General features: G+C 50.0%; 3 protein-coding genes and 1 long non-coding RNA gene across 9 annotated transcripts; 2 read left to right on the top strand and 2 right to left on the bottom strand.

The window, feature by feature from the left end:
• Nucleotides 1-42,059: 42,059 nt before the first annotated feature.
• On the bottom strand, nucleotides 42,060-59,202 carry LOC140391994 (uncharacterized). Its single transcript, XR_011935225.1, has 3 exons — nucleotides 53,547-59,202; nucleotides 51,978-52,112; nucleotides 42,060-42,996 (listed from the first exon to the last, which is right to left on the bottom strand). It is a non-coding gene; the product is annotated as an uncharacterized lncRNA (long non-coding RNA).
• A 42,586-nt stretch (nucleotides 59,203-101,788) lies between these two features.
• On the bottom strand, nucleotides 101,789-160,795 carry rbm45 (RNA binding motif protein 45). Of its 2 annotated transcripts, none has more exons than XM_072477108.1 (10): nucleotides 160,488-160,795; nucleotides 131,809-131,931; nucleotides 124,503-124,629; nucleotides 122,087-122,224; nucleotides 120,690-120,911; nucleotides 119,163-119,298; nucleotides 118,973-119,069; nucleotides 106,731-106,897; nucleotides 104,750-104,968; nucleotides 101,789-102,095 (listed from the first exon to the last, which is right to left on the bottom strand). In XM_072477108.1, the coding sequence occupies exons 1-9, from the start codon at nucleotides 160,761-160,763 to the stop codon at nucleotides 104,776-104,778; spliced, it is 1,479 nt and encodes a 492-aa protein (XP_072333209.1). In that variant the 5' UTR covers nucleotides 160,764-160,795; the 3' UTR covers nucleotides 101,789-102,095; nucleotides 104,750-104,775. The 2 variants fall into 2 exon arrangements, with proteins under 2 accessions (XP_072333209.1, XP_072333200.1); XM_072477099.1 differs by lacking the exon at nucleotides 160,488-160,795 and adding an exon at nucleotides 154,270-154,592.
• Nucleotides 160,796-208,471: 47,676 nt separating this feature from the next.
• LOC140407796 (cytochrome c-like) lies at nucleotides 208,472-265,986 on the top strand. 4 transcript variants are annotated; one of them, XM_072495052.1, is made up of 4 exons: nucleotides 208,524-208,568; nucleotides 263,426-263,496; nucleotides 265,374-265,549; nucleotides 265,628-265,986. In XM_072495052.1, the coding sequence occupies exons 3-4, from the start codon at nucleotides 265,381-265,383 to the stop codon at nucleotides 265,771-265,773; spliced, it is 315 nt and encodes a 104-aa protein (XP_072351153.1). In that variant the 5' UTR covers nucleotides 208,524-208,568; nucleotides 263,426-263,496; nucleotides 265,374-265,380; the 3' UTR covers nucleotides 265,774-265,986. The 4 variants fall into 4 exon arrangements, with proteins under 4 accessions (XP_072351152.1, XP_072351153.1, XP_072351154.1 ...); XM_072495051.1 differs by lacking the exon at nucleotides 263,426-263,496 and having other exon boundaries at nucleotides 208,472-208,568; XM_072495053.1 differs by lacking the exons at nucleotides 208,524-208,568; nucleotides 263,426-263,496 and adding an exon at nucleotides 208,610-208,807.
• A 129,333-nt stretch (nucleotides 265,987-395,319) lies between these two features.
• pde11a (phosphodiesterase 11a) lies at nucleotides 395,320-1,101,908 on the top strand. Of its 2 annotated transcripts, XM_072477077.1 has the most exons (21): nucleotides 395,320-396,817; nucleotides 504,173-504,220; nucleotides 541,081-541,239; nucleotides 718,229-718,318; nucleotides 749,119-749,259; nucleotides 749,691-749,755; nucleotides 783,525-783,657; nucleotides 788,447-788,522; nucleotides 797,097-797,164; nucleotides 802,132-802,224; nucleotides 812,778-812,828; nucleotides 865,133-865,279; nucleotides 866,080-866,187; nucleotides 897,922-898,031; nucleotides 912,875-912,965; nucleotides 945,368-945,468; nucleotides 964,921-964,998; nucleotides 973,880-973,943; nucleotides 986,899-986,973; nucleotides 1,016,915-1,016,998; nucleotides 1,099,708-1,101,908. In XM_072477077.1, the coding sequence occupies exons 1-21, from the start codon at nucleotides 396,029-396,031 to the stop codon at nucleotides 1,099,849-1,099,851; spliced, it is 2,715 nt and encodes a 904-aa protein (XP_072333178.1). In that variant the 5' UTR covers nucleotides 395,320-396,028; the 3' UTR covers nucleotides 1,099,852-1,101,908. The 2 variants fall into 2 exon arrangements, with proteins under 2 accessions (XP_072333178.1, XP_072333187.1); XM_072477086.1 differs by lacking the exon at nucleotides 504,173-504,220.
• The last annotated feature ends 51,525 nt before the right edge of the window (nucleotides 1,101,909-1,153,433 follow it).

The following is a 1,153,433-nucleotide window of genomic DNA, read 5'->3' as shown; positions in this document are numbered from 1 at the left end:
CCTTAATGTCATCTGCAAACTTACTAATCAAACCAGCTACATTTTCCTCCAAATCGTTTATGTATACTCCAAACAACAGAGGCCCCTGTGGATCCCTGTGGAACACCACTAGTCACAACTTTCCATTCAGAAAACCACCCTTCTACTGCTACCCTTTGCCTTCTGTGACCGAGCCAGTTCTGTATCCACGTTACCACCTCACCTCTGATCCAGTGTGACTTCATCTTTTGCACCAGTCTGCCACGAGGCACCTTGTCAAAGGCTTTACTGAAATCCATGTAAACAACATCCACCGCCCTGCCCTCATCAATCATCTTTGTCACCTCCTCAAAAAATTTGATCAAGTTAGTGAGGCACGACCTGCCCTTCACAAAACCATGCTGTCTATCGCTAATGAGTTCATTTGTTTCCAAATGGGTATAAATCCTGTCCCTGAGAATTCTCTCCAATAATTTACCTACCGTTGTGAGGCTCACCGGCCTATAGTTTCCATGATTATCCCTACTACGTTTCTTAAACAGCGGTACCATATTAGCTATTCTTCAGTCCTCTGGGATCTCACCTGTAGCCAATGAGGGTACAAAGATGTCAGTTAAGGCACCAGCAATTTCCTCCCTGCTTTTCTCAGTATTCTGGGGTAAATCCCATCCAGCCCAGGAGACTTATCCAGCTTAATATATTTTAAAAGACCCAATACCTCCTCCTTTTCGATGTTAACATGATCCAGACTGTCCACACACCCTACCCAAGAGTCATCTTCCACAAAGTCCCTTTCTTTCGTGAACACTGATGCAAAGTATTCATTTAGTACCTTGCCCATTTACATAGAATTTTACATAGAATTTTACAGTGCAGAAGGAGGCCATTCGGCCCATCGAGACTGCACCGGCTCTTGGAAAGAGCACCCTACCCAAGGTCAACACCTCCACCCGATCCCCATAGCCCAGTAATCCCACCCAACACTAAGGGCAATTTTGGACACTAAGGGCAATTTATCATGGCCAATCCACCTAACCTGCACATATTTGGACTGTGGGAGGAAACCGGAGCACCCGAAGGAAACCCACGCACACACGGGGAGGATGTGCAGACTCCGCACAGACAGTGACCAAAGCCGGAATCGAACCTGGGACCCTGGAGCTGTGAAGCAATTGTGCTATCCACAATGCTACCATGCTGCCCCAACTGGCTCAACACATAGATTCCTCTGGTTCAACACATAGATTCCCCCCACTGTCCTTAAGTGGTCCAATACTTTCCCTGGTCACCCTCTTGCTTTTTATATATAAATAAAAAGCTTTGGGATTCACCTTCCTCCTACTTGCCAAGGACTTTTCATGACCCCTCCTACCCTTCCTAATTTCCCTCTTCAATACCTTCCTACTTTCTTTATACTCCTCAAGGGTTTTGACTGTACCCACCCTTCTCAACCGTACAAAAGCATCTTTTTTCTTTTTGACAAGGTTCACAATATCCCTCGTCATCCAACGCTCCCTAAACTTCCCATACTTATCCTTCGTTCTCTCAGGAATGTGAATTTCCTGAATCCTAATCAGCCCACATGTCCGATGTTGATTTACCCTCCAACAGCCGCACCCACTCCAAATTCTTCAATTCCTGTCTAATGTTATTGTAATTTGCCTTTCCCCAGTTTAGCACCTTAACGCGAGGGGAACCCTATCCAAAAGTACCTTAAAACTTACGGATTTGTGGTCACTACTCCCAAAATGTTCCCTGACTGAAACCTCACCCCCAGTCCAGGCCTCTTCCCTAGTTGGACTCTCTACATATTTCATCAAGAAGCCCTCCTGGATACACCTTACAAACTTTGCCCTATCCAGGCCCCTAGCACTAAGTGAGCCCCAGTCAATATGCAGTTAAGGCAGTGGATGTTGTCTATATGGACTTCAGTAAGGCCTTTGACAAGGTCCCTCATGGCAGATTGGTACAAAAGGTGAAGTCACACGGGATCGGGGTGAGCTGACAAGATGGACACAGAACTGGCTAGGTCATAGAATGCAGAGAGTAGCAATGGAAGGGTGCTTTTCTGATTGAAGGGTTGTGACTAGTGGTGTTCCGCAGGGATCAGTGCTGGGACCTTTGATGTTCGTAGTATATATAAATGATTTGGAGGAAAATGTAACTATAGTCTGATTAGTAAGTTTGCGGACGACACAAAGGTTGGTGGAATTGCGGATAGTGATGAGGACTGTCAGAGGATACAGCAGGATTTAGATTGTCTGGAGACTTGGGCGGAGAGATGGCAGATGGAGTTTAATCCGGACAAATGTGAGGTAATGCATTTTGGAAGGTCTAATACAGGTAGGGAATATACAGTGAATGGTAGAACCCTCAAGAGTATTGAAAGTCAAAGAGATCTAGGAGTACAGGTCCACAGGTCACTGAAAGGGGCGACACAGGCGGAGAAGGTAGTCAAGAAGGCATACGGCATGCTTGCCTTCATTGGCCGGGGCATTGAGTATAAAAATTGGCAAGTCATGTTGCAGCTGTATAGAACCTTAGTTAGGCCACACTTGGAGTATAGTGTTCAATTCTGGTCACCACACTACCAGAAGGATGTGGAGGCTTTAGAGAGGGTGCAGAAGAGATTTACCAGGATGGTGCCTGGTCTGGAGGGCATTAGCTATGAGGAGAGGTTGAATAAACTTGGTTTGTTCTGACTGGAACGAAGGAGGTTGAGGGATGACCTGATAGAGGTCTACAAAGTTATGAGGGGCATGGACAGAGTGGCTAGTCAGAGACTTTTTCCCAGGGTAGAGGGGTCAATTACTAGGGGGCATAGGTTTAATGTGCGAGGGGCAAGGTTTAGAGGAGATCTACGAGGTAAGTTTTTTACACAGAGGGTAGTGGGTGCCTGGAACACACTGCCGGAGGAGGTGGTGGAAGCAGGGCCGATAGTGACGTTTAAGGGGCATCTTGACAAATATATGAATAGGATGGGAATAGAGGGATACGGATCCTGGAAGTGTAGAAGCGTTTAGTTTAGACGGGTAGCATGGTCGGCACGGGCTTGGAGGGCCAAAGGGCCTGTTCCTGTGCTGTACTTATTCTTTGTTCTTTGTTCTAATATAGAGGAAATTAAAATCCCCTACCACAACAACACTGTTACTTTAGCACCTAGCTACTTTCCCACCCAGACAAATAAAAAATCAGCCTATCCACCCCGTGTAAAAATGCTTTAGGCAAAAAGACTGGCCGGCACTGAAGTAAAAACAAAAAACGCAGTAAAATGTTCACCTTCACTGCCTGTATCCGGCCTGTCAACAACGGAGGAAGATTATCCCACCTCAACAAATCTGCCTTCACCCTCCCCACCAACTTGAAAAATTCAACTTCCAAAGACCTGCCCAGTCCCTAACCACCTGCACCCCCAAATCATAAAACGAGACGCTGTCACACGGAATGGCAATTGCCCTGCCCTGACCCTGGAGTGGAAACCACAAAATACTCACTTATCCCCAAGTTCAGCTTATACCCCGAAAATGCCCCAAATCTTTGAAGGAAACTCATTATGACGCCCACCGAGGAGCCCGGCTCCAAAATGTATCGCAACAAATCGTCCGCATACAAGAACACCCGAGGCTCCACACCCATCCCACCCCTCACTATCCCCTTCCACAACTCCGAGCTCCTCAGCACAATGGCCAAGGGCTCTATCCCTAACGCAAACAGAAGGGGGAAATGGGGCATCCCTACCTCGTTCCTCGGTGCAACATAAAATACTCTGAATTCATATCGTTTGTGCGCACTCTCGCCATCGGGTCCTTATACAGCAACTTCACCCATGCCACAAACTTCGGCCCAATCCCAAACTTCTCCAACACTGCAATCAGATAACTCCACTCCACCCGATTAAACGTCTTCTCCGCATCAAAAGCGCCACCACCTCCAACTCCCTTCCCTTTGCTGGAGAAAGCAGCAGTCAGTAACCACTGCACATTTGACGACAGCTGTCTGCCCTTAACGAACCCTGCCAGATCCTCCTCTCATCCTTGGTCACCCTGGAGCCAGGTCTCCATGATTCCAATTACATCATATCCATTAATGATTGTCAGTGCAGTTAATTAATCAACCTTATTACAAATGGCCCTCGCATTGAGACACAGAATCTTCAGGCTTGTTTTTGGACATTTATTGCCCTTTTAGAATTATGATGTAATGTGGCCCTCTTTGATTTTTGTCTGTGGTTTCTCTGCCTTCCACTTTTCATAAGAACATAAGAACTAGGAGAAGGAGTAGGCCATCTGGCCCCTCGAGCCTGCTCTGCCATTCAAGGAGATCATGGCTGATCTTTTTTTAAAATAAATTTAGAGTACCCAATTCTTTTTTCCAATTTAGCGTGGCCAATCCACCTAGCCTGCACATCTTTTGGGTTGAGGGGGCGAAACCCATGCAAACACAGGGAGTATGTACAAACTCCACATGGACAGTGACCCAGAGCCGGGATCGAACCTGGAACCTTGGTGCCGTGAGGCAGCAGGGCTAACCCACTACGCCACTGTGCTGCCCTTTGGCTGGTCTTTTTGTGGTCTCAGCTCCACTTACCCACCCGTTCACCGTAACCTTTTATTCCTTTACTGTTCAAAAATCTATCTACCTTTGCCTTAAAAACATTTAACGAGGAGCATCAACTGCTTCATTGGACAGGGAATTCCACAGATTCACAACCCTTTGGGTGAAGAAGTTCCTCCTCAACTCAGTCCTAAATCTGCTACCCCTTATTTTGAGGCTATGCCCCCTAGTTCTAGTTTCAGCCGCCAGTGGAAACAACCTCCTTGCTTCTACCTTATCTATTCCCTTCTTAATTTTATGTGTTTCTATAAGATCCCTACAGCCCATTTCCTCACCCACACAGGGAAAAAAGTACCCTAATACCTGTTGGACAAGGTCAAGAGCGGAGGCTCCTCCTTTTCTGAATTCAGGATCCCTTTGCTGCCTTTTTGTTTCTGCCCCACCTTACTTCCCTCTGACTTCATACATACATTGGTTCCCATCCCCCTGTCATTTTAGTTGGGATAAATCAAATATCTCCTTAAACAACTACCACTGCTCATCAACTGTCTTGCCTTTTAGTCTTCCTGCCCAGTCCACTAGGGTTAAACTTTACCTTTGTTTAACTCCAGAATGAGAGTGTCAAACCCCAGTTTCTTGCCCTCAAACTGAAATTCCATCATGCTATGTTTACTCTTCCCCGACCTGGTTTCCTTAGGGTGGCATGGTGGCACAGTGGTTAGCGCTGCTGCCTCACAGCTCGGGTGACTGTGTGGAGTTTGCACTTTCTCCCCGTGTCTGCATCGGTATCTTCCGGGTGCTCCAGTTTCCTCCCACAGTCCAAAGATGTGCAAGTTAAATGGATTGGCCATGCCAAATTGCTCCTTAGTGTCCAAAAGGTTGGGTGCTGTTACTGGGTTATGGGGATAGGGTGGCGGCGTGGGCTTGGGTAGGGTGCTCTTTCCAAGAGCCGGTGCAGACTCAATGGACCGAATGGCCTCTCTTTGCATTGAAAATTCTATGATTCTATGTAACCATGTCTCAGTACTCACCACCAAATCATACCCGCTTGTTTGTTCGCACTGTTAACTCATTAATTTTGATCCGAATGCTTTGTGCATTCAGACACAAAGCCTTCATGTTTCTCCATTATCAATTTTCCCTACTCTTGTCTGTGATTCCTTGGTGCAATATTACTTTTACAATTTTGTTGGGGACTGATATGGGACACGACAGAGATTCTGCCAGCGCATTACAAATGTCGAAGTCCTGGGGCGTCATTCTCCGACCCCCCAGCGGGTCGGAGAATGGCCGTTGGCCGCCGTGAATCCCGCCCCCGCCGGTTGCCGAAGTCTCCGAAGGGAGAAAAGTCGGCGGGGCGTTAATGGCGCCGCTGCCGCGGAGAATGTCACGGGTCTGCGCAAGGCAGCCGATTTTCTGCCTGCCGATATTCTCCCTTCTGGATGGGCCGAAGTCCCGTCGACGTGAACGGTCATCAACCCTCCTTTTCATCGGCGTGAACCTGTGCTCCAGGTTCACGCCGACCAGCGTGGAGGTGGGTGACGGCCTGGGGGGTTGGCTCTGGGCAGGCAATGGCGTGGCCGCAGTCTGAATGTGTGGGGAGAGGTGTGTCTCGGGTTGTGTGTGTGTGTGAGCGGCGGGAGGGGTGGTTAGAGTGGGCTGGGCTCCGGGGGAGTGCCGGGAGGGGGGTCCGTGCCGGGGAGGGGGTTGGGGGATGTCCGTGCCGGGGAGGAGGATGGGGGGTCCGTGCCGGGGAGGAGGTTGGGGTCCGTGCCGGGGAGGGGGATGGGGGGGGGGGTCCGTGCCGGGGAGGAGGATGGGGGGTCCGTGCCGGGGAGGAGGATGGGGTGGGAGGTCCGTGCCGGGGAGGGGGATGGGGGGGGTCCGTGCCGGGGAGGGGGTTGGGGTCCGTGCCGGGGAGGGGGATTGGGGGGGGATCCGTGCAGGGGAGGGGGATGGGGGGGGGTCCGTGCCGGGGAGGAGGATGGGGGGTCCGTGCCGGGGAGGAGGATGGGGGGGGGTCCGTGCCGGGGAGGGGGAGGGGATGGGGGGTCCGTGCCGGGGAGGGGGATGGGGGGGGTCCGTGCCGGGGAGGGGGATGGGGGATGTCCGTGCCGGGGAGGAGGATGGGGGGTCCGTGCCGGGGAGGAGGTTGGGGTCCGTGCCGGGGAGGGGGATGGGGGGGGTCCGTGCCGGGGAGGAGGATGGTGGGGGGGTCCGTGCCGGGGAGGGGGATGGGGGGTCCGTGCCGGGGAGGAGGATGGGGGAGGGGATCCGTGCCGGGGAGGGGGATGGGGGGTCCGTGCCGGGGAGGGGGATGGGGGGGGGTCCATGCCGGGGAGGGGGATGGGGGGGGGTCCGTGCCGGGGAGGAGGATGGGGGGATGGGGGGTCCGTGCCGGGGAGGAGGTTGGGGTCCGTGCCGGGGAGGGGGATGGGTGGGGGTCCGTGCCGGGGAGGGGGGGTGCGAGGGCAAGTGAGTTGGTCCACCTGGCCAGGTGCCAGCCTCCAAAAGTTGGACCCATGTGGTCCATGCCACCTGGCTGGGGGTAAGGAGGGGATATGGGCAATGATGACATGTCGCCCCCCCCCAACCAGGCCGTCATGTTTTCCGATCATCCAGCGATGTTGGCCGCCGTGGCGGCAGCCGCTAATGTCCATGTTGCCCTGGATGAGGAGGAGGAGGAGGAGCGTGCCAGAGAGGGTGTCGCAGAGGGGCAGGCGGCAGCCGCCCAGGCTGGAGGGACACCTGACCGACAGGACGAGGAGGGGGTGGAGGACGTTGCGGCCCCACGGCAACGGAGGCACAAGAGGTCGCCCCGTGTGTACCGGCCCCGGCAGCCATACCAGGACCTCACGGACCGGGAATGCAGGAGGAGACTCCGGATGAGGAGGGAAACCGTGGCACACATCTGCCACCTGCTGGCACACCTGTCACCGCGTGGCACTGGCGGGGGACACCCTCTCCCCGTGTCCGTCAAGGTTACGGTGGCCCTGAACTTTTATGTAAACGGGGTCATTCCAGGCACCGAGTGGGGACCTGTCCGGCATATCGCAGACATCGGTGCATCGGTGCATCCGGGCAGTGACAGATGCCCTATATGCCATGGCGCACCGCTACATCCACTTCCCTGTGGACCGGGCCAGCCAAGATGCCCGGGCCGTGGGCTTCTCTGCCGTGGCCGGGTTCCCCATGGTCCAGGACGCGATCGATGGGATGCACGTCGCCGTGCGGCCACCTGCAGATAACAGGGCCGTGTTCAACAATAGGAAGGGGACCTATTCGATGAAATTACAGGTGGTCTGCGACCACCGCATGATGATCCTGCAAGTCTGCGCCCGTTACCCAGGCAGTGTACACGACTCATACGTGTTGTCGCGGTCATCCATCCCCAGCATGTACGAGGGACGCCATCCCCGGCTGAGGGGCTGGTTGCTGGGCGACAGGGGCTACCCATTGCGATCGTGGCTGATGACGCCTATACGGAGGCCACGCAATGAGGCGGAGAACCGCTACAATGATGCCCATGTAGCGACAAGGGGAGTGATAGAGAGGTGCTTTGGCGTGCTGAAGATGCGTTTCAGGTGCCTGGACCTCTCTGGGGGCGCCCTCCAGTATCGGTCAGATAGGGTCGGCCGCATCATTGTCGTGTGCTGCGTCCTGCACAATATAGCCCAGCAGAGGGGCGATGTACCGCAGGCAGAGGAGGGCGGAGTGGAGGAGCAGCAGGAAGAGGCGCAGTCCTCCCCAGATGAGGGGGATGGGGGCAATGGTCAGGGCAGACGGGGTAGACACAGGCGGGTGGCTATCCACCGTTACCGGCTGGCCCAGCGGGCACGGGACAGACTGCTAGCCGCCCGCTTCACTGACTAGATGGGCGTGGGAATCGGGTAGTATGGCCACAGACCGCACACCATGGCAACAGCCGACCACCCACACCCCCCACCCATCCACCCACCCAGCACCCTCACCCCCCTCCCCAACCCCACCCACCCCACCCGCATGCACACCACCCCCCCCCCACTGCCGATCCAACTGCGGCACAACGGGCCGGGCTCACACAGTTGCGGGTGGACGCGTGTCTATTGCAGGCCATGGAGGATGATGACAACCCGCCCTGCGGTGAGCTCCAGGCTCCACATCGTTGGACTATGTCTGACCCATGGCCACAGTACCACCATCCACCCGGACCATCCCTGCATGCGGCTGGGACACTGCAGCGCACGGTCCCGTCCTCTGCCCGGGGGGATGTTGATGGCGGCCCAGGGGGAAGGGGGCAGACTCACCTGGGGCTGAGGTAAGACCACCCCTCACACACACACTTGCGCTCAACGTACATGACACCCCCGCACGCTTTGGACAGAGCACAAAGGCAGCTTCGGTAGGTGTAACATTGACTTTAATAACCAAACGAGTTCATGCACATGCTCTAGCCCCTAAAACTCATCTGTACCCTGCACCCGTGCCAACTTACTCAGTGTCTAATTGTTTGGCCTTACGGGCCCTTTGACTACGTCTACGTGGTTCCCCAGACGGTACAGCAGAACTGGAGGTGGACTCCTGTGATTCCTGCCTTCTGACACGGGATCCCTTTGGCGGCCGTTTCCTGGGGCGTCCTGGCCTAGATGGGCCAGGCTGCGGCCCGGGCGACTGGGATGGCGAGCTGCCAGCCTGTCCTGCCCGTTGCCCACCCGATGCACCTGGGACGGTAGGGGGGGAGTCCGAGGTGTCGCGGTGTTCCGGGACCTCCCCTACCGGGGGAGCCGGGACGGACCACACCACCTCCTCCTCCCTCGGGGTGCCCGATGGCCCCCAGGCCTCTACATGGGTGGGGGATGCGAACGGACTGGCCATCCGACGCCCCCCCGACATCTGGCGCTGCCAGTCCTGGAGGCCCGTGCTGGTATCGACAGGGGTCTGCAGGTTTGCAGCCATGGAGCCCAGGGGGTTGGAAAACCCTGTCTGTGACAGTGCGACGCCGGCTCGCACATGGCCACTGGCGCCGATGCCCTCAGCGATGGCCTGCTGAGACTGGGCCATGGCCTGCAGAGACTGGGCCATGGCCTGCAGAGACTGGGCTATGGCCTGCTGAGACCGGACTATGGTGTTGAGCGCCTCTGCCATCTGGCGCTGGCACTGGCTCATGGCCTCCTGTGAGAGGGCAGCCGTGTCCTGGGCCACAGACGCCGCCTGCACGGAAAGCTCCAGGCCTCGCAAACCGTTCCCCATGTCTGACACCGTTGCACCCATTGCCTCCACCGTGGACGCCACCCGTGCGGTGTCAGCCTGGGTGGCACGCATGACCGGCACCACTCCCAGCCCCTGGACGCGGGTGGACTCCTCCACCTGCGACTGCAGCCGCCGCAAGCCGGCCGTCACCCTCTTCGCTCGTCTCCGGGTCGGTGGTTGCATCGGATCTATGTGTGGGTGTGGTAACTCCAGGAACCCGGGATCCATCTGGGCGGCAGATGTTCGCTTGGGCTGGGCTGCCCTCCGACCGCCCGGCCCCTCTGCTGCTCCTACCTCCACCTGCTGTACCGGGACGGCTGTGTTGTGCGCACCAGTGAGTGTACCAGACGCCTCATCACTAAAGTGCCCAACCAAGGTGAGCGTTTCTGCGATGGTGGAGGGTGTTGGTGACAGCAGTGGCGTTGTGTCGTGCTCTTCGTCCCACTCTGACTCCATGGCACTTTGGGGTGGGGGTTCGTCTCCACCCATCCACTCTGAGTCACTGTCCGGTATTTCGTCTTCCTGGGTAGTGCTGTCCCGGGTAGTGGTGTCCTGGGTAGTGGTGTCCTGGGTAGTGGTGTCCTGGGTAGTGGTGTCCTGGCTCGGATATGACGGGGGCCTGTGGCTGCCCCCCTCGTCGCTGGATGGTCGCTCCCGCACGTGACGGGGGTGTCGTCTCCCTGTTGCTCCAGGTCTCTCCGTCTCCCGTGGTGTGCGAGGGGCATCCTGCGGGCGTCGCATGCTGGAGGGTCCGGGTCTCTCCGTCTCCCGTGGTCTCCGAGGGGCATCCTGCGGGCGTAGCATGCTGGAGGGTCCGGGTCTCTCTGTCTCCCGTGGTGTGCGAGGGGCATCCTGCGGGCGTCGCATGCTGGAGGGTCCGGGTCTCTCTGTCTCCCGTGGCCTCCGAGGGGCATCCTGCGGGCGTCGCATGCTGGAGAGTCCGGGTCTCTCTGTCTCCCGTGGCCTCCGAGGGGCATCCTGCGGGCGTCGCATGCTGGAGGGTCCGGGTCTCTCTATCTCCCGTGGCCTCCGAGGGGCATCCTGCAGGCGGTCTGCATCTGGAGGATGGGTGCCTGGACGTTTGGTCCTGCGATACACAATGAAGCATGCATGGTTAGACACGCAGGCAGTGATCAGGTGATATGGGGGAGGGGGGATATGGGGACGGGCTGTCGGTGGCTCACTTGCTAGTACGCCCCCGACCTCTGCATCAGCAACCTCCCGGTCGTCAGGTCCGCCAGCCAGTTCCAGGGTTCTTTCCTCGTGTTCGGTCAGTGGCCTCTCATCAGCGGGGCCTCCTCCAGTCCTCACGTGCTCCCTATTGTTGTGTGCACGCTTCTCCTGTTGGGGGAGGGGGGGGCGGTGGGGGTGGTGGCAGGGGTAAAAGGCAACACTGTTAGGCAGGTATATAAATGCACGCCATCGGTTGTGCGTGCATTGCAGAGGTTAAGGTAAGGGCTGGATTCACTTGGGGATATGGGGGAGGGGGGGATATGAGGGATATGGGGGAGGGGGGATATGGGGGAGGAGGCTATGGGGGAGGGGGTATATGGGGAGGGGGGATATGGGGGAGGGGGGATATGGGGGAGGGGGATATGGGGGAGGGGGGGATATGGGGGATATGGGGGAGGGGGTATATGGGGGATATGGGGGAGGGGGGATATGGGGGAGGGGGGATATGGGGGATATGGGGAGGGGGGATATGGGGAGGGGGATATGGGGGAGGGGGGATATGGGGGATATGGGGAGGAGGGTTATGGGGATATGGGGGAGGGGGTATATGGGGGATATGGGGAGGGGGGATATGGGGGAGGGGGGATATGGGGGAGGGGGGATATGGGGGAGGGGGGATATGGGGAGGGGGATATGGGGGAGGGGGGATATGGGGGAGGGGGGATATGGGGGAGGGGGCTATGGGGGAGGGGGGATATGGGGGAGGGGGGATATGGGGAGGGGGATATGGGGAGGGGGATATGGGGGAGGGGGGATTATGAGGGATATGGGGATATGGGGAGGGGGATATGGGGAGGGGGGATATGGGGGGGGATATGGGGGAGGGGGTATATGGGGGAGGGGGGATATGGGGAGGGGGATATGGGGAGGGGGGATATGGGGGAGGGTGGGATATGGGGGAGGAGGGATATGGGGGAGGGGGGATATGGGGAGGGGGGATATGGGGAGGGGGATATGGGGGAGGGGGGATATGGGGGAGGGGGGATATGGGGGAGGGGGATGTGGGGAGGGGGATATGGGGGAGGGGGGATATGGGGAGGGGGGATATGGGGGAGGGTGGGATATGGGGGAGGGGGGATATGGGGAGGGGGGATATGGGGAGGGGTGATATGGGTAGGGGGGATATGGAGGATGGGGGAATATGGGGGAGGGGATATGGGGGAGATATGGGGAGGGGGTTATGGGTGGGGGGGGATATGGGGGAGGGGGGATATGGGGGATGGGGGTGGGGGGATATGGGGGAGGGGGGATATGGGGAGGGGGGAGGGGGATATGGGGAGGGGGGAGGGGGATATGGGGGTGGGGGGATATGGGGAGGCTCACCCTGGCTGCTCTGACGAGGTTGTTCACCTTCTTGTGGCACTGGGTGCCTGTCCGTGGTGTCAGGGCCACAGCGGTGATGGCCTCTGCCACCTCCCTCCACAGACGCCGGCTATGGCGTGGGGCAACTCTGTGGCCGTGCCCGGGATACAGGGCGTCCCTCCTCTGCTCCACAGCATCCAGGAGCGCCTCCACATCCCGTGACTGGAACCTCGGGGCTGAGCGGCGGCCAGCCATCCAGTCGGGTGTTCCGGTCGGGTGGGGGGGAGCAGCGCGGCCTTATGAGCCGTCACGCCGTGCGGCGCGTATGACGCTGCACGGCGTGAACCACGTGCGCAAGCGCAGATCCCGTTACGTCGCTGCTAGCCCATTTCGGGCCGGAGACTTTTGACCCATTTTTCCGGCGTGACGCAAGTCGGATTTGCGCCGTTTTTTGCGCCGATCGGCGGACTTTGCGCCGATAACGGAGAATTTCGCCCCTGGAGTCAGAGTCATTTAAATGTTGGATGTATGCCAACTCTATTGCTAGTGAAACAAAGGTGTTTTTTTGAGGAAATCGAGGTAATGGAATGTTGCTGTGGCACCTTGCCATAGAATTGAAGAGCCCATCAGACTCTGAGAAGGAAAGCCTAAATTTGGTTAAACTTTGTATTACACGTCATGTAAAATCTGGGGCGTCATTCTCCGCCGGCGGGAGTCTCCGTTTTGCCGGCGCCCGGGGGTTTCCCGACGGCGTGGGGCTGCCCCACAATGGGAAACCCCATTGACCGGCCGGTGTTACGGAGACTCCCGCCGGCCGGTCGGCGCAGAAATGTGGCGGGACGGCTAGGAGAATTTCGCCCCTGCTTCCTCACAGTTGTGGAATTTTAATTAATTTTCTTCCTTTTCACTTCTATATATGATGAAATACCCATTTCCTAGGGTGAGGCAGGGATGAGAGTAGGTCAAGACAAAAAGATCTGAAATTTTTTTATGACGAGGAATCACGTACAAATGGCCCAATGAATCTTCTGGCGTATGGAGAGCGCAAGCCGTACATGCTGATTGAGACTATGCGGGACTATGCACAACAGGCACACTGAAAGGTGTCAAGTTCAAACTTCCGACCTGGTTCTTTGAGAGGCTTTTGCAGCAAGTGCTGCGCTGAAGCAGTTGAATGCTAAACCATGGGACGCTAACTTGGCCTGCTTGCCCCGATGTTAGATAAGTATTTATGCTTGTTTATTTGCATTTTGTTTCTTGGAGAGGAATTTTTATGTGGGTTAATCTTTTATAATAGTATTTATAATTTAGGGGGATAGGCAATAGACTAAAGATCACGTTCTCAAAAGTTGTAATCTCTGACTTTCTCCTGGTGCTACTAGGCGGCACGGTAGCAGTGGTTAGCACGGTTGCTTCACAGCGCCAGGGTCCCAGGATTGATTCCGGCTTAGGTCACTGTCTGTGCGGAGTCTGCACGTTCTCCCTGTGTCTGTGTGGGTTTCCTCCGAGTGCTCCGGTTTCCTCCCACAAGTCCTGCAAGACGTGCCGTTCGGTGAATTGGACATTCTGAATTCTCCCTCTGTGTACCCGAACAGGCGCCAGAGTGTGGCGACTAGGGGCTTTTCACAGTAACTTTATTGCAGTGTTAATGTAAGCCTACTTGTGACAATAATAAAGATTATTTATTTACAAGATAGCGATCACAGAAATAGGAGAATAGGACAGATGAATGCACGGCTGAAGAGTTGGTGCAGGAGGGAGGGATTTAAAAATCTAGAATTGTTTCTGAGGAAGTCTGCATCTGAACCAGTATGGGACCAACAAACTAATTCAGCAGGGGGGAGGGGACACAGAGTGTTAATGCCCAATAGGGACACAGCATGTTACGTTTCAAGGGAGTAAGGCGGGGACGGATAACCTCTACTTCAATGCTCGGTGTATCATAGGTAAGACAGACAAATTAAGGGCGTGTATTTACACGTGGAGTTGTGATTTTGCTGCTATCACAGAGACATGGTTAAGGAAGGGCAGGACTGGCAGTTCAACATTCCTGGGTACAGGACTTTTGGTGGCGGCCATGGAGTGAGTGGTTGCACATTTGGTGGCCCCTGCTCGTGGCGGTTTTTTCAGAACTTTTACCCCGGTTACAGGTGGATGTGAGGCGGAAAAAAGGTGCAGGAGAGTGAGTGGAAGAGATTGACCCTCTGGTGTATGGAGCTGAGGACCAGAACCGGTCGAAAAAGAGGGAATCAGTCGGTTGGAGCTGGTGTTGCGCCTGTGGCGTACGTGGAGATGGTGGAGGGGCAGCGAACGGCCCTGCTGGCTCAGTGGTCAACAGACCAGCTGATGAGCTTCTTGAATGAGAAGTTCACCCAGCAACGTAAGGAGAGTCTGGAGGACCTGGCCCGGGTGGTGGATTCGATCAAGGTGGTGGTCGACCGCCTGGAAACAAAGCTGGCCGCCCAAGGTCAGGCAATCCAGGAGATGGAGGAGGTGCTAGGGGAACACAAGGAGCAGTTTGCCGAAATGGCAGCAGAGATGGGGCTGATGCAGGATCAGCATAGGCGGTTCCAGGAGAAGGTTGAAGACCTGGAGAACCGGTCACGCAGGCAGAATATAAGGATGCTGGAGGGGAGTGAAGGAGCCGATGCTGGCACGTATGTGGGAAGGATGCTGGAGAAGCTGCTCGGAGAAGGTTCAGTTGCACGGCTTTTAGAGGAGGATCGAGTACACAGTGCGCTAATGAGGAACCCCCAGGGGAACAAGGTGCCGAGGGCGATGGTGGTGTGGATGCACCAGTTCCTGGACAAGGAACAAATAATGAGGTGGGCCAGGCAGATGAATCACTGCACCTGGGAGGGCAGTGAAATCCGAGTGTACCAGGACCTGGGTGCAGAGCTGGCCAGAGGGGAATGATTTTTAACAAGGTCAAGGCAGCCTTCTACAAGAAGGAGGTGAAGTTTGGGCTACTGTACCCGGCACGTATGTGGGTGACCTATGACAGCCGGGAATTGTACTTTGTTCGGCAGAGGGGGTGGTAGAATTTGTCAAAGACAACGGACTGGCAGGAGAAGGTGGACTTTGAACTTTGGTGAAGATGCAGTGATGCTGCTGTTAATTTATGATTGAGGCAATTATGTTTCTTTTTCAGCTTCAGGTTTGCTCTTTGTTCTTTGTTAGGGGATGGTGGGCTGAAGGAGGGTTGTTTTTGCTTGTTTGCACTAATGTTCGAGCGAGGGGGAAGGGAATCATGATGCTAGGCGCCTTGGTTGGGAGCTGCCAGGCTAGCTGGGTGGGCTAGTTCACTGAGCGCAATGGGGGGGGGGGGGGGGGGGGGGGGTAGAGTGGAAGGTCAGTGGAGGGATTGGGCAGGGGTTGTTGCTGGGGGATTTGGGGTGGGGGGGGGGTGGAAGTACTGCTGACTCCCACAAAGTGGGTGGCAATTTTGGTCAATAAGTGGGTGGCGTTCGAGGTGGGAAATATAGCAGCTGACTCTGAGGGAAGGTATGTTATGGTAAGAGGGAAACTGGAGGGGATGCCACCTGTGGTATTGGTAAATATCTATGCCCCAAACCGGGACGATGCTGAATTTATGAGGCGGGTACTGGGGAGGATTCCTGACCTGGACTCCCATTGGCTGATTAATACGGTCCTGGATCCGAGACTAGACCGGTCGAGCTCGAGGTCGGGGAGGATGTCGGCTACAGCTACGGAGCTTCGGGAGTTCATGGAGCACATGGGGGGGGGGGGATCCGTGGAGATTTGGGAGGCTGAGGGAAGAAGAATTTTTGTTTTATTCCCATGTGCACAAGGTGTACTCCCGAATAGATTTATTCACGTTGGATAAGATGTTGTTGGTAAGTGTGGTAGATATCGAGTGTTCGGCAATAGTGGTGTTGGACCATGCCCCGCACTGGGGGGATTTACAAGTGAGAAAATGGGGGGGGGGGGGCAGTGCCCGCAGTGGGGGCTGGATGTGTGACTGTTAAGAGGAGGAAGAGGTGTGTGAGTGGGTGAGGAAGGCCATCCGGGGTTATGTAGAGATTGATGATACGGGGGAGGTACAGTTTGGGAGACACTGAAGGCAGTGGTCAGGGAGGAGTTTATTTCGATTCGGGCACACAGGGAGAAGGCGGAGCGGGTAGAGATAGAAAGGCTAGTGGAAGAAATCCTGCAGTTGGACAGGAGATATGCAGAGGCCCTGGAGAAAGGGCTGCTAAAGGGACACCAGAGGTTGCAAATGGAATTGGGCTGTTATCCATGGGTAAGGCGGTAGGGCAGCCGAGAAGGGTGAGAGAGACGGTATATGAGTATGGGGAGAAAGCGGGCAGGATGTTAGCGCACCAGTTGAGGAAGCAGGAGGCAGCGAGAGAAATTGGGAAAGTGAAGGATACAGGTGGGAATACGGTCTTGGACCCGATGGGGTGAATGGGGTATTTAGGGAGGTTTATAGCAGATTGTATGAGTTGGAAACGCCAGCCGGGGAAGAGGGGATGGGGCGGTTACTGGGCGGGTTGGAGTTTCCGAAGGTTGATGAGGAGCTGGTGGATGGCCTGGGCTTGTAGAAGTAGAAGAGGGGTTGGAGGCGATGCAATCGGGCAAGGCCCCGGGACTGGACGGGTACCCAGTGGAATTTTATAAGAAATTCTCAGGGGTGTTGGGACCACTGTTAGTAAGGGCCTTCAATGCCGCAAAGGAGTTGGGAGTGCTCCCCTGGCGTTGTCGCAGGTGTTGATCTCCCTCATTTTAAAGCGGGATAAGGGCCCGGACAACTGTGGGTCACACAGACCGATCTCCCTGTTAAATGTCGATGCTAAACTATTGGCAAAGATCTTCGGCACAAGAATCGAAGACTGCATCCCAGGGGTAATAGCGGAGGACCAGACGGGGTTCGTTAAGGGGTGGCATTTGGTGACCAACATTAGGAGGTTGCTTAATGTAAGCACGTTTAGTGAGTTAGTCACACCGCAGGTGAACATTACTGAGGGAGATAGAAAATGGGCGACCAAAAGACAGAGCAAGAGTAGGAAGGCAGTGCAGGCGTCCCCTGCGGTCATCTCCCTGAAAAACAGGTATACCGTTTTGGATACTGTTGAGGGAGTTGGCTCACCAGGGGAAGGCAGCTGCAGCCAGATTCATGGCACCGTGGCTGGCTCTGCTGCGCAGGAGGGCAGGAAGAAGAATGGCAGGGCTATTGTGATAAGGGACTCAATCGTAAGGGGAATAGACAGGTGGTTCTGCGGACGCAATCAAGACTCCAGGATGATATGTTGTCTCCCTGGTGCAAGGGTCAAGGATGTCTTGGAGTGGCTGCAGGACATTCTGGGGGGGGGGGGGGGGGTGAACAGCCAGCTGTCGTGGTGTGCATCCGCACCAACGGATCTAGGTAAAAAACGAGATGAGGTCCTACAAGCTGAATTCAGGGAGTTAGGAGTTAAACTAAAAAGTAGGACCTCAAAAGGTAGCAATCTCAGGATTGCTACCAGTGCCACGAGCTAGTCAGAGTAGGAATGTCAGGATAGATAGGATGAATGCGTGGCTTGAGAGATGGTGCAAGAGGGAGAGATTCAAATTCCTGGCGCATTGGAACCGATGTCCTGGGGGGGTGTATGATAGTGCTGTTGGGGACGGTTAAAATAATATGGCAGAGGAATGGGAACCGATGCAGGAAGTCGGAGGGAAGTAAAACGGGGCCAGAAATAAAAAGCAGTAAGAGGGAAAGTGTAAGGCAGAGAAGCCATAGTCAAAAATCAAAAAGGGCCACAGTACAGGTGTAGCCATCTGGGATGGCCACGTCCCGGTTACAAAATGGACACTCGCAAAGAATGCAGGGAAAATTGGACAATACTAAGAAACAAGCAGGTGCAAGGTCTGTCTGTTGATTAGAACCTTAAGCTCTCAGACAGGACAAAAACTGCTAAGCAATTTACATACTAATGAGCCATCTCCGGGGACAAAAAGGAAACATTTAGATACACAATGTTAAGGCAGACACCCCGGAGACTAAAACAAAGCAGACCAACGGTCACCGAGGACACACCCAGCAATCAGGGAACCACCCCTCTATTGGAGGAAGATCGATAGGAATGATTGGGAAAGGCCAAATTAATTGAGGCCAAGTTCAAGGCACGCCCAAAAGCACTCAAAGCCCTTTTTAGTATAAAAGGTATTCCCCAAGGGAGAATCTTCCTTCTTTTGCCTTAGCTCTCAGCGAAGAGAAACCTGCCGAGTTGCTGCATTAGACCAAGCAAGTCCCAAGTCAACGCACGCTATAAGATAGACGCTCCTAATTGCTATCCTCTAAACAGTTCAACCCAGCAGCCTCAGAACCGAGCAATAGCCATTGTTCCTCTGACTGAGTGGGCACCTGAAGCTAAGTATAGGCTTGAGTAATAGTGATAGTTTAGTTTGTAGAGTTTATGCATGAGTAGATTTGACTCTGTGCAAGTAAATGAGCACTGCTTTTGAACTTACTAACTGGTGTATCGAGTCTTTGATCAGTATTCGGTTCTGAACCAGTGGCGGTGTCGAAAGATACCTGGCAACTCTTGAGCATACGTAATTAAACAGAGCCAAATTAAAAGTCAAACAGCCAAAGTTAGCAACATTTATTGGCGACTCTGGTGGGACTCAATTTAGAAGTGGCCTAACCACTCCGAGAGAACCCAAATTTGAATTGAGAATCCAATTGGAAACAGAAAAACCACAAGCGTAAGAACAGTACTGATCAAGCCTCTGAGATTCGGAAGTGTGTTAATGCATGCGTACTAACAGGGATATAAGGTAAACCGGAGAGATTTTGTTGCGTAAAACTGTTCGGGGTTTTGTAGGCCGGAAATTAGCGTAAGCCATACCTGTGTTTACATCACCACTTTATCACCCCCTGTTCCAAATTCAGTAGAGAACCTATATAGAGAAAATGGCAATGAAGGCAATGGAACGCCTTATGAACCCCCAGGAATTTGAGGTCGCAGCGACCAGTAGAGTAGGGCAGTGTCCCGTTTGGGAAGATGAGATCAGGAAATATCTCAAAAGGAAAGGATGGCCCCTTTCGAGTGAATTCTGCGCTAATGAGGAAACAGGTCCCGGGAGTATAGGACATACTTGGTGGGAGAACCGGTCAGAGATACACAAGAAGAGCTTAGGGAAAGCTCGCAAGCCGATGGCAATCGTGTCCTGTTTGGCACAATTGTGAGGCACAGAGCAGATCATTCGGACGCTCCGTAGAGAGATAGAGGAGAGAGACAGAAGTAGTGAGGTAGACGTGAGCGAGGTGGAGAAGGAGAATAGAGATTTAAAAGAGCAGTTAGCAGCAAGGTACAGGGAGGTGAATGATGCCAAGAGGGCACATCGGTCTTGTCTCGCGCATTTGAACAGTTTTCAGACGCAATACGATAAGGCCTACCAGGACACGCAATGTGTGGTCTTGGTAAGACAAGAGGCAGAACAGCAAGTGGAGAAATTGCAGAAACAATGCAATAATTTAAAAGCAGCCCTACGAGCCCTCCATACTTCCACAACGGAACAAAGGCAGAGCTCCGTAGACCACGCAAAGTGCCGGAAGCAAATTGCAGAATTGCAATCTCTGCTTTCCGTTCAAAATGGATTTCAAAGTACATTTGGACTCCAATTAGATCAGGAAAACGGCCCTGACTGGCAGGCATTGAACGAGACTGCCCACAGATATGTACATGGAACATGTACGCAGGAAAAACCCTAGAAAAGGAGAGCGCCCCAACCCCCAACCGAACAGGCAGAGCACACCCCAATGAACCCTGTAACCACACACCGCAGGGCCGCAGGAGAAGGAGAAGCAGATTTCCTTTACACAACCCCGTTAACCATGGGATGCGTGTGGAAAAATTACACCATTCCTTCCCACATCAGACCCTCACCAATTTTTCGCGAAAGTCAAACAGCAGGCTCCCATGTACAGCCTGGACGAAAAGGAGCAAGTGAAGCTCACAGTTTTAAGCCTCGATCCTTCAGTCGTGGCGGCCCTTCCCGACCCACAGAATGTAGGAGGAGGCACACTCCAAGAGATGCACACAGCGATCCTTGATGGGATCGGCTTTAACGGGCAGCACGGAAGCATAGTGGTTAGCACAATTGCTTCACAGCTCCAGGGTCCCAGGTTCGATTCCCGGCTTGGGTCGCTGTCTGTGTGGAGTCTGCACGTTCTCCCCGTGTGTGCGTGGGTTTCCTCCGGGTGCTCCGGTTTCCTCCCACAGTCCAAAGATGTGCAGGTTAGGTGGATTGGCCATGATAAATTGCCCTTAGTGTCCAAAATTGTCCTTAGTGTTGGGTGGGGTTACTGGGTTATGGGGATAGGGTTATGGGGTAAGGTTGGGGTGTGGGTGCTCTTTCCAAGAGCCGGTGCAGACTTTATGGGCCGAATGGCCTTCTTCTGCACTGTAAATTCTATGATTAACAGAGGAGACCCCGTAGAAGGCCTAAATAAGTGTAGGCAAAAGAAGACAGAGCACCCCACAGCGTTTTCTGGATGCTTGTGGATTCACTTCACCACAGTTTTTGGAGAGTTAGCCCGCGCCCATTTGTCCCCAGATTATATGGCCAAATGGACCCGAATTCTAGTCACCCACGCCACAGACGCAGGACGTAAAGCTTGCGCAAATTATGTCCCCTCAGATGAGGCCCACAATGAACAATGGGTTTTGAAGAGATTGTCCCGCGCTTGGGAGCAATCAATTGCAGGCAAAACCGCATTTATAACACCCGATGAAGAGCAGGCAGAGATGAACCCAGTTAAAGCACACCAGAACCCCGCATGGGTAAATGAGGGCAGGAACAGCCCACCCCAGCCCAAAGCTCAGGAATGTTACAACTGTGGACAGTTAGGACACTTTGCACGAGAGTGTCAAGCGCCCCAGAAGCAGCAGAGAAGCCAACAGACAGGCACCCTAAACAGGAATAGGGCAAAGCCGCTCCATAGCGTTAGCACCCATTCAGAGAATGCAGACATGAACGACACCGACTGACGGTGTTCGGGCTCCCCAACTTGGGTCTGCGACACCCTTTGGGACAAGTTCAGTAGACCGGTAGTGGCAGGCAAAGTCCGGGGACAACCCGTAGAATTTCTTTGGGACACAGGAGGGACCTGCACCACACGCAATTCCTCCACGATGTTCCAGCGAGACATGTGGCCCATCAGAGACCATCACACTCAGCGGTTTTACAGGCCATTTACAACAGGAACACATCACAGCCCCTATCGCAATACAAATAGGGGACATCACAATTAAGCACCCCGTAGTTTTGGTTGATCTGCCCCAGACAGCAGAACATATCCTTGGGATCGATTTCATGAGCTCCCATAACCTTTCTTTTGACCCAGTTAACAAGTGTGTTTGGAAAATGGCAAAGGCAGCACGAGCCCCCGCCACGCTCATAGTAGGAGTGTACGTAAACAGGATAAGCTCAGTAGACTTCTGGTTCGACCCTCGAACCATTAGTGCAGACAAACAGGTTAGGGCAGTCCTGCAGGAACATAAAGCAGCATTTGCGCAGCATCAGCACGACTGTGGAAATTCGGCTGGCTTTGTGAACATTACAGGTCTCGACCCTAAACCCCAGAAGCAGTACGGTTTTCCCCAGGAAGCAGAGGGAGAAATCTCCAAAGTAATAAGGAGTTTGTTGGATCAAGTCGTACTCAGATCAGTAGCCTCCACAAATAATGCACCAATTTGGCCCGTCAGGAAACCGGATGGATCATGGCGACTGACCATTGATTACCGGGAACTGAACAAAGTAACCCCAGCAGCAGCCCCCACCGTAGCCACGAGTCCCGAGACCATGCTCAAACAGGGACTCCAGTCAAAAAAAAATTCGGTTTTGGACATTAGTTATGGCTTTTGGTCGATTCCATTGGCTAAAGCGTGCCAGTACAAATTCGCCTTTACAGTCCACGGGCAACAATACACGTGGACGTGCCTTCCACAAGGCTTCCACAACTCCCCCCCCATTTTCCACCGACAGCTGGCAGATGGATTAGCAAAATTTTCCCGCCCCAATTGTCTGGTCCAGTACGTAGACGACTTGTTACTACAGACAGACACAAAGGGAGAGCACATTTCGCTTCTCGCTGAACTCCTAGCACTCCTAAAAGAAATTGGTTGTAAAGTCAACCCCAAGAAGGCCTAGATTCTGAAAGAAAAAGTGATTTACTTGGGAACAGTGATCACTCATGGTAAACGCGAGATCGAGCAAAAGAGAATTGACTCGATCGTCAAATTGCCCCTTCCCCACAATGTCTCAGCCCTCCGGTCATTTTTAGGACTGGTTGGCTACTGCCGAAAAACCATATTGACGATTTTGCCACTAAAGCAGCGCCCCTATCCGACCTTCTCAAGAAGCAGGCACCTTGGGAATGGCTTCCACATCATACAGATGCCGTGGACGCTTTAAAAAGAGCACTCAGCACAGCCCCCGCACTACAGGTCCCAGATCCACATTCCCCGTACGCTATCGAAGTAGCAAGCACCGACTGAACACTTTCGGCCGTGCTCCTCCAGGAACGCCATGACCAATTACGCCCCATAGCATACGCCTCACGCAAATTAGACCCCGTAGAGCAAGGATTTTCTGCCTGTGAAAGGCACCTGCTCGCAGTTTTTTGGACAGAACAATACTTCACCTACATTACAGGACTCAACCCCATCACCATCCTCACAGAACACACCCCGACACAGCTATTGTTAAACGGCCGACTTAAAGATGGCACAGTCAGCCAAATCCGCGCAGCCCGTTGGACCCTTCTTTTACAGGGACGGGACATCACAGTAAAACGAACCACGACCCACACCTTCCTTGCCGATAATTTGCAATATGCAGGCACCCCTCATGAATGTGAGATCATCACCACGAAACAGAACACCCCCCAGGAAAACAGGTAGTACACCCCAGAGACCCCAGCCCACAGACACGTGTGCGCCCCTGAAGATTTATGTGGATGGCTCCTCCACAGTGTTAAATGGAAAGAGAATTACCGGTTGCGGTATATACGTAGAGGACGCGCAGGGTCGCGCCCTAGATGAAATTTCATTAAAGTTGCCAGGACACTTAGGCTCGCAGGCAGCAGAACTGGCAGTGATTGCATACATTGTAGACCACCCAGACTCGTTCCCGACCCCAGCAGACATCTATTCGGCAGCTTGTATGTCTGTAACAGTTTGACAGAGTTCCTACCACTCTGGGAAACAAGAGGATTTGTTTCCGCAGACGGTAAACCCCTATCCTTTGCCCCATTACTCCACCATATCTTAGAGACAGCGAAGGATAGGAAATAATTAAGGTTCGCAGTAATCACCGTTCTTCCCCCCCTGGTAACGTTAAAGCAGACGCCCTAGCGAAGGCAGGCTCCAGGCATGGTTATTTTTGGAACCCCCCCGAAAGCACCCCAGTACACGCAGTTCAGGCCTCACAGACCAATATTCAGGATCTAGCGAAGGCACAGAAAGAGGACGAGAAACTAAGGGAAGTTTTAAAGGAACCTTCCCAGCCCTGTATGATAAATACAAAAACGCAATCACCACACACAATGGTGTGATTTTAAAGGATTGCATTTATATAGTTCCCAGTCAGGACAGGAACCAGATCATTTGTCATTTCCATGACAATCATGGACACCAAGGAATTGAACCCACCCTAGCCCACTTCAGACCGCTTTGTTGGTGGCCTGATTTAAAAACCGATGTAACGCACTACATTGAGAATTGCTTAATCTGTGCCCAGAACAATCCAGACAGATATGCTAAAAAAGTCATACCCGCCCAGTTAATGGACCCTGGACAAATCTCCAGATATATTATATAGGACCCCTACCCCCCTGCAGAAATGGTTACACGTATGTGTTGGTAGTCATAGACATCTTCACAAAATGGGTGGAAGCATTTCCATCACAAACTAATACGGCCAAGACAACAGCTAAAATATTAACACACCACATCTTTACAAGATGGGGCCTCCCACGCAGTATAGAGTCCAATCAAGGCTCCCATTTCACCGGACGTGTAATGAAAAACGTCCTCACGATTTTCGGCATTAGACAAAAGTTCCATATCGCATACCACCCCCAGTCAAGTAGTATTGTAGAACAAATGAATAGGACATTGAAAGCCACCCTCAGGAAAATGGTACAGCAGAATAACAGCACCTGGGATTCAGTTCTCCCATTTGCTTTAATGTTTTTAAGAAACACGGCATCCACGTCCACAGGATACACCCCCCACACCCTCATGACCAGACGCTCCATGAAAGGCATTGAGTATTTATTAGGACTGGATTTGGCCAGCCCCGCAATTACAGCCTCACGCATGAAAATGCGGTTCAACAATTGTTAGAGAACATAAAGGCAGCTCAACTCGCAGCAGCAGTGAGACTTGGAACCAGGAAGAAACAGAGCAAGACTTGTTTCGACAAAACAGTACACGCCACTGAGTTTATAGTAGGGCAACAAGTTATGCTTTCCCTTTACAACCCCAGTTCATTCCTTTCCCCAAAATCTTCCGGACCGTACTCCATTTCGGACAAAGTCAGTATACAAAATAACCTATCCCAATGGTAAGTCTGCGTGGTTTCATATAAACCAGCTCAAGGATTACGGCTTGCAGAATAACCACGCACCACACCCTGCTCGCAGCAGCGGACGAACACGCCCCGCCCACAGATGACGTATTCCTACCCAACCCCAACCACTCCAGCCCGCCCTCAGACACGGCTCCAACTACGTCCCCAGAGGCACGACTCCGCCTCTCCCTTCAACCAGCAGCGACAGCAACAGTGATAGCGATCACGATGACGATAGCCACAGCACACCACATTACGACTATACCCCTGCACGAGACCCACTCCCAGCGAATCTGAGCATGATTCTACTGACCCATTTAAGATTACTTATATCAAAGCCCCTGACCCAGACCCACTGCCCGACGATTACGGATTGAAGCATAGTAGCTCCAACCTCGACACACGATTCTGGCACCTATACAATTCGTTCAGGCTCATCCGGAATGATGAGATGGACCCCAATTCGCCCCAAGCAGCTTTAGCACGGTTACTACAGTCAAGAGTTTGGCAGCCGGGAGAAGATGATGACATGGAGACTGACTCCCACCAAACAAATCCCTTTGCGACCCTGTTCGCTACTGAGCAGTGAGGTGTCCAGATGATGGAAGAGAAAAGGAACCGATGGAGAGATACGGTGTCCTTTCTGATGGAACCTGCACCATTTGTTTGTATGTTTGTTCGTTATTGTTATCGTTAAGTGTTGTTCGTAAACTCAAAAGTTTTCACGGCCCCACGTCACCACTCCTTTGACGCCCAATGCCTGTTAATGGAACAAGTTTGTCACCAGACAATAGTTCAGAGGAACTAGTTTGTCGACAGACATGACTCATAGTTACTCTCCTAATTTGAGAGGCATCCCCCACGACAACCACATTCTTACCCGTTCTTGCCGGTTGCTCAAGCAGTGGAGAAACGACATTGGTCCCCGCCCTGCCTGAGGACCACCTCTCTGGTCAGGTAAGCACGGGTAGAGCACATATGGCATTGATCACCGTCCTACCCGGGGATTCCACCCATTTCTTACCTGCTGCGGCCCATACACACCCCATTTTGGCTCGTTACGTTCAAAATTCTTTTGTTTGGTTTTGGCAACCCTCTACTAGAGGATTGCGTCCCTCTGCTATTTACATCCTCAAACACTGGGATGGCTTGCAGTACGGCAGTATTTTTCTTAGACGTCTAGTCCAAATATTCGGTTTAAAAAAAAATGAGGGAGTCACAGGTGGTGACCAATAATAAAGGGAAATTGGCAATAAAGGACAGACAGACATACGAGATCTTAAGCAAGATAATAACAGAAATTATGCTTGTGTTCACAGAACTCCGGAACCTCAGGAACCCCAGAGGAAGACAAAGAAGAAGAGCGACAAAGATGAAGACAGCCTTCGTGTTCACATGGATCTTAGCGGGATCCCTTCAGTTGCGCGCGGACGCTACCCCCCTGACCCCTACCACACAAACCGTAAATGATTCCCACCCCTGCAATACACGGAACTCTGAGATAACTAGCCCCACGACAGCTAGCACTACCGCGACCTGGTGTGATAGGTTTATGTTCTGGTACTCACTCTCATATGTAGATGAAGCACTCTTAGTACTGGCGATACTTTGCAGTGTCATGCAAACATTTAGAGTTAGGAAATGGCGGAAGAGAGCATATCGCTCTCGCACCCCGGTATACAGGTTTAGGTCCCCCATTTTCGGATTTCACCAAACCGCCGAACCCATTGGGATGGATTAAAGTGCATCCATTTTTCTTTATGTATTCTGTGGAATAAAGAGATGTAAACCTCTGTGGCTGACTGCCAGGCCAGAGAAATTTGTGTGCTGCTATTTTGTACAGGTTAAGATGTATAGATTTTTTGGATTGTTTGAATGAGGATAGTTTATTGAGAATAGTTAGAGGTTCCAGTTTTTTTTATTTTTCTGTAATGCATGTATTAAGGTCATAGCGTCCCGTAGAGTTTGATGATAATGAATGTATTTAAAATGGTTTAGGTAAAATTGTGTTGCATAGGATAGGATAGTGTAGAGCCTAAGTATGGGTGCCCCATTTGGTCCGAGGATGAAGACGACGTAGTTGTGTGATCCTTCACGCTTCGCATTGAGGATCACAAGGAGGGCGTGTAGCCATCTGGGATGGCCACGTCCCGGCTACAAAATGGACACTCGCAAAGAATGCAGGGACAATTGGACAATACTAAGAAACAAGCAGGTGCAAGGTCTGTCTGTTGATTAGAACCTTAAGCTCTCAGACAGGACAGAAACTGCCAAGCAATCTACATAATAATGAGCCATCTCCGGGCACAAAAGGGAAACATTTAGATACACAATGTTAAGTCAGACACCCCGGCGCCAGAAGAGACTAAAACAAAGCAGACCAACAGTCACCTAGGACACGCCCAGCAACCAGGGAACCACCCCTCTATTGGAGGAAGATTGATACGAATGATTGGGAAAGGCCCAATTAATTAAGGCCAAGTTCAAGGTCCGCCCAAAAGCGCGCGAAGCCCTTTTTAGTATAAAAGGTATTCCCTAAGGGAGAATCTTCCTTCTTTGGCATTAGCTCTCAGCGACGAGAGACCTGCTGAGTTGCTGCATCAGACCAAGTAAGTTCCAAGTCAACGCACGCTACGAGATAGACGCTCCTAGTTGCTATCCTCTAAACAGTTCAACCCAGCAGCCTCAGAACCGAGCAACGGCCATTGTTCCTCTGACTGAGTGGGCACCTGAAGCTAAGTATAGGCTTGAGTAATAGTGACAGTTTAGTTTGTAGAGTTTATGCACGAGTAGATTTGATTGTGTGTAAATAAATGAGCATTGCTTTTGAACTTACTAACTGGTGTATCGAGTTTTTGATCAGTATTTGGCTCTGAACCTTGTGGCGGTGTCGAAAGATACCTGGCGACTCTTGAGCAAACGTAATTAAACAGAGCCAAATTAAAAGTCAAATAGCCAAAGTTAGCAACACAGGGTACAGTGACTGAGGAGAGTGTGAAATGGGTGGTGGTCAATGCAGGATTGAGGGTGTTGTATCTAAATGCGCGCTGTATACGGAACAAGGTAAATGAGCTCCTTGCGCACATTGAAATTGGCTGGTACGATGGTGTGGGCATCACAGAGACGTGGCTGCAAGGGGATCCGGGCTGGGAGCGAAATATCCAAGGATATATGTCCTCTCGAAAGGACAGGCAGATGGGACGGAATGAAGTTAAATCGATAGCAAGGAACGATATAGGATCAGAAGGCATAGACTCTCTGTGGGTAGAGTTGAGGAATCGCAAAGGTAAAAAGACCCTGATGGGAGTTATGTACAGGCCCCCCAGCAGTAGTCAGGATGTGGGGCAGAAAATAAATCATGAGATAGAAAAGGCATGTAAAAAAGGCAATATTACAATAATCATGGGGGACTTCAATATGCAGGGGGACTGGGCAAATCAGGTTGGTAGTGGATCCCAAGAAAAGGAATTTGTGGAATGTCTAAGAGATGTTTTTTTGGAGCAGCTTGTGACAGAGCCTCCTAGGGAACAAGCAATTCTGGATTTGGTGATGTGTAATGAGGCAGACTTGATTAGGGAACTTAAGGTGAATGAACCCTTAGGGAGCAGTGACCACAATATGATCGAATTTACCCTGCAGTTTGAGGGAAAGAAGCTGCAATCAGATGTAACGGTATTATAATTAAATAAGGGTAACTACAAAGACATGAGGGAGGAGCTGGCCAGAGTTGATTGGAAAAGGAGCCTACCAGGGAAGACAGTGGAACAGCAATGGCAGGTGTTTTTGGGGTTATTAGAGAGGCACAACAGAAGTTCATCCCAAGGAGGAGCTAAGGGGAGGACAAGACATCCATGGCTGATGAGGGATGTCAAGGACAGCATAAAAGCTAAAGAAAAAGCATACAAAGTGGCAAGAATTAGTGGGAAACCAGAGGAATGGGAAGCCTTTAAAAGCGAGCAGAGGACAACTAAAAAAGCAATAAGGGGGGAGAAGATGAAGTATGTGTGCAAGCTAGCTAGTAATATAAAGGAAGATAGGAAGAGTTTTTTCAATATATAAAAGGTAAGAGAGAGGCAAAAATAGACATTGGAGCACTGGAAAATGTGGCTGGAGAAGTAATAATAGGAAACAAAGAAATGTCAGATGAACTGAATAGTTACTTTGCATCAGTCTTCACGGTGGAAGACACCAGTGGGATGCCAGAGCTCCAAGAGAACCAGGGGGCAAAGGTGAGTGCAGTGACCATTACTAAGGAGAAGGTTCTGGGGAAACTGAAAGGTCTAAAGGTGGATAAGTCACCTGGACCGGATAGACTACACCCCAGGGTCCTAAAAGACATAGCTGAGTGATGATCTTTCAGGAATTACTGGAGGCAGGAATGGTCCCAGAGGACTGGAAAGTGGCTAATGTAACACCATTGTTTAAGAAGGGAGGGAGGCAGAAGATGGGAAATTATAGGCCGGTTAGCCTGACTTTGGTCATTGGTAAGATTTTAGAGTCTGTTATTAAAGATGACACTGCAAAGTACTTGGAAGTGCATGGTAAAATAGGACTGAGTCAGCACGGCTTTGTCAAAGGGAGGTGGTGTCTGACAAATCTGGTAAGAGTTCTTTGAGGAGGTAACAAGGAAGTTAGACAAAGGAGAACCAGTGGACATGATTTATTTAGATTTCCAGAAGGCCTTTGACAAGGTGCCGCATAGGAGACTGTAAAATAAGTTAAGAGCCCATGGTGTTGAGCGTAAGATCCTGGCATGGATAGAGGATTGGTTGACTGGCAGAAGGCAGAGAGTGGGGATAAAGGGGTCTTTTTAAGGATGGCCGCCGGTGACTAGTGGTGTGCCTCAGGGAACTGTCCTGGGACCACAACTTTTCACAATATACATTAATGATCTGGAAGAAGGTACTGAAGGCACTGTTGCTAAGTTTGCAAATGATACAAAGATCTGTACAGGCACAGGTAGTATTGAGGAAGCAAGGGGGCTGCAGAAGGACTTTGACAAGCTAGGAGAGTGGGCAATGTAGTGGCAAATGAAATACAATGTGGAAAAGTGTGAGGTTATGCACTTTGGAAGGAGGAATTTAGACTATTTTCTAAATGGGGAAACGCTTAGGAAATCAGAAGCACAAAGGGACTTGGGAAACCTTGTGCACGATTCTCTTAAGGTTAATGTGCAGGTTCAGTCGGCAGTAAGAAGGCAAATGCAATGTTAGCATTCATGTCATGAGGGCTAGAATATAAGACCAGCGATGTATTTCTGAGGCTGTATAAGGCTCTGGTCAGACCCCATTTGGAGTGTATGAGCGGTTTTGAGCCCTGTATCTAAGGAAGGATATACTGGCCTTGGAAAGGGTCCAGAGGATGTTCACAAGAATGATCCCTGGAATAAAGAACTTGTCGTATGAGGAACATTTGAGGGCTCTGGGTCTGTACTCGTTGGAGTTGAGAAGGATGAGAGGGGATCTTATTGAAACTTACAAGATACTGCGAGGCCTGGATAGAGTGGACATGGAGAGGATCTTTCCGCTCGTAGGAAAAACTAAAACCAGAGGACACCATCTCAGACTGAAGGGACGATCCTTTAAAACATAGAGATGAGGAGGAATTTCTTCAGCCAGAGGGTGGTGAATCTGTGGAACTTTTTGCCGCAGAAAGCTGTAGAGGCCAAATCACTGAGTGTCTTAAAGACAGAGATAGATAGGTTCTTGATTAATAAGGGATCAGGGGTTATGGGGGGGGGGGGGGGATGGAATGACGGAGTAGGCTCGATGGGACGAGTGGCCTAATTCTGTTCCTATGTCTTATGGTCTTATTATGATGCCTCCAGAGGGGCGTGAGGTTGAGGTGGAGACAGCTATGGACGCAAAGGTGGCCTTTGAGCGGGCGGGTGGGGTGGGAATACTTATGGTAGGTCCTGGGGCGGATTGAGTTTGGGCAGGGATTTGTGGACTGGGTCCGGTTGCTATACCAGGCACCGGTGGCGAGTGTGCAGACGAATTGTGTGATATCACATTACTTCAGGTTACACCGGGGAATGAGGCAGGGATGTCCACTTTCCCCACTGTTGTTTGTCTTGGCTATAGAACCATTGACATTGAGAACGTTGATGGTCTGGCAGGGGATAGTATCGGGGGGGGGGGTGCTGGCACTTCTGCCGTTCTCGCTGGCTCGGTACTCCACAAGCCCGGTAGTAGTGGCAGCCCTGAGGGTGTAGGGACAGAGGAGGCAGCACATGGGGTTAGAGGGGGCTTTGGTGTGGGCACCGATATATGATAACCACCGGTTTGCTCCGGTAGGACTCTACGGGGGCTTTCGAAGATGGCAGCGGGCAGGGATCGAGCGGTTTGGGGATCTCTTTATTGATGAGGGTTTCCCGAGCTTGGAGGAGTTGGAGGAGGAGTTTGAGTTGCCAGGTGGGAAAGGGTTCCGGAATCTGCAGGTGAGGGATTTTGTGCGGAGGTAGGTCTTGAGCTTCCCGCACCTGCCTCACCGGGGACTGCAGGATCAGTGTCGAGAACAGGAGTAGGAGAGGGGAAGGTCTCAGAGATCTATTAGGAGCTGATGGAATGGGCGAGAGTCCCAATAGGGGAAGTGAAGAGAAAGTGGGAAGAAGAGCTGGGTGGGGAGTTGGAGGCCGGGTTATGGGAGGAAGCCCTAAGGAGAGTTAATGCATCCTCGTCGTGTGCCAGGCTCAGCCTGATACAGTTTAAGGTGGTCCACAGGGCACACATGACTGTGGCCCAGATGAGCAGGTCTTTTGAGGAGGTGGAGGATGGGTGTGAACCATATGCATATGTTTTGGGCGTGTCCGAGACTGAGGGGTTTCTGGCACGGATTTGCTGAGGCCATGTCAGAGGTCTTGCAAGTGAGGGTGGTGCCATCCAGAGGTGGAGATCTTTGGTGTGTCGCAGGACCCGGGAGTCCAGGGGTTGAGAGAGGACAACGTCCTGCTCTTTGCTTCCCTGTTGGCCGAGAGATGGATCTTACTAGGATGGAGGGACTCGGAGCCCCCAAAGTCAGGGGTGTGGGTTAGCAACATGGCGGAGTTTCTCAGACTCGAGAAAATTAAATTTGCCTTGAGGGTTTTGCTGCAGTGGTTTGCTCAGAGGTGGCAGCCGTTCATCAACTTCTTCGAGAAAAATGAAGCTGTCAGCAGTGGGGAGGGGGGGTGGGAGGGGAGATAAGGGAGAGGCGAGTAAGGGCAGGAGAACCGACGGAGGGGTGGTTGGGGAAGGTGGCACTATTTGTGTAAGCCATGTTGGATAGGGGTTTTGCTCGGGGGGAATTTGTTGGTTATATTGTTGTGTTTTTGTTTTTGTTGAAATTTGATGCTCAAAATTGTTAAAAATAGAAATGCCTCAATAAAATATTTTCTGGAAAAAAAACATTCCTGGGTACAGGATCGTCAGGCAGGACAGGGGAAAATGTTAAAGAGGTGGTGTTGCATTATTACGGAGTCTGTTACTGCAGTCAGGAGGGATGATATCTTGGAAGGGTTGTCTAATGAGGCTTTGTGGGGAGAGTTTAAGGGGGCGGTTACATTGCTGGGAGTGTATTATAGACCACCAAATAATCAGGATGCAATAGAGAAGCAGATATGTAGACAATTCACCGAGGTGTGTACAAACAATAATAAAGCAATCATATTAGGGATTTCAACTTCCCGAACATTAATTGGGACAGTCACATTGTAGAGGGTTTAGAGGGAGCAGATTTCTTGAAATGTGTTCAAGAGAGCATTTTATATCCAAGTGTTTAAGGTCCAACAAGGGATGGTGCAGTGCTAGACTTAGTTCTGGGGCACAAAGCTGGACAGGTGTTCACGGTAACAGTGGGGGAGCATTTTTGTGATCACAACCACACACCATAAGTTTTAAATCTGCCATGGAAAAGGAAAAAGATGGTCTGCTAAGAGGGGGTTGGATTGGGAGCTGATTTTATTAAAATAAGGCAGGATCTGGCCAAAGTATACTGTGAACAGCTACTTCTGGGTAAATCTACAGCACAACGGTGGGGGCGGGGTGTTCAAAATGGAGGGTGTTACAAGAGTAAAGATCCAAATGTTCCCCTCCAGGGTGAAATGTTGGAGCGACAAGTCCTGGATGTCTCAGAATATTCAGGACAGGAGGGAAAAAGAGAGGCTTTTATCAGGTACAAAGAAGGCACATCTACAGAGGCCCTCGTGGAGTATAGAAAGTGCAGGGGAGGGAAACTCATATTAGGAGGGCAAAGAGGAGGCATGAAAAAGAACTGGTGGGTAAGATTAGGGAAAATTCCAAGTATATCAAGGGGAAGAAGATAACCAGGGAAAGAGTAGGAACCATTAGGGACCAAGGGAGTAATCTGGGCATTAAGCCGGATGACACTGTGTTGTGGAAATTTCACACCTATTTCGACTAGAGTGTCCCTCAGTCCCCAACTGAACAGATGACGCTTAAGAGTTTCAGTTCAAGATCTTAATGCCAGCTATAACAGAGGAGGCGAAGCATCCACGGGGTGGATTACCAGCTCCCTGATCATAGAAAATATTGAGCAATTATACTTTTTGTTTATCTCCCAATTAACATACAACAATCAAAAGAATACATTTTTCAAGCTTGAGAAACCCAGCCATGTCACTAACCCATAACCCTGCTTTCAGGGGCTTCGAGTCCCTCCATGCTAGTAAGATCCATCTCCGGGCTACCAAGGAGGCAAAGGCCAAAATATCAGCCTCTCTCGCCCCCTGGACTCCCGGGTCTTCCGACACTCCAAAAATCACCACCTCTGGACTTGGTACCACCCTCACCTTTAACACCCTGGACATGACATCTGCAAATCCATGCCAGAATCCCCTGAGCTTCGGGCATGCCAAAAACATGTGGACATGATTTGCGCGCCTTCCTGCACATCGCCCACACCTGTTCTCTACGCAAAGAAACCTGCTCATCCGGGCAACCTGGGTCCCTAGCGCTGAGACAGCAGTGCTAACCACTGCCACCACGCCACCCACCTTGGCCGCCTGAATTGGGGCCAAAGCCTCCTCAATTCCAGATCCTCAGCGACCGGCTGCCTCTGCTTCTTAAATTCGTCGGTCAAGAAGCTAACCAACGTCTCAGTCGGCCACTGAGGGGCCAATGATACAGTTACCCCCTGCTGAGGCTTGGGGAACCCGACATCTGCTTTGTGCCATAATTATCAGACATTACTCATATGAGATCTTATTCCATCAAACACCAATTTCCTCCAAAGACTCGTCCATAAACTGGGCAGAAAAGGTCTAAGACAAAGTACCCTGGCGGGAGCCACTGCCAGTGCAACTGCTCACCCCATAGACTGCACTGGAAGTCACCTAACAAATTTGAATGAAGTTTTTGTGGAGGTGCCCAGGTGTACAGATGAGGGTGGGTAGAGTAGTTGATCTAGTTTATATGGACTTCAGAAAAGCCTTTGACAAGGTCCCACATGGGAAATGACAACGGTAAATGCACATGGGTAATGTGGCAAGTTGGATGCAAAAGGCTGTTTGTGTGACTGGAGGCCAGTTTCATAGAATTTACAGTGCAGAAGGAGGTCATTCAGCCCATCGATTCTGCACTGGCCCTCGGAAAGAGCACCACCCAAGTCCACCCCCCCACCCCATCCTCGTAACCCAGCATCCCCACCCAACCTTGTTTTTTGGACACTAAGGGCAATTTAGCATGGCCAATCCACCTAACCTGCACATCTTTGGACTGCGGGAGGAACCGAAGCACCCGGAGGAAACTCACTCAGACACGGGGAGAACGTGCAGACTCTGCACAGTGACCCAAGCCGGGAATCGAACCTGGGACCCTGGACCTGTGAAACAACTGTGCTAACCACTGTGCATACCGTGCGGCCAGCTGTATACTATAGGGATCATAAGTAAGTTTGCAGATGACAAGAAGATTGGCAGAGTGGTTGACAGTGAAGGTGGGCTTGGGTTGCAGGAGGGTATATGCAGATTGGTCAGATAGCCAGATCAGCGCCAGATGGAATTTAACCCTGAAAAGTGAGGAGTGATGCACTTTGGATGGAGTAACATGACAAGAGAATATTCAATGAATGGCAAGATGCTAGGAAGCTCAGAGGAACAGACGGATCTTGGAGTGCTTGTGCACCGATCCCTGAAGGCGGCAGGACAAGTAAATAGGGCAGTTAAGGAGGGATACCTTCAGCCTTCATCAGTTGTGGCATGAATTATAAGAGCAGAGAGGTTATGTTGGAGCTGTACAGGACTTTGGTTAGGCCACAAGGTAAAATATTGTGTTCAGTGTTGAACCCACACTATAGGAATCATAGAATCCCCACAGTGTAGAAGGTCTGCACCGGCCCCACTTAAGCCCACCCCTCCTCCTTATCCTCATAACCCAACCTAACCTTTTGGACACTAAGGGCGATTTAGCATAGCCAATCCACCTAACCTGCATATCTTTGCACTGTGGGAGGAAACTGGAGCACCCGGAGAAAACCCACGCAGACACAAAGAGAAAGTGCAAACTCCACACAGAGTCACCCGAGACCGGCATTGAACCCGGATCCCTGCAGCAATGAGGCAGCAATGTTAACCACTTTGCCACCGTGCAGCCCAAAGGATGTGATTGCACCAGGGAGGGTGCAGAGCAGATTCATCAGAATGCTGCCTGGGATGCAGCATTTTAGTTATGAAGAGAGGCTGGATAAGCTTGGGTTGTTTCTTTTGAGCAGGCTGAGAGGAGACCTGATTGAGGTGCATAAGATTATGAGGTGCATGGACAGGGTGGATAGGGAGCAGCTGTTCTCCAGCAGAGGGCAGTAGAGCAGAGCTGCTGATTGGCTGTTGCGGGGGAAATTTGCATACGTGCATTGCGGTCACCGTAACTTGAAGGTGGTTTGTGGAGGAGCTGTTGTCAAGTGACACTTAAACCCGAAACACTTGTTCCGTGTTTCTCTCCCTGCTCCCTCCTCTAACCAAAAAAACCACAACCGCTGCAAGGACCCCAGCCGAGAGGAAGGCTCGAGGGCAGGTAGAAGTTGAACCGTAACGTCACAGCCTGCAGGTAAGTGATTGACTGATGACTGGTAAGTGTTTTTTCTTTTCCCTGAGGGGTTATCGTGCGGGGCGCAGTGGTTGCTGAGTGAGTGCTTGCTGAGAAGGGGAGTAAATTTAAAAAAAACTTACCGTTGGGAGTTTCCAGCTGAATCCAGTCGGACTGAGGACAGAGTGACTGCTGGGTAAGTAGTAAAGATTTAAATTGTTTGCGCAGGCGCATAACAGCCGATTGCTGTTTTCGTGTGGGGCGCAGTGGTTGCTGGTTAAGTGTTTTATTTTTACCTGTATTTAAGTTGGGCAGTTTCTAAACCCTAGACACTACACTTGTAGTGTCCCCCACCCTTCCACCTCCTTTAACCTAAGGGGTAGAGTGAATAACAGTAAGCTATTTATTTTTCTTTTTTATCTAGAGGGGATGGCAGGGAAGGCAGTGCAATGTGCCTCCTGCAGAATGTTTGAGGTGAGGGACGCCGTCAGTGTCCCTGCTGATTTCATCTGTGGGAAGTGCACCCATCTCCAGCTCCTCAGAAACCGCATCAGGGAACTGGAGCTGGAGCTGGATGAACTTCGGATCATTCGGGAGGCAGAGGTGGTTATAGATAGAAGCTTCAGGGATGTAGTTACGCCAAAGAATAAAGATAGATGGGTGACGGTGAGAGGGGCTGGGAGGAAGCAGTCAGTACAGGGATTCCCTGTGGTCGTTCCCCTTAGTAACAAGTATACCGCTTTGGATACTGTTGGGGGGAGGGGGACTTACCAGGGGTAAGCCATTGGGTACAGGTCTCTGGCACAGAATCTGTCCCTGGTGCTCAGAAGGGAAGGGGGGCGAGGAGTAGAGCATTAGTCATTGGAGACTCCATAGTTAGGGGGATAGATAGGACATTCTGTGTGAACGAGAGAGAAGCGTCGTTGGTGTGTTGCCTCCCAGGTGCCAGGGTCCGTGATGTCTCGGATCGTGTTTTCGGGATCCTTCAGGGGAGGGGGTGCAGCCCCAAGTCGCAGTCCACATAGGTACCAACGACATAGGTAGGAAAAAGGATAGAGATGGAAGGCAGGAATTCAGGGAGCTAGGGTGGAAACTTAGATCTAGGACAAACAATTAGCTCTGGGTTGTTACCCGTGCCACGTGCTAGCGAGATGAGCAATAGGGAGAGAGAGGAGTTGAACACGTGGCTACAGGGATGGTGCAGGAGGGAGGGTTTCAGATTTTTGGATAATTGGGGCTCATTCTGGGGTCGGTGGGACCTCTACAAACGGGATGGTCTACACCTGGACCAGAGGGGTACCAATATCCTGGGGGGGAAATTTGCAAATGCTCTTTGGGAGGGTTTAAACTAGTTCAACAGGGGATTGGGAACCTGCATTGTAGCTCCAGTATACAGGAGTTTGAGAGTAGTGAGGTCATGAGTAAGGTTTCAAAGTTGCAGGAGTGTCGACCGGCAGGCAGGAAGGTGGTTTAAAGTGTGCCTTCTTCAATGCCAGGAGCATCCGGAATAAGGTGGGTGAACTTGCGGCATGGGTTGGTACCTGGGACTTCGATGTTGTGGCCATTTCGGAGACATGGATAGAGCAGGGACAGGAATGGTTGTTGCAGGTGCCAGGGTTTAGATATTTCAGTAAACTCAGGGAAGGTGGTAAAAGAGGGGGAGGGGTGGCATTGTTAGTCAAGGACAGTATTACGGTGGCAGAAAGGACGTTTGATGAGGACTCGTCTACTGAGGTAGTATGGGCTGAGGTTAGAAACAGGAAAGGGGAGGTCACCCTGTTAGGGGTTTTCTATAGGCCTCCAAAAAGTTCCAGAGATGTAGAGGAAAGGATTGCAAAGATGATTCTGGATAGGAGCGAAAGCAACAGGGTAGTTGTTATGGGGACTTTAACTTTCCAAATATTGACTGGAAACGCTATAGTTCGAGTACTTTAGATGGGTCCGTTTTTGTCCAATGTGTGCAGGAGGGATTCCTGACAATATGTAGATAGGCCAACGAGAGGCGAGGCCATATTGGATTTGGTACGGGGTAAGGAACCAGGACAGGTGTTAGATTTGGAGGTAGGTGAACACTTTGGTGATAGTGACCACAATTCGATTACGTTTACTTTAGTGATGGAAAGGGATAGGTATATACCGCAGGGCAAGAGTTATATCTGGGGGAAAGGCAATTATGATGCGATGAGGCAAGACTTAGGATGCATCGGATGGAGAGGAAAACTGCAGGGGATGGGCACAATGGAAATGTGGAGCTTGTTCAAGGAACAGCTACTGCATGTCCTTGATAAGTATGTACTTGTCAGGCAGGGAGGAAGTGGTCGAGCGAGGGAACCGTGGTTTACTAAAGCAGTCGAAACACTTGTCAAGAGGAAGAAGGAGGCTTATGTAAAGATGAGACATGAATGTTCAGTTAGGGCGCTCGAGAGTTACAAGTTAGCTAGGAAGGACCTAAAGAGAGAGCCAAGAAGAGCCAGGAGGGAACATGAGAAGTCTTTGGCAGGTAGGATCAAGGATATGTCAGGAATAAAAGAATGACGAGGGTAAGAGTAGGGCCAGTCAAGGACAGTAGTGGAAAGTTGTGCGTGGAGTCCGAGGAGATAGGAGAGATCCCAAATTAATATTTTTTGTCAGTATTCACACAGGAAAAAGACAATGTTGTCGAGGAGAATACTGAGATTCAGGCTACTAGATTAGGAGGGCTTGAGGTTCATAAGGAGGAGGTGTTAGCAATTCTGGAAAGTGTGAAAATAGGTAAGTCCTCTGGGCCGGATGGGATTTATCCAAGGATTCTCTGGGAAGCTAGGGAGGAGATTGCTGAGCCTTTGGCTTTGATCTTTAAGTCATCTTTGTCTACAGGAATAGTGCCAGAAGACTGGAGGATAGCAAATGTTGTCCCCTTGTTCAAGAAGGGGAGTAGAGAACACCCCGGATCTATAGACCAGTGAGCCTTACTTCTGTTGTGGGCAAAGTCTTGGAAAGGTTTATAAGAGGTAGGATGTATAATCATTTGGAAAGGAATAATTTGATTAGAGATAGTCAACAAGGTTTTGTGAAGGGTAGGTCGTGCCTCACAAACCTTATTGAGTTCTTTGAGAAGGTGACCAAACAGGTGGATGAGGGTAAAGCAGTTGATATGGTGTATATGGATTTCAGTAAAGCGTTTGATAAGGTTCCCCATGGTAGGCTACTGCAGAAAATATGGAGGCATGGGATTCAGGGTGATTTAGCAGTTTGGATCAGAAATTGGCTAGCTGAAAGAAGACAAAGGGCGGTGGTTGATGGGAAATGTTCAGAATGGCGTCCAGTTACTAGTGGTGTACCACAAGGATCTGTTTTGGGGCCACTGCTGTTTGTCATTTTTATAAATGACCTGGAGGAGGGCGTAGAAGGATGGATGCGTAAATTTGCGGATGACACTACAGTCGGTGGAATTGTGGACAGTGCGGAAGGATATTAGAGGTTACAGCGGGACATAGATAGGGTGCAGCGCTGGGCTGAGAGGTGGAAAATGGAGTTTAATGCAGAAAAGTGAGAGGTGATTCATTTTGGAAGGAATAACAGGAAGACTGTTATTACTGGGCTAATGGTAAGATTCTTGGCAGCATGGATGAGCAGAGAGATCTCGGTGTCCATGTACATCGATCCCTGAAAGCTGCCACCCAGGTTGAGAGGGTTGTTAAGAAGGTGTATGGTGTGTGAGCTTTTATTGGTAGAGGGATTGAGTTTCGGAGCCATGAGGTCATGTTGCAGCTGTACAAAACTCTGGTGCGGCCGCATTTGGAGTATTGCGTGCAATTCTTGTCGCCGCATTATAGGAAGGATGTGGAAGCATTGGAAAGGGTGCAGAGGAGATTTACCAGAATGTTGCCTGGTATGGAGGGAAGATCTTATGAGGGAAGGCCGAGGGACTTGAGGCTGTTTTCGTTAGAGCGAAGAAGGTTAAGAGGTGATTTAATTGAGGCATACAAGATGATCAGAGGATTAGATAGGGTGGACAGTGAGAGCCTTTTTCCTCGAATGGTGATGTCTAGCACGAGGGGACATAGCTTTAAATTGAGGGGAGAAAGATATAGGACAGATGTCAGAGGTAGGTTCTTTACTCAGAGTAGTAAGGGCGTGGAATGCCCTGCCTGCAACAGTAGTGGACTCGCCAACACTAAGGGCATTCAAATGGTCATTGGATAGACATATGGACGATAAGGGAATAGTGTAGATGGGCTTTAGAGTGGTTTCACAGGTTGGCGGAACATCGAGGGCCGAAGGGCCTGTACTGCACTGTAATGTTCTATGTTCTTACTTGAAGGGTCAACAAGGGGGTATAATTTCAAGATGAAAGACAAGAGGTTTAGAAGGGATTTGAGGAAAAAATTTGTCACCTACAGGGTCATACAGCAAAGAAAGGGCCATTTGGCCCATCAAGCCTATACCAGTCAGAAAACACCACCTATTCTAATCCCATGTCCCAGCACGTGGCCTTATATGCCTTGGGATTGCAAGTGCACATCTAAATACTTTTTAAATGTTAGGAGGGTCTCTGTCTCCACCACCCTTTCAGACACCGAGTTCCAAACTCCCACCACCCTCTGGGTAAAAAGTATTTTCCTCATATCCCCTTTAACCCCCCTGCCCCATACCTTAAATCTATGCCTCCAGGTCATTGATCCCTCCACTAAGAGGAAAAGTTTTTTTCTGTCTACTCTATCTATGCCCCTCATAATTTTATACATCTCAATCATGTTGCCCCCTCAGTCTCCGCTGCTCCAACGAAAACAATCCAAGTCCATCCAATCTCTCTTCCTAAATAAAACTCACCAGCCCAGGCGACATTCTGGTAAATGTCCTCTGCACCCTTTCAAGTGCTATCACATCACTCCTATAATGTGTGTTCCAGAATAGCAGAGAATACTCTAGCTGTGGCCTAACCAATGTTTTATACAGTTCCTGCAGGTGGTGGGAATATGGAATGCACTGTCTGGGAGGATAGTTTAGGCAGGAAACGTCACAACTTAAAAGTACTTAGATGAGTACTTGAAAAAGCATAACATTCAAGGCTATGGCTAAGTGCTGGGATGTGGGATTAGTGTAGATTTAGAATAGTTTTTTTTGAGGCTTAATGGACCCAAGGGCCTCTGGGCTGAGGTCACCGTACTTCAACTTTCACTTATATACTAATGAGACTCCTAGTGGTCAGTCAGTGAATTACAACACAATCTTGATATCACTACAACCAAAGTGGGGACTTCTTTGTGAATATCAATCGTCCAGTCCCATTAGTGTCCCATGACCTGCTTAACCCCAGGTTAAGACACAAAGACACAGAAATAGAGAGACAGAGACAGAGATAGGTTGGTGGGAGCTTGCAACTCGCTGCCGGGGGAGGTAGTGGAAGCAGATACGATAGTGACTTTTAAGGGGAGTTGTGACAAATACATGAATATGATGGGAATAGAGGGCTATGGTCCCTGGAAGGGTAGGAAATTTTAGTTCAGACAGGCAGCATGGTCGGTGCAGGCTTAGAGGGCCAAAGGGCCTGTTCCTGTGCTGTAATTTTCTTTGTTTCAAAGATGCTTAAAATGCACAGAAAGTGAAAGATATATATTTTTTTAAACTTTGGTTTGTCATGAGTGTTAATTCCATTAAAAGAACTATCATGGATAGAATGGATTTAGGGTGTGCGTGATAATACATTTTGCTATGTATTTTAAGCTGTGCTGTTTAAGTGTCTCTCTGATGTAATGTTCATCCTTTTAAGCCTCAGTGATCACTTAAAATGCTTTAGGAAAATGTAATGCCTTAGTTGACATATACAAGCTTTGTGCAAACTAATATGTTAGTTGACGTATGCAAGCCTCCTGTAAGCTAACGTGAACCATCTCTCTGACAGGTATTGTAGAATGCAGTGTCGATTCAAAATCTGAAATCATGCTCCACACCACCGCTGGTGCATCACACGTTTAGTTTGGCTTCTTAAAATTACTGAAGTTCTTTTGATGCTGCTGGTGCAGGTGTGCAATCCCAGGCCCCAGATGATGCAAGGGCAATTCGACTTCACCTGACAGCTCCTGCGTTTGGGCACTGAACCCACCCTCCTACCACCAACCCCTTTCTCTCCTCTCCCTCCCCCCGCCCTCCACCATTTATAAAATGACAACAAAACCATTGTGTTCAAGTAAAAAATATATTTTATTGATAATTGCGTTAAAATGAAAAAATATATTTTATTGATCATTGTGTTAGTGAAAAAATATATTTTATTGCAAGAAATTTGGAAAAGTTGAGGTAGTTATTAAATGGAATGCAATTCAGCAGCTGCTCATGTTAAACATTAAATGTTAGCATGGTATCAAAGTTTTGCATTTATAACATTATTTTTGTTAATAATGTTTTCCACTAAACTTTACAAGCTTCTACATATGTCTTACTGAAACTGCAAAACACTACTGAGTTATGAGATAATTGTAAATAAATAACATAATTGAAGGAAACAAGGCAAAAATATAATAATGATAAACACAAATCAAATCAAAAATCCGATGTTACAAGAACAGTGACACCATTTTATGATTCCTTCTGCAGGTCTAAGGAAACATTTTTATTTACATTTTGTCCTGCTTCAAGAACTTCCATTGTTAGTGATCCAAGAAGTTCTGACTTTTCTTCCCAACCAAACTTTCAGTTGCCACATTCTTAATTAAAACATACAAACACTTTTAAGCATGCCACATGTAAAAGCTATATAATATAGTGCAAATTTAAATAGTAATTTCACAGATTTGAAACAAACAAAACTTATGTTCACTTATAAATATTAAATAATCATCTTCAATCACAAAAAAACTTAAAAATTAATTCAAAAGAACCAATAACCAGGCATTGCCTGTTTAAAAGAACAAAAAAAAGTTTTTAAAAACCCACTTCAACATACCTTTAAAACCATTGTGAAACCTGTTGCTTGTTGGCTTCAATACAAACCTGCAGTTTAAATCCAACCTCCAGAGGGGACCAGGAGCGATTGTACTCTGGCGGGACAACTTGTCTCCTGAATGGAGAACCTTGCCCAACATTTCCCTTTGTTTCCTTTTGATTTCTGTCAAGACTGGGGACCAATGAATTTGTATAAAATTACCAAAAAGCCCTCAGCATTTCAACATCTCAGCATTTAATACAGTTAGTACATGTAATACAGGATGAAGCCCATTCTCACAACAGAACATGATCTTTCTGGATTATGTACGTGCAAAGTGAAACAAAAGATTACAGAGGTGCTCAGAAAAACAGTTCAAAGGACGGAATTCGACAAATCGAAAAGTTGGAATTCTGCCAAAAGGTAGAAACAGGGACCCAGAAGATCAGGATACTAACAAGAGTACGACTATTTACAGATTGTAGTTTTAAAACCCCCTGATCATTTGGTTGATCTTTATAACTGCATGCCAGTAGATGACAATTGAACTAGAACTTTATTGCTTCAATATTTCAGATGAGTGAAGGGTTGTCAGGTAAAGCATTCAATAATGAGAGGTCATCAATTTAGAATGTAATTTAAGAATGAGGTGTCAATTAGGATTATTTGCACAGGCCTCTGAAAGTATATACTGTTTTTCCAAAGTGAGTGACTGAGGCAGAGGTCATGGCACCTTTCAAGATAAATGTTTGAAACTGGGAACAATACAGGACGAAGGGCGCAAGTAACATGATGGGATTAATGTTAGATTATTCAAGGAAAGAACAGAAACAGACATGATGGGAAGAATAAGATCATATTATATAGATCATACAATTATATAGTAAATGAGGTGGAAATGCTGACAGCTTACAAAACAAATTCAACAACTACTAAGATTTTTGGCATCCAACAAAATCACCATGTAATAGGATAAAGAATGGAAGATTTTAAACATTCCAAATCTTATCTTTAAAGTGAAGCTTTCGATGCCTTGTATTTCTTTTTCAAAATTCAAACTTATTCTTAGATTAGATGATTTAACAGTACTTTTACTGCACGTGCAATCTCTTTGAATCTTAGTACAAAAGCATTAAATTGCAACTTTTGAATCCTGGCTTTGGCGAACACTACCTATGGTAATGTGATTTAACAGAAGAAAATTAAAAATCCAGCCATTTTTAAGCATTCCTATTGATACTAGTATTACATTTTAAAAGTAGTCAAAAGGTACAAATAAGTACAAGTAGAATTTTACAGTTAATTTATTATAGCTGGTGTTCAGAAGCAACATACATTGGATTTCTCTGAAAGCCACATCGCAGCACTAATTACTGAAGCTGCTAAAAGTGTTAGGTATTAAATTTAACTATTTAAAAAAAAAGCATAGATTCTTTAAAGCAACAGAGAAAAGGGGATATTTAAAATAAAAAATCCAGGTAAGGAGGTTTGAGTGATCAGCAAGGCGGGGAGGGGGGGGCGTTATTTATTGAATAGTTTGTTGTTCTTCTGATTCTTTTTGTATCTGTGAACATTTCTTGAATAAAAATATATATTTTTTTAAATTAAAAATCCAGCCGATCTTCAAATTACATTTAAAGACCATTCAACTTTCAATGTTAAAATATAATAACCTTTATTAGTGTCACAAGTAGGCTTACATTAACACTGCAATGAAGTTACTGTGAAAATCCCCTAGTCGCCACACTCCGGCACCTGTTCGGGTACACGGAGGGAGAATTCAGAACGGCCAATTCACCTAACAAAGCACGTCTTTCGGGACTTGTGGGAGGAAACCGGAGCATCCGGAGGAAACCCACGCAGACACAAGGAGAACGTGCAGACTCCGCACAGACTGACCCAAGCCAGGAATCGAACCTGGGACCCTGGAGCTGTGAAGCAACAGTGCACTAACCACTGTGCTAGTGCCGCCATTGTAGAATTGAATTGGTTTTTAAAATTACTGTTAGCTGTGAAGAGGAGGATTGTAGTTTGTTTTTGCTATTATTTCTTCAGTGCGTCCTTAGCTACATACAGGATTTAGGGAACACATATCCACAGCTTCTTTCAGCTCATGGATGTGGGTGAAGGTCAACAGCATTACTCAAGAGTTCTTGATAGTCTTGTGTTAAGAAGTTCTGACAGTACATATTTTCCAATGTGAAAATGATTCCTGTCTGAAGGAACAACTAACACATTTAAGGCTCTCTCCGCACATCCCAGTTCTTGTATATTTTCAACATAAAAATAATCACATCTGGAGGAGAAGGATCAATAAATTACATTTCTTTAGAAATATATTGTGTTATAGTTCATTTCCACCCTATTTAAGTCAATAGGTTTCAAGATACTTGATCGACTGAATTTTAAAAATAAGTTCCATGATGGCACGACTAAGCTTCACAAACAGTACATAAAGCCAACCAGTTGGCTGAAATCAGTATTAATCCCTACTAAATGTCATGAGTAAAAAATTATGCTTGATTCACCAATAATGAACATAAGTGATAATTCTGTCACCAGAATAAATTGGAAAATGACAGATGCAGGAATTGGTTAGGGTAGTAGAGGAATCAAGGAATGAAGTGTTGCCATTGCTGCCAAACAGGTGAATTCATGCACCAGGAAGGAATACCCGAGAGGAGAGATGACACCATGGCTCTGAAATATTCCATATCACAACTACAGCAGAACCACAAAGCAATATTTTCAGTCATTTATATGGTTCCCTTCGTGGTTCTGCTGATCCCCAACCAGTGTTACAGCAGGAGACTGGTATCATCTTGTAGCATGTCTGTGATTGCCCCAGATTAAATTGAGCCTTCCGCACCCCGAGGAAACCCACACAGACACGGGAGAACGTGCAGTCTCCACACAGACAGTGATCCAAGCAGGGAATCGAACCTGGGACCCTGGAGCTGTGAAGCAACAGTGCTAACCACTGTGCTACCGTGCCGCCCATTAAGATCACCACAAGCTGCTCTGTAGATGACTGTGTGGCAGCAGCGCCACAGAACACCCCATCATCTTTTCCTCTGTCACACCTCGAAAAGTCTTCCAGGTCTGACTGTTGCCCTTTATTAGTTACATTCCTCGTTTGTAAGGGTTACCTTCATGGGCAAAAAGAACGACCTCAGGCAGGAACTACCTAATGTGTGACTACTCATTCCATGGTCTCCACAGGAAGTCAATCATGGCTGATATGCTTCTCATCCCCATTCTCCTGTCTTCTCCCCATAACCCTGGATCCCCATATTAATCAAGAATCTATTGATCTCTGTCTTACACACAGTGATTTGGCCTCCACAGCCTTCTGCGGCAAACAGTTCCACAGATTCGCCCCGCTGAAAAAATTCCTCCTCATCGCAGTTTTAAAGGAACGTCCCTTCAGTCGGAGGCTGTGGCCTTGGATTTTAGTTTTCCCTACTAGTGGAAACATCCTCTCCACATCCACTCTATCCAGACCTCTCACTATCCTGTACTTCAATAAGATCCCTCCATATCCTTCTAAACTCCAACGAGAACATAGAACATACAGTGCAGAAGGAGGCCATTTGGCCCATCGAGTCTGCACCGACCCACTTAAGCCCTCACATCTACCCTATCCCCCTAACCCAATAATCCCTCCTAACCTTTTTTTGGACACTAAGGGCAATTTAGCATACCCAATCCACCTAACCTGCACGTCTTTGGACCGTGGGTGGAAACCGGAGCACCCGGAGGAAACCCACGCAGACACGGAGAGAACGTGCAGACTCTGCACAGACAGTGACCCAGTAGGGAATCGAACTTGGGACCCTGGCGATGTGAAGCCACAGTGCTGACCACTATGCTACTGTGCTGCCCAATTCTGACCCAGAATCCTCAACCGTTCCTCATATAACAAGCTCTTCATTCCAGGGATCATTCTTGTGAACCTCCTCTGGACCCTTTCCAAGGCCAGCACATTCTTCCTTAGATAAGGGCCCAAATCTGCTCACAATATTCCAAATGAGGTCTGACCAGAGCCTTGTACAGCCTCAGAAGTACATCCCTTGTCTTGTATTCTAGCCCTCTTGACATGAATTCTATCATTGAATTTGCCTTCCTCATTGCCAACTGAACTTGCATGTTAACCTTAAGAGAATCTTGAACTAGGACTCCAAAGTCCCTTTGTGCTTCTGATTTCCAGTCTTTCCCATTTAGAAAATAGTCTATGCCTCTATTCTTCCTACCAAATTGCATAACCTCACAGTTTTCTACATTGTATTCCATCTGCCACTTCTTTGTCCATTCTCCTAGCCTGTCCAAGTCCTTCTGTAGCCTCCTGCTTCAATACTACCTGTCCCTCTGCATATCTTTGTATCATCTGCAGACTTAGCTATCATCTAGACGGACTCAGGGCAGCAGCTGCATGGAAACATCAATATGTGTAAGTTCCCCTCCCAGCCACTCACCATCCTGACTTCGAAATATATTGTCATTCCTTCACTGTCGCTGGGTCACAATTCTGGAACTCTCTCCCTAACAGCACTGTGGGTGTACCTACACCACAGGGATTGTAGGGTTCAAGGCGGCACCTCAACAACATCTTTTCAAGGGCAATTAGGAATGGGCAATAAATGTTCACCTAGCCAGCGACGCCCATATCCAATGAATAATTCTTTTTAAACTGAGGAGGAAAGCGCAAGCGCATATGCTGTGGAGAAATGAACAGAGGATCTGCCCTTAGCATCAGTATTTAGCCTCCGGAGGAGAAAGTTTAAAAGACTAAATGTAAATAGTGTTGACAATGCAGAAAATAGGACAACCTTTAAAAGGCACTTTGTATTTAAATTGCTTTAAGCAAAGGTACAAGCTAGGTATAGAGACATAGTGAAAACAAGAATTTCACAATGCTTTGAAGCTGGGCAAATTTGCCTGAAACACCATTTTACTTTAGCTACCTTTGCCTGAACCAACAACTTACATTCTAGAACGGAGTACATTGCAAAAAATAAAAGTTTCATGATGTCTCAAATACATCAAATTGCTCTTATTAGTTCAGGCTGGGTTTTGGGATAAATGTTGCAGTTTAAACATAAAAACAGTGAGTGGGAAATTAGTCATTGAGGTGGGGAAGCTCGAATTAGGAAATTCCCCACTCAGTAGACACGTCTCCATATAAATGGCACCCACATGTACTATTTTCACTCCAAAGCAGGGGCTGGATTGAGTCAGGCCTATTGACCCCAGAAGCAGTTTGAATGCAGACATGGAGGTGGGCACGTACCAAGATGGGCTGTTGAAGGCCCACCTCTGTTTTCTGGGGCTTCATGCCAATTGTATTAAAGGCTTGAAAGCCCTCTACACCTCACCCCTCTTCACCCATTCCCATGCTACCTCCATGCCCTACATACCCCCATGGCACCTTCATGGCAACACATCCAGCATGCACAGTAGAACCAATTTAATAACAATACTAAGTCTTTAAATGCACTTAAAAAATACCCATTCAAAAATCTCCTTTGAAAAAAGTAACTTTTATAGGGTTATAAAAGCAATCAGACAAATATGGTACCACCATGGTACCAATAACAGAAGCTTCACCTCAAAGAAACACTTCAGAAAAAAAATTATAACCTCAAAAGATGTTAATCAATTAACGCAAACATTCCACTTTAGTGTATTTAAACAGCCCCTTTGCTGACCTAACTCATGGGTGATTCTTGGAGCTCAGCCAAGAATTCATGAGGCCATCTGGAGAAACAATCGCCAGATCATGTTTCTGTTGAAACATTTTACAGCCGTATTTCACACTATTCTGCCCAATTTTACTTTGTGTATACCAATTTTCATTATTTGCCACTGCTCCCATTTGCTACCATCTGTAAATTTAGAACATTTCTGAAGTGTGTGTGTGTGACAGAGAGCGAGAGAATTTAACTTTTATTCATCTAGCATCCTTCATGCTCCCAGAATATCTCAAAGTGCTATACAGTCGAGTAATGCTAACCTGCATGTGCAAAATATAAACATTTAACAAATTATGTTTCTTCCGAACATTAAAATAACATACCCTATTACCCCCCCCGCCCAATCTCCTGATTACCGGTAAATTAAGTTCCCTGTCCTTGTCTTACACTACCATGCCTCCCATTTTCCTCCCCCACTTACTGCTGACGTTCAATCTTCCTTAAAGAAGTCGATGAACGGCTGCCGCCTCCGGGCGAACCCCTGGGTTGAACTTCTTAAGGCGAACTTAATTTTTCCCAGACTGAGAAACCCTGCCATGTTGGTAACCCATACTCCTGACTTTGGAGGCTCCGAGTCCCTCCATCCTGGGAAAATTTGTGTCCGGGCCACCAGGGAGGCAAAGGCCAGGACATCGGCCTCCCTCCCAACCTGGGCCCCCGGATCTTCCGATACCCCAAATATTGCCATTTCCAGACTCGGAGTCACCCTCCCTTCCAGGACCTCTGACATGACGTCCGCAAATCCCTGCAAGATCATTTTCACCGTCTGCACCCTCCCCGCCAGTGTCAGCGGGAGCATGTCCCACCTGCGGAGATCCATTTTCATCTGATCAACTGCTCTACCCAAACCTAACTTGTGAAGCTGCCCCCAATCCTTAGCCACCTGAATCCCCAGATACCTGAAACTCCTCTCTACCACTTTATAATGAATGAAATGAAAATGAAATGAAAATCGCTTATTGTCACAAGTAGGCTTCAAATGAAGTTACTGTGAAAAGCCCCTAGTCGCCACATTCCGGCGCCTGTTTGGGGAGGCTGGTACGGGAATTGAACTGTGCTGCTGGCCTGCCTTGGTGTGCTTTCAAAGCCAGCAATTTTCCTGCCCCTGTGCCTGGATTACAATCACCTCGCTCTTTCCCATTTTAGCTTGTAGCCTGAAAACCGCCCAAATTCTTCCAGTGCCTCCATAATTCCAGCCAACCCCCCGCCCCCCCCCCCCACCAGGTCTGTGATGTAAAGGAGTAAATTGTCTGCGTAGAGGGGGACCCTATGCTCCACCACCCCTCTCACTATCCCCAGACATTCGATGACATAAGGGCCATTACCAAGGGCTCTATGGCCAGGGCAAACAGCAGAGGGGAGAGCAGACATCCCTGTCTTGTCCCCCTACAAAGACTAAAATATTCTAACCGGACCCGGTTGGTTTTTACATTCGCCACCGGAGCCTGGTATAGCAACGGGACCCAATCCACAAATCCCTGCCGAACCCAAACCTGCCTAGAATATCCCATAGGTACTTCCACTCTACCCGGTCAAAGGCCTTTTCTGCATCCATAGCTACTACCACCTCAACCTCGCGCCCCTCCGCTGGCATCATTATGACATTTAAGAGCCGTCTAATGTTGGACTTCATGTGCCTACCCTTCACAAATCCCGTCTGATCCTCCCCGATTATCTCCGCGACACAGTTCTCTACACGTGTGGCCAAGATCTTCGCCAGCAACTTAGCGTCTACGTTCAAAAGAGATCGGCCTGTATGCTCCACAGCTCTCTGGGCCCTTATCCCGCTTCAAAATGAGAGAGATCGATGCTTGTGATAATGTTGGGGGGAGCACTCCCAACTCCTTAGACTCATTAAAAGCCTTAACCAGGAGCGGCCCCAGTAACCCAGAAAGCTGTTTGTAGAACTCCACCGGGTATCCGTCAGGTCCCGGGGCCTTACCCGATTGCATCGCCTCCCCAAACCCAATTGGGCCCCCCAGGTCTTCAACCAGCTCCTTATCTATCTTCGGGAACTTTAGCCTCCCCAGAAATTGCTTCATTCCCTCCTCCCCGGCTGGGGGTTCCGATTTGTAGAGTAGACTATAGAATTCACGGAATATATAATTTACTGCCCCGGGTCCACCACCACCTTCCCCCTCATGTCCTTTATCTTCCCAATTTCCCTCGCTGCCTCCTCAGCTGATGTGCTAACATCCTACTAGCTTTCTCCCCATATTCATACACCGCCCCTTTTACCCTCCTCAGCTGCCCCTCTGCCTTACCTGTGGACAGGAGCCCAAATTCCATTTGAAGTCCCTGACGCTCATTCAGGAGCTCCTCATCCGGAGACTCCGCATATCTCCTGTCCACCTGTAAAATTTCCCCTACCAGCCTGTCCAACTCCACCCATTCCGTCTTCTCCCTGTGGGCCCGAATCACGATAAATTCCCCTCTGATAACCGCCTTCAGTGCTTCCCAAACCACCCCTGCCACGGTCTCACCCATGTCGTTGCTCTTATGTACCCTCGGATGGCCTTCCTCACCCGCTCACAGATCTCATCCTCCACTAGCAGCCCTACATCTTACCTCCATTGCGGACTCTGGGCCTTTCCTGTGCTCACTCGTAGGTCTATCCAGTGTGGGGCATGATCCAACACCATGATTGCTGAATATTCAGCACCCGCCACCCCAGCTAACAGCGTTTTGTCCAGTACAAAAAAGTCTATCTTGGAATACACCTTGTGCACATGGGAATAAAATGAGTACTCCTTGCTCCTTGGCCTCCCAAGTCTCCACGGATCTACCCCTCCCATGCGCTCCATGAACCCCTGGAGCTCTTTCGCCATTGCTGACACCTTTCCCGACCTGGAACTCGACCGGTCTAGTCTCGGATCTAGAACTGTGTGAAAACCTCCACCCATAATCAGCCGGCGTGAGTCCAGATTCAGAATCTTCCCCAGCACTCACCTGACATATGCGACATCATCCCAGTTTGGGGCATATATATTCACCACCACAGCCATTCCCTTCAGCTTCTCACTAACCATAATAAATCTACCCCCCCGGGTCCGCCTCTATCTTTCCCACCTCGAATGCCACCTTTTTGTTAACCAGAACTGCCACCCTCCTTGTTTTAAAGTCCAGTCCCGAATGAAACACCTGCCCGGCCCATCCCTTCTTAAATCTAACTTGGTCTCCTAGCTTTAAGCATGTCTCCTGCAGCATGGCCACGTCCGCTTTCAGCTGCCTCAAGTGTGCGAACACACGGGCACCTTTAACCAGCCCACGTACGTACCACCCCAGGTTAAAGAGGTGGGGTTACCCCTATCTCTGGATCTGTGAAGACTTAATTACCTGCAAATGCTTGCATTCAAAGTATCGTCTTGCATCTTTGACTTTGTGTATATATAAATATATATATATGTTTCTGGAACATACCTCTTCATTCACCCGAGGAAGGAGCAGTGCTCTGAAAGCTAGTGATTTGAAACAAATCTGTTGGATTTTAACCTGGTGTTGTAAGACTTCTTACTGTGCTCACCCCAGTCCAACACCGGCACCTCCACATCATAACTAAAAAGAATAAGGAAAATTCTAGTATCACTGAATAAATGCTAATAGGTCAGAGAAATCTATTAATGGTTCAAATTTAATCCAGGAGGAATCACTTATCCTTAAATATGCACAGGTGAAATTTAAGTTTCCACCTTAAAACTGAAAACAAAGCAGTTACAAAATGAAACAGCAGGTCAAACTTCGGAACAGGATTACTGATTCCAATGGTCAAGGCACCAATTGTACATCACTTCTGTCAACAGCGAGCAAAACAGTAACAATGTACTTAACTACTTACAAACAACAATGAACACTTTCAAGAGGGGGGCTAAATGTAACTGACTGAGGTTGGGGGGGGGGGGGGGCGAAATATGGTGGGGTGGAGGAACTTCTAGTCACTACTTGTATTTTGTGTGGAGATAAAATTATATTCCAATTGCCCATGTAGCAATAATCTGAAGCAAATGCCGTGGATGCACTTCATGCCCTGTGTGCTAATCCTTCCTAGTACGGCTGTCTTCTGTAGTCTTCAAGAGGAATATTCCTCGCTTGACAATCTATCCACATAACTGAAGTCTCTATCTTTGGAACCATTCATGTAAATCTTTTCTGCATCCTTTCGAAACCTTCACTTCCTTCCCGTTCAGTGAAATGAAATGAAAATCGCTTATTGTCAAAAGTAGGCATCAAATGAAGTTACTGTGAAAAGCCCCTAGCCACATTCCGTCCGGCACCTGGTTTGGGCAGGCTGGCACGGGAACGAACCCACGCTGCTGGCCTTGTTCCGATTTACAAGCCAGCTGTTTAACCCACTGTGCTAAACCAGCCCCCAAGTGTTTCATGAGGGTTAGTTAACTTACTTGCTTTTGTACTCTGTGCCCCTTTTATAATTTATTAACTGCTTTAGCAACCTGCACTGCTACCTTCAGTGATTAATGCACATATACACCCTCTGCTCCAGCATTCCCGTCAGAACTGTCTCCTTTATTTTAGGTCACCGCCTTGTTCTTCTGACTGAAAAGTATCACATTACACTGCACTACATTAAATTTTATCTGCCACTTGTCTGCCCATTCTACCAGCCTGTCTATATCCTCTTGACGTCTACCAATATTCTCCTCATAGTTCGCCATTCTTCCAAGTCATTTTCAAATTTTGACATTGTGCCCTGTGCACCAGTGTTTAGGATATCAATATAAATTAATCATTCTACCCTCTACGTACCATCCCCTAGTCACAAGACAGTAAAGTTCTCTATAATTCATGTTTTTAATAGGACTGCATTAAATAATTAACCTATTGCATAATAAATTCTAGTTATGCTAAAGACTAATGGTTCAAAATACCACATGGTTCAAAGTAAAATGCCTCCCGGTCACTTAGAAAGCATTATTTTACTTACACAAAAACAGAAAATGCTGGAAAATTTGCTTTTATCATAGTTTTACTTACGTTTGGGGACTCACTGGAAAACAACAATGGTAGACTTGGAAATGATATGGCCAACACATTTTCTTGGAGCTCCTGCACCTCATATTTCTCACTACACCACTGCATCGATCTCTCAGACAAGTAATCTGGTAACATGGAAAAACTATTAAAATGGAAGAAAATAAGCTACAAAACTAGGGGGAAGAACGTGCAAGAATTGTGAAAAGAATGCAGCCCAATCCAATCCACCTCTCCAATATCCCTTAGTTGCTTAGTTTACATTTTCAGCATGGTAATTTTCTTTGAAAACATAGAAAGCTCTACATTTTGGAGAATGCTACTTTACCTCATTGCACCTTTGCTGGCTCATTTGAATGATCTAATCAGTCCATTTTTACTGTTTCCATTTTTCCACTATTTACTTCATGATAAAAATCTACAATTGTTAATAGTTGCGCAACAGTTTATAGTCGGGTTTGCAAGTACTGTCCACCAATTTCTTGCTTGAAAATGGACTATCACCATTTGGAAATTGGGTGAAAGGGGTCATCCCACCTCTGTCCCATTATCACTTCAAAGCACATCTGTTAGAGGTGAAAATATTCACACGAAGGCCTGAATATAAGTAAAAAAGCAGTTTATTATATCAGAATTCTGGGAGGAAAGGCCTGAGACTCCGCAGCCTTTGACAGCACCTTTTCTCACTTGAGCTAAGGATCACAAGGGTTAATATACAGATTCAAGGGGCGGAATTAATTGTATTCTCATTTACTTACAATCAATCAACTATATTCACGTCACACTTCATTACATGCAGTCAATCAATTTTCCTAGCATCCCAGTTATCACATATATGGTTAAAGTGGGTGTTGTCTTACCCGCCCCTAACTTCATACAGAAGTCATTCATAATGATGTCCTGTCTGCAACTGGGGTCCTTGATTTTATCAAGGACACGTAGCATTTCTTGTTCTGGGAAGCTGTTATCAGCGGCTGTTGAAATACTCCCTAGGTTCTCATGAGGTAGTTTACACAATTTGTAACTTAACATTAAAGGAAAGTGGCTAGTTCAGCCATTTTGTGTCTTTAGTATTGCTAAATTAGTTAACAGCCATTTTGTGTCCTTTCTGATATTAACAAGCATTGTGTATACACTATTACTACAAATTGCCTCTTCTAAACAGGCATCTAAGCCAATGAGCACCTTTTGTCTCATCAGAACTATTCAAAAGTAATAAAGGAGCACAAATGTAGTTACAGGGCCACCTATAATTTATATCATAGTCCAGTATCACAAATTGCCCTCCAGCAACATCTGATGAAATGCCGAGGCAGGTTTGTAAATGGAGAAGCAGCACAGCTGCCTGATTCGTTTGGAAGGCTTTTTACATATTTGAACTAAATATTCTAGCTATAGGATCACATTGCAATTTTCCAGGGCAAGGCAGATTTATACCAAGTGGTGATTATTGATAGCTAATTGCAGAAGGCATTGTAGCCACCTGGGTTGGCCAACTCCTGACGTAAAAGGGAGAACAGCAAAGGCTGAAGGGAAATTCAGCCAACACAAGCAGAAACTAGTAGGTGCAAGTTTACTGTGTATTAAACTCTGCAAAAGCCCAGACAGCATCGATACAAGCAGCCATCTGCATAATAATGTAGCAGCCATCTACATACTAATGAGCGATCCCTGGGAACAATCAAAACATTTGAGATAAACAAGGCCAAGCCAGACTCCTCGGTGCCAGCAGGAGCCAACACAAAAGAGGTTAACGGACACCTCAAGACCGCCCATCTATCAGGGAACCACTCCAGTATTGGAGAAATCGAACCAAGCGATTGGAACGAAGTCCAATCACTTGGAACCAGGTACAGGGTCCACCCCGAAGGGCGGGAAGCCCCTGGGGACTATAAAGGAAAGACCCCAAGTTCAAATCGTCCTTCTTGACAGGGTCACTCAGCAACGCGAACCAACCCGACAGTGACCTGTTCAGCTGCCGCCAAAAGACCGTAAGTCTCAAATTAACGCGCGCTACGAGATAGGCGCTCCTAGCTACCAGTCCATACCAGCTTTTGAATCCCGCAGACTCAGAACCCGAACGAAAGTCCATTTGTTCCCCTGACCTGGTGGGCCAGTCCGAAGCTAAGTATAGGCCTGTTAGTTGTAGAAGTATCTTAGAAAGTAGCGTTTATGCATGAGTAGATTTGACTGTGTGTAAATAAATGTGCTTTGATTTGAATCTTACTAATTGGTGTATTGAGTTATTGATCATTAGTTGAACGTGAACCTCGTGGCGGTATCATAAAGATACCTGGCGACTCGAGAGCAAAGGTTATAAAACACAGCCAATTGAACCAACCAAAAGTTAGCAACATATTAATGGCGACATCTGACGGGACCCGATCTAGAAGTGGCTTAACCACTCCGGGAGAACCCAAAAATTTGAATTAGAGATCAAATTGGGAACAGAAAACCACAAGTGTTCAAGCAGTTCTGATCAATCCTCATAATTCGGAAATGTGTTAAATGCATGCGTAACTAACAGGGCGATAAGGTAATACTGATAGATTTTTTGTTGCGACAAAACTGTCGGGAGTTTGTATTCCGGAAAATAGCAAAAGCCGTACCCGTAATTACAGCACCACCTTAATACCCCTTGTTCCAAATTTTAAGAAAGTATTCAGAGAGGAAAGATGGCAATGCAACGCCTCATGAACCCCGAAAAATTTGTGGTCGCAGCGACCAGCAGCAGCAGAGTAGAACAGTGTCCCCTTTGGGAAGAAGAAATCAGGAAGTACCTCAAAGGGAAAGGATGGCCCCTTTGGAACGAATTCTGTAACAATGAGGAAACAGGTCCCGGGAGTATAGGACACACTTGGTAGGAGAACCTGAGCGAGATTCACAAGAAGAGCTTAGGAAAAGCTTGCTAACCGATGGTAATCGTGTCCCGTTTGGCACAATTGCGAGGCACAGAGGAGGTCGTTAGGACGCTCCGGAAAGAGATAGAAGGCATACATCGAATGAGCAAGGTCGATGTCAGTGAGGTAGAAAGAGAGAACGTAGAGTTAAGGAGGAAGTTAGCAGCAAAAGACGGGGAGGTGGATGATGCCAAGTCTTGTCTGGCGCACCTAAGCAGCTTCCAGTCCCAGTACGAAAAGGCCTATCAGAACACGCAACGTGCAGTCCTGGTCCGAGAGGAAACCGAGAAGCAGGTAGAGGCATTGCAGAGGCAGTGTAGTGACCTGAAGGCAGCGTTAAGAGCACTCCATGCTGCCACCACGGAGCAAAGACAAAGCTCATCAGACCACGCAAAGTGCCGGAAGCAGATTGCAGAACTGCAATCTTTGCTTTCAGTTCAAAAAGGATTCCAGGAAACCTTTGGATCACAGTTAGACGAGGAAGACGGCCCTGATTGGGAAGAGTTAAATGAGACAGCGCAGAGATATGTTCAGGGAACATGTGCGCAGGGAAAGCCCCAGAAGAGAAAAGCGCCCCAACCCCCCACAGAGCAGATAGTTCAGGCTCCAATGAACCCAGTAACCACACACCGCACAGCCACATCGGACGACATGGAATTTCTGTACACCACCCCCTTAACAGTGACCCAATTACGGGATGCGTGCGAGAAAATCACACCGTTCCTCCCCACCTCAGACCCCCACCACTTCTTTGCCAGAGTAAAGCAGCAGGCGACCATGTACGGCCTGGATGAGCGAGAGCAAGTGAAGCTCACAGTTTTGAGTTTAGACCCTTCGGTCATAGCAGCCCATCCCGACCCACAGAATGTAGGAGGAGGCACCCTTGCAGAAACGCATCCCGCGATCCGAGACGCGATCGGGTATAACCGGGGTGACCCCGTAGATGGCCTCAATAAGTGCAGGCAAAAGAAAACCGAGCACCTCACAGCGTTTGCTGGACGCCTGTGGGTCCATTTCGTAGCAGTTTTCCGAGACTTAGACCGCGCTCATTTGTCCCCAGACAACATGGCCAAATGGACCCGCACCCTTATCTCCCATGCCCCAGAAACAGGACAAAAAGCTTGCGCCAATTATGATCCCTTAGAGGAGGCTCATAATGAGAAATAGGTCGTAAAACGATTGTCCCGCGCCTGGGAGCAATCTGTTCAAAACAAACCCGCAGTTAAAAATCCCGACGAACAGCAGGCAGAAGTAGACATACATGCAGTTAAGGCACACCAGAACCCCGCATGGGTAAATGAAGGCAAGAACAGCCCCTCACAAAAACCACAAGAGTGTTACAACTGTGGCCATTTGGGACACTTTGCAAGAGAATGCAATGCCCCACAAAAGCAACAGAGAGCCCAGCAGACAGGCACTCTAACTAAGAACAGGACAAAGCCAACACATAGCGTTAGCACCCGTTCAGATTAGACAGACCTGACCGGAACGGACTGACGGTGTTCGGGCTCCCCCAGTTGGGTCTACGACACCCTTTGGGATAGGTCCGGCCGACCAGTAGTTGCATCAAAAATACGGGGACAGCCCATCGAGTTTCTCTGGGACACAGGAGGGTCCCGCGCCACAATAAATTCCTCCACCATGTTTCAAAAGGACATGTAGCCCACTACATCCACCATCATCCTCAGCGGCTTTACAGGGCACTCACAGCAGGGACACATCACAGCCCCTGTACCCATTCAAAATCGGCAACATCACCACCAAGCACCCCATAGTTTTAGTCGACCTGCCCCACACAGCAGAACACATTTTGGGCATAGACTTTATGAACTCTCACCACCTTTCATTTGATCCGGTAAACCAATGTGTCTGGAGAATGGCAAAATCTGCAAGAGCCCCCGCAACGCTCACCATAGGAGACTATGCAAACAAGATTAGCGCAGTAGGCGAATTTTGGTTTAACCCGACAACGATTAGCACGGACAAGCAGGTTAGGGCAGTTTTACAAAAGAACAAGACAGCGTTCACGACCCACAGACACGACTGTAGCCGGATGACTGGTTGAGTACAAATCACAGGACCTGACCCTAGACCCCAAAAGCAATATGGATTTCCCCAAGAAGCAGAGGGAGAAATCGCAAAAGTTGTTGACAGCTTATTAGAGCAGGGCGTACTTAGATCAGTAGCCTCCACTAATAATGCCCCGATTTGGCCAGTGAGAAAGCCCGATGGATCATGGCGACTGACCATCGATTACCGGGAACTCAACAAAATCACCCCCGCAGCAGCCCCCACAGAAGCCACAAGTCCCGAGATCATGCTCAAGCAGGGACTCAATTCCCGATACTTACGGTTTCGGATATCAGTAATGGATTCTGGTCCATTCCATTGGCAAAGGGGGGCCAGTACAAATTTGCCATCACCTTTAAAAACCAACAGTACACATGGACAAGCCTTCCACAAGGATTCCACAACTCCCCCTCCATTTTCCACTGACAGCTGGCAAATGGTTTAGCCAAATTTTCTCGTGCCGAATGTCTGGTCCAGTACGTAGACGACCTACCACTGCAGACAGACACCAAGGAAGAGCACATCGAGCTTCTGTCCGAACTCCTGGAACTCCTACAGAAAATTGGATGTAAAGTAAACCACAAAAAGGCTCAGATTTTGGAAAACAGGGTGATATGTTTGGGTACAATTATCACACATGATAAACGCGAGATCGAGCATAAAAGGATTGACTCGATTGCTAAATTGCCCCTTCCCCAGAACGTTTCAGCCCTCCGGTCGTTTTTAGGACTGGTTGGCTACTGCCGAAACCACATTGACGGTTTTGCCAGCAAGGCAGCACCCCTCTCAGACCTCCTAAAGAAAGGAGCCCCCTGGGAATGGCTTCCGCAGCATACGGATGCTGTGGACTCGTTGAAAAGAGCACTATGGCAGCCCCCGCACTACAAGTTCCAGACCCGCTTTCCCCTTACGCTATAGAAGTAGCAAGCACAGACTGCACCCTTTCGGCCGTGCTCCTCCAGATACGGACGAACAGTTAAGGCCCGTGGCTTACGCCTTCAAATGTTTAGATGCTGTGGAGCAGGGATTTTCAGCCTGTGAAAGGCACCTGCTCGCAGTTTTTTAGGCAGTACAGTATTTTTCTTACATTACCGGACTAAACCCCATCACAATCCTGACGGAACACACCCCCACCCAACTTTTACTGGACGGGCGACTCAAGGACGGTACAGTTAGTCAGATTAGAGCAGCCAGATGGACCCTTCTTTTGCAGGGACGGGACATCACTGTTAAAAGGACAAAGACCCACACTTTTTTAGCCGATAACCTATAGTACCCCGGAACCCCCCATGAATGTGAAATTATCTCTCCACACCACAACACAGGCCGCTTTATTGCAAAAACACCCCCCAGAAAGATAGGTAGTTCAACCCAGAGCCCCAAGCACACAGACACGTGCGAACCCATTAGAATATATGTGGATGGATCTTCCACAATATTAGAAGGGAAGCGCATAACAGGATGCGGCATTTACGTCGAGGACGCGCAGGGACGCGCCCTAGAAGAAATAGCAATAAAACTTCCAGGACACTTAGGCACACAGGCGGCAGAACTTGCAGCCATCGCATACATAATGGAACACCCAGATTCCTTCCCCAGCCCAGCGGACATATATTCGGACAGCCTCTATGTCTGCAACAGTCTTACGGAATTCCTACCCCTGTGGAAAGCAAGAGGATTTGTTCCCTTCAGCCCTATTGCTCCGTCACATTTTAGAGGGAGTACAGAACAGGACTTTTGGAATAGTTAAAGTTCGTAGTCACCATCGTTCCTCCCCCCCCTGGAAATGTAAAAGCCGACGCACTGGCAAAAGCAGGTTCCAGGCACGGATATTTTTGGACACCCCCCGAGAGTGCACCAGTGAATGCAATTCAGGTCTCGCAGACTAATGTCGAGGATTTAGTGCAGGCCCAGAAGCAGCATAGCAATCTCAAGGAGATTTTAAAAGGAAAATTTACGGCACCTTAGGATAGGTTTAAGAATACACTGACCAGACATGACGGTGTGGTGTTAAAAGACACCCTTTATGTGGTTCCTGAACAGGACAGGAATCAGCTCATTTGTTTGTTCCATGACAGTCATGGACATCAGGGAATTGATCCCACTACAGCCCACCTCAGGCAGCTCTGTTGGTGGCCGAGTTTAAAAGACGATGTAACTCACTACGTTGAGAACTGCCTTATCTGTGCCCAGAACAATCCTGACAGATATGCCAAAAAGGCTCAGCTTAGTCACACCCGACCCGTTAATGGCCCCTGGACTAACCTCCAGATTGATTATATTGGACCATTGCCCCCTTGCAGGAACGGTTATAAATATGTACTCGTGGTGATAAGACACGTTTACAAAATGGGTGGAAGCATTCCCATCCAGAACGAACACGGCAAAGACCACAGCAAAGATTTTAACCCACCACATCTTTACGAGATGGGGAGTCCCCCGCAGCACTGAATCCGACCAAGGTTCCCATTTTACGGGACGTGTCATGAAGAACGTCCTCACGATATTTGGCATTACCCAAAAGTTCCACATCGCATACCACCCCCAGTCAAGTGCTATCGTGGAGTGCATGAATCGGACCCTAAAATCCACCCTCAGAAAAATGGTCCAGCAAAACAACACCACTTGGGATTCAGTCCTCCCATTTGCGCTGATGTTTTTGCAAAATACAGTTTCAACATCCACAGGTTACACCCCACACACTCTCATGACCAGACGCCCCATGAAAGGCACAGAATTTTTATTAGGATTAGATTTGACCAGCCCCGAAGTGACGGCCCTCATACACGAGAAAGCAGTAGAACAATTAGTGGCGAATGTTAAAACGGCTCAGCTAGCAGCCGCAGTGAAATTGGGCACAAGAAAGAAACAGAGCAAGGCCTGTTTCGATAAGACAGTGCATGCGACTGAGTTCAGTGTAGGACAGCAAGCCATGCTCTCCGTATACAACCCCAGCACATTCCTGTCACCCAAGTATTCGGGTCCGTACTCCATTGCGGACAAAGTAAGCCCTTCCGTCTACAAAATAAAGTACCGCAATGGAAAGACTGCGTGGTTCCATATCAACCAGCTGGAGGCATATGGAACACAGTCTAACCACGCACATCACGTCATGCTCGACGCAGCAGACCATGCCCCGCCCACAGCCAACGTAACCCTACCCTCCCCCAACATGTCCAGCCCAGCCATGGACACAACCTTGACTCCACCCCCGAAATATACACTCCGCCCCGGAACGCCCACAGACAGCAGCAGCAGCGACAGCGACTGTGACTCGGACAATAGCCACAGCACGCCTCCCTGCTATCCCCATGCAACAGGATCCACACCCAACTAACCGGACCGCGATTCGAGTGATCCCTTCACGATCACTTTCCTAAACAAACCCCACCACCGACCTACAATGACAACCCCGATTCCGTCCCCACAGAACTAGACACCACCTTTTGGCACCGAGATAATTCATACAGACTTGTCCGGAATGACGAGAGCGATCCCAAATCACACCATGCAGCCCTCAGTCTTGATACACTCGAGAGTTTGGCATCCAGGAGATAATGACGACTTTGAGTCTGACTCCCAAAACGAGAACCCCTTTGCGACCCTGTTCGCAATCGACAACTGAGGTGTCCAGATGATGTTTTAAAATGGAACCGCTTGGGAGAAAACGGTGTCCTTTCTGATGGAACCTGCAGCATGTTTAATGTTGTTTGTACTAGTATTGTTAAATGTTGTATGTTAGACCGGAACATTTTTTCCACGGCCCCACACCACCACCCTTCCGACGCCCACTGGCAGTCACAGAAACTAGTTTGTCCGGACGCTAGTTCAGAGGAACTAGATTGGCCGCAGAGACTTGTTAATGTCCCAGACGCCAGTTCAGAGGAACTCGTCTGTCGACAGAAACACAGACCCCCGTTCGTAACTCCCCTTCTGGTTCGAAGGAAGAACCAATACAGCAACCCCCCACGATGACTACATTTCTTCCCCGTTCTTGTCAGTTGCTCAGGCAGTGGAGAAATGGTATTGGGACACGCCCTGCCTGGGAACCCCCCTCTGGTCAGCTACGCTCGGGTTGAGCACACACTGCATTGGTCGCCGTCCTACCCGGGGATTCCATCCAAATCTTACCCGTCGCGGCCCATACGCACCTCATTTCGGCAATTTTCGTTCAAAAAGTTTTGTTTTTGTTTTCAGGTAACCCTTAGGTTGCCAGCCCTCTGCTACTTACATCATCAAACATTTGAATGGTAACTTGCACAGTCGGCGAGACTGCTCGCACTGTTTCAGTATTTGTAATTGTGTCTTGTCCTGAAATTCGGTTTTTGGAAAAAAAAAAGAGGGAGTCACACATAGTGACCAATTATAAAGGGAGTAATTGGCACTAAAGGACAGACAGGCTATCACACGAGATATTAAACCAAGATAGTAACAGACACTATGCTTGATCCCACAGAACTCCAGAAGCTCCAGGACCAGAGAAGAGAAAAGAGAGAAGAACCATGAGGACATCCTCCGTTTTGCTCATCACCATAATGGACATTTGGTTGCGCGCAAACGCGAACCCCCTGACCTCAAACCCCCCCAGCCATTAATGATTCACATCCTCATAGCACCCAGAGCCCAGTCACAAGCGACACCACATCATCTTGGTGTGACAGGTTTATAACCTGGTACTCCCTGTCCTACTTGATAGAATTCCTACTAGTTTTGGCGATACTCTGCTGCATTGTGCAGACTATTCGTCTGAGGAAATGGAGAAGGAGAGCCTACCCTATTTTCGGTTATGACCACACCCCCGCGATCTATAATAAACAACATTCGTTTGCGTTTTTTTGTGAATAAAGAAATGTTTCATGAGCGATTGTACAATCCTGAACTTGACTGCCGAGCCAGGAAAATGTGTATAATGCTGCTTTGATTTTATTTAAAAAATATATATATTTATTAAAGTTTTTTACACAATTTTTCTCCCTTACAAACAATAACCCCGCCCCCCCAGTAACAAAAAAAACGAGAAATTGCGCAGAGCAAGATATATACACTGGCCCTCTCACGTACGTGCCAGTTTCCCCAACCCTTCATGTTATTTCTTGCTCATCCACCCTCCCAGGCAGTCCCCCCTTCTCCCCCCCACCCCCCGCCCCAAGGTTGCTGCTGCTTCTGTCCGACCTTCCTCTAACGTTCCGCGAGATAGTCGAGGAACGGTTGCCACCGCCTGTAAAACCCCTGCGCAGACCGTCTCCAGGCGAAGTTAATCCTCTCCAACTTTATGAACCCAGCCATATCATTTATCCAGGCCTCCAGGCTGAGGGGCTTCGCCTCCTTCCACCTTAGCAAGATCCTTCGCCGGGCTACTAGGGACGCAAAGGCCAGAATGCCGGCCTCTTTCGCCTCCTGCACTCCCGGTTCGTCCACTACTCCAAATATTGCTAGCCCCCAGCTTGGCATGACCCGGACTTTCACCACCTGAGATATTGTTCCCGCCATTCCTCTCCAGAACCCCTCCAGTGCCGGGCATAACCAAAACATATGGACATGGTTCGCCGGGCTCCCTGAGCACCTTCCACATCTGTCCTCTACCCCAAAGAACCTACTCAACCTCGCCCCCGTCAAGTGCGCTCTGTGGACCACCTTAAATTGTATCAGGCTGAGCCTGGCACACGAGGAGGAGGAATTAACCCTACCCAGGGCATCAGCCCACAGCCCTTCCTCGATCTCCTCCCCCAGCTCGTCCTCCCATTTACCCATCAACTCTTCTACTAGCACTTCCCCCTCTTCTTTCATCTCTTGGTGTATTTCCGACACCTTGCCCTCCCCGACCCATATCCCCGAGATCACCCTATCTTGAACTTCTTGCGCTGGGAGCAACGGGAATTCCCTCACCTGTCGCCTCACAAAAGCCCTCACCTGTATATATCTAAAGGCATTTCCCGGGGGTAACTCAAACTTCTCCTCCAGTGCCCCTAGGCTCGCAAACGTTCCGTCGATGAACAGGTCCCCCATTCTTCCAATCCCCGCCCGATGCCAGCTCTGGAACCCCCCGTCCATCTTCCCCGGGACAAACCGGTGGTTACCCCTGATCGGGGACCACACCGATGCTCCCATTGCACCCCGGTGCCGTCTCCACTGGCCCCAGGTCTTTAGAGTTGCCGCCACCACCGGGCTCGTGGTATACTTTGTCAGCGAGAGAGGCAGCGGTGCCGTCACCAACGCCCCCAGGCTCGTTCCTTTACAGGACGCCATCTCCATCCTCTTCCATGCCGCCCCCTCTCCCTCCATAACCCACTTGCGGATCATCGCCACATTTGCTGCCTAGTAGTAGCTCCCCAGGTTTGGCAGCGCCAACCCTCCTCGGTCCCTACTGCGTTCCAGGAACCCTCTCCTTACTCTCTGGGTCTTATTCGCCCACGCAAACCCCATAATACTCCTACCTACTCTCTTAAAAAAGGCCTTAGTGATCACGATGGGAAGGCACTGAAACACAAACAGAAACCTCAGAAGGACCACCATTTTGACCGACTGCACTCTACCCGCCAGCGAGAGCGGTAACATGTCCCATCTTTTGAAATCCTCCTCCATTTGCTCCACCAACCTCGTCAGATTCAGTTTATGTAGGGTGCCCCAACTCCTGGCTATCTGGATCCCCAGATACCGAAAGCTCCCCTCCGCCCTCCTCAGCAGTAGGTCCCCTATCCCTTTTTCTTGGTCCCCCGCCTGTAATACAAAGAGCTCACTCTTCTCTACATTGAGCTTATAGCCCGAAAACTCCCCAAACTCCCTTAGAGTCTGCATGACCTCCACCATCCCCTCCATTGGATCCGCCACGTACAGCAACAGGTCATCCGCATATAGCGACACCCGATGCTCTTCTCCCCCTCGGACCACCCTCCTCCATTTATTAGACTCCCTCAATGACATGGCCAATGGTTCGATCACCAATGCGAACAACAGGGGGGACAGGGGGCACCCCTGCCTCGTCCCTCGGTACAGTCGAAAGTACTCCGACCTCCGCCGGTTCGTCACTACACTCGCCATCGGGGCTCTGTAAAGGAGCTTGACCCAACTGATAAACCCTCCCCCGAACCCAAACCTACGCAGCACCTCCCAGAGGTACTCCCACTCTACTTGGTCAAAGGCCTTCTCCGCGTCCATAGCTGCCACTATCTCCGCCTCTCCCTCCTCCGATGGCATCAACATCACGTTTAAGAGCCGCCGCACATTAGTGTTTAATTGCCAGCCCTTTACGAATCCTGTCTGGTCTTCATGGATCACCCCCGGGACACAGTCCTCGATCCTCGTGGCCAGCACTTTTGCATCCACATTGAGGAGCGAGATCGGCCTGTACGATCCACATTGCAGTGGGTCCTTGTCCCGCTTTCGGATCAAAGAAATTGTCGCTTCCGACATTGTCGGGGGCAGGGTCCCCTCCTCTCTTGCCTCATTAAAGGTCCTCACCAGTAGCGGGGCCAACAGGTCTACGTACTTCCTGTAGAACTCCACCGAGAATCCGTCCGGGCGTGGGGCATTCCCCACATGCATACTCCCCAAACCCTTGCTCAGCTCCTCCAACCCAATTGGTGCCCCCAAACCAGCCACCTCCTGCTCCTCCACCCTCGGGAATCTCAGTTGATCTAGGAATCGTCTCATCCCCTCTTCCCCCGCTGGGGGCTGGGATCTGTACAGCTCTTCATAAAAGGCCTCGTTTATTTTCGTCGCACTCCGAACCGTGGCTCCCCTTCCATCTTTGACTCCCCCTATTTCCCTCGCTGCCATCCTCTTATGGAGCTGGTGTGCCAGCATCCGACTAGCCTTTCCCCCATACTTGTAGGTCGCCCCCTGCGCTTTCCTCCACTGTGCCTCCGCCTTCCCTGTGGTCAACAGGTCAAACTCCGTCTGGAGCCGTCGTCTTTCCCCAAGTAATCTTTCCTCCGGGGCCTCTGCGTATCACCTGTCCACTCTCAAAATCTCCCCCACTAACCTCTCCCTTTCCATACCCTCTGACTTCTCCCCATGAGCCCTAATGGAGATTAGCTCTCCCCTGATCACCGCCTCCCATACCACCCCCACCCGCACCTCCCCGTTGTCGTTGGCCTCCAAGTACCTTTCGATACACCCCCTCGCCTTCCCACACACCACCTCGTCCGCCAGCAGTCCCACATCCAGCCGCCACAACGGGCGTTGGTCCCTCTCCTCTCCCAGCTCCAGTTCCACCCAGTGCGGGGCATGGTCCGAAACGGCTATGGCCGAATACTCCATCCCCTCCACCCTCGGGATGAGTGCCCTACCCAAAACAAAGAAATCTATCCGGGAGTAGGCTTTGTGTACATGGGAGAAGAAAGAAAATTCCCTGGCCTGCGGCCTTGCAAACCGCCATGGGTCCACTCCCCCCATCTGATCCATAAACCCCCTAAGTACCTTGGCCGCCGCCGGCCTCTTTCCAGTCCTTGATTTGGAGCGGTCCAGTGCTGGATCCAACACTATTGAAGTCCCCTCCCATTATCAGGCCTCCTATCTCCAGCTCCGGAATGCGCCCCAACATGCGCTTCATGAATCCTGCATCATCCCAGTTCGGGGCGTATACGTTAACCAACACCACCCACGTCCCTTGCAGCCTACCGCTCACCATTACATATCACCCTCCATTGTCCACTACAATAGTCTTGGCCTCAAGTGATACCTGCTTTCCCACCAATATTGCCACCCCTCTATTCTTCGCGTCCAGTCCCGAGTGGAATACCTGTCCTACCCATCCCTTTCTTAACCTGACCTGGTCCGCCACCTTCAGGTGTGTCTCTTGGAGCATGACCACATCCGCCTTCAGTCCCTTTAAGTGCGCGAACACTCAAGCCCTCTTCACCGGCCCATTCAGGCCCCTCACATTCCACGTTATCAGCCGGATTGGAGGGGCTCTCACCCCCCCACTCCCTGCCGACTAGCCATCTCCTTTTCTGGACCAGTCCCGTGTCCACACCTCCCTCACCCTCCAGTTGCCCAAACGGGGACTCCCGTCCCGACCACCTCTTGTGTGTCCCATTCCCTTTCGGCCAGTGCAGCAGCAACCCTTCCCCCCCCCACCCCCCCAGACCTCTGTCTAGCTTTTTTGCTCCCGCCATGTCACTCCCGTAAGTCAGCTGACGCCTGCTGACCCCGGCTTCCCCCGCCGTCCCATTGACCTCCCCGTGTGGGAGTCTCCCAATCAATATGCAATCCTTCGTTCCCCTTCCCGCGCGCGGGAAACCCCCCCCGCGCTTTCCAAAGCCCGCTCCGCCCCCTCTGGCGCAGCTCCTGTCGCGGCCTTGTCTCTCTCCCCCAGCCCATGTAACATTTCCTGTGTGTGATTGACCCCCTATATACAACACGCATCAAACTTCAAACATCCCCCCCACCCTCACAAACTCTCAGTTAGAGTCCAATTTTTCGGCCTGTACAAAGGTCCACGCCTCTTCAGGCGTTTCGGAGTAATAGTGTTGGCCCTTGTATGTGACCCACAGTCGCGCTGGCTGCAGCATTCCGAGTTTCACTTCTTTCTGGTACAACGCCGCTTTGGCCCGGTTGAAACCCGCTCTCTGCTTTGCAACCTCCGTGCTGCAGTCCGGGTATATTCGGATCTCTGCATTGTCCCACTTGCTGCTCCGCTCCTTCTTGGCCCATCTCAGGACCCACTCTCTGTCCGTGAACCGGTGAAACCTCACCACCATCGCCCTTCGCGACTCATTTGCCTGGGGCTTCCTTGCCAGCACCCGATGTGCCCCGTCCAACTCCAGCGGCCTCGAAGGGGCCTTCGTGCCCATCATCGCCTCGAGCATCGTGCTCGTGTATGCCCCGGCATTGGCCCCCTCCACTCCCTCAGGGAGACCCAGGATCCGCAGATTCTTTCTCCTCGACCTGTTCTCCAGGTCTTCGAGTCTTCCCGCCCACCTCTTGTGTAGCGCCTCGTTCTGCTCCACTCTCACCGCCAGGCCCACGAGCTCGTCCTCGTTCTGACTCTTTTCTGTTGCCGAAAGCATAGGCGCCAACATCTCCTTGCGCATCTCCTCGCGCTGCTCCTCGAAGCAGCGCTTGATGAACTCCTGCAGCTCCCCTTTGTCCCTGGCCGCCGCCATTTTGTTTTCTTTCCCTCGCTTCTCCCATTGCTCCAGTGCCGCTCCTTTGGCCGTTGCACTTCTGGTCCGTTTCATAGAAGTTGGAGGGGGACCTCTCTCTTCCCTTCCCCACGGGTTGCGTCAAAAAAAAAAAAAGTTCAGTTGGGGCTCCTCTAGCGAGCCCGAAAGTCCGTGGTAGAGGGGGCTACCGAATCGTGCTGCTTAGCTCCGCATAGCCGTAACCGGCGCTTTGATTTTATGTGTATTGTTTAGGAAGTTAGTATGATTGAATGTTTGAGTGAGTGTAGTTTATTGAGGACAGTTAGAGATACCGTTTTTCATATTTTGTAATGCATATCCCTGTTTGACATAGCGCTCCTCAGAATTGTCAGTTAAAAATGTCTTGAATCACTTCCGGTTGCGGCGATGCAGAGCTAAGCTGCACGTTTCAGCAGCTCCCGCGATAACGGACTTTTGGGCTCTTTAGAGGAGCCCCAACGGAACTTTTTTGATTTAATCCCGTGTGGGAAGGTGAAGTAAGGTTCCTCCTTACGTTTTATGGCCGAGATTAAATGTGATAATGATGCCATCGGTGGAGGGAGAAGCGGAGATAGTGGCAGCCATGGACGCGGAGAAGGCCTTTGACCGAGTAGAGTGGGAGTATCTCTGGGAAGTGTTGAGGAGGTTTGGGTTCGGGGAAGGGTTTATTAGTTGGGTTAAGCTCCTGTATAGAGCCCCGGTGGCGAGTGTGGTCACGAACCGGCGGAGGTCGGAGTATTTCCAGCTGTATCGAGGGACGAGGCAGGGGTGCCCCCTGTCCCCTCTGCTGTTTGCATTAGCAATTGAACCTTTGGCCATGGTGTTAAGGGAGTCGGGGAAATGGAAGAGGGTGGTTTGAGGGGGAGAGGAACATCGAGTGTCGCTGTACGCAGACGACCTGTTGCTGTATGTGGCAGATCCAGTGGAGGGGATGGTTGAGGTCATGCAGATCCTAAGGGAGTTTGGAGACTTTTCGGGCTATAAGCTCAACGTGGGAAAGAGTGAGCTCTTTGTGGTACATCCAGGGGATCAGGGACGAGGGATAGACGACCTACCGTTGAGGAGGGCGGAAAGGAGTTTTCGATACTTGGGGATTCAGGTAGCTAGGAGCTGGGGGGCACTGCACAAACTTAATTTGACGCGGCTGGTGGAACAGATGGAGAGGGATTTTAAAAGGTGGGACATGTTGCCACTCTCGCTGGCGGGCAGGGTACAGTCGATTAAAATGGTGGTCCTCCCGACATTTCTTTTTGTATTCCAATGCCTCCCAATTGTGATTACTGAGGCCTTCTTTAAGAGGGTAAGCAGGAGCATTATGGGATTTGTGTGGGCAAGCAAGACCCCGAGAGTAAGGAGGGGGTTCCTGGAGCGTAGCAGAGATAGAGGAGGGTTGGCGTTGCCGAATTTGGGTGGTTACTACTGGGCAGCCAACGTGGCGATGATCCGTAAGTGGGTGATGGAGGGAGAGGGGGCGGCGTGGAAGAGGTTGGAGATGGCGTCCTGCAAAGGAACGAGCCTGGGGGCGCTGGTGACATCACCGCTGCCGCTCTCGCCGACAAGGTACACCCCGAGCCCGGTGGTGGCGGCAACGCTAAAGATCTGGGGGCAGTGGAGATGGCACAGGGGTGCGACGGGAGCTTCGGTGTGGTCCCCGGTCAGAGACAACCATCAGTTTGTCCCAGGAAGGATGGACGGGGGGGGGGGGGTTTCAGAGCTGGCATCGGGCAGGGATTAGAAGAATGGGGGACCTGTTCATTGATGGGACGTTTGCGAGCTTAGGGGTGCTGGAGGAGAAGTTTGGGCTACCCCCGGGTAACGCTTTCAGGTACATGCAAGTGAGGGCGTTTGTGAGGGGATTCAAGACAGGGTGATTTCGGGTGTATGGGTCGGGGAGGGCAAGGTGTCGGCGATATACCAGGAGATGAAAGAAGAGGGGGAGGCTTTGGTAGAGGAGCTGAACGGTAAATGGGAAGAGGAGTTGGGGGAGGGGCTATGGGCTGATGCCCTAAGTAGGGTTAATTCCTCTTCCTTGTGTGCCAGGCTTAGCCTGATACAATTTAAGGTGGTCCATAGAGCGCATATGACGGGGCCAAGGCTGAGTAGGTTCTGTGAGGTGGAGGACAGATGTGGGAGGTGCTCAGGAGGTCCGGCGAACCATGTCCATATGTTTTGGTCATGCCCGGCACTGGAGGGCTTCTGGAGGGGAGTTGCGGGGACAGTATCTAAGGTGGTGAAAGTCCGGGTCAAGTCCGGCACTATTTGGAGTAGTGGACGAGCCGGGCGTGCAGGAGGCGAAAGAGGCCGGTATTCTGGCCTTTGCGTCCCTAGTAGCCCGGCGAAGGATGTTGTTAATGTGGAAAGAGGCGAAGCCCCCCAGCGTGGAAGCCTGGATAAATGATATGGCAGGGTTTATCAAGTTAGAGAGGATGAAGTTTGCCTTGAGAGGGTCTGTGCAGGGGTTCTACAGGCGGTGGCAACCGTTCCTAGACCATCTCGCGGAGCGTTAGAGGAAGGTCGGACAGCAGCAACAGCAACCCGGGGGGGGGGGGGGGGGGACATCGTTTGTGGGGGAGGGGGGGGGGTGAGGAGGGTGGGAGGGGGAAGGGGGGTTTCTTTGGGGGGCATTTGAGCAAGAAAATACATGAATGATCCGGAAAACTGACATGTACGGGAAGAATCCAATGTACAAAGTTCTGTATCTTATTAACTTGCCATGTTCATGTCTTGCTACACGAGCTTTCTTTCTTTTTTCTTCTTCTTTGTAACGGGGGGTTGTTTGTATGGTGGAAAATTTTTATGAAAAATTCTTAATAAAAACATATTAAAAAAAAAAAAATTCTTGACTAGTTATGGTCAGTGTAGAGGCCATAGAAGAGTGCTCGCCGGGTCAGGGAATGAAGAACAACGCAGTTATGTGATCCTTCACGCTTCGCGTTAGGATCACAAGGAGGGATTGCAGCCACCTGGGTTGGCCAACTCCCGACGTAAAAGGGAGAACAGCAAAGGCTGAAGGGAAATTCAGCCAACACAGGCAGAAACTAGCAGGTGCAGGTTTACTGTGTATTAAACTCTGCAAAAGCCCAGACAGCATCGATACAAGTAGCCATCTGCATAATAATGCAGCAGCCATTGACATACTAATAAGCGATCCCCGGGAACAATCAAAACACTTGAGATACAAGGCCAAGCCAGACTCCTCGGCGCCAGCAGGAGCCAACACAAAAGAGGTTAACGGACACCTCAAGACCGCCCATCGATCAGGGAACTGCTCCAGTATTGGTGAAATCGAACCAAGCGATTGGAACAAAGTCCAATCACTTGAAACCAGGTACGGGGTCCGCCCCGAAAGGCGGGACGCCCCTGGGGACTATAAAGTAAAGCCAAGTTCAAATTGTCCTTCTTGACAGGGTCACTCAGCAATGCGAACCAACCCGACAGTGACCTGTTCAGCTGCCGCCAAAAGACCGTAAGTCTCAAGTCAACGCTCGCTACGAGATAGGCGCTCTTAGCTACCAGTCCATACCAGCTTTTGAATCCCGCAGACTCAGAACCCGAACGAAAGGCCATTTGTTCCCCTGACCTGGTGGGCTAGTCCGAAGCTAAGTATAGGCCTGTTAGTTGTAGAAGTATCTCAGAAAGTAGCGTTTATGCATGAGTAGATTTGACTGTGTGTAAATAAATATGCTTTGATTTGAATCTTACTAATTGGTGTATTGAGTTATTGATCATTACTTGAACCTCCTGGCGGTATCATAAAGATACCTGCGACTTGAGAGCAAAGGTTATAAAACAGAGCCAATTGAACCAACCAAAAGTTAGCAACAGCATGGGAGCCCTATCCTGGTTCAATGGTAAAGAATAACGTTTCCTTGCTGTTACATCATGTTCAATTACTTGCAGCAAAAATCTTTCTCCCAAACCTCAGCTCCAACTTATTATTCGACCAAAATGTGGGAGCCAGCCAATTTTTCACTCTCTATAACTACCAGTCTGCAGCTCATCGGATTCTAGTAACTGGGTAGCTACATTCAAACTAGATCAGGAGTATTTTCAGGCCTAGGGATGCCAGCTCCAGTTGGACAATGGCTGCTCGTCAGTGAAATATATTTTGCCTGAACTCCCTTAAATAATGTCCACTGGTGTTCTGCTTCTTTTTCTGTCATGTGTGCATGATCATTATTTTTTCACGCAGGACAATCACCGATTGCAATTGCCGTCTCTGAACTCAAGCCTGCATCAATCACAACCGTGGTGCAGTGATATGTGGCTGATTGAGAGATGCTGCACATATTTCCAGAGGGTCTCTAAAGGTGCCCAAGTGTATGAAATTAGAGCCACTGGCATTGGATGTCCACCAATCCAAACCGAGCTTGCATCCTGTTATAATGGCACATAGATCGGTCATGGCCTTTCGGGAAAGATGCTTCGGTAAAAAATGTCAGATCCATTATCTGTAAACCATGTCCACTGGGTACCTTCAACACCACCAGTCCCCTCTGTGGCCTTCTGTCACATCCTCATCATGAGGTTGGCCCTGAAGGTGATCCGTAGGTTACTCAAGTCTGTTTCCATTTGCCCTCTCAGCCCTACAGAATGCATGACACCATGTCACCTGAACAATGCTCCTTGAAATTATGCTGGTGAAGGGAACGGTGTCACCCTTCCCCTTGTTGCAGAAACGCCAGTCTCACTCACCTTAGGCCCCTCTTCAGTTAGCTCCCTGCCAGGCTGATTTACGGCAACTGGGCCTCAAGCCAAGACAAATGATTCCACTTTCATGCCAATAAATCAAAAGGCCCCAATAAATGTTTGCCAAGTGCAACCGAACCCGTTGCCTCCTTTAAATGCTGCCAAAGCACCAAACCACCAGACTCACTCCCCCCACCCCTCGTCACCCATGCAAGTACAATTCTGAGGTAAAAATTGCTACATTGATAAAAATTGGCCTTCAGTTCCAGGTGAAGTTTCCACTCAACTCACCATCCACCCCTGGTGAAATTGTATTCTGGCCCGCTAGGGCCAAAGGCCCGCATCACCAGCCCCCATTTTGAAGAGGTAATCCTAGCCAATAAATGAAAGCTGAGATTGATAGCTTGCAGAATAGTACAGATAAATCAATATCAAATTTGTTCCATTCTTCTTTGTTTTTTGTGGTCATTGACAAATTTGATACAAAATCATTTTGTGTTTTAAGACAAACTATTCTGGTAAACCAAATGAACTGTACAGCTACATTGCTGACATGGCTGCTAGCCCATGAAAAAAGGTACTTGGGTATTGTGGTAGTATGCATTAGGGGTCATGTGGGACTGTGAAGCCATGATGTCATTGGCTGACAGATTCCGGGTCCTGGTTGGACGTTGACCTCTAGCTCCGCCCCGAAGGTGGAGTATAAGTACCTGGAGCCCTCCCCCCCAGGTAGTCTACTACTGAACTGCGGGGGAAACAGTCACGCTTCATAAAGCCTCATCGACTTCACTCTATTCGTCTCTCGGAGTCTTTGTGCGCTACAATTTATTAAGCGTGCCTAAAAAGGACGATGGAGCTCAGGATCATCCCGGAATGCCTGAGGATCAGCCCCCACGCAGTGAACGCGGCAGCAGCTTTCAAGCATTGGCAGACTTGTTTCGAGGCCTACCTCAGAACGGCCACCGGCCGGGTCACAGAAGACCAAAAACTACAGGTCCTGCACTCGAGGTTAAGCACGGAGATTTTCTCTTTCATCGAAGACGCAGAGGATTTCCAGACGGCGTTCGCAGCACTGAAAAGTCTCTATGTCCGCCCAGTAAACCAGATCTACGCTCGCTATCAACTCGCAACGAGACGGCAAAGTCCCGGAGAATCGATAGATGAATTCTACGCCGCGCTACTAATTTTGGGACGAGCCTGCAGCTGCCCGTCGGTGAACGCAAATGAACACACGGACATGTTAATGCGCGATGCTTTTGTGGCAGGTATGAACTCCTCCCAAATCCGCCAAAGACTTCTAGAAAAAGAGTTGCTAGGACTCTCAGAGGCACGGGCCCTAGCAGCCTCCCTAGACGTGGCCGCGCGTAATACCCGCGCCTACGGCCCCGACCGCGCGGCAGCCCATTGGGCTCCATCACGTACCCGTCGCGACAAACCCACCCGCCCCCCGGACACCCCACAGGCTTGCGCGGTCCAAACACCAAGTCGCACCGGGGGCGCCCGCTGCTATTTCTGCGGCCAGGCGAAACACCCCCGGCAGCGCTGCCCGGCCCGCGCAGCAATCTGCAAGAGCTGCGGGAAAAAGGGCCATTTCGCGGTTGTGTGCCGGTCCCGCGAGGTCGCCGCTGTCCCGGGAGAACAGGGAGCCCTGCACGCCGCTTACGCTCCCCAACCCCCCCAGCGCCCCATGTACGACCCGCAGGCGCAGCCACTCTGGGTCCCGACCACCGCTCTCCCCGGAGAAGAGGGAGTTCTGCGCGGCTCTAACGCCCCCCAAACCCCCCCCCGCGCCCCACGTATGACCCGCCGGCGCTACCAATTTAGGTCCCGACCACCGCTGTCCCCAGAGATGAGGGAGCCCCGCACGTTCCTAACGCTCCCCAACCCCCCCAGCGCCCCATGTGCGACTCGCAGACGCCGCCATTTTGGGTCCTGGCCACCACGAGGGGAGGAAGGGCGCCGCCATCTTGGACCACCCCAGACCTGTACGACGCATGGGGGTGGCCATTTTGTCCACCCCGCCGCCATCTTGTGACCCCCCAGCCATGTGCGATGCATGGGGGCAGCCATTTTGTTCATCCCCGATGCCATCTTGGACGGCAACAACGGACCCCAGTGTCGACGGCTCCACGGGGTTCGAAGATGCTCCACTACTACAACCACGTCTCGCTTCAATAACGCTGGACCAAGCTCGGCCCCGGACACTCCAGACGACGACGACAACGATGCTGATAAACGGGCACGAGACACCATGCCTAGTCGACTCCGGGAGCACGGAGAGCTTTATCCACCCCGACACGGTAAGACGCTGTTCCTTGACCACCTATCCCAGCGCATAAAAGATTTCCCTAGCTGCAGGATCCCACTCCGTACAGATCAAAGGTTTCTGCATAGTTACCCTAACGGTGCAGGGGAGAGAGTTCAAAAACTACAGGCTCCACGTCCTTCCCCAACTCTGCGCCCCCACATTACTGGGATTAGACTTCCAGGGCAATCTACAGAGCCTTACCTTCAAATTCGGCGGCCCAATACCCCCACTCACTATCTGCGGCCTCGCAACCCTCAAGGTGCAACCCCCGTCCTTGTTTGCGAACCTCACCCCGGATTGCAAACCCGTCGCCACTAGGAGCAGACGGTACAGCGCCCAGGACCGGACCTTCATTCGGTCCGAAGTCCAGCGGCTACTAAAGGAAGGCATAATCCAGGCCAGCAATAGTCCCTGGAGAGCACAGGTGGTAGTAGTGAAGACAGGGGAGAAGCAAAGGATGGTCATAGACTATAGCCAGACCATCAACAGGTACACACAACTAGACGCGTACCCTCTCCCCCGCATATCCGACATGGTCAATCGGATTGCCCAATATAAAGTCTTCTCCACCGTGGACCTCAAGTCCGCCTACCATCAGCTCCCCATCCGCCCAAGTGACCGCAAGTACACAGCCTTCGAGGCAGACGGGCGATTATACCATTTCCTAAGGGTCCCATTTGGCGTCACAAACGGGGCCTCGGTCTTCCAACGAGAGATGGACCGAATGGTTGATCAACACGGGTTGCGGGCCACGTTCCCGTATCTCGACAATGTAACCATCTGCGGCCACGACCAGCAGGACCACGACGCCAACCTCCAAAAATTCCTCCAGACCGCTGAAGCCTTGAACCTCACGTACAACGAGGACAAGTGCGTTTTTAGCACCAACCAGCTAGCCATCCTGGGCTACGTAGTGCGCAATGGGATAATAGGCCCCGATCCCGAACGTATGCGCGCCCTCATGGAATTTCCCCTCCCGGACTGCTCAAAAGCCCTGCCTGGGGTTCTTTTCATACTACGCCCAGTGGGTCCCCCAGTACGCAGACAAGGCCCGCCCTCTAATACAGACCACGACCTTCCCTCTGTCGACAGAGGCTTACCAGGCCTTCAGCCGCATCAAAGCGGATATCGCAAAGGCCACGATGCGCGCCATCGACGAGTCCCTCCCCTTCCAGGTCGAGAGCGACGCCTCCGACGTAGCTCTGGCGGCCACCCTTAACCAAGCGGGCAGACCCGTGGCCTTTTTCTCCCGAACCCTCCACGCTTCAGAAATCCGCCACTCCTCAGTGGAAAAGGAAGCCCAAGCCTTGTGGAAGCTGTGCGACATTGGAGGCATTACCTGGCCGGCAGGAGATTCACTCTCCTCACCGACCAACGGTCGGTAGCCTTCATGTTCGATAATGCACAGCGGGGCAAAATCAAATACGGCAAGATCTTAAGGTGGAGGATCGAGCTCTCCACCTTCAACTACGAGATCTTGTATCGTCCCGGAAAGCTGAACGAGCCGTCCGATGCCCTATCCCGCGGCACATGTGCCAACGCACAAATTAACCGCCTCCAAACCCTCCACGAGGACCTCTGCCACCCGGGGGTCACTCGGTTTTTCCACTTTATCAAGTCCCGCAACCTCCCATACTCCTTAGAGGAGGTCCGTACAGTCACAAGGAACTGCCACATCTGCGCAGAGTGCAAACCGCATTTTTTCAGGCCGGATGGTGCGCACCTGATTAAGGCTTCCCGCCCCTTTGAACGCCTTAGTCTGGACTTCAAAGGACCCCTCCCCTCCACCGACCGCAACATATACTTCTTTAATGTGGTGGACGAGTACTCCCGCTTCCCATTCGCCATCCCCTGTTCTGACATGACCGCAGCCAGTCATTAAAGCCCTGAACACCATATTCACACTGTTCGGTTGCCCCGCATACGTCCACAGCGACAGGGGGTCCTCTTTCATGAGTGACGAGCTGCGCCAGTTCCTGCTCAGCAACGGGATAGCCTCGAGCAGGACGACCAGCTACAACCCCCGGGGGAACGGGCAAGTAGAGAGGGAGAACGGCACGGTCTGGAAGACCGTCCTACTGGCCCTACGGTCCAGGGACCTCCCAGTTACCCGGTGGCAGGGGGTCCTTCCGGACGCCCTCCACTCCATCCGGTCACTACTGTGTACTAGCACTAATCAAACGCCTCATGAGCGCCTCCTTGTCTTCCCCAGGAAGTCCTCCTCTGGAACGTCGCTGCCGACCTGGCTGGCGGCCCCAGGACCCATCTTGCTCCGAAAGCACGTGCGGGCGTACAAGTCGGACCCGTTGGTCGAAAGGGCTCACCTCCTTCACGCGAACCCGCAGTACGCCTACGTGGAGTACCCCGACGGCCGACAGGACACGGTCTCTCTGCGAGATCTGGCGCCCGCCGGCAACACACACACCACCCCGACACCAATCACCCAGCCCCCCCCCCCTTCCTGCCACCGCCGCACCCCGCGACCGCCCTCTTCCCAGGAGGATCAGTCCTCCTCCTAGGCCCGACCAGGAATAAAGCCCAAGCTGAAACCGTAAGGCTCCCGGAGAAGACAACACCAGAACAAGCACCACCACCACCGGGGCCGAGGCGATCGACACGGACGACCAGACCGCCCGACCGACTCGTGGCGTCGATCTAACAGTACAATGTGGACTTTTAATGAGAACATTTTGTCTTTTTCCTGACGATTGCTGTAAATAGTTGAAACAAAAACAACAACAAAAAAAAAAAAAAAACCTTGTACATACTGTTATATTGAAAGTTTTCCTCCCAGGACCAGCCTTGTAAACCCTTACCACCATGCGAAGCATCACCCCGCCGGGTTCATTTTTAACAAGGGGTGAATGTGGTAGTATGCATTAGGGGTCATGTGGGACTGTGAAGCCATGATGTCATTGGCTGACAGATCCCGGGTCCTGGTTGGACGTTGACCTTTAGCTCCACCCTGAAGGCGGAGTATAAGTACCTGGAGCCCTCCCCCGCAGGTAGTCTACTACTGAACTGCGGGGGAAACAGTCACGCTTAATAAAGCCTCATCGACTTCACTCTATTCGTCTCTCGGAGTCTTTGTGCGCTACAGGTATTTCCCAACCCTGATTGTTAACATGGTGTAGAGGCACCCCGAGTAGAAGCCCACCCAACATCAGTAACTAGTACAAGAGAACATAGAAGTAAAGTTGGTGGCTGGGGGATGGCACCTCTCTTCTTGCAATCCCATTCTTGAAAGACTCCTGAATGACCGTCTTATGGACTGATTCCCTCACATCTTCTCTAATGAGTAGTACTACATTCCTTATGCTCATCCGATGCCTGTACCTATGTATTTACATTGTGTATTTATGCATGTTCTATGCTTTTTCATGTATGGAACGATCTGTCTGGACTGTACGCAGAACAATACTTTTCACTGTACCTTGGTACATGTGATAATAAATCAAATTAATTCAATTGAAAGGTCTATGTTGCACCGAAAAGCAGTCGCTGAGGCAGTGTTTAATCACAATAGTGATTTATTTAACTAAGAACTACTATATATATATATATATATATATGAGAGAGAGAGAGAGATTACAGTACAACTATTACACAGGTCTTGTTCCCACAACTCCCAGGCTAACTGAGACCAAGCTTCAACAGCCAGATCCACATCTATACACCTATACTACAGTCTATGAATCCTAGGGTAATATAAAGCACCCTGAAAGCATGCAAAATAGGCCCCTTCATGCCTGTTGAAATCAGGAGACTGACACCCCCGAAAGGTTAGAACGAACTAGGAAATGAAAATTTACCACATCCAAGCTTGGAAAATGAGCTTGAGATTGGAAACATTCTTTGCTGAGTTACAGACTGGGAATAAGAAACACATGAGTTATGATAATGCTTTAATGTAAAAATTCTGCTAGTCTTATTGCATAATGGGTTTTGGTTTTACTTTAGAATTATGCCTGCATATCTGTGGGATTGTTTGTGTACCTGCATTTTACTGAGGTTTAATGACCCTTTGATAACACAGCTCTCCACTTCAAGAGTCATGAAACCTGGTCAATGGATTCGGGGAGTTAGAAAAACACAAAGGTCAAAGAAAACTGTGCTGTTACTTAGCAACAGAGAGGGTACAGGGAAGCACAGGAGTTCAGTCGCTATTCTCCAAGGTGAAAGGAGCAGTTTACATTTCTCTAGCTGGATAGACCGGAAGGTTGCGGAGGAAAATAACTCTAAGAATTTTAAATTTGTTAAAAGTAAGTCTGAATAGAGTGAGTTCTGGATCTGAAGAGCATTACCAAGTTGTCAGCAGTCCACTGGGAGAGGAAATTGCTGGGAGCAGGTCCTAAAGGAAAAGGAGAAAGGTCTCAGGAAGACTTTTAATTTAAGTTTTTTAAAAAACCCAGTAAATCTGAAACATCAAGTTCAGTGAGGTTAAAGGAACATAAGAAAAGGCTCTGAATTAGAGAAAGTGAAAGGGAGCAGAATCAAGGCAAAGTGGGCTTGGAAGTAGCCAGATTTGAGAGTCAAAGGTTGGTGACTTCTTGATACAGGCATGTGAAGCAGTGTTCTGTTGACACAGCTGAGTATCTGAGAGTGTGCGGAAGGTGAAGCTTGAATGCACATGGCAATTCAAGGGAAAGGCACATCAGGAGAGGTTGAAACCCTGGAGGTGGATCCTTGTTCAAGGCGTCCAAGTGAAATCATAGTTCAGGAGGTACTTCCAAGGAGAGTTCTTCGAGAGTGGAGATTAGAAGCCCAAGTTAAAAGTGGAAGAGTACTGTAAAGTAGTTCATCTCGTCTCGTTTAATAAATGTTTTATTCTTTTATTAAATGTTCATCAGCAGACCTCCACGTTTCTAAACAAAAAATAAAAGTTAGAATCCATCAAGATTCCATCCTGGAATTTGACATATTCAGCAGTATTAGTTGAGATAACAGTGAATCGTCTCTGTATGCCTCAAATCTCTGATATTCTTATACTTGCATGGGCTATTTTCTTTAGAATTTCATGGTATGTGGGCATCGCTAGCAAGGCCAGCATTTCTTGCCCATCCCTAAATTGCCTGGAACTGAGTGGCTAGCTAGGCCATTTAAGAGTCAACCACATTGCTATGGGTCTGGAGTCACATGAAGGCCAGACCATTAAGGATGGCAGATTTCTTCCCGAAAGGGAAGATGGGTTTCTAAAACAATTGACAATGGTTTCATGGTTGTCATTACAAAAAAATCCAAATTTCACCATCTGTAATGGTGGGATTCAAACCCAGGTTCCCAGAGCATTACCCTGTGTCTCTGGATTAAGGGCCCAGTAACAATACTGCAATGCCAATGCCTCCCCCCAAGGCAGGACAAAAGCAAAATCTTATACTGATATTAGTTACAGGAACAAACTGAATTGGGAAGTAGGAAAATGATTTGGAGACATGGTATACCTGACTGCATATTTAAAATGCATAACATTTAATGGATAATTCCATTATTTATACGTAAACCACCTAACAATGGTTATGCTTACACTTCCTGAAACATTTCTTAGAAAAGTATAATTTGAGGTAAATATCTAAAAGGGGAATCAGCTTCCATTTGGGAGTGTTAAGTGCTCAGATCACTTAATCTACCTAATACCTCATTGGTACTTTGCAAGTGCAACTTTTGGGACTTCATTTGGGACAACCGCGAATAGTGTATTTCTTCAATTGAATTACCTGTACACCAAATAGTACAAGTCAATATCTGCAATTACATTTTCTCCCCAATTTACACCCAATACAATAATCAATAACAAATTCATTGTCAATCCCCATATCAATAACAATAATAACAATCAATATCAATCCCATTCTCCCCCCAAACATTAGCCCGCATGTTAACAGAAGCAAATGACAAGGAATCAGGAATCACCCATAGTCACCATTAACACATACAGTCCACCCCCCCCCCCCCCCAACCCTCCCAGTCCACCCCCCCCGTTCGGTTCGATGCAATCCAATTCTCGAAAATGCATAATGAATAACACCCATGAATTGTAGAACCCCTCAGTTCAAATTTAACCTTCTCAAGAGTCAAGAATTCCAGCAGGTCCCCCCGCCACGCCAGGGCACAGAGTGGAGAGGTTGATCTCCACCCGAACAGGATCCAGCTTCGGGAGATCAACGAGGCGAAGGCTACAACCTCTGCCTCCGCATCCGTTTCCAACCCCGGCTGGTGCGACACACTGAATATGGCCTCCCGAGGTCCCGGGTCCAGTTTCACATGCACCACTTTAGAGGTTACCTTAAAAACCTCCTTCCAGTAATCCTCCAGCTTTGGACAGGACCAAAACATATGAATGTGGTTTGCGGGGCCTCCCCTCAACATTCTACCCCCTCAAAGAGCAGACTCATCCTCGCCCTTGTGGTGTGCTCTATACACCCCCTTCAGCTGCATCAGCCCCAATCTCGCACACGAGATTCACCCTCCGGAGCACCTCACACCAGAGCCCTTCCTCCATACCCTCTCCCAACTCTTCCTCCCACTTTGCTTTGATCCGTCCCAGCAGCGCCTTCTCCTCTTCCAAAATAGCCCCGTAAACGCCGATACGACCCCCTTCTCCAGTCTCCCTGTGGTCAGCACCTCCTCCAGCAATGTGGAAGCCAACTCTACTGGGAAGCTCCGTATCGCCTTTCAGGCAAAGTCTAGAACCTGTATCTAAATAGTACTTCTTAGTGACCAGAGATCAAGCATTTGTTGGTGTCATCTTGTCTGGACAAATTTTCACTCACCTCGAGCCACTTTCTCAGTGCAATTGCTGAGATACACACAAACTGCTGATTGTGATTAAAAATTGCAAGCTTGTTTAGAGCAGGAAGGGACTAGAGTTATAACAGGCATCCGAGAACCCAGAATAAAAGCATCAAAACATATCAGGTGGTATCAGGGATGTTAACTAGGAAATATGGTGAACGATCATAGGATCAATTTTTTTGCCTAAAATTTGGATTAAAATGTTTTGATGGCCAAATGCTGCCAAACAGTTTCAGAATTTATCTGACACCCAAAAGAAGAGCCAGGACCTTTGTTCCACATCACAAAAACAGATTACCTGGTGATTGCCGAAATTGCTATTTGTGGTAGCTTGCTGCTCCACAATTTGCTGCCTTGTTTCCTACATTTGACAGAAACATTCAAAATGAGGAGTCTGGACAGAGTAGATAGGTATAAATTGTTCCCATTGGTGGAAGGATCGAGAACCAGGGGACACAAATTTATGACTGGCAAAAGCAGCAAACTGGCGACAAGAGGAAACACTTCCTGAAAGGTGATGTGGTGCTGTTACAGGAAACCCACCTGAGGGTGAAGGACCAGGTGAGGCTGAGGATGGGCTGGATGAGCCAGGTGTTTCATTTGGGCTTTGACAGCAAGGCCCGGGGGTGTGAGGGGGGGGGGGGGGATACAGGTGGGCACACGAGTGAGGTTCCAGATGGAGATGGTGGACCAGACGTGTAAGTACGTGATAGTAACGGGTGCATTAGAAGGGAGGCTGGTAGTGCTGGCTAGCGTTTATGCCTCTAACTGGAATAATGCTGTGTTTGTGAAGAAAATGTTGGCTGCTGTGCTATTCTGGACTTCGTTACTCACCGGTTGATATTGGAGGGGGGAATGCAATAGTGTTGGACCCGAAGGTGGATAGGTCCTGGCCATGCTCGCTGGCCCCTTGGCCGGGTTTGGGGGGGGGGGGGGGGGGGGTGTATACAAGGACTACTCATTTTTTTTCGCTGGTGCATAAAGTGAACTCGGGGATCAACTTGTATGTGTTGGGGAAGGTGTTTCTATCTGGGGTGAGGAAATCAGAGTATTCTGCGATCATGATATGGCACCATGCTCCACACTGGGTGGATGTGGTTTTGGAGAAGGGGCCAGAGGCTGGCGTGGCGGCCAGATGTGGGTTTGATGGCAGACCAAAATTTTTGTACTAAACTGGGGAAGGTGGTTGAGGCGTGTGTGGGATTTAACCGGAATGGGAAGGTTTTGCCATCGGTGGTCTGAGAAGCGTTGAAGGTGGTAGTGAGGAAAGGTCATTTCATTCAAGGCGAAGGTGGATAGGGAAGCACGGGCGGAGTGGCGACGATTGATAGATATTTTGTAGGTAGATGGGAGATATGCGGAGGAACCGGGACTTTTGGTGAGGAGGGAGTTGTGCAGGCAGTGCTAGGGGAGATGAAGTCTGGTAAGGTGCCGTGACCAGATGGGTTCCTGGTGGAATTTTATAAAGAATTTAAGGATAAGTTGGCCTTGCTGGTGGTAGAAATGTTTGAGTATGCAATGGTTAGGGGTGTATTGCCGGAGATGATGGGGCAGACATCCATCTATTACTTAACAAGGATAAGGATCCGGTAGAGTGTGGGTCGTACAACCCATTTCTGTTTGGAACATGGATGCTAAGATATTGGCGAAGTTGTTAGCGTTGAGTTTGGAGGAGTGCCTCCCCAAGGTGGTTGGGGAGGACCAGACAGGGTTCATTATGGGCAGGCAGCTGTTGCCGAATGTGCAGTGCCTGCTGAATGTGGTGCTTTCCCAGCAGAAGGAAGGGAGTTGGAGGTAGAGTTCGGGGGGTTGCCATTCCGGGTGGCAACAACCCATTTTAGGTTTCTGGGGGTGCAGGTGGCGTGGGATTGGGCACAGTTTCATAACCTCAATTTTACGAGATTGGTTGGGAGGGTAAAGGAGGACTTGTTACAGTGGGATAGTCTCCCCTCGTCATTAGCAGGCCCGGTGCAGGCAGTAAAGATGAACATTGTGCCGCGTTTTTTGTTTCTGGTTTAGTGTTTGCCGGTCTTTTTACCAGTCATTTTTAAGGGATGAATAGGCTGGCCTCGTCGTTTGTGTGGACAGGCTAGGTGGCTAGGATAAGGAAAGTGGTGCACCAAAGGGGTGCCCTTCCGAATTTGGCATACTAGTACTGGGTGGCGAATGCCGAGAAGGTGAAAGGCTGGAGTAGGGAGATGGCCTTATGGGTGCAGATAGAGGTGGGTTCCTGCAAGAGGCTGGGGGTGCTGGCAACGGCGCCTCTACCGTTTGCCCCAGGGAAGTATTCAGAGAATGCTGTGGTGGTAGCCACGCTGAAGATTTGGAGGCAATTCCGACAGCATTTTAAGTTGAAGGCTAGCTTGAGGGTGCTGCCGCTAAGAGGGAACCATGGGTTTGAGCCATCAAGGATGGATGAGAGGTTCCAGGGATGGGAGGGGAGAGGGGTGAAGGAGATGAAGCATTTGTTTTTGGAAGAGCGGTTTGCAAGCTTGGAGGAGATGGAGGTGAAATTTGGGCTCCAGCATGAGGGCTTCAGATACATGCAGGTGCAGAATTTCATGATAATGATCTTCCCAAACTTTCTGGTGGCACCATCCTCTTCGTTGCTGGAAGAGGTGCTGTCAGTGATGGGGCTAGAGGGTGGGTCATTTTGGTGATTTATTGTAGGATTGTGGAGGAGTATAAGGTGGCCATGGAAGGGATTAAGGCCAAGTGGGAGGAGGAGTTGAGGATGGCATTGGGGGAGGGATTATGGTGAGATGCTGCGGAGGGCTAACGCCTCAACCTCATGCGCGAGGCTGGGATTCATTAAATTAAAAGTGATATACAGGCTGCACTTAACGAAGGCGAGGATGAGTCGGATGTTGGGGGGGTGGGGAGCTAGTCATGTTCATATGTTCTGGTCCTGCCCAAAGTTGTAGGAATCTTGGAGGTCGCTGTTTTGCACAATGTCAGAGGTCTTACATGTAGATTTGGAGCCTGGCCCCTGTAGACCATATTTCGGGTGTCAGACCTGCCAGAGTTGGAGACGGGTGCGGGGCAGATGTTTTAGTCTTTGTCTCGTTGATCGCTCGCAGGCAGGTCTAGTTGGAGTGGAGTTCAGACTCTACCCCATGTCGCGGGGTGCCTGGGGTTCTAATGGAATTCCTATACTTGGGAGAAATTGAAATTTGCTCCAAAAAGTTTAGAGGAGTGCCTCCACAAGAAATGGGGTTTGTTTATCTTACACTTTGGGGACCTGGTTGCCATCAAGAACCTGGTTGCTATCAAGGATCTGGACTGTATGGCCTGAGAGTGCAGTGGAAGCAAGTTCAATTGTGGCTTTCATAAGAAAATAGATCTGAAAATTAAAAGTTTGCAGGGCAACAGGGAAAAAGACGGGGGCGGGGGGGATGAATTGTTCTCGCAAAGAGCAAACGTAGACATAACAGACCAAATGACCACCTCCAAATGATGGCTACTTCAATTGGTCGAAAAACGCTTTGGGACGGCATGAGATCATGAAAGGCATCACAGATTTGCAACTTCTTTCTTTTGTTAGCTGACAGGAAATGGAACACAGAAAAATGCTTATAGAATGGGCACCACACAAACAAAACACAAAAAAAGAAGAGTAAGAGATAAAGAAAGAGCAAAAAAAAGGAAGATGATGAGTGAATAAGTCTAAAGGGACAGGGGGGTGTAAAAATAGTTACTAAGTAAAGCGGGAGATAACCTGTACCCACAGGAAGTGATATTCCATTTACTTTCAGAAGCCACCTTATAAGAGATCAGCCAAAGAAAAATGGAAGGTGGCAGGTGGTAACACACAGGACAGATCAATTGTTGTGCTCATTATCATGGTGTCTTTAAACAAGCCAAAGTAAGAACCAGTTAATTTAACAAATGTTAAAATAAAATCTATTTCTGTAATTACATCAGAGTACCAAGGCTGGCTCTTTAATGATAAACAAATATACATGTCAATGGTACTGCACAACATAGGAACCCGAGTAGGACATTCAAACCATTGAGCCTGTCCCACCACTGAATGAGATCATGGTTGATCTGTGATCTAACTCCATATACCTGCCTTTGGCCCATATCCCTTAACCATCTTTGCTTAATGAAAATCTACCCATCTCAGATTTAAAATCAATTGTTCTAGCTTCAACTGTTGTCAGTGGGAGAGAGTTCCAAACTCCAACAACCCTTTGCGTGAAGAGGTGCTTCCCAACATCTCTCCTGAACGGTCTGGTCCTAATTTTTAGAATCTCCGACCAGTGAAAATAGTTCATCTTTATCTACTCTGTCTTTTCCTGTTAATATCTTGGAAGACTTCAATCAGATCACCCCTTAACCTTCTGAATTATAGCCAAAACAGGCTTAATTGGTATAATCTTTCCTCGGTACTTCACCTCTGTAGTCCAGATATCATTTGTGTAAATCTATGTTGCACTCTTTACCAAGGTGTGGTGCCCAGAATTGCTCACAGTACTCCAAATGGGGTCTTAACCAGGGTTTTGTAAAGCTGCAGCATAACCTGTGTCTTTATAATCCAATCCTCTAGATATAAAAGATAGCATTCCATTAGCCTTATTATTTTCTGTACTTGTTCAGTGGAAGTTTAAAGAACTATGCTCCTGAACCCCCAAGTCTCTTTGGACATCCTCTGTACTTTCCCATTTAGAAAATATGGTAGATATGGTAACCTCACACTTGCTTACATGAATTTCATTTGCTACAATTTTGAACAGATTCAAATGCTGCCAATTAAGAGTACTTACCCATTATCTCCACTCTGTTGTCTGCCACTCAATTTCCTAACAGGGTCAATAATTTGCCCTCAACCCCATGGGCTTCCACCTTAGTTAACAAGCTCTTATGTGGGACTTTTTCAAATGCCTTTTGAAAGTTAATATAAATAACATCCATAGACATTCCCCTATCTACTACCTTAAGACACCTCTTCAAAAAATTAAATGAGGTCTGTCAGGCATGACCTTCCCTCCACGCATCCATGCTGGTTCTCCATGATTGACCAAAATTTTGAGGTGTCCAGTGACTCTGTCCCTGATTATAGACTCCAGCAATTTCCCCACCACATGTTAGGCTAACTGGTTAATTCCCTGATCTTCCCCTTCTTAAAAAGTGAAGTGACATGTGCAATTTTCCAATCCAGGACTACTCTTGAATCTGGGAAACTCTGAAAGATTATAATGAGTGGATCTACAAAATGTTCCCCTACTTCTTTTAACACCCTCAGATGGAAACCATCAGGTCCTGGAGATTGATCACTCTTTAGTTCCATTAATTTCCAGTTACTGATGTTGTATGGCAGTAATTGTATTAAATCCCTGTCCTCTATCGACTATTCATTTTTTCAGGACTCCCAGCAAGTTATCCTCCTTTTCAACTGTAAATACTGAGGCAAAGTAATTCAACACGCCTGCCATTTCCTCATTTTCAGCTTTTAGTGGGCCTGCATTGCTCTTAACCACTCACTTTCTCTTGATATAACTATCAAATTTATTTTTGATTTCCCTTGCAAGTTTCCTTTCATTATTCCTTTTAATAGCTCTTCTTTGTGACCCTTTGCTGGTCTTTGTATCGATTCCACTTGTCCGGATCTGTGCTGTGTTTTGCATTTTGGATGTTTTCTTTTAGTTTTATGCTGTCCCTAACCTTTTTAGTTGTCCATGGCCGTTTCTATTTTGTGAAGTGGAGCTTTTTCCTCAGGGGTATATACTCGCTCTCTACTTCGTTAGATGTTTATTTAAATATTCTTCACTGTTCTTCAGTCATTTGACCCATTAACACATCTTCCCAGTTTACTGTGGGCAGTCTGTCTCATTCCATTGAAGTCAGCCTTACAAAAGTCAAAAGTTCTCGTAGCTGTGTATAATTGGGCACATTGTTCAAATGTGTAATGTACTACGTTGCCTAATGTTATGTGAGTACCTTTAAGAAATGGGAGTTTACTACTGCAGTGATGTCAGAGAGTGGGTGGAGCTGGGCTGTCTGTTAGCTTTTTACTTTTGTTTTTGACCAGGCTGCAGGGTGTGTTTTAGTTTCTTTTTCAGATCTGGATAGCTGCAGTCAAAGCCAGAAGGTGTATGAATCTCCCTCTGTAATCTAAAGACTGTGAATCGATCCTGGTGATTGAAAACTAAGAACAGTAGTGACTTTAACCTAATGTGCTTCTGTTGAAAGGTGTTTCTTCTGTCTTCTGTTTGGGAAATTATTAAGCATTACTTCGTGTTGTATTCTTTGGAGGTTGTATTTGAATTAATGGTTGCTAAGATGTTCACTGTATGTTTTAAAAAGGCTAACTTGAGTTCATAGAATAAACATTGTATTGCTTTAAAAATACGTTTCCATTTCTGCTGTACCACACCTGTAGAGTGGGCCGTGTGCTCCCCATACCACAATCTATTAAAAGTTGTGGGTCAGGTGAACTCCATGATACACTTTGGGGTTCTCGAAACCCTGGCCCATAACAATTTGGGGGCTCGTCCAGGATAAAAGTCTATCTATTGGATTGGCTTAGTGAACTTAAAGACAGTGAGGGGTGAGCATATTGTGGTTGCTTTTCAGGTGTGGTATTCTAGTTTAAGTAGGGAGTGTGTTGTGGACAATGGCCCTTTCAGAGGCTCAGAAGATTTTGGGGTGGAGACGGTCACACGCAGTACCTTACGAACAGAGACTAAAAGCAGACCGTTAGATTTGGCAAAAACATTGCAGTTAACATTACCTGACAAACTGTGAAAAGATGAGGTAATTATGGCGGTAGCTAAGCATTAAAAGTTGCCTGAGATACAGCTTGACTCATTGGAAATAGCAAAAATTCAGTTGCAAATTAAACAAATGGAACATGAGAAAGAATTAAAGCAGCTTGAATACGAAAGAGAAAGAGGGAGGAAAGAGAGAAGGAAAAAAGAATAGCCCAAGAACAAAAAGAAAGAGAAAGGGTGATACAGATCAGGGAAAAAGATAAAGAGAGCGAGATTGAAGTTCAGAAAATGGCCATGAAACATGACAGACAGTTAAAATTGGCAGACGTAAAGGGAAACGTACAGTTGGATGATAGTGATGGGAATAGTGAGAAAGAGCGTCATAGTTGAAGGCTTGTTGGGGATCTATTTAAATATGTCCAAGCATTTCCAAGGTTTGATGAGAAGGAGGTGGAAGCCTTTTTCATTTCATTTGAGAAGGTAGCTAAACAAATGAAATGGCCACAGGACATGTTGGTATTACTGATTCAAACAAAGTTGGTAGGTAGGACTGGTGAAATGTTTGCATCACTACCGGAGGAGGTACCTGGGACGTATGAGGTGGTGAAAAAATCCATCTTAGGTGCATATGAACTAGTGCCTGAAGCCGACAGACAAAGGTTTAGAAATTTAAGGAAAGAATTTGGTCAAACATACATGGAGTTTGAAAGGCTCAGAGTAATTTTGATAGGTGGATGAGGGCTTTGAAAATAAACCAAACGTATGAAGCTCTCAGAGAAATTATACTTTTGGAGCAGTTTAAAAATTCAATTCCTGACGTAGTGAGAACTCATGTGGAAGAGCAGAGGGTTAAAACTGTGAGGTTAGCAGCCGAAATGGCAGATGATTATGAATTAGTTCATAAATCAAAGCTTAGTTTCCGACATCAGTTTCAGCCTGTGAGGGATAGAAACTGGGAACATGAGAAATACTCAAGTGGTAAAGATAAAGGTGATCTGATGGCAGATAAGAAGGAGTGTCCCTGAGATTAAAAAAAGAAATCCAGGAGGGTGGAAAAGAAATAAAACGTTTCAAATGGTTTCACTGTAATAAAGTAGGCCATGTGAAGTCAGTGTTGGTGGTTGAAGAAAAGCACTGGGAAGGCTGATGTGGTAAAAAAGGATAAGACAGCGGGGTTTGTTAGAGTGGTAAAGAAAAGCCCAAGTGAAGCGAAGGAGGTGCAAAAGATTGTACAGCCTGATCAAGACGTGATTAACAAAGAACAAAGAAATGTACAGCACAGGAACAGGCCCTTCGGCCCTCCAAGCCCGTGCCGACCATACTGCCCGACTAAACTACAATCTTCTACACTTCCTGGGTCCGTATCCTTCTATTCCCATCCTATTCATATATTTGTCAAGATGCCCCTTAAATGTCCCTATTGTCCCTGCTTCCACTACCTCCTCCGGTAGCGAGTTCCAGGCACCCACTACCCTCTGCGTAAAAAACTTGCCTCGTACATCTACTCTAAACCTTGCCCCTCTCACCTTAAACCTATGCCCCCTAGTAATTGACCCCTCTACCCTGGGGAAAAGATTAATAAGAAGGTGCCAGATCATTTTAAAGAATTTACTTGTGTGGGTAAAGTTTACTCATGTGTATCAGGAGCAGGTAAAGAAGTCACAATTTTAAGAGATACGGGAGCTAGTCAATCTTTAATGGGAAGAGATAAGGAGTTATGGAGTTTGGGAAGAATGTTGCCAGAAAAGGTGGTAATATGTGGAATTCAGGGTGAGAGTAGCGTTCCATTATAGAAGGTAAGGTTGGAAAGTCCAGTGAAGAGTGGTGAAGTGGTCGTAGGAGTAATAGGGAAACTATCTTGTCCAGGAATACAGTTTATCTTGGGTAATGATATAGCTGGATCGCAGGTGGGAGTGATGCCTACTGTGGTTGATAAGCCAGTGGAAAATCAGACAACTGAAGTGTTGAAGGACGAAGATCCTGGGATTTTTCCGGATTGTGTAGTAACAAGGTTGCAAAGTCACAGGTTAAGACAAGAGGAGAAATCAACGAGTGAAGACGAAGTTGGAGTGCAATTATCAGAAACGATTTTTGATCAGATGGTTGAAAAAGAACAAGAACAGGTGGAGGATGAGATGGATATTTTTAGTTCAGGAAAATTGGCGGAGTTACAACAAAAAGATATAGAAATAAAACGGATGTATCAAAAAGCATACACAGAAGAGGAATCTGAGTGTATACCAGAGTGTTATTACCGTAAAAGTGATGTCTTGATGAGAAAATGGAGACCTCTACAGATGCAGGCGGATGAAAAGTGGGCAGAAGTTCATCAAGTAGTATTACCGGTAGGGTTTAGAAAGGAGGTGTTGCGAGTTGCACATGAGGTACTAGTGGGAGGTCATTTGGGAATAAGGAAAACTCAAGCTAAAATACAAAAACATTTTTATGGGCCTGGACGACATAAAGATGTAGTTAAATTTTGTCAATCATGTCACACAAGTCAAGTGATAGGGAAACCTCAAACAGTGATAAAACCAGTGCCCTTAATACCCATTCCAGCATTTGAGGAACCTTTTACAAGGGTCCTAATTGATTGCGTAGGACCGCTTCCTAAAATGAAAAGTGTGAATCAATATATTTTGACTACAATGGATGTGTCTACTAGGTTTCCAGAGGCCATTCCAGTACGTAATATTACAGTTAAAAAGATTGTGGAGGAATTACTTAAATTCTTTACTAGATATGGACTACCACAGAAATACAATAGGATCAAGGATCAAATTTTAACCTCCAGGTTATTCAAGGAAGTTATGGATAGCTTAGGAATAAAACAATTTAAATCAATTGCGTACCATCCAGAATCGCAGGGAGCGTTAGAAAGGTGGCATCAGACATTAAAGACAATGTTGAGGGCTTATTGTCAAGATTATCCAGAGGATTGGGATAAAGGAATTCCATTCGTACTGTTGCAATTAGGGATGCACCTAATGAGTCAACCAAATTTAGTCCTTTTGAACTAATTTTTGGTCATGAGGTAAGAGGACCACTTAAATTGATTAAGGAAAAATTGGTGAGTGAGAAATCAGAAATTACATTATTGGATTACGTGTCAAATTTTAGGGAACGATTAAGTAGAGGTGAATTGACTAGACAACATTTGAAAGTTGCATAAAATGTGATGAAACGGGTAGCGGATAATAAATCCAAAGTTCGTAGTTTTGCCAGTGGAGATAAAGTTTTAGTATTATTACAAGTGGTCGGTGAACCTTTAAAAGCTAGGATTTGTTGACCTTATCAGGTTGAAAGGAAATTGAGTGAGGTGAATTATGTGGTAAAAACACCAGATAGAAGGAAGACTCACCGAGTGTGTCATGTGAATATGCTTAAAAGGTACTTTGAAAGGGAAGGAGAGAAAAAGGAGGTTTTAATGATTCTAATTCAAAGTGACAAACAAAATCCAGATGACTGTGGATTTGACATACCTCAAATTAAATTGGAAAACGAGGATGTTCTTAAAAATTGGGATAAATTGCTGAGTTACCTTCCAGAGGAAAAACAAACTGACCTGAAAGTTATTGATATCACGTGGGCAGGTTTGTAGAGATAAATTGGGAAGTACTAAAATGGCTATACATGATGTAGATGTGGGAAAGGCTGTTCCAATCAAACAGCATCCATACAGACTTAACCCTTTAGAATTGGCACAGGTTAACAAAAGAGATTGAGAGTATGCTTAAAAATGGCATAATTGAAGTGGGTTGCGGCCAATGGAGCTCACCCATAGTGATGGTACCTAAACCAGACAGTACCCAACGTTTGTGTGTGGACTATAGAAAGGTTAATGCAGTTACAAGAACGGACTCTTATCCTATCCCACGTTTGGAGGATTGCATTGAGAAAGTGGGACAATCAGCTTTTATTTCTAAATTGGATTTACTTAAAGGTTACTAGCAGGTACCTTTATCCGAAAGGGCGAAGGAGATTTCAGCTTTTGTGACTCCAGATGGTATATACCAATTCAAAGTTATGCCATTTGACATGAAAAACGCTCCAGCCACATTTCAACGGTTAACTCACAAAGTTGTTTCAGGATTACCCAATTGTGCGGTATACATCGACGATCTGGTAATTTTCAGCCAGACATGGAAAGAACATTTAAAACATCTGATGGAGTTATTCGATCGACGTCAGGAAGTGGTTTGGTGATAAACCTAGCCAAAAGTGAATTTGGAAAAGCCTAAGTCACTTTCCTTGGCCATACAATTGGACAGTGTCGAATTGTCACACGGGATGTGAAGACAACAGCTATTGAGGAGTTTCCGATAGCCTCAAGACGAAGGGAAATAATGCGATTTCTTGGCATGAGTGGATTTGATCGAACATTTGTGCAAAGGTTTTGTAGTGTGATTGCTCCACTGATGGCCTTGCTGAAGAAACGTCAAAGTTTCAGTGGACAGCAGAGTTTCAACAGGCATTCGACTGCCTGAAAGCTGTGATAACCAATACTCCCATGTTGGAGAATTACAAGGGACTCTGTGATCAGATTGAACTAAAGTATCTGAATTTAAAAAGAAATGCAGAGGCGTAGAGAAATGGACGGATCGTGCAGAGACCTTCTTGTTCAGAGAGACTGTCAATCGAGAAGGATTTCAGTTGGAGGAAGGAAAACGGGAAAAAAAATGGACTATATTATTATACCTGTTTGCGTGTGTTGTTTTTTGAAACAAGAAAGTATATTTCCTGTGTGCATTTCTTAAAGAATGGTGAAAAGGTGAAAAATGAAACCATCTTGAAGTTGATGGTTTATTTTTTTTTCTTGAGGGGAGGTGACATGTGAGAGTACCTTTAAGAAATGGGTGTTTACTACTGCAGTGATGTCAGAGAGTGGGTGGAGCTGGGCTGTCGGTCAACTTTTTACTTTCGTTTTTGAGCAGGCTGCAGGGTGTGTTTTAGTTTTGTTTTCAGATCTGGATAGCTACAGTCACAGCCAGGTGTATGAATCTCTCTCTGTAATCTAAAGACTGTAAATCGATCCTGGTGATTGAAAACGAAGAACAGTAGTGACTTTAACCTAATGTGCTTCTGTTGAAAGGTGTTACTTCTGTCTTCTGGATGTTGTTTGGGAAGTTAAGCATTACTTAGTGTTGTATTCTTTGAAGGTTGTATTTGAATTAATGGTTGCTAAGATGTTCACTGTATGTTTTAAAAAGGTTAACTTGAGTTCATAGAATAAACATTGTTTTGCTTTAAAAATACTTTTCCATTTCTGCTGTACCACACCTGGAGAGTGGGCCATGTGCTCCCCATACCACAATCTATTAAAAGTTGTGGGTCAGGTGAACTCCATGATACACTTTGGGGTTCTCTAAACCCTGGCCCATTACACTAATGTACTTGCAGCTTGGAACCAGACATTTTATTTGTAAGATATTTAAAAGACTTAATTTTACTTCATACATCTTTCTTGGCATGACAACTAGTGCACCCAAGTTGCGTTGAGAACTATTTCACAATTTAGAAAAGGTTAATCAAATGCTGCAGCAACACTGTTACATTCATTCAAAATAATTTATTTTCCAAGTAAAGCCATTTAGAATAACTTGGGCCCAATAAGGGTTCCAACTTAAAATAATTTTTTTTTGTGCAAAACTTAATATACTATTATAATAGTCTTGAAATTCTGGCATTCTATCCATCAATGACTAAACTTTGGGGCAGAAATTGGCCTTAATTTTTTTCTACTTTACAGGCACAAAATGGCGCAATAATGGTCAATTCCAGGGACCACTACCCTGCCTTTTAAGGACACCTGAAAAACGTCTGACTCCATATTGGATCATGTATGCTTTTTAGGTTTAAAAATATAATTAAGTCCGTATTCTGTTTTATATCACCTTACAGAAATTGGATTGCAATTGAGTTGAGCAGCACCGGATCTGCTCGGTCAGGATTGTTATCCAGACAGCAGAAGCACTCCCTTGACTGCACAGTATTTATGATCTGTTCCTTCCTTATTAATGCCAGGCCAAATAATGTCAGTGAGATCAAAGCCCAATTCTAAACCAACCTCAATCCTCCTGGCTTAGGTGTATGCTAATTGCACACCACTGGTTATGTCTGAAAATGGGCCATTAACAACTTTGCTCTGTTTAAATAGAAAATAACTACATTTAAGTATTAGCCAAGTATTAGCTACGAATCTCAGTAGCTTAAAAAATAATGCAACAATTCATAATTAACCACATGGAACTTTGTAAGCACTGAGACAGCTATCAATAACACCAGGTAATGGGAGCTTTAATTTTGATTTAAATTTAAGACTGAATGACAGTGCTGCAAACTTAATTTGTACTGCGTCTATATTACACTCCAATTTAATTTTTTTTAAAAATGCCATTAATTTAGCTTCTTGACCTAATTGTATTAAATCTGTGCGTGCACTAAATTTTAAATCAAGATTTTATTGGCATCATATACATATGAAATATATATGTATGAGCACATCCAAGGTAGCTTTACCAACATACAGCAATTTGGCAAAATACTTTAAAGTATTTTCATAACGCCACATTTTTCTTACGAACCAGAGATGTTTTTTATTGCTGAATCCAGTACAAAGTGGTGAATTTGTAATACATCAATCCAGCTCATTCTTCACCGATGGGTTGTACTTGAGCAAAATCAAAGACGTGTATGCAATCGCCGAAGGTGCAACACTGGCCCCTTTACGTCCTCCCTGTCCAAGGCTCCAAAAATTCTTTTCAGGTCAAGCAGCATTTTACTTTCACCTCCTTTATACTGTATTGGATGCTCCCAATGGGGTCTCACAGAACATACAGTGCAGGAGGCCATTCGGCCCATCGAGTCTGCACCAACCCATTTAAGCCCTCACTTCCACCTTATCCCCGTAACCCAATAACCCCTCCTACCCTTTTTGGTCACTAAGGGGAATTTATCATGGCCAATCTTTGGACTGTGGGAGGAAACCGGAGCACCCGAAGGAAACAGACGCAGGCACGGGGAGAACGTGCAGACTCCGCGCAGTGACCCAGCAGGGAATCGAACCTGGGACCCTGGCGCTGTGAAGCCACAGTGTTAGCCACTTGTGCTACCGTGCTCTCTCCTCTACACTGGGGAGACTAAATGCAGGAATTGGTGGATGTTGAGTCTGGAGAAGGGTGTGTAGATAGCCTGGGTCACATTGAGAACCAAAAAAGGCAAGGTGTTGGGCGTCTTGAAAAAATATTACGGCGGATAAGTCCCCAGGGCCTGATGGGATCTACCCCAGAATACTGAAGGAGGCAAGTGAGGAAATTGCTGAGGCCTTGATAGAAATCTTTGGATCCTCACTGTCTTCAGGTGATGTCCCAGAGGACTGGAGAATAGCCAATATTATTCCTTTGTTTGTTTAAGAAGGATAGCAAGGATAATCCAGGGAACTACAGGCCGGAGAGCCTTACGTCAGTGGTAGGGAAATTACTGGAGAGAATTCTTCGAGACAGGATCAACTCTCATTTGGAAGCAAGTGGACGTATTAGCAAGAGGCAGCACGGTTTTGTGAAGGGGTGTTTGTGTCTCACTAACTTGATAAGAGTTTTTCGAGGAGGTCACAAAGATGATTGATGCAGGTAAAGCAGTGGATATTGTCTATATGGACTTCAGTAAGGCCTTTGACAAGGTCCCTCATGGCAGACTGGTACAAAAGGTGAAGTCGCACGGGATCAGAGGTAAGCTGGCAAGATGGATACAGAACTGGCTAGGTCATAGAAGGCAGAGAGTAGCAATGGAAGGATGCTTTTCTGATTGGAGGGCTGTGACTAGTGGTGTTCCGCAGAATTCAGTGCTGGGACCTTTGCTGTTCATAGTATATATAAATGATTTGGAGATGTAACTGGTCTGATTAGGAAGTTTGCAGACGACACAAAGGTTGATGGAATTGCGGATAGCGATGAGGACTGTCAGAGGATACAGCAGGATTTAGATCATTTGGAGACTTGGGCGGAGAGGTGGCAGATGGAGTTTAATCCGGTCAAATGTGAGGTAATACATTTTGGAAGGTCTAATACAGGTAGGGAATATACAGTGAATGGTAGAACCCTCAATAGTATTGACAGTCAGAGATCTAGGTGTACATGTCCTCAGGTCACTGAAAAGGGCAACACAGTTGGAGAAGGTAGTCAAGAAGGCATACGGCATGCTTGCCTTCATTGGCCAGGGCATTGAGTATGAAAATTGGCAAGTCATATTGCAGCTGTATGGAACCTTAGTTAGTCCATACTTGCAGAAGTATAGTGTTCAATTCTGGTCACCACACTACCAGAAGGATGTGGAGGCTTTAGAGAGGGTGCAGAAGAGATTTATCAGGATGTTGCCTGGTATGGAGGGCATTAGCTATGAGGAGAAGTTGAATAAACCTGGTTAGTTCTCACTGGAATTATGGAGGTTGAGGGGCGACTTGATAGAGGTCTACAAAATTATGAGGGGCATAGGCAGAGTGGATAGTCAGAGACCTTTTTCCCAGGCTAGAGGGGTCAATTATTAGGGGGCATAGGTTTAAGGTGCGAGGGGCAAGGTTTAGAGGAGACGTACGAGGCAAGTTTTTTTTACACAGAGGGTAGTGGGTGCCTGGAACCCGCTGCCAAGAGGAGGTGGTGAAAGCAGGGACGATAGTGACATTTAAGGGGCATCTTGACAAATGCATGAATAGGATGGGAATAGAGGGATACGGACCCTGGAAGTGTAGAAGATTTTAGTTTAGACGGGCAGCATGGTCGGCGCTGGCTTGGAGCGCCGACGGGCATGTTCTTGTGCTGTACTTGGGTGACTGACCGCAGTGCAGCACACCTTCACTCAGTCTGCACGCATGACCCCAACCTTTCGCTTACCATTTCAACTCGCCATCTTTCTCTCATGCCCACATGTCCATCCTTGGCCTGCTGCAATGCTCCAGTGAAGCCCAACGCAAACTGGACTTAACATGGAATTCAACAACTTTAGACTGTGAACTTTCTCCTCCATCTTGACTTTTTTTTTTCTTTCTTTGCCCCAAAGCAAATGCCTACCTGCCCCATAGGGCCATCTGTCACTTGTTCTTTAGTTTTGCGTTCACTGAGCACTCTTATCTTTGAGCCACAATCAGAACCTTCTTCAGTCCTTAATGCTACCATTAACAGTCCCTTTGTCTTCTATCCATGACATCTTTGGCAATGCCTCCTTCGATCCGACCTATTCTGCTCCCCCTTCAACGATATAATCCATCACATTTCGACCCTTCTTCAGCTCTAAAATCTTATAGACTTGAAAAGATAACCGTTTCTCTTTCCACAGATGCTGACAGGCCTGTTGAGTTTATCCAGCATTTTCGGTTTTGATTTCAGATTGCCAGCATCTTCAATATTTTTGCTTTTATGATGTGACACTGTAAGAACCAACATCTAATTCATTTTTCATGTGAACTTTGCATTGGAAAAACTTTAGAATTCACCTGATTACTACAGAGTAGAAAATCTACTCTACATCTGAACTACATGACTAAATTTCTCTTTCCAATTTTATTTCATATAATTTAGTGCAGAAGGATGCTATTCGGCCCATCGAGTCTGCACCGGCTCTTGGAAAGAGCACCCTACCAAAGCCCACACCTCCACCCTATCCCCATAACCCAGTAACCCCACCCGACACTAAGGGCAATTCTGGACACTAAGGGCAATTTAGCATGCCCAGTCCACCTAACCTGCACATCTTTGGACTGTGGGAGGAAACCGGAGCACCCGGAGGAAACCCACGCACACCTGGGGAGAACGTGCAGACTGTGACCCAAGCCAGGATTCGAACCTGGGACCCTGGAGCTGTGAAGCAACTGTGCTAACCACTATGCTACCGTGCTGCCCATTTGAATGCTTGAAAGTTCTTGAAACAAATTTTTTTAAATGTAGTGCTTCTCAATCTAAAAATTCAGTCCACTGTTGATTGCTGTCTTTTTCAGAATGTACTAACTGAAGGGGAACTAGAGAGTAGGGCCAGTAAGACTCAGAGGAAGAGCAGGCAGGGTGTGGTTGCTGATCAAAGAGGGTCTGGTGGACTGAAGTGCATTTGTTTCAATGCGAGAAGCGTAACAGGTAAGGCAGGTGAACTTAAGAGCTTGGATTAGTACCTGGAACTATGTTGTTGCCATTAGAGAGACTTGGGTAAGTGAAGGACAGGATTGGCAGCTTAACGTTCCAGGATATGGGTGTTTCAGGCAGAATAGATAGGGATGTAAAAGGGGTGGGGGATTTGCACTACTGGTTAAGGAGAATATCACAGTTATGCTGCAGGGGTACACCTCGGAGGGCTCATACAGCGAGGCAATATGGGTGAAGCTCAGGAATAGGAAGGGTGTAGTCACAATATTGGGGGTTTACTATAGGCCTCCCAACAACCATCAGGGAGATAGAGGATATGTAGGCAGATTTTGGCAAGGTGCAAGAGTAACAGGGTTGTTGTGGTGGGTGATTAACTTCCTCTCTTGACTGGGATTCGCTTAGCGCTAGGGGCGTGGATGGGGCAGAGTTTGTAAAGCGCATCCAAGAGGGCTTCTTGAAACAGATCGTCAACCAGGGAAGGGGCGGTACTGTTCCTGGTGTTGGGGAATGACCCCGGTCAGTGGTCGATGTTTCAGTCGGGGAGCAGTTTGGGAACAGGACCACAATTCAGTAAGCTTTAAGGTACTGATGGATAAAGATACGTGTTGTCCTCAGGTAAAGGTGCTAAATTGGTGGAAGGCTGATTTACAACAATATTAGGCAGGAACTGAAGAATGTAGATTGGGGGCAGATCAACATCTGCATGTGGGAGGCTTTCAAGGACTAGCAAATTCCTGTAATGATGAAGGATAAGTATGGCAAGTTTCAGGAACCCTGGATAATGAGAGATATTGTGAGCCTAGTCATAAAGAAAAAGGAAGCATTTTTCAAGGCTAACATGTTGGGAACACACAAAGCAAGTGTGGAATACAAGGAAGGTAGAAATAAACTTAAGCAAGGAGTCAGGAGGGCTTAAAGGGGTCACAAAAAGTCATTGGCAGGCAGGATTAAGGAAAATCTCAAGGCTTTTGTGTATAGATAAAGAGCAAGAGGGTAGCCAGGGAGAGCATCCAAGAGGGCTTCTTGAAACAGAAGATCGTCAACCAGGGAAGGGGCGGTACTGTTCCTGGTGTTGGGGAATGACCCCGGTCAGTGGTCGATGTTTCAGTCGGGGTGTCCGGAGTCGCTGGAGACCGCAGATGACACAATGGTTGGTGGAATTGCGGATAGCGATGTGGGCCATCAGAGAATACAGCAGGATATAGATCGGTTGGAGACTTGGGCAGAGAGATGGCAGATGGAATTTAATCTGGACAAATGGGAGGTAATGCATATGGAAAGTCTAATACAGATGGAAATATACAGTAAATGGCAGAACCCTTAAGAGTATTGATAGCCAGAGGGATCTGGGTGTACAGGTATACAGATCTCTGGAATTGTCAATGCAGATGGAGAAGGTAGACAAGGCGGCATACGGCATGCTTGCCTTCATCGGCCGGGGCATGGAGTTTAAAAATTGGAAGTCATGTTGCAGCTTTATACAACCTTAGACCGCACTTGGAATATAGTATTCAATTCTGGCCATCGCACTACCAGAAGGATGTGAAGGCTTTGGAGAGGGAACAGAAAAGACTTACCGGGATGTTGCCTGGTATGGAGGGCATTAGGTACAAGGGGAGGGTGGGGAAACTTGTTTTTTTTTCTCACTGGAATGACGGAGGCTGAGGGACAACCTGAAGTCTACAAGATTATGAGGTGCATGGTGGAAGAGTCAATAATTAGGAGGCATAGGTTTAATGTGCGTGGGGCAAGGTTTAAAGGAGATGTACGAGGCAAGTTGTTTTACACAGAGGGTGGAGGGAGCCTGGAGCTCGCTGCCAGGGGAGGTAGTGGAAGCAGTTACAAAAGTGACTTTTAAGCGGGGTCTTGACAAATACGTGAATAGAATGGGAATAGGGGGATATGGTCCCCGGAAGGGCAGGGGTTTTAGTTCAGACAGGCAGCATGGTTGGTGCAGGCTTGGAGGGCTGAAGGGTCTGTTCCTGTGCTGTAATTTCCTTTGTTCTTTGTAAGCAGTACTGGATCAGTGGAGTGGAAGTTTTTTAATATATAAATTACTAACATGGCAACAGCACCTCCTTTTCACCTATTATGGACTGCTTCCATTGGAAGTTTAATTCTCATTATATTACTTAAATTTACAAAATTTTCAATAAATTTAACTTAAAATATAACCACTAATCATTTTAATGTGCCCGTCCTTGTCAAAAATAAAAGTAAGATATTTAACATGAAATGCCTCAGAATAGAGTTAAGTACTCGGTGCTCTCGCCAAAGGACAGAAGCCATGTAAAGATGACATTTACTAAATGTAATTTTATTGATTCTCTACAAATGAATCGTGTTCCCAGAGCATAAGGTATATATGTTAATGTGGATACTGACGAACCATTTGTTTCATCTGGTGTTCTTTCAGGTACTACCCAAATCACAGTTTACATATTGATGCAATGGCTTTTACTTACTTAGTACTTCAGTTACAATATTCTGAAATAAAGCCATACAGAAAGTATACGAACCAGAATGTTTCACAAGTAAGTTTTATTATGTTTTGTACAGGTTATTTAAGACAACACAGCTAACAGGTACAATTCAAATTCTAATGGCTGGGAATGCAGAGGTTACATGGATTAGAGCAAGTTTCTTAAAGCTATTATTAAATTCCTATCTTATACACTGTAATCAATCTGTCAAAGTCTTCACCCGTTGCCCATTCCCAGAAAATAAAAAAAATAACTTCAGTTACTAGCAAAGGTCACGAGTGGAAGTCACTGTGTACTGTCAAGTAGCCAGTCAGTCAGCTGATGTGTCATGTCATTTGTCCCCACTCTGCAGAAACAAAAACATTTATAAAAGAGTGCTGTGAAAATGTAAAAATCATCTGTTAACAAGGAATAAAAGTCTACAGGTACAGTACAATGTTCCAGGAAATTCCCTGATGAAAATTAAGAGATTTAATTTTTTCCTTAAGCCATATATTCAAAGCATTTGAAATGTGCCTAGCATTAATATCAAGGGACCCTATAAGACTTCAACCTGTTTATTTAATCAGTCCTTTGCCCTGCAGAAAAAATGCTGAAAACAAACAAAATATTCCCCCCCCCCCCCCCGCCCAATTTAGTTCTGGGAATATGCATTACTACATAGGCAGTTGGATTGCCAGTTTTGTGCGTGTACACAAAGAAAATTAAATTACATTAAAGGAAAAGGACTGTGTTCTTAAAAGCATGATAAAACGTTATTGTACGTTCTTACATCATTAGGTGGTGGGGAAAGAAAAAAACCCACAAAAGAATTTGTAAAGCACTGCAAAATGTAAAAACAAGACCAATATGTGGAATTAATCCAACAAACCAGTGATATGTTTAGATGCAGAAAAAAAATAAGCATATTTTAAATAGAAAGTTGCAAAATAGTTCAGATTTCAAACTGAAGTATCAGGCAGCTAGGATGCTTATTGAGCTTATACAAATCTTATATGATTGTAGATAGAAATTATAGCACAACTCCCCATTACCTTAAAATAATTGATGAAATTAAAAATTGCATTTCGTAAAATCAGTTGTGGTTTTTGGAAGAACTAGCACAGAGAACGGTGGTCAATAAATTGTGCCAATTGAGTCATGCACATCCTTAAATTTTGGAGCATCTCATCGCCATTATAAATTTTGAATATAATAAATTCAGAATATTTATATTAAAGTTTACCATGTAGAAATAATGCTAAATTTTAGTTACAATGCTACCCAGAGACAAATAAATCTCAGTAAGTTGTCAAAGATACAAAAGAAACCCTAGAGTGCAGTGAACGCATACCAAAAATTGTTATTCAGTATAATATTATATAAGCTAAGCATTAATGTTTCAATTTGACAAACAATAATGTGAATATAATGTGTATTTGTATCCTTAACCGCAAGTGAAGAATTTTGCTGACTGGGCATTCATTTTGCCAGAGTTAAGAGAAACACTCTTAAATCGTTAAACATAATAAATCAAATGAATTGGCAAGGTATATATTAAGAAATTTATTTAAATAGAGCTCTGTGGCATAAGAGCAGATATTGGCAAAATAAACTGTTTGTTTTTGCATGCAATTACAGCAATGAGAACTCCAAGATCAGATATGTGTAAAGCAGAAAACTTGGCAAAATTTTGGGATGATGCAACAAGACCAATTCCAAAGGAATATCCCTACCATATACCAGCTGTTGGCCTATACTCAAACGTAGTTAAAAAAACAAACCTGGTGTGTTTTAGCATCACTGGAAGGTTGCTTTATGCTGTCCAGATATAAAATAACAGTCCAAAGACGTGAAGGTTAGGTGGATTGGCCATGATAAATTGCCCTTAGTGACCAAAAAGGTTGGGAGGGGTTATTGGGTTACGGGGATAGGGGGGGGGGGGAGTGAGGGCTTAAGTGTGTCGGTGCAGACTCAATGGGCCGAATGGCCTCCTTCTGCACTGTATGTTCCATGTTCAACATATCACTGAAGACAATAACTTTAATGTTATTTTCTTGGATTTCATTTGTCTGGGCTGAATGTTAACCCTGGATACAACAGTTACTCACAAAATAATTGCTCATGATTTGTTTAAATATTGGAGAGCTAATAGCATCCACCATTATTTATGCACAAATACGACTGCAACTTGCAACTAAGGCAGATGCATGTTTTAAACAGAATTCCAAAAGCTGCTTTTCAAGGTACAACTCTGCCGTTAAGCTTTATGGAAACAGCATTGGGTCAGCAGGCTAACCATTATGCGGTATGAAGTTGTGATACTTGATTGTAAGATTAAAATTAAACTCACCACAAAAAGTTAATTGTCCATTTCAGTACAAGTACCTTTTCTAAATCTCAAATGATTGTTAATTATTACCAGTCACCCGATTTAGCACTAAAAATGAATCACAAATGTGCAGTCTGTGTCCTTCAGGTGCTGTTGAAGTTTTTAAACTGTAAACACTCAAATTTTACTTTCCTTTTCTCGTTCTCTCTCAATCAGGCTTTCTTTCTCTCGCTTCTTTGTTTGACAATAAAACCACCCATTCTTGCAATCCCTTCTCAGTTCCTGTACTGTTAGAGATACAGTTTTTAATCCTATCTATATAGGCGATGAATGGCTTTGTTCGCTGTCCGTTAATAATAACAACTTATTGTCACAAGTAGGCTTCAATGAAGTTACTGTGAAAAGCCCCTAGTCGCCACATTCCGGCGCCTGTTCGGGGAGGCCGGTACGGAAATTGAACCCACGCTGCTGGCATTGTTCTGCATTACAAGCCAGCTGTTTAGCCCACTGTGCTAAACCAGCCCCATGTTATCAACTTGTGCATTCAGCAACTAGCACTACAAAAATTGCAACGCTCAACATGCATGGGCAAATTTAATTAACGGCAAATGTTGTTAAATGACCTACAGCAAATTATGGCCCATTGCGTCATTCAGTTGTATAAATCAAATTTTTTTTAAAAAGCTTACCGTTGCACAATCTTTTCTGGAACATCTTAGTGTGTACGCTGTCGTTTGTGCGACTCTTCTCTTGGAGGATCAGCCAACATTACTTTGAGCTTGATACCATTAACAACCTTTCCATGCAAGGTTTCCATGGCATTAGAAGCACTGTGCCTTTCAGCAAATTTAACATAGCCAATGTTACGTCCTGGCACCAAATATGCTTCAATCAGGTTCCCAAAACGACTAGGAAAAACACATTAGCATATGAAAGAAAGTAAACTTAAATTTAAGAAAAATAAATCATGTGCAAGTATAGCATTCAAAATCAGTTCATTGTCAGACTATTTCATATATTTATTACTTATTGAATGTTTAGAGCACCACAAGTGAGAATGAGAAAATCACAAAATTAAAAACAGAGTGGAGCTTCTTACTGATTCATTTAGGGATTTAGGCATCAGCAACGGTTTGGTGACAAAAAAAAAAAATAGAAAATACACATATCATTGATTTGGTTAAACAGTTAATGGAAAGGTTTAAAAACAGTAGAGGGAAACAGGTGGTGATTATTTGGCTCATTAAGCCTCTCCACAAATTACTCCTGTGGCAGTGGCTCATCATCAATTCCAATTCTTCCTCCTCTTAACCTCGCTATTCTTTCTAACTCAGTCTTTGGCCTTCTGGAGCAGTATTCCAACAATCCAACTTTTTGGGGAACAATTGTTTTCTTGGATTCATTTTTAAACTGATATGTCCTTGTGCTATCGCTTACTCCAGTGGGAGAACCATGCCTATTAGGCCTTTCGCCGTGGCTAATTCATATTCCATTCAAAGGCTAGAATTGACTTTGATGCAATATTCGGAATCATGTTTTACCAGTACTCAAATTGTGAGCCAGCTTTTAAATGGTATATGTAGCCTAAAGTCCCAACCCATTTTGTTAATCATTCCACAGCATTTCCCATTTCGGTCACATTTGATACTTTTGCCCTCTCACACTTGTGTTGAACTGCATCTACCTTCATTCTACCCATTCATTTAATATACTCTTCTTCAATTTTCTGCTCTCCTTCACAATTCATTACTTTCCGAACGTAGTACCATTTTCAAAGAGAAAAGGGATAATATGCCTGAACATTGATTCTTTCAAACAGCAAACTGAATAGCAAACAAAAGAAAATACTGTGGTAACTTGATTAAAGATCTTAAAATAAGTTGAACAATTCCAGCAACTCAGCAGAACTGTCGTAACAGTAATAACTAAGAAAATAGGAGATCTAGCAAAACAGGTCTTGCTTACAGGTCAGTGTAAAAGCCCACCCAAAGCTCACACTTGTTTGGAACCCTCAACAGACACCAGTACAACAATTACGGAGGAGAAAGGCGTATAAGAACACTCTGCACTCAAAATGACACACTGTAAATAATAATAACAATCTTTACTGTCACAAGTACGCTTACATTAATACTGCAATGAAGTTACTGTGAAAACCCCTAGTCGCCACATCCGCCTGTTCGGATACACTGAGGGAGAATTCAGAATGTCCAATTCACCTAACAAGCACATCGTTCGGTACTTGTGGGAGGAAAACGGAGCACCTCCGCGGAGGAAACCCACACAGGTACAGGGAGAATGTGCAGACTCCGCACAGACAGTGACACAAGCCGGGAATCAAACCTGGGACCCTGGAGCTGTGAAGCAAAAGTGCTACCCACTGTGCTACTATGCCACCCTATTTAGGTAAAGGTAAAGTCGCCATAATCTTAGATGACCATAGGCTGACTGGTGGGGATTTAATCTGAGGATCACCACACCTCAGGCAAGGGGCAAGGTGTTTCATGAATAACCTCAGCCGGTAAGGGAATTGAACCTGTACTGTTGGCCTCGCTCTGCATCACAAGCCATCTGTCCAAACCGGCCTTCAAAACAATGTCAAATACAAAAAATTTAAATTCAAATACAAAAAATATTTAGGGACTTCAAAAGTCTAAAACAGTTCCTTACCAAAACAGGTCCTCCAATACATCAAGGGGCAGAACAGTTGGATTGAAGACCACAAAGAGTCTCTCTCTGACAGCACTATCAGAAACAGCAAAGTTTTGAGGTGCAGGTATTGAAAAGTCAACTTGCAACCTAGATACCGGCGGTGGATTGCTGCTTCCTCCAAATCCCTGCAACACATTTTAGTCATGTTATACATTTGTTTTTTAAAAAAAAACTTTTTCCTGCATAAGAACCATGCAACGAAGTGAATCTATACCTGATCCTCAGTACATACTGTACCTGCAACATCTAAACGTTTGTGTTCAGGAATTTCTACATATCAAAAATGTCACAAAGTAAAAAAAAGTTTACGCAAAGTACAAACAGGTGTTCAGTCTCTGTTAAGCCACATTTGCATAATTAGCACAATGTTAAAATCAGCCAAGCAGGTGCTGTCTAATTAATTACATTGGTTACTACAAGCACTTACCAGTAACTAAAGCCAAAATGTTATGTTTGTATTTTATCTAATACAAGTCAGAAGTAGTGCATACTTTTAAATAATGTTAATTTACCATTTTTCCTAATAATTATCCAAAGATCGACATAAATCTGCATTAAAAAGTGCACTTTGTACATCCCTATTGGAATGGCAAATTGCGTATGACCAGCTTTACCAATTGATTGAGTTTGTGGGTAGAAGAGGTAGGACAGATTACAGTGGTGCATGTGATTGAAAAGTGTTTGAAGTATCACCACATAATAGACGTGTTGACAAAACCGAAGCACATGGAATTAAATGGTCTAAACGACATAGGGTCAGATGATGTGGAGTCTGTGTGGGTAGAGTTGAGGAACCACAAAGGCAAAAAAACCATAATGGGAGTTATGTACAGGCTTCCTAACAGTGGTCAGGACCGGGGGCACAAAATGCACCATGAAATAGAAAGTGCATATCAGAAAGGCAAGGTCACAGTGATCATGGGGGACTTCAATATGCAGGTGGACTGGGTAAATAATGCTGCCAGTGGACCCAAGGAAAGGGAATTCATTGAATGTTTACAGGAGGGCTTTTTGGAACAGCTTGTGATGGAGCCCACAAGGGAACAGGCCATTCTGGACTTAGTGTTATGTAATGAGCCAGACTTGATTAAAGATCTTAAAGTAAGGGAGCACTTAGGAGGCAGTGATCATAATATGGTAGAATTCAATCTCCAATTTGAAAGAAAGAAGGTAGAATCAGATGTAAAGGTGTTACAGTTAAATAAAGTTAACTACAGGGGCATGAGGGAGGAACTGACGAAAATCAACTGGGAGCAGAGCCTAGTGGGAAAGACAGTAGAACAGCAATGGCAGGAGTTTCTGTGAGTAATTGAGGACACAGTACAGAGGTTCATCCCAAAGAAAAGAAAGGTTATCAGAGGGGGGATTAGGCAGCCATGGCTGACAAAGGAAGTTAGGGCATGCATCAAAGCAAAAGAGAAAGTCTATAATATGGCAAATAGTGGGAAGTCAGAAGATTGGGAAGGCTACAAAAACAAACAGAGGATAACAAAGAGAGAAATAAGGAAAGAGAGAATCAAATATGAAGGTAGGCTAGCCAGTAACATTAGGAATGATAGTAAAAATTTATTTAAATACATTAAAAACAAACGGGAGGCAAAAGTTGACATTAGGCCGCTCCAAAATGACGCTGGCAATCTAGTGATGGGAGACAAGGAAATAGCTGAGGAACTAAATAAGTACTTTGCGTCAGTCTTCACAGTCGAAGACATGAGTAATATCCCAACAATTCCAGAGAGTCAGGGGGCAGAGTTGAATATGGTAGCCATCACAAAGGAGAAAGTGCTAGAGAAACTAAGAGGTCTAAAAATTGATAAATCTCCGGGCCCAGATGGGCTACATCCTAGAGTTCTAAAGGAGATAGCTGAAGAAATAGTGGAGGCGTTAGTTATGATCTTTCAAAAGTCACTGGAGTCAGGGAAAGTCCCAGAGGATTGGAAAATCGCTGTTGTAACCCCCCTGTTCAAGAAGGGAACAAGGAAAAAGATGGAAAATTATAGGCCAATTAGCCTAACCTCGGTTGTTGGCAAGATTCTAGAATCCATTGTTAAGGATGAGATTTCTAAATTCTTGGAAGTGCAGGGTCGGATTAGGACAAGTCAGCATGGATTTAGTAAGGAGAGGTCGTGCCTGACAAACCTGTTAGAGGTCTTTGAAGAGATAACAAATAGGTTAGACCAAGGAGAGCCAATGGATGTTATCTATCTTGACTTCCAAAAGGCCTTTGATAAGGTGCCTCACGGGAGACTGCTGAGTAAAATAAGGGCCCATGGTATTCGAGGCAAGGTACTAACATGGATTGACGATTGGTTGTCAGGCAGAAGGCAGAGAGTTGGGATAAAAGGTTCTTTTTCGGAATGGCAACCAGTGATGAGTGGTGTCTCGCAGGGTTCAGTGTTGGGGCCACAGCTGTTCTCTTTATATATTAACGATCTAGATGACGGGACTGAGGGCATTCTGACTAAGTTTGCCGATGATACAAAGATAGGTGGAGGGGCAGGTAGTATGGAGGAGGTGGGGAGGCTGCAGAAAGATTTAGACAGTTTAGGAGAGTGGTCCAAGAAATGGCTGATGAAATTCAACGTGGGCAAGTGCGAGGTCTTGCACTTTGGAAAAAAGAATAGAGGCATGGACTATTTTCTAAACGGTGACAAAATTCATAATACTGAAGTGCAAAGGGACTTGGGAGTCCTAGTCCAGGATTCTCTAAAGGTAAACTTGCAGGTTGAGTCCGTAATTAAGAAAGCAAATGCAATGTTGTCATTCATCTCAAGAGGCTTGGAATATAAAAGCAGGGATGTACTTCTGAAGCTTTATAAAGCATTAGTTAGGCCCCATTTAGAATACTGTGAGCAATTTTGGGCCCCACACCTCAGGAAGGACATACTGGCACTGGAGCAGGTCCAGCGGAGATTCACACGGATGATCCCAGGAATGGTAGGCCTAACATACGATGAACGTCTGAGGATCCTGGGATTATATTCATTGGAGTTTAGGAGGTTGAGGGGAGATCTAATAGAAACTTACAAGATAATGAATGGCTTAGATAGGGTGGATGTAGGGAAATTGTTTCCATTAGCAGGGGAGACTAGGACCCGGGGGCACAGCCTTAGAATAAAAGGGGGTCACTTTAGAACAGAGATGAGGAGAAATTTCTTCAGCCAGAGAGTGGTGGGTCTGTGGAATTCATTGCCACAGAGGGCGGTGGAGGCCGGGACGTTGAGTGTCTTTAAGACAGAAGTTGATAAATTCTTGATTTCTCAAGGAATTAAGGGCTATGGAGAGAGAGCGGGTAAATGGAGTTGAAATCAGCCATGATTGAATGGTGGAGTGGACTCGATGGGCCGAATGGCCTTACTTCCGCTCCTATGTCTTATGGTCTTATGGACCACACTGAGCGGATACAAAACTGGCTAAGAATCAGGGAATAGTGGTGAATTTTTCTGCCTTTCAGACTGGAGGAAAGTGTAAGCGGTGGCCCACAAGGGGTAGTACTGGATTGCTCTTCCTTTCCATGCATATTCACCGGATTTGTAGGCCCAGGGCATAATTTCAGAGCTGCGGTGATATCAAACTCAGAAAGGTAGTGAAAAGGAAAGAACAGACTTCAGAAGGTTGAAGACAGAAAGGGGAAGTGGGTAGGCATAGGGGGTGGGGGTGTTTCGATGTGGTTGGTTTGGGAAGTTTGTTTGTAATTCCTTTGTTATGGCGCTGGGGGCCACCCACGGTCAAACTGGAGTTGGCTGGTGAACAGAGGCGAGTTGAGGGGGGGTGGCTGTGGACAGCTGAACCTGGATCGGCAGGTTTTGGCTTACCCAGAAGGTGTGAATTGGGAGGGGAAGATTGGAGAGAGGAACTGTTTTAAGGGGAAATTATTTCTTAGAGGAAGTAACTGGCTGACAGTGACTGGCAATAGTTCTTGGTCCCATTCGTGGGGCAGGGCTGGGGGCCAGTCTTGGGTGGGCTCTAGTTTTAGGAATCTGGTAGGGGAGGGGAAAATGAATTGTATAATACCTCACAGTGGACATGGTTGATATGCAGGGCCAGGGCTGAGGGCCCCCCAGTTTGGTTGGAAACGCGGAATATGCGAGAATTGGGAGGGCCGGTAAAGCAGGTGAGAATTTTCACTCACTTGAAGGGCTGATGAGGTGCTGCTGCAGGAGACCCATTTGCGGGTGAAAGACCTGGGAAGGCTTTGTAAGAATGGGTTAGTCAGGTGTTTCACTTGGGGTTTGGTAGTAAGGCCGAGGGCTCCAGTAGCAATACTGATTAACAAGAGAGCGCGGTTTCAGGTGGAGAAGGTGGTGACCGTTCGTGGGGGCAGATACGTGATAGTTCCAGATACTTCAGAGAAAAGGTCGGTGGTATTGGTTAGCGTGTATGCCCCCAATTGGGATGATGTAGGCTTCACGAAGATGTTAGGTCTATCCCGACTATATACACACATCAGTTGATTCTTTTGGGGGGGTCGCTTGAATATGGTCCTGAACCCAAGAGTGGATCAGTGGTCTTTGGCCCCGTCAGCGGTGTGTAACAGTATTGGCGACGTTTGTGAAGGAGATGGGGGAAGAGTGGAGCCATGGGGGCATTTTAAATCGTGGGGGAAGGGGGGGGGGGGGGGGGGGGGGAGAAAGAGAGAAGGCGACACGCACATGCTGAGAGTGCACTTTCTTTTCTCCGGTACACTCGGATCCACTTTTTCAACATAGGGAGGTCCTTGTTGGTAGGGGTAAGGAGGCCGTAGTATTCAGCGATTGTAATTGCCGATCGTGCCCCACAACTGGTGGATGTAGTATTGGAGAAGGGGCCGGCACGGCAACTGGCATGGAATTTTGATGTGGGGTTGCTAGCGGACATGGGGTTCTACGTGAAGATGCCGAGGGTGATAGATGAGTATGTGGAGTTAATAAAAATCAAGGAGGTCTCGCCAGTTCTGTGGGAGGCTTTGAAGGTTGTGGTGAGAGGTGAGACAATCTCACAGATGATGCAGGTTGAGGAGGCACCAAGGAGCTCCAGAGGCAGATAAATGAACTTTTAGAGGTTGATGGCAAGAATTCAGAAGATCCCACCCCAACTTTTGGTCAGCAGGAAGGTACTGCAGACGCAGTTGTCCACAGGCAAGGCCTGCGCCAGTGGAGGTGGTCAAGAGGAGCAATGTACGAATATGGGGAGAAGGCCAGCCATTTGTTGGCTAGCCAGCGTAGGCAGCCTCCCAGGAGATTGTTCAGATATGAGAGACGAGTGAAAGAGTTGGTATTGTCATGTGGGAGTATCTTTAAGAAATGGGTGTTTATCAGTGATGTCAGAGTGTGGGTGGAGCTGAGCTCTGGTTCTGCTTTTTAGTTTCACTTTGAGAAAAGATTGGGTGTGTCAATGTTTTTTTGGTTTCGTTTTCAGTGTCGGAGCTGAAGCCAAACAGAGGTGTACTGCTGTTCACTCTGCCATGAAAAGACTATCTCTCGATCATTTGGTGAATTCAGAATTATAAATGTTCTCAGTAGTGAATGCAAACCTGATGTGCTTCTGCTGAAAGGTGTTTCTTTTGTCTTCTGGATGTTATTTGGGAAGTTATTAAGGATTACTTAGTGTTGTATTCTTTGGGGGTTGTATTTGAATTGATGGTTGCTAAGATGTTCACTGTATGTTTTAAAAAGGTTAACTTGAGTTCATAGAATAAACATGGTTTTGCTTTAAAAAATACGTTTCCATTTCTGCTGTACCACACCTGTAGAGTGGGCCGTGTGCTCCCCATACCACAATCTATTAAAAGTTGTGGGTCAGGTCAACTCCATGATACACTTTGGGGTTCTCTAACCTCTGGCCCATAACAGTATCCACTCCACAGAAGATCAACAGAGTATTTGAAGAGCTTTATTAAAAGTTGTACATGTGGGAGCTGTCGGGGGATGAGTCTTTTTTGGAGGATTTTTTGAAGGGATTGGAGTGCCCTATGGTGAAGGAGAAGGATAGGGAGGGGTTCGGAGGAGCCAATAGGATTGAGGAGGTTCGGGTGGCCATAGGCAAATTGCAGATGGGCAAGGCACCAGAGCCAGATGGGTTCCTGGTTGAATTTTATAAGACGTTTGTGGACCGGCTGGTTCTGCTGTTGGTGGAGATGTTTGAGGATGCGGTGGCAAAGGGAGCACTCCAAGAGATGATGAGGCAGGCTTCAATTGAAGATAGATAAGGACCTGGTGGAGTGTGGGTCGTACCAGCCGATATATTTACTAAATCTGGATAGCAAGATTCTGGTTAAGGTTCTGGCACTCAGGTTGGAGGAGTGTCACCCATAGGTGGTTGGGGAGGACCAGACAGGGTTTGTAAGGGCAGGCGGTTGTCCTCAAATGTGCAGTGTTTGTTGAACGTGGTGCTCTCCCCATCAGGAGAAAGGGGGGGAGCAGCAGGTCATTGTGGCACTGGATGCGGAGATGGCCTTTGAAAGAATAGAGTTACCTGTTTGCGGTGTTTGGAATGGTTATGATAGGGCCCAAGTTTGTGTCGTGGGTTAAATTGCTTTACAGGAAGCCTGTGGTGTGTCCGTATGAACGATCGCAATTCAGGATACTTTCATTTGCATAGGGGAACGAGGCAGGGGTGCCTATGTCCCCTCTTCTATGTGTTGGTGATAGATCCTTTGGCCATCACATTGGGGCAGTCAGATAATTGGAGGGGCAGGTAGAACATGGGGTTTCACTATATGCCGATGACCTTCTTTTATACATCTTGGACCTGGTCCCCACGGTGGGAGAGAGGATCGGGCTGTTGACTTGATTTTAGGGCTCTCCCAGGATACAAACTGAACTTGGAGAAGAGTGAGTGCGTTTTGGTCTCTCTGCCGGGGGGGGTGGGGGGTGTTGTCGTTCCGTGTGGCGACCTTCCACTTTAGAGTGGAAGTGGCTCAAGATTGGGCCTGGCTCCGTACATTGAACTTTACAGGCCTGGTGGGTAGGGTCAAGGCGGATTTACAGAGGTGGGATAAACCTCCACTGTTGTTGGCCGGCCGAATTCAAACGATAAAAGTGAACATTTTACCACTGTTTCCATTTTTATTCCAATGCCTGTCAGTGTTTTTGTCAAAGGTATTTGTTCAGGAGAGGAGCGGTTGATTACATTGTTTATCTGGTCGGGCAAGGTAGCCAGAAATCGTAAACAGTGTTTTAGAGGGATTGGCAGTCCAGTGGTTTGGCTCTGACGAATTTGATTTATTGCTATTGGGTGGTGAACACCGAGAAGGTACTGGGCTGGTACAGACACCAAGAGGAAATTTAGATTAAGATAGAGACTGGTTCATGTAAGGGGTCAGAGTTGCGGACGCTGGTGACAGCACCATTCATTACCTCCAGGGAAATACTCAGACAATCCAGTCATGGTAGCGACTAAGAAGATCTGGAGGCAATTTCGGAAGCATTTTAAATTTGGAGTGTTATCGAAGACAGTGCAGTTCTGTGCAAATCACTTTTTTGAATCAGCTAGGTAAGTTGCAATGTTCCGGGGGTTGGAAGGACGGGGGCGGTGTGTGTGGGGGATCGGAATGAAGGATTTGTTTCTGATGGGGTGGCTCACAAGGTTGGAGGGGTTGACGGAGAAGTATGGAATTCCACAGATCTTTCCAGTATATGCAGGTGCGGGATTTTGTGAGGAACATCTTTCCAGTGATGCCGCCCTCTTCATTGTTAGTGCGGGCATGGAGGAGGGGGCTCCCTCAGGGATTTACAGGACAATTCTGGAGGAAGGTATGATACCGCTGGAGGAGGTTAAGGCTAAGTGGGAGGAGGAGCTGGGGATGGCTTGGAGGAGGTGTGATGTGAAGTGCTGCACTGGGTGTGGTTGTTTCCTTTTGTACTAGTTCTGATTGGGGTGGGGTGGTGTTATGTATAAAATGTTAAAAACTTAATTAAAATATTGCAAACAAAAAATAGGTAGGCATATGGCAGATGGAATTGGGAGAGAAGTGGGAAGCGATTTATTTTATTTCTCAATTTTCCTACCAATTTAAAGTAAGTGGCACTATTTTAAAAAGAGATACAAGATCAGCGAGACCTCGAGGTGTGCGTACATAAATCTTCCAGGGTGGCAGGACAAGTTGAGAAGCTGGTGAAAATGGCAAATGGAATTCTTAGTTTTAGAGGAGAGAGGCTGAGACATTTACAGAAAAAGTCCGAGAGCACAGAAGCAAGTCAGCTGAAAATATATGATGGAAAGATTAAAATCAAGGATGCATAGGCGACCAGAAAATGGAGATGAAGAGATCTCAAAGGCCTTTCTGGGCTGAAGGAAGCTACACAGAAGGGGAGAGAGGGGCAAGGCCACAGAGAAATTTGAAAGCAATTGGGCCGGAAATATTGGGAAGAATTTTCACAACATGTATGAGGCAGGACCACTGTGGGGCTGGGTGGGGTGGTAGTGGAGTTGTTAGGTTAAAATTGGGGTGAGTATCAATCAGGTTGGCTTCTTGACCATGTCCGACTGCCAGGGAATTTTACAGCTGCGGGACCAGCTTTGGACAGGCTTCCCAGCACAAAAAACGAGGCAGGAAGCAAATCTAAATATTCAAACACCTTGGGCACGATTCTCCGCTCCCGCGCCGGTTGGGAGAATCGCCTGGCGCGCCATTTTTCCCCGCGACGCCGGTCCGATGTCCTCCTGCAATTCACCCAAGCGGCAAGAACGGCCCCGTCGAGTTCTGCGCGGCGCAGGCCGGAGAATCGCCCGGGACACCCAAAATGGTGATTCTCCGCTATTCTCCGGCCCGGATGGGCCGAGCTGCCTGCCCAAAATGACGGCTTCTGGCCGGCGCCATCCACACCTGGTCGCTGCCGGCGGGAACAGCGCGGGAACGCTTGTGGGGGGGGGGGGTTCTTTCACTGGTGTAGGACTCAAAGGGGTCTGGCCCGCGATCGGTGCCCACCGATCGGCGGGCCGGCCTCTCCGAAGGAGGACCTCCTATCCTCCGCTGCCCCGCAAGATCCAGCCGACATCTTCTTGCGGGGCGGCCGGCAACCGCGCATGCGCAGATGACGTCATTTACGCGGCGCCAAGGCCTGGTGCGTGTAAATGACGCGTCGCCGCACCTAGCCCCCCGGGGGCGGGAGAATCGGGATCTGGGAAATGCCTCCGGCGCCGGAGTAAAACACTCCGGTTTTCACTCCAGCGTCGGCACTTAAGTCTCCAGATGGGAGAATTGCGCCCCTTCTGTCCAACCTGGCTCTACATGTATTATCAAACTAACATCTGTAGCATGCACCCTTTTTTTGTTTCATCTTCAGAGTCGGTCTCACTTATCAATCAGGGATTTGGGGCTCTGTTTGCCTTACCTTTTCTACTCATGGAATTGTACTTCCACTGTATCCAAAGCAACTCCTCTTTGAAGGCAGCCAATTGTTCCGCTACAATTTTGCTTGCCAATCTGAGAGAAATCTATTCTCAAATAGTGGCAGGATCAGTCAGAGTCAGCATGGATTTATGAAGGGAAAATCATGCTTGACAAACCTGTTGAAATTCTTTGAAGAGGTAACCAGTACATTCGACAAGGGGCAGCCAGTCGATGTGGTACATTTGGACTTTCAGAAGGCGTTTGACAAAGTCCCGCATAAGAGATTATTGTGCAAAATTAAAGCGCATGGGATTGGGGGAAATGTATTGAGGTGGATAGAAAACTGGTTGGCAGAGAGGAAACAAAGAGTAGGGATTAATAGGTAATTTTCAAATTGTCAGGCAGTAACCAGTGGGGCACCACAGGGATCAGTGCTGGGACCCCAGTTATTCACAATATATATTAATGATTTGGATGAGGGAACAAAATGTAACATCTCAAAGTTTGCAGATGATACCAAATTAGGTGGGAGGTTGAATTGTGACGAGAATGCAAGGATCCTACAGCAAGATCTGGACAGGTTGGGCGAGTGGGCAAACCAATGGCAGATGCAGTATAATTTGGATAAGTGTGAAGTTATTCATTTTGGAAGCAAAAACAGGAAGGCAGATTACTACCTGAATGGTTGTAAATTGGGAGAGGGGAGTGTGGAGCGGGACCTGGGTATCCTTGTGCACCATTCGCTGAAGGTAAGTATACAGGTGCAGCAGACGGTAAAGAAGGCTAATGGTGTGTTGGCCGTCATTGCAAGAGGTTTCGAGTATAGAAGCAGGGATGTGTTGCTGCAATTGTACAGGGCCTTGGTGAGGCCACACTTGGAGTATTCTGTGCAGTTTTGGTCTCCTTCTCTGAGGAAGGATGTTCTTGCTCTCGAGGGAGTGCAGCAAAGGTTTACCAGACTGATTCCAGGGATGGCGGGACTGTCATATGAGGAGAGATTGACTAGGTTGGGATTGTTCTCGCTGGAGTTCAGAAGAATGAGGGGGGAACTCATAGAGACTTATAAAATTCTAACAGGACTAGACAGGGCAGGGAAGATGTTACCAATGATGGGGTCACAGCCTGAGGATTCAGGGTCAACCATTTCGGACAGAGATAAGGAGACATTTCTTCACACAAAGAGTGGTGAGCCTGTGGAATTCATTACCACAGTTGATGCTAAATAGTTGATGCTAAAACTTTGAATATATTCAAGAGGCGGCTGGATATAGCACTCGGGGAGAATGGGATCAAAGGCTATGGGGAGAAAGCAGGATTAGGCTATTGAGTTGGAAGGTCAGCCATGATCGTGATGAATGGCGGAGCAGGCTCGAAGGGCCAAAAGGCCTCCTCCTGCTCCTATCTTCTATGTATCTATGTAAATCACTGGGAAGATGGTGACATAATGGTAGTCACTGGGCTAGTAATCCAGAGGCCCAGGCTAATGCTCGGGTTTGCAGCCCATCACAGCAGCTGGTGGCATTTAAATGCCATTAATTAGGAAGTCTGAAGTGTTATAAAACACACCTGGTTCACTACATAGAACATACAGCGCAGAAGGCCATTCAGCCCATCGAGTTTGCACCGACCCACTTAAGCCCTCACTTCCACCCTATCCCCGTAACCCAATAACCCCATCTAACCTTTTTGACCACTTTATCATGGTCAATCCACCTAACCTGCACGTCTTTGGACTGTGGGAGGAAGCCGGGGCACCTGGAGAAAACCCACGCAGACACGGGGCGAACGTGCAGATTCCGCACAGTCAGTGACCCAGCGGGGAATTGAATGGACTCTGGCGCTGAGAAGCCACAATGTTAGCCACTTGTGCTGCCGTGCTGTCTGGGAAGGAAATCTGACATCCTTACCTGGAGTAGTCTACATATAACTCCAGATCCACAGCGACGTGGTTGCCTCTTAAATTCCCTTTGAAAAGCCCTGATAAGCCACTCAGTTCAAGGGCAACAAATGCCGGTCCTGCCAGCAATGTCTATGTCCCATGAAAGAATAAACGACAAGAAATTGGCTCGCCTTGAAGAATTATTACTTTAGATTGCTTCTTCTTTACCATGGCTAACCAAAACCATCTGAAAATAATTTATTCCAATTTAACTAATGTGAGACACCAGTACAATCTGCTGCACCATGCATAAAATGTTTTTAGTTTTTCTAAAAAGAAGTACACATTAAAGCAATTATCTCCAACAGAAATGATTCATTATTCACCTGTAGGATCAGGAATATATTGTTTTAGCTCCATGCATTAAGGAAAAACATACATAAACTCTCACAATACAACAAATGTGCTTCACGGGTTTATGTACTTAACAGTCCCGCAGTCAAAGAAGTACTGAATTATCACTGTCTTACCCTTGTACCATCAAACATACAAGTACATCGATTATCTCCATAACTATAGGGTTTATTACTCATCTCCTCTTACCAATAAAATGTTATGGGAATTCAGATGTGACACAATCAGCCACATGCTGTTGGTGGCTAACATAAAGAAAATACAGAGTTACATCAAACATCATAGAGTGTTTACAAAATAAAACACAAAAGGCTTAAAAACAAAGTATAGAACAGTTTTATATAAGCAGATATCTTATGCCAAACCCTTCCCCCTCTTCAGTAAATTTTCTGTGACAGAAAAGAAATAAGGGTTATAATAGTGTTTAGTAAGTTACTTTTTCTTGCCAGTAAGCGCAGGTACGGTGGGAGTGTTACACAGAATACTTAAATATAGATTTACAGCTGAGCCAGTGAATTTTTAAAAATATTCTTAAAATCCAAAAAGAACTATCTTTGAAAACAGAAAGTAAAAGCTAACATTTATAGTACTCACAGGTGAAGCTGGAATCATCTGCTGGCCAACAGGGTTGTTACAGGCCAGTGACATCATCTGAGCCGCCACAAGTTGTAAGGCCATCATTCCAACTGGGCTAAAATAGAAAACAATTGAAATAATTTTGCATTGAGCACCATCATACAAAAGCGAAAAAAAAAGCACTCGTCAATTTCTGCAGTGGTCTTACTTTGATCGTCTGTCACTGGCATCATCTTCAATATAATTAACTCCAATTCGATTACCAGGTGGATACTCAAATCCATGCAGCTTTTCCTTGGCGTATACTGCTGATGCCACATTGTTGTATCGAACAAGAGCATATCCTAAAATAAATTTGCTTCCTTGTTAGAGGTTATCCCACCTTTAAGAGTATTTAAGAGCATTTCTTTCATACACACCGTGCAACTGATGTTAACATTACAGTGATGATCTGTTTTAAACTTGATTTGTTACTTTGTAAATCTCAAGCAACCCTCAAGCCATTAGAGCAACACTTCACAGATAAGATTTTAAATTTTACATGTGAAATACAGTTCAAGGAAATTCCTTTAGAATTACAGTTCCAATAGCACATTTTGAATATGAAATAGAAAATATTTGATATCACAAAATACATTGTTACACTAATATTTTTCCTATTTTGGTATTTACGGTCAAAACCTGTACAACTGTGCCATCTACAGGTAAACCAGGCTTTCAATTTTATGATCATGTGATGAAACAAGACACTTATTGTGTATCATGTTCCACCAATTGCAGACAGCAAATAATAAGAGAAAAGTTACATAATTGGTGCGCAATTTCTAACATGGAGCAATTACAATAACATAAATAAATCTTTTCAGTCATGCACTCTGAAAAGTCATCTGTTGGAATGGCGACAAACATGTCAGATTTGAAATGTTTTAATTGCATTCGTTTTTAATATTTTAAAAGGCTCAGTTAATTTAGGTCTGCTACAAATAACATTCTAATTGAAGTATCTTTAAAATTAGAGCATTAAAGAGAGATCTCCAAAATCCCAAAAGGAAATTATTCAATAATTCCAGTTCCTTCAAATATTTTGCATATAAAAACTATAGTTGGTGACAATTAAAAAAATTAGATCCAAACATTTTCCATAAACAACTTCTTGAATTCAAATGAGGAAAGGATAGATAACAGTCCCCACCTCTCTGGACCTCATGACCATATCCTGATCAGACATATTTTTTTTTCTGATTCGGAATCACAAGCTTTGCTTTCTCATGTCAAAACATTTTACCATGCAAATATCTTAAACAGACCCTCACCCATTAATATTTACACATGCCTATGACTTTTAAAGATTTACTCAATGGTCATGAAATTGTCTCATTTTTGTCCATATCAGCTTGTCAGAATAACATGCATCTTCTGTAGTATAAAAATATTTGGTTACAATTGATGAATTTGCAACAGTGCATGCAGATTTTACCACATGAATCATACATGTTCCTGATCTCAACCAAGGCACCAGAAAGGTATGTAATAAAGGCCAGCCTTTTCCCTACTGGATGAGAAATAGGAATGCAATACATATAGCACTCTGGGCAGCTCAAAATACCTGGGAATAATCTCCAGAATGTGTACATGTACTGGGGGATAAATGAAACGAGGAAAAATCTGTTCAAAAGGACAATAGTCAATTACCCATTTTATACAGCTTACGCTTTACACGTTTAATAGTACTTGCCTTTACCATAACCCAAATAGGGGTCTCTCTGAATTTCACAATATTCCAGTCCTGGGATGATATCGAAGAGACTATAAACTTGTTCATGTGTAAGTACACCTCTAGTAGACACTGAAAGACATGTGGATATATTTTCCCCACTTCTCATTTCATTTCTAACTTCAGCTCTCATTTCACCACCACTTCTCATTTCACTTGTTCCAAAGTTGGTAAATTCACCTGCTGCATTAGTAGATAATCAGAAAGAAAGACAAAACATTTGTGAATGAATCTAACCCCACTACTAACTAGGATAAAGCATAGTTAAGTACAAGTGTGGTGCTGCATTTTACAACTACTTAAAACTACAAAGATAGTGGGCTGGATTCTCTGCACCCCGGCGCCGGAATCACGGCCGGCGGCCGGGGGGGTCCATTTCCCCGCACGGAATCGGTTCCCCGATTCTGCGGGACCCGAAAAGCGGCGTACTCCCACTGCCTAGCACCTACCTGGGGCCATTCTCTGCCCCGGATTGGCCGAAGTCCCAACTGCATGGATCGAATATGGTCCAGCTGGTCGGGATACTCGTGTAGCGGCTGCGGATGGCTGCCATGGTCGAGGGTGGGCCGATTGGAGGGCGGGGGGGCCTTATACGTGGCCGGGAAATGTTTGTGCGGGCTGTCAGGGTCGGGCACGCAGCCGATCGGGGGGTTTATTTTCCGGCTCCAGCTCTGCAGTCAGAGTCTGCCATGGAGCATGGTGCAGCCGCTGGAGGCCGCCGACGTACGCATGCGCGGTCTCCGGCCCATATGTGCAGGGGACCGTAGCTGCAGCAAAAGCTGCTGGATCCACGCCGGGTCCCTGCTAGCCCCCTGCAGTGCTGGGAATATGTGGCACTTTCACGCCAGTTTCTCTGGCATGAAAGTCCACATTTCTGATGCCGGCGTGGGGACATAGCCCTAATAACGGAGAATCCAGCCCCAGTGAATATGAATTGCTGAAACACATTTTGAACATCGTTATCACAGAAGAGAATTAACATTTTAATTGGAGGGGGGGGCGAAATCAATTCAGAGAGTGATTACAAAAGTGAACAACAAATTACACAATTTTAAGCATATATGTTGTACTTTGTGGATTAATTATTTTCTATAAATCCAGAGCAGCACAATTGTGTGGATATCCGTTTAAAAAAAATAATTTATGGTTTATTTATAAGACAAAATACTCTCTGATGCAGTTTTCCAATGCTGAATCTCAGCCCTCCTTATAGTGAATGGCAGGTTTTATAGCCATCACATCAGCTTCAAAACAACTTCACTAATGTAATTTTATGCATCTACTATATTCACAAGAAATGCTTTGACCACTTTAAATTTATTACTCATCCAGTTTTAACCATAATTATGTAGACTTACCAAAAGGAAACATATTTTGACTTCTTGGAGCATCAAACCCTGACGCATAAGAAGGTTGTTCTTGTCTGGCCCCACCCATATAGTCATTCTCAGAGTATGTAGGCTTGTTTCTTGGCTCAGCAAGTATTGCCTTAAAAGCTGTGCAAAAATGGAGAAATGCATTATATTAAGCATGAAATAGGCATAAACTCAACTTGGTGGTGGAGTTTATTTTTTAATCTCGTGAATAAAGATGACTTTGTTTTTTCCCCTGAATCTAGCTTTCTTTAGTTACCTACAGTATTTTACAATCAATGCAAGGAACTCTTCAGCAACACAAAACAGATAGTAGTTTGCAATTACATAACTTAGACAATTGATCACCGATACCCATAGTGATAAAAAAAGTATTTTCTTGCAAATCTCAGTTTCAAAGCCCAACTACATTTTACTGTACAACTATTCTGTAATTTTTTATTAGGGTTCTAATAATTGTTGAGCTGAAATTCCCATTAAGTAATGAAATTCCCCTAACATCTTTGTATAATGGTTTTACATGAATGGAACACAAATGATTTGTAATTACTGTGCATATTTTGGAATACATTTGTGCAGCTAATCACCAATTAGACATCAAGAAACATTAAAGCTTGGTGCCAATTAGAATGTTAACATGTTTATAGTTGTGCAATTCATGCAGCTTCTTTTAAAAACAAATTTAGAGTACCCAATTATTTTTTTCCAATTAAGGGACAATTTAGTGTGGCCAATCCACCTAACCTGCACATCTTTGGGCTGTGGGGGTGAAACCCACGCAGACACGGGGATAACGTGCAAACTACACAGTGACCCTGGGCCATGATCGAACCAGAGTCCTCAACACCATAGGCAGCAGTGCTAACCACTACTCCACCGTGCCGCCATATTCAAGCAGCTTCTTCAGGGACGTTGTAACCACTCAAGTAAACGAGGTGGTCACCTAGAGATGCAGAAAACTGAATGAATTATTCATGACACCACACCGGCATCAGCAGTGGGAAGGATCCAGATCTATTGATTATACATCCAGATATATTAACATACAATTACATTTTCATATATTCACGTTGCAGTCTTTCACAAAATTTCCTATTATATTCCTCATTTGGTTTATATGAGTTTTACAAATTTATACATCTGCATGACTATTCCAAATTGGCAATAGGCTAGTATCAAAACATTTAATTTAATCTAGAAGACTCAGTCATAATGTCAATTAATTGTGTAAGTTCCGCATAATCTAGGAAAACGTTGCAGGAACACATAATATTACATCATGTGAACCATATTACACAATATGCATTTTTCGGTAACATTATTATGAAAAGCGTAGAATTAGAATGTACTAATAGTCTCCTTTGTCATATATAATAAATATTATAAATGTAGAATTTTAATTCACACGAATACACAATATTCATTTTCAAACTTAGTTGTGTGCGCGCGCGCATGCATGCACATAGTTGAAGATTCTCCGAGGGTGTCTCATAACTGCCTCGAGTTCTTACTGGACCACAAATTGCCAAGTGGTGTAATTCCCCATTAGTTTTTAAAAATTTTATACAATTTTCAAAAAGGCACCCTGGCCCCAAATACAGGCAGATACCTTCCCCAACATGTGATTTGCTTAGTTTATGAACATTATCGTGCAGAGTTCCTTCCCAAAACGTGAATTAGACATTTTCAAATTTAAAAAAGTTTTTTATCTAGGGATTTCATTTTATCTAGTGCATGCTTCCAGTCAGAAGCAAAGTAATGCAAAGTCAGGAAGACTACTGATCACAGTATAAATCTCCGTCTTCTGATCTTACAATTTTCTTCATCGCCAATTTTTACAAGTTCCTTTTTATATTGTGACCTCAGTACACGCTGAATTGGAACAAACTTTAACTGAGTAACTAAACAACATTCTTTGTTGTTTCCCCACCACCCCATTATATAAAAATATATATCTCAGTAGCTGAACTCCAGCGAGGCTTATATTTTGTGTTACCTGTGCAACCATCTTAAAAGCTGTACAATAATGGATCAAGATTAATAGATAGATTTTGTAATGTATTTTCATTAGAACATTGTGGTATGAGATCAAATGCCACACTAAAGGAATGCCACCAGACTACGATTGTAGTCAATGTCCACCCTTTCGAAATAGTGTGGGATCAGCTTTTAACTCAAGTTCATTTAAAATAGGAAATGACAAGATATTCAATACAAACATAGATAAATACACATACTTCAGTTTTACAGCTATTATATTGGAGGAATAATATTATTAGTTCCTATATAAACAATGAATTTTTTTTTAAATATATGAACTTTAAATGATTCCAGTCCACTTCACTTCTGGTACCGAGATCTAATTTCAAAAGTTTACTTCAGTTTTGGGAACAAGTCTTACATCGTTCGCAGTTTTCAATGGCTTGAGCAGCCTGAGATGGCTTCAGAAATCTCACATAGCCAAAGCCTTTGCTCTCCCCTGTACTCTTGTTCTTGATGACACTGCAGTATTCAATATCTCCAAATTCCTGGTAGAAATGCAAACTGAAGTTAGAGTTCAATCTGTGGCTATACGAATTAAGTCAGTCATAAACGGTCAATATATGTACAGTGGAGATCTTTGAGACAAAGTAAACAAGGTCAGAGGGTATTGATAACATCCTAAAAAGTTAAATATGACGGTGAAACAAGGTATTAAAAAACAAATTGTTTATATTCGAAGTTAATAATTGGAGACTTTTATCTATAATCTCTCCGTTATTTGTTTATAATGGCTGGGACGTTTTGGCACAGGACGAGTCCAACATTGGGACTGTTTGCAGGTCACAACTCATGGGGTGCAAAGTGGGATCGGCGTGGCAATCGTTCTGGCACCAGATAATTAAGTGGTCGCCGTTGCCAGTCCCACAATTCAAATAAGGAAGGTCAGTTGGCACACCACACTACGAGCTCAGAGGGCCAGCAGCACTGCGACATCAGCAGCACTACCAAGCAAAATTCCCCTTGCTGAGGCTTGAAGGATTAGGAAGGTCTTTTGAGACAAAGTGGAGGGGAAAAATTTGTCAGGGAAAGACAGGAAGGCCCCGCGATCAGAGGGGTCAGTGCAAGTGCTACTGCTTCTGGAAGGCCTTACTTGGACCAGGGACATTCCATGGAGTCACTGGAAACAAGGATCACCCCCTCCCCCCCACCCGTTTGGGTGCCGTCTCTATAGCTTGCAGTCTCTCGACCTCACCGTGGTCTGTTCTGTCACTAATAAATTGTTGGCGGCCTAGGAAAATGGGTGTCAATTGATCTTTTAATTCAGTCAGTGTATTTGCATCAACATTATGTATGTTACAATACAGTCAGCTGACCAAGACATTATGGAAGTAGGTTAGAACTACAAAAGGTGTACATAGGAACATAAAAAGACAAAGAACATTTGGCCCTGTGAGCCTCCTTTCCACTCAACAGGACCATGGATGATCTTCTACCTCACCTTCCTGCACTATCCCCATATCCAATAATCTATTGACCTCGGTCTTGATTATACTCAGCAATTATAAGACAATCCCTTTGTCTTAATGTTTACAATTTATTATTCTCTTTACACTCATTATTGGAATCAAGTATTCACAAGGCAGGCATTTGAGGCAAGATACAACCATGGGATCTGTGCAAAACGTCACAAGACCAATTATTACCACTGGCCCAAAAACAGGTCACAGTATTTACGAAAGAACCGTAATATGCCATCTTTCCCTCTCTAAAATTGAAATGTGCGTCCAAGGTAGTTAATAAACTCCATAGAAATCACATTACATACACATGATTATTACACACACATCAGTTTGTCTTTTAATATCTTCATCAACCTTTAACGTAACAAGTGAACATTTAAAAAAAAAAAAAAACATTTTTTACATTCTTTTTCACATTTTCTCCCAAAATTAAACCCAACAATAAACAATAATCAGTAACGAATGTAATGTCAATCCCCATATCAATAACAACGATCCCATCCTCCTACCAAACCCCAGACATTAGCCCGCATGTTAACATAAACAAATGACAAAAAGGAATCAGGAATCACCCACAGTCACCATGAACACATACAGTCCATCCCCTCCCCCAACCCTCCAAGCCCCCAACCCCCCTAATGTTCGATGTGATCCAATTCTCAAAAGTGCATAATGAATAATGCCCATGAATTGTAGAACCCCCCCCATCCTTCCCCTCAGTTCAAATTTGACCTTTTCACGCGCCAGGAATTCCAGCAGGTCCCCCTGCCACGCCAGGGCACAGGGTGGAGAGGTTGATCTCCACCGTAACAGGATGTGCCTATGGGCGGTCAACGAGGCGAAGGCAACAACATCTGCCTCCGCGCTCGTTTCCAACCCTGGCTGATCCGACACCCTGAATATGGCCCCCCCGAGGGCCCAGGTCCAGTTTCACGTGCACCACTTTAGAGATGACCCTAAACACCTCCTTCCAGTAATCCTCCAGCTTTGGACAGGACCAAAACATATGAACGTGGTTTGCAGACCCCCCCACCCCCCCCCCCCGACAATGTTCACACACATCTTCTACCCCCTCACAGAGCCGGCTCATCCTCGCCCTTGTGAGGTGCACTCTATACACAACCTTCAGCTGTATCACCCCCAACCTCGTACACGGGGTGGAGGCTTTCACCTTCCAGAGCACCTCACACCAGAACCCCTCCTCCACCTCTTCCTTCTACTTTGCTTTGATCCCTTCTAGCGGCACCTTCTCCTCCTCCAAAATAGCCCTGTAAACCGCCAATACTGCACCCTTCTCCAGTCCCCCCCCCCCGTGCTCAGCACCTCCTCCAGCAATGTGGAAGCCGGCTCTACTGGGAAGCTCTGTATCGCCTTTCTGGCAAAGTCTCGAACCTGCATGTATCTAAATTTTCCACCTGCTCCAGCCCATACTTCGCTCCCAGCACCTTCAATCCCGCAAAACGACCCCTAAGAAACAAATATTTTAGTGTCCTAATTCCTTTCTCCTCCCATCTCCGAAAATTTCCATCCCACTTCCCAGAGGTCACCCGACTTGACATTTCCCTTGACCCTGCCCACAAGCCGAAGTGCTGTCGAAACTGAGTCCAAATTCTCAATGAAGCTATTACAACCGATTCCCTGAGTATCTCCCCGGGGCTGTCGGGAGCGCCTTCAAAACCGACCACCTACCCAAACTCTCCTCCATTCTGACCCATTGGGAGTCAACCCCGCTAACTCAGCTCCGTATCTTCTCCACATTCGCCGCCCAGTAATAAATACATCAGGTTCGGAAGACCCAAACCCCTGTCTGCCTTCCTCTCTGTAGTAGCACCTTTTAAATTCTGGCCACCTTCCCTCCCCATATGAACGAGGTAATTATCCCTTCAATCTCTCTAAAAAATGTCTTTGGCAGGAAAATCGGCAGACATTGAAAAATAAACAGGAATCGGAGCAGCACATTCATTTTAACCGCCTGTACCCGACCCACCAGTGACAGACGGAGACCATCCCACCTTGCCAGATCAGCTTTCGCCCTCCCCACCAAACTAGAAATGTTGTACCTACGGAGCCCCCCCCCCAATCTCGAGCAACCTCTAAAGTGAGTTCCTGCCTTACGGAATGGCAGACCCCCACCCCTGGCCGAGACACCACAAAACATTCACTCGTCTAGATTTACTTTGGACTTGTAACAAGTGAACATGTAGGTGGTACCGAGGTAAATATGTTGCAAGCAGCCTATAGTGAGAGCTGACATAGGGACAATGTAATTCCTTCCATCCCTTCAAAGAATCCACTTCTCTGGTTTCTCCGAAGGTCTGATCCGTTTTGCCATCTCTTCACCACCCTTTTCGGAACGTCGAATCCAGGATTTTTCAAAGTGAGGGCCGCGGGCGGGTGTCATTAGGGTCGCGGAACGATCGCGCCGTTCCCAGTGGCCCCGATTGTGGGAGAAGCACCCAATGGCCACTACCAGCTTTTACATCGAGAATGGCAGCCGTTGCTGCCTTTTAAATGAAAATAAATGAGGCTATGTGCAGTCTTTCGGCTTTAAATGACAGCAGAGCGCAGGTCACGACCATGCACACTTGTATACCTTTTGATGTCAAATTACAGAGCACAGTTGCTTCCATTTTCCAGCTGCGGACAAGAGGACTATGAAGACACAGAGTTTTCTTAAAAATAAAAGACAGCCAGGGACTAAATAGGCAGTGTACCTACTGGACAGGATCTCAACAGAATCTGTTGCAGAGAGTTGCTGAAGAGTCCAAGGCAGGACAGAGCAGTGCTGGTGTTAGCTCTGTACAGAACTCCAGGGCCTTTGGTTAACAGCCTGCAAAGAAGAAACTTAACTCGGGAACAAAGCTGTATGAAGATAATTTCTTGAGGTATGGTTTTGCCAATTCTGCCAATGCAAAGAAGGATGCAAAGCCCATTTGTGTTATATGCAGGGACGTACTGGCAAATTGGAGGAGTAGTTTCAGGTTTTGAAAGAGAAGAGGTGGGTGAAAAATTCCTTTTGATGTTGAAACCCCAGAGTCAGTTGTTAACTTGGGGCTGACTCCAAATTCAAAGACTACACTACTGTAGCTACCAGAAGATAAACGGCGAGTAACCCTCCTCCCAGGACAAAGTAACCTGCTTGATTGGCACCCCTTCCACAAATATTTTTTTCTCCTTTTTATATATATTTAGAGTACCCAATTCATTTTTTCCAATTAAGGGGCAATTTAGCATGGCCAATCCACCTACCCTGCACATCTTTGGGTTGTGGAGGCAAAACCAACACAAACACAGGGAGAATGTGTAAACTCCACACAGGCAGTGACCCAGAGCTGGGATCGAACCTGGTACCTCGGCGCCGTGAGGCTGCAGGACAAACCCACTGCGCCACCGTGCTGCCTCTTCCACAAATATTTTACCCCATCACCACCGACATCAGTGGCAGCCGTGTGTACCATCTACGAGATGCACTGCAGTAACTCGCCAAGGTTCCTTAGACAGCACCTTCCAAACCTAAAACCTCTGCCAGCTAGAACAAGAGCAGCAGATACCTGGGAACCCCACCACTTGGGAGGTTCCCCTCCAAGTCATTCACCAACCTGCCTTGGAAATACATCGCTGTTCCTTCACTGTCGCTGGGTCAAAACACTGGAATTCCCTTCCAAAGAACACACTGTATGGACCTGCACCTCTGGGACTGCAGCGGTTCAAGAAGGCAGCTCACCTCCAGTTTCTGAAGGGCAACTAGGGATGGGCAATAAATGTTGGCATACTTGACCTCATCCTAACCAATCTGCCTGCTGCAGATGCATCAGTCCATGACAGTATCGGGAGAAGTGACCACCGCAGTCTTTGTGCAGACCAGCCTTCATTGAGGATATCCTTCATCGTGCTGTGTGGCACAACCACCGTGCTAAATGGTAGACTTTGAACAGATCTAGCAACTCAAAACTGGGCATCCATGAGGCGTTGTGGCCATCAGCAGCAGCGGAATTATATTCAATCACATCCTGCAACCTCATGGCCCGGCATATCCCCCACTCTACCATTACGACCAAGCCAGGGGGACCAACCCTGGTTCAATGAAGAGTGCAGGAGAGCATGCCAGATCAACATTAGGCACACTGAAAAATGAGGTGTCGACCTGGTGAAGCTACAACACAGGACTACATGTGTGCCAGACAGCATAAGCAGCAAGTAATAGACAAGAGCTAAGCGATTCCTCAACAAACAAATCAGATCTAAGCTCTGTAGTCCTGCCACATCCAGCCGTGAATAGTGGCGGACAATTAAACAACTCACTGGAGGAGGAGGCTCCACAATATCCCCATCCTCAATGATGGAGGAGCCCAGCACATATGGGCAAAAGACAAGACTGAGGCATTCGCAACAATCTTCGGCCAGAAGTGCCAAGTGGTTGATCCATCTTGGTCTCCTCCAGAGGTCCCCAGTATCACAGATGAAGGTCTTCAGCCAATACAATTCACTCCACATGATATTAAGAAATGGCTGAAGGCACTGAATACTGCAACGACTATGGGCCCCGTCAATATCCCAGCAATAGTACTGAAGACTTGTGCTCCAGAACTTGCAGCACCCCTAGCCGAGCTGTTCCAGTACAGCTACAACTGGCATCTACCAGCAATGTGGAAAGTTGCCCAGGTGTGTCCTGTACACAAGAAACAGGACAAATCCAACCCAGCCAATTACCGCCCGATCAGTCTAATCTCCACCATTAGCAACATGATGGAGGGAGTCGTCAACAGTGCTATCAAGCGGCACTTATTCAGCAAAAACCTACTCATGGACGCCGAGTTTGAGTTCCGCCAGGGTCACTCAGCTCTTGACCTCATTACAGCCTTGGTTCAAACATGGGACATAAGAGCTGAATGCCAGAGGTGAGGTGAGAATGACTGCCCTTGACATCAAGGCAGTATTTGACCGAGTATGGTATCAAGGAGCCCTAGCTAAACTGGAGTCAATGGGAATCAGGAGGAAAACTCTCCGCTGGTTGGAGTCATACTGGCACAAATGAAGATGTTGTGGCGGTTGGAGGTCAATCATCTCAACCCCAGGACATCACTGTAAGAGTTCCTGGGGGTAAGGTCCTTTGCCCAACCATCTTCAGCTGCTTCATCAATGACCTCCCTTCCATCATTAGGTCAGAAGTGGGGATGTTTGCTGATGACTGCACAATGTTCAGTACCATTCACAACTCTTCAGGTAATGAAACAGTCCATGTCCAAATGCAGCAAGACCGGGACAATATCCAGGTTTGGGCTGACGAGTGGCAAGTTACATTTACGCCTCACAAGTGGTGGGCAATGACCATCTCCCACAAGGATCTAACCACCACCCCATGACATTCAATGGCATTACCATCGTTGAATCCCCCACAAGCAACCTCCTGGGGGGGTTACCACTGATCAGAACTGAACTGGACTAGCCACATTAATATTGCGGCTACCAGGGCAGGTCAAAGGCTAGGAATCCAACAGCGAGTAACTCACCTCCTGACCATCCAAAGCCTGTCCACCATCTACAAGGCACAAGTCAGGAGTGTAATGGAATATTCTCCACTTGCCTGGATGAGTGCAGCTTCAACAACACTCAAGAAGTTCGACACCATCCAGGACAAAGGTAGACCACTTGATTGCTCCCCCTTCCACAAACATTCAAACCCTGCACCACCGATGAACAGTGGCAGCCAATGTGCCAGGTACAAGATGCACTGCAGTAACTCACCAAGATTCCTTAAACAACTTCCAAACCCACATCAACGACCATCTAGAAGGACAAGATACTGCAGATACCTGGGAACCCCACCACCTGGAGGTTTCCCCCCCCCCCCCCCCCAAGTCACTCACCACCCTGACTTAGAAATATATTGCCATTTCTTCACAGTAGCTGGGGCAACATCCTGGAACTCCCTCCCAATCAGCAGTGGGTGTACCTACACTTCAAGGATTGCGGCGGTTCAAGAAGGCAACTCACCACCACCTTCTGAAGGGTAACTAGGGATGGGCAATAAATGCTGGCCTAACCAGCGATGGCCACATCCCGTAAATGTAGTTTTAAAAAGCCAGCGATGCCAACATCCTGTAGTTAATAAAAATAATAGGCAAATAAGAATTATTTTGAACCTGAGGATTCAGGAGGAAATGTTAAGAGTCAAGAATGCAAAAAATGGATGTAAAGATGTACCTTAAAGTTTTCCCTCAGATCATCTTCTGCAAAGGATTTTGGAATCATGACAAAAATTCGAGTCAACTCTTCATCTTCAACATCACGGTGGCTGCCAGATCCTCTAGACTGTGCAATGAAGACCTGTTTTTTAAAAATTAAAATAAAATAAAATTTAGACAACTCAAAAAACAGCAACTCAAATTGCTGGAGCAGCAAACCTCACAGCAAACCCCATTTTACCTTGCACTAGAAATACAAATTGATAATGGCACAGCAGCAAAATTGGATCATCAGGGACCACAAACAATTGGTGCAGGGGTCTATCGCCTAAGCCAATGAAATTTAAGGGTACAGACTGATAAGCAAGTTGGGTCTTTCAGAGATAAATTACAAAAGAGAAAAACTGCAGCCGAGACAGGAAAAGAAAGAAAAACATATGAAATGTTTAAAAAAAACCTCCAGGAACAATTTAATAATAATAATTGCTTATTGTCACAAGTAGGTTTCAATGAAGTTACTGTGAAAAGCCCCTAGTCGCCACATTCCGGCGCCTGTTCAGGGAGGCCGGTACAGGAATTGAACCCGCACTGCTGGCATTCTTCTGCATTACAAGCCAGCTGTTTAGCCCAGTGCGCTAAACCAGCCCCATAATAGCTGGGGGAGTCAGATGCTACGAATCGTGATTCCCTTCTTGGTTTCTGCTGTATGGATTAGTATTCCAGGACCATAATCACAGGTTAACAGCAGATTGACATATGAATGAGCAATCCTAAATGGCCATGATGAGATTAATTCATACTAATTACATAAATGTAGCAAATTCAAGACATGCAATGGTGAGGTTAATGGCTAGAAGGGTAATCTTTTCAGTTGTGGCAAAGCAAATAGTATAAATGGTTCTGCAATTTGTGACAAATCTGAACTCATGGCATAATCATAAATTGCTTTTTGTTTTGAAAGCATTATTTCACTTGCCATTAGTTCAACAGAAATCTGTGTCTGTGTGAATTAAAAATAAGAAAATGTATTAGATGTAAACATTCTGCTTTTATCCTAAAGATTGAAACACACCTGCACTGCATATCATAAGCAACCAATCTAGATACACATATTGATTAGATTGAAAACTTAACATTGAAGGGTTTCCTTTATCTAAATCCAAGTGCATCTTGATTACTTTAGGATCAAGTACGTAAAAACATAATACGTCCAGGGCAGCCCCAAGTAAACCACTTAAAATGTTGACACCACAAAGCCTCTTGTATGGAGTAAACTTCTCAGCAAAGCTTCAAAGAGCCATTTGATATGCAACTCTGATTCGAAGTTAAGAAATTACATTTTGGGAATTCTCATTAGACCGGATCAAAAATTATTTTGATAAAATTGTTGGTATACAGATTCAGTAGGATTAGAAATCCAGCCTGGTTGGCTGTGGCTCCCCTCCGAAAATTACAATTTAATCAATATTCCCCCCCACACCCAAGAATACCTAATGCTGTTTTTAGTTCTAGCAGTGGCTGTGTGAAATTCTAATCAAACAATTAGATTGTTTAGAAATGCAAATCCAATCAAACCAAGCTAAAAGCCATGGACTCAAAATGTTAACTGTTTCTCTCTCCACAGATGCTGCTAGATCGGCCGAGTTCTTCCAGCAGTTTCTGTTTTTATGAATCACAATGATCTTCCTTTGTTCTAGGTTAACTTCAAACAAAGGAGTTTTCCATGATGAAATTAAATGAAAATCGCTTGTCAAAGTAGGCTTCAAATTAAGTTACTGTGAAAATGCACCAACTTCAATTTTACTAAGGCTCCTTGATGTCAAATGCTTCCCTGATGTCAAGGATTCTACCTCTTGAATTCAGCTCCTTTACTATGTGTGTACCAAGGCTGTCATAGGATCAGGAGCTGATTGCCCAAGGTAGAAACCAAACTAAGCAACGATGATCAGATTGTTGGGCAAGTACTGTCAACGATACCTAATAGTACTGTCAAGGACACCCACCATCACTTTGCTGATGATTGAGATTTGACCAATGGGTCGGAACTGGGCAGCACGGTAGCATAGTGGTTAGCACCGTGGCTTCAAATTGCCAGGGTCCCAGGTTCGATTCCCTGCTGGGTCACTGTCTGCGTGGAGTCTGCACGTTCTCCCCGTGGGTTTCCTCCAGGTGCTCCAGTTTCCTCCCACAGTCCAAAGACGTGCAGGTTAGGTGGATTGGCCATGCTAAATTGTCCTTAGTGTCCAAAAAGGTTAAGAGGGGTTATTGGGTTACGGGTCTAGGATGGAAGTGAGGGCTTAAGTGGGTCGGTGCAGACTCGATGGGCCAAATGGCCTCCTTCTGCACTGTATGTTCTAAAGGAAAGATTTGTCCTGCTTTATGTGGACTGGTAATGTTTGGGCAATTTTCCACATTTTTATGTAGATGGCTGTTTTGTAGCTGTACTGGAACAGCTTGGTTGAAGGTTTGGCTAGTTCTGGAGCACAAGTCTTCAGTACTACAATTGGGACATTGTCAGGGTCCATAGCTTTTGCTGTATCGTGTCTTCAGCTCTTTTTTAACATCACGTGGTGTGAATCAAATTGTCTTAAGACTGGAATCTGTGATGGAAACCTCAGGAGGTGGTGAGATAGGTCATCTACTGGACACTTTTGGCTGAAGGTGGTTGCAAAGGCTTCAACCCTGAATGTTGCACTCATCTGCAAAGATGGGGATATTAGTGGCGCCTCCACCTCTGGTTAGTTGTTTTATGTCCACCAGCACTCAACTGGAAAGAGGACTACAGGGATTTATCCATCGATTGTGGGTTCAATTTACCTCATGTGTAGAATTCTGCTTCTTAGTTTTATTTCCGCCTTAACTCCTGATCTCATGACAGCCTTGGTTCACCAGATTGACACCTCATTTTTAGGTATGCCTGCTGCTGCTCCTGGCATGCTCTCCTGCATTCCTCATTGAACCAAGGTTGATTTGCCCAGCTCAAATCTTAAGTGGTGCAAGAGATACGTAGGACCATTAGGTTACGAATTGTGGAATAGAATTCTGCTAATGACGATGGCACACAGTGCCTCATGAATGTCCAATTTTGAGCTGCTAGATCTGTTTACCCTATTTATCATGGTACCACACATCATGGACAGATGCATCTGCAACAGGTCGATTGGTGAGGATGAGGTCAAGTAGGTTTTTCCTCTCTTACTGGCTCTCTCACCACCTGCTGGAGACCCACTAAGGTAGAAGGGATCACAAGCTGAGGATAACTAAATAAGTAGCATTGAAAAAAAACACATTAAAAATGCAGAAATCATGAGACTTTAAAAAAGTGAAGGAGGAATGAGTCAGGTATCTATCAGGGTAAATGTGGTCATGGAGAAGTTTCCTGTGGCCATGATACAAGATAAAATGAATTTTGAATTTAAAGAGGAAAACCTCTGGTTGGGTAGTGTTACAGGGATGGGGGAAGTGGGCTTAGGTAGGGTGCTCTTTCAGAGTTGATAGGCTGAATGGCCTCCTGCATTGTAGGAATTTTAATTGGTAAAACAACAAATGGCACTTTAAAAAAATATATAAATTTTTCAACAGATTTTCAACAACCCCCCCCACACACACACAACAAAAAGAAACAAAAACACAGCAATCAAAAATTATACATTGGATTTCCTCCATATACTATAACCACCCATATGACATTTAAAAGCACCAATAGGGAAGCCCCCCCCCCCCCCCCCCCCGGCTGCTGCTGACCTCCTCCTAACGCTCCGCGAGATAGTCTAGGTACGGTTGCCACCGCCTGAGGAACCCCTGCACAGACCCTCGCAAGACAAACTTTATCCTCTCCAGCTTGATGAGCCCTGCCATGTCATTGATCCAAGCTTCCACACTAGGGGGCTTCACAACTTTCCATAATAGCAAAATCCTCCGCCGGGCTACCAGGGACGTAAAGGCCAGAATGCCGGCCTCTTTCACCTCCTGCACTCCCGGCTCATCTGTTACCCCAAATAATGCCAACCCCCAGATCGGCTTGACTCGGGCTTTCACCACCTTGGACATAGTCCTTGCAAAACCCCTCCAGTGCCGGGCACGACCAGAACATATGGACGTGATTTGCCGGGCTTCCCGAGCACCTCCCACTCCTGTCCTCCACCCCAAAGAACCTACTCAACCTCGCCCCTGTCATATGCGCTCTGTGAGTAACTTTGAACTGTATTAGGCTGTGCCTGGCGCAAGAGGAGGAAGAATTAACCCTACTCAGGGCATCAGCCCACAGGCCCTCATCTATCTCCTCCCCAAGCTCCTCCTCCCACTTGCCCTTTAACTCCTCCACCGAGGCCTCCTCCTCTTCCTTCAGCTCCTGGTAAATCACCAAAACTTTGTCTTCTCCAACCCATACACCTGAAATCACCCTGTCCTGAATCCCCTGTGCCGGGAGCAGCCGGAATTCCCTCACCTGCCACCTCACTTGCATGTACCTGAAAGCGTTTCCCGGGGGTAGCCCAAATCTCCTCCAGCGCCCCTAGGCTCGCAAACATCCCATCGATGAACAGGTCCCCCATTCCTCTAATCCCTGCCTGATGCCAGCTCCGAAACCCCCCATCCATCCTTCCCGGGACGAACCGATGATTCTCCCGAATCGGGGACCAAACCGAGGCTCCCACCTCGCCCCTGTGTCGCCTCCACTGCCCCCAGATCTTCAACGTCGCCGCCACCACCGGACTCGTGGTGTACCTTGTCGGCGGGAGCGGCAGCGGTGCCGTCGCCAGCGCCCTCAGGCTCGTGCCCACACAGGACGCCATCTCTAACCTCTTCCACGCCACCCCCTCTCCCTCCATTACCCACTTACGGATCATCGCCACATTGGCTGCCCAATAATAGCCGCACACATTCGGCAGCGCCAGCTCCCCCCCTGTCCCTGCTACGCTCCAGAAACACTCTCTTCACCCTTGGGGTCTTATTGGCCCATACAAAACCCATGATGCTCCTACTTACCCGTTTGAAAAAGGCCTTGGGGATCATAATGGGAAGGCACTGGAACACAAAGAGAAACCTCGGGAGGACCGTCATTTTGCCCGACTGCACCCTACCCGCTAGTGAGAGTGGCAGCATATCCCATCTTTTAAAATCCTCCTCCATCTGCTCCACCAACCACAAATTGAGCTTGTGCAGGGCCCCCCCCCAACTCCAAGCTCGTTGGATCCCTCGGTACCGAAAGCTCCTTTCCGCCCTCCTCAGCAGTAGCTCGTCTATCCCCCTTCCCTGGTCCCCTGAATGCACCACAAAGAGCTCGCTCTTCCCCACATTGAGTTTATACCCCGAAAGTCCCCAAACTCCCTTAGGATCCGCATGACCTCCGCCATCCCCTCCACTGGATCTGCCACATACATCAACAGGTCGACAGCATACAATGACACCCGGTGTTCCTCCCCCCACCCCGGACCAGTCCCCTCCATTTCCTGGACTCCCTTAGTGCCATGTCCAGAGGCTCAATTGCCAGTGCAAACAACAAGGGGGAACCCCTGCCTCGTCCCCCGGTACAGCCAAAAGTACTCCGACCTCCGCCGATTCGTAGCCACACTCACCACCAGGGCTCTATACAGCAGCCTGACCCAGCTGATGAACCCCCTCCCCGAACCCAAACCTCCACAACACTTCCCAAAGATAATCCCACTCCACCCGGTCAAAGGCCTTCTCCGCGTCCATCGCTTCCACTACCTCCGCTTCCCCCTCTACCGGGGGCATCATAATCACATTGAGGAGCCTCCGCACATTTGTATTTAATTGCCTACCCTTCACAAATCCCGTCTGGTCCTCATGGATCACCCCCGGGACACAGTCCTCAATTCTCGTAGCCAGCACCTTTGCCAGCAACTTAGCATCAACATTGAGGAGCGAGATCGGTCTATACGACCCACATTGCAGTGGATCTTTGTCCCGCTTCAGGATCAAAGAAATCAGCGCCCTGGACATTGTCGGGGGCAAGGTCCCCCCCTCCCTCACCTTATTGAAAGTCCTCACTAGCAACGGGCCCAGCAGATCCACGTATTTCCTGTAGATTTCAACCAGGAACCCATCCGGCCCCGGAGCCTTCCCCGCCTGCATGCTCCCCAATCCTTTAACCAGCTCCTCCAGCCCAATCGGCGCCCCCATACCAGCCACCTCCTCCTCCTCCACCCTCGGGAACCTCAGCCGATCTAAGAATCGTCGCATCCCCTCCTCCCCCGCTGGGGGCCCAGACCTGTACAGATCCCCATAGAAGTCCCTAATTACCTCGTTTATTCTCACCGCACTCCGCACCGTATTCCCCCCTCTATCCCTAACTCCACCAATCTCCCTCGCTGCCTCCCTCTTACGAAGCTGGCGTGCCAGCATCCGACTCGCCTTCTCCCCATACTCATACGTCGCCCCCTGCGCTTTCCTCCACTGTGCCTCTGCTTTCCATGTGGTCAACGGGTCGAACACCGCCTGGAGGTTCTGTCGCTCCCTGAATAGCCCCTCCTCGGGGGCCTCTGCATACCTCCTGTCCACCCTTAAAATCTCCCCCACCAACCTCTCCCTCTCTTCCCCGTGGGCCCTAATGGAGATTAGCTCTCCCCTGACCACCGCTTTCAGCGCCTCCCAGACTACCCCCACCTGCGTTGCCGTTGGCCTCCAAATATCTTTCAATGCACCCCCGCACACCTCCTCATCCCCCAACAGTCCCACATCAAGGCGCCACAGCGGGCGTTGGTCCCTCTCCTCCCCCAACTCCACCCAATGCGGGGCGTGGTCCGAGATGGCTATGGCCGAATATTCCGTTCCCTCCACTTTCGGGATTAGCACCCTACACAAAATGAAGTGGGCTCTATGGACGTGGGAAAAGGAGGAAAATTCCCTGGCCAGCGGCCTGACAAACCTCCATGGGTCCACTCCCCCCATCTGGTCCATAAACCCCCTGAGCACCTTGGCCGCAGCTGGCCTCTTACCCGTCCTGGACCTAGAGCGGTCCAGTGCTGGGTCCAGCACCGTGTTGAAGTCCTCCCCCATTATCAAGCTTCCTACCTCCAGATCCGGAATCCGACCCAGCATGCGTTTCATAAATCCAGCATCATCCCAATTCGGGGCATATACGTTCACCAGTACCACCCGCACCCCCTGCAACCTACCACTCACCATCACATATCGACCTCCATTATCCACTACAATATTCATTGCCTCAAACAACACCCGCTTCCCCACCAGTATTGCAACCCCTCTGTTCTTCGCATCCAGCCCTGAATGGAAGACCTGCCCTACCCATCCCTTTCTCAGCCGAACCTGATCTGCCACCTTCAAATGTGTCTCCTGGAGCATAACCACGTCTACCTTCAGTCCCTTTAAGTGCGCGAACACCCGGGCCCTCTTGACCGGCCCGTTCAGGCCCCTCACATTCCAAGTTATCAGCCGGATGGGGGGGCTACTCGCCCCTGCCCCTAGCCATCTCCTTTTCTAGGCCAGCCACGTGCCCGCGCCTTCCGCACCCTCCAGTCCCCCCAGGCGGCGGACTCCCGCCCCGACCACCTCTCCTACTTCCAGCTCCCCTTTGGCCAATGCAGCAGCAACCCTATTCCCCCCCTCCCCCCGCTAGATCCACATCTAGCCATTTTGCTCCCCCCATAACACTCCCGTTAAGTCAGCTGACCCCGGCCTCTCCCGCCATTCCATCGCCCCCCCCCCCCCAGTGAGAATCCCCCCTCCCCTTGGCAGTCAGTGTGCGCTCTTCTCCAACACCGCCCTCTTCCCCCCCCCCCCCTTCCCTAAGACGGGAAAAAGCCCGCGCTTTCCTGAGTCGGCCCCGCCCCTTCAGTCTATATAAAGTTCCATGCCTCATCGGACGTTTCAAAATAGTGGTGCCGATCTTGGAACGTGACCCACAATCGCGCTGTCTGCAGCATCCCGAACTTCACCCCCTTCCGATGGAGCACCGCCTTAGCCCGATTGAAACTAGCCCTCTTCTTAGCCACCTCTGCACTCCAGTCCTGGTAAATTTGGATCTCCGTGTTCTCCCACCTGCTGCTCCGCTCTTTATTGGCCCATCTCAGGACACACTCCCTGTCGATAAAGCGGTGGAACCGCACCAATACAGCCTGTTGGCTTTGGGTCTCCTAGCCAGGACCCGATGAGCCCCATCTAGCCCCAGGGGCCTCGGGAAAGCTCCCGTGCCCATCAGCAAATTGAGCATCGTGCTCATATATGCCCCGGCATCGGGCCCCTCCACTCCTTCAGGGAGACCCAGAATCCGAAGATTCTTCCTCCTCGACCTATTCTCCAGGTCCTCGAATTTTTCCGCCCACCTCTTGTGCAGCACCTCGTGCGCCTCCACCTTCACCGCCAGGCCCAAGATCTCATCCTCGTTCTCCGAGGCTTTTTGCCGCACCTCCTGGATCGCCGCCCCTTGGGCCTTCTGGGTCTCCACAGGCTTCTGAATCGCCGCCTTCATTGGCGCCAGCATTTCAGTCTTCAGCTCCTCAAAGCAGCGTTTAAGAAACTCCTGCTGCTCCTGCGACCACTGCGCCCATGCTGCTTGCTCTCCACCCGTCACCATCTTGCTTTTCCTCCCTTGCACTTTTCGCTGCCCCAAGATCACTTTTTTCACCGCTCCACTCCTGGTCCAATCCATATAATGTCAGGGGGACCTTGCTGTCACCTTCCCACACTGGAAGCCGTCGAACAATTGCCGTTGGGGCCCCTCTGGAGAGCCCAAAAGTCCGTTCCCGGTGGGAGCTGCCAAACGTGCGACCTACCTAGGCATAGCCGCAACTGGAAGTCCCCAACAAATGGCACTTAACGATGCATCGGTAAATCACAAAACAGTGTCACGACATAATAATCTTTATTGTCACAAGTATGCTTACATTAACACTGCAATGAAGTTACTGTGAAAAGCCCCTAGTCGCCACATTCTGGCACCTGTTCGGGTACACAGAGGTGATTTCAGAATGTCCAAATTACCTAACAGCACATCTTTCGGGACTTGTAGGAGGAAACTGGAGAACCCGGAGAAAACCCACGCAGACACGGGGAGAACGTGCAGACTCCGCAGAGAGTGACCCAAGCCGGGAATTGACCTGGGACCATGGCGCTGTGAAGCAACAGTGCTAACCACTATGCTACCATGCCTTATCCCAACAGTCCCATTAAAAATTAATGGGTGTGTGGATGCCTGCATCTTATAACGCAGTGTACAGACAATGCAAGTAAACGGGAGTAATTCAGCATTCTGCCTAGAATGTGTAATTGTATTCAATCTTCGGAGTCAGGCTGTGAGTGCTTGCAGAGGTAGTAGTAAAGTATAGTGCCAATGTCGGCATAACCCCGAGTTCAGACGGGCACAGTGCAAATATTGTAATGTGTGATGCTAATATTAGTCTTGTCTGCTGGGAAACAATGCTGTGATTTCTTATTTACCCTCTTTGAATAAGATCAATGCTCAATTTTGTCACTTTGCCCCATCTATCACTGGTCAGCATTCAGTCCAGCGCAGAGAATTTGCAAGAGGGACCTGAGATCAATGACAAACTAGACAAAACATTGGCCTGCCACCTTATACACTTGTAGGAGGAAACTGGAGAACCCGGAGGAAACCCACGCAGACACGGGGAGAACGTGCAGACTCCGCACAGACAGTGACCCAAGCCGGGAATTGACCTGGGACCATACACAACTGTACAGTAAGACTTCATATAGCAAAATTGCCATGGACAAACAGATGCCAACATTGCCCTTTAATCCACAGCTGCAGACAGCACAAATATATTTTTGCAACACTGGTAACATAGTATCTACCTGGCAAAGTGGAAAATTGCCCAGGTATGTCTTGTACACAAAAAGCAGGACAAATCCAACCCAGCCAATTACCGCCCTATCAATCTACTCTCAGTCATTGGTAAAGTGTTGGAAATGCTATCAAGTGGCACTTACTTAGCAATAACCTGCTCAGTGACGCTCAGTTTGGAATCTGCCAAGGTCACACGGCTCCTTACCTCATTACAGCCTTGGTTCAAATATGGACAAGAGAGCTGAATGCCAGAGGTAAGGTGAGAGCGACTGCCCTGGACATCAAGGCACAATAATAATAATCACTTATTGTCACAAGTAGGCTTCAATTAAGTTACTGTGAAGCCCCTACTTGCCACATTCCGGCGCCTGTTCGGGGAAGCCGGTACGGGGATTGAACCTGTGCTGCTGGCCTTGTTCTGCATTACAAGCCAGTTGTTTAGCCCACTGTGCTAAACCAACCCCAGAATTGACCACGTGTATGGCATCAAGGAGTCCAAGCTAAATTGGAGTCAATGGGAATCAGGATGAAAACTGTCCGCTGTTTGGAGTCATACCTAGCACAAAAGAAGAGGGTTGTGGTTGTAGGAGGTCAGTCATCTCAGTCCTGGGAGGTCCTCAGGGCAGTGTCCTAGCCTCAAACATCTTCAGCTGCTTCAATTACCTTCCTTCCAACACAAGGTCAGAAGTGGGGATGTTCGTTGATGATCGCAAAATACTCCGCACCATTCGCGACTCCTCAGGCACTGAAGCAGTCCACTTGCAAATGCAGCAAGACCTGGACAATATCCAGGCTTGGGCTGACAAGTGCCAGGCAGTGACCATCTTCAATTAGAGAGAATCAAACCATTGCCCCCTTGACATTCAACACCATCACCATCACGGCATTACCCCACTATCAACATCCTGCGAGTTACCATTGACCAGAAACTGAACTGGACTAGCCATAGAAATATTGTGGCAACATGAGCAGGTTAGAGGCTAGAAACCCTGTGGCGAGTAACTCACCTCCAAAGCCTGTCCACCATCTGCAAGGCACAAGTCAGTAGTGTGATGAAATACTCCCCATTTGCCTGGATGAGTGCAGCTCCAACACTCAAGAAGCTCGACACCATCCAGGACAAAGTAGCCCACTTGACTGGCACCCCTTCTACAAATATTCATCCCCTCCACCACCGACGCATAGTGGCAGCCATGTGTGCCAGGTACAAGATGCACTGCAGGAACTCACCAAGGCTCCTTAAGACAGCACTTTGCAAACCCACAATTGCTACCAGCTAGAAGGACAGGAGCAGCAGATACCTGGGGACTCGACCACCTGGAGGATCGTCTCTCAAGTCACTCACCATCCTGACTTGGAAATATATCGCCATTCCTTCACTGCCACTGGGTCAAAATTCTAGAACTCCCTCCCTAATAGCACAGTGGATGTACCTACACCACATGGACTTCAGCAGTTCAAGAAAGCAGCTCACCACCACCAACGTCTCAAGGGCAATTAGGGATGGCTGAGCCAGCAAAGCCCACACTTGTAAAAATGAATTTAAAAAATAACACTATATCACTTCATACCTAAAGTTGCTTTGCCACCTGTTATGTACGTCCAAAAATGATGTCTGCTATTTCGCAGTCAGAAATTTGGTCTTTGCTTGAGCATCATGCAGAGGCACAATATTCGATTCCCTGAGCATGTGGAAGAGCAGCTGCTTCCCCAGTTACTGACTTCCCAAATAGGCAAAAGTGGCAGAATGAGGTGGCCCCAAGCACTAATCAATCTCACACCAAAACTTACTCACTCAAAAGAGTACATGAGACCAATGTGTGAACCTGGAGTGATGCATGTCAGGCTAAGAACATGACACATTTAAAAATACCAATGAACTGGATACACTCCAGGATAAACCCTGGGCGAGCACAGGTGTGGCATTAAGTCTAATATCAGTGGTAGGAAAATTATTAGAAAAAGTTCTGAGGGACAGAATTAATCTCCACTTTGGAGATGCAAGGATTAATCAGGGATAGTCAGCATGACTTTGTCAGGGGGAGATGAGGTCTGACAAATTTGTGTATATGAGGGCAGTGCCACTGATGTAGTCTATATGGACTTCAGTAAGGCTTTTGACAAGGTCCTGCATGAAAGACTGGACAAGAGTCTATGGGATCCAGGGCAATTTGGTCAATTGGATTCAAAATTGGCTTTGTGGCAGGAAGCAGAGTGTGATAGTCAATGGTTGTTATTATGATTGTAAGCATTTGTCCAGTGATGTACCACAGGGATCGGTGCTGGGTCCCTCGCTGTTTGCATTGCACATCAATGATCTAGATGTGAAAATAGGAAGAATGATCAGTAAGTTTGCAGCTGACATGAAAATTGGTGGTGTGGTAAATAGTGAAATAGCGAGGAGGAAACCCTTGGCTAACAGGACGATATAGACGGGCTGGTCAGAACGACAGAACTGCAGCAAATGGCATTTAACCGAAAAGTGTGAGGTGATGTACTGGGGGGGGGGGGGGCGGAATTAATAAAAGCATGGGAATACACAACAAACGGTTGGTCATTAGGAAGTACAGAGGACCAGAGGTGCAGGTCCACAAATCCTGATGGTCAGCAGGCAGAAAAGGTGATTAAGTAGACACATGGGATCTTTGCCTTTGTTAGCTGAGCACAGATATACGAGCAGGGTGGTTATGATGGAGCTGTAGAAAACTCTTGTTAGGCCACAGCAAGCTAGATGTACAGTGTGCAGTTCTGGTTTCCACATTATAGAAAGGGTGTGATTGCATTGGAGAGGGTGCAGAAGAGATTCACCAGTATGTTGCCTGGGTTGGGGCATTTCAGCTTTGAAGAGAGGCTGGTTAGACTGGATTGTTTTCCTTAGAGCAGAGAAGGCTGCAGGGGGCACCTGTTCAAGGTGTACAAAATTATGAGGAACATAGATATGAAGGAACTTTTCCCTCAATAACCAGGGGTATAGATTTAAGGGAAGGGGCAGGATATTTAGTGGGGATTTGAGGAAAAGTTTTTTTTCTGGGCACCTGGAACTTGCTGCCTGAAAAAGAGTGGCAGAGACAGGAACTCTCAACATTTAAAGAGCAGTTAGACGAGCAATTGAAACATCATAGTATACAAGATTACTGATCAAGTGGTGGAAAACAGAACAAGATGGTGCTTGATGGCTGGCAGACACAATGGGCCAAAGGGCCTCTTTTTGTGCTGTAAACTCTTATGACTCTTAACTCAGTGAGACATGAGCAGATTTTTAAAAAAACAACAGTAGACCAAGCCTGAGAATAGGAGTGGGAACTGATCAAGACTCAGCGAATAAAGAGGAAATTTCCTGAATCAGAAGGTGGCCACTTTACAGGCAAAGAGTCACAATAGTCGACGGTTGGCCATCCTGAGGAATAGAAAGAGGCAGGAAGTGCAGGAATATTTAAGATGTGTGCAACTCTCAAACTGGTGCTCAGCACTGGAGTCTGTTGCAGCTATCAACACCAGTGCCGGGCATGACCAAAACATATGGATATGGTTCGCCGGGCTCCCTGAGCACCTTCCACATCTGTCCTCTACCCCAAAGAACCTACTCAACCTCGCCCCCATCAAGTGCGCTCTGTGGACCACCTTAAATTGCATCAGGCTGAGCCTGGCACACGAGGAGGAGGAATTAACCCTACCTAGGGCATCAGCGCTTCCCCCTCTTCTTTCAACTCCTGGTGTATTTCCGACACCTTGCCCTCCCCGACCCATACACCAGAGATCACCCTATCTTGAACTTCTTGTGCCGGGAGCAACGGGAATTCCCTCACCTGTCGCCTCACAAAAGCCCTCACCTGCATAGATCTAAAGGCATTTCCCAGGGGTAACTCAAACTTCTCCTCCAGTGCCCCTAGGCTCGCAAACGTCCAGTCGATGACCAGGTCCCCCATTCTTCCAATCCCTGCCCGATGCCAGCTCTGGAACCCCCCGTCCATCTTCCCCGGGACAAACCGGTGGTTACCCCTGATCGGGGACCACACCGATGCTCCCATTGCACCCCGGTGCCATCTCCACTGGCCCCAGATCCTTAGCGTTGCCGCCACCACCGGGCTCGTGGTATACTTTGTCGGCGAGAGCGGCAGCGGTGCCGTCACCAACGCCCCCAGGCTCGTTCCTTTACAGGACGCCATCTCCATCCTCTTCCATACCGCCCCCTCTCCCTCCATAACCCACTTGCGGATCATCGCCACATTTGCTGCCCAGTAGTAGCTCCCCAGGTTTGGCAGCGCCAACCCTCCTCGGTCCCTACTGCGTTCCAGGAACCCTCTCCTTACTCTCGGGGTCTTATTCGCCCACACAAACCCCATAATACTCCTGCCTACTCTCTTAAAAAAGGCCTTAGTGATCACGATGGGAAGGTATTGAAACACAAACAGAAACCTCGGAAGGGCCACCATTTTGACCGACTGTACTCTACCCGCCAGCGAGAGTGGTAACATGTCCCATCTTTTGAAATCCTCCTCCATTTGCTCCACCAACCTCGTCAGATTCAGTTTATGTAGGGTCCCCCAACTCCTGGCTATCTGGATCCCCAGATACCGAAAGCTCCCCTCCGCCCTCCTCACCTGTAGGTCCCCTATCCCTCTTTCTTGGTCCCCCGCCTGTAATACAAAGAGCTCACTCGTCCCTACATTGAGCTTATAGCCCGAAAACTCCCTTAGAGTCTGCATGACCTCCACCATCCCCTCCATTGGATCCGCCACGTACAGCAACAGGTCATCCGCATATAGCGACACCCGATGCTCTTCTCCCCCTCCAACCACCCTCTTCCATTTATTAGACTCCCTCAATGACATGGCCAATGGTTCGATCGCCAATGCGAACAGGGGGCACCCCTGCCTCGTCCCTCGGTACAGTCGAAAGTACTCAGACCTCCGCCGGTTCATCACTGCACTCGCCATCGGGGCTCTGTAAAGGAGCTTAACCCAATTGATAAACCCTACCCCGGACCCAAACCTGCGCAGCACCTCCCAGAGGTACTCCCACTCTACTCGGTCAAAGGCCTTCTCCGCGTCCACAGCTGCCACTATCTCCGCCTCTCCCTCCTCCGATGGCATCATTATCACGTTTAAGAGCTGCCGCACATTGGCATTTAGTTGCCTGCCCTTTACAAATCCCGTCTGGTCCTCGTGGATTACCCTCAGGTCACAGTCCTCGATCCTCGTGGCCAGTACTTTTGCCAGCAACTTTGCATCCACATTGAGGAGCGAGATCGGCCTATGCGATCCACATTGCAGTGGGTCCTTGTCCCGCTTTAGGATCAAAGAAATTGTCGCTTCCGACATTGTCGGGGGCAGGGTCCCCTCCTCTCTTGCCTCATTAAAGGTCCTCACCAGTAGCGGGGCCAACAGGTCTGCGTACTTCCTGTAGAACTCCACCGGGAATCCGTCCGGTCCCGGGGCCTACCCCACCTGCATGCTCCCCAAACCCTTGCTCAGCTCCTCCAACCCAATTGGTGCCCCCAAACCAGCCGCCTCTTGCTCCTCCACCCTCGGGAATCTCAGCTGATCTAGGAATCGTCTCATCCCCTCTTCCCCCGCTGGGGGCTGGGATCTGTACAGCTCCTCATAGAAGGCCTTGAATACCTTGTTTATTTTCGTCGCACTCCGAACCGTGGCTCCCCTTCCATCTTTGACTCCCCCTATTTCCCTCGCTGCCATCCTCTTATGGAGCTGGTGTGCCAGCATCCGACTAGCCTTTTCCCCATACTCGTAGGTCGCCCCCTGCGCTTTCCTCCACTGTGCCTCCGCCTCCCCTGTGGTCAACAGGTCAAACTCCGTCTGGAGCCGTCGTCTTTCCCCAAGTAGTCTTTCCTCCGGGGCCTCTGCGTATCTCCTGTCCACTCTCAAAATCTCCCCCACTAACCTCTTCCTTTCCATACCCTCTGTCTTCTCCCTATGAGCCCTAATGGAAATTAGCTCTCCCCTGATCACCGCCTCCCATACCACCCCCACCCGCACCTCCCCGTTGTCGTTGGCCTCCAAGTACCTTTCGATACACCCCCTCACCTTCCCACACACCACCTCGTCCGCCAGCAGTCCCACATCCAGCCGCCACAACGGGCGTTGGTCCCTCTCCTCTCCCAGCTCGTGGGGGGCATGGTCCGAAACGGCTATAGCCGAATACTCCGGCCCCTCCACCCTCGGGATGAGCGCCATACCCAGAACAAAGAAATCTATCCGGGAGTAGGCTTTGTGTACATGGGAGAAGAAAGAAAATTCCCTGGCCTGCGGCCTTGCAAACCGCCATGGGTCCACTCAGCGGTCTAGTGCTGGATCCAACACTGTATTGAAGTCCCCTCCCATTATCAGACCTCCTATCTCCAGGTCCAGAATGCCCCCCCCAACATGCGCTTCATGTGGGCAGCACGGTAGCACAAGTGATTAGCACTGTGGCTTCACAGCGCCAGGGTCCCAGGTTCGATTCCCCGCTGGGTCACTGTCTGTGCGGAGTTTGCACGTTCTCCCCGTGTCCGCGTGGGTTTCCTCCGGGTGCTCCGGTTTCCTCCCACAGTCCAAAGACGTGCAGGTTAAGTGGATTGGCCATGCTAAATAATTACCCGTAGTGTCCATAAGGGTTGGGAGGGGTTATTGGGTTGCGGGGATAAGGTGGAAGTGAGGGATTAATGTGGGTCGGTGCAGACTCGATGGGCCGAATGGCCTCCTTCTGCACTGTATGTATGTTCTATGTTCTATGAATCCTACATCATCCCAGTTCGGGGCGTATACGTTTACCAACACCACCCACATCCCTTGCAGCCTACCGCTCACCATTACATATCACCCTCCATTGTCCGCTACAATAGTCTTGGCCTCAAATGACACCCGCTTTCCCACCAATATTGCCACCCCTCTATTCTTCGCGTCCAGTCCCGAGTGGAATACCTGTCCTACCCATCCCTTTCTTAGCCTGACCTGGTCCGCCACCTTCAAGAGTGTCTCTTGGAGCATGGCCACGTCCGCCTTCAGTCCCTTTAAGTGCGCGAACACTCGAGCCCTCTTCACCGGCCCATTCAGGCCCCTCACATTCCATGTTATCAGCCGGATTGGAGGGGCTCTCACCCCCCCACGCCACGCCGACTAGCCATCGTACCCATCGCCTAACCTTTCTGGTTAGTCCCGTGTCCACGCCTCCCTCACCCTCCAGTCCCCCAGAGGGGGGATCCCCGTCCCGACCACCTCTTCTGTGTCCCATTCTCTTTCAGCCAGTGCAGCAGCAACCCTTTCCCCCCCCCGCCAGACCCATCGAGCTTTTTTGCTCCCCCCATGTCACTCCCCTAAGGCAGCTGACGCCTGCGGACCCCGGCTTCCCCCGCTGTCCCATTGACCTCCCCGCGTGGGAGTCTCCCAATCCATATGCATTCCTTCGTTCCCCTTCCCGCGCGCAGGAAAACACCCCGCGCTTTCCAAAGCCCGCTCCGCCCCCCTCTGGCGCAGCTCCTGTCGCAGCCTTGTCTCTCTCCCCCAGCCCATGTAACATTTCTTGCGCATGATTGACCCCCTATATACAACAACCATCATACATCAAACCTCAAAACATCCCCCCTACCCTCACAAACCCACAGTTAGAGTCCAACTTTTCGGCTTGTACAAAGGTCCACGCCTCTTCAGGCGTTTCAAAGTAATAGTGTTGGCCCTTGTATGTGACCGACAGTCGCACTGGCTGCAGCATTCCGAATTTCACTTCTTTCCGGTACAACGCTGCTTTGGCCCGGTTGAAACCCACTCTCCGCTTTGCAACCTCAGTGCTCCAGTCCGGGTATATTCGGATCTCTGCATTGTCCCACTTACTGCTCCGCTCCTTCTTGGCCCATCTCAGGACCCACTCTCTGTCCGTGAACCGGTGGAACCTCACCACCATCGCCTTTGGCGGCTCATTTGCCTGGGGCTTCTTCGCCAGCACCCGATGTGCCCCATCCAACGCCAGCGGCCTCGAAGGGGCCTTCGTGCCCATCTTCGCCTCGAGCATCGTGCTCGCATATGCCCCGGCATCAGCCCCCTCCACTCCCGCAGGGAGACCCAGGATTCGCAGATTCTTTCTCCTCGACCTGTTCTCCAGGTCTTCCGAGTCTTCCCGCCCACCTCTTGTGTAGCGCCTCGTTCTGCTCCACTCTCACCGTCAGGCCCACGAGCTCGTCCTCGTTCTGACTGACTCTTTTCTGTACCTCCTGGATCTTAGCTTCGTGGACCTTCTGGGTGATCCCGAGTCCTTCAATTACCGAAAGCATAGGCGCCAACATCTCCTTGCGCATCTCCTCACACTGCTCCTCGAAGCAGCGCTTGATGAACTCCTGCAGCTCCCCTTTGTCCCTGCCCGCCGCCATTTTGTTTGCTTTCCCTCGCTTCTCCCGTTGCTCCAGTGCCGTTCCTTTGGCCGTTACACTTCTGGTCCGTTTAAAAAGTCTATGGAAACTCCTGAAAAAGGTCTGAGAGTCAGTTCCAGACGGGAGCTGCCGAATGTGCGACCTACTCCTCCATGGCCGCCACCGGAAGCCTCGTCCCTGCTTCTTCAATGGCCTTGGTAGATCTTTTCACAGTTGTTCCCTCTGCTGCTAGAATTCACCTTTGATAGAGTCAAGTCAGATTTCAGCTTTAAGCTTGCCCTTCCCCCGCCTGCATGATGGAAGAGGCTTTCATCTAAACCTGCAGCCAAAGCCAAATATTTTACTGTTTCTGCCGGGTCTGGTAGCCAAAAGACATAACATTCCTGGGGGACACTGTCAGGGGAATGCTGCAGTCTTCTTGCCACACCGGGAAATGTCAAACAAATGACGTGGGGGCCCTGTAAAAGGGCTCAAAAGTCCGTTCCAAGCGGGAGCTACCGAATATCCGACCTAGCTCTGCATAGCCGCACCCTGAAGTCCCACTGTAGTGATTCTATGATTTTGGAGTAATATATTAGTTTGGATAGAAGACTATTTAATGGGCAGGCAGCAAGTAGTGAGATAATCGGGGAATTTTCTAGTTGGCAGATTGTGACAAGTGGAGTGCAATAAGGATCAATACTCAACAATTTACAATTGTGAGGATACAAAGAGGCTGCCAACAAGTTTAGACAGGTTAAATGAATGGACAACAAGGTGGTAGATGGACTATAATGTGGATAAGTGTGAGGTTATTCAATTTGATTGTAAGACTAGGAAAGCAGAATTTTTGTAAAGAGGTTTGAAACTTGTAAATGCTGACGTGAAGAGGGACTTGCATGTACAAGGAGCACAAAGCGAGGATGCAGGAACAGAAAACTACATTTTGGGATTTATTGCAAGGGGATTGGAGTACAAGAATAATTTTACAGGGTTATTGTGAGACAGTTCACAGTTTTAGTCTCACTAGATTGGTTCCTGGGATGACAAGGTTGTTTTGTGATGAGATGCTGAGTAAACTGGGCCCATACTCTTTGCAGTTAAGATGATTGAAAGGTGATAAATATCATTGATAAATACAGGATTCTGAAGGGACTTGTCAAGGTAGACACAGAGGTTGTTTCCTTTCGCTGAGGAATCCAAACACTGGGGCACAGAGTCAGGGTAAGGGGCTGATGATTTAAGTGTAAGAGGAGGAGAATTTTCTTCACTGAAGTTCTCTACTCCAGAAGGTTGGCAGTGCTCCATAGTTGAACATATTAAAGGCTCAGAGATATTTTTAACTTCAGCGAATCACGGGATACAAAGGGCAGGTAAAAAAGTGGGTTGAAGCTGAAGATCAGCTATGATCATACCGAGTGTCAGAGCATGCTCAATGGGCTGCTGCTCCTACTTCTTATGTTGTCGTGAGAAATTCACTATTGTTGTCAGGAGGGTTTAAATTAAATTGTAGAATCATAGAATTTACAGTGCAGAAGGAGGCCATTCGGCCCATCGAGTCTACACCAGCCCTTGAAAGAACACCCTACCTAAGCCCACACCTCCACCGGATACCCATAACCCAGTAACCGCACCTAAGGGGCAATTTAGCATGGCCAATCCTCCCAACAGGCACATCTTTGGACTGTGGGAGGAAACCGGAGCACCCGGAGGAAACCCACGCAGACAAGGGGAGAAAGTGCAAACTCCACACAGTCACCCGAGACTGGAATTGTACCTGGGTCCCTGGAGCTGTGAGTCAGCAGTGCTAACCACTGTGCCACCGAGGGGGTGGACACCAGCATATAGAAGTAGAAGTGGACTAAGGTGCATAAAGGAGAGAGTGCATTGGATAATACTAGGAGAAGGTAGTAGTATATCAGGTAGAAGCAGATTAAGAACTACAAGAGATACAAGATGGGTTTAGAACGGTTGCATGCAAACACAAGTGCCACAAACTGGCGAGGGAGAAATACAAATGTGGGAGTATGACATACTGGCAATAATGCAAATGGTGGGTGAAAAATGATGATGGCTAGGTGTTTTATTTTCATGGATACAAGCAAACTGCTTAGAAAAGATAGGGCTGGAAATGGGGAGGTGGAGTTCTCATTTCTAAGCAGCACTCTTACAGATGGAAACCTGAAATGAAAAATCAGATTTTCTATTTTTTTTACAAACCTGACTTAAATTGTATAATTCTGTGTGTAGGATCTTTGGTAGACAAAGGGAGCGGTAATGGTTGGAGCAAAGAGACAAAGCATTTGCCCAGAGAGAGTGTAAATACCAGTACAATGAAAACGAGATTCATGCTTTGCCTTCAATAGCATAAATCACATTTCTACACTCCTGCAGTTGAAACGCTAACTCATTTTTCTTCCCACATGTTGAGTATTTGCTACTTATTTATCTACCCTATATCTTAAATATTGGAGTGTCTGGATATTCTTCCTTGTTTATCCAGTCTTAATTCTCGTTCTCATTACAATTGGCGTCCATTCTCAGTCAAGTACCTTCGATTATTACAACCACCCATTTGGCCCGGGGAAGATGGACGGCGGGTTTCGGGCGTGGCAGAGGTGGGAAGGATGGGTGACTTGTTCCTGGAAGTTGGCTTCGCGAGCATGAGGGCGCTGGAGGAGAAGTTCGGGCTGGTAGGGGAAATGACTTTCGGTACTTGAAGGTGCAGGATTTTGTACGTAGACAGGTCCCGTCCTTTCCATGTCTACCACCAAGGGGGATCCAGGACAGAGTAGTTTCCAGGGGAGAGGTAGGAGAGGGGAGAGTCTCGGATATTTATAAGGAGCTTATGGGAGCAGAGGACACAGGGACCAAGAAACTGAAACTCAAGTGGGAGGAGGAGCTTGGTGGGGAGGCGTATGGGCAAGACGCTCTGAGGAGAGTAAATGCAACCGCAACATGTGCTAGGCTCGGCCTGATTCAGTTCAAGGTAGTTCACCGGGCCCACATGACAGTGGCCCGGATGAGTAAATTCTTTGGGCTGGAGGACAAGTGTGCTAGATGTGCGGGAGGACCAGCGAAACATGTCCACATGTTCTGGGCGGTGCCCAAAACTCAGGGGGTTCTGGCAGGGATTTGCAGACGTCATGTCCTGGGTACTGAAAACAAGGGGGGGGGCGATGAGTCCAGAGGTGGCGATTTTTGGGGTGTCGGAGGACCCGCGAGTCCAGGAGGGGATAGAGGGCGACATTGTGGCCTTTGCTTCCCTGGTAGCCCGGCGACGAATACTGTTGGCCTGGAGGGACTCAAAGCCCCCAAAAACCAAAGTATGGCTGTCGGACATGGCAAGTTTTCTCGGCTTGGAAAAAAAATCAAGTTCGCCTTACGAGGATCACTATCGGGGTTCGCCCGGGGGTGGCAACCATTCACTGACTTCTTCGTGGGGAACTAATCGTGGGGGGCGGGGTAGAATTAGGTGGGATGCCTCAATAAAATTGTTTTAAAAAATTACTTCGATTATTCCTTCTTTGCCAAACATCAGATCCAATACTGTTCTAACGGTTTCCTGACTCCACGTGTAAAGTAATAGTAATTTTAAACTATTACATAAAATAGTCAATTATTTTAAAGCTCCAACTAAGCCCCAAACACCCACAGCCAATTCTCTTCCGCGGCTTTGGCTGCAACGTAAAATATGGAGATCTTGCAAAGAAAGATCAGGAAGGTCGGTAATTGCAGCAAAATAATCTGCTCCAATCACAACCAGACTAACTAGGTAGATGTCCGCGCGAAGTGCGACTTCCCGCCCTGTTCATTGGGACACAAGGCCAAGCACCTTCACAGCGAAAAACTGAGCCTGCTAGTTTAGCTGGATGTCCGCGGGGAACAAGGCCAAGCACCTTCACAGCGAAAAACCGAGCCTGCTAACTAGCTGGATGTCCGCGCGGAACAAGGCCAAGCACCTTCACAGCGAAAAACCGAGCCTGCTAGTTTAGCTGGATGTCCGCGCGGAACAAGGCCAAGCACCTTCACAGCGAAAAACCGAGCCTGCTAGTTTAGCTGGATGTCCGCGCGGAACAAGGCCAAGCACCTTCACAGCGAAAAACCGAGCCTGCTAGTTTAGCTGGATGTCCGCGGGGAACAAGGCCAAGCACCTTCACAGCGAAAAACCGAGCCTGCTAGTTTAGCTGGATGTCCGCGCGGAACAAGGCCAAGCACCTTCACAGCGAAAAACCGAGCCTGCTAGTTTAGCTGGATGTCCGCGCGGAACAAGGCCAAGCACCTTCACAGCGAAAAACCGAGCCTGCCCGACTCCATTATGCACAGGAGTGCGAGTAGCGGCTTGGCCGTACCTTGATAGACTTGGTGTCCCCGGTCAAGGCCTTGCCATGCATGTCCTCCATCGCTCTACAGGCCTGCGACGATTTAGCGAACTTAACGTAGGCGATGCCCTTGTGGTCCTTGGACTGCTTGTCCCGGACGACCCAAATGTCCTGGATTTCCCCAAAGAAGGAAAACTTCTCCCGGATCACCTCCTCCGACGTCGATTTGCTGATGACCAAAAAGAGCCGGCTGTTGGGCGGATGATCGAGATTCGCCATAGGACGCGAGCTTCCACTATCCTCCATTGTTGCAAATCCGACGCAAACAAACTGCCAACTACCCACCTCACCGTGCGACTGCGCAGCGCTGGCCCCGTCCCGCGACTGCGCAGCGCTGGCCCCGTCCCGCGACTGCGCAGCGCTGGCCCCGTCCCGCGACTGCGCAGCGCTGGCCCCGTCCCGCGACTGCGCAGCGCTGGCCCCACTGAACGACTGCTGTGATTCCACAGCACTGCGCAGGCATGAGGAGATATTTGACCGTTATTTATGATTTAATAGGAAAATGAAACCGAATCCTTGCCAGTTTGTTTTAACCGGTTCTTCGCCTCTCTGTCACTGAGTGGATATATTTTACAAGTTTTTGTTTTTCCCTGAATATGTTGTTCGTTCTCATTCACATGTACATTTCTGACAGACACAAGAAGGGCACACACACAGTACCAGATGTCTGGACACATTTGCACACCCAAAATTATTTTTGAATGTATTTTCCTAATTTTTCAGGTGAAACTTTTCATTGTGGTAAAGCATTGTCTGTACATCTATATATTGTCCACATTCTTTATTCACACATGCATAATACTTCCCACACTCTTCACTTTTCCCAGCAGTTGGGGAGCAGTTTGGGGACAGTGACCACAATTCAGTAAGCTTTAAGGTACTGATGGATAAAGATAAGTGCAGTCCTCAGGTATCAATACCTATACAGGATACAAATATACAGTAAATTGCAGAACCCTTAAGAGTATTGATAGGCACTAAATTGGTGGCCTGAAGAATGTAGATTGGGAGCAGATGTTTGAGGGCAAATCAACATCTGGCATGTAGGAGGCTTTCAAGTGTAAGTTAGAATATAGAACATTACAGCACAGTACAGACCCTTCGGCCCTCGATGTTGCGTCGACCTGTTGATAGGAATTCAGGACTAGCACATTCCCGTAAGAATGAAGGCTGGAACCTTGGATAATGTGAGATATTGTGGGCCGAGTCAAAAAGAAAAAGGAAGGTTAGGAGGCTAGGAACACACAAAGGAAGTGTGGAACACAAGGGAAAGTAGAAAGAAACTTAAGCAAGGAGTCAGGAGGGCCAGCAGGATTAAAGAAAATCCCATGCTTTTTATACATATATAAAAAGCGCAAGAGGGTAGCCAGGGAGGGGGGGCAGGCCCACTCAAGGACAGGGGAGGGAATCTGTGTGTGGAGCCAGGAAATGGGTGAGGTATTAAATAAGTACTTTGCATCAGTATTCACCAAAGAGAAGGACTTTGTGGATGATGAGTCTGGGGAAGGGTGTGCAGATAGTTTGGGTCATGTAGAGATCAAAAAGGCGGAGGTATTGGGGGTCTTTAAAAACATTATGGTAGACAAGTCCCCAGGGCCTGATGGGATATACCAATCAACCAACTTGTGCTGAGAGGCACAAGAGAGGAAGTTGCTGGGGTCTTGAAAGAAATCTTTGTATCCTCACTGGCTACAGGAGAGGTCCCAGAGGATTGGAGAACAGCCAATTTTGTTCTTTGTTTAAGAAGGGTAGCACGGATAATCCAGGTAATTACAGGCCGGTGAGCCTTACGTCAGTGGTAGGGAAATTATTGGAGAGGATTCTTCGAGACAGGATTTCCTCCCACTTGGAAATAAGTTGACGTATTAGCGAAAGGCAACATGGTTTTCGAAGGAGAGGTCGTGTCACAGTAACTTGATCGAGTCTTTAAGAGGAAGTGACCAACATGAATGATGAGGGTAGGGCAGTGGATGTTGTCTATTTGGACTTCAGTAAGGCCTTTGACAAGGTCTCTCATGGCAGATTGGTACAGAAGGTGAAGTCGCACGGGATTAGAGGAGAGCTGACAAGATGGATACAGAACTATCTCGGTCATAGAAGACAGTGTAGCAGTGGAAGGGTGCGTTTCTGAAAGAAGGGCCGTGACTAATGGTGTTCCTCAGGGATCAGTGCTGGGACCCTTGCTGTATATATAAAAATGGGTCCGACTAGTAAGTTTGCAGACGACACAAAGGTTGGTGGAATTGCAGATGGTGATGAGGACTGTCAGAGGATACAGCAGGATATAGATCGGTTGGAGACTTGGGCAGAGAGATAGCAGATTCCAAACAAATGTGAGGTAATGCATTTGGGAAGGTCGGATACAGGTGAGAAATATACAGTAAATTGCAGGACCCTTAAGAGTATTGATAGGCAGAGGGATCTGGGTGTACAGGTACACAGATCATTGAAAGTGGCAGTGCATGTGGAGAAGATAGTCAGGAAGGCAAACGGCATGCTTGCCTTCATCGGCCAGGGCGTTCAGTTTAAAAATTGGCAAGTCATGTTGCAGCTTTAGAGAACCTTAGTTAGGCTGTACTTGGAATATAGTGTTCAATTCTGGTTGTCACACTACCAAAAGAATGTGGAGGCTTTGGAGAGGGTACAGAAAAGATTTACCAGGATATTGCCTGGTACGGAGGGCATTAGCTATGAGGAGAGGTTGGGGAAACTTGGTTTGTTCTCACTGGAATGACGGAGGTGGAGAGGCGACCTGACAGAAGTCTATAAGATTATGAGGGACATGGACAGAGTGGATAGTCAGAAGCTTTTTTCAGGGTGGAAGAGTCAATTACTAGGAGGCATAGGTTTATGGTGCGAGGGGCACGGTTTGAAGGAGATGTACGAGGGTTTTTAATTCAGACAGGCAGCATGGTCGGTGCTGGCTTGAAGGGCGAAGGGTCTGTTCCTGTGCTGTAATTTCTTTTGTTTTTTGATTCTGCACAATTTGACTTTTAGTTCATTTCAATTCTCTTGTTTTACGCCTGGTAAATTTGAGGTTATCCAATACTCTTGTTCACTATCTTAATTTGCACCAAATCTGGTTTCACGATCAGCTCTTTGATTGCTGACCTACACTGGCAGGAAGAGAGTTACACGAGTACAAAATATTGTTAAAAATGATAAAGACATTTTGGGTTACATATAGCATATGGGCAGCATTGTGGCAAAGTGGTTAGCGCTGCTGCCACACATCTCCAGGGACTCGGGTTCAATTCCAACCTTGAGTGACTGTGGAGCTTGTATGTTCTCCCCACGTCTGCGTAGGTTTCCTCTGGGTGCTTGTTTAACCCCACAGTCCAAAGATGTGCAGGTTAGGTGGTGTTACAGGGATAGAGTGGGGGATTGGGTAGTATAGGGTGCTCTTTCGATGGCCAGTGCAGACGCGATGGATCAAATGATTTCCCAAATGATCCCGGCAGAGTCAAAGTAAACAAACATTACTCCGCTACTCAAAAAACAAGGCAGAGAGAAAACAGGTCAATTAGCCTGAAATCAGTCTTTGGGGAAATGCAGGAATCTGCAGAGAGGTTTTAACAATGCACCAGAAAATCAAAGTATGATGAGACAAAGCCAACAAAAGGGAAATGAGAAATTTGAGTTTTCTGAGGATATCACTAGTGTAGTGAACAAAGGGAAAATCAGAAGATGTAGCACACCTGGGTTTCCAAGGTGTCACGAGGCCTATTGATTTTGGAGTAATGTATGCCTGGATAGATGATTACTTAATGGGCAGGCAGCAAATAGTAGAGAATTGGGGAATTTTCAAGTTGGCAGGTTGTGACGAGTGGAGTGCAGTGAGGATCAATACTCAAAAGCAATTTATAATTGCGTGGACGGCACAACGAGGCTGCCAACAGATATAGACAGGTTAAGTAAATGTACAACAAGGTGGTAGATGGAGTATAATGTGGAGAATGTGAGGTTGTTCAATTTGCTCCCAAGACAAGAAAAGCAGAATTTTCTTTTAAAGAGGCTTGAAACTTGTGAATGTTGGTGTGAAGAGGGACTTGCATGTACATAGAACACAAAGTTAGATGTAGGGACAGCAGACTACTTTTGGGAATTTTTGCAAGGGGATTGGAGTACAACAATAAGGAAGTCTTGCTTCGATTTTACAGGGCTATGGTGAGACAGTGCACAGTTAGTTTTAGTCTCCCTACTTAAGGAACAACCTACTTGCATTGGAGGTTGCTAAGACTCACTGGATTGGTTCTTGGGATGACAAGGTTGTCTTGTGTTGAGAGGCTGAGTAAATTGGGCCTATAATCTTTGCAGTTATGACTGAAAGATGATATCATGATAAATACAGGATTCTGAAGGGACTTGTCAAAGTAGACACAGAGGTTGTTTCCCTTTCCTGAGGAATCCACAACACAGGGCTATCATTTAAGGTGAGGAGAATTTTCTTCAGTGAAATTCTCTACCCCAGATGCTCCATTGTTTTCTCTGCCTTGTTTTTTTGAGTGGCTGAGTAATGTTTGTTTACTTTAAATCTGCCAGGACCATTCTGGAATCTTGGGAAATCAATTGACACATTGCGTCTGCACCAGCCATCCGCAAGAGTATACAAACTGCTGGCAATTATTAAGCAGGTCTGGTAGCATCTGCAGAGAGAGAAACGATCAACAATTCAAGTCAAATATGATTCTATTTAAGAACTGAAGTGTAGAAATAAAATGGGTCCCATGAGAACAAAAGGCAAAGGGAGTGGTAATGGTTGTAGCAAAGAGACAATGAATTTGCCCACCAGAATAATGAACAGCTGTGTGGAAGTGAAAACATGAAAACGAGATTCATGTTTTGCCTTCAATAATATAAAACCCATCACATTTCTACATGCCTACAGTTCTGAAGTCATATTCCAGTTGAAACGTTAACTCATTTTTCTTTCCAAATATGTTGAGTAATTGCTACTTATTTAATTACACCGTTACTTTTTATACATCTGCCCTATATCTTAAACATTGAGTGTCTGCATATTCTTCCTTGTTTATCCAGTCTTAATTCTCGTTTTCTCATTACAATTGGCGTCCATTCTCAGTCAAGTACCTTTGATTATTCCTTCTTTACCAAAACATCAGATCCAATACTGTTCTAACGGTTTCCTGATTCCACAAGGAAAATAACAGCAATTTTAAATTATTACATAAAATAGTCAACTATTTTAAAGCTCCAACTAAGCCCCAAACACCCACAGCCAATTCTCTTCCGCGGCTTTGGCTGCAACGTAAAATATGGAGATCTTGCAAAGAAAGACCAGTAATTGCAGCAGAATAATCTGCTCCAATAATAACCAGACAATAACAACTTGTTCCATCTGCAGGAGATACAGCAGTCTGAGAACACGCATGAACAGACTCACAAACAGCTTCTTCCCCACTATTACCAGACCCTAAACGGGCACACCTCTTTAACCTGGGGTTACCCCATCTCTGGATCTGTAAAGATTTAATCACCTGCTAATGCTCGCATTCCAAGTATTGTTTGGCATCTTTGAATTTGTCTATATATGTGTTTCTGGAACAGACCTCTTCATTCACCTGAGGAAGGATACCCCATCTCTGGATCTGTAAAGATTTAATCACCTGCTAATGCTCGCATTCCAAGCATTGTTTGGCATCTTTGAATTTGTCTATATATGTGTTTCTGGAACAGACCTCTTCATTCACCTGAGGAAGGAGCAGCGCTCCGAAATCTAGTGACATCGAAACAAACCTGTTGGACTTTAACCTGATGTTGTAAGACTTCGTACTGTGCTCACCCCAGTCCAACGCCGGCATCTCCACATCATGACCCTCTTATGGACTGACCTCATTAACACTACACCCTGCATGCTTCATCCGATGCCGGTGCTTATGTAGTTACATTGTATACCTTGTGTTGCCCTATTATGTATTTTCTTTTATTCCCTTTTTTCCCCCATGTACTTAATGATCTGTTGAGCTGCTCGCAGAAAAATACTTTGTACTGTACCTCGGTACACGTGACAATAAACAAATCCAATCAAGACTAACTAGCTGGATGTCTGCGCCGAGCGAGATGTGAAGAGCGACCTTCCCGCCCCGTTCATTGGGACCTTCACAACAGAAAACCGAGCCTGCCCGACTCCATTATGCACAGGAGTGGGAGTAGCGGCTTGGCCGTACCTTGATAGGCTTGGTGTCCCCGGTCAAGGCCTTGCCATGCATGTCCTCCATCGCTCTACAGGCCTGCGACGATTTAGCGAACTTAACGTAGGCGATGCCCTTGTGGTCCTTGGACTGCTTGTCCCGGACGACCCAAATGTCCTGGATTTCCCCAAAGAAGGAAAACTTCTCCCGGATCACCTCCTCCGACGTCGATTTGCTGATGACCAAAAAGAGCCGGCTGTTGGGCGGATGATCGAGGTTCGCCATAGGACGCGAGCTTCCACTATCCTCCATGGTTGCAAATTCGGCGCAAACAAACTGCCAACTACCCGCCCCGCGCCGCGATTGCGCAGTACTGGCCCCGCCCCGCGACTGCTCAGCGCAGGTCAGGCCCCGCCCCGCGACTGCTCAGCGCTAGCCCCGCCGTGTCACTGAACAGCGCTGGACCCGCTGTGCGACTGCGCAATGCTGGCTCCGCCGTGACTCCCGCACGGTGGTGTGACGCTCCGGCGTTGGCCACGCCCCAACTCTGTGACTCCCCAGCGCTAGCCACATCCAGCGGCTCGGAGAGCTGGCCCCGCCCCGTTCTCACCGGAGGAGCGGCCCTTCTCGTGCGGTGTACGAGTCCTCTCCGTGGGCATTAGGAGATATTTGGCCGTCATTTGTGATTTAATAGGAAACCGAATCGTTGCCGATTTGTTTTAACCAGATTCTTGCTTCTCTGCCACCAAGTGGACGGATGTTTTACAAGTTTTTTTTGTTTTCCTGAAGGTGTTGTTCGCTCTCATTCACATTTCCGACAGAGACGCAAGAACGACACAGTGCCAGAAGTCTGGACACATTTTGCACACCCAAAATTATTTTCGAAATGTATTTTTCAGGTGAAACTTTTCATTGTGGTAAAGCATTGTCTGTACATCGGACGGCACCGTGGTACAGTGGTTAGCACTGTTGCTTCACAGCTCCAGGGTCCCAGTTCGATTCTCGCCTTGGGTCACTGTGCAGAGTCTGTGGGTTTTCTCAGAGTGCTCCGGTTTCCTCCCACAAGACCTGAAAGACGCTGTTATGTGAATTCTCCCTCTGTGTACCTGAATATGTGGCGACTAGGGGCTTTTCACAGTAACTTCATTGCATTGTTAATGTAAGCCTACTTGTGGCAATAAATATTATTTTCAAAAATCTATATATTGTCGACATTCTGTATTCACGCCGACATAATACTTCTCGCACTTCACTTTTCTCATCTTTGATTTTACACATATTTTTACTTTTAGTTCCTTTCAATTCTCTTATTTTACCCCTGGTAAATTGCAGGTCATCCTTGTTGACTATCTTAATTTGCACCAAATCTGGTTCCTTTATCAGCTGATTGCTGAACTACACTGGTACCTGCTCAAACAATGTCTTGATTTTAAAGTTCTCAACCATGTTTTCAAAGACTTTTATGTCCTCCCCCTCCTCCGGTGTGAAAAATTGAGGGAGAACCCGGAAATAGGGCCAGATTGGCTCTGAGGAAGAGCAGACAGGGAGATGTTGCTGAAAAATTGAGGGAGAACTCGGGAATAGGGCCAGATTGGCTCTGAGGAAGAGCAGACAGGGAGATGTTGCTGAAAACAGCAGGACTGGTGGCCTGAAGTTCATATGTTTTAATGCAAAAATTTTAACAGGTAAGGCAGATGAACTTCGAGCTTCAATTAGTATTTGGAACTATGATGTTGTTGCCATTACAGACCTGGTTGAGGGAAGGACAGGATTGGCAGCTAAACATTCCAGGATTTAAATGATTCAGGTGGGATAGAGGGGGATGTAAAAGGGGTGGAGGAGTTGCGCTACTGGTTAGGCATCACAGCTGTACTGCGGGTGGACACCGCAGAGGGCAGCGAGGCTATATGGGTAGAGATCAGGAATAAGAAGGGTGCAGTCACAATGTTGGGGGTTTACTACAGGCCACCCAACAGGCAGCGGGAGATAGAGGAGCAGTTAGGTAGACAATTTTGGAAAGGAGTAAAATCAACAGGGTTGTTGTGATGGGGGCTTTAACTTCCCCAATATTGACTGGGACTCACTTGGTGCTAGGGGCTTGGATGGGGCAGAGTTTGTAAGGAGCATCCAGGAGGGCTTCTTAAAACAATATGTAGTTAGTCCAACTAGGGAAGGGGCTATACTGGACCTGGTATTAGGGAATGAGCCCGGCTAGGTGGTAGAAGTTTCAGGCGGGGAGCATTTCGGGAGCAGTGACCGCTATTCAATAAGTTTTAAAGTGCTGGTGGACAGGGATAAGAGTGGTCCTAGGGTGCATGTGCTAAATTGGGGGAAGGCTGATTATAACAATATTAGGCAGGAACTGAAGAACCTAGACTGGGGGCTGATGTTTGAGAGTAAATCAACATCTGACATGTGGAAGGCTTTCAAGTGTCAGTTGAAAGGAATTCAGGACCGGCATGTTCCTGTTCAGAAGAAAGTTAAATACGGCAAATTTCGGGAACCTTGGATAATGAGAGATATTGTAGGACTCGTCAAAAAAAAAAGGAGGCATTTGTCAGGGCTAGAAGGCTGGGAGCAGGCAGACGAAGCCTGTGTGGAATATCAGGAAAGTAGGAAGGAACTTAAGCAAGGAGTCAGAAGGGCTAAAAGGGGTCATGAAAAGCCATTGGCAAATAGGATTAAGGAAAATCCCAAGGCTTTTTACACAGACATAAAAAGCAAGAGGGTAACCAGGGAAAGGGTGGGATCACTGAAGGATAGGCAAAGGAATCTTTGTGTGGAGCCAGAGGAAATGGGAGAGCTACTAAATGAATACTTTGCATCAGTATTCACCAAAGAGAAGGAATTAGTGGATGTTGAGTCTGGAGAACGGTGTGTAGTTAGCCTGGGTCACATTGAGAGCCAAAAAGACGAGGTGTTGAGCGTCTTGAAAAATATTAAGGTAGATATGTCCCCAGGGCCTGATGGGATCTACCCCATAATACTGAAGGAGGATAGAGAAGAAATTGCTGAGGCCTTGACAGAAATCTTTGGATCCTCACTGTCTTTAGGTGATGTCCCGGAGGACTGGGGAACAGCCAATGTTGTTCCTTTGTTTAAGAAGGGTAGCAAGGATAATCCAGGGAACTACAGGCCGGTGAGCCTTACGTCAGTGGTAGCGAAATTACTGGAGAGAATTTTTCGAGACAGGATTTACTCCCATTTGGAAGCAAATGGACGTATTAGCGAGAGGCAGCATGGTTTTGTGAAGGGGAGGTCGTGTCTCACTAACTTGATAGAGTTTTTCGAGGAGGTCACAAAGATTGATGCAGGTAGGGCAGTGGATGTTGTCTATATGGACTTCAGTAAGGCCTTTGACAAGGTCCCTCATGGCAGACTGGTACAAAAAGTGAAGTCACACGGGATCAGGGGTGAGCTGGCAAGATGGATACAGAACTGGCTAGGTCATAGAAGGCAGAGAGTAACAATGGAAGGGTGCTTTTCTGATTGGAGGGCTGTGACTAGTGGTGTTCCGCAGGGATCAGTGCTGGGACCTTTGCTGTTAGAACAAAGAACAAAGAAATGTACAGCACAGGAACAGGCCCTTCGGCCCTCCAAGCCCGTGCCGACCATGCTGCCCGACTAAACTACAATCTTCTACACTTCCTGGGTCCGTATCCTTCTATTCCCATCCTATTCATATATTTGTCAAGATGCCCCTTAAATGTCCCTATCGTCCCTGCTTCCACTACCTCCTCCTGGTGGGAAGGATTAGGGAAAATCCCAAGGTATTCTACATTTATGTGAGAAATAAGAGGATAATCAGCGTGAGAGTAGGGCTGAGTAGGGATAGTGGAGGGAACTTGTGCCTAGAGTCTGAGGAGATGGGGGAGGCCCTAAATGAATATTTTGCTTCAGTATTTACTAGAGAGAGAGAGACCTTGTTGCTCATGGGAACAGTGTGAACCAGGTTAATAGACTCGAACAGGTTGATATTAAGAAGGAGGATGTGCTGGAAACAGATAAGTCCCCTGGGTCTGACGGGATATACCCAAGGTTAATACAGGAAGTGAGGGAGGAGATTGCTGCGCCATGATCTTTGCATCCTCACTCTCCACTGGAGTAGTACCGGATGATTGGAGGTAGGCAAATGTTGTTGCCCTGTTCAAGAAAGGGAATAGGGAAATCCCGGGGAATTACAGACCCATCAGTCTTACATCTGTGGTGAGCAAAATATTGGAAAGGATTCTGAGAGATAGGATTTATGATTATTTAGAAAAACATTGTTTGATTAAAGATAGTCAGCATGGCATTGTGAGGGGCAGGTCATGCCTCACAAGCCTCATTGAATTCTTTGAGGATGTGACGAGACACATTGATGAAGTTGGGGCAGTGGATGTGGTGTATATGGATTTCAGTAAGGCATTTGATAAGGTTCCCCATGGTAGGCTCATTCAGAAACTTAGGGGGCATGGGATACAGGGAATTCTGGCTGTCTGGATACAGAATTGGCTGGCCGAAAGAAGACAGCGAGTGGTAGTGGATGGAACGTATTCCGCCTGTAGGTCGGTGACAGTGGTGTCCCGCAAGGATCTTTTCTGGGACCTCGACTCTTTGTGGTATTTATAAATGACTTGGATGAGGAAGTGGAAGGGTGGGTTAGTAAGTTTGCCGATGACACAAAGGTTGGTGGAGTTGTAGATAGTGTTGAGGGCTGTTGCAAGTTACAACAGGACATTGACAGGATGCAGAGCTGGGCTGAGAAGTAGCAGATGGAGTTCAACCGAGATAAATGTGAAGTGATTCATTTTGGAATGTCGGATTTGGATGCTGAATACAGGGTTAAAGGCAGGATTCTTGGAAGTGTGGAGGAACAGAGGGATCTTGGGGTCCACGTATATAGATCCCTCAAAGTTGCCACCCTGGTTGATAGGGTTGTTAAGAAGGCGTATGGTGTGTTGGCTTTCATTACAGGGGGATTGAGTTTAAGAGCCGCGAGATTTTGCTGCAGCTTTATAAAACCCTAGTTAGACCACACTTGGATAATTGTGTCCAGTTCTGGTCGCCTCATTATAGGAAGGATGTGGATGCTTTGGAGAGGGTACAGAGGAGATTGACCAGGATGCTGCCTGGACTGAGGGCATGTCTATTGAAGAAAGATTGATGGAGCTAGAGCTTTTCTCACTGGAGCGAAGAAGGCAGAGAGGTGACTTGATAGAGGTGTACAAGGTGTTGGGAGGCATGGATAGAGTGGATAGCCAGAGACTTTTCCCCAGAGCGGAAATGGCTGTCACAAGGTGTCATGTGAGAGTACCTTTAAGAAATGGGTGTTTCAGAAATGTACCTTTAAGAAATGAAGCTGCTCATGTTACTGCAGTGATGTCAGAGTGTGAGTGGAGCTGAGCTCTGCTTCTGCTTTTTAGTTTCAGTTTCAGAAAAAGCTTAGGTGTGTCTGTGTTTTTCAGTGAGCTGCATCTGAAGTCTGCCATCCAAAGACTATCTTAATCATTTGGTGAATTCAGAATTATAATTGTTTTCAGTATTGAGTGTAAACCCTGATGTGCTTCTGTTTAGAGGTTTGTTCAGTCTTTTGGATGTTAAAAGAACAGCATACAGATTACTTAGTGTTGTATTCTTTGGGGGGTGTATTTGAATTAATGGTTGCTAAGATGTTCACTGCATGTTTTAAAAAGGTTAACTTGAGTTCATAGAATAAACATGGTTTTGCTTTAAAAAATACGTTTCCATTTCTGCTGTACCACACCTGTAGAGTGGGCCGTGTGCTCCCCATACCACAATCTATTAAAAGTTGTGGGTCAGGTGAACTCCATGATACACTTTGGGGTTCTCTAACCCCTGACCCATAACACAAGGGGACCTAATTTTAAGGTGATTGGAGGAAGGTGTAGGGGAGATGTCAGAGGTCGGTTCTTTACACCGAGAGTGGTGGGTGCATGGAATGCACTGCCAGCAGAGGTGATGGAGTCCGAGTCATTAGGGACATTTAAGCGACTCTTGGACAGGCACATGGACAGCAGTAAATTGAAGGAGGGTAGGTTAGGTTAATCTTAGATTAGGATCGTGGGCCGAAGGGCCTGTACTGTACTGTACTGTTCTATGTTCTATGAATTATTGCCTTTATCTCCACTTTTCTGCCTGCCCCCAGAACCTTCGGCACCCTTATCAATCAAAAAAGGTCTAATTCAGCCTTGAATATATTGAAAAATACGGCCTCCACTGATTTCTGTGGAAGAAAATTCCAAACACTAAAGGTCCTCTCAGAGCTACAACTTTGCTCACAAACCTGTTGTGTGGAACTGCACCAAAAGACTTTTGGAAATCCATGTACACTACATCAATAGCATTGCCCGCAAATCTCTCTGTTCCCTCTTCAAAACCTGCAGCAAATTAATTAAACACCATTTTCCCATGCTGACTTACCTTAATTATTCCACAATTATCGATGAAATGATTCATTTTGTCTTGAATTATTCCTTCTAAATGTTTCCCCACCTCTCTTGTATTGCCAGGCTTCTCTTTACACCCTGTTTTCAACAAGGATGCAATGTTTGCAATTCTCCAGTATGCTGACACCACCCTTGAGTCTAAGGAAGCCTGGAAAATATGGTCAGAATGCCTCCACAATTTCCACTCTCACTTCCCTCAGTATCCTTCGATGCTGATTAGTAATAATTTGTTGCAATATTTTGAAACGTGGAAAGCATATTCCTGGATGCTGAATAGCAAAACCTCTTCCAGGATTTGTTGTTAAATGGTGGGATCTGTGTATCCTTTTTGGAAGAATAAGTGGGGTACTGGACAAAAGAATTGGAGTTGCTGTGAGGCATATTGTATAGGTTAGAACCCAAAGTGGCATGGGAAGTTGCTAAGGCTCTCCTAATGATGGAGGGTGTAACTTTGGCTTATTTAGAGATGGTAACTAAATTGGCAAATAAATTGAGTTGGAATTATCTGCAGGGGTAAGGAAAGCTGACATTGAAAGCCTCGTGAAACATTTAAAATTGCAAGGGTTGTCAGAAGGATCAAGTATTTCCAAAAGGTGAGGAAATTGAATTAGCTAAAATTAATTTACAAATGAAACAATTTGAAATGAACATAACGAAAAAGAAAGAGCAATAGAAATGAAGAAATTTGAAATGCAGGAATAAGAGAGAGCATTTCAAAGCAAATTGGAAATGGAGAAGTTAGCAATGGCAGAATGGGAATATGAGAAAGAGAATGTCAGCTTAAATTGCTGGCAGTTAAAAAAGAGACACTAGAGCAGGTTGAGGAAGGAAGTATTTCTAGACATGAACCAAGTTGGAAAATATTTCAATTTATACAACCAGTTCCAAAATTTGAGGAAAAGGATGTGGAAGCATTCTTCATATCTTTTGAAAAAATAGCTAAAGAGATTAAATGGACAAAATAAATTTGGACATTCGTTTTACAAAGTAGATTGGTAGGTAGAGCTGGTGAGGTATATGCACCTTTGTTGGAAGAGCTATCTGTCGATTATGATGTAGTCAAGAATACTATCCTTGCTTGGTGAGTATGAGCCTGGACAAACTCATATTGAATTTAAGAGGATGAAATAAATTTTGATCATTGGAAATGGGTGTTAAAGATAGAGAGAACATGTGAAGCCCTTTGAGAAGCGATTATTTTATAAGAATTTAAAGATTGATTTCCTTTAGTTATTAGGATGCATGGTGAGGAACAAAAAGTTAAAACTGCTGGACAGGCAACACAGCTATTAGCACTGTTGCTTCACAGCAACAGGGTCCCAGGTTTGATTCCTGGCTTGGGTCACTGTCTTTGCGGACTCTGCATGTTCTCCCCGTGTCTGCGTGGGTTTCCTTCATGTGCTCCAGTTTCCTCCCAATAGTCTTGAAAGACGTGCTTTTAGCTAATTTGGACATTCTGAATTTTCCTCTGTGTATCCGAAAAGGTACCGCAATGTGGCGACTAGGAGCTTTTCACAGTAACTTCATTGCAGTGTTACTGTAAGCATACCTGTGACCATAAAGATTATTATTATGATGATGATGATTATGAACTGGTCCATGGAACCAAACCTTTTTTCCGTCATCCTTTTAAACATGAGAAGGATAGAAGGTGGAAATGAGAAATGAGAACAAATAATCAAGAAAGAGACGGAACAGTTGGGAAAGGTCAGGAAATTTCACCTCCGATTAAAAAGGAATGTGTTGAGGGTGGAAGTGACATTTGGAGGCCAAAGTGTTTCCTTTATAACAAAGTGGGACATATTAGGGCATATTGTTGGAAACTAAATGGAAGACCAGTTGCAGTGATAAGAAAGGAAGCATCTGAACAGGAAACAGCTGTTAAAACTGTGGCAGTGGTGCATGTGATACATGATCTTTCAGAATCAATGAGAAAGGGGGATAGGTCTCAAGATAGTTCAGCAAATTATTTGAGTATTGGTGAAGAAAGTCAGACTATTGGATGTTTTGTTTCAAAGGAAGAAGTTTTCCCTTGTCTAACAAAATAAATAAACAAATTAAATTTTAAGAGATACAGAAGCAGATTAATCATTGCGCAGGTCAAAGAGACACAGCCTGAGTGAGACAGACACATCCAGAGTGGGAATTTGAAACTTGGTAATTTGGTGCAGTGAGGTAACCAGGAAAGGTAAGTGGTAAATCTAATTCTGCTGTTTTTCAGTTAAAAGTGCAGCGTAGATTAGTGTCTGATTGGCTGAAGCTGTCCCCACCCTAATTGCTGAGAGGCAGTTATCTGGCAGTCACCCGAGGCCTGTTTAGGGGCACAAAGGTACACATTGTATTCTTCTCTTTGAAGTTTAAGTGTGAGTCATCCTGAAGTCGGTATAAAAGACAGACAGAAAACGCACTCAGTAAGCGTTGCGCAGGTCAAAAAGACACAGCCTGAGTGAGACAGACACATCCAGAGTGGGAATTTGAAACTTGGTAATTTGGTGCAGTGAGATAATTCGGTGCAGAGTGGGAGAAGGTGCTTTTTCCCTACTGTTTTGATCTCTCTCTTCCTTCTGGCCTGTAACTTTTAATCAGCAGGGAGAGAACCTGAGAGCATCTGAGACCCTCAGAAGGTAAGTAAGTGATTTTTACTCATTTGTACTTTTATTACCTTTTCAAATTGTGTATGTGGTGGTGGGGGTGGGGGGGGGGCTGAAGTGACATCACAGAAAAGCTGTGACCTGATTGGCTGGTTGGGAATCTACACTAAATTAAAAAAATTAAGCATTGGTAAACTAATTAAACATAATTACTTAATTATAATTTAGAGGGGTATCTAAGCCAGAGATCGGAGAGTACTGTATTTAGCTTTCACATTTTTAGTAGAAATCTAGTGCCAGGAAACATACAGTTAACAGTAACTTTAAAAAAAAACTTTTAACTTTAATTTACTGATTAATTGACGCAATGTCAGTTAGAGGGGTGCTGTGCTCTGACTGTGAGATGTGGCAGGTCCGGGAGGCTTCCAGCGTCCCGGATGGCTTCATCTGCAGAAAGTGCACCCAACTGGAGTTCCTCACAGACCGCATGGTTCGGTTGGAGTGGCAGTTGGATGCACGTAGGAGCATGCATGTGGTGGAAAGCATCATAGATAGCAGTTATATAAATGTGGTCACACCCAAGGTGCAGGCAGAGAAATGGGTGACCACCAGAAAGGGCAGGCAGTCAGTGCAGGAATCCCCTGTGATTGTCCCCCCTCTCAAACAGGTATACCCCTTTGGATACTGTCAGGGGGGATAGCCTACCAGGGGAAAACAGCAGCAGCCAGAGCAGTGGTACCACGGCTGGCTCTGATGTTCAGAAGGGAGGGTCAAAGCGCAGAAGAGCAATAGTCATAGGGGACTCTATAGTCAGGGGTACAGATAGGCGCTTCTGTGGATGTGAAAGAGACTCCAGGATGGTATGTTGTCTCCCTGGTGCCAGGGTCCAGGATATCTCAGAACGGTTAGCGGGCATCCTGAAGGGGGAGGGCAAACAGGCAGAGGTCGTTGTACATATTGGTACTAACGACATAGGCAGGAAGGGGCATGAGGTCTTGTAGCAGGAGTTCAGTGAGCTAGGCAGAAAGTTAAAAGACAGGACCTCTAGGGTTGTAATCTCGGGATTACTCCCTGTGCCACGTGCCAGTGAGGTTAGAAATAGGAAGATAAAGCAGCTAAACACGTGGCTAAACAGCTGGTGTAGGGGGGAGGGTTTCCATTATCTGGACCACTGGGAGCTCTTCCGGGGCAGGTGTGACCTATATAAGAAGGACGGGTTGCATCTAAACTGGAGAGGCATAAATATCCTGGCCGCGAGGTTTGCTAGTGTCACGCGGGAGGGTTTAAACTAGTATGGCAGGGGGGTGGGCACGGGAGCAATAGGTCAGAAGGTGAGAGTATTGAGGGAGAACCAGGGAATAGGGACAGTATGGCTTGAGGCAGAGCAGACAGGGAGAAGTTGTTGATCACAGCGGGTCTGGTGGCCTGAAGTGCATATGTTTTAATGCAAGAAGTATTACGGGTAAGGCAGATGAACTTCTGGCTTGGATTAGTACTTGGAACTATGATGTTGTTGCCATTACAGAGACCTAGTTGAGGGAAGGGCAGGATTGGCAGCTAAACGTTTCAGGATTTAGATGTTTCAGGCGGGATAGAGGGGGATGTAAAAGGGGTGGCGGAGTTGCGCTACTGGTTAGGGAGAATATCACAGCTGTACTACGGGAGGACACCTCAGAGGGCAGTGAGGCTATATGGGTAGAGATCAGGAATAAGAAGGGTGCAGTCACAATGTTGGGGGTATACTACAGGCCTCCCAGCAGCCAGCGGGAGATAGAGGAGCAGATTATGTAGACAGATTTTGGAAAAGAGTAAAAACTACAGGGTTGTGGTGATGGGAGACTTCAACTTCCCAAATATTGCCAGGGGCTTAGACGGGGCAGAGTTTGTAAGGAGCATCCAGGAGGGCTTCTTAAAACAATATGTAGACAGTCCAACTAGGGAAGGGGCTGTACTTGACCTGGTATTGGGGAATGAGCCCGGCCAGGTGGTAGAAGTTTCAGTAGGGGAGCAGTTCGGGAACAGTGACCACAATTCAGTAAGTTTTAAAGTGCTGGTGGACAAGGATAAGAGTGGTCCTAGGGTGAATATGCTAAATTGGGGGAAGGCTAATTATAACAATATTAGGCGGGAACTGAAGAACCTAGATTGGGAGCGGATGTTTGAGGGTAAATCAACATCTGACATGTGGGAGGCTTTCAAGTGCCAGTTGAAAGGAATTCAGCACCGGCATGTTCCTGTGAGGAAGAAGGATAAATATGGCAATTTTCGGGAACCTTGGATAACGAGAGATGTTGTAGGTCTCGTGAAAAAGAAAAAGGACGGGAGTGCAGGAGGCGAAAGAGGCCGACGTTGTGGCCTTTGCGTCCCTAGTAGCCCGGCGCAGGATCCTACTCATGTGGAAGGAGGCGAAACCCCCCGGACTGGAGGCCTGGGTAAATGATATGGCGGGGTTCATTAAACTGGAGCAGATAAAGTTTGCCCTGAGAGGATCGGCTCAAGGGTTCACCAGGCGGTGGCAGCCATTTCTCGACTACCTAGGGGAACGTTAGAGGGAAGACAGATGACCAGCAGCAGCAACCCAGGGGGAGGGGGGGGTGGGGGTTAGTTTAGGTCAAAGATAAAGGGGTTTTGTTACTTGTGTATTGTTTAAAATTTCTGTATTGTTATTGTTGCGTTTGCTTTGTAAGAGGGGAAAAATTGTTGTTTGGGAAAAAAATTTCAATAAAACATTTATAAAAAAAAAAAGAAAAAGAAAAAGGAGGCATTTGTCAGTGCTAAAAGGCTGGGAACAGACAAAGCCTGTGTGGAATATAAGGAAAGTAGGAAGGAACTTAAGCAAGGAGTCAGGAGGGCTAGAAGGGGTCACAAAAAGTCATTGGCAAATAGGGTTAAGGAAAATCCCAAGGCTTTTTACACGTACATAAAAATCAAGAGGGTAGCCAGGGAAAGGGTTGGTCCACTGAAGGATAGGCAAGGGAGTCTATGTGTGGAGCCAGAGGAAATGGGCGAGGTATTAAATTAATACTTTGCATCAGTATTCACCAAAGAGAAGGGATTAGCAGATGTTGAGTCTGGAGAAGGGTGTGTAGATAGCCTGGGTCACATTGAGATCCAAAAGACGAGGTGTTGGGCGTCTTGAAAAATATTAAGGTAGATAAGTCCCCAGGATCTGATGGGATCTACCCCAGAATACTGAAGGAGCCTAGAGAGGAAATTGCTGAGGCCTTGACAGAAATCTTTGGATCCTCACTGACTTCAGGTGATGTCCCGGAGGATTGGAGAATAGCCAATGTTGTTTCTCTGTTTAAGAAGGGTAGCAAGGATAATCCAGGGAACTAAAGGCCGGTGAGCCTTACGTCAGTGGTAGGGAAATTACTGGAGAGAATTCTTCGAGACAGGATCTACTCCCATTTGGAAGCAAATGGACGTATTAGTGAGAGGCAGCATGGTTTTGTGAAGGGGCGATCGTGTCTCACTAACTTGATAGAGTTTTTCGAGGAGGTCACAAAGATGATTGATGCAGGTAGGGCAGTGGATGTTGTCTATATGGACTTCAGTAAGGCCTTTGACAAGGTTTCTCATGGTAGGCTAGTACAAAAGATGAAGTCACACGGGATCAGGGGTGAGCTGGCAAGGTGGATACAGAACTGGCTAGGTCATAGAAGGCAGAGAGTAGCAATGGAAGGGTGCTTTTCTAATTGGAGGGCTGTGACTAGTGGTGTCCCGCAGGAATCAGTGCTGGGACCTTTGCTGTTTGTCGTATATTTAAATGATTTGGAGGAAAATGTAACTGGTCTGATTAGTAAGTTTGCAGACGACAGAAAGGTTGGTGGAATTGCGGATAGCGATGAGGACTGTCAGAGGATACAGCAGGATTTAGATTGTTTGGAGACTTGGGCGGAGAGATGGCAGATGGAGTTTAATCCGGACAAATGTGAGGTAATGCATTTTGGAAGGTCTAATGCAGGTAGGGAATATACAGTGAATGGTAGAACCCTCAAGAGTATTGAAAGTCAGAGAGATCTAGGTGTACAGGTCCACAGGTCACTGAAAGGGGCAACACAGGTGGAGAAGGTAGTCAAGAAGGCATACGGCATGCTTGCCTTCATTGGCCGGGGCATTGAGTATAAGAATTGGCAAGCCATGTTGCAGCTGTATAGATCCTTAGTTAGGCCACACTTGGAGTATAGTGTTCAATTCTGGTCGCCACACTACCAGAAGGATGTGGAGGCTTTAGAGAGGGTGCAGAAGAGATTTACCAGAATGTTGCCTGGTATGGAGGGCATTAGCTATGAGGAGCGGTTGAATAAACTTGGTTTGTTCTCACTGGAACGATGGAGGTTGAGGGGCAACCTGATAGAGGTCTCCAAAACTATGAGGGGCATAGACAGAGTGGATAGTCAGAGGCTTTTCCCCAGGGTAGAGGGGTCAATTACTAGGGGGCATAGGTTTAAAGTGCGTGAGGCAAGGTTTAGAGTAGATGTACGAGGCAAGTTTTTACACAGAGGGTAGTGGGTGCCTGGAACTCGCTACCGGAGGAGGTGGTGGAAGCAGGGACGATAGTGACATTTAAGGGGCATCTTGACAAATACATGAATAGGATGGGAATAGAGAGATACGGACCCAGGAAGTGTAGAAGATTGTAGTTTAGTCGGGCAGCATGGTTGGCACGGGCTTGGACGGCTGAAGGGCCTGTTCCTGTGCTGTACTTTTCTTTGTTCTTTGTTTGTTCTTTGTAGCCGATGATATAGGCAGTTTTATGGAGGTAAGAGGTACTAATGGAAGGGATGAACTTGTTTCTTTGTGTAACGTTAATTTAAGAAGTAACTTTGTAAATTGAACTGTTATCATGGGAATTATTATTAAATTACCTAATGGAGGAATATATTTCATCCGAGGTAATGATTTGGCTTGTGGAGACATAATGTGATGACAACTGTATTGCAATAGCCAGTTGATCATGGTGATCTTAATAAACTTTTGAAAACCACATGGAGAAAGATGAGACACTTATTACAGGTAACAGAAATTGAAAGAAAATCTGATTAACAGAGAAAATCACCTTTCACACATGAAAGAGGCATTTTTAAACTAAAAAGGAGAACTGATGAGAACAATTGAGAATCAGTCATGAAAAGTGAAACATTTGACTGAGAATTTGAACTGTCTTAAAGATAAACTTGAAAAAGCAAACCTAGCAAAGGTTTATCTTCTGTTAAAACTTGGTGAACTTCAACCATCAGTAGTATTTATGAAGTATTGTGAGAAATGCCTTGAACAAGAAAATGAGGTTCTGGTAAATTTGAATAATTGGTTGAATTCAGAATTAAAAAGCAAAATTAACAAACTGTTAGAACTTCGTCATGAGAAGAATATTGAGATTTGTGAACTTCAAAGGTATGGAGTGTCGCAATTTGAAAGTTGTTCTTATGAATACAAACTAATTGTTGAATACTGATACAGCTGAGCAAGGAACTGATCCAGGTAATATTACTGATGATAGCAAAGTCAGTAACGGACAATAAGAAAACAACTGAAGTACTTACAAAGTTGGAAAGTATGAATTGTGAACCAGAAGTGCTGACATTGGAAAGTGATCTTTCTGAGTCAATGACCAGAGACTCTGTTTTACAAATGCTTGTTGGTGATACTACACAAGATGTAGTAGTTGGAGGAAAGGCAAGTGAACAGTTTGCCAAAGACCATTCAAACTCAACTGAGAACTGGACTGAGGTAGTTCAGAAATTTTGCACAAAAGCTGAAGGGTTAGAACAAACTATGAAACTTCAGAGAGAGGAAGTAATTGTCATGGCTCAAACTGATTGAAAAGAACTTGTTTAAAATGGGACTGGGATGAACAAGATCTCAAGTTCAAATAATGTGACATGTAATTGTGAACGTAGAAAACTGTACTTGTATGATGTAATAAGTTGTGTGGTTAGAGATTTGTCATATTACGTTTTTGTAAAGTGGCTGTAACACCAGTGTAAAGAAATCTTCATAGAACCACAGAATTCTACAGTGTAGAAGGAGACCATTCAGCCCATCAAGTCTGCACTAACCCACTGAAAGAGCACCTCAACCAGGCCCAATCCTTGAAACCCACCTAAAGTTTGGCACAAAGGGGCAATTTAGCATGGCCAATCCACCTAACCTGCATATCTTTGGAATGTGGGAGGAAACCAGAGTACCTTGAGGAAACCCAGGCAGACCCAGGGAGAATGTGAAAACTCCACACAGTCACCCAAGTTTGGAATCAAACGCGGGTCCCTGGCACTGTGAGGCAGCAATGGTAACCACTGTGCCACCCTGATTATCATTATGATTACTAAGATTTCATTGTTTCAAAGGGGACAGTGTTAGAAAAAGAAAGGTTGTATTTGTATTGGTAAACATTAGAAATTAGAAATAGTTTTAGTGTGTTTAATGTAATGTTTCTGTGGCTGGAAGGTTTAAACCTACAGTCAGATTCATGCTGGACAACAATGTTTGTATGCGTGGGGGTTTGTTATATCAGTTTTTTGTTCATCTGTATCATTATTCAACAATGAGGTTTTATTCACAGGAACAACTTTGAATTGTGACACTCCATACATACCATCTATCTTCTTCAATTGTATTGTGCTTAGAGAGGGCTAAGACATGAAGAGTAAATAAATACAGAAGCGGTGTTGCTTATGTTTTAAACTTTTATGTTTTAGTTTCAGCAGAATTTGTGGGCAATTGGAGACAGGATCTTGTGGAGTGAACATCCCTCAACTTTGCCAGAAGAAAGACTGGACAGGAAGGGAGCTGCAAAGAGGCAGGCTTCCTGAAGTACAAGTTACAGTCTAGATAACAGGGGAATTGGACAGAAAGAGTGTTTAAGATGACTGGAGTTGACTTCCAGTGGCAGCTATGTGATGAGCAGTCACACGGTGGCTCCCACCAGGGTATCTTGTTTTTGGCATTTTTTGCCCTGTGTATGGGTGATGTTTTGGGGGGGAATTTGAGTAGTTTGATGCAATGAGGTCCCCACATAAAAGTAATGCTCAACAAGTATAATACAAGGGAGCAGATGGACAAAGAATCATTGTCGGACTCAGAAGCCCCTCGAGCCTTTTTGGTGGAGAAATGATGGAGGCTCCTGCTGCAACTCTGGCTTCTCCATGGACGCCGAGACGCTAGTAAACATCTTGGCAGATGAAACCAAGAAGCAGCGGCAGTTGGTCTCTGAGGACCTTGAGAAGGCAATCGAACAATCTCTACCCCCCATCTGTGCGGCCTTAGAGAAGACAGATCGGAAGGTAAAGGAGCAAGGCATGGTGATACAAGGTGGAGGTGACACTCTCAGCCAAGAGTGACTGAGTTGTTTTCACTGGAGGAGGAATTGGCGTAGCTGGCTAATGAGCATAAAACGTTGAAGGCCAAGGTGAACAATCTGGAAAACCGCACTAGATAGCAAAATTTAAGAATTGTTGCACTGCCAGGGGGTCTGAAGAGCCCAAACCCGAAGGACTATATGCCCAAGATGTTAGGGAATATGGTAGGGGAGGGGGGGATTGCCATCCCCACCCAAATTGGACCGGCCCCATTGGTCACTTAGGCAGAAACCCCAATCTGGGGAGCCGTCACGGTCAATCATCGTCAGGTTCCACAGGTACCAAGACAAGGAATGGATCCTGAGGTCAGCGAAGGTCCATCGTGTTATGGGCCAGGGTTTAGAGAACCCCAAAGTGTATCATGGAATTCACCTGACACAACTTTTAATAGATTGTGGTATGGGGAGCACATGGCCCACTCTACAGGTGTGGTACAGCAGAAATGGAAAAGTATTTTTTAAAGCAAAACAATGTTTATTCTATGAACTTAAGTTAACCTTTTAAAACATACAGTGAACATCTTAGCAACCATTAGCTCAAATACAACCCCCAAAGAATGCAACACTAAGTAATCCTTAATAACGTCCCAAATAACATCCAGAAGACAAAATAAACACCTTTTAACAGAAGCACATTAGGTTTACATTCACGACTGAGAACATTTATAATTCTGAATTCACCAAATGATCAAGAGATAGTCTTTTCATGGCCGAGAGATCAACATTACACCTGCTCTGTCTGGCTCCAGCTCCAACCCTGAAAATGAAACTAAAACACACCCTGCAGCCAACAGCCTAAAACAAAAGTAAAAAGCTGACAGACAGTCTGCCCAGCTCCACCCGCACTCTAACATCACTGATAAACACCCATTTCATAAAGATACATTTCTTAAACACCCATTTCTTAAACGTACTCTTACATGACACCTCCCCCCAAGAAAAAAAAATAAACCATCAACTTCAAGATGGTTTCATTTTTCACCTTTTCACTATCCTTTAAGAAATGCACACAGTAAATATACTTTTTTGTTTCAAAAAACAACACACGCAAACAGGTGTAATAATATAGTCCACTCTTTTTTTTGTTCTTCTTCCTTCAACTGAAATCCGTCTCAATTGACAGTCTCTTTGAACAAGAAGGTCTCTGCATGATCCATCCATTTCTCTACGCCTTGGCATGACTCTTTAAAGTCAGATACTTTAGTTCAATCTGATCACAGAGTCCCTTGTAATTCTCCGACACATGGTTATCGCAGCTTTCAGGCAGTCAAATGCTTGTTGAAACTCCGCTGTCCATTGAAATTTTCGACGCTTCTTCAGCAAGTCCATCAGTGGCGCAATCACGCTACAAAACTGTTGCACAAATGTTCGATCAAATTCACTCATGCCAAGAAATTGCATTATTTCCCTTCGTCTTGAGGGTATCGGAAACTCCTCAATAACTGTTGGTCTCACACCTCGTGTGACCATTCGACCCTGTCCGATTGTATGGCCAAGGAAAGTGATTTGGGCTTTTCCGAATTCACTTTTGGCGAGGTTTATCACCAAACCCGCCTCCTGAAGTCGATCGAATAACTCCATCAGATGTTTGAAATGTTCTGTCCATGTCTGGCTGAAAATTAACCAGATCGCCGATATATACCGCACATTTGGGTAATCCTGAAACAAATTTGTTAGTTAACCGTTGAAATGTGGCTGGGGCATTTTTCATGCCAAATGGCATAACTTTGAATTGGTATATACCATTTGGAGTCACGAAAGCTGAAATCTCCTTTGTTCTTTCGGATAAAGGTACCTGCCAGTAACCTTTAAGTAAATCCAATTTGGAAATAAAAGCTGATTGTCCCACTTTCTCAATGCAATCCTCCAAACGTGGGATAGGATAACTGCATTAACCTTTCTATAGTCCACACACAACCATTGGGTACCGTCTGGGTTTGGTACCATCACTATGGGTGAGCTCCATTGGCTGCAACCCACTTCAATTATGCCATTTTTAAGTATACTCTCAATATCTTTGTTAACCTGTGCCAATTTTAAAGGGTTAAGTCTATCTTGATGTTGTTTGATTGGAACAGCCTTTCCCACATCTACATCATGTATAGCCATTTTAGTACTTCCCAATTTATCAACACAAACTTGCCCATGTGATATCAATAACTCTTCCAGGTCAGTCCGTTTTTCTCTGGAAGGTAACTCAACAAATTATCCCAACTTTTAAGAACATCCTCATTTTCCAATTTAATTTGAGGTATGTCAAATCCACAGTCATCTGGATTTTGTTTGTCACTTTGAATTAGAATCATTAAAACCTCCTTTTTCTCTCCTTCCCTTTCAAAGTACCTTTTAAGCATATTCACATGGCACACTCGGTGATTCTTCCTTCTATCTGGTGTTTTTACCACATAATTCACCTCACTTAATTTCCTTTCAATCTCATAAGGTCCACAAAACCTAGCTTTTAAAAGCCTATCTACCATTGGTAACAGCACTAAAACTTTAACTCCACCGGCAAAACTACGAACTTTGGATTTCTTGTCCGCAACCCGTTTCATCACATTTTGTGCAACTTTCAAATGCTGTCAAGCCAATTCACCTGCTCTATTTAATCGTTCCCTAAAATTTGACATGTAATCCAATAATGTAAGTTCTGATTTCTCACTCACCAATTTTTCCTTAATCAATTTAAGTGGTCCTCTTACGTCATGACCAAAAATTAGTTCAAAAGGACTAAATTCGGTTGACTCGTTAGGTGCATCCCTAATTGCAAACAGTATGAATGGAATTCCTTTATCCCAGTCCTCTGGATAATTGTGACAATAAGCCCTCAACATTGTCTTTAATGTCTGATGCCACCTTTCTAACGCTCCCTGCAATTCTGGATGGTACTCAGTTGATTTAAATTGTTTTATTCCTAAGCTATCCATAACTTCTTTGAATAACCTTAAGGTAAAATTTGATCCTTGATCTGATTGTATTTCTGTGGGTAGTCCATATCTAGTAAAGAATTTAAGTAACTCCTCCACAATCTTTTCAGGTGTAATATTACGTACTGGAATGGCCTCTGGAAGGAAACCAAGTAGACACATCCATTATTGTCAAAAGATATTGATTCCCATTTTTTGTTTTAGGAAGCGGTCCTATGCAATCAATTAGGACCCTTGTAAAAGGTTCCTCAAATGCTGGAATGGGTATTAAGGGTGCTGGTTTTATCACTGCTTGAGGTTTCATTATCACTTGACATGTGTGACATGATTGGCAAAATTTAACTACATCTTTATGTAGTCCAGGCCAATAAAAATGTTTTTGGATATTAGCTTGAGTTTTCTTCATTCCCAAATAACCTCCCACTGGTACCTCATGTGCAACTCGCAACACCTCCTTTCTATACCCTACCGGCAATACTACTGGATGAACTTCTGCCCACTTTTCATCCGCCTGCATATGTACAGGTCTCCATTTTCTCATCAAAACATCACTTTTATGGTAATAACACTCTGGTATCCACTCAGATTCCTCTTCAGTATATGCTTTCTGATACATCCGTTTTATTTCTACATCTTTCTGTTGTAACTCCGCCAATTTTCCTGAACTAAAAATAACTGCCTCATCCTCCGCCTATTCTTGTTCTTTTTCAACCATCTGATCAAAAATCGTTTCTGATAATTGCACTTCAATCTCATCTTCACTCTTTGATTTCTCCTCGTCTTAACCTGTGACTTTGCGACCTTGTTACCACACAATCCAGAATAATCCCAGGATATTCATCGTTCAGCATTTCAATTGTCTTATTTTGCACTGGCTTATCAACCACAGTAGGCATCACTCCCACCTGCGATCCAGCTATATCATTACCCAAGATAAACTGCATTTCTGGACAAGATAGTTTCTCTATTACTCCTACTACCACTTCACCACTCTTCACTGGACTTTCCAACCTTACCTTATATAATGGAACACTACTCCTCTCACCCTGAATTCCACATATTACCTCCTTTTCTGGCAACATTCTTCCCAAACTACATAACTCCTCTCTCTTACCATTAAAGATTGACTAGTTCCTGTATCTCTTAAAATTGTGACTTCTTTACCTGCTCCTCCTGATACACATGAGTAAACTTTACCCACACAAGTAAATTCTTTAAAGAGATCTGGCACCTTCTTAGCAATCACCTCTTGATCAGGCTGTACAATCTTTTGCACCTCCTTCGCTTCACTTGGACTTTCCTTTACCACTTTAACAAACCCCACTGTCTTATCCTGTTTTACCACATCAGCCTTCCCAGTGACTTTCTTCAACCACCAACAGTGTGACTTTACATGGCCTAGTTTATTACAGTGAAAACATTTGAAAGTTTTCATGTCTCTTCCACCCTCCTGGATTTATTTTTTAATCTGAGGTACACTCTCCTTATTATCTCCCATCAGATCACCTTTACTTTTACCACTTGAGTATTTCTCATGTCCCCAGTTTCTACCCCTCACAGTCTGAAACTGATGTCAGAAACCAAGCTTTGATTTATGAACTAATTCATAATCATCTGCCATTTCTGCTGCTAATCTCGCAGTTTTAACTCTCTGCTCTTCCACATGAGTTCTCACTACATCAGGAATTGAATTTTTAAACTCCTCCAAAAGTATAATTTCTCTGAGAGCTTCATACGTTTGGTATATTTTCAAAGCCCTTATCCACCTATCAAAATTACTCTGTTTGATCCTTTCAAACTCCACGTATGTTTGAGCAAAAACTTTCCTTAAATTTCTAAACCTTTGTCTGTAAGCTTCAGGCACTAGTTCATATGCACCTAAGATGGATTTTTTCTCCTCCTCATACGTCCCAGGTACCTCCTCCGGTAGTGATGCAAGCACTTCACTAGCCCTACCTATCAGCTTTGTTTGAATCATAATACCCACATGGCCTGTGGCCATTTCATTTGTTTAGTTACCCTCTCAAATGAAATGAAAAAGGCTTCCACCTCCTTCTCCTCAAACTTTGGCAATGCTTGGACATATTTAAATAGATCCCCACCAAGCCTTCGACTATGACGCTCTTTTTCACTATCCTCATCACTATCATCCAACTGTACGTTTCCCTTTATGTCTACCAATTTTAACTGACTGTCATGTTTCATGGCCAATTTCTGAAGTTCAAACTCTCTCTCTTTATCTTTTTCCCTGATCTGTATCTCCGTTTCTCTTTCTTTTTGTTCTGCTAGGGCTATTCTTTCTTTTCTCCTTTCTTCTCTCTCCTTTTCTTTTTCCTCGCTATCTCTTTTCCTTTTTTGCTCTCTCTCTTTTTCCTCTCTTTCGTATTGAAGCTGCTTTAATTCTTTCTCATGTTCAAGTTGCTTAATCTGCAACTGTATCTTTGCCACTTCTAATGAGTCAGACTGTATCTCAAGAAACTTTAAATCCTTAGCTACCGCCATAATTACCTCACCTTTTCGGATTTTGTCAGGTAATGTTAACTGCAATGTCTTTGCCAAATCCGTAAGGTACTGCATGTGATCGTCTCCACCCCCAAAAACGTCAGAGCCTCTGAAAGAGCCATTGTCCACAACACACTCCCCACTTAAACTAGAATACCACACCTGATAAGCAACCACAATATGTTCATCCCTCACTGTCTTTAAGTTCACTAAGCCAATCCAATAGATAGACTTTTATCCCCCTCGAGCCCCCAATTTGTTATGGGCCAGGGTTTAGAGAACCCCAAAATGTATCATGGAATTCACCTGACCCACAACTTTAGTAGATTATGGTATGGGGAGCACACGGCCCACTCTACAGGTGTGGTACAGCAGAAATGGAAAAGTATCTTTTAAAGCAAAACAATGTTTATTCTATGAACTCAAGTTAACCTTTTAAAACATACAGTGAACATCTTAGCAACCATTAATTCAAATACAACCCCCAAATAATACAACACTAAGTAATCCTTAATAACTTCCCAAACAACATCAAGAAGACAAAAGAAACACATTTTAACAGAAGCACATTACGTTTACATTCACTACTGAGAACATTTATAATTCTGAATTCACTAAATGATCAAGAGATAGTCTTTTCATGGTAGAGAGATCAACATTACACCTGCTCTGTCTGGCTTCAGCTCCAACCCTGAAAATGAAACTAAAACACACCCTGCAGCAAACAGCCTAAAATGAAAGTAAAAAGCTGACAGACAGCCCAGCTCCACCCACTCTAACATCACTGATAAACACCCATTTCTTAAAGGTACATTTCTTTTTTTGTTTTAATAAACATTTTATTCAGGTATTTTTGGGATAGTAACAACAAAATAAACATGAAAGCATAAACATAGTGCAAAAGCCATTTACCTCTCGTACAGGTCCCACGCTTATTGACCCCCTACTCTAATCTAAACTACTCCCCCCCCCCCCCCCATCTGCTGACGATTAATTTCCCGTAAAGAAGTCGACGAACGGTTGCCACCTCCGGGTGAACCCTAACAGTGACCCTCTCGAAGCGAACTTGATTTTCCCCAAACAGAGAAAAATAGCCATGTCCGATAGCCAGGCAAAGGCCAGAACGTCTGCCTCTTTCTACTCCTGGATTCCCAGATCTTCCAACACACCGGAAATCGCCATCTCTGGACTCAGCGCCACCCTTGTTTTTAACACCGTGGATATGACGTTCGCAAACCCCTGCCAAAATCCCCTAAGCGTTCGACATGTCCAAAACATGTGGACATGGTTCGCCGGTCCTCCCGCACATTTTGCGCACCTGTCCTCCACCCCAAAGAATCTGCTCATCCGGGCGACTGTCATGTACCCCCAGAGAACAACCTTAAATTGTATCAGGCTGAGCCTGGCACATGTTCATAGAATCATAGAATTTACAGTGCAGAAGGAGGCCATTCAGCCCATCGAGTCTGCACCGGCTCTTTGAAAGAGCACCCTACCCAAGCCCACGTCTCCACCCTATCCCCATAACCCAGTAACCCCACCCAACACTAAGGGTAATTTTGAACACTAAGGGCAATTTTGAACACTAAGGGCAATTTAGCATGGCCAATCCACCTAACCTTGCACATCTTTGGACTGTGGGAGGAAACCGGAGCACCCAGAGGAAATCCACGCATACACGGGGAGAACGTGCAGACTCTGCACAGACAGTGAACCAAGCCGGGAATCTCTGGGACCCTGGAGCTGTGAAGCAATTGTGCTAACCACCATGCTACCGTGCTGCCCATGTTGCGGACGTGTTGACTCTACTCAACGCGTCTGCCCACAGACCATCCTCTATCTCACCTCTCAGCTCCTCCTCCCAGCTTCAGCTCCTCGGTCTGCATCTCCTCCGACCCCATAAGCTCTTTATAAATGTCCGAGAAGCTCCCTTCTCCTACCCACCCTCTGGAAACTACCCTGTCCTGAATCCCCCTTAGCGGTAGGAGCGGGAAGGTTGACACCTGTTTACGAAGGAAGTCCCGCACCTGCAGATACCTGAATTTGTTTCCCCTCGCCAACCCAAACTTTTCCTCCAACGCCTTCACACTCGGAAAGCTCCCCTCTATGAACATATCCCCCACCCACTCAATCCCCGCTCTCTGCCATGACCGGAACTCCCCGTCCATACACCCTGGGGCAAACCGGTGATTATCACAGATTGGGGCCCAGACCGATGCTCCCATTGCTCCCACATGCCGCCTCCTCTGGCCCCAAACTCTCAGGGCCACCACCACCACTGGAGTACCGTGCCGGCGGGAACGGCAGAGGCGCAGTTACCAACGCCCCCAAACCGGTGCCCTTACATAAAGCCGCCTCCATACACTCCCATGCTGACCCCTCCCCCCCCCCACCCACTTCCTGATCTTGGCTATATTAGCCGCCCAATAATACTTGCTAAAATTTGGCAGTGCCAGCCCGCCCTCTCCCCGACTCCGCGCAAGCATTACCTTCCTTCCTCGCGGGGTCCTGCCCGCCCAGACGAATCCCGTGATCACTGTGTTGACCCGCTTAAAAATGGACCGCGGAATAAAGATGGGGAGACACAGAAATATAAATAGGAATCTCGGGAGGACATTCAACCTCACCGTTTGCACCCTCCCAGCCAGAGACAACGGAAGCGTGTCCCATCTCCGAAAATCGTCTTTCATTTGGTCCATCAGCCGGGCTAGATTCAATTTCAGCAGCCGATCCCATTCCTGCGTCACTTGGATGCCTAGGTACCTAAAGCTTCCCTCTACTAACCTAATCTCCTGTCCCCTCGCCTGGACCACAAACATCTCACTCTTTCCCATATTAAGCTTATACCCCGAAAACCGGCCAAATTCCCCTAGAGTCCAAATTATTTCTTCCATCCCCTCTATTGGGTCCGAAACGTACAGAAGCAGGTCATCCGCATAGAGCGAAACCCTGTGCTCCACCCCCCCCCCCCCCCCCCGGACCAGTCTCTCGAGGCTCTCAGAGCAATTGCCAACGGCTCTATAGCCAGCACAAACAACAGTGGGGAGAGGGGGCATCCCTGTCTCGTTCCCCGGTGCAGTCTAAAATAGTCCGATGTTGTCCTATTTGTCCGTACACTTGCCACAGGAGCCTGATACAGCAACCTTACCCAGTCAATAAAGCCCCGCCCAAATCCGAAATGTCCCAGTATCTCCCACAGATAGTCCCATTCTACCCGATCAAAAGTCTTTTCTGCATCCATTGCGATCACTACCTCCACATCATGATCACATTTAACAGCCTTCTTACATTGGCCACCCAACCGCCTGCCCTTAACAAACCCCGTCTGGTCCTCCACAATAACGTCTGGAACACAATCCTCGATCCTGGATGACAAGATTTTGGCCAGCAACTTGGCATCTGTGGTGATGTGCATCACTAAATACATGTAAACTAGACAGACACTAGAGGGAGCACCAGAAACATCACACACACACACTCAACCAATAGATAAGCTACATGGGAGGCGACCAATGGACATTCACGATACACAAAGAGGTGACACGACCACAGGGGGACATTACACCAACCGATACATAAAGGACACGACACACATGATCAGCCCCTTCGGCCAGTGGAGACAGTCAGTGAGGAGAGGCACAGGGTTGATTCATTATTACACCCACCACGTGGAAGACAGCAGATGGTTAGCAAGTTAGGTAGCTACAATAGGATTAGCAGTAGTGTCGAACTCAAGTTATAAAAGTGTACATAGTGTAAATAAATGTGTTAAAGTTATTTACACGTCTCGACCTTCCTTGACAAATGCAATGCAAGGAAGCCGTTTATGTCACGAAGGAAACATAACAAAACATGGTACCAGTAGTGAACTGCTTAAATCCAGATAGCCATACCTCAGCGTACAGAGACAACCAGCAATACCCAGGCAAGATGTACAGGCTCCCGATTCCGCAGCCGCTCCAGTGCCACGGCGATCTCCGCGAAAACTGGCAGCGATTCCGGCAAACGTTAGAATTCTACCTGGTGGCAGCCGAACTTCAAGACCTGGCCGATGATGTAAAAATTGAGTTTCTCCTCACCCTCGCCAGTGCAAGAGCAGAAGAAATCTTTAACAAATTCAAGTTCTCCAAGGGGCAAAACAGGTACGACTTCCAGGAAGTCCTGGACAAATTCGGCAAATACTGTGAGGAAAACACACTCCAATCGGCAAGGAAAGGTAAGAGAAGCGCCAGTACTCACCTCGAGGCCGAAATCCTGGAGGCCGAAATCCCGGACCTGAGAGCGATTTGGGTCGAGGTCGGCGGCTATCTTGCTAAAGGGACTACACCAGCACAGTTGCGCGAGAAGTGCGCCGAACCGGAAGGTTCGTTTGCGCATGCGCAATCAAGAAAACGGCCATCGGTAAAGGAACAGCGATCTGCGCATGCGCAATTGCTTCCTACGTGCTACGTCACGCGCGTTATGACATCAGAGGCCCCAGACCGCACCAATTTAAAGGGGAAACATCCCAAATCCAATTTAAAGGGGAAACGTCCCAAATCAAAGAAAAAATCTTCAAAAGCTGTAAAACAACCTTCCTTCACCTGGAATGACAGCACAATGCCTCAAATTGAACCAGGAAATGAATTTAACCTCCGAAGAACCCTGCAACAAGCAGTTACCTACGCACAAACTGATGATTCCGACCTCGAATACTTCGATACTGATCTTTACATTTTTTCCGGACCTCGCGAGCCCAATGACAGCTCCATGGTCCTAGACGGCTACAACCCGGACGAACCTTTCGTGTTGCACATTGGCGACCCCCGCATTGAATCCGACGCAGATGCGGATTCACTTTTCGGATCTGAGGATCTTCAACCCAGCAGATACGACGTCCCAACTCATCAGTGCAGGATAATGATGCAGCCTGAAATTAAGAGACAGAAAGCGGTACAAGCCCACAGAGAGCGGCCTGCTGCCACACAGAGCGTGGTCCACGCCCCGCTCAGGGTTCCCGACCCTACGAGGGAAGCAACGCAAGACTCCAATGCGCAGTCCTTGCAGGAACAAGACCATGACGGTCTAGCAACCTCCTCTGACCAACTAGCGGCAGATGATGCAAGTCTGCCATGCTCACGTAAACAGCAAAAAGGCTATAACAGTCTACCACGCTCCACTGCACAGCAGGACGACCATGACGGTCTATCATGCTACAATGAAGGGCACAGCGCTGATGACTGTTCAAGCCCAAATGAAGACAAGCCAAAGGAATCGCCTCTTCCAAGCCCGAAGAAAAAAGGATTATGCGCTGACCTTCAGGATCATTATAGCCGAAGAGATATTAATAATGCTGTACAGTCACAGAAGGATGCTGAGGATTTGCTAAAGAAATTACTTGTATGTCTAACTTGCAAGGAGCAGACTGAAAATTGCCGTTGCTTTAGTACGGATCGAAAAAATGGACAAGACATTGATCCTCATTTAATGGAAATAACACAACCTGAATCATATCTACAGCAGGGACAACTGTCTCCCTTCAACACAAAACCGCAAAGTCCCAACTTCAGAGACCAGCAGTTAGTCAGTAATGACTCTTCAAACCCTGATGGGAATATTAATTGCATTGAACTTATGCACACTCCACTGATAAATGAGCAGAACATTGGAGCAAGAATCCTGAGGACACCGACATCGAGTAGCCAGATATAGCACTTAAAACCCGCAGCAGTTTCAAATGAACCAATTGTGCTTTCCAGTGATGGTGAAGATGCAGATAAGGTCGACCCGATTATCCATTGTACCACATTAACTCCAGAGATTAAGCATTTATGTCTGGGGAGTAGAATGTGGGCAATTGAGAACAGTAAAAGAGAGACTGTGACTATGCCAGTCCCAGCAAAATCAGACCCAGAGACTATGAAGGCATGTACATTAGAAAAGGATACATATGAAGTAACTGAGAAGAAAATTGAAACGGACTGTTCTTTGGAAACTAGTACAATGACGAAAGAAACATTGGATCCAACATTTGATGCCCTACATACGGGAGAAATTGAGGGAAATGAATAAGGTTCTGTAATGTCTGGGGGAAGATTTAAAATTCCAAAGAAGAAATGCCCAAATGAAGGACAACGGCAAGACAATGACAGTCCACCCACATGGTTTGCACCACCAGATGAAAACTCTGACAATTTACCCAACCCTAGTGAACAGCAAGCAGCTACTGAGGATCTACCCACGGTATGTGAAACGAGTGACGACAGCATCCCACTTCCCATGCAAAAGGTGCAAAGTGACAGACCTCAGCTAGTGCGTAAAGAGGCACTCGACGATCACGGTGGGACCACTGGTGACTACGGTGACACCACACTACTTCCACCCTCAATTGCTCGAACCTCTCCACTAGTCAATGCATTCCTGCATGTTCCGACTCCAGAAGTGCAGCTTCAAGAAATCTCAGCTGACTCCAGTGAACCTGCTAAGACTCCGGACGGGGAGCATCAACAAAAAACAGACCAGACTCCAGATGGGGAGCAACCAAACGCCGACTCTGATTCACGTAAGCCAGACTTTACTCCAGACAGGCAGTGTCGCAACCTCAGTGATGGCATGCTCAGGGTGACAGCAGATGCCACAACGACAGGAGATGGATCACGTGACAATCACACTGGGTCAGCAATAACAAGCAGCAGCTACAGTCCAAGAGGAATACACCAATTTTCACCACAGCTATGTCCACACATTTTTTCCACACCAGTAGTGCAGCCACTGACAGCTCATGCTGGACAAACCCAGTATTCAAGCCTGCAGCAGCCAGCAGTCTATGCAGCATATTCTCAAAGAGGCCAGCACTACGGAGTACCCACTAATGGAATCAAGACCGAAGGAGGTCTACCGCCAGCGCAATCTGCACTACAGACTGGATGCCTTAGTTACTGCCCAGGATTTGCTGCACCACAGCCTGGCCAGACAGCATATTCCTATCAGATGCAAGGTTCTAGTTTCACACCATCACCAGACATTGATGCGAGCAGCAATTCTGTCTCCAAATCGACATGCTTCAACACTTCTCAGCAGAATCACCCTTCCAGCACAGCATGTGGCCAGAACCAGTATGCACAGTCTCATCCGACTTCAACATCTGGCACATCCATGACCTTGAATGATACTGTTGATGGTACCTCTTCAATGTCAACGACCTATCAGCTACAAGATGCCATCCGACAGCACCACCACAAACATAAAAAAAAGAAAAAGACTCCAAAGCGGACAGCGCAGTGATTCGACCACTTCTTGGTTCCTGTTGATGGCGTTCATAACCAAGAGAGACATTTGACCATGATGATTGATGGTTTATGGACTCACATGAATGATTTGGATTTATTGTTTAATCACCGTTCCCATGACTTGTATATACCTTACCTTCTCGACCTGTTCTTTGTTCAGTTTTTCTTAAAGTGTACAGAAAATATGAACATATAAAAAGGGGAGGATGTGGTGATGTGCATCACTAAATACATGCAAGCTAGACAGACACTAGAGGGAGCACCAGAAACATCACACACACACACTCAACCAATAGATAAGCTACATGGGAGGCGACCACTGGACATTCACGATACACAAAGAGGTGACACGACCACAGGGGGGCATTACACCAACCGATACATAAAGGACACGACACACATGATCAGCCCCTTCGGCCAGTGGAGACAGTCAGTGAGGAGAGGCACAGGGTTGATTCATTATTACACCCACCATGTGGAAGACAGCAGATGGTTAGCAAGTTAGGTAGCTATAATAGGATTAGCAGTAGTGTCGAACTCAAGTTATAAAAGTGTACATAGTGTAAATAAATGTGTTAAAGTTATTTACACGTCTCGACCTTCCTTGACAAATGCAATGCAAGGAAGCCGCTTATGTCACAAAGGAAACGTAACAAAACAGCATCTACATTCAACAGGGAAGATCGGCCTGTAGGACCCACCCAGCTCCGATTCTTGTCCCGCTTAAGAACCAGCGAAATTGTTGCCTGTGACATCGTCGGGGGCAACACCCCTCTTTCCCTTGCCTCATTGAACATGCTCAATGACACCGGCCCCAATATCCCAGAGAACGTTTTATAAAACTTCACTGGGTACCCGTCTGGACCCGGGGCCTTACCCACCTGCATGGCCTTCAAGCCCTCCACTATCTCTTCCAGCCCGATTGTGGCCCTCAGCCCTTCTACCCGCTCCCTTCCACCTTTGGGAAATTCAACCCCTCCAAGAAGTGCCTCATCCTCTCCGGTCCCGTAGAGGGTTCCGACCTGTACAGCCTGCTGTAGAAAACGCTAAACGCCTTATTCACCCCTACTGAATCACCAACCAGGTTCCCATCTCCGTCCTTTACTTTCCCTATCTCCCTAACTGCCTCCCCCTTCCTAAGCTGCTGTGCAAGCATTCTGCGGGCCTTCTCTCCATGTTCATAGATCGCCCCCCTCGCCTTTCTCAGCTGCTCCACTGCCCTCCCTGTGGTCAGCAAGCTAAACTCCGCCTATAACCTACGCCGTTCCCTTAAAAGCCCTGCCTCTGGGTTCTCCGCATACCTCCTATCGATCTGTAATATTTCCTTTACCAGTCAGTGCGTCTTTGCTCTGTCCACCTTCTCCCTATGGGCCCGGAACGAGATCAGCTCCCCCCTGACCACCGCCATCAGTGCTTCCCACACCACAGCTGCTGAAATTTCCCCCCGTGTCATTGACCTGCAGGTAGCCCTGAATGCATTTCCTCAGCCGCTCGCACACCCCTTCATCCGCCAAAAGACCCACATCCAACTTCCAGTGCGGGCGCTGGTTACTGTCTTTACTAACCTGCAGGTCAACCCAGTGCGGAGCATGGTCTGAGATTGTGATCGTCGAGTACCCCGTGTTCACCACCCCAGCCAGCAAGGCCCGGCTCAAAATAAAGAAATCAATCCGGGAATACACTTTATGCACGTGTGAGTAGAAGGAGAACTCCTTCACCCTCGGCTGCCCAAATCTCCATGGATCCACCCACCCCATCAGCTCCTTAAAACCCTCTTAGTTCCTTTGCCATTGCTGGCACCCTGCCCGTTTTCAAGCTTGACCAGCCCAAGCCAGGGTCCATAAACTGTGTTGAAGTCCCCTCCCATGACCAACCTGTGCGAGTCCAGGTCCGGTATCTTCCCCAGCATCCTATTTATAAACTCCACATCATCCCAATTTAGCGCATACACATTTACTAATACCACCTGCACCCCCTCTAGCTTCCCACTGACCATAATGTACCGACCTCCCACGTCCGAGACTATTCTACCCACCTCAAACACCACCCGCTTATTGATCAGGATCGCGACCACTCTAGTCATTGAATCTAGTCCCGAGTGAAAGACCTGACTGACCAAGCCTTTCTTCAGTCTAACCTGGTCCGTTACTGTAAGGTGCGTTTCCTGCAACATTACCACGCCCGCCTTCAATCCCCTAAGATGCGCGAACACACGTGCCCTTTTGACCAGCCCATTTAACCCTCGAACATTCCAGGTGATCAGCCTAGTTGGGGGACTCATTGCCCACCCCCCCCCCCCCCCTCCGCCGATCAGCCATCCCCTTTTTTAGGCCAGCCTCCAGCCCGTGCTCCGTGCCTCCAGCGGTCCATCCCCAGGCAGCCCCCGCCCCCAAACTCCTCTCTGTCCCTCAGCCCTAGTCCCTCCCTTGTCAGCAGAACATTCACACCCCCTCTACCCCACTAGGTACAACACCCTGTAACCCAACCCCTTTACTAAACCAAACATATGCACTCCCCCCCCCCCCACCCCCCACTGCGCTTCCGAGAGCTAGCTCGCCCAGCTAGCTTGGTGGCCCCCATCCCCGGCACCAGATAGTCTCCCACCTATTGTCCCCTCCACCCCCCCCCTCCACCCCCCCCCCCCCCCCCCCCCCCCCGGCTCATACAAACAAACTCCAACATCAAACAATTGCCCAACAGAAAAACACCAAGATCAAAACAAGCGCACCTTCATCCCCCAACAGTGCAAATGAAAACCGTAACTCACTCAGCTCTACCACTGGTTCCAAATCAATGCAAACAGCATCAGAAACATCTTCCATGAAACACAAAACGAGAAACTTTTTACAAAAACAGAGAGACAAAAAGAAAAAACAAAAACATGAACGTTGCAGCCAAGTTCAAAAGTTCCCAATCCATCACCAGCCCTTTCTTTTTTGCGAAGTCCAACGCGTCCTTAGGCAACTTGAAGTAGAAGTGCTGATCCTCATGCGTGACCCAGAGACGGGCTGGGTATAACAGTCCCAACTTCACCTTTTTCTTAAAAAGGATCGACCTGATCTGGTTGAAGCCTGCTCTCCTCCTGGCTGTGGTGTTGGGCGTTCTGACACACAGATGAGCCAACACAGTTGTATTTGGTACAACGCTGTTTTATTCAAACTTACTATCTACAGTTTTGTCTTGATACTCTGCACGTGGGGACTCCCTGTCTGTGATGTTAAAACAGGTCTTGTCGTTGTCCTTGTCCCGAGATCTACTACCCACCAGGTGTCGTGTTTGTCCTTTTATACTGTCCCTGTCTTTGTCTGTGATTGGTTGTGATGTTGTGTGTTCTGATTTGTCTGTTGGTGTGTCTATCATGATGTGTGTGTTTGAATATCTTGACACTGGCCACCTCCACACTGTTCTGGTAAACCCGCAGGATGCTATTGTCCCATTTACAGCTCCGTGTCTGCTTGGCCCACTGTAGAATGCACACCTTATCCAAAAACCTGTGGAATCTCACCATCATTGCCCTCGGGGGGGGGGGGGGGGGGGGGGGTCTCCCATTCGCGGCTTTCTCATGAGTGCTCTGTGAGCCCTATCCACCTTCGGGAGAATGCCAAAGGTACATTTCTTAAACACCCATTTCTTAAAGGTACTCTCACATGACAATAGAGACTATAGATGGGAGGGCCACGGCATCAGGATATATCAAGGCGGAGCAGAACTGGCTAGGAGCATGCGGCGTTCAACAAGGCCAAGGCCACATCGTACAAAAGTAATATGTGATTCAGTGTGGTATACCTGGCTCGTCTTCGAGTGACTTTTGAAGAGAGAGATTATTACTTTGATGTGCCGAAGGATGTGGATGAGTTTGTAAAGAAGCACGGACTTGGGGCAAACTAATTGTTAATTGTTAGGTGCATTTGTATCTGCATTTATTGTGGGATTTTTGTATTGTGGGTGAGGGCATATGATTATGGGGATTTGCTGAGGAGGATTTCTGAGCAAGTTTGGAATTTGTATTTTGTATATTTAGGATTGTTTGTGGGATGTTGGTTTTCTTTTTCCCTCTATCCTTTTGCATTAAGGTTAGAGGTAGACGAGGGGGCTGGTTGTTGGTATGATTATTTTTCTGGTTTTACTCTGTGCGGGGGTTACCTTGCTAGCTGTAGAGTTAGTTAAAAAAAAATATATATTTTTATTCTCCTTTTTCACATTTTCTCCCGCAATTACACCCATCAACAATAAACAACAATAGATATGTCAATCCCCATAACAATAACAACGATCCCATCCTCCCACCAACCCCCAAACATCAGCCTGCATGTTTACATAAACAAATGACAAAAAGGAATCAGGGATTACCCGTAGTCACCCTTAACACACACAGCCCCCCTCCCCCCAACCCTCCCACCCATCCCCTCCCCCCCCCCAACTAATGTTCGATGTTATCCAGTTCTTGAAAGTGCATAATAAATAGTGCCCATGACTTGTAGAACCCCTCCGAGCTTCCCCACAGTTCGAACTTAACCTTCTCAAGGGTCAAGTATTCCAACAGGTCCCCCCGCCATGCCAGGGCACAGGGTGGAGAGGCTGCTCTCCACCTCAGCAGGATCCGCCTTCGGGCGATCAACGAGGCGAAGGCTATGATATCTGCCTCCGCACCCGTTTCCAACCCTGGCTGGTCCGACACCCCGAATATGGCCTCCCGGGAACCCGGGTCCAGTTTCACACGCACCACCTTGGAAACTACCCTAAACACCTCCTTCCAGTACTCCCCTAGCATTGGACAGGACCAAAACATATGAATGTGATTAGCAGGGCCCCCTCCCGCAACGCTCACACACATTCTCTACTCCTTCAAAAAATCGGCTCATCCTCGCCCTCGTGAGGTGCGCTCTATATACCACCTTCAGCTGTATCAGCCCCAACCTCGCACATGAGGTGGAGGCGTTCACCCTCCGGAGCACCTCACACCAGAACCCCTCCTCCATATCCTCTCCCAACTCTTCCTCCCACTTTGCTTTGATCCCTTCCAGTGGTGCCTTATCCTCTTCCAAAATAGCTCCGTAAACCGCTGACACTGCCCCCTTCTCCAGTCCCCTTGTCGTCAGCACCTCCTCCAGCAATGTGGAGGCCGGTTCCTCTGGGAGGCTCTGTATCTCCTTCCTGGCAAAATCCCAAACCTGCATGTACCTAAACACTTCTCCCTGCTCTAGCCCATACTTCGCTTCCAGCTCCCTCAATCCTGCAAACCGACCCCGAAGAAACAAATCTTTTAGCGTCTTAATCCCCCTCTCTTCCCATTTCCGAAAGCTTCCATCCAACCTCCCTGGCTCAAACCTGTGGTTCCCCCGAATCGGCATTTCCCTTGAACCTACCCCCAACCCGAAGTGTTGGCGAAACTGCCTCCAGATTTTCAATGAAGCTATTATTACCGGACTCCCTGAGTATTTCCCCGGAGCTATCGGGAGCGGCGCTGTTGCTAGTGCTTTCAGCCCCGACCCCCTGCACAACTCTCCTCCATTCTGACCCACTGGGAATCAACCCCTCTGACACAGCTCCGCACCTTCTCCACATTCACTGCCCAGTAGTAGTACAACAGGTTTGGGAGACCCAAACCCCCTGCCTGCCTTCCCCTCTGTAGCAGCACCTTTCTCACTCTGGCCACCTTCCCTCCCCATATGAACGAGGTAATCCTTCCCTCAATCTCCCTGAAAAAATCGGTAGGCATTGAAAAATAAACAGAAATGCGGCAACACATTCATTTTAACCGCCTGTACCCGACCAGCCAGTGACAGAGGAAGGCCATCCCACCTTGCCAGATCGGCTTTCACTCTCCCCACCAAACTAGTGATGTTGTACCTGCGAAGCCTCCCCCACTCCCGGGCAATCTGCACCCCCAGGTACCTAAAGTGAGTCCCTGCCCTTCGGAATGGCAGCCCCCTCACCTCTGCCCCCACCCCCGGCCGAGACACCGCAAAATACTTACTCTTGTCCAGGTTCAGCTTGTACCCCGAGAAAGACCCAAATACCCGCAGTAGCTCCAATATTCCTCCTATCGACACACTCGGTTCCGACACATACAGCAGCAAGGTGTCGGCATATAAGGATACCCTGTGCTCTATCCCCCCTCCCGCACTATTCCTTTCCATGCTCCCGAACTTCTCAATGCGATGGCCAATGGCTCAATCGCAAGTCCCAACAGCAGGGGGGACATCGGACATCCCTGTCTCGTCCCACAGTGGAGAGAAAAGTATCTCGAGCTGATGTTGTTTGTGCGGACACTCGCCTTCGGCTCCTTATATAATAGCTTTACCCAGTTCACAAATCTTGGTCCAATCCCAAACCGCTCCAGCACTGCCATCAGGTACCCCCATTCTACCCGATCAAACGCCTTCTCGGCATCCAGTGCCACAACCACCTCTGTTTCCTTCCCTTCCGCCGGTGTCAGAACGACGTTCAAAACCCTCCTAATGTTCGAAAACAGCTGCCTCCCTTTCACGAACCCCGTCTGATCTTCACCTATCACCTTCGGGAGGCACTCCTCCAGCCTACCCACCAGTACCTTCGCCAACACTTTTACGTCCACATTCAGAAGGGATATGGGCCGATACGACCCACACTCCGTCGGATCCTTATCTTTTTTAGCAACAGTGAAATCGATGCCTGCCCCAAGGTTTGCGGCAACACCCCCTTCCCTATCGCCTCCTCAAACATCCCCACCATCAGGGGTGCCAACCTATCCTTGAATTTTTAATAATATTCCACCGGAAACCCATCCGGCTCTGCCACCTTCCCCGACTGCATCCTCCCAATTGCATCCTTTATCTCCCTCTCCACTATTGCTCCTTCTAATGTCGCCCTGTCCCCCTCCCCTAGCCTCGGGTACTCCAACCCATCTAGAAATTCCTGCATCTCACAGTCTCCCCCGGGTGGCTCTGACTTGTACAACCCCTCATAAAACTCCTCAAAAACCTTGTTAATCAGCACTGGAGCCACCACCAACTTCCCTGCCCGATCCCTCACCTGGAGAATTTCCCTTGCCGCTGCCTCCCTCCGGAGCTGACCTGCTAACATACCTTATCTCCATATTCATAAACTGCACCCCTTGCTCTTCTCAGTTGGAGACCGTATCTTGTCGGCCGTCGGGGTACGCCACGTAGGCGTACTGAGGGTTAGCATGGAGCAGATGGACCCTCTCGACCAACGGGTCCGACTTGTTTTCGGAGCAGGATGGGTCTGGGAGCTGCAGCCAGGTCGGGAGCGAGGTCCCAGAGGAGGACTTCCTGGGGAAGACAAGGAGACGTTTGTGAGGTGTCTGATTGGTGGTCGTACAAAGCAGTGACCGGATGGAGTGGAGGGCGTCCGGGAGGACATCTTGCCAGCGGGAGACTGGGAGGTTCCTGAACCCCAGGGCCAGGAGGACGGTCTTCCAGACCGTTCTGTTCTCCCTCTCTACCTGTCCGTTACCCCGGGGGTTGTAATTGGTCGTCCTGCTCGAGGCGATGCCCTTGCTGAGCAGGAATTGACACAGTTTGTCGCTCATAAAGGAGGACCCCCTATCGCTGTGTATGTAAGCGGGGAACCCGAAAAGTGCAAAGATGCTATGGAAGGCCTTGATGACGGTAGTTGCGGTCATGTCGGGGCAGGGGATGGCGAATGGGAACCGGGAGTACTCGTCAATCACGTTCAGGAAGTACGTGTTGCGGTCGGTGGAGGGGAGGGGGCCTTTGAAGTCCATGCTGAGGCGTTCAAAGGGACGGGAAGCCTTTATCAGGTGCGCTTTCTCTGGCCGGTAGAAGTGGGGTTTGCACTTCGCGCAGATTTGGCAGTCCCTGGTGGCTGTCCTGACCTCCTCGATGGAGTAGGGCAGGTTGCGGGTCTTGACAAAATGGAAAAAGCGAGTGACCCCCGGGTGGCAGAGGTCCTCGTGGAGGGCTCGGAGGCGGTCCACTTGTGCGGTGGCACATGTGCCGCGGGACAGGACGTCAGGAGGCTCATTTAGCTTTGCGGGACGATACAAGATCTCGTAGTTGTAGGTGGAGAGTTCGATCCTCCACCGCAAGATCTTGTCGTTTTTTATCTTGCCCCGCTGTGCATTATCAAACATGAAAGCAACCGACCGTTGGTCAGTGGGGAGAGTGAATCTCCTGCCGGCCAGGTAATGCCTCCAATGTTGCACAGCTTCTACTATGGCCTGGGCCTCCTTTTCGACTGAGGAGTGGCGGATTTCGGAAGCATGGAGGATACGAGAGAAGAAGGCCACAGGTCTGCCCGCTTGGTTGAGAGTGGCCGCCAGAGCTGCGTTGGACGCATCGCTCTCGACTTGGAAGGGGAGGGACCCATTGATGGCGGTCATCATAGCCTTTGCAATGTCTGCTTTGATGCGGCTGAAGGCCTGGCGGGCCTCTATCGACAGGGGAAAAGCTGTGGATTGGATCAGGGGACGGCCCTTGTCCGTGTAGTTGGGGACCCACTGGGCGTAGTAGCTAAAAAAACCCTAGGCAACGTTTCAGGGCCTTGGGGCAGTGAGGGAGGGGGAACTCCATAAGGGGACGCAGCATGCATTCAGGGTCGGGGCCTATAACTCCATTTCGCACTACGTAGCCGAGGATGGCTAGACGGTCGGTGCTAAACATGCATTTATCCTTGGTGTATGTAAGGTTAAGGATTTTAGCGGTCTGGAGAAATTTTCGGAGGTGACGAATGTGATATAAAATAATTGTTTTAGAGATATTAGTTACTGTAATGTAGAGATAGGCCAGTCTCATTCTGGTGAGTTCACAGACAAAGGATTTCAGAACGCATGGCAAAGCAAGGAGGAGGTATGTCCAGATAAGGAGGAGAAAAGGATGCTGGGTAATAGGAGGCCAGAGGAAGGGATGATAAGTGAGCCAATCAGGATGTATGGCCAGGTCAGGAGGGGTATAGGGTGACCTATGGGAATCGTGTATGTGAAACTTGATGCCATTTGAATGTATTTGCAGAAATCCCTTTGTTTCCTTCTTCATTCGTTTCCCGGGGTCCAGGAGACTAGCTGTGTCCTGTGCCTGTGTGAAATGAATCAGACTTGCAAGTCAAATAAAATAACTAATGCTGTACCTGCAAATCCATCTCGACTTTTATTGAGGCCAGACTGACGGGTAAAGAAATTTTGATTTGTCAGAGGTTGGTGTCGTGGTCCTGCTGGTCATGGCCGCAGATGGTGACATTATCGAGATACGCGAATGTTGCCCGTAAACCGTACCGGTCAACCAATCAGTCCATCTCGCACTGGAAGACCGAGACCCCGTTAGTGACACCGAAGGGAACCCTTAAGAAGTGATAGAGTCGCCCATCTGCCTCGAAGGCAGTGTATTTGCGGTCATTAGTGCGGATGGGGAGCTGGTGGTAGGCGGACTTGAGATCCACTGTGGAGAAAACCTTATAATGCGCGATCCTGTTTACCAGGTCGGATATGCGGGGGAGAGGGTATGCGTCCAGCTGCGTAAACCTGTTGATGGTCTGACTGTAGTTGATGACCATCCTATGCTTCTCCCCCGTCTTTATCACCACTACTTGAGCTCTCCAGGGGCTGTTACTGGCTTCAATGACCCCTTCCCTCAGTAGCTTTTGGACCTCTGACCTAATAACGATCCGGTCCTGGGTACTGTACCGTCTGCTCCTGGTGGCAACGGGTTTGCAATCCAGGGTGAGATTCACAAACAGGGAAGCGGGTCGACCTTAAGGGTCGCGAGGCCGCAGACAGTAATGAGGGGTATAGGGCCGCCGAATTGGAAGGTCAGACTTTGAAGGTTACACTGGAAGTCTAAACCCAGGAGTGTAGCCGCGCAGAGGTGGAGAAGGAATTAGAGACGGAAATTTTTGAACTCCCTTCCCTGGACTGTGAGGTTTGCTACACAAAACCCCTTTATCTCCACTGAGTGCGAACCGGAAGCCAGGGAGATTTTTTGATTAATGGGGTGGATAAGGAGAGAACAGCGCCTTACCGAGTATGAAGCTCTCCATGCTCCCAGAGTCGATTAGGCAGGACGTCTCTGCCCGTTGATGAATACGGTCGTTGTAGCAGTTGAGAATGTTTAAGGCCATGACTGATCCAGAGTCACCGAGGCTAGTCGCAGCAGTTGAGAGTTCTCTTCGGGCAGTGCGTGGTCAGCTGAGCTGGGGTCCTTGGGGTTCATCCAAGATGGCGTCACCCATTGGTCGCACATGGCTGGGGGTGGACAAAATGCCTATCCCTCCAACGTGGCGTCCGCGGAACAAGATGGCGGCGCCCGGGGTCCTGGGATATGAAGATGGCGGCGACCGCTGGCCGCACGGGGCCCGTGGAGAAGTTAGTTGCGGTCCGCATTCGCCGCCGGAGACAGCGGCAACCGCCCGGGCCTGGCATACCCCCACGAAATGGCCCTTTTTGCCGCATCCCTTGCAGGTGGATGCGTGGGCCGGGCAGCGCTGGGGGCGGGGGGGGGGCTGCTTTGCCTGCCCGCAAAAGTAGCAGCAGAGCCCCTCGGGGTTGCCAGGCCGCCTTGCAGCGCAGGCCTGTGGGGGAATGGGGGAAGTCTCGGGGTTCGGGGTCGGCCGCGGAGGGGTTCCACGCTGCCCAGGGGGCTGCCACGCGGTCGGCAACGTAAGCGCGGGTGTTCCTGGAGGCCACGTCCAGGGAGTCTGCAAGGGCCCGTGCCTCCCTGAGACCCAGGATGTCCTTTTCTAACAGGCGCTGGCAGATTTGTGACGATAGCATACCTGCCACAAAAGCGTCCCGGACTAAGAGCTCCGTGTGTTCGCTTGCCGAAACTTGCGGGCAGCCGCAGTTTCTGCCCAACACCAGAAGTGCACGGTAGAATTCCTCCAGCGATTCCCCAGGGGTTTGTCGCCTTGTTGCAAGATGGTGCCGGGCGTAGACCTGGTTTACCAGGCGAATATAATGTCCTTTTAGCAGCTCTATTGCCGCATCGAAGTCTTCCGCTTCCTCGATAAGGGCGTAAATCTCCGGGCTCACCCTTGAATGCAGGACGTGCTGTTTCTGCTCTCCCGTGGGTGCGTTCTCGGCCGTCCCGAGATACTCTTTAAATCACGCCAGCCAGTGCTTCAAGATTGCCGCTGAGTTCGCCACGAGGGGGCTAAGTTGCAGACACTCGGGCTTGATTCGGAGCTCCATCCTTTCTTCTTAAAAGACTAGCTTATTAAATTGATGCACGATCAATGACCACTAAAGCGAGGTTATAGTCCAACTGAAGGCTTTAATAAGCTAAATGTTTCCCCCAGCAGCTCAGGTACAGAATGAAGGCCGCTGGGGCGGCACGGGTTCTTATACCCCGCCTATCAGGGCATAGCTATCATACATTCTACCAATAGAAAGCATACAGTTTCCACCAATGGTGCTTTAGCCTGTCAGGTACCCCCTTCGGGAACCTCAATTGGTCCAGGAACCGCCGTATCCCCTCTCCCCCCTCCGGAGATTCTGACTTGTATAGGTTCCCGTAGAAATCCCTAAAGACCTCATTTACTTTGGCTGAACTCCGCACCGTGTTTCCCCTTCTGTACCTGATTCCTCCAATTTCCCTCGCCGCCTCCTTACATAGCTGATGCGCCAACATCCGACTCGCCTTCTCCCCATACTCGTACGCTGCCCCTCGCACCTTCCTCCACTTGGCCTCAGCTTTCCCCGTAGTCAGCAAATCAAACTCCGTTTGGAGGCTCCGGCACTCCTTCAGCAGCCTCTGTTCAGGGGATTCCGCAGATCTCATATCCACCCTCAGTTTCTCCCCCACCAATCTCTCCCCCTCCATCCTCTCCCTCTTCTCCCTGTGAGCCCTGATTGAGATTAGCTCTCCCCTTACCACCGCCTTCAGCGCCTCCCAGACCACACTCACCGGTACCTCCCCATTATCATTGGCCTCTGTGTACCTTTGAATGCACCCCTGGACCCGCCCATAGACCTCCTCATACGCCACCAGTCCCACATCCATGCGCCACAGCGGGCGCTGGCCCCTCTCCTCCCCCAACTCCAGCTCCACCCAGTGCGGGACGTGGTCCGAAATCGCTATGGCCGAGTACTCCGTCCCCTCCACTCTTGGGATCAACGCCCTACTCACCACAAAGAAGTCTGTCCGTGAATAGGCCTCCTGCACTTGGGAAAAGGAGAACTCTCTTGCCGCTGGCCTGGCAAACCTCCACGGGTCCACTCCCCCATCTGATCCATAAACGCCCTCAGAATCTTGGCCGCAGCTGGCTTCCTGGCCGGCCTCAACCTAGATCGATCCAGTGCCGGGTCCAGTACCGTATTGAAGCCCCCCCCCCCATTATCAGGTTCCCTGCCTCCAGATCCGGGATCTGGCTCAGCATGCGCTTCATGAACCCTGCATCGTCCCAATTCGGGGCATATAAAATCACCAGCACCACCCGGGCCCCCTGCAGCCTCCCACTCACCATCACATAACAGCCCCCTTTATCCGCCACAATTCTCACCGCCTCGAAAGTCACCCGCTTGCTCACCAGGATTGCAACCCCCCTGTTCTTCGCATCCAGCCCAGAGTGAAATACCTGCCCCACCCATCCCTTCCTCAGCCTGATCTGATCCGCCACCTTCAGGTGCGTCTCCTGCAACATAGCGACGTCTGCCTTCAGTCCCTTTAAGTGCGCAAACACCCGGGTCCTCTTGAACGGCCCATTCAGGCCTCTCACGTTCCACGCGATCAGCCGGATCGGGGGACTACCTGCCCCTCCCCCCTGCCGACTAGCCATCACCTTTCTTAGGTCAGCCACGCACCCACACCTCCCGCACTCCCCAGCCTCCCAGACGGGGGCTCCCCGCCCCGACTCTCCCTCTTACCTCCAGCTCCCCCTCTTACCTCCAGCTCCCCCTCAGTCAGTACAGCAGCAACCCAGATCCCCCCCCCCCCCCCAACTCTCCCCTCCCCCGGCCAGGCAATTGCTTAGCCCATCTGCTCCCCCCATTGCACTCCCGTAAGTCAGCTGACTCCTGCTGACCCCGGCCACTCCCGCCTCTGCCGACGAACCCCCGATTGAATTCCCCCTCGAAGTCCGTCCCCCCTCCCCAACAAACCAGTGTGAGCTCCCGTCCGGCCCCCCCCCCTGTGTCGGGCCACGCCCCCCCCTTTTGCGTGGGAAAAAGCCCACGTTTGCTGCCTGGGCCGGCCCCGCCTCCTGTGGCGCAGCTCCATTCTCCTGCAGCCTCTCCCCGATTCCCAAAGGCCCAGGGCCTCCGGCCCCCACTGCCCCCTTCAGACGCGGGGAACAGCCCCTCCCAAATCAATACACATACCCAGAAAACACTCAAATCAAATCGCCCCTTCCCACTCCCCAGCATCCCCGTAACCTGCCACAAACCACTAATTTGAGTCCAGTTTTTCATTTTGGATGAAGGTCCACGCCTTGTCCGGCGTATAAAAATAGTGGGGTCCGTCCTGATGCATGACCCACAGCCGCGCTGGCTGCAACAGCCCAAACTTCACCCCCTTTCGATGGAGAACCGCCTTGGCCCGGTTGAATCCTGCCCTCTTCTTGGCCAGCTCTGCACTCCAGTCCTGGTAGATGCGGATTTCAACGTTCTCCCACCTGCTACTCCGCTCCTTCTTTGCCCACATCAGGACACACTCCCTGTCCGTGAAACGGTGAAACCTCACCACCACAGCCCTCGGCGGCTCATTTGTCCTCGGCCTCCTTGCCAGGACTCTGTGTGCCCCATCCAGCTCCCGGGGCCTCGGGAAGGCTCCCGTGCCCATCAGCGTGCCCAGCATCATAGCCACGTACGCCCCGACATCCGACCCCTCCACACCTTCAGGGAGACCCAGAATCTGCAGATTCTTCCTCCTCGACCTGCTTTCCAGGTCCTCAAACTTCTCCTACCATTTTTTGTGCAGCGCCTCGTGTGCCTCCACTTTTACCGCCAGGCCCAGGATCTCATCCTCGTTATCAGAGGCTTTCTGCTGCACCTCCTTAATCGCCGTTCCCTGCGCCCCCTGGGTCTCCACCAGCCTCTCGATCAACGCCTTCATAGGGGCCAGCATCTCCGCCTAGCAGCTTCTCAGAAACTCCTGCTGCTCCCAAGACCACTGATCCCACGCTGACTGGTCTCCACCCGCCGCCATCTTGCTTTTCCGCACCCGCTCTCCTCTCTTTTCCAGTGCCGCTTTTTTGACCGCTCCGCTCCTGGTCCACTCCATACAGTGCTGGGGGAACCTCACTGTTGCCTTCCCACACCAGGAATCGTCGTCCAAGTGCTGCTGGGGCTCCTTAAAAGGGCCCAAAAGTCCGTTCACGGCGGGAGCTGTCGAACGTGCGACCTACCCAGGCATAGCCGCAATCGGAACGTTTTTGGACCTTTTTAACCCGATGAACGAGCACCAAACTTGAAACATTCATACAAACCTGACCTCAGTCGATAGCTCGTCCAGTTTGGAATGTCGGTGGGCCACCTAACGAGATACAAAGGGAATGAAAATAAACTGAACAAACCCCCCACATCGGAGTTAATGGACCCACGTGGCAGTGTAAAGCCAAACATGGCGGACCTTGCAGTATCATCAACGATATCCCAGTCCTCGATGGAGAGGCTGATAGAGTTCATCGCAGTAGAACTCCAAAAACACAGAAAAGCAGTGAAGGAGGACTGGGTGTTGGCAATGGAGACGGCTATCAAAGCAGCGATGGCCCCCCTACATGGGTCAATGGACAGGGTGGAGCAGTGGCAAGAGTCCGGGAAGCGATGATCTGGGAAATGAAGAGGATGATCAAGGAGCAAGACGAACAAATTGCCTTAATTAATATTAACGACTTTTGCGATGACCCAAAATTTCCTGAAGTCCAGACTTGACGACCTGGAGAACCTCTCTCGACGCCAGGACATGCGGATCGTCGGGCTATCAGAAGGCACAGAAGGTAAGAGCCCAACCGAGTATATCTCGAAAATGCTTGGGAAGCTGGTGGGGGAGGGGGTCTTCACTAAACCTAGCCCCCCCCCCACCCCCTAGGTTTACCCAGCCCATAAGTCGCTTCACCAGAAGTCACGACATGGGGAAATCACTGCGGGCTGTAATCAGCAGACTCCACAAGTTCCAAGACAAGGAACATGTACTAAGATGGGCAAAGCCCACACTGACCTGCGATTGGAAGGGACACTTCATTTGTAAGTAGCCTGCACAGAATGCCCCAGGCCTTGGACACGCTGATCCAAAGCCGTAACCAACAACCCCAATGCCTCCACCGTAGATGCCACCCGTGTAGTGTCTGCCTGGGTGGCATGCATGACTGGCACCACCCCCTCCTTCTGCATGCAGATGGACTTCTCCATCTGCGCCTGCAGGTGCTGGATGCCCGCCGTCATCCCCTCTTGCAGTCCCTGGATCTCTGACTGCACCTGCACTGTGGCTGTGATTGGATGTTCCAGGAGCCTGGGACCCGTCTGGACGGCAGCTGGTTCCTGGGGCTGGCCAGCCTCCGACTGTCCGACCCCTTGGCTGTTCCTACCTCCACCTGCTGTACCGGATGCGATGTGTGGTGCGCACCAGCAGTGTCCCAGGATTTTGATTTGATTTGATTTATTGTCACATGTACTGAAGTACAGTGAAAAGTATTGAGCCTCTTCACTAATGTGCCCAGCCGAGGTGATAGTGGAGGGTGTAGGAGACAGCTGTGACGGAAAATTTGTGTTCTCCTCCGACCTGAGCTCCGGGGTATCCTGAGTCTCGGGCACAGGGCTGGTGTTCGGGCTGCTCCCCAATCAGTGCATAGATGTTTGGAGGGCACTGGCTCTGGCACTAGTTGGGGGGTGGGGGGGCTCTGGGTGGACCGGCCCCAACTCCGGCAGGTCTTGTAAGACACAAGACGACATGTATGATTAGACAGCGGACTGGAGGGGTGTGGGGGGGTGGTGAGGGGGGGGGGGGGGCACACATGTGTTATGGGGATCCGCAACTAAGCAGGGTCTCACTTGCTTGCCCGCCGAACTCTGCCTCGGCTATCTCCCTTTCCCGGATCCGGGCCGCTGATCACGTCCAGTATCCTCTGCTTGGGCATGGTGAATCGGTGCAGCTGTTGCGCCGTTTTGTCTGTCGTAAAACGCCACTGTTTCCACGCCTGCATAGGTACTTCGTTTCAAAATCGGAGAATCCAGCTCGTTGTCTTTTGGGATCCATCTAACTGTTTTTCAAAGGTGTTCTGAGCAATAACTACTGCTGAACAACAGATAAAAGATACATGTAACGTTATAATTGTCTCCGTTGTGATTAATTGCTAGATTTATTAAACTAGGTTTTAAAATAACTTGAAACATGTCATGTTATTTCGGCGTCTACCTTCACTCCATGGGCGCGATTCTCCACTCCCACGCCGGTTGGGAGAATCGCCTGGGCTGCAAAATTTCCGGGGGCACCGGTCCGACGCCCTCCCGCGATTCTCCCAAGCGGCGGGAACGGCCCGGTTGAGTTTCGCGGGCCGCAGGCCGGAGACACCCAAAATGGCGATTCTCCGGCACCCCCGCTATTTTGAGGCCCGGATGCGCCAAGCGGCCAGGCCAAAACGGCGGGTTCCCCCCCGGCGCCGTCCACACCTGGTCGCTGCAGTCGTAGGCGGTGCGTGAATGCTGGGAGGGCGGCCTGTGGGGGGGGCGAGGGGGGGTCCTGCACCGGGCTTCACCTGGAATGTGAATCGGTGCCCACCGATCGTCGGGCCGTCCTCTCTGAAGGAGGACCTCCTTCCTTCCGCGGCCCCGCAAGATCCGTCCGTCTTCTTGCGGGGCGGACGTAGAGGACGGCAACCGCGCATGCGCGGATGACGTCCGTTATGCGGCGCTGTCCGCGTCATCAATGCGGCGCCGCTTTTACGCGGGCGACAAGGCCTGCCGCGTGTAGATGACGTGGCTCCGATACTGGCCCATTGTCAGGGCCTGAATCGGTCGGGACCGGGGCCGTTCACGACGGCGTTTACGACGGCGCGGCACTTTGGCGTGGGAGTGAAGAATCCCGCCCCATGTATTTAAAGTTGCCACCCAGGTTGATAGGGTGGTGAAGAAGGCCTATGGAGTGTTGGCCTTTATTGGTAGAGGGATTGAGTTCCGGAGTCAGGAGGTCATGTTGCAGCTGTACAGAACTCTGGTACGGCCGCATTTGGAGTATTGCGTACAGTTCTGGTCACCGCATTATAGGAAGGACGTGGAGGCTTTGGAGCGGGTGCAGAGGAGATTTACCAGGATGTTGCCTGGTTATGGAGGGAAAATCTTATGAGGAAAGGCTGATGGACTTGAGGTTGTTTTCGTTGGAGAGAAGAAGGTTAAGAGGAGACTTAATAGAGGCATACAAAATGACCAGGGGGTTGGATAGGGTGGACAGTGAGAGCCTTCTCCCGCGGATGGAAATGGCTGGCACGAGGGGACATAACTTTAAACTGAGGGGTAATAGATATAGGACAGAGGTCAGAGGTAGGTTCTTTACGCAAAGAGTAGTGAGGCCGTGGAATGCCCTACCTGCTACAGTAGTGAACTCGCCAACATTGAGGGCATTTAAAAGTTTATTGGATAAACATATGGATGATAATGGTATAGTGTAGGTTAGATGGCTTTTGTTTCGGTGCAACATCGTGGGCCGAAGGGCCTGTACTGCGCTGTATTGTTCTATGTTCTATATGGTCCAATCCTTGGGCGTCATTCTCCGACCCCCCCGCCGGGTCGGAGAATGGCCATTGGCCGCCGTGAATCCCGCCCCCGCCCCCGCCGAAGTCTCTGGTACCGGAGATTGGGCAGGGGCGGGAATCGGGCCGCGCCGGTTGGCGGGACCCCCGCTGGATTCTCCGGCCCGGATGGGCCGAAGTCCCGCCCAGAAATTGCCTGTCCCACCGGCGTAAATCAAACCTGGTACTTACTGGCGGCATCAGGCGGCGTGGGCGGGCTCCGGGGTCCTGGGGGGGGGCGCGGGGCGATCTGACCCAGGGGGGTGCCCCCACGGTGGCCTGGCCCGCGATCGGGGCCCACCGATCCACGGGCGGGCCTGTGCCGTGGGGGCACTCTTTCCCTTCCGCCTCCACCACAGCCTCCACCATGGCGGAGGCGGAAGAGACTCTCCCCACTGCGCATGCGCGGGAAACTGACAGTGGCCGCTGACGCTCCCGCGCATGCGCTGGGAAACTGACAGCGCCCGCGCATGCGCCGCATTTCCGTGCCAGCTGGCGGGGCAACAAATGCCATTTCCGCCAGCTGGCGCGGCGGAAATCCCTCCGGCGTCTACCTAGCCCCTCAATGTCAGGGCTAGGCCGCCAAAGATGCGGAGCATTCCGCACCTTTGGGCCGGCGCGATGCCCGTCTGATTGGCGCCGTTTTTGGCGCCAATCGGCGGACATCGCGCCGTTGGGGGAGAATTTCGCCCCTTATTTTTGTCTGTGTAAAATCTCTAAAAGTGAATCGATTTTTGCTGTTTTCGTTTCCTGGTGGCTTTCTGACAATTGTTGCGATTCATTGCTGGTGTAGATTGATGACATCACAACAGCTTGATGCTGGGATTCCCCCATAAATAATTGTACAATCAAACGAAGGCTGAGTGAGGTAAAGTTCTCCCTACAGAAATCGCTAGATTGCCCTCCTTTGAGATCAGTGGCAAGCACCCTCGCTTCGCTGCTGACAGGAGAATTCGTGCCCATGTAAATACCAGGAAAAATTGCATTTTGCAAGTTTCTTTGTCCCGCTTTGGTGGCAGAGTCTTCAAGATTCCCTCGCTGTATCTAATTTCTGCCGATCTCTCCTTCTCCTCCATTCAGACACTCCCGAAAATGTACCTGTTTGACTCATGCTTTTGCTTTAAGGTCTCTGTGCAAGTTGTTTGTTCTTGGAACCTGACATTATAAATGAATGTGACATCAGGCCGCTGCCATTGTGCCGCTGATGCCCAGATTCTCCCGGGCGGGCGGGGCTGATTGGGGCGAGCATGCGCAGAACGTGATGGTTTTCGAGCGCGAGGGCGGCTAACGGTTGTTACCCGCCTGCAGCAGGTGGAGAGCCAGAGAGGGGCCAAGACATCCTAAAGGGTACGTAGCCCTCACATCCACCCGTTCCTCCCTTCCCCCGACTTCGATGGCTACTTTTCACATCTGGCCCACTGCGTACAGCTGACGGGAATGCGGTGGGGATCAGTCAACGGAGCTCTTTGAGATTTCAACCATCCAACGGATGACTCGGGGATGATCATCGGTGGGGTTGTGGAAAAGAGTTTCCGCGACAATGGGGATCAGTTGCGGGTCGAGTGAGCGATGTTTTAGAGATGGAGGTCAGTCGGCTTGGTGGGGAATTGGGTTTGAGATTTGAAACATGCCACCCTGTCAGAGACAACATCTTGGTCCAGCCTGGGCTACCCGTCAGGGTGTTTGACGTAAAGGGTGTTGGACGTGGGGCCAATATATCCATATTTAATTGTATATAATTTGCCAAAACACTGCAGTGTTTATCCTCCAGGAAGGATAATAGAATAATAGGATTTGACCAGGGTGAAGGAAGTGTGGTAATGGTCAATGTGGGTTATTTGACAGCTGTCGAAAAGAGTGGTTATGTGTGAATGCTTGTGAATCTCTGGTCCAAAGACATGAGTGTCCAAAGATGGAAGCTTGTACCTAAGAATGGTCTGGGTGGGAGCTGGTTGAATGACTTGATGTGGTGGATAATGGTGTCAGAAGCAGAGTGGTATAACAAGACAACAGCAGTGCCAATGTAATGATGACAGGAGAGCCAGAGGAAGAGAAGTTGAAATGGTACATTGAATTGAAGAGGAAGCTGTGAAGGGAAGTTTTCCACAGGGTGAACAGTAATGTAGGGAAGTTGATGATTAATGATTAGTTTTGGTTTAGTTTACACAAAATCAAACCAATATTAACCAATATGGTTAGGCACTGAATTCCTTTAAAATGTATTTTATTCCAAACTTATATAAACAATCCGGGAAGCAAACTCCTCAGCACCCAACTATACAGTTTGTAAGCTGGTTAGGGGCTGGTTTAGCACAGTGGGCTAAATTGCTGTCTTATATAACAGTGCCAGCAGTGTGGGTTCAATTCCCGTACCAGCCTTCCCGAACAGGCGCTGGAATGTGGTGACTAGGGGCTTTTCACAGTAACTTCATTGAAGCCTACTCGTGACAATAAGCAATTATTATTATTGTACAAGTTATTTTCCCTTTTTCAACCTCTCCTCCTCCCACCCCGGTCTGGCCAGTAGAAGTGCGGTTTACACTCCGCACAGACCTGGCAGTCTCTGGTGACAGCCCTGACTTCCTCGATGGAGTAGGGCAGATTGTGGGCCTTAATGAAGTGATAAAAGCGGGTGACCCCTGGGTGGCAGAGATCGTCGTGCAGGGTCCGGAGTCGGTCCACTTGTGCGCTGGCCCATGTACCTCGGGACAGGGCATCGGGGGGCTTGTTGAGCTTACCGGGGCGATACAAAATCTCGTAATTAAAGGTGGAGAGCTCGATCCTCCACCGCAAGATCTTATCATTTTTGATCTTACTTTGATCTGTGTATTGTTAAACATGAAGGCAGCCGACCGTTGGTCTGTGAGGAGAGTGAATCTCCTGCTGGCAAGGTAATGCCTCCAGTGCCGCACAGCTTCAATGATAGCTTGGGCCTCCTTTTCGACGGAGGAGTGCTGAATTTCGGAGGCATGGAGGGTGCGGGAAAAGTATGCCACGGGCCTGTCTACCTGGTTGAGGGCGGCGGCCAGAGTGATGTCTGATGCATCACTCTCGACCTGGAGGGGGAGCGTCTCGTCGACCGCCTGCATCGCGGCCTTGGCGATGTCGGCCATGATACGGTTGAAGGCATGGTGAGCCGCGGCCGTCAGTGGGAAACCGGTGGAGTGGATGAGTGGGCGGCCCTTGTCCGCATAGTTAGGGACCCACAGGGCGTAGTACGAAAAGAACCCCAGGCATCGTTTGAGGGACTTGGCGCAGTGGGGAAGAGGGAGATCCATGAGGGGGCGCATGCGATCGGAGTCGGGCCCTAGAACTCCGTTCTGAACCACATAGGCGAGGATGGCTAATCGGTTCGTGCTGAACACACACTTCTCCTTGTACATAGAACATAGCACATTAGGTTAGGTTGAGGAGTTTGGCGGTGTGGAGGAATTTGGAAAGGTAAGCGTCGTAGTCCTGCTCGTCGTGGCCGCAGATGGTGATGTTATCCAGGTACGGGAAAGTGGCCCGCAGTCCGTACCCATCAACCATTCGGTCCATCTCTCGTTGGAAGACGCTGAAGGGAACCCTAAGGAAATGGTAAAGGCGGCCGTCCGCTTCAAACGCGGTGCACGGGCGGTCCGCCTTGCGAATGAGGAGCTGGTGGTAGACAGATTTCAGGTCCACTGTCGAGAAGACCCGGTACTGTGCAATCTGATTGACCTTATCAGATATGCGTGGGAGGGGGTACGCGTTGAGCTGCGTGTACCGATTGATGGTCTGACTGTCGTCAACGTCAAAGAACAAAGAAAAGTCCATCCTGTTTTTCTCCCCCGTTTTCACCACTACCACTTGGGCTCTCCAGGGGCTGTTGCTGGCCTCGATGATACCTTCCCGCAGCAGCCGCTGGACCTCAGACCTGATGAAGGTCCTGTCTGGGCGCTGTACCGTCTGCTCCTGGTGGCGACGGGTTTGCAATCCGGGGTGAGGTTTGCAAACAGAGAAGGCGGGTCGACCTTGAGGGTCGTGAGGTCGCATACAGTAAGGGGTGGTAGGGGCCCGCCAGATTTAAGGGTTATGCTCTGGAGGTTGCACTGGAAGTCCAGGCCGAGTAGCAAGGCAGCGCAGAGGTTGGGGAGGACGTAGAGCCGGAAGCCGCTGAACTCTACGCCCTGAATGGTGAGAGTGACGATGCAGTACCCCCGGATAGCCACGGAGTGGGATCCAGAGGCCAGGAAGATTCTTTGGTTAATGGGGTGTACCGCGAGGGAGGAGCGCCTTACCGTATCGGGGTGAATGAAGCTCTCGGTGCTCCCGGAGTCCAGAAGGCAGGATATCTCATGCCCGTTGACCTTCACCTTGTCGACGCGGTCGCGAGGTTGTGCGGTTGGGACTGGTCGATCAAGGCTGGTCGTCGGCGGTTGCAGGCAATGAACGGCCCGATGAGGTGTCCGGTGGGCAGTGGTCCCGAGGCGGGGAAAATGGCGGCGCCCACGGGCCGCACGTGGTCTGAGGCAAGGAAGATGGCGGCACCCACTGGCCGCACGCGGGGGTTGCAGGGACAATAGCGGCGATTGAGCGGGCTTGGCACACTGCAGCGAAATGTCCTTTCTTGCCACAGGCCTTGCAGAGCGCACTCCGCGCCGGGCAGCGCTGGCGGGTGTGTTTTGTCTGTCCACAGAAGTAGCACTTGGGTCCCCCGGGGTTGGTTGGCTGCTGCGCGGTGCAGGCGTGGGGTTGGCTGGGGACGACGCTGATGGGGTCCACGATGGGGTGGCCGCTGGCGGGGTCCACGATGCCCAGGAGGGATGGGCTGTGCAGTCGGGGGCATATGCCTGTATGTTGTGTGAGGCGACTGTGAGTGAGAGCTTGGTCGCCGCGAGGTCAAACGTAGCCCCTTCTAAGAGGCGCTGGCGGATGTAGGCTGACCGTATGCTCATTATGAACGCGTCTCTCATTAGCAGGTTAGAATGTTCAGCAGCCGAAACGGCCTGGCAATCACAATCTCTCACCAGGGCAAGCAGGGCACGCCAGAAATCTTCCACAGTCTCACCGGGAAATTGGTGCCGCGTGGATAGGAGGTGCCTGGAGTAGATCTTGTTGGTATGCTGAGCATAGTTCTCCTTCAGTAGCGCCTTGGCCTCTGCGTAGGTAGGCGCGTCCTGGATGAGGGGAAAGACATCGGAGCTCAGCCCCGTGTACAGAATCTGGAGTTTCTGTGCTTCTGAGATTTGATCTGTCGCAGATCCGATGTGTACTTCAAAGCAAGCTAGCGAAGTCCTTTTTGGCATTGTCTGCTTGAGGATGCAGTTGCAGGCGATCCGGCTTGATGTGGAGATCCATCTTTGTAAAATCTCTGTGTAATAAATTGATGCACTATCAATTATGACGAGACGAGAGTAGAAAGTAATCGAGGCTTTATTACACAGAGATGTGTGGCCTTCTACAGCTGCTGCCGAAATGGCTGCAGTTCGGCGAGCACACACATTTATACTCTGCCTACTGGGCAGAGCCAGCAGGCAGGGATCTACCCCCGTATCTGTAGTACAGGGGCCTTACCGTAATACCCTCGTATGCAGTGCAGTATTTACAATATAATACAACAGTGGTGACTACCACAATGACTATGTCCTTATTTCTTTCCATAGGAAGTTTTTGAGCTGCAGGTACCTGAATTCGTTGCCCCCTGTTGAAATCTTTCCATCAGTTCATCCAGTGTTGTGACCCTACCGTCCGTGTACAGATCGCTCACTGTCAGTGTCCCCGGTCCTGCCTCCACCTATGAAAGGAGGCATCTGTGAGCACCGGCGCAAACCTGTGGTTGTTGCAGATGGGGGCCTTATCGGACATTTTGGTTAGGCCGAAGTGTTGTCGCAGCTGGTTCCACGCCTGGAGTGTTGCCACAAAACTGGGCTGTTTGAATACTTCTTGGGAGGGGGTGGGAGTGCCGCCGTGGCTAGAGCCCGGAGGGAAGTCCCCTTGCAGGAGTCCTCCTCCGCAAGCACCTACTCGGCTTCCGGCTCCTTTATCCACCCCATTATTCTTTGTGCTGTTGCTGCCCAGTGGTAGTACTGCAGGTTTGGGAGGGCTAGTCCCCCCATGGATTTTGTTTTCCGTAGGGCCGTCTCTGGGATCCTTGCATCCCCCCCCCCCCCCCCCCCAACTACACGAACACCATAATTAATTTGTCCAGTGAATTGAAAAAAGCCTTGGGGATATAGATCAGGATGGCTCTCAGTAGGAAGAGGTACCTGGGCAGCACGTTCATTTTGATCATCTGCATTCTCCCCGCCAGGGAGAGTGGGAGTGTGTTCATTCTCTGCATGTCCTTTTTAACTTCCTGTGTCAGACTTGTCCAATCATGGGCGATTTGGATCCCCAGGCAGCAGAATTTGTGCAAGGCCTGATTAAGCGGCAGTCCCATCAGCTCTGCCCCTCCACCTTGCGGGTTCACCGGGAAGATCACACTTTTGCTCATGTTAAAGTTTGTAGCCTGAGAAGGCTCCAAACTCTTTCAGGAGCGCGATGAATCCTTCCATGCTACTTTGTGGGTCCGAGATGTAGAGGAGCAGGTCATCCGCGAAGAACAAGAGTCTATGTTCTCTGCCTCTTCTTCGGATCCCCTTCCAGTTCTTTGTTGTTCTGAGCACAATCGCTAGTGGCTCGATCGCTAGGGCGAACAGCAGCGGGGATAATGGGCACCCCTGCCTCATGCCCCTCTGCAGCTGAAAGTAATTAGAGCTGCTGGTATTTGTCCGTACGCTCACCGAAGGAGCATTATACAGGAGTTTCACCCACGCGGCATATCCTGGTCTGAGCCAAACTGCTCCAGTACCTCTATAAGGTACTTCCATTCGACTCTGGTGACGGCAATTTCTGTGTCTAGGGAGATGATCACCTCAGGCATTCTATTGCCGAATGGGGTCATGATCACTTTCAGCAGGCGCCTGTGGTAGTCACCACTGTTGTATTACATTGTATATATGGGTATTATGGTAAGGCCCCTGTACTACAGGTACGAGGGTAGATCCCTGCCTACTGGTTCCGCCCAGTAGGCAGAGTATAAATGTGTGTGCTCTCCGAACAGCAGCCATTTCGTCAGCTGCTGTAGGAGGCCACATATCTCTGTTTAATAAAGCCTCCGTTACATTCTACTCTCATCTCGTCGTAATTGATAGTGCATCAATTTATTACACAGATTTTTCAGAGATGGACCTCCGCATCAAGCCAGATCGCCTGCAGCTGCATCCTCAAGCAGACAACACCAAAAAGGACTTTGAACATTGGCTAGCTTGCTTTGAAGCATACATCGAGTCTGCGCCAGACCCAATCTCAGAAGCTCCAGATTCTGTACACACAGCTGAGCTCCAACGTTTTTCCCCTCATCCAAGGCGCGCCTACCTACGCAGAGGCCATGGCGCTACTGAAGGAGAATTACGCTCAACAGGCCAACAAGATCTACGCCAGGCACCTCCTGTCCACGTGGCACCAACGTCCTGGTGAGTCTGTGCAAGATTTCTGGCGGGCCCTGCTCCCCCTGGTGAGAGACTGTGACTGCCAGGCCGTTTCGGCCACTGAACATTCTAACCTGCTAATGAGAGACACGCTCGTTACAGGCATAGTGTCTGACTACATCAGCCAGCGCCTCTTAGAAGGGGCCATGCTTGACCTCGCGGCAACCAAGAAACTAGCGCTCTCGCTCACGGTTGCCTCACGCAACGTACAGGCATATGCCCCCGACCGCACAGCCCACCCCCCTGTGCATCGTGGACCCCGCCAGCAGCCACCCCATCATGGACCCCATCAGCGACCGCCCTCACCCAACCCCACTCCTGCGCCGCGCGGCAGCCAACCAACCCCGGCGGACCCAAGTGCTATTTCTGCGACAGACAAAACTCCTCTGGCAGTGCTGCCCAGCGCGGAGCGCGCTCTGCAAGGCCTGTGGCAAGAAGGGACATTACGCTGCAGTGTGCCATGCCCGCTCAATCGCCGCTATTGTCCTGGCACCCCCCACGTGCGGCCAGTGGGCACCGCCATCTTCCTCTCCTCACAACACGTGCGGCCCGTGGACGCCGCCATCTTGCTTGCCTCAGAAACAATGGGCGCCGCCATCTTGCCTGTCCCAGGACACGTGCCACCCGTGGGCGCTGCCATCTTACCCGCCTCAGGACCCCTGCCCGTCGGGCACCTCATCGGGCCGCTCATCGCCTGTAACCGCCGCCGACCAGCCTCGCCTCGGTCACGATCGACCAGTCTCGACCGCACAACCTCGCGACCGCTTCAACAAAGGTGAAGGTCGATGGGCACAAGATATCCTGCATTCTGGACTCCGGGAGCACTGAGGGCTTCATCCACCCCGATAAGGTAAGGCCCTGCTCCCTCGCGGTACACCCCGCTAATCAAAGAATCTCCCTGGCCTCCGGATTCCACTCCGTGGCGATCCGGGGGTACTGCACCGCCACCCTCACCGTCCAGGGCGTAGAGTTCAGCGGCTTCCGGCTCTATGTCCTCCCCAGCCTCTGCGCTGCCTTGCTACTCAGCCTGGACTTCCAGTGCAACCTCCAGAGCCAAACCCTGAAATTTGGCGGGCCCCTACCACCCCTTACTGTTTGCGGCCTCGCGACCCTTAAGGTCGACCCGCCTTCCCTTTTTGCAAACCTCACCCCGGATTGCAAACCCGTCGCCACCAGGAGCAGACGGTACAGCGCCCAGGACAGGACCTTCATCAGGTCTGAGGTCCAGCGGCTGCTGCGGGAAGGTATCATCGAGGCCAACAACAGCCCCTGGAGAGCCCAAGTGGTAAGTGGTCAAAACCGGGGAGAAAAACAGGATGGTCGTTGACGACAGTCAGACCATCAATCGGTACATGCAGCTCAACGCGTACCCCCTCCCACGCATATCTGATATGGTCAATCAGATTGCACAGTGCCGGGTCTTCTCGACAGTGGACCTGAAATCTGCCTACCACCAGCTCCCCATCCGTAAGGCGGACCGCCCATACACTGCGTTTGAAGCAGACAGCCTTTACCATTTCCTTAGGGTTCCGTTTGGCGTCACCAACGGGCTCTCGGCCTTCCAACGGGAGATGGACCGAATGGTTGACCGGTACGGGCTGCGGGCCACTTTATACTGGAGATATGGGTATTCCGGTAAGGCAGGTACCACAGGTATGGGGGTAGATCCCTGCCTGCTGGTGCCGCCCAGTAGGTGGAGTATAAATGTGTGTGCTCTTCGAACAGCAGCCATTTCGTCAGCTGCTGTAGGAGGCCACACATCTCTGTGTAATAACGCCTCCATTACATTCTACTCTCGTCTCATCGTAATTGATAGTGCATCAGCGCCTGATGTTCGATGTTAGCTGTGTACCTTTGACAAAAGCCCGTTTGATCTTCTGCAACCACATCTGGTACGCAGTTCTCCAGCCTCTTGGCTAGGATCAATACTTTGGCATCTATGTTTAGTGACGAGATGGGTCTGAAGGAAACACACTCTGTTGGGTCTTTGTCCTTTTTAGGTATTAGCGAGATTGAGGCTTGTGCCAGTGTAGGGGGCAGCATGCCCCTTGTCAGCGAGTCTGTGAACATCTCCCGTAGGTGCACGGCCAGTGCTGTCGTGAATTGTTTGTAGAAGTCTGCCGGGAAGCCGTCCGGTCCCGGCGCCTTCCCGCCTGCACGGAGCCAATACTCTCCATGACCTCTCCCTGTTCTAACGGTGCTTCCAGGCCCTGTTTCCTGTCATCCCCCACAACTGGTATATCCAGTCCATCGAGGACCCACTTCATTCCCGAGTCCTCTGCTGGGGGCTCCGAGGTGCACAGCCCCTGGTAGAAGGCCTTGACCTTGTCTGGGTTTGTTTCTAGTGTACCACTGTTATCCCTAATTTGTGTGATTTCCCTTGTGGCTACCTGCTTTCTCAGCTGGTGCACCAGCAGGCGGCTGGCTTTGTCTCCATATTCATATAGGATCCACCGTGCCTGGCGGAGCTGGTGCACCGCGCTCCTCGTGGGGAGCAGGTAAAAGTCCATCTGTAGCTTTTTCCTCTCTGCCAGGAGGTCTACGGTTGTGGCCTCTGAGTATTGCTGGTCCTCCTCCAGTATGGAGTCAACTAGCTGTTGCCTAGCCGCCCTCTCTTCCCTGCCTATTCATGCTTTAAAAGCAATAATTTCTCCCCTGATCACAGCCTTTAGCGCCTCCCAGAGGGCGAGGCTTCCCCGTTCTGGTTGTTCTTTTTGTATTTGTCTATGGCCTGTGATATTTTCTCGCTGAAGGCCTTTTCCTTCCAACCTCCATGTTGGGCACTGCCTGTCTCCAACCTCACACCCATATAATGTGAAGCATGGTCGGAGATTACAATTGCAGAGTATTCTGCCCTGACTAGCCCCGAAAGCAGCGATTTCCCACTACAAAGAAGTTGATCCTTGAGTATACATTGTGCACTGGGGTGAAGAAGGAGAACTCCCTGTCCCCTGGGTGGGTGAATCGCCATGGGTGTACCACCCCCATCTGCTCCATAAAGAGACTGAGCTCCTTTGCATGCAGGAGTTCTTCCCGTTTTGGGGTTCCACCTGTCCACCTGTGCGTTCTGTGTGCAGTTAAAGCCCCCCCCCCCCCTCCCCTCCCCATGATCAGTCGGTGCGTGTCTATGTCGCGGATTTCCGCTATGGACTTTTTTAGAAATTCCGTGTCGTCCCAGTTGGGACCGTAAACGTTAACGAGGACTACCCTTGCCGCGTCTAGGACCCCGCTGATCATGACGTACCGTCCCCCTGGGTCCGTAATCATCCTTGTCGCCGTAAACATCATCCTCTTATTAATTAGTGTGGTTACCCCCCTGGCCCTCGTCACGTAGCAGGAATGGTAGGTCTATTCCACCCAGCCCTTCCTTACCGCAGTCGGTCCTTCTCCCTCAGGTGCTTCTCTTAGAGGAAGACTCAGGTTGGTGAAGACTCTGGATCTTTTCACTGGGCCGTTAAGCCCCCAGACATTCCAGGTGACTATCCTGGTGGGTTTCTTTTTGTCCCCCCCCATCTGTGGGATTAACCATGCTTATCTGTTGGACATGCCCCCAGCACTCCGGGATTTCCCTTCACCCAGGTACTGTACTAGGTGGTTGCTGTTGTTCCGGGCCCCGGTTGTGGCCTGTTGTAGCCTGTCTAACGTTATCAATCTGCCGGTATCTATGTCTTTTTTTTTAAATTTAAAGTACCCAATTCATTTTTCCAATTAAGGGGCAATTTAGTGTGGCCAATCCACCTAGCCTGCACATCTTTGGGTTGTGGGGGCGAAACTTACGCAAACACGGAGAATGTGCAAACTCCACACGGACAGTGACCCAGACCCACGATCGAACCTGCGACCTCGGCGCCGTGAGGCAGCAATGCTAATCACTGCGCCACCGTGCTGCCTACCCCCTCCCCCCCCCCTCCTCCCTTCCAGGCCATGTCCCCTTGTTGGGGCGCACTGCAGCCTCTGTCTTTTGCTATCCTGCTAGTGTGGTGACTCCCCACCCGGGGGTTACTGTCCTTTCCTCGCCTGCTCTTTGGAATTCGTACCCGTTCTATCCCCCATCTTAACCTGTACTTTTCTGGGCGCCATTCCGCATTCCCTCTGTCGATACTTTCATTGTCCAGAACAAAGCCATGTGGTCTCTTTGGTGGTGGCTTGCTGTTAGTCATACAAGTTATACAAGAGCCTGTTTAGCACAGGGCTAAATCGCTGGCTTTGAAAGTAGACCAAGGCAGGCCAGCAGCAGGGTTCAATTCCCGTAACAGCCTCCCCGAACAGGCGCCGGAATGTGGCGACTAGGGGCTTTTCACAGTAACTTCATTTGAAGCTTACTTGTGACAATAAGCGATTTTCATTTTTTTCATTTCAAGTTCTCTCCCCCTCCCCATATTAGCAAATTGCAGCGTTGCCGTTTCTTCCCGTGGGCTCCTCATCGCTTTCCCTGTTGCCGCTTCTCCAGCCTGCATTCAGCGACAAACCTATCCGCCTCCGCCGAGACCGTAAAGAAATATTCTTTGCCCTGGTATGTGACCCAGAGCTTGGCTGGCTATAGCATATCAAATCGTATGCCGCTCTTGTAGAGTGCAGTCTTTGCCTTGTTGAACTCGGCCCGGTGCTTGGCCAGGTCAGCCCCAAAGTCCTGATATATTCTTATCTTATGTCTTTCCCAGCTGCAGTTTTTGGACTGCCCCCAGCGCAGGATTCTCTCCCGGTCTTGGTACAGGTGGAATTCGCTATCATTGCCTTGGTTCGTCCCCGGCTTAGGGCTTTGGTCATAGCGGCCGATATGCTCTGTGTATTTCTGGTGGGTTGGGGAAGGTCTCCCTACCCACCAAGTTGCCCAGCATTTGGGACACATAGTTTGTAAGGTCCCTACCTTTGAATCTTATGAGGAAAGGCTGATGGACTTGAGGTTGTTTTTGTTAGAGAGAAGAAGGTTAAGAGGAGACTTAATAGAGGCATACAAAATGATCAGGGGGTTAGATAGGGTGGACAGTGAGAGCCTTCTCCCGCGGATGGAAATGGCTGGCATGAGGGGACATAGCTTTAAACTGAGGGGTAATAGATATAGGACAGAGGTCAGAGGTAGGTTCTTTACGCAAAGAGTAGTGAGGCCGTGGAATGACCTACCTGCTACAGTAGTGAACTCGCCAACATTGAGGGCATTTAAAAGTTTATTGGATAAACATATGGATGATAATGGCATAGTGTAGGTTAGATGGCTTTTGTTTTGGTGCAACATCGTGGGCCGAAGGGCCTGTACTGCGCTGTATCGTTCTATGTTCTATGTTCTATGAACCCCTCTGGCAGGCCCACGATCCTTAAATTTTGCCACCTCGAACAGTTCTCTTGGCCCTCGACCTTTCCTTTTAGGCTGCCCTGTGTTGCGACCAGCCTCGCCACCTCTTTTTCTAGTGCGACTCTTTCCAGGTCTGTGATCGTCGCTTCCTGGGCCTCCAATCTCTTTTTCGCTTTATCCAGTTCGAGCTGCATGTGTGCCACGGCTTCGGCTAACGCACCCTTCACCACTGTCTGGATGTTTTTTTGTTTCTTCCCTGTGTTCCTTAGCGCTTCGGAAAGGAACGGCATCCAGCCACCCACTTTGTGGGCGGCTGGTCGGCCCCTCTCGCTCCGGCAAAACTTGGGTTTCGCTGCTTTGTGCACCGATCGGCCGGTCCATTCGCTTTCATTCCAGGCTCTTTCCACTTCTGATCTCTGCTCGGCCCTGGAGTGACTTTTGCCAGGCATTTCTTTTCTCTTCTCTCCTTTTCCCATCGATTAAGATCGGGGAGATGAGTTAAGTTTTGAAGCAATTTTCCGGTGAAAGGTGGCAGGTCTGCGGGATGAGAGCCACCTGATGTGCGACTTCTCAGCACATCCTCGTCACTGGAAGTCCGAAGATCTTGTAGTCTGTACTGAGGAATAGACCGGTCGCCAGTTTTTAAGGCGGTAGAGATTCCCCCCCCCCCCCGCCCCCCCCCACCCCCACCTCTTTGGCAGTGTGGTAATAGTTGCCCTGTGCTACGAGAGGGGCATCTCCCCGTTCGCGATACTTTCCCCAGGACCCCAGCGTGGTGGCTCCCCAGGAAGTCTCAGAACGCCCTGAAGAACTCCACGGTCAGTTGGTCCAGCCCTGGGGTTATGCCCCTGGAAAGGCTATTGAGGGCCCTGGTCAGTTCTTCCAGGCTTAAAGGAGCATCAAGCCTCTGGGCGCCCTCCGGGCCGACCTGTGGTAGGTCCTCCCACAAAACCCTGCAAGCATCCTCACTGGACGGATCCGGGGAGAAGAAGGCCCTGTAGAAGCTTCGGATTTGGGCCCTGCCTTCCTCTGGATCCGAGATGAGGGGCCCATCGTCAGCCAACAGCGTAAGGAGCTGCTGATTGACCCAGCACCTTTTTTCCAGCGAATAGAAAAAGGGGGAGCCGCGGTCCATGTCAATGATGATATGGATCCACGACCTCACGTACGCACCACTGGAACAGACAGGTTGCAGGTCCCAAAGCGCGCCTTCTTCTCTCTGAACGCCAGTCCCAGGGCTGGGTTCTCATCGGTTGACTGAGACGTGACTCCAGGTTGAGCACCTCCTTCTCCAATTCTTCACCCTGGATTTCTGCCTCTTTGTCGACCCCCTCACATACCCCTGACAGAAGGTACACACATGAGTCTTGCCTACGTCCCACCATAGCTTCAAGAAGGGGGAAGCTTCACCACTTCCTTCTCCAGCCGACCCAGAAACGCCAAACCGAGCCCAGGAACCGCTCATCCTAGCAGCAGGTTGTTACAGTGCGTGGACTGCGACTGAGCACGAGACAGGGCGCGTCCCACCCACACGAGGCGGTGATTCTAGCAAAGGAGACGCGGAGCAGGTCCACCCTTGAAATGTAAAAGTGGTTGATTCTGGACATTCTAGAGAGGGGGGTTGGGGGGAGGGGGGGCGGTCCTTCACGCCACCACCGCCCAATGATCCTGAGGTCAGGGAGCCATCACAGCCCTCCGCCATTGTGAAAACGAAAAAATTGCACAGGGTAAATGAGCCCTCGGGGGTCCCACTCGCACTTGGCGCCAAGGCGTCCTGCTCAGGGGCCGTGACAGCTCAGGCTTCACTTTCTCCGTTTTCTCGCGGGGACAGGATGTGATGTCGAGAGGCAGGGGTTGAGGCGTCACCCTCTCTGCACTGTGGGGGAGTTCATGATGTTTTTCTACCCCCCCCCCTCCAAGGAGTGGCGCCCCTTACGCGGGTGGCCGGTACCGAGGAAACCTCCATCCTCTTCTCACTCACGGCCCTTGGCACTCTGCCCTCGGAGTCGGGACTTGGTGGCTTTAAGCATGGGCTCAGGGTCGCGCACATCACCGCCCTCCCCCCCCCCCCCACCTTGTTGACCCGTGCTGAAGTGATGGCGGGCCCAATATCCGATGCTGAGGCGTTAATGGGCACCGGATGAGGTGGAGCATCTATGGGGCAAGGTGTTTCAGTAGCCCCCGAAATGGTGTTCTGGGTCACGGAGTTCTGTAGGCAGACGGGGTCGGGGGTGTCTGGGGCCAATCCCCACCTCACCTTTTTACGAACCTTGCGGTATGGCGGATGCCTTCCCCCCTCCACGCCAGCAACCAATTTGTCAGTAGCCGCTGGTGTGGTGTCCCCTCCCATGGATCAGGTGGTAATGTCAGTGGAGGGAGAGAGGGTGGCGATCCCAGCCGTGGCCGCCTTGGTGTCCATTTGGCTTTGGAGGCAGGGTAATTCTTCTGCATATGCCCCACTTTCTTGCAAGCATGGCACCGCACAGCATCGGTAGACTAAACAATATGGTTCCCTTGATGGGAGACTTCGAATCTCCCCGTCTAATGCCTCCTCCCGGGCCAAGCGGACGAAAGCCTGGCACTGGAAGGAGTAGATATGGCTGAGGGGGGCATCCTTCAGGCCAAGAGGGAACAGCGCCACCTCGGAACTAACCTCCCTCAGTAATTGGAGTTGGGGGGAGGAGGAGCTCCATAGGGCGGAAGGCTAGGACATTTGAAAGTATGACCCTCAAGAGGGTCCACTGCCACATAGATCTCGCCCACAGTGAGCTCCTTTTCAGGGGCGAGGTGGACCACCCGCTCCGTCCTCAGGAAAAACACGACATCCCGTACATGCAAGAGGCGGCTACAATGGCCGAGTGGCCGACGACCACGGCCATTGTGTGAATGCATGCCTTTATGGTCATGGCGGACTGAGCATAGCGTTTGACCCCAGCTTCCTAACTGGAATGGTGGCAGTACTGCAAGAGTGGTAGAGGCCGAGGAGGTCACCACCCCTGCATAGGTGACTTTTGACGGCCCCAGCATAGGTGGAGTGGTCAATATGGCAAGTGCCATGCCCACTCCGATGTGGGCTTTGCCATGTCAGGAGACTTTAAAATAGATGAGGGGGGCGGGGTGGGGGAGGTAAGGGAGGGTTAGGGAAAGAGTGAGGTGGCAGAATACACCCTCCCCCTAGGAAGGTATGCGGAGGAACGAGGAAAGGAAGGGGGGAGAGAGGAAAGGACATAGCGGGAGAAGGAGGATGGCACCACAGGCGGGTGGGGCACCATGGGTGGGCTGGTGCCTGAGATGGGAGATTCCTGTGAAGCTGGTGGGTGGGAGGATGGGGGAGTGAAAGTAGATCTTCAGCCCAGGAGGGGCCCAGCAAATACACAGTCTGCACCCCCACCCTAGGACGACCACAGTGATGGAAAGTAGGTTCTGGTTTGCGAGGTCTTCAGCCCAGAAGGTGCCCAGCAAATACACAGTCCGTGCTCCCATCCTGGAACAATCACACCGATGAAATAGCAGAGATCCTCCCTGCCAAATGAAGCCACGGGCTCAGCAAACACACCCGTCTACTAGATCCCCCTGCCCTGGGACAAGCACAGCTGAAGGCAGTTGTTGATGGATGTGAGGACCAGGCTAGGCAAGGCCCTCAGCCTGGGAGGGGCCCAGCAAATAAGCAGTTCAGAGGGCTTCGCTCTCACCTTGGTCTTGAAGTTGCCTTCTTCTCCTTCTTTCCCTCCCTCCTCCCTTCTTTCTCCAGTCAGCTCAGCAGCTAACAGCACTGGGAACAGGCAACAAACTGATGAGCAGCAGCAACAGCCCTCCACGACAGCAAAAACGTCACAACTCCAAAATCTGCACCGGGAGTGCCTGCTTCGGATTGGCCGTGCAAAATTGCCCCTTAGTGTCCAAAAGATTAAGGTGGGGTTACTGGGCTACAGGAATAGGGTGGAGGCGTGGACTTAAGTAGGGTGCTCTTCACAAGGGCCAGTGCAGACTCAATGGGCCGAATGACCTTCTATGATCGCATTCAAAATTGACAAGGGTGAAAGAAAATATGGCCCTTGAAGCTACTGATGCAAGATGTCAAGGTTGAACAATCACTGATATGGGACCATCCATCCCCCTCGCAATTAAAATTATCAGCTCTGTTTTAAAAATTCAAAGTCCTATTGTGCAAAGAAATACAACTGTTAAAACATCCAGCTTGTGCATTAAATTAGTGCAGTTTAACTTGTGATTTTTTGAAAGAATTCACTTTATTTTACAGTATGTAACTTTAGAATCTGCACAGTGACCACAAGAAAACAATGGTAGGATGCAAAAACTGGGTTTATTAACATACGTAAATTAGACTATTCCACTCCGGGAAGGGTTTTCTCGTCCCGGCCTTCACTTAGGTGGGGGGGTTTTATACTACACAGACTTCCCTCTTTATTCAGCAGAGTCATGGGGAACCTGATAGTCCACACCCTGTGATCTCCAAGGGGGTTGTAACTATCTGATTTTGTAAGTTTAGAATTAAGTTCTGTAATTAACTTTTGTAACTCTAGTTCTTTTCAATTTTAATGTTAATTGAATGTACTATTATATTCAGCACACCAATCACTTTCAAGCATTGATATGTATTTTATATAGACTGTGCAATTACTGTAACTTGTAAGTTTTACAAAACTATTCTGTAAGTTTATACCAAGCACTGACCAATACAACAAAAACATAGTATAGCAAAGCAGTTGTCTCAGCAAAAACACATCAATAAATGTCTGTTCAATTAAGTCGATAAATCAATCAGACATCAAATGAATCCATGTTCCCAGACATCGCATGCTCTCTTATCTCCAGTAAAAGCAGACTTAAAAACTATTCTCACTTGTATTTTATACATATGATGTACCATCAATGACCATGAGACGAAATGGTGAAACTATTGAGGCTTTATTGTACTAGATGTTAAGCCTCCTTCAGCTGGAACCGGAATGGAAGCAGCGCAGGAGAGCATACACTTTTATACAGCACCTGCTGGGAGGAGCCAGCAGGCTGGGATTTACTGTATTAATTGTTACATACAGTGGCAGTACCATAATACACGTAGTGTGTGACCAGTGGTGTATACCACATTCACCCCCTGTTTAAAAAAAGTCCAGCGGGGGTGAAAACGTTACAGGTTGAGTCTGCCAGGGGCTTTGACCCTCCGCTGCGATCGCCTCAGTCCTGGTTGTGGTGTGGGCGCCGATGTGGGCACCTGCGACTCCGGGAGCGTGTTGTCCTCTCCTTCACCCAGTAGTGGATCTGGTGAGGGGACGGATGCTGCTGGGGTGGGGGCTGCGGTGAGGGTCGCTGGTGGGAGGGTGAATGGCGCAGGGGCTGGGGAGGCAACCGGAGGGGGAGGGGACGGCACCAGGTCGGGGGTGGTGGTGGTTGTGGATGGGAAACCAGCGGGTGCCAGGTCCCGGAGGGAGACTGTCCTGTCGCCCGTCATGATGTGCCACTTAGGCATATTGTGGATCCGCATGGAGGAGGAGGACTTTTTCGACAAGGGGATCCCATGTATGACTCCTCGCATGCTTCCAGAGGAGGACGGGCCCAGGAACTGTCAGCCAGGTTGGGAGCGAGACACCGGAGGTTGACATCCTAGGGAAGGATTTATCGACTTCGTGAGGGATCTCATTAGTAGCAGTGCACAGGAGCGACCGGATGGAGTGGAGCGCATCGTGGAGAACCTCCTGCCAGCGGGAGACCGGGAGATTCCTACACCGAAGGGCCAGTAGGACGGCCTTCCAGACGGTCGCGTTTTCCCTCTCCACCTGCCTGTTTTCCCGGGGGTTGTAGCTGATAGTCCTGCTCGAGGCGATGCCCTTGCTGAGAAGGTACTGACGCAGCTCATCGCTCATGAAGGAGGATCCCCGATCGCTATGGATGTAGGTGGGGAAACCGAACAAAGTGAAGATGCTGTGTAGGGCCTTGATGACCGTGGCAGACGTCATGACGGGACATGGGATGGCGAATGGGAAACAGGAGTACTCATCAATGATATTGAGAAAGTACATGTTGCGGTCAGTGGAGGGGAAGGGCCCTTTGAAGTCCATGCTGAGTCCTTCACCAGATGCTCTCTGTCTGGCCGGTAGAAGTGCGGCTTGCACTCCGCGCTGACTTGGCAGTCCCTGATCACGGTCCTGACCTCCTCAATGGAGTAGGGCAGGTTGCGGGCCTTGATAAAATGGAAGAACCGGGTGACCCCTGGATGGCAGAGGTCAATGTGGAGAGCCCGGAGTTGGTCCACTTGTGCGCTGGCACATGTACCGCGGGATAGGGCATCTGGGGTGTCTTGCGAGAGTGCCTTTAAGAACTGGATGTTTAAGCAATGTACCTTTAAGAAAACAGTGATGTCATAGAGTGGGTGGAGCTCAGCTCAGTTCGGCCATTTTGCAGTCTGTGGTTTGCAGGTCTTTGCGGATCTCCATTTTAAGTCGGGAAGTGGCCAACCCTAGCCACCTGAGTTGGCCACTTCCCGACTTACAATGGAGATCCGCAAAGAATGCAGGGAAATTCAGTCAAGCCAGGAAAAACTAGCAGGTGCAACGTTTCCTGTGTATTAGAACTTGCAGAAACCCAGACAGCACTGAAACCAACAGCTGTCTGCATATTAATGAGCGATCCCCGGGAACAATTGAAACATTTAAGGTGAATAAAGCCAAGCCAGACTCCTCGGCGCCAGCAGGAGCCAAGACAAAGGAAGGCCAACGGACACTTAGGGACCGCCCAGCGATCAGGGAACCGCTCCAGTATTGGAGAAATCGATCCAAGTGATCGGAACCTAGTCCAATCACTTGGAGCCAGAGACGGGATCCGCCCCGAATGGCGCGAAGCCCCTGGGGACTATAAAGTAGAGTCCCCAAGTTCAATTTGTCCTTCTTGGCAGGGTCACTCAGCAGCACGAAACAACCCTTGACAGTGACCTGCCTAGCTGCCGCATCAACCAAGTAAGTCTCCAGTCAACGCATGCTACGAGATAGGCGCTCTTAGCTACCAGTCTATACCAGCTTTGAATCCTGCAGATTCAGAATCGAATGAAAGGCCATTTGTTCCCCTGACCTGGCGGGCCAGTTCCGAAGCTAAGTATACGCCTTTTAGTGATAGAGATAGTCTAGTAAGTAGAGTTTTATGCATGAGTAGTGATTGACTGTGTATAATAAATGTGTTTTGATTTGAATCTTACTAATTGGTGTGTTGAGTTATTGATCAGTACTTGAACTTGAACCTCGTGGCGGTATCATAAAGATACCTGGCGACTCTAGAGCAAAGGTTATAGAAACAGAGCAAATTAAGTAAAGACACAACGGGCAACAAATTAAGAGCCAACCAAAGTTAGCAACATTTACTGGCGACATCCTGACGGGACCCGATTTAGAAGTTGCCTAACCACTCCGGGAGAACCCAAAATTTGAACTGAGAATCCAATTGGGAACAGAAAAACCACAAGTGTTCAAGCAGTTCTGATCAATCCTCATAATTCGGAAGCATGTTAATGCGCATAACTAACAGGGCTATAAGGTAAAACTGATAGATTTTTGTTGCGAAAAACTGTTGGAGTTTGTATTCCGGAAAATAGCGAACGCCATACCCGTGGTTACAGCACCGCCTTAGTACCCCTCATTCCAAATTTTAAAAGAGAATTCAGATAGAGAAAATGGCATTGAAGGCAATGGAACGCCTTATGAACCCCCAGGAATTTGAGGTCGCAGCGACCAGCAGTAGAGTAGGACAGTGTCCCGTTTGGGAAGAAGAGATCAGAAAATATCTCAAAGGGAAAGGATGGCCCCTTTGGAGTGAATTCTGTGATAATGAGGAAACAGGACCCGGGAGTATAGGACATACTTGGTGAGAGAACCTGTCAGAGATCCATAAGAAAAGCTTAGGAAAAGCTCGCAAGCCGATGGCAATCGTGTCCTGTCTGGCACAATTGCGAGGCACAGAGGAGGTCATTCGGACGCTCCGCAAAGAGATAGAAGAGAGACATCGAATGAGCAAGGTCGATGTTAGTGAGATTGAGAGAGAGAATATAGAATTAAGAAGGAAGTTGGCAGCAAAGGACGGAGAGGTGGATGATGCCAAGTAGGCTCACCAGTCTTGTCTAGCGCATCTGAGCAGCTTCCAAACCCAGTACGATAAGGCCCATCAGGACACGCAACGTGCAGTCCTGGTAAGAGAAGAGACAGCGAAACAGGTAGAGGCATTGCAAAGGCAGTGCAGTGATCTAAAAGCAGCGTTAAGAGCACTCCATACTGTCACCACAGAGCACAGACAAAGCTCATTAGATCACGCAAAGTGCCAGAAGCAGATTGCGGAACTGCAGTCTTTGCTTTCAGTGCAAAATGGGTTTCAGAGCACCTTTGGATCCCAATTAGATGAGGAAGATGGCCCTGATTGGCAAGAACTAAACAAAACCGCGCATAGATATGTACAGGGAACATGTGCGCAAGGAAAGCCCCAAAGGAGAAAAGCACCCCAACCCCCCACAGAGCAGATAGATCAGGCACCCATGAATCCAGTAACCACCCACCGCACAGTCACATCAGAAGGATACGCGGAATTCCTTTACACCACCCCCTTAACCGTGACCCAATTATGTGACGCGTGCGAAAAGATCACACCGTTCCTCCCTACTTCAGACACCCACCACTTCTTTGCTAGAGTGAAGCAGCAGGCGACCATGTACGGCCTGGATGAGCGTGAGCAAGTGAAGCTCACAGTTTTAAGCCTAGACCCTTCGGTTGTAGCAGCACTTCCCGATCCACAGAATGTAGGAGGAGGCACCCTTGCAGAGATGCACATGGCGATCCTAGACGCGATCGGTTATAACCAGTAGAAGTCCTGAATAAGTGCAGGCAGAAGAAAACAGAACACCCCACAGCGTTTGCTGGACGCCTGTAGATCCATTTTACAGCCGTTTTTGGAAACTTAGACCACACCCATTTGTCCCAAGACAACATGGACAAATGGACCCACACCCTTATCTCTCATGCCACAGAGGCAGGACAAAATGCCTGTACCAATTATGACCCCTCGGAAGAAGCGCACAACGTAAAATGGGTTTTAAAAAGGTTGTCCCGCACCTGGGAACAATCTGTCCAAAACAAACCCGCAATTAGGAAACCCGAAGAACAGCAGGCAGAGGCAGATATCCAAGCAGTTAAAACGCACCAGAACACCGCGTGGGTGAACGAAGGCAGGAACAGCCCCCCACAGAAACCACAGGAGTGTTACAACTGTGGACAATTAGGTCACTTTGCACGAGAATGCAATGCCCCATGAAAACCACAGAGAGCCCAGCAGGCAGGCACTCTGAATAGTAACAGGACAAAGCCCATACATAGTGTGAGCACCCGTTCAGACCAGACAGACCTGAACGGAACTGACTGACGGTGTTCGGGCTCCCCCAGTTGGGTCTGCGACACCCTTTGCGATAGGTCCGGCCGACCAGTCGTTGCAGCGAAAATATGGGGGCAGCCCATCGAATTTCTCTGGGACACAGGAGGGTCCCGCACCACAATTAATTCCTCCACCATGTTCCAAAAGACACGTGGCCCACTACAGCCACAATCACCCTCAGCAGCTTCACAGGCCACTCACAACAGGGACACATCACAGCCCCTGTACCCATTCAAATTGGCAACATTACGACAAAACACCCCATAGTTTTGGTCGATCTGGACTACACAGCAGAACACATTTTGGGCATTGATTTCATGAACTCCCACAACCTTTCATTTGACCCAGTAAATCAATGTGTCTGGAAAATGACAAAGTCAGCAAGAGCCCCCGCAACGCTCACAGTAGGTGAGTATGCTAATAAGATTAGCGCAGTCGGCGATTTTTGGTTTGACCCGACCACGATTAGCGCAGACAAACAGGTTAGGGCAGTTCTTCAGAAGAACAGGACCGCATTTGCAAGTCATAAACATGACTGCGGCAGGATGGCTGGTTCGGTTCAAATAATAGGACCTGACCCTAGACCCCAGAAGCAATATGGTTTTCCCCAAGAGGCAGAGGGAGAAATCTCAAAGGTTATTGATAGCTTATTAGAACAAGGCGTACTTAGATCAGTAGCCTCTCCTAATAATGCCCCGATTTGGCCAGTGAGAAAGCCCGATGGATCATGGCGACTGACCATCGATTACCGGGAACTCAACAAAGTCACCCCCGCAGCAGCCCCCACGGTAGCCACAAGTCCCGAAACCATGCTCAAAGAGGGACTCAACTCACGATATTTTACAGTTTTGGACATCAGTAACGGATTCTGGTCCATTCAATTGGCAAAAGCGTGCCAGTACAAATTTGCCTTCACTTTTAAAGGTCAGCAGTACATGCGGACATGCCTTCCACAAGGATTCCACAACTCCCCCTCCATTTTCCACCGACAGCTGGCTAATGGTTTATTAAAATTTTCTCTCCCCGAATGTCTGGTCCAGTATGTAGACGACCTATTATCATAGAATTTACAGTGCAGAAGGAGGCCATTCGGCCCATCGAGTCTATACCGGCTCTCGGAAAGAGCACCCTACCCAAGTCCACACCGCCACTCTATCCCCATAACCCAGTAACCCCACCTAACACTAAGGGCAATTTGGACACTAAGGGCAATTTAGCATGTCCAATCCACCTAACCTGCACATCTTTGGACTGTGGGAGGAAACCGGAGCATCCGGAGGAAACCCACGCACACACGGGGAGAACGTGCAGACTCCGCACAGACAGTGACCCAAGCCGGGAATCGAACCTGGGACCCTGGAGCTGTGAAGCATTTGTGCTAACCACTATGCTACCGTGCTGCCCAATAACTGCAGACAGACACCAAAGCAGAGCACATCGAGCTTCTGTCCGAACTCCTGGAACTCCTACAGCAAGTTGGATGCAAAGTTAACCCCAAGAAAGCCCAAATTTTGGAAAACAAAGTGGTATGTTTGGGAACGATTATTACGCATGGTAAACGTGAGATCGAGCATAAAAGAATTGACTTGATTGTCAAATTGCCCCTTCCTCAGAATGTTTCAGCCCTCCGGTCGTTTTTAGGGCCGGTTGGCTAGTGCCGAAACCATATTGATGGTTTCGCCATCAAGGCAGCACCCCTCTCGGAACTCCTAAAGAAAGGAGCCCCTTGGGAATGGATTCCGCAGCACACGGATGCTGTAGGTGTTTTAAAGCGCGTACTCATTGCAGCCCCCGCACTACAGGTTCCAGACCCGCTTTCATAGATTATCATGACTCCCAAAACGAGAACCCCTTTGCGGCCCTGTTCGCAACTGATAACTGAGGTGTCCAGATGATGTTTTAAAGGAACTGCTTGGGAGAAACGGTGTCTTTTCTGATGGAACCTGCACCATTTTTGTTTACTGTTTGTTCGTTAGTGTTAACGTTACGTGTTTCATAGATTATCATAGAATTATCATAGAATTTACAGTGCCGAAGGAGGCCATTCGGCCCGTTGAGTCTGCACCGGCTTTTGGAAAGAGCACCCTACCCAAGGTCCACACCTCCACCCTATCCCCATAACCCAGTAACCCCACCCAGCACTGAGGGCAATTTTGGACACTAAGGGAAATTTAGCATGGCCAATCCACCTAACCTGCACATCTTTGGACCGTGGGAGGAAACCGGAGCACCAGGAGGAAACCCACGCACACACGGGGAGGATGTGCAGACTCCGCACAGACAGTGACCCAAGCCAGAATCGAACCTGGAACCCTGGAGCTGTGAAGCAATTGTGCTATCCACAATGCTACCGTGCTGCCTGCTGCGTGTTGTTTGAATGGAACAAGTTTGTCCCAGACAATAGTTCAGAGCTACTAGTCTGTCGACAGAAAATGGTTAAAGGTACAAGTTTGTCCCAGACAATAGTTCAGAGGAACTAGTCTGTTGACAGAAACTTGTTAGAGGATCAAGCTTGTCCCAGACAATAGTTCAGAGGAACTAGTCAACTAGGCAGACAACAATCATAATACTCTCCTGATTCAAAGGTAATCACGAGAGGCAGCCCCGACGACGACCACATTCTTACCCGTTCTTGTCGGTTGCTCAGGCAGTGGAGAAACGGCATTGGTCTCCGCCCTGCCTGAGGACCCCCCTCTGGTCAACTACGCTCGGGTAGAGCACATACGGCATTGATCACCGTCCTACCCGGGGATTCCATCCAAATTTTACCCGCCGTGGCCCATACGCACCCCATATACGTTCAAAATTCTTTTGTTTGGTTTAGCAATCCTTAGGATTGCTTCCCTCGGCTATTTACATCCTCAAACACTAGGATGGTAAATCACACAGGCTGCGAGACGGCTCGCAGTACGGCAGTATTCTCTTCGATGTCTAGTCCAAATTTTCGGTTTCAAAATAAAATGAGGGAGTCACACATGGTGACCAATTATAAAGGGAAATTGGCACTAAAAGACAGACATGCTAACGTACAAATATATTAAACAAGCGGATGGTGCGGAAAACGCATTTCTCCTTATTGTCGGTGAGGTTAAGGAGTTTAGCGGTGTGGAGGAATTTCTGGAGATTCGCATTGTGGTCCTGCTGGTCGTGGCCGCAGATGGTGACGTTATCCAGATACGGGAACGTGGCCCACAATCCGTACTGGTCAACTATTCGGTCCATCTCTCACTGGAAGACCGAAACCCCATTGGTGACGCCGAAGGGAACTCTAAGGAAGTGATAGAGGCGGCCATCTGCTTCGGATGCAGTGTATTGGCGGTCCTCTGGGCAGATGGGGAGCTGGTGATAGGCGGACTTCAAGTCAACTGTGGAGAAGACTCGATATTGTGCAATCTGATGACCATGTCCGATATGCGTGGGAGGGGGTACGCATCGAGCTGCGTGTACCGGTCACTTTAGTCGATGATCATCCGGTGTTTCTCCCCAGTCTTAACTACCACCACTTGAGCTCTCCAGGGGCTGTTACTGGCCTCAATGACCCCCTCCCGCAGAAACCGTTGGACTTCCGACCTGATAAAGGTCCTGTCCTGTGCACTGTACCGTCTCCTCGTGGCGACAGGCTTACAGTCCGGGGTGAGATTTGCGAAAAGTGAGGGCAAGTCGACCTTAAGGGTCGTGAGGCCACAGACGGTGAGGGGCAGGGGTCCGCCGAAATTCAGAGTAAAGCTCTGGAGGTGGCACTGAAAATCGAGACCTAGTAACAGGGCAGCGCAGAGGTGGGGGAGGACATAGAGTCTGAAGTTGCTGTACTCTACGACCTGTATGGAGAGGGTCGCGATGCAGTACCCCCCGGTTTGTACGGAATGGGATCCAGAGGCCAGGGAGATTTCTGGATGACGGGGAGGAACGGGAGGGAGCAGCGCCTTACCGTAGCAGGGTGGATGAAACTCTCTGTGCTCCCGGTCGTCTCATGCTCGTTGATCCTTACAGTCGTCGTAGCGGTCGCGAGGTTGCGGGGCCGAGACTGATCGAGGGTGATGGTGGCGAGCTGCGGAAGATGTTGGGAGATGTTTTCATAGATTATCATAGAATTTACAGTGCAGAAGGAGGCCATCCGGCCCATCGAGTCTGCACCGGCTCTTGGAAAGAGCACCCTACCAACCCCATGTTGGACTGCTTTTGGTGGCAGAGGTATCGGCGGGCCACGAACGGCCAGGCGAGTAGGGGTCCTGAGGCCCGGTCCAAGATGGCGGCACCCACGGAGTGCTGGTGGCGACTCCGGCGGCAGCTTGGTTTTAGGTGACTCCGGGAGCATGTCGGAATCCTCTTCATCCCCGGGTGTGAGCAAGGGGAGGACGGATTGTCTCGGAGCGGGGGCTGCGATTGGGTGCACCGGTGGGAGTGAGGATGGCACCGGGTCGGAGGGGGGTGTGTGTGTGGAACCAGCTCTTGCCAGGTCCCTGAGGGAGACTGTGTCTTGGCGGCATTCGGGGTACGCTACGTAGGCGTACTGCGGGTTGGCGTGAAGTAGCTGTACCCTCTCAACCAACGGGTCCGTCTTGTGGAGCCGGACGCGTCTACGGAGGAGAACGGGTCCTGGAGCTGCCAACCATGTTGGGAGTGACACCCCAGAGGTGGCCTCCCACAGCAGCTGGCAAAATGGCAGCTGAATGGAGGACACGCATATTTATACTCTGCCTACTGGGCGGAGCCAGCAGGCAGGGACTACGGTGAACCTGTAGTGCAGGTCCTACCTTACATCAGCTAATATAGGTGCAACAGTGGTTTACCACATTCACCCCTGTTAAAATTGAGTCCGGCTAGGGTGGTGGAGAACAATATACAGCAATGAATTTATATTTACAGTATTTGATCAGAAAAAAAAATGTCTTTTGAAGGCCGGTGCCAGTTAGAGATTTAACCGGTCTGGTGCCTTGATGTTCCGCTGGGAGCGACGTAGCGGTGGCGGCGATATCGATGCTGGCCTGATGTTCGGTGACTCCGGGAGTGTGCCAAAATCCTCTTCATCCTCGGACGTGGGCAGGGGAAGGACAGATGGTCCTGGTGGGGTTAATGCTGGGAGCGCCGGGGGAGGAGAGGATGGCGCCGGGCCGGAGAGGTGTGTGTGTGTGGAACCTGCTGGTGCCAGTTCCCTGAGGGAGACAGTATCTTGGCGGCCGTCGGGGTACGCCACATAGGCAGACTGGGGGTTGGCATGGAGCAATTGCACCCTTTCCACCAACGGGTCCGCCTTGTGGAGGCAGACGTGCCTATGGAGCAGGACTGGTCCTGGAGCTGCGAGCCAAGTCAGGAGCAACACCCCGGATGTGGACTTCCTGGGGAAGGCAAAAAGACGTTCATGGGATGTGTTGTTAGTAGCGGTGCACAGCAGTGATCGAATGGAGTGGAGTGCATCAGGGAGGACCTCCTGCCAGCAAGAAGCTGGGAGGTTCCTGGACCGTAGGGCCAATTGGAAGGCCCTCCATACTGTCCCGTTCTCCCTCTCTACCTGCCCGTTTCCCCGGGGGTTCTAGCTGGTCATCCTGCTGGAGGCGATACACCTGCTGAGCAGGAACTGACGCTGCTCATCGGCCATGAATGAGGATCCCCTGTTACTGTGGATATAGGCGGGGAAACCGAACAGAGCGAAGATAGTGTTTAGGGCTTTGATGATGGTGGCAGACATCATGTCGGGGCATGGGATGGCGAAGGGGAACCTGGAGTACTCATCGACCACATGAGAATATACGTGTTTCGGTCGGTGGAGGGGAGGAGCCCTTTGAAATTCACGCTGAGGCGTTCAAAGGGGCAGGAGGCGTTCAGGCACGCACGGTCCGGCTGGCAGAAGTGCGGCTTGCACTCCGCATAGACCTGGCAGTCCCTGGTGATTGTCCATACTTCCTCGATGGAGTAGGGCAGGTTGCGGGCCTTTATGAAATGGTACAACCGTGTGACTCCCGGGTGACAAAGGCTGTCATGCAGGGTCCGGAGTCGGTCTACTTGTGTGCTGGCACATGTACCTCGGGATAGGGCGTCTGGGGGCTCATTGAGTTTGCTGGGGTGATACAAAACCTCGTAATTATAGGTGGAGAGCTCGATCCTCCACCGCAAGATTTTATCATTTTTGATCTTGCCCCGCTGTGTATTATTGAACATGAAGGCTACCGACCATTGGTCAGTGAGGAGAGTGAATCTCCTGCCGGCCAGGTAATGCCTCCCATGCCGCACAGCTTAAACGATAGCTTGGGCCCCTTTTTCGACGGATGAGGGACGAATTTCTGAGGCATGAAGGGTGCGGGAATAGAATGCCACGGGTCTGCCTGTCTGATTGAGGGTGGCGGCTAGGGCGACGTCCGATGCGTCGCTCTCTACTTGAAAGGGCAGTGTCTCGTCTACTGCATGCATCCTGGCCTTGGCAATATCGGCTCTGATACGGGCGAAGGCCTGCTGTGCTTTAGCCGTCAGGGGAAAATGGGCGGACTCTATGAGTGGGCGGGCCTTGTCCGCATAGTTTGGGACCCACTGAGCGTAGTACGAGAAGAACCCCAGGCAGCGTTTGAGGGCCTTGGGGCAGTGCGGGAGGGGAAGTTCCATGAGGGGGCGCATGCGGTCGGGATCGGGCCCCAGAACTCCGTTCTGGGCCATATAGCCGAGTATGGCTAAGTGGGTCGTGCTAGACACGCACTTCTTGTAGGTGAGGTTGAGGAGAGTGGCGGTGTGGAGAAATTTGGCAAGGTTCGCATCGTGGTCCTGCTGGTCATGGCCACAATTGGTGACGTTGTCTAGGTACGGGAAGATGGCCCGCAAACCGTACCGGTCGACCATTTGGTCCATCTCCCTCTGGAAGACCGAGACCCCGTTTGTGACGCCGAAGGGAACCCTGAGGAAGTGGTAGAGACGACCGTCCGCCTCGAAAGCGGTGTATGGACGGTCTGATTTACGAATGGGGAGCTGGTGGTAGGCGGATTTGAGGTCTACCGTTGAGAAGACCCGGTACTGTGCAATCTGATTGACCATATCAGATATGCGTGGGAGCTGCGTGTACCGATTGATGGTCTGGCTGTAGTCCACGACCATTCTGTGTTTCTCCCCAGTTTTAACGACTACCACTTGGGCTCTCCAGGGGCTGTTGCTGGCCTCGATAATGCCCTCACGAAGCAGCCGCTGGACGTCGGACCTGATGAAACTCCTGTCCTGGGCGCTGTACCGTCTGCTCCTGGTGGCGACGGGTTTGCAATCCGGGGTTAGATTGGCGAAGAGGGAAGACGGATTGACCTTTAGGGTCGCGAGGCCGCACACAGTGAGGGGTGGTAGGGGCCTGCCGAATTTGAGGGTTAGGCTCTGGAGATTACACTGGAAGGCCAGGCCGAGTAGTAGGGCAGCACAGAGGTTAGGGAGGACGTAGAGGCGGAAGCCACTGAATTCTACGCCCTGGACCGTGAGTGTGACCATACAGAACCCCTGGATCGTGACGGAATGGGATCCGGAGGCCAGGGAAATTCTTTGGTTGGAGGGGTGTACCGCGAGGGAGTAGCGCCTTACCGTATCTGGGTGTATGAAGCTTTCGGTGCTCCCGGAGTCCAGCAGGCAAGAGGACACGTGGCTGTTGATTTTCACACTGGTCGATGCGGTGACCAGGTTGTGCAGCCGAGTCTGGTCGATCGTCACTGAGGCGAGTCGTGATCGGTCGTCGCTGACGTCGGATGATGGGGAGCCTGGGGGGCCCAAGTCCTGGAATGCTGTCGGTGTCCATGTACCGTGGGGAAGACAAGATGGCGGAGCCTGAAGATCCTGCGGGGGACCAAATGGCAGCGCCCATGGGCCGCACGTTGCGGAGGTTGGACAAGATGGCGGCGCCCATGGGCTGCACGTGGACTGAGGGGGAGAAGATGGCGGCGCCCACTGGCCGCACGTTGCCTCGGGAGGTGAAGATGGCCGCGCCCACTGGCCGCGCGTGGTCCGGGGAGGTGAAGATGGCGGCGCCCACTGGCCGCACGTGGTCCGGGGAGATGAAGATGGCGTCTCCCATTGTGTGTAGGCTAGGGGGGTGTGGGCGATAGTGGCGACTGCACAGGCCTGGCACACCACGGCGAAGTGCCCCTTTTTGCTGCAAGCCTTGCAAAGGGCAGCGTGGGCCGGGCAGCGTATGCGGAGGTGATTCTGCTGGCCACAGAAGTAACATCGGGGACACCCGGGGTGCGCGGGCTGGCGTGTGGCGCAGGCGTACTGGCTGGGTAAGGCCCCCGCTGAGGCGGCCGTCTGTGGGGTCCACGAAGGGTACGAGGGGTGAGCCGCGCGGCTGGTGGGGTAGGCCTGAATGTTACGTGTGGCAACCGTCATGGGGAGCGCTAGCTTCTTTGTTTCAGCTAGGCCGAGCGCGGCCCCTTCTAACAGTCTTTGGCATTGAGGTCCGACCCAATCCCCGTTACGAACGCGTCCCGCATAAGAAGGTTGGAATATTTGGTGGCCATTACGGCCTGACAGTCACAGTCCTGGACGAGTGGGATTAGGGCCCGCCAGAAGTCTTCTATGGACTCACCAGGGAGTTGAGAGCGAGTGGCGAGTACGTGCCTGGCGAAGGTCATGTTCGTTTTCTTTGAGAAGCGCCATGGCATCGGCGTAGTTCGGGGCGTCCTGGATCAGCAGAAACACGTTGGAGCTCAACCTTGAGTACAGGATCTGTATCTTCTGAGCCTCCGGAACAGGAGTGGTTGCTGAGTTGATGTACGCCTTGAAGCAAGCTAGCCAGTGATTAAAGTCCTTTTTGGCATCGCTTGATTGCGGATCCAGCTGCAGGCGATCTGGTTTGATTCGGAGGTCCATCTTTTAGAAAATCTTAGAGCAATAAATTGAGGCACGATCAATTGAACAAAGACTGGAGTTGGATACAACTGAGGCTTTATTGCTCTAAGATGTGTGGCCTCCCACAGCAGCTGGCGAAATGGCAGCTGAATGGAGGACACGCATATTTATACTCCGCCTACTGGGCAAAGCCAGCAGGCAGGGACTACCGGCGAACCTGTAGTACAGGTCCTACCTTACATCACCTAATACAGGTGTAACAGTGGTGTACCACACACAGGAGCGACCGAATGGAGTGAAGTGCGTCGGGGAGGACCTCCTGCCAGCGGGAGGCCGGGAGATTATTGGGCCAGCTGGACGGCCCTCCAGACCGTCTCATTCTCCCTCTCCACCTGCCCGTTTCCCCTGGGGTTGTAGCTGGTCGTCCTGTTGAGCAGGTACTGGCGCAGCTCCTCACTCATGAATGAGGATCCCCGGTCGCTGTGGACGTAGGCGGGGAAGCCAAACAGAGCGAAGATGGTTTTATGGGTGAGGCGTTTTCAGAACCCCAAAATGTATCATGGAGTTCAACCAACCTCACCCTTTAATGTATTGTTGCTTTTCCGAGCACACAGCTTTTTCCCTAGGTGTGGGATTACAATTATGGACACGTGGGTTTTTAAACACAAAACACTGTTTATTCCATGAACTCAACTTAACATCTTAAATAAACATTGGATCTCTTAACACCCCTTACTTCAAAGATAACTCAGAAAATATTGCAACAGTAAATAATTCCTTAAAATGTTCCTTCAAACTTCCAAGAGACTTAACACCTTTAAACAAAATCACATCAGGTTAAAGGCTTTACAATTATGAGTTTAAATCACCCAAATGATCCAGAGATGGTCTTTTATGGCAGAAATCCAGCTCACTGCAAAACACAGACACACACCAGCTCTTTTCAAAACTGAAACTAAAAACCTGCAAAACTAAACTGCAAAATGGCAGAGCTGACCTCAGCCCCACCCACTCTCTGACATCACTGTTTTCTTAAAGGTACATTTCTTAAACACCCATGTCTTAAAGGTACTCTCACATGACAATGGTGTTGAGGGCTTTGATGACGGTGGCTGACGTCATGTCGGGGCATGGGACAACAAAGGGGAATCAGGAATATTCATCGACCACACTGAGAAAGTACGTGTTGCGGTCGGTGGAGGGGAGGTACCCTTTGAAATCCATGCTGAGGCGTTCAAAGGGGTGGGAGGCCTTCACCAGGCGCGCACGGTCTGGCCGGTAGAAGTGCGGTTTACACTCCACGCAGACCTGGCAGTCTCTGGTGATCGCCCTGACTTCCTCGATGGAGTAGGGCAGGTTGCGGGCCTTGATGAAATGGTAAAAACGTGTGACCCCTGGGTGACAGAGGTTGCCATGCAGGGTCCGGAGTCGGTCCACTTGTGTGCTGGCACATGTACCTCGGGATAGGGCATCAGGGGGCTCGTTGAGCTTACCCGGGCGATACAAAATCTCGTAATTGTAGGTGGAGAGCTCGATCCTCCACCTCAAGATCTTATCATTTTTGATCTTGTCCCGCTGTGTGTTTTTATAGGCAAGCGACCGTTGACCAGTGAGGAGAGTGAATCTCCTGCCAGCCAGGTAATATCTCCAATGCCGCACAGCTTCAACGATGGCTTGGGCCTCTTTTTCGACGGAGGAGTGCTGAATTTCGGAGGCATGGAGGGTGCGGGAAAAGAATGCCACGGGCCTGCCTGTCTGGTTGAGGGTGGCGGCCTCGTCGACCGCGTGCATCGTGGCCTTAGCGTTGTTGGCCTTGATCCGGTTCAAGGCCTGGTGAGCCTCGGCCATCAGAGGAAAAACAGTGGATTGAATGAGTGGGTGCTCCTTATCTGCATAGTTTGGGACCCACCTGGCGTAATACGAAAAGAACCCCAGGCAACGTTTGAGGGCCTTGGGGCAGTAGGGGAGGGGGAGTTCCGTGATGGCGCGCATGCGATCGGGGTCGGGCCCCAGAACTCCGTTCTGGACCACATAGCCGAGGATGGCTAAGCGGTTTGTGCTGAACACGCACTTCTCCTTGTTATATGTGAGGTTGAGGAGAGTGGCGGTGTGGAGAAATTTGGCAAGGTTGGCGTCATGGTCCTGCTGATCGTGGCCGCAGATGGTGACATTGTCCAGGTACGGGAAAGTGGCCCGCAGACCATACTGGTCAACCATTCGGTCCATCTCCCCTTGGAAGACCGAGACCCCCTTGGCGACGCCGAAGGGAACCCTCAGAAAGTGGTAAAGGCGGGCGTCTGCCTTGAACGCAGTGTATGGGCGGTCCGCCTTGCGGATGGGGAGCTGGTGGTAGGCAGATTTCAGGTCTACTGTCGAGAAGACCCGGTACTGTGCAATCTGATTGACCATATCAGATATGCGTGGGAGGGGGTATGCGTCGAGCTGCGTGTACCGATTGATGGTCTGACTGTAGTCAACGACCATCCTGTTTTTCTCCCCAGTTTTGACCACTACCACTTGTACTCTCCAGGGGCTGTTCCAGGCCTCAATGATGCCTTCCCGAAGCAGCCGCTGGACTTTAGACCTGATGAAAGTCCTGTCCTGGGCGCTGTACTTTCTGCTCCTGGTGGCGATGGGTTTGCAATCCGGGATTAGTTTTGCAAAAAGGGAAGGTTGTTCAACCTTAAGGGTCGCGTGGCCGCACACAGTAAGGGATGGTAGTGGCCCGCCGAATTTCAGGGTTAGGCTCTGGAGGTTGCACTGAAAGTCAAGGCCGAGTAGGAAAGCAGCGCAGAGGTTGGGGAGGATGGAGAGGCGGAAGCCGCTGAACTCCACGCCCTGGATAGTGAGTGTGGCGATGTAGAACCCCCGGATCGCCACGGAGCGGCCCCGGAGGCCAGGGAGATTCTCTGGTTCGCGGGGTGTACCGCAAGGGAACAGCGCCTTACCATATCGGGGTGAATGAAGCTCTCAGTGCTCCCGGAGTCCAGCAGGCAGGAGATCTCGTGCCCGTTGATCTTCACTTTAGTTGAAGCAGTTGCGAGCTTGTGTGGTCGAGACTGGTCAATCGTGACCGAGGCGAGATGCGGCTGTTCGTTGGCAGTTGCAGGCGATGAGCGGCCGGATGAGGTGCCCGACAGGCATGGGTCCTCAGTCGGGTAAGATGGCGGTGCCCACAAGCCGCACGTGTCGTGGGGAAAACAAGATGGCGGCACCCGTTGGTCCTAGGAGGAACAAGATGGCGGCACCCACGGGCCGCACGTGCTGCGAGTCGAGCAGGATGGCGGCGTCCATTGGCCGCACGTAGTCCTAGGAGGGGAAGATGGCGCCCACTGGCTGCACGTGGGGGGTGCCGGGCCAGTAGCGGCGATTGAATGAACCTGGCACACTGCAGAGAAATGTCCCTTCTTGCCACAGGCCTTGCAGAGGGCGCTCCACGCTGGGCAGCGCTGTCGGGGGTGTTTTAACTGCCCACAGAAGTAGCATTTGGGCCCCCCGGGGTTGGTTGGCTGCTGCGCGGCACCGGCGTGGGATTGGCTGAGGGCGGTCGCTGATGGGGTCCACGATGGGGCGGCCGTCTGCGGAGTCCATGATGCACAGGGGGTGGTGGGCCACGCGGTCGGGGGCATAGGCCTGAATGTTGCGTGCTGTGACCGTAAGTGAAAGCGCTAGTTTTTTGGTCGCTGCGAGGTCGAGCGTGTCCCCTTCTAAGAGGCGCTGGCGGATGTAGTCAGACCCTATGCCTGTAACAAATGCGCCTCTCATTAGCAAATTCGAGTGTTCCGTGGCCGAAACGGCCTGACAGTCACAGTCTCTAACTAGGGGGAGCAGGGCGTGCCAGAAATCTTCCACCGACTCACCGGGAAGTTGATGCCACATGGAGAGGAGGTGCCTGGCGTAGAGTGTGTTAGTCCGCTGAGCGTAGTTTTCCTTCAGTAGCGCCATGGCCTCTGTGGAGGTCGGTGCGTCCTGGACAAGTAGAAAGACGTTGGAGCTCAGCTGCGTGTAAAGGATCTGGAGCTTCTGTGCTTCTGGAAATTCATCTGGCCCGGACCCGCTGTACGCTTCGAAACAGGCTAGCCAATGTTCAAAGTCCTTTTTGGGTTGTCTGCTTGCGGATGCAGCTGCAGGCGATCCGGCTTGATGCGGAGGTCCATCTTCTGAAAAACTCAGTGTAATAAATTGATGCACGATCAATTACACAAAGACGAGAGTAAGATGTAATCGAGGCTTTATTACACTGAGATGTGTGGCCTCCTATAGCAGCTGACGAAATGGCTGCTGTACTGGGAGCACACATATTTATACTCCGCCTACTGAGCGGAGCCAGCAGGCAGGGATCTACCCCCGTACCTGTAGTACAGGGGCCTTACCGTAAAGCACCTATATCAACATCCTACATTTACAATATATACATCAGTGGTGACTACCACACGGAGTTAGCTGGCTGCCACGTGGCGCAGGCTTCTGGTGTACCCGGGGCGGAAGATGGAGGCGCTCAAGACGCCCACGAGGGTGCCGCGCGGTCGGAGGTGTTGGACTCTAGATTGCGGGAGGCCACTTCTAGGGAGTTAGTGAGCTGCACAGTCTCTGTAAGTTCAAGTGTACCCCCTTCCAATGACCGCTGGCGAACGTAATTGGACTTAATGCCCATGACATAAGCGTCTCTGATCAGCAGTTCTGTGTGTTGGACTGCCGACACCGCCTGGCAATTACAGTTCCTATCAAGTATCCGCAGAGCACGCATGAAATCGTCCTGAGACTCCCCTGGGAGTTGCTGTCTCGTGGCCAGGAGGTGCCTGGCGAACACCTGATTCACAGTCCTGATGTACTGTCCTTTTAGTAGCGCCATCGCTTCCGTGTAGGTGGGTGCGTCCCGAATGAGGGGGAAAACTTGTGGGCTCACCCGTGAGTAGAGGATCTGGAGCTTCTGCGGGTCTGAGAGGGCCTCTGTGGATGCTCCGAGATATCCTTCAAAGCAGGCTAGCCAGTGCTCGAAGGTGGCTGTGACGTTGGCTGTGTGAGGGTTCAGCTCCAGGTGATCAGGCTTGATTAAGACGTTCATCTCTAAAATTCTAGTGCAACAAATTGATGTACCACCAATGACCACGAGACGAAATGGTGAAACTATTGAGGCTTTATTGCACTAGATGTTAAGCCTCCTGCAGCTGGAACCAGAATGAAAGCAGCGTAGGAGAGCATACACTTTTATACAGCGCCTGCTGGGAGAAGCCAGCAGGTTGGAATTTATTGTATTAACTGTAGTACAGTGGTAGTACCGTAATACACGTAGTGTGTGACCAGTGGTGTTTACCACAACATAACACCATATTAGTACTTTGTAAACGTCTTTATTTGCTTTTAGGTTAAAAGCAACTTTACCACTCTATCCTTTGTTGTCAAAGAAAAGTAACTCATTCCAAGTAGCCAGAGAGAAATAACAGCAATCTTCAAATAACCTGTACAAAACAAGAGTAACAGATGAGGGTCTAATTTAATACCAATTAAATGAGATTTTGAGATATGAGCTCAAGATATCAATCATGAGGGTATGACAGTATATTTCCTCATCCTGCACAAATGCGCAAGGGAGATATAAAACATTTTTAAAAATCTTAACAAGAAGCAACAAACAAACTTTAATGTGAGGGATGATCCCACAAGTAATTGACACCTTAAGAGGACCACCTCAGAACTTCCAGTCAGGAAACTGGGGAAATTTCATCAATAGATGACCACCACCCTCGAGAAACCAACTATAAACTGATCATGTTCACATAGACCTCACACAAGATTGATCACACACCCAGTTAGCCAATTAAGAACTAGCCTTGCCTCATTGAGGCTAATTAGAATGCATTAACACGCTGTGGATTGTGCTTGGAATGAGTTAATGAGTAGCAACATTCACTGAGCAAGTTGAACAGCAAGTGACCGCTGTTTAGAGGGAAGCAGACGTTACAGAGAGAGAACAGAGACCGAGGGTGCATTTCTCCAGCCTCGTTGCACTCTCACTCGAGCAAAACAAATCTGGTGAATAGCAGGAGAGGCCGTAAATGAGAATTGTGGTAGGCGCCAAACAGTTTGCGATGCAATCGGCCAGCTCCCGTAGGCGAAATCGGGATCCATGGCGAGAAACCAATTATCACCACTTAAGCCCTATTTCTATACAATTAATGGGAGCCACCCCATATCCAACGGCCTCCCGTCATTCACGGCCTCCCCAGTACGTGGTCACGCTGGCACCAATTAGTATTCCTTTTTAAAAAATATATTTTTATTCAACAACTTTTCGCCATATTCACCGTACAAAAGAAAAAAAAGAACAACCCCAACAATACAAAAACAATCCCACCCAAACCCAGGAAACCCCGGCCCAACCCCCGCCCCAATCCAACTCCCTCAACAATCAATGGTAACTAACTCCTGAAGTGCATGATGAACAAACCCCAACAATTGTAGAACCCCTCCTTCACCCCCCCCCCCCCCCCCCCCCCCCCCCCCGCCAGCTCACACTTCACTTCTCCAGGCTCAAAAACTCCAGCAGGACCCCCTGCCATGCCAAGACACAGGAGAAGCCGACCTCGACCCCAACATGACCCACCTCCGAGCGATCAGCGAGGCGAAGGCTATGACATCTGCCCCCGCTCCCGCCTGCAACTCGGGCAGGTCTGACACCCCGAATATGGTTTCTAGGGGACCAGGCTCCATGTCCACATATAAGACCCCCGAGATTGTACTGAACACCGTCCTCCAAAACCTTTCCAGCTTCAGGCAGACCCCCACCCCCACCCTACTCTGGGCGGGGAGACCATAAAATACTTGCTCTTTCCTAAATTCAATTTATGTTACGAGAACGCCCCAAATCTCTGAACGCAGCTCCATTATACTCCCCACCAACGTGCTCGGTTCTGAGATATACAGCCACAGATCATTGGCGTATAGGGACACCCTGTGCTCCAACCCCCCCCTCACCTATCCCCTTCTACAGCCCCGAGATCCTTTGCGCAATGGTCAAGGGCTCCACAGCCAATGCAAACAAATGGGGGGCATAAGGCACCCCTGTCTCGTATCCCAGTGCAGTGAAAAATACCCCGAGTTCATGCTGTTAGTGCGAACACTCGCCATCGTTCCCTTATACAACAGCCTCACCCACGCCACAAACCTCGGCTCAATTCTAAATCTCTCCAATACCACCATCAAGTAACGCCACTCTCCCTGATCAAACACCTTCTCTGCGTCCAGTGCCGCCATCACCTCTGTCTCCTTTTCCTCCGCCAGTGACAGGACCACATTCAACAACCTCCTCACGTTCGAGAACAACTGCCTTCCTTCACGAACCCCATCTGTTTCTCCGCAATCACCTTCGGGAGACATCTTTCCAAACCTTGACGCCAACACCGTTGCCAATATCTTGACATCTATATTCAGAAGAGATATGGGCCTGTAAGACCCACACTCCACCGGATCCTTATCTTTCTTCAGCAGCAACAAAATAGAAGCTTGACCCATCGTTTGCGGCAAGACACGCCTACCTGTCGCATCCTCAAACATACCCACCATCAATGGCATCAACCTATTGATGTACCGTCAATTACCACGAGACGAGAATGGTGAAACAATCGAGGCTTTATTGCACAAGATGTTGTGCCTCCTGCAGCTGGAACCAGAATGGGAGCAGCGCTGGCGAGCATACACTTTTATACGCCGCCTGCTGGGAGGAGCCAGCAGGCTGGGATTTACCGTGGTACCTGTAATACATGGGAGGACCGTAATACATGTAATATGTTACTAGTGGTGTTTACCACATTCACCCCCTGTTTAAAAAAGTTTGGCAGGGGTGACAAAACATTACAAATTGAGCCTGTTGGGGGCTTTGACACTCCGCTGCAATTGCCTCAGTCCTGGTGGTGATGTAGGCGCCGACGTAGTCACCTGCGACTCTGGGAGCGTGATCTCTTCGTCTTCGTCACCCCTTAGTGGATCCCGTGAGGGGAAGGAACGGTGTCAGGTTGGGGGTTGTGGGTGGGGACCCAGCGGGTACCAGGTCCCGGAGGGAGACAGTGTCCTGTTGCCCGTCGGGGTGTGCCACGTAGGCGTACTGCGGGTTTGCATGGAGGAGGTGGACTTTCTCAACCAAGGGGACCGATTTATGGCTCCGCACATTCTTCTGGAGGAGGACGGGTCCAGGAACTGTCAGCCATGGTGGGAGCGAGACCCCGGAGGTGGACTTCCTAGAGAAGGCAAACACATGTTCGTGAGGGGTCTCATTAGTGGCGGTGCAGAGGAGCGACGGGATTGTGTGGAGCGCGTCGGGGAGGACCTCCTGCCAGCGGGAGACTGGGAGATTTTTTGACCGAAGGGCCAGCAGGGCGACCTTCCAGACCGTCATTTCCACGACATAGCCATGGATGGCTAAGCAGTTGGTGTGGAACACGCATTTCTCCTTATTGTAGGTGAGGTGAGTTTGGCTGTGTGGAGGAATTTTTGGAGGTTTGCGTCGTGGTCCTGCCGATCGTGGCCGCAGAGGAGCCAGCAGGCAGGGATTTACCGTGGTACCTGTAATACATGGGCAGAACCATAATACATGTAATATATTACTAGTGTGTTTACCACACCTATCCTTACATTTCTTCTAAAATTTAACTTGGAACACATCAGGCCCTGCCATCTTTCCTGCATGCATCGTCCGAATCGCCTCTTTCACTTCCTGCTCCCTCACCGACCCCTCCAACCGTGCTCCATCCTCCTCGCCCAGCCTCGGATACTGCAAACCAGCCAGGAATTCGCTCCGCCCCTGGTGTAGGCTATAGAACATTTTTTTCGGCTCTGGCGGCCAGTACCGGCGCTCACAGCCACTGCCACCTCATCCCAGGCAGCAGTGGCTGCCTTGTGACTGACCCTCGGGGGAACAAGACATCCCCAGGAGTCGAGGAGCCTCCCCAGATCTGCACCCCTGAATCTTGGGGCCGGTCTCCTGTGCACCATTGTTGTGAGCTGGCAGGTTGGCTGAGCAAGTGCTGCTTATGTGCTGCTCAATCTACTCCCTTTGCCCACGCCTCATGAAGGAATACATTTAAAAGTTACGTGCCAGTCTTTAATGTAAACACACTGCTACTGTAGCCTTGTAAATCTGGTTCTAATAGCAGTCATTAGACAGGTAGCCTTTTGCTCTAAAAATCACAGCTGCCTTTAACTTTTACACTGTAGTGTCATTTCAGGCTAAAATTGGGAGATGTACTAAATATGCTTTTAATGATTTTGATTTAGACCTGAAACAATGGTATCAACGTTTGTAAGTCATACCAAATGGAAGATATTCTTTATTCTATAAGAAAGCAGCAAAGGAATTTTAATAGGGTCAGGATAGGACCAGAAGTTGGGAGATACAAAGAACAAAGAACAAAGAAATGTGCAGCACAGGAACAGGCCCTTCGGCCCTCCAAGCCCGTGCCGACCATGCTGCTCGACTAAGATGGAGTTTCAATGTTCATAAAGTGATGTAATTCGTTGTGATTTAAAAAAAAAATCATTTACGGGATGTGGGTGTCGCTGGTTAGGCCCGCATTTATTGCCCATCCTTAGTTGCCCTTCAGAAGGTGGTGTTGAGCTGCCTTCTTGAACCGCTGCAGGCCATGTGGTGTAGGTACACCTACTGTACTATTCGGGAAGGAGCTCCAGGAAGTTGCCCCAGTGACAGTGAAGGAACGGTGATATATTTCCAAGTCAGGGTGGTGAGTGACTTGGAGGGGAACCTCCAGGTGCTGGAGTTCCGAGGTATTTGCTGCTTTTGTCCTTCTAGATGGTAGCGGTTGTGGGTTTGGACCTGTCTAAGGAACCTTGGCGAATTGCTGCAGTACATCTTGCAGATGGTATACATCGCTGCCATTGTTCGTCAGTGGTGGAGGGTTTGAATGTTTGTGGAAAGGGTAGCAATCATGCCGGCTGCTTTGTCCAGGATGGTGTTGAGGTTTTTTAAAAAATAAACATTTTATTGAGGTATTTTTTGGTATTATAACAACAACACAATAAACAATGTACATGAAATGATAAACATAGTGCAAACGCCATTTCCCTCCCACCTTTATTAACCTCCTACTCTAAGCTAAACTAACCCCCCCTCCCCCTTCTGCTGCCGATTAATTTTCCGCAAAGAAGTCGACAAACGGTTGCCACCTCCGGGCGAACCCTAACAGTGACCCTCTCAAGGCGAACTTGATTTTCTCCAAACAGAAAGCTAGCCTTGTCCGATAGCCAGGTCTCCGACTTCGAGGGCTTTGAGTCCCTCCAAGTTAATAGTGTCCGTCTCCGGGCTAACAGGGAAGCAAAGGCCAGAACGTCTGCCTCTTTCTTCTCCTGGATTCCCGGGCCTCCCGACACCCCGAATGTCATGATATTCAAACATACATCATAACACATACATAATGATAGACAGACCAACGGACCAACTAGCACACATATCACGACAGCCAATCACAGACAAGAGCAGACACAGTATAAGGCAAGAAACACGACACTTCCTGGGCAGTCCATCTGGAGACAGCACAGTGCCAGGACCTCATAGCAAGACACTCACACAGTCACAACGTGCTGAGTACCAAGTCTGATGTATAAATAGTTAAATGGAATAAAACCGAGTTGTACCAATCGCAACCGTGTTGGTTCGTCTGTACCTCAGCGCACCCAACACCTCATGGTACCAGGAGTGAATCGATACCTACCGGCAAATCTGCCATCCTGAGCGAAAATCGCCTCCTCTGGACTCAGCACCACCCTTGTTTTTAACACCGCGGACATGGCATCTGCAAACCCCTGCCAAAATCCCCTAAACTTCGGACATGACCAGAACATGTGGACATGGTTCGCTGGTCCGCCCGCACATTTTGCACACCTGTCTTCCACCCCAAAGAATCTGCTCATCCGGGCCACTGTCATGTGAGCCCGGTGAACGACCTTTAATTGTATCAGGCTGAGCCTGGCACATGTTGTGGACGTGTTGACTCTACTCAACGCGTCCGCCCATAGACCATCCTCTATCTCTCCTCCCAGCTCCTCCTCCCACTTGCGCTTCAGCTCCTCGGTCTGCGTCTCCTCTGACCCCATAAATTCCTTGTAAATGTCCGAGACACTCCCTTCTCCTACCCACCCTCTGGAAACTACCCTGTCCTGAATCCCCCTTAGCGGTAGGAGCGGGAAGGTTGACACCTGTGATGCATGATCAATTACACTCAAGACGAAGTGATTTCATAACTGAAGGCTTTAATCGACTAGAACTTGTTCCCCAGCAGCTTCGGTACAGAAAATGAAGGCTGCTGGGACAGCACCGGTTCTTATACTCCGCATGTCAGGGCGGAGCTACGTATCAACGGCCAATGTTAAACTCCTAGGTTTAACCAATGGTCATCAGCCTCTTAGGTACCGCAATACCTGATAATACCACATTCACCCCCTGTTAAAAAAAAGAGTCCGGCGGGGGTGGTGGCCAGTGGTGACAGTTGCCTTTAACATGGTATGATCGGATATGGAGGTACCGTGATACCTCCTTACAGGGCTATCGAGAATATTTACAGAGTGTTCGTTCACGGTTAAAGTCACAGCGAAGCAATCAGTCAATCGGGTGGCCTGGTCGTCCTTCTGAATCGTCTGGGCTTCTGGTGGGGGTCCAGGTGGTTGCGACTCCGGAAGCGTGGTTTCGGCCTCCCTGGCAGCTTCGTCAGCCCTAGGCGGCGCTGTTGGGGCAAACGGTTGACACGGGGGGGGGGCGCCTGTAGGGGGCGTCGGTGGGTGGGCAGGCCTCGGTAGGAGCGGCGGGAGTACTGACCCTCCAGTGAGATGCTGTGGGGGGTGGGGGGGGGGGAGGGGGGGGTGGGGGTGGAGGTAATGGTTCGGGTGCGCGTGGGGTTCCGGCGGGCGCCAGGTCCCGTAGGGAGACTGTATCTTGCCGGCCGTCAGGGAACGCCACATAGGCGTACTGGGGGTTAGCGTGCAGCAGGTGGAACCTCTCAACCAACGGGTCCGACTTGTGCGCCCGCACGTGCTTCCGAAGCAGGATGGGTCTGGATGTCGCTAGCCAGGTTGGGAGCGAGGTCGCAGAGGAGGACATCCAGGGGAAAACAAGGAGACGTTCATGAGGTGTCTGATTGGTAGTTGTACAGAGCAGCGACCGGATGGCATGTTGGGCCACCGGGAGGACTTCTTGCCAGCGGGAGACTGGGAGATTCCTGGACCGTAGGGCCAGTAGAACAGTCTTCCAGACCGTTCCATTCTCCCTCTCCACCTGTCCGTTTCCCCGGGGGTTGTAACTGGTCGTCCTGCTTGAGGCCACGCCCCTGCTGAACAGGAATTGATGCAGTTCGTCACTCATAAAGGAGGACACCCTATCACTGTGTATGTACGCGAGGAAACCGAACAGTGTAAAGATACCCTGGAGGGCCTTGATGACGGTGGTTGCGGTCATGTCTGGGCAGGGGATGGCGAATGGGAACCGGGAGTACTCGTCAATCACGTTCAGGAAATACGTGTTGTGGTCGCTGGAGGGGAGGGGGCCTTTGAAATCCATGCTGAGGCGTTCAAAGGGATGGGAAGCCTTTATCAGGTGCACCCTCTCTGGCCGGTAGAAGTGCGGTTTGCACTCCGCGCAGATTTGGCAGTCCCTGGTGACAGTCCTGACCTCGATGGAGTAGGGCAGGTTGCGGGTCTTGATGAAGTGGAATAAACGAGTGAACCCCGGGTGGCAGAGGTCGTGGAGGGCTCGGAGGCGGTCCACTTGTGCAGTGGCACAAGTACCGCGGGACAGGGCATCAGGAGGCTCGTTTAGCATCCCCGGACGGTACAAGATCTCGTAGTTGAAGGTGGAGAGTTCTATCGTCCACAGCAAGATCTTGTCGTTTTTAATCTTGCCCCGCTGTGCATTATGGAACATGAAAGCAACCGACCGTTGGTCCGTGAGGAGAGTGAATCTCCTGCCGGCCAGGTAATGCCTCCAATGTCTCACAGCTTCAACTATGGCTTGTGCCTTTTTTTTGACCGAGGAATGGCGAATTTCGGAAGCATGGAGGGTACGGGAGAAGAAGGCCACGGGCCTGCCTGCTTGGTTGAGGGTGGCAGCCAGAGCTACGTCGGACACATCGCTCTCGACCTGGAAGGAGAGGGACTCGTCGATGGCGTGCATCGTGGCCTTTGCAATGTCTGCTTTGATGCGGCTGAAGGCCTGGCGGGCCTCCGTCGACAGGGGGAAGGTTGTGGACTGGATTAGGGGTTGGGCTTTGTCTGCGTAGTTGGGGACCCACTGTGCGTAATAACTGAAAAAACCCGAGGCAGCGCTTCAGGGCCTTGGGACAGTGAGGGAGGAGGAACTCCATAAGGGGGTGCATGCGCTCAGGGTCGGGGCCTATAACTCCATTTCGCACTACGTAGCCTAGAATGGCGAGACGGTCGGTGCTAAACACGCATTTGTACGTTAAGTTAAGGATTTTCGCGGTCTGGAGAAATTTGCGGAGGTTGGTGTCGTGGTCCTGCTGGTCATGGCCTCAGATGGTGACGTTATCCAGATACGGGAATGTTGCGCGTAAGCCGTACCGGTCAACCATTCGGTCCATCTCTCGCTGGAAGACCGAGACCCCATTAGTGACACCAAAGGGAACTCTTAAAAATTGATAGAGCCGCCCATCTGCTTCGAAGGCAGTGTACTTGCGGTCATTATTACGGAGGGATAGCTGGTGGTAGGCGGACTTGAGATCCACCGTGGAGAAGACCTTGTATTGTGCGATCCTGTTTACCAGGTCGGCTATACGGGGGAGAGGGTACATGCGCTCTGGGTCGGGGCCTATAACTCCATTTCGCACTACGTAGCCTAGAATGGCTAGACGGTCGGTGCTAAACACGCATTTATCCTTATTGTACGTTAAGTTAAGGATTTTTGCGGTCTGGAGAAATTTGCAGAGGTTGGTGTCGTGGTCCAGCTGCGTAAACCTGTTGATAGTCTGGCTGTAGTCAATGACCATCCTATGTTTCTCCCCGGTCTTTACCACCACTACATGAGCTCTCCAGGGACTGTTGCTCGCTTCGATGACCCCTTCCCTCAGCAGCCTTTGGACCTCTGACCTGATGAAGGTCTGGTCCTGGGCACTGTACCGCCTGCTCCTGGTGGCGACGGGTTTGCAATCTGGGGTGAGGTTCGCAAACAGGGAAGGCGGGTCGACCTTAAGGGTCGTGAGGCCGCAGACAGTAAAGGGGGGTATAGGGCCATCGAATTTAAAGGTCAGGCTTTGCAAGTTACATTGGAAGTCCAACCCCAGGAGGGTAGCCTGAGGTGTTTACGTAGAAAGTCCCGCACCTGCAGATACCTGAATTTGTTTCCCCTCGCCAACCCAAACTTCTCCTCCAGCGCCCTCATACTCGGAAGGCGCCCCTCTATAAACAAATCCCCCATCCTCTCAATCCACCTTCAGTTCTTCACGCAGTCCTGTTGCTTGCTTGCTGGTAGCTACAAAATGGAGGAATCTTTCTTACATTACTTCCCGCCCAAAACACGCATGGCGCGTAGCATCAGTGTACAAGCTGGGCGCGTGAACTTCTCTCTGCCACTGCCTCTGGCGGAAAACTCCATCATTCATATTTAAAGGCCGGTCGCGACCAGCATTCTTTTTTTATTCGGAAACTTTCTTTCCAATACCTGAATTTTCCAAGTTTATGACTTTTTACGACTGAAAATTAAAACAATTTCAGTTGAACATGCTCATCCTTATGTTTACACACAAACTTTGTTTTAAGTATATTCCCATTTCTTTAGAAACAAACAAGTATAGAAAAAAGTCCAATCTTGTTTTCACTTTATGAACAAATAACAATACAGCACAGGAACAGGCCCTTAGGCCCTCCAATCCTGCGCCGATCACGAGTCCTATCTAGACCAACCACCTGTATCCTTCTACACCCCGTCTGTTCATGTGCCTATCCAAATAAGTCTTAACGGTCGCGAACGTATCTGCCTCAACCACCTCACTTGGCAGTGCATTACAGGCCACCACCACCCTCTGTGTAAAAAACTTCCTCCACACATTTCCACTGAACCTTTCCCCCCCTCACCTTGAACTTGTGCCCCCTTGTAATTGTCATTTCCGCCATGGGAAAAAGCCTCCAACTGTTCACCCTATCCATACCCCTAATAATTTTATAAACATCTATCAGGTCGCCTCTCAGCCTCCGTCTCTCTAGGGAGAACAATCCCTGTTTGTTCAAACTCTCCTCATAACTAATACCATCCATACCAGGCAACATCCTGGTAAACCTTTCCTGTACTCTCTCTAAAGCCTCCACATCCTTCTGGTAGTGCGGTGACCAGAATTGGTCACAGTATTCCAAATGTGGCCTAACCAAAGTTCTATATAATTGTAACATCATTTTTGAGCTTTTAAACTCGATACCCCGTCCTATACTTTTCAAACTATGACTTCAGATAGAATATAGAACATTACAGCGCAGTACAGGCCCTTCGGCCCTCGATGGTGCGCCGACCTGTGAAACCACTCTAAAGCCCATCTACACCATCTGCAAATTTACTTCTACGACCTCCTCCAGGTCATTTATAAAAATGACAAACAGCAGTGACCCCAAAACAGATCCTTGTGGTACACCACTAGTAACTGGACTCCAGTCTGAACATTTCCCATCAACCAGCACCCTTTGTCTTCTTCCAGCTAGCCAATTTCTGATCCAAACTGCTAAATCACCCTGAATCCCATGCCTCCGTATTTTCTGCAGTAGCCTACCATGGGAAACCTTATCAAATGCTTTACTGAAATCCATATACACCACATAAACTGCTTTACCCTCATCCACCTGTTTGGTCACCTTCTCAAATAACTCAATAAGGTTTGTGAGGCACGACCATGACCCTTCACAAAACCGTGTTGACTATCTCTAATCAAATTATTCCTTTCCAGATGATTATACATCCTCTCTCTTATAAACCTTTCCAAGATTTTGCCCACAACAGAAGTAAGGCTCACTGGTCTATAGTTACCGAGGTTGTCTCTACTCCCCTTCTTGAACAAGGGGACAACATTTGCTATCCTCCAGTCTTCTGGCACTATTCCTGTAGACAAAGATGACTTAAAGATCAAAGCCAAAGGCTCAGCAATCTCCTCCCTAGAATTGCTAACACCTCCTCCTTATGAATCTCAAGCCCTTCTAGTCTAGTAGCCTGAATCTCAGTATTCTCCTCGACAACATTGTCTTTTTCCTGTGCGAATACTGATGAAAAATATTCATTTAGCACCTCTCCTATCTCCTCGGACTCCAAGCACAATTTCCCACTACTGTCCTTGACTGGCCCTACTCTTACCCTAGTCATTCGTTTATTCCTGACATATCTATAGAAAGCTTTAGGGTTATCCTTGATCCTACCTGCCAAAGACTTCTCATGTCCCCTCCTGGCTCTTCGTAGCTCTCTCCTTAGGTCCTTCCTAGCTAACTTGTAACTCTCGAGCGCCCTAACTGAACCTTCATGTCTCATCTTTACATAAGCCTCCTTCTTCCTCTTGACAAGTGTTTCGACTGCTTTAGTAAACCATGGTTCCCTTGCTCGACCACTTCCTCCCTGCCTGACAGGTACATACTTATCAAGGACTTATCATACTTATCAAGTAGCTGTTCCTCGAACAAGCTCCACATTTCCATTGTGCCCGTCCCCTGCAGTTTTCCTCTCCATCCAATGCATCCTAAATCTTGCCTCATCGCATCATAATTGCCTTTCCCCCAGATATAACTCTTGCCCTGCGGTATATACCTATCCCTTTCCATCACTAAAGTAAACTTAATCGAATTGTGGTCACTATCACCAAAGTGCTCACCTACCTCCAAATCTAACACCTGTCCTGGTTCATTACCCAGTACCAAATCCAATATGGCCTTGCTTCTCGTTGGCCTATCTACATACTGTGTCAGGAAACCTTCCTGCACACATTGGACAAAAACAGGCCCAGCTAAAGTATTCGAATTGTAGCGTTTCCAGTCAATATTTGGAAAGTTAAAGTCCCCCATAACAACTACCCTGTTGCTTTCGCTCCTATCCAGAATCATCTTTTCAATCCTTTCCTCTACATCTCTGGAACTTTTCGGAGGCCTATAGAAAACCCCTAACAGGGTGACCTCTCCTTTCCTGTTTCTAACCTCAGCCCATACTACCTCAGTAGACGGGTCCTCATGAAACGTCCTTTCTGCCACCGTAATACTGTCCTTGACTAACAATGCCACCCCTCCTCCTCTTTTACCACCTTCCCTGAGCTTACTGAAATATCTAAACCCCGGCACCTGCAACAACCATTCCTGTCCCTGCTCTATCCATGTCTCCGAAATTGCCACAACATCGAAGTCCCAGGTACCAACCCATGCCGCAAGTTCACCCACCTTAGTCCGGATGCTCCTGGCATTGAAGAAGACACACTTTAAACCACCTTCCTGCCTGCCGGTACACTCCTGCAACTTTGAAACCTTACGCATGACCTCGCTACTCTCAACCTCCTGTATATTGGAGCTACAATTCAGGTTCCCAAGGCCCTGCTGAACTAGTTTAAACCCTCCCGAAGAGCATTAGCAAATTTCCCCCCCAGGAGATTGGTACCCCTCTGGTCCAGGTGTAGACCATCACCAGATGAGATGAAGTAACTTGTCAAACACAGACAATGTCACAATATTTCTTACTGGTTCCACTACATTGCACTATCCAAACATTCAAGTCATCTCCTTCTCCATTCTCTCCAAAAGCACTTACTTCCTGGTTTCCAGAGCGAGGCGACACAAAGTGATGAGTAGGTTTCTTCCAGTGTTGACATGTGTCAGCCCTATGGGCGGCATGATGGCACAGTGGTTAGCATTACTGCCTCACAGCACCAAGGACTCTGGTTCAATTCCGGCCTCACGTGATTGCCTGTGTGGAGTTCACACTATCTCCCTATGTGTGGGTTTCCTCTGGGTGCTCTAGTTTCCTCCCACAGTCCAAAAATGTGCAGGTTAGGTGGATTGGCCATGCTAAATTGCCCCATAGTGTCCAAAACATTAGACTGGGTTAGGGGATGGGGTGTGGGTGTAGGCCTAGGTAGGGTGCTCTTTCCAAGGGCTAGTGCAGACTCAATGGGCCGAATGGCCTCCTGCACAGTAGGGATTCTGTTGACTGGCTTCGTTTGTTCGGTGTTCCTCGCTGACAAATCTGGCCTGGCTTCCCTCTCACTGACCAACTCACAACCAGTACTTCACGTCATGGGAGTGCAAGCGGCCGTTGTGCCAGCTGTTGAACAGCTTGACCACGGAGCCGCAGATTACATACTGCCGATCGGTGGCAAGGGACGAGCCGAGCAGCACGCAAAGGGTGAGCACGAGAGCAGAACTCCAAGCTGGGGCCACTACTGTTAGCATTGTGTGCCCATGTGGATGCTCGTCAGCTGGCGTCCTCACCCCCCCCCCCCCCCCCCCCCCCCCCCCCCCCCCCCCCCCACTTGCGCAGTAACCAGCTCACAGCCCAGCCTTGCATCACTCCACGCCCTCAAATATCGCAACCAATCGGGGACTGCCCGTGGCCAGCATTCTTAAAAGCTGGCCATGGCAATTGGGATTTTCCTTCCGCAACCGGGAACGCCATAACTCCCCTGACACCTGCCCGTGACCCACCTGCGAGTCGCGACCCTGAGTTTGAAAAACCCTGCATTACACTCCTGACTTGTGCCTTGTAGATGATAGACAGGCTTTGGGGGGTCAGGAGGTGAGTTACTTACCGTAGGATCCCTAGCCTTTGACTTGCTCTGGTAGCCACAGTATTAATATGGCTAGTCCACTTCAGTGTTTGAACAATGGTAACCCACATGGCGGCCGGCGTTAAAGATGGCGGCACCCACGGGCTGCACATGGTCTGCTGGGTGGAAGATGGTGGCGCCTACGGGCTGCACGTAGTCTGCGGGGATGAAAATGGCGGGTTGCACATGGGGGTGTAGGAACGCTGGGGCTAGAAACTGCAGCGATTGATCGGGCCTGGCATACCGCAGCAAAATGTCCCTTCTTTCCGCAGGCCTTACAGGTTGCACTCCGCGTCGGGAAGCGCTGCCGGGGGTGGTTGGTCTGCCCGCAGAAGTAGCATTTGGGCCCCCCCGGGATTGGTTGGCTGCCGAGCAGTGCAGGCTTGGGGTGGGTTGGGGGCGGTAGCTGTAGCTGGTGGGGCTCACAATGTCCATGAGGGTGCCGTGCGGTCGGGGTGTAGAGAATAATCGAGGCTTTATTCAGCAGAGATGTGTGGCCTCCTGCAGCTGCTACCAGAATGGAAGCAGCTCGGGTGTGCACGCACATTTATACTCCGCCTACTGGGCGGAGCCAGCAGGCAGGGATTTACCCCCGTACCTATAGTACAGGAACCTTACTGTATTATCTCTAATAATCATCATTACAACTACTTACAATCAGTGGTGACTACCACATTCACCCCCTGTTAAAAAGGAGTCCAGCGAGGGTGGTGGGAAAATTTAAAGTTTGGTTGAAAAATTTACAGTTCAGGTGACATTTACAAGTTCAGCCGGTCGGGGCCTTGATCCTCCGCTGTGATCGCCTCGGTCCCAGTGGTGATGCGGGTGCCGACTTTGTCGCCTGTGACTCCGGAAGCGTGCCGTCCTCGTCTTCACCCCGGGTGGAACCAATGGGAGGATGGATCGTCCTGGGGCGGAGGCTGTGGTGAAGTGCGCTGGGGGGAGGGTGAGTGGCGTAGGGGCAATCGGAGGCAGGGGTGTCGGGTGGTGGGCCGTGGGTGGGGATCCAGCTGGTGCCAGATCCTGGAGGGACACTGTGTCGTGGCGCCCGTCGGGGTACGCCACTGCGGGTTTGCGTGCAGCAGTTGTACCCTTTCGACCAACGGGTCTGCCCTGTGGATCCGTACGTGTTTGCGGAGGAGGATGGGTCCAGGAGCTGCCAGCCACATTGGGAGCGAAACCCCTGTGGTGATACACCACTGTACTTCCCTACCATTGTACATAGTATATAATAGTTGTGTGTAACGTGGCCCTGTAATACTGTGTATTGTACTGTAGCTCTGCTGAGGTTCGGTCACTGGTAGGTAACCCGACCTGGCCACGGAGAGCTCCGCCTTAGCCACTCCCCCGGGAGTTACGTATAAGAACCCTCTTCTGGGACCGGCCCCATTCTGTCTGGGGTCGTCTGTGTCAGGTAAGCCTCCCATGTAGTATATTAAAGCCTTAGTTAAAGTCTCACATGTCTTTGTGGTTCTTGACGCTTAGTGCATCAACCCCGGAGGTAGACGTCCTGGGGAAGGCAAGGAGACGTTCATGGGGGGTTTCATTAGTTGCAGTGCAGAGTAATGACCGGATGGAGTGGAGCGCGTCGCTGTGGACGTAAGTGGGGAAACCGAACAGGGCGAAGATGCTGTTGAGTGCTTTAATGACCGTGGCAGACGTTATATCGGGGCATGGGATGGCGAAGGGGAAGCGGGAGTACTCATCGGCCACGTTCAGGAAGTACGTGTTTCGGTCGGTGGAGGGGAGGGGCCCTTTGAAGTCCATGCTGAGGCATTCAAAGGGGCGGGAGGCCTTCACCAGGTGTGCTCGGTCTGGCCGGTAGAAGTGCAGTTTGCACTCCGCGCAGAGCTGGCAGTCTTTGGTGACAGCCCTGACCTCCGCAATGGAGTAGGGCAGGTTGCGGGCCTTTATGAAGTGAAAGAACCGGGTGACCCCCGGGTGACAGAGACCACCGTGTAGGGCCCGGAGTCGGTCCACTTGTGCGCTGGCACATGTACCTCGGATAGGGCATCGAGGGGCTCGTTGAGCTTCCCGGAGCGATACAAAATCTTGTAATTGTAGGTGGAGAGCTCGATCCTCCACCTCCAGATTTTATCATTTTTGATCTTGCCCCGCTGTGTATTAGTGAACATGAAGGCAACCGATCGTTGGTCAGTGAGGAGAGTGAATCTCCTGCCGGCCAGGTAAGGCCTCCAATGCCGCACAGCTTCCACGATGGCTTGGGCTTCCTTTTCGACAGAGGAGTGCCGAATTTCGGAGGCATGGAGGGTGCGGGAAAAAATGCCACGGGTCTGCCTGCCTGGTTGAGGGTGTCGGCCAGAGCGACGTCCGATGCATCGTTCTCGACCTGAAAAGGGAGGGACTCGTCGACCGCGTGCATCGTGTCCTTGCCGGTGTCTGCCTTGATGCGGTTGAAGGCCTGGTGGGCCTCAGCCGTCGGGGGGAACGTCTGGCGGGTGATGTTAAAGATGGCAGCGCCCACGAGCCGCACGTGGTCTGCTGTGAGGAAGATGGCTGCGCCCATGAACCGCACGTGGTCTGCGGGGATGGAAATGGCGGCGCCCACGGGTTGCACATGGAGGGTGTAGGAACGCTGGGGCTAGAAACTGCAGCGATCGATTGGGCCTGGCATACCGCAGCAAAATATCCCTTCTTTCCGCAGGCCTTACAGGTTGCACTCCGCGCCGGGCAGCGCTGCCGGGGTGTTTGGTCTGTCTGCAGAAGTAGCATTTGGGCCCCCGGGGTTTTCTGGCTGCCACGCGGTGCAGGCTTGGGGTGGGTTGGGGGCAGTAGCTGTAGCTGGTGGGGCCCACGATGTCCATGAGGGTGCCGTGTGCCGGGGTCGTACGACTGTAAGTTACGGGAGGCTACTGTTAGTGAGTTTGCGAGTGTACCCCCTTCTAATAGACACTGGCGGATGTACGCCGACCCCATGCCCGTAACAAAAGCTTCCCTGATTAAAAGTTCCATATGTTCGACTGCCGAAACTGCCTGGCAATCACAGTTCCTCTGTGAGTACAGGACCTGGAGCTTCTGTGCGTCCGAGGGTTGTTCATTCGATGATCTGAGGTAGCTTTCGAAGCAAGCTAGCCAGTGGTCGAAGGCCGACATGGCGTTAGCTGCTTGAGGGTGCAACTGTAGGCGATCAGGCTTGATACGAAGTTCCATCGCTGTAATATCTCTGCTTAATAAATTGATGCACTATCAATTACTACGAGACGAGAGTAGAGAATAATCGAGGCTTTATTAAGCAGAGATGTGTGGCCTCCTGCAGCTGCTACCAGAATGGTAGCAGCTCGGGTGTGCACACACATTTATACTCCGCCTACTGGGCGGTGCCAGCAGGCAGGGATTTACCCCTGCACCTATAGTACAGGAGCCTTATCGTATTACCTCTAATAATCATCATTGCAACTACTATACAATTAGTGGTGACTACCACAGGGTGATTCAGCGATGATAATAGCATTGAATGTCAAGGGACGATAGTTAGATCCTGCATTAGATTAATGCAGTAATTAGGGAATAGGCTCATTGCTGAAGAAGATTTTATAAATAGTAGTTCACAGAACATAAAAAGCAGCACATGATGTGTCCACTGTGAGTTATTTGGTAATGCTCACACTCTGAATCAAAAGTTTGTGGATCAAGTCCTACTCCAGAGACTGGATCACCCTGCAAATATGTTGGGGCGAGGTGTTGAAATTCCCCTCACGCCTTTGACTGTGAAGCCATGGGCTGCTATGCTTTTCTAACAGCCATCTCAATGTGTCATGACCAGGTTTCTCTGTTCCTGCAGCCCCTTTAAAATTGTACCAAACAGCATATGTTGTTTCTTATTCATCCTTTTAAACTGCATTATTTTACACTTTGCTGCATTAAATTTTGTCTGCAATGTCTCTGCCCGTATTACCAATCTGTCTGTCATTCTGAAGTGTGTTACTATCCTATTTATTACACTTCTGAATTGTGTGTGATTTTGCAAACTTTGAAATATGGTCATAGATGTTTACAGCATGAAAACAGGCCCTTCGACCCAGCTTGTCCATGCTGCACAGTTTCTATCACAAATCTAGTCCCACTTGCCCGCATTTGGCCCATATCCCTCTCAACCCATCCTGCCCATGTAACTGTCTAGTTGTTTTTAAAGGAAAAAATTGTACCCACCTCTACCACTGCCTCTGGCAGCTCGTTCCAGATGCTCACAACCCTCTGTGTGAAAATAACTCCTCTCTGGTATCTTTTGTATCTCTCCCCTCTCACCTTAAACCTATGCCCTCTAGTTCTAGACTCCTCTACCTTTGGGAAAAGATGTTGACTATCTACCTTATCTGTGCTCCTCATTATTTTATAGACCTCTATAAGATCACCCCTAAGCCTCCTACTCTCCAGGGAAAATGTCCCAGCCTATCCAGCCTCTCCTTATAACTCAGACCATCAAGTCCTGGTAGCATCCTCGTAAATCTCTTCAGCAGTCTTTCTAGTTTAACAATATCCTTCCTATAACAAGGTGACCAGAACTGAACACAGTATTCCACATGTGATCTTATTGTAGCCACCTAAAATGGCTGATTCCCGATTAATTTGGCCAAAACCTGATGTAAATTGGCGAACCAAAAAGGCTGATGGGAAAAGCAGCCAACAGGGCACAAACGGACAGCTGCAGACAGAACAGCGTATTCGGCTCTGGGGAAGTCGGCCCAGATCGATACCTGCGACCATTAGCAGCACATCAACCCAGACACCTGCAGTTTAATCGGCTATCCACGGGAACAATTGCAACGTATTAGCAATTGAATGCCGATCCAGACCTCTCGGCACCAGCAGTGGCCGAGACAAAGAAAGGTGAGCGACCACCCCCCGATCAAGGAATCGCCCCATTATTGGAGCATATCGAACCCAGTGATTGGTAACAAGTCCAATCACTTGGGACCAGGGTCAAGGTCCGCCCCGAGAAGCGGGAAGCCCCCGCGACTATAAAAATAGGGGCCAAGTTCAGATTGACCCTTCTCTCCCTTCTTCTCCAGCTCGCAACCTTCGCAAGAACCATCGACCAGAAACCGTAAGTTTGACTCCAGCGATCGCTACCCGATAGAGACTCCTAGCCATCGACCTGTATCAGCCTTTGAATCCCGCGGGCCAGACCCAATTCGATAAGCCATTTGTTTCCCTGACCTGGTGGGTCATTCCCAAAAGTTAAGTATTGGCCAGTAGTGGTAGGTAGTAATCTACCCGGATGGGCCGAAGTCCCGCTGCTGGAATGCCTGTCCCGCCGGCATGGATTAAACCACCTCTCTTGCCGGCGGGACAAGGCGGCGCGGGCGGGCCTGTGCCGTGGGGGCACTCTTTTCCTTCCGCCTTCGCCACGGTCTCCACCATGGCGGAGGCAGAAGAGACCCCCTCCACTGCGCATGCGCGGGGATGCCGTGAGCGGCCGCTGACGCTCCCGTGCATGCGCCGCCCGGCAAAGTCATTTCCTCGCCAGCTGGCGGGGCACCAAAGGCCTTTCCCGCCAGCTGGCGGGGCGGAAAACAGTCCGGCGCGGGCCTAGCCCCTCAAGGTTAGGGCTCGGCTGCTCAAGGTGCGGAGGATTCCGCACCTTTGGGGCGGCGCGATGCCGGACTGATTTGCGCCGTATTTGGTGCCGGTCGGCGGACATGGCGCCGATTGCGGAGAATTCCGCCCCATGCCTCCGACATGCTCATCCAAATCATTAATATATATAACAAATCACAGTGGACCCAGCATCGCTGTGATTTCCTCTCCAGTAATGTGAAAGTTCTAAATTACAGCATTACCGTCTTATGGTTGTAGCTGAGAGCACCTGAAGACGGTACTAATGATGTGACTCTGGAAATATATGTGGGGCAAGGTCAGGAATGTGCTCTTCTTCCTGTGCCTCACTCCTGGTTGGGAATTAGACCTAATCAGGGAATCGAGGCCAATGAATTTGAATATTGTGTTTTCACATCTGAAAAATCAAGAATATTTGATGTCCCCAGACCTGTAAAGTGCGGCTTTACCATTCCTATCATGATGGATTTGGTGGAATTGTGCACTTCATTGTACCTTTGCTCTGCTGATGCATATGCATGCCACAGAAAGGTCAGAAACCAAGGCAGCAGAGTATATCTCTGGTCTTTTAGAATCTAATCCTTGACTTTCTAGATATCAGCAAATGCTGGTGGATGGCCATAAAATGAATGCACCAGAAATGAATGCTGTTGGGGAATCTGTAATTTACCTGAAGTATCCAGTGAAAATTGTTGCACACAAGTTGACCATTAATGCAATAACATTTCTTTCAATTTTCTTATAGTGCAGTTCTGCGACCTTAATTGCCATTTAAAGAGTTCTTTCCTTGCTCTGACAAAAAAATAAATCAAATATCTATCTGTATTACAGACTATGATGTTCACTTTGTGTCTATCAGGGTATCTTGAGAACGTAGTGTTGAAGAAAGAACATAAAGCTAAGTAAATGAACAAAGCTGATTTATTTAAACAACTTAAATAAGATTTGAAGAAGTCACAAGGTATAAGTTATTAAATTAAACTATACAATATCGCAAACTACAGAACTCTACATTATGCAACTAATCTATCTCACTCCTTGTAATAAGTCCACAGAATTCCTATTTATTTACAAACCCAGCAGCTGAATGACCATGACCATGACCATGACCATGACCATGACCATGACCATGACCATGACCATGACCATGACCATGACCATGACCATGACCATGACCATGACCATGACCATGACCATGACCATGACCATTCCGTCTGCTGTCTACATCAGGAGTGCAGAGGATCTGACACTCTCTGTTATATACACAGAAAGGGGTTCCCTGATTGGGTCACTAATCAGGGAACTCTTATTCTAATTGGCCCATCTCAAAGGCCTGGCCTAAGTCATTACACTCCTAAACACCATCTCCCAGAATCCCAGGAGTCACATGACATTTATATGACCACTCCTTATCTCCATCTGGTGGTGAGAAGTATTAACATCAAATTGTTCACCCTTTGTATTCCTTATAATATACATATTGTTACACGGACTGCATAGTAAAACTAAAAGTTCCATTGGTTCCCTGGAAAATGCCAGAGGCAAAATAATTGAAGGCAACTTTTACCTTCACTGTCACTTGCAGCACTATCTGGTGAGCTGCAGTTTGTCCTCCCTGGTGAACCAGAATCTCTGATGGTGTTGCTACTCTGGAAGATCCAGAAAATTCCTTTGGGGTTGATACAATTTTGTTCCTGTGCTGTACATTTCTTTGTTCTTTAAGATTGTAGTTTAGTCGGGCAGCATGGTCGGCACGGGCTTGGAGGGCCGAAGGGCCTGTTCCTGTGCTGTACATTTCTTTGTTCTTCTTAATTGGCACAACATTGATGTTTAGGAACCCTCTCCTTGAGAAGTGAGCCAATCAGAATGTATGACCAGGTCAGGAGGGGTATAGGATGACCTATGGGAATCGTGTATGTGAAACTTGATACCATTTGAATTTATTTGCAGAAATCCCTTTGTCTCTTTGTTCATTCACTTTTCCGGGGTGTAGGAGACTAGATGTGTCCTATGCCTCTGTGAAATGAATCAGGCTTGCAAGCCAAATAAAATAACTAATGCTGTACCTGCAAATCCATCTCGACTTTTATTGAGGCCAGACTGACGGGTAAAGAAATTTGTATTTTGTCATCCTCATAGTGAATCTTTGTCTCCCTGGTGTTTAAAAGTTTTCCTTGTCATTCTACTAACACATGTGGACTTCAAATGAAATATCCATTGTGCAAGAGGAGAATAATGGGATCCGAAATGTGCATCCAGCTCCCCTTAAAAGTTCCTGGTCAAGATACTGTCAAAATGCCAAAGTGATAATGATGTTTCCTCACTTCCCAGAAGTCAATTTTCCATTCCAAATGGAAGATGTTCTCTGCCCTTTTAAAGTTGATTTCAGCCACAGCCCAGCAACCTAGAATACAATTGTTATGTACCATATTATCACATTGGTTATAACCAGTGTTAGGGCATTGGTTTGTGTTTTGAATAAAAGTTATTGTTTCTTTCCTGAGCATTTTCCCTAACCTATTGGGAATGCTTGCCAAACATAAATGGGGTGGAGACTGGGTGGGATGGTCTTCACTCTCTTCTGTGAATTATGTATGCGTGGGTCATCCGGTAGGGAAAAATGAACCCCACCGAGCTAAATTAATATTGTAGAATCGATGCATAATAAAACTTCAGATTAATTTTTATGATTTCATTTTAGAGAAGTATATTTTGAATCAATTCATTTGAAATTTGACAGCATGTACAATCCCTAATGTTTTCCTTTTTGTCAAGTTAGAGTCTAAATGGGTGATCCAGAGAAAGGAAAGAAAATCTTTGTACAGAAGTGTGTTGTGTGCCACACAATTGAAAAAGGTGGAAAACATATGGTTGGCCCAAACCTCTGGGGTCTTTTTGGACGCAAGACCGGATCAGCTGCAGGATTTACCTACACTGATGCAAACAAGACTAAAGGTAGTGCAATTTAGACTGCAACTTTGTTTGCATTTCAGTATTATCTGTCCTTAAAGTAAAATTTGAATTTATATGCAGGCATCACATGGGGAGAAAACACTCTAATGGACTATTTGGAGAACCCCAAAAAATATATTCCTGGAACAAAAATGCTGTTTGCTGGCATCAAGAAGAAAAATGAACGTGCTGACCTCATTGCTTATTTAAAGCAAGCATCGTCGTAGTAAAAACTTTAATTATATGCTTAATTTAATTTTGAAATGTACTTTTTTGTTTGTCATTCAAAAATTTAGCCAGGAGTAAATCACTTATGTAGTTCATCTGCTTCTCTATGTTGAGTACTAATTTGTTAGTAGATTCTTCCTTTGGCAATGGAAATGATTTGAACGTGTAACAAACTTGCAACTTCTAAAATAAAGTTAGGTACCTTTTCAAAATGCCTTAGTAATATGAAAATAATTTGTTGCATTACCATAAGTAAATTTGGTTCCAAGCCATATATTCCTTTGTTTTAGCAATTTCTGACATTCTCCTTTGTGAAGCTTAAGCAACAGATATCTCCATGGACGTGCCCAAATGACTATCAACTGACATTGATTAGCAGGAGCAGATTGCATCTAACAAGATATACCTTAATTTTTGTGGAACTTGTCATCCTCTGAGGGCAGGAGGGGTTCCCAGAGGAATGCCCTTCTAAATGGCATTATTGCTTAAATTAAAAACAAAATTCCCTTGAATGATTGGTTAAAAAAGTAAAACATTGCAGTGCAAAAACAAAAATAATCCAATAAACAAAAATTAATAGTAATTCGTACTTGTGTTAACCCAGTAAACAAAAATTCAAGCAATTCCAGTTCAAATGACAGAAAATGGGTTTGAAAAAGTGTTATTGATCTTATATTTCTGAAGAAAACTGTGAAACTCAGCCTTACAGAACATCATTGATACCAAGTTGCTCTCCAGCAGAGTTGTAGGAGTGAAGTGTAGCAGAACCACAAGAGGTAACCTTCACCTACTCTTCTACATCATCCTCCCCCTCACCCATCCAGCCAGTACCCGACATGTCACCTCCTCTCCTGATGAATGAGGCTGCCCCTGCATAGATGCAAGTCGAATAGTCTTTGGCCGGGCCCCACGGGTTCCAACCCACCGAGGTCATCAGCCAAAAGCATTTCAGCAAGCAGTGACCTGAGCAGTCTGCTTTACTTCTGTTGAAATACCATAAAAGAGCAGTAATAAAAGGAATAGTAAAGCTTTATAGTTCACTAAAGATATACATATGTGTTTGAGAAACTATTATGTTAAGTTTCCATTGTTAATTTAATTAACTTGTACCATTTTTGCCATTCCTGGTTGCCATGTGGCAACTTATCTTTTCAGTTGCTTCTTGATGAATTGGAAAACATAAATTAATGGGGAGCAATGGGTGAATGATTCGTTACAGGATTGATTTTGTCGGTGGGAATGGGGTAGGGACGAGGCAGAAATGAGAGTAGCCATTAGATGTGATTGTTATATTCAGTGGCTGTGACTAACTGAACCGTGCAGCTATAATGAAATCTTGAGCAGCTGGTGTTACATTGGGTTTGCAATCCTCCTGTTTTTCATTGGATTCATCTGTAGATGATGTGTGCTCAGTGTCTTGTTCCTCACTGCTGTGCAATGTTGGGCTGAGCACAGTATACCACAATCATTCTGAATCACCCTCACTGGCAAAATACTGAAGAGTACTTCCTGATCTGGCAGGCACCTGATTTGCAACTTGAGTATGCTGATGGCTTTCTCATATTGTCATATGGCTTCTATGGTACCACTCTATGGCTCAGTTGGTTGAATGATGTTTTAAAGATTTGTTCAGTAGGTCTCACAAAGAGGTTCAGAGACTTGTAAGGTTGAATAGAGGGTGGCATGGTGGTGCAGTGGTTAGCACTGCTGCCTCACAGAGCCAAGGACCCAGGTTCGACTCCTGTCCCAGGTCACTGTCCGTGTGGAGTTTGCACATTCTCCCCGTGCCTGCGTGGGTCTCACCCCCACAACCCAAAGATGTGCAGGGTAGGTGGATTGGCCATGCTAAATTGCCCCTTAATTGGAAAAAAAAAGAATTGGGTACTTTAAATTTAAAAAAGAAAAAGTTTGAATAGTAACGCTTATTGGTAACACATAGATAATATACATATGTACAAAAGTATAGCCCTGAGAGGTGCTGACTTCTACTCTAGCCTCTCCATACATCTCTGTTTATGTCATGTGCCTCTTTACATCGGATGTGGGTGGTACAGTTTTTCAGTCCCGTATTAACCCTTGCTATGTCAAACACCATTATACTACAAATTTCTAATCAATGCCATCAACCAAATTTGAAGGGGGCATCCTTTGTCCCTTATGTCTATCTGCAAACCATAGAGGTTGGGAACCATGGACTGCCACAGGATGGAAATATCAAGGCAGCTTCCTGAGACGCTGGCACACACCTTCATAAACCTTTCCTTGAGATAAAATAAAACCCCTGCACTTTACAAAATCTCCTATTGGTCTGAGTGTGTGCAGTGCCATGTGTGTGCATTTAATGACACCCTGCACCTGTGGGAAGCCGGCCAGAGATGCAGACCTGCCTGCTCATTCTGACTAACATTACAGGCAGAATTCATTTCATTTTACAGGCAGAATTTTTATCTGTGATCTGCTTTATGCATTTGTGTGCAGCCAACTGGAATATCCTGGATAAGTCTCCAGCAGGTAATGTAGGCACCAGGTACAAGAGGGAGTATATGCCTTCCTGTAGGAGGCTGCAGAGGTCTGTCACCATCTGATGGAGGCTGCAGAGGTCTGTCACCATCTGATGGAGGCTGCAGAGGTCTGCCACCATCTGATGGAGGCTGCAGAGGTCTGCCACCATCTGATGGAGGCTGCAGAGGTCTGCCACCATCTGTTGGAGGCTGCAGAGGTCTGCCACCATCTGATGGAGGCTGCAGAGGTCTGCCACCATCTGATGGAGGCTGCAGAGGTCTGCCACCATCTGATGGAGGCTGCAGAGGTCTGTCACCATCTGATGGAGGCTGCAGAGGTCTGCCACCATCTGATGGAGGCTGCAGAGGTCTGCCACCATCTGATGGAGACTGCAGAGGTCTGTCACCATCTGATGGAGGCTGCAGAGGTCTGCCACCATCTGCTGGAGGCTGCAGAGGTCTGCCACCATCTGTTGGAGGCTGCAGAGGTCTGCCACCATCTGTTGGAGGCTGCAGAGGTCTGCCACCATCTGTTGGAGGCTGCAGAGGTCTGCCACCATCTGTTGGAGGCTGCAGAGGTCTACCACCATCTGATGAAACAGATTTAACCTCTGAAGCACAGCTCTTTTGATAAGTCATGGAAGCCTTTATTTACCAGTACACCCTGTTATGCAGTTAGTGCGTTTTGTGAGGTCATCCCTCTTCTATTCTTTTCTCTGTTGACCACAGCAAATTGTTGTTCCTTATCTGAGGTCCAATCCAAGCCAACATAATCTGAGGTCCAATCCAAGCCAACAATGGCACAGCCCATCCTCATCTTGAATCTCAATACTTCCAAGTTGCAAAAATTAGCCGCTCACCACAATCACTCTGTCCAAACCTCCCCCCCCCCCCCCCCCCCCCCCCCCCCAGTAGGATACAAAAAGAAGCTGTGAGCAGTGATTATTTGCTGTTGTTGTATGCCTGACTTCTAATGAACCCTATTGTTCTTTTCTCCCCTTGGGTGCAATGCCTAGTTTCAGGAAGCTCACATACAAGTGCCTTTGATGATTTTTCTTTTTCCAATTCTATGACCCAGTATTATTCTATGATCTAATACAATCGATTTTATGGCAGAAAATGACCTTTTGCTATCCGGGAAATTGAGTTGTTTCGATTTAACATTGGAGAACTGCTGAAACCAGGACACTAGCCTTTAGGCCACTTATTGAATATACCTACAAAATTGATTTTTAGAATCAGAATATATCATCTGAAAACCAATTAGTTATAAATAATTATTATGTAATTCTGCTGTTTTCCCTACAACTGCTCCACCACTTTTTCTTTCCTATTCTCACTCTTACAGTTATCTTTAGAAGTGCTTAGTTATTGTGCCTGACATTCTTTGCGGTGCTTATCTCTGGTGATATTTTTCTGTTCCTTGACTATTTTATAGCCCATTTTAACAGTTTCTGACAGTTTTCCCCTCCTTTGTTTGTATATTGTGTTTACTCAATTGAGCTGTTCACTTCACCTAGTTTTCATCTCATTCCATTCCGTTTGCCTTCCTGAAATGACCCATCCTTGCACTGGTTGCCAGATGATCTCATCTTTGGTCATTCTGTGGCAACTTGTGTTTCACTACTTTTATATTATTGATGCCGTATGTTGATTTACATGATTACAATTCAGATGCAAGTTCCTCCTAATGGGGAAATATGACACAATGTAATATGTAGTTTTGGAGGGCATTTACAAGTTTTCATTCTGCCACATTCTAGTGGAGCATGTCCCATGTATGTTGGTTCAGTTAAAACTACCTGTTATTTCATAGAGTTTACAGTGCAGAAGGAGGCCATTTGGCCCATTAAGTCTACATCGGCCCCTGATTACAGGTGAATGTGGAGCCTAGATATGTGAAGCCATCAACAACCTCCAGAATCACATTGTCAATGCTGTTTGATGCTGGTATGACAACATTCTGGACCATGACATTCATCTTCCTGATGTTGCTGGTCAAACTAAACTCTTTACAGGCATGAAAGAGTCTCTCCACTTGCCACTGAAGCTGATGTGCAGCATCATTGGTAAAGATCAATTCTGAGGATGACTTGGCCCAGTTTTGTCTTGGATTTCAGGTAGACAATGCTGTACAGCTTTCCATTGATTGTGGTATGCAAGTACACCCTCGATACATCAACTGAAGATAAATAACAGCGGCAAAGAGAAAAATCTGCCAGTGTCAGAACACTGTTTGACTCCACTACAGGGGCGAAATTCTCCATTATCGGCGGAAAGTCCGCCGATCGGCGCAAAAAACGGCGCAAATCCCACTTGCGTCACATCATAAAAATAGGCCGATAGTCTGCGGCCCGAAATGGGCTAGCAGCGACGTAACGGGATCCGCGCTTGCGCAGTGGTACACGCCGTGCAGCGTCATACGCGCTGCACGCCGTGACGGATCATAAGGCCGCGCAGCTCCCCCCCACCCGACCGGAACAGCCGACCGCAACACCCGACTTGATGGCTGGCCGTCGCTCAGCCCCGAGGTTCGAGTCACGCGATGTGGAGGCGCTCCTGGACGCGGTGGAGCAGAGGAGGGACGCCCTGTATCCCGGGCACGGCCGCAGAGTTGCCCCACGCCACAGCCGGCGTCTGTGGAGGGAGGTGGCAGAGGCCGTCACCGCTGTGGCCCTAACACCACGGACAGGCACCCAGTGCCACAAGAAGGTGAACGACCTCGTCAGAGCAGGCAGGGTGAGCCTCCCATATCCCCCATATCCCCCCTCCCCCATATCCCCCCTCCCCCATATCCCCCATATCCCCCCTCCCCATATCCCCATATCCCCCCTCCCCCATATCCCCCCCTCCACCATATCCCCCCTCCCCCATATCCCCATATCCCCCTCCCCCATATCCCCCCTCCCCATATCCCCCATATCCCCACTCCCCCATATCCCCCCCTCCCCCATATCCCCCATATCCCCCCTCCCCATATCCCCCCTCCCCCATATCCCCCCTCCCCCATATCCCCCCTCCCCCATATCCCCCCTCCCCCATATCCCCCCTCCCCATATCCCCCCTCCCCCATATCCCCCATATCCCCCCCTCCCCCATATCCCCCCCTCCCCCATATCCCCCCTCCCCCATATCCCCCATATCCCCCCTCCCCCATATCCCCCCTCCCCCATATCACCCCTCCCCCATATCCCCCATATCCCCCCTCCCCCATATCCCCCCCTCCCCATATCCCCCATATCCCCCCTCCCCCATATCCCCAAGTGAATCCAGCCCTAACCTTAACCTCTGCAATGCACGCGCAACCGATGGCGTGCATTCATATATCTGCCTAACACTGTTGCCTTTTACCCCTGCCACCCCCCCCCCCCACAGGAGAAGCGCGCACACAACAATAGGGAGCATGTGAGGACTGGAGGAGGGCCTGCTGATGAGACGCCACTGACCGTACACGAGGAAAGGGCCCTGGAACTGGCTGGCGGACCTGAGGACCGGGAGGTTGCTGATGCAGAGGTCGGGGCCCCACGAGCAAGTGAGCCACCAACAGCCCGTCCCCATATCCCCCCTCCCCTATATCCCCCTCCCCGTATCACCTGATCACTGCCTGATGTCTAACCATGCATGCTTCATTGTGTATCGCAGGACCAAATGTCCAGGCACCCATCCCCGCAGATGCACACCGCCCGCAGGATGCCCCTCGGAGACCACGGGAGACGGAGAGACCCGGACCCTCCAGCATGCGACGCCCGCAGGATGCCCCTCGGAGACCACGGGAGACGGAGAGACCCGGACCCTCCAGCATGCGACGCCCGCAGGATGCCCCTCGCACACCACGGGAGACGGAGAGACCCGCACCCTCCAGCATGCGACGCCCGCAGGATGCCCCTCGGAGACCACGGGAGACGGAGAGACCCGCACCCTCCAGCATGCGACGCCCGCAGGATGCCCCTCGCACACCACGGGAGACGGAGAGACCTGGAGCAACAGGGAGACGACACCCCCGTCACGTGCGGGAGCGACCACCCAGCGTTGAGGGGGGCAGCCACAGGCCCCCGTCACATCCGAGCCAGGACACCACTACCCAGGACACCACTATCCAGGACACCCCTACCCGGGACACCACTACCCAGGACACCCCTACCCGGGACAGCACTACCCAGGACACCCCTACCCGGGACACCACTACCCAGGACACCCCTACCCGGGACAGCACTACCCGGGACAGCACTACCCGGGACAGCACTACCCGGGACAGCACTACCCAGGACACCCCTACCCGGGAAGACGAAATACCGGACAGTGACTCAGAGTGGATGGGTGGAGACGAACCCCCACCCCAAAGTGCCATGGACTCAGAGTGGGACGAAGAGCACGACACAACGCCACTGCTGTCACCAACACCCTCCACCATCGCAGAAACACTCACCACGGTTGGGCACTTTAGTGATGAGGCGTCTGGTACACTCACTGGTGCGCACAACACAGCCGTCCCGGTACAGCAGGTGGAGGTAGGAGCAGCAGAGGGATCGGGCGGTCGGAGGGCAGCCCAGGCCAAGCGAACATCTGCCGCCCAGATGGATCCCGGGTTCCTGCAGTTACCACACCCACACATAGATCCGATGCAACCACCGACACGGAGACGAGCGAATAGGGTGACGGGTGGCTTGCGGCGGCTGCGGTCGCAGGTGGAGGAGTCCACCCGCGTCCAGGAGCTGGGAGTGGTCCCGGTCATGCGTGCCACCCAGGCTGACACCGCACGGGTGGCGTCCGCGGTGGAGGCAATGGGTGCGACGGTGTCAGACATGGGGAACGGTTTGCGAGGCCTGGGGCCTTCCGTGCAGGCGGCGTCTGTGGCCCAGGAAATGGCTGCCCTCTCACAGGAGGCCATGAGCCAGTGCCAGCGCCAGATGGCAGAGGCGCTCAACGCCATAGCCCAGTCTCAGCAGGCCATGGCCCAGTCTCAGCAGGCCATGGCCCAGTCTCAGCAGGCCATAGCCCAGTCTCTGCAGCCCATGGCCCAGTCTCTGCAGGCCATGGCCCAGTCTCAGCAGGCCATCGCTGAGGGCATCGGCGCCAGTGGCCATGTGCGAGCTGGCGTCGCACTGTCGCAGACAGGGTTCGACAACCCCCTGGGCTCCATGGCTGCAAACCTGCAGACCCCTGTCGATACCAGCACGGGCCTCCAGAACTGGCAGCGCCAGATGTCGGGGGCGCGTCGGATGGCCAGTCCGTTCGCATCCCCCACCCATGTAGAGGCCTGGGGGCCATCGGGCACCCCGAGGGAGGAGGAGGTGGTGTGGTCCGTCCCGGCTCCCTCTGTAGGGGAGGTCCCGGTACACCGCGACACCTCGGACTCCCCCCCTTCCGTCCCAGGTGCATCGGGTGGGCAACGGGCAGGACAGGCTGGCAGCTCGCCATCCCAGTCGCCCGGGCCGCAGCCTGGCCCATCTAGGTCAGGACGCCCCAGGAAACGGCCGCCAAAGGGATCCAGTGTCAGAGGGCAGGAATCACAGGAGTCCACCTCCAGTTCTGCTGTACCGTCTGGGGAACCACGTAGACGTAGTCAAAGGGCCCGTAAGGCCAAACAATTAGACACTGAGTAAGTTGGCACGGGTGCAGGGCACAGATGAGTTTTAGGGGCTAGGGCACGTGCATGAACTCCTTTGGTTATTAAAGTCAATGTTACACCTACCGAAGCTGCCTTTGTGCTCTGTCCAAAGTGTGCGGGCGTGTCATGTACGTTGAGCGCAAGTGTGTGTGTGACGGGTGGTCTTACCTCAGCCCCAGGTGAGTCTGCCCCCTTCCCCCTGGGCCGCCATCAACATCCCCCGGGCAGAGGACGGGACCGTGCGCTGCAGTGTCACAGCCGCATGCAGGGATGGTCCGGGTGGATGGTGGTACTGTGGCCATGGGTCAGACATAGTCCAATGATGTAGAGCCAGGAGCTCATCGGAGGCGGGTTGTCATCATCCTCCATGGCCTGCGATAGACACGCGTCCACCCGCAACTGGGTGAGCCCGGCCCGTTGTGCCGCCGGTGGATCGGCAATTGGGGGTGGGGGGGGTGGTGTGCATGCGGGTGGGGTGTGTGGGGTTGGGGAGGGGGGTGAGGGTGCTGGGTGGGTGGATGGGTGGGGGGATGGGTGGGGGGTGTGGGTGGTCGGCTGTTGTCATGGTGTGCGGTCTGTGGCCATACTACCCGATTCCCACGCCCATCTAGTCAGTGAAGCGGGCGTCTATCAGTCTGTCCCGTGCCCGCTGGGCCAGCCGGTAACGGTGGACAGCCACCCGCCTGTGTCTACCCCGTCTGCCCTGACCATTGCCCCCATCCCCCTCATCTGGGGAGGACTGGGCCTCTTCCTGCTGCTCCTCCACTCCGCCCTCCTCTGCCTGCGGCACATCGCCCCTCTGCTGGGCTATGTTGTGCAGGACGCAGCACACCACAATGATGCGGCTGACCCTATCTGACCGATACTGGAGGGCGCCCCCAGAGAGGTCCAGGCACCTGAAACGCATCTTCAGCATGCCAAAGCACCTCTCGATCACTCCCCTTGTCGCTACATGGGCATCATTGTAGCGGTTCTCCGCCTCATTGCATGGCCTCCGTATAGGCGTCATCAGCCACGATCGCAATGGGTAGCCCCTGTCGCCCAGCAACCAGCCCCTCAGCCGGGGATGGCGTCCCTCGTACATGCCGGGGATGGATGACCACGACAACACGAATGAGTCGTGTACACTGCCTGGGTGACGGGCGCAGACGTGCAGGATCATCATGCGGTGGTCGCAGACCACCTGTACGTTCATTGAATAGGTCCCCTTCCTATTAGTGAACATGGCCCTGTTCTCTGCAGGTGGCCGCACGGCGACGTGCATCCCATCGATCGTGCCCTGGACCATGGGGAACCCGGCAACGGCAGAGAAGCCCACGGCCCGGGCATCTTGGCTGGCCCGGTCCACGGGGAAGCGGATGTAGCGGTGCGCCATGGCATAAAGGGCATCTGTCACTGCCCGGATGCACCGATGCACCGATGTCTGCGATATGCCGGACAGGTCCCCACTCGGTGCCTGGAATGACCCCGTTGCATAAAAGTTCAGGGCCACCGTAACCTTGACGGACACGGGGAGAGGGTGTCCCCCGCCAGTGCCACGCGGTGACAGGTGTGCCAGCAGGTGGCAGATGTGTGCCACGGTTTCCCGGCTCATCCGGAGTCTCCTCCTGCATTCCGGTCCATGAGGTCCTGGTATGACTGCCGGGGCCGGTACACACGGGGCGCCCTCGGGTGCCTCCGTTGCCATGGGGCCGTGACGTCCTCCTCCCCCTCCTCGTCCTGTCGGTCAGGTGTCCCTCCAGCCTGGGCGGCTGCCGCCTGCCCCTCTGCGGCAGCCTGCGCCGCCTCTCTGGCACGCTCCTCCTCCTCCTCCTCCTCCTCCTCCTCATCCAGGGCAACATAGACATGAGCGGCTGCCACCACGGCGGCCAACATCGCTGGATGGTCTGAAAACATGACGGCCTGGTGGGGGGAGGGGAACGACGACATGTCATCATTGCCCATATCCCCTCCTCCCCCCAGCCAGGTGGCATGGACCGCATGGGTCCAACTGTTGGAGGCTGGCACCTGGCCAGGTGGACCAACTCATTTGCCCTCCCATCACCCACCCCGGCACGGACCCCCTCCCCAACCCCCAACGTCCACCCCAGCACGGACCCCCCCCCAACCCCCAACCTCCACCCCGGCACGGACCCCCTCCCCAACCTCCACCCCGGCACGGACCCCCCCTAACCCCCAACCTCCACCCCAGCACGGACCCCCCCTCCCAACCTCCACCCCGGCACGGACCCCCCCCCCAACCTCCACCCCAGCACGGACCCCCCCCCAACCTCCACCCCGGCACGGACCCCCTCCCCAACCCCCAACCTCCACCACAGCACGGACCCCCCCCAACCTCCAACCTCCACCCCGGCACGGACCCCCTCCCCAACCTCCACCCCAGCACGAACCCCCCCTAACCCCCAACCTCCACCCCAGCACGGACCCCCCTCCCAACCTCCACCCCGGCACGGACCCCCCCCCCCCAACATCCACCCCAGCACGGACCCCCCCCCAACCTCCACCCCGGCACGGACCCCCTCCCCAACCCCCAACCTCCACCCCGGCACAGACCCCCTCCCGGCACTCCCCCGGAGCCCAGCCTACTCTAACCACCCCCCCCCCCCCCGCCGCACACACACACAAGCCGAGACACACCTCTCCTCACGCAATCAGTCTGCGGCCACGCCATTTCCTGCCCAGAGCCAACCCCCCAGGCCGTCACTCAACTCCTCGCTGGTCGGCGTGAGCCTGGAGCACCGGGTCACGCCGATGAAAAGGAGGTTTGATTGACGTCGACGTGAACGGTCATCACGTCGACGGGACTTCGGCCCATCCGGAAGGGAGAATATCGGCAGGCCGAAAATCGGCTGCCTTGCGCAGACCCGTGACATTCTCCGCGGCAGCGGCACCATTAACGCCCCGCCGACTTTTTTCCCTTCGGAGACTTCGGCGGGGGCGGGGGCGGGATTCACGGCGGCCAACGGCCATTCTCCGACCCGGCGGGGGGTCGGAGAATGACGCCCCAGATCTCGAAGGGTTCCGATGTTCCCTCATCATGTTGACCTTACCAATTATGTTGTAATGGAAGGAGGAGATCACACTGAGCAGATTTGGTGGGCAGCTAGTTTTCTTCAGCTTAAGTAGACCATCTTTGCTCAGATAATCAAATACCTTGGTATGGCAGTATCCAGAGCTCTCCTTTATTTACTGCATTTCTCTTGCAGCTGCTGGACAGTGAAGATCATGTCAGTCTTCCAGTTCTGAAATCCAACTGATTTAGGATAGATACATTCGGTCAAGATCTGCAGACTGACAAGGACCACATGGACCAATACATTTTCCCATAATGTTTAGCAGGGAAATAGCTTGATAGTTGCTGTGGCGGCCCTTGTTCTTGTATGAAGTACCAACCTTTGGATCATACACATCTTGTGGCACTGCCCCTTCGGTCCAAAATGATTAGAGCGGTATGTGCAGATGCTGTAGGAGTGCTGGTCACCCATCTTTGAGTTGAGATGGTATAGAATCTTCACCTGGAGCTTTGTCAATGGTAAGAAAGTCAATAGCTTTGTTAGGCTTATTCACAGTGAGTTCAAGTTCTTCCCTGACACAGACTTTCTGTAATGTTTGAAACTTTTTCAATTACAGTGTTTTCTCCAGAGTACAGCTGAAAGTTGTGTTCCACTCATCTCTCCATCTGTTTATTGCAGTCAATGATGATCACCCTACCTTTGTTTTAAATGGGTCTATTTTCTTTTGCTGATGGACTCATTGCTTTTTTGATCTCTTTATATATGCTCCTATATCAGGATATCTGGATGTTCTGGTGAAGTTGTAACCAGTTATCAGTGGTACATCACCCAGCAATCTGTTGGGCTTTACTTTTACCAGCTGTAGTGTATTCAGAATTGACTACCTGGTCTCTCTTGTAATTGATGAGAGCTGATCACTTGACTTCGTTAGATTCAATTTTGTTCTTGTTTTATGTTGAGTACAGTATTGTAAATGTTGTCTCAAAGTATTTTTGTGGGATTGCCAGAAAGTGCCTGTTTGGTGGAGCCGAGGAACTGTTGGCTTTTATCTGTGTAGACAGTATGGCTGAAGTTCATATGAGGATGTCGTTTTTGCTTTGAATGAAAAAAGTTCAAGGGTTGCATCCTGATCTAGTACACCAGAGAGTGATCTGTGTTGCAGCCAGAATGTGGTACTTCATGTGTTGAGAGAGTCAAGTCTGGTGATGGCACCTTCTGGACCTGATCAGTGTCCTAACCTTGGGTGGCTCCAGGACATGTTGTGGCATGGTTGCTCTGGAAAAAAAGTGTTAGTTACACAAAGCTCATGGTAATAGCAAGGCTCAAGTAGTTGCTGTCTATTTCCGTTTATCTAACATCTTCCTTGATGTTTCAGACAAGTGGGCCCTGCCCATTCTTGTGTTAAAATCCCCCAATAGACAAAGCAGTCCCGTCTTCGGAATTTTGCCGATACTGGTGTCAAGCTCCTCATGGTACACCACTGAGTAGTGCAGTACAATATTGAGACATAGATACTGACCCTGTTTTGAGTAGATGTAGAGATCACACATGATGGAAGCAGAAAATTGGAAATAAGTGAAACATAGCTGTACTCATCTGAAGACAAGTAAATGAGCAATGGGATAAACTGAAGATTCAAACTGTTAGTAATATCTGTATTTGCTAGTTATATCCATTTATTAAATCAGTTATGATGCACAGGCTGCACCTCAAATAAAGAACATCCAAAATTCTTACATTGTGGTATGAATGTGTAGTCTTATTCTCTACTTTGTAAATAAAAATTGATGTCATCATAGAAATTAAAAAATTATCTGACATATTTGCCTTGAATACCTTAAAAATTTACACTAAATGTTCATGCTTGATGTACAAAATAACATAGCAGAAAAAATGTGTAAGTTATGTAAATCCACCCCTACTTTATAAGATCACATTACTGGGCAGTATATTTATCTACAATAGTTACTTACATTCTGTGAAAAACTTGTTTTGAAACTGATCAAAATAACCATTGATGGTTTAAAACGTTGGGTGTGTGGGGAGTGGGGAAATTCATTCGATGCAGGCAATGTCTGTGTGGGCCATTGCACTGCCTTCCCCTGGTGAACAGATGCCTAGTATAGTATGAAGCAAAGCTACGGAAACAAAGAGTAAGATTTTCCTGCAGAATTCTGATGTCAAGCGCAAATGGGGTCAGAAGTCCACACTGTGTAGGAAATGGTCATTGTCTGTGATTTTTCCCTGAATTGACCAGTTAATAAAAGGGTGGGCTCAGTGTCAAATTAAGAATGGAGGTTGGATTCTCAAAGCTGGAGGGGCAATAGGAGGCTCCCGAGCTCGAAAGCAGCCACAGGGTGCCATGGCAGGTAAGTATGAGAGAGGTTGCCCCAAAACAGGTATGTATCTCTCCCTCTTTTTCAAACTTAAAATCAAAAGGGCTTTGTAGCCACAATGAGAGTGTAGGAAACACCTCCAAAAGGGTGGCCTGTGATGGCTGTTGAATGCAGGCAGATATTTAGGGCCTTTAAGCTTGCCTGGAGTGCTGGTCCGCTGGTCTGCCTCCAGGAGGCTGTCTCCAGGCAGCTCTGCTACTTGCAGGGAGACCTGGAGGTCAGCCTCCGACAATAATAGGCCTTTAATAATTTCAATTCACTACCCACCACTTATGGGCACCGCCCCCACCTCTGGGGAAAATCGCCTATGGGCAGGATGGAGCTGGAGATACATGCTGGCCAGTGACGCAATTTTGAACAATCATCTGCCTCCATGCTGGTCCCTAGTGAAAACCTGCCCAATTTTCCCCCACGTTTCCTAAAATTGGGAACAAATGGTTATTGACGCACCTTGATTTGTATCAGCCCGTTGAAACATTCCTTTCATATCCATATCAGACACACAACCTAAGCAATTTGCATTGAATTTGCTTTGATAAAAAGATGTCAAACAATCATTACAATTGAAAGAAAATATTGATTTATATAGAAGCTAAGGAAATAGGTGACGAGGTTGTTATAAACCAGCACAATGTCTTGTGTGTTAGACAGAATCCAGAGTCCGTTATTTTTCAATACAAAGAAATATAGCAATGTCTTCCGTTTTTAAAATTTTTGTTTTTCTTGGAAAAGCTATCAAGGATTGTAGTGATGGATAAGGAACATCTACTTACGTACTACATACTTCGTAATTAGGCTATTATCCCATGTGATTAAGCTTGACAGTTTCTGGCTTGGTTGATACTGACAACACACTACTTCTTTAAATTGTTAACAATAATGGTTGTATCATTGGTGATTTTTAAAAATATATTTGCTGCCATCAGGCTCTTTTATTAGGGGTAGGGGTGAGACAAAAACATGCCTCCTGCTAGCAGCCAGTAGATCCATTGTTTTGTCAATTCTTTTTCCTTTCCTCAAAGCACTGACTGTCATTGATCTACAGTTCCATGGAGACTGTAAACGGTATTGTCATGGGAGTGTACCTTTAAGAAATGGGTGTTTATCAAATAGCTGTTGTGATGTCTTTGTGTGGGTGGAGCTGGGTTGTGTCTCTGGCTTTTACTTTAGTTTTGAGCTGGAAACTTTGTGGCTTTGTGTTTTACTTTCGTTTTAGGCAGTTGAAAGCTGAATTCAGACAAGGAAGGTTGGTTCATTTTGTCTTTCTCTCTATATGTTAAAAGGTGTCCAGATCTCTTGATAATTTAAAAGTGATAACTGTCTTGTGTAAAGAATTTATACCTACTGCTTTGTTCAATAGGGCGTTTGGCTTATGGATGTTATGAAAGTTATTAAGGGTTACATATAGAGTACTGTATCTGTGGGGGGTAGTTGTGTTGGTAGTTGATAAAATGTTAACTGAATTCATAGAATAAACATTATTTTGTTCAAAAAAACTTTCTTGGTCTCTGTTGCATAACACCTGGAAAGTAGGCCCTTGTGCTCCTCATTACCAAAATCTATTAAAAGTTATAGGTCAGGTAAACTCCATGATATACTTTGGAGTTTTCTAAACCCTGGCCCATAACAGAGTGATATCCTAACAAAATTGGTGATTCTTCAAACATGAGTGTATACAGTGAATGTCAGCAGTCAGGATAGGTGGACCAAATTGAATAGTAAAAGTAAGATTTTAAAACCTATTAATACTCATCTACAATGGCTATATGAGGATAAGTACTACACAGGATTAATGACTCATGGAATGTTTACGTGAAATAAACCTCCAAAGACATCAAAGTCATGCACAAACAAGCAGCTACCTTTACCACTAAACAAGCTTGCATGCCAACACATGCACACAAACCACGATGGGATGTGGTAGCCACATGCCACATTTGCCCTATGTAATTAAATCTATAAAAAATACACTGGAACTTTTGTGAAGGGGTGGAGATTTAAAGATACCTTTACAATCACCTGGTGCAAGAGTTCTAGTCGATACCAATCTCATACACTATGTAAGGGAAACTTTAAATAATAAAAAAAACACAGGTGTTTCAGTGTTTCCTAGTCCATGAGCCTGTGTTAGGATAAAGAATATGACAATAAAGTGCATTTTTATGGCACCTTCAATGTAACAATCACAGGACACCGCGCCAAACAAAATTTGACACTAAGCCATGTAAGCAGATATTAGGGCGAATAACCAAAACCTTGATCAAAGAGGTATGTTATAAGGGTTTTTTTAAGTAAAGAAAAGTTTAAGGATGGAACTCCAGCGTTTTAACGCTTCAGTAGCTGTGAGCATGACTTTTGAAGTTGGGCCGATTAAAATTGGGCATGTGCAAGAGTGCAGAATTGGAGGCATGCTGATGGCTCGGAGACCTGTAGAGCTGTAGGAGATTACAGAGATGGGGAAGAGCGAGATCCTGGAGTATTTTCTTTTGGGAAATAAGTTTTATTAAGTTTTTCATATTTCATACAAAAGAATATAAAATCCATGAACCATAACACTCTTTCAAATCATTCCATCAACAAACACTTTTTACAAAGACTCTCACCTCCATCCCCCACCCGAGCTACCCTCCTGTAAACAAGTAAACCCCCTCCCTTCCCTTAAACTCCAATAGTGACCAATTCTTTGAGATACACTGAATGGTCGCCATCTTTGGTAAAACCCCTCAATCGACCCTCTCAAGGTGTATTTGTCCTTCCTGAGACACCCAAACACCTCTTAAATCCACCTTTATTAGTCACTTCAACCTACATTCTCACCACTTTTAAGGGGCTGGTTTAGCACACTGGGCTAAATCGCTGGCTTTTAAAGCAGACCAAGCAGGCCAGCAGCACGGTTCAATTCCCGTACCAGCCTCCCCGAACAGGCGCCAGAATATGGCGACTAGGGGCTTTTCTCAGTAACTTCATTGAAGCCTACTTGTGACAATAAGCGATTTCCATTTTCATTTCATTTCAAATCATCTAGCCATGTCGAAGCCTTTGGCGGTGCCGCCATCCTCCAGCCCAATAAGATACGCCTCTGAGCCATCAACAATACAAAGGCCAGGATGTCAGCCCCTGCTCCTGCCCGCAGTTCCGGAACCTCGGAGACCTCAAAAATCGCCACCAGGGGGCAGGGTTTCACCGATCCTGTGCAGGATAAAATCCACTCCATCAAGGTGGACGTCTGAACCACCGGAAAGGCTGGAAAAAACTGCTAAACCCAGCTCCGCAGCTGAAGGTACCTAAATCCGCCCATGTCCGAAAGCCTATATTTCTCCTTTAACTCCTTCAAGCTAGTGAACTGCTCCTGAAAAAGTAGATCCCCACCTTCTCTCCTTCCAAGCACTAAATGTGGCATCCAACCTTGCGTGTTTGAACAAGTGATTGGCACAAATGGGAGCCAGTCGATGAAATATTCAACAAATTATGAGGCAGCTCCGCCAACATTTCTAATCAGCAAGACTGCCACCACAGGATTTGTTGAATATTTTGTCGCCGACACCTGGGAGTGGCGCCGTTATTAACACTCCAAAGCTGATCTCCCTAACTGAATTTGATTCCATCCTTACTCAGATGGCCCCTGGGTCCCCGCACCACCCCAACATCTCTGTGTTAGCCGCCCAATAGTAATAGAACAAATTTGGCAGTGTGAGGCCCCCTGCCTATCTTTCCCTCTGAAGACTCCCCCTCGAATCTTTGGGACCTTGCCTGCCCAGATTAATCCTGTAATAAGCCGATTTGGGCAGAAATACTGGGAGGGACTGGAACACGAATAGGATTCTAGGCAATATATTCATTCTAACCGACTGAACTCAACCTGCCAGCGATAGCGGGAGACTGTCCCACTTCTGCAGGTCTGCCTTGACCCTCCCCAACAAGCTCATATAATTCAGCTTCCGTAACTTTCTCCGATACTGTAAAGAGGTATCCCCACTCCACTCGGTTGAACGCCTTCTTTGCGTCCAGACATGCAATAATCTCCGGTGGACCAGTCACGTGGGAAAGCACCACATTAAGCAACCGCCGCACATTTGCCGACACCTCCGCCCTTTCACGGACCCCGCCTGATCGGCCTCTGTCAACTCCAGGAGGGCCGACTCCAGTTTTAAAGCCAACACCTTGGCCAGCATTTTGACACCTACATTCAACAGGGAGATCGGATAGGTGAAGATCAGACGAGGTTTGTGAGAGGGAGGCAGCTATTTTCGAACATTAGGAGGGTATTGAACATGGTTATGGTACCGGCGGAGGGGAAGGAAACAGGTGGTTGTGGCATTGGACGCCGAGAAAGCATTTGCCCGGGTAGAATGGGGGTGCTTGATGGCAGTTCTAGAGCGGTTTGGAATTGGACCCAGATTTGTGGACTGGGTAAAGCTATTATATCAGGAGCCGAGGGCCAGTGTCCGCTCAAATAACATCAGCTCCGAATTCTTTCCTCTCCACCGTGGGACTAGGCAGGGATGTCCTATGTCCCCCGTGCTGTTTGCACTCGCGATTGAGCCATTGGCCATCGCATCAAGAAGTTCGGGGGTATGGAAAGGGATAGTGTGGGGGGGATAGAGCATAGAGTGTCCTTATATGCCGATAACTTGTTATTATACGTGTTGGAACCAAGTGTCAATAGGGGAAATACTGGAGCAGCTTTGGGTGTTTGGGTCTGTCTCGGCCGGGGGGGGGGGGAGGGGGGGTGGGGCTGCCATTCCATAAGGCAGGGACTCACTTTAGATACATGGGGGTGCAGGTTGCCCGAGACTGGGGGTGGGGGGGCTCCGTATGTACAACATTTGTAGTTTGGTGGGGAGAGTTAAAGCTGATCTGGCAAGATGGGATGGTCTCCCTCTGTCATTGGCGGGTCGGGTACAGGCGGTTAAAATGAATGTGCTGCCGTGATTCCTGTTTATTTTCAATGCCTGCCGATTTTCCTGCCAATGGCATTTTTTAGAGAGATTGAAGGGATGATTACCTCTTTCATATGGGGAGGGAAGGTGGCCAGAATTAAAAAGGTGCTACGACAGAGAGGAAGGCAGGCAGGGGGTTTGGCTCTTTCGAACCTGATGTATTATTATTGGGTAGCGAATGTGGAGAAGGTACGGAGCTGGGTCAGAGAGGTTGACTCCCAATGGGTCAGAATGGAGGAGAGTTTGTGTAGGGGGTCAGGATTGAAGGCGTTAGCAACAGCGCCTCTCCCGACGACCCCGGGGAGATACTCAGGGAGTCTGGTAGTAATAGCTTCGTTCAGAATCTGGAGGCAGTTTCGACAGCACTTCGGGTTGAGGGCAGGGTCAAGGGAAATGCCGATTCGGGGGAACCATAGATTTGAGCTAGGGAAGTGGGATGGAAATTTTCGGAGATGGGAGGATATTGGAATTCGGACACTAAAAGATTTATTTGTTGGTGGTCGTTTTGCTGGATTGAAGGAGCTTGGAGCGAAGTATGGGCTGGAGTAGGGGGAAATATTTAGATACATGCAGGTTCGAGACTTTGCCAGAAAGGAGATACAGAGCTTCCCAGTAGAGCCGGCTTCCACATTGCTGGAGGAGGTGCTGACGAGAGGGGGACTGGAAAAGGGTGTTGTATCGGCGGTTTACGGGCTATTTTGGAGGAGGAGAAGGCCCACTAGAAGGGATCAAATCAAAGTGGGAGGAAGAGTTGGGAGAGGGTCTGGAGGAGGGGTTCTGGTGTGAGCTGCTTCGGAGGGTGAACGCCTCCACCTCGTGTGCGACGTTGGGGCTGATACAGCTGAAGGTGATGTATAGAGCGCACCTTACAGGGACGAGGATGAGCCGGCTCTTTGAGGGGGTAGAAGATGTGTGTGAACGTTGCGGGGGAGGCCCCGCAAAGCACGTTCATATGTTTTGGTCCTGTCCAAAGCTGGAGGATTACTGGAAGGAGGTGTTTAGGTTAATCTCTAAAGTGGTGCACGTGAAACTGGACCCGGCCCTCGGGAGGCCATATTCGGGGTGTCGGACCAGCCGGGGTTAGAAACGGGCGCGCTGGCAGATGTTGTAGCCTTCGCCTCGTTGATATCCCGAAGGTGGATCCTGTTAGGGTGGAGATCAACCTCTCCACCCTGTGCCCTGGCGTGGCAGGGGGACCTGCTTGAATAGGTTAAATTTGAACTGAGGGGAAGGGTGGAGGGGTTCTAAAATTCATGGGCATTATTCATTATGCATTTTCGAGAAGTGGATCACATCGAACATTAGGGGGGTTGGGGGCTGGGAGGGTTGGGCGGAGGGGGACTGTATGTGTTAATGGTGACTATGGGTGATTTCTGATTCCGTTTTGTCATTTGTTTTTGTTAAAATGCGGGCCAATGTCTGGGGTTTGATGGGAGGATGAGATTGTTGTTATTGATATGGGGATTCGTTATTGATTATTGTTTTTTTTTTAATAAACATTTTATTGAGGTATTTTTGGTCTTACAACAACAAAATAAACAATGTACATGAATCTATAAACAGCGTGCAAAGGCCGTCTTCCTCCCTTACAGGTCCCACCTTTATTAATCCCCCACTTCAGCTAAACTAACCCCCCCCCCTTTCTGCTGACGATTAATTTTCCGCAAGGAAGTTGACGAACGGTTGCCACCTCCAGGCGAACTCTAACATTGACCCTCTCAAGGCAAACTTGATTTTCTCCAAACAGAGAAAGCTAGCCATGTCAGATAGCCAGGTCACCGACTATGGGGGCTTAGTGTCCCTCCATGCTAATAATATCCGTCTCTGGACTACCAGGGAAGCAAAGGTCAAAACGTTTATCTTTGGACTCGGTGCCACCCTTGTTTTAACACCGTGGACATGAGATCTGCAAACCCCTGCCAAAATCCCCAAAGCTTCGGACATGCCCAGAACACATGGACATGGTTCGCTGGCCCTCCCACACACTTTGCACACCTGTCTTCCACCCCAAAGAATCTGCTCATCCGAGCCCAGTGAACGACTTTGAATTGTATCAGGCTGCGCCTGGCACATGTTGTGGACGCATTGACTCTACTCAACGCGTCTGCCCATAGACCATCCTCTGTCTTTCCTCCACTTGGGCTACAGCTCCTCAGTCTGTGTCTCTTCTGACTCCATGAGTTCCTTGTAAATGTCAGAGACGCTCCCTTCTCCCACCCACCCTCTGGAAACTACCCTGTCCTGTATCTCCCTTGGTGGTAGGAGCGGGAAGGTTGAAACCTGTCTATGTAGGAAGTCCCACACCTGCAGGTACCTGAATTTGTTTCCCCTCGCCAATCCAAATTTCTCCTCCAGTGCCCTCAAACTCAGAAAGCTCCCCTCTATAAACATATCCCCATCCTCTCAATCCCTGCTCTCTGCCATCTCCGAAACCCCCCATCCATACTTCCCGGGGCAAACCGGTGAGTATTACAGATTGGAGACCAAACCGATGCTCCCTCTGCTCCCACATGTCTCCTCCATTGCCCCCAGACCCTCAGGGCCACCACCACCACGGGGCTGGTGGAGGACTATGCCGGCGGGAACGGCAGAGGCACCGTTACCAACACCCCCAAACTAGTGCCCTTGCATGAAGCCGCCTCCATAGGCTCCCATGCCTACCCACCCCCACCACCCACTTCCTGATCATAGCTATATTTGTCGCCCAGTAGTAGTTACTAAAGTTTGGTAGTGCCAGCCCACCCTCTCTCCGGCTCCGCTCAAGCATCACCTTCCTTACTCACGGGGTCTTGCCCACCCAGGTAAAGCCAGTGATCACTTTGTTGACCCGTTTAAAAAAGGACCGAGGAATAAAGATGGGGAGACACTGAAATACAAACAGGAATCTCGGGAGGACCGTCACCTTCACCGTCTGCACTCTCCCAGCTAGTGACAACGTGAGCACGTCCCACCTCCGAAAATCGTCCTTCATTTGGTCCACTAGTCGGGCCAGATTTAGTTTGTGCAGCCGTTCCCATTCCCACGCCACGTGGATGCCTAGATACCTAAAGCTCCCCACTACTACTCTAAATGGCAGCTCCCCCAATCGCCTCTCCTGTCCCCTTGCCTGGACCGCAAACATCGTACTTTTCCCCATATTTAGTTTATACCCCGAAAACCGGCCAAATTCCCCCCAAATCCTCATGATTTCTTCCATCCCCTCTATTGGCTCCGGTACATACAGGAGCAGGTCATCTGCGTAAAGCAAGACTCTGTGCTCCACCCCCCCATCCCTGTCTCGTCCCCCGATGCAACCTAAAATAGTCCGATCTGATTATTGTTTATTTTTGGGTGTAAATTTGGGAGGAGAAAATGTGAAAAAGGAGGAGAATAAAAAAATATTTTTGTAAAACACAGGGAAATCAGAAGGGATGACCCACACTTTTTGGGATCTTTGTCCTTCTTCAAAAGCAGCAAAATGGAGACTTGTCCCATGTCCCCGGAGAGCACCCCGGACTTCCTAAACATGCCCAGCAACAATTGATCCAACTGATCAATGAACTTTTTATAGAACTCCACTGGGAACCAACCTGGCCCAGGCGCCTTCCTTGATTGCATCTGCTTCAATTCACCCTGGATCTCCTCCAAACAAAGCTGGACCTCCAGCTCCTCCTGCAGCTCCTCATCCATTCTGGGAAATTCCAGACTTCCCCAAATCTCCACTATCCACGTCCATCTTTAGGTGATTCCAACCGATATAACTTCTCATAAAAAACCTTGAACATCCCATTCACCTTCTCCGGATCAGAGACCAACTTGCCCCTTCAGTCCTCAACCTGAATGATCTCCCTGTCTGCCTCCCACTGCCTTAGTTGATAAGCCAAGAGAACCTAATGGAGTGGTGTAACAACATCAATCTATCTCTCACTGCCAGCAAAACTAAAGAGCTGGTCATTGACTTTAGGAAGCAAAGTATTGGACACACCCCTGTCAGCATCAACGGGGCTGAGGTGGAGATGGTTGACAGCTTCAAATTCCTCGGTGTGCACATCACCAAATATCTGTCCTGGTCCACCCACGTCGACGCTACCACCAAGAAAGCACAACAGCGCCAATACTTCCACTGGAAACTAAGTAAATTCGGCAAGTCCACACTGACTCTTACCAACTTTTACAGGTTCACCATAGAAAGCATCCTATCTGGCTGCATCACAGCCTGGTCTGGAAAATGCTCGGCCCAAGACCGCAAGAAACTTCAGAATCGTGAACAGCGCCCAGTCCATCACACGAACCTGCCTTCCATCCATTGACTATCTACAATTCCCGCTGCCTTGGGAAAGTGGGCAGCATAATCAAAGACCCTTCCCACCCGGCTTACTCACTCTTCCAACTTCTTCCATCGGGCAGGAGATCCAAAAGTCTGGAAACAAGCACAAACAGACTCAAAAACAGGTTGTTCCCCGCTGTTACCAGACTCCTAAACGACCCTCTTATGGACTGACCTGATTAATACTACACTCCTGTGTGCTTCACCCAATGCCGTTGTTATGTAGTTATATTGTGTACCTTGTGTTGCCCTATTATGTATTTTCTTTTCATTTACTAAATGATCTGTTTCAGCTGAACGCAGAAAAATACTTTTCACTGTACCTCAGTACACGTGACAATAGGCAAGTCCAATTCAATGTGCCATTTCCAGATGAACTCACTCACCTTGATTTTTTTAAATTTAGAGTGCCCAATTTGTTTTTCCAATTTAAGGGGCAATTTAGCATGGTCAATTCACCTACCCTACACATCTTTATGGGTTGTGGGGTTTGACCCATGCAGACACGGGGCGAGTGTGCAAACTGCACACGTACAGTGACCCGAGGCCGGGATCGAACCTGGGTCCTCAGCACCGTGAGCCAGCAGTGTTAACCACTGCGCCACATCACTCATCTTGATGACACTTTTTGGATTGTTAAACTTCTTTCAGTGCAGTATCCATGGATGTAATTTTCCCACCCCGTTGCACATGTCACTGATCCCATTGCGCTGAGTGAACGGCGGGAAAAGACAAAAACGTGATTTGTGCCGTGCGCAAACCATTTTTCCATTCATCCAACCTGCTCCCGATAGTGAGATCAGATGGGTCAGCCATGGTAAAGGTGGGGGAGACTTCGGGGGGGGGGGTTTGACGGTCCTGGGAAGACTTAACTGATTGTTGGCCTCTCTCTTTCTCCAAATCCTTCCATAGACAAAAATGAATGTTGGTGTCAACCCTGCGGAGGTTGCCCTTGTTCTGCTTGTCACAGCCGAAGAAGGCCGCAAGACTAATACAGTCTGGAAGCGACACCACATGTGCACGGGCCCGCCGCACACCCTCAAGACCAGGCCACCAGTCAAGCTGAGGAGGGGGACAGAAGGGGAGGCCAACGACGTGCCAGGGTGTACAGGAGTTGATGGTCATTCAATGAGCTGATGGACAGCAAAAGCCGCAGAAGACTGCTTCTCAACAGGGAGACAGTATGGCACCCTATGGAGGACACCCACTTGCGGTTGCCCTGAAGGTCACAGCAGCCCTCGATTTCTATGGCACCAGGTCATTTCAGGGTTCGAGCAGGGACTTGAGGCATTTCGCAATCATCAGCCCACAGGTGTATCCGGGAGGCGACGGATACAGAGTATGCCCAGGCATCCGACTACATTACCTTTGACCTGAACCAGGCCTCACGAGATGCCCAGGCTGCAGGATTCACCTCCATCCCCAGGATGCCCCATCGATGGCACGCATATCGCCCTGCGAGCACAGGGGTATCAGGGAGTGCCTAATATTAATAGGAAAGGGTTTCACGCCCTAAATATTCAAGTTGTGTGCGCCCACCGCCTCAGGATCATGCATGTGTGTGTACTCTAACCTGGGAGCATGCATGACGGCTACATCCTGGGGAATTTGGAGATCCCCGATGTCTTTGAGGACCACCCCAGGATGACGGGTTGGATCGTGGGGGGACAAGGGATACATGCTGAAGACATGGCTGATGATGCCAATGCAGAAGCCTGAGACCGAGGCGGAGACCTGTTACAATGCGGTTCACGCTGCCTGTGCTGTCGTTGAGCAGTGCATCGGGCTGCTCACAATGAGGTTCCGCTGTCTGGACTGATTTGGCGGGGCTCTCCAGTACGCCCGCCAGAGCCTCTCCTGCTTTGTGGTGGTCTGCTGTGCTATCCACAATTTGGCACAGCAGCGGGGCAACAAGCTGGACGAGGAGCAGGAAGAAAATGCAACCTTGTCTTTGGAGGAGGAGGAGCACCAGAGTGCTGTAGGATGAGCCCGAGGAGGCGCCGGAGGATGGAGAACAGGTGTTGGCAAGAGTCCGCCATGCCAGGAGAACAAGGGAGGCCCTCATAGGCTCTAGATTCATATGAGTCAATGCTGTGAGTCGGTCTGCTCTATCCCATGCCCTTCCCTGACCACCCTGTTCTCCCCTCTATGTAACATCATTACAGGGTGATGGGCCTGTGTTGGCCCTGTCAGCGAGTCACAACACAAGGCAGGAGAGTGATGACCGCTCGCTGTGAGGAAAGCTCTGTGCTTCTCAGGTTCTGATTAAGTCTGACTCTTGTCTTTCTGCTAACAGCGAGCTCACACCCATCCTCAAGATAGAGTCTGCATCGGGGGCTTTTGATCTTGGACGGTTGTAACTGGGGAAATCAGGAACTTGGGGAAACAGAGCGGTGTGTGCAGCAGGCCCGCTGGGAAGATCAAAATGACAGAGCCTTCACATGTTTCAGGTATGATATGTTTTACTGGTGAATATGTTAATGGGACAGGTTTCCATTTCCCCCTAGCTACAGACTACAGACAGTGACCTCATCAGTGCCCACTCAGTGCTCCTCACTCTTGTCTTTTGGCAGGGGAATGGGAACCGGATTTGTAGTCCAGCAACTAAGGTAGCCGATATGCAGGACGCCAAAGCGTGTAATGAGGCAGTGGGGAAGGGAACACTGACAAAGGAGAGTATTTGCAGGCACGGAGATGGGTTAAAGCGTGTATACTTCAACGCAAGAAGCATCAGGAATAAGGTGGGTGAACTTAAGGCATGGATCGGTACTTGGGACTACGATGTGGTGGCCATCACGGAAACTTGGATAGAAGAGGGGCAGAAATGGTTGTTGGAGGTCCCTGGTTATAGATGTTTCAATAAGATTAGGGAGGGTGGTAAAAGAGGTGGGGGGTGGCATTATTAATTAGAGATAGTATAACAGCTGCAGAAAGGCAGTTCGAGGAGTATCACCCTATTGAGGTAGTATGGGTTGAAGTCAGAAATAGGAAAGGCGCAGTCACCTTGTTAGGAGTTTTCTATAGGCCCCCCAATAGTAGCAGAGATGTGGAGGAACAGATTGGGAAACAGATTCTGGAAAGGTGCAGAAGTCACAGGGTAGTAGTCATGGGTGACTTTAACTTCCCAAATATTGAGTGGAAACTCTTTAGATCAAATAGTTTGGATGGGGTGGTGTTTGTGCAGTGTGTCCAGGAAGCTTTTCTAACACAGTATGTAGATTGTCCGACCAGAGGAGGGGCAATATTGGATTTAGTACTTGGTAATGAACCAGGGCAAGTGATAGATTTGTTAGTGGGGGAGCATTTTGGAGATAGTGACCACAATTCTGTGACTTTCACTTTAGTAATGGAGAGGGATAGGTACGTGCAACAGGGCAAGGTTTACAATTGGGGGAAGGGTAAATACGATGTTGTCAGACAAGAATTGAAGTGCATAAGTTGGGAACATAGGCTGGCAGGGAAGGACACAAGTGAAATGTGGAACTTGTTCAAGGAACAGGTGCTACGTGTCCTTGATATGTATGTCCCTGTCAGGCAGGGAAGAGATGGTCGAGTGAGGGAACCATGGTTGACAAGAGAGGTTGAATGTCTTGTTAAGAGGAAAAGGTGACTTATGTAAGGCTGAGGAAACAAGGTTCAGACAGGGCATTGGAGGGATACAAGATAGCCAGGAGGGAACTGAAGAAAGGGATTAGGAGAGCTAAGAGAGGGCATGAACAATCTTTGGCGGGTAGGATCAAGGAAAACCCCAAGGCCTTTTACACATATGTGAGAAATATGAGAATGACTAGAGCGAGGGTAGGTCCAATCAAGGACAGTAGCGGGAGATTGTGTATTGAGTCTGAACAGATAGGAGAGGTCTTGAATGAGTACTTTTCTTCTGTATTTACAAATGAGAGGGGCGATATTGTTGGAGAGGACAGTGTGAAACAGATTGGTAAGCTCGAGGAAATACTTGTTAGGAAGGAAGATGTGTTGGGCATTTTGAAAAACTTGAGGATAGACAAGTCCCCCGGGCCTGACGGGATATATCCAAGGATTCTATGGGAAGCAAGAGATGAAATTGCAGAGCCGTTGGCAATTATCTTTTCATCCTCACTGTCAACAGGGGTGGTACCAGGGGATTGGAGAGTGGCGAATGTCGTGCCCCTGTTCAAAAAAGGAACTAGGGATAACCCTGGGAATTACAGGCCAGTTAGTCTTACTTCGGTGGTAGGCAAAGTAATGGAAAGGGTACTGAAGGATAGGATTTCTGAGCATCTGGAAAGACACTGCTTGATTAGGGATAGTCAGCACGGATTTGTGAGGGGTAGGTCTTGCCTAACAAATCTTATTGAATTCTTTGAGGAGGTGACCAAGCATGTGGATGAAGGTAAAGCAGTGGATGTAGTGTACATGGATTTTAGTAAGGCATTTGATAAAGTTCCCCATGGTAGGCTTATGCAGAAAGTAAGGAGGCATGGGATAGTGGGAAATTTGGCCAGTTGGATAACAAACTGGCTAACCGATAGAAGTCAGAGAGTGGTGGTGGATGGCAAATATTCAGCCTGGATCCCAGTTACCAGTGGCGTACCGCAGGGATCAGTTCTGGGTCCTCTGCTGTTTGTGATTTTCATTAATGACTTGGATGAGGGAGTTGAAGGGTGGGTCAGTAAATTTGCAGACGATACAAAGATTGGTGGAGTTGTGGATAGTAAGGAGGGCTGTTGTCGGCTGCAAAGAGACATAGATAGGATGCAGAGCTGGGCTGAGAAGTGGCAGATGGAGTTTAACCCTGAAAAGTGTGAGGTTGTCCATTTTGGAAGGACAAATATGAATGCGGAATACAGGGTTAACGGTAGAGTTCTTGGCAATGTGGAGGAGCAGAGAGATCTTGGGGTCTATGTTCATACATCTTTGAAAGTTGCCACTCAAGTGGATAGAGCTGTGAAGAAGGCCTATGGTGTGCTCGCGTTCATTAACAGAGGGATTGAATTTAAGAGCCGTGAGGTGATGATGCAGCTGTACAAAACCTTGGTAAGGCCACATTTGGAGTATTGTGTACAGTTCTGGTCGCCTCATTTTAGGAAGGATGTGGAAGCTCTGGAAAAGGTGCAAAGAAGATTTACCAGGATGTTGCCTGGAATGGAGAGTAGGTCTTACGAGGAAAGGTTGAGGGTGCTAGGCCTTTTCTCATTAGAGCGGAGAAGGATGAGGGGCGACTTGATAGAGGTTTATAAGATGATCAGGGGAATAGATAGAGTAGACAGTCAGAGACTTTTTCCCCGGGTGGAACACACCATTACAAGGGGACATAAATTTAAGGTGAAAGGTGGAAGATACAGGAGGGATATCAGAGGTAGGTTCTTTACCCAGAGAGTAGTGGGGGCATGGAATGCACTGCCTGTGGAAGTAGTTGAGTCGGAAACATTAGGGACCTTCAAGCAGCTATTGGATAGGTACATGGATTACGGTAAAATGATATAGTGTAGATTTATTTGTTCTTAAGGGCAGCACGGTAGCATTGTGCATAGCACAATTGCTTCACAGCTCCATGGTCCCAGGTTCGATTCCGGATTGGGTCATTGTCTGTGCGGAGTCTGCACGTCCTCCCCGTGTCTGCGTGGGTTTCCTCCGGGTGCTCCGGTTTCCTCCCACAGTCCAAAGATGTGCGGGTTAGGTGAATTGGCCAATGATAAATTGCCCTTAATGTCCAAATTGCCCTTGGTGTTGGGTGGAGGTGTTGAGTTTGGGTAGGGTGCTCTTTCCAAGAGCCGGTGCAGACTCAAAGGGCCGAATGGCCTCCTTCTGCACTGTAAATTCAATGATAATCTATGATTAATCTAGGACAAAGGTTCGGCACAACATCGTGGGCCGAAGGGCCTGTTCTGTGCTGTATTTTCTATGTTCTATGTTTATGTTCTTCTTGATTCTCCGTGGTCTATTGCTACATCGAGGTGTGTCCCCAGGATGTACATCAGAGGTGGAGGCAACCTTCTATCTTCCGTGCCCTGTGGCCTTTGATGCCCTTGCCGTTCATCCTCTAGAGGGCCTGGATGTCACCATGCCACCCTGTTCTGCCCGCTGCTCTTGGGATGTGCCGGTGTCAGGGCGGGGGGGGGGGGGGGGGAATTCAGAAGGACAGGAGACTGCCTTAGTCTCCTTGGTAGAAGGCCCAGGATGGGCTCCAGCGCGTCCTCGTCCCTGAGGGTGCCCATGGGGCCCTGGTGACTCCATAAAATGGAGGGGCAGCTGGAGTGAGTTCCAGAAGCTTCTGAGTCATCTGGCACTGCCAGTCCTGGAGGCTCCACATTGTCCACACCATGGTGTTGACGCCCTCAGCGATGTTCCTCAGTGACTGGGCCACAGTCTGGAGTGCCGTGGCAATGTCCACCTGTGTCTGGGACATGTCGCTCAGCGACTAGAACATGATGTACCAGCCTCCCCGAACAGGTGCCGGAATGTGGCGACGAGGCGCTTTTCACAGTAACTTCATTTGAAGCCTACTTGTGACAATAAGCGATTTTCATTTCATGTCTAGGCCCTCAGCCATGGTTGTCACAGACTAAGCAATGCCTTGGACACTACTGCTCATGGCTCTGACATCATGCTCCAGGTTTTCCACGGAGGTTGCCACCTTAGCAGTGTTGGCCTGGGTGCCTGAAGGCTTTGGGACTCCTCCAAGCGGCCTTGCAGTTGCTGCAATGTTGCTGATTCCCCCTCCTGAACCTCACAGCTCTGGCCTATCATCTGCTTCAGCTTAGGAGGACTTTGTCCAGAGGCTCGGCATTTGACTGGGCCCCAGCTGAGTCCTGGGATCCAGCAGACCTCTGACTGCTTCTCCTTTGGATGTTCCTGCCTCCACCTGATGCGCTCAGCAGATGTGTGGTGCTTACCAGATAGTGACCCAGAAGCCCGTCTTCTAATCTCACCCACCGAAGTGTGTGTCTCTGCGCTGGTTGAAGGCGTGGAAAATAGCTGTGATGTATTGCTGATATTCTCCTTGGAGCTCTCCTCTGAGGTGTTCTCTTTGATTGGGTACAGGGGGCAGTGACTCCAGATGGCCTGGCCTCATCAGATCGTGATCCTACAAGACATAGAACATAGAAAATACAGCACAGAACAGGCCCTTCGGCCCACGATGTTGTGCCGAACTTTTGTCCTAGATTAAGAACAAATTAATCTACACCCCATCACGAACATGTGGTCAGTGAAAGGGAAGGCTAATTGTATTTGACATCAACAACTCATTTAAATCAGGTCATCTTGATGAAGGTGCAGTGGATCCTCACTTCACTGTGCAGGCCAACCTTGCTTTTCGTCTCTGCTCTATCCTCTGGCAGCAACTCCGTGATCTTCTCCTAGGCGGGGTGAGAAGTCAGATCTGTAGCATTCCATCCAGTCCTCCCCGTCTTCGCTCTTTCCCACCTACTATGGGCTATCTTCTCCTGTGGAGTCAAAGAGAGGACATGGTGAGCTGCATGCTTGATGGATCAGGGGGCCTATAGCAGGTGGCATGTGTGGGAACCACGCCTCGACATGAAGTGGTTGTGATGGTAGGTGCCAGGGAGTTCTGAGGAACAAGCTTTGAGGGCGGATGTTAGGCGGGTTCGACGTGTCAGTCAGTGAATTTTTAATTTTTAAAATAATCTTTTATTGTCACAAGTAGGCTTACATGCAATGAGGTTACTGTGAAAAGCCCCTAGTCGCCACATTCTGGCGCCTGTCCGGGTACACAGAGGGAGAATTCAGAATGTCCAAATTACCTAACAGCACAGCACGTCTTTCGGGACTAGTGGGAGGAAACCGGAGCACCCGGAGGAAACCCACGCAGACACAGAGAGACCATGCCGACTCCGCACAGACAGTGACCCAGCCAGGAATCGAACCTGGGACCTTGGCGCTGTGAAGCCACAGTGCTAACCATTGTGCTAACGTGCTGCCCTAATTGAATTGAATTGGCGGAGAGTTGGGAATTGAATGGTGGTAGATGGGACTGATGGCAGGAGAGAGGTGGTAACTTACCCTTGTAGCTCGTAGGAGGTCATTCATCTTCCTGCATTGGATGGTGGTCCTCCTGATCATGCTGCCTGTACTCACTGCAGTGCCACTACCTCGCAGTACTGCTGCTGATTCTCCTACCCACCTGGAGGTGCAAGGTGCCCCCGCCTCTCATCTACTGCATCGAGAAGCTTGGCCAGATTGGCATTCACAAAGCACGGAGCAGGTTTCCACGCTGCCATCCTCGTGTCTTGACTGGGACTGAGTGCTGAGGGAGCTTTTAAAAGCAGCTCCCCTTGTTAGTGGTGAGCAGCTGGGGCACAGTTGGGTGAATGAGATGGCGAGGGAGCCAGGCATGACAAGATTCACGTAGGGACTCATTTTTGCACAAATTGCGGGTGAATTTGGAACTTGGTGCCTGCTCTCGCATGGTCAGTCAGTCCACAAAGTATCATGGCACCTGTTCAATTTAAAACTTACAGCCACAATGCCCCTCCCCTTTAACAGTTGGAAGCTACCTTTAAGTAGTGCCAGCCACCCATGATAACAGGATTCCTGTTATTGTGTGCAGCCAACGAACAGAACCTATGCAAAGGAAACTAAAATGCTGTCTTCGAGCACAAGTGAAGTGATTTTAGTATGGGAGATTCACTCACATCAATGCCAGTGATTAATAATATTATAAAAATCTAGTAAAAGATTCCAGACTGAGCATTCACAGCATAATGGAGACATGAAGCAAAGCCCTTAAAAACATTACTGTTAACTAGTTGTGTGTGTAGAATGACACATTCTACATCAAATAATTCATCTGATGTTATTAACCATGAGAGAACTCATAAGTAGGTTATCAATATTTCCTAAGATTTGTTGGGGGAGAAATGTATTTGTAGAGCAGAGTTTTCTTCCGTTGAGTCCCTGGGGGCAGGCAGCACTTCAGGACAAGCTGCATGACCCCTGTGTTCCTCTATGATGTCAACAAGGAAAACTGCATTGTCTCTGCAGGTGGCAGTCTGCAGCAATGCCTGCATCCACAGAATCAGCATACGTCTGCATAGTGCTGTCATGATATGCAAACATGCAACCAATGAATACTCAGAATCGGAAACAACCAATGGGTAGTCAGGACACTTGGAGGTGGCATCACCACAAGGGGGCATGACATAAACACTATAAAAGGGATGGGGCACTCACACCCGGCCGTTCACATGTGGTCTTACCTGGCGGGACCTCGCCGACCATCCTGTGGGGGGCGGCCTGGTGGGGGGGCGGGGATTCAACACCGGGAGGGCCTCCACCGTGGCCTGGCCAGCGATCAGGGCCTACTGATCGGCGGGCCGGCCTCCTGTTGGGCGCCTCTTTTACTCCACGCTGGCCCCTATAACTCTCCGCCATGTTGCGTCGGGGCCGGCGTGGAGTAGGAAGCTAGTGTGCATGCGCGAATTTGTGCTGGTCGCAGCGCGCATGTGCAGACCCGCGGCGCCCATTTGATGCCGGTATCGGCAGCTGGAGCTGCGAGAGTCGCTCCAGTGCCGTGCTGGCCCCCTGTACGGCTCAGGATCACTGATCCTGGGGTCCTGTTAACGCTGTCGTAAAACGCGACAGCGTTTACGACGGTGTCGACACTTAGCCTCAGGATCAGAGAATCCCTCCCAGGATCTTCTGATTTGGTCAGTGACACCGTGGCACAGTGGTTAGTACTGCTGCCTCACAGCGGCCGGGACCCGGGTTCAATTCCGGCCTTGGGTGACTGTCTGTGTGGAGTTTGCACTTTCTCCCCGTGTCTGCGTGGGTTTCCTCCGGGTGCTCCGGTTTCCTCCCACAGTCCAAAGAGTGTAGGATATTGAAAAGGTGGATAGTGAAAGGCTGTTACCTCTTGTTGGTGAGTCCAGAACTAGGGGGCACTGTTTTAAAATTAGGCATCACCCCCCCTTTAGGACAGAGTTGAGGAGACTTATTTTTTCTGAGAGTTGTGTGACTTTGGAACTCTCTTCCTCAGAAGACAGTGGAAGCAGGGTCACTGAATATTTTTAAGGCAGAAATAGATTGATTCTTGTTAGGTAAGGGAATTAAAGTTTATGGGGGGGTAGATGGAAATGTGGAACTCAACACCAAAAGATCAGCCATAATCTTATTGAATGGGGCAGCAGACTCGAGGGGCTGAATGACCTACTTCTCCTATTTTGTATGTTTGCATGCTAAGAATATTAAATATATCAGCAGTGTATTGTTCAGGATAAGCATTTTGTAATATTGTCGTCAGTCACGTGAAATAATGAGCAAGAATTTTCAGCAAAGTATTGATAAGTTTAACATGGATGCCATTATTAATGTATAAACGACCAAGCAATTTTTGGCAAGGAAGAGATATACGTGAATTGTGAATCAAAATAAGTTGTATGACAATTTGTACCATCCTACCAATAGCTTCTTGAAATGGTAACTTGTCACTGATGTCTCTGAAAGTTGGTAGAACTTGCTGCATTTGCACATAAATGATCAATTATAGCCCTCACAGAAAGTTAAACCTATCACTTAACAAATTAAAGGGCCCGATTTAACCGGGAAAAATCTATGTCCGGTTTTAGGTGTGTTTAGCGGGGTGTTTCTCAACGGCTGCAGTGTTGAGAACACCCCACTATTCAACAGCACCTTTCCGTTTTTTGGCCTCAGGGTGTTTCTCTCTGCAGTGTTATTTCCTGCTGGCGAGCACCTCCCATAACCTAGGGGAGATCCCCGGGATCACCTCCACATCCCTTGCAACTGGTAAGGCCCCCCCACCCTGCCCCAGGACCGGGCCCTGGCAGTGCCAACCTGGCACGTGGACACTGCCATTCTGGCACCCTGGTAGTGCCCCTGTCAGCATAGCAATGCCACCCAGGCAGCCTGGAGGTGCCTAATGGCTCATTTAAATATGTTGATCTGGAACATCCCCAGTGAGGGCGCGACCCAGATCACGATGTCTCGCGATACGCCGTTAAATCTCGCGAGGCGTTTTGAGCATCGTAAATCTCATGATGGGCCTCTTGTGAGATTCAACAGCCTCGTCCTGACACCAAATCAGAAGCGATGATTCTATTAAATTGCACTCAAGGGTATTTTAAATACAAGATTCATGTTTCTGCAACATCACTTGCCCTCTGGTTCAGAAATGAAACTGTACAGTCGAATTCTTGCAACATTTTAGAATTTTTTTTCTTCCTTTTTGATTTCTCTCTCTAATCCAATCTTTCTTTCTTTGTTTCCTTCTGTCCCTAATTTAACTGTAATTGACCTGATTTCTTTCTCCATTGTTACTATGCTTCTTTCTCAATCATTAAAACTGATTGATTAAACTGATAGACTGTTGGTTCCATTGATGTTGCTTGGCATTACCAACTCAAACTTACAGCAATTTGCATCAGAAAACTTTTGAGCTGAAAGGTGAATCTGACAGTCTAAATAATGGGGCACATTGTAGGATGCCCTGCTCCAAATAATTCTGGGACATAGTTTCAGGACATTTGCTGCATTACTTTGGCTGATTGATGGCTTAGCTTTCAATGTGACCATACTATTAAAATAATGCACTCCCAGGTTCAAGATTACCTCTGCACACCAGGAGACATCTATTAATCGTTTTCAAATTTTCAGTTTTCTACTAATAATAGACCTATCTTACGTGAGAAAATCTGAATAGACATGACTTGCAGACAAAAAAATTATTTCACTCTCTTTCCTGTACAACACCCAGCCAGATTGAAAGGATGGGTGTCTGGCAGGGAAGAAGGCCTGTGATGCCAGGTTGCAATAAAGAAAGCAGAAATTAATCAGGAAAAGATGAAGAAAGGTTGGCTATGAGGGCAGGGACATTGTAGCGGGTCAGATTAGATATTGGGGGCTCTTGAGTAGAATTCGGGGCACAATCACATTGACCAAAGCAAGTAAGCTTGATGGACCATGGGAGCATTCATAATCTTCCTGGCCAACAAGCAATGCCGTAAAGGAATTTACGCGATGGATCAAGCTCTTCTGGGAGTCTTCACTGGCTGAGTTTTCTGAATCTTGGGAAACACAGCCGACATGAGTTAAAAGTAAAGCTCTGATTGCATTTTGAGAAAATGGCCTCACTAGAGTATTTCAATGATGGACTTCCCCCGGCCCCCACAAACCAGCCAAAGAACAAATTAGTCTAGGGCCGCACGGTGGCGCAGTGGTTAGCATTGCTGCCTCATGGCGCTGAGGTCCCAGGTTCGATCCCGGCTCTGGGTCACCGTCCATGTGGAGTGTGCACGTTCTCCCAGTGTTTACCTGGGTTTCACCCCCACAACCCAACGATGTGCACGGTAGGTGGATTGGCCACGCTTGCCCCTTAATTGGAAAAAATGAATTGGGTACTCTAAATTTATTTTAAAAAAGAACGAGTTAGTCACTCACTCTCAACCCAACTTCGCTAAAACAGGAAGCAGGCTCATTGGAAGTGTGTTCGGGCCAGGTTTCCAAATTTAGAATTTTAATTGGTTTTCTATCTATCCTGGCAGTGGTGGAGGAGGGCTACATTATCTTCCACGAATCATACAGTGCAAGGGGTGGCCATTGAACCCATCATGTCTGTGCTAGTTCCTTGAAAATAGTTTCCAACTAGTCTCATTCCCTTGCAATTGTTTAAAGTTTAATTCCATTTAAAAGCTTTTCTATTAATTGTATTTATTTTAGTTTTGTGTTGTATTCTGCAGTCGCTTTTCCCATATTTGCTATGAAAGAGAATGCTAAATTTTGATACTATATCCCTCCATTTAGAGTGAAATGTATCAGTGCCTACTAGTAACTACTGTCATTTTAAAGTTCTTAACAGAAAACGCACAACACACCTTAACATAGCAACTGACAACACACTACTTTGGGACGGATCTTTTTGAAAAAGGTAGAAATATAATGTTGGGGAGTTTCCCAACTCAGCAGGCCTGGCTCAAGGCCCCTGCCCACCCTATTTTCATTCAAATGAGACAGTGGCAGTATGGAGGTACTGGCAGGATAGTGTTGGGTACACTGCCTTCAGAGGCAATTTAGAGGCAGCCATGGAGCTGGCCAAGTGCCAAGGCAACCTAGTTAGATGGACATTCTCAGTTCTGAGACTTATGCCTAGCTTCACCAAACACTAATAGGCCCTCTTCTCCTAATCTTCACCCCCCCCCCCCTCAACCTTCCATTCCCCTCTATGTCCCCTCATATTCCTCATGCTACTTCCATGCTCCCGATGACCGCCCAACCCCTCATTCCAAATATCTCCTCATACCCGTATACCCCTTGCCCCCTCCATGCTTACCGTGCATTCTCCATAGCCATTCACTTTGGGAAGACCTCAGGAGCTTGTGGAGATGAAAATAAACTGCTAACAATTTGGCAGAGTGCACACTCAGACACACTTATAACTAGAAAAGCTAGAAACAAACTGTTGATCTGCTGTAAAAAGAAATATACATCTGTTTCACAAACCACTTAAAAGGCAGCTAATAATTTAATAACCTCTTAGAACTGTCAATCAAATTGGGTATAGCACCTTCTGCTGAGATAAGTAGTTCTTGACCTTTTGAAACTCAGCCAAGCATTCATGAGTTCATATATAACAATAAAGCTTGGAAAATCTAAACAATAGAATCTGTTGGAATTGCAAAAACTCAGTTTTTTCTAAGCTATACTAGATGTCGTATCAATTGCATTGCAGTTGCAGATGTCTGTTTTTTAAACGTCAAATTAAAGCTACAGACTTCTTTTTAATTTTAAGGACTGGGATTGAAATCGTTTCAGATCGTGGCACTTCAACAGATCTTTAATCTGCCCTTCACAAGTTTTAAAGCCTCCTCCATAACACCATGGTTCCAACACTGTGGTTTATGGCTGTTGGAACAATGAGCATTAAATGTACTTGTACCTGCCACTCAAATCAAATGGCCCTTCTGAGTTTGCGTTTCTTTTCTGTGTGATGTATCCCCTGCTGGCAATAATTGGAATGGCCACCACCATCCTCAATGCACCACATTGTGTTGCCATCTATTAAAGTATTGATGGACTTCTCGCATGTATTCCAGACCTGACAGCGCAGTAAACCTGTGACCCCTTTTCCCAAGCAGCCTTGGAAACTCCTCTACCATTACCAGATCCCAGAAAATGCTAAGGATTCCAAATGCCACATTTCATTCGGCAGCTCCCACTGTTACCAAATAAGAGATTCCCTTCCAAAATGCTGTGTACCCAAAACCTTTCCCCTATGGGACCAAAGCCCAAGACCTGCTCCTCAACTGCTGTTAAACTTCACAACCGCTTCCCATGACTACTAAATCACACAAATCTATGTCCAATCTTCTTCATTTTGCATACCATCTTCAGCTGCATTCTGTGCTAGATGAAATTAAGTGCATAAACATTAAATATCTAGGTCAAGAATGTTTGTGACTTCTGGTGACCTTACAAATCACTGCATAGGGGCTGGGTTAGCACTGTGGGCTAAACAGCTGGCTTGTAATGCAGAACAAGGCCAGCAGCGCGAGTTCAATTTCCCTACCGGCCTCCCCGAACAGGCGCCGGAATGTGGCGACTAGGGGCTTTTCACAGTAACTTCATTGAAGCCTACTTGTGACAATAAGCGATTATTATTATTATAACAAGGGAAACAAAGCTAGGATTCTAACCTGCAGAGGGATAAAATTCTGACTTCCCCAAATGTTTACTTCACAGCTATTGAAGTTTTTGCCATAAAAGAGACAAAACTTTACCTTTGCAGCAGACAATACATTGTACATTCGGGAGCATGCATGTCCCTATTCTTAGGAAACAACACATCATGCAAACTTGCTACAAGTATTGCTACCAAATATCCACTAGTAATAGTCGAGTTAAAGATGGTACATCATCATGCAGATATGTTCCACTGCTCCACATTGACTTCTTCACAGCAGGAAACATCTGTCCTTAGCTTTGCATTTTGCAGGCATTACACTTTAACTAATATTTGATACATATTTATGCACCTTGGGCATAATTGAAGGGAGGTTGTGAACAGCCAGATGCAGGACTAGAAGATGAGAAGACACCTTGGTTGTATGGGTGTACATAATGCTGGAAGAAAACTCATACCCATATAGCTATAGAAGTTGAACAAGGTGACGTAAATAATGCACAATACTCTGTCCCATTACCTAACAGATGATAACTAATCATTTTGAAATTGTAAATTACTGTCCAGATGCTGCAACATATTGGGATGTGCTGTTTCCCCATAAAAAGGTTGCTGTAACCAATTGATGTCAAGTTCAAATCCCTTGAATTCTGGCGTATACCATATGAGATTTCGTAATGAGCAAGGAGCCAGATTTATTTAACAGCCCAAGTGTGTTTAAACATTTATCAAATAGCGATAATATGAATGGGTTGAACTAACTGGGAAAGTCTGTTTATGGTCAGATCCATCAGAAGATCAGAGGGAGGTGTTCAAGAAAGAATTTAATGTAACACAGAACCAGTTTAGACCCCCAAGGGGCTAGGAAAAGTCTCGAATGGCTGAAGAGATAAAAGGCTACATAAAATCAAAAGAAAAAGCATGTGAAAATGCAAAAGTAGCACAAATCCCAGTGAATGGAAAAGATACTGTTGCTCGTTTTAGCCTTAGTTTACTTTATTCTTATTCTGTCACCTTTGCTCATGAGTCGCCAGGTATTTTTCTGATACCTCCACGTGGTTCAAGTCCAAGTAATGATTAATAATGCAACACACCGCTTAGTAAGAGTTAAATCAACCCTCATTTATTATATGCAGCAATTAACACTTATACAATAATCCTATTTCTAAACTACTACCTACCACTAAAGGCCAATACTTAACTTTTGGAAATGGCCCACCAGGTCAGGGAAACAAATGGTCTTTCGAATTGGTTCTGAGCCTGCGGGATTTAAAAGCTGGTACAAGTCGATAGTCAGGAGCGCCTATCTGGTAGCGATCGCTGGAGTAAGACTTACAGTTTTCTTGTAGAAGGGTCTCGAAGGTTGCGAGCAGGAAGAGAAGGGTCGAGTTGAACTTGGCCCCTATTCTTATAGTCCCCAGGGGCTTCCTGCCTCTCGGGGTGGACCTCGTACCTGGTTCCAAGTGATTGGACTTGGTCCCAATCACTTGGTTCGATATGCTCCAATAATGGGGCGATTCCTTGATCGGGGGGGTGGTCGTTTACCTTCCTTTGTGTCAGCCCCTGCTAGCGCCGAAAGGTCTGGGTCGGCTTTCAATTGCTAATTTGTAGCAATTGTTCCCGGGGATGGCTGATTAAAATGCAGATGGCTGGGTTGTTGTGATGTTGATGGCTGCAGGTATCGGTCTGGACTGACTTCCCCAGAGGTGAATACATTGTTTTACCTGCAGCTGTCCGTTTGAGTTCTGTTGGCTGATTTTCCCATCAGCCTCTTTCGTTCGCCATTTTAAATCGGGGTTTTGACCATTCTAATCAGGAAGCAGCCATTTTACGTGGCTACATTCCCTCCTTGTGATCCTAACGCGAAGCGTGAAGGATCACATCACTTTGTTCCTTTCCATTCCCTGACCGGGGGGGACACCTCCTACATGGCCTCTGCTCTGACCCTAGCTATGCACAAACATTTTTACCTAACAATTCTACGGGCGCTAGATGCAATAGATGCATTTTTACCTAACAATTCTACATGCAATACAAAATAACAAACTTGGAACCTCTAATTTATCCTTATTACACTATACTCGCTAACATTGCATTATCCTATCTTCCTAAAACATACAACAAACTCACATCATTCCATATAATCTTTCCTGGCTTGGCAGTCAAGCTCAGGATCATACAAGGTTTTTTTTTCATGAAAGGTTTTGTACATCTTTTTATTTACAGCAATAATGCATGTGAATGCACTTTATTGTTTTTATTATAGATCGCGGGGGTCAGGGGTCTAGTCTTAACCGAATATAGGGGATCTGATCCGATATACCGGGGTTCGAGCGCGGTACGCTCTCCTTCTCCATTTACGTAGGCGCATAGTCTGCACTACACAGCAGAGTATCGCCAACGCTAACAGTGCTTCGATCACGTAGGACAGGGAGTACCAGGTTATGAACCTGGCACACCAGGAAGATGCAGTGTCGCTGGTGACTTGGCTCTGGGTACTGCGGGGCAGTGAAACATTAACGGCTGGGAGGTTTGAAGTCATGGGGTTTGCGTTCCCGCGCAACCAAGTGTCCACAAAAATAATGTTGAGCACGATGAAGGAAGTCCTCATGACTGTCCTGGCTGTCCTCTTTCCTTTTCTTTCTGTGTGTTCTCTTGTATTTTCTCCGGTCCTGGAGCCTCTGGAGTTCTGTAAAACAAGCATAGTATCTGTAACTACCTTGGTTTAATATCCGGTATGCTAGTGTGTCTGTCCTTTGGGGCCAATTATACCCTTATAATTGGTCACTATGTGTGACGCCCTCATTTTTTTTTTTCCAAAACAAATGTTAGGACACGGCACACTTCCCAATGACGGACCAGTGCTTATTTACCATCCAAATGTTCCTGGATGTAAATAGCAGATGGCAGCAACCTAAAGGTCACCTAAACAAATAAAAACTTTTTGAAATGAAAACATGTCAAATGAGGTGCGTATGGGCCGCGACGGGTAAGATTTGGATGGAGTCCCCGGGTAGGACGGCTACCAATGCCGTATCTCCCCTACCCGAGCGTGATTGACCAGTGGGGGGGTCCCCAGGCAGGGCAGGTCTCACGCCGTTTCTCCACTGCCTGAGCAACCGACAAGAATGGGCAAAAATGTAGTCATCGTGGTGGGGTTGCCATAGTGATTCTATCCTTGAATCAGAAGAGCAGTTACGATCGGGCACCTGATACCCAAACAAGTATCAGCTGAAAAGCTAGTTCCACTGAACAAGCGTGTGGTCTCTTGACCAGGTATCTGTAGATAAGTTGGTACCGCTGAACAAGCGGCTGGAAAAAAATTCTCCTGTCGGACGAACAACACAAAACAAACGGATGAACAACATAAAACATCCTGCAGGTTCCATCAGGAAGGACAACATTTCTCCCAAGCCTTTCCTTTAAACATCATGTGGACACCTCAGTTATTGGTTGCGAACAGGGTCGCAAAGGGGTTGGCGGCTTGGGAGTCAGACTCGAGGCCGTCACCTTCTCCCGGGTGCCAAACTCTGGAGTGAATTAGGGCTGAAAGGGCTGCTTGGTGTGAGTTGGGGTTGCTCTCGTCGTTGCGGACGAGTCTGTAGGAATTGTCGCGGTGCCAATAAGTTGTGTCGAGTTGTGTGGGGACAAAGTTGGGGTCGTCCGTGTGGTTCGGTGGTCGGTGGTGGGATTTATTTAGAAAAGTGATCAGGAAGGGATCACTGGGATCGTAGTCGGAGTCGCTGGGTGTGGGTCTGGTTGCATGGGGATAGTAGGGAGGCGTGCGGTGGCTATCGTCCGAGTCACAGTCGCTGTCTCTGCTGCTGCAGTCTGTGGGCGTTCCGGGGCGGAGTGTATATTTCGGGGGTGGAGTCGAGGTCGAGTCCGTGGCTGGGCTGGACGTGGTGGGGGTTGGTCTGGTTACGTTGGCTGTGGGCGGGGTGTGGTCTGCTGCGTCAAGCATGATGTGGTGTGCGTGGTTCGACTGTGTTCCATAAGCCTTTAACTGTTTTATATGAAACCACGCAGTCTTACCATTTGGGTATTTTATTTTGTAAACTGATGGGCTTACTTTATCCGCAATGGAGTACGGACCCGAGTATTTTGGAGACAGGAATGTGCTGGGGTTATATACAGACAGCATCACTTGCTGTCCGATATCATACTCCGTTGCATGCACTGCCTTATCGAAACAAGCCTTGCTCTGTTTCTTTTTCGTGCCCAGTTTTACAGCGGCTGCTAACTGAGCCGTTTTTACATTTGCAACTAATTGCCACACGGCTTTCTCGTGCGTGAGGGCCGTTACTTCAGGGCTGGTCAGGTCTAAACCTAACAAGTATTCTGTCCCTTTCATGGGCCGTCCGGTCATGAGAGTATGTGGGGTGTAACCTGTGGAGGTGGAAACAGTGTTACGCAAAAACATCAGCGCAAAAGGGAGGACTGAGTCCCAAGTGGTGTTGTTCTGCTAGACCATTTTTCTGAGGGTGGCTTTTAGGGTCCGATTCATGCGCTCCACGATACCACTCGACTGTGGGGGGTACGCAATGTGGAATTTTTGGGTGATGCCAAATATCGTGAGGACGTTCTGCATGACACGTCCCGTAAAGTGAGAACCTTGGTCCGATTCAATTCTGCGGTGGAGTCCCCACCTTGTAAAGATGTGGTGGGTTAGGATCTTGGCTGTGGTTTTCGCGGTGTTGGTGCGGGCTGGAAATGCTTCCACCCAGTTTGTAAAGGTGTCTATGACCACCAGTACATATTTATAGCCATTCCTGCAAGGGGGCAATGGACCTATAAAATCGATCTGGAGGTTAGTCCAGGGGCCGTTAACGGGTCGGGTGTGGTCGGAAAGTGGAACCTGCCTTAGCCAGTGCGTCGGCTTTTACATTTCCAGGGGGGAGGAACGGTGGTGGCTGCGGACTTTTATTATCCCAAAAGTCCTGTTCTGGCCTTTCTCTAAAATATGGCGGAGTAATGGGGCTGAGGGGAGGGGTTTCCCATCTGCGGAAACAAATCCTCTTGCTTCCCACAGGTGCAGAAATTCTGTAAGGCTGTTACAGACATAGAGGCTGTCTGAGTATATGTCTGCTGGGCTGGGGAAGGAATCTGGGTGTTCCACTATATACGCGATGGCCGCAAGCTCTGCTGCCTGTGCGCCTAAGTATCCGGGTAGTTTCAATGCTATTTCCTCGAGGGCGCGTCGCGTCCTCGACATAAATCCCGCAACCTGTTATGCGCTGCCCATCTAAGACTGTGGAAGAGCCATCCACGTAAATCTTAATGGGTTCACACGTGTCCATGTGCGGGGGGCTCTGAGTAGAATCTCCTATCTTTCTGGGGGGTGTTTTTGCTATAAAGGGGCCTGTGTTATGGTGTGGAGAGATGATCTCACATTCATGGGGGGTTCCAGGGTACTGCAAATTGTCCGCTAAGTATGTGTGTGTCTTGGTCCGTTTTACTATGTTGTCCCGTCCCTGCAAGAGAAGGGTCCATCTAGCTGTGCGTATTTGGCTGATGGTACCGTCCTTGAGTCGTCCGTCCAGTAAAAGTTGGGTGGGGGGTGTGCTCGGTCAGAATGGTGATGGTGTTCAGTCCGGTAATGTATGAAAAGTACTGGACTGCCCAGAAAACTGCGAGCAGGTGCCTCTCACATGCTGAAAATCCCTGCTCCACAGCATCTAAAAGTCGGGAGGCGTAAGCTACGGGTCTTAACTGGTCGTGCCATTCCTGCAGGAGCACGGCTGAAAGGGTGCGGTCTGTGGTCGCTACCTCTATGGCGTAAGGGGAAAGCGGGTCTGGAACTTGTAGTGCGGGGGCGGCTATGAGTGCCTGTTTTAACGATTCCACAGCATCCGTATGCTGCGGAAGCCATTCCCAGGGGGCTCCTTTCTTTAGGAGGTCTGAGAGGGGTGCTGCCTTGCTGGCGAAACCGTCAATGTGGTTTCGGCAGTAGCCAACCAGTCCTAAAAACGACCGGAGGGCTGAAACGTTCTGGGGAAGGGGCAATTTAGCGATCGAGTCAATTCTTTTATGCTCTATCTCGCCTTTACCATGCATGATAATTGTTCCCAAATATACCACTTTTTCTTCCAAAATCTGGGCCTTTTTGGGGTTGACTTTACAATCAATGGAATGTAACAATTCCAGGAGTTCGGACAGAAGCTCAATGTGCTCTTCCTTAGTGTCTGTCTGCAGTAGTAGATCATCTACATACTGTACCAGACATTCGGGGTGAGAAAATTTCGCTAGTCCATTTGCCAGCTGTCGGTGGAAAATGGAGGTGGAGTTGTGGAATCCTTGTGGCAGGCATGTCCACGTGTACTGCTGCGCTTTAAAAGTGAAGGCAAATTTGTACTGGCACGCCTTTGCCAATGGAATGGACCAGAATCCATTACTGATGTCCAAAACCGTGAAGTCGCGGGAATTGAGTCTCTGCTTGAGCATGGTCTCGGGACTTGTTGCAACGGTGGGGGCTGCTGCGGGGTGACTTTATTGAGTTCCCAATAATCAATGGTCAGGCGCCATGATCCGTCGGGCTTTCTTACTGGCCAAATCGGGGCATTATTAGTGGAGGCTACTGATCTTAGTACGCCCTGCTCTAATAAGCCCTCTATAACTTTTAGGATTTCTCCCTCTGCTTCTAGGGGGAATCCGTACTGTTTTGGGGGTCTAGGGTCAGGTCCTGTTCCTTGTACGGAGCCAGTCATCCGTCCACAGTCGTGCTTGTGGGTTGCGAATGCTGCCCTGTTCTTTTGCAGGACTACCCTAACCTGCTTGTCCGTGCTAAGCGTGGTCGGGTTGAACCAAAATTTGCCTACGGCGCTAATTTTGTTAATGTATTCCCCTATGTTGAGCGTTGCGGGGGCTCTAGCGGATTTCGCCATCTTCCAGACACACTGGTTGACTGGATCGAAGGATAGGTGGTGGGAATTCATAAAGTCGATTTCCAGAATGTGTTCTGCTGTGTGGGGCAGGTCTACTAAAACTACGGGGCGTTTTGTGGTTATGTTACCGATTTGAATGGGTACAGGGGCTGTGATGTGTCCCTGCTGTGAGTGGTCTGTAAAGCCGCTGAGGGTGATAGTGGCTGTAGTGGGCCACGTGTCTTTTTGAAATAGGGTGGAGGAATTTATGGTGGTGCGGGACCCTCCTGTGTCCCAAAGAAATTCGATAGGCTGTCCCCGAATTTTCGCTGCGACTACGGGTCGTCCTGACCTATCCCAAAGGGTGTCGCAGACCCAACTGGGGGAGCCCGTACACCGTCAGTCCGTTCCGGTCAAGTCCGTCTGATCCGAACGGGCACTAACGCTATGGATGGGCTCTGTCTTTTTCTTACTCAGAGTGCCTGTGTGTTGGGCTCTCTGTGGCTTTTTAGGGGCATTGCATTCTTTTGCGAAATGTCCCAAATGTCCGCAGTTGTAACAATCTTGGGACTTGGGTGGGGGGCTGTTCTTTCCCTCATTTACCCAGGCGGGGTTGTGATGTGTTGCTTTTACTGCCTGCATGTCTGCGGCGGCTTGCTTTTCCTCGGTGGTTTTAGCTGTGGGTTTACTCTGGACAGATTGCTCCCAAACGCTGGACAATCTTTTAACTACCCACTTCTCGTTATCGGCCTCCTCTGAGGGATCATAACTATTACAGGCTTTTTGTCCTGCATCTGTGGCATGGGAGATAAGGGTGCGGGTCCATTTGGCCATATTATCTGGGGACAAATGGGCACGGTCTACATCTCCAAAAACGGCTGCTAAGTGAATCCACAGGTGTCCTGCGAACGCTGTGGGGTGCTCAGACTTCTTCTGCCTACACTTATTGAGGCCATCTACGGGGTCACCCCGGTTATACCCGATCGCATCCAGGATCGCGGTATGCATTTCCGCAAGGGTGCCTCCTCCTAACTACTTTCAATTCTAGTAACTATTTACAATTTCTGATTTAAATTTACAATTTAAAATGAAGCAATCAGTTGATCGGGGGCCCTAATCGTCCTCTGTGATTGTCGGAGCTTCGGTGGTGACTCCGGTGGAGGCTCAGGCGCCTGTGACTCCGGGAGCGTGGCCTCGATCTCTGTGGCAGCTTCGACACCCCTAGACGGCGCAGGTGGGGAAAACGGTTGACCTGGGAAGGGAGCGCCTGCGAGGTGCGTCGGTGGGTGGGTGGGGGGGCCCTAGACGGGCTGGCGGAAGGACCGATCCTCCTGTAAGGTTCCCTGGTGGAGGAGAGGGTGGGATTGGTGGCTGGGGTGTGCGTGGGCGGGCGCCAGGTCTCGTAGGGAGACCGTATCTTGTCGGCCGTCGGGGTACTCCACGTAGGCGTACTGGGGGTTAGCGTGGAGAAGATGGACCCTCTCGACCAATGGGTCCGACTTGTGCGCCCGCATATTTTTTCGGAGCAGGATGGGTCCGGGAGCTGCCAGCCAGGTCGGGAGCGAGGTCCCAGAGGAGGACTTCCTGGGGAAGACAAGGAGACGTTCGTGAGGTGTCTGGTTGGTTGTGGTACAAAGCACTGACCGGATGGAGTGAAGGGCATCCAGGAGGACTTCCTGCCAGCGGGAGAATGGGAGACTCCTGGACCGTAGGGCCAGTAGGACGGTCTTCCAGACCGTTCCGTTCTCCCTCTCTACCTGTCCGTTACCCCGGGGGTTGTAACTGGTCGTCCTACTCGAGGCGATGCCCTTGCTGAGCAGGAATTGACGCAGTTCGTCGCTCATAAAGGAAGACCCGTATCACTATGTATGGAGGCGGGGAACCCGAACAGTGCAAAGATGCTTTTTAGGGCCTTGATGATGGTGGTTGTGGTCATGTTGGGGCAGGGGATGGCGAATGGGAACCGGGAGTACTCGTCAATCACGTTCAGGAAGTACGTGTTGCGGTCGGTGGAGGGGAGGGGGCCTTTGAAGTCCATGCTGAGGCGTTCAAAGGGATGGGAAGCCTTTATCAGGTGCGCTTTCTCTGGCCGGTAGAAGTGCGGTTAGCACTCCGCGCAGATTTGGCAGTCCCTGGTGGCTGTCCTGACCTCCTCGATGGAGTGGGGCAGGTTGCGGGTCTTGATAAAGTGGGAAAAGCGAGTGACCCCCCCGGGTGGCAGAGGTTCTCGTGGTGGGCTCGGAGGTGGTGCACTTGTGCGGTGGCACATGTGCCGCGGGACAGGGCGTCAGGAGGCACGTTTAGCTTCCCGGGATGATGCAAGATCTCGTAGTTGTAGGTGGAGAGTTCGATCCTCCACCGCCAGATCTTATCGTTTTTTATCTTGCCCCGCTGTGCATTATCGAACATGAAAACAACCGACCGTTGGTCAGTGAGGAGAGTGAATCTCCTGCCGGCCAGGTAATGCCTCCAATGTCGCACAGCTTCTACTATGGCCTGGGCCTCCTTTTCGACTGAGGAGTGGCGGATTTCGGTACGTGAGAAGAAGGCCACGGGTCTGCCCGCTTGGTTGAGGGTGGCCGCCAGAGCTACGTCAGACGCGTCGCTCTCGACCTGGGAGGGGAGGGACTCGTCAATGGCATGCATCGTGGCCTTTGCAATGTCCGTTTTGATGTGGCTGAAGGCCTGGCGGGCCTCTATCGACAGGTGAAAAGCTGTGGGTTGGATTAGGGGACGGGCCTTGTCCGCATAGTTGGGGACCCACTGGGTAACTGAAAAACCCTAGGCAGCGCTTCAGGGCCTTGGAGCAGTGAGGGAGGGGGAACTCCATAAGGGGACGCATGCGTTCCGGGTCGGGGCCTATAATACCATTTTGCACTACGTAGCCGAGGATGGCTAGGCAGTCGGTGCTTAACACACATTTATCCTTGTTGTATGTAAGGTTAAGGATCTTTGCAGTCTGGAGGAATTTTCGGAGGTTGGTGTCGTGGTCCTGCAGATGGTGACATTATCGAGATACGGGAATGTTGCCCGTAAATCGTACCGGTCAACCATTCGGTACATCTCGCGCTGGAAGACCGAGACCCCGTTGGTGACACCGAAGGGAACCCTTAAGAAGTGATAGAGTCGCCCATCTGCCTCGAAGGCAGTGTATTTGCGGTCACTAGTGCGGATGGGGAGCTGGTTGTAGGCGGACTTGAGATCCAGCTTTGTGAAGACCTTGTAATGCGCGATCCTGTTTACCGGTCGGATATGCGGGGGAGAGGATACGCGTCCAGCTGCGTAAACCTGTTGATGGTCTGACTGTAGTCGATGACCATCCAATGCTTTTCCCCGGTCTTTACCACCACTACTTGAGCTCTCCAGGGACTGTTGCTAGCTTCAATGACTCCTTCCCTCAGTAGCCTTTGGACCTCTGACCTAATAAAGATCCGGTCCTGGGCACTGTACCGTCTGCTCCTGGTGGCGACGGGTTTGTAATCCGGGGTGAGGTTCGCAAACAGGGAAGGCGGGTCGACCTTAAGGGTCGCGATGCCGCAGACAGTGAGGGGGGATATAGGGCCACCGAATTTGAAAGTTAGACTTTGGAGATTACACTGGAAGTCTAAACCTAGGAGTGTGGCCGTGCATAGGTGGGGAAGGACGTAGAGCCGGTAATTTTTAAACTCCCTTCCCTGGACTGTGAGGTTTGCTACACAAAACCCTTTTATCTCTACTGAGTGGGAACCGGAGGCCAGGGAGATTTTTTGATTAACAGGGTGTACGAGGAGAGAACAGCGCCTTACCGTGTCGGGGTGTATAAAGCTCTCCGTGCTCCCAGAGTCGATTAGGCAGGACGTCTCGTGCCCGTTGATAAATCCAGTCGTTGTAGCAGATGAGAGTGTTCGAGGCTGGGACTGATCCAGAGTCACTGAGGCTAATCGCAGCAGCTGAGTGTTCTCTTCGGGCAGTGCGTGGTCAGCCGAGCTGGGGTCCTGGGGGTCCATCCAAGATGGCGGCTCCCAGTGGTCGCATATGGCTGGGGGTGCACAGAATGGCGGCGCCCATCCATCTAACGTGGCGTCCGCGGGACAAGATGGCGGCGCCCGGGGGCCGCACGTGGCCCTGGAGTAGGAAGATGGCGGTGCCCGCTGGTCGCACGGGGACCATGGAGAGGTTTGTGGTGGCGGTCCGCATTCGCCACCGGAGATCGCGGCAACCGCACGGGCTTGGCATACCACCATGAAATGGCCCTTTTTACCGCATCCCTTGCAGATGGATGCGCGGGCCGGGCAGCGCTAGCAGGGGTGCTTGGCCTGCCCACAAAGGTAATAGCGGGGCCCCGCGGGATTGCCAGGCTGCCTTGCAGCACAAGCTGGTGGTGGGATGGTGGATGTCTCGGGGTCGGCTGCGGAGGGGTTCCACGCTGCCCAGGGGGCTGCCGCGCGGTCGGGAACGTAAGCGTGGGCGTTTCTGGAGGCCACATCCAGGGAGCCTGCAAGGGCCCGTCCCTCCTTGAGACCTAGAGTGTCTTTTTCCAGCAATCACTGGCAGATTTGGGGGACAGCATACCTGCCACGAAAGCGTCCCGGACCAAGAGTTCAGTGTGTTTGCTCGCCGAAACTTGCGGGCAGCTGCAGTTTCTCCCCAATACCAGGAGTGCATGGTAGAATTCTTCCAGCGATTCCGCAGGGATTTGTTGCCTCGTCGCTAGCAGATATCGGGCGTAGACCTGGTTTACCGGGCGAATATAATGTCCTTTTAGCAGCTCTATTGCCGCATCGAAGTCTTCCGCTTCCTCGATGAGATTGTAAAGCTCCTGGCTCTCCCTCGAGTGCAGGACTTGCATTTTCTGTTCTCCCGTGGGTGTGTTTTCGGCAGTCCTGAGATAGCCTTTAGAACACGCCAGCCAGTGCTTGAAGATTGCCGCTGAGTTCGCCGCATGGGGGTTGAGTTGCAGACACTCTGGCTTGATTCGGAGCTCCATCCTTTTAAATCTAGCTTATTAAATTGATGCACGATCAATGACCACTAAAGCAAGGTTGTAGTCCAACTGAAGGCTTTAATAAGCTAGATGTTTCCCCCAGCAGCTAAGGTACAGAATGAAGGCTGCTGGGGCGGCACGGGCTCTTATACCCTGACTAGCAGGGTGGAGCTACCATACAGCTTGACCAATAGGAAGCATACAATTTCTACCAATGGTGTTCCAGCATTACCAGGTACCGTAATACCTCTACTCCCACAGTGACATCACTGGCAAGGACAGTATTTGTTGCCCTAATTGCCCTTGAACTGAGTGACTAGCTCAGCCATTTCAGAGGGCAGTTAAGAGTCAACCATATGGCTGTAGGTCTGGAGTCACATGTAGGCCAGACTAGGTAAGAGCGGCAGATTTCCTTCCCTGAAGGACATGTGCACCAGATGGCTTTTTACAAGGGCCAGTGCAGACTCGATGGGCTGAATGGCCCCCTTCTGCACTGTAAATTCTATGATTCTAAGCAACAATGCTGAGAAGGGGCAAGAGGCTCCAGGGTTCCATAGATTACAGCATGCATTGTGTTGAACCGGCCCCGTACTGATGTACGATGGCCTCTTAAGGACAGTGCTCACGTGACACCATCGCCACCAAGGCAATGACCAAGAGCGCAGCATCGTGTCTGGATTCAAGGGCCGCCACTGACCAATGAGACGACTCCCTGGAGGATGACATGCAGTACCCGCGGCGTTTCTGCACTTGCGGTCACAGAACACGCAGAAGCCAAGGTCACCAGAATTGACAGAGAACCCGCCACCCTGGCCAGATGACAAGGCCACCCCGAGCCAGCGCCTTGCACATTGTCCCACCAAAAGGGATGACCTAATGCAGCTGAATTGCATCACAGCCTGTAAAGTAACCCCAATTCGGGTTAGGCTCCAGTTAACGGTCACCCCCTGATAATGGAGATTGAGAGGTGGCTCGGTGGTGCAATGGTTAGCACTTCTGCTTCATGGTGCCGAGGATTCGGGTTCGACCCCAGCCCCGGGTCACTGTGCATGTGGAGTTTACATGTTCTCCCAGTGTCTGCATGGGTCTCACACCCACAACCAAAAGATGTGGAGGGCAGGTGGATTGGTCATGCTAAATTGCCCCTTAATTGGAAACTTTAAAAAAAAGCTAATACAACACGGAGCTGCTGTCCCCATCATCAATCCAACAAACTTTTCATCGGCTCCGATTGGGCTGACATCGTATTCCAGGCAGCTTTGACTATCATAGTTACCACTGTGACCCCAGTTGTCTATGGACAGACAGTCAGGCTTCCACTGATAGTGATTCAAGGGCTGGGAACCAACCTGTTGGTCCGCGATTGACTACAGGTTCTTCGCCCGGACTGGCAGCAAATTTCAGGATGGGCAACGGCAGTTTGTTCGAGGTCTTCAGGAAATATCCAGAGGTTTTCCAGGAGGGCCGAGGAGAAACAAAAGGGGCCATCTACTTCGACCCGGAGCCCAGCCGAAATACTTCAGGCACAATTGGTCCCCTACTCCCTACTTGCGGAAGTAGAAACCGAATTGTGCCATTTGGAAAGCTTGGGTATCATACATCCAGTCCGATTCGCGGAATGGACAGCACCAGTGGTCCCGGTGTTGAAGCTAAATAGTTTAGTCCACCTTTGTGGCAACTTTTGCAATGACAGGGCCTCGCATCTGGACCGGGATCCCATACTGCATGTGGAAGATCTGTAGGCAAAGTTAGTCAGGGGCAACCCGCTCACAAAGCTCGACATGAGCCACGTGTATCTCCAAATGGAGCTGGAACCGCATTGCGGAAGTATATTACCATCAATACCCACAGGGGTTTGTACGAATACACTCTGTTCCCCTTCGGGGTCTCATCTGCAAGTGCGATCTTTCTGAAGGCATCCTCCAGGGATTGTCCAGAGTAGCGGTATACTTGGACAATGTGGTCATTTCAGGAACCACTGAGAAGAAGCACCTGGTCAAGGTCCTCAGGTCATTCTCCAAAACAGATATCCGGATGAAGAGAGGCAAGTGTGTGTTCTGGGCGAAGGCTGTTACGTACCCGGGATACTTCCATGGAGAAGGATGGCTTGCACCCGATGTGACAAATGCAGGATCTTCGATATATTGGATTATAAACATTTTGCAATTTAAGAGTTAAAAGCCTGGGTTAGAGTATGTTTGACTGCAGTAGTCATGTTTTCAAAAAAATCTTGTTTGGCAAGACCAGAAAGCTCTTAAGAGTCAGAGTGAAATTGTCCATTGTAAAATCCTGGGCTAATGCATTGTTCTTCACTGGGGGATCGAGACCCTGGGGAATTAAGGTGTTTTCAGCCTGGGGAGTTAATTTGTTTTGGGCTTGGTGAGATGATGTCATTGCAGGGTGGAGCTTAGGTCTTCAGACATTTTGAGAAAGACTTTGAGTTGAGTTCTGATCTGACTAACACTGAATCCACAAGTAAGGTATTTTGCCCTCACAGTAGGATTGTTAAAAAAGACTACTGGTGCTTAAAGCAGTGTAGACTTGTCTGAGGACTTGTTCAGGAAGCTGAAACAAACCAGTTGAAACAGTTTTTTGAAGACATCCGGCCAGAGTCTGCAGGGGTTCTAACAGGAGCCAAATCTGTTCTGGAAAGCAAGTATAATCTTTGCCATTGGGATATCAGATGGTTTAAGAAATGTATGTTTTTCTTTTCTTTTTGTTTAATTGGGAATAGAAATAGTAATTAAGGGTATCCTATTAACTGAATTTGGTCTTGTTTAAGGGATAATCATGAGCTATTTTTGGGTGTCATATTAAAGAGTTTAATATTGTGATAATGGAGTTTTGTTTTAAAGTACCAAACCCCTATTTCTTTGTGCAATCACTCCTGGTGCGAAGTGTTCTTTCCACACAGTTTTACAAAATAAACAAAAATATTGGGGTTTCGGTCCAGTATTGAACTGGACATTGCTATTAGAGCAATTAGTCCCCTACAACCTACTTGCGGAGGTAGAAACCGTATTGTGCTATTTGGAAAGCTTGGGTATCATACATCCAGTCCGATTCGCGGAATGGGCAGCACCAGTGGTCCCGGTGTTGAAGCTAAATAGTTTAGTCCACCTTTGTGACAACTTTTGCAATGAACAGGGCATTGCAAACACTGGGCAAATACAAACTATTAGAGGCTTACAAATATACATTGGTGCATCGCCCACCAGTACAGATAGCAAACGCAGGCACCCTCTGTCGATTCCTACTGCCTGTGAGTCCTCCCTCTCCACCAGTAATGGGCAAAGTTGTGGTGACTCTGAACTTTATGGCGTCACAGTGGCACAGGTCCACACGTGGACTCAGAGACCCCATGTTGGTGAAGCTACACCACATTGTCCTGCATGGGGGTTGCAAGGAAGCCCCTGGATGAGCTGCAGCCCTATCTCATGAAGTAACAAGAGCTCGATGTGGAGGATGGTATCCTCCTGCGGTGATCCTGCGGTTGGGTTGATTCACGATCCTGCAGGATCTACAAAGTGGACACCCTGGTATCTCGAAGATGAAGATGCTTATGAGGAACTATGTGTGGTGGCCTGGAATTGACGGCGACAGCAAGAGAGTTCTAAAATGGTGCTCGACATGCCAGGAACGCCAAAAGCACCACCGTTTGGCTCGCTCCAGCCCAGTAATGGCCAGGGCGCCCCTGGGTGCGTTTGCACACCGACTTCGCTGGGCCATTTATAGGGTCGATGTTTCAGGTCCTCATGGATGCCCACTCTAAATGGCTGGATGTACACCGAATGCCCACTACTATCTCGGGGGCTACTGTGAGAAACTACCCCAATTAGGTTAAATTGTTAGGTGAATTGGACATTCTGAATTCTCCCTCTGTGTACCTGAACAGGCGCCAGAATGTGGCGACTAGGGGCTTTTCACTGTAACTTTATTGCAATGTTAATGTAAGCCTACTTGTGACATTAAAGATTATTATTAATTGTCTACCACCTACAAGACATCGGAGGTCCTTGGCACAGACAATGGGACCCCGTTCACCATTGCAGAGTTCCAAACATTCATGCACGCCAATGGGGTAAAGCACATCAGGACTGCTCTGTACCATCCGTCCTCGAATGGTTTGGTGGAGCGGGCAGCTAAAATGTTCACGCATAGCATGAGGAAACAGAATACCAGCTCCCTCAAAACAAAGCTGGCGTGGCTCTTGTTCCACTGCTGGACAATGCTGCATAGCACGACCGGAGTTGCGCCAGTGGAGCTACTGATGGGTTGACACCTCGGACCTGCCTGAGCTTATCCTTCTCACTTCGGGAGCTGTGAGCGAGAAAGACTCAATGCAGTGTGAGAAGGAAAGTGATATAAAAAACTCATCTCGGGAATTCTGAGGCTTCACTTTAGGAGCTGTGATCGGGAGAATTCAGAGAGCAGCCTGGGAAGATGTGTGATATAAAAAAACTCACCTCTGGGATTGTGAGGCCTTCACTTTGGGAGCTGTGAGCGGGAGAAAGAGAGTAGCCTGGAAAGGTAAGTGATATAAAAAACTCACCTCAGAGATTCGGAGGGGTTCACTTCGGGAGCTGTCATCGGGAGAAATTCACTTCGGGAGCTGTGATTGGGAGAAACTCACTTCGGGAGCTGTGAGCGGGAGAAACTCACTTCGGGAGCTGTGATCGGGAGAAACTCACTTCGGGAGCTGTGATTGGGAGAAACTCACTTCAGGAGCTGTGAGCGGGAGCAACTGACTTTGGGAGCTTGTGAGCGGCAGAAACTCACTTCGGGAGCTGTGAGCGGGAGAAACTCACTTCAGGAGCTGTGAGCGGGAGAAACTCACTTCAGGAGCTGTGAGCGGGAGGAACTCACTTCTGGAGCTTGTGAGCGTGAGGAACTCACTTCGGGAGCTATGAGCGGGATCTGGGGCTGGTTTAGCACACTGGGCTAAATCGTTGGCTTTTAAAGAAGACCAAGGCAGGCCAGCAACACGGTTCAATTCCCGTACCAGCCTTCCCGAACAGGCGCGGAATGTGGCGACTAGGGGCTTTTCACAGTAACTTCATTGAAGCCTACTTGTGACAATAAGCGATTTTCATTTCATTTCACTTCATTCATTTTTCATTCAACTCAGTTCGGGAGCTGTGAACGGGAGGAACTCACTTCGGGAGCTATGAGCGGGAGAAACTCAGTTCTGGAACGGTGAGCGGGAGAAACTCAGTTCGGGAGCTGTGAGCGGGAGAAACTCAGAGAGAATCCTGGGAAGGTAAGTGATATAAAAATCTCACTTTGGGGATTCGGAGGCCTTCACTTCGGGAGCTGAGTGGGAGAAACTCACTTCGGGAGCTGTGATCGGGAAAAACTCACTTCGGGAGCTGTGAGCGGGACAAACTCATGGGAGCTGTGATCGGGAGAAACTCACTTTGGGAGCTGAGCGGGAGAACCTCACTTTGGGAGCTGAGCGGGATAAACTCTCTTTTGGAGCTGTGAGCAGGAGAAACTCACTTCGGGAGCTGTGAGCAGGAGAAACTCAGAGAGAATCCTGGGAAGGTAAGTGATATAAAAATCTCACTTCTGGGATTCGGAGGCCTTCACTTCGGGAGCTGGGCGGGAGAAACTCACTTCGGGAGCTGTGAGCGGGACAAACTCACTTTGGGAGCTTTGATTGGGAGAAACTCACTTTGGGAGCTGAGCGGGAGAAACTCACTTTGGGAGCTGAGCGGGAGAAACTCACTTTGGGAGCTGAGTGGGAGAAACTCACTTTTGGAGCTGTGAGCAGGAGAAACTCACTTCAGGAGCTGTGAGCAGGAGAAACTCAGAGAGCATCCTGGGAAGGTGAGTGACAAAAAAACTCACCTCGGGGATTCAGAGGCCTTCAATTCGGGAGCTGAGGAAAGAGAATAGCCTGGGAAGGTAAGTGATATAAAAAACTCACCTTGGGGATTCAGAGGTGTAAGTGATTCTCTGAAACTGACAGAGTTCCAACTGAGGGAAAAAACTGAAATGGGACATGGCAGGAGGGCTTTGATTTGATTGGCTAATATGGAAGCTGTGCTAAATTTGAAAATCCATTTAAATTACTGTTTAAATTGCTTTCCTACTGAGGTAATAAGAGAAATATTTTTTAAAAGTTTAAATAAAAAAATGTACAAACCAAATTAGAAACTTATTAAATAAAATAGAGGTGGTGAGTCAGGTGATGTGTTGTTCCTGCATGATGTGGGAGCTGTTGGACCCATTGTGGTTCCCAATGACCATGTCTGTAGTAAGCGTTGGTTGCTTGAGGAACTCCGGCTCAGATTTGATGAGCTGGAGTCCGAGCTTCGGAAGCTGTGACACATCGCGGGAGGCAGTCATGCCCCTGATTAAATACCTTGAATTTGGCCAGTGGTCAGGGACAGGAGGGCGTGGCTGTGAGTGAGGCAGGTAGAGGGATCCAGGAGGTAGGATTACAGGACCCTCAGCCCTTGACTTTGTCCGAGTGGAGTCAGACACTTTAGGAACTTTCAAGCGGTTCTTGGATAGGCACATGGAGCACACCAGAATGACAGGGAGTGGGACACCTTGATCTTGGTTTTGGACAAAGCTCGGCACAACATCGAGGGCCGAAGGGCCTGTTGTGTGCTGTACTATTCTATGTTCTATGTCCTAACAGGTTTGAGATTCTTGATCCCTCCGTGGACAGGAATGGGGACTGCAGGGAGGATAGACAAACTGACCATACCACCATGACACAGGGAGCCGTTCAGTTTGGGGGGGGGGGGGGGGGGGGGAGGGGAGAGAAAAGAAATGTAGTCGTAATTGGGGATAGTATAGTTAGGGGCATAGACGCTGTTCTCTGTGACCAGGATCGAGAATCCCGAAGATTGTGTTACCTGCCTGGTGCTCAGTTCAGGTTATGTCATCTGGGCTGCAGAGGAACTCGGAGTGGGAGATTAGAGATTCAGTTGTTGTGGTCCACGTAGGTACCAACGACATAGGTTCAACAGGAACAGAGGTTCTGCTAAGGGAGTATGAACAGCCAGGAGCTAAATTAAAAAGCAGAACCAAAAAGGTAATAATCTCTGGATTACTACCTGAGCCACAAGCTAATTGGCACAGGGTCAATACGATTAAGGAGGTAAATGCATGGCTCAAAGATTGATGTGGGAGGAATGGGATATTGGCACCAATGCTGGGAAGAGGGGACCTGTTCCAATGCAACGGTCTTCATCTGAATCATGTTGGGACCAGAATCCTGACGAATCGCATAACTAGGGTTGTAGATAGGGCTTTAAACTAAATAGTTGGGGGGGGGGGGGGGGGGGGGGGAGGGCTCAGTTGTATGGATAATTAGAAAATCAAAGTCAAAGGAGAAGGTAGAAGTGCAGGTTAATGACGAGGACTTTAAACGAGTTAAAGTAGCCCAGGGCTCAGGTGAGGTTAGTAAAGTTTCCAGACCATGTAATAGAACAGAGAGTTAGAAAGTGGCAGGAATCCAACTTCAGGCAGAGCAGGCATAGAATCTCTGTGGGTAGAGTTGAGGAATCGTAAAGGTAAAATGTTATGTACAGGTCCCCTAGCAGTAGTCAGGATGTGGGGCAGAAAATATATCAGGAGTTAGAAAAGGCATATAAAAAAGGCAATATTACAGTAATCATGGGGGCCTGAAGGGGACTGGGAAAGTTGGTAGCGGATCCCAAGGAAAGGAATTTGTGGAACATCTAAGAGATGTTTTTTTTGAGCAGCTTGTCAAAGAGCCAACTAGGGAACAGGCAATTCTAGATTTGGTGATGTGTAATGAGGCACTTGATGAGGGAACTTAAGGCGAAGAACCCTTAGGGGGCAGTCACCACAATATGATACAATTTACCCTGCAGTTTGAGAGGAACAAGCTGGAATCAGATGTAACGGTATTTCAATTAAATAAAGGTAACTACAAAGACCTGAGGGAGGAGCTGGACAGAGTTGATTGAAAGGGGAGCCGAGCAGGGAAAACAGTGGAACAGCAATGGCAGGAGTTTTTTGGGGCTTTGCGGGAAGTCTAGAACAGCATAAAAGAAAATGAAAAAGCATACAATATGGTGAGGATTAGTGGGAAGCCAGAGGATTGGGAAGCCTTTAAAAACGAGCAGAGGACAACTAAAAAAGCAATAAGGGTGGAGAAGATGAAATATGAGTGCAAGCTATCTGGTAATATAAAAGAAGATAGCAAGAGTTTTTTTCAATATATAAAAGGTAAGAGAGAGGCAGGAACAGACGTTGGACTATTGGAAAATCAGGCTGGAGAAGTAGTAATAGGAAACAAAGAAATGGCAGAAGAACTGAATAGTTACTTTGCATCAGTCTTCACTGGTGGAAGACACCAGTGGGATACCAGGGCCGGGATTCTCAAAACCCCGGCCGCGTTGACGCCGGCGTAAACACCGGAGTGTTGCACGCTGCTCCGGAGCCGATATAAGAACATAAGAACTAGAAGCAGGAGTAGGCCATCTGGCCCCTCGAGCCTGCTCTGCCATTCAATGAGATCATGGCTGATCTTTTGTGGACTCAGCTTCACTTTCCGGCCCGAACACCATAACCCTTAATCCCTTTATTCTTCAAAAAACTATCTATCTTTATCTTAAAAACATTTAATGAAGGAGCCTCTACTGCTTCACTGGGCAAGGAATTCCATAGATTCACAACCCTTTGGGTGAAGAAGTTCCTCCTAAACTCAGTCCTAAATCTACTTCCCCTTATTTTGAGGCTATGCCTCCTAGTTCTGCTTTCACCCACCAGTGGAAACAACCTGCCCGCTTCTATCCTATCTATTCCCTTCATAATTTGATATGTTTCTATTACATCCCCCCTCATCCTTCTAAATTCCAACGAGTACAGTCCCAGTCTACTCAACCTCGCCTCGTAATCCAACCCCTTCAGCTCTGGGATTAACCTAGTGAATCTCCTCTGCACACCCTCCAGTGCCAGTACGTCCTTTCTCAAGTAAGGAGACCAAAACTGAACACAATACTCCAGGTGTGGCCTCACTAACACCTTATACAATTGCAGCATAACCTCCCTAGTCTTAAACTCCATCCCTCTAGCAATGAAGGACAAAATTCCATGCGCCTTCTTAATCACCTGTTGCACCTGTAAAACAACTTTTTGCGACTCATGCACTAGCACACCCAGGTCTCTCTGCACAGCAGTATGTTTTAATATTTTATCATTTAAATAATAATCCCTTTTGCTGTTATTCCTACCAAAATGGATAACCTCACATTTGTCAACATTGTATTCCATCTGCCAGACCCTAGCCCATTCACTTAGCCTATCCAAATCCCTCTGCAGACTTCCAGTGTCCTCTGCACTTTTTGCTTTACCACTTATCTTACTGTCGTCTGCAAACTTGGACACATTGCCCTTGGTCCCCAACTCCAAATCATCTATGTAAATTGTGAACAGTTGTGGGCCCAACACTGATCCCTGAGGGACACCACTAGCTACTGATTACCAACCAGAGAAACTCCCATTAATCCCCACTCTTTGCTTTCTATTAATTAACCAATCATCTATCCATGCTACTACTTTCCCCTTAATGCCATGCATCTTTATCTTATGCAGCAACCTTTTGTGTGGCACCTTGTCAAAGGCTTTCTGGAAATCCAGATATGCCACATCCATTGGCTCCCCGTTATCTACCGCACTGGTAATGTCCCCAAAAAATTCCACTAAATTAGTTAGGCACGACCTGCCCTTTATGAACCCATGTTGCGTCTGCCCAATGGGACAATTTCCATCCAGATGCCTCGCTATTTCTTCCTTGATGATAGATTCCAGCATCTTCCCTACTACCGAAGTTAAGCTCACTGGCCTATAATTACCCGCTTTCTGCCTACCTCCTTTTTTAAACAGTGGTGTCATGTTTGCTAATTTCCAATCCGCCGGGACCACCCCAAAGTCTAGTGAATTTTGGTAAATTATCACTAGTGCATTTGCAATTTCTCTAGCCATCTCTTTTAGCACTCTGGGATGCATTATATCAGGGCCAGCAGACTTGTCTACCTTTAGCCCCATTAGCTACCTCCTTGGTGATAACAATCCTCTCAAGGTCCTCACCTGTCATAGCCTCATTTCCATCAGTCACTGGCATGTTATTTGTGTCTTCCACTGTGAAGACCGACCCAAAAAACCTGTTCAGTTCCTCAGCCATTTCCTCATCTCCCATTATTAAATCTCCCTTCTCATCCTCTAAAGGACCAATATTTACCTTAGCCACCTTTTTTGTTTTATATATTTGTAGAAACTTTTACTATCTGTTTTTATATTCTGAGCAAGTTTACTCTCATAATCTATCTTACTCTTCTTTATAGCTTTTTTAGTAGCTTGCTGTTGCCCCCTAAAGATTTCCCAGTCCTCTAGTCTCCCACTAATCTTTGCTACTTTGTATGCTTTTTCCTTCAATTTGATACTCTCCCTTATTTCCTTAGATATCCACGGTCGATTTTCCCTCTTTTTACCGTCCTTCCTTTTTGTTGGCCCTGCGGCCCTGCACTGCTGGCACGGGTCAATGCATGCGCGTGGTGGCTGTTTCTGCGCCAGCACATGCGCGTGGTGGCCGTTTCCGCTCCAGCGCATGGTGGCCCTTTCCGCGGCGGCGCCATGCAACACGATGGAGCCACACAGTGGGCCCGTGCGGAAGGAGGTAGGCCCCCAATCACCTTAACATAAATGTAGGTGGTAGGCCGATCGGTAGCCCCCAATCGCGGGCCTGGCTGTCGTGCAGGCCCTCCCCCGGAGTCTGATCCCCCCTCCCCCACCAAAACGGCCAGCGCGACCGCGGGTCCGAGCTCCCTTCCGGGTGGTACCAGGTTGGAACCACAGTGGCGGAACTCGGCAGTAACTTGGCAGGTCGACTGCGTAGAATTGGGTCCTATTCAACGGCCCCTGACCGGTGCCACGTCGACTGTGCGTGTGCGACTGGCGCTGATTCTCCTGTCGTTGGAGAATCGCGTCCCGGCATCGGAGCGGCGTGGCGGGAATTTCCGGTGTGACCGGCGATTCTCCAACCCGGCGCGGGCTCGGAGAATCCCGTGCCCGAATTCCAGGAGAATCAGGGGACAGAGGTGAGTAGAGTGGCCATCACTAAGGAGAAGATTCTGGGGAAACTGAAAGGTCTGAAGGTGGATACATCACCTGGACCGGATGGACGACGCCCCAGGATTCTAAAAGAGATAGCTGAGAAGGTTGTGGAGGCATTGGTGGTGACCTTTCAGCAATCACTGGAGGCATGGAGGGTCCCAGAGCACCTGAAAATGACAAACGTAACAACCCTGTTTAAGAAGGTGGGGGGGAGGTAAAATACAGAAGATTATAGGTCGGTTAGCCTGACTTCGGTCATTGGCAAGATTTTATGTTAAGTAATGGGTTAAGAGACATTCCAATTAGTTGTCTCATTTATGTTAAGTATCCAATAATTGACACTGATATGTAAAGGAGCTTCAGGTGGCTTTGTGTCAGGTGATGTGATGTTAGAGGTTTGTGCAGAGGCTGTTAAAGTGAAATAAAGGTGTTGGTAAAAAGGAGCATAGCTTTTGACTCTTTATGGAACAGCAGCTAAACGTCTAACAAATGGTAGCAGAGGATGGTTGCTGTGCAAATGTGAAGGGTTGAAAGATACAACTTTTCCAGACCAAACCAAGGAGTGAGTGAGAAGAAAAAAAACCCAAAGTTATATGGCTGAACCTAGGATAAAGATGGCCGGATATGACTATCCCCCCTTATTTTCTGAAAGGGGATTGTACGACCAATGGAGAAATGCAGTAGTTATGTGGACGAAGGTATCTGCCTTGGGAAAGAGAAAACAAGGTATGTCATTGGTTCTTTCTCTACCTTATGACAGTAAAAGCCAGAGCAAAGTGTTTTCTGAGCTGGAATTGGAAGAGTTAGACTCAGAAGAAGGTCTGCAGACTCTATTACATTATATGGTTAAGATTTATAAGGACGATTTGTTAAGTGCTTATGAAGCATGGTCGGATTTTGATAGGTTCTGGAAAATAGAGGATTTCTCCATTGAAGACTATATAATGGAATTTGGCAGACTATATAAAAATCTGCAGAAACACCACCTGGAATTTCCACAGTCCGTGTTGGCCTTTAAATTACTTGACTGTGCTAGAGTGGGCAACATGTATAGGCTCCTGGTTTTGACAGGAGTTCAGTTTGCGGATGTGGCGCACAAAGACTCCGTGAGACAAACAGAGTGAAGTCGATGAGGCTTTATTAAGCGTGTCTGTTCCCCAGCAGCCCGATAGTAAACTGGCATGCGGGGGAAGGCACCGGCTTCTTATACTTCGCCTTCAGGGCGGAGTATGAGGTCAACGGCCAACCAGGACCCGGGATCTGTCAGCCAATGACATTAGGGCTTCCAGTCCCACATGACCCCCAATACATACTACCACATTCACCCCTTGTCAAAAATGAACCCGGCGGGGTGATGCTTTGTATGGTGGTAAGGGTTTACAGTACTGGTCCTGGGAGGAGAGAACAGTTACATGGTAGGACCGTATTGGACAGTATCGTCCTGTTACAACTATTTACAGAGGATATATGAAAACAAAATGTTCATTGGACAGTCCATCTTTGTTTTACATCGACGCCACGAGTCGGTCGGGCGGTCTGGTCGTCCGTGTCGATCGCCTCGGCCCCGGCGGTGGTGGTGGTGCTTGTACCAGCGTTGTCGCCTCCGGGAACCGCACGGTTTTAGCTGTCGGTGCAAAGGGGAGGGGGGCTGATCCTCCTGGGAAGGGGGCGGTCGCGGGGTGCGGCGGTGGCAGGAAGGGGGGCGGTTGGGTTGATGGTGCCGGGGGGGTGTGCGTGGTGCCGGCGGGCGCCAGATCCCGCAGGGAGACCGTGTCCTGTCGGCCGTCGGGGTACTCCACGTAGGCGTACTGGGGGTTTGCGTGGAGGAGGTGAACCCTTTCGACCAACGGGTCCGCCTTATGTGCCCGCACGTGCTTTCGGAGCAGGATGGGTCCTGGGGCCGCCAGCCAGGTCGGCAGCGACGTTCCAGAGGAGGACCTCCTAGGGAAGACAAGGAGACGCTCGTGAGGCGTTTGATTAGTGCTCGTACATAATAACGACCGGATGGAATGGAGAGCGTCCGGGAGGACCTCCTGCCACCGTGAAACTGGGAGATCCCTGGACCGTAGAGCCAGTAGGACGGCCTTCCAGACCGTGCCGTTCTCCCTTTCTACTTGCCCGTTCCCCCGGGGGTTGTAGCTGGTCGTCCTGCTTGAAGCTATACCCTTGCTGAGCAGGAACTGGCGCAGCTCGTCACTCATGAAAGAGGACCCCCTGTCGCTGTGGACGTATGCGGGGTAACCGAACAGTGTGAATATGCTGTTCAGGGCTTTAATGACTGTGGCCGCGGTCATGTCGGAGCAGGGAATGGCAAAAGGGAAGCGGGAGTATTCGTCCACTACATTAAGGAAATACGCGTTGCGGTCGGTGGAGGGGAGGGGCCCTTTGAAATCGAGACTGAGGCGTTCAAAGGGACGAGAAGCCTTAATCAGGTGCGCTCCATCTGGCCTGAAAAAATGCGGTTTGCATTCTGCGCAGATGTGGCAGTCTCTTGTGACTGTACGGACCTCCTCTAAGGAGTAGGGGAGATTGCGGGACTTGATGAAGTGGTAAAACCGAGTGACCCCCGGGTGGCAGAGGTCCTCGTGGAGGGCTTGGAGGCGGTCAATTTGTGCGTTGGCACATGTCCCGCGGGATAGGGCATCAGACGGCTCGTTCAGCTTTCCGGGCCGGTACAAGATCTCATAGTTGAAGGTGGAGAGTTCGATCCTCCACCGCAAGATCTTGTCGTTCTTGATCTTGCCCCGCTGTGCATTATCGAACATGAAGGCAACCGACCGTTGGTCAGTGAGGAGAGTGAATCTCCTGCCGGCCAGGTAATGCCTCCAATGTCGCACAGCCTCCACTATGGCTTGGGCTTCCTTTTCCACTGAGGAGTGGCGGATTTCTGAGGCGTGGAGGGTTCGGGAGGAAAAGGCCACGGGTCTGCCCGCTTGGTTAAGGGTAGCCGCGAGAGCTACGTCAGAGGCGTCGCTCTCGACCTGGAAGGGGAGGGACTCGTCGATGGCGCGCATCGTGGCCTTTGCGATGTCCGCTTTGATGCGGCTGAAAGCCTGGCAAGCCTCTGTCGACAGCGGGAAAGCCGTGGTCTGTATTAGGGGGCGGGCCTTGTCTGCGTACTGGGGGACCCACTGGGCGTAGTATGAAAAGAACCCCAAGCAGCGTTTCAGGGCTTTTGGGCAGTGCGGGAGGGGAAATTCCATGAGTGCGCGCATACGTTCGGGGTCGGGGCCTATTATCCCATTGCGCACTATGTAGCCCAGAATGGCTAGCCGATCGGTGCTAAAAACGCACTTGTCCTCATTGTACGTGAGGTTCAAGGCTTTGGCAGTCTGGAGGAATTTTTGGAGGTTGGCGTCGTGGTCCTGCTGATCGTGGCCGCAGATGGTTACATTGTCGAGGTACGGGAACGTGGCCCGCAACCCGTGTTGATCAACCATTCGGTCCATCTCTCGTTGGAAGACCGAGACGCCGTTTGTGACGCCAAAAGGGACCCTTAGGAAGTGGTATAATCGCCCGTCTGCCTCGAAGGCTGTGTACTTGCGGTCACTTGGGCGGATGGGGAGCTGATGGTAGGCGGACTTGAGGTCCACGGTGGAGAAGACTTTATACTGGGCAATCCGATTGACCATGTCGGATATGCGGGGGAGAGGGTACGCGTCTAGTTGTGTGTACCTGTTGATGGTCTGGCTATAGTCAATGACCATCCTTTGTTTCTCCCCTGTCTTCACTACTACCACCTGCGCTCTCCAGGGACTATTGCTGGCCTGGATTATGCCCTCCTTTAGTAGCCGCTGGACTTCGGAGCGAATGAAGGTCCGGTCCTGGGCGCTGTACCGTCTGCTCCTAGTGGCGACGGGTTTGCAATCCGGGGTGAGGTTCGCAAACAAGGACGGGGGTTGCACCTTGAGGGTGGCGAGGCCGCAGATAGTGAGTGGGGGTATGGGGCCGCCGAATTTAAACGTAAGGCTCTGTAGGTTACATTGAAAATCTAAGCCCAGCAAGGTGGGGGCACAGAGTTGGGGAAGGACGTTAAGTTTGTAGTTTTTGAATTCCCTCCCCTGTACCGTTAGGGTAACTATGCAGAATCCCTGGATCTGTACGGAGTGGGATCCTGCGGCTAGGCAAATCTTTTGTGCGCTGGGGTAGGTAGTTAAGGAACAGCGTCTTACCGTGTCGGGATGTATAAAACTTTCCGTGCTCCCGGAGTCGACTAGGCATGGCGTCTCGTGGCCGTTAATTAGGACCGTTGTCGTCGTCGTCTGGAGAGTCCGGGGCCGAGCCTGATCGAGCGTAACCGAAGCGAGCCGTGGTTGTAGTAGTGGGGTGGGGTCCGTTGTTGCCGTCCAAGAGGACGTCGGGGATGGATAAAATGGCCGCCCCCATACCTCGCCCGTAGATGAGGGGTCACAAGATGGCGTCGGGGGTGGACAAAATGGCCGCCCCCATGCGTCGTACAGGTCGGGGGCGGTCCAAGATGGCGGGGCCCCTCCTCCCCTGGTGGTGGTCGGGACCCAAAATGGCGGCGTCTGCGGGTCGCACATTGAGTGCTGGGGGGTCTGGGGGGCGCTAGGACCGCGCGGAGTTTCCGGGCCGCGGGCGCTAGGACCGCGTGGAGTTCCTTTGGTGCGAGCTCCAGGGCCGCGGGCGCTAGGACCGCGCGGAGCTCCCTCGCTGGGGACCGGCAGGTCAGTAGTGCGAGCGCTGGGACAGTGAGGAGGTCCCTCGCCGGGGACGGAGGTCGGGGTCCAGGTGAGTTGTATTGCCGGCGGGTCAGGCGTGGGGCGCGGGACGGGGGCGAGGGCCCAGGTCGGCGGCTCCGGCGGGGGGCGCGGGACGGGGGCGAGGGCCCAGGTCGGCGGCTCCGGCGGGTCAGGCGTGGGGCGCGGGACGGGGGCGAGGGCCCAGGTCGGCGGCTCCGGCGGGTCAGGCGTGGGGCGCGGGACGGGGGCGAGGGCCCAGGTCGGCGGCTCCGGCGGGTCAGGCGTGGGGCGCGGGACGGGGGCGAGGGCCCAGGTCGGCGGCTCCGGCGGGGGGGCGCGGGACGGGGGCGAGGGCCCAGGTCGGCGGCTCCGGCGGGGGGCGCGGGACGGGGGCGAGGGCCCAGGTCGGCGACTCCGGCGGGGGCGAGGGCCCAGGTCGGCGGCTCCGGCGGGTCAGGCGTGGGGCGCGGGACGGGGGCGAGGGCCCAGGTCGGCGGCTCCGGCGGGTCAGGCGTGGGGCGCGGGACGGGGGCGAGGGCCCAGGTCGGCGGCTCCGGCGGGTCAGGCGTGGGGCGCGGGACGGGGGCGAGGGCCCAGGTCGGCGGCTCCGGCGGGGGGCGCGGGACGGGGGCGAGGGCCCAGGTCGGCGGCTCCGGCGGGGGGCGCGGGACGGGGGCGAGGGCCCAGGTCGGCGGCTCCGGCGGGTCAGGCGTGGGGCGAGGGCCCAGGTCGGCGGGTCAGTCGTGGGGCCGCGAGCGCTGGCACCGCGCGGAGCTCCCTCACCGGGGACAGCGGTGGTCGGGGTCAAGGTAGGTGGCGCCGGCGGGTCAGGCGTGGGGCGCGGGACGGGGGTGAGGGTGGCGTTCGGGATACGGAAAACCCCTTCCTCTCCGTGGAGAGTGTTGGCTGGCACCCAAATCGGGAGCGCCGGCGGCGGGTCATACATGGGCTGCGGGGAGGGGGGTTGGGGAGCGTAGGCGGCGTGCAGGGCTCCCAGTTCTCCCGGGGCCGCGGTGGTCGGGACCCAAAATGGCGGCGCCTGGGGGTCGCACATGGCGTGCTGGGGGGGTTGGGAGGCATAGACTGCCTGTAGGGCTCCCTGTTCTCCCGGGACGGCGGCGACCACGCGGGACCGGCACACCACCGCATAGTGGCCCTTTTTCCCGCAGCTTTTGCAGATGGCTGCGCGGGCCGGACAGCGTTGTCGGGGGTGCTTCGCCTGGCCGCAGAAATAACAGCGGGCGCCCCCGGTGCGACTCGGCGTTTGGACTGCGCAAGCCTGTGGGGTGTCCGGGGGGGGGGGTAGGGGGTTTGCCGCGGCGGGTACGTACGGGGCCCAATGGCCTGCCGCGCGGTCGGGGCCGTAGGCGCGGGTATTACGCGCGGCTACGTCCAGCGAGGCTGCCAGGGCCCGTGCCTCTGAGAGTCCTAGTGACTCTTTTTCTAGAAGTCTTTGGCGGATTTGGGAGGATTGTATACCTGCAACAAAAGCATCGCGCATTAACATGTCCGTGTGTTCGTTTGCGTTCACAGACGGGCAGCTGCAGGCTCGTCCCAAAATCAGCAGCGCGGCGTAGAACTCGTCCATCGATTCTCCGGGAGCTTGCCGTCTCGTCGCGAGCTGGTAGCGAGCGTAGATTTGGTTAACTGGGCGAACGTAGAGACTTCTCAGTGCTGCGAACGCCGTCTGGAAATCGCGGGTGTCTTCAATGAGGGTGAAAATCTCCGTGCTCACCCTCGAGTGCAGGACCTGCAGTTTTTGTTCATCTGAGACTCGGCCTGTGGTCGATGTGATGTAGGCCTCAAAGCAAGTCTGCCAGTGTTTGAAGGCTGCTGCTGCATTCACTGCGTGGGGGCTGATCCTCAGGCATTCTGGAATGATCCTGAGCTCCATAGTCCTTTTTAGGCACGCTTAATAAATTGTGGCGCACAAAGACTCCGTGAGACAAACAGAGTGAAGTCGATGAGGCTTTATTAAGCGTGTCTGTTCCCCAGCAGCCCGATAGTAAACTGGCATGCGGGGGAAGGCACCGGCTTCTTATACTTCGCCTTCAGGGCGGAGTATGAGGTCAACGGCCAACCAGGACCCGGGATCTGTCAGCCAATGACATTAGGGCTTCCAGTCCCACATGACCCCCAATACATACTACCACAGCGGATAAGGATAACTTATTCGATCAGATGCAGAAGCTTCAAAAATGTTTCTGGGCAAACATTCGATTCCGATGGCTCTGATGACCCAAATAGGTCAGCCTGCAATAAAGCAGAACATGGAAGATGCACTACTAACAGGATGGCGAAATCTTACGGCTACGGACAGGTTCCAAGACGATAGAAGGAGATCGAGTCCCGGAAATTATGAAGCCAGAAACCCAGTTAGAACCTACAATAGGAAGATGAACCCCAGAAATGCACGGGGCATGATAAATCGATGTTTTCGATGTGACTCTCAATACCATTATACTTTCAACTGTCCAACACGTTATAATAGAGTGTTTGAAGCGACACATGACACGGAAGAGTCAGAAGAGGAAGAAGATAGTGACCAGAAAGAAGGCATTGTCCTATTAACAAGCAGTTTTATGCCGGTAATGAGGGTGTTGGTTGCAGAATCCTTCAATTGTGCTGTATTGGACAGTGGCTGCACATCTACTGTGTGTGGAATTGACTGGTTAAAATGTTACCTGGACTCCTTGAGTGCTGAAAATCGTAACAAGGTTAAGGAATTTGAAAGTTTCACAAGTTTCAGGTTTGGGGATGATAATACTCCGAAGTCGCTGAAAAGAGTGGTGATCCCAGGGTGATCCCTTGCAATATTGCCGGAGTGAATAATTTCATTAGCACGGATGTTGTATCAAGTGAGATACCTTTGCTTCTGAGCAGACCGTCGATGAAGAAAGCACACATGAAACTGGATATGGAACAGGATAAGGCAACAGCTTTTGGAAAGACGGTGGACTTACAATTTACACAGTCGCGACACTATTGTATTTCTTTACTGACAAATAATATTTCAAGTAGAGTTGTTAAGGATGTGTTAATGGCAGTTGAAAATGGGACTTTAGCTGATAGAAAGCTTGTTGTATTAAAACTGCATCGGTAATTTGCGCATCTGTCTCCTCGGAGGCTGAAAAATGTATTAAAGGAAGCAGGGGTAAGGGATGAAGACTATACTAAACTAGTGATCGCTGTGAAGTTTGTAGGAAGTACAGAAGGACACCAGCACGACCAATAGTGACCCTACCTTTGGCCAGGGATTTTAACGACATTGTGGCCATGGACCTTAAGATCTGGGATAAAGCCAATAATATATTTATTTTGCATTTTGTAGAGTTAGCAACCAGATTTAGTCGATCAACAATTGTACAAAGTAAAGAAAAGCGAGTAATTCTGGATCCAATCGTGGAAAAATGGATCGGGACAGCAATGGGGGAGAATTTTCTAATGATGAGTTTAGGGATATGTGTGAAAACGTGAATATCACAGTTATGAATAGGGCTGCGGAAAGCCCATTTAGTAATGGAGTCTGTGAAAGAAACCATGTTGTAATGGAAGACATGCTCCGGAACATTTTGGCAGATAGACTGAATTGGAGGCTAAATTCAGCTTTAGCATGGGTGGTACATGCAAAGAATTCATTGCAGATGGTCGGGGGCTATAGTCCCTATCAATTAGTGTTTGGTAGAAATCTTAAAGTTCCATCCATTTTGGATGACCAGCCTCCAGCTTGGGAAGGGACTACAATTAGCTCTGCCTTTGCTGAGCATTTAAATGCATTACATAGGAGTAGAAAAGCCTTTTTGGAAGCAGAAGTAGAGCTTTAAGGCATAATGTACGGCCACCGTTTTTCAGCAACGAGACATAGTATACTATAAGAGAGACAATTTTAATGAATGGCAAGGCCCAGGGAAGATCATAGACATAGATGGCAAAACAATTATTTTGCAACATGGCAATCAAACTGTCAGGGTACATTCATCAAGGATAATGGGTACAGACTACAAATTTTCAAATTTAGACAGAGCAGACAGACATGACGAGGAACCAGGGTTTTGATTTGATTTGATTTATTATTATCACATGTATTAGTATACAGTGAAAAGTATTGTTTCTTGCATGCTGTACAAACAATGCATACCGTACATAGGGAAGGAAGGAGAGACTACAGAATATAATGTTACAGTTATAGCAAGGTGTAGAGAAAAGATCAACTTAATACGAGGTAGGTCCATTCAAAAGTCTGATGGCAGTAGGGAAGAAGCTGTTCTTGAGTCGGTTGGTACGTGACCTCAAACTTTGGTATCTTTTTCCTGACGGAAGAAGGTGGAAGAGAGTATGTCCGGTGTGCGTGGGGTCCTTAATTATGCTGGCTGCCTTTCTGAGGCAACGGGGATTATAGATAGAGTCAATGGATGGGAGGCTGGTTTGTGTGTTGGACCGGGCTACATTCACGACCTTTTGTAGTTTCCTGCAGTCTTGGGCAGAGCAGGCTCCATACCAAACTGTGATACAGCCAGAAAGAATGCTTTCTATGGTGCATCTGTAGAAGTTAGTGAGGGTCGTAGCTGACGTGCCAAATTTCCTTAGTCTTCTGGGAAAGTAGAGTCGTTGGTAGGCTTTCTTAACTATAGTGTCGGCATGGGGGGGACCAGAGCAGGCTGTTGGTGATCTGTACACCTAACAAATTGAAGCTCCCGGCCCTTTCTACTTCGTTCCCATTGATTTAGACAGGGGCATGTTCTCCATTACGCTTTCTGAAGTCGATGACAATCTCCTTTGTTTTGTTGACATTGAGGGATAGATTATTGTCGTCGCACCAGTTCACCAGATTCTCTATCTCATTCCTGTACTCTGTCTCGTCATTGTTTGAAATCCGACCCACTACGGTGGTGTCATCAGCAAATTTGAAAATCAAGTTGGAAGGGAATTTGGAACAGTAGGGGGCTGAGGACACAGCCTTGTGGAGCACCAGTTTTGAGGATGATCGTGGAGGAGGTGTTGCCTTTCTTTACTGATTGTGGCCTGTGGGTTAGAAAGTTCAGGATCCAGTCGCAGAGGGAGGAGCCGAGGCCAAGGCCACGGAGTTTGGAGATGAGTTTCGTAGGAATGATGGTGTAGAAGGCTGAGCTGTAGTCGATAAATAGGAGTCTGACATAGGTGTCTTTGTTATCTAGGTGTTCCAGGATAGAGTGCAGGGCCATGGAGATGGCGTCTGCTGTGGACCTGTTGCAGCGGTAGGCAAACTGTAGTGGATCAAGGCAATCCGGGAGGCTGGAGTTGATTCGTGCCATGACTATCCTTTCGAAGCACTTCATGATGATGGACGTCAGAGCCACTGGACGATAGTCATTAGGGCACTCTGCTTGACATTTTTTTGGTACAGGGATGATGGTCGTCTTCTTGAAGCATATAGGGACCTCAGATTGTTGTAAACAAAGGTTGAAGATGTCTGCGAATACCCCCGCCAGCAGATCCGCGCAAGACCTGAGTGTTTGTCCAGGTACCCCATCCGGGCCTGTGACTTTCCGTGGGTTGACCTTCGAGAAGGCTGCTCTGACGTCTGCAGTGGTGATCTCAGATACAAGTTCATCTGCGGCTTCTGGGGTGGAGAGCTTGCTCTCGCTGACCTCTTGCTCAAAGCGGGCATAGAATGCATTGAGCTCATCAGGGAGGGGTGTGTTGGAGCCGACGATTTTACATGCCTTCATCTTGTAGCCCGTTATGAATTGCAGACCTTATCTGGTTATCTGGTACGCAAGTGTTACAGAACTATGAGGACCAATTAACTGACATAGACAGGGTTTCTGTAGAGGAACACAACACTTCTGATGAATTAGAACAGGCCATTTTTCCAAAAGGACAACTGCCAAAAGTTTGTACAAAAGTGACATACTTGCCTGAAGGGTCTAGTCAATGGAAGGATGCAACTGTATTAGTCGAGCAGGGAAGGCCACTGGAAAGTATAAACATTGGTTGAATGTACAGCATTCAAGGGAAGGAGTCAGGACAATGGATTGGGAACATGAAGTTCAAAAATGGAGGGCGCAGAAAAGCAGTGCCAGTTCAGATAGTACATCGGACAGTGAACAGGTCAGCAGGAAAAGGTTGAGAACTATTGAAAGGACATCCCACAGCAGACGGGAAAGATCAAGCAGTAGCAGTATAGAACGAGATACCAGGTGGGAGACGGGACGTAGTTTATCAAGGTCTCGGAACATGAGTAAGACTACAAATACTAATAGGAGTAGAAGCCCACATTCACGTGAGACTTTGGTGGTTTCCAATAAATTAGATGAAAAAGTTATCAAAGGTGCCAAACAGCAAGAACTGCATAGTTGGAGTGAATTTGGGGTATACACGGAAGTACCGGATAGGGGACAAAGAGCTCTATCCCACAGATGGATTTGCACGGAAAAGGTTCTTCCGGGTGGAACTTATAAGGCAAAGGCCAGGCTTGTGGCAAGGGGATTTGAAGAAAACTTAGAAGATCAGGATTTAAGGGTAGATTCACCTACGACAGGAAAGATTATTTTAAAGATCTTCTTGGCTCTATTAGCCACAGAGGCATGGGAATGCAAATCTATAGATACAATAGCTGCCTTTTTGCAGGGGCATCAGCTTCAGAGAGACGATTTTCTCCGTCCTCCTAAAGAGGCAGCTAACACAGAAGGGGTACTCTGGAAGTTGAACAAATGTGTATCTGGATTAATTGATGCGTCTAGAGTCTGGTATTTTTCGGTAAGGTCAGTTTTGTTAAAGTTAGGCTGTTGCCAGTTGAAAGTAGATCCGGCAATGTTTTACTGGCACTATAAGGGAAATCTTTCTGGCATCTTTATGGTGCATGCCGATGATTTTTTATGGGGTGGGACTAGTGATTTCGAAGCTATTGTAATCTCTGGTTTGAGGAAAGAATTTAGAGTTGGAAGTCAGGCTTCCGGTGCATTTAAATATATTGGACTGGAAATCGGACAGACTAAGTTAGGGGCAACTTTACGTCAGCAATCGTATTTGGAAAGCATCAGCCTAATAGCAATTAGCTGTGGCTGGGTTTCACAAAAAGATGCAATGGGTTCAAAGATGGAAAAAGAGCAACTGCAAAGGATAATTGGGCAACTGAATTGGTTAAGCAGACAGACTAGACCGGGTGTGAGTTTTGATGTCATAGAGTTGAGTACAAAAATGAATGATCCCAAAATGGAAGACATAATAAGAGCAAATAAAGCATTGGTCAAACTAAAAATGCAGGAGTGTGTTTTGAGGTTCCCAGTTTTAGGTGACCTTAGGCACTTGAAACTCATAGTTTATAGTGATGCGTCCTATGCAAATTTATGTGATGGGGTTTCAAGCACAGGAGGTTTTATAATTTTTCTTTTGGGGAACAATGGTAAATGTTGCCCTCTTGTGTGGGAAACAAAGAAAATAAGGAGAGTGGTGAAAAGCACTTTGGCAGCTGAGATGTTAAGCCTTGTAGAGGCGGTGGATATGGCCTTTTATATATCTCAGATATTGACAGAAATTTTGGGATTAGGGGATTTGGCTAATATACCTATTGAATGTCACATTGACAATAAATCCCTGTGGGAAAATATGCACTCGACAAAAAGTGTCAATGAAAAAAGGTTAAGGATAGACATCGCAGGTTTGAAGCAGATGTTGGACAGAGGGGAAATAACAAAAATTAAATGGGTCGATAGTAGCTATCAATTGTCAGACTGTTTTACAAAAAGAGGGGCTAGCTCACAGAAACTTTTGGATATTGTTAATGAAGGGTGCCTGTATCTGTGACTGTTTTTTTTTCTTCCAAAAATGAAAAAAAAGAAGGGGGGAAATTGTGTGTGTGTTTTTGAGTTTCTTGTAATTTTGTTTTCAACCTAATTTTTTTTTTTTCTCCAAGGAAGGGGAGACTGTTAAGTAATGGGTTAAGAGATATTCCAATTAGTTGTCTCATTTATGTTAAGTATCCAATAATTGACACAGATATGTAAAGGGGCTTCAGGTGGCCTTTGTGTCAGGTGATGTGATGTTAGAGGTTTGTGCAGAGGCTGTTAAAGTGAAATAAAGGTGTTGATGAAAAGGAGCAGAGCTTTTGACTCTTTATACAACAGCAGCTAAATGTCTAACACATTATTAAGGATGAAGGCAATGATAAAATAGGACTGAGTCAGCATGGCTTAATCAAGGGAACGTCATGTCTGACAAATCTGTTTGAGTTCTTTGAGGCGGTAAGAAGGACGTTAGACAAAGGAGAACCAGTGGACGTGATCTATTTAGATTTCCAGAAGGCCTTTGACAAGGTGCCTCATAGGAGGCTGTTCAATAAGTTAAGAGCCCATGGTGTTAAGGATAAGATACTGGCATGGATAGAGGATTGGCTGACTGGCAGAAGTCAGTGGGGCTAAAGACGTCTTTTTCAGAATGGCAGCCGGTGACTAGTGGTGTGCCTCAGGAGTCCACAACTTTTCACAATATACATTAACAATTTGGAAGAAGGAACTGAAGGTACTCTTGCTAAGTTTGCAGATGATACAATGATCTGTAGAGGGACAGATAGTATTGAGGAAGCAGGGGTGCTGCAGAAGGAATTGGATAGATTAGGAGAGTGGGAAAAGAAGTGGCAGATGGAATGAATACAATGCAGAAAAGTGTGAGGTTATGCACTTCGGAAGGAAGAATGGAGGCAGAGACTATTTTCTAAATGGGGAAATGCTTAGGAAATCAGAAGCACAAAGGGACTTGGAAGTCCTTGTTCAATATTCTCAAGGTTAACATGCAGATTCAGTCGAAAGTTAGGAAGGCAAATGAAATGTTAACATCCATGTCAAGTGGGCTAAAATACAAGAGCAGGGATGTACTTCTGAGGCTGTATAAGGTTCTGGTCAGGCCACATTTGAAGTATTGTGAGCATTTTTGGACCCCGTATCTAAGGAAGGATGTGCTGGCCTTGCAATGGGTCCAGAGGAGGTTCACAAGAATGATCCCTGGAATGAAGAGCCTGTCATATGAAGAGCGGTGAGGACTCTGGGTCTGTACTCATTGGAGTTTGTAAGGGTGAGAGGGGATCTCATTGTAACTTATACTGCGAGGCCTGGATAGAGTGGACGTGGAGAGGATGTTTCCACTTGTAGGAAAAACTAGAAGCAGAGGACACAATCTCAGACTAAAGGGACGATCCTTCAAAACAGATGAAGAGGAATTTCTTCAGCCAGAGGGTGGTGAATCTGTGGAACACTTTGATGCAGAAGGCTATGGAGGCCAAATCACTGAGTGTCTTTAAGACAGAGACAGATAGATTTTTAATTAATAAGGGGATCAGGGGTTATGGGGGAGGGGAGGGTGCCACGGGGGGGTTGGGGGGTGGGGGCGGAGGCAGGAGAATGGGAATGAGAAAAATATCAGCCATGATTGAATGGCGGAGCAAACTTGATGGGCCGAGTGGCCTAATTCTGGTCTTATGGTCGTGTCTTGACGAGAAAGTAGAAAAAAAGCAAGACCTCCAAGGAAAATACCATGACCACCAAACACCTGATAGAGGTTTCAAACCAGGAGACACCATACATGTCTGCAGTTTTGGGGATGGTGCCCAGTGAGTCCCAGGGGTGATGATGGAGAACATGAGTCTGGTTTCGTACCAAGTCAGAACCAGGAAGAAGACCATACGGAAGCAGGTGAACCACCTCAAGAGCAGGGAACCCGCCTTGGTGGAAATAATGCAGAACATATCGGTACCTTCACTGAACTTTAATAAAAATAATAATCATCTTTATTGTCACAAGTAGGCTTACATTAACCCTGCAATGAAGTAACTGTGAAAAGCCCCTTGTCGCCACATTCCGGCGCCTGTTCGGGTATACAGAGGGAGAATTCAGAATGTCCAAATTACCTAACAGCACATCTTTCGGGACTTGTGGGAGTAAACGTAGCACCCGGGGGAAACCCCGTAGACACGGGGAGAACGTGCAGACTCCACAGACAGTGACCGAGCCGGATATGGAACCTGGGATCCTGGAGCTGTGAAGCCACAGTGCTAACCATTGTGCTACCATGCTGTGCCTTTGTGCCATCCTACAATCAGGAGGAACAACCCACCACGAACCAGCGGCTGGGCCAGCAGCACGATGACGACCTGGTCTCGGATACAGACACGGATGCATCAGCACTTCCCGCCAATGTCGCTACCTGGCAGTGACTCTCCGTCATTCTACATTGAAGACGCGATCACTAACTTGGTATAAGCCCCCGTCCCAATCCTACTACTGGCAGAGGCACAACCACTTGTGAAAGGGCGAAGAAGGCCCCCTCAACTGGCCACTGGGGTGGGGAGGGGGATGGGAAATGTAATTGTCCTTATGAGACCCACAGAGATGTCCTGTGAGACTCGTAAAATGCGAACTTCCGCCCAGCTCCGGCTCGTTACCTTACTCTTTGTGGTGAATGTATTCACCTAAGTTTGAACTGTCTGTATAGTGCTGTGACCTATGACCTGGAAATGATAATACGGTCTACTTCCAGGTACTGTACATGAACCCCAGTGGGCTCCGCCTCTGGCTCCGCCCTCACCGGGGGATATATAGACCGGCCACCTATGGGTGGCACTCATTTGTATAACAGATACTGGCAGGCGAGTTCCTGGATAATCAAGCCTAGTATTCACTCGTTCTCACGGTCTCACAGTGAATTGATGGTATAACAATTCATTATCCAGCGACAGCACCATGGAAGTCGCTCTAAAGCCCAGATAAGCTCGAACTCGAGCGACAGAGTCCAAGGAGATCTTCGAACACTGGCTTCGCTGTTTCGAGGCCTACCTCGACTCCTCCACAATGCCTCCCTCTGAAACCCTCAAGCTGCGACTCCTTCACGCTCGGGTGAGCCACCGAATCTCCGCGATGATAGAGAAAGTTGCCACGTACAAGGCAGTGGTCGAAACCCTCAAGGCACATTTTGTGAAGCCATAAACAAGGTGTTCGCCCGACACCTCCTCACTACTCACCCTCAACGTGCCAGGATGTCGCTGGACGAGTACCTGGAAAACCTGACCCTACTCACAAGGAACTTCAGTTATCGGGATGTGATGGCGGAGGAGCACATGAACCTACAGATCCGGGACACCTACGTGGCTGGGGTCCGATCGAACTACATCAGGCAGCGCCTGCTGGAAAATGGGACCACTGACCTGCGGGACACGGTAAAACTAGCCACCTCGTTAGAGGTGGCCTACCAGAGCCTCAGTGCATTCCCCGCTGACCCGGCGAACCCCTCGTGGACACTATCGTCGCGGCCCCCATCGGACCCGACTATGTCACAGGCCTGTGCCGAGCGGCTGCCCGTCCAGACCGGGGAACCACAGTGCTACTTCTGCGGCCAGGGTCAACACCCCCGGCAGCGTTGCCCAGCCCGCACAGCGATGTGCGGCGACTGTGGCAGATAGGGACACTTCGCCAGAGTCTGGCTGGGCCGACCTAAAGCCCAGAAGTCGAAAACTCACCAGGCCCGACCCATGGACTCACAGGCCTGCAGACCCCGCAATGTGGCTGCTGCCAGCCGGGAACGCCCCCTTCAGACGCGCCATCAGCCTCTTGCGACTCGTGGGGGCCACCATCTTGGCCACCGGCTCCAACACCGGCCGACACGTGCGACTCATGGGGGCCGCCATCTTGGCCGCCGGCTCCGGCACCGGCCGACACGTGCGACTCATGGGGGCCTCCATTTTGTGATACCGCCAACCACACAGGCTACCCGCAGTCACCCTCGACCAATCGCAGCCAAAGCACCTGAAAAATTCCATGATGGTCGTCTGGGTCAACGGGCACGAGACCCCCTGTCTTTTCGACTCTGGGAGCACGGAGAGCTTTGTTCACCCTGACACGGTAAGGCGCTGCTCCCTTCACACCTATCCCGCATTGCAAACAATCTCCCTTACCTCCGGGTCCCATTCGGTTCAGATCCGGGGGTCTGTATTGCGAACCTCGCGATGCAGGGTGCCGAGTATGCTCGTTTTAAGCTGTACGTCCTCCTTCACCTCTGCGCCCCCCTACTGCTTGGATTAGACTTCCAATGCAGTCACCGAAGCCTGACCGTACAGTTTGGCGGACGCTTACCCCCCTCACGGTATGCAACCTCGCAACCCTCGAGGTCCCCCTCTCCCTTCCCTCTTTGCGAACCTCACTCCCGACTGTAAGCCCGTCGCCACCAGGAGCAGGCGGTACAGTTCCCAAGACATGATTTTTATCAAGTCGGAGGTCCAGCGACTGTTGAGGGAAGGGATCATCGAGGCCAGCAACAGCCCCTGGAAAGCACAAGTGGTGGTTGTCCAGACCGGGGAAAAGAATCGGATGGTTATGGATACAGCCAGACCATTAACCGGTTCACGCAACTGGATATGTACCCCCTACCCCGCATAGCGAAGATGGTCAACCAGATCGCACAGTACCGGGTGTTCTCAACGGTCGATCTGAAGTCGGCTTACCACCAGCTCCCGATCCGCCTGGGAGAGCGCCATTACACTGCCTTCGAAGTAGCCGGCTGACTCTTCCACTTCCTCAGGGTCCTTTTCGGTGTCACTAACGGGGTCTCGGTTTTTCAGAGAACGATGGACCGAATGGTGGACCAGTACAGTTTGCGGGCTACATACCCGTACTTGGACAATGTTACTATCTGCGGCCACGATCAGCAGGAGCATGACGCAAACCTTCAGAGGTTCCTCCAGGCCGCCCAATCCCTCAACCTCACATATAACAAAGAGAGGTGCGTTTTCCGCACTACCCGAATAGCCATCCTCGGTTACGTCGTGGAGAACGGAGTCCTAGGGCCCGACACCATGCGCCCTCTCACGGAACTTCCCCCTCCCCACAGCCTCAAGGCCCTCAAACGATGCCTGGGGCTGTTCTCCTGCTATGCCCAGTGGGTCCCCAACGATGCGGACAAAGCCCTCCCACTTATTAAAACCACCACATTTCCCCTGACGGCTGAAGGCCGAGCATCAAGGCCGACATCTCTAAGGCCGCAATGCACGCGTGGACGAGTCCGTCCCCTTCCAGGTAGAGAGCGATGCGTCAGATGTCGCCCTGGCTGCCACATTCAGCCATGCGGGCAGACCAGTAGCCTTCTTCTCTAGAATGCTCCACGCTGCCGGAATCCGACACTCCTAGGTCGAGAAGGAAGCACAAGCCATAGTGGAAGCCGTGCGGCACTGGAGGCATTACCTAGCCGGTAGGAGGTTCACCCTCGTCACCGAACAGCGGTCGGTCGCCTTCATGTTTGACAACGCACAATGGGGCAAGATTAAGAATGAAAAAATCTTGAGGTGGAGGATTGACCTCTCCACCTACAATTTCGATATCAGGTATTGTCCTGGGAAGCTCAATGAGCCCCCAGATGCCCTATCCCGCGGCACATGCGCCAGCACGCAAGATAGCCGACTTCGGGCTATCCAAGATGACCTCTGTCACCCGGGGGTCACCTGGCTTACCCACTTTATTAAGGCCCGCAACCTGCCCTACTCCACTAAGGTCAAAGCCATGACCAGGGACTGCCAAGTCTGCGCGGAGTGCAAACCGCACTTCTAGTAGCCAGACAAGGCCCACCTGGTAAAGGCCTGCCGATCCTTTGAGCGCCTCAGCATTGACTTCAAAGGGCCCCTCCCCTCCATCAACCGTAATGTATACTTCCCATCTATCGTTGATGAGTACTCCCACTTCCCCTTCGCTGTCCCCTGCCCCAACATGACCTCAGCCACGGTTATAAAGGCACTGCATAGCATCTTCACCCTGTTCGGTTTCCCCACTTACGTCCACAGTGACCGGGGCTCCTCGTTTATGAGCGGCGAACTGTGTCAGTACCTGCTCAGTAAGGGCATCGCCTCGAGCAGGACTACGAGCTATAACCCGCAGGGAAATGGGCAGATGGAGAGGGAGAACGCGACGGTATGGAAGGCCGTCCTTCTGGCCCTCCGGTCTAGAAGTCTCCCGATCTCCGGCTGGCAGGAGGTCCTCCCCGATGCTCTCCACTCCATTAGATCATTCCTCTGCACAGCCACGAATGAGACCCCTCACGACCGTTTGTTTGTCTTCCCTAGGAAGTCCATCTGCGGGGTCTCGCTTCCATCCTGGCTGACAACTCCGGGACCTGTCCTTCTCCGGAAGCATGCGAGGAGCCATAAGACCGGCCCCCTGGTCGAGAGGGTCCAGCTGCTGCATGCCAACCCCCAGTACGCCTACATCGCGCACCAGGACGGACGGCAAAATACGGTCTCCCTACGGGACGTGGCGCCAGTTGGTTCCCCTGCCAACGTGCCCCCCCGCTGCCTACCGCCTCTCCCAGCGCCCCTTACACCCCCCTGGGTCTCCTGTATTGCCCCGCGCCTGCACTGCCGCCACCCACCCCCCCCCCCCTGCCTGCCCCACCCCTCAATCGTCTCCGACATGCCAGACTGAAGCTCAAGCTCCAGACAACACGCCCCCGGAGTCACCACCTGCAACAACTCTGCCCGCACATCGCCAGAGCTGAGGAGGTCTAAAAGAACGATCCGGCCTCCAGACAGACTGAACATTTGATGACCCCACGTCACCCCGCTGGGCTTGATTTTTTAACAGGGGGTGAATGTGGTGAATGTATTCACCTAAGTATGAACTGTCTGTATGGTGCTGTGACCTATGACCTGGAAATGATAATACGGTCTACTTCCAGGTACTGTACTGGAACGCCGGTGGGCTCCACCTCTGGCTCCGCCCTCACCGGGGGATTTATAGACCGGCCACCTGTGGGTGGCACTCATTTGTACAACAGATACTCGCTGGCGAGTTCCTGGATAATAAAGCCAAGTATTCACTCATTCTCACTGTCTCACAGTGAATTGACGGTATAACACTCTTTAAAAGCTGGCCCGGATTGGAACCACACTTTTGTTAGTCCCAACAGGACATATTGTGTTGTATGCTGCCATAGTTGCCATTTCCTTAAACTTAAATAAAACTCCAGTTAACTCACCGTCTCGGGTCTCCTGGATCTTTATAGGTGTAAACGGTAATGTCCAAGGATGTTATTTATATGTGCCTCTGACAAATCCCAAATTTCTTTACCCGTCAGTCTGGCCTCAATAAAAGTCGAGATGGATTTGCAGGTACAGCATTAGTTATTTTATTTGACTTGCAAGCCTTTCTCAATTCACAGCAAGTACAAAGCACATCTTGCTTCGTACACCTCTGGAATCAAGTGAGTCTGTAGGACAAAGGGATCTCTACTACTCACACAACTGGCATCAAGCTCCACATACACGACTCCCACAGGTCATCCCATACCCCTCCCGACCTATCCACACACTCTAATTGGCTCACTTCCAATCCCTTCCTCTGGCCCCTATTACCCAGCATCCTTTTCTCCTCCTTTGGTGGACACACCTCCTCCTTGCTTTGCCATGCGGTCTGAAATCCTTTGTCTGTGAACTCACCAGAATGAGACTGGCCTATCTCTACATTACAGTAACTAATATCTCTAAAGTAATTATTTTATATCACATTCGTCACCTCCAGGAGATATTTGAGAAATAATAGTAATAATCTTTATTGCCACAAGTAGGCTTACATTAACACTGCAATGAACTTACTGTGAAAAGCCCCTAGTCGCCACATTCCGGCGCCTGTTCAGGTATACAGAGGGAGAATTCAGAATGTCCAATTCGCCTAACAACACATCTTTCGGGACTTGTGGGAGGAAACAGGAGCGCCCAGAGAAAACGCACCCAGACACAGGGAGAACGTGCAGACCCCACACAGACAGTGACCCAGCCGGCAATTGAACCTGGGACCCTGGCGCTGTGAAGCAACAGTGCTAACCACTGTGCTACCGTGCCTCTCTTCCTGCACTTTTGCACCATTTATAGAACTTTTATACACAGCCGCTCGCCCAGGAGGAGCAAGATGACAGAGTGGGGTGGCCATGAGGAAGCAGAGTTGCAGCAACAGGACCCACCCGCCCAGAGCAGCCGGAATCTCTGGCAGCGCAGAGTGAGGAAGTTTTCCTTTTCACAGTGACCCAAATTCCTCCTGGGCGGAAAGATGTCAACCTCCCGGGCCTGGGTGGGGAGTTTGAATCAGTCAGTGAGACTGAGAGTGAGCCTGACACACACACTGCCCTCCTCAAAAACCTAGGCGTTCTGGATCTGACATAAACTTCTCTTTTTGCCACATCTTAACCTGACATCCAAGTAGTTCTAGATTTGGAGTCCCATCCTATTTGTTTCCCTTCAGAACCTGGGAGTGAAGAAGCAGCTGTCCTGTCTCAGTATTTAAAGACTTTGAGAGCCGTCAATCGCTGCAGCCCTTTCATCTTTAATCTGATAATTTTTTTCAGGGATGCCACAAAATCTGCGCACTGATGAAGTGAAATGGTCACCTGATAAAGGAGCTGTGCTCCGAAAGCTTGTGATTTCAAACAAACCTGTTGGACTTTAACGCGTATGGTTAATGTATTACTGCTACCATTCACCATTGTATTGCATTACATTGTATTGTATTATGTTGATGCCCTTGTGGGCTCCGCCTATCGCTCCGCCCCCTTGGGGGAGGTATATAGATCTTCAGCCTGTAGGCGGCACTCAGTACAGTGCAGTCGCAGGTAGGCACAGATCTAGCTGATTAAAACCACTGTTCACTTCAACTCTTCGTTTCGTGTGAATTGATGGTCGCATCAATTTAATCAGCTAAGATATCGCTATTGAAGCCGCCCTCAAACCTGATCGACTGGAACTCGACCCACAGGCAGCTGAAGCCAAAGGAATCTTTTCGCACTGGCTCCGCTGCTTTGAGGCCTACCTCGCCGCCTCCTCCTCGCCCGCCGTCACCGAGGCACGGAAGCTGAGCCTCCTCCACGCCCGAGTGAGCCACCGAATCTCCATATCTATCGAGGAAGCGACCACGTGCGCAGACGCAATCCCGATCCTGAAAACACATTACTTGAAGCCGGTGAACGAAGTGTTCGCGCGGCATCTCCTCACCACTCGTCGTCAATGCCCCGGGGAATCGCTGGAGGAATACCTACGCGACCTGAGGGTACTCGCTCGAAACTGCAACTACAAGGACGTCACGGCCTCGCAGTACATGGGACTCGCCTTCCGGGACACCTATGTGGCTGGAGTCCGGTCCAACTATGTCAGACAGCGCCTGCTCGAAAAGGGCTCCCTCGACCTAGAAGAGACGGTAAAACTATCCACTTTGTTAGAAGTAGCTTTCCAGAGCCTAAATGCTTTCCTCTCCGACCACGCGATTCCCTCGTGGTCACCCGACCTGAATGTGCCCCAGGCCTGTGCTACGCGGCTGCCCGCCCAACCCGGGGCGCCGCTATTTCATCGGTCAGAACCTGCACCCCAGGCAGCTTTGCCCGGTTTGGACCGTGACCTGCAGCGACTGCGGCAAGAAAGGACACTTCATCAAAATCTGCTTGGCCCGACTCAAAGCTCCTAAATCGCAGGCCCAAATCACAGACTCACAGGCCCGCACACTCCGCAGCGTGGATGCGTGCCTGCCGGTACCGTCCCCTCCTGACGTGTCATCCGCCTCGTGCTATCTGTGGGGGCCGCCATCTTTAACCCTACCCGACACGTGCGACTCATGGGGGCCGCCATCTTGGCAGACATCTTCAACGCCGCCCAACACATGCGACCAACGGGGGCCACCATATTGGCCACAATCTTCAACGCCGCCCGACACATGCGACCGACGGGGGCCGCCATCTTGGGACCACCCCGCTACCTCCAACTGCGCCGGCTACCCGTAGCTCGGCGCTGTCACCCTCGACCAGTCACGGCCCAAGCACCTCAAGATCTTGATGGTGACCGTCCGGGTCAATGGGCACGAAACACCCTGTCTGTTTGACTCTGTGAGCACGGAGAGCTTCATTTATCCAGACATTGTAAGGCGCTATTCTCTCCAGATTTCCCCCGCATCCCAAACAATCTCCCTTGCTTCCGGATCACATTCAGTGCAGATCCGGGGGTACTGTGTCACGAACCTCGCGATACAGGGTGCCGAGTACGCCAATGTTAAACTCTTATGTCCTCCCCCACCTCTGCGCCCCTCTCCTGTTAGGACTGGACTTCCAGTGCAACCTCAGGAGCCTGACCCGGAGGTTTGGCGGGCCCCTACAACCTCACACTGTATGTAGCCTCGCGACCCTTAAGGTCACCCCCCCCTCGCTCTTCGCGAACCTCACTGCCAACTGTAAACCCGTCGCTACCAGGAGCAGGCGGTACAGTCTCCAGGACAGGACTTTTATCAAGCCAGAGGTCCAGCGGCTCTTGAGGGAGGGGATCATCAAAGCCAGTAATAGCCCCTGGAGAGCCCAAGTGGTGGTCGTCAGGACCGGGGAAAAGAACCAGATGGTTGTAGACTACAGCCAAACCGTAAATTGGTACACGCAACTTGATGCGTACCCCCTTCCCCGGATAGCGGACATGGTGAATCAGATTGCACACTACCGGGTTTTCTCCACGGTAGATCTGAAGTCGCATACCACCAGCTCCCAATCCGCCCGGAAGACCGCCAATACACTGCCTTTGAGGCAGACGGCCACCTCTTCCACTTCCTCAGGGTTCCTATCGGCATCACCAACGGGGTCTCGGTCTTCCAAAAAATGATGGACCGAATGGTGGACCAGTACGGGCTGCAGGACACGTTTCCGTACTTGGATAACGTCACCATCTGCGGCCATGATCAGCAGGACCATGACGCTAACGTTCAGAAGTTCCTCCAAACCGCCCATGCCCTCGATCTCACCTACAACGAGAAATGGGTTTTCCGCACAACCCGACTAGCCATTCTCGGCTATGTCGTGGAAAACGGAGTCCGAAGGCCCAACCCCGACCGCATGCACCCCCTCCTGCAACTCCCTCTTCCCCACTGCCCCAAGGCCCTGAAGAGATGCCTGGGATTCTTTTCATATTATGCCCAGTAGGTCCCCAACTATGCGGACAAAGCCCACCCACTTATCAAAGCCACCATCTTCCCATTACCAAGCCGCGATGCACGCGGTGGACAAATCCATCCCCTTCCAGCTGGAGAGCGACGCGTCAGATGCCGCCCTGGTCGCTACCCTTAACCAGGCAGGCAGTCCCGTGGCCTTTTTTTCCCGTACCCTCAACGCCTCCGAGATTTGACACTCCTTGGTTGAAAAAGAAGCTCAAGCCATTGTGGAAGCTGTACGGCACTGGAGGCACTACCTGGCTGGTAGGAGATTCACCCTCATCACCGACCAACGGTCGGTAGCCTTTATGTTCAACAACACACAGCGGGGCAAGATCAAGAATGATAAAATCTTGAGGTGGAGAATCGAACTCTCCACCTATAATTACGATATTGTGTATCGTCCGGGGAAGCTCAACGAGCCCCCAGATGCCCTGTCCCGCGGCTCTTGCGCCAGCGCGCAAGGTGACCGACTCCGGGCCATCCACAATGACCTCTGTCACCCGGGGGTCACCCGGCCTCTCCACTTCATCAAGGCCCGCAACCTTACCTACTCCACCGAGGAGGTCAGGGCCATGACCAGGGACTGCCAAGTCTGCGCGGAGTGCAAGCCGCACTTCTATCGGCCAGACAAGGCCCACCAGGTGAAGGCATCCCACCCCTTTGAATGCCTCAGCGTCGATTTCAAAGGGCCCCTCCCCTCCACTGACTGCAACGTGTATTTTCGTAAAGTCGTTGACGAGTATTCCCGTATACCCTTTGCCATACCATGCCCCGACATGACCGCGGCCACTGTCATTAAGGCCCTGCATAGCATCTTCACCCTGTTCGGTTTCCCCACTTATGTCCACAGTGACCGGGGCTCCTCGTTTATGAGCGGCGAACTGCGTCAGTACCTGCTCGGTAAGGGCATTGCCTCGAGCAGGACTGCCAGTTACAACCCCCGGGGAAACGGACAGGTGGAGAGGGAGAACGCGATGGTATTGAAGGCCGTCCTTCTGGCCCTACGGTCTAGGCGTCTCCCAGTTTCCCGCTGGCAGGAGGTCCTCCCCGACGCGCTCCACTCAATTAGGTCGCTCTTCTGCACAGCCACGAATGAGACCTCTCATGACCGCCTATTCGTCTTCCCCAGGAAATCCACCTCCAGGGTCTCGCTTCCGTCCTGGCTGACAACGCCGGGGCCTGTCCTCCTCCGAAAGCAGGTGAGGAGCCATAAGTCCGACCCCCTGGTCGAAAGGGTCCAGCTCCTTCACGCCAACCCTCAGTATGCCTACGTTGCGCACCACGATGGCCCACAAGATACAGTCTCCCTCCGGGATCTGGCACCAGCTGGTTCCCCAGCGACCATCACCTACCCCCCCCCCACCCTTCACCGAACACTGTCCCCGCCCCTACATGGCCTACACCCCCCTCCCCCCATCGCCGACCTACAGTGATGAAGCTCCTGACGACACGCTCCCGGAGTCAACGAGCCCAACACCCGTGCCCGCAGCGAAGCTAGAGCTCAGGCGATCGCAGCGAACGATCAAGGTGCCAGACAGACTCGATCTGTGAGCCCACTTCACCCCCGCTGGACTTCAATTTTTTAACAGGGGGTGAATGTATTACTGCTACCATTCACCATTGTATTGCATCAGTTTTGGTCTCCTTACCTGAGAAAGGACATATTGGCACTGGAGGGAGTGCAGAGGAGATTCACTAGGTTAATCCCAGAGTTAAGGGGATTAGATTATGACGAGAGGTTGAGTTGACTGGGACTGTACTCATTGGAGTTTAGAAGGATGCGGGGGGATCTTATTGAAACATATAAAATTATGAAGGGAATAGATAGGATAGATGCGGGCAGGTTGTTTCCACTGGTCGGGGAAAGCAGAACTAGGGGGCATAGCCTCAAAATAAGGGGAAGTAGATTTAGGACGGAGTGTAGGAGGAACTTCTTCACCCACAGGGTTGTGAATCTCTGGAATTCCTTGCCCAGTGAAGCAGTTGAGGCTCCTTCTTTAAACGTTTTTAAGAAAAAGATAGATACCTTTCTAAAGAATAAAGGGATTTGGGGATATGATGTACGGGCCGGAGACTGGAGCTGAGTCCACAAAGATCAGCCATGATCTCATTAAATGGCGGAGCAGGCTCGAGGGGCCAGATGGCCTACTCCTGTTCCTAGTTCTTATGTTCTTATTATGTTCTTATTACATTGTATTGTATGATGTTGATGCCCTTGTGGGCTCCGCCTATGGCTCCGCCCCCTCGGGGGAGGTATATAGATCTGCAGCCTGTATGCGGCACTCAGTATAGAGCAGTCGCAGGCAGGCACAGATCTAGCTGATTAAAACCACTGTTCACTTCAACTCTTCGTCTCGTATGAATTGATGGTCGCATCAACGTGGTGTTGTGAGATTTCTTTCAATGCCCACTCCAGTTCAACGTCGGCATCTCCATATCATGACTGCCAGTTAAAGACAGAATTCGGGGTTAGCGATGCATTCAATGACCTTTTAGCATGTCTTAATAACATAGCTTCCTCTCCCATGGAACTTTTCCTGATTACAAAATTCTCTCGACTTAATTGCAGAAGTTGGGCGTTGCTACCTGCTTCCTAACATATGCATGTTTGGCTTTTTTAACCTGGTATCCATAAAGACATCCCCGGATTTTGCAACCACCAAAGACCAATATGGATGAAAAAGGCCGCAGAAGCCATTTTAACTCTTAAAATAATCTCATGGCTGCAATTTATGTTTTTGTAGTTGCCGCGTTGCTTGTCTGCTTCTCTAACACAAGTACGTCCAAAACTGCTACTGATGGACCACACTCACTAATACCAGCCCTTAAAAGCCTAGGCCTTCTTATTGAACTCAAATTTAGCTGCATTGCCTCGGAAGCAGAAGGTCGTTAATTCAAGTGCCTCCTCAGGACATGAACGCATATCTAGCCTGATATTCAGTGCAATGCAGAGTTAATGATTCATTGTCACATGTCAAAGGTGCCATCTAAGTGAGCCACAAATCAGCCTGTTCTGTGCAAGTAAAAGATCCCAGAGCACTCACTGTTCGCAGTACACGCGAGTTCTCCTGGTGACACACACATTTGCTGCATATTTTATCCAACGCCATTGAAAACGGTTTGGCTGCCGATTTATCTTGCTGTTTGCACGACCTTGCAATACATTAATCGACTGCTGAGTCCATATCTCTAAAACTGTGAAAATATACTTAAAATTATTGGCTGTGAAGCGTTTTGTAGTGCCATGAGGATGTGAAAATACTTTATTAATGCAGAGTTTTATCAATTGATACGCCGTATATGAATTGTGTCTGCCTGCTATCTGGAGAAGATATTCAGTTTGAATATTTGCATATGTTGGTATCAGCAATTTGGAATATGTGCAAATTACTGGGATCACCAATTTAAATGCCCATTATTGCCCCTTCTCCTCGCCTCGCTCCGTCACCCTCACAATGAGACATAATGGCATAAATGTTTTTAAAAACCGTTCAGAGCGAAGGATTATACAAAGAAGATTAAACAGAAACCTGCATTTGTCAAACATTATCCGATTAATAGTTAAAATATATTGAACAGTATAAATAATCAACTGCAGCATTTCCCTTTAGAAGGAGCAAGTGAAGCAAACACAGTTGGGACAGCCGTCTCAAGCTCCGATTGCGGAGGCACAGTGGCACTAAACTCCACTGGCATGGTTTAATGCACAACCACCTTCACCTGACACATCTTCTACAACAGCTAAATAAATATTGGAAGGGGGGTGTATTTGTTTCCAGCGTGATTCAGCTTGCTGGAACTGAATATTAAATCCTAACAGTTGGCGACTGAGGCAGTCACTTGGATTTGCCGATGCTCTGGCCACACATTCTAACAGTGGCACTTGTGCTAGAACTGGATTGACAGAATAGAGAACAGTGACTGACAGCATGGAGAGCAGTGACTAACAGCTTTCCCTCCATATATTCTGAAATCAGAAACAACAATGTGTTTTTTTTGTAAAACTGACTCTTTGGGAGTTCACAACCTTATTCGTTGACTCATTATTTTCAAACTGTTACCATTAACGTCACATAATAATGGACACGACTCCCCCAACTGGGAGACTCAATGCCGAAGGAACAACACAGTCCAGATTAAATCATTTACTGTAGGATTGGTAATCAGGCAAATATTACACATGTACACATCGATATATGGAACTAATTATTGGAGACTATGAGGCCGCCACACCACCGAGCACCGCTTCCTGACAGAACAAAGCTTTTTTTTCCCACTTGCCATTCATAACAGCAGGCAGTGTTAACAGAACGAGGTGATTGGTTCCCACCAGGATAATATCAACATCAGGACTCCATAAACATCTCCAGTGTGCGGGATAAACACTGTGCGGGATATACACTGTCTGGGATATACACTTTGCGGGATAAACTGTGGGATAAACACTGTGGGATAAACACTGTGCGGGATATACACTGTGGGATAAAAACTGCGAGATATAAACACTGCAGGATAAACACTGCGGGATATACACTGTGCGAGATATAAACACTGCGGGATAAACACTGTGCGGGATATACACTGTGCAGTATAAACACTGGGATAAAAACTGCGAGATATAAACACTGCAGGATACACACTGCGGGATATACACTGCGAGATATAAACACTGCGGGATAAACACTGCGGGATATACACTGCAGGATAAACACTGCGGAATATACACTGCGGGATATAAACACTGTGCAGGATATACACTGCGGGATAAACACTGTGTGGGATAAACACTGCGGGATAAACACCGTGCGGGATATACTCTGCAGGATATACACTGCGGGATATAAACACTGTGGGATAAACACTGCGGGATATACACTGTGCGGGATAAACACTGCGGGATAAACACTGCGGGATATACACTGTGCGGGATAAACACTGTGTGGGATAAACACTGCGGGATAAACACTGTGCGGGATATACTCTGCAGGATATACACTGCGGGATATAAACACTGCAGCATATACACTGTGCGGGATATAAACACTGCGGAATATAAACACTGCGGGATGAACACTGGGATAAACACTGCGGGATGAACACTGGGATAAACACTGCGAGATAAACACTGCAAGATAAACACTGCGGGATACACACTGCGGGATAAACACGGTGCGGGATAACAATGTGCAAGATAAACACTGCGGGATAAACACTGCGAGATAAACCCTGCAGGATGCGGGATAAACACTGTGGGATACACGCTGTGCGGGATACGGGATACACACTATGCGGGATAAACACTGTGCGGGATGCGCGATTAACATTGTGCAGGATGAACACAGCGGAATGTGGAATAAACACTATGGGATATGGGTTACACACTGCGGGATGCGGGATAAACACTGCGGGACTGCGGGATACACATTGTGCGGTATGCGGGATAAACACTATGGGATACATATCATGCGGTAAGCAGGATAAACACTGTGCAGGATGCAGGATAAAGGCGGTATGCGGGGTACACATTGTGCGGGATGTGGGATGAACACTGCGGGAGGAACACTGTGCGGGATAAACACTGCGGGATAAATACTGCTAGATAAACACTGCGGTATGCGGGATACACACTGTGCGGGATACACACTGAGCAGAATCCGGGAAAAACACTGTACGGGATGCGGGATAAACACTGCGGGATACACACTGCATGCGACTGTGCGAGATAAACACTGCGGGACTGTGCGGGATACACACTGTGCGGGTCTGTGCGAGATAAACATTGTGCGGGATACACACTGCGGGATGTGGCATAAACACTGCGGGATGCGGGATAAACACTGTGCGGGATACCCAATTTGCGGGATGCCGGAAAAACATTGTGTGGGATGCGGGATACATACTGTGCTGGACTGTGCGGGATAAACAGTGCGGAATATACACTGTGCAGGATAAACACTGTGAGGGACTGTGCTGGATACACACTGTGCGGGCTACACACTGTGCGGGACTGTGCAGGATACACACTGTGTGGGACTGTGCGGGATAAGCACTGCAGGACTGTGCGGGGTACACACTGGGTTAACCACTGTGCGGGATACACAATGTGCGGGATGTGCGATAAACATTGTGTGGGATGAACACTGCGGGATGTAGCATTAACACTGCGGTATGCGGGGTACACATTGTGCGGGAAGTGGGATATACACTGTGCGGGCTGCGGGATAAACACTGCGGTGTGCAGGATACACACTGTGCGGGATGCGCGATAAACATTGTGTGGGATGAACACTGCGGGATGTAGCATTAACACTGCGGTATGTGGGGTACACATTGTGCGGGAAGTGGGATATACATTGTGCGGGATGCGGGATACACACTATGCGGGATAAACACTGCGGTGTGCAGGATACACACTGTGTGGGATGCGCGATAAACATTGTGTGGGATGAACACTGCGGGGTGTAGCATTAACACTGCGGTATGCGGAGTACACATTGTGCGGGAAGTGGGATATACACTGTGCGGGATGAACACTGCGGGATAAAAACTGCGGGATAAACACTGGGATGCAGGATAAGCACTGCGGGATAAACACTATGCGGGATATACATTGTGGGATAAACACTGCGGGATATAAACTGTGGGATTAACATTGTGCGGGATAAACACTGCAGGATAAACACTGTGTGGGATAAACACTGCAGGATATACACTGTGTGGGATACACACTATGTGGGATAAATACTGTGCGGTATAAACACTGTGTGGGATATAAACACTGCGGGATATACACTGCGGGATATAAACACTGTGGAATGCAGGATAAGCACTGTGCGGGATAAACACTATGCGGGATATACATTGCGGGATAAACACTGCGGGATATAAACTGTGTGGGATTAACATTGTGCGGGATAAACACTGCGGGATAAACACTGTGTGGGTTAAACACCGCAGGATATACACTATATGGGATATACACTATGTGGGATAAATACTGTGCGGTATAAACACTGTGTGGGATATAAACACTGCGGGATATACACTGCGGGATATAAACACTGTGCAGGATAAACTCTACGGGATAAACACTGTGCAGGATACACACTGCGGGGTGAACACTGCGGGATAAGTACTGTGTGGGATAAACACTGCGAGATAAACACTGCGAAATATACACTGCGAGATAAACACTGTGCGGATACACACTGTGCGGGATGAACACGGTGCGGGATAAACACTGCAGTATAAACACTGCGGGATAAACACTGTGCAGGATGCGAGATAAACACTGTGCAGGATGCGAGATAAACACTGTGCAGGATGCGGGATACACACTGCGGGATGAATAATATGCGGGATAAACACTGCGAGATAAACACTGTGCAGTATAAACACTGTGCGGGATAAGCACTGCAGAATGCGGAATACACACTGTGCAGGATGCGGGATACACACTATGCGGGATAAACACTGTGCGGTATGCGGGATACACACTGCAGGATGCGCGATAAACATTGTGCGGGATGAACACTGTGCGGGATAAACACTGCGGAATAAACACTGCGGAATGCGGGATAAACACTGCGGGAGGCGGGATACATACTGTGCAGGATGCGGGATACGCACTGTGCGGGGTACACTCTACGCGGGATAAACACTGTATGGGATGCGGGATAAACACTGTATGGGATGCGGGATAAACACTTTGCGGGACTGCGGCATTCACATTGTGCCGTATGCTTTATAAACACTGTTCGGGATGCACATTGTGCGGGATGGGATGAACACTGCGAGATACACACTGCGGGATGGGATGAACACTGTGCGGGATACACACTGTTCGGGATGGGCTGAACACTGTGCGGGATGAACGCTGTGCGGAACCGCAGGATACACACAGTGCAGGAAGGGATGAACACTGCGGGATACACACTGTGTGGGACAGTGCGGGATGGGATGAACACTGTGAGTTGTGCGGGATCGGATGAACACTTGGGCTAGTTTAGCACAGTGGGCTAAACAGCTGGCTTGTAATGCAGAACAAGGCAGCAGCAAGGGTTCAATTCCTGTACTAGCCTCTCCGAAGGTGCCGGAATGTGGCGACTAGGGGCTTTTCACAGTTACTTCATTGAAGCCTAGTTCCGACAATAAGCGATTATATTATTATTACTGTGCGGGATACACACTGTGCGGGATGGGATGAACACTGCGAGATTGGATGAACACTGTGCATGATCGGATGAACACTGTGCGGGACAGGATGAACACTGCGGAATACACACTGTGCGGGACAGTATGAACACTGTGTGGGACTGTGCGGGATGCACACTGTGCGGGATGGGATGAACACTGTGCAGGATGGCATGAACACTGTGCGGGACGGCATGAACACTGCGGGAGTGTGCAGGTTGTGATGAAGACTGAGGGACGGGATGAAGACTGCGGGATACACACTATGCGGGATGGAATGAACACTGTGCGGACTGTGCGGGACGGGATGAACTCTGTGCGGGATGAACACTGTGCGGACTGTGCGGGACGGGATGAACAGTGTGTGTGACTGAGGGACGGGATGAACACTGCGGGACTGTGCGGGATGGGATGAACACTGTGCGGGACTGTGTGGGACGGGATGAACACTGCGGGATGGGATGAACACTGCGGGACGGGATGAACACTGTGCTGGACTGTGCGGGATGGGATGAACACTGTGCGGGACTGTGCAGGATACACACTGTGTGGGATACACACTGATGCACGATCAATGACCACTAAAGCGAGGTTGTAGTCCAACTGAAGGCTTTAATAAGCTAGATGTTTCCCTCAGCAGCTCAGATACAGAAAGAAGGCTGCTGGGGCGGCACAAGCACTTATACCCCACCTTGCAGGGCGGAGCTACCATACAGCTTGACCAATAGGAAACATACAATATCTACCAATGGTGTTCCAGCATTACCAGGTATCGTAATACCTCTACACTCACTACCACATTCACCCCCTGTTAAAAAAAAGTGTCCGGCGGGGGTGGTGGCTTGATATTACAACATGGTAACGTGGTTGAAATTATAATTATGGAGATACCGTAATACCTCCGTACAGCATTTTGTAACTATTTACAGATTCACAATTAACTATATACACTTTAAAATGAAGCAATCAGTCGATCGGGGGCCCTGGTCGTCCTCTGTGATCGTCGAAGCTTTGGTGGAGGCTCGGGCGTCTGTGACTCCGGGAGCGTGGCCTCGATCTCTGTGGCAGCTTCAACGCCCCTAGACGGCGCTGGTGGGGAAAACGGTTGACCTGGGAAGGGAGCGTCTGTGGGGTGCGTCGGTGGGTGGGGGGGGCTTAGACGGGGCCGGCGGAAGGACTTAGATCATAGAATTTACAGTGCAGAAGGAGGCCATTCGGCCCATCGAGTCTGCACCGGCTCCTGGAAAGAGAACCCTACCCAAGGCCAACACTTCCACCCTATCCCCATAACCCAGTAACCCCACCCAACACTAAGGGCAATTTTGGACACTAAGGGCAATTTATCATGGCCAATCCACCTAACCTCTGATCCTCCTGTAAGGTGCACCGGTGGGAGGGTGGGTGGGACTGGTGGCTGGGGTGTGCGTGGGGATCCGGTGGGCTCCAGGTGTCGTAGGGAGACCGTATCTTGTCGGCTGTCGGGGTACGCCACGTAGGCGTACTGGTGGTTAGCATAGAGAAGATGGACCCTCTCGACCAACGAGTCCGACTTGTGCGCCCGGAGCAGGATGGGTCCGGGAGCTGCCAGCCAGGTCGGGAGCGAGATCCCAGAGGAGGACTTCCTGGGGAAGACAAGGAGACGTTCGTGAGGTGTTTGGTTGGTCATGGTACAAAGCAGTGACCGGATGGAGTGGAGGGCATCCAGGAGGACTTCTTGCCAGCGGGAGACTTGGCGATTCCTGGACCGTAGGGCCAGTAGGACGGTCTTCCAGACCGTTCCGTTCTCCCTCTCTACCTGTCCGTTACCCCGGGGGTTGTAAATTGTCGTCCTGCTCGAGGCGATACCCTTGCTGAGCAGGAATTGACGCAGTTTGTCGCTCATAAAGGAGGACCCCCTACCTCTATGTATGTAAGCGGGGAACCCGAACAGTATAAAGATGCTATGGAGGGCCTTGATGACGGTGGTTGCGGTTATGTCAGTGCAGGGGATGGCGAATGGGAACCGGGAGTACTCGTCAATCAAGTTCAGGAAGTACGTGTTGCGGTCGGTGGAGGGGAGGGGGCCTTTGAAGTCCATGCTGAGGCGTTCAAAGGGACGGGAAGCCTTTATCAGGTGCGCTTTCTCTGGTCGGTAGAAGTGCGGTTTACACTCCGCGCAGATTTGGCAGTTCCTGGTGGCTGTCCTGACCTCCTCGATGGAGTAGGGCAGGTTGCGGTCTTGATAAAGTGGAAGAAGCGAGTGACCCCCGGGTGACAGAGGTCCTCGTGGAGGGCTCGGTGGCGGTCCACTTGTGTGTTGGCGCATGTGCCGCGGGACTGGGCATCAGGAGGCTCGTTTAGCTTCCTGGGACGATAAAAGATCTCGTAGTTGTAGGTGAAGAGTTCGATCCTCCACCGCAAGATCTTATCGTTTTTTATCTTGCCCCGCTGTGAATTATCGAACATGAAAGCAACTGACCAGTGAGGAGAGTGAATCTCCTGCCGGCCAGGTAACGCCTCCAATGTCGCACAGCTTCTACTATGGCCTGGGCCTCCTTTTCGACTGAGGAGTGGCAAATTTCGGAATCATGGAGGGTACGTGAGAAGAACGCCACGGGTATGCTCACTTGGTTGAGGGTGGCCGCCAGAGCTACGTCAGGCGCGTCGCTCTCGACCTGGAAGGGGAGGGACTCGTCGATGGCGTGCATCGTGGCCTTTGCAATGTCTGCTTTGATGTGGCTGAAGGCTTGGTGGGCCTCAATCGACAGGGGAAAAACTGTGGATTGGATCAGGGGACAGGCCTTTTCCGCATAGTTGGGGACCCACTGGGCATAGTAACAGAAAAACCCCAGGCAGCGCTTCAGGGCCTTGGAGCAGTGAGGGAGGGGGAACTCCATAAGGGGGCGCATGAGTTCAGGGTCAGGGCCTATAACTCCATTTCGCACTACGTAGCCGAGGATGGCTAGACGGTCGGTGCAAAACACGTATTTATCCTTGTTATACGTAAGGTAAAAGATCTTTGCGGTCTGGAGGAATTTTCGGAGGTTGGTGTCGTGGTCCTGCTGGTCGTGGCCGCAGATGGTGACATTATCGAGATACGGGAATGTTGCCCGTGAACCGTACCGGTCAACCATTCAGTCCATCTCACGCTGGAAGACCGAGACCCCGTTGGTGACACCGAAGGGAAACTTTAAGAAGTGGTAGAGCCGCCCATCTGCCTCGAAGGCAGTGTATTTGCGGTCACTAGTGCAGATGGGGAGCTGGTGGTAGGCGGACTTAAGATCCACTGTGGAGAAGACCTTGTAATGCGCGATCCTGTTTACCAGGTCGGATATGCGGGGGAGAGGGTACGCGTCCAACTGCGTAAACCTGTTGATGGTCTGACTGTAGTCGATGACCATCCTATGCTTCTCCCCGGTCTTTACCACCACTACTTGAGCTCTCCAGGGACTGTTGCGAGCTTCAATGACTCCTTCCCTCAGTAGCCTTTGGACCTCTGACCTAATAAAGATCCGGTCCTGGGCACTGTACTGTCTGCTCCTGGTGGCGATGGGTTTTCAATCCGGGGTGAGGTTCGCAAACAGGGAAGGCGGATCGACCTTGAGGGTCGCGAGGCTGCAGACAATGAGGGGGGTATAGGGCCGCCTGTAGCGCACAAAGACTCCGAGAGACGAATAGAGTGAAGTCGATGAGGCTTTATTAAGCGTGACTCTTTCCCCCGCAGTTCGGTAGTAGACTGCCTGCGGGGGAGGACTCCAGGTACTTATACTCCGCCTTCAGGGTGGAGCTAGAGGTCAACGTCCAACCAGGACCCGGGATCTGTCAGCCAATGACATCATGGCTTCACAGTCCCACATGACCCCTAATGCATACTACCACATTCACCCCTTGTTAAAAATGAACACGGCGGGGTGATGCTTCGCATGGTGGTAAGGGTTTACAAGGCTGGTCCTGGGAGGAAAACTTTCACATGTTATAACAGTATGTACAAGGTTTTTTTTGTTTCAACTATTTACAGTAATCGTCAGGAAAAAACAAAATGTTCTCGTTAAAAGTCCACAAAGTCCACATTGTACTGTTAGATCGACGCCACGAGCCGGTCGGGCGGTCTGGTCGTCCGTGTCGATCGCCTCGGCCCCGGTGGTGGTGGTGGTGCTTGTTTCGGTGTTGTGTTCTGCGGGAGCCTTACGGTTTCAGCTTGGGCTTCATTCCTGGTCGGGCCTGGGTGGAGGACTGATCCTCCTGGGAAGGGGCGGTCACGGAGTGCGGCGGTGGCAGGAAGGGGGGGTTGGGTGATTGGTGTCGGGGGGGGGTGTGTTGCCGGCGGGCGCCAGATCTCGCAGAGAGACCGTGTCCTGTCGGCCGTCGGGGTACTCCACGTAAGCGTACTGCGGGTTCGCGTGAAGGAGGTGAACCCTTTCGACCAACGGGTCCGACTTGTGCGCCCGCACGTGCTTTCGGAGCAAGATGGGTCCTGGGGCCGCCAGCCAGGTCGGCAGCGACGTTCCAGAGGAGGACTTCCTGGGGAAGACAAGGAGGCGCTCATGAGGTGTTTGGTTAGTGCTAGTACACAGTAGTGACCAGATGGAGTGGAGGGCGTCCGGGAGGACCTCCTGCCACCGTGAAACTGGGAGATCCCTGGAACGTAGGGCCAGTAGGACGGTCTTCCAGACCGTGCCGTTCTCCCTCTCTACTTGCCCGTTCCCCCGGGGGTTGTAGCTGGTCGTCCTGCTCGAGGCTATCCCGTTGCTGAGCAGGAACTGGCGCAGCTCGTCACTCATGAAGGAGGACCCCCTGTCGCTGTGGACGTATGCGGGGCAACCGAACAGTGTGAATATGGTGTTCAGGGCTTTAATGACTGTGGCCGTGGTCATGTCAGAACAGGGGATGGCGAATGGGAAGCGGGAGTACTCGTCCACCACATTAAGGAAATATATGTTGCGGTCGGTGGAGGGGAGGGGTCCTTTGAAATCCAGACTAAGGCGTTCAAAGGGGCGAGAAGCCTTAATCAGGTGCGCACCATCCGGCCTGAAAAAATGCGGTTTGCACTCTGCGCAGATGTGGCAGTTCCTTGTGACTGTACGGACCTCCTCTCAGGAGTATGGGAGGTTGCGGGACTTGATAAAGTGGTAAAACCGAGTGACCCCCGGGTGGCAGAGGTCCTCGTGGAGGGTTTGGAGGCGGTTAATTTGTGCGTTGGCACATGTGCCGCGGGATAGGGCATCGGACGGCTCGTTCAGCTTTCCTGGACGATACAAGATCTTTTAGTTGAAGGTGTTGAGCTCGATCCTCCACCTTAAGATCTTGTCGTTTTTGATTTTGCCCCTCTGTGCATTATCGAACATGAAGGCTACCGACCGTTGGTCCGTGAGGAGAGTGAATCTCCTGCCAGCCAGGTAATGCCTCCAATGTCGCACAGCTTCCACTATGGCTTGGGCTTCCTTTTCCACTGAGGAGTGGCGGATTTCTGAAGCGTGGAGGGTTCGGGAGAAAAAGGCCATGGGTCTGCCCGCTTGGTTAAGGGTGGCCGCTAGAGCTACGTCGGAGGCGTCGCTCTCGACCTGGAAGGGGAGGGACTCGTCGATGGCGCGCATCGTGGCCTTTGCAATATCCGCTTTGATGCGGCTGAAGGCCTGGCAAGCCTCTGCCGACAGAGGGAAGGTCGTGGTCTGTATTAGGGGGCGGGCCTTGTCTGCGTACTGGGGGACCCACTGGGCGTAGTATGAAAAAAAACCCAGGCAGCGTTTCAGGGCTTTTGAGCAGTGCGGGAGGGGAAATTCCATGAGGGCGCGCATACGTTCGGGGTCGGGGCCTATTATCCCATTGCGCACTACGTAGCCCAGGATGGCTAGCTGGTTGGTGCTAAAAAAGCACTTGTCCTCGTTGTACGTGAGGTTCAAGGCTTTAGCGGTCTGGAGGAATTTTTGGAGGTTGGCGTCGTGGTCCTGCTGATCGTGGCCGCAGATGGTTACATTGTCGAGATACGGGAACGTGGCCCGCAACCCGTGTTGATCAACCATTCGGTCCATCTCTCGTTGGAAGACCGAGACCCCGTTTGTGACGCCAAATGGGACCCTTAGGAAATGGTATAATCGCCCGTCTGCCTCGAAGGCTGTGTACTTGCGGTCACTTGGGCGGATGGGGAGCTGATGGTAGTCGGACTTGAGGTCCACGGTGGAGAAGACTTTATATTGGGCAATCCGATTGACCATGTCGGATATGCGGGGGAGAGGGTACGCATCTAGTTGTGTGTACCTGTTGATGGTCTGGCTATAGTCTATGACCATTCTTTGCTTCTCCCCTGTCTTTACTACTACCACCTGTGCTCTCCAGGGACTATTGCTGGCCTGGATTATGCCTTCCTTCAGTAGCCGCTGGACTTCGGACCGAATGAAGGTCCGGTCCTGGGCGCTGTACCGTCTGCTCCTAGTGGCGACGGGTTTGCAATCCGGGGTGAGGTTTGCAAACAAGGACGGGGGTTGCACCTTGAGGGTTGCGAGGCCGCAGATAGTGAGTGGGGGTATTGGGCCGCCGAATTTGAAGGTAAGGCTCTGTAGATTGCACTGGAAGTCTAATCCCAGTAATGTGGGGGCGCAGAGTTGGGGAAGGACGTAGAGCCTGTAGTTTTTGAACTCCCTCCCCTGCACCGTTAGGGTAACTATGCAGAAGCCTTTGATCTGTACGGAGTGGGATCCTGCAGCTAGGGAAATCTTTAGTGCGCTGGGATGGGTGGTCAAAGAACAGCGTCTTACCGTGTCGGGGTGGATAAAGCTCTCCATGCTCCCGGAGTCGACCAGGCATGGTGTCTCGTGCCCGTTTATCAGCACCGTTGTCGTCGTCGTTTGGAGTGTCCGGGGCCGAGCTTGGTCCAGCGTTATTGAAGCGAGACGTGGTAGTTGAGCGTCTTCTTCGAACCCCGTGGAGCCGTCGACACTGGGGTCCGTTGTTGCCGTCCAAGATGGCGTCGGGGTTGAACAAAATGGCTGCCCCCATGCATCGCACATGGCTGGGGGTCACAAGATGGTGGCGGGGGTGGACAAAATGGCCGCCCCCATGCGTCGTACAGGTCTGGGGTGGTCCAAGATGGCGGCGCCCTTCCTCCCCTCGTGGTGGCCGGGACCCAAAATGGCTGCGCCTGTGGGTCGCACATGGGGCGCTGGGGGGGTTGGGGAGCGTTAGGAACGCACGGGGCTCCCTCATCTCTGGGGACAACGGTGGTCGGGACCCAAATTGGTAGCGCCGGCGGGTCATACGTGGGGCGCGGGGGGGCGTTTGGGGGGCGTTAGAGCCACGCAGAACTCCCTCTTCTCCGGGGAGAGCGGTGGTCGGGACCCAAAGTGGTAGCGCCGGCGGGTCATACATGGGGCGCGGGGGGGGGGGGTTGGGGAGCGTAAGCGGCGTGCAGGGCTCCCTGTTCTCCCGGGACCGTGGTGGTCGGGACCCAGAGTGGCTGCGCCTGCGGGTCGTACATGGGGCGCAGGGGGGGTTGGGGAGCGTAAGCGGCGTGCAGGGCTCCCTGTTCTCCCGGGACAGCGGCGACCTCGCGGGACCAGCACACAACCGCAAAATGGCCCTTTTTCCCGCAGCTCTTGCAGATCGCTACGCGGGCCGGGCAGCGCTGCCGGGGGTGTTTCGCCTGGCCGCAGAAATAGCAGCGGGCGCCCCCGGTGCGACTTGGTGTTTGGACCGCGCAAGCCTGTGGGGTGTCCGGGTGGGGGGTGGGTTTGTTGCGACGGGTGCGTACGGAGCCCAATGGGCTGCCGCGCGGTCAGGGCCGTAGGCGTGGGTATTTCGCGCGGCCACGTCTAGGGAGGCTGCTAGGGCCCGTGCCTCTGAGAGTCCTAGCGACTCTTTTTCTAGAAGTCTTTGGCGGATTTGGGAGGAGTTCATACCTGCCACAAAAGCATCGCGCATTAACATGTCCGTGTGTTCATTTGTGTTCACCGACGGGCAGCTGCAGGCACGTCCCAAAATTAGTAGCGCGGCGTAGAATTCATCTATCGATCCTCCGGGACTTTGCCGTCTCGTTGCGAGTTGATAGCGAGCGTAGATCTGGTTTACTGGGCGGACATAGAGACTTTTTAGTGCTGCGAACGCCGTCTGGAAATCCTCTGCTTCTTCGATGAGGGAGAAAATCTCCGTGCTTAACCTCGAGTGCAGGACCTGTAGTTTTTGGACTTCTGTGACCCGGCCGGTGGCCGTTCTGAGGTAGGCCTCAAAACAAGTCTGCCAGTGCTTGAAAGCTGCTGCCGCGTTCACTGCGTGGGGGCTGATCCTCAGGCATTCCGGGATGATCCTGAGCTCCATAGTCCTTTTTAGTCACGCTTAATAAATTGTAGCGCACAAAGACTCCGAGAGACGAATAGAGTGAAGTCGATGAGGCTTTATTAAGCGTGACCGTTTGCCCCGCAGTTCGGTAGTAGACTGCCTGCGGGGGAGGACTCCAGGTACTTATACTCCGCCTTCAGGGCGGAGCTAGAGGTCAACGTCCAACCAGGACCCGGGATCTGTCAGCCAATGACATCATGGCTTCACAGTCCCACATGATCCCTAATGCATACTACCACACCGCCGAATTTGAAAGTTAGGCTTTGGAGATTGCACTGGAAGTCTAACCCTAGGAGTGTGGCCGCGCAGAGGTGGGGAAGGACGTAGAGCCGGTAATTTTTAAACTCCCTTCCCTGGACCGTGAGGTTTGCCACACAAAACCCCTTTATCTCTACTGAGTGGGAACCGGAGGCCAGGGAGATTTTTGAACAATGGGGTGGATGAGGAGAGAACAGCGCCTTACTGTGTCGGGGTGTATGAAGCTCTCCGTGCTCCCAAAGTCAATTAAGCAGGACGTCTCGTGCCCGTTAATTAGTACCGTTGTTGTATCAGTTGAGCGTGTCCGAGGACAGGACTGGTCCAGGGTCACCGAGGCTAATCGCAGCAGTTGAGAGTTCTCTTCGGGCAGTGTGCGGTCAGCCGAGCTGGGGCCCTGGGAGTCCATCCAAGATGGCGGCTCCCATTGGTCGCACATGGCTGGGGGTGCACAAAATGGCGCCGCCCATCCATCGCAGGTGGCGTCCACGGGACAAGATGGCGGCGCCCGGGGGCCGCACGTAGCCCTGGAGGAGGAAGATGGCGGTGCCCGCTGGCCGCACGGGCACCGTGGAGAGGTTTATGGTGGCGGTTGGCATTCGCCACTGGAGACCGCGCCGACCACACGGACCTGGCATACCACCACGAAGTGGCCCTTTTTACCGCATCCCTTGCAGGTGGCTGTGCGGGCCGGGCAGCGCTGCCGGGGGTGCTTGGCCTGCCCGCAAAAGTAGCCGTGGGGTCCCGTGGGGTTGCCAGGCCACCTTGCAGCACAAGCTTGTGGGGGGATGGGAGATGTCTCGGGGTCGGCTGCGGAGGGGTTCCACGCTGGCCAGGGGGCTGCCACGCGGTCGGGAACGTAGGTGCGGGCGTTTCGGAAGGCCACATCCAGGGAGCCTGCAAAGGCCCGTGCCTCCTTGAGGTCTAGGGTGTCTTTTTCCAGCAATCGCTGGCGGATTTGGAAGGAGAGCATACCTGCCACGAAAGCGTCCCGGATCAAAAGTTCTGTGTGGTCGCCCGCTGAAACTTGAGGGCAGCTGCAGTTTCCCCCCAACACCAGGAGCGCACGGTAGAATTCTTCCAGCAATTCCCCAGGGATTTGTCGCCTCGTTGCTAGCAGGTTTCGGGCGTAGACCTGGTTTACCGGGCGAATATAATGTCCTTTTAGCAGCTCCATTGCTGCATCAAAGTCGTCTGCGTCCTCGATGAGGGTGTAAATTTCCGGGCTCACCCTCGAGTCCAGGACTTGCAATTTCTGCTCTCCCGTGGGTGTGTTTTCGGCCGTTCCGAGATATCCTTTAAAACACACCAGCCAGTGCTTGAAGGTTGCCTCTGAGTTCGCCGCGTGGGGGCTGAGTTGCAGACACTCCGGCTTGATTCGGAGCTCCATCCTTTTAAATCTAGCTTAGTAAATTGATGCACGATCAATGACCACTAAACCGAGGTTGTAATCCAACTGAAGGCTTTAATAAGCTAGATGTTTGCCCCAGCAGCTCAGGTACAGAAAGAAGGCTGCTGGTGCGGCACGGGCTCTTATACCCCGCCTTGCAGGGCGGAGCTACCATACTGCTTGACCAATAGGAAACATACAATACCTTACCAATGGTGTTCCAGCATTACCAGGTACCGTACTACCTCTAAACAGACTACCACACACACTGTGAGGGATAGGATGAACACTGTGCGGGACGGGATGAACACTGTGCGGGATTGTGCATGACAGGATGAACACTGTGCGGGATACACATTGTGTGGGACGGTATGAACACTGTGCGTGACTGTGCGGGTTTGGATGAACACTGCGGGACTGTGCGGGACAGGATGAACACTGTGCGGGATGGGATGAACTCTGTGCGGGACTGTGGGGGACAGGATAAATAATGTGCAGCACACACTGTGCGGGATACACACTGTACGGGATGGGATGAAAACTGCGGGACTGTGTGGGACGGGATGACCACTGTGCGGGACTGTGTGGGATGGGACAAACTCTGCGGGATGAACCCTGTGCGGGATGGGATGAACTCTGTGCGGGATGAACCCTGCGCGGGACTTTGCGGGACGGGATGAACTCTGTGTGGGACTGTGCGGGGTGAACCCTGTGCAGGACTGTGCAGGATGGGATGAACACTGTGCGGGATGAACATTGTGCGGAACTGTGCGGGACAGGATGAACTCTGTGCGGGGTACACACTGTGCAGGACTGCGCGGGGTACACACTGTGTGGGACTGCGGCACGGGGTGAACTCTGTGCGGGACTGTGCGGGGAACACACTGTGCAGGGTACACACTGTGAGGGACGGGATGAACAGTGCGTGGGACTGTGCGGGGTACAGACTGCGGAACTGTGCAGGACGGGATGAACACTGTGCGGGACTGTGCGGGACGGGATGAACTCTGTGCGGGACTGTGCGGGGTACACACTGTGCGGGACTGTGCGGGGTACACACTGTGCGGGACTGTGCGGGGTACACACTGTGCGGGAAGGGATGAATACTGTGCGGGACTGTGCGGGATGGGAGTAAGACTGTGTGGGGTACACACTGTGTGAGGTACACACTGCGCGGGACTGTGTGGGGTACGCACTGTGCGGGACTGTGCGGGTTACGCACTGTGCGGGACTGTGCGGAGTACACACTGTGCGGGACGGGATGAACACTGTGCGGGACTGTGTGTGACGGGATGAATATTGTGTGGGACTGTGTGGGGTACACACTGTGCGGGACTGTGCGGGGTACACACTGCGGGACTGTGCGGGGTACACACTGTGTGGGACGGGATGAACACTGTGCTGGACTGTGCGGGGTACACACTGTGTGGGGTACACACTGTGCGGGACTGTGCGGGGTACGCACTGTGCGGGACTGTGCGGGTTACGCACTGCGGGACTGTGCGGGGTACACACTGTGCGGGATGGGATGAACACTGTGTGTGACGGGATGAATATTGTGTGGGACTCGATACAAGATCTCGTAGTTGAAGGTGGAGAGCTCGATCCTCCACCTTAAGATCTTGTCGTTTTTGATTTTGCCCTGCTGTGCATTATCGAACATGAAGGCTACCGACCGTTGGTCCGTGAGGAGAGTGAATCTCCTGCCGGCCAGGTAATGCCTCCAATGTTGCACCGCTTCCACTATGGCTTGGGCTTCCTTTTCCACTGAGGAGTGGCGGATTTCTGAAGCATGGAGGGTTCGGGAGAAGAAGACCACGGGTCTGCCCGCTTGGTTAAGGGTGGCCGCTAGAGCTACGCCGGAGGCTCTCGACCTGGGAGGGGAGTGACTCGTCGATGGCGCGCATCGTGGCCTTTGCGATATCCGCTTTGATGCGGCTGAAGGCCTGGCAAGCCTCTGCCGACAGAGGGAAGGTCGTGGTCTGTATTAGGGGGCGGGCCTTGTCTGCATACTGGGGAACCCACTGGGCGTAGTATGAAAAGAAACCCAGGCAGCGTTTTAGGGCTTTTGAGCAGTGCGGGAGGGGAAATTCCATGAGGGGGCGCATACGTTTGGGGTCGGGGCCTATTATCCCATTGCGCACTACGTAGCCCAGGGTGGCTAGCCGGTTTGTGCTAAAAACGCACTTGTCCTCGTTGTACGTGAGGTTCAAGGCTTTAGCGGTCTGGAGGAATTTTTGGAGGTTGGCGTCGTGGTCCTGCTGATCGTGGCCGCAGATGGTTACATTGTCGAGATACGGGAACATGGCCCGCAACCCGTGTTGATCAACCATTCGGTCCATCTCTCGTTGGAAGACCGAGACCCCGTTTGTGACGCCAAATGGGACCCTTAGGAAATGGTATAATCGCCCGTCTGCCTCGAAGGCTGTGTACTTGCGGTCACTTGGGCGGATGGGGAGCTGATGGTAGGCGGACTTGAGGTCCACGGTGGAGAAGACCTTATATTGGGCAATCAGTTTGACCACGTCGGATATGCGGGGGAGAGGGTACGCGTCTAGTTGTGTGTACCTGTTGATGGTCTGGCTATAGTCTATGACCATCCTTTGCTTCTCCCCTGTCTTTACTACTACCACCTGTGCTCTCCAGGGACTATTGCTGGCCTGGATTATGCCTTCCTTCAGTAGCCGCTGTAGTTCGGACCGAATGAAGGTCCGGTCCTGGGCGCTGTACCGTCTGCTCCTAGTGGCGACGGGTTTGCAATCCGGGGTGAGGTTTGCAAACAAGGATGGGGGTTGAACCTTGAGGGTTGCGAGGCCGCAGATAGTGAGTGGGGGTATTGGGCCGCCGAATTTGAAGGTTAGGCTCTGTAGATTGCACTGGAAGTCTAATCCCAGTAATGTGGGGCGCAGAGTTGGGGAAGGACGTAGAGCCTGTAGTTTTTGAACTCCCTCCCTTGCACCGTTAGGGTAACTATGCAGAAGCCTTTGATCTGTACGGAGTGGGATCCTGCAGCTAGGGAAATCTTTTGTGCGCTGGGACGGATGGTCAAAGAACAGCGTCTTACTGTGTCGGGGTGGATAAAGCTCTCCGTGCTCCCGGAGTTGACCAGGCATGGTGTCTCGTGCCCGTTTATCAGCACCGTTGTCGTCGTCGTCTGGAGCGTCCGGGGCCGTGCTTGGTCCAGCGTCATTGAAGCCAGACGTGGTCGTAATGGTTGAGCGTCTTCTTCGAACCCCGTGGAGCCGTCGACACTGGGGTCCGTTGTTGCCGTCCAAGATGGCGTCGGGGGGTGAACAAGATGGCTGCCCCCATGCATCGCACATGGCTGGGGGGTCACAAGATGGCGGCGGGGGTGGACAAAATGGCCACCCCCATGCGCGCATAGGTCTGGGGTGGTCCAGGATGGCGGCGCCCCTCCTCCCCTCGTGGTGGCCGGGACCCAAAATGGCGGCACCTGCGGGTCGCACATGGGGCGCTGGGGGGGTTGGGGAGCGTTAGGAACACGCAGGACTCCCTCTTCTCTGGGGACAGCGGTGGCCGGGACCCAAAGTGGTAGCGCCGGCGGGTCATACATGGGGTGCGGGGGGGGGGGGGGGTTGGGGAGCGTTAGAGACGCGCAGAACTCCCTCTTCTCCGGGGAGAGAGCGGTGGTCGGGACCCAAAGTGGTTGCGCCTGCGGGTCGTACATGGGGCGCTGGGGGGGGTTGGGGAGCGTAAAAGGCGTGCAGGGCTCACTGTTCTCCTGGGACAGCGGCGACCTCCCGGGACCGGCACACAGCCGTGAAATGGCCCTTTTTCCCGCAGCTCTTACAGATCGCTGTGCGGGCCGGGCAGCGCTGCCGGGGGTGTTTCGCCTGGCCGCAGAAAGAGCAACGGGCTCCCCCGGTGCGACTTGGTGGTTGAACCGCGCAAGCCTGTGGGGTGTCCGGGGGGGGGGGGGTTTGTCGCGACGGGTGCGTACGGAGCCCAATGGGCTGCCGCGCGGTCGGGGCCGTAGGTGCGGGCGTTTCACGCGGCCACGTCCAGGGAGGCTGCTAGGGCCCGTGCCTCTGAGAGTCCGAGCGACTCTTTTTCTAAAAGTCTTTGGCGGATTTGGGAGGAGTTCATACCTGCCACAAAAGCATCGCACATTAACATGTCCGTGTGTTCATTTGCGTTCACCGGCGGGCAGCTGCAGGCTCGTCCCAAAATTAGTAGCGCGGCGTAGAATTCATCTATCGATTCTCCGGGACTTTGCCGTCTCGTTGCGAGTTGATAGCGAGCGTAGATCTGGTTTACTGGGCAAACATAGATACTTTTTAGTGCTGCGAACGCCGTCTGGAAATCCTCTGCGTCTTCGATGAGAGAGAAAATCTCCGTGCTTAACCTCGAGTGCAGGACCTGTAGTTTTTGGTCTTCTGTGACACGGCCGGGGGCCGTTCTGAGGTAGGCCTCGAAACAAGTTTGCCAGTGCTTGAAAGCTGCTTCTGCGTTCACTGCGTGGGTGCTGATCCTCAGGCAGTCCGGGATGATCCTGAGCTCCATAGTCCTTTAGTCACGCTTAATAAATTGTAGCGCACAAAGACTCCGAGAGACGAATAGAGTGAAGTCGATGAGGCTTTATTAAGCGTGACTGTTCCCCCGCAGTTCAGTAGTAGACTGGCCTGCGGGGGAGGACTCCTGGTTCTTATACTCCGCCTTCAGGGCGGAGCTAGAGGTCAACGGCCAACCAGGACCCGGGATCTGTCAGCCAATGACATCACGGCTTCACAGTCCCACATGACTACCACAGCGGGGTACACACTGTGCGGGACTGTGCGGGGTACGCACTATGCGGGACTGTGCGGGTTACGCACTGTGCGGGACTGTGCGGAGTACACACTGTGCGAGACGGGATGAACACTGTGCGGGACTGTGTGTGATAGGATGAATATTGTGTGGGACTGTGTGGGGTACACACTGTGCGGGACTGTGCGGGGTACACACTGCGGGACTGTGCGGGGTACACACTGTGTGGGACGGGATGAACACTGTGCGGGACTGTGCGGGGTACACACTGTGTGGGGTACACACTGTGCGGGACTGTGCGGGGTACGCACTGTGCGGGACTGTGCGGGTTACGCACTGCGGGACTGTGCGGGGTACGCACTGTGCGGGACTGTGCGGGTTACGCACTGCGGGACTGTGCGGGGTACACACTGTGCGGGATGGGATGAAAACTGTGTGTGACGGGATGAATATTGTGTGGGACTGTGCGGGGCCCTCACTGTGCGGGACGGGATGAACACTGTGCGGGACTGTGTGGGACGGGATGAACTCTGTGCGGGACTGTGTGGGGTACACACTGTGCGGTACTGTGCGGGGTACGCACTGTGCGGGACTGTGCGGGGTACACACTGCGGGACGGGATGAACTCAGTGCGGGACTGTGCGGGGTACACACTGTGTGGGGTACACACTGTGCGGGACTGTGCGGGGTACGCACTGTGCGGGACTGTGTGGCGTACACACTGCGGGACTGTGCGGTGTACACACTGCGGGACGGGATGAACACTGTGCGGGGTACACACTGTGCGGGATGAACACTGTGCGGGGTACACACTGTGTGGGACGGGATGAACACTGTGTGGGACTGTGCAGGACGGGATGAACATTGTACGGGACTGTGTGGGATGAACCCTGTGCGGGACTTTGCGGGACGGGATGAACTCAGTGCGGGACTGTGCGGGGTACACACTGTGTGGGGTACACACTGTGCGGGACTGTGCGGGGTACGCACTGTGCGGGACTGTGCGGAGTACACACTGCGGGACTGTGCGGGGTACACACTGCGGGACGGGATGAACTTAGTGTGGGACTGTGTGGGATGAACACTGTGCAGGGTACACACTGTGCGGGATGAACACTGTGCGGGACTGTGCGGGGTACACACTGTGAGGGACGGGATGAACACTGTGTGGGACTGTGCAGGACGGGATGAACCCTGTGCGGGACTTTGCGGGATGGGATGAACTCTGTGTGGGACTGTGCGGGGTGAAACCTGTGCAGGACTGTGCAGGACGGGATGAACACTGTGCGGGATGAACACTGTGCAGGACTGTGAGGGATGGGATGAACTCTGTGCGGGGGAACATTGTGCGGAACTGTGCGGGACAGGATGAACTCTGTGTGGGGTACACACTGTGCAGGACTGCGCGGGGTACACACTGTGTGGGACTGCGGCACGGGGTGAACTCTGTGCGGGGCTGTGCAGGGTACACACTGTGCGGAACGGGATGAACTCCGTGCGGGACTGTGCGGGGAACACACTGTGCAGGGTACACACTGTGCGGAACGGGATGAACTCCGTGCGGGACTGTGCGGGGAACACACTGTGCAGGGTACACACTTTGCGGGACGGGATGAACAGTGTGTGGGACTGTGCGGGGTACAGACTGCGGAACTGTGCAGGACGGGATGAACACTGTGCGGGACTTTGCGGGACGGGATGAACTCTGTGCGGGGTACACACTGTGCGGGGTACACACTGTGCGGGAAGGGATGAAAACTGTGCGGGTTACACACTGCAAGATGGGATGAACACTGCGGGACTGTGCGGGATGGGATTAAGACTGTGTGGGGCACACACTGAGCGGGATGGGTCGAACACTGTGCGGGACGGGATGAACCCTGTGTGGGACTGTGTGGGATGGGATAAACTCTGCGGGATGAACCCTGTGCGGGATGGGATGAACTCTGTGCGGGACTGTGCAGGATGAACCCTGTGCGGGACTTTGCGGGAGGGGACGAACTCTGTGTGGGACTGTGCGGGGTGAACCCTGTGCAGGACTGTGCAGGACGGGATGAACACTGTGTGGGATGAACACTGTGCAGGACTGTGCAGGACGGGATGAACACTGTGCGGGATGAACACTGTGCAGGACTGTGAGGGATGGGATGAACTCTGTGCGGGGTACACACTGTGTGGGACTGCGGAACGGGGTGAACTCTGTGCGGGGCTGTGCAGGGTACACACTGTGCGGAACGGGATGAACTCCGTGCGGGACTGTGCGGGGAACACACTGTGCAGGGTACACACTGTGAGGGACGGGATGAACAGTGTGTGGGACTGTGCGGGGTACAGACTGCGGAACTGTGCAGGACGGGATGAACACTGTGCGGGACTGTGCGGGACGGGATGAACTCTGTGCGGGACTGTGTGGGGTGCACACTGTGCGGGACTGTGCGGGGTACACACTGTGCGGGAAGGGATGAACTCTGTGCGGGGTACACACTGTGCGGGGTACACACTGTGCGGGAAGGGATGAAACCTGTGTGGGTTACACACTGCGAGTTGGGATGAACACTGCAGGACTGTGCGGGATGGGATTAAGACTGTGTGGGGCACACACTGAGCGGGACGGGATGAACACTGTGCGGGACGGGATGACCACTGTGTGGGACTGTGCGGGGTACACACTGTGCGGGAAGGGATGAAACCTGTGCGGGTTACACACTGCGAGTTGGGATGAACACTGCAGGACTGTGCGGGATGGGATTAAGACTGTGTGGGGCACACACTGAGCGGGACGGGATGAACACTGTGCGGGACGGGATGACCACTGTGTGGGACTGTGCGGGGTACACACTGTGGGACGGGATGAATTCTGTGCGGGGTACACACTGTGCGGGACTGTGCGGTGTACACACTGTGCGGGACTGTGCGGGGTACACACTGTGCGATACTGCAGGGTACACACTGTGGAGGACTGTGCGGGTTATGCACTGTGCGGGACTGTGCGGGGTACACACTGTACGGGACGGGATGAACACTGTGCGGGACTGTGTGTGACGGGATTAATATTGTGCGGGACTGTGCGAGGCACTCACTGTGCGGGACGGTGGGACGGGATGAACTCTGTGCAGGACTGTGCGGGGTACACACTGTGTGGGACGGGATGAACACTGTGCGGGGTACACACTGTGTGGGGTACACACCATGCGGGGTACGCACTGTGCGGGACTGTGCGGGTTACGCACTTTGCGGGACTGTGCGGAGTACACACTGTGCGGGACGGGATGAACACTGTGCGGGACGGGATGAACTTTGTGCGGGACTGTGCGGGGCACACACTGTGCGGGACTGTGCGGGGTACACACTGTGCGGGAAGGGATGAACTCTGTGCGGGGTACACACTGTGCGGGGTACACACTGTGCGGGAAGGGATGAAACCTGTGTGGGTTACACACTGCGAGATGGGATGAACACTGCGGGACTGTGCGGGATGGGATTAAGACTGTGTGGGGCACACACTGAGCGGGACGGGATGAACACTGTGCGGGACGGGATGACCACTGTGTGGGACTGTGCGGGGTACACACTGTGTGGGACGGGATGAATTCTGTGCGGGGTACACACTGTGCGGGACTGTGCGGTGTACACACTGTGCGGGACTGTGCGGGGTACACACTGTGCGATACTGCAGGGTACACACTGTGGAGGACTGTGCGGGTTATGCACTGTGCGGGACTGTGCGGGGTACACACTGTACGGGACGGGATGAACACTGTGCGGGACTGTGTGTGACGGGATTAATATTGTGCGGGACTGTGCGAGGCACTCACTGTGCGGGACGGTGGGACGGGATGAACTCTGTGCAGGACTGTGCGGGGTACACACTGTGTGGGACGGGATGAACACTGTGCGGGGTACACACTGTGTGGGGTACACACCATGCGGGGTACGCACTGTGCGGGACTGTGCGGGTTACGCACTTTGCGGGACTGTGCGGAGTACACACTGTGCGGGACGGGATGAACACTGTGCGGGACGGGATGAACTTTGTGCGGGACTGTGCGGGGCACACACTGTGCGGGACGGGATGAACACTGTGCGGAACTGTGGGACGGGATTAACTCTGTGCGGGACTGTGCGGGACGGGATGAACTGTGCGGGACTGTGCGGGATGAACACTGTGTGGGACTGTGCGGGGTACACACTGTGCGGGGTACGCACTGCGGAATGGGATGAACACTGTGCGGGACTGTGCAGGACGGGATGAACATTGTGCGGGACTGTGCGGGGTACACACTGTGCGGGACGGGATGAACACTGTGCGGAACTGTGGGACGGGATTAACTCTGTGCGGGACTGTGCGGGACGGGATGAACTGTGCGGGACTGTGCGGGATGAACACTGTGTGGGACTGTGCGGGGTACACACTGTGCGGGGTACGCACTGCGGAATGGGATGAACACTGTGCGGGACTGTGCAGGACGAGATGAACATTGTGCGGGACTGTGCGTGGCACTCACTGTGCGGGACGGGATGAACACTGTGCGGGACTGTGTGGGACGGGATGAACTCTGTGCGGGATGACCACTGTGTGGGACTGTGCGGGGTACACACTGTGTGGGACGGGATGAATTCTGTGCGGGGTACACACTGTGCGGGACTGTGCGGTGTACACACTGTGGAGGACTGTGCGGGTTATGCACTGTGCGGGGTACACACTGTACGGGACGGGATGAACTCTGTGCGGGACTGTGCGGGGTACACACTGTGTGGGACGGGATGAACACTGTGCGGGACTGTGCAGGGTACACACTGTGTGGGGTACACACCATGCGGGGTACGCACTGTACGGGACTGTGCGGGGTACACACTGTGCGGGACGGGATGAACACTGTGCCGGACTGTGTGTGACGGGATGAATATTGTGTGGGACTGTGTGGGGTACGCACTGTGTGGGACTGTGCGGGGTACAGACTGAGCGGGACTGTGCGGGGTACACACTGTGTGGGACGGGATGAACACTGTGCGGGACTGTGCGGGGTACACACTGTGTGGGGTACACACTGTGCGGGACTGTGCGGGGTACGCACTGTGCGGTACTGTGCAAGTTACGCACTGCGGGACTGTGCGGGGTACACACTGTGCGGGATGGGATGAACACTGTGTGTGACGGGATGAATATTGTGTGGGACTGTGCGGGGCCCTCACTGTGCGGGACGGGATGAACACTGTGCGGGACTGTGTGGGACGCGATGAACTCTGTGCGGGACTGTGCGGGGTACACACTGTGTGGGGTACACACTGTGCAGTACTGTGCGGGGTACGCACTGTGCGGGACTGTGCGGGGTACACACTGTGTGGGACGGGATGAACTCAGTGCGGGACTGTGCGGGGTACACACTGTGTGGGGTACACACTGTGCGGGACTGTGCGGGGTACGCACTGTGCGGGACTGTGCGGAGTACACACTGCGGGACTGAGCGGGGTACACACTGCGGGATGGGATGAACTCAGTGTGGGACTGTGCGGGATGAACACTGTGCGGGGTACACACTGTGCGGGATGGGATTAAGACTGTGTGGGGCACACACTGAGCGCGACGGGATGAACACTGTGCGGGACGGGATGAACTTTGTGCGGGACTGTGCGGGGCACACACTGTGCGGGACGGGATGAACACTGTGCGGAACTGTGGGACGGGATTAACTCTGTGCGGGACGGGATGAACTGTGCGGGACTGTGCGGGATGAACACTGTGTGAGACTGTGCGGGGTACACACTGTGCGGGGTACGCAATGCGGGATGGGATGAACACTGTGCGGGACTGTGCAGGACGGGATGAACATTGTGCGGGACTGTGCGGGGCACACACTGTGCGGCACGGGATGAACACTGTGCGGGACTGTGCAGGATGAGATGAACATTGTGCGGGACTGTGCGGGGCACTCACTGTGCGGGACGGGATGAACACTGTGCGGGACTGTGTGGGACGGGATGAACTCTGTGCGGGGTACACACTGTACGGGGTACACACTGTGTGGAACGGGATGAACTCTGCGTGGGGTACGGACTGTGCGGGGTGCACACTGGGTGGGACGGGATGAACTCTGCGCGGGGTACGGACTGTGCGGGGTACACACTGTGCGGGGTACACACTGTGTGGGACGGGATGAACTCTTTGCTGGACTGTGCGGGGTACACACTGCCCGGGACTGTGCGGGGTACACACTGCCCGGGACTGTGCGGGGTACACACTGTGTGGGACGACATGAGCTCTTTGTGGGACTGTGAGGGGTACACACTGTGCGGGACTGTGCGGGGTACACACTGTGTGGGACAAGATGAGCTCTTTGTGGGACTGTGCGGGATACACACTGTGCGGGGTACACACTGTGTGCGACGGGATGAACTCTGCGCAGGGTACGGTCTGTGCGGGGTGCACACTGGGTGGGACGGGATGAACTCTTTGCGGGACTCTGCGGGGTACACACTGTGCGGGGTGCACACTGTGTGGGACGGGATGAACTCTGCGCGAGGTACGGTCTGTGCGGGGTGCACACTGTGTGGGACGGGATGAACTCTGCGCGGGGTACGGACTGTGCGGGGTGCACACTGGGTGGGATGTGATGAACTCTGCGCGGGGTACGGACTGTGCGGGGTACACACTGTGCGGGGTACACGCTGTGTGGGACGGGATGAACACTGCGCAGGGTACGGACTGTGCGGGGTGCACACTGGGTGGGATGGGATGAACTCTTTGCGGGACTATGCGGGGTACACACTGTCCGGGACTGTGCGGGGTACACACTGTGTGGGACGGGATGAACTCTTTGCTGGACTGTGCGGGGTACACACTGCCCGGGACTGTGCGGGGTACACACTGCCCGGGACTGTGCGGGGTACACACTGTGTGGGACGACATGAGCTCTTTGTGGGACTGTGAGGGGTACACACTGTGCGGGACTGTGCGGGGTACACACTGTGTGGGACAAGATGAGCTCTTTGTGGGACTGTGCGGGATACACACTGTGCGGGGTACACACTGTGTGCGACGGGATGAACTCTGCGCAGGGTACGGTCTGTGCGGGGTGCACACTGGGTGGGACGGGATGAACTCTTTGCGGGACTCTGCGGGGTACACACTGTGCGGGGTGCACACTGTGTGGGACGGGATGAACTCTGCGCGAGGTACGGTCTGTGCGGGGTGCACACTGTGTGGGACGGGATGAACTCTGCGCGGGGTACGGACTGTGCGGGGTGCACACTGGGTGGGATGTGATGAACTCTGCGCGGGGTACGGACTGTGCGGGGTACACACTGTGCGGGGTACACGCTGTGTGGGACGGGATAAACACTGCGCAGGGTACGGACTGTGCGGGGTGCACACTGGGTGGGATGGGATGAACTCTTTGCGGGACTATGCGGGGTACATACTGTGCGGGACTGTGCGGGGTACTCACTGTGCGGGACTGTCCGGGGTACAGACTGTGTGGGACGGGATGAGCTCTTTGCCGGACTGTGCGGGGTACACACTGTGCGGGGTATACACTGTGTGGGACGGGATGAACTCTGCGCGGGGTACGGACTGTGCGGGGTACACACTGTGCGGGGTACACACTGTGTGGGACGGGATGAACTCTGCGCAGGGTACGGACTGTGCGGGGTGCACACTGGGTGGGACGGGATGAACTCTTTGCGGGACTATGCGGGGTACATACTGTGCGGGACTGTGCGGGGTACTCACTGTGTGGGACTGTGCGGGGTACGCACTGTGTGGGACGCGATGAGCTCTTTGCCGGACTGTGCGGGGTACACACTGCGGGACTGTGCGGGACGGGATGAAATCTGTTCGGGGCACACTCTGCGCGGGGTACACACTGTGCGGGGTACACACTGTGCGGGACTGTGCGGGGTACACACTGTGTGGGACTGTGCGGGGTACGCACTGTGCAGGACTGTGCGGGGTACACACTGTGTGGGACTGTGCGGGGTACACACTGTGCGGGACTGTGCGGGGTACACACTGTGCGGGACTGTGCGGGGTACACACTGTGCGGGACTGTGCGGGGTACGCACTGTGCAGGACTGTGCGGGGTACACACTGTGTGGGACTGTGCGGGGTACACACTGTGCGGGACTGTGCGGGGTACACACTGTGCGGGACTGTGCGGGGTACACACTGTGTGGGACGAGATGAACTCTGCGCGGGGTACACATTGTGCGGGACTGTGCGGGGTACACACTGTGCGGGGTGCACACTGTGTGGGACGGGATGAACTCTGCGCGGGGTACGGACTGCGGGGTGCACACTGGGTGGGACAGGATGAACTCTGCGCGGGGTACGGACTGTGCGGGGTACACACTGTGCGGGGTACACGCTGTGTGGGACGGATGAACTCTGCGCAGGGTACGGACTGTGCGGGGTGCACACTGGGTGGGACGGGATGAACTCTTTGCGGGACTATGCGGGGTACATACTGTGCGGGACTGTGCGGGGTACTCACTGTGCGGGACGAGATGAGCTCTTTGCCGGACTGTGCGGGGTACACACTGCGGGACTGTGCGGGTCGGGATGAACTCTGCACGGTGTGCACACTGTGCGGGGTACACACTGTGCTGGACGGGATGAACTCTGCGCGGGGTACACACTGTGCGGGACTGTGCTGGGTACACATTGTGTGGGACGGGATGAACTGTGCGCGGGGTACACACTGTGCGGGGTACACACTGTGCGGGACGGGATGACCTCTGCGCGGGGTACACACTGTGCGGGACTGTGCTGGGTACACACTGTGCGAGGTACTCACTGTGCGGGACGGGATGAACTCTGCGCGGGGTACACACTGTGCGGGACTGTGCGGGGTGCACACTGTGTGGGACGAGATGAACTCTTTGCGGGACTCTGCGGGGTACACACTGTGCGGGGTACACGCTGTGCGGGACGGGATGAACTCTGCGCGGGACTCTGCGGGGTACACACTGTGTGGGACGGGATGAACTCTTTGCGGGACGATGCGGGGTACATAATGTGCGGGGTACACACTGTGCAGGACTGTGCGGGGTGCACACTGTGTGGGACGAGATGAACACTGTGTGGGACTGTGCAGGACGGGATGAACACTGTGCGGGACTGTGCGGGGTACACACTGTGCGGGGTACTCACTGTGCAGGACGGTATGAACTCTGAGCGGCGTACACACTGGGCGGGACTGTGCGGGGTACACACTGTGTGGGACGAAATGAACTCTTTGCGGGACTCTGCGGGGTACACACTGTGCGGGGTACACGCTGTGCGGGACGGGATGAACTCTGCGCGGGACTCTGCGGGGTACACACTGTGCGGGGTACACACTGTGCGGGGTACACACTGTGTGGGACGAGATGAACTCTTTGCGGGACTCTGCGGGGTACACACTGTGCGGGATGCACACTGCGTGGGACGGGATGAACTCTGCGCGGGGTACGGACTGTGCGGGGTGCACACTGGGTGGGACGGGATGAACTCTGTGTGGGGTAGGGACTGTGCGGGGTGCACACTGGGTGGGACGCGATGAACTCTGCGCGGGGTACGGACTGTGCGGGGTGCACACTGGGTGGGACGGGATGAACTCTGCGCGGGGTACACACTGTGCGGGGTACACACTGTGCGGGGTACACACTCTGTGGGACGAGATGAACTCTGCGCGGGGTACGGACTGTGCGGGGTGCACACTGGGTGGGACGGGATGAACTCTTTGCGGGACTATGCGGGGTACACACTGTGCGGGGTACACACTGTGTGGGACGGGATGAACTCTGCGCGGGGTACGGACTGTGCGGGGTGCACACTGGGTGGGACGGGATGAACTCTTTGCGGGACTATGCAGGGTACATACTGTGCGGGACTGTGCGGGGTACTCACTGTGCGGGACTGTGCGGGGTACACACTGTGTGGGACGAGATGAGCTCTTTGCCGGACTGTGCGGGGTACACACTGCGGGACTGGGTGGGACGGGATGAACTCTTTGCGGGACTATGCGGGGTACACACTGTGCGGGGTACACACTGTGTGGGACGAGATGAACTCTTTGCGGGACTCGGCGGGGTACACACTGTGCGGGATGCACACTGCGTGGGACGGGATGAACTCTGCGCGGGGTACGGACTGTGCGGGGTGCACACTGGGTGGGACGGGATGAACTCTGTGTGGGGTACGGACTGTGCGGGGTGCACACTGGGTGGGACGCGATGAACTCTGCGCGGGGTACGTACTGTGCGGGGTGCACACTGGGTGGGACGGGATGAACTCTGCGCGGGGTACACACTGTGCGGGGTACACACTGTGCGGGGTACACACTGTGTGGGACGAGATGAACTCTTTGCGGGACTCTGCGGGGTACACACTGTGCGGGATGCACACTGCGTGGGACGGGATGAACTCTGCGCGGGGTACGGACTGTGCGTGGTGCACACTGGGTGGGACGGGATGAACTCTGTGTGGGGTACGGACTGTGCGGGGTGCACACTGGGTGGGACGGGATGAACTCTTTGCGGGACTATGCGGGGTACATACTGTGCGGGGTACACACTGTACGGGGTACACACTGTGTGGGACGGGATGAACTCTGCGCGGGGTACGGACTGTGCGTGGTGCACACTGGGTGGGACGGGATGAACTCTGTGTGGGGTACGGACTGTGCGGGGTGCACACTGGGTGGGACGCGATGAACTCTGCGCGGGGTACGGACTGTGCGACGTGCACACTGGGTGGGACGGGATGAACTCTTTGCGGGACTATGCGGGGTACATACTGTGCGGGGTACTCACTGTGCGGGACTGTGCGGGGTACACACTGTGTGGGACGAGATGAGCTCTTTGCCGGACTGTGCGGGGTACACACTGCGGGACTGTGCGGGACGGGATGAAATCTGTTCGGGGCACACTCTGCGCGGGTACACACTGTGCGGGACTGTGCGGGGTACACACTGTGTGGGACTGTGCGGGGTAAATACTGTGTGGGACGGGATGAACTCTGCGCGGGGTACACACTGTGCGGGGTACACACTGTGCGGGACGGGATGAACTCTGCGCGGGGTACACACTGTGCGGGACTGTGCTGGGTACACACTGTGCGGGGTACTCACTGTGCGGGACGGGATGAACTCTGCGCGGGGTACACACTGTGCGGGACTGTGCGGGGTACACACTGTGTGGGACGAGATGAACTCTTTGCGGGACTCTGCGGGGTACACACTGTGCGGTGTACACGCTGTGCGGGACGGGATGAACTCTGCGCGGGACTCTGCGGGGTACACACTGTGTGGGACGAGATGAACTCTTTGCGGGACTCTGCGGGGTACACACTGTGCGGGGTACACGCTGTACGGGGTACACACTGTGTGGGACGGGATGAATTCTGTGCAGGTTACGGACTGTGCGGGGTGCACACTGGGTGGGACGGGATGAACTCTGCGCGGGGTACGGACTGTGCGGGGTACACACTGTGCGGGACTGTGCGGGGTACACACTGTGCGGGGTACTCACTGTGCAGGACGGTATGAACTCTGAGCGGGGTACACACTGGGCGGGACTGTGCGGGGTACACACTGTGTGGGACGAAATGAACTCTTTGCGGGACTCTGCGGGGTACACACTGTGCGGGGTACACGCTGTGCGGGACGGGATGAACTCTGCGCGGGACTCTGCGGGGTACACACTGTGCGGGGTACACGCTGTGCCGGGTACTCACTGTGCGGGACTGTGCGGGGTACACACTGTGTGGGACGAGATGAACTCTTTGCGGGACTCTGCGGGGTACACACTGTGCGGGGTACACGCTGTGCAGGGTACTCACTGTGCGGGACGGGATGAACTCTTTGCGGGACTCTGCGGGGTACACACTGTGTGGGGTACACGCTGTGCAGGGTACTCACTGTGCGGGACGGGATGAACTCTTTGCGGGACTCTGCGAGGTACACACTGTGCGGGGTGCACACTGTGTGGGACGGGATGAACTCTGCGTGGGGTACGGACTGTGCGGGGTGCACACTGGGTGGAACGGGATGAACTCTGCGCGGGGTACGGACTGTGCGGGATGCACACTGTGCTGGGTACTCACTGTGCGGGACGGGATGAACTCTGTGTGGGGTACACACTGTGCGGGACTGTGCGGAGTACACATTGTGTGGGACTGTGCGGGGTACACACTGTACGGGGTACACACTGTGTGGGACGGGATGAACTCTGCGTGGGGTACGGACTGTGCGGGGTGCACACTGGGTGGGACGGGATGAACTCTGCGCGGGGTACGGACTGTGCGGGGTACACACTGTGCGGGGTACACACTGTGTGGGACGGGATGAACTCTGCGCGGGGTACGGACTGTGCGGGGTGCACACTGGGTGGGACGGGATGAACTCTGCACGGGGTACGGACTGTGCGGGATGCACACTGGGTGGGACGGGATGAACTCTTTGCGGGACTCTGCGGGGTACACACTGTGCGGGGTGCACACTGTGTGGGACGGGATGAACTCTGCGCGGGGTACGGACTGCGGGGTGCACACTGGGTGGGACAGGATGAACTCTGCGCGGGGTACGGACTGTGCGGGGTACACACTGTGCGGGGTACACGCTGTGTGGGACGGGATGAACTCTGCGCAGGGTACGGACTGTGCGGGGTGCACACTGGGTGGGACGGGATGAACTCTTTGCGGGACTATGCGGGGTACATACTGTGCGGGACTGTGCGGGGTACTCACTGTGCGGGACGAGATGAGCTCTTTGCCGGACTGTGCGGGGTATACACTGCGGGACTGTGCGGGTCGGGATGAACTCTGCGCGGTGTGCACACTGTGCGGGGTACACACTGTGCTGGACGGGATGAACTCTGCGCGGGGTACACACTGTGCGGGACTGTGCTGGGTACACATTGTGTGGGACGGGATGAACTGTGCGCGGGGTACACACTGTGCGGGGTACACACTGTGCGGGACGGGATGACCTCTGCGCGGGGTACACACTGTGCGGGACTGTGCTGGGTACACACTGTGCGAGGTACTCACTGTGCGGGACGGGATGAACTCTGCGCGGGGTACACACTGTGCGGGACTGTGCGGGGTGCACATTGTGTGGGACGAGATGAACTCTTTGCGGGACTCTGCGGGGTACACACTGTGCGGGGTACACGCTGTGCGGGACGGGATGAACTCTGCGCGGGACTCTGCGGGGTACACACTGTGTGGGACGGGATGAACTCTTTGCGGGACGATGCGGGGTACATAATGTGCGGGGTACACACTGTGCAGGACTGTGCGGGGTGCACACTGTGTGGGACGAGATGAACACTGTGTGGGACTGTGCAGGACGGGATGAACATTGTGCGGGTCTGTGTGGGACGGGATGAACTCTGTGCGGGATGAACACTGTGCGAGACTGTGCGGGGTACACACTTTGTGGGACGGGATGAACTCTGTGCGGGGTACACACTGTGCAGGACTGTGCGAGGTACACACTGCGGGACTGTGCGGGGTACACACTGTGCGGGACGGGATGAACTCTGCGCGGGGTACATGCTGCGCGGGCCTGTGCGGGATACACACTGTGTGGGATGAGATGAACTCTGCGCGGGGTGCACACTGTGTGGGACTGTGCGGGGTACACACTGTGCGGGACGGAATGATCTCTGCGCGGGGTACACACTGTGTGGGACGAGATGAACACTGCGTGGGGTACACACAGTGCGGGACTGTGCGGGGTACACACAGTGCGGGACGAGATGAACTCTGCGCGGGGTACCGACTGTGCGGGACTGTGCGGGGTACACACTGTGTGGGACTGTGTGGGGTACACACTGTGTGGGACTGCGGGGTACACACAGTGTGGGACGAGATGAACTCTGCGCGGGGTACACACTGTTCGGGCCTGTGCGGGGTACACACTGCGGGACTGTGCGGGGTACACACTGTGCAGGGTACACACTGTGCGGGACTGTGCGGGGTACACACTGTGCGGGACTGTGCGGGGTACACACTGTGTGGGACGAGATGAACTCTGCGCGGGGAACACACTGTGCGCGACTGTGCGGGGTACACACTGTGCGGGGTACACACTGTGTGGGACGAGATGAACTCTGCGCGGGGTACACACTGTGTGGGCCTGTGCGGGGTACACACTGTGCGGGACGGGATGATCTCTGCGCGGGGTACACACAGTGCGGGACTGTGCGGTGTACACACTGTGTGGGACGAGATTAACTCTTTGCGGGACTGTGCGTGGTACACACTGTGTGGGACGGGTTGAACTCTTTGCTGGACTGTGCGGGGTACACACTGTGTGGGACGAGATGAACTCTTTGCGGGACTGTGCGGCGTACACACTGTGCGAGACTCTGCGGGGTACACACTTTGCGGTACTGTGCGGGGTACGCACTGTGCGGGACGGGATGAAATGTTTGGGGGACAGTGCGGGGTACGCACTGTGCAGGACTGGCGGGGTACACACTGTGTGGGACTGTGCGGGGTACACACTGTGCGGGACTGTGCGGGGTACACACTGTGCGGGACTGTGCGGGGTACACACTGTGCGGGACTGTGCGGGGTACGCACTGTGCAGGACTGTGCGGGGTACACACTGTGTGGGACTGTGCGGGGTACACACTGTGCGGGACTGTGCGGGGTACACACTGTGCGGGACTGTGCGGGGTACACACTGTGTGGGACGAGATGAACTCTGCGCGGGGTACACATTGTGCGGGACTGTGCGGGGTACACACTGTGCGGGATGCACACTGTGTGGGACGGGATGAACTCTGCACGGGGTACGGACTGTGCGGGGTGCACACTGGGTGGGACGGGATGAACTCTTTGCGGGACTATGCGGGGTTCACACTGTGCGGGACTGTGCGGGGTACACACTGTGTGGGACGAGATGAACTCTTTGCGGGACTCTGCGGGGTACACACTGTGCGGGTGCACACTGTGTTGGACGGGATGAACTCTGCGCGGGGTACGGACTGTGCGGGGTGCACACTGGGTGGGACGGGATGAACTCTGTGTGGGGTACGGACTGTGCGGGGTGCACACTGGGTGGGACGGGATGAACTCTGCGCGGGGTACGGACGGTGCGGGGTGCACACTGGGTGGGACGGGATGAACTCTGCGCGGGGTACGGTCTGTGCGGGGTACACACTGTGCGGGGTACACACTGTGCGGGGTACTCACTGTGCGGGACGGGATGAACTCTGCGCGGGGTACGGACTGTGCGACGTGCACACTGGGTGGGACGGGATGAACTCTTTGCGGGACTATGCGGGGTACATACTGTGCGGGACTGTGCGGGGTACTCACTGTGCGGGACTGTGCGGGGTACACACTGTGTGGAACGAGATGAGCTCTTTGCCGGACTGTGCGGGGTACACACTGTGTGGGACTGTGCGGGGTACATACTGTGCGGGACGGGATGAACACTGCGCGGGGTACACACTGTGCGGGGTACACACTGTGCGGGACGGTATGAACTCTGCGCGGGGTCCACACTGTGCGGGACTGTGCGGGGTACACACTGTGTGGGACTGTGCGGGGTACATACTGTGCGGGACGGGATGAACTCTGCGCGGGGTACACACTGTGCGGGGTACACACTGTGCGGGACGGTATGAACTCTGCGCGGGGTACACACTGTGCGGGACTGTGCGGGGTACACACTGTGTGGGACGAGATGAACTCTTTGCGGGACTCTGCGGGGTACACACTGTGCGGGGTACACGCTGTGCGGGACGGGATGAACTCTGCGCGGGACTCTGCGGGGTACACACTGTGTGGGACGAGATGAACTCTTTGCGGGACTCTGCGGGGTACACACTGTGCGGGGTACACGCTGTGCAGGGTACTCACTGTGCGGGCGGGATGAACTCTTTGCGGGACTCTGCGGCGTACACACTGTGCGGGGTACACACTGTGTGGGACGGGATGAACTCTGCGCGGGGTACGGACTGTGCGGGGTGCACACTGGGTGGGACGGGATGAACTCTGCGCGGGGTACGGACTGTGCGGGGTGCACACTGTGTGGGACGGGATGAGCTCTGCGTGGGGTACACACTGTGCGGGACTGTGCGGAGTACACATTGTGTGGGACTGTGCGGGGTACACACTGTACGGGGTACACACTGTGTGGAACGGGATGAACTCTGCGTGGGGTACGGACTGTGCGTGGTGCACACTGGGTGGGACGGGATGAACTCTGCGCGGGGTACGGACTGTGCGGGGTACACACTGTGCTGGGTACTCACTGTGCGGGACGGGATGAACTCTGTGTGGGTACACACTGTGCGGGACTGTGCGGAGTACACATTGTGTGGGACTGTGCGGGGTACACACTGTACGGGGTACACACTGTGTGGAACGGGATGAACTCTGCGTGGGGTTCGGACTGTGCGGGGTGCACACTGGGTGGGACGGGATGAACTCTGCGCGGGGTACGGACTGTGCGGGGTACACACTGTGCGGGGTACACACTGTGTGGGACGGGATGAACTCTTTGCTGGACTGTGCGGGGTACACACTGCCCGGGACTGTGCGGGGTACACACTGCCCGGGACTGTGCGGGGTACACACTGTGTGGGACGACATGAGCTCTTTGTGGGACTGTGAGGGGTACACACTGTGCGGGGTACACACTGTGTGGGACAAGATGAGCTCTTTGTGGGACTGTGCGGGATACACACTGTGCGGGGTACACACTGTGTGCGACGGGATGAACTCTGCGCAGGGTACGGTCTGTGCGGGGTGCACACTGGGTGGGACGGGATGAACTCTTTGCGGGACTCTGCGGGGTACACACTGTGCGGGGTGCACACTGTGTGGGACGGGATGAACTCTGCGCGAGGTACGGTCTGTGCGGGGTGCACACTGTGTGGGACGGGATGAACTCTGCGCGGGGTACGGACTGTGCGGGGTGCACACTGGGTGGGACGGGATGAACTCTTTGCGGGACTATGCGGGGTACATACTGTGCGGGACTGTGCGGGGTACTCACTGTGTGGGACTGTGCGGGGTACGCACTGTGTGGGACGAGATGAGCTCTTTGCCGGACTGTGCGGGGTACACACTGCGGGACTGTGCGGGACGGGATGAAATCTGTTCGGGGCACACTCTGCGCGGGGTACACACTGTGCGGGGTACACACTGTGCGGGACTGTGCGGGGTACACACTGTGTGGGACTGTGCGGGGTACATACTGTGCGGGACGGGATGAACTCTGCGCGGGGTACACACTGTGCGGGATACACACTGTGCGGGATGGGATGAACTCTGCGCAGGGTACACACTGTGCGGGACTGTGCTGGGTACACACTGTGCAGGGTACTCACCGTGCGGAACGGGATGAACTATGCGCGGGGTACACACTGTGCGGGACTGTGCGGGGTACACACTGTGTGGAACGAGATGAACTTTTTGCGGGACTCTGCGGGGTACGCACTGTGCGGGGTACACGCTGTGCGGGACGGGATGAACTCTGCGCGGGACTCTGCGGGGTACACACTGTGTGGGACGAGATGAACTCTTTGCTGGACTCTGCGGGGTACACACTGTGCGGAGTACACGCTGTGCGGGGTACCACTGTGCGGGACGGGATGAACTCTTTGCGGGATTCTGCGGGGTACACACTGTGCGGGGTGCACACTGTGTGGGACGGGATGAACTCTGCACGGGGTACGGACTGTGCGGGGTACACACTGTGCGGGGTACACGCTGTGCGGGACGGGATGAACTCTGCGCGGGACTCTGCGGGGTACACACTGTGTGGGACGAGATGAACTCTTTGCGGGACTCTGCGGGGTACACACTGTGCGGGGTACACGCTGTGCGGGGTACTCACTGTGCGGGACGGGATGAACTCTGCACGGGGTACGGACTGTGCGGGGTACACACTGTGCGGGGTACACACTGTGTGGGACGAGATGAACTCTTTGCGGGACTCTGCGGGGTACACACTGTGCGGGGTACACGCTGTGCGGGGTACACACTGTGCGGGGTACACACTGTGTGGGACGGGATGAACTCTGCACGGGGTACGGACTGTGCGGGGTACACACTGTGCGGGGTACACACTGTGTGGGACGGGATGAACTCTGCGCGGGGTACGGACTGTGCGGGGTGCACACTGGGTGGGATGGGATGAACTCTTTGCGGGACTATGCGGGGTACATACTGCCCGGGACTGTGCGGGGTACACACTGTGTGGGACGACATGAGCATCTTTGTGGGACTGTGCGGGGTACACACTGTGCGGGACTGTGCGGGGTACACACTGTGTGGGACAAGATGAGCTCTTTGTGGGACTGTACGGGATACACACTGTGCGGGGTACACACTGTGCGGGGTACACACTGTGTGCGACGGGGTGAACTCTGCGCAGGGTACGGTCTGTGCGGGGTGCACACTGGGTGGGACGGGATGAACTCTTTGCGGGACTCTGCGGGGTACACACTGTGCGGGGTGCACACTGTGTGGGACGGGATGAACTCTGCGCGGGGTACGGACTGTGCGGGGTGCACACTGGGTGGGACGGGATGAACTCTGCGCGGGGTACACACTGTGCGGGGTACACACTGTGCGGGGTACTCACTGTGCGGGACGGGATGAACTCTGCGCAGGGTACGGACTGTGCGGGGTACGGACTGTGCGGGGTAGACACTGTGTGGGACGGGATGAACTCTGCGCGGGGTACGGACTGTGCGGGGTACACACTGTGCGGGGTACACACTGTGTGGGACGGGATGAACTCTGCGCAGGGTACGGACTGTGCGGGGTGCACACTGGGTGGGACGGGATGAACTCTTTGCGGGACTATGCGGGGTACATACTGTGCGGGACTGTGCGGGGTACTCACTGTGTGGGACTGTGCGGGGTACGCACTGTGTGGGACGAGATGAGCTCTTTGCCGGACTGTGCGGGGTACACACTGCGGGACTGTGCGGGACGGGATGAAATCTGTTCGGGGCACACTCTGCGCGGGGTACACACTGTGCGGGACTGTGCGGGGTACACACTGTGCGGGACTGTGCGGGGTACACACTGTGTGGGACTGTGCGGGGTACATACTGTGCGGGGTGCACACTGTGTGGGACCTGATGAACTCTTCGCGGGGTACGGACTGTGCGGGGTACACACTGTGCGGGGTACACGCTGTGTGGGACGGGATGAACTCTGCGCAGGGTACGGACTGTGCGGGGTGCACACTGGGTGGGACGGGATGAACTCTTTGCGGGACTATGCGGGGTACATTCTGTGCGGGACTGTGCGGGGTACTCACTGTGCGAGACTGTCCGGGGTACAGACTGTGTGGGACGAGATGAGCTCTTTGCCGGACTGTGCGGGGTACACACTGCGGGACTGTGCGGGACGGGATGAACTCTGCGCGGTGTACACACTGTGCGGGGTACACACTGTGCGGGACGGGATGAATTCTGCGCGGGGTACACACTGTGCGGGACTGTGCTGGGTACACACTGTGTGGGACGGGATGAACTGTGCGTGGGGATGAACTCTGTGCGGGGTACACACTGTTTGGGACGAGATGAGCTCTTTGCGGGACTGTGCGGTGTACACACTGTGCGGGACTGTGCGGGGTACACACTGTGCGGGACGGGATGAACTCTGCGCGGGGTACACACTGTGCGGGACTGTGCTGGGTACACACTGTGCGGGGTACTCACTGTGCGGAAATGGATGAACTCTGCGCGGGGTACACACTGTGCGGGACTGTGCGGGGTGCACACTGTGTGGGACGAGATGAACTCTTTGCGGGACTCTGCGGGGTACACACTGTGCGGGGTACACGCTGTGCGGGACGGGATGAACTCTGCGCGGGACTCTGCGGGGTACACACTGTGTGGGACGAGATGAACTCTTTGCGGGACTCTGCGGGGTACACACTGTGCGGGGTACACGCTGTGCGGGGTACTCACTGTGCGGGACGGGATGAACTCTTTGCGGGACTCTGCGGGGTACACACTGTACGGGGTACACACTGTGTGGGACGGGATGAACTCTGCGCGGAGTACGGACTGTGCGGCGTACACACTGTGCGGGGTACACACTGTGCGGGGTACTCACTGTGCGGGACGGGATGAACTCTGCGTGGGGTACACACTGTGCGGGGTACACACTGTTTGGGAAGAGATGAACTCTTTGCGGGACTCTGCGGGGTACACACTGTACGGGGTACACACTGTGTGGGACGGGATGAACTCTGCGCGGGGTACAGACTGTGCGGGGTGCACACTGGGTGGGACGGGATGAACTCTGCGCGGGGTACGGACTGTGCGGGATGCACACTGGGTGGGACGGGATGAACTCTTTGCGGGACTATGCGGGGAACATACTGTGCGGGGTACACACTGTGCAGGACTGTGCGGGGTACACACTGTGTGGGACGAGATGAGCTCTTTGCGGGACTGTGCGGTGTACACACTGTGCGGGACTGTGCGGGGTACACACTGTGTGGGACGAGATGAGCTCTTTGTGGGACTGTGCGGGATACACACTGTGCGGGGTACACACTGTGTGGGACGAGAGGAGCTCTTTGTGGGACTGTGCGGGATACACACTGTGCGGGGTACACACTGTGTGGGACGGGATGAACTCTGTGCGGGGTACACAATGTGCAGGGTACACACTGTGCGGGATGGGATGAGCTCTGTGTGGGGTACACACTGTGCGGGCCTGTGCGAGGTACACACTGTGCGGGTTGTGCGGGGTACACACTGTGTGGGACTGTGCGGGGTACATACTGTGCGGGACGGGATGAACTCTGCGCGGGGTACACACTGTGCGGGGTACACACTGTGCGGGATCGGATGAACTCTGCGCGGGACTGTGCGGGGTACACACTGTGCGGGACTGTGCGGGGTACACACTGCGGGACTGTGCGGGGTACACACTGTGCAGGACGGAATGAACTCTGTGCGGGGTGCACACTGTGCGGGAATGTGCGGGGTACACACTGGGTGGAACGGGATGAACTCTTTGCGGGACTGTGCGGGGTACATGCTGTGCGGGACGGAATGAACTCTGCGCGGGACTGTGCGGGGTACACACTGTGCGGGACTGTGCGGGGTACACACTGCGGGACTGTGCGGGGTACACGCTGTGCAGGACTGTGCGGGGTACACACTGTGCGGGACTGTGCGGGGTACACACTGTGCAGGACGGAATGAACTCTGTGCGGGGTCCACACTGTGCGGGAATGTGCGGGGTACACACTGGGTGGAACGGGATGAACTCTTTGCGGGACTGCGGGGTACACGCTGTGCGGGACGGAATGAACTCTACGCGGGACTGTGCGGGGTACACACTGTGCGGGACTGTGCGGGGTACACACTGCGGGACTGTGCGGGGTACACGCTGTGCGGGACTGTGCGGGGTACACACTGTGCGGGACTGTGCGGGGTACACACTGTGCGGGACGGAATGAACTCTGTGCGGGGTGCACACTGTGCGGGACTGTGCGGGGTACACACAGCGGGACTGTGCGGGGTACACGCTGTGCGGGACTGTGCGGGGTACACACTGTGCGGGACTGTGCGGGGTACTCACTGTGCGGGAATGTGCTGGGTACACACTGTGCAGGACTGTGCGGGGTACACACTGTGCGGGACGGAATGAACTCTGTGCGGGACGGAATGAACTCTGCGGGAATGTGCGGGGTACACACTGTGCGGGAATGTGCGGGGTACACACTGTGCGGGATTGTGGGGGGTACACACTGTGCGGGACTGTGCGGGGTACACACTGCGGGACTGTGCGGGGTACACACTGTGCGGGACGGGATGATTGTCCAATCCCGTACCTGGACCTCACGGATTGGTGTTTGTTTGAGTTGTGGCGGCGGTGGGGGGGGGGGGGCGGTGCCACCTAGCCAATGGGAAGGAAGTGTGCGCGCATGCGGTCTTGCTGAACAAGCCAACCGGCATTCATCATCAATGTGAAAGTCTGCCAGGAAAACTCAAGGCCATGAATTAAAGCGGAGCCTGCAGCCGGGGAGCTGGCAGGCGCTGCTTTTAAACTGGTTACAGCACAAGGGCGGCGCTCTCTGTCCTTCCAGACTATCAGACACTTGCCAACAAATAACACTTCCATCAACCCACATGAAAGAGCATCCAGACCACTCATTCCACCTTTGTGAGAATCAAATGTTTTTTAAAGCCTGCTCGTGTTGCTGCCGTGTGTGTTTTTCGTGTGATAATAATCATCCAGCCCAGCCCAGCCCAGTGGACGCATTGCCTGGAAATTAATTGTAGAAACAACCCTGGATCTGGTGCTGGATCTTTTCCTGACACTACGGGAGGGAGGGGCTTTCAGCGGGAGGCCTTTGCAAGAAAAGAGGTTCTACGACACAGGATCTGGATAAACCCTTTGGCTAGAGAGACATTCGGGGGCGGTGGCCAGAAATCCCAGGCGCTTTGTGTGAATTGCATTGAGCATTTCTCCTCACTGAAGTCGCTGCTTGTTAGAGCCAATTAGAATCCACTCATTTCAGGACGCGGGATGGGGCTGGGAATTGCGCCTCGCGTCCTCCATCTGCTTCACTCTCTAGCTATTCATTCAATAGTATATTGATTAGTTGGGCAGAACAATAAAATGAGCATTGTGCTAGATGCTGGAAACAATAAAAATCATTGTTTTAATCAGCAATATACGCTTCACATATTATGGTCCCAATATCAAAACGTTATTTTAAAAGATCGGAGGGTTGTTAATAATCTCTTATTCACAAGTCTCTGGTATTCTGACAATAGAAATATCATCATTCTTATACATCGGGGAACCTATGCAGAGTTTCTCAATGAGCTCCAGTTTGTTATAGAATATTCTGATTTCTCAAGAAGATTTAGCAGAAATTGTACAAATTCCTTCCCCTGGCAAGGACAGCAGATAATAACACCTCAATTTTACTGCACCAGTGAGGCGATTCTTTTTATTTGATCAGAGTAGACTTCGCCAGCAAACAGTAACCGCCTACGTCAGTGGATCAGGAGGATCCACGCTTTATCTGTCATTACTGGCCGTGCCTTCTTACGCAGATTCAGCACTCCCAACATGGGAAGATAACAGAGCGGAATGGGCTCTCATCTGTTTCACAAGAGGACACCAGTAGGCACCAAACAGCAGCCTGCTCCCATCAATCGCCAGTGAGAGATCATTTCACCCACACTTAGTGCGGTTGTATCCACCTTTCAAGCATGCAGCTTGGCACTCAAAGGGATTTTTCGCTTTAAACATGCATGGATTTTAACCTGTAGACTTACTACTGGACGCAAACAGGTTAAACACCGGGCCATGCTGCTGCGGGACATAATTCGTTACATTGGCTAACACTTCCCGAGTCGTAGCTATGTCGAGTTCAACAAAGCTAGACTTCTCCGAAGTGGAAACTTTTCTGGATGACCATCCGGATCTTTTCGAAGAATACCTGCTGAGGAAAGGCAAATCCAGCACAGTGGAGAAATGGCTCAAACAGCACCATCTCAGCAAAACCCCATCGACTGCCACCTCAGAAGAGAAGAGCCTTCCTGCCAAGGAGTGCTGGGCCACCAAGGGGGACGGGCTGCAGAGGAGACCCTCGCAGAGAGAGCTCAGGAAGCACTTCGCCAGATCCAAGGCGATGACAGTCAACAGGACTTATGACGAGCATGTCAACTCCAGGGACAAGGAGCCACTCTGCAGCATGAGGAGGCGAGCCCTCCTGCGGAAAGCCAGCTCGCTACCCCCCACCACAGCTCACATCTTGAGCGCCTTACTGGAATCTCGGGTCAACATCCCCCAATACGCGCCGACGGCGATCGACTATAAATACGAACTCAGGGACACAAATGAGAGAGAATTCTTCCTGGAACTCGTCAAAGACATTTCCAATGACTTGGACCTGACCAGTCTGAGCTACAAGATCCTCATTTTTGTCTGCATCCTAGTCGATGCTGACCGTTGCTCGCTGTTCCTGGTGGAGGGAACTTCCAACAAAAAGACTCTAGTATCCAAATTCTTTGATGTGCACGCAGGGACCACGGTGCTGCCTTCGAGCAGTACGGAAAACTCTAGCGAGGTGCAGGTGCCTTGGGGGAAAGGAATCATTGGTTATGTGGCTGAACACGGGCAGACGGTCAATATCCCTGACGCCTATCAGGTAAGATCACCTTGCACAAAATACCCCAGAAGGTTGCATTAGTTTCAGACAGTTTGTAATCCGAAGATAACTATCACGAAGAATGCACAGAATTATGCCATAAAATTACCAAAGAAAAATGAAAACTTTCTCCTACCCCTCGCCCCAGAGTAAATTAAGGACCTGCTTATAGCCAGTGTAAGAAAGCAACATTTAGTTAATTTAAACGCTGCAACTGAAATAAAGGTTGTTTTTGTCAGTTTGTATAAGGAAAATATTTTAATCGCGTACATCTTATTGCAGTATTTAATTTACCATTCATCAGTTAATTTGTGAATCAGTGAAACTACACTAGCGGAAACATCAATATTGGCACCACTTTCACCTTATTTGATTATCTGGGCAAACCCGATGTATTGACACACATGTCTGGACTTTAAAAAATCGATCTCTTTCTCACCAATATGCAATGCACATATGGAATTCTATCTTCTTTCAGTTGTGTCCGTGTTGAATGAGACACTATATCAAAACATTTCCTCGGTTATTTTAAATTAAGAAGTACAACGCAAGGTCTGATTGATAGAGTTCCTAGAAAGTGCTTATCAGAGGGGGACTAGGAATAGGTCCAACAATGATTCATTTAGACATGTGCCAGCTAGCCTGTGTACAGCAAAGCTAGCCGGAATAAATATAGCCGTTTAAAATAAAGGGAACAGTAGCCACTTAGAACAACAAAGAACAAAGAAATGTACAGCACAGGAACAGGCCCTTCGGCCCTCCAAGCCCGTGCCGACCATACTGCCCGACTAAACTACAATCTTCTACACTTCCTGGGTCCGTATCCCTCTATTCCCATCCTATTCATGTATTTGTCAAGATGCCCCTTAAATGTCACTATCGTCCCTGCTTCCACCACCTCCTCCGGTAGCGAGTTCCAGGCACCCACTACCCTCTGCGTAAAAAACTTGCCTCGTACATCTACTCTAAACCTTGCCCCTCTCACCTTAAACCTATGCCCCCTAGTAATTGACCCCTCTACCCTGGGGAAAAGCCTCTGACTATCCACTCTGTCTATGCCCCTCATAATTTTGGAGACCTCTATCAGGTTGCCCTTCAACCTCCATCGTTCCAGTGAGAACAAACCGAGTTTATTCAACCGCTCCTCATAGCTAATGCCCTCCATACCAGGCAACATTCTGGTAAATCTCTTCTGCACCCTCTCTAAAGCCTCCACATCCTTCTGGTAGTGTGGCGACCCGAATTGAACACTATACTCCAAGTGTGGCCTAACTAAGGTTCTATACAGCTGCAACATGACTTGCCAATTCTTATACTCAATGCCCCGGCCAATGAAGGCAAGCATGCCGTATGCCTTCTTGACTACCTTCTCCACCTGTGTTGCCCCTTTCAATGACCTGTGGACCTGTACTCCTAGATCTCTTTGACTTTCAATACTCTTGAGGGTTCTACCATTCACTGTATATTCCCTACCTGCATTAGACCTTCCAAAATGCATTACCTCACATTTGTCCGGATTAAACTCCATCTGCCATCTCTCTGCCCAAGTCTCCAGACAATCTAAATCCTGCTGTATCCTCTGACAGTCCTCATCGCTATCCGCAATTCCACCAACCTTTGTGGCGTCTGCAAACTAATTTGAGAATTATTAACAAAGGTTATTGTGAAGAAAGGAGAGGGGGGTTCTGTTGGAAATGTTATCAGCAGGTCCAACTGGAGAACAGAGGCAAAATCTTCCCTTGCTTCAAATATTTTGGAAGAAAAGTAAAAGAAAAACATAAATAGTTGGCATAACACACACCAACGCCGTGAACACGGTTTAAGCACGCTTTAGCGAAATAGTATGACATGTTTTGTTTGGCACAACAAATATTTGTTGTGATGTTGGACATGGTTTTCTATTCCTGACCAAGATTGCAATCCTGGAGCAGCAAAACAGTCAGAACCTTTCCACACACGGTGATCCAGAAAATCCGGCATGGCTGGCTGCTTCCCCGCTATTATGACTGGAGTCAAATCCCCACAACACCTTTGCTTGACCAGTGTCTGTAAATCGTAACATGCATCCCAGTCGTGCGGTTCAGTATGAAAAATACGATATAAGGCTAATGTAATGAGTTCCTTGTCTAGCTCTTAAAAACTAGAACATTACACAGAAATATAAAGTAAGCCAATCTTGGACAGTGTACAATCGTGCTAAACAATCCAGAACATTGCTGCCGCTTGCTCGGAATATTTCGACAACTCTTGTTGCGGGCTTTGGTTAGTTACTAAGGGATCGATTCCCATCACTATCGAGAAACGGAATGGAACGTGTAATCCAGTGTCCTAATTCTGATATAAAACAATGACGCGGGATGAAGCCAAAGAGCTCGTTTGGAGTTTGTATATTGGAGAAATTTGCAGAAGCCACTGACCCGGTGGCAACAGAGGACCCTAACAATGCCTTTCAAATGCGTCGTGTGGAAATAATTCCCTAGAACACAACACCGAGATTGTGATGGAGAAATTGTTTATTGCAAGTGAAGTGTATGGTGCCAAAGTGCTAAGACTGAACTCTGCCGTTCAGCTCGATGATACAAGGTCCGGGACAGTAGGCGGCGCTCCAAAGTTACGTCTTTCACGTTGCATCAGCATCAGTTTCACTGCAGAGAAAAGTAAATATTTTGAACAGAGCTTGTGTGAGTGATTTCTGTCAGTGCTGCACATGCTCGCGTTCCACTCATGCTGCCGTTGGGCAAAACGTGAGAAAATGCATTTCAACCATAATTTTCACCTCAACACGGGTAAAAATGTATTTCCATTCTGCTCATAAATTCGAGATTGGAACCGTCCCACAAATAGTTTCACGTTGTTTCTCTTTCAATTCGGCGTGGCGATTAACGCACAACTTCACACTCCAATTATGGAGCCCAACGAACCACTAAAATTGTTCTGACAATTTAAAATATTTTGGTAACGTTTTGTCTTCAAGGGATGAATGCGATCTTTAGATAAGCTGTCACTCACAGACCTGAAGTGAACGGCTAATGATTTTTTGAGGAATATTCTTATTCTATTTCTTCACTCTTCCCATGGCCCAGTTTCTTTTAGACTGCTGCGTCTCGCTATTCATTCATTCAACAGAAAATAGTATTGACCTTTCCAGAGCAAATGTAACAAATAGCTTCAAGAAACAATTTACTACATTTTTTACTCTGTTCATGAAATGCTGCATATTTCGGTTTATTGTCACGTGTACCGAGGTACAGTGAAAAATATTGGTCTGCGTACAATCCAGACAAATCGCTCCATACATGGAAACATAGAACATACGATAAATACACAATGTACATGATGTAAATGCATAAACAAAGACATCGGGTGCAGCATATGGAATATACTGGAGTATAGTGCTACAACTGGAGAGAAGGTGCGTAGAGAGATCAGGTCAGTCCATAACAGGGCCATTCAGGAATCTGGTAACAGCGGGGAAGAAGCTGTTTTTGAATCTATGGGTGCTTGTTCTCAAACTTTTCCCCCACAGTGCTGTTGGTGTGGTTCTTTTCTGGACAAATTTATTTCCTGCTCTCTCAACAATGCAGCTGAAAATAAGGGTCCAAAGGACTGAAATTTGAACTTGGTTCATTTACTCAAGTCTAAACTGCAGCTACTGGACTGCCAACATTCACAACTTTCCTTGCTGTCACATCTAACAAGGAACCTGCTGTCCACTGTGACTAATTTACTTGGTTTTGAGCCCAAGGTAAAATTTCCTCCATAAACAGTTCACCAGTGTACTCCAGAAGCTTGGTCACTTCATTCATTTCAGTAGGACCAGCATGGTTATTTCAATCAGTCCGAAAGGGCTGAATGGAACTCGAATAAACCGAGACCGGGGGTACTGAGAGAAAGAAATGACTCATCCTCTTGCGTCAGATCTGAGTTGATGTATATAGGCATTATCATGTGCACCAAATTAATTTAAGACAGTAATCCAACTTATCATGCTTTCCCAGCTGAAGGTATTAAAATGGCTGCTTGGTCCTGCATGCCCTCTGCCATATATACAATAATTTGAGAAGGATGGCCTATGGGTTTGTGCTATTGTAATCCTGGGATACAGCAGCTTCATCTATATTAACTCCAGCCGTACCACTATTACTGGAAATTGATTCACCTACTGATAAGTGTGAGTTCAATGAAGCTAGTGGTTATCACCGTTGCTTCACAACACCAGGGACCTGTGTCAATTCCCGGCTTGGGTCACTGTCTGTGTGGACTCTGCACATTCTCCCTGTGTCTGCGTGGGTTTCCTCCGGGTGCTCTGGTTTCCTCCCACAAGTCCCGAAAGACGTGCTTGTTCGGTGAATTGGACATCCTGAATTCTCCCTCAGTGTACCTGAACAGGCGCCGGAGTGTGGCGACTAGGGGACTTTCACAGTAACTTCATTGCAATGCTAATGTAAGCCTACTTGTGACAATAATAAAGATTATTATTATTCTCTTAATGTAATCAAGGATATGGAAACAGAAGCCAGAGTTTGGTCCAGGCTAAGAAATTGGCCTATAAAGCAGTTTATCAATAAGAGATTATAACTGACATTATGGCCCCTGCCCTTGCATCTCTGCTGTTTGTGTGCTATGGAATTGCCTCCTGGTAGCAGGCAGTTCTACAAATCCATTCATTCGCACTTTTCAGATGCAGATAGTGAATAAGACAATTGGCATTTGCAGCAAGTTGAGTAGTAATAGGTCCCTTGATTATAATTCAGTTTTTTTTTCTTTCCAAAGTCAGTCCATTCAGGCTGTACATTGTCTGGTCTTTTGGATAGGAGATTCTACTGTTTCACTGCTACTGCCATGTGCTCCTTGTTTCTGCTGAGTTGTGTCCTGTGCAGTTCATGATCTGAATCTGCTAGCATGGATATGTCTTTGCTGGTGTTTGTGATGATATGAGAGAGTGGTACTGGGTGCTTCGAGGTCCTGGACAGGTATGGATTACTGGTCACAGCTTCCTCGAGAACACCTTCAGAGGTAGAGAAATGGAAGATAGATTACAATGCTGCTTGAAATATATATATTCCTTGAAATATAATTGACTGTGCTTTGACGCCAGTTAAAGTAAATAGGATGAGAGGATTTATTGAATCATGGTGATCAGCCTGACCAGCAGGATGTTAAAATCTCATTGTGGTCCATTGCACATTGTAGGATCCAGTTTTACGTGAATTCCCAAGGCTCTCACCTGACTTAGCCAAGCACTGTTAATACCTATAGTAAGACATGGGATAAACAATGGCAGAGTAGCAATGGGTCATTAACAATTTGTTACTACTGAAAAAGATGAAACTACATTCCTGCTTGGAGAATCAACTGTGGCAAACCTCTCAGTATCACAAAACAACCTTCGAAAAACAAAGTGATAAAATGAGTGAACCTGAGAGACCCACAGTTAAAAGTAGCAGTGGAGTTATCAGAAGTCAGAGCAAACCGCAAAGACCATTGCTTCCAAGACAGTGTATCAACAATCTTTCTTCGCAAGGAAAATCCCACATTATAAAAAGCTGTCAAAGGAAATAATCACAGCCCCATCATTTGAAGTCGTCCAGACCTAACTTTAGATCATTTCCATTGATTTAAAGTTTTCATTATCAGGTCTACCATCTCAGCAGTCCATGCCTTGTTTAGCTAGTATTACCCATATGAATGTTGGCAGAATATAGATATTAGTCTCGAATTCTGACATAACTAAAGCAGAAGCAGCAGAAGAAGAAGAGCGAGCCTGAGAAAGAACACTGTTGGAGACCCACTAGGAAGGAGACATTACTGATGATGGATAAAGAGATGGGCCAAGTGGACCAAGTGGCTGTGGGGGAATACTTGGATACGAGTTATCGTCGCAACATAAGGTTTAGATTTGCAAGAAAAGCAAGGAAGAATCTACTAACTTCAATTGGAGAAGGGACCTTGCCAGGGTAAAATTTAACCAAATATAGGGCAGCACGGTGGTGCAGTGGTTAGTGCTGCTGCCTCACGGCACCAAAGTCCCAGGTTCGATCCCGGCTCTGGGTCACTGTCTGTGTGGAGTTTGCACATTCTTATTAAGAAGGTGATAAGTGCTTGGAGGTGCAGGGCATAGCTAGAATACCTAATAAGTACTTTGTATCTGAGTTCACTAAGGAAGAGGATGCTGACAAAATGTCAATAGAAGCAGAGATGGTTGAAGCAATGGATAGGGTGAAAGTCAATAGTAAGGTCGCACCTGAAAGGATTTCTGTGCTTAGAATGGATAGATCACCTGCATCCCAGGTTGCTAAAGGAACTGGGGGTGGAGCTGATGGAAGAGCTTGCCATAATCTTTCAATTTTCCCTAGATATGGGGAGGTGCCAGCGGAAAGGAGAGTGGCAGAAAGTGAAGTCCTTATTCAAGAATACTTGTGAGGGGATTCATAGTAACCATAGGCCAGTCAGTTTAACATCAGTGATGTGTAAGATTTTAGAAATAATAATCAGGGAAAAATCAACAGGTATTTGGAAAGGTTTAAGGCAGCACGGTGGCGCAGTGGGTTAGCCCTGTTGCCTCACGGTGCCGAGGTCCCAGGTTCGATCCCGGCTCTGGGTCACTGTCCGTGTGGAGTTTACACATTCTCCCCGTGTTTGCGTGGGTTTTGCCCCCACAACCCAAAGATGTGCTGGTTAGGTGGATTGGCCACGCTAAATTGCCCCTTAATTGGAAAAAATGAATTGGGTACTCTAAATTTTTTTAAAAAGGTATTTGGAAAGTTTTGAGTAAATTAAGGAGACCCAGCATGGATTTGTAAAAGACAGATCATGCTCGACTAGTCTAATTTAATTTTTTGATTTAATAGCAAGAAAGGTGATGAAGGAAAAGAATGAATGATGTGCATATGACTTTTGAGAAATCCTTTGACAAAGTACCACACTTAGATAGTTAACAAAATTGAAGGTCATGAAATAGGGAGGTCTGTGTGAGCTTGAATACAAAAATGATTTAAGGACTGAAAACAGTCATTATGAATGGTTGCTTTTCAGACTGGGGAATGGTTGACAGTGGTGTTCCCCAACGTTCAGTACTAAAGCAATACTATTGCTTTTGTGATGTATATTTAAATGGCTTGGAAATTAGAAAACAAAGTGTTATGGCCTGGCAAGTGGTAAGTACTGTGCAACCCAAACCCGAAAGGGAAACTTGGCAAGCTATCACAACCCTTTTATTTTTGTACTTTACCCTGAGAAAAATATGTGTATTGAAGTCAGGAGCCACAAATTCCAGTAGATTTGGAGATTTTAAATATTAATTTAAAATTTTTATTAACCAAATGAAAAGAAAACTTAAATGCACAAGATTACATTTACACTATTAAAATTAGTCTTCCCCAAAAGATCTGGAATAACAAACAAACATTGCTTTAGACAACAGTCCCTTACAGATATTTAATCTATAAAATCCGGGAACAATATCCCCAAGGCAAAACTATTATCAGTTTAACGAGGTATACTACACAATATCTCACGCTTCGCTTCTACCCTGCTGTGGAACTTTAAACTTCAGACAGGAGATTGCTGTTTGCAGTCCTAAGCACCTTCTGACCAAACAGCATAGCTGCTTTAAGACTGTTTTCTGGGAAACAGACACTTTCTTTTTAAAAAAAATATTTTTATTCAAGGCATTTAACAAATATACACAGAATATCAGAAGAACAACGCATCATCAACCCAACAAATAACCACACATTCCAACTCCCCTGACACCAACACCCCACCATGTCCCACCTTCCCCATTTTAATCCCGCCCCCGCCTTGCTGACCTATCAATTCTCTCTGAAGAAATCGATGAACGGTTTCCACCTCCGGGTGAATCCCTCTACCGACCCCCCCGCAGAGCGAACTTGATCTTTTCCAAACTCAGGAATTCTGCCAGGTTACTCATCTACACCCTTGCTTTCTGCGGCTCTAGGTCCTGCCAACACAACAAAATCTGTCTCCGGACTATCAGGGAGGCAAAGACCAATACATCGGCCTCTCTCCCCCTGGACTCCCGGGTCTTCCGACAAACCAAATATCACCTCTTCTCAAGTTTGAGAACCTCTTCAGCCTTTTAGATTCCCAGAACACGTGGGCATGAGTTGCGGGCCATGCCACATACCACCTACACCTATCTTCCACCCCCACAACGAGCCTGCTCATCCTTACCACCGTCATGTGGGCTCTATGCACCACTTTAAACTGGATGGGGCGTAAACTTGCACACAACGAGGACACATTCACAATCCGCAAGGCCTACGCCCATGACCAGATCGGCATCTCCCCTCCCGGGTCCTCCTCCCACTTGCGCTTAATATCCTCCAATTGAGCACCCTCCCTCTCCATCAATTCCTTATAAATATCCAACACCTTCCCCGCCCCTATTTTGTTCTCCGATAACAGCTTGTCTTGCAACACTGAAGGCTGCAGTCCTGCGAAGGACGGCACCTCTCTCCTCACGAAACCCCTCACCAGCAGGTACCAAAAATAATAATTTTTATTATTAAGTAGGCTTACATTAAATCATAGAATCATAGAATCATAGACATTTCAGTGCAGAAGGAGGCCATTCGGCCCATTGAGTCTGCACCGGCACTTGGAAAGAGCACCCCACCCGAGCCCTCGCCTCCACCCTATCCCTGTACCTCAGTAACCCAGTAACCCCACCCGACCTAGCACTGCAATGAAGTTACTGTGAAAATCCCCTAGTCGCCACACTCCGGCGCCTGTTTGGGTACATTGAGGGATAATTCAGAATGTCCAATTCATCTAACATGCATGTCTTTTGGGACTTGTGGGAGGAAACCGGAGCACCCGGAGGAAACCCACGCAGACATAGGGAGAACGTGCAGACTCTGCACAGACAGTGACCCAAACCGGGAATTGAACCCGTGTCCCTGGCACTGTGAAGCAACCGTGGTAACCACTGTGCTACCGTGCCACCCACAAAACCATTCCGCTTGGACAACTCATACAATTCCTCCAACTACTCCAGCCCCACAAATTTGCTCCCTGTATGTAAGTCTATGAAGTACTCAATCTCCACCTGCCGCCACCCCCGAAACCTCACTTCCAGCCCTGCTGGTACAAGCCTACGGTTGTCGCAGCTCGGCGCCCACAACCGCATACCCTCCAGCCCAAAATTATGCCTACAGTGCCCCCACACCTTTAAAGCCAACACCACCACTGGGCTCACTGAGTACCTCGCTGGCGAGAATCACAAAGGCGCCAACAACAAAGCCCTCAAACCTGTTCCCCTACATGATATCACTTCCACCTGCCCACAGACCGACCTCTCCGCCACAGCCCACTTTCTCACCATCGCAATATTTGCCACCTAATAATAATTTATCAAATTTGGCAATGCCAGCCCCTACCGACACTCCCATTCCAAAAAGGTCCACTGCATCCGCAGGGCATAGACATAGACATGGAATTTACAGTGTAGAAGGAGGCCATTTGGCCCATCGAGTCTGCACCAGCCCTTGGAAACAGCACACACCTCCACACTATCCCAGTAACCCCACCTAATCACTAAGGGCAATTTAGCATGCCCAGTCCACCTAACCTGCACATCTTTGGACTGTGGGGGGAAACTGGAGCACCTGAAGGAAACCCACGAGGACACAGGGAGAACATGCAGACTCCACACAGACAGTGATCCAAACCGGGAATCGAACCTGGGACTCTGGATTTGTGAAGCAAATGTGCTAACCGCTGTTCTACCTTTCCGACCCGCACAAACCCCGAGATCAGCCCATTGATTTTCCTAAGAAAAGACTTAGGGACAAAGTTAGGAAGGTTCTGAAACACAAACAGAAACCTAGGCAACACTGTCGTTTTCTGACTGCACTCGCCCAGCCAGTGACAGCAGCAATACATCCCACCTCTTAAAATCCACCTTCTTCCCCTCCACCAATCGGGCCCAGTTCAATTTGAGTAGTTGGGCCCAGCTCCGTGCCATTTGAATACCTTGGGTGAGATTCTCTGACCCCCCGCCGGGTCGGAGAATCGCCGGGGGCTGGCGTGAATCCCGCCCCCGCCGGTTGCTGAATTCTCCGGCACCGGATATTCAGTGGGGGCGGGAATCGGGCCGCGCCGATTGGCGGGCCCCCCCCGCGCGATTCTCCGGCCCGGATGGGCCGAAGTCCCGCCGCTAAAATGCCTGTCCCGCCGGCATAGATGAAACCACCTACATTACTGGCGGGACAAGGCGGCGCTGGCGGGCTCCGGGGTCCTGGGGGGGGGCCGCGGGGCGATCTGGCCCCGGGGGTGCCCCCATGGTGGCCTGGCCCGCGATCGGGGCCCACCGATCTGCAGGCGGGCCTGTGCCGTGGGGGCACTCTTTTCCTTCCGCCTTCGCCACGGTCTCCACCATGACGGAGGCGGAAGAGACTCCCTCCACTGCGCATGTGCGGGAATGCCGTGAGCGGCCGCTGACGCTCCCGCGCATGCGCTGCCCAGAGATGTCATTTCCGCGCCAGCTGGCGGGGCACCAAAGGCCTTTTCCGCCAGCTGGCGGGGCGGAAATTCGTCCGGCGCCGGCCTAGCCCCTTAAGGTTGGGGCTCGGCCCCCAAAGATGTGGAGCATTCCGCACCTTTGGGACGGCGCGATGCCCGACTGATTTGCGCCGTTTTGGGCACCAGTCGGCGGACATCGCGCCGTTTCTAGAGAATTTCGCCCCTTATCTCGGTTCCTGAAGTTCATCCCCACCACTCTAAACGGCAACCCTCCTAGTCTCCTTTCCTGCCTTCTGGCATTGATGGGGAACACCTCATTCTTTCCCATGTTCAATTTATATCTCGAAAACCGGACACATTCCCCCAAGATCTCCATAATCCCCCAATTCTGCCCATCGGATGCAAAAGATATAATAAGTTCTCCGCATATAGCGAAACCCTATGCTCGGCCCACTCCACCCGATCAAAAGCCATCTCCGCATCGATCGCCACCATTTTCTCTACCCTCTGCCCCTCCAAGGGAGATGGAAGCCTGCGAGAATGTGGTGGGAGTAGCCCCCTGTCCCTCACCAGCAGTGATCCCAGCTCAGCCCCAAACATTTTATAAAAATCAACTGGGAACCTGTCTGGCTCCAGGGCCTTCCCTGCCTGCATTGCACCCATGCCATCCAGCACCTCCCTCAACTCAATCTGGACCCCCAGATCCTGAACCTGCACCTCCTCCACCTTGGGAAAGTTCAACCACATCATCCCCTCACCCCCGATCAGGGGCTCTGACTCACACAGCCTCCTAGAAAAGGCCTCAAATGCCCCATTCACCCTTTCTGGGTCCATCAGCACCTTACCCCTCTTGTCCTTCACTCTACCAACCTCCCTTGTCGCTGCTTACTTCCTCAACTGATGGGTCAGCATCCTACTCGCCTTGTCCCCATACTCATACACTGCCCCACTGGCTCTCCAGAACTGCCCCACTGCCTCTCCCATAGACACTAACCCAAACTCCACCTGGAGCTTCTGCTTCTCCTTCAACAACCCCTCCTCCGGCCCCACGGAGTACCTCCTGTCCACCCTCAAATTTTCATCTACCAGCCTTGCCCTCTCATCCCTCTCCACCCTCTCCCTGTGCACCTGAATCTAACTACAGACTTGAGTGCCTCCCACAGCATGGCGGCTGTGACCTTCCCTGTGTTCTTCAACTCCACATAGCCTCAAATGGCAGCTTGCACCCGCTCGCACACCACCTCATCCGCCAATAGCCCCACAACTAAGCTCCACTGTGGTCATTGGGCCTCTCCCTGAACCACCTGCAAATCCACGCAATGAGGTGCGTGGTCAGAGACCACAATCGCCGAATACTCAGACCAACCCCGCCAGCAACGCCTTGCCCATCACGAAAAAATCAATCCGGCAATACACCAGATGAACATGGGAGAAATATGAAAACTCCTTCACTCTCTGCCTCTCAAACCTCCACCCCCATGTGCTCCATGAACCCCCACCCCCCACTGCCCATGCGCTCCATGAACCCCGCCCACTGCCGGCACCCTCGACGACTTAGGACTCGACTGGTCCAGGACCGTATTGTTCACCCCCCATAATCAACCGATGCGTGTCCAGGTCTGGAAACTTCCCCAACGCCCGTCTCATAAAGTCCACGTCGTCCCAATTTGGGGCATGAATTTTTTTTTTGTATAAATTTAGAGTACCCAATTCATTTTTTCCAATTAAGGGGCAATTTAGCGTGTTCAATCCACCTACCTTGCACATCTTTGGGTTGTGGGGGCGAAACCCACGCAAACACGGGGAAAATGTGCAAACTCCACACGGACAGTGACCTAGAGCCGGGATCGAACTTGGGACCTCGGCGCCGTGACGGAGCATAAATGTTTACCAGGACTACCGGCATCACTCCAGCTTCCCACTAACCATCACTTACTTACTCCCCCGGATCAGCCAAAATGCTCCTCATCTCAAACTCCACCCTCTTAGAAACCCCCCTCATCTTCATATCCATCCCCGATTGGAACACCTGCCCCACCTATTCCTTCCTCAGCCTCGTCTGATCCCCCAACTTCAGGTGTGTCTCCTGTAAAACCACCATGTCTGCCTTCAGATGCGTGTACACACACAACCGTTTAAAGGGCCCATTCAACCATAGATTATCATAGAATTTACAGTGCAGAAGGAGGCCATTCGGCCCATCGAGTCTGCATTGGCTCTTGGAAAGAGCACCCTACCCAAGGTCAACACCTCCACCCTATCTCCATAACCCAGTAACCCCACCCAACACTAAGGGCAATTTTGGACACTAGGGGCAATTTATCATGGCCAATCCACCTAACCTGCACATCTTTGGACTGTGGGACGAAACCGGAGCACCCGGAGGAAACCCACGCACACACGGGGAGGATGTGCAGACTCCGCACAGACAGTGACCCAAGCCGGAATCGAACCTGGGACCCTGGAGCTGTGAAGCAATTGTGCTATCCACAATGCTACCGTGCTGTCCTCTCACGTTCCAAGTGACCAGCCTCATCAGGGGGCTCCCCGCCTCCCTGCCCTGCCGATCATCCATTCCCCGACCTGTGTCACGCACCCCTCTAGGCCCGCCCTTGGATGTCTGCAGCCATCTCTCCCTCTCTCCCTTCTCAACCGTGCTACACCAATCACACCCATGTCAGCAACCCTTCCCCTCCCTGCCCCCACCCTCAAACAAAGAACCAACTCCACCCCCCCGCCCCCCCCCCACGCCTTCCTCCTGGCAACCATCTACTTCACACCTGTTAACTCGCCCGCCCACCTAGCATGGTGGCCCCCGCCCAATGCCTTTGACTTCTCCTCATCCCTCCAGTCCACCCCTCCCCCCAGAATTCTTCCAACCACCAACATACAAAGAGAACAAAAGGCATACTCACCCACAGTCTCTGGAATACTTGATCAGTGACATTACCACGAGACCATCGCCTCCCCATGTGAGGTGATGCAGTTTGGCACAAGGAATAGGGAGAGGCAATACAGACTAAATGGCACAGTTCTAAAGACTGTACAGGGTAAGAAATACTTTGGAGTCCATTTGCCCAGACATTTGAAGTTCTTAAGACATATTAAGAGAGCAGTTAGAAAAGCATCTAGGATGCTTCACAAATACAGGTCTTGAGTACAAGAGCAGGGAATTTACACTGAACCTTTATATAGCTCTGGTGAGACCACAAGTAAAGTGTTGTGTCCAATTCTGGTCAGCACTCTTTAAGAAGGTTGTTAGATTCTTTGAGATTTACGAGAATGGTTTCAGGCTTGAGGTACCCTCAATAATGACGCTTAGAGATTAAACTGTAAAGAAGGCTTTATTAGACTAATAACTATGCTAGAGCTAGAGACGAGAGCTGACTGTTACACAGACCATGAGGCAGCCCTTTATGTATGGCTCCCAGATGGGCAGAGCCAGAGGCGGAGTCCCCAGGGTTCCAAGCCCGGTCTTAAAGGGGACATCACCTTACATGATGACAAGGCAGTAACCGTTCATCACATTCACCCCCTGTTTAAAAAAGAGTCCGGCGGGGGTGAAGTGCCATCATAGGTCCATCCGTCTCGGTGGCCGGATCCTCCTCGACCTCCTCAATTCGGGCGGTGGTGCGGCGGGCACGGACGTCCCGGTTGAGGGCACATCCGGGAGCACAGCGGTTGGAGCTTCGGTCCGGGTCGGGGCAGGGGAAGTAGACAGGGCCGGGGGTAGTGGTGCCGGCGCCGGCGGGGTGTGTAAAGGGGGGTGCATGGTAGGGGCTCACCAACGGGTGGTAGGGCCGGAAGGGGGGGTGTTGTAGGGGGCGTCGGATCCTGCAGGGGAGCGGCGCGGGAAGGGGCGTCTGTGGTGGAGGATCCAGCGGGTGCCAGATCCCGGAGGGAAACCGTATCTTGCCTGCCGTTGGAGTACTCCACGTAGGCGTAACTGGGGTTGGCGTGGAGCAGTCGGACCTTTTCAACCTGGGGGCCCGTTTTATGGCTCCTCGCATGCCTCCGGAGAAGAACAGGTCCCGGAGCCATCAGCCAAGGTGGAAGCGAGACCCCGGAGGTAGACTTCCTGGGGAAGAGAAACAATCGGTTGTGAGGGGTCTCATTCATGGCCGTGCAGAGGAGTGACCTAATGGAGTGTAGGGCATCGGGTAGGACCTCCTGCCAGCGGGTGGTTGGGGGATTTCTCTACCGCAGGGCCAGAAGGACAGCCTTCCACACTGTCGCGTTCTCCCTCTCCACCTGCCCGTTTCCCCGCGGGTTATAACTGGTCGTTCTGCTCGAGGCGATGCCTTTGCTGAGCAGATACTGACGCAGTTCATCGCTCATGAACGATGTACCCTGGTCGCTGTGGATATAAGCGGGGAAACCGAACAGGATGAAGATGCTGTGCAGTGCCTTAATCACCGTGGCTGAGGTCATGTCGGGGCAGGGAATGGCGAATGGGAAACAGGAGAACTCATCGATCACGGTGAGGAAATAGGCAGAACGGTTGGTGGACGGGAGGGGCCCCTTGAAGTCCACGCTCAGTCGCTCAAAGGGGCCCGAGGCCTTCACAAGCCGAACCTTGTCTGGCCGATAGAAGTGCGGTTTGCACTCCGTACAGACTTGGCAGGCCCTGACCATGGCCTTGACCTCCTTGGTTGAGTTGCGGGACTTGATGAAATGGACGAGCCGGGTAACCCCCGGGTGGCAGAGGTCATTGTGGATGGCTTGCAGGCGGTCTTCCTGCGCGTTGGCGCATGTGCCGCAGGACAGGGCATCTGGGGGCTGGTTGAGCTCCCCTGGACGATACTTGATATCGTACGAGTAGGTGGAGAGTTCGATCCTCCACCTCAAAATTTTATCGTTTTTTATTTTGCCCTTTTGCGTGTTATCGAACATATAGGCGACCGACCGTTGGTTGGTGACGAGGGTAAACCTCCTACCGGCTAGGTAGTGTCTCCAGCGCCGTACAGCCTCCACAATGGCTTGTGCCTCCTTTTCGACTGCAGAGTGTCGAACCTCGGAGGCGGTGAGGGTTCGGGAGAAGAACGCTACTGGTCTGCCTCCTTGATTGAGGGTAGCAGCCAGGGCAATGTCTGATGCATCGCTCTCTACCTGGAAAGGGATGGTTTCGTCCACCGCGTGCATGGCGGCCTTGATGATGTCGGGCTTGATGCGGTTGAAGGCCAATTGAGCCTCAGCTGAGAGGGGAAAAGTGGTGGTCTTTAGGAGTGGGCGGGCTTTGTCCGCATACTTGGGGACCAACTGGGCGTAATAGGAAAAAAGCCCCAAGCACCGTTTGAGGGCCTTGAGGCTGCGGGGGAGAGGGAGTTCCTTAAGGCGGCGCATGCGGTCGGGGTCGTGACCTAGGACCCCGTCTTCCACGACATAGCCGAGGATGGCCAGCTGGGTGGTGTGGAAAATGCATTTGCCCTCGTTATAGGTCAGGTTAAGGGCTTGGGCAGTCTGGAGGAACTTTTTGAGGTTAGCGTCGTGGTCCTGCTGATCATGGCCGCAGATGGTGACATTGTCCAAGTACGGGTATGTAGCCCGCAAACCGTACTGGTCCACCATTTGATCCATCGCCATTTGAAAGGCGGAGACCCCATTTGTGACACCAAAGGGGACGCTGAGGAAGTGGAAGAGCCGGCCGGCTGCTTCGAAGGCAGTATAGGGGCGGTCTTTTGGTCGAATGGGGAGCTGGTGGTAGGCGGATTTGAGGTTGACCGTGGAAAAGACTCTATATTGGCTGATCCGATTTACCATTTCCGCGATGCGAGGAACGGGGTACGCATCAAGCTGCGTGAATCGGTTTATGGTCTGGCTATAATCCACGACCATCCGTTTCTTCTCCCCGGACCGGACTACCACCACTTGCGCTCTCCAAGGGCTGTTGCTAGCCTCGATGACCCCCTCTCCCAGTAAACGCGCGACCTCTGACTTGATAAAAGTATTATCTTGGGCACTGTAGCGCCGGCTCCTGGTGGCGACGGGCTTACAGTCAGGAGTGAGGTTCGCGAATAGCGAGGGGGGTGCGACTTTCAGTGTAGCAGGGCAGCATACCGTGAGGGGGGGGGGGGGCAAGGGTCCACCGAACTTCAGTGTCAGGCTTCGGTGGCTGCACTGGAAATCCAGTCCGAGCAGCAGGGGGGCACAGAGGTGAGGGAGGATATAAAATTTGAAACGGGTGTATTTGGCGCCCTGGATCGAGAGATCCACAATACAGTACCCCGTGATTTGTACCGAGTGGGACCCAAATGCGAGGGCTATGGTTTGGGATGCGGGATGGGTGCGTAGGGAGCAGCGCTTTACCGTTTCAGGGTGGATAAAGCGCTCCGTGCTCCCGGAGTCGAAGAGGCATGCAGTGTCGTGCCCGTTGACCTGGACCTGCATCATGGAGTTCTGCAGGTGTTTTGGCCGAGTTTGATCGAGGGTGATCGCACCCAGTCGCGGGTAGTCGGAGTCCTCAACCGAGTCGGACTCGTAAAATGGCCTCCGCCGCCGCCTGCGCGTGTCGGGTCGAGAAGATGGCCGCCGACAAGATGGCCGCTCCCATGATTCGCACGAGGCTGATGACGCGTCAGAAGAGGGCGTGTCGGGTCAGTGCGCAGCAGCATTGCGAGGCCTGCGGGCCCGATATCCTGATTTACGGGCCGGCTGTTCTTTGTTTTTCTGGCCCCTGGGTCTGGCCAGGCAGACCCTCGCAAAGTGCCCTTTCTTCCCGCAGTCGCTGCAGATTGCGGAGCGGGCTGCGCAGCGTGGGCGTGGGTGCTGGCCCTGCCCCCAGAAGTAGCATGGTTTGTCCCCATGGTGAGCGGGTCGCCGCGTGGCGCAGGCCAGGTAATACGGTTGAGTCTGAGGAAGTCCGGGGGGGGGCTGGCAGAGTCCGCGGGGTACGTACCCAAGTTATGTCGGGCCACCGTCAGCGAGGAGGCGAGCATTAGCGTCTCCTGGAGGTCGTTTGCCCCGTTTTCGAGCAGCCGCTGCCGGATGTAGGTCGAGCGGATCCCGGACACGAAAGTGTCCCTGATGTGCAGGTTCATATGGACTTCCCCTGTCACATCCTGAAGATCACAGTCCCTGGCAAGCGCGGTGAGTTTTTCAACAAACTCATCGAGCGATTCCCCCGAGCGCTGCCGGCAGGTAGAGAGCAGATGCCGGGCGTGCATCTCATTGATGGGTTTGACAAACCGCTTGCGGAGCAACTCGATCGCCTCATCATAAGTCGTTGCCTTTTCGAGCGTGGCGGAGATTCTGTGACTCACCCGGGCATGGAGTAGACGCAGCTTGCGTGGCCCCAGGATGGGAGTCTCTGCGGAGTCCAGGTAGGCCTCGAAGCACCGCAGCCAGTATTTAAAAATTTATTTCGCCTCCGGCGTTCGTGCTTTCAGATTGAGCTTCTCTGGTTTTAGGCCTGCGTCCATCCTGAATCTGGTTTAGTCCAATAAATTGAGGTACCCTCAATAATGACGCTTAGAGATTAAACTGTAAAGAAGGCTTTATTAGACTAATAACTATGCTAGAGCTAGAGACGAGAGCTGACTGTTACACAGACCATGAGACAGCCCTTTATGTATGGCTCCCAGATGGGCGGAGCCAGAGGCGGAGTCCCCAGGGTTCCAAGCCCGGTCTTAAAGGGGACATCACCTTACATGATGATAAGGCAGTAACCGTTCATCACAAGGCTTAATTAATTTTAGCTGCAAGGTTGTGTTGGGGAAGGTGGTGCTGGTTCTTCTAGGAGCAAAGGAGATTGCAAGGAGATTTGATAGAGGTGCACAAATTTATGGCAGGTTTAGACGTAGAAACATTTTTTTCTGAATATCTGATGATGTAAGGGCTAGGGGGCATAGATTGAAGCCTATGTTTATGGGCAAGAGGTGAGGGGGGAATAGGAGGAAGAATTCTTAGGCAGTGAGCGGTAATGAACTAGAGCTCACTGCTCAAAGGGGTGGTGGAAGTGGAGGCGATGGATGATTCAAAACAAAATTGAATGTGCACTTGAACTAAATAAATTTACTGGGTTACAGACATAGAACAGGGAGATGGGATTGATTGGATTGTTCTACAGAGAGCCAAGGACTCAATGAACTGAATGGTCTCTTTCTGTGCTTTAGTGCCTCTGTGACTCTATGAAAATGTACAGACACAGTTTGTGAGATTATTTGTGCCCATTTCCCATTTAAGATGTTTGTTAATTCATACTTATAAGTAATCATAAAACCTAAAACTAGGAAAGCAGTTGGACAGCTTGTTTTATCTTGTGGTATCTGTGTCTGGTTTTTGCTCATGAAATGGCAATGGCTGAATTCAATTTGCTTCAAAATATTTTGCATGGATTTTTCAAATGGCATTTCCTATAAAGCAAATCCATTTTAAATTGAGCCATATACTAAGTAATATTTCACGTTAAAATTGTGCATTTTCACACTTTTACTTTGTTTTTTAGAATGCTTGTGATATTGGTTTGTTCTGTATTTTTGAGGTTATCCATGAAGGCCCCACCTTCTCAACCTTGCCCCCCGCCTGAGTGTGGTGACTCTCAGGTTAAATCACCAGCAGTCAGCTCTCTCTCATAGGGGAGAGCAACCTATAGTCCTCGGGGACTTTGGTCACGTTTATTTATTTTTTCATTTTATGAGGGCGAGAGCACTGTTACAGAAAAAATTACCATTAAGAAAAACAGTTGGACTTCCAGTGGTAGGGATGATGTGAGTGGTCACGTACAAGGCAGTTCCCGTTTAGCGATGCGCTTTTGGCCCTTGTCACCCGATTTCCGGGTGTAACTTCAGGAAGAAAAAAATAATTTTAACTTGCTCTCCTCCGGTGTGGGAAGCCTGCAGGGGGTAAAACCAGACAGTTGACTAAGAACATTTCCACACCGGCAGATTCGGCAGTGGTGAGGAGAAAAGTACATGGCGGAGCCCTCCGGATTGTCGACGCCTTCCCTGGAACCAACAGAGAAACTGCTGGAATTCCTTGTGGGGAAGCTCCATAAACAAAGGCAGTCGATGATCTTTCCACGACAATTGAGGAAGCGGTGTCCCACCTTCAGATAATTTTGGAGATGCTAAGTAGTGGATGGAGGTATGAGGCGTGAAGATCCATGAGGTGGAAGAGGCGGTTTTGGATTATAGTGACCGAATTGCCTCATTGGAGGCTGAGGTTTTGTTGATGGCAGAGACCCAAAAGGATTTGAGAACCAAAGTTGAAGACCGAGAGAACAGGTCCAGGTGCCAAAATCTAGGGATTGTCGGGCTACTGGAGGGCATTGAAGGCCCGAGTGCCACAGATTTTGTGGCAAAGGAACTCGGGATGTTGGTGGGAGAGGGGGTCTTCGCTAATCCGAGATGGACCGGGCCCGCCGGTCGCAACGATAGAAAACTACCCCATGTTCTTGATTAATAAGGGATCAGGGGTTATGGGGAGAAGGCAGGAGAATGGGGATGAGAAAATATCAGCCATGATTGAATGGTGGAGCAGACTTGATGGGCCGAGTGGCCTAATTCTGCTCCTATGTCTTATGGTCTCAAACAAAATCCAGGTATCCGCCGCAGGCGATAATAGTCCACCTTCATAGGTTTCTCAATAAAGAGCGGATCTAGGTGGAACTGACAAAGCGACAAGCTGGGTTCAACAAGCCAAGGCGCTGCTTTACAAACATATTTTGTTTGATACGGGTCATGTTTAAAAACAAGGACCAGTACCTCAATACAGCAGAGGAGGTGAGTTACTTTGTGAGAAGGAACAGGTTAGGAGCGATTTGATTGTGGTTACGAGATGTTTTGGAGTTTTTTTGGAATTTCACATGGTCAATTTAATAGTTCTTGCCGCTGTATGTGTTTTGCTATTTGCAGTCTCGTTTTCTTATTCATCTCACATATGATAGTATGGGGTAGTTTCATTGATTGATGAGGGGTGTGGACTCTTTTGTTTCCTAATATGTATTTTTTGGGTTTTTTTGATGTGGGGATGCCGGCGTTGGACTGGGGTGAGCACAGTAAGAAGCCTTACAACACCAGGTTAAAGTCCAACAGATTTGTTTAGAATCACTAGCTTTCAGAGCACAGCTCCTTCCTCAGGTGAATGAGCTGTGCTCCGAAAGCTAGTGATTTGAAACAAACCTGTTGGACTTTACCCTGGTGTTGTAAGACTTCTTAATTTTTTTGAATGAGGAACTGGGGTAAGTGAGTGTCTGACTCTGTCTGGGTGGGTTTTCCTTTTTCATTCTTTGACTTGCTGGACAGGGGCTGCCTGGCTAGCAGTTATGCTGGTTAACAGAAGCAAAGTGGGGGTGGGGGTTGTGGATAGATGCTTGGAGTGGGATTGGTTTCTGTTTTGTTTGTGGGGTAAGGCAATGAATGGCCTTAGGTTGGTTGGGTTTTCTGTGTTGGGCGTGGGAGGGGAAGGGAGTGGGTGCCCATCTTGAGCTGGGAGGTGGGATTAGCGCATGTTTGGAAGGGGGATGGTTGTTGGGTAGATAACCAAGCGGGGAGTCGAGGGGTGGCAACAAGGGCCTCTTTACATATGGACCTGTGTGAAGGTTGAAGCAGTGTCTATTTTGGGTGGGCCTGGATTCGAGGTAGGTTGGGGCCCAGTTAGAGGTCCTCACATCGGGGATATGGCTGATTCTACTAAAGGGAGGGCCCAGAGACCCCCCACCCCCATGAGGTTGGTTATGTGGAACGTTAAAGGACTAAATAGTCCGGTTAAAAGGTCTTGGGTGTTTACTCATTTGAGGACTTTGAATGCAGAGGTAATCTTCTTGCAGGAGACAAATTTGAAGATTAGGGATCATACGAGACTGAGGAAAAGGTGGGTGGGGTAGGTGTTCCACTCAAGTTTTGATTCAAGGCTGAGAGGAGTGGTGATCTTGATCAACAGGAGGAAGGCTTTTACGATGACTGGTACTTTGGTCTTAGAGGCATTATGTTATGGTGTGTGGGGTGCTGATGGGTGTGTCAGTGGCAATAGCAAACATTAATGCATCAAATTGGGATGACACAGATTTTATCAAGAGTGTTGGCAGCCATACCTGATCTGGACTCACACAGGATGATTATGGGGGGAAGTTTCAATTGTGTATAGACCTGAGGATGGACAGGTCAAGTTCCAGGTTTCTCGTTACTTCTGGGATGGCAAGGGAGTTGCCTGTGTTCATGGAACAGATAGGAGAGCCGGTGGAGGTGGATCCATGGAGATTTAGTCACCCAAGGGTGAGGGTTTTTCCTTCTTCTCCCCCATGCACTGGGTGTACTCCGAATATATTTCTTTATAGTGGGGAGAGCATTTCTCCTGGGTGGTGGTGGGAGCTGGGTGATTGGCCATTGTAATGTCGGACTGTGCTCCATACTATGACTATGCGATTGGTGACAGGCCAGGCACAGCGCCACCCCCCCCCCCCCCCCCTCAATCAGACGCGTCACTCTGGCAGATAAGGGGTTTTGTGAAAGGGTGGCTTCGGCCATAGGGAACTACTTGGATTCCAACCAGAGTGGGAAGTCGCGCCTTCCACGTTCTGGGAAGCGTTGAGGGCAGTGGTCAGAGGGGAAATAATATCATACGCAGGAATAAGGTTGGCAGGGCTGAAAAACAGAGGTTAGTGGACTTAATCTTGGAGATGGATCGGCAGTATTCCGTGGCCCCTACTTCAGAGTTATTGGCAGAGAGAAAGGGGCTACAAATGGGCTGGTTTAGCACAGTGGGCTAAACAGCTGGCTTGTAATGCAGAACAAGGCAGCAGTGCAGGTTAAATTCCCGTACCGGCCTCCCGAACAGGCGTCGGAATGTGGTGACTAGGAGCTTTTCACAGTAACTTCATTGAAGCCTACTTGTGACAATAAGTGATTATTATTATTATTACAAATATGTTTGTGCTTGAAAGGACGGGAATGCGGTGAGCCAACTTCACTGTTCGTGAGGGACATTTTGAGCACAGGGACAAAGCTAGTTATTTCTTGGCACATCAATCGAGATGGCAGTAAGCCACCTGGGAAATAGCCCAGGTTAAAGATGATGGGGGGAGAACTGGTTACTGCTCCAGACAGGATTAATGGAGCCTTTGAGGTTTTTAATCGAGACTCTACAAGTTTGAATGACCAGAGCATAGCTCGGATCTGGAGCAATTCGACTTCCCGGTGGTGGAAAGGGTGGAGAGGGAGGGGCTGGAGGCACCGTTGGGATTGGAGGATGTTATGGACTGTATTGGTTCCATGCAATTGGGGAAAGCACTGGGGCTGGATGGTTTTCCAGCGGAATTTTACAAACAGTCCGCAGCCTGTTGGCGCCGTGCTTACTGGGAATCTTCAATGGCACACTGCTAAGTGGGGTACTGCTGGCCATGCTAACATAGGCCTCGATTTCTCCAACCCCGAAAAAGGACAAAGATTCCCTCGAGTGTGGGTTATAGGCCTATTTGACGAAATGTTTGGAGGGGTGCTTGCCAGAAGTGATCACTGAGGACCAGACAGGGTTTGTCTGGGACCGGCGGTTATCAGGAGACTTTTGAATGTGGCCAGGGGTCGCCCTCTGTGGAGCAGATGCTGCAGTTAATCATCTCCATGGATGCGGAGAAGGCCTTTGATAGGGTGAAGTGGTCTTCAAGGTCGTATTTTGTTTTGGTCCAACATTTATTTCCTGGGTAAAACTGCTGTAAAATGCCCCCACGGCTAATGTCCAGACCAATGGGGTGAGCTCAGGATATTTTTGACTTCACAGGGACATAAGGTAGTGATGCCTGCTGTCCCCATTATTGTTTGCACTAGCGATTAAACCATTGGTCATTGCGCTTAAATCGTCAGGTATGGGGGGGAGTGAGGAACATAGGGGGCAGGATTCTCCAATAATGGGACGATGTCCCCACGCCCGTGAAAAAGCGCAGGCAAATCACTCTAGACTTACCTGGTGTAGGTCCAGGGTGATTCTCCGATTTGCAGGGGACTAGCAGGGCTCCGGAGTAGTCCTCGCAGCTCTGGCTGCCGACACGGGGCCCTGCATTTCAGGTCGGGGGGTCCGCGCATGCGCACAGCAGCGGCCGCCCCACGCAACATGGCTGACCCACACCGCGGACCGGCACCAAAACGATAGGCCCCCCCCCCCAGATCGCGCGCGCCCACAGATCGTTGGCCCCCGATCGGTAGCCTGGCCGTCCTGGAGGCCCCCCTTGTGAACGATCCACCCGCCCCCATCAGGGCGGTCGTGGACTGAGTCTGCAGCCGTCGCGCCGAGTCCCCGCCGGGTGGAACCATGAGAGAGCCACGCCATCGGGAACTCGGCCAGCTATACTTGGAGAATCCCGAGGGGGCCTCTTTCAATGGCCCCCGACCGGCACCACACTGACCGCGCACGCTCAATTGGCGGCGATTTTCCGGGGATCGGAGAATCGCGGGAGCGGTATCGGACCCGATCTCGGGTTTGACGCCTATTCTCCGCTACTGCGCCGATCGCGATTTCAACGTGGAGGCTCAGGGAATCCCGCCCAGGGTGTCAGATGATTTGTTGTTGTATGTCTCTGATCCTCTCACAGGTATGGGAGAAAACTGTTGTAAAAATCCAGATCATTCTCAGTGTACAGACTGAATATGAGCAAGAACAAAATCATCCCGGTGAATTCCTTGTGGAAAAGGACAGATATGGTGAGGCTGTCTTTTAACCCGGCCAAGACAAAGGTTAGATTTTTAGGAATTCAGGTGAAGCATGATTGGGCACTGTTACATAAGCTGAACTTGGCCAGCCTGGTAGAGGAGGAGAAGGGGAACCTGAAGAGGTACCCCCCCGCTATCCTTGGCCGGTAGAATAAACACGGTCAAAATGAACATTTTGCCAAGGTTTCTATCTGTGTTCCAATATCTTCCAATCTCCCTCCCTTAATCTTTTCTTGTCAGAGTTGATAGATTAATCTCTTCCTTTTTCTGGATGGGGAAAACTCCCAGGATTAGAAGAGTCTTCCTCCAGGGAGGGCGGCAATTGGGCAGGTTGGCTCTGCCAAACCTTATGCTCTATTACTGGGTGGCCATCATTGGGAAAGTGTGAAGATGGTTTGAGGAACCGGGCCGGGGTGGGGATGAATGGAGAAGGAGTCATGTGTGTGGTCGTGATTAAAGGCTTTGGTTACAGCCCCTCTTCCGTTCTCCCCAGCCAGGCTCTCGATGTGCCCGGTGGTAGTAGTATTATTTAAGAGTTTGGAACCAATTTAGGCAACATTTTGGACTGGAGGATATGTCATTACTGTTGCCACTTTGTGATAATCGTAGGTTTGCTCCGTTGGGAATGGACGCAGTGCACAATATCTGGAGCAGAAAAAGGGTTGTGAGGTTCAGGGATTTATTTGTGGAAGGTAGGTTTGCGGGTCTAGAGGCGATGGAGGAGGAATTTCAACTCCTGAGGGTGAGTGCATTTAGGTATTTGCAGGTGAAGAACTTTATTCGTAAAGAGCTGTCTTTTTTCCCCCAGTTGCTGATACCCTCATTGATAGATAGAATGCTATCATGGGATGAGATGGCACAAGGGAAGATCTCCGATATATCTGAGTGTTTGCTGGAAACGGGGAAACCGTGTCTAGAAGTGGTGAAGGGGAAGTGGGAAGAAGAGCTGGGCCTAGGTCTGGAGGGAGGGATGTGGAGTGAGATCATAGGGTGAATTTTACTTCCTCCTGCGCTATGCTGAGCCTGATACAGTTTAAAATAGTACATAGAGTGGACTTAACTAAAATGCACAAGAGTGGGTTCTTCCCTGGGGTGGAGGACAGGTGTGAGTGTCGTTCAGGAGGGCCTGCAAATCACTCCCACGTGTTCTGGTCCTGCCCCAAACTAGTTGGGTTCTGGGTCTTGTTTTTTGAGCCCATGCCAGAGATCGTTGGGGTCAAACTAGAGCCATGTCCGCTGGTGGCGTTCTTTGGGGTGTCAGACTCCCAGAGCTCCTTGAGGGGAGGAGGGCTGATGTCTTGGCCTTTGCCTCCTTGGTGACCTGGAGGCGAGCCCTTCTTGGATGTAGCTCCCATGGCCTTGGTTGGGAAACCTGACAGAATTCTTGAGATTGGAAAAGATTAAATATATCTTGAGGGGGTCGGAAGAAAGGTTCCATTCCAGGTGGATGCCGTTCATCGCTTTCATTAAGGACCTGTTCATGTCCAGTAGTTGCGGGGTGGTGGTGGATTAGATGGGGAGGGACTGAGGGAGGGAGGATAGTCGGGCTGAGGGGGGATAGGTGAGTTTGGATCGTTACTGTTACTTGATTAAAATAAAAATGACAATGTTTGCATTATATAGTTATACCTTTGTATGTGAGAATTTGATAATGTTTGGAATAAAATATATTTAAAAAAAGGAAAACTGTTTTAATATATCCAAAGAATATGATTGTGTAGTTCCTTAGATTTCTAAATTTGTACTTAAAAGATTCATCACTATTAACATGTTGTAGCCACTTAAAATAGCTAACTCCCGATTTAAAATGGCGAATGGCAAAGGCTGATGGGAAAGTCAGCCAACAGGACAAAAACGAGCAGCTGCAGGTTGACTGTATTTACCTCTGGAAAGGCCAGACAAGATCGATACCAGCAACCATCAGCATAACAAAACACCAGCCATCTGCATATTAATGAGCAATCCCCGGGAACAATAAGCAACATTTAGACACATAAAGCAAAACCAGACTCTTCGGCGCCAGCAGAAGCCTACACAAAAGGAGGCGAACGACCACCTCAAGACCGCCCATCGATCAGGGAACCGCTCCAGCATTGGAGAAAATCGAACCAAGTGATTGGGACAAAGTCCAATCACTTGGGACCAGGTACAGGGTCCCCCCCGAAAGGCGGGAAGCCCCTGGGGACTATAAGAATTGAGCCCCAAGTTCAAGGCGCTCTCTTCCAGCTCTCTTCCACCGCTTGCAGCTCTCTTCACTCGCTCTTCACTCTTCAACAGCCGCTCAAAATTGTAAGTCTTACTTCAACGCTCGCTACGAGTTAGGCGCTCCTAGCTACCAATCTGTACCAACTTCGAAACCCGCAGGCTCAGAACCCGAACAAAAGGCCATTTGTTTCCCTGACCTGGTGGGCCAGTTCCAAGTTAAGTATAGGCCTGTTAGTTGTAAGTAGTAGCTTAGACATAGAATCTGTGCATGAGTAGCGATTACTGTGTAGAATAAATGTGCTTTGATTTAAATCTTACTAAGCGGTGTATTGGATTATTGATCATTACTCGGACTTGAACCACGTGGCGGTATCATAAAGGTACCTGGTGACTCAAGAGCAAAGGTGATAAAACAGAGCAATTAAACCAAGGCAAAGTTAGCAACAATGTGGTAAATTGTTTTGGCAGATGCTCCATGTTAGGCATCTTAAGCACACTTTGAATATTGTAAGAGATTTCTGGTTGCTGAAAAAGTGTAATTTGATTCATTTTTTGCGTACGTATTCATTAAGAAAGTGTTCACTGAGCCACTACTTAATATATTCTCTCCATGAAGCTGTGACATCCATCCAAGATGTTTTTAAAAAAATATATTTTATTGAGGCATTTATATATTTATACATCAAACACAACCACAAAACAAGCCAACAGGGCTGCAAATAACCAAATCAACTAAATACCCAACACCCCACCACCCCGTTCCCCTACTCCCCAGCTCCCCTACCTCCCCATTTTATTGCCCCCCCTCCCCTGACTGCTGACATCTTAACTGTTCTCAAAGAAGTCGATGAACAGCTGCCATCTCTGGGCAAACGCCTCCACAGAGCCTCTCAATGCGAACTCTATCTGTTCCAGCCTGAGAAACTCTGCCAGGTCACTCACCCGCACTCCTGGTTTCGGGGCCCAGAGTCCCTCCATTCCAATAAGATCCATCTCCGGGCTGCCAGGGATGCAAAGGCCAAAATATCAGCCTGTCTCGCCCCCTGAACTCCTGGGTCTTCTGACACTCCCTAGATCGCCACTTCTGGACTCGGGAACACCTTCACCTTCAGGATCTCCAACATAACGTCGGCAAACTCCTGCCAGATTCCCCCAAGCTTCGGACAAGCCCGAAACATATGGACATGATTCGCGGGCCCACCTGCACAACGCCCATACCTATCTTCCACCCCTTCAAAAAACTTGCTTACCCTGGCCAGTGTTTTGTGCGCCCTGTGGACCACCTTAAACTGAATAAGGTTAAGCCTAGCACACGACGAGGATGCATTCATCCTCCTCAGAGGCTCCTCGCACTCCCTACCCAACTCTTCATCCTACTTGCGCTTCATTACCCCTCTCAATCCATCAACTCCTTGTAAATTTCTGACACTTTACCCACCCCTACCCCTGTTGAATGAAAAAAAATGAAATGAAATGAAAATCGCTTATCGTCACAAGTAGGCTTCAAATGAAGTCACTGTGAAAAGCCCCTAGTCGCCACATTCCGGTGCCTGTTCGGGGAGGCTGATATGGGATGTTGGTACGGGATGGTGCTCTTGACACCACCTTGTCCTGTAGCCTCTGGGGCGGCAGGTGAGGAAAAGGATGGTAGCTGCTTCTGGACAAAATCACTCACCTGCAAATACCAGAACCCATTCCCGGTGGGCAACTCAAATTCCTTCACCAACCCATCCAAGCTCCGAAAGCTGCCCTCAATGAATAGATCCACAAACCGTTCAATTCCCGCTCGTTGCCACCCCCAAAACCCCCCATTCAGCCCCCCCCCCCCCCCCGGAACAAATTGGTGATTCCCACAGTTCGGTGCCCAAACTGAGGCCCTCTCCAGCCTCAGGTGCTGCCACCACTGCCCCCACACCCTCAGGGCCACCACCACTACCGGGCTTGTGGAGTACGTGGCCAGCGAGAACAGAAAAGGAGCTGTCAACAATTCCTCCAAACTCGTGTCTTTACAAGAGGCTGCCTCTGTCTGCCCCCATACCGACCCCTCCCCCACTACCCACTTTCTCACCATGGCTATATTTGTCACCCAATAGTAGTTCATTAAATTCGGAAGAGCTAACCTGCCCCCCCCCCCCCCCCCCCCCCCCACCCCTCGACCCCGCTGCTGTAGCACCTTCTTCACCTGCAAGGCTTTATCCATCTAAAATGTTAAATAATTTATTTCAGCTTCACCAGCTTACATCTTTTCAATAAATATTTGCAATAATGTTTCAAAAACATATTCAAACTCATCCTAGCTTTCATATTTTCAACTGCTGGACAATTCAGCTCAATAGTCTCTTCAGAACACAGACCCTTCGCCAAAATACTACCTGTTTGTTATTGACTTTTTTTTTAGCACTGAGACAAATGAACTATAAGAACTGAACTTACCAAGTAACTTCAATGAAAGAAAGAGATGGACAAAATTTCACTTTTTATATCATTTACTTTAACAATCAAACCAAAATCAACATAGATTAAACATCAATTAACAGGCAAATTATATTCAGTACAAACTATAAACTAACATTTAAATAGCCAATACAACAAGGTAGCGAGGAAGGATCTAAAGAGAGAGCTAAGACGAGCAAGGAGGGGACATGAGAAGTATGTGGCAGGAAGGATCAAGGAAAACCCAAAAGCTTTCTATAGGTATGTCAGGAATAAGCGAATGACGAGGGAAAGAGTAGGACCAGTCAAGGACAGGGATGGGAAATTGTGTGTGGAGTCTGAAGAGATAGGCGAGATACTAAATGAATATTTTTCGTCAGTATTCACTCAGGAAAAAGATAATGTTGTGGAGGAGAATGCTGAGCCCCAGGCTAATAGAATAGATGGCATTGAGGTACGTAGGGAAGAGGTGTTGGCAATTCTGGACAGGCTGAAAATAGATAAGTCCCCGGGACCTGATGGGATTTATCCTAGGATTCTATGGGAGGCCAGGGAAGAGATTGCTGGACCTTTGGCTTTGATTTTTATGTCATCATTGGCTACAGGAATAGTGCCAGAGGACTGGAGGACAGCAAATGTGGTCCCTTTGTTCAAAAAGGGGAGCAGAGACAACCCCGGCAACTATAGACCGGTGAGCCTCACGTCTGTAGTGGGTAAAGTCTTGGAGGGGATTATAAGAGACAAGATTTATAATCATCTAGATAGGAATAATATGATCAGGGATAGTCAGCATGGCTTTGTGAAGGGTAGGTCATGCCTCAGAAACCTTATCGAGTTCTTTGAGAAGGTGACTGAACAGGTAGACGAGGGTAGAGCAGTTGATGTGGTGTATATGGATTTCAGCAAAGCGTTTTATAAGGTTCCCCACGGTAGGCTATTGCAAAAAATACGGAGGCTGGGGATTGAGGGTGATTTAGAGATGTGGATCAGAAATTGGCTAGCTGAAAGAAGACAGAGGGTGGTGGTTGATGGGAAATGTTCAGAATGGAGTACAGTCACAAGTGGAGTACCACAAGGATCTGTTCTGGGGCCGTTGCTGTTTGTCATTTTTATCAATGACCTAGAGGAAGGCGCAGAAGGGTGGGTGAGTAAATTTGCAGACGATACTAAAGTCGGTGGTGTTGTCGATAGTGGGGAAGGATGTAGCAGGTTACAGAGGGATATAGATAAGCTGCAGAGCTGGGCTGAGAGGTGGCAAATGGAGTTTAATGTAGAGAAGTGTGAGGTGATTCACTTTGGAAGGAATAACAGGAATGCGGAATATTTGGCTAATGGTAAAGTTCTTGAAAGTGTGGATGAGCAGAGGGATCTAGGTGTCCATGTACATAGATCCCTGAAAGTTGCCACCCAGATTGATAGGGTTGTGAAGAAGGCCTATGGAGTGTTGGCCTTTATTGGTAGAGGGATTGAGTTCCGGAGTCGGGAGGTCATGTTGCAGCTGTACAGAACTCTGGTACGGCCGCATTTGGAGTATTGCGTACAGTTCTGGTCACCGCATTATAGGAAGGACGTGGAGGCTTTGGAGCGGGTGCAGAGGAGATTTACCAGGATGTTGCCTGGTATGGAGGGAAAATCTTATGAGGAAAGGCTGACGGACTTGAGGTTGTTTTCGTTGGAGAGAAGAAGGTTAAGAGGAGACTTAATAGAGGCATACAAAATGATCAGGGGGTTGGATAGGGTGGACAGTGAGAGCCTTCTCCCGCGGATGGATATGGCTGGCACGAGGGGACATAACTTTAAACTGAGGGGTAATAGATATAGGACAGAGGTCAGAGGTAGGTTCTTTACGCAAAGAGTAGTGAGGCCGTGGAATGCCCTACCTGCTACAGTAGTGAACTCGCCAACACTGAGGGCATTTAAAAGTTTATTGGATAAACATATGGATGATAATGGCATAGTGTAGGTTAGATGGCTTTTGTTTCGGTGCAACATCGTGGGCCGAAGGGCCTGTACTGCGCTGTATTGTTCTATGTTCTATGTTCTATGTTCTATGTACAACAAAGCTCGATCTCACAGATTTACAAACAGTCCTGTTTACACTTATGGTACCAGGTACAGCTACAGTCCTTCACAACTCTGTGTCCCTCAGGTAGAGTTCAACACCTTTCCTTCTTGCAGAATTTGGTCATCACATCACCTCAGATGTTACGCTATCTGAGTTCCACAGATATGATTATCTTCAAAAAGGTACACTTCCGCAGAACCTCCTTAGCTCAGCTCACCATGGTCATCAGGTTCCAGTCTTTTAAGTTGTCTCACCCACTTAGCTCCCCACAGCCTACCTGTTTGTGCTCCTGCTAAAATCTGATCTCTGAGAGAATTATGTTTCTCTCTCCGCCCACCCCCAATCCCCCACCCCCAATCAGCTTCCTTTTCCTTTGCAACCTGAGGTCACGGTTTGATTTCCCAGAAGTCTGATGTCATGGCCAGGAATCCAAAGTTACAAACCGCCTTTTCCAGAAACTCAAAGTTTTAGTTCCTCTTTTGGCTGGGGACTGTCTCAAAAAAACACATGCTTTGAAACTAAAGTTAGTGCATGATGTGGAGATGCCGGCGTTGGACTGGGGTGAGCACAGTAAGAAGTTTTACAACACCAGGTTAAAGTCCAACAGGTTTGTTTCGATGTCACTAGCTTTCGGAGTGCTGCTCCTTCCTCAGGTGAATGAAGAGGTATGTTCCAGAAACACATATATAGACAGATTCAAAGATGCCAGACAATGCTTGGAATGCGAGCATTAGCAGGTGATTAAATCTTTACAGATCCAGAGATGGGGTAACCCCAGGTTAAAGAGGTGTGAATTGTGTCAAGCCAGGCCAGTTGGTAGGATTTCGCAGGCCAGATGGTGGGGGATGAATGTAATGCAACATGAATCCCAGGTCCCGGTTGAGGCCGCACTCATGTGTGCGGAACTTGGCTATAAGCTTCTGCTCGGCGATTCTGCGTTGTTGCGTGCCCTGAAGGCCGCCTTGGAGAACGCTTACCCGGAGATCAGAGGCTGAATGCCCTTGACTGCTGAAGTGTTCCCCGACTGGAAGGGAACATTCCTGCCTGGTGATTGTCACGCGATGTCCGTTCATTCGTTGTCGTAGCGTCTGCATGGTCTCGCCAATGTACCACGTTCGGGACATCCTTTCCTGCAGCGTATGAGGTAGACGACGTTGGCCGAGTCGCACGAGTATGTACCGCGTACCTGGTGGGTGGTGTTCTCACGTGTAATGGTGGTATCCATGTTGATGATCTGGCACGTCTTGCAGAGATTGCCATGGCAGGGTTGTGTGGTGTCGTGGTCACTGTTCTGAAGGCTGGGTAGTTTGCTGCAAACAATGGTTTGTTTGAGGTTGCGCGGTTGTTTGAAGGCAAGTAGTGGGGGTGTGGGGATGACCTTGGCAAGATGTTCATCTTCATCGATAACGTTAGTGCAGACTAGTGCAGTTAGTGCAGACAACAGCTTGCACACGCTACTCCCCAACCCCCGTTGATCTCACAAACAGCAATTTCAACACAATATAATGGACAGAGATCTCCTTGAAAACTAGACTTACACACTTTCCTCATGACCCAGCTAGGCTGTAACTCTCAATTGAAGCCTGAGTGTGGAACATAACAGCAGGAGAAGGCCATTCTACTTCTCAAGCCTGTTCTGTCATTCATCTAAATTATGACTTATGTGAAATAAAAATCCAACAATCTCCATTTTCAAATATTACCAATTTATTTCTTAGTGAAGAGGTTAATGTTTGATTCTGTGATACTACTAATAAGCTTTATTTCTGCAAGTAAACCTTACTGCACTCGCACAGTGGTTAGCACTGCTGCTTCACAGCTCCAGGGACCCGGGTTCGTTTCCTGGCTTGGGTCACTGTCTGTGCGGAGTCTGCACATTCTCCCCGTGTTTGCGTGGGTTTCCTCCGGGTGCTCCGGTTTCCTCCCACAGTCCAAAGATGTGCAGGTTAGGTGGATTGGCCATGCTAAATTGCCCTTCGTGTCCAACGAAGTTGGGTGGAGTTACTGGGTTACGGAGATAGGGTGGAGGTGTGGCTCTTTACAAGGGCCGGTGCAGATTCGATGGGCCGAATGGCCTCCTTCTGCACTGTACATTCTATGATTCTATTAATAATAATCTCATTAGTACAATTACTGATAAATCACCAGAATTTCAGAAGTGGAACGAGTAGAATTCTAACCAGCCAATCGCTTGCCTGTTCCTATGATGCCACACTTTGATTTTCTCAGACGCAGTCAGTCCGCTCTGGATGTCACAGACTGGCCTCCCAAGCTCTTTTATCCAAGATTTCCATCACTCGTTTATCTTGGGTCTCCACTGCTCTTTCGCCTCCATCACACTCTTTTATTCCACATACCTGGCACTCCCCCCGCACTCTGATGGGCCAGGTCTCCGCTGCTGCCTTTCTGCTCTTTTATCCTAGATCTCCAGCACTCCCCTCTCACTCTTCTCAATACTCCACTGCTCTCCATGGTCTTTTAGCCTGAGTATCTTCTGCTCCCCTTATGTTCTTTTACCCTGGGTCTCTGCCGCTCACTTCGTGCTCTTTTATCCTGGATATCCACTGCTCTCTTTGTGCTCTTTTATACTGTTCAGAAGAAGATATTCTGCTTACCATGTAAATGTGTGATGTGATATTTAAATATCAGTGCCAATGCAATGGCTGGTATGTAGACCATGCATCCCAAAGACTGGCAGAGTGTAACAAACAGCATGTTTCTTCGGATGTTCGCAATAGACAGAGCACACATTTCTAACATTAGATGTGATTCTGTGATTGGACAGCACATGCCATGCTAGGAATTGCACCAACAACCAAATTAAGGTTACCAGGGAGACTCACAATGTGACTCTCATATGCTTGCTAGAGGCTACAGATATTCATATTCCGGGACATGTCCTCTGCAAGCAAAAAGAATATGTCCAGGCATTGCACCTTTTTATAAATGAAAGCAAAGCATGGGGAATAGCTCCCTGATGCATTCTCCATGGCAACACTTACCAATGGCAGTCAATTTGCCAACTAATCACCACTAAGGTGCTGTTAGGTAATTTGGACATTCTGAATTCTCCCTCTGTGTACCTGAACCGGCACCAGAATGTGGCGACTAGGGGCTTTTCACAGTAACTTCATTACAGTGTTAATGTAAGCCTACTTGCGACAATAAAGATTATTATTAATCAACACTCTTTTATTAAACACCCTTTTGTTACACCATTTGCACTCTTAGAAATTTGTCACTCATGCACATGTCCTGATGAGTGCAAGATGAAAAGCTTTCACAGGATGTCACTTTTCCTTTAGCAATATTGAAGTTCTATACTATTAAGTGACTATAGGAATAGAAAACGTTAATCAGAAAACTATTTTAGATTAAACTACGGGAATAGAACATGGGGCCTTTTTTGGTCAGAGGCAAGAGTTTGCCATGTATTCTCACACTGCATTGAAATCTGCAGTGCGAGCAGCTCCAGTGGGAATTCCAATATGTCCACGCCAGCATGTTGCCTGTAATGTAACCAAGTGGCATTTTAATGGGAATTCCACTGTGCATTTCAGTGCAGTACTGTAGCATATAGAAAAACATACTTTTTTGGCAATAATACATACTATATCCCAATCTATGATGGAATTGCAATCTCAATGATATTTTATATGAGTGCTTTCTTCTTAGATTAGATCCAATATCTTATGACTTTGCCCAGGGAGCTTCTACAAAGCCTGGGCAGCTCAATTCATAGATAATGGGACTCTTAATCTCAGAGATATCATGTTGAGCCCTATGTTAGGTCATTCATTTTTTCTTAAATAATTTAATCAACATACTTTGTGATTGATTATCAAAAACTATTAAATCCTTAAATTAAATGTCATAATCAATTCTCCACATTTGAAGTTGAGAATCTCATTTACTAAAATGTCCTGATTACATATCTTTATCATTACTGAATTGTTAGAAGTATGCTTTACAGAGGGAACAGTTGTTAAATGTTAGGTGGATGAAATATAAGAACCTGAATTGGTTAAGGACTGCACAGTCCTAAAAATGGGTAACTGGAACTTAATTTTTAGTCTGTGCCAAGCCGACTTGTTTGTTTTAATGCTGTCAATTAACTGCATGTGAGCCTGATTGGGAAGTGCTCCCCCTAGTGTTGCCGCACAAATGAACACAGCCTTAAGGTAAGGTTGGGCGAGATCAAATCGAAAGATTTTGAGGTAGGAAAGCAAGAGCGGAATGGCAATCCAATTCTGATTGCAACTCCACAGAAGTTCAGGTATGTACTTACATTGGAATCAGTTAGAGAAGGTTCACTAGACTGATTCCTGGAATGGAAAATATGGACAGGTTGATTAGGTCGGGCCTATTCTCATTGGAGTTTAGAAGAGTGAGAGGTGATCTTATTGAAACATATAAGATTTTGAAGGGACTTGAGAGGATGAATGCTGAGAGGATGTTCCCCTTTCTGGGGGAACCTAGAAGTAAGGGGGACAGTTTAAAACTAAGGGGCTTCTCAAGTCAGACAGGGATGAGGGGGAATTTCTTCTCCCAGAAATTTGTTAGTCTTTGGAATTCTCTTCCACAGATAGTAGTGGAGGTTAGCTCATTGAATATGTAAAAGACTGATTTAGAAGGGCGGCATGTGGTGCAGTGGTTAGCACTGGGACTGCGGCACTGAGGACCCGGGTTCGAATCCCGGCCCTGGGTCACTGTCCGTGTGGAGTTTGCACATTCTCCCCGTGTCTGCATAGGTTTCACCCCCAAAGATGCACAGATTAGGTTGATAGGGTGATTGGCCACGCTAAATTGCCCCTTAATTGGAAAAAATAAATAATTGGGTACTCTAAATTTAAAAAAGAAGACTGAGTTGGACAGATTTTTGATTTACCAGGGCGTCGCACAGTATGGAGGACAAGCAGGAAAGTGTCAGATCAGCCATGATCCTAATGAATGGTGAGCAGGTTCAATAGGCGAAATGGCCTACTCCTGCTCCTGTTCCATTATGGGATTATTACCATATTACATTGGCAAATCATTGGGCTGTAACCTCTGAGCACCAGGGCAGTGTAACTTTGGGGTACCCCACAGATGCACTGGAGAACTCACACACTTGCCTGCCCCACCCAAAAGGTAAGGTTTGCACAATTGCCCAGGAAGTGCAAACCTCCCAGAGGCAATTTCCCTGCAGTGTGAACCATCCGCAAATGTGATTAAATTACAAAATTTGGATGATTTCAACTATATTACATCAATAGCTACCCAGAAAAGGTCAGAAGAATTAAAACTATTTCTAGCTTCTGGGTAACTATTGTTCAGACCCATACCATCACTCTCCCAACCCCCACAAGTGATCCCCCAATCTCCGAATACCCTCCCGGGCCTGGCCCGACCTGACAACTGCACTCTCATGGCTGTCCAGACACACCACCCCCCATCCATAACTGTCTGACCTGTTCGACATCCGACTTCTGACCCCCACATGATTGTTGTCCTCCTCTGACTGCCTGACCCGCACCCTCCACCACCCCCGCACTGACCAACCCTCACCAATTGCCCGTTGCCCCACTACTGCCTGCTCCACCCCCAATCCCAACTCCGTGACCCCTCCCGATTGCCCAATGGCCTGTATCGCCCGCTCCCCCACCTCCCAGCTGCCCAAACCCTGCACCAGTTTCTAACCACTTACTTGACAAACGTACCTTTTCCCTGGCTTAAAGGGGCTGGGCCTTTAAACTTGCATCTGACTCTGAAGACCTTGACTGAAGGCCCCAAGAAAGTACTGCTTGCACAGTTCTCACCCAGCCTGAGGTTGGGCGAGATGGGATCAAAAGGATTTTGAGGTAAGAAAGTAGGAGTGGAGTGGTAATCCAACTCTGATTGCAGCTCCACAGAAGTTCAGGCACATTTTGCTTCCTTTTCTGACACAACTCATAAAAGATACAATGAAGCGTGACCAAATATACTCCGATTGCAGCATCTAGGGAAAGCGAGATTCCAAAATGAAAGATTAGTCAAAATATTCAGCAGAGTATTTGATAGAGTATTGTGACAAATTCATTCGCGGGCGAGTGTGTGTTAGCAGAAGGTCTAACTTTAGAAAAGTGATTGATCAGATTTGTATGTATGCGTAGATATAAAATATCATTGGAGGAAGTCAACTGCTCACTCTGTAAAATGAAGGTTACTGTTTAAAGGAAGAAATGGACAGCATGGTGGCACAGTGGTTCGCACTGCTGCCTCACAGCGTCACAGGGTGACTGTGCGTGTGGAGTTTGCACGTTCTCCCCCGTATCTGCATGCATGTCCTCCGGGTGCTCTGGTTTCCTCCCACTGTCCAAAGATGTGCGGGTTAGGTGGATTGGCCATGAAAGGTTGCCCCTTAGTGTCCAGGGATGTGCAGTTTAGGTTAGGGGGTTACGGGGAAAGGTCGGGGTAGACGGGTTTTGTGAGGGCCACGAAGAATCCAGCACGAGTTTTAAGGATACAAAGTAATAACATTTATTTACAATAACATATATATATAACAGCAGCAGCAACTTCCCTTGCTGCACACTCCTTCCTGCTGGTTCCAAACTGGCCAGCTTTATTTATACATGGAGTTTACTAATGGTTTCTCCGCCCCCCCTCATTGGGGAAGCTCATACTCCCACAGGATTGTGGGATTGTCATTAGTCCCCAGCCAATGGTAAGCAGGCAGGTTATAACAACGGGTGAGTGGATGTGGGTAGAGTGCTCACTCGAAGTCGGTGCAGACTCGATGGGCCGATTCGCTGCCTTCTGCACTGTAGGGATTCTATGGTTCTTTGAAATGAAGAATGCACATTAAAGAAATGATTAACTAGCTGATGTTAAATGTATTTCTTCAGAATTTTGATCGGAATTCTGTTGATTTCATAATTCTAGAGGGATTGATCATCTCTGTTAAAAAATCTGCAATGATGTAGAAGGTGAGGCTTAACACAATGGGATATTATCAGTTGAATTGTGATTACCAGCACTGCTGGTTAATAAAAGAGAGAATACTGCTTAAATGGCTCCAGAAGGGATAAATTTTATTAAAATCATTCATCTTTTTAAGAACTGCTGTCACAAAAAGTACTCTTCCACATAAATCTTCTACTAGTGGTTTCATTTATTCCATCAATTTAGTAAAATCCTTTCGTACAGCCATTCATGATTTTAGTACAGGCTTGAGGTGCACACCGTAATGAACCTCAAAATATAAACATAACAAACATGCTGATTTGTCAATGTGTTGGATAACAGTAATTATTTTGTGGTATAGAGTATCATGGAGGTTGTATGGTGCAGTGGGTAGTGCCCCTGCCTCTGAGCCAGAGGTTTTGGGTTCGACTCCCACCCCAGGACATGATGACCAAGGAAAGTGTGTCCATAATGTAGCCAACAGGTTGAGTATCGACTTACAAAATCTTTCCAACTTACCAATGGCAGGTGGTAAGGGGCAAGAGATTTAGAAGGGATTTGAGGAAAACCTTTTTCACCCAGAGGATGCTGGGAATCTGGAACTCACTGTCTGAAAGGGTGGGAAAGGCAGGAACCCTCACAACATTTCAGAAGCATTTAGATGAGCATTTGAAATGCCGTAGCTTACAAAGCAAAGGACCAAGTGCTAAACATGGGATTAGAATAGATAGGTACTTGTTGGCCAGTGAGACTCCCAGTCAGCCATGCTTGATGCAGTGTGGCACCCCTCAGGCTGGCCACATGTTCCAGGTAAAGTTCATTATGGAATCAAATGAAAGTCTGTCTTGTGTACCACTAGGCGCAGAAAGGAAAACAATAGAGTGTCAAGTTAATTAATTTTGAGTTCATTGTCCACAATGGGGTATATAGAGTTATGACCGTCATTGTCGCAGAGTTTTACAGCACAAAAAGAGGCCCTTCGGCCCATCGTGTCTGCACCAGCCATCAAGCACCTATCTATTCTCAGCCTACTTTCCAGCACTTGGTCTGTTGCCTTGTATGCTATGACATTTCAAGTGCTCATCTAAGTTCTTTTGAAATGTTATGAGGGTTCCCGCCTCTACCACTCTTTCAGGCAGTGAGTTCCAGATTCCCACCACCTTCCAGATGAAAATGTTTTCCCTCAAATTTCCTCTAAATCTTCTGCCCCTTACCTTAAATCTATGTCTCCTGATTACAACCCTCTCTAAGAAGGGGAAAACGTTATTCCTAACCACCGTATCCACATCACTCATAATTTTGTACACTTCTATCAGGTTCTCTCCCCCACCCCCATTCCCAGCCTTCTTTGCTCTAAGGAAAATAACTCCAACCTAACCAGCCTCGCTGATGTGCCATGGACTAAAGATCTGACTTCCTTTCCAGCCCCAACTATCATGGTGCAAGACCATGATTGAGCTCGGAAGAAGGAATAAGTCTACTGAGCAAGTCAATTTCATACTTTTAAGCATAGGGCTCAAGACGTTCTAATTCTGGAAGGGGAAGAGACATGTATATATATCAGAGACCAGAACTGTGCTAGTACGGTAATTGAGAAGACACAGTAACTGAAATCCTATCTGGTCAAGACATAGTCAGGAATCATTCAAAGGAACAGATCTATCCTAATTCCAATGGAGAGAAAACTATTAACAGCATGGAAGAGTACCCCGAAATTCAAGAGGACGTCACATCTATATAACCACAAATAAGGGAAACAAGAAGTGACAACCCCCACAAACTGACCTCATGCGGAATGGGACCCCCATCTATCTCAGAAAGAGCTCGGCACTTGTTCAGGGAAACTGGTGAAACCACCAAAGAGACATGTCCTTTAAGAGAAGAGACATTTAGAGATTTATAAGTGAATTTGTGTATAATAATATGGGGATAAAGACTCGGGGAAAGAGGGGAAGGTGTAGAGTAAGGGATTAACTCTAATGATAGCTACCGAACATGTGCATAGGGAGCTAGGATACAGTGGTGCCACTTGCTGAGAGGAGCTGAGTGCAAAACATCACGCGGAAGAGCTCGAGCTATGTCTTGATCTTATTTAACCTTTGTAAATAGTTAGCATGTAAATAAATGGTTTTGAACATAAGATCATTGCCTCCAGAAACACCTCTTTTAGAGTAAGATTCCAATAAATCCACAATAGCAGGTTAAGTTGTTGCTTTTGTTTAATTGTAAAATTGTTGCCACTTCCACAGTGCTGAGAAAATGGCAATTTATCCCCAGACTCAGATCCAAATCTGACTTTGGAATGGTGTGGTGTGACAGCAAATTAGAAAGTTGATTTTTACACTACATACATTTAACATTATTGTCAAACTATATTAAAGAATACTCATGGATCTGCCTCATGGCGCCGAGGACCCACCTGGGTTTGATCCCGGCCCCTGGTCACTGTCCGTGTGGTGTTCGCACATCTCCCTGTGTCTGCATTCTCCCTGGGTCTCATCCCCAAAACTCAAAAGATGTGCAGGGTAGGCCCACACTAAATTGCCCTTTAATTGGAAAAAAAGAATTGGGTACGCTAAATTTATATTAAAAAAAGAATGCCTATGGGATCCATAAAACAAATTCAAATTTCCAAGATTGGAGCAAGGATTTGCACAATTGTGTTAACAGGCATGTGAAGAATTCTCTCATGGTTGTCAGAGTGCAGTCCATAGTATGATACAGATACTGCCAGCTGCCAATCTATTCTCTGCAGCTAATAGTCTTAGTTATATAGCCTAAGTTATAAAGCACAATAATCAAACATATCTATTCAGGAATTTACAGGCCGGTGAGCCTTACGCCAATGGTATGGAAATTATTGGAGAGGATTCTTCGAGACAGGATTTACTCCCATTTGGAAGCAAATGAGGGTATTAAAGAGAGGCAGCATGGTTCTGTGAAGGGGTGGTTCTGTCTCACTAACTTGATAGAGTTTTTAGAGGAAGTGACAAAGATGATTGATGAGGGTAGTGATGTGATGGGTAGGCTGGGTCAAGGTGAACTGCACTTAATGCAGTGTAGCGAGAGACAGACCTCCAACACGTGATAAAATGCAACACGATTTTATTCAACATCCAAACTACTATACATGTTCAACTGTGGGTTGACATTATGCTGACTTGACTGGAGACCTGACACTAGCCTGACCGGACTAACCTAGCTACCACATGGTATAGGCACTGGCTAGCTCACGAGCTCTGACTGTCTCAGAGGCTGGGTCCCGAGAGAGCGGGAAAACTGGTGCCCTCTGGCTTTATAGTGGTCGTGTCCTGTCTGGTGATTGGCTGCTCTGTTCTGTGTGCTTACTGGTCATCCTGTGTGTCAATCACTGCCTGTCTGCACTCCATTGTATACATAGATGTATATTATGACATCTCCCCCCCCTTTTTTTTGCTATATTGTGTGTGTTGAGATAATAAATATTAAGGTGCAGGTGCGTGTGGATGTGTACATGTGCGTGACTATATACAGAATGTGCTAAAATGACCTTAAGTACACAGGAAGGTGTCACTAGTGCAGATATAGGGCGATGAAACGGTAACAACGATATTTACAGAGGTCAAAACGATAAGGTAACACAGTTGTGCAAGAGTTCAGTCTATAAGTTTAGTCTCTGCGGCGGGCGACGAATTCTGGTTGACCGCCTCAAGGGTGGATCAGGGGCCGCCTGCACTTGGATAGGCTGGACTGCCGCCAGTGTGGTGGTCGCAGAGGTTGGCAGGATTGCTGGTAGATCAGTGGCCTCGTGGTAGGGCACGTCCGGAGGAAGCATTGTGTGAGGCGGGACATCATGGTTAGGTGGCGGGCGTGGAACTCTGCGCAGCGCCCGTCTGTTGCATCGTAGGAAGGAGCCATCAGCCATGCGGACGAGGAACGATCTCAGGGCCACTTGCTTGACCACCACAGCTGTGGCGGACCAGCCGCCGTCAGGCAACTGCACACGAACACGATCAGTTGGGACCAGCTCGAGGAGATCCGTGGCATGAGCGTCGTATGCTGATTTCTGTTAGGCCCGAGGTTGCTGCATCTTTTGTATGACCGTGAGGTGGTCAAGGTCTGGAACATGGATGGCTAGAACCGTGGTTCGCAGAGTGCGACTCATGACTCATGAGGGCAGCACGGTAGCATTGTGGATAGCCCAATTGCTTCACAGCTCTAGGGTCCCAGGTTCGATTCTGGCTTGGGTCACTGTCTGTGCGGAGTCTGCACATCCTCCCCGTGTGTGCGTGGGTTTCCTCCGGGTGCTCCGGTTTCCTCCCACAGTCCAAAGATGTGCAGGTTAGGTGGATTGGCCATGATAAATTGACCATAGTGTCCAAAATTGCTCTTAGTGTTGGGTGGGGTTTCTGGGTTATGGGGATAGGGTGGAGGTGTTGACCTTGGGTAGGGTGCTCTTTCCAAGAGCCGGTGCAGACTCGATGGGCCGAATGGCCTCCTTCTGCACTGTAAATTCTATGATTCTATGATGAGCATCTGCGCGGGAGACAACCCAGTGGACAGCGGGGATGCTCTGTATGCCAGCAGCGCCAGGTTGAAGTCGGAGCCTGAGTCTGCAGCCCTGCATAGTAATCTCTTGACGATATGGATCCCTTTTTTGGCCTTCCCGTTTGACTGCGGGTAGTGGGGGCTGGAGGTTACGTGACAAAAGTTGTATAGGCGGGCAAAATCAGACCATTCCTGGCTGTAAAAACAGGGACCGTTGTCACTCATCACCGTGAGCGGTATCCCATGCCTGGCAAACGTTTCTTTGCATACTTTAATCACCGCCTTCGACGTGAGGTCGGACAGTTTCACCACTTCAGGGAAATTGGAGAAGTAGTCGACCAGGAGGACGTAGTCATGTCCCTCGGCGTGGAAAAGGTCGACACTGACTTTGGACCATGGGGAGGTCACAATCTCATGTTGCTGCAGAGTTTCTTTGGGTTGAGCTGGCTGAAATTTCTGACATGTGGGGCAGTTGAGGACCATGTTGGCAATGTCCTGGCTGATGCCCGGCCAATAGACTGCCTCTCGAGCTCTGCATCAACATTTCTCGATCCCCAGGTGACCCTCATGGAGTTGGCCAAGCACCATAGCTCACATGCTCTGCAGAATCACAATCCTATCGAGCTTCATGAGGATGCCATCCACCACCGTCAGGTCGTCCTTGACGTTGTAAAACTGGGGACACTGTCCCTTCCGCCAGCCATTCGTGAGGTGCTGCATTGCACGCTGTAGCAGAGGATCCTTGGCCATTTCCTCACGACTTTGGACCTGGAAAGGGCATCTGCAACAATGAGTTCTTTGCCTGGTGTGTAGACAAGTTCAAAATCATAGCGGCGTAGCTTGAGAAGGATTCGCTGTAACCGAGGCATCATGTCATTCAAATCCTTCTGGATTATGTGGACTAGAGGCCTGTGGTCCGTCTCAACCGTGAATTTTGGGAGGCCATACACATAGTCGTGAAATTTGTCGATTCCCTTTAGGAGACCCAGGCATTCCTCTCGATCTGCGCGTACCGTTGCTCAGTGGGCGTCATGGCTCTGGAGGCATACACAACTGGGACCCATGAGGAGGAGTCATGCCGTTGAAGGAGCACCGCCCCAATACCGTTCTGGCTCGCGTCAGTGGATATTTTGGTCCCTTTGGTAGGGTCGAAGAACGCCAGAACCGGGGCTGTGGTGAGTTTTGCCCTCAGCTCATGCCATTCGTTCTCATGAGCGGGCAGCCACTGGAATTCCGTCGACTTTTTGACGAGATGACGGAGGGCTGTGGTGTGTGCCACCATGTTGGGAATGAACTTCCCGTGGAAGTTGACAATCCCTAGAAAGCGGAGGACCGCCTTCTTGTCCACTGGGGTCTTCATGGCGTTGATCGCCGAGACCTTGTCAGCATCTGGCCGCATGCCTTGCTGCGAGATGTGGTCACCAAGGAATTTGATTTCTGATTGACCGAACGAGCACTTGGCTCTGTTGAGTCGGGGGCCATACGCATGGATTCTGTGGAATACCTGCTTGAGGCGAGCGATGTGTTCTTGAGGCGTTGAGGACCAGATTATGACATCGTCAACATACACGCGCACCCCCTCGATACCCTCCATCATCTGTTCCATGATGCGGTGAAATACCTCTGAGGCAGAGATGATGCCAAAAGGCATCCGGCTGTAGCAGTAGCGACCGAACGGGGTATTGAATGTGCACAGCTTGCGACTGGATGCATCCAGCTGTATTTGCCAGAACCCCTTGGAGGCGTCCAGCTTCGTAAAGAGTTTGGCATGAGCCATCTCGCTGGTCAACTCCTCTCGTTTTGGTATCGGGTAATGTTCCCTCATGATGGCGCGGTTTAAATCCTTGGGGTCGATGCAGATTCGAAGCTCCCCTGACGGCTTCTTGACGCAGACCATGGAGCTGACCCAGTCCGTGGGCTCTGTGACCTTTGATGTGATGCCCTGGTCCTGGAGGTCCTGTAACTGCTGCTTGAGGCGGTCCTTGACGGGTGCCAGCACCCGACGTGGTGCGTGGATCACAGGGGTGGTGTTCAGTTTGAGCAGGATTTTGTATCAGTATGGGAGTGTGCCCATTCCGTCGAACACGCTGTGGTACTGCGTGATCATGTCATCAATTTCAGCCTGGAAGTTCTCATCAGGTGAGGCCGTCGCCTGTGAGGATGACATGGTGTGGACTCGCTGAACCAAGTTCAGGAGTTTGCAGGCCCGAGCACCGAGCAGGGATGCTCTGTCAGGTCCCACGATCTCAAATTGCAGTGTCGCTTTAAATGACTTATTTGAAACTCCGAGTTGGCATGAGTCACAGGCAGCTATGGCATTGCTATTGTAGTCAAGGAGCTGGCAGGCCAGTGGAAGAATGCTTGGTCTGACGCAGATGGTGTCGAGATCGGATTTGGAGATGAGGTTCGCCGATGCGCCGGTGTCCAGTTTGAACCGGATGCGAGCCTTGTTGACTGTGAGGACACCACACCACTCGCATCAGGATCCACTCTGAGGATCGGGAGGTGCGTCGCTGTCTTGGAGAAAGGCAGCGCATGCTTCGTAATGATGCCCACCCGGTATGGAGATTTGAGGCACGCAGCATCAGGATCAGTTGGGCTGTCGGGGTCGGAGTCTGGCATGGCCTGCCGTATTGAACGGACGCTTCTGCGCCACGGCTGGGATCACTGGATTGGGCAGTGGAGCAGATCTGCAAAGGGCTGCGTAGAGGCCAAGCTTGCCACACTGTAGACACCGTCGTGATTTTGCCGGACATTGCCGCTTTAAATGGGTGGATCTACAATTCGGACACGTCATGACGCCAACATCAGCGCGTTCCGTGCATCAACGCGCATGCGCAGTGCGTTCGAACGACGTACGCACGTGCGGAGTCTGGTCGTCGGTCTCGCCGTCCCTTCGGTCGTGGCGCGCATGCGCAGGAGCCCGGGAAAAGCGCGTGGAATGGCCACTCTCGTCGATACTTAGGCCCTGCATTTGTGCGATGGCCTGAACCCGTTCCGCCTCGTGGGAGGTTAGCTTTGCCGTTTCTGCCGCCCTGATGTGGGAGTACCAATCGTTAGCATGTTTGTGGAGAACGCACGTTTTGATGGTGAGGGTGAGGGTGAGCTGCTTGACTTTCAGGAGCTGCTGGCGAAGGGAATCGGAGTGGACCCCAAAAACGATCTGATCCCGGATCACGGAATCAGTGGTCGAGTCATAGTTACATGACTGCGCAAGGATGCGGAGATGGGTCAGAAAGGATTGAAAAGGTTCATCCTTACCCTGAAGCCTCTGCTGGAAAACGTACCGTTCAAAGCTCTCATTCACCTCAATGTCGCAATGGCTGTCGAACTTCAGTAGGATTGTTTTAAATTTTGTCTTGTCTTCGCCTTCGTCGAATGTAAGGGAGTTGTAGATGTGGATGGCGTGGTCCCCGGCTGTGGAGAGTAATAGTGCGATTTTCCTGGCGTCCGACGCGGCCTCAAGATCGGTGCCTTCGAGATAGAGTTGAACTTTTGTTTGAAGATCCTCCAATTTGCACCGGGGTTGCTGGCGATGCGGAGCTGTGGAGGAGGCGGACGTTTTCCATGTCACCGGATGGCTGTTTGCTGGTCAGCGCTGATTCACTCAAGGTAGGTCTGTCAATTTCCAGCATCACTCACTGGTACCATGATGTGTTGGGTAGGCTGGGTCGAGGTGAACTGCGCTTGATGCAGTGTAGTGAGAGACAGACCTCTAACACTTGATAAAATGTAACACGATTTTATTCAACATCCAAACTATTATACATGTTCAACTGTGGGTTGACATTATGCTGACTTGACTGGAGACCTGACACTAGCCTGACCAGACTAACCTAGCTACCACATGGTGTAGGCACTGGCTAGCTCACGAGCTCTGACTGTCTCAGAGGCTGGGTCCCGAGAGAGCGGAAAAACTGGTGCCCTCTGGCTTTATAGTGGTCGTGTCCTGTCTGGTGATTGGCTGCTTTGTTCTGTGTGCTTACTGGTCATCATGTGTGTCAATCACTCCATTGTATACATAAATGTACATTAAGACAGGTAGGGCAGTGGATGTTGTCTACATGGACTTCAGTAAGGCCTTTGACAAGGTCCCTCATGGCAGACTGGTACAGAAGGTGAAGTCATATGAGATCAGAGGCGAGCTGGCAAGATGGATACAGAACTGGCTCGGTCATAGAAGACAGAGGGTAGATTTGGAAGGGTGCTTTTCTGAATGGAGGGCTGTGACTAGTAATGTTCTGCAGGGATCAGTGCTGGGACCTTTGCTATTTGTAGTATATAAAAATGATTTGGAGGAAAATGGAACTGGTTTGATTAGTAAGTTTACGGACGATACGAAGGTTGGTGGAATGGCGGATAACGATGAGGACTGTCAGAGGATACAGCAGGATATAGATCGGTTGGAGACTTGGGCGGAGATGGCAGATGGGGTTTAATCTAGACAAATGTGAGGTAATGCATTTTGGAAGGTCAAATACAGGTGTGAAATATATAGTAAATGGCAGCACCCTTAAGAGTGTTGATAAAACAATCTTTATTGTCACAAGTAGGCTTACATTAACACTGCAATGAAGTTACTGTGAAAATCCCCTAGTCACCACATTCCGGCGCCTGTTCGGGTACATAGAGGGAGAATTTAGAATGTCCAATTCACCTAACAGCATGTCTTGCGGGACTTGTGGGAGGAAACCGGAGCAACCGGAGGAAACCTACGCAGACACGGGGAGAACGTGCAGACTCCTCCCAGACAGCGACCCAAGCGGGAATCAAACTTGGGACCCTGGAGCTGTGAAGCAACTGTGCTAACCACTATGCTACCACGCTGCCCAATAGACAGAGGGATCTGGGTGTGCAGGTCCACAGGCCACTGAAAGTGGCAACGCAGGTGAAGAAGGTAGTCAAGGAGGCATAGCGTATGCTTGCCTTCATCAGCCGGGTCATTGAGTATAAAAATTGGCCATTCACGCTGCATCTGTATGGAACCTTAGTTAGACCACACTTGGAGTATAGTGTTCAATTCTGGTCGCCACACTGCCAGAAGGATGAGGAGGCTTTGGAGAGGATACAGAAGAGGTTTACTAGGATGTTGCCTGGTATGGAGGGCATTAGCTATGAGGAGAGGTTGAATAAACTTGGTTTGTTCTCACTGGAACGACGGAGGTTGAGGGGCAACCTGATAGAAATCTGCAGAATGATAAAGGGCATGGATGGAGTGAATAACCAGAAGCTTTTTCCCAGGGTGGAAGAGTCAATTACTAGGGGACATATGTTTAAGGTGTGAGGGGCAAAGTTTTTTACACAGAGGATTGTGGGGTCCTGGAACTCGCTGCCAGAGGAGGTGGTGGAAGCAGGTACGATAGTAACGTTTAAGGGGTGTCTTGACAAACGTCCCTTTCCTGTGCTGTAATTTTCTTTGTTCTATGTTCTGCAAAATCTGAGCTCACGAGTTAGGTTATCTTGTAAACTGTATTCACAATAGTTGACAGAAAAATGAAGAATAATGAACATTTTTCAACACAAATGATGAAGTTAAGGATTTGTAGTTCTATGTTTAGTTTACAAATTCAGCCCTAATAAATCAACAAAAATAATTTTTCCTCCTCCAAAGATTGTGGGGTGGCATTGAGTTCAGTCACGCCTATTCTTTCGGGAGCCACATGGCCGCTTAAGGTTCCAAAATGGTTGCATTGGCACGTCTGATGTGAAGTATGTTGGGCATGATATTGTTAAAGGAGTTAATGCACATGCACCTAATGTCTACGGGCAGCATGCAGATCATGATGTAATTCAATGAGCAATGCTGATTTTAGGCTTGTGCTGCTATTTTGGAGATGCAGGCCCCAGTTCTTTCTTAACTGCTACACTGGGTCTGGTGGTGAGTGAACTAACAAAAGGGAAAAGCATACTTTACCTCATCCTCACCAGCATGCCTGCCATAGATGCAACTGTCCATGTAAATATAGGTAGGAGTAACCACTGCACATTCCTTATGAAGACAAAGCTTCATCTTTGCATTGAGAACATCCTCCATAATGTTGTGTGGCACTACCACCATGCTATAGGGGGTAGATTTCGAACAGTTCTCGCAACTCAAGACTGGGAAACGATGAAGCGCTGTGGGCCATCAGTAGCAGCAGAACTGTATTGAACTGCAATCTGTAACCTCATGACCTGGCACCCTACCATTGCCATCAAGCCTGTTTGAATGAAGACCGCAAGAGAACATCCATAAGACCATAAGACATAGGAGTGGAAGTAAGGCCATTCGGCCCATCGAGTCCACTCCACCATTCAATCATGTCTGATTTCAACTCCATTTACCCGCTCTCTCTCCATAGCCCTTAATTCCTCGAGAAATCAAGAATTTATCAACTTCTGTCTTAAAGACACTCAACGTCCCGGCCTCCACCGCCCTCTGTGGCAATGAATTCCACAGACCCACCACTCTCTGGCTGAAGAAATTTCTCCTCATCTCTGTTCTAAAGTGACTCCCTTTTATTCTAAGGCTGTGCCCCCGGGTCCTAGTCGCCCCTGTTAATGGAAACAACTTCCCTACATCCACCCTATCTAAGCCATTCATTATCTTGTAAGTTTCTATTAGACCTCCCCTCAACCTCCTAAACTCCAATGAATATAATCCCAGGATCCTCAGACGTTCATCGTATGTTAGGCCTACCATTCCTGGGATCATCCGTGTGAATCTCCGCTGGACCCGCTCCAGTGCTGTAGATCCCCAAATTTCTTTCTCTGTCAGTCTGGCCTCAATAAAAGTTGAGACGGATTCGCACGTAAAAAGAAGTTATTTATTTAGCTTGCAAGCTTAATCATCTTACAGAAACGTAAAAGACATCCAGCCTCTTACACCCCAGAAAAACGACTGACTAAAAGACAAAGGGATCTCTGCAAAATCAATTCAAATGGTATCAAGTTTCACATACTCGACGGACATAGGTCAGCCTATGTCCCTCCTGACCTGTTTAATCTATTCTGATTGGCTCACTTCCAATCCCTTTCTCTGGCCCCTATCAATGCAGCATCACTCTCATAGACACACCTCTTCCTGCTTTTTCCATGCGGTCTCAAACTCCTTTGTCCCTAACTGCAAGAATCAAAGTGGCTTATTTCTACATTACATTAACTAGTATCTCTAAAGTAACTATTTTATATCACATTCGTCAGTGCCAGTATGTCCTTCCTGAGGTGTGGGGCCCAAAATTGCTCACAGTATTCTAAATGGGGCCTAACTAATGCTTTATAAAGCTTCAGAAGTATATCCCTGCTTTTATATTCCAAGCCTCTTGAGATGAATGACAACATTGCATTTGCTTTCTTAATTACGGACTCAACCTGCAAGTTTACCTTTAGAGAATCCTGGACTAGGACTCCCAAGTCCCTTTGCACTTCAGCATTATGAATTTTGTCACCGTTTAGAAAATAGTCCACGCCTCTATTCTGTTTTCCAAAGTGCAAGACCTCGCACTTGCCCACGTTGAATTTCATCAGCCATTTCTTGGACCACTCTCCTAAACTGTCTAAATCTTTCTGCAGCCTCCCCACCTCCTCCATACTACCTGCCCCTCCACCTATCTTTGTATCATCGGCAAACTTAGCCAGAATGCCCTCAGTCCCGTCATCTATGTCGTTAATATATGAAGAGAACAGCTGTGGCCCCTACACTGAACCCTGCGGGACACCACTCGTCACCGGTTGCCATTCCGAAAAAGAACCTTTTATCCCAACTCTCTGCCTTCTGCCTGACAGCCAGTCGTCAATCCATGTTAGTACCTTGCCTCGAATACCATGGGCCCTTATTTTACTCAGCAGTCTCCCGTGAGGCACCTTATCAAAGGCCTTTTGGAAGTCAAGATAGATAACATCCATTGGCTCTCCTTGGTCTAACCTATTTGTTATCCCTTCAAAGAACTCTAACAGGTTTGTCAGGCAAGACCTCCCCTTACTAAATCCATGCTGACTTGTCCTAATCCGACCCTGCACTTCCAAGAATTTAGAAATCTCATCCTTAACAATGGATTCTAGAATCTTGCCAACAACCGAGGTTAGGCTAATTGGCCTATAATTTTCCATCTTTTTCCTTGTTCCCTTCTTGAACAGGGGGGTTACAGCAGCAATTTTCCAATCCTCTGGTACTTTCCCTGACAAATCCCAGAAGAAGCTCCAGGAATGTCTAAAAATGAGGTATCAACCTCGTGAAGCAGCAGCACAGGATTACTTGCATCAAACAGCAGATGCAGCAAGCGACAGACAGAGCAAAGCGATTCCACAATCAATGGAACAGATCCTAGCTCTGCAGTACTGCCACATTTGGACATGAATGGTAGTGGACAATTAAACAATTCACTGGAGGAGGAGGAGGCTCCACAAATATTCCCATCCTCAATGATAGGGAAGTCCAGTACATCAGTGCAACAGATGAGGCTGAAGCAGTTGCAACAATGGTCAACCAGAAGTGCTTAGAGGTTGATTCATCTTGGAATCCTCCTAAGGTCCCCAGCATCACAGGTACCAGTCTTCTGCCAATTTGATTCCCTCACTATGAAATGAAGAAATGCCTGAAGGCATTGGATACTGCAGAGGCTGTGGGCACTGACAGTATTCCGACAATAGTACTGAAGACTTGTGCTCCAGAACTTGCCGCACCTCTAGTTCCAGTACAGTTACAACACTGGCATCGACCTGACAATGTGGAAAATTGCCCAGTTATGTCCTGTCTACAAAAAGCAAGACAAATGCAATGGGGCAATTACTGCCCCATGAGTCTATTCTCGATCCTCAGCAAAATGATGGATGGGGTCTTCAGCAGTGTTACCAAATGGCACAATGATGCTCAGTTTGGGTTCCGCCAGGGTCACAGAGCTCCTGACCTCATTTCACCCTTGGTTCAAACATGGACAAAGAGATGATATCCAGATGTGAAGTCAGAGTGACTGCCATTGACATCAAGGCAGCATCTAATCGAGGCATCAAGAGACCCCAGCAAAATTGGAGTCAATGAAAATTAAGGGGAATGTTTTCCACTGATTCATACCTGGCACGAAGGAAGAGGTTGTGGAGGTCAGACATTGCAGTTCCAGGGCATCACTGCAGGAGTTCCTCAGGATGTTGTCCTAGGCCCAACCATCTTAAGCTGCTTCATCAATGACCTTCCTTCATCATCAGGTCGGAAGTGGGAATGTTAATTGATGACTGATGACTGCACAATGTTCAGCACCATTCACAACTCATCAGGCACTAAAGTAGTCCATGTCCATATGCACCTGGACAACATTCAGGCTTGGCTAATAAGTGGCAAGTAACATTTGCACCATACAAGTGCCAGGCAGTAACCATTTACAAGAGACAATCTAACCATCACCCATTGACATTCAATGACATTGCCATCACTGAATCCCTCACATCCCTCTATCAACATCCTGGGTGTTACCATTGGCCAGAAACTGAACTGGACTAGCCATATAAATATTTTGGCTACAAGAGCAAGTCAGAGGCCTCAGATTCCTGTGGTGAGTAGCTCACCTCTGACTCTCCAAAGCCTGTCCACAATGTACAAGGCACAAGTCAGGAGTGTGATGGAACGCTCTCCACTTGCCTGGATGAGTGTGGCTCCAACAACACTCACCAAGCTTGACATCATCGAGGACAAAGGAGCCCACTTGATTGGCACACTATCCACAAAAATTCCCACCCATCGCTACCAATGCACAGTGGCAGCAGTGTGTACCATCTACAGGATGCACTGCAGTAACTCACCAAGGCTTCTTAGGTAGCACCTTACAATCCCAGGACCACTACCATCTACAAGGACAAGGGCAGTATCTAGATGGGAACACCAGCACCAGGATGTTTCCCCCCAAAGCCACTCTACATTCAGATTTGGAACTATATTGCTGTTCGTTTAAGGTAATGGGCAGGAGATTTAGAGGTGATTTGAGGAAAACCTTTTTCACCCAGAGCGTGGTGGGAATTTGGAACTCATTGACTGAAAGGATGGTAGAGGCGGGAACCCTCACAGCATTTAAGAAGCATTTCGATGAGCATTTAGCACACAAGACTATGGACCAAGTGCTGGAAAATAGGATTGAAATAGATAGGTGCTTGATGGCAGATGCAGACATGATGGGCCGAAGGGTCTCTTTCTATGCTGTAAAACTCTATGACCCCTTCACTATTGCTTGTTGGAAATCCTGGAATTTCCTTCCTAATAGAACTCTGGTTGTCCCAACACCACAGCAAGAAGGCAGCTCACCACCACTTTCTCAAGGACAATTAGGAATGGGTAATAAATACTGGCCTAGCCAGTGGTGACCACATCCCATGAATGAGTAAACAAAATCAAAATCAATTATGCATAGCTGAACATAATGCTGTACATCATAAAGGACACACCCACCACCAATTCTTTTAAAGTAAACCACTTCATAATAGTCACTGATTTATTTATTTTGGCTGTTGCTGCAATTCTACATATTTTGACAACTTTCTATAGCTGTTTAAAATGTCACAGGGGGTGGTCTGACCTGTGGTGAAGTATTTTTCTCCAAATTTCAATGTTTATTGTCCAGAATCCAGCTGCTTTTGCACATGGGTGGTCTAACTGGCATTGAGCATGACTAGCAGAATGACGCGGCACCATGAAGAGTAGGACAATTGGCTAGAAGGGGAAGGAGAAAGGGGTCGAGAAAGAACCTCACCAGAAGACCATGCCTGCTGAAAGTGTTCAGGAGTTAATTTTCCTCTCTGCTTTCTCAGCAACAACCAATGTTCGAGGTGACTGCATTTCAATCAGGAGGTCTTTGCTGAAATCTGCCACCTCCTGAAGCTGTGACACCAAACTCAGGGCATCAGCACAAACTTTTATTTACATAGCACTTTTAACGTTTTAAAATATCCCAAGATGCTTCATTGGAGCATCATAAAACAAAATATGATACTGATCCTGTGGTGAACCACTGTATTAGGGGATGGAAGGTAGGACCTGCACTACAGGTTCGCCGGTAGCCCCTGCCGGCTGGCTCTGCCCACTAAGATCTGTATAAATATGCATGACCTCCATTGCCCTGCCATTTCACCAGCTACAGCAGGAGGCCACGCATTTGACTGCAATAAAGCCACAGTTGTACCCAATCTGCGTCTTTGTGCAATTGATTGCGCATCAGATCCAAAGTGTAAAATATTTTAGGTCAGAAGCTGGAAAGTTGGGAAAATGGTAGTTTTTAGGAGTGAGTGAGCAGAGTGAGGTAGAGAGCTATAGGGAAGGTAGCCTGCAGGTCAGGGCCTGGGCCAGTGTTTTTTAAACATTTTTTCCCGGGACCCACTTTTACCAACCGGCAGACCTTCGGAACCCATGCCAGCCAATGTTCGTGACCCATACCGGCCGATCTTAGTGACATGCCATTATTGCTGACCTTTAATGTGACAGGTGAGCCTGCTTGGTCCTCACAATCTCACTTGCTTCGTCATTCAATCTTACATTTCTGCTGAGGACTTCAGCTGACGATTTAATTTCCCGCTGCATCCTTCGAAAAGAAAATCAAGAGATTTGTCCTCGAACTCGCCATGCTTAGTCTTCAAATGTCTTTGAAGATTTGAGGGTTTTAAACTTTCAGTTGCCAGTACTTCCCTGTGTATAACACACATGGGCTTTGTATCCTGATTTGCATTGGCACAATTAAAGCCATATCTCAAGAAATCTTCTTTATACTGCTTTGTTCCCGATTTCAGTTTCTTCTTAATGTTTGTTCACCAGGGGCCCTGGAGCTACGGATACAGTTCACACCAGCAGTGCTTTATCCGGCCATGGATTCTCCTGAGAAGCTCTTTCCAGTGGATTCAGTTGTGAGATCCTGGCCTGTCTGTGTCTCTGATCCTCTCTCCCTTATTACAAAATAATCCATCTTCAGTTCTTCACGCAGTCCTGTTGCTTGCTTGCTGGTAGCTACAAAATGGAGGAATCTTTCCTCCATGATTTCCCGCCCAAAACATGCATGGCGCGTAGTGTCAGTGTACATGCTGGTCGCATTAACTTCTCTTTGCCGCTGCCTCTGGCGCAAAACTCCATCATTCATATTTAAAGGCCGGTTGCGACCAGCATTCTTTTTCTATTCTGAAACTTTATTTCCAATACCTGATTTTTCCAAGTTTATGACTGTGGTGGTATGTATTAGGGGTAGTACGGTACCCAGTGGTGCCGAGAGGCTATTGGTGGACAGACACTGGGTCCTGATTGGATCTGCCGCCTACTGGCTCCACCCAGTAAGGCGAACCCGGGTTCTCCCAGCAGCCGCATTCTGTAACCAAGCTGCTGGGGAACAAGTCTGCGTAATAAAGCCATCGATTGACTTCATCTCATCTCGCCTCGTGAGTGATTGATTGTGCTACAATTTATTATGCACACTTTAAAAGATTATGGAGCTCCGGATCGCCCCGGAGTGTCTGCGAATCAGCCCCCACGCAGCAAACTCAGCGGCCACTTTTAAACACTGGCTAGCGTGTTTTGAGGGATACCTCCGAACGGCCCCCGGCAGACCTACGAAAGACCAGAAAATGCAGGTCCTGCATTCCAGGGTGAATCCGGAAATCTACACGCTTATAGAAGACGCGGAGGATTTCCCGGCGGCGCTCACCATGCTGAGAGGGATCTACATTCGGCCTGTCAATCAGATCTACGCACGCCACCAACTCGCGATGAGACGACATATCCCCGGGGAATCGCTGGATGAGTTCTACAGCGCACTGCTCATACTGGGGAGGGACTGCAACTGCCCACCGGTGACGGCTAACGAACATACGGAACTCCTCATCCGGGATGCTTTCGTAGCAGGTATGACCTCATCCCAAATTCGCCAGCGACTGCTGGAAAGAGACTCACTGGGGCTCATGGAGGCACGGGCCCTTGTGGCCTCCCTCGATGTGGCATCGCAGAATGCCTGCGCTTACGCCCCCGACCGCGTGGCAGCCCCTTGGGCTCCGTGGACCCCCACCACGACCGACTCCCCGGCACCCCCCATCCCCCCGCAAACCTGCGCGGCCAGAGCACCAGACCACCCGGGGGGGCCCTGCTGCTACTTTTGTGGGCAGTCGAAACACCCCCAGCAGCGCTGCCCAGCCTGCTCGGCCATCTGTAAAAGTTGTGGCAAGAAAGGGCACTATTCAGCGGTGTGCCAGTCCCGGGGGGTCGGCGCAATCTCCGGGGGAGAACTGGGACCACAGACTCAACCCCCCCAACGATCCATTTGCGACCAACGGGCGCCGCCATTTTGGGTCCTGGACTCCATGCGGGGGGAATGGGCGCCGCCATCTTGTGCCCCCCCAGCGACGTGCGATTAATGGGCGCAGCCATTTTGTCCACCCCGGCCACGTACAATCCGTGGACGCCGCCATCTTGGCTGACAGCCAAGGACCCCAGCATGGACGGCTCCATGGGGCCTGAAGAAAATGCCCCGATGCAGCAACCGCGGCTGGCTTCGGTGACCCTGGACCAGCCGCGGCCCCGGACGCTCCAAACGGCAATGACGACGGTGCTGGTTAACGGGTACGAAACGCCATGCCTGATCGACTCTGGGAGCATAGAAAGTTTTATCCATCCGGATACGGTAAGACGCTGTTTTCTTTCAATCAACCCGAGTACCCAAAAGATTTTTCTGGCAGCGGGATCCCATTCCGCAGAAATCAAAGGGTCTGCATCGCAAACCTCACGGTGCAGGGGAGGGAGTTTAAGAATTACCGACTTTATGTCCTCCCCCACCTCTGCGCTCCCACACTCCTGGGGTTAGATTTTCAGTGTAACCTCCAGAGTTTAACGTTCCAATTCGGCGGCCCTATACCCCCTCTCACTATCTGCAGCCTCGCGACCCTCAAGGTTGAACCGCCTTCCCTGTTTGCGAACCTCACCCTGGATTGCAAACCCGTCACCACTAGGAGCAGACGGTACAGCGCCCAGGACCGAACATTTATCCGGTCAGAAGTCCAGTGGCTGCTGAGGGAAGGCATAATCCGGGCCAGCAATAGTCCCTGGAGAGCTCAGGTGGTAGTTGTGAAGACCGGGGAGAAGCAGAGGATGGTCATAGACTATAGTCAAACCATCAATAGGTACACGCAGCTGGAGGCGTACCCTCTCCCCCGCATATCCGACATGGTCAATCGGATTGCACAGTACAAGGTCTTTTCCACTGTGGACCTTAAGTCCGCATATCACCAGCTCCCCATCCGCCCGAGCGACTGCAAGTAAACGGTCTTCGAAGCAGACGGGCGGCTCTACCACTTTTTAAGGGTTCCATTCGGCGTCACTAACGGAGTCTCGGTCTTCCAACGGGAGATGGACCGAATGGTTGACCAGCACGATTTACGGGCCACGTTCCCGTATCTTGACAACGTCACCATCTGCGGCCATGACCAGCAGGACCACAACGCCAACCTCCGCAAATTCCTCCAGACCGCTAACGCCCTGAACCTCACCTACAACAGGGAAAAATGCGTGTTTAGCTCCGACTGTCTAGCCATCCTTGGCTACGTAGTGTGCAATGGAGTCATAGGCCCCGACCCTGAATGCATGCGCCCCCTTATGGAGTTCCCCCTCCCTCACTGTTCCAAAGCCCTGAAACGCTGCCTGGGCTTTTTCTCTTATTACGCCCAGTGGGTCCCCAACTACGCGGACAAGGCCCGCCCGCTAATTCAGTCCACTACCTTCCCCCTGTCGACAGAGGCCCACCAGGCCTTCAGCCGCATCAAAGCGGATATCGCAAAGGCCACAATGCACAAAATTGACGAGTCCCTCCCCTTCCAAGTCGAGAGCGACGCATCCGACGTAGCTCTGGCGGCCACTCTCAACCAAGCGGGCAGACCCGTGGCCTTTTTCTCCCATACCCTCCACGCTTCAGAAATCCGCCACTCCTCAGTGGAAAAAGAAGCCCAGGCCATAGTAGAAGTTGTGCGGCATTGGAGGCATTACCTGGCCGGTAGGAGATTCACTCTCCTCACTGACCAACAGTCGGTAGCCTTCATGTTCGATAATGCGCAGCGGGGCAAGATCAAGATCGACAAGATCTTGCGGTGGAGGATCGAACTGTCCTCATATAACTATGAGATCTTGTATCGTCCCGGAAAGCTGAACGAGCCGTCCGATGCCCTATCTCGCGGCACATGTGCCAACGCACAAGTGGACCGTCTCCAAGCCCTCCATGAGGACCTCTGCCACCCGGGGGTCACTCGGTTCTACCACTTCGTGAAGACCCGCAACCTCCCCTACTCTGTCAAGGAGGTCCGAACAGCCACCAGGAACCGCCAAATCTGTGCAGAGTGCAAGCCGCACTTTTTCAGGCCAGATAGAGCGCACATGATAACGGCTTCCCGTCCCTTTGAGCGTCTCAGTCTGGACTTCAAAGGCCCCCTCCCCTCCACCGATCACAACACGTACTTCCTGAACGTGGTTGACGAATACTCCCGTTTTCCTTTTGCCATCCCCTGTCCCGAAATGACCGCGGCCACGGTCATTAAAGCCCTCTGCACCATCTTTACACTGTTCAATTTCCCCGCCTACATCCATAGTGACAGGGGGTCCTCCTTCATGAGCGACAAACTGTGTCAATTCCTGCTCAGCAAGGGCATCGCCTCGAGCAGGCCAACCAGTTACAACCCGCAGGGGAATGGTCAGGTAGAGAGGGAGAACGGAACGGTCTGGAAGACCGTCCTACTGGCCCTACGGTCCAGAAGTCTCCCAGTTTCCCATTGGCAGGAAGTCCTCCCGGATGTCCTTCACTCCATCCGGTCACTGCTGTGTACCACAACTAATCAAATGTCTCATGAGCGCCTCCTTGTCTTCCCTAGGAAGTCCTCCTCCGGAACGTCACTTCCGACCTGGCTGGCAGCCCCAGGGCCCATCCTGCTCCGAAAGCATGTGCGGGCGCACAAATCGGACCCGTTGGTCGAGAGGGTTCATCTCCTCCATGCGAACCCTCAATACGTCTACGTGGCATACCCCGACGGCCGACAGGACACGGTCTCCCTGCAGGACCTGCCGCCCGCCGGAACTCCCCATACCCCCCCAACACCAGTCACTCCCTCCCTCCAGACGGCGCACCCCACTGACACTCCCTTCCCGGGTGGATTGGTCCTCCTCCCGTGCCCGCCCAGGAGTAGTGAAACAGGAACAAACATTGCGACACTCCCAGAGACGACAATGCCCGAGCCAGCGCCTGCACCACCACCGGGCTGAGACGATCGGCAAGGATGACCAGGGCACCCATTTGACTCATCGAATCTGCGTGACAAAGCAAGATCTGTAAATAATTCAGTGGCCCAGTAAAAGCGGCATTGCAAATAATTAACAGTTGATATTGTTGCATAGCCACTGTGTTAATGGAATCCCAGTACCGACCTTGTAAACCAATGCATTCACCTGAGGAAGGAGCAGCGCTCCGAAAGCTAGTGACATCGAAACAAACCTGTTGGACTTTAACCTGGTGTTGTAAGACTTTGTACTGTGCTCACCCCAGTCCAACGCCGGCATCTCCACATCATTCTCAACAAAAGCATTTACTTCCTGGTTTCCAGAGAGAGGCGACACAAAGTGATGACCGTGTAGGTTTGTGTCAGCCCTATCGGTATTCCTTGCCGACAAACCTGGCCTGGCTTCCCTCTCACTGTCCAGTAGCTGTCACTGTTGTCAGCTGCATCCAGCCCAGTGGCAGACTGCTGGCCACTTCCCGACCAGTACTTCACATCCTGGGAGTGCAAGCGAACGTTGTGCCGGCCATTGAACAGCCTGACCACAGAGCCCGCAGGTCGCATACTGCCGATCGGTGGTGTGGGAACGAGCCGAGCAGTGCGCAGAGGGTGAGCACCAGAGCAGAGCTCCAAGCTGGGGCCACCACTGTTAGCATTGCGTGCCCAAGTGGACTCCCACCAGCCCCTGTCCCCCCCCCTCCACCACGCAGGTGCAGTAACCAGCACACACCCAACCTCACGCCACCCCGCCCTCTCAAACGCCACATCCAATTGGGGACTGCCCGCTGCCGGCATTCTTAAAACCGGTTGCAGCCGTTGGGGTCTTCTTCCCGCAATCGGGAATGCCACATCTGATCACTCCACATCCCTCCCGACACCCGCTCGTGACCCAACCAATGGTCGCGACCCTGAGTTTGAAAACCATGGCCGAGGCAATTGAAGGCATGGCCGCCAAAAGTGGAGTGAATTAAATCGCAGAAGCAAATATTAGAGGAGCTCAGATATGTTAGAGCGTTGAGAGACTCAAAGAGAGAGGGAGAAACATGGCTGTGGAGAGATTTAAAGATAAAACAGATTAGAGATTTAAAATCAAGACGTTGTTTGGCCAGGAGCCAAGGGTCAGTGAGTACAGGGATGATAGGAGAACATGACTTGGTGCAAGATAAGCCACAGGTAGCAGAGATTTATGAAGGATTGAATGTGGGAGACTAGATAGAAGTACATTGGAATAGTCAAGCCTAGAGGTAATAAAGAAGGGTTTCAGCAGCAGTTGAGCTGAGACAGGGGAAATGTGAGATACTTTATTGAGGTGGATGACATTAGCGATGATGTGAATATGAGGTCGGAAACTCATCTCGGGGTCAAGTTACAAATGGGACTGGCTTCGTCTCAGACTGCTGCCAGGGAGAGGAATGGAGTCAGTATGGAATTTGGAGCATGATCTGAAAATACTGAGTCTTCAAAATATTTAGCTGAGGAAATTTCTGTTCATCCAGTACCAAATGTAAGATTCTGGTAGAGCAGGCCGTGGACTGCAATGTCTGCTGCTCTTAGGATGACCATGGCTGCGGACATTTATGACTGCTTCCTGCCTGCTGCTGCTAATACAACCAACATCTCACAGTTTGCAAGCCCATGCTGCCTATTCGAGGTCACTGACACTCTGCATGCAAAGAGATTCAGCTTCACCTTCTATCCAGAAACAAACAAGTGGAATAACCATGAGGTGTTGCATGGTTTCCCCACAGTGCAGAGTATCAACAACTGTACATACATCACTTTGCGGGAACCAAAAGTCAACTCTGCCTTGTACTGCCGCTGAAAGGGATTCTACACCCTTAATGTCTAACTGTTGTGTGAACATGGGTGGGAAATCAAAAGAGAAAATGCTGGAAAATCTCAGCAGGTCTGGCAGCATCTGTTGGGAGAGGAACGAGCTAACGTTTCCAGTCCAGGTGACCCTTTGTCAAAGTCGGTGGGAAATCATCAGGCCCTATATCCTGGCAGCAATCACAATGCATTCTCTCTGTGGCATATCTGTGTCAGCTTTATTTCAACCACCACAGCAAATGAAAGGGTGGCTATCGTGCAACATGGGTTATAAGACCATAGGACCATAAGACATAGGAGTGGAAGTAAGGCCATTCGGCCCATCGGGTCCACTCCACCATTCAATCATGGCTGATTTCAACTCCATTTACCCGCTCTCTCTCCATAGCCCTTAATTCCTTGAGAAATCAAGAATTTATCAACTTCTGTCTTAAAGACACTCAACGTCCCGGCCTCCACCGCCCTCTGTGGCAATGAATTCCACAGACCCACCACTCTCTGGCTGAAGAAATTTCTCCTCATCTCTGTTCTCAAGTGACTCCCTTTTATTCTAAGGCTGTGCCCCCGGGTCCTAGTCTCCCCTGTTAATGGAAACAACTTCCCTACATCCACCCTATCTAAGCCATTCATTATCTTGTAATTTCTATTAGATCTCCCCTCAACCTGCTAAACTCCAATGAATATAATCCCAGGATCCTCAGACGTTCATCGTATGTTAGGCCTACCATTCCTGGGATCATCCGTGTGAATCTCCGCTGGACCCGCTCCAGTGCCAGTATGTCCTTCCTGAGGTGTGGGGCCCAAAATTGCTCACAGTATTCTAAATGGGGCCTAACTAATGCTTTATAAAGCTTCAGAAGTACATCCCTGCTTTTATATTCCAAGCCTCTTGAGATGAATGACAACATTGCATTTGCTTTCTTAATTACGGACTCAACCTGCAAGTTTACCTTTAGAGAATCCTGGACTAGGACTCCCAAGTCCCTTTGCACTTCAGCATTATGAATTTTGTCACCGTTTAGAAAATAGTCCACGCCTCTATTCTGTTTTCCAAAGTGCAAGACCTCGCACTTGCCCATGTTGAATTTCATCAGCCATTTCTTGGACCACTCTCCTAAACTGTCTAAATCTTTCTGCAGCCTCCCCACCTCCTCCATACTACCTGCCCCTCCACCTATCTTTGTATCATCGGCAAACTTAGCCAGAATGCCCTCAGTCCCGTCATCTAGATCGTTAATATATAAAGAGAACAGCTGTGGCCCCAACACTGAACCCTGCGGGACACCACTCGTCACCGGTTGCCATTCCGAAAAAGAACCTTTTATCCCAACTCTCTGCCTTCTGCCTGACAGCCAGTCGTCAATCCATGTTAGTACCTTGCCTCGAATACCATGGGCCCTTATTTTACTCAGCAGTCTCCCGTGAGGCACCTTATCAAAGGCCTTTTGGAAGTCAAGATAGATAACATCCATTGGCTTTCCTTGGTCTAACCTATTTGTTATCTCTGCAAAGAACTCTAACAGGTTTGTCAGGCAAGACCTCCCCTTACTAAATCCATGCTGACTTGTCCTAATCCGACCCTGCACTTCCAAGAATTTAGAAATCTCATCCTTAACAATGGATTCTAGAATCTTGCCAACAACCGAGGTTAGGCTAATTGGCCTATAATTTTCCATCTTTTTCCTTGTTCCCTTCTTGAACAGGGGGGTTACAACAGCGATTTTCCAATCCTCTGGTACTTTCCCTGACTCCAGTGACTTTTGAAACATCATCACCAACGCCTCTACTATTTCTTCAGCTATCTCCTTTAGAACTCTAGGATGTAGCCCATCTGGGCCCGGAGGTTTATCAATTTTTAGACCTCTTAGTTTCTCTAGCACTTTCTCCTTTGTGATGGCTACCATATTCAACTCTGTCCCCTGACTCTCCGGAATTGTTGGGATATTACTCATGTCTTCTACTGTGAAGACTGACACAAAGTACTTATTCAGTTCCTCGGCTATTTCCTTGTCTCCCATCACAAAATTACCAGCGTCATTTTGGAGCAGCCCAATGTCAACTTTTGCCTCCCGTTTGTTTTTAATGTATTTAAAGAAACTTTTACTATCATTCCTAATGTTACTGGCTAGCCTACCTTCAAATTTGATCCTCTCTTTCCTTATCTCTCTCTTTGTTATCCTCTGTTTGTTTTTGTAGCCTTCCCAATCTTCTGACTTCCCACTACTCTTTGCCACATTATAGGCTTTCTCTTTTGCTTTGATGCATTTCCTAACTTCCTTTGTCAGCCATGGCTGCCTAATCCCCCCTCTGATAACCTTTCTTTTCTTTGGGATGAACCTCTGTACTGTGTCCTCAATTACTCCCAGAAACTCCGGCCATTGCTGTTCTACTGTCTTTCCCACTAGGCTCTGCTCCCAGTTGATTTTCGTCAGTTCCTCCCCCATGCCCCTGTAGTTACCTTTATTTAACTGTAACACCTTTACATCTGCTTCTACCTTCTTTCTTTCAAATTGGAGATTGAATTCGACCATATTATGATCACTGCCTCCTAAGTGTTCCCTCACTTTAAGATCTTTAATCAAGTCTGGCTCATTACATAACACTAAGTCCAGAATGGCCTGTCTCCTCGTGGGCTCCATCACAAGCTGTTCCAAAAAGCCCTCCTGTAAACATTCAATGAATTCATTGGTCACATAGGGGGTGATTCTCCGGAAAGATTCCTATGTGCGCTAGCGAGTGGGAACTGCCGCTAGCTTCCCGGCAATGCTCTTCAACATTAATTGGCCCATTTAACGAGGCCCCACATGCTTCTCGCCGCAAATGAAGGCTCGCCAGCCGATTCGCCGGCACCATGCTTGCCAGCCCCCCCGCTAACAAGGTCAAGCAGCACGTAAGCAGCACTTGCTCAGCCAACCCCAACCAGCTCACAGCAATGGTGATGAGGCGACCGGTCTTAAGATTCAGGGGTGCAGAACGGGGGAGGCTGCTAGACGCAGTGGAGGCCAGGAGAGATGTTCTGTTCCCCAGAGGGTCCCGGAGAGTGGGCCATAGGGTAGCCGGTTCTATATGGGATGAGGTGGCGGTGGCTGTAAACTCCGGAAATGTGACCAGGAGGACTGACTCCCAGGACCATAAAAATGTCAACAACCTACACCGGGCAGCATGAGTGAGTAGACACCAACCCCCCCCCCAAACCTTTTCTGCCCCCACGCGAGCATCCATTCCCCAACCCTCCCTTCATCGCCCTCCCTTCAACCCCCAAACACTTCCTTCACACACACCCCCACCACCGTGAACCACGCATGTGGTTGATGATGCCCCCTCAGGAAAAGCTCTCCCACAATTGCCATGAGAGGGCCCAAACTGGCGGAGGGGTGCCAAACTTAAGAATCCTCACCTCCTTTGAGGAACGGGCCCTTAAGGTGACAGGGTGGTCACTCACACTGAGGTTGGCGGATGCTGCAGAGGTGAGGAACCACCAGGCTCCAACCACAGGACCTGTCAAACGTGAGTTATTATTGCCATACTAACTGACCCATCCCTCCCACTGACCACATATCCATTCTCCCGCAGGTCCTCCAGCTGTCGGCCCATCCCGGGTGGCATCCTATCCAGCCTCCCAGGAGACCACTCGGATGGGAGCTCTGAGGAAGACACGATCGAGGTATCACAGCTGTTATCCTCACCCTCCACCAGTGCAGATGCACGCACCTCAGTGGGAAATGTTAGAGGGCATATATCTGGGGCACAATCTGGTGAGCACCACACTGCTGCTGATGTACATTAGGTGGAGGCAGGAACCCCCGGGCGAGACAGCAGCCGGAGGTCTGCTGGATCCCAGGACCCAGCCGTGTCCCAGCCTGATGCTGAGCCTATGGAAGTGGTCATCCCGGAGCTGATGGAGATGTTAGAGTGCGGTCAGGACATTCAGAGGGTGATGTTAGCGACACTCCAGCAGATCCATGGCCGATTGGAGGAGTCCCAGAGGCTACAGGCGCAGGAGATGCCGCCAGCCCCGAGGCCAACTCTGCTAGGGTGGCAAACCCAGTAGAGAGCCTGGTGCATGATATCGGCACCATCAGTGAAGGTGTCCAAGGCAGCGCGTGATGGCCATGGCTGAGGGTCTCGGCAGAATGTCCAACTTGCTGGGCATGTTACCCAGTACCAGGCTAACCTTGATGAGGTTCTGCGGGACATGTCCCGCTCCCAGATGGGAATAGTCGAGGCACTGCAGAACTTATCCTAGTTGCAGGTGGCCATTTTCAAGATGCTGCAGAGCATGTCCGAGTCACTGAGGCGCATCGCTGAGGGCGTCGACACAATGGTGCAGGCGTCAGGGAGCTGTCGGGGCTGCAGAACCAGATGATGCAGGGTCAGCCAGGTCTCAAATTAGCTGCCCCTCAGTACCAAGGTGAACCCCAGGGCCCTATGGGCACTGACCGGGAGGAGGGGCGCTGGGTGCCAACCTGAACCCGTCCCATGGAGTGGCGACGGTGGCCACCAGCTCCCCCGAGTTCCACTCCTGCTGAGGCCGCATCTCACAGACAGTATCACAGGGCGGCACGACTGTGCATGTGCCACCGATAAGCGAGCCGGGGCCTCCAGAGGACATCGAAGGCCATGGGACAAGGTACGCACCTGACTGCCTCCACCTCTGATGTGCATCGTGGGGAGACACTTAGATGTAGCGGTAGAGCTAGGAGGGCCAAGCACATCGAGGATGACTGAGGGCACCGGGGGAAGGGGGAGGGAGGGGTAGGCAGGGAATGTGGGGGGTTCGTGAGTGGGGGGTGGAGGCAGGAGACTGGGGAATTGTAAAGCACATTCAACACCCTTGACCACAACTAGTATGATGCCTCTGTCACTTTATTCCACAATGCGGGCCGACCTCTGAACCATTGGCCTACCTCCCCAGGCATCAACTCCATACTCCCAGAATGCCTTGATCCACTGGTCCTGCGCCGCCTCATCATCCTCGACCTCCTCCTCCTCCTCCGCGGAGGTGGCACATGCCCCTTATCACCAGGCTCCATCTCATTGTCCTGCTGCTGTGTGAGGTTGTGAAGGACACGGCAGATCACCACAAAGTGGGCGACCCTCCGGGGGGCTGTACCACCAGAGCATTGGAGGCATCGGAACCGGATCTTGAGGAGTACGATGCACTGCTCGATCACAGCCCCGGTGGCCACATGGGCCTCGTTGTACCGGGTCTCCGCTTCGGTCTGCGGCCTCCGTACTTACGTCCTTAGCCAGGTCCTTAGCGGGTACCCCTTATCCCCCAAAAGCTAGCCATCCATGCTGGGGTGGTCCTCGAAGAGGCCAGGGATGACTCAGGATGTAGCTGTCATGTGCACTCCCTGGGAAGCGTGCACACACGTGCATGATATTCATGAGGTGGTCGTACAGAAGCTGGATGTAGGGAATGGAACCCCTTCCTGTTAATGTTGGGCACTCCCAGATGGCCTGGTGAGCATGTGGTATTTAGGAGTTATTGCCCAGCAACCCAATTAGACCAGTGGTGGCTGGGCACTGTGCCTGAACACTGCGGGAGGCAACACCACATATGCAGCGACCAATATCCCAGCACCCAGGGGCTGGGCCCCAGCACCGGGTTGGGGGACACTGCTGGTTGTTAGTTTCGCACCTTATCCCAATTGCTTACAGATATTACATGACATTGACAATATCTTGGACACCGTGGAACACCACACCTCACGGCCAGATGCTGGCAAAGATGGCGGCAGCAGCGTCGACAGAGGATCAGGGCCACGAGGTGTACAGGGACACGCCTCACAACCTTTGGACCCAGGCAACCAACGGGCCAGGGAGGGACTCAGAGTGGGTGGCTGGTGATGGCCCAAGGTGTACAGGCGTTGCTGATCTTTTGAACAGATGATGGACAGCATGTGCCACAGGAGGCTCCACCTCAACAAGGGGAGGGTGCAGCATCTGTGCCACCTCCTTGCGGACTTGGCACCACGTGGAGGAGGAGGCTACCTGGTCCCATTGGCCGTCAACGTCACCACAGCCTTGAACCTTTACACCTAAGTATCATTCCAGGGCTCGAGTTGGGACTTGTGCGGCACATCATAAGCTATGGCCCACAAGTCAATAAATGAAGTATCGGATGCCTTGTTTGCCCGGAAAACTAACTACATCAACTTTGACATAGACCAGGTCCAACAGGATACCTGGGCAGCAGGATTCTTCACCATCGCAGGGATGTCCCAGGGGTAATAGATGGCATGCATGTCGCCTTGCGCGCACCGGGGCATCAGGGAGCGCACTATCTCAACAGGAAGGGGTTCTACTCCCTGAATGTTCAATTCATGTACGATCACCACCTCCGGATCATGCACGTGTGTGCAGGCTTCCCAGGAAGTGTGCACGACAGCTGCATATAGGGGCAGGCGGAGATCACCAGCCTCTTTGAGGATCACCCCAGGATGGCCGGTTGGCTCTTGGGGGCAAAGGGGTACCCGCTTGGGACCTGGCTGATGACGCCAGTATGGAGGCTGGTGACCGATGTGGACACCGATACAATGAGGCCCATGCGGCCACCCGGGCTGTCATTGAGCGGTGCATTGGACCACAGCGGAGTGACGTGGTGAAGGGGGAGGAACATACGGCCACTGAGGAGGAGGAAGGCGAGGTGGCACCGGACCACGAGGAGCTGGAGGACGAGCCCAGGCAGGACCCGCAGGCCCATCGGAGGATGGAGGATAGGTGGCAGTGGCAAGGTTCTGGCATGCCCGGAATTGCTTGCTGTCATCTCACGCTCTCCCCCACCTTCCCCCACCTTCCTACCCACTGTCTCACCACACCCTTTCTCCCATCCTCCACCCAGCCCGTGTACACCCCCCGCACCCAACCCCCCCCCCCCCCCCCCCCCCACCACCACCCCCACACACCCAATCCCCCACCTCTCCCAACCACCCAGTTCCACCCTCCCAGGGTCTGTGTTACATCACTCCAGGGTGATGGGCCTGTGTTGGCACTGTCAGAGGGTAACAGTCGAAGGCAGAGTGGTGATAACCCGCTGTGAGCTGAGGGCTGGTGCTCCTCAATCTAAGCCATAGTGTGACTCTGCCTGTCTGCTCAGTGTGTCCTCACACCCACCACCCGCACATGGTATGCCTTGAGGGGAGGGGGGGAATCCAGGACCTTCATGCCTGGGGGCTGGGGCAGAGACTTGGAGGCTGGCCCGCTTTGCGGAATAAAGTGCCAGGGGCATCATATAATAATAATAATCTTTATTGTCACAAGTAGGCTTACATTAACACTGCAAGTTACTGTGAAAATCCCTTGGTCGCCACATTCCAGGGCCTATTTGGGTACACTGAGGGAGAATTCAGTATGTCCAAATTACCTAACAGCACGTCCTTCTGGACTTGTGGGAGAAAACGGGAGTGCCCAGAGGATATCTCGAGTGCAACGTGTTTTAATGACTTACATTTGTGACCCTCAACTGTCCCCGATGGTGGCACCCCCCCTTCCCCACTCCTCCCCTCCAGTGTCCTCTCAGTGATCCTCGACCTCCTTAGCCTTCCTAGCTCTACCTCTGTCTCTAAGTGTGTCCCCAGGATGCAGAGCAGAGATAGAGGCAGCCTGCTGGTTACCGCATTCCATGGTTTTGCTGCCCTTGACGTCCTCTGGGGCTCCTGGAGCCGGAAGGCCCTGGCCCACTTGCCAGCGGCACATGCCTCACCGTGCCATCCTGTGCTGGAAGTTGACTCCAAGATATACCGTTATCGGTGGTGGTGGGGGGATCTCGGGGGAGCTGGTGGCCACTGTTGCCACACTGTAGAGAGATTTCAGGTTGGCACCCTGCGCCCCCTCCCGGTCAGTGGATTTGGATTCATTGTCGCGTGTATGGAGGTACAGTGAAAAGTATTCTTCTGTGTACAGTCCAGACAGATTGTTCCATACATGATAAACATAGGACATATGATAAATACACAAAGTAAGTACATAGCCATAGACATCAAGTGAAGTATAAGGAGTGTAGTGCTACTCAGTAGAGAAGATGCGTGAAGAGATCAGTTCAGTCCATAAGAGGGTAATTCGGGACTCTGGTAACAGTGGGGAAGAAGCTGTTTTTGAACCTGTTAGTGCGTGTTCTCAGACTTTTGTATCTCCTGCCGATGGAAGAGGCTGGAAGAGAGAGTAACCTGGGTGGGAGGGGTCTTTGATTATGCTGCCCGCTTTTCCCAGGCAGCGGGAAGTGTAGATGGAGTCAATGGATGAGAGGCGGGGTTTGCGTGATGGACTGGGCTGTGTTCACGACTCTCTGTAGTTTCTTGCAGTCCTGGGCTGAGCAGTTGCCATACCAGGCTGTGATGCAGCCAGATAGGATGCTTTCTATGGTGCTCCTGTAAAGATTGGTAAGAGTCAATGTGGACATGCTGCATTTCCTTATTTTCCTGAGGTGCTGTTGTGCTTTCTTGGTTGTAGTGTACATGTGGGTGGACCAGGACAGATTGTTGGTGATGTGCATACCTAGGAATTTGAAGTTGTCAACCATCTCCACCTCAGCACCATCGATGCAGACAGGTGTGTATATGATACTTCACTTCATCAGCTTCTTAGTTTTGCTGACGTTGAGGGAGAGATTGTTGTCGTTACACCACTAGGTTCTCTACCTCCCTCCTGTACTCTGACTCATCATTATTTGAGATCCGACCCACTGTGGCCATGTCATCAGCAAACGTATAGATGGAGTTGGTGCCAAATTTTACCACACAGTCATGTGTGTATAGGGAGTATAGTAGGGGACTAAGTATGCAGCCTTGCTGGGCCCTGGTATTGAGGACTATCGTGGAGAAGATGTTGTTTATCCTTACTGATTGTGGTCTATGGGGCAGGAAGTCGAGGATCCAGTTGCAGAGGGAGGAGCCAAGTCCTAGGTTTTGGAGTTTTGATATGAGCTTGGCTGGGATTATGGTGTTAAAGGCAGAGCTGTAGTCAATGAACAGGAGTCTGACGTAGGATTCCTTGTTGTCGAGATGCTCCCGGGATGAGTGTAGGGCCAGGGAGATAGTGTCTGCTGTGCACCGGTTGTAGTTGTACGTGGATTGCAGTAGATCAAGGCATCCTGGGAGTATGGATTTGATGTGTCGCATGACCAACCTCTCAAAGCGCTTCAAAATGATAGATGTCAAGGCCCTCGGCTCCCCAATGTTTGCACCATGGTGTCGACACCCTCAGCGATGCTCCTCAGTGACTGGGACATGCCCTGGAGCGCCCCGGCCAGGTCCACCTGAGATTGGTACATGGCCTCCAGCAATTGGGACATGCTCTGGAGTGCCTCAGCAATGCCAACCTGAGACTGGAACATGCTCCACAGCAACTCGGAAAGGTCCACCTGGGCCTGGCACAGGACCCCCATCGACTTGGGCATGCTACCGAAGCCCTTAACCATGGCTGTCACTGCATGAGCTATGCCTCGGACACCTCCACTCATGCTGCCGATGTCGTGCACCAGGCTCTCCACTGCGGTTGCCACTCCAGCAGTGTTGGCCTCAGTACCATGCATTGCAGGCCTTTGGGACTCCTCGAATCGGCTGTGGGCCTGTTGGTGTGACGCTGATATCCCCCTCTGAATCTCATGGCCACACCCTATAGACTGTAACAGCTCCGGGTACACCTAGTCCAGAGGCTCAGCATCTGGCTGGGTCCCAGCTGTGTCCTGGGATCCAGCAGACCTCTGACTGTTGACTCCCCTGGGCATTCCTGCCTCCACCTGATGTGCATCAGCAACTGTGTGGTTCTCATCAGATTAAGCCCCAGAAGCCTGTCCACTACTTTCGCCCACCAAGGTATGTGTCTCTGCGCTCATGGAGGGTGAGGTTGACAGCTGTGACACATCTATGGTGGCTCCTCGGAGCTCCCCTCTGAGGTCTCTTGGGAGGTGGCAGGGGGGCCAACACTGCTGGACATGGATGGGCCGCAGCACGGTATGCTGGGCGGAGCCAGTGCCACTTCACAACAGCGGCCCGGTAGAGGTTGTTGATCTTCTTACGGCACTGGGTGCCGGTCCACAGCTGTATATAACTGTACAAATGTACAAAGCCTTTTATCAATGTATTTAATCACGGGTATGACCTCCTGCCAGTGGGTGGCGCCAGACATGCATCACGTGACTGACGCAACACGGCAGTTGGTAGTAGCACAGATTGTAGGACAGTCACAGTTAGAGTAGCTCTCTAGAGACTTGAGTAAATTCTTTAAATTGTTCCCATTCTGGGTCAAAGGGATTTATTGACATTGCATTAACGATCAATTAAAGAATACTTCTGTTCTTAATTATCGGTGTTATCTTTCTGTGACATTTCTAATGAGTACTTAATGTACCAATCCAGCAGGTTCTTCAAAATAATAGAGAGATTGAGGACAGGATGCTGGCTTTGCAAAGAAAGCAGTGGAGTAGGGTAAATTACCAGCAAGTGCTCGAGATTCACAACTTAATGTTGTATTGTGCATTAATAAGTGTGTATTCGTAACACAGCATTATTTTTCCCAGTCCAATCATTTTGAGAATGATAGTTAAAGAGCATTTGAAGGATAACCTGAGTCTTATCTATTCTATGATGTGGAGATGCCGGCGTTGGACTGGGGTGAGCACAGTAAGAAATCTTACAACACCAGGTTAAAGTCCAACAGGTCCAACTGTCCTGGCTTGACACAATTCACACCTCTTTAACCTGGAGTTACCCCATCTCTGGATTTGTAAAGATTTAATCACCTGCTAATGCTCGCATTCCAAGCATTGTCTGGCATCTTTGAATCTGTCTATATATGTGTTTCTGGAACCCACCTCTTCATTCACCTGAGGAAGGAGCAGCGCTCCGAAAGCTAGTGACATCGAAACAAACCTGTTGGACTTTAACCTGGTGTTGTAAGACTTCTTACTGTTATCTATTTATAGCATTGTGCAATGTACACATTGAAATGCAGGATTGCATACAAAGAAAACCACATGTTGAAGGTGGGACACAGAAGAACAAAAGTCTGACAAGCCAGATAATAACATATTCATTCTTAATCCCTTTCAATTGTCAAGGGTTTCATGAGAAATGCTAAATAAATATGGACAGTCACATGTATCTTAATGTTTTTCACTTCATCACAGCAGGCTGTTGAAACCTTCTGAATCCACAGTGATAGATAGAGATGAAAGAAGAGTACAAGTTGGTAAACAACAGCTGATTCTGTAATACTTTTATTGCCTGGAGTGGAGTGAGGTGGGGCTGGAATGAATAGTAATCAGAACAGGCATATACATGAGAAGTGAGGAGCAGTAACTATGGGACTTTTATTTTGATATTGTGAAGAACAATAACAGGTTATCAATGTGTACAAGATCTATTGATTGTTCAGCTTTTAATTCTACTCTGAAATTTTTGAAGGTGAATAATTTTGGAAAGGATTATTTTTATTATAATAATCTTCATTGCCACAAGTAGGCTTACATTAACACTGCAATGAAGTTACCTTGCCACATTCCGACACTTGTTCGGGTACATTGAGGGAGAATTCAGAATATCCAAATTACCTAACAGCATGGGCGTCATTCTCCGACCCCCCGCCGGGTCGGAGAATGGCCGTTGGCCGCCGTGAATCCCGCCCCCGCCCCCGCCGAAGTCTCCGAAGGGAGAAAAGTCGGCGGGGCGTTAATGGCGCCGCTGCCGCGGAGAATGTCGCGGAGAATGCAAGGCAGCCGATTTTCGGCCTGCCGATATTCTCCCTTCTGGATGGGCCGAAGTCCCGTCGACGTGATGACCGTTCACGTCGACGTGAATCAAACCTCCTTTTCATCGGCGTGACCCGGTGCTCCAGGCTCACGCCGACCAGCGAGGAGGTGAGTGACGGCCTGGGGGGTTGGCTCTGGGCAGGAAATGGCGTGGCCGCAGACTGATTGCCTGAGGAGAGGTGTGTCTCGGCTTGTGTGTGTGTGCGGCGGGGGGGGGGGGGGGGGTGGTTAGAGTAGGCTGGGCTCCGGGGGAGTGCCGGGAGGGGGTCCGTGCCGGGGTGGAGGTTGGGGGTTGTGGAGGGGGTCCGTGCCGGGGTAGAGGTTGGGGAGGGGGTCCGTGCCGGGGTGGAGGTTGGGGGGGGGGGTCCGTGCCGGGGTGGAGGTTGGGGGTTGGGGAGGGGGTCCGTGCCGGGGTGGAGGTTGGGGAGGGGGTCCGTGCCGGGGTGGAGGTTGGGGAGGGGGTCCGTGCCGGGGTGGAGGTTGGGGGGGGGGGTCCGTGCCGGGGTGGAGGTTGGGGGTTGGGGAGGGGGTCCGTGCCGGGGTGGAGGTTGGGGGTTGGGGAGGGGGTCCGTGCCGGGGTGGAGGTTGGGGGTTGGGGAGGGGGTCCGTGCCGGGGTGGAGGTTGGGGGTTGGGGAGGGGGTCCGTGCCGGGGTGGAGGTTGGGGAGGGGGTCCGTGCCGGGGTGGAGGTTGGGGGTTGGGGAGGGGGTCCGTGCCGGGGTGGAGGTTGGGGGTTGTGGAGGGGGTCCGTGCCGGGGTGGAGGTTGGGGAGGGGGTCCGTGCCGGGGTGGAGGTTGGGGGGGGGGTCCGTGCCGGGGTGGAGGTTGGGGGTTGGGGGGGGGGTCCGTGCCGGGGTGGAGGTTGGGGGTTGGGGAGGGGGTCCGTGCCGGGGTGGAGGTTGGGGGTTGGGGAGGGGTTCCGTGCCGGGGTGGAGGTTGGGGCGGGGGGGGGTCCGTGCCGGGGTGGGTGATGGGAGGGCAAATGAGTTGGTCCACCTGGCCAGGTGCCAGCCTCCAACAGTTGGACCCATGCGGTCCATGCCACCTGGCTGGGGGGAGGAGGGGATATGGGCAATGATGACATGTCGTCGTTCCCCTCCCCCCCACCAGGTCGTCATGTTTTCAGATCATCCAGCGATGTTGGCCGCCGTGGTGGCAGCCGCTCATGTCTATGTTGCCCTGGATGAGGAGGAGGAGGAGGAGGAGGAGGAGGAGGAGCGTGCCAGAGAGGCGGCGCAGGCTGCCGCAGAGGGGCAGGCGGCAGCCGCCCAGGCTGGAGGGGCACCTGACCGACAGGACGAGGAGGGGGAGGAGGCCCCACGGCAACGGAGGCACCCGAGGGCGCCCCGTGTGTACCGGCCCCGGCAGTCATACCAGGACCTCACGGACCGGGAATGCAGGAGGAGACTCCGGATGAGCCGGGAAACCGTGGCACACATCTGCCACCTGCTGGCACACCTGTCACCGCGTGGCACTGGCGGGGGACACCCTCTCCCCGTGTCCGTCAAGGTTACGGTGGCCCTGAACTTTTATGCAACGGGGTCATTCCAGGCACCGAGTGGGGACCTGTCCGGCATATCGCAGACATCGGTGCATCGGTGCATCCGGGCAGTGACAGATGCCCTTTATGCCATGGCGCACCGCTACATCCGCTTCCCCGTGGACCGGGCCAGCCAAGATGCCCGGGCCGTGGGCTTCTCTGCCATTGCCGGGTTCCCCATGGTCCAGGGCGCGATCGATGGGATGCACGTCGCCGTGCGGCCACCTGCAGATAACAGGGCCGTGTTCACTAATAGGAAGGGGACCTATTCGATGAACGTACAGGTGGTCTGCGACCACCGCATGATGATCCTGCACGTCTGCGCCCGTTACCCAGGCAGTGTACACGACTCATTCGTGTTGTCGCGGTCATCCATCCCCGGCATGTACGAGGGACGCCATCCCCGGCTGAGGGGCTGGTTGCTGGGCGACAGGGGCTACCCATTGCGATCGTGGCTGATGACGCCTATACGGAGGCCACGCAATGAGGCGGAGAACCGCTACAATGATGCCCATGTAGCGACAAGGGGAGTGATCGAGAGGTGCTTTGGCGTGCTGAAGATGCGTTTCAGGTGCCTGGACCTCTCTGGGGGCGCCCTCCAGTATCGGTCAGATAGGGTCGGCCGCATCATTGTGGTGTGCTGCGTCCTGCACAACATAGCCCAGCAGAGGGGCGATGTGCCGCAGGCAGAGGAGGGCGGAGTGGAGGAGCAGCAGGAAGAGGCCCAGTCCTCCCCAGATGAGGGGGATGGGGGCAATGGTCAGGGCAGACGGGGTAGACACAGACGGGTGGCTGTCCACCGTTACCGGCTGGCCCAGCGGGCACGGGACAGACTGATAGACGCCCGCTTCACTGACTAGATGGGCGTGGGAATCGGGTAGTATGGCCACAGACCGCACACCATGACAACAGCCGACCACCCACACCCCCCACCCATCCATCCACCCAGCACCATCACCCCCCTCCCCAACCCCACACACCCCACCCGCATGCACACCACCCCCCCACTCCCAATTGCCGATCCACCGGCGGCACAACGGGCCGGGCTCACCCAGTTGCGGGTGGACGCGTGTCTATCGCAGGCCATGGAGAATGATGACAGCCCGCCTCCGATGAGCTCCTGGCTCTACATCGTTGGACTATGTCTGACCCATGGCCACAGTACCACCATCCACCCGGACCATCCCTGCATGCGGCTGTGACACTGCAGCGCACGGTCCCGTCCTCTGCCCGGGGGATGTTGATGGCGGCCCAGGGGGAAGGGGGCAGACTCACCTGGGGCTGAGGTAAGACCACCCCTCACACACACACTTGCGCTCAACGTACATGACACCCCCGCACACTTTGGACAGAGCACAAAGGCAGCTTCGGTAGGTGTAACATTGACTTTAATAACCAAAGGAGTTCATGCACGTGCCCTAGCGCCTAAAACTCATCTGTGCCCTGCACCCGTGCCAACTTACTCAGTGTCTAATTGTTTGGCCTTACGGGCCCTTTGACTACGTCTACGTGGTTCCCCAGACGGTACAGCAGAACTGGAGGTGGACTCCTGTGATTCCTGCCCTCTGACACTGGATCCCTTTGGCGGCCGTTTCCTGGGGCGTCCTGGCCTAGATGGGCCAGGCTGCGGCCCGGGCGACTGGGATGGCGAGCTGCCAGCCTGTCCTGCCCGTTGCCCACCCGATGCACCTGGGACGGAAGGGGGGGAGTCCGAGGTGTCGCGGTGTACCGGGACCTCCCCTACAGAGGGAGCCGGGACGGACCACACCACCTCCTCCTCCCTCGGGGTGCCCAATGGCCCCCAGGCCTCTACATGGGTGGGGGATGCGAACGGACTGGCCATCCGACGCGCCCCCGACATCTGGCGCTGCCAGTCCTGGAGGCCCGTGCTGGTATCGACAGGGGTCTGCAGGTTTGCAGCCATGGAGCCCAGGGGGTTGTCGAACCCTGTCTGCGACAGTGCGACGCCAGCTCGCACATGGCCACTGGCGCCGATGCCCTCAGCGATGGCCTGCTGAGACTGGGCCATGGCCTGCAGAGACTGGGCCATGGCCTGCAGAGACTGGGCTATGGCCTGCTGAGACTGGGCCATGGCCTGCTGAGACTGGGCTATGGCGTTGAGCGCCTCTGCCATCTGGCGCTGGCACTGGCTCATGGCCTCCTGTGAGAGGGCAGCCATTTCCTGGGCCACAGACGCCGCCTGCACGGAAGGCCCCAGGCCTCGCAAACCGTTCCCCATGTCTGACACCGTCGCACCCATTGCCTCCACCGCGGACGCCACCCGTGCGGTGTCAGCCTGGGTGGCACGCATGACCGGGACCACTCCCAGCTCCTGGACGCGGGTGGACTCCTCCACCTGCGACCGCAGCCGCCGCAAGCCACCCGTCACCCTATTCGCTCGTCTCCGTGTCGGTGGTTGCATCGGATCTATGTGTGGGTGTGGTAACTGCAGGAACCCGGGATCCATCTGGGCGGCAGATGTTCGCTTGGCCTGGGCTGCCCTCCGACCGCCCGGTCCCTCTGCTGCTCCTACCTCCACCTGCTGTACCGGGACGGCTGTGTTGTGCGCACCAGTGAGTGTACCAGACGCCTCATCACTAAAGTGCCCAACCGTGGTGAGTGTTTCTGCGATGGTGGAGGGTGTTGGTGACAGCAGTGGCGTTGTGTCGTGCTCTTCGTCCCACTCTGAGTCCATGGCACTTTGGGGTGGGGGTTCGTCTCCACCCATCCACTCTGAGTCACTGTCCGGTATTTCGTCTTCCCGGGTAGGGGTGTCCTGGATAGTGGTGTCCTGGGTAGTGGTGTCCAGGCTCGGATGTGACGGGGGCCTGTGGCTGCCCCCCTCATCGCTGGGTGGTCGCTCCCGCACGTGACGGGGGTGTCGTCTCCCTGTTGCTCCAGGTCTCTCCGTCTCCCGTGGTCTCCGAGGGGCATCCTGCGGGCGTCGCATGCTGGAGGGTTCGGGTCTCTCCGTCTCCCGTGGTCTCCGAGGGGCATCCTGCGGGCGTCACATGCTGGAGGGTTCGGGTCTCTCCGTCTCCCGTGGTCTCCGAGGGGCATCCTGCGGGCGGTCTGCATCTGCGGGGATGGGTGCCTGGACGTTTGGTCCTGCGATACACAATGAAGCATGCATGGTTAGACATCAGGCAGTGATCAGGTGATACGGGAGAGGGGGATATAGGGGAGGGGGGATATGGGGACGGGCTGTTGGTGGCTCACTTGCTCGTGGGGCCCCGACCTCTGCATCAGCAACCTCCCGGTCGTCAGGTCCGCCAGCCAGTTCCAGGGCCCTTTCCTCGTGTACGGTCAGTGGCCTCTCATCAGCGGGCCCTCCTCCAGTCCTCACATGCTCCCTATTGTTGTGTGCGCGCTTCTCCTGGGGGGGGGGGTGGTGGCAGGGGTAAAAGGCAACAGTGTTAGGCAGGTATATGAATGCACGCCATCGGTTGCGCGTGCATTGCAGAGGTTAAGGTTAGGGCTGGATTCACTTGGGGATATGGGGGATATGGGGGAGGGGGGATATGGGGGAGGGGGGATATGGGGGATATGGGGGAGGGGGGATATGGGGGAGGGGGGATATGGGGGATATGGGGGAGGGGGGATATGGGGGATATGGGGAGGGGGGATATGGGGGATATGGGGGAGGGGGGAATATGGGGGATATGTGGGAGGGGGGATATGGGGGAGGGGGGATATGGGGGATATGGGGGAGGGGGGAATATGGGGGATATGGGGGAGGGGGGATATGGGGGATATGGGGGAGGGGGGAATATGGGGGATATGTGGGAGGGGGGATATGGGGGAGGGGGGATATGTGGGAGGGGGGATATGGGGGAGGGGGGATATGGGGGAGGGGGGATATGGGGGATATGGGGGAGGGGGGAATATGGGGGATATGGGGGAGGGGGGATATGGGGGATATGGGGGAGGGGGGATATGGGGGATATGGGGGAGGGGGGAATATGGGGGATATGGGGGAGGGGGGATATGGGGGATATGGGGGAGGGGGGGATTTGGGGGAGAGGGGATATGGGGGATATGGGGGACGCTCACCCTGCCTGCTCTGACGAGGTCGTTCACCTTCTTGTGGCACTGGGTGCCTGTCCGTGGTGTCAGGGCCACAGCGGTGACGGCCTCTGCCACCTCCCTCCACAGACGCCGGCTGTGGCGTGGGGCAACTCTGCGGCCGTGCCCGGGATACAGGGCGTCCCTCCTCTGCTCCACCGCATCCAGGAGCGCCTCCACATCGCGTGACTCGAACCTCGGGGCTGAGCGACGGCCAGCCATCAAGTCGGGTGTTGCGGTCGGCTGTTCCGGTCGGGTGGGGGGGAGCTGCGCGGCCTTATGAGCCGTCACGCCGTGCAGCGCGTATGACGCTGCACGGCGTGAACCACTGCGCAAGCGCGGATCCCGTTACGTCGCTGCTAGCCCATTTCAGGCCGCAGACTATCGGCCCATTTTTATGACGTGACGCAAGTGGGATTTGCGCCGTTTTTTGCGCCGATCGGCGGAGTTTCCGCCGATAACGGAGAATTTCGCCCCATGTCTTTGGACTGTTGGAGGAAACCGGAGCACCCGGAGGAAACCCACGCAGGCACGGGGAGAACGTGCAGACTCCACACAGACAGTGGACCAAGCCGGGAATTGAACCTGGGACCCTGGCGCTGTGAAGCAACAATGCTAACCACTGTGCTCCTGTGCCGCCACTGTTATAATTTATGTTTCCTTTATTCATTGCATTTATTTAAATAATACAATGGAAGTGGTTTGTGAATTGTTTGTTACAGCTTCATCATATATTTATGTATCTATCACTAACAGTGAACTCTCAACTGGACAATTGAGAGATTAGATTGGAAAATTGCTAAAGTCACTCCATTATTTAATTAAGAATGGTTGGAAGTAGGATCCAGGAAATGACAGGCCCATGCGTTAAATGCCAGTTGTAGAGAAATCCTTCTTTTTCAGTTATCTGCCTAACGTCAGGACTGAGCTACAGCGCCCCAACCTCCACCATGAGTAGGCAGGGAGGCAGGTCTTGTATCCACCCCAGTCAGAAGAGCGATTGAACCCTGTGCTGTTGGCATCAGTCTGAATCACACTAGCTGTTGCAGCCAACAGGTCCACCAAGGAGACTGAGTTGCTGTGGCAACATGCACTCACATGTTGTGAACTGGAGCTATGGATATTGATGCTAGAGGCTCCAATTTTCTAGGGAAGTTATTTGAATCGGTCATTAAGAATAGAATGACTCAGGGCGAAATTCTCCCGAAACGGCACGATGTCCGCCGACTGGCGCCCAAAACGGCGCCAATCAGTCGGGCATCGCGCCGTCCCAAAGGTGCGGAATGCTCCGCATCTTTGGGGGCCGAGCTCCAACATTGAGGGGCTAGGCCGACAGCGGAGGAATTTACGCCCCGCCAGCTGGTGGAAACAGCCTTTGTTGTCCCGCCAGCTGGCACGGAAATATCATCTCGTGGCGACGCATGCGCGGGAGCGTCAGCGGCCGCTGACAGTTACCCACGCATGCGCAGTGGAGGGAGTCTCTTCCGCCTCCGCCATGGTGGAGACCATTCCCCCGCGGCACAGGCCCGCACGCGGATCGGTGGGCCCCGATCGCGGGCCAGGCCACCGTGGGGGCACCCCCCGGGGCAAGATTGCCCAGCGCCCCCCCCAGGACCCCGGAGCCCGCCCACGCCGCCTTGTCCCGCCGTTCAAAAGGTGGTTTAATCCACACCGGCGGGACAGGCAATTTATCGGCGGGACTTCGGCCCATCCGGGCCGGAGAATCGAGCGGGGTGGGGGGGGGGGGGCCCGCCAACCGGTGCGGCCCGATTCCCGCCCCCGCCGAATATCCGGTACCGGAGACTTCGGCAACCGGCGGGGGCGGGATTCACGGCAGCCCCCGGCGATTCTCCAACCCTGCGGGGCGGTCGGAGAATGACGCCCTCAATGTTTGTAAAAATATGAGCTGATCAGAGAGAGCCGGGGGGGCCATGATAAAAATAACTCACACCTGATTAACCAATTGAACGTTTTGAAGAGGTCACTGATATGGTAGACTGCGTCCGCCGTGGAAAACCCAACCACGGGTGGAGGGGGAAATCCCGGCCATGGTGTTCCCAGGGGTCTGGTTTGTGACATCATGGGCGAAATTCTCCCGAAACGGCGCGATGTCCGCCGACTGGCGCCCAAAACGGCGCCAATCAGACGGGCATCGCGCCGCCCCAAAGGTGCGGAATGCTCCGCATCTTTGGGGGCCGAGCCCCAACATTGAGGGGCTAGGCCGACGGCGGAGGAATTTCCGCCCCGCCAGCTGGCGGAAACGGCCTTTGTTGCCCCGCCAGCTGGCGCGGAAATGACATCCCCGGGCGGCGCATGCGCGGGAACGTCAGCGGCCGCTGACAGTTTCCCACGCATACGCAGTGGAGGGAGTCTCCTCCGCCATGGTGGAGACCGTGGCAGAGGCGGAAGGGAAAGAATGCCCCCACGGCACAGGCCCGCCCGCGGATCAGTGGGCCCCGATCGCGGGCCAGGCCACCGTGGGGGCACCCCCTGGGTCCAGATCGCCCTGCGCCCCCCTCAGGACCCTGGAGCCCGCCCACTCCGCCTTGTCCCGCCGTTCAAAAGGTGGTTTAATCCACGCCGGTGGGACAGGCAATTTATCGGCGGGACTTCGGCCCATACGGGCCGGAGAATCGAGCGGGGCCCGATTCCCGCCCCCGCCGAATATCCGGTACCGGAGACTTCGGCAACCGGCGGGGGCGGGATTCACGGCAGCCCCCGGCGATTCTCCAACCCGGCGGGGGGTCGGAGAATGACGCCCCATATTTTTACCGTATTTATTAATGACTTGGATGAAGGAATGAAGAATTGTATATTGTAGCTTATAGATGACAGTAAATTAGGAGATAGTGCAAAGGGAACAGAACATTACATGTGTGGAGGTATAGATTGCCAGAGTTCCTGCTCCAGTTGATGATGGGACTTGGCTTACCTGTAAAAGCCAATATGCCAGCAAGGTGAGGTGCATTTGAATATAGATGTGCAGGTAGCAGTAGCTATGTGGAGTTCTGGGCTCATGACACATGGCCAGCCCGGTGGGTGGTGGGTAAATATTGACGTTGTAAGTGCTGGAAGATATGAGCAGCTGGAACTGCAATGTAACCATCGGGATTGTATGCCCAAGGAGATTTGACTCATATACCTCTACCTATTTGTATGTACATTTTGTCACATTTTCTTGTCAAATGTAAAAAAAATACTGCAACACATTTCAAATAATTAGATTAATTCTTGCTGAATTTGAATGATGTGCATTCTTTTCATGTTTATAGAAAAAATAAAGTGACTTTTGGGTTAATCAGCATTCAAAAGACCATCCAATTATCACCTATCAGCAGTGATGTGACTGGGAATGGAAATGTGGGGTTGTCCAGTGTGGTGAATGGAAAATAACAAAAGGTCTGTTGCCTGAGCAAATCATTTAGGTTGGAAATAATTGGAAACCCCATATATGTGAAGTAGCACCCCTCAATTTCAATGGAAAGAAAACAAACTGCATAAAGGCGTGTTTAAATTTGGTATTCACACAGACTCCGATTTGTGTGGGGCTGAGTGCTAGACCTACCCAGATTCAGCAGTGTTTTAGTCTCTGCATATTATTTCCCATAAAGTTACCTATATATAGAAGCACTCTATTTCCTCTAACCTCTGTAATCACAAAAGCATATTTCAACCTTCTTCTACTTAGATCACAGAAGCACTCTTCATTTCCAATTCCACTTCTCCTTCTCACCTCCTAAAGCCTCCTGTCCTCTCTGTTCACCGAGACACCGCATTCTTCAACTCCCTCTTCACCTGCTTCATTGGTGCTTGCTATCCCCTTAACAAGATTCATGTTGCTGGTCCCAGTTGCAGCTCTATTATGGTCTGGGACTGCACTTTGTCCTGCAGGTGGGAATACTTGATTTGTCATGGGAATAGAAATTTGCACCCTGCAACACATTCCCCTCCCTGAGAGAGGCAACCGTGATAGATAGAAGCTCCAGCAAAAGCTGACTGAGAATATGAAGGAGCAGAGCAATAGTCATTTCTTGGTCAAATCTCTGGGGCAAGGTCTCAGCTGTTATATGATGAATTTGTTAATTTGTCATAACAGGGGATAAAGTATGCGGAATTGTATACGGTGCATGCACCTGAATTCACCCCTACTACCACATTTAAAGCACACACTGAAAATCTAAGGGTCTCTAAAGCTACATTGTTTTTACATTGGTTCTAAATCAGGGAAGAATATCCGCTGTGAATTAGTCTATGACTGATACAGGCACCAATAGTCAGTGGAAAAGGTTAGTATCTGAGACTGTGGTGTGAAATTGTGACAGAGAATAATATGTTGGAGTTGATATTAATGCAAAAAGCGCCAATAAAATCCTTCGGCCACAGCCAATTAAGGGTAACACTGAACTTTCTGCAACTTCACCCATTCATCCACAATAATTCTTCTCTCTCATATTATATTCTATATATATGGCTTTTAAAGGAGCCATTTTTCTAACCTGTCAAATCCGTTGTGTTTATTAGCAGACTAATACCGCTCAAGTTGCTGCTCACTGTGAGTCAAATGTGAAAAGCAGATGCTTCCTGCAAAACACCATTGGTGATCAAACCTAGACCGGAGTGTGTGACATAATGGAGCTGTTGTGTGTAACACTGTGTTTGACGCTCAGTGACTCACACATGCATGGAGTACAATCAAGGACAGTAGGAAGTCAAATGACACAATTCCCTCAAAAGATGAATTCTTAAAGGCCAGGATATGATGGAAGCTGTAGAAAAAGAGGAGAAGGCAAGCCTGAAGCTAATCTGAAAACTGGAGTGGCTAGGTGATGCTAAGCTCTGCTTTGTTTAGAGAAAGATATATCTTTTAGATGTTTGTTATGTTAGACATAACATAACAATTTCTGCATGTCCCTGCCGGATGGGGAGGGGTGGGTTGGGGGTGGCCGCATGTAAAATAGGTCAGGTGGATAGCCCACCACCTTGCCAGCCACCCCCGACCTGATCCCCCTAATACGCGAGGTGGGCGGGCGCTGAAATCGGCAGCCCACCTGCCATATTTGAATGAATAATTAAAGCCCAACCAGGCTTGCTAGCAAACCTATTGGCCTGAATAATATGCTGCACATGACAAAATATGGTTTGTGTGGGCAGTTTGGTGGGAGTGGGCAAACCGTTTTTCAAGGCCTACATGGGTTTTGGGCTTCTTCTTGTAGGTTCAGCAGCACTAACTGCTGAGCCCTGACGCTGCAAGATTGACCACAAGCTCTCGAAGGTGGGGCTTCCTCCCATTGAGGGGAGGAAGTCCCACACTTGAGCAATTTGGCCCATCCGCAATATGCTATGGGGCAGACTCCCTCGGTACGTGGAGGCTTCAGGCTGACTTTCTTTCAAGCAATCTGCTCCTGCCTATGTAAATTGCAGCTATTTAGAGTGGGGATGTGGTGGGATATAGGTCAGGAAGCAAAATGGACGCTGAAAGAAGAAAAGCAGAATTCTATGAATGCAGAAAATCTGAAATAAAATGGGCTGATTTTACAGCCCTCTGAGGACTAGCTGGGAGGTGGAGGTCACAGGGCCCATAATGTGGTGAGGGAAGGCAAGGACAGCATGCCATGTCTTTCTGTCAACAGTGGGGAAGGTGGCAGACAGCCCTCCTGCACAGCAGCTAATTGAGCCACTTATGTGGCCAATTAGAGTCTTTGTCTGCTGCTGCTTCCATTTGTGCGTTGAACCCATCGCCATGTAAATCCTGGTGGCCTCCCAATGGCTGGGAGATGCCTCCCATTCGGGCTTTCTTTAGCTCACTGGGAAGGGTGCAGTAACAATGACTACCCTACCTGATAATAGCATCTTCACCCTCAATCACTGGTGCTTGTCTGACTGTCCATCCCACCACATCTCCCAGATCCCATGTATCTGATTTCAAGAGTGGCATCTTCTTTCTCCAGGAGCAGTCCCAGCAGTAGTCACTGCTCCTAGTGGTGCTGCTGGCCCTCTGACTAGCCAACAAGGCCTGGGGATGGACAGTTGTCCTTTCGAAGGTTGGAAGTCCCTCTGACAGCTAATTTGCTGCCCACAGATAGCTGAGATGGGGTTACCCTGGTTTTTGGGACCGTCAGCAGGGCACATTCCAAGAGCGCAAAACTCTGGCCAACATTTCTGATCGATGACCTTTCATCAGATCTGCTGAAAGGGTTTGTTAAGAAATGTGCTGATACAGTGAAGCAAGTGTGCAAGGATTCTTACAGCACAGAATGAGGCCATTCAACCTCTCACACCTGTGCTGACTCTTTGTCCGCGTTTAATTCTTTCCTGGAGCTGAATGCCTGACTTAAAACCAGGATTTCTTAACTTTGTACCATTCATGTACCATTTATACATCCCAACTTTTCTGTAGTAAACCTTTAGCATTTTAGGTAGTTGTGTAACATTAGAAATAGGACCAATTCTGATTTGGATGCTGTTTTGCTTTCCTCAGGCAGCTTAACTGCTACTTAACTAGCATATCTAACACCTGATTATATTAAAGCAGCTACAGAGAATACAGTTCCAGGCTACCAAGTCTCAGGAGCCTATAAAAGAAAGCTTCCGCAAGGATAAGTCTCTGCTCGAGATAGTAGATACTGCCCCGGAGACGAGAGAGGTATTTTTCAACTCAACAGGTCATGAAATCACCAAGGACAGCATGCCTTACAGGAGCTAAAGGGTGAATATGCTCTCCCTGACCCCTAAAGACCATGGATGAGACAGTGACAAGTTCCAGCAGCATCAACAATTTCGCAAAGGTAAGCCAATATTCACACAGGAACAAAGGGTCAGGGGACAGTCATGGATTCTGAGGGCATCTCTGACAAATGGCTTGCACAGTAAATATTTTATTGCAATGGTATATAATGCAGCAATGATGTGACACTTAAAATTAGTGTGCTAAGATTGGTGCAGAACCTCAAATAAGGGTGCACTTAACCTGGGGGCTATTGTAAATTGATATTTCTAAGGGAAACATGCCAATTAATCCGATGAAAATGGAAGAAAAAGTGCAGTAGGGGTGAAATGTATGTACATTCACCTTCTGTATTTGAATCAGTGCAAGTTAATTGACATGCCATATGCATGAATTGGTACACCAAGGCATGAATGACATATGCTATCCTTAGACTTGAATGACCGACCCTCAACTCATCCATGCAGAAAACATTGCTACATCTGTTCACTTAATCAGTGTCATTTGTTAAGAGAATATTTTCCTTCATCTAGGTCGAGCTGAATTATAATGCCAGAACACGAGATTACAGTTCAAGAAGGAAATTCTGCTGACCTAGAGGACTGCCTTTTTGAGATAACTGGCAAATCCCTTCTAGAAATTAATATCTTACCTACATGGTGACCCACAACCCTGAAAGGTAAATATACTCCTATGTACATAGCATGTAGTGTCAACTATCATACAAGTCAGTCATTTAAAATACACTTCCGTCTTTACATTGTAATATTAACATGTTCTCTGCTGTCCCGTGTGTTCATTCTGCAGGTTAAGGATGCACAGGCCTAATCATTGACAATTCTCAAAAATAAGAGGAAGAACAAGAGGACAACTGTTCCACTTTCATACATTTTAGCAGCATGAAATAATCTACTTCTATCAATAGGGAGGGAACAGGAGGATTAATTTGGTGAGGGTAATGGAATGGCTGTCAGCAGGCGAATTCTCAGAGGACTGGAGGCATTGGTGAAGGCCTCAACTACTCCAAAACCTTTCTTTAAAAAGTTTGTGAAAGAAGATCTCTCCCTCAAGCAGAAGGTGTTGGACCATATGCACGGTGCATTTATTTCACTTAGTTCCATCAATGCAGCAACTTCCTGAAGCTCTGATTGAATGTGTGTCCAGATCTTAAGCAACCTGAATGATGTGTGTACAATGTGCTCAGAGAAGACTTCATCAGCTTGAGGTATCAAGTGCATCACTCTGTACAGCCTTATTGTTTTAACACATTATGGAAAACCTATGGACCACCCTCTTGGAAGGAATGTAGTAGCTCCAAAAGCTGCACTGTTTTGTGTTTCAAAAGACACAAGCTTTCACAAGGAAATGCACCCTACATCATGAGGACATTGTTAGCAGGTTGGTGGAGTCCTCCGTAAATAGGAGGGATATTGTCAGTGAAACATACTTCTGATCTCTTGGAATGTTAGGCAACAGCATTTTAGCAAGCTCAGGGTTGGTTGCGGCTAGGAGGAGGTGGCCTTCTGTTTTCCTGGACATTTCATAGTCACTTACCCTTGGTACATCCTGAGGAACAGAACAGGTAGAGATAAATTAAGAACCAAAAGACTCCATTGGTGCATAACCACACACATCTGCACAAATATACATGCTTAATAAATTAATCTCATCAATTCACTTCTTACATTTCAATTTTTTCACAGAAATGCAACTTTCCAGGCATCATAGTTTGCTACAGACACCATGACCATAAGATGTTGAAGCAGAATTAGGCCACTTGGCCCATCGAGTCTGCTCCTCCATTCAATCAAAGCTGATATTTTTCTCATCCCTTTTCTCCTGCCTTCTCTCCATAACCCCTGATCCCCTTATTAATCAAGTACGTATCTATCTCTGTCTTAAAGACATTCAGTGGTTTGGCCTCCAAAGCCTCCTGCGGCAAAGAGATCCACAGATTCACCACCCCCTGGCTGAAGAAATTCCTCCTCATCTCTGTTTTGAAGGATCATCCCTTTAGTCTGAGAGGGTGCCCTCTGGTTTTAGTTTTCCCTACAAGTGGAAACATCCTCTCCACGTCCACTCTATCCAGGCCTCGTAGTATCCTGTAAGTGTCAATAAGATCCCCTCTCATCCTTCTAAACTCCAATGAGTACAGACCCGGAGTCCTCAACCATTCCTCATATGACAAGCTGTTCATTCCAGGGATCATTCTTGTGAACCTCCTCTGGACCCACCAATGCCTCCACAATCTCCTCATCTATCACTTTTAGAACCCTGGGGTGTAGTCCATCCGGTCCAGGTGATTTGTCTACCTTCAGGCCTTTCAGTTTCCCCAGAACCTTCTCTTTAGTGATGGCCACTGCACTCACCTCTGCCCCCTGATTATCCTGGAGCTCTGGAATCCCACTGGTGTCTTTCACTGTGAAGACTGATGCAAAGTAACTATTCAGTTCCTCTGCCATTTCTTTGTTTCCTATTATTACTTCTCCAGCCACATTTTCCAGTGGTCAATTTCTATTTTTGCCTCTCCCTTACCTTTTTATGTATTGAAAAAAACTCTTCCTATCTTCTTTTATATTTCTAGCTTGCACTCATCTTTCATCTTCTCTCCCCTTTATTGCTTTTTTTTAGTTATCCTCTGCTCGCTTTTAAAGGATTCCCAATCCTCTGGCTTCCCACTTATCCTCGCCACTTTGTATATTTTTTCTTTTGCTTTTATGCTGTCCTTGACATCCCTCGTCAGCCATGGATGTCTTGTCCTCCCCTTTGCATGTTTCCTCCTCTTTGGGATGAATTTCTGTTGTGCGTCCCGTATAACCCCCCAAAGTTCCTGCCATTGCTGTTCCACTGTCTTCCCTGCTAGTCTCCTTTTCCAATCAACTCTGGCCAGGTCCTTCCTCATGTCTTTGTAGTTACCCTTATTTAATTGCAATACCGTTACATCTGATTCCAGCTTCTCCCTCTCAAACTGCAGTGTAAAATTCTATCATACTGTGGTCACTGCTCCCTGAGGGTTCCTTCACCTTAAGTTCCCTAATCAAGTCTGCCTCATTACACATCACCAAATCCAAAATTGCCTGTTCCCTAGTAGGCTCTGTCACAAGCTGCTCCAAAAATCCATCTCTTAGACATTCCGCAAATTCCTTTTCTTGGGATCCACTACCAACTTCATCTTCCCAGTCCACATGCAGATTGAAGTCCCCCATGATTATTGCGATATTGACCTTTTTACATGCTTTCTCCATTTCCTGATTTATTTGCTGCCCCATATCCTGACTACTGCTAGGGGGCATGATGCATGGGCATAGGCAACTCCCATGATGGATGTTACTGCATCACAAATTAAAACACCAGACTGCCTGGGTGGGATTCTCCCCACCGGGTCGGAGAATCGCCGGGGGTCGGCGTGAATCCCGCCCCCGCTGTCCTCCGAATTCTCCGGCTCCCCAAAAATCACCCTGGCGTGAATCGCGCCGCCCGCCTCGGAGAATGGTGGGGACTGGCGCGACTCAATGGGCCCTGGGGCCACCCGAATTATGCGGGTCGCGATGGGCCGAAGTCCCGCCCGTTTAACGAGGGTCCCGCCGGCGTAAATCAAGGTTGGTCCCTGCCGGCGGGACCCAGCTCCGTGGGTGGCCTCTGGGGTTCACGGAGGGGCGCGGGGGGTTTTGGCCCCAGGAGGTGCTCCCACGGTGGCCTGACCCACGATCGGGGCCCACCAATCCGCGGGCGGGCCTGTGCCATGGGGGCACTCTATTCCTCCGCATTGGCCGCTGTGGTTCTCCGCCATGGCCGATGCGGAGCCGAACCCTCACGCGCATGCGCCGGGATGACTCCAGAACACGCTGGTGCTCCCGCGTATGCGCCAACTTGCGCCGGCCGGCGGAGGCACTTTGGAGCCGGTTGGCGTGGCGCCAAGCCCCTTCCCCACCGGCCGGCGATGCGCAAACCACTCCGGGGCGGGCCTAGGCCCTGAAGGTGCAGAGGATTCCGCACCTTTGGGGCAGCCCGATGCCGGAGTGGTTCACGCCACTCCTCGGCGCCGGGACCCTCCCGCCCCGCCGGGTAGGGGAGAATCCCGCCCCATATGTCTGGTTTGCAGTTGCCAAAGATAGCTGCATTAGCTCATGTTGATGATTTACTGATGAAATTAGGACAACAGTAGTAAAGTAGATTGGAAGAGATTCATTCTACTGCCACAAGATAAATGTACCCCTGCATCAGTTCAGGTGAGGAAACTCTCAATTAGTTGCAGCCAATGTTCTTCTCCTGTCAGTAGTTTTTCTTCCTGAAGGGACAGATATTGTTACTCTGGTGCTTGCTCATCCTGTTGAACTGCATGTTGGTGGTTAATGCCAATGTTACTCAACATACAGCACCTTCACTGTTGTAGCTACTTTTCTGAAGGAACTGTCATTATGATCATAGAAGATCACAGAATCCCTGCAGTGCAGAAGGAGACCCATCGAGTCTGCACCGACCCTTTGAAAGACCAGCCTACCCAGGCCCAATCTCCCACCCTATTCCTGAAACTCCACCCTAAGCGGCAATTTAGCACAGCCAACTCACCGAACCTGCACATCTTTCGACTGTAGAAAGATACCAGAGGACCCGGAGGAAACCCACAGTCATGGGGAGAAACTCTGCATGGTTACCCGAGGTCAGAATCAAACCCAGATCCCTGGTTCCATGAGGCAGCAGTGCTTACCACTGTGCCACCGTGCCGTCCCTACAAGGTGGCTCATTCTAGGTACTGTTATTTTGCACTGTTTTCTGTTGAAAATCCACGTAGTTAATGGAATAAGGATCTTGTATGGCTGAAATGCCCAAACAAAATCAGGGGAAAGAAGATGGACAGCAGAAGTTCATCGACAGAGTCCGAGGCCTTTCAGAGGTCATCGGCAAGTAAAATGGCAGAATTAGTTTCTGGTGCTCTGGCCAGCCCAAGGTGCTTTCTAGTACCTTGGCACAGGAATTTGAAAAGCATCGACAAATTGTGTCGGATGATGGTCGGAAATCAATGGAAGAGGCCTTGGCCCTCATTCAAGCGGCTCTGGGGAAAATCAATGAAACCGTGGAAGTCCATGGAGCCACGATCAAAGATATATTGAAGTGGTCCTTCGAGCCACAGCAATTCGATTGCCTTGCTGGAATTGGAGCGAATGAGTTGTTGAAGGTCAAGAAATAGGACCAGGTGGCAAAATATTTGAATTATGGGGCTGCCGGAGGTTATGGAAGGCCCAGGGGCTGGTTTAGCACAGGGCTAAAGAGATGGCTTTTAAAGCAGACCAAGGCAGGCCAGCAGCACGGTTCAATTCCCGTACCAGCCTCCCCGAACAGGCGCCGGAATGTGACGACTAGGGGTTTTTCACAGTAACTTCATTTGAAGCCTACTTGTGACAATAAGCGATTTTCATTGCATTTCATTTTCAATGTCCATGGAGTGCTTCGCAGAAAGGTTTCGTAAGATGGTGGGCGAGGGTATATTCACATCCCCTCCCGAGTTGGACAGAGCCCATCGCACACTCTGGCCGAGGCCTCACTCTGACGATCTACCGCATGGGGTGATAGTGAGGTTTCACAGCTTCAAGGTGAAAGGGGGGTTTCAAGTTGAGCGAAGGATCTCTGGGGAAGGCCACGCCATCAGGTTCTATCAAGGTGTGGGTATGGAGCTAGCTGTGTTCAGTAGAGCCACGGCTGCCTTGTACAAAAGTGGAGTGCAGTTCAGTGTGATCTACCTTCCCTGGCTTCGAAGGAAAACTCACAGGGTGAGGTGGACGCATTTGGTAAAAGACACTAGCTGGGAGCAGTGTAATTGAGTTTTTGTTTCTGTTGATGGGCATGTTGAATTGTCGTATTGTTGGGTTTTCATGGTTGTTCTTGTGTTTTGCTTTGTCCTTATTGGGGCTTAATTTTTCTAATTCTTGTTTAGATTTGGGATATAGCGCTATGTGGGGCTCTGTTTGTTATGATAATATTTAGCTCCCTTTCTGTTCACAAGGTTTAGTATTTTGTTGTCTGTAACCATTTTTCTTACCTCCAGTCGGGAGCCTCCCTGCTAATGTAAGAGTTAGCTAACAGGAGCAGTTTTGAAGGATTGGCTGAAGCTTTTTTTACATTATAAGCTTAGAGTTCTTGTTTTGTTTAAGTTTGTTGTAAGTAGATTTTAGTATTGTGTTTGCCTTGCCTCTATTTATATTTGCATTTGGGTGTGGTTGTATTTGAGGGTGATGGCATTGGGGGAGGGGCTAGTTTGCTGACGGTGTCTGCAGATTTCTCTTTTGGTTGAATGGCCAACTTGAGTGGGCCTGTTTGCTGTACCTTATAATATCCTTCGGGTAATCTCTCTTGGTGGAAATGGCTGACTCCGGATTGAGGGGGGGGGGGGGGAGATCCCCAATTTGTTTGGTTACCTGGAATGTTAGAGGTTTGAATGGCCTAATCAAAAGATGGAGAATATTTGCTCACCTTAAGAGCTTAAATTCCGATGTGGTGTTTTTGCAAGAGACCCATTTGCGCGTCAGAGACCGGAGCTGGCTGCGAAAGGGGTGGGTCGGGATGGTAGAGCCAGGGGTGCGGCAGTTTTAGTTGACAAAGGAATTCAGTTTTCTGCCTCTAAGATTTTGGCTGACCCTAATGGTTATTGTCTGTGGTCCCTGGTGGGCACCACTGTGATTATGGTTAATATCTTTGCCTCAAATTGGGATAATACAAATTTATTAATACCCTGCTGGCCCCCCTCCCCGATTTAGACTTGCATCAGCTCATTTTGGGTGGAGACCTAAAATGTGTTTTGGACCCTTGACTGGATCATTCCAAATATCTTGCTCCATTGGGGGTGGCCTGTTCTTTGTTGTCTTTAATGGAAGAGATTGGGGGGGGGGGGGGGGCGGTAATAGATCCCTGCCGCTTCTTGCACCCAGGCGATAAAACATTTTTTTGCATCAGGTATATTCGTGGAATAATTTTTTTGTTTTAGATCGGTCTCTCCTTCCTTCACTGGTGGCGGCTGAGTACTCAGCAATTGTTATTTAGGACCATGCCCCACAAATGTTGATTTGCTGCTGGAGTGGCCCCACACAACATCCACTATGGGAGTTAGACACAGCACTATTAGCAGATAAGAAGTTTTGTGAGCACAGCACCGCCATAGAGAACTCTATAAAATTTAAGAAAACGGAGTTAATCTCACCTTCCACGTTGTGGGAGGCCTTTAAGGTGGTCCTTAGGGATGAAATGATCTCCTATATAGTGCATTTGATGAGGACAGGGAGGGTGGAGCAGCAGAGGCTGGTGGACTCTTGAGGTGGGCCACCAGTACTCGCTTGATCCTACCCTGGAGTTGCTGGCAAGTAGGAAAAAGCTGCAAACACAGTTCGAACTATTGTCAACTGGCAAGGCAGTAAACCAGTTGTGACGCTTAAGGGGCATATTTTACCAATATGGGAAGAAGGCCAGTTGGCTTCTGGCTCACCAGCTTAGGCAGGTGCCTCCTGTGATATCACACAGATACGCAACTTGAGCAGTGACCTTGTTTCGCCCCTTCTCGGGTCAATACGACTTTCAAATCATTCTATCGTGATCTTTATAGATCCGAACCTCCGACGGAAGGGTCGGCCAGATCTGACGTTTTAGACAGTCTATCCATCCCATCTGTGGATGTGAAGATGAGCGATGAGTTGGAATCCCCGTTGAGCCCTGATGAAATCTTAAAGTGCATCGGTTTGATGCAGACTGGCAGAGCCCATGATCTGGATGGCTTTCTGACTGAATTCTATAAGTAGTTCTCGGAGCAGCTGGTGACTTTGATTGTGGACATGTTTAATGATTCCTTATTCCGAGGTGCGTGGCCCTCCACCCTCACACAGGCCTCTATCCCTTTGATTCTTAAGAAGGACAAAGACCCAACAGTGTGTGGGTCGCACCGATCTATCGGTGTAAAAATGGCAGGAGATCCCTAAAGTGTAAAAATGGCAGGAGATACCAGACCCGTGTTATGCTCCTCGTGCTCAATGTGGGAGTTCAGGGACGCGGCCGATGTCCCTGACTCCTTCATGTGCGGGAAGTGTGTCCAGCTGCAGCACCTGTTAGACCGCATGACGGCTCTGGAGCTGCGTATGGACTCACTTCGGAGCATCCGCGATGCTGAGGAGGTCGTGGATCGCACGTTCAGTGAGTTGGTCACACCGCAGATTAGGATTGGTGAGGGAGACAGGGAATGGGTGACCAAAAGGCAGAGAAAGAGCAGGAAGGCAGTGCAGGTGTCCCCTACGGTCATCTCCCTCCAAAACAGGTATACCATTTTGGATACTGTTGGGGGAGATGACTCACCAGGGGAAGGCAGTAGTAGCCAGGCTCATGGCACCATGGCTGGCTCTGCTGCACAGAAGGGCGGGAAAAAGACTGGCAGGGCTATAGTCATAGGAGATTCAATCATAAGGGGAGTAGACAGGCGTTTCTGTGGTCGAAAACGAGACTCGCGAATGGTATGTTGCCTCCCGTGTGCACAGGTCAGTGATGTCTCAGATCGGCTGCAGGACATACTGAAGGGGGAGGGTGAACAGCCAGTTGTCGTGGTGCATATAGGCACCAACGATATAGGTAAAAAACGGGATGAGGTCCTACAATCAGAATTTAGGGAGTTAGGAGATAAGTTAAAAAGTAGGACCTCAAAGGTAGTAATCTCAGGATTGCTACCAGTGCCACGAGACAGTCAGAGTAGAAATTCAAGAATAGTCAGAATGAATACGTGGCTTGAGAGATGGTGCAGGAGGAAGGGGCTCAGATTTTTGGGACATTGGAACCAGTTCTGGGGTCGGTGGGACCATTAAAAATCGGATAGTCTACACCTGGGCAGGACTGGAACCAATGTCCTAACACTGTTGGGGCGGTTTTAAACTAATGTGCCAGGGGGATGGGAACCAGATTAGGAAGTTAGAGGTCAGTAAAGAGGCAGCAACTAAAGCCAGTAAGATACTTGATAATAAACTCAATGTGACTAAGGGGAAGAGTAGACAGGGAAGAGATGATGAACGCAAAGGGACAGGTGGTCTGAGGTGCATTTGTTTTAGTGCGAGAAGTGTAGCAGGTAAGGCAGATGAACTTAGGGCTTGGATTAGTACCTGGGAATATGATGTTATTGGTATTACTGAGACTTGGTTGAGGAAAGGGCAAGACTGGCAACTAAATATCCCAGGGTATAGATGCTTCAGGAGGGATAGAAAGGGAGGTAAAGGGGGTGGAGGAGTTGCATTACTGGTCAGAGATGATATCACAGCTGTGATTAAGGGGGGCACGATGGAGAATTCGAGCACTGAGGCAATATAGGTAGAGCTAAGAAATAGGAAGGGTGCAGTAACATTGTTGGGACTTTACTACAGGCCTCCCAAAAGCGAGCGTGAAGTAGAGGTACAAATATGTAGACAGATTATAGAAAAATGTAGGAGCAATAGGGTGGAGTGATGGGAGATTTTAACTTCCCCAACATTGAATGGGATTCATGTAGTGTTGGAGGGATAGATGGAGCAGAATTTGTAAGGAGCATCCAGGAGAGTTTTTTAGTATGTAAATAGCCCAACTCGGGAAGGGGCCATACTGGACCTGGTATTGGGGAATGATCCCGGCCAGGTGGTTGAAGTTTCAGTTGGTGATTACTTTGGGAATAGCGATCACAATTCCGTAAGTTTTAGAATACTCATGGACAAAGACGAGAGTGGTCCTAAAGGAAGAGTGCTAAATTGGGGAAAGGCCAAGTATAACAATATTCAGCAGGAGCTAGGGAATGTGGATTGGGAGCAGCTGTTTAAGGGTAAATCCACATTTGAAATGTGGGAGTCTTTTAAGGAAAGGTTGATTAGAGTGCAGGACAGACATATCCCTGTGAAAATGAGGGATAGAAATGGCAAGATTAGGGAACCATGGATGACGGGTGGAATTGTGAGTCTAGCTAAAATGAAAAAGGAAGCATACATAAGATCTAGGCCACTTAAAACTGATGAAGCTTTGGAGGAATATCGGGAAAGTAGGACAAATCTCAAACGCGCAATATAGAGGGTTAAACGGGGTCATGAAATATCTTTGGCTAACAGGGTTAAGGAAAATCCCAAAGCCTTTTATTCACATATAAGGAGCAAGAGGGTAACTAGAGAAAGGATTGGCCCACTCAAACACAAAAGAGGGAATTTATGCGTGGACTCGGAGGAAATGGGTGAGATTCTTAATGAGTACTTTGCATCGGTATTCACCAAGGAGAGGGACATGACGGATGTTGAGGCTAGGGATGGATGTTTAAATACTCTAGGTCAAGTCGGCATAAGGAAGGGGGAAGTTTTGGGTATTCTAAAAGGCATTAAGGTGGACAAGTCCCCAGGTCCGGATGGGATCTATCCCAGGTTACTGAGGGAAGTGAGGGACGAAATAGCTGGGGCCTTAACAGATATCTTTGTAGCATCCTTGAGCACGGGTGAGGTCCTGGAGGACTGGAGAATTGCTAATGTTGTCCCTTTGTTTAAGAAGGGTAGCAGGGATAATCCAGGGAATTATAGACCTGTGAGCTTGATGTCAGTGGTAGGCAAACTGTTGGAGAAGATACTGAGAGGTAGGATCTATTCACATTTGGAAGAAAATAGACTTATCAGTGATAGGCAGCATGGTTTTGTGCAGGGAAGGTCATGTTTTACAAACCTGATAGAATTCTTTGAGGAAGTCACAAAGTTAATTGATGAGGGAAGGGCTGTAGATGTCATATACATGGACTTCAGTAAGGCGTTTGATAAAGTTTCACATGGCAGGTTGATGGAAAAAGTGAAGTCGTATGGGGTTCAGGGTGTACTAGCTAGATGGATAAAGAACTGGCTGGGCAACAGGAGACAGAGAGTAGTGGTGGGAGGGAGTGTCTCAGAATGGAGTGAGGTGACTAGTGGTGTTCCACAGGGATCCGTGCTCGGACCACTGTTGTTTGTGATATACATAAATGATCTGGACAAAGGTATAGGTGGTCTGATTAGCAAGTTTGCAGATGATACTAAGATTGGTGGAGTTGCAGATAGCGAGGAGGACTGTCAGAGAATACAGCAAAATATAGATAGATTGCAGAGTTGGGCAGAGAAATGGCAGATGGAGTTCAATCCAGGCAAATGCGAGGTGATGCATTTTGGAAGATCTCCTTTTTGAGAGACTGGAGCTACCATTAACCTAGGAACTGAGAGCTGCTGTACCTGTTCATTCCGCTGTCTTTTCTGGCAATGCAAGTCAGCAGTTGCAATGTTCCAGCATATTTACTTATTCTAAAAATAAAATGGAGCAATTTCTCAGATTCAGTCTCTGGGCAGGCATTTGTCGTAGAATGCACTTTTAGCACCTGTCTGATCTTTATTGTGTGGATACAATCTGATTGACCTTTATTCATACAATTTGGCCAAATCTGGGGCGTGGAGAACAACCAAAACATCACAAGGGGTGGTTTTCTATTGCATGTAGTCTGCAAGAGTAACAATTAGACAATAAAGCATGCAGCATTTGCTAAAAAAGTATGAAATCCTAATAAAATATCCTGTTGAAGGCAAAACGTTACCGATCATTGTATTTACACAATGCTCTTGGTTCCTATTTTGACCACTGAGGAGTCCACACAAGAGGCGTAGAAAAACTGGTCATTTATTTATATTCACAACATTTTCCACAATGTACACAGTTCCTAGTCAGGACTTCTCGTTTCGGCTCCCGCTCAGGCTGAACTTTTCTTCAATGTCCATCGGGACACTGCTGGGGCCCGTACTCAATGAGACTTAGGAGGAGACTAATTGATCCGACTCCGTAGGTCTAATGCGGGTTATAACATCCCTCACCCCAATGTCTGACTTCTCCGAGGAAGTTGGAGTAGGAGGGCACTGGCTCTTTTTCGCCTGTGGCTATGCATCGTGCGCCCTTGGAGCAACAGCCTCAAAACTGCTTGTGCCAGGGCTGTCTGAATCGAAGCTGGCTCCCCTGGGCGTGTTTTGCATACAACTGGCCTCCTGTTGCGGAGATGAACTAGATGCCCCTTCATTTCTTAGTCCTGTACTCGAACCTTGTACAATATCGGTCCTGTCTGTCGATCTACCGTGCCTGGAACCCCACTTGGTGTTATCATCAAAGTTCCGAATGTAGACTGCGTCACCTGGTACAAATTGTCTGGTCAGTTTACTTCTGTGTGGGCAACATCCTTGTTGCTCTTGATCGCGGTGTATTTTCCCACCAATATCTGGAAAAGCAAGGCTGAGGCAGGTCTGAAGTCTACGGCTCTTCAAAAGTTCTGCTGGTGCAACGCAGGTCGTGACATATGGAGTGGTATGGTAACAAAATAAGAATCTGGCCAGGTGTGTGTCGAGGGAGCCCGAGGTCTGCTTTTTTAATAATGTCTTGAATGTTTGCACCACACTTTCGGCTAGTCCAATTGAAGCTGGGTGAAATGGGGCCCTGTGGATTTGGCCATCGCATTAGTCTTCATGAAACCTCAACCTCTACATTAGCAAATGGCGTGCTGTTGTCAGTGACTAACACTTCTGGGATACCGTGTATGCTAAACAAGAGTCTCAGTTTCTCAATCATCACCCTCAATGTCATGGATGACGCGCTGCGGGACATGTCCCAGTCACACGGGGGCATTGCCGAGTCACTGCAGAGCATGTCCCAGTCACCGAGGAGCATCGCCTAGGGCATCGTCACAATGGTGCAGTCATCGGGAACCGATTAGCAAGTTTGCAGATGATACTAAGATTGGTGGAGTTGCAGATAGCGAGGAGGACTGTCAGAGAATACAGCAAAATATAGATAGATTGCAGAGTTGGGCAGATCGTGACATATGGAGTGGGCATCAGCAATTTTGATGGTAAAAGCCTTTAACTCATTGGGCAGTTTCTGATGCTGTGTAGTACTTTAATATAATAATTGTTTGTTGTCACAAGTAGGCTTCAATGAAGTTACTGTAAAAAGCCCCTAGTCGCCACATTCCGGCACCTGTTCGGGGGGGGGGGTACGGGAACTGAACCCACGCTGCTGGCATTAGAACTGTTCTGCATTACAAGCCAGCTGTTTAGCCCACTGTGCTAAACCAGCCCCCTTTATGGCAATCTTTGGCTAATAAGGGATCTGTTTGTGTCCATTCACATACTTGGGCTGACATAACTGGAAAAGTGTCCATGAAATCATTGAGGGCAGCATGGTAGCACAAGTGGATAGCACTGTGACTTCACAGCGCCAGGGTCCTAGGTTCGATTCTCCACTGGGTCACTGTCTGTGCGGAGTCTGCACGTTCTCTCCGTGTCTGCGTGGGTTTCCTCCGGGTGCTCCGGTTTCCTCCCACAGTCCAAAGACGTGCAGGTTAGGTGGATTGGCCATGATAAATTGCCCTTAATGACCAAAAAGGTTAGGAGGGGTTATTGGGTTACGGGGATAGGGTGGAAGTGAGGGCTTAAGTGGGTCGGTGCAGACTCGATGGGCCGAATGGCCTCCTTCTGCACTGTATATTTTATGTTCTATGAAATGCATCACTGCTATGACTTTGTCGGCTCTGGGGGCATTGGCGGTCTCGTCAGCAGCAGGAGTCTACTCAAAGCATTCATGTTCACGATCTGCCTGCCCGGCTGATGCATCAAGATGTACCCGTCCGCCACCAGTAAGAGGGCCCATCTCTGGATTCTGGCCAACGCGAGGGCGGAATGGCTTTATTATCCTTGAAGAGTCCCAACAGCAGTTTGTGGTCCATCAACACAATGAACCGACACCCGTACACTGACACTGATAGAACTTCTTGACTGCAAAGACCACGGCTAGGCTTTCTGGGCAACACGGTAGCAGAAGTGGTTTCACACCGCCAGGATCCCAGGTTCGATTCCCCGCTGGGCAGAGTCTGCGTGGGTTTCCTCCGGGTGCTCTGGTTTCCTCCCACAATCCAAAGACATGCAAGTTAGGTGGATTGGCCATGCTAAATTGCCCTCAGTGACCAAAAAGGTTAGGAGGGGTTATTGGGTTATGGGGATTGGGTGGAAGTGAGGTCTTAAGTGGGTCGGTGCAGACTCGATGGGCCGAATGGCCTCCTTCTGCACTGTATGTTTTATGTTCTGTATGTTCTTTCTTGATTTGTGCATAATTGTGCTCAGCCACAGCCAGTATTCTAGAAGTGAATGCAACCGGCCACTCCCCACCGTCGTCCATCCGATGTGAGAAAATGGCACCGATGCCGTATGGCGAGGCATCGCATGTGACTTGGAATGGTTTGGCGGGATCATAGTGCGTCAGCAGGCCGGATGTAGTCAGCTGCTATTTCACAATAATCAACGGTAACCTTATGGACCTCTATCCATAGACTACTGGGGGCATCGTAGTCTCTGCTGTGACCACATATATAGGTTCTCCTATAAATGTGGCCAATCGTGCCTCAGTATCCTGTAACTGCAGACATTGTACTGTAAATGTTTGCCTGCCAATGACCGAGACAGTGGCTCCCGTGTCTAATTCCATTCCCAAAGAATGGTCGTTTACTTGAATGGCTATTCTAATAGAGGCAACTTTGGGTGCTGCGATGCAATGTAGCTGCATAGTCATCTTCTGGCTGTTCTTGGAGAAAGGTGCTGGATCTGGGCTAACGCCTACCTTTTCTGGTTCAGGGGATGGGTCCTACCTGGTCGACACAGTCCTGGATCCTCAGCCCTGATCTCAGCGTGTTCTGCCCAGGGTGAGATTCCGGTGGTTTCCGTTTAGGGAGCGCCATACACCGGAAGTGGGCGCTCCATGCACTATTGACTTCCATACCATGCAACTCCCTTCCTTCTCTGCACTTGATCTTGACAGAGAGATTTCCACGGCCTTCTTTAAGTCTAGCAGTGGTCCGGCGAGTAACTTCCGTTGAGTTGCCATGTTATTCACACAACAGACCAATCTGCCCGGTAGCATTTCGGAAAGAGAGGGGCCATAATCACCAAACTCAGCCAGCTTCTTCAGACGCATCAAAAACCCAATTCCAGACTTCCCTGGGGTTCGTTCAGCCGTGTTAAACTGGTACCGTGGCATATTCACCAATGGCTTGGGTTTGTAATGGTTTGCCACTTGCTCTTCAAACCTATTTGTGTCTGGGGATGCAGGGTACGTTAGGTTTTTGATAATGCTGAAGGTGGGCGCTCCACAGGGAGTCAACAGTATCACTATCTGGCGCTTATCACCTGTAGCCATAAAGAAGTAGCACATATGCTCTACGTATTGCGTCCAACCTTCTATAGTACTTTAATATAATAATCGCTTATTGTCGCATCAAACACATCCAATCTCTCAAAGAGCGGCATTTTGAAAGTAGTGAATACCTTTCCCCAGTGGTATGCGTAGAGATGGTCTGACTTCCAACAGTTAGCAGTGCCATCTGTAGCTCCACTTTATCCTTGTCACCAATATTGTGACCACAGAGGAGTCCACACGAGAGGCATAGAGAAACTGGTTCTTTATTTATGTTCACAACTATTTACATGATGTACTCAGATCCCAGTCAGGACCTCTCTACTCCACTCCCATATGGGCCATCGCTGGGATGCCCCAGGTCCAGGGACCTGTTCGACTGCACGCGTGACGCCTTGCGCTACTGGGCCATCTGGGAGTGCCCTACCTCAACAGAAAATTTCTGAACATCCAGTTCGTGTGCGGCTGCAACCTTAGGATTTTGTACGTGTGCATGCTTCCCAGGAAGCATGCACACGTTCTGGGGCAATCAGACATCCCTGGTCTTTTCGAGGACGATCCCAGGATCGTCAGCTGGCTATTGGGTAATAAGGGGTACCTGCTTAGGACCTAGCTGATGATGCCAGTAAGGAGGCCAGTGACCGATGCAAAGATCCATGTGGCCACCCAGTCTGTCATTGAGTGATGCATCGGTTTGCTCAAAAATGATTCCAATGCCCCAACCGCTCCAGTGGTACCCTGCAGTACACCCCCTGGAGAAACACCTGCTTTGTGGTGGTCTGTTGTGTCCTCCACAACCTGGCACAGCAGCGGGGCGACGTGCTGGAGGCGGAGGATGAGGAACATGCAGCCACCTCTGAGGAGGAGGACGAGGACAAGGAGGAGGCACCAGCAGGGACCGGAGGACGATCCCAGGGAGGAACCCGAGGACCAGCCGGAGGCTGGAGGACAGGCAGCAGCGACAAGGGTCCGGTAAGCCCGGAGGGCTAGGGTGACCCTCATCCTGGCCCGTTTCACATCCATCACACGGTGTGCCCAAGGGGGCTGGGGGGCAGGACCCCCATGCCTGGGGAGATGGGGCAAGGGTTTCCCGCATCGCGGGAAAAAATAACAGAGGCGTCATAATGGTTGTGGTGAAGGTCTTTTAATGTAACACATATAAGTTTCTATCACTGCCCCACTATCCTGATGGTGCTGCCCCACTCTGCCCCCCATACCTTCACCCTCCCACACTCCTTCCCCGTAATGCACACCCCTGCTTACCCCTTACCTATTCCCCTCTTGCTTCCCCCCTCCCACAGTGCCTTCTCAGTGACCCTTGACGTGCTTAGCCTTCCGTGCTCTGCTCTATCATTGGTTCTAGGTGTTTCCCCAGGATGCACCTCAGATGTGGAGGCAGCCTGTTGCTCACCATGCCCCATGGCCTTCAATGGCCCTGGCGGGCATCCTCTAGGGGCTCTGGGATCGGAGGGTCCTGGCGCACTTGATGGCGGCAAATGCACAGCTGTGCCACACTGTCCCAGGTGCTCACTTCGAGACTTGGCATCGTCAGTGGGGTGGAACTCAGGGGAGTTGGTGGCCACTGTCGCCACTCCGTAGGATGGCTCCGGTTGTCACTCAGCGCCCCTTGGTCGGTGCCCATAGGGCCTTGGGGTTCACCTTGTGATGGGGAGGGGGGGGGCAGCTGGTTCGAAACCCAGTTGCCCCTGTGTCATATGGCTCTGCCGGCCCTGGCGGTTCCCGATGACGGCACCATTGTGACGATGCCCTAGGCGATGCTCCTCGGTGACTGGGACATGCTCTGCAGTGACTCGGCAATGCCCACGTGTGACTGGGACATGTCCCACATGCGGCGCGTCATCAAGGTCCGCCTGGTAATGGGTCATGTCCCCCAGTGAGTCGGACAGTCTACCGAGGCCCTCAGCCATGGCCGTCACCGACTGAGCCATGCCTTGGATAGTTCTATTCATGCTGCTGACATCATGCACCATGCTCCCCACTGTGGTCGCCACCCTAGCAATGTTGGCCTCGGTGCCACGCATTGCCGGCGCCATCTCCTGTGCCCGTAGCCTCTTGGACTCCTCCAATGGGCTATGGATGTGCTGGAGTATCACTGGCATCCCTCTCTGAATTTCTCGGCTGCACCCAACGTCTGCATCAGCTCCGGGTAAACCTGGTCCAGAGGCTCAGCATCTGACAGGGACCGAGCTGGCTCCTGGGATCCAGCAAACCTCCAACTGCTTTCTCACCTGGGAGTTACTGCCACCATCTGATGTGCATCTATAACTGTGGTGCTCACCGGAATGTGCCCCAGAAGCCTGACCACTAACGTTGCCCACCGAGGTGTGTGTCTCTGTGCTGGTGGAGGACGGGGATAGCAGCTGTGATGCAGCTATGGTGGCATCCTCAGAGTTCTCCTCCGCAGTGTTCTCATGGGAGCTGGGGGGGGGGGAGGTCACCACGGATGCCATCAGCTGGAGGTCCTGTGGAGAATGGACATGTGGTCAGTGGGAGAGATGGGTCATGCTGAATGGCATTCAGAACTGCGTGACAGTCCATCGGGGTGGGCCCGGTGGCTCCTCACCTCTGCGGTGTACGCCGACGTCTGCGTTGGTGACTGCTCTGACCTCAGCCACCCCCGTAACCTTGGTGGCCCGTTCCTCAAATCTGAGGATCCTGATGTCCGGCATACCGCCGCCAGTATGGACCCTCTCCCCATGGTTGTGGGACAACTTCTCCTGTGGGACACAGAGAGGGCATCATTAGCCACATGCATGGTTCACCGTGAGGGGAGGAACTTGTCTTGATGGGGGGGGGGGGGGAGGTTTCGGCAGCGGTTTGGGGTGGGGGTGGTGTGAGCCGATGGGTGGGCCAGGGCACGGCATGGTGCTGGGTGGGGGCGAAGCCAGGTGCAGTCTTGTGGGGTGGGGGGGGTGCCAACTCACCTGTGCAGCCCGGTGTAGGATGCTGACCTTCTTGTGACATGGGGTGCCCGTCCTCCTGGTGACGCTGCCCGAGCTGCCACCTCCTCCCAGTCGGCACTGGCTGCCTTATGGCTGACCCTCCAGTACCCTCAGGAGAACAGGACATCTCTCCTCATCTCGACCGCCTCGAGGAGCCTCCCCAGATCTGCACCCCAAATGATGGACCGGTCCACTCGGTGCCATGGCTACGAGCTGAGTGGGGTTGGCTATGCAAGAGTAGTTTAAGTGCTGCTTGACTTGTTAGCGGGGGGGCTGGCGACCGCGGTCCCGCGAATCAGCTAGTGAGCCTTCATTTACGGTGCGAAGCCCGTGTGGACTCCTTAAGTGGGCCAATTAATGTTGCATTGCAGTGATGGTCTCACTGGGCTGAGTGCTGGGAAGGTCTCGGCAGTTCCTGCTCGCTACCACACTTAGAAATCTTTCTGCAGAATCGCACCCAATGTGTCCATTGCTCTGCTGATGGGCTCCCCGCCCTTAGTGGGAAAGCTCCTATTCGTCGAGACTCACGGGGACACTAATTGGTCTGGCCCCGTAGGTCTCGTGCGGGTTACAACAATTTCAAAAATTGCATATCTCTTGTTTTCTTACAGTACATTTACTGAATAATTCTATTTAGGTTTCCTCCAACACAATCTTCTCCAGGTCTTTTCACAAGGCAAATGATCTATTTCTTTATGGCTCTTGTAAGTCTACCGAACAGCCTACACCTTTAGTTGTCCATCCTTGCAATTCTTCCATTGGTATTCTTCACCTTATTTCAGCTGACCTCAAACAGAGCTAGCACACATTTGGGACTGTTAGAGCAGTCTGCAAGAAGCTCTTGAACATCTCTCACACTCATGGGCAGCCAGTAAAGAAAAAAATAGTTATCAGGAATCTCTGCCACTTCTAACCTCCAAATTCTGTCTTTCCTTAAATTCCTACATTTCCTATATGTGTACGATGCTCTGAACTAGTTGTTCCAATTTCCTCTAAGTAACAATGCACCCACTTACACATCCCTTGCGTTCTGTTTTAGTATCAAGAGTTATTACATAATTTCTTACTCTAACTCATTATTTCCCAGAACTTGTAAACAATTGTTCTTTGTAGCTTCTGCAGGGATTCCTTCATTGTTTTGTTCTGAAGACTGTTAATGTTGTAAAGGGAATTGACTCAGATACAGTTTTAATTCAGTTTCCAGTGTATATGAAGCTGAAACAAAGAATGTTTCTAATTTCACTTTAGCTAAATATTGCATGCAACATTAATGAAGTCAAATTTGAAATATTAGGCTAATAAATGTAAATGTATAATAAAACCCTGAGGGAAATTATTATTCTTAAGCACTACCACAGCTAATCTGACAATGTTTGGTGATGTGACTGGTTTGTAAATAGAGGAATTTACATTCTGTGTTAAAATCAATACTTAAGAGTAAATATGTTTTAAAAAATGACTATAAGATTTTAAAGAAAATTAATGAAGTTTATTTTTACAAACAACCAATGATTAGTTCTAAACTGAGTAATTGAGTTTTATATGACATTATTATTTGACTTGGTGGGGTGATTTTGCTGTGTCCGTACCTCCCATACCTGCAGTGTATGTTTGAATCCAACTCATCTTCAGGTTTCCAGTTATAGGGTTTTTGGATGGGCTGGTAGGGTTAAGAATACTGCCTGGGAATGGATACTGGCATAAATGGGTGCAGGGAAGTTAAGTGTTGCTGCAATCGTAATTTTGTAAAATCATCGGTGAAACTGCCAACAGCCACACCGTAAAGCCCTGCTGCACTTTACATAAAAAGACAAAAATGTTTGAATTATTACAAGGTTGCCTGTGGCCTTTTATTTTTTCCACTGATTGAAGTGTTGACCAGATCCGCCAGCGTGATTTAGCGCATGCGCAGATCCGCCAGCGTGATTTAGCGCATGCGCAGATCCGCCAGCGTGATTTAGCGCATGCGCAGATCCGCCAGCGTGATTTAGCGCATGCGCAGATCCGCCAGCGTGATTTAGCGCATGCGCAGATCCGCCAGCGTTATTTAGCGCATGCGCAGATCCGCCAGCGTGATTTAGCGCATGCGCAGATCCGCCAGCGTGATTTAGCGCATGCGCAGATCCGCCAGCGTTATTTAGCGCATGCGCAGATCCGCCAGCGTGATTTAGCGCATGCGCAGATCCGCCAGCGTTATTTAGCGCATGCGCAGACCGGCCGGTGTATTCTGCCGCATGTGCAGGGGGTGTCTTCTCTGTGCCAGCCATGGCAGAGCCCTACAGGAGCCGGCGCGGAAGGAAGGAGTGCCCCCATGGCACAGGATCGCCCGCAGATCGGTTCGGGGCCCCGATTGTGGGCCATGCCACCGTGGGGGCCCCCTGTGCCCCCCCGAGGACCGCACCAGCTGGCCTACCAGCCAGGTCCCGCCATGTGGGACCATGTCCGATCCACGCCAGCGGGACCGGTCAGAAACCGACGGCCGCTCGACCCATCGGGCCCAGAGAATTGCCGGGGGGGGGGGGGGGGGTGAGGGGGTGCGCTGCCTACGGTTCCCAACCGGCATGGTGTGATCCCCACCCCACCCGAAAACAAGTGCCAGAGAATACGGCAGCCGGCGTCGGAGTGGCGGGGCGGGATTCGTGCCGCCTTCCAGGGATTCTCCGACCCAGCGGGTGGTCGGAGAATCCCGCCTAATACAAACAAAGATTGGGAAAAAGCACTCTTATTAATACAGATTTCAACGTTATGGATTACTTTTCAATAAATCTGAACTGAAACCAGTTGCAACTGTGGCCGATCTAGAAACCGAGCTGAAATAAATTAGAGTAATTTCTGGAAGACCCTGTGCCATGAGACCTTGTAAAATCATGTACATGAACCCTGTCACTACCCATTTAACAGCTGACATCTCTAGTCTCTTGCAGTACAATTTCAAAGCATTCTATTGTTACAACACCCTGGGCTAGGGCGCAGTCTCCTTGACCCAGAGATGCAACACAATTGAATTAATATATCATATTTAGAAAAATACATGAAATCTCTGGCCCATGGCTGCCCAATAATTACAGTCACCAGTTTTGTAAGTTTAAACACAAATTACTTTTTATTTTTAACAAGAACCAGAATGAAATATGCAGCAAATACAACTTAACCATTATCTAATTCCTAATCCCCCCATTTAACTTGCTCCCACCCTATCCACACATTCACAAGACAGACACACACAGAGGGGATGAGAAGGGTGAAAATAATAAGTAAAAGGAAAAATAGTATTTGTTTTAGATGGTTGTCTTAAACAGACCTTCCTTCAAAGGAAGGTTCTAGATCCTGGTCTCTGTTTGCACTCTGTAATGCTTCCATTGTAGATTGAATCTCAAATGTAGATCTGCAGTTTCAGAAATGCAGCAGCACACAGCATTTCTGGAGAAAATATGAGAGAGAGAGAGCAGGTCCTTACCCAGAATGTCCAGGATTCAAACTGAACTTCCCCAGGCTCTCTGAAAACCAGCTCATTCAGGCAGCACCCAATCACCACACGTTACCGGGCAGATTATGACCTTTTGGCCAATTCATTGGCCTCTAATCAACCAATCGAACAAGTCCCACCCCATCTCTTGGGTGCCAAAATGTCTGTGAATTTTTCTGTCCAAAGCTGTGTTCTCTGTTGTAACTTTTGAATTCCTCACTCTCTCTGCTGCTTGATATAAAGATACATGTCCGTACATGTCCATTAAGCATCCATAAATCAAAAGCGATAATGGCAAAAATAAAGAAAGGGGACAAAATGGAATCACGAGGAAGGACCCTTACACCATTATGGTTTCCTCCAACATGATCTTCTCCATGCCTTTTGACAAGTCAGGAGCCACCCCATGATTTTTGCATACTCCTGGGGCGGGATTCCGGGGTAATGGAGTGGCGGGAACCACTCCGGCGTTGGGCCGCCCCAAAGGTGCGGAAGTCTCCGCACCTTTAGGGGCCAAGCCCTCACCTTGAGGGGCTAGGCCCGCGCCGGAGTGGTTTGCGCTCCGCCAGCTGGCGGGAAAGGCCTTTGGCGCCACACCAGCCGGGGCCGAAAGGTCTTCGCCGGGCAACGCATGCGCGGGAGCGTCAGCGGCTGCTGACGTCATCCCCGCGCATGCACAGGGGAGGGGGGTCTCTTCAGCCTCTGCCATAGTGAAGACCATGGCGAAGGCGGACGAAAAAGAGTTCCCCCACGGCACAGGCCCGCCCGCGGATCGGTGGGCCCTGATCGCGGGCCAGGCCACCGTGGGGGCACCCCCTGCGGCCAGATCGCCCCCCCCCCCAGCACCCCGGAGCCCGCCTGCACCGCTTTGTCCCGCCGTTCAAAAGGTGGTTTAATCCACGCCGGCGGGAGAGGGTTGACAGCGGCAGGACTTCGGCCCATCGCGGGTCGGAGAATCGCAGGGGGTGGGTCCGCCAACCAGCGCGGCGCGATTCCCGCCCCCGCCGAATCTCTGGTGGCGGTGAATCCGGGACGCGGCGGGGGCGGGATTCACACCAGCCCCCGGCGATTCTCCGACCCGGTGGGGGGGTCGGAGAATCGCGCCCCCAGGTCTTTGCAAAATTTATCCAAAATTATCTTTCACAAACTGACGTAGTGGAGACAGGTTCATTAGAAAAAGTTGCCAATACCCCACATTGTGTGTTACTGCTCTATGATATATTTCTTAATAAGCAGATTCATTCTGTTGTTAATTTTTTCAAATTATTGACTATTGCTACTTTTCTTTTAAGTTTCTTTCAGCTAACACTTTGAAGAAGGTCTCCAGAGAGTCTCCAGAGGTTGTATTCAACAAATTATCTTTAAATTAAATTCCTCCTTAGTGGAAATTCCAGTTGCTTCCACTGAAATGGTTTCTTCTGCCCAACAGTTGCAATTGTGTTTTAAAGCTTCGTTAGCTGGTCAAGTGCGACACCAGTTAGCAATCGAATCGATATTCGGGACGGAACTTAATTTCCTTTTTGTTCACTCAAATGTGTGTACATTCCCTAAAAAATGTGAAAACCGGCTTTTTCAGCTGATTATGTATTTTGGAATTTGTTGCTTAAAGTTTCTTCTTCAATGTTGAGAAATATTCTGGGTTCAACAGTGTTTGAGGGATAACTCGCTTTGGATCACCATGGATCATTACCTACTATGTTTTGAAAAAATCAGTAATCATGAACAGGCAGCTATTGGAATTTCTACAAGGGTACAACAGCATGCTTTTTATCTCTTTCTAACTCTGAGTTTGAATGTAATAAGAAATGACTACTTTGCTGCATACCGTTTGTATTACTTTAACACGTACCACATTGGACATTTTATACATTATCCTAGCTAGAAAATTCAAACTAAAATCAGATGAAAATTTAATATATGTCAGACTTTATCCTTGCGAACACAATGTTGAAATAGTAGAAAATCCTATGCTGACTGCTGATGAAATGCAGAGTTCACAGGAGGAGAAACCAATAAGAAACTTGTTCACCAAGCTTGTGGTCAGCAGGTATGATTACTGTATGAATCAAGCCCGTTGACAAGCCAAGAAACCCTAAGTGATGTTAAGGATCTATATGCTTGAGTAACAAATTCTGAATTCTTAAAACTGACTTGCACCCACCTGTCCACCAAAGCAAAGCAGGTGAAAACAGAATAAACAGTATCTTCTTTCCTCCCAGGAGGGGTGAAGATGAAAAGTATTTAATTGGTGCTGTCTATAATTTAATTTAGTGCATTATTTAGTCAGCTTTTCTCAGGCACAGATGGCTACAAACTTATCTAGCTACTGACGTTTTAAAATGTAATGAGCCATCTATTCTATAGTCAAGTATAAAACCTGTTGCGCAGCATGGTGGTGCAGTGGTCAGTGCTGCTGCCTCACGGCACCGAGGTCCTCGGTTCGATCCCGGCTCTGGGTCACTGTCCATGTGGAGTTTGCACATTCTCCCAATGTTTGCGTGGGTTTCGCCCCAACAACCCAAAGATGTGCAGGGTAGGTGAATTGGCCACGCTAAATTGCCCCTTAATTGGAAAAAGTGAATTGGGTACTCTTTTTTAAAAAAGTGTAAAACCTGTTTTGTTATAACCAAAACTAGCGAGATGTTGTTAAAAATCTGGTGGACACACACACTTCTTGTGATCATTTTGATCAAGTTTGAGGAACAAATTCTGAATCCTTAAAACAGACTTTCATCCACTCCACTTCAACAATGAGCACTGACATTGCCTGTGCAAGCATTTCGAATGGAACATGGGTGGAATTTTGTCAGTGGAGCACCAGCCCTGACGGCGGAACCAGAAGTGTGCACCATTTCTGCTCCCTTGCTTTTTCCTGATTCCCATGGGATTGCAATTAAAATTTGAAGTGCTGGCAGGATACAGGGAAGGACATGCAATTCCAGAGCATAGGATGCTTTTCAGCTGACAATGCTCCAGCTATGGGGGGGTGGCGGGAAGGGGAGGGGCCATAAAAGAGTTTCCTGGTCAAACGGAGACTCTGCATCAAGATCACAACTTTTCTGTCCAACTCCCTTATTATTAACATATGACTTGTTGAGAGAACAAAGGCAGCAAAGATATTTTACATATTTAAATTGCATTTGTAAATAATTCACGTTATATTGTTTTCATTTTATTTCATGTGGCATCAGTGTTGAAGGAGCAGAACAAGGCTCTGAGGGCAATGATGGATGACTTGGAGAACAGGTCGAGGAGACAGAACCTCAGAATCAGGGGGTTGCCGGAGGGGGTGGAGGGCCCGAACCGACTGAGTACTCTTCTCAGCTGTTTGTCAAATTTTGAGGGGGTCGGGCGAATGTCCCCTCCAGAGTTGGATCAGGCCCACTGAGTACTTTGGTAGATGCTTGGGGTGAATGGGCCTCCACGGGCAGTGATTATTGGATTCCGCAGCTTTTAGGAGTCGGAGTGGGTTCCGCAATGGGCTAAAGTGAATCGGGACTCGAGGTGGGAAGGAAACATCATTAGGATATACTAAGATGTTGGAGCAAAGTTGGAAAAGTGACTTTTTAATAAGGCAAACTCAACACTATTCAGTAGTGGTGTCAGGTTTGGAGAGGAGTACCTGGCAAGGCTGAGAGTGACTTTTGTGTCGAAAGATCATTTTTTCAATACATCGGAGGAGGCGGAGGCAGTTTTCAAGGAGCATGGACTTGCACTCGATTGAATTAATTCAATTTGAACTTTAACGGGGACGGTTGGGAGGGGTTGGTTTGAGATGTTTTGTAGTTTCTATCTTGTGCGTGTTTGGGATTGAGTGGGCTCCAGTTGTTGGGGGCTCGCGGTTAGGGCAACAGTTGGGAATCTCTGGTCCCCGGGGGGACTTACTGGAAGGGTGTTGGGCTCTTTCGTAGCTGGAATGGGTTGGGGAGTGTTGTTTTTTCTTTGTCCTTTGAACGTACACACTGGGTGGGTGGGTTACCTTTGCTAGCTGTAAAGTCTCAGCTAGTGAATGGGAGTGACGTGGGGGGAGGGGCTGTGGCCTGTTGGATCTGCTTGGGCAAAGTTCAGTGAGTTTAGCTTAGTTGTTTGGTGGGGAGTGGGAGGATTGAACCATGTCTCTGGAAAGTTTTTTTCAGGTATATGGGGGGGACAGGTAGGTTACTGATTGGGACAAACTGTTTTTATATGTCCTGTCTTGAGGGCGGAGTTGGTGGCTGTCTTGGGCGGGTCCTGGGACCAGGCTTGTCGGAGGTGGTGACCTTTCTCTTTAATCTTTAGTAATTGGTCATTCCTTACTCTGAGATTATGCTCTCTGGTCCTCGACTCTCCCACAAGGGGAAACAATCAGGACAGGAGATACAGAAGTCTGAGAACACGCACAAACAGACTCAAAAACAGCTCCTTCCCCGCTGTTACCAGTCTCCTAAATGACCCTCTTATACACCCCTGTATGCTTCACCCGATGCCGGTGCTTATGTAGTTACATTGTTGTGGTGAATGTATTCACCTAATGCATGTATGATACTGTAACCTATGACCTATGACCTATGACCTGGAAGTGGTGATATGAGCTGCTTCCAGGTACTGTACTGTAACCCTGGTGGGCTCCAACTCTGGCTCCTCCCTCACCGGGGCCATATATAGACCGGCCGCCTTTGTGTGGCATTCATCTGTACAACCGACTCTGGCCAGGCAAGTTCATGATTAATAAAGCCTAATGTTCACTCGCTCTCTCTGCCTCTCGGTGAATTGAATGTATATCAATTTATTAATCATAGACAGCACTATGGAAGCCGCTCTAAAGCCAGACAGGCTCGAACTCGATGCCCGCGCGTCCGAAGTCAAGGAGATATTCAAACATTGGCTTCGATGCTTCGAGGCCTACCTCGACTCCTCCACAACACCTCCCACAGAGACCCTCAAGCTGCGACTCCTCCACGCTCGGGTGAGCCATCGAATCTCAGTAATGATCGAGAAAGCGGCCACGTATGAGGCGGCGGTAGCAATCCTCAAGGCACACTTCGTGAAGCCCGTAAATGAGGTGTTCACCAGACACCTCCTCACTACTCGCCGTCAACGCGGCGGAGAATCGCTGGACAAGTATCTGGAAACCCTGACTCTATTCGCGAGGAACTGCAGCTATCGAGATGTGACGGCGGAGGAACACATGAACTCACAGGATCTGGGACACCTACGTGGCGGGGGTCCGCTCGAACTACATCAGGCAGTGCCTGCTGGAAAACGGGACCTCCGACCTGCGGGACACGGTAAAGCTAGCTACCTCGCTAGAGGTGGTCTACCAGAACCTCAGTGCATTCCCCGCGGGCCTGGCGAACCCCTCGTGGACACCCTCGTCGCGGCCCCCGTCGGACCCAACTACGTCGCAGGCCTGCGCCGCGCGTCTGCCAACCCAGCCCGGGGAACCGCTGTGCTACTTCTGCGGCCAGGGCCAACACCCCCGGCAGCGTTGCCCAGCCCGCACAGCAACGTGCAGCGACTGTGGGAAAAAGGGGGCACTTCGCTAGAGTCTGTCTGGGCCGGCCTAAGGCTCAGAAATTGAAAACGCACCAGGCCCGACCCATGGACTCGCAGCCCCACAGACCCCGCAATGTGGCTGCGTGCCTGCCCGGAAACCCCCAGTCAGATGCGTCTTTCAGCATCGTGCGACTAGTGGGGGCCGCCATCTTGGTCACCGGCCCCAACACCGACCGACACGTGCGACTCATGGGGGCGGCCATCTTGCCAACCGGCTCCGGCACCGACCAACACATGCGACCGATGGGGGCGGCCATCTTGATCGCCATCTTTGCCCCAGCCCGGCACGTGCGACTCATGGGGGCCGCCATCCTGTGATTCCACCGACCACACAGGCTACCCCCAGCTGGGCGCAGTCACTCTCGACCAGTCGCAGCCGAAACAGCTGAAGAACTCCACGATGGTCGTCTGTGTCAACGGGCACGAGACCCCCTGTCTTTTCGACTCCGGGAGCACGGAGAGCTTTGTCCACTCCGACACGATAAGGCGCTGCTCCCTCCACACCTACCCAGCCCCCCAAACAATCTCCCTTGCCTCCGGGTCCCATTCGGTTCAGATCCGGGGGTACTGTATCGCCAATCTCGCAATGCAGGGCGCAGAGTATGCTCATTTTAAGCTCTATGTCCTCCCCCACCTCTGCGCCCCCCTACTGCTCAGATTGGACTTTCAATGTAATCACCAAACCCTGACCTTACAGTTCGGCGGACCCTTGCCCCCCTCACAGTGTGAGGCCTCGCGACCCTCAAGGTCTCCCCCCTTTCACTCTTTGCGAACATCACTCCTGACTGTAAGCCCATCACCACCAGAAGCAGGCGGTACAGTTTGCTAGACATGACGTTTATCAAGTCGGAGGTCCAGCGACCGTTGAGTGAAGGGATTATCGAGGCCAGCAAAATCCCCTGGAGAGCGCAAGTGTTGGTCGTCCGGGCCGGGGAAAAGAATCGGATGGTTGTGGATACAGCCAGACAATTAACCGGTTCATGCAACTGGATGCGTACCCCCTCCCCCGCATAGCGGAGATGGTCAACCAGATCACGCAGTACCGTGTGTTCTCAACGGTCGATTTGAAGTCAGCCTACCACCAGCACCCAATCCGCCCGGAAGAGCGCCACTACACTGCCTTTGAAGCAGCCGGCCGACTCTTCCACTTCCTCAGAGCCCCCTTTGGCGTCACTAACGGGGTCTCGGTCTTTCAGAGAACGATGGACCGAATGGTGGACCAGTACGGTTTGCGGGCTACATACCCGTACATGGACAATGTGACCATCTGCGGCCATGATCAGCAGGACCATGACACCAACCTTCAGAGGTTCCTCCAGGCTGCCCAATCCCTCAATCTCACATACAACAAACAAAAGTGCGTCTTCCGTACTACCCGACTAGCCATCCTCAGCTACGTCGTGGAGAACGGAGTCCTTGGGCCCGACCTCGACCGTATGCGCCCCCTCACAGAACTCCCCCTCCCCACAGCCTCAAGGCCCTAAAACGATGCCTGGGGCTGTTCTCATACTACGCCCAGTGGGTCCCCAACTATGCGGACAAAGCCCACCCACTGATTCAAACCATCAGTTTCCCCCTGACGGATGAGGCCCGCTCGGCCTTCAGCCGCATCAAGGCCGACATCACCAAGGCCGCAATGCACGAGATGGATGAGTCCATCGCCCTTCACGTAGAGAGCGATGCATCAGACGTCGCACTGGCCGCCACACTCAACCAGGCGGGCAGGCCAGTAGCATTCTCCTCTAGGACCCTCCACGCTTCCGAAATTTGACGCCCCTCGGTCGAGAAGGAAGCACAAGCCATAGTGGAAGCCGTGCGGCACTGGAGGCATTAACTAACCAGTAGGAGGTTCATCCTCTACACCAACCAGCGGTCGGTCGCCTTCATGGTTGACAATGCACAACGGAGCAAAATTAAAAATGACAAAACCTTGAGGTGGAGGATCGAACTCTCCACCTACAATTACGATATCAAGTATCATCCTGGGAAGTTCAACAAGCCCCAGATGCCCTATCCCGCGGGACATGCACCAGTGCGCTAGATGACCGACTTCGGGCTATCCACAATGACCTCTGCCATCCGGGGGTCACCCGGCTTACCCACTTCATGAAGGCCCGCAATCTGCCTTTGTCCACCAAGGAGGTCAAGGCAATGACCAGGGACCGCCAAGTCTGTGCGGAGTGCAAACCGCACTTCTACCGGCCAGACAAGGCCCGCCTGGTAAAGGCCTCCCGGCCCTTTGAGCGCCTAAGCATTGACTTCAAAGGGCCCCTCCCCTCCACCAACCGTCCTTCTCCGGAGGCACATGAGGAGCCATAAGATTGAGCCCCTGGTCGAGAGAGTCCAGCTGCTCCACGCCAACCCCCAGTACGCCTACATCGCGCACGAGGACGGAACGGCAAGATACGGTCTCCCTACGGGACCTGGCGCCAGCTGGTTCCCCTGCTAACGCGTCGCCCTCCCCCTGCCCACCGCCACCCCCAGCACCCCGTATGCTCCCCTCGGTCTTCTGTATTGTCCTGCGCCGACACTGCCGCCACCTATCACCTCCCTGCCTACCCCCACACCCCAACCTTCTCCGACACGCCATACTGAGGCTTAAGCTCCAGACACAACTCCCCTGGAGTCACCACCTGCAACAACCGTGCCCGCCGCACCGCCAGAGCTGAGGAGGTCGAAGAGAACGATCCAGCCTCCAGATAGACTGAATATGTAATGACCCCACGTCACCCCCGCTGGACTTGATTTTTTTAACAGGGAGTGAATGTGGTGAATGTATTCACCTAATGCATGCATGATACTGTAATCTATGACCTATGACCTGGACGTGGTGATACGAGCTGCTTCCAGGTACTGTACTGTAACCCCGGTGGGCTCCGCCCTCATCAGGGCCATATATAGACCGGCCGCCTGTGGGCGGCATTCATCTGTACAACCGACTCTGGCTAGGCAAGTTCATGATTAATAAAGCCTAATGTTCACTCGCTCCCTCTGCCAATCGGTGAATTGAAGGTATATCAATTGTGTACCTTGTGTTGTCCTATTATGTATTTTCTTTTATTCCCTTTTCTTCCCATGTACTTAATGATCTGTTGAGCTGTACCTCGGTACACATGATAAGAAACAAATCCAATCCTATCCCTCAGAAAATACTCTGTTAAACTCCCTGAGAATCATATGGGCGGGATTCTCCGTTGGCAGATGCTGGAATCGGGAAACGCGATTGGGCGGAGAATGGGTTCCAACACCGAAATCGCGGCGGGTGCCAATTTGACGCCAAATCTCAATTCTCCGTCACCTCGACAGCGGCGTCAATGCATTCCAGAACGCAAGTACAGTAAACACCGTTTGCATATCAATACCGGGCCTGACCCGGTATCCTCCGGGGCCTCCGCGATTCTCTGCCTCCGATGGGCGGAGTTTCCGATGGCACGGTTCCCTTGTGCTTTTAAAAATCGTGAAACCGGCATTTTGGCTGATGAGGAGGTAAGACACAGAGAAGCGGGACCATGTGCTGCCGGGTCAGACACTGGCTTGGCTGACTGGAGTGGGGGGTCCTGCCAGGGCTGGGGGGGGGGAAGGGGGGGAGGGGGTGACAGGGGAATGGACCATGGGGTCAGGTGACGGGGGTGGTGCCCAGGCACAGACCGCCATTGCCTGCAAGGCAGCAATCTTGCTTCACACCACACTGACCACCCACCTTGGCCTCTGGTTCTGCATAGTAACACTGGCCATATGGCTTCCCCCACCCACCATCCACCTTCGCATCCCACCGTCCGCCATACCCCCCCCAACCCGGCCGCCACCCGTCGGCGGGGCATCACGTGGCCCACTCAAGGTCAATGCCCACTGTAACCCCTACTGACCCGCCAAACAGGGGCTGCTGCTTGGGTGTCCCAGGTGGTGTGGTGCTGTTCTGTTCTTCCCGCTGCCCATATGATGCGCCAGGGACTGGGGGAGTCCGAGGCGCTGTGGTGTTCTGGCACCTGCGGGAGTCACCAGCATGTGCCTCATGACCTCCTCCTCTCTCGGGGTACCTGATGGCCACCAGGCTACGCCATGGGACTTAGGTGGAGTGGAGCTAACCCCGGAGGCTCCCCTGCCACCTGGCGCTGCCAGTCCTGGAAGCCCATTCTTATCTTGACCATGGTCTGAGGCCATGGAATACAGGGAGTGGACCATCTCTGTCTGGGACTGCACCACATCACGCTGCGATTGAGCCACAACCTTCTGGATCTGTGCCATATCAGCCAGTGACCGGGCAATGCCGCCGATACTGTCAGCCATGGCCTACTGTGACTAGGCCATGCTGTGGAGCATCACTACAATGTCCAGGAGGCTCTGGCACATGGCTGTCTGTGATAGGACAGCCCTGTCTTGGGCCTCGGTTACCACCTGCACAGATTGCCCCAGGCCTTAGACATGTTGACCCATGGCCGAAACCTTCGCCCCCAAGTCCTCCACCGCAGATGCCACCCGTGCGGTGTTGGCCTGGGTGGCACACATGGTCAGCACCACTTCCTGCTCCTGCACACAGTTGGACTCCTGCAACTGCACCTGCAGGTGCTGGATGCAATCCGAAACCCCTCATGTAGTCCCTGGCTCTGCGACTGCATCTCCATAATAGTCTATTCCAGAAGCCCAAAACCTGTCTGGACAGCAGTTAGTCACTGTGGTCGGCTTGCCTCCGTCTGTGGCCCACTCAGGAGTACTTACCTCCATCTGCAGTGCCAGAGGATGTGTGTGGTGTGCAGCAGATAGCGTTCCAGGAGCCTCTTCACTAAGGCGCTCAACCGTGGTGCGTGTCTCTGGGATGGTGGAGGGTGTTGGAAACAGCTGTGATGGGAAGTCAGTGTCTTCCCCGGACTCGGGCTCCGGGGTATCTCGGGATGCGGTTCGAGGGCTCCCGTCCTTGTTGGTCTCATCTTTGTCGTGGTTGACACACGGGTTCTGTTGTGCTGGGGTCGGGGGTGGGGGACACGAGAATGCCGACGCCATCACCAACAGCTGCTGAAAGCCACTGCTAGCCCCTAAACGGTCGTTGAATTGGTTCTGGTGAGGCACCAGTTTTGCTGTCATAGAAATCCACCAATCCTGTCCCAGTGTTAACACTTAGTCTCAGGAATGGAGAATCCAGCAGTATAACATTTATTCTATAAAACGTGGAGGAGCAGAGTCACAGGACTGTTAATTCATTTTAATAACAAGGAAACATTATTTATTAAACATGGACAAATTGGATTATAATACAATACTCCTTTAACCCCTCCTTAGCTTAACACGTACACACAGATTTTAAGATGAACATGGATTGCAAAGTACATCATAAGCTACAATGGTCTCATTAACACAAAGTCCCTTTTAAGCAAACAAGACACATGTGTTCCAAACTCTCGACTCTGGGCTCCAAAGAACAAAAGAACAAAGAAATGTACAGCACAGGAACAGGCCCTTCGACCCTCCAACCCTGTGCCGACCATGCGGCCTGTCTAAACTAAAATCTTCTACACTTCCTGGGTCCGTATCCCTCTATTCCCATCCTATTCATGTATTGGTCAAGATGCCCCTTGAATGTCACTATCATCCCTGCTTCCACCACCTCCTCCGGTAGCGAGTTCCAGGCACCCACTACCCTCTGTAAAAAACTTGCTGCCTCGTACATCTCCTCTAAACTTTGCCCCTCGCACCTTAAACCTATGCCCCCTGGTAATTGACCCTTCTACCCTGGGAAAAAGCCTCTGACTATCCACTCTGTCTATGCCCCTCATAATTTTGTAGATCTCTATCTGGTCGCCCCTCAACCTCCGTCATTCCAGTGAGAACAAACCGAGTTTATTCAACCGCTCGTCATAGCTAATGCCCTCCATACCAGGCAACACCCTGGTAAATCTCTTCTGCACCCTCTCTAAAGGCTCCACATACTTCTGGTAGTGTGGCGACCAGAATTGAACACTATACTCCAAGTGTGGCCTAACTAAGGTTCTAGATAGCTGCAACATGACTTGCCAATTCTTATACTCAATGCCCCGGCCAATGAAGGCAAGCATGCCGTATGCCTTCTTGACTACCTTCTCCACCTGTGGTGCCCCTTTCAGTGACCTGTGGACCTGTACACCTAGATCTGTCTGACATTCAACACTCTTGAGCGTTTTACCATTCACTGTATATTCCCTACCTGCATTAGACCTTCCAAAATGCATTACCTCACATTTGTCCGGATTAAACTCCATCTGCCATCTCTCCGCCCAAGTTTCCAAACAATCTAAATCCTGCTGTATCCTCTGACAGTCCTCATCGCTATCCGCAATTCCACCAACCTTTGTGTCGTCTGCAAACTTACTAATCAGACCAGTTACATTTTCCTCCAAATCATTTATATATACTACGAACAGCAAAGGTCCCAGCACTGATCCCTGCGGAACACCACTAGTCACAGCCCTCCAATCAGAAAAGCACCCTTCCATTGCTACTCTCTGCCTTCTATGACCGAGCCATTTGTGCATCCATCTTGCCAGCTCACCCCTGATCCCGTGTGACTTCACCTTTTGTACCAGTCTGCCATGAGGGACCTTGTCAAAGGCCTTACTGAAGTCCATATAGACAACATCCACTGCCCTACCTGCATCAATCATCTTTGTGACCTCTTCAAAAAAGCAAGTTAGTGAGACATGACCTTCTCTTCACAAAACCGTGCTGCCTTTCGCTAATACGTCCATTTGCTTCCAAATGGGGGTAGATCCTGTCTCGAAGAATTCTCTCCAGTAATTTCCCTACCACTGACATAAGTCTCACTGGCCTGTAGTTCCCTGGATTATCCTTGCTACCCTTCTTAAACAAAGGAACGACATTGGCTATTCTCCAGTCCTCCGGGACATCCCCTGAAGACAGCGAGGATCCAAAGATTTCTGTCAAGGCTTCAGCAATTTCCTCTCTGCCTCCTTCAGTATTCTGGGGTAGATCCCATCTGGCCCTGGGGACTTATCTACCTTAATATTTTTCAAGACGCCCAACACCTCGTCTTTTTGGATCTCAATGTGACACAGGCTATCTACACACCCTTCTTCAGACTCAACATCCACTAATTCCTTCTCTTTGGTCAATACTGATGCAAAGTATTCATTTAGTACCTCGCCCATTTCCTCTGGCTCCACACATAGATTCTCTTTCATGTCCTTCAGTGGGCGAATCCTTTCCCTGGCTACCCTCTTGCTTTTTATGCCTTGGGATTTTCCTTAACCCGATTTGCCAATGACTTTTCGTGACCCCTTTTAGCCCTCCTGACTCCTTGCTTAAGTTCCTTCCTACTTTCCTTATATTCCACACAGGCTTTGTCTGTTCCCAGCCTTTTAGCCCTGACAAATGCCTCCTCTTTTTTTTTGACGAGGCTTACAATATCTCTTGTTATCCAAGGTTCCCGAAATTTGCCGTATTTAACCTTCTTCCGCACAGGAACATGCCGGTCCTGAATTCCTTTCAACTGACATTTGTACGTCTGTGGATGTCTCCTCAAAATTCCCCCAGATGATTGTCATGTGAGAATTTCTAAACTCCACTCCCAAAACATTTAAAAAAATCTTTATTCACAATAAGGCTTTCAATGAGCAGTTTGCATTCTGAAATCCAGTCCAGGTTTTCCAAATGACACCTATAAACATAGCTTCCACTCCACTTTTAACAATAGATCCAGTCCAGCAGTTAAACCACTCATTTAGGATTTCTTTGTCTTGACTGCTGTACAAAACTGTTCACAATTGCTTTAACTCTCGGTCCCAGTCTCTGGTAAAATGGCATTAAAACTTTTGATTTACCTCTGAAGTCTGATTTCTCATATTAAATCTGGTTACTCTAATTGTCTCGTTACCTCAGAACTTTTTGTTTACTCTTCCTTGATTTCTTCTTAACCATATCTTAGTCTCCATTTTTTTAACTTCAGTCATCTTAAGGCATTCTTTTTGTTCCACTTCACTGGTCATCTGGATTGCATCTTGTTCCTCAGTAAGCCTGCATCTTTGCATCTCTCTTCTCCAGCTTCTCCTGAGAGATGTTCACTCCCCAGGATCCTGTCTCCAACTGCACTATATTCAGCTAAAATAAAGAAAAAAAGTTTTTTCCCTTAAAAGGGCCTCCAGTTACTGAGCAATGCCTGCATACCTCTGCTGGCCTATTTACGCTTCATACCATATCCCTCTCTAAGCACAACAGAATCATATTGGGAATTGAAAAATACCTCCGCCCATACAACACTTTTGTCCAGCATGAATTTAACTATTGGCTTTTACCATTCCAGGCAATGAAACAATAAATTAAACTTAAAACTATACCTTATTTCTAATATTTATCAATACAATATAAATCCCTTAAAACTACCTTTGTTTCACTAACACCCAATCTACTCAACATCTCCTCATAAGAAAATATCTCTATACGTGGGATCAACCTAGTGAACTTCGGGACGGATGGGAGGTGGTTGCAAGAGAGGTCAGCTCGTCCGACCTCCACCCGAGAAATGCCATCCAGTGCAGGAAGTGGATAAATCTGTTCCACCCGGGTAAGTCAACCTTCAGCTCGCTTTCATCTCATAATGTCATCGTGCACTCAAAGGGTTACACAGCTCAGAGATCTTATATTATATTAGTGGGGGGCATCACCACAAATTGCCACACGGAGACTTTCCCATCACCAGCATTTGTTCTATCATGCTGTACACACTGCTTCCTCAGCCTGTACTGGGGCAGGCTCAGCACACACAGTAGGCATGCACGCTTCCCACCCTCTCCTCCATCTCTTCTCAACTCATTCCATTCATTTCTCCTCATGGAGGCCAAGCTCGTCCACAACTGGAGGGTGATATCCCAGATGGCAGACATGCAGGAGCTGTCTCAGTTTGAGGAGGGTTCTGCTGAGCTGCAAAGACAAATATTGCTCTTGTGGTGAAGGCAAGATTGGCCTCTCCCGGCAAGCCTGTACGAATGAACCCTCCATGAATTGATCACATCCTGACGTTCACAGTGAGTGACGTGCAATGTTGTATTCTGCCTGCTCATGATCTAAAACTATCTTCTCTCTCTTACAGGCAGCAGCAGGTCCAGACAGACCAGCACAGGCAACATAAGCCCCAGTCCCCAGGCCACATCAGAGGAGGATGCTTCATAGATTATCATAGAATTTACAGTGCAGAAGGAGGCCATTCGGCCCATCGAGTCTGCACCGGCTCTTGGAAAGAGCACCCTACCCAAGTTCAACACCGCCACCCTATCTGCATAACCCAGTAACCCCACCCAACACTAAGGGCAATTTTGGACACTAAGGGCAATTTAGCATGGCCAATCCACCTAACCTGCACATCTTTGGACTGTGGGAGGAAACCGGATCACCCGGAGGAAACCCACGCACACACGGGGAGGATGTACAGATTCCGCACAGACAGTGAACCAAGCCGGAATCGAACCTGGGACCCTGGAGCTGTGAAGCAATTGTGCTATCCACAAGGCTACCGTGCTGCCTCAGATGAAGACCCATCACTGCATTGACCACCAGCACAGAGACACACACATTGGTAGGTGCTAGATCTAGATTAGGCTCGGGGTCACTTTCTGGGGAACATGTCATTGGCATTTCTCTGCAGCAGTTGGAGCCAGTGACAGCCCAGGTCTCTGTCACTCGGAGGACTGCTGGAGACCAGGCACCAGCTGAGTCTATGTCTGATGATGAGCCTCTGGATGTGGCCATCTCTAACATGCTGCAGATACAAAGAGAGACACCGGAAAACCAGGCAGAGTTGTGAGAGGCAGTCAACAGACTAGAGTGAAGACTAAGGGAGTCTGTCCGCATTCTCTCTGATGTTGTGGCACTGATGTGTGAACGCTTGAATGTTTCCTGTGAAGGATGGTGGCCGCCTTGGAGACACCAGTCCTTCAGATTCTGCTGGGTTTGCGCTGGGTCCTGAACTCAGTCACTATAGGCATTGGCGGGATCCATTAGTGGCTGAGTAAGGGGGGGGGGTGCAGGCAGAGCACCTTGACCTTACTCCAGGAGCCCTTTCTTTTCTGGGAGTTATGCAGAGTCCCTCAATCTCTCAAAGGGAGGAGGACCTGCAGCTGGAGACTCAGGGACCATTTACCCAAGTTACTCCGAGAGCGTCCAGCCGATCCCAAACCACTCTGCCTGTGAAGGGCACAACAGACCATGATAATGTGGGACATCCTCTGTGGAGCCTCACCTGAGCAGTCCAAATACCAGAAGTACATCTTCAGGGCACCAATGGTGTACTCGATGATGGATCATATTGAGCTGTGCGCCATGTTGAATATCTCCTCCGAGCCACTCTGAGGACGACATGTGGATGTCATGAGTCAGCAGTCAGTCCTGTAATCGCTGAGACCCCTCAAATATGTAAGGCACCCGGGAGTGACTCAGGATGTAGGTTTCATGGGAACTCTTGGGACATCTTGCACAAATGTAGAATATGTTCTTCTGATGATTGCATTCCAGTTGAAAATTCAGGGAGCGGAACCCATTCCTGTTCATGAACATCACGGATTACTGCCATTGAGCTCTTAAAGCTACATGTGTGCAATAGATTTCACCCTGTACTCTAGGGAAGCATGAGATAACTGCAAACTCCAGAAATCTAGCTTTGTCGACTGTTAACTTCACATAATGATGAGTCGTACTCCAGAGGGCATTTGTCATCTCTTTGATACATTTATGTGCTGAGTACTGTGAAATGCTGTATCAGTCCCCTGTGGATCCCTGGAATAATCCACAGACAAAGGATTTGTGCGCGGCAGTGACCTTTAGGGGCACTGGCAGTGCATGTCCTCACAGTCCATGTGGTCTTAGATCCTCCCGCAGAATGTGACAGTTATGATCCACCATATCTCTTAACAAATGCAGACATGTGCTTGGTTTCTGGGAGAGAGACACCTTTTGTCCGACCACTGAGCTCATGGCCGCCACAGGAAGTGGTTACCACAGAATCTACCCCATTAATATCCAAGGGAAAAAACAGCTTTTTAATTAATAGTTCTTACAATAAATTAATGAAAGATCTTAGAGCTTACTTTCCCATTTACTTCTAATCTTTCAACTCAGCAAACACCACACACACAGTTCAAATGCCACTTATCAATAAAGTTAACACTCAGTGGCTTACACATTTATTCACAACATCCTCGGGAGAGAAGCTTTCAGAAGTCAGTCTGAGAAACACACCTATTTCAGAATTCAAAGCAGAACTCTTAAAAAAGAAACAAAATACAACAGGAGCTGGATTCTCCGGTCCCCCAGCCAAGTATTTCTCGGCGGCCTTGGAAAGGGTCCAGAGGAGGTTCACCAGAATGATCCCTGGAATGAAGAGCTTGTCATGTGAGGAGCAGGAGGATTCTGGGTCTGTACTCGATGGAGTTTAAAAGGATGAGGGGGATCTTATTGAAACTTCAGGATACTGTGAGGCCTGGATAGAGTGGACGTGGAGAGGATGTTTCCACCAGTAGGAAAATCGAGAACCAGAGGACACGGCCACAGACTAAAGGGACGATCCTTTAAAGCTGAGATGAGGAGGAATTTCTTCAGCCAGAGGGTGGTGAATCTGGGGAACTCTTTACCGCAGAAGGCTGTGGAGGCCAAATCACTGAGTGTCTTTAAGACAGAGATAGATAGTTATTGATTAACAAGGGGATAAGGGGTTATAGGGAGAAGGCAAGAGAATGGGGATGAGAAACATATCAGCCATGATTGAATGGCGGAGCAGACTCGATGGGCTGAATTACCTAATTCTGCTCCTATGTCTTTTGGCCTTGTCGCTGTTCGCTAATGGTGGGATCTTATTTTCCCATTGCTTGTAAATGGAATTCTTCATTGAAACCACCCTACACCGCCGGGAAGCCCATGGGCGGAGGTGCGCAGCCAGCGGGAAGAGAAACCCAACGGCCGTAAAATTCCAGCCCAGACACAGGGAGGTGCTGAAAACAAAACTCAAAACCAGACCCAGTCCCTCCCATAAGTGACATTCCAGCCTGCATAGCTGTTAATCACAGCTTTCACAGACATAATCTGGACATCTTAACCTTAGTTCTTTGAATAAAATTACTGCAACAGGCACATAATATAGTATATATATAAAAATGTCCTACATTCATCACGCAGGCTGCAGATGCCTTCCTGAACCATGACCATGCCATCTGCAGCCCAGTATTGAGCCAGAGAACCCTATCATCACCAACTGTAAGACAATGACCATGCCTTGCACACCAAGCTCTGCTTTATCCCAATTGCCTTGCCCCTTCCCGGAGTGGAACTATGATGCTTGTGCCATAGATTTGCCCAGGACTACCTTTGATCTCTGATCCTGACTATGAGATACACAAATCCCCAGGACTGACTTTAATTTCTCACTCTGACCTCCAGATTCCATGCCAGAGACTATGACTGTCTTTCAATTAGCTCTCCCGTTCCTTCATGATATACCTTCAATTCATCGAGAGGCAGAGAGAGCGAGTGAACATTATGCTTTATTAATCATGACCTTGCCTAGCCAGAGTCGGATGTACAGATGAATGCCGCCCACAAGAGGTCGGTCTATATATGGCCCCGGTGAGGGCGGATCCAGACGCGGTGCCCACCGAGGTTACAGTACAGTACCTGGAAGCAACTCGTATTACCTCTTCCAGGTCATAGGTTACAGTATCGTGCATGCATTAGGTGAATACATTCACCCCCTGTTAAAAAATCAAGTCCAGCGGGGGTGAGGTGGGGGTCATTACATATTCAGTCTATCTGGAGGCCAGATCGTTCTCTTCGACCTCCTCAGCTCTGGCGGTGCGGCGGGCACGGTTGTTGCAGGTGGTGACTCCAGGGGCGTTGTGTCTGGAGCTTGAGCCTCAGTCCGGCATGTCGGAGACGGTTGGGGTGTGGGGGTAGGCAGGGGGGTGATGGGTGGCGGAAGTGTCGGCATGGGACAATACCGGAGACCCAGGGGAGTGTACCGGACGCTGGGGATGGCAGCGGGCAGCGGGGAGGGGGGCGCGCTGGTAGGGGAACCAGCTGGCGCCAGGTCCCGTAGGGAGACCGTATCTTGCCGTCCTGGTGCGCCAAGTAGGCGTACTGGGGGTTGGCGTGGAGCAGCTGGACCCTCTCGACCAGGGGGTCGGTCTTTTAAAAAAATATATATTTTATTAAAGTTTTCAAACAGAATTTTTCCACTTTACAAATCAACATAAAAATAACAATAACTGATAAATAACATTATTTAAATAAAATGGTGAACTAACAAAGTAACAAAAAATAATGCTCCCCCCCCCACCCCTCCCCTGGGCTGCTGCTCCTGACGATCTATTTTCCCTTAACGTTCCGCGAGATAGTCAAGGAACGGTTGCCACCGCCTGGAGAACCCCTGAGCCGATCCTCTCAACGCAAATTTAATTTGTTCTAGTTTTATGAACCCTGCCATATCGTTTATCCAGGCCTCCACGCCGGGGGTGTTTCGCTTCCTTCCACATGAGTAAGATCCTTCGCCGGGCTATCAGGGACGCAAAGGCCAGAATATCAGCCTCTTTCGCCTCCTGCACTCCCGGCTCTTCCGCTACCCCAAATCTAGCTAACCCCCAGCCTGGCTTGACCCGGACCTTCACCACCTTTGAGATCACCTTTGCCACTCCCCTCCAGTACTCATCCAGTGCCGGACACGACCATAACATGTCTATGTGGTTCGCCGGACTTCCCAAGCACCTCCCGCACCTGTCCTCCACTCCGAAGAACCTGCTCAGTCTTGCTCCCGTCATGTGTGCTCTGTGTAGAACCTTGAATTGTATCAGGCTAAGCCTGGCACACGAGGAAGAGGAATTTACCCTACTTAGGGCATCAGCTCACAGCCCCTCCTCAATCTCCTCCCCCAGCTCTTCTTCCCATTTTCCCTTCAGCTCCTCTATCCTCCCCTCCCCCTCGTCTCTCATCTCCTGATATATTTCGGACACTTTGCCCTCCCCGACCCATACCCCGGAAATCACTCAATCTTGGATCCCGTGTCGGGAGCAGCGGAAATTCCCTCACCTGTTGCCTTGTAAACGCCCTCACTTGCATGTATCTAAAATTGTTCCCCGGGGGCAACTCATATTTTTCCTCCAGCGCTCACAGGCTCGCAAACGTCCGTCTATAAACAAATCTCTCAGTCTTCTAATTCCTGCCCGTTGCCAGCTCTGGAACCCATCTTTCCTGGGACAAACCTATGGTTGTTCCTGATCGGGGACCACACCGAGGCACCCGTCACCCCTGTGTGTTGCCTCCACTGCCCCCAGATCCTTAAGGTTGCCACCACCACTGGGTTTGTGGTATACCTTTTTGGGGAGAGCGGCAGCGGCGCCGTCACCAGCGCCTGTAGGCTTGTTCCCTTACAGGACGCCATCTCCAGCCTCTTCCACGCTGCCCCCTCTCCCTCCCTCATCCACTTACAAACCGTCGCCATATTGGCGGCCCAGTAGTAGTCGTCCAGGTTCGGCAACACCAGTCCCCCTCTGTCCCTGCTGCGCTGCAGGAACCCCCTCCTTACCCTCGGGGTCTTCCCTGCCCACACAAAACTCATAACGCTCCTGTCTATTTTCTTGAAAAAGACCTTTGTGATCAGAATGGGGAGACATTGAAACACAAAACGAAACCTTGGGAGGACCATCATTTTTACCGCCTGCACTCTGCCCGCCAGTGAGAGCGGCAACATATCCCATCTCTTGAAATCCTCCTCCATCTGCTCCACCAGCCGCGTCAGATTAAGTTTGTGTAGAGTTCCCCAGCTCCTAGCTACCTGGATCCCCAAATATCGGAAGCTCCTTTCCACTCTCCTTAACGGCAGGGCGTCTATTCCTCTTCCCTGGTCCCCAGGGTGTATTACCAGAAGCTCACTCTTCCCCATATTTAGTCTGTATCCCGGAAAATCTCCAAACTCCCTCAATATCTGCATAACCTCTGTCATCCCCTCTACAGGATCCGCCACATATAGCAGTAGGTCTTCTGCGTAGAGTGACACTCGATGTTCCTCTCCCCCTCTAACCACCCCCCTCCATTTCCTAGAGTCTCTCAATGCTGTGGCCAGTGGTTCAATTGCCAACGCGAACAGTCATGGGGACAGGGGATACCCCTGCCTTGTTCCCCTGTGTAGCTGAAAATACTCCGATCTTTGCTGATTTGTGACTACACTTGCCACTGGGGCCCCATATAAGAATCTGACCCAACTGACAAACCCCTCCTCAAACCCAAACCTCCTCAACACCTCCCATAAATACTCCCACTCTACCCTATCGAATGCCTTCTCCGCATCCATCGCCACCACTATCTCTGCCTCCCCCTCCGCTGGGGGCATCATTATCACCCCCAACAGCCGTCGAACGTTGACATTCAGTTGTCTCCCCTTTACAAACCCTGTCTGGTCTTCATGCACCACCCCCGGGACACAATCCTCAATCCTCGTCGCCAGCACTTTTGCCAGCAGCTTGGCGTCTACATTTAGGAGTGAGATAGGCCTATATGACCCGCATTGCAGCGGATCTTTATCCTGCTTCAGGATCAGTGGTACTGTCGCCTCCGACATTGTCGGGGGTAGAGTCCCCCTTCTCTGGCCTTGTTAAAGGTTCTCGCCAGCAGCGGGGCCAACAAGTCCATATATTTCCTGTAAAATTCCACCGGGAACCCATCTGGTCCCGGGGCCTTCCCTGCCTGCATATTCCCCAGCCCTTTAGTCACCTCATCCACCTCAATTGGCGCCCCCAGACCTGCCACCTCCTGCTCCTCCACCCTCGGGAACCTTAGTTGGTCCAGAAACTGTTGCATCCCCTCTTTTCCCTCCGGGGGTTGGGACCTATATAGCCTCTCAGAAAAGGTCTTACACACCTCATTTACCTTCCCTGCTCTCCGCTCCGTAGTTCCCGTTTCATCCCTAACTCCCCAATCTCCCTCGACGCTATCCATCTGAAGTCTTCGCCTCTCTCTATATAGTCCTTCGTCCGGGGCCTCCGCATATCTTTTATCCACCCTCAAAATCTTCCCCACTAATCTCTCCCTTTATTTGCCCTCTTTTTTCTCCTTGTGAGCTCTAATGGAGATCAACTCTCCCCTAATCACCGCCTTCAGTGCTTCCCATAATACCCCCACCTGGACCTCCCCATCGTCATTGGCCTCCAGGTACCTCTCAATACATCCCCGCACCCTTCCACAGACCTCCTCATCCGCCAATAGTCCCACATCCAGTCGCCAGAGTGGGCGATGCTCCCTCTCCTCTCCTAATTCCAGATCCACCCAGTGCGGGGCATGATCTGAAACGGCTATGGCCAAGTACTCCGTTCCTTCCACCTTCGAGATCAGTGCCCCACTCAAAACAAAGAAATCTATCCGTGAGTGTACCTTGTGGACATGGGAGAAAAAGGAGAACTCTTTGGCCAACGGCCTAGCAAATCTCCACGGATCCACTCCCCCCATTTGCTCCATGAACCCCCTAAGCACCTTGGCCGCTGCCGGCCTTCTTCCGGTCCAGGATGTAGACAGGTCTAGCCCTGGATCCAGCACAGTATTGAAATCCTCCCCATTACCAGGCTTCCCACCTCCAGGTCCGGGATACGTCCCAACATCCGCTTCATAAATCCCGCGTCATCCCAGTTCGGGGCATATACATTTACCAGCACGACCTCCTTTCCCTGCAATCTACCACTCACCATCATGTATCTACCCCCGTTATCCACCACTATATTCCTAGCCTCGAACGACACCCATTTCCCCACCAATATCTCCACCCCCCCCTATTTTTTGCGTCCAAACCTGAGTGGAACACCTGTCCCACCCATCCTTTCCTTAACCTAACCTGATCCGCCACCTTCAGATGCGTCTCCTGAAGCATGACTACATCCGCCTTCAGTCTTTTTAAGTGCGCGAACACTCTGGCCCTCTTAATCGGCCCATCCGACTAGCCATCCCCTATTCTAGGCCAGCCCCCCCGTCCGGGTCCCGCGCACCCACCCATCCCCCAGGCGGCGCCTTCCCGTCCCGACCACCTCTTCTCTTGCCAGCTCCCCCTTTCTCTCAGCAGCAGCAACCCAGTTAGTGCCCCCCCCCCCCCCCCGGCTAGATCCCCATCTAGCATGTTTACTCCCCCCATGATGCTTCCAAAAGTCAGCTAACTCTAACTGACCCCGGCTTCCCCCGTTCTCTCCTTGACCCCCCTGTGCGTGGAACTCTCTTCCTTCCTGCGCCTATCTTCCCGCCATCATCTCCATAGCGCGGGAAAAAACCCCGCGCTTTCCTATCAGCCCCACCCCCTATTGGCGCAGCTCCCTCATTCCCCATCCCCCCTCTCAGTCCCTTTTTCCACCGGCGCCCACATTTCTCCGTGTCCCCCCATCAAGAGGAGAAAAATTCCCCATCTATCGTTTCAATACTATAAACCTCCCATTCCCCAATTTACACTTCTGTACGACAGCCTGGTTGTCTCCCCCCCCAACATCGGTCTCTCAGTTCTAGTCCAGTTTCTCCTCTTGGATGAAGGTCCATGCCTCATCCGCCGTTTCGAAGTAGTAGTGCTTGCCCTGGTGCGTGACCCACAATCGCGCCGGCTGCAGCATCCCAAATTTGATTTTCTTCCTGTGAAGCAGGCCCGATTGAAGCTCGCCCTCCTTCTCGCCACCTCCGCGCTCCAGTCCTGATACACTCGTATCACCGCATTCTCCCACCTGCTACTTCGTACCTTCTTGGCCCAGCTCAAGACAGCCTCTCTGTCCGTGAAGCGGTGAAATCTCACCACTATCGCCCTTGGTAGTTCTCCAGCCTTTGGTCTTCTCAAAAGGACCCGGTGAGCCCCTTCCACCTCCAGGGGGTCCGAGGGGGCCTCAGCTCCCATTAGCATGTGGAGCATCGTGCTCACATAAGCCCCAACGTCAGCTCCCTCCATTCCTTCGGGGAGACCTAGAATCCGGAGGTTCTTCCTCCTCGAGCTGTTCTCCAGGGCTTCGAGCCTTTCAATACACCTCTTATGTAGCGCCTCATGCGTCTCCGTTTTTACCACTAGGCCCTGTATCTCATCCTCGTTTTCGGCTGCCTTTGCCTTCACTCCACGGAGCTCTATCGCCTGGGCCTTTTGTGTTTCTTTCAGCCCATCGATTGCCAATAACATCGGCGCCAGCACCTCCCTCTTTAGTTCCTCCACACACCGTCGGAGGAATTCCTGCTGGTCCGTGCCCCATGTCGTCTGGGCTCCATCCACCGCCATCCTGCCTCTTCCCTCTCTTCTCTGCCGCTGCTCCAGAGGATCCTTCACAATCTAGCCACCGCCACCGGTCTTTTCCATACACACCCGGGGGTACACCTTCCTTCGTCACCCCACACTGGGCTTGGTCTGAAAAAATTTCCGTTGAGGCTCCCGAAAAGAGCCCAAAAGTCCGCTAGAACGGGAGCTGCCGAAACGTGTGGCTTAGCAGTGCATCGCCGCAACTGGAAGTCAGGGGGGTCGGTCTTATGGTTCCTCATGTGCCTCCGGAGAAGGACTGGTCCCAGAGTTGTCACCCAAGATGGAAGCGAGACCCTGGAGATGGCCTTCCTGCGGAAGATAAACAAACGATCGTGAGGGGTCTCATTCGTGGCTGTGCAGAGGAGTGATCTGATGGAGTGGAGGGCGTCGGGGAGGACCGCCTGCCAGCGGGGGATCGGGAGACTTTTAGACCTGAGGGCCAGAAGAACGGCCTTCCATACCGTCGCGTTCGCCCTCCCCACCTGCCCGTTTCCCTGCGGGTTATAGCTCATAGTCCTGCTCGAGGCGATGCCTTTGCTGAGCAGGTACTGACGTAGCTCATCGCTCATGAACGATGTGCCCTGTGGACGTAGGCAGGGAAACCGAACAGTGTGAAGATGCTGTGCAGTGCCTTTATTACAGTGGCCGAGGTCATGTCGGGGCAGGGGACAGGGAAGGGGAAGTGGGAGTACCCATTGATGATGGTGAGGAAGTATATATTACGGTTGGTGGAGAGGAGATGCCCTTTGAAGTCAATGCTTAGACGCTCAAAGGGCCGGGAGGCCTTTTACCAGACGGGCCTTGTCTGGCCGGTAGAAGTGCAGTTTGCACTCCGCACAGACTTGGCAGTCCCTGGTCATTGCCTTGACCTCCTCGGTGGAGAAGGGCAGATTCCGGGCCTCAATGAAGTGGGTAAGCCGGGTGACAGAGGTCATTGTGGATAGCCCGAAGTCGGTCATCTTGCGTGCTGCCACATGTGCCACGGGACAGGGCATCTGGGGGCTCATGGAGCTTCCCAGGACGATACTTGATATCGTAATTGTAGGTGGAGAGTTCGATCCTCCACCTCAAGATTTTGTCATTTTTTATTTTGCCCCGTTGTGCATTGTCAAACATGAAGGCGACCGACCGCTGGTCGGGGACGGGGGTGAACCTCCTACCGGCTAGGTAGTGCCTCCAGTGCCGCACGGCTTCCACTATGGCTTGTGCTTCCTTCTCGACCGAGGGGTGTCAAATTTCGGAAGCGTGGAGGGTCCTAGAGAAGAATACTACTGGCCTGCCCGCCTGGTTGAGTGTGGCGGCCAGTGCGACGTCTGACGCATCGCTCTCTACCTGAAGGGAGATGGACTCGTCCACCGCATGCATTGCGGCCTTGTTGATGTCGGCCTTGATGCGGATGAAGGCCGAGGGGGCCTCATCCGTCAGGGGAAAACTGGTGGTTTGAATAAGTGGGCGGGCATTGTCCGCATCGTTGGGGACCCACTGGGCGTAGTATGAGAACAGCCCCAGGCATCGTTTTAGGGCCTTGAGGCTGTGGGGAGGGGGGAGTTCTGTGAGGGGGCGCATACGGTTGGGGTCGGGCCCCAGGACTCCGTTCTCCACGACGTAGCCAAGAGTTGCCAGTCGGGTAGTGCGGAAGACGCACTTTTCTTTTTTGTATGTAAGGTTGAGGGATTGGGTGGCCTGGAGGAACCTCTGAAGGTTGGCGTCATGGTCCTGCTGATCGTAGCTGCAGATGGTGACATTGACATTGCGGGTAAGTAGCCCGCAACCGTACTGGTCCACCATTCGGTCCATCATTCTCTGAAAGACCGAGATCCCGTGAGTGACGCCGAAGGGGACTCTGAGGAAGTGGAAGAGTCGACCGGCTGCTTCAAAGGCAATGTTGTGGCGCTCTTCCGGGCGGATTGGAAGCTGGTGGTAGGTCGACTTCAGATCGACCATTGAGGACACACGGTACTACGCGATCTCCATTATGCGGGGGAGGGGGTACGCATACAGTTGCGTGAACCGGTTAATTGTCTGGCTGTAGTCCACAACCATCCTATTTTCCCCGGTCCGGACGACCACCACTTGCACTCTCCAGGGGCTGTTGCTGGCCTCGATGATCCCTTCACTCAACAGTCGCTGGACCTCCGACTTGATAAACGTCATGTCTAGCAAACTGTACCGCCTGCTCCTGGTGGCGATGGGCTTACAGTCAGGCGTGAGGTTCGCAAAGAGTGAAGGGGGGGGGAGACCTTGAGGGTCGCGAGGCTGCACACCATGAGGGGGGCAAGGGTCTGCCAAACTGTGAGGTCAGGGTTTGGTGATTACATTGGAAGTCCAATCCAAGCAGTAGGGGGGCACAGAGGTGGGGGAGGACGTAGAGCTTAAAACGAGCGTACTCTGCGCCCTGTATTGCGTGATTGGCGATACAGTACCCCCGGATCTGAACCGAATGGGACCCTGAGGCAAGGGAGATTGTTTGGGAGGCTGGGTAGGTGTGGAGGGAGCAGCGCCTTACCGTGTCGGGGTGGACAAAGCTCTCCGTGCTCCCGGAGTCGAAAAGACGGGGGTCTCCTGCCCGTTGACCCGGACAACCATCATGGAGTTCTTCAGCTGTTGTGGCTGCGACTGGTCGAGAGTGACTGCGCCCAGCTGCGGGTAGCCTGTGTGGTCGGTGGAATCACAAGATGGCGGCCCCCATGAGTCGCACGTGTCGTGCTGGGGCGAAGATGGCGACCAAGATGGCCGCCCCCATCAGTCGCACGTGTTGGTCGGTGTTGGGGCGGGCGACCAAGGTGGTGGCCCCCACGAGTCGCACGATGCTGATGACGCATTTGACGGGGGCGTTCCAGGCTGGCACGCCACATTGCGGGGTCTGTGGGGCTGCGAGTCCATGGGTCGGGCCTGGTGTGTTTTCGATTTCTGATCCTTAGGGCGGCCCAGGCAGGCTCTAGCGAAGTGCCCCCTTTTCCCACAGTCGCTGCACGTCACTGTGCGGGCTGGGCAACGCTGCCGGGAGTGTTGGCCCTGGCCGCAGAAGTAGCACTGCGGTTCCCTGGGCTGGGCTGGCAGATGCGCGGTGCAGGCCTGCAACGTAGTCGGGTCATGATGGGGGCCGCGATGAGGGTGTCCACAAGGGGTTCGCCAGGCCTGCGGGGAACACATTGAGGTTCTGGTAGCCCACTTCTAGCGAGGTAGCTGGCTTTACCGTGCCCCGCAGGTCGGATGTCCCGTTTTCCAGCAGGCACTGCCTGATGTAGTTCGAGCGGACCCCCGCCACGTAGGTGTCCCGGACCTGTGAGTTCATGTGTTCCTCCGCCATCACATCTCGATAGCTGCAGTTCCTCGTGAGTAGAGTCAGGGTTTCCAGATACTCGTCCAGCGATTCTCCGGCGCGTTGACGGCGAGTAGTGAGGAGGTGTCTGGCGAATACCTCATTTACGGGCTTCACGAAGTGTGCCTGGAGGGTTGCGACCGCCGCCTCGTACGTGGCCGCTTTCTCAATCATTACTGAGATTCGATGGCTCACCCGAGCGTGGAGGAGTCGCAGCTTGAGGGTCTCCGTAGGAGGTGTTGTGGAGGAGTCGAGGTAGGCTTCAAAGCCAATGTTCGAATATCCCCTCGGCTTCGGACACGCGGGCATCGAGTTCGAGCCTGTCTGGCTTTAGAGCATCTTCCATAGTGCTGTCTATGGCTAATAAATTGATATACCTTCAATTCACCGAGAGGCAGAGAGAGCAAGTGAACAGTAGGCTTTATTAATCATGAACTTGCCTAGCCAGAGTCGGTTGTACAGATGAATGCCGCCCACAGGCGGCCGGTCTATATATGGCCCCGGTGAGGGTGGAGCCAGAGGCGGAGCCCACCAGGGTTACAGTACAGTACCCGGAAGCAGCTCGCATTACCACTTCCCGGTCATAAGTTACAGTATCATGCATGCATTAGGTGAATACATTCACCACACTTCATAACAGATTTTCCAGCATTTTCTCTTTTGCCTTCATAACAGTCTCTCTCTCCACTCTGCCATGGATCTCTGCCAAACCCTCTCCTCATGCACAAGCCTTTCCCCTCCCACACATCATGAGTCTCTGTGCAGCCCACGCTTCTGGTGCCGCACTAAGACAACCTCCCCACCCAGTCCTGTTCGGGAGTCTGCGTGCATCCCTCCCATTCATACAGTTTGATTCCCATTCACCCCCTTCTGAGTCTGCATTCTAGTCCTCCCTGCCAGGCTCCAGATTCCCTTCCCCCTGGCTCCACTTTGCCTGCCGTCGCTGCCCGCTCCCATCCAACTCCACCATACCTGTTGTTCCCCCATGTCACTGTTAACCTCTCCCCCCTGCCCCAACCCAGCCTATACTGCCATCTGTCGTAAATAATACCATAGATTCACTACTCTCTGAGAGAAGAAATTCCTCCTCATTTCCGTCTTAAATGGACAACCCCTTACCCTGGCCCTAACTCTCCCACAAGAGAAACAACGTTTCAGCATCCACCCTGCCAAGCCCCCTGAGAATCTTATATATCTAAATAAAGTCGCCTCTTATTCTTCTAAACTCCATGAGTACAGGCCCAAACTTCTGAACTTCTCCTCATAAAAAAATTCCTCCATACCCAGGATCAACGGAGTGAACCTTCTCTGGACTGCCTCCAATGCCTCTCTATCAGTATCTCAAAATTATTGTTCTCTGACAATAAAGTGAAAGTCTTCCCATCTGCAGCCTTAAATCCTTTAAACTGTCTGTCACCGTGTCGAGTTCAAAGATCTTTGAGATCAAGGTAAAAGTATTCCCTTTAATGTAGTGCAAACCTTTGAAGTGTTTTTTTCAGTCAATGAAAGCCTAAAACTTTGAACTGCATTGTTTACATTCAATTTCACAGACCATTGCCTTTTATAAACTTTTTGTTTGGCAGGTCCAGGCAGTTTAAAAAAATATATATGTTTATTAAGAAACTTTTCATACTAATCAGAACAACCCGAAATAATCAAAATATAAAAATACAAAAGAAAGAACTTTTTAAAAAGGTAAAAACACACACAACAGCTAATTAACTTAAATACAAAAATTAACGTAAACCCGCTAACAGCTGATGGTGACTACGCCTTTAAAAGGAAATAAATGGTTTCCATCTCAGGTAGAACCACTCCACCGACCCCTGATGGTGAACTTGACCTTCTCCAAATGCAGAAATAATAGTAGCTCACCCAGCCAAGCAGAGACATTAGGTAGAGTGGGTGACTTCCACCCATATTTTTCTGACAACTCCTCCAAGCTCACAAATCGCCCCTCCAAAAATAAATCCCTCAACCCTTCCACCCCCTTCTCCTCCCATCCCCTAAACCTGATGTTCAACCCCGCTGGCTCAAACATGTGGTTCACACAAATCGGCGCCAGCTTCGATACCACCCCCAATTTGAAGTGCTGCTGAAATTGTCTCCATATCTTCAATGTGGAGACAATATTTCCCTGGAGAAAACAGAAGCGACGTCATCGCTAACGCCCTCAACCCTGACCCCCTCATGAACCTGACTCCATCCGCATCCATACAGCCACAGGATCCTCACACCGCCCCAGCACCTTCTCCGCATTCATCGCTCAGTAATAATATATCAAGCTCGGCAATGCCAAGCCCCCTGACTGCCGGTCCCTCTGAAGGACCATCTTCTAAATCCTGGCTACTTTATCCTCCCAAATAAAGGACAAAATCGATCTCTCAACTCTCCCAAAGTTTTCAGCGGAAAAACCAGCGAACACTGGAACAAAAGCTGAAACCATGTTAAACCCATGTTCATCTTCACTGACTGAATTCTGCCCACCAAGGACAGAGAGAGACTATCCCACCTCTGTAAGTCGGCCTTGACCCTACTCACCAAGCTCGTAGAATTCAATTTATGAAGCCGGGCCTAATCCCGAGCGACCTGCAGCCCCAAGATACCTAACTTGAGAATCCGTTAAACTGAATTGCAACACCCCCCAATTGGCTCCCCTCCCCGGCAGAGTGACCAGAAAATGCTCACTTTTCTCCCAATTCAATTTGTACCCACAAAGAGCCCCAAAACGCTTCAACAGTGCCATGATACCACTCATTGTGGGGATTGGGTCCATCATATACAATAGAAGATCATCAGCATACAAGGACACCTGAGGCGGGATTCTCCGAGTGCGCACCGGGTCGGAGAATCGGGGGGGCGGCGCACAAATCCCGCCAGGCCGCTCCGACACTCGGCTGCCGATTCTCCGGCAACCGGAGAATCGGCGGCAATCGTGCCGGCGCGGTCGCTGCAGCGCCGGTCGGGGGCCGTTGAAAGCGGTCCCCGTGGTGATTCTTCGCGCTCGACGGGCTGAGTGCCCACCGAGTTCCACAGAGTCCTGTCGGCGTCGTTCACATGTGGTCCTACAGGCGGGACCTCGCCATTCTGGCTGCAGGGCCCATCCTGGTTGGGGGGCAGGGGGTGCCGACTCAGGGGGGCCTCCATGGTGGCCAGGCCCGCGATTGGGGGCAACCTCCAAGCCTCCACAGCGAGCTTGTGGACGGACTCCATGATGGAAGGAACGCAAGACTCCAGAGCGCAGGCCTTGCATGAACAAGACCATGAGGGTCTAGCAACCTCCTCTGAGCAACCAGCAGCAGATAATGCAGGTCTACCACACTCAAGTGAACAGCAAGAAGACTATGACAGTCTACCACGCTCAAGTGAACGACAAGAAGACACTGAGGCTCTACCCACTGTATGTGCGACAAGTGTCGCGGCATCCCACTTCCCATACCAGATGTACAATATGACAGACCTCAGCTAGTGTGTACAGAGGCACTCGACAATCACAGTGAGACGACCGGTGACTCCGGTGAAACCACGTTAATTCAAACCTCATCCGCTCGAGCCTCTCCACAAGCTAATGCATTCCTGAACGTTTTGACTCCGGACGGGGAGCATCACGAAACCTCAGAAGATTCAAGTGAACCTGAAATGACTCCGGACGGGGAGTATCAAGAAACCTCAGCTGACACAGGTGAACCTGCAATGACTCCGGACAGGGAGCATTGACAAGCCAAAGCTGATTCAAGTAAGCCGGATATGACGCCAGACAGGGAGCGCAGCGAACTCAGTGACGGCACGCTCAAGGAAACAGCAGATGCCACAAAGTACGCTGACACGGGTAACTGTGTGAAGGACTCGTATTATCCACAGAGTGTGATCCTTGAGCGCAGCAAACACGACAACAAAACCAACCAACACAACAACACCAAAGACAATAGCAAGAAGCGTACCAAAGGCAACAACGTCGACAACAAGCATGACAAAAACAACACCAATGGAACTACGACATGGTTCAACTCTGCAAATGCGGGACACTGTTACTGCTCAGCTCAGTACAATGACATACCATGGCAGGGTGATGCATCTTGCCAATTCACGTTTGCTGCACTACCAACAGGCAACCTGGCTTTCAGGTCAGATGCCATCAAGAATTACCACCACAAGCATCGAAAGAAAGAAAGAAAGAAAGAGTCCACCTCAGACAACAAAGTGATTTGACCTCTTCTTGGTTCCGTAAGCATAGGGACACTGACGACGTTTACAAAGCAATACCACCATCAACATCACCAACTCACCAACCAAACAAGAAAGCCACTCGACCATATTAATTACTGAGCTTTGGACTCATACATATGGTTTGGACTTATTGTGTAATCATCACTCATCATGATTTGTACATGTCATCACTTATCTACCTATTTTGTTAAATTTTCTTTAACACTGTACAGAAAATATGTTACACGAAAAAAGGGGGGATGTGGTGATATGCATCACTGTAAATACACAAGGGGTTGATGTGAGCAGTCACGATACACACAGAGGTGACACTACCACAGGAGGGCATTACACCAACCCATATGAAAGGACACATCACACATGCTCACTCTCTTTCCAGTGGAGACACTCAGTGAGTACAGACACAGGGTTGATTGAACATCACACCCACCACCTGGATTGTAGCAGACTGGTTCGTCAGTCTGAGTAGCTATAGTAGGATTAACAGTAGAGATGAATCCAAGTAGGAGAATCGTTGATAGTTTAATAAACGTGTTAAAGCTTTCTCCAAGTCTGAACCTTCCTTTGTCAGAGTGCACATCAAGGAAGCAGCTTATGCTACGTCAAGAGCATAACAAAACAGACCCCATGACACACTCCCAATTTGTGTCTTTTAACGAAAGAGTCCGCCTCTCCCGTTGCGTCGAAGAAATAATTTTTCCCCTCAAAAGTAACTCTGAGCTGAGCTGGGCAGACCAAACCAAACCAAAACAGACTCCACTCTTATAGATTATGCTCGCTCCGCACCCATGTCCTGATAGAACCTGATGCCGTGGCCTTCCCACTTTAAGTCGTGGTGCTCCTTTGCTCATCATAAAATCCTTTCCTTTCCTTTGAAGCTGTGGAACATCACTATCACTGCATGTGGTGGATCTTCAGGAGGAGGCCTCAGCCGAAGTGTGTGATGGGCTTGGTTCAATTCAAGAGAGGATGTGAATCCACCTTTACCCGCCATCTTGCCGAACATGCCCAGGAAGTACTCTGTGGGTGTTGGGCCCTCCGCCCCTCTGGGTATCTCACAATCTGTATATTTTGCCTCCTGGACATATTTTCTAGGTCATTCATCTTGGCTCTCAACAATCTATTCATTTTGATCACGATTCAATTACGATTCCAGCGAGGTAATCCGATCGATGTGGCCAGACAAGGCCTCCTTCATATCTTTTGTCGTGGCTCCCTGGGCTTCAACAGTCTGATTAGTTTACCCCGGAGCCACTTGAATGGGACCAAGGCCTTTTCAATTGATTTCTTGCTGCCTTCTGACACAATTCGTCGGTGCTTTTCGAATTCCTTTGCCAAGGTACTAGAAAGCACCTCAGCTGTTGGTGGAGTGGACGGCGCACCAGAAACTGACTCCACCATTTTATTTATCGATGAGATCTGAGAGGCCTCAGACTCTGTTAACGAGTTTCTGCTCCCAGCCTTTTCCCTGAATATTTTGGGCTTTTCAGTCATTCAAGATCTTTATTACAATAACTATGTGGGTTTCGGAGTGTACACAATCTGTGGGACTAAGAAAATCTCAAAACGTATACTACTCCAGCGAGACCCAGCTCATGCGCATCTTCCCCCGCCATTATGCCACCAGAAGTCCCTCGGTCCAGGCAGATTCAAAGGGAGGATTACTGTTGTTTATTTGTACAGCTCTGCAGGGGCCCATTAACTCAGAGGAGCAGCTGTTTTTCTGACCGCAGTTTTTAAAAAAAGAGGCTGTCTCTTTGTTCTCAGCACCTGGAAGCTCTTAGTGTGTGGGGGCAGTGCGGGGAGGGGGGGGGGGGGGGGGGGGGGGGTCGCTGAAGGGCGGACTGGGGCAGGTTGCAGGATGGCTTAAGGGCGGGGGAATTGAGGGGGGCCTTTGCCAGCAAAGAGGGTGGGGGGGCTGCAGCAGCATTCTGGGACCAGGGCCATTTAAAAAGGGCACCCAATCTCTGAGAAGCAGAACCTGTCAGAGAGATTAAGACCTGTCCCTCTCAGGTCCAGTGAGAACCACTGTGAGTCCACTGGATGGCACAGAAAACCTGATCCTGGGTAAAAAAAAATGTAATGCCATTGATTGGTACGTTGGGTTCATTTTTAACACCAGAGGGAATCACTCCAATTTCGCCGCTGGCGGGAGGACATGGTCGCCGACGTCACTGCATGTGGTGGATCTTCAGGAGGAGGCCTCAGCCGAAGTGTGTGATGGGCTTGGTTCAATTCAAGAGAGGATGTGAATCCACCGGCAAAATCGCGTTCGGCGAACGGCCAGTGAATCCAAATTCCCGATACGATCGGGGGCAGCGCCCTCCAAAGTGGCGTACTCTACGAGTGTGCCGTGCCACATATCGACGGGCTCAGGACATTGCCTGAGGCCCGCCCCCCGATGCACCGCCCCCGACTGGCCAAGTTCCCGAAGGCGTGGGACGCGTGCAGTCTCATCCATCGGGAACTTGACGTTGCGGCTGCGGACTCAGTCCAACGCCGCCACAGTTGGGAGATGGCCGGTCCGCGGGCAGGGGGGGACATAGCCGGGGCTGGGGGCGTGCGAGCCAGCCGAAGGGGGGTCCATTTCGCAGGCTGAGTCTGCGAGTGGCCGCCGCAGGCCGCCGCCGTGAGCAAGCACAGCCATTCTCCAGGCCGTATCGGCAGCTGGATCCGGGTGCTCTACGCTGCCTTCCTGCTAGCCCCCAGCAAAACAGGGAATTGGTGACCGTTTTGCGCCAGTTTTCCTGGCATTAAACGCCGATGTGGGTACATAGGCCCAGAATTGGAGAATCCAGCCCACAGAACCTGGTCAGAGTGCGGGTATGGGTTAGTTTTGGATTGATCTCACAAAGTAACAACACAGGTAAGATAGGCTGAATGGCCTCCATCTGTGCTGTAAATATCTATGGTCCCACAGCAATCGGGATCAGGAACTGCTTTCTGGGCCAGGAGTACTGAAGGGAATTGTGTTGTCTCTACTGTAACCCAGCCAATTTAGCCACCTCAACACAGACCAATGGTTAACACTTTCCCAGTGTGCCTGGTTCAGTGTACCTTGTCACAATGCAGTTCCCGACGGTTCACCAGGAGCACTCTCCCCGTCCACAGAATGTACAATAACTTAAATAATTTTTTTTGCAATATTTGAGATTAAATGTCTGATATTTAAACAGGTACTTGGGTTATAAGAATATTTTAAATCAGTTGGTTGACTTGACTAACAATCCAAAATTATTCACAAATTTATGATGTTAAATTAACAGAGTCGGAAAAATGCTTTAATTCTTTTTATACTGATAAATCATTTAGGGTTGGATTTCTGCTCCCTCTGGAACATTTCCAGGCTCTGAAAACCTGGGGCTGGATTCTCCGATTCTGGGGCTATGTCCCCACGCCGGCTTTTACGCCACAAAAGCTCATGCAAAACGGCCACCGATTCCCCGTTTTGCTGGGGGCTAGCAGGACGGCAGTGTAGAGCACCCGACTCTAGCTGCCGATACCCGGAGAATTGCCGGGTCTGTGGACGTGCGGCCTACATCAGCCGCGCCTTACTACATAGCGGACGCAGCCCGTGGACCTGGCGCGTGAAATAGTGCCCCCCCCTTCGGCCAGCTCATGCGTCCGGGCCACCCCACCACAGTGCCCCCAGCCCCGAATAATGTCCCCCGTGCCTGTGGATCGGCCCTCCCCCGACTGTGGTGACGTTGGACTGAGTACGCAGCCGCCACCCTGAATTCCCGTACGGATGAGACCATAAGAGACCCACGCCGTCGGGAACTGTGCCGGTCGGGGGTGGAGCATCGGGGCGCGGGCCTCAGGCAATGCCCTGAGGCCATCGATAAGTGGCGCGGCGTTCTCTGTGAGTACGCTGCTTTGGAGGGGACGGAGCAACGTGAAAGCGGTGCCTCCCCTGATTTGGTCGGAAACTTGGATTCTCTGGCCGTTCTCCAAATGCGATTTCGGAGTCGGCGACTGGAGAATCCAGCCCTGATCTGGGAGTAAGTGCCCTGGAAATTGGGATTTTTATTCCTGAGTGGCGGGTATTGTGTTTGGTCTTCTATACTGTAGCCATCTGGGATGGCCACCTGCAGAACACAAAATGGACATTTGCAAAGATTGCAGGGAAAAATGAACAATGTTAAGAAAACAAGCAGGCACAGAGCCTGTCTGCATATTGGAGAAACAGCTCCCAGACGAGACTGAAACTGTAGGCCCGCTAGCATATGGATGGCCCATCTCCGGGAACAAAGGGAGATACTCAAGTAACCGATCTGGCCCCAGACCTCGCGGTGCCAGTTCCCCAAACCGAAAGCACAAACAAATCCAGGCCAACGGCCACCTCGGACACGCCCAGCCATCAGGGCACCCACCCCTTTATTGGTCAGGATCAATGCGAATGATCAAGAAATGGACCAATTGATTGGGGCCAAGTTTAAGGCCTGTCCAAAAGCACGCGAAGCCCCCTTCGGGTATAATAAGAAGGCCCCAAGAGAGAATCGCTCTCTTGGAATCGGCTCTCACAGCGGAGAGACCCTTCCACCAGCTACACCAGAAGCAAGTAAGTCCAAGGTCAACGCTCGCTACCAGACGGATGACCTTAGCTGTTCCCCTCTACCACTTCGAACCCAACAGCCTCAGAACCGAACAACGGCCATTGTTCCTCTGACTGAGTGCGCGACTGAAGCTAAGTATAGGCTTTAGCAGTAGTGATAGTTTAGTCTGTAGTATTTCATGCATGAGTAGATATTGCTGTGTATGTAAATAAATAGTCTTGACTTTGAACTAACTAACTGGTGGACCGGCTCTTTGATCAGTATTAGGGTTTGAACCTTGTGGCGGTATCGAAAGATACCTGGCGACTCTAAAGCAAACATAATTAGAATTAAGGAAGGCGATCATATTCAAAACAAACAAAGAGAGCAACAATACCTTACGAAGGGATCCACCAAACACCTAGACTTGTCCAAACCAGGATCGTTATTGAGTCTCGTGTGCTAAGATAGCAATCTGTTACAGAGCACGTTATCATGGAGTCTGCTTGTTACTCCTCTGGACATGCACCTAGCACCGACCATTCACTTGTACGTCTTATTACCCTCTGCAGCCATCTCATGATGGCTGGTTGTGTCTCCGCTTATATGGGAGTCACTGGTCACATGACTGTGGTCTTGAGACCGCATGGTGTGCCTGCACCACCACCTGCTGGTTGGAGGTCGCACACCATCCATCTATGATATAGTCCATAGGCATATCACCACAGCGGGGTTCTCTGGGAGTCAGATGTGTCACCCCCCGAATGACTGCGGAACATTCGGGGTGGGGAGCAGGTTAGGGTGGAAGGCCTGTCTCTGTGCTCCAGCTCTATGTTTTTAACATTCAATATAAACAATAAATCAATCCTCACCCCTCACAACCCCTCAACATCCCCCCCATGCACTCGCCAAGCCCTTTCCGTGCCAGCCACTGGCCACTACACACTCATCCATGGCACTCTCTAATTCAGCTCATGCCCTCCACCCTTCCTCATTATCCCTCATACCCTTCATGCCAGCTTATACCCCTCTGCCCCTCATACCCCCATATCTCCTCATGGCCCTGCCGAGTTCCAAGCCTTTTAATAATAATAATAGTCTTATTGTCACAAGTTAGCTTACATTAACGCTGCAATGAAGTTACTGTGAAAAGCTCCTAGCCCCTGTGCCAACTTAGTACCAACTCATGCCAACTCTCACTACCATTTGCCTTTACACCTACCATGACAACTCATCCAGAATCCACCATGGGTAGACCTCAGGAGCCAGGCTAAAATTAAATAAAATACATTTCTAATTGCCTATTTTTGAATTCATTATTTAATAGAAATGGTCTCTTTCATAAAAACCCATTCACTGTGTTTACGTTCCTTCAACTGCATCCTTATAAAATCGGACATTTCATTTGCGTGGGCAGCACGGTAACACAGTGGTTAGCACAGTTGCTTCACAGCTCCAGGGTCCCAGGTTCAATTCCCGGCTTGGGTCATTGTCTGTGCGGAGTCTGCATGTTCGTCCCGTGTGTGCGTGGGTTTCCTCCGGGTGATCCGGTTTCCTCCCACAATCCAAAGATGTGCAGGTTAGCTGCACATTGGCCATTCTAAATTGCCCTTAGTGTCCAAAAGGTTAGGTGGGGTTACTGGGTTAGATTTCAGTTTTGGTTTGTTTCTTTGGACTGCAGAAGAGAAGCAGTGTTTCCCTCGTTTCATTTTAAAACTGTTCCAGGGAACTAAAAGTACGTTGTCTTCGTAACTTCAAAGATAGAGTTGCTTTCCAGGAGGAGTTTTGAATCTGCTGGTTGGAACTGGATCAGAAACTCAGGGAAAGGACCAGTCCTATTCAAATGAGATTACAGTGTGCTGGGCCACGCCCTTGAAAGGGGTTTTGGTTTATTGGATTTTGTATTGAACTGGAACAGCTACTAAGAGGGATTCATTAAGAGTTATACACATAGATTACAATAGCTGTTGTGTTTTCTTCATGTTTGTAATTGATACCAAATTCTTGTTTTATACATGTTGACTAATTCTTATAATCAACTTTGTTTTGATAAAATGGCCTCCTCCTGCACTGTAAATTCTATGATTCTATGATAAGTGTTTAATCCCTCATGTAACAAATATTGGAATTCATAGTTCCACTTCAAGGGATCTATCAACCACTTGGAGCCATCAATCAAACTGTGAACTGAAAAATACCCTACTGTGCAAATGGAGTGTTGTGAAATCAGTCATGCAACACTTATCCAGTATTGGTAGTCCTTATGCTGTACACCACTAAAACAGGAACTGGGTAACCAATGTTTTGCATTTTCTTGCATAGGACCGTCGCTTCAGAGATGAAATTGATAAATTGACAGGATACAAGACAAAATCCCTGTTGTGCATGCCAATTCGAAACAGTGATGGTGAGATTATTGGAGTAGCCCAAGCTATAAACAAAAATATAGGAGGAGCGCCCTTCACTGAGGATGATGAAAAGGTTGGATTTTGTTTCTTGTTCGTCAATGATTATCTTTTAATGGTTATATTTATAATAAAATAAAACAGCACAAAGCACAGTAGTTATCCTGAATATTTTTGACGATTTTGATAATGCACTTATACTATTCCAAATCCAACGTGGATAGAGGAAAGTCATTGCATAAACTGGATTCCAATGCTACTAAAATAATTTGAAAATGATAAAATCTTTAAGGTTGCCTGCAACAAACAATGTGTTATTACAGCGTACAGTTTGATACTTTGATCAAAGTTAAATTAACTGTGACCTTTGTATTTTCTTTAGATACTTGTGATTTTAAAAACTGACATGCAGAATAGAAAAGTGAATGAGTATGCTATTTTATTTTTAATATGATGAATATTACAGCAATATTATGTAGTTTACACAAAATACAATGATTCCTTCTTCCAAGACTTAATGGAAAAGCCGAAGGTCAATTTTACAGGGTTGTATCAGCAATTTAAGAATTGTAAAATAATGTATCCATTTTAAAACCGCTATTATAAGTATCACTGGATTTGTTGGGTTTATGAAATTGTGAATTTATTTGAATAGAATGATTTCTGATTTGTATCATTGTTTAAATTAGCAGGACATTGTGACAGTACCATACTTATTAAAACTAAATTACAGCACTGTAATGATATGTAGAAATTTACCCAATGCTTGTTCAATCTATCATTCAGGGGGCAGCTGTTTCTGTAAAATTTTTGTTATTGTCAAAAAGTACACTCAAAAGAGCAATTGTATGTCAACTGAGGCTAACAGTAAAAAAAACATTGAGCGGGAAAATTGTCTTGAGTCCCAATCCATCTTACACATAATTTTTCACATTTGGTTGCTTGATATGAATAATATCTTTGAAGTAATGTTTTGCATGCAAGGCAGTCTACGGAAAGCAAATGAGCAGTAACTCGTTTTCACCACATCTCAAAGGGATTCAAAATAAATAACCTTATAAAATTGATGAAAAGAAAGACAGACTGGCATCTGTATAGTTCTTTTCAAAGCCCTGGGACTTTCTACAGCATTTTATAGCCAATAAGAACTTTTGAAGTGTAGTCACTGCTGTAATCTAGGAAACATAGCAGCCAATTTGAGCCCAGTATTTTCCCACAAACAGCAATGTGGTAATGATAAGATGATGTGTTTCATTGATGTTGATTGGGGGATAAAGGCTAACCAGGACATGAGGGATAATTCTGAAGTGGCCTCGCATGCGCAGTGGCACCGGCGTCAATATGTGCATGCGCAGTGGCTCCCTTCTCCACACCGACCCCGACGCAACATGGCGTAGGGCTACAGGGGCCGGCACGGAGGAAAGGAGGCCCCAGCCCGAGAGGCCGGCCCGCCGATCTGTGGGCCCCGATCACGGGCCAGGCCACAGCGGAGACCCCCCCTCCCTCCCCCCCCCCCCCCCCCCCCCCCCAACGACAGGCTGCCCCACACCCTTCCACGCCGAGGTCCCGCCAGGTAAGACCAGGTTAGAACGGCGCCGGCGGGACTTGGGTTTTTTGTTATGACTGCTCGGCCCTTCCCGGGATGAGATTCGCCGGGGGGGGGGGCCGTAGAGCGGCCCCCGACTGGAGCCGCGCTGACTACGCCGGCGCCAATGGCGCCAATTCTCCGCTCTGCGGTTCGCGCTGGTCGCGGCGATTCTCCGGCCCGACCCCAGGCTGAGAGAATCCCGCCCTCCAATCTTACAAATTTCGTATTTGGTGCATTTTTGAATATTTAGCCAAATTGCCCTCTGATCACAGTTGCTCAAGGTGTGTCGATAAATATGGAAACAGTCAACTAGCGCTGTTTTACCCAGGAACACAAATGGGAGGAAAAGGTTCCCCAATAGGGAGAAGGATATTTTCGATTGGCTCCTACCAAATTTGAGACTGATTTCTTTGTGTTGTTGAACTATTAAATGCAATATGTTATGTACCTTGATTAATATATGAATATCTTTTTAACAACTAAACATTACTTGTGTCAAAAGATTTCTACATGATTTCCTTCAAAGTAACGTTCTTTATGAGCTCATAAAAGAGAACAACGATTTCATAGATATATTTGAAATTTATGAATTGAATAAAATAATTAAGGAACATATCATGATATGCTGATAACGGTAGTAATCAGGACCTTTTCAGTTTGCAATTTCATCAATGGTGATTGTGTTTGCCTGTGTGGATGAGTTATAATACTGATAAATAATGCATCAAATACTTATATTTTCATTTTCTGATGGCACAGGAAGAATGAGTCTCATTGCCATTTAAGGGCAAGTCTGAGGGTCAACGAACGGATCAATGTGCTTAAAACCTTATATTGTTGTGGTTGTACATAAAAAAATCATTTATTGCAGGGAATATTTAATATAATGTTAACATATTTTTGTGCATTGATACAATGGTTTTACATTCTTTTGGATCAGTGTGGTTGATGGGTGAGGTGGAGGGGCACGTGCAGTGGAATGATGTTTGGAACGTGGAATTCTTGACTCATGTTGATATTTCCGTGTGTTTCTGAGAGCATTGCAACTACCTTCAGGGTTACTGTCTGCTGGAGTTTTTGGGGTGCTAGGAGATCGTCAACAGTGTACCTGGAAGAACTTGAATGGACTCTGTTGAATGAATTGGCATTCATCCATTCGTTGCCGCCTCCTTGTGGCAGGGAACTGATAATACACTTCTCTTTTAGGCTGAAATCAACTTATTTGGAATGGATTTGGTGGCTTCAAGCTTACTAACTTCTGTGAGGGCCACGAAGAATCCAGCACGAGTTTGTGGAGTCAAACAGAAAGTAACTTTATTGACAACAATATGTACATAGCAGCAGCTGTTCACCACTGCTTCCTTCTCAAGCCAGTACCACACTGGCCAGCTCTATTTATACAGCTGCAACTACTAGTGATTGCCCCGCCTCCTCATTGGGGGAGCTCATACCGCCCAAGAATTGTAATAACCAATTGCTTGGAGGGCCGAAGGACCTGTTCCTGTGCTGTATTGTTCTAATTGTCCCCAGCCAATGGGATTTGCGCGGTTTATAATCATGGAACCATCGTGGGTTCCGAACCAGAGTATTATTACACTTGGCTAGTACTACACTGTGCTAGTATCTAAGATTAGTCAGAATGGGGGTCAAAAATACTTGAGCTTAGGGAAAGGCAGAAACTTGAAATGAATTTTCCACCATTTGCCTTCACAAAAGGATTTGGCCAGGAACCTATCAGAATCACACAATTGTTGAGCCACGAACAGACAAAGAAGTTGGGGTGGTGGGTTTGGTGCATTCATCTTTATTCTTGCTGAGGTTTGTTATGGGCAGGCTGTCCCATCTGAGTCAGTATCCCTGTTTACTGTGAGTGGCGTGGGAGGGGGAAAGATGTTTTCACACAAGGTTGAAAATGTAGAGTTTTCTGTTATTCCAAAGGATTCAGATGTCTTTATCTTTTACAAAACAATAGGATACTCACATGTAGGGAGTGATTTATCTTAAAAGCAGCAGTCAATGTTTCATCATGAACCATCTCCTTTTTAAAGATAGGGGCAGAACCGTTCTCACCCCAATCAAACTGGTCCACTACAATTCATTATTTTTGCTCTGGATTGCTCCTTCCGTAGTTAGCCTGAACCTTTTGAGACTATCATCATTGTCCCTCAAACGTTCCTCTACTGTTCCTCTACTGATACTTGCCCCACTTGATCCGCTTGAATCTGGTCCAGCAATACCGGACTAAGTATCACGCTCAGATAGAAAACTGACGTGTAATTCTCCAGTTGCACAGACCAGTTTTCTCTCCAAATCATGAGCCTATTAGACCAAATAAAATGAGTGGACGAGTTTCACGCCATCACTCAGGCAGGGTGGGGCCTCATAGGGTTGGCACAAACTCCAAAGAGATCGGAGAACCATTTTCAAAGAGCGCCCCGATCAATATTGCAGCCTAACAGCCCACAGCCTCCCAACACAGCAGTGCCAACCTGGCAGTGCCAATCTGTGCCGGGGGCTGTGCCATGGCACTGACTGGGCATGTCCCTCTACCCCTCCCGGCGGCTATACTATACGTCCCCTCTACGTCCCCGGGGGGGATTTCCCTCGACTGCCTCACGTCTGGCCAAAGGTCTTGTAAACCTCAACAACATGATGCTCACAATATTTAAATGAATGCAAAAGTATTAAAATAGGGATCACTCCCTTTATGGCATGAATCTTGCGACGTCGCCAGCGAGCGGCGGGGTAAATTGGGAAACACAATCTCTCTGGTGAGTATTGTGTTTCCTGAGATTGTGTTTCCTGATACTCGGAAGATTTTCCTCCCACGCCGCTGATCCTGCAGACGGCGATTGCGGGCTCAAGATCGTATCCACCTCCTTCCGTGTTGGGTTGGAAACATACTGAGCTAGAACGTATTCCTGAATACACTTCAGAAACTCTTACCTCTCTACCCTTTACACTATTACTATCCCAGTTATATTAAGATAATTAAAGTCCTCTATTATTGCTACCCGATAGTTTTTTACATCTCTGCAATTTTCCTGCAAATATGTCCCTCTATTCCTTTTTCACTAGTCAGTGGCCAAAGCAGTGCTTTTCAAATTGTTTTTCCCTGGCACCCAACTGGCCGACTTTTGGGACCCACGCTCCATTCACTTGCCCAGTCTCCTTAGTCAAGGCAGTGCTTAGGATACTAAAGTTTTCTTCCTCTGGGCAAGGGATGGAAACAGAATCATCTAGTTTTCCTGTTCATTATCACTATGCAGTAGCTTCTGGTGTATTAGATTTATGTTATTACTGGTGCAAAAACTGCTATGAAGGAAGATCCAGAAACACTACTCTATGATGGACTTATTGGCCGCGATTCTCCGGAAAAATGTCCAAGTGCTGTACTGAGTGGGAATTGCCGCGAGTTTCCCGGCGCTCGGCCCAGCGAGACCGGCAACACAATTCAACGTTAATTGGTCCACTTAACAAGGCCTCACGGGCTTCTCGCCCTGAATGCCGGCTCGCCAGCTGATTCGCCAGGACCACACTCGCCAGCCACCCCTAACAACATCGAGCAGCGCTTAGGCTGCACTTGCTCAGCCAACCCCAGCCAGTTCGCAACAATGGCACCGAGGAGATCAGTCCCAAGATTCAGGGATGCTGATCTGGGGAGACTCCTGTACATGGTGGAGGCCATGAGGGATGTCTTTTCTTCTGCGGGTCCCGGAGGGTGAGCCACAAGGCTGAATGCAAGTGTGACCTGTGGCCTGCGAGATACCACACAGGTTCCCACTTGAGCCCTGGAATGATCCCGTGGCATAAAGGTTCAGGGCTGCAGTGACCTTGACGGCCACTGGGGGCGGCTGTCCTCCTCCTCCATGTGGTGCCAAGTCGTCAAGGATATGGCACTGGTGTCACATCGTCTCCTTTTGGAGCCTCCTCAGCCCGCGCTGTCCTTCATTTGATCGAATGACCAGTGGCGCCTGTACACCCTGGGCCGTTGCGGGACTTCCCCTCTGGGTCCCTCCCTGGCCTGATGGCGGCCCAGTCATCAGGGTGTGGGGTGGGGACTGGCACATGAGCCGCTGCCTCGAGCATCTGCAGACGCTGCTGCTTCTGCCCCCTTCTCCGGTCTCTTACCGCATCGCGTAGCACCAGCATCACTAGGGCAACGTCTGCATCCAACATCCCTGCCATAGCGTTCAATATCTGTAAGGCATTGGGAAAGGGTATAGGACTGACAGAGAGCAGTGACTCCCACCCCGGGACCCTCCATTCCCCCATTGATTTCCCCCACCACCACCTTACTTGGAACGCCTACCCTTCGTACCCCAGGCCAAAGCGGGCCTCCCTCATCGGGCCCCGGACCCTGTACCCTGGACACCCGCTCACAGCATCACCTGGACTAGGTGCTGGCACCCTCCTCTTGGCACTCACCCACTCTCTGGACGTGGACATGTCGCTGGAGCTGTGCCCCATCCCCTGACTGTTCGGATGTTGGCTGCTGCACATGTGGTGTTGCCTCCCGCAGTGTTCAGTCATACTGTTCAGGCATCACAGTCTGTTTGGGATGCCAGACAATGACTCCCGCATGCTGCATAACCCGCCCACCCACAGGAATCCACTTGGTTGTGTGAAATGCTCAGTTAACCACGATTGACAATTCCCTATTGGCAATAGCTTTCAGCTGCACGGCCAGAGGCCTCGGCAGCTGGTGGGGGTCATGCGTGGTCTGGGGGCATACGGGCAGGGACAAGGGTTGCCCCTGGAAAGGGTATACATGGTCCACGGATTAGCATGATGGTGCAGCGAGTTGATTCCACCATGTGATGCACTATCAATTACGACGAGATGTGTTGCCTCCCGCAGCTGCTGCCGAACTGGCTGCAGCTCGGAGAGCCCACACATTTATACTCCGCCTACTGGGCGGAGCCAGCAGGCTGGGATCTACCCTGTACCTGTAGTACAGGGGCCTTACAGTAATACCCCTCGTATGCGGTATATACAATACAACAGTGGTGACTACCACATTCACCCCCTGTTAAAAAAGAGTCCAGCGGGGGTGGTGGAAAACTATTTACATTCAGGTGTTTAACATTTTAAGGAAAAGTTTACAAATTCAGATGATCGGGCGCCTTGATCCGTCGGTGCAAGCGCCGCAGTTCTGGTGGCGATTTTGGCATCGGCTCGGTCGCCGGTGACTCCAGGAGCGCGCCGACCTCATCTTCATCCCCAGGTGGGACCAAGGGGAGGACGGATCGTCATGGAGCAGTGCCTGTGGTGGGGTGCGCTGGGGGGAGGAAGGGTGGCGCCAGGGCAGAGTTGGGGGTGGGGTGGGGACACTGCTGCTGCCAGGTCCCTGAGGGAGACTGTGTCTTGGCGGCCGTCGGGGTATGCTACGTAGGCATACTGCAGGTTCGCGTGAAGTAGCTGCACCCTCTCAACCAACGGGTCCGCCTTGTGTAGCCGCACGTGCTTGCAGAGGAGAACGGTTCCTGGAGCTGCCAGCCAAGTTGGGAGCGAAACCCCGGAGATGGACTCCTTGGGGAAGGCAAGGAGACGTTCATGGGCAGTTTCGTTAGTCGCAGTGCAAAGGAGCGACTGAATGGAGTGAAGGGCGTCGGGGAGGACCTCCTGCCAGCAGGAGGCCGGGAGATTTCTGGACCGTCGGGCCAGCTGGACGGCCTTCCAGACCGTCCCATTCTCCCGCTCCACCTGCCCGTTTCCCCGGGGGTTGTAGCTGGTCGTTTTGCTCGAGGCAATGCCCCTGTTGAGCAGGTACTGGCGCAGCTCATTGTTCATAAATGAGGATCCCCAGTCACTGTGGACGTAAGCGGGGAAACCGAACAGAGCGAAGATGGTGTTGAGGGCTTTGATGACGGTGGCAGACGTCATATCGGGGCATGGGATGGCGAAGGGGAATCTGGAATATTCGTCGACCACATTAAGAAAGTACGTGTTTCGGTCGGTGGAGGGGAGGGGCCCTTTGAAGTCCACGCTGAGGAGTTCAACGGGGCGGGAGGCCTTCACCAGGTGCGCTCGGTCTGGCCGGTAGACGTGCGGTTTACACTCCGCGCAGACCTGGCAGTCTCTGGTGATAGCCCTGACGTCCTCGATGGAGTAGGGCAGATTGCGGGCCTTTATGAAGTGATAAAAGTGGGTGACCCCTGGGTGACAGAGATCATAGTGCAGGGACCGGAGTCGGTCCACTTGTGCGCTGGCACAAGTACCTCGGGATAGGGCATCAGGGGGCTCGTTGAGCTTACCGGGGCAATACAAAATCTTGTAATTGTAGGTGGAGAGCTCGATCCTCCACCTCAAGATCTTATCATTTTTGATCTTACCCCGCTATGTGTTGTTGAGTCAGTGAGGAGAGTGAATCTCCTGCCGGCCAGGTAATGCCTCCAATTCAACGATAGCTTGGGCCTCCTTTTCGACGGAGGAGTGCCGAATTTCGGAGGCATGGAGAGTGCGGGAAAAGAATGCTACGGGCCTGCCTGCCTGGTTGAGGGTGGCGGCTAGAGCGACGTCTGATGCATCGCTCTCGACTTGGAAGGGGAGTGTCTCATCGACCGCGTGCATCGCGGCCTTGGCGATGTCGACCTTGATACGGATGAAGGCCTGGTGAGCCTCGGCCGTCAGTGGGAAAACGGTGGAGTGGATGAGTGGGCGGGCCTTGTCCACATAGTTAGGGACCCACTGGGCGTAGTACGAGAAGAAGCCCAGGCATCGTTTGAGGGCCTTGGGGCAGTCGGGAAGGGGGAGTTCCATGAGGGGCCGCATGCGATTGGGGTCGTCCCTAGCACTCCATTCTGGACCACATAGCCAAGGATGGCTAATCGGTTTGTGCTGAACACACACTTCTCCTTGTTGTAGGTTAGGTTGAGGAGTTTCGCGGTGTGGAGGAATTTGGAAAGGTTAGCGTCGTGGTCGTGGCCGCAGATGGTGACGTTATCCAGGTATGGGAAGGTGGCCCGCAGTCCGTATCGGTCAACCATTCGGTCCATCTCCCGTTGGAAGACCGAGACCCCGTAAGTGACGCCAAAGGGAATCCTAAGGAAGTGGTAAAGACGGCCGTCCGCTTCAAACGCAGTGTACGGGCAGTCCGCCTTGCGAATGGGGAGCTGGTGGTAGGCAGATTTCAGGTCCACTGGCGAGAAGACCCGGTACTGTGCAATCTGATTGACCATATCAGATATGCGTGGGAGGGGGTACGCGTCGAGCTGCGTGTACCGATTGATGGTCTGACTGTAGTCAACGACCATCCTGTTTTTCTCCCCAGTTTTCACAACTACCACTTGGGCTCTCCAGGGGCTGTTGCTGGCCTCGATAATACCTTCCGGTTTGCTGGACCTCAGACCTGGTGAAGGTCCTGTCCTGGGCACTGTACCGTTTACTCCTGGTGGCGACGGGTTTGCAATCCTGGGTGAGGTTTGCAAACAGAGAAGGCGGGTCGACCTTAAGGGTCGTGAGACCGCAGACAGTAAAAGGTGGTAGGGGCCCGCCAAATTTCAGGGTTAGGCTCTGGAGGTTGCACTGGAAGTCCAGGCTGAGTAGCAAGGCAGCGCAGAGGTAGGAGAGGACGTAGAGCCGGAAGCCGCTTAACTCAATGCCTTGGATGGTGAGGGTAGCGATGCAGTACCCCCGGATCACCCGGAGTGGGTTCCGGAGGACAGGGAGATTTTCTGGTTAATGGGGTGTACCGTGGGAGAGCCGCGCCTTACCGTATCGGGGTGGTGAAGCTCTCAGTGCTCCCGGAGTCCAGAAGGCAGGATATCTTGTGCCCGTCGACCTTCACTGTCGTCGTCGCGGTCACGAGGTTGTGCAGTTGGGACTGGTCAATCGTGACGGAGGCGACACGCGGCTAGTCGGTGGCGGTTGCAGGTGATGAGCGGCCCGATGAGGTGTCTGACGAGCAGGGGTCCTGAGGCGGGGAAGATGGCAGCGCCCACGGGCCGCAGGTGTTGTGAGGTGAGCAAGATGGCGGCGCCCACGGGCAGCACGTGTTGTGAGGTGAACAAGATGGCGGCGCCCACGGGTCGCACGTGGGGGGTACAGGGACAATAGCGGCGATCCAGCGGGCCTGGCACACAGCAGCGAAATGTCCTTTCTTCCCACAGGCTTTGCAGAGCGCGCTCCGCGCTGGGCAGCGCTGCCGGAGGTGTTTTGTCTGTCCGCAGAAGTAGCACATGGGTCCCCCGGGGTTGGTTGGCTGCCGCGCGGTGCAGGCCTGGGGTTGGCTGGGGGGCGGTCGCTGATGGGGTCCACGATGGGGTGTTTGCTGGCATGGTCCACGATGCCCAGGAGGGGTGGGCCGTGTGGTTGGGGGCATATGCCTGTGCATTGCGTGAGGCGACTATGAGCAAAGTACAGGGGCCTTACCGTAATACCCCTCATATGCAGTATATACAATACAACAGTGGTGACTACCACAACATGGTCCCCCCACCCACCCTCCTATGGTGGCCCACCCTTGCAGAGGGTCCCCTCACCCCCAGCCAAGGGTCCCCAATCCCCCACTGAGCACAGCTAGCCCAGCGCCCCCAGACGCTTTTCCTGTGAGCAAAGATGGCTACTCACCTCCTCAGCTCCCCAGAGAAGCCCTTCTGTCAGGTTCATGTTTTGCAAAAGGTGTACTAATCGGCGCCAGCGTGAGCACTTGCTGAGGAGGTCGGTGAATGATGAGAGGCTGTTGGATGACGGGTGGCTCTCGTCAATTGAGTTTAAGTGCTAATAATTGGTTTCTCGCCATGCTGTGGCGAGATTCCGAATTTGCCTACGGGAGCGGACCGGTTGCATTGCAAAGTGTTTGGCACTTGGCGCGGTTCCCGTTTTTGGCTTCTCCCGCTATTCACCGGCATCGTTACGCTTAAGCACGAGTGTGGGAGACCAGGAACAATTCCAGTTCCCAGCGCCAGCATGCATGCAGGAAGTGTCTCCAGTCGCAGCTCCTGGAAGCTCGAATTTCAGAGCTGGAGCAGTATCTGGGGACACTGTGGATCATCCGCGAGGGAGAGTATCGTGATAGCACATATAGAGAGATGGTCACACCATAGGCTCAAACTTCGCAGGCAGAGAGGGAATGGGTGACCACCAGGCAGAGCAAGGGGGCTAGGCCGATAATGCAGGAATCTCCTGTGGCTATTCCCCAGCAAAATAGATATACCTTGGGGGGGAAAGCAGCAGCAGCAGCTAGTGAGTATAGAATAGGTCAGATAAACATGTGGCTAGAGGGTTGGTGCAGGAGGGAGGGCTTTAGATAGTTGGATCATTGGGATCACTTCTGGGGCAGATGAGATCTTAATCAGCGGGATGGGTCGCACCTGAATTGGAGGGGGACAAATATCCTAGCAGGGAGGTTTGTTCATGCTACTGGGCAAGGCTTAAAATAATTTAGAAGGGATTGGATTGGATTGGATTTGTTTATTGTCACGTGTACTGGGGTACAGTGAAAAGTATTTTTCTGCGGGCAGTTCAAACAGATCATTTAGTGAATGAAAATAAAATAAAAAGAAAATACATAACAGGGCAACACAATGTACACAATGTAAATACATAGACACCGGCATCGGATGAAGCATACAGGGTGTAGTGTTTTTGGAAACGGTAACCATAGCTCAGTAGAATTTAAGATAGTTGTGGAAATGGACAAAGATAGAGAAGAAATTAAGGCTCTTAATTGGGGAAGGGCCAATTTTCATAAAATAAGACAGGATCGGGCCAAAGTTAACTGGAAGAAGTTGTTTGCAGGAAAATCTACATCAGAGCAGTGGGATTTATTCTAAAAGGAAATAGAGAAAGTACAGGGCCAACATGTTCCCATGATAATGAAGGGTGGGACCAAAGGTCCAGAGAACCCTGGATGTCAAGGGACATCCAGGGTGGGATAAGGAAAACAATGGAGGCTTATGGCAGATACTGAGGGTTCAAAACAGCCAAAGCTCTTGAGGAATGTAGAAAATGCCAGGGGGTTCTTAAGAGAGACATTAGGAGAGAGAAGAGGGGGCATGAAAAAGCACTAACAGATAAAATAAAGGAAAATCCAAAGGTGTTTTATAAGTATATTAAGGGCAGGAGGATGACGAGAATAAATGTAGGGCCCATTTGGGACCAACATACCAATTTGTGTGTGGAACCAGAAGATATAGGTGAGGTTTTAAATGAGTATTTATGGAGAAGGATGATGTAGGTATGGAAATCAGGGAGGCGCATTGTGATTTACTTGAATGACTTAACATTGAGGGGGAGGAGGTTTTAACAGTTTAACACGCCTAAAAGTGGATAAACCCCCAGGACCAGATGAAATGTATCCCAGGTTATTGTGGGAGCGGCTATGACAAATATTTTCAAATCTTCTCTGACCACAGGAGAGGTACCAGAGGACAGCAGGACAGCTAATGTGGTGCCATTATTCAAGATGGAAAGTAGGGTCGAACCGGGAAATTACAGTCTCACATCAGTAGCAGGGAAACGACTGGAAAAAAATCTGAGGGACACAAATTAATCCCCACTTGGAGAGGCAAGGATTAATCAAGGATAGTCAGCATGGTTTTGTCAAAGGAAGATCATGTCTTACAAATCTGATTGAATTTTTTGAGGAGGTGTCTAGGTGTGTAAATGAGGGTAGTGCAGTTGATGTAGTCTACATGGACTTCAGTAAGGCTTTTGACAAAGTCCCACATGGGAGGCTGATGAAGAACATAAGAGCCCTTGGAATCCAGGGCAATTTGGCAAACTGGATCCAAAACTGTCTTAGTAGTATGAGGTACAGGGTGATGGTTGAAGATTGTTTTGTGACTGGGAGCCTCTGTCCATTGGTGTTCAGCAGTGATCGGTGCTGGATCCCTTGTTGTTTATAATATACATTAATGATCTGGAAGTGAATGTAGGAGATATGATAAGTAAGTTTGCAGATGACGTAAACATTGATGGTGTGGTAAGTAGTGACGAGCAAGGCCATAGATTACAGGAAGATATAGACAGGTTGGTTAGATGGGCAGAAGATGGCAAATAGAATGTAACCATGAAAGGTTTGAGATAATGCATTCTGGGAGGACTAACAAGGCAAGGGGAATATACAATGAATGGTCGGACCCTAGGAAGTACAGAGGATCAAAGGGATCTTGAGGTGAAGGTTCACAGATCTCTGAAGACAGCTGGACAGGTGGTTAAGAAGGTCAGCGGGATTCTTGCCTTTATTAACTGAGGCATTGAATATAAGAGCAGGGAGGTTATGCTGGAGCTCTTTAAAACACTGGTTAGGCCCTAGCTAGAGTACTGTGTACAGTTCTGGTCATCACACTATAAAAAGGAAGTTAATGCACTGGAGAGGGTGCAGAGGAGATTCACCATGATGTTACCTGGGCTGGATCGTTTCAGCTAACAAGAGAGACTGGATAGGCTGGGGTTATTTTCCCTGGAGCAGAGAAGGCTGAGGGGGGACCTGATTGAGGTGTATAATATTATGGGGAACATAGATAGGGTGAACAGGAAGGTACTTTTCCCCTTAGTGGAGGGGCCAATTACCAGCTGGCATAGATTTAAGGTAATGGGCAGGAGGTTTAGAAGAGATGTGAGGAAAAACTTTTTCATCCAGAAGGTGGTTGGAATCTGGAACTCCCTGCCTGAAAGGGTGGTAGAGGCAGGAACCCTCACAACTTTTAAGAAGTATTTAGATAAGCACTTGAAATGCCATAGCACACAAAACTACGGACCAAGTGCTGGAAAATGGGATTAGAATAGTTAGGTGCTTCACACAATGGGCCGAAATACCTCTTTCCATGCTGTAATCCTCTATGACTCCATGGGAGGAATGAGACCATGGAGGGATATGAAAAGAAGGATGGGAATTATAATACTAAAATAAAAATATTAAACTCTCAATGATGGAGATCCAAACACTGTAAGCTGCCATTAATCAAGTTAATTAGGCAGTAGCATATTCTTTAATAAGAAGCTATTAATTACAGATATGATTAAATCATTCATCATTTTTATACATTTAAAACATATCATTGCTCTGAATCCCAGAAGATCTTTGCAAAACTACAGATCAATTGTATATATAACAGAAAAATTTGATGAGATAACAGTATTACTGAGATTATAAACACAGTGAGAACAAATCAAGCAGTTGTAGGATGAAATAAAACTTAACAAGTGATTTATTAAATACTTTTATTTCATGTTTTAAAAAATCAGAATAATTATTAAGAATGCTGAGCAGCTGTATTCTGAGCCTTCTGGGCTAAATCGCTGGCTTTTAAAGCAGACCAAGGCAGGCCAGCAGCACGGTTCAATTCCCGTACCGGCCTTCCCGAAGAGGCGCCGGAATGTGGCGACTAGGGGCTTTTCACAGTAACTTTATTTGAAGCAGCTTACTTGTGACAATAAGCGATTTTCATTTCATTTTTCATTTCATTTCTTCGCTCCAAATGATTCACTGCATAAGTGCTGGCTGCCAGATGTTAAAGCTTAAATAACATGGAAAGCATTTCTAAAATGCTTACTACTCTCCCTGGTGTTATCAAAGCAGCTGACCATATTTCTATGTCTACCAAAATGCATTGATAGCAAAATTGGTAATGTGCTACAAGAACAAATAACCCTTCCAATGGACGGACGGTACAATGGAAATTGTTCAGAGATAGCATTAGAACAAGACTTTCTGAATTTGATGAAGGCTTTGTTTTTGTATTTTATGACATCCTTCAAACTCAATATTTTGTTTATCAATAGCTCACTCAGTCAGTGTTAAGGTAACATATAAAAGATGAGTGGTAACCCCCCCCCCCCCCCCCCCCCCCCGTGGAAGATACAAATAACATGCCAGTGACTGATGAAAATGAGGCAATGACAGGTGAGGACCTTGAGATGATTGTTATCACTAAGGAGGTAGTGGTGGGCAAGCTAATGGGGCTAAAGGTAGACAGGTCTCATGGCCCTGATGGAATGCATCCCAGAGCGCTAAAAGAGATGGCTAGGGAAATTGCAAATGCACAAGTGATAATTTACCAAAATTCACTAGACTCTGGGGTGGTCCCGGCGGATTGGAAATTAGCAAACGTGACACCACTGTTTAAAAACGGAGGTAGGCAGAAAGCAGGTAATTATAGGCCAGTTAGCTTAACTTCGGTAGTAGGTAAGATGCTGGAATCTATCATCAAGGAAGAAATAGCGAGGCATCTGGATGGAAATTGTCCCATTGGGCTGACGCAGCATGGGTTCATAAAGGGCAGGTCGTGCCTAACTAATTTAGTAGAATTTTTTGAGGACATTACCAGTGCGGCAGATAACGGGGAGCCAATGGTTGCTGCATAAGATAAAGATGCATGGCATTAAGAGTAAAGTAGTAAAGTAGTAGCATGGATAGAGGATTGGTTAATTAATAGAAAGCAAAGAGTGGGGATTAATGGGTGTTTCTCTGGTTGGCAATCAGTAGCTAGTGGTGTCCCTCAGGGATCCGTGTTGGGCCCACAATTGTTCACAATTTACATAGATGATTTGGTGTTGGAGACCAAGGGCAATGTGTCCATGTTTGCAGACGACACTAAGATGAGTGGTAAAGCAAAAAGTGCAGAGGATGCTGGAAGTCTGCAGAGGGATTTGGATAGGTTAAGTGAATGGGCTAGGGTCTGGCAGATGGAATACAATGTTGACAAATGTGAGGTTGTCCATTTTGGTAAGAATAACAGCAAAAGGGATTATTATTTAAATGATAAAATATTAAAACATGCTACTGTGCAGAGACCTGGGTGTGCTAATGCATGAGACGCAAAAAGTTGGTTTACAGGTGCAACAGGTGATTAAGAAGGTGCATGGAATTTTGTCCTTCATTGCTAGAGGGATGGAGTTTAAGACTAGGGAGGTTATGCTGAAATTGTATAAGGTGTTAGTGAGGCCACACCTGGAATATTGTGTTCAGTTTTGGTCTCCTTACCTGAGAAAGGACATACTGGCGCTGGAGGGTGTGCAGAGGAGATTAACAAGATTAATCCCAGAGCTGAAGGGGTTGGATTACGAGGAGAGGTTGAGTAGACTGGGACTGTATTCATTGGAATTTAGAAGGAAATGAAATGAAATGAAAATTGCTTATTGTCACAAGTAGGCTTCAAATGAAGTTACTGTGAAAAGCCCCTAGTCGCCACATTCCGGCGCCTGTTCGGGAAGGCTGATACGGGAATTGAACCATGCTGCTGGCCTGCCTTGGAGGGGGGATCTTCTAGAAAAATTATGAAGGGAATAGATAAGATAGATGCAGGCAGGTTGTTTCCACTGGCGGGTGAAAGCAGAACTAGGGTGTATAGCCTCAAAATAAGGGGACGTAGATTTAAAACTGAGTTTAGGAGGAACTTCTTCACCCAAAGGGTTGTGTATCTATGGAATTCCTTGCCCAGTGAAGCAGTAGAGGCTCCTTCATTAAATGTTTTTAAGACAAAGATAAATAGTTTTTTGAAAAATAAAGGGATTAAGGGTTATGGTGTTCGGGCCGGAAAGTGGAGCTGAGTCCACAAAAGATCAGCCATGATCTCATTGAATGGCAGAGCAGACTCGAGGGGCCAGATGGCCTACTCCTGCTCCTAGTTCTTATGTTCTTATGTTCTAAATCGCACCCATTATATGAAATAAATTGGTGTAGGTTCGTAACATAAAACAGCCCATATAATCAAGTTGTTTGGCATGAGTTAACATTTAAAAAAAGATAATTTTATTCCAAACCAAAGTACACACAATGAAGCCTCATCCACCTGTAACCACACGGATGCCCCCTCACCCCACCACTGCCGCTCTTTCCCCATATTCACTGCCCAGTAGCAGTATAGCAGATTTGGGAGCACCAGCCCTCCTGCCCACCACCCCTCTGCAAAAAAATTCCCTAAATCCGTGGCTGCCCAAATAAATGCCAAAATTGATTTGTCCACTTTCCGGAAGAATGCCTTTGTCAGGAACATTGGGAGGGACTAAAAAACAAACAGAAACCTTGGGAGGTCATTCATCTTGACTGTCTGTACCCTCCCTACCAGTAACAGCGGGAGGGCATCCCATCTCTTCAAATGCCCTTTTATGCCCTCCACCAAACTGGCCAAATTCCACTTATGCATTGTGGCCCAATCGTGAGCCACCTGAATACCCAAATATCTAAATCTGCCTTTGGTCAGCCTGAATGGTAGGGTGTTCAAATTTGCACCCCTACCCTGTGCGTTCACCAGAAACACTTCACTTCTCGCCACATTCAATATGTATCCCAAAGAAGCGCCAAACTGCCCCAATATGCCCATTATTGTATACATACAGTCCAACGGATCCGATATGTAAAGTAGCAAGTCATCCGCATACAGTGAGACCCGATGCTCCCTGCCTCCCATTTTAATGCCTGACCACTCTCTCGATGCCCGGAGCGTAATGGCCAAAGGCCCGATAGCCAGCGCACACAGCCATGGGGCAGCGGGCACCCCTGCCTCGTGCCCCTATATAGCTGGAAATCTCCTGCGCTCATTGAGCTTGTCCTTACACTAGCCATGAGGTAGCATATAATAACCTTACCCAGGAGATAAATGTAGGCCTTAACCCAAATTTCCCCAGGACCTCAAACAGATACCTCCATTCTGCCCTGTCAAACATCTTCTCCGCATCCACAGACACAATAACTTGTGGCACCTTACCCTTCGGCGGAGTCATAACCACTTTCAACATCATCCTCTATGCTCGGCAGATGCCACTCTTTCATGAAACCCATCTGACCCTCAGCGACCACCTCCAGCACAAACCCCTCCAGTTGCCTAGCCAGCACTTTAGCCAGCACCTTCACATCTGTTTTTAAAAGGGAGATGGACCCATATGACCCACGCTACACCAGGTCCTTATCCTTCTTTGGAATTAAAGAAATCGATGCCTGAGCCAACATGGCCAGCAGTTTTCCCTCCACCAATGAGTCATTAAATATCCCCAGAAGGTGTGGGGCCAACTCCTTCAAAACTGTTTGTAAATATCTACTTGGAAGCCATCTGACTCCAGCACCTTCCCTGACTGCATCACACCATTCAACTCCATTACCTCCTGTAGTTCCAGTGACACCTCCAGTCCCTGTACCTTCCCCCTCTCCATCTCCGGGAACACAAGCCCATCCAAAAAGCACCCCATTTCCACCTCCTCCTCTTGGGGCCCGAACCTGGTCACACCCCTGTAGAAGGCCTCAAATGCCTCATTCATTTTCTCTGGTGCCTTCTCCCCCCCATCCCTCCTCACCTGCACCTGATGAAGGAGCTGCGCTCCGAAAGCTAGTGATCCCAAAGAAACCTGTTGGACTTTAACCTGATGTTGTAAGACTTCTTACTGTGTACAACAAGTGATTTGGAAGGTAAATAAAAAGTATTATTCCTTGTGTCTGAATAAAGCTCGTAGTCTTGCGGTTGAAGTAGATGCTTTATTTTGAGTTTGTTCTCTCTTCAGTGCTTGTACTATGATACATCTGAGCTGCCTGTCTGTGTCCTGCTCACAAGCTGCCATCCCTGTGATGTGTCCCTGACTTCCTGTTTGTCTCTATTTACACCTCTTTCGTGCTCCCTCTCGTGCTTGCTCAGCATCTACATTGACCCTTTGTGTAAATACACAAATCACTACATCCCCCCTTTTTTCTTTACATATTTTCTGTACAGTGTTAAAGAAAATAGTACAAAACAGTTAGATTACTTATGATATGTATATATGTACAAGTGGTGATGATATTGGTTATTATACAAAGCCAATTAATATTTATGAGTCCAATCTTAATGAAACATGTATGAGTCCAAACCTTATGAATTTGTTCAGTTGATTTTCTTTTCTGTTGTTGATGTGGTGATATTGATATTGTAACTTCTTTGTGAGTGTTGTCAGTGTTCTTGTGTTTTAAGTAACCAACAAGTCATCACGAGGTATTCGAATGGTTGAACCACTGATATTGACTGACGTGGACTTTTTTCTGTGCTTGTGGTATTGATTTAGTGTGTCATCTACCTTGAAAATTAGTGTGCTTGCTTGTTCTGGAGCAGATGTGAATTTGTGAGATTTGTTGTCATGCCATGGCATGTTTGTAGTCTTGTCATTGTTTTGCAGTGTGCTGTGGCATTGTCCTTCAAGTGCAGAGTAGTACCATGTCGTACAGCTTATTGTTCCATTGTTGTTGTTTCTGTCTTTGTTGTTTTCATTGTCGTTCTTGTTGCTGTTTTTGTTGTTTCTGTCTTTGTTGTTTTCGTTGTTGTTCTTGTTGTTGTCGTTCTTGTTGTTGTTTTTGTCGCGCTTGTTTCTGTTTTCGTTGTTCTTGTTGTTTTTGTTGTGTTTGTTGTTTCTGTTTTCGCTGTTCTTGTCGCGCTTGTTGTTGTCTTTGTTATGCTTCTTGTTGTTTTTGTTGTTGTTCTTGTAGTTTTTGTTGTTGTTCTGGTTTCTGCTGTGCTTCTTGCTATTTTTGTTGTTCTTGTTGCGCTCAATGAGTGCTGGATAATTTGAGTAATTATCACAGTTATTGGTGTGAGTGTCCTCTGTGGTATCTACTGCTTCATTGAGCATTTCTTCTTGAGAATTGTGAGAATGATCTGATAGAACAATAACAATAGAACATTACAGCGTAGTACAGGCCCTTCGAACCTCGATGTTGCGCCGACCTGTGAAACCACTCTAAAGCCCATCTACACTGTTCCATTATCATCCATATGTTTATCCAATGACCATTTTAATGTCCTTAGTGTTGGCGAGTCCACTACTGTTGCAGGCAGGGCATTCCACGCCCCTACTACTCTCTGAGTAAAGAACCTACCTCTGACATCTGTCCGAGATCTATCTCCCCTCAATTTAAAGCTATGTCCCCTCATGCTAGACATCACCATCCGAGGAAAAAGGCTCTCGCTGTCCACCCTATCCAATCCTCTGACCATCTTGTATGCCTCTATTAAGTCACCTCTTAACCTTCTTCTCTCTAACGAAAACAGCCTCAAGTCCCTCAGCCTTTCCTCATAAAATCTTCCCTCAATTCCAGGCAACATTCTGGTAAATCTCCTCTGCACCCTTTCCAATGCTTCCACATCCTTCCTATAATGCGGCGACCAGAACTGCACACAATACTCCAAATGCGGCCGCACCAGAGTTTTGTACAGCTGCAACATGACCTCATGGCTCCGAAACTCAATCCCTCTACCTATAAAAGCTAACACACCGTACTCCTTCTCAACAACCCTATCAACCTGGGTGGCAACTTTCATCCCAACAGGATGACCTCTCCTTTCCTGTTTCTAACCTCAGCCCATACTACCTCAGTGGATGAGTCCTCATCAAACGTCCTTTCTGCCACCGTAATACTGTCCTTGACTAACAATGCCACACCTCCCCTCTTTTACCACCTTCCCTGAGCTTACTGATGTTGCATTGATGTTGGTGACATCAGTCATTTATGGTGGATTTGATTCCTCTTCTTTGCTTCCTTGGTACTCCTCTTTTGGAGGCATTTCAGGTTCACTTGAATCATCTGTGATTTCTTTGTGCTCCTCTTCTGGAGTTATTTCTGATTCATTTGAATCACCTGTGGTTTCTTGGTGCTCCTCTTCTGGAGTCAAAATTGTCACAATTTCATTCTCTTGTGGGTCGTGGTGCTCCTCTTCTGGAGTCAAAACCTTCAAGATTTCATTTGACGTGGTCTCTCTGGACTCTTGAGTATCCCTGCTCTGATTGTTGAGTGCTTCTGTGCAGCTGAGATCTGTCAGTCTCTCTGTGATCCTGCACATCCTGCATGGGAATTATGATTTCTTTGTCACTTGTCTCTCATACAGTGGGTAGACATTCAGTGTCTTCTTGCTGGTTACATGAGCTGGGTAGACTTTCATAGTCTTCTTCTGGTGGCCCAAATAAGCTTGATAGACCTTCATGGATTTGTTCATGCATGGATGTCGCTAGGAAGTCTTGAGTTGCTTCCATTTTGGAGTGTGGGCGTGGTACAGGTCTTCTGACATCATGATGCTCGTGACGTAAAGCGTAGAAATCAATTGCGCATGCGCAATTCGATTTTCCTTTACTGTGTGCTTTTTCTTCAACTGTGCATGCGCGTCTTGCGCATGCTCGGAACCATCTTCGAACAGTGTGCTCTTTTTGTTCAACTGCGTATGCGCAGAACGGTTTTCGCGCAAAATGGTTGATTTGAACTGCGCATGAGCGGTTTCAGTTTCCTGCGCATGCGCAGACGCAGAATTTCGTCTTTTGTTCCCCGGAGACTGTAAAATGCGCTCAGACGCCATTTTAAAGTGTATTTCAGCGTTTTCTCTTTGTAAAAAGTTAAAGTTACTTTTTTCTTTCGATCTGGACTTTTCAATCGTGATTTCTAGAGTTAACCCTTTCTGTTCTGGAAATGATTGTTTGAGTTTTGCATCACTCATTCCCTGTGCAATTTGGTCTCCAAGCATTGAATGTTTAAAAGCAGCATTTTTACTGGTGTTACAGTACTGTTCAAATGTTTTCAGTATTACTTCAAATTTGGTGCTGTCTTCACCTTTCAAGTATCTAAAGCAATTATAGATTTCTCTAGCTTCATGACCTGCTGTTGCGAGTAGCAGCACTATTTTCGTTGCGTCAGAGACTGCGTTCAAAACATTAGCTACAATACATATTTGGAACATCTGTTCAAACCTTTTCCAGTTATTATTTAAATTACCGGTTGTGTTCTGCTGCGGTCAGTTTCCAACCAATTTCATTGAATTAGCGAAGTCTTCCCACGTCGAATGTCTGGTATGAGTTTTCTTGCCATTTTGGCCTTTCTTTGTCTGCATCTTGTGTAATCTTATAGTAAGCGTTCTGATGTCTCCTGGTACCATGTGTTATTCCTTGTATCTGAATAAAGCTCGTAGTCTTGCAGTTGAAGTAGATGCTTTATTTTGAGTTTGTTCTCTCTCCAGCGCTTATATTTTGTTACATCTGAGCTGCCTGTCTGTGTCCTGCTCACCTGCTGCCATCCCTGTGAAGTGTCCCTGACTTCCTGTTAGTGTTTATTTATACCTCGCCCGTGCTCCCTCTTGTTCTTGCTCAGTTATATTGCATCTACATTGACCCTTTGTGTAAATGCACAGATATACTGATCACGACAGAAAGTTGATCTTTATTTTGAGGGGAATTGAGTATAAAAGTAAGAAAGTGTTGCTATAGCTGTGCAGGGCCATAGCGAGACTGCATCAGGAATACTGGGCGCGATTCTCCGGAACGTTTTTTAAGTGCAGGACCAAGCGGGAACTACTGGGAGCTTCCCAGCGCTCAGCCTGGCGAGGCCAGGAATATTGTTCATTGTTAATTGGTCCACTTAACGTGGCCCCATGAGCCAACCCCACTCAGCTCGCAGCCATGATTCCGAGAAGACTGGCCCCAAGATTTGGAGACGGGGACCTGGGGAGGTTCTGAGATGCGATGGAGGCCAGGAGAGATGTCCTGTTCCCCTGAGGGTCCCGGCGGTGAGTTACAGGGCAGCCAGTGCTGCCTTGGAAGATGTGGCTGCCGCCATCAGCTTGGGATCCATGACCAGGAGGACTAGCCTCCAGTGCCGCAAGAAGTGTTGCCAATGACCTACACCGGACAGCACGGGTGAACTGCAGTACACCTCCCAGAGGATCACCTGCTTAGTGGTGGTCTGCTGTGCCCTCCACAACCTGGCATAGCAGCAGGGCAATGTACTGGAGGTGGAGGAGGAGGAACATGTGGCCACCTGCAAGGAGGAGAAGCCAGACCAGGAGGTGCTGGAGGATGAGCCGGGGAGGACTCTTAGGTCCAGCCAGTGGATGGAGGGCAGGCAAGAGTCTGGCAAGCCCGGAGGGCCGGGGAGGCCCTCAAACTTGCCCTCTTCACGTAGGACAAAGCCTTGTCCATCACTCCCCCCCTCCCCACCACCCCCATTTGTCAGCCTTTCCTTATTCCCCCCCCCCCCCCAACTCTATCCCACCCTCACAGTGCAATCCAAGGTGATGGGAGTATGTAGGCACTGTCAGAGGGTCACTGTTGGGGGTAAGGGGTGACGATAACCCACTGAGAGCTGAGCCAGTCCAGAAGCAGGGGTCACAGTTTAAGGATACAGGGTGAACTATTTCGGGTGGAGATGTGGAAAAGTTTCTTGATCCACAGAGTGGTGAGCCTGTGGAGTTCACCACCACGAAAAACAATTGAGACCAAAAATTGGGGGCGGGATTCTCCATCGGCCTACGCTGAAATTGGGAAAGGCAATTGGGCGGAAAATCAGTTTTGATACTGAAATCATGGCGGGTGCCGGGTTCACGCCAAATCACAATTCTCCGGTGCCGCGACAGCTGCGCGATACATTCTACTACGCACGTAGAGTAAATGCTGTTTGCATATCATTAGCGGGTCTGACCCGGTATTCTCTGGGGCCTCTGCAATTCTCCGCCTCCACCGGGGGAATTCCTGATGGCGAGGTTCACTTGTGCTTTTAAAAATCAGGAAACAGGCACTGTGGCTGATGAGGGATAGAGAGGAAGTAGGACACGGAGAGGCGCGGCCATTGGCTGCTGATCCACATACTGGCTGGGCTGGCTGGGGTGGGCCCTGCCAGGGCCGGGTGGTGGACGCAGAAAACGCACAGTGTTAGACAGATCGATGCATGCTGCCCAGGGAGTGGGTAGAAGGTGCGCTTAAGCAGGGTGGGGGTTCGGCCGCCCTCCGGATGGGGGTGGTAGGGTTATGAGTTTGAGGAACGGGGGCTGGTCAGGGGCACAGTACTACCTACTCACCCTGACTGCCCCGCGGAGGTCGTGCAGTTCATTCCGGCACTGCTGGCTGGTCCGGAATGTGTGGCCCACTGCGCTGAGGGCCTCTGTCACCTGTGTCCAGGCCTGGTGAATGGCTGCGGCTAGAATCCTCCTTCCCACCCCGGGGGACAGGGTCACCTGCTTCCCCTCCATGGCGTCCAGCAGGGGCTCCAGGTCCGACTCAGAGAGCCTCGGGGCCGCGCGTCTTGCTGCCATCTTGTTGGTTGGGATGGTGTGGGGGGGGAATGAAGTGTGCATATGCAACTGCAGGTTGTCAGCCTCCTGAGTGACAATCCCAGACCTGCTGAATCTCGCACCATTTCTCTTTGGAATCAATTGTGTTGCACGTGGCGCCGGTGCTAGCCCCAAACAGTCATTGAATCAGTCCAGGTGTGGCGCCGGTTTTGCTGTCGTAAAACCCCACGAATCCTGCCCCGGTGACAACACTTAGTTGCAGGAACAGAGAATACGGCTGTGTATGTTTTAAAGGAGTTAAATATAGCTCTTGGGGCTACAGGGATCAAATGATATGGGGGGAGGAAAGTAGTGACAGGTTGCTTCGTCGGATAATCAGCCTTGATCATAATGAATGATGCAGCAGGCTCGAAAAGCCGCTTATCATAGAATTTACAGTGCAGAATGAGCACATTCATCCCATCGAGTCTGCACCAGCTCTTGGAAAGAGCACCCTACTTAATCCCATGCCTCCACCCTATCCCCATAACCCAATAACCCCACCTAACCTTTTTGTACACTAAGGGGCAATTTAACATGGTCAATCCACCTAGCCTTTGCACTGTGGGAGGAAACCGGAGCACCCGGAGGAAACCCACGCAGACACTGGGGAGAAAGTGCAAACTCTACACAGACAGTCACCTGAGACTTGAACCCGGGTCCATAGAGCTGTAGGGCCGCAGTGCTAACCACTGTGCCACCTTGCCACCTACTCCTGCTCTTATTTTCTATGTTTCTATGTTTTTCCATCTTTCTAAAGAAAAGGCTAGGATCCATCAAGCCAGGTTTCACTCTGGCTTCAGACTTGTCCAGTATTCACATCAGCTGGGAATGGGGCAGCTTATGATCTTACAAACCCACTCTGTACCTGACCAGTATTACCTTTACCTGGGAATGTTTATTCCAAATAGTTCAATTACCGCCTACTGACTGGGCTCATAGCTACAAATGATCGAGGTTCAGTTTATATCTGGGTTTGCCTTTTGGCAAACGTACTGACGCTACAACGTACGGCAACTGTGGCTCCGCCCACTTAAAGCGGCAATGCCCTGCCAAATCCCGACAATGCCTGAGATGTGGCAAACCTGGACACTATGCTGCTTTATGCAGATCAGCTCGGCCAGCAAATTCGTATCGCTCTCGCCAGACTCGCAAGAATGTCCGGGTCATTCAACCCACGGTCAAAATATATCAGACGGGAACGTCAATTTACCAAAGCTTTTAATTTTGAGGTCACTCAGAACCTCACTTAGGACACTGTTGAAAACTTTGCTGTTCTATTTTTTAAAATTCCTGTCCTGCTGCCTTTAATCTCCAGCCTTCTTGTTGGCTGCTGCAATATTGAGATTTTTGCTTAAAGTACACACTAATGGACTTGCCCAGGACTCCCCTCTAGGTTCTGTGGCAGAGCCCGTGAGATAGACTTGGCAAGCAGCCAATTGGTGAATCTGGAATTCTGAGCCATCTCCTATTGTTGTTTACGATTGGTGGAACCATTCAGAATCGTCCGGAAGAAATTCAGGTCATGTGAAGAGTTTCATTTTGTCCTGAGGTCTGTGAAGAGATTCAGCCAGGAAGGCGCTCTCTGTCTCTCTCTGTCTGCTTTCTCTCTGCCTGGCAATTTAAAAGGCTTCTAGCCCGACATGTGAAGGGAACTTCTGGAGTGAAAGACCGCAAGCAGTTTTTCACCAGGTTTGTAATACTTTAATCCTCCGTCGGAATGGCTTGGAAAAACCCAATCTGGGAACCGTATTCATGATACAGTTGCAGTCTTTGCAAAGAGATCAGGCGAATGTAAAAGTCTGTAATTTCTCGGATATAGAGCTCCACTAATATCTCAGGGAGAGGGAGGCTCCATGTGGTGCTCGAAGGAGAGAATTGCACCAGCCTGAATCCCCTTTGTACGGCTCCTTCTGGTGGTTGAAGGACAGAATTGCACTGACTTGAATCCCTTGTATAAATCCATTCCCCAGAGGATTGCATTCGAAGAACACCGGTCGGCCTACAGAGGCCTCAACCGCAACAGCAAAGATTAATCTCAAACAGTTTCCTTCAATTACCGCTATTTTAATTCTTCCCCTACCCCTTACTGTGTGTCTGTCTTGTGTGTGTCTGGGTGGAGTGTGGGACAGGGTTTTGGGACTAAGTAGGCTAGTAGACTATCCTTCATTATTTCCTCTATACGGTCATATTTACTCTTGTTATAAATAAACAGTTTGTTGACATTTTACTTCTAAAACTGGTCCCTGTAACTCATTGGAGCAGTCAAGGGTTAACAATCTTCGGAAAATACACAAATTATTGGTTAATTCACTTATGTTGGGACTCCGGGATCTGTGGTGCTGGAACAGACCATGCACCTGCCCAGGGTATCGTAACACACTCCCATCAGAGGCTCTCAAAATCAAAACCATTCAGTTCCAGACCTCATCATAGACCTGGGGCGGGATTCTCCGCAATCGGCGCGATGTCCGCCAACCGGCGCCAAAAACGGCGTGAATCAGTCCGGCATCGTGCTGCCCCAAAGGTGCAGAATTCTCCGCATCTTGAGGATCCGAGCCCTCACCATGAGGGGCTAGGCCCGCGCCGGACTGATTTCCACCCCGCCAGCTGGCGCAGAAATGACTTTGCCGTGCGACTCATGCGCGGGAGCGTCAGCGGCCGTTCACGGCATCCCCGCGCATGCGCAGTGGAGGGGGTCTCTTCCACCTCCGCCATAGTGAAGACCATGGCGAGGGCGGAAGGAAAAGAGTGCCCTCACGGCACAGGCCCGCCCGCGGATCGGTGGGCCCCGATCGCGGGCCAGGCCACCGTGGGGGCACCCCCCGGGGCCAGATTGCCCCGCGCCCCACCCCCAGGACCCCGGAGCCCGCCCACGCCGCCTTGTCCCGCCGTTCGAAAGTGGTTCAATCCACGCCGGCTGGCGTGGGTTGACAGCGGTGGGACTTCGGCCCATCGCGGACCGGAGAATCGCCGGGGGTGGGCCCGCCGACCGGCGCGATTTCCGCCGACCAGCGCGGCGCAATTCCCGCCCCCACGAATCTCTGGTGGCGGAGAATTCGGGACATGGCTGGGGTGGGATTCACGCCAGCCCCCGGCGATTCTCCGACCCGGTGGGGGGTCAGAGAATCGCGCCCATGATCCTGAACTGAGTATCAGGAATAGCTAATACTAGCCTCTTTTGACATCAAGGCAGTTTTCAACAAAGTATGGCACCTAAAAGCCTGAGACAAACTGAAGCCAATAAAAGAAAGAAAGATTTGCACTTATATTGTGCTTTTCAAGATACTGGATGTATCAAGATGCTTTGCATTTAATGAAGTATGTTTAGAAGTGTAGTGTAACGGACACCTGGTCAGCCCTCAGCAATGGCTAAGATATTGAACCAGGTGCGTAACGTTTTTTAAATTTTAAGATTGTGCAGAAAGATCGATTCATTCCGGGAGTGAGAATATAAGAATTCAGGCTTTCTTAAAACAAAAGAAAAGAAAACAATATTTAAACTTTTGCTTCATAGTTCTATCACTAACAGATTACATGTAGTTTCTTAATCTTAACACAATAATTTCCCATCAAACATTACTCTAAATAAAACACAGCTCGCTTTCCACTTATATAGACAGGCAAATATGATTCTTGTATTTACGAAGCAATTCTCTGCTGTAAGTCAGGTTCCTTCAGAACCCTTTTCAAAAGTCTGTAATCTGGAACAGCTTCCTTCATGATCTGCCTGGGTGACCTCTACAGCCTTCTTTTTGGAGAAGGTTTCTTGACCTGTCTCATGGCTGCTCACATCCTTCTCTCTGTAGCAGATTTCATTACATGTCTCATGGCAGGTCCTGTCTTATGACACATCTTTTTCTGGTTCTAAATTGTTTATCTCTAAGCTCCATCCAACCCTGCAAACAAAGGTCCTCCCCTGGAATGTCCAGACTGGGTCAGTCTGCAATTGGGCAGCTTGATATCCCACTCCCATTTACGCAGAAGAAAACAGAGCTGTAGGTCATTAGGCCATCAGACACTGTTAATAGGATAATAGCTGGTCATGCAGGAATGCCCCTCATGTGAATGGCTCTCACGTGAGTCCCCCTAAGGTGCCTTCCGCCACCGAGTTTAAGTCTGAATGGGACCATGTGACTCAGTCAGGTGTGGGCGTATCCCTTTGACTCTGTTGTGAGCAGTCTTTTTTTTTCATTCTGTTTTAACCCCCTAATTTGCCTGCTTCATCTTGGACCCCACTTCTGGGCCCAAATTCCTAATATCTCCCCCTATCATGACAGTAGTCACTTTGGCAATGAGGGGGAAGCAAAAAAAAAACACCAGTGGCAGCAGCCATATCTGACACAAAGGAAGATTGTAATGATTGTTGGATATTAATGAATAGCAGCCCTAGGAGTTCCTCAGAGTAATGCCCTCAGCCCAGTCATCTCCAGCTGCTTCCAGCTGCTTCATTAATAATGATTTCTCCGTCTTAATGTCAGCTGTGGATCTATTCATTAATGATTCCAGTGTACATCTCCATTCACAACTCCTCTGCCTGCCAATGAAGTAGCTTAAACCAGCTTGAAGGACATAAGCAGTGACCAAAAAGTGGCAATAACATCCACCCCTTATAATACCTGACAACAACCACCTCTAACACTAACACAGAATCCTCAGCTGCAGTACCATCATCCAATGCCCAAATCACCAACCTGAAATAGAAACAGAAAATGCTGGAAATACTCAGAAGATCAGACAGCATGAGCATGATTTAATGAAAAAAAACCAGAGCCCATTTTGGGCACGAATAGCGGGGTGGCGCCAAGAACGAGGCTGCTATCAAACGGGACATTGTTTTTCTTTTGAGCCTTGGTGAGGAAAGCCCCGCCGAGGCCGCACTTACCTCACTTCCTGCACTGACGGCTTCAGCTTGTCAGTGCAGGAAGAGTTCTGGGTGCCATTTTTAAATGCCTCCCCAATCTCTCGATCCCCTCAGCCATCCCACTGCGGCCTGCAGCCCCCCCCCCCCCCCCCAACGTACCTCTCAGGAGGTCCTCGGGCTCCCTTTGCCTCATCATTTAAGGGCAGGGTACCCTGGGCCTGATCCGTGGTATGGGCAACCTGGCACTGGGCACCTTGGTGCTGCCAGCCTGGCACCCTGGCAGTGTCCCTGCCAGCCTGGCAGTGCCACCTAGGCACCCAGGCAGTTTTAGGGTGACACTGCCAAGGTGTCAGTGGGAGTGCCAGGGTACCACCCTGCACCAGATCCTGACCACCCTGGAATCTCTGATAGCCTGGGAAACCCCTGCAGATGCTGTTACATCTGATACATATTTGTGTGGACCATTGCTAAACAACGCCATTGCGAAGTCTCCCAGGAGTGGCGTTCGTTCCTAAACCTTGGGATAATTGGGTGCAGACTTATTTAAATTAGCCGAATGGTGATTAATTGTCCAGGTACAGAAATTGAAGTAGCAGAATAACAAAAGTTAAAAGGGACAGGCGGGGATTAACAGGAGGATCCTTACAACACAGCCTTGAGGAATTCCTGAAATTTTGCTCCATGACTTGTGATGATTTGTCTCCAAATAGCACAGCTGTCTTAATTGTGCCAACTATAACTCTAGACATTGGAGAGCTCCCCCAGTTCCATTAACTTCAGTTTTACTCTGACTCCTTGGTGCCAAACGTAGCCCAAATACTGCCATGATGTCAAGAACAGTCATTTTCATCTCTGGAATTTGGCTCCATTTTTGGATCAACGAGATCTGAAACCAAGGGACCTTGGACAAACCTAAACTGACCATTGGTAGCACGTTATTGGTGAGTAATAGCCCCTTGCCAGCATTGTGATGCTTTTCAAGATGATGATTGAGAGCAAGCTGACTATAATGTAATTCTCAGACCGGCTTCTTTTTCTGTTGCTTCAGTTTAATTGACTCATTTTATAGTCATTTGAAAAGTTATTGCACCTCAGAGTGTTGATTAATGTTGTATTTTAATTGAATTTTATTCCATATATTCTAATTTAAGCTCAGTGTAATAACTTGAGCATTTTACACCCTGGAGACCATGGGCGCGATTCTCCGACCCCCCCACCGGGTCGGAGAATCACCGGGGGCTGGTGTGAATCCCGCCCCCCGCCGGTTGCCGAATTCTCCGGCACCGGATATTCGGCGGGAGCGTGGATTGAACCACCTTTGGGACGGCGGGACACGGCGGCGCGGGTGGGCTCCGGGGTCCTGGGGGGGGGGGGCGCGGGGCGATCTGGCCCCGGGGGGGGGGGGCCCCACGGTGACCTGGCCCGCGATCGGGGCCCACCGATCCGCGGGCGGGCTGTGCCGTTGGGGCACTCTTTTCCTTCTGCCTTCGCCACGGTCTCCACCATGGCGGAGGCGGAAGAGACTCCCTCCACTGCACATGCGCGGGGATGCCGTGAGCGGCCGCTGACACTCCCGCGCATGCGCCGCCCGGCAATGTCATTTCCGCGCCAGCTAGCGGGGCACCAAAGGCCTTTCCCGCCAGCTGGCGGGGCGGAAATCAGTCCGGCGCGGGACTAGCCCCTCAAGGTTAGGGCTCGGCCGCTCAAGATGCAGAGGATTTCGCACCTTTGGGGCGGCGCGATGCCGGACTGATTTGCGCCGTTTTGGGCGCCGGTCGGCGGACATCGCGCCGATATTGGAGAATCCCGCCCCATATTACTTCATAATTAGTTTGATGGACCATTCATTTTCATAAGAAAATTGCAATTCACAAAATAACGGATAATTATTTTGTAAAGAAACAAAATAAGCTCAGTAAATTTAAAATTTAAACAACTTTCAAATTTTCATTCTAGTTATAAAATAGTTATTTTCAGTGCCATATACAAATCCCAAACTACTTTACATCTTTATTTAAAGAAATTGTTCTTTTTTCGAAAAAGCAGATCAGTCAGACTTTTGTAACATTAGTTTGACATCAGTAATAGAAAAATGCTTGATGGAAGCATTAGAAATGTAATTTATGATCACTTGGATAAAGAGGATCTTCTAGTCCTCCAAAAAAGCAAGTCATAACCTACAAATGTAAAATGCTGGAAATCAAAATAAAAGCAGAAAATGTTGAAATATTCCACAGGTCTGGGAGCATCTGTGGAAAGAGAAAAAAATCAGTTTGATGACCTTGCATCACAACTGGGAAAATTGGAATGTAATAGGTTTTATCAAATGAAAAGGGATAGGGTGTGAAGAAGAAGAAAGGGGCAGATAGGGTTGCAGATATAAGATATTAAGTAATAAGAGACTTTGATTTACAAGGTCAAAGGAAGTAGTAATGGGACAAGTAAAGTGACAAAAGATGATGTGTCCAGAGTAGGTGTGAACAGCAGGATCCTGAATGTCCGTCATCCAGAAGCAAAGTAAAGGAGGTAAGAGCAAAACAAGAGAAAAAGAGAAAAACCAGAGAAGAAATAGAAACATTGGGGAGGATTCTCCGTTTGGGAGACTATTTTATTTTCCCGCCAGTGTAGGATTGCTTCTGGTCTGCGCTGGTGCTAGGAGCAGCGCCCAGGAGTGATTCACTCTCCCAAATTATACATGGCAGGGAACTCCCAAGATTTTGTTCCAAATCGCGCTAATGGGCCGTCATTTTGAGCGGGTGGTCTGATACCAAGGTCTGGCGGCTGGTCCCCCTCTCCCCATCACAAAGCAAATCCTGCCCCTCCCCCCACTGACATATGGAGGCAGCCTCCCCACAATCCACCACACAAATTGCTAGATTACCCTCCCCCCACCCCCCACAGCTAACATGCATGAGGGTGACCCAGACCCCCCCCCCAACCAACCCCCCACCAGACCAGCATTAGAGATCCCCCATCAGACCCTTATATCAGAAGAAAAACATATCAGAGACTTCCCCATATCAGAGACCCCCATCAGACTCCCCCATCAGATCCCCTTTAGACCCTCATATCAGGGACCCCCCATATTAGAGAGACCCGTTATCTGAGAGGTCCCCATTTCAGAGACTCCCATATCAGAGACATCTATATCAGACACCCCACTATCAGTCACCCCTGCCAGTCCAGGCAGAAACAGTGCAAAATCATTGCTTTTTCACTTACCAGTCCCTTATACCTTCTGCCTCAGACAGAATCAGCTTTTACTTCATAGAAAGCTAAAACACCTCACAAAGCTTTAACCCCACTCAGATCCTTTGATCTGCTCAGCTTCTATTCGCTTTCAAAGAGATATAGCTTTTAGTTGGCTGCAATTGACAGAGTAATAGTTTCAGACAATCCAGGTATCTGGTTGATTTATTTTCATCTCCCTTCGCACTTGAACTTTTCTCAAATGTCCTGTTATGAACCTAACCACAATGTTTATAAACATCTAGGCGAGATGTGCTTTCACTTCTTCATTTTCTCAGCAGAATGCGCTTAAATGCTTCTGATATGGTGACAACCTGAGAGTCATAGCTAGGATTTATTCGAATTCTTCCTTTTTTTCTAGACTATGGTTGAAGATTTACCTGCACTGTCCTCGTCCTGAAATTGTTTCTTTTATTGCTGTTTTTTCTGTCATGAGATGTTTCAGTCGTTCTCATCCTGAACTGGAAAACTGCATTGTCTCTACTTCCAATTTCTATTCATCCTTCACCTTCACATGGTATATATCTCTGTCTCTTTCCTTCCGTTCCTTTACTTCCCAATCTGCATTCCTGCAGCTTAATTATCAACCAATTTTACTATAAGCCGACTGATTCCCCTAGCTACTGTGACTATAGTTCCTCCACCCTCACTCCCTGTAAGGGCTCTATTCTGTTTTCTCAATTTCTCTGACTTAGTTGCATCTGTGCAGACATTGCAACCTTCTAGACTCGTGGATCTGATATCTCTCCTTTTTTCCTTCACCAAGGGTTCCAGCCAATGTGATTGGCAGGGCTATTGACGCATTCTATTTTCTGCACCTCTGCTCTCACCCCTTCACCTCCCTCCCATAAACACAATAAGGTTCCTCTTGTTCACACCTTCCACTCTACCAGCCGTTTTATTTAATGGATTGTCTTTCACCATTTCTGCCACCTCCAGCCTGATGCCATCTTCAAATACGTCTTCCCCTTTCCTTCCCTTTGAGAATTCTAACTTGGCCTTATCTTCCCTTATATTCACGTCAGTAATATGCCAGGCCCTGGACCGAGTCTGCAAGTCCGCGATTGGCTATAACGCCTCTGGATGGACTGGCAATGGATCTTCCGAATGGGCACCGGATGACTTTACAAAGACTTGTGGAGATCTTCCAGAGAACCCAGAGGGGGCTGTGGCCAAGATACGGGTAGACCCTGAGGCCCAGTGAAAATACTTCAGGGCCCGCCTGGTTCCCTGTGCATCGCTGGCGCTAGCCGAGGATGAGCTCAGCCAATTGGAAGGCCTCAGCATCATCTCGCCGGTATGTTTTGCCAATTGCGCAGCACTGGCAATCCGGGTTGTTGTATCTGTAAAATCTCAAACACTTCAACCAAATCATTAATCAAATGTTTGCCCAGATGTCTTTATTGATGAGGTGAACAAAGGGCAACACAAGGATAAAGTTCAACCAAGTTTATTTAACACAATAACATTAACCCTTATATTATCCCAATACCATTCACAACAGATTCATAATACTACCCGTACAGATGGACTCAGTTGTGCCGCGGGCCCGGTTCTCTGAGTCTCACGTTCCCCGGGGTCGTCGTTGTGAAGGTGGGTCTTGCTGGCTGCTTCCTTCTATCTCTGATCAGTCTTTCAAATCGTCACGGTCACCTCCATGCCGAGTCTTCACTGTGGTGTGCCTTGGGGGTCTAACTTTATCCTCCTCCCTTTGCGTTTTTTCAGAATCTTTTCTGGTCCTTGGCCAATGAGATCTCAGGAGGGAGTCCCAATATGCAATGGACTGTGGATACTGGAATCTGAAACGAAAAGAGAAAATGCTGGAAAATCTCAGCAGGTCTGGTAGCATCTGTAGGGAGAGAAAAGAGCTAATGTTTCGAGTCCAGTGACACTTTGTCAAAGCTAACAGACAGAGAAAGTGGGAAATATTTATACTGTGGAGTGAGAATGAAAGATGAGTCATAGCCACAGAAACCCAGGGAAATGGGGTGCTAATAGCCACAGAAACCAAGGGGGAAGAGTGCTAATTGCTGCACCCAGAGAGAACAAAAGATGTGAAAGGCCAAACAGCGGGTAAACTGTGGCAGACATGGATGTGGGGGAGGGAAAGGGGGAAGCAAAGGGGAGAAAGGATAAGGAAAGGTGAATAAGATGGGGGGGTTAAATATATATTAAGAAAGAAATGGTAAAAGACAGTTAAAATGAAATGGGATGAAAACAAATGGGTCGAGGTGGGGTAAAGCTAATCATCTGAAGTTGTTGGATTCGATGTTGAGACTGGAAGGTTGTAGCGAACCTAACCGCTATGTTTACCCAGATGTCTTTATTGACAAGGTGAACAAAGGGCAACACAAGGATAAAGTTCAACCAAGTTTATTTAACACAATAACATTAACCCGTACAGATGGACTCAGTTATGCTGCTGGCCCGGTGCTCTGAGTCTCACGTTCCCTGGGGTCGTCGTTGTGAGATGTTGTTCCTCCAGTTTGCATTGAGCTTCACTGGAACATTGCAGCAGGCCAAGGACAGGCATATGGGCCCTTCCAGACGGTCATCGCGGAAACAATGATCCCTGACAGCGCCGACCCAGCCCCGCAGTCACAGTAAATGCAGCGGTGGGCAAAGATGAGAAGTTGACCTCCTACACTCCCTACATCAGAGGGACCTACGGACTTTGGGGGAAGGAATTTTATAACCCCCCCCCCCCCCCCACTGCACTCATGGGCTTAATCCCTCCGTGAGCCTCATGGAACATAGAACATACAGTGCAGAAGGAGGCCATTCGGTCCATCGAGTCTGCACCCACCCACTTAAGCCCTCACTTCAACCCTATCCCCTTAACCCAATAACCTCTCCTAATCTTTTTGGACACTAAGGGCAATTTAGCATGGCCAATCCACCTAGCCTGCATGTCTTTGGACTGTGGGAGGAAACCGGAACACCTGTAAGAAACCCACGCAGACACGGGGAGAACGTGCAGACTCCGCACAGACAGTGACCCAGCAGGGAATTGAACCTGGGACCCTGGCGCTGTGAAGCCACAGTGCTAACCACTATGCTACCGTGCTGCCCTGAGTACGAGCTGAGGGAGAGGCCCATTACCGGGCTTGTTAATTTTACAGGATAAAAACCGGTTCTGATGCTTGCCGGTTGGAATAAATGCACTAAAGAACGTCTAGTTCTTAGACTAGTTAAAGTTTTATTATTTAACAATTGCACGGTAACTATCAAAAACTACTAACTATAATAAATTAATTATGAGTTACTACAAACTATGACTATCCACTACGAAGACTCTCTATCAACTCCCTGAGGTAACAGTGTCACATGGTTGTTCTCTACTGCCACCTGCTGGTCGGAGGACTTATCTATCACTATATACATGACTGGTTATGCATATCATCACAGGCAGGAGCCGGGGTTCCAAAATATCCTGGCTAAGACTTGGAATGTTGCTTGTATATACTTTCCTGAAACAAAGGGTTGAAAATAAACCATTTTGGACTCTCCTTTCCGGACTCCTCCTTGACTACCGCACTGTCCATTATTATTTGCATGCTCATAATATATATTGTAGTGGTTCGAGACATACAATGAAGGCTTCCTATAGTAAACAAAGAGGTTTATTGATGAAAGGCAAAGGCAGTCAGATAATAGACACAGAACACTATACAACAGATCTTTACACTTCAGCTCCCTGGTCTACACTGCCTGGGATGCCACGTTCCCCCCCCCCCCCCCCCCCCCCCCCCCCAACTTAAGTTCCTTAACACACTTCCCCAAAACTATGTACGAAATTGCAAAGGTTAACAGGGGCAACCATAAGAAGAGAATCCATGACAAAGTTAATCAGTCTGGATACCTCTGGGTGCTGAGACCTCCATAGCCGACCCACAGGCTCGGCACTCTTTTGGGTGGTCGAGTGGTCCTCAGCCGATGTCACCTCAAGAGGGCGCAGGAGACTTCGATGACAGGTGAACGAGCCTCACTGGCATCGACAGACGAAGCAGGTTGATTTGAACAGAAACAGGAGTCCCTGGCTCCCCTTGGCTGGATTGAGTTACAGGAGTATTCACAATGCTTACTGGATTTGTTGACTCCACCTCGGGGGTCACCACTCCTCAAATCCTCAGTTGGTTGATATGCTTTTTCACAGTCTTCCCGGTAACATTGACCACACAAGACACTGGCCCTGAATGGGACAAAACCTGTCCTTCTAACCATGGCAAACTGGTGGTTTAATTGCAGACTAAAACCAGGTCTCCCACAAGGAACGACCTGATCCCCTCACTGCTCTGACCGGTGACTCTTCTGGGAGGCCTGACGTGTTTCCCCCCCCCCCCCCCCGCCCCACCAAATTTGGAAATATACGATCCAATCAGGTTCTCAAGCAACGACACATGAGCAACTCAGCTGGTGTGACCCCCATGATTGAATGAGGGGTTGAGTTGTACAACAACAAAAAATTAGCCAACTTCGGGCAAAGTGGTTTATTGGATTGCTTTTTCATGGCATTTTTGAAAGTTTGAATGGCCCTCTCAGTCAGACCATTCGACGTTGGGTGGCCGGGGGCTGATCTTGTGTGTCATGTGCCATTTGCTCTCACAAAATGTTGGTAATCATCGCTGGTGAAGGGGGTGCCATTGTCCAGAACAATTGACTCAGAAGGCCCATGAATGAAAAACACTTGTCACAAGGCATCTACCGTGGCCTCAAAGCTACTGGTCCACATCTCTTGAACTGATAGCCACTTAAAGTGGACATCTTCCAGCACAAAAAACATCTTGCCTACGAACAGGCCCACATAACCAACCTGAACGCCGGTCCACAGGCAAACTGGCCATTCCCAGGGGTGAAGGGTGGGGGAAGGTGGCAGAGATGGCTGCATTTGGCAAGGGTGGCACTGTTATACTCGTTCTTCAATGGCTTTGCCTATGCCTGACCACCAGACGTAACAGCGTGCCAACATCTTCACCTTTGTTTCTCCTGGGTGGACATTGTATAACTCTTGAAGAAGGGGCCTCCTGACCTGAGGTGGGATAATCACCCGTGCTCCACACAGAATCACGCAGTCTTCACATGTCAACTCGTCTTGATGAGTGAAGTAGTCCATCAACTTTTCAAAATTGTCATAACGCTAGCAGGTCTGTATCATTTGTTTAACCTTTGAAAGAATAGGATCTCTTTGGGTCCAGCTGCAGAATTGCCCCGCAAACACTGGCCGGGTGTTCAGGAAGTTTAGGGTTGAAATTATCTCCTGGGGTACGAATGGTGGCGGAATGCTCTTGGGTAGGGGCAGACGACTGAATGCATCCATATTAGCAATTTGCGTCCCAGGCTGATGCTGAAAAGCATAGTTGTAAGCTGCCAACAGCAGGGCACAATGCTGCACCCTCGCTGAGGTTATGGGCAGTATGGGCTTATGTTCCCTTAACGGGCCCAGTAGTGTCTTATGGTCAGTGTCTATGTGAAACTGTCGACCGTACATGTACTGGTGGAATTTCTTCATTCCGAATATAACCGTTTAGACCTCCTTCTTAATCTGGGCTTGTTTCACTCTGCTTCAGGCAACAGTGAAAGGGCATTCTGAACCATCTACCAATTTGTGGGATAAAATAGCCCATATGCCATGGGGGGATGCGTCAAATGTCAGCATGATTGGTTTCCCTAGATCAAGTTCACTAAGAGGTTTGATGACTGTAATGCTTGCTTCACAACTCGGAAAGCTTCCCCTTTATGCAACCTCCATTGCCACCCCTGATTCTTCCTAAACAGCTGGTGTAATGCTGTCAATGCTGTGGCTAGATTTGAAATAAACTTTTCATAAATTGACCATACCAAGGAAGGTATTAAACTCACTGACATTTTTGGATGCAGGGGCATCTTGTATGGGCTTGACCTTCTCTTCCATTGTTCTTGAAGAAAGAACAGCTATGGCCGGCCGCTTCACTTTACATGGTACACTCGAGAACAAAGAGGCAGACTCATTAAAAAAATTACAGTTAGAGTAACAGCTGTTATCCTGATGTAATGGATCCCTGCAGATCTATAAAAATAAACCATCTGATTCTACCCTTTGAAGGTCCAGTGAACTGTCAATCACAATGTTTTCAGAGGCTATGGAGTGTGAAATTCAATGTAAACAATCCAGTTCAAAGCATTCAGCCTCCTAGCCATACACATTGACCTCAATATTTCAAAAGGCGAAAACCACTTCAAAGGTTTCCACCACTTTACCTTCACCTTACAGATCTTTAAACTTGGCATACTGCTGCGGATATATATGTTTCAATGGTTTGGTCTTCATCCTCACAAATGGAGGACTATTTTCCTCACTGTGCTGATAAAATTCATGTTCCAGGCCCTTAAACTTGGCATACTGACATAGAAACCGGAGGAGGCCCTTTAACCCCATGAGCCTGTTCCACCATTTAATGAGATTATGACTGATTTGTAACCTATCTCTGTGTATCTATATTTGTTTCATATCCTGTAATGCCTTTTGTTAACAAAGACCTATCAATCTCAGTTCTAAAATTAAAAATTTGTTAATTTGTGAAAGAGAATTCCAAACTTCTACCAACCCTTGCGTGAAAAAGTATTTCCTAAATTTACTCCTGAAGTTTTGTCTCTAAAATATAACTATGTCTCCAGGTCCTGGTCTCCTCAATCTGCGGAAATAATTTCTATCTACTCTATCCTCTTAATATCGTGAAAACTTTGATTAAATCGTTCCTTAATCTTCTAAATTCCAGCATATGACCCTAGTTACTGTAATCTCTCCTTGAATGTTAACCCTTGGGGAATTATTTCTTTGTAATGATATGCAGACTTATATCAATTCCACGGAACAGATGCCCCACTTGATGCTACCTGTGTAGACCATGAAAGCAATGGAGAATGATATGCAAGCAATTCACGTAGTGGCGTAGCATGTCTGTCCTGGGGGAATTGACATAACCTGTATAGCAATACTATATGAACAAATTTCTCCCCTTGGAATCCAACTTTATTCTAGTAAAACCTTTCTGTATTCCCTCCAATGTCAATATTTGTGTACTTTTATGCTGTTAATATTGGCATAGCACAAAGAATGTGCAACAATTCATTGCAAAGAGAAACAACATTTTAGACACTGCAGGATTATGCAGGCACCAAATAATCTCAAATACTTTATATACGTACCCTTGTTACTGGAGGATAATAGCAACACAAAATAATGTATAGCTTGAAGAGATTGGAACTGGTGATCAAATCCAGAGTAGTTTGGGTGATGTTATTAACTACAGTGGCAAAGACCAAGTAATTTATAACCACCATTTGAGCCAAGGGATTAGATTACTGTCTTCAATCACTCCATGCTAAGTATAAATGTGTATAATATGCACTGTTTCAATTTATGGTTTAATTTAATTCCAGGCAATTTTTGTCAACCTTACTGACCAGTTCACTTCATGTATGAGGTTACATTGAAACTTTATTGAGAACATTTACTTGCAAATTTTATGTGCAGCATGTATTATATTCCATTAATAGAATTTCAGCCTAGTCAGCTTCCCACCAGGCAATCAATGAAAGGAAATTTACTTGGATGTTTCAGCACTATATTGTATTCAAACTACAACAAATATATATATATTTGTTTAAAAGCAAAATACTGTGGATACTGGAGATCTGGGGCGAAATTCTCCCCCAATGGCGCGATGTCCGCCGACTGGCGCCAAAAACGGCGCCAATCAGACGGGCATCGCGCCGGCCCAAAGGTGCGGAATGCTCTGCATCTTTGGGGGCCGAGCCTCAACATTGAGGGGCTAGGCTGACGCCGGAGGGATTTCCGCCCCGCCAGCTGGCGGAAATGGCGTTTGTTGCCCCGCCAGCTGGCGGAAATGGCGTTTGTTGCCCCGCCAGCTGGCGCGGAAATGCAGCGCATGCACGGGAGCGTCAGTGGCCGCCGACAGTTTCCCGCGCATGCGCAGTGGGGAGAGTCACTTCCTCCTCCGCCATGGTGGAGGCCGTGGCGGAGGCGGAAGGGAAAGAGTGACCCCACGGCACAGGCCCGCCCGCGAATCGGTGGTCCCCGATCGCGGGCCAGGCCACCGTGGGGGCACCCCCCGGGGTCAGATCGCCCCGCGCCCCCCCCAGGACCCCGGAGCCCGCCCACGCCGCCTGGTCCTGCCGGTAAATACCAGCTTTGATTTACGCCGGCGGGACAGGCAATTTCTGGGCGGGACTTCGGCCCATCCGAGCCAGAGAATTGAGCGGGGGGTCCCGCCAACCGGCGCGGCCCGATTCCCGCCCCCGCCCAATCTCCGGCACCAGAGACTTTGGTGGGGGCGGGGGCGGGAGTCACGGCGGCCAACGGCCATTCTCCGATCCGGCGGGGGGTCGGAGAATGACGCCCCTGATATAAAAACAGAAGGTGCTGGGGAAACTCAGTAGGTCTGAAGGGATCAACTGAAGAAGAGTCATGCTGGACACAAAGCATTATCCCTGTTTCTCTCTTCACAGATGCTGTCAGATTTACTGAGTTTTTACAACGCTTTCTGAATATATTTGTTTAAATTGCTTCTGATTTTGAGCCTTACCTCTTTAACATATTTTCATCAGAAAACACAAAAGGAAATCTTCTGGTTCAGAAAAAGGATGTTGATGAATTATTGAATATGTGAAATGGTTATTCCTTTTAACTATCCATTAGGGAAAATTTGGTAATTATCAGTGAGAATCAAAGTAAAGCGAATTACATCAACGGAAACATGCTGGAGATTCGAGAAAAAAGGTATAAAACAGCCTGAGGACCAAGTGCAGCCTTAAACATTTTGAGCTGGGGTGTGAAGACGAAGGCTTGGGTCATTGGGGCTACAAGCTAATTTGATGACTGGTACTTGACAATCGTATCAGCTAAGTGTAAATCTGTGGAGCTGATGTTGTCTGATTTGGTGCCAATTAACAGAGTGGGGAAGACAACACATATGTCAAACGAAATATCTCTAATGAAAGGGACTTCCTGAATTCATTACTTTTTAAGGCTTCAGCAATTACAGGATTGAATAGGATATCTTGAAAGGCTACTTCCTGGTTCTCTCAAACTTACACAGAGGTCCTGTTGTGGAGTTGGGGGGGGGGGGGGGTGGTGTAGTTGGGTGAGATAGCCAAATGACCAGAGGAAGAGGACAACCTCACCAATTGAGCAGACATGGTTTAAAGTAGCCGAGGAAGTCACCAGCGAAAGTGTCTTCCCTCCAACCTACAGACAGTGCACAAAAGGATCCAAGACCTCAGGAGGGTAGGAAAGGTGAGTTACATAACATTCTCAGGTGCTAAGCCCCGAACTCTGACTTTCCTAGAATTTGCAGCTCCACTCTTTCCTCTCTCTGAACACCAAACTCTCGCACTCATCTTCAACCTCTTTTTCTTCCATACCCATAAGTTCATAAGTTATAGGAGCAGAATTAGGCCATTTGGGTCATCGAGTCTGCTCTGCCATTCGATCATGGCTGATCTCATCCTGCCCTTAACTCCACCATCCTGCCCGTTCTCCATGACCCTTCAACCCTTGGTTCTTTGTATCCCTTCACAGGTGTTGTCTTTCCCTCCTGCCCACCCAGCCATTATGAACACTCACAACCCTCTATTTTTGCTCCGTGCAGGACAAGAGGCAGGATTCTGGGATGGGGCTGACCATCCTGTGAAAGGCACCATGTTGACCACTGGAAATACACTACCTGCTCCACTTGGAAGGAGGCTGCAGATGTCAGCAATGGCCTAATTTGAGAGCCTGAGCCTCCTGAGGCACTGGCGCCCAGATATATTAAGAGGGTTGATCTTCTGTCAGTACACATTGTTTTAAGGTCTCACCTCCTTCCGCCTGGATTTCAGTCCTCATGGAGAAGCATGTGGCTGAGGAGAAGGCTGCTAATATTAGTACCATTGCTGCTGGAGTTGGTGGCTGTGCAGTTTCTCTTCTGCACCCTCCATCAGAGATGGAAGGTGGAGCAGCGTAAACTCCTCCCATTCTGCGGTGAAGAATGCCAGCTGCATGCAGCTGAAGCTGAGTGACAGATGAAATGCAATCCTAGAAGTTGGCAATCATCTGCCAAGCAATGATTTCGTTTTCTGAGAAAAGAGAGGCTTTGAACAGTGACTTCTCACCTAGCCATAGATGGACCTCTTCTGTTTCACTGACCAAGCACTTCCTGCCATTAGTGTCACTCAAGAAGCTGCGCACTTGCCTTTCTCACCTTGGCGAGTTGCTTATTTTAATTGCTTACCTTATAGATTCAAGTCTGTTCCCTGCTCACCTTTAATCCCACCCCATGGAAACCTGGAAAAGGGTGAGATGGCGTTTGCAATCTGACCGGATGTCAATTTTGGGGGATTTAACTTTCTGCATATGTCACAACACAATAAGATATACTTTTGCAAGTGGCTGTGATTCACCAATTAAAGTTTTTTGTACCATGGACACAAATTGAATGTTGGCCTTATGTTCGGAATGGTGATCAAAATAAGGATGCCGTTAAAAAATCGATCACTGTCATAGAAATGTTTCTGAAAATAAATGTAAATGTATGTAAGTAGTGCTATTTGCTATTTTCTGTTTGAACAGCTTTTTGCTGACTGTGGCCTACAACATGTGGCCCGGAAAGTGGTTAACAGAGAGTGGCTTCAAGAGGTTTTGATGCAGTACTGGAGATCTCTGTGCCAGAGATGGAAAAGAGTAGAGATGTCTTCTATTTACAGAAGGCTCACCAGACAACTTTGCGGAGGCAGTGGGATCAGAAGGCATGGTGGTTTATGCCAGGTGTTTAGAAATAATAATCATAGAATCATAGAATTTACAGTGCAGAATGAGGCCATTCGGCCCATCGAGTCTGCACCGGCCCTTAGAAAGAGTACCCTACTTAAGCCCACACCTCCACCCTATCCCCGTAACCCAGTAATCCAACCTAACCTTTTTGGACATTAAGGGCAATTTAGCATAGGCACCACCTAACCTGCACATCTTTAAACTGTGTGAGGAAACCCGAGCACCCTACGAAATCCACTCAGATGCGGGGAGAACGTGCAGACTCCGCACAGACAGTGACCCAAGCTGGGAATCGAACCCGGGTCCCTGGCGCTGTGGAGTAACAGTGCTGACCACTGTGCTACCATGCCAGCCCAAAGATTTGGACACAATACCGAAAGACACAAATTGTCAAGTTCAGTGAATGCACCTTCAAATGTCATATCCTACCAACTGCATCACTAGCCTCACACATTGTCCAATTCATCACACCTCCATCAGTCACCTAGAAATATTGTAGCAATTATGACTCTTAGATCACATGCATAACTTCACCTCATCCTCACCAGGATCAGGGAGATAAAGTATGGGCCTTGGTGCTTCTCTTGTTCCTAGACTCCTTAACCGCACCACCCCTTTAACTCCCCCCCTCATATATTTGGGTGCCCATAATTAGGATCCAGAGTCACAGTGGGGTGATTTTTATAAGTTTAGCAAAACCTCTTGGGTGGGATTCTCCGTCCTGCCACACCTGTTTTCTGGTGCGGCGTGCCCCTGCCGACCATGGGATCTTCGGTCCCGGCAGCGGGCCAATGGGGTTTCCCATTGTGGCCATCTCCATGCCGTTGGTAAGTCCCCAGGCGTGAGTGCGCTGCCGGCAAAGCAGAAGAAACCGCCGACGGAGAATCCCGTCCCTTGACTTTTCTGCTCTATGCCTCTATTTCTAAAATCCATGAGAAGCTCAGGTTTCAATATGAAACAATTTACAACGACAGCTTTACCAGACAATCACACACAACTTGGTCATTCATATTCTGCAACAGTTCTGCATCTGGTGAGACACAGGAGACAGGGCAGAGGACAAGGGTGCCAGGTCTCTGGAGAAAAGGCAGCTGCGTATGCACAATAAAATACCTAATGCATTAGTAGGTGTGTCAGAAATCCTGCTGTCACTGTCAAGGAGCTTGGAGGAGCCTGGAAAGCTTGTCACAGGGCTTTTCATAGAACTGGAAGCCAGTTTTTCCAGTTTGGAAGTGGTCACCAACTCTATTAGTGCACTTGCAGACCTGACCTTGATGCTGATAGCTGACAGCTTTCATTGTAGCACAAGCAGAAGCCATTCAGTTTCTGGATGCTGCAGACCAAATCATGCAAGACCAACTTTCTGCCCTGCAGGCTCAGACTGCTGCTGTCATAGCTGCAGATACAAAAGTTTTTAATTCTTTTATGAGATATGGGGTCACAGGCAAGGTCAATCATTTCTTACCCATCCCTAATTACCCTTGAGCAGAGTGGCTTGCTAAGCTATTTCAGAGGGCAGTCACATGTCAACCACATTTCTGGGCATCTGGAGTCACATGTCGGCCACGCTGGGTAAGGATGGCCGATTTCCTTCCCTAAATTGGGAATTTACGACAATCAATGGTAGTTTCATGGTCACCGTCACTAACATTAGCAAAGGGAGTTGCAGCTAGGGTGTCAGGGCAATCCTTCCTCCGACATGTTAGAATTGCAAAGGTGTCCCTCCCCAGCAGTAGCAGTTGGACTGTGAAACACAAGCTTTCTGTCCTCTCTCAAAATGCCAGAATATGTCCTATCAGCACCGCTACTCCACCAGTGCCCTCACTGTTGTCTATCAGCCAGTCAGCCCAGACTGCTGCCGCCTATGGTGAGACGATGCTGTATGAAGCCAGGTATTCTGGGCCCAGAGTTGCTTGACATCGTCTCCAAGGCCATCTGAAGTCTAATGCAGCGGTGGACAACCTGCAGCCTGGGGTCTCATGCGACCCACCTGGTCCTGAGTGCGGCCTATGATGTTGACCATTGCTCATGCACACATGCCACATTCCTGCCACAGGGACGAAGCGATAATGGTCAGTTGATATTTGTATACAATTGGTATATTTTGAGATATAAATTTGATTTGGACTGTTTATATAATATTGGTTTGGGTTATTTTGTTGGGTTAAAAACACTATGATGATCAGTAACTGAGGGATGGTCAGGTATGGGTGTGGTGGCAAATGGGGAATTGAAGTTGTGGTTACTGGTATCACACTTGGATGAATGAATGGATAGAAAGAGGTCATGTTGGTTGCCTCCTCCCTTCCTCTTCCTCCTCAGCTGGTCGCACACTGCGAGTAGTAAGGGCTGTGTTGTTATAATGGCAGGACTGTGCAGCATGCACCAGACTAATACAAAGCTTGACAGATACTGTGTTGTATCTGTCACAGGGCTCCTCCAGAGCTGTCCATGCACCCCAATGATCTGTTCTAACACATTTCATATGGCAGCATATGTGCTGCCCAGAGGTACAAGGAATTATGCACTGCACCATGAGCCTTGTTGCTCTGTAGGCATCCTTGCCGGAATTTTCATGCCGTTCTCGCTGGCTGGATCCTATGGCCCCACCGACAGCAAACCGCCACCATAGGTTTCCCGATGGCAGGGCGTGAATAGAATGGGAAACATCATTTGCAGCGGCAGAATTAGAAGATCCTCCACCACCTCCACAGCCACAAAACACACCGGGGGCAGGGGGGGCGGGGGGGGGCCTGAAATATTCTGCCCCTTTATTTGTTGTGGTGACTCAAATGCAGTTGATACAGCAGACTGCCGTAGGATAAGGACATTATTAGTGCATGATACATGGTGTATACCACACCAACAGAATATTGAGGAATGCAATTCCTTCTGGTTGTGATACACCTCACGTGGTGCTTGTAAAGGAACATGTGTGCAGTGAATGGCACTATGAGTTGCCTGCAATCCTGGCAAAGCCTCGTGCTTGCTCCGCCTGCCTCTCTGTGAAGCTATTTTGGAATACAGAACCTCAGAATCAACTCCATTATGCAACAGTGAGAAGCAAATTGGGAGATGCTCCAGCCTAAATGTACATGGCCAGTCACTTTCACAGCCACTAGCAACTCTGGGCTTGCCCTGACCTGAGGCTGCAGTTGTGGCCGCAGCATGTGGAGGGTGTCCTTAGTGAAGCACAGGTGTTAGACACAACCCTGGGGTTCAGATAGAAGAATTGTCTCCTGAACACCCTGACCAGGTATGGGGCAGGATTGTCCCCTACCCGCTGGGGCGGGCGGTCCCGGAGCCGAGGAGTGGCGTGAAGCACTCTGGCGCCGGGCCACCCGGAAGGTGCAGAATCCTCCACACCTTCAGGGGCTAGGCCGGTGCCGGCAGGGTTGGCGTCGCGCCAACCGGTACCGAAGGGCCTCCGCCGGCCGGCGCGAGTTGGCGTATGCGCAGGAGCGCCCGCGTATGCTGGCGTCATCCCAGCGCATGCGCAGGGGGGTTCGTCTCCGCACCAGCCATGGCGGAGGTCCACAGCAGCCAGTGCGGTGGGAAGGAGTGCCCCCACGGCACAGGCACGCCAGCGGATTGGTTGTCACCAATTGCGGGCCCGGCAATGTGGGGGCACCCCCCGGGGCCAGATCCCCCCGTGCACCCCCCCCACCCCCAAGGACCTCGGAGGCCGCCCGCAGAGCCAGGTCCCGCCGGTAAGTACCAAGTCTAATTTACGCCGGCGGGACCGGCAGAAAACGGGCGGCCGCTCGGCCCATCGCGGGCTGGAGAATCGCCGGAGGGGCCGCTGCCAGCGGCCGCCGATCGGCGCGGCCCGATTCCCGCCCCCGCCAAAACCCCGGCACCGCAGAATTCGGCAGCCGGCGGGGGCGGGATTCATGCCGCCCCCCCCCCGGCGATTCTCCGGCCCAGCGGGGGGTCGGAGAATCCTGCCCATGGTCTCAGAGTTTATTGCTTACTTGTTTATTGATAAGATGTGTCACATGTACCAAGGTACAGTAAAAAGTATGACTGTGTACAGATCTGACAGGTCACTCCATACATATATACATAAGTACAACATACAAAAAAATAATTACAACTTTAAAAAAGGAAAAATACACAGAAAGATCAATTTAATATATAGACGGGCTATTCAAGAGTTTTGTAGCATTAGGAAAAAAGCTGTTTTTGAATATGTTAGAACAAGTTCTTCTGCGCAATGGAAGACGTTGGATAAAGAATAACCAGGATGCGAGCGATCTTTGATTATGTTGCTCGCTCTCCTAAGGCAGCGAGAAATATACACAGAGTCAATCGATGGAAGCTGTGGCTTGCGTGATAGACTGAGCTGTGTTCACAACTCTCTGTAATTTCTTACCGTCTTGGGCAGAACAGTTGCCATACCAAGCTGTGATGCAACCAGATGGAATGCTTTCTCTAGTGCATTGATAGAAATTGGTAAGAGTCATTGTGGACATGTCGAATTTCCTTAATTTCCTGAGGAAGTAAAAGCGTTGTTGCACTTTCTTCATCGTAATGTCAACATGGTGGGCCAGGGCAATTTGTTGGTAATATTTACACCTCGGAACTTGAAACCGTCAACCATCTCCACGTCAACATCATTGATGTGACAGGGGCGTGTACTACACCTTGCTTCCTAATTTCGATGACCAGCCCTTTTTTTAATAGAAATACTTTTATTGAGGTTCACATTTTTACACTGTACAGGAGATGATTGAAATGGTTTTAATTTACAATTTACATGCTGTTCCTTTTTGGCAACCCCTCTTCCCCCCCACCTTTGCTCCCCCACCTCTCCCCCCACCTTTGTTCTTCCCCTCTGCTCCCCTCCTCCCCTTTTCTACTATTTTTGGGCCCTCTCTTAGGCCCTTTCCTCTGCCGTAGATGGTTCATTTGTCACTCGTTTTGCTCTCATAGCTTTGTGGGGAGATGGCCCCTGACAGTCTCTCACTGGATACCCTCCTGACATTGGGTTTCTCCCCCGTTGCCTCCCTTGTTCCTGTCTGCTTTCTGTGACCCTGGTAGTTCTCATGTGTCCCCCGCTCCCCCCTCCCTTTCTGTGGGCGGCACGATAGCACAGTGGTTAGCACTGTTGCTTCACAGTGCCAAGGACCTGGGTTCGATTCCCAGCTTGGGTCATTGTCCGTGCGGAGTCTGCACGTTCTCCCCGTGTCTGCGTGGGTTTCCTTTGGGTGCTCCGGTTTCCTCCCACAAGTCCCGAAAGATGTGCTTGTGAGGTGAATTGGAGATTTTGAATTCTCTCTCCGTGTACCCGAACAGGCGCCGGAGTGTGGCAACTAGGGGATTTTCAAAGTAACCTCATTGCAGTGTTAATGTAAGCCTCCTTGTGACACCAATAAAAGATTAGTATATCCATTGTTGGCTTCAAACAGGTCCTGAAACAGGCTCATGAATTTCCCCCACGCTTTGTGGAAGCCATCGTCTGACCCTTGGATGGTGTATTTGATCTTGTCCAGATGGAGAAATTCTGATACTAAAGAGAAAATGCTGGAAAATCTCAGCATATCTGGCAGCATCTGTAGGGAGAGAAAAGAGCTAACGTTGAGTCCAGATGACCCTTTGACAAAGCTAAAGACAGAGAAAGTGGGAAATATTTATACTGTGGAGTGAGAATGAAAGATGAGTCATAGCCACAGAAACCCAGGGAAACTTGGTGCTAATGGCCACAGAAACCAAGGGGAAAGAGTGCTAATGGCAGTCCCCAGAGAGAACAAAAGATGTGAAAGGCCAAACAGCAGAGAAACTGACATCAGAAGGGTAAACTGTGACAGATGTAGATGTGGGGCCCTACATAGTGCTTCGCTCCAGACTCCCCACCGTACTTCCATCCCTAGTTCATCCTACCACTTCTGACTTGCTCGGTACAATGTGATCTCGCCCTTTCTAAAAGTCATCCGTATACGTACCCACAGTTTCCTTTTCCATACTGTCCGCGTCCAGTAGCTCCTCCAACATTGTGTCTCTCTGGGTTCGAGGGTACCTCATTGTCTCCTGACGGAGAAAGTATTTAACTTGTAAATATCGGAGTTCCTGTCCATTGGGATAGTTCCAGTCTCTCTGTCAGCTCTTCTAAGGTCGGGAGTGTGTCCCCCATGTAAAAGTCCCTGACCACTAGCGTTCCCCCACCCCCCGTCCTGTCTCCACCTCTTAAAGGTGGATCTAGCATGGCTGGTGGGAACCTCTGGTTGCCGCAGATGGGGGTCATGGTGGACACCTTGGTTAAACCGAAGTGTATGAATCTAAACAGTAATAGGAACCTCGATAGTGCGTTCATCTTGATCGTCTGCACCCTCACTGCCAGGGAAAGCGGGAGATTATCCCACCTCTGCAGGTCCTTTTTAACTTCCTCCACCAGAATGGGCAGATTCTCAGATTCTACTTGTGGATCTGTGCCCAATCGTGGGCTATCTGGATCCCAGGTAGCGGAATCTGGGGTGGAATTCTCCGCAATCGGCGCGATGTCCGCCGACCGGCGCCAAAAACTGCGCGAATCAGTCTGGCATCGCGCTGCCCCAAAGGTGCGGAATCCTCCGCATCTTGAGCGGCCGAGCCCTAACCTTGAGGGGCTAGGCCCGCGCCGGACTGATTTCCACCCCGCCAGCTGGCGGGAAAGGCCTTTGGTGCCCCACCAGCTGGCGTGGAAATGACTTTGCCGGGCGGCGCATGCGCGGGAGCGTCAGCGGCCGCTCACGGCATCCCCGCGCATGCGCTGTGGAGGGAGTCTCTTCCGCCTCCGCCATGGTGGCGACCGTGGCAAAGGCTGAAGGAAAAGAGTGCCCCCACGGCACAGGCCCGCCCGCGGATCGGTGGGCCCCGATCCCGGGCCAGGCCACCGTGGGGGCACCCCCCCGGGGCCAGATCGCCCCGCGCCCCCCACCCCAGGACCCCGGAGCCCGCACATGCCACCTTGTCCCGCCGGTAAGAGAGGTGGTTTAATCCACGCTAGCGGGACAGGCATTCCAGCAGCGGGAATTCGGCCCATCCGGGCCGGAGAATCGCCTGGGGGGGGGGCCCGCCAACCGGCGCGGCACGATTCCCGCCCCCGCCAAATATCCAGTGCCTGAGAATTCGGCAACCGGCAGGGGCGGGATTCATGCCAGCCCCCGGCGATTCTCCGACCCGGCGGGGGGGTCGGAGAATCCTGCCCCAGTTTTGGGTTATTTTAAATGAGAGACCCTCCAGTTTCATGTTCTATAGACTGGCCGGTGTGAATAATACACTACAGAACATCTAGTTCTTGACTAGTTAAAATAATTTATTATGAAAAGATAAAAGGTAAAGATAACTGGAATAAATATATAATAAACTACATACACTAACTAACTATTCTAGAGCTACTGCAAAATACGTCTATCCACCAACACAACTTACTCCCAACTCCCCGAGGCACAGAGTCATCTGTTAGGTTTGCACTGCCATCTGGTGGTCGGAGGTCATGTACAATATAAAATACAAGATTGCTTATACATATCATCACATCCAGCTCTGTCTCTCCCCCATTCGGGTTCACTGGGAAAACCTCACTTTTGCCCAGGTTGAGTTTGTAGCCCGAGAAGACCCCAAACGCTTTGAGGAGCTTCATGATTTCTTTCATTCAGGTTCTGCAGGTCCAAGATGTAGAGGAACAGATCATCTGCATAGAATGAAACTCTGTGCTCTCTGCCTCCTCTTCAGATACCCTTCCAGCCTCTCGTGTCTCACAGGGCGATCGTCAGGGGTTCAATTGCCAGGGTGACGAGGAACGGGGACAGTGGGCATCCCTGCCTGGTGCCTCTGTGCAACTGGAAATTCAGAGTTGGTGGTGTTGGTCCGAATGTTCTCCTTGCAGAAGTTGTACAGGAGTTTCATCCATGAGGTGAACCCCATTCCTAGCCCAAACCGCTCAGTACCAAATGGAGGTACTTCCATTCGACTCTGTCGAAAGCCTTTTCTGAGTCCAGGGAGATGATCACCTCTGGTGCTCTCTCCCTGAATGGGGTCAGTATCACATTCAGCAGCCGTTTGCTGTTCGCAGTTATCTGCCACCCCTTGACAAAGGTTGTCTGGTCCTATGTGACCACCTCTGGTATGCAATTCTCTTGACCAGGACTTTTGAGAGTATTTTTGTATCTGCGTTGAACAGCGAAATAGGTCTTTATGATCCACATTCTTTCGGGTCAATGCCTTTTTTGGGTAAGAGATATCGTGGCCTGAATTAACATTGGAAGCAAGGTACCCTTCACTATAGAGTCTGCAAACATCTCGTAGGTGCGGGGCAAGAGGTGGTGCAAATTTTTTGTAGAAGTCCGCTGGGAACCCGTCTGCTCCCGGCGCCTACCGCCTGCATGGAATTGATACTCTCCATGACTCCTCCCAGTCCTATTGGTGCTTTCTCCTCCCTCCGTCTATCGGCCCCCATGACTGGCATGTCTACTCCATCGAGGAACTGTTTTATCCCTGAGTCCCCATCGGGGGGCTCAGAGGTATACAATCCCCAGTAGAAGGCCTCAAATGCTTTGTTGATCTTTTTTGGTTCGGCTACCAGTCATTCATTGCTGTCCTTTACCTGGGCTATCTCCCTCGTGGCTGTCTGCTTTCTCAGCTGGTGAGCCAGCAGGTGGCTAGCCTTCTCTCCGTGTTCATAAAATGTCCCCCTGTGCCTGGTAGAGTTGGTGCAATGCTTATCTGGTGGATAGCAGGTTAAAGTCCATTTGTAGCTTTTTCCTCCCCGCCAGGAGCTCTTTGGTCAGGCCCTCGGAGTACTTTCTGTCTACCTCCAGTTTGGATTCTATCAGTTGCTGCCTCGCTGCCCTCTCTTCCCTGTCTTTACAAGCACTGTAGGCTATAATCTCTCTCCTAAACACCACCTTCAGTGCCCCCCAGAGCAACCTATTCTGGTTGTTGGTAATGTACTCGCCTATGGCCTGTGATGTTTTCTGGCAGAAGACCTTGTCTTCAAAAGTCCTGGCGCCATCCAAGAAGTCCATGTCTAACCTCCATGTGGGGCGTTGGGCATGGCCCATCGCCAACCTCACATCCATGTAATGTGGAGTGTGGTCTGAGATGACTATCGCGGAAGATTCCGCTCTATGTCTGGAAGCACCGATTTCCCAACTGTAAAGAAGTTGATACGGGGTATAGACCTTGTGTACCGGTAGGAAGAACGAGAATTCCTTCTCACCTGGGTGCAGGAACCGCCTTGGCTCCACTGTCCCCATCTGCTCAATGAACGTTCCCAGTTCTCTAGCCATGCCTGTCTTTTTCCCCGTTCTGGGGTTTGATCAGTCCGTCAATGGGTCCTGTATGCCCCCACCCCCCATGAACAGCCGGTGCATGTTGATGTCAGGGATTTCCGCCATGGTCATCTTTATAAAATCCGTGTTGTCCCAATTGGGCGCGTAAACGTTTGCCCCGTCCAGCACACCGCTGACCATGACCTACCGTCCCTGTCGGTCCGTAACCGTCTTTGTCGTCCTCTTGCTTATCAAAATAGCTCCCTTTTAACCCTCGTCTCATAGCAGGAATGGCAGGTCTGTCCCACCCAGCCCTTTCTTACCCGCAGTTGGTCCTTCTCCCTCAGGTGCGTCTCTTGGAGGAAGACTATATGGGCTTTCAAACGTCCCAGATGGGCAAAGACGCTGGGTCTTTTCACTGGGCTGTTAAGCCCCCTAATGTTGCAGGTGATAATTCTGGTGGGGGATGTTTGTCCCTCCTTTTCTGCGGGATCAACCATACTTACCAGATGGATGGACCCCTGCACTCTGGGTTTTCCCTTTGTTCGGGGGCCATCCAAAATGGTCACGGTCGCCATTCTTATCATGAGGCTGAGCCCTTGTGCTCCGGTGTTTCCCTTTGGCCAGGGGGCACCCAACATGGCCACCAACTGTGTGTACACCACGTGGGTGCACCCCTGCACTCCGGGGTTTCCATTTGTTTAGGGACCCTCCAAAGTGGCTGCTTATGGCGCCATCCTGTTCCTTCAACCCAAACTTTACCTGCTGAAGCCAATCTAATACCCTTGCCTTCCTTCTCATCATAGTCCCCCTTCCCCCCTCTGTTCCCCTTTCTACCCTCCCCCATATCCCCCATGTTCCCCCCCTCCCTATTCATCCCCTTACATTCCCTTTCCCTGCCTCTGTGGTCCCCCCGTCAAACAGTCTCTCCCCACTTGGAGGTGCACCTTGGCCCTCCTTGCTTTCATACTTCCTCGCACAAGCTTTTTCCACTAGTTTGGTGGCCCGCCTGCTGGGGCTGATCTTACCCCTTCCCTATGCCCGATCAATTGTTGTTCCTTCCGTCTCCTCTACACCCTCTCCTGCGATCCGTTGTCCTCACCCTTTCCTGTGAGCTAGTTCTCTTGCTCAAAGCGAGGCAGTACTGTCCCGTGCAAACATTGTACATGTCCATTAGTTTTCTTTCTCTGTCTGCACCTTCCTCAATACTGCCTTGTCTGCCCTTTGTCCAGGACATTTGGCCCCACAAACATGCTTGCACCTGCCGAGGTGTCAAAATACTGATCCTTGTTTTGGAATGTCACCCAATTCCTGGCTCGGAATAGCATCCCAAATTTTATTCCGTTTTTGTACAAGGCTGATTTAATTGGTTGAAGTCGGCCCCGTGCTTTGCCAGGTCTGCCCCAATGTCTTGGTACACCCGTATTGTGTGTCCTTCCCAACTGCTCGCCTTTGTCTGCCATGCCCAATGCAGGATCCTCTCCCGATCCTGGTACCTGTGTAGTTTGGTGATTATCACCCTTGGCTGCTCCCTGACCTTGGCCTATGATCAGAGTGACCTGTGTGGTCTGTTAATCTCCGGCGGCTTGGGGAAGCTGTCCGTCCGAGTAAGTTGTCCAACATCTGGGCCACATAGTCTGTCGGGTTCCTGCCCTCAATCCCCTCTGGCAGGCCCACAACTCGGATGTTTTTGCACTAAGCCCAGTTCTCCTGGTCCTTGACCCTCCTCTTTAAGCCCCCCTGGGTCACCACCAACCATTTTATTTCGACCTCCAGAGCAACAATCCTGTCGCTCTGGTCCGTCAACGCCTTTTCAAGTTGCTGGTCTTCGGTCTCCCTCTCTCAGTGTTGGCCAGGGGCCCCTCGCCTCATGGATCCGCTGACTCTCTCGCACACTGTTCCTGTCCTTTTCCTCCCCACTTCTACCTTCTACAGCAGACTCTTGAGCTCCCATTCGCTGACATGCTGCATCTTTCCTCTTCCTTTTTTCTTTATGCGTAGAATGAGTCTGAATGTTCAGGCTAAATTCATCCAAAAGTGCCTATTTTATTGTACTCTGGAGGTGAGCCACTGATGTGTGACTGCGCAGGACATCTCCTCCACCAGAGGTCGATGACCAGCTCTTTTGTTTTGCTGACATTAAGGGACAGATTGCTGTTATTGCACCATGCTACTAAGTTCTCTATCTCTCTCCTGTACTCTGACCCATCGTTGCTTGAAATCCAACCCATTATGGTCTTATAATCAGCAAACTTGTAGATGGAGTTGGGTCCAAATTTTGCCACACAGTCATGTATGTATAAAGAGTATAGTAGAGAGCTGAGTACGTAGCCTTGCGGGGCCCCGATGTTAAAGACTATCGTGGAAGATCTGCCGTTACCTATCTTTACTGATTGCGGTCTGTGGGTCAGGAAATCGAGAATCCAGTTGCAAAGGGAAGACCCAAACCCTATGTTTAGGAGTTTGGATACGAGCTTGGTTGGAATTATGGTATTAAAAGCAGAACTATAGTTAATAAACAAGAGCCTGACATAGGTGCCCTTGTTGTCGAGATGTTTCGAAGTTGAGTGTAAGACCAGGGAAATAGCATTTGCTGTAGACCAGTTAAAGCAGTAAGCGAATTGCAGTGGATCAAGGCTGTCATAATATCCACTCATGTATATAATGAGATGCAGACAGGCAGTGATTGACACACAGGATAACTAATGAACACACATGACACATAACAACCAATCACCAGACAGGACACCACCACTATAAAGCACACAGGGCATTCAGACTCTCCCCCTCTCTACAGGACACAACTACTGAGATAGTAAGAGTGCACAAGCCAGTGAGCACTATCACCATGAGGTAGAGAGTTAGTCTGGTCAAGCCAGTAGGAGGTTATCAGTTAGATTGAGAGTGTCAACTCACAGCAGACTATGTACAGCAATCAGGAAGTTCAATAAAAAGGTGTTGGACCATCTCCTGTGTCAGAAGCCTGTTTCTAGTTTCACTGCATCCAGTTGCAGACAACGTTGAACCAACTTACTTAACACATCAAAGGCAATCTGAAAGATAAGAGTTGATGCTAACCTCTTGAAGCACTTTATAATAATAGATGTCAGGACCACCAGGTGATAGTTGTTGAGGCCCATTGCCTGGTTTTTCTTTGGCACCGGTATGATAGTGGTTTTCTTAAAGCAAGTGGGAACCTGACAATGGAGTAAGAAGAGGTTACAGATGTCTGTGAACACATCCATGGATTCACTTGTGAGAAGGCCAATCTGGCTTTTGAGGCTGTGACTGGAGATATAAATGGTTATTTGGGCAGGTGACATTAATTTGTTAGCTTCTTGCTCAGAGCGAGCATAGAATGCATTAAGCTCATCAGAGAGAGATGCTTTGTTAACAGAGATTCTACTTGGCTTTGCTTTATAACCCATTATATTGTGTAAGCCTTGCCACACTCGACAGGAATCCGTAATGTTAGTCCAAGACTCTAGCTTAGTCTGGCCGTGTCTCTTGGCATGCCTGATGACCTTATGGAGGTCGTACCTAGATTCCTTGTATAGGTCAAGGTCTCCCATCTTAAATGCCTCAGACCTGGACTTCAATAGGGAATGGATCTCCCATTTGAACCAAGGTTTCCGTTTAGCAAACGCTCGTATTACCTTTTTTGGCATGTAGTCCTCAACAGTTACCGATGAAGTCTGTGACGGTAGTGGCATACTCGTTTAGGTTGGCCACTGAGTCCTTGAGTATGAGCCAATCCACTCACTCCAAACACTTGAGTAGGAGCTCTTCCATTGCCTCAGACCAGCATTGTATGACTTAACCGTATACTCCTGCTTCAGTTTCTGCTTGTGTGCCGGAAGAAGGAGCACCGTCTTTTGGTCCGATTTTCCAAAATGTGGTCAGGAGATGGAGCGGTAAGCACCCTTGATTTAGATTTAGTTTTATTGTCACGTGTACTGAGGTACAGTGAAAGTATTGTTCTGCCTATAGTCCAGGCAGATCATTCCACACATGAAAAACATAGGACATACGATAAATACACAATGTAAATACATAGACATCGGGTGAAGCATACGGAGTGTATTGCCAAAACAGTAGAGAAGATGCGTAGAAAGATTAGTTCAGTCCATAAAAGGGTCATTCAGGAGTCTGGTAACAGTGGGGAAGAAGCTGTTTTTGAATCTATTAGTGCATGTTCTCAGACTTTTGTACCTTCTGCCCGTTGGAAGAGAGAATAATGCAGGTGGGGGGCGTCTTTGATTATGCTGCCCACTTTCCCAAGGCAGCGGGAGGTGTAGACAGAGTCAATGGACGGGAGGCGCGGGTTCTTGTGAATGACCGGGCTGTGTTCACAATTTTCTGTAGTTTCTTGATATTTGTATGACAGTGGTCAAGGATGTTAGGGCGCCTGGTGGGACAGGATATATGTTGGTAAAATTTTGGAATTGCACGATTGAGATTGACCTGTTTAAATCGCCGGCCACAATGAACAAGGCCTCCGGATACTTTGTTTCAAAGTTATTTATAACAATGAACAATTCATCAAATGCCTTCTTCACTTCCGCCTGGGGTGGAATATAGACCACTGTATTAATGGCAGATGTGAACTCCCGTGGAAGATTGTTGCGATGGCACTTCATAGTCAAGCATTCGGCACCCGGGAGCAATAACTCATCAGGGTTACCGCATCTGAGCACCAAGAGGTGTTGATGCGGAAACAAACCTCACTGCCCTTTGTCTTGTCCAAGGACGCTGTGTGGTCCATCCGATGAATTGAGAAGCCCTCAGGTTGCAAAGCACAGTCAGGTAAGGCAGGAGTCAGCCATGTCTCCGTGAAACAGAGCACACAGCAATCTCTTCCCTCTGAAAAGTAAGTCTAGCATTAGAGTCCTTCTCCCTCTCCTCTTTCTCCTTTGAGCAGCTTTACCTGCGCGTTGCTTTTGGTTCATTCTCCCTGTCATGATGTACAGGCCATGGGGTTGCAAAGTGCAGCACCCATGGTTGGGAGCAAGTATTTTGTGCAGGATCCTTGATGTCAGGACTGTAATATCGTCAACTTGCATCAATGCTGGACACCAAACTCTGCTACAATTGAAGCATGAGCCAGCAGATAACCATCAGGAACTAACCGGAAATTAGTTGATTATCCTTGTAAAAAGTCCCGATGGGGGCTCTTTGAGCTGCTGACTGCATGTCCAGCTGTGCGAGGTTAAAAGAATGCCCAAGCTGAAACACTGAGCTTCAGCGAGGTAGCACTGATTTTAAATCAATGATGTCGCAAACTTCCTATTCAACACCTTTCTGGCTGGTGCATCCTTTGCCCACCTACGAATGCCCTCAGCAAAATGGCATCTGATGCAGCAGCATGCTAAGGGTGCAATCTGGATGAAAAGTGGTACTTGTAGTGCTGGAAATATTACAAAACAACATTTCACAACGATAGAATTACTAAAATTTGCTTTTGGCAACTTTGCTTTTGCCAGTATATCTGCATGATTACTGCAAGAAATAATCAATAAAAGGATTCCATTATATTAACAAACAAAATGTTTCATTTCTTGCATGTTTGTCATCAGTGGTTTTTAATTACCTAATTAGTCACTCTGAAAAAGAGAGTTACTTGGAACCAATAATCCACATTCCACCGAACAGTTTGCACTTGTAATGAATGGATAGGTCCCTGAAGTCAATAATTGATTGGTTTGGAAAATCCCCCCCCAAAAGTCTAATCACTGCAGAGCAGCAAACAACAAAACAAATCGAACAATTCATTGTATGGTTCAAACAGTCAGACGATCGTGGTTAAACTGCATATTGCTCTGGCTAGACTGTAAGTCCGAAAGATGCACTGTTAGGTGAATTGGACATTCTGCATTCCCCCTCTGTGTACCCGAACAGGCGCCGGAATGTGACGACTAGGGGCGTTTCACTGTAACTTCATTGCAGTGTTAATGTAAGCCTACTTGTGACAATAAAGATTATTATTGTTATTACTTTGAGTTTTGTTGATTCCCTCATGGGATGTGAGTGGCACTCCTAAAGCCAGCATGTCTTCCCCATTCCTAATTGTCCTTGTGAATGTGGTAATGAACTTACTTCCCTGCAGTCCATGTGGTGTAAGATCACCCACAGTCTTGTTAGGAAGGCTGTTGCAGGATTTTGACCCAGTGACAATGAAGGAATAGAGATAAATATCCAAGTCAGGATGGTATGCGGCTTGGAGGGGAACCTGCAGCAATATAAATACTGTGGCTACAAGAGCAGGATAGGCTCGAAACTCTTTGGCAAATAACTTACCTCTGACTCCCCAAAGCCTGTCTACCATCTACAAGGCACAATTCAGAATTATGATGGAATACTCTGCACTTGCTGGATGAGTGCAGCTTCAACACCACTCAAAAAGCTTAACACCATCCAGGAAAAAGCCGCCCACTTGAGTGGTGCCCCCATCACCAACTTAAACATTCAGTTCCTCCACTATCAACACACAGTGGCATTAGTATGTACAATAAACCAAGATGCATTGCAGGAACTCACAAAGCCTCCTTTGACAGCCCCTTTGAAACCCATGACCTCTACCATCTAGAAGGACAAAGGCAGCAGATACATGGGAACACCACCACCTGCCAAGTTCCTCTCAATCCTCATACTATCCTGACTTGGAAATATATCACCATTCCTTCACTGTCACTGGGTCAAAAACCTAGAACACCCTTCCTAACAGCACAGTGCATTTACCTACACAACATAGATTGCAGCAGTTTAACAGGGTGGCTCATCATCACTTTCTCGAGGACAATTAGCAATGGGCAACAAAATCCATCCTAGCCAGTGACACTCATCCCATGAACAAATGAAAACCAGTTGGTAATATTCCCATGCATCTTTTTTTTTACTCGTCCATATGATGTGGGTTTTGCAGGCTGGGCCAGCATTTATGGCCCATCCCTGAGGGCATTTAAAAGTCAACCACATTGCTGTGGATCTGGATTCACATGTAGGCCAGACAAGATAAGGACAACAGATTTCCTTCCCTAAAGGACATTAGAGAACCAGATGTGTTTTTATGACAATCGACAATGGTTTCATGGTCACCTTTTAGGCTTCTAACTCCAGATTTTTATTGAATTCAAATTTCACCATCTGCCATGGCGGGATTTGAACTCTGGTCCCCAGGGCCCTCCTTTGCCCCGTCAGCTCAAACTTCACCTTCTCTAGGGTCAAAAACTCCATCAGGTCTCCCGCCATGCCATGGCACAGGGTGGAGAAGCTGACCTCCACCCCAACAGGACCAGCCCACGGGCGATCAGTGAGGTGAAGGCTAAAACATCTGCCCCCACTCCCGCCTGCAACTTGGGCCGGTCCGACACTCCGAAAAAGGCTGCTAGGGGACCGGGCTCCACATCCATGTGAGATTGTGCTAAATATCGTCCTCCAAAACCTTTCCAGCTTCGGGCAGGACCAAAACATGTGAACCTGGTTTGTGCGGCCCCTCCGATATCACTCACAGACATCCTCGAACATCCTTGATTTTGTGAGGTGTTCCCTGTTTACTACCTTCAGCTGTATCAGCCCCAACCCTCCGCAGCACCTCACACCACAGTCCCTCTTCCATCGTCCCCCACAGCTCCTCCTCCCATTTTGTCTTAATCCCCTATGAGCACCCTGTCCTCCTCCAGGATCCTCTCACAGATCGCTAAAACAACCCCCCTCTCCAACCCTCCCACTGACAGCACCGCCTCCATCAACGAGGAGGCCGGCACTATCGAGAAGGTCGGGAAAACATTCCTGTTGAAATCCCGAGCCTGCAGGTACCTAAACCCTTCCCCCTGCACCAACCCATCCTTCTCTCCCAACTCCTCCAGACTCGCGAATCGCCCCCCCAAGAAATAAATCCTTCATTTCCTTGATTCCCCCTCTCATTCCATTTCCAAAATCTCGCATCCATCCTTCCCGGCTCGAAGCCATGATTCCCCCTAAATGGCACCCTCCCTGACCCAGCCCCCAGCTTAAAATTTTGCCTTACTTCCCTCCAGATCTGCAAAGTGGCCACAACCACCGGACTCACCGAGTACCTTCCTGGAGCCATTAGGAACAGTGCTGTTGCCAGCACCCACAACCACGGTCCCCTACACGAGCCCTCCTCCACCTTAACCCATCGGGCCTCTCCCACCTTGGTCCAGCCATGCATCTTCTCCGCGCCTGTCGCCCTCTCTGCAAGACCAGCCTCCTAATCCTGGCCACCTTCCCTCCCTCCCCCCCAAACCAAATATACGAGGAGATCAATTTGTCCACCCCCTTGAAAAAAGATTTTGGTAGAAAGACCAGCAGGCACTGGAATAAGAATCACGGTAACACATTCATTTTAAGTGCCTGAACCCGGCCCGCCAGTGACAGAGGAAGGTTGTCCCTTAACAAATCGGCCTTCACCCTCACCACTAAAGTAGTAAAATTGTATTTTCGGAGCCCACCATGAGCCACCTGCATCCCCAAGAACCTAAACCTAACGATGAGGGCCTCCCTGGTCTTCCTAGCATGTCGGACCATTGCGGCCGCCTTGCCTCCATCCTCTGGCTCCTCCTCGGGTTCATCCTCCAGCCCTCCTGGACAGCCTCATTCTCCTCCTCAGACAAGGCTGCATGTCTCTCCACCTCCTTCTCCTTCAGCATTTCGCCCCGCTGCTGTGCCATATTGTGTAGGGCATAGCAGACCACCACAAAGCGGGAGACCCCCTGTGGTGTACCGTAAGGCACCGTCAGAGTGGGCAAGGCATCGGAACCGCATTTTGAGCAGCCCAATGAGCCACTCAACAACAGCACAGGTGACAACATGGTACTCATTATAAAGGGTTTCCGCCTTGATCTGAGGCCTCCGCACCAGCGTCACCAGCCATGACCTCGGTGGTTATCCATTGTGCCCCATGAGCCAACCCGTCATCCTGGGGTGGTCCTCGAAGACACCGGGGATCTCAAGAGTTTCCGAGATGTGGCTGTCATGCACACTCCCAGGGTAGCGGGAACATATATGCATTAGTCTGAGGTGGTGGTCGCACAAAATCTGAACATTCAGGGAGTGGAACACCTTCCTTTTAATATAGGGCACTCCCTGATGCCCTGGTGCTCGCTGGACAACATGGGTGCCATTGATCGCCCCTCGACCTGGACATCGTGGCGATGGCAGCAAGTCCTGCAGCCCAGCCATCTTGGTGGGCCTGGTCCAGGTCAAAGTCCAGGGTAGGCAGTGACGTAGAGGTATTGTCATTGAACTAATAATCCAGAGACCCAGGATAATGCTCTAGGGACCTGGGTTTGAATCCCACTAAGGTAGATGTGGATTTTGAATTCAATAAAAATCTGGAATTCAAAATCTAATGATGACCATTGTCGATTGTCGTAAAAACCCATCTTATTCATTAATTTCCTTTCACAGAATCAGAGAAAAATTCATTGCAGAGAAGGCCCTTCTGCCCATCGAGCCTGCACTGCCACATGAAAGGCAGCTGATCTGCCAATCCTAATCCCATTTGCCAGCACTTGGCCTCTAGCCTCAAATGTTAAAACGTGCCAAGTGCTCATCCAGGTACTTTTTAAAGGATTAGGGTAGGAAATCTGTCATCTTTACTTGGCCTGGCTTACATGTGACTCCAGAGCCACAGCAATGTGGTCGACTCTTAAATGCCCTCAGTGATGAGCAATAAATGCTGGCCCAGCCAGCAATGCCCACATCCCAAGAATGAATTTTTTTAAAAGCCTGCGTTGTCGCTGATATTTCTATGGCATCTGCCAGCCTCTACTCCACAAGCAACGCTCTGCAGGATCGACCCCAGCAAACAAAGCTTTATCTGGAAGGAATTGGAGAAGGAGAGAGACCAACAATCAGTTAGGGCTTCCATCCGGAACCCTCAAATCCCCCAAGCCTCCCCTGTTACGACCCCCTACAGGGACAGCATCCGCTTCACCTCCTACACCTTAGAGTATGAGCTACTCAGGTGACTAGGTGGCAGAGTTTCCTCCTAATTGGAGGAACTCCCCACAGAATATAAGCCCTGACCTTGAAGCAGTTTGGGGAAGGAGACCATGCGGGGAGTGGAGAGGAGTAATTATTGTGACTAATATGGAATAAAGTGAGTTGTACCCTGTCAGTCTGGCCTGTCATGGAGTTTTTGCCTCCATCTACAACATCCCCCACACTCCTTCTCTCAGTGTGCCATCCAGCGAGCCATTTGAGCTGGCAAACCTTGGTCTGCACACACATCCCTGGCAACATCAGGAGCCCCTTGACCCCAGATCTCTGCCAGGAACATTAGGGAGCTCAGCTCAGCTGACCTCTGCTCATCCAGACACTTACCATTTGGTCGCGAGAGGATCCACAGTGGTGAAGCTTGCTCTTTCGTGTTTGATTGTTGGCAGCTGCCTCTATGGTGCTAATGCTCGTAGAGTTCAGGCACACTGTTCAGGCATCAATGTTTGTTGGACATGCAATGTATTAATCATCCTCTGAGACATGGCATGTGTGCCCTCGATGAGGCACTTGAGAGTTGAGAAGCGTGAAGTGCTATCACAACTAACAAGGCTAATTCCTCATTTGAAATAGCCTTCAGCTGTGAAGCTAGAGACTGCTCACAGTCAAAGGGAGTGAAATTGAATTTCAGCAGAGAATCCACAGCAGGGCTCTGTCCTGTAAGTGCTTGTGGGACAGACAGGCTGCAGCTGTGGTTGCCCCGGTTATGGGTCTCCATAATATTTAATGATGGCTTGAAGGCCTCACAGATACAAAGATCCCCTCCCCCCAAACACTGGGGCAGCAGCTCGGAGCCTTTGGATTGCATGCGGGAAATGGAAATGGCTACTTACCTCCTCACTTCCCCTTAGTAGCCATTGCGCCAGCTTCACAGTTTTGAAAAGGAGAACAACACGACGCTCGTGTGACTTCTCGCTGGGGAGTCAGTTAATTCCCAGGAGACAGCAGCATGCAACTTCAATCTCATTTATGAGATTGAAATGAATGCAAATGAGGGTTAATAATATTCTCGGCATTTTGGTGCGAGATCCGGAACCCACCATCAGGAGCGGGGTGATGAATCGCAAAATGGTTCGCGCTCAGCGCAAATCTTGATTTTGCCATCTCCCACTGTTCACTCGGCGCGCCCCGATCCACGCCGGCCGCAACGCGGTCACTGAATCACGCCTCTAATCTTTGATGGTACTGTATGTAGTAATCAGTCACATGCCTTTGCTACAAATTTGTACAAACATGAAATTGAAATGTAAGCATAAATGAAAATATGAAGGATTGAAGATAATGGAAGTTTTAATGTCGGTAATCTTTGAAGAAATAAAGTAACATTTCCCCATTTCTATGGCACTGCTGTAGTTCAAGCACAAATGGTATGATGGGAGCTAATATTTTAAACTATTCTTGTGATCACAGAAACCAAAGCAATAATGCTGGCAGTGTTGGGGGAAATATCGAAAGATTCCTCCTTATGATCAATTTCACCATCATTTACCTTGACAGAGCCTTTTCTGCAGACAGAACAGAACATGGTGACCAAAAGGCAAATCCTCTCATTGCTGGCAGTTGTTACAGAAGGTTACAGCACTTGACTTCACATTATTCTCTATTGCTAAGGATTAACAACCCAAATTTCCTGTTGATTCCAGATTTTAGTAGCCATGGATGCTTGTTACAATTATTATCTGATTGTGAATTAAATAATTCTTGGTTTGCTTAGAAAGGGCAGAGAACCCTAATATCAAGTCTGTGCGGTAAATGCATATCTGCCCTTGCTGTCAAGCTGGGTAATCATTGCAGGCATGACAATAAGAAAAAAAATAATCTGGCATGAATGATTTCAGTAAGTGGCAATTCTGTGCTTGACCACTCCAGTGAACAAGCTATTAATATTTAATCACATCCCTTCTGGAGATGAGCTTGTTTTTGGCATGCTGGAAAGCATAACGGATCATGAATAAGAAAAGAGCCCATTGTAAAATAAGAAATGTCAAACTAGCACAGAAAACATTAGATAAACATTTTAAAAATTCATTTGTGGGATGTGGACATCACAGGCATTTATTGCCCATTCCTAATTGCCCCTGAGAATGTGGTGGTGGCTCACATCATGAACAACTGCTTGTACACCCATAGCACTGTTCTGTCAAACGTTCCTGTATTTTGACCCAGCAACAGGATGTATTTTCAAATTGGGATTGTGTATAACATGGAGGGAACGGTGGTGTTCCCATCTGGCTGCAGTCCTTATCCTTTAGGTGGTAGACGCCATGAGTTTGGAAGGTGCTGTCGCAGGAGCCTTGGTGAGTTGCTGCAGTGCATCTTGTAGATGGTACACATTGCTGACACTGTGAGTCAGTGGTGGAGGGAGTGAATGTTTAAAATGGTGCAAGGGGTACCAATGAAGCTTTGCCCTAGATGCTTTCGAGCTTCTTTAATGTTATTGGAGCTGCAGTCATCCAAGCAAATGGAGAGTATTCCATCATATTCCTGACTTGTGCCTTGTCAGTGGATGGTAAGCTTTCGGGAATCAGGAGGTGAGTTACTCAGTTTTGAATTCCCACTCTTGTAGTCACAGTATTTATACAGCTGGAGCAGTTCAGTTTCTGGTGAATGGTAATCCCCAGGATGTTGGTAGTGAAGGATTCAGGGATGGTAATGCCATTAAATGTCAAGGGGAGATGGTTTGAATCTCTCTTGTTGAAGATGGTCATTGCCTGGTAGTTATGTGGTGGAAATATTATTTGCCACTCATTTGTCCATGCAGGCACCGACTGCTTCAATACCTGAAGAGTAGTGAATGATAATGAAAAATCTGCAATTATTAATAACCATCTCACCTCTGACCTTAATGGTGGGAAGGTCATTCATAAAGTAGCTGAAGATGGTTGGGTCTCAACCACTGCCTGTGGAACACCTGCAGTGATATCTTGGGGCTGGAATAGTTGGCTTCCAACAACAACTATATCCCTTTGTGTTAGGTATGGCTCCAGCCAGTGTAGAGTTTTCCCCCTGATTCCCATTGACTTCAATTTTGTTTGGGCTCCTTGATGCTACACTCGATCAAATGTTGCCTTGATGTCAAATGTAGTAACTCTCACCTCAATGCTGGAATTCAGCTCTTTTATCTATCTTTGCCCAAAGGTCTAGAGCACGAGGACTGAGGTCCTGAGTTGAGTGCTTGGCAGAACATAAACTTAAATCAATAAGCAGATTATTGCTGAGTAAGTGCTGCTTGATTGCACTATCAACGGTACCTTTCATTATTTTGTTGATGATTGAGAGTTGACTGATGAGGTGGTAATTGGCTGGATTGAATTTTTCCTATCTTTTGCAAACAGAATTCCATCTGGGTGATTTTCTATATTGTTGGCTGGATGCCAGTGTTGTAGCTGTGCTGGAACAGTTTAGCAAGGGCGTGACTAGTGCTGGAACACAAGTCTGCAGCACAACGGCTGTGATGCTGTCAGGACCCATAGCTTTTAGTGGGTCACGTGTACGTAACCATTTCTTGATATAATTAAAAAATATATTTATGAAGCTCGACACAGGATATTTTGTTACAAGGGAGGAATAACTGTGAGCTTCTGTCTTCTGGCTAATTTATTTATCGTCAGGGTTTCAAAACAAAAAAAAGAGCTGCACTGTGCCTTTGTACAGAAAAGCATTTGTAAAGAAAAGGTTATCAAAAGAGATAATTTGGCAGTCTGAAATATTTACGATTGCGATTTAGCTACAAGTGTTTTGAGGCAATTCAATTTTTTGCAAGTTTAGGTTTAGATTTATTGTCACGTGTACCGGGGTACAGCGAAAAGTATTGTTCTGTGTGCGGCCCAGGCTGATCGTTCCAAGTATGAAAAAACATAGGACATATGATAAATACATACTGTAAATACACAGACATCGGGTGAAGCATACGGAGTATAGTGCTAACAACAGTAGAGAAGATGCGTAGAGAGATCAGTTCAGTCCATAAGATGATCATTCAGGAATCTGGTAACAGCGGGGAAGGAGCTGTTTTTGAGTCTGTTCGTGCGTGTTCTCAGACTTCTGTATCTCCTGCCCATTGGAAGAGGTTGGAAGAGAGAATAACCCGGGTGGGAGGAGTCTTTGATTATGCTGCCCGCTTTCCCAAGGCAGCGGGAGATGTAGACAGACTCAATGGATGGAAGGCCGGTTCGCGTGATGGACTGGGCTGTGTTCACGATTCGGTAGTTTCTTGTGGTATTGGGCCGAGCAGTTGCCGTACCAGGCTGTGATGCAGCCAGATAGGATGCTTTCTACAGTGAATCTGTAAAGATTGGTAAGAGTCAATGTGGACCTGCCGAATTTCCTTAGCTTCCTGAGAAAGCAGAGGTGCTGTTGTGCTTTCTTGGTGGTAGCGTCGCCGTGGGTGGACCAGGACAGATTGTTGGTGATGTGCACACCTAGGAATTTGAAGCTGTCAACCATCTCCACCTCAGCACCATAGATGCAGACAGAGGTGTGTACAATACTTTGCTTCCTGAAGTCAATGACCAGCTCCTTAGCTTTGCTGACATTGAGGGAGAGATTGTTGTCATTGCACCACACTACTAGGTTCTCTATATTCCTCCTGTAAGCTGACTCATCGTTGTTTGAGATCCGACCCACTATGGTCGTGTTGTCAGCAAACTTATAGATGGAGTTGGGGCCGAATTTTGCCACACAGTCGAGTGTGTATAAGGAGTATAGTAGGGGACTAAGTACGCACCTTTGCGGGGCCCCGGTATTGAGGATTATTATGGAAGAGGTGTTGTTGTTTATCCTTACTGAGTGTGGTCTGTGGGTCAGGAAGTCGAGGATCCAGTTTCAGAGGGAGGAGCCAGGTCCTAAATTTGGATATGAGCTTGGCTGGGATTATGGTGTTGAAGGCGGAGCTATGGTCAATGAATAAGAGTCTGACGGAAGAGTCCTTGCTGTCGAGATGCTCCAGGGCTGAGTGTAGGGTCAGGGCGATAGCGTCTGCTGTGGATGGTTGCTAATTGTCATAGATCAAGTGTGCAAACGTGCAAGTACATTAATAGATTCACAGCATCACTATCTAGCAAAGAACAGCTAACTCAGCACAGGCCAAAGTCAAACATCAAAAATTCCTGGGCTCAATAAGACATTATTACACCAGGTAGAGGACATACTCATTCAGCTGTCAGATAACCTCTAAGAACTATTTTTCAGTATACCAGTTTAGAATGAAGTGATATTAACTCTTTTCTTCAATCATTTTTTAATTCAGAACTGATACTTTTTTCAATATTTCAATGGTTAACAGAAACTGAGCCAAATATTCTTGAATTTTCTTAAGTTATTTGAACATGTATGTTAAATGCACACACATTTATGCAGCAGTGTGGAAATTGTGACAGTTAGAAAGCAGCAAACTACTGGCACATCTGTCTACTTTCTGATTTTGTATCCTCAGTTTTAAACAAAAGACAACACCAAGAATGTAAATAAAGAATACATACCATTCGGAGGTATTGGGACGGTTCGGATTCGGGCGGGGCTTTATTGACTGGGTAAGGTTGCTGTATCAGGCTCCTGTGGCAAGCGTACGGACAAATAGGACAACATCGGACTACGTTAGACTGCACCGGGAGGCGAGACAGGGATGCCCCCTCTCCCCACTGTTGTTTGCGCTAGCTATAGAGCCGCTGGCAATTGCTCTAAGAGCTTCAAGGGGCTGGAAGGGGCTGGTCCGGGGTGGGGTGGGGGTGGAGCACAGTCTCGCTTTATGCGAATGACCTGCTTCTGTATGTATCGGACCCAATAGACGGGATGGAAGAAATCATGAGGATCCGAGGGGAATTTGGCCGGTTTTGGGGTATAAGCTAAATATCGGGAAATGTGAGATGTTTGTGGTCCAGGCGAGGGGACAGGAGAGGCGATTGGGGAGCTGCCATTTAGATTAGTAGGGGGAAGCTTTAGGTACCTAGGCATCCAAGTGGCGCGGGAATGGGACCGGCTGCATAAATTAAATCTGGCCCGACTCGTAGACCAAATGAAGGACGATTTTCGGAGACGGGACGCACTTCCGTTGTCACTGGCTGGGAGGGTGCAGACGGTGAAGGTGACTGTACCCCCGGGATTCCTGTTTGTATTTCAGTGTCTCCCCTTTTTTATTCCGCGGTCCTTTTTTAAACGGGTCAACAAAGTGATCACTGGCTTTACCTGGGTGGGCAAGACCCCGCGAGTAAGGAAGGTGATGCTTGAGCGGAGTCGGGGAGAGGGCGGACTGGCGCTGCCAAATTTTAGTAACTATTACTGGGCGGCGAATATAGCCATGATCAGGAAGTGGGTGGTGGGGGGAGGGTCGGCATGGGAGCATATGGAGGCGGCTTCAGGCAAGGGCACCAGTCTGGGGGCGTTGGTAACTGCGCCTCTGCCATTCCCGCCGGCACGGTACTCCACCAGCCCCGTGGTGGTGGCGGCCCTGAGAGTCTGGGGGCAATGGAGGAGACATGTGGGAGCAGATGGAGCATCGGTCTGGTCCCCAATCTGTAATAATCACCGATTTGCCCTGGGAAGTATGGATGGGGGGTTCCGGATATGGCGGAGAGAAGGGATTGTGAGGATGGGGGATATGTTTATAGAGGCGAGCTTTCCGAGTATGAGGAGGAGAAGTTTGGGTTGACGGGGGGAAATGAATTCAGGTACCTGCAGGTGCGGGACTTCCCACGTAGACAGGTGTCAACCTTCCCACTCCTACCACTAAGGGGGATTCAGGACAGGGTAGTTTCCAGAGAGTGGGTAGGAGAGGGGAGCATTTCAGACATTTACAAGGAACTTATGGGGTCAGAGGAGACACAGACCGAGGAGCTGAAGTGCAAGTGGGAAGAGGAGCTGGGAGGAGAGATAGAGGATGGTCTCTGGCGGATGCGTTGAGTAGAATCAACGCGTCCACAACCTGTGCCAGGCTCAGCCTGATACAATTCAATGTCATTCACCGGGCTCACATGACAGTGGCCCGGATGAGCAGATCCTTTGGGGTGGAAGACTGGTGTGCAAAGTGTGCGGGAGGACCAGCGAACCATGTCCACATGTTCTGGACATGTCCAAAGCTTAGGGGATTCTGGCAGGGGTTTGCAGATGCCATGTCCACGGTGGTAAAAACAAGGGTGGCACCGAGTCCAGAGGTGGTGATTTTTGGGGTGTCGGAAGACCCGGGAATCCAGGAGGGAAAGAGGCAGATGTTCTGGCCTTTGCATCCCTGGTAGCCCGGAGACGGATACTATTAGCTTGGAGGGACTCAAAGCCCCCGAAGTCGGAGACCTGGCTATTGGACATGGCTAGCTTTCTCTGTTTGGAGAAAATCAAGTTCGCCATGAAAGGGTCACTGTTAGGGTTCACCCTGGGGTGGCAACCATTCATCGACTTCTTTGCGGAAAATTAAACGTCAGCAGAAGGGGGGCGGCGGGGGGTTAGTTTAGCTTAGAGTGAGGGGTTAATAAAGGTGGGACCTGTAAGGGAGGGAGACGGCTTTTGCACTATTTTAATAGATTCATGTACATTGTTTATTTTGTTGGTGTTGTAATACCAAAAATACTTCAATAAAATGTTTATTAAAAAAAAGAACACATACCATTAGTTAAAGTCACTGATTCAAAACTTTTACCTGTACGACGGCGTCAACAGGCCCCCAGGAGCAGCGATCCTGAGCCCCCCAGGAGGCTGGCACGGCACTGGAGCGACCCACACCGCTCCAGCTGCCGATACTGGCGTCAAATGGGCGCCGCGGGTCTGTGCATGCGCGCTGCAACCAGCACGAATGCGCGCATGCACGGTAGCTCCCTTCTCCGTGCTGGCCCCAATGCAACATGGTGGAGGGCTACAGGGGCCAGCGCGGAGCGATAAAGGCCTCCACCACGAGAGGCCGGCCCGCCGATCGGTAGGTCCCGGTAGGCCACGATGGAGGCCCCCTCCCGGGGTCGGATCCCCCCGCACCCCCCCGGCCACCAGGCCGCACCCCGCAGGATGGATGTCGAGGTCCCGCTGGGTAAGACCAGATGTGAACGGCGCCAGCGGGACTCGGGCTTTTTTGGGCAGCCACTCGGCCCATCCCGGGCAGAGAATCGCTGGCGCGGCCCCCGACCGGCGCCAATGGCGCTGATTCTCTGCCCACCGGAGAATCGGCGGACCGGCATCGTGTCGTCATCGCACAATTCGCGTCCAGCCCGCTGATTCTCCGACCCGGCTTGGCCTGAGAGAATCTCGCCCAAGCTGTCAGTTTTCAAATGTACTCCTTGTGCTACTGTCCCCTATCTGTCAAAGTCTCTGGTGCACGATCAATTACACAAAGACGAGAGTTGAATGTAACTGAGGCTTTATTACACGAAGATGTGTGGCCTCCTACAGCAGCTGGCGAAATAGCTGCTGTATGGGGAGCACACATATTTATACTCCGCCTACTGGGCGGACCAGCAGGCAGGGAACTACCCCCGTACCTGTAGTACAGGGCCTTACCACAAATCACCTAATATATACATCAGTGTTGACTACCACATTCACCCCCTGTTAAAATTGAGTCCGGCAGGGGTGGTGGAGAACTATATACAAGTACATGTTTTAACTACAGAGAAAAAATGGAGTCCTGATCAAGTTACAGGTTCAGTCGGTCCGGAGACTTGATCTGCCGTTGGGAGCTCCGCAGTGGTGGCGGCAATTCCAATGTCAGTCTGGCCCTCGGTGACTCCGGGAGCATGCCGAACTCCTCGTCATCCTCGGGCGTGGACGGATTGTCCTGCGGCGGGGGCTGCGGTGTGGTGCGCCGGGGAAGTGGAGGGTGGCGCTGGGTCGGAGTGGTGTGTGTGTGTGGAACCAGCTGGTGCCAGGTACCTGAGGGAGACAGTATCTTGGCGGCCGTCGGGGTACGCTACGTAGGCGTACTGCGGGTTAGCGTGGAGTAGCTGTACCCTTTCAACCAACGAGTCCGCCTTGTGGAGTCGTACATGCTTACGGAGGAATGTTCTCGCTCATCCAGGCCGTACATGGTAGCCTGCTGTTTTACTCTGGCAAAGACGTTGTGGGGGTCTGAGGTGGGGAGGAACGGTTTGATTTTATCGCACGCGTCCCGTAATTGGGTCACTGTTAAGGAGGTTGTGGACAGAAATTCCGTGTCGTGCGATGTGGCTGTGCGGTGGGTGGTGACTGGGTTCATTGGAGCCTGAACTATCTGCTCTGTGGGGGGTTGGGGCGCTTTTCTCTTCTGGGGCTTTCCCTGCGCACATGTTCCCTGAACATATCTCTGCGCTGTCTCACTCAATTCTTCCCAGTCAGGGCCGTCTTCCTCATCTAACTGTGATCCAAAGGTTTCCTGGAATCTTTTTGAACTGAAAGCAGAGATTGCAGTTCTGCAATCTGCTTCTGGCAATTTGCGTGGTCTAATGAGCTTTGTCTGTGCTCCATGGTGGTAGTATGGAGTGCTCTTAACGCTGCCTTCAGGTCGCGACACTGCCTTTGCAATCTGTTTCCTCTCATACCAGGACTGCATGTTGCGTGTCCTGATAGGCCTTTTCGTACTGGGATTTGAAGCTGCTTAGGTGCGCCAGACAAGACTGGTGTGCCCACTTGGCATCATCCACCTCTCCGTCCTTTGCTGCTAACTTCCTTCTTAATTCTAGGTTCTCCTTCTCTATCTCGCTCACATCGACCTTACTCATTCAATGTGTCTCCTCTATCTCTTTACGGAGCGTCCGAACGACCTCCTCTGTGCCTCGCAATTGTGCCAAACAGGACACGATTGCCATCGGCTTGCGTGCTTTTCCCAAGCTTTTCCTATGAATTTCTGACAGATCCTCCCACCAAATATGTCCTATACTCCCGGGTCCTGTTTCCTCATTGTCACAGAATTTGCTTCAAAGGGGCCATCCTTTCCCTTTGAGGTACTTTCTGACTTCCTCTTCCCAAACGGGACACTGTCCTACTCTACTGCTGGTCGCTGTGACCACAAATTCTTCAGGGTTCATGAGGCGTTGCATTGCCTGCATTGCCATCTTTCCTCTCTAAATACTTCTCTTAAAATTTGGAACAAGGGGTATTAAGGCGGTGCTCTAATTATGGGTACAGCTTTTGCTATTTTCCGGAATACAAACTCCCGACAGGTTTGTCGCAACATCAGTTTACCTTATCGCCCTGTTAGTTACGCATGCAGTAACACACTTCCGAATCATGAGGATTGATCAGAACTGCTTGAACACTTGTGGTTTTCCTGTTCCCAATTGGATTTCAAATTCAAATTTTTGGGTTCTCCCGGAGTGGTTAAGCCACTGCTAGATCGGGTCCCGTCAGGATGTCGCCAGTAATATGTTGCTAACTTTTGGTTGGTTCAATTGGCTCTGTTTTATAACCTTTGCTCTCGAGTCACCAGGTTCCTTTATGATACCGCCACGAGGTTCAAGTTCAAGTAATGATCAATAACTCAACACACCAATTAGTAAGATTCAAATCAAAGCACATTTATTATACACAGTAAATCACTACTCATGCATAAACTCTACTTTCTAAACCGTCGGTTTACGGGCAACATTCCCGTATCTCGATAATGTGACCATCTGCGACCACGACCAGCAGGACCACGACACCAACCTCCGAAAATTCCTCCAGACCGCAAAGATCCTTAACCTTACATACAACAAGGATAAATGCGTGTTTAGCACCGACCGCCTAGCCATCCTCGGCTACATAGTGCGAAATGGAGTTATAGGCCCCGACCCTGAACGCATGTGCCCCCTTATGGAGTTCCCCCTCCCTCACTGCTCTAAAGCCCTGAAGCGCTGCCTGGGGTTTTTCTCTGACTATGCCCAGTGGGTCCCCAACTATGCGGACAAGGCCCGTCCCCTGATCCAATCCACAGCTTTTCCCCTGTCGACAGAGGCCCGCCAGGCCTTCAGCCGCATCAAAGCAGCCATTGCAAAGGCCACGATGCACGCCATCAACGAGTCCCTCCCCTTCCAGGTCGAGAGAGACGCATCTGACGTAGCTCTGGCAGCCACCGTCACCCAAGCGGGCAGACCCGTGGCCTTCTTCTCATGTACCCTCCATGCTTCCGAAATCCGCCACTCCTCAGTCGAAAAGGAGGCCCAGGCCATAGTAGAAGCTGTGCGACATTGGAGGCATTACCTGGCCGGCAGGAGATTCACTCTCCTCACTGACCAACGGTCGGTTTCCTTCATGTTCGATAATGCACAGCGGAGCAAGATAAAAAACGACAAGATCTTGCGGTGGAGGATCGAACTCTCCACCTACAACTACGAGATCTTGTATTGTCCCGGGAAGCTAAACGAGCCTCCTGATGCAAGTGGACCGCCTCCGAGCCCTCCACGAGGACCTCTGCCACCCTGGGGTCACTCGCCTTTTCCACTTTATCAAGACCCACAACCTGCCCTACTCCATCGAGGAGGTCAGGACAGCCACCAGGGACTGCCAAATCTGCGCGGAGTGCAAACTGCACTTTTACCGGCCAGAGAAAGTGCACCTGATAAAGGCTTCCCATCCCTTTGAATGCCTCAGCATGGACTTGAAAGGCCCCCTCCCCTCCACTGACCGCAACACGTACTTCCTGAACGTGATTGACAAGTACTCCCGGTTCCCATTCGCCATCCCCTGCCCCGACATGATTGCAACCACCATCATCAAGGCCCTCCATAGCATCTTTGCACTGTTCGGGTTCCCCGCTTACATACATAGTAATAGGGGGTCCCCCTTTATGAGCGACGAACTGCGTCAATTCCTGCTCAGCAAGGGCATCGCCTCGAGCAGGACGACCAGTTACAACCCCCGGGGTAACGGACAGGAAGAGAGGGAGAACGGAACGGTCTGGAAGACCGTCCTACTGGCCCTACGGTCCAGGAATCTCCCAGTCTCCCACTGGCAGGATGGCCTCCCGGATGCACTCCACTCCATCCGGTCACTGCTTTGTACCACGACCAACCAAATACCTCACAAACGTCTCCTTGTCTTCCCCAGGAAGTCCTCCCCTGGGACCTCGCTCCCGACCTGGCTGGCAGCTCCCGGACCCATCCTGCTCGTAAAACACGTGCGGGCGCACAAGTCGGATCCGTTGGTTGAGAAGGTCCATCTTCTCCAAGCTAACCCCCAGTACGCCTACGTGGCATACCCCGACGGCCGACAAGATACGGTCACCCTACGAGACCTGGCGCCCGCCGGATCCCCACGCACACCCCAGCCACCAGTCCCACCCTCCCTCCCTCCAGTGTACCTTACAGGAGGATCGGTCCTTCCGCCGGCCCCGTCTAGGCCCCCCCCCACCCACCGACGCACCCCACAGACGCTCCCTTTCCAGGTCAACCGTTTTCCCCACCAGCGCCGTCTAGGGATGTTGAAGCTGTCACAGAGATCGAGGCCACGTTCCCGGAGTCACAGACGCCCAAAACTCCACCGGCGTCACTGCCGAAGCTTCGGCGATCACAGAGGACGACCAGGGCCCCCGATCGACTGATTGCTTCATTTTAAAGTGTATAGTTAATTATGAATCTGTAAATAGTTATAAAACGCTGTACGGAGGTATTACGGTACCTCCATAACTGTAACCTCTACCACGTCACCATGTTGTAATAGCAAGCCACCATCCCCACCAGATTCTTTTTTAACAGGGGGTGAATGTGGTAGTCTGTGTAGAGGTATTACGGTACTTGGTAATGCTGGAACACAATTGGTAGATATTGTATGTTTCCTATTGGTCAAGCTGTATGGTAGCTCCGCCCTTCACGGTGGGGTATAAGAGCCCGTGCCGCCCCAGCAGCCTTCTTTCTGTACCTGAGCTGCTGGGGGAAACATCTAGCTTATTAAAGCCTTCAGTTGGACCACAACTTCGCCTTAGTGGTATTCTCCGGCCTCGTTGTGCTCTCTCTCGAGTGCAGCATGGCCGGAGAATCATGCCCAGAATTCTTTTAGCACTGGGGAGCTGAATGCAGAGATCAGGTAGCGATTTTGAAAGGGTGCCCTGATCCCTATGTGAGCTTGTGTGTCCCCCACACCTCCCACCCATGGGAAATGTCACCTCCACACACATGAGCACTACCCACAGCCCCCCAAGTGAGGATACCCCGCTATGAGGTAAGCCCCCTTACAGCATTCCCTCTCTTCTAGGACTCCCAGCCATCACCCCCGAACCACCCAGAGGCCCCGGCTTACTTGCCCTGCACTCCCCCACCTTTCAATCCACCCCCCTCCACTCTCATTTCATGCGCATGGTCCAGCTCACCCCTCGCCCTTGCTACCCTAGCACCTCTCCTGCCGGCTTGGCTGTGCTACTCAGGCACCTTGGCAGTGCCTGGATGGCAATGCCAAGGTGGCAACTGGGCAGTGCCAAGGTGCCTGCATTCCAGGGGGAAGGCCAGGGAGCCACCCTGCACTTACCCCGACCCCCTGGCTCTCTGCTGGCTCGGGAGACCCCCTCGGTTCCACCTGGTTCGTGTTTATGTGGACCAGCATTGATTGGCGCCTGGCTGCAGCCTCCCTAGGCCGGTGGATCCCGGGCAGGTAGGTCATAAGTAGGTTTATGACCTACTTCCGCGAGTGTCATTCGGTCCTACCCATTTTGGGCGGAGTTCTGACTCCGATGGCTCGCGGGATTTTGGTGAATCCCGCAAGGCACAGAGGCTTTCAGGAGGTCGACTGGAGGCCTCTTCTGGGATTCTCTGGCCGTGTTGTGTTCTTGCTTGAGCGCAATGCAGCAAGAGAATCGCGCCAGAAGGATTACAGTAATGTGGATAGGCTGGAGAAGCAGGGGCTGTTCTTCTTAGAGCAGAGAAGCTTAAGAGGAAGGGTGATTGACTTAAATCATGAAGGGTAAATAAAGAGAAACTGTTTCCAGCAGCTAGAAGGTTATTCATGAGTGGGCACTGATTTAAGGTGACAGGCAAATGAACCAGAGGCATGAGGAAAATCTATTTTATGCAACGAATGGTTGGGATTTGGAATGCTCTGCCTGATAGGGTGGTGAATACAGATTTAACAGCGAAATACAAAAAGGAAATGGATAAATATTTGAATGAGAAGAAAATGCTGTGACATGGAGAAAGAACAGGGTAGTGGGAAAACTGGATTGTTCTTAAATTAAATGTGGTTGAAACAAAATGGATCAAATAGCCCCTTTCTGTAATTCTGTAAATGCTCCTCTAAACCAAGTGCTAGTTCTCTACGAGTAGCATCATGGGAGACCTACTGGTATGTTAAAAAAAACACTTGCATCCAGCATACATCATATTTATTAAAAGCTTGTGATGACCTACATTGTTTTCTATTCCCTTCATCCAGCCTCCCTCCATGAACAAGGGCCAATCCACCGTAACACGGGCCGGGATTCTTCAAAATGGCGGCTAAGTGTTGACGCCGGCCCTGCGCGACATGGCAGAGCCACACAGCGGGCCAGCGCAGAAAAAGGTAGGCCCACCCCTGATTGCGCCCGCCCGCCGATCGGTGGCCCCTGATCGCGGGCCTGGCCATCATGGAGGCCCCCTCGGAGATTGATCCCCCCTGTCCCACCAGGATGACCACCACAGCTGCGACACCGAGCTCCCGCACGGTGGAACCATACGTGAACCACGCTAGCAGAAACTCGGCTGACCACGGAGAATCACCGAGGGGGCCTCTTTCAACGGACCCCGACTGGAGCCGTGTCGACCGCGTGTGAGTGACTGACGCCGATTCTCCAGTTGCTGGAGGATCGCTTCCCGCCGTCGGACCCGATCGCGGGTCTGACGCCCCATTCTCCGCCTCCGAACCGAGCGCGATTTCAGCGTGGAGGCTCGGAGAATCCCGGCCACTATCTCTGTGAAGCCATCAGAGACAGTGCAGAAAAGATTCACGAGAATGGTTTCAGGATTGAGGAACTTCAATTAGATCGTAGATTGGAGAAGTTGGTACTGTTTTCCTGAAGAGGTAAAGTTGAGAGGTGACTTGATAGAGACATTTAAAATCATCCAGGGTCTGGATCGGCAAAATTGTTTCCCCTGATGGAAGGATTGAAACGAGAGAGCACAGATTTTAGATAATTGGCAAAAGAAGTAGTGAGGATATGAGGTGAAACTTTTTTATGCAGCAAGTTGTTAACATCTGGAATGCGCTGCCTGTGAGTGTGGCGGAGGTAGGTTCAATCGAGCCATTCAAGGATAAATTTGATTATTATCGAAAATGGAAATGGGGAGAAGGAGAGGAATGGCACTAGATGCATTGCTCATTCAGAGAGCTGGCACAGACATGATGGGCTGAAAGGCCTCCTGTGCTGTAATAATTTTGTGATTCTGCTAACATTGACTTCAACATATCTACATTTAAATGACTTCTGCATAGGCAGTATCAGAGACAACCTTAAAGACACAAGCATGTTAAATACAGCTTTAACTTATTACCTCCAAACTCATTTCCTCTGAGCAACTGATAGTTTTCACAACAATTACTGTATAACATCAGGTTATCTGTAAAACTAGCATAAGGTTAGAATTGAAGATTTAATTTTAGTAATTCACTCAATTGCTTTGAACATGTAAAAGATTCAAACTGCAGGGAATTTACATTCTGTTGAGCATTTTGCTAAATATGTTCTACAAGCACTGGCCCATCACCAAAGAATTTTGCTGCAATTGTTCTAACATGGAAATACTGCTCCTGCTACATATTCATCATTTGTCAAATAAAGTAGAGCAATAATAACACTAATCAGCCAAGCTCTAATTACACTTGTATTACTCTTCATACATATTAAAATAATTTGCAGTGTTGCATTGGTGGTTATACAATATAAACCATAGAGCAGAAAGCTTCTAAATTACTGACATATTTAAAACATTGCATCATTAAAACTTTTAAACATATATTATTTCTTGGGATTTGGGCAAGGTTGGCATTTATTGTCCATCCCTTAATGTCATGTGAAGGTGGTATTAAATCTTCTTGAACCATTGCACCCTGGGTGGGATTCTCCGTTTCTGAGACTAAGAGCTGGCTTCTCCGATTTTGTGGCTAAGTGCCGATGGCGGCATGGGAACTGTGGCGTTTTACGATGCCAAAATTGGCAGCAAACCTTCAGCGATTCTGGGACCGGTGAGAGGCTAGCAGCGACACCGGGTAAAAGTCTTGGCTCCCGCGCCAAAAACGGCTGGAGAATGTTCGGGTCCATGGCTGCTCACATGCATGCCGACGACCTGCAGCGGTCGCGTTGTGCAACATGGCGTCGGCCGCGCGTGGACCCGACCTGCCAGATAATGCCCCCCTGGACCCACCATCGGCACTCCCGGACCACCCTCCACCAGTCCCCCCAGCCCTCGCCAAAGTTCCCCTGGCCAGGGGCTCCCCACCCCCCACGACTGTGGCGGCGCTGGACACAGTGTGCAGCCGCCATGCGAGGCTAATGAAAACTGAGAGCACAAGTGAACCGTGCCATCGAGAACTCGGCCCATCGGGGGCGGAGCATCAGGGGAGGGCCTTCAGGTGACATCCTGAGGCCATCCCAACGGCGTGTGGCATACTCCCCAATGATGGCGTTTTGGAGGGGGCGGAGCATCCGAAGACAGGTGGCGCCCCCGATTCGGACGTAAACAGGAATTCTCCGCCCGATCGCTGATTAAGATATTGGCGTTGGGTATTGAAGAATCCCGCCCTAAGTGTTTACGCCAACGCAGAATTTGTGGACTTTCACGACAGAAAAACTGCCGCCACACCTGGACCGATTCCTGCTAAGGGGTTACGTGGAACACAATCGATTCCAATGAGAAATGGTGCCAGATTCGCTGGTTTCCCGATTTTCACTCAAAGGCTGACAAACTGCAGCCGCATATACACACTTCACTCCCCACACTCACCACCCCAGCCAACACGATGGCAGCGAGGACAGCAGCCTGAGGTTTACTGATGCTGAGCTGGAGACCTTCTTGGACATGGTGGAGGAGCAGGGGATGGTCTTTTTTCCTGCCCATAGTAGGAGGCTGCCAGCTGCCGCCGTTCGCTGTGCCTGGGTGCAGGTGGCAGAGGCCGTGAGCACGGGGGCAACAACGTCTGAACGGGCCAGCAGTGCCGGACAAAACTGCTCGACCTCCTCAGGGTGACCTGGGTGAGTAGGCGCACTGTGCCCCCGTCAGTAACCCGCGTCCCACACACCTGTATCCCTACCACCCCCCCACCAGGAGGATGGCTGAACACCCACCCTGCCCCACATGCCGAGGTGGAGCTCGGCTGAGGACAAGGAATTGAGACCCGCTTAGTTGCGGTTCCCCATGACGCGTGTGCCAGCACCCCCCAACCCCCCCACCACCTTTACCCCCATACCACCCCCACACCAACACCACCACTACCCACATGTCCACCCACACGCCGCCCCACTCCCCCCGGCCTGCAGTCTAATCATGCATCTTGTCTTGTGTCTTGCAGGACCTGCTGGTGATAGGGTGGGTCCATCTGGCGTCCCCCGCCCAAACCAGTGCCACAGCTGGGCCACCCCCATGAGCTGATCAGGGACGCTGAGAGGAGCTTGGACAACAGCCCACCGCCCACGTCCCAGGGGACCCCGGAGCTTGGATCGGAGGGTGACACAGATTTCCCGTCACAGCTGTCTCCAACACCCTCCACCATCCCAGAGACACTCACCTCGGTTGGGCACTTTAGTGAAGAGGCTCCTGGGACACTATTTGGTGCGCACCACACAGTTGATCCGGTGCAGCAGGTGGAGGTAAGAGCACCTGAGGGGGCGGACGGACAGAGGGCAGGCTGATCACAGGGACTAGCTGCCGTCCAGGAGGTCTCGAGCATTTGGAACTGACATCCCCATCCATAGTAGAGATGCAGTTGCAGAGCCATGGACTACATGAAGGGTTGTCAGCAAGCATCCAGCACCTGGAGGGGCAAATGGAGGAGTCCAACCGCTTGCAGGAGCAGAAGGTGGTGCCGACAATGCATGCCTCCCAGGCCAACACCGAACGGGTGGTGACCGCGGTGGAGGCTTTGGGAGCTACGATTTTGGCTATGGGTCAGCATGTCCAAGGTCTGGAGCATTCTGTGCAGGCGCTGGCTGAGGCCCAGGACTGGGTTGCCACCTCACAGATGAACATATCCCAGGGCCACCTGGACATTGCAGTGGCGCTCCTGAGCGTGGCCCATCACAGCAGGCCACGGCTTGGAACATCGGCGGCATTGCCCAGGCGCTGGCCATTGCGGCCCAGTCACAGAGGGAGATGGCACAGTCACTGGCTGATGTGACACACACCCAGAAGGTGGTGGCACAGTCACAGCGTGATGTGGCACAATTCCAGACGGAGATGGTCCACTCCCTGTGTTCCATGACCGTGACCGTGCGGACCCTGATCGAGATCAGAGCGGACCTCCAGGACTAGGCAGTGCCAGGTGGCTGGGGTGCCTCAGGGGTTAGCTCCCCTTGCACCCCTACCCTAAAGAGTAGCCCGGGGGCCATCAGGCACTCTGAGGGAGGAGATAGTGTGGCGACTAGGGGATATTCACAGTAACTTCAATGCAGTGTTAATGTAAGCCTATTTGTGACCCTAATATATTAGTTTATTATTAGCCCAGGGGCCATCGGGCACCCCGAGGGAGGAGGAGATGATGGGGCCCATGCCGGTGATTCCCGCAGGGGAGGTGCCGGAACACCGCAGCACCTCGGACCCCACCCCTGCTGTCCCTGCCGCATCTGGTGGGCAGTGGGCAGAACGGGTGGCATCATGCCACCTGGGACATCCGAGCAGCAGCTGGGCCCGTCCAGGCCGGTCACCCCAGAAGACAGAAGGGGCAGTACTGGACCTGGTATTGGGGAATGAGCCTGGACAGGTGGGTGAGGTTTCAATAGGGGAACATTTTGGGAATAGTGACCACAATTCCATGGGTTTTATGGTACTTGTGGACAGGGATGAGGGTAACCCTTGCGTTAAGGTGCTAAACTGGGGAAAGGCGAATTACGATAACATTAGACAGGAATTGAAGAATTTGGATTGTGTGCGGCTGTTGGAGGATAAATCAACATCTGACTTGTGGGAGTCTTTCAAGTGACAGTTGATTAGGATTGAGGAAAGTCATGTTCCTCAGAGAACAAAGGATAAGTATGGGAAGTTTAGGGGGCCTTGCCTAACGCGGGATATTGTGAACTTTGTCAAAAAGAAAAAGGAGGCTTTTGTACGGTCCACAAGGGTGGGGACAGTCGAAACCGTTGGGGAGTATAAAGAAAGTAGGAAGGTACTTAAGTGGGAAATTAGGAGAGCTAAGAGGGGTCATGAAAGGTCCTTGGCAAGTAGGATTCAGGTGAATCCCAAAGCTTTTTATTCATATGTAAAAAGCAAGAGGGTGGCCAGGGAAAGGATTGAACCACTTAAGGACAGTGGGGGGTATCTGTGTGTTGAGCCAGAGGAAATGGGCGAAGTACTAAATCAGTACTTTGCATCATATAGAATCATAGAATCATAGAATTTACAGTGCAGAAGGAGGCCATTCGGCCCATCGATTCTGCACAGGCCCTTGGAAAGAGCACCCCACTCAAGCCCACACCTCCTATCCCCATAACCCAGTAATCCCAAACTTTTTGGACACTAAGTGCAATTTAGCATGGTCAATTCACCTCACCTGCACATTTTTGGACTGTGGGAGGAAACCGGAGCACCCTGAGAAAACCCACACAGACATGGGGAGAATGCGCAGACTCCGCACAGACAGTGACCCAAGCCGGGAATCGAACCTGGGACCCTGAAGCTGTGAAGCAACTGTGCTAACCACTGTGCTACCGTTCACCAAGGAAATTACTTTGTGGAAGATGATTGTTGGGTAGAGTGCGTGGACAGTCTGGGTCATGTTAACATCGGAAAGGAGGAGTTATTGGGTCTTTTAAAAGAAATTAAGGCAGATAAGTCTCCTGGGTCGGATGGGATTTACCCCAGAATACTGAGGAAAGCAAGGGAGGAAATTGCTGGTGCCTTAACTGACATCTTTGTATCCTCATTGGCTACAGGTGAGATCCCAGAGGACGGGAGAATAGTTAATGTGGTACCACTGTTTAAGAAAGGTAGCAGGGATAATCTAGGAAACTATAGGCTGGTGAGCATAACGTCGGTAGTAGGTAAATTATTGGAGAGAATTCTCAGGGACATAATTTATACCAATTTGGAAACAAATGTTCTCATTAGTGATAGACAGCATGGTTTTGTGAAGGGGAGGTCGTGCCTGACTAACTTGATCGAGTTTTTTGAGGAGGTGACAAATATGATTTATGAGGGAAGGGCGGTGGATGTTGTTACATGGACTTGAGTAAAGTCTTGGACAAGGGGCCTCATGGCAGACTGGTTCAAAAGGTGAAGTCACACGGAATCAGAGGTGAGGTGGTAAGATGGATACAGAATTGACTCGGTCACAGAAGGCAAAGGGTAGTAGAAGGGTGTTTTCCTGAATGGAAGGTTGTGACTAGTGGTATTCCGCAAGGATCTGTGCTGGGGCCTCTGTTGTTTGTAATATACATAAATGATTTGGAGGAAACTGTAGCCGGTCTGATTAATAAGTTCGCGGATGACACCAAGGTTGGTGGAGTGGCAGATAGTGTTGAGGATTGTCAGAGGATACAGGAAGGCATAGATAGGTTGGAGATTTGGGCATGGAAATGGCAAAAGGAGTTTAATCCGGACAAATGTGAAGTAATGCAATTAGGTAGGTCTAACATAGAGGGGAAATATACAGTAAATGGCAAAACTCTTAGGAATGTAGAAAGTCAGAGAGATCTGGGCGTGCAGGTCCACAGATCTTTGAAGGTGGCAACACAAGTGGACAAGGTAGTCAAGAAAGCATACCGAATGCTTGTCTTCATTGGACGGGGCATCGAGTATAAAAACTGGCAAGTCATGCTACAGCTGTACATAACTTTGGTATGGCCGCACTTGGAAATTGCACACATGTCTGGTCGCCACACTATCAGAAGGATGTGGAGGCTTTGGAGAGGGTGTAGAGGAGGTTTACCAGGATGTTGCCTGGTCTTGAGGGTGTGAGCTATGTGGAGAGGCTGAATAGACTTGGACAGTTTGATACCAATCAATCCAGTCAAAACGGTGGTTAACAAGATCTGTGGTTTTAATCAGCTAGAATGTGCCCACCAGTAGCTCCTCCCGCACTGAGAGGCTGTCCCGGATCGATGGGTTATATACATTCTCAGAGGGGCGGAGCCACAGGCAGAGCCAACAACAACATCAACACAACAACAGTAACAGTGAGTAAATACAAGAATATATACAACAGCCATACGTGGCTCACCACATTCACCCCCTGTTAAAAAGAAAGTCCGGCGGGGGTGAAGTGGACTCACAGGTTCAGTCTCACGGGAGGATGTATTGTCCGCTGTTAACATCGCAGTGCAGGCGCTGGCGTCGAGACCTTCGTCTCCGGGAGCACGTCGTCCTCACAACAGGGTCCCGGATAGGGTGACGGCGCAGGGGCAGTGCTAATGGACCCCGGATGAGTTGATGGGGTAGATGGGGAGGTAGAAGGAAGCGGTGAGGTGATGGTGGGTGCCGGGGTACCAGTTGATGGGGTAGATGGGGAGGTAGAAGGAAGCGGTGAGGTGATGGTGGGCGCAGGGGTACCCAGAGGGGCCAGGTCCCTGAGGGAGACTGTGTCCTGCCGCCCGTGTCACATTTGCGTACTGAGGGTTCACATGGAGGAGGTGAACCCTCTCGACCAAGGGGTTGGCCTTATGGCTCCTCACGTGCTTCCGAGGAGTACCGGCCCAGGAGTCGTGAGCCAGGTAGGAAGCGAGACCCCGGAGATCGACGTCCTGGGAAAGACAAATAGACGGTCGTGAGGGGTCTCGTTAGAACATAAGAACATAAGAACTAGGAGCAGGAGTAGACCATCTGGCCCCTCGAGCCTGCTCCGCCATTCAATGAGATCATGGCTGATCTTTTGTGGACTCAGCTCCACTCTCCGGCCCGTACACCATAACCCTTAATCCCTTTATTCTTCAAAAAACTATCTATCTTTATTTTAAAAACATTTAATGAAGGAGCCTCAACTGCTTCACTGGGCAAGGAATTCCATAGATTCACAACCCTTTGGGTGAAGATGTTCCTCCTAAACTCAGTCCTAAATCTACTTCCCCTTATTTTGAGGCTATGCCCCCTAGTTCTGCTTTCACCCGCCAGTGGAAACAACCTGCCCGCATCTATCCTATCTATTCCCTTCATAATTTTATATGTTTCTATAGGATCCCCCCTCATCCTTCTAAATTCGAACGAGTACAGTCCCAGTCTACTCAACCTCTCCTCGTAATCCAACCCCTTCAGCTCTGGGATTAACCTAGTGAATCTCCTCTGCACACCCTCCAGTGCCAGTACGTCCTTTCTCAAGTAAGGAGACCAAAACTGAACACAATACTCCAGGTGTTAGTGGCAGTACACAACAGTGACCGGATGGAGTGGAGCACGTCAGGGAGGACCTCCTGCCAGCGGACGACTGGGAGACTTTTAGACCGTAGGGCCAGAAGGATGGCCTTACAGACCGTAGCATTCTCCCTCTCCACCTGTCCGTTTCCCCTGGGGTTGTAGCTGGTAGTCCTGCTCGAGGCAATGCCCTTACTGAGCAGGTACTGACGCAGCTCATCGCTCATGAATGAGGATCCCCGAACGCTGTGAATATAAGTGGGGAAAACGAACAGGGTGAAGATGCTGTGCAGGGCCTTGATGACTGTGGCAGAGGTCATGTCAGGGCATGGGATGGCGAAAGGAAAATGTGAGTACTCATCAACAATGTTGAGAAGGTACACGTTACGATCAGTGGAGGGGAGTGGCCCTTTGAAATCCATACTGAGGCGTTCAAAAGGGCGGGAGGCCTTCACCAGGTGGGCCTTGTCTGGCCGATAGAAGTGCGGCTTGTACTCCGCACAGACTTGGCAGTCCCTGGTCATGGCCCTGACCTCCTCTGTGGAGTAGGGCAGGTTGCGGTCCTTGACAAAGTGGAGAAGCCGGGTGACCCCCGGGTAACAGAGGTCGTTGTGGATGGCCCATAACCGGTCAGCCTGCGCGTTGGCGCAGGTGCCACGGGACAGGGCATCTGGGGGCTCATTGAGCTTCCCAGGACGATACAAGATGTTGTAGCTATCGGTGGAGAGCTCGAACCTCCACCGCAAAATCTTGTCGTTCTTAATTTTGCCCCGTTGCGTGTTGTTGAACATGAAGGCAACCGACCGTTGGTCTGTGGGGAGAGTGAATCTCCTGCCGGCCAGGTAATGCCTCCAGTGCCACACAGCTTCCACAATGGTTTGCGCCTCCTTTTCAACAGAGGCGTGTCGAATTTCGGAGGCATGGAGGGTACGGGAAAAAAAGGCAACATAGCCTCTCTGCCTGGTTAAGAGTGGCTGCCAGGGCAAAGTCAGACGCATCGCTTTCCACCTGGAACGGGATGGATTTGTCCACGGCGTGCATCGTGGCCGTGGCAATTTCGGATCTGATGCGGTTGAAGGCCAGGGGGGCCTCAGCCGTCAGGGGAAAAGTGGTGGACTTAATGATGGGCAGGCTTTGTCCACGTAGTTGGGGACCCACTGGGCATAGTAGGAGAAGAACCCCAAGCACCTTTTCAGGGCCTTGGGGCAGTGGGGGAGGGGGAGTTGGAGGAGGGGGCACATGCGTTCGCGGTCAGGCCCTAGGACTCCATTTTCCACGACATAGCCGAGGATGACTAGCCGGGTTGTGCGGAAAACGCATTTCTCATTATATGTCAAATTAAGGAGTCGGGCGGTGCGGAGGAATTTTTGAAGGTTGGCGTCGTGGTCCTGCAGGTCATGGTAACATTATCCAAGTACGGGAACGTGGTCCGCAGCCTGTACTGGTCGACCATTCGGTCCATCGTTCGTTGGAAGACCGAAATCCCGTTGGTGATGCCGAAGGGGACCCTGAGGAAATGGAAGAGATGGCCATCTGCCTCAGTGTATTGGTGGTCCTCCGGGCGGATAGGGAGCTGGTGGTACGTGGACTTCAAGTCCACTGTAGAGAAGACTCGGTACTGCGCAATCTGATTGACCACATCAGATATGCGGGGAAGGGGGTACGCATCGAGTTGCATGTACTGGTTGATTGTCTGACTGTAGTCGATGACCATCCGGTGTTTCTCCCCGGTCCTGACGACCACCACTTGTGCTCCCCAGGGGCTGTTACTGGCCTCAATTATCCCTTCCCTCAGGAGTCGCTGGACCTCTGACCTGATGAAGGCCTTGTCATGAGCACTGTACTGTCTGCTCCAGGTGGCGACGGGCTTACAGTCTGGGGTGAGGTTTGTGAAGAGCGAGGGAGGGACGACCTTCAGGATCGCGAGGCTACAGACGGTGAGAGGGGGCAGGGGTCCTCCGACATTCAGGGTTAGACTACGGAGGTTGCACTGAAAGTCTAAACCCAGTATGAGAGGGGCGCAGAGATGGGGGAGGACGTAGAGTTTGAAATTGGCGTATTCGACGCCCTGTATTGCCAGGTTGGTGGTGCAGTACCCCCGGATCGGCACAGAGTGTGATCCGGAAGCTAGGGATATGACTTGTAAGATGGGGAGGACCTGGAGGTAACAGCGCCTTACCATGTCGGGGTGGACGAAGCTTTCCGTGCTCCCGGAGTCGAAGAGGCAGGATGTCTCCTGCCCATTTTTGGCTGATGGCCATCATCGAGCTTTGAAGATGGCAAGGCCGGGACTGATCAAATTGAATGGAGCTGAGTTGATGGCGATGAGTGTCGTGCTGGTCGCTAAATGGCGGCGTCGATGAAGTCGGACAAAATGGCGGCCCCCATGGATCGCACGCGGCGGGTGGAGTCGACGACAACGGCCAAGATGGCTGCCCCAACGGGTCGCACGCGGCGAGTGACACATCAGAAGAGGCCGCTCTGGGCAGGCACGATGCCACGCTGCGGGGTCACAGACCGGGCTTGACAGGCTTTTGGTTTTTGAATTTGATTTTTAGGCTCAGGTAGGCATACCTTAGCATAGGGGCCCTTATTGCCACACTCGTTACATGTGGAGTTGCGAGCCGGGCAACGCTGCCTGGGGTGCTGGCCCTGACCGCAGAAGTAACAGCATGATCCTCTGGAGCTGGACGGCTGCCATGCGGCGCAGGAATGAGGCACGCCTGGGTCGGGTGATGCCTGCGCCTCCGATGTCCCCGAGGATGCCGCGTGGTCGGATGGGAAGGCATCCAGGCTCTGGAAGGCCACTTCCAGCGAGGTAGCCAGCTTCACAGTCTCCTCGAGGTTGAGGGCCCCCTTTTCTAGAAGCCGCTGCCGGATGTAGCTGGACCGGACACCAGCCACATAGGTGTTCCAGACCATCAGCTCCGCGTGCTCGACCGCTGTGACAGTCCTGCAGTTACAACTGCAGACGTGTACTCTCAGTTCACGCAGATATTCAGCCAGAGACTCACCCTGGCGCTGACGCCGCGTGGTCAGGAGGTGTCGAGCGAGTACCTCATTCACCGGCCTCACGAACTGTCGTTTGAGCAGCTCCACTGCCTCCGTGTATGAGGCCACGTCTCTGATGAGTTGGAAAATCCTGTGGCTCACCCGGGCGTTGAGGAGACGCTGTTTAATTTCTGGGGAGACCTCGGCGGCGAAGGAGCTGAGGTAGGACTCAAATTGAGCCAATACTCAAGTATTGGCGTCGCCTCCGGCGCCTGAGGTCAAGTTCGAGGCATTCTGGTTTTAAAACGGCTTCCATCGTAAAAAAAATCTAGCTCATTAAATTGATACCAATCAATCCAGTCGAAATGGTAGTTAACAAGAACTGTGGTTTTGCGAGTCGGATGCTGGCGCACCAGCTGCGAAGGAAGGAGGCAGCTAGGGAAATTGGGGGAAACAGGGACAGGGGCCAAAATTTCCCGCGACGCTGGTCCGACGCCCTCCCGTGATTCTCCCAAGCGGCGAGAACGGCCCCGTCAATTCCGCTCTGCGTAGGCCGGAGAATCGCCCGAGACACCCAAAATGGCAATTCTCCGGCACCCCTGCTATTCTCAGGCCCGGATGGGCCGAGCGGCCAGGCCAAAACGGCGGGTTCCCCCCAGCGCCGTCTACACCTGGTCGCTGCTGGCGGGAACAGCGCGGCAACGCAGGGGGGGGGCGGCCTGTGGGGGGGCGAGGGGGGATCCTGCACCGGGGGGGGGCCTCAAATGGGGTCTGGCCCGCGATCGGTGCCCACCGATCGTCGGGCCGTCCTCTCTGAAGGAGGACCTCCTTTCTTCTGCAGCCCCGCAAGATCCGTCTGACATCTTCTTGCGGGGCGGACTCGGAGAGGACGGCAACCACGCGCATGCGCGGGTGACGCCAGTTATGCGTCGCCGGCCGCGCCATGTATGCGGTGCTGCCTTTACGTGGCGACAAGGCCTGGCGCGTGTGAATGACGTGGCCCCGCTCCTAGCCCATTATCGGGCCCTGAATCGGTCGGGATAGGGGCCGTTTCGCGCCGTCGTGAACCTCGACGGCATTCACGACGGCGTGGGCACTTCGTCGCGGGAGCGGAGAATCGCGACCGAGGTCTTTAGGGACTTCTATGGGAACTTGTACAAGTCAGAACCCCCGAAAAGGGTAGGGGAGGGGATGCGGCATTTCCTGGACCAATTGAGGTTTCCGAGGGTGGAGGAGGGGCAGGTAGAAGGTTTGGGGGCCCCGGTCAGGATGGAGGAGCTGGTTAAGGGGTTGGGGAGCATGCAGGCGGGCAAGACCCCGGGACCGGATGTGTTCCCGGTTGAGTTCTACAGGAAGTTAGAACATAGAACATAGAACGTAGAAAAATACAGCACAGAACAGGCCCTTCGGCCCACGATGTTGTGCCGAACCTTTGTCCTAGATTAATCATAGATTATCATAGAATTTACTGTGCAGAAGGAGGCCATTCAGCCCTTTGAGTCTGCACCGGCTCTTGGAAAGAGCACCCTACCCAAGGTCAACACCTCCACCCTACCCCCATAACCCAGTAACCCCACCCAACACTAAGGGCAATTTTGGACACTAAGGGCAATTTATCATGGCCAATCCACCTAACCTGCACATCTTTGGACTGTGGGAGGAAACCGGAGCACCCAGAGGAAACCCACGCACACACGGGGAGGATGTGCAGACTCCGCACAGACAGTGACCCAAGCCGGAATCGAACTTGGGACCCTGGAGCTGTGAAGCAATTGTGCTATCCACAATGCTACCATGCTGCCCTTAAGAACAAATTAATCTACACTATATCATTTTACCGTGATCCATGTACCTATTCAATAGTTGCTTGAAGGTCCCTAATGTTTCCGACTCAACTACTTCCACAGGCAGTGCATTCCATGCTCCCACTACTCTCTGGGTAAAGAACCTACCTCTGACATCCCCCCTATATCTTCCACCATTCACCTTAACTTTATGTCCCCTTGTAATGGTTTGTTCCACCTCATCCTTCTCCGTTCTAATGAGAAAAGGCCGAGCACCCTCAACCTTTCCTCGTAAGACCTACTCTCCATTCCAGGCAACATCCTGGTAAATCTCCTTTGCACCTTTTCCAAAGCTACCACATCCTTCCTAAAATGAGGCGACCAGAACTGTACACAGTACTCCAAATGTGGCCTTACCAAGGTTTTGTACAGCTGCATCATCACCTCATGACTCTTAAATTCAATCCCTCTGTTTTTTAAAAAATATATATTTTATTGAAAATGTTTTCCAAACAACAATTTTTCCCTTTTACAAAGCAAACGTAACAGTAAAGAAATTTTAACAATACACAAATAACTAAACCCCATAATCGTTTGACATAAACTAAACTAACCCCCCCCTCCCCCCTGGGTTGCTGGTCATCTGTCTTCCCTCTAACGTTCCCCTAGGTAGTTGTGAAATGGCTGCCACCGCCTGGTGAACCCTTGAGCCGATCCTCTCAGGGCAAACTTTATCTGCTCCAGTTTAATGAACCCCGCCATATCGTTTACCCAGGCCTCCAGTCCGGGGGGTTTCGCCTCCTTCCACATGAGTAAGATCCTACGCCGGGCTACTAGGGACGCAAAGGCCACAACGTCGGCCTCTTTCGCCTCCTGCACTCCCGGCTCATCCGCAACTCCAAATAGAGCTAGCCCCCCAGCCTGGTTTGACCCGGGCCTTCACCACCTTCAAAATCACTCCCGTCACTCCCTTCCAATACCCCTCCAGTGCCGGGCACGCCCAAAACATATGTGCGTGGTTTGCCGGGCTTCCGCCGCACCTCCCACATTTGTCCTCCACTCCAAAGAACCTGCTCAATCTTGCTCCCGTTATGTGTGCTCTATGTAGCACCTTGAATTGAATCAGGCTAAGCCTGGCGCATGAGGAAGAGGAGTTTACCCTGCTTAGGGCATCAGCCCACATACTTTTCTCAATCTCCTTTCAATCCCTCTGTTAATGAACGCTAGCACACCATAGGCCTTCTTCACAGCTCTATCCACTTGAGTGGCAACTTTCAAAGATGTATGAACATAGACCCCAAGATCTCTCTGCTCCTCCACATTGCCAAGAACCCTGCCGTTAACCCTGTATTCCGCATTCATATATTTCCTTCCAAAATGGACAACCTCACACTTTTCAGGGTTAAACTCCATCTGCCACTTTTCAGCCCAGCTCTGCATCCTATCTATGTCTCTTTGCAGCCGACAACAGCCCTCCTCACTATCCACAACTCCACTAATCTTCGTATCGTCTGCAAATTTACTGACCCACCCTTCAACTCCCTCATCCAAGTCATTAATGAAAATTACAAACAGCAGAGGACCCAGAACTGATCCCTGTGGTACACCACTGGTAACTGGGATCCAGGCTGAATATTTGCCATCCACCACCACTCTCTGACTTCTATCGGTTAGCCAGTTCGTTACCCAACTGGCCAAATTCCCCACTATCCCATGCCTCCTTACTTTCTGCATAAGCCTACCATGGGGAACCTGATCAAATGCTTTACTAAAATCCATGTACACTACATCCACTGCTTTACCTTCATCCACATGCTTGGTCACCTCCTCAAAGAATTCAATAAGAATTGTAAGGCAAGACCTACCTCTCACAAATCCGTGCTGACTATCCCTAATCAAGCAGTGTCTTTCCAGATGCTCAGAAATCCTATCCCTCAGTACCCTTTCCATTACTTTGCCTACCACCGAAGTAAGACTAACCTCCCTGTAATTCCCAGGGTTATCCCGATTCCCTTTTTTGAACAGGGGCATGACATTCACCACTCTCCCCTGGTACCACCCCTGTTGACAGTGAGGACGAAAAGATCATTGCCAACGGCTCTGCAATTTCAACTCTTGCTTCCCATAGAATCCTTGGATATATCCCGTCAGGCCCGGGGGACTTGTCTATCCTCAAGTTTTTCAAAATGCCCAACACATCTTCCTTCCTAACAAGTATTTCCTCGAGCTTACCAGTCTGTTTCACACTGTCCTCTCCAACAATATGGCCCCTCTCATTCGTAAATACTGAAGAAGAGTACTCGTTCAAGACCTCTCGTATCTCTTCAGGCTCAATACACAATTTCCACCTACTGTCCTTGATCGGACCTACTCTCGCTCTAGTCATTCTCATATTTCTCACATATGTGTAAAAGGCCTTAGGGTTTTCCTTGATCCTACCCACCAAAGATTGTTCATGCCCTCTCTTATCTCTCCTAATCCCTTTCTTCAGTTCCCTCCTGGCTATCTTGTATCCCTCCATCGCCCTGTCTGAACCTTGTTTCCTCAGCCTTACATACGTCTCCTTCTTCCTCTTAACAAGACATTCAACCTCTCTTGTCAACCATGGTTTCCTCACTCGACCATCTCTTCCCTGCCTGACAGGGACATACATATCAAGGACACGTAGTACCTGTTCCTTGAACAAGTTCCACATTTCACTTGTGTCCTTCCCTGACAGCCTATGTTCCCAACTTATGCACTTCAATTCTTGTCTGACAACGTCGTATTTACCCTTCCCCAAATTGTAAACCTTGCCCTGTTGCACGCACCTATCCCTCTCCATTACTAAAGTGAAAGTCACAGAATTGTGGTCACTATCTCCAAAATGCTCCCCCACTAACAAATCTATCACTTGCCCCTGGTTCATTACCAAGTACCAAATCCAATATGGTCTCCCCTCTGGTCGGACAATCTACATACTGTGTTAGAAAAGCTTCCTGGACACACTGCACAAACACCACCCCATCCAAATTATTTGATCTAAAGAGTTTCCACTCAATGTTTGGGAAGTTGAAGTCACCCATGACTACTACCCTGTGACTTCTGCACCTTTCCAAAATCTGTTTCCCAATCTGTTCCTCCACATCTCTGCTACTATTGGGGGGCCTATAGAAAACTCCCAACAAGGTGGCTGCTCCTTTCCTATTTCTGACTTCAACCCATACTACCTCAGTAGGCAGATACTCCTCAAACTGCCTTTCTGCAGCTGTTATAATATCTCTAATTAACAATGCCACCCACCCCCCCCCCCCCCCACCTCTTTTACCACCCTCCCTAATCTTATTGAAACATCTATAACTAGGGACCTCCAACAACCATTTCTGCCCCTCTTCTATCCAAGTTTCCGTGATGGCCACCACATCGTAGTCCCAAGTACCGATCCATGCCTTAAGTTCACCCACCTTATTCCTGATGCTTCTTGCGTTGAAGTATACACACTTCAACCCATCTCCGTGCCTACAAGTACTCTCCTTTGTCAGTGTTCCCTTCCCCACTGCCTCACTACACGCTTTGGCGTCCTGAATATCGGCTACCTTAGTTGCTGGACTACAAATCCTGTTCCCATTCCCCTGCCAAATTAGTTTAAACCCTCCCGAAGAGTACTAGAAAACCTCCCTCCCAGGATATTCGTGCCCCTCTGGTTCAGATTCAACCCGTCCTGCTTGTACAGGTCCCACCTTCCCCAGAATGCGCTCCAATTATCCAAATACCTGAAGCCCTCCCTCCTACACCATTCCTGCAGCCACGTGTTCAACTGCACTCTCTCCCTATTCCTAACCTCGCTATCACGTGGCACCGGCAACAAACCAGAGATGACAACTCTGTCTGTCCTGGCTTTTAACTTCCAGCCTAACCCCCCAAACTCATTTATTACCTCCACACCCCTTTTCCTACCTACGTCGTTGGTACCAATGTGCACCACGACTTCTGGCTGCTCACCCTCCCCCTTAAGGATCCTGAAGACACGATCCGAGACATCCCTGGCCCTGGCACCCAGAAGGCAATATACCTTCCGGGAGTCTCGCTCGCGACCACAGAATCTCCTATCTATTCCCCTAACCATTGAATCTCCTATTACTATTGCTTTTCTATTCTCCCCCCTTCCCTTCTGAGCCCCAGAGCCAGACTCAGTGCCAGAGACCTGGCCGCTAGGGCCTTCCCCCGGTCGGTCATCCCCCCAACAGCATCCAAAACGGTATACTTGTTTTGAAGGGGAACGGCCACGAGGGATCCCTGCACTGTCTGCCTGTTTGTTTTCTTTCCCCTGACTGTAACCCAGCTACTCTTGTCCTGTACCTTGGGTGTGGTTACCTCCCTGTAACTCTTCTCTACAACCCCCTCTGCCTCCCGGATGATCCGAAGTTCATCCAGCTCCAGCTCCAGTTCCCTAACATGGTCTCTGAGGAGCTGGAGTTGGGTGCACTTTCCGCAGGTATAGTCAGCGGGGACATCAGTGGTATCCCTCACCACCCACATCCTACAGGAGGAGCATGCAACTGGCCTAGCCTCCATCCCCTTTTACCTTACAGAATATAGCTGCCCTGTGGACCAACTGGACCTCCGCCCTCCGACTCTGCTCCCAGTCAGTTGCATTCTCTGTAAACTCCTGGCTCCCTTCTCGCTCTTTGCGGAAATGTAGGAAAGGAAATGAAAGGAGCACCTTACTCCTAACCCCCTCAGTCACCAAACTCTCACTATAGCACTCAAATGCACCAAATTCAGCACTCAGTGCAAAAAAAAAAAAAACCTGTTGGGCCCGTTGCTGTTGAGAATTTTTAACGAAGCGAAAGAGAAAGGAATTCTTCCCCCGACGATGTCCCAGGCTCTGATCTCGCTTATCCTCAAGCGGGACAAGGACCCGCTGCAGTGTGGCTCGTATAGGCCGATTTTGCTCCTCAATGCGGATGCCAAGTTGTTGGCGAAGGTCCTGGCCACTAGGATTGAGGACTGTGTCCCGGGAGTGATACATGAGGATCAGACCAGGTTTGTGAAGGGCAGGCAGCTGAATGCAAATGTGCAGAGGCTCCTGAATGTGATTATGATGCCCTCGGAGGGGAGGGGGAGGCAGAGGTGGGTGGCGGCAATGGACGCGGAGAAGGCCTTTGACCGGGTTGAGTGGGAGTACCTGTTGGAGGTGTTGGGCAGGTTTGGGGTTCGGGGAGGGGTTCATAGGGTGGGTTAAATTGTTGTACCAGGCCCCGGTGGCAAGTGTATCAACGAACCGGCTGAGGTCAGAGTACTTTAGACTGTACCGTGGAACGAGGCAGGGGTGCCCCCTGTCCCCCCTGCTGTTTGCCCTGGCGATTGAGCCGCTGGCCATGGCGCTGAGGGAGTCCAGAAACTGGAGCGGTTTGGTCCGGGGGGGAGAGGAGCACCGTGTCTCACTATACGCGGATGACCTGCTTCTGTATATCGCGGATCCGGTGCAGGGGATGGGGGAGGTCATGCAGACCCTCAGGGAGTTTGGAGACTTCTCGGGATACAAGCTCAACGTTGGGAAGAGCGAGCTCTTTGTGGTGCATGCGAGAGGCCAGGAAAAGAGGTTGGAGGAGCTGCCGCTTAAGATGGTGGAGAGGAGTTTTCGGTATTTGGGTATTCAGGTGGCAAAGAGTTGGGGGGTCTTGCATAAGTTCAATCTGGCGCGGTTGGTGGACCAGATGGAGGAGGACTTCAGGAGGTGGGACATGCTGCCACTCTCCCTGGCGGGCAGGGTACAGTCCGTTAAGATGACGGTCCTCCTAGGTTCCTGTTCATGTTTCAGTGCCTGCCAATTCTCATCCCTAAGGCCTTTTTCAAGCGGGTGAGCAAGAGTATTATGGGATTTGTGAGGGCAAATAAGACCCCGAGGGTTAAGAGACTGTTCTTGGAGTGCAGTCGGTGGGGGGGGGGGGGGGGGGGGGGGGGGGGGCTGGTGCTGCCGAACCTGTGCAGCTACTACTGGGCAGAAAACGTGTGATGATTCGGAAATGGGTAATGGAGGGAGAGGGGGCGGCGTGGAAAAGACTAGAGGTGGCGTCCTGCGTAGGTACTAGCCTGGGGGCACTGGTGACGGCACCGTTGCCGCTTCCGCCAACGCAGTACACCAAGAGCCCGGTGGTGGCGGCGACACTGAGGATTTGGGGGCAGTGGAGACGGCACAGATGGGAAGTGGGGGCCTCAGTCTGGTCCCCGATACAGAACAACTATAGGTTTGCTCCGGGCAGGATAGATGGTGGGTTCCTAAGCTGGCACCGGGCAGGAATTAGAAGGATGGGCGATTTATTCACCGACGGGACTTTTGCCAGTCTGAGGGCGCTGGAGGAGAGATTTGGGTTACCCCCGGGAAATATCTTTAGGTATATGCAGGTTCGGGCGTTTGTGAGGAGGCAGGTAGGGGAATTCCCACTGCTGCCTGCCCGGAGGATACAGGACAGGGTGATTTTGGGCGTGTGGGTCGGAGAGGGTAAGGTCTCGGAGATATACTAGGAGCTGCAGGAGGCGGAGGAGGCCTCGGTGGAGGAGCTGAAGGGCAAGTGGGAGGAGGAGCTGGGTGAGGAGCTGGATGAGGGCCTGTGGGCTAACGCCCTGGGCTGGGTCAATTCCTCCTCACCTTGCGCCAGGCTCAGCCTGATCCAGTGGAAAGTGGTACACAGGGTGCATATGACAGGGGCGAGGATGAGTAAGCTTTTTGGGGCGGAGGACAGATGTGTGAGGTGTTCGGGGAGCCCAGCGAACCACACCCATATGTTGTGGGCGTGCCCGGTGCTTGCGGAGTTTTGGAAGGGCTTTGCAAAGGAAACCGTGTTAGGGAACTGGAGCTGGAGTTGGATGAACTTCGGATCATTCGGGAGGCAGAGGTAGTCATAGATAGAAGCTTTAGGGATGCAGTTACTCCAAAGAATAAAGACAGATGGGTGACGGTGAGAGGGGCTGGGAGGAAGCAGTCAGTACAGGGATCCCCTGTGGTCGTTCCCCTTAGTAACAAGTATACCGCTTTGGATTCAGTTGGGGGGGGGGGAACTTACCAGGGGTAAGCCATGGGGTACAGGTCTCTGGCATAGAGTCTGTCCCTGTTGCTCTGAAGGGAAGGGGGGAGAGGAGTAGAGCATTAGTCATTGGTGACTCTATAGTTAGGGGGATAGATAGGAGATTCTGTGGGAACGAGAGAGACTCGCGGTTGGTGTGTTGCCTCCCAGGTGCCAGGCTCCGCGATGTCTCGGATCGTGTTTTCGGGATCCTTAAGGGGGAGGGGGAGCAGCTCCAAGACGTGGTCCACATAGGCACCAACGACATAGGTAGGAAAAAGGATAGGGATATAAGGCAGGAATTCAAGGAGCTAGGGTGGAAACTTAGATCGAGAACAAACAGAGTTATTATCTCTGGGTTGTTACCCGTGCCATGTGCTAGCGAGACGAGGAATAGGGAGAGAGAGCAGTTGAACATGTGGCTACAGGGATGGTGCAGGAGGGAGGGTTTCAGATACCTGGATAATTGGGGCTCATTCTGGGGTAGGTGGGACCTCTACAAACGGGATGGTCCACTTTAGTTCCAGGAGCATCCGAAATAAGGTGGGCGAACTTGCGGCGTGGGTTGGTACCTGGGACTTTGATGTTGTGGCCATTTCGGAGACATGGATAGAGCAGGTACAGGAATGGTTGTTACATGTGCCAGGGTTTAAATATTTCAGTAAGCTCAGAGAAGGTGGTATAAGAGGGGGAGGGGTGGCATTGTTAGTCAAGGACAGTATTAAGGTGGCAGAAAGGATGTTCGATGAGGACTCGTCTACTGAGGTGGTATGGGCTGAGGTCAGAAACAGGAAAGGAGAGGTCACCCTGCTGGGAGTTTTCTATAGGCCTCCGAAAAGTTCCAGAGATGTAGCGGAAAGGATTGCAAAGATGATTCTGGATAGGAGCGAAAGTAACAGGGTAGTTGTTATGGGGGACTTTAACTTTCCAAATATTGACTGGAAACGCTATAGTTCGAGCATGTTAGATGGGTCCTTTTTTGTCCAATGTGTGCAGGAGGGTTTCCTGACACAGTATGTAGCTAGACCAACAAGAGGTGAGGCCATGTTGGATTTGGTACTGGGAAATGAACCTGGATAGGTGTTAGATTTGAAGGTAGGTGAGAAGTTTGGTGATAGTGACCACAATGCGATTACGTTTACTTTAGCGATGGAAAAGGATAGGTATATACCGCAGGGCAAGAGTTATAGCTGGGGGAAAGGGAATTATGATGCGATAAGGCAAGACTTAGGATGCATGGGATGGGGAGGGAAACTGCAGGGGATGGGCACAATTGAAATGTGGAGCTTGTTCAAGGAACAGCTACTGCGTGTCCTTGATAAGTCTGTCCCTGTCAGGCAGGGTGGAAGTGGTCGAACGAGGGAACCATGGTTTACTAAAGTAGTTGAATCACTTGTTAAGAGGAAGAAGGAGGCTTATGTAAAGATGAGACGTGGAGGTTCAGTTAAGGCGCTCGAGAGTTACAAGTTAGCTAGGAAGGACCTAAAGAGATGAAATGAAATGAAATGAAAATCGCTTATTGTCACAAGTAGGCTTCAATGAAGTTACTGTGAAAAGCCCCTAGTCGCTACATTCCGGCGCCTGTTCAGGGAGGCTGGTACGGGAATCAAACCGTGCTGCTGGCCTGCCTTGGTCTGCTTTAAAAGCCAGCGATTTAGCCCAGTGTGCTAAACCAGCCCCTCGAGAGAGCTAAGAAGAGCCAGGAGGGGACATGAGAAGTCTTTGGCAGGTAGGATCAAGGATAACCCTAAAGCTTTCTATAGATATGTAAGGAATAAAAGAAAGACTAGGGTAAGAGTGGGGCCAGTCAAGGACAGTAGTGGGAAGTTGTGCGTGGTGTCCGAGGAGATAGGAGAGGTGCTAAATGAATATTTTTTGTCAGTATTCACACAGGAAAAAGACAATGTTGTCGAGGAGAATACTGAGATACAGGCTACTAGACTAGAAGGGCTTGAGGTTCTTAAGGAGGAGGTGTTAGCAATTCTGGAAAGTGTGAAAATAGATAAGTCCCTTGGGCCGGATGGGATTTATCCTAGCATTCTATGGGAAGCCTTTGGCTTTGATCTTTATGTCATCATTGTCTACAGGAATAGTGCCAGAAGACTGGAGGATAGCAAATGTTGTCCCCTTGTTCAAGAAGGGGAGTAGAGACAACCCCGGTAACTGTAGACCAGTGAGCCTTACTTCTGTTGTGGGCAAAGTCTTGGAAAGGTTGATAAGAGATAGGATGTGCAATCATCTGGAAAGGAATAATTTAATTAGAGATAGTCAACGCGGTTTTGTGAAGTGTAGGTCGTGCCTCACAAACCTTATTGAGTTCTTTGAGAAGGTGACCAAACAGGTGGACGAAGGTAAAGCAGTTGATGTGGTGTATATTGATTTTAGTAAAGCGTTTGATAAGGTTCCCCACGGTAGGCTATTGCAGAAAATACAGAGGCATGGGATTCAAGGTGATTTAGCAGTTTGGATCAGAAATTGGCTAGCTGGAAGAAGGCAAAGGGTGGTGGTTGATGGGAAATGTTCAGCCTGGAGTCCAGTTACTAGTGGTGTACCACAAGGATCTGTTTTGGGGCCACTGCTGTTTGTCATTTTTATAAATGACCTGGAGGATGGCATCGAAGGATGGGTGAGTAAATTTGCCGATGACACTAAAGTCAGTGGAGTTGTGGACAGTGCGGAAGGATGTAACACATTACAGGGGGACATAGATAAGCTGCAGAGCTGGGCTGAGAGGTGGCAAATGGAGTTTAATGCAGAAAAATGTGAGGTAATTCATTTTGGAAGGAATAACAGGAAGACAGAGTACTGGGCAAATGGTAAGTTTCTTGGTAGTGTGGATGAGCAGAGAGATCTCGGTGTCCATGTCCATAGATCCTGAAAGTTGCCACCAGGTTGAGAGGGTTGTTGCGAAGGCATACGGTGTGTTAGCTTTTATTGGTAGAGGGATTGAGTTTCGGAGCCATGAGGTCATGTTGCAGCTGTACAAAACTCTGGTGCAGCCGCATTTGGAGTATTACGTGCTGTTCTGGTCGCCGCATTATAGGAAGGATGTGGAAGCATTGGAAAGGGTGCAGGGGAGATTTACCAGGATGCTGCCTGGTCTGGATGGAAGATCTTATGAGGGAAGGCTGAGGGACTTGAGGTTATTTTCTTTAGAAAGAAGAAGGTTAAGAAGTGACTTAATTGAGGCACACAAGATAATCAGAGGATTAGATAGGGTGGACAGTGAGAGCCATTTTCCTCGGATGGTGATGTCGAGCACGAGGGGGACATAGCTTTAAATTGAGGGGTGATAGATATAGGACAGATGTCAGAGGTAGGTTCTTTACTCAGAGAGTAGTAAGGGCGTGGAATGCCCTGCCTGTAACAGTAGTGGACTCGCCAACATTAAGGGCATTTAAATGGTCATTGGATAAACATATGGATGATAAGGGAATAGTGTAGATGGGCTTTAGAGTGGTTTCAAAGATCGGGGCAACATCGAGGGCCGAAGGGCCTGTACTGTGCTGTAATGTTCTATGTTCTATGTTCTATGTCCAAGGTCTTGGATACGCGGGTAAAACCGAGCTGGGGGTTAGCGATATTTGGGGTATCGGAGGATCCGGGAGTGCAGGAGTCGAAAGAGGCCGGGGTTCAGGCCTTTGCCTGCTTGGTAGCCCAGAGAAGGTTCTTGTTAATGTGGAGGGACGCGAAGCCCCCAACGTAGAGGCTTGGGTCAACGACATGGCGGGGTTTCTCAGTTTGGAGAAGATAAAGTTTGCCTTGCGAGGGTCCTTGCAGGGGTTCTCCAGGCGGTGGCAACCGTTCCTTGACTTTCTCGCGGAACGTTAGGTGGAGGTCAACAGCAGCAGCAACTCAGGGGTGGCGGGGGGGTGGGGGGGCTGATTTATTTTCTGTTTTGTAAGGGGCGTATGCCCCATTTCGTTTTGAGTTGAGGGTTAGTTTATCGTTTAGAGGGTTAAGTTGTTTTGTTTTGTTGACATGTTGCCCTTCTTTCTTTGTATTATTTTCCTTTTTGGAGTGTTCTGTAAAATTATTGGAAAACTTTGAATAAATACATTTTTTTAAAAAAACAAGAACTGTGGTTTTAATCAGCTAGAATGTGCCCACCAGTAGCTCCTCCCACACTGAGAGGCTGTCCCGGATCGATGGGTTATATACCTTCTCAGAGGGGCGGAGCCACAGGCGGAGCCAACAACAACATCAACACAACAACAGTAACAGTGAGTAAATACAATAATATATACAACAGCCATACGTGGCTCACCACACAGTTTTCATTAGAATGACAGAGGTTGAGGGGTGACCTGATAGAGGTCCACAAGATTATGAGGGGCATGGATAGTGTGAATGGGCAAGCACTCTTTCCCAGGATGGAGGGGTCAGTCATCAGGGGGCATAGGTTTAAGGTCCGTGGGGCAAAGTTTAGAGGAGATGTGCAAGGCAGTTTTTTTATACAGAGGATGTTGAGTGCCTGGAATGTGTTGCCAGGGGAGGTTCTGGAAACAGATACATTAACGGCATTCAAAAAGCAACTTCACAAATACATGGATAGGATGGGTATAGAGGGATATGGCACCAGGAAGTGCTGAGGGTTTTGGCCAAAGTTAGTATCATGACCAGTACAGGCTTGAAGGGCCGAAGAGCCTGTTCCTGTGCTGTATGGTTCTTTGTTAAACAGAACAGAGGAATTACAGTGGTCTGTATCCAAGGCAGGAAACCAGCCAAAAAGGTCACTGAACTCATCAGGTGCCAACTGTTTCAGCGCCCCCCCTCCCCGCCTTCAAAGTGCAGACCATTACCAGAGAAAGTTTAATGACCTAATGCGGCCAGGCAAGGTAATACATTGCATTCCTTCTGAAGCAACAATTTTCACTTTCTAGAAGTAACAGCTACACGACTCGCACTTAAAATGTGACAGATATTGAGCATTATGATTTAATTCAGATAAAAATAAGGCACTCAGACTGCTAAGGGAATTAATGCAATTGTATCAGCAGAACATCTATAGCAGACTTGGATTAGTAACATTTGTGAAGTATTGGATAATTAGCCTAAAATCAGTGATGAATAAATTTCTGAGATAAAATTCATATTCAGGGAAACACATATGTGTTCCTTAAGAAAACATAAATCGAATCCATATATTCACTTGTTCTACACTGGCAAGGGTAGCAATTATTGTCCATTCCTATTTGCCCTGGGAAGGTGTTGATTGGGCTGCTTTCTTAAACTTCTGCAGTGCGTGTGTTGAATGTAATACCACAATGTTGTTAGATGCAGTTTTTCAGCATTTAGATGCAGAGACAATGAAGGAACGCTATAATCCTAAATCAGGATGGTGTATGATCGAGAGAGGAATTAGAAGGTGATGGTGTTATAGTGCACACATTGTTACAAAATAAAATGGTTTGAGGAAATTCAAGTGTATCAATAAGGAAAAAGTACTTGGCTTACATCTTCCAAAGGACTGAATGCTATTTTCGCTCATGACACTCATTTTCCATTCATGAAATCCTATGTTCACAGACTCGAAGTAACAATGTACATCTAATAATGTTAATCTATTCATGCAATCCTATAAATCCTATGTAACATCTGTTGGCTTATTTTTTATTTTGAATTATAATATTCAGAATTACAACTGCAACAAAGTTATCTACCCATTTTTGCCCAATGGTAAATATAAATATTTTGAAATTCACAAACAATTTAAACTTGAAAATTTAAGGTTGAGATCTTACTGTTCCGTCTTTAAATGACAGAGGCAAATACATTTGCTTCTTTAACTAAGATTAGTGTGATTAATATTAATATCTGCAATTAAATATTGATGTCAGCTGTTTCCCTCCTTTTTAACCAAAGCTGCAGAATTCAGTAGAATGAGAGCCAGTTGCAGATATGAAATTCTGACACTTAATAGCAGTGGTGTTGTTTTATACCCACAGCTTGCAGCCTTCTTTGAACATTGGGAAGAAACCACATGATTATGAAACATTGGCATTTGACTAATTCTAACAGGTGTTACTTTGAATCTTTCTTTTGCCTGCTATGGGTCAGGAAACCAGCCGTTAATTATCTTTTGTTTTTAAAAGTCACCAAATTGAGCCTGAAGGTTTAGATTTCAAAGTAAATAACAGATTTTTCAATTGATGAACAAGGGGAGAAAGGAAAGAAACAAAATGTGGCTGCAGTGAATCCTTTGGAGGAAAGACCCCATGTAAACCTTGTGCTTTGATGCCTGCTTCTTGGAAGCACAGCAAGGTTGTCTTGTTGACTAGTTGTCAGAGTTAAGCTGACATGTTACACCTCGCACTGCAGGCTGCTTCACTAATGGCTTGTCATTGCACAGTATTCGGAAACTCCTTTTCATAGACACTGGCAGATTTCCTCATAATTAACAGTCAGCCATAGAGGCCAATTACTTTAATTGCTAAACAAAATCATGGACACAGTTAGGAGCTCCAGAGATAGTGCTGCAGATAAAACAAATCATTTGAGTCCTACACTAAACAACCCCTTCCATTGAAGATTAACTATTAAACTACTTTATTCCCCCCACATTGGGCGCGATCTACTGGCCACATCACACTCAAGCGCACGCTTGTGGGAGAGCCCAAAGTCGGGAACCACACTGGGCGCTGATCAGTTTGCGATCTAACCGTCTGCTCCCATTGATGAGATGAGGATCCCGCCGCAGCATGGTGAGAAACCAATTATCACCAATTAAAGCCAATAGCCATACTATTAACGGGAACAATCCCCTATTTGTCCACAAAATTATGAGAGGTATGGACAGGGTGGATAGCACAAGCTTTTTCCAAGAGTGGGGATGTCAATTACAAGGGGTCACGATTTCAAGGTGAGAGGGGGAAAGTTTAAGGGAGATGTGCGTGGAAAGTTTTTTGCGCAGAGGGAGGTGGGTGCCTGGAACGCTTTGCCAACGGAGGTGGTAGAGGCGGGCACGATGGCATCTTTTAAGATGCATCTAGACAGATATATGAACGGGCGGGGAAGAGAGGGAAGTAGATCCTTGGAAAATAGAAGACAGGTTCAGATAAAGGATTTGGATCGGCGCAGGCTGGGAGGGCCGAAGGGCCTGTTCCTGTGCTGTAATTTTCTTTGTTCTATTTAACAGCCTCCTGTAATCTAACCGTGTTCCCAGCAAGCGGTCACACGCATTCTGATTAATGTACCTTTTTAAAAATGTGAAGCTGGTAGAATGGCTGGTGGTGGAGATCCCAGGAGGTGAGTGTCGTGTTGGGTGTTCCGATACACAAACGAACCAACACGGTTGTAGATGGTACAACTTTGTTTTATTATTCCGTACAATAATAACTATTAACTTCTGGCTGTGGTTCGTACTTTACCAGCTAGCCTGTGGACCCAGCCGTTGCACTATCTTAGTGAGGCACTCAGCACATGGTGTATGTTTGAGTGGCACGCTGTGAGCTCTGTGCTCTGAGCAATCTCCTGGTAGAATGAGTGGGAACTGTGGTGTTCCCTGTTTTATAGTGCGTGTGCTCTCACTGGTGATTGGCTGCGATGTTGTGTATGTGTTGATTGGTCCATCTACCTGTCCATCAGTGTGTGTGTGTGATTGCACCATGATATGTTAATGTGGATATCATGACAGTGAGGAGCCATTTTCAATCCGGGCAGTGAGCCAGGGGACACTAGGGTTGCTGACCCAGTGCTCGGGGAGGAGACCCCAGAGGGGGATGGGGGCAGGGGAGGGAAGGGGAAAGAACCCAGGGGGGGACGGCCTCAGTCGGGGGTGGGGGGTGGACCGCCATCAGTGGGGGGATGTTACAATACATGAAGTAATATATTTTACTTATTTGTTTATGCCGAGAAGTTCTTAAACTTGATGATGATCAATACTCGAAGGTGCCCACCGAGAACAAATAATTTATTGAGTAACTAATCAATTAACTTGTGAGTTTGATTCTTTAATACTTTTAGACCATAAGGCATAGGAGCAGAATTAGGCCACTCGGCTGATATGGCTGATATTTTCTCATCCCCATTCTCCTGCCTTCTCCCCATAACCCCTGATCCCCTTATTAATCAAGAACCTATCTATCTCTGTCTTAAAGACATTCAGTGATTTGGCCTCCACGGCCTGCTGTGGCAAAGAGTTCCACAGATTCACCACCCTCTGGCTGAAGAAATTCCTCCTCATCTCTGTTTTAAAGGATCGTCCCTTTAGTCTGAGATGGTGTCCTCTGGTTTTGGTTTTTCCTACAAGGGGAAACATCCTTTCCACGTCCACTCTATCCAGGCCTCGCGGTATCCTGTAACTTTCAATAAGATCCCCCTTTCATCCTTCTAAACTCTAACGAGTACAGACCCAGAGTCCTCAACCGTTTTTCATACGACAAGTTCTTCATTCCAGAGATCATTCTTGTGAACCTCCTCTGGACCCTTTCCAAGGCCAGCATATCCTTCCTTAGATACAGTGCCCAAAACTGCTCACAATACTCCAAATGTGGTCTGACCAGAACCTTATATAGCCTCAGAAGTACATCCCTTGAATTCTAGCCCTCTTGACATGAATGCTAACATTTCATTTGCCTTCTCAACTGCTGACTGAACCTGCACGTTAACCTTAAGAGAATCGTGAACAAGGACTCCCACGACCCTTTGTGCTTCGGATTCCTAAGTATTTCCCCATTTAAAAAATAGTCTATGCCTAACTTCCTCCTTTCAAAGTGCATACCCTCACACTTTTCCACATTGTATTTCATTTGCCACTTCATTGCCCACTCTCCTAGCTTGTCCAAGTCCTCTGCAGCCTCCTTGCTTCCTCAATACTACCTGTCCCTCTACGGATCTTTGTATCATTTGCAAACTTAGCAACAGTGCCTTCAGTACCTTCTTCCAGATCATTAATGTATATTGTGAAAAGTTGTGGTCCCAGCACAGACCCCTGAGGCACACCAGTAGTCACCGGCTGCCATCCTGAAAATGACCCCTTTATCCCCATTCTCTGCCTTCTGCCAGTCAGCCAATCCTCTATCCATGCCAGGATCTTACCCTTAACACCATGGGCTCTTAATTTATTTAACAGTCTCCTATGCGGCACCTTGTCAAAGGCCTTCTGGAAATCTAAATAAATCACATCCACTGGTTCTCCTTTGTCTAACTTCCTTGTTACCTCCTCAAAGAACTCTAACAGATTTGTCAGACATGACTTCCCTTTGACAAAGCCATGCTGACTCAGTCCTATTTTACCATGCACTTCCAAGTACTTTGCGATCTCATCTTTAATAACAGACTCTAAAATCTTACCAATGACCGAAGTCAGTCTAACCGGCCAATAATTTCCCATCTTCTGCCTCCCTCCCTTCTTGAACAGGGGTGTTACATTAGCCATTTTTCAGTCCTCTGGGACCCTTCCTGCCTCCAGTGATTCCTGAAAGATCACCACCAATGCCCCCACAATTTCCTCAGCTATCTCTTTTAGGACCCTGGGGTGTGGTCCATCCGGTCCAGGTGACTTATCCACCTTCAGACCTTTCAGTTTCCCCAGAACCTTCTCCTTAGTGATGGCCACTGCACTCACCTCTGCCCCCTGATTCTCCTGGAGCTCTGGAATCCCACTTGTGTCTTCCACCGTGAAGACTGATACGAAGTAACTATTCAGTTTGTCTGCCATTTCTTTGTTTCCTATTATTACTTCTCCAGCTACATTTTCCAGTGGGCCAATGTCTAGTTTTGCCTCTCTCTTACCTTTTATATATTGATAGAAACTCTTCCTATCTTCTTTTATATTACTCGCTAACTTGCACTCATATTTCATCTTCTCTCCCCTTATTGCTTTTTAGTTGTCCTCTGCTCGCTTTTAAATGATTCCCAATCATCTGGCTTCCCACTAATCCTCGCCGCTTTGTATGCTTTTTCTTTTGCTTTTATGCTGTCCTTGACTTCCCTCATCAACCATGGATGCCGTGTCCTCCCCTTAGCATGTTTCCTCCTTCTTGGGATAAATTTCTGCTGTGCCTCCCGAATAACCACCAAAACTCCTGCCATTGCTGTTCCTCTGTCTTCCCTGCTAGTCTCCTTTTCCAATCAACTCTGGCCAGGTCCTCCCTCATGTCTTTGTAGTTACCCTTATTTAATTGTAATACCGTTACATTTGATGCCAGCTTATCCCTCTCAAACTGCAGAGTAAATTCTATCATATTCTGGTCACTGCTCCAGATGGAGGAGGAGGAACATGCGGCCACCTCCGAGTAGGAGGACAGGGAGGCACTGGACCAGGAGGGGCTGGAGGACGAGCCCGGGAAGGGCCCGCAGGCCCAGCTGGAGGATGGAGGACAGGAAGCAGCGATGATGTTCCTGCATGCTCGGAGGACCAGGGAGGCTCTCATCCTCACCTGCTTCACATACGACTTGGCTACGTCTGTCATTCCCCCCCCCCCAGCCCCATTACTCACCTCTGCGGCCTAAGCCAATCCCAACGTTGGTGATCGATCTGTCCCCGGCCACCACATGACTTCTAGATACTGTTCCTTGTAGGGGGTGCGGACCCTGTGGTCTGGCAACTTGCTGCCTATCTGGGCCATCTCCCATCAGTTGTGGACCAGCATCTCCTGCGGGGACACAGAGGGCATTCTGAGCTGTACACTCCATGCATCGTGGGTGGGAGGTGCATGGGTGTGGAAGGCATGCATGGGCACTACTGCTGGGTGGCGGCGGTGTCACATGAATGGTAGTGGGGGGGTGGTGACAGGTGGGACCGGTGCTAGGGGCTGATGCCAACTCACCCATTTGGCCTGGTAGAAGTCGTTTAGCTTCTCGCGGTGCAGGGTGGCAGTCCTCTTGATCATACGCCCCACGCTGACAGCCGCTGCCACTTCCTCCCAGGTGGCACTGACTGCCTTGTGGCTGCCCCTCTGAGCCCCTTGGAGGAACAGGGCATTGCGTCTGGACTCCACCGTGTCCAACAGTCTGGCCACGCCGACATCTCCGAATCTTGGAGCTGGTCTTCTTAGTGACATGGCTGCATGCTTTGTGGGATTTGCTCTGCGGGACAGCTTTAAGTGCTGTTCCCCTTTTTAGCGGAGAGCTGTCAGTGCAGTCCCGATGAATCAGCCAGTGGGACAGTCATTTGCAGCGTGAAGCCCGTGGTGCCTCGTTAAGTGGGCTAATTAATGTTAGATGCCGATCACGGCCTCGCCGGGCCGGCTGTCGGGAAACTCCCAGCATTTCCCGCTTGCTGTTACACTTAGAACAAGTTTGGTTTGATCGCGTTGATTGTCGATCGTCTTTTTAAAATCTGATTTTTCTTGTTTAAACATGGATTTTATAGCGGTTTATGTTACTGGACTGGTTATCCAGAGAGCATTCGTTCAAATTCTACCAATTTCAGAATTTGTATACAGTTTTAAAGCAGGTATGAAAATAAACACCTCATATCAGTAAAAGTGACCCTGAAGTGGTTGCATCGTCATAAAAACCCATCTGATACACTGATGGGGAGGAAATTTGCTGGTTTACATGCGACTCTAATCAAATGAAATTTCAGCTCGCCAGCAAGAAAATCTCCTCGCAGATCGGGGCACCATTTTTCTGGCAGTCCCAATCTCCACCCCCACCCACTTTCAGCGCCCCCCCCCCCCTCCTGCATTTGCATTACCCCCCTCATCCCCCAACCTTGGGGAGGCCCCCAGGAACTCCCCTCTACCTAGTAAGGCCCCCCTGAGCCTGACTCCTGGCAGTGCCAACCTGGCACCCAGGCAGCTTAGATGCCTAGGTGCCAGTGGGAGGGCCAGGGTACCACCCTGCCCTGTCTCTGACCACCGAGGAGTCTTCAATGGCCTGGGACACCCCCAGATGTTGTTACGACTGGTCCATGTTTGTGTGGACCAGTACTAAATGGCACCCTGCGGAGGTCTTCCAGGCACAGCTGGTGAGTAGCGATGCTGGGTGTATTTGGCATCCGGGTATTTAAATGCAATTATGCTCATTGAAATATTCAGATCTGGATCTCACCCAGTGAGGATGAGATCCAGATCGCGCTGGGCGGAGCGAGTCGGGTGACTCGCACAGGTTTCGTACCCGGAACGGAGCCCTATTTGTGGCTCACGCGCAATTCACCTGTTGTGCCTGGATCTGCTCATGAACTTGAAACTTATCATTTTCAACGAGCCCAAAAAAGGTTGTGACTATATCAGACTTGCATCGGGGCAGCATGGTGGCGCAGTGGTTAGCACTGCTACCTCACGGCATCAAGGACCCGGGATCAATGCCGGCCCGGGTCACTGTCTGTGTGGAGTTCGCACATTCTCCCCGCGTCTCACCCCTACAATCCAAAAAGATGTGTAGGGTAGGTGAATTGGCCACGCTAAATTGCCCCTTAATTGGAAAAAAAGAACTGGGTATGTTAAATTGATATATTTTTAAAATCAGACTTGAATCTCTATGCAAAAAACACCTTGTTAATCCAGCGCTGTAAAAAAACTGTTCTTTTTGTAGTGTCATGGATAGGCGGTTCCTGTGCCATTATTGTTGTAGTTGGAAATTTATACTTCGGACAGAGATTTTGCCCACATTTACAATCTGTATTTCCCCAATTTTACACATTTAGGAGGTATTCAAGGGGTGAAAATCAACCCTATTGTTTTCAGGTTTCAAAGAGCAAAGAATTTCAACAGCCTTTTTTTAAATAAAGAATGACATTTTGCCCCACTGAAAACCATCCTGTAACATTTTGTAAGGGTTATATATATTTGCATATAAATAGGAACAATGTAGCAATAGTGTATTACATTTTGTCCTTACTGTGTTCTATTTTAGAAGAAATTTGCTTCAGTGGATTATGTTCAGAACATTGATCATCCAACTACATCTACAGCAGACTAATTGAGTTGTCTTGGAGTTTTCCTCTGTATTCAGCAAGTGAAGAGTCCATTAAAATTACAGTTCTTGATGGCAAACAAGTCATAAGCAATCATAAACTACATCTTGCTATTTTTAGGCATTGGTTTGGAAAAGTTATATTTAAAAAAAAATTATTTTTATTCAAATTTTTGTCAAAAAACATAATTTTTGCATAACCGTACGCAACAATTAGCAGAACAAAGAGAAAAAAATGTTAACTGTATGTACAAAGAAAGGAACAATACAATGTAATGATTACCCCCCCCCCCCCCCCCCCCCCCCCCGGGATGCTGCTGCTGCTGACCTTTACTGCTCTCCTAGAAAGTCGAGGAACGGCTGCCACCTCCGAGAGAACCCCGCCATGGATCCTCTCAAGGCAAACTTTATTTTCTCAAGTCTGAGAGACCCAGCCATGTCACTAACCCAGGTCTCTACACTCGGGGGCTTCGAGTACCTCAACGTTAACAGGATCCGTCTCCGGGCTACCAGGGAGGCAAAGGCTAATACGTCGGCCTCTTTCGCTTCCTGAACTCCCGGATCGTCTGACACACCAAAGATCGCTATTTCTGGACTCGGCACCACCCGCGTGTCCAAGATCTTGGACATTGCCTTCGCAAATCCCTGCCAGAATCCCTTAAGAGCCGGGCATGCCCAGAACATAGGGACATGATCTTCAGGGCTTCCCACACACCTCGCACATTTATCCTCAACCCCAAAGAGCTTGCTCATCCTGGTTGCCGTCATGTGTGCCCAGTGGACCACCTTAAACTGGATTAAGCTAAGCCTGGCACATGATAAGGAGGAACTGACCCTGTTTAGGGCATCCGCCCACAGGCCCGCATCCAGCTCCCCACCTAGATCCTCCTCCCATTTGCCCTTCAATTCCTCTACTGGGGCTTCCTCCGCCTCCTGAAGTTCCCGGTAAATGTCTGAAACCTTCCCCTCCCCTACCCAGGTGCCGGAGACCACCCTATCCTGTATCCTGCGTGGGGGTAACCCTCCGTCTATCCTGCCTGGGACAAATCTGTGATTGTTGCGTATCGGGGTCCAGACTGAGGCTCCCTCCGCCCCCCTGTGTCTTCTCCACTGACCCCAGATCTTTAATGCCACCACCACCACCGGACTAGAGGAGTAGCGGGCCGGCGAGAACGGCAGAGGTGCCATTGCAAGTGCCCCTAGGCACCTTTGCATGAGGCCGCCTCTAACCGTTCCCACGTCGACCCCTCCCCCAGTACCCATTTCCTAATCATGGCTATGTTAGCCGCCCAATAGTAGCTGCAAATGTTCGGCAGCGCCAACCCTCCCCCTCCCCCGACAGCGCTCTAGATACAGTCTCTTTGCTCGCAGGGTCTTATTTGCCCATAAGAATCCTGAGATGATCTTGTTCACCCGCTTAAAGAAGGACTTGGGGATGAAGATGGAAAGGCACTGGAAGACGAACAGAAATCTGGGGAGGACCGTCATCTTAACAGTCTGCACCCTCCCGGCTAGTGATAGCGGGAGCATGTCCCACCTTTTGAAGTCCCCCTCCATCTGCTCTACCAGTCGAGATAAATTAAGCTTGTAGAGGGCATCCCACTTGCGAGCCACCTGTATCCCTAGGTACCGAAAGCTCTTCTCGACCAATTTCAGCGGAAGCTCTCCCAGTCCCTTAGCTTGGATCATGAATATCTTGCTTTTCTTCTCGTTTAATTTGTACCCCGAGAAATTGCCAAAGTTCCTCAAAATCTTCATGACTTCCCCCATCCCCTCTAGTGGGTCCGAAATATACAGGAGCAGATCATCCGCATAAAGCGAGACCCGATGCTCCCCCCCCCCCTCAGTTCTTTGAAGTCCGCAGCACTATATCCAGCGGCTCTATCGCAAGGGCGGATAACAGCGGGGAGAAGGGGCACCCCTGCCTTGTCCCCCGGTGGAGCCTAAAGTATTCCAACCTCACCCTGTTCATGCACACACTTGCCACTGGGGGCCTGGTAGAGTAGCTGGACCCAACCTATGAACCCCTCACCAAATCTGAACCTTATTAGCGCTTCCCACAGGTACTCCCATTCCACCCGGTCAAAGGCTTTCTCTGCGTCCATCGCCGCCACTACTTCTGCCTCACCTCCCTCTGAGGGCATCATGATGATGTTTAGGAGCCTCCGTACGTTGGAGTTCAATTGCCTGCCCTTCACGAAGCCTGTCTGATCCTCCCCTATCACCCCAGGGACACAGTCCTCAATTCTAGCAGCTAAGATCTTGTCCAGCAGTTTGGGGTCTACATTCAGGAGCGATATCAGTCTATAAGACCCACACTGTAGCGGACCTTTCTCTCGTTTGAGGATGAGTGAAATCAAAGCCTGTGACATTTTTGGGGGGAGGGTCCCTCTCTCTTTGGCCTCATTGAAGGTCCTTAGCTGGAGTGGGCACAGCAGTTCCAAAAATTTCTTGTAAAATTCTACAGGGTAGCCATCCGGCCCCGGGGCTTTGCCCGACTGCATGTCCCCTAAACTCTTTACCATCTCCTCCAGCTCTATCGGGGCCCCCAGTCCCTCCACCAGATCCTCTTCCACCTTTGGGAACCTCAGTTGGTCCATGAATTAATTCATCCCCTCCTCCCCCCCGGCGGGGGCTCTGACTCGTACAATTTACCGTAAAACGCCCTAAAGACTTTGTTCACCCCTCTGGGTCTATGACCGTGTTGCCCTCCTTATCCCGTACTTCCCCCATTTCCCTGGCCGCCTCAGTCTTGCGAAGTTGGTGCGCCAGCATTCTACTCGCTTTCTCCCCGTATTCGTAGACAGCCCCTTTGGCCTTCCTCAGCTGTGCTACCGCCTTCCCAGTGGTCAGCAGGTCGAATAACGCCTGCAGCCTCCGGCGCTCTTTCAGTAGCCCCGTCTCGGGGGTCTCTGCATAGCTCCTGTCTACTCTGAATATCTCCTGAATTAGCCTTTCTCCCTCCGCTCTTTCTTCTCTCTATGAGACCTGATAGAGATCAACTCCCCTCTGATAACTGCCTTCAGGGCCTCCCACACCGTGGACGCCGCTACCTCCCCCGTATCATTAGTTTCCAGGTAATTTTTGATGTTCCTCCTTATCCGCCCACAAACCTCGTCGTCTGCCAGCAGCCCCACATCTAGCCTCCATAGTGGGGGCTGACCTCTCTCCCCCCCAAAGACGCAAATCCACCCAGTGTGGAGCATGATCGGAGACTGCAATGGCCGAGTATTCTGTCCCCTCCACCCTGGGGATCAACGCCCTGCTCATCAAAAAGAAATGTATGCGGAGTAGACTTTGTGGACATGGGAAAAGAAAAAGAACTCTTTCACCCTCGGTCGGGCGAATCTCCACGGGTCTACGCCCCCCCCACCTGTTCCATGAATCCCCTCAGTTCTTTAGCCGCCGCTGGTCGCTTCCCCGACCTGGGGTTTGACCGGTCCAGTACAGGGTCTATAACTATGTTGAAGTCACCCCCCATGATCAGATTGTGAGTCTAAGTCTGGAATTTTACCCAGCGTGTGTCTCATAAATACCATGTCGTCCCAGTTCGGGGCGTAAACGTTCACTAGCACCACCCGGGACCACTGACCGTTATGTATCTGCCCCCCCTGTCAGCTACAATATTCCCTGCCTCAAAAGCCACCTGTTTGCTGACCAGGATTTCTACTCCTCTGGTCTCTGAATCCAGCCTCGAATGGACCACCTGGCCCACCCACCCTTTTCTCAATCTTGTTTGGTCCACAAGTTTTAGGTGCGTCTCCTGTAGCATGGCTACGTCTGCCTTTAACCCCTTTAGGTGCGAGAACACGCGAGCCCTCTTGACCGGCCCATTCAGGCCCCGCACATTCCACGTAACCAGCCAGGATGGGGGGCTAGCCCCACCCCCCCCTCCCCTGCCGACTAGCCATCTCCCTTTATCGGCCAGCCACAAGCCCGCGTCCCCCGCTTACTTGAGCCCTCACATTGGAGACCCCCCCCCCCGACTCTCCCTCTGTTCCCCCAAAAAGTGGCACCTTTTCTGTCAACAAAGCAGCATCCCATCCGCCCCCCCCCCCAACCCCTCCCAGCAACCCCGTGATCCCAAACCCCCAAGTCAAGCACCCACTTGACACTGGCTCTCCCCCCATGAGTCAGCTGACCCATGCTGACCCCGGCCGCTCCCGCCTCTGTCTCCGATTACACAAATGCCTCATTTTTCGGGTCACTCCCCCCCTATGAAAAGCCCAACTTATCAGCTTCAACGGCCCTCAAATAACTTTTTCCGCCCCTCCCCCTAGCGAAACAAACAGCCAACCCCGGGTGTAAACCTGGCCCCATCAAAGACACGGCGGCAGCTGCCAGGAGAGCAGCCCCACGTGTAGGGCCCCTCTCCTCCCTATGCGGCCGAGTTCTACAAAAGCCGAAAACATGGCCGAAGAAACAGGGAACAAACAAAAATAAGAGGAGACAACATAATGTCGCTGCCTCCAGCTACTCGGCAATTACCAGGCCCACCAGAGTAACGTCCCAGTGTGGCTGTCCTTTAGATCGAGTCCAACTTTTCTTGCTTAATGAAATTCCACGCCTCATCCGGTGTATCAAAGTAATGGTGGTGATCCTGATACGTGAACCAAAGCCTCGTCGGATGCAGCAGCCCGAACTTCACCCCTTTGCTGTGGAGAGCCACCTTAGCCCGGTTGAATCCAGCATGCCTCATGGCCAGTTCTGCTCCCAGGTCTTGGTAGATGCGGAGTACGCTGTTCTCCCACCTGCTGCTCCGCTCCTTTTTAGCCCATCACAGAACTCGTTCCTTATCTGAGAAGTGTTGGAACCATACCACCATGGCCCTCGGCAGTTCATTCGTTTTGGGCTTCCTTGCAAGGACTCTGTGCGCCCCATCCAGTTCCAGAGGCCGAGGGAATGCTTCTGGCCCCATCAGGGACCCCAATAACGTGGTCACGAATGCGCTCGCGTCCGACCCCTCCGCACCCTCAGGCAGGCCCAGAATGCGCAGGTTCTGCCTCCTGGACCTGTTTTCAAGTTCTTCCAGCCTCTCCTGCCACCTCTTATGCAGGGCGTCGTGTGCCTCCACCCTGGTGGCCAGGCCCAGTATCTCGTCTTCGTTATCCGAGACCTTTTTCTCAATCTCCTTGATTGCCTTCTCCTGCATTTTCTGGGACTCAACCATTTTTTCCATTGAGGCCTTCATTGGGGCCAGCATCTCCGTTTTCAGGTCAGCAAAGCAGCTTCTAAGAAACTCCTGCTGTTCCCGCGACCACTGGGCTCACGCTGCCTGATCCAAGCCGGCCGCCATTTTCTGATCCCGCGCCCATTCCTGCCGCTTCTCGCTGGTTGTTTGTTTGGCCGTCCTGCTCCTGGTCCCCTCCATAAACTGCTGTGGGGAGCCTTCTAGCGCCCTTTGCACGCCGGTTTGCGTAGAAAAGAGGCTGTCAAAGCTCCTTGGAAGGGCCCATTAGACGGTTAGCGGCGGTAGCTGCTGAAAACGCAACCTACCCGCGCATGGCTGCCACCGGAAGTCTGGAAAAGTTATATTGTTAATTTAGCACCCCAAAAATCTGCACATTGATCACAGATATAAGGGGTAAAAACAATCAGCTGCTGTTTGATTTACAGACTTACAGTAATTTGTCAATTGGATGCTCCCCTCTTGATTGCACAAAAATGTTTAATTCAACATAATGCTGATAATATGACATAATCACTCGGTTTATATCCTTTGCATCCTATCCAGGGTCACTTTGCATCTCTAAGAATTGGGGACTGAGAGATTCAGTAGTTTTTATCTGTTTGATTAAAGTCCTGTGAAGAATTTTAGGATGTTCTACTTTGTTATAGGCGCTGTGTTAAATGCAATATGTTATGGTTGTTATAAAGTTAGAACATAAAGTTATAACATTGAGACTCCAAATATCAATAAACACTTGCTAAATGAGTGCAGCGTCAACAACACCCAAGAAGCTTGATACCCGCTTGATTTGCATGCCATCCATAAACATTCACTCCCTCCTCCACCGACACAGTGTCAGCAGTGTGTACCATCTACAAGATGCACAATAGCAGCTCACCAAGGCTCCTTCGACTGCACCTTCCACACACACGACCACTGCCATCCAGACGTGCAAGAGCAGCAGCCACATGGGAACACCACTACCTGCAAATTCCCCTCCAAGTCACACACCATCTTGACTTGGAAATATATTGCCATTCCTTCACTGTCACTGTGTCAAAATCCTAGAACTCCCTTCCTAACAGCACTGTGGGTGTACCTACACCACAGAGACTGCAGTAGTTCACGAAGGCAGCTCACCACCACCATCTCAAGGGCAATTAGGGATGGGTAATAAATGCTAGCCTGGCCAGCGAAGCCCACATCCTTTGAATGATTTTTTAAAAAATGTTTTACTACTTTATCAGTATTCTGGTCCTGTAGTTATACATTTAGCGGTACACATGTAAAACACTCAAAATGTTAAGTATAAATCAAACCTAACATACAGGACTGGGAATAATTCATGATCTTGTAATTCCATTTGGAATCAAATGTCCTTTTCCATATTCAAACGCATGCTTTGTCTTGCAGCCTATTATATTACCCCTTTATCGTTCATTAAGAATGAATTTAAATAGAAAAAAACTGGTAATGCTCGAGGCAGTTTAATTTGCGAATGAACATGAGAAGCATCTTGGGCAGGATTCTCTGATCCTAAGGCTAAGTGTTGACGGCGTCGTAAATGCCGTCGCGTTTCATGACAGCGTCAACATGACCTCAGAAGCAGCTATTCTGAGCCCTACAGGAGGCCAGCACGGCACTGGAGCGACCACGCCGCTCCAGCTGTCGAAGCCAATGAAGCCTCGGGTCTGCACATGCACGATGGCTCACTTCTCCGCACCGGCCCCGACGAAACATGGCGTAGGGCTACAGGGGCCGGTGCGGAGCAAAAGAGGCCCCCAGCCCGAGAGGCCAGCCCGCCGATCGGTAGGACCCGATCGCCAGGCCACGGTGGAGGCGCCCCCAGGGTCCGACCCCCCCCCCCCCCCCCCCCGCCCGGGGTCTGACCCCCCCCCCCCCCCCCACCACCACAACCAGGCAACCTGGATGCACACCGAGGTCCCGCCGGGTAAGACCACACATGGACGGCGCCGGCGGGACTCGGATTTCTTTTACGGCCGCTCTCCGGAGAATCGGCAGACCGTCGTCGGGGTGGCGGCGCGCAATTCGCGCCCGGCCCGGCGATTCTCCGGCCCGCCGTGGGCTCAGAGAATCCTGCCCCTTATTTCCAATATGGTTTAATTATAATAAGAAATTAACGTTAGTTGTGAAAAGATATATAATAATAGTGGCATTTTGCTGATACAATGGACACCTGGTTATCATATATGCACATCCAGACTAACATGCAAATTATAGTGAAGCTGGAGAAAAAGACGTTGCCAGTTAGTGTCCATGTTACCTGATTTTATGTAGCGGGAGTCTGAACAAATTCTCAGAGTGCAAAATGTTAAAGAGCTATAATAATAAACTGAACATGTATTGAGACCTGCCTGAACTTTCCAAGCTGAAAACTATCTTTAGAATCAGGAATGTCTCCGGTCCCACTATAGAAGTATTTCACAGATCCTGAATTCACAGGGAAGTCTTAAAGTACCAATTTAAAAGTTGTTTAAAATGGCTGAAACCAACTACACTTTTCAAGATTCGCTCCTTCAATAAATTGAAGACGCAGGTCTCAGTTGCTGCAGTCGCAGTGGGCATCTTGTTCCATCTTGATCCCTTGTTGCCATCTATGTTTGCTGCACTTATATTGTGTGCTTCATTGGGCGGTGCACCAACCTTTCCTTTCCCAATCCTCAAACTGACTGACCTGGACTTTCTTCTATGAACATTAGACCTGAAAATGCGACCAATGCTGCAACCAATTTGCCGGCATCAAGATGCACAAGTAGCCTCCCAATCTTATTAGAATCTGCCAAACTTAAAACCAACATAAACAATCAGGGCCCAAGGAAACCTCCAAACCCACATTCTTAAAAGTGTGAAAAATTCAAGTTTCAACTCATCTAACCAATATTTGTACAATCAGGATATGCTTTTTAGGAATCTGTTGTTGGAGATGACATTCAATTTTTGCAATAAACATGATTTTAAAGATAAGGAAAATACAGAGAAGCCTTCACTAAGGAAAATTGTTTTTAAAAGCAGCTGAACACATTGCAGTGGAACACCAGAAGAATTATTTTGTTTCCTGCACAGTGCTGCATTTTAGTGAGGCACTGAATTATCAAGGTAATGATTTCTTCATCTGTTCTAAACTGATAGCCTGTGTGTGCAGGCTCTTGGTCAGGTCCAATATGCATTTGGTGGTCTGCCATGTCTGATATTCCAAGCAGGTGATCAGTCTTTCCTTGAAGATGCATAACTGCTCAAAGGCTTGAAACATCATGGCACCCATGTTAAAGATGGCCTCCTCCAGGCTCTCTCCAGTCAAGCACAATGCAGCTGGAAAGGCCGAAAAACCTGACACATTTTCAGCTGCTACTTCAGCTGCTACTTCAGCTGAGCCTCAGAGGCCCTTTTCAACGGCCTCTGAGGCTCAGCATCTGCAACTAGCTGAGTAGAGTTTGAAAGTAGAGTTTAGAAAACAGTAAAGGGTTACTATGATATCTACTAAGATTACAGTTGGATACGACAGCTAAATACAAACAACTATGATTAAATAATATTAATTGCTGTTGACTCAGGAGCTGCTCGATTTGTGACTGCAGTCTGTGCCTGCTGCCCAGCTTGTGTCTCCCTGTCTTGTCCCGGAGAATACGTCCTGTCTCACATGTGGGTGTCTTCTTCCAATGATCTTCTCCTGTCGCCACGACACCTGTGGTGGATGCTAGAATTGTAATCTATGCATACAGTTTGGTTATTATGTTACATGCACAAATGATATTCTACTATCATTACATCCATCACCTGCTCTTGCTCATTTATGGTGTGTGAAACATCATGTAACAATCCAAATACCTGGTGTTATGACACTCTGGGCTAGTGCGCGGTCAATTCCAGCCCCACTTGACTCAGTCACAACACAAGTGAGTTAACCTATAATTCTTAGAAAAATACCCTAACTCTTTGGCCTTAGTATGGTTCAGGTGGGTTTAAACTAATGTGTCACTTCCGGTTGCGGCGATGCACTGCTAAGCCGCACGTTTCGGCAGCTCCCATTCTAGCGGACTTTTGGGCTCTTTTCGGGAGCCCCAACGGAAATTTTTTTGGACCAAACCCAGTGTGGGGTGACGAAGGAAGGAGTACCCCGGGTGTGTATGGAAAGGATCGGCGGTAGTGGCCAGATTGCGAAGGATCCTTTGGAGCAGCGGCAGAAAAGAGAAGGAATAAGCAAGATGGCGACGGATGGAGCCCAGACTACATGGGGCCCGGACCAGCAGGAATTTCTCCGACGGTGAGTGGAGGAATTAAAGAAGGAGGTGCTGGCACCGATGTTATTGGCAATCGAAGGGCTAAAGGAAACACAAAAGGCCCAGGCGATAGAGCTCCGTGGGGTGAAGGCGAAGGCATCCGAAAACGATGAGATTCTGGGCCTAGCGGTAAAAATGGAGACGCACGAGGCGCTACATAAGAGGTGTATCGAAAGGCTCAAAGTCCTGGAGAACAGCTCGAGGAGAAAGAACCTCCGGATTCTGGGTCTCCCCGAGGGAACGGAGGGAGCTGACGTTGGGGCTTATGTGAGCACGATGCTCCATTCGCTAATGGGAGCTGAGGCCCCCTTGGGCCCCCTGGAGGTGGAAGGGGCTCACCGGGTCCTTGCGAGGAGACCAAAGGCTGGAGAACTACCAAGGGCGATAGTGGTGAGATTTCACCGCTTCACGGACAGAGAGGCGGTTTTGAGCTGGGCCAAGAAGGTACGGAGTAGCAGGTGGGAGAATGCGGTGATACGAGTGTATCAGGACTGGAGCGCGGAGGTGGCGAGAAGGAGGGCGCGCTTCAATCGGGCCAAGGCGGTGCTTCACAGGAAGAAAATAAAGTTTGGGATGCTGCAGCCGGCGCGATTGTGGGTCACGCACCAAGGCAAACATTACTACTTTGAAACGTCGGATGAGGCATGGACCTTCATCCAAGAAGAGAAACTGGACCAGAACTGAGGGACTGATGCTGTGGGGGAGATGACGATGTCGATGTATAGAAATGTAAATTGGGGAATGGGAGGTTCACAGTGTCGAGACGATAGATGTTTTTTTTTCTCTTCTTGACGGGGGAACACTGAGAAATGTGGGTGCCGGTGGAAAAAGGGACTGAGGGGGGGGATAGGGAATGGGGGAGCTGCGCCATGGGGGGCGGGGCCGATACAGGAAAGTGTGGTTTTTTTCCTGCGCTAGGGAGATGATGGCGGGAAGATAGGCGCAAGAAGGATGAGAGTTCCACACACGGGGGGGGGTCAAGGAGAGAGCGGGGGAAGCCGGGGTCAGTTGGAGTCAGCTGACTTTCGGAAGCATCATGGGGGGAGTAACCATGCTAGATGGGGATCTAGCGGGGGTCAACTGGGTTGCTGCTGCTGGGAGCGAGAGGGAGCTGGCAAGGGAAGAGGTGGTCGGGACGGGAGGGCGCCGCCTGGGGGACGGGTGGGTGCGCGGGACCTGGACGGGGGACTGGCCTAGAATAGAGGATGGCTAATCGGCGCGGGGGGGCGGGGGGGGGGGGGGCGCGGGTGGCCCCCCAATCCGGCTGATCACGTGGAATGTGAGAGGCCTAAATGGGCCGATAAAGAGGGCCCGAGTGTTTGCGCACTTTAAAGGACTGAAGGCAGACGTGGTCATGCTTCAGGAGACGCACCTGAAGGTGGCGAATCAGGTTAGATTAAGGAAAGGATGGGTGGGACAGGTGTTCCACTCAAGGTTGGACGCGTAAAACAGAGGGGTGGCGATATTGGTGGGGAAACGTGTGTCATTCAAGGCTAGGAATATAGTGGTGGACAATGGGGGTAGATATGTGATGGTGAGTGGTAGATTGCAGGGAAAGGAGGTCGTGCTGGTAAATGTATATGCCCCGAACTGGGACGACGCGGGATTTATGAAGCGGATGCTGGGACGCATCCCGGACCTGGAGGTGGGAAGCCTGGTAATGGGGGGGGATTTCAATACTGTGTTGGATCCAGGGTTAGATCGGTCTAGATCCAGGACCGGAAGAAGGCCGGCAGCGGCCAAGGTGCTCAGGGGGTTCATGGAGCAAATGGGGGGAGTGGATCCGTGGAGATTTGCCAGGCCGTTGGTCAAAGAGTTCTCCTTTTTTTCCCATGTCCATAAGGTATACTCCCGGATAGATTTCTTTGTTTTGAGTAGGGCACTGATTTCGAGGGTGGCAGGAACGGAGTACTCGGCCATAGCCGTTTCAGACCATGCCCCGCACTGGGTGGATCTGGAACTAGGAGAGGAGAGGGAACAGCGCCCACTCTGGCGACTGGATGTGGGACTATTGGCGGATGAGGGGGTCTGTGGAAGGGTGCGGGGATGTATTGAGAAGTACCTGGAGGCCAATGATGACGGTGAGATCCAGGTGGGGGTAGTATGGGAAGCGCTGAAGGCGGTGGTTAGGGGTGAGTTGATCTCCATTAGAGCTCACAAGGAGAAAAAAGAGGGCAAAGAAAGGGAGAGATTAGTGGGGGAGATTTTGAGTGTGGATAAAAGATATGCGGAGGCCCCGGACGAAGGACTATATAGAGAGAGGCGAAGACTTCAGACGGAGTTTAACCTGCTGACCACAGGGAAGGCAGAGGCACAGTGGAGGAAGGCACAGGGGATGAGATACGAATATGGGGAAAAGGCGAGTCGGCTGCTGGCCCACCAGCTTCGTAAGAGGATAGCAGCGAGGGAAATTGGGGGAGTCAGGGATGAAACGGGAACTACGGAGCGGAGAGCAGGGAAGGTAAATGAGGTGTTTAAGACCTTTTATGAGAGGCTATATAGGTCCCAACCCCCGGAGGGAAAAGAGGGGATGCAACAGTTTCTGGACCAACTCAGGTTCCCGAGGGTGGAGGAGCAGGAGGTGGCAGGTCTGGGGGCGCCAATTGAGGTGGATGAGGTGACTAAAGGGCTGGGGAACATGCAGGCAGGGAAGGCCCCAGGACCAGACGGGTTCCCGGGGGAATTTTACAGGAAATATGTGGACTTGTTGGCCCCGCTGCTGGCGAGAACCTTTAATGAGGCCAGAGAAGGGGGGACTCTACCCCCGACAATGTCGGAGGTGACAATATCACTAATCCTGAAGCGGGATAAAGATCCGCTGCAATGCGGGTCATATAGGCCTATCTCGCTCCTGAATGTAGATGCCAAGTTGCTGGCAAAAGTGCTGGCGACGAGGATCGGGGATTGTGTCCCGGGGGTGGTGCATGAAGACCAGACAGGGTTTGTAAAGGGGAGACAACTGAATGTCAACGTGCGACGGCTGTTGGGGGTTATAATGATGCCCCCAGCGGAGGGGGAGGCAGAGATAGTGGTAGTGATGGATGCAGAGAAGGCATTCGATAGGGTAGAGTGGGAGTATCTATGGGAGGTGTTGAGGAGGTTTGTGTTCGGGGAGGGGTTTGTCAGGTGGGCCAAACTCCTATATGGGGCCCCAGTGGCAAGTGTAGTCACAAATCGGCAGAGATCGGAGTATTTTCGGTTACATAGGGGAACAAGGCAGGGGTGCCCCCTGTCCCCATTACTATTTGCGCTGGCAATTGAACCACTGGCCAAAGCGTTGAGAGACTCTAGGAAATGGAGGGGGGTGGTTAGAGGGGGAGAGGAACATCGAGTGTCACTCTACGCAGATGATCTACTGCTATATGTGGCGGATCCTGTAGAGGGGATGACAGAGGTTATGCAGATATTGAGGGAGTTTGGAGATTTTTCGGGATATAGGCTAAATATGGGGAAGAGTGAGCTTTTCGTAGTACACCCCGGGGATCAGGGAAGAGGGATAAATGCCCTGCTGTTAAGGAGAGTGCAAAGGAGCTTCCGATATTTGGGGATTCAGGTAGCCAGGAGCTGGGGAACTCTACACAAACTCAATCTGACGCGGCTGGTGGAGCAGCTTCATAGATTATCATAGAATTTACAGTGCAGAAGGAGGAGGATTTCAAGAGGTGGGATATGCTGCCGCTCTCACTGGTGGGCAGAGTGCAGGCGGTAAAGAGGGGTAAGGAGGGGGTTTCTGCAGCGCAGCAGGGACAGAGGGGGACTAGCGTTGCCGAATCTGGACGACTACTACTGGGCCGCCAATGTGGCGATGGTTTGCAAGTGGATGAGGGAGGGAGAGGGGGCGGCGTGGAAGAGGCTGGAAATGGCGTCCTGTAAAGGAACGAGCCTAAAGGCGCTGGTGATGGCGCCGCTACCACTTTCCCCGAAAAGGTACACCACAAACACTGTGGTGGTGGCAACCATAAGGATCTGGGGGCAATGGAGGTGACACAGGGGGGTGACGGGTGCCTCGGTGTGGTCCCCGATCAGGAATAACCATAGGTTTGTCCCAGGAAGGATGGACGGAGGGTTCCAGAGCTGGCGTCGGGCAGGAATTAGGAGATTGAGAGACTTGTTTATTGACGGGACGTTTGCGAGCCTGGGAGCGCTGGAGGAAAAATATGTGTTGCCCCCGGGGAATATCTTTAGATATATGCAAGTGAGGGCGTTTATGAGGCAACAGGTGAGGGAATTTCCGCTGCTCCCGACACAGGGGATCCAGGATAGAGTGATTTCGGGGGTATGGGTCGGGGAGTGCAAAGTGTCCGAAATATATCAGGAGATGAGAGACAAGGGGGAGGCGCTGGTAGAGGAGCTGAAAGGAAAATGGGAAGAAGAGCTGCGGGAGATTGAGGAGGGGCTGTGGGCTGATGCCCTAAGTAGGGTAAATTCCTCTTCCTGTGTAGAACCTCTAGGTTCTACACAGAGCACACATGACGGGAGCAAGACTGAGCAGGTTCTTCGGAGTGGAGGACAGGTGCGGGAGGTGCTTGGGAAGCCCGGCGAACCACACACATATGTTCTGGTGGTGTCCGGCACTGGATGAGTACTGGAGGGGAGTGGCAAGAGTAATTTCAAAGGTGGTGAAGGTCCGGGTCAAGCCAGGCTGGGGGTTAGCTATATTTGGGGTAGCGGAAGAGCCGGGAGTGCAGGAGGCGAAAGAGGCCAATATTCTGGCCTTTGCGTCCCTGGTAGCCCGGTGAAGGATCTTACTCATGTGGAAGGAAGCGAAACCCCCCGGCGTGGAGGCCTGGATAAACGATATGGCAGTGTTCATAAAACTGGAACGGATGAAGTTTGCGTTGAGAGGATCAGTTCAGGGGTTCTCCAGGCGGTGGCAACCGTTCCTTGACTATCTCGCGGAACGTTAAGGGAAACTAGATCGTCAGCAGCAGCAGCCCGGGGGGGGGGGGGGGGGCGGAGCACTAGTTCTTGTTACGTTGCTAGTTCACTATTTTATTTAAATAATGTTACTTATTAGTCATTGTGTTATTTTTTATGTTGATTTGTAAAGTGGAAAAATTGTGTTTGAAAACTCTAATAAAATATATTTAAAAAACAAAAAACAAAAACTAATGTGGCAGTGGGGTGGGAATCAGAACAGTAAGCCAGCAAGTGTAGAGACTGGGGATGAGCATGCACCAGGGCCAGGCTGGCTAAGAGGAAGGGCAGGCTGGAGGAGGTCGAACTCAGTGGGCCTGGAGGTCAGGAGTGCATCTGCTTCAATGCACGGAGTATAACAGGTAAGACAGATGAACTTAGAGCATTGATTCATGTGCGGAAGTTGAATGTGGTTGCGGTAACGGAGACTTGGTTAAAAAAGGGACAGGACTGGCAGCTAAATATTCCGGGATATAGGTGTTTTAGGCGAGACAGGTGGAAAGTAAAAGAGGTGGGGGAGTTGCAATACTGGTTAGAGAACATATTACAGCTTTACAGAGGGAATCAAGTAACAAGACAATTGGGTAGAACTCAGAAACAGGAAGGGGGCAGTCACTATGATGGGGGTGTACTACAGGCCACCCAACAGCCCACAGGGAGTTGAAGAACAGATATGTAAACAGATTCTGGATAGAACATGGAACATAGAACATATAGTGCAGGAGGAGGCCATTCGGCCCAACGAGTCTGCACCGACCCACTTAAACCCTCACTTCCACCCTATCCCCGTAACCCAATAACCCCTCCTAACCTTTTTTTTTGTCACTGAGGGCAATTTATCATGGCCAATCCACGTAACCTTCACGTCTTTGGACTGTGGGAGGAAACCGGAGCACCCGGAGGAAACCCACGCAGACACGGGGAGAATGTGCAGACTCCGCACAGACAGTGACCCAGCGGGGAATCGAACCTGGGACCCTGGTGCTGTGAAGCCGCAGTGCTATCCACTCGTGCTACCGTGCTGCCCAAAGTTGTGGAAATAATATGGTTGTTGTCGTGGGAGACTTTAATTTTCCTCATAGTGAGGAATTTGTTAAGTGTGTCCAGGAAGGTTTTTTGGAACAATATATGGATAATTTGATGAGAGAGCGGGCTATACTGAACCTAGTACTAGGGAACGAGTCCCGCCAGGTCATCAAAGTTGTAGTGGGGGAACATGTGGCGAACAGTGACCACAATTCCATAAGCTTTCGGATACTCATGGAAAAGGACGAGTGTTGTCCTAGGATTAAGGTGCTAAATTGGGGAAGGCTAATTACTAACTGATTAGGCAGGATTTGGAGACTGTTGTTTGGGAGAGGCTGCTTGAGGGTAAATCCACATTTGGCATGTGAGAGTCTTTTAAGGAGCAGTTGATGGGAGTGCAGGACAGGCATGTGCCGGTAAAAAGGAAAGACAGGAAAGGCAGGATTCAGGAACTGTGAAGGACCAGGGAAATTGAGAGTCTTGGCAACTAAAAACAGATGAAGCACTTGAAGAATACAAGGAAAGTAGAAAAGAGTTCAAACAGGGAGTTTGGTGGGCAAAAAGGGTAACGAAATATCCTTGTTAGACAGGATTAAGGAGAAGCCTAAGGCATTTTATACGTATATTAGGAACAAGAGGGTAGCTAGAGTTGGTCGCACTCAAGAATAAAGGAGGGAAATTATGCATAGAACCAAAGGAAGTAGGTGAGATCCTTAATAAGTACTTTGCATCGGTATTCACAAAGGCGAGGGACATGTTGATTGGTGGTGTCTCAGAGGGATATGTAAACACTTTAGAACCAGTCATTATTACGAGGGAGGGAGTGTTAGGTGTGTTAAAAAGCATTAAGGTGGACAAATACCCAGGGCCAGATGGCATCTATCCCAGATTGCTGAGGGAGACAAGAGATGAAATCGCTGGGCCTCTGACAGAAATCTTTGTGTCCTCGTTGGCCACAGGTGAGATCCCAGAGGATTGTAGAATAGCCTATGTTGTACCGTTATTTAAGATGGGTTGCAAGGGTAATCCGGGTAATTATAGGCCAGTGAGCTTGACGTCAGTGATAGTGAAATTGTTGGAAAAGATATAAATCTTTCACTGTGCCTGGGCGCAGGTGGCAGAGGCAGTCAGTGCCATGAGTAACACCATCCGGACTGGCCTGCAGTACAGGAAGAAACTGCACAACCTTCTCAGGGCAGTCAGGATGAGTAGGCAACATTGTGCCCCTGGCACCAACCCCGGTCCCACAAACCCGTAACTCACCCCTGCCTCCCCTCGTCGACCAGGAGAACGGCAAAACCCTCACCCTGCACCACGTGTCAGCACCCGTACCGGCCGCCATGGCCGGGTGCCCTGGCCACTGAGGCCATCAGCTACCCAACCCCAGGGCTGCATGCATCGGACTGTCTAACACTCCTTTTCTGTGGCATTCTGTGCAGGCTCTGGCCGAGGCCCAGGTCCGGGCTGCTGACTCAGAGACAGCCGTGTGCCAGAGTCACCTCAACATTGCAGCGGTGCTCCTGAGCATGGCCCAATCATAGCAGGCTATGGGTGAGAACATCAGCGGCATTGCCCAGGCGCAGGCGCTGGCGCAGACACAGAGAGAGGTGGCCCAGTCCCTGAGGGAGATGGCGCAGTCACTGGCCGATGTGTCACAGATCCAAAAGGTAGTGGCGCAGTCCCAGACGGAAATGGTCCACTCCCTGTGCTTCATGTCCATGAGCGTGCAGACACTGGTCGGGATAAGAGCGGGCCTCCAGGACTGGCTGCGCTAGGTGGCGCGGGAGCCTCAGGGGCAGCTCCGCTCACACTCCCATCCCATGAAGTAGCCTGGGAGCCATCAGGCATCCCAAGGGAGGAGGAGGTGATGGGGCCCGTGCCGGTAACTGCTGCAGGAGCGGGGCCGGAACACCACAGAAACTCGGATTCCCCCTTCCTGTCCCTGCCGCATCTGGTGGGCAGCGGACAGAACAGGGCGGCAACATGCCACCTGGGACACCCGAGCAGCAGCCGGACCCGTACAGGACCGGGTCGCCCCAGACGATTGCTGCCAACGGGCCGCAGGTCGCAGGGCGGGAATCACAGCAGGCCTCCTCCACTCCTGCTGTACCGTCTGGGGATCTCCTAGACCTAGCATAAGGACCCGTAAGGCCAGAAAGTTAGACACTAGTTAAGTTAGCATGGGTGCAGGGCCCAGTTTAGTTATAGGGGCTGGTGTACTAATCTGCATATGCCTTGTCACAGTAAACACCGATTCACACTTTTACAAACTTACTCTGTGCTCTGTCAGATGGGTGTGTGAGGGTTGGTCTGGTCTGGGCCAGAGAGGGGGTGCGGGGGGGGGGGGGTGGGGGTGGGGGGGTGGGGGGGAATGGGCAGACATTGTGTGTGGGCTGGGCTCCCCAGACCGTCCCCACCACCGCCATCCCAGGGATCCGATGGCACCATGTGATGGAATGGCCAGCTCGCATGCAGGGATCACCCAGGTGGACTGTGGGAAGTGCTACCGTGGGCAGGAGTTGGACGTTGACAAGCGATGTGGAGCACCAGAGCTCATCACAGAGCGGGTAGTCATCATCCTCCATCCCATGGACCAGACCCGCTGTTACTGGCAACCCAGGGCCTGCAGCCCTGTAGTTGTGCGGCAGGCATGTATCACGGAGGGGGTTGCAGGCGGTGAGGGAGGTTAGCCAGGGGGAGGCGGAATGGGTGGTGGTGTGTGTGGGTGGGATGCGGTGTCCGTGCCCCTGGCCAGTAACCCCCCCCGCCCCAGTCGGTGAACCAGGAGGCAATCAGAGCATCCTGTGCGTGTTAGCCCTGGTGCACACGACGTGTGGTCTCCCATGGCTGCCTGGGCCCCATGTCCTGCCAATCCTCGTACTCCCCTGCATCCCCCTTGTCAGATGAGACCTGCCGTTAATCCTCCTCCTCCAGAACATCGCCCCTCTGCTGCATGATGTTGTGGAGGACGCAGCAGTGCGCCACGATGCAGGCGACCCTCTCAGCTTCATACTGGAGATGTCCAGGCACCTAAACTGCATCTTCAGGATGGAGAAGGACCACTTGATCATGTCCCTGGTCACTGCATGGGCATCGTGTAACGGGTCTCAGAGCCGGTCTGTGGCCTCCGGTTAGACATCATCAGCCTCGACCGCAGTGGATAATTCATGTCGCCCAGGAGCCAACCCCCTCAACTGGGGGACAGGTCTCGAATGTGCCAGGAATCGCCGAGTGTGCCGTCGGGCACAGACGTACATGATGCGCATATGATGGTCGCATATGAGCTTCACGTTCATCGAGTGGAATTCCTTTTGGTTTGTGTTGAGCGGCCTGTCATCTGCAGGCGCTCATAGAGGAACATGCATCCCTTCGATCACCCCCTGGTTCCGGGGCATGTTGCCGGTGGCGGCGAACCCCGCTGCAGGGCATCCTGGTGGGCTCGGTCCACATTGAAATGGATGTATTGTGCTAACCGCGCATATATGGCATCCATGATGCCACGGATGCACCTGTGCACCGAGGTCTGTGAGATTCCACACAGCTCCCCATTCGGCGCCTGGAAGGAGCCCGTGACGTAAATGTTCAGGGTGACCGCCACCTTTGCGGACACCGGGAGCGGGCGTCCTCCCTCATTCCCCCGCGATGCCAGTTGCGCCATAATCTGGCAGATATGTCGCACTGTCTCCCTGCTCAGCTGGAGTCATCAATGGCATGCTCGGTCCGGCAGGTCCTCGAATGACAGGCGTTGCCGGTACACTCGAGGCCTCATGTGGCGCCTCCTTTGCAGCTCCTCCTCCTTGGCCTGTTGGGCAGCTGGCTCTCCCCCATGGGCGGCTGCCCCTTGTTCCGCTGGTGCAGCTTCCTCCTCCTCGAGCAGCTCCAACTCGTACAACTGCAGGGCATCCCCCGAGGCTGCCGCGACTAGCGGGAAGGCCACCATTGCTGGTTATATTCCAATATCCATTGTCTGCAGGGTGTGAAAGGCTAACATGTTAGCATGGTGCCTACCCCTGTGCCCAACCAGGTCCAATGGACTGCATGGTGTCCCCGGTTGGCACTGTGGACCGTGCTCCTGTATGTCCCCCACCCTAGGGTGTGGGGGTGGGAGCGTCCATACAGCTGGTGGTACTCTGCAGAACCAAGTGCCACGGTGGGTGGTCATGGGGTGCACAGCAAGATGGCTGCCTTGCAGGCCACAGCAATAGATATCCGTGCCTGGTCACCTCTCCAGTCCCACAGGGGGTCACCCTGGCTACACGGCCTGTTCCCCCGTCACCCCCCCCCCCCCCTCACCCCCCCCCCCCCCCCCCCCATCCCTGCCAGCCTGGCCAGTGTCGGGCCTGGCAGCTCACGGTCCCACCTCTCCATGCCCCACCTCCTCTCTCTCTCCTTCATCAGCCACAACGGCAGTTTCATGATTTTTAAAAGCACAAGTGAATCTCGCCGTCGGCAGTTCGGCCCATTGGAGGCGGAGGATCACGGAGGCTAATGAAATGCCAATAGTGTTTACTGTGTGTGCGTTCTGGAACGCATTGACGCCACTGTCGAGGTGACGGAGAATTGCAATTTGGCATAAAATCGGCACTGGAACCATTTCTCCACGCAATCCCGTTTCCCGATTCTGGCGTCAGCCGACTGAGAATCCCGCACATGATCTCGAACTGTCTGTAAGAGGTTGGAAACCTATAATTGTGCACTTGATCATATTTTAGAAGCTGCTAATATCAATTCAACATGAGCGAATGTTGTATGCCATGTGACTGGGTGAAATTCAACTCAGTCACCAGGTCGTTGGGAGATTTCCACCTCTCCATCTCGGAAGGCCAGGAACACTTAGACTTGCTTTGTCTTCAGCCTCTTTTCCTCTATAGTTTTCAAATTTCCACAATGATGTTTGGAAGGCATCATTGGTTCTCTGCCTCACCCTGGTGTTCTGTGCTCTTGTCCCGCACAAAGTGAAAGCAGAGATCTATAAGTGTGAGAAGTGGAATTGAAGGATGGATGGACAACATTTGTTGAGGGGTAGTTGTACCACTGTCTAAGATGAGGGTGATGATCAGCCATGGCTGGTCAAATGGGGGTATGAGTAATTGACTAGACAGCGGTCTGTTGGTATGAAGAGTGATGTTTGGTGTGATTTAATGGCCTCATTGCACCCGATGTGGTGACGCAACAAGGCTATTCAAACTTGCTTGAAGTGCTTCGCGGTTTTAACAGAATCTCGTGAGGCGTCACGATCTACATCTCGCTGTTAAGTTAAGTGAGCCATTAGGCTCATTAAAATATGTCCTCGCTGTAATCTCCCGGAGTCTGGGAGCTAACAGCCTCGCCTAAGAGACCTCGCCTTGGAGTCGTTTAGCACTTGTTTCCACATACGTGAACCAGGCGTAACAGCATAGGGAGTGTCTCCCAGGCCATTAGAGACCCCTGGGTGGTTGGAGTCTGGGTAGTTTGGCACTCTCACACACCCGCAGACACCTGGGCACCTTGTCTTTGCCAGGGTGTGCAGGTTATACTGCCAGGCTGGCATAAGCACTGCCAGGGTGGCATGTTGCCAGTGCCAGGGATCGGGTCTGCGGTTGCCTTGCCCTTAAGAGGTTGGTCAGGAGGGGCTCGAGGACCTCATAAGAGGTAGATTGGGTGGAGACTACATAGAATTTACAGTGTAGAAGGAGGGGGGGGTCTGGAGGCCATGGTGGGGGTGGTTGAGCGGAGGGTCAAAAGATCAGGGTGGCATTTAAAAATGGTGCCCCAATCCACAAACACTCTTCCTGAACTGGTGAGTTGAGCCTCCATCCTTCTATTGGCTGACAGTTCTAGATGGGAGGGACATCCTCCCTGAAGCCGCTGATTCCATGAGCAAGCCAGCCGCCGCCCTGTAAAGTGCCAGTGGCGAATGATGCAGCAAGTCTCCTGAAAAGCGGTAACATAGGAGTCTTGCAGGGTCTATAGACAATGAATGAGACCCCTGTCAACTCTATATTAAATCCAGTCCCTAGTGCTTCTTAATTGTATTCCTAAAAAAAATGTTTTATAAAAACAGGGAAAACTTGTCACAAAAGACTAAATGAAATGAATGTCATGACTTTCTCATTAACTGTAGGAGGAATTGTTTGTTGTTGAATGGGTAAAAGACAGCAGCTGTTCATCGACAGTATCAATGAAGCTTTTGTTTTCATACATTCATCTTCCAGTGGTTCAAAAAAAGTGTTAATAAATGGAACAGCTGGCACCCTGTTCATATCATATTAATAATGCATCACATCATTACCATCGATGTGTGGTCAGGTTAACTCTCCTATTGATTGCCTTGGCTACAGAGCCATTGGTGATGGCGCTGAGAACGTCAAAGGACTGGAACGGCCTAGTCCAGGGGGGTGCAACACAGGGGGCGAAATTCTCCTAGCCGTCCCGCCACATATCTGCCCCGACCGGCCGGCGGGAGTCTCCGTAACACCGGCCGGTCAATGGGGTTTCCCATTGTGGGGCAGCCCCACGCCGTCGGGAAACCCCCGGGCGCCGGCAAAACGGAGACTCCCGCCGGCGGAGAATGACGCCCCTGGTCTCGCTAAATGCAGATGACCTAGGGCGAAATTCTCCGGTATCGGCGCGATATCCGCCGACTGGCGCGCAAAACGGCGCAAATCAGTCGGACATCGCGCCGCCCCAAAGGTGCGGAATGCTCCCCATCTTTGGGGGCCGAGCCCCAACCTTAAGGGGCTAGGCCTGCGCCGGACGAATTTCCGCCCTGCCAGCTGGTGGAAAAGGCCTTTGGTGCCCCGCCAGCTGGCGCGGAAATGACATCTCCGGGCGGCGCATGCGCGGGAGCGTTAGCGGCCGCTGACGGCATTCCCGCGCATGCGCAGTGGAGGGAGTCTCTTCCACCTCCGCCATGGTGGAGACCGTGGCGAAGGCGGAAGGGAAAGAGTGCCCCTACGGCACAGGCCCGCCCACGGATCGGTGGGCCCCGATCGCGGGCCAGGCCACCATGGGGGCACCCCCCGGGGCCAGATCGCCCCGCCCCCCCCCAGGACCCCGAAGCCCGCCCGCGCCGCCTTGTCCCGCCGGTAAGGTAGGTGGTTTAATCTACGCCGGCGGGACAGGCATTTTAGCGGCGGGACTTCGGCCCATCCGGGCCGGAGAATCGTGGGTGGGGGCCCGCCAACCGGCGCAGCGTGATTCCCGCCCCCGCCGAATATCCGGTGCCGGAGAATTCGGCAACTGGCGGGGGCGGGATTCACGCCAGCCCCCTGCGATTCTCCGACCCGGCGGGGGGGTCGGAGAATCTCGCCCCTTGTCCTATATATTTCCGACCCATTAGGGGGAATGGGGGAGATTATGCGGATCTTAGGAGAATTTGGCGAGTTCTCAGGGTACAAATTGAATATGAGTTAAAGTGAGGTTTGTGTGATCCGAGCGAGGGGTCAGGAGAGTGGACTGGAGGAGTTGCCGTTTAAGTTGGTGGGAGGTAGTTTTTGTTACCTGGGTATTCAGGTGGCACGGGGATGGGAGCAGCTGCACAAATTAAATCTGGGTCGATTAGAGGAACAAATGAAGGAGGACTTCGGAAGTGGGACATGCTCCCGTTGTCACTGGCAGGGAGGGTACAGACTGTAAAGAAGACGGTTCTCCCAAGATTTTTGTTTGTTTTTCAGTGTCTCCCTATTTTTATTCCAAAGGCCTTTATTAAGCGGGTTAACAGGGTGATATCTGGGTTTGTATGGGGAGTAATACCCCATGAGCAAAGAAAGTGTTGCTGGAGCGGAGCTGAGGGGAGGGACGGCTGGCACTGCCGAACTTTAGGAACTACTACTGGGCAGCGAATATAGTCATGATTAGATAGTGGGTAGTTGGGGAGGGGTCAGTGGCGGCATCATGTAAGGGCACAAGTTTGGGGGCATTGGTAATGGCACCTCTGCCGTTCTCGCCGGTCCGGTCCTCCACAAGCCCAGTGGTAGAGGCGGCCCTGAGAGTCTGAGGGCAATGGCGGAAGCATATGGGAATAGAGGGAGCGTCGGTGTGGGCTTCAATCTGTGCTAATCATCGGTTTGTGCTGGGGATGGTGGATTGGGGGTTTCGGAGGTGGCAGAGAGCGGGTATTGAGAGACTGGGCGATCTGTTTATTGATGGGAGCTTTCCCGGTCTGGAGGATCTGGAAGTGAAGTTTGAATTGCCGGGAGGGAATGGGTTCCAATATCTCCAGATAAGGGAGGTTTTTACCTTTCCGCCACAGGGGATACAGGACAAGGTAGTTTCTAGAACGGGGATGGGGGAGGGAACAGTATCAGAAATTTACAAAGAACTCATGGAGTGGGAGGAAACCCAGATAGGGGAGACAAAACGTAAATAGGAAGATGAGTTGGGTAAGGAGATAGAGGCGGGTCCGTGGGAGGATGCCCTGAGCAGAGTCAATACGTCCTCATCATGTGCCAGGCTCAGCCTGATACAATTCAAGGTGGTCCACCGGGCTCACATGACGGTTGCCCAGATGAGCAGGTTTTTTGGGCTAGAGGACAGATGTGGGCGATGAGCAGGAGGGCCCGCAAATCATGTCCACATGTTTCGGGCATGCCCGAAGCTCAGGGGATTCTGACAGGGATTTGCAGATGTCATGTCCAGGGTGTTAAAGGTGAGGGTGGCACCGAGTCCAGAGGTGGCAGTTTTTGGAGTGTCGGAAGACCCGGGAGTCCAGGGGGCGAGAAAGGCTGATGTTTTGGCCTTTGCCTCCTGGGTTTCTCAGGCTTGAGAAAATCAAGTTCGCCCTGAGGGTTCGCTCGGAGGTGGCAGCCGTTTATCGACTTCTTCGGAGAAAATCAAACCGTCAGCAGATTCAATATTGTGGGGGGAGGGGGGAAAGGAGCAAGGGGGGGGGGGGGGGGGGGGTTGGGGGGAGGGTGTTAGACTATGTCAGTCTAGCTTAGGCGAGAACTGTGGGAGATGGAGCGGTTTGTTATGCGTTGAACTATGTTTATATCTGTACTTGTGTCTTTTGTTATTTTAAACCTATTAATGCCTTAATAAAATGTTTTAAATATAAAACTGTTCTATTGATGCACTTCTATTGTACCTGTGTGTTATAATCTATATCAGAGTCACGGTACAGGGCCAATTGGGTTCCCTGTGACTCTCGAGGAATATGAGCTGCCCTGCTGAGGGGGTAGAGCTCCCTCATTGGCGGGAGTGGTGATATATAGTGGTGATCAGAGAGTTAATAAACCTTTGTATCCTTTATGCTCCCGTGTGGTTGCTTCCTTCGGATTCAACACTGACGATGAGGATAAAGTGGAGTTGGAGACGGCGGTATTTCTGGAGTACTCAGCTGCACCTCCACCGGCCTCAGGAAGTTGTTTCAGCGGCCGCTGACATCCTACACTTTGGGAATAGAGAAATTTCAGGGGATGGAGGTCCTCAGTCTAAGATGTGCCTCCTCCCAGAGAGCAGTGCCCTCGCAACCGGGCAATCCCGACCCCGCGCAATGGCCACCTGGAATTGGACCATCTGCCCCAGAACCCAGGAGTTGGACAGGACCCATCCCCTGACCCTGGATCCTGGTTATTGCAGGGCACATGGTTGGCCTGGCCGCAGAGAGCTACATTCACGGGATGGCCCATCCGGCGGTGTCCCGCCAGGCCCTGCCGCCTTTCCAGTCCCGCACTGTCTTCGTGGAGGAACCCAAGGATGATTGCCACCCGTTGAACTGCATTTCCTCTACCGAGGTGGCGCCTATTAGGATCATGGTCCGTGCCAATGCTCATCTGATTCAAATGGAATTGGACACGGGGGCCGGCGTCCTGGTTATCGGTAAGGGGACCTTCTACAGGATCCAGATCGGGGTACAGCTCCTATCGTTGCAGGACACCGAGGCCCGTTTGGCCACCTATAAGGGAGCCGCTGTTGATTGCGGCAACTGCGATGGTCCCGATCGTCTACAGTCAGAAGTCTGTTTGCTTGCCCCTCGTCATAGTGTAGGGCAACAGGTCCAGCTTGCTAGGCCGGGATTGGCTGCAACACCTTAGTAGCAAATGTCCTGAATGTGTTCCGGGGGCCCGCACGTGGTGCTGACAAAATACCCTGAGGTTTTCCAGGTTCGATTGGGCACTATCCACAGGACCTCCGCAAGGATTATCGTGGACCCTGAGCCATAGTCAGTTACTTCCGTGCTCGTCCAGTTCCATACGTGCTGCGGCCTAAAGTGGATGTGGAGCTTGACTGCCTCAAAGGCTTGGGCATTATCCACCCTGTGAAGTTCGCAGATTGGGTAGTGCTGGCCGTCCCATTTTGAAGCATGGTTCAACATGATTATGACGGAGGAGATGGCGGCATCCCCAAAAGCCTTGCTGGGCCCGCCTAGAGGGCGTTGTTGACCATAGCTGCCTGGCTGCGGAAATGGATCTCGTACACAAGCCTTATTTGATACCGGCCCAGTCTGCCGGACATGGTTCAACATGAACTATGCAAACCTCTACTTGGTGCTCGGCCTGGGATAGCGGATACGTGATGGTAAGGCAGTAACTAGTGGGGTGCCACAGGGATCGGTGCTGGGACCCCAGCTATTCACAATATATATTAATGATTTGGATGAGGGAACAAAATGTAACATCTCAAAGTTTGCAGATGATACCAAGTTGGGTGGGAGGGTGAACTGAGACGAGGATGCAGGGATCCTACAGCATGATTTGGACAGGTTGGGCGAGTGGGCAAATCAATGGCAGATGCAGTATAATTTGGATAAGTGTGAGGTTATTCACTTTGCAAGCAAAAACAGGAAGGCAGATTACTACCTGAATGGTGGTAAATTGGGAGAGGGGGTTGTGCAGAGGGACCTGGGTGTCCTTGCGCATCATTCGCTGAAGGTAAGCATGCAGGTGCAGCATACGGTAAAGAAGGCTAATGGTATGTTGGCCTTCATTGCGAGAGGTTTCGAGTACAGGAGAGGGATGTGTTGTTGCAATTGTGCAGGGCCTTGGTGAGGCCACAACTAGAATAGTGTGCGCAGTTTTGGTCTCCTTCTCTGAGGGAGGATGTTCTTGCTCTTGAGGGAGTGCAGCAAAGGTTTACTGATTCCAGGGATGGCAGGACTGCTATATGAGGAGAGATTGACTAGGTTAGGATTGTTCTCGCTGGAGTTCAGAAGAATGAGGGGGGTCCCATAGAGACTTATAAAATTCTAACAGGACTAGACAGGGAGATCGAGCAGCACATCCAACGCTGCGGGATCTGTCAGGAGCAACAGAAACCCCCGCCGGCGACACCCCTCCACCGATGGGAGTGGCATGGTTGTTCATGGGCGCAACTCCAGGCCAACTTTGCGGGACCCTTTCAAGAGTCATGTTTTTGCTTCTCATTGATGCCCACTCAAAGTGGCTGGACGTCCACCGCATGCTGTCGACGAATTCAAAGACAGCCATCGAGTCACTCATGGCACCAGGCCGTTTAGTATCGATGGCATCCCAGAAATGTTATATTTGGATAACAGAACACCTTTCACAATGTGGAAGTTGTGATGAACTGGCTTTGCTACGTCTGCACTGCGCCATATCATCCCGGGTTGGCCGAGTGGGCAGTCCAGACATTTAACAGTGTAATGTACAAAATAAACAAAGGGTTTCCTCGACACGCATTTTGCGCATTTTCTCTTGAGTTACCACACCACGTCCACGCTACCACCAGAGTGACACCGGCAGAGCTGCTTATGGGTCTCCGAACCCGGACTCATCTCAGCTTCGTGCTTCCCGATATAGGCAGGAAGATCCACCGCAAGGTGGATCATGGGCCTGGCAGACATACGCCGCCTCGGAATTTCACCCTGGGGACACTGTCCACGCACGGAATTTTGGCAATGGGGCAATGTGGGTTCCAGGCACCATTGTCCGGCAGACTGGGCCGGTATCAAATAAGGCTTGTGTACGAGATCCATTTCCGCAGCCAGGCAGCTATGGTCAACAACGCCCTCTTGGTGGGCCCAGCAAGGCTTTTGGGGATGCCGCCATCTCCTCCGTCATAATTCAGTGAGGTTTCTGACGCCGAAATGCCCAGCACTGACGACGCCCAAGCGGCAGCCTCGAGCCAAGAAATACATGGGTCCTCTCTCACGCCCTTTCTTGACGTGCATGCCTGGACTTGGGGTGGCGGGTGGGTGGAGGAGCGTTATATCCTATATAAGAGTCACAGGACCAGGCTGATTAGGTTCCCTGTGACTCTCGAGGAAGATGAGCTGCCCCGCTAAGGGGGCAGCGCTCCCTCATTGGCGGGAGACTCTTCAGGGAGTGGTGGTGATCAGAGAGTGAATAAACCTTTGTATCTTTAATGCTCCCTTGTGGTCACATCCTTCGGATTCAACACCGTGAGAGCAAATAACTGTCAGCAATGCTCCAGACTATTGTATCAATACCAGAATTAACGATTCATTGCTCAGGACCATTGCCAGTTCTTTATATAACATTTGCCAATGCAATACAAACACAATTCTCATATCTCAATGCTAATTGTCAAACATGATCAAATTGCAACATTAAGCAGTCTATGGTGACAGCTTAGTTGCTTCTTGAAAACCTTTTGGTAGAGACTTCTGGTGGCAGCCATGGACTGAGTGGTCACACATTTGGTGGTTCCCATTCCAGGCAGATTTTGTTGGGTCTTTTCCACGCCCGAAGAACAAAGGATTTGATGGCAAAAGGTACAGGAGTGCCTGGGGAAGGAAATAATCCTCTGGTGTGGTGGTGCATGGATCAGCGAATGAAGGGTGCCACAAGAAAGAAAGTGCTGTTGGAGCAGGAGTTTTCATGGGAAAGATGGCAGAGGGCAAGGGAGCTGTGCTGCCTGCTCAGTGGTCGACAGAGCAGTTGGTGGAGTACCTGAATGAAAGGTTTTGGCAGCAGAGGAAAGAGGCCCTGGAAAACCTAGCCAAGGTGGTGGAACCGCTGAGATCTGGGATCGAGTGAATTGAGCAGAGGCTGGAGTCCCTGGGTCTGGCGATCCAGAAAGTGGAGGAAGCAGTGGGGGAGCACGAGGGGCATTTGTCCTCATTGGTGGCTGAGATGGGAGTGTTGTGGGAGAGCCAGAAAAAGCTGGGGTGGAAGATTTGGAGAATCGCTCCAGAAGGCAACGAAGGCATTGAAGGTGCAGAGGCCGCGGTATATGTGGCAAAGGTGTTGGAGAAGTTGATGGGGGAGGGGGCCTTTGATCGACCCCTGGAGGTGGACCGAGTGCACAGGGCGCTGAGGACGAGGTGAAAGGCAGGCGAGCAGCCGAGGGCGATGGTGGTACGATTGGATCGCTTTCTGGACCAGGGGAGGCAGTGGGCGAGGCAGATCAAGATATGTGCCTGGGAAGGGAACGAGCTGAGGGTGTACCAGGACTTAGGTGCAGAGCTGGCAAAGAGGAGGGTCATGGTTAACCAGATTAAGGCTGCCCTCTCTAAAATGCGCGTGATGTTTGGGTTACTGTACCCGGCCCGCCTGTGGGTGACCTTCCAGAAGCGAGAGTTTTATTTCAACACGCCAGAGGAGGTGATGGAATTTATGAGGAGCAATGAACTGGGAGGAGTGTGAGGACATTGAACTTTGGCGGAGTTTTGGGTGTTCTTTGGAGTGTTTGGTGGTGGGTTTTCAGGGGCAGATGGGGGGGGGGGGGGGAGCAATGATGGTGTGTGTGCTTTTTGTTAGTCTTGAGGGATAGATGGTTGGGATGGTGGGGGGGAGGGGAATTGGAGGGAAGTAGGATGGTTGGAGGCCTTGGGCGGGGACCATCATGCTAGCTGGGTGAGCTAGTATAGTGGGGGTTGCCAGAAGGAAGGTGTGGGGGAGGGAGTTTTTTTTTTGTTTGAGGGTTGGGGGTGGGGGAGGGTTGCTCACATGGGTGTGGTTGGTGTGACGCAGTTTGGAACTAGGGCGGGCCTGGAAGGGTGCTTGACGGGTGGGGCCTGGCCCAGAAAGGCATATGGCAGATCGGCAGGGGAAGGGAATGGGGAGCCCCCCGCACAGGCTGGTCACGTGGAACGTGAGGGGGTTGAATGGGCCAGTTAAATGGTCGGGTGTGTTCACGCACCTGAGGAGTTTGAAGGCAGATGTGGACTTTTTGCAGGAGACGCACCTGAAGATAGGGGACCAGACAAGGCTGAGGAAGGGATGGGTAGGGCAGGTGTTTCATTCAGGGCTGGATATGAAGACAAGGGGGGTGGCGGTGTTGGTTAATAAGCGGTTTGTGTTCGAGGTGTGGAGTATTGTGGCTGATCCAGGAGGAGATATGTGATGGTTGGTGGAAAGTTGAGAGGATGTCAGTGGTTCTGATAGAATGTCTATTCCCAGAATTGGGATAATGTGAGCTTTATGAGGTGGGTGTTCGGGAAGATTCCTGCTTTGGACGTGCATCGGTTGATTCTGGGGGGGATTTTAATATGGTCATGAATCCGAGCTTGGACCGGATGAGTCCCAAGTCGTCGAGGGTGGCGGCAGTGGTGAAGGAGATGAGCGGCTTTATGGAGCACATGGGAGGCGGCGGGGGGGGGGTCATGTTTTTGTGCTATGGCCGGTAGGAATGATGCAAAATAGAACACCCAGTTCTTGACTAGTTAAAGTAATTTATTATAAAACAAATGCGTGGTAAAGACAAGTAGAAGAATATATACATACTAACACGAACAAATTATCCTCGAGCTACTGCAAGTATGACTATCCACCAACACAGCTATCTCCCAACCCCTCCAGGTACACAGAGTCGCATGGTAGATTTACACTGCCATCTGCTGGTCAGAGGTCGTGTACATCATTATATACATAGGCCAGCGTGAAAAGCGACGGCAACTACTCCGGCGTAAACGGTCCCCGATAATGAGGAATGCTCCCCTTCCTAGGGGGCTAGGTCGACGCCGGAGTGGTCCCCGCATCTCCGGCCGGCGTGATTCCGCGCATAAGTGTGGGTTCCCCTCTCTGCGCCAGCACCCGGGCAATATGGCAGAGCCCTACAGGGGCCCGGCGCGGTGGAACATAGGCCCCCACGGAACCAGCCCGCCCGCCGATCGGTAGGCCCTGATCGTGGGCCAGGCCACCGTGGAGGCCCCCCTGGGGTCAGGTCTCGCCGTGTGGGACCTGAGTAACCCACACCAGCGGGACTCGGCTGAACTCATAGAATTTATCATAGAATTTACAGTGCAGAAGGAGGCCATTCGGCCCATCGAGTCTGCACCGGCTCTTGGAAAGAGCACCCTACCCAAGGTCAACACCTCCACCATATCCCCATAACCCAGTAACCCCACCCAACACTAAGGGCAATTTTGGACACTAAGGGCAATTTATCATGGCCAATCCACCTAACCTGCACATCTTTGGACTGTGGGAGGAAACCGGAGCACCCGGAGGAAACCCACGCACACACGGGGAGGATGTGCAGACTCCGCACAGACAGTGACCCAAGCCGGGATCGAACCTGGGACCCTGGAGCTGTGAAGCAACTGTGTTATCCACAATGCTACCGTGCTGCACTCGGCAGGCACTCGCCCCGTCAGGGCCCAGAGAATCGGCGGGGGGGGGGGGGGGTCGCTTTTAACGGTACCCGACCGGCACGGCGGCGATCCCGTGGGCGCGCGAGAATCAGCACCGGAGAATAGGTAAGCCGGCGTCGCGTCCCCTCGGGGATTCTCCAACCTGGCGCAGTGTCGGAGAATCCTGGCCATGCTTGCTTGTGCATATCATCACATTCCCTTTCCTTTGGAAATTTAATTATTTACATTCATGACTTTGTTTTATAATACTTCAAAAAAAATTTTTTTTTAATTCTCCTTTTTCACATTTTCTCCCAAATTTACACCCAACAATAAACAATAATCAGTAACGAATGTAATGTCAATCCCCATATCGATATCAACGATCCCATCCTCCCACCAAACCCCAAACATTAGCCTGCATATTAACATATTCAAATGACAAAAAGAAATCAGGAATCACCCACAGTCACCATTAACACATACAGTCCCCCTCCCCCCAACCCTCCCAGCCCCTAACCCCCCTAATGTTTGATGTGATCCAATTCTCGAAAGTGCATAATGAATAACGCCCATGAATTTTAGAACCCCTCCATCCTTCCCCTCAGTTCAAATTTGACCTTTTCAAGCATCAAGAATTCCAGGAGGTCCCCCGCCCCCGCCATGCCAGGGCACAGGGTGGAGAGGTTAATCTCCAACCTAACAGGATCCGCCTTCGGGCGATCAACGAGGCGAGGCCTACAACATCTACTTCCACACCCGTTTCCAACCCCGGCTGGTCCAACACCCCGAATATGACCTCCCGAGAGCCCGGGTCCAGTTTCACATGCACCACTTTAGAGATTACCCTAAACACCTCCTTCCAGTAATCCTCCAGCTTTGGACAGGACCAAAACATATGAACGTGGTTTGCGGGGGCCCCCCCGCAATGTTCACACACATCTTCTACCCACTCAAAGAGCCGATTCATCCTCGCCCTTGTGAGGTGCGCTCCATACACCACCTTCAGCTGTATCAGCCCCAACCTCGCACACGAGGTGGAGGCGTTCACCCTCCGGAGCACCTCACACCAGAACCCGTCCTCCATATCCTCTCCCAACTCTTCCTCCCACTTTGATTTGATCCCTTCTGGCGGCGTCTTCACCTCCTCCAAAATAGCCCCGTAAACAGCCGATACTACCCCCTTCTCCAATCCCCCTGTCGTCAGCACCTCCTCCAGCAATGTGGAAGCCGGCTCTACTGGGGAGCTCTGTATCTCCTTTCTGGCAAAGTCTCGAACCTGCATGTATCTAAATATTTCCCCCTGCTCCAGCCCATACTTCGCTCCCAGCTCCTTCAATCCCGCAAAACATTCCCCAAGAAACAAATCTTTTAGTATCTTAATTCCTTTTCCTCCCATCTCCAAAAATTTCCATCTCACTTTCTTGGCTCAAATCTATGGGGCGGGATTCTCCAACCCCTCACCGGGTTGGACAATCGCCGGTGGGCGGCGTAAACCCCCCCCCTCCGCCGGCTGCCGAATTCTCCGGCGCCGGATATTTGGCAGGGGCGGGAATCGCGCCGCGCCGGTCGGCGGCCACTGACAGCACACACCCCCCCCGCGATTCTCCGGCCCGCGAGGGGCCGAGTGGCCACCCGCTTTTTGCCGGTCCCGCCGGCGTAAATTAGAGTAGGTCCTTACTGGCGGGATCTGGCGGCGCGGGCGGCTTCCAGGGTCCTCGAGGGAACGCGGGGGGATCTGGCCCCGGGAGGTGCCCCCACGATGGCCTGGCCCGTGATCGGGGCCCACCGATCCGCAGGCGGGCCTGCGCCATGGGGGCACTCTATTCCTCCGCGTTGGCTGCTATTCTTCCGCGATGGCCGACGCGGAGATGAACACCCCCCCTGCGCATGCGCTGGGATGACGCCAGCACATGCTGCCGCTCCCGTGCATGCGCCAACTCGCGCCAGCCGGCAGAGGCCCTTCGGCGCCGGTTAGCGTGGACCAAGCCCCTTCCCCGCCGGCGCGGCACAAACCACTCCGGGGCCAGCCTAGCCCCTGAAGGTGCGGAGGATTCCGCACCTTCGGGGCGGCCCGACGCCGGAGTGTTTCACGCCACTCCTTCCCGCCTGAGTTGCCCGCCCCGCTGATCCCCGCAGGATCCCGGCCAAGGTTCCGCCGAATCTGCATTTCCCTTGACCCTGCCCCCATCCCCAAAGTGCTGTCGAAACTGCCTCCAAATTCTCAAGGAAGCTATTACTACCGGGCTCCCTGAGTATCCCCCGGGGCTGTCGGGAGCGGCGCTGTCGCTAGCGCCTTCAATCCCGACCCCCTACCCAAACTCTCCTCCATTCTGACCCATTGGGAGTCAATCACTTTGGCCCAGCTCCGCACCTTCTCCACATTCGCCGCCCAATAATAATACATCAGGTTCGGAAGACCCAAACCCCCTGCCCGCCTTCCTCTCTGTAGTAGCACCTTTTTAATTCTGGCCACCTTCCATCCCCATATGAACAAGGTAATCATCCCTTCAATCTCGCTAAAAAATGCCTTTGGCAGGAAAATCGGCAGCCATTGAAAAATAAATCGGAATTGCAGCAGCACATTCATTTTAACCGCCTGTACCCGACCTGCCAGTGACAAAGGGAGACCATCCCACCTTGCCAGATCAGCTTTCACCCTCATCACCAAACTGGAAATGTTGTACCTACGGAGCGCCCCCCCCCCCCCCCAATCCCGAGCAACCTGCACCCCCAGGTATCTAAAGTGAGTCTCTGCCTTACGGAATGGCAAAGCCCCCCCCACCCCAGACCTCACCCCTGGCCGAGACACCACAAAATATTTACACTCTTGCCTAGATTTAATTTGTACCCTGAAAAAGACCCAAACACCCGAAGCAGCTCCAGTATTCCCCCTATTGACACACTTGGTTCCGACATATATAATAACAAGTTATCGGCATATAAGGACACCAAAAGCTCTATCCCCCCCACACTATCCCTTTCCATACCCCCGAACTTCTTGATGCGATGGCCAATGGCTCAATCGCGAGTGCAAACAGCAGGGGAGACATAGGACATCCCTGTGTAGTCCCACGGTGGAGAGGAAAGTATTCTGAGCTGATGTTATTTGTGTGGACACTGGCCCTCGGCTCCTTATATAATAGCTTTACCCAGTCCACAAATCTGGGTCCAATTCCAAACCGCTCTAGAACTGCCATCAAGTACCCCCATTCTACCCGGTCAAACACTTTCTCGGCGTCCAATGCCACAACCACCTCTGTGTCCTTCCCCTCCGCCGGTACCATAACCACGTTCAATACCCTCCTAATGTTCGAAAAGAGCTGCCTCCCTCTCACAAACCCTATCTGATCTTCACCTATCACCTTCAGGAGGCACTTCTCTAGCCTACCTGCCAGTACCTTCGCCAATATTTTTCCGTCCACGTTTAAAAGTGATATGGGCCTAATAGACCCACACTCCGTCAGACCCATATCTTTCTTAAGTAATAAGGAAATCAATGCCTGCCCCAAAATTTGTGGTAACACGCCCTTCCCTATCACCTCCTCAAACATCCCCACCATCAGCGGTACCAGCTTAATTTTGAATTTTTTATAATATTCCACCGGAAACCCATCCGTCCCTGCCACCTTCCTCGACTGCATCCTCCCAATCGCATCTTTTATCTCCTGCTCCACTATCACCCCCTCTAATGTAGCCCTGTCCCCCTCCTTTAACCTGTGGTACTCCAGCCCATCTAGAAATTCCTGCATGTCCCGGCCTCCCCCAGGTGGCTCTGACCTGTACAACCTCTCATAGAATTCCTTAAAGACCTTGTTAATCTGATCTGGAGCTACCACCAACTTCGCTGCCCTGTTCCCCACCTGGACAATTTTGCTTGCCGCAGCCGCCCTATGGTGCTGACCCACCAACATCTATGCTCTCTATGCTCGTAAACTGCCCCCCTTGCTCGCCTCAATTTGCATACCGCCTTCCTAGTAGATAGTCGGTCAAAGCTTGCCTTGAGTTCCTTCCTCTCTTCCAACTGCGCTGGGTCCCAATCTTCTGCATATCTCCTGTCTACCTCCAGCATCTTAATGCGATGGCCAATGGCTATTATCCTCTGACATTCCAACCTCTCCTCTTTGTCTTCCTAGCCTTGAACGAGATCACCTCACCCCTCACAACCACCTTTAAAGCCTCCCAAACAACCGCCTTTGACACCTCACCCATGCAGTTAAAACCTACATATTCCTCGATTATTTTTTCAATTTTGTCACAGAACCCTCAGTCCCCCAACCGTCCCACATCTAACTTCCATCTGGTCTCTGTACCATCCCCTTCTCCAGTACCATATCCACCCAATGCAGAGCATGATCTGATATTGCAATTGCCGAGTACTCCGACCCTTTAACCCCAGCCAGCAGCGCCTTCCCCACCATGAAAAAGTCAATCCGCGAGAACATCTTATGGACCGCTGAGAAAAATGAGTACTCCCGCTCCCTTGGGTGCAGAAACCTCCAAGGATCCACCCCTCCCATTTTCACCATTAGCACAGCCAGCGCCTTCATCCCCCCGATAGGACCAGCGAGCACGGCCGTGACCTGTCCAATTTTGGCTCCTGCACCAAGTTCCAGTCCCCCCCCCCACTATCAGTTTGTGTGTGTCCAAGTTGAAGAAGGCCCACACACCTTGTTCGCAAATCCCACATCGTCCCAATTGGGACCATATACACTTACCAGTGCCACTAGCCTCCCCTCCAGCGCCCCTGTCACAATCACATACCTATCCCCCTGATCTGCAACCACCTTCTCCATCTGGAACCGTCCTTTTGTTGACCATTACCAGTACCCCTCGAGCTCTTCCGTCAAATCGAGAGTGAAACACCTGACTAACCCAGCCCTTTTTAAGTCTCACTTGGTCCTTCATCCTCAGGTGAGTCTCCTGTAGCATTGCTACATCGGCCTTCAAACTTTTAAAATGCTCAAGCACCCTTGACCTCTTGACCGGGCCTCCCAGCCCCCTCACATTCCACGTGACTATCCTAACTGGGGGTCTCTCACCCTCCCCCCGCCCCCTTCTTATCCACCATCATCATACCACCAGGCCCTCCCCCATGACCTGACCCGTCCCTTTCCATTATTAACATCGATCCCCCCCCCCTCCCAGAATCCTCCCCTGCACTTCCCCTCGAAACAATCTCACCCAGTATCGATTCTTCCCCCCCCCCCCATTTGCTCGCCTTGTAGGCCCATCGAAACCTGCTACCCCGCTCCAATGTCCACAGCCCTCCTCTCACCTCACCTCCATTCACTAGCCAACTTTAGTTAGCTAGCGCGTAGTCCTCCTCTCCCCCAAAAAGGCGCGCTGTCCCCTCCCACCCAGTCCCAGAAGAAAAAAAATAATAATCTAACCCATGCAATTCAATGAAGTAACATATAACTTGCAACAAATAAAAAGGAGCAAAAATGCCAATCAAACCAAACAAAAACTTAAACTCTCTAACAATGTGAAGTCAAGTAAGTTACAATACAGGTCAGTGAAAAGAAAGTTATAACATTTATACATTTTCCAGCTCCCTAATCACGGTCCACAATCTCTCTTCCAGCTCCATTCCTCACTTCTGTCCCAAGCCTTCTGCCTTCATGAACGCCTCAGCCGCCTCCACTGTTTCAAAATAAAAATCTTTGGCGTTGTATGTCACCCTCAGCTTCGCCGGGTACACCATAGCAAATCACAGTCCCTTGTTGTACAGTGCCGCCTTCACTCAGCTGAACGCTGCTCATCTCTTTGCCAACTCCACCGTTATGTCCTGGTAGATCCGAACTCTAGCACCATCCCACTGCACCTCCCGTTTCTGCTTCGCCCAGTTTAACCCCTTCTCCTTCATGTGGTATTTATCGATGCAGATAATTACTGCTCTCGGCGGCTCATTGACTTTGGGTTTCGGCCTTAGCGACCGATGAGCTCAGTCCAGTTCATCCCGGGAGGGGTCTTCATCCTACCCCATCAAATCCGCCAGCCTCTTAGCAAAGTACTCAGTTGGCCTTGAGCCTTCTGCCCCTTCAGGCAAGCCCACAATTCTCAGATTTTGCCGCCTCGAGCGGTTCTCCAAGTCCTCAATCTTTTCTCGGAGTCCTCTGTTGACCCCCACCACCGTCTCCCATCGAGGTGAGCTGGTCACTGTGCTGCGACACGGCCTCCTCCACTTCCTTCATCATTTCACCCTGTTCGCTCACCTCGGCCGATATCTTTGCCCCATCCACCCTCACCGGGACGATTGCCTCCTCCACCAATGATCTCAGTGACGCCGCCATCTCCTTCCTCAACGCCTCCATGTGCCTTGCAAATTGCTTCTCCAGCTCCACAGCCATCACCTGGGTCATCCTTGACACTGTAAGTAGTGCGGCCCCACCACGCGGTCCGGCATCCGCCATCTTGTCCGCGCTTTTACTGATCCTCTCCTTTGGCGGCGAACTTGCGTTTCTTCCCTTCTTCACAGCTGTTTTTGGCATCCCTTAACCACTTAGTATTTTTCTCCTTCTTTCTTCAATCACGAGATAAATAATAAAATAATAAAATAAATAAACAAAATAAAAAATTAAATTTAAAAAAAAATTATAATAAAAATAATTTCTTTAAAAATCTTTTTTTAAAAATAAAAATAATTTCAAAAATCAAAGTTCAAAACATCTCTTCTCCTGGGACTGGACTTCAAACATCCCAAACATTCATTTTCAGCGGGGGGCCACCCGGTGTGTGCTGCTCCCCCTCTACATCTGTGCTGGATTCAGGCCTCGCCTCAGGCCACGCTCCTCCCCCGCCACTTGCTTTGGGCTCGATGCCCCTGTTCCTCTGTTCACAGGGGTCTCCATCGGCTCCAAACCTGCCCGAGCCGGCGCCCGTCCCTGAGGCCCCAACGGCCGAAGAAATCGCGACCGGCGAAACCACGGGGAAACCCCCGGAAAATGCTGAAATGCTGCCGACCAGCGGGTGCCCCTTTCCAGCGCGACCGTTCCTCTTGTGCGTGCTACCGGAAGCCATATGCATAATTTGTTAAAACATTTAAACTATTTACAGTTCATCACAAATTTAGTCTCTCAGGTTTACATCTTTGCCTTGTTGATCTTCTGAGCAGTGGTTGCATTTGTTGTTGTGGATGTTTCTTGTTGTTCTTAGAACAAAGAACAAGAACAAAGAACATACAGTGCAGAAGGAGGCCATTCGGCCCATTGAGACTGCACCTACCCACTTAAGCCCTCACTTCCACCCTATCCCCGTAACCCAATAACCCCTCCTAACCTTTTTTTGGTCACTAAGGGCAATTTATCATGGCCAATCCGCCTAACCTGCACGTCTTTGGACTGTGGGAGGAAACCGGAGCACCCGGATATGTTATTCTCTAAATCTGAATGAAGACTGAAGACTTACAGTTAACACAAGCTCTTTATTCAAAGGGTTTGTTCTGCTTCCAGAGCTCAACTAGATGTAAAACAGTCAAGAGGTATGACCAGTGAAACTAAGATAAGCTGTCTATGCTGAGCTGTCTCTGTGTGCTGCTGCTCCCTAGCTCTGTGCTTCTCAAAGAGGCAGATCCTACCTTGGGCTCGACCCTTTATACCCATCTCTGATGCTGCCCTCTAGTGGTGCTGTGACTGTTACATCTGTGCTGCAGTCCCTGGTGTATGTGCAGATGTATGTACAGATGTACAGATCACTACATCCTCCCCTTTTGAGTTGATATGTTCCCTAAACTGACCGCAAGAAAACTGTACAGAACAAGTGTTGAGAATAAGCAAATCTGCACACTGCGAAAATGATAAAGTAATACTGAAACAATTAACAGTATTTTGAGTCCATCGTTAGAAATGTTCATATTCGTCTTGTGGGTGTGTTGAAGTGTTGTTACAAATCCAGCCGGTTGGGTGCTTCTGCTGGAGCGTCGTAATGATGGAGGCGGGGATGATGGTTTGATGTCATCAAGAGTACTGTCTGGCGTTGTGTGACGAGGAACGTCCTGTGGACAAATGGACTTGGTCACGTCCAGTGTGGGAAACACCGGCATCGTAGGCCGAAGCATTAACAGATCCCGGCGGTTGCGGCGAAAGAGCACTCCTACCAACGACTTGACAATGTAGGACCGCGGTGCCTCCTGCCTGATCACCATGGCTGGCTCAGACCATCCGCCTTCTGGGTCCCTGATCCTGACGATGTCACCCGTGTTAAGTGGCTTGAGTGGGATCACATGTTGATCGTAGTATTGTTTTTGTTTGGACTGTAGTACCCGCATTTTGTCGAGTACCAGAGCGTTATCGGGGTCTCGGATGTTCCTGCCAAAGAGCATCTGCGCTGGCGACAGTCCTGAGCTCAATGGGGTTGCTCGGTAGGATAACAGTGCTAGGTTGATGTCCGAGTGTGAATCTGTTGCCTTGCCAATAAGCCGTTAAATGATGTGGACACCCTTTTCCACTTTCCCATTAGACTGTGGGTAGCGCGGACTGGACGTTACATGCCGAAATGTGTATCAGTCTGAGAACTCTTTCCACTCCCAGCTCGCGAAGCAGGGACCATTATCTGACATTACCTCACGCGAGATTCCATGTCGCGCGAATGTCTCCTGGCACGCCTTGATGACCGATGACGACGTGAGATCATGGAGTTTCATTACCTCCGGATAGTTTGAGTAATAGTCCATGATCAAGACGTAATCACGCCCTGTGGCATGAAATAGGTCAATGCCCACTTTTATCCAAGGCGCCATTGTGGGTTCGTGTTGCTGCAGTGGTTCTTTGCACTGTGCGGGTTGATGTCTTTGACAGGTGTCACATGTCATGACCATGTCCGTTATGTCTTGATTCATACCGGGCCAGTACACAGCCTGTCGTGTTCGCCTTTTGCATTTCTCAATGCCTAGGTGGCCTTCATGAATCTTACGTAGCATCTCGGCGCGGGAGTGTGGCCGGAATCACAATCTGCACATTGCGTAGCAGCAGGCCGTCAACTTCAATCAGTTCTGACTTGACATTCTGAAATTATGGACATTGTCCTCTCGTCCAACCGTGCTGGAGTAGGTGCAGCACCCTCCGTAAGGTTGCATCTTTCTGTGTCTCCTGTCGGATTAGGCAAAGCTTCTCATCCGAAGCAGGCAAATTCTCCATGCATAACTGTGTTTGGGCCTTGATTTCTTTGATGGGGCTGATGGTGCTTTGTCAGTGCCAATGGATCGGGACAGTGCATCGGCAATGGTAAGGTCTCGTCCCGGGGTGTATATTATGGTGAAATCATACCTTCGCAGCTTCATCATGATGCGCTGCAGACGAGGTGTCATGTCATTTAGATCCTTGTCTATGATACGGACCAACGGTCTGTGGTCAGTTTCCACTATGAGCGTGGGCAGGCCGTACACATAGTCATGGAACTTAAGAATCCCAGTAAGGAGTCCGAGACATTCTTTTTCGATCTGTGCATATCTGCACTCAGTTGGGGTCATGGCCCTGGACGCGTATGCCACCGGGACCCAGTCAGACTGGTTATCCTGTTGGAGGAGAACGGCGCCAATCCCGTCCAGTCTGTTGAGTTCCGCTTTCAACTTCTCCCCCGCAGTGAAGTTTATCCAGTCTGGTGCAACGCATTTACATGCACACCCAGGATCCATCAAGCCTGGAAGCTAAAACTCACAGCATGCTACAAGAATACCCCGACTTATTCAAAGGCATGGGCACCTTACCCTGCCAATACAAAATCATGCTGAAGGCAGACGCCAAACCCGTCATTCAGCCGTAGGTTCTTCTATGCGTTTGATTACGCCGAAAGCTGTCATCCTTTCTAGCTCAGCCTTCAATATGTTTTTCAATGGAGCTGGTACATGTCTCGGTGCATGTATTACTGGCTTCACGTTCTCCTTTAACTGGATCTTATACATGTACGGTAAAGTTCCAAAGCATTGAAATATCTCAGGAAGCTCCTCCAGTATGGAATCTATTGTTTGGCTGCAGTGCTGTCTGCACTGTAAACCCGCTTAACTAGCTTAAGCTTCTTATACGCTTCCACTCCAAGAAAAGATTCACGTTCTGCCTCCACAATGGAATATTTTACAGTGCAAACTTTTTTTTTCACTTTAACATTGAGCTCAAATGCTCCTAGCGTAGTAATTTCTTTTCTGTTGTAGTCTCTCAGTAATACTACAGCCTCGGAGGTAAGAGCTGCCTTCTTGAAAGTAAACCCACGGAAAGCGACGGGCGCGACGGAGTCGCTGGGCGAGCACTCAGAGCCTGCGCAAACCAGCTGGCGAGATATTCGCAGATATCTTCAACACCTCACTCCTCCACTCCGAGGTTCCCACCTGCTTCAAGAAGACCACCATAATACCAGTACTAAAGAAGAACAAGGTAGCCTGCCTCAACGACTACCGACCAGTGGCCTGACGTTCGTTATCATGAAATGCTTCGAGCGGCTAGTCATGAGGCGAATCAATGCCAGCCTCCCAGATGGTCTCATTCCATTGCAGTTTGCCTATGACCATAACCGGTCCACAGCAGATGCTATATCTCTGGCTCTACAATCAACACTCGAACACCTCGACAACAAGGACACCTGCGTCAGACTGCTGTTCATAGACTACAGCTCCGCCTTCAACACCATTATCTCGACTAGACTAATAACCAAACTCTGCAATCATGGATTTGACCCCTCCCTGTGCAATTGGATCTTCGACTTCCTCACCAACAGACCGCAATCTGTCAGGATAGGCAACAGCACCTCCTCCACAATAGTCCTCAACACCGGGGCAACGCAAGGATGTGTGCTCAGTCCTCTACTGTACTCCCTATACTCACATGACTGTGTGGCAAGATTTAACTCCAACTCAATCTATAAATTTGCGGATGATACGACTGTGGTGGGCCGTATCTCAAACAACGATGAATCAGACTACAGAAGGGAGATAGATCACATGGTTGCATGGTGTTCGAAAACAACCTCTCTCTAAATATTGGAAAGACCAAGGAACTGATCATCGACTTCAGGAGATGTAGTATGCCCCCCCCCCCCCCCATCTACATCAAAAGCTCCGAAGTGGAGATGGTTGATAGTTTTAAGTCCCTGAGGGTCACCATCACCAACAGTCTGTCCTGATCCACTCAAAGGGGGAGGGATAATTATGATGCAATTAGGCAAGAATTAGGGAGCATAAGATGGGAACAGAAACTGTCAGGGAAAGGCACAAATGAAAAGTGGAGCTTGTTCAAGGAAGAAAGACTGTGTGTCCTTGATAGGTATGTCTCTGTCAGGCAGGGAGGAAATGGCCATGTGAGGGAACCATAGTTCACAAAAGAGGTTGGATGTCTTGTCAAGAGGAAAAAGGAAGCATATGTAAGGATGAGAAAACAAGGTTCATTTGGCTTGCTTGAGGGTTACAAGGTAGCAAGGAATGAGCTAACAAAAAGGGCTTAGGAGAGCTAGCAGGGGGCATGAGAAGTCCTTGACGGGTTGGATCAAAGAAAACCCCAAGGCTTTTTACTCTTATGTGAGAAATAAAAGAATGACCAGGGTGAGGTTAGGGCCGGTCAAGGACAGTAGTGGGAACTTGTGCATGGAGTCAGAAGAAATAGGAGAGGCGTTGAATGAATACTTTTCTTCAGTGTTCACCGAGGAGAGGGGCCATATTTTTGAGGATGAGAGTGTGATACAGGCGGGTAGGCTGGAGGAGGTAGATGTCCTGAGGGAAGATGTATTAGGAATTTTGAAAAACCTGAGGGTTGACAAGTCCCCTGGGCCAGATAGGATATATCCTAGGATTCTTTGGGAGGCAAGAGATGAGATTGCAGAGCCTTTGGCTTTGATCTTTGGGTCCTCACTGTCCACGGGATAGTGCCAGAGGACTGGAGAGTGGCGAATGTTGTTCCTCTGTTCAAGAAAGGGAATAGGAATGACCCTAGTAATTATCGGCCGGTTAGCCTTACTTCGGTGGTCGGTAAGTTAATGGAAAGGGTCCTAAGGGATAGGATTAATGACTATTTGGAAAGATGCAGCTTAATCCGGGATAGTCAACACGGATTTGTGAAGGGTACGTTTTGCCTCACAAATTTGATTGAATTCTTTGAGGAGGTAACTACGTGTGTAGATGAAGGTAGAGCAGTTGATGTCATATACATGGATTTCAGTAAGGCGTTTGATAAGGTTCCCCATGGTCGGCTCATGAAGAAAGTAAGGAGGTGTGGGACAGAGGGAAATTTGGCCAATTGGATAAGTAACTGGCTATCACATAGAAGACAGAGGGTGGTGGTGGATGGAAAATTTTCAGACTGGAGACCAGTTACCACAGGGATCAGTGCTGGATCCTGTGCTATTTGTGATTTTTATCAATGACTTGGAGGAGGGGGCTGAAGGGTGGGTCAGTAAATTTGCTGATGACACCAAGATTGGTGGAGTAGTGGATGAGGTGGAGGGCTGTTGTAGGCTGCAAAGAGACATTGATAGGATGCAGAGCTGTGCCGAAAAATGGCAGATGGAGTTTAACCTTGATAAGTGCAAGGTGATTCATTTTGGTATGACAAATTTGAATGCGGATTACAGGGTCAACGGCAGGGTTCTGAGGAATGTGGCGGAACAGAGAGATCTTGGAGTTCATGTCCACAGATCTCTGAAGGTTGCCCCTCAAGTGGATAGAGCCGTGAAGAAGGCCTATAGTGTGTTAGCGTTTATTAACAGGGAGCTTGAGTTTAAGAGCCGTGGGGTTATGCTGCAACTGTACTAGACCTTGGTGAGACCACATTTGCAGTATGAAGAAAAAATGAAAATTGCTTATTGTCACAAGTAGGCTTCAATGAAGTTACTGTGAAAAGCCCTAGTCGCCACATTCCGGCGCCTGTTCGGGGAGGCTGTTACGGGAATTGAACCATGCTGCTGGCCTGCCTTGGTCTGCTTTCAAAGCCAGCGATTTAGCCCTGTGCTAAACAGCCCCCTATTATTACATAGTATTGTGTGCAGTTCTGGTCACCTCATTATAGGAAGGATGTGGAAGCATTGGAAAAGGTTCAAAGGAGATTTACCAGGATGCTGCCTGGATTGGAGGGTAGGTCTTATGAGGAAAGGTTGAGGGAGCTCGGGCTTTTCTCATTGGAGTGAAGGAGGATGAGAGACGACTTAATAGAGGTTTATAAGATGATGAGGGGGATAGATAGAGTGGACATTCAGAGACTATTTCCTCGGGTGGATGTAGCTGTTACAAGGGGGCATAACTATTAAGGTTCGGGGTGGGAGATATAGGAGGGATGTCCGAGGTAGGTTCTTTACTCAGAGAGTGGTTAGAGTGTGGAATGGACTGCCTGCTGTGATAGTGGAGTCGGACACTTTAGGAACGTTCAAGCGGTTATTGGATAGGCACATGGAGCACACCAGAATGACAGGGAGTGGGATAGCTTGATCTTGGTTTCGGACAAAGCTCGGCACAACATCGAGGGCCGAAGGGCCTGTTCTGTGCTGTACTGTTCTATGTTCTTAAAGAACAAAGAAAAGTACAGCACAGGAACAGGCCCGTCAGCCCTCCAAGCCTGCGCCGACCATGCTGCCCGTCTAAACTAAAATCTTCTCCACTTCCGTGGTCCGTATCCCTCCATTCCTATCCTATTCATGCATTTGTCAAGATGCCCCTTAAACGTTACTATCATCCCTGCTTCCATCACCTCCTCCGGCAGCGAGTTCCAGGCACCCACTACCATCTGTGTAAAAAAATTACCTCGTACATCTCCTCTAAATCTTGCCCCTCGCACCTTAAACCTATGCCCCCTAGTAATTGACCCCTCTACCCTGGGAAAAAGCCTCTGACTATCCACTCTGTCTATGCGCCTCATAATTTTGTAGACCTCTATCAGGTCGTCCCTCAACCTCCGTCGTTCCAGTGAGAACAAACCGAGTTTATTCAACCTAATGTCATAGCTAATGCCCTCCATACCAGGCAACATCCTGGTAAATCTCTTCTGCACCATCTCCAAAGCCTTCACATCCTTCTGGTAATGTGGCGACCAGAATTGAACACTATACTCCAAGTGTGGCCTAACTAAGGTTCAATACAGCTGCAACATGGCTTGCTAATTTTTATACTCAGTCCCGGCCAATGAAGGCAAACATGCCGTATGCCTTCTTGACTACCTTTTCCACGTGTGTTGCCACTTTCAGTGACCTATGGACCTGTACACCTAGATCTCTCTGACTGCCAGTACTCCTGAGGGTTCTACTATTCACTGTATATTCCCTACCAGATGCAACAGTCAAGAAAGTCCAACAACGTCTCTACTTCCTACGGACGATCAAGAAATTCGGCATGTCTTCATCGACTCTCACAAACATCTACAGATGTGCCATAGAGAGCATCCTATCCGGCTGCATCACAGCTCGGCCCAAGATCGCAAAAAATTGCAGAGTGTGATGAACTTAGCCCAACGCATCACACAAGCTTGCCATCCTCCCATTGATTCTGTCTACACCTCCCGCTGCCTCAGGAAGGCAGACAGCATTGTTAGAGACCCCTCCCACCCAGGCTTTGCCCTCTTCCAGACCCTTCCATAAGGCAGAAGATACAGAAGTCTGAAGACCCGCACATCAGACATAGGAACAGCTTCCTCCCCACAGCTACTAGACTCCTCAATGACTCTCCCTCAGACTGATCTGTTCCTTTAAGAACACGACACCCTACACCGCTCTTGTTCGGCCCTTGTTCCGCACTGTAACCAATCACTATTTATTGGCGTATCATTTGTCAATGTACTCTGTCGATTATTCTTTAGTCTACTATAGGCTGGTTTAGCTCAGTGCGCTAGACAGCTGGTTTGTGATGCAGAACAAGTCCAGCAACACGGGTTCAATTCACGTACCAGCTGAGAATTCTTAATTCTCCCTCTGTGTACTCGAACGGGCGCCGGAATGTGGCGACTAGAGGCTTTTCACAGTAACTTCATCGCCGTGTCAATGTAAGTCGACTTGTGACAATAAAAAGATTATTATTAGGTACATACTGTGTACGTTTCCCTGGCCGCAGCAAAATAATTTTCATTGTACTTCGGTACATGTGACAATAAATATCAATCAATGAATTAATTTAATATTTGCGGTTTAATTCTCAACTCTTTTAAATCTGACAAACTGATAAGGTTGGCCATCGCTCCTGTATCAAGTTTGAAGTTTATTAATGTGTCATTGATCATTCATGGAACTGTCCATTTGTCTTTTGGAGTATTTGAATTTAATTGACTATTGCTGCAAATCGTCATAAATGCGTTGTCATTTTGCATGGCTTGACTAGCTTGTCCTCACTAGAGATCATGTCGATGAAAAACGTGTCTTTGAGGCAACATCATCAACTGTGTTGATTTATTTTGTTCCTTTTTTTTACCGGAAAAGCATTGCTTAGCAAATTGATTTTTGCTTTGACATTTGTAGCATATCTTTCCAAACGCTCGGGGGGCAACCGCTGGGGCAACCACGCGCGCCACCAGCATGCCAACCCTGGATCTTGTGTACCTGTTCCGGGGGCAACTTTTGCCCCTGCCCGTCTGCCCCACTGATCACCCATAACCCCCACAGACTGGCAAGGCCTCTGGCATGCGGCTGAAGGCAATTGCTGATAGGGAATTGGCAATTGTGGTTAAGTGAGCACAACCCAAGTGGATTCCCGTGGGTGGGTGGCCATTTAGATGTGGATGTCACTGCCCAGCATCCTAATCAGATCACGATGCCTGGACACCGGGCCTGAACACTGCGGGAGGCAACATCACACATGCAGCAGCCAACATCCGCACACCCAGGGGATGGGACACAGCTCCAGGGACATGTCCACGGCCAGAGTGGGTGACTGTTACGGGGAGGGGGCATGCCTGGAGAGATGGGCCAAGGGTTTGGAGGTCCGCCCACATTGCGGAAGAAAGTGACAGAGGCATCATACTGGTTGTGCATAAGGGTGTATATTGTGTGTAACAATTCCCCACCCTCCTGTTGGTGCCCCCCCCCCCAACCTACCCCCCACTCCCTCAATCGGTGCCCTCAGTGATCCTCAATGTGCTTTGTCTTCCTTATTCTACCAATAAGTCTAGGTGTGTCCCCAGGATGCACATCAGAGGTGGAGGCAGCCAGCTGCTTACCTCATCCCGTGGCCTTCGATGTCCCTGGTGGATGTCCTCTGGGGGCTTTGGAGCTGGAAGGCCCCGGCTCACTTGTTGGCAGCACATGCACAGCCGTGCACATCTGTTTCGGGTGGTGGCTGCGTGACATGGCCTCATCAGAGGGGTGGAACTCGGGGAAGCTGGTGGCCACTCCATGAGACGGGTCCAGGTTGGCACTCAACGCCCCCTCCTTCCGGTCAGTGCCCATAGAGCCTGCGGTTGACCTTGGGACAGATTGGCAGTTGATTCGAACCCTGGCTACTCTAGCATCATCTGGCAGTGCCAGACCTGGCGGCTCCCCATGATCTGCACCATCGTGTCAACGCCCTCGCCGATGCTCCTCAGTGACTGGACAAGCTCTGCAGCGCCTCAGCCATTCCTGTCTGAGAGTGGCACATGTCCCGCAGAACCTCATCAAGGTCAACCTGGTACTGGGTCACATCCCCCAGTGAGGTTGACATTCTGTCGAGACTCTCAGCCATAGCCGTCACCGACTGCGCGATGCCCTGGACACCTTCACTAATGGTACCAGGTCTTGCAACAGGCTCTCCACTGCAGTCGCCAACCTAGCAGTGTTGGCCTCGGTGCCACGCATTGCCAACAACATGTCCTCCACCCATAGCCTCTGGGACTCCTCCAATCGGCCATGGAACTGCTGGAGTGTCACTGACATCTCCCTTTGAGTGCCGAACCGCTCCCTATTGTTTCCATCAGCTCCGGGAATACCTCTTCCACAGGCTCAGCATCAGGCTGGGATCCAGCTGCATCCGAGGATCCAGCAGACCTCTGACTGCTGCCTCGCCTGGGGGTTCCTGCCTCAGCAGCTGTGTGGTGCTCACCAAATGATGCACCCGAAGCCTGACCACTAACATTTCCCACCGAGGTGCGTGTATCTGCGCTGGTGGAGGGTGGGGATGACAGCTGTGATGCACTGACACCGTATTCCTCGGAGCTCCCCTCCGAGGTGGTCTCCTGGAAGACTGGAGAGGGGGCCAGGCGGGATGGGCCGGCTCCGTAAGCTGGAGGACCTATGGGAGAATGGACATGTGGTCAGTGGGAGGGATGGGTCAGTCTGTAAGGGAATAACAACTCACGTTTGACAGGTCCTCCGAGTGGGGCCTGGTGGTTCCTCACCTCTGTTACGTCCATCAGTCTTGCATTGGTGATTGCTTTTCCTCGGCCATCCCAGTCACCTCCAGGTCCCGTCCCTCAAAAGAGGTGAAGATTCTTAAGTCCGAAACCCCACCGCCTGTCTGGGCCTTCGTCTGGCGATTGTAGGAGAGCTTTTCCTGAGGAGACACAGAGAGGGCCTTGTTAGCAGTGGTGGGAGGGCAGTGTGGAAGACGGGTTGGGGGTGGTTGAAGGGAGAGAGTGGATGGAGGGAGGGTTGGAGGTTGCTTGTAGAGTTGAGGAGGTGGATGCTCACGTGGGGATGGAAAGTTCTCGGGGAGGTGTCATTGGTATTGACTAACTCATGCTGCCTGGTGTAGGTCGTTGACCTTTTTCCCGCACTGGAGGCCCATCCTCCTGGTCACTCCGACACTCACAGCTGCCACCACCTCGACCCAGGCAACACTGGCTTCCCTGTGGCTGACTCTCCAGGACCCTCGAGGGAGCAGGACACCCCTCCTGGCCTCCACTGCGTCTAGGAGGCTCCCTAGGTCTGCAACCCCGAATCTTGGGGCCGGTCTCCAGGGTGCCATTGTTGCGAGGTTGGCTGAACAAGTGCTGCTTAAGTGCTGCTCGACCTTGTTAGCGTGGGTTAGCGAGCGTGGTCCCGGCAAATTGGCTGGTGAGCCTTCATTTGCGGCTAGAAGCCCATGGGGGCCCATTAAATGGACCAATTAACATTGAATAGCGTTGCCGGTCTCGCTGGGCCGAGCACCAGGAAGCTTCTGGTAGTTCCTGCTCGCTACAACACTTAGAGATCTTTCCGGAAAATCGCGCCCAATGTCTTTCTGAAGTTCAGGTTTTCATTTTGGTACTTCTTCCTTCTAGGCTTGAGATGGTTTTCTCTTGCAAGGATATTTACTTTCCCTGCAGACTCAGCATCATTTCAGGTTCACAGCAGAAATGTGCCAGGCACTCACTGCTTTCAGAATAATAGAGCAGTTCTTTCATTTCAGCAAGCAGGAGAGAGAGAGTTCCTTTCACTTCCAAGGTCAAACATTCCAGCCCAGTTCTCTCAGAAAGCATCATGCAGGAACAAATCACTGACCGTTGTCAGGCAGAACACTGTACCTGGACAACCCACCGGTTGCCAGTTAACCAATCAAACCAACTCCCTCCAAACCTACTTCCTAAGATTTACTCGGTGCCGAGCAGTCTGACATCTCCTCTCCAAAATACAAAACCTGGAAACACAGTGCCCTGGAAAGCAGGCTGTTTTCAACTTTGAGTCTTCTGCTTAAAGGCACATCCCAATTATGGGTCCACAGACCAAAATAATAAAAGAAAATAAAAGAAATGAAAACAAAGGAAATAAATAAGAAGGATTCTTATATACTGATCACAGTGCAGTATCTCGGCAATTTTTAATCTAAGGGCAATTTACCATGGCCAATCCACCTAACCTGCACATCTTTGGACTGTGGGAGGAAATCGATGCACCCGGAAGAAACCCACGCAGACACAGGGAGAGCGTGCAGGCTCCACACAGACAGTGACCCAGCCAGGAATCGAACCTGGGACCCTGGCGCTGTGAAGCAACTGTGCTAACCACTATGCTACCGTGCTGCCCTACATCAGCCATTTCCCCCACTCTCAAACACAGTAGCTCCTGTTCTATTGCTTTATTAAACAATTTATCCAGTAAATGTCTCTTTAAATTTATTAAGAGCACATTTTTTATTGCCCTTGATTCTTTCTACATGTCAAGGTGACTTGAACCTATCTAATTGATCCCCATTGTAAAGCATGCTTGTCGTTCGTGATTTCACCCGTGGCAAGGTTTCATGGGAACGTAACCCTCGCCAACAGCGGGAATTTCCTGTAGATTTCAAAAAATAATTTCAACACCCTGGCCAGATTACACAACCTCAAGGTAATGCAATCTATAAATCATTGTTGTGGAATTACGATTTCCCCAGAATAACAAAAATTTACATTACTCACTCCTGAAATTTCAAAACTTATTTTCACACAATTAAGTTGCCTACTGTATTGGAAGTATTGGAGCATGAAACTAATTACTTTCTAAAGATTCGATGTTCAGTAACTTTGCAATGTGCTGATTATTTTATTATCAAGTAACAGCTATAACATGTCACAAATATTGTCAACAAACATTCAAAGTCAAAAAAGCTCAGGTAGATCATTTCATTAAAATAAGCTCTAAGATTACATTTTATATGAACCAAACTTCAATATGACTGATAACTCAATATCTGCACAGTTATAAGCTGAATAGTAACGTGTAAGGACATTGAATAATTGCAATTGTTACTAAAGAGAACACACTTTATATTATGTGCATCAAATATCAGCAACAGCAACCATATTTCCAAGAAGCTCGATTAGAAGGTGAATTAGATGATGCAATTGTAATCGATCTTCATGAAAACAATCTAAGTAGGTGGCTTTGATAATAAAGAATGGAAGGAACAGCCCTGTTTATTCAGAGCCTCAAAAGATCATCTCATAATGCCTCAAAATGATGCATGTTAATCATGTGATATTAACAGGTTGCTCCCAGAGACATGCAAATGTTGTGTTTGTCTGCAGATTTACACGTGCTGATATCAAAGGAAGATAAATGTTTTTCACATGTGATATGGAAATATTAGTGGTTGCTCTTCCATTGTGCCAATTATAACTTTTCTGTTTTAAAGGGGCGGAAGTCCATCTTTTTTCTCTTTCATCCTTCACAGTGTTGGCCCCCCCAAACTAAGCATCAATGATTCTTCAGAGGTGGCAAACAGGAAAGTGACTTGTTCTACCTGGGAATGGATTTGATTTTCAATTCCCCTCTCATCTATTCAGCCCATATCATGAAGGGAGGATCATATCATGACAGCAGCAGGGTGGGAGCCATAAATCAGTTTGTCCTGCACTGTGGTAATATCTTAGTGCTGCAATGGACTGGTCAGTGTTTTTCAAACTTTTTTTCCCGGGACCCACTTTTGCCAACCGGCTGATCTTCGAGACACACGCCAGCTGACCTTCACGACTCATGTCGACCAACCTTTGTGAAACACGCCACATTTGCTTACCTTTAATGCAAAAATGGAGCCTGATTGATTCTCACAATTTCACTTGACTCAGGTTCAGAGGAGGAGAGGGTAATGCACATATCAGGTGCAGATGTCAGTCAGTTCCTTTGTGCCGACTTCATCATTATGAAAACGGAAAATCCAACCATGTAAATGTAGTTCCTCATGAAGGACAATAGCAACAAAATTATTATTTTACTCAGTACTGGATACCACTGGGAGATGCTACACCAGAATGCTGAAAGCCTCATGGGCTTTTGTCATGTGAGAGTACGTTTAAGAAATGGGTGTTTATAAATGGGTGTGTATATAAATATCTGTAGTGAGAGTACCTTTAAGAAATAGGTAAATGGGTGTTTATTACTGCGGTGATGTCAGAGAGTGAGTGGAGCTGGGCTGTCTGTCAGCTTTTTACTTTTGTTTTTGAGCAGGCTGGATGGTGTGTTTTAGTTTCGTTTTCAGTGTTGGAGCTGAAGCCAGACCAAGCAGGTGTACTGCTGTTCTCTCTGCCATCAAAGACTATCTCTTGATCATTTGGTGAATTCAGAATTATAAATGTTCTCAGTAGTGAATGTAAACCTAATGTGCTTCTAGTAAAAGGTGTTTTAAGTATTATGGATGTTAACAGAAAAGCTTAAAGGTTTACTTAGTGTTGTAGTCTTTGGGGTTGTATTTGAATTAATTGCTGCTAAGATGTTCATTGTGTGTTTTAAAAAGGTTAACTTGAGTTCATAGAATAAACATTGTTTTGCTTTTTTAAAAAAATGTTTCCATTTCTGCTGTACCAGACCTGTAGAGTGGGCCGTGTGCTCCCCATACCACAATCTATTGAACGTTGTGGGTCAGATGAACTCCATGATACACTTTGGGGTTCTCTAAATTCTGGCCCATAACAAATTGGGGGCTCGTCCGAGATACAAGTCTATCTATTGTATTGGCTTTGTGAACTTAAAGACAGTGGGGGGGGGGGGACACATTGTGGGTGCTATTCAGGTGTGGTATTTTAGTTTATGTAGGGAGTGTGATGTGGACAATGGCTCTTTCAGAGGCTCTGAGGTTTTTGGGGGTGGACACGGTCACACGCAGTACCTTATGGACAGAGACTAAAAGCAGACTGTTAGATTTGTCAAAATCATTGCAGTTAACATTACCTGACAAAATGCGAAAAGATGAGGTAATTATGGCGGTGGCTAAGCATTTAAAGTTGCCTGAGATACAGTTTGACTCATTGGAAATCGCAAAAATTCAGTTACAAATTAAACAAATGGAACATGAGAAAGAATTAAAGCAGCTTGAATATGAAAGAGAGAGAAAGGAAAAAGAAGAAGGAAAACGAAAGAGAGAGATAGGAAAAAGCAAAGGAGCGAGAAGAAAGGAGAAAAGAAAGAATAGCCCAGCAGAACAACAAGAAAGAGAAAGGGAAATACAGATCAGGGAGAAAGATAAAGAGAGAGAGTTTGAACTTCAGAAAATGGCCATGAAACATGACAGTCAGTTAAAATTGGCAGATGTAAAGGGAAACGTACAGTTGGATGATAGTGATGAGGATAGTGAGAAAGAGCGTCAAAGTCGAAGGCTTGATGAGAATCTATTTAAATATGTCCAAACATTGCCAAGGTTTGACGAGAAGGAGGTGGAAGCCTTTTTCATTTCATTTGAGAAGGTGGCTAAACAAATGAAATGGTCACAGGACATGTGGGTATTACTGATTCAAACAAAGCTGATAGGTAGGGCTAGTGAAGTGTTTGCATCACTACCGGAGGAGGTATCTGGGATGTATGAGGAGGTGAAAAAAATCCATTTTAGGTGCTTATGAACTTGTGCCTGAAGCCGACAGACAAAGGTTTAGAAATTTAAGGAAAGAATTTGGTCAAACATATATGGAGTTTGAAAGCATCAAACAGAGTAATTTTGATAGGTGGATAAGGGCTTTGAAAATAGACCAAACGTATGAAGCTCTCAGAGAAATTATACTTTTGGAGGAGTTTAAAAATTCAATTCCTGATCTAGTGAGAACTCGTGGAAGAACAGAGGGTTAAAACTGCGAGATTAGCAGCAGAAATGGCAGATGATTATGAATTTGTTCATAAATCAAGCTTGGTTTCCAACATCAGTTTCAGCCTGTGAGGGATAGAAACTGAGGACATGAGAAATACTCAAGTGGTAAAGGTAAAGGTGATGTGATGGGAGATAATAAGGAGAGTGTACCTCAGATTAAAAAATGAATCCAGGAGGGTGAAAAAGAAATGAAAAGTTTCAAATGTTTTCACTGTAACAAACTAGGCCATGTAAAGTCACAGTGTTGGTGGTCGAAGAAAAGCACTGGGAAGGCTGACGCGGTAAAACGGGATAAGACAGTGGGGTTTGTGAAAGTGGTAAAGGGAAGTCCAAGTGAAGCGAAGGAGGTGCAAAAGATTGTACAACCTGATGAATAGGTGATTGATAAGGAGGTGTCAGATCTCTTTAAAGAATTCATTTGTGTGGGTAAAGTTTACTCATGTGTATCAGGAGGAGCAGGTAAAAAAGTAACAATTTTAAGAGATACGGGAGCTAGTCAATCTTTAATGGTAAGAGATGAGGAGTTATGTAGTTTGGGAAGAATGTTGCCAGAAAAGGTGAAAAGGTGGTAATATGTGGAATTCAGGGTGAGAGGAGTCGTGTTCAATTATATAAGGTAAGATTGGAAAGTCCAGTGAAGAGTGGTGAAGTGGTAGTAGGAGTTGTCATGATATGCAGACATGCAGATAATGATATACAGACAGGCACAGACAGGGAGCTAATGAACAGAGAACAGGACATGACCAATGAGCAGGCAGGACACTCAGGGGTGGTATCTCACTATAAAAGGCACGAGGCACTCACACTCTGCCTCTTTCCACTGATGAACATCTACAGAGTGAGTCAGGGTGTATGTACAGTATCACACCTCCAGCACGTGGCTAAGAGCTAGTCTGGTTCAGTCAGACAGAGTAACCACACTTAGGTTAGCAGAGAGTCGAACTCATAGAGAACTGTACTAACTGTGCTACTGGTTCAATAAATCAGATTGAACTAACTTCAAGGTCTGGAGTATCTTTTGGTTAAAGCTGCATCCAGTTGCAGCCTGTGTTATCCCAGAGTACATAACACGACAGGAGTAATAGAGAAACTATCTTGTCCAGGAATACAGTTTATCTTGGGTAATGATATAGCTGGATCGCAGGTGGGAGTGATGCCTACTGTGATCGATAAGCCAGTGCAAAATCAGACAACTGGAGTGTTGAAGGACGAATATCCTGGGATTTTTCTGGATTGTGTAGTAACAAGATCACAAAGTCACAGGTTAAGACAAGAGGAGAAATCAAAGAGTGAAGATGAAGTTGAAGTGCAATTATCAGAAACGATTTTTGATCAGATGGTTGAAAAAGAACAAGAACAGGTGGAGATGAGGCGGATATTTTTAGTTCAGGAAAATTGGCGGAGTTACAACAAAAGTATGTAGAAATAAGACGGATGTATCAGAAAACATACACGGTAAGGAATCTAAGTATATACCAGAGTGTTATTACTGTAAAAGTAATGTCTTGATGTGAAAATGGAGACCTTTACATATGCAGGCGGATGAAAAGTGGGCAGAAGTTCATCAAGTAGTATTGCCGGTAGGGTATAGAAAGGAGGTGTTGCGAGTTGCACATGAAGTACCAGTGGGTGGTCATTTGGGAATAAGGAAAACTCAAGCTAAAATAAAGCTCAAGCTCAAACATTTTTATTGGCCTGGACTACATAAAGATGTAGTTAAATTTTGCCAATCATGTCACACATGTCAAGTGATAGGGAAACCTCAAGCAGTGTGATAAAACCAGTGCCCTTAATACCCATTCCAGCATTTGAGGAACCTTTTACAAGGGTCCTAATTGATTGTGTAGGACTGCATCCAAAAACAAAAAGTGGGAATCAATGTCTTTTGACTAGAATGGATGTGAGTACTAGGTTTCCAGAGGCCATTCCAGTACGTAATATTACAGCTAAAAAGATTGTGGAGCGGTTACTTAAATTCTTTACTAGATATGGACTACCCACAGAAATACACTCGGATCAAGGATCAAATTTTACCTCGAGGTTATTCAAAGAAGTTATGGATAGCTTAGGAATAAAACAATTTAAATCAACTGCGTACCATCCAGAATCGCAGGTAGCATTAGAAGACATTAAAGACAATGTTGAGGGCTTATTGTCAAGATTATCCAAAGGATTGGGATAAAGGAATTATATTTGTACTGTTTGCAATTAGGGATGCACCTAATGAATCAACCAAATTCAGTCCTTTTGAACTAATTTTTGGTCATGAGGTAAGAGGACCACTTAAATTGATTAAGGAAAAATTGGTAAGTGAGAAGTCGGAAATTACATTATTGGATTACGTGTCAAATTTTAGGGAACGATTAAATAGAGCAGGTGTATTGGCTAGACAACATTTAAAAGTTGCACAAAATGTGATGAAACGGGTAGCGGACAGGAAATCCAAAGTTCCTAGTTTTGCCAGTGGAGATAAAGTTTTAGTATTGTTACCAGTGGTAGGTGAACCTTTAAAAGCAAGGTTTTGTGGACCTTATCAGATTGAAAGGAAATTAAGTGAGGTGAATTATCATAGATTATCATAGAATTTACAGTGCAGAAGGAGGCCATTCGGCCCATCGTGGCTGCACCGGCTCTTGGAAAGAGCACCCTACCCAAGGTCAACACCGCCACCCTATCCCCATAACCCAGTAACCCCACCCAACACTAAGGGCAATTTTGGACACTAAGGGCAATTTATCATGGCCAATCCACCTAACCTGCACATCTTCGGACTGTGGGAGGAAACCGGAGCACCCGGAGGAAACCCACGCACACACGTGGAGGATGTGCAGACTCCGCACAGACAGTGACCCAAGCTGGAATCGAACCTGGGACCCTGGAGCTGTGAAGCAATTGTGCTATCCACAAGGCTACCGTGCTGCCCCATGGTAAAAAAGCAGATAGAAGGAAAACTCACCGAGTGTGTCATGTGAATATGCGTAAAAGATACTTTGAAAGGGAAGGAGAGAAAAAGGAGGAAGTTTTAATGATTCTAACTCAAAGTGACGAACCAAATCCAGATGACTGTGAATTTGACATATTTCAAATTAAATTGGAAAACGAGGATGTTCTTAAAAATTGGGATAAATTGTTGAGTTACCTTCCAGAGGAAAAACGGACTGACCTGAAAGAGTTATTGGTATCACATGGGCATATTTGTGGAGATAAATTGTTGCTCTCTTTGGTTGCTTCTAAATATGGCGGTCAATATGGTCGCCTTCCTCAATTCTAATTACGTTTGCTTTAGAGTCGCCAGGTATCTTTCGATAGCGCCACACGGTTCAAACCCGAATACTGATCAAAGAGCCGGTACACCAGTTAGTTAGTTCAAGGTCAATACTATTTATTTACACACACAGCAATATCTACTCATGCACAAAATACTACAGACTAAAATATCATTACTGCTAAAGTCTATACTTAGCTTCGGGTGCCCACTCAGTCAGAGGAACAATGGCCGTTGTTCGGTTCTGAGGCTGTTGGGTTCGAAGTGGTAGAGGGGAACAGCTAAGGTCGTCCGTCTGGTAGCGAGCGTTGACCTTGGACTTACTTGCTTCTGGTGTAGCTGGTGGAAGGGTCTCTCCGCTGTGAGAGCTGATTCCAAGAGAGCGATTCTCTCTTGGGGCCTTCTTATTATACCCGAAGGGGGCTTCGCGTGCTTTTGGGTGGGCCTTGAACTTGGCCCCAATCAGTTGGGCCGTTTCTTGATCATTTGCATTGATCCTGACCAATAAAGGGGTGGGTGCCCTGATGGCTGGGCGTGTCCGAGGTGGCCGTTAGCCTGTTTTGTTTTCTGCTTTCAGTTTGGGGAACTGGCGCCGGGAAGTCTGGAGCCAGATCGGTTACTTAAGTATCTCCCTTTGTTCCCGGAGATGGGCCATCCATATGCTAATGGGCCTACAGTTTCAGTTTCACCTGGGAGCTGTTTCTCCAATACACATACAGGCTCTGTGCCTGCCTGCTTTCTTAGCATTGTCCATTTTTCCCTGCAATCTTTGCAAATGTCCATTTTGTATTCTGGAAGTGGCCATCCCAGATGGCTACAAAATTGGGAAGTACTGAAATGGCTATACATGATGTAGATGTGGGGAATGCTGTTCCAATCAGACAACATCCATATAGACTTAACCCTTTAAAATTAGCATAGGGTAACAAAGAGATTGAGAGTATGCTTAAAAATGGCATAATTGAAGTGGGTTGCAACCAATGGAGCTCACCCATAGTGATGGTACCTAAACGAGACTGTACCCAACGGTTGTGTGTGGACTATAGAAAGGTTAATGCAGTTACAAGAATGGACTCTTGTCCTATCCCACGTTTGGAGGGTTGCATTGAGAAAGTGGGACAATCAGCTTTTATTTCCAAATTGGATTTACTTAAAGGTTACTGGCAGGTACCTTTATCCGAAAGGGCGAAGGATATTTCAGCTTTTGTGGCTCCAGATGGTATATACCAATTTAAATTTATGCCATTTGGCATGAAAAACGCACCAGCCACATTTCAACGGTTAACTAACAAAGTTGTTTCAGGATTAGACAATTGTGCGGTGTACATCGACGATCTGGTAATTTTCAGCCAGACATGGACAGAACATTTGAAACATCTGATGGAGTTATTCGATCGACTCCAGGAGGCGGGTTTGGTGATACACCTAGCCAAAAATGAATTTGGAAAAGCCCAAGTCACTTTCCTTGGTCATACAATTGGACAGGGTCGAATGGTCACACGGGATGTGAAACCAACAGTTATTGAGGAGTTTTCAATACCCTCAAGACAAAGGGAAATAATGCGATTTCTTGGCATGAGTGGATTTGATCGAACATTTGTGCAAAAGTTTTGTAGCGTTGATTGCTCCACTGATGGACTTGCTGAAGAAACATCAAAAATTTCAGTGCACAGTGGAGTTTCAACAGGCATTTGACTGCCAGAAAGCTGTGATAACCAATGCTCCTGTGTTGGAGAATTACAAGGGACTCTGTGATCAGATTGAACTAAAGTATCTGACTTTGAAGAGAAATGCCGAGGAGTAGAGAAATGGACGCATCGTGCAGAGACCTTCTTGTTCAAACAGACTCAATCGAGAAGGATTTCAGTTGGAGGAAGAAAAACGAAAAAAAAAATGGACTATATTATTATACCTGTTTGCGTGTGTTTTTTTTTAACGAAAATGTATATTTACAGTGTGCATTTCTTAAAGGATGGTGAAAAGGTGAAAAATGAAACCATCTTGAAGTTGATAGGTTTTTTTTGGGGGGGGGGGAGGCGTCATGTGAAAGTACCTTTAAGAAATGGGTGTTTATAAATGGGTGTGTATATAAATATCTGTAGTGACAGTACCTTTAAGAAATGGGTGTTTATTACTGCAGTGATGTCAGAGAGTGGGTGGAGTTGGGCTGTCTGTCAGCTTTTTACTTTCGTTTTTGTGCAGGTTGCAGAGTGTGTTTTAGTTTTGTTTTCAGTGTTGGAGCTGAAGCCAGACCAAGCAGGTGTACTGCTGTTCTCTCTGCCATCAAAAGACCATCTCTTGATCATTTGGTGATGTCTGTTCTCAGTATGAATGTAAACCTAATGTGCTTCTGGTAAAAGGTGTTTTAAGTCTTATGGATGTTAAAAGGAAAGCTTAAAGGATTACTTAATGTTGTATTCTTTGGGGGTTGTATTTCAATTAATGGCTGCTTAAATGTTCACTGTATGTTTTAAAAAGGTGAACTTGAGTTCATTGAATAAACATTGTTTTGCTTTTTTTTAAAAATGTTTCCATTTCTGCTGTACCACACCTGTAGAGTGGGCCGTGATCTCCCCATACTACAATCTATTAAAAGTTGTGGGTCAGGTGAACTCCATGATACACTTTGGGGTTCCTAAAGCCTGGCCCATAACAAATATTACGTATTTTTTATGTGGTACTACAGGTCAGCTACAGCAGAGTAATCTTTTCATTTGGGGTCAGCGGCAAGTTAATAACTGACATTGCGCCCTCAAGCTCGAAAGGAATTTTTCACTTTGTGGCTTTTTACAAACTCTGCGCTTGTTCTGGCTGCCCAGCTGTAAATAAAGGAACAAAAAGCCAGTGTCGCTCTGTGAGCAGTTATTTCTTGTTTGTGTTTGCTGCTTTCCTCGTGTTTCCATCCTTCTGTTGGTGCTCAGTTGACATTAAAACTTTTGATGAGGTGCACAGCTGTGGGGCAACGCAACAGGATAAAAACCTCACTGCACTTTGGTGCAGTGTGAGCAGAAACCCAATCACACGCTGCAAACGGGGGACAACGTCGTGGGTGTCTGCCGTCATGGTGAGCAGTGATGAAGCAGCTGCTCTCTTTAACCTCAGCCTCCGACTCAACATCAGCTCAGCACCATGTCTTGACCGTGAGTGAAAGGGTGCTGGTCCACAATAACACTCTCTAAGTCACTAGCCCTTTGGGACTTTACCGCAGTTCACATTTACTGCACTGACAGAGGCCTTGGAAGTTGTGCCAGGTTGGGCGCTTCCCATGAGATCAGGACCACCGTAGGTCGCGACCCTCACTTTGAAAAACCCTGGGCTAGGTTATAGAACTAAACCCAACTTTTGATTATGGATTTCCAGGATGATTTCATGATTAATGCTGATCTGAAACACTTGCATTGCAATCATATAAGCAGTTGTTACATGAGTATCTTCCAGTTACTGTTGTCCATGTAATATTCAGCAAGTGAATTAATGACTGGCATTTTTTTTTTGTAATACTATTTTCTAAACTGAATTCACTCACACTGTTTATTGAAATGCCACCCCACCTTTGATTTCTGTGGGAAGGCAGCAGCAAGTGCGCTGTTATTTGGTTGCATGCATCAAGGGGCAGTCCAAAATCTTAACTTCTGAGTGCCACTTAAAGCTAGCTTGCATCACTTAAAGGGGAGGTGTAGGTACTAGGAGTCATTCAGGAAGTAACTCTTCTTGGAAAGAGCAAGGAAAGGCACAACATTGGAGAAACAATACTCCCAAGTTTTTCAGACATAGCATTGGAGGTCTTGGTCGAACAGGTGGAAAGGAGGAGAGATGCCCTCGATCCACAGGCCTTCCAGGCTCACAGTCAAGGCAGTGGAAACAGATAGCTGTGTTGGTAATGCCAGGATACCAGCCCTGAGGGCCTGGTTGCAATACCGTAAGAAGTTCGATGAGCTCAGAAAGGTTCAAGGTCAGCGAATATATCTTCAGATAACATGGACGCAGGGCGGCACAGTGGTGCAGTGGTTGGCACTGCTGCCTCACGGTGCTGAAGACCCAGGTTCGATCCTGGATTAGGGTCACTGCCCATGTGGAGTTTGCACATTTGCCCCATGACTGCATGGGTCTGACCCCCTACAACCCAAAATGATGTGCAGTGTAGGTGAATTGGCCACACCAAATTGCCCCTTAATTGGAAAAAAAGAATTGGGTACTCTAAATTTATTTTAAATAAAGAAATAAATAACTTGCCGCGATTCTCCGGCCAGGTTACGCTCTCGTTCGAGCGAAAGGAGGCCGGTGAATAGTGGAAGAAGCCAAAAATGAGAACCGCGCCAGGCGGCAAACAGTTTACGATGCAACCGGCGCACTCCCATTGGTGAAATCGGCACCTCGCCGTAGTGTTGAGAGAAACCAATTATCATCACTGAACCCCATTTCCACACAATTAACAAGAGCCATCTCATATCCAATGGCCTCCCCAGCAAGTGGCCACATTGGCGGCGATTAGTACTCCTTGAAAAAATGTGAACCTGGTGGAAGGGCCTCTGCAGGAAACCGAGGAGGTGAGTAGCCATCTTTGCTCACAGGCAAAGAGCCCGGGGTCACTGGGACTGCCGCCCCAGTGCTCGGCGGGGGTGGGGGATCCTTGGCTGGGGTTAGGGGACGCTCTGCGTGGGTGGACTGCCATGGGAGGGTGGGGGAGGGGGGGGCGCTGGGGGAGAAACCGGGAGGCAATTGCACGCGGCACTGCCATGCCAACCCCTGGATCATGTGTACCCATTCCTGGGGCAACCCTTGTCCCTGCCTGTATGCCCCACCAACCAGCCATAACCCGACCGACTGCCGAGTCCTCTGGTCATGCGGCTAAAGGCTATCGCTAATAGGGAATTTCCAATCGTGGTTAGGTGAGCACTTCACACAACCCAAGTGCATTCCCATGGGTGGGCGGGCCATGTAGCATGTGGAAGTCATTGCCTAGCATCTCAATCACACCTTGATGTCTGCACACTGTGTCTGACTCTGCGGGAGGCAACACCACACATGCAGCAGCCAACATCCGAACACCCAGGGGATGGGACACAGCTCTGGGGACATGTCCACGGCCAGAGGGTGGGTGAGTGTTACGGGGAGGGGGAGATGCCTGGAGTGATGGGTCAAGGGTTCGAAAGTGACCCGCATTGCGGAATAAATTGACAGAGGCATCATACTGGTTGTGCACAAGGGTGTTTATTGTGTTTGACAATTCCCCCGATGGTGCTGCTCTCTCCTCCACCCCCAGCCCTTTCACCTCTTACCTACCCCACACTCCCTCCCACTCCCCAGGTGCCCTCAGTGATCTTCAATATGCTTTGCCCTCCTAGCTCTACCGATACGTCGAGGTGTGTCCCCAGGATGCACATCTGAGGAGGAGGCAGCCAGCTGCTTACCATATCCTGTCGCCACTCCATGGGTTGCTGCCCATTTCCCCTTCTTCCCATGGTGCCCATAGGGCCCTGGGGTTCACCTTAGGATGAAGAGCAGCTGGTTTGAGCACCTGACTCTACAGCCCTGGCAGCTCCCCGTGGTCCGCACCATCATGTCGACACCCTCAGCGATGCTCCTCAGTGACTGGGACATGACCTGCAGTGCCTCGGCAATGCCAACTGCAATTGGGACAAGCTCCGCAGTGCCTCGGCCTTTCCAATCTGAGAGCGGGACATGTCCGCAGAACCTCATCAAGTTTAGCCTGGTACTGGGTGGCATCCCCCAGCGAGTCAGACATTCTGCCGAGACTCTCAGCACTGGCCGTCACCAACTACGCGACACTTTGGACACCTTCACCAATGGTGTCAGCGTCGTGCATCAGGCTCTACACCGTTGTTTTCACCCTTGGAATGTTGGCCATTGTGCCACGCGTTGCCGGTGACATCTCCTGCAGCCGTAGCCTCTGGGACTCCTCCAAGCGGCTATGGACCTGCTGAAGTTCCAGTGAGTTCTCCCAGTGAGACAGAGAGAAGACAGCCAGGAGTGAGACAGCAAAGAGTGAGTTTGGGAATTTGAATCGAGGTGGGAATTGAATTGAATTAAATTGAATCAGTAAGGCAGCTCCTTTTAAATTTCAGGAGTTTAAATTCATTTAAATTAAGCTAGTATTGTGCAGTGTAGGTTAACAAGGGCTGCCCCACCCACTCACATAACTGGTTGGCAGTTAAGTATCAGTCACTTTAATCTACTTTGATCTAAAAGCAGGTGGGGGAGGGGAGTCAATTCAGGACAGTTTAAAAAGAGCCACTTGTAAACTCACTCCCAGTGAGCCAGAGAGAAGACTGCCAGGCGTGAGACAGCAAAGAGTGAGTTTGGGAATTTGAATCGAGGTGAGAATTCGAAGCTGGGTGGGGAGGAAGTGCTTTTTGTGACTGGTAAGTAGTGTTTCTGTTTCTTTTCAGTGGTATATTTATTTATTTTTTTCTTCGTTGTTTATTTATTTATTTAAATTTTTGGGGGGGGAAATTGAAATTGTTGAAGTTAACCGAAGGTTTAAGGCATGGCAGGAGATCTCAGACCCGTGTCATGCTCCTCGTGTGCAATGTGGGAGCTCAGGGACACGTCCACTGTCCCTGGCTCCTTCACGTGCAAGAAGTGTGTCCAGTTGCAGCTCCTGTTAGACCGCTTGACGGCTCTGGAGCTGCGGATGGACTCACTTTGGAGCATCCGCGATGCTGAGGACGTCGTGGATAGCACGTTTAGCGAGTTGGTCACACCGCAGGTGAAAGGTACTGAGGGAGATAGTAAATGGGTGACCAAAAGACAGAGCAAGAGTAGGAAGGCAGTGCAGGTGTCCTCTGCGGTCATCTCCCTGCAAAACAGATATACCGCTTTGGATACTGTTGAGGGAGATGGCTCACCAGGGGAAGGCAGCAGCAGCCAGGTTCATGGCACCGTGGCTGGCTCTGCTGCGCAGCTGGGCAGGAAGAAGAATGGCAGGGCTATAGTGATAGGGGACTCAATTGTAAGGGGAATAGACAGGCGGTTCTGCGGACGAAATCGAGACTCCAGGATTGTATGTTGCCTCCCTGGTGCAAGGGTCAAGGATGTCTCGGAGCGGCTGCAGGACATTCTGGGGGGGGAGGGTGAACAGCCAGCTGTCGTGGTGCACATGGGCACCAACGATATAGGTAAAAAACGGGTCAAGGTCCTACAAGCTGAATTTAGGGAGCTAGGAGTTAAACTAAAAAGTAGGACCTCAAAGGTAGTAATCTCAGGATTGCTACCAGTGCCACGAGCTAGTCAGAGTGGGAATGTCAGGATAGAGGATGAATACGTGGCTCGAGAGATGGAGCAAGAGGGAGGGATTCAAATTCCTGGGACATTGGAACCGGTTCTGGGGGAGGTGGGACCAGTACAAACCGGACGGTCTGCACCTGGGCAGGACTGGAACCGATGTCCTAGGGGGGGGTGTTTGCTAGAGCTGTTGGGGAGAGTTTAAACTAATGTGGCAGGGGGATGGGAACCGATGCAGGAAGTTGGAAGGTAGTAAAACAGGGACAGAAATACAAGGCAGTAAGGGGGAAAGTGTAAGGCAGAGAAGCCATAGTCAAAAATCAAAAAGGCCGACAGTACAAGGTACAGTGACTGAGGGGAGCTCAGTGAATAGGACCAGGAATACTAAAAGAAATAAAACGGGAAGTGAAAACATTAATGGTAATGATGAAAACATAAGTGTACTTTACCTGAATGCTCGTAGTATTCGGAATAAGGTAAATGAGTTGATGGCGCAAATCATCGTGAATGACTATGATTTAGTGGCCATTACTGAAACATGGTTAAAGGATGGTCACGACTGGGAGTTAAATATCCGAGGGTATCAAACTTTTTGGAAGGACAGAGTGGATGGTAAGGGAGGTGGTGTAGCTCTGTTATTTAAGGATGACATCCGGGCAACAGTAAGGGATGACATCGGTGCTATGGAGGATAAGGTTGAATCCATTTGGGTGGAAATCAGGAATAGTAAGGCGAAAAAGTCACTGATAGGAGTAATCTATAGGCCACCAAATAGTAACATTATGGTGGGGCAGGCAATAAACAAAGAAATAACTGATGCATGTAGAAATGGTACAGCAGTTATCATGGGGGATTTTAATCTACATGTTGATTGGTTTAACCAGGTCGGTCAAGGCAGCCTTGAGGAGGAGTTTATAGAATGTATCCGCGATAGTTTCCTCGAACAGTATGTAATGGAACAGTACGAGGGAACAAGCGGTCCTAGATCTGGTCCTGTGTAATGAGACAGGATTGATTCAGGATCTCATAGTTAGGGATCCTCTCGGAAGGAGCGATCACAATATGGTGGAATTTAAAATACAGATGGAGGGTGAGAAGGTAAAATCAAGCACTAGTGTTTTGTGCTTAAACAAAGGAGATTACAATGGGATGAGAGAAGAACTAGCTAAGGTAGACTGGGAGCAAAGACTTTATGGTGAAACAGTTGAGGAACAGTGGAGAACCTTCCAAGTGATTTTTCACAGTGCCCAGCAAAGGTTTATACCAACAAAAAGGAAGGACGGTAAAAAGAGGGAAAATCGACCGTGGATATCTAAGGAAATAAGGGAGAGTATCAAATTGAAGGAAAAAACATACAAAGTAGCAAAGATCAGTGGGAGACTAGAGGACTGGGAAATCTTTAGGGGGCAACAGAAAGCTACTAAAAAAGCTATAAAGAAGAGTAAGATAGATTATGAGAGTAAACTTGCTCAGAATATAAAAACAGATACTAAAAGTTTCTACAAATACATAAAACAAAAAAGAGTGGCTAAGGTAAATATTGGTCCTTTAGAGGATGAGAAGGGAGATTTCGTAATGGGAGATGAGGAAATGGCTGAGGAACTGAACAGGTTTTTTGGGTCGGTCTTCACAGTGGAAGACACAAATAACATGCCAGTGACTGATGGAAATGAGGCTATGACAGCTGAGGACCTTGAGAGGATTGTTATCACCAAGGAGGTAGTGATGGGCAAGCTAATGGGGCTAAAGGTAGACAAGTCTGCTGGACCTGATGGAATGCATCCCAGAGTGCTAAAAGAGATGGCTAGGGAAATTACAAATGCACTAGTGATAATTTACCAAAATTCACTAGACTCTGGGGTAGTCCCGGCGGATTAGAAATTAGCAAACGTGACACCACTGTTTAAAAAAGGAGGTAGGCAGAAAGCGGGTAATTATAGGCCAGTGAGCTTAACTTCGGTAGTAGGGAAGATGCTGGAATCTATCATCAAGGAAGAAATAGCGAGGCATCTGGATGGAAATTGTCCCATTGGACAGACGCAGCATGGGTTCATAAAGGGCAGGTCGTGCCTAACTAATTTAGTGGAATTTTTTGAGGACATTAACAGTGCGGTAGATAACGGGGAGCCAATGGATGTGGTATATCTGGATTTCTAGAAAGCCTTTGACAAGGTGCCACACAAAAGGTTGTTGCATAAGATAAAGATGCATGGCATTAAGGGGAAAGTAGTAGCATGGATAGAGGATTGGTTAATTAATAGAAAGCAAAGAGTGGGGATTAATGGGTGTTTCTCTGGTTGGCAATCAGTAGCTAGTGGTGTCCCTCAGGGATCAGTGTTGGGCCCACAACTGTTCACAATTTACATAGATGATTTGGAGTTGGGGACCAAGGGCAATGTGTCCAAGTTTGCAGACGACACTAAGATAAGTGGTAAAGCAAAAAGTGCAGAGGATACTGGAAGTCTGCAGAGGGATTTGGATAGGCTAAGTGAATGGGCTAGGGTCTGGCAGATGGAATACAATGTTGACAAATGTGAGGTTAGCCATTTTGGTAGGAATAACAGCAAAAGGGATTATTATTTAAATGATAAAATATTAAAACATGCTGCTGTGCAGAGAGACCTGGGTGTGCTAGTGCATGAGTCGCAAAAAGTTGGTTTTCAGGTGCAACAGGTGATTAAGAAGGCAAATGGAATTTTGTCCTTCATTGCAAGAGGGATGGAGTTTAAGACTAGGGAGGTTCTGCTGCAATTGTATAAGGTGTTAGTGAGGCCACACCTGGAGTATTGTGTTCAGTTTTGGTCTCCTTACTTGAGAAAGGACGTACTGGCACTGGAGGGTGTGCAGAGGAGATTCACTAGGTTAATCCCAGAGCTGAAGGGGTTGGATTACGAGGAGAGGTTGAGTAGACTGGGACTGTACTCGTTGGAATTTAGAAGGATGAGGGGGGATCTTATAGAAACATATAAGATTATGAAGGGAATAGATAGGATAGATGTGGGCGGGCTTTTTTCACTGGCGGGTGAAAGCAGAACTAGGGGGCATAGCCTCAAAATAAGGGGAAGTAGATTTAGGACTGAGTTTAGGAGGAACTTCTTCACCCAAAGGGTTGTGAATCTATGGAATTCCTTGCCCAGTGAAGCAGTAGAGGCTCCTTCATTAAATGTTTTTAAGATAAAGATAGTTTTTTGAAGAATAAAGGGATTAAGGGTTATGGTGTTCGGGCCGGAAAGTGGAGCTGAGTCCACAAAAGATCAGCCATGATCTCATTGAATGGTGGAGCAGGATCGAGGAGCCAGATGGCCTACTCCTGCTCCTAGTTATGTTCTTATGTTCTAAGTTACGCTGACATCTCCCTCTGAATGTCCCGGCCGCTCCCTATCATCTCCATTAGCTCCAGGGTGACCTCTTCCACAGGCTCAGCATCAGGCTGGAACCCAGCTAGGTACACATGCTGTTGACATGTATGTGAGGTATGCAATGGAGTCATGAACCATGTCATTAGCCTTATTGCCCAGTAGCCACCCTTGTAATTGAAGGATAAGACAATAAAATCAAATTTATTTATATTCCTGTATTTTTCCACTAACATCTCTATGAGAGGATTACCAGCACTCTTACAGAGTCTTGGAAAGAGAAAGTCTGAACTATGTGGGCTTCTCCCTATCAGGGCCATTAGGCTGGGATTTTCTGACCTCCCGCGGCGTGTTTTCTGATGGCCGAAGCAGCTCGCCATTGGTTGCTGGCTGAGTCATCAGGTCCCTCCGAAATCAATGGCCATTTGTGTTGCTTGTTGGCTGCACCACCAGGGAACCCACTACAGGGGGGGCCACCTTCAGCGGGAAGGTTTAATTTAGCATCTAGTAATTAGGCTGCATGCAACTAAATTAAATCGAGTCTAAATTCAAGACAACATTCTTTTAAAACCTATAGTAGTGTCTCTCGTATTTTTTTAATTCATGGGATGAGGGCTTCGCTGGCTGGGCCAGCATTTATTGCCTGTCCCTGAGGGCATTTAAGAGTCAATCACATTACTGTGGATCTGGAGTCACATGTAGGCCAGACCAGGTAAGGAGTTTTTATGACAACGTTTCATGGTTACCTTCAGTCTTTTAATTACAGATTTTGATTAAACTCAAATATCACTGTCTGCCATGGTAGGATTCGAACCCGGGTCCCAGAGCATGACTCTGAATCTCCACATTACTACACCACTGCTGCCCCATATGACTGGATGTTAGGATTTGTCCAATGTTGTTCAATTGTCCTTTCTGCACTATGTCTCTTATTGCCAAATAATCAGTCGTAAAATGTTGCAAGAACCTAATGCGCAAGAATTCTTTGCAATTGCTTTGCAATTGGATCTTTGATAAACTGACTTTTTGAATATTGAACATTTAAGTGCCAATGTTTTTTTGTTGTCCAGGTGCTGGGGATGTACCTCCCATTCTGTGGAATAGCAATCTCGAATGCTCAGCTGTTTGCTGCTTCCAGAAAGGAGTATGACAGAAGCAGAGTAAGTAAAGGGAGTGTGCCATGGGGGACTTCATTCTGACCATTCTCTCCACACATCCTTCTCCATGATCAGTGTGGGGCTGACTGCATGTACAAAGTCAACAAGTGAGGCTGGTACGTTTTCTTAAAATTATTTTACTTTAAATAAGGGCATGATATCTCTCACTTTATTCTTCTTCAGCCCCTTACGTAGGCCTTGTCAAATATCATATTTGTTATAATTGAGAGGAAGGATCAGTGATGTTCCCCCGATTCTCCAGCAATGTTTACTTTCATTTGACCACAACACGGAGCTGGCAGTGAGTCCGCCTCAGTGGAGGTGCTTGCTCTTTGTGGATTACGTCCACATGACAGGGTGGGGGGATTAAAGCTGTGCCTGGCAGCAGTGTTCCAACATACTGCACCATCTAACCAACCTTTCAATATGCTTTTGAAAACTTTATGTGATGACCATTGGTTCACTTAGGAATGGTAGGCACAAAGATAAACTTTGGAATTCAAACTTACTGGCCTGGTATCATTGGGAAAATTATGGAATATTTTATAATGGAAGGAATTTAAGAGAAACTAGCAAGAGAGTGGCAATGAACGAAACCAAGTAGGTTCATAAAAAGGCAATGCTTCCTACATTTAATGGTATTCTTTAAGGATTTAACCAAATAAGCAGCTGAGAGAAAGGTGGCGACTATCATACATCTTGATCTTTCGAAAATCATTGAATAAAATTTCCATCAGGCCATTTATGACTACAAAAATCTATTGGGATCTGATATAAAAATTATAGACTTATTTGATATATTAGCTGGATAAGAAGAAGTCATTCTAATTGTGAAGCTCTGACCGGTAGAATTTCAGATCATTGTATTTTTGATGGTTTTAATGAAAATGAAGCAGACTGAATGGTGTGGAAGTCAAATTGATGTGGAAATCAGAATCTTCCAAAGTAAGATGTATTCAGAGATTCATAGCTGAAAATTAAACCGGCAAACTAATAATAAACTTTATTGTCACAAATAGGTTTACACTGCAATGAAGTTATTGTGAAAAGCTCCTAGTCGGATTGTATTTGTTTATTGTCACGTGTACCGAGGTACAGTGAAAAATATTTTTCTGTGAGCAGCTCAACACATCATTAAGTACATCATTAAGTACATGAAAAGAAAACAAAATAAAAGAAAATACATAATAGGGCAACATAAGGTACAAGGTACACACTCCGGCGCTTGTTTGGGTACACTGAGGGAGAATTCAGAATGTCCAAATTACCTAACAACGCATCATTCAGGACTTGTGGGAGGAAACCGGAGGAAACCCATGCAGGCACAGAGAGAATGTGCAGACTCCGCACAGACAGTGACCGGAGATGGGATTCGAACCTGGGACCATGACGCTGTGAAGCAACAGTGTTAAATGATATTTAATATCATTAAATATCATCACAGTGGCACAGTGGTTAGCACTGCTGTCTCACAGCGCCAAGGACCCTGGTTGGTTTACGACCTCAGGTGACTGTGTGGAGCTTGCACATTCTCCCCGTCTCAGCATGGGCTTCCTCCGGGTGCTCCGGTTTCCCCCCACAGTCCAAAGATGTGCAGGTTAGGTGAATTGACCATGCTAAATTGCCCCTTAGTGTCCAAAGGTTATGTGGGTTTATGGGTTTATGGGGATAAGGCAGGATATTGGGCCTAAGTTGGGTGCTCTTTCAGAGGGTCGGTGCAGACTCGATGGGCCGAATGGCCTCCTTCTACACTGTAGGGATTCTATGATTCTATGATTGAGATACTTTTAAGGTAATTTTAATTAGTGCACTGTTATGAGGGGTTCAACATTAAATAAAGTATCGCAGGAGAAAAATGTGTTATGACGAGATATTGATTTGTTATCATTTTCATGTTGTGGGAATTAATGTAGACATAGAATTATAAAGATAAATAGAATGTTTGGGTTGGATGTCAGTCAGGTTCATTTGCCTTTGGATCATTTTCGTGAAGACAGGATTGAGGCCAGCAGCCCTATCCACTCACATGCTGCAGGAAGCTGATTATGCTTGTTAAGATCTAATTAAGTCCATTTAAAGGAGGCAGACTGGAGTTTTCCAGTTCACCTCCAAGTTCCCGCCCTGGCAGGGGACAGCTTTGGTTCCTGAAGGTGAGCACCCAGTAGCACACTGGGAGCCCAGAGCCCCAGGCAGGCCTGGAAACCCTTCCTGGGTATGAGAGCAGCCACAGGTCACACCCACTCCCCACCTTGCCCTAGGATAATGGTGGCTGTTTTGTGGACGTCTATGAGTGAATTGAGATAGTGGGTATGTAGTTTTTCTAAAACCTATTTACTTAACACTGCTTACAAGACTTCATAACAAGTACATGGCTTTCAGGAGATAGACTGTTCTGTGTCTTGCTTTCTTGGAGTCTCTTGGTTATCTGACCCTTGTTGGCACACTTACATCATTAATAGCATCATATGGTATCATTAACATATCTATTAGCCCATTACTCTACAGTGGCCTGTGTTGAATCTCCTTTCTAAATCAATTATTTTAAAAGGTTGGAGAGAGTGTACCTCCATGTTGAACTGCACTCTCTTCTAGTTACCTTCTTGCTGCCTCTCTCCAGCTGCGAGGCCTGTTTTTGGGTGCCCAGCTTCGAGTGCCCACCTGTCACCTTCAGATGGATAGAGAACATAGGAACATAGGAATTAGGAGCAGAAGTAGGCAATTCAGCCCTTTGAGCTTACTCTGCCATTCAATCAAATCATGGCTGATCCATTCCTGGTCTCAAATCTACCTCCCCACCTGTTGCCCATATCCCTTTAACCCGTTTTTAAAATCAGAAATATACCTATCCCCTTCTTGAAACCATTTAATGACTCAGATTCCACCACACTATGGGACTGCAAGTTCCACAAATTCACCACCCTCTGTGAGAAGTAGTTCCTCCTCATCTAAGTTCTAAATCTACCATCTCTCAACCTATATCCGTGACTTCTCGTTCTAGATTGCCCCTAGAAGGGGGAACATTTGGTCTATGTTTACTTCATCAATCCGATTTAGTATTTTATACACCTCGATCAGATCCCCTCTCATCCTTCTAAACTCCAGCGAGTATAAGCCCAAACTGTTCACTCTCTCCTCATACGTCAACTCTTTCATCCCAGGAATCAATCTGGTGAACTGCCTCCAATGCCACCGCATCCTTCCTCAAATAAGGAGACCATAACTGGACACAATACTCCAGATATGGTCTCACCAACACCCTATACAATTGCAACAATACATCTCTACTTTTATACAACAATCCTTATAAATTACATGCTGTGACCTGTCCTTATGCCAATGTTGCACAGTGAAAATCCAAAGGAGTGACTGCCTTCCCCCAGGGGCCGTTTCTAGACCCGGAAACTGTTCAGATTTCTGTTTCCCAGTGCCGAAGGAAAATTACAGCCTCCTGTTGTTAAATATGTAAACTCCAAGTGACTGAGACTGAAACTGCATGTAGTATTAATGAGATCACGTTTGACTGTTGGCGAAGTCAAGGGAATGACATTGATTCTTGCTCGAAAGATGAAAAGTGAAAAGGCCTTGTCAATAATATTATTAAAGCCTTACATAGTGTACACTTCCTTTAAATGTCACGCTTATTTCAAATCATTTATGCATTATTCAAAGTAAATTTTTACAAAATCATTGAAATGATAACGAATGTACAAATCAGCTGTGAGGAAAGAAGCTAGACAAATCAGTAGGTCTGAAAGCACATTGTTTTACCACAATTGCTGCTCAGTGTAACCTCTACACTATACGCATCATGAAAGCTTAACTAGTATCTACTTTATTTTATATTTCTTGTGTTTTTCTTTTTGTCATGCCTATTTTCCAATGACATGATTCAGTAATGGTTCACTGCAGTTAAGAATGTTTTTTCATGATACTTTCAGTATATGGCACCACAAGGTATTGACAGAAATGCATGTAATACCTATTTTATTATTGGGCTCTTTTATGGCCTCTGCTCCGCTGTGCAGCATTACTTTCTATTTTCTGCTGTTTACAGTTTTCACTGAATCCTCGGGTCTCGGTTGCTGCGAGAAAATAACAAAGTCCCAGCTTCTAATTTAATGACACTCTTCCTACTCACTTCCCCCATTTTAAATGAACTGGCAGAAATTTTATAGCGGTAAAAGACTGTGAAACTGACAGAATTCGCCATCATTTCTCTACTGAAACTAACAGATCTTTGAATTCACATATGTGCAGAATTGAGTGAAAATCCAGAGGTTTCTGTCAGTGTTGCTACACTCCTCTAGTGGATACACTGTGGAGGATCCCACCCTCATCTCCACCGAGTACACTCCCTAAGCAACCAGCAAATTAATGAAAACTTCCACCTCTACATTATTAGTTCGCTGTAAAAAATACAAATTGGACCAGGTTGTGACTGGGTTTTTAATGGCATGATAACTTCATAACTACTACTAAACATGCTCACTGGTCCTGGAAAATTAATTCTATATTTGTGAAATGTCAAATTTCTCCATTATGATAAAAAAAAGTTTAGTTATATTTGTTTATATCGCAAATTGAAAATATAAATGCAAAGTAAAGGAATTTAGTACTTTTTATCCTGCTTTGCTGTGAGAATAATTCAATGTGATTAGCTGATTATCTTGGTTGTTGATATTATTATTGCTGGACACCTGGAGATCTCCTTGACCTGGGCCAAATTCAAACTTCTGTCAGGAAAGGTGAAATCTAGGAGATCGCTAGATTTTTGTCGACACCTTTCTTCAAGGCTAATGATAAGCACTGCTGCTTTACCACAAACCTAAAATCCAGTCCAGTATTTTTGGAAAAATTGACATTTTCCCTGTAAATTAATCATTGATTCCATTCTCACTATTGCCTTTTCATAAATAAAAATACCAATTTTTAAATAGCTAAATCAAAGCTGTCATTGTTTTTTGAATTAAAAGGCTGATAACACCAATCCTAACAGAAACAATTTAATTTGCACCTGTTGCCTTTTATCAGTTGTCCAAAAGTACAAATTGGTAAATAAATATCTGTTCTATTATTCTTAAGGTAAACAGAAGTCAAGAAAATGAATTCCCTCAGCTCTCTTTCATTTCATACATCATATCAATCTTAATGTCTGCAAATTCCATTCCTACTTCTGGCCTTTAATAAATAAATTACCTCAATAATATATAATATTAAAAATGTCATATGCTCTGACTCACCATCAGCAATGCCAAGGAGATTCATGACTCTCACTTCAAAAATATTGTGTATCAGCTCCGCGCCCATCGTACTCCAGACGTCAGAGGCATTATCATCTGTTGCTGATTTAAAATAATTTTAAAGAAATAAATTTAACCATAGACTTGGATCTGAACATTTGCAAGAAATTGCAGATCAAACTATTTTGAATAGCTTCAGTTACCTGGATTTTCTTGTTTATTAGCAATGGCCTTGAAGACACAGGCTAAGGTAGCAGTCTATCAGTGAGCCCATATCATTACAGATCTGCTGGAGGTTGTAATACCATAGAAGCAGAGAAACAGTGGCTGCAAAATTCAGTTACATCGTGCCCACATTTTTGGCATTATGGCTGCTGTTTTGGGTCCAAAATTGTGTCTGTGCCATTTGTGCATACTTGTTTATTAAAATAAATTTAGAGTACCCAATTCATTTTTTTCCAAGTAAGGGGCAATTTAGCGTGGCCAATCTACCTACCCTGCACATCTTTGGGTTGTGGGGGCAAAACCTACGCAGACACTGGGAGTATGTGCAAACTCCACACGGACAGTGACCCAGAGCCGGGATCGAACCTGGGGCCTCGGCGCCATGAGACAGCAGTGCTAACCACGGCGCCACCGTGCTGCCCTCAGTTTGTGCACACTTCTAGTGCAGCAGCAGTGGATGCTATTCTGGATGTGTAGTTAGTGTGGGCCCTGAGAGTTGCACCAGGCAGATTGTGACACCATTCAGTATGAAACACTATCTGAAGACTAGTGGTGGTATTTTCAATATCAGTGCTCCTGTTAACACCCTCTCTTAACCTCACACAGTTGATCATTGACAGATCTATTTAAAGGTGCCACTGTTGAATAAGTAAGTTTCAAGTCCACCAAGTTCAAGTCCAACAGATTTATTTCGAATCACTAGCTTTCGGAGCACAGCTCTTTCATCAGTTGAAGGAACTGCGCTCCGAAAGCTAGTGATGTGAAACAAAACTGTTGGACGCTAACCTGGTGTTGTAAGACTTCTCACTGTGCCCATCCCAGTCCACCACCGGCATCTCCACATCGTGACAGTTGAATAACTGAGCCATTGATGTTCTGTTTGCAAAGGGAGAAGCAGATAGGATGAGCATTAGCTTCACAAGGACAGCAAGCTTCTCCAAGCTGCAGTGTACCATTGACTGCATGTAAACACTGAGATGTAACACTCCCTCAAAGGGCAGCTAGTGTGTCACCATGTTCAACACAACCATGCAGGTCAATGCCTAATACCCTGACGGCATCAAGATGTCTTTATTTTCTGCCAGTCCACTTAACCATCAGCATTTGAGTCAACATGAGAAACAAGAGGGTGGATACTGAATATCTGGGCTATCCACTGACCACCTGGCTTGTGACTCTGATGTGCAACCCATGCACACCTGGGCATCAATGCATATAAAGAGAGGCATGCTGCCACATGAAATATCATTGAGCAGTCCATTGGAGTGCTTAAGCAGTGTTCCTGTTGCCTCGATTGCTCCAGGATTGCCTGAAGTACTCGACAGAACAAGTGTCATGATTTATCATGGTCTGCTGTATGCACTGCTGCCTCACGGCGCCAAGGACCCAGGTTCGATCCCGGCCCCAGGTCACTGTCCGTGTGGAGTTTGCACATTCTCCCCGTGTCTGCGTAGGTCTCACCACCACAACCCAAAAAGATGTGCAGGGTCGGTGGATTGGCCAAGCTAAATTACCCCTTAATTGGAAAAAAAAAGAATTGGGTACTCTGAATTTATTTTAAAAAAATGAATTGCCCTTGTGTATTTTTGAATGACCGTCTTCTATGTGTCTCTTTGCCTGTCCCAGATCCTACCCAACACTCCCCAGTGGGTGCAGCATTGCTTCTGATGGGCTGCTAACCTTCGTAGGTGAGAGGGAGGCAATGTACAGTGCAAACTTTCAGGATGTGATTGAAAAACCGAGCCTTGAAAACCCAGCTCTGGATTGCATCATCTCGGCATGGGCAGAAACAGTCTGGGATGATTGGCTCACAGGCAACAGCAAGAGCACTGATGAAGTGTCAGTGCTGGAAGAACAAACGTGGGTTTTCCTCCTGCTGCTCCAGTTTCTGCCCACAAGGTGTGGAGGCTAGGTGGATTGGCCATGATCATTGTGCGGGGTTATGGGGATAGGGCAGGGGAGTAGGTCGAGGTAGAGTGGTCTTTCGGAGGGTCAGTGCAGATTTGATGGGCTGGATGGTCTCCTTTGCACTGTAGGGATTCTGTGGAAATGCAGTCATCTAAGATAAGGCATCAGGTTTGTGCTGCATGGAGCCACTGCCATTCCCTTGGGTGGAGCCTCAGCATTCCTAGCAATGGTTTTGCAAGACAGATTGCTGAACTGTTGTGAGACGTTACAAGCCTAATTAAACATTGGTTTCGGTAGCTGTGATAGCAGCAATCTCAGCTTCTTAGGAAGCAAGCTGCACTTGCATGACTTCAATGTGAGATTTCACTGTTGCACCCAGACTTTGGGTGGCTTCTGCTCATGCTGCAATAGAAGCTGAGACATCAGACTCCATGGGCCAAATTGTCATCTTCAAGGCGGGAATAGCAAGTCGGGCCATTTTCCAAGGTCGCGATCACACCTTCTGCTGATACTGCCCACTTATGCTATATTTATGGTGAGGTGGTTGAGGTGGCTGGTGTCAGGGCTGCCACTTCTGGAAGAAGGCCCAAGGTAAAAACAGAGGCAGCCTGATACCGAGGTGGGCATATTAGATGGCTCGCTTCTGTACGCTGGGTCATCTGCCCAGTTCTTTATATGATTTTAAGGCTTTTTGCTCCCTATGTCCCCTCCATGATTCCTTCATATCCCCCATGCCACTCTCCCATCTCCTATATCCCCTCACCCTGTATCCACCATGTACAGAACTCTTGATCCCTAGAGTAAAATTGGGAAATCTTTGATTTGCTCATAAACCTGTCAAAATAAGAAAGCAGTCAGTCAACAATTACTGCAGAAAAACCATAATTCCACTCGGTAATTATAAAGCTGCCAAGCTAAAATAAATCACAGTCTCTTGTCAGTAAAGTAACAACCCTTGCTGAAATGAATCCATTGATAGAGATTGGAACTCAGCCAAGCATTCACAATAATATTCAATTGCACAACTATGTCAACACAACCTCCATTAAAGAATACACTAAAGCCTTTGAAATCTTTGAAAGAGCTCAGCTATCACCTCAAACTTTGAAGCAGAGAAACAGATTTTGGAACTAACATTTATGAAAAGATCAAATCACAGGGGACAATTGACACAATCAAATCTGAATATCATCATTGTTCTATGCAGAAGAGCACATTATCCAATGCTTCATAAAACTTTTCCACTTACACAATGCTGGTCAAATTTATTGTCAGTTACCTTTTAAGAACAAACCTCTATCGTTAGAAAGATATTCAGTTTATCTGTCAAAAGGTTCCCGATTCCATACTTGGGATGTCCACAGTTCCTGACTCGTCTAAGCCGATAGGAACCATATCATCTTCAGAGGTTGGCCCAACTCCATCAAAATTGCGGACAGTCTGAAAAGCCCACCCCCGCAATGATGTGACTGCTGCATATGGGCTCACTACCTGCGCTCTTATCGTGTACTGCTGAAAGTTAGCAGCAATGGGATTGGGTGTGGGAATCGCAGAATCATTCCAGGAGAGGCAGTGGCGTAGTGGTATTGTCACTGGACTAGTAAACCCAGAGTAATGCTCTGGGGACACAGGTTCAAATCCCACCACTTCAGATGGTGAAATTTAAATTCAATAAATAATCTGGAATTAAAAGTTTAACGGTGATCGTGAAATCATTGTCAATTGTCGTAAAAACCCATTGGGTTCACTATTGTCCATGAGGACCTTACCTCACACAAGCTTGCCATCCTCCCATTGATTCTGTCACCGAATCATACATTACAACCAATGTCCCAGACACCACTATCACCATTCCTGGGTATGACCCGTCTCATCAGCAGGACGGCGGCACAGTGGTATACAGTCGGGAAGGAGTTGCCCTGGGAGTCCTCAACATTGACACTGGACCACTGTCCAAATGCAGCAAGATCTGGACTATATCCAGGCTTGGGCTGACAAATGGCAAGTTACATTTGTGCCACACAAGTGCCAGGCAATGGCCATCTCCTACAAGAGAGGATCTAACCATCGCCCCTTGACATTCAATGGCATTACCATCACTGAAATCTCCACAATCAACATCCTGGGGGCTACCATTGATCAGAAACTGTACTGGACTAGCCATATTAATACTGTGGCTACCAGTGCAGGTCAAAGGTTAGGATTCCTACGGCGAGTAACTCACCTCCTTCAACCAGTTGTCTATAAATCTTCATAGATTGGATTGGATTTGTTTATTGTCACGTGTACCGAGGTACAGTGAAAAGTATTTCTCTGCGAGCAGCTCAACAGATCATTAAGTGCATGAGAAGAAAAGGGAATAAAAGAAAATACATAGAATGAGAGATCATAGAATTTACAGTGCAGAAGGAGGCCATTCGGCCATCAAATCTGCACCGGCTTTTGGAAAGAACCTCCACCCTATCTCCATAACCCCACCTAACCTTTTTGGACACTAACGGGCAATTTATCATGGCTAACCCACCTAACCTGCACATCTTTGGACTGTGGGAGGAAACCGGAGCACCTGGAGGAACCCCATAGACACAGGGAGAAAGTACAAACTCCACACAATCTCCCAACGCCACCATCTACAAGGCACAAGTCAAGAGTGTAATGGAATACTCTCCACTTGCCTGGATGAGTGCAGCTCCAACAACACTGAAGAAGCTCGACACCAGCCAGGACAAAGTAGCCTGCTTGAATGCTCGTCTTTCCATAAACATTAAAACTCTCCACAACCGACAAACAGTGGCAGCCGTGTGTACCATCTACAAGTAGCTCGTCAAGGTTCCTCAGACAACAGCTTCCAAACCCATGACCACTACTATATAGAAGGACAAGAACAGCAGATACCGGGAGGTTCCCCTCCGAGTCACTCACCACCCTGACTTGGAAATATATCACCATTCCTTCACTGTCCCTGGGGCATGTCATGATATGCAGACACACACATAATAATATACAGACAAGCAGCTAATGGACACAGAGAACAGGACATGACCAATAAGCAGGCAGGACACTAGTGGTGGGATCTGACTATAAATGACACGAGGCACTCACACTCCACCTCTTTCCACTGATGAACATCTAGAGAGTCAGTCAAGGGTGTTGTTACAATCTCACACGTCTACCACATGGCTAAGAGCTAGTCTGGTTCAGTCAGACAGAGTAACCACACTTAAGTTAGCCGAGAGTCGAACTCACAGAGAACTGTGCTAAATGTGTTATTAGTTCAATAAACCTGGTTGAACTAACTTCAAGGTCTGGAGTATCTTTTTGATCTTTGCTGCATCCAGTTGCAGCCAGTGTTATACCAACGAAGAACAAAGAACAATACAGCACAGGAACAGGCCCTTCGGCCCTCCAAGCCCGTGCCGACCATGCTGCCCGACTAAACTACAATCTTCTACACTTCCTGGGTATGTATCCCTCTATTCCCATCCTATTCATGTATTTGTCAAGATGCCCCTTAAATGTCACTATCGTCCCTGCTTCCACCACCTCCTTCGGCAGCGAGTTCCAGGCACCCACTACCCTCTGTGTAAAAAACTTGCCTTGTACATCTACTCTAAACCTTGCCCCCCGCACCTTAAACCTATGCCCCCTAGTAATTGACCCCTCTACCCTGGGGAAAAGCCTCTGACTATCTACTCTGTCTATGCCCCTCATAATTTTGGAGACGTCGATCAGGTCGCCCCTCAACCTCCTTCGTTCCAGTGAGAACAAACCGAGTTTATTCAACCGCTCCTCATAGCTAATGCCCTCCATACCAGGCAACATCCTGGTAAATCTCTTCTGCACCCTCTCTAAAGCCTCCACATCCTTCTGGTAGTGTGGCGACCAGAATTGAACACTATACTCCAAGTGTGGCCTAACTAAGGTTCTATACAGCTGCAACATGACTTGCCAATTCTTATACTCAATGCCCCGGCCAATGAAGGCAAGCATGCCGTATGCCTTCTTGACTACCTTCTCCACCTGTGTTGCCCCTTTCAGTGACCTGTGGATCTGTACACCTAGATCTCTCTGACTTTCAATACTCTTGAGGGTTCCACCATTCACTGTATATTCCCCACCTGCGTTAGACCTTCCAAAATGCATTACCTCACATTTGTCAGGATTAAACTCCAACTGCCATCTCTCCGCCCAAGTCTCCAAACGATCTAAATCCTGCTGTATCCTCTGACAGTCCTCATCGCTATCCGCAATTCCACCAACCTTTGTGTCGTCTGCAAACTTACTAATCAGACCAGTTACATTTTCCTCCAAATCATTTATATATATTACAAACAGCAAAGGTCCCAGCACTGATCCCTGTGGAACACCACTGGTCACACCCCTCCAATTAGAAAAGCACCCTTCCATTGCTACTCTCTGCCTTCTATGACCTAGCCAGTTCTGTATCCACCTTGCCAGCTCACCCCTGATCCCGTGTGACTTCACCTTTTGTACCAGTCTGCCATGAGGGACCTTGCCAAAGGTCTTACTGAAGTCCATATAGACAACATCCACTGGTAAATAGCTTCTTTGAAGCCTGCCTGCATCAATCATCTTTGTGACCTCTTCAAAAAACTCTATCAAGTTAGTGAGACACGACCTCCCCTTCACAAAACCATGCTGCCTCTCACTAATACGTCCATTTGCTTCCAAATGGGAGTCGATCCTGTCTCGAAGAATTCTCTCCAGTAATTTCCCTACCACTGACGTAAGGCTCACCGGCCTGTAGTTCCCTGGATTATCTTTGCTACCCTTCTTAACAAAGGAACGACATTGGCTATTCTCCAGTCCTCCGGGACATTACCTGAAGACAGTGAGGAGCCAAAGATTTCTGTCAAGGCCTCAGCAATTTCCTCTCTAGCCTCCATCGCTGGCTTTGAAAGCAGACCAAGGCAAGCCAGCAACACGGTTCAATTCCCGTAACAGCCTCCCCGAACAGGCGCCGGAATGTGGCGACTAGGGGCTTTTCACAGTAACTTCTTTGAAGCCTACTTGTGACAATAAGCGATTTTCATTTCATTTCATTTCAGTATTCTGGGATAGATCCGATCAGGCCCTGGGGACTTATCTATCTTTATATTTTTCAAGACGCCCAACACCTCGTCTTTTTGGATCTCAATGTGACCCAGGCTATCTACACACCCTTCTCCCGACTCAACATCCACCAATTCCTTCTCTTTGGTGAATACTGATGCAAAGTATTGGTTTAGTACCTCGCCTATTTCTTCTGGCTCCACACATAGATTCCCTCCTCTGTCCTTCAGTGGGCCAACCCTTTCCCTGGCTATCCTTTTTGCTTTTTATGTACTTGTAAAAAGCCTTGGGATTTTCCTCAACCCTATTTGCCAATTACTTTTCGTGACCCCTTCTAGCCCTCCTGACTCCTTGCTTAAGTTCCTTCCTACTTTCCTTATATTCCACACAGGCTTCGTCAGGTCCCAGCCTTCTAGCCCTGACAAATGCCTCCTTTTTCTTTTTGACGAGGCTTACAATATCTCTCGTTATCCATGGTTCCTGAAATTTGCAGTATTTATCCTTCTTCCTCACAGGAACATGCCGGTCCTGAATTCCTTTCAACTGACACTTGAAAGCCTCCCACATGTCAGATGTTGATTTACCCTCAAACAACCGCCCCCAATCTAGGTTCTTCAGTTCCCGCCTAATATTGTTATAAGTAGCCTTCACCCAATTTAGCACATTCATCCTAGGACCACTCTTATCCTTGTCCACCAGCACTTTAAAACTTACTGATTTGTGGTCACTGTTCCCAAAATGCTCCCCTACTGAAACTTCTACCACCTGGCTGGGCTCATTCCCCAATACCAGGTCCAGTACAGCCCCTTCCCTAGTTGGACTGTCTACATATTGTTTTAAGAAGCCCTCCTGGAGGCTCCTTACAAACTCTGCCCCGTCTAAGCCCCTGGCACTAAGTGAATCCCAGTCAATATTGGGGAAGTTGAAGTCTCCCATCACAACAACCCTGTTGATTTTACTCTTTTCCAAAATCTGTCTACCTATCTGCTCCTCTATCTCCCGCTGGCTGTTGGGAGGCCTGTAGTAAACCCTCAACATTGTGACTGCACCCTTCTTATTCCTGATCTCTACCCATATAGCCTCACTGCCCTCTGAGGTGTCCTCCCGTAGTACAGCTGTGATATACTCCCTAACCAGTAGCGCAACTCCGCCACCCCTTTTACATCCCCCTCTATCCCGCCTGAAACATCTAAATCCTGGAATGTCTAGCTGCCAATCCTGTCCTTCCGTCAACCAGGTCTCTGTAATGGCAACAACATCATAGTTCCAAGTACTAATCCAAGCTCTAAGTCCATCTGCCTTATCCGTAATACTTCTTGCATTAAAACATATGCACTTCAGGCCACCAGACCCGCTGTGTTCAGCAACTTCTCCCTGGCTGCTCTGCCTCAGAGCCATACTGGCCCTATTCCCTAGTTCTCCCTCAATGCTCTCACCTTCTGACCTCTTGCTCCGGTGCCCACCCCCCTGCCATACCAGTTTAAACCCTCCCGTGTGACACTAGCAAATCTCCCGGCCAGGATATTTATGCCTCTCCAGTTTAGATGCAACCTGTCCTTCTTATATAGGTCACACCTCCCCCGGAAGAGCTCCCAGTGGTCCAGATAACGGAAACCCTCCCTCCTCCACCAGTGGTTTAGCCACGTGTTTAGCTGCTCTATCTTCCTATTTCCAGCCTCGCTGGCACGTCGCACAGGGAGTAATCCCAATATTACAACCCTAGAGGTCCTGTCTTTTAACTTTCTGCCTAGCTCCATGAACACCTGCTGCAGGACCTCATGCCCCTTCCTGCCTATGTCGTTAGTACCAATATGTACAACGACCTCTGCCTGTTTGCCCTCCCCCTTCAGGATGCCCTCTACCCGTTCGAAGACATCCTGAACCCTGGCACCAGGGAGGCAACATACCATCCTGGAGTCTCTTTCACGTCCACAGAAGCGCCTATCTGTGCCCCTGACTATAGAGTCCCCTATGACTATTGCTCTTCTGCGCTTTGACCCTCCCTTCTGAACATCAGAGCCAGCCGTGGTGCCACTGCTCTGGCTGCTTCTGTTTTATCCTGATAGGCCATCCCCCCCGACAGTATCCAAAGGGGTGTACCTAACCAGTGTACCTAACACAACATGATATCAGGAGACTACTAATTTAAGGTGGCTTACCTCAGTCCGTTCCGCGTGACGACCAGCAAATGTATCCCGGCACCATGGAGAAGATTCAAGCTCCTCACCAGCTCAAGACAAAGTTTCTGACCATCCTGGACAAGTTCGATAGTCACTGTGAAGTGGACACCAATGAAATCTTCGAGCGCTACATATTCAAACAACGTCTTCAAGGTAAAGATGAATCTTTCAGTGCCTTCTTAACTAGCCTCCGCCTGCTAGCGCTGTCCTGCAACTTTGGTGATATTGCTGACTCCATGATCAGAGACCAAATTGTGTTTGGAGTTCACTCTGATCCTCTGAGACAGCAGCTCTTAAAAATCAAATTGAAACATGTACAGTACATGAGCACGCAAAAAATCGGTATTCCCAATACAAATCAGCTGAAAATTAGAAACTTGCCTTCCACGAGTCAGAGAGTGTGCAGGCCAAGTCCCGGATGCAGCGCCTCAGCATTGAAGACAGCGGCCATCTCGCGTGCTGTTCCTGGAGTCCCACGTATGCGCGATACAAACGGGATAACAAAGCGGCCGACACCCACACTGCGCAGGGGCAGACGTCTGCCGACCGCACTGCCCATGTGCGACGATGTGCACTGCGTCACGACGCCGACGTCATGACGTGCCCAAACTGCGGCAACGCCCACTTAAAGGGTCACTGCCCTGCAAGAGGCAGGCAATGTTTAAACTGCGGGAAGCCTGGACACTATACAGCCTTGTGCAGGTCTGCACCCCCAGTCAGAGGCCACGCTCCCAATTCCGACGACGGCGCGTCCAGAATGTGCAACGATGATTACAGGATTCTGATCCTGGCAGTACAACGGATCCAGTGGATGAGTGCCTGGACTCTGCCTACCGAGTGGGCATCATTACCACACGTGAAGATGCCACACCTAACTCATCTCGCATTCAGTCCATCCTCGCTGTGGATTCGGAGGACGAATGGCCTGCGGTGATGCAGGTCAACCACTGCTCCATCCAGTTCAAGCTGGACACAGGTGCTTCTGCCAACCTCCTCTCACAGACAGACTTCAAACACATCAAGAAGCTCCCCAAGGTCCTTCCAGCAGCCTTTAGACGCTCCTTCAGCGGAGCCGGGACCCGGCGTGGTGCATGGACCACTGGCTTCGCATCAGGTCGCGGTAGGATCTTGTATCAATATGGCAAAGTGCCCATCCCGTCAACCACATCTGGATACTGAAGATGTCGTCAATGCCAGCTTGAAGATCCACGTTGGAGGATGTCGTTGAATAAACCCGCTGCACCAGGTTTAGCCTTTTGCAGGCATGTGCGCCCAATAGCGATGCCCTGTCATGGAGCAGATGATGGAGGGCATCGAAGGGGTTTGTGTGTACGTGGACGACATCTCATATGGTTCACGACCCCTGAGGAGCATGTTTCCCGTCTCCAGCAGGTATTCCGCCGTGTCCATGCCAATGGCCTGAAGCTGAACAGGGCGAAATGTTGCTTTGGCATGTCGACACTCAAGTTCTTAAGAGACCAGATCTCTCAGCAGGGCATGTGCCTCGACACAGACAAGGTCAAGGCCATCGCAGTCATGAAGGTCCCGGAAGACAAGAGGGCGGTATTGCGCTTCCTGGGCATGGTCAACTTTCTGGGCAAGTTCATCCCAAACATGGCCTCACACACCACAGCCCTACGAAACCTAGTGAAGAAGTCCACTGCCTTCGAGTGGAAGGCGGCCCATCAGGCAGAGTGGCTGGAGCTGAAAGCCAAGCTCACCACTGCACCCATATTGGCATTTTTCGACCCAGACGGAAACGAAAATCTCGACAGGTGTGAGCCAGGATGGCATCGGTGCGGTCCTGCTGCAATGCGATGATACCTCATCCTGGGCACCGGTTGCCTATGCATCAAGGGCAATGACGCCCACCGAACAAAGGTATGCACAAATCGAGAAGGAATGCTTGGGCCTTCTCTCTGGCATTCTCAAGTTTCACGACTATGTCTACGGCCTGCCGACATTCACAGTCGAGACGGATCACAGGCCCCTGGTCCACATTATCCACAAGGACCTTAATGACATGACGCCTCGTTTGCAGCGCATCCTCCTCAAACTCAGAAGGTACATCTTTGACCTGGTCTACACACCTGGCAAGGAGCTCACCATTGCCGATACACTGTCCCGCTCCATCATCGTGCCTAGTGAACCACTGAACGTCATCCGGCAAATTGAGTCACAGGTTGAGTCACAGGTGCAGCTGTGTGCTAGCACCCTCCCGGCATCTGATGAGAAGGTGATTCGTATCCGAGAGGAGACAGCCAAAGACGCCCTCTTGCAGCGTGTCATGCACCACCTCGACAATGGCTGGCAAGAAGGGCAGTGCCCACAAATTTTCAATGTAAAGGACGACCTGACGGTGGTTGATGGCATCCTCCTCAAACTGGACCGGATTGTAATTCCACACAGTCTCCAGAGCTTGGTGCTCCGTCAAATCCGTGAGGGCATCCTGGGTGTGGAAAAGTGCAGACGCAGAGCCAGGCAGGCTGTCTACTGAGATCAGCCAGGACATCGCGGACATGGTCCTTAACTGTGCGACCTGTCAACGCTTCCAGCCAGCGCAAAGTAAGGAGACACTTCAGCAGCGTGAAATCAAAATCTCTCCGTGGTCCAAGTTTGGCATCGACCTCTTTCATGCAAATGGTCGTGATTACGTGTTAATCATTGATTATTTTTCCAATTACACTGAAGTCGTGATGCTGTCAGACCTCAGGTCTCGGACCGTCATCAAGGCCTGTCAGGAGACATTCTCCAGGCATGGTATCCCACTCACTGTCATGAGTGACAATGGCCCGTGCTTCAGCAGCCATGAATGGTCTCTGTTTGCCCAGTCGTATCAGTTCAAACACGTCACTTCCAGCCCACACTATCCTCAGTCAGACGGAAAAGTTGAGAAAGGGGTGCACATAGTGAAGCAGCTCATCTGCAAGGCCACGGATTCTGCGTCTGACATTCACCTTGCGCTGCTTGCGTACAGGGCGGCCCCACTGTCCACTGGTATGTCGCCGGCTCAACTCCTGATGAACAGGGACCTGCGAACGACACTTCCAGCCGTACACGTGCCCTACCTGGATCACCTCACGGTGCTGCAGAAGGTGCAGCAACTCCGAGACCGGCAAAAACAGGGCTATGATGCTCATGCCACCGATTTGCCCGTGTTATCCCCGTCCGACACTGTTCAGGTCAAGATCCCTGATGGAGGCTGGTCAGCTCCAGCTGTCGTTGTTCGACAGGCTGCCCCCCGTTCGTATGTTGTGCGCCTGGCTGATGGTTCTGTTGTGCGACGAAACAGACGGGCACTGCGCAAAGTTGCCTGCCCGCAACCACATTCTTCTCTGTTTCCTTCTGTTGTTTTGCCACCTCCTGATACCTCGACTCACGAGGCCACCAGTCAGGCTTCCATCCCGCCCATCAAGGCGCTGTCGTCCCCACCACCACCACTCCGGCGGTTGACCAGGATCAGACGCAAGCCACAGAGACTGGACTTATGAACATTTGTCCTGTTTGCTATGTTCTGTGTTCTCCCATTAGACAGCTGTTTTCACATGTACATGTGTTCACATCCACTGCATGTATATATGTTAATATTGGCCTATTCTTGTACATACGTTCACATATGTCATCCAAACATCAAAAAAGGGGAGATGTCATGATATGCAGACACACACATAATGATATACAGACAAGCAGCTAATGGACACAGAGAACAGGACATGACCAATAAGCAGGCAGGACACTCAGGGGTGGGATCTGACTATAAAAGACACGAGGCACTCACATTCTTTCCACTGATGAACATCTAGAGAGTCAGTCAAGGATGTTATTACAATCTCACCTCCCCACTACGTGGCTAAGAGCTAGTCTGGTTCAGTCAGACAGAGTAACCACACTTAAGTTAGCAGAGAGTCGAACTCACAGAGAACTGTGCTAACTGTGCTATTAGTTCAATAAACCTGATTGAACTAACTTCAAGGTCTGGAGTATCTTTTTGATCTATTCTGCATCCAGTTGCAGCCAGTGTTATACCAGTGTACCTCACACGGCAGGACAAAATCCTGAACTCCCTCCCTAACAGCACAGTGGGTGTACCTCCACCTCAAGGACTGCAACGGTTCAAGAAGGCAGCTCAGCACCACCTTCTGAAGGGCAACTAGGGATGAGCAATAAATACTGGCCTAACCAGCGACACCCACATCCCGTAAATGAATTTAAAAAAAGATGAATTCTGCAGTGCGTGAGGCTCGATGTTCAGTTGTAAGGATATAGCAATTGAAAATGCATTCACTCACCTTGACCACTCCCATGAGGTCACTATGTTCTTTTGGCACTGCATCCAGATCTTCAAGGCGAGACTGCCAGCATTGATCGCGATGACTATCTGCTGCCACTTCTTTCAGTGTCTGTCTTGAGGGATTCCTGCTCTCTGTGGACAGAGAACCTCTTTCCCCCTGGACCAAGGCTTCCTGTGAGGTATCGGACAAATCTGGAGTGCATTCTTTACCCTGTTGTCCCATTGATTTTCCTTTTCCAGATCCAATTCATTTTTAGAAGGCTTTCCAGAACTTTATTCATTCAAAATGCCTCTCTCCCCTCCACAGACTGCAGCTGACTTTAAATGATCCTATCCTTTCAAAATGTTATGCTGACTGCTCTGGTGTACAGCCACACAACAGCATGGTTACTTCTAATTGCATGCTACAATCATGTAAATGTGAAGGCAGCACAAAGTTTGCAAGCTACCTTCATTAGAACTCAGATGGGGTGGGGAGGGAACTGTGATTGCTGCAACTATTTTCACAAGCTATTGAATTTTGTCCCCTGTGTATAGGATGATGAGAACTAGCTGAATGTTGGCATGATACCAAGTAGGATTTCCAGTCCAGCCCTAAGAGAGTTTCATTGAACACAAACATGGCAACAAACAATTAAATATGTTGATTATACTTCCAAGTTGGATACCCGCTGAGGCTCAACACCACTGCTCATCCAGATCTACTTTGGCCATAGGTTATGAATTAACCCGTACACCCTTTGTCTGAAACTGACTTAAGCCATTAGCCATGAGGTCTCATCTCTCAAGGTTGTTGCATAGTGATCTTTTCTTACAGTGTCCTGCAAAGCTGTTTAATGCTTTTGTGTAAGTGATGTGCATCAGGGATTAGCTAGAATTGAAAGTATAGAGAAAGAGAGAGTGTGCAGACAAGCAAGAGGGACTGGTTGCAAAACTTGATGGCATGAGCAAGAATAATAGACCCAATTCTAACCAGGCCTAAGCTTATCTGTGCAGGAAATGTCCTTAACCCTTTCTCAAACGGAATTATGTGATCTGTAGGTCCCGTCTATATTGAGCAACCTCCATGCCTATAACTAGCCTTCTGCACAGCTGTTAGTTGCACTTATGCCAGTTGTTTTAGGTCTATCATTCTTGCTCATGTAACCAAGTTTCGCATATAGAACAGAATGCAACTAGTCCCTCGTGCTTGTCTGCACACACTCTTTCTCTATATTTTCAAACTAGCTAGTCCATCTGTGGATAAAATTTAATATCATTAAACATGAAGAAATCGCTGAGCAAACTCAGCAGAAAGCACTAATTTAATATTCTTTCACTATTTTCGCTGCGGGTTTGGTCCCTCGCTAAAATAGCCAGCGCAGTAAAGAAAATGCCTGTTAAGGAGGATTAAGATTTGATTATAGTGTTCCACAGCTAGGTAGTTATAAGCAATGGACTTCACTTCTCGGTCATACCTATGGATTAGTGTTACAAAGAAAGGAAAAGGTACATAATGGGATTGTATATCTGGGATAATTTACATCGACTCCTGATGTTGGTTCACATGCTGAAATGAAATTAATTTATAGCTGTAAGTTTTCCGTCCTTAAGGTTGGAGTACCTGTGTCCTGGATCAGTCTGCGATGCTGGACACAGACTCCTGCCCTTCTGGCAGCAGCCATGGCCTTCCCCGTGGTACTGCTGGGCACCAGACTGCCAACCTCTGATTGGCTGACAGGTCTCCGGGGGAGACCTCTGCTCCTGGGTCCTGATTCAAGAGGAAGAGACCGCCACTGGCTTTTTCACTACCTTATTGGTGTGTGGTTCAACAACTCTTCCTGAGAAGAAGCAGCGTGGGTCACTAAACAGCTCTTCCAGCTGGCAGGCAAGTCCCCAATGCTTCAACAAGATCCCGGCCCATTCCTTCCACCTTTAAAGTGGGAACAATTCATCATCTTCACGTTCATTGAGTTGTTAGCAAAGAGCTGTCAACAGGAGTCATATGAGAAATTAGATTGAGTTAGGGATTCACAAAATCTTCTTTGGGTGATTTTAGCAACACTCTATATCATAATCGGTGATCAAGCAGAGAATCCCTTCCGACGGCCAAATTGGGGCGACGCCGGTTTGACGCAGTTTTCGAGTTTCCGCCTCCTCTGAAATGACATCATCGCATCGCGCGTGGTCTGAATGGTCGGGAACCAAGTGTAGCGGCTGCAGGCTGTGTCCAGCGCCGCCACAGTTGGCCGGGAGCCGTTCTGCTGGCCGGGGGGGCTTCTGCAAGGGCTGAAGGGACTGGTGGGGGGTGGCCAGGGGTTGTCCTGAAGGGCCGTATTTGGTAGGTGAAGTCCTCACACGGTCGGTACCATTTTGTACGGCGCGACCACTGCAGGTCGTTGCCGTGGGCATGCGCAGCCACGGACCCGGTCATTCTCCGGCCGTTTTTGGCGCGGGAGCCGGGAGTTTTACCCGGCGCGGCTGCTAGACCCTCAATGGTCCCGGAATCGGTGAGGATTTGGCACCGATTTTGGTGTCGCTAAACGGCACAGTTCCCACGCCAACTTCAGCACATAGCCGCAGAAACAGAGAATCCAACCCAAGAAATTTCTCAGTTTTAGACGTTTTGGTATTGGAGAATTGTCGCATTGTTTTTATAAAATAAAAATAAGTGACCTGTTTCAAAAAGAACAAAAAATACTACTTAGAATTTATCATCAGTGTGAAAGAGAGGATGAAGCATTTGCAGCAGTCTTCAACCAGAAGTGCCAAGTGAATGATCTAACTAGGCATCCTTGAGAGGTCCCCATCATCACAAACGCCAGTCTTCAGCCAATTCAATTCACTCCATGTGATATAAAGAAATGGCTGAAGGCCCTGGATCCTGCAAAGGCTATGGCCATATCAATATTCCAGCAATAATACTGAAAACAATTGTGCTCCAGAACCTGCTGCACCCTTAGCCAAGCTATTCCAGTACAGCCACAACATTGCATCTACCCAGCAATGTGGAAAATTAGCCAGTTGTGTCCTGTACACAAAAAGCAGGACAAATTCAACCCGGCCAACTACCGCCCACCAGTCTACGCTCGGTCTCCATTTGTAAAGTTATGGGGGGATCATCAACAGTGCTATCAAACGATACTTGCTTAGCAATAACCTGCTCACTTATGCTCAGTTTAGGCTCTGCCAGGGTCAATCCTGGTCAGCTCCTGACCTCATTAAAGCCTTGGTTCAAACATGGACACAAGAGCTGAACTCCAGAGCTGAGGTGAGAGTGACATCAAGGCAGCATTTGATCGAGTATGGCACCAAAGAGCCCTAGCTAAACTGGAGTCAATGGGAATCGGGGGGAAACTTGCCACTGGTGGGAGTCATACCTAGGACAAAGGAAAATGGTTGTTGTTGTTGGAGGTCAATCATCTCAGTCCCAGGACATCACCTCACTAGTTCCTCTAGGAAATGTCCTAGGCCCAACCATCTTTAGTTACTTTATCGGTGACCTTCCTTCCATCATAAGTCAGAAGTGATAATGTTTGATGTTGATTGAACAATTTTCAGCACCATTCGCAACTCCTGAGATAATGAAGCAGTCCATGTCCAAATGCATCAAGACCTGGACTACATCCAGGTTTGGGCTGACAAGTGGTAAGTAACATTCGTGCCATTGTTCTTTGTTCACACAAGTGCCAGGCAATGACCACTTCTAACCTTTGCTCCTTGATATTCAATGGCATTGCTGATTCCCCCACTATCAACATCTAAGGCGGGGTGGGGGCAGTCTAGGGGATTACCATTGACCAGAAACTGAACTGGACCAGCCAGCTAAATGATGCTGCTACAAGGGCAGGTCAGAGGCAAGGATTCTGCAGCACATAATTCACCTCCGGACTCCGCATAGGCTGTCCAGCATCTTCAAGGCACTAGTTAGGAGTGTGATGGGATACTCTTGCCTGGTGAGTGCAGCTCCAACAACACTCAAAAAGCTCCACATCATCCAGGACAACTTAACTGACACCCATCCATTCCCTCCAACAGCAATGCACAGTGGTGAGTGTGTATCATCTACAAGATGCACTGCAGGCACTCATGAAGGGTCCTTAGACAGCACCGTCCTAAACCACAACCAATACTACCTAGAATGACTAGGGCAGCATCACCACCTGGAAGTTCCCCTCCAAGCCACACACCATCTTGACTTGGAAGCATATCACCCTTCCTTCATTGTCACTGGGTCAAAATCCTGGAATTCCCTTCCCAAGAGCACAGTGGGTGTACCTACACCACATGGACTGCAGCGGTCAAGGAGGTAGCTCACCACCACCTACTCAAGGGCAATTAGGGATGGGCAACATATGTTGGCATAGCCAGTGATGCCCAAACCTCAGGAATGATTTGTTTTAACTTGTACATTGCTTATCAGCAAACATCTGAGCAGAAAACGCCACTCAATAGTTTCAAATACAAAAACCAGTTAATGGCTTTAACAGATGGCTTTGACGATTGACGCGATAAGACAAAAGGGAATTAATAACAGCTGTTTGTGGCTTGAATATTGATCTAAACAATAGGGCAAATGAGGAGCTTTTATTTTCTAAGCTCTATTTTACTTTCAAATAGAATTAAGGACCAACAAAAAATGGAAAATAAAATTTATGAACTAACGGGGTGGGATTCTCCGACCCGCCGGGGGACGGCGTAAATCCCGCCCGGCCGCCCCGTGATATTCTCCGGCCCCCAAAAATCCCGTTGTCGTGAATCGCGTTGCGCGCCTCGGAGAATGTCGAGGACCGGCGCGACGCAACGGGCCCCGGGGGCGCCCCAATTCTCCGGGCCGGATGGGCCGAAGTCCCGCCGACGTGACCACGGGTCACGCCGGCATAAATCAAACCACCTATTTAGCGGCATCAACCAGTCGTGATGGTTGACGCCGGCCAGTGCGGAGGTAGGGCTCGGCGTGGGGCGGCTGCCGGAGAAGTGACGGCATGGCCGCAGGTGGTGGGGGGGAATCGCAGGAGCCGTTGGGAGTGTGCGTGCCGGGGGGGTGGAGAGAGGGGATGGGGGGGAGGGGCTGGGGGGAGGGGCTGGGGGGAGGGGCTGGGGGAAGGGGCTGGGGGAGGGGCAGTGGGGGAGGGACTAGGGGAGGGGAGGGTTGGAGAGGGTGCGTGATGGAGAGGGTGCGTGCCGGGGAGGAGAAGGGTGGGATAGGGAGGGTGTGTGCCGGGGAGGAGGGTGGGGGGGTTTGCGGAGGGTGCGTACTGGGGATGAGAGGGGGGGGGAGGTTGGGGAGGGTGCGTGCCGGGGAGGAGAGGGTGGGGGTTTGCGGAGGGTGCGTACCGTGGATGAGAGCGGGGGGGGTTGTTGGGGAGGGTGCGTGCCGGGGAGGAGGGGGGGGGTTGGGGAAGGTGCGTATTGGGGATGAGGGGGGGGGGGTTGGGAAGGATGCGTGCCGGGGGGGAGGTGGGAGGGGGGTTTGGGGAGGGTGCGTGCCGGAGAGGAGAGGGGGGGGGTTTGGGGAGGGTGCGTGCCGGGGTCGAGAGGGGGCGGGGCGTTTGCGGAGGGTGCGTGCCGGGGAGGACAGGGAGGGGGGTTGGGGGGGTTGCGTGCCGGGGAGGAGAGGGGGGGTTTTGGGGAGGGTGCGCGCCGGGGAGTAGAGGGGGGGTTTGGGGAAGGTGCGTGCCGGGGAGGAGAGGGGGGGGGGGATTTGGGGAGGGTGCGTGCCGGGGAGGAGAGGGGGGGCGTTTGGGGACGGTGCGTGCCGGGGCAGAGAGGGGTGTGGTTTGGGGTGGTGCGTTCCGGGGAGGAGAGGGGGGGGATTTGGGGAGTGTGCGTGCCGGGGAGGAGAGGGGAGGGGGTTTGGGGAAGGTGCGGAAGGTGCGTGCCGGGGAGGAGAGGGGGGTGGTTTGGGGACGGTGCGTGCCGGGGAGGGAAGGGGGGGGGGTTTTGGGGAGGCTGCGTGTCGGGGAGGAGAGGGGGGGGGTTTGGGGACGGTGCGTGCCGGGGAGGAGAGGGAGGGGGGGGTTTGGGGATGGTGCGTGCCGGGGAGGAGAGGGGGGGGCGTTTGGGCACGGTGCGTGCCGGGGAGGAGAGGGGGGGGGGGTTTGGGGATGGTGCGTGCCGGGGAGGAGAGGGGGGGAGGTATGGGGACGGTGCATGCTGGGGAAGGACGGGGGGTGTCGCCTAGCCATGTGCCAGCTGGCAGCAATCGCGACCATGCAGACCATGGCATCTGGCTGCGGGGTGGGGGGGGTGGGGTGTGTAAGGACAACGGTGACATGTCGTCTATCCCCCCACCCCCCACAGGCCGTTATGTTTGGTCACCACCCAGCGATGTTGGCCTCCGTGGCGGTAGCCGCACTTCTACATGTTGCCCTGGGGGAGCTGGAGCAGGAGCGTGCCAGGGAGGCAGCGGAGGCTGCCGCAGAGGAGCGTGCCGCAGGGAGGCAGATCACAGCCGCCCAGGCTGGAGGGCCGCCCGCACGACAGGGACGAGGAGGAGGAGGAGATGGTGGTGGTGGTGCCACGGCGACGGAGACGCCCGATGAGGCCCCATGTGTACCGGCCCCGCTCGTCGTACCAGGACATCATGCACCGGCCATGCAGGAGGAGACTCCGGATGAGCCGCGAAACCGTGGCACACATCTGCCACCTGATGGAACACCTGACACCACGTGAGGACACCCTCTCCCGTGGCCGTCAAGGTCAACATCCATGCCACGGGGTCATTCCAGGTGCCGAGTGGGGACCTGTCCGGCATCTCGCAGGCATCAGTGCACCCGTGCAGTGACAGACGCCCTGTATTCCATTGTGGACCGCTACATCCAGTTCCCTGTGCACCGGGCCAGCCAGGATGTCCGGGCAGCGGGCTTCGCTGCGGCGGCCAGGATGCCCATGGTCCAGGGGCGATCGATGGGATGCATGTCGCCGTGCGGCCACCTGCGGATAACAGGGCCGTGTTCACGAATAGGAAGAGGACCTATTCCATGAATGTGCAGGTGGTCTGCGACCACCGCATGATGATCCTGCACGTCTGTGCCCGGTACCCGGGCAGTGTACACGACTCATTCGCATTGGCGCAATCTTTCATCCCCACCATGTTCGAGGGACGCCGCCCCCGGCTGAGGGGCTGGTTGCTGGGCGACAGAGGTGACCCGTTGCGGTCGTGGCTGATGACGCCTATACGGAGGCCACAGACTGACGCAGAGAACCGCTACAACGATGCCCATGCAGCGACCAGAGGTGTGATAGAGGTGCTCTGGGCTGCTAAAGATGCGCTTCAGGTGCCTAGACCACTCTGGAGGGGCCCTCCAGTACCCGTCAGATAGGGTCGGCCGCATGATTGTGGTCTGCTGCGTCCTGCACAACATAGCCCAGCAGAGGGGGCGATGTGCTGCAGGCAGAGGAAGGGGAAGGGGAGGAACAACAAGACGAGGCGCATACCTCCCCAGATGAGGAGGATGGGGCAATGGTCAGGACTGACAGGCTGGACATGGACGGTAGGCTGCCCACCGTTGCCGGCTGGGCCAGCGGGCACGGGACAGGCTAATAGCCGCCCGGTTCAGGACTAAGGGGGCGTGGGAATCGCCGAGTATGGGCACAGATTGCACATCACGGCACCAGCCTGCCACCCTCACCCCACCCACCCAACACCAACCACCCTCACCCCGCCCACCCAACACCAATAACCCATACCGCACCCGCATGCACACCACCCCTCCATTGCACATCCACCTGCGGCACAACAGGCCGGGCTCACACAGTCGCCAGTGGAAGCGTGTCTATTGTAGGCTATGGAGGATGATGACAATCCACCTGTGATAAGCTCTGGGCTCTACATCGTTGGACAATGTCTGACCCATGGCCACAGTACCACCCTCCATCCGGACCGTCCCTGCATGCGGCCGTGACACTGCAGCGCACGGTCCCGTCGTCTGCCCGGGGGGATGGCAAGGGCGACTCGGGGGATGGAGGAGCACACTCACCTGAGGCCGACGTTCTATCACCCCTCACACACCCACTGCGCTCACCTCACACCACACCCCCGCACGCATCGGACAGAGCACAAAGGCAGCTTCTGTAGGTGTGAAAGTGATTTTAATAACAGTAACACGTGTCCTAGCCCCAGAACTAATCTGTGCCCTGCACCCGTGCCAACTTACTCAGTGTCTAATTGTTTGGCCTTATGGGCCCTTTGACTACGCCAAGGTGGTTCCCCAGATGGTACAGCAGAACTGGAGGTGGACTCCTGCGATTCCTACCCTGTGACTAGGGACCCCTTTGGCGGCCGTTTCCTAGGGAGGCCCGTCCTAGGTGGGCCAGGCTGCGGCTCGGGCAATTAGGATGGCGAGCTGCCAGCCTGTCCTGCCCATTGCCCAGCAGATGCACCTGGAATGAAAGGGGGTGGGGGGGGGAGTCTGAGGTGTCGCGGTGTTCCGGGACTTCCCCTACAGGGGGACCCGGAACGGGCCCCAGCACCTCCTCCTCCCTCGGGGTGCCCGATGGCCCCCGGGCCTCTACATGGGATGGGGATGCGAACGGACCGAGCATCCGGCGCCCCCCCCGACACCTGGTGCTGCCAGTCCTGGAGGCCCGCCCTGGTATCAACAAGGCTCTGCAAGTTTGCAGCCATGGAGCTCAGGGAGTTGGCCATCCCTGTCTGTGTCTGGGCGACACCGGCCAGCACCTGGGCAATGGCGACGATGCCCTCAGCAATGGCCTGCAGAGACTGGGCCATTGCCTGCTGAGACTGGGCTACGGCGTTGAGCGCCTCTGTGATCTGCTGCTGGCTCTGGCTCATGGCTGCCTATGAGAGGGCAGCCATGTCCTGGGCCACGAAAGCCCCACACCTTGCATACTGCGACCCTGTGGTGAATGGAACTATTGTTAATTCACCAGTGCACTGTGACATCATGGGCGGGATTCTCCGCAATCGGCGCGATGTCCGCCGACCGGCGTCAAAAACGGCGTGAATCAGTCCGGCATCGCGCCGCCCCAAAGGTGCGGAATTCTCCGCATCTTGAGGGGCCGAGCCCTCACCTTGAGGGGCTAGGCCCGCGCCGGACTGATTTTTGCCCCGCCAGCTGGCGGGAAAGGCCTTTGGTGCCCCGCAAGCTGGCGCGGAAATGACTTTGCCGGGCGGCGCATGTGCGGGAGCGTCAGCGGCTGCTCACGGCATCCCCGCGCATGCGCAGTGGAGGGGGTCTCTTCCGCCTCCGCCATAGTGGAGACAATAGCGAAGGCGGAAGGAAAAGAGTGCCCCCACGGCACAGGCCCGCCCGCGGATCGGTGGGCCCCGATCGCAGGCCAGGCCACCGTGGGGGCACCCCCCGGGGCCAGATCGCCCCGCACCCCCCCCCCAGGACCCCGGAGCCTGCCCGCGCCGCCTTGTCCCGCCGGTAAGAGAGGTGGTTTGATTCTCGCCTGCGGGACAGACATTCCAGCAGCGGGACTTCGGCCCATCGCGGGCCGGAGAATCTCCGGGGGGGCACCTCCAACCGGTGCGGCGCGATTCCCACCCCCGCCGAATATCCGGTGCCGGAGAATTCGGCAACCGGCGGGGGCGGGATTCACGCCAGCCCCCGGCGATTCTCCGACCTGGCGGGGGGGTCGGAGAATCCCACCCCATGTTACCGCTGTATCGTGTTACGTTATGTGTTTAACCCTGTGGGCTCCACCTATGGGCCATTGTACAGCTTCACCCACAGGGGGATATGTCGGGGCATGTACGCGTTCGAGTGGTGCGAGGGCCACGCGAACTGTAGGGGCTCGCCCATGGCTCCACCCCTTACAGGAAGTATAAAGGCAGCTGACCTGCGGGGCCGCATTCATTGTTGTACCGGTCACAGGCAGGCTCAGTTGTAAGCTGATTAAAACCACGGTTTACATCTCAATGTGTCTCTCAGTGAATTGATGGTCGCATCAGACCCATGTCTGACACCGTCGCACCCATTGCATCCACCGCGGATGCCACCCGTGCGGTGTCAGCCTGGGTGGCACGCATGACCGGCACCACTCCCTGCTCCTGCACACGGGTGGACACCTCCACCTTCGTCTGCAGCTGCCGCAAGCGGCCGTCACCCCCTTCGATCGTCCCTTGGTCCGTGCCTGCATCGGGTCTATGGGTGGGTGTGGTAACTCCAGGAACCCGGGACCCGTCTGGGCCGCAGATGGTTGCCTGCACCGGGCTGCCCTCCGCCCGCCCGGCCCCTCGGCTCCTCCTGCCTCCACCTGCTGTACCGGGACGGCTGTGTTATGCGCACCAGTTAATGTCCAAGATGCCTCATCGCTAAAGTGCCCAACGGAGGTGAGTGTCTCTGCGATGGTGGAGGGTGTAGGAGATAGCAGTGGAGTAATGGCGTGCTCCTCATCCGACCCGAAGTCCGGGGTCCCCTGGAGTGGTGATTCCTGTCCATCCGTCCCCTGTATGTGGGTGTCGTGTGCGTAAGTGTCCTGGGCGTCAGTATCCTGCGTGTTAGGGTCCTGTGCATCGGTGTCCTGTGCGTCGGTGTCCTGTGCATCAGTGTCCTGTGTGTTAGGGTCCTGTGTGTTAGGGTCCTGTGTGTTAGGGTCCTGTGTGTCAGTGTCCTGTGTGTCGGTGTCCTGTGTGTCGGTGTCCTGTGTGTCGGTGTCCTGTGTGTCAGTGTCCTGTGTGTCGGTGTCCTGTGTGTCAGTGTCCTGTGTGTTAGGGTCCTGTGTGTTAGGGTCCTGTGTGTTAGGGTCCTGTGTGTCAGTGTCCTGGGTGTCGGTGTCCTGTGTGTCGGTGTCCTGTGCGTCAGTGTCCTGTGTGTCGGTGTCCTGTGTGTCAGTGTCCTGTGTGTCGGTGTCCTGTGTGTCGGTGTCCTGTGTGTCAGTGTCCTGTGTGTCGGTGTCCTGTGTGTCGGTGTCCTGTGCGTCAGTGTCCTGGGTCGGCTGCGACGGGGGCCTGGTGCTGTGGCTGCCCTCCTCATCGCTGGGTGTGGCTCGCTGGCGTCGCCGCACTCGCACTAGATGTGGGCGGAGTCCGCCTGGTGCTCCGAGACTGTCCCTGGCTCGTGGCCGCCCTGAAACGTCCTGGGGGCGGCATCCGCCTGTTGCTCCGGGTCTGTCCCCCCTTCCCCCATATCCCACCCATATCCCCCCTTCCCCCATATCCCCCTATCCCCCCTTCCCCATACCCCTTCCCCCATATCCCCTTCCCCATATCCCCCCATACCCCATAGCCCCCCAAATGCAATCTTGAGGGATATGGGGGAAGGGGGGATATGGGGGAAGGGGGGATTTGGGGGAAGGGGGATATGGGGGAAGGGAGGATATGGGGGAAGGGGGGATATGGGGGAAGGGGGGATATGGGGGAAGGGGGGATATGGGGGAGGGGGGATATGGGGAAAGGGGGATATGGGGAAAGGGGGATATGGGGGAGGGGGGATATGGGGAAGGGGATATGGGGGAAGAGGGTTAATGGGGATATGGGGGTAGGGGATATGAGGGAAGGTGGGATGGGGAAGGGGGATATGGGGGTTACGGGGGAAGGGGGGATATGGGGGAAGATGGGATATGGGGAGGAGGGGAAGGGGGATATGGGGGAAGGGGGGATATGGGGAAAGGGGCAGGCAGTCGGGGGTCTCACTTGGCGCTGCGCGCGGACGGCCATTTTGCCGGGTCTCCGGGAGGGGGGGGGGGTGTCTTTTGTGCAGTGACGGTGCACGTGTCCGTGATGGGTGACGCCATCGCAAATTTCCGGCGCTGGTTTCGGGCCATCACGCCGATTCATGGAGAATCCCGCCCCCGGTCTCTACGGTCAGATGTACATATGAAGCATGTCTTTTTTCCTGTTATTTTTCAGTTCCTAGCATTTTTCATTTCTCATATAGCCATTGAATTAGGTACTCTGATACTAATGTGCTATTTTATCCCTATTGTCATGAATAGGCTCTGCTGGAAGTAGTCAATGATTTGTTTGAAGAGCAAACAGATTTGGAAAAGATTGTGAGGAAAATAATGCACCGTGCACAGACACTGCTCAAGTGCGAACGCTGTTCTGTATTGCTCCTTGAAGACATTGAGTCACCGGTAAGTTGGCTCCAAAAGGCACAAAGTAGGACCTAATAAAAATAGAAGTGAGAAACAAAATACTTTTAAATTGTCAGAAAGCCTTTTTGGAGCTAAAACTTTTGTAAGCAATGGAAGAAGCTGAACCCAAGGATGTTTAATCATCCGTTCATTTGTATTGTAAGAGGTATATCTTTTTTTAAATGTTCATTCCTTCCATATGATTTTTCCAATATAATGGACTAATAACTAATGCTAGAAGTGTTATTAGTATGAAAGACCACAGTTAGCAACTGTGGCCATGATAAATTGCCCCTTAATTGGAATTTTTTAAAAAACTCCATCTCTCAGAGGCAGAATGACATTTTAACCGAATGATCTATCTGATTGGAATTAAGACATTTTTCTGCTGCACATTATGGCTCACTTTTTCTCTCAATATTTTGTGGCAGGTGGTAAAGTTTACAAAATCTTTTGAGCTCCTGTCTCCCAAATGCAGCGCAGATGCTGAAAGCAGGTAAGGTCCATGTTATACTTAATAAGAATACGGTGGTGTCTAAAGATTCCTGATTGTGGCAAATAGCAGTACCCTTGTTTGTTGTCCATACAAATTGAACAATTGTGGACCCTGCTGGTGTGAACTTAGGAAATTAAGAGAATGAAAGATACAAATTCAGCGCAAATCTTGAACTTAAACAGATATTTCATTGTTGCATCATTAGCTACAGAGAAAAGTTGAACATAAATGTGGTCTAAATTACAAGATTGCATCACATTTTTGAAAACACTATTTATATATATATGCATTATTGGCTTTAATAGGTTTTCAGGTCTGTTGCTGTATGTTAATAAATCACTTTCTGATGAGTTTTGATTTTAACACCAGCTGGAATTGAATATAATGGAGATTGAGGGATATTAGCGTAAGCCCCAGATGATTTCAACTCCCAATCCTCATTCTAATATGTTTGATAGGTTGTTCCGCACCCCCCAAATCCAATCAAGGAACAAAAGATTAATTCCTTCTCACTCCATCATTTTGGAAGGCTGCCCAAGCCTATTTAAAGCTAGTGTTGACGCCAACGCAGAATTCATGGACTTTCACGACAGCAAAACTGGCATAGCACCTGGACCGATTCAGTGACTGTAAAGGGGCTAGCTCTGGGGCCACGTGGAACACAATCGATTCTAATGGGAAACGGTATGGGATTTGCTGGTTCCACGATTGACACTCAGGAGGCTGACAAGCTGCAGCCGCACATACACACTTCACTCTCCACACACACCATCCCGGCCAACAAGATGGCGGCAAGGAGAGCAGATCCACGCTTCACCGACGCCGAGTTGGAAGTCCTCCTGGACACGGTGCAGGAGAGGCGGTTCACCCTGTAACACGACCCGGGAAGAAGACTGTCAGCCGCCAACATTCATCGTGCCTGGGCGCAAGTGGCAGAGGCGGTCAGTGCCGTGGACAACGTAGTCCGGACCGACCAGCAGTGCAGAAAAAAACTGAACGACCTCCTCAGGGTGGCCAGGGTGGGTCGGCAGCACTGTGCCCCTGGCTATAACCCCCATCCCACACACCCGTAACCCTACCCCCTCAGCCCGGAGGGCGGCCAAACCTCCATCCCTACCCTACATGCCAGCACCCATACTGGCCGCCATTGCCGCGTGCCCTGGCCACTGAGGCCACCAGCTATCCACCCCTTGGGCTGCATGAGTCGGACTGTCTAACACTTTTGTTTTCCGGCCCCCCTCCCCCCAAGGGAGAAGGCGGCGCATAACCGCCGAGAGTGGGAGAAGACAGGAGGGGGACCCCTGGACCTGCGGCCACTCACCATAGAGGGCCCTAGACGTGGTCAGCGGCTGGAGGAAAGGGAGGTCGCTGATGTGGAGCTCGGCTGAAGGCGAGGAAGTGAGACCTCGCTTAGTTGCGGTGCCCGTAACCCGTGTATCAACCCCCACCAACATCACCCTCACCCCCACACCACCCTCACCCCCACATCACCCTCAGCCCAACACCACCCTCACCCCCACGTCACCCTCAGCCCATCACTACCCTCATCCCCACGTCACCCTCACCCCAACACTACCCTCATCCCCACATCATCCTCACCCCAACACCACCCTCACCCCCACGTCACCCTCACCCCAACACTACCCTCATCCCCACATCACCCTCATCCCCACATCACCCTCACCCCCACGTCACCCTCACCCCAACGCTACCGTCACCCCCACATCATCCTCACCCCAACACTACCCTCACCCCCACGTCACCCTCACCCCAACACTACCCTCACCCCCACGTCACCCTCACCCCAACACTACCCTCACCCCCACATCACCCTCACCCCAACACCACTCTCATCCCCACATCACCCTCATCCCAACACCACTCTCATGCCCACATCACCCTCATCCCAACACCACCCTCACCCCCACGTCACCCTCACCCCCACGTCACCCTCACCCCAACGCTACCGTCACCCCCACATCATCCTCACCCCAACACCACCCTTACCCCCACGTCACCCTCACCCCAACACTACCCTCACCCCCACGTCACCCTCACCCCAACACTACCCTCACCCCCACGTCACCCTCACCCCAACACTACCCTCACCCCCACATCACCCTCACCCCAACACCACTCTCATCCCCACATCACCCTCATCCCAACACCACTCTCATCCCCACATCACCCTCATCCCAACACCACCCTCACCCCCACGTCACCCTCACCCCCACGTCACCCTCACCCCAACGCTACCGTCACCCCCACATCATCCTCACCCCAACACCACCCTTACCCCCACGTCACCCTCACCCCAACACTACCCTCACCCCAACACTACCCTCACCCCCACATCGCCCTCACCCCAATACCACCCTCACCCCCACGTCACCCTCACCCCAACGCTACCGTCACCCCCACATCACCCTCACCCCAACACCACCTTCTCCCCACACCACTCTCAACCCCACACCACCTCACCCTACACCACCCCCACACCACCACCCCACCCCTCCTCGCCCGCGGTCTGAACATGCATCTTGTCTTGTGTCTTACAGGCATCGCCCGCCCCCAGCCAGTGCCATAGCCGGAGCACCCCCGTGAGCCGAGCAGTGACTGGGAGAGTAGCTCGGACACCAGCCCTCTGCCCGAGACATAGAGCTCGGGTCGGAGGATGACAGTGGTTTTCTATCACAGCTGTCTTCAACACCCTCCACCATCCGGGAGACACTCACCTCGGTTGGACATGTTAGTGAATGGGCTCCTGGGACACTATCTGGTGCTCACCATCCAGCAGCTCCGGTCCAGCAGGTGGAGGTAGCAACACCTGAGGGGGCGGTCAATCGCAGGGCAGGCCGGCCCGAGGAACTAGCTGCTGTTCAGACAGGTCTAGAGCTTCTGGAACAGACAGTTCCATCTATGGTGGAGATGCAGTTGCAAAGACAGTATCTATTTGCGGGGTTGTCGGCGAGCATCCAGGACCCGCAGGTGCAGGGGCAAGAGGTGGTGCCGACAATGCGTGCCACCCAGGCATGGGTGGCGTCCGCGGTGGAGGCTTTGGGGCTGACAGTCGTGGCTATGGATCAGCATGTCCAACGCCTGGGACATTCTGTGCAGATGCTTGCGAGGCCCAGGACAGGGTTGCCCTCTCACAGGCGACCATGCCCCAGAGCCTCCTGGACATTGCAGCGGTGCTCCTGAGCGTGGCCCATCACAGCGGGCCATGGCTGGGAATGTCGGTGGCATTGCCCAGGCACAGGCCAATGTGGCACAGTCGCAGAGGAAGGTGGCCCAGTCCTAGAGGGAGATGGCGCAGTCACTGGCTGATGTAACACAAACCCAGAAGGTGGTGGTACAGTCAATGTCTAATGTGGTGCAGACCCAGATGGAGATGGCCCACTCCCTGTGCTCCATAGCAGTAAGCATGCGGACCCTGGTCGAGATCAGTGCGGACCTCCAGGACTGGCAGTGCTAGGTGGTGGGAGAGCCTCAGGGGATAGCTCCACTCGCACCCCTGTCTCATGGAGTAGCCTGGGCCATCGGGCACCCCGGGGGAGGAGTAGGTGATGAGGACCGTGCCGGTGACTCCCGCAGGGGAGGTGCCGGAACACAGCAGCACTTCGGCCTTCCCCCCCCTTTTCCCTGGTGCATCTGGTGGGCAGCGGGCAGAATGGGGCGGCAACACGCCACCCAGGACACCCGAGTAGCAGCCGAGCCCATCCTGGTCCGGTCACCCCGGAGGACGCGCGCCAACCAGGACCCAGGTCTCAGGGCAGGAATCACAGCAGGCCACCTCCATTACTGTTGTACCATCTGGGGAACCACCAAGGCGCAGTGATAGGGGACCGTAAGGCCAGAAAGTTCAGCACTAGCTAAGTTGGTACGGGTGCAGAGCACATTTTAGTTATAGGGGCTAGGGCACAAATTTGTATATATCCGTTCACATTAAATACCTGTTACCACCGTTACAAACTGCCTCGGTGCTCTGCCTGATGGGTGTGAGGGGTGGGCTGGTCTGGGCTGGCCGGGGGGGCAGGGGAGGAATGGGCGGACTTTGGGGAGGGAATGGGACCTGTGCACCGAGGTCTGTCAGATCCTGGACTGGTCCCCACTCGGCACCTGGAAGGACCCCATTCCGTAAACGTTCAGGGCGACAGTCACCATGATGGCCACGGGGAGCAGGTGTCCTTCCCCCATACCCCCATGGTGTCATGTGTGCCATCATCTATGAGATATGTCTCACTGTCTCCCTGCTCAGCCAGAGTCTTCGACACCATGCCTGGACCGGCAAGTTCTCAAATGAAAGGCGCTGCTGGTACATATGAGACTTCTTGCGGCACCTCCTTCCCACCTCCTCCTCGGCCTGTTGGGCGTCTCGCTCTCCAACCTGTGCGGCTGCTACCTGTCCTCTGCGTCATGCTCCGCTGCTGCCCGCTCTGCTGCTGCAGCTTCCTCGTCCTCCTCGAGCTCGTACAGTCGCAGGGAATCCTCCAGAGACTAGCAGGAAGGCCACTATTGCTGGTTGAATTCCAATATCCATCATCTGCAGGGGGCGAAAGGCCGACATGTTAGCGGGTGCGTACCCCTTTACCCAACCAGGTCCAACGGTCTCATGGTGGCCCCTGTTTGCACCGCGGATTCTGCCCCCGAATGTCACTCCCATCACCGCACCCCTGGCCCCGTTGGTGGCCGGCACCATGAGGGCCTCTGGCTCTGGCGCCCGTCCCTGATGCCAGGGGTACTGTCGGCTGGCACGGCCCTTGCCAGGTGTATGCACCTCGACCCCCATAAGGACTACTATGTGTGTTGCCCTCGGTGGGCCACCAGCAGGTGGTGGAGGGTGGGGTGCGGGGGTCAGGGGTTGGGGGCACTCATACGGCCAGTGTCGCTCTGCAGAACCAGGGTCCAAGGTGGTGCGCAGCAAAATGGCCACAGTAATGACGGCCTGGGACTGGACACCATCCCATGTCCTTGGGAGGTCACCCTGGCCACTCGGCCCATTCCCGCGCTACCCCCCCTTCCCCGGCCCTGGTAAGGGCCCCCCCACCCAAGCCACCCCGTCCAGTGTCCCGCCCGGCAGCCCGCATTCGCTCCTCTCTGTGTCCTACCTCCTCTCTCTCGCTTTCATCAGCCACCACAACGGGTTCATGATTTTTAAAAACACAAGTGAACTGCGCCGTTGGGAACTTGGCCCATCGGAGGAGGAAAATCGCGGAGGCCCCGGAGAATAGCGGGTCGGGCCCACTAATGATATGCAAACAGTGTTTACTGTACGTGCGTTCAAATACGCATTGACGCCGCTGTCGAGGTGACGGAGAATCGCGATTTGGTGACAAATCGGCGCCCACCGTGATTTTGGCAGAACCTGTTCTCCGCCCAATCGGGCGTCGGCAAACAGAGAATCCCGTGATGTATCCTTTAAATTGAGGTTGCATTTCCTTCTGCTTGTTTAAATTGGAACAATCTGCTGATCAGTTTACTACCAGCTCCTTCCTACCTAAAGAAGAGGAGGAAAAGGGAGTTCATGCTGCTGGATTTTCAAATCAGCGTTGTCATGATATTCAAACACACACATCATGATAGACACACCAACAGACAAATCAGAACACACACCACCACAACCAATCACAGAAAGATATAAAAGCACAAACACGACACCTGGTGGTCAGTATTAGCTGGAGAGGAGGACCAGGACAGACCTGCTACACGAAACACTCATGGAGACAGCACGTGCAGAGTATCCAGAACGAACTGTATTATAAGAGTTAAAATAAAATAGAGTTGTACCACATACAACTGTGTTGGCTCATCTGTGCACCAGAGCACCCAACACCACATGGTACAGGAGTGGATCGATACCTGCCGGCATACCTCAGTGTACACAGACAACCAGCAGTGCCCAGGCAAAATGATAGAGCTCCCGGTTCCGCAGCCGCTCCAGTGCTACGGCGATCTCCGCAAAAATCGGCGGCGATTCCGGCAAGTGTTCGAATTGTTCCTGGTGGCAGCTGAACTCCAAGACCTGGATGATAGCGAAAAAATTGAATTTCTCCTCACCATCGCCGGTGCAAGGGCAAGAGAAATATTCACAAGGTTCAGGTTCTTCAGGAGGCAGCAAAGGTACGATTACCAGGCAGTCCTGGACAAATTCTCCAAATACTGTGAAGAAAACGCAATCCAATCGGCAAGTAAAGGTAAGAAAAGCGGCAGTACTCACCTCGTGGCTGGGATCCCGGAGCCCGAATTCCCAGAGGCCGAAATCCCGGGCCTGAGAGAGGGCTGGGTCGAGGTCGGCGGCCACCTTGCTAAAAGTATCATGCTAGCACAGTTGCGCGAGCAGTGCGCAGAACCGGAAGTATCGTTTGCGCATGCGCGAGATGCTGCGCATGTGCAGTCAAGAAAACGGCCATCGGTAAAGGAACAGCGATCTGAGCATGCGCAGTCGCTTCCTACGTGCTACATACCGAGCGTCAGGATGTCAGAGGCCCCAGACCGCACCAATTTAAAGGGGAAACTTCCCAAATCCAATTTAAAAGGGAAACGTCCCAAATCAAAAAAACAAAAATCTGTTAAAGCTGTAAAACAACCTTCCCTCACCTGGAATGACAGCACATTGCCGCAAATTGACCCAGGAGATGAATTTGACCTCCGAAGAACCCTCCGACAAGCAGTTACCTACGCACAAGCCGATGATTCCGACCTCGAATACTTCGATGACGATCTTTACAGTGTTTCCGGACCTCGCGAGCCCAATGATAGCTCCGTGGTCCTATACGACTATGACTCGGACGAACCTTTCGTGTTGCACATTGGCGGCCCCCACATTGAATCTGACGCAGATGCGGATTCATTTTTCGGATTCGAGGATCTTCAATCCAGCAGATATGACGTCCCAACTTATCAGTACCGGATGATGCTGCAGCCTGACATTAACAGACAGGGAGCGCTGCAAGCACACGGAGAGCGCCCTGCTGCCACACAGAGCGTGGTCCACGTCCCGCTCAATGTTCCCGACTCTATGAAAGAAGACATGCAAGACTCCAGAGCGCAGTCCTCGCATGAACCAGAAGTGACTCCAGTGTCACAAGCCTCCACAGCAAGCTCGTGGACAGACTCTACAATTGCAGAAACGCAAGACTCCAGAGTGCGGTCCTTGCAGGAACAAGACCATGAGGGTCTAGCAACCTCTCCTAACCAACCAGCGGCAGACGATGCAAGTCTGCCATGCTCACGTGAACAGCAAGAAGGCTATAACAGCCTACTATGCTCCACTACACAGCAGCATGACCATGACGGTCTCTCATGCTACAATGAAGGGCACAGCACTGAAGACTGTTCAAGCCCAACTGAAGACAAGCCAAAGGAATCGCCTCTTCCAAGCCCGAAGAAAAAAGGTTTATGCGCTGACCTTCAGGATCATTATAGCCGAACAGAGATTAATAATGCTGCACGGTCACAGAAGGATGCTGAGGATTTGCTAAAGAAATTAATTGAATGTTTAACTTGCAAGGAGCAGACTGAGAATTGCCAGTGTTTTAGTACGGATCGAAAAAATGGACAAGACATTGATCCTCAGGTAATGGAAATAACACAACCTGAATCATATCTACAGCAGGGACAAATGTCTCCCTTCAACACAACGCCGCAAAGTCCCAACTTCGGAGACCAGCAGTTAGTCAGTAATGACTCTTCAAACCTTGAGGGGAACATTAATTGCATTGAACCTATACACACTCCACTGATAAATGAGCAGAACATTGGAGCAGGAATCCTGAGGACACCGACATCGAGTAGCCAGATAACGAATTTAAAACCCGCAGCAGTTTCAAGTGAACCAAGTGTGCTTTCCACTAATGGTGAAGATGCAGATAAGGTCGACCCGATTATCCATTGTACCACACTAACCCCAGTGATTAAGCAGTTATGTATGGGGAGTATAATGTGGGCAATTGAGAACAGTAAAAGAGAGACTGTGACCATGCCAGTCCCAGCAAAATCAGACCCAGAGACCATGAAGGCATGTACATTAGACAAAGATACATATGAGGTACCTGAGAAGAAAAGTGAAACGGAATGTTCTTTGGAAAATAGTACAATGTCGATAGAAACATTGGATCCTATATTCGAGACCATACATATGGGAGAATTTGGGGGTAATAAACAAGGTTCTGCAATGTCTGGGGGAAGATCTAAAATTCCAGAGAAGAAAAGCCCAAATGAAGGACAACGGCAAGACAATGACAGTCCACCGACATGGTGTGCACCACCAGATGAAAACTCTGACAATTTACCCAACCCTAGTGAACAGCAAGCTGCTAATGAGGATCTATCCACGGGATGTGAGACGAGTGACGACAGCATCCCACTTCCCATGCAAAAGGTGCAAGGTGACAGACCTCGCCTAGTGCGTACCGAGGCACTCGACGATCACGGTGGGACCACTGACGACTGCGGTGGCGGCGCACCGCTTCCACCCTCGATGGCTCGAGCCTCTCCACTGGTTGGTGCATTCCTGCATGTTCCGACTCCAGAAGTGCAGCTTCAGGGAATCTCGGCTGCCTCCAGTGAACCTGTTGGGACTCCGGACGGGGAGCATCGACGGAAGGCAGTCCGGACTCCAGATGGGGAGCAGCTAAGCGCCGACTCTGATTCGCGCACGCCAGACCTTGCTCCGGACGGGCGGTGTCGCGGCCTCGGTGATGGCACGCTCAGGGTGACGGCGGATGCCACGGCGACAGGGAATGGATCGCGTGGCAGTCCCACTGGGTCGGCAGTGGCGACCAGCACCGGCGGTCCAAGACGGACACACCAATTCGCGCCATCGCCAGACGTTGATGCGAGCAACAATTCTCTCTCCAAGGCGACATGCTTCGACGTTTCTCTGCGGAGTCGCCCTTCCAGCACAGCAGGTGGCCGGAACCAGCGTGCACGGTCTCGGCCAACTTCCACATCTGGCACACGCCTTGCATGATATTAGTGATGGTGCTACTTCGATGGCAACGACCCATCGGCTACAAGATGCCGTCCACCACAAACATAAAAAGAAAAAAGACTCCACCTTGTTCCTGGCATGCAGGGTGGATGGATTGGTGCGTAGGCGCAATCAGCGAGCTTTGCGCCGCCTTCCACGCTCGCAACTGAACCGTACGCACACGCCGGATCCTCCACTGGTTCCCAAGGATGACTTCGTGGAGATGCCACGGATCATGCCCCTTCCATCGCCACCAGAACCAAACCACAGCCAAGGCAACACTAACAAAGATGTTGAATGTTATATTTGCACGAATGAAAAACCAAGCACTGCACGAAGTACAACAAATGGAAAAGTAGAGACTTCGGCAACAGCATCACCTCCAACAGTCCAAGATATCGTCTGACCGGACCACTGTTCAAGTTGTTTTTTTTTTCTCGCATTCATGTTTTGTTATGGTACAACCTTGTTAGTGTGACGCACCCGACATCGCCCCATGTAAATAGTTACGTCATATACACACGCTGTACACAACACACGCACACACTCTTAGATGCACTCACGACACGATTATATTTATAACCACGTAGGCACATATCTTTGTAAAAAGGGGGGATGTCATGATATTCAAACACACACATCATGATAGACACACCAACAGACAAATCAGAACACACTCCACCACAACCAATCACAGAAAGATATAAAAGCACAAACATGACACCTGGTGGTCAGTATTAGCTGGAGAGGAGGACCAGGACAGACCTGCTACACGAAACACTCAGGGAGACAGCACGTGCAGAGTATCCAGAACGAACTGTATTATAAGAGTTAAAATAAAATAGAGTTGTACCACATACAACTGTGTTGGCTCATCTGTGCACCAGAGTACCCAACACCACAAGCGTAACAGACCGAAGAATACACTATTTAAACCTGAAGAGTTTGATATTTAGCAAATTAGAAAGCAATTTGCTCTATCAACAGGAGAGTGAAGGTAATTACACTTCCTCATTTTGCTCACATTCCTACTGAGCCTTTCAAACATGGTCAGCCCTGAGCTGAGAGCTGCTTTAAGATCAGAGGTACCATTTGAAATATTATGCACAACCGCTTCCACTTGGTACACACTGTTTCTTTCAACGTGAAAACTGCACAACACACATTTCTTGAACGTGAAAGTGGCAGCTGAGGAACAGCTGAAGTTGCTTTTCTGTTTTGGGATTTCTCACTGGGATCAGCAACAATGGATGCAGGAATTAACCCTATGCTCTGGAAAAATGTATCTTTGTCGCAGAGGGTAGTGGGTGCCTGGAACTCGCTAACGGAGGAGGTGGTGGAAGCAGGGACGATAGTGACATTTAAGGGGCATCTTGACAAATACATGAATATGATGGGAATAGAGGGATACGGACCCAGGAAGTGTAGAAGATTGTAGTTTAGTCGGGCAACATGGTCGGCACAGGCTTGGAGGGCTGAAGGGCCTGTTCCTGTGCTGTACATTTGTTTGTTTGTTTGTTTGTTTGTTTGTTCAAATATTTCAGGCATTCTGTTATGAGAACACCGGGAGAACTTTCAGGAGAAGAAGAAATCATGTGGAAAATGATCAGGTATCGACTGTATAATAATTGAATGAAAATGGTCACATATTGGGTTAATCCAAGGAGGTCACATACTCGTGTGTGTGCCATCTTCGGCAACTCACTCAGAAAAGAATTCTGCACTTGGTGAAATACCTACACCATGTCCTGCCACTGTCTTCTAGCTGGGGATACCAGTGAAAATGTTGCCCTTGCCACCAAAGTACTGGTCAATCATATGATACAAGTATGCCCTACAGACTGCCTGATGTAGCACGTGGTACAACTGTGTCCCAGTGGCCATGTAAAACAGAAGCTGGCCTCCTCCCACATGCTAAGTACATGTCGAGGGCTGCATAAATGCAGGTCCATAAGACCATAAGACATAGGAGTAGAATTAGGCCACTCAGCCCATCGAGTCTGCACCGTCATTCAATCATGGCTGATATTTTCTCATCCCCATTCTTCTGCCTTCTCCCCATAACCCCTGATCCCCTTATTAATGAAGAACCTATCTATCTCTGTCTTAAAGGCACTCAGTGATTTGGCCTCCACTTCTGCGGCAAAGAGTTCCACAGATTCACCACCCTCTGGCTGAAGAAATTCCTCCTCATCTCTGTTATAAAGGATTGTCCCTTTAGTCTGAGATAGTGTCCTCTGGTTCTAGTTTCTCCTACAAATGGAAACATCCTCTCCATGTCTACTCTATCCAGGCTGAAGTGTTGGGTACTCTGGTACACAGACGAACCAACACAGTTTCGCAGTTTTATCTCAATTAACTATTAACATCGTAAACTCTGGTACTCAGCACATGGTGAATGTCTGAGTGGCTGGCAATGAGGACTGTGCCCTGAGCCGTCTCCTGCTCGAGTGCCCAGGGAGTGTTGTGTTCCCTCTTTTGTACTGTGTATGCTCTTGTCTGTGATTGGCTGTTGTGTTGTGTGTGTTGATTGGTCCGTTGATCTGTCCATCATTATGTATGTATGTATGAGCTATGATGTTCACCTGAATATCATGACATCCCCCCTTTTTTTACAAGATTATGTGCCTACGTGGTTATAAATAGAGATGTGTACTGAGTGTAGCTAAATGTGTGTGTGTGTAATATTTACAGCATGTACATGGGGCTTAACTATATACAAGGGGCGATGTTGGGTGTGACATAATAACGAGGTTGTACCATAAACAAAGAATGGGAAAATGTTGAACGATGGAACGAATTCCTGTAACAATAAGAACATAAACATATTAACACAGTGGTTGCATGAGTTCAACGTATAAACAGTCTCATAAGTCCAGTCTAGTAGGTGGGCGACAAATTTGGGTTGACCGCCTCAAGGGTAGGTCTGGAACCACCGGCTGAGGAACGGGCCTGGCCACGGGCGACGACGGAAGGGGCATGGTAGCAGGCAGCTCCACAAAGTCGATATCAGGAACAACAGGAGGGCACGGTGTCAGTGTAAGGTCTTGTAGCGAGCGTGGAAGCAGGCGAAGAGCCCAGCGATTACGCCAACGAACGGATCCATCAGGCATGCGAACCAGAAACGAGCGGGGAGCCACGCGTCGGAGAACTTCGGCAGGTGCTGACCAGTCACCTTCTGGTAGGTGGATGCGGACTTCGTCTCCAGGGGCCAGGGCGGGAAGATCAGTTGCCCGTATGTCGTACGACCTCTTCTGGCGACCGCGCTGCAGTTGCATCCTGTGCAGTACCGGAGCATGATCATTTGTGGGTGCCAGAATGGAAGACACAGTGGTCCTGAGGGCGCGACCCATCAACAGCAGGGCTGGTGAGAGACCAGTGGCTAGTGGGGCCGAGCGATAGGCCAGCAGCGCGAGGCAGAAATCTGATCCGGCAGCAGCAGCCTTGCAGAGGAGCCGCTTGACAATGTGAACGCCCTTCTCCGCCTTTCCATTGGACTGGGGGTGCAGAGGACTAGACGTCACGTGTGTGAAGCCATACGAGGCAGCAAACGATGACCATTCCTGGCTGGTGAAACAGGGCCCATTGTCCGACATGACAGTCATCGGAATGCCGTGGCGAGCAAAGGTGTCTTTGCAGGCCCTTATGACAGCGGGCGACATCAAATCGTGCAGGCGTATGACATCTGGGTAGTTGGAGAAGTAGTCAACGACGATGAAATAGTCCCTGCCGAGCGTGTGAAAGAGGTCCACACCCACTTTCGCCCAGGGGGACGTCACCATCTCATGGGGCAGAAGCGTTTCAGGAGGTTGCGCCGGCTGAAACCATGGCAGGTGGGCAGTTGAGCACCATATTGGCAATATCATCACTGATGCCCGGCCAGTATACCGCCTCTCGGGCCCTCCGTCTGCACTTCTCAACCCCCAGGTGGCCTTCGTGTAGTTGGTCGAGAACCAGCTTGTGCATGCTGTGCGGAATCACAATCCGGTCCAGCTTCAGAAGGACACCGTCAATGACGACCAGGTCGTCTCGGACATTGTAGAACTGCGGGCACTGCCCTTTGAGCCACCCTCCCGTCATGTAGCACATCACACGTTGTAGAAGGGGGTCAGCCGCAGTCTCTCGGCGAATTCGGGCCAGACTGGAGTCGTCAGCTGGCAGATTTGCCCATGTGAAGGCCACCTGCGCCTCGACCTGACATACGAACCCCTCCGAATCTGGCGGCGTGCTCACTGCTCTGGATAGGGCATCCGCCACGATGAGGTCCTTCCCTGGGGTGTAGACCAGTTGGAAGTCGTACCTCCTAAGTTTAAGTAGGATGCGCTGGAGGCGAGGGGTCATCTCGTTCAGGTCCTTGTTTATGATGCTGTCCAGGGGGCGGTGGTCAGTTTCAACAGTGAACCGGGGAAGACCATACACATAGTCATGGAACTTGTCTAAACCGGTTAGCAAGCCCAGGCACTCCTTTTCGATCTGCGCGTAGCGCTGCTCTGTGGGGGTCATGGCCCGCGATGCATAGGCGACTGGGGCCCATGTCGCAGTGTCATCCCGCTGCAGGAGACTGCCCCAATGCCAGACTGGCTGGCATCAGTCGAGATTTTAGTGGCACGAGACGTGTCGAAAAACACCAATACTGGTGCTGTGGTGAGCTTGAGTTTGAGCTCCGCCCATTCCTGCTGGTGTGAGTGCTGCCACTGGAACTCCGTGGACTTTTTGACGAGGTGGCGCAGAGCTTTCGTGTAGGAGGCAAGGTTGGGAATGAACTTCCCCAGGAAGTTGACCATGCCTAGGAAGCGTAGCACTGCTTTCTTGTCTGCCGGATGCGGCATGGCTGTGATGGCGCTCACCTTGTCTGCATCCGGACGGACCCCTGACCGGGAAATGTGGTCCTCCAGGAACTTCAGCTCGGTTTGGCCGAAAGAACACTTGGCTCGGTTGAGGCGCAGGCCGTTCTAACGTATGCGTGCAAAGACGCGTTGGAGACGATAGATGTGCTCCTGTGGTGTGGTGGACCAGATGATGACGTCGTCCACGTATACGCGCAGCCCTTCGATGCCTTCCATCATCTGCTCCATGATCCTATGAAAGACCTCGGATGCCGAGATGATGCCAAATGGCATTCGGTTGTAGCAGGACCTGCCGAAAGGGGTGTTGAAGGTGCACAGCTTTCAGCTAGACGGATCGAGTTGGATCTGCCAAAAAGCCTTAGAGGCATCCAGTTTCGTAAATATTTTCACCTGGGCCATTTCGCTCGTGATCTCTTCCCGTTTGGGTATGAGGTAATGTTCCCTCATAATATTGTTATTGAGGTCTTTTGGGTCAATACAGATCCGGAGCTCGTCGGAGGGCTTCTTGACACACACCATGGAGCTGACCCACGGTGTGGGCTCCGTGACCCTGGATAGGACCCCTTGGTCCTGGAGATCCTGCAGCTGCTGCGTGAGGCGGTCTTTGAGTGGCGCTGGGACCCTGCGAGGTGCGTGAATGACCGGGGTAGCGTCTGGTTTGAGCCGAATTCTGTAGGTGTATGGCAGTGTTCCCATGCCCTCGAATGCCTCCTGGTTGTGGGCGAGGAGCGATTGGAGCTGTGCGTAGAACTCTGCATCCGGGAAGTCAGACGTGTCGCCTGGAGAGAGAGTGGACTCGTTGCACGAGGTGGAGAGCCTTGCATTCCTGTGCGCCTGGCAGGGAGTCCTTCGATGAGCCGACTATCTCGAACTTGAGTGTGGCCGTGTGTGTGTTGTGTGTCAACTGGAGCTGGCAGGATCCCATAGCCGGGATAATGTTCCCGTTGTAGGCGACCATCCTGCACCGGGACGGCCGAATTGGTGGTCTGACCTTCATGGCGTAGAAGGCTGACCATGCTATGAGGTTGGTGGAGGCGCCAGTGTCCAGGCGCAAAGTTATCGGCGATCGGTTGACCGTCAGGGTGGCACACCATTCATCACCCGGATTGATCGTCTTAACTCAGTTCCCATCAATGACCGCAACACGGAAGGCGTCTCGGTCATCTGTGTCACCGGTCTGGATGTCGTCTGGGCACGATTCGTAATGGGGAGGCTGAATGGTCAGCACGTCCCTGCAAGGTTGTCGGAGTTGGGGAACATTGACAGGTTGAGCTGCTCGACAGCAAGTGGCCCACCTTGCCACAGCGTAGGCATTGTCGGGTTCTTGCGGGACATTGCCGCTTTAAATGTGCAGCTCCACAGTTGCCGCACGTCGTGACGTCATGGCGTCTGTTGCGCCACTGCGCATGCGCAGTTCGGTCTTGCGTCGAGCGTGCCTGCGCATCACGTCCCTCAGTCTTGGCGTAGGTTTTGGCGCGTACAAGCGCGGGAGGCCTCGAAAAGCACGCAAAATGGCCGCCCTCGTCCGGGCCGTGGGCCGGGAGGAACTCAATCGCCTGGACCCGTTCGGCCTCGTGGGGCACCTGGCTCGCCAATCCGGCCGCGTAGGACCCCCGCCGCGCCGATTCGGTCGGCTGAAATTGGGCATAGTGGCTAGTCGCGTTTTCGTGCAGGGCACAGGCTTCGATTACGGAGGATAAGGTGAGGCTGTTTATTTTTAAAAGCTGCTGGCGTAGGGTGCCCGAGGCGACCCCAAAAACGATCTGGTCCCGAATCATGGAATCTGAGGTGGTGTCGTAACCGCAGGACTGCGCGAGGATGCGGAGATGCGTAAGGAATGATTGAAAGAGCTCATCCTTACCTTGCAGGCGCTGCTGGAAGACATACCTCTCGAAGCTCTCGTTGACCTCGACGTTGAAGTGTTGGTCGAGCTTGAGAAGGACCGTCTTGTACTTGGATTTGTCCTCGCCTTCTGCGAACACCAGGGAGTTGTAGACATGGATGGCGTGCTGACCTGCGGTGGTGAGGAGGATGGTGATCTTTTTGGTGTTCGAGGCGCTCTCTTTTTCGTTGGCTTCCAGAAAGAGCTGGAAGCACTGTTTAAACAGCTTCCAATTGACGCCGAGGTTCCCAGCGACTTGCAACGGCTGCGGTGTGTTGACGGTGTCCATGGCGCAGGATGGCAGATTAGTGGGTAGGTATCAAATCACTCCTGGTACCATGAAGTGTCGGGTACTCTGATACACAGACGAACCAACACGGTTGTGAATGGTACAACGCAGTTTTATTTCAATCAACTATTAACATTGTAAACTCTGGTACTCAGCACATGGTGAATGTCTGAGTGGCTGGCAATGAGGTCTGTACCCTGAGCCGTCTCCTGCTCGAGTGCCCAGGAAGTGTCGTGTTCCCTGTTTTGTACTGTGTATGCTCTTGTCTGTGATTGGCTGTCGTGTTGTGTGTGTTGATTGGTCCGTTGATCTGTCCATCATTTTGTATGTATGTATGTGCTATGATGTTCACCTGAATATCATGACGCAGGCCTCATAGTATCCTGTAAGTTTCAATAAGATCCCCCCTCATCCTTCTAAACTCCAACGAGTACAGACCCAGAGTCCTCAACCATTCCTCATACGACAAGTTCTTCATTCCAGGGATTATTCTTGTGAACCTCCTCTGGACCCTTTCCAAGGCCTGCACATCCTTCCTTAGATACGGGGCCCAAAACTGCTCACAATACTCCAAATGGGGTCTGACCAGAGCCTTATACAGCCTCAGAAGTACCTCCCTGGTCTTGTATTGTAGCCCTCTTGACATGAATGCTAACATTGCATTTGCCTTCTTAACTGCCGACTGATCCTGCACCTTAACCTGAAGAGAATCGTGAAGAAGGGGCGGGATCTGGTGACCGCTTTGGCCTAAACACCTCAGACTTTATTGCACCAACACTTTATTGACCATCATGAATTCCTCTTCCTCCTCTAAATTACACAGAATGTTCAGATCCCTCAAAGGGATATCCATCCCACCACTCCTTACAAAGAGATTTCAAAACCAGCACCAAGCGTGAATAATGAAGTAAACTACTGATAAATTAAACACACGTTGAGGACAATCGGGTAAAACCAATTAATGCATGGAGCAAAATGTGACAACAGCTCGTTTGCTGAACCTGTGTTGCTGTAGCACATGAGGAAAATCATTCTTTTTTTAAAAATATATATTTTATTCAAGTTTTTTGGCCAAACATAACAATACGTAGTGTTTCTTTTACACAACAATAAAGCAATATAGATAACCGTGGCCAGTTTTAAACAGATAAATAAGTAATATATAAACAAAAACAAAAAACAAATCTAAATGGCAACTGCCTTGTCCAAAATAAATACTCTCCAAAAATACAATCCAACAATCCAATATACAATTACATATACCAAATACCTATACATATACAATAACATCCCTGAGAGTCTGTCCGATTCCTCCCCACCACCGCCCCCCCCCCCCCCCAACCCCCCCTCCCCCCTGGGTTGCTGCTGTTATCTACTTCTTTTCCATTCCCTCTATCTTTCTGTGAGGTAGTCGACGAACGGTTGCCACCGCCTGGTGAACCCCTGAGCCGAACCCCTTAACACGAACTTAATCCGTTCTAACTTTATGAACCCTGCCATATCGTTTATCCAGGTTTCCACCCCCGGGGGTTTGGCTTCCTTCCACATTAACAATATCCTGCGCCGGGCTACAAGGGACGCAAAGGCCAACATGTCAGCCTCTCTCGCCTCCTGCACTCCCGGCTCTTCTGCAACCCCAAATATAGCCAACCCCCAGCTTGGTTCGACCAGGACCCCCACCACCTTCGAAAGCACCTTTGCCACCCCCACCCAGAACCCCTGTAGTGCAGGGCATGACCAGAACATGTGGGTGTGATTCGCTGGGCCTCTCGAGCATCTCGCACACCTATCCTCTACCCCAAAAAATTTACTAAGCCGTGCTCCAGTCATATGCGCCCTGTGTAGCACCTTAAATTGTATCAGGCTTAGCCTGGCACACGAGGACGATGAGTTTACCCTACGTAGGGCATCAGCCCACAGCCCCTCCTCAATCTCCTCCCCCAGTTCTTCTTCCCATTTCCCTTTCATCTACCATGATCTCCCCCTCGTCCCTCATCTCCCTGTATATGTCCGCCACCTTACCGTCCCGCACCCATGTCTCTGAGATCACTCTATCCTGCACTTCCTGCGTCGGGAGCTGCGGGAATTCCCTCACCTGTTGCCTCACAAAAGCCCTCAATTGCATATACCGAAATGCATTCCCTTGGGGCAATCCATATTTCTCCGTCAGCGCTCCCAGACTAGCAAACGTCCCATCTACAAATAGATCTCTTAATTGTACTACCCCAGCTCTTTGCCATGCTCCAAATCCCCCATCCATTCTCCCCGGAACGAACCTATGATTGTTTCTTATCGGGGACCGCACCAAAGCTCCCGTCCCTCCCCTATGCCGTCTCCACTGCCCCCAAATTTTCAATGTAGCCACCACCACCGGGCTTGTGGTGTATTTCTTTGGTGAGAACGGCAACGGCGCCGTCACCATTGCTTGCAGGCTAGTCCCCCTGCAGGACGCCCTCTCCAATCTCTTCCACGCCGCTCCCTCCCCTTCTCCCATCCACTTACACACCATTGAAACATTGGCGGCCCAGTAGTACTCACTTAGGCTCGGTAGTGCCAGCCCTCCCCCTCTCCCTACTACGCTGCAAGAATCCCCGCCTCACTCTCGGGGTCTTCCCAGCCCACATAAAACTCATAATGCTCTTCTCAATTCTTTTGAAAAAAGCCTTCGTGATCACCACCGGGAGGCACTGGAACACAAAAAGAAATCTCGGGAGGACCACCATTTTAACCGCCTGCACCCTACCTACCAATGACAGGGACACCATGTCCCATCTCTTGAAATCCTCCTCCATCTGTTCCACCAACCGTGTTAAATTAAGCCTATGTAATGTACCCCAATTCTTGGCTATCTGGATCCCCAGGTACCGGAAGTCCCTTGTTACCTTCCTCAACGGTAAATCCTCTATCTCTCTGCTCTGCTCCCCCGGATGCACCACAAATAGCTCACTTTTCCCCATGTTCGGTTTATACCCTGAAAAATCCCCAAACTCCCCAAGTATCCGCATTATCTCTGGCATCCCCTCCGCCGGGTCCGCCACATATAGCAACAAATCATCCGCATTCAGAGATACCCGGTGTTCTTCTCCCCCCCTAAGTACTCCCCTCCACTTCCTGGAACCCCTCAGTGCCATGGCCAGGGGTTCAATCGCCAATGCAAACAATAACGGGGACAGAGGACATCCCTGCCTCGTCCCTCTATGGAGCCGAAAATAGTCAGACCCCCGTCCATTCGTGACCACGCTCGCCATCGGGGCCCTATACAGCAACTGTACCCACCTGATATATCCGTCCCCAAAGCCAAATCTCCTCAACACCTCCCACAAATAATCCCACTCCACTCTATCAAATGCTTTCTCGGCATCCATCGCCACCACTATCTCCGCTTCCCCCTCTGGTGCGGGCATCATCATTACCCCTAGCAGCCTCCGTACATTTGTATTTAGCTGTCTCCCCTTCACAAACCCAGTTTGGTCCTCATGGACCACCCCCGGGACACAATCCTCTATCCTCATTGCCATTACCTTGGCAGAATCTTAGCATCCACATTCAGGAGGGAAATGGGCCTGTATGACCCGCATTGCAGCGGGTCTTTTTCCTTCTTTAGGAGGAGCGATATCGTTGCCTCTGACATAGTCGGGGGCAGCTGCCCCCTTTCCCTCACCTCATTAAAGGTTCTCATCAGTAGCGGGGCCAGCAAGTCCAAATATTTCTTATAGAATTCAACTGGGAATCCGTCTGGTCCCGGGGCCTTCCCCGCCTGCATGCTTCCAATCCCTTTCACTACTTCCTCCGTCTCAATCTGTGCTCCCAGCCCCACTCTCTCCTGTTCCTCCACCTTAGGAAATTCCAGCTGATCCAGAAAGCACATCATTCTCTCCTTCCCGTCCGGGGGCTGCGCTTCATATAATCTTTCATAAAATGCCTTGAACACTCCATTCACTCTCTCCGCTCCCCACTCCATCTCTCCCTCCTCATCTCTCACCCCCCCCTATCTCCCTCGCTGCTCCCCTTTTCCTCAGTTGATGGGCCAACAACCTACTCGCCTTCTCCCCATATTCGTACTGTACACCCTGTGCCTTCCTGCATTGTGCCTCTGCCTTACCCGTAGTCAACAAGTCAAATTCTACATGTAGCCTTTGCCTTTCCCTGTATAGTCCCTCCTCCGGTGCCTCCGCGTATTGTCTGTCCACCCTCAGCAGTTCTTTCAACAACCGCTCCCTTTCCCTACCCTCCTGCTTTCCTTTATGTGCCCTAATAGATATCAGCTCCCCTCTAACCACTGCCTTCAGTGCCTCCCAGACCACTCCCACCTGTACCTCCCCATTATCATTAATTTCCAAGTACCTTTCAATACACCCCCTCACCCTTAAACACACCCCCTCATCTGCCAAAACTCCCATGTCCATTCTCCAGGGTGGAAGCTGTTGTTTTTCTTCCCCTATCTCCAGGTCCACCCAGTGTGGAGCATGATCCGAGATGGCTATAGCCGTGTACTCCGTCCCCGTCACCTTTGGGATCAGTGCCCTTCCCAAAACAAAAAAAATCTATTCGTGAAAATACTTTATGTACATAGGAGAAAAACAAAAACTCCTTACTCCTAGGTCTACTAAATCTCCAGGGATCTACTCCTCCCATCTGCACCATAAAATCCTTAAGCATCCTAGCTGCAGCCGGCCTCCTTCCGGTCCTGGACCTCGATCTGTCCAGCCCTGGGTCCAGCACCGTATTAAAGTCTCCACCCATTACCAACTTCCCCACTTTTAGGTCCGGGATTCGTCCTAACATACGCCTCATAAAATTGGCATCATCCCAGTTCGGGGCATACACGTTCACTAATACCACCGCCTCCCCTTGCAGTTTGCCACTCACCATCACGTATCTGCCCCCACTATCTGCCACTATAGTCTTTGCCTCAAACATTACCCGCTTCCCCACTAGTATGACCACCCCCCTGTTTTTTGCATCTAGCCCCGAATGAAACACCTGCCCCACCCATCCTTTGCGAAGTCTAACCTGGTCTGTCAGCTTCAGATGCGTTTCCTGAAGCATAACCACATCTGCCTTAAGTTTCTTTAGGTGTGCGAGTACCCGTGCCCTCTTAATCGGCCCGTTCAGCCCTCTCACATTCCACGTGATCAACCGGGTTGGGGGGCTCTTTACCCCCCCCCCCCCTTGACGACTAGCCATTTCCTTTTTCAATCCAGCTCCTCACCCGGTTTCCACGTAGCTGTATCCCCCCCAGGCGGCGCCCCCCCTCCCCGACCCCCCCCCTCCCATACCAGCTCCCCCTTCTCCCCAGCAGCAGCAACCCAGCTAACCCCCCCCCCCCCGCTAGATCCCAAGCTAGCGTAATTGCACCCCCCATGTTGCTCCCAGAAGTCAGCAAACTCTGGCCGACCTCGGCTTCCCCCCGTGACCTCGGCTCACACTGTGCGAGGCCCCCTCCTTCCTGCTTCCCTGTTCCCGCCATGATTACCATAGCGCGGGAACAAAGCCCGCGCTTCCCCTTTTGGCCCCGCCCCCAATGGCCGGCACCCACAGCTCCTCATCCTCCCTCACCCCCTCCCCCACGACATGGGGAAGAGAGAGAAGTTACAGGGTCGCAGGTTTAACAATCTGGGAAGTCCTCTCTTCCCCCTTGTCCCCCCTTAATCCCACAAATTCACCCCCCCACTTTTGTCCCAAACGTTCTTTTTCTGGCCCGCTCACTCCAGCTTCTCCTCGACAATAAATGTCCACGCCTCGTCTGCCGTTTCGAAATAGTGGTGTTTCCCTAGATGTGTGACCCACAGTCTTGCCGGTTGCAACATTCCGAATTTGACCTTCCTTTTATGCAACACCGCCTTGGCCCGATTAAAGCTTGCCCTCCTTCTCGCCACCTCCGCACTCCAATCTTGATACACGCGGATCACCGCATTCTCCCACCTACTGTTCCGAGTTTTCTTGGCCCATCTGAGGACCATCTCTCTGTCCTTGTATCGGAGAAATCTCACAACTATTGCTCGAGGAATTTCTCCAGCCCTCAGTCTTCGCGCCATAACCCGATAGGCTCCCTCCACCTCCAGCGGACCCATCGGGGCCTCCGATCCCATTAACGAATGCAGCATCGTGCTCACATATGCCCCGACGTCCGCCCCTTCTGCACCTTCAGGAAGACCAAGAATCCTTAAGTTCTTCCTCCTCGCATTATTCTCCAGCACCTCCAGCCTTTCCACACATCTTTTGTGTTGTGCCTCGTGGATCTCCGTTTTCACCACCAGGCCCTGTATGTCGTCTTCCGTCTCAGCAACCTTTGCCTTCATGACCCGAAGCTCCTGCTCCTGGGTCTTTTGCTCCTCCTATAGCCCCTCAATCGCTTGTAATATCGGGGCCAACAGCGCCTTCTTTATCTCCTTTTTGAGTTCATCTACGCAACGCCGCAGGAACTCTTGTTGGTCAGGGCCCCATATTAAACTGCCTCCTTCCGACGCCATCTTGCTTTGTGCCTGCCTTCCTGGCCGCTGCTCTTGAGGATCCACCGCAATCCGGCTACTTTCCTCTCTTTTTTCCATCCGTGTCCAGGGGGGGATTCCCTTCTGGATTACCGCACAGTGTTATTTGCCGTTAAAATTGCCGATGGGGCTCCTATTAAGAGCCCAAAAGTCCGTTCCACCGGGAGCTGCCGAAACGTGCGACTTAGCTGGTCATCGCCGCACCCGGAAGTCCCGAGGAAAATCGTTCTGACCATTGGTCTCTCAATATAATATTTCCAGGTCTGTCCTTGTTACCACTGCCATCAGTTGTTACAGCAAGATCTATATATCATTCTACCAATCAATCTATCGATCTACCATTCGATCCATCAACTGATCAATTTATCTCTCTATCTCTGTCAATTGATCTATCTATCTCCGTGGAGTGGCAATCACTGTCAGATTGCTACTCCTCCCTATTTACTTACCTTGCACTGGAGCTCCATATTTCTCACACAGACTTCCGAACTGGGCCTTCTCAGAAATGTGGAGCATACCTGATCTTGGGGTCCTTCCCTCATTGTGCAGGAGCGGTGGAGGGAGCCAAGTCATGTCCACTTTTTACGGCACTAGCTGCCATATTCTGGTATGCTTAAATGTCCCCAATCCTCTTTGACATCGAGTGAAGGTAAGTAGTTGAGGGGATAGGATGGCATGTGGGTGGATAGGTGAGGGGGTAGGGTCAGGGAGTTTGAGAGGGTAGTCAGGGGTCATTGTTGGGCAGTTGGCGATTGGGGTAGGGTAGCAGGTGGGTGGGTGAGGGGCAAAGGCGTGTTGGGGGTTCTAGAGGGTAATCATAGATTATCATAGAATTTACAGTGCAGAAGGAGGCCATTCGGCCCATCGAGTCTGCACCGGCTCTTGGAAAGAGCACCCCACCCAAGGTCAATCAAGGGTAGTTTAGGAGTAGTTGGGAAGTCAAGGGTTGGGGGTAGCTGGGGTATCAGGGATAATGTTGAGGTAGCCAGGGAGGGTGGTATGCTATTAGTCAAGAGGTTGGGGATTGCCAGGATGCTCGGGGGCTCGGGTGTTCATGGACGATAATCAAAGATGACTGGGTAGTCACAGGTGGGAGGGTAGTAGAGTTTGGGGTGTTATGAATGGGGTGGGTGTGGTGGATTATTCAGGAGGTTGGGAGGTAGTTGGGTCTGGGAAGGTAGTTGAGCGGTCTGGAGGTAATCGGGGGGTCAGGGGCATAGTCAGGGGTCCAGTGGGGAATCGTAACATGAGTAGAATAGTGACGCTGCAGTTCAAACTTGTTTAATCCTTCTAACGTTTCCTGGATAATTATTCTGCTAAGTGAGTCGGAACCATCCAAATTTTCTGGGTGGGATTCTTCATCCCGCCGGACCCATTTTCTGGTACAGCGCGCCCCCACAGGCAGTGGGGTCCTCTGTCCCGGCAGCTGGCCACTGGGGTTTCCCATTGTGGCCGCCCCCATGCCATCGGGAAATCTGAAGGTGTGAGTGCGCTGCCGGCGAAGTGGAGGATCCCGCCAACGGAGAATCCCGCTGTCTGATTCTAACTCAGAGTTTCGGAGGGTTCCAGACACTGGGTAATTGACTAATGGAATTTGAAACATCCCAGGCACTTTCAGTGGAGTCCTTGTGTTGGGACTTCCAAGGGGACCTCCAGCGTATCTTCTGGACTACCTCTGGGAATGACCATCTGGAGTCCGAAGGTCTGATTCTTCCTGCCCATCTGTGAATCTGTCTGTCTGTGTCTCTCTCTTGCTCTCTCGCTCTCTGGACCTACTTGAAGCTGCTGACATCATCCCAGCCCATTTCGCATCCCTGGTTCACCAGTCATATTCAAGTAAGATGTGGACTTCCAAATCATGGCAGCCTCTTTACTTCTGGCCATCCGAGCACTCCACCGAAGCAGTCTCCACCTTCGGTCTGCCACTAAACCTACAATCTACTCCAAGGTTACCCTAAGTAAGCACTACAGTGGCATAAACCCACTGTATAGTGTTAATGTACCTATTGAGTGGTATTGGTACATACCATACTCAATAGGTGTACCTACTGACAACGAACAGCCCAGAAAGACTCAGTGAAGCATTTCTGAAATAAAATAACATTTCAAGAATGTTCCTTCTAATGGGTCTTTCTAACTTGTTGACTTGAGTTAATGTTAAATGGTAATGAGGCTGGTTGATTTGTATGGTAGATAACAAAGCAGCACTATTGGAGGAAACAGTAAATAACCCTAACGAGGCAAGTTGATGGTTTTATATTGCATTGACCTTCACACTTATAATTACATTCATAAATCTGAACTTGTCAGCTAATCTTTTTAGGAGTGTCCTTGTGCTGCACTTCAGCTAAAAGTGCAGAGAGAAGTGGGTCAGTGTACAAAATATATGTTCGGCTTTTTCGGTATTTTATGACACTTTGAATACAAACAGCCAGACTAGAATTCTTTGCCTTGATTAGATTAACTGCTTCTAATTTTTAAAGTTCTGGGGGGAGATCTATCGGCCACGCTGCATCCAACTCGGAACATGATGAGGCCGGTAATCTCACAAGAGGCCCCTTGCGAGCTTTACTGGCCTTGTGAGATCTAATGAGATCCAGCGAGATGTCACAATCTGGATCCTGCCTACTCTCTTGCATGTTCAAGAGAGCAATTAGTCTCACTTGAATCTGCCTTCGCTGGTTCTACCCAGCGCCTGGCACCTAATGGCTTTGTCTTGGGCACCCCGAGCGGGTGCCATTTAGCACTGGTTTCTACAAATGTGGACCACGCGTATGGCACCTGGTGGGGCCTATCAGGTGATCAGGGGGCCCTGGGTGGTTGGGCTCTCGCCAGGGTGGTATTCTGGAACTGCCAGGGTGCCAGGCTGGCAATGCCTGGGTGGCATTGGCAGTGCCACCTACGCACCTTGGAAGTACCATCCGGGTGCCACTCTGCACTGCCAGAGTGCCCAGGTGGCACCGCCAGGCCGGCAGGGACACTGTCAGGGTGTCAAGCTGGCAGTGACAGGGTACCCAGGTGACATCATGCCCATGCTGAGGGTTGGGCCCGGGGTGCCCTGCCCTTATGAGGTGGGGTGTGGGAGGTTCGATGACCCCCTAAATGGTGAGTTGGGCTTTGGGGGGAGAGGCTCTGTAGGCCTTGGTGTGGTATCTACAGATCGGGACACCACCAATCTCTTCCTGCATTGGTGAGCAGAACTTGTTAGTGCAGGAAATGGGATTAAGTGCAACCTCGATGGATCTCAAGATAGCCTTGAGAGCGCTCCACGCTGCAACCACGGAACAAAGACAGAGCACCATAGACCATGCGAAGTGCCGGAAGCAAATTGCAGACCTGCAATCACTGCTTTCTGTCCAGAAGGGATTTCAAGAAACCTTTGGGGAAAAGTTAGACCAGGAAGACGGCCCTGATTGGGAAGAATTACAGGAAACAGCGCAGAGATATGTTCAGGGAACATGTGCGCCGGGAAAGCCCCAAAGGAGAAAAGCACCCCCACCCCCCACACAGCAGGTAGTTCAGGCTCCCATGAACCCTGTAACAACCCACCGCACAGCCACAGCAGACGAGGCGGAATTCCTATATTCCACCCCCCTCACAGTGACCCAATTACGGGACGTGTGTGCAAAAATCACACCGTTCCTCCCCGCTTCAGACCCACACCATTTCTTTGCCACCGTCAAACATCAGGCGACCATGTACGGCCTGAATGAGAGAGAGCATGTAAAGCTCATGGTTCTAAGTTTAGATCCATCGGTAGCAGCAGCCCTTCCCGACCCACAGAACGTAGGAGGAGGCACCCTTGTAGAAATGCATACCGCGATCCTGGATGCGATCGGGTATAACCGGGGTGACACCGTAGATGGCCTCAATAAGTGCAGGCAGGAAAAGACAGAACACCCCACAGCGTTTCCTGGACGCCTGTGGATTCATTTCACAGCAGTTTTCAGTAATTTAGAACGCGCCCATTTGTCCCAAGACGGTATGGTCAAATGGACCCGCACCCTTATCTCCCATGCCACAGAGGCAGGACAAAAAGCCTGTACGAATTATCACCCCTCAGAGGAAGCCCACAATGAGAAATGGGTTTTAAAAAGATTGTCCCGCCCCTGGGAACAGTCTGTACAAAACAAACCCGCAGTTAGGAAACCCAAAGAACAGCAGGCAGAAGCAGACAAACCCGCAGTTAGGGAACCCGAGGAAGAGCAGGCAGACATGCATCCAGTTAAAACGCACCAGAACCCCGCATGGGTAAACGAAGGAAGGAACAGCCCCCCACAGAAACCACCGGAATGTTACAATTGCAGACAAATAGGACATTACGCATGAGAATGTCAAGCCCCCCTGAAACAGCAACGGGATCAGCCCACAAATGCCCCCCGAACCAGCAAAGACACCAACAGCCCCGACCCCCCACACAGGGAACCACACCCAAAGGAACAATGCACCAGAGAGCCTGCTCCACCTTATGTGCCTCAGGGGTCATGTTACAACTGTGAGCAGCCAGCACACTTCGTCCGCGATTGCAGGAGACCCCCACCAGCTAGACTAGCCCCCAGATATGAAAGAGAACACCACCCACAGCAGCTACAAGGTCCCAGCTGCCCCATGCAGACTGTGAGCGCTTACCCACCACTTCTCATGGCAGCGTTACCTCAGCAAGGCCACTTCATTTTTGTTTCACTCCTCCTTCCTTTCTTCTTTGGTCACGCTGCACTCCCTCCATATGCTAATTACACCCCAGCCCAAATGTGATTTACGATGTCCCGTATTCTGATGGAACCTGCAGGATGTTTTATGTTGTTCGTACGTTTGTTTTGTGTTGTTCGTCCGACAGGAGAATTTTTTTCCAGCCGCTTGTTCAGCGGTACCAACATTTCTGCAGATACCTGGTCAACAGACCAGACGCTTGTTCAGCGGGACTAGCTTGTCTGCAGACACTTCAGCTGATACTTGTTCGGGTATCAGATGCCCGATCGTAACTGCTCTTCTGATTCAAGGATAGAATCACTGTAGCAGCCCCACCACGATGACTACATTTTTGCCCGTTCTTGTGGGTTGCTCAGGCAGTGGAGAAACGGCGTGAGACCCGCCCTGCCTGGGGACCCCCCCGCTGGTCAATCACGCTCGGGTAGGGGAGATACGGCATTGGTAGCCGTCCTACCCGGGGACTCCATCCAAATCTTACCCGTCGCGGCCCATACGCACCTCATTTGACATTCTTTCATTTCAAAACGTTTTTATTTGTTTAGGGAACCTTTAGGTTGCTGCCATCTGCTATTTACATCCAGGAACATTTGGATGGTAAATAAGCACTGGTCCGTCATTGGGAAGTGTGCCGGGTCCTAACATTTGTTTTGAAAAAAAAATAAGGGAGTCACATATAGTGACCAATTATAAGGGTATAATTGGCCCCAAAGGACAGACATACTAGCATACCGGATATTAAACCAAGGTAGTTACAGATACTATGCTTGTTTTACAGAACTCCAGAGGCTCCAGGACCGGCGAAAACAAAGAACACAAGAAGGAAAAGGAAAGAGGACAGCCAGGACAGCCTTGAGGACTTCTTTCATCGTGCTCAACACTCTTTTTGTGGACATTTGGTTGCGCGGGAACACGGACCCCATTACTTCAAACCTCCCAGCCGTTAATGTTTCACTGCCCCGCAGTACCCAGAGCCAAGTCACCAGCGACACTGCATCTTCCTGGTGTGCCAGGTTCATAACCTGGTACTCCCTGTCCTACGTGATCGAAGCACTGTTAGCATTGGCGATACTCTGCTGTGTAGTGCAGACAATGCGCCTACGTAAGTGGACAAGGAGAGCGTACCGTGCTCGAACCCCGGTATATCGGATCAGATCCCCTATATTCGGTTATGACCAGACCACCGACCCCCGCGATCTATAACAAAATAATAAACACTTGCGTTATTACTGTAAATAAAGAGATGTACAAAACTTTTCATGAAAAAAAAAAGTATGATCCTGAGCTTGACTGCCAAGCCAGGAAAGAGTATATTAAATGTTGTGATTGTTGTTGTATGTTTTAGGAAGATAGGATAATGTAATGTTTAGTGAGTATAGTGTATTTAGGTTAAATTTGAGGTTCCAAGTTTGTTATTTTGTAAATGCATGTCCCTGCCTGACATAGCGCCCTTAGAATTGATAGGTAAAAATGTTTGTGCATAGCTAGGGTCAGAGCAGAGGCCATGTAGGAGGTGTCCCCCCCGTTAGGGAATGGAAAGAACAAAATTTATGTGATCCTTCACGCTTCGCGTTAGGATCGCAAGGAGGGAATGTAGCCACCGAAAATGGCTGATTCCCGATTAGAATGGTCAAACCCCGATCTAAAATGGTGAACGAAAGAGGCTGATGGGAAAATCAGCCAACAGGACTCAAACGGACAGCTGCAGGCAAAACAGTGTATTCGGCTCTGGGGAAGTCGGCCCAGACCGATACCTGCAGCCATTAACATCACAACAACCCAGCCATCTGCATAGTAAGCAGCCATCCCCGGGAACAATTGCTACACATTAGCAACACAAAGCCGATCCAGACCTTTCGGCGCCAGCAGGGGCTGAGACAAAGAAAGGTGGACGACCATCCCCCCGATCAAGGAATCGCCCCGTTATTGGAGCATATCGAACCAAGTGATTGGGACCAAGTCCAATCACTTGGAACCAGGGTCAAGGTCCGCCCCGAGAGGCGGGAAGCCCCTAGGGACTATAAAAATAGGGGCCAAGTTCAGATCGACCCTTCTTCTCCTGCTCGCAACCTTTGAGACCCTTCGACAAAAGAAACAAGTAAGTTTTACTCCAGCGATCGCTACCAGATAGGTGCTCCAGACTATCGACTCGTACCAGCCTTTTTGAATCCCGCAGGCCAGACCCAATTCGATAGACCATTCGTTTCCCTGACCTGGTGGGCCATCACCAAAGTTAAGTGTTGGCCTTTAGTGGTAGGTAGTAGTCTAGAAGTAGGATTATTGTATAAGTATTTATTGCTGTATATAATAAATGATCGTTGATGTAACTTTTATTAAGCGGTGTGCTGCATTATTAATCATTACTTGGACTTGAACCACGTGGCGGTATCAGAAAGATACCTGGCGACTCGTGAGCAAAAGTGACAGATTAGAGCTAATAAAACTAAGGCTAATAAGAGCAACAATTTATCCTTATTGTATGTCAGATTAAGGATTTTCGCGGTCTGGAGAAATTTGCGGAGGTTGGTGTCGTGGTCCTGCTGGTCATGGCCGCAGATGGTGACGTTATCCAGATACGGGAACGTTGCGTGTAAGCCGTACCGGTCAAGCATTCGGTCCATCTCTCGCTGGAAGACCGAGACCCCATTCGTGACACCGAAGGGAACCCTTAAAAAGTGATAGAGCCGCCCGCCTGCTTCAAAGGCAGTGTACTGGCGGTCACCATTACAGAGGGGTAGCTGGTGGTAGGCAGACTTGAGATCCACCGTGGAGAAAACCTTGTATTGCGCGATCCTGTTCACCAGGTCGGCTGTACGGGGGAGAGGGTGCGCATCCAGCTGCGTAAACCTGTTGATGGTCTGACTGTAGTCAATGACCATCCTATGTTTCTCCCCGGTCTTTACCACCACTACTTGTACTCTAAAGGGACTGTTGCTTGCTTCGATGACCCCTTCCCTCAGCAGCCTCTGGACCTCCGACCTAATGAAGGTCCGGTCCTGGGCACTGTACCGTCTGCTCCTGGTGGCGACGGGTTTGCCATCTGGGGTGAGGTTCGCAAACAGGGAAGGCGGGTCGACCTTAAGGGTCGCGAGGCCGCAGACAGTAAGGGGGGGTATAGGGCCGCCGAATTGAAAAGTCAGGCTTTGCAGATGGCACTGGAAATCCAGCCCAGGGAGGGTGGCTGTGCAGAGGTGCGGCAGGACGTACAGGCGGAAAGTGTGGAATTCCCTGCCTTGGACAGTGAGGTTCGCGAGGCAGAACCCCTTTATCTCCACCGCGTGTGACCCGAAGGCCAGGGAGATCCTTTGATTTACGGAATGGGTGACAAGAGAACAGCGCCTTACCGTGTCAGGGTGAACAAAGCTTTCCGTGCTCCCAGAGTCACTCAGGCACGACGTCACGTGGCCATTGATGGAGATCGTCGTTGTAGCTTTCGCAAGCGTCCGGGCCCGACTCTGGCCCAGAGTCACTGAGGCCAGCTGAAGTAATGGAGAGTTCTGGTCGGGCAGCATGTAGTCGGCTGTGCTGTTGGGCCTGGGGCCCCATCCAAGATGGCATCACCCATGGGTCGCACATGGTGTCCGGGGATGAAGAAGATGGCGGCGGCGAGCGACAAAATGGCGGCGCCCACCCGTCCAGCGTGGTGTCCGGGGGGCAAAATGGCCACTCCCGTGGATCGCACGTGGCCTTAGGATAGGGGGGTGGCGGTGAGCGCTGGGCGGTCGGGCCTGAAAGGGGGGTTGCGATAGTCGCTGGAGACCGTGGCCACAGCACGGCACTGGCAGACCCGCACATAGTGGCCCCTCCTGCCGCACCCTTTGCAGGTGGCAGTGTGGGCCGGGCAGCGCGGGCGGGGATGATTCACCTGCCCGCAGAAGAAACAGTGGTGTCCGGCGGCGTTAGCGGGCCGTCTCGCCGCGCAGGCCTGCGGGGTCAGGAGAAAGGTCTGAGGGGCTGCCGCTATGGGGTGCCACGCAGCCCAGGGGGCCGCCACGCGATTGGGAGCAAAGGACAGCGCGTTTTTATATGCAACGTCCATGGACCCCGCCAGGGCCCGTGCCTCTGCAAGTCCCAGAGTGTCCATTTCTAGGAGCCTTCGGCGGATATCGGGGAGGTCATACCTGCCACGAAAGCATCCCTGATCAAAAGTTCCGTGTGCTCGTTCCCCAAAACTGGCGGGCAGCCACGGTTTCGGCCCAGCACCAGCAGCGCCCGGTAGAACGTTTCCTTGGGGCTTTGTCTCCTAGTCGCCAGCAGCTGACGAGCGTAGACCTGGTTCACAGGGCGGACATAATGTCCTTCTAGCAGCTCGATCGCGGCAGCATAATTCGCCGCCTCCTCGATAAGAGGGTAGATCCCAGGGCTGACCCGTGAGCGTAGGAGATGCATCTTTTGTCCTTCCGTGGGGGGGGTGTCGGCAGCCATGTCGGGGTAGCCCTTAAAGCACGCCAGCCAATGTTTGAAAACAGCAGCAGAGTTGTCCGCGTGGGGGCTGAGCTGAAGGCACTCCGGTTTGATACGGAGATCCATCCTTTCAACTGAAGGTGTAGCCGATTAAATTGATGCGCAATCAATTACTCTCAAGACAAGGTGAGGCATAACTAATAGGCTTTAATCTGCTAGAACTCTTCCCCAGCAGCTTCGATACAGAAAGTGAAGGCTGCTGGGACGGCATTGGTTCTTATACTCCGCCTCTCAGGGCGGAGCTATGTACATAAGCCAATGGTAGACTCCTGGGTCTAACCAATGGTCATCCACCTCTCAGGTACCGCAATACCTGGCATTACCACACTAGGTTTTATCGGTCAGAATATTGAATACAGGAGTTGGGACGTCTTGTTGAAGTTGTAGACATTAGTAAGACCGCATATGGAATTCGGTGTTCAGTTCTGCTCACCCAGGATATTGTTAAACGAGAAAGAGTACAGAAGAGATCTACAAGGATGGTTTGAGTTATAAGGAAAGGCTGGACAGGCTGGGACATTTTTACCCTGGAGCATAGGTGGCTTTGGGGTGATCTTATAGAGGTCTATAAAATAATGAGGAGCACAGATAAGGTAGATAGTCAACATCTTTTCCCAAAGGTAGAGGAGTCGAGAACTAGAGGACATAGGTTTAAGGTGAGAAGGGTGGGATACAAAAGAGACCAGAGGGGAAATTTCTTTACATAGAGGGTGGTGAGCATCTGGAACGGGCTGCCAGAGGAGTGGTAGAGGCGGGCATGATTTTGTCTTTTAGAAAGCAGTTAGACAGTTACATGGGCAGGGTGGGTATAGAGGGATATGGGCCAAATGTGGGCAAGTGGGACTAGCTTTGTGATAGAAACTGGGCGGCATGGACAAGCTGGGCCGAAGGGCCTGTTTCAATGCTGTAAACATCTATGACTGGCAGCCCATGGTGGCTCCTCTGCATATCTCCCCTCCTCTCTCTCTCTCCCTCATCAGCCATGGTGCCTGTTACCCAATTTTTAAAAGCACCAGTGAACCTCGCCATTGGGAATTACCCCCGGCGGAGGCGGAGGATCGCCTATGCCCCAGTGAATACCAGGTCAGACCCACTAATGATATGTCAATGGCGTTTACTGTACATGCGGAGTGGAAAGCATTGACGCTGCTGTCGAGGTGCCAGAGAATTGCAATTTGGTGTGATCCCAGCGCCCACCATGATTTTGGCGTCAGGACTGATTCTCCGCCCGATCGCCTTTCCCGAATCTAGTGTCGGCCGACGGAGGATCACACCCTTAGACACTGAAATGGAGAATCTTGAACAATGTCTTTGAATGCCAAGGTGGTTGACTCTCTCTTGTTGGAGATGGTCTTTGCTTGACACTTTAGTGAAACAAATATTACTTGCTGTTTATCTGTTCAAGCCTGAATGTTGTCCAGCTGATGCTATGAATAAGCATGCAGTTCTTCCTATCTGAGGAATGGCGAATGGAACTGAACACTGCAATCAATAGTGGATATTTGCACTGTTTGACCTTATATTGGAGAGAATGCCATTGCTGAATCAGCTGGACATGGTAGAGCCCAGGATGCTTCCCTGAGGAACTCCTACAGCAATGTCCTGGGGCTGAAATGCTTGGTCGCTACCAACCATAACAATCTTCCTTTGTGCTAGGTGTGCCTCCAACCAGTGAAGAGTTTCCCTACTGATTCCCTTTGACTTCAATTTTACTAGAACTCCTTGGTGATCTGCTCACCCAAATGCTGACTATGTCTCAAGGGCAGACACTCTCACTTTATCTCTGGAATTCAGCTCTCTTTGGACTAAGGTATTGGTCTCTGTTTGGACCAAGACTGTAATGAAGCCTGGAAATGATTGGTGTTGGAAGATGAAAACTGACCATCGGCAAGCTGGCACTGGTGAGCAGTGATACTTGGTAGCACTGTCAGAGACACCATTCATCACTTTGGTGACGAAAAGTACTTTTGAAGTTTAGTCGTAATATGCTTGTATTCAGAAAATTAGTTGATTAAATGCACATCTGTCTAATTTGGCCAATTTAACTGTACAACAGTTTAAACTAAGTGATGTGTGCTGTGAGTTTAAAGTAATTGTGTCCTTTATGTTTCTCAAAAGCTTTAAAGACAGCATAGAAAAAACATCATATTCGGATTGGCTAATTAACAACAGCATTGCTGAGCTTGTAGCTTCAACAGGTCTTCCAGTGAACATCAGTGATGCATATCAAGATCCACGATTCGACACTGAAGTGAGTAAACCTTCAAACTAGTTCTCAAATGACATAACTATACAAATTCTCGTGTTTTAGGAGAGTTACTTCTGTGAGGTGCTGTCCCCTTTTACAACATGTCTGCTGGATGCTGATCTCCTTGATGCTCCACTCTATAATCATGGGAACCAATTGCTACAGTGAGCAGATGGAGAACCGTTCTGTATTTAGAAAGATTCAAAGACACATCCTGAATTCAGATTTGCTAGACCTTTATTTTTGTGGGTGGCTTACCTGAATATCAGGTTAAATGAAGGAGTATAATCGATAAGGGGCAGAACTTGACATCCATAGTCCTGTAATGTAAAATAATCTGAAGTTGTAACAGTCGTGATGTCAATTTAGTGCCACAGGATTAATAGAGGTCCACTGGGATAATTCCATACCATGTTTTTTTTAAATATGACTAAAATATTTTGAAAACAAACTTGAATAAAGAAACCCATTAAAATCCCTTTACAATGCTTCAAAATAAACATTATTGTAAAGAACATAATGGGTATGAAAACTTTAGTCATATGCTCAATGTCAAAAGCTTTTCACTGTCAACTGGCATATTATTGGGTTAAACAGAAGATTTTTTGCCCTGAAATGAAGCAGCCTGCTAGTGTATTCCTATCTTTTCAATGACAAGGATAGCAGGCTGTGTGGTTTGGGCCAACATCTATGTATCTCATTATTAAAGTTAAACTAAATTAGCAGAAGAACACTCAGCACATTCTACCGAATTAGAACTTCTAACCCCCATGCAACCCCCAATCTTTTGTGCTCCTCAAGATGAGAAATGTTTACACTGAAGAATGAAACACTTCAGTTTCAGCCTTTCACCAGCGAGCAATCCACGGTCAGATATATCGTAGCACAATAAAGCTTCCTTTATTATGCGAACAACCGACTGTAGCCTCAAGCTGAAAAGAGCACCCTCTACTGCATCAATGTGGCATTTTTCCTGTTTCACATCTGCCATCCTGTAGCATCTGAGTGAGACTGCCAATTAACACCAGATTACAAGCAACTGGCTTGAAATTGCCCAAACTTATTCTGTACAAAATCTTTACAGCTAGCGGAGAGAGAAGACTCGTCCATCAACTTGGGCTGCATTTGAATCTGAAAAAAGAAGAACTTGCATTTTATAACACTTTTCATGACCTCAGGATCCTTCGATGTGCTTTCCAGCCAGTAAACTACTTTTGAAAGGTAGTGACTGTCAATGGAGTGAAACGCAGAAGTCAATTTGTGCCCTGCAAGGTCTCACAAACTGTATATCTGTTGCCGTTGTTGGTTGAGGGATAACTATTGGCCGGGACACCAGGCGAACTCCCCCATCTTCTTTGAATTGTGACATGAAGATCTTTTACGTCCACCCAAGGTAGTAAATGATACCTAGAAATAATAGGCCAGTGTCCATCCCACTGTTCCACTCAGTCTACAACATTTAGCTTACACCCCCTTGGCTCACAAACTACAGGTCGAATATCCTTTAACTATCCATCCGAAAACCCAACATATCAAAAAACCAAATGCTTTTTGAATGAATATACAGTTAATTTGTATGTTTAAAAAGTAATGTAATATTGTATTACAGATGGAGTAAGTGTTAACAGGTACGGTGTGTGAGAATTGACAGGTGGAGAAACAACCGAGTATTTGTAGACTATAGCTAGCCTAGGCTTATGGTATTGTAATGTAAGTAGGCCTAGCATATATACGGTGGATCCGAAAATATCTGAATACTGAAACTCATCCTGCCCCAAAGGTTTCCGATGAAGGATACTCAACTTGTAATATAATGCCCACCAAATAGCCCGAAACCTGCACCAGTACATAAAAAATGAACCTGTATGTGAACTGAGACTACCGAACAAAGCCTTTGTGTGTTCATTTCTATAACGCTCAAAAAAGAAGAGCTGATGAAAGGCAGGAAGCTACCAAATGTATTTCCAGTATTGTCAATAAATACCTCATCATGAGAGTCAGGCTACTTAATGCTCATCAGCCAAAAGATACAATAATACCTGGCTGACATTAGTGGGACAGTCTCATAATAGATGCTGAACTCAAATCTATTCATATCGAATTCCATGTACCATTATATTAAATTGACTAATTTCAGAAGCCTATCTCAGCAGAATCAAGAGGAAGTCTTTCTAGAAGTGAGCTTTGATCCTTCACAGCGTTAACTTGGATATTTTACAGAAAGGGTTTAAAGTCAATTCTATTTGCCTGTAACATATCAAAACACCTGCTTCTATGTGTGCATAGACATGTTTCTGATCTGCCACAGTTGACTTGAATTCTGCCGTTTAAGTTCTTCTGTGGGAATTTCTGTCTTGCAGATAGTTCTTGCTTTAATGTAATTGTGTGTAATTACAAAGCACAATTTTCTCTCACATTCAGATTGGAAGGCAAGCTATATTTGTTAATTTAAAAATCATCTCTTTAAAAATAAATTATTCCTCCTGCCCATTACTTCCTTTTAGTTTCTGCAGGACATCATTGAATTAGAGAATCCCTACAGTGCAGAAGGAGGCCATTCAGTCCATTGAGTCTGCACCAACACGTTGAACGACCACACTACCTGGGTCCAATCCCCGACCTATTCCTGCAACCCCACCCTAAGGGGCAATTTAGCATGACCAATGCACATCTTTGGACTATGGGAGGAAACCGGAGTGCCCAGAGGAAACCCACGCAGACACATGGAGAAAGTGCAAAACTCCAACCAGACAGTTTCCCAACGTCGGAACCGAACCCGGGTCCCTAGCGCTGTGAGGCAGCAGTGCTAACCATTGTGCCACCATGCATGGCTGCAGCTGGGGGAACTCATGGATGATTTGCCCCCAGTTCCTATTAATGTTGTTCCTAATCAGAATTAGGAGATATATGAGGATGCATGTTACTGCAATAAAAGACTCAGTAGAAATGAGGAATTAAAGCCTCAAAACACGATGGTAGCAAACATTATTTCAAAAATCTAAAGTCCCACCAGACCCCCAAAGACAAAAATAATTTATTACGGTCTATTGCTTACCCAATGAACATTACAGAACTAGTTAATGGCAGATATCTCTCAATCTCTCATTGATGGTGGTGGGGGTGGTCGGTGGGAGGGAGCCCAGCACACCCACAACATCCACCTATTCCCCTCCCTCTGCCCCCCACACTGCCACTCTTGCCAGCCCAGACCAGCCCATCCCTCATACCCATCTGACAGAGCACCGACAGAAAATCCCGCAGATGGTCTTTACTAACTTCACTTTTCCAGTTTCATTTTTGAAAAACACGCTCCTTCAGTTTTCTCTCTTCCCACCCTGAAAGTTGTGATTCATGTTGGGGTATAGTTCTATGGGTGCTGATGCCATCTGATACCTCGCAAAGTGGTCACTCGGCTTGTGTGAAATCAGACATCATAAATGGATCATTCAATTATAGGTAGAGAGGGGAAACCAAAGCTGAACCTAATCCTCTTCTCATCGACATGTATACAACTGGGGCCACTGGAAAGTGAACAGGAGCAGAAAAGCTGTCTGACTTATTTTTATTTGAGGACATGGAGGTCAATGAGATTAGCTAATTCCCCACAAGCTGCAAATTGAACATGGAACCTTCTGTTCAGTACCGTTCAGCCATACACTGACCTTACCAACTGAAACTATCAAATGTTTGACCAACTTTCTTTAAGAAAATGTTTTTTGCTTTCCTTGCAGCACGGTGGCACAGTGGTTAGCACTGCTGCCTCACAGTGCCAGGAGCCCGGGTTTGATTCTGACCCTGGGTGATTGTGTGGAGTTTGGAGGTTCTCCCCGTGCCTGTGTGGGTTTCCTGCGGGTGCTCTGGTTTCCCCCCACAGTCCAAAGATGTGCAGGCTAGGTGGTGTTGCGGGGATAGGGCTGGGCAGTGCTTTTTTGGAGGGTCGGTGCAGGCTCGATGGGCCGAATCGTCTCCTGCACTGTTGTGATTCTATGAAACCTCTTCTATAAAATCTCTTCAGATAAATGGTTAGAAAGTAGAAATCCCAGATTACTGTTACAGAGGACATACATCTGGAGCTTTAGTTAACTGTATCCATGCACAAATGGATAGTTACAAATTCCACTGATCGACAAGTTTAAATGCAAAAGGATTCAGAAAATTTAAGCCCTGTTTTTGGATTCTGAATTAAAATAAATTAGATTTTTGAACTATACTGCACACTTCCTGGACAATATTATAGTTTTCATAATATACTCCTCCCTATACCCAAAACTTTTACATGTCATAAAAAGTCGCATATTGGATCATAAATATTGCACATCACTGAGTTACTTGACATAGTTGTTCCTGAAAACGATAAATGTCTTTCATTATCTAGGTACTTTGCAACTTAATAACCTCTAAATATAGAATATGCAACAAACTAATACTGTATTAATGTCCCATAATTTGCTGTTTGACCAAATAGAGTCATAATTCATAGCATATATTAAATGTGGGGAATACATTTAACTATAGCAGCAGGGGCAATTCTATACTCATTGTAATGGAACATGGAAATAGTTAAATATTATTCCTGCTTACATTATGCTTACTTACTTTACCTGAGTTTGTACATGGATTGTTTCTGACTAAGTGCCCCACTATACCAATCTGCTTAGTTGATATCTTCAGAAGGTTTGTTGTCTGATAACTTCTACTGTGCAATAATTTAATCAGTTCTCAATTAAGATTAAAGCCTGACTTTTGATATGAAATACACCATTTAAATTAACTTCTTTGTTTTTTCATTTAGGCTGATCAGATTTCTGGTTTCCATACTCGTTCAGTCCTTTGCGTACCAATATGGAACAGTGGCCATCAGATAATTGGTATGTGTTAGTGAATCTTGTAATTTGTTTAAATTTATTTCAACATTTGATGTGATTAGTTTTCAAAACTAATGGGTGCAATTCAGCGACCATGTTGAGCCCGGCGCGGATCAGGGCACGCCGGGCGAATAGCGGGAGGGGGATAATCGAGATTTGCGTCAGGCACGAACCATTTTGCAATTCACCCAGCCCGCTCCCGATGGCGAGTTTCGGATCTCACCCAAAAATGACGAGGATGGGTGGCACGGTGGCGCAGTCGTTAGCACTGCTGCCTCACGGCGCCGAGGACACGGATTCAATCCTGGCCCGAGGTCACTGTCCATGTGGAGTTTGCACATTCTCCCCATGTCTGTATGGGTCTCACACCCCCAAAACCCAAACATGTGCAGGGTAGGTGGATTGGCCAAGCTAAATTGCTCCTTAATTGGAAAAAACATTTTTAATGGCGAGAATATCATTCACCCTAATACGTATTAACTTCAATCTCATTAACGAGGCTGAAGTTGAATGCAGTAGCCTCCCGGGAATTACCCGAATCCCCAGCGGGAAGTCACGTGGGCACCGTTTAGTACTCCTTTTCAAAAATGAGGTACTGGTGCAATGGTTACTGAGAAGTGAGGAGGTGAGTAGGCTTTTCCATTTACTGGCATGCAGCTCCTGGGCACCGGAGCTGCTGCCCCAGTGCTTGGGAAGGTGGGAGACTCTTCAGGGGGTTGGGGTTTATTCGGGGAGCTGGAATCTTTCAGGTCGGGGGTCGCCCCTGGGCCGGTGGGGGCGGGGCGGGGGGGGGGGGGGGTGCTTTCTGCCTGCGAGGCTTACAAGCCATATTGAAATGTAATGGAGTCCTACCAAACTCTTCCAGGACAGAACCCAGCTATGGCTTCTCTCCTCAAAGTCAATTTCACCCCCTTTGACTGTGAGCAGCCTCTAGTTGAAGGCTATTTCAAATGAGGGATTTGAAACACACTCTTGAACTCTCAAGAGCCTCCTCGAAGGCACAGGTTCCATGTCTCGGAGGATGATTAGAGCACTGCATGTCCAGCAAACTTTGATGCCTGGACAGTGTGCCTATACTGTAGGAGCGTCAGCACCATAAAAGCAGCTGCGAACAATCAAACACTAAACAGCAGACTTCACCACTGCGCATTCTCACTTGGCCAAAGGTAAGTGTGTGGATGAGCAGAGGGCAGCTGAGCACAGCCTCCCTAATGTTCCCAGCAGAGGTCTGGGGTCTAGATCTCCTGTTGTGGCCCGGGTGAGTGCACAGAGCAAGGTAAGTAAGCACAACTGGCTCACTGAATGGCAATCTTAGAGAAGGCAGGACAGTCATGGTAAGGGTGGGGGAGGCTTTGGGGATTTAAGGGTCTCGGGATGGAAGCCCTAACGGACTGTAGGTCTCCCTCCTTCTCCAATTCCATCCAGATAAAGCGATGTTTGCTGGTGTGAATACCACAGAGGCTGCCCTCGCTGTGCCTGTGGCAGCCGAGGTGGGCAGACACCACAGAAGGCAGCAGGGACAATGCAAACTGGAGGTGGCACCACATGTGCAGGGGGTCGCCGCGCACCCTGAAGACCTAGCTGCCCATCAGGCTGAGGACAGACACAGAGGGGGAGGCCAGTGGCGGCCCAAGGTGTAATAGTGTTGTTGGTCATTCAATGAGTTGACGGGCATCTTATGCCACAGCAGACTACGTCTCAGCAGAGAAACAGTGCGGCACCTGTGCCACATCCCTGCACACATGGCACCCCCGTAAAGGAACATAAGAACATAAGAACTAGTAGCAGGAGTAGGCCATCTGGCCCCTCGAGCCTGCTCCACCATTCAATGAGATCATGGCTGATCTTTTGTGGACTCTGCTCCACTTTCCGGCCCGAACACCATAACCCTTAATCCCTTTATTCTTCAAAAAACGATTTATCTTTATCTTAAAAAAACATTTAATGAAGGAACCTCAACTGCTTCACTGGACAAGGAATTTCATAGATTCACAACCCTTTGGGTGAAGAAGTTCCTCCTAAGCTCAGTCCTAAATCTATTTCCCCTTATTTTGAGGCTATGCCCCCTAGTTCTGCTTTCACCCACCAGTGGAAACAACCTGCCTGCATCTATTCTATCCATTCCCTTCATAATTTTATATGTTTCTATAAGATCCCCCCCGCATCCTTCTAAATTCCAACGAGTACAGTCCCAGTCTACTCACCCTCTCCTCATAATCCAACCACTTCAGCTCTGGGATTAACCTAGTGAATCTCCTCTGCACACCCTCCAGCGCCAGTACATCCTTTCTCAGGTAAGGAGACCAAATCTGAACACAATACTCCAGGTGTGGCCTCACTAACACCTTACACAATTGCAGCATAACCTCCCTAGTCTTAAACTCCATCCCTCTACATATATGTACATAGATCCCTGAAAGTTGCCACCCAGGTTGAGAGGGTTGTTAAGAAGGCGTACGCTGTGTTAGCTTTTATTGGTAGAGGGATTGAGTTTCGGAGCCATGAGGTCATGTTGCAGCTGTACAAAACTCTGGTGCAGCCGCATTTGGAGTATTGCGTGCAATTCTGGTCGCCGCATTAAAGGAAGGATGTGGAAGCATTGGAAAAGGTGCAGAGGAGATTTACCAGAATGTTGCCTGGTATGGAGGGAAGATCTTATGAGGAAAGGCTGAGGGACTTGAGGCTGTTTTCGTTAGAGAGAAGAAGGTTAAGAGGTGACATAATTGAGGCATACAAGATGATCAGAGGATTAGATAGGGTGGACAGTGAGAGTCTTTTTCCTCGGATGGTGATGTCTAGCACGGGGGGACATAGCTTTAAATTGAGGGGAGATAGATATAGGACAGATGTCAGAGGTAGGTTCTTTACTCAGAGAGTAGTAAGGGCGTGGAATGCCCTGCCTGCAACAGTAATGGATTCGCCAACATTAAGGGCATTCAAATGGTCATTGGTTAGACATATGTATGATAAGGGAATAGTGTAGGTGGGCTTTAGAGTGGTTTCACAGGTGGGCACAACATCGAGGGCCGAATGGCCTGTACTGCGCTGTAATGTTCTATGTTCTATGTTCTTGTTCTAGCAATGAGGAACAAAACTCCATTTGCCTTCTTAATCACCTGTTGCACCTGGAAACCAACTTTTTGCGACTCATGCACTAGCGCACCCAGGTCTCTCTGCACAGCGACATGTTTTAATATTTTATCATTTAAATAATAATCCCGTTTGCTATTATTCCTACCAAAATGGATAACCTGAAGGAGGAGGACACCTGCTCCCAGTGGCCGTGAAGGTCACTGCAGCCCTAAACATCTGAGCCACCAGGTCATTTCAGGACTCGAGCGGGGATTTGTGTGGCATCTTGCAGTCATCCGCCCACAGGTGCATCCGGCAGGTGACAGATGCTCTGTATGCCCGAGCATCAGACGATATACCTTCGACCCCGACAGGCCTACCAAGATGCCTGGGCTGCAGGATTCGCTGCCGTCGCCAGGATGCCCCATGTCCATGGGGGCCATCAATCACAGGCATGTCGCCCTGCGAGCACCGGGGTATCAGGGAGTGCTCTATATTAACAGGAAGACGTTCCACTCTCTGAATGTTCAGATCTTTTGTGACTACCACCTCAGAATCATGCATGTGCTTTACCCCTACCATTGAAGCATGACAGCAACATCCCGGGACACTCGGAGATCTCTGGTGTCTTCGAGGACTACCCCAGGATGGCGGGATGAAGGCATAACTGCATGGACATGGCTGATGATGCAGGTGCGGAGGCCTGAGACCGAGGCAGAGATCCGATACACTGAGACCCACGTTGCCACCCGTGCTGTCACTGAGTGGGGCATCGGGCTGCTCAAGATTAGGTTCCAATGCTTTGACCACTAATCTAATCTTTTATTATTGCCACAAGTAGGCTTAAATTAACACTGCAATGAAGTTACTGTGAAAATCCCCTCGTCGCCACATTCGGGCGCCTGTTTGGGTACACAGAGGGAGAATTCAGAATGTCCAAATTACCTAACAGCATGCCTTTCGGGACTTGTGGGAGGAAACCCAAGCACCCGGAGGAAATCCATGCAGACATGAGTAGAACGTTCAGACTCCACACAGACAGTGACCCAAATGGGAATCGAACCTGAGTTCCTGGCGCTGTGAAGCGGCACCTAGCAGAATTCCCCCCCAGAGGGTCTCCCACTTTGTGGTGGTCTGCTGTGCTCTCCGCAACCTGGAGAAGCAGCAGGTGACAAGAAGAGGAGGAGGAGCAGGAGGAGGTGGTAGGACATGCGGACTCATCTGAGGAGGAGCTGGACCAGGAGGGACTGGAGGACTACCCCAAGGAGGAGCCATAGGATGGAGGACAGGTTGTGCTGAGTGTCCGATATTCCAGGAAGACCAAGGAGGCCCACATCATCTCAAAATTCTCTTAGGACGAGGCTGTACTTGTCAGCTCAACATCACTCCCCAACAATTCCTCCCACCGCTTTCCTCCCATTTCCCACCCACATCGTCCCAATTTCCCCCATCCCCCATTCCTCCCTGCACCCAAACCAGCACAACACCCCTTCCAGATGTCCTCTGGAGGGCTTTGAGTAGGAGAACTCTGGCCAACGCACTGGTGTCAATGATGTCACTGTGCTACCCTGATCTGCCTGTGCCCTTGAAATGCGCCGGTGTCAGGAGGGGAAGATTCAGAAGATAGCAAAAGAGAAAAACCTCGAGATGCAACAGGGTTCATTGTACGTTCCAGCATTGCCTCTCAAGGGCAGCATGTGGCGCAGTGGTTAGCACTGGGACTACGGTGTTGAGGACCTGGGTTCGAATCCCGGCCCTGGGTCACTGTCCGTGTGGAGTTTGCACATTCTCCCCGTTTCACTCCCACAACCCAAAGATGTGCTGGTTAGGTGGATTGGTCACACTAAATTGCCCCTTAATTGGGAAAAAAATAATTGGGTACTCTAAATTTATTTTAAAAACAGCTTTGCCTGTCATGCTGATTTCCTCTGCCTCAAGTGGATCATTTCAATAATTCTCAGTCAGACTGTGTGGGTAGCAGGGTGAAGTAATATGCTAAACTTGGATATCCCTCCATGGAGAGGAAAGGAAAGAAAAGAGGGAGGAAAAACCAACACTGTTTTGGGTCTTTCTTCCTCCTCAATCACTCTTTCTACTAAAGAACAAAGAAAAGTACAGCACAGTAACAGGCCCTTCGACCCTCCCAGCCTGCGCCGACCATGCTGACTAAAATCTTCTACACTTCCGGGGTCCGTGTCCCTCTATTCCCATCCTATTCATGTATTTGTCAAGATGCCCCTTAAATGTCACTATCGTCCCTGCTTCCACCACATCCTCCGGCAGCGAGTTCCAGGCACCCACTACCCTCTGTGTAAAAAACTTACCTCGTACATCTCCTCTAAACCTTGCCCCTCACACGTTAAACCTATACATCCTAGTAATTGACCCCTCTACCCTGGGAAAAAGTTTCTGACTATCCACTCTGTCTATGCCCCTAATTTTGTAGACCTCTATCAGGTCGCCCCTCAACCTCCGTCGTTTCAGTGAGATCAAACCAAGTTTATTCAACCTCTCCTCATAGCTAATGCCCTCTATACCAGGCAACATTCTGGTAAATCTCTTCTGCACCCTCTCTGAAGCCTCCACATCCTTCTGGTCGTGTGGCGACCAGAATTGAACACTATACTCCAAGTGTGGCCTAACGAAGGTTCTATACAGCTGCAACATGACATGCCAATTTTTATATTCAATGCCCCGGCCAATGAAGACAAGCATGCCATATGCCTTCTTGACTACCTTCTCCACCTGTGTTGCCCCTTTCAGTGACCTGTGGACCTGTACACCAAGATCTCTCTGACTGACAATACTCTTCTTGAGGGTTCTACCATTCACTGTATAATCCTTACCTGTATTAGACCTTCCAAAATGCATTACCTCACATTTGTCAGGATTAAACTCCATCTGCCATCTCTCCGCCCAAGTCTCCAAACGATCTAATCCTGCTGTATCCTCTGACAGTCCTCATCGCTAGCCGAGATTTTCCGGATTGCTAGTTGATGGTGGAATTCTACTGAGGACTGACTTACTTCCAGATGGTTCTATTTTTTTTGATGGAAACACACATGAGCTGATCAGCATATAATGAGAAATTATTAATCTAAGATAAATGGGGTAATAGAACAGTGTGTTGGTTGAACAATAGGGACAGGAGATTAGACTCACCTGCGAACCTGAGTTTTAAAAAAAATCTTTAGAGTACCCAATAAATTTTTTCCAATTAAGGGGCAATTTAGCATGGCCAATCCACCAAGCCTGCACATCTTTGGGTTGTGGGGGCGAAACCCACGCAAACACGGGGAAAATGTGCAAATTCCACACGGACAGTGACCCAGAGCCAGGATCAAACCTGGGACCTCGGCGCCATGAGGCAGCAGGGCTAACCCACTGCGCCATCCCTCTGCATCCCTGAGTTAATGGATCCCTGCAGAGCTATATAAATAAACAATCTTAATTCCCCTTTGAAATTGCTTTGACCTGTCAATCAAGAAAAGCTTTTAAGAGGCAACGGTGCATGAAATTGAATGTAAACTATGCAGTTCAAAGCTTATAGCCTTCTAGGCATAAAACAGGTTTCAGTACTTTAAAAGACAATGAAATTGACTGTGTAAAAAACACTTCAAAGGTTTGCACCACTTCAAAGGCATTATTTTTACCTTCATCCCACAGATCTTTGAGTTTGGCATACTGACAGACTGTTTAAAGGTTTTAGGGATACAGATGGGAACACTTTCACTTTATAATGAGAGAACTTTAATTTCTAGATACCAACTGTTTAAAGGGCTTAAAGGCTGCAGATGAGAAGAGCAGCCAAATGGCTCCATCCCAGGATAAATCCTCAGCCTGAGCCCCTCCAGCCCAGCACAAGCCCCCCTGACCCCCCACCTCCCTTGAAGGAGTCCCCTAGCCACCTGGAGGCAATTAGAGAGAGGATACTCTCTCAATTTCTCTCTCAATCTCTCAAAATTCATAATGCTGAAGTGCAAAGGGACTTGGGAGTCCTAGTCCAGGATTCTCTAAAGGTAAACTTGCAGGTTGAGTCCGTAATTAAGAAAGCAAATGCAATGTTGTCATTCATCTCAAGAGGCTTGGAATATAAAAGCAGGGATGTACTTCTGAAGCTTTATAAAGCATTAGTTAGGCCCCATTTAGAATACTGTGAGCAATTTTGGGCCCCACACCTCAGGAAGGACATACTGGCGCTGGAGCGGGTCCAGCGGAGATTCACACGGATGATCCCAGGAATGGTAGGCCTAACATACGATGAACGTCTGAGGATCCTGGGATTATATTCATTGGAGTTTAGGAGGTTGAGGGGAGATCTAATAGAAACTTACAAGATAATGAATGGCTTAGATAGGGTGGATGTAGGGAAGTTGTTTCCATTAGCAGGGGAGACTAGGACCCGGGGGCACAGCCTTAGAATAAAAGGGAGTCACTTTAGAACAGAGATGAGGAGAAATTTCTTCAGCCAGAGAGTGGTGGGTCTGTGGAATTCATTGCCACAGAGGGCGGTGGAGGCCGGGACGTTGAGTGTCTTTAAGACAGAAGTTGATAAATTCTTGATTTCTCGAGGAATTAAGGGCTATGGAGAGAGAGCGGGTAAATGGAGTTGAAATCAGCTATGATTGAATGGTGGAGTGGACTCGATGGGCCGAATGGCCTTACTTCCGCTCCTATGTCTTATGGTCTTATACTCACCCTCTTGCCACCCCTCAGACTGCAAGCTGCCAGGAACCTGTTTTTGAATACTTACACCAAACCACGCCCGCATGACTCCTCTCTGGGGTAGGGCGGGAGCAACATGGACCACAGTAGAACTGGGATTCCAAATCGATATTAGCATTCAAATGAATGATGAGCACTTTGCATGTTCCCGCTGGTACGTAACATGGTGGGCCGGGAGATGCCTGTCGCAAATTCCAATTTTGACCTGACATGGGATTCAGCGAATCCTGTGACGAGTGGGGGGCCCCGGAAAATCTCGGCCTATGACACTATAATAATGCATGCCATGGAGAGTTGGTGCTGTAGTTCTCCTGGAAATTCTGCCATGTCGTAAAGGAGACACACCAAGAAGTATCTATGCCCTTTGCACAGATTAAGCAAAACCTTGGCCATTCATACGTATGATCAATGGATGATTTCACAATCCATTGGTGATGCTCTGTCTGCAGGTCAAAGGTGCAATCTCTTAGCAATATATGATGCCAAATACAAGGAAATGATAAATGAGGACGGGAAGAAAATATAAATTCATTTAAAGAGCAAGTATTAACGTTTTTTAAAAAAATGAAAATAAAATGGTTAAATACGAAAATTTTCAAATCAGTTGTCTTATGTTCAGATGATTTATCTTTGAATTCAGTAACTGAGGCCAGGGTTTTCCAGGCCGGGGAAATCGCAGGTGGGATGACCAAAAGTACAATGAGTTGCGGTGGGAATTGTGGAGCAGGAAAATCCATTGCAGCTTGTCATGTCTACGAATAACATTTATTTGACTTTCAGGAGTGGCACAAGTCCTCAATAGGCTTGATGGGAAACCCTTTGATGACGATGACCAGCGACTGTTTGAGGTAAAGGAACCAATTAGTATTTTCTTATTGTGAGATCAGCCAAGTGTTCGGTAGCACAGTAACTATACTTCCACTGTTTTGATTTAAAATCAGAGAAATTAATTGAAACTGCAACTGTCAATAATTAAAATCCTGCAGAGATATTTTCACAGCAAAATTACATTCTCAGGGGTTATCTAGATGTGGCAGGCTATTCAACCCATGTCAGTTAATCCACCCCCCCCCCCTCCCCCCCATCTCTGCCATAAACCCTTGCTACCCCTGAAGGGGCCAATGACTTTAGCTTAGACTGATCTAATTTTGGGGTCAGGAGACTGTTCAAGTCCACCCCCAAAATCAACTGCCCCGTGTCTACGTCGGTGTTATGCTCAACAACCTCTTCATAAACGTTAAATCATGCCAATTTGGGGCGTACACATTCACCAACACCACTGCTTACCTTCCAACATCCCAGTAACTATTGCGCACCTACCTCCCTGATTCGCCATGAACTACCTGCGTGAAAACACACCTTTTATTAATTAAGACTGTCAAACCCCTTGCCGTACTATCAAAGCCCAAGTGGAATACCTGGCTCACCCAGCCCTTCCGAAGCTTAGTCTGATCCCTCACCCGCAGGTGGGTCATCTGCAGAAGCACCACATCAGCCCTTAAAATCTTCAAATGAGAGAAATTGCTCGCTCATTTCACTAGGCCCCCACCAACCCCTACCATGTTCCACATAACTAATCTGACCGGGGATCTCTCACCCCCCTCCCCCAAGTCAGCCATTTTCACTGTGAGGGATAATCCCCTCTATCTTCCAAATCCCGAATACCAGAGCCCACCCAAGATGGCCACCAGCCCCACCCATAAAGTGTGTCAAAGAAAAAACCCTGGTCACTGTCAGAAATATACCCTTCCCTCTCCTTCCCCTATCCCAGAAATTCCTCAGCCACCTCCCATCAAACCATAATCTCTCTTCACCATCCCCTTCCCCTCACCATTCACACCTTCTAGGCTCATCAAAACCTGCCTAACAGGTCCGACAGGCTGTAGCCCCTCCCCCCCACTTCACTCCCATTCGCTAGCTGAACTCTGCCTCCTAGTGAGGTAGCCCCCCACCAGGGCCCAGACCCAATGAACAAAGAAAAGAACAGTATCTCCCGCTTCGCTGCTGTCTCAAAAAACTGATTCTTGGAATTGTCTGTTACACTCAGCCTCGCAGGGTGCAACATATCAAAAGGCACACCGCTCTTACATAGCGCCGACTTTGCCTTATCAAAGGCCGCATGCCTCATTGTCAGCGCTGCCCCGATATCCTGGTAGATCCAATTGTTGCTGCCTTCCCACCACACATGATTTTCCTTGGCCCATTTCAGGACCCGCTCCTTTGTCCGGTAACTGTGAAAACACACTATCATTGTCATTTGCCTGTGGCCTCTCCTGGAGTGTTCGGTGGGCCCAGGGAAGACATCTTTTCCTCCTCCCCCATCAACTTTTCTGCACTGTATTTTTCTGTTATTCGTGAATCATCTCCATAGAAGCAGGTACTTGAATATTCAAAGCCATAATGGCTCTCACAACCATCGATATCCTGCACAAAGTTGAAGAGTGAAGTTTAAATGATTCTCGGCTGCTTTAGACACCTGTTGGCCCTCTGACTGCTCTCAAATTCCACTCAATTTCAACTGCACACTCATGTTCCATGTAATGGCTACTGCCTAAAACCTTTATTTGCATAAAATAACATCAGAGATCACATGAGTAGAGTGGGAACGAAAGCAAAGGTGAATTAACTGAGGGGGAACTAGAGAGTCGGGCCAGTAAGATTCAGAGCAAGAGCAGGCAGGGGGTGGTTGCTGATCAAAGAGGGTCAGGTGGACTGAAGGGCATTTGTTTCAATGCGAGAAGTGTAACAGGTCAGGCAGATGAACTTAGAGCTTGGAGTAGTACTTGGAACTATGATGTTGTTGCCATTACAGAGATATGATTAAGGGAAGGACAGAATTGGCAGCTTAACGTTTCAGGATACAGATGTTTCAGGCAGGATAGAGGGGGATGTGAAAGGGGTGGGGGAGTTGCACTACTGGTTAAGGAGAATATCACAGCTATACTGCGGGAGGACACCTAGAGGGCTCATACAGCGAGGCAAAATGGGTAGAGCTTGTCATGATCTCTGTATATGAATATACATGATCAATGTATGTATATGTAGTACAGTCAATTCAACACTAGATGTCTTACTATCAGATGGTACAAGAAAGACGTTCCCGCTCTTTGTGAGAGAGTGTGCTTCAAAAGAGTGAACAGACAAGACATAGATTACCTAGAGAGAGAGAAGTTATAAGTTATTTCATTATTACATTGTATAGTTAGTTAGTTATCTTTACTGCATTTTATTTCTTTTACTAGTTGAATATTAAGTACAAAGGACTCACAGAATATTATTTATATTACTCATTAAATTAATTCATCTTTAAAAGAAGACTATTGTTTATTTCATCAACTCGGCTGATTCAAAGAGTAATATATATATTCCGTAAAGTAATATAACAGAGCTCAGGAAAAGGAAGGGTGTAGTCACAATGTTGGGGGTATACGATAGGCCTCCCAACAGCCAGCGGGAGATAGAGGAACAGATATGTCGGCAGATTTTGACAAAGTGTGAAACTAACAAGGTTGTTGTGGTGGGTGATTTTAACTTCTCCGATATTGACTGGGACTCGCTTTGTGCAAGGGCATGGATGGGACAGAGTTTGTAAGGAGCATCCAGGAGGGCTTCTTGAAACAGTATGCAGATAGTCCAACTAGGGAAGGGGCTGTACTGGACCTGGTATTGGGGAATGAGCCTGGTCAGGTGGTCGGCATTTCTTTAGCAGAGCAGTTCGGGAACAGTGACCACAATTCAGTAAGCTTTAAGGTACTGATGGATAAAGATAAGTGTAGTCCTCAGGTGAAGGTGCTAAATTGGGGGAAGGCTAATTACACAATATTAGTCAGGAACTGAAGAATGTAGATTAGGGGCTGATGATTGAGGGCAAATCAACATCTGGCATGTGGGAGGCTTTCAAGTGTAAGTTCATAGGAATTCAGGACGAGCACATTCCTGTAAGGATGAAGGATAAGTATGGCAAGTTCCGGGAACCTTGAGATATTGTGAGCCTAGTCAAAAAGAAAAAGGAAGCATTTGTCAAGGCTAGGAGGCTGGGAACACACAAAGCAAGTGTGGAATACAAGGAAAGTAGAAATAAACTTAAGCAAGGAGTCAGGAGGGCTAAAAGGGGTCACAAATAGTCATTGGCCAGCAGGATTAAGGAAATTCCCAAGGTTTTTTTATACATATATAAAGAGCAAGAGGGTAGCCAGGGAGAGGATTGGCCCACTCAAGGCCAGGGGAGGGAATCTATGTGTGGAGCCAGAGGAAATGGGTGAGGTATTAAATGAGTACTTTGTGTCAATATTCACCAAAGAGAAGGACTTAGTGGATGATGAGTCAGGGGAAGGGTGCACAGATAGTTTGGGTCATGTTGAAATCAAAAACGAGGAGGTACTGAGGGTCTTGAAAAACATTCCCCAGGGCCTGGTGGGATATACCCCAGAATACTGAGAGAGGCAAGGGAGGAAATTACTGGGGCCTTGACAGAAATCTTTGTATCTTCACCGGCTACAGGGGAAGTCCCAGAGGATTGGAGAATAGCCAATATTGTTCCTTTGTTTAAGAAGGGTAGCAAGGATAATCCAGGTAATTACGTGCCGGTGAGCCTTATGTCAGTGGTAGGGAAATTATTCGAGAGGATTCTTCGAGACAGGATTTACTCCCACTTGGAAATCATTGGACGGATTAGCGAGAGGCAACATGGTTTCATGAAGAGGAGGTTGTGTCTCTTGAACTTGATTGAGTTTTTCGAGGAAGTGAAGAAGATGATTGATGAGGGTAGGGCAGTGGATGCTGTCTACATGGATTTCAGTAAGGCCTTTGACAAGGTCCCTCATGGCAGACTGGTACAGAAGGTGAAGATGCACAAGATCAGGGATGGGCTGGCAAGATGGATACAGAACTAGCTCGGTCAGAGAAGACAGAGTGTAGTAGTGGAAGAGTGCATTTCTGAATGAAAGGGCTGTGACTAATGCCATTCCTCAGTGATCAGTGCTGGGACCCTTGCTGTTTGTAATATATATAAATGATTTGGGGAAAATGTAACTGGTTTGATTAGTAACTTTGCGGTTGGAGACTTGGGCGAAGATATGGCATGTGGAGTTTAATCCCGAAAAATGTGAGGTAATGCATTTTGGAAGGTCTCGTGCAGATGGGAACTATATAATAAATAGCAGAACCCTTAAGAGTAGTGATAGGCATAATTTCATTTCATTCTATGTGGATTTAGTTGTAGATTCCTGGAAAATCATGAGAATTATTATGGTCATTGAGCAACGTTGTATAAAGACACACTTCATTCATAAGGGTGATGTTGATGTCATCAATTCTATTTAGCAGTCACAGAATTGCAAAAGTATTCACCATTAAACATAACAGCCGATATCTATAACCAAAGGCTTCTACTGTTCTTTCTCAGATCTGATTTTCTTTTCACCAGATCAATCTTTTAAAGACCCAGAAAATAACTTCTATGTCTTTAAAATCTGCATTACAATTTTCAAGATTGAAATGACCAGTGAAAGTCAGGTGGCTGACAAACAAGTAAAATGTATTGGAAAGACATTGTTCGATATATGGAGCAATGCTAGAAAATGATGCATGTTGATAAGCTCTAGGTTTATCTCCAATTATGGAATTGAATGCTATTTTACACTAGAGTGGTTCACTTTTTGCAGAAAAAAATCATCTAAAACATGGAAGTGAAAAAGTCAAAGTATTAACTTTAAAATTTAAAGTCATTATTAATGTGAGGTATTTAACAATGGAGAAACATTATACAGGTAGAACTGACATTCCTAAATTCTGATTCTTTTGAAACTTGTTTCAGGCATTTGTCATTTTCTGTGGCCTTGGTATCAACAACACCATAATGTATGACCAAGTGAATAAGTCCTGGGCAAAGCAATCCGTAGCTCTTGACGTGAGTATCTATATTGCTTCATACTTTGTTCTAAATCAGGAGTCTTGTTTCCATCTATAACATAGTCACAGTCATGGTAAAATACAATCGCATCTGGAAGCCCTTGTCATTCATGAAGGTAATGGAGTTGTGCAATATGTGGAAACTCCAAGAGTCGATCCTGCTGGTTACAGGTATCCAATGGGAAAATGATTAATGTATGTGCTGTAACAAACATGCAACTGCTTGATGCAAGAATGAACTGCAGACTCAGGGATTTTACTGATACACGTGTGGTAGCCAGAAGGAGCCAGAGGCAAAGAACTTCCAGCCGCAGTGACCTTGACTGAAACAGGCAATAAGATCTGGTGACAGATGGTACTGGTCTTGTTGCGAGAAGCAATAAAACACTGTGACAGTGTCCATAGGGAAGTGAGGTCTCTTTATGCATTGCACCTCAGAGAAATGTAGATATTCTGCACTGGGTCATACTCCATTGAGAAGGTAAAGATTCTTCCCAACAAGGCTCTTTCTATTTGGTCTCTCTCAAGCTGCGGTTATGTTTGTTCTATCCTTCTATTGTGGCTACTTTTCTTTCTTCTGCTCCTCTTGCCAGAGTGGCATTCTCAGAAGGACCACAATGAAGAAATTAACTGAGGTAGTAGAGTCCATTAAGAGTTCAGAGTGCTCGATAGAAACTACAACCACTTTGAAATTGTCTAACTAACAAGAAAATCACAGTCAATGTCAACAAAATGTGTCCACAAATTTGTTTGCAGCTTTACTTGAGAGCAGATGAGTAACTGTCCTGGATTTTGCGCTTGTCGAGCGAGTGCCATCGGCAGGCCCGGAAGCAGATGCAGTCAACGCCTTTGGATGCAATCAGACCCCAACCATGATTTCACGCTGGCGGGCAACGAGAAAAGTGAGAGTGAGGATGGGCGTTTGTTGTGAAAACATGAAAGTCACGGACGGGTCACATAAAATCACCACCAATTGCCTCCTTAATTTCTTCACGCTTTGGAATGGGTTAATGTTGCCTTTTGATGGTGTCATTTAGATCTTTTGGACCTATACATATTTGAAGATCCACATTCGGCTTCTTTACATACACCATTGAACTGACCCAGTCAGTGGGCTCTATCACTTTTTCTTTAATAAACATTTTATTGAGGTATTTTTTGGTATTATAACAACAACACAACAAACAATGTACATGAAACTATAAACATAGTGCAAAAACCGTCTTCCTCCCTTACAGGTCCCACCTTTATTAACCCCCTACTCTAAGCTAAACTAACCCCCCCTCCCTCCCTCCCTCTGCTGACGATTAATTTTCCGCGAAGAAGTCGGTGAACGGCTGCCACCTCCGGGCGAACCCTAACATTGACCCTCTCAAGGCGAACTTGATTTTCTCCAAACAGAGAAAGCTAGCCATGTCCGATAGCCAGGTCTCCGACTTCAGGGGCTTTGAGTCCCTCCAAGCTCACAGTATCCGTCTCTGGGCTACCAGGGAAGCAAAGGACAGAGCGTCTGCTTCGTTCTCCTCCTGGATTCCCGGGTCTTCCGACACCCCAAAAGTCGCCACCTCTGGACTCAGCGCCACGCTTGTTTTTAACACCGTGGACATGACATCTGCAAACCCCTGCCAAAATCCTCTAAGCTTCGGGCATGTCCAGAACATGTGGACATGGTTCGCTGGTCCTCCCGCACATTTTGCACACCTGTCTTCCACCCCAAAGAATCTGCTCATCCGGGCCACTGTCATGTGAGCCCGGTGAACAACCTTGAATTGTATCAGGCTGAGCCTGGCACATGTTGTGGACGTGTTGACTCTACTCAACACGTCCACCCATAGGCCATCCTCTATCTCTCCTCCCAGCTCCTCTTCCCACTTGCGCTTCAGCTCCTCGGTCTGCGTCTCCTCTGACCCCATAAGTTCCTTGTAAATGTTAGAGACGCTCCCTTCTGCTACCCACCCTCTGGAAACTACCCTGTCCTGAATCCCCCTTAGCGGTATGAGCGGGAAGGTTGACACCTGTCTATGTAGGAAGTCCCGCACCTGCAGGTACCTGAATTCATTTCCCCCCGTCAACCCAAACTTCTCCTCCTCATACTCGGAAAGCTCACCTCTATAAACATATCCCCCATCCTCACAATCCCTGCTCTCCGCCATATCCGGAACCCCCATCCATACTTCCCGGGGCAAACCGGTGGTTATTACAGATTGGGGACCAGACCGATGCTCCCTCTGCTCCCTCATGTCTCCTCCATTGCCCCCAGACTCTCAGGGCCGCACCACCACCACGGGGCTGGTGGAGTACCATGCCGGCAGGAATGGCAGAGGTGCAGTTACCAAAGCCCCCAAACTGGTGCCCTTGCATGAAGCCGCCTCCATATGCACCCATGCCGACCCCTCCCCCACCACCCACTTCCTGATCATGGCTATATTCGCCGCCCAGTAATAGTTACTAAAATTTGGCAGCGCCAGCCCACCCTCTTCCCGACTCCGCTCAAGCATTACCTTCCTTACCCATGGGGTCTTGCCCGCCCAAACAAAGCCAGAGATCACTTTGTTGACCAGCGGAATAAAGATGGGGAAACATTGAAACACGAACAGGAACCTTCTTTACCGTCTGCACCCTCCCAGCTAATGACAATGGGAGCATGTCCCATCTCTGAAAATCGTCCTTCATTTGGTCTACTAGTCTGGCCAGATTTAATTTATGCAGCCGGTCCCATTCCCGCGCCACTTGAATGCCAGGTACCTAAAGTTTCCCCCTACTAATCTAAACGACAGCACCCCCAATCGCCCCTTCTGTCCCCTCGCCTGGATCGCAAACACCTCACTTTCCCCCATATTTAGCTTATACCCCGAAAACCGGCCAAATTCCCCTAGAGTCCTCATGATTTCTTCCATCCCCTCTAATGGGTCCGATACATACAGAAGCAGGTCGTCTGCATAGAGCGAGAATCTGTGCTCCACCCCCCCCCCCCCCCCCCCCCCCCCCCCCCGACCAGTCCCTTCCAGCCCTTGAGGCTCTCAGAGCAATTGCCAACGGCTCTATAGCTAGCGCAAACAACAGTGGGGAGAGGAGCCATCCCTGTCTCGTTCCCCGGTGCATACGACCAAAGGACATAGGAGTGGAAGTAAGGCAATTCGGCCCATCGAGTCCACTCCACCATTCAATCATGGCTGATTTCAACTACATTTACCCACTCTCAGAGGGACATAGATAAGCTGCAGAGCTGGGCTGAGAGGCAGCAAATGGAGTTTAATGTAGAGAAGTGTGAGGTGATTCACTTTAGAACATAGAACATAGAACATAGAACAATACAGCGCAGTACAGGCCCTTCGGCCCACGATGTTGCACCGAAACAAAAGCCATCTAACCTACACTATACCATTATCATCCATATGTTTATCCAATAAACTTTTAAATGCCCTTAATGTTGGCGAGTTCACTACTGTAGCAGGTAGGGCATTCCACGGCCTCACTACTCTTTGCGTAAAGAACCTACCCCGGACCTCTGTCCTATATCTATTACCCCTCAGTTTAAGGCTATGTCCCCTCGTGCTAGCCATTTCCATTCCTTCCACTTTGGAAGGAATAACAGGAATGCGGAATATTTGGCTAATGGTAAAATTCTTGGAAGTGTGGATGAGCAGAGGGATCTAGGTGTCCATGTACACAGATCCCTGAAAGTTGTCACCCAGGTTGATAGGGTTCTGAAGAAGGTCTATGGTGTGTTGGCCTTTATTGGTAGAGGGATTGAGTTCCGGAGTCATGAGGTCATGTTGCAGCTGTACAAAACTCTGGTACGGCCGCATTTGGAGTATTGCGTGCAGTTCTGGTCACCTCATTATAGGAAGGACGTGGAAGCTTTGGGACGGGTGCAGAGGAGATTTACCAGGATGTTGCCTGGTATGGAGGGAAAATCTTATGAGGAAAGGCTGATGGACTTGAGGTTGTTTTCGTTAGAGAGAAGAAGGTTAAGGGGAGACTTAATAGAGGCATACAAAATGATCAGAGGGTTAGATAGGGTGGACAGTGAGAGCCTTCTCCCGTGGATGGAAATGGCTAGCACGAGGGGACATAGCCTTAAACTGAGGGGTAATAGATATAGGACAGAGGTCAGAGGTAGGTTCTTTATGCAAAGAGTGGTGAGGTCGTGGAATGCCCTACCTGCAATAGTAGTGAACTCGCCAACATTGAGGGCATTTAAAAGTTTATTGGATAAGCACATGAATGATAAGGGCATAGTGTAGGTTAGATGGCTTTTGTTTTTTGACTTCCCATGTCGGTGCAACATTGTGGGCCGAAGGGCCTGGACTGCACTGTATCGTTCTATGTTCTATGTTCTCTCTCCATAGCCCTTAATTCCTCGAGAAATCAAGAACTTATCAACTTCTGTCTTAAAGACACTCAACGTCTCGGCCTCCACCGCCCTCTGTGGCAATGAATTCCACAGACCCACCACTCTCTGGCTGAAGAAATTTCTCCTCATCTCTGTTCTAAAGTGACTCCCTTTTATTCTAAGGCTGTGCCCCCGGGTCCTAGTCTCCCCTGCTAATGGAAACAACTTCCCTACGTCCACCCTATCTAAGCCATTCATTATCTTGTAAGTTTCTATTTGATCTCCCCTCAACCTCCTAAACTCCAATGAATATAATCCCAGGATCATCAGACGTTCATCATATGTTAGGCCTACCATTCCTGGGATCATCCGTGTGAATCTCCGCTGGACCCGCTCCAGTGCCAGTATGTCCTTCCTGAGGTGTGGGGCCCAAAATTGCTCACAGTATTCTAAATGGGGCCTAACTAATGCTTTATAAAGCTTCAGAAGTACATCCCTGCTTTTATATTCCAAGCCTCTTGAGATGAATGACAACATTGCATTTGCTTTCTTAATTACGGACTCAACCTGCAAGTTTACCTTTAGAGAATCCTGGAATAGGACTCCCAAGTCCCTTTGCACTTCAGCATTATGAATTTTGTCACCGTTTAGAAAATAGTCCATGCCTCTATTCTTTTTTCCAAAGTGCAAGACCTCGCACTTGCCCACGTTGAATTTCATCAGCCATTTCTTGGACCACTCTCCTAAACTGTCTAAATCTTTCTGCAGCCTCCCCACCTCCTCCATATTACCTGCCCCTCCACCTATCTTTGTATCATCGGCAAACTTAGCCAGAATGCCCCCAGTCCCGTCATCTAGATTGTTAATATATAAAGAGAACAGCTGTGGCCCCAACACTGAACCCTGCGGGACACCACGCGTCACCGGTTGCCATTCCGAAAAAGAACCTTTTATCCCAACTCTCTGCCTTCTGCCTGACAGCCAATCGCAATCCATGTTAGTACCTTGCCTCGAATACCATGGACCCTTATTTTACTCAGCAGTCTCCTGTGGGGCACCTTATCAAAGGCCTTTTGGAAGTCAAGATAGATAACATCCATTGGCTCTCCTTGGTCTAACCTATTTGTTATCTCTTCAAAGAACTCTAACAGGTTTGTCAGGCACTACCTCCCTTCACTAAATCCATGCTGACTTGTCCTAATCCGACCCTGCACTTCCAAGAATTTAGAAATCTCATCCTTAACGATGGATTCTAGAATCTTGCCAACAACCGAGGTTAGGCTAATTGGCCTATAATTTTACATCTTTTTCCTTGTTCCCTTCTTGAACAGGGGGGTTACAACAGCGATTTTCCAATCCTCTGGGACTTTCCCTAACTCCAGTGACTTTTGAAAGATCATAACTAACGCCTCCACTATTTCTTCAGCTATCTCCTTCAGAACTCTAGGATGTAGCCCATCTGGGCCCGGAGATTTATCAATTTTTAGACCTCTTAGTTTCTCTAGCACTTTCTCCTTTGTGATGGTTACCATATTCAACTCTGCCCCCTGACTCTCCTGAATTGTTGGGATATTACTCATGTCTTCTACTGTGAAGACTGACGCAAAGTACTTATTCAGTTCCTCAGCTATGTCCTTGTCTCCCATCACTAGATTACCAGCGTCATTTTGGAGCGGCCCAATGTCTACTTTTGCCTCCCGTTTGTTTTTAATGTATTTAAAGAAACTTTTACTATCATTCCTAATGTTACTGGCTAGCCTACCTTCATATTTGATCCTCTCTTTCCTTATTTCTCTCTTTGTTATCCTCTGTTTGTTTTTGTAGCCTTCCCAATCTTCTGACTTCCCACTACTCTTTGCCACATTATAGGTGTTCTCTTTTGCTTTGATGCATTCCCTAACTTCCTTTGTCAGCCATGGCTGCCTAATCCCCCCTCTGATAACCTTTCTTTTCTTTGGGATGAACCTTTGTACTGTGTCCTCAATTACTCCCAGAAACTTCTGCCATTGCTGTTCTACTGACTTTCCCACTCGGCTCTGCTCCCAGTCGATTTTTGTCAGTTCCTCCCTCATGCCCCTGTAGTTATCTTTATTTAACTGTAACACCTTTACATCTGATTCTACCTTCTTTCTTTCAAATTGGAGATTGAATTCTACCATATTATGATCACTGCCTCCTAAGTGTTCCCTTACTTTAAGATCTTTAATCAAGTCTGGCTCATTACATAACACTAAGTCCAGAATGGCCTGTCCCCTCGTGGGCTCCATCACACGCTGTTCCAAAAAGCCCTCCTGTAAACATTCAATGAATTCCCTTTCCTTGGGTCCACTGGCAGCATTATTTGCCCAGTCCATCTGCATATTAAAGTCCCCCATGATCACTGTGACCTTGCCTTTCTGACATGCACTTTCTATTTTGTGGTGCATTTTGTGCCCCTGGTCCTGACCACTGTTAGGAGGCCTGTACATAACTCCCATTATGTTTTTTTTGCCTTTGTGGTTCCTCAACTCTACCCACACAGACTCCACATCATCTGACCCTATGTCATTTAGTGCTATTGATTTAATTTCATTCCTAATTAACAAGGCAACCCCGGCCCCTCTGCCCACCTCTCTGTCTTTTCGATAGGTTGTGAATCCCTGGATGTTTAAATGCCAGTCCTGAACCCCCTGCAACCACGTCTCTGTGCTGCCTACCACATCATACCTGCCAGCCACAATCTGGGCCACAAGCTCATCTACCTTGTTCCGTACACTGCGTGCATTTAAATGTAGCACCTTTAATTCTCCATTGACTGTCCCTTTTTGTTTTCTTAGTTTGGTGGACCTTGGTTTACTGAGCCTTTCCATACACTGTATCATATTTTGTGGGATGGGGACTATCGTAACCTCTCCTGAGTTCTGTCTTTTCGTGCTTTTTTGTATTCCTAAGCAGCTACGCTTCCCACTGATTACTTCGCCTCTTGGTTCCCTGACTTTCCCTTCCCCCCCAATCTCTAGTTTAAAGTCCTATTGACCACCCTATTTACTCTTTTCGCCAGAACACTGGTCCCAGCTCGGTTCAGGTGGAGACCATCCCAACGGTATAGGTCCACCCTGTCCCAAAACTGATGCCAGTGTCCCATGAAAAGGAACCCCTCTTTCCCACACCACTCTTTGTTGCCCTATTATGTATTTTCTTTTATTCCCTTTTCTTCTCATGTACTTAATGATCTGTTGAGCTGCTCGCAGAAAAATACTTTTCACTGTACCTCGGTACACGTGACAATAAACAAATCCAATCCTATCCAATCCAATTCAGCCACATGTTAACTTCCCTTATTTTTGCCTCCCTATGCTAATTTGCACGTGACTCGGGCAGTAATCCGGAGATTATGACCCTTGAGGACCAGTTTTTTAATTTGAACCCTAGCTCTTTATAATCTCTAAACAGGTCCTCTTTTCTAGACTTGCCTATGTTGTTGGTACCGACATGGACCACAACAACTGGATCCTCCCCCTCCCTCTCCAGTATCCTTTCAAGCCGGTCAGAGATGTCCCGCACCCTAGCACCGGGCAGGCAACATAGCATGTGGGACTCTTTATCCTGCTCACAAAGGATACTATCTAGCCCCCTGATAATAGAATCCCCTACAACTACAACTTGCCTATTTACTCCCTCCCCTTGAAGGGCTGAGGCTCCTGAGTTCCTGACTGCTGGTTCCCTTTTCCTGTCTAAAATAGTCCGATGGTGTCCTATTCGTCCGTACACTTGCCACAGGAGCCTGATACAGTAACCTGACCCAGTCAATAAAGCCCCGCCCAAATCCAAAATGTCCCAGTATCTCCCACAGATAATCCCATTCTACCCGATCAAAAGCCTTTTCTGCATCCATTGCGATCACTACCTCCACCTCCCTACCTTCCGGGGGGAATAGTCACATTTAACAGCCTTCTTACATTGGCCACCAACTGCCTACGCTTAATAAACCCCGTCTGTCCTCACCAATAACGTCTGGAACACAATCCTTAATCCTGGAGGACAAAATTTTAGCCAGCAGTTTGGCGTCCACATTCAACAGGGATATCGGCCTGTAGCCCCCACACAGCTCCGGGTTCTTGTCCCGCTTCAGAATCAACGAAATCGTGGCCTGTGACATCATCGGGGGTGGCACCCCTCTTTCCCTTGCCTCATCCTCATCAACACCGGCCCCAATATCCCAGAGAACTTTTTATAAAACTCCACTGGGTACTCGTCCGGCCCCGGGGCTTTACCCGCCTGCATGGCCCTCCACTATCTCTTCCAACCCAATCGGGGCCCCCAGCCCTTTTACCAGCTCCTCGTCCACCTTTGGGAAATTCAGCCACCCCAAGAAGTGCCTCAATCCCTCCGGTTCCAACCTATATAGCCTACTGTAGAAAGCCCTAAACGCCTTATTCACCCTTGCTGAACCGACAGGTTCCCATCTCCGTCATTTACTTTCCCTATCTCCCTGGCTGCCTCCCTCTTTCTAAGCTGCTGTGCAAGCATTCTGCTGGCCTTCTCTCCATGCTCATAGATCGTCCCCCTCACCTTTCTCAGCTGCTCCACCGCCCTCCCTGTGGTTAACAAGCCGAACTCCTCCTGTAGCCTCCGCCGTTCCCTTAAAAGCCCTGCCTCTGGGGTCTCCGCATACCTCCTATCGATCTGTAGTATCTCCTTAACCCGTCGGTCCGTCTCTGCCCTGTCCAACTTCTCCCTATGGGCCGATATCAAGATCCTGTACCAGCCTCCCCGAACATGTGCCGGAATGTGGCGACTAGGGGCTCTTCACAGTAACTTCATTTGAAGCCTACTTGTGACAATAAGCGATTTTCATTCATTCATCAGCTCCCCTCTGACCACTGCCTTCAGTGCTTCCCAGACCATCGCTGCTGAAATTTCCCGTGTCGCTGACCTGCAGGTAGCTCTGAATACATTTCCTCAGCCACTCGCACACCCCTTCGTCAGCCAAAAGTCTCACATCTAACCTCCAGTGCGGGCGCTGGTTACTGTCTTTACTAACCTGCAGGTTAACCCAGTGCAGAGCATGGTCTGACATTGTGATTGCCGAGTACCCCGTGTCCACCACCCCTGCCAGTAAGGCCGTGCTCAAAATAAAGAAATCGGTCCGGGAGAATACTTTATGCACGTGTGAGTAGAAGGAGAACTCCTTCACCCTCGGCAGCCCAAATCTCCATGGATCCACCCCCCCATCTGCTCCATGAACCCCCCTAGTTCCCTTGCCATTGCTGGCACTCTGCCTATTTTCGAGCTTGACCGGTCCAAGCCAGAGTCAATAACTGTGTTGAAGTCCCCCCCCCAATGACCAACCTGTGTGAGTCCAGGTCCGGTATCTTCCCCAGCATCCTCTTTATAAACTCCACATCATCCCAATTTGGCGCATACACATTTACTAATACCACCTGCACCCCCTCCAGTTTCCCACTGACCATAATGTACCGACCTCCCACATCCGAGAGTATTCTACCCGACTCAAACACCACCCGCTTATTGATCAGGAACGTGACCCCTCTCGTCTTTGAGTCTAGTCCCGAGTGAAAGACCTGACTGACCAGATTAGATTGAGGAAAGGCTGGGTCAGTCAGGTCTGGCACTGTGGCGCCTGGGCACTTTAGCACTGCCAGCCTGGCACGCTGGCAGTGACAGTCTCGCACTGCCAGGGTGCCTGGGTGACACTGCCAAGGTGCCCAGGTGGCAGGTTGGCATACCAGGGGTCCGGCCTGGGGAGGAGGCTTTGCCAAGTGGAGGTGGTGTTCCCAGGGGCCTCCCCACGGTGGTGGGGTGGGGTGGTGTAATGGGGGGTCAATAAAATGGGGAGGAAAATCTCGGGGTTGTTGGACAAAATGGCACCCCGATCTGTGAGCAGCCTTTAAGCTCGCCAGCAGGAAATGCCTCTTAAGTACAAACTCGGCAGAGAGAAACAACGGAGGCCAGAAGAAAATGGTAAAGTGCAGTTGGACAGCGGGATGTTTCCCGGGGCTGCAGCCACCGAGAAACACCCCAGTAAACGCGGCATTGAGCGAATTTTACCTTCAGTCTGCTGAATCACACCCTAAACTTTTGACATAAAGAACTAGTCAGGGCTTTCTTTCTGCTATTGTATCACTGACAATACATGTCAATAGTTGTTCAATTCAGCAGCTTCCTGGAACTGATTTAAATGCATCATCTAATATTATTTAATTCTATTACAGGTCCTTTCTTATCATGCGACGTGTTTAAAGACTGAAGTGGACAAATTTAAGGTAGGTCGCACAAACACTGAAAATATATCCTACATTCTCTTGCTCATTAAATTTTTTTCGGTTAAATATTATACAATCATGAGAGAATAATTCATGAAATGTTTGGCTCCCAGGGACGGTTGGAACAAGGGAAGAATGATTCTGTGGTGAATGCAACAGAATCACCACAATTATTTTTTTTCAATATAAAATTGTAGGAATAATACTGCACATAGATGGCTTTGCAAACAACAGTTCTAAGTATTTCTGACCATTTCAAGATTATTGGATTCCTGTTGTGTAAACTGCACATAGTCAGGTACAAAAGAATTAACTATACCATTTGTACATCAAGGAAAATATGGGATCTTGATGTTAAGGGTTTTGTAATTGTTTTTACATGTCAGCCCACAGTCAGGAACACCCATAAATGATTTACAACAGCAACAAATAATCAGAGATTTAGCAGATCATAGACTGGGGAGTGTGCATACAATGTGACCGTGCTTTACAATCGTTACCAGCTAAGTCCACCGTCTTTTTTTATTGGTAATGCTTCAACAATCAATTATTGGGTTGTTTTCTTGAATTACCAAAACAAAAATAACCTACAAGCAAAGACCAATATTATGTTATTACCCTAGCAGAAAAGGATGATTCCTGTTTCTTGATCGAACACTTTTTCTGGGCATCGCTTTTGAAGAGCTACTGCTGTGTTAGTGTATTCACAACAAGATAGATTTGGAGTCCAAATCAATTTATCTATTGATGGATATAAAATGATTCTATTTTGTGTGAGCTGTGAGTAAACTACTTGTCCTAAATGTGCAGCCCTGAAAATGTCAACAAGATTAATATTTAATCACAGCAATTATTAATTCATATTGTGAATATTTTTTCCTTTCATTTTGCAAGTTCACCCAAGAGCTTGATAACAAATTTGTAAGAAGTTAAAACTCACTGTTTTATTCAAATTATTACTCAATAATTTTGAGTATTATTAAAATGCCTCATTGCTAATGGTGGTTTGGGTTTAAGACAATATTCATACTGATATCGTACTTTACAGTAATTCAAGTCTAAATGTTGATCAGGGTTCTTTATAAGGAAATTGGAATAGGAGTCAATAGTGAGTGTTTTCTTATGAGCATTTATAGTTATTTTATTTGCGACCATTCGTTAGGCAAGACAAAGTAGTCCAATTTAGCTGTGAGCACCTCTTTTACTTCTGAAGCTCTTGTGCGTTGGTCTAACATTTAGTTGAAACAGTATAACATCAGCAACCTGTTGTTACAGGTTTATGCTGCACCTTGTATTCTTAATCACTGGGACCAGTAATAAAAACATTTATATCTGTAACATATGCTGTGCTTGACCTAAGGCCTGTTTAATCAGGCACAAAGACCAGAATCCGTCACTTCACCAATGTGTAAATTATGGTAATCTGGAAGCAGTTTGAGTGCTGGGGTCTATGTGTGCATTGGGCTCCTTAAGGCCCCAACTGTCATTTCAGGAAATGTGCCTGGAGTGACCAAAAAAACATTTCAAATTGGTGCTTCAAGGGAGATCAGTGCTCAACAATTTCTCAAGCTGGTGTTTTAAAATAATTCTTTCATACAGCAGAAATTGGTAGTAGCTGATGATATCACATAGGCACAAAAGATTCCCAGTTGCACTTAACAGCTGGCGTTAACCAGCTCTTTAAAATTTAATAGAAACAAATCCTTCTGGAACCCCTCAATCGCCCCTCTCAAAACAAATTTGACCTTTTCCAAATACAGGAACTCCAACAGATCCCCCAGCCACATCAAGGCACCGGGTGGAGAAGCTGACCTCCACCCCAACAGGACCCGCCTGCGAGCAATCAGCGAGGCGAAGGCTAAAGCATCTGCCCCCTCTCCTGTCTGCATCTCCGGCACGTCCGACACACCAAATATGGCTCCTAGGGGACTGGGCTCCAAATCCACATGCAGGATCGCTGACATGGTGTTGAAAAACGACCTCCAAAATTTCTCCAACTTCGGGCAGGACCAGAACATATGTACGTGATTGGCCGGGCCCCTCCCACGCCCGTTCACAAATGTCCTCCACCCCCACCACCTCAAACAACTGGCTCAGACTCGACTTCGTCAGGTGCGCTCTATGGACAACCTTTAGCTGTATCAACCCCAGCCTCACACACGAGGTTGAGGCATTCAACCTTCACACCACTTACACCACAATCCCTCCATTATCCCCAGCTCCTCCTCCCACTTGGCCGTAAACTTGGCCATCCAGAGAAGCCACATCCTTCTCCAAAACCCTCCCATAGATCGCCAAGGAGACCCCCCCCCCTCCGGCCCATCACTGACAACAACCCCTCCAACAGCGAGGAGGATGGTACCACCGAGAAAGTCAGGAAAACCGTCTTCGTGAAATCCCGCACCTGCATATACCTAAAAACCTCCCCCCCCCCCCCCGAGGGAACCCATATTTCTCCCACCACTCCTCCCTATTACAGGGGTCTGAGAGGGGGCAGGTTGGGTCATCCCCATACTTGAAGGTAGGGGTGGCACCCAGGCAATCTGCGGGTGGGAAGCTGCTGTGCAGTGCGGCGGGGAGAAGAATTGATACTGATTTGCGGTGCGAGGTGGTGTTTGGGGCCAATTTGGGGTGCGGGGTTGGAGGTGGCTGCCCGCAGGATCTTGCTATCGGGCCACCCGCTTAAGATGGTGGCCCGACAGAGAGATGCCCTGGGAATCCCTCTTTTTCCACGCCATGCATAAATTTGCATGGCATGCAACACTGAATTACTTATCGGTTTGCGCTCCCAGGGGGATTGTAAATTGTTTGCAGTTCAGCACCTCCGGGAAAACATACCTCCCAAACAGAGAGTCAGAGGAGAAGATTAAGAAACAGCCAAACTACTATCCTTGTTTATAATTTGCTCTTTGTTGTCACTGGAAAAGATTCATATCACCTTTCATGCAAGAACAATTCCCATAAAAGTTGGAGGAGATGGAGGAGAATTGGGCGCAGTCCTTCAAGCAGATCAACAAGCTACAATACATGTAGTCAGTGGGCGCATGGTAGTTTCAATGTTCTTCTAGCAGAAACTGAGTGCAGTCACCACCCATCCGGAATGTTATCCTGCAAACATTTCATGAAAAAGACATGAAACCTTGAAATTCCTCAGGTAAAGATCCCAATGGTTATGCCAGGATTGCAGCCAATGGTGTCCTCCAGTGCCGGGTTCAGCAGAGCATGCAGCATCAATGTAAGAATGGCACCTTATTAACTTGCATCGCACACGCACAAGGGTAATGCATACCCTTAGCACCCACCTGCCCAAGCCTGCAGAGTGCTCTGTTACCTTCCCGTCCATAATGAGAACAAGACCCAAGGCCAAATTTATCAATGGTCCTCAGGGCCCTCTGAGCAAGGGGACAGATGTTCCAAATTAAAATAAAATTTTAAATTCATGTTTGATCTGGGCTACATCGGTGGGTCCACAAAGTCCCTTTAATTAGCTTGCAAGTTACCAGCCACTTGACAGCCGTCCTTCAAATCCAAGCAGCAGGAAGTGCCTGAATAAATCTCCACCACACGCTCCACTCCATGGCCATTCCTTTGCCTCGTAAAGAGTGGACAGACGTTCCAATCTGTACAAGGCAATTACAATGCCCCCAGAATCAGCTGAGATCTACGTAGAATCTTGGCCCCACATATTACAAAAATGAATAATGAAGAATATGTTTGCTTTCAAATATAAGCATCTTAAGTTAACATTTCACAATAAGGAACATTGTGCAGGTATCTGTTTAGTGCCTTCAACTTGTTATTTTTAATGGTCAACATGTTGCTGTGGTAACATTAAAATGTCCTAGGGAGAAATATGATCATATCTATGCATTTAGAAAGATGAGCAATTAGTAAAGTGCACTCCATTCCCTGTGATGGAAAAGGAAGAGTAAAAAAGGTTTGTTCCCAGACATCATTTCAGCTGCAGCTGCAAAGTGACATACTGGGGGTATTTGAATTTCTACTGATTTCTTTAAGTGCAACTTTGGCCAATTAAAACCTCTTTTGGTGCACAATAATCAGTTACTATGCACCAGATGCAGCTGATGAGTATGGTGTCCACCTATACAAATGAGCTTGACTTGCGAAAGGCTGCGGGCTGGATTCTCCTTTCCAGAGACAAAGTGTTGATGCCTTGGCAGGATTCGCCGATTTTCACGACAGCAAATCTGATGACGCACCTGGACTGATTCAGCGACTGTGGAGAGGCTAGCACCGGAACCACCTGGAATACAACCAATTCCAATGAAACCGGTGCGGGGATTCGCCGGATCCGTGAATTACACTCAGGAGGCTGACAAGCCGCAGCCGCATATACACATTGCAATCCCCACACACACTCATCCCTGCCAACAAGATGGCACTGGTTACGCTGGAGCTCACCCATCCTGCTAATGGGTCGGCTGGGACCAGAGTGCACCTAGGGGAGGTGCCCTGGGGGGACACCCATACGGAATGTGGCCGTAAGTTCACAGTGGGCAATCAGCGGCATGCGCAGCTGCATGGCTGCCTGGCAGGCCGCGGCAGTGGAGCACTTTGTCCATCCATTCTGACCCACAGCTGACCTCCTCGCCTTCCCCCTCTACCCCCCTCCCGGCCCTGGCAGAAGCCCCTCGGCCATCGGCGCAACTGTCAGTAAACTATGGCGATGTTGGACACTTTCCATACCCCCGCTCTCTCCCTCAGCAGCCACAACGCCGGTATTACGACTTTTAAAAGCACAAATGAAACTCGCCGTCGGGAATTCGGCCCATCAAAGGTGGAGAATCCCGGAGGCCTTGGAGAATAACAGGTCAGACCTGCTGATGATATACAAATGGTGTTTACAGTACCTGCATTGGCACTACTGTTGAGGCGACAGAAAATTGTGATTTGGCGTGAAACGGCGCCACCCGCAATTTCAGCATTGGAACCAATTCTCCGCTCAATCGCGTTTCGCGATTCCGACGTCCGCGGACGGAAAATCCCACACTGCATCTTTTACTTGGAATTTAAACATAACTTTACTCAGTTCTTTTCTTAAGTTTAATTCATTCAGACTTCTGATTAGTTGATTGGCTGTGTAAATCAGGGAATAAGGCTGAAACTGAACAGCATCTTTTCACAATATTATAGTTTGCCGTCAATCCAGATGATCCGTGACTGAATTGATATCTGTAGAGACCTGGCATTTCAAACTGACGTTTTCGGAACACCCTCGTGTCAACTAACTCCCATGCCTTGTATAGCTGACATGACTGTGATGTGCAGTGTTTGATCATTTTGAAAGAATGGAGCATTCTTTTGAACATAAAATTGAGGATGCAGATCCTGTAGAAGAAACATGTAAAGACTGACAAATGGAAAATAGGAAATGCCATCCTCCCGATTTGGGCTATGGGTGTTGGGAGGTGAGAGTCACTGCCCTTGACATTACAACAGCATTTGACTAAATGTGGAATCAAGGAGAGCTAGTGTGATGATGGATATTTAAAAAACATATTTTTGGGGATATGGTGCTATTCTGTAAAGAAGACTGTGTCTATGTTCATGATTAATTAAACAGGGGGGGGAGGTTAATAGAAACAGCTTGTCTGTGAGAGCTAAGAGACCAAAGGGTAAAGTTGTAGGGTGAGTGTGGTAGTAGAGGTATCACGGTACCTGGTAATGCTGGAACACCATTGGTAGAAATTGTATGCTTCCTATTGGGGAAGCTGTATGGTAGCTCTGCCCCGCTAGGCTGGTTATATGGGCCCGTGCCGCCACAGCAGCCTTCATTCTGTACCTGAGCTGCTGGGGGAAACATCTAGCTTATTAAAGCCTTCAGTTGGACTACAACCTTGCTTTAGTGGTCATTGATCGTGCATCAATTTACTAAGCTAGATTTAAAAGGATGGAGCTCCGAATCAAGCCGGAGTGTCTGCAACTTAGCCCCCACGCGGTGAACTCAGCGGCAATCTTCAAGCACTGGCTGGCGTGTTTTAAAGGATATCTCGGGACGGCCGAAAACACACACACGGGAGAACAGAAAATGCAATTCCTGCACTCGAGGGTGAGCCCGGAGATTTACACCCTCATCGAGGAAGCGGAAGACTTCGATGCGGCAATAGAGCTGCTAAAAGGACATTATATTCGCCTGGTAAACCAGGTCTACGCCCGACATCTGCTAGCGACAAGGTGACAAATCCCTGAGGAATCGCTGGAAGAATTCTACCGTGCACTCCTGGTGTTGGGGAGAAACTGCAGCTGCCCGAAAGTTTCGGCGAGTGAACACACTGAACTCTTGGTCCGGGACGCTTTTGTGGCAGGTATGCTGTCCTCCCAAATCCACCAGCGATTGCTGGAAAAAGACACTCTAGGTCTCAAGGAGGCACGAGCCCTTGCAGGCTCCCTGGATGTGGCCTCCAGAAACGCCCGCGCTTACGTTCCCGACCGTGCAGCAGCCCCCTGGGCGGCGTGGAACCCCTCCGCAGCCAACCCCAAGACATCCCCCATCCCCCCACAAGCTTGTGCTGCAAGATGGCCTGGCAACCCCGGGAGGCCCCGCTACTACTTTTGCGGGCAGGCCAAGCACCCCCGCCAGCGCTGCCCGGCCCGCGCATCCACCTGCAAGGGATGCGGTAAAAAGGGCCATTTCGTAGCGGTATGACAGGCCCGTGCGGTTGCCGCGGTCTCCGGCGGTGAATGCAGACTGCCACCACAAACCTCTCCGCGGTCCCCGTGCGGCCAGCGGGCGCCGCCATCTTCCACTCCAGGGCCACGTGCGCCCCTCGGGCGCTGCCATCTTGTCCCGCGGATGCCACGTTAGATGGATGGGTGCCGCCATTTTATGCACCCCCAGCCATGTGCGACCAATGGGAGCCGCCATCTTGGATGGACCCCCAGGACCCCAGCTCGGCTGACCACACACTGCCCGAAGAGAACATTCAACTGCTGCGATTAGCCTCGGTGACTCTGGATCAGTCCCAGCCTCGAACACTCTCAACTGCTACGACGACTGTATTTATCAATGGGCATGAGACGTCCTGCCTAATTGACTCTGGGAGCACGGAGAGCTTCATACACCCCGACACGGTAAGGCGCTGTTCTCTCCTCTCCACCCCGATAATCAATAAATCTCCCTGGCCTCCGGTTCCCACTCAGTAGAGATAAAGGGGTTTTGTGTAGCAAACCTCACAGTCCAGGGAAGGGAGTTTAAAAATTACCGGCTCTACGTCCTTCCCCACCTCTGCACGGTCACAGTCCTAGGTTTAGACTTCCAGTGTAATCTCCAAAGTCTAACTTACAAATTCGGCGGCCCCATACCCCCCCCCCCCCACTGTCTTCGGCCTTGCGACCCTTAAGGTCGACCCGCCTTCCCTGTTTGCGAACCTCACCCCGGATTGCAAACCCGTCGCCGCCAGGAGCAGATGGTACAGTGCCCAGGACCGGATCTTTATTAGGTCAAAGGTCCAAAGGCTACTGAGGTAAGGAGTCATTGAAGCTAGCAACAGTCCCTGGAGAGCTCAAGTAGTGGTGATAACGTCCGGGGAGAAGCATAGGATAGTCATCGACTACAGTCAGACCATCAACAGGTTTATGCAGCTGGACGTGGACCCTCTCCCCCGCATATCCGACCTGGTTAACAGGAACGCGCATTACAAGGTCTTCTCCACGGTGGATCTCAAGTCCGCCTACCACCAGCTCCCCATCCGCACTCGTGACCGCAAATACACTGCCTTCGAGGCAGATGGACGGCTCTATCACTTCTTAAGGGTTCCCTTCGGTGTCACCAATGAGGTCTCGGTCTTCCAGCGCGAGATGAACCGAATGGTTGACTGGTACGGTTTACGGGCAACATTCCCGTACCTTGATAATGTCACCATCTGCAGCCACGACCAGCAGGACCACGACACCAACCTCCGAAAATTCCTCCAGACCGCAAAGATCCTTAACCTTACATACAACAAGGATAAATGCGTGTTTATCACCGACCGCCTAGCCATCCTCGGCTACGTAGTGCAAAATGGAGTTATAGGCCCCGACCCGGAACGCATGCGCCCCCTTATGGAGTTCCCCCTCCCTCACTGCTCCAAGGCCCTGAAGCGCTGCCTAGGATTTTTCAGTTACTACGCCCAGTGGGTCCCCAACTATGCGGACAAGGCCAGTCCCCTGAGCCAATCCACACCTTTTCCCCTGTCGATAGAGGCCCGCCAGGCCTTCAGCCGCATCAAAATGGACATTGCAAAGGCCACGATGCACGCCATCGACGAGTCTCTCCCCTTCCAGGTCGAGAGCGACGTGTCTGACGTAGCTCTGGCGGCCACCCTCAACCAAGCAGGCAGGCCCGTGGCCTTCTTCTCACGTACCCTCCACGCTTCCGAAATCCACCACTCCTCAGTCGAAAAGGAGGCCCATGCCATAGTAGAAGCTGTGCGACATTGGAGGCATTACCTGGCCGGCAGGATATTCACTCTCCTCACCAACGGTCGGTTGCTTTCATGTTCGATAATGCACAGCGGGGCAAGATAAAAAACGGTAAGATCTTGCGGTGGAGGATTGAACTCTCCACCTACAATTATGAGATCCTGTATTGTCCCGGGAAGCTAAACAAGCCTCCTGATGCCCTGTCCGCGGCACATGTGCCACCGCACAAATGGACCGCCTCTGAGGACCTCTGCCACCCGGGGGTCACTCGCTTTTTCCACTTTATCAAGACCTGCAACCTGCCCGACTCCATCGAGGAGGTCAGGACAGCCACCAGGGATGCCAAATCTGCGCGGAGTGCAAACCGCACTTCTACCGGCCAGAGAAACTGCAACTGATAAAGGCTTCCCGTCCCTTTGAACGCCTCAGCATGGACTTCAAAGGCCCCCTCCCCTCCACTGACCGCGACACGTACTTTCTGAACGTGATTGATGAGTACTCCCGGTTCCCATTCGCCATCCCCTGCCCAGACATGACCGCAACCACCGTCATCAAGGCCCTCCATAGCATCTTTGTACTGTTCGGGTTCCCCGCCTACATACACAGTGATAGGGGGTCCTCCTTTATGAGCGACAAACTGCGTCAATTCCTACTCAGCAAGGGCATCGCCTCGAGCAGGACGACCAGTTACAACCCCCGGGGTAACGGACAGGTAGAGAGAGAGAATGGAACGGTCTGGAAGACCGTCCTACTGGCCCTATGGTCCAGGAATCTCCCAGTCTCCCGCTGGCAGGAAGTCCTCCCGGATGCCCTCCACTCCATCCGGTCACTGCTTTGTACCACAACCAACCAGACACCGCACGAACGTCTCCTTGTCTTCCCCAGGAAGTCCTCCTCTGGGACCTCACTCCCGACCTGGCTGGCAGCTCCCGGACCCATCCTGCTCCAAAAACACGTGCGGGCGCACAAGTCGGACCCGTTGGTCGAGAGGGTCCATCTTCTCCACACTAACCCCCAGTATGTCTACATGGCGTACCCTGACGGCCGACAAGATACGGTCTCCCTACGAGACCTGGCGCCCGCCGGAGCCCCACGCACACCCCAGCCTCCAGTCCCACCCTCCCCTCCACCATGGCACCTTACAGGAGGATCGGTCCTTCCACCGGCCCCGTCTAGGCCCCCCCACCCGCCGACGCACCCCACAGGCGCTCCCTTCCCAGGTCAACCGTTTTCCCCACCAGCGCCGTCTAGGGGTGTTGAAGCTGCCACAGAGATCAAGGACACGCTCCCGGAGTCACAGACGCCCGAGCCTCCACTGGAGTCACCACCGAAGCTCCGACGATCACAGAGGACGACTGATTGCTTCATTTTAAATTGTAAACTTAAATCATAAATTGTAAATAGTTACCAGAATTGTAAATAGTTACAAAACGCTGTGCGGAGGTATTACGGTACCTCCATAACTAATTCTACCACATTGCCATGTTTGTAGTATTAGGCCACCACCCCCGCCGGACTCTATTTTAACAGGGGGTGACTGTGGTAGTAGAGGTATTACGGTACCTGGTAATGCTGGAACACCATTGGTAGAAATTGTATGCTTCCTGTTGGGCAAGCTGTATGGTAGCTCCGCCCTGCTACACAGGGTATAAGAGCCCGTGCCGCCCCAGCAGCCTTCATTCTGTACCTGAGCTGCTGGGGGAAACATCTAGCTTATTAAAGTCTTCAGTTGGACTACAACCTCGCTTTAGTGGCATTGATCGTGCATCAGTGAGTTTTTCCAGTCATTCCCACCATGGAGATCTTCCAGCCCCGCCAACAGCGCCCACCTGCGACTGAGCGTGCAAACAATGGGAAATGGTGGCACCGTGATTAGCACTGTTGCTTCACAGCTCCAGGATCCCAGGTTCAATTCCCGGCTTGGGTCACTGTTTATGTAGTTTCTGTGGTTATGTTTATTTATGTGGTTATGAGGGGCTCTACGCAGCCCACCCCGCCGATTCTCGGCCCGGGATAGGCCGAGCGGCCATAACAAAAGTCCGAGTCCCACCGGCGCCGTTCTAACCTGATCCTGGCCGGCGGGACCTCAGTGTGGAAGGGTCCGGGGGCGGCCTGTGGGAGGGGCATCAGTTGTGGCCTGGCCCACGATCGGGGTCCACCGATCGGCGGGCCAACCTCTCGGGCTGGGGGCCTCCTTTCTTCCGCGCTGGCCCCTTTAGCCCTACGCCATTTGGCGTCAGGGCCGGCGCGGAGAAGGGAGCCACTGCGCATGTGCGCGTTGGCGCCGGTGCCACTGTGCATGCGTGGTCCCCGCAGTGCCCAGTTGATGCCGGGATCAGCAGCTGGAGTGGCGTGGGTCACTCCAGTGCCGTGCTGGCCCCCTGTAGGGGCCAGAATTGCTGATCCTGAAGCCATGTTGATGCCGTCGGGAAACGCGACGGTGTTTCCGACGGCGTAAACACTTAGCCTCAGGATCAGAGAATCCTGCCCTCTATTTCTGAATCTTCGTTTTGGAACTCCACATCAGAGTAGAAATGCTTGAGGAGTCATGTGGCATACCTTTATTAAAGTGACAGTAGTTTTTTGCCTTGGGTCATATTACTGGATGTTTACAGTTAAAAATCTGTATGGTGAGCTGTTGCCAAGAAAAAAGTTTACTTGTGTGTTCTGACCAAGTGGGTTTTTACCGGGTTAATCTGTAAGACTGTTTTAACTCCATAACGTTAATCTAATGTGCTAAAGTTGTTGCTGGACTTCAATGCTTTTCCTCCTTCAAGAAAAAAGGGTTAAGATCAGTAAGGCAGATTCTCCTCTGGAATCTGGCTTGCTCGGCGAATAACATCTGCCGTGGTCGTAGCACTAGTAAAACTGAGATCAATGGAAATTGGGGAAAAATCTCCCTTGGCCGAATTCTTACATGGCACAGAGATTAGATGGTCTTAGATAGTCTTGTCACTAAGGATCTTCTTGAAAGGAGTAATCACAGCATGCTAGAATTTCACATTCATATTGAGCGAGAGAGGACAGAGTGCCATATCAGAGTTTTAGCATTAGGCAGAGGTAATTATACCAGCCTGATGAATGCGTTGGCCCAAGTTACTGGGCATAAATAATTGAGGTTAGGACAGTTGAGGAACAAAGGTGGATTTTCAGGGAGATATTAAATACCTCTCAATTAAAGTGTATTCCTGAGAATAAGAGGAATTGTAAAAGGGAGAAAAACATTCCATTTCTAAACAAGGAAGTCAAAGAAGACATAAAGGCAAAAACTAGGGCATACCATACTGCAAAAGCTAGTGGTAAATTTGAGGATTGAGAGACTTTAGGTCAGCAAAAAGCTACTAAAAATAGAATCAAAAAAGCCAAGATGAATTACGAATGGAAACTAGCAAAAATATAAACACTGATACCAAGAGCTTCCATAAATATATAAAAAGGAAGTGATGGATCTCTGTGTCTATTCAGAACCCTGGATATCCGTTATCCCTTCTTAGTTCCCAAATAACAGAGGTCAAGTCTGTCCTTTTTGGCAAAGTTCAGTTGAACTTTATTTGTCAGCTTGTGCCACTGGTAAACTGTATTTGTCAATACAAAATTAGGTCAGATTGATTGTCTTTAGTGAATACAGTAGTTGAGTTTTCATTCAATTACAAATCATGGTAATTCTTCAAATCATAATACACAGGATAAAATGACTGAGTGATTTAAACAAAAGAAAGATGGCGATTTAGCAAAAGCAAGCAAAGAAAATAGGTTTCAGAAAGAGATAGATTGATTCCGGAATGGATATTTCCATCCTGACCAGTGATTCTTAAGGAGATTATTATCTTAAAGTCTCACCATCTTTACAGCTGTGATTGGCTTTAACTAATTTATAATTCACTCAATTCGGCCAAACTGTTGTCCGTCAATTTAAGAGAGATATGTATTTAAATATATTGATGTGATATTGGTGTGAATTTCCCATTCCATTGCTTGATAAAAACACATTCTTCACTAGGACTTATCACCCTAGATTGGTTGTTACCATAGAAATTGAATTGTCCATTCTTTCACACAATGGGGCCTTTTAGCTATTTGACGTCATTGTTCTTACAATCTTAAGCAAGTCTCAAGCAACTTGCAAAATGTTTCCAGCTATTCGGCTTTCCTCACTCTCATAGTTAATATTATTTAGTTAATTACTCTTAATGAGTTCTCAATTAAACCTTTTACCTATATCATCTATAGCTAACTAGAAAGCCAATTTCTATAAGGAAGAGAACAGCTAAAATAAATGTTGGCCCTTTAGAGGACAATACTACTGAGGTAATAATGGGAACACAGAGATGGTGGAGGCACTGAACCAATATTTTGCCTTTACATAGAGGATAATAAAGATTTTTCAAGAACTAATAATAATAATAATAATAATAATTGCTTATTGTCACAAGTCGGCTTCAATGAAGTTACTGTGAAAAGCCCCTAGTCGCCACATTCCGGCACCTGTTCGGGGAGGCCGTTACGGAATTGAACCCGCGCTGCTGGCCTTGTTCTACATTACAAGCCAGCTGTTTAGCATACTGTGCTAAACCAGCCCCTAACTGCAGTTCATACAGAGGAACTTATTGCAATAACCATCACTAGGGAGAAGGTATTGAATAAACTAATGGGACTAACGGTAGATAAGTCTCTGGGACCTGATGGCTTGCACCCTAGGCTATTAAGGGAGTTGGCAGCAGAGATAGTGGATGCGTTGGTTATGCTATTTCAAAATTCCCTGGATTCTGGAAAGGTCCCAGTGGATTGGAAACAGGCTAATGTAACTCCCATATTCAAAAAGGGAGCGTGGCAAAAAGTAGGAAACTACAGACCGGTTAGCTTGACCTCTGTGATGGAGAAATTGCTGAATCAATCATTAAGGAGGACATGACTGAACATTTGGAAAGACAAAGCTCAATCCACCATTATCAGCATGGTTTTATGAAGGGTAAGTCATGCTTGACAAACTTGCTTGAGTTCTTTGAGGACGTAACCGGCAAGGAGGATAATGGGGAATCTGTGGATGTGGTACATCTCGACTTCCACAAGGCGTTTGACAAGGTGACGTATAAAAGACTGATCCAGAAGGTGAGATTGCAGGTGGTTGGGAGTAGAATACTAGATTGGACTGAGGATTGGCTGACTGACAGAAAGCAGAAGGTTGAGTTAAATGGGTCCTTCTCTGGCTGCCGACCTGTATCTAGCAGGGTTCAGTTTACAATCTATATAAATGATCTGCAAGCAGGGACAGACTGTAACATAGCAAAATTTGCAAATGATGCTAAAATGGGTAGGAAAGCAGGCAGTGAAAAGGAGATAGAGATTTTACAGATGGACATAGATAGGCTAGGAGATTGGACCAAAATTTGGCAGATGGAGTTTAGTGTGGATAAGTGTGAGGTTATCCACTTTTGCTGAAAAAATAATCAGGCAAAACACTATCCGAATGGAAAGCAGATTCAAAATGCGTCTGGGCAGAGGGATCTGGGTGTCTTGGTTCATGAATCGCAGAACATCTGCCTCCTGTTCTTAAAGGCAATCTGCTCCCTTAAGGGAAGCAGCAATGAATCATACAAGGCTGTCACTGAAAGCCAACATTTTCTGCTTTTATTTCAGATTTCCAACATTCGCAATATCTTGCTCTTATGTTACTGAAAGCTAGTGGACAGAACTCTCACAAAAGAATGTCTAGATGCAGACTCCGGTGGGTACGAGATGGGATTCCCACCGAGCGGATTTGAAGCGATCCAGGTTGCAATCCACCCATGCTTAGAAATTTGTTTGGAGGGGTGTGGGTTTTGCACTGACACTGAGAGGGGTGTGGCCTAAACACACTGGCAAACCTGGCTTCACAATGCTCCCCCATATCCCCCTTCATGCCCTACTTTCAGGCCCCTCCTTTCAACCCCACCCAATGGCTGTGCCAGACTGGCAGTGCCTTCTGACATACTGCCCTGCCATGTCCCTAACCACCTGGGGACTCTCATGTCCTCAGGGCCCCTCAATGTGGTCATCACATCAGGGGCGGGATTCTCCGTCCCTTCGCACCGGTTTTCTGGTAAGCCCCTGCTTACATTGGGATTCTCGTCCCGGCAGCCGGCCAATGGGGTTTCCTATTGTGGGCACACCCACGCCGTTGGGAAATCCGCAGGCGTGAGTGCGCTGCCGGCAAAATAGAGGATCCCGCCGATGGAGAATCCAGCTCCTGGTCTCTGGTGAAGGGGACCGGTAGTGATTCACGCCGGCTTCACACTGTATTGGGGAGAACTGTCGCGGAATATTTAACGCCCTAACTGGATGTGAACCAGATTACGTCAGTAGCAGTGGGCTAGGAGCAGCACGTTCTTTTCAGTGCCCAGCTTGATCCTCGTTTAGAGACTCTCCTGCTATTCTCTTGAAATAATGAAATTTACACCGGGCACAAGGTGGCTGGAGAGACACTTCCGTTGTTTCAATTGTGAAGGAGGAAAGTAGAATTTCAAGGGAATTGGGCTTTATGGTGGCACGGTGGGTGGCACTGCTCCCTCACAGCGCCAAGGACCCGGGTTTAGTTTCGGCCTTGGGTGACTGTGTGGAATTTGTCCATTCTCCCCATGTCTGCAAGGGTTTCCTCTGGGTGCTCTGGTTTCCTCCCACAGTCCAAAGTAGTGCAGGTTAGGTGGATTGGTCATGCTAAATTTGCCCCTTAGTGTCCAAAGATGTGAGAGTTAGGTAGGGTTACAGGGATAGGGCAGCGGATTTGGCCCATCAGTGCAGAATTGATGGGCCGAATGGCCTCCTCCTGCACTGTAGAGATTCCATGGATTCTATGGAAAGAGGTCGGGCTCCCAGGTTCACACATGTACTGCTGGAGACTTTCGTGGTGGAGATGGACAGGCGAAGAGAGGCCATTCTCTGAAGAGGCTGTGAGCAGGTTCCCAGAGTGGACAATTCTGAGAATTTGGCCCCAATAACCTGGCAGCAGTGCTCCAAGGAGTTTAATGACCTCACACATGAGCGGTCAAAGTCAGTGACATCTCCTGCCCACCACTCCGACAACATCTCGTGATGCTTTAATGCACCAATTCCCCTTCACTCACCCCAACATCAATCAGGATTTAGGCCTAACATTCATACTCCATCTCATCCTCACACAAATGCTGCCAACGTCACACCCAGCTCGCGCTGCTTTCACAGACCTCCAGCTAGTCAGCTGTGGCAGACACATCACGAAACACAGTGCAACACAATCAATGACATTCCTCCTCTGTCGAAGGATAAAGTCGCCCATAACTGCATGGAGAAGAGTAGAACCAGCAGCGGACAAGGATACCTGCTTCTCCTGAGCCCTTTGAAGGAGATAGTTCTCTGCATCATGCCATCGGCTGCAACCGAACCAATAGCATCTGGCGTCACTGAGAATATTGAGGATGATGGAATATTGCTGTCTTATGCCTTTTCTTCAGCTCATCTCTCACCCTCATCCTGCTACCTGGAATGATGTTGAAACTGCTGACAGTGGCACTATGGACCTCTTGCTTCATTCCCCAACCCAATACCCCTTCCACCTCCTCAGTCCTCCCCTTGCAGATTTTCTGTTTTCAGACACCTAACTACTGCCATCTTCCCAGTATCTGCACACCCAGGAGAAAGAGAGAGGCCTTGATGAAGAGGTCCTGTCACTTGACCTGACTCGCAGAACCACCAAGTCAGATACTTACCCCATGGGTACCTTAGTATAGAGTTGGAATCTGCACATGAGTCACTGGGCACTAATGGGTTGCAGTCAGGCCTGTTGGACAGGATTGTTTGTTTGCCGATTCCCTGGGGGACAAGGTCACAAATGGTTTCTGTTACAGGGGACTCAGATGAGGATTTCAAGGGTTTACGAACCCTGATGGGAACCAGGGTGCTGAGGATGCATTGGGAGGCCGATAAGACAGCCTCCTGCCATTGTCAAGGAGCATGGAGGGACTCGGCTCCAATTTGGCAGAGGGTACGGGCAGAACCTCCCCGCTCCATTGCCTCTACCCCATCACTCTGTTGTTTTTCAGATGCAGTGACACTGCAACTGCAGCCTCCAAACCTGTTGCAGCTTTATTGTGCTTGGTCACCAAATTCACTGTTCACCCTGTAAGGGTCTAGCTTCATTCCGTCCTTGCTAAGTCCAGGAACTCACCAAAATACCTCCTGGAACATTTCACAATAAATCCATGGACTATGCAATAGCAGAGGTTGAAATTTGGATGGCTGACTTTAGTTGTTGTTTCCTGTTGCAGCTTTCGGAATGCTCTTTGATATGTGACAAGTGATTACAATGGGTGGTTTTTCATGGCCCAGGTTTGGAAAATGTGCATCAAATCAGCCAGCAGTGCTGAAGCCACAATCTGGCAGTCATGAGACTTCTGAAATATCCATAGCATGCCTGCGCATGTGGCCTCCTTCCCAGCATTGGATGACATGCAGGCCATACTGGAAGTCACTGCGGGCACTGCACGCCCCACACGGAGGGCTTACAACTTCCATAGAATTGGTGAAATTTAATCCAGGCGATGGGAGTTGTGTCCACCGCTAGAGAGCAGGCGGGAACCAATGGCAACTGCCATCAATGCTCGCCACAATGACCCAGGATCAGGAAGAGATCAGGCTACAGGTCATTGAGGACAGGACGGGGATCACACAGGGAGTTGCTGGATAGTAGGAGCAGGGGGGCCAGAACAAAGGACAGTGGGATGGCTCTTTGTGGGATCCTCCTTCCTAATACTAGGTCCCTCAATCAGGCATTGAGCGGTTTTGAATAAGGGACTTGCCTGAGAGTCCACAAGCAAACACAACAGGGTTTGCTATTAGGGCTCCCTAAGTGGAGATTGTTTTACCTGCTGCTGGTTGAATACCAAACAGGTGGTGGGACACAGCCCTTATGTGGGTATTACTGGCCACTTAAGGGCCTCATTTTTCTTTGGGAGGGGGGGGGTAAATCGTCCATGACCCTTCCCGTCCCAGACTTAACGGAGCAGAGGTGGAGGCAGCGATGCCCCCACCCCACACCCTGTAGCCCGATTATATGCTTCCACCCTTCCAAACATGCCTTAGAGAAGGGCATTGAATTTCACCCATTGGGCATGAATCTCCGGCCTAGTTGCGATCTCGCTCGAGCGAAATGAGTCCGGTGAATAGCGGGAGAGGCCGAAAATGCTGGGAGGGCAACTGGGAGGCAACCACACGCGGCATCACCATGCCAACCCCTAGATCGTGTGTACCCATTCCGGGGAAACCCTTGTCCTTGCCCATCTGCCCCACCGACCACCCATAACCCCCACTGACTGCCAAGGCCTCTGGCATCCATCACGTGACCGGAGACACCTGCCAGTTGGTAATGAGTCGTACAAGAAGAGAGTCGCACTTAGAGTAGCTCCATGAGAATTCACTGAATTCACCTAGTAGCCATTGTCTGTAAAATAGTTTGTTAGTTATCGCTCCACGTGTTTGTTAATAAATTATCTTTCTAGTTAAACAACTAGATGTTCTGTGTACATCATTACAACAGTTATATCACAGAGCACAACATGGTACCAGGAGTACAGAACATTTTTGGCAGCATGGTGGCGCAGTGGTTAGCACCGCTGTCTCACAGCGCCGAGGTCCCAGGTTCAATCCCGGCTCTGGGCACATTCCGTGTGGAGTTTGCACATTCTCCCCGTGTTTGAGTGGGTTTCGCCTCCACAACCCAAAGATGTGCAGATTAGGTGGATTGGCCATGCTAAATTGCCCCTTAATTGGAAAAAATGAATTGGGCACTCTCAATTTATTATAAAAAAAGGATGCAGAACATTTAAAGATAACAACAGAGAAGACGGGGCAAAATAGGCTGAAGAACGAGAAGAGGAGATTCTTCTGCCGACCTGGTGAACTACGGCCATCTGCAACTCAACGCAACGAAAGACGGTGAAGTTTGAGATGGAAGGTTTGAAGGCACCCCACCAGCTTCAAGTCTCGGGTAATGTGGATGAAAATTAGTGTGGTTTCAAGCAACAATTTAGACTCTGTGGCAGCCCTTGGCCTGCAGACACAGCCTAATGAGAGGCATATTGCATTGCTGCTTATGGTAGTAGGTCCTCAAGCAACAGAAATATACAATACCTTCACCTTCGACAGCGAAGAGGAAAGCAAGAGTACGATGAGGTGATAAAGTACTTTGATCGGCATTGCTCTCCAAAGAAAAATGAATCATTTGGATGTTACTTATTCATACAGATACCCAAAAAGGAGGCAAATCTGTTGATGGCTTTGTAACCGACTTGAGGCTGAAGGCCCAGTCATGTAATTTCAGTTATCTGAAGTCATCGATGACCCGCGCCCAAATTGTGTTTGGGATATCAAATGATAAGCTCCGTGAGAGATTGTTACTGGAGGAAGACGTGAAATTAGAAAATGCTATCAAGATCTGCCATGCAACTGAGCTGGCTACACAGCAGATCAGTACGCTCAGCTTGAAACATTTTGGTGCCAATATGGAAGAAGACGCTGGCGCCATCAGCACTGTGTCGCAGTCGAAAAACTGGTCTCAGTGTGGGCGGCCATTTTGAGCAGCCGACAGGATCCGCCATTTTGTGGCAGCAATGTGGCAATAGGCATTTGCCACAACGATGTAACAAGGACAAGTGTGGCGGAACGAGTTATTTCGGTCGGCGATGTACTGGACATCCAGCAGTTGACCAAACAGAGCCAATTAGTGTGGATGATAAGATATGCATCGATGACCTGGCTGCTGGGAACATGATCTCAGCAGGGGACACGAATAGTCCGACCAGGCAAAGCTGCAAATTTTTCCTCACAAGCTACAGCCATAATGATGTGGATATGAAGACCATAGAGGATAGATGGATAATTCCGGTGATGGTTAATGGCACGCTAATCAAATGTGAGCCCGACACGGGAGCGAGGGCCAATCTAATCACTTTGTCGACTGAAAATCAAGCCACAAATGGTCCCAAGAGCAGTACTCCTGAAAGGACTACAACAGCCATCAGATCACGATGTTAGGAACATGTGAGTTTGCAGCAGCTGTCAAGGACAGAACGTGTATGATAACATTCCCCAAAGTGGAGACAGAGCGTGAATCGCTCATTGGGGTGGAAGAGCTTGGGCTCGTTAAGCAGGTGTACACTGCAGAAACCATGGCACCCCACCGACAGGTATCTGTTGAATCTATCATGAAGGACTATCCGGAGGTATTTCAAGGCTTTGGCACTCTGCCTTTTATATATTGCATCCAGCTGAAGGAGAATGTGAAGCCTGTCGTGAATGCGCTGAGCCATGTACCTGCTCCGCTGAAGGACAGACTGAAGGCTGCGTTACACAGAATGACGGCTCTAGGAGTCATCAGGTGTATAGAGGAAGCCACCTACTGGGTTAACCCCATGGTGTGTGTTAAAAAGAGGAATGGTGATCTGAGGATATGCATGGACCTCAAGAACTTCAACCTGAACATCAAACGGGAGCACTACCCAATCCCGAAGAGGGAAGAAATAGTGTGCGAGATGGCTGGAGTGAAGTGTTTCAGCAGGTTGGGCGCTTCACAAAGCTTCTGGCAGCTCAAGCTGGACAAAGCGAGCACAAGACTGTGCACGTTTAGCACACCCTTCGGACGCTATTGTTTCCTGAGGATGGCGTTCGGCATAATTTCAGCATCTGAAATTTTACATCGTGCCATGGAGCACGTAGTGGAAAGATTATCAGGTGTTTACGATTATGTCGATGATATCATAATCTGGGGGTCCACACGTAAGGAGCATGATGGAAGGCTTCTTAGAGTCCTACAACGAGTGAAGAAAAATGGCCTCAAACTCAATAAAACAAAATGCCGAAACTGGGTTGATACCATCATCTTTTTAGGGGACAGGCTCTCGGCACAAGGTGTGCGGCTGGATAAGGAAAAGATAAAGGCCATTCCAACGATGCCACGACCCACAGACAAAAAAGGCATCTTTCGCATACTAGGGATGATTAACTTTGTGGGCAAATTTATTCCCAATCTGGCCTCCAAAGCTTTCCAACTGTGAGATTCGACATAAGCGGACAAGCACTGTGTATCTTGCTGACGACAGCGCCAGTCCTCATGTTCTTTGTCTGGCGAAAAAGACAAATATTTTGACCGATGTATCCCAGGATGGCCTAGGAGCGGTATTTCTGCAGCATGGTGCAGACGACAGCTGGCTGCCGGTGGCATACGCGTCCAGGCGATGTCCAAAACGGAGCGCAGGTATGCACAGATTGAAAAAGAATGCCTTTGGTTAGTCACGGGTTTGGAAAAATTCCATGATTATGTGTAAGGGCTGCCGACGTATTTGGTGAAGACTGACCACAGTCACTTGTATCCATTGTGCAAAAGAGTTTGTGCCAAATGCCCCCAAGAATTTGCCGAATGAAGAAGCTCCAGCACTATGACATTGACCTCATACATACACCAGGCAAGTACCTTACCGTCGCTGACATGCTTTCTCGAGCCATGGGCATCAAAGAGGTACACCTGGTTGATGAGGATGTGCAATTACATGTCAATCTCATCGCTGCATTGCTTCCAGTCTCCAATGAGAAGTCGCGCCTAATAAAGGCAGAAATAGTCACTATGCTTTTAGGCACATCACTTCCAGTCCTCTATATCCCCAGTCGAATAGAAAGGCGGAGAAAGGGTGTGCACATCGTGAAGCAGCTACTAAAGAAGGCCATTGATAGTCAGGAAGACATCTATCTGGTGCTACTAAGCTATAGTTTGGCGCCACTTGTCAATGGATGCCACCGGCACAGCTGCTAATGAATAGACAGCTGCAGATGACCTGCCTTCCATGGTAACTCCCCCTATGGATCGATGACTGGAGCGAAAATTGCTTTTTCAAAAGAGAAGACAGAAAGAGGTCTATGATAGATTCACAGGGAAGCTACAGCCATTGCATCTAGGTGATACCGTCAGACTCAAGAATGCCAATGGCAATGGATGGTCAAGACTGGCACAGGTTTTGCAACAGGCAGGTCCACATTTGTTTCTGGTTCTTACTGAGGAAGGTTCAGTCTTGAAGAGCTCTATTGAAAGTGCAACAGCCTTTCATGCTGATTCCAGCAGAAGAGCTTGTGTGTAATCTCCAAAACAGCTGAAGAGGACACAGACCAGCCAACAGACCCACCGATCAGATAAACATCTGCAGCAGTGAATACGGAACAACCAGGAACACCAGCAACAAATGAAGGTGGTGCACGATCACCGATTCAGCCATCGCTCAAGAGATCAACCAGATTATGTCACAAACCTGACAGACTGAACTTGTAATAAATTGCGTACAGTATATGTTAAAGTTATCATGCATATCAGGTTGTTTAAAGAACAGTCACATTTGTAAATATTAACACCTCCAAAGGAAGGGGGATGTGGTGATATATATATAGTTGCATATCAGTGCACGTGGTTATTGGTATGATTTCCGACCAGCAGATATCGTCAGACATCATACAAGAAGATAGTCGCACCTAGAGTAGCTCCAGGCGAATTCATTAAATTCACCTCGTAGCCATTGTCTGTAAAATAGTTTGTTAGTTATCTCTCCACGTGTTTATTAATAAATCATCTCTCTAGTTAAACAACTAGATGTTCTGTGTGCATCATTATAACAGTTATATCGCAGAACACAACAAGGACAAGGATGGTGAGGCGGCGACGGACCAGCAGGGCTGGATGACAAGCCGAAGCAGGAACCGCAGGACCAGCCAGAGGCTACAGGACAGGCAGCAGCGGTGAGGGTCTGGCAAGCCTGGAGGGCTGGAGAGGTGGGCCAAGGGTTTAGAGGTCAGCCCACATTGTGGAAGAAAGTGACAGAGGCATCAAACTGTTTATTGTATGTAACAATTCCCCACTAACCCGATGGTGCGCCCCCCCCCCCCCCCCGCCCCGCCGGTACCCTCAGTGATCCTCTATGCGCTTTGCCGTCCTAGCTCTACTGCTGTGTCCAGCTGTGACCCTAGAATGCACATCAGAGGTCGAGCCAGCCAGCTGTTTACCTCTTCCTGTGGTCTTCAATGCCCCAGTCGGGCATCCTCTGGGGGATTTGGGACCGGTGGTCCCCGGCTCACTTGTCGGCAGCACATGCACAGCCGTGCTACCCTGTTCCGGGCGCTGACTGCATCAGAGGGGTGGAACACGGGAGAGCTAGTGACCACCGTTGCCAATCCATGGGACGGGCCCAGGTTGGCACTCAGTGGCCCCTTTCCCGCTCAGTGCCCATAGGGTCCTGGGGTTCGCCTTGGGACGGAGGGGCAGCTGGTTCAAACCTCGGCTGCTCCTGCATCATCTGGCTCTGCCGGCCCTGGCAGTTCCCCATCGTCTGCACCATCGTGTTGACGCCCCGCCTATGCTCCTCAGTGACTGAGACACGCTCGGCAGTGCCTCAGCAATGTTCTGCTCACCTGCAACTGGGACAAACTCCACAGCTCCTCGGCCATACCCATCTGAGAGCAGACATGCCCTGCAGAACCTCAGCCTGGTACTGGGTGACATCCCCCAGCGAGGCGGTCACTCTGCCGAGACCCTCAGCCATTGCCATCACCGACTGCGCGACGCCTTGGACACCTTCACTAATGCTGCCTACGTTGTTCACCAGGCTCTCCACTGCAGTCGCCACCCTAGCACTGTTGGCCTCGGTGTAACACATTGCCGACAACATCCCCTGCACTCGTAACCTCTGGGACTCCTCCGATCGGCCGTGGATCTGCTGTAATGTCACTGACATCTCCCTCTGTATGTCCTGACCATTCTCTATCGTTTCCATCAGCTCCGGGAATACCTCTTCCATAGGCTCAGCATCAGGCTGGGATCCAGCAGGATCCTGGGATCCAGCAGACCTCAGACTGCTGTCTCGTCTGATGTACATCAGCAGCTGTGTGGTGCTCACCAGATTGTGCCCCAGAAGCCTGACCACTAACATGTCCCACCGAGGTGCGTGTATCTGCGCTGGTGGAGGGTGGGGATGACAGCTGTGATGTCTCAACCATGTCTTCCTCGAAGCTCTCTTCCAAGGTGTTCTCCTGGGAGGCTGGAGAGGGAGCCATCCGGGATGGGCCTGCGGGAGAATAGACCTGTGGTCAGTGGGAGGGATGGGTCAGTCAGTAAGGTAATAACAACTCACATTTGACAAGTCCTCCGAGTGGAGCCTGGTTGTTCCTCATCTCTACGGCATTCGCCTACCTCCACGTGGGTCACCACTCTGTCCTCGGCCCGCTCCTCGAAGGAGGTGAGGATTCTTATGTTCGGCACCCCTCTCCCGCCGACTGTGGGAGAGCTTTTCCTGAGGAGACACAGGAAGGGCATTGTTTGTCACACGCGTGGTTCACAGTGATGTGAAGGAGGGGTTGGGGGGGTTGAAGGGAGAAGAGGAGTGGAGGGAGGGTTGGGGATCACATGGAGAGTTTAAAAAATAAATTTAGAGTACCCAATTCATTTTTTTCCAATTAAGGGACAATTCAGCGTGCCCAATCCACCTACCCTGCACATCTTTGTGTTGTGGGAGCGAAACCCACGCAGACACGGAGAGAATGTGCAAACTCCACACGGACAGTGACCTAGAGCCGGGATCGAACCTGGGACCTCGGCACTGTGAGACTGCAGTGCTAACCACTGCACCACCGTGCTGCCCGTCACATGGAGAGTTGAGGGGGGATGCTCGCGTGGGGACAGAAAGGTCTCGGGGGGGGGGTTGCATTGGTGTCTACTCACTCGTGCTGCCTGGTGTAAGTCATTACCCTTTTTACGGCGTTGGAGGCCAGTCTTTCTGCTCACACTTCTGGTGCGCACAGCCGCCGCCACCTCATCCCAGGCAGCACTGGCTGCCCTATGGCTGACCCTCCGGGACCCTCGGGGGAACAGGACATCCTTCCTGGCCTCTACTGCGTCTAGCAGCCAGGCCAGATCTGCATCCCCGAATCTTGGGGCCGGCCTCTTGGGCATCATTGTTGCGAGCTGGCTGGGGTTAGCTTTGCAAGAGCTGCTTAAGTGCTGCTCGACCTTGTTAGCGTGGGGGCTGGCGTACACGGTGCCATTGCATCGGCTGGCGAGCCTTCATTTGCGGCGGGAAACCCGTGGGGCCTTGTTGGGGCCTTGCAGCTGTACAAAGCTCTGGTGCGGCCGCATTTGGAGTATTGCGTGCAATTCTAGTCGCCGCATTATAGGAAGGATGTGGAAGCATTGGAAAGGGTGCAGAGGAGATTTACCAGAATGTTGCCTGGTATGGAGGCAAGATCTTATGAGGAAAGGCTGAGGGACTTGAGGCTGTTTTCGTTAGAGAGAAGAAGGTTAATAGGTGACTTAATTGAGGCATACAAGATGATCAGAGGATTGGATAGGGTGGACAGTGGGAGCCTTTTTCCTCGGATGGTGATGTCTAGCACGAGGGGACACACCTTTAAATTGAGGGGCGATAGATATAAGACAGATGTCAGAGGTAGGTTCTTTACTCAGAGAGTAGTAAGGGTGTGGAATGCCCTGCCTGCAACAGTAGTGGACTCACCAACACTAAGGGCATTCAAATGGTCATTGGATAGACATATGGGCGATAAGGGAATAGTGTAGATGGGCTTTAGAGTGTTTTCACAGGTCGGCGCAACATCGAGGGCCGAAGGGCCTGTACTGCGCTGTAATGTTCTATGTTCTCAGTGGACCAATTAACGCTGAATAGCATTGCCGGCCTCGGTGGACCGAGCGCCAGGAAGCTCGCAGCAGTTCCCGCTCGCTACAACACTGAGAAATCTTTTACGGAGAATCACACTTATTGTCACTATGAATCCAAGTTTCACACCACAAATATTAGTTCCAGATATTATACTCAAGGAGCATATTCACAGCTGCATTACAAGTTTGGGGGAGGGGCAGAGACGGAATAGCATTCAGAGTGTTGCCAGTGATGTGATCTGAGTACAGTACTGTTGAAATAGTGTTGGGTTCAATGCACCAGCTAGTAATTACCTGTCTTTCTTTATACATTTGTATAACCACTGTTTTATTCAGAATGCAGCATTCATCATTGCTGCACTAAGCTGGCTTCATTGTATAATGCAAGATCAACAAATTAATCAATTAATTAATCATTTTAATGAATTCTCAGCTGGCGTCATGGGGACTGTGCAAGCAGATCCTAAAGGAGATACAGCTCCAAATGTTTTTAAAAAGGCTAAAAGCTAGCTGCAGAGGCAGAACAGTGTTGTTAACTTTTGGTGGCTCTTAATGTGGCTCGTTGTGTCCTTACTTAATTTGCTCTGTTTCTATAACCTTTGCTCTAGAGTCGCCAGGTATCTTTATGATACCGCCACGAGGTTCACGTTCAAGTGCTGATCAGTAACTCAATACACCAGTTAGTACATTTCAAATCAAGACATATTTATTATACACAGTCAATCACTACTCATGCATAAAACTCTACTTACTAGACTATCTCTAACACTAAAAGGCCTATACTTAGCTTTGGAACTGGCCCACCAGGCAGGGGAACAAATGGCCTTTCCTTCGATTATGAGTCTGCAGGCTTCATAGCTGGTATAGACTGGTAGCTAGGAGCACCTATCTCATAGTGTGTGTTGAATGGAGACTTACTTGGTTGGTGTAGCTATTAGGCAGGTCACTGTCAAGGGTTGTTTCGAGCTGCTGAGAGACCCTGCCAAGAAGGACAAGTTGAACTTGGGGACTCTATTTTATAGTCCCCAGGGGCTCCGCGCCCTTTTGGGCGGACCCCGTACCTGGTTCCAAGTGATTGGACTAAGTTCCGATCACTTGGATCGATTTCTCCAATGCTGGAGCTGTTCCCTGATCGCTGGGTGGTTCCTAAGTGTCCGTTGGCCTTCCTTTGGCTTGGCTCCTGCTGGCGCCGAGGAGTCTGGCTTGGCTTTGTTACCTTAACTGTTTCCAATTGTTCCCGGGGATCGCTCATCGATATGTAGATGGTTGTTAGTTTCAGTGCTGTCTGGGTTTCTGCAAGTTCTAATACACAGGGAACTTTGCACCTGCTTGTTTTCCTTGTTGGCTGAATTTCACTGCATTCTTAGCGGATCTCCATTTTAAGTCGGGAAGTGGCCAACCCAGGTGGCTACACACCCTTCTTGTGATCCCTCACGCGAAGCGTGAAGGATCACATAACTGCATCGTCCTCACTCCCTGACCCAGCGAGCACTCTTCCATGGCCTCTACACTGACCATAACTATGCACGAAAATTTTAACTGACAATTCTAAGTGGCGCTATGTCACAACAGGGACATGCACTACTACATAAAAAAACGGTACCTCTAACTACCTTCCATAAACTACACTCACTTAAACATCCAATCATACTAACTTCCTAACAATACAAAAATAAACCGAATATTTGGACTAGACATCTAAGAAAATACTGCCGTACTGCGAGCCGTCTCGCAGCCTGTGTGATTTACCATCCCAGTGTTTGAGGACGTAAATAGCATAGGGAAGCAACCATAGGTTGCCAAAACCAAACAAAATAGTTTTGAACGTAACGAGCCAAAATGGGGTGCGAATGGGCGCGGCGGGTAAGATTTGGATGGAATCCCCGGGTAGGACGGTGATCAATGCCGTATGTGCTCTACCCGAGCGTAGCTGACCAGAGGGGGGTCCTCAGGCAGGGCGGGGACCAATGCCGTTTCTCCACTGCCTGAGCAACCGGCAAGAACAGGTAAGAATGTGGTCGTCGTGGGTGGCTGCCTCTCGAATTAGGAGAGCAGTTATGAGTCGGGTTCAGCCGACAAACTAGTTCCTCTGAACTATTGTCTGGGGACAACTTTTACCTTTAACAATTTTCTGTCGACAGACTAGTTCCTCTGAACTATTGTCTGGGACAAACTTGTTCCATTAACAGCCGGGGGGTGTTAAAGGAGTGGTGGCGTGGGGCTGTGAAAAACTTTCCGAGTTGCCACACAACACTTAACGATAACACTAACGAACAAACATTCAACAAACATGGTGCAGGTTCCATCAGAAAGGACACCGTATCTCTCCATTGGTTCCTTTTTTCTCCAAGGAGGCATTTGTCAGGGCTAAAAGTCTGGGAACAGACGAAGCCTGTGTGGAATATAAGGAAAGTAGGAAGGAACTTAAGCAAGGAGTCAGGAGGGCTAGAAGGGAGTCATGAAAAGTCATTGGCAAAATAGGGTTAAGGAAAATCCCAAGGCTTTTTACACGTACATAAAAAGCAAGAGTGTAGCCAGGGAAAGGGTTGGCCCACTGAATGATAGGCAAGGGAATCTATGTGTGGAGCCAGAGGAAATGGGCGAGGTACTAAATGAATACTTTGCATCAGTATTCACCAAAGAGAAGTAATTGGTAGATGTTGAGTCTGGAGAAGGGTGTGTAGATCGCCTGGGTCACATTGAGATCCAAAAAGATGAGGTGTTGGGCGTCTTAAAAAATATTAAGGTAGGTAAGTCCCCAGGGCCTGATGGGATCTACCCCAGAATACTGAAGGAGGCTGGAGAGGAAATTGCTGAGGCCTTGACAGAAATCTTTGGATCCTCACTGTCTTCAGGTGATGTCCCGGAGGACTGGTAATCCAGGGAACTACAGGCTGGTGAGCCTCACTTCAGTGGTAGGGAAATTACTGGAGAGAATTCTTCAAGACAGGATCTACTCCCATTTGGAAGCAAATGGACGTATTAGTGAGAGGCAGCATGGTTTTGTGAAGGGGAGGTCGTGTCTCACTAACTTGATAGAGTTTTTCGAGGAGGTCACAAAGATGATTGATGCAGGTAGGGCAGTGGATGTTGTCTATATGGACTTCAGTAAGGCCTTTGACAAGGTCCCTCATGGTAGACTAGTACAAAAGGTGAAGTCACACGGGATCAGGGGTGAGCTGGCAAGGTGGATACAGAACTGGCTAGGTCATAGAAGGCAGAGCGTAGCAATGGAAGGATGCTTTTCTAATTGGAGGGCTGTGACCAGTGGTGTTCCACAGGGATCAGTGCTGGGACCTTTGCTGTTTGTAGTATATATAAATGATTTGGAGGAAAATGTAACTGGTCTGATTAGTAAGTTTGCAGACGACACAAAGGTTGGTGGAATTGTGGATAGCGATGAGGACTGTCAGAGGACAGAGCAGGATTTAGATTGTTTGGAGACTTGGGCGGAGAGATGGCAGATGGAGTTTAATCCGACAAATGTGAGGTAATGCATTTTGGAAGGTCTAATGCAGGTCGGGAATATACAGTGAATGGTAGAACCCTCAAGAGTATTGAAAGTCAGAGAGATCTAGGAGTACAGGTCCACAGGTCACTGAAAGGAGCAACACAGGTGGAGAAGGTAGTCAAGAAGGCATACGGCATGCTTGCCTTCATTGGCCGGGGCATTGAGTATAAGAATTGGCAAGTCATGTTGCAGCTGTATAGAACCTTAGTTAGGCCACACTTGGAGTATAGTGTTCAATTCTGGTCGCCACACTACCAGAAGGATGTGGAGGCTTTAGAGAGGGTGCAGAAGAGATTTACCAGAATGTTGCCTGGTATGGAGGGCATTAGCTATGAGGAGCGGTTGAATAAACTCGGTTTGTTCTCACTGGAACGACGGAGGTTGAGGGGCGACCTGATAGAGGTCTACAAAATTATGAGGGGCATAGACAGAGTGGATAGTCAGAGGCTTTTCCCCAGGGTAGAGGGGTCAATTACTAGGGGGCATAGGTTTAAGGTGAGAGGGGCAAGGTTTAGAGTAGATGAGCGAGGCAAGTTTTTTACACAGAGTGTAGTGGGTGCCTGGAACACGCTGCCGGAGGAGGCGGTGGAAGCAGGGACGATAGTGACATTTAAGGGGCATCTTGACAAATACATGAATAGGATGGGAATAGAGGGATACGGACCCAGGAAGTGTAGAAGATTGTAGTTCAGTCAGGCAGCATGGTCGGCACGGGCTTGGAGGACCGAAGGGCCTGTTCCTGTGCTGTACATTTCTTTGTTCTTTGTTTGTATCATCTGGACACCTCAGTTATCAGTTGCGAACAGGGTCGCAAAGGGGTTCTCGTTTTGGGAGTCAGACTCAATGTCATCATCTTCTCCGGGATGCCGTACTCTTGAATGGATGAGGGTTGCTAAAGCTGCATGGTGTGACTTAGGATACATCTAGTCGTTTCGGATGAGCCTGTACGAATTGTCACGGTGCCAAATAGTCGTGTCTAATTCTGTGGGGATGGAGTCGGGGCCGTCATCGTAGGGCGGTGGTCTTTGGTGAGATTTCTTAAGGAATGTGATCAGGAAGGGATCACTCGAATCGTGTTCAGATTCGCTGGGTGTGGGGCCTGTTGCACGGGGATAGTAGGGAGGCGTGCTGTGGCTATCGTCTGTGTCACAGCCTCTGTCGCTGCTGCTGTCTGTGGGCATTCCGGGGCGGAGTCTAGAGTTCGGGGGTGGAGTCGAGGTCGAGTCCGTGGATGGGGTGGACGTGTTGGGGGAGGGTAGGGATACGTTGGCTGTGGGCAGGGCGTGGTCTGCTGCGTCGAGCATCACGTGGTGTGAGTGGTTCGACTGCGAGCCACATGCCTTGAGCTGATTAATATGAAACCACGCGGTCTTCCCATTGGGGTACTTAATCTTATAAACGGAGGGGCTTACTTTGTCCGCAACGGAATACGGACCCGAATACTTAGGTGACAGGAACGTGCTGGGGTTGTAGATGGAGAGCATGACCTGCTCTCCTACGTCAAACTCAGTCGCATGCACTGTCTTGTCGAAACAGCCTTGCTCTGTTTCTTCCTGGTGCCTAATTTTACCGCGGCTGCTAGCTGAGCAGTTTTTACATTCTCTACTAATTGTTTCACTGCGTTCCCGTGTGTGAGGGCCGTCACTTCGGGGCTGGTCAAGTCAAGTCCTAATAAGAATTCTGTGCCTTTCATGGGGCGTCCGGTCATGAGAGTGTGTCTGGTGTATCCTGTGGATGTCGAAACAGTGTTACGCAAAAACATTAGTGCAAAAGTGAGGACTGAATTCCAAGTGGTGCTGTTTTGTTGGACCATTTTCCTGAGGGTTCCTTTTAGGGTCCAATTCATTCGCTCCACGATACCACTTGACTGGGGGTGATATGCGATGTGGAATTTTTGGGTAATGCCAAATATCGTGAGGACGTTCTTCATGACTTGTCCCGTAAAATGGGAACCTTGGTCAGATTCAATGCTACGGGGGAGTCCCCATCTCGTAAAGAGTGGGTTAAAATCTTAGCTGTAGTCTTTGCCGTGTTTGTTCTGGATGGGAATGCTTCTACCCATTTCGTAAACGTGTCTAAAACAACTAACACATACTTGTGATCATTCCTGCAAGGGTGCAATGGTCCTATAAAATCAATTGCTATTGAATTCAATTTGCTTGGATAGTTTGCATCAGTATAGTTTGACTGTTCTAGAATTAATCAATAGGAACTATTTACCATTGACATTTGTTTTCACTGGCGGAGGTTCTCTTCTTTTTGCCAGACCTATATTTAGCAAAATGATATTGTTAAACATGTGACAGATTGAATTCCAGTAAAGTTTCCCTTCTTTCTATATTTCTCCACTTCAATCTACTTTGCAAAGCAATTTGACATTCAGCAAGTAGATTCTTGGGCTCGGTGTACCCAAATGAAGATAGATGCAAAATGCTCATTTAATGTTTTACTCATGTCCCCTGCCTCTGCTTGAAGATTTCCCCTTAGGTCTTAATAGACTCAGCTTTCTTCCAAGTTAAACTCTCACACTTTCTATGTTTATGAATTGATTTAATATCCAATTTTGCCTGCTAGCCTTTCGTCAAAACCTCTCTTTGTTGTATTATTGTTCTTCAATCCCTCCTATACTTTTCATAATCTTCCTGGTTATTGACTCAATCTTGCTCCTGCCATTTGCCATAAGCTTCTATTTTCTGTTTTTTAATTTTTAATATTGCTGAAAAAGAGGCACGTCAAAGCATTTCATCTTGCACTCATCAGAACACTTTGCAAGAATAGCGGCATAAGGGGAAAACAGCCATTTATATAGTATGCAAAGAGAGTACTAATTGGTTGGCAAGTGGACTCTGATTGGTAGAAGCATTGTCATAGAGATCCTCAGCGATGGTTGTCACCTGAGGAAGGAGCAGTGCGCCGAAAGCTAGTGATTTGAAACAAACCTGTTGGACTTTAACCTGGTGTTGTAAGACTTCTTACTGTAGTTGTTACAGACTGAGCCATGCTTTGGACACCACCACTCAAGGCGCTGACATTGTGCTCCAGGCTTTCCACCGTGGTTGCCACCCTAGCAGTGTTGGCCTCAGTACCACTCATTGTCGACGCCATCTCCTGCGCCCGTAGCCTTTCGGACTCCTCCAATCGGCTATGCACTAGCCGGAGTGTCGCTGACATCCCCTCCTGAATATCATGGACGTGTCGTAGCATCTGCATCAGTTCCGGGAGAACCTTGTGCAGAGGCTCGGCACCTAACTGGGACTCAGCTGGGTCCGGGTATCCAGCAGACCTCCGACTGCTGACTCCCTTGGATGTTCCTGCTGCCACCTAATGTGCATCAGCATCTGTGTAGTGCTCACCAGATTGTGCCCCAGAATCATGACCACCAATGTCGCCCACTGTGGTGTGTGTCTCTGAGCTGGTGGAAGGTGGATTTAAACTTGTAAGGCAGGAGGGTGGGTTGACTAATGGGCCTAGTTTTAGAAGTACCAATGAGGGCAAAATTGAGGAGATGGGAAATAGGGAAAAGGAAGTGAGAGAAGGCTTGAGTGTTGACAGTGAACAAATAAATGGTTGCCTCCCAAATGGCAAGAAAGAGATAAGGGCAGAGTTAAATTGTATGTATGCGAATGAATGGAGTATAGTGAACACAATTGGGGAACTGGAAGCAGAAATTGCTCTAGGGGCATATGACATAGTAGCATTGACAGAAACATGGTTCAAGCTAAAACACTGGATACTTAATGTTCCTGGCTATAAGGTTTTTTAGTAGGAACAGGGTGGGTAAAAAGGGAAGAGGTGCAGCAGTCTTGGTCAAAGATAATATTATAGTTCTTGAACGAGATGCAGTTCCTGAATTCGAATCTATATGGTTGGAGGTGAGAAACAGGAAGGGAGCGGTTACCTTGTTTAGTATTTACTCGACTTCCAAATAGTGGGGAAGAAGTGGAATGGAGCATTTGTAGACAGATTATGTAAACCTGCAGGGCAAGTAGGGTTGTGATAGTTGGGGATTTAAGGTAGATTGGGAAATGGGTAGAGTGTGGGGCACGGAAGGGGAGAAATTCCTTCAGTGTGTGCAGGAGAACTTTCTCGAACTGTACAATTCTAGTCCTACAAGGGGGCAAGCTGTGCTGGATCTGGTCCTAGGAAATGAGACAGGGCAGGTGGAGAATGTCAGAGTGGGGGAGTCGTTGGGAAGTAGCGATCATAATACCAATACAATTCAAGATTAAGTTGGAAAAGGATAAAAATCAGTCATGGATTAAGATCCCAGACTAGAAAGGGGCATATTTTAGTGGTCTGAAAGTTGAACTGGAGCAGGTTGATTGGAAACGCATTTTGGTGGATAAAACATTGGATGAAAAATGGGAGACTTTCAAACGAGAGATGAATAGGGTGCAAGGTAGGTACGTACCCATGAGAAATAAACACGGGGGGCGAGATTCTCCACTCCCGCACCGGTTGGGAGAATCGCCTGGGCCGCCAAAATTTCCCGGGACGCCGGTCCGACGCCCTCCCGCGATTCCCCCAAGCGGCAGGAACGGCCCTGTCAAGTTCCGCGGGCCGCAGGCCGAAGAATCACCGGAGACACCCAAAATGGCGATTCTCCGGCACCCCCGCTATTCTCAGGCCCGGATGGGCCGAGTGGCCAGGCCAAAACGGCGGGTTCCCCCCGACGCCGTCCTCACCTGGTCGCTGCTGTCGGGAACAGCGCGGGAACGCTGGGGGGGGGGGCGGCCTGCGGGGGGAGGGGGGGGGGGATCCTGCACCGGGGGGTACCTCAAATGTGGCATGGCCCACAATCGGTGCCCACTAATGGTTGGGCCGTCCTCTCTGAAGGAGAATCTCTTTCCTTCCGCGGCCCCGCAAGATCCGTCCGCCATCTTCTTGCGGGGCGAACTCAGAGAGGACGGCAACCACGGGTGAGGCCAGTTATGCGGCGCCGGCCGCGTCATCTATGCGGCGCCGCCTTTAAGCGGCGACAAGGCCTGGTGCATGTAGATGACGCGGCCCCGATCCTAGCCCATTGTCGGGGCCAGAATCGATCGGCATAGGGGCCGTTTCACGCCATTGTGAGCCTCGACGCCGTTCACGACGGCGTGGGCACTTCGGCGCGGGAGTGGAGAATCCCGCCCACTGTATCCAAAGCTGGATGACTAAGGATATTGATGAATAAGGAAGAAAAAAGAAGCATATGGTGCACGCTGGAATAAAAATAGCAATAGAAATCAGGAAGAGTATCTCAAATGCAGGAGAGAGACTAAGGCTGGAATAAGGAAGGCTAAGAGGAAACATGAGGAAAGAAATGCAGACTGCTAAAACAAATAGCAAAATGGGGCGGGATTCTTCGGAAACCGGCGGGGCGGGCAACACCGGCACGAAGGAGTGGCATGAACCACTCCGGCGTTGGGCCGCCCCAAAGGTGCGGGATCCTCCACACCTTCAGGGGCTATGCCGGCGCTGGCCGGCGCAGAAGGGACTTGGCGCCACCCCAACCAGCGCCGAAGGGCCTCCGCCAGCCGGCACGAGTTGGCACATGCGCGGGAGCGCCAGCACATGCTGGCATTATCCCAGCGCATGTTCAGGGGGGGTTCATCTCCGCGCCGGCCATCGCGGAGGAATAGAGTGCCCCACGGCACAGGCCCGCCCGTGGATCGGTGGGCCCCGATCGTGGGCCAGGCCACCATGGGTGCGTCCCCCAGGGCCAGATCCCCCCTCGCCCCCCCCCCCCCCCGAGGAACCCAGAGGCCCCCCGCAGAGCCAGGTCCCGCCGGTAAGTACCAGCTCCAATTTACACCGGCGGGACCAGACTAAAACAGGCGGCCGCTCGGCCCATCGCGGGCCGGGGGATCCGGGCGGGCCGGGGAATTCGGGTGGCCCCGGGGCCCATAGCGTCGCGCTGGTCCTCGCCATTCTCCGAGCCGGGCCGCGCAATTCACGTCAGCGAGATTTGGGGGGAGCCGTAGAATTCGGCAGCCGGCGGGGACGGGATTCACGCCGACCTCCGGCGATTCTCCGAGCCGGCGGGGGTTCGGAGCATCCCGCCCTTGTTCTTCAAGCATATTAATGGTAAAAGATTAGTGAAGGATAGAGTGGGGCCCATAAGGGAAAAGCAAGGTAAACTGCTCACTGAAGCGGAGGGTATGGCAGTGGTACTAAATGAGTACCTTGCTTCTGTCTTTACCAAATTCGAAGATGGTGACAATGGCCCAGTTGAAAATGTGGGTGTTGAGCAACTGAGCAGTACTGTGATAGATAAAGAAAAGGTGCTAAAAAGACTGGCAGCACTCCAGGGAGAGAAGTCGCCAGGCCCGGATGGGCTGCATCCGAGATTGCTGAGAAAGGTAAGGGAGCATATTGACAGAAAGTTTCCAGGATCCTGGGGCGAAATTCTCCGGAAACGGCGTGATGTCCGCCGACTGGCGCCCAAAACGGCGCAAATCAGTCGAGCATCGCGCCGCCCCAAAGGTGCGGAATGCTCCGCATCTTTGGGGGCCGAGCCCCAAGTTTAAGGGGCTAGGTCGGCGCCGGACGAATTTCCGCCCCGCCAGCTGGTGACACCGGCAGTGGATGAAGGTGGTGCCGTGGATGTTATATATTTGGACTTTCAGAAAGCATGGCAGGTTGGTTAGAAAATTTAAATGTTTGGGATTGATGGATCCTTGGCAGCATGGATTAGAAATTGGCTAAGAGACAGCAAATTTATGTATAAATATTAAGAGACAAAATTTCTGTATAAATTTCTCAGACTGGAGTCGAGTTGAAAGTGGTATTCCCCAGGGCTCAGTGTTGGAACCCTTGCTTTTTCTGATTTATATAAATGAATTAGAAGTGGGTGCTGAGGGCAAAATCTCTAAATTTGCAGATGATACTAAGTTAGGGAGAATAGTGAGTTGTGAGGATGACGCTTGGTGACGTCAGAGGGACATTGATAAGTTGGCCAAACGGGCCAGATGAACTTCAACGTAGCGAAATGTGAGGTAATGCATTTTGGTGGAAGAAACATGAGGAGACAATATAACTTTGAGGGGAGTACAGGAGCAGAGGGACCTCGGGCTCAAGTGTATAATTCTCAGAAAGTGGTCAGGCAAGTTGAAACAATTATTAAGAAGGCTTATAGGGACTTCCGGGTGCGGCGATGACCAGCTAAGTCGCACGTTTCGGCAGCTCCCGGTGGAACGGACTTTTGGGCTCTTAATAGGAGCCCCAACGGCAATTTAAACGGCCAAAAACACTGTGCGGTAAACTAGAAGGGAATCCCCCCGGACACGCATGGATAAAGGAGAGGATAGCAGCCGGATTGCAGAGGATCCTCTGGAGCAGCGGCAAGGAAGGCAAGCTCAAAGCAAGATGGCGTCGGAAGGTGGCCGTTTGTTATGGGGCCCGGAGCAACAAGAGTTCCTGCGGCGCTGTGTGGAAGAACTGAAAAAGGAATTGAAGAAGGAGTTGTTGGCCCCAATATTACAGGTGATTGAAGGGCTAAAGGAGGAGCAGAAGACTCAAGAGCAGGAGCTTCGGGTCGTGAAGGCAAAGGCTGCTGAAAACTAAGATGAAATACAGGGCCTGGTGGTGAAGACAGAGATGCACGAGGCACAGCACAAAAGATGTGTGGAAAGGCTGGAGGTGCTGGAGAATAATTCGAGGAGGAAGAATTTAAGGGTTCTGGGTCTTCCCGAAGGCGTAGAAGGGGCGGACATCGGGACATATGTGAGCACGATGCTTCACTCGCTAATGGGATCGGAGGCCCCGACGGGCCCTTTGGAGGTGGAGGGAGCTTATCGTGTTATGGCGCGAAGACCAAGGGCAGGAGAAATACCTCGAGCCATAGTGGTGAGGTTTCACCGCTATAATGACAGAGAGATGGTCCTAAGATGGACGAAGAAAACTCGGAGCTGCAGGTGGGAGAACGCGGTGATCCGCGGATACCAGGATTGGAGTGCGGAGGTGGCGAGAAGGAGGGCAAGTTTTAATCGGGCTAAGGCGGTGCTTCACAAAAAGAAGATCCAGTTTGAAATGTTACAACCGGCGAGATTGTGGGTCACACACCAAGGGAAGCACCACTACTTTGAGACGGCAGAAGAGGCGTGGACATTCATTGTGGACGAGAAGCTGGAATAGTCTGGCGAGAGAAAGAACTTCTGGGACAAAGTGGTGGGGTGATTATGTGGGGCGAGGTAAAAAGGGGGGGGGGGGATGATTTTTCAGTTTGTTAATCTTGCGATCCTGTAACTTTTCTCTCTTCCGGGGGGGGGGGGGAGTATGAGGAACTGTGGCCGCCGGTCATTAGGGGCGGGGCCGAGTGGGAAACGCGGGCTTTGTTCCCACGCTATGGTAATTATGGTGGGAACAGGGAAGCAGGAAGGAGGGGGCCTCGCACAGTGGGGGCCGAGGACAAGGGGGAAGCCGAGGTCAGCCAGAGTTCGCTGACTTCTGGGAGCAACATGGGGGGTGCAAATACGCTAGGAAGGGATCTAGCGGAGGGGGGGGAGGGGGGGGTTAACTGGGTTGCTGCTGCTAAGGAGAAGGGGGAGCTGTTATGGGATGGGGTGGTCGAGGCGGGAGGGCGCCGTCGGGGGGATACACGGGTACGTGGGAACCGGGTGAGGAGATGGGTTGAAAAAGGGGATGGCTAGTCGACAAGGGGGGGGGGGTAAAGAGCCCCCCAACCCGGCTGATCACGTGGAACGTGAGAGGGCTGAACGGGCCAATTAAAAGGGCACGGGTACTCGCACACCTAAAGAAATTAAAGGCAGATGTGGTTATGTTGCAGGAGACGCATCTGAAACTGATAGACCAGGTCAGACTACGTAAAGGATGGGTGGGGCAGGTGTTTCATTCGGGTTTGGATGCGAAGAACAGGGGGTGGCTATCTTGGTGGGGAAACGGGTACTGTTTGAGGCAAAGACCATAGTGGCGGATAGTGGGGGTAGATATGTGATGGTGAGTGGCAGATTGCAAGGGGAGGCGGTGGTTCTGGTGAACATATACGGCCCGAACTGGGATGATGCAAATTTTATGAGGCGTATGTTGGGACGTATCCCGGACCTGGAGGCGGGAAAGTTGGTAATGGGGGGAGATTTCAATACGGTGCTTGATCCAGGGCTGGACCGATCGAGGTCCAGGACCGGGAGGAGGCCGGCAGCGGCCAGGGTGCTCAAGGACTTCATGGAGCAGATGGGAGGGGTAGACCCCTGGAGATTTAGTAGGCCTAGGAGTAAGGAGTTCTCATTTTTCTCCCATGTCCACAAAGTATATTCACGGATAGACTTTTTTGTCTTGGGAAGGGCACTGATTCCGAAGGTGACAGGGACGGAATATACGGCCATAGCTATTTCGGACCACGCTCCACATTGGGTAGACCTGGAGGTAGGAGAGGAAAAAGAACAGCACCCACCCTGGAGAATGGATATGGGCTTATTGGCGGATGAGGGGGTATGTTTAAGAGTGAGGGGGTGCATCGAAAGGTACTTGGAGCTTAATGACAATGGAGAGGTTCAGGTGGGAGTGGTCTGGGAGGCGTTGAAGGCGGTGGTTAGAGGGGAACTGATATCCATAAGGGCACATAAAGGGAAACAAGAGGGTAAAGAAAGGGAGCGATTGCTGAAAGAACTTTTGAGGGTGGACAGGCAATATGCGGAGGCACCAGAGGAGGGACTGTACAGGGAAAGACAAAGGCTACATGTGGAGTTTGACCTGCTGACCACTGGTAAGGCGGAGGCACAGTGGAGGAGGGCACAGGGTGTACAGTAGGAGTATGGAGAGAAGGCGAGTCGGCTACTGGCCCACCAATTGAGGAAGAGGGGAGCAGCGAGGGAGATAGGTGGGGTGAGAGATGAGGAGGGAGAGATGGAACGGGGAGCGGAGAGAGTGAACGGGGTGTTCAAGGCATTTTATGAGAGGTTATATAAGGCTCAGCCCCCGGAAGGGAAGGAGGGAATGATGTGTTTCTTGCATCAGCTGGAATTCCCTAAGGTGGAGGAGCAGGAGAGGGTGGGACTGAGAGCACAGATTGAGATGGAGGAGGTGGTAAAAGGGATTGGGAGGCGGGGAAGACCGAACGGATTCCCGGTGGAATTTTTTAGGAAGTATATGGACTTACTGGCCCCGCTTCTGACGAGAACCTTTAATGGGCTAGGGAAAGGGGGCAGCTGCCCCCGTCTATGTTGGAGGCAACGATATCGCTCCTTTTGAAGAAGGAAAAAGACCCGCTGCAGTGTGGGTCCTACAGGCCCATTTCCCTTTTAAATGTAGATGCTAAGCTCTTGGCCAAGGTGATGGCGACGAGGATAGAGGACTGTGTCCCCGGGGTGGTCCACGAGGATCAAACTGGGTTCGTTAAGGGGAGACAGCTGAACACGAACATACGGAGGTTGCTAGGGGTAATGATGATGCCCCCACCAGAGGGGGAGGCGGAGATAGTGGTGGCGATGGACGAAGAGAAAGCATTCGACAGAGTGGAGTGGGATTATCTGTGGGAGGTGCTGAGGAGATTTGGTTTTGGAGAAGGGTATATCGGATGGGTACAGCTGCTGTATAGGGCCCCGGTGGCGAGCGTGGTCACGAACAGACAGAGGTCTGATTACTTTCGTCTTCATAGAGGGACGAGGCAGGGGTGTCCCCTGTCTCCGTTACTGTTTGCATTGGCGATTGAGCCCCTGGCCATAGCACTGAGGGGCTCCAGGAAGTGGAGGGGAGTACTCAGGGGAGGAGAACACCGGGTATCCTTGTATGCAGATGATTTATTGCTGTATGTTGCGGACCCAGTGGAGGGGATGCCTGAGATAATGCAGACACTCAGGGAGTTTGGGGAATTTTCGGGGTACAAATTGAATATGGGTAAGAATGAGCTGTTTGTGGTGCATCCGGGGGAGCAGAGCAGGGGAATAGATGACTTACCGCTGAGGAAGGTGACAAAAGATTTCCGGTACTTAGGGATTCAGATAGCTAGGAGTTGGGGAACCTTACACCGGCTTAATCTAACAGGATTGGTGGAACAGATGGAGGAGGATTTTAAGAGGTAGGACATGGTGCCCCTGTCACTGGTGGGTAGGGTGCAGGCGGTTAAAATGGTAGTCCTCCCGAGATTCCTCTTTGTGTTTCAGTGCCTTCCGGTGATGGTCACAAAGGCTTTTTTCAAGAGAATTGAGAAAAGTGTCATGAGTTTTGTGTGGGCCGGGAAGACCCCGAGAGTGAGGAGGGGGTTCTTGCAGCGTAGCAGGGATAGGGGGGGGCTGGCACTACCGAGCCTAAGTGAATACTACTGGGCCGCCAATATCTCAATGGTGTGTAAGTGGATGGGAGAAGGGGAGGGAGCGGCGTGGAAGAGATTGGAGATGGCGTCCTGCAAGGGAACCAGCCTACAAGCAATGGTGACGGCGCCGTTGCCGTTCTCCCCGAAGAAATACACCACAAGTCCAGTGGTGGTGGCAACACTAAAAATTTGGGGGCAGTGGAGACGACATAGGGGAAGGACGGGAGCCTCGGTGCGGTCCCCGATAAGAAATAACCATAGGTTTGTCCCGGGGAGAATGGATGGGGGATTTGGAGCATGGCAAAGAGCTGGGGTGTGCAACTGAGAGATCTGTTCGTAGACGGGACGTCTATGAGTCTGGGAGCGCTGACGGAAAAATATGGGTTGCCCCAAGGGAATGCATTTCGGTACATGCAACTGAGGGCTTTCGCGAAGCAACAGGTGAGGGAATTCTCGCAGCTCCCGACGCAGGAGGTTCAGGATAGAGTGATCTCGGGGACATGGGTGGGGGATGGTAGGGTGTCGGACATATACAGGGAAATGAGGGACGAGGGGGAGATCATGGTGGATGAGCTGAAGGGGAAATGGGAAGAAGAGCTGGGGGAAGAGATTGAGGAGGGGCTGTGGGCTGATGCCCTACGTAGGGTAAACTCGTCGTCCTCGTGTGCCAGGCTAAGCCTGATACAATTCAAGGTTTTACACAGGGTGCATATGACCGGAGCACGGCTCAGTAAATTTTTCGGGGTAGAGGATAGGTGTGGGAGATGCTCAAGAAGCCCAGCAAACCACACACACATGTTTTGGTCATGTCCGGCACTACAGGGGTTCTGGGTGGGGGTGGCAAAGGTGCTTTCGAAGGTGGTGGGGGTCCGGGTCGAGCCAGGCTGGGGGTTGGCTATATTCGGGGTTGCAGAAGAGCCGGGAGTGCAGGAGGCGAAAGAGGCTGATGTCTTGGCCTTTGCGTCCCTAGTAGCCCGGCGAAGGATATTGCTTATGTGGAAGGAAGCCAAACCCCTGGGCGTGGAGACCTGGATAAATGACATGGCAGGGTTTATAAAACTAGAACGGATAAAGTTTGCACTAAGGGGTTCGGCTCAAGGGTTCACCAGGCGGTGGCAACCGTTCATTGACTACCTCGCAGAACGATAAAGGAAATGGGAAGGTAACAGCAGCAACCCAGGGGGGAGGGGGGGGGGGGGGGGCGGGCGGGTCCTCAGGGGTGTTTTTGTATAAATATTTGTATTAGGCTGTGTATATTGGATTGGATTGTTTGATTTTATTTTGGAGAGTTATTATTTTTGATAGGGCAGTTGCCATTTAGTTTATATATTATTTATTTATTTGTTAAAAACGGCCACTGTTATTTATACTGTTTTACTGTTGTAAAAAGGAAAACCTTTGTATTGTTTTGTTTGGCCAAAAAAATTTGAATAAAATATATTTTTTTAAAAAAAGAAGGCTGATAGAATCCTTGGGTTTATAAATAGAGGCATAGAGTATAAAAGCAAGGAACTAATGCTACACCTCTACAAATCATTGGTCAGACCACATTTGGAGTAGTGTGTTCAGTTCTGGGCACCTTATTTAAGGAAGGATGTTAAAGCCCTGGAGAGAGTGCAGAGGAGATTTACTACAACGATACCAGGAATGAGGAATTTTAGATACAAGGAAAGATTGGAGAAATTGGGCTTGTTCTCCTTGGAGTAGAGAAGATTAAGAGGTAACCTTATTGAGGTGTTCAAAATTATGAACAATTTTGACAGGGTAAAGAAGGATATTCTGTTTCCACTAATTGGTGTGTCTGTGACTCGGGGGTCACAATATCAAGATGGTCAGCAAGAGAGCTGGGAGTGAGATGAGGAGAAACTTCTTTCCTCAGGGAGTTGTTGGGGTTTGGAATGTGCTGCCTGGGAGAGAGGTGGAGGTGGATTCCATAGGAGGCTTCAAAAGAGAACTGGATATATATTTGGAAGTGACGAATTTCGAGGGCTACGGACTTGGGCTAGGGAATGGAACAAGCTAGATGGCTCTTTTGGTAGGCGTTGCAGTGATGATGGGCCGAATGGCCTCCTTCTGTGCTGTAAATAACAAACAACAACAAAGAAACAATGACAGATGTGATACCCCGTTGGTGGTCTCCTCGGAGTTCTCCTCCGAGGTGGTCTCTCGGGTGGCGGGAGGTGTGGGGAGGGAGTGGAGGGGAGGGGGGGGGCGCTGATGGGTGCCAGGCTCTGCTGGGGTACAAGCGCAGTGATTGGATATGGGGAGGGTGTGACATGCCAGACACTGACTTGTTGGGTGGGTGGGGTGTCGGGTCAAGGGGGTGGCAAGCGGAGCATATGACGGTGTTCACTTACCCTTGCAGCTCAGTGGAAGTCATTGGTCTTCTTCCTGCACTGTACGGTGGTCCTCCTGTTAACACTGCCTGAACTGACTGCCATTGCCTCTCAAGAGGCATTGACGGCTCTGCTGCAGGTCCTCTGACACCTCGGCAGAACAGGATGTCCCATTGCACCTACATGGCGTCCAAAAGCCTGACCAGGTCGGCATCTTCGAAGCATGGAGCAGGTCTACATGGTGCCATGTTTTTGTGCTGACTGGGAGTGAGTTGGGTGACGATTGGAAGATTTTAGGAAAATTGGATTATAAATGTATTGGGCAATTTAAGGGTTACAGGACTTGGGTTAGAATATGTTTGACTGCAATGGTCTTTTTTTTTTTAACGAGTTCTGTTCTGCAGGGCTTGGGTGGTTTTTAGCAGCCAGCAGATGAAATTGACAAAGGAATATTATAATAATAATCTTTATTGTCCCAAGTAGGCTTACATTAACAGTACAATGAATTTACTATGAAAAGCCCCTAGTCGCCACACTGTGGCGCCTGTTCGGGTACACAGAGGGAGAATTCAGAATATCCAATTCACCTAACAGCGCGTCTTTCGGGACTTATGGGAGGAAGCCGGAGCACCGGAGGAAACCCACGCAGACACAGCGAGAACATGCAGACTCCACACAGACAGTGACACAAGCCAGGAATCGAACCTGGTACCCTGGAGCTGTGAAGCAACAGTGATACCCACTGTGCTACCATGCTGCCACTATTAAATCACAGTGCTCATTTATGTTACAAGCAGAACATCGTTTTGGTTTGATTATAGCATCCTGTTAGTGTCGTTTACCACCCGTGTTGCGAGTGCATAGTAGCAGCGTGAAACTAGCTTCACCAGTTGGTCAAATGTTTGAGATACCTGCTCTTTCTGGACTGGGTACTTCTCAGGGTGGAAAGTGACGGCCTTCGGCCCATTCGTGAGTCTGTGTGAGACACACAGTGAAATGATCTGATCAGGGTAGCCATTATCCTGCAGGATGTCTTTGATGAGCCCTATTTCAGCATCAAGCTTGTGAGGTGAGCAAATGGCTCAAGCCTTATTCACAACGTTATTGATAAGGCCAATCTTTATTCTGTGTGGAACTGTAAGAATCCTAACTCATGTTCTGACCAGTGATAGTAGGCTTGCGGTAGACCATGGTAGTGAACCTCCTGCCCAATTCCGCAACTGGTACATCAAGGAAAGGGTGTTCAGTTGACTGCTCCATTTCAAAGGTGAATTTGAGTGCAAGATGGAGCCCATTAAGACATGTAAGGAAATTATTACATGTAGCTGTGGATTTAATTTTTTATTTTCTTTACCTTTCCCTCAGAAAAATATGAATCCATGTAGCACCTCTTACAAAAAGTGATCCAATCTGAAGTTTAAAAAAAATTCATTCATGGGATGTGGGTGTCGCTGGCATTTATTGCCCATCCCTAATTGCCCTTGAACTGAATGGCTTCCGAGGCCATTTCAGAGGGCCTTTAAGAGTCAACCACAGGGTGAATTCCTCGCCAGCGGGATTCTCCGATCCACCGGCAGTGCACCCCCGCCCACAGGTTTCCCGATGGGGTGGGGTTGCTACAGTGGGAAATCCCACTGGCCATCTGATGGAACGGAGAATTCCACTGCCAGCGAATGGCACATGTAGACCAGACCAGGTAAAGATGGCAGATTTCCTTCACTAAAGGACATTGGTGAAACAGATGGGTTTTTATGACAATTGATTCATGGTATTCATTAGACTTTTAATTCCAGATTTTTATTGAATCAAATTTCACTATCTGCCGTGGTGGGATTCGAACCCAGGTTGATTAGTGTAATGCCCTGCGTCTCTGGATTACTAGTCCAGGAACAATGCCACTAGGCCACCGTAGTACTGGCTAATATACTGAAATCTGAATTACTTTTCGAACCTTGAAAATGTTATATATTGTAGTATTACAGTATTGTCCTATCATAATGCAGTGCTTCGTTTATATCCCAATGAACTGGGCAAATGCCAACTTTCAAACTGTGGAAAAAGCATGTTCTATTACTAGTTGGTGTCATTCAAATGATTAATGACTGCATTGTAAAGGTATAATACAGCATGCTATAAACAGTATTAACATAAGTTATACATCAATACTGGCCACCATTGAAAATTGTACATATATTAATGCTAATTCCCTTAACATTGTACGAAGTCTTACAACACCAGGTTAAAGTCCAACAGGTTTGTTTCGATGTCACTAGCTTTCGGAGCGCTGCTCCTTCCTCAGGTGAATGAAGAGGTCTGTTCCAGAAACACATATATAGACAAATTCAAAGATGCCAAACAATGCTTGGAATGCGAGCATTGGCAGGTGATTAAATCTTTACAGATCCAGAGATGGGGTAACCCCAGGTTAAAGAGGTGTGAATTGTACCAAGCCAGGACAGTTGGTAGGATTTCGCAGGCCAGATGGTGGGGGATGAATGTAATGCGACATGAATCCCAGGTCCCGGTTGAGGCCGCACTCATGTGTGCGGAACTTGGCTATAAGTTTCTGCTCGGCGATTCTGCGTTGTCGCGGGTCCTGAAGGCCGCCTTGGAGAACGCTTACCCGGAGATCAGAGGCTGAATGCCCTTGACTGCTGAAGTGTTCCCCGACTGGAAGGGAACATTCCTGCCTGGTGATTGTTGCGCGATGTCCGTTCATTCGTTGTCGCAGCGTCTGCATGGTCTCGCCAATGTACCACGCTTCGGGACATCCTTTCCTGCAGCGTATGAGGTAGACAACGTTGGCCGAGTCGCACGAGTATGTACCGCGTACCTGGTGGGTGGTGTTCTCACGTGTAATAGTGGTATCCATGTCGATGATCTGGCACGTCTTGCAGAGATTGCCATGACAGGGTTGTGTGGTGTCGTGGTCACTGTTCTGAAGACTGGGTAGTTTGCTGCAAATAATGGCATCTTTGAATTCGTCTATATATGTGTTTCTGGAACAGACCTCTTCATTCACCTGAGGAAGGAGCAGCGCTCCGAAAGCTAGTGACATCGAAACAAACCTGTTGGACTTTAACCTGGTGTTGTAAGACTTCGTACTGTGCTCACCCCAGTCCAATGCCGGCATCTCCACATCATCCCTTAACATTGTCATGCAGCATTGGTTAAGTTCTGATATATATCCATATATTCATGAAAGGCAGCACATTTTCAGACATGGCTCTTTATCTGCATGCCTTGTGCACTGCAGGCAATGCTTTAGATGTTGCCAACCTGTAACCTGGTTGGGGCAAACAAATAAAGGTGGCACAGGAGGACTGACAAATGAAAAATAATTTTTAAATATATCTTTTTATTTAAATTTTTTTATTGATATCAAACACAACATCAACATCAAATAGCCCAGAAAGCAGCTCTTAAATAGTACAGTGTCATAATAGCAATATATATATTTTAAAAACCAACAAAAAACCCCAATCAATCTCATAATTCCCACCAGCCCAACAAAAATGACCACCCACAACAATAATAATAACGCCCCCCCCCCCCTTCTAACAGCTGATAGTAACTAATTCTTTAAAGTATGAGCTGATGGCTGCTATCTCAGGGACAATCCCTCCACCATTCCCTAACGGTGCACTTGACCTTTTCTAAATATAGAAATTCCATGAGGTTACCCAACCAGGTAACTCGGTGGCACTCGGTGCAACGGAAGATCTCCAACCCAGCAAAGCTCACCCCGGGGCTATCAGTAACACAAAAGCCAGAACATCTGCTTCACCCAAGTCCGCAGCCCCAGCGTGTCCGAAACCCCGACAATGGCTACCAATGGACACGGTTCCAGATCAGTGTTGAGAATCGCTGACCAGATGGTGCTTAAGAAGGAGACCCAAAAGCTTACCATCCTTAGATACGATCAGAACATGTGGGTGTGGTTAGCGGGCCCACAGAGCACCGCTCACACCTGTCCTCCACTTCGGTGAAGAACCCATTCATTCTAGCCTTAGCTAGATGAGTGCTGTGTACCACGTTAAGCTGATTGAGGCTGAGCTGTGCACAAGAGGTGGAATTCACCCTACAAAGGGCCTCATTCCACACATCCTCATCTGGAATGGGGCCCAGCTCCTCCTCCCACTTCGCCCTTACCCACTTTAGCGGAGCAGCTTACATTGACAAGATTTGCTCATAAATATTTGAAATACTCAGTAAATTGGATCTCACCCTACTCACCAAACATTTGCTTGATTAGGGATAGTCAGCACGGATTTGTGAGGGGTAGGTCTTGCCTTACAAATCTTATTGAATTCTTTGAGGAGGTGACCAAGCATGTGGATGAAGGTAAAGCAGTGGATGTAGTGTACATGGATTTTAGTAAGGCATTTGATAAGGTTCCCCATGGTAGGCTTCTGCAGAAAGTAAGGAGGCATGGGATAGTGGGAAATTTGGCCAGTTGGATAACGAACTGGCTAACCGATAGAAGTCAGAGAGTGGTGGTGGATGGCAAATATTCAGCCTGGATCCCAGTTACCAGTGGCGTACCGCAAGGATCAGTTCTGGGTCCTCTGCTGTTTGTGATTTTCATTAATGACTTGGATGAGGGAGTTGAAGGGTGGGTCAGTAAATTTGCAGACGATACGAAGATTGATGGAGTTGTGGATAGTAAGGAGGGCTGTTGTCGGCTGCAAAGAGACATAGATAGGATGCAGAGCTGGGCTGAGAAGTGGCAGATGGAGTTTAACCCTGAAAAGTGTGAGGTTGTCCATTTTGGAAGGACAAATATGAATGCGGAATACAGGGTTAAAGGTAGAGTTCTTGGCAATGTGGAGGAGCAGAGAGATCTTGGGGTCTATGCTCATACATCTTTGAAAGTTGCCACTCAAGTGGATAGAGCTGTGAAGAAGGCCTATGGTGTGCTCGCGTTCATTAACAGAGGGATTGAATTTAAGAGCCGTGAGGTGATGATGCAGCTGTACAAAACTTTGGTAAGGTCACATTTGGAGTACTGTGTACAGTTCTGGTCGCCTCATTTTAGGAAGGATGTGGAAGCTTTGGAAAAGGTGCAAAGAAGATTTACCAGGATGTTACCTGGAATGGAGAATAGGTCTTACGAGGAAAGGTTGAGGGTGCTAGGCCTTTTCTCATTAGAACGGAGAAGGATGAGGGGCGACTTGATAGAGGTTTATAAGATGATCAGGGGAATAGATAGAGTAGACAGTCAGAGACTTTTTCCCCGGGTGGAACAAACCATTACAAGGGGACATAAATTTAAGGTGAAAGGTGGAAGATATAGGGGGGATATCAGAGGTAGGTTCTTTACCCAGAGAGTAGTGGGGGCATGGAATGCACTGCCTGTGGAAGTAGTTGAGTCGGAAACATTAGGGACCTTCAAGCAGCTATTGGATAGGTACATGGATTACGGTAAAATGATATAGTGTAGATTTATTTGTTCTTAAGGGCAGCACGATAGCATTGTGGATAGCACAATTGCTTCACAGCTCCAGGGTCCCAGGTTCGATTCCGGCTTGGGTCACTGTCTGTGCGGAGTCTGCACGTCCTCCCCGTGTCTGCGTGGGTTTCCTCCGGGTGCTCCGGTTTCCTCCCACAGTCCAAAGATGTGCAGAGTAGGTGGATTGGCCATGATAAATTGCCCTTAGTGTCCAAAATTGCCCTTGGTGTTGGGTGGAGGTGTTGAGTTTGGGTGGGGTGCTCTTTCCAAGAGCCGGTGCAGACTCAGGGGGCCGAATGGCCTCCTTCTGCACTGTAAATTCAATGATAATCTATGATTAATCTAGGACAAAGGTTCGGCACAACATCGTGGGCCGAAGGGCCTGTTCTGTGCTGTATTTTCTATGTTCTTAACCTATGAAGCATGGACCAATCATGGTCCACTCAGGTACCCAGACAAGCTACCTCTGACAAGACAAAAAGTCAATACATCCAGATTAACTGATTAACTCCCCTTTCCCAGGGGTTAACCTGAAAATACTCACTCTTCCCCAGATTCAACGTACAGCCTGAAAAGGAGCCAAAGCTCCTCAGTGGCTTCATAATTTTATCCATAGGGGACACTGGATCCGTAACATACAAGAGCAGGTCTTCCACATATAGAGACACCATGGGCTGGATTCTCCGACCCCCCCGCCGGGGGGCAGCGTGAATCCTGCCCCGCTGCCCCGACGACGGCTGCCGGATTCTTCGGCGGGGGCGGGAAACGCATCGCGCCGGTCAGGGGCCGTTGGCAGTGGCACCCCCCGGCGATCCTCCGCTCCGCGATGGGCCGAGTGGCCACTCGTTTTCGGCCAGTCCCGCTGGCATAAATCAAACAAGGTCCTTACCGGCGGGACCTGGCTCTGCAGGCGGCCTGCGGAGCCCTCGGGGGGAGGGGCGTGGGGGGATCTGGCCCCGGGGGGGGTGACCCCACGGTGGCCTGGCCCACTCATCCGCTGGGTGGGCCTGTGCCGTGGGGGCACTCTTTCACTCCGCGCGACCGCTGTAAACGTCCGCCATGGCCGGCGCAGAGAAGAATCCCCCGCGCATGCGCTGGGATCACGCCAGCACGCGCCAACTCGCGCTGGCCAGCGGAGGCCCATTGGCGCGGCGCCAACCCCGCCGGCGCCGGCCTAGCCCCTGAAAGTGCAGAGGATTCCGCACCTTGCGGGCGGCCCGCGCCGGAGTGATTCACGCCACACCTCGGCGCCGGTACGGCCCACCCCGCCGGTTAGGGGAGAATCCCGGCCCATATGTTCCCTTCCCACCCCACCTTAACTCCCTCCATTTGCCTGAAGATCTCATTCCTATAGCTAAAGATTCAATCGCTAGTACGAACAGGACGGCAACAATGGGCATCCGTGCTTTGTCCCCCTATTCAGTTGAGACTACCCTGAACGCAACGCAATAGCGCGTACACTGGCCATAGGGGCTTGAGAAATCATGTGATAAACTGCTACCCAAATTTGAATTTGCCAAGCACCTCAAAAATGTCGCTCCACTGCACCCTGTCGAATGCTTTCTCAGCATCCATAGATATAATCACCTCTGGTTCGGGGGCTTGGAAAGGGGAGAGGAGCACATTCAGCCATATATTAGCCGATAGCTGCCGCCCCTTCACAAAGGCTGCCTGTGCCTCTGCCATTACTACCGGGCCACAAGACAGCACCTTAGCCAATATCTTGGCATCCATGTTCAAAAGAGAGATGGGTCTATATGAACCACATTCCATGGGATCCTTATCCTTTTTCAAAACAAGGGAGTTAGAGGCCTGCGAAAATGTATCGGGCAACGATCCCCGAGTCAAAGAATCATTGAACATATCCACTATGAATGGCACCAACTGGTTCATAAACTTCTTATAAAACTCAACGGGAAAGCCATCAGGGCCAGGGGCCTTACCTGTTTGCATCAACCCAATGCCCTTCAGCACTTCCTCAGAGCCTCCAAATCCTCCATCACCGGGAAGGGCAACCCATCCAAAAACTCCATCATGCCCAACCCATTCCTCAGGGGCTCTGACCTATAAAGATCCTTATTGAAAGATTAAAATGTCACATTAACCCCCCCTCGAAGCAGAAACCAAGCTGCCGCCGGCGTCCCTGATCTGTATGATCTCCCGGGAACCCGTCTGCTGCCTCAGCTGGTGACCCAAGAGGTGGCCGGCTTTCCCCCATGCCCTTAAACCATCCCCGTCAAGTGCCATAGCTGTCCCACCGCCTTTCCTCTGGACACCAAGTCAAACCGCATTTACAGCTGCTTCCTAATTACCAGCAACTCAAGAGTAGGGTCTTCCAAATAGCAGTATCAGTTTCCAATATCGTCCCCATCAGTCACTGCCGTTCCGTTCGCAGTCCTGTTAAGTGGGCTTTATAAGAGATTACACAGGACATACGATAAATACACAATGTAAATATTTAGACATAGACATCGGGTGAAACATACGTTGTGTAGTGCTAATCATCAGAGATCAATTCGTCCATAAGAGGATCATTCAGGAGTCTGGTAACAGCGGGGAAGAAGCTGTTTTTGAATCTGTTAGAGCAAGTTCTCAAACTTTTATATCTCCTGTCTGATGGAAGAGGTTGGAAGAGAGAATAACCCGGGTGGGAGGGGTCGTTGATTATGCTGCCCGTTCCCAAGGCAGCAGGAGGTGTGGACAGAGTTAGTGAATGGGAGGTGGGTTTAAGTGATGGATTGGACTGTGTTCACGACCCTCTGTAGTTTCTTACAGTCTTGGGCCAAGCAATTGCCATACCAGGCTGTGATGCAGCCAGATAGGATGCTTACTATGGTGCATCTGTAAACATTGGTAAGAGTTAATGTGGACATACCGAATTTCCTTAGTTTCCTGAGGAAGTAAAGGCGCTTTTGTGTTTTCCTGATTGTAACATCAATGTGGGTGGACCGGCAGACTGTTGGTGATGTGCACACCTAGGAATTTGAAGCTGTCAACCATCTCCACCTCGGCACCATTGATGCAGACAATACTTAGCTTCCTGAAGTCAATGACCAGCTCCTTAGTTTTGCTGACATTGAGGAAAAGATTGTTGTTACACCACGCCACTATGTTCTCTATATCCCTCCTGTGCTTTGATTCATCATTGTTTGAGATCTGACTCACTACGGTCGTGTCATCAGCAAACTTGTAGGTAAGAAAATCTAAAACATTGTGGAATCTATTGTGATTCCACAATTAGGCATCACTTGCTGGACAATTCTGAGTGTGCTAATAGCTACACTAACAACCAATTTACAATAATCCGCCAAGCTCATAACATGGCTCATTTATACTTGCTAGAAACAACATATAGGGTGGGATTCTCCCTTTGGGGGACAAAATCCCCACGCCCACCGGATAACAGGCGAGAACCACTCCGAACTTTTTCCTCGAAGATCCGGGGTGATTCCCCATTCTCCAGGGGGCTAGCAGGCCTCTGGCGTGCATCCCGCAGCTCTGGCTGCCGGCGGAGCACTGCTGGACAGATCGCGCGGCCGCGCATGCACATGGCGGCTGCAAGCGGCTCTGCTCATGCACGCGGTGGCCCGCCTCGGCACGGGCGCCGCCGACATGGCGGAGCCACACAGCGGGCCCGCGCGGAGGATGATAGGTCACTCCCGGATCATGATGGCCTGCTGATCGATGACTCCCAATCATGGGCCTGCCCATCGTCGAGTCCCCCCCCCCCGATCCCCATGCCCCCCAACCATAACGCCCACATCAGCCGCGACTCTGGATTCCCACAGGGTGGAACCACATTGGAATCACGCCGGCGGGACACAGCGGGCACTCGGCCCGTCGAGCGCAGAGACTCGCCGGGGGGTGCCTTTTCCATCGACCCCCGACCAACGCCGCGTCGATTGCGCATGCGCAAATGGCAGTGATTCCCCGGTCGCCAGAGAATCGCGCGCTCGCGTGGGGGCCTATTTTGGGTAATTCTCCGCCCCCGCGCCGAGCGCAATTTCGGTGCAGAGGGTCGGATAATCCCGCCCATATTCATCCCCAAGGACCTGTTCTCAACAAACAAAAATAATATGTTCAAACTTTGCTTTTTATTGAATTACCCAGGGGTTTGGGAGCCAAAAGTTTTCCGTGGCTTTTTCCATGGCAATGCCTTGGCCATCAGTGTCTATTTGTCGATCAATCCTGTAGTATAAATTGTTGTGATCATTTGAAATTCGGCATTCTTGCATTTGTCCGATGAGTGCCAGACAAAAAACTTCGGCAACATGCCTCTCTTTTCAGCATTATTCAAGTTCTGTACTGGCAAACAAAAGATGAAATGGGCTAAGATTTCACTTAGTAGAATAGTGGGTGAACCGCAAAGCATAATTTCTTTGAAAAGGTCTGTGACTTGTAATTTGATGCACCACCATCACTAAAGACTGCTTTTAAAACATCTCCCCAAGTTGCAGTTGTAGCTGGATCTTGCACTTTTTGGAGTTATTAAAGATATTCTCTCTCACTCTATGTTCTCGCTCTGTCTCAATGCATTATTTTGTTGTGAAGAGCAGGTGAAAAGTTAAAGCGAAACCTCGATTCTGAATTATTAACAGCCTGAGAATTATTTCCATTTGCAGACAGCAAACCTCCCACTTGTTACTGAACTCAGTATTGATGAATTCCATTTCAATGACTTCTCTCTTGACAAGGATGCTATGATCACTGCAGCTCTCAGAATGTTCATGGAACTTGGAATGGTGCAGAAATTCAAAATTGATTATGAGGTAATTCATCTAAATACAAGTAGAGTAATTTATAAAATGTAATTTCCGTGTATTGTACAATTTGTGGGACGTAATCCTGGATGAGTTTATTGATATTTGGGTCAGTTGTCCTGACAAATGGGCAGTAACTCCTTCCTCTCTTATTGAAGTCCCTTCACCTGGCTGTTTATATCCCACCATCAAAATTGAATTGGGGTGGAGTGGCCATCATTAGCAGGTCCCATTTGGGCCTTTCTCCTCACTTACCATGTCTCTAAAAGCATCCTCAAAGCGTAACATTTTGACCGTATGTTCAGCCATCTTTCCTAATAAAACATGGCGAAATTCAGCAATGTGCATCTGTATTTTGTGGTAGTAATGACAGTAAAATGATCAGGATTACTATTCTGAATTTGACAGGAAATTCTAGAGTCCGTACATGAAATTGATTAAATCCTGCCACGAGTGCCTATAATCCACTGCTCCTCTGTGAAGAGCCTTGAATATTTTTTTCCATTAAAGCTGCTAAATGAGGGCAGCACGGCGGCGCAGTGGTTACCATTGCCGCCTCACGGCGCCGAGGTCCCAGGTTTGATCCCGGCCCTGGGTCACTGTCCGTGTGGAGTTTGCACATTCTCCCCGTGTCTGCGTGGGTTCTGCCCCCACAACCCAAAGATGTGCAGGGTAGCTGAGTTGGCCATGTTAAATTGCCCCTTAATTGGAAAAGAAATAATTGGGTACTCTAAATTTATTTTTTAAAAGCTGCTATATAAATGCAATTTATTATTCCATACACTGTATTTACAAGCTGTGTCTTGCAGACTTTGTGCAGATGGTTGCTGACTGTCCGGAAGAACTATAGGATGGTTCTCTACCACAACTGGCGGCATGCATTTAATGTGTCTCAGTGCATGTTTGCAATCTTAACAGTGAGTATTCTAATTAATCACTATGATGCAAAGTATTCAAATAAGTTGTTCAGTTTTGTTGAAAATATATTTATCCAATATATTTATCAAGAATAATTTTTGCATTTTATTTTATCTTTGTTTGTCGTCAAATTTAATTTACTTGCAATAACATAAATTTAATACAGAAACCTCTAGAACTTTGAATACAATTTCAATACCGCAATGCTGTAACACTGTTGAGCTTTGATAAGTAAATTAATTTGTGTCACCATTATTATGTCCCAATACAGCTATTCATATGTAATGCTAAAAAATATTCAAAGAAATTAGTTTATGATTTCGGAAGGACAATGAGTAAATAAAGCACAGGAGATGCTTTTGCTTAAACACATAGCTGAAGGTTTTTGCAAAATTTTGCAGCCACAATTGAACAAACTACCCTAAAGGGTGTCCACTAGATTGGATCTTTAGCCTATGTTATAAATTAACAAATGTTGTTTAAAGTCACATGCCAGGAGTAACATTTCCAGCCATTTGGCATAAATCATGGAGAAATTCAGCAATATGCATCTGGATTTGTGGTATGTTATGGGCGAGGCATTTTCAGAACCCCAAAATGTATCATGGAGTTCAACCAACCTCTCCCTTTAATGGATTTGTTGTTTTTCCTAGCACACGGCTTTTTCCCTAGGTGTGGGATTACAATTATGGACACGTGGGTTTTTAAACACAAAACAATGTTTATTCCATGAACTCAATTTAACATCTTAAATAAACATTGGATCTCTTAACACCCCTTACTTCAAAGATAACTCAGAAAATATTGCAACAGTAAATAATTCCTTAAAATGTTCCTTCAAACTTCCAAGAGACTTAACACCTTTAAACAGTATCACATCAGGTTAAAGGATATATATTATTTCTGTAGAACGGCAGAGATATATTAGCTTGGGTGACTTCAGCTCCAGCACCTTGCTTTCTTCATGCTGCTCTCTGGAAACCCACAGACACACCCACGCTGCTTTCTCAAACCTGGCTTTCTCCCTTCTAAACAGATCACAGCAAACCAGAACTTCTCAAGCTGCTGTCTCAAACTGGCTTTCTACTTTTAAACTGCTCTCAGCAAAACCAGCGAGGCATTTTTTACTGCTCTCAGCAAAACCAGCCAGGCACTTTTTAAACTGCAAAACCAAACTAAACTGCAAAATGGCTGACCTGAGCTGAGCTCCACCGACTCTATGACATCACTGTTTTCTTAAAGGTACATTGCTTAAACATCCATGTCTTAAGGTTCTCTCACATGACAGGTAGTAATAACAGCAAAATGACCAGAATTACTACTCTGAATTTGACAGGAAGTTCTAGAGTCCGTACATGTGCAATTAAACATGAAAATCTAGAATTTGCTGTGGTGGTTCCACACTTCTCGAAGGATGAATTGTTAAAGTCCCCCCTGACTATAATCAAGTAAAAATCATTGAATTGATCAGAGGATGGACTTTTACTCCATTAATATCACTGTAAAAACCCTGCAGAAAATTACGCCTTGTTGAAAGAGGTGTAACTGGATTTTTCATGGTGTAGTCTGTTCATAGTTACCACTGTAAAAAATCTTTCCGGCCTTAATCAATTAATTTCATAATAATAATCACTTACTGTCACAAGTAGGCTTCCAAGAAGTTACTGTGAAAAGCCCCTAGTCGCCACATTCCGGCGCCTATTCGGGGAGGCCGGTACGGGAATTGAACTCGCGCTGCTGGCCTTGTTCTGCATTGCAAGCCATATGTTTCGCCCACTGTGCTAAACCAGTCCCATGACAGAAAATGCATCCGTCCTCAATCCTGGCTGGAATGTTCCGGTGCCGCTGAGAGTGAATGGAGTTTGTGTTGGAATGCCAAATTTTCCATTCTCGCTCGCAATGGGTCCCACCACAGACAAGACTAGAGAATTCCACCCTATATTTTATGGAATGACAAATTTCGCCATTCTGAAAAAAAACACATTAAAAAATAAAATAACAATCCCAGTAATTTATCTAAACTGTAATTGAAAGTTTGCTATCTGTCAAGATTCTTCGATGGGATCGGCTCCTGATCCTGTTTGGTGATGTCACCAGTGCCGGAGGACTGAAGGTTTCCTTTATTTGGCACCAGATTGAAAATAACATCAGAAAGGGGCTGAATGGTGATACGTGGCACAGTGGATAGCACTGCTGCCCCACAGCACTGAGGACCCAGTTTCAATCCCGGCTCTGGGTCAATATCCGTGTCAAGTTTGCACATTCTCCCCGTGTCTGCGTGGGTTTCACCCACACAACCCAAGTTGTGTAGGTTAGGTGGATTGGCCACACTAAATTGGCCCTTAATTGGAAAAAATAAAATAATTGAGTACTCTAAATTTAAAAAAAAAATAAAAGGGGCTGAATTCTCCATTCCAGCGGCTGAGAATGGCCAGGTCCATGGCTGCGCATGCACACGGCGACGACTTGCAGCAGTCATGCTGTGCAACATGGCGCCGGCTGTGCACGGACCCAACCCGCCATCAGCGCCCCCACAGTCCATCCCCTGGCCACCCCCCCACCAGTCCCCCCAGTCCTCCTCCCCCCCCCCCCCCCCCGGCCAGATCCCGCTGGGTATGGTGGCTGAACACAGTCCGCGGCCGACACGCTGGATTCCCGGCTGCTCAGACCACTCGTCAGGAACTCGGCCCATTGGGGGCGGAGAATCATGGAAGGGCCTGCCGATGACGTGCCAATGATGTTGCAATGGCGTGCGGCACGTGACGCGATTACGCCACTTCTGAGGGGGTGGAGCATGGCTGCCAGGCGTCAAACCAGCGCCGGCCCCGATTTGGGTGTCAGAATGGATTCTCCGCCTGATCACCGATTACGATATCGACGTCGGGCAACTGAGAATCCCACTCAAGGTCTTTGTGGGCAACTTGCTTTCATGTTGTGGCAAGCACCATTGCTTCTCCACCCACTACAAAATATACTCAATATAAAGGTCCTTAGGATAATTATGAAGGCAAGAAACATTCTCCACCTACTTAGAACCAATCTTCCAAGGAGATTGGGTTGAGAAGTCCCAAAAAGCCTCTTTGCTTAGTGTATAAGGCAAACAAAGGCATTTTTTGTCTCCATCTATTTTCTAATTGTACATTGGGTAATTTATAAATAAACAACCAAGATTTTATTACTTAGCTAATTGAAATGTATGAAATTGGCATATAGGTTATAATGTAAAGAATCTTGTAGCATTAGCAAAAAACATCATGAAGGATATATAATTAAGTCAAATAGACTAGATAAGCCCTACTACTTGGACCTTTCATTCTAATTGGACAAATGAGCAAAAACAAAACATCGTAATAAATCAGAGTTAAAGAAGAGGTACAGTTAAACATAAGCCTGCAGAGACAGCAATAAGTAAACAAAGATAATGAGCTGCCATGGAGAAAGACAAACTAATACTTACGTTGGAATCTTTCCTTCAAATCGTTTGAATCCAGGGGACTGATGAAAGTCAGTTTTGATGCAGTATGACATCTGAAATATTTCCAATTACCAACAGTCCGTATCTTCAGGTTTTATTTCAATTCAAGTCTGACTAAGCAACCAAATCCCAGCTGTAAAATTACCCTCAAATACACTTGTTCATTCCCAGTTGCACACAGGAGCCAAGAGCAAATTAAGTATCCAAGTGAAGCAGGATTAGTGGGTGAGTGAGGAGAAAACTAGATGACGGCAAGAAAGGAGGAGGCAATGTGTAGGGCAGGTTGGGGCAAGTTGAAAGGATGAAGGGGAGAATGGATAGACAGCATGATGTATGGGGGAAGTTGGATGAGGACAGGGATGGAGGGAAGAAGATGGGCACACAGAAGAAACAGACTCTAACCTGTTGTTTATTTCTAATCACCTTCTGAAAAGATCTATTCATACAGCTGCTACTTAACATTTGCTGTGAAGTGGGAAAATACCAAAACTTGCATAAAATGATTTGTTTCTGCACTTTAACCTGGTAACATATCATCCTTATGTTTTATCCAGAAAATATTTGTACTATTCATGCTGGCTAAATAACGTGTCCTATTAGAAAGGTAGAGTCGCCAGAGCAGAATCTGTATGCTAACCTATGCAATTTAATATTTATCGAAGGAAAACAGTTACTGGGGGTTCTGTAACTTTGGTGAAGAATCAACAGGGCCCGGCTGATAAACTGTAAAGCGGCATTTCCACCTGCCTTATGTCCAACTTACAGTGACTGATTGGGTGAATCTCTGAGAAAATGTATGTTGATATTTTGTCAAAAATCAAATCAAAAAACAATTCATGCACCGTTTTCAAAGACATATCAAAACAAATTAGCCAGTGTTGACAGACTCAAGGCCTACTTTCCCAATGTAAATCAGACCCTTTTCCTTCTCAATGCTGACAGATTCACAAGAACATAAGAAATAATAGCAGGGGTAGATCACACAGACTGTTGAGCCTGCTCCATCATTCACTGTTTATTGACATTGCCTCCATTACACTCTGGGGAAGAGAGTTCCAAAGATTCACAAGCCTCTGAGAGAAAAAAGATTCCTCACCTCCATCTTAAATGGGAGACCCCTTGGGCAGGATTCTCCGACCCCCCAGCCGGGTGGGAGAATCACCGGGGGTCGGCGTGAATCCCGCCCCCGCCGTCCTCCCAATTCTGCCCCCCCCGAAACCGGCCCGGCGTGAGTCGCGCCACCCGCCTCGGAGAATGGCGGGGTCCGGCGCAACTCAATGGGAGCTGGGGCTGCCTGAAGTCTCCGGCCCGCGATGGGCCGAAGTCCCGCCCATCTGTAGCCGGTCCCGCCGGCGTAAATCAGAGTAGGTCCCTTACCGGCGGGACCTGGCGGCGCGGGCGGGCTCTGGGGTTCCTGTGGGATCGCGGGGCATCTGGCCCCGGGCGGTGCCCCCACAGTGGCTTGGCCCGCGGTCGGGCACTTGGGGGCACTCATTTCTTCGCATCAGCCGCTGTGGTCCTCCGTGATGGCCGATACGGAGACAAACCCTCCCGCGCATGCGTGGGGATGACGCCAGCATGCGCTGGTGCTCGCGCGCATGCGCCGATCACGCGGCCGGCGGAGGTGCTTCGGCACCGGGTGGCGTGGCGCCAAGCCCCTATCCTGCCGGCAGGCTGGGTTCATAAACCACTCTGGGGCGGGCCTAGCCCCTGAAGGTGCGGAGGATTCAGTACCTTTGGGGCGGCCCGACGCCGGAGTGGTTCATGCCACTCCGTTCTGCTGGGACCCCCGCCCCGCCGGGTACGGGAGAATCCCGCCCCTAATTTTTGAACTGTGTCCACTTGTTCTAGTCTCTCCTACAAGGGGAAACATTCAGCATCCATCCTGTTAAGTTCTTTAGGATCTTATGCTTCAATAAGATCACATTTTATTCTCCAGTAGATAAGGGCCCAACGTGTCCAACCTTTCCTCGTAAAATAACCTTCAACCCACCAGCACCCGCCCCCCACAAATCTGGGCAGTGGGAGCATCATGGGGGAGGGTGCATAGATGTGTGGTGGGCAGGGGGTTGGGGAGAGCGGACATCGAGGGAGGGATAGCCGCAGAATCGGAGAATCCGGCCCACGATATCACAGGACTCCTTGTGGCATGATTTGAAAGGTCCGTTACACAAAACGGGGTTTCCCGTTGTGGGGCAGCCATCAGAAAACCCCCTGACAGCTGGTAAATGGAGCATCCCGCCGGCCGGGAGAATCCAGTCCATGAAGCAGGGGGACCATCCCTCGTAGTTCAAGCCCACTCTTGCATTGAAATCCCCCAGTAGTTAAAGATGTTCTAACTGAGGGATTCTGCTGATAGCAGCATCAAGCTATGATTTTTCAACTTTGTAGTGGAGCACACTACTGAAGTATAGCTGCTAATGAGGTTAACTGGCCATATGTGAGTTGCGGATGGATGGAGGACTCGCGTTCTGAACCATTTTTGGGTGTTCTATCATCAAGAGTAGTGGGTTGCTTACAGTAAAACCTATGCCTTGCTCACATGTTTCGTCTCAAATCCTCCTTTGTTTTTCTCTCAGTGATCTGTTCTCGGTGAGCCTGATGTGTTTTAAAGAAGCCATGTCAATGTTCAGCCAATCAAGTTGCACATTGATCACAGCTGTCTTGCACATGTTGTCAACCAGCTACAAGTTGTCTGTCAGTCATGTGCACATGGTCCAGTTTGATCAAAGAGTTGCCATTTTGTTTGTTTTTGTTTAGTTGCCTGGTGCGATGGATTCTATCCACTGGTTAAGCAGAGACTCTGAGCTCCAAGCACCCACTGAAGCAGTGGGTGGATCAACACCTTACTAGTTGGGGGGAGCTGCCCAACCTGGGTTGGTGGCTAACCAATGGGATACATTGGTCCCTCCCACCATTGGAGACAGCATATAGCAAACATTCTCACATTCAAACATTAGGAGTTTATCACTGCTAACTTTGACTCCTCTGTTGTGTTAACCCTCTGCAATTAACACTCTGAAGTGAAACTAGAGTGTCCGCTCCAGAATGTAAGTTTGGAAAAGATTTATGGAGATCCTGGGCTGCTCAATATCAGAGTCCCCCTCTCGCCTTCATTGGTTGAGTCCAAAGAAATGCAAATTACTGAGGGCGGGATTCTGTGATCCTGAGGCTGAGTGTTGACGCTGTCGGAAACGCCGTTGCGTTTCTCGATGGTGTCAACACGGCTGTAGGATCAGCAATTCTGGCCCCTGTGGGGGCCAGCATGGCACTGGAGCGGTTCACACCACTCCACCTGCTGATCCCGGCGTCAACTGGGTGCCGCGGGATCCACGTATGCGCAGTGGCACCGGCGCCAACGCGCGCATGCGCAGTGGCTTCCTTCAATGCGCCGGCCCCGACACAACATGACGCAGGGCTACAGGAGCCAGCGCGGAAGAAAGGAGGCCCCCAGCCAGAGAGGCTGGCCCACCGATCGGTGGGCCCCGATCGCGGGCCAGGCCACAACAGAGGCCCCCCCCGCCAGGGCCAGACCCCTCTTCCCCCTCCCACAGGCCGCCCCCCGATCCTTCCACACCGAGTTCCCGCCGGCTGAGAGCAGGTGTGGATGGCGCCGGCGGGTTGGCGTTTTTACGACGGCCACTCGGCCCATCCGGGGCCGAGAATTGGCAGGCCAGCCGCGTAGAACGGCCCCCAACCAGCGACGCGCCAACCACGGAGAATCACCTGCCGGCGTTGGGGTGGCGTGGCGCGATTCGCGCCGGTCGCGGGGATTCTCCGGCCCGGCCCCAGGCTGAGGGAATCCCGCCCTATATTTGGCCTCGGCTTGGTTGCAGGAGTTGTTGGATAGATGACATTAAAAATGCATCTACATTACAATACAGCATCTAATAATCACATGTGAAGGCGTGAAAACTTTTAACCTGGTGGTCACAAACCTTCCATGGAAATGGATTGTTTTTTAGGTTTCCAGAACCCACCAACACACAAAAATTGTGAACCAGAAGAAGTGGAATCCTTCTTTTAATCCGACTTTTCCTTCCTTCTTTTTAATTTTCTGTATATTATTTAGCACTGCAATCACTATTTTAACAACATATCCTGGTTCCAACTCAACCTTTCATTTCCTAATCCTTCTATCTGATTGGCATACACAGTTGCTAGCTTCATTTGCAGATGTTCCGGATGCACTGTAAACCCACTCACAGCAACTTATGCTGCTAAATCTTATGGAAATTAAATGGCCAAAGGAAAGTCTAACAAACAGCGAGTGTTATTCATTCATCAGTGACAGTAAATTCTGGTCAATTGATTTTCAGCTAATGTACAGCTGGGTGTGGCCTTTCATTACAATTGGACAGCTCTAGTTGTTGGTCATATTCAGCATGCTCTTTTTAATTACAGGTCAGTTACAATAGGCAACCTTCTTTGTAATTTATAGTTGCACATGAGAAATCATCTCCCATTAGCAGTGTCTTAAGTGACAAGTTCCATTGTACATGTCTGAAATTTACTGTTATTGCCAGTGTTATTGTCAAAAACTTCAGTGCACAATCAAAATCCTCGTTTATTCATTGAAGATAAATGCGTCTGCTAAAATCACAAAGAAAATAATTTTGATATAAGTGCAGAAGAAATTCCTGCAATAAGATTGCTTGCTGTACTTCCCAGGCTGGAATCACAAATTTTATCAGACTAAAGTCAAGTGCTTTTCTTAGTAGGTTACTAGATAATTGACCACATATTATACATGGCTGTACTAGAGGGAGGTGATGGTATTGTCACTGGATTAGTAATGAGAGACCCAGGGTAATGTTTGGGGACCTGGATTCAAATCCTTCCACAGCAGATGGTGAAATTTGAATTGAATAAAAATCTGGAATTAAAAGTCTAATGTCTAATGTAATTTGAATATATTCAAGAGACGGCTGGATATAACACTTGGGGAGAACGGGATCAAAGGTTTTGGGGAGAAAGCAGGATTAGGCTATTGAGTTGGATGGTCAGCCATGATCGTGATGAATGGCTGAGCAGGCTCGAAGGGCCAAAAGGCCTCCTCCTGCTCCTATCTTCTATGTATCAATGTCTAATGATGTTGATTGTTGTAAAAACCTTGCTGGTTCACGAATGTCCTTTAAAGAAGGAAATCTGCTGTCCTTACTGTCATGTTTTGTACACTGGCTGGTATGAATGATGCACTACGGAACATCTGGGGCGTCATTTTCCGACCCCCCAGAGGGTCGGAGAATGGCCGTTGGCCGCCGTGAATTCCGCCGCCACCGCCCGCCGAAGTCTCCGAAGGGAGAAAAGTCGGCGGGGCGTTAATGGCGCCGCAGACGTCGGAGAATGGCACGGGTGAGCGCAAGGCAGCCGATTTTGGGCCTGCCGATATTCTCCCGTCCGGATGGGCCGAAGTCCCGTCGACGTGATGACCGGTCACGTCGACGTGAATCAAACCTCCTTTTAATCGGCGTCAACCTGTGGTCAAGGTTTACGCTGACCAGCGTGGAGGTGGGTGACGGCCTGGGGGGTTGGCCGCTGGACAGGCGATGGCGTGGCCGCAGTCTGAATGGGTGGGGAGAGGTGTGTGTAGGGATGTGTGTGTGTGTGTGTGTGTGTGCGGCGGGGGGGGGTGGGGTGGTTAGAGTGGGCTGGGCTCCGGGGGAGTGCCGGGAGGGGGGGTCAGTGCCGGGGAGGAGGATGGGGGGTCCGTGCCGGGGAGGGGTATGGGGGGGTCCGTGCCGGGGAGGAGTGGGAGGGTCCGTGACGGGGAGGAGGATGGGGGGTCCGTGCCAGGGAGGAGGATGGGGGGGTCCGTGCCGGGGAGGAGGATGGGGTCCGTGCCGGGGATGGGGATGGGGGGGTCCGTGCCGGGGAGGAGGATGGGGGGGTCCGTGCCGGGGAGAAGGATGGGGGGTCCGTGCCGGGGAGGAGGATGGGGGGACAGGGTCCGTGCCGGGGAGGAGGACGGGGTCCGTGCCGGGGAGGAGGATGGGGTCCGTGCCGGGGAGGAGGATGGGGGGGGTCCGTGCCGGGGAGGGGGATGGGGGTGTCCGTGCCGGGGAGGGGGTTGGGGGGACGGGGTCCGTGCCGGGGAGGAGGATGGGGTCCGTGCCGGGGAGGGGGATGGGGGGGTCCGTGCCGGGGAGGGGGATGGGGGGTCCGTGCCGGGGAGGGGGATGGTGGGGGTCCGTGCCGGGGAGGAGGATGGGGGGGCTCGTGCCGGGGAGGGGGATGGGGGGGTCCGTGCCGGGGAAGAGGATGGGGCCCGTGCCGGGGAGGGGGTGGGGGGACGGGGTCCGTGCCGGTGAGGAGGATGGGGTCCGTGCCGGGGAGGAGGATGGGGGGGTCCGTGCCGAGGAGGGGGATGGGGTGATGGGGGGACAGGGTCCGTGCCGGGGAGGAGGACGGGGTCCGTGCCGGGGAGGAGGATGGGGGGGGGGTCCGTGCCGGGGAGGAGGATGGGGGGTCCGTGCCAGGGAGGAGGATGGGGGGGTCCGTGCCGGGGAGGAGGATGGAGTCCGTGCCGGGGAGGGGGATGGGGGGGTCTGTGTCGGGGAGGAGGATGGGGGGGTCCGTGCCGGGGAGGAGGATGGGGGGTCCGTGCCGGGGATGGGGATGGGGGGGTCCGTGCCGGGGAGGAGGATGGGGGGGTCCGTGCCGGGGAGAAGGATGGGGGGTCCGTGCCGGGGAGGAGGATGGGGGGACGGGGTCCGTGCCGGGGAGGAGGACGGGGTCCGTGCCGGGGAGGAGGATGGGGTCCGTGCCGGGGAGGAGGATGGGGGGGTCCGTGCCGGGGAGGGGGATGGGCGTGTCCGTGCCGGGGAGGGGGATGGGGGGACGGGGTCTGTGCCGGGGAGGAGGATGGGGTCCGTGCCGGGGAGGGGGATGCGGGGGTCCGTGCCGGGGAGGGGGATGGGGGGTCCGTGCCGGGGAGGGGGATGGTGGGGGTCCGTGCCGGGGAGGAGGATGGGGGGGCTCGTGCCGGGGAGGGGGATGGGGGGTCCGTGCCGGGAGGAGGATGGGGCCCGTGCCGGGGAGGGGGTGGGGGGACGGGGTCCGTGCCGGGGAGGAGGATGGGGTCCGTGCCGGGGAGGAGGATGGGGGGGTCCGTGCCGAGGAGGGGGATGGGGGGATGGGGGGACAGGGTCCGTGCCGGGGAGGAGGACGGGGTCCGTGCCGGGGAGGAGGATGGGGGGGGTCCGTGCCGGGTAGGAGGATGGGGGGTCCGTGCCAGGGAGGAGGATGGGGGGGTCCGTGCCGGGGAGGAGGATGGAGTCCGTGCCGGGGAGGGGGATGGGGGGGTCTGTGTCGGGGAGGAGGATGGGGGGGTCCGTGCCGGGGAGGAGGATGGGGGGTCCGTGCCGGGGAGGAGGATGGGGGGGTCCGTGCCGGGGAGGGGGATGGGGGGACGGGGTCCGTGCCGTGGAGGAGGACGGTGTCCGTGCCGGGGAGGAGGATGGGGGGGTCCATGCCGGGGAGGGGGATGGGGGGGTCCGTGCCGGGGAGGGGGATTGGGGGGTTCATGCCGGGGAGGGGGATGGGGGGGTCCGTGCCGGGGAGGGGATGGGGGGTCCGTGCCGGGGAGGAGGATGGGGGGGTCCGTGCCGGGGAGGGGGATGGGGGGTCCGTGCCGGGGAGGAGGATGGGGCCCGTGCCGGGGAGGGGGATGGGGGGACGGGGTCCGTGCTGGGGAGGAGGATGGTGTCCGTGCCGGGGAGGAGGATGGGGGGGTCCGTGCCGAGGAGGGGGATGGGGGGGACGGGGTCCGTGCCGGGGAGGTGGATTGGGGTCCGTGCCGGGGAGGAGGATGGGGGGGTCCGTGCCGGGGAGGGGGATGGGGGGGTCCGTGCCTGGGAGGTGGATGGGGTCCGTGCCGGGGAGGAGGATAGGGGGGTCCGTGCCGGAGATGCAGATGGGGGGGTCCGTGCCGGGGAGGAGGATGGGGTCCATGCCGGGGAGGAGTATGGGCGGGTTGTGCAGGGGAGGGGGATGGGGGGGTCCGTGCCGGGGAGGGGGATGGGGGGACGGGGTCCGTGCCGGGGAGGAGGATGGGGTTCGTGCCGGGGAGGAGGATGGGGGGTCCGTGCCGGGGAGGGTGATGGGGGTGTCCGTGTCGGGGAGGGGGATAGGGGGTCCGTGCCGGGGAGGGGGATGGGTGGGTCCTTGCCGGGGAGGAGGATGGGGTCCGTGCCGGGGAGGGGGATGGGGGGTCCGTGCCGGGGAGGGGAATGGGGGGACGGGGTCCGAGCCGGGGAGGAGGATGGGGGGTCCGTGCTGGGGAGGAGGATGGGGGGTCCGTGCCGGGGAGGGGGATGGGGGGGTCCGTGCCGGGGAGGGGGATGGGTGGGTCCTTGCCGGGGAGGAGGATGGGGTCCGTGCCGGGGAGGGGGATGGGGATGGGGGGGTCCGTGCCGGGGAGGGGGATGGGGGGACGGGGTCCGTGCCGGGGAGGAGGATGGGGTCCGTGCCGGGGAGGAGGATGGGGGTCCGTGCCGGGGAGGGGGATGGTGGGACGGGGTCCGTGCCGGGGAGGAGGATGGGGTCCGTGCCGGGGAGGGGGATCGGGTCCGTGCCGGGGAGGAGGGTGGGGTCCGTGCCGGGGAGGGGGATGGTGGGTCTGTGCCGGGGAGGGTGATGGGGGGGTCCGTGCCGGGGAGGAGGATGGGGTCCATGCCGGGGAGGAGTTTGGGCGGGTTGTGCCGGGGAGGGGGATGGGGGGGTCCGTGCCGGGGAGGGGGATGGGGGGGGTCCGTGCCGGGGAGGAGGATGGGGTCCATGCCGGGAGGAGTATGGGCGGTTGTGCCGGGGAGGGGGATGGGGGGGTCCGTGCCTGGGAGGTGGATGGGGGGGTCCGTGCCGGGGAGGGGGACGGGGGGACTGGGTCCGTGCCGGGGAGGAGGATGGGGTCCGTGCCGGGGAGGAGGATAGGGGGGGTCCGTGCCGGAGAGGGAGATAGGGGGGTCCGTGCCGGGGTGGAGGATGGGGTCCATGCCGGGGAGAAGTATGGGCGGGTTCTGCCGGGGAGGGGGATGGGGGGGTCCGTGCCGGGGAGGGGGATGGGGGGACGGGGTCCGTGCCGGGGAGGAGGATGGGGTTCGTGCCGGGGAGGAGGATGGGGGGCCCGTGCCGGGGAGGGTGATGGGGGTGTCCGTGCCGGGGAGGGGGATAGGGGGACCGTGCCGGGGAGGGGGATGGGTGGGTCCTTGCCGGGGAGGAGGATGGGGTCCGTGCCGGGGAGGGGGATGGGGGGTCCGTGCCGGGGAGGGGGATGGGGGGATGGGGTCCGTGCCGGGGAGGAGGATGGGGGGTCCGTGCCGATGAGGGGGATGGGCGGGTCCGTGCCGGGGAGGGGGATGGGTGGGTCCTTGCCGGGGAGGAGGATGGGGTCCGTGCCGGGGAGGGGGATGGGGGGTCCGTGCCGGGGAGGGGGATGGGGGGGACGGAGTCCGTGCCGGGAGGAGGATGGGGTCCGTGCCGGGGAGGAGGATAGGGGGGTCCGTGCCGGAGAGGGAGATGGGGTGTCCGTGCCGGGGAGGAGGATGGGCGGGTCCGTGCCGGGGAGGGGGATAGGGGGGTCCGTGCCGGGGAGGGGGATGGGGGGACGGGGTCCGTGCCGGGGAGGAGGATGGGGTTCGTGCCGGGGAGGAGGATGGGGGATCCGTGCCGGGGAGGGTGATGGGGGTGTCCGTGCCGGGGAGGGGGATAGGGGGTCCGTGCCGGGGAGGGGGATGGGTGGGTCCTTGCCGGGGAGGGGGATAGGGGGTCCGTGCCGGGGAGGGGGATGGGTGGGTCCTTGCCGGGGAGGAGGGTGGGGTCCGTGCCGGGGAGGGGGATGGGGGGGTCCGTGCCGGGGAGGGGGATGGGGGGACGGGGTCCGTGCCGGGAAGGAGGATGGGGGGTCCGTGCCGGGGAGGAGGATGGGGGTTCCGTGCCGGGGAGGGGGATGGGGGGGTCCGTGCCGGGGAGGGGGATGGGTGGGTCCTTGCCGGGGAGGAGGATGGGGTCCGTGCCAGGGAGGGGGATGGGGATGGGGGGGTCCGTGCCGGGGAGGGGGATGGTGAGTCCGTGCCGGGGAGGGTGATGGGGGTGTCCGTGCCGGGGAGGGGGATAGGGGGTCCGTGCCGGGGAGGGGGATGGATGGGTCCTTGCCGGGGTGGAGGATGGGGTCCGTGCCGGGGAGGAGGATGGGGTGTCCGTGCCGGGGAGGGGGATGGGGGGGTCCATGCCGGGGAGGAGGATGGGGTCCGTGCCGGGGAGGGGGATGGGTGGGTCCTTGCCGGGGAGGAGGATGGGGTCCGTGCCGGGGAGGAGGATGGGGTGTCCGTGCCGGGGAGGGGGATGGGGGGGTCCATGCCGGGGAGGGGGATAGGGGGGTCCGTGCCGGGGAGGGGGATGGGGGGACGGGGTCCGTGCCGGGGAGGAGGATGGGGTTCGTGCCGGGGAGGAGGATGGGGGATCCGTGCCGGGGAGGGTGATGGGGGTGTCCGTGCCGGGGAGGGGGATAGGGGGTCCGTGCCGGGGAGGGGGATGGGTGGGTCCTTGCCGGGGAGGGGGATAGGGGGTCCGTGCCGGGGAGGGGGATGGGTGGGTCCTTGCCGGGGAGGAGGGTGGGGTCCGTGCCGGGGAGGGGGATGGCGGGGTCCGTGCCGGGGAGGGGGATGGGGGGACGGGGTCCGTGCCGGGGAGGAGGATGGGGGGTCCGTGCCGGGGAGGAGGATGGGGGTTCCGTGCCGGGGAGGGGGATGGGGGGGTCCGTGCCGGGGAGGGGGATGGGTGGGTCCTTGCCGGGGAGGAGGATGGGGTCCGTGCCAGGGAGGAGGATGGGGGGGTCCGTGCCGGGGAGGAGGATGGGGTCCGTGCCGGGGATGGGGATGGGGGGGTCCGTGCCGGGGAGGAGGATGGGGGGGTCCGTGCCGGGGAGAAGGATGGGGGGTCCGTGCCGGGGAGGAGGATGGGGGGACAGGGTCCGTGCCGGGGAGGAGGACGGGGTCCGTGCCGGGGAGGAGGATGGGGTCCGTGCCGGGGAGGAGGATGGGGGGGGTCCGTGCCGGGGAGGGGGATGGGGGTGTCCGTGCCGGGGAGGGGGTTGGGGGGACGGGGTCCGTGCCGGGGAGGAGGATGGGGTCCGTGCCGGGGAGGGGGATGGGGTGGTCCGTGCCGGGGAGGGGGATGGGGGGGTCCGTGCCGGGGAGGGGGATGGTGGGGGTCCGTGCCGGGGAGGAGGATGGGGGGGCTCGTGCCGGGGAGGGGGATGGGGGGGTCCGTGCCGGGGAAGAGGATGGGGCCCGTGCCGGGGAGGGGGTGGGGGGACGGGGTCCGTGCCGGTGAGGAGGATGGGGTCCGTGCCGGGGAGGAGGATGGGGGGGTCCGTGCCGAGGAGGGGGATGGGGTGATGGGGGGACAGGGTCCGTGCCGGGGAGGAGGACGGGGTCCGTGCCGGGGAGGAGGATGGGGGGGGGGTCCGTGCCGGGGAGGAGGATGGGGGGTCCGTGCCAGGGAGGAGGATGGGGGGGTCCGTGCCGGGGAGGAGGATGGAGTCCGTGCCGGGGAGGGGGATGGGGGGGTCTGTGTCGGGGAGGAGGATGGGGGGGTCCGTGCCGGGGAGGAGGATGGGGGGTCCGTGCCGGGGATGGGGATGGGGATGGGGGGGTCCGTGCCGGGGAGGAGGATGGGGGGGTCCGTGCCGGGGAGAAGGATGGGGGGTCCGTGCCGGGGAGGAGGATGGGGGGACGGGGTCCGTGCCGGGGAGGAGGACGGGGTCCGTGCCGGGGAGGAGGATGGGGTCCGTGCCGGGGAGGAGGATGGGGGGGTCCGTGCCGGGGAGGGGGATGGGCGTGTCCGTGCCGGGGAGGGGGATGGGGGGACGGGGTCTGTGCCGGGGAGGAGGATGGGGTCCGTGCCGGGGAGGGGGATGGGGGGGTCCGTGCCGGGGAGGGGGATGGGGGGTCCGTGCCGGGGAGGGGGATGGTGGGGGTCCGTGCCGGGGAGGAGGATGGGGGGGCTCGTGCCGGGGAGGGGGATGGGGGGTCCGTGCCGGGAGGAGGATGGGGCCCGTGCCGGGGAGGGGGTGGGGGGACGGGGTCCGTGCCGGGGAGGAGGATGGGGTCCGTGCCGGGGAGGAGGATGGGGGGGGTCCGTGCCGAGGAGGGGGATGGGGGGATGGGGGGACAGGGTCCGTGCCGGGGAGGAGGACGGGGTCCGTGCCGGGGAGGAGGATGGGGGGGGTCCGTGCCGGGTAGGAGGATGGGGGGTCCGTGCCAGGGAGGAGGATGGGGGGGTCCGTGCCGGGGAGGAGGATGGAGTCCGTGCCGGGGAGGGGGATGGGGGGGTCTGTGTCGGGGAGGAGGATGGGGGGGTCCGTGCCGGGGAGGAGGATGGGGGGTCCGTGCCGGGGAGGAGGATGGGGGGGTCCGTGCCGGGGAGGGGGATGGGGGGACGGGGTCCGTGCCGTGGAGGAGGACGGGGTCCGTGCCGGGGAGGAGGATGGGGGGGTCCATGCCGGGGAGGGGGATGGGGGGGTCCGTGCCGGGGAGGGGGATTGGGGGGTTCATGCCGGGGAGGGGGATGGGGGGGTCCGTGCTGGGGAGGGGATGGGGGGTCCGTGCCGGGGAGGAGGATGGGGGGGTCCGTGCCGGGGAGGGGGATGGGGGGTCCGTGCCGGGGAGGAGGATGGGGCCCGTGCCGGGGAGGGGGATGGGGGGACGGGGTCCGTGCTGGGGAGGAGGATGGTGTCCGTGCCGGGGAGGAGGATGGGGGGGTCCGTGCCGAGGAGGGGGATGGGGGGGACGGGGTCCGTGCCGGGGAGGTGGATTGGGGTCCGTGCCGGGGAGGAGGATGGGGGGGTCCGTGCCGGGGAGGGGGATGGGGGGGTCCGTGCCTGGGAGGTGGATGGGGTCCGTGCCGGGGAGGAGGATAGGGGGGTCCGTGCCGGAGATGCAGATGGGGGGGTCCGTGCCGGGGAGGAGGATGGGGTCCATGCCGGGGAGGAGTATGGGCGGGTTGTGCAGGGGAGGGGGATGGGGGGGTCCGTGCCGGGGAGGGGGATGGGGGGACGGGGTCCGTGCCGGGGAGGAGGATGGGGTTCGTGCCGGGGAGGAGGATGGGGGGTCCGTGCCGGGGAGGGTGATGGGGGTGTCCGTGTCGGGGAGGGGGATAGGGGGTCCGTGCCGGGGAGGGGGATGGGTGGGTCCTTGCCGGGGAGGAGGATGGGGTCCGTGCCGGGGAGGGGGATGGGGGGGTCCGTGCCGGGGAGGGGGATGGGGGGACGGGGTCCGAGCCGGGGAGGAGGATGGGGGGTCCGTGCTGGGGAGGAGGATGGGGGGTCCGTGCCGGGGAGGGGGATGGGGGGGTCCGTGCCGGGGAGGGGGATGGGTGGGTCCTTGCCGGGGAGGAGGATGGGGTCCGTGCCGGGGAGGGGGATGGGGATGGGGGGGTCCGTGCCGGGGAGGGGGATGGGGGGACGGGGTCCGTGCCGGGGAGGAGGATGGGGTCCGTGCCGGGGAGGAGGATGGGGGTCCGTGCCGGGGAGGGGGATGGTGGGACGGGGTCCGTGCCGGGGAGGAGGATGGGGTCCGTGCCGGGGAGGGGGATCGGGTCCGTGCCGGGGAGGAGGGTGGGGTCCGTGCCGGGGAGGGGGATGGTGGGTCTGTGCCGGGGAGGGTGATGGGGGGGTCCGTGCCGGGGAGGAGGATGGGGTCCATGCCGGGGAGGAGTTTGGGCGGGTTGTGCCGGGGAGGGGGATGGGGGGGTCCGTGCCGGGGAGGGGGATGGGGGGGGTCCGTGCCGGGGAGGAGGATGGGGTCCATGCCGGGAGGAGTATGGGCGGTTGTGCCGGGGAGGGGGATGGGGGGGTCCGTGCCTGGGAGGTGGATGGGGGGGTCCGTGCCGGGGAGGGGGACGGGGGGACTGGGTCCGTGCCGGGGAGGAGGATGGGGTCCGTGCCGGGGAGGAGGATAGGGGGGTCCGTGCCGGAGAGGGAGATAGGGGGGTCCGTGCCGGGGTGGAGGATGGGGTCCATGCCGGGGAGAAGTATGGGCGGGTTCTGCCGGGGAGGGGGATGGGGGGTCCGTGCCGGGGAGGGGGATGGGGGGACGGGGTCCGTGCCGGGGAGGAGGATGGGGTTCGTGCCGGGGAGGAGGATGGGGGGCCCGTGCCGGGGAGGGTGATGGGGGTGTCCGTGCCGGGGAGGGGGATAGGGGGACCGTGCCGGGGAGGGGGATGGGTGGGTCCTTGCCGGGGAGGAGGATGGGGTCCGTGCCGGGGAGGGGGATGGGGGGTCCGTGCCGGGGAGGGGGATGGGGGGATGGGGTCCGTGCCGGGGAGGAGGATGGGGGGTCCGTGCCGATGAGGGGGATGGGCGGGTCCGTGCCGGGGAGGGGGATGGGTGGGTCCTTCCCGGGGAGGAGGATGGGGTCCGTGCCGGGGAGGGGGATGGGGGGTCCGTGCCGGGGAGGGGGATGGGGGGGACGGTGTCCGTGCCGGGAGGAGGATGGGGTCCGTGCCGGGGAGGAGGATAGGGGGGTCCGTGCCGGAGAGGGAGATGGGGTGTCCGTGCCGGGGAGGAGGATGGGCGGGTCCGTGCCGGGGAGGGGGATAGGGGGGTCCGTGCCGGGGAGGGGGATGGGGGGACGGGGTCCGTGCCGGGGAGGAGGATGGGGTTCGTGCCGGGGAGGAGGATGGGGGATCCGTGCCGGGGAGGGTGATGGGGGTGTCCGTGCCGGGGAGGGGGATAGGGGGTCCGTGCCGGGGAGGGGGATGGGTGGGTCCTTGCCGGGGAGGGGGATAGGGGGTCCGTGCCGGGGAGGGGGATGGGTGGGTCCTTGCCGGGGAGGAGGGTGGGGTCCGTGCCGGGGAGGGGGATGGGGGGGTCCGTGCCGGGGAGGGGGATGGGGGGACGGGGTCCGTGCCGGGGAGGAGGATGGGGGGTCCGTGCCGGGGAGGAGGATGGGGGTTCCGTGCCGGGGAGGGGGATGGGGGGGTCCGTGCCGGGGAGGGGGATGGGTGGGTCCTTGCCGGGGAGGAGGATGGGGTCCGTGCCAGGGAGGGGGATGGGGATGGGGGGGTCCGTGCCGGGGAGGGGGATGGTGAGTCCGTGCCGGGGAGGGGGATGGTGAGTCCGTGCCGGGGAGGGTGATGGGGGTGTCCGTGCCGGGGAGGGGGATAGGGGGTCCGTGCCGGGGAGGGGGATGGATGGGTCCTTGCCGGGGTGGAGGATGGGGTCCGTGCCGGGGAGGAGGATGGGGTGTCCGTGCCGGGGAGGGGGATGGGTGGGTCCTTGCCGGGGAGGAGGATGGGGTCCGTGCCGGGGAGGAGGATGGGGTGTCCGTGCCGGGGAGGGGGATGGGGGGGTCCATGCCGGGGAGGGGGATAGGGGGGTCCGTGCCGGGGAGGGGGATGGGGGGACGGGGTCCGTGCCGGGGAGGAGGATGGGGTTCGTGCCGGGGAGGAGGATGGGGGATCCGTGCCGGGGAGGGTGATGGGGGTGTCCGTGCCGGGGAGGGGGATAGGGGGTCCGTGCCGGTGAGGGGGATGGGTGGGTCCTTGCCGGGGAGGGGGATAGGGGGTCCGTGCCGGGGAGGGGGATGGGTGGGTCCTTGCCGGGGAGGAGGGTGGGGTCCGTGCCGGGGAGGGGGATGGGGGGGTCCGTGCCGGGGAGGGGGATGGGGGGACGGGGTCCGTGCCGGGGAGGAGGATGGGGGGTCCGTGCCGGGGAGGAGGATGGGGGTTCCGTGCCGGGGAGGGGGATGGGGGGGTCCGTGCCGGGGAGGGGGATGGGTGGGTCCTTGCCGGGGAGGAGGATGGGGTCCGTGCCAGGGAGGGGGATGGGGATGGGGGGGTCCGTGCCGGGGAGGGGGATGGTGAGTCCGTGCCGGGGAGGGTGATGGGGGTGTCCGTGCCGGGGAGGGGGATAGGGGGTCCGTGCCGGGGAGGGGGATGGGTGGGTCCTTGCCGGGGTGGAGGATGGGGTCCGTGCCGGGGAGGAGGATGGGGTGTCCGTGCCGGGGAGGGGGATGGGTGGGTCCTTGCCGGGGAGGAGGATGGGGTCCGTGCCGGGGAGGAGGATGGGGTGTCCGTGCCGGGGAGGGGGATGGGGGGGTCCATGCCGGGGAGGGGGATGGGTGGATCCTTGCCGGGGAGGAGGATGGGGTCCGTGCCGGGGAGGGGGATGGGGATGGGGGGGTCCGTGCCGTGGAGGGGGATGGGGGGACGGGTTCCGTGCCGGGGAGGAGGATGGGGTCCGTGCCGGGGAGGAGGATGGGGGGTCCGTGCCGGGGAGGGGGATGGTGGGACGGGGTCCGTGCCGGGGAGGAGGATGGGGTCCGTGCCGGGGAGGGGGATGGGGTCCGTGCCGGGGAGGAGGGTGGGGTACGTGCCGGGGAGGGGGATGGTGGGTCCGTGCCGGGGAGGGTGATGGGGGTGTCCGTGCCGATGAGGGGGATAGGGGGTCTGTGCCGGGGAGGGGGGGTGGGTGGGTCCTTGCCGGGGAGGAGGATGGGGTATGTGCCGGGGAGGAGGATGGGGGGTCCGTGCCGGGGAGGAGGATGGGGGGTCCGTGCCGGGGAGGGGGATGGGGGGGTCCGTGCCGGGGAGGGGGATGGGTGGGGCCTTGCCGGGGAGGAGGATGGGGTCCGTGCCGGGGAGGGGGATGGGGGGGTCCGTGCCGGGGAGGGGGATGGGGATGGGGATGGGGGGGTCCGTGCCGGGGAGGGGGATGGGGGGACGGGGTCCGTGCCGGGGAGGAGGATGGGGTCCGTGCCGGGGAGGAGGATGGGGGGTCCGTGCCGGGGAGGGGGATGGTGGGACGGGGTCCGTGCCGGGGAGGAGGATGGGGTCTGTGCCGGGGAGGGGGATGGGGTCCGTGCCGGGGAGGAGGGTGGGGTCCGTGCCGGGGAGGGGGATGGTGGGTCCGTGCCGGGGAGGGGGGATGGGTGGGCCCTTGCCAGGGAGGAGGATGGGGTCCGCGCCGGGGAGGGGGATGGGGGGGTCCGTGCCGGGGAGGGGGATGGGGGAGAGGGTCCGTGCCAGGATGGAGGATGGGGTCCGTGCCGGGGAGGAGGATGGGGGGTCTGTGTCGGGAGGGGGATGGGGGGACGGGGTCCGTGCTGGGGAGGAGGATGGGGTCTGTCCCGGGGAGGAGGATGGGGGGGTCCGTGCTGGGGAGGAGAATGGGGGGTCCGTGCCGGGGAGGGGGATGGTAGGACGGGGTCCGTGCCGGGGAGGAGGATGGGGTCCGTGCCGGGGAGGGGGATGGGGTCCGTGCCGGGGAGGGGTATGGGGGGGTCCGTGCCGGGGAGGAGTGGGGGGGTCCGTGACGGGGAGGAGGATGGGTGGTCCGTGCCAGGGAGGAGGATGGGGGGGTCCGTGCCGGGGAGGAGGATGGGGTCCGTGCCGGGGATGGGGATGGGGGGGTCCGTGCCGGGGAGGAGGATGGGGGGGTCCGTGCCAGGGAGAAGGATGGGGGGTCCGTGCCGGGGAGGAGGATGGGGGTACGGGGTCCGTGCCGGGGAGGAGGACGGGGTCCGTGCCAGGGAGGAGGATGGGGTCCGTGCCGGGGAGGAGGATGGGGGGGTCCGTGCCGGGGAGGGGGATGGGGGTGTCCGTGCCGGGGAGGGGGATGGGGGGGCGGGGTCCGTGCCGGGGAGGAGGATGGGGTCCGTGCCGGGGAGGAGGATGGGGGGGTCCGTGCCGGGGAGGGGGATGGGGGGGTCCGTGCCAGGGAGGAGGATGGGGGGGCTCGTGCCGGGGAGGGGGATGGGGGGGTCCGTGCCGGGGAGGAGGATGGGGCCCGTGCCGGGGAGGGGGTGGGGGGACGGGGTCCGTGCCGGGGAGGAGGATGGGGTCCGTGCCGGGGAGGAGGATGGGGGGTTCCGTGCCGAGGAGGGGGATGGGGGGATGGGGGGACAGGGTCCGTGCCGGGGAGGAGGACGGGGTCCGTGCCGGGGAGGAGGATGGGGGGGGTCCGTGCCGGGGAGGAGGATGGGGGGTCCGTGCCAGGGAGGAGGATGGGGGGGTCCGTGCCGGGGAGGAGGATGGAGTCCGTGCCGGGGAGGGGGATGGGGGGGTCTGTGTCGGGGAGGAGGATGGGGGGGTCCGTGCCGGGGAGGAGGATGGGGGGGTCCGTGCCGGGGAGGGGGATGGGGGGATCCGTGCTGGGGAGGGGGATGGGGGGTCCGTGCCGGGGAGGGGGATGGGGGGACGGGGTCCGTGCCGTGGAGGAGGACGGGGTCCGTGCCGGGGAGGAGGATGGGGGGGTCCGTGCCGGGGAGGGGGATGGGGGGGGTCCGTGCCGGGGAGGGGGATTGGGGGGTTCATGCCGGGGAGGGGGATGGGGGGGTCCGTGCCGGGGAGGGGATGGGGGGTCCGTGCCGGGGAGGAGGATGGGGGGGTCCGTGCCGGGGAGGGTCCGTGCCGGGGAGGAGGATGGGGCCCGTGCCGGGGAGGGGGATGGGGGGACGGGGTCCGTGCTGGGGAGGAGGATGGTGTCCGTGCCGGGGAGGAGGATGGGGGGGTCCGTGCCGAGGAGGGGGATGGGGGGACGGGTCCGTGCCGGGGAGGAGGACGGGGTCCGTGCCGGGGAGGTGGATTGGGGTCCGTGCCGGGGAGCAGGATGGGGGGGTCCGTGCCGGGGAGGGGGTTGGGGGGGTCCGTGCCTGGGAGGTGGATGGGGTCCGTGCCGGGGAGGAGGATGGGGGGTCCGTGCCGGGGAGGAGGATAGGGGGGTCCGTGCCGGAGATGGAGATGGGGGGGTCCGTGCCGGGGAGGAGGATGGGGTCCATGCCGGGGAGGAGTATGGGCGGGTTGTGCAGGGGAGGGGGATGGGGGGGTCCGTGCCGGGGAGGGGGATGGGGGGACGGGGTCCGTGCCGGGGAGGAGGATGGGGTTCGTGCCGGGGAGGAGGATGGGGGGTCCGTGCCGGGGAGGGTGATGGGGGTGTCCGTGTCGGGGAGGGGGATAGGGGGTCCGTGCCGGGGAGGGGGATGGGTGGGTCCTTGCCGGGGAGGAGGATGGGGTCCGTGCTGGGGAGGGGGATGGGGGGGTCCGTGCTGGGGAGGGGGATGGGGGGGTCCGTGCCGGGGAGGGGGATGGGGGGACGGGGTGCGTGCCGGGGAGGAGGATGGGGGGTCCGTGCCGCGGAGGAGGATGGGGGGTCCGTGCTGGGGAGGGGGATGGGGGGGTCACTGCCGGGGAGGGGGATGGGTGGGTCCTTGCCGGGGAGGAGGATGGGGTCCGTGCTGGGGAGGGGGATGGGGATGGGGGGGTCCGTGCCGGGGAGGGGGATGGGGGGACGGGGTCCGTGCCGGGGAGGAGGATGGAGTCCGTGCCGGGGAGGAGGATGGGGGGTCCGTGCCGGGGAGGGGGATGGGGTCCGTGCCGGGGAGCGGGATCGGGTCCGTGCCGGGGAGGGGGATGGTGGGTCCGTGCCGGGGAGGGTGATGGCGGGGTCCATGCCGGGGAGGAGTTTGGGCGGGTTGTGCCGGGGAGGGGGATGGGGGGGTCCGTGCCGGGGAGGAGGATGGGGTCCATGCCGGGGAGGAGTATGGGCGGGTTGTGCCGGGGAGGGGGACGGGGGGGTCCGTGCCTGGGAGGTGGATGGGGGGGTCCGTGCCGGGGAGGGGGACGGGGGGACAGGGTCCGTGCCGGGGAGGAGGAGGGGGTCCGTGCCGGGGAGGAGGATAGGTTGGTCCGTGCCGGAGAGGGAGATAGGGGGGTCCGTGCCGGGGTGGAGGATGGGGTCCATGCCGGGGAGGAGTATGGGCGGGTTGTGCCGGGGAGGGGGATGGGGGGTCCGTGCCGGGGAGGGGGATGGGGGGACGGGGTCCGTGCCGGGGAGGAGGATGGGGTTCGTGCCGGGGAGGAGGATGGGGGGGCCCGTGCCGGGGAGGGTGATGGGGGTGTCCGTGCCGGGGAGGGGGATAGGGGGTCCGTGCCGGGGAGTGGGATGGGTGGGTCCTTGCCGGGGAGGAGGATGGGGTCCGTGCCGGGGAGGGGGATGGGGGGGTCCGTGCCGGGGAGGGGGATGGGGGGATGGGGTCCGTGCCGGGGAGGAGGATGGGGGTCCGTGCCGGGGAGGGGGATGGGCGGGTCCGTGCCGGGGAGGGGGATGGGTGGGTCCTTGCCGGGGAGGAGGATGGGGTCCGTGCCGGGGAGGGGGATGGGGTCCGTGCCGGGGAGGGGGATGGGGGGTCCGTGCCGGGGAGGGGGATGGGGGGACGGGGTCCGTGCCGGGAGGAGGATGGGGTCCGTGCCGGGGAGGAGGATAGGGGGGTCCGTGCCGGAGAGGGAGATGGGGTGTCCGTGCCGGGGAGGAGGATGGGCGGGTCCGTGCCGGGGAGGGGGATAGGGGGGTCCGTGCCGGGGAGGGGGATGGGGGGACGGGGTCCGTGCCGGGGAGGAGGATGGGGTTCGTGCCGGGGAGGAGGATGGGGGGTCCGTGCCGGGGAGGGGGATAGGGGGTCCGTGCCGGGGAGGGGGATGGGTGGGTCCTTGCCGGGGAGGAGGATGGGGTCCGTGCCGGGGAGGGGGATGGGGGGACGAGTTCCGTGCCGGGGAGGTGGATGGGGGGTCCGTGCCGGGGAGGAGGATGGGGGGTCCGTGCCGGGGAGGGGGATGGGGGGGTCCGTGCCGGGGAGGGGGATGGGTGGGTCCTTGCCGGGGAGGGGGATGGGGATGGGGGGCTCCGTGCCGGGGAGGGGGATGGGGGGACGGGGTCCGTGCCGGGGAGGAGGATGGGGGGCCCGTGCCGGGGAGGGGGATGGTGGGTCCGTGCCGGGGAGGGTGATGGGGGTGTCCGTGCCGGGGAGGGGGATAGGGGGTCCGTGCCGGGGAGGGTGATGGGTGGGTCCTTGCCGGGGAGGAGGATGGGGTCCGTGCCTGGGAGGAGGATGGGGGGTCCGTGCCGGGGTGGGGGATGGTGGGACGGGGTCCGTGCCGGGGAGGAGGATGGGGTCCGTGCCGGGGAGGGGGATGGGGTCCGTGCCGGGGAGGAGGGTGGGGTACGTGCCGGGGAGGGGGATGGGTGGATCCTTGCCGGGGAGGAGGATGGGGTCCGTGCCGGGGAGGGGGATGGGGATGGGGGGGTCCGTGCCGTGGAGGGGGATGGGAGGACGGGGTCCGTGCCGGGGAGGAGGATGGGGTCCGTGCCGGGGAGGAGGATGGGGGGTCCGTGCCGGGGTGGGGGATGGTGGGACGGGGTCCGTGCCGGGGAGGAGGATGGGGTCCGTGCCGGGGAGGGGGATGGGGTCCGTGCCGGGGAGGAGGGTGGGGTACGTGCCGGGGAGGGGGATGGTGGGTCCATGCCGGGGAGGGTGATGGGGGTGTCCGTGCCGGGGAGGGGGATAGGGGGTCCGTGCCGGGGAGGGGGATGGGTGGGTCCTTGCCGGGGAGGAGGATGGGGTCCGTGCCGGGGAGGAGGATGGGGGGTCCGTGCTGGGGAGGGGGATGGGGGGGTCCGTGTCGGGGAGGAGGATGGGGGGTCCGTGCCGGGGAGGAGGATGGGGGTCCGTGCCGGGGAGGGGGATGGGGGGGTCCGTGCCGGGGAGGGGGATGGGTGGGTCCTTGCCGGGGAGGAGGATGGGGTCCGTGCTGGGGAGGGGGATGGGGGGGTCCGTGCCGGGGAGGGGGATGGGGATGGGGCGGTCCGTGCCGGGGAGGGGGATGGGGGGACGGGGTCCGTGCCGGGGAGGAGGATCGGGTCCGTGCCGGGGAGGAGGATGGGGGGTCCGTGCCGGGGAGGGGGATGGTGGGACGGGGTCCGTGCCGGGGAGGAGGATGGGCTCTGTGCCGGGGAGGGGGATGGGGTCCGTGCCGGGGAGGAGGATGGGGGGTCTGTGTCGGGGAGGGGGATGGCGGGACGGGGTCCGTGCTGGGGAGGAGGATGGGGTCTGTCCCGGGGAGGAGGATGGGGGGGTCCGTGCTGGGGAGGAGAATGGGGGGTCCGTGCCGGGGAGGGGGATGGTGGGATGGGGTCCGTGCCGGGGAGGAGGGTGGGGTCCGTGCCCGGGAGGGGGATGGGTGAGTCCTTGCCAGGGAGGAGGATGGGGTCCGTGCCGGGGAGGGGGATGGTGGGTCCGTGCCGGGGAGGGGGGATGGGTGAGTCCTTGCCAGGGAGGAGGATGGGGTCCGCGCCGGGGAGGGGGATGGGGGGGTCTGTGCCGGGGAGGGGGATGGGGGAGGGGGTCCGTGCCGGGATGGAGGATTGGGTCCGTGCCGGGGAGAAGGATGGGGGGTCTGGCCGGGGATGGGGGGACGGGGTCCGTGCTGGGGAGGAGGATGGGGTCTGTCCCGGGGAGGAGGATGGGGGGGTCCGTGCTGGGGAGGGGGATGGGGGGGGTCCGTGCCGTGGAGGGGGGGTGCGAGGGCAAGTGTGTTGGTCCACCTGGCCAGGTGCCAGCCTCCAATAATTGGACCCATGCGGTCCATGCCACCTGGCTGGGTGGAGGAGGGGGTATGGGCAATGATGACATGTCGTCGTTCTCCCCCCCCCCCCCAACCAGGCCATCATGTTTTCCGATCAGCCAGCGATGTTGGCCGCCATGGCGGCAGCCGCTAGTGTCTATGTTGCCCTGGATGAGGAGGAGGAGGAGGAGCGTGCTAGAGAGGTGGTGCAGGCTGCCGCAGAGGGGCAGGCGGCAGCCGCCCAGGCTGGAGGGACACCTGACCGACAGGGGGAGGAGGGGGTGGAGGACGTCGCGGCCCCACGGCAATGGAGGCACCCGAGGGCGCCCCATGTGTACCGGCCCCGGCAGTCATACCAGGACCTCACGGACCGGGAATGCAGGAGGAGACTCCGGATGAGGCGTGAAACCGTGGCACACATCTGCCACCTGCTGGCACACCTGTCACCGCGTGGCACTGGCGGGGGACACCGTCTCCCCGTGTCTGTCAAGGTTACGGTGGCCCTGAACTTTTATGCAACGGGGTCATTCCAGGCACCGAGTGGGGACCTGTCCGGCATATGGCAGACATCGGTGCACCGGTGCATGCGGGCAGTGACAGATGCCCTATATGCCATGGCGCACCGCTACATCCGCTTCCCTGTGGACCGGGCCAGCCAAGATGCCCGGGCCGTGGGCTTCTCTGCCGTGGCCGGGTTCCCCATGGTCCAGGGCGCGATTGATGGGATGCACGTCGCCGTGCGGCCACCTGCAGATAACACAGCCGTGTTCACCAATAGGAAGGGGACCTATTCGATGAACATACAGGTTGTCTGCGACCACCGCGTGATGATCTTGCACGTCTGCGTCCGTTACCCGGGCAATGTCCACGACTCATACGTGTTGTCGCGGTCATCCATCACCGGCATGTACGAGGGACGCCATCACCGGCTGAGAGGCTGGTTGCTGGGCGGCAGGGGCTACCCATTGCGATCGTGGCTGATGACGCCTGTACGGAGGCCACGCAATGAGGCGGAGAACCGCTACAATGATGCCCATGTAGCGACAAGGGGAGTGATAGAGAGGTGCTTTGGCGTGCTGAAGATGCGTTTCAGGTGCCTGGACCTCTCTGGGGGCGCCCTCCAGTATCGGTCAGATAGGGTCGGCCACATCATTGTGGTGTGCTGCGTCCTGCACAACATAACAAAGCAGAGGGGCGATGTGCCGCAGGCAGAGGAGGGCGGAGTGGAGGAGCAGCAGGAAGAGGCGCAGTCCTCCCCAGATGAGGGGGATGGGGGCAATGGTCAGGGCAAACGGGCTAGACACAGGCGGGTGGCTGTCCACCGTTACCGGCTGGCCCAGCGGGCACGGGACAGGCTGATAGCCGCCCACTTCACTGACTAGATGGGCGTGGGAATCGGGTAGTGTGGCCACAGACCGCACACCATGGCAACAGCCGACCACCCACACCCCCCACCCATCCACCCACCCAGCACCCTCAACCCCCTCCCCAACCCCACCCACCCCACTCGCATGCACACCACCCCCCCCATTGCCGATCCACCTGCGGCACAATGGCCGGGCTCACACAGTTGCCGGTGGACGCGTGTCTATTGCAGGCCATGGAGGATGATGACAACCCGCCCTGCGATGAGCTCCTGGCTCCACATCATTGGACTATGTCTGACCCATGGCCACAGTATCAACATCCACCCAGACCATCCCTGCATGCGGCTGTGACACTGCAGCGCACGGTCCCGTCCTCTGCCCGGGGAGATGTTGATGGCGGCCCAGGGGGAAGGGGGCAGACTCACCTGGGGCTGAGGTAAGACCACCCCTCACACACACACACTTGCGCTCAACGTACATGACACCCCCGCACGCTTTGGGCAGAGCACAAAGGCAGCTTCTGTAGGTGTAACATTGACTTTAATAACCAAAGGAGTTCATGCACGTGCCCTAGCCCCTAAAACTCATCTGTGCCCTGCACCCGTGCCAACTTATTCAGTGTCTAATTGTTTGGCCTTACGGGCCCTTTGACTACGTCTACGTGGTTCCCCAGACGGTACAGCAGAACTGGAGGTGGACTCCTGTGATTCCTGCCCTCTGACACGGGATCCCTTTGGCAGCCGTTTCCTGGGGCGTCCTGGCCTAGATGGGCCAGGCTGCGGCCCGGGCGACTGGGATGGCAAGCTGCCAGCCTGTCCTGCCCGTTGCCCACCCGATGCACCTGGGACGGAAGGGGGGGAGTCCGAGGTGTCGCGGTGTACCGGGACCTCCCCTACAGGGGGACCCGGGACGGACCACAGCACCTCCTCCTCCCTCGGGGTGCCCGATGGCCCCCAGGCCTCTACATGGGTGGGGGATGCGAACGGACTGGCCATCCGACGCCCCCCCGACATCTGGCGCTGCCAGTCCTGGAGGCCCGTGCTGGTATCGACAGGGGTCTGCAGGTTTGCAGCCATGGAGCTCAGGGGATTGGCAAACCCTGTCTGTGACAGTGCGACGCCGGCTCGCACATGGCCAATGGCGCCGATGCCCTCAGCGATGGCCTGCAGAGACGGGGCCATGGCCTGCTGAGACTGGGCCATGGCGTTGAGCGCCTCTGCCATCTGGCGCTGGCACTGGCTCATGGCCTCCTGTGAGAGGCAGCCATGTCCTGGGCCACAGACGCCACCTGCACGAAAAGCCCCAGGCCTCGCAAACCGTTCCCCATGTCTGACACCGTCGCACCCATTGCCTCCACCGCGGACGCCACCCGTGCGGTGTCGGCCTGGGTGGCACGCATGACCGGCACCACTCCCAGCTCCTGGACGCGGGTGGACTCCTCCACCTGCGACTGCAGCCGCCGCAAGCCGGCCGTCACCCTCTTCACTCGTCTCCGGGTCGGTGGTTGCATTGGATCTATGGGTGGGTGTGGTAACTCCAGGAACCCGGGATCCATCTGGGCGGCAGATGTTCGCTTGGGCTGGGCTGCCCTCCGACCGCCCGGCCCCTCTGCTGCTCCTACCTCCCCCTGCTGTACCGGGATGGCTGTGTTGTGCGCACCAGTGAGTGTACCAGACGCCTCATCACTAAAGTGCCCAACCGAGGTGAGTGTTTCTGCGATGGTGGAGGGTGTTGGTGACAGCAGTGGCGTTGTGTCGTGCTCTTCGTCCCACTCTGAGTCCATGGCACTTTGGGGTGGGGGTTCGTCTCCACCCATCCACTCTGAGTCACTGTCCGGTATTTCGTCTTCCTGGGTAGTGCTGTCCCGGGTAGGGGTGTCCTGGGTAGTGGTGTCCTGGGTAGTGGTGACCTGGCTCGGCTGTGACGGGGGCCTGTGGCTGCCCCTCTCGTCGCTGGGTGGCACACGCCTGCATCGTCGCACCCGCACGAGACGGGGGCGTCGTCTCCCTGTTGCTCCAGGTCTCTCCGTCTCCCGTGGTCTCCAAGGGACATCCTGCGGGCATCGCATGCCGGAGGGTCCGGGTCTCCCGTGGTGTGCGAGGGGCATCCTGCGGGCGTCGCATGCCGGAGGGTCCGGGTCTCTCCGTCTCCCGTGGCCTCCGAGGGGCATCCTGCGGGCGGTCTGCAGCTGCGGGGATGGGTGCCTGGACGTTTGCTCCTGCGATACACAATGAAGCATGCATGGTTAGACATCAGGCAGTGATCAGGTGATATGGGGGAGGGGGGATATAGGGGAGGGGGTATATGGGGACGGGCTATCGTTGGCTCACTTGCTAGTACGCCCCCGATCTCTGCATCAGCAACCTCCCGGTCCTCAGGTCCGCCAGCCAGTATCAGGGCCCTTTCCTTGTGTTCGGTCAGTGGCCTCTCATCAGCGGGGCCTCCTCCAGTCCTCCCATGCTCCCTATTATTGTGTGCGCGCTTCTCCTGTGGGGGGTGGTGGCAGGGGTAAAAGGCAACAGTGTTAGACAGGTATATGAATGCACACCATCGGTTGCGCGTGCATTGCAGAGGTTAAGGTTAGGGCTGGATTCACTTGGGGATATGGGGGATATGGTGGAGGGGGGGATATGGGGGATATGGGGGAGGGGTGATATGGGGGGATATGGGGGAGGGGGGATATGGGGGATATGGGGAAGGGGTTATATGGGGAGGGGGATATGGGGGAGGGGGGTTATGGGAGACGGGGGATATGGGGGAGGGGGGATATGGGGGATATGGGGATATGGGGAGGGGGATATGGGGAGGGGGATATGGGGAGGGGGATATGGGGTAGGGGGATATGGGGGAGGGGGGATATGGGGAGGGGGGATATGGGGAGGGGGGATATGGGGAGGGGGGATATGGGGGATATGGGGAGCGGGATATGGGGGAGGGGGATATGGGGAGGGGGATATGGGGAGGGGGATATGGGGGAGGGGGATGGGGGGATATGGGGGAGGGGGGATATGGGGGGATATGGGGAGGGGGATATGGGGAGGGGGGATATGGGTGAGGGGGGATATGGATATCGGGCGGGGGGGAGGCTCACCCTGGCTGCTCTGACCAGGTCGTTCACCTTCTTGTGGCACTGGGTGCCTGTCCGTGGTGTCAAGGCCACAGCGGTGACGGCCTCTGCCACCTCCCTCCACAGACGCCGGCTGTGGCGTGGGGCAACTCTGCGCCCGTGCCCGGGATACAGGGCCTCCCTCCTCTGCTCCACTGCGTCCAGGAGCGCCTCCACATCCCGTGACTGGAACCTCGGGGTTGAGCGGCGGCCAGCCATCCAGTCGGGTGTTCCGGTCGGGTGTTCCGGTCAGGTGGGGGGGAGCAGCGCGGCCTTATGAGCCGTCACGCCGTGCGGCGTGTATGACGCTGCACGGCGTGAACCACGTGAGCAAGCGCGGATCCTGTCACATTGCTGCTAGCCCATTTCGGGCCGGAGACTTCGCGACGTTTTTGGCGGCATGATGCAGATCGGATTTGTGCCGTTTTTTGCGCCGATCGGCGGACTTTGCGCCGATAACGGAGAATTTCGCCCCTCGTTCTTGACTAGTTAAAATAATTTCAAGATAAAGATAACTGGAATAAATATACAACAAACTACTAACACTAACTATCCTTGAGCTACTCCAAAATACATCTATCTACCAACACAACGTACTCCCAACTCCCCCAGGCACAGCGTCACATGGTTGGTCTACACTGCCGCCTGCTGGTTGGAGGTTGTGTGCATTAATGTATACAAGACCTCTTAATCATATCATCACACTTACCTGGTCTGGCCTACATGTGACTCCAGACCCATAGCAATGTGGTTGACTATTAAATGGCCTAAAAAGCCAGTCAGTTCAAGGGCAATTAGGGATGAGGAATAAATGCTAGCTACACCACATCCCATGAATGAATGTTTTGGGGATAATTTTGCTGCAGCTTCTCCTAAAATATTATTGTATTCTAATAATGTAAATAATATTCTGTATTATAGAATGCCAGCATTAAATAGTCCTCATGTGGAGCTGTTTCAACCCATGCCATTGCTCACAATTCTCCCTTTTACACAGATGTTTAAATGCAGAATCAAGATGGCTGACTATGCAAAATATGTGACTTCCATGTTGGTAATCCACTGGAACATCTTCAAACCTCAGCTTAATGCTATTGAGGGCATTCCTGTCAAGTACTTTCCATGTTAGATTTCTCTGCAGTTCTATCCTGTTTTTATAGTACCTCATATACAAATAAAACAAAGTGTTCAAAAAAAAAAGCCACGTAAATATGGAGCTGTGGGACAGTATCAACCAGTCTGTAAAATTAAGCTTATTGGATATGACTTTTCTTTCTGAAATCAAGCTTACTTGCTGTAAATATTTCTACCTTGCTCTCAGTCAACCCCAATGCCAAAAGCTATGGAGCCACCCAACATTGCCTGATGTATATTGTTGTTTTGCCAGACTGCAGATCTTCAAGAGCTTTTAACAGACACAGAAGTTCTCGCTCTCATGGTAGGCTGTCTGTGTCATGACTTGGACCACAGAGGCACTAACAATGCTTTCCAGGCAAAGTAAGTTCCAATGGTTGTGAACATATTGTTAACTCTTTTACCAATAATCATTTTTAACCAGCACATATCCAGCTCTGTCCATATCCGATGTACACAATGAAAATAATTTAAAAGTAATTTTGCTCTTTCTTTATTCAGTTTTGATTTTAGCCTTCTAAACTGATGTATTTTATTAACCAAACACTTATAGCTTCGGTTACAGAAACTGGCGATTTAGATGAGTGATTCGTGGCTAATTGGTTTAAAATATACACTACAAGGGAAGCAGATGTTATGAATACAAAATTAAAGCACATGCTGGAGATATTAAAATAAAAAGAGAAAGTGCTGGAAATACTCAGCGGGTCTGGCAGTACTTGTGGAGAGAGGAAGGCCGTAAACGCGTCAAGCTCAATATGACTTCTTCGGAACTCGTGCCTAATTTTTCCAACACTTTCTGTTTTTATTTCTAGTTTCCAAGCTACCTTCTGATAACCCACCAGGCACTGCAGTTTCTGAGATTAATTAATTTCAAAAGTTTATTTTTTACCCCCACCTCTCTATGAAAACTGCATCTCAATTTATTATTGTGCTAATAATTATTAACAATTACTGCATTTTATTTATAGAAATCATGGTCACCTCTCCTGTGTAAAATCCAGTAAGATGCAGTATAACTGAACTGACATCAGCAGCAATGAATAAATTCCAACATAAGTACCAACGACATAGGGAGGAAAAGGGGGTGTGGAGGTAATAAACAAGTTTAGGGAGTTAGGCTGGAAGTTAAAAGCCAGGACAGACAGAGTTGTCATCTCTGGTTTGTTGCTGGTGCCACGTGATAGCGAGGCTAGGAATAGGGAGAGAGTGCAGCTGAACACGTGGCTGCAGGAATGGTGTAGGAGGGAGGGCTTCAGGTATTTGGATAATTGGAGCGCATTCTGGGGAAGGTGGGACCTGTACAAGCAGGACGGGTTGCATCTGAACCAGAGGGGCACCAATATCCTGGGAGGGAGGTTTTCTAGTACCCTTCGGGAAGGTTTTAAACTAATTTGGCAGGGGAATTGGAACCGGATTTGTAGTCCAGCAACTAAGGTAGCCGATTTTCAGGACGCCAAAGCGTGTAATGAGGCAGTGGGGAAGGGAACACTGACAAAGGAGAGTACTTGCAGGCACAGAGATGGGTTTGAAGTGTGTATACTTCAACGCAAGAAGCATCAGGAATAAGGTGGGTGAACTTAAGGCATGGATCGGTACTTGGGACTACGATGTGGTGGCCATCACGGAAACTTGGATAGAAGAGGGGCAGAAATGGTTGTTGGAGGTCCCTGGTTATAGATGTTTCAATAAGATTAGGGAGGGTGGTAAAAGAGGTGGGGGGGGGGGGGGGTGGCATTGTTAATGAGAGATAGTATAACAGCTGCAGAAAGGCAGTTTGAGGAGTATCACCCTACTGAGGTAGTATGGGTTGAAGTCAGAAATAGGAAAGGAGCAGTCACCTTGTTAGGAGTTTTCTATTGGCCCGCCAATAGTAGCAGAGTTGTGGAGGAACAGTTGGGAAACAGATTTTAGAAAGGTGCAGAAGTCACAGGGTAGTAGTCATGGGTGACTTTAACTTCCCAAATATTGAGTGGAAACTCTTTAGATCAAATAGCTTGGATGGGGTGGTGTTTGTGCAGTGTGTCCAGGAAGCTTTTCTAACACAGTATGTAGATTGTCCGACCAGAGGAGGGGCAATATTGGATTTAGTACTGGGTAATGAACCAGGGCAAGTGATAGATTTGTTAGTGGGGGAGCATTTTGGAGATAGTGACCACAATTCTGTGACTTTCACTTTAGTAATGGAGAGGGATAGGTGTGTGCAACAGGGCAAGGTTTACAATTGGGGGAAGGGTAAATACGATGTTGTCAGACAAGAATTGAAGTGCATAAGTTGGGAACATAGGCTGTCAGGGAAGGACACAAGTGAAATGTGGAACTTGTTCAAGGAACAGGTACTACGTGTCCTTGATATGTATGTCCCTGTCAGGCAGGGAAGAGATGGTCGAGTGAGGGAACCATGGTTGACAAGAGAGGTTGAATGTCTTGTTAAGAGCAAAAAGGAGACTTATGTAAGGCTGAGGAAACAAGATTCAGACAGGGCATTGGAGGGATACAAGATAGCCAGGAGGGAACTGAAGAAAGGGATTAGGAGAGCTAAGAGAGGGCATGAACAATTTTTGGCGGGTAGGATCAAGGAAAACCCCAAGGCCTTTTACACATATGTGAGAAATATGAGAATGACTAGAGCGAGGGTAGGTCCGATCAAGGACAGTAGCAGGAGATTGTGTATTGAGTCTGAAGAGATAGGAGAGGTCTTGAATGAGTACTTTTCTTCTGTATTTACAAATGAGGGGGGTAATATTGTTCGGGAGGACAGTGTGAAACAGATTGGTAAGCTCGAGGAAATACTTGTTAGGAAGGAAGATGTGTTGGGCATTCTGAAAAACTTGAGGATAGACAAGTCCCCCGGGCCTGACGGGATATATCCAAGGATTCTATGGGAAGCAAGAGATGAAATTGCAGAGCTGTTGGCAATGATCTTTTCGTCCTCACTGTCAACAGGGGTTGTACCAGGGGATTGGAGAGTGGCGAATGTGGTGCCCCTGTTCAAAAAAGGGACTAGGGATAACCCTGGGAATTACAGGCCAGTTAGTCTTACTTCGGTGGTAGGCAAAGTAATGGAAAGGGTACTGAAGGATAGGATTTCTGAGCATCTGGAAAGACAGTGCTTCATTAGGGATAGTCAGCACGGATTTGTGAGGGGTAGGTCTTGCCTTACAAGTCTTATTGAATTCTTTGAGGAGGTGATTAAGCATGTGGATGAAGGTAAAGCAGTGGATATAGTGTACATGGATTTTAGTAAGGCATTTGATAAGGTTCCCCATGGTAGGCTTCTGCAGAAAGTAAGGAGGCATGGGATAGTGGGAAATTTGGCCAGTTGGATAACGAACTGGCTAACCGATAGAAGTCAGAGAGTGGTGGTGGATGGCAAATATTCAGCCTGGATCCCAGTTACCAGTGGCGTACCGCAGGGATCAGTTCTGGGTCCTCTGCTGTTTGTGATTTTCATTAATGACTTGGATGAGGGAGTTGAAGGGTGGGTCAGTAAATTTGCAGACGATACGAAGATTGGTGGAGTTGTGGATAGTAAGGAGGGCTGTTGTCGGCTGCAAAGAGACATAGATAGGATGCAGAGCTGGGCTGAGAAGTGGCAGATGGAGTTTAACCCAGAAAAGTGTGCGGTTGTCCATTTTGGAAGGACAAATATGAATGCGGAATACAGGGTTAACGGTAGAGTTCTTGGCAATGTGGAGGAGCAGAGAGATCTTGGGGTCTATGCTCATACATCTTTGAAAGTTGCCACTCAAGTGGATAGAGCTGTGAAGAAGGCCTATGGTGTGCTCGCGTTCATTAACAGAGGGATTGAATTTAAGAGCCGTGAGGTGATGATGCAGCTGTACAAAACTTTGGTAAGGTCACATTTGGAGTACTGTGTACAGTTCTGGTCGCCTCATTTTAGGAAGGATGTGGAAGCTTTGGAAAAGGTGCAAAGGAGATTTACCAGGATGTTGCCTGGAATGGAGAGTAGGTCTTACGAGGAAAGGTTGAGGGTGCTAGGCCTTTTCTCATTAGAACGAAGAAGGATGAGGGGTGACTTGATAGAGGTTTATAAGATGATCAGGGGAATAGATAGAGTAGACAGTCAGAGACTTTTTCCCCGGGTAGAACAAACCATTACAAGGGGACATAAATTTAAGGTGAAAGGTGGAAGATATAGGGGGGATATCAGAGGTAGGTTCTTTACCCAGAGAGTAGTGGGGGCATGGAATGCACTGCCTGTGGAAGTAGTTGAGTCGGAAACATTAGGGACCTTCAAGCAGCTATTAGATAGGTACATGGATTACGGTAAAATGATATAGTGTAGATTTATTTGTTCTTAAGGGCAGCACGGTCACATTGTGGATAGCACAATTGCTTCACAGCTCCAGGGTCCCAGGTTCGATTCCGGCTTGGATCACTGTCTGTGAGGAGTCTGCACATCCTCCCCATGTCTGCGTGGGTTTCCTCCGGGTGCTCCGGTTTCCTCCCACAGTCCAAAGATGTACAGGTTAGGTGGATTGGCCATGATAAATTGCCCTTAGTGTCCAAAATTGCCCTTGGTGTTAGGTGGAGGTGTTGAGTTTGGGTAGGGTGCTCTTTCCAAGAGCCGGTGCAGACTCAAAGGGACGAATGGCCTCCTTCTGCACTGTAAATTCAATGATAATCTATGATTAATCTAGGACAAAGGTTCGGCACAACATCGTGGGCCGAAGGGCCTGTTCTGTGCTGTATTTTCTATGTTCTATGAAAACGGGAATTGGATCTACAAACACATAAAACACTGTAGCCACCTGGGTTGGCCACTTCCTGACTTAAAATGGAGAACCACAAAGACTTAAGGGAAATTCAGCCAACACAGGCAAAACGAGCAAGTGCAGAAATCCTGTGTATTGGAACTTGCAAAAACCGGACAGCACTGAAACCAGCAGCCATCTGCATAGTAATGAGCGATTCCCAGGCACAATTGAAACACTGAAGGTGAATAAGGCCAAGCCAGACTCCTCGGCGCCAGCAGGAGCCAAGACAAAGGAAGGCCAACGGACACTCAGGGACCGCCCAGTGATCAGGGAACAACTCCAGTATTGGAGAAATCGATCCAAGTGATCGGAACGCAGTCCAATCACTTGGAACCAGGTACGGGGTCCGCCCCGAAGGACAGGAAGCCCCTGGGGACTATAAAGTAAAGCCCCCAAGTTCAAATCGTCCTTCTTGGCAGGGTCACTCAGCAACTCGAATCAACCCGTGAGAGTGAACTGCCCAGCTGCCACACCAACCAAGTAAGTCTCCAGTCAGCGCTCGCTACGAGATAGGCGCTCCTAGCTTTCAGTCCATACCAGCTTTTGAATCCTGCAGATTCAGGACCTGAACGAAAGGCCATTTGTTCCCCTGACCTGGTGGGCCAGTCAGAAGCTAAGTATAGGCCTTTTAGTGATAGAAATAGTCTAGAAAGTAGAGTCTATGCATAAGTAGTGACTTACTGTATATAATAAATGTGTTTTGATTTGAATCTTACTAATTGGTGTGTTGAGTTATTGATCAGTACTTGAACTTGAACCTTGTGGCGGTATCATAAAGATACCTGGTGACTCTAGAGCAAAGGTTAAACAAACAGAGCAAATTACGAATTAAGGGCCAACCAAACGTTAGCAACATATTACTGGCGACTCCGCCGGGAGCTGACTTAGAAGTGGCTTAACCACTCCGGGAGAACCCAAAATTTGAATTAGAAATCCAATTGGGAACAGAAAAACCACAAGTGTTCAAGCAGTTCTGATCAATCCTCATAATTCGGAAGAGTGTTAATGCATGCGTAACTAACAGGGCTATAAGGTAAAACTGATAGATTTTTGTTGCGAAAAACTGTCGGGAGTTTGTATTCCGGAAAATAGCGAAAGACGTACCCGTAATTACAGCACCGCCTTAGTACCCCTCGTTCCAAATTTTAAGAGAGTATTTAGAGAGGAAAGATGGCAATGCAGGCAATGCAACGCCTCATGAACCCTGAAGAATTCGTGGTCGCAGCGACCAGCAGCAGAGAAGGACAGTGTCCCGTTTGGGAAGGGGAAATCAGGAAGTACCTCAAAGGGAAAGGATGGCCTCTTTGGAGTGAATTCTGTGAGAATAAGGAAACAGGACCCGGGCGTATAGGACATACTCGGTGGGAGAACCTGTCAGAGATCCATAAAAAAGCTTGGGAAAAGCTCGCAAGCCGATGGCAATCGTGTCCTGTCTGGCACAATTGCGAGGCACAGAGGAGGTTGTTCGGGGGCTCCGTAAAGAGATAGAAGGAGTACATCGAATGAGCAAGGTCGATGTAAGTGAGGTTGAGAAAGAGAACATAGAGTTGAGAAGGAAGTTAGCAGCAAAGGACGGAGAGGTGGATGATGCCAAGTGGGCACACCAGTCTTGTTTGGCGCATTTAAGCAGCTTCCAGACACAGTACGAAAAGGCCTATCAGGACACGCAACGTGCAGTCCTGGTAAGAGAGGAAACAGAGAAACAGATAGAGGCATTGCAAAGGCAGTGTAGTGACCTGAAAGCAGCATTACGAGCACTCCATGCTACCACCTCGGAGCACAGACAGAGCTCACTAGATCATGCGAAGTGCAGGAAGCAGATTGCAGAACTGCAGTCTTTGCTTTCAGTTCAGAATGGATTCCACAGCACCTTTGGATCCCAGTTAGATACAGAAGATGGCCCGGATTGGGAAGAATTAAATGAGACCGCGCATAGATATGTACAGGGAACATGTGCGCAAGGAAAGCCCCAGAAGAGGAAAGCGCCCCAACCCCCCACATCGCAGATAGTTCAGGCACCAATGAATCCAGTAACCACCCACAACAGAGTCACATCGGACGAGATACAGAATTTCTTTATACCACCCCCTTAACCGTGACCCAATTACGGGACACGTGCGAGAAAATCACACCGTTCCTCCCCACCTCAGACCCCCACCACTTCTTTGCCAGAGTAAAGCAGCAGGCGACCATGTACGGACTGGATGAGCGTGAGCACATGAAGCTCACAGTTTTGACCTTAGACCCTTCGGTCGTAGCAGCCCTTCCCGACACACAGAATGTAGGAGGAGGCACCCTTGCAGAGATGCACGCAGCGATCCTACATGCGATCGGCTACAACAGAGGTGACCCAGTAGAAGGCCTGAATAAGTGCAGGCAGAAAAAGACGGAACACCCCACAGCGTTTGCTGGACGCCGGTGGATTCATTTTACAGCCGTTTTCGGTAATCTAGACCGCGCCCATTTGTCCCAAGAAGGTATTGCCAAATGGACCCGCACCCTTATCTCCCATGCCACAGAGGCAGGACAAAATGCCTGTACCAACTATGACCCCTCAGAAGAAGCGCATAATGAGAAATGGATTTTAAAAAGATTGTCCCGTACCTGGGAGCAATCTGTCCAAAACAAACCCGCAGTTAGGAAACCCGAGGAACAGCAGGCAGAAGCAGCCATCCAAGCGGTGAAAACGCACCAGAACCCCACATGGGTGAACAAAGGCAGGAACAGCCCCCCACAAAAGCCACAGGTGTGTTACAATTGTGGACAGTTAGGACACTTTGCACGAGAATGCAATGCCCCACGAAAGCCACAGAGAGCCCAGCAGGCAGGCACTCTGAATAAGAATAGGACAAAGCCCATACATAGTGTGAGCACTCGTTCAGACCAGACGGACCTGAACGAAACGGACTGACGGTGTTCGGGCTCCCCCAGTTGGGTCTGCGACACCCTTTGGGATAGGTCCGGCCGACCAGTAGTTGCAGCAAAGATACGGGGACAGCCCATTGAATTTCTCTGGGACACAGGAGGGTCTCGCACCACAATCAATTCCTCCACCATATTCCAGAAAGACACGTGGCCCACTACAGCCACCATCACCCTCAGCGGCTTCACAGGCCACTCACAGCAGGGGCACATCACAGCCCCTGTACCCATTCAGATTGGCAATATAACGGCAAAGCACCTCATAGTTTTAGTCGATCTACCCCATACAGCAGAACACATTTTGGGAATTGACTTTATGAACTCCCACCACCTTTCATTTGATCCGGTAAACCAATGTGTTTGGAGAATGGCAAAATCCGCAAGAGCCCCCGCAACGCTCACAATAGGTGAATACGTAAACAAGATTAGCGCAGTCGGTGAATTTTGGTTTGACCCGACCACGATTAGCACAGACAAGCAGGTTAGGGCAGTTCTGCAGAAGCACAGGACAGCATTCGCGACCCGCAAACACGACTGTGGCCGGATGACTGGTTCCAGTCAAATCACAGGACCTGACCCTGGACCCCAAAAGCAATATCGATTTCCCCAAGAGGCAGAGGGAGAAATCGCAAAAGTTATCGACAGCTTATTAGAGCAGGGCGTACTCAGATCAGTAGCCTCCACTAATAATGCCCCGGTTTGGCCAGTGAGAAAGCCCGATGGATCATGGCGACTGACCATCGATTACCGGGAACTCAACAAAATCACCCCTGCAGCAGCCCCCACGGGAACCACAAGTCCCGAGACCATGCTCAAACAGGGACTCAACTCACAATACTTTACGGTTTTGGACGTCAGTAACGGATTCTGGTCCATTCCATTGGCAAAAGCGTGCCAATACAAATTTGCCTTCACTTTTAAAAGTCAGCAGTACACGTGGACATGCCTTCCACAAGGAGTCCACAACTCCCCCTCCATTTTCCACCGACAGCTGGCAAACGGATTATTGAAATTTTCTCGCCCCGAATGTCTGGTCAAGTATGTGGACGACCTATTACTGCAGACAGACACCAAGGCAGAGCACAACGAGCTTCTGTCCGAACTCCTGGAACTCCTACAACAAATTGGCTGCAAAGTAAACCCAAAAAAGGCCCAGATTTTGGAAAACAAAGTGATATATTTGGGTACGATTATCACGCACGGTAAATGCGAGATCGAGCATAAAAGAATTGAATCAATTGCCAAAATGCCCCTTCCCAAGAATGTTTCAGCCCTCCGGTCGTTTTTAGGACTGGTTGGCTACCGCCGAAACCATACGGACGGTTTCGCCCGCAAGGCAGCACCCCTCTCGGAACTCCTAAAGAAGGGAGCCCCTTGGGAATGGATTCTGCAGCATACGGATGCTGTGGATGCTTTGAAAAGAGCCCTCATTGCAGCCCCCGCACTACAGGTTCCAGACCCACTTTCCCCCTATGCGATAGCACAGACCCTTTCGGCCGTGCTCCTGCAGGAACGGCACGAACAATTGAGACCCGTGGCTTACGCCTCCAGACTTTTGGATCCTGTGGAGCAGGGATTTTCGGCCTGTGAAAGGCACCTGCTCGCAGTTTTCTGGGCAGTTCAGTATTTTTCCCACATACCCGGACTAAACCCCATCACAATCCTCACGGAACATACCCCAACCCAGCTTTTACTTGGCGGACGACTTAAGGACGGTACAGTTAGCCAAATTAGAGCAGCTAGATGGACCCTTCTTTTGCAGGGACAGGACATCACCGTTAAGCGGACCAAGACCCACCCTCCTTTCTTAGCCGATAACCTTCAGTACCCAGGCATCCCCCACGAATGTGAAATCATCTCACTGCACCACAACACAGGGCCCTTTATTGCGAAAATACCCCCCAGAAAGATAGGTAGTTCATCCCAGAGCCCCCAGCCCACAGACACGTGCGAACCCTTAAGGATATATGTGGATGGTTCTTCCACGGTATTAGAAGGGAAACGCATTACAGGATGCGGCATATATGTTGAGGACGCGCAGGGACGCGCCCTAGAAGAAATCTCCTTAAAACTACCAGGACACTTAGGCGCGCAGGCGGCAGAACTAGCAGCCGTTGCATATATTATAGATCACCCATATTCCTTCCCCAGCCCAGCAGACATATACTCGGACAACCTCTATGTCTGCAATAGCCTTACAGAATTCCTACCCCTGTGGAAAGCAAGAGGATTTGTTTCCGCAGACGGACAACCCCTCCCTTCAGCCCCATTGCTCCGCCACATTTTAGAGCGAGCACAGGACAGGACCTTTGGTATTGTTAAAGTTCGCAGTCACCGCCGTTCCTCCCCCCCTGGAAATGTAAAGGCCGACGCACTGGCAAAAGCAGGTTCCAGGCATGGATATTTTTGGTCACCCCCCAAAAGTGCACCAGTGAATGCAGTTCAGGTCTCGCAGACTAATATCGAGGATTTAGTGCAGGCCCAGAAGCAGGATAGCAATCTCAGGAAGATTTTGAAAGGAAAATTTCCAGCACCTTACGTTAGATTTTAAAATGCACCCACCACACATGACAGCGTGGTGTTAAAAGACACCCTTTATGTGGTTCCTGAACAGGACATGAATCAGCTCATTTGTTTATTCCATGACAGTCATGGGCATCAGGGAATTGATCCCACTACAGCCCACCTCAGGCAGCTCTGTTGGTGGCCAAGTTTAAAAGAATTGTCTCATCTGTGCCCAGAATAATCTGGACAGATACGCAAAGAAAGCTCAACTTAGCCACACCCGCCCCGTTAATGGCCCCTGGACTAACCTCCAGATCGATTTTATAGGACCATTTCCCCCTTGCAGGAATGGTTACAAGTACGTATTAGTCGTCATAGACACTTTTACGAAATGGGTAGACGCATTCCCATCCAGAACGAACAAGGCAAAGTCCACAGCCAAGATCTTAACCCACCACATCTTTACGAGATGGGGACTCCCCCGCAGCATTGAATCTGACCAAGGTTCCCATTTTACGGGACGTGTCATGAAGAACGTCCTCACAATATTTGGCATTACCCAAAAATTCCACATCGCATACCACCCCCAGTCGAGTGGTATCGTGGAGCGCATGAATCGGACCCTAAAAGCAACCCTCAGGAAAATGATCCAACAAAACAACACCACTTGGGATTCAGTCCTCCATTTTGTGCTGATGTTTTTGAGAAATACTATTTCAACATCCACAGGTTACACCCCACACACTCTCATGACCGGATGCCCCAGGAAAGGCACAGAATTTTTATTAGGATTGGACTTGACCAGCCCCGAAGTGACGGCCCTCACACACGAGAACGCAGTCAAGCAGTTAGTGGAAAATGTGAAAACGGCTCAGCTAGCAGCCGCAGTAAGATTAGGCACAAGGAAGAAACCGAGCAAGGCCTGTTTCGACAAGACAGTGCATGCGACTGAGTTTGAGGTAGGTCAGCAGGTCATGCTCTCAATTTACAACCCCAGCACATTCCTGTCACCGAAGTATTCGGGTCCGTACTCCATTGCGGACAAAGTAAGCCCCTCCGTCTATAAAATTAAGTACCCTAACGGAAATACTGCGTGGTTCCATATTAACCAGTTTAAGGCATATGGCCCACAGTCCAACCACGCACATCATGTCATGCTCGATGCAGCAGACCATGCCCCGCCCACACCCAGCGTATCCCTACCCTCCTCCAACACGCCCACCACATCCACGGACTCGCCCTCGACTCCACCCCCGAACTATAGACTCTGCCCCGGAATGCCCACAGACAGCAGCAGCAGCGACAGCGACTGTGACACAGACAATAGCCACAGCACGCCTCCCTACTATCCCCATGCAACAGGACCCACACCCAGCGAATCTGAACACGATTCGAGTGATCCCTTCCTCATCACATTCCTCAACAAACCCCACCAAAGACCACCGCCCTACGATGACGATTCCGTCCCCACAGAACTAGACACCACCTTTTGGCACCGTGATAATTCATACAGGCTCGTCCGGAACGACGCGATGGACCCCAAATCGCACCATGCAGCCCTATCAGCCCTTATACATTCGAGCGTATGGCATCTGGGAGAAGATGACGACTTTGAGTCTGACTCCCAAAGCGAGAACCCCTTTCCAACCCTGTTCGCAACTGATAACTGAGGTGTCCAGATGATGTTTTAAAAAGGAACCGCTTGGGAGAAACGGTGTCCTTTCTGATGGAACCTGCAGCATGTTGTTCAATGTTTGTTTGTTACTGTTATTGTTATGTGTTGTATGTAAGATCGGAAATTTTTTTTTTCATGGCCCCACGCCTTATTTGTCGGCAGAAACCTATGAAAACTTGCCAGCACGCTTATCGGCAGAAACCGCAGAGAGCTTGCCAGCCTCCGTTCATAACTGCTCTTCTGGTTCGAAGGCAGAACCTTTACGGCAACCCCCCCACGATGACTACATTTTTGCCCGTTCTTGTCGGTTGTTCAGGCAGTGGAGAAATGGAATTGGTCTCCGCCCTGCCTGAGGAGCCCCCTCTGGTCAGCTACGCTCGGGTAGAGCACACACAGCATCAGTCGCCGTCCTACCCGGGGATTCCATCCATTTCTTACCCGTCGCGGCCCATACGCACCTCATTCGGCACTCTTGGTTCAAATAAATGTTTTGTTTGTTTTCCGGCAACCCTTAGGTTGCCATCCCTATGCTATTTACATCCTCAAACGTTTGGATGGTAAATCGTACAGCCTGCGAGACAGCTCACACTGTTTCAGTATTTTTAAAGTGTGTCTTGTCCTGAATATTAGGTTTTTAAAAAAATTAAAATGAGGGAGTCACACATGGTGACAAATTGTAAAGGGGAATTGGCACTAAAGGACAGACATACTAACAGATGAGATATTAACCAAGATAGTAACAGAAACTATGCTTGATCCCACAGAACACCAGAAGCCCCAAGGAAAGAAAAGAAGAGAAGAGAAAGAAGAAGAACAATGAGGACATCCTCCGTGTTGATCGCCACCATTATAATGTGTATTCGGTTGCGCGCGAACGTCAACCCCCCAACCGCCCCCCCCCCCCCCCCCCCCCCCACCCGTTAATGATTCACTTCTCCACAGCACCCAGAGCCCTGTAACAGGCAACACCACACCATCATGGTGTGATAAGCTCATAACGTGGTGCTCCCTTTCCTACGTAGTCGAATCCCTATTAATGTTGGTGATACTCTGCAGCATCGTGCAGACTTTCCGCATGAGGAAATGGCGAAGGAGAGCCTACCGCGCTAGCACCCCGGTATACAGAATGAGATCCCCTATTTTCGGTTTTCACCAGGCCCCCGAACCCCTTGATCTACAATAAAGACCATTTGTGTTGCATCTTTTGTAAATAAAGAAATGGAATTATTGTACATTCCTGTGCTTGACTGCCAAGCCAGAGGAAAAATGTGAATGCTGCTATTATTTTGTATTGTTTAGGAAGTTAATATGACTGAATGTTTTAGTGAGTGTAGTTTATTGAGGACAGTTAGAGGTACCGTTTTTTTTTGTGTTGTAATGCATGTCCCTGTTGGACATAGCACCACTTAGAAATTGTTAGTTAAAATTTTTACTGCATAGTTATGGTCAGTGTAGAGGCCATGGAAGAGTGCTCACTGGGTCAGGGAATGAAGACAACGCAGTTATGTGATCCTTCACGCTTCGCGTTAGGGATCACAAGAAGGGAGTGTAGCCACCTGGGTTGGCCACTTCCCGACTTAAAATGGAGAACCGCAACGACTAAAGAGAAATTCAGCCAACAGAAGCAAAAACGAGCAAGTGCAGAAATCCTGTGTATTGGAACTTGCAAAAACCAGACAACACTGAAACCAGAAGCCATCTGCATAGTAATGAACGATTCCCAGGCACAATTGAAACACTGAAGGTGAATAAGACCAAGCCAGACTCCTCTGCGCCAGCCGGAGCCAAGACAAAGGAAGGCCAACGGACACTCAGGGACCGCCCAGCAATCAGGGAACAACTCCAGTATTGGAGAAATCGATCCAAGTGATCGGAACGCAGTCCAGTCACTTAGAACCAGGTACGGGGTCTGCCCCAAAGGGCGGGAAGCCCCTGGGGATTATAAAGTAGAGCCCCCAAGTTCAAATCATCCTTCTTGGCAGGGTCACTCAGCAACTCGAATCAACCCGTGAGAGTGAACTGCCCAGCTGCAGCACCAACCAAGTAAGTCTCCAGTCAACGCTTGCTACGAGATAGGCGCTCCTAGCTACAAGTCCATACCAGCTTTTGAATCCTGCAGACTCAGGACCTGAACGAAAGGCCATTTGTTCCCCTGACCTGGTGGGCCAATTCCGAAGCTAAGTATAGGCCTTTTAGTGATAGAAATAGTCTAGAAAGTAGAGTTATAAGCATTAGTAGTGACTTACTGTATATAATAAATGTGTTTCAATTTGAATCTTACTAATTGGTGTGTTGAGTTATTGATCAGTACTTGAACTTGAACCTCGTGGAGGTATCATAAAGATACCTGGCGACTCTAGAGCAAAGGTTAAACAAACAGAGCAAATTACGAATTAAGAGCCAACCAAAAGTTAGCAACAACACTTTGGGCACGATCTACTCGAATAGGAACAGCGTCCCATTCAGCGCTCAATTAGCTGGGTGTTTCCCGGCACTCAGAACCTGGCACCATCAGCTTGACATCTTGGCTGAGCCCAGTGCTGCCTGGGCATCTTGGCAGTGCCAGTCTGGTGCCCAGGTGGCACTGCCAGGGTGGCAGTGCCAAGATGTCACCAGCATTGCCAGGGTGACACCCTGCCCAGAGAGCAAGCACCTGGGAGCCTCCAATTCCCTGAGAGACCCCATGAGTGCCATTCCCTCTGGTCCCCGTTTGTGAGAACCAGCACTGAATGGCACTCGCCCAAGATCTGGAAGGCGAGAGGGTTTGATCCCATGCTCTGTGTCGATCATGGGAATGCATATTAGAGCGAGACTACCTCTCGAGAGTGATCCTGCCCACAATAGGTGGGATTCACATTACGACGTCTCGTGAGATGGTTTAAGGCCTCACAGGGTGTGGCGAGCCAGGTAGATCCCAGAAGAGAGATCTCCCGCCGTATCTACCGGGCGTGCCGTGCTGTCCTTTGGGCGCAACGCGACCAGTTGATCTCTCCCTAAATCAAAATCGACACTTAAGAGGATTTAGCGTTCTTCATTTAGTCAAAACCTTTTTTCTTACATCTGTTTGCCTTCCAAATCAGATTAAATAGGTTTGTTAGTGAGTTGTTCTTAGTTCTTGTTTAGGAAATATAACTACATCATTGAGCTGAGTTCACAGTGACAAATTGCACTTGGACCCAAAAGAACTTTTAAGAACCAATCAGTAAACTTAGAAGTAAAGGAATGTGGTAGAACTCATTCTGGAAAGGAGAACATTTTAATTTTGAAAGTGAAGAAAATACATATTATTTCTGATTTTTCAAAAATGTTTTTTCTTCCTCTAGGAGTGGATCTGCCCTGGCACAGCTATATGGCACCTCAGCTACTCTAGAGCTTCACCATTTCAACCATGCGGTTATGATTCTTCAGAGTGAGGTACTGCATTCTGGTTATTACCTCCAAAACAAAAAAAATTTCCATATATGTTGGGCTGGGTTTTGAGGAGTCCGCTGGAGCGGGCAAGGTGGTGGCCAGGCTCGGAGAATTGCGTCGGAGGTCACAAGAACACAAGAAATAGAAGCAGGAGTAGGCCACCAGGCCCTTCAAGCCTGTCCCGCTATGGCTGATCTATGTCGGCCTCAACTCTTTCTGTTCCATTTCACATCGCCCTCTAATCTTCGATCTATCAAATATTTATCCACCTCCACTTTAAATACTTTTAATGATCCAGCCTCCACCACCCACCGGGGCAGAGAATTAGTGGGTCACCCACTAGAACCCTGGCAATGGGTAACAGTTCCCGATTTTGCCAGCAGCGGGAGGGTAAGCAAGCAAGAAATGTGCCTGGAATCAGCAGGAACCTCATAAATATTCAAAACGAACCACTGGCAGACAATTCAAATGTGACGTGCCAGGATTTATTGCACCCTTCCCAATTAAATGAGACTGACATAAATCTCCTGCGACTTAAATAAACTTTTTTTTGTCACAAGTAGTCTTACCTTGTTACTGTGAAAAGTCCCTAGTCGCCACATTCCGGCGCCTGTTTGGGCACACAAAGGGAGAATTCAGAATGTTCAAATTACCTAACAGCACGTCTTTCGGGACTAGTGGGAGGAAACCGGAGCACCCGGAGGAAACCCACGCTGACACGGGGAGAAGGTGCAGACTCCGAACAGACAGTGACACAAGCTGGGAATCCATAAGACCATAAGACATAGGAGCGGATGTAAGGCCATTCGAGTCCACTCCACCATTCAATCATGGCTGATTTCAACTCCATTTACCCGCTCTCTCTCCATCGCCTGCTGAAGGTTGGTGACTTACTTCCAACTAAGCGTGAGAGCTCTTCTGACTAGCAAGACAGCTGTAACAGGAAGTTGCATTGTCTTTTGAGAGTTTTTCCTCTGTGTTCAAACTTGATAATCTGACACTCTGAGGTCCAGAGTCTGAGCTATGAGGTGGCTAATCCGAAAATTAAAGGGTAAGCGCATAGCCTAAGAATAGAGGGGTCACTCATTAAAGTGGCATCATATATTGGAGTCCCTAAGGGGAGGATACTTCAGAGGCGGCCTTGAAAGAAAGAGAGAGCGTGTTGCACAATAAGAATCACCCACCCTGTACTCCTTCACCCTCAAGTGCTGGAAGGGAACAGTGCTGGAACCAGTGCAGGCAGCCCACCAGCAGCAGCAGGAGGGAACACAATGACAGGAGCTCAGGCAGCAAAGCAGAGGCAGATGCAGATTCCTGGCACATAGGACTGTTGTGTTCTTTGTTTTAGTTCTTTCAGCATGGTGAAGGTGGTAGTATTAACAAAGAATACCAAACACAGTTAACAAACAAAGCTAATTTATTACACTACACCAAATTAGATTCAAACATATTACCAAGGAATTAGTTAAGTAAAGATTACACTACCCTATTACATCTACACTATTAATTACACTATAAGTTCAACTATCTCACAACTACCATGTCTTAGTCTTTTCCACTCTCTCCATCTATCTCCATTTATCTCCCAGAAGTCAAGGAGGCATGTGATATTTATATGGTTGCTCTGTAGCACCATCTAGTGACCAGAGTATTAACATTACATGAACCCTTTATGTACTCTACAATATCCACATATTGTGACAAGGACCAGAATGACTTTCCTGCAAATGTCAGCGAGACTATGCCGGAAGAGAGGATGCCTCTCCAGGGACACATTCACAGAACTGTGTGTTCCAATGCAGGATTATCTGGATCCATGGGGACATGGTGGGAACCCAATGTCCAGTGGAATTGAAGGTTAATTCTAAGTAACCAGTTCCTTTCAGGTGCTACAGCATCTCTCCAACAGCCACTCACCGCTGCATTAAAGAGGTAACAAATGGACTGTATAAGAGGCTGGAGAATTCCTAAGATCCTGAATGGATGAAGGCAGCCAAACAGAAAGAGTGATGGGATTCACAGCTTTAGCCATCTCCCCACATGTTCAAGGTGTAATATACTGCACCCATGTTGCCATCAGAGCTCCATCTGAGCAACCAGCCACATTTAATAACAGAAAGGGATTCTAATCACTCAGGAACGTGCAGATTTTAATCACTGTGTGTGGTTAATCTGTGACCATGAGAAGTAAATCATACAGGTGTGGACTCACTACCCTGGCAGCAGCCAGGACATCTATGTGCTTCAACACACACAGGGGCTGTACTTGTTTGTGCTAAGGCCACAAATGAGGGGTTGGATGTGAGGTGATAAGGGCTACCCTCTTTGCAGAAACCCTCACAGTGAGGCAGGTAGGAGATTCAATGTCAGTCATGGCACAACAAGGAACATCAGAGAGCAAACCATTGATCAGCTGAAGATGCACTTCCGCTGCCTCGATCGTTCTGGGTGCTCTCCAGTATGATCCAAGAAAGGTGTCACAGACAGTTGTTATGTGCTGTGGACTGCTTAACATTTCCATGCAGAGGGTTGATAACATCAGCCTGGAGGAAGAGGAGGCAGAAGCCTCAACGGTTGAAGAGGATAGGAAAGTAGAGAGTCACATGGAATGGGATCCACATCAATGGGCTGTTGCTGATGTGTGTACCATGGAAGTTAACACACAGGAAGCAAGCAACCACCTCATACTGACCCCACATCTGGTCACCACGAAGCAACATAATATCAGCTGCCTTTTCTGTTCTTCATCGATAGCACATCACAATGTTCTTCCTTGGTGATCAAACAGAGGACTGCATCTCAATCTGTGAGTGGGCAGCCAGTGCCCCTTAACACATCCAACATCCTGGGCGGGATTCTCTGATCCTGAGGCTAAGTGTTGACGCTGTCGTAAATGCCATTGCGTTTCTCGACGGCGTCAAAATGGCCTCAGGAGCAGCAATTCTGACCCTACAGGGGGCCAGCACAGCACTGGAGCTACCCACGGCGCTCCAGCTGCCGATCTCCGGCATCAGATGGGTGCCACGGGTCTGCATACACGCAGTGGGACCGGCGCCAATGCACGCAAGCGCAGTGGGACCGGCGCCAATGCGCGCATGCGCAGTGGCTCCCTTCTCCACGCCGGCCCCGATACAACATGGTGTAGGGCTACAGGGGCCCGCGCGGAAACAAAAGAGGCCCCCAGCCCGAGAGGCCGGCCCACCAATTGGTAGGCCCCGATCGCGGGCCAGGCCACAGCGGAGGCCTCTCCCCCCCCGCCCCCCCCCCCCCCAACTAGGCTTCCCCCAGATGCATCCACGCCGAGGTCCCGCTGGGTAAGAGTTGGTGTGGATGGCGCCGACGGGACTCTGCTTTATTAGCATGGCCGCTCGGCCCATCCCGGGCAGAGAATCGCCAGGGGGGTCCCGTAGAGCGGCCCCCGACCGGCGCTGCGCCGACTGTGCCGGTGCCAATTGTGCCGATTCTCCGCTCTCCGGAGAATCGGCGGACCGGCGTCGGGGCAGCATGGCACGATTCGCGCCGGTCCCGCCGATTCTCCGGCCCAGCCCTGGGGCAAGAGAATCCTGCCCCCTATGTCTCCGAAGGGTCATGAGGGGCCATATGAAAAAACACACAGATAAATAAATAAAGCGCAACAAAATTTTAATGTGACAATAACATTTCTCCCTTAACATAAGAATAGAAACACCAGTGCTACCTTACTGTGAGCAACTCAACTCTTTGAAATGCTTCCACATGCTGCAGTGAGGTTAACACCAACATTTGCAGATGTGGTAAGAACAGGTTGCTGCGCCTTTTCCCCACTACCTTTGGTGACCATGGCCGATGTCCTCTGTTAGCCCTAAGCCCTGTGGCACTGCTTTTGGAGAAGTCTTGGGTCATTGGCAGAGGAGCTGGAGAGTTCCTGATAACACTCAGGGTGGCTTGAGAAGAACCCTCAAGTGTGTCAGGCTGCATTTCCCTCAGCCTTTCAGTGGAACTTTGCACTGCCCTGCTTTCCATTCTCTAAGGTACAACTGAGGAGTCTCTTGTCACAGAAAACAGTTTATTTATTTCTATCCTATCAATTTCCCTTGATATCTTGAAAATTTGATGAACTCACATGTTAACCTTCTATATTCTGGGGAATGCTACCCTCGTTAGTGTAAACTATCCTTGGTATCATTCAGGTTATACTATACATTGCAATTCTTCTCAGACCATTATATCCTTCCTAAGGTGTGATGCCTAGAATTGCCTGTAGTACTCCAGCTTTGACATAACCATGGCTTTATGCAGATGAAGAATAACTTCTATCCCTTTGTATTTTAGTCCTTTCAATATAAAGACCCACATTCCGTTAGTCTTTTGGTTGTGTTCTGTATCTGTCCATGGCATTTTGACATATCCATGTGGCCCCCCAACCCCCTTTGGAGATCCACTGTTTATCACTTTCCACAATTTATAAAGTTCCCTATTCTACCACTTTTAGATACAAAGTGAATAATCTCACGTTTGTAAACACCAAAATACATTTACCAGTTTTTTCCATTCTTTTGACTAAATCAGTCACTTAGTATTACAGGGTGAAATTTAACCGCCTCGTCACACCCAACTTGGTGTCGGGACAAGGCCATTGAATCTCGCAAGACGTCGCAATCTGGATCTCGCCCTCACTGGGCGTGATCCAGATCAGCAAATTTAAATGATCCATTAGGCTCATTTAAATATGTCTGCACCGTATTCTCCCTGAGCCCGGGAACTAACGGCCTCTCCAGCGAGGCCTCGACAGAGCACCATTTACTACTGGTCCACACAAACATGGGCCAGTCGTAACTGCATGTGAGGGGGTATCCCAGGTCATTGGAGACCCCTGGGTGGCCAGGCTCTGGACAGGGTGGTACCCTATCACTCCCGCTGGCACCTTGGTACTGCCAGCCTGGCACCTTGGCACTCCCACCCGGGCACACTGGCAGTGTCAGCCTGGCAGTTACCAGGTGCCAGGTTGCTCGTGCCAGGATCGGGCCCGGGGTACCTTGTCGTTAAGAGGTGTTAGATAGTTAGATAGCCAGCACCGACCATGCTGCCCGTCTGAACTAAAATCCCTACCCTTCCGGGGACCATATCCCTCTATTCCCGTTCTATTCATGTATTTGTCATGACACCCCTTAATAGTCACTGTCATATCTGCTTCCACTACCTCCCCGGGCAGCGAGTTCCAGGCTCGGACCACCCTCTGTGTAATAAACATGCCTCATATATCCCATTTAAACCTTGCCCCTCGCACCTTAAACCTATGTCCCCTAGTAATTGACTCTTCCACCCTGGGAAAAAGCTTCTGACTATCCATTCTGTCCATACCCCTCATTATCTTGTAGACCTCTATCAGGTCGCCCCTCAACCTCCGTCATTCCAGTGAGAACAAACCAAGTTTCTCCAACTTGTCCTCATAGCTAATGCCCTCCATACCAGGAAACAACCTGGTAAATCTTTTCTATACCCTCTAAAAAGCCTCCACATCCTTCTGGTAGCGTGGCAACCAGAATTGAACACTATATTGCAAGTGCGGCCTAACTAAGATTCTATAAAGCTGCAACATGACTTGCCAATTTTTAAACTCAGTGCCCCGGCCGATGAAGGCAAGCATGCCGTATGCCTTCTTGACTACCTTCTCCACCTGTGTTGCCCCTTTCAGTGACCTGTACCTGCACACCGAGATCTCTCTGCCTATCAATACTCTTAAAGCTTCTGCCATTTGCTGTATATTTCCCATCTGTATTTAGACCTTACAAAATGCATTACCTCACCTTTGCCGGATTAAACTTCATCTGCCATCTCTCCGCCCAAGTCTCCAACCGATCCATATCCTGCTGTATCCTCTGCCGGTCCTCATCGCTATGTGGGCAGCACGGTAGCACAGTGGTTAGCACAATTGCTTCACTGCTCCAGGATCCCAGGTTTGATTCCCGACTTGGGTCACTGTCTGTGCGGAGTCTGGACGTTCTCCCAGTGTGTGCGTGGGTTTCCTCCGGGTGCTCCGGTTTCCTCCCACAGTCCAAAGACGTGCAGGTTAGGTGGATTGGCCATGCTAAATTGACCTTAGTGTCCAAAAAGGTTGGGTGGGATTACTGGGTTACGGGGAGATTGTGGAGGTGTGAGTTTGGGTGAAAAGCTCTTTCCAAGGGCCGGCGTAGACTCGATGGGCCGAATGGCCTCCTTCTGCACTGTAAATTCTATGATTCCATCCGCAATTCCACCAACCTTTGTGTTGTCCGCAACCTTACTAATCAGACCAGTTACATTTTCCTCCAAATCATTTATATATATTGGAAACAGCAAGGGTCCCAGCACTGATCCCTGAGGAATGCCACTAGTCACAGCCCTCCATTCGGAAACACACCCTTCCATTGTTACTCTCTGCCTTCTATGACCGAGCCAGTTCTGTATCCATCTTGCCAGTTCACCTCTGATCCCGTGCGACTTCATCTTCTGTACCAGTCTGCCACGAGGGACCTTGTCAAAGGCCTTACTGAAGTCCGTGAAGACACCATCCATTGCCCTACCCTCATCAATCACCTTCGTCACTTCCTCGAAAATCTCGATCAAGTTAGTGAGACATGACCTCTCCTTCACAATATCATGTTGCCTCTCGTTAATACATCCACTTATTTCCAAGTGGGAGTAAATCCCACCTCGAAGAATCCTCTCCGATAATTTCCCTACCACTGACGTAAGGCTCACCGGCCTGTAATTACCTGGATTATCCTGGCTACCTTTCTTAAACAACATTGGCTATTCTCCAATCCTCTGGGCCAGTGAGGATATAAAGATTTCTCTCAAGGTCCCAGCAATTTCCTCCCTTGCCTCTCTCAGTATTCTGGGGTATATCCCATCAAGCCCTGGGGACTTGTCTACCATAATGTTTTTCAAGACCCTCAGTACCTCCTCGTTTTTGATTTCAACATGACCCAAACTATCTGCGCACCCTTCCCCAGACTCATCATCCACCAAGTCCCCCTCTTTGGTGAATACTGACACAAAGTGCTCATTTAATACTTCGCCCATTTCCTCTGGCCCCACGGATAGATTCCCTCCCCGGTCCTTGAGTGGGCCTACCCCCTCTCCCTGGTTACCCTCTTGCTCTTTTTACATATGTATAAAAAGCCTTGAGATGCTGGCCAATGAATTTTCGTGACGCCTTTTAGCCCTCCTGACTCCTTGCGTAAGTTTATTTCGACTTTCCTTGTATTCCACACTTGCTTTGTGTGTTCCCAGACTCCTAGCCTTGACAAATGCTTCCTTTTTCTTTTTGACTAGGCTCACAATATCTCTCTTTATCCAAGGTTCCTGAAACTTGCCATACTTATCTTTCATCCTTACAGGAACGTGTCGGTCCTGAATTCCTATCAACTTACACTTGAAAGCTTTCCACATGCCAGATGTTGATTTACCCTCGAACATCTGCCCCCAATGTACATTCTTCAGTTCCTGCCGAATATTGTTGCAATTAGCCTTCCCTCAATTTTGCACCTTCACCTGAGGACTGCACTTATCTTTATCCATCAGTACCTTAAAGCTTACTGAATTGTTTTTTTTTTTTTAATTGATTTTATTACAAACATGTATCAAAACAGGTTACAGTGAACAAACACCCTGGGAAACATGGGGCGCGATTCTCCACTCCCGCGCCGAAGTGCCCACGCCGTTCATGACGGCGCAAAACGGCCCCGATCCCGACCGATTCAGGGCCCGAAAATGGGCTAGGCTCGGGGCCGCGAGAAACTCGGGGGGGGGGGGGGGGGCATGTTGCGAAGGCCGCGTCGTCACCGCGCGACGCCCGAGTGACGCGGCGCTGCGTCATAAATGGCGCGATCCGCGCACAGAGGACCCGGAGGAGAAGAGAGGAGATGGCTGAGCCCCGAAGAGCCGCAACGAGGTTCCGGGACACGGACCTGGACACTCTGGTGGATGAGGTCGAACAGAGAAGGGACACCCTCTGCCCAAGACGTGGGCATCGCCAGCCACCCAGCGCGGTGAGACGCGGCTGGCGGGAAGTTGGCACTGCAGTCAGTGCTGTGGGGCAGACCCCCCGGACGGGGGAGCAGTGCCGCAAGAAGCTGCACGACCTCACCTGGGCTGCCAGGGTAAGTGCCATGAGGGTGCCCCCAGGCATCCCCTGGCACGGGGATGGAAGTGGGGTGGGGGGGTTCAGGGGCATCAGGGGCGGTGTTGGGGGGGGGGGTCGGGGGGGTTGGGAGTGTTGGGGGGGATTGGAGCATCAGGGGCGGTGTTAGGGGGGTCAGGGGGGGTTGGGGGGAGTGTTGGGGGGGATTGGGGCATCAGGGGCAGTGTTGGGGGGGGGGTCAGGGGGGGTTGGGAGTGTTGGGGGGGATTGGGGCATCGGGCGGTGGGGGGGGGGGGGGAGTCAGGGTGGGTTGGGGGGGGTTACGGTGCCCAACTATCTACTCAACACACATGAGCCCCGGGACCCCCCTGGAGCGAAGCCATGGCGTGCTGTCTCCTGAACCAGCAACAATGTAGTCTATATTTGCATGCCCTGATGATACCCGCCTAATAGTGATGCTTTATCCAACCCCCCCCCCCCCCCAGGACAAGACAGCGCATAACCAGTGTGAGCGCATGAGAACCGGAGGGGATTCTCCTGTCCTGCACCCCCTAACTGTTCACGAGCAGAGGGCCCTGGATCTCGTTGGGGGATCCGCCACCCGGGAGGTCGCGCCTTGCCAGGTCGGAGGCGCAGAAGCAAGTGAGAGAACCCTGCATGTCCTCTCCACCCCCAACCCGTCATCGCCCCCCTCACACTCTGGCCACTGCACCCTCGATCCCATCCCCCCTCACACTCTGGCCATTGCACCCCCGATCCCCTCCCCCTCACACTGTGCACCCACCACCACCATACACCCGGGCCACCGTGTCTAACGAACCCCAAATCTTTATGTTCCCCAGGGCCAACCGCCGAACCTTCAGGGACGTCTCGCCCAGGAAACAGCGCAACATCACCAACCGCAACTGCACCCAGGGACACACGGCAGAGGTTGGCAGTCGGTCGGACAGGAGGGCAGACCCCCCAGTCTGGGACGCAGGACCGGGACACTCAGACCACCGAGACAGACATTAGTGAGGGGCACAGGGTGGACAGTCATGTCGAAGCCCACATCACGGCCATATACCCGCTGGATCCACCTGGAGGTCAAGACGACATGGCCCACATGGAGCTTGCGCCGGGCCATGAGAGGGACCAGTCCACACCAGACTTCTTGACGGATGATGACTTTGAGCTTGCGGCACTGCTGTCTCCCACACCGTTCACCATCACAGAGACACCCACCTCGGTTGGGCATATAAGTGATGAGGCTCCCGGGTCACTGTCTGGTGCGCACCCCACAGCCGAGCCGGTACAGCAGGTGGAGCTTGGAGCAGCCGACGGGCTGGACGGTCGGAGGGCAGCCCAGGCCCAGCAACCGGTTGCCACCCAGACGGTTCCCGGGTTCCTGGATGTAATTGACCCACCCGGACAACCGATGCATGTGGACACCCAGTGACTGAATAACGGGATGAGGGCCATCTTCCAGGACCTGCACACGCAGTTGGAGGAGTCTATCCGCGTCCAGGAGCAGGGAGTGGTGCCGCTCATCGCAGCCACCCAGGCCGACACCGCACGGGTGGCGTCCGCGGTGGAGGCAATGGGTGAAGGGGTTTTGGCCATTGGTCAGGTTCTGCAAGGCGTTGGGCTTCACGTGCACGCGTCATCCATGGCCCAGGAGAGGGCTGCCCTCTCACAGGCAGCCATCTCACAGAGCCAACAAGACATTGCCGCCGCTCTCGGGGCCCTGGTTGAGTCTCACCATGCCATGGCCCGGTCCCAGCAAGCGATGGCACAGTCCCAGCAGTCGGTCGCGGAGAGTATTGACCGCCTGGCTCACGTGATGGATGGCGTCGTGCAGTCACAGGTCGAGATCGCACAGTCCTTGGCAGGAATGTGGCACTCCCTGGGCTCCGTCTCTGCGAACATTACGGACCGTGGTCGATCCCACTGCCGGCCTCCAGGACTGGCAGCGCCAGGTGTCGGTGGTGCGACGGGGAATGTCTCCAAGCGCATCTCTGTCCCACAGTGAGGCCCGGGGGCCACCGGGCTCCCCGAGGGAGGAGGAGGTTCTGGGGCCCGTCCCGGTAGCTCCACCAAGGCACGTCCCGGTACACTCGGCCTCCCCCCGTTCCGTTCCTGGCGCATCTGGTGGGGAGCGGGCAGGTCAGGGTGGCACCACGCCATCCAGCACGCCCGTCGAGCAGCCTGGCCCATCGAAGCCGGGCCGGCCCAGAAAACGTGTGGCGACGGGGAGCCATGTCGAAGGGCGTGATTCTCAGCAGTCCGCCTCCACCCTGCTGTACCATCTGGGAACATACCTAGACGTAGTGATAGGGCCCCTAAGGCAAAGACGTTAGGCACGTAAGAAGTTGGCACGGGTGCAGGGCACAGTCTAGTTGTAGTGGGTAGGGCACCTATGTTCACCACACGAATAAACCCACTGTTGAATTTGACTTGTAAGACTGTGTGCTATGTCCGGTGCCAGGGGGCTCGGGAGGGTGCCCGATTGGCATTGTGGTATACGAGCCGTTCAAGGTCTATTCCGGATGTGCTGACCCTTTCCCCCCCTGCCTCCCATAATCAGACACCGTTGTCCTCGGTACACCGACGCCAGCCACCCCACACGGGCATGTGGTGAAATATCCATCACGAAGGCTGTGACCACCGCAGTGCATGGTTCAGCTATAGCCATGAGTCAGACCTCGGCTGGCGAATCTGAGCACACAGCTCATCGCAGAGCGGGCTGTCATCGTTCAACATGGCACTGATCACACCCGCTTACACAATCATCAATGTTGTGCAATCCCGTAGTGCCGCAGTGGTAAGGTGATGTGGAATTGTTGCCGTGAACTCGGTGCAGGGGGGGGGGGGGGGTCGCTGTGTGGTGCCCGTGTACAGGAGTGACGATGCAAGTGGCAGTGTTCAGTGGATCCCACTCCCACAGTGCGTGAACTGTGCGGCCACCAACGCGTCGCGTGCCTGCTGTCCGCGGCGGTGCCGTCGTGCAGCCTCCTGGACGTAACGAGCAGCCGGGCAGTGTCTGCGTCCTGCGCCCCTCCCCCCACCCTGATGCGCCCCATCCTCCGTATCCTCCTCTTCCTCCTCCCCCTCGTTTGCGTTGGCTCCGGTGCCGTCGGGTCCTCCGTCCGACTCCTCCACCAGGTCATCTCCCCTCTGCATGGCAATGTCGTGCAGCACATGGCAGACCACAACCATGCAACCAACCCTGGCGGGTTGGTACTGCAGGGCCCCTCCGGATCGGTCCAGGCATCTGAATTGCATCTTCAGCAGGCCGAAGCACCACTCCACCACACCCCTGGTTGCTGCATGTGCCTCATTGTATAGGCTCTCCACGTTGGTGTGAGGCCTCCGTATTGGCGTCAGCAGCCATGACCTCAATGGATAGCCCTTGTCACCCAGCAACCAGCCCCTCAGCCGGGGGGGGCATCCATCGAACATTGCGGGGATGAATGACTGTGCCAGAATGTAGGCGTCATGCACACTGCCGGGGTACTTTGCACACACGTGCATGATCGTCATGTGGGGGTTGCACACCACCTGAATGTTCATGGAGTATGCACCCTTTCTGTTCATGAACACTTCACTGTTGTCTGCAGGTGGGCGCATGGGGACGTGCGCACCATCGATGACACCCTGGACCATCGGTATCCCGGCCACCTTGGCGAATCCACGTGCCCGTGCTTCCTGCTGTGCTCGGTCCTCGGGGAATTGAATTTACCTGTCCGCGATGGTTTACAGGGCGTCGGTGACGGCCCTGATGCACCTGTGGACCGATGCCTGTGATAGGCCGGATAGGTCCCCGCTCGGCGCCTGGAAGGAACCGGTCGCATAGCGGTTTAGGGCCACCGTCACCTTGACAGAGACTGGTATCGCGTGTCCTCCTCCCATTCCACGTGGTGCGAGGTGCGCCACGAGCTGGCATATATGTGCGACCGTCTCCCTGCTGAACTGTAGTCTCCTCCTGCATGTGATGTCCGGTAGGGCCTCGAACGACATTCTGTCACGGTAAACCCTCGGCCTTGCTGGACGTCTGTGGCGCCCTGGCACCACCATCAGTGGATCCTCGTGCTCCACCTGCTCCCCCCCCAAGCACTTCCTCTGCATTCCTCGCCGTCTGGCGGTCAATGTTCCCCTCGGCATCCCACTGTACATTCGGGTCCTGAGCGCCTGCGGCCTGCGCGTCGACGACGGGCCACTCCGGGCCATCCCCTCTGCTGCACCGGCAACCGCTGCATCTGCAGCCACTGTGGGCCATCTGACTCTACGCTGCCGGGTGGCAAACTCCAGAGCTGCGGCTCCAACCACGGCAGTAAACATCGCTGTCTGGTTGGCATACATGGTGAGCTGCAGGAGGGTGGTGGGGGGGCAGAGAAACGACATGTTACACGGAGGTTCTTCCACACCTCGCCAGCCGGGCTGCATGGGATACCTGTGTGTCCCGATGGCCTGGTCGCGCTGCAGACACGCAGCCAGCCTAACACCTGGTCACTGTCTGCACCCAACGGTCAGTTCACACCGTACTGCTCACCAGTGTGCCACTCGCCTGTGCCCATCAGCCACCCGCAACCTGCGGCCGTGTCCTCGACACCGTCCTGCCATAACAGGGCGGCTGACATGTGGCTTCCGCGGATGGACGATGCCATTCACACTCTCCCTCATCCCCCTCCCACCTGCACACTCTCTCTCAACCCCCTCCCACCTGCACACTCTCCCTCATCCCCCCTCCCATCTGCACACTCTCCCTCACCCCCCCTCCCATCTGCACACTCTCCCTCATCCCCCCTCCCACCTGCACACTCTCCCTCACCCCCCTCCCATCTGCACACTCTCCCTCACCCCCCCTCCCATCTGCACACTCTCCCTCACCCCCCTCCCACCTGCACACTCTCCCTCACCCCCCCTCCCATCTGCACACTCTCCCTCAACCCCCTCCCACCTGCACACTCTCCCTCATCCCCCCTCCCACCTGCACACTCTCACTCACCCCCCCTCCCACCTGCACACTCTCCCTCATCCCCCCTCCCACCTGCACACTCTCACTCACCCCCCCTCCCACCTGCACACTCTCCCTCACCCCCCCTCCCATCTGCACACTCTCCCTCACCCCCCCTCCCACCTGCACACTCTCCCTCACCCCCCTCCCACCTGCACACTCTCCCTCACCCCCCCTCCCATCTGCACACTCTCCCTCACCCCCCCTCCCACCTGCACACTCTCCCTCAACCCCCTCCCATCTCACACTCTCCCTCACCCCCCTCCCATCTGCACACTCTCCCTCACCCCCCCTCCCACCTGCACACTCTCCCTCATCCCCCCTCCCACCTGCACACTCTCCCTCAGCCCCCCTCCCACCAGCACACTCTCCCTCACCCCCCCTCCCACCTGCACACTCTCCCTCACCCCCCCTCCCACCTGCACACTCTCCCACATCCCCCCTCCCACCTGCACACTCTCCCTCACCCCCCCTCCCACCTGCACACTCTCCCTCACCCCCCCTCCCACCTGCACACTCTCCCACATCCCCCCTCCCACCTGCACATTCTCCCTCATCCTCCCTCCCACCTGCACACTCTCCCTCACCCCCCCTCCCACATGCACACTCTCCCTCATCTCCCCCTCCCACCTGCACACACTCCCTCACCCCCCTCCCACCTGCACATTCTCCCTCACCCCCGCCCCACCTGCACACTCTCCCTCACCCCCCTCCCACCTGCACATTCTCCCTCACCCCCCCTCCCACCTGCACACTCTCCCTCACCCCCCTCCCACCTGCACATTCTCCCTCATCCCCCCTCCCACCTGCACACTCTCCCTCACCCCCCCTCCCACCTGCACATTCTCCCTCACCCCCCTCCCACCTGCACACTCTCCCTCATCCCCCCTCCCACCTGTACACTCTCCCTCACCCCCCCACCTGCACACTCTCCCTCACCCCCCCCACGTGCACACTCTCCCTCACCCCCCCCCCACCTGCACACTCTCCCTCATCCCCCCATCCCACCTGCACACTCTCCCTCATCCCCCCTCCCACCTGCACACTCTCCCTCACCCTCCCACCTGCACACTCTCCCTCATTCCCCCTCCCACCTGCACGCTCTCCCTCATCCACCCCTCCCACCTGCACACTCTCCCTCATCCCCTATCCCACCTGCACACTCTCCCTCACCCCCCCCCACCTGCACACTCTCCCTCATCCCCCCTCCCACCTGCACACTCTCCCTCATCTCCCCCTCCCATCTGCACACTCTCCCTCATCCCCCCTCCCACCTGCATACTCTCCCTCATCCCCCTCCCATCTGCACACTCTCCCTCATCTCCCCCTCCCATCTGCACACTTTCCCTCATCCCCCCTCCCACCTGCACACTCTCCCTCACCCCCCCTCCCACCTGCACATTCTCCCTCATTCCCCCCTCTCACCTGAACACTCTCCCTCATCTCCCCCCTCCCACCTGCACTCTCTCCCTCATCCCACCTGCACACTCTCCCTCATCCCCCCTCCCACCTGCACATTCTCCCTCATCTCACCCCCTCCCACCTGCACACTCTCCCTCATTCCCCCTCCCACCTGCACACTCTCCCTCATCCCCCGTCCCACCTGCACACTCTCCCTCATCCTCCCTACCACCTGCACACTCTCCCTCATCCTCCCTACCACCTGCACACTCTTCCTCATCCCCCCTCCCACCTGCACACTCTCCCTCATCCCCCCTCCCACCTGCACACTCTCCCTCATCCCCCCTCCCACCTGCACACTCTCCCTCATCCCCCTCCCACCTGCACACTCTCCCTCATCCTCCCTCCCACCTGCACACTCTCCCTCATCCCCCCTCCCACCTGCACACTCTCCCTCATCCCCCCTCCCACCTGCACTCTCCCTCACCCCCCCTCCCACCTGCACACTCTCCCTCATCCCCCCTCCCACCTGCACACTCTCCCTCATCCCCCCTCCCACCTGCACACTCACCCTCATCTCCCCCTCCCGCCTGCACATTCTCCCTCACCCCCCCCTCCCACCTGCACATTCTCCCTCATCCCCCCCTCCCACCTGCACACTCTCCCTCACCCCCCCTCCCACCTGTACATTCTCCCTCATCCCCCCTCCCACCTGCACACTCTCCCTCATCCCCCCTCCCACCTGCACACTTTCCCTCACCCCCCCTCCCACCTGCACATTCTCCCTCATCCCCTCTCCCACCTGCACACTCTCCCTCATCCCCCCTCCCACCTGCACACTCTCCCTCATCTCCCCCTCCCATCTGCACACTTTCCCTCATCCCCCCTCCCACCTGCACACTCTCCCTCATCCCCCCTCCCATCTGCACACTCTGCCTCATCCCCCCTCCCAACTGCACACTCTCCCTCATCCCCCCCTCCCACCTGCACACTCTCCCTCATTCCCCCCTCTCACCTGCACACTCTCCCTCATCTCCCCCCCTCCCACCTGCACTCTTTCCCTCATCCCACCTGCACACTCTCCCACATCCCCCTCCCACCTGCCCACTCTCCCTCATCCCCCCCCTCCCACCTGCATACTTTCCCTCATCCCCCCTCCCACCTGCACATTCTCCCTCATCTCCCCCCCTCCCACCTGCACACTCTCCCTCATCCCCCCTCTCACCTGCACACTCTCCCTCATCCCCCCTCCCACCTGCACACTCTCCCTCATCCCCCCTCCCACCTGCACACTCTCCCTCATCCCCCCTCCCACCTGCACACTCTCCCTCATCCCCCTCCCACCTGCACACTATCCCTCATCCTCCCTCCCACCTGCACACTCTCCCTCATCCCCCCTCCCACCTGCACACTCTCCCTCACCCCCCCCACCTGCACACTCTCCCTCATTCCCTCTCCCACCTGCACACTCTCCCTCATCCCCCCTCCCACGTGCACACTCTCCTTCATCCCCCCTCCCACCTGCACACTCTCCCTCATCCCCCCTCCCACCTGCACACTCTCCCTCATCCCCCCTCCCACCTGCACACTCTCCCTCATCTCCCCCTCCCACCTGCACACTCTCCCTCATCCCCCCTCCCACCTGCACACTCTCCCTCATCTCCCCCTCCCATCTGCACACTCTCCCTCATCTCCCCCTCCCATCTGCACACTCTCCCTCATCTCCCCCTCCCATCTGCACACTCTTCCTCATCCCCCCTCCCACCTGCACACTCTCCCTCATCCCCCTCCCAGCTGCACACTCTCCCTCATCCCCCCTCCCACCTGCACTCTCCCTCATCTCCCCCTCCCATCTGCACACTCTCCCTCATCCCCCCTCCCACCTGCACACTCTCCCTCATCCCCCCTCCCACCTGCACACTCTCCCTCATCCCCCCTCCCATCTGCACACTCTCCCTCATCCCCCCTCCCACCTGCACACACTCCCTCATCCCCCCTCCCACCTGCACACTCTCCCTCATCCCCCCCTCTCACTGCACACTCTCCCTCATCTCCCCCCCTCCCACCTGCACTCTCTCCCTCATCCCACCTGCACACTCTCCCTCATCCCCCTCCCACCTGCACTCCCTCATCCCCCCTCCCACCTGCATACTCTCCCTCATCCCCCCTCCCACCTGCACATTCTCCCTCATCTCCCCCCTCCCACCTGCACACTCTCCCTCATCCCCCCTCCCACCTGCACACTCTCCCTCATCCTCCCTCCCACCTGCACACTCTCCCTCATCCCCCCTCCCACTTGCACACTCTCCCTCATCCCCCCTCCCACCTGCACACTCTCCCTCATCCTCCCTCCCATCTGCACACTCTCCCTCATCCCCCCTCCCACCTGCACACTCTCCCTCATCCCCCTCCCATCTGCACACTCTCCCTCATCCTCCCTCCCACCTGCACACTCTCCCTCATCCCCCCTCCCACTTGCACACTCTCCCTCATCCCCCCTCCCACCTGCACACTCTCCCTCAACCTCCCTCCCACCTGCACACTCTCCCTCATCCTCCCTCCCACCTGCACACTCTCCCTCATCCCCCCTCCCACCTGCACACTCTCCCTCATCCTCCCTCCCACCTGCACACTCTCCCTCATCCCCCCTCCCACCTGCACACTCTCCCTCATCCCCCTCCCACCTGCACACTCTCCCTCATCCCCCCTCCCCCTGCACACTCTCCCTCATCCCCACTCCCCCCTGCACACTCTCCCTCATCCCCCCTCCCACCTGCACACTCTCCCTCATCCCCCTCCCACCTGCACACTCTCCCTCATCCCCCCTCCCACCTGCACACTCTCCCTCATCCCCCCTCCCACCTGCACACTCTCCCTCATCCCCCCTCCCACCTGCACACTCTCCCTCATCCCCCCTCCCACCTGCACACTCTCCCAACCCCCCCCCCCCTTTGGCCGCAGCCTTCTCGGGGAAGCTGACCCGGTCTCCAGGAGCTGCGGAACAGTCCGCTCACCTCCTCCCTGCTCAGGACAACTGGCTGATGACTTTAAAAAGCAGGTGTAAACGGCGACGGCGTGAACTGGGGTCACGCCGTCGGGATTTCGGCCCACCCGGGCCTGAGAATAGTAGGGGTGCCGGAGAATCGCCTTTTGAGTGTCCCGGGTGATTCTCCGGCCTGCGCAGCACGGAACCCGACGGGGCCGTTCCCGCCGCTTGGGAGAATCGCGGGAGGGCGTCGGACCGGCGTCACAGGAAGATTTGGCGGCCCAGGCGATTCTCCCAACCGGCGCGGGAGTGGAGAATCGCGCCCTCGCTTCCCAATAATCAACTATACAGTCTGTACAGATTTTTCCTCTTTTTCATCCCCCCCTCCCCCGCGACGAACAGCCCTCTCAAACACGGTCACAAACATCCCCTACCTTTCCTCAAACCCCCCTGAAGAGTCCCTTAACTCATACTTTATCTTCTCTAATCGCAGGAAGTCTTACAGGTCCCCCAACCAAGCCACTAACCCCGGTGGCGATGCTGACTGCCACTCCAGTAAAATTCGCCGCCGTGCAATCAGAGAGGCGAAGGCCAAGACATCGGCCTTCCTCCTCTCCATGAGCTCCGGCTTCTCTGAAACCCCAAATATCTCCACCGAAGGGTCCAAGTCCACCTCCTCCTCCACTACCCTGGCTAAGACCGCGAACACTCCCGCCCAGAATCTTCCCAATTTTTTGCAACCCCAATACATGTCCGCGTGATTCGCTGGCCGCCACCCACACCTCTCACATTCATCTGCTAACCCCTGAAAGAACCCACTCATTCTCACCCGAGTCATATGCACCCTGTGCATCACCTTAAACTGTATCAGGCTCAGCCTTGCACATGAGGAGGTCCCGTTTACCCTACGCAGTGCCTCACTCCATGCTCCCCTCCCAACTCTGCTTCCCATTTCTCCTTGATCTTCACCACCCGCTCACCTCCCTGCTCCCCCAACCACTTGTGTATATTCCCCAATTCTTCCCTCCCTTTCCACATCCGGAAGCAGCAGTTGCTCCAGCAGGGTGTATCCCGGCAACCTAGGGAATCACCTCCAGACCTTTCGCGCAAAGTCATTAACCTGCAGATACCTGAACTCACTCCCCCTCGGCAGCTCTACCCTCTCCCTTAGCTCCTCCAAACCCTTCCTCCAAATACAGAGCCCTCACCTTGACCAGCCCCATTTCCCTCCACCTCCTGTATACACTATCCACCCCCTCCCAGCTCAAACTCCTGATTCTCGCACAGTGGCGTTAGCACCGACATTGGGGCAGCACGGTAGCATAGTGGCTAGCACAGCTGCTTCACAGCTTCAGGGTCCCAAGTTCGATTCCCAGCTTGGGTCACTGTCTGTGGGAATCTGCACGTTCTCCCTGTATGTGCTTGGGTTTCCTCCAGTTTCCTCCCACAGTCCAAAGATGTGCGGGTTAGGTGGATTGGCCATGCCAAATTGCCCTTAGTGTCCAAAAAGGTTAAGTTGGGTTACGGGAATGGGGTGGAGATATGGGCTTGGGTAGTGTGCTCTTTCCAAGGGCCGGTGCAGCCTCGATGGGCCGAATGGCCTCCTTCAGCACTGTAAATTCTCTGATTCTCTGATCCCTTCCACCCTAAAATGCTTCTCAACTGATTCCATGTCTTCACTGTGGACTGGACCACCGGGCTCCTTGAATACCTACTTGGAGCCATTGGCAACGCTGCCATCACCATAGCCCTCAAACTAAACCCCTTACAAGATTACTCCTCCATCCTAACCCACTCTACCCCTTCTCCTTCCCACCACCGCTGCACCTTGTCCAAATTTGCCGACCAATAATAATAAAGCAAGTTTGGCAATGCCTCTACCTCTGTAGCAGGGTCCTCCCCACCCTCGGCACCTTCCCCACCCATACAAAGTCAGAAATGATTGTGTCCACTTTCCGAAAAAAGGCCTTTGGTATAAAGATTTGGAGAGCTTGAAAGATAAACAAGAACCTCGGCAGAATATTTATTTTCACCACTTGGACCCTCCGTGCCAAGCTTACTGAATTGTGGTCACTGTTCTCAAACTGCTCCCCTACTTAAATGTCGACCACCTGGCCGGGCTCATTCCCCAATACCAGATCGAGTACGGCCCCTTCCCTAGTTGGACTATCTACATACTATTTCAAGGAGCCCTCCTGGATCCTCCTCGCAAACTCTGCCCCATCCATACCCCTAGCATTAAGTGAGACCCAATCAATATAGGAGAAGGACAATCACCCACCACAACAACGCTGTTACTTTTACACCTTGCCAAAATCTGCCTACATATGTGTTCCTCTATCTTCTGCTGGCTGTTGGGAGGTCTATTGTAAACCCCAACATTGTGACTACACCCTTCCTATTTCTTATTTATTTATTTTTTAAAATAAATTTAGAATACCCAATTCATTTTTTTAAAATTAAGGGGCAATTTAGCGTGGCCAATCCACCTACCCTGCACATCTTTGGGTTGTGGGGGCGAAACCCATGCAAACATGGGGAGAATGTGCAAACTCCACACAGACAGTGACCCAGAGCCAGGATCGAACTTGGGACCTCAGCACCGTGAGGCTGCAAAGCTAACCACTGCGCCACCATGCTGCCTCACCCTTCCTATTTCTGAGCTCCACCCATATTGCCTCACTGTATGAGCCCTCTAGGTGTCCTACCGCACTACAGCTGTGATATTCTCCTTAACCAGTAGTGCAACTTCCCCACCCCTTTTACATCCCCCTCTATCCCGCCTGAAACATCAGTATCCTGGAACGTTAAGCTGCCAATCCTGTCCCTCCCTTAATCAAGTCTCTGGAATGGCAACAACATCAAAATTCCAAGTACTAATCCAAGCTCTAAGTTCATCTGCCTTACCTGTTACACTTCTCGCATGGAAACAAATGCACTTCAGTCCACCAGACCCTCTTTGATCAGCAACCACACCCTGCCTGCTCTTCCTCTGAGTCTTACTGGCCCTACTCTCTAGTTCCCATCCTGTTAATTCACCTTTGTTTTGGTTCCCACCCCCCTGCCAAACTAGTTTAAATCCTTCGAGTGACACCACCAAAGCTCCCGGCCGGGATATTTATGCCCCTCCAGTTTAGATGCAATCCGTCCTTCTTGTACAGGTCCCACCCACTCTGGAAGAGATTCCAATGGTCCAGAAACCCTCCCTCCTTGACCAGCTGTTTTGCCACTTGCTGAGCTGTACTACCTTCCTAATTCTAGCCTCACTGGCACGTGGCAAAGGGAGTAATCCTGGGATTACAACCCTAGAGGTCCTGCTTTTTAACTTTCTCCCTAACTCCCTAAACTCCTCTGCAGAACCTCGTCACTCTTCCTACCCTTGTCGTTAATACCAGTATGTACCACGACCTCTTGCTGTTCACCCTTTCCCTTCAGAATGCTGAATAGCGTTCCCAGCCTCGCCGGGCAGAGCGCCAGGAAGGTCACGGCAGTTTCTGCTCGCTACCACAGTTAGAAATGTTTCCGGAGAATCGAGCCCATTTTTTTCAATGTTGCAATTGTAATATTAATAATTGGTGTTCTACAATTGACTTTTGGAATGAGGGAGATTTGAAATGAGGGGGCTATCCTATGAGGAAAGGTTGAGCAGGTTGGCCTCTATCCATGAGGATTTAGAAGAATTAGAGGTGATCCTATTAAAACATAAGATCCTGAGAGGACCTGACATGGTCGATGCTGAAAGGATTTTTCCCTTTGAGGAAGAGACTAGAGCCAGGAGACACAATGTAAAAATAAGGACAGAGGTGAGGAGAATTATTTTTGCTCCGAGAGTCAGTGAGTCTGTAGAACTTTCTTTCTCAGAGAGAAATATGTAAATTCTGGATGGACAAGGGAGTCAAAGGATATAAGGAGTGGGAAGGAAAGTGGAGCAGAGATCACAATCAGACCAACCATGCGCAGAGTTTTGTCATGATATTCAAACATACACCATAACACATACATAATGATAGACAGACCAACGGACCAATTAGCACACATAACACGACAGCCAATCACAGACAAGTATAAGACAAGAAACACGACACTTCCTGGGCAGTCCATCTGGAGACAGCACAGGGCCAGGACCTCATAGCAAGACACTCACACTGTCACAACGTGCTGAGCACCAAGTCTGATGTATAAATAGTTAGATGGAATAAAACTGCGTTGTACCAATCGTAACCGTGTTGGTTCGTCTGTACCTCAGAGCACCCAACACCTCAAGTTTGACACTCCCCCAAGGTGGGTTCTGAGGCAGGGGAGTGTAAAATTGATTGGATGGGTTGCCCCCCAAAAACCCACCCACTCAAGCACAAATGCAATTTCACACTTGTGCGGGCAGGGCCTCGGGCAGGAAACCACGCCCATTCACCTATTAAGGCCCTTAAATGACCACTTAATAGCCTCATCCTACCCAGCCTCAATTTTTAGATTGGTAGGGTGAGAAAGTGACATTTGCACTTCTCCTCATCTCGGGTAAGAAGTTGTGGAGTGAACTCTGACGGCCAGCTTAGAATTGGGAGAAGCCCCGCCTGGGACATTGGAGCTCTGGGGCCTCCTCCCCCCCCCCCCCCCCCCCCCCCCCCCGACACTGCAAACCACCCTCTCCCATCCAAAGGCCTCCCCTACCCTGCTGCGCCCTGGGAGTTACCATTTTGAAGGTCCCGGGACTTCATTCCAAGCAGAACATTGCAGTACCACTTCTGACCACTGCAGCACTGTGTATGGTCAGGTTAAGAGCTGTCGGCCAATCTGATAGGCAACAGCTCTCATGAGCAGGATTTCCTTCCAAGGGCAGATGGAAGTCTCACCCACTGCCAGTCAACTCTCAAGTAATCATGAAGTGGCAGTGAAAGTTAAAGAGTTAGCGGCTGCATGGTAGATGTTGGGATGGCATGTGCTTTAAAATTTGACCTATTCGAATGACAGAGCAGGCTCGAATGGCCGACACCTGCTCTGAATTCATATGTTAATATATTCAGATGGCAAGGTAATGCCTCAGGTCATTAATGCAGCACAACACTATTCTACTCCGCTAGAAGTACTTTGCTGCATTGGGATAATTTGCTTTCAAAAAGAATTGTGAAATTCACTGAGTAAATTGATCAAAGCCAGTGCAGCCTAAATCAGTCAGCTGTGTATGTGGTGAACATCTTTAAATGTCAGATGGCTTAATGGTTCAGACTTGTTGTCATACAATACCATTCGTCTTCCCACTCTGGGTCTGCTTCCTAGACCATAACATGCCCTCTCATCTCCTGGCTAGATTAAAAATCTGTTTTGTACTATATTTATCATTGAAGTGTAAAATGTATGACAGAACCTGAATGTTATAAAATACTACATTTCAATAGGTTTCCTTTGTTAAGATATGATGTAAAATCCATATTAACTCGGAAAGGCATACAAATATCTTCCTTCCAACCAACTAACTCAACAGAAACCAAAGTCAAATCAGAAAGGATGTGAGATATAATTAAATAGAGAAATTTTAATTCTCCAAGCTTCCATGTAACGCGGTGCTATAGCAGTAATTTTAGCATTACCCTTCCTTTAGTATTGAGCAAAAAACAAAGTCCACCAAAGAACACTTTCAAATTCCCTACTATTCCAGAGGCAATCAGAATGAAAATTAATGGGCGGGATTCTCCCGTATCCGGCGGGGCGGGCTGTACCGGCGCCGAGGAGTGACGTGAACCACTCCAGCGTCGGGCCGCCCGGAAGGTGCAGAATCCTCCACACCTTCAGGGGCTAGGCCGGCGCCGGCGGGGTTGGCGCTGCAGCAGCCAGAGCCGAAGGGCTTGGTGCCGTGCCAACTGTGTGCTGGGGTCATCCCAACACATGCGCAGGGGGGTTCTTATCCACGCTGGCCATGGCGGACTGTTACAGCAGCCGGTGTGGAGGGAAAGAGTGCCCCCATGGCACAGGCCCGCCCGCGGATCAGTGGGCCCCGATCGCAGGCCAGGCCACTGTGGGCCACCCCCCCCCTCCCACCTGGGGCCAGATCCACCCCGCCCCCCCCCCCCCCGAGGACTCCGCAGGCTGCCCGCAGAGCCAGGTCCCGCCGGTAAGGACCTGGTGTATTTTACGCCGGCGGGACTGGCTGAAAACGGGCAGCCACTCGGCCCATCGCGGGCCGCAGAATCGCCGGGAGGGGGGGCTGCTGCAAACGGCCCCCGACTGGCGCGGCGCGATTCACGCCCCCGCCGAAAAACCGGTGCCGGAGAATCCGGCAGTGGCGGCGGGGTGGGATTCACGCCACCCCTCGCCAATCCTCCGGCCCGGCGGGGTCGGGGAATTCCGAATCTTACCGTACATCAGAAAAAACACGAAATCGTGCTCTGCATTTTGAGATTCGAAGAAGGCTTCTGAAAGAAATATTGAGATTAACATTTTAAACTGAATCTTTTCAGTAACAATTAATCATTAATAATCAAGTAAATAATTTGTTTTGGTTACGGTTGGTGGTAATAAAATTTAATACGACAGCAAAATCTTTTTATAATTAATCTTGCAGTAGAAGCCACAGAGGAAAGAAATAATGAGCCCGAAACATTATTTTGATGAGGTAGTCTGTGAATTTCACATTCTTTCTTACAAGGAAAATTATTGGTAACTAATTTAACTCCAAGGTGGCTCATAAATTATAAGGGTAAAAATTGGCTGTGAAAATTATGGCATAGTAAATAGCAAATACCACAACAACTTCAGGCAAGGCCAAATATGCAATTAAATATGGATATCGAGACGTTTCTGATGGGGATGCACTGCTCCGCTGTTAGCTATGTGAGAACTGGCATCTTACAATTGGCTCCTGGTTAAATGCATTGAGCAACATGAAGTCCATTTACTGTAAATATGAAGAAAACTTGCCACAGAAAGGACAGGATGTTATGGATTACCGACCTTCCCTCTCTCCTCCCCAAAAAGGCATCGGAGAACCCAGTCAGCTCCAGTGGCTCAGGGCAAGACTTTCATCACCCTTAACCTTGCCTGAGAACTGCCTGTCAATCAAGTGGCTGGCAACTCTCTGATTCCAACAATGCCACCGGGAGCAGTGGCCAAAACCACTCCCAGAGAAAACAGTCGCTGGAGCCGTAGAGAGGAAAGCTGGAGGCTGTGTTATGGGTCCGGGTTTACAGAACCCCAAAGTGTTTCATGGAGTTCAACCGACCCACAACTTTTAATAGATTGTGGTGTGGGAAGCACACAGCGTACTCTCCAGGTGCGATACAGCAGAAATGGGCAAGTGGTTTTTGAAACAAAACAATGTTTATTCTATTAACTCAAGTTAACCTTTTAAAAACAAATATTGAATATCTTAACACCCATTACTTCAAAGATAACCTCAAAAGACTACAACACTAAATAATCCCTCATACTGTTCCTTTAAACATCCAAAAGACTTCAAACCTTCAAAAATAGGAGCACATTAGGTTACATTCAATATATTTATAGTCTTTGGATTGCAGAAATCAACAGACCAGCTCTGTGTTTCTTCATGCAGCTCACAGCAAAACACACAGACACTCCCAGTTGCGTTCTCAAACTGAAACTCAAAAGGCAGGAGTGAGCTCAGCTCCCCCCATCCTCTGACATCACTTCAATAATATGATCAGCTCCATTTCTTAAAGGTACATTGCTGAACCATCCATTTCTTAAAGGTACTCTCACATGACACCTCCCCCCCCAAGAAAAAAAAAACCATCAACTTCAAGATGGTTTCATTTTTCACCTTCACACCATCAATTAAGAAATGCACACAGTAAAAACACTTTACCGGTTCAAAAAAAACAACACATGCAAACAGGTATAATAATATAGTCTATTTTATTTTCTAGTTCTTCTTCCTCCAACCGAAATCCTTCTCGATTGACAGTCTCTTTGAACAAGAAAGTCTCTGCACGTCCATCCATTCCTCTACTCCTCGGCATTTCTCTTTAAAGTTAGATACTTCAGTTCAATCTGATCACAGAGTCCCTTGCAATTCTCCAATACAGGAGCATCGGTTACCTCAGCTTTCAGGCAGTCAAATGCCTGTTGAAAGTCCGCTGTCCATTGAAATTTTTGACGTTCCATCAGAAAGTCCATCAGTGGAGCAACCTTGCTACAAATCTTTTGCACAAAGGTTCGATCAAATCCACTCATGCCAAGAAATCGCATTATTTCCTTTCGTCTTGAGGGTATCGGAAACTCCTCAAGGAAAGTGATTTGGGCTTTCCCAAATTCACTTCTGGCTAGGTTTATCACCAACCCGCCACCTGAAGTCGATCGAATAACTCCATCATATGATGTAAATGTTCTTTCCATGTCTGGCTGAAAATTACCAGATCGTCGATGTATACCGCACAATTGGGTAATCCTGAAACGACTGTATTAGTTAACCTTTGAAATGTGGCTGGGGCGTTTTTCATGCCAAATGGCATAACTTTGAATTGGTATATACCATCTGGAGTCACAAAAGCTGAAATCTCCTTCGCCCTTTCGGATAAAGGTACCTGCCAGTAACCTTTAAGTAAATCCAACTTGGAAATAAAAGCGGATTGTCCCACTTTCTCAATGCAATCCTCCAAACGTGGGATAGGATAAGAGTCCGTTCTTGTGACTGCCTTCACCTTTCTATAGTCCACACACAACCGTTGGGTACCGTCTGGTTTAGGTACCATCACTATGGGTGAGCTCCATTGGCCGCAACCCACTTCAATTATGCCATTTTTAAGCATACTCTCAATCTCTTTGTTAACCTGTGCCAATTTTAAAGGATTAAGTCTATATCGATGTTGTTTGATAGGAACAGCATTTCCCACATCTACATCATGTATAGCCATTTTAGTATTTCCCAATATATCTCTACAAACTTGCCCATATGATATCAATAACTCTTTCAGGTCAGTTTGTTTTTCCTCTGGAAGGTGACTTAACAATTCATCCCAATTTTTATGAACATCCTTATTTTCCAATTTAATTTGAGGTATGTCAAATTCACAGTCATCTGGATTTGGTTCGTCACTTTGAGTTAGAATCATTAAAACCTCCTTTTTCTCTCCTTCCCTTTCAAAGTACCTTTTAAGCATATTCACATGGCACACTCGGTGAATCTTCCTTCTATCTGGTGTTTTTACCACATAATTCGCCTCACTTAATTTCCTTTCAATCTGATATGGTCCACAAAACCTAGCTTTTAAAGGCTCCCCTACCACTGGTAACAACACTAAAACTTTATCTCCACTGGTAAAACTACGAACGTTGGATTTCTTGTCCGCTACCCGTTTCATCACATTTTGTGCAACTTTCAAATGTTGTCTAGCCAATTCACCTGCTCTATTTAATCGTTCCCTAAAATTTGACACGTAATCCAATAGTGTAATTTCTGATTTCTCACCCACCAATTTTTCTTTAATCAATTTAAGTGATCCTCTTGCCTCATGACCAAAAATTAAATCAAAAGGACTAAATTTGGTTGACTCATGAGGTGCATCCCTAATTGCAAACATTACGAATGGAATTCCTTTATCCCAATCCTCTGGATAATCTTGACAATAAGCCCTCAACATTGTCTTTAATGTATGATGCCACCTTTCTAATGCTCCCTGCGATTCTGGATGGTACGCAGTTGATTTAAATTGTTTTATTCAAAAGATATTGATTCCCACTTTTTGTTTTAGGAAGCAGTCCTACACAATCAATTAGGACCCTTGTAAAAAATTCCTCAAATGCTGGAATGGGTATTAAGGGCGCTGGTTTCATCACTGCTTGAGGATTCCCTATCACTTGACACGTGTGACATGATTGACAAAATGTAACTACATCTTTATGTAGTCCAGGCCAATAAAAATGTTTCTGGATTTTAGCTTGAGTTTTCCTTATCCCCAAATGACCTCCCACTGGTACCTCATGTGCCACTCGCAACACCTCCTTTCTATACCCTACCGGCAATACTACTTGATGAACTTCTGCCCACTTTTCATCCGCCTGCATATGTACAGGTCTCCATTTCCTCATCAAGACATCACTTTTACAGTAATAACACTCTGGAATATGCTCAGATTCCTCTTCCGCATATGCTTTCTGATATATCCATTTCTGCATATTTCTGTTGTAACTCCGCCAATTTTCCTGAACTAAAAATATCTGCCTCATCCTCCACCTGTTCTTGTTCTTTTTCAACTATTTGATCAAAAATCGTTTCTGATAATTGCACTTCCACTTCATCTTCACTCTTTGATTTCTCCTCTTGTCTTAACCTGTGACTTTGCGACCTTGTTACTACACAATCCGGAAAAATCCCAGGATATTCGTCCTTCAACACTTCAGTTGTCTGATTTTCCATTGGCTTATCAACCACAGAAGGTATCACTCCCACCTGCGATCCACCTATATAATTACCCAAGATAAACTGTATTCCTGGACCAGATAGTTTCTCTATTACTCCTACTACAGCTTCACCACTCTTCACTGGACTATCCAATCTTACCTTATATAATGGAACGCTACTCCTCTCATCCTGAATTCCACATGTTACCACCTTTTCTGGCAACATTCTTCCCAAACTACATAAATCCTCATCTCTTACCATTAAAGAATGTCTAGCTCCTGTATCTCTTAAAATTGTGACTTCTTTACCTGCTCCTCCTGATACACATGAGTAAACTTTACCCACACAAGTAAATTCTTTAAAGACATCTGGCACCTTCTTAGCAATTACTTCTTTATCAGGCTGTACAATCGTTTGCACCTCCTTCGCTTCCCTGGGGCTTTCCTTCACCACTCTAACAAACCCCACTGTCTTATCCTGTTTACCACATCAGCCTTCCCAGTGCTTTTCTTCAACCACCAACACTGTGACTTTACATGGCCTAGTTTATTACAGTGAAAACATTTGAAACTTTTCATTTCTCTTCCACCCTCCTGGATTTAAAAAAAAATCTGAGGTACACTCTCTTTATTATCTCCCATCAGATCACCTTTACCACTTGAGTATTTCTCATGTACCCAGTTTCTATCCCCCACCGGCTGAAACTGATGTTGAAAACCAAGCCTTGATTTATGAACTAATTCATAATCATCTGCCATTTCTGCTGCTAATCTTGCAGTTTTAACTCTCTGCTCTTCCACATGAGTTCTCACTACATCAGGAATTGAATTTTTAAACTCCTCCAAAAGTATTATTTCTCTGAGAGCTTCATACGTTTGGTCTATTTTCAAAGCCCTTATCTACCTATCAAAATTACTCTGTTTGAGCCTTTCAAACTCCATGTATGTTTGACCAAATTATTTCCTTAAATTTCTAAACCTTTGTCTGTAAGCTTCAGGCACTAGCTCATATGCACCTAAGTTGGATTTTTTCACCTCCTCATACGTTCCAGATACCTCCTCCGGTAGTGATGCAAACACTTCACTTGCTCTACCTACCAGCTTTGTTTGAATCAGTAATACCCACATGTCCTGTGGCCATTTCATTTGTTTAGCTACCTTCTCAAATGAAATGAAAAAGGCTTCTACCTCCTTCTCGTCAAACCTTGGCAATGCTTGGACATATTTAAATAGATCCCCACCACGTCTTCAACTATGACGCCCTGTCTCACTATCCTCATCAATCACATCCAACTGTATGTTACCCTTTGCGTCTGCCAATTTTAACTGATTTTCATGTTTCATAGCCATTTTATGAAATTCAAACTCTCTTGCTTTTTCCCTTTATTCTCTATGTCTTTCTTTGTTTCTTTCTTCTCTCCCCTTTTCTTTCTCCTCTCTATTTCTATCTCTTTCTTTGTTTCTTTCTTCTCTCTCCTTTTCTTTTTCTCTCATTGCATATTCAAGCTGCTTTAATTTTTTTTTCATGTTCAAATTGCTTAATCTGCAACTGGAGCTTTGCCATTTCCAATGAGTCAGTATGTATCTCAGGCAAAATTAAATGCTCAGCTACTGCGGTAAGTACCACATCTTTTCACATTCTCCCAGGCAATGTTAACGGCAATGATTTTGCCAAATCTAACAGTCTGCTTTTAATCTCTGTCCGTAAGGTATTGCGTGTTACCGTGTTCACCCCCAAAAACTCCTGAGTCTCTGAAAGAGCCATTGTCCACAACACACTCCCCACCTGAAAAGCAACCACAATATGCTCACCCCTCACTGTCTTTAAGTTCGTTATGCCAATCCAAACGATAGATTTTTATCCCCCTCAAGCCCCCAATTGTTATGGGTCTAGGTTTACAGAACCCCAAAGTGTTTCATGGAGTTCAACCGACCCTCAACTTTTAATAGATTGTGGTGTGGGAAGCACACCTTTTAAAAACAAACATTGAATATCTTATCACCCATTACTTCAAAGATAACCTCAAAAGACTACAACACTAAATAATCCTTCAAACTGTTCCTTCAAACATCCAAAAGACTTCAAACCTTCAAAAATAGGAGCACATTAGGTTACACTCAATATATTTATAGACTTTGGATTGCAGAAATCAACAGACCAGCTCTGTGTTTCTTCATGCAGCTCACAACAAAACACACAAGACATTCCCCGCTGCCTTCTCAAACTGAAACTCAAAAAGCAGAGGTGAGCTCAGCTCCCCCCACCCTCTGACATCACTTCAATAATATGATCAGCTCCATTTCTTAAAGGTACATTGCTTAAACATCCATTTCTTAAAGGTACTCTCACATGACAGCTGGGGTGGTTCTCGGTGGGACCAGCTAGGAAACCCCACTGAGGAAGGTGAGGTATAGAACATAGAACATAGAAAAATACAGCACAGAACAGGCCCTTCGGCCCACGATGTTGTGCCGAACCTTTGTCCTAGATTAATCATAGATTATGTGGGGAGCCTGAGTGCACAGGCTTGGGGGATGAGGAACGGAAACCTGTGGCAAAGGAGCCGGACCTTGGGGAGGGAATGGGGGCAGGGGCCCCCATATGAGGCACGCTCCTTTCCTAAATTTTGTCCCAGTAATGGGACCTGACATACCTCAAACCTGGCTTCTTCCTCCACTGCTGAATGAAAAATTGTGGCAGAGTGGCAAGAGGCCCTTAAGTCAGTGGCCTTAATTGCCACTTTAGACCTTCAATTGGCCAAATGAAATGAAATGAAAATGAAAATCGCTTATTGTCACAAGTAGGCTTCAAATGACGTTACTGTGAAAAGCCCCTAGTCGCCACATTCCGGCACCTGTTCAGGGAGGCTGTTACGGGAATCGAACAGTGCTGCTGGCCTGCCTTGGTCTGCTTTCAAAGACAGCGATTTAGCCCTGTGCTAAACAGGTCAACAACTTAACATCTCCCCCACTACATGTGGAATTGCGGTGGAGTCGGGGGTCGGTGGATAGGCACTGGGAAAGGCATCCATGGCATCATGCCAAATGTCACACCCCAAGCCTACCTAGCCAACCTATACCCAGGGGAGAATAGAATTCTGCCCAAAGTTACAGTGAATAATTTCAAGTCCATGGACACTTTTCGTGATGTGGTAATAGTGGAATTCTCCAACTTGTCCTATCAGCGGAATCTTCCGGTTCCGCCAAAGTCGACCATCACTGTGGATTCCCCAATGGCGACACGGGCGAGGATTGTAAATCAGTATTGACTTTGGAGAGACGAGAGGATCCTCCTGTCAGTTGATGGCAAGCCGTCTCCACCACAGGAAAACCGCAGGAGATGGAGAATTCTGCCCTAGTGTTTACTACTGCCAGTCAACCACTCTGGCACTAAATATTAACTGTTACAATAGCAGAGAACCATTTCTTCAGGCTTTAATTTAAGAAAAGTTTATTAAAAGTTACTCTTCTTTCCTGACTCCTTTTTCTCTTCCTTACTGCATTCTCAATTTTCTCTCTTTCTGTATCTGGTTTGACATTGAATTTACCATTTAAAAATTGCACTACGTTTTTCCGATCTTCCACTGTTTATTTTCAAATACTTTAATCTGATGGATTAAGGCGATTCCCAGTTGTTTGCCCTGTTCAGTCTGAGGGTGTCATGCTTTGTCCATCTTCCAGCAACTCCGAGGTCAATCTATTGTTGACATTAAACTGGCGAGGGAAAATCTAACTAATAGAAGACTTTGTCCATTGATGGTTACAGGAATTTCTAAGCTAATAAAAATCAGCTCATCTGGCCAGTAAACTGGCTATGTTAAATTCAAGACATTTGCAATCAATTTTGGAATATCTTGTTGAAGCTATGTTCCATTTCAAACAGCTGGAATTATGTTGCATCCAATATTTGGGGAAAGGTTTAATGAGGGGGGGAGGGGGGCGGTGCTAGGGGTCCTGGCTTCATAGGAGACATGTAATTCCAGAACATCCCCAATCGTGTGGAACTCCCAGCCAGAGAGCTGGCGGCCAATCGAAGACTGGCATCTCCCCCATTAACAGCAGCACCACTAGGAGTAATACACTTGTAACTTCACCATGGATCCCTGGTGATAGATCCTTGGTGAAAGGTAAGTGAGAGTGAGAAACGCAGGAAGGGGTATCAGAGGAAAGGGAAGGGGGGATGGGTCTCATCATCCTAACCCCGCCCCCCCAAAAACCTTCCTGAAAATGGATCCCTTGATCTGAAGGATCTTCCTACTAGGCCTCAAGCAAACCCACAAGCAAGACTTCCTGCCCTGGACTTAATTGGGAGAGGAGTCAGAAGGGACCTCACCCTGCACAGTCCTACCTGATCAAATGGCACACCCACCTCAGACCTCAGCCCTGGGGAGAGGATTGTGGAATGAAGGCGGCATTAAATTCCGTCCACTAGATCGAGTCGCTAAAACAAAGACAATCACTTGAACCAAGTTGTAGTTAGAATTTTTCTAGTTAGAATTTTTCTTAGTTTCTAATATGTACTTTAATAATATTTTAACTCCATTTTTTTTCTTTCCTTCATACAGGGGCACAATATTTTTGCAAGTCTATCCTCCAGGGTGTACAGTGATATCATGCAGCTTTTGAAACAGTCAATACTAGCAACTGATCTGACACTCTACTTTGAGTAGGTTTCGATCCACTTTTGTACTTCATATAACAATCACATCTGTTAATCTGAAAGAAATCCCATTGTTCTCCAAGATGCCCTTGCAGAAGTGATAATGTGTATTGATTTCATGGGGTCTTGGGTAGAGCTGCTGGAGAATGCAGCAGGCAGTTGCCTCCACCTGTTTTTGTAGCTCATACAACATTGATTTCAACCAATGGGTTGCCTTTGAAGCCTCGAAGAAACACAACAGAAATTTAACACCCTTTATTTGGATCAGATGACAGAATCAATGCTTCCACACAAATGCAAAACTTATTATAATTTCCAGCATTAGGAATGTAAGTAACATTTTTGAAATCGTAAAATAATATTAAAAAATATAGAAAAAATATAGATTTTAAAATGGAAATTATAGAGGAACTGTAAGTGTTGATACATTTACAATATTTGGAGGAATATGAATTTCAAATATATTAATCTTGGAAATGAAATTTATTCAATGTAGCAAACGGTGTTTATAAGAGCAATGTTGTTTTATTCTTCCTCTTAATGTACATGACACAAGGGGATTGATATTGACTTTGTTTAACAGCCTATTTTACATTGATCCGCATTTCTATTTTCATTGACTGCAGTGGATGTGAAAAGTGGAACAGATGTACTAGCTGCTATTCAGTAACACCTGTTTTACAATCAAGATCTGTCTCCTCGATCTGTACACAGACTATTAACTGTTATAGAAATTGCAGTGCAGTGCATTAGATTTTCAGATCTTAAACTCAAACTCTCCTGACTGAAAGATTTCTTTACACAAAGGACACGGAACATGGAATGATTTGTTACAGGGATAGCTCAGGCGAGACCATGATGGAAGAATAGAGAAAAAAACAAAACCAAGGGAGAAACAAGACCGAGAAGAGAGCACTGGCATTACCTTTTCATTGCAAAAACAAAGAGGCAGTATAGAGACAGTGGACCACATGTCTTTTGTTTTTTTAAATAAATTTAGAGTACCCAATTATTTTTCATCGAATTCACCTAACCTGCACATCTTTGGGTTGTGGGGGTGAAACCCACGCAGACGCGGGGAGAATGTGCAAACTCCACATGGACAGTGACCTGGGCCGGGATTGAACCTGGGTCCTCAGTGCCGTAGGCAGCAGTGCTAACCACTGTGCTGCCCCTCTAATTTCTTTTGTGGTTTAAATCTCCATCATACGTGTGACTGACAGTGTGTTTAACAGTGCTATTATATTATGGGCATTACTGTGGGTAAAGAGTCAAAGGCAAAAGTGGAGACGTTTTTACATTACTTTACCCATGGCACCAATTAAGACTGATCACCAAATCATAGAATGATGCAGCCCAGAAAAGGTTCATGTGGACCATCATGCCTCTGACAGCTCATTGGCAGAGCGATCCAATTAATTTATTTTACCTGCCCTTTCCTCATGGCCCTGTAATTGTTTTCCCTTTTTAAATGTTACTATTGAAAGTGCTAATATCACATCAAGCAGTGCATTTCAGATCACAACATATCACTGTCTTTTTTAATAAGTTTCCTCATTTCATCTTTGGTTATTTGTCAATTACCTGAAATGTGTGTTCTCCTGTTACCGACTCTCTGGCATTGGGAACAGTTTCTCCTTATTTACTCTATCAAAACCATTTGAATTCTTCTTAACCTCCTCTTAGCCTTCTCTGCTCTAAGGACAATAACCCCACCTTCTGCAATCTCTCCACATGACTCAAGCCTCTCACCTTGGTACCATTCTCCTCTGCACTCTCTTTAAAGTATTAACATCCGTCTAAACTGCAGTGTCCAGAACTGAACCATAATACTCCATCTGAGGCCTAACCAGTAATTTTATAAAGGTATAGTATAATGTCCTTGCTTATGTAATCTATTCATCTATTAATAAAGGTGCTATATTAATGCAACTTCTTCCTTTCGCACAAATGTGGAATATATTTTAAATGATGAAATTCACAAGCAAAGCAAACATTTATAAAATTGTGGTTTATTATCTGTATTACATGGTTAAAGGTCATCAAAATAGTATCTCATTAACACAGAGTAAGTCAGGGACATCTAACTGAGAAGAGAGAAATGAAAAACAAGACAAAATTTTTTTTTAAAGGTTAAAAGGGTAATGGCCCTACTCACTTTAAATGAATTTGCTCAGATGTGATTGTTGTCCAAGTCTTGAGGGGTTATTTCATATAACAACAGTGTACTATTGTAAAATTCAATTGGCTCAACCATAATGGTAGCTTTATTCATTAAACTAAATTCAAAACTCAAAGGTACTCAAATTAAACAAAATATCCAAGTTCGCCTTTAGATATTTTTGGCCAAAATTGTACCGACCCCGGGCTGACATGATTGGAGGTGGAAGGATTGCTAAACAAGAAGGGGAACATGTCAGAATAGAACCCAGACCTGATCCCATTGACAATCAAGTACTTTTTTCAAAATAAATTTAGAGTACCCAATTATTATTTCTTTCCAATTAAGAGGCAATTTAGCGTGGCCAATGCACCTAACCTGCACATCTTTTGGGTTGTGGGGGTGAAACCCATGCAGACACAGGGAGAATGTGCAAACTCCACACGGACAGTGACCCAGAGCCGGGATTCGAACCCGGGTCCTCAGCGCCGTAGTCCCAGTGCTAACCACTGCGCCACCATGCCGCCCTGACAGTCAATTACATACATACGAAATAGGAGCAGGCCATTCAGCCCCTTGAACCTGTTCCGACATTCAATAAGATCAGGGCTGATCTGTTTGTGTTGAGTTCCACATTTCCCATCTACCCCCAATAAATTTTGATGGCCTTGTCCGACAAGAATCTATCTACTTCTGCCTTAAGAATATTCAGTGACCCCACTTTCACTTCCATCTGAGGCACAGAGTTCCAAAGGCACACAACCCTCAGAGAAAACGTTCGCCTCATCTCTGTCCTATAAGGGCGACTCCTAATTTTACAACAGTGTCCCCTAGTTCTGGACTCACCCACAAAAGGAATTAGCCTTTCAGCATCCACCTTGTCAATACCATTCAATCAAGTCATCCCTCACTCTTCTAGTGGAAACAAGCCCAACCTTTCCAACCTATCCTCATAAGACAACACACTCATTCCAGGTGTCAATCTAGTAAGCCTCCTCTGAACCACCTCCAATGCATTTACACATTCCTTAAATAATGACATCAAAATTGCATACAGTATTCGTGATGTGGCCTCACCAGTGCCCTGTCTGACTGAAGCATAACACCCATACTTTTATGTTCAATTCCTTGCTTAAAAGGGATAGCATTCCATTAACCTTCTTGATTACATGTTGCAGGGGCATGAGAAGTCCTTGGTGGGTCGGATCAAGGAAAACCCCAAGGTTTTTTACTCTTATGTGAGAAATAAAAGAATGACCAGGGTGAGGGTAGGGCCGGTCAAGGACAGTAGTGGGAACTTGTGCATGGAGTCAGAAGAAATAGGAGAGGCGTTGAATGAATACTTTTCTCCAGTGTTCACAAAGGAGAGGAGCCATGTTTTTGAGGATGAGAGTGTGATACAGGCGGGTAGGCTGGAGGAAGTAGATGTTCTGAGGAAGGACGTGTTAGCAATTTTGAAAAACCTGAGGGTCGATAAGTCCCCTAGGCCAGATGGGATATACCCAAGGATTCTTTGGGAGGCAAGGGATGAGATTGCAGAGCCTTTGGCTTTGATCTTTGGGTCCTCGCTGTCCACGGGGATAGTGCCAGAGGACTAGAGAGTGGCGAATGTTGTTCCTCTGTTCAAGAAAGGGAATAGGAATGACCCTGGTAATTATCGGCCAGTTAATCTTACTTCGGTGGTCAGGAAGATAATAGAAAAGGTCCTGAAGGATTGGAATTATGACCATTTGGAAAGATGCAGCTTAATCTGGGATAGTCAACATGGATTCGTGGAGGGTAGGTCTTGCCTCACAAATTTGATTGAATTCTTTGAGGAGGTAACTAAGTGTGTAGGTGAAGGTAGAGCAGTTGATGCCGTATACATGGATTTTAGTAAGGCGTTGATAAAGTTCCCCATGGTCGGCTCATGAAGAAAGTAATGAGGTGTGGGATAGAGGGAAATTTGACTAATTAGATAAGTAACTGGCTATCACATAGAAGACAGAGGGTGGTGGTGGATGGAAAATTTTCAGACTAGAGACCAGTTACCAGCGGTGTACCACAGGGATCAGTGCTGGGTCCTCTGCTATTTGTGATTTTTATCAATGACTTGGAGGAGGGGGCTGAAGGGTGGGTCGGTAAATTTGCTGATGACACCAAGATTGGTGGAGTAGTGGATGAGGTGGAGGGCTGTTGTAGGCTGCAAAGAGACATTGATAGGATGCAGAGCTGGGCCGCAAAATGGCAGATGGAGTTTAACTCTGATAAGTGCGAGGTGATTCATTTTGGTCGAAAACATTTGAATGCGGATTACAGTATCAACGGCAGGGTTCTGAGTAATGTGGAGGGACAGAGAGATCTTGGGGTTCATGTCCACAGATCTCTGAAGGTTGACACTCAAGTGGATAGAGCCGTGAAGAAGGCTTATAGTGTGTTAGCGTTTATTAACAGGGGGCTTGAGTTTAAGAGCCGCGGGGTTATGCTGCAACTATACGTGACCCTGGTGAGACCACATTTGGAGTAGTGTGTGCAGTTCTGGTCACCTCATTATAGGAAGGACGTGGAAGCATTGGAAAGGGTGCAAAGGAGATTTACCAGGATGCTGCCTGGTTTGCAGGATAGGTCTTATGAGGAAAGGTTGAGGGAGCTAGGGCTTTTCTCTTTGGAGCGGAGGAGGGTGAGAGGCGACTTAATAGAAGCTTATAAGATAATGAGGGGGATAGATAGAGTGGACGTTCAGAGACTATTTCCTCGGGTGGATGTAGCTGTTACAAGGGGGCATAACTATACGGTTCAGGGTGGGAGATGTAGGAGGGATGTCCGAGGTAGGTTCTTTACTCAGAGAGTGGTTTGGGTGTGGAATGGACTGCCTGCTTGATAGTGGAGTCGGACACTTTAGGAACTTTCAAGCGGTTATTGGATAGGCACATGGAGCACACCAGAATGGCAGGGAGTGAGATAGCTTGATCTTGGTTTCGGACAATGCTCGACACAACATCGAGGGGGCGAACAGGGGATGGGTCGCGGGATCAGGGTGACCCACCCGAGATCAGGGTGTCCAGGCACTGACCACCTTTGCTGCAGCCTGCAAGGGAGCCATGTTGGTGCGCACCCCACTGACCACCCAGCATGGCTCATGGTTGCGCAGAGAGCCCCCACCCCACCCCACCTCCACCCCACAAACCCCCCCACCCCCAACCCCTCCTTCCACTCCACCTCACCAACACCTGCCACCCTAACCCCTCCCTCAATCCTACCTCCACCTCCCACCCACCACCAACCTCTCCCTCCACCCCAACCCCCCCCCCCATCTCACCTCCACCCCACCAACCCCCACCCCCAACCCCTCCGTCCACCCCACCACCTCACCACCAAACCCTCCCTCCACCTGGGGTCAAGGATGTGGGACATGAAACGGGCCCGCCTTGTCACAAGGTGATTCTGCATGTCACAAGACAGACCACATGATTGGATCACGGGTTGGGGTGGTGGGTGGTGAGGGGGAGGTGGTGTGTTGGGGTGATGGGGGGAGATGGGGTGGTGAGATGGTGATGAGGGGTGGTGAGGGGGAGGTGGGGTGGTGTGGGGTGGTGCTGGGGAGATGTGGTGGTGAGAAGGTGGTGGGGTGGTGAGGGGTGGTGCGGGGGAGCTGGGGTGGTGAGGGGTGTTGTGGGGGTGCTGCGGGGGAGCTGGGGTGGTGAGGGGGTGGTGTGGGGGTTGTGCCACGTGTGCCATCGGGACACTGCAACTCAGCGGGAGCTCACTTGGTTCCCCAATGCTGACCTCCGCCTCAGCGACTGCCCTCTCTCCGCGCCCACCGGCCAGGCAGATCATTCGAAGATGCGACTCATGCATGATCTCTCATAGCCTATTTGCGCTTGCCATTCTGTGCCAGTTTCACTGGGAGACTTGCTTCCAGGCACCAATAAAACATGAGAAGAGGTTGGTGAGGTTTAGCATTGGCAATGCAGCCATCAGTGCTGAGTGACCAGGCAATCGGTGCATTTCGCTGTGAATGCTGGTGCCTGGTCATTCCTTCAGCTGGGGTCAGCAATCTCTACTCCTATTTCGTTGGTGTCTTTAGTGACATTCAAGACTGTGAGCTTGGTATAACGAGATCAACTCACCTTGTCAGATCATAACAGGTCATTGAATGACGTCACAGTGGCACAGTGGTTAGCACAGCTGCCTCACAGTGCCATGGATCCAGGTTCGATTTCAGCCTTAGGTGACTGTGTGGAGTTTGCACGTTCTCCTCGTGTCTGCGTGAGTTTCTTCCCACAGTCCAAAGATGTGCAGGTTAGGTAGATTGGCCATGTTAAATTGCTCCTTAGTGTCCAAAGATGTGTAAGTTAGGTGGGGTTAAGAGGTTACAGGAATAGGGCAAGGGTGTGGACCTAGGTAAGGTGTTCTTTCAGAGAGTCGGTACAAACTCTATGGGCCGAATGGCCTCCTTCTGCACTGTAGGTATTCTATGGAATCACTTGCAGTACTGCAACCATGTTCATACAATCACCCTGGGGCTGCTAACTTATTCTGAAACTACCAACCACACCAACCCAGTGGGGCTTGCTGGAGTCTTCCTCCCATTAACTGGGCAAAACATTCCTCCAATCCGCAGGCGGATTGAAGGTGCGGAGGATTCCTGAAGGTGCGGAGGATTCTGCACCTTTGGGGCGGCCCGACGCCGGAGTGGTTCCCGCCACTCCACTGCGCCATTTCTGCCCGCCCCACCAATTCCCGGAGAATCCCGCCCCTAATCTTTACTTACAACATATTGGGCGCGATCTAACCAAATTGGGATAGAGTTCCGTGACAAGCTTGTTTAGCCTTGTGTTTCCCGGCACTTGCAGCACAAAGAAACACCACGCTATCCATCAGGACTCTGTTTCAATTCAGAGCCTCAATGGGGAACGTCCCGCCGAGGTCGCATTTAGTCCCGTTCCCTGCACTGAGGAGCACCACTCGCCGGAACCCCTCAGTGCAAGAAGAGTTTGGGACACGGTGTCCCGATTTCTCAACCCGCGATTCGACCCCCAAACCCCCCCTAAGCCCCAACTCACCTATAAGGGTGTTCTCGGCAACCCCCTCCTACGGCATCCCATTTCACACACAGGGCGCCCCCAGGCCCGATCCCCACTGAAGAAAAAATACCAGTCTGGCACCCTGGCAGTGCCCCTGCCACCTGGGTAGTTCCAGGCTGACACACAGGTGTCAATTCCAGGGTGGCAAGCTGGTAGTGCTAATGTGACACCAGCAGTGCCAGGGTGCCACCCTTCCCAGAATGCAAGCACCTTGGGGCTTCCAATCCCTTGGGAGACCCCCACAAGTGCTGTTCCGTCTGTTCCCCATTTGTGGGGACCAGCAGTGAACGATACTGGGCCGAGATCTCCGAGCAAAGGGGTTAGATCTCAGGGCCTTGGTAGATCGGGAGCGCATATTAGTGTGAAACTAGCTGTCTTGTTCTAATATGCAGATTTACCAGACAGTCACCCTACCCATGATTCAGATTGCGGCATCGCGCGAGATTCCCTTAGATCTTGCAAGGTATGGCGAAACGAGTAGATCCTGGAATAGGGATCTCCCAGCATCTACCGGCCGTACCACCTTTCGGGCACAACGTGGCCGATAGATCACGCCCACTATATGACAGAGTCTTGCAGCTTTGTGGCTGCCAGCCAGCATCCAGAATCGATCTGAGGCAAAAGTCCATGCTTGCTAGGATGAAACCCCACCCTGATCCCCGATTGGTTTCCCTGGGTCATGTGACCCTAATAGCCGCTCGCCCCTTAAAAGGTGCCAGATGGCACAAACCTACCCCTCCGACAAGTCCTTTTACACAATAATAATAGTTAATCTATACATTCTCCAATAAATTTAACACTTAACCCATTCAACCAGTCCATCATAGATTTAGTCCCTCTGGTGGTTTCCGTTGTCTGGTAAAGTGGCAGGACTCCACAGAACTGGATGCTTCTACTGGGGTACATTCTAAAGAAACCACTGCACTCGGTGTCTCCTCAGGTACTGGCAACTCAACCTCATCTGTTTCTGTGGTGACGGCAGACTCTCCTGTCACAGGTTGACTTGGTACTTCACTGCTCGGACAATCATCAATATTTCCTGCTGGCAATATGGTTTCAGGTTGTAGTAATGGCTGCTGGGATAACTCTCATCCACGTATGTGATCCACATGTTTCCTGACAATCCTATCTTGTACATTCACTTCATAAGATAGCAATCCTGTCTTAGCTACAACTCCTGGGACCCAGTTTAGTCCGCTTCTGAAATTTCTGACATACACTGGTTCATCTATTGCAAATGACCTTACTGCTTTGCCTGAATCGTGGTTTTTCTGCTGATTGCTCTGACTGGCCTCTAACCTCTCTGGAAAATTCAGAAACACCGATTTAGCCTGGTCCTAAGAGGCCGGCCCATTAATAATTCCACTGGCGGCTCTCCTGTCGTTGAATGCCACATTGTCCAGTATCCGAGAAGAAATCGAGACACTCTGGTTTCCGGAGCCGCACCTGACTGCTTTTTAGGACCTGCCTTGAAAGTTTGGACTGCTCGTTCAGCCAGTCCATTGGATGCTGGGTAGTAGGTGAAATTTTGAAATTTAGCACTCATGAAGGCCGTTCCATTATCCAACACAATTACTTCAGGTACTTCATGGAATGTAAAACACTGAAACAATTTTTCAACTATGGTATGTGACATCATAGACTTCATTTTGAACACTTCCACCTACTTCAAATGGGCATCTATCAGGAGCAAAAACATCATGCCCAAAAATGGCCCCACATAATCAATGTGGACCAAACCATTCACAAGTATGCAAAAGGGCTGTAGCAGGAAACCCCTGTTGCAACTGGCAGTGATTGCAGTGCCTCTCACTAACCTCTCAATGTTTGGCATCTATGCCAGGCCACCAAACATAACTCCTGGCGAGCATCTTCATTTTTGACAGACCCAGATGGGCATGATGTAATTCAACCAAGAGCAAATCCCTTTCTGGTACTGGGACAACTAATGCTCCCCAAAGTATGATGTCATTTTCACAATCTCAGGCAATGGTAGACGATTCAGTGCATCCACATTTGCTATCTGCATCCTAGGCCGGTGTTGGAATGTAGACGTGTATTCTGATCAGATTGATGCTCAACACTGAATTCTTGCTGATGCAATTGGCAGAATAGCTCTGTCTTCCTTAAAAAGACCCAAAAGTGGTTTGTGGGCCGTTACAATGGTAAAATGCCTTCCATGCACAGACTGGTGGGACTTCTTTACTCCATGAGAAATGAAATGAAAATCGCTTATTGTCACAAGTAGGCTTCAAATGAAGTTACTGTGAAAAGCCCCTAGTCGCCACATTCCAGCGCCTGTTCAGGGAGGCTGGTACGGCTCCATACAGTCAACCCTTCTTTTTCAATCTGAGAATAGCCTTTTTCAGCCTCTGAGACAAAGCCTACAGGTCTTTCAGACCCATCATATATTATATGAGATAAAACCACACTGACGCCATAAGGAGGTGTGTCATAAGTTAACACCAATTTTAAGGACAGGTCGAAGAGCACCAATAAACAAGATGAATATAATAACTACTTTACCTTGTTGAAAGTTTCTCTCTGAGACGTCCTCCAACCCCAACGCTGGTGCTTCTTCAGTAACACATGTATCTGGGCCATTAATGTTGACAAATTTGGCAGAAAACACCTATAATAATTCATAATTCCTTAGAAGGACTTAAGCTCCGATGAGTTTCTGGGGACCAGTGCCTCCTTTATTGCTCTAACCTTTCCTCCACTGGGTGCAACTCATGTGCATCTACCCGGTAACCCAGGTAAGCCTTTTTTCATGGCCTGAAAAGTACATTTCTCCTTCTTGAGACAATCTCCAGCCTCTTGAAATCTTCTTACATCCTCTTCCAAGTTAGCTAGGTGCTTGGCTTCCGTCGATCCCGCATCATCCAGGTATACTATTACACCTGGCAATCCTTGCAAAAACTTTCCATCCTTCTCTGGAATATGGCACAAGCTGACGATATGCCGAAAGGCAGCAGATTCGTATACTGAAACAAACCCTCGTGTGTGTTAATTGGAACATAATTTTGGGAAGCATCATCCAACTCAAGCTGCTGATAAGCGTGGCTCAAGTCTAACTTCATATAAAATTCGTCTCTGGCCAGCTTTGCAAACAAATATTCCATCTTTGGAATGGGGTACTTGTCTTCTATCTTTGGAATGGAGTCCCCACAGATGCGGATGGTTTGTTTGGTCTTATCACAGGGACTAAGGGGATGTCCATTATGCAAGCTAGAGCAACAGATGATTCCCAGTTCTTCCAACCTTTTCAGTTCTGTCCCCACCTTTTCTAACAAGGCATAGGGCACGGGTCTGGCCCTGAAAAACTGTGGGATGCCTCTGAGTCTATGTGAATCTTGGCCTTCAGATCCTTAATTTTTCCACGCTCATCACAAAATACATATTTGTACTTGTTTATTAATTCGCGCGGGCCCCCTTTTATTCAAAAAATTTCTGCCCAATTTAATTTAATTTCTTTGAGCCAGTCGCGGGCCAGTAGACTTGCTCCTCGGCCTGATACAACTATTAGTGGGAGTTGGGCAAATTGCTGCTGACACCTCACTGGGATGGTGGGATTATTTTGATGGCCTGTTCTGTCCAGGACGCCAATTTTGTTGATGTGTTCCTTAAACCCAAAGGCTCGCAATTACCTGTACATGTGTTCCTTATTATGGTAGCGAGATGTCTACTTCCATCTATATAGGTTTACCATTAACCAAAAGCACCACTGTGATGGGAGTTACATTACCCGCTTTCACATTGTTTAGTGAATGAACACTCAAATCATTTGTAGGGAAATCTACTACTCTGTGAACTTGCAATGTGATACCGCCTTTAGTGCTGACCAGGCTTGGCTTGCTATTATACTGGTGCCTCAAGTGCCCCTTCCTGTGGTATGAATAGCATTCTGCTTCCATAAATCTGCAAGCTTCTGGGGAGTAATTACTTCCACACCGGTAACACTCTGCTTGACCCTGCTCCACATGTTTTCATTTAAAACTTTCCTTTTGACACCACTGCAGATTCAGCTTCCTGCCCTAACTGATGAACTGTGCCACCATTTTACATGCTTTGCCGCTCCGGTGCACCCTTCTCAATGCTCTCCACTGCTAGTACTATCTTTTTTAAATTGGCATCATCTCTGCTAACAGTTATCTCTGGATGGCCTCATTATTGACTTCACAAACTAGGCGATCTATCAGCATATCATTCAGGGTGGTGCCATGGTCACAGTTTTCTGCAATTTGCCTTAGCTTCATAATGTAGGTTGCAATGGACTCTCCTGGGGCTCTCCTTGTGGAATTAAACTTAAAACATTGCAGAGTGACTGAGGGCTTTGGATGATAGGGTGCCTTTACCAAATCCACTTTCCCTGTGAGTGAACTAGAATTGGGTGCAATCGGGGATGTGAGACTGCAGATTAGACTGTAGGCTTGGGTCCCACATGCACTTGAAAGGATTGCCTTCTTATTCTTCTATTCCTCTATACCAGTGACCATAAAATAATAATCTAGACATTGTATGTATTGTGTCCAATCCTCAATCGAGGCATCAAAGGGATCTAATCAACCGAATAGAGGCATTGGGCTGGATTCTCTGATTGTCGATGCCGAAATCGCTTTCGGTGATCGGCTGGAGAATCCATTTTTACACTGGAATCGGGGGCGGTGCTGTTTTTCTGATGCTCTGCCTCTCAAAAAACGGCACATGCCATCAGGACGGCCTCAGGACGTCACCTGAGGCCCTCCCCTGTTGCTCCGTCCCGATGGGCCGAGTCCCCGACGGCGTAGGACATGTGTCCTCACAACTTTCGGGGACCTTGCGTGGCGGCTGAGAACTGTGTCCAGCGCAGCCGCAGTCGGGGGGGGGGGGAGCCGTTCCGCTGGCGGGGGGGCTCCGGTGGGGGCTGGGGGTACTTGTGGGGAGTGGTCCGGGGGTGGCGAGGGGTGTTACATGGGGGCAGATTTTGGTAGGCCGGGTCTGTGTACGGCTGGCGCCATGCTGTACAGCGCGGCTGCTACAGACCGGCGCCATGCGCATGCGCGGCCACAGACCCACCCATTCTGCGGCCGTATCCACAAGTAAAGCCGGGGACTTTACGCGGCGTGGCTGCCAGCCCCCCACCAGGCGGAGGATCGGTCGGGGGTGGCGTCGACTTTTTGGTCGTAAAACCAGCCGGATCCTGCGGACATAGCCGCAGAATCGGAGAATCCAGCCCATTTATCCCGCAGCACACTTCTGTTTTGCAACCTGACTTCAACCCCAATGGGTCCTGTACTCAGTCTTGGGACAACATGTCCTCTGCTTTATCCTTGCCGCAATGTAATAATCTGGCTCATCAGCTAGGTATGAAGCAACAGGGCGTGCTTTACCGGCCTTGTCCCACCGGATTCAGGACGGGACGCGTCCAGTAGATCCCTGGAGGGGCTTCTCACGGGGTTCCTGATGGTCATTGCGCCTCTCGAGATATAATGAGGTTTCCCAAGACATTGCGATCTGGATGCTGCCCACAATGGCTGGACACAGTATCGAAAATGTTAAGTGAATTTAAACACTCACTTAACTCTGCTTTCGCCAGATTGAACCGGTTCCCGGGATCTAATGACCTCACCGAGACCTTAGCCCGGCGCCTTTGAGCACTGGTCCCCACAAATGGGGACCAAGCAGAATGGCACTTGGGCCGTTTCCTAGGTGATCGGAGGCCCCCAGCTGGCTGCTATCCAGGCAGGTTGGCAGCCTGGTACTGCTGATGCCACCTGGAACGTTGGCAGTGCCAGCATGGTACCCTGACAGCGCCACCTGTGCAAGGCTGGCAGTGCCAAGGTGCCCAGGTAGAATTTTGCACATGTCAGGAATTGGGCCCAGGGATGCTCTGAGGTGCCCCCCCCCCCCCGCCCCGAACAAGTGTGTTGGGGGAGTCCGGGGGTTGCAGTAGGAGGAGGAGAGACTGGGACATCATCTCTGCTCGTCAGAGCTGCTCTGTGCAGAAAATGTAGCTAAATGTGGCCTCGTGGGGAGTTCCCCGTTGAGGCCTGATAAAAAAGCAGAGTGCCGTTAGGTAGCGGGGTTGTTAAGAGCCGGGAATGACCCTTCTAATCCCGCCTAGAACGGGCTCTGTTTTATTTTTGGTTAGATCGCACAGCCAATGTTTATTTACAACATATTTCTTACAGAGTCTTGTAGCTTTGTGGCTGCCAGTCTGTGTCCAGAATTGATCTGAGGTAATAGCCCGCGCTTGCTAGGATGAATCCCTATCCTGGTCCCTGATTAGTTTCCTTGGGTCATGTGGCCATCTACCCTTAAAGGGGCCACCCTTGTTTCGTGTTCGTTCCTTGTGCTTTTCTGTGTGATATTTTTAAACTGAGTGCTGCTTATGCCTTTAAATATGGTGCCTGCATTTCAGTGGCTGGGACTTCCCCGCACGCACCTAACCACCATCGCACATTATTGGCCACCTCCCATGCCCGTCAGCCTTTAATTAGATGAAAGCAGCAAAATCTGCTCCCAAGTCCTGACTCCCACCCAAGCTATCATGCAACCCAGTTTGAGTCCCGATGTCAGGAACCTTCTGGTCACGTTCAGCCCTTTGAATCAGTTTGGCTTATCCCTAGCCATGTACAAAGAGATGTCATATACATTTGTGTTCTAGTTTTCATGTCCCAATATGTTTTTTTTAATAAGATTAATTTTCTCCTCTCCCAAATTCCTTGCTGGCATACAGTTTCTCGATACACTGTCCTAGGATAACCATCCACATATTTCTAAACATCATGGGCGGGATTCTGAAATCCTGAGGCTAATTGTTCACGCTGTCGGAAACACCATCGCGTATCCCGATGGCGTCAACATAGCCTCAGGATCAGCAATTCTGTCCCCTACAGGGGGCCAGCAGGGCACTGGAGCGACCCTCCAACTGCTGATCCCGGCGTCAACTGGGCGCCGCAGGATCCCCGCATGCGTAGTGGCACTGGTGCCAACATGCGTATGCGCAGTGGCTCCCTCCTCCGCATCGGCCCCGACGCAACGTGGCGAAGGGCTACAGGGGCGGCGTGGAAGAAAGGAGGCCCCCAGCCCGAGAGGCCGGCCCGCCAATCGGTGTGCCCGATCGAGGGCCAGGCCACAACGGAGCCCTCCCCCCGACCCCCCACAGGCTGCCCCTGGACCCTTCCACGCCAAGGTCCCGCTGGCTGAAAGCAGGTTAGAATGGCGCTGGCGGGACTCGGGTTTTTTGTTGCGGCCGCTTGACCCATCTAAGGCTGAGAATCGCCGGGTGGGGCCCCGTAGAGCTGCCCCCGGCCGACGTCATGCCGAACGCGCTGGCGCCAATTGCGCCGATTCTCCGAATCGCGTCCCGGCGTCGGGCAGTGTGGCGTGATTCGCGCTGGTCGCGCCGATTCTCCGGACTGAGAGAATCCCGCCACATATTCTGGTTTCAGGTATGGATGCCAATATTTGAAAATCAGACATGGAATGTCTGCTTCTTCAGTACTGCATTAATTATCACCAGGTTGACTGCCTTTTTCCGATCGAGTATCTAAACAAAGGTTACACATGTGTGAAACTAGACCCAATTATACTTAACCAAATGTAAAATAAATCCATTCATGCATGGGCTATACTTCTGATATGCTCACAGACTTTTTTTTTCTTAATTTAGAGTACCCAATTATTTATTTTCTTCCAATTTAGGGGCAATTTAGCGTGGCCAATCCACCTAACCTGCACATCTTTGGGTTGTGGGAGTGAAACCCACGCAGACACTGGGAGAATGTGCAAACTGCACACAGACAGTGACCCAGGGCCGGGTACACGAATCCGAGTCCTCAGCGCCGTAGTCCCAGTGCTAACCACTGCACCACATGCCGCCCTCACAGCCTTTTTTAATGCTCAGGTCTATATTGATTTATGTAAAATTTACCTCCTCTCATTAATTCACTGGAAGCCAATACAGAACAGCACTGGTAAATGCACTGCCACCACTCTTGAAGCTAAAATTATAGACATTAACTCAACAGTAGCTGTGCCAATAACGAACAGCCAGGTTTTTGTGGCAACGGAGAATACTCACTGACTGATTTTATGGGATAGTTACTAGTTCAGACTGTTTGATTACTTTTCCAGATGTGGTCTAATAAGGTTCATTTGTATATAGAGTTTTCTTTTTAAGCGGTCACATTATTTAATCTTAAAGTAATCAATTACACGGAATCAATTTATGTTTGGCCTGAGGAGTAATAAAACAATTTCCATTTGTGAGAGTGATAAATTCAAGCAGAGTCCTCCAGAGAAATGGATTAAACTGCAAATTTAACTTCAAAGGTTTATATTTTTTATAGACTGATTATCAATATGAAGTCTGCAAATATTCCCATTGTTTTTATGGTTCTAAAATTCTAAGTAAGCATAACCGGAGGCCATAACAGAAGTACCAAGGGATCATTGCAATTTGTTTTGCCAATATCCATAAAATTCATTTATAAGCTTTACATTATTAAATGTGAGCTGGCCCTACTTTGGCTGCAGAAGGCCTTCGATACAGTACTATATGTGACTCTTTTTAAATAAACTAAAGGCAATGATTATCAAGGTTCAGTCATGGTTGTTAACTAGTAACTAGATAAAAGGATGGAAGCAAAGAGTAGTTGTAAGCGGTGCTAGGTCAAAATAAGGTAAAAATTAAGTAGTCTGCCTCCCCTGTCCCTGCCACTTGATCTGTGCGGGAACCTTCTCTGTTCCAGACCAATTTGGTGACAATAAATGAACAATTTGCTGGCAATGAAAAGTAATTACATTTGCAAATGCCACCAAGGTAGATGGGGTTAAGTGAAGACTCTGGATTCAAGAGGAAATAATCATTCTAGATCATGAAAAAGAAAGCTCAAAAGATTTGCAGTTGGGTTGATAAGTGCAAATGAAGTTCAATTTGGGTAAAAGCAAGTTTTGAAAGTAAAAACAGGAGGGATCCTTTGTCGGTTGGGTAGCGCTTCTTGGGATTGAAACTGATTAACTCCAGTAGTGTTGATATCAGCGGTAAGGATAATCGGTGCACTGTGAAACAGGCTGCTGATTCACTCCCAGCCAATCTTACACTCATGGGGCGTCATTCTCCGACCCCCCGCCGGGTCGGAGAATCGCCGGGGGCTGGCGTGAATCCCGCCCCTGCTGGTTGCCGAAGTCTCCGGCACCCGAGATTCGGCGGGGGCGGGAATCGCGCCACGCCGGTTGGCGGGCCCCCCCACTCGATTCTCCGGCCCAGATGGGCCGAAGTCCCGCCGATAAATTGCTTGTCCCGCCGGCGTGGATTAAACCACCTTTTGAACGGCGGGACAAGGCGGCGTGGGCGGGCTCCGGGGTCCTGGGGGTGGCGCGGGGTATTCTGGCCCCGGGGGGTGCCCCCACAGTGGCCTGGCCCGCGATCGGGGCCCACCGATCCGCGGGCGGGCCTGTGCCGTGGGGGCACTCATTCCCTTCCGCCTCCGCCACGGTCTCCACCATGACGGAGGCGGACGAGACTCCCTCCACTGCGCATGCGTGGGAAACTGTCAGCGGCCGCTGATGCTCCCGTGCATGCGCCGCACGGGGATGTCATTTCCGCGCCAGCTGGCGGGGCACCAAACGCCATTTCCGCCAGCTGGCGGGGCGGAAATTCCTCCGGCGCCGGCCTAGCCCTTCAATGTTGGGGCTCGGCCCCCAAAGATGCGGAGCATTCCGCACCTTTGGGGCGGCGTGATGCCCGTCTGATTGGCGCCGTTTTGGGCGCCAGCCGGCGGACATCGCGCCGTTTCCGGAGAATTTCGCCCATGGTGTCGACCAATTTCTTCCAGGCTGAGACAGAAACATAAAGAAACTCAGGGATATTAATTGAAGTCTTTCTCACCATGTCAAAACAAACAGAATGTTGAATTCCATAGCCACATCTTTAGAGGATACACTAAAGCAGCTCAGTGCCTTCATCCAACCATAGTGATGGCACATCCACTTCTGATCAGTGACATAAAGACACTATCCAAGCCCTAGAGACAGTACAAAGGAGAGCAGCACGATTGATCCCTGGCATGAGAGTGATGAGTTGTGAAGGAACAATTTGAAAAACCAGAGCCTTCCAGCTTTGAAAATGGATATCCAGAGGAGTAAATGCTTAATGAGATAGACCTTAAACAATAATTTCAGATGCTACAAGGCAAAATGGTATAAACTCCAACTTGTGAATGGGAAATGTGGGGCAGATGTCGTCAAGTTTTTTTATACAGTGGATAATCACCATATGGATGTGTTGCTCACAGGAGTAGTAAGGTCAATTAACTGATAATCAACATGTTGATGGGTTGTGGGGAATAATAGGAAAGTCAGTTAATTGAACCCATTTAACCAATAATTGTGTGCTGTAATATAAGGATTATAAAGCGGGTAATGTAGAAAAGTGAGATAAAATAAGTTGAAAGGCCTCTTTCAATTCAATCAACATAGTTTCAATTGATGATTGAAGTCTAAACACTGGCTTTTTTTTCTTGGTCTAAACCTTGCCTGGAAAAAATCAAACTGATCAGGAAAACCGAAAATTTGGTTAATTTAATTGAACCTATTTCTAAAAGCAACCGTTTAAATGTTGAAGTCTAGTAATGGTTTGTACTGCTTTAACAAAAAATGGAACTGAAGTCCCACACTGCTGAAAATTGCAAACGTTTCCCTGCACAGTTGTCTGCTATGGTCGTGTTCTTCCAGCTGGAACTAATTACAGCAGAATCAGTCTGGCAGTATAATCCCAAGACAATTCCCTCTAAAATCCACCTTGGTTAAAGTGATCCTTGCATAAAGCTCCAATTACTGCCACATGTCATTCATTAGCATTAACAGGCATTCTACCTATTAGCATGCGTTTCCCTCAAAGAAAAGAAAGAATATATTTGAATTGAGTGTTTTTTTGCGATGGTATAGTCAAGTGAACAGCATGTTTGGTTTAAATTTTGTTTTAATTCCTATTTATGCAGGATTTTCTCTACATTCTGTTTGTTTTCTGTATCAATGTGTATGTAAAAAAGGCACCAATTAACTTCCATCAGTGTCAACTGGGAACAAAGATTCTCAACTCCCCAGACTGCATTAGAAACAGCCAAAGAGTAAGGGGATTTGAATCAGCCTGAACAAAATCTGTTTCTTTCCTCATTTGTCATATGGACAGAGTGCAACTTTAATTTTCAATTTACCATTGAACATCTGTTTCTATTCCAACTTTAGGTGACTGTCTATGTCAAGTTTGCACATTATTCCCACCTCTGTGCGGATTTCCTCCGGGTGATCCTGTTTCCTCTCACGGTCCAAGGATGTGAGGTTTAGGTGGATTGGCCATTCCAAATTGTCCCTTATTGTCCAAAGGTTAGGTTGGGTTATGGAGTTACAGGGGGCGGGATTCTCTCAGCTCCCCCGGGGCCAGGCAGAGAATCCCCGCAACCGGCGCGAATCGCGCCATGCCGCTCCGACGCCGGCGCGAATCTCTGCAGAGCGGAGAATCGCCGTCATTGGCGCCGGCGTGGTTGGCGCAGTGCCAGTCGGGGGCTGCTCTACGCAGCCGGCCCGCTGATTCTACACACCCATCATGAAAACGGCGAGTCCTGCCCGCGCCGTCCACACCTGCTCTCAGCTGGCGGGAACTCGGCGTGGAAGGGTCGGGGGGCGGCCTGTGGGGGGGGGGGGGAAAGGGGAGGATCCGACCCTGGGTTGGGCCTCCGATGTGGCCTGGCCCGCGATCGGGGCCCACCGATCGGCGGGCCGGCCTCTCTGGCTGGGGGCCTCGTTTCTTAAACACCGGCCCCAGTAGTCTGAGCCATGTTGCGTCGGGGCTGGCGCATTGAAGGAAGGCACTGCGCATGCACGCGTTGGTGCCGGTGCCACTGCACATTCGCGGATCCCGCGGCGCCCAGTTCGCACCGGGATCAGCAGCTGGAGCGGCATGAACCGCTCCAGTGCCATGCTGGCCCCTTTTGCATGCCAGAATTAGTCGTGGGGTTGGCCCATTCACGCGCCATCGTAAAACGGTATGGACACTCTGCCATGGGACTAGAGAACCCTGCCCAGGGAGAGGGCAGTGGAATGGGCCTAGATAGGGTGCTCTTTCAGAGGGTCGGTGTAGACTCAATGGGCCCAACTGTACTGTTGGGATTCTATGACCAATATAATGTCTAGAAATAATGTAATAATCTAAAACTTACACGCTATGACAATTTTCTTTTCTAGGCGAAGAATGAAGTTTTTTGAACTCGTTAATTCAGGAGAACACAACTGGAATGTAAAGGATCAACGAGAAATGCTCAGGTCAAGAGATTTATATTTAATTGCCTGGTAATAAATGCCAAAAAAAGTTGAAATTGTCACATAGCAAAGAGATTACATGGGCGAGAAATTGGGCTGTAAAGTGCCTGTTCTTTTAGTGCTACATGGGCCCCTAACACGCAATGGTTTTGAGGTATGCGCGTACAATTACAACAAGAAGTGTGAGGTTCAATCTTGGTAAAGGGGCTTGTGTATGTGCACCTAATGATTGCCAGCAGCATAAGAGAGTTTGCAGGTCATGGTGTCAATTTGATGCCAACGTTGCAATTTTGAATAGCATGCTCTCGTCTGCTTCCTGCCTTAACTTTGCAAAGTTGAACAGAAGTTAAATTGAAAGTAGACCCCTCACACACACCTCTCCAGCACTAATTAAAGAGATCATTGACTACTTACAGGTCAGTTGTTTTTCTGTCTGCTGATGCATTTATATATGTTTGGAACTTTCCTAGACGTGCCTGAAGTATAAATACTCTACACGTTGATGTACATAATTTGCTGATTTTAAAGCTTGTACTAAAACAAATTGTTTTCATACTTTAGTGGCCTGGCAGGGATTTCTCTGAACTTAAGCAGAACTGGGAGAATGAAGAGAATAACACGGAACAGGGCAATCTGCTGGAATAGGAAAGAGGGGCTTTTTACAGTAACTTCACTGAAGCCTACTTGTGACAATAAGCGATTATTATTATTATAGTAGTGGGAAAAGTGCTGTCAGCAGAGGCCGTGTCCGCATATCTCAACATCAGCAAGGACTAATGTCCGGGGTGCTTCCACTTTACAAAAGAGCTCATGACTAAAATACCAACTGCTGCAGCCTCAAATGCAACATCAAAATAGGGCAAGGACAACATTTCCTGTGGCTGGCAAGGTGATATGATCCTGCTGGGGATGTTTAAAGAGAAATCCTAACACCCATCAATCAACCAGCAGAACTATACCACAAGATTTCATGTTATTAGTTGGAAGTCGGGCCTGGAGAGGGGTTGTCAGATATGGGCCTGGGAATGTGGGGTGTGAGATTGGGAGTCAGACCTGAAAGGAAGGGGGGGGGGGAAACGGGACTTCAGAGTTGGGCCTTGGAGTAGACTCTAGAGTTGGGGGGATGATAGGGGATTTTCCTGGGAAGGTTTGGGGGTGGGGAGAGTCCCATGCCCATGAGAGCCAGGGCAGTGGGAGAGGCCCATGGGGGTTGGAGGGTATAGTAGTGGAAGGGTGGGGTGAGTCCCACTGCGGCCAGGGATTGGGGCTATAACCATGGGGTGGGGAACCCCATAGGAAGTCTGGGGGTTTTGAGAACCCCATAGGAGGTCTGGGGATTGTGGGGGTATCACTGCAGATCTGTGTAATAGTTATCCAGAAGCTAGAAATGGTTTTTAATTCTTCTAACTTTTTCTGGGTAGATATTGATGTAACACAGTCTGAAGTTTGCAATTTAAGTGACATTTCCAGATGTTCCCAGTGCAGGGCAATTGCCCAAAGCTTCCTTGAGCTTCCCAGGCAATTGCTGTGCAAACCTTAACAGGGATTTTCTGGGGGTGGGATGTTCCTGAACAAATCTTTAGGATCCCCCCCCCCCCCTCCCCCCAGTTCTACTGCCCTGGAGCTCAGATGTTAAGGCTCTATCGTTCATAATTACAGGTACCTATGCTATGAACTATGTTCCACTTTTTACGCCCCCCCCCAAGAATTCCTTTTTATATTACAATAGTCTTGAAGTTACATTCACTTCTCAAAGGTATGTCACAGCCCTCCGGAATTCACTTTAATTCTCCTCAGTGCTCCAGCTCCTTCCGGAGGTAAGATTCTATGGGGTCCTACCATTAACTTTTTGGTTGTGTGACCACCCCACTTTTTCTTTATGAACCACATGGCTGTGGTTGCTTCAGCTCCTTGTTCTGGTTGCAAGTAGCTACCCACCTAGCTTCCAATTTCTTTTGAGGCTAATTCTGCTGACTGCCTTCTGCCACAAAGCTCTTTGAGGACGCTGTAAATGTTTTCAACTAGCTCCAAGCTAGAATAAACCTTCCACCTGGTTTTCCTTCACTAAATCCAAATTTGAGATAGATCCTTACCAACATTCCACAGTGAATGGTGAAGTTAGTATTTTCTCTGCTTAAAATGTAGGCCCCAATTGACTCCATCTGCTGTTGGCTTCCTCAATCTGGTGAGATAAAGTCTTCATCAATGCAAAGCTGCAACTGGATCTGTCTGCTCCCAAACTGAACTGCTTCTTTATGTCAGTAAACAAATGAAAATTCCACCCCCACAGCCTGTCTTTATGACAATAAGGCATGCTTTGAGATGTTTTGAAGCAGAATTGTAAATAAATTATTTTATCTTCCTTTCTATCCTTTGATTCTATACGCCATATAACTAATTTATATTTCCAATGGCGTTTTTTAAATTTTTTAAAATTTATTTATAAAATTCTTTTTAAAATAAATTTAGAGTACCCAATTCATTTTTTCCAATTAAGGGGCAATTTAGTGTGGCCAATCCACCTACCCTGCACATCTTTGGGTTGTGGGGGCGACACCCACGCAAACACGGGGAGAATGTGCAAACTCCACACGGACAGTGACCCAGAGCCGGTATCGAACCTGGGACCTCGGCGCCATGAGGCAGCAGGATTGCCATTGGAGTTTGCGACCCTTTTTCCAGACCCCCTGGATTCACGAAGAAACCCCATGTTTACAACACTACTTACAGCTTCCTTTCAGCAACATACATAATTTAAATCATTTTATTGAAGTAAGGATGGGCCTTCTGGCTCTATTATATTATTAACTCTGTTAACACTGTTAACTCTGACCTTGAACATAAACATAAAAGTGCAATCAACTGCAAGCTTATTTGAATTGCATTTACATCAGAATCATTACCAGTTTCTCGATCAGGATTTTCCATTTATACTAGGTTCAACACTTTAATTCCTAAAACTAGAATGTATTCTAAAATATATAAACCAAGAACCATGGGGGCGATTCTCCGATATGGAGGCCAAGTGTTCGCGGCGTCGTGAATGCCGTCGCATTTCACGATGGCTCGAACAGGGCCCGGGCACGACCTATTCTGGCTCCCACAAGGGGCCAGCATGGCGCTGGAGCGGTTCACGCTGCTCCAGCGTCCTTACGCAGTGCCAAATGGGCGCCGCGCAAACCAGCGCATGCGCAGTTGGGGCATCCCAATCCTGCGCATGCATGGGGAACGTCTTGCACACGGCGTCCCCTCACCAGCATGGTGGCGGTGTTCTGGGGCCGCGCCCGGAAGGAGGTAGGCCCAGGGGGGAGAGGCCGGCCCGCCGATTGGTGGGCCTCGATCGCGGGCCAGACCCGGTGAAGGAGCCCCCCTTCCCCCACTGGCCGCCCCACAGCGTTCCCACAGAGTTCCCGACGGCGCCGTCCACCCCTGGTTGCTGCCGGTGGGAACTCTGTGGGAACGCTGTGGGGCGGCCAGTGGGGGAGGGGGGCTCCTTCACCGGGTCTGGCCCGCGATCGAGGCCCACCAATCGGCGGGCCGGTCTCTCCCCCCTGGGCCTACCTGTCGGGTCGTAGAGGCCGCTCGGCCCATCCGGGCCGGAGAATCGCTGCTCGTCGGTTCTCCGAGCGGCCCGGTGCGAACCGCGCGCCTCTGGTTTCTGGGGGGTGGGAGAATCGCGTGCGGGAGTCGGGGCAGCATGGCGCGATTTGCGCGGCGCCCCAGCAATTCTCCCACCCGGCATGGGGGGGGGGAGAATAGCGCCCCATATTTTTGCAACACTAGGCAACAGTTGCTGTGAACGTTTATGCTACTGTGTGGCAGGGTTATTTGCTCATACGCCTGTCCAGTACTCATGTGCACAGCATGCCTACAATGATAACCATGGTTTCTTAAAGAACATTATAGAGCACACCATCTGCATTCTTAAATTGTCTGCTGCTCTGGAGGAGCCTGGTAGTACTCAGCTGAGTCTGTATCAAGATTTATGTACTATGCCGCAGAACCTGGCCATTAACAGGAAGTGTAGGAACACAAAGTGGAAGGGAGGCTACATCATAGGCTGTCACTTTCTCCCCATTCCCTACACAATCGATTAGTGATATGTGTAACGTCAACGACACTTCCTATTCACCAAGTCCCAAACTTCTTCTCTATCATTGAAATTCACAGTGTCCCTCTTTCTGGCAGCACAAAGATTTTAGAACACAAAGAAATTCAATAATTCAATCATGACATAATACATGAAAAACTAATCACCCTTAGTTTCTTTTTTCTGTGTGCCTTTGACTATCCCAGCGCTCCTATGAGGTGCTTCCCCAGAACCTGCTGCATGGGTGATGAAAGGCTGCTGATCTTCAGTTGAAGAGACTGCAGGTGGTTTTGATGAGCAACCTTCAGCAACTCTGAGCCTAGAGGATTGGCTTCAGATTTTACCGCCTCAGTTTGGTATCAATAGTCTGAGCTGACTGTCAGGGGTGGGAGCAGAAATGTTACCATTTTGAGAAAGTACTGTCATGATATGCAGACATGCAGATAATGATATACAGACAGGAACAGACAGGCAGCCAATGACACAGAGAACAGGACATGACCAATGAGCAGACAGGACACTCAGGGGTGGTTTCTCACTATAAAAGGCACGAGGCACTCACACTCCGCCTCTTTCCACTGATGGACATCTACAGAGTGAGTCAGGGTGTATGTACAGTATCACACCTCCAGCATGTGGCTAAGAGCTAGTCTAGTTCAGTCAGACAGAGTAACTACATTTAGATTAGCAGAGAGTCTAACTCATAGAGAACTGTGCTAACTGTGCTACTGGTTCAATAAATCAGATTGAACTAACTTCAAGGTCTGGAGTATCTTTTGGTTAAAGCTGCATCCAGTTGCAGCCTGTGTTTTCCCAGAGTACATAACACATCAAGTACAGCAGGATTGTATTCCATGAAGCCACTACCATTCTCCCAGGGCAGCAACTCAGCAGTCCTATTGTTATTTAAGCCCCTTTGAACAGTGGTATCTGCAACCATAATGGCAGCTGCCTGAGCTTCCACTGCTGCACTCAGACTTTTGCTGGAAGCTTTTTGTGCTGCAATAGAAGCTGTGACATTGGCCAGCAGACACTACACCTTGGTGGGGTCCACAGTAATCCTGATAGAAGTGACCACTCACTCCATGTTAGACAACTCCATCTTGTACAAAGCCATGTGTCAAGTTGGTGCTGGGCTCCTCCTTGGTATTGAGAACAACCTTTCTGACAAGCTTGTTGTTATATATATACCACAACCTTCTTCTGTATCCTAGCCCATCCCTATTCTACTCCTCTGCAGAATTTGGGTGTTATTTCACCCTCCACTGATTTGGCAGTTGCATCCTCACTCCTGCACACCTGTGCATGGTGTTTCCCATGCAGCTTCCTCCTCTTTCCGATATGCAAAGATATGCACCGTCAGTCCCTGAGTTGTTGCCTGTGAGAGTAAGATTGAGTACTGATCCCTTTTCATCTTCACTGTCATACTCCAATTCTTGGTTATCTGAAATGCAAAAGGGACAAGTATTGGGCTGTGGTGAGGGAAGAGGAGTAAGGAAGGAGAGTATGCTTACACCGCCTGCATCTTGTGAGCCAGAAGAGATAGTGGGCTGTGGGTGAAGTGGAAGGAGAGGGAAGTTTGTTTATGTGGATTTCCTCATCATTGGCCCTTCCTGTGCTCATAGCCCCTGTGATTTCCTTTCCCATGATCCCTAGCAGCATGCACTTCATGGAAGTCAAAGTGTGCGTGGTCTCCTCCAGTTCTTTCCTGCTGTCTGTTGTTATTTGGCAGCTTATCCTTCATAATTGAGAGAAATGCATCAGTTCTTTCCACAACTATTTGAGTAAGAAAAGGGTAACTAAAGCTAGTGTTGGTCCTCTATAGAGGAAGTCTGGGGAATTGACATTGGAAAAGAAAGAAATGGCAGAACAAGTATTTTGTGTCTGCCTTCATTCTGGAGGACTTAGAGGTTCTTGAAAATCAAGAGATGATAGGGAGGGATGAACTTAATACAATCACCATCACCGGAGAAAGAGTGCTGAGAAAATTATTAGACCTAAAGGTTGACCAGTCCCAGGACCAGATGGCCTGCATCCTCGGGTCTTAAAATAAATTGCAGCACAAACAACAGATGCATTGTTTATAATCTTCCAAAATTCCTTAAATTCTGGAAATGTTCCAGCGAATTGGAAAATAGTTAATGTAACACCTTTATTCAAGATAGGAGGGAGGCAGAAAACAGGAAACCATAGGCTAGTTAACCTAACATCTGCCAAAGGGAAAGGAGGAAAATCCATTATTAAAGAAGTTATGGACGATATTTAAATGATCACGATCTGACCAGGCAGAGCCAACATGCCTTTCAGAAAGAGAAAGAGATGTTGACGAAGTTATGTTCAAGGTGGATAAAGGGGAACCAGTAGATGTGGTCACTGATGTGGTGTACTTGGATTTCCAAAAGGCACTTAATAAGGTACCACATAAAAGGTTACTACACAAGATCAGGGCACATGCTGTAGGAGATAATAGCTTCATGGATCAAGGATTTGTCAGCTGACAGGAAGCAAAGGCTAGAGGTAAATGAGTCTTTTCTAGATTGGCAAGCTGTACCTGATGGAGTGCCACAGGGATCACTGCTGGGTCCTCAACTGTTTACAACCTATATCAACGACTTGAATGAAGGGAGTGAATGTATGGCAGCTAAATCTGCTGATGGCACCAAGATAAGTAGGAAAGTAAATTGTCAAGAACAGGGAGAGAATTTGCAAAGGGATATAGAAAGGTTAAGTGAGTGGGCAAAAATTGGCAGATGGAGTATAACATGGGTAGTGCAAACTTGTTTACTTTGACAAGAAGAATAAAAAAGCAGCACATTACTTAAGTGGAGAAAGATTGCAGAACTGTGGTACACAAGTGTCTTGTTACATGAATCACAAAATGTTAGTATGCTGCTACAGCAAATGATTAGGAGGGCAAATAGAATGTTGGTGTTTATGGCAAGAGTAATGGAATATAAAAGGAGGGATGTTTTCCCACAGCTGTACAGGGCTCTGGTGAGACATCTGGAGTACTGTGTACGGTCTTGGTCTCCATATTGAAAATATATATATACAATTTCTTTAGAAGCAGTTCAGAGAAGGTTCATTTGAATCATTCATGGGATTAAAAGGGCTGTCTTGTGGAGAAAGGTTGAACTAACCTGTGGCCTATACCCATTGGAGTTCAAAAGAATGAGAAGTGGTCTTATTGGAACATCTAAGATCCTGAGGGGAATTGATATTGTGGATACCCAAAGGGTTTCCTCTTGTGGGGAAGACTAAAACTAGGGGACATAGTTTAGAAATCAGAGGTATCCCTTTTAAGAGAGAGGTGAGGAGAAGCTTTTTCTCCCAAAGGCTCATTGGTGTGTGCAATCTTCTTCCCCAAAAAGCAGTGGAGGCTGGGTCTTTGAATTTATTTAAAGCAGAGTTTTGTTTAGACAAGGGAGTCAAGTGTTATGGAGGCCAGACAGGAAGGTAGAGCTGAGACCTCTACCAGATTGGTCATGATCTTACTGAATGTCTCAAAGGACCAAAAGGCTTTCTCTTGCTCCTACTATGTTCCTCTGTCCATTGAGCATTCTGCAATATGTTTGGGCAATGTAACTGTCATGACTAAATAGCTGCAGGTGTGACTCAGCTGTGAATTGTGGGTGTGATGTTTGTGACTGTGCTAAGCATGCAAACGTGAGTTAAAGCTTATGAATTGAACAATTCAACATTGATTGATAGGGATTGTTGGCAGATGGGTAATGAGGGTAGAGTGAATTATGCATTGGAAAGATTGGCAAACAGTTGGTAAGAATCAAGCAGTTGGCAGGATACACCAGTTAAAGATGAACTCACTCGCCTTGGCAACACATGTCAGATCATTAAACCTGTAGTGCATCCATGTTTATAGAGCAATACGCCTGAAGTGGTTCTCTACCTCTACATGTTCACTTTGTCTCCTGAATGTATGTCTGGAGGGCTTCCTGCTTGTGGATAAAGAATGATGCTCCTCTTTCCACGTCCACCAGAATGCAGTGTCCAAACTCCTTGGTGCTCACACTCTTGGATTTCAGTCATTGTTTAACCTATCACAGACCTTTGAAGAAACATGCTTGGAATCATAGAATTTACAATGCAGAAGGAGGCCATTTGGCCCATCGAGTCTTCACCGGCCTTTGGAAAGAGCACCTACTTAAGCTTACACCTCCACCAAATTCTCGTAATCCAGTAACCCCACCCAACCTTTTTGGATGCTAAGGGCAATTTAGGGCACCGAACCTGCACATCTTTGGACTGTGGAGGAAAACGAAGCACCAGGAGGAAACCCATGCAGACCACGCACAGACAATGACCCAAGCCGGGAATCGGACCGAGGTCCCTGGCGCTGTGAAGCAACAGTGCTAGCCACTGTGCTACCATGCCACTCACTATAATAACAGGCAGTAAGAGTTTCTACAAGTATATCTGGGCCCTTTGCTGATACATGCAACCAATGAACAATGTGAAGAGCATTGGCTGAACACAGCAATCAATTGTTTAATAGATCAGCCAGCACCAATTTAACATGGTACCTGAAACACAATTCACACGCATGATTGAACAGTACACCATGAACTCCACACTAATTTTTGGGGTTAGCCAATTTCTCCCCTTTGGTTTATTACAAAAACAAATTTTAAAAATGCATTCAAATAACCTGCTTCCGTCCACAGGGAAAATCTTTGGAGATCATTTAAAAAATATTTCATGATATATTAAGCTTCTGAATAATGCTTTCCAGATGTGTAAGGAATGTTCTGATGGAACTGTGTGTTGTCGTTGTAGGTCAATGCTGATGACTGCCTGCGACCTGGGGGCTGTAACTAAACCTTGGGAGATATCTAGACAGGTCAGCAAGTCCCATATGCATGGCCTTTTAAACTGACTTATCTTTTAGCTGTTAACCATATAATATCATCACATTAGTAATTTAAAACTTTAAAAATGAATTTATGCAGAATGTTTGAAATATGGTAATCATGACAGAACTTGATGACCAGGAATCTATCCTTCATTAAAGGTCATCTTTTCCTGTAAAATAAGCATGGGGACCCAATAAATTAGGTTTCTTTGCAGCAGTGAAGCATCTCACTGAAGTGGAATATAATGAGAAAAGGAGGGCAAAGTGGTTGTTCATCTTAACCAGGACATTTTTAAAGGTGAATGTAGAGGCACTTTTACAAAATAAACCTAGCAAGATTTAGAATGTTTAGTTTTTCTTTCAAAGGTGTATCTCTTTTACAGATATAATTGCTTTTAACTAACAGACAACTCTTTGCATTTAGATGTGGGAATGTATTCCATTGAGAAAGAAATACTTTATGAGAAGGACACATTATCTGTGGCCAACTTGGAAAGCTCAGAATAGTATAAAGTTGAAAGAAAATGCATATAATACTGCAAAGATTAGTGGTAGGTCAAGAGATTGGACAAATTTTAGAAACCAGCAAAGAATGACAAAAAAAATGGAAAGTGAAATTAGAGCAGGAGAGAAAGTTCGCTAGAAATATAATAACAGGCAGTAAAGGTTTCTACAAGTATACAAAAAGGAAAAGATTAGCCAAAGTGAGCATTGGTCCCTTTTTATAGGATGGCACTAATGAATTAAAATGGGAAACAAAGAAAAGGCAGAAGCATTGAACACATATTTTGTATTAAAGTTCATTGTAGAAGACACAAAAAATAGTTGAAAATCAAGCGCGAAAAGAGAGAGTGAAATTTATAATGATTACAATCATTCGAGAAAAGGTACTGGGGAAACTATTAGGACTAAAGTCTGACGACTGCCCTGGGCTTGATGGCATGCTGCCTCGGGTCATAAAAGAATTGGCTGGAGACATAGTGGATGCAAAATTCCTTGGACTGTGGAATGATCTCAGTTGATTTGCAAGCCGCAAATCTATTACTGTTATTCAAGAAAGGAAGGAGACAGGAAGCAGAAAATTATAGACCAGTTGGCCAATCATCTGTCATTGGAAGAATGATTGAATCCATTATTAATGAGATGGGAGCAAGCCATTCAGAAAATCATAGGGTGCAATTCAGCAGACCAAAATTAAAACCTGGTTTTGGGCATGTTTGGCAGGGAGTTTCGCAATGGTCACGTTGGCGAGATCGTGGCCCGTATTCAATGGCTTAGAGAACCAGAAATGAGCCCACATGGGATTCTTAACATTACTGGTTCGCTCGGCGTCTGATTTGCCCGACTTGGACCTCAGCTGCTCACTGCTAACACTCATTCCCAGTCAACACATAAGCATGGCAGTGCGAAGACTGCTCCCTGCTTTGGGGATGCCAACCTCACAAGGTTTCTCAACACGGTGGATGAGAGGCAGTGCACCCTGTTCTCCCAAGAGGGTCAGAGGACCAGTAGCAGGGAGGCAGTGGCAGCTGTCATTGTGGGCAGCATGACAAGGAGGACCACCATTCAATGACGGAAGAAGACCAACGACCTCCAACGAGCTGCAGGGGTAATTTAGCACCTCTCTCCTGCCATCAGTTCTCCCTGCCACCTCTCAAATTCCCAACCAGCCTGGCAGTGCCAAGGTGCCCTCATTCCAGGGGGCGTGCCAGGGAGCCACCTTGCCTTTTCCTGACCACCCAGGGGCCCCCGCTGGCTTGGGTGCCGTTCCTCCTGGTCCACGTTTGTGTGGACCAGTACTGAATGGTGCCTGGCTGAGCCTCCCTGGGGAGGACGGTAGATACTGGGTTAGCTTGCCCAAGTAGGTTTGCAACCTACTGAAGCGAGAGCGGCTTGGTCACGCCCATTGTGGTGGGGATCGTACTCTTGATGCCTCGCGAGATCTGAGTAGATCCGCGAGGCATATTGGCTGCCGCAAAGTCCACAGAAAGCTTCACCCAGAATGTACTGGATGCTCCACACTCCCAGTCGAGCGCAACCCAGCCGGTATATTGCACCCAGAAGTTGATTCACTCACCGCAGGATTTCCAGCCTCTGACATGCCCTGGTAGGCACAGGGCAGGATCCTCCATCCCGCTGCACTTGTTTTCTGGTGCAGTATGCGGGACTCTCTGTCCAGACAGCCGGCCAATGGGGTTTCCCATTGTGGGCACCCCCACGCCGTCGGGAAATCCGCGGGCGTGAGTGCGCTGCCGGCGAAATAGAGGATCCTGCCGACAGCGAATCCAGTCCACAATATTTGACTGGCCCAGTTCAGTTTATGATCAATGGTAACTTCCAGGATGGTGATAGTGAAGGATTCAGGGATGGCAATCCCATTAAATGTCATGCAGAGATGGTTAGATTCTCTCTTTTTGAAGATGGCCATTGCCTGGCACCTGTGTGGCGCGAATGTTACTTGCCACATTTCAGCCTAAGCCTGACTATTAATGCGGGCCTGCTGCATATGGATATTAACTATTTTAGTATCTGAGGAGTCGTGAATGGTACTGGACATTGTGAAATCATCAATGAAAATCTCTACCTTTGACTTTAAGATGAAGGTAAGATTATTGATGAAATGGCCAAAGGTGGTTGGGCGCTGGATGCTTCCCTGAAGAACTCTAGCAGTGATGATTGGTCTTCAACAACCACAACCATCTTCCTTTGTGCTCGAATGACCACAACCAGTGGGGAGTTTCTCAATCCCCCCCCCACCCCCCTCCGATTCTCATTGAATTCAATTTGCTAGGAATTCTTGATGCTGCACTTGGTCAAATGCTGTCTTGATGTCAAGGGCAGTCACTCTCACCTCACAAGTGCAATTGAACGGCCTCGCCGCACCCGACTCAGCAACGTGAGGAGGCCATTAAAATCTCACATGAGGCCTCCCGCGGGATTTGTGAGGTTCGGAACACCTCGCAAGATCCAGATTTACATATGTAAATGATCCATTAGGCTTATTTAATTATGCCTGCCAGATTATCCTAAGGCCAGGGTTCAAATGCCCGCACCTGGGAGACTTTGCTTAGCACTGGTTTAGCACACAAATGTGGACCAGGCGTAATAGCACCTGGGGGTCTCCCAAGCTATCGGAGGCCCCTTGTTGTTGGGCTCTGGCAGAGTGGTACCCTGGTACTCACGCTGCCACCAAGCTATCTTGGCACTGCCAGCCTAGCACCTTTGGCGTGCCACCCGGGCACCCTTGCAGTGCCAGACAGACACCCTGGCAGTGCCACCCTGACATTGCCAGGGTGCCTGGGTGGCACTGGCAGGGACACTTCCAGGGTGCGAGGCTGGCAATGCCAAGGTGCCCAGGTACCAGGTTACCCATGCCAGGGATCAAGTTTGGGGGTGCCCAGCCCTTAATACGTGGGGTGAGAGAGGGCTCGAGAACCTCCTAAGAGGCAAATTTGTGGGGGGGGGGGGGGGGATACAGAGGCTGTAGTGGGCTGGCTGAGGGGGTTGAGAGATCGGGGCAACTTTTAAAAATGGTGCCCCGATCTCTTCCTGCACTGATGAGCTGCGTCTGTGCAGGAAGTGAGGTAAGTGTAGCCTCGGTAGGGCGTTCCTTGCCAGGGCCCCCAAAAAAACGTCTAGTTTGATATCAGGGTTGTTCTCGGTGCCTATTCACGCCCAAAACAGGACTCAGCTCCTGACCTCATTACAGCCTTGGTTCAAATCATACCCTACCTCTGGGGTTAAGCTCTTTTGTCCATGTTTGAACCAAGGCTGTAATGAGGTCAGGAACTGAGTGACTTTGGCAGAACTCAAACTGAGTGTCAGTGAAGAGCTAATGACTGTGTAAGTGCTGCTTTATAGCACTATTGATGACCTCTTCCATCACTTTGCTGATGATTGAGAGTAAACCGATGGAGCAGTAATTGGCCATGTTGGATTTGTCCTGCTTATTGTGTAAAGGACATGCCTGGGCAATTTTCCACATTTCCAGGTAGATCCAGTGTTTTTGCTTTTGGAGAACAAGTGTTCAGTACTAATGTTGTTAGTCCCATAGCCTTTGCAGCAATCCAGTGCTTTCAGTTATTTCTTAGGTCAATTACTAGGGGGCATAGGTTTAAGGTGAGAGGGGCAAGGTTTAGTGTAGATGTACGAGGCAAGTATTTTACACACAGGGTAGTGGGTGCCTGGAACTCGCTGCCGAAGGAGGTGGTGGAAGCAGGGATGATAGTGACATTTAAGGGGCATCTTGACAAATACATGAATAGGATGGGAATAGATGGATACGGACCCAGGAAGTGTAGAAGATTGTAGTTTAGTCGGGCAGCATGGTCGGCACGGGCTTGGAGGGCCGAAGGGCCTGTTCCTGTGCTGTACATTTCTTTGTTTCTTTGTTCTTTGTTTGTTGATATCATGTGAATCAAACCAAATTGGCTGAATACTTGCATCTGTGATGCTCAGGAGGAGGTCAAGAAGGATCATCAAGATGGTTGCAAATTGTTCAACGTTGTCTTTTGCTCTGATGTGCAGGTTTTCCCCACCATTAAGGATGGGGATATTTGTGGAGCTTCCTCCTCCAGTGAGTTGTTTAATTGTCCACCACCATTCACAATTGCATGTGGCAGTGCTGCAGAGCTTAGATCCAATACTTTGGTCATGGGACAATTCGTTGCTGGACTTCTTCCAACTAACCACAGGAGACCCTAGAACAGGTTACAATAGTTTATTCATGATCCAGATAAACCTCTGAAGTAGCATTCTCCTCTGATAAAGCCCTCACAGCTCTAACACAACTCTAATGCAGCAATCACAGGGAGAGCATTCTAATGCAACACTTTCCCACCAAGTCACAGATACAGACGTTGTTCATCCAGTCAGTCAGTACACAGAACATTGTCTTAAAATTCTGATATTGTTTACGTAGGTTTACTATTAAACTTTCACCCAAATGCTCATCTAAAATCTCTTCGCTAAAAACTGTCTTTTCTTCTAAAAAGTAAACAACTTTGTTGGTGAGCTCTGCTGATCTCAAGTCCATGAGGTCTAAGTATTTGACTTGCATATGATTCTACGCTAATTCAGGAGTGTTAGATCTATCCTCCCTTTTACTAAATCTATTAATTCACCCTTACACTGCTTTTGCGATTTAGCATGCAAATAGTCCAGTTTTGTAGCTTCACCAGGATCACACCTCGGGTGGCCTTCTCCGTTGGCTGATGACGAAATCGCAAAACGCGATTGGGCAGAGAATAGGTTCCGACACTAAAATCGTGGCACCCGATTTGACGTCAAATCACAATTTGCCGTCACCTCAACAGCGATGTGGTGTTCTTTGCGTTGCTATCTCAGGATGGTTGGCATAGTGTTCACAAAGACCACAAAATAACTTGAACTTAAACAAAGCTATAAATTTAGTAACACTACTAACTTGGATTCGACACATACTCTTAAAGAATACACAGTTGATTAATAAGATTTAATCTACACTCATCTACAGCTAATCTCACTACTGATATAAGCTATGATCTGTTCTCACTTACACTATCTGTACTTCTGACTCTCTCTAGCTAACTCCTGCACATACTCCCGCAAGGCTTAGCATCACTGCCTTATATAGTTGTGACTGTAGCTCCCTCTAGTGGCTACTCTAGATACTTCATTAACCCTTGCAGTTCTTACAGTTATGATAATACCACACCCCCTTTCTTTGTAAAAGAACATTATTGTCACATTGGTTGTGATATTTTGTGCGGGTTCAATTCCCGTACCAGCCTCCCCGAACAGGCGCTGGAATGTGACAACTAGGGGCTTTTCACAGTAACATAATTTGAAGCCTACTTGTGACAATAAGTGATTTTCATTTCATTTCACTTAGATGAGCAAATGTTTAATTATACAGTCATCACAAATTAAGTCTTTCAGGCGGTCTGATTCTTCTTGTAGATCTCCTTAATGGCATGTTCAAGGTATTCGATTGCTTTGCCAATTCTTCTTGCTGTGTCTGTGTCAAATAAGGATTTGGAAATGCAATGTCCATGAATACGTTATCAGGTGCTGTAACATTCTGAAGCTGAGGTTGAGCTTTATGCTTGTTGCGTAGCAATGCTCATCTGTTTCTCCTGAGCAGTGTCCTGTCCTGTATTGACTAAGTATGACCTTGGTGCTACTTGTTTCAGAGCTTTTGCAACGTGGTGCCATCCTCCTCTGGATTCTGAATCTATACAAAGTCACCTTCTCGAAGTTCAGACGGAAGTTTGGTTCATTTATCATAGTCCACTTTTAGCTTCTTTTTCGTTGCTGTGATACATCCATGTCTCGCTCTACTATCCGTATCAGGAATGGTGCGAAGTCGTCTACCCATTAACATCTGAGTAGGTGATAATCCAGTTGCCAGTGGTGTCGCTCTGTACGCTAGCAATGGCAACGATATACCTTGACTATCATCACTCGGTTTACGGAATAATTTCTTTATTATCCCTACTCCTTTCTCTGCTTTTCCATTTGACTAAGGATAACGTGGGCTTGAAGTAATATGATTGAAATTGTATTGCTCTGCAAACTGTGTCCACTCCCAACTTGAGAAACATGGACCATTGTCAGAGACAATGCTGAGAGGTATCCCATGGCGTACAAAAATTTATTTTGTTGCCTTTATCACCGATCTGGCAGTCGAATCGTTCAGCATCATCACCTCTGGAAAGTTGGAGTAATAGTCTATGACCACTAGATAGTCATGACCTTGGAAATAGAATAAACCCATGCCCACTTTGCTCCATGGACTGATAATGATTTCCATCTCTTTCATGCTTTCTCTGCTCTGTGCTGGCTGATGCATCTGGCAGATTGTGCATACTTGCACATATTGGTCAATATCTCTGTTTATTCATGACCAATACACCGACTGTCTTGCTCTTTTGCGACACTTTTCAATGGCTTCATGACCCTCGTAAATCTGCTGCAGAATCCCTATATGTAAACTGCCACGAATCACAATCCTACCTCCCTTGAGCAGGAAACCATCTACTGTAGAAAGGTCATCTCGTATATCTCAAAAGGCAGATCGACATCCAGTAGGCCATCCTTCTTTTCGGTATTGCTTTACTTTCTGGAGCGTCAAACCCTTTTCAGTTTCAGCTTTGATTATAAGTAGTTTGCAGTCAGCCACCGGTAGTATCTCGGTAAAGAAACAGGCTTGAGATTCCACTAGGAATCTAGGGGCTGGTTTAGCACAGGGCTAAATAGCTGGCTTTTAAAACAGACCAAGGCAGGCCAGCAGCACGGTTCAATTCCCGTACCAGCCTCCCCGAACGGGCGCCGGAATGTGGCGACTAGGGGCTTTTCACAATAACTTTATTTGAAGCCTCCTTGTGACAATAAGCGATTTTCAGTTTTTAAAATTTCATCTCGAGTTCTGATGCTTCAGCATTAGTGGTTGTCTTGGATTCTGATGTTTCAGCATCAGTGGTAGCTTTGGAGAGGTTGTCCACAACACCTAAGTCTTCCCTTGACTCTTCATCTCAGTCAGCTGAAGTGCTGGCTGAGTGAACCCTTTCAACTAGTTTCAATTCTTCACAAGCATCCACCCCAAATAATGATGATTTCTCATCCTCTACCACCTCAAAGTCGATGGGTATCTCGATGTTCCCATTCTTTACAAAACAGCAGGACCCTCTTGTGACTGTTGTGTTACCATTGTAATCTGTGAGCATACAAATGGATTGCGTTATCAGTGGTTTCTTATAAGCTTGCCATAAAGATCGTTCCGTGATAATATTTGCGTGTGGTCCTGTGTCAATTTTAAATGGTATGTGTTTGCCATTTATTTCTAATGATACAGTCCACTCCTTAATTATCTTCGAGAGCTCTTGTACTGGTCTCTCATCGTAATCCAGTAAATTAAACCTAGTGACAACGTCAATCATGAAAGTATCCGAAAGTGAATATGGTGAGCAATCCTCTCTATCCGCTATGGTGTTGGATTTTTTTCTCTTCACTCTTAACACTTTGGATCCGTCTGAAATCACTGTAGGACTTTTTTAATTTGGTTACTGGAGAAGTTGATAAACGACACCGTGCTGCAAAGTGATTCTACTTACAACAATTGGAACATTGTTTGCCTATTGGCGGACAATTTTTTTTACAGTGGGCGTGGCCACAGCGTGTGCATGTCATCACATTCATGACGTCACTCTCAAAATATCTGTCGGCCGTTGTACGCAGTTTTCTTTGCTGTGACACAGCATTAATGGCGTCAGCCACGTTTCCTGATTTCGCACTCTTTTCTTTTGTCACAAATTGCATATTCAGCCGATGACTGTTCACTGGCCTTGCACATATTAATCATGTCTTTAAGCGGTAAAGCTGGTCATTTTAGCATTTTCTCTCACAAATGCTCATCATTTATCCCGAACACAACTTGATCACGCAGTATTGAATCGGAGGCGGAAGAAAAATTACAGGACTGCACTCGCAACTTTAAAGCTGTTGTGAAATAATCTACTGACTCCTCTCTTAATTGCAACCATTTTCTGAACATGTAGCGCTCATAGGTCTCATTCACCTGCTTCTTACTATGTGTATTGAACTTTTGTAGCACCATGTTGTATTTAGTTTTATCCTCCTCAGCACTGAAATCAAACAAATTAAAAAGTTCTAATGATTGCGGTCCAACCAAATTTAATAGGAGTGCTATTTCCTTTGGTCAGAGGCACTTTCAAGCACAGAGGCAGAAAGGAAAATTTCATACTACAGTTTAAGGAAAGCCCAGTTCTGGCATAGTTTACCATTTACCCTGAAGTGGTCAGGCTTCTTGAGACCCTCCATCTTCTGATTAGTCTTCGTTGTAGATTTTCTGAGTTCTGTAGCTTCTGGATTGTTTCATCAAGCTCCTAATGATATTCTTTCCTAATCTAACTGTTGTTTCCTAACAGAAATAGACTCTTGGTACCATGTGGGACCATTACTATTTAAAGTTTTCCACTCCTGGTAACATGTGGTGTTCTTTGCATTGCTTATCTCAGGATGGTTGGCATAGTGTTCACAAAGACAACAAAATGCTTGAACTTAAACAAAGCTATAAATTTATTAACACTACTAACTTGGATTCGACATGTACTCCTAAAGAATACACAGTTGATTAATAACATTTAAACTACACTCACCTACAGCGAATCTCACTACTGATGTAGACAATGATCTGATCTCACAAATACTATTTGTACTTCTGCCTCTCTCTAGCTAACTCCTGCACACACACTCCAACAAGGCTTACCATCACTGCCTTTTATAGTTGTAACTGTAGCTCCCTCTAGTGGCTACTCTAAGCACTCCATTAACCCTTGCAGTTCTTACAGTTATAATAATACCACAAGCGGCGTCAATGCGGTACAGAATGCACGTACAGAAAACACCATTTGCATGCGATTAGCGGGCCCGACCCAGTATTCTGGGGTTGGTTTAGCACTGTGGGCTAAATAGCTGGCTTGTAATGCAGAACAAGACCAGCAGCGCGGGTTCAATTCCCGTACCGGCCTCCCCGAACAGGCGCCGGAATGTGGCGACTAGGGCCTTTTCACAGTAACTTCATTGAAGCCTACTTGTGACAATAACCGATTATTATTATTATAATTATTCTCTTGGGCCTCCACGATGCTCCACCCCCAATGCGCCGAGTGCCTAATGGTGCTTGTCACATGTGCTTTTAAAAATCATGAAACCGGCGTTGTGGCTGCTGAGGGAGAGAAAGACAGTACGAAAATGTCCAACACCGCCATAGTTTGCTGACAATTGTGCTGCTGGCCTGTGCGGTTCTGCCAGGGCCGGAGGGAGTAGCGGGGGATGGCCACGCGGTGGGCTATGGGTCGGGATGGATGGGCATGGCCGCAGATGACAATGCAGCCATGCAGCTGCACACACCGCTAACAGCCCACTGTGAACTTAGTGCCACAGGTCATATAGGTATCTCCCCAGGCCAACCTTCCTCGGTGCCCTCTGGCCCCAGCTGACCTAACAGCTGTATGGACGCGCTGCAGCACAACCAGTGCCATCTTGTTGGCGGGGATGAGTGTGTGTGGGGATTGTAATGTGTATTTGCAGCTGCAGCTTGTCAGCCTCTCAAGTCTCAATCACGGATCCAATGAATCCCGCACCATTTTTCATTGGAATAAATTGTGTTCCATGTTCCATGTGGCGTTGGTGCTAGCCCCTCCACAGTTGCTGAATCGATCCAGGTTCGGCACCAGTTTTGCTGTTGTGAACGTCCACAGATTCTGTGTCGGCGTCAATTCTTAGGGCTGGATTCTCCGATTGCCGACGCCGAAACCCCATTCGGCAATCAATAGGAGAATGTATTTTTATGTTGGAATCGGAGGAGGCTCCATTTTTCCGATGCTCCGCCCCCTCAAAAACAGCGTACTCGAGGAGTACGCCTCACGCCGTCGGGACGGCCTCGGGATGTCGCCTGAGGCCCTCCCGCGATACTCCGCCCCCCATGGGCCGAGTCCCCGACAGTGTGTCCTCACAAGTGTCAGGGACCTCGCGTGGCGGCTGCGGACTGTGTCCAGCGCCGCCAGTCAGGGGGGGAGCCGTTCCGCTGGCAGGGGGAGCTTCGGCGGGCGCTAGGGGGATTGGTGGGGCTTGGTCCGGGGGTGGCGAGGGAGTTTACAGGTGGGCAGATTTTGGCAGGCCGGGTCCACGCGAGGCTGGTGCCATGTTGAACGGCACAGCCATCGCAGGCCGCCACCGTGCACATGTGCGGCCAAGGACCCGGCCATTCTGCAGCCATATCCGTAGGTACAGCCGGGGGCTTTACGCTGCTAGCCCCCCACCGGCCGTTGGATCGGTGTGGGGGTGGTGCCAGCATTTTGGTCGTAAGACCAGACGGTTCCTGTGGACATAGTCGCAGAATCGGAGAATCCAGCTCTTAGTCTCAGAAACAGAATCCCACCCCTCATCTTTTTAGGTATGCCTGCTGTTGCTTCTGGCATTTCCTCCTGCACTCTTCATTGAAACAGGATTGATCCCTTGCCTTGATGGTAATAGTAGAATGGGGGATATGCCAGTCAATGAGGTTACAGATTATGGCTGAGAACAATTCTGCTGGTTGCACACAGTGCCTCATGTATGACCAATTTTGAGTGGCTAGATCTGTTTGAAATCTATTCCATTTAGCATGGTTGTGGTGCAACACAATACAATGGAGGGCACACTCAATGTGAAACAGGAGTTTGCCTCCACAAGGATTGTGTGGTGGTCACTCTTACCAATGCTCTCATGGACAAATACATCTGCAACAGTTGCATTATTGAAGACAAGGTTTTTCCCTCTTGTTGGTTCTCTCGCCATCTGCCACCGACTCAGTCGAGCAGTTATGTCCTTTAGAATATCAGCTTGTTCAGTAGTGGTGCTATCGAGCCACTCTTGGTGATGGATAGTGAGGTGCTCCAGCTAGAGTACATTCTGTGCCCTTGCCACCCTCAGCACTTCTTCAAATTGGTTTTAAGCATGGAGGAGTACTGAGGGGTGGAGCAGGTGGTAATTAGCAGGAGGTTTCCTTGCCCATGTTTGACCCGATGCCATGAAACGTCATGGGGTCCCGAATCAATGTTGAAGATTCCCAGGGCAATTCCGTCCTGACAATATACCACTGTTCCGCCACCTCCAGAACAGGATGGCAATGATGGTGTCTGTGCCATTGTGAGGCATGATTCAGTGAGTATCACTGGAGGATCACCATCCTCAATGATAATGCAAAAGGGCAAGATTGAAGCATTTGCAACCAGCCTCATCCAGAAGTACCGAGTATATGATCCATCTCGGCCTCTTCCTGAGGTCCCCAGCATCACAGTTGTTGCTTGTCTAGTTGGTGGGACAGCTCTCCCAATTTTAGCTCCCAGGCATTAGTAAGTAGAACTTTGCAGGGACAACATGGGTTTGGTGTTGTTTCCTGTGTCTAGATCGATGCTGGGTGGTCCCGTCTAATTTCATTCCTTTTTGTAAACTTTGTAGTGGTTTGGTTCAACTGAATAGCTTGCTCGGCCATTTCAAAGGGCAGCTATGCTAGACTTTAAAATTCTCTACCCTAGAAAACAGTGAGGTTGGGTCATTGAACATATTCAAGGCTGAGTTTGATAGATTTTTAATTTCAATGGAATCAAGGGTTATGGGGAGGCAGACAGGGAGGTGGAGTTAAGGCCACAGTAATCTTATTGAATGGTGGAACATGCCTGAGGGGCCAAATGGCCTACTCCTGCTCCTATTTCTTATGATCTTATGACCCTGATGTTTTCAGAAAATATAATTTCAGCAGCCTAGATACCAGGATAAGCCTTTAATATAACAACTTACAAATTAACCATAAGCTGCATTCAAATGCTACTGGGATAAATACCAACATGGACTGTTTGGGCTTTGCTCCATTTTGTAATTTCCGAACAATTATTTTCTTTCATGCTATCCATTTCCCCATCTCCACTACCTGCCCCTCTGCTCAATAGCAACTTACTGTCCACTGAGACTTTTGTCTTTACGGAGAGAATTCAAACTTCAATTTTGTCATCTGAAATATTCACATTTCCTGAACCAGCTAACTGGTTGTACGATAGAGGAGAACCTTTGCAGTTCAGTCTGGGAAGCCAAATTTTTTGTTCTTTTATAACGAAGAGAGAAAAGCTTTGCATTCTACCATGTTAAGGTAGAAATTCCTCTCTCGTGGTTCAATTTTCAGAACTATCAATATGCTTCCATACATGTTAATGAATGCCATTTGACTCTAAATGCAATATTACATCGGTTCAGAGTGCTGTTCATTCATAGTGATTAGCTAAGACATTGACAAAAGAGAACTGCAGCATCTAACAATGGAGAATCAAACGTAATAATGAAAGCTGATGAGAAAGCATTCACAGAACAGATTCTCCCCTCACTGAAACCTCTAATCCTCTTGCAGGTTGCAGAACTGGTTACTAGTGAATTCTTTGAACAAGGAGACAGGGAAAGATCGGAGCTGAAACTCACCCCTTCAGTAAGTCAAAGCCCATTTCTTGCACAGTTCCGTTCAGTTTCAAAACGTATGTTCAAATCTGAGAATGTTGTCCACCCTGTGATAATCACGTGAACATTTATGGTCCTTTTCCAACCAATGCAGAAATGCAAAGACATGTTCAATTGTAGTGACAACAAATAAAGGATTTTAAATATTTCTCCAATTTGCTTTCTATATACCCAAAACTTTGCTGCCAATAAATGAAGATATCAGCTACCCACTTCAGAAACTAGAAAATTGTACTTCGTTGTAAATATTGTTGTAATGATTATGAACCTTGGCCTGGAAATTGGATCATGGCTGAATTCAAGCACGATCCCAGTGGTACACATAACTAGAGGCAGGAGGTCCATGAACACTCAGTACATCAGCCTATTTTATTTATTATGGGCAAGGTGCAGGAGCCAGCTCACAAAGAGGCGTTAAGATCCAGCCTGTTCACACACCATTTGGAGTCCTCTGGAGAGTCCAGAAGAGAGGACAGGAGCCTTGGACAATCTGGAAGGTGTGAGACATGGCCTTCAGTAGGTTGTGAATGTAATGTGAAGCTGTGAAGATTTCCCCTGCTCCTCCCAGCATCACAATAAAATAACTAAAACAATGTAAGAGGTACCTTTTTAAGAATTGCTAGTTTGGCTACGAAGTGCCTTAGAATATTGACTGCAGCATGTACAGTGTACGTTATTGTCTATTACAAACACATTTTGACAAGTGAATCTCAAACAGGCCCTTTACTGGCATTCGCAAAGACTTAACAACATTTCTAAAGTATCTTTAACATAGTAATGTGTCCCAAAGTGCTTTACAAATGTGTTATCAAACAAACTCCCCCTTCTCCCTGTGTAGCCATCTTGGCATGTTGGAAAAGCTTGTGCACTCCGATGATATGTTGAGGAATGCTGTTGGGAGCTCCTTGCTTCCAGTAGGGCCCTCCATGGTAGCAAGGTGGAGGTGAGGTGCCAGATAAAGCACAGTCCAAGAGGTCTTCAATAGCAGAATTGGCAACAGGAAACTGTGCTTCTGGGCGGCTGTACAGAAGGAGGAAGGCTGCAGCGGCAAAGTAATCTTGATCACCTGGTTTGATATGTCCCTGAAAAATGACCACCAACCTTCAAGATTATGTGGGCAATGACAGGTTGCCACATTAAACAAAATCACATGTAGGCTTCTACCAGGTCCATTTACCAAGCACTGTGGAATGGAGAATTAGCAACAGGGATAGGGATGTAAACATAGGGAACCCTGGTTAAGAACCTGCACACAGGGAATGAAGGGCTGAAGACATGAAGGTCATTGGAGTGCAGCACGGTGGCACAGTGGTTAGCATTGCTGCCTATGGTGCTGAGGACCTGGGTTCGAATCCCAGCCCTGGGTCACTGTCTGTGTGGAGTTTGCACATTCTCCCAGTGTCTGCATGGGTTTCATCCCCACAACCCAAAGATGTGCAGGATAGGCAAATTGGCCACACTAAATTGCCCCTTAATTGGAAAAAATTATTGGGTGCTCTAAATTTTTTTTTTTAAATGAAGGTCATTGGATACCTGCTTCAGGACAGAGGTGTCTTTGGGCAGCAGTATCTGGATATCCTTGGCTCACCCCAAAAAGAGAAGGGACGAGAAAGTGTGCCCTAACAATAGGCTGTCCTATTTTCTCCTGGCTGGGTAAGCATGCCCTGCAGGATCTCCATCTTCATGGTCAAAGGAAGCATTTTGTGACTTGGAATGTTAGAATGCTCATGGAGAATGTCAAGGGTGTCAAGAACTGTATTCATCTCATATTAAATATCAAAATTCCAAATTAATATTAAATTGGCCCTCAGTGAGAGCTGCTTCTTGAGGAGGGGCAGATGAAGAAACAAGCAGAGGATACACCTTTGACTGCAAAAGAAAGGCTGACAGCGATCCTCATTCTGATGGAGTTGGTTTGCCATTCAGAATAGGATTTTGGATGCACTGACAGAATTCCCCAGAACTCCCCTGACTCCCGTTTCACCAACAGGTTAGCCATTATGAGTCACTATATGTCACTATAATTAGTGCTTATGTTTAGAGCCTTAATTCTGATGAAATGTTAGGGGCTGGTTCAGCACAGTGGGCTAAATAGCTGGCTTGCAATGCAGAACAATGCCAGCAGCGCGGGTTCAATTCCCGATCCAGCCTCCCCGAACAAGCGACGGAATGTTGCGACTAGGGGCTTTTCACAGTAACTTCATTGAAGCCTACTTGTGACAATAAGTGATTATTATTATTATTATTAAATGTTAAGGAAACATTCGATTCTGACGTTGATGAAATCGCCATTGCCATCCAAAAGAAGGAAAGATCATCGGTCTGAGGTCTTTAATGCCAGGGTTGGCCGTGACTCCAGTGTCTGAAGTTTAGGACAATGGGGTGGGAAGAGCCAATGCAAATGATGTCCTCCTACTGTTAATGTGTGCTCAGCAAGGCCTCATTATAACAAACACCTTCTTCCAACAGAAGGAAATACAAAACCACATGGAAGCATCCTAGATCCTCCATTGTCACCTAGGGCAGCATGGTAGTACAGTGGTTAGCACAGTTGCTTCACAGCTCCAGGGTCCCAGGTTCGATTCCGGCTTGGGTCACTGTCTGTTCTCCCCATGTCTGTGTGGGTTTCCTCCAGGTGCTCCGGTTTCCTCCCACCATCTAAAGATGTGCAGGTTAGGTGAATTGGCCATGATAAATTGCCCTTAGTGTCCAAAAAGGTTGGATGGGGTTACTGGATTTTCGGGATAGGTTGGAGGTGTGGGCTTGGGTAGGGTGCTCTTTCCAGGGGCCGGTGCAATCTTGGTGGGCTGGGTGGCCTCCTTCTGCACTGTAAATTCTATGATTCTCCTGGATTATGTCATTGTTCAGATCAAAGATCTAAGTGATGCCTGTGTCACTCGATCCATGCAAGGGACTACTGCCTTCTGGACAGAAGTTAGACTTGCCGCGATGAACATCCACTAGCACCAAGACATTTTAAGGTCTCAGCCCTAACACAGCCCAACCAAGGAGAGGAACTCCTAGGGCAGTTCACGAACAATCTGGAAAATTTTCACATAGCTAACTGAATTCCGGAACAGTGGAATCAAATAAAGTCAGCTGTACTAGATTCCTGTGACCAGGCCATTGAGTGTGAGCATTGTCATCACCAAGACAAAAACAAGCAGCCTTCATTGTCTGGCAGAAAAACCCAAGGTCGCAACTCAAGAAGGCAGAATTCCAACAGCTCAAGGTTGATGCAGAAAGATAAATCAGACAGTAAAGGACATGTGGTGAGAAGAGAAAGCCCATGAGATCCAATATACAAACCATTATGACATGTGAGGTGTTAGGTGCTCTGAGGTACAGACAAACCAACATGGTTGCGATTGGTACAACGCAGTTTTATTTCATCTAACTATTTATACATCTGACTTGGTACTCAGCACGTTGTGACTGTGTGAGTGTCTTGCTAATGAGGTCCTGGCCCTGTGCTGTCTCCAGATGGACTGCCCAGGAAGTGTCGTGTTTCTTGTCTTATACTGTGTCTGCTCTTATCTGTGATTGGCTGTCGTGTTATGTGTGCTAATTGGTCCGTTGGTCTGTCTATCATTATGTATGTGTTATGATGTATGTTTGAATATCATGACATCCCCCCTTTTTTACAAGATTATGTGCCTACGTGGTTATAAATATAAATGTGTCCTGAGTGCAGCTAAAGGTGTGTGTGCGTGATATTTACATCATGTACATGGGGCTTAACTATATACAAGGGGCGATGTCAGGTGTGACATGCTAACGAGGTTGTACCATAACAAAAGAAGAACAACGTTGAAATTTGGAACGATCAAACGAGGCCTGGAACGATAAAACAGTGACATGTTACAAAACAGTAGTTGCTAAAGTTTGACGTGTGAACAGTCTCATAAGTCCAGTCTAGTAGGTGGGCGACGAATTCGGGTTGACCGCCTCAAGGGTGGGTCGAGAACCACCGGCTGAGGTGCGAGCCTGGCCACGGGCGGCGATAGAAGGGGCATGGTATATGGCAGCTCCACGAAGTCGCTATCAGGAACCAGTGGAGGACACGGCGTCTGTGTAGGGTCCCGTTGCGAGCGTGGAAGTAAGCGAAGGGCTCGGCGATTGCACCTACGCACGGATCCATCCGGCACGCGTACCAGGAACGAGCGGGGAGCCACGCGTCGGAGAACTTCGGCAGGTGCTGACCAGCCACAGTCTGGTAGGTGGATGCGGACGTTGTCTCCAGGGGCCAGGGAGGGAAGATCAGTTTCCCGTATGTCGAACGACCTCTTCTGCCGATCGCACTGCAGTTGCATCCTATGCAGTACCGGAGCATGGTCTATTGTTGGTGCCAGGATGGAAGGCACAGTGGTTCTGAGGGCGCGACCCATCAGCAGCTGTGCTGGTGAGAGACCAGTGGCTAGTGGGGCCGAGCGATAGGCCAGCAGGGCGAGGTAGAAGTCCGACCCGGCAGCAACAGCCTTGCAGAGGAGCCGCTTGGCAATGTGAACGCCCTTCTCCGCCTTTCCATTGGACTGGGGATGCAGAGGGCTGGACGTCACGTGTGTGAAGCCATACGAAGCAGTAAAGGACGACCATTCATGGCTGGCAAAACAGGGCCCATTGTCCGATATGACAGTCATCGGAATGCCGTGGCGAGCAAAGGTGTCTTTGCAGGCCCTGATGACAGCAGACGACGTCAAATCGTGCAGGCGTATGACTTCTGGGTAGTTTGAGAAGTAGTCAACTATGATGACATAGTCCATGCCGAGCGTGTGAAATAGGTCGACACCCACCTTCGCCCAGGGGGACATCACCAGCTCATGGGGCAGAAGCATCTCAGGAGGTTGCGCCGGCTGAAACCTCTGGCAGGTTGTACAGTTGAGCACCATGTTGGCAATATCGTCACTGATGCCCGGCCAGTATACCGCCCCTCGAGCCCTCCGTCTGCACTTATCGACCCCCAAGTGGCCTTTGTGTAGTTGATCGAGAACCAGCTGGCGCATGCTGTGCGGAATCACATTTAGGTCCAGCTTCAGAAGGACACCATCAATGATGGCTAGGTCGTCTCGTACATTGTAGAACTGCGGGCACTGCCCTTTGAGCCATCCTCCCGCCATGTGGCGCATCACTCGCTGCAGAAGGGGGTCGGCCGCAGTCTCTCGGTGGATACGGGCCAGACTGGAGTCGTCAGCCGGCAGATTTGCCGCTGTAAAAGCCATCTGTGCCTCGACCTGACATACGAACCCCTCCGCATCTGGCGGCGTGCTCACTGCTCTGGATAGGGCATCCGCCACGATGAGGTCCTTCCCTGGAGTGTAGACCAGTTGGAAGTCGTACCTCCTGAGTTTAAGTAGGATGCGCTGGAGGCGAGGGGTCATCTCGTTCAGGTCCTTGTTTATTATGCTGACCAGGGGGCGGTGGTCAGTTTCGACCGTGAACCGTGGAAGACCATAGACATAATCGTGGAACTTGTCTAAACCGGTTAGCAAGTCCAGGCATTCTTTTTCGATTTGCGCGTAGCGCTGCTCTGTGGGGGTCAAGGCCCGCGATGCATAGGCCACTGGGGCCCATGATGCCGTGTCATTCCTCTGCAGGAGCACTGCTCCAATGCCGGATTGGCTGGCATCAGTTGAGATTTTGGTGGCACGAGACATATCAAAAAACGCCAACACTGGTGCCATAGTGAGTTTGCGTTTGAGCTCCTCCCGTTCCAGCTGGTGTGTGTGTTGCCACTGGAACTCTGTGGATTTTCTGACGCGGTGGCGCAGAGTCGTCGTGTGGGAGGCAAGGTTGGGAATGAACTTCCCCAGGAAGTTGACCATGCCAAGGAAGCGTAGGACAGCCTTCTTGTCGGCCGGCTGCGGCATGGCTGTGATGGCGCTCACCTTGTCTGCATCCGGACGGACCCCTGACCGGGAGATATGGTCCCCCAGGAACTTCAACTCGGCCTGGCCAAAGGAGCACTTGGCTCGGTTGAGGCGCAGGCCGTTTTCCCGTATGCGGGCAAAAACGCGTTGGAGACGATGTATGTGCTCCTGCGGTGAGGTGGACCAGATGATGACATCGTCCACATATACGTGCACCCCTTCGATGCCTTCCATCATCTGCTCCATGATTCTATGGAAGACCTGGAATGCCGAGATGATGCCAAATGGCATCCGGTTGTAGCAGAACCTGCCGAAAGGGGTGTTGAAGGGTCATAGCTTTCGGCTGGACGGGTCCAGTTGGATCTGCCAAAATCCTTTAGAAGCATCCAGTTTCGTGAATATCTTCGCCTGGGCCATTTCACTGGTGATCTCCTCCCATTTGGGTATGGGATAACGTTCCCTCATAATATTATTATTGAGGTCTTTGGGGTCAATACAGATGCGGAGCTCGCCAGAGGGCTTCTTGACACACACCATGGAACTGACCCATGGCGTGGGCTCCGTGACTCTGGATAGGACCCCTTGGTCCTAGAGATCCTGCAGCTGCTGCTTGAGGCGGTCTTTAAGTGGCGCAGGAACCCTGCGAGGTGCGTGAACGACCGGGATGGCGTCCGGTTTGAGGCGAATTCGGTAGGTGTATGGCAGTGTTCCCATGCCTTCGAATGCCTCCTGATTGTGGGCGAGGAGCGATTGGAGCTGTGCGTAGAACTCTGCATCCGGGAAGTCTGGAGAGAGAGAGAGAATTCGTTGCACAAGGTGGAGAGCCTTGCATGCCTGTGCGCCCAGCAGGGAGTCCTTCGATGAGCCAACTATCTCGAACGAGAGTGTGGCCGTGTGTGTTTTGTGTGTCACCTGGAGCTGGCAGGATCCCATGGCCGGGATAACGTTCCCGTTGTAGTCGACCATCTTGCACCGGGATGGCTGGATTGGTGGTCTGACCTTCATGGTATAGAAGGCTGACCATGCTATGAGGTTGGCGGAGGCGCCAGTGTCCAGGCGGAAAGTGATCGGCGATCGGTTGACCGTCAGGGTGGCACTCCATTCATCGCCCGGATTGATGGTGTTGACCCGGTTCACATCAATGACCGCAACCCGGAAGGCGTCTTGGTCATCTGTGTCGTCGGTTTGGATGTCGTGATGTGGAGGCTGGATGGTCCGCACGTGTCTGCGAGGTTGTCGGAGATGTGGAAGATCAACAGGTTCAGCCGCTCGACAGTACGCAGCGTAGTGGCCCATCTTGCCACAGCGTAGGCATTGTCGGGTTTTTGCAGGACATTGCCCTTTTAAATTTGCAGCTCCACAGTTGCCGCACGTCATGACGTCATGGCGTTCGTTACGCCACTGCGCATGCGCAGTTCGGTCTTGCGTCGGGCGCGCTTGCGCAGCACGTCCCTCAGTGTTGCCGTAGGTTTTGGCGCACACAAACGCGGGAGGCCTTAAAAAGCGCGCGAAACGGCCGCCCTCGTCCGGGCCGCGGGCCGGGAGAAACTCGATTGCCTGGACGCGTTTGGCCTCGTGGGCGGCCTGGCTTGCCGATTCGATCGCGTGGGACCCCCTCCGTGCCGATTCGGTCGCCTAAAATTGGGCATAGCGGCTGGTCGCATTCTCATGCAGGACACAGGCTTTAACTGCAGATGCTAAGGTCAGGCCTTTAATTTTTAGAAGCTGCTGGCGTAGGCCACTGGAGGCAACGCCAAAAACGATCTGGTCCCGGATCATGGACTCTGAGGTGGTGTCGTAACCGCAGGACTGCGTGAGTATGCGGAGGTGCGTCAAGAAGGACTGAAAGAGCTCATCCTTACCTTGCAGGCGCTGCTGAAAGACATACCTCTCAAAGCTTTCGTTGACCTCAACGTTGAAGTGCTTGTCGAGCTTGAGGAGGACCGTGTCATACTTAGCTTTGTTCTCGCCTTCCGCGAACACCAAGGAGTTGTATACATCGATGGCGTGCTGACCTGCGGTAGTGAGGAGCATGGCAATCTTTGTTTCGTCCGAGGCGCCCTGTTTTTCATTGGCTTGCATGAAGAGTTCGAATCGCTGCTTGAAGAGCTTCCAATTTGTGCCCAGGTTCCCAGCAACTTGCAACGGCTGCGGTTTGTTGCGGGTGTCCATGGCTCAGGATGGCAGATTTGCCGGTAGGTATCGATTCACTCCTGGTATCATGAGGTGTTGGGTGCTCTGAGGTACAGACGAACCAACACGGTTGCGATTGGTACAACACAGTTTTATTTCATCTAACTATTTATACATCTGACTTGGTACTCAGCACGTTGTGACGGTGTGAGTGTCTTGCTAATGAGGTGAAGGTGGGACCTCTACAGACAGGATGGTCTACATCTGAACCTGAGGGGCACAAATATCCTGGGGGGGAGATTTGTTAGTGCTCTTTGGGGGGGTTTAAACTAAAGCAGCAGGGGCATGGGAACCTGGATTGTAGTTTTAGGGTAAGGGAGAATGAGAGTATAGAGGTCAGGAGCACAGATTTGACGTCGCAGGAGGGGGCCAGTGTTCAGGTAGGTGGTTTGAAGTGTGTCTACTTCAATGCCAGGAGTATACGAAACAAGGTAGGGGAACTGGCAGCGTGGGTTGGTACCTGGGACTTCGATGTTGTGGCCATTTCGGAGACATGGATAGAGCAGGGACAGGAATGGATGTTGCAGGTTCCGGGGTTTAGGTGTTTTAGTAAGCTCAGAGAAGGAGGCAAAAGAGGGGGAGGTGTGGCGCTGCTAGTCAAGAGCAGTATTACGGTGGCGGAGAGGATGCTAGATGGGGACTCTTCTTCCGAGGTAGTATGGGCTGAAGTTAGAAACAGGAAAGGAGAGGTCACCCTGTTGGGAGTTTTTTATAGGCCTCCTAATAGTTCTAGGGATGTAGAGGAAAGGATGGCGAAGATGATTCTGGATATGAGCGAAAGTAACAGAGTAGTTATTATGGGAGACTTTAACTTTCCAAATATTGACTGGAAAAGATATAGTTCGAGTACAATAGATGGGTCGTTTTTTGTACAGTGTGTGCAGGAGGGTTTCCTGAAACAATATGTTGACAGGCCAACAAGAGGCGAGGCCACGTTGGATTTGGTTTTGGGTAATGAACCAGGCCAGGTGTTGGATTTGGAGGTAGGAGAGCACTTTGGGGACAGTGACCACAATTCGGTGACGTTTACGTTAATGATGGAAAGGGATAAGTATACACCGCAGGGCAAGAGTTCTAGCTGGGGGAAGGGCAATTATGATGCCATTAGACGTGACTTGGGGGGGATAAGGTGGAGAAGTAGGCTGCAAGTGTTGGGCACACTGGATAAGTGGGGCTTGTTCAAGGATCAGCTACTGCGTGTTCTTGATAAGTATGTACCGGTCAGACAGGGAGGAAGGCGTCGAGCGAGGGAACCGTGGTTTACCAAGGAAGTGGAATCTCTTGTTAAGGGGAAGAAGGAGGCCTATGTGAAGATGAAGTGTGAAGTTTCGGTTGGGGCGATGGATAGTTACAAGGTAGCGAGGAAGGATCTAAAGAGAGAGCTAAGACGAGCAAGGAGGGGACATGAGAAGTATTTGGCAGGAAGGATCAAGGAAAACCCAAAAGCTTTCTATATGTATGTCAGGAATAAGCGAATGACTAGGGAAAGAGTAGGACCAGTCAAGGACAGGGATGGGAAATTGTGTGTGGAGTCTGAAGAGATAGGCGAGATACTAAATGAATATTTTTCGTCAGTATTCACTCAGGAAAAAGATAATGTTGTGGAGGAGAATGCTGAGCCCCAGGCTAATAGAATAGATGGCATTGAGGTACGTAGGGAAGAGGTGTTGGCAATTCTGGACAGGCTGAAAATAGATAAGTCCCCGGGACCTGATGGGATTTATCCTAGGATTCTATGGGAGGCCAGGGAAGAGATTGCTGGACCTTTGGCTTTGATTTTTATGTCATCATTGGCTACAGGAATAGTGCCAGAGGACTGGAGGACAGCAAATGTGGTCCCTTTGTTCAAAAAGGGGAGCAGAGTCAACCCCGGCAACTATAGACCGGTGAGCCTCACGTCTGTAGTGGGTAAAGTCTTGGAGGGGATTATAAGAGACAAGATTTATAATCATCTAGATAGGAATAATATGATCAGGGATAGTCAGCATGGCTTTGTGAAGGGTAGGTCATGCCTCACAAACCTTATTGAGTTCTTTGAGAAGGTGACTGAACAGGTAGACGAGGGTAGAGCAGTTGATGTGGTGTATATGGATTTCAGCAAAGCGTTTGATAAGGTTCCCCACGGTAGGCTATTGCAAAAAATATGGAGGCTGGGGATTGAGGGTGATTTAGAGATGTGGATCAGAAATTGGCTAGCTGAAAGAAGACAGAGGGTGGTGGTTGATGGGAAATGTTCAGAATGGAGTACAGTCACAAGTGGAGTACCACAAGGATCTGTTCTGGGGCCGTTGCTGTTTGTCATTTTTATCAATGACCTAGAGGAAGGCGCAGAAGGGTGGGTGAGTAAATTTGCAGACGATACTAAAGTCGGTGGTGTTGTCGATAGTGTGGAAGGATGTAGCAGGTTACAGAAGGATATAGATAAGCTGCAGAGCTGGGCTGAGAGGTGGCAAATGGAGTTTAATGTAGAGAAGTGTGAGGTGATTCACTTTGGAAGGAATAACAGGAATGCGGAATATTTGGCTAATGGTAAAGTTCTTGAAAGTGTGGATGAGCAGAGGGATCTAGGTGTCCATGTACATAGATCCCTGAAAGTTGCCACCCAGGTTGATAGGGTTGTGAAGAAGGCCTATGGAGTGTTGGCCTTTATTGGTAGAGGGATTGAGTTCCGGAGTCGGGAGGTCATGTTGCAGCTGTACAGAACTCTGGTACGGCCGCATTTGGAGTATTGCGTACAGTTCTGGTCACCGCATTATAGGAAGGACGTGGAAGCTTTGGAGCGGGTGCAGAGGAGATTTACCAGGATGTTGCCTGGTATGGAGGGAAAATCTTATGAGGAAAGGCTGATGGACTTGAGGTTGTTTTCGTTGGAGAGAAGAAGGTTAAGAGGAGACTTAATAGAGGCATACAAAATGATCAGGGGGTTGGATAGGGTGGACAGTGAGAGCCTTCTCCCGCGGATGGATATGGCTGGCACGAGGGGACATAACTTTAAACTGAGGGGTAATAGATATAGGACAGAGGTCAGAGGTAGGTTCTTTACGCAAAGAGTAGTGAGGCCGTGGAATGCCCTACCTGCTACAGTAGTGAACTCGCCAACATTGAGGGCATTTAAAAGTTTATTGGATAAACATATGGATGATAATGGCATAGTGTAGGTTAGATGGCTTTTGTTTCGGTGCAACATCGTGGGCCGAAGGGCCTGTACTGCGCTGTATTGTTCTATGTTCTATGTTCTATGTTCTATGAGGTCCTGGCCCTGTGCTGTCTCCAGATGGACTGCCCAGGAAGTGTCGTGTTTCTTGTCTTATACTGTGTCTGCTCTTGTCTGTGATTGGCTGTCGTGTTATGTGTGCTAATTGGTCCGTTGGTTTGTCTATCATTATGTTTGTGTTATGATGTATGTTTGAATATCATGACAACATGCAAAGCTTTTTTGATTCTACCAGGGCCATTGATAGACCTAGATCAAATGGGTAAAATCCTCTTCACTCACAGGATGTTCTTTCTCTTCTTAAGGATGACAATACCTTCCGTTAACATTGAAAAGAACATTTTTTTTAAAATCCTCAGCCATGAATCTACAGAGGCAGCTGATGCCTTCCAGGTGAAACCTTCCGTTCTCTGTGGTAGAATCCATAGCTGAACCACCATCAATAGGAAAGCTGCAACAAGCAATCAGATGAATGAAAATCTGGCAGCCATCATGGTATTCCAGCTCAGATCTTCAAAGCTGCTGGGCTCTTGCTCACAACAAGACTCCATGCACTCATCCTAGGGTTTGGGAGGGAAAAGAACTACCCATCCCACACCTTGCCTGACTTCAGGAATGCGACAATTTCAATTATCTTCAAGAAGGGAAATAAATCATGCTGTAGAAACTATTGAGGTATTTCCCTCTGTCCATAGCAGTGAAAATCCTGACACACGTTATTCTGTGGCTGAGGAATTCCTCTCAGAAACACTGGGCTGGATTCTCTGCAGCCCCGCCCCGAAATCGCGTTTGACGCGGGGGCGTTGGTCTGTGACCTCTGGATAGGTATCATCAGCCACGGCCGCAACCGTGGGGGGGCAGGGGATGGGGGGCGGGGGGCGGGGGAGTGGTGGTCAGGTCTGGCGGCATCTGTAGGGAGAGAAAAGAGCTAACGCTTCGAGTCCAGGTGACCCTTTGTCAAAGCTCAGGGATCACCGAGTGTGCTAGGATGAAGGAGTCATGCACACTGCCCGGGAGCACGATGCGCAACTGATGGTCACAGATCAGCTGGATGTCCTTTGAGTGGTACCCCTTTCAGTTTGTGTACAGCAGCCTGTTATACGCCAGTGCCCGTAGGGCGACATGCATCCCGTCTATTGCCCCCTAGACCCGGGACATCCCGGCAATGGCAGCGAACGCTGCCCGGGAATACTTGTGGGCTTGGTCCACATGGAACTGGATGTATTGAGGCGTCTGGACATATAGGGCCTCCGTGATGGTGCAGATGGACCTGTGCACCGAGGTCTGTGAGATCCCAGACACGTCTCCACTTGGCGACTGGAAGGACCCCGTGGCATAGAAGTTCAGGGCGACTGTCACCTTGACCGGCACAGGTAGCTGGTGGCCACCCCCATACCCCTGCGGTGCCAGGTGTGCCAACATGTGGCAGATGTGTCGCACTGTCTCTCTGCTCATCGTCTCCGACGGCATGCCCGGTCCGGCAGGTCCTCGAATGACAGCCGCCACTGGTTCACGCGAGGTCTCATGCGGCGCTTCCTTGACACCTCCTCCTCCTCCTCGGCCTGTTGCGGTCGTCCCTACATTCTCTGCGGCTGCCAGCTGCCCCTCTGCTGCCCGCTCTGCTGTTGCAGCTTCCCCCTCCTCTGAGCGGCCCCCACTCAAACGGCCACAGGGCTGCGGCCATCACCACAGCGGGCAGCATTGCAGGTTGATGTCCAAATGCTATTGTCTGCAGGGGGTGGAAGGCCAACATGTTAGCCTGGCGTATATTCCCGTGTCCAACCAGGTTCCATGGGCTACACGGTGGCCCCAGTTGTCACTGCGGGCTCCATCCATACATGTCCATCTCCCACCCCCGCACCACTGCCCCTTTGGTATCTGGCCTCATCAGTGCCCCCAGTTCTTGCGCCCCCCCCCCCCCCCTTTGCTGCTAGGGGTGCTGTTGGCAGGCACTGCACTCACTGGGGACTGCCTTGGGTGTGGCCGTGGGTGGTCTCCCAGTGGGTGGCTGCTGGGTGGGAGGGGTGTTTGGGGCCGGGGGAGGCAGGGGATGGGGTACGGAGGTGGGAACACCTATACGGTCGGTGTCACTGTGTAGAGCCAGGGGCCGAGGTGGGTGGTCAGTGGGTGCGCAGCAAGCTGGCAACCGTAATGGCGGTCAGTAACCGGGCACCACCCCAGTCCCGTAGGGGGGCATCCCAGCTGCTCAGCCCACTCCCCCTCCCCCTCCCGTCCTGGCAGGGGCCCCCCCGCCCCAGCCAGCATGGCCGGTCTCCAGGCCATGTCAATCCAGGCCGGTCTCCAGGCCATGTCAATCCAGGCCGGTCTCCAGGCCATGTCAATCCAGGCCGGTCTCCAGGCCATGTCAATCCAGGCCGGTCTCCAGGCCATGTTAATCCAGGCCGGTCTCCAGGCCATGTCAATCCAGGCCGGTCTCCAGGCCATGTCAATCCAGGCCGGTCTCCAGGCCATGTCAATCCAGGCCGGTCTCCAGGCCATGTCAATCCAGGCCGGTCTCCAGGCCATGTCAATCCAGGCCGGTCTCCAGGCCATGTCAATCCAGGCCGGTCTCCAGGCCATGTCAATCCAGGCCGGTCTCCAGGCCATGTCAATCCAGGCCGGTCTCCAGGCCATGTCAATCCAGGCCGGTCTCCAGGCCATGTCAATCCAGGCCGGTCTCCAGGCGTCAATCCACGCCTTTTCCTACCTCCTCTCTCTCGCTCAGCAGCCAGGACGCCACGTTCACCATTTTTAAAACCACAAGTGAACGACGCTGTTGAGAACTCGTTCCATCGAAGACGGTGAATCTCTGAGGCCCCGGAGAATAGAGTATCGGGCCCGTTAATGATTTACCTACTGGACTTTTACCCCGCGCGGCGAGCGATGCATTTACGTCATTTTCGGTGAGCTGGAGCATCCCGATTTGGCGTCATACCTGCGCCTACCCCGATATTGGCATCGGTAGATATTCGCCGTCCAATCGCATTTCGAGATTTCGGCGTGGGCAAGCGGAGAATCCCGCCCATGGTCTTTGTTGCCAGATAATTCTAAGAAAAATGTCAAGGACGACATCAGGAACTCACTGCTTTTATCAACATGACCAAAGCATTTGACATAGTAAATCGTGAGGCTCTGTAGATTCTGCTCCAAAGATTTAGAATTGTGAGAAACTTCATTACAATCCTGCATTGTTTTATGATGATATGACAGCAACTGTCTTGAGTCAAGCAAAGCTGTGTGATAGCCCCCATACTATTTACAATCTATCTGACAGTGGTTATTCACCTCCAAGATAAACTGCCCTCTGGTATGAGTATTAAATACTGCCTAGATGGAAAACTCTTTAATCTCATTCCCCTCTGTGCCAAATCTAAACTGACCACCATAAATGTACATCGTCAACAGTTTGAGGATGACTGCAGTGTCATTGTCTATTCTGCACCAAATTTACAAGCCCAGTTCTGTGTGCAAGAAACTCAGCCAGTTCTTGAATGTTGCCAAAACAAAACTCATATTAACCCACAGCTGGTCAGTCAAATATTTCACAGCCCATGTATGTTGAAGGGGAGACTCTGGAATTTGTCAAACTCATCCCATAGCTTGGCAGCCACCTCTCTCAGCAGGCCAGCACTGACAAGGAAATCCAACGCATGGCTAAGGATTGGGAATCGCTTCTTGAGCTGGGAGTACAACTCAGGTGCAATTCAGCTCCAGCAGGAGAACATGGGGCGGGATTCTCCATTTCAGAAACTAAGGGCAGGATTCTCCGTCAGCGGAATCGGGAAAGACGATAGGGCAGAGAATCGGTTGTGAAGCTAAAATCGTGGTGGGCACCGGGCGGACACCAGAATGCCATCCTCCGGTGCCTCGACAGCGGTGTCAATCCGTTCTATTCTGCACGTACGGTAAATGCCATTCGCATATTATTAGCGGGCCTGACACAGTATTCTGACCCAGTATTCTCCAGGGCCTCTGCGATGCTCTGTCTCCGCCGGGGAGAATTACCGAGGGCGAGTTTCACTTGTGGTTTTAAAAATTGGGAAACAGGCTCCATGACCGATGAGGGAGAGAGAGGAGGTAGGACATGCAATAGGCTGCCGGCCCTGCCGCTGGGCGGGGTGGGGGGGTGGGCCGCTGAGTGGTGGGCTCTTCTGCCAGGCCCAAAGGGGGTGATGAGGGGGCGTGGAGGACTAAGGGATGGGGTGTGGGGTCGGGGTGACCCTCCCCACCAGACACGGACCGCCATTGCCACGGCCTGCAAGGCAGCCATCTTGCTGTGCACCCAGCTGACCGCCCATTGTAGCCCGTGGTTGTGCAGAGGCTTATGGGTGCCCCCATCACACCACCCCCACACTCCTGCCCCCACACCCCAGCCCCCACCCTCCACCCCACCCCATCGATGGTGACACCCTGCCACGCATGGAGAGCACAAACAACGGGAAACTGTTGACAGGGGTGAGGCTGGAAGATCCTGCTGCCACACAATGATGGGCCACCTCCAGCACTGCAAAACATAAGAACATAAGAACTAGGAACAGGAGTAGGCCATCTGGCCCCTCGAGCCTGCTCCGCCATTTAATGAGATCATGGCTGATCTTTGTGGACTCAGCTCCACTCTCCGGCCCGTACACCATATCCCCGAATCCCTTTATTCTTTAGAAAGGTATCTATCTTTTTCTTAAAAACGTTTAAAGAAGGAGCCTCAACTGCTTCACTGGGCAAGGAATTCCAGAGATTCACAACCCTTTGGGTGAAGAAGTTCCTCCTACACTCCGTCCTAAATCTACTTCCCCTTATTTTGAGGCTATGCCCCCTAGTTCTGCTTGCCCCGACCAGTGGAAACAACCTGCCCGCATCTATCTTATCTATTCCCTTCATAATTTTATATGTTTCAATAAGATCCCCCCGCATCCTTCTAAATTCCAATGAGTACAGTCCCAGTCTACTCAACCTCTCGACATAATCTAATCCCCTCAACTCTGGGATCTACCTAGTGAATCTCCTCTGCACTCCCTCCAGTGCCAATATGTCCTTTCTCAGGTAAGGAGACCAAAACTGAACACAATACTCCAGATGCGGCCTCACCAACACCCTATACAATTGCAGCATAACCTCCCTAGTCTTGAACTCCATCCCTCGAGCAACGAAAGACAAAACTCGATTAGCCTTCTTAATCACCTGTTGCACCTGCACACCAACTTTTTGCGACTCGTGCACCAGCACACCCAGGTCCCTCTGCACAGCAGCATGTTTTAACATCTTACCGTTTAAATAATAATCCATTCTGCTGTTATTCCTCCCAAAATGGATAGCCTCACACTTGGCAACATTGAATTCCATCTGCCAGACCCTAGCCCATTCACCTAATCTATCCAAATCCTTCTGCAGACTTCCGGTATCCTCTGCACTTTTTGCTTTATCACTCATCTTAGTGTCGTCTGCAAACTTTGACACATTGCACTTGGTCCCCAACTCCAAATCGTCTATGTAAATTGTGAACAACTGCGGGCCCAACACTGATCCTTGAGGGACCCCACTAGTTACAGGTTGCCAACCAGAGAAACACCCATTTATCCCCACTCTCTGTTTTCTGTTAGTTAACCAATCCTCTACCCATGCTACCACTTTACCCTCAATGCCATGCATCTTTAGTTTATGCAGCACCCTTTTGTGTGGCACCTTGTCAAAAGCTTTCTGGAAATCCAGATATACCACATCCATTGGCTCCCCGTTATCTACTGCACTGGTAACGTCCTCAAAAAATTCTACCAAATTAGTCAGACACGACCTACCCTTTGCGAACCCATGCTGCGTCTGCCCAATGGGACAATTTCCCTCCAGGTGCCCCGCTATTTCCTCCTTAATGATAGATTCCAGCATTTTCCCTACAACCGAAGTTAAGCTTACCGGCCTATAATTACCCGCTTTCTGCCGACCTCCTTTTTTAAACAGTGGTGCCACGTTTGCTACTTTCCAATCCTCTGGGACCACCCCAGAGTCTAATGAATTTTGATAAATTATCACTAGTGCGTTTACAATTTCCCTAGCCATCTCTTTTAACACTCTGGGATGCATCCCATCAGGGCCAGGAGACTTGGCTACCTTTAGCCCCATTAGCTTGCCCAATACTGCCTCCTTAGTGATTACAATCATCTCAAGGTCCTCACCTATCATATCTTTATTTCCATCAGTCACTGGCATGTTATTTGTGTCCTCCACTGTGAAGACTGACCCAAAAAACCTGTTCAGCTCCTCAGCCATTTCCCCGTCTCCTATTATTAAATCTCCCTTCTCATCTTCCAAAGGACCAATATTTACCTTAGCCACTCTTTTTTGTCTTACATATTTGTAGAAGCTTTTACTATCTGCTTTTATGTTCTGAGCCAGTTTACTTTCATAGTCTACCTTACTCTTCTTTATAGCTTTTTTTAGTAGCTTTCTGTTGTCCCCTAAAGACTTCCCAGTCCTCTAGTCTCCCACTAATTTTTGCCACTTTGTATGTTTTTTCCTTCAATTTGATACTCCCCCTCACCTCCTTAGATATCCACGGTCGATTTTTCCCCTTGCTACCGTCTTTCTTTTTTGTCGGTATGAACCTTTCCTGAACACTGTGAAAGATCGCTCGGAAGGTTCTCCACTGTTCCTCAACTGCTTCACCATGAAGTCTTTGCTCCCAGTCTACCTTAGCTAGTTCTTCTCTCATCCCATTGTAATCGCCTTTGTTTAAGCACAAAACACTAGTGTTTGATTTTACCTTGTCATCCTCCAACTGTATTTTAAATTCCACCATATTGTGGTCACTCCTTCCAAGAGGATCCCGAACTATGAGATCATTAATCAATCCTGCCTCATTACACAGGACCAGATCTAGGACCGCTTGTTCCCTTGTAGGTTCCATTACATACTGTTCCAGGAAATTATCCCGGGCACATTCTATAAACTCCTCCTCAAGGCTGCCTTTACCAACCTGGTTAAACCAATCGATATGCAGATTAAAATCTCCCATGATAACCGCTGTACCATTTCTACATGCATCCGTTATTTCTTTGCTTATTGCCTGCCCTACCATCCTGTTACTATTTGGTGGCCTATAGACTACTCCTATCAGTGACCTTTTCGCCTTACTATTCCTGATTTCCACCCAAAATTATTCAACCTTGTCCTCCATAGCACCAATATCATCCCTTACTATTGCCCGGATGCCATCCTTAAACAACAAAGCTACACCACCGCCCTTACCGTCCATTCTATTCTTTCGTATAGTGATACCCTTGGATATTTAACTCCCAGTCGTGACCATCTTTTAACCATGTTTCAATAATGGCCACTAAATCATAGTCATTCACGATGATTTGCGCTATCAACTCATTCACCTTATTTCGTATACTACGAGCATTCAGTTAAAGTACACTTATGCTGTTTTTTATGTCTTTGTTATGAATCCTAACACCTTGATCAGTAACTTTTCGCAATTTATTTTTCCTCTTACCCTTTCTCCTAATTTTCCTTGTCTTTGAACCCATATCTCTACATAATAACCTGTCACGTAACCTGCTGCCTTGATCTCCATTAACCATTATACTGTCCATAGCTTTACACTTCCCTTCCCCCCAACTTGCTAGTTTAAAGTCCTTGTGACCAACCTATTTATCCTATTCGCTAGAACACAGGTGAAGCCCATCCCAACGGTACAGGTCCCTCCTGCCCCAGTACTGATGCCAATGCCCCATGAAATGGAATCCCTCTTTCCCGCACCACTCCTTTAGCCACGTGTTAACTTCCCTAATTTTCTCACCCCTATGCCAATTGGCACGTAGCTCGGGTAGTAATCCAGAGATTATAACCCTGGAGGATCTGTTCTTTAATTTAGTCCCTAGTATTTGATAATCCCCAAACAGGTCCTCTTTCCTAGTCTTACCTATGTTGTTAGTCTCAATGTGGACCACAACAACTGGATCCTCCCCCTCCCTCTCCAAAATCCTTTCAAGCCGATCAGAGATGTCCCTCACCCTGGCACCGGGCAGGCAACATACCATGTGGGACTCTCGATCTGGCTTACAAAGGATGCCATCAATCCCCCTAATTATAGAATCCCCTACAGCTACCACTTGTCTTTTTGCTCCCCCCTCTTGAATGGCTTCCTGTACCACGGTGCAGTGGTCAGTCAACGCATCCTCCCTACAGCCCTCTTCCTCATCCACACAGGGAGCATACCCGTTGGACAAGGTCAAGGGCTGAGGCTCCTCAACTCCTAAACTCAGGATCCCCCTACCTGCCTCCCTTGCAGTCACACCACTCTGTCCCTGACCACTGTCCAAATTAACAGTACTTATTCTACCGGGTGTGACTGCCTCCTGAAACAAAGCATCCAGGTAATGTTCCCTCTCCCTGATGTGCCGCAGTGTGTGCAGCTCGGTCTCCAGCTCATCAATTCTGAGCCGAAGTTCCTCGAGCAGCCAACACTTGCTGCAGATCTGGTCACTGACGGTCTCAATGGGATCCACCAGTTCCATCATCATACAGCAACAGCACATCACCTGTCCAGCCATATTCAACTAGTTAATTAATTTAAATAATTTTTTTTTTCATAGAACCTCAAGGATAAACCCGAACACCAACAAAAACACAGCCCTCTCTCGCCCCTCACCCGAACTCAGTCACTCACCTAAACTCAGATGCACTCTGTTCCAATCAGCACTCAGTCACTCACCTAAACTCAGATGCACTCTGTTCCAATCAGCACTCAGTCACTCACCTAAACTCAGATGCACTCTGTTCCAATCAGCACTCCGTGACTAAAGGCACTCCTGCTACACCTTTTGTGCACTCACCTCTCCCAGCACTGTCCCGGCTCTCTCTCCTCCCGCGCTTTTTAAATCTCCCGGCTCTCTCCTCCCGCGCTGTTTCCGCTGTCCCAGCTCTCTCTCCTCTCGCGCTGTTTTCGTTGTCCCGGCTCTCTCTCCTCCCGCGCTTTTTAAATCTCCCGGCTCTCTCCTCTCGCACTGTTTTCGCTGTCCCGGCTCTCTCTCCTCTTGCGCTGTTTTTGCTGTCCCGGCTCTCTTCTCCCGCGCTTTTTAAATCTCCCAGCTCTCTCCTCTTGCGCTGTTTTCGCTGTCCCGGCTCTCTCTCCTCTCGCGCTGTTTTCGCTATCCAGGCTCTCTCTCCTCGCGTGCTTTTTAAATCTCCCGGCTCTCTCCTCCCGCGCTGTTTTCGCTGTCCTGGCTCTCTCTCCTCTCGCGCTGTTTTCGCTGTCCCGGCTCGCTCTCCTCCCGCGCTTTTTAAATCTCCCGGCTCGCTCCTCCCACGCTGTTTTCGCTGTCCCGGCTCTCTCTCCCCTCGCGCTGTTTTCGCTGTGTGGGAGTGTGCAAAATCCCACCCAAAACGTCTGATTTAACCCTAAAGAGTGTTTGATGAGTCACTTTAAAATTGGCATCATAAACAGAGGGTTTGGCAAACACACCACAGTCTATTTCAAAAATTAAAACACCACTGGCTTATGGACGGCAGAAGGTGGGAAAAATAAAGCAGTTCAGTTTGCCTCTCTCCCTTGTCTGTAACATGCTATAGAAGTAATTAGGGAGGCGAATCACATGTTGGCCTTTATTGCAAAGGGGATGGAGTATAAAAGTAGGGAAGTCATGCTGCAACTCTACAACTATTTGGTCTCTTTATTTAAGGAGGGACAAAATTGCATTAGAGACAGGTCATAGAAGTTTTATTGGATCAATTTATTTGATGCAGTTGATATCTCATGAGGAAAGGTTGAACAGGTTGGGCTATACTCATTGGAATGAGGCTTAAAGCATAATATCCTGAGGAGGTTTTGACAGGATAGATGCTGAGAGGATGTTTCCTTTCCTGGGGCTTAGTTTCAAAATAAGGAATGACCATTGAAGAGCAGATGAGGAAGAAGTTCTTCTCTCAGAGGATTGTGGATCCTTGGAATTCTTTTCCACAGAGACCCGTGGAGGCCGTCATTGAATATATTCAATGCACGGTGGACAAATTCATGAACTATAGGAGAGTCAAGGGTTATGAGGAACAGTTGAGGTAAACCAATCATAATTATATTGAATTGTGGAACAGACTCAAGAGGCGATAAGGCCATCATCTGCTCCTACCTCATATGTTCTTATTCAGCCTTTTATGTCCACTCTGGCTGTCTGCCAGAGCAACTCACCTAGTCTCACTTTGTCGCCCTTTCTCTGTAGCCCTACAAAATGTTTTCTCTTCAGGAGCTTAACAAATATCCTTTTGAAAGCCACAATTGAATCTGTCTCCACTACACTCTCCTAAATACTCACTGCATAAAAAAGTTTTCCCCCATGTTGTCACTGGTTCTTTTGCCAATCACTTTAAATTGGTCTTGCCTGGTACTCGACATTGCAGCAAATGGGAACAGTTTCTCTCTACCAACACTTATGATTTTAAACACCTCCTCTCAACATTCACTAAGGAGGAAAACCCCAGCTCTTCCGATCTTCCCACGTAACTGAAGCCCGTCATCACTGGAATCATCCTCGTAAATCTTTTCTGAACCCTCTCTAAAGCCTTCTCATGCTTCCTAAAGTGTGGTACCAAAATTCAACACAATACTCTAGTTGAGGCCGAGTCAGTGTTTGTAAAGATTCATTATAACCTCCTTACCTTTGTACTCTATACCTCGTTCCTGTATACCTTCTTAACCACTTTCTCAACATGTCTGCGTGGGTTTCCTCCGGGTGCTCCGGTTTCCTCCCACAAGTCCCGAAAGACGTGCTTGTTGGGTGAATTGGACATTCTGAATTCTCCTTCAGTGTACCCGAACAGGTGACTAGGGGCTTTTCACAGTAACTTCATTGCAGTGTTAATGTAAGACTACTTGTGACAATAAAGATTATTCTTATTAAAAACTTGCCCTTTCAGCTTCAACGATTTGTCTTATTCCCCAGGTCTTTTTGTTACTGCACCCCCTTCAGAATTGTATCCTTTATTTTACGTTGCCTCTCTTTGTTCTTATTACCAATGCATTACCTCACACTTCTCTGTATTAAATTTCATCTTCCATGTGTCCACTTTTTCCACCAACTCCTCCATCAACAATGCCCTCTTGACATTCATGACTATCTTCATTAAAATTCACTTTGCTTCTTTATGTTTTGTGTCATCTGCAAATTTTGAAAATGTCTTCTGTACACCCAAGTCTCGATCATTAATATAGATCAAGAAAAGCAGTGGCCCCAGTCTCAATCCCTGGGGAAATCCCACTGCACACCTTCACCCAAAGAACAACAAATAACAAAGAAAAGTATAGCACAGCAACAGGCCCTTTGGCCCTCCAAGCCTGCGCCGACCATGCTGCCCGTCTAAACTAAAACCTTCTACACTTCCGGGGTCCGTATCCCTCTATTCCTATCCAGTTCAAAAACAACCATTTACCACTGCTCTCTTTTTCCTGTCTCTCAGCCAACTTCGTATGCATGCAGCCCCTTTTATTCCATGAATTTCAAGTGAGGCAATTAACATTTTCCGAAAGAACTTGCCTTCCTTCTTATTTTAGAAGTAAAGTTCCCATTTCGATCTGTTGAATTAATAACTGGGTATTGGTGATCAGTCATTAAATTTGGTGCTTTCTGATGGAATCCCTGCTTCTGACGAAATATCAGATGACCTAAATCCACAGAGAGGAGACAATTAAACCTTGTGAGAATTTAACAATAAACACATTGACAGCACTTTGATGTGCTATCCCTCCCTCTTAATGGTGAAATAATTTGTTCCAAAATAATCATTTATACTGCATCTGTAATTATAAAGCTAGATTCAGCTTATTAATGCACATACAATAGTTTATTATACCTACTGGGTACAATTGATTAAGAATGCATCGATAGACACAGTAATGCAGTAGTCTAGTGCATTGGACAGTAACACACTGTACTAGGTATTGGAAGGAACAGGGCTCTCACCGAAGAGTTTTACAAAATGACTTCTTGTTGTCAGCGGTTGTTTCTGGAGACATTTGTATGGGAAAGGTCAGGTACTTTCCCACAGCAACGGAGAGATATAATGCACAATCCCTTGGGCAACCCTTAATAACTGGATATTGAGCAACTCTGACAGATGCTTGAAAATCCATTCTCCTCACAGGAGATGAAAGAAAAATAAACATAATATACTAAGGAAAGTGATGTGTTGGGTGTTCTGGATCACATACAGGTCACCAACACTTGAAGTAGTGCAACACTATTTTATTAAAAAGGTTAACTATTTAAACAGGCTTGAACTGTGGGTAAATACGATACTAGCTTTAACTAAAGACCTTTGCCTTGTCCTAACCAGTTGATGCACTCAGCACATGGTGAATGTCTGTGTTGCAGGCTGTGAGCTCTGTGCTCCTAGCTAGCTGCTACTCAAATGAGCGGGAACTCTGATGCCCCCTGTCTTTATAGTGCGTATGCTCTCACTGGTAATTGGCTGTGGTGTTGTGTATGTTGATTGGTCCCACTGCGTGTCCATCAGTGTGTGTCTGCACCATGATATACTGGTGTATATTATGACAGAAAGGGAAGAGATTTTTTTAAAATTCTACTTTTGGATAAATTATACCCAAGTAAAAAGGAAAAAAACTTAGGTTAAGCATACTGTGCTTTACAGAAACTAGAAACAATATATAACGTTTTTGAATAGCACTTTATTATTTAGAAAGGTTAATTTGACCACAATATTTACCTTGATGGTAAATAGCATTCTTAAAAATTGAATTGAATGTGGCCAGTGCTAGAATCACCTCAACCCTGCAGGGAATTAAATATTTGGGGTGCATAGAATTTAACATAGCAGGTGAATACCTGCCAAAATCTAAAATAATCACAAAACGATTGTATTTAATTTTAAGGGTTCAATGTATTGTAATCGGTCTTCAGTGTTATTTATCCTGTCAGATAAATATTTCTGGTGCAGTGACATATTAGAAATGGCAGAGTTCTGTTTGCAATGATTGCTGAAGGATGAAGGCAATGCATCACTCACCATTTAGTGAGGCTTGTAAAATAAGCCATGCAGGGTAAAGACAGATGTTTTAGGCAACAGTACGTAATGTTATAGCAATACACAAAGAAGGTTCTTAATTTCAATTTAATAAGATAAGGTTTGCTGAAATTGTTACGTGTTGGCATTTTTACTTGTGTGGAAATAAATATTTTTAATGCAGTGACGTGATCAAATGCCCTGATTAAATATAATTGCATATTTTACCAAACTGCCTCTTTAGCATTCTCCACTCCCAGCATTTTGGTATCACCATGTCAACCTTGACTCAGTTTGAGCACTGTCCCCTCTGACTCAGAGGGAATGGGTACACCCCCCAATGCTGACACTTGAGCAGCTACTCGGCTGTCAGAATGGAAGCAATCATAAAATCAGAAGGTGCTGGAAATATTCGGCATATCTGGCAGCATAAGTGGAGCGAGAAACACAGGGCGCAATTTCACCACTGCATTGTGCCCGGAGCGGAACTGGGCACGCCAGTTAAATACCAGGAAAGGCCAAAATCGAGATTCACGCCGGGCGTGAATCAGTTCATTATTCGGGCGTGAATCAGTTCACTATTTAAACAGCCAGCTCCCAATGGCGAGTTCCGGATCACGCTCAAATATGACGAGTGTATCATTAATTTTCATTTGCATTAATTTCAATCTCATTTGCGAGATTGAAGGCGAATGTAATGGCCTCCGGGGAATTTGCCTGTCAGTCCTACCAAACATTTCCAGGAATACTATATGAAACTCTTTAACTTCACACCCGAAAAGAACAGCTTACAATTACCCCATAAACACTTCTACTCAATTCCCCATTCAGCAACAAGAAAAGAGATATACATCTCTCAATCCAGCTTAAAATCAGCAAGACATACAGGGTAATACTTGCTTTACAGAACAGATTTGGCTCCTGTTAGAACCCCTTCATACTCTGGCTGAATATCTTCAAAAAGCCGGTTTACCTGGCATATTTCAGCTTCTTCCTTGTCCTCAGACAAGACTGCTCTGCTTTAACTATCATTACTCTTTTTCTAACTATCCTACTGTGAGAGAATTGTGGACTCCGTGTCAGACAGATCAGATTTCAACTCCCCTCCAAAACTTTTCCAAAATGTCTCTGCATGCCTTAGCTCCACCCAGCAACTCCCCTAAACTGCAAAACAACTTAACTCTCCAGGCTGAAAGCACATTGACTCCCCAGGGATTTTCCCTAGTCAAACCACAGTGCATTATCCCAGACTGAAAACTACATTCCTCTGGTCAATTTCACCTTCTGACTCCTAAAAACTCCCAGGTCCTGCAAAGCAAAATTAATTTTAAAAACATGATCACTGCAGTCAAACACACTATGACCCCTGGCTTTTAACCCTTAAATTGCCCAATATTTAGATGCCAATATTCTAAAATCCTCCATTAGTCACACCAACAGCAAAATACTTCAACAAGTTTCTGAGATTAATACAAGAGGATATCTACAAAGTAAAAATGGAATGGAGGATTCTGTGTAGTTCTGTTTGCCATATTACAAAAAGCTTATCGAGGCACAATTGTGGGTGCAAAAAAGATTTATTTGGGTGTATGTTTCAAGAAAGAATTGACAGGCTGGGTCTCTTTTGTCTTGAAAATAGGACGCTGAGGGGTGACCTAATAGAGGTGTTTTAAATTAAGCAATGTTTTGATAGAGTGGATGTGGAGACAATGGGTGGGATCTTCTGGTCCCGCAGAAGTCAGTGGAGATTTGAATGCCTCACTGCTCATAAGTATAATGGTCAGAAAATCCCAGCCTCTGTTTTCTCTTGTGGTCGTCACCAAGAAATCCAGAAAGAAATTCAGAAGGAACTCAAAGAGTTGGGAGAATGTGGAACTCCCTGACACAGAGAGTGGTTGAAGTGAATAGTATGAATGCATTGAAGGGGAAGATCGGCCAACATATGAACAAGAAAGGATTTGAGGATTATGCTGATAGATTTAGATGATAAAAGATGGGAGGAGGTTTGAGTGGAGCAAAACACAAGCTTTAGCAATGACCTTCCTTCAGGAGGTCAGAAATGGAAATATACACTGACAATTGCATAATGTTCAGCCCCATTCATGACTCGTCAAATACTGAAGCAATCCATGTCTAAATGCAGCAAGACCTGGATAATATCCAGGCTTGGGCTAGCAAGTAACATTTGTTTCGACCAATTGGCCTGTTTCTGTGCCATATATCCTATGGAATCCTATAGAATAACCCTAGCTGCAAAATGTTTGAAATATAGCATCTCAACTTTTTAAGTAGCGATATTTTTGTTGTAAATATATTGTTATGAAGACATGCTTTACGAAAAGTGGCTTGATATATTTGTGGCAGAAAAACACTAAGTACTTTTTAAAAAGGACTAAAAAGGCAAGAACAAGTGACTTTTGTCATTTCTGCAGACTAAGAATTATCTCAAGAGACACACGCCTCGGTGGGCGACAGTAGTGGTCAGGCTCCTGGAGCACAATCTGGTGAGCACCACACAGTTGCTGATGCATATCAGGTGGAGGCAGGAACACCCAGGCGAGACAGTAGTCGGAGGTCTGCTGGATGCCAGGACCCAGCTGGGTCCCAGTCAGATGCTGAGCCTCTGGACCAGGTTTACCCGGAGCTGATGCAGTGGATAGGTTGCGGCCGTGATAGTCAGAGGAGGATATCAGTGACACTCCAGCAGGTCCATTGCCGATTGGAGGAGTCCCAGAGGCTACCTCCGCAGAAGATGGCGCTGGCAATGTGTCACGAAGGCCAGCACCGCAAGGGTGACATCCCAAGTTGAGAGCATGGTGCACAATGTCAGCTGACCTCCCCCTGTGAATATCATGGCCACACCCTATTGACTGCATCAGCTCCAGGTAAACCTAATCCGGGGGGGGGGGGGTGATGGACGAAGCCACGTCCTATGTGAATCGACCGAGGATGAGAGCCTCCCTGGCCCACCAGATTTGGTGGACCCTCACCGCTGCCACCTGTCCTCCATCCACTGGCTGGTTCTGCGGGTCCTCCCCAGGCTTGTCCTCCAACCCATTCTGGTCAAGGCTTATCCTCCTCGGAGGTGACCGCATGTTCCTCCCCCTCCACTTCCAGCACGTCACCCCGCTGCTGTGCCAGATTGTGGAGGCCACAGCAGACCACCATAAAGCGGGATAGATTGCAGTGCACCACCGGAGCGGTCGAGGTATCGGAATCTTATTTTGAGGAGCTTGATGCACCGCTCAATGACAGCCCGGATGGCCATATGGGCCTTGCTGAATCGGGTCTCCATATTGGTCACCAGTCTCCATACTGCCGTCATTAGCCAGGTCCTCAGCGGGTACCCCTTATCCACCAAGAGCAAATTGGCCATCCTGGGGTTGTCCTTGAAGAGGCCGGGATGTCTGACTGCCCCAGGATGTAGCTGCCATGCACACTTCCTGGGAAATGTACACAAATGTGCATGGTCTTCATGTATGACCGCACACGAGCTGGACATTCAGGGAGTGGACCCCCTTCCTGTTGATGTAGGGAGCTCCCTGACGGCCCGGTGTGTCCAAGGTGACATTATGCGTGCCATCTATTACCCCCCCTGGGGCACCCCGTCGATGGCAGACAGCCCTATTTCCCAGGCATCCTGTTGGACATGGTCCAGGTCAAAGTTTATATAGTTAGCTACCCGAGCAAACAGGGAATTTCCGACTGCTTTCTCGCCTGGGGATTCCTGCCTCCACCTGATGTACATCAGCAGCAGTGTGGTGCTCACCAGATTGTGCCCCAGGAGCCTGACCACTAACATGTCCCACGAGGTGCGTGTATCTGCGCTGGTGGAGGGTGGGGAAGACAGCTGTAACGCAACTATTATGGTGACATCCTTGGAGCTCTCCTCCGAGGTGGTCTTCTGGGAGGCAGGAGACGGTGTTGCCCAGGATGGGCCATCGCCGTTGACTGGAGGACCTGCAGGAGAATGGACATGTGGTCAGTGGGAGGGATGGGTCATTCAGTAGGGCAATCACTACTCACGTTTGACAAGTCCTTCGGGTGGAGCCTGGTGGTTCATTACCTCTGCGGCTCCGTGTGGCTGACTGATCTTTCCTTGGCCATCCCAGTCACCTCCAGGGCACACTCCTCGAAGGAGGTGAGGATTCCGGCACCCCACCGTCAGTCTGGGCCCTCTCTGGACAATTATGGGAGAGTTTTTCCTGAGGAGTCAGAGGGGGGGTATCGTTAGCCACATGCATGTTCACAATGGTGGGAAGGGGAAGTGGGGGTGGATGGAAGGTTGAGGCTTACATGGGGAGTTGGGGGGTGGATGCTCCCTTGAGGGGGGTGGGATACGTTGATGGCTACTCACACATGCTGCCCGATGCTCGTATGGAGGCGGAAAGGTCTTGTTGGGGGGACATGGATGTCTATTCGCGCGTGCTGCCCAGTGTAGCTCATTGATCATTTTTTGGCACTGGAGGCCAGTCCTCCTGGTCACACTCCCGAGCTGACAGCTGCCGCCACCTCATCCCAGGCAGCACTGACTGCCCTATGGCTGACCCTCCGTGACCCTCGGGGGAACAGGACATCCCTCCTGGCCTCCACTGCAGCGAGGAGCCTCCCCAGGTCCCCGAATCTTGGGGCCGGTCTCCTGGGCGCCATTGTTGTGAGCTGGCTGGGGTTGGCTGAGCAAGTGCAGCTTAAGTGCTGCTCGACCTTGTTAGTGGGAGGCTGGCGAGCGCGGTGCAGGCGAATCAGCTGACGAGCCCCCATTTGCGGCGAGATGCCCTTGAGGCCACATTAAGTGGGCCAATTAATGTGGAATAGCGTTGCTGGCCACACTGGGCTGAGCGCCGGGAAGCTAGCAGCAATTCCCGCTAGCTACAATACCTTTCCGGAGAATCGCGCCCCAGGGAATTTTAAATGCAAGTGAGTTACACCCAACCCCTTTTATATTCGTATTTTCTGTGATTTATTACGTTGGTCAGCAGGACAAAATTGCTAGATTCTGCAGATTACCCTGTTTTAAGGTGGCTCTTCAAACTAAGTTCATTTTCTTGAGTGCACATATACTTACAGGTACATTTCAAATGCTTTTTCGTCTCAAAAAATATTTAATTTATTAAGAAACTGACACGTATATGCCAATTAAACTTTTTAATGAATCAGTAGTTTTTTTTAAAAGTCATTTTTTGTCATTTTAAATCTAGTTACTCAAATGGTGCAGACTCGGGACAGACAATATTCTTATTTTTGCCAATTAAACTGTACCGGGTTATCACTCTTAATTACATTGACAAATAATTTTTAAAGGAGGAAAATAAACCATTGTGCTGGTTCATTGACGATTTTACCTTTGTGATTCTCCAAAAATGTTATTGGAATTTCATCTGTAACCTAACCTGTGCAATTTCAAGCATATTTTGAGTGCAATTTCCCAATTGCATTCAAAGCCGAAACTCTACCCTTTTACTATCAGCATTCAATAAAGGGAAAACAAGTCCAAAACCTTTTGCAAACATATATTTCTGGCAATGTTAAAAACAATAAAGATATTTAGAATTTACTAATTTCCACAGAAACATATTAAACATCAAGTCAGATTCCAGCAAGTTCTAATTCTTAATTATTACTGTTTCTAGGCCATTTTTGATCGTAATAGAAAAGATGAACTTCCAAGACTGCAGTTGGAATGGATCGATGGGATATGTGTGCCCCTCTATGAGGTAATGAGGATAAAAGTTGAAGTCTAATATCTATAAAGTATGTAATCCACTACATCTTTCCCCAATAGAATCAATATTAGGTCAGAATTATGGAACAACTGAAGACTGTTTGATCTCCAAGGTTTGCCAGGTAACCAGTTGGTGCTTTCATCTCGCTAACCGATGAATCGGAAACTCAAGCCTTAAAATAAAATCATTTTTCGGTTGATCTGACAGGGCAACTGATTGTATTATGAAGCTGGATATTTTCTGCAGTATTCTGAAGACAATTAAGAAGAAAACTGAGCAAACAAAATATTTCACCTGTAAAAAGCATGCCATCATTTCTAAGCCAGCTGTTGTATCTCTGTGAATGTTGATACTTTCAAAGCACAAATGACCTTCCTTGTGTTTGGCCTGTAGCTAACAGTGAATTAGTTCCATGTACACTCTAATAGGTTTGTGAATCTCAGTTAATAAATGTTGGTGCCTTAGGAGCAGTCTGCTCTTTTGCCACTTCTGTACAGCACAGGCAATTCTAAACTTGATGGCGCAATTAGTCGTCCAAGCCAAAAAACACGGAATTGGTCAACTAAAGCAATCAGAAAGTTGACAAACCAATGGCCCAAGATAGCTATTACAGAACAGAAAATTGTTTGAGCTTTAGGCAAATAGTAGTGGAATTGACCTTCCTTTGCTGGCCACTTAGTATTCATTTTGTGTCCCTCAAGGTACTGACCTATCATCAGATCCAATTTCATGTGGTTAGCAAATTCTCACAAACATTCAAGCTAATACTTTCTTTCAAACATGGCAATTTTAACACTTTCAGTGAACATTGAAATCTTCTCATTAAAACTTTTTGTCAGCAATTTTGGTATTTCTTGTCTAGCAGCCAGCAGCTTTCTGCAGGAGGATAGAATTCAGGTTTGTATATCATATAAATTACATTCAGATGCTTGTACAGCACAAAAACCTTCTCTCCCTGGTTTATGGTGCAGAGGCTGCAGATCTACTCTCTGCTCTTGTGCTGCTAAACAACCACAATCAAAGGCTGCTATAAGGTTATAATTTTGGTCCTGGCCCGTTTTATTGTTTAACTGTATTCCCATGAAATATCTGCTTTAGTGGGTTAAAGTGATTTTTTTTCAGAAAGGAGACTCATTCCAACCCCTTTTGACTGACAATAGAAGATTTCTAACTGTGAATGGCAAAAGCTTATCTGAAAACATAAAGGAGCAACTTCAGCAGTAAGGCTAGTTTAATGATCAATACATTGGCTCTCTTAATAGATCACACCTTGCTTTATCATATCTTACCACTTGTTACCACTGAAGTCAGAGTAAAGCTGCAACCTGATTGGCTGGTTGTGAATCTGTTCTAAATTTGAAAAACTAGAGTAATTAACTAAGTAGAGGAGTAACTAGGAGATTAGTGCATTCAGCATTTAATATTTATCAGAGAAATCTAGCGCAAGGGATCATATAGTTAACTTTAACTTAAATTTAATAAATATTTATTTTAACGTAATTAATTAGTACTAAATGTAATAAGTATTTATTTTGATGTAATTAATTAATTAGTTCTAGAAATGTCAGTCAGCGGGGTGCAGTGCTCTAGCTGTGAGATGGGGGAGGTCAGTGACCCTTCCAGCATTCCGGATGACTACACCTGCAGGAAGTGTACCCAATGGCAGCTTCTCACAGACCACGTGGTTCAGTTGGAGCAGCAGTTGGATGCACTTAAGAACTTGAAGATGGTGGAAAGCGTCATAAACAGGAGTTATAGAGACGTGGTCACATCCAAGGTGCAGGCAGACAGATGGGTGACCGCTAGAAAGGGTAGGCAGTCAGTGCAGGAATCCCCTGTGGCTGTCCCGCTCTCTAACAAGTCTATCATTTTGAATACTGTTGGGTGGGATAGCCTATCAGGGAAAATAACAGCAGCAGCCAGAACAGTGGCACCACGGCTGACTCTGTTGTTCAACAGGGAGGGTAAAAGCACGGAAGACCAATGGTCATAGGGGCACAGATAGACGGTTCTGTGGTCGTAAAAAAGACTCCAGGATGGTGTGGTACCTCCCTGGTGCCAGGGTCTGGAATGTCACTGAAAGGCTGCAGGGCATCCTGGAGGGGCAGGGTGATAAGGCAGAGGTCATGGTGCCTGTTGGTACCAATGACATAGGTAGAAAGAGGGATGAGGTCTTGCATCAAGAATTCAGGGAGTTGGGCTGTAGACTAAAAAGCAGGACCTCTCGGGTTGTAATCTCTGGATTACTCCCAGTCCCATGTTCTAGTGAGTACAGAAATAGGAGAATAGCACAGATGAATGCGTGGCTTAAAGGTTGGTGCAGAAGGGAGGGTTTTCGATTCCTGGACCACTGGGACCATTTTTAGGGAAGGTGGGACCTGTACATACGCAGTCTACATCTAAAGCAGAGCAGGACTAACATCCTTGCTAGCGGGTTTGCTAGTGCTGTCGGGGAGAGCATAAACTTGTTTGGCAGGGGGAAGGGATGCAGACTGATAGCAGTATAGGGGCACAGTATAACATAGAAAAGCAATCAGGTCAGAGGGAATACAGTGGTAGTAGGTTCCAAGGGAGTAAGACAAAGCTGGATGGCCTCTACTTTGATGCCAGGAGTATTAAAGGTAAAACAGATGAGTTAAGGGCAATGATTGACACATGTAATTATGATATAATAACTATCACAGAGACATGGTTGAGTGAGGGGCAGGATTGGCAGCTCAACATTCCGGGATGTAGAATCTTCAGACAAGACAGAGGAGGAGATAGAAAAGGAGGAGGCATTGCATTATTAGTTAAGGAGGCAATTATCGCAGTAAGGAGAGATTATATTTTGGAGGGGACATCAAATTAAGCTTCTTAGGAATAAAAAAGGGACAGCTACATTGCTAGGTATTTATTGTAGACCCCCAGATAGTCAGCAGTAAATTGAGGAGCAAACATGTGCGCATTTCGCAGAGGGATGTAAAATATTAAGAGGGAATTATATTAGATGATTTCAACTTTCAAATTAATTGGGATAGCCGGCATGTTAAGAGGTTAGATGGAGTAGAGTTCTTAAAATGTATGCAGGAGAACATTTTACCTCAATATGCAGAGGATACAACAAGGGATGGAGCAATGCTGGACCTAATTCTGGGAAATGAAGCAGGCAGGTGGTTAATGTGTTTGTGGGGGAGAGTTTTAGTGATAGCGACCACAACATGGTTCAATTTAAATTTATTATGGCCAAAGAAATACCCAAGTTGCAAAAAAAAGTTTTGGATTGGGGGAAGAGTAGATTTTAACAAAATAAGGCAGGATCTGGCCAAGGTAGACTGGAAAGAGATGCTTGTGGGAAAACTTACAGAAGAGCAGTGGGAGTGATGTGTTATGTACTCTGGGATAACACAGGTTGCAACTGGATGCAGCTTTAACCAAAAGATACTCCAGACCTTGAAGTTAGTTCAATCTGATTTATTGAGCCAGTAGCACAGTTCTCTATGAGTTAGACTCTCTGCTAACCTAAGTGTAGTTACTCTGTCTGACTGAACCAGACTAGCTCTTAGCCATGTGCTGGAGGTGTGATACTGTACATACACTCTGACTCACTCTGTAGATGTTCATCAGTGGAAAGAGGCGGTGTGTAAGTGCCTTGTGCCTTTTATAGTGAGATACCACCCCTGAGTGTCCTGTCTGCTCATTGGTCATGTCCTGTTCTCTGTGTTCATTAGCTGCCTGTCTGTGCCTGTCTGTATATCATTATCTGCATGTCTGCATATCATGACGGGGGGGGCATTCAAAGATGAAATGGGGAGGGTGCATGTCCAACATGGTCGCTCTCGGGTAGTAGGAAGGTGTAACAAACCCAGAGAACCATGGATGTTCGGCGACATTCAGGATACGATGAGAAGGAAAAGAGAGGCTTTTAAAAAGTATAAGGGGAGGAATTCTGCAGAGGCATTAGTGAAGCACAGAAAGTGAAGGATGGAACTTAAGAAATAAATTAGGAGAGCAAAGAGGGGATATAAGAAAGTTCTGGCTGGTAAAAGTAGGAAAAATCCCAAAATATTCAAGAAGTATATCAATGGGAAGAGGATAACCCAGGGAAAGGGTAGGGTCAATTAAGGACCAAAGGGGAAATCTGTGGGTGAAGCCAGAGGACATTGGTAGGATGTTGAACGAATATTTCACATCTGTCTTCACCCAAGAGAACGAGGAGGTAGTTATAGAACTCGGAGAGAGAGATTGTGTGGTTCTTGAGCAAATTATCATAGGGAATGACAAGGTACTGGAGGTATTGGCAGGCTTAAAAGTGGACAAATCTCACAGTCTGGATGAATTGTGTCCCAGAATGCTGTGGGAGGCGAGGGAGAAGATTGCAGGGGCTCTGACCCATATCTTTAATTCCTCTCTGGCCACTGGGGAGGTGCCAGAGGACTGGAGGATAGCTAATGTGGTCCCACTATTTAACAAAGGTTGTAGAGACAAGTCAGGGATCTATAGACCAGTGAGTCTCACATCAGTGGTTGGGAAACTACTGGAGAAGATTCTGAAGGAGAGATTCTATCTCCACTTGGAGAGGCAAGATTTGATCAGGAATAGTTAGCATGGCTTTGTCAGAGAGAGGTCATGCCTAACAAACTTGATTGAAGTTTTTGAGCATGTGACCAAGTGTATAGATGAGGGTATTGCAGTTGATGTAGTTTACATAGATTTCAGCAAAGCCTTTGACATGGTCCCACATGGGAGACTTATAAAGAAGGTAAATACACCTTGATAAGGTGAATTCATAATTGGCTTAGTGGTAGGAGACAGAGGGTAATGATAGACGGCTGCCAGTGTCCAGTGGTGTACCATAGGGATCCGTGCTGGGCCCCCTATTGTTTGTCATTTTTATGAATGACATAGATGACTATGTGGGGGGGGGGGGGGGGGGGGGGGTAGGATCAGTAAGTTTGCGGATGACACAAAGATTGGCTGGTTGGTTAACAATGAGGTTGAGTGTCTGGGGTTACAGAAAGATATGGACAGAATGGTCAAATGGGCGCATAAGTGGCAGATGGAATTTAACCTGAAAAGTGTGAAGTAATACATTTTGGAAGGAGTAATTTAACAAGGAAGTATACGATGAAAGGTCTGACACTAGGAAATTCCGAAGAATAAAGGGACCTTGGCGCATTTGTCCATAGATCTCTGAAGGCAGAAGGGAGGTTAATAGGGTGGTGAAGAAGACATATGGGCCCCTCAAAGCAGGAAGGCCATGATGGAGCTGTATAGGCTCATCCAAGCAGCTATGGATCTGCTGGAGGGATGCTGACATCTCCCTCTGAATGTCCTGGCTGCATCCTAACATCTCCATCTGCTCCAGGATGAAATCTTCCACAGGCTTAGCATCAGGCTGGGACCTGTGGGTCCTGGGATCCAGCAGAACTCTGACTGCTGTCTCACCTGGGGGGTCCTGCCTCCACCTGATGTACATCAGCAGCTGTGTGGTGCTCACCATATTGTGTCCAGAAGCCTGACCACTCACATTTCCCACCAAGGTGCGTGTATGTGCGCTGGTGGAGGGTGGGGATGACAGCTGTGGCGCGACTATTATGGTGGCATCCTTGGAGCTCTCCTCCGAGGTGGTCTCACGGGAGGCCGGAGAAGGGGCCACCCGGGATGGGCCGGCGTCTTCGGCTGGAGGACCTGCGGGAGAATGGGCGTGTGGTCAGTGGGAGGGATGGGTCAGTCAGTAAGGCAATAACAACTCCCGTTTGACAGATCCTCCAGGTGTAACCCAGTAGTTGCTCACCTCTGCGGCATTCGCCAGCATCCGCGAGGGCAACCGATCTGTCCTCGGGCATGCCCGTCACCTCCAGGACATGCTCCTCGAAGGTGGTGAGGATTCTTATGTCTAGCACACCACTGCCAATCTGGGTCCTCTCCCACAGATTGCGGGAGAGTTTTTCCTGTGAAGACACAGAGAGAGCATCAGTATCCACACGCGTGGTTCACAGTGGTGGGAAGGGGGGGGGGGGGTGAAGGAAGGGGTGAAGGGGTTGAAGGGTGAGGGGCGGTGAAGAGACAGTTGGGGGTCGCATGAGACGTTGGGGGTAGATGCTCGTATGGAGGCGGAAAGGTCTTGTTGGGGGGACATGGATGTCTATTCACGCATGCTGCCCAGTGTAGCTCATTGATCATTTTCTGGCACTGGAGGCCAGTCCTCCTGGTCACACACCCCGAGCTCACATCCGCCACCACCTCATCCCAGGCAGCACAAACTGTCCTATGGCTGACCATCCGGGATCCTTGGAGGAACAGGACCACCCTCCTGCCCTCCACTGTGTCCAGCAGCCTCTCTAGATCTGCATCCCTGAATCTTGGGGGCTGGTCTCCTGGGCACCATTATTGCGAGCTGGCCTCAAACAGGTTTTGGAACAGGCCAACAAACTGCCCCCAAGTATCCAGGAAGCCTTCTTCGGACCACCGGATGGCGTACTTAACCTTGTCCAGGTGGAGAAATTCCGAGAGGTCAGCGAGCCAGTCTGCAGCTTTGGGTGGTGCTGCTGCTCACCAGTCGAGCAGGATTCTCCGGCGTGCGATTAGGGAAGCGAAAGCAAGGGCATTGGCCCCCTTCCCCATGTGTATTTATGGCTGCTCCCATACCCCAAAGATTGCCACTATCGGGCATGGCTTCACTCTCACCCCCACAACCTTGCTAGCAATGAGGAATAAGACCAGAATGAAAAAACAAGATAGATGAGGAACCAAAAGACTGCGCAACCCAGGGTGGGGGAGCTTTCCCTGAAAATAAAAGCAAAACATATCTGAAGCCAAAGGTGGGGAGGGTGGGGGGGCGGTTGCAGAAGGGGGAGGGTCTATAGACCGATCCAGAGGGCGACAAAATGTACATACAGTCAATTAAATGAAAGACAGAATAAACCTCTCTGTACAATAAAGTAAATTAACATGGGTAGGAAAAATGTGATGTATATATACAATTGTTTATAAATATGAGAAATGCCAATAAAAAGATTTCCTAAAAACAAAATTATTGCAACTGGTTGGGGTTGGCTGAGCAAGTGCTGCATCAGTGCTGCTCGACCTTGTTAGTAGGGGGCCGGTGAACGCAGTGCCGGAGAATCGGCTGGCAAGACTTCATTTATGGCGAGACGCATGTGGGGCCTTGTTAAGTGGACCAATTAACGTTGAATAACGTTGCCGGCCTCGCCAGGTCGAGTGCCGGGAAGGTCACAGCAGTTCCCGCTCGCTACCACACTTAAAATGTTTTCCCGAGAATTGCACCATAGTCCTTTAATAAGGGCCCTGCTTTACTAACCTCTCCATGAGGTTAAACATTGCTCTGGCCCCCTTCCCTGCCACCACTACCAACTTCCCTTGCATTTGTATTTTCATAAAACCCATAAAATGTCTACATTTTTCCAAATTTGATGAAAGGTCAGCGACTTTAAACGTTAACGGAAATCCTCACCCCACATATGTCACCTGACCTGCTGAGTATTCCCAGCACTTAAGGTGCGATCCACCGGCCATGTTGCGCTCTTGCTTGAGTGCAGTGCGGTGCGGCCAGTGAATGCCGGGAGAGCCCTCTCGCGGCTTCCTGGTAGTCTTCACGCCTCGCGGGATTCACCCAAGTCCCCCGAGGCTTCGGAGTCAGAAACACGCCCAAAAGGGGTGGAATTAAACGGCATGCACCAAAGCTGGTTTTAAACCGGCTTCAGCGAACTTACCCAGTATCCACCGGCATCCCGGGATCTACCAGCCTACTCAGGGAGGCTGTAGCCGGCCGCCGTTCAGCACTGGTCGACACAAATGTGGACCAGGCGGAACGGCACCCAGGGTAATCCCGGGCCATCGTAGACCCCTGGGTGGTCAGGGCCAGTGAGGCAGTCCCCTGGCCCTCGCCCTGGAATGTGGCACCTTGGCACTGCCCAGCTGGCACCTTGGCACTGCCACCCTGGCACCCAAGCTGGCAGGAGCACTGCCTCAGTGCTAGGGTGGCAGTGCAAAGGTGCCCAGGTGTCATGGTGGCACTGCCAAGGGCCGGGGGTAAGGGGAGCCATACCCATGAAAGGAGGGTGGAGGGGGAGTTGAAGAATGGGGGTGTGCAGAGGAGGGAAGTGGGGGCCTCTGGGAGGTTTTGGGGTGATGGGTGGGGTCCTGGAAGAGAGAGGGTTTTATAAGGTGGCTTAAGGGGGCCTGAAGATCCCCAGGGACCCAAAGCGTGGTGCCGCACTTGGGAAGATGAGGAGTGTAATAATCCACAGGAGGCAGGGGTTCCGTCAACACACCAGTATTTATTTGCAATAACTTATATACAAGAGCAGCTCCAACCAGTGCTGCTAGCATTCCAGACTACTTAAGACTGCCTCACAAAGCCTACACAGGTGCTTATATGGGCCCCCTCAATGAGCTATCATTGAGGAAGCTCATACTCCAATTGGCCAACCAATAATGCCAATTGGAGGTCATTACAAGGAGTAGTGCCCATTTTTATGAGGGGTGAAATTTCCCATGAGTGGGGTTATGGAGGACCCACAAGCCCACTTAGAGATCGGGACACCCTTTCAGAATGGCTCCCTGGTGCTAAGAAAAATTTGAAGTACGTGATTCTCTTGCCGTGTTGCATTCAAGCGAAAGCACAACGCGGCCGGAGAATCCCAGGAGAGGCCGCCAGCAGACCTCCCGACAGCCTCCGCGCCTTGCGGGATTCACCGAAGTCCCGCAAGACGTTGAAGTCTGAACTCCACCCAAAAGAGGGGGGGGGCCAAATGATGCTCGCAGATGATAGCCTACCTGTGTGGGGTCCACCGACCTCGGTCGATTCTCCGGCCTCCCCAGGGAGGTTGCATCCTTAACCTTCTACATTGATAGATTGTAGTCTCTTACAATCTATCAATTGCTGAAGTGATGTATAGGCCAGTTTCTGTATTTTCAGGAACTGCCTTGTGTTCGAAGATATACCATAACCTATGCTACAGGATGTTAGTATACCTGAGCTCACAATTATGCCCAGACAGGTTTATAAACTTTTAAATCTTTGTCCAGCAGATGAACTCTGCTTTTAATTTTTAATCCCTACTTTATCGTAGAATCACCATTTTAATTGTACAACTCCATCTTTATAGTTGCATTCCTTCACAGAATCAATGCTGTCATCCTGAAAGAGGGCAGGTTCATTTAACACAATGCCACTGCCACTCCCCTAGGGCGGTGCCTCAATAATCCTAGAAATCTGCTGGAGCACAGAGAGCTAAACTGCTGCGAGATCCTGCAAATTCCTTTGATCACTGACATCTGCAGCCATAGTATGTCAACAGGCAGAGATTTCCTAACCTCAGTCTGGGCTTCCAGTGCAGCATTCAGACACTGGGTGGCTTTTGCTTGTGCTGCAATGTAATGCAAGCTGATACACCAGCTACCAGATGCTGCCTCACTGATCCAGAAGGGCGAGTTCCAAATTCTGCATGAAGCCCTTTGCCATGTGGAAGATTTCTCCATGATCTTTGACAGGCCCAATCAACTCTTTGGCAGCCCTAGCAATATACCAGGCTTCTCAGTGTGCATGATCAACAGTGTTCTTCAGTATGCCTCCCAACATGCCATCCCATAATATGCCTCATCTGAGTCCTCTGCAGCAGAAGTTGCCCTCCTGGGATTGCACAAGAGTTTCCTTTCTTCCCAGACTGGCTGCAGCCCACTCATGTCCAATGTTTCTCCATGTGCTGATCCAAACTTTATTCTTTTTTTAACAAAATATGTTTATTAAGAATTTTTAACAGAATTTTCAACCCCCCAGAACAAAAAAGAAGAAAAAACTCGCATAGCAAGACATAAACATGGCAAATCAATATGATACAGAACTTTGTACATTGGATTCCTCCCGTACATATCAGTTTTCCGGATCGTTTAGGTTTTTCTTGCTCAGATGCCCCCCCCGAAGAACCCCCCTTCCCTATCCCTCCCTCTTCCCCCCCCCCCCCCCCAGAAAGAGATGTCACCCCCCCTCCCCCCCCCCCCCCCCCCCCTCCCGGGTTGCTGCTGCTGTCGACCGAACTCCATCTAACGCTCCGCGAGATAGTCTAGGAACGGTTGCCACCGCCTGGAGAACCCCTGCACAGACCCTCTCAAGGCAAACTTTATCCTTTCCAACCTGAAAAACCCTGCCATATCATTTATCCAGGCTTCCACACTGGGGGGCTTCGCATCTTCCCACACTAACAAGATCCTTCACCGGGCTACCAGGGACGCAAAGGCCAGAATGTCGGCCTCTTTCGCCTCCTGCACTCTCGGCTCGTCCGCTACTCCAAATAGTGCGAGCCCCCAACTTGGCTTGACCTGGACTTTCACCACCTTAGATACTGTTCTCGCAACTCCCCTCCAGAACCCATCCAGTGCCGGGCATGACCAAAACATATGGACATGGTTCGCCGGGCTTCCTGAGCACCTCCCACATCTGTCCTCCACCCCAAAGAACTTACTCAGCCTCGCCCCCGTCATATGCGCTCTGTGAACAACCTTAAATTGTATCAGGCTAAGCCTGGCACACGAGGAAGAGGAATTAACCCTACTTAGGGCATCAGCCCATAGACCCTCCTCAATCTCCTCCCTCAGCTCCTCTTCCCATTTACCCTTCAGCTCCTCTACCAAAGCCTCCCCCTCTTCTTTCATCTCCTGGTATATCGCTAACACCTTGCCCTCACCGACCCATACGCCCGAAATCACCCTGTCTTGAATCCCCTGTGCCGGGAGCAGCGGGAATTCCCTCACCTGCCGCCTCACAAATGCCCTCACTTGCATGTACCTGAAGGCATTTCCCGGGGCTAGTCCAAATTTCTCCTCCAGCGCCCTAAGCTCGCAAACGTCCCATCGATGAACAGGTCCCCCATTCTTCTAATCCCTGCCTGATACCAGCTCTGAAACCCCCCGTCCATCCTTCCTGGGACAAACCGATGGTTATCTCTGATCGGGGACCACACCGAGGCTCCCATCGCGCCCCTATGTCGTCTCCACTGCCCCCAGATCTTTAGCGTTGCCGCCACCACCGGACCCGTGGTGTACCTTGTCGGCGAGAGCGGCAGCGGTGCCGTCGCCAGCGCCCCCAGGCTCGTTCCTTTGCAGGACGCCATCTCCAACCTCTTCCATGCCGCCCCCTTTCCCTCCATCACCCACTTATGGATCATCGCCACGTTGGCTGCCCAGTAGTAGCCACCCAGATTCGGCAATGCCAGCCCTCCTCTATCTCTACTACGCTCCAGGAACCCCCTCCTTACCCTCGGGGTCTTGCTCGCCCACACAAATCCCAAAATGCTCCTGCTTACCCTCTTAAAAAATGCCTTGGTAATCACAATTTGGAGGCATTGGAGTACAAAAAGAAACCTCGGGAGGACCACCATTTTAATCGACTGTACCCTGCCCGCTAGCAAGAGTGGCAACATGTCCCACCTTTTAAAGTCCTCCTCCATCTGCTCCACCAGCCGCGTCAAATTAAGTTTGTGCCGTGCCCCCCAGCTCCTAGCTACCTGGATTCCCAAGTATCAAAAGCTCCTTTCCGCCCTCCTCAATGGTAGGTCATCTATCCCTCTTCCCTGATCCCTCGGATGCACCACAAAGAGCTCACTCTTTCCCACATTGATCTTATAGCCCGAGAAGTCCCCAAACTCCCTTAGGATCTGCATAACCTCAACCATCCCCTCCACTGGATCCGCCACATACAGCAACAGGTTGTCTGCGTACAGCGACACTCGATGGTCCTCTCCCCCTTGGACCACCCCCCTCCATTTCCCCAACTCCCTTAACGCCATGGCCAAAGGTTCAATTGCTAATGCAAACAGCAGGGGGGACAGGGGGCACCCCTGCCTCGTCCCTCAATACAGCCGGAAATACTCCGACCTCCGCCGGTCCGTGACCACACTCGCCACCGGGGCTCTATATAGGAGCTTAACCCAACTAATAAACCCTCCCCCGAACCCAAACCTCCTCAACACTTCCCAGAGATACTCCCACTCTACTCGGTCAAAGGCCTTTTCTGCGTCCATAGCTGTCACTATCTCCGCCTCTCCCTCCACCGATGGCATCATTATCACATTTAGGAGCCTTCGCACATTGGTGTTCAGCTGCCTGCCCTTTACAAATCCCGTCTGGTTCTCGTGAATCACCCCGGGACACAGTCCTCAATCCTCGTACTAACACTTTTGCCAGCAACTTAGCATCTACGTTGAGGAGCGAGATCGGCCTATACGACCCGCATTGCAGTGGGTCCTTATCCCGCTTCAGGATCAAAGAGATCATCGCCTCCGACATTGTCGGGAGCAGGGTCCCCCCCTCCCTTGCCTCATTGAAAGCCCTTACCAGCAACAGGGCTAACAGGTCTACATACTTTCTATAGAACTCCACCGGGAACCCATCCGGTCCCGGGGCCTTCCCTGCCTGCATGTTCCCCAATCCTTTAACCAGCTCCTCCACCCCAATTGGCGCCCCCAAACCAGCCACCTCCTGCTCCTCCACCCTCGGGAACCTCAGTTGGTCCGAGAATCGTCGCATCCCCTCTTTTCCCCCTGGGGGCTGGGATCTATACAGCTCCTCGTAGAAGGCCTTGAATGCCTCATTCACTTTCACCACACTCCGCACCGTAGTTCCCCTTCCATCCTTGACTCCACCTATTTCCCTCTCTGCCATCCTCTTACGGAGCTGATGTGCCAGCATCCGGCTCGCCTTCTCCCCATACTCGTACATCGTCCCCTGTGCCTTCCTCCACTGTGCCTCTGCCTTCCCTGTGGTCAACAGGTCAAACTCCGTCTGGAGACTTCGCCTCTCCCTGAGTAGTCCCTCATCAGGGGCCTCTGCATATTTCCTGTCCACTCTTAAAATCTCCCCCACTAACCTCTCCCTTTCGCTGCCCTCTCTCTTCTCTCTATGAGCCCTGATGGAGATTAACTCTCCCCTAACCACCGCCTTCAGCGCCTCCCAGACTACTCCCACCTGCACCTCCCCATTGTCATTGGCCTCCAGATACCTTTCGATGCACCCCCGCACCCTCCCGCACACTTCCTCATCTGCCAACAGTCCCACATCCAACCGCCATAGCGGGCGTTGGTCCCTCTCCTCCCCCAGCTCTAATTCCACCCAGTGCGGGGCGTGATCTGAAATGGCTATGGCCGAATACTCCATCCCCTCCACTTTCGAGATCAATGCCCTGCCCAGAACAAAATAATCTACCCGGGAGTAGGCCTTGTGTACATGGGAGAAAAAAGAGAATTCTCTGGCCAAAGGCCTGGCAAATCTCCACGGATCTACTCCCCCCATCTGGTCCATAAACCCCCTGAGCACCTTGGCCGCAGCTGGCCTCTTTCCGGTCCTGGATCTGGAGCGATCCAGTGCTGGGTCCAACATCGTGTTGAAGTCCCCACCCATTATCAAACTTCCTACCTCCAAGTCCGGAATACGCCCCAACATACGTTTCATGAATCCAGTGTCGTCCCAATTCGGGGCGTATACATTTACCAATACCACCCCCGTCCCCTGCAACCTACCACTCACCATCATGTATCGGCCTCCGTTGTCCACCACTATGTTCTTGGCCTCAAACGACACCCGCTTCCCCACCAGTATTGCCACCCCTCTACTCTTCGCATCCAGCCCCGAATGGAACACCTGTCCTACCTATCCCTTTCTTAACCTGACCTTATCTGCCACCTTCAGATGTGTCTCATGAAGCATGACCACATCTGCCTTCAGTCCCTTTAGGTGCGCGAACACTCGGGCCCTCTTAACTGGCCCATTTAGGCCTCTCACATTCCACGTGATCAGCCGGATTGGGGGGCGGGCTACCCCCCCCGGCTACCCCCCCCCCCCCCCCCGCCGACTAGCCATCTCCTATTTTAGGCCAGTCCCGTACCCGCGTCTTCCGCACCCTCCAGTCCCCCAGACGGGGAACCCCCGCCCCGACCACCTCTTCCATTTTCAGTTCCCCCTCGGCCATTACAGCAGCAACCCTATTATCCCCACGCCCCCTCCCCCTCCCCGCTAGATCCAAATCTAGCTCTTTTGCTCCCCCCATAATACTTCCGTAAGTCAGCTGACTCCTGCTGACCCCGGCTTCCCCCGCCTTCCCGTTGACCCTCCCTGTGTGGAAATCCCTCCTCCTCGTGCTCCTCCATCCCCCCTCCCTAGCGCGGGAAAAAGCCCGTGCTTTCCTAAGCCAGCCCCGCCCCCTGTGGCACAGCTCCTGTTGCGGCCTTATCCTAATTCCCCCATCCCCGAGTCCCACCTCCCTCCAGCACCGACGCCCACATTCCTCACTGTCCCCCCCTTCAAAAACTCTTCCCCCATCCCCATCCATCGTCCTACCCGTGAAACATTCTTTACCCATATTTACAACCCTGTATACAGTCATCACCTCCCCCACTACCACAGCCCCTCAGTTCGAGTCCAATTTTTCCGTTTGGATAAAGGTCCAAGCCTCTTCTGGCGTTTCGAAATAGTGGTGTAGGTCCTGGTACGTGACCCACAGTCGCGCTGGCTGCAGCATTCCGAATCTCACCCTTTTTTTATGCAGCACCGCCTTGGCCCGATTGAAGCCAGCTCTCCTCTTTGCCACCTCCGCGCTCCAGTCCTGGTAGACTCGGATCACCGCATTCTCCCATCTACTGCTCCGCTCCTTCTTGGCCCATCTCAGGACACTCTCTCTGTCCGCGAAACGATGGAATCTCGCCACTATTGCCCTTGGCGGCTCACCAGCCTTGGGTCTCCTCGCCAGGACCCGGTGAGCCCCTTCTAGCTCCAGGGGGCTCGGAGAGGCCTCCGCACCCATCAGCAAATGGAGCATCGTGCTCACGTACGCCCCAGCATCAGTCCCCTCCACTCCTTCGGGGAGACCCAGAATCCGGAGATTCTTCCTCCGCGACCTGTTCTCCAGGACTTCGAATCTCTCGGCCCACCGCTTGTGCAGCGCCTCGTGCGCCTCATTCTTCACCGCCAGGCCCAAGATCTCGTCCTCGTTCTCATTAGTTTTTTCCTTCACCTCTCGGAGCTCTATTGCCTGGGCCTTCTGGGTCGCCTTCAGCCCCTCGATCGCCAACAGAATTGGCGCCAGCACCTCCTTTTTAAGCTTCTCCACGTAGCGCCTGAGAAACTCCTGCTGGTCCGGCCCCCATGCTGCTCGATCTCCGCCATCTTGGTTTCTCCCCCTCGTTTCTGCCGCTTAGCTCCGCATCGCCGCAACCGGAAGTCTCCCAAACTTTATTCTAACTTTTAAGGCATGTGTAGTGCCAGTATCTGAACTAGTAGATGTGAGTGTCTTCATCAGATGTCTGCTGTTGCTCTGCCTCTCAAGGTGAGGTTGCATTGCTTTGCCAGGTTGCAGGCCTTGGGTATCAGAAAACAAAAAGGCACAATTGGAGGGTTGGGATGGGGGAAGCTGGGCTGAGGAGAGAAGGGAGTGGTGGGTGGTATGCAAAACAAAAGGTCAATGATCTCACTATTTGCATATTGCACTTCCTGTTAGGTAGCAGGATGAAGATTAAGTGGGATTTGAGAAGAGACACAAGGCAGTAACATACCATCATCAGCAATACCAGATGCAATGGCCTCAATCACAACCAATCGTTCAGAGGGTTCAGGAGATGCAAGTTTCCTCGCTTTTTCTCGATTGCTCCCTGCAGTTTTGTACAAAACTGTCCTGCAAGAGGGAGAGGGAATGACGATGTTAAAATGCAGGTCCCTTTAAGAGTCAGCCAGGCCTTACTTCAAGAGTGAACTGTGAGCAGGTGATGCTCATTGAAGCTTGTAGGCCCTCTGGACAGGGAGAGGAAGGGAAGAGTGAAAATGTGTGTTTGTAGTGAACTCACAATCAAACAGAGTGTCTTCTGCTGCCTAGTTTGATAAATGTATATGCACCTATAAAACAGGGGAGAGTGTCAGTGAACGTATTTGAGTAATGTGTTAGCCATAGTTAAATTTCTAGAAGTATGTGGAAACTGGGAGAGGTGGTTGTGAGGCTGCTAGCATTGATAGGTATGTGAGGGTGGGGCAGCACAGATGCCTACAGTGCTGAGGTCCCAGGTTCAGTCCCAGCCCTGGGTCACTGCCCATTCTCCCTGTGTCTGCGTGGATCTCAGCCCCAGAACCCAAAGATGTGCAGGTTAAGTGGATTGGCCACACACAATTGGGTACTCTAAATTTTTTTTAATTCATATTTTCACATTCTCCCCATGTCTGCGTGGGTTTCGCCCCCACAACCCAAAGATGTGTAGGTGGATTGGTCACGCTAAACTGCCCCTTAATTGGAAAAAATGAATTGGGTACTCAAAATTTATTTTTTTTAAATGGAAGGATGCAGACTCCCTCCGTAAGTTTCGGCAGATACCGTGGTCGGCGCAGGCTTGGAAGGCCGAAGGACCTGTTTCTGTGCTGTACTGTTCTTTGTTCTAACTGTTTATCAACATGGCCATGCAAACTCCTGGACCGTCCTGCAACGTTGCAGCCAGTCAACAGCACTGTTTTGCACTGGGCTGTACAGTAAATCATGTTGAAGAGCAGCCAGTGCTCCATTTACATGTTGCTTGTCTCAACAGGGCTAACCTGGGTTCATCGTACTTTCTGACCTCTGTATCCAATAACTGGCCAATCAAATTTCCCATCACATCATATGAGCTAAGGAGGACAAAGCCGGATAGCACGCAAAATTAGCCGGATGTTTGCTGGCACTCGGAACATCGAGAAACACCCCGCTATCAAACGCCCACCCAGGTAAATGGGGGGCCTTAGCGAGGAACTCCCCGACGAGGCCGCACTGAGCCTCATTTTCTGCACTGAGGAACTCCGCCATCAGGACTCCTAAGTGCAGCGAGAGATCAGGCGCCATTTAAAAATAGAGTCCCAATCTCTTGAGCCACCAACATGAACCATGAACCCCCCCCCCCCCAAGCTCCAACTCACCATAGGAGGGTCCCCAGGACCCCCGCATCCCCACAGGGCACTCCCCTGCCCGATCAATGCCATGCAAAAAAAAAGCCACCTTGGCAGTGCCAACCTGGCACCCTGGCAGTGCCGCTACTACTAAACAGCCTACTAAAATTAATTCATTAGGCAAGGTACAACAGGACTAAGGCGGCCTAGAAATCATTCTGCAGTGGGAACCAGGGTCTTCAGAAAAGGAGAAATAAAATAAATGGAAACCTGGAAAAAAAACTTTTGAATTTTTTTTTGTTCTATTTTGTGTGATTGAATTGAATAATCATTCAGCGAATGTCCGATCAGAATTAGCTTCAATTGGCATTGCAACTTTTTTCACTTAACTAAGATTATGGTAAATATTTCAAGCAGGTAAATTCATGTTTAGCTGAAATCCAAGTTAGGATGTATTCTTACCATTCACTTCCAACCAAGATGTTTCTCTATTTTTCAATATAGAACAAATAGTTCTCATTACTCTGAGAAGAAACAACTTACATTTAAATAGCACTTCTATCACCGAAGAAAATATCTCCAGGTGCTTCATATAAGGATAATTGGACAAAACCGGTCCTCAGCCATGGGAGACATTTAGGAGGAGTTATTACTCAAGTCCTCAGTAACATCTAAGAAATGCACAAAGAAATAATCAAAAACACTGACTCTAGGCACAAGCACCATGAATAGAGAAAATGGTTCACTTCAACAATTCACTCATCGTAATTCATTTTGAATGTTGAGGAGAAATTCAAATTGTAACTCTAATTCTTGACCGGAGGCACTCTATGTTCCTTTTTTAACATGAAAAAAATCAAGGCATACTTCTGCTTCAATTCTTTTGTTTTATGGGTTGCTTATTTGTGTTTTTCTCGATTCCATGTATTTCTCCTTCAGTCTAACTAATGTCTTCTGTCATCATTTAACTTTTCTGATTTGTCTTTTTTTCCTATTGAACTGGCAACCATCACAGAGAGGATCATTCTCTCATTAGATCTACATGCATGCATGTATAAAATCTTGGGAAAGAAATCTATTCTGTAGAGTTGCAGATCTCTGATGAACAATTGAGACAGAGTTATTCCATTAACGAGTTTTCCCAAGTTTGGCCAGTTTTCCCCCTTTCAAAAAAGCAAGCCTCAACTGAATTCGAAACCTCAAAGGGCATTGAATTGTAAACATAAATGACTGGATGAGGAAATTTAGTTTTTTTAGTATGTAATTTTCCACATGATTGACTCAAAGAAAGCAATTTTACGGGTAAAACTAAAATTGAGTCAACACTATTTAAAATTCAGGTGCATAGAAATTTCTTATCGCAGAGCATGGTGAATCTCTGGAACGCTGCCCTGGAGGATGGTTGAAGCTGGATCATTCGAAGTACTTAAAGTGGAGGTGGATAAGTATTTGATCGATCGAGGAATAGAGGGACACGGGGAAATGGAACAGAAACGGAGTTGCGGTCAGCATAGATGAGCCGTGATCATATTGAATGGCGGGGAAGGTTTGAAAGGCCTGGTGGCCCATTCCTACCTCTATTTCTTGTGTTCTTGTGTACCTTGCCCAGTCAAGACAATGTATTATTTCTGCAAAATCAATTTACATTCTAGAGCTGATAATTGTCTGCTCTTTCCTAAACAGCACCTGAAAATAAATGCCACACACTCTCCTCCTGAATAGAACCCCCTCGCTGGCTTTTCTGGGGCGAGATTCTCTGACCCCCCGCCAGGTCGGAGAATCGCCGGGGGCTGGCGTGAATCCCGCCCCCGCCGGTTGCTGAATTCTCCGGCACCGGATATTCGGCGGGGGCAGGAATTGCGCCGCGCCGGTTGGCGGGCCCCCCCCCCCCGGCGATTCTCCGGCCCGGATGGGCCGAAGTCCCGCTGCTAGAATGCCTGTCCCGCCGGCGTGGATTAAACCACCTCTCTTACCAGCGGGACAAGGCGGCGCGGGCGGGCTTCGGGGTCCAGGGGGGGGCGCGGGATGATCTGGCCCCGGGGGGGCCCCCACGGTGGCCTGGCCCGCGATCGGGGGCCCACCGATCCGCGGGCGGGCCTGTGCCGTGGGGGATCTCTTTTCCTTCCGCCTTCACCACGGTCTCCACCATGGCGGAAGCGGAAGAGACCCCTCCACTGCGCATGCGCGGGGATGCCGTGAGCGGCCGCTGACGCTCCCGCGCATGCGCCGCCCGGCAATGTCATTTCTGCGCCAGCTGGCGGGGCACCAAAGGCCTTTCCCGCCAGCTGGCGTGGTGGAAATCTGTCCGGCGCAGGCCTAGCCCCTCAAGGTGAGGGCTCGGCCCCTCAAGATGCGCAGGATTCCGCACCTTTGGGGCGGCGCGATGCCGGACTGATTTGCGCCGTTTTTGGCGCCAGTCGGCGGACATCGCGCCGATTACGGAGAATTGTGCCCCTGTCTGCAATTGGTTGAGCCTGAAGAGGGCGCAACAACGAGATGTAAATAAACATCCTTGCATCCAGATCTCTTCCGACAGCTGGAAGCTGCTCATTTAAACCTACGGCTGGGGACTTTTAAGCTGTACTTTATGTACAAAGAACAAAACAGAAAAGAAAATGACAGCACAGGAGCAGCCCTTTGGCCCTCCAAGCCAGCACCGACCATGCTGCCGTCTGAACTAAAAAACCCTACCCTTCCGGGGACCATATCCCTCTATTCCCATTATATTTATGTATTTGTCAAGATGCCCCTTAAACATCACTGTTGTATCTGCTTCCACTACCTCCCCTGGCAGCGAGCTCCAGGCTCCCACTATCCACTGTGTAAAAAACTTATCTCGTATATCTCCTTTAATACTTGCCCCTCGCATCTTAAAGCTATGCCCCCTAGTAATTGATTCTTCCACCCTGGAAAAAGCTTCTGACTGTCCACTCTGTCCATGCCCCTCATAAGCTTGTAGACTTTTATCAGGTCGCCCCTCAACCTCCGTCGTTCCAGTGAGAACAGGCGACCATTTCTCAGGGCAGGTTGATATTGTCAAGAGAGATTCTGGGCGGGATTCTCTCAGCCCAGGGCCGGGCCGGAGAATCCCCACGATCAGCGCGAATCGCGCCACGCCGCCCCGACGCCGGCACGTGATGCTCCGCAGAGCAGAGAATTGGCGCCATTGGCGCCGGCGTGGTTGGCGCAGCGCCGGTTATCATGATGGGGGGGTGATAAAAAAGGAGGGGAAGTGATAATAAAGGAAGAGGGGTCACAATATTGATTAAAGAAACAACCACAGCAGTGAGGAAGGTTTATATACAAAATGTCTTTAGCAAACACGGTCAAGGAGAATCCCAAGGCTTTTTATGCATATATTAGGAACAAGAAGGTAGCAAGAGAAAGAATAGGCCCACTCAAGGACAATGGAGGGAAGTTATGCGTGGAACCACAGGGTATGGGTGAAATCCTTAATGAGTACTTTGTATCGTTCACCAGGGAGAAGGACATGACGGACGTTGAGGTCAGGGTTGGTGTAGTACCCTCAATAACAACACAAGAGTGTGGAATGGTAAATGAAGGCTTTAATAAGCAGAGAACTAGCCAGCTACAGAGACGTGTGCTTACTGAGTGCCGCCTACAGGGCGTCACCTTATATACGGCTCCCTGGTGGGTGGAGCCGGGAGCGTCAATATACCGACTTCTGGTGACGGCAGGCGGAAGACAGCCGCACACTGGAGGGCTCCCGCTCGGGAATAGAATTTTCAGGGTTTTAACGCCCGGTCCCAGGGGCAACGGAGTCTGAAAAAGTAGGAAGGCACAGTGAGGAGAAATGTCCAAGTTTGGGAAAAGAACCACCGTGAAAAAGGGGGTTAATGAAAGTCCGCCGGTGAGTGGAATAGTCAGCGCAGGAAGTGTAAGGAAAGCGGAGGCTGGGGCACCAGGTGAGGCTGCATTGCTCACGGCAGAAGAAATTACCAAGGTGATGGCCGTGTAACTTGAAAAACAGTTCACAAAGCACATGGAAGTGATGAAGAAGGAGATGGGGGTGGTATTGAAAGTGCTGGTGGAGGAAGTGATTGCCCCGGTGAGGGCGGCGGTATCGAGCACAGCGGCGGAGCTGCGTGAGCAAGGTAAGACACTGAAGGGAGCGGAAGAGGCATTATCGCAGAATAGTGATCAGCTCACCTCGATCGGGAAGGAACTGCAGAGGGTGATAGAGACCAAAAAGTGTCTGCGAGCCAAAATGGAAGACCTGGAAAACAGATCCAGGGGGCAGTATCTGAGGATCGTGGGTCTGCCCGAAGGGGTGGAAGGCCCGAGGCCGACGGAGTATTTTGCCACAATGTTGGCAGAGCTACTGGGGGAGAGGGACGATTCCTCTCGATACGAACTGGATCGGGCTCATCGGTTGTGGAGGCCCATACCAAAGGCGAGTGAGCCGCCAAGAGTAGTAACTCTGTGTTTCCGTAGGTACAGCGTGAAGGAGAAGGTCCTGTGCTGGACAAAGCAGAAGCGGGTGGTGCAGTGGGCTGGAGATGGTATACGCATATACCAGGACTTTACAGTGGAGCTGGTGAGGAGGCAGGCAGCCTTCAGCCGGGTGAAGAAGGCACTGTACATTAGCATGGTGCAGTGCGGCATAGTATATCCAGCTAAATTGAGGATGACCTACAAATCCAAGGACGTTTATTTTGGGATGGCGGAAACGGCGGAGGGGTTTGTGAAGGCAGAACGACTGTGGCAGAATTGAGAAATGGGACTGAGAGTGGGTCTTGTACCGATGTAGCCTCATGCAACTTTATTTTTTCACTGCGTGTTGGTGTATGTACTAAATGAGTCGATGCTGTATATTTGGACAAGGGAAGAGTTGGGACTTTAACTTGCAATGATGGTTCTTTGGGGCTTGGGTGTGTTTGCTGGGGTTATGTGCTAAAGGGGATTTCTTTGTTTTCCTGGGACCGAGAAAGGGAGAAGGAGACCCGGGCGGGGGCCTCCACGCTGGCCGGTTTAAGCCGGCCAGTGAATGGGAGTGAGGTAGGGGGAGGGGGCTGCGGCCATCGGAGCCTGGTAGAACAGGTTTTCATGAGTCTAGTCGGGGTGAAAAGTTGGGGGGAGGAACCGTGCTGGGGGGGGGGGGGGGAGGAGTTTACAAGAGGAAGTGGATGGGAGGAATCTGTGTGTGGTGTGGGGGGGGGGGGGGGGAGGTGTTGCTCTGTTTGTCTGGTTCTAAATATAGCGGTCAATGTGGCCGCCTTCCTTAATCCTAATTATGTTTGCTTTAGAGTCGCCAGGTATCTCTCGATACCGCCACAAGGTTCAAACCCCGAATACTGATCAAAGAGCCAATACACCAGTTAGTTAGTTCAAAGTCAATACTATTTATTTACACACACAGTAATATCTACACATGCACAAAGTACTACAAACTAAACTATCTCTAACGCTAACACCTATACTTAGCTTCGGGTGCCCACTCAGTCAGAGGAACAATGGCCGTTGTTCGGGTGATGAGGCTGTTGGGTTCGAAGGTATACAGGAGAACAGCTAAGGTCATCCATCTGGTAGCGAGCATTGACCTTGGACTTACTTGCTTCTGGTGCAGGTGGTGGATGGATCTCTCCGCTTTGAGAGCCGAGTCCAAGAGAGCGATTCTCTCTCGGGGGTTTCTTCTTATACCCGGAGGGGCTTCGCGCGCTTTTAGGCGGGCCTTAAACTTGGCCCCAATTAATTGGGCCGCATCATAATCCCTGGTTTGATCTTGACCAATAAAGGGGTGGGTACCCTGATGGCTGGGCATGTCTTATGTGGCCATTGATTATAAATTGTCAGCGAAGAAAGTGTGAGTTTTTGCCCTCTTTACTGTAATGTCCCGTCCCTGTAAGAGAAGGGTCCAATGTGCTGCGTGGATCTGGCTGACTGTGCCATCCTTAAGTCTACCATCAAGTGGGAGTTGTGTTGGGGTGTGTTCAGTTAGAATGGTGATGGGGTTGAGTCCTGTAATGGAGGCGAAGTATTGTACTGCCCAAAAAGCTGCGAGCAGGTGCCTTTCGCAGGCAGAAAATCCTTGCTTGACCGGATCTAATACTCTTGAGGCGTATGCCACAGGGCCTAATCGATCATGTCGTTCTTGGAGGAGCGCGGCCGAAAGGGTTCAGTCGGTGCTTGCTACTTCGATTGCGTACGGGGAGAGTGGATCTGGGACCTGTAATGCGGGGGCTGTGCTGAGGGCTCTTTTTAAAGCATCCACGGCATCCGTGTGCTGTGGAAGCCATTCCCAAGGTGCCTGTTTCTTGAGAAGGTGGATAGGGGCACTGCTTTTGTGGCAAAACCTTTGTGGTTTCTGCAGTAGCCAACCAGTCCTAGAAATGACCGGCGGGCTGTTACATTATGGGGCAGGGGTAATTTGACGATCGAGTCAATTCATTTCTGCTCAATCTCGCGTTTGCCATGTGCGATTACTGTTCCTAAGTACATCACTTTTTCCTGTAAAATCTGGGCCTTTTTGGGGTTCACTTTACAGCCAATTTGTTGTCGGAGTCCTAATAGTTCAGCAAGAAGCGAAATGTGCTGTCCCTTTGTGTCCGACTGTAAAAGCAGATCATCTACATATTGGACCAGACAATCGGGTCGGGAAAATTTGGCTAATCCATTTGCCAGCTGTCGGTGGAAAATGGAGGGGGAGTTGTGGAAGCCTTGTGGAAGGCACGTCCACGTATATTCCTGTCCCTAGAATGTGAAAGCAAATTTATATTGGCACGCTTTATCTAATGGAATGGACCAAAAACCATTGCTAATGTCCAAAACCGGAAAAAAATTTGACTGTAGTCCCTGTTTGAGCATGGTTTCGGGACTCGTGGCTATGGTGGGGGCTGCTACTGTTACTAGCAGTAACAGGGGTTACTTTGTTCAGTTCCCGATAATCAATGGCCAGGCGCCATGATCCATCCGGTTTCCTGACAGGCCAAATTGGTGCATTTTCGTGGAGGCTACTGATCGGAGTATGCCTTGAAAAAGCAGACTCTGTATAACTTTTGAGATTTCTCTCTCTGCTTCTTGGGGGAAACCCACTGCTTTTGGGGTTTGGGGTCATGACTTGTAATATTGACCAAGCCAGCGATCTTGTCACAGTCGTGTTTGTGCTGTGCAAATGCTGCTTTGTGTCACTGCAGGACTTCCCTAACTTCTTTGTTCTGACTAATGGCTCGAGGGTCGAACCAGAAGTCTCCTACTGCGCTAATTCTATTTTCATAGTCTCCAACTGTGAGCATGGCGGGGGCTCGTGCTGCCTTTGCCATTCTCCACACACATTTATTTACTGGATCGAATGAGAGATTGTGGGAGCTCATAAAATCAATGCCTAAAATATGTTCGGCTGTCTGGGGTAGATTGACCAGAACTACAGGGTGTTTTGTTTTAATGTTCCTTATCTGGATTGCTACAGGGGCTGTGATGTGCCCCTGCTGTAAATGCCCTGTAAAACCGTTGAGTGTAATGGTGTCTGTCGTGGGCCACGTGTCTCGCTGAAACATCGTGGAGGAATTGAGCGTCGTGCGGGACCCTCCTGTGTCCCAAAGGAGTTCTACGGGGTGTCCCCGGACTGTGCCTGCCACTGCCGGTCTACCGAACTTGTCCCAAAGGGTGTCGCAGACCCAAGTTGGGGAGTCCGAACACCGTCAGTCGGTACCGTTCATATCTGCGTTCTCAGAACGGGCGCTAACACTGTGAATTGGCTTTGCCCTATTCTTATTTAGGGTGCCTGTCTGCTGGTTTCTCTGCTGCTTCTGGGGCGCATTGCGCTCTCGAGCGAAGTGTCCTAATTGGCCGCAATTATAACACTCCTGGGATTTGGTCTACTGTGGGCTGTTTCTTCCCTCATTTACCCATGCGGGGTTCTGGTGCGTCCTAACTGGATGCATGTCTGCCTGCTCTTCCTCTGCTTTACCATAAGCTGTTTTACCTTGAACGGACTGTTCCCAAGTGCGGGACAATCTCTTTAAATCTCATTTCTCGTTGTGGGCCTCGTCTGAGGGGCCGTAATTTGCGCAAGCTCTCTGTCCTGCTTCTGTCGCATGAGAGACTAAGTTGCGGGTCCATTTGGCCATATTATCTGGGGACAAATGGGCGTGGCTAACTCTCCAAACACCGCTGTAAAATGAATCCACAAGCGTCCAGCAAACACTGTTGGGTGCTCTGCCTTCTTTTGCCTACACTTGTTTCGGCCTTCTACGGGGTCTCCTTTGCTATAGCCGATCGCATCCAGGATCGCTGTGTGCATTTCTTGGAGTGTGCCTCCTCCTACGTTTTGTGGGTCGGGAAGGGTTGCCATGACTGAGGGTTCGAGGCTTAAAACTGTGAGCTTCACTTGCTCTTTTTCATTCAGGCCGTACATGGTCGCCTGTTGTTTTACTCTTGCAAAGAACTGGTGGGGGTCCGATGTGGGTAGGAACGGTGTAATCTTATCGCACACGTCCCGTAATTGAGTGACGGTTAATGGGGTGGTGTAGGGTGGCATTCGTGAGTGGAGCGGTCGCAGCAAAAAGGCTCCCGCAGGGCTTTTTCAGGGGGCCTCCGGATTTTTTTTTTAAATGTTAATTTTTGAAAAGAATTTTGTTTAAAGTTTCCTACGAAATCGGGAGCAGGGGAACTGGGCCCTCGGGAGAGGAGCGATCCCACGCCCCCCCCCCCCCCCCCCCCCCCCCACGCACGGCAGCAGAGCACAGGGCAGGACAAGCGGTGGCCAGGACCGATGCGGCGGCCGGGACCGAAGCGGGGGCCGAACCTACAGGGAGGAAGGAACGGAGGAGCGACTGACCCCCCCAGCAGGAGAGCGCAGGGTGCGACGATGGCAGCCCGGACCCAGCAGTGGGGAACGAAGCGGGGGCTGTCCGACCCACCCCCCCTCCCCCACCCCCGGCGATGACCTCCACGAGGCAGAAACAAAGAGGGACTCCGGACCAGAAGCCACTCTCTCTCTCTCTCTCGACCTGGGTGAGTGAGGGAAAAGGAAGGAAAAAATAACTTTTGCAAAAACAAAACTCTGAAAAGAAAACTTTTAAAACTTTTTTAAAAATTCTTTTTGCACTTTTCTTGTTCTCACCCAAAACAAGTTCACCTGAGAAGAATTTTACAAAAGAGGGAAAAATAAAGTGGTAAAGGGGAGAAGGGAGGGGAGAAGAAAAAGGGAAGGGGGGAGAAAATAAATAAAGAAATAAGAGGGGGGGAGGAAAAAAAAGGGCGAAAAAATGCCAGAAGGGAGCCAAAGCAGAGGGAGAAGGGGCACCAAAGGCATACGGGGCAATGGGCCAGCCAGTTCAGATGAGCCAATCAGTGAGCAAAGCGGCAGAACAGAAGTATCGCCGCATCAAAAAGAGCTGGGCAGACAGGTGCAGTCTCCCCCGGGGCCAGGGGGAGCTGGAACTGGAAGGCAGCCTTTGCCGATGCGCTGAGGGAATATCAACAGGTAAAAAAGGCAGAGGGTAGGGCAGACATAGAGGCCGCAGTGCAGGCAGCAATGGCCAAGGCCCTGGCGGAGGTGCAGCAGGCCCTGGGCAGAGCAGAGGAGAAATTGGACGCCCAAGGGAAGAAACTGGAAGCCCAAGAGGCGACTATCAAGGAGCTGGAGAAAGCAGCGACTGACGTGAGCAACCGGATCACGGCCCTGGAGAGGGAGGTGGTGAGACTGGGCACAACACAGGGGAGCCTGAAGGGCAGAGTGGACGACCAGGAAAATGCTCGAGGAGGCAAAATGTCAGGATAGTGGGCTTACCAGAGGGGATCGAGGGTAGAAACCCCACGGCATACGTGGCCGAGATGCTGGGCAACTTAGTGGGGAAGAAAACCTTTCCCAGCCCACCAGAACTGGACAGAGCACACTGGTCGCTGTGCCCGAAGCCCAAAGCAGGGGGAAACCCGAGAGCAGTTATAGCTAAACTGCACCAAGATATGGAAACAATCCTACGCTGGGCCAGGAAAAACAGAACCTGCAAATGGGAAGGACATGCCATTAAAATTTACGAGGACATTGGGGCAAACCTAGCCAGGAGACGGGCCGGGTTTAATAGAGCGAAAGCAGCTCTTCACAAGAGCAACGTGAGTTTTGGTATGCTGCACCCAGCGAAACTCTGGGTCACATACCAGGAAAGAGAATACTTCTTTACAGCCCCTGCCGAAGCAAACAGGTTTGTCGAGGAACACGGGCTGGAAAACCACCAGCGAAGGTAGAAATGAGGGGCCCCTGGCAGGGGGCAACAACACGATGACGGGGGGGTGGGAGGGGTGAGGTAACGCCAGGCCCCCCCGCCCCCGCCACGGCGAGCGCACCCTGAACTAAGAAAAGACCACTGCCCGAGAGACCGCTTCAGGTGGGAGGCCAGGCCCCAGCACGAGGGAACGAGAGTAGCGGAGAAGGGAGAGCAAGCAAGAGGAGTGCAGGGTAGGATAGGGGAAGAGCGGGCAGAAAACCGTAGAGGCCGGGCAGGGGAGAAGCGAGACAGGAACTCCCGAGAGGGGGGCCACCGTACTAGCAGGAAAGCTAGTGCCGGGGACATGCAACAAAGCAGGGCCGCAGCGCGCCCCCAACAGGGGGAAGGCGCCAGGCTGGAGGTGGGGGGGACCACTCAACAGAGACGGGAGAGCAAACTGGGACAGGAACAGGGGAAAGAGGGACAAAGGAGGGGTACAAGGGCGAGGGGGGAGAGGGGAGAGACCGGGAGGCGGGGAACACAAGGAAGGAGAGACCGGGGAGGGGCGACACAGGGAAGGAGGGTGTAGCACCGTCAATATGACGCGAGGCAGGTTGAGGTAATGTCAATTGAAGGCTTTATTAAGCAGAACTTTATCCCCAGCAGCGTGGTTACAGAATACAACTGCTGAGGGAAATGGAGGGAAAAACTGGGTTCTTATACCGGCATTTCTGGGTGGAGTCCAGTAGGTGGCAGATCCTATCAGGACCTGGCATCCCTCCACCAATAGCCTGTCGACACGTGGTGTACCGTATTACCCCTAATACATACCACCACAGAGGGACAAACAGGGCTAGAATAGGAATTGGGCTACAAAGTGCCACAACCAAGGTCTCGAAACAAGGAATCACTGCAAGCACCCACCCAGTGAGGACGTCCGGTGACGGCGGGCGGGAGGCGGCCGCACAACGGAGGGCTCCCGTTCGGGAACGGCATTTTCGGGGCTTTAAGCCTGGTCCCGGGGTCCACGGAGGCGGCAGAAGCAGGGAGAAGGCACGGAGGAGGCACAGTGAAGACACAGGAGGAAAAAAAGAACAAAGAAAAATGTTGAGGGTGAGCAAGAAAACGGCCGAAAAAAAAACAGCTGGAGGTCCGACGGGGAGTGGAAAGGTCACCGCGGGGTCACCAAGGAAAATAGAGGCTGGAGCACCAGGGAAGGTCGCACTGCTTACGGCTGAAGAAATAACTAAGGTGATGGCTGGGGAATTTGAAAAGCAGTTGGCGCAGATTGCGAAATGCATGGAGATGGTGAGGGAGGTTTTGAGTGCGCTGGTGGAGGAGGCGGTTTCCCCGGTGAGGACGGAGGTGGCGAGCGCAGTGGCGGAGGTGCGAGAGCAAGGGGAGGCGCTGAAGGAAGTGGAGGAGGCGTTATTGCAGCACGGTGATCAACTTGCCTCGATGGGGAAAGAGATGCGGAAGGTGATGGATACTAACAAGGATCTGCGAGGAAAAATGAAAGACCTGGAAAACAGATCCAGGCGACAGAATTTGAGGATTGTGGGGCTGCCCGAAGGAGTTGAAGGACCGAAGCCAACTGAGTATTTTGCCGCGATGCTAGCAAAACTATTGGGGGAGGATCCCTCCCGATATGAACTGGATCGGGCTCATCGGTCGTGGAGGCCTGTACCAAAGGTGAGTGAGCCGCCAAGGGCAGTGACTCTGTGCTTCCGTAGGTACAGTGTGAAGGAGAAGGTCCTGAGCTGGGCCAAGCAGAAGCAGGTGGTGCAGTGGGCTGGAGCTGGTATACGTGTATACCAGGACTTTACGGTGGAGCTGGCAAGGAGGCGGGCTGCCTTCAACCGGGTGAAGAGGGCACTGTACATTAGCAAGGTGCGGTGTGGCATTGTATATCCAGCGAAGCTGAGGGTGACTTACAAGCTCAGGGACTTTTATTTTGGAACGGCGGAAGCAGCGGAGGAGTTTGCGAAAGCAGAAGGACTGTGGCAGAACTGACAAACTGAGGAATGGCCATGGGCCGATGTAACCTCATGACTGTATTTTCTTCTTTTTTGTATCACTGCGCGCGGGTGTAGAGACTAAAGGAGCCAATGTTGCATATATTTGGACAAGGGAAGGGACGGGACTTTCACTCGAAATGAGGGTTCTTTGGGGTGTAGGTGGATATGCAGGGTTTGTGTGCTAAAAGGGGATCTTTGGGCTTTCCTAGGGCCGGGCAAGTGGGAAAGGGACCCGGGGGGGGCCTCCACGCTCCAACAAAGGAACTTTCACCTGCTCTCCCTAAGAAAGCAGTGTACCAACTCCGCCAGGCACGTGGGACCCTATACGAACACGGAGACAAAGCCAGCCGCCTGTTGGCACACCAGCTGAGAAAGCAGGCAGCCACCAGAGAAATTGCACAAATCAGGGATACCAGAGGCACATTCGAAACAGAACCAGAAAAGATCAATAAAACCTTCAAGGCCTTCTACCAAGGGCTGTACACCTCAGAGCCCCCAATGGGGGATGCTGGGATGAAACGGTTCCTTGATGGACTGGACATTCCAGTCATGGGGGAGGGCAAAAAACGAGGCTTGGAAGCACCACTAGCACTGGGAGAGATCATGGACAGCATTAGCTCCATGCAGGCGGGGAAGGCGCTGGGACCGGATGGACTTCTACAAAAGAATTTGTGACAGCACTGGCCCTGCACCTGTGGGAGATGTTCACAGACACGCTAGCGAGGGGCACACTACTGCCCACGCTAGCACAGGCCTCAATCTCGCTGATACCTAAGAAAGACAAAGACCCAACGGAATGTGGGTCATACAGACCCATCTCACTACTGAACGCAGACGCCGAAATACTGGCCAAGATTCTAGCCAAAAGGCTTGAAGACTGCGTGCCAGAGGTGGTCGCAGAGGACCAGACGGGCTTTATCAAAGGTAGACAGCTTACCTCGAACATCAGGCGCCTGCTGAACGTGATAATGACCCCCTCCGGGGAGAGAACACCAGAGGTGATCGTCTCCCTAGATGCAGAAAAGGCCTTCGACAGAGTCGAATGGAAATACCTCATAGAGGTACTGGAGCGGTTCGGGCTTGGAACAGGGTTCACCTCCTGGGCAAAGCTCCTATACAACGCTCCCATGGCGAGTGTACGGACCAACAATACCAACTCCCGATACGTCCAGCTGCACAGGGGCACCAGACAAGGATGCCCACTGTCCCCGCTGCTGTTCACTCTAGCGATCGAGCCATTAGCAATCGCGCTCAGAGCAGCAAAAAGCTGGAGGGGGACCCGAAGGGGCGGCAGAGAGCACAGAGTCTCACTCTATGCAGGTGACCTGCTCCTCTACATCTCGGACCCACAAAGCAGCATGGACGGAATCATCGCGCTCCTGAAAGAGTTTGGCGCCTTCTCGGGCTACAACTCAGCATGAGCAAAACCGAGATCTTCCCGGTACACCCACAAGTAGGTGGGGCAGCCCTAATGGGATTGCCGTTTAAACAAGCCCGACACAAATTCCGCTACCTGGGGATCCAACTAGCCCATGACTGGAAAGGGATCCACAAATGGAACCTCACCAGTCTGACAGAGGAAGTAAAAAAGGACCTGAAAGATGGGACACACTCCCACTCTCCCTCGCGGGGAGAGTCCAGACGATCAAAATGAACGTACTGCCCAGGTACCTCTTCCTACTTAGATCTATCCCGAACTATAGCTCCAAGGCCTTTTTCAAAGCATTAGACAAACTAATCATGGCATTCGTATGGGGGGGGGGGGGGGGGGGGCAGGGGGGGAACAATGCTAGGATCTCAAAGAAGGTCTTAAAAAAAACAAAATCCAGGGGGGGGGCTTGCCCTCCCAAATCTACAACTTTACCACTGGGCGGCGACGGCCGAGCGAATAAGGGGATGGATCAAGGAGCCAGAAGCCGAGTGGGTGTGCGCGGAAGAGGCCTCCTGCATGGGGACCTCCCTCCGGGCCCTCGCCACGGCGGCTCTCCCATCCCCACCCAAAAAACACTCCAGCAGCCTGGTGGTAATAGCCACCCTCCAGTCCTGGAACCAACTAAGGCAACAATTTGGCCTGACCAGAATGTCGGGTAAAGCTCCCATCTGCAACAACCATAGGTTCACACCAGCGCTGACTGACGCCACCTTCAAAAGGTGGGGACAGGACAGAAGGACACTGACAGTCAGGGACCTGTACACCGACGGCAGGATCGCAACACTGGACAAACTGACAGAGAAATTCCAGCTAGCCAGGGGGAACGAGCTAAGGTACCTGCAATTAAAAAACTTCCTACGAAAGGGGACAGGGACATACCCACAACCACCACGACAGACACTACTGGAAGAGTTACTGGCCACAAGCATACTAGATAAAGGAAACTGTAGTGACATGTATGACCGACTGGTAGAAGGGGCCAACACCTTATTGGACGCAACAAGAATGAAGTGGGAGAAGGACCTGGGGATCAAAATAGGGTGGGGACTCTGGAGCGAAGCACTGCATAGGGTCATCTCCACCTCCACGTGCGCAAGGCTCAGCCTGACGCAACTAAAAGTGGTACATAGAGCCCACTTAACAAGAACCTGTATGAGTAGGTTCTTCCCGGAGGTGGAGGACAGATGTGAGCGGTGCCAAGGAGACCCAGCCAACCACGCCCACATGTTCTGGTCCTGCCCCAGACTTGTGGAGTACTGGACAGCCTTCTTCGAGGCAATGTCCAAGGTGGTGGGGGTGAGGGTGGAGCCATGCCCGAAAGTGGCTGTCTCCGGGGTTTCAGACCAGCCAGATTTATTCCTGGGGAGGAGGGCGGACGCCTTGCCTTTGCCTCCCTGATCGCCCGCCGTAGAATCCTGTTCGGCTGGCGGTCAGCAGCACCACCCAAAGCTGCAGACTGGCTGTCCGACCTCTCGGAATCTCTCCAAATGGAGAGGAGAGAGGGGGGTAGAGGGAAGAGACGGAACAATAGAGGAGAGCCAGGGAGGGGGAGGGGGGAGGCAGGGAAACGTTAACAAACTTAACGTCCACAGGAACAGAGAAAACGGGGAAGACGGGAGGGCTGCAGAAGTGGAACGAGATGAACGGCAGCGAACTCCATCTGGGAGAAGCAAGGGATGACAACACCACCAACAGATGCCTACTTATGTGTGAATAATTTTGCCAAGTGTACAGAGCTGCTGTTGAGCGGGGGCATAATACCGTCCGATGGCTTCTCAAATTAAAACGTCAGCAGCAGCAGCGAACCATAGGGGAGTGAGGGTGAGTGCTCCGTTGGGAGGGTGTGGGAAGACTGATGCGCGTGGGGTCAATTGCTATTGTATATTCTCTTTTTGCACTATGTTAATGTTCACTCTATTTTGCTGTGTTAGGATTATTACTATTTATTATGAAAAACTTTGCAAAACTTTAATTTTTAAATGGGGCGGTGTATAGAAAATCTGGGTCTCCTTCTGTTGTGGCCCTGCGCTGTGTGGTGACAGGGTTCATAGGATTGTGTTCTGCCTGTGCAGTCGGGGGTTGGGGTGCTTTTCTCTTTTGTGGTTTCTCCTGTGTACATGTGCATGTATATATCTGTGGGCAGTCTCATTTAACTCCTGCCGTTCGTGCAGAATTCACTCCAAAGGGGCCATCCTTTCCCTTTGAGATATTTTCTCATCTCCTCTTCCCATACGGGACACTGTCCTACTCTACTGGTCGCTGCGACCTCGAATTCCTGGGGCTTCATAAGGCGTTCCATTGCCTTCATTGCCATTTTTCTCGCTATCTCTGGGGTCTCTAATGAATTTGGAACAGGGGGTGATAAAGTGGTGATGTAAACATGGGTACGGCTTACGCTAATTTCCGGCCTACAAAACACCCGACAGTTTTACGCAACAAAATCTCTCAGGTTTACCTTATCCCTGTAGTACGCATGCAAATAACACACTCCCGAATCTTGGTGGTTTGATCAGTATTGGTCTTACGCTTGTGGTTTTTCTATTTCCAATTGGATTCTAATTCAAATTTTGGGTTCTCTCGGAGTGACTAGGCCACTTCTAGGTCGAGTCCCACCAGGGTCGCCAGTAATGTTGCTCTGTTTCTCTGGTTCTAAATATGGCGGTCAATGTGGTCGCCTTCCTTAATCCTAATTATGTTTGCTTTAGAGTCGCCAGGTATCTCTCAATACCGCCACAAGGTTTAAACCCGAATACTGATCAAAGAGCCAATACACCAGTTAGTTAGTTCAATGTCAATACTATTTATTTACACACACAGTAATATCTACACATGCACAAAGTACTACAAACTAAACTATCTCTAACGCTAACGCCTATACTTAGCTTCGGGTGCTCACTCAGTCAGAGGAACAATGGCCGTTGTTCGGATCTGAGGTTGTTGGGTTCGAAGTGGTACAGGAGAACAGCTAAGGTCGTCCATCTGGTAGCGAGCGTTGACCTTGGACTTACTTGCTTCTGGTGCAGGTGGTGGATGGGTCTCTCCGCTTTGAGAGCCGAGTCCAAGAGAGCAATTCTCTCTCGGGGGTTTCTTCTTATACCCGGAGGGGCTTCGCGCGCTTTTAGGCGGGCCTTAAACTTGGCCCTAATTAATTGGGCCGCATCTTGATCACTGGTATTGATCTTGACCAATAAAGGGGTGGGTACGCTGATTGCTGGGCGTGTCTTAGATGGCCGTTGGCCTTGCTTTGTTTACTCTTTCGGTTTGGGGAACTGGCGCCGGGATGTCTGGAGCTAGATCGGTTGCTTGAGTGTCTTTCCTTTGTTCCCGGAGATGGGCCATCAGTATGTTAATTGATCTACAGTTTCAGTCTTGTCTTGGAGCTGCCTTCTCAATACGCATACAGATTCTGTGCCTGCTTACTTTCTTAACATTGTCCATAGTTCCCTACATTCATTGCGAGCATCTACAATTCATGGGTGTCATTCACCGTACTCTTTCGGGGATTGGATGGCGTTGAATATTGGGTGGGGGGGGAGAGGGGGTTGCGGGGTTGGACTATATATGTCAATGGTAACCATAGGCGATTCCTGATTCCTTTTTCTTGGGAGGTTTTGTTTTATTTGATGCTTATATTGTCATGCGGGACATTGTTTGTGGGGGAGGATGGGATTGTTGTTGTTAATAAGGGGGTTTACATTGTATTCGTTACCGTTTACTGCTTGTTGGTGGGGTGTATTATTTGAAGAAAATGTGAAAATGCAGAATAAAAATATGTTTTTTTTAAAAGTGAACGTCAATATACCAAAGGAGGAAGTGTTGAGTATCCTAAGTTGAATTAAGGTAGTCAAGTCCTCGGGGCCGGGTGGGATCAACCCCAGATTACTGCGGGAGGCAAGGGGAGAAATAGCTCGGGCCTTATATTGACCACAGGTGAGGTTCCAGAAGCCTGGAGAATAGCCAATGTTATTCCCTTGTTTAAGAAAGGAAGCAAGGACAATCAGAAAATTATAGGCTGGTGAGCCTGACGTCAGTGGTGGGGAAGCTTTTGGAAAAGATACTGAGGGACAGGATATATGCACATTTGGAAGAAAATAGACTAGTTAGTGACAGGCAGCATGGTTTTGTATGGGGAAGGTTATGTCTCACTAACTTGATTGAGTTTTTTGAAGAAGTGACAAAGAAAATTGATGAGGAAAGTGTTGTGGATGTAGTTTATATGGACTTTAGTGAGATGTTCGACAAGGCACATGGCAGACTGGTACAAAATCTAAAATCACATGGGATTCAGGGTAGGCTGGCTAGCTGGATACAGAACTGGCTTGGTTATAGAAGACAGAGAGTAGGAGTAGAAGGGTGTGTTTCAGAATGAGAATCTGTAGCTAGTGGTGTTACACAGGGATCAGTGCTGGGACCTCTGTTGTTTATAATATATAAATGAGCTGGAGGAAAATGTGGATGGGCTGATCAGTAAGTTTGCGGATGACACAAGGATTGGCGGAGTTGCTGATAGTGCCGAGGATTGTCAGAGGATACAACAGGATATAGATAAATTGGAGACTTGGGCACAGAAATAGCAGATGGAGTTTAATCCGGAAAAATACGAGGTGATGCATTTGGAGGATCAAATGTAGGTATGAATTATACTGTAAATGGCGGAACACTTCAGAACATTAATATACAGAGGGATCTGGGCGTGCAGGTCCACAGTTTCCTAAAAGTGGCAACACATGTGACCAAAGTGATTAAGAAGGCATACTAAGACCATCTATTTCCACTTCTGTAACATCACCTAACTTTGCCCCCATCTAAACCATCGTCTGCTCAAACCCCCTTTCATGCATTCTTTACCTCTCGATTTGACTATTCCAATGCACTCATGGGTGGCCTCCCACAGTTTACCTCTTAAACTTGCTGTCATCCAAGACTCTGCTGGCCTGGTCTTAATTTACAGCAAGCTCCCCTGTCACCCGTGTACTCGCTGACCTCCATTGGATCCTGATCAGGCAATGTACTGGTTTTTAAATTCTCATCCTTGTTTTCATGCCCCTCCAAGACCTGACCCGTCCTTAGGGGCTGGTTAAGCACATTGGGCTAAACAGCTGCCTTGTAATGCAGAACAAAGCCAGCAGCGCGGGTTCAATTCCCGTACCGGCCTCCCCGAACAGGTGCCGGAATGTGGTGACTAGGGGCTTTTCACAGTAACTTCATTGAACCTTACTTGTGACAATAAGCGATTATTATCTCTATAATCTCCTCCAGCCCTCCGAGACATCTGTCCTCATCTGGTGCTGGCCTCATGCATATCTCTGATTTAATTGCTGCACCATTTGTAACCATGCCTTCAGTTGCCTAGGCCCAAAGCTCTGCGATATGTTCCATACACCTCTCCATCTGTCTACCTCAATTTCCTTCTTTAAGGCACTCCTTAATACCTATCTCTTGGATCATATGTTTGGTCATCTGACCAAATATCTCTTTGTATGGATCAGTGTGATTCTTCTTTGATTCTGTGGTCTGGAAACAGCTACTTGAAGGTCAGTCAGTGTCAGATCACTGGGAGGCATTCAAGGAGGAGTGAGGATTCCTAACAAATAAACCTGCTAAGAAAAAGGGCAGGACCCTCAGATCTAAACTCCGAAATGCCAAAAAGCATACAGAATAAGGTAAAGCAGAAAAAGAAAGTCTGATGCCAACTACTCAATACAACAGAAAGGCTAGAGGTGTTTAGAAGGGGTAAAATGAAAAAGGAAGTTATAAAAACAAAGAGAGGAGATGAAAAACTACTGGCAAGTAAAAACAAGGAAAACCCAATAATGCTTTATAAATGCATAAAGAGCTAGAGAATAACTATGGAAAGAGTATGGCCAAATAGAGACCAAAATGTAACTTGTGTGGCGAGGCAGAAGATATGGGCATCGTTCTTATTGAATATTTTGATTCAGTTTCACAAGAGAGCAACAAAGCAGACATTGCAGATAAAACAGAGGATGAAGTACTGGTTACAATAAACATAGTGATGCAGGAAATATTAAGGTTTTCATCAGTCCTGAAAGTGGCTAAATCACCAGACCTGGATGAAATGTATCCCACCTGACAGCTAAAGGAAACAAAGTTAAAAATAGCGAAGGCTCTGACTAATTGTCAGATGTGTGAGGCGCCTGAGAACTGGAGAACTGCAAACATAAGGAATTGACCAAGTAATTAAAGGCCAGTCAGCCTAACCTCGGTGGTGGGAAAATTGTTGGGGGAAAAAAATCAGAAAGACAGTATAAATCATTATTTAGGGAGGCACTGGTTAATCAGGGACTGTCAGCCTGTATTGCTGACAGGGAAGGTCAAGTCTGACTAACTTGATTGCATCCTTTGTAGAGGTGACAAATGAAGGTAATGTGTTTGATGTGGTCTAAGTGGGTTCGAGCAAAGCTCATGATAAGTCACACAAGGCAGACTGCTTAGAAAATTAAAAGCTCATGGGATCCAAGAGACGGTGTCAAGTTGGATCCAAAATTGATTCAGTGGCAGAAAGTGAGGATAATGATCGATGAGTTCTTTTGTGACCAGAAGGCTATTTTTAGTGGAGTTCTGCAGTGTGCAATACTTGGTCTATTCCCCTTCATGCTATATATAAATGATTTGGCCATAAATATGATTAACAGGTTTGCAGGTGATACAAGAATTGACAATGTGTGTTTAGAGAAATGCTTTTGTGCACAGTTGCCTATTGGGTACTGTGGCTTGCCGTAGCATGTGACCTCTAACTCGTTAACCTCTGATGTCGTTCCTTTGAGAGCAAAAGATTCGGGTAGAAGCCCTTTTATCACCACATGGAACATGGGGTGGGATTCTCTCAGCCCCGGCCGGGCCGGAGAATCATCGGGACGGGCGCGAATCGCGCGACGCAGCTCCGACACCGGTCCGCCGATTCTCCGGAGAGCGGAGAATCGGCACCATTGGCTCCAGCGCGGCTGGCGCGGCGCCGGTCGGGGCCGCTTTACGCGGTCCCCCCCGGCGATTCTCCGCCCAGGATGGGCTGAACAGCCGCACAGAAAATCCGAGTCCCGGCGGCACCGTCCACGTGTGGTCTTACCCAGCGGGACCTCGGCGTGCATGCATCCGGGGGCGGCCTGGTGGGGGGGAGGGGGCTCCGACCCTGGGAGGGGGGGGGCCTCCGCTGGGGCCTGGCCTGCGATCGGGGCCAACCGATGGGCGGGTCGCCCTCTCGGGCTGGGGGCCTCTTTTGTTCCGCGCCGCCCCCTGTAGCCCTACGTCATGTTGCATTAGGGCCGGCACGGAAAAGGGGGCCACCGCGCAAGCGCTCAAACGCGCCAGTCCCACTACGCATACGCGCATTGGCGTTGGTCCCGCTGCGCATGCGCAGACCTGATCGGCAGCTGGAACGGCATGGGTTGCTCCAGTGCTGTGCTGGCCCCCTGTGGGGGTCAGAATCGCTGCTCCTGAGGGCATGTTGACGCCGTTGAGAAACGCAACGGCGTTTACAATGGCGTCAATACTTAGCCTCAGGATCAGAGAATCCCGCTCCAGGTGTCAGGAACATGCAGCTGAAATCAAATGGATTTTGATTGCTGGAAGAGACAGCCATTGTAAGAAACAGAAAACAATAATTAAACCTCCAGATTGCAACTTTTAACAAGACATTGAATTCTGGGTGAGTCAGTATGGCTTTGAATATTTTGTGCTGGCTCCTATAGAGGAGAAAGCAGATTTGAGAGTGAATTGGAAATTCTTTCTGTCTCAATGGCAGAACTAGAAACTTGAACAAAGAAGAGTAGTAACTATGTTAACAGTGCTGGGAAACAAACTCTACATCTGTATTGCACCCGAGACCTCACTGAGGAGCAGAAATTTACTAGGTCTTAAGGCCCATCTTAAATCCTCTACTAATGTTATTTATGAATGTTATGTGTTCAGCATCTGGGGCTGGATTCTCCGCCGGCGGAATGCTCCATTTTGCCGGGAGCCCGGGGGTTTCCCAATGGCGTGGGGGTGCCCCACAATGGGAAACCCCATTGACCATCCGGCATAACGGAGCATCGTGCTGACGTGCTGAAACAGAAATGTGGCGCAGCGGGGCGGAGAATCCAGCCCCAGAGCTCAGGAAGAGGAGGAGAATATTGGTTTATGACTGCACTGGGACATCCCAGACAGACCATGGATGAATCCCGGAGTAGAGCTCACTCTCACTGAAACTATCTTGACACTGTTGAATACTATTCAGATTACTGGAAGTTGGACAAGATGATGTCAATGATTAGCAGTGAGATCATAGAATACCTAAAAACATACTTCAATCATTATGAAATTCTTAGCATTGTGATGAGCGACAATGGCCCTCAGTTGACAAGTGAAGAATTTGTGCACTTCATGAATGGTTGGGAAATTCAGCACGGCACCATTGCCACATTACCCCGAGTAAAATGGAAAGGCTGAGGCAAAATGAAAATTGCAAATGCGAGCATCAACAAATCAAGATGATCATAGTCTGGATAAACACACCTACGAAAGGCACAGAAAGTAGTCTAGTACAGGCGACTGATGTCTTACCGCAACCAAACTATTCTTCCAACAACTAAAATAACTACTGAAGCTTCTGTGTTATGTGTCTGCAATGTAAAGATGATCAGCAGAACAAGGGTTGATGTTGGACTGGAGAATGGCACCACCTGTATGATGCACAGAGTCAAGTGGTAAGAGATTCTGAGTGAGCAGTCTAGAAATAAAGCTGTGTAAGTAAGCAGCCTGCCTGCTTGGAGACAACAGGTCCATGCATACGAATAAGTTAAAAGCTAACAAAAAATGATTCATGTTAAAATGTAAAAGTCTCAAGACCTCATCATCATGGCATCACCACACACTATATTACAGCATGGTGGTAGTGATAAGATCACCTAAAATATATTGCATCAAAAGATGGTACCATAATCCAACATGGTAACCCACGGTGATATGAACTAAATGCGTGAACACAGATCAGTATCCCAAGTTATGAAAAACTGAAGTTGGATTAGAGAGACGTGCACACAAGAAGAAAAATTAAAGACAAAGTTGAAGCAGCTTCACCACAAACTTCAAAGTCAAGGAATTCACTGAGGTGAGTGGAAGCCCGTTGCAAGATACATGCATGAAGCAAAGAAAAAACTGTCCAGTCCACAAGATCAGTGAGAAAAAACACAGAAAATTGCAAGATCCTGAGTCACATAGACACAGCACAATGAGCAAAAATTCAAAAGAGAAGCTGGGCGGATTCCCCAATTCTGAGACTATGGGCTGGATTCTTCCATTTTGAGGCTATGTCCAGAGCATGTGTCTAGTACTATGACCAAAAAGTTGGTGCCACCCCGCACCGATGCTCTGCCTGGTGGGGGGCTACCAGCCGTGCCGCATAAACCCCCCGGCTTTGTCTGCAGATAAGGACGGAGAATTGCCGGGTTTGTGGCCGCACATGCACACGGCGGCAACCTGCAGCAGTCACGTCGTACAACATGGCGCGGCTGTGCGTGGACCCGTCCTGCCAGATAGTGCCCCCCGTAACCTCCCTCGCCACCCCCGGACAATCCCCCCCAGCCCCCGGCGAAGCCCCCCGACCAGCTGAATGGCTCCCCCCCCCGCTCCCGACTGTGGTGACGCTGGACACAGTCGCAGCTGCCGATGTTGATGAAACCTCAGACCAAAATTGATCCACACTATCGGGAAGTCGGTCCATCGGGGGCAGAGCATCGGGGTAGGGCCTTCAGGTGATGTCCTGAGGCCGTCCCAACGGAGTGCAGCGTACTCTCCGGTGAAGCCGCTTTGGAGTGGGGGGATAAATGGCGTTGTCCCCAATTTCGCATCAAAAGAGATTCTCCGGCCAATCGCCGAATGCGATTACGGCATCGGCAATCGGAGAATCCCGCCCAAAATGTTGACGCCAACGCAGAATCCGTGCACTTTCACGACAGCAAAACTGGCACTGCACCTGGACCAGTTCCATTACTGTTAAAGGACTAGCACCAGCGCCACGTGAAACACAGTCAATTACAATGAAAAACGGTGCGGGATTCGCCGGGTCCTGATTGACACTCGACAGGCTGACAAGCTGCAGCCGCACATACACATTACAATCCCCACACACTCATCCCAGCCAACAAGATGGCACTGGTTGTGCTGCAGCGCGTCCATACAGCTGCTAGGTCGGCTGGGGCCAGAGGGCACCCGGGGGGTGGCCTGGGGGGGGACCTATGTGACCTGTGGCCCTAAGTTCACAGTGGCCAGTCAGCGGTGTGCGCAGCTGCATGGCTGCCTTGCCGGCTGCGGCAATGGTGTTCCGTGTCTGTCCACTCCGACCCCATAGCCCACTTCCTGGCCACCTCCCGCTAGTCCCCTCCGTCCCTGGCAGAAGCCCTCCGATGAGCGGTACAACTGCCAGAAAACCATGGGGATGTTGGACACTTTCCGTACCCCTTCTCCCTCCCTCAGCAACCATGATGCCGGTTTCCCGATTTTTGAATGCACAAGTTTCCCGATTTTTGAATGCACAAGTGAACCGCGCCGTCAGGAACACGGCCCATCAGAGGAGGAGAATCGCGGATGCCCCGGAGAATACCGGGCCGGCACCCTAATGATATGCAAACGGTGTTTACTGTACCTGTGTTCCAGTAAGCATTAACGCTGCTCTCGATGTGACGGAGAATTACGATTTGCCATCAAATTGATGCCGGCCGCGATTTTGAAGTTGGAACTGATTCTCCGCCCAATCGCGTTTTGCAATTTTGCCATCAGCCAATGGAGAATCCCGCCCGCTGTACTTACATTGTAGAATAGGTGACAGTCCCAAGGTAGAGAATACAGAGGGAAGATGGACATTGGCTGCAATAAAAATGGCTGGCATTTTAATACTGAAAGTTGAAGTGCACGGTTAAAATGAAGTAAATGTTCCTGCAGTATTATAACACACTTTGAATACACCCCTTCTAAGCATTATGGAAATGCTGAAATCTTAGTTTAGCAAAGCAGTCTACACTGAAGGGCCTTCAAAAACACTACATTTAAACAAGAAAAGCACATTTGGTCCCAAACAAAAGAAGAGGCTTGATAATCTACATCCCAGAGTCAAAGGCTAGGAATCCTACGGCGAGTAACTCACCTCCTGACTCCCCCCAAAGCCTGTCCACCATCTACAAGGCACAAGTCAGGGATGTTCCATGGCTGCAAGAATGCAGACCTTGGTCGAGACGGCAACAGGCCTCCAGGACTGGCAGCACCTTGTGGTGGAAGAGCCTCAGGGATTAGTTCCACTCGCACCCTCATCCCACGGAGTAGCCGGGGGGCACCAGGCATCCTGAGGGAGGAGGAGATGATGGGGCCTGTGTCAGTGACTCCTGCAAGGGAGGTGCCAGAACACGGCAGCACTGCTCCCCCACCCCTGGCGCATCTGGTGGGCAGAACAGAGCAGCACCATGCCGCCCGGGACACCTGAGCAGCAGCCGGGCCCATGCAGGCCTAATCGCCCCAGAAGATGGCCGCCAAAGTGGACCCAGGACGCAGGGCGGGAATCACATCAGGCCACCTCCACTCTGATCTACCATCTGGGGATCCACCTAAACGTAGGATTAGGGTCTGTAAGGTCAGAAAAGTAGTCGCCAGTTAAGTAGGCACGGGTGCAGGGCACAGTTTCGTGATGGGAGCTAGGGGGCACCTATCTGTGTATATGTTTCCACATTAAACATCTGTGCACAATATTACAACCTACCTCGTTGCTCAGTCAGAAGGGTGTGAGGATGGGCTGGTCTGGGCTGGCTGCAGGAGGGGGGTGGGGGTTGGTGGGGGGGAGGGTGGAATTGGCAGACGTTTTGGGTTGGTTTGTCTCAGGGACCACACTTTAGCCAACACTCACCGCTCCGGTGTCACGACCCCCCAGGGATCCGATGGGTCCGTGTGACGGAATGGCCAGCTTGCACGCAGAGATTACCCAGGTGGATGGTGGAAAGTGCTACCATGGGCAGGGGTCTGACGTTGTCAAACGATGCAGAGCACCAGAGCTCATTGCAGAGCGGGCTGTCACCATCCTCTATCCCATGGACCAGACCCGCTGTAACTGCCAACCCAGGGCCCCCAGCCCATAGTGCGTCAGGTATGTACCACGGAAGAGGTTGCAGGTGGGGGGCGGTGGGGGGAGGGGGGGTGGTCAGAAGGGGTTGGGGTGGGGAGTGTGGGGATGGGATGCGGTGTCCATACCCCTGGACAGCTTCCCCCCTCCCCTCCCCTCAGTCGATAAACCTGGAGGCGGTCAGAGCGTCATGTGTGTTGGCACTGGCACATACATTGTGCGACCTGCCGTGTCTGCCCGGACCCCATGTCCTGACCATCCTCACTCTGCCCGCTGCCCGCATCCTCCTCGCTGGGCGAGGCCTGGCGTTCATCCTACTCCTCAAGAACGTCGCCCCTCTGCAGCACAATGTTGTGGGTAACGCAGCAGGCCGCCACAATGCGGGCGACCCACCAAGCGTCATAATGGGGGGTCCCTCCAGAGCGACTCAGGCACCTGAACCACATCTTCAGGAGGCCGAAGCACCACTCAATCACTCTCCTGTTTGTTGCATGGATGTTGTTGTAGCAGGTCTCCACATTGGTCTGGGGCCCCCTGATAGGCGTCACCAGCCACAACTGCAGCGGTAACCCCTGCCGCCCAGGAGGCAACCCCCCCCCCAGCCAGGGTTGCACCACAAAGAGGCTGGAAATCGTCGAGTGTGCCAGCATGAAGGCATTGGGCATGTATGGTGTGCACGACGCCTTTATGCTGGCACGTCCAAGCATCAGGCGCAGACGCGCATGATGCGCATCTGATCGTCACACACCAGCTGCACATTCATCGAGTAATTTGTGTAGAGATGTCTGTCATCTGCAGGTGCTTGTAGGGTGACATGCATCCCGTCAATCACCCCCTGGACCCAGTGCATCAAATGGATTTGTGCCAACTAGGCATATAGGGCCTCTGTGACGGCGCAAATGCACCTGTGCACCAAGCTCTGTGAGATCCAAGACAGGTCCCTACACAGTGTCTGGAAGGACCCCATGGCGTAACGGTACAGGCCGACTGTCACCTTGACGGCCACCGGGAGCGGGTTTCCTCCCACATTTTCCCGCAGTGCCAGATGCACCATAATCTGGCAGATATGTCACACTGTGCCCTTGCTCCACCGGATTCTTCGGTAGCATGCCTGGTCCGGCAGGCCCTCAAATGATAGGCGCTGCCGGTACACATGAGGCCACAAGCGTTACCTCTTTTGGACCCCCTCCTCGGCCTGATGGGCGGCCGGCTCTCCATCCTCAGTGGCTGCCTCCTGTTCCTCTGGGGCAGATTCCGCTGCTGCAGCTTCCTCCTCCTCAAACAACTCCTGCTCGTACTGCGCAGGGCATCCCCCAGGGCTGCAGTGACTAGGAGGAAGGCCACCATTGCTGGTTGTATTCCAATATCCACTGTCTGCAGGGGGTGAAAGACGGACATGTTAGCATGGTATGTACCCCATGTGCCCAACCAGGTCCCATGGGCTACAAGGTGCCCCCCGGTTGGTACTGCGAACTCTGCCCCTGCCCCTGCCCCTCCTTTCCCATCCACACCCCTGGTCCTGCCGGTGCCCTGCAACATGGGGGCCTCTGCCCTGCCGCCTATCCATTCTGTCAGGGGTACCATCGGCTGGTGTCGCCCAGACTAGCAGTACACTCCGTGGCCCCCTGTCCAATGCCGCCCTGTGGGGGCCACTGTGGCTTTTGCCCTTGGGTGGGCCGCGTGGTGCATCGCCGGAGGGTGGCGGCCAGTTGGGGGTACATACCAGAGGGTGGGGTGCAGGGGTGGTGGGGTGGAGTGTGGGGGCTGGGGTGCGGGGGTTGGTAGGGCAGTGGGTGGGGGCTGGGGTGTGGGGGGTGGTGGGGTGGGAGAGTGGAGGCTAGGATGTGGGGGTGGGAGCATCCATACAGACGGTAACCCTCTGAAGAACCAGGAGCCAAGGTGTATGGTCAGTGGCGTGCACAGCAAATGGCTGCCTGCAGGATGCAGCAATGGCGATCTGTGCCTGGACAACACTCTAGTCTCATGGGGGATCACCCTGGCCCTGGCAGAACCCTCCCCCCCCCACCCCAGCCAGCCCAGCCAGTGTCAGGACCTACAGCCCATGATCACACCTCTCCGTCTCCTCCCTCCTCTCTCTCCCTCATCAGCCATGCTGCCTGTTTCCCAATTTTTAAAAGCACCAGTGAACCTCGCCATTGGGAATTTGCCCAGTGAAGGCGGAGAATCGTGGAGGCCCCAGGGAATACCGGTCAGGCTCACTAATGATATGTCAATGGCGTTTACTGTACGTGCGGAGTGGAATGCATTGACACCATGTTGAGGCACTGGAGAATTGTGATTTGGCGCGAAACCGCCGCCGTCATGATTTTGCCATCAAAACCGATTGTCCGCCCAATCGCGTTTCCCAATTCCGCCGTCAGCTGACGGAGAATCCCGCCTGTGGTATTTTAAAACAACCTTTATTACTATCACGGTATTAAAATCTTTCACATCTCACCAAAAATTAAAAATAAACAACACTCCTCAATACAGTGAACACAAAACCCTTAATTGCTATCTTTATTCCCACTTGTACAAAAAGAAAAATACACCTCGGCTCTTAATGCACGAACTATCAATGGCATTGAAGAATACTTGCTCTACAGAGATGCTCTTTGAGAAAGGGATCTTTTGACACTGCTTTGATGACAAGATCTGACTCCTGTCAGACCCATGCAGAAACACTGACTGAATATCTTCAGAAGCAGTTACACAGCTTGTTTCAGCTGCTCCTTCACAGCAGACAGCTGATGAGGTCCCCTTCTGTGGTGACATTTTCTCTTTCTGTCTTCAGAAAATAAGCCTTTGAGGTGCATCAAATTCAAAGGGAGTGAACCAGCGAGTAAGAAAACAAATGCAAATACAATTGAGTTACCTGGACTTCATTAGTTGGATTTTCAGGCCGCAAGAAGTATAAATGGCCCACAGGATATTGTTAGACACTCTGATCTAGAATCCAGGGGCAGCACGGTAGCACAGTGGATAGCATTGTGGCTTCACAGCACCAGGGTCCCAGGTTCAATTCCCTGTTGGGTCACTGTCTGTGTGGAGTCTGCACGTTCTCCCCGTGTCTGCGTGGGTTTCCTCCGGGTGCTCCGGTTTCCTCCCACAGTCCAAAGAAGTGCAGGTTAGGTGGTTTGGCCATGCTAAATTGCCCTTAGTATCCAAAACGTTTAGAGGGGTTATTGGGTTATGGGGATAGGATGGAACTGAGGATTTAAGTGGGTCGGTGCAGACTCGATGGGCTGAATGGCCTCATTCGACACTGTATGTTCTATGTAAAATCCCTTAAATCTGAAGTAAATAGCTTTTGCCAAACCAGCTGTAATGCTTACTGCAGTGAGCCTAATCATTACACCGTAGATTTGCAACATTTATTATGGCATGCTAAAATGTTCCTTATGATTTTTGTTTCCAAAAATGGTGGTAGCTACACCTCACAAATTAACCATAATACTAATGGCAACTGACTATCCTTTACACGTTTCACTGCAAAATTACTTCATTCATATAAATGGCTGTACATCAGATCTAGGTGAACGTATACTGGATACCATTAACTTTAACATCACTTAAAATTACAGTACCTGCTTGTTTGTCCAGATGCAGCTTATAAATAGACAAACTAAAAACAAGTTACCGCATATACATAGAAGGAATATTGGTATATCATAGATCATTATCATAGAATTTACAGAGCAGAAGGAGGCCATTCAGCCCATCGAGTCTGCACCGGTTCTTGGAAAGAGCACCCTACCCAAGGTCAACACCACCACCCTATCCCCATAACCCAGTAACCCCACGGGCAATTTTGGACACTAAGGGCAATTTATCATGGCCAATCCACCTAACCCGCACATCTTTGGACTGTGGGAGGAAACCGGAGCACCCGGAGGAAACCCACGCACACACGGGGAGGATGTGCAGACTCCGCACAGACAGTGACTCAAGCCAGAATCGAACCTGGGACCCTGGAGCTGTGAAGCAATTGTGCTATCCACAAGGCTACCGTGCTGCCCCCAAATGTATATAGATTATTGTTGATTTTAATATTTTAAATCAATCTTAATTTTAAGAATACTGTACTAACAATTCAGAAATATAAGTAACAGTTTCTTCTCTGCTCATTGGCAATTTTAAATGTTCATCTCCAAATAGATGGGAAATGAGAGGGTCGAACATCTACGAGGGTAATTATATGTGAAAGAAAGCAAATGAGATGCAAAACAAAGCAACCTTGACTGTAATGGATGAAGCATAGTAATCCTTGTCATTGCTACTGTAATAGTCAATGAATTATTTTTTTAAATGCTTATAGTAATCCTTTTTGGGAACTGTATGTGATATTAGCATTGATTTTTGCCTGATCTGGATAATAAAATTTCATTTTGGAAATGCTAACCACAAAGTACCATGTTTAGTTAACAGTTAATCACCAGCTCAGCAATTGTCTCCCTGACTGTCGAGCTATTTCACACAAATGCCTTTATTGCTTTTGGATAAATATTGAAAGGTTTTCAGGAAAAAGGTTTGAAATATTTGGGTCACGCAAGGTAGGAATCATGATTTATTTGAGGGCGGTTTAGATATTTTAAAAAGGGTTTTAATGAGATTAGGTGGAAAAGGAATCAAAGCATGCTCTCTCCATGAAATCTTGATTAATAAGGGATCAGGGGTTATGGGGAGAAGGCAGGAGAATGGGGATGAGAAAATATCAGCCGTGATTGAATGGTGGAGCAGACTCGATGGGCCCAGTGGCCTAATTCTGCTCCTATGTCTTAAGGTTTAAAACCCATTCAAAATGACAAGGCCATAGTTAACCGTGGCAGAATGACCCATTTACTGATTCCTCAGACTTTTCCAAGCCTCAAAGATCTGCAGCGGGATTCTCCGTTCCTGAGACCCTCGGACAGGATTTGTGATTGACATTCAGGAGGCTGACAAGCTGCAGCTGCACATACACACTTCACTCCCAACACACACCATCCCAACCAACAAGATGGCAGCACGATGCGCGGCACCACCAGAGTTTGAGACCCTCCTGGACCCTGTGGAGGAGAGACACGCCACCCTGTACCCCGGCCCGGGAAGGAGGCTGCCAGCTGCCACTGTTCGCTGGGCCTGGGCGCAGGTGGTAGAGGCGGTGAGCACAGTGAGCAACACCGTCAAGCCAGCCTGCGGTGCCTGACCTCCTCAGGGCAGCCAGGGTGAGTAGGCAGCACTGTTCCCCTGGCACCCACCCCACATGCCCGTAACTGCACCCCCTCCCCCCCACCCACCCGGAGGGCAGCCAAACCCTCACCCTGCACCTCATGCTGGCTCCCATATCGGCCGGCATGGCGGTGTGCCCTGGCCACTGAAGCCACCAGCTACCCAGCCCCTGAACAACATGCATCAGACTGTTTGCACCCCCACCCAGGAGAAGATCACCCATAACTGCCAGGAGCGGGAGAAAACTGGAGGGGGACCGGCGTAGCAGAGCAGTGGGTCCTTGACGTGGTTGGGGAGCCTGAGGAAAGGGAAGTCGCCAGAGTGGAGATCGGCCGCAGGTGAGGAAGCAAGACGACGCTTAGTTGCAGTTCCCCTTGCCACGTGCGTCAACCCTGTCCCAACATGACCCACACCACCCTCACCCCCACACCACCCTCATCCCCACACCACCCTCACCCCCACACCACTCTTACACCACCCTCAGACCCACACCAACCTCGCCCCCACACCACCCTCACCCCCACGCCACCCTCAGACCCACACCACCCTCACCCCCACACCACTCTTACACCACCCTCAGACCCACACCACTCTTACACCACCCTCAGACCCACACCACCCTCACCCCCACACCACTCTTACACCACCCTCAGACCCACACCACCCTCACCCCTACACCACTCAGACAGTTATATGTTACTTTATTGAGTTGTATGGTTTGGATTGTTTTTCTTTTTCTTCTGGGACAGGATGGGAGGGGACAATATGCCTTTTGGGGGTGGTGGGGGGGTGGGGGGGGGGTCCACCTGCACTTGCTAACTAAAGTCGACTAGTGCACGGAGGTGAGGTGGGAGGAGGGCTGCAAACATTGGAGCCTGGTTATAGGTTTCGATGGGCCTACGAGGTGAGCAAGGGGGGGGGAAGGGATCGATACTGGGTGAGGTTTTTTCGAGAGGAAGTGTAGGGGGGATTCTGGGAGGGGTGAGGGGGTTCGATGTTAACAATGGATAGGGACAGGTCAGGCTCATGGGGAAGGGCCTGGTGGTATGATGATGATGGATAAGGAGGGGGGGGGGCGATGAGAGACTCCCAGTTAGGATTGTCACGTGAAACGTGAGGGGGTTAGGAGGTCCAGCCAAGAGGTCAAGGGTGCTGGTGCAACTTAAAAGTTTGAAGGCCGATGTAGCAATGCTGCAGGATTGGATTGGATTTGTTTCTTGTCACGTGTACCGAGGTACAGTGAAAAGTATTTTTCTGCGAGCAGCTCAACAGATTATTAAGTACATGGGAAGAAAAGGGAATAAAAGAAAATACATAATAGGGCAACACAAGGTATACAATGTAACTACATAAGCACCGGCATCGGGTGAAGCATACAGGGTGTAGTGTTAATGAGGTCAGTCCATAAGAGGGATGTTTCGGAGTCTGGTGACAGTGGGGAAGAAACTGTTTTTGAGTCTGTTCTTGCGTGTTCTCAGACTGCTGTATCTCCTGCCCGATGGAAGAAGTTGTAAGAGTGAGTAAGACGGGTGGGAGGGATCTTTGAGACTCACCTGAGGGTGAAGGACCAGGTGAAATTTTAAAAGGGCTGGGTTAGCCAGGTGTTTTACTCTGAATTTGACGGAAGGGCTCGAGGGGTAGCGGTAATGGTCAGCAAAAGGGTACGGTTCCAGATGGAGAATGTGCTTGCGGATCAGGGGGTTAGAAATGTGATTGTGACAGGAGCGTTGGAGGGGAGTTTAGTGGCGCTGGTAAGTGTATATGGTCCCAATTGGGACGATGTGGGATTCGTGAAGAAGGTGTGTGCAGTGTGTGTGCTCATCCGCAGTCTACGTTGGCATGCCCAGTCCGGTAGGTCCTCAAACGCCATGCAGCGCCACCATGGCACCTCCTCCTCCTCGGCCTGTTGGGCGGCCGGCCTTCCAGCCTGTCTGCCACCTGCCCCTCTGCAGCCCATTCCTCTGCTCAGCCTCCGCCTCCTCTCTGAGCGGCCTCTGCTCACGCTGCCACAGGGTATCTCGCAGGGCTGCGGCCATCACCACAGCAGCCAACATCACAGGTTAATGTCTGAATACCATTGTCTGCAGAGGGTCAAAGGCCAACATGTTAGCATGGCGCATACTCCCATGCCCATCCAGGTTTCATGGGCTACACGGTGGATCCGATTGGCACTGTGGGCCCTGCCCACGCATGTCCCCTTCCCACCCACCCCTGCCCCGTCAGTATCCGGCCCCGTCAGTCTGGCACCCATCCTTGCAGCCAGGGGTATCTTTGGCTGGCACTGCCCTCACTGGGGCTGCCTTGCATGTGGCCCTGGGTGGTCCGCTGATGAGTGGCTGCCGGTTGGGCAAGGTTTTCTGGGCCGGGGAGGCTGTGGCAGGGGGTGGGGTGCGGGGGTGGGGGCACCCATACGGCCGGTGCCACTGTGAACCAGGGGCCGGGGTGGGTGTTCGGCAAGATGGCCACCATAATAGTGGTCAGTGCCTGCGCACTGCCCCAGTTCTGTGGGCGGAGGCACCCCGGCTACTTGGCTTGCACCCCCTCCCCCTGCCCTGCCAGAGGCCGCCGCAGCTAGCACAGCCGGTGTCCGGGCCGGCAGACCGCATTCACTCCACGCCATTTCCTACCTCCTTTCTCTCGCTCAGCAGCCAGGACATCAGGTTCACGATTTTAAAAACCACAAGTGACCGACGCCATCGGGAACCCGGCCCATCGGAGGTGGTGAATCACGGAGGTCCCGGAGAATAGGGTGTCAGGCCCGCTAATGATATGCCTTCTGTAGTTTCACCCCGCGCGGCGAGCAACGCATTTACGCCATTTTCAGTGTGCCAGGGCATCCTGATTTGGCGTCAAACCGGCGCCTACCCCGATTTCGGCGGCGGAAGCTATTCTCCGCCCAATCGCGTTTCCCGATTTCGGAGTCGGCAAACTTAGAATCCCGCTCAACATTAGCAGATCCCTAGTTATCTAGCACAACACTTGCATCCAGTGAGGATAGTCAGACCATCTGTTATTTCCTCCCTGGCTTCTTTTAACAGCCGGGGGCATTTCATTCTGCCCTGGTGACTTATCAACTTTGAAAGATGCCAAATCTCCTCAATGCTTCCTCCAACCCTATATTTATCACATCCAATACTTCACACTTCTCTTTCACTACAATGTCTATACTGACCTTCTCTTTTGTGAAGACAGTTGCAGAATATTCATTCGGAACCATACTCGCAACTCTACACAGAGGTTACCTTTTAGTCTTTTTTGGGCCCACTCTTTCCTTAGTTATCCTCTTACTCTTCATGCATCGATAAAACCTTTTTGGGTTCACCTTGATTTTGCCTGCCAATATTTGTTCACATTCTCGCTTTGCTTTCTTAATTTCAGTTTTGATTTTGCTCTAGTGTGCCAGAGTAACACAGGGTTAGCCAATTTATCTCTCCAGGTGTCAAAAGTGCCATTTGGAAGGAATGTATGCTGCATGAAATGATTTTCCTCTAGCTCTATAAAGAGGTATTAAATTAAGTTAATTACAATAAAAGAGCCAGGGATTTCATTCTGACATTTGAAATTGTATGTAGAAAAAATATTACTACATAATTGTAGTACCCTCAATAACAACACAAGAGAGTAGAACGGTAAAGAAGGCTTTAATAAGCTGAGAACTAGCCTGATGCCGAGACGGGTGCTTACTGAGTGCCACCTACAGAGCGGCCCCAGATAGACAACTCCCTGGTGGGCGGAGCCGGAGGCGGAGTCCCCAGGGTTCTGAGCCCGGTCTTAAAGGGGACATCACCTTACATGATGATAAGGGTACCACAGTAACCATTCATCACATTCACCGACTGTTTAAAAAATGCTAAGTCCTTGGGTATGGCCCTGGGTGGTCCGCTGATGAGTGGCTGCCAGTTGGGCAAGTTTTTCTGGGCCGAGGAGCAGGGGATGGGGTGCGGGGGTGGGCGCACCCATACGGCCGGTGCCACTGTGTAAACCAGGGGCCAGGGTGGGTGGTCAGTGGGTGTTCGGCAAGATGGCCACCATAATAGCGGTCAGTGCCTGGGCACCGCCCCAGTCCTGTGGGGGGAGGCACCCCGGCTACTTGACTTGCACCCCCTCCCCCTGCCCTGGCAGAGGCCGCCACAGCTAGCACGGCCGGTGTCCGGGCCGGCTAACCGCAGTCACTCCACGCCATTTCCTACCTCCTTTCTCTCGCTCAGCAGCCAGGACATCCGGGGCGGGATTCTCCGACCCCCCCGTCGGGTCGGAGAATCGCCGGGGGCTGGCGTGAATCCCGCCCCCGCCGGTTACCGACTTCTCCGGCACCAGATATTCGGCGGGGGTGGGAATCGCGCCGCGCCGGTTGGCGAGCCCCCACCGGCGATTCTCCGGCCCGCGATGGGCCAAAGTCCCGCTGCTGGAATGCCTGTCCCGCCGGCAAGAATCAAACCATCTCACTTACCGGCAGGGACAAGGCGGCGCGGGCGGGCCCCGGGGTCCTGGGGGGGGCGCGGGGCGATCTGGCCCCGGGGGGTGCCCCCACGGTGGCCTGGCCCGCGATCGGGGCCCACCAAGCACCGGGCGGGCCTGTGCCATGGGGGCACTCTTTTCCTTCCACCTTCGCCATGGTCTCCACTATGGCAGAGGCGGAAGAGACACCCTCCACTGCCCATGCGCGGGGATGCAGTGAGCGGCCGCTGACACTCCCGCGCATGCGCCGCACGGCAAAGTCAGTTTCGCGCCAGCTGGCGGGGCACCAAAGGCCATTCCCGCCAACTGGCAGGGCGGAAATCGGTCCGGCGCGGGCCTAGCCCCTCAAGGTTAGGGCTCGGCCCCTCAAGATGCGGAGAATTCCGCACCTTTGGGGCGGCGCAATGCCGGACTGATTTGCGCCGTTTTTGCGCCGGTCGGCGGACATCGCGCCAATTGCGGAGAATCCCGCCCCAGGTTCTGGCTGATGTTGAATCACACGGCTATTCGTTTCGGCGGCCTGATCGTCCTCGTCGACCTCCTCAGCTCGAGCGATGGTGCGGCAGGCACGGACGTCTTAGGTGATGGTACATCCGGGAGCACGGTGGTCGGAGCTTTGGTCTGGGTCGGGTTAGGGAGTCGGGGCGCAGGGGGGATAGCTGGGGCTGGGGGTAGCAGTGCCGGTGCCGGCGGGGAATGTGGAGGGGGGGACGCTAGGGGGCTTGCGCGGTCTGTGTCCACCGACGGAGAGGGGGACCAGGGGGGGCATCAGTGGCTGCCAGGTCCCCCAGGAAAACCGTGAGAGGGGGGGCGTCTGTAGTGGGGGAACCAGCTGGTGCCAGATCCCAGAGGGAAACCGTGTCTTGCCTGCCATCAGGGTGCTCGCGAAGGCATATCGGGGGTTCTCATGTAGTAGTCGGACCCTCTCGACCAGGGGGTCTGTTTTATGGCTCCTCGCGTGCCTCCGGAGAAGAACAGGTCCCGGAGTCGTCAGCCAAGGTGGAAGTGAGACCCCGGATGTGGACTTCCTGCAGAAGAGCGACCTAATGGAGTGGAAGGCATCGGGTAAGACCTCCTGCCAGCGGGTGGTTGGGAGACTTCTCGACCGTAGGGCCAGGAGGACAGCCTTCCACACTGTTGCGTTCTCCCTCTCCACCTGCCCGTTTCCCCGTGGGTTATAACTGGTCGATCTGCTCGAGGCGATGCCCTTGCTGAGCAGATACTGACGCAGCTCATCTCTCATGAATGATGTACCCCGGTCGCTGTGAATATAAGCGGGGAAACCAAACAGGGTGAGGATGCTGTGCAGTGCCTTTATCACGGTGGCCGAGGTCATGTCGGGACAGGGGACGGCGAATGGGAAGCGGGAGAACTCATCGATGATGGTTAGGATGTAGGTATTGCGGTTGGTGGACGGGAGGGGACCTTTGAAGTCCAGGCTTAGTCGCTCAAAGAGCCCCGAGGCCTTTACAAGGAAAGCCTTGTCTGGCCGGTAGAATTGTGTTTTGCACTCTGCGCAGATCTGGCAAGCCCTAGTCATGGCCTTGACCTCCTTGGTGGAGTAAGGTAGGTTGCGGGACTTGATAAAGTGGGCGAGCCGGGTAACCCCCGGATGACAGAGGTTATTGTGGATGGCCCACAGGCGATTCTCCTGCGCGTTGGCGTACGTGCCGCGGGACAGGGCATCTGGGGGCGAGTTAAGCTCCCCTGGACGATACTTGATATCGTACGTGTAGGTGGAGAGTTCGATCATTTTTAATTTTGCCCCGTTGTGCGTTATCAAACATGAAAGCTACCGACCATTGGTCAGTAACGAGGGTGAACCTCCTACCGGCTAGGTAGTGCCTCCAGTGCCGTACAGCCTCCACAATGGCTTATGACTCCTTTTCGACTGCAGAGTGCTGAATCTCGGAGGCGGTGAGGGTCCAGGAGAAGAAAGCTACTGGACTGCCTGCCTGGTTGAGGGTAGCAGCCAGGGCGATGTCTGACGCAGCGCTCTCTACCTGGAAAGGGATGGTTTCGTCCACCGCGTGCATAGCGGCCTTAATAATGTCGGCCTTGATATGCCTTCTGTAGTTTCACCCCGCCTTAGCCATCAGGGGAAATGCCGTGGTCTTTATAAGTGGGTGGGCTTTGTCCTCATATTTGGGGACCCACTGGGCGTAATAGGAGAAAAGCCCCAAGCACCGTTTGAGGGCCTTGAGGTTACGGGGGAAGGGAAGGTCCTTAAGGGGGCGCATGCGGTCGGGGTCGGGGCCTAGGACCCCGTTTTCCACAACGTAGATGAGGATGGCTAGCCGGGTTGTGTGGAAAACGCATTTTTCCTTGTTATAGGTCAGGTTGAGGGCTCGGGCGGTCTGGAGGAACTTTTCAAGGTTCGCGTCATGGTCCTGCTGATCATGGCTGCAGATGGTGACATTGTCCAAGTACGGGTATGTAGCCCGCAAGCCGTATTGGTCCACCATTTGGTCCATCGCCCTCTGGAAGACGAAGACCCCATTTGTGACGCTGAAATGGACCCTGAGGAAGTGGAAGAGCCGGCTGGCTGCTTCGAAAGCAGTATAGGGGCGGTCTCTCGGTCGGATAGGGAGCTGGTGGTAGGTGGATTTGAGATCGACAGTGGAAAATACCCGGTATTGAGCGATCCGATTGACCATTTCTGCTATGCGAGGAAGGGGGTACGCATCGAGCTGCGTGAAGCGGTTTATGGTCTGGCTATAGTCCACAACCATCCGTTTCTTTTCCCCTTACCGTACTACCACCACTTGTGCTCTCCAGGGGCTGTTGCTAGCCTCGATGACCCCCTCTCCCAGTAAACGCTGGACCTCTGACTTGATAAAAGTCATATCTTGGGCACTGTACCGCTGGGAGTGAGGTTCGCGAATAGAGAGGGGGGTGCGACTTTCAGTGTCGCAAGGCTGCCTACAGTGAGGGGGGGGCAAGGGTCCGCCGAACTTCAGTGTCAGGCTTCGGTGGCTGCATTGGAAATCCAGCCCAATGTTTCCTTACTGCCATTACTTGGAACTATTGAGCCATTTCGCATTGAAACCCCATCTGTTCTTTTATATATTACTCCTGTATTGTTCAACGGAAGCTGCACTGAGGTGAGGGAGGATATAAAGTTTGAAACGAGCGTATTCGGCGCCCTGGATTGAGCGGTCCGCAATACAATACCCCTTGATTTGTACCAAGTGGGACCCGGATGCGAGGGCTATGGTTTGGGACGCGGGATGGGTGCGCAAGGAGCAGTGCCTTACCGTTTCTGGGTGGATAAAGCTCTCCGAGCTCCCGGAGTCGAAGAGGCAGGGAGTGTCGCGCCCGTTGACCTGGACCTCCATCATGGAATTCTGCAGGTGCTTTGCCGCGTTTGGTCGAGATTGATCGCTCCCAGTTGTGGGTAGTCCGAGTCCTCAGCCGAGTCGGATTCACAAAATGGCCACCGCCATCGGTCGCACGTGTCGGGTCGAGAAAATGGCCACCGCCAAGATGGCCGCCCCCATGATTCGCACGAGGCAGATGACACGCCAGAAGGGGGCATGTCCATTCGATGCGCAGCCACGTTTTGAGTCCTGCGGGCCTGTGAGCCTGATTTTGGGGCTGATGATCTTTTTGTTTCTGGGCCTTGGGCCTGGCCAGGCAGACCCTCGCGAAATGCCCCATCTTCCCGCAATCGCTGCAGATGGCGGAGCGGGCTGGGCAGCGTGGACGTGGGTGCTGGCCCTGTCTATAGAAATAGCATGGTGTGCCCCCGGTCTGGGCGGATCGCCAAGCGGTGCAGGCCCGTAGCGTGGCCGAGTCTGGGGAAGTCCGAGGGGGGCTCGCAGGGTCCACAGGGTACGTGCCTAGATTGTGGTGGGCCACTTCCAGTGAGGTGGCGAGTGTTACCATGTCCTGGAGGTCTTTTGCTCCATTTTCGAGGAGTCACTGCCGGATATAGGTCGAATGGATGCCGGACGCGAAAGTGTCTCGGATGTGCAGGTTCATATGGACTTCCCCCATCACATCCTGATGATTGCAGTTCCTGGCGAGCGCGGTGAGATTTTCCACAAATTTGTCTAGCGTTTCCCCTGAGCGCTGCCGGCAGGTAGAGAGCAGATGTCGGTCATGTACCTCGTTTATGGGTTTGACGAACCGCTTGCATAGGATCTCGACTGCCTCATCATAAGTAGTCGCCTTCTCGATGATGGCGGAGATTCTGTGACTCACCCGGGCGTGGAGTAGGCACATCTTGCGTGGCCCTAGGACGGGAGTCTCCGAGGAGTCCAGGTATGCCTCGAAGCAGCGGAACCAGTACTTAAAAATTTATTTTACCTCCGGTGTCCGTACTTCCAGGTTGAGCTTCTCTGGCATGAGACCGGCGTCCATCCTAACGTAGTTCAGCTTATTAAATTGTAGTACCCTCAGTAACGACACAAGAGAGTAGAACGGTAAAGAAGGCTTTAATAAGCTGAGAACTAGCCTGATGCCGAGACGGGTGCTTACTGAGTGCCACCTACAGAGCAGCCCCTTATATACGACTCCCTGGTGGGCGGAGCCGGTGGCGGAGTCCTCCAGGGTTCCAAGCCCGGTCTTAAAGGGGACATCACCGTACATGATGATAAGGGTATAATAACACAGTAACCATTCATCACAATAATGTTAGTGGAAGACGAGAGGAAGGTTAAGAATCTTGCTCTACAAAATGATTTAAATGAAGTGAAAACTGAAAACTAATTTTGTATGAAATCATGAGAGGCCCATCAGAGAAATCACCATTAATGGACCTGAAGAAAATGAACTAATTTCTGCACTTGCTGACATTTTGAACAACTTGCATTGCAAATTGAAACCAATTACTTGGAAAACAGAACAATTTCTTTGCAGCAAACCTCTTGAAGAAGACAGTGCAGCTTCCGTTGAACAATAAATACAGGAGTAATATATAAAAGAACAGATGGGGTTTCAATGCGAAATGGCTCAATAGTTCCAAGTAATGGCAGTAAGGAAACATGAGACCTGTAACAATGTCAAAGAGTAGGAAAGACAGCCAAGAAAATGTGTAATTAAATTATTATGATGAAATCAACAAGGTATTCATCCACTTGCGTACTGTACTCTGGAGTAATATTATAAATCAGAAGCAACGCTTTAAATGTTTTCTCATAATTTTTTTAAACATCTGAAGAGAATAAAGTCACTGCTCGTGATTTGATCTGCTATTTAAAAGGAAATACTATCAAACTTTTGTGTTGTAAATTGTGATTGTAGAATCACCCACTCCATTCCCTGACAAGTACTCTGCACCAAAGGGCTCTGTTGAAGGGAGATCCAATTAACAACATTTTACCTGCTCCTGCTCATCTCCTTCCAATACTGTACGATGTGTTGATGACTTACATTCCAGATGGAGCATAAACGTTCCAGATATCGGACATAACTGTCACTCATAAATTAACACTAATGGGTGCCATTATGCAACCAATTTTGCATTGAAGCCAAGATTTCAGATGCAATTCGATGTAAAAGTTCCGGGGGAGTTTTAGTGTCAAGTTAACCATCAGAAGCATCAGTTCATTGGGGACTTCCAGTGGCAACATGTTGGTGGAGGTTGTATGTTAGGTGGCTCCTACTAGAGTCTCTGTTTTTTGGACTTTTATGCCCGGTTTCAGGGGTAGTTTGTGAATGAGTTGGTGTGGGAAGTGAGAAGAAAGACATGAAATGTTGAAGACCCAGAAGAAGGGTGCTGGAAAGGAGGCGGTGAGCAAAGGTCCGCCATCGAGTGAGTCTGTGAGTCCTGCAGGAAGAAAGATGGCGGGAGCTGGGTCGTCAGGTGGGGCCGCTCCCCTCACGGTGGAAACTCTGCCGATGTGATATTGGTGGAGATCGAGAGGCAGTTTGCCAAACATATGGAGGTGCTTCGAAGGGAGATGTGACTGCGATGGAAGAGTGGATGGAGAAGACAATTGCCCCGGTAAAGGCGGCAGTGATGAAGTCATTGGTCAAGAAGCAGGAGAGAAGGTGAAGGAGGTATTGTCGTAGCATAGCGACCAGTTCACCTCGATGGGTGAGGAGCTGAGGAGGGTGGCAGAGACCAACAAAGGCCTCAGAGCTAAGGTGGAGGACCTGGAGAACAGGTCAAGGAGGCAGAATCGGAGAATCATGGGCCTGCCTGAGGGGGTGGAGGACCCGAGGCCGACCGAGTACTTTGCAAAGATGTTTGCGGAGTTGAAAAGGGAGAGGAAATAACCCTCCTGCTACAAGTTGGACAGGGCACATCGGTCGCTCAGGCCAAAGTCTAAAGCGAATGAGCCACCAAGGGCAGTTATAGTCTGCTTTCAAAGATTCCACGTGACAGAGAAGGTCTTGAGTTGGGCAAAGCAGAAACGCGAGGTGAAGTGGGAAGGTGTTGGCATATGAATATATCAAGACCTGACGGCAGAGATGGCGGGAAGTCGGACGTCCTTTGGACGGTGAAGGTGGCATTGTATGGCAGCGGAGTAAAGTTTGGAGTGATCTACCCTGCAAAGTTGAGAGTGAAGCACAACTCGAGGGATTGTTATTTCAAGATGGTGGAGGCATTCATTAATGCTGAAGGACTGAGATGAGAGTTGGGATTTGGTCTTAGTTGGTAGGGACGGGGATGGTGTTTTTCTTATGGAGAGTTCTCTATTTGATTGGGGTTTTGTTTCTCTGTTTCTTGAATGTGGGGGTTTTGTTTACATTTGTTTACATGTGAGTTGGGGTTTGGCTTTCTTTGTAGACAGCTAACTGTGAACATGCGATGGCTGCTGAATGTGATACTGACCCCATCCGAGGAGAGAACGCCAGAGGTGATCGTCTCCCTAGACGCAGAAAAGGCCTTCGACAGAGTCAAGTGAAAGCACCTCATGGAGGCACTGGAGCAGTTTGGGCTAGGAACGGGGTTCACCTCCTCGGTGTAACTCCTGTACAACCACCAGCTCTGAATACTTCCAGCTACACAGAGGCACAAGGCAGGGATGCTCGCTGTCCCCACTCTTGTTCATCCTGGCAATTGAATCCCAAGCGAACGCCCTGCGAGATGTGAGAGATTGGAAGGGTATCCGAAGAGGAGGCAGAAAGCACAGAGTCTCACTCTATGCGGATGACCTGCTCCTCGACACCTCGAACCTGCAAAACGGCATGAAAAAAATCATAAAGCTCCTGGAATAGTTCGGGGCCTTCTCGTGCTACAAACTTAACCTGGGTAAAAGTGAGGTTTTCCCAGTGAATCCAAACAGGGGTGGGGCAGAGCTGGAAGGTCTCCCATTTAAAATAGTTCAAAACAAAGTCGGCTATCTGGGGATCCAGATAGCCCACGATTGGACACAGATCCACAAGTGGAATTTGACCAGTCTGGTGGGAGGCGTTAAAAAGGGCCTATAGAGACGGGATGCACTCCTGCTTTCCCTGGTGGGGAGGGTGCAGAAGATCAAGATGAACGTACTGCCAAGATCCTCTTCCTGCCTAGATCCACACCGATCTTCATCCCTAAGGCCTATTTCTACCAAGTAGGCAAAATTATTATGCCGTTTGTATGTGTGCGTGTTGTGGGGGGGATCCAAGAATTCCTAGGAAAACATTGCAGAGAAGCAGAAGCATGGGAGGCCTGGCCCTCCCGAACTTGCAATACTACCACTGGGCAGCCAAAGCCGAGAGAGTGAGGGTAACCGAACATGGAATGGGTGAGGTTGGAGGAGTCCTCCTACACGGGAACGACCCTCTGAACCCTCGCCACGACAGTGCTCCCATCCCCGCTGGCAAAACACACATCCAGGCCAGTGGTAGTAGCATCGCTAAGAACCTGGAACCAGATGAGGCAGCACTTCGGTTCAACCGAGGTGTCCACCATGACCCCCATATGGGCGGCAAGGTAGCACAGTGGTTAGTACTGTTGCTTCACAGAGCAGGGTCCCAGGTTTGATTCCCGGCTTGGGTCACTGTCTGTGCAGAGTCTGCACGTTTTCCTTGTGTCTGCATGGGTTTCCTCCAGATGCTCCAGTTTCCTCCCACAATCCCGAAAGACGTGCTGTTAGGAAATTTGGACATTCCCTCCATGTACCCGAACAGGCGCCGGAATGTGGCGACTAGGGGCTTTTCACAGTAACTTCATTGCAGTGTTAATGTAAGCCTACTTGTGCCAAAGATTATTAGTATTATCTGCAGTAACCACAGGTTCCATCATCCATACTAGGCACCACCTTGAAGAGGTAGAGGCAGGACGGGGGAGACACCCGTGGTCAGGGACTCTTGCATGGGGGGACAGACTTGCCTTAGAAGACCTTAGAAGAGCTGATGGACAGAATTAAACTACTGAGCAGACAGGAACTCCGACATTTACGATCAAAACTTTTCTCTGCAAGGAGATGATGAGGTACCCTAGAGAGAAACAATGTACTAGCCCCCACATCATGGTCCCTTGTCTTATTAAGTAATCTTTTGTGTGGTGCCTTATCAAAGCCTTTTTGTAAATCCAAGTATATTACATCTACTGGTTCCCCTTCCTCTATCCTGCTCATTACTACCTCAAAGAATTCTAATAAATTTGTCAAGCATGATTTCTCCTTCATGAAGCCATACCAACTCTGCTTGATTATATTATTCATTTCTAAATGCTCTGCTATTACATCCTTTATAATGGACGCTAACATTTTCTCAATGGCAGAGGTTAAGCTAACTGGCCTATAATTACTTTTTTTTGTCTCCCTCCCTTTTTGAAAAAAGGTGTTACATTGGCAGCTTTCCAATCCTCTGGGGCTTTTCCAGAATGTAAGGATTGTTCGAATCCACTATCTCTGTAGCCACTTCCTTTAATATCCTGGAATGCAACCCATCAGGCCCAGTGGACTTATGGACCCCTAGCCCCATTAGTTTCCCTCTTACATTTTCCCTAATGATTGTAATTGTATTAATTTCCTCCCTCTCTTCTGCCGCTTGATTATTTAATATTTTTGGGATGTTATTAGTGTCTTCCACCACAAAGTCTGACACAAAGTATTTGTTTAAATCCTCTACCATTTCCTGGTTCCCCATTATTATTTCCCCAGCCTCATTTTCCAAGAGGCCAAAGTCCACTTTGCCCTCTCTCTTCCTTTTTGTATATTTAAAGAACCTTTGTCCATTTTTATATTACTTGCTGGTTTACCCTCATAGTTATGTTTACCTTCTCCTTCTTTATTATTTTTTGGTCGTCTTTTGTTGGTTTTTAAAACCCCAATCCTCTGGCTTGCCACTAATCTATACCACATTATGGGTTTTTTTCTTTCAGTTTAAGACCATCCTTCACTTTGTTGGTTAACCATGGTTGATTTATCCCCTCCTTCAATCCTTCTTCCTCACTTGGATATATCTTTGTTGTAAGTCCTAGACTACTTTCAGAAACATCTGTCATTAGTGATCTACTGTCTTTTCTGCTAAACTGTTTTCCCAGTCCACTCCAGCTAACTCTGCCCTCATCCTTTTATAATTACTGTTATTTAAGTGTAGCATAGTTGTTCATGACCCAAGTTCTCACTCTCAAATTGAATGCTAAATTCTACCATGTTATGGCCACTGTTTCCTGGGGGATCTTTTACTCTGAGATTGTTAATTAATCCTGCCTCATTATGTTTAGGGCAACATGGTAGCACAGTGGTTAGCACAGTTGCTTCACAGTTCCAGGGTCCCAGGTTAGATTCCCGGCTTGGGACACTGTCTGTGCGGAGTCTGCACGTTCTCCCCGTGTGTGCGTGGGTTTGCTCCGGTTTCCTCCCACTGTCCAAAGATGTGCAGGTTAGGTGGATTGGCCATGATAAATTTCCCTTAGTGTCGAAAAAAGGTTAGGTGGGTTTACTGGGTTACGGGGATAAGGGGGAGGCGTGGGCTTGGGTGGGGTTCTCTTTCCAAGGGATGGTGCAGGCTCGATGGGCCAAATGGCCTCCTTCTGCACTGTAAATTCTGATTACACATTAGCAAATCCAAAATAGCCTGATCCCTGGTTGGAACCACAATGTATTGTTCTAGGAAACTGTACCAAATACACTCTATGAATTATTCCTCATAGCTATCCCTGCCAATTTAATTTCCCCAATCTACATGAAGATTAAAGTTACCCATGATTAAAGTACTGCCTTTTTTACATGCCTTTATTATCTCCTGATTTATTCTCCCACCTACAATATAACTACTGTTTGGGGGCTGATAGACTACTCCCACTAGTGTCTCATTCTCCTTGTTATTTCTTACCTCCACCCATATGGATTCTACATCTTCCGACCCAAGATCATTTCTTGCTGTTGTACATATTCCATCTCGTACTAATAAAGCTACTCCACCGCCCTTTCCACCTGCCTGTCCTTGTGAAAATTCACAGATCCCTGAATAATTTAGTTCCCAGTTTTGATCTCCTTGTAACCATGCCTTTGTAATGGCGATAAGATTATAGCCATTAACTTCAATTTGTGTCGTTAATTCATCTATTTTGTGTCAAATGCTGCGTACGTTTAAGTCTTTTTTCCTTTTTGACCCTATTTGTTGCTGATTTTTTATGTTTGTATACTCTGTCCCTTCCTGTCACACTCTGGGTATCATTACCTAAATAACGCCTTACAATGCTGTCATATCCTTCTGCTTTATCATCCAAGGAAAAGTTGAGGTCTTTTGAGCCAGGGTTCCATTCTGGGATCTTCCTGTTCAGTTATAACATCAACTGGGATCAGAACACCTGCCAGTAAGACAAGATATCATAGCTGGAGGCTGCCCAAAGGTGAACAGCAGGAGCATGGTACCATGCTCACGGATGCAATGCAGGAAGTAGTTTAATAATCTAAGCAGGAAAGGAAAGGTGAGCACAGTGATGCATTCACCTGCATATTACCTCAATCCCTTCACTCTACCTCTCAAGCCTACTCTACCCTATCACTCCTTACACCAACTTACTTTGCTGATACAGGCATCCCTCTTGTGCTGTATTTATTCTGTGATTCTGACATTCCTCTCTGTCTATGCATTTCCTCACAGCTCCATGTGTGCATCGAGCACTGTCATGTCTCTCCTTCAAGTCAACCTCAATGAAGGCCCTCCATTCAACTGTTCAACACATGGAAATACTCTCACTTATAGGTCTCTTCTTTCCCTCCTTGCAGGAAAAGCAAACACAAGCGCGAGACAGAGAACCGGAGTGGGGCCCTCCAGCCATTGCTTAAGCGATAGCTGCAGAGGAGTCATCGCTGGGGGTCAGCAGAAGTTCAGCATGACTGGCCATTGGAGATGGGAAGATGGCGGTCTCCCAGCTACATGGCGACATCATTAAATATCAGACATGATACATAGCACAACTAACATTATGGAATATGACAGCGTAAATAATGATCACTTCAAACAATCTTATTTTGATCATTCTAAACCATAGGCTGAGTTTTCCAACTTGCGCACTAAGTTCCCCAGCGGGTGCGATAAACAAAAGTTTGCCCTCCAGCCACGGTGGCAGGTTTTAATACCGTATGGTCTGCCATTGTATTCATTAAATATTCACCCACAGGAAACATGCCCTCCAATTCTCCTTCCATGCCATGACCTCCTCGGCCTCGTCCTGAGCACCATATCAAAAGCCACAATCGTGCACACCAAAACTGATGCACTGCAAGTAACTGGCCCCAAAACTAAAAACGAATGCTGCCCACAAGTTCAGCGATGCCTTCCTGGACTGCCTGCTGGATGCTGTAGAAGTCCGCCACCATGTCCTCTCCCCTCATTCAGACCACAGGTCTACCAACTTCACCAATTCAGATTGAGAGGCAGAAACAGCGGTCATGAATGCCAACTGGCCATACGAGGGGCTGGCATCCAATACAGAAAGAGGAGGAATGATCTCATCCATGCTGCCAGGGCTAGTCCATAATGTCATTACTCTGACCTCATGGACTCACCAGCCAATCACACATTCACATTGATCACACACACTGCCACCTCAAGGGACATCACCGATCACTTTCACACACCGTCACATCTTCGTCAGCCTTATATTCTCTTGAGCCTGCATCCTCATCCTGTCCATTGCTCCACTCCCCACACACACATGCCAGACATCCATACCATCTGCTTTGGCATGCATCCTGCTCACACTCTCCATCTGTCCTTGTGGGGCTCAAGCTCGCACACAATAACAGGGAGATTTCCTAGACTGGGGAGGAGTGCACAACATTAATATCCTCACTTCCTATGAGGAGCGTACCATCCTGCTATCTGGAGATGACAGGGACCGTAACTGTGGCGATGGGGAAGTGGGTGACATAAACACAGTGAGGAGTCTGCACCTGCTCATGCCCCAGCAACGACACTCTTTTCAGGTCCTTTGCCATGTGTTAATTTTCCCTGCTGTCGTTCATAGATTTCATAGATACATCTGCAAAGCATCCTACCCCGTTCCCCAGCCCCAGGTCAGAGGATACCTCAGATGAAGAAATTGAAATAAGAAGCCTTGAAGAGCATCACAGCACTCACCCAAACCCTCCACCAGCACAGATACACACACCTCAGTGGGACCTAGGTCGAGAGCAGGCTCACAATCTGGTGTGCACAGCACACAATCTGGCCACAGCAGGTGGGGTCATGGACACCAGAGGTTGCCGGCACTCGAGGATTGTTGGGGCCCATGGTTCTACTGAGTCCTAGTCAGATGGTGGGTCTCAGGACTTGGTCCCCAAAGTCAGTGTGGCTAAACAAGGAAGTTAAAGATAACATAAAGTCAAAAACTAAGATGAACCATATTGCAAAGGTCAGTGGCAGGTTAGAGGATTGGGAAACTTTAAAAAAACCCACAGAAGGTTATCAAAAAAGTGATTAAAAAAGCAAAGGTAAATTATGAAAGAAATCTAGTGCAAAATATAAAAACAGATAGCAAAAGATTCTATAAGTATATAAAAAGGAAGATAGTAGCTGGAGTCAACAATAGTCGCTTAGAGGACAAAACTGAGGAGTTAATAATGAGGAAGACAGAAATGGCAGAGACACTAAATCAACATTTTGCCTCAGCTTTCACAGTAAAGGACACTAGAACCATCCTGATGGTAACAGGTAATGTCGAGGTTATTAAAATGGAGGAACTTTAAAACAATCACCTTCACTAGGGACAAAGTACTGAGCAAGCTACTGGGATTAAAGGCAGACAAGTCCTCAGGGCCTGATGGCTTATGCCTTAGGGTCTTAAAGAAAGTGACAGCAAAGAAAAAGAAGCATTAGTTATAATATTCCAAAATTCCCTGGATTCTGGAAATGTTTCATTGGAAAAAGGCTAATGGAACGCCCCTGTTCAAAAGGGGAGAAAGGCAGAGATTGGGAAACTATAGACCAATTGGTTTAATGTCTGTCATTGGAAAACTGTTGGAATCCATTATTAAGGAGGTAGGAATGGGACATTTGGAAAGTCAAAATGCAATCCATCAGATTTAGCATGGTTTTATGAAGGGTAAATCATGTTTGACTAATTTGCTTGAATTCTTTGAAGATGCAACAAGACAAGTGGATAATGGGGATCCTATAGATGTTATATATCTGGACTTCCAGAAGGCATTTGATAAGGTGCCGTACAGAAGGTTAATACACAAGGTAAGATCCCACAGGGTTGAGTAGAGAATTAGTGGAAAGCAGAGAGTCAGGATAAATGAATCTTTCTCTGGTTGGCAAGATGTAACTAAAGGTGTGTCACAGGGTCGGTCCTTGGACACCAACTATTTACAATCTAATGACTTGGATGTAGGGATAGAAGGTACTATATAGCCTTCTACTATAGCCAAATTTGCAGATGACTCTAAAATAGGTGGGAAAGCACAGTGCAATGAGGAAATAAATACGTTTACAAATGGATATGGAAAGATTAGGCCAAAATGTGGCAGACAAAATTTAACGTGGATAAATGTGAAGTCATCCATTTTGGTTGGAGGAATAAAAAGGCAACATATTGTCTGAATGGAGAGAAACTTCAAAATGCTTTGATGCACAGAGGTCTAGGTGTCATCATGCATGAATTGCAGAAAAGTAATATGCAGGTGCACAGGTAATAAGGAAGGCAAATTGAATGTTGGCATTCATTGCTAATGGAATGGAGTATAAAGTAGGGAAGTGAAACTCCATAGTGCATTAGTGAGACTGCATCTGGAGTACTGTGCACAGTTTTGGTCTGCTTACTTGAGGAAGGATGTGAATGCATTAGAGGTGGTTCAGAGAAAGTTCACCAGATTGATTCCAGGGATGAAGGACTTGTCTTATGAAGAAAGAGCAGTTTAGGCCCATAGTTGCTGAAGTTTAGAAGAATGAGAGGAGATCTAATTGAGGTATATAAGATGATAAAGGGGATTGACAAGGTATACGGAGAGCGGAGGCTCTCTTGTTGGCCATTCTAGAACAAGAAGCCATAGTTTTAAGCTTGGGTGGCAGATTTAAAACAGAAATGAGGAGGAATTGCTTCACTCAATGGATCATGAATCTGTGGAATGTTCTACCCCAGAGTGCAGTGGATGCTGGAACGCTAAATAAATTTAAGGAGGAGATAGATAGGTTTTTAATTAGTAGCAGGATGAAGGGTTATGGGGAGTGGGCAGGAAGGCAGAGATGAGGGCGAGATGAGATCAGCCATGATTGTATTGAATGGCGGTGTGGGCTCGAGGGACTGAATTGACTACTCCTGCTTCAAGTTTTTATGTTCTGCTGCTGGAGCTGCAGCAAGTTATGGGAATATGAGAAAGGGATGTGAGCCTCATTCTTCAGATTACAACGAACGATGGAGGAGTCTGTCCATGTTCAGTCTGGCGTGATAGAGCTGGTATACCAACGTATCAAGTTCACCATGGCAGGTTGGTGGCTGCTGTGGGGACCCTGGTCCAGGGCATCAGTCCTGCACTGCTGCAGGAGCAGTGCTTCCTCGCTGTAGCCCCTGGTGGCATCCATCAGTGGCTATACGAAGGGGAGAGTGGGTGGAGCAGCTCGACTACACTGCAGCTGCCTCTTCTCAAGGAGTCAGCCAGGGGCTCTCTGGCAGCCATAGGGAAGAGGATCAGCAGTTACTTCCATCCAGATGACTCTGGCAGTGTCCATCCTATCCCAATCCACTCTTTTTGTGCCTCCATCAACTTCAGCTCCATAGGCTGATGAGGGTGCACGTGTCCCATGGCAGGATATCCAAATATGCTGGGGACCTCCAGAGGATGCCCGCCAGCCAAACTCATCACAGACAACAGGGCAGAGCAGACAGCAGGATGTCTCCACCTCTGCTGTGGATATTGGGGAAGCACCAAGGTGCAGTGATAGGGCTAAGAAATCTAAGAAATATTAGGAGCGCTATGGTGGCATGAGTATTGACCACATGCTCATAAAGTTCACCAAATACAATGCAACACATTTCACAGCTATTGTGTATGCCTCCTCTGTATGATGAGCTGTGGTGCTGTCAAACAGGCCTGACACTATGGTCCCTCCCCCCGACTTACTGCAGATGTCACTATCTGGCATCTCTTGTCTATGTGGTCTGCACCATCGCACAGCAGTGTGTGCCCATTCGCACATCATTCCAACATCAGCTGTGTATCATCCTTCATGGAAGGTTTCCTCATGGGAGAACCTGGTTCACATGCTTTGCAGAGTCATGCATTGCTAATTCTGGCCTGTGTACGATTGAGTCTGACGTGTGCACTTTATTATCAAGTGAAGGCAACCTTGCTTTCATCCTTACTTTTCAATAGATAAGGGCGGTATGGTGACACAGTGGTTAGCACTGCTGTCTCACGCGCTGAGGACCCGGGTTTGCAGGCCAGCATCCCGAACTATGTGTGATAGATGTCAATGTGGTTGAGAACAAAGAGACATAGAGGATGTAGACATGCCTAAATGGTTCTCTGGAAAACTGAGTTCCGACCTTGATAACCTTGGCCTGACTCGTGCCCCTCAGTAGGATCCTCAGTGTGACACAGAGAGTGTAGCATAGTTGCAGCTGTTAGATCTTGTGGAAGAGCTTGATGAAGTTGGAGGCATGAAGTGACGAGTCCAGCGAGTAGACCAGCTGCTGTCATAGTGACTGGGATATGTGAGAGACACTGGAAAAGGCAGCATCTGTCTCTTCTCCAGTTTGTACCCCATTTCAGGAAGGACAACTCCTTCAAAGGATCAGGTCAATGTGAGCCTGATGTGGAAGTATTCACACTCAGAGTGAAGTGGATGGTTGAAATGTGAGGATAGCCAAGCTGCTGTTCATGTGGACCCATGATGGAGTGCACAAGTCCAAGAAGATCATCAGTACTACTCATTGCCCTCCTCCTTCTGGAGTCAAGTGACTATCAGGGCCACACGTCCATGCTTACCTTGTCTGGCCCATGCAGTGGCCCTTCCCCTGCAGCCTCGGCTTCCTCAACCTCACCTCCCTCAACCCCTTTGATGTCCTCCTCGTCGTCAGAGACCTGCAGCTCTTTCATCTCAGCATCATGCAGCTCCTCTCCCCTTTGTATTGGCAGGCTGTGAAGCACGCAGCAAGCCACAATGATCTGTGAGACCCTCTAGGGACTGCTCTGCAATGAGCCACAAGGTCTGCCCAGGCATCAGAATCACATTGTTAAAAAGTCAATGGTGTGCTCCACCATTATTCAAGTAGCGGCATGAGCATCATTATGCCTTTTCTCCAAAATGGTTTGTGGCCTCTTGACAGGCATTATCAGCCATGCCCTTTGCAGGTAATCCTTGTGTCCGAGGAGCCAACTGTGGGTGCTGTTTTGTCCCTCAAATATTTCTGGGATCTCACCTGCCGGAGATGTTCAATGACTCGCTAGTGAGAAGGACCCTGGCCCCCTCACTGGCACAGGCCTCAATATCACTGATCCCTAAAAAAGGTCAAAGACCCAAAGGAGTCCAGGTCATACACACCCATCTCATTCCTAAACACTGACGCCAAGGTTCTGGCAAAGGCCCTGGCGAGACAACTGGAGAGTTGCGTGCCAGAGGTAGTCGCAAAGGATCAGGCGGGCTTTGTTAAGGGCAGACAACCAACAGTGAACATCAGACGGCTGCTGTAAGTGGTACCACCCCACCCAGGGAGGACACACCAGAAGTGATCAGAATGAGTGCGGAGATGGGTTAAGGAGCCGGGAGTGGAATGGGTTAAAATGGAGGAGAATTCCTGCAGGGGAACATCCCTCCGGGCACTGGCCATGGCCCCACTCCCATTCCCCCAGCCAGATATTCAAGAAGCCCAGTGGTAATGGCCACACTGAGAACATGGAACCAACGGAGAAACCACTTCAGTCTGACCTCAATGTCCACCATGGTTCCCACCTGCAAGAACCATAAGTTCCTCCTTGCAATGATGGATGCCTCCTTTAAAAGGTGGAGACAGGACGAAGGGTTACTGACAGTAGGGCAGTTACATATAAACAGCAGAATAATGACCCTGGGGGAACTCCTGGAAAAGCTCCAGCTCCCGAAAGGGAGCAAGCTACAATATACACAAATAAGGAACTTGCTCTGAAAAGAAACAGCAACATTCCTCCAGCTATCAGGGCACTCCCTATTGGGAAACCGCTGACTGTAGGCAAGCTAGGGGACGGTAACTGGGCGGCCATGTACAGACGGATACTCAAGGAGGTACAGTCACCACTGTACGAGGCGCGGGAGAAGTGGAAGGAAGAGTTAGGAATAGAGGTAGGGGGAGGACTCTGGATGGAAGCACTGCATTGGCCGAACTCCACCTCCTCATGCGCAGGGTTGAGTGTGAGGGTGGTGCACAGGGTGAAATTAACCAGAGCACAAATGAGTGGGTTCTTCCCGGAGGCAGAGGACAAATGAGAACAGTGCCCAGGTGCCCGGCCAACCACACCCACGTGTTCTGGTCTTGCCGCAGACTCATCGGGTACTGGACAGCCTTCTTCGAGGCCATGTCCAAGGTTGTGGGGGTCAGGGTAGAGCCATGCCTGCTCGTGGCGGTCTTCAGAGTTTTGAAGCAGCCAGAACTCTTTATGGGGAGAGGGGCAGACGCCCCAGCCTTTGCCTCCTTTAACGTCCGCCAAAGATTCCTGCTCAGCTGACAATCAGCAGCACCACCCAGGCCTCAGACTGGCCGTCCGACTTGGCAGAGTTCCTCAAATTGGAGAAAATAAAATACGTGGTTCGCAAATCATAGGAAGGCTTTCACTTCATGTGGAGGCTATTCACCAGCCTGTTCCAAGACATGTTCGTGACCAGCAATAAGTAAGGGGGGAGGGGGGGAAGACCGAATCGGACAATGAAGGGAGAGATGAAAGAGGTAAGGGAGGAACGGAACGGGGCAGAGGGAGAGGATAGGGAGGGGAGGTCAGGGGTCCCCATACCTGTACATAGGTTCCTGTTCTTGAATATATAAAGGTCGTTTGTCCTTCATTACTTCCTTTTGTATACCTATTTTGTAGATCTCATTTTTCTTTTGTTTTTTTCTCCTTTAAATCTTTTGTATGTTATCAACAGCAAATGTTACTATAAATAATTGTAAAACCAATAAAAATACATATTTTTTAATTTCTGGGATCTGTGATCTGCTTCAAGTACAGGAATTGTCGACGCTTCCAGGAGACCTTACAAAATTTGCTTGTGGTCACACACCAGCTGCACATTTAGCAAGTGAAAGCACTATTGCTGTATCACGTGCTTGCTGCCAGGGAGATTGTGCAAGTCCTGTACACCCTGGGTAATGCAAAGTGCCTACAAATTACATTTCTGGGAGCCTCAACCTCAGACGGTGGTTGGGGCCCTGTTGCCCCTTGTTCCTGAGGATGAATCTCCTGTCTTTGCTATGCTGTCATTGTCTTCTCCTCCTTCTCTCACTTTTCATGGGTAAAGCTGCCAGCAGAACGATTGTAACCAGCATGTAAGGCTCAGTTGTTCCTGACTCCCATCTTTCTCTGGGAGATTTCGAAGCTGTGACCATGGAGTTAATACAAGGTAATTGATTTTGGTATTCATCTCACATGAGTGTCCTTCATTGGTACCTTTCCTAATTTCATGTATTGTAAATAAACGGTTCATAACCTGTCTCAACTGTGCATATCTCCATATCTGAGATTACTGATATCTGTTGGGTTGCCCTTGCCTCTACCTCGTGCAAGGAGAGTGTTGCTGGACAGATTCAAGATAATCAGATAATTCATTGGGACCAAAATAAGGTGAAATTACTTCAGTCAAATACTCTGCAAGCGTGGCTTCTGGATGTTCAATTTCTGAATAACTCACAGCTCATTTTATTGTTATTATTCTTCAATTATTTTATTTATTATTGTCACATGTATTAGTATACAGTGAAAAGTATTGTTTCTTGCATGCTGTACAAACAACACATATCGTACATAGGGAAGGAAGGAGAGACTACAGAATGTAATGTTATAGTCATATGAATGAGAGTAGGGCCGATCAGGAATAGTGGAGGGAACTTGTGCCTAGAGTCTGAGGAGATGGGAGGCCCTATATGAATATTTTGCTTCGGTATTCACTAGAGAGAGGGACCTTGTTGCCCATGAGAACAGTGTGAACCAGGTTAATAGACTCAAACAGGTTGATATTAAGAAGGAGGATGTGCTGGAAATTTTGAAAAGCATCAGGATAGATAAGTCCCCTGGGCCTGACGGGATATACCCAAGGTTACTACGGGAAGCAAGGGAGGAGATTGCTGCGCCATTGGCGATGATCTTTGCATCCTCACTCTCCACTGGAGTAGTACCGGCTGATTGGAGGGAGGCGAATATTGTTCCCCTGTACAGACCCATTGGTCTTACGTCTGTGGTGAGCAAAATATTGGAAAGGATTCTGAGAGATAGGATTTATGATTATTTAGAAAAACATAGTTTGATTAAAGATAGTCAGCATGGCTTTGTGAGTGGCAGGTCTTTGAGGATGTGATGAGACACATTGATGAAGGTCGGGCAGTGGATGTGGTGTATATGGATTTCAGTAAGGCATTTGATAAGGTTCCCCATGGTAGGCTCATTCAGAAAGTTAAGGGGCATGGGATACAGGGAAATTTGGCTGTCTGGATACAGAATTGGCTGGCGAAAGAAGACAGCGAGTGGTAGTGGATGGAAAGTATTCCGCCTGGAGGTCGGTGACCAGTGGTGTCCCGCAAGGATCTGGGACCTCTGCTCTTTGTGGTTTTTATAAATGACTTGGATGAGGAAGTGGAAGGGTGGGTTAGTACATTTGCCGATGACACAAAGGTTGGGGGAGTTGTAGATAGTGTTGTTGCAGGTTACAACAGGACATTGACAGGATGCAGAGCTGGGCTGAGAAGTGGCAGATGGAGTTCAACCTTGATAAATGTGAAGTGATTCATTTTGGAAGGTCGAATTTGAATGCTGAATACAGGGTTAAAGGCAGGATTCTTGGAAGTATGGAGGAACAGAGGGATCTTGGGGTCCACGTACATAGATCCCTCAAAGTTGCCATCCAGGTTGATAGGGTTGTTAAGAAGGCGTATGGTGTGTTGGCTTTCATTAACAGGGCGATTGAGTTTAAGAGCCGGGAGGTTTTGCTGCAGCTTTATAAAACTCTGGTTAGACCACACTTGGAATATTGTGTCCAGTTCTGGTCGCCTCATTATAGGAAGGATGTGGATGCTTTGGAGAGGGTACAGAGGAGATTGACCAGGATGATGCCTGGACTGGAGGGCATGTCTTATGAAGAAAGGTTGAGGGAGCTAGGGCTTTTCTCACTGGAGCGAAGAAGGCAGAGAGGTGACTTGATAGAGGTGCACACGGTGATGAGAGGCATGGATCGAGTGGATAGCCAGAGACTTTTCCCCAGGGTGGAAATGGCTGTCACGAGGGGACATAATTTTAAGGTGATTGGAGGAAGGTATATGGGAGATGTCAGAGGTAGGTTCTTTACACAGAGAGTGGTGGGTGTGTGGAATGCACGGCCAGCAGAGGTGGGGGAGTCAGAGTCATTAGGAACATTTAAGCGACTCTTAGACAGGCACAGGGACAGCAGTAAATTGAAGGGATGTAGGTTAGGTTGATCTTAGATTAGGATAAATGGTCGGCACAACATCGTGGGCTGAAGGGCCTATACTATGCTGTACTGTTCTATGTTCTATGTTCTATAACTAGGGTGTAGAGAAAAGATCAATTGAATACGAGGTAGGTCCATTCAAAAGTCTGATTGCAGCAGGAAAGAAGCTGTTCTTGAGTCGGTTGGTGCGTGACCTCAAACTTTTGTATCATTTCCTGACGGAAGAAGGTGGAAGAGAGTATGTCTGGGGTGCGTGGGGTCCTTAATTATGCTGGTTGCCTTTCTGAGGTAGCGGGAATTATAGACCGAGTCAATGGATGGAAGGCTGGATTGCGTGATGGACTGGGCTACATTCACGACCTTTTGTAGTTTCCTGCGGTTTTGGGCAGAGCAGGATCCATACCAAGCTGTGATACAACCAGAAAGTATGCTTTCAATGGTGCATCTGTAAAAGTTGATGAGAGTCGTAACTGACATGCCAAAGTTCCTTAGTCTTCTGAGAATATTGAGTCGTTGGTGGGCTTTCTCAACTATAGTGTCGGCATGGGGGGCCAGGACAGGCTGTTGGTGATCTGTACACTTAAAAACTTGAAGCTCTCGACCCTTTCTACTTCGTTCCCATTGATGTAGACGGGGCATGTTCTCCTCTTCGCTTCCTGAAGTCGATGACAATCTCCTTCATTTTGTTGACTTTGAGGGAGATATTATTGTCGTCGCACCAGTTCACCAGATTCTCTATCTCATTCCTGTACTCTGTCTCGTCATTGTTTGAAATCCGACCCACTACGGTGGTGTCATCAGCAAATTTGAAAATCGAGTTGGAGGGGAGTTTGGACACAATCATAGGTGTACAAGGAGTATAGTAGGGGGCTGAGGACACATCCTTGTGGGGCACCAGTGTTGAGGATGATCGTGGAGGAGGTGTTGTTGCCTATCCTTACTGATTGTGGTCTGTGGGTTAGAAAGCTCAGGATCCAGTCGCAGAGGGAGGAGCCGAGGCCCATACCACGGGCGTTTGAAGATGAGTTTCATAGGAATAATAGTGTAGAAGGCTGAGCTGTAGTCAATAAATATGGATGTGGGCTTCGCTGGTTTTGACAGTATTCATGGCCCACACCTAATTGGCATTGTTTATTTAGAAGTAATGTTGTACATGTGACTCCAAACCCACATCAATGTGGTTAACTCTTCTATGTCCTCTGAAATGACCTAGCTGCTCGGTGTGACTGTGAGCGAGAGCGGTGTATGAATGTGAGAGAGATGTGAGTGTGTGTTACATGTATGTGAGGGAGAGAGGTGCATATGTCCAATATGGGAATCAGCTTTCCAACATCATTCCTCCCATTAAAAATAACAAAAGATAAGACTTGAGTATTTTTTTAATAAGAGAACTTTTTAATCATTACCCATTCTTAAAGTGGGTACTACTTCAAGGGGTTACTGTTAAGGGGATCTACGGGAGGGTAGCCTGGCCTGGGGTTGATGTAACTGGCAAATATATTTATCAATGTGTGTCTCGTCCTAATATATGCACAGATATAGCTAGAAAAGACTTATTTACATTTGATTTCTGTGTTCGCGGAAAAAAGGGGCGTGACATTATGAGAATGTCTGGGGTTCCCCGATGCTGTTGGGAGGTCACGAAGGAGTCCGCGGATTGAAAAGTTTGGGAAACCCTAGCCCATCTGATCCTTTGTTCCCAGTTAGAAGGGAAGGAAAACATGCATTTGTGGGGCGGAAAATTTAGGTTCACTACTAATGCGAGTATAACATGTCATGGCTGAAAAGGAGAGTCGACATATATATACCGGGTAGATGCAAAAACAGGACTTTTGGAGGTAGAAAAACGGTGTCATCTTATACAATGGGTCAGTTTATTCGGCGCGGTGTATAGTAAGGATCTGCTTCGGACTGAACGAGCCAGTCACTCACTAAAGTGGGCCTCTTCCATTTTGAGTATATTGTCTAACTTTCAGCTGCTGCCACGGAAACCCTCCAGAGACAAAGCCTAGAAGAAAATCTCACAGTTTCTACAAAACACACATATTCCATTGTGATGCAAACTCAAATTATTGAACTTGTTTTGGGCCATTACAAAAATACTTTGAGAAAAACAACCAACTTCAATTAAGTATCTCAAAATTCCAGCCTTCTCCCTCTCTTTTTCTTTTGTCCTTTGGTTAATTTACTTGGAATCTTACGCGCACCAATTTGCCATTTTAGCAGTCCCCCTCACTGTATTTCCAGCTCACTCAGTTATAAACTCACTGTGTGACAGATAGCTCAGCTCAGCTCAGGCTGAGAGCATCAGCCTTACAGTCAAAGCCCAGCTCCACAGTATCTAATTGACGTCTGGTCAGTATCGTACCTACGGTTGACTGACAGTTAACTGGAAACTAAATTGCAATATTTAAGCTTAAAAACTAAATTTAAATTTGGGACTAGAGGAGGTAGAATGATGGATTGTGATCGGGAGGGGCGGATGGGGAAGGGAGGGTGGAGTAGGGGCGGTACTGTAGCATAGTGGTTAGCACTGTTGCTTCACAGCGACAGGGACCCAGGCTCAATTCCCAGCTTGGGTCACTGTCTGTGTGGAGTCTGTACGTTCTCCTCCTGTCTGCGTGGGTTTCCATTGGGTGCTCTGGTTTCCTCCCACATGGCCCAAAAGACATACTTGTTAGGCGAATTGGACATTCTGAATTCTCCTCTGTGTACCCGAACAGGTGCCGGATTGTGGCGACTAGGGGATTTTCACAGTAACTTCATTGCAGTGTTAATGTAAGCCTACTTGTGACATGAATAAAGATTGTTGTTGTTAGTCAGAGATTGGAAGCTGGGGGAGCCCAAAGGCTTTCATACACGGACCTGCCCCCAGAGTTAGAGAAGCCCTGAGGAAAGGAAGATTCCCTTTGTGTCTGAGAGACATGAGAATCTGCTTCATGGGTCATGGGAAATAAGCAATAGGATCTCAACCAATTTAACTCTGCTTCCAGTAGATTAAAGATCAGGATTTAAGATCTCAGCAGTGTCCTGGTGGATCTGGAATATTGGCCATGAGCAGCCGCTGTAAATAGTTCATTTCTCAGAAATTTCCATTAATCTTTAGAATCTTTCGACAGATGAAACCACATGTGACCAACGCCATTGGGAACTCGGCCGTAGAAAGATTCATTGTCAGTGGTATAACCAATGGAATAACTAGTATCATTTTATTAACTTCATGCAGTCCAGGCGGTTGAACCTCACCCAACACTGAGATTATATCCTCTAATCCTGCATTCCCTAGCTAGAAAATATAACCTCTTATTATCCATCCTATGAAGTCCTGTAAGAATTTTATAAGTTTAGACGAGATCCCTTATTCTTCTAAACTTGAAAATATAGGACTTTTCCACTCAATGTCTCCTCATATGACAATACTCTTATCACAAGGATCAATCTAGTGAAGCATAACAGCATCCTTTCAAAGGTGTAGATCCTTAAATAAGGAGACCAAACTACTCCAGGTGTGACCTCATCAAAGTCTTGGAATGTTCATTAGACCTCCAGCTGCTATTTGCAGGGGCCTCATCAATAGTTGATTTCAATATGTTATGTTTTAAAGGGGAACTGCAAATGAAAATAACAGCTATGAATAATTGACTTACTGCGATCCTTATTTTGTGTTACATGGCTGGGATTTTCCACCTCTTCCTCCTGCCCCTGCGGTGGGTTTTCCGGCAGCAGAGGCCAGTCACAATTAACCAGCGGGTTCCCTGGTAGCGAGGCCGGCCAACCATGGAAAATGCCACTGCCTTCAGTGGGACCGGAAGATCCCGCTGCTCACCTCCGCCATCAGAAAGCCCACCACGGGTGGCCGGGGGGGGGGGGGGGGGGGGGAGGGGGGGGAGGGGGGGGGGCAGGATCCTGGCCACGGTTTAACAAAAATGGTACTGAACAATCGTTTGGTGAAGGTTATGTTGGCAATGGCATGTAGATGAGGAAGGGGAAATTGACCAGAGCAGGTCTTTTGGAGGCTCCAGAGATAACAGACCTGTGGTAGATAGAAAAGCCATTACGAGAGATGCTTTGGCTATGATTGAATGGTTCAAATGGACATGTAAAGGTTTTGGGCCATTTCCTCTTGCAAGAATAGTAAAAGAAGGGAGAAAATCAAGTCAATATGCAGTTACAGAATATAGAAAATACAGCACAGAACAGGCTCTTCGGCCCACGATGTTGTGCCGAACTTTTGTCCTAGATTAAGAACAAATTAATCTACACCCCATTATTCTACCGTAATCCATGTACCTACCCAATAGCCGCTTGAAGGTCCCTAATGTTTCCGACTCAACTACTTCCACAGGCAGTGCATTCCATGCCCCCACTACTCTCTGGGTAAAGAACCTACCTCTGACATCCCCCCTATATCTTCCACCATTCACCTTAAATTTATGTCCCCTTGTAATGGTTTGTTCTACCCGGGGAAAAAGTCTCTGACTGTCTACTCTATCTATTCCCCTGATCATCTTATAAACCACTATCAAGTCTCCCCTCATCCTTTTTCGTTCTAATGAGAAAAGGCCTAGCACCCTCAATCTTTCCTCGTAAGACCTACTCTCCATTCCAGGCAACATCCTGGTAAATCTCCTTTGCACCTTTTCCAAAACTTCCACATCCTTCCTAAAATGAGGCAACCAGAGCTGCACACAGTACTCCAAATGTGGCCTTATCAAGGTTTTGTACAGCTGCATCAGCACCTCACGGCTCTTAAATTCAATCCCTCTGCTAATGAACGCTAGCACACCATAGGCCTTCTTCACAGCTCTATCCACTTGAGTGGCAACTTTCAAAGATCTATGAACATAGACCCCAAGATCTCTCTGCTCCTCCACATTGCCAAGAACCCTACCATTAACCCTGTGTTCCGCATTCATATTTGTCCTTTCAAAATGGACAACCTCACACTTTTCAGGGATAAACTCCATCTGCCACTTCTCAGCCCAGCTCTGCATCCTATCAATGTCTCTTTGCAGCCGACAACAGCCCTCCTCACTATTCACAACTCCACCAATCTTCATATCGTCTGCAAATTAAAATGAAATGAAATGAAAATCGCTATTGTCACAAGTAGGCTTCAAATGAAGTTACTGTGAAAACCCCTAGTCGCCACATTCCGGCGCCTGTTTGGGGAGGCTGGTACGGGAATTGAACCCTGCTGCTGGCCTGCCTTGGTCTGCTTTAAAAGCCAGCGATTTAGCCCTGTGCTAAACTAGCCCCACTGGTTTACTGACCCACCCTTCAACTCCCTCATCCAAGTCATTAATGAAAATCACAAACAGCAGAGGACTCAGAACTGATCCCTGCAATAAGCCACTGGTATCGGGGCTCCAGGCTGAATATTTGCCATCCACCACCACTCTCTGACTTCTATCGGTTAGCCAGTTCATTATCCAACTGGCCAAATTTCCCACTATCCCATGCCTCCTTACTTTCTGCATAAGCCTACCATGGGGAACCTTATCAAATGCTTTACTAAAATCCATGTACACTACATCCACTGCTTTACCTTCATCCACGTGCTTGGTCACCTCCTCAAAGAATTCAATAAGACTTGTGAGGCAAGACCTACCCCTCACAAATCCATGCTGACTATCCCTAATCAAGCAGTGTCTTTCCAGATGCTCAGAAATCCTATTCCTCAGTACCCTTTCCATTACTTTGCCTACCACCGAAGTAAGACTAACTGGCCTGTAATTCCCAAGGTTATACCTATTCCCTATTTTGAACAGGGACACGACATTCGCCACTCTCCAATCCCCTGGTACCACCCCTGTTGACAGTGAGGACGAAAAGACCATTGCCAATGGCTCTGCAATTTCATCTCTTGCTTCCCATAGAATCCTTGATATATCCCGTCAGGCCCAGGGGACTTGTCTATCCTCTAGTTTTTCAAAATGCCCAACACATCTTCTTTCCTAACAAGTATCTCCTCGAGCTTACCAGTCTGTTTCACACTGTCCTCTCCAACTATATGGCCCCTCTCATTCATAAATACTGAAGAAAAGTACTCTTTCAAGACCTCTCCTATCTCTTCAGACTCAATACGCAATCTCCCGTTACTGTCCTTGATCGGACCTACCCTCGCTCTAGTCATTCTCATATTTCTCACCTATGTGTAAAAGGCCTTGGGGATTTCCTTGATCCTACCCGTCAAAGATTTTTCATGCCCTCTCTTAGCTCCCCTAATCCCTTTCTTCAGTTCCCTTCTGGCTATCTTGTATCCCTCCAGCGTCCTGTCTGAACCTTGTTTCCTCAGCCTTACATAAGTCTCCTTCTTCCTCTTAACAAGACATTCACCTTCTCTTGTCAACCATGGTTCCCTCACTCGACCATCTCTTCCCTGCCTGACAGGGACATACATATCAAGGGCACGTAGTATCTGTTCCTTGAACAAGTTCCACATTTCAATTGTGTCCTTCCCTGACAGCCTATGTTCCCAACTTATGCACTTCAATTCTTGTCTGACAGCATCGTATTTACCCTTCCCCCAATTGTAAGCCTTGCACGCACCTATCCCTCTCCATTACTAAAGTGAAAGTCACAGAATTGTGGTCACTATCTCCAAAATGCTCCCCCACTAACAAATCTGTCACTTGCCCTGGTTCATTACCAAGTACCAAATCCAATATGGCCCCCCTCTGGTCGGACAATCTACATACTGTGTTAGAAAAGCTTCCTGGGCACACTGCACAAACCCCACCCCATCCAAATTATTTGATCTAAAGAGTTTCCACTCAATATTTGGGAAGTTGAAGTCACCCATGACTACTACCCTATGACTTCTGCACCTTTCCAAAATCTGTTTCCCAATCTGTTCCTCCACATCTCTGCTGCTATTGGGGGGCCTATAGAAAACTCTCAACAAGGTGACTGCTCCTTTCCTATTTCTGACTTCAACCCATACTACCTCAGTAGGTAGATCTTCCTCGAACTGCCTTTCTGCAGCTGTTATACTATCTCTCATTAACAATGCCACCCCCCCCCCCCCCCGCCTATTTTACCGCCCTCCCTAATCTTATTGAAACATCTATAACCAGGAACCTCCAACAACCATTTCTGCCCCTCTTCTATCCAAGTTTCCGTGATGGCCACCACATCGTAGTCCCAAGTACCGATCCATGCCTTAAGTTCACCCACCTTATTCCTGATGCTTCTTGCATTGAAGTATACACACTTCAACCCATCTCCATGTCTGCAAGTACTCTCCTTTGTCAGTGTTACCTTCCCCACTACCTCGCTACACACTTTGATGTCCTGAACATCGGTTACCTTAGTTGCTGGACTACAAATCCGGTTCCCATTCTCCTGCCAAATTAGTTTAAACCCTCACGAAGAGTACTAGAAAACCTCCCTCCCAGGATATTGGTGCCCCTCTGGTTCAGATGCAACCCGTCCTGCTTGTACAGGTCCCACCTTCCCCAGAATGCGCTCCAATTATCCAAATACCTGAAGCCCTCCCTCCTACACCATTCCTGCAGCCACGTGTTCAACTGTACTCTCTCCCTATTCCTAGCCTCACTATCACCAGAGATGACAACTGTCTGTCTGTCCTGGCTTTTAACTTCCAGCCTAATTCCCTAAACTCGTTTGTTACATCCATACCCCTTTTCCTACCTATGAAGTTGATACCAATGTGCACCATGACTTCTGGCTGCTCCCCCTCCCCCCTTAAGGATCCTGAAGACATGATCCGAGACGTCATGGACCCTGACACCCGGGAGGCAACAAACCATCCGAGAGTCTCGCCCGTGCCCACAGAACCGCCTGTCTGTACCTCTAACTATTGAGTCCCCTATAACTAGTGCTCTCCTAATCTCCCCCCTTCCCTTCTGAGCCCCAGAGCCGGACCTCGTGCCAGAGACCCGGTCACTGCAGCCTACCCCTGCTAGGTAATCTCCCCCAACAGTATCCAAAGCGGTATACTTATTGTTGAGAAGAACGACCACAGGGGATCCCTGCACGGACTGCTTCCTCCTCTTCCCACCTCTAACTGTTACCCAGCTACCTTTGTTCTCAAGTGTAATATCCAACGTCAGCAATCAGCCCATGGTGTGATGACTTGCTTACTGAAGATTAGTTTCAGTTGCATTACAGAGAGGTTTCCCTTTGCGCTGAATGTACATAGGGCTTTGAGTGAAGGCTGCAATCCTATGGGCATTCACTGCAAAATGTGTAAGTTATTTAAGGTTATGAGAGGAGTATATAATTGTAAATGTAAACATGTTTAGTGTTCTGCATTAACACAAAGTGACGGTGAACAATTCCTTGATTGACCGAGTAAGTTATCTAAAGGTTTCCCTGCATGGTTTCCAAATGCATCGTATGGTTGAATTGTCACTAACACTGGCAGGAACCTCTTCCCAGTACTCCAAAGTTACTTTTTGGGGGGCTTCTGGTGCACATTGAAGATAGCCTAACTCGTGTGAGTCACGTCCTCTGGGAAAAGGCCAACACCAAGGCAAACTGGATAGATCAGTGGGCAACTGCACTCTTTGTAATTTTGCTTCCTTCCAACTTTTCAGCAAAATGGAAGGCTGCCTCTGAAAGCTGGGAACATGTAGCTGAATGAATATGATCTGGAGAGGGAGACGAGCTGCAGTTAGTCCCAAAGGGGGTCATTACAGGCAGCATTAATTTTAGTTGCTGACTACTCTTCACATTTTAAACAAAGCTCTTCTCTAATACTTTTAACTTATTGATATGTCAATCTTTAGCTTACTACAGTCAACATCAATATTTCCCTAGTGTTGTCAGAACACGAATTTTGATATCAAAAAAATTTAGAGTAATATAGCTGGTTTGATAAGATTGTTAGCTTGAGGGATTTTACTGTTTAAAGTTGGATTGACCATTTATAAGGTAGACATATTTTGCACTGTGTTATAATTATGGATAGAATCACTGATATTGTGGAAAGATTTACAAATCTATAGCTGGTTTCTGATTGTATTACAAACTATGACAGCACATATTGCGTAACTGCACATGCCAGCTAGACGCCAACATCTATCAGTGCGGTGAAAAATGATTTTCTATCAGCTAGAGTTTTTCTTGTACCCAAAATCATTTGTTATATTCTTGAATCAGTACAACTGTGTCCTGTAATGAATAAAACATTTGAATGACTGCTTATTGTGTAGCTAGGAGACATTATACCATAATTATATCATCTGGGCTTGATGAATGTCACAACATTAAACATAGACTAAATTAGTGAAGCTTCTTAAATTTAATATTTTAGAAATATTCTACCCAGATGTCTTGCAAATTCAAAGGAACCGAGACATGAAAACAGACAAGTACTTTTCCCATTAAAATTAGTATTGCTAATTCGCTATGTGCTGGAATTATTAACAAGAAAAATTTATTTCCTTTTCTTAAATGATCCCTAGGCCCTGGTGAAGGTCAACCCAAAACTGAAGCCAATGCTACATGGGATTAAAAGAAACAGGTGCAAGTGGGAGGAGATGCACCGAAAAAGACAAGGCAACACAGACAATGCCAGCTGCAGCATGTCCACACAAGGCGTCGGTTAAAACCCCGGGCATCATTTGCGAGGATGGGCAATCAGCTTGACTTGGCTATAATTCAACTGGATAAAAAAAAATTCTTCGGTTATGATTTGCAAGGGTGATTGACGGTGCTGAAATCCCCAATGAGTTGCTGCACAGTGCAGAACCCCTCTACTCACAATTGAGAGAGAAAACAACAAAATAAGGAATGCGATACAACTATCCTGTTGGATGCTTATGCCGAGAAGCAGAGAAAGCTCTTTTACAATTGCACAGACAATGCAGCTTCATCCGGTGCTACCAGTTACTAAGAGTTTGCTGTCTTCTGTGGAAAATATATGAAAATAATAAGCTGGTCTAATGAATATCTATTATTGAGACATCTGGATAGAGAACTGGAGTATTCTGTGCATCCTTTGTAATTGCATCAGTCAAATCAGTTATGAGCCAGTAATTGTCTGCTTTTATGCTCTCCTTCAAATGCTGGAATGTCCTTGTGGTTGTATTTTCTATTTTTCAAATACTTTAACAATTTTCTACTTCAATTCTTCTCTATGCGAGGATGCCTGGGAATCAGTTCCCTGTACTGAAGAACATGGGAATGATAGATGTACAGAGGCAAAACCCTTTTACAGGCAGCCTTTGACAGCTGGAGCTGTGGTGGTTAGAACTGAATCATTGTTTACTATAGAGAACATGAGAACAGAGCTTTGCTTTCTGCTTTAAGCAAGATTATTTTGAAGCCAGTGGAGGTTGAAGTTGTATGTTAAACAGAATGCATGATGAAGCAAATCATATTGTACAATTAACAGGCTGTGGGTGGCATGGAATTTTGTCAGCATGAAAACATATAATTAAACAAAACAGAATCTTCAGCTCTGTATGACATTCTTCACAGCTGAAGGGTCAGAGGGAACACTACCAGGAGCAGAAACTGAACTGGCTGCTTATCCCTGAAAATCTCCTTGCCTGATTTGAAGAATTATGCATGCATTTCACATCTGCATCTGTAAAATGTGGAAAAATATTTGTAAGATTGTTAACCCTGTGATGGATAAATTGTTTTGGAGTATGAACACATTGTTTCCCTCCCCTTCCTTCACCACCTATTTCCATTTGTGAGTGCTGTAATTCTTTGACACACGTTTTGAACAGAATTCCATATTCGTTGGCTAACATCTACAGCGATATTCTATGCAGTGACCCTCAATTTATTCCCAAAGACTACTTAGGTGGCTGAGTTGGTCGAACTCTCACCCCCAAGTCACAAGATTCTGTGTTCAAGTCCTACTCTGGGGCTTGAACACAGAACTCAAAGCCAACACTTCAATGCAGTATTGAGGCAGTGCTGCACTATCAGAGGCACCATTCAGGCTCTGTTAGCCCTCTCAGATAGATGTAAATGTTTCCAAAGCACTATTTCAGAGAGCCGAGGAGTCCTAGCCAATATTAACCCCTGAATCAACATCAATAAAAATAGATTATCTGGTCACTGCTCTTAAAGATTATTATTGTGGGATTTTGCTATGCACAAATTGGCTGACATGTTTCCTACATTACAACAGTGACAATACTTGATTGACATACCGTGAGACGTTTCGTGGTCGTGAACAGTACTTCATAAATGCAAGTCTTTTTTTCTTATTGCGGATGTTCAAAACAGGAAGCCATTCATTTTTGAATCCACCCACTACTCGAATATATGCAAATATTCTTAACCCTGTCCTACATAACCCTAATTTCTACATTGTTGTCTTCAAATAGCTTTAACCTTTGAGGTATTATTTTAATCACGTCTGATCTCGTTTTAATTCTGTTTTTCAACGTTTTTTTATTTTGATTAATTCTACTCATGATGATACTTATCGCCAGTGAAGTAAGACGGCAGCCATGAAAAATACAAAGTTAGCACTTCTCGAGAAGTTCCAATCCCAAGATCTTTAGAATCCACAAGAATTTACAAGTATACGATCGTACACATTAGGATATGTGCAGGACTCTGCTTAATCAGTCACCCAGTGATTAATGATACAATTGCCCAATTGTCTTTTGTAAAAAATAAATAAAAGGTGATATGAAAACCTAAACCAAGAAAAGTGTTTATTTCATTATTTTACACGAGTCACATTTATTTGTAAATTAGTTCACATTTTATTGAATTCTCGGCCTTTTATGTGTCAGTCTCAATGGACAACGGTCTCTGGTTGGTAGGTTTTGAAATAATGATTCTGTTACAGCAGTACCTCAGCTGAAGCACACAGCCAAGAAAACAGACCTTAAGCACAGCAATGAATTTAACCGATTTATCATCTAAAAGACTGCACTGTTCCGGTAGGAATGAAAATTAATGAATGATTTCTTGTTACTTTGCTGTTTATTCCAGACTGTTTCCAGCAGGCAAACTGGAGAAACCATTTCAATACTGACTCCTACTGGATGATGGAAGTTTCACAAAAAACAGAATTCACACTTTACATCTCTGCAACACAGTGTGGAAGAGACAAGATTTTATGGGTTTTTTGTAAAATACTTTTTAAGGCATTTGTGATTTTATAGCAGTAGCAGTAAACCATATAAAAACAACTATAAACATAGTGCAAAGACCATCTACCTCCCTCACAGGTCCCACCTTCCTTGGACAGTAATCTAGACTAACCACCCCCCTCCCCCCCCCCCCCCACCCCTCCCCGCTAACAGTTAATTTTCTCTAAAGAAGTTGACAAACGGCTGCCACCTCCGGACGGACCCTAGCATTGACCCTCTTACGGCGAACTTAATTTTCTCAAGACTGAGGAAGCCAGCCATGTCATTGACCCAAGTCTCTGATTTCGGGGGTCTCGAGTCCCTCCATGCTAACAGTATCCGTCTCCGGGCTACCAGGGAGGCAAAGGCCAAGACGTCAGCCTCTCTCGCCCCTTGGACTCCCAGGTCCTCTGACACTCCAAAAATCGCCACCTCTGGACTCAGTGCCACCCTTGTTTTTACACCGTGGACATGACATCTGCAAACCCCTGCCAGAATCCCCTAAGCTTCGAACATGCCCAAAACATGTGTCCATGGTTCTCTGGCCCTCCCACACACCTTGCACACCTGTCTTCTATCCCAAAAAACCTGTTCATCTGGGCCATCGTCATGTGTGCCCGGGGAACAACCTTAAATTGTATCAGGCTGAGCCTGGCGCAAGAAGGGGCTGGTTTAGCACAGGGCTAAAGAGCTGGCTTTTAAAGCAGACCAAGGCAGGCCAGCAGCACGGTTCAATTCCTGTACCAGCCTCCCCGAAAGGTGCCGGAATGTGGCGACTAGGGGCTTTTCACAGTAACTTCATTTGAAGCCTACTTGTGACAATAAGCGATTTTCATTTTTCATTTTTTCATGTGGACGTGTTGACCCTGCTTAACGCATCCGCCCAGAGACCTGCCTCTATCTCTCCCCCTAACTCATCCTCCCATTTGTGCTTTAGCTCCTATGTCTGCGTTTCCTCTGACTCCATGAGTTCTTTATAGATATCTGAGATCTTCCCCTCTCCCACCCATAACTCTAGAAATTACCCTATCTTGTATCCCCAGTGGCGGTAGGAACGGGAAGGTTGGAACCTGCCTTCGCAAGAAGTCCCGAATCTGCAGAAACTTAAACCCATTCCCTCCCGTCAACTCAAACTTCTCCTCTAACTCCCTCAAACCGGGGAAACTCCCATCTATAAACAAATCTCCCGATTCCTGCTCTCTGCCACCCCCAAAAACCCCCATCTAGTCTCCCTGGGGCAAACCAATGGTTGCTACAGATTGGAGCCCAAACCGATGCTGCCTCCGCTCTCACATGTTTCCTCCACTGCCCCCAGACTCTCAGGGCTGCGACTACCACCGGGCTTGTGGAGTACCGGGCCGGTGAGAACGGCAGAGGTGCCGAGGTCAATGCCCCTAAACTCGTGTCCTTACAGGATGCTGCCTCTACTCGCTCCCACACCTACCCTTCCCCCACTACCCACTTCCTAATCATGGCCCTATTTGCCACCCAGTAATAATTGCTAAAGTTCGGCAGCGCCAGCACACCCTCCCCCCCCCCCCCCCCCCCCCCCGCGCTCCGGCATCACCTTCTTCACTCGCAGGGTTTTACCCGCCCAAACAAAACCGGAGATCACCTTATTTACCCGCTTGTAAAAGACCTTTGGAATAAAGATGGGGAGGCACTGAAAAACAAACAGGAATCTCGGGAGGACTGCCATTTTCACTGTCTGTACCCTCCCCGCCAGTGATAACGGGAGCATGTCTCACCTTCGGAAGTCTTCTTTCATTTGTTCCACTGACCGGGTCAAAGTTTAGTTTATGTAACAGCCGCCAGTCCCGTGCCACCTGGTTCCCTAAATAACGGAAACTACATCCCACCACTCTGAACGGCAGCTCTCCCAGTCTCCTCTCCTGCCCCCGTGCCTGGATCGCAAACATCTCGCTTTTCCCCCATGTTCAATTTGTACCCCCAAAAACAGCCAAATTCCCCTAAAATCCCCATGATCTCTCCCATCCCCTCTAACGGGTCGGAAACATACAGGAGCAGGTCGTTGGCGTATAGCGAGATCCTGTGTTCCACCCCACCCCGGACCAGCCCCTTCCAGCCCCTGGAAGCTCTTAGCGCCACAGCCAGTGGCTCAATGGTCAAAGCGAACAGCAACGGAGAGAGGGAGCATCCCTGCTTAGTCCCCCGGTGCATTCAGCCGGTTCGTTCAAACATTCACCTTTGGGCCTGGTACAGCAGTCTGACCGAGTCGATGAAACCCCGACCAAACCAAAACCGCCCCAACACCTCCCACAGTCAGTTCCATTCCACCCGGTCAAAGGCCTTCTTTGCGTCCATTGCGACCACTACCTCCACCTCCTTTCCCTCTGGGGGCATCATGCTCACATTCAAGAGCCTTCTAACATTATCCGTTAGCTGCCTACCCTTAACAAACCCCGTCTGGTCTTCCCCTATCACCTCCGGGACACAGTCTTCTATCCTTGAGGACAAGATTTTAGCTAAGTTTGGCATCAACTTTCAACAGGGAGATTGGCCTGTAAGACTCGCATAGCTCGGGGTCCTTTTCCCGCTTCAGGATCAGTGAGAGCTGCTTGGCCCCTTGCAGAACCCAGCATGCCTTTTCGCCAACTCTGCTCCAATGTTCTGATATAATCAGACCTTGTCCCCCTCCCATTCACAGTTCCGCTTCTCCCTGGCCCATCGCAGGATCTTCACCTTCTCCACAAACGTGTGGAGCCTCAATCACTGCCCACGGCGGCTCCCCCACTCCTGGCTCCTGCCTTAGATACCTGTGTGCTCTATCCACCTCTGGGGCTTTATCCAGCACCTCCTGCACCAGCCCCGCCAGCATCCTTGAGACGTATCTTGTAGCACTCATGTCTTCCACACCTTCAGGCAGGCCAACGATATGCAGGTTCTGTCTTCTAGATCTATTCTCCTGCTCTTTAAAGGCTCTTTATGCATAAGCCCCCCCAGGAGCCCCACCTCTGCTTCTGTAAGATTTCCCATATCTCTCACTCATAGATAAATTTTCAGTCCAGTTGAATAGATATACGAAGCAGTGTTTATTTCTTTAAGAACTCATTTGGTACATTTGCACAAAATTAAATCAAGAAGCTTTTCTTTGTACATTGAAATGTCCTTGAAACACTGAAGAGTGAAAGCAAAAACTTCAAAATAATAGTGACTCCAGATTTACAAATTAATAGTAATTTCAACAAAAGGCCTTTTTAGAAGTAATTTTCAGGAATGCTTCAAGGATTCTCTGACAGCTAAAATTCTTCTTTCTAATTAGTCAAATGAATCATATTCTTAAGGGAATCCTTAGCTGGATTTAGCCCCTTACTTAGTTTTATTGGTCCTAATTCTCAGCTGAGACCCCCTTGATTTGTTCAGGGAAGTGTCAGTCACTTAACAGGCGATTGGTTAATTAGACATTAATCAATTACTCCAAATTAATTAATTAACTTTCCCACAACTCTTGTCCCAAGTTCAAACTCTCTATGTCATGTCTGGACTCAGTTATGAGATTGTTTCAAACTTGTTGAATGTATCCTCATATCGCTTACTTGCAGTACATTATTCACAACATTTGAGACAGTCATGGACAGTATTCAAAAGTTTAGCCAATTTTATAACTTACTCATATTTCTATCAGAAACCATGATTTTGGCTTTGTGGATATTCCATTTTCTGTCTAAGCACTGAATTCAAAAATTATACTGCATCAATTCTTAAAGGTCCCAAATAAATCAATGAAGCAATTAGTAAATCAATAAACCTGTCATCTATCACTCAATCCTTTTTTATTATTTCAAACTTAATAAAATAAATCAATAATAGATTCACAAATAATATTAATAATAAGGAATCAATAAAAAGAGCCTCCCATGCCCTGTAAAGGTATTGTTACTTCAGGGTTTCTTGCCATCCTTTTACAGATACATTTGGTTGTCAGAAATACAGGGGGCGGGGGGGCTGGATTCTCCCAAAATGGGACTATGTCCCCATGCCGCGTAAGAACGGTGGAGTTTTACTCACAAAATTCCTGTAAAAAAGATGAACTAATTCAATGCCCTGCAGGGGGCTAGCAGGGACCCGGAGTAAATCTCACAGTTTTAGCTGTGGATATGGGCTCCTGCAATTACGGTTTGGAGTCCATGCATGCGCATGGCAGCGGCCTCCAACGGCCGTGCCGAGCTCCATGGCGGAAGACAGAAAAATGAGACGCCCCCGATCAGCCGCGCACCCAAGCATCTAACCGCGCAGATCTAATCCCCGGCCACCTATAAGGGCCCCCCCAGTCTCCGATCCCCCCGCCCCTGACCAGCGCGGCTGTGGACTGAGTCTCAGCATCCCGACCGGCAATCAGTGATTAGTTCCACGCCATCAGGAACTCGGCTGGTCGGGAGTGGAGGATTGCTGGGTGGGTCTCTGGCAATGGCCCAGCATACTCCACGGTCATGCCGATTTTCGGGTCCCGGAGAATTGCTGAACCGGCGCTGGGCCCGATTACAGCGTGAAAGGGATTCCCCGCCCCGGCCGCGATTTCGGCACGGGGCTGCGGCGAATCCAACCCAAGATATATAGCAAAAATAACTGCAAAGAACAGAACCAGGCCTTGCACCACTGAAACTCCTAAGGATCCCAACCATTCCGTAGCCCAACTCCAAAGAGATGGACTGTTTTAATTTTTCCACTTCCTTTTGATTTGTTTTGTCAAATTAGTGATTTCTTTGGAACTATCTTGAATATAAGTACAACGTTTTGATCCAATCGGGGTACATGTTCCACCTTTCTTGGCGAGAATATATCGAGAACCATTCGATTTTGTAAGGCCACAGTACGGCTTTGGATTGATAGTTTGTATCAGCAATTGTTCAACCTTGACCTCTCACTTCACTGCCTTAAGGCCATATGTTCTTTCTCCCTTATCAATATTGAGTGTGATGCTAAGGTCGGGTCATGGAATGAGCTTTTGATCCGAAATTGACTATAAAATCATATTGAGTTGCCATACATAGATTATGTGTTAACTAAACTAAAATAAATGTCATTTCAACTTGTAACATATAATATGATTCCAGTTTTCACAGGGTGAGATCCTACTCTTCCACCCCTTATCTCTTTATTATTCTTGGTCATTTTCTTTCTCTAACCCTTGAGTGGGGTGATCTGTGCAGGGAGAGAATTCACTTCTTTGTTTTCAATTCCAGTTTTCTCTTCCCATAATAATTGGATTGCTATCCCTTTCTCTCTGACACTATTTGCAAATCATCTCACTCAAATATCATTCAAAATAACATCACGCATGGACTTAAAATATTCTCCAGCTCTCTAAATTCTGCATCCATCTTGTGGATATTCCTCACCAGGTTTACTTGCTACCAGGCCCTTACTTGTTCTTATCCAAATAATTTACAATGTCACTTCAATTGTGCTCATTTCGACAGGTACCTGTGTATTTGATTCTATCCCAATTATTTTAAAGTCAGTTTCTTTATGGAATATGCGTCAGTGCCTTGATCACTTAATGATGTTGTTTCACTCTGTTGGCCCCATTGCCGGCCATGCTGCTTGTGAAGTAGTGTGCATGCATGGGGCCTGCTCTTTAGTGCATTATGACAAGCCTGCCTATTAGTCACTTCACACATAATCTATCTGCACACTGACGCAGTGCCCCTAATGCCATGCCACACAGTCTTGAACCTTTTTGATCTTATCAAAAGATCTCAAAGTTGTTGTTTATCTCTCCACGTATGGTCTCGATGCCTTGCATGGTGGCCAGAGTATCAAACTTTGTTCTCTTAAATAAAAGCACAGACAAGGACACAAGCATTACCAAGAGAAAGTTATCAATTTACTTGCCTCCTCTAGACTGTCCCCTTCGTATTAATGCCAGATAAAAATATTCCATTGAATTGCACCCAATATTCCAATTCCCATTTCCTGTTTTAATTTCCTGTCTCAATTGTCTACCCTAAATTACTTTATCCTAGCCCACCCATGAGCTCTGGAGAAATCTTGCAGTCCAATAAAATATCTTTATGTTCAAAACAGAAATTAAACATTTCCATTTGATTGCAGGCAGTAATATTTTGATTGCTTGTTCTTTGTCTTGAATTACATTTTCTGTACATCCCAGAATTGTCCCAAATTCAAACAACAGTGTTGTTGGCTTTTAGATTTTTTTTATAAATGTCCAGTTCATCTCTTCTTTGTCTTAAGTTGTAGAATCTCTTCTTCTTCAAAAGGCCATGGACACTAGCTAACTGCAAATCTTGTTCCACTTGCAATTACCTGTAAAGCAAAACACAAAAATCCATTCTGCTTGGTGCAACATGGGTTAATTAATCAGAACGCATCTGACAATTCAAACTTAAAATTTGTAATTCCCAATTCCTGTAAAATATAAATACATCTTCAGCTGTTAACAGGTAAAGGTTAATTCTCTGCTCGTTTGAAAGAGGGTGGGGAGGGGAGTAAAAGTTTTCAACTGGACATCATTACATCACCACCTCTCGGGGATCTGTTTCTTTTAACAATCGCGACTTTACATTTCAATCTTAGAATTTTACTATCATACTTTTTGTGTCAGTTGTGTTAGGAATAATTCTTTTTTTGAACCTGACAAGAAGTTTTAATTCAAGATCAATCCAACACTTGAAAAGACACACATGAACATCATTTACATACATACATATAAACCTTAATGATTACATGACTACAACACCCACGTATTCACTTGCTCGTAAAGTTCAAACATTCCTGCTTTTAACTGTCATTGAGTTCCTATAAATCAACACTTAAACTTTATGTTGAATAATTTAACACACAAGTTTCTGGGCAATTTAAACATCAATTAATTAGCTGCTGAAATAGTTAATGCTGTGCTCCAATTTATTTTCCTATATTTTTTTTAAACTTCAACAATGAGTTTGGTGATAATCTCTCAATTCCTCCCAATCATTTGAGGATGAATTAGACTGGGATCGTGGAACTTATGGAGAACATGTAGGTGTGGAATTGGGAACGAGGGCAGAATTTAAAGGCACATATCGTCCTTGCCATTCTTGTAATCTAGCTCGGCATGATCTAGCCCAGTGTCCATCCTTTCCACAAAAATAGCATCATCCTCTGGCAATTTTTGATTCTTGAGAAACATTGTCCATGGCATTTTTTACTGATTGAACTGCTACTCCTTTAGGTTGCATCTCTGTTTGAAAAATACGGATTTTAGAATCTAAATCTCTATCAATTTCAGCACATCGAGTTACTAATGCCGTGTATGTTGTTACCCTTGATCCCAATCAGGAAGCACTAGTTTCAATGCATTGGACACATCTATTTTTAAACCAACAAGGAATGCAGACTTTAACGGTTCAAGAGTACTGTCATCCCATGACTCCAGTTCCCCTGGCAACTTCAGTCTCGAGTGTTCTGTCCAAACTTTCATAAATCTTTGTTCATAATATAATACATCTTCCAATTTTTTTTGCAGACAAGCAGTAATTTTAGTCCAATTAGTTCTTGGTAGATTATATCTTAATAACCATTGTTTAATTACAAGCCAGCTATCCTCTATTTGCTGCTCCCCCTCTCCTAGTGCTCTTTTGACTTCTCTCAAAAGTTGGTCACCCTCTCATTTAGGGGTTATTACGGTCAAAACTTGAACTCCACGTAGTGGGTGGAGATTATAAATCTCTCACAGTCTCTCAACCCCTCTCATGTTACCATTCCTCCTTTCTTTGGATCAGGCAATTCTTTGAACCACTGGTCAATTCTATCTGGGTCAGTAGGTTTATGGACTATATATTGATCATATTGGGCTTGAGCGACCCTCCTGTCCCCCTCCCCGGCAATTGCTTCTATTATCCCAGTTTTATACCGTTTTGACTGTAAGGGGGCGGAATACCTTCTGTTTATTTCGCTTTGGACCTTTTGTTTCTCTCAAGATTCCCCTCCTGAATTCTGCTTCAGAATAATCATCAGACTCCGATGATTCCAAACATTCTGAAGTCTCCGGTTCAGTTACCAATTCAAAATGTAAGGTTATCTTACATTGGGGGTGGACCCTGCTACCTCACTGGCCGGTAGTGGCAGGGTTCTGTAGTCGAGTCTGCGGTGCAAGGGATGGGTTTTTGTTGTCTGGGTGTCGGGGAGCCATTGAAAAGATGTTCCATCCAGGTCAAGAGTTCCACGGGTCTATTTTGTCCTTCCCAATTTTGACTAAGGCCTGATGTGCTAATTTTAAGCTTTGCATTTTCCAGTGACATAATGGTAATTTTTTTCCAAACCATTCTTAAATCATCAGTGGACCATTGTCCCTTTGAAGCATCGTGCTTTAAAATCCTTTGTTCAATTTCTGTACTGATCTTGATTAACTGAATTTGCTTGTCTACAACATTGTTTGCCATACCAAATATTTCTTCGATTGAAATCTCTGGTGGATCTTGACCACCCCTAGAGGTTGCTAGCAGATTCTCGGCTGCTATTTCAACTCTGAAACAGTACTTTAAGCCTCAGTTCGCTCCGGACACATTTGGTTTGTAAAGAGAACGTAAGGAGCCACCCGATTTCTACGCACGGTCACAGATTTGCAGATCCCTTACCTGGCTTCTGATCTTCCATATCCGGTACACCGGAAAGGTATTCGGTATCGCTTCTGTTGTTCTCCTCTACCTGACTCGCCAAATTGTAAGGTTTCCCTTATCTCTCACTCATAAGGGCCTGGATTCTCTGTTGTTGGGATGCTCTGTTTTGCCGGCAGCCCGAGGATTTCCCAATGGAGTGGGGCTGCCCCACAATGGGAAACCTCATTGACCAGCCGGCGAAATGGAGAATCCCGCTGGCGGGCAGAACCAGAAATCTGGCACAGCGGGACGGAGAAACCAGCCCAAGGTCTCAGTCCAGTTGAATAGATATACGAAGCACTGTTTATTTCTTTAAGAACTCATTTGGTACATTTGCACAAAATTAAATCGAAAAGCTGTTCTTAGTACACTGAAATGTCCTTGAAACACTGAAGAGTGAAAGCACAAATTTCAAAATAATAGTGACTCCAGATTTACAAATTAAAGGTAATTTCAACAAAAGGCCTTTTTAAAAGTAATTTTCACGAATGCTTCAAGGATTCTCCAACGGCTAAAATTCTTCTCTCTAATCAATCAAATGGATCACATTCTTAAGGGAATCCTTATCTGGGTTTAGCCCCTTACTTAGTTTTATTGATCCTAATTCTCAGCTGAGACCCCCTTGATTCGTTCAGGAAAGTATCAATCACTTAACAGGTGATTGGTTAATTAGACATTCAATTACTCCAAATTAATCATCTTTCCCACGACTCTTGTCCCATGTTCAAACTCCCTACGTTACGTCTGGTCTCAGTTACGAGATTGTTTCAAACTCGTTGAATTTACCCTCTTATCGTTTACCTGCAGTACACTATTCGCAACATTTGAGACAGTCATGGACAGTGTTCAAAAGTTTAACCAATTTTATAACTTACTCATATTTCCATCTGAAACCATGACTTCGGCTTTGTGGATATTCCATTTTCTGTCTAAGTACTGAATTAAATAATTATACTGCATCGATTCTTAAAGATCCTAAATAAATCAATGAAGCAATTAGTAAATCAATAAACCTGTCATCAATCAGCCTCCAATGCCACCACCGGATCACTATAGTCAGGCATCACCCTCTCCATCTCCCGGATCTGTGTCCCCTGTGCCTCCAAGCACTTCTCAACTCTCTCCATCGAGCCTTTCAGGGGTGCACTGCTCCTTCGATGGCCTTCGATCGGTCTTTCGGCATCTCCTTTCTTTGCTGGCGGAACTCCTTTTTGGTAAATGCGAGCAGCTGCTCCATCTGGAGTTTTCCAGTATGCAACACCCCTTCGCCCTCCGTCATCTTTCCAATTGTTGCTGTGCTACAGTTCTCTTTGAATTCCTTGGCCAAGTCTTTAACCTTCTTCTGCCATGTCTGATGACCAGCAGACATGCCACTCCCAGGAAGAACTTCTCCTCCACACCTTCAGCTCCACTTTCCCATCAAATTCCCCTATTTTCGGGTTAAAAGAGCTCAAATCAATGGCTTCGAGCTATAGCTGCCTTGTATGTGACCACAAATTCCATGTCCACCACCGGACGTCTCCCCTCCCTCCCTTACTGGCCTCTCAAACCTATTTAAAGAAATCAATAGACGGCTTCCACCTCTGGGTGAACCCATCTGCAAACCCCCTCAAGGCGAACTTAACGTTCTCCGACCTCAGGAATTCCACCAGGTCGCTCACCCACACACCCACTATGGTGGCTCCGAGTCCTGCGACCTGAGCAAGATCCGTCTTCGGGCTATCAGGGAAGCAAATACCAAAATATTGCCCTCTCTCACCTCCTTGACTCCCAGGTCTTCCGACACCCCAAATATCGCCACCTTTGTACTCGGGACCACTAACGCACCCAACACCTTAGACATCACATCAGAGAGCCTCTGCCAGAACCCCCTCAATCTTAAACACGCCCAGAACATGTGGACATGATTCACGGGCCCACCCGCGCCCTGCCCACACCTATCATCTACCCCCTCAAAGAACCGACTCATCCTCGTCATATGCGCCCTATGTACCACCTTGAACTGGATGAGGCATAGCCTTGAACATGATGAGGACACGTTCACCCTCCACAAGGCTGCCCATGTCTCTGTCCCCAACTCTCCTCCCAGCTCCTCCTCCCACTTGTGCTTAATGACCCCACAGGGCTCCCTCCTATTCCATTAACTCCCTGTAGACATCTGACACTTTCCTCTCCCCTATTTCGTCCCGTGACAGCATCTTGTTCTGCAACCCTAAGGCCGGCAGCCGAGGAAAGGACAGCACCTCTCTCCTCACAAAGTCCCAAACCTGCAGGTACCTAAAGCCATTCCCCCAGTTCCTCCAACTTCGCAAATTTGCCCCCTACAGATAGCCAAAGCACTCAATCCCAGCCTGCCAACACCCCGAAACCTTGTGTCCAGCCCCACCGGTGAAAACCTGTTGTTAGCGCAGGAGGGAGATTGAGAACCTAGTGGAGTGGTGCAGCAACAACAATCTCTCCCTCAATGCCAGCAAAACTAAAGAACAGGTCATTGACTTCAGGAAGCAAAGTACTGCACACACCCCTGTCAGCATCAACGGGGCCGAGGTGGAGACCGTTAGCAGTTTCAAATTCCTAGGGGTACACATTTCCAAAAATCTGTCCTGGTCCACCCACGTCGATGCTACCACCAAGAAAGCACAACAGCGCCTATACTTCCTCAGGAAACTAAGGAAATTCGGCAAGTCCACATTAACTCTTACCAACTTTTACAGATGATGTGGAGATGCCGGCATTGGACTGGGGTGAGCACAGTAAGAAGTCTTACAACACCAGGCTAAAGTCCAACAGGTTTGTTTTGATGTCACTAGCTTTCGGAGCGATGCTCCTTCCTCAGGTGAATGAAGAGGTATGTTCCAGAAACATATATATAGACAGATTCAAACATGCCAGACAATGCTTGGAATGCGAGCATTAGCAGGTGATTAAATCTTTACAGATCCAGAGATGGGGTAACCCCAGGTTAAAGAGGTGTGAATTGTGTCAAGCCAGGATAGTTGGTAGGATTTCGCAGGCCAGATGGTGGGGGAATGAATGTAATGCGACATGAATCCCAGGTCCCGGTTGAGGCCGCACTCATGTGTGCGGAACTTGGCTATAAGCTTCTGCCCGGCGATTCTGCGTTGTCGCGCGTCCTGAAGGCCGCCTTGGAGAACGCTTACCCGGAGATCAGAGGCTGAATGCCCTTGACTGCTGAAGTGTTCCCTGACTGGAAGGGAACATTCCTGCCTGGTGATTGTCGCGCGATGTCCGTTCATTCGTTGTCACAGCGTCTGCATGGTCTCGCCAACGTACCACGCTTCGGGACATCCTTTCCTGCAGCGTATGAGGTAGACAACGTTGGCCGAGTCGCACGAGTATGTACCGCGTACCTGATGGGTGGTGTTCTCACGTATAATGGTGGTATCCATGTCGATGATCTGGCACGTCTTGCAGAGATTGCCATGGCAGGGTTGTGTGGTGTCGTGGTCACTGTTCTGAAGGCTGGGTAGTTTGCTACAAACAATAGTTTGTTTGAGGTTGCGCGGTTGTTTGAAGGCAAGTAGTGGGGGTGTGGGGATGACCTTGGCAAGATGTTCATCTTCATCGATGACGTGTTGAAGGCTGTGAAGAAGATGTCGTAGTTTCTCCGCTCCGGGAAAGTACTGGATGACGAAGGATATTCTGTCGGTTGTGTCCCATGTTTGTCTTATGAGGTCGGTGCGGTTTTTTGCTGTGGCGTGTTGGAACTGTCGATCGATGAGACGAGCGCCATATCCCGTTCGTACGAGGGAATCTTTCAACGTCTGTAGATGTCTGTTACGCTCCTCGTCTGAGCAGATCCTGTGTATACGGAGAGCTTGTCCATAGGGGATGGCTTCTTTAATGTGTTTAGGGTGGAAACTGGAGAAGTGGAGCATCGTGAGGTTATCCGTGGGTTTGCGGTAAAGCGAAGTGCTGAGGTGACCGTCCTTGATGGTGACGAGTGTGTCCAAGAATGCAACCGATTTTGGAGAGTAGTCCATGGTGAGTCTGATGGTGGGATGGAACTTATTGATGTCTTATTGTAGTCGTTTCGGTGATTCTTCGCCGTGGGTCCAAAGGAAAAAAATGTCATTGATGTATCTGGTGTATAACGTCGGTTGAAGGTCCTGTGCGGTGAGTAGGTCTTGTTCAAACTTGTGCATGAAGATGTTGGCGTATTGGGGTGCGAATTTGGTCCCCATGGCTGTTCCGTGCGTCTGGATGAAGAACTTGTTGTCGAAGGTGAAGACTTTGTGATCCAGAATGAAGCGGATGAGTTGCAGAATTGCGTCTGGAGATTGGCAGTTGTCGGTGTTGAGTACTGAGGCTGTTGCAGCAATGCCGTCGTCATGGGGGATGCTGGTATAGAGTGCCGAGACATCCATTGTGACGAGGAATGTTCCTGGTTCAACTGGTCCATGGGTGCTGAGTTTCTGTAGGTAGTCCGTCGTGTCGCGACAGAAGCTGGGCGTACCATGCGTCCACCTCTCCGCCCCCACAATGTGTTCCATAAATCCCCTCAGCTCCTTCGCCACTGCCGACACCCTCAACGATTTGGGACTTGACCAGTCCAAGCTCGGATTCATGACCGCATTAATATCCCCCCATGTTCAGCCGATGTGAGTCCAAGTCAGGAATCTTCCCTAACACGCGCCTCATAAAATTCACAAAATCTCAATTAGTGGCATAGACGTTTACAAGAACCACCGACATCCCCTCCAACTTTCCACTAACCATCACATATCTCCCCCCCCCCGAATCGGCCACAACACTCCCCACCTTGAACGCAACCCGCTTATTAACCAACACCGCCAACCCCCTCGTCTTTATGTCCAGCACCAAATTAAACATCTGCCCCACCCATCCCTTCCTCAGCCTTGATTGGTTCCCTTTCTTCAAATGCATCTTCTGCAAAAAGGCCACATCCGCTGGTCAAGCCTGGTCGGGGGGGGGGGGGGGGGGGGGGGGGGGCTCCCTGTCCCCTACTGATCAGCCATACCCCTTCTTTGGCCAGCCCCCAGCCCACGACATGCACCCCTCCAGGCCCACCCTCGGATGTCCACCGGCCTCAATCTCTTGCAATCTGCATCACACCAACCACACCCATGTCAGTAACCCTCCGCCCCTACCCTCAAACAAAAAAACAACACCCCCCTCCTCCCCCACACCTTCCTCCTGGCAGCTCCCCACTTCACTCCCGTTAAATATCCCACCCAGCTAGCATGGTAGCCCCCCGCCCAAGGCCTTCAACCATCCTGCTCCCTCCAAATTCCCTCCCCCCAACCAACCCAACCATCTATCCCTCAAGACTAACAAAAGGCACACTCACCATCATTGCTCCCCATCAAAACCTGCCCCTGAAAACTCACCGCCAAACACTCCAAAGAACACTCAAAACTCCTCCAAAGTTCAATGTCCTCACACTCCTCCCAGTTCATTGTCCCTCATAAATTCCTTCGCCTCCTCTGGCGTGTCAAAATACCACTCCTCCCTTCTGGACAGGCAGGCCGGGTACAGTACCCCAAATTTCATCTCCTCTTTAAAGAGGTTAAACCTGGCCCTAAACCTGGCCCTCCTCTTCACCAGCTCCGCTACCCAGTCCTGGTACACCCGCAGCTCATACCCTTCTCAGGTACATTTAAGTTCTCCTTTGCCGATTGAAGGATCTTCACCTGGTCTAGAAAGCGGTGCAACTGCACCACCATTGCCCTCAGCAGCTCGCCTGCCTGTCACCTCCTCCTCAGCGCCCAGTCCACCTCCAGGGGGCGATCAAAGACCCTCCCCCCATCAACTTCTCCAACATCTTTGCTACATACAACGCAGCCTCCGCAACTTCAATCCCTTCAGGCATCCTAACAATCCTTAGGTTTTGCCTACTGGAGAGATTATCCAAATCTTCCACCTTCTCCCTCAGCTTTTTCTGGCTCTCCCGCATCACTCCCATCTCAGCCACCAATGAGACCAAATGCCCCTCGTGCTCCCCCACTGCCTCCTCCACTTTCTGGATCGCCAGGCCCTGGGACTCCAGCCTCTGCTCAATTTGCTCGATGCCATATCTCAGCAGTTCCACCACCTTGGCTAGGTCTTCCAGGGCCTCTTTCCTCTGCTTTTCATTCAGGTACTCCACCAACTGCTCCGTCGACCACTGAGCAGGCAGCACAGCTCCCTTGCCCTCTGCCATCTTTCCCACGAAAACTCCTGCTCCAACAGCTCTTTCATTCTCGTGGAGCTCCTCGTTCGCTGATCCATACCCAGCCACACCAGAGGAGTATTACCTTCCCCAGGCACTCCTGTACCCTTTGCCCTCAAATACGTTGCCCTTCGGGCAGGGAAAAGACCAAAAAAGGCTGCCTTGAGCGGGAGCCACAAAAAAAACGACCACTCACTCCATGACCACCACCGGAAGTCTGCAGGTGAAATTTAATGCAGAGTACAAAATGATACATTTTCAGGATACACAAGTAAGGATACACAAGTAAATCCAATACAATACAGAATAAAAGATACAATTCTACAGAGGGTAAAGGATCAGTTAGACCTGGGGGCATACGTGCACAAATTGGTGAAGGGGGCAAGACCATTTGAGGAAGCAGTTAAAAATGTAGATGGGATTGTTAACCATAGAAATAGCAGCATACCTTCTGGAGCAAGAAAGTTAAGGGATTGGATTTTCAACCGAGCTCGAAGAAATCAAATCTGCACACTTTTGCGGCTGGCAAATTGTGCTCCTAGTCCATGTCAGACTTTTCAAGGGATTTTCGTCCTTACACACAGGGATTCACTGTACATTTTGCAAGCTGCTATGGGATCGTGGGTACAGTTAGAAGACCTGCCTCCAACACGGCAGCTCAGCTCCCAGCGTTGTTTACAGGCTCCCTAAACCTCACCACAACCCACCAACAAGTCACCTCACATTTTCCCATGTCACCCTCTGCCTCCTCAGATTCCTCTGTTACCTCACATTCCCCCGTGCCACCTCAATTTCCACCATGCCATCCCAAACCACTTCTATACCCCCACGTATCCTCCATATCCACTCACAGTATGCATTGTGTACAGTTCTCAGTCGACCTGCAATAGCAATGGAAATTATTTTGAAATCACCAGAAGACTGTTAAACCTCTAAGAATCCAAGAAAGCCCCAAATTCAAACTCCTATCATTAATACTGGACCAAAAAACCAAGGGGAAAAATTGCAATTGTTCAAGTGCCTATTAATGTTGCAAACAAACAAAAACCCACATCAAAGGAATAGTCTATTATTATAGACAGGTAAAGGTTTCAATAATTGGTGGTTAGCTCTGCTGCCTCACAGTCCCAGGAACCCGGATTCAATTACAGCCTTGGGTGACTGTCTGTGTGGTGTTTGCACGTTCTCCCCATGTCTGCGTGGGTTTCGTTACGGTTCTCCAGTTTCCTCCCACAGTCCAAAGATGTGCAGGCTAGGTGGATTGGCTTTTATTAAAACTGCCCCTTTGTGTCCAAAAATATGTAGCTTATAGGGTTGTGGGATAGGGTGGGGGTCTAGGTAGGGTACACTTTCAGAGAGTCGGTGGAGACTCGATGGGCCGAATGGTCCCCTTCTGCACTGCAGGAGTTCTAATTCTTGGATCAATTAGACCAGCTGCCGAACTTAAGTTTGTGATACCCAGCCAAGCATTCATAATAGAAATTGTCATAACAAACGCTTCCAGCTCGATTGACAGAACAGATATTCAATTTCTAAGCAGAATGCCTGTGAATCAATGGAGGAGGAACAGGTGCATTCTATTTATTTTATTTCAGAAGCAGAGTTTTGTTTGAAAAAGTCAGATCTGCCAGTCCAATTAAATCAGAGCACAAACACATGATGGCAGAGGGCATTGTTCTTTACATTTTAAAAATATATTAGAATGCCTTTTCCTTTGGAAAAGTACTGTAATGTATGTGAACAATAACACAATGCCGGTCAATGTGAGAGTCAACTTACCTTTACCGGACAAATCCCAAGATAAATCACTGCATTAAAAACACATCTACATTCGAGCACCAAATAACGACATTTCAAGGTATTAAAATATTTTACACTTACCTTTGAGAATGTTCCTGACTCCTCAGCAGGTGTTCCACTTTCTTCATGAGCTCTCAAACATGGGAGTTTTTAATGGGCTTCCAAAACCATGCGCCACCACACAAAAATGGCGCGCCAGAGGAAATCTGATTTCCATCTCTTGTTTAAAAGAGGAAACCTCTTGATGGGGCGGGTGTGGGTTTTTCACCCCAACCATTCCAGACCCACAAGAAAGGCAGAGAAAAATGGTTTGGGGTTGGAAAGGGAAGAAAACCATTGGTGGAATTTTCACAAAAAATTACCAAGAGTCATTTTGAATGTGGAAAATCAGTGCAAATTGATCACCTGTTCTGACGTGATTCCCATCCTCATCCTCTCACACTTAGTCGGCATCAGCCCTCGCCCACAACCAATCACTGGTACCAGCGCCCCACCCCACGTAATCCACATACCATATTGGCACTCCCAGGGCACTGCCCTGCCATGTCCCCGTACATCCAGGGGCTATAATGGCCCCCAAGCCCCTCCCAAACATAGTCATCACATTTGGTCTCAGTTTGTGAAGACCAATAGTGATTTGTGTTGGCTTTACAATGCGCCAGCAGGCAAGAGAATTGCAGGAGCCGGTCGAATCGCCTCAAATCAGATCCTGCATATTTAAATGAAAATTTATATATGTTAATCTGGTCCATGCCCTTACGTCTGCTGGGAGGGCCCAGGAACATAACGGACTGTTTGGCGCCCGGCACAAATCCCATTTCAGGGCTCACCTGGTATTTTCCCGACAGAGCGGAGTAGATGGCTAAGTGGGCAAGATGGGTAGGTAGGTAAGTGGGTAGGTGGATGAGGTGGGCAAGGAGGGTATATAGGTGGGTAGGGGTGAGTGTGAGTGCATGCATGGGTGTTGGGTTCGGGGGGGGGGGGGGGTCATCCGATCAGGTTGGAGTTTTAGTCACGTTGGATCGGGTGGTAGCCGGGTCAGGAGGGTTGTCAGGTCGAGAGAGTAGTCAGGTGGTCAAGGGTTAGTTAGGGGTCAGGAGGTATTCGAGGGATCAGGAGGTTAGTCACGTCAAGGAGTATCAGATCAGGAGGGGCCAGAGGGGTATCGAGGAGTGGCGATTGCAGGGACAGTTCTGTAGTTACCCAGATGTTACACTAGATTTTAATCTGTCCAACATTTTGACTGGCGGCACGGTGGCAACACTGCTGCCTCACAGCTCCAGGGATCCGGGTTCCATTCTGCCCTCGGATGACTATCTGGGTAGAGTTTGCATGTTCTCCCCATGTCTGCGCGGGTTTCCTCCGGGAGCTCCGGTTTCCTCCCATAATCCAAAGATGTGCAGGTTAGATGAATTGGCCATGCTAAATTGCCCTTAGTGTCCAAAGGTTAGGTGGGGTTACAGGAATAGGGCAGAGGATTGGGCCTAGGTAGGGTTCTCTATCGGAGCAGGGTCGGTGCAGACTAGATGGCCCAAATGACCTACTTCTGCAATGTAGGGATTCTAAGATTTCCTGGGTAACAATCCAGGTACGTACCACGGAACTCTCTGAAGTTTCCGACTCTAACTCAAAGTCAGAGGATTTCGCAGAGGATCCCAGAATACAGGGGAATTGCCTTTCAGAAGTTGAAACTGCCCAATTAATCTCCATGTAGGCCCGCATACCAGGACTTCCACAGATTCCCAATATGCATCTTCAGTCATACATTCTGTCTTCAATCACCTGGAGCCCGGAAGATTTTGCCCAATGTGTTTGCATACATGACAGAACAAATCAGTTTAAAATGACGAAATGCATTGAATATACACCTGTAAATATTGTTCCCACTGGAATTATAAACAGCGTATAAACGTAAGAACATATAAACATTCCAATTAACAACAGCTGTCAGCGTGAGTGCTGGGGAGAGAAACAGACAGATATACATTAAGAACAATCACAAAAACGTAATTCAATCTTTTCAGTATTCTCTGCGAAACATATAAGCCAGTATCATCAGGCCAGGCCCTCAAGCCCATGGAATCAGATTTGTTTTCCACTTTGCATACCTCAGTATAGGTCAAATCCTGATTGGTTCAGCATCTTGTGGAGAAACAAAGGTTCAGTCTAATGCGCAGCTGGGCAGGAAGAAGAATGGCAGGGCTATAGTGATAGGGGACTCAATTGTAAGGGGAATAGACAGGCGGTTCTGTGGACGCAATCGAGACTCCAGGATGGTATGTTGTCTCCCTGGTGCAAGGGTCAAGGATGTCTCGGAGCGGCTGCAGGACATTCTGGGGGGGGGAGGGTGAACAGCCAGCTGTCGTGGTGCACATAGGCACCAACGATATAGGTAAAAAACGGGACGAGGTCCTACAAGCTGAATTTAGGGAGCTAGGAGTTAAACTAAAAAGTAGGACCTCAAAGGTAGTAAACTCAGGATTGCTACCAGTGCCACGAGCTAGTCAGAGTAGGAATGTCAGGATAGAGAGGATGAATACGTGGCTCAAGAGATGGTGCAAGAGGGAGGGATTCAAATTCCTGGGACATTGGAACCGATTCTGGGGGAGGTGGGACCAGTACAAACCGGACGGTCTGCATCTGGGCAGGACTGGAACCGATGTCCTAGGGGGGGTGTTTGCTAGAGCTGTTGGGGAGAGTTTAAACTAATGTGGCAGGGGGATGGGAACCGATGCAGGAAGTTGGAAGGTAGTAAAACAGGGACAGAAATAAAAGGCAGTAAGGAGGAAAGTGTAAGGCAGAGAAGCCATAGTCAAAAATCAAAAAGGGCGACAGTACAAGGTACAGTAACTGAGGGGAGCTCAGTGAATAGGACCAGGAATACTAAAAGAAATAAAACGGGAAGTGAAAACATTAATGGTAAGCGATGCGGCAGGTTGTTACAGGAAGATGTGGGATCGACGACAAGGAAAATTAGGAGAAAGGTTAAGAGGAAATATAACTTAGGAGAGGTTACTGATCGAGGTGTTAAGATTCAGAACAGAGGTAAAAAAGCCGACATAAGTGTACTTTACCTGAATGCTCGTAGTATTCGGAATAAGGTAAATGAGTTGATGGCGCAAATCATCGTGAATGACTATGATTTAGTGGCCATTACTGAAACATGGTTAAAGGATGGTCACGACTGGGAGTTAAATATCCGAGGGTATCAAACTTTTCGGAGGGACAGAGTGGATGCTAAGGGAGGTGGTGTAGCTCTGTTATTTAAGGATGACATCGGGCAACAGTAAGGGATGACATCGGTGCTATGGAGGATAAGGTTGAATCCATTTGGGTGGAAATCAGGAATAGTAAGGCGAAAAAGTCACTGATAGGAGTAATCTATAGGCCACCAAATAGTAACATTATGGTGGGGCAGGCAATAAACAAAGAAATAACAGATGCATGTAGAAATGGTACAGCAGTTATCATGGGGGATTTTAATCTACATGTTGATTGGTTTAACCAGGTCGGTCAAGGCAGCCTTGAGGAGGAGTTTATAGAATGTATCCGCGATAGTTTCCTCGAACAGTATGTAATGGAACCTACGAGGGAACAAGCGGTCCTAGATCTGGTCCTGTGTAATGAGACAGGATTGATTCAGGATCTCATAGTTAGGGATCCTCTCGGAAGGAGCGATCACAATATGGTGGAATTTAAAATACAGATGGAGGGTGAGAAGGTAAAATCAAGCACTAGTGTTTTGTGCTTAAACAAAGGAAATTACAATGGCTGAGAGAAGAACTAGCTAAGGTAGACTGGGAGCAAAGACTTTATGGTGAAACAGTTGAGGAACAGTGGAGAACCTTCCAAGTGATTTTTCACAGTGCCCAGCAAAGGTTTATACCAACAAAAAGGAATGACGGTAAAAAGAGGGAAAATCGACCGTGGATATCTAAGGAAATAAGGGAGAGTATCAAATTGAAGGAAAAAACATACAAAGTAGCAAAGATCAGTGGGAGACTAGAGGACTGGGAAATCTTTAGGGGGCAACAGAAAGCTACTAAAAAAGCTATAAAGAAGAGTAAGATAGATTATGAGAGTAAACTTGCTCAGAATATAAAAACAGATAGTAAAAGTTTCTACAAATACATAAAACAAAAAAGAGTGGCTAAGGTAAATATTGGTCCTTTAGAGGATGAGAAGGGAGATTTAATAATGGGAGATGAGGAAATGGCTGAGGAGCTGAACAGGTTTTTTGGGTCGGTCTTCACAGTGGAAGACACAAATAACATGCCAGTGACTGATGGAAATGAGGCTATGACAGGTGAGGACCTTGAGAGGATTGATATCACCAAGGAGGTAGTGATGGGCAAGCTAATGGGGCTAAAGGTAGACAAGTCTCCTGGCCCTGATGGAATGCATCCCAGAGTGCTAAAAGAGATGGCTAGGGAAATTGCAAATGCACTAGTGATAATTTACCAAAATTCACTAGACTCTGGGGTGGTCCCGGCGGATTGGAAATTAGCAAACGTGACACCACTGTTTAAAAAAGGAGGTAGGCAGAAAGTGGGTAATTATAGGCCAGTGAGCTTAACTTCGGTAGTAGGGAAGATGCTGGAATCTATCATCAAGGAAGAAATAGCGAGGCATCTGGATGGAAATTGTCCCATTGGACAGACGCAGCATGGGTTCATAAAGGGCAGGTCGTGCCTAACTAATTTAGTGGAATTTTTTGAGGACATTAACAGTGCGGTAGATAACGGGGAGCCAATGGATGTGGTATATCTGGATTTCCAGAAAGCCTTTGACAAGGTGCCACACAAAAGGTTGTTGCATAAGATAAAGATGCATGGCATTAAGGGGAAAGTAGGAGCATGGATAGAGGATTGGTTAATTAATAGAAAGCAAAGAGTGGGGATTAATGGGTGTTTCTCTGGTTGGCAATCAGTAGCTAGTGGTGTCCCTCAGGGATCAGTGTTGGGCCCACAACTGTTCACAATTTACATAGATGATTTGGAGTTGGGGACCAAGGGCAATGTGTCCAAGTTTGCAGACGACACTAAGATAAGTGGTAAAGCAAAAAGTGCAGAGGATACTGGAAGTCTGCAGAGGGATTTGGACAGGCTAAGTGAATGGGCTAGGGTCTGGCAGATGGAATACAATGTTGACAAATGTGAGGTTATCCATTTTGGTAAGAATAACGGCAAAAGGGATTATTATTTAAATGATAAAAAATTAAAACATGCTGCTGTACAGAGAGATCTGGGTGTGCTAGTGCATGAGTCGCAGAAAGTTGGTTTTCAGGTGCAACAGGTGATTAAGAAGGCAAATGGAATTTTGTCCTTCATTGCTAGAGGGATGGAGTTTAAGACTAGGGAGGTTATGCTGCAATTGTATAAGGTGTTAGTGAGGCCACACCTGGAGTATTGTGTTCAGTTTTGGTCTCCTTACTTGAGAAAGGACGTACTGGCACTGGAGGGTGTGCAGAGGAGATTCAGTAGGTTAATCCCAGAGCTGAAGGGGTTGGATTATGAGGAGAGGTTGCGTAGACTGGGACTGTACTCGTTGGAATTTAGAAGGATGAGGGGGGATCTTATAGAAACATATAAGATTATGAAGGGAATAGATAGGATAGATGCGGGCAGGTTGTTTCCACTGGCGGGTGAAAGCAGAACTCGGGGGCATAGCCTCAAAATAAGGGGAAGTAGATTTAGGACTGAGTTTAGGAGGAACTTCTTCACCCAAAGGGTTGTGAATCTATGGAATTCCTTGCCCAGTGAAGCAGTAGAGGCTCCTTCATTAAATGTTTTTAAGATAAAGATAGATCGTTTTTTGAAGAATAAAGGGATTAAGGGTTATGGTGTTCGGGCCGGAAAGTGGAGCTGAGTCCACAAAAGATCAGCCATGATCTCATTGAATGGCGGAGCAGGCTCGAGGGGCCAGATGGCCTACTCCTGCTCCTAGTTCTTATGTTCTTATGTTCTTATGCTTCAGGCCCCAGCTTTCCCCCGCATCCTGCAAGCCCCCCAGACCCTCAGCATTAAACTCCAGACGATTTCCCAATGCAGATAGCACATTCCTTAATAAGTCCAAATACCAGCTATCTATTTTTAGCTGGTATAATTGTGCATGTATGGCAAGCTTTAAATTACTATGGAACAAAAAATGGCCTTTCATTTACAGTTTTCATCGAACAATGGATAGAGTTCAGGAATTCAATCCCCAAAACATCAATAAATCCCAGAATACTAAAAATAGAATTTGACTTATTCATTCTGTCAAGAGCTTTCTGCATGTGTAACTCTAACTTGTCTTTACTCACTTTGTTTAGAATAATTTGTTTGTTTGACAGTAGGCAATAAGAGATGGTCTGGCATCATAGTATTAGGAAATGTTTAAGTAATGAAAATAATACCTATTAAAAAGTTAGGCAGTGACTGCTGACTTAACAGGGGCCTTGCATCCCAATTTAGCCTTTTGTGTAGGTTAATACATGGGGCTCCTCTCTCTGTCACTTTGGGTTCAGCAACCTCGGTCTTGCTGTTCATAGATGGGCCTTTCACCTCTGCAAGTCTTCAATTTCACACTCTGCACAAAGGGCTGGTGGCAGCTACTGTCTTTTGCACTTTTGTCGGTGCACTTCCCATTCTCATGATTAGTTACGCTTCCAGACAATCTCCAATTGGTTTCTTAAGGTGCCAGTCACATGCAGAACAGTACCCCTCGTTACAGAATTCCTTTGTCTTTTCATTAAGTTTAACGGTTTCCTACAAAGATATTGCGACACATTGTGATAAGCAGTACCTATCATCATAAAGTCTCCTTTGTCCACCTATCTGAGACAAGAGAATTGTGTGGTGTAGGGCATCATTCGTACTCTGTGGTTCATCTCCCTCTGTGTTTGGAGCTACAGCTGTCTACATTGCATATCCTCGAGAATTCTCATTAAAAGAGGGCTTATCAATGTTATGGCTGAAGAACTGAATCACTAGTGTGGAATTCAAAGGGAGCTAACAGTATATAGTGTGAGTTCATTAAAAGTGACCAGCATAACAAAAGAATACAATAGTACATCACACAACTTTAAGATTAATACAGAAATTACATAACTATTTCATACATAATCCACAAATAACACCTATGAAACCAGCGTGTAAAGATAATCGGTGTGTACCGATGAGGTCACAAGTTGCATTTACAAAATATAGCAGTATACACTAAATTAATACAGGATCATAAGTAATAAGAACAAAAGAAAAACTACTAGATTACAGAACTTAATTTTACAGAACCAAAGTAACACATACGGCTGATTATATAATTCCTCTTTGAAAGTAATCGTTGCCTTTTAAGGCATTGTTGCGTAATTAACAAGTTATGCCACATTAAATGAATTTAGTGGATTTACAACATAAAACTCAAGGCTGAAGGCTGACAGTTGTTCTATCATAAAATAGGTCACTGTTAACTCGGTTTTGAATCCTATATTAGGTACAACTGATATATGTTTTAATGGACAGAGAGTTTGTATCGAGTCTCAGTTCCAGGCACCAGACCATTCAACCGTGATTGTCTTCACATCAATAACTATGTAATTGAACCACAGGTTCGTACTTTTGCACGTAGGCCTAGACCATGTGGTACACTTCACCTGTCAGAAAGGAATAGAGCTACATCTTCATAAAAATGCAATCACATAGAAACAGTACCGGCATTGATTACAATTAAGTGGAATATTGGATTAATTGATATGATTAGATTAGTAAACATAACTAAACTACAAATTAATTATTAAACATGATTTTTACAATACACTGTAAATCAGGGGCTCCAATGGTTTCCCAAACATGAACATGTCTATTATAAAATAAAGTATCTGTCCACAGTACCATTGGAGATTGGAGATTTTCAATTTTGTTGGTTACCACAGCTGTTGCCTTCTGTTCATTCTGCTGTGTCTAGGCTCTGTTCCCTTCCAACCAGCTACCCAGCCACTGAGGTTCCCAAATTCCCCGAGTGCTGCACATCTGCTCCTTCTTGTTGATGCATTCAGTCTCTAAATACTGTGAGCTTTGCTGATGGTTTACCGCAGGCATGGTATTTGCCTCTAGTTTTACATCTTTTTATTCGGTGTTTTAAACAGAAACAAAGCTGCAATGTGTGGTTCAAAATCTGAGCGTCTAATGATGACTGATTTATTGAAGCCTATTAACAAGTCAGGCCTCAAGTGCAATAAGTTTCACATGCCTGTGGGAGATCAAATACTGAATGCTGTCCATTAGCACTTCTTCATGGGCTTAAAGGCTTAATTTTTTCATTTTGAGCATAATGCATTATTTAATGTGATAATCAACAATGAGATACTGCAGCACAATATTGAGATGAAGAGAATTAAAAGAATAATTTACAAAAGCGTGCGTGACTGTTCTTACAAAAAAGCTAAAATGCTCAATTATTTAATCAGCCAAGCTTCTAGCAAATGTCATTTTACATCATTTGATATAATTATATAACTTTATATTAACCTTATAACCTATATAGGTATACGAGAGCAATCTATCCATATACATAATTGCATGCATTCCATATTACTCATAGGAATTAGAGCTTAAGAAAAGGTAAAATGAAGGCTAATTATGTTGAAATTGAGAACAGGAAAATTAAAGTTATAAAGAAAAGATAGATACCTTGGAGCTTTTTCACAGAACAGAGAATATAGAGCAAGGGTTCAACAGAAGTTTTCAGAATAATGAAAGGTTTTGAAAGGAAATAATGAAATATCTTTAGCATTGGTTGGTGGATTGGTAACAAAAGGACAGAGGGCGGGATTCTCCATTCCCGCTCCGAAGCGGCCGCGCCGTCGTGAACGCCGTCGAGGTTCACGACGGCGCAAAACGGCCCCGATCCCGACCGATTCAGGCCCTGACAATGGGCTAGAATTGGGGCCGCGTCATCTACACGCGCCAGGCCTTGTCGCCCACGTAAAGGCGGCACCGCATAGATGACGCGGCCGGCGCCGCATAACTGGCGTCATCCGCGCATGCGTGGTTGCCGTCCTCTCTAAGTCCGCCCCGCAAGAAGATGGCGGACGGATCTTGCGGGGCCGCGGAAGGAAGGAGATCTTCCTTCAGAGAGGACGACCCGACGATCGGTGGGCACCGATCGCCGGCCATGCCACATTTAAGGTACTCCCCGGTGCAGGATCCACCCTCCCCGCCCCGCAGGCCGCCCCCCCCAGCGTTCACGCACCGTTCACGACGGCAGCGACCAGGTGTGGACACCGCCGGGGGGATCCCGCCGTTTTGGCTTGGCCGCTCGGCCCATCCGGGCCTGAAAATAGCGGGGGTGCCGGAGAATCGCCATTTTGGGTGTCTCCGGCGAATCTTCGGCCTACGGCCCGCAGAACTCGACGGGGCCGTTCCCGCCGCTTGGGAGAATCGCGGGAGGGCGTCGGACCGGCGTCCCGGGAAATTTTGGCGGCCCAGGCGATTCTCCCAACCGGCACGGAGGTGGAGAATCTCGCCCAGAGTCTCCGGTTTATCATCATGAAAATGGAGGAGGGATGTAGAAGACATGTTTTCACAGTTAGAGGAAAAAATGGAATGCTTTACCACAAATGGATGTTAAGACAAATGGTATAGTATGATTTAAATTGGAAAAAGGGAAGTATTTAAAGAGAGATGTTCATGTGACAAAACTCCCACTTCTCCTGGGTGTTGGACAAATGATGTATTTTCCCAGATCTGGAATCTTATGGGGCTTAATAGAAGAGTCAGATTCCCTTTTGTTCCTTGTAGACATACCGTCTCCGTTTACTGGAACTCTGCCATAGCAATGTAAAAGGGTGTTGGCATCTTTGGACCTCTTTAAAGATGATGACGTCCCTGTTGGTTTTCTGAAGGTATGAGTCATGGCTAGTCAGGGTAAAGCCTTGTCCATTTCTAACTTACCAGGTTGACGTAGATATATGTTTTCCTTCCACTCCTTTGCCAGCTCACAAGCTAAAGATTCTCTACATGAACTATTAAAGGCAATATCCTGGTATTTATCCAGTTCTTTGTAAATAGAGGAATGATCATTTGTTTAGTAAGTAACCCCACAAGAATTCTCATAGTCCTTGTCAACTTAATGTTGAAAATGAGTTTATGCCCAATGTAATAAAGTAAAAAACCTCTCCTTATAATTGTATAACGAACAGGTGGCAATTTGCAAAGGTCACAAAGTACCCCCAGGTTTGAAAATTATGATGTAGAATCTACAGCACTGAATGAGTCGGCTTAACTAGTATTTATTGGAGTCTATATGCTCAAGACAATTCCTGCCTACAGGAGCATTACTGCATTGTGCAGTATGTTCAATTCTCAGCACCACCAAAAATACTGTGGAAATTGTAGACGAGAGTAACAGCATTAACCTCAAGTTTAAAAAAATTAGCTTTGAGTGAATATTAGAAAACCTTAAACTGCATAGTCTGGAGGCATTAAAAATGTAGTTTTGGGGAGGGGGGGCGGGTGCGGGGAACCAACTGAAGAATATGAAACATGGATTGTTGCTTAATAATTTAGATAAATTAAATGCCGAATATTACTTCATATTAAGCGAGCAAATTAGGATATAAATATGAATGGGTCCAAAATTTAAAACTATTCGCAAGAACTTGCTGAAAAGTGATAATCTGCGAAACAGTAGAGACAGAGGCGGATTTACATTTTGTGGGTCCCCTTCCCCGCTGACCCCGACCTGCTGCCCCACTCCTCACCTCACCGGCTCGGCCGGCCTGGCCTGCCCTCCTAAGGATCGTGCCCCCCTCACCTGCCCACTTTTCTGTTTAACGGATGCTGACCCCGCCCGGCTAGCTCACCACCTCATGGCTTTCGCCCGGCGGGCTTCTCGCCATTGCTGGCTGGCTGGCTGGCCTGGCCTACCCTCCTCCGCCCTGGCTGGGTCGAGTTGCCCCTCGCCTGCTCTCCTCTGAGAGGCAGGTTGACCTTGGTTCGTAGCTTTCACTCTCTGAAGTAAAACCCAGATCTCCTCCCCAGTCGCCTCAACCGACCAGGCCCGTTGTGAGGGGACTTGACCAGAGTCTGATGGCGCTCCCAATTGCCCACTGAGGGGCTCGGGCTATCAGGCTCTGACTGGTGTTCACTGATAGGCTCTTTAGGTTGGGGCCCTGTGTCTTTCATTGTAAATCCAGCTTTAGAGATTAAAAACGAGAATTCAAAATGTATCTGCCCGCTTGAAGTGATCTCCAGTCAGCCACTGCCCATTAGGCTTAATAGGCCGTTTAATTATGTTTATAAGTTACCTGCAGCTTCCGGGTGGGTAGCCATCCCCCTGCCCCCAGGCACCTGGTGCGGAGAGGAGCAGGGAAGGCAGAGGACCTCCTCATGAACCTGCTCCTGGGCATGGCGATACTTACTCTTAACAGGTCCAGGCAGCGAGCGACCGAGGGGGTTGTCCGGCCAGACTGCCTGCCCTTCTTCCGCGGCTTCATTCGCAGCCAGGTGTCCCTGGTGAGGGAGCACGTGGTGTCCACGGTCACTCTCGAGGCCTTCCAGGCCCTGTGTGCACCGCAGGGGTTGGGTTGCTTTATCGGCCCCTCTTTTCACATTATGATTTAACGTTAAGTTTCCATTCTTCTTTGTTAATTTTGGGCAGTACCCCTACCAGGAGTGGCCCCTTTTAATTTGTCCCTGAATTAATTTCCTTTATTATATTCTTTAGATTGGACCCTAAAATGAACCATCCCCCTGTCCGGCCTTCCTCCATAAACATGGCCCAGATTCGGACACATGTCAGCAAATCAGACGGGAATTTACTGACCCGCTCACCTCCACAACATTCAGCTCGAGGGGTTTGTGCCCCTCGGTGAGCAAAGTGAGGGAATGGGGGAGATGATACACAGGGGAGGCCGGCCGGCCGGTCCAGACCGCCAACTCTCTCACCATAGTTTGTCTCGGACTTGTGACCCTCGAACCGTTCTGGCCTTAGCTTCCATTTTTGCTGCTTCCAATTTTGCTGCTTCCGCCCTCGCTGAGCGTCCGTTGTGTCACCTGAAGTGGAATTGAATAGAATTAACTGGAGCAGGCATGATGTGGGGGACAGCAAAAGGTGCTGGGAGAAACAGTTCGGTGCACACCTTGTCTGATTCCCGACATTGGGAAAACTGTCCCTAATTTAGTGGGGATTGGGAAGTGCCGAACACCGGAATTCTGCGCACTAGTGATGGGATGTAATTAGGCTAAAGAGTCACTTAAAGCTAATTATCCCAGTGGTATTATAGGTATTACGGTACCTGATAGGCTAAAGCACCATTGGTGGAAACTGTATGCTTTCTATTGGTAGAATGTATGATAGCTCCACCCTGCTAGGCCGGGTATAAGAACCCGTGCCGCCACAGCAGCCTTCATTCTGTACCTGAGCTGCTGGGGGAAACATCTAGCTTATTAAAGCCTTCAGTTGGACTACAACCTCACTTTAGTGGTCATTGATCGTGCATCAATCCATAAACCTATTGGGATTTAATAGTGGCCTAGGGCTTTAACAAGACTCACACAGAACTCCAACATTATTAAGCTCCCTGCCTCCAGGTCCGGAATCCGGCCCAACATGCGCCGCATAAATCCAGCATCGTCCCAATTTGGGGCATATACATTCACTAATACCACCCGCACCCCCTGCAGCTTACCACTCACCATCACATACCTACCTCCATTGTCTGCCACGATGTTCAGCGCCTCAAACGAGACCCGCTTCCCCACCAAAATCACCACCCCTCGATTCTTTGCGTCCAACCCAGAGTGGGAAACCTGCCCTACCCACCCCTTTCTCAGCCTGACCTGATCTGCCACCCTCAAATGCGTCTCCTGGAGCATAACCACATCTGCCTTCAGTCCCTTCAGGTACGCGAACACACGGGCCCTCTTGACCGGCCCGTTCAGGCCTCTCACATTCCAAGTTATCAGGGGGCTTCCCGCCACCCCCCCACCCCCTGCCAATTAGCCATCCCCTTTTCTAGGCCAGCCACGAGCCTGCTCCTCCCGCACTCTCCATTCCCCCCAGAAGCAGATCCCCGCCTCGAGTCTCTCTCCGAGCTCCAACTCACCTTTGGCCAATGCAGCAGCAACCCAGCCCATCTAAGGACACACTCCCTGTCCAAAAAGCGGTGGAACAGCACCAATACTGCCCGCGGTGGGTCGTTAGACTCGGGCCTCCTCGCCAGGACTCGGTGGGCCCCATCCAGCTCCAGGGGCCTCGGGAAGGCCCCCGTGCCCATCAACGTGTTCAGCATCGTGATCACATATGCTCCAGTATCCGACCCCTCCACGAGACCCAGAATCTGCAGATTCTTCCTCCTCGACCGATTCTCCATGTCCTCGAACTTCTCCTGCCATTTCTTATGCAGCGCCTCGTGCGCCTCCACCTTCACCACCAGGCCCAATATCTCGTCCTCATTCTCCGAGGCCTTCTGCTGCACCTCCCGGATCACCGCCCCTTGGGCCTTCTGGGTCTCGACCAGCTTGTCGATCGAAGCCTTCATCGGCTCCAGCAGCTCTGCTTTCAATTCTGTGAAGCAGCGCGTGAGAACCTCCTGCTGCTCTTGCACCCACTGCACCCACGCTGCCTGGTCTCCACCCGCCGCCATCTTGGCTTTCCTCCCTCGCACTTTTCGCTGCACTAGAATTACTTTTTTCACCGTTCCACTCCTGGTCCAATCCATACAGTGCCGGGGAAATTGTACTGTCACCTTCCCACACTGGGAACCGTCGAACAAATGCCGCTGGGGCCCCTCAAAAGAGCCCAAAAGTCCGTTTCTGGCAGGAACTGCCGAACGTGTGACTTAGCTCCGCATAGCCGCAACCGGAAGCGATAGGGGGTCCTCCTTTATGAGCGACGAACTGCGTAAATTCCTGCTCAGCAAGGGCATTGCCTCGAGCAGGATGACCAGTTACAACCCCCAGGGTAACGGACAGGTAGAGAGGGAGAGCAGGGGAACGGAACGGTCTGGAAGACCGTCCTACTGGCCCGAAGATCCAGGAACCTCCCAGTCTCCCGCTGGCAAGAAGTCCTCCCGGATGCCCTCCACTCCATCCGGTCATTGCTTTGTACGACCACCAATCAGACACCTCACGAACGTCTCCTTGTCTTCCCTAGGAAGTCCTCCTCTGGGACCTCGCTCCCGACCTGGCTGGCAGCACCCGGACCCATCCTGCTCCGAAAACACGTGCGGGCGCATAAGTCGGACCCGTTGGTCGCGAGGGACCATCTGCTCTATGCTAACCCCCAGTACGCCTACATGGCGTACCCCGACGGCCGACAAGATACGGTCTCCCTATGGGACTTGGTGCCCGCCAGAACCCCACGCACATCCCAGCCACCAGTCCCACCCTCCTCTCCACCGCAGCACCTTACAGGGGGATCGGTCCTTCCGCCGGCCCCGTCTAGGCCCCTCCACCCACCGACGCTCCCCGCAGGCCCTCCCTTCCCAGGTCAACCGTTTCCCTCACCAGCGCCGACTAGGGGTGCCGAAGCTGCCATGGAGATCAAAGCCACGCTCCCGGAGTCACAGACACCCGAGCCTCCACCGGAGTCACCACTGAAGCTCCGACGATCACAGAGGATGACCAGGGCCCCCGATCGACTGATTGCTTCATTTTAATTGTAAACTGTAAATATAAACGATCAAATGTACATAGCTATCAGAATTGTAAATAGTTACTAAACACTGTACAGAGGTATTACGGTACCTCCACAACTAATTATACCACGTTGCCATGTTTTGTAGTTTCAGGCCACCACCCCCGCCGGACTCTTTTTTTAACAGGGGGTGAATGTGGTATTATAGGTATTACCGTACCTGATAGGCTAAAGCACCATGGGTGGAAACTGTATGCTTTCTATTGGTTAGAATGTATGATAGCTCCGCCCTGCTAGGTGGGGTATAAGAACCCGTGCCGCCCCAGCAGCCTTCATTCTGTACCTGAGCTGCTGGGGGAAACATCTAGCTTATTAAAGCCTTCAGTTGGACTACAACCTCGCTTTAGTGGTCATTGATCGTGCATCAATCCATAAACCTATTGGGATTTAATAGTGGCCTAGGGCTTTAACAAGACTCACACAGAACTCCAACATTATTAGGATGCTCGATCAAGGGATCCAGCATCGGGAAGCGGAGGGTCCGCTGAACGGCATCTCCCACCGTTGTATCCAACCTGCCTAACCCCTCAACATCAGTAGCCCCATCCCACTTCAGTCACCTCTTTCTGTAGATCCAGGAATGATCACTGATGAAGTCCTCATTGAATTACCTATAGCAGTCACCACTCCCAATGGCACTGTCAGCAATATGGAGCTGCTGGTGTCTGATTGGGTGGGGAAGATAATTATGCCTTCCAGCAGTGTTTTTCAAACCTTTTGCCCGGAACGCATTTTTACCAACCCGCCCACGCGGCCCAAACTTCACGGCCCACCATTTTTGCTTACCTTTAATGTAACAGGTGAGCCTGCTTGGTCCTCACAATCTCACTTGCTTTGTTATTCAATGATACATTTCTGCTCAGGACTTCAGCTGATGATATAAGATCTCACAGCATCCGTTGACAAAAGGCAAGAAGTTTGTCTTCGAACTTGCCATGCTTACGTCTTCAAATGCCTTTGAAGTTTTGAGGGTTCTAATCTTTCATTTGCCAGTACATCTCTGCATATAACACACGAGCTTTGCATCCTGATTTGCATTGGCACAATTAATAAACTCATACCTCAAGGAAACTTCTTTATACTGGTTTGTTCCCGATTCCAGCTTCTTAATGGGTTGATCACCAGAGGCCCTGGAGCTCACAGCAGCACTGCTGACATCAATCTCTCTTGCACTCAGATCACCTGACGGCAATGTACGTCAATGACCTTCTCTCTGCTGCTGCTTCTGGAGAGCAGACTCCATCGATTTTTTTTAAAAGAGTCTACTCCGCGGTCAGCGGGCTGATGGCAAGAGGAAGCGGTCTGCCTCGCTGGGCTCCGGGCCTGCGCACTGCTGAGGGGGCACGCATGCACAGGACGGCCGGAATTCTGAAAGCTGATCGCAGCCATTGGGCACTTCTTCCCACAATCGGGAATGCCACGAACGCTGGCCTCGAGACCCTCCCGACATCAGTCTGCAACCCACCCGCAGGCTGCGACCCTGAGTTTGAAAATGACTGCCTTACTGAGCCCTTGATCACATTAGAGGCTTGACGCATGTTTCTCCAATCGGATGGGGGGAGGGGTGTGGGATGCTATTGGAGACCCCATTGCAGGCACTAAAGTTAGTCCTGGGGTCTGAAGGCCACCTCCTTGCCATGTGTTTCGTTTTCCTGTCCCATTTTAAAATAGATCTTTGTTCTATAGAATTATAAACCAGCTCTTTGTTCAGTTCTAGTGCCTGCTGGGTTACTTTCCAGCATCATAACATGCCATCAGAGGGAGGGATTTTGTGGTGAGAGCATTATCACATCGCATTCTTCCCCAACCACACCTGTTCTACCCCCACAAGATCTGGAGAAATGTAGGGTTCCAGAACTGGAGTAGGTTATAGAGATAGGGAGGGACACGGCCATGAAAGGATTTAAACACAAGGATGAGAACTTTAAATCAGAGGCATTAGGGGTCTGGCAGCCGATGTAGGTCAGTGAGCACAGAGTAATGGATGAGCAAGATATGATGTTACATTGGACAAGGGTTCTCAACTGGGAGTCGGTGAAAGGATTCTATAGGGTCCATCAGCAAATACCACAGAATGTGTTAAATGTGAGCCTTGCGCAATCTGTCTGTTGCATACACTGCTCCCAACCCTGTCTACTCTACATTGGAGAGACTAAACGCAGGCTGGGTGATCGCTTTGCAGAACAGCTTCGGTCTGTCCACAAGCAGGAACCAGACCTTCCTGTCACTTGTCATTCAACTCACCGTCCTGCTCTCACATGTCTATCCTTGGCCTGCGGCAATGTTCCAGTGAAGCCAAACTGGAGAAACAACACTTCATGTTCCGATTAGCCACATTGCAGCCTTCCGGACTTAACATTGAGTTCAACTTCGGACTATGAACTCTCTCCTCCACCTTCACCCCATTTTTATTTCTGTCATTCATTTCTTCCATTGATCTGTTTTTCCCTCACGATTGTCCCCCCTGCTCCCACCCCACTTGGGCCATCTGTTTCTTGTTCCAGTGTCCTTTGACACACTGCTCACCTTTGTTTTGCCATTCACTCATTCTAATCTCATCTCAGCTCCAGGACATCACTGCAGGAGTTCCTCAGGGTAGTGTCCTAGGCCCAACCATCTTAAGCTGCTTCAACAATGACCTCCCTTCTATCATAAGGTCAGAAGTGGGGATGTTTGCGGAGGACTGCACAATGTTCAGCACCATTCACGACTCCTCAGATTAAGAAGCAGTCCATGTCCAAATGCAGCAAGACCTGAACAATATCCAGGCTTAGGCTGACAAATGGCAAGTTGCATTCACACCACACAAGTGCTCGGCAATGACCATCTCCTACAAGAGAGGATCTAACCACCGCCCCATGACATTCAAAGGCCTTACCATCGCTGAATCCCCAACAATCAACATCCTGGGGGTTATCATTGATCAGAAACTGAACCAGACTAGCCATATCAATACTGTGGCTACCAGGGCAAGTCAAAAGCTAGGAATCCTACGGTAACTCACCTCCTGACCCCCCCTCTCAAAGTCTGTCCACCATCTACAAGGCACAAGTCAAGAGTGTAATGTAATACTCTCCACTTGTTTGGGTGAGTGCAGCACGGTAGCACAGTGAACATAGAACATACAGTGCAGAAGGAGGCCATTCGGCCCATTGAGTCTGCACCGAGCCACTTAAGCCCTCACTGCCAATAACCCAATAACAACTCCTAACCTTTTTTTTGGTCACTAAGAGCAATGTATCATGGCCAATCCACCTAACACGCACGTCTTTGGACTGTGGGAGGAAACCGGAGCACCCGGAGGAAACCCACGCACACACGGGGAGAACGTGCAGACTCCACACAGACAGTAACCCAGCGGGGAATCGAACCTGGGACCCTGGCGCTGTGCAGGCACATGTGCTATCCACTTGTGCTACTGTGTTGCCCTTGGTTAGCATTGTTACTTCACCGCACCAGGGTCCCAGGTTTGATTCCCGGCTTGGGTCACTTTTGTGCAGAGTCTGCACGTTCTCCCCGTGTCTGCATGGGTTTCCTCCGGTTTCCTCCCACAAGTCCCAAAGGACGTGCTGTTCGGTGAATTGAACATGAATTGGCTGGAGGGTAGCACAGTGGTTAGCAGTGCTGCCTCACAGCTCCAGGGTCCTAGGCTCAATTCTGGCCTCAGGTGACTGTCTGTGTGGAGTTTGCACTTTCTCCCTGTGTCTGTGTGGGTTTCACCCCCACAACCCAAAGATGTGCAGGTTGGGTGGATTGGCCACGCTAATTGGAAAAAAAAAAATTGGATACTCTAAATATATATTTTTTAAAAAGATTAGGTGGGGTTACTGGGTTACAGGGATAGGGTGGAGGCAAGTGCTTAAGTAGGGTGCGCCAAGGGCTGTTGCAAACTCAATGGGCTGAATAGCCTCCTTCTGCTCTGTAAATTCTATGATTCAAACCCTCCACCACTATCCACGTTTCCTTAGCTAGCACCTTCCAAACCCACAATCACTATCATCTAGAAGAACAAGCGCAGCAGATACTTGGGAACCCCACCACCTGGAGATTCCCCTCCAAGTCACTCACCACCCTGACTTGGAAATATATCACCATTCCTTCACTGTCACTGGGACAACATCCTGGAGCTCCCTCCCTAACAGCACAGTGGGTGTACCTACACCTCAAGGACTGCAGCGGTTCAAGGCAACTCACCACCTTCTGAAGGGCAACTAGGGATGGGCAATAAATGCTGGCCTAACCAGCGACGGCCACATCCTGTAAATTTATATTCAAAAATGTGCAACTATCAGCACTCTTCTTAGCCTTAATCACTGCCATTTACATTCCCTTTGTCTTTCTATCCATGACATCTGTGCCAAGCTCCACCTATTGCTGGCCTTCTATCCAGCCCTACTGATCCACGCCCCACCACAACAGTCAAAATCTGACCCGATTCCACTTCTCTCCAACTTTGATAAAGAGTCATCCAGACTCGAAAGATGCTGTCAGACATGCTGAAATCATCCAGTATTTTCTGTTTTTGTTTCAGATTCCAGTCATTGTCCAGTAGTGGAATTTTCTGGTCCCGCCACTGTCAGTAGGGAAACCTACGGCAGGGATTTTCCCTCAGCGGGACCAGATGATCCTGCTGGCGAGGACGGCCAGAAAATCCGCTCCCCCAGGTTTTCTTTTGTTTCAAGTTAATCTATTCTCTCACACTTTCTTAGACTCTCAATTCCTTTTTCAGTTCTCCTCCATACTGTTTATATTCAGCTTGGTTCTCCGCTAGATGAGTGTTTTGGTGTGCTGATGCAGGGTTGAGCCACCCAATGTTAGAGATGGGAGCAGACAGTCTTTATGGAGTGGATGTGGTTAATACCACGGTCATGAACAGTGTCCTTCGGCCTCAGACCGTTGCCAGAGGCAGGGATGGAGCTGGTAAACTAGGGAATGAGGTGTGCAGCAGAAACCAAAGACTTCAGTCTTCCCAATACATAATTGGAAGGAAATTTCTGATCATTCAGTGCAGTCTGATAATTTAGCAATAACGCAGGACTCGAGAGGTGATGGCGAGGTAAAACCGGGTGGCGTCAACTTACATGTGAAAACTAATTCTATATTTTCAGATGGTGTCACCAAGTGCTAACACGTAGATGAGAAATAGGAGGGGTTAAGGATAGACATTGGTTTTGAGAAGTTTTTTTCCCCATTCATGCCCATCCTTAATTGCCCTTAAGGGGCAGTTAAGAGTCAACCACATTGCTGTGGGTCCAGAGTCACATATCGGACAGATCAGGTAAGGACAGCAGATTTCCTTCCCCAAAGGACATTAATGAACCACATGGGTTTTAACAACAATCGTCAATGGTTTCATGGTCATCAGTAGTTCAATTCGAGATTTTTATTGAATTCAATTTCATCATTTGCAATGGCGGATTTGAACCTGGGTCCCCAGAGTACTCTGGGTCTCTGGATTACCTGTCCAGTGACAATACCACTATGCCACTGCCTCCCCAGGAGGTCAGAAGCAGAGGAGAGAGAGTAGGGGTAATGGATATACACTGAAATTAGCAGGATGCTACTAGTAGTGCCCTCCAAGATCTGGACTGGTACCTTAACCGTTCATTATTCTTATAAATGACTATGAAAAATTAATAAAAACCCACACATTGAAGAAATCACTAAGGTAGGTGGCACAGTAAATATAATAAGTGGGAACAGAAAGTTGTTTGGGCCATTGATTTTTTTTTTTAGAAATATTTTTATTCAAATTTTTACATATTTTCATCAAACCCCCCCTTACAAAAAAAAGAAAAACACAGAACACATAAATAAACATTTTACAACAACATCACAAATTCCCCCAATATACAAACCCCCCTTTAAGCAATAATAAACACAGTAGAAAACACAAAGTACACCGCCCCCCCCCCTCTGGGTTGCTGCTGCTGCTGACCACCTCCTAACGCCCCGCTAGAAAGTCTAGGAACGGTTGCCGCCGCCTGAAGAACCCTTGCACAGACCCTCTCAAGGCAAATTTTACCCTCTCCAATTTAATGAACCCTGCCATGTCGCTGATCCAGGCTTCCACGCTCGGGGGCCTCGCATCCTTCCACTGTAGCAGAATCCTCCGCCGGGCTACCAGGGACGCAAAGGCCAGAATACCGGCCTCTTTCGCCTCCTGCACTCCCAGCTTGTCTGATACCCCAAATAGTGCTAACCCCAGCTTGGCTTAACCTGGGTGTTCACCACCTTAGACATCGTCCTCGCAATACCCCTCCAGAACCCATCCAGCGCCAGGCTCGCCCAGAACATTTGGGTATGATTTGCTGGGCTCCCCGAGCACCTCCCACACCTGTCTCCCACCCCAAAGAACCTGCTCAGCCTCGCCCCTGTCATATGCGCTCTGTGAAGAACCTTAAATTGTATCAGGCTTAGCTTGGTGCAAGAGGAGGAAGAATTAACCCTTCCCATGGCGTCCGCCCACGTACCCTCGTCTATCTCCTCCCCAAGCTCCTCCTCCCATTTACCCTTTAGCTCCTCCACCGAGGTCTCCTCCTCCTCCTGCATCTCCTGGTAGATCGCAGAGACCCTGCCCTCTCCAACCCACCGGAGTGCTGGAAGCAGCAGGAACTCCCTCACCTGCCGTCTTACAAACGCCCTTACCTGCATGTACCTGAAGGCATTTCCGGGGGGAAGCCCGAATTTTTCCTCCCGCGCCCCAAGGCTCTCAAACGTCCCATCTAAAAACAGGTCCCCCCATCCTTCTAATTCCTGCCCTGTGCCAGCTCAGGAACCCTCCATCCATTCTCCCCGGGATGAACCCGTGGTTCTCCCGGATCGGGGACGAAACCGAAGCCTCTACCTCACCCCTGTGGTGCCTCCACTGCCCCCAAATTTTCAAAGTCGCCGCCACCACCGGACTCGTGGTGTACCTAGTCGGCGGGAGCGGCGCTGTCACCAGTGCTCCCAGACTCGTGCCCACACAGGCCGCCCCCTCCCCCTCTATTACCCACTTGCGTATCATCGCCATATTGGCAAGCCAGTAATAACCACACAGATTAGGTAACGCTAACCCTCCTCTGTCCCTACTCCGCTCCAGAAACACCCTTCTCATCCTTGGGGTCTTTTTCGCCCACACAAATCCCATGATGCTCCTACTGACCCGCTTAAAAAAGGCCTCAGGGATCAGGATGGGGAGGCACTGGAATATAAAAAGGAACCTCGGGAGCACCGTCATCTTCACCGACTGTACCCTACCCGCCAAGGAGAGTGGCAGCATATCCCACCTTCTAAACTCCTCCTCCATCTGCTCCACCAGCCTCGTCAAATTGAGCTTGTGTAGGGCCCCCCAGCTCCTGGCCACCTGGATCCCCAGATACCGAAAACTCCTTTCCGCCACTTCAGTGGAAGCTCGTCTATCCCCCTTTCCTGGTCCCCTGGGTGTATCACGAAGAGCTCACCCCTCCCCACGTTGAGCTTGTTTGGGACATTGATAATGAGTTGGTAAAACTGTGGCAATTAGGACTTCAATGCTTGAAAGTGTAAGGTCATACAAATGCTTAAAATTCAAAAGTTATTCAGCATCAGTAGAAAGACAATTTATTGACAGATGCATCTGTGCTCGAGTTTACAAATGCTGACAAAGTAGCACATTACTCGCATTTTCTGCTTTTATTCCAGCTTTCAGCATTTGCACATTCCTTTTCATTTTGCTGGTTGTAATTTAAAAGAGTTTCTGTTTAACTTCTATTTTCGATGCACTATCCCCTCCTAACAAGGCAGGCAAGTTCTTGCACTCTCACCAGAACAATCAGATTTTGAGAAAAAGTAACACTGAGCAATAAATTCAAATCCCTTCCTGATGTCCCCTTCCAACAATGTCGTGAGATGAGGAAACTGCTGTATAGAATCATGCAGATCAAAAGGGTGAGTTTAGTAAACATATCCAAATTTTGCAGTGGACAATATTTCTCATATCCAGAAAGTAATCCCAGAGCACTTTACGAAATAAGGAGAAAATGAATAGAATTTTTTGAAAGCAGGAAGGTTGCTGGCAAGGCAGAGGTTAACTGAACCAAGTTTTCAAGGCACAGTGAACGAATAGGCAGCAACCAACTACAGATTAGAATCCCTACAGTGCAGGAGGCCATTCAGCCCATCAAATCTGCAGCGACTCACTGAAGGAGCACCTTATCTAGGCCCACTCTCCTGCCCTATCCCCATAACCCCAACTAACTTTCTTTGCCACCAAGTGTCAATTTATCATGGCAAAAACTAACCTGCAAATTTTGGGCTGTGGAAGGACTGTGCAACTGTCTGTGCAGCGTCTGCACATCCTCTCCATGTCTACGTGGGTGCTCCAGTTTCCTCCCATTGTCCAAAGATGTGCAGGTTAGGTGGATTGGCTATGCTAAATTGCCCCTTATTTTCCAATGGTTAGGTGGGGTTACGGGGATAGGGTCTGGGTGTGGTGCTCTTTCGGAATGTCAGTGCAGACTCAGTGGGTCGAATGACTTCCTTCTGCAATGTAGGTATGCCATTCCATGAAATCAGAGCACCTGGAGGAAATCCACACAGCCACAGAGAGAATGTGCAACACGATACCCAGGTCAGAATTGAAACCACGTTGCTGGCACTGTGAGGCAGCAGTGCTAACCACTGTGCCGTCGTGCTGTAGCAAGGGGAAAGAAAAATGCTGCACGAGTAGCTAGATGGGCAGCACGGTAGCACAGTGGTTAGCACTGTTGCTTCACAGCACCAGGGACCCAGGTTCAATTCCCAGTTTGGATCACTGTCTGTGTGGAATCTGCACGTTCTTCACGTGTCTGCGTGGGTTTCCTCCCACAAGTCCCGAAAGACGCGCTTGTTAGGTGTATTGGACAGTCTGAATTCTCCCTCTGTGTACAAAGATGTGCAGGTTAGGTGGATTGGCCATGATAAATTGCCCTTAGTGTCCAAAATTGCCCTTAGTGATGGGTAGGGTTACTGGGTTATGGGGATAGGGTGGAGGTGTTGACCTTGGGTAGGGTGCTCTTTCCAAGAGCCGGTGCAGACTCGATGGGCCGAATGGCCTCCTTCCGCACTGTAAATTCTATGATAATCTATGATTAATCTAGGACAAACGTTCGCCACAACATCCTGGGCCGAAGGGTACAGGTCCACAGGTCATTGAAAGGGGCAACACAGGTGGAGAAGGTAGTCAAGAAGGCATACGGCATGCTTGCCTTCATTGGCCGGGGCATTGAGTATAAGAATTGGCAAGTCATGTTGCAGCTGTATAGAACCTTAGTTAGGCCACACTTGGAGTATAGTGTTCAATTCTGGTCGCCACACTACCAGAAGGATGTGGAGGCTTTAGAGAGGGTGCAGAAGAGATTTACCAGAATGTTGCCTGGTATGGAGGGCATTAGCTATGAGGAGCGGTTGAATAAACTCGGTTTGTTCTCACTGGAACGAAGGAGGTTGAGGGGAGACCTGATAGAGGTATACAAAATTATGAGGGGCATAGACAGAGTGGATAGTCAGAGGCTTTTCCCCAGGGTAGAGGGGTCAATTACTAGGGGGCATAGGTTTAAGGTGCGAGGGGCAAGGTTTAGAGTAGATGTACGAGGCAAGTTTTTTACGCAGAGGGTAGTGGGTGCCTGGAACTCGCTACCGGAGGAGGTAGTGGAAGCAGGGACGATAGGGACATTTAAGGGGCATCTTGACAAATATATGAATAGGATGGGAATAGAAGGATACGGACCCAGGAAGTGTAGAAGATTGTAGTTTAGTCGGGCAGCATGGTCGGCACGGGCTTGGAGGGCCGAAGGGCCTGTTCCTGTGCTGTACATTTCTTTGTTCTTTGTTCTTTGAAGGGCCTGTTCTGTGCTGTATTTTTCTATGTTCTATGGTCTATGTTCTACCCAAACAGGCGCCGTAGTGTGGTGACTGGGGGATTTTCACAGTAACATCATTGCAGTGTTAATGTAAGCCTACTTGTGACAATAATAAAGATTATTATTATCACATGTGGGCATGTAGTGTAGCAGGGTCATGAAGGCAGGAAAAGATCTGAAAACAAGAACTGGAATTGTGAACGAAACATGCTGAAAATAAAGAGAACCAGTGTAGTTTGGAGAGGACGAGGGTGATGGGAGTATGGAGGTTTTTGTCTTCAGGCTATGAGCTATGGGATGAGGGAGGCAGGACAGTCACCATTACACAATTGGAAGTAAGTGACTTTGGTAACCAAGTGGTTGGAGGGAGTAAGTTTGGTTTGGGGATCAAACAGAACATCAGGAATCTGAAGCCTGACGCAGGAGAGATTGAAGGAGTGGAGACCAGAGGAGCTGACGAGAACAGAAGGCTTGGATTGGATTTATTGTCATGTGTACCGAGGTACAATGAAAAGTATTGTTCTGTGTGCAGCTCAGACAGATCATTCCGTACATGAAAAGAAAATACATAATAGGGCAAACATAAAATACACAATGTAAATTGTGCCTTAAATTTGCTGACATTTAGCTAGAGAATATTTTTTCTCATTCGAATCTTGATGGAAGAGGTAGTTTGAGTGCGCACAAACAATTTCTGGGTCAAAGCAAGAGGCAAGATTGATTAAGAAGCTTACTCCATAGATCTAGAAGATAATATGAATGAAATGAATGAATGAATGAATGAAAATTGCTTATTGTCACAAGTAGGCTTCAAACGAAGTTACTGTGAAAAGCCCCTAGTCACCACATTTCAGCACCTGTTCGGGGAGGCTGGTACGGGAAATTAACCGTGCTGCTGGCCTGCCTTGGTCTGTTTTCAAAGCCAGCGATTTAGCCCAGTGTGCTAAACAGCAAGTAGATTGTAAAAGACAAAAACTCTATGGGTATATCAGACATTGCATTAATAAATGAGGAAAAACCATTTGTTACAAATATTATATTTGCAACATTGTTATGTTTTAGTATTGTCTCTTTAATGTCGGATAAAATGGCAGAATAAAAGGGGTTGTGTAACTTGTTCTGAATTCTTGCCGAACAACAAGCTTAGGTGACTTGGTTGGTAAACGTTCAGGGGGGACCCAGGACATCTTACTGGGAAGAAATTATGCGATATTCACACCTGTAAACAATGACCAGGGCAGCTGTGCTGACAGTAGATAGACCATTAGCCACAGGGAGATGTTGCAAATATCAGGTTGTGTCAATGGCTATGCTTTAAACTAATTAATTCCAGATAAAGGAGCTGGAATGTAAAGGACAGCTGATTAGCATTCCCACCTGAGTACAAGACCAAAGTAATTCATTGCTATTTGAGAGGGGAAGAGCCCATAAGAAATCATTGTGGGATTGGCCAACAGGTTTCTGAAGATATCCTTGAACCGTACACAGGTAAATTGGCAATAATCTGGGGAGGGAAGGAGAGTGGAAGGGAGGCAGTTAGTATTGAACTTTCAGCAGAGAAAATCACCTGTGAATCACCACGCAAAACATGGGGGCGTGTACTAAGATTGAAGAAACTGAGCTTGTGAGGAGTTAACCAAGATTCGCCTAGCTTGGCTAAAAGGAAGCATCTCAATTCTTCCCTCACCGTGAAAGTCAGTTCAGGAATTAGAAGTTATCCAGCTGCAAAAGGAAAAAGGAAGCAAGGCACCTAGAGAATAGCTTTGGGCTAGTTCTTGCAGAATGAAATGTCCATTTCATGGTCAGTTTAAGTAGAACCATAGAGGAGCATTTTTTGATGGGGTTCTTTTATGTAGTTTACAATAAGAGTTGCCAACTGAATATTGTTTAGACAATGTTGCTTCCAGTTTATTACAGTTAAAGGTCTTAAAACTTGAAATGTCATCATGTAATCCTTCCAGTCTGGAAGTCCAGACTGGAAATTCAAATATTATTCTAAAAATGAATGTCCGTATGGAGGTTATGACACTATTGATAAGAATGCAGTGTCTGCATGGAATCTGACAAGCCTGTATTTAGGAGAAAAGCAGTGCCTTCGAGGTGGATTGTAGAGGAGATATTGAAGATGGGCAGAGTGAGAGAGGAGAGATGGAGCCAGTTACTCACAATATATGTCATTTGTGACTTTGAAGCTTCAGTTTGCAAACAAATTGACTTACAGGTTTTGGTACTATGAAGGGGTGAGGTTGAAGCCAGAGTGGAGGGCTATCTGTTGCAAGAGTTGGATAGCTCGCAACAACCAAGGCTTAAAGTAAAGATTTAAGCAAAAACAGTAGTTTAAAAATTGACAAAATTGAGATTGGTTGTCTTAGAGGGAAATTACCATAGCAATTTTAGCAGAGGTGTGAAAAATGTTAGATCAGAGATAGTGACAGGCTGACATTTGCATTTCAAACGTGTGAATGTGAATGGGAATAAACTATGGGAGAAGTGATGGAATTCAAGGAAAATATGAATGAAATAAACAATTTGCTTTTCTACATTGCCTCTGACATAGCAAAATGTCCCAGGCATGACTTCCGGTGGCCGCATGTAGGAGCAGGGCACACATTGGATGGCTCCTGTTCGAGGCTTGATTTTTTAGAATTTAAATGCCCGGTCCCAGGGGCAATTTTTGGTTAAATAAGTGCAAGAAAACATAAGGAAGAAAGATGTCCAAAAACCAAAGGAAAGCTGCCATGAAGAAGTGGGCGAATGAAGGTTCGTCGTCAGTGGAAGGGTCGGCTCGGCAACTGGAAGGATGGCGGAGACTGGGTCGCTGGGTAGGGCCGCACTGTTCATGACAGAAAAGATGACCGAGGTGATGGTTGTGGAACTTGAAAACAGGTCGCAAAGCACATGGAGGTGATGAGGAAGGAGATGATAGCAGTATTGAAGGTGCTGGTGGAGGAGGTGATTGCCCCGATGAAGATGGAGGTGTCGTGGACACCGAGGTGCGGGAGCAGGATGAGAAACTGAAGCTAGTGGAAGAGGCAACACAGTGATCAGCTCACCTTGATGGGTGAGGAGCTGCAGAGGGTGATGGGAGGCCAACCAAGGGTCTGCGAGCCAAAGTGGAGGACCTGAAAAACAGATCTAGGCGGCAAAAATCTGAGGATCGTGGGCCAGCCCGAAGAAGTGGAGGGCCAAGAGGCCGACCGAGTATTTTGCCAAGATGTTGGCGGAGCGGTTGGGGGAAGGGGAAGACACCTCTCGGTACGAACTGGATCGGGGTCATAGGGCGTGGAGGCCTAAACCAAAGGTGAATGAGCCACCAAGAGCAGTGATTATTTGTTTTGTATGTACCGCGTGAAGGAGAAGGTCCTGTCTTGGGCAAAGCAGAAGCGGGAAGTGCAGGATGCTGGAGCTGGTATACATGTATACTAGGATTTTACTGTGGAGTTGGTGAGGAGGCGGACGGCCTTCGGCCGACTGAAGACGGCACTGTATAACAGTAGGGTGCGGTTCAGCATAGTGTACCCAGCTAAGTTGAGGGTGACCTACAACTCCAAAGGCTTTCATTTTGTGGCGGTGGAAGCGGCGGAGGCGTTTGTGAAGGCAGAAGGACTGGGCTATAAGTGAGAAATGGAACTGGGGATTGGTCGAGTGTGTGTAGCTCTATTTTTCACTGAATGTTGTTATATGTGCTAAATGAGTTGAAGTTGCCTATTTGAAGAAGTTAAGTGTTGGGATTTTCTTTTGCAATGATGGTTCTTTGGGGTTGTGTGTTGAAGGGGATTTCTTTGTTTTCCTGGGATCAGGCAATGGGGAGGGGAGTGAGGCCTGGGCAGGGAGCTCCACACTGGCTAGGTCAAGCTGGCCAGTGAACGGGAGTGTGGTGGGGGGAGGGGTTGTGGCCAGGGCTAAATCGCTGGCTTTGAAAGCAGACCAAGGCAGGCCAGCAGCACGGTTCAATTCCCGTAACAGCCTCCCCGAACAGGCGCCGGAATGTGGCGACTAGGGGCTTTTCACAGTAACTTCATTGAAGCCTACTTGTGACAATAAGCGATTTTCATTTCATTTCATCAGAGCCTGGTAGAACAGGTTTCTCCGTGCCTAGGAGGTGTGACAGGTTGGGGGAGAGACTGATACTGGTAACAATGGGATGGGCAGGCCAAGCCCAGTGGGCAGGGCCTGCAGTTATGAGGATGGTGGACAGGAGGGGAGGGGGAGGCAAGAGACCCCCCGGTTAGGATAGTTATGTAGAACAAAGAACAATACAGCACAGGAACAGGCCCTTCGGCTCTCCAAGCCCGTACCGACCATGCTGCCCGACTAAACTACAATCTTCTACACTTCCTGGGTCCGTATCCCTCTATTCCCATCCTATTCATGTATTTGTCAAGATGCCCCTTAAATATCACTATCGTCCCTGCTTCCACCACCTCCTCCGGTAGCGAGTTCCAGGCACCCACTACCCTGTGTAAAAAACTTGCCTCGTACATCTACTCTAAACCTTGCCCCTCGCACCTTAAATCTATGCCCCCTAGTAATTGACCCCTCTACCCTGGGGAAAAGCCTCTGACTATCCACTCTGTCTATGCCCCTCAATCTCCGTCGTTCCGGTGAGAACAAACCGAGTTTATTCAACCGCTCCTCATAGCTAATGCCCTCCATACCAGGCAGCATTCTGGTAAATCTCTTCTGCACCCTCTCTAAAGCCTCCACATTCTTCTGGTAGTGTGGCGACCAGAATTGAACACTATACTCCAAGTGCGGCCTAACTAAGGTTCTATACAATGTGAGGGGTTTGTTGGAGGGAGGTTTTTCAGGGTCATCTGGGGGGGGGGTAGTGCTTGTGAACTTGGAACCAGGGCCCCTGGAAGCCTTTGTGGGGGGTCAGACTGGCTTGGGAGGCTCGAGTGGCAGGCAGGTCCGGGGGCAGATGTTAGCCTTTGCCTCGCTGATTGCCTGGAGGCGGTTCCTATTGGGGTGGAGATTAGCTTCTCCATCCTGTGACACAGCTTGGCCGGGGGGGACCTACTTGAAGTTCTTTGACTCTCGGGGCAGTTTTGTGTGGGGGATTGTTATTGTATTTGGTTTTTTTTCCTTTGGTTGTTTAATGTTGAAAATGAGGAGAATAAATAGGTTTTTTAAAAATGTCACAGGAATGAGACAAGGGGCTTGATGACAGTGTTATGTGGATTGTAGATGTGGGCCCAATGAGTAAGTTAAAGTAGCAGTTATGCGTGGAGAGCCTCAATTTAAAGCATAAATTAAGTCAATTTCCTCATACTTAGAGTTGAAGGAGGTGGAGTGGGATAGGAATAGACAGTCGAGGAGCAAGTTTGGCATTATGTGGCAAAAGTCATGCGGAGCTTATATGAAGACTAATTTGGTTGCCAGCTGGGGTAGTATGTTCAGTTCTGGGCACCACATTTTAGGAAGGACATGAAAGCTTTGGAGAGGTAAGAAGAGATTCAATAGATTCACCAGAATCTATGTGCAGACTGGAGAAGCTGAGAATTCTTCTTTACCACAAAAGGCTACGAGATGTGATAGAGGTGTTTAAATTGAAAAATTGACAGACTAACTAAATAGAAACTCTGTCTAGTAGGTGGAGGGTTAATAACCAGAAGCCACAGGTGATTGGCAAGAGAACCAGAGTTAAGACCATAAGACATTGATACAGAATTAGGCCACTCGGCCTATCGGTTCTGCTCCGCCAATCAATCATGACTGATATTTTTCTCATTCCCATTCTCCTGCCTTCTCCCCATAACCCCCGATCTCCTTATTGATCAAAAACCTATCTATCTCTGTCTTAAAGACACTCAGTGATTTGGCCTCCACAGCCTTCTGCGGCAAAGAGTTCCACAGATTCACCATCCTCTGGCTGAAGAAATTCCTCATCTCTATTTTAAAGGTTCGTCCCTTTAGTCTGAGATGGTGTCCTCTGCTTCTGGTTTTTCCGACAAGTGGAAACATCCTCTCCACGTCCACTCTATCCAGGCCAGGCAGTATCCTGTAAGTCTCAATAAGATCCCCCCTCATGCTTATAAACTCCAACAAGTACAGACCCAGAGTCCTCAACCCTTCCTCATATCACAAGTTCTTCATTCCAGGGATCATTCTTGTGAACCGCCTTTGGATCCTTTCCAAGGCCAGCATATCTTTACTTAGATATGGGGCCCAAAACTGCTCACAATACTCCAAATGGGGTCTGGCCAGAGCCTTATACAGCATCAGAAGTACATCCCTGCTCTTGTATTCTAGCCCTCTCGACATGAATGCTAACATTGCATTTGCCTTTCTAACTGCCGACTGAAACTGCACCTTAACCTTAAGAGAATCGTGAACAAGGACTCCCAAGTCCCTTTGTGCTTCTGATTTCCAATGCATCTTCCCATTTAGAAATAGTCTATGCCTCCATTTCTCCTTCCAAAGTGCATAACCTCACACCTTTCCACATTGTATTCGATTTGCCACTTCTTTGCCCACTCTCCTAGCCTGTCCAAGTCCTTCTGCAGACCACCTGCTTCTTCAATACTACCTACCCCTCTACAGATCTTTGTATCATCTGCAAACTTAGAAACAGTGCCTTCAGTTCCTTCCTCCAGATCATTAATGTATATTGTGAAAAGTTGTGGTCCCAGCACAGACCCCTCAGGCACACCACAAGTCACCGGCTACCATCCTGAAAAAGACCCCTTTATCCCCACTCTCTGTCTTCTGCCAGTCAGCCAATCCTCCATCCATGCCAGGATCTTACCTTGAACACCATGGGTTATTAACTTATTTAAGCCTCCTATGCGGCACCTTGTCAAAGGCCTACTGGAAATCTAAATAAATCACGTCCACTGGTTCTCCTTTGTCTAATTTCCTTGTTACTTCCTCAAAGAACTCGAACAGATTTGTCAGACATGACCTCCCCTAACATGAAGAAAAACTTCTACTGTACAACGAGTGGTTAGGATTCGTAAGTACTGTCTAAAAGGGCAGTGGATACAAATTCAGTAGTAGCTTAGATATGTTGGGAATTGGAATTTAAATAAAGGATTGCAGGGACATAGGAAAAGGCAGCAGTGTGGATTGCTCTTTGGAAGAGCTGGCACAGGCTAAATGGCCTCTTTCTGTGCTGTACTATTGTGATTGGATTTGGATTTTGTTTATTGTCACGTGTACCGAGGTATAGTGAAAAGTATTTTTCTGCGATCAGCTCAACAGATCATTAAGTACATGGGAAGAAAAGGAAATAAAAGAAAATACATAATAGGCCAACACAAGGTACACAATGTAACTAGATAACACCGGCATTGGGTGAAGCATACAGGGGTGTAGTGTTAATAAGGTCAGTCCATAAGAGGGTCATTTAAGAGTCTGGTTTTTTGAGTCTGTTCGTGCGTGTTCTCAGACTTTTGTTTCTCCTGCCCGATGGAAGAAGTTGGAAGAGTGAGTAAGCCGGGTGGGAGGGGTCTTTGATTATGCTGCCCGCTTTCCCCAGGCAGTGGGAGGTGTAGATGGAGTCAATGGATGGGAGGCAGGTTTGTGTGATGACTGGGCTGTGTTCACGACTCTCTGAAGTTTCTTGCGGTCTTGGGCCGAGCAGTTGCCATACCAGGCTGTGATGCAGCCCGATAGGATGCTTTCTATGGTGCATCTGTAAAAGTTGGTAAGAGTTAATGTGGATATGCCGAATTTCCTTAGTTTCCTGAGGAAGTATAGGTGCTGTTGTGCTTTCTTGGTGGTAGTGTTTGATTTTGGAGCAGTGGGCAGTTTTGGCCAGGGAGAGGGAGTAATAACATAACTGGAGATAATCCAACCAGAGATGACACATAAGATGAATACAAAGAGCACTCAAGTTTCTTTCCTGGTTATTTGAGGTTGTGGGGTAGCAGTTATACCAAGAAGATCACGAGGATTTAAAAAAGACATTGTACAAGGTTAGGAGAGAAATGTTTTGAAGTTTGATGTGAAAGATTTGTGGAGAAGATTGATGGAGATATCAGCATCAGTGCAGGTAGAGGACCAGAGCAGAGTGCTGGAGAAATAATAGCTTTATCAGGTTGGAAAATTACTTTTGCAGCACCGAGAAACGGGTGGCAAACTGCATAGTAGAATGAAAATAAGTGATTGGAGTGAAAAAAATTAAATATGGAGGTCTTGAGGCCAGCACAGTAGCATTGTGGATAGCACAATTGCTTCACAGCTCCAGAGTCCCAGGTTCGATTCCGGCTTGGGTCACTGTCTGTGCGGAGTCTGCACATCCTCCCCGTGTGCGCGTGGGTTTCCTCCGGGTGCTCCGGTTTCCTCCCACAGTCCAAAGATGTGCAGGTTAGGTGGATTGGCCATGATAAATTGCCCTTAGTGTCCAAAATTGCCCTTAGTGTTGGGTGGGGTTACTGGGTTATGGGGATAAGATGGAGGTGTTGACCTTGGGTAGGGTGCTCTTTCCAAGAGCCGGTGCAGACTCGATGGGCTGAATGGCCTCCTTCTGCACTGTAAATTCTATGATAATCTATGATATTGGCCATGATCTAATTGAATGGCAGTAAAGACTTGGAAGGGCTAGTCAGGAAGCAGAGGTTGTTGTAAATTATTTGTATTTGTAGGTGTTAGCTTTTAAGTTTAATTTTGTGTTGTATTTCAAAGAGTTAATGACTTCTGTTTTACAACCAGGCGCCACTCTAGGACTCTTTTGATTTAGTTTCAAGCCAATAGACACAGGGAAATGCAGAGAGCAGATATCATCAAAAAAACAGAAGGTCCCAAACAGGGAGTGTGGACAAAAGTATGTCCCAGGAAGACAGTTAAGTTAAAAGGAACAAGAGCAAGAAGTTTGACAAGCTCCTGTTTATGATAATGGCAATTTGACAAGCTCCTGTTTAGGGTTCTGCAAGAACCATATTTAAAGTCAGTTAGATGAGAAGCCAGTAATCAGAGGTAAATCCAAAGTTTGGTGACATCTTAATGCAGCATGTGAAGCAGTAGCGTTCTGTTGGCTTGGCTGGGTATCTGAGAGATTGTGCGGAAGCTTGAATGCACATGGTAATTCAAGGCAGAGGAATTGAATGGAGAGATAGAAATCCTGGAGGTCGATCCTTGGTGAAGGCATTCGAGAGAAAGCTTTGCTTGGGGGAAGATTCCAAGCAAGTTCTTCAAGGGTGGAGTTTGGAAACATTCACGAGTAAGCCAGAGTTCCAGTGAGACTAGTTGGGTCACAGTGATACAAACATGGTAGCACAGTGGTCAGCTTCACCGCGCCAGGGCCCCAGGTTTGATTCCCGCTTGGGTCATTATTTGTGTGGAGTCTGCACGTTCTCCCAGTGTCTGCATGGGTTTCCTTCAGGTGCTCCGGTTTCCTCCCACAAGTCCCAAAAGACATGCTGTTCGGTGAATTCGACATTCTGAATTCTCCCTCTGTGTACCCAAACAGGCGCCGTAATGTGGCGACTATGGGCTTTTCACAGTAACTTCACTGCAGTGTTAATGTAAGCCTACTTGTGGCAATAATAAAGATTATATATTATCTGGGAGGATTTGATGAGAAATCCACAGAAGTTGCTTTGTGTGGCACCTGTCACTTGGTTTACATGGACTGTGTACTTACTGAGAACGTTGGGTCAAATTCCGACCTCGGGTGACTGTCTCTGTGGAGCTTGCACGTTCTCCTCGTGTCTGCATGGGTTTCCTCTGGGTGCTCCGGTCTCCTCCCACAGTCCAAAGATGTGTAGGTTAGGTGGATTGGATACGCTAAATTGGCCCTACAAGGGGTTACAATGATAGGGTGGGGGTTTGGGCCTAGGTTAGGATGCTCTTTCAGAGGTTTGGTGCAGACTCAATGGGCCAAATGGCCTCCTTCTGCACTGCAGAAATTCTATTACAGTATAAGATTGATTTAGAAACTGGTTTTATCCTTACAAATCTATTTACATCTTTTAAAAATAT

Source organism: Scyliorhinus torazame, chromosome 2 (genome assembly GCF_047496885.1).
Source record: "Scyliorhinus torazame isolate Kashiwa2021f chromosome 2, sScyTor2.1, whole genome shotgun sequence".
Classification (NCBI taxonomy): Eukaryota; Metazoa; Chordata; class Chondrichthyes; order Carcharhiniformes; family Scyliorhinidae; genus Scyliorhinus; species Scyliorhinus torazame.
This window is presented reverse-complemented; position numbering and strand designations above follow the sequence as displayed.

What these genes read in the sequence shown, in the direction of transcription:
- rbm45 (XM_072477108.1), bottom strand. Translation starts at nt 160,763, where the DNA reads ATGGAGGATAGTGGAAGCTCGCGTCCTATGGCGAACCTCGATCATCCG. An exon ending in GCCAGTGACAGACGATCAAA is followed by an intron (nt 119,070 to 119,162) that starts GTAAGACCACTG and finishes TTTCTATTTTAG; the next exon opens with CCCAGTTGGAATGATGGCCT. An exon ending in AGATGATTCCAGCTTCACCT is followed by an intron (nt 106,898 to 118,972) that starts GTGAGTACTATA and finishes AATGTGTTGCAG; the next exon opens with GGATTTGGAGGAAGCAGCAA.
- LOC140407796 (XM_072495051.1), top strand. Translation starts at nt 265,381, where the DNA reads ATGGGTGATCCAGAGAAAGGAAAGAAAATCTTTGTACAGAAGTGTGTT. An exon ending in TGATGCAAACAAGACTAAAG is followed by an intron (nt 265,550 to 265,627) that starts GTAGTGCAATTT and finishes ATTTATATGCAG; the next exon opens with GCATCACATGGGGAGAAAAC.
- pde11a (XM_072477077.1), top strand. Translation starts at nt 396,029, where the DNA reads ATGTCGAGTTCAACAAAGCTAGACTTCTCCGAAGTGGAAACTTTTCTG. An exon ending in TCACTGAGGATGATGAAAAG is followed by an intron (nt 541,240 to 718,228) that starts GTTGGATTTTGT and finishes TTTGTTGTCCAG; the next exon opens with GTGCTGGGGATGTACCTCCC. An exon ending in TATGTGTGCCCCTCTATGAG is followed by an intron (nt 1,016,999 to 1,099,707) that starts GTAATGAGGATA and finishes AATGATCCCTAG; the next exon opens with GCCCTGGTGAAGGTCAACCC.